General features: G+C 46.6%; 2 protein-coding genes across 15 annotated transcripts; both read left to right on the plus strand.

Moving 5' to 3' along the window:
- Positions 1 to 125,782: 125,782 nt before the first annotated feature.
- LOC119974633 (serine/arginine repetitive matrix protein 3-like) lies at positions 125,783 to 878,893 on the plus strand. 14 transcript variants are annotated; one of them, XM_038813686.1, is made up of 17 exons: positions 125,783 to 125,841; positions 318,984 to 319,115; positions 325,480 to 325,635; positions 482,420 to 482,697; positions 640,326 to 640,427; positions 759,382 to 759,462; positions 765,185 to 765,214; positions 767,780 to 767,848; positions 783,057 to 783,092; positions 790,659 to 790,709; positions 807,454 to 807,564; positions 819,866 to 820,115; positions 836,307 to 836,479; positions 850,981 to 851,235; positions 861,402 to 861,539; positions 861,667 to 861,697; positions 875,268 to 878,893. In XM_038813686.1, the coding sequence occupies exons 4-17, from the start codon at positions 482,450 to 482,452 to the stop codon at positions 875,574 to 875,576; spliced, it is 1,884 nt and encodes a 627-aa protein (XP_038669614.1). In that variant the 5' UTR covers positions 125,783 to 125,841; positions 318,984 to 319,115; positions 325,480 to 325,635; positions 482,420 to 482,449; the 3' UTR covers positions 875,577 to 878,893. The 14 variants fall into 14 exon arrangements, with proteins under 14 accessions (XP_038669614.1, XP_038669622.1, XP_038669626.1 ...); XM_038813694.1 differs by lacking the exons at positions 125,783 to 125,841; positions 318,984 to 319,115; positions 325,480 to 325,635 and adding exons at positions 480,430 to 481,861; positions 867,225 to 867,347 and having other exon boundaries at positions 861,667 to 861,755; positions 875,268 to 875,406; XM_038813698.1 differs by lacking the exons at positions 125,783 to 125,841; positions 318,984 to 319,115; positions 325,480 to 325,635 and adding exons at positions 480,436 to 481,861; positions 867,225 to 867,347 and having other exon boundaries at positions 875,268 to 875,283.
- A 44,426-nt stretch (positions 878,894 to 923,319) lies between these two features.
- Positions 923,320 to 937,811, plus strand: hspb1 (heat shock protein, alpha-crystallin-related, 1). The gene is made up of 3 exons (XM_038814506.1): positions 923,320 to 923,763; positions 930,555 to 930,618; positions 937,352 to 937,811. Exons 1-3 carry the CDS (start codon positions 923,391 to 923,393, stop codon positions 937,539 to 937,541), a joined length of 627 nt encoding a protein of 208 aa, XP_038670434.1. The 5' UTR covers positions 923,320 to 923,390; the 3' UTR covers positions 937,542 to 937,811.
- The last annotated feature ends 25,163 nt before the right edge of the window (positions 937,812 to 962,974 follow it).

The raw sequence follows: 962,974 nt of genomic DNA on the forward strand, positions 1-962,974 counted from the left end.
TCACTTCGGCAGGATCAGAAAATCCTGCCACGGGAAATTCCACCCAAGGTGTTGGGCCTGTGACGGTCCAGGAATTTGGACAGGAACTGAATCTACTTTTTAAAATTAATTCACTGAATGTGGACGTCACTAGCCAGATCAGAATTTGTTGCCCATTCCTAGTTGCCCTTGAGAAGGCGGAGATGTGCTGCCTTCTTGAACCGATGCAGTCCCTGAGGTGTAGGTATACTCACAGTGCTGTTAGGGAAGCAATCATGGAGGTCTACAGCACAGAAAAGAACCTTCAGCCCATCGCATCTGCGCCGGTCAAAATGAACCACCCAAGTATTCTAATCCTATTTTCCAGCACAAGGTATACCCTTGTCTGCCTTGGCATCACATGTGCACATCTAAATACTTCTTAAATACTATGAGGGTCTCTGCCTCCACCATGCCTTCAGGGAGTAAGTTCCAGACTCCCTCATCCTCTGGGTAACGAGCTTTTTCCACTCATCCCCTCTAAACCTCCTGCTCCTTATCCTAAAACTATGCTCCCTGGTCATTGATCCTCCACCAAGGAGAAAGGTTTCTTCCTGTCTGCTCTATCTATGCTTCTCATAATTTTGTACATCCCAATCATGTCCTCCCTCAATCTCCACTGCTCGAAGGAAAACAACCCCAGTCTATCCAATCTCTCTTCATAACTAAAACTCTCCAACCTAGACAACATCTTGGTAAATCTCCTCTGCAATTTTTCAGTGCAAGATCATCGTTCCTATAATTCTCTGGATTCCAGAACTGCACACAATATATTATCTGTAACCGAACCAACGTTTTATATAGTTCCACCTGCCCTACTCTACTCCCTATACACACATGACTGCGTGGCAAAACTTTGTTCCAACTTAATCTACAAGTTTGCAGACGATACGACCATAGTGGGCCGGATCTCGAATAACGACGAGTCAGAATACAGGAGGGAGATAGAGAACCTAGTGGAGTGGTGTAACGACAACAATCTCTCCCTCAATGCCAGCAAAACTAAAGAGCTGGTCACTGTACACAACCCTGTCAGCATCAACGGGGCCGAGGTGGAGATGGTTAGCAGTTTCAAATTCCTAGGGGTGCACATCACCAAAAATCTATCCTGGTCTGCTCACGTCGATGCTATCATCAAGAAAGCACAACAGCGCCTATACTTCCTCAGGAAACTAAGGAAATTCGGCATGTCCACATTAACCCTTACCAACTTTTACAGATGCACCATAGAAAGCATCCTATCAGGCTGCATCACAGCCTGGTATGGCAACTGCTCGGCCCAGGACCACAAGGAACTTCAGAGAGTCGTGAATACCGCCCAGTCCATCACACAAACCTGCCTCCCATCCATGGACTCATCTACACCTCCCGCTGCCTGGGGAAAGCGGGCAGCATAATCAAGGATCCCTCCCACCTGGCTTACACACTTTTCCAACTTCTTCCATCAAGCAGGAGATACAGAAGTCTGAGAACACGCACGAACAGACTCAAAAACAGCTTCTTCCCCACTGTCACCAAACTCCTAAATGACCCTCTTATTGACTGACCTCATTAACACTACACCCTGTATGCTTCATCCGATGCCAATGCTTATGTAGTTACATTTTATATATTGTGATGCCCTATTATGTATTTTTTTGTATTTTCTTGAATTTTGTTTAATTCCCTTTTCTTCCCATGTACTAAATGATCTGTTGAGCTGCTTGCAGAAAAATACTTTTCACTGTACCTCGGTACACGTGACAATAAACAAATCCAATCCAATCCTTTTCTTTAAGGGACCAGTGTACATGCGCACCAAGGTCCACCTGATCCTTGGTGCTTCCCAGAGCCCTGCTGTTGATCATGAATTATCCTGCCTTGTTTCTCCTTCCCAAGTGTATCACCTCACGTTATCCAGATTGAATTCCATTTGCTTGTCTATCTCCTCCTGTAATCTAAATCTCCTCACTATTTACCACCCCACCAAATTTTGTATCATCCACAAACTTATTGATCAACCCTCCGACATTCAATTCTAAATTATTTATATAAACTACAAGCAGCAAGGGCCCCAACACTGATCCCTGCGGGACCCTGCTAGACACGGGCTTCCTCGACCATCACCTACTGCTTCCGGCCACTCAGCCAATTCTGGATTCAATTTGCCAAATTTCCTTGCATCCCGTGGGCTTTTACCTTCGCTATCAGTCTCCCATGTTGGACCTTATCAAAAACCTTGCTGAAGTCCAAGTAGATAATGTCAAATGCGTTGCCCTCATTGACACACCTGGTCACCTCTTCTAAAAATTCAGTCAAGTTCGTCAGGTTAACAAAACCATTGTGACTGATCTTGATTAATCTCTGCCTCTCCAAATGCAGATATATACAGTATGTATATATGCAGTGTTTTTCATGTACACGGGGGCTCGATTCACCGCTGTCGAGATGCGTGGGGCTGCCCCACAATGGGAAACCCCATTGACCAAATGGCGAAATGGAGCATCCTGCCGACGTGCTGAACTAGAAATCTGGTGCGGCGGGATGGATAATCCAGCCCAGGATGTTCAAAAGTGCTTCACAGCCAAAGCAGTACTTTTGAAGTGCAGTCACTGTTGCAGTTTGATGCAGTAAGCCAGCAACAGAGTTGGGACTCTGTAATTTCAGGTCTAATATCTTATGCTTGCCTTAACAGGAGAATGTTCAATGACAAGAGGTGATTCATTACACCTATCTATACAATTACCCTGACTTCACATACAACCCTTCATTTTCTCATCTATAAAGCAAATCTTGAAGTAATGCATATATTTCAGTTCAGGGATGAAGTATTTCTTGAAATATTAGCACATCTTTTATATACAATATATATATATATATTGTAAAAAGAGGGGAAGGTGAAAATTAGGAAGAAGTGATACTGGAGAATACAGCATATCTTCACTTTGTGTATCTAGTATCATACTTACTTTGAAGACATGTCTGATGATTTGTTATTATTGATAGTAGATGCGGACCATAAACATATGCACATTTGGTTACTCGGGATAGATTTGGCAAGCTGATGGAATGCTTCCAAATCTAACCGTTTTCAAGATATACTGATAAGTGCAGAAGCAGATCTGTGAAATACATTTAGTATTATCTGTTGTGTGAACGTTCTACAAGGTGTGATCTCTCCAGAGAGAGTTTACTCATTGTTGCTTTGGAGAATAAAGAACTGCAAAGCTTGCTAATGTAGCCAAATGAATTGTGGTGGTTAAAAACAACAAGGAAATTTAATCAAGCAGTACTCGGTTCTTATCAAAAACCTACCATTCAAATTTTCATGATCTCCATTTGGTCAAGTTCTTTTCAATTGATTAGGTATAACATTTTTGTGTTTGTAAATCATAATATGAAGCATGATTTCAAACCTGAAGGTAAGTGTTGCATGTCTTATGATAATACCTGACAGATGGAAGCCTTTTATTGTTTTTTTCTGTAATAATTTCCTTGTAACACAATTGCTTTGACACCCCATTGTGAATTATCTCTCTAATGAAGAAGTGCATTATTAAAATGCCACATAACACAAAATTATTATTTCAATTATTATTCATCCAGTCATTTAAATAAATTGTTGAAGTTCCGTAAAATGTCTTTCCCAGCTAAGTGCTTTGTAGCTCATGCAAGCTGTTGTCGATGACACAGATAGTGGAGGCTTCAGATGCAGAGCACTTAGGTGAAATTCTGGGATTAGAGACATATTGTCACCAGCACCATAGCATCCTGCGCTCCTTGATCACCAGTGTCATGTGAGAGTACCTTTAAGAAATGAGTGTTTATCGAATAGCTGTAGTGGATGTACCTTTAAGAAATGGGTGTTTATTAGATAGCTGCAGTGATGTCAGAGTGTGGGTGGAGCTGGGCTGTCTGTCTGCTTTTACTTTCGCTTTGGGCTCGAAGCTACAGGGTGTGTTTAGTTTTGTTTTAGATTGGGAAAAGCTGCAATCACAGCTAGATGTGTATGAACCTCAACAAGCTAAAGAATGTTCATCTGGTGATTTCAAAGCTCTCAGTAGAGAAGTTAAACCTGATGTATTTCTGTAAAAAGGGTTATTTTTTATCTTCTGTATGTTCCAAGGAGTGATTAAGAGTTACTTATAGAGTACTGTATTCTTTGGGGAATTTTTTGGTGTTGATAGTTGTTAAGGTGCTTACTGTGGGTTTAGAAAGTGTTAACTGGCTTCATAAATAAACATTGTTTTAATTTAAAAGTACTTTACTGCTCTGTTGCACCACACCTGTAAGGTAGGCCCATGTGCTCCCCATAACCACAATCTATTAAAAGTTGTGGGTCAGGTGAACTCCATGATACACTTTGGGGGTTCTCTCAACCTTGGCCCATAACACCAGCTATAGAGTGGCAGGTCAGTCTTTCTCTGGAGCAGAGGGATTGAGCTATTTCCGTAAGATTGTTTAACATCAATTAAACCTTTTTGTATTCTCTCCCCCTCTCACAGACACACTGCAGGTTTCTGTCCAGATGTGTAAGGCAATGAAAATAATATTCTGTTTGATAACAATCCTGCTTTGGGTAGGGAAGACATTTGGTCCAATTAGTCTATCTTTCCAAACTTATCAGTTTTTAAAATTGTGATTCTGGAATAGTCTTTCAAAAATATGCCATCTTCCAACTCCCCTATCATTAATGTGTTCCATAATATATCACACTCTTACTAAAATAGAGGTTCCGAACATACGGAAATGATGGACAGAAGAATGCATAATGCTCTGTTCAGTCAGACCTGAAGAGTTGTGATTTTCTCATACATTGTGATATACAATCCCCACCAACCTGGAACCAGCAAACGACAGACCAATTGGGAAGAAAAAGATTGCAAAATTTATTTCCAACGCCCTGAGGTTGTTAAAGTTAGATCTTGACATCACCTGCTTTACTGTATTTGTTACCTGTCTCTGTAAGAGGAGATCAAGTACCCCAGTCATGGGCAGCATGGTGGCCTAGTGGTTAGCACAACAGCCTCACGGCGCTGAGGTCCCAGGTTCGATCCCGGCTCTGGGTCACTGTCCGTGTGGAGTTTGCATATTCTCCCCGTGTTTGCGTGGGTTTCGCCCCCACAACCCAAAAATGTGCAGAGTAGGTGGATTGGCCACACTAAATTGCCCCTTAATTGGAAAAAATAATTGGGTAATCTAAATTTATTTTAAAAAAGTACCCCAGTCATAAACAGATCCAGCTCTCGGAGGCATACCACAAATCGGCAGTCAACATACAAACTAGCAACCTGTTCTATAGATCCACAATTCTCTTGAGGATTAGTTTATAAAGCTCAATCAAATGGAAATGTGTGGCCTCTAGCAGCCAACCAAGATATTTTGAGTACTTTTTCATAAAGAAATAACAATGAAAAGGTATTGCGTTGAGTTGTCGGCTGCTGGCAGCAAGCTGTGAACAATGTGGACTCTGGATATCCAGAGAAGAAGTCAAATAGCGAAAATAGATTTACCATCAACCGTCTGATTGAACCTATCCTGCTCGGGGAAGCTCCTTTTTATTGACTTTCATGTTGATAGGTTGAGGAGTTTCCTTTCTGATCATATGTGCAGGTGCCTTCCATGTTGACAGGTAAAGTATAGATGAGGAGAACAGAGGAAAAAGATACAAAACAAGAGTTGGGGCTAAGAGGCAAGCCATTTTTTCTCTCAAACTGTCAAGAGGTGAGCCTTGAACTGAATGGTACCATGCATGTTATGGAAAGACCATACGACTCTGGAAAGCTTGGGAATAGAGCCAACTTTCTCTAGTGTCCCGTGGAGGCCATCCTGCTCATGGTGTCAAATACTTCTGTGTGATCCACAAAGCAAGGTTGAGTGCCATTTTCTAAACTCCATACTCCTTACAAGCCGACAGAGGGAGAAGATCATATGTACCATGGATCTTCCCTCTCTAAAGCCACACTGTACCTCCGGGTATATTCTATTAGAACATAGAACATAGAAAAATACAGCACAGAACAGGCCCTTCGTCCCACGATGTTGTGCAAAACTTTTGTCCTAGATTAAGCACAAATTAATCTACACCCCATCATTCTACCGTAATCCATGTACCTATCCAATAGCCGCTTGAAGGTCCCTAATGTTTCCGACTCAGCTACTTCCACAGGCAGTGCATTCCATGTCCCCACTACTCTCTGGGTAAAGAACCTACCTCTGACATCCCCCCTATATCTTCCACCATTCACCTTAAATTTATGTCCCCTTGTAATGGTTTGTTCCACCTGGGGAAAAAGTCTCTGACTGTCTCCTCCATCTATTCCCCTGATCATCTTATAAACCTCTATCAAGTCGCCCCTCATCCTTCTCCGTTCTAATAAGAAAAGGCCTAGCACTCTCAACCTTCCCTCGTAAGATCTACTCTCCATTCCAGGCAACATCGTGGTAAATCTCCTTTGCACCTTTTCCAAAGCTTCCACATCCTTCCTAAAATGAGGCGGCCAGAACTGCACACAGTACTCCAAATTTGGCCTTACCAAGGTTGTGCAGTTGCATCATCACCTCACGGCTCTTAAATTCAATCCCTCTGCTGATGAATGCTAGCACACCATAGGCCTTCTTCACAGCTCTATCCACTTGAGCGGCAACTTTCGAAGATCTCTGAAGATAGACCCCAAGATCTCTCTGCTCCTCCACATTGCCAAGAACCCTACTATTGGCGAGTCAATTATTAGAATGTCTCTAGCAAAGCCTTCCTCGTGTTGTTGAGGAGTACAGACATGATAGCAAAACAACTTTAAGAAGCGGATGGGGGGGGGGGGGTGGGGGGGGTAGACCCATGCAGGCTCTATCACCCGAGATAAATATAATTCTCCTTCTTTCCCACATGTACAAGGCCTACTCGCGTATATACTTATTTATCGTAGGGAAAATGATGCTTCCAGGAGTAGTGAGGGTGGAATGCTCTGCAATGGTGATCTCCGACCATGCTGCGCATTACATGGACATGAGATTGGAGAAGGCCGAGACCAACCCATCCCCCCACCCCACAATGGAGGCTTGTACACAGCACTCCTCATTGATAAGGAATTCTGTAAAATAAAACAAACCCCAATGCCATCAGCACTTAAGTAACCTGTAACCAGAACAGGGATGATCAGGGGGGAAATAATAGCTTATCGGGCTCTTAGGGACAAGAAAGAAAGGATGGCTAGGCAGCGTCTGATCAACTCCATACTGGAGGTGGATCGGCAGTGCCCCACGGCCCCAACCATGGGACTGTTGTCAGAGAGGAAGAAGTTGCAGATGGAATTTGATCTGCTCTCCACAGGGAAAGCAGTCCAACTCCGACTCTCACGGGGAGCCTTTTACAAACTTGGAGACAAGGCCAGCCGCATGCTGGCACACCAACTAAGGAAACAGGCGGTTGCGAAAGAAAAAGTACAAATCATGGACAGAAATGGTAGGATGGTTATTGCCCCGAACAAGGTTAATGAGACCTTTGCAAATGTTTACCGAGGCCTGTACACCTCCCAGCCCCCGAGGGGGGACTCTGGGATGAACTGGATATACCAATGGTGGGAGAAGGCAAGAAATGCCTTCATGTAGAGACACTACACGTATAGTGTCTCCCACCCGCCCTCCTCCTCTAACCTAATAATAAGACCCATTGGTGTGAGCAGGTAAGTGCTATATTATATTATTATTTTTTATTTATTTTATATTTGTTTACCAGAACTTGGTTGAAATTAAGTGGGATGGCAGGGAAGGCAGTGCAATGTTCCTCCTGCAGGATGTTTGAGGTGAGGGATGCCGTTAATGTCCCTGCTGATTTTACCTGCAGGAAGTGCAGCCAGCTCCAGCTCTTACAAGACCGAGTTATGGTACTGGAGCTGGAGTTGGATGAACTTCGGATCATTCGGAAGGCAGAGGTGGTCATAGATAGGAACTTCAGGGAAGTAGTTACAACAAAGACTGGAGATAGATGGGTAACTGTAAGAGGGACTGGGAAGAAGCAGTCAGTGCAGGGACCCCCTGCGGTCGTTTCCCTGAGTAACAAGTATACCGTTTTGGATACTTGTGGGGCGGGGGACTTACCAGGGGTAAGCCATGAGGTACGGGACTCTAGCATGGAGTCTGTCCCTGTTGCTCAGAAGGGAAGGGGGGAGAGGAGCAGAGCATTAGTAATTGGGGACTCAATAGTCAGGGGCACAGATAGGAGATTTTGTGGGAGCGAGAGAGACTCACGTTTGGTATGTTGCCTCCCAGGTGCAAGGGTAAGTGATGTCTCGGATCGTGTTTTTCGGGTCCTTAATGGGGAAGGGGAGCAGCCCCAAGTCGTAGTCCACATTGGCACTAACGACATAGGTAGGAAAGGGGACAAGGATGTCAGGCAGGCCTTTAGGGAGCTAGGATGGAAGCTCAGAGTGAGAACAAACAGAGTTGTTATCTCTGGGTTGTTGCCCGTGCCACGTGATAGTGAGATGAGGAATAGGGAGAGAGAGCAATTAAACACGTGGCTACAGGGATGGTGCAGGCGGGAGGGATTCAGATTTCTGGATAACTGGGGCTCTTTCTGGGGAAGGTGGGACCTCTATAAACAGGATGGTCTACATCTGAACCTAAGGGGCACCAATATCCTGGGGGGGAGATTTGCTAGTACTCTTTGGGGGGGTTTAAACTAATTCAACAGGGGCATGGGAACCTGGATTGTAGTTTTGGGGTACGGGAGATTGAGAGTAGAGAGGTCAGGAGCACAGATTTGACTTCGCAGGAGGGCGCCAGTGTTCAGGTCGGTGGTTTGAAGTGTGTCTATTTCAATGCCAGGAGTATACGAAATAAGGTAGGGGAACTGGCAGCATGGGTTGGTACCTGGGACTTCGATGTTGTGGCCATTTCAGAGACATGGATAGAGCAGGGACAGGAATGGTTGTTGCAGGTTCCAGAGTTTAGGTGTTTTAGTAAGCTCAGAGAAGGGGGCAAAAGAGGGGGCGGTGTGGCGCTGCTAGTCAAGGACAGTATTACGGTGGCAGAAAGGAAGCAAGATGGGGACTCTTCTTCCGAGGTAGTATGGGCTGAGGTTAGAAACAGGAAAGGAGAGGTCACACTGCTGGGAGTTTTCTATAGGCCACCTAATAGTTCTAGAGATGTAGAGGAAAGGATGGCGAAGATGATTCTGGAAAAGAGCGAAAGTAACAGGGTAGTTGTTATGGGAGACTTTAACTTTCCTAATATTGACTGGAAAAGATATAGTTCGAGTACATTGGATGGGTCGTTCTTTGTACAATGTGTGCAGGAGGGTTTTCTGACACAATATGTTGACAGGCCAACAAGAGGTGAGGCCACATTGGATTTGGTTTTGGGTAATAAACCAGGCCAGGTGTTAGATCTGGAGGTAGGTGAACACTTTGGAGACAGTGACCACAATTCGGTGACCTTTACGTTAGTGATGGAAAGGGATAAGTATACCCCGCAGGGCAAGAGTTATAGCTGGGGGAAAGGGCAATTATGATGCCATTAGACATGACTTAGGATGTGTAGGTTGGAGAAGTAGGCTGCAAGGGTTGGGCACACTGGACATGTGGAGCTTGTTCAAGGAATAGCTATTGCGTGTTCTTGATCAGTACGTACCAGTCAGACAGGGAGGAAAGGGTAGAGCGAGGGAACCGTGGTTTACCAAAGAAGTGGAATCTCTTGTTAAGAGGAAAAAGGAGGCCTATGTGAAGATGAGGCGTGAAGTTTCAGTTGGGGCGTTTGATAGTTACAGGGAAGCGAGGAAGGATCTAAAGAGAGAGCTAAGACGAGCAAGGAGGGGACATGAGAAGTCTTTGGCAGGTAGGATCAAGGAAAACCCAAAACCTTTCTATAGGTATGTCAGGAATAAAAGAATGACTAGGGTAAGGGTAGGGCCAGTCAAGGACAGTGGTGGGAAGTTGTGTGTGGAGGCTGAGGAGATAAGCGAGATACTAAATGAATACTTTTCGTCAGTATTCACTCAGGAAAAAGATAATATTGTGGAGGAGAATGATGAGACCCAGGCTATTAGAATAGATGGCATTGAGGTGCATAGGGAAGAAGTGTTGGCAATTCTGGACAAGGTGAAAATAGATAAGTCCCTGGGGCCTGATGGGATTTATCCTAAGATTCTCTGGGAAGCCAGAGAAGAGATTGCTGAGCCTTTGGCTTTGATTTTTAGGTCATCATTGGCTACAGGAATAGTGCCAGAGGACTGGAGGATAGCAAATGTGGTCCCTTTGTTCAAGAAGGGGAGTAGAGATAACCCCGGTAACTGTAGGCCGGTGAGCCTAACGTCTGTGGTGGGTAAAATCTTGGAGATGATTATAAAATATACGATTTATAATCATCTAGATAGGAATAATATGATTAGGGATAGTCAGCATGGTTTTGTGAAGGGTAGGTCATGCCTCACAAACCTTATCGAGTTCTTTGAGAAGGTGACTGAACAGGTAGACGAGGGTAGAGCAGTTGGCGTGGTGTATATGGATTTCAGTAAAGCGTTTGATAAGGTTCCCCACGGTCGGCTGTTGCAGAAAATACGGAGGCTGGGGATTGAGGGTGATTTAGAGATGTGGATCAGAAATTGGCTAGTTGAAAGAAGACAGAGAGTGGTGGTTGATGGGAAATGTTCAGAATGGAGTTCAGTTATGAGTGGCGTACCACAAGGATCTGTTCTGGGGCTGTTGCTGTTTGTCATTTTTATAAATGACCTAGAGGAGGGTGCAGAAGGATGGGTGATAAATTTGCAGACGACACTAAAGTCGGTGGAGTTGTAGACAGTGCGGATGGATGTTGCAGGTTACAGAGGGACATAGATAAGCTGCAGAGCTGGGCTGAGAGGTGGCAAATGGAGTTTAATGTGGAGAAGTGTGAGGTGATTCACTTTGGAAAGAATAACAGGAATGCGGAATATTTGGCTAATGGTAAAATTCTTGGTCATGTGGATGAGCAGAGGGATCTCGGTGTCCATGTACATAGATCCCTGAAAGTTGCCACCCAGGTTGATAGGGTTGTGAAGAAGGCCTATGGTATGTTGGCCTTAATTGGTAGAGGGATTGAGTTCCGGAGCCATGAGGAACTCTAATACGGCCGCATTTGTATTGCGTACAGTTCTGGTCGCCTCATTATAGGAAGGACGTGGAAGCTTTGGAACGGGTGCAGAGGAGATTTACCAGGATGTTGCCTGGTATGGAGGGAAAATCTTATGATGAAAGGCTGATGGACATGAGGTTGTTTTCGTTAGAGAGAAGAAGGTTAAGAGGTGACTTAATAGAGGCATACAAAATGATCAGAGGGTTAGATAGGGTGGACAGCGAGAGCCTTCTCCCGCGGATGGAGGTGGCTAGCACGAGGGGACATAGCCTTAAATTGAGGGGTAATAGATATAGGACAGAGGTCAGAGGTGGGTTTTTTACGCAAAGAGTGGTGAGGCCGTGGAATGCCCTACCTGCAACAGTAGTGAACTCGCCAACATTGAGGGCATTTAAAAGTTTATTGGGTAAGCATATGGATGATAAGGGCATAGTGTAGGTTAGATGGCCTTTAGTTTTTTTTCCATGTCGGTGCAACATCGAGGGCCGAAGGGCCTGTACTGCGCTGTATCGTTCTATGTTCTACGTTCTAAATGGGGGCTGAAAGCACTGCTAGGGTTTGATGAGATAATCAAATGCATTCATTTCAAGCAGTCAGTGAAGGCACCAGGACCAGATGGGTTCCTAGTAGACTTTTACAAAATATTCGCAACAGCTCTGGCCCCGCACTTGTGGGATATGTTCAACGATTCATTTCGAAGGGGACCCTGCCGCCCACACTGGCAAAGGCCTGGATCCCACTGATCACAAAAGACAAAGACCCGATGGAGTGTGGATCATACAGACATTTCCTTCTTTTAATTACTGGTGCGAAAGTCCTGGAGAAAGCACTGGCGAGGTGGCTGGAGATTTGCCTGCCAGAAATAATGGCGGAAGATCAGAGCGGGTTTGTCAAGGGCAGACTGCTAACAGCGAACATCAGGTGCTTGCTGAATGTAATAATGACCCCCACTCGGCAAGGGAACACCAGAAATTATTGTCTTCCTGGACGCTGAGAAAGCCTTCGATTGAGTAGAATGAAGGTACAGCATGGAGGTGTCCAGGTTCCTCTTCACATTTAGATCGCTCCTGATCTTCATCCCCAAATCCTTTTTCACCAGGGTTGATAAGCTAATTGGTTGCTAAGAAGTGGAAGAACTTTCTTCTTTAACCTGCCTGATAACTGAGCAAGTATTTTAAAATCTGGGAGCGACAGATTTTTATTCTCTGTGTATATTATTTTAAAAACAAGGAGGCAAAACAGTATCATAAATATTTAGTGAAGGAATCAAAGGATCGTGTGTTCAACACCGGTGGGAATTTCAGAGTCAACATCTGAAAAGGTGTAGATACACTTGAAAGGGAAATATGTTGAGTGATGGATGAGCCAAAAGTTGAAAAGCTGAATAAAAATTAAGGTTTCAGTTTTATTATATTCCACTGCAGAGCACTGTTAATGAAGCAATGATGGATCTAGTTAAAGCATACTATTGTTAGTTATCTCTTGTAACTCACTGACTATGGCAACACTCCTGTGCCAACAAATTAGCAAATTAGCAAAAAGTTTACTTTTCCTGAATGTATTACTTATGCGGCATTGAGGACATATGACATTAACTTGGGTTATAATCTCTTATGTTTATTTGGTTGATGGGTGATCTAATCAAAGGATTGAATAAGGTCGCTATAGAATTCTGTTTCCTCTGGTGGTGGAATCTCGAACAAGGGGCATAATCAAAAGTAGAGCTTAACCATTTAGGAGTGAAATTAGGAAGTATCCTTCCAAACAAAAAGTAATGGAAATAGTTTCTTGGTAGTACAGTACTTGAGTATTTCTGAGAAAAAAGTCATGCTGTTGAAGGTTTTGTCTTGCACTCATCATATAAAAGGATGCCAAATTTCAAAGGGAACAAGAAATTATACTGCATGCGAGCAGGTGTGACTGAGGCCACCATGTTCAGAGCTGAAAAGTGCCTAGTCTACCTCTAATTACCCTGGAAGGCCAAAATATCTCCAACATTTGAACAACGGGTGAAGTTAATTATTTCATGCTGCTGCTATCCAGTGGCAGCACAAGTGGTATTTTCCACCACCAGGATACTACCATCAATCCAAAAAGACATTCTGCCTAACTGTACTCGACCAACTCGTGCTTGCACAACCCAGAACTTAATTTCTAACGTTAGATCTGATTCTGCGATTGACCAGAACCTGCTGAACATTCTGGGTGAACTAAGAATTACGCTAACAATCCATAAAACCACAGAATTCCTCTAGTGCAGAAGGAGGTCATTTGGTGCATCGTGTCTGCACTGATCCTAGACCTACTCCCCCGCCCCACCCCAATCACCCTACCTAACCTGTACATCTTTGGACACTAAGGGACAATTCAGCTTGGCCAATCTGCCTAATCTGCATATCTTTGGACTGTGGGAGGAAACCAGAACACCCGAAGGAAATCCACGCAGACATGGGGAGAAGGTATGCACTCCACACAGTTCCAGGCTGGAATTGAACCATGGTCCCCGCCACTGTGAGGCAGCAGTGCTAACCACTGTTGCATGGTGCCACCCAAATCAATTTAAAATTATAAATTGGGCTTGCAATGTGGTTCACTTACGCTTGCTGGAAGCGACATTTATTCATCTGCAGGGTCCTGACTCCTCAGTCAAAAGGAATATATCCAGTCATTGCAGCTTCTTTAAGTTAATAACATGGCTTCCTGGTGTGTTTCCCGTGCCAACAACTCAGCCAGTCAGAGCTGATTTGCCAACCAACCCGCATCCCTTTTCTTAGCAGCATAAATTGCCCGACCCAAACGTTTTGATATCGTTATTGCGTGCATTACACTCCAAAACTGCCAACAATCATTTGAGAATGATTTCATTTGGAATGAGTGTGAGCCATCTTTGACATCAAATGGCAAAAGATGCTCAAAGGCATCCAATGTACTCAAAGCTATCCAATACACTCAGTAACTGCATTGAAAAATATAAAGAAATGAATAACTTCAATAATATCAGAAATTATTCAGTTTTTTCATTTAAATCAAATTATACAGTACATCCAGATCCCAATTAGTTCTTAATTCCTAATTGTCTTGGAGTCTATACTTTCCACCCACCCAGCCTCCATCTCTCTGCTCTGTACATGGAGTTTTAAGGTCTAAACCCTCTTTCTATCCCCCCACCTCTCATCTCAGGGTCTAAAATCATCTAAAATCTTCCCTCATGATCCTCCCCTTCCAGTCTCCAAACTATTACCTCCCACCTAGCCCCAGTCTTCAATCTCCTACACCTCTCTCCAATCCCTTACTACCCTCTCTCCGCTTCCCCCTTCCACCTCTCTCCAGCCTTAGTCTTTAGGCCTTTGCTGAGCTTGGAGATTCTGGCCATAGCTGACACACTCTTACTACCCTTCAATTCCCTGCACCCCCATCCCTCCAAAATACCCACTTTGTTGCCAGAACCATCAATGTTCAAACATTGCCAGATACAAACATCACCATCTGGTGAGGGTTGTGGGGGAGAGGGAGATGGAAAGGGGAGCTGAGAGTGAGTTTGAAAGTGGAAGTGGGGGGGGGGGGGATAGAAGGGGAGTGAGAGACTTGGCAAAAGGTAGGGGTAGGGGAGAGAGGGAGAGATTTGGGTAGAAGAGAGGGGGAACATAGAGAGAGGTGGAGAGAAGGTGGGGGATTTTGGTGGAGGTGTTGTTATGAAGAATGCACCACCTAATGGTGACTGACACCATGGCAATGCCCCAATAGAAGCCCACTTGCCAACCAACTCCATGGTATTTTTAATTGGTTGTTGGCATGAAACTTAGGAATTGAAGTCTTACATAATCAGGATGTTCCTTACAAAAGAAATAGCTGCATGGAATTATGACCTCAGTTGAAGCATTGATTACCCCTATGAACTCTGAAGTAAAGGTTAAGTGTGGCAAGAAATTAAGTACATAAGGAACAAATGAAATTATGGTACCACGCACCTTTAATAACCAATTAATTGATGTACTCGCTGACTCCTGCCAATACGTTTCTTTAGCCAGACTCCAGCAGCTTTTTCAAGAAGAGAGTATATCGGCCCTCTAAGTCTTACCTCTTTCTTTGTGGGTGAGCTCTTCAATTCTGCTCAAAAGCCACTGCTTGAAGAAAGCTAATAAACCACCGTGCCAAACAGCTGATGTTGAAATGTAATAAGGATGTCCAGTTGAGTAAACAGATGCATGTAAATGTAATGATGCATGAAATTGCTGCTTGTGTTTTCTATATTAAAAATGGGACTAGAGACTGATTTTTTTGTACTTTACTTGCTCACTTTACATCTCCTCAATGGACCACACATTTCACAGCCCAAGGCAACTTGTACCCAGACTTCTGACAATTGTATCTGGAATTAGTTTGCAAAATCTGTGAGAGAGTATTTTTCCAATTTGCTTCTCTCTGGGTAAGCAAATCTCTTGCTTGCCAACCTTTCTTGATGGCTCCATCAAGGTAGGAACTCAACTTTTGAGAACTGCAAAGAACTTACAACGTGGAATTACAACTAGAATTTGAAAAAAATAATTCATGGGATGTGGGCATTGCTGGCAGGGCCAGCATTATTGCTAATTCCTAACTGCATTTGAGAAGGTGGTGGTGTGCCATCTTCTTGAACCGCTGCTTTCCATATAGTGTAGGTACACCCATAGTGCTGTTAGGAAGAGAGTTCAGGGATTTTTGACCCAGCGACAGCGAGGGAATGGTGATATATTTCCAAGTTTGGATGGTGAGTGACTTGGTGAGGAACTTGCAGTGTTCCCAGGCATCTGCAGCCCTTATCGTTCTAGGTAGTGGCGATTGCAGGTTTGGAAGGTTTTGCCAAAGGACTCTTGGTGAGTTGCTTCAGTTTACTGTACAGATGCCACTGTGCACTGGTGGTGTAGGGAAAGAATGCTTAAGGCGTTGGACAGAGTGCCAGTCAAATTTTCTCCTGGACAGCTTTGAGCTTTTTGATTGTTGTTGGAGCTGCATTAATTGAGGCAAGTGGAGAGTATCCCATCACACTCCTGATTTGAGCGTTGCGGAAGCTGGACACGCTTTGGAGAGTCAGGAGGTGAGTTACTCTCCACAGTATTTACATGGCTGGTCCAATTCAGTTTCTGGACCATAGTAACCCCTAGGATATTGATATTGGGGATTCAGTGTTGGTAAGGGCAAATTATTAAATTCCCTCTTGTTGGAGTTGGTCATTGTCTGGAACTGGAGTGGTGCGAATGTTAGTTGCTACTTATGAAAATGAAAAGCGCTTATTGCCACGAGTAGGCTTCAATGAAGTTACTGTGAAAAGCCCCTAGTCGCCACATTGCGGCGCCTGTTCGGGGAGGCTGGTACGGGAATTGAACCGTGCTGGTGGCCTGCCTTGGTCTGCTTCAAAAGCCAGCGATTTAGCCCAGTGTGCTAAACCAGCCACTATCAGTCCAAGCCTGAATATTGTTCAGTCCTGCACATCAACATGGACTGTTCCAATATATAATGAGTTGCAAATGATGCTGAACGTTGTGCAATCATCTGTGACCATCCTAATTTCTGATCTTACAATGGAAGAAGGATCATTGATGAGTTAGCTGAAGATGATTGGGCCTGGGTCATTCCCCTGAGAAACTCCTGCAGCAATGTCCTGGCACTGAGGTGATTAACCTCTAACAGCCATAACCATTTCCTTTGTGCAAGGCATGGCTCGAACCAGTGTAGTTTTTCCCCTAATTCCCATTGAGTCCACTGTGCTAGGCTCCTTGATGCCACATTCGATCAAATTCTGGCTTGATATCAAGGGCAGTCACTCTCACCCAAATCATGAGTTCTGCTTTTTTGTCCATGTTTGGACCAAGGCTGAATATGAGGCCAGCAGCTGAGTGGCCCTGGCGGAACCCAAATTGAACATCAGTGAGCAGGCTATTGCTAAGCAAGTGCCGCTTGATAGCACTGCTGATGACTCTTCCATCACTTTACTGATGATCAAGAAAACTGATGGGGCAGTCATTGGTAGAGCTGGATTTGTCCTCCTTTTTGTGGACAGGATATAATCAAGAAATTTTTTCACATTGCTGGGTAAATGTCAGGGCTATAGCTGTACAAAGGCAGTTTGGCTAAGGGTGCAGTTAATTCCGGAGCACAGGTTGTCATACTATTGCCAGAATGTTGTCAGGACCAAAGCTGTATCCATTCTTCAGTCTTCAGCCATTTCTTGATGTCAAATGGAGTGAATCAAATTTGCTGAAGACTCGCATCTGTAATGCTCTGAGCCTCGAGAAGGCTAAGATGGATTATCCACTAGGCGCTTCTGGCTGAAGATGCTTGCAAATGCTTCAGCTTTTTATCTTTTGCACTGATGTGTTGGATTTCCCCATCATTGAGTGAGGGATGGGGTGGGGGGAGCTCCTCCAGTTGTTATTTAATTGGACCTCGGCAGGCCAGCAGAGCTTTGATCTGACCCATTGGTTGTGGGATCACTTGGCAATGTCTATCGCATGCAGTGTCTGCTGTTTGGCATCCCAACTGTTGTACCATGTTGGTGCTGCTCCTCATGCTCTCCTGCACTCTTTATTGAACCAGAGTTGTTCCCCTGGTTTGGTGGTAATGTTAAAGTGGGGGATATGCTTGGCTATGAAGTTATAAATTTTGGTTGTATTGTGTCATTTTGAGTACAGTGTGTTCGAATAAGCCTTTCTCCTGCGTAATTGTTTCTCTGGTGCCTGTTGAGGGTTCTGAGCATGTGCGGGCTTTGGTTGAATTTTCAATCTTCAAGATATTGACTTGTAAGCAATACTTGTTTTTAGTGATGCTCCTGTTTTCATATTTGACACTTACTACCATCCTGCTGAATTATTTCAGTTATCAAACTTTGTTATTTATTTATATAAAGAAGTTCCTTCTTTTAAACAATGCATTCGACTGCATTCTTTTGTTACCGCAGGATGAGTACAGTTCTGGTGTTGCACAGTGCCCCGTGGGTGCCCAGTCTTTGAGTTGCGGGATCAATTCAAAGTCTATTCCATTTAACAGTGCCACACAACACAATGGAGGGTATCCTCAAAATGAAGACGGGCCTTTGTCTCCACGAGGGCTGTGCAGTAATCACTGTTTTCCCCCTGCTTGAACCAGGACTAATCCCCCCTGCTTGAATCAGGGTTGATCCCCCCAGCTTGAACCAGGGTTCATCCCCCCAGCTTGATGGTAATGGAGGACATGTTGTCACGAATCATAGAAGCCGTACAGTGCAGAAGGAAGCCATGCAGCCCATCGAGTCTGCACCGACCCTTCGAATGAGCACTTTACTCATGCCACCTCCCCACCATGCCCGCAACCCATAATCTAACCTGCACATCCCTGGAAAATAAGGGACAATTTAGCATAGCCAATCCACCTAACCTGCCATCTTTGGAGTGTGGGAGGAAAGCAGAGCACCCGGAGGAAACCCACGCAGACACTGGGAGAAGGCACACACTCCACAGACATTCACCCAAGGTTGGAATCGAACCATGGTCCTAGCGTTTTGAAGCAGCAATGCTAACCACTGTGCCACCGTGCCACCCCAGTTACAGATTGTGTTGAAGTTAAAGATTGTGTTGAACACAGTTCTGTTGCTGTTGATAGCCCTACACACCTCATGGATGTCCAGTTTTGAATTGCTAGATCTGTTTGAAATCAATCCCACCTAGCATGGTGGTAATGCCATACAACATGCAGGAGGATAGCCTCAGGGTGAAGTCGGTACAATCCCCACAAGGACTATATGGTGGTCACTCCTAATACTTTCATGGACAGATGCGTTTGTGGTAGGTAGTATGGTGATAATGAGATCAAGACGGCTTTTCCCTCTTGCTGGTATTCTCATCCTCTGCTGCAGACATGGTCTGGCAAATATATCCTTTAGGACTTAGCTAGTTTGGTCAGTTGTTGTGCTACTGAGTCACTCTTAATGATGGACATTGATGTCCCCCACCCAGAGTTTCTTCTATGCTCTTGTCACTCTCAGTGCCTCCTCCAAGTGGTGGTCAATATGGAGGACTACTGATTTATTGGCTGATGGGGGTGGTAGGTGGTCATCAGCAGGAGGATTCCTTGCCATTTGACCTGATGCCATGTGACCTCATGGGGTCCATTGGGGTAGTGAACTACCAGGGCAACTTCCAACCGGCTGTATGCTACTGCATCATCACCATCTCTATGGGACTGTCCCACCGGTGAAACAGAACATACCCAGGGATGGTGATGTTTGTATCTGGAACATTGTTGTTATCTCGGCCATTTCAGAGGGCATTCAACCACATTGTTGTGGGTCTGGAGTCACATGTAGGCTAGACCAGGTAAGGACTAGTAATCCAGAGACCAGGGCAATACTCCAGACCAGGGTTCACATCCCACCATGGTAAAGGCTGTAATTTGAATTCAACCATCATCCCTGTACCAAAAAAAAAGTCAAGCAGCATGACTTAATGACTATCGTCCAGTGGCTCTGACATCCATCATCATGAAGTGCTTTGAAAGGTTAGTCATGGCACGAATCAACTCCAGCCTCCCAGATTGCCTTGATCCACTACAGTTTGCCTACCGCTGCATCAAGTCCACAGCAGACGCCATCTCCATGGCCCTGCACTCTGCCCTGGAACACCTAGATAACAAAGACACCTATGTCAGGCTCCTATTTATCGACTACAGTTCAGCCTTCTACACCATCATTCCTACGAAACTCATCTCCAAACTCCGTGGCCTTGGCCTCGGCTCCTCCCTCTGCGATTGGATCCTGAACTTTCTAACCCACAGGCCACAATCAGTAAAGATGGGCAACAACACCTCCTCCACGATCATCCTCAACACCGGTGCCCCACAAGGCTGTGTCCTTAGCCCCCACTATACTCGTTATACACCTATGACTGTGTGGCCAAATTCTCCTCCAACTTGATTTTCAAATTTGCTGATGACACCACCGTAGTGGGTCGGATTTCGAACAATGGCGAGACAGAGTATAGGAATGAGATAGAGAATCTGGTGAACTGGCGCGATGACAATAATCTCGCCTTCAATGTCAACAAAACAAAGGAGATTATCATCGACTTCAGGAAGCGTAGTGGAGAACATGCCCCTATCTACATCAATGGGAACAAAGTAGAAAGGGTCGTGAGCTTCAAGTTTTTAGGTCTACAGATCACTAATGGTCTGTCTTGTTCACCCTAATTAAGAAAGCCCACCAACGACTCTACTTTCTGAGAAGACTGAGGAAATGTGGCATGTCAACTCCGACCCTCACCGACTTCTACAGATGCACCATAGAAAGCATTCTTTCTGGTTGTATCACAGCTTGGTATGGAGCCTGCTCCACCCAAGACCGCAGGAAACTACAAAAGGTTGTGAATGTCCATCACGCAAACCAGCCTTCCATCCATTGACTCCATCTATAATTCCCGCTGCCTCAGAAAGATAGCCAGCATAATTAAGGACCCCACGCACCCCGGACATACTTTCTTCCACCGCTTTCCGTCAGGAAAAAGATACTAAATTTTGAGGTCACGTACCAACCGACTCAAGAACAGCTTCTTCCCTACTGTCATCAGACTTTTGAATGGACCTACCTTGTATTAAGTTGATCTTTTCTCTACACCTTGCTATAACTGTAACATTATATTCTGCAGCCTCTCCTTCCTTCCTTATGTACGGTGTGCATTGTTTGTCCATGCAAGAAACAATATTTTTCACTGTATACTAATACATGTGACAATAATAAATCAAATCAAATCAATAAAATCTGGAATGTAAAGTCTAATGATGAGCTCCAAACCATTGTCAATTGTTGTAAGAACCCACCTGGTTCACTAATGTCCTTTAGGGAAGGGAATCGGCGGTCCTTACCTAATCTATCCTAGCAAACAACTCCACTGAAGGACAATTAGAGATGAACAGCCAGCGATACCCACATTCCATGAAAGGATAAAAAAGATTCTAGATTATTACTTATTCAAATTTGTCCTGGGCAAAGGATAAGAAGAAAACTATGGCCGGGATTCTCCCCTACCCGGCGGGGCGGGGGGTCCCAGCGTAGCGGAGTGGCGCCAACCACTCCGGCGTCGGGCCTCCCCAAAGGTGCGGACTTCTCCGTACCTTTGGGGGCTAGGCCCGCGGCAGAGTGGTTGGCACCACGCCGACTGGCGCCAAAACCGGCGTCAACGGTATTTGATGCCCGCCGGCCGGCGTCGGGGCTGGCCGAAAGGCTTTCGCCGGGTCGCACCCGATGGTTGGGCCACCGTGGTGGCACCCCCCGGGGTCCAATCGCCCCGCGGCCCCCCCCCCCCAGGACCCCGGGGGCCCGTTCGCACCGCCAATCCCGCCGCCACCAGAGGTGGTTGAAATCTCGGGCCGGAGAATCGCCGCAGGAGACTCGCCGATCGGCGCGGAGGGCACGCCGATCGGGGCGGCGCGATTCCCGCCCCCGCCAATTCCCGGGTGGTGGAGAATTCCGGCCACAGCGGGGGCGGGATTTTCGCTGGCCCTGGGCGATAGGGTCGGAGAATTTCGCCCTATATATCTATGTCAACTTATAACATTATCACAAAGCCTCTACATTTCCAACAAAGATTTCTGGCCACTGGAGACAGTGGGCACGATCTACCAGCCAAATCGCCCCTCAATGGGAGTGAGAGGTGGTAGGAAGATCTCGGCTGAAACATCCCGCGAGGGCTTCCCGACAGCCATGATGCCTCACTGGATCAGGAACCCACCCACAATGGTCAGGACCAAGCCGAGCCGCATGAGTAGGCCTTAAACCTACTTAAGGCCTACTTACCTGGTATTTACCGGTGTCCCGGGATCTGCCAGCTTCCCCAGGGATGCCGTGGCCGGCTGCCGTTCAGTACTGGTCCACACAAACGTGAACCAGGAGGAACGGCATCCAGGAGGGTCTCCCAGGCCATCGGAGGTTTCTGGGTGGCCAGGGATCATGCAGGATAGCCCCCTGGCTCACCCCCTGGAAGGCAGGCACCTTGGCACTCACTGGTTGGCATCTTGGCACTGCCACCCTGGCACTGCCAAGGTGCCCAGGTGGCACCATGAAGGCACTGGCAGGGTGGCATTGAAACGGTGCTTGGGTGCCAGTATGGCACTGCCAAGGGCCTGAGGGGAGCCATGCCGGTGAAGGGGAAGTATGAAGGGCGCGATTCTCCCGAGTTACGAAAAATCGGGAAGCTGGCGTCAAAAACGGGCGTGTTTGATGCCCGCCTCCGCCCCCCCCCCCGACCGGGAACCGATTCATCTCCCCGGTCGGGGCTAGCATCGCGTGGCCGTGAACTCCGGCATCGCGGGCTTAACGAATTTCATTAAGCCCGCTAGCCAAAGTTAGCGACGGCTGACGCGTCAGATGACGTCAGCCACGCATGCGCGGATTGGACGACTCCAACCCGCGTATGCGCGGATGACGTCATCACGCATATGCGTGAAACCCGCACATGCGCGGGCCGGAATGCCCCTCAGCCGCCCCGCGAATGGATCCAGCGGGGCGGCGGAGGGAGAAAGAGTGCGCGGGGTAAGTACCCGCTGCCCGCGATCGGTGCCCACCGATCGCAGGCCCATGGCACCACGGCCATGCCAATCGATGCCATGGCTCCCGAGAACGGAACTTTACGGCCGTTTTTACGAACGGTCAGAGCAGGTGTGTTTTACGCTTGTAAAAACGGCCGTAAAGGCCTTGGAAATCGGGCCATCAGCCAGGAGTGAATCGCTGCTCGCCGTAAAAAAAACGGCAGGCAGCGATTCGTGTCGGGAGGCGGGCGTGGGGGGGGGGGAGAATAGCGGGAGGGTGTCGGACCAGCGTGTCCATAAAAATTTACGCCGCCCGCTATTCTCCGATTTTTCGTAAGTCGGGAGAATCGCGCCCGAAGAGTGGGAGGTACAGGGGAGGTACAGGGAAGGTAAGAAGGGGCCTCTGGGAGGTTTGGGGGGAGTGGCAGGTGGGACCCTGGAAGGAAGGGGACCTGTAAGGAGGAGGTGAGGGGGGTCTCCTAAGGACCCCATCACTTGGCGGTGTGTGGGATAATGCCCGAGTGTGTGGAGGGTGACTACCCATGGGTGGGGGATACAAGCTGACTCTGAGATGGGTGCACTCTTTCAAATGGCAGCCCAAGCTCTCAGTTCAGCTCCGCAGTGCTAAAAAGAATTCTAAGTGTGGGCTAAACCGGCGAGAAACTCCCCAGGGCCCAAAAACGTGACTAAATGTCATTGAATAGTGGTGGGGAACTCACTGGCAGAGCTGGCAGGAAACTCCCTGAAAAACCCGCCACAAAGTAACTTTGAAACTTTTTGGAAGAATCGCGCCCTTTGTCTTAGACAAAGTGTCTAAGGACTCAAAATGTTAACTCTGTCTCATTCTTTTTTTTATCGTGGTCTTGCCCTGTATCCCTTTCTTTTCCTTATTCGTCTTTTATTGTACAAGAACAAAAGGGGCAGACATTGCAAAACGCTGCATTTTGTGTTTCTGTAAAGTAAACCAATCCTTTTATTTTACCTTATCTCGAGTTTGCTCTGGGGTTATTGATAGAACATTGGATTTCAAATTCAATTAAAAATCAAACCATTCCACATTTAAGGGTTGGGGAAACTACGCCACCACTTATAACACAAGTTATCTGTTTACGAATCAGTCGTGAGAGGAGAAACTGGTGTTGTTTAAATGAATCCCCCTCTGGTCGGTGAGAAATTTCACTTTCTTCTGCTTTAAATAGCTTGCATTAAACCTTTTACCTCTGTGCCCTCATTCTGGACCTTCCAATTGTACATATTTGTTCTTCCTCTTTACAAAATGTCTTCTTGCTTCAGTCTTCTCAAGTGGGTGTAAAAGATGTAGCATTATTTGATTAAGAGTGGGAGTTTTCTTGGTCTTCCGGTCAACATTTATCCACAACTAACACTACCCAAAAAAAATTGATTATCTGGATTATTTTTATGGATTGTGGGAAATTAACTGTATGCAAATTGGTCTCTATATTTCCTACATTACAAAAATGACAGCACTTCAAAGATACTTCAGTAACTGTGAAGCACTTTGGGAGGGATCATATAAGTTCTTTCTTCCATTGTACTTAATTGTTCTATTTTAAAATTGACAACTTAAATCATAGTGCTCTTATAAGCTGTCAGTATTTTTCAAAGGTGGAAAACAAACCTCAAGAACACTTTCGCACGAGTACCATGGAGGTTGGCGGCAAAAGCAGCAGGTGGGGGTGGAAGCTGATAATTTTAGCGCTATTCGAGTTTTGTTTGCTCTGTGAAAAAGGAATTTATTAGCACTAATGTTTTGGTGTTATTGTTTAATGCTCAGTTGTGTTAAATAAAAGAGTTGTTAATGTCGCAATGTGACTATGCTATTGCCTAGTTAATTATGTGCTGATGCTTGTTTCTTCTTAACCAAGTTAAGAGTTATTTTATCTCTCGGATGAGCAAGAAGCATTACAAGTACAATATATGGTATTTTGCAATGTTGCAAGAAACCAGGACAGAGCAGGAATGAGACTCCTACAAAAGGCTCAATTAACTGACCAACTACTCAAGCCAAGACAAAATCCTAAAGCACGAGCAATACGTGGCAAGATTGATCTTTCCAGGAAAGAGCTTGGGGGTTCTACCACGCCTTAAGTGGTGAGCTGCAACCTTCAATCAGCACTGCCACTCTCGGCGGCAGTCAATGATAGCACAGAATTTATTGTGAGGGCCCTTCCTGTTAATTCCCTTAATTTCTGTTTTTCTGTTTTGTCTTTATTATTTTTGGTCCATGGATTGTTAATGGAGACATATCTTTAAGTCGAGCAGAGGGAGTAAGGAACTCAAAGTGTCAAAATAGTACAGTGTTATAAAGTTTTGTATTTTGGGCACAAGTGCCCAGACTTTATGGCACCCAAGATTTGGAGGGGTTTGTTTCGATTGGTTGGCTGTGGCCAATGGATTATCCAAGGACAGTATTCTGCCCGGTAACAGACAGCAACTGGATCCTGTCAGGTTGAATTTTTTGGAGCGAACCCAAGAGAAGCCATTGGACTCTCAAGGTGGAAGCCGCTCTCTTTCTCTGCTCTTTTGCCTTCTGTCTAAAGGCAGAGGCTTCCAGATGCTGAAAGAAGAAGCTGTATCTCTCTCTCTCTCTCTCTCGAATGCTAGCTGCCTGCTATTTCTGTGAGTCGACAGTGAAAACCATTACAAGCTGAAAGTAAAGATGACATCCTCCTGAAAGCCTAGACTGTACAAGAAATTAACTGGGAGAAGTCCATCTGAAACAAGACTCTTATCCTTTTACTTTCATCATTATTTTGCACCCCTCTTTCCCCTCTGTGTTTGTTTGTGTGTGTGTGTGTATTTTATATATATGTGTGATATATATATATATATATATATATTTTATATATATATATATATATATATAATATATATTTTATATATATATATATATTATATATATATATTTGTGTGGGAAATGGTTAGAGATTAGATAGTAATTAACTAGTTGTATTTGTTGCCAGTTGAATTATAGTTACTGTTAATAAAAATTAATTGTATTTAAATTTACAAACCTGGTGACTTTAGTTATTGGGCAGCCGAAGACCTTGGTTATTTTAAAATAAAAGTTAATTTCAACCGTATTGCGACTCCGGGTCAAGTGGGGCTGGAATTGACCGTACACTTGCCCAGGGTATCTGAACATTATGCACCAGTGATAACTTTCAGGCCAGAACATCGGCATAGGCAGTATTATAATAATAATAATCTTTATTGTCACAAGCAGGCATACATTAACACTACAATGAAGTTACTGTGAAAAGCCCCTAGTTGCCACATTCTGGCGCCTGTTCGGGTACACGGAGGGAGAATTCAGAAAGTCCAATTTGTCTAATAAGCACATCTTTCGGGAATTCGAACCCAGAGCACCCGGAGGAAACCTACGCCGACATGGGGAGAATGTGCAGACTCCGCACAGATGACCCAAGCCGGGAATTGAACCTGGGACCCTGGCGCTGTGAAGCAACAGTGCTAACCACAGAGCTACCGTGCCACCCATTAAGATAGTTGACTGAATCCTATCTGTGCATTGGCTTTGGAAATACCTGCAGTCTTTACAGAGATTTACTGATTATTATCATTCCTTGGAGTAGGATAAAAGCTAAATAAAACAAAGCGCTGGAAAAACTCAGGTCTGGCAGCATCTGTTGAGAGAACAAGAGTTAATGTTTCAAGTCTAATATGACTCTTGAATTGGTTCCAAAGAAGAACCATATTGGACTCAAAACATTAACTCTGTTTCTCTTTCCATCGATGCTGCCCGACCTGAGGTTTTCCAGTACTTTCTGCCCTTCGAGTAGGCATTCATAACGTTTTTACTTCTGAGGCTCCTTCCCAAGTTATAAAAGCTTTGTGGGCCCCCACAACACAACAAAGGTTTTTTTTAAAATCCCAGTTTTGATTATTTTTGTTAATTTGAAACTTGTTGCTGGTACTGAGCAATCATTCTGTCATGACATGGGAGCACCTGCAACAAGCAGGCACTCTTGTCGTTGTCAATGCTTATCCTGGCTTAGTACTTTGTTTTCATTAATGTCATTGCTGAAAACCCAGCTTCAGAGGAGTTGCTTATATGAAATTGGAGCAACATTTATTGTGCTGCAGCAGAAAACGTAGTGCTGAATTGATAAAATAATTCACACCTCAGGCCTCGCCGTCTCCGGTCGCTAGAAGTCTCGCTAAGACCAATACCTGGGATTTAACTCAATAGAAACTCCTATCCCGATGCATGCAGCTAATTCAAATGGGTCGGTTTGTGCTTTCCAGGAGCATTATGTTGAAGGCAGTTGGAAGCGCGTAAAATAAATCAAACATCACCTGAACATTTAATATTGGATCCAAACAGTGAAAAATGTATTAAAATATTGTCGTCAGTTTAGCTTTAACGTTGAGACTTTGTAAATTAATTCAGGATCATGAGAGAAAGTCATCAAAGTCACATGAGTGATATCGTGCTGGCAGTGATAGCTGCTGAATAGCAGACAATAAGAGCTGAGCCGATCCGAGGCCTATATTGGTGATGTTGGGAGAAGCTGTTGGATCGTGGGATACCCCTTGAAACCTTCACCTGTACCCTTAGTTTAGAACCTTCATCCTCGCGTTCTCAGTAATTGGTGGTACCCCTGTTGCTTTTTAGCATTGTGTAACCACGCATATACATTGAGAACATTTTCACTTGCTTACTGTGCTGATCATATGCTAATGCTTGCATTTTCATTAATAGCCATGATTGATGCTTTCTGAGTCAGTCCAAAATTACTGTCCAAGACCAAGAAAAGTTAGTTGCGAACGACAGCTATGCTTTGTAGCAATGATCTACACACGAGGGCTCAGGTGCAGAATAGCAAAGAAAATCAGGCATACCTTCGGCTAACCCAAACATTGTACCAACTGTTGAGGCAATACTGGTGGCTGTCTTGTATTTTTAGTTCTTTAATGGTTTAAACTGCTGCACTGGAACATTTGTCCTTTATTTACTGAAATCATCTCCATCCTATCTGCTTACCCAGTGTTGGTCTACATGTTACCAGCAACCTTTCTGCATTAGAATGTGTTGATTTTTTTAAAAAACTTCATGTTATGGGGTGTGGGCATCGCTGGCGAGGCCAGAATTTATTGCCCGTCCCAAGTTGCCTTTCAGAAGCTGCTGATGAGCTGCCTTTTTGAACCCCTGCAGTCTGAGGTTTAGGCGCACCTACAGTTAGGTTGCCAATTCCAGGATTTTGACCCAGCGACAGTGAAGGAACGGCGATCATATTTCTAAGTCAGGATGGTGAGTGACTTGGAGGGAAACCCCCAGGTGGTGGTGCATCTCTTGTCCTTCTAGATGGTAGGGATTGTTGGTTTGGAAGGTGCTGCCTAAGGAAACTTGGTGAGTTCCTGCAGTGTATTTTGTGGATGTTCGCCGGTAGTGAGGGGATTGAATGTTTGCGGAAGGGGTAGCAATCAAATGGGCTGCTTTTTCCTGGCTGGTATTGAACTTCTTAAGTGTTGTTGGAGCTGTACTCATCCATGAAAATGGAGAGTATTCCCTTACACTCCTGACTTGTGCCTTGTAGATGGTGGACAGGCTTTGGGGGAATCAGGAGCTGAGTTACTCGCCACAGGATTCCTAGCCTTTGGCCTGCTCTGGTAGCCGCAGTATTTATATGGCAAATCCAGTTCAGTTTATGGTCAATGGTAACCCCCAAGATGTTGGTTGTGGAGGATTCAGTGTTGGTAATGCCATTGAATGTCAAGCGACGATGGTTAGATCTTCTCCTGTTGAAGATAGTCATTGCCGGGCACTTGCGTGGTGCAAATGTTACTTGCCACTTGTCAGCCCAAGCCTGGATATTGATATGGACTGCTGCAGTATCTGACGAGCCACTGAACACCTCAACTTCTGACCCTTGTGATAGAAGGAAGGTCATTGATGAGCGGCTGAAGATGGTTGGGCCTTGGATATTGCCCTGAGGAATTCCTGCAGTGATGTCCTGGAGCTGAGATGATTTACCTCTAATCACCAGAACCAACTTCCAATATGGCAGGTATAACTCTAACCAGCAGAGAATTTTCCCCGTTTCCCATTGACTCCTGTTTTTCTAGGGCTCCTTGATGCCATACTCGGTCAAATGCTGCCTTGATGTCAAGGGCAGTCACTATCACCTCACCTCTGGCATTCAGCTCTTTTGTCCATGTTTGAATCAAGATCCCCTGGCTTTGTGGTAATGGTAGAGTGGGGGATATGCTCGGCCATGAGGTTACAGTTTGTGGCTGAGTACAATTCTGCTGCTGCTGATGGCCCACAGCAACTCATGGATGTCCAGTCATGAGTTGCGAGATCTGTTAGAAGTCTATCCCATTTAGTACATTGGCAGTGCCACACAATACGATGGAGGGTATCCTCAATGTGAAGATGGGACTTATCTCCACAAGGACTGTGGGGTGATTGCTTCCACTGATACCATTATGGATAGACGCATCTGGTGCAGGCAGGTCGGTGAGACTGTGGTCAAGTCTATTTTTCCTCTTGTTGATTCTCTTATCACCTGCCACAGTCCAAGTCTAGTAGCTATGTCTGTTGGAACCTGGCCAGCTCAGTCTGTGATGGTACTACCAAGCCACTCTTGGTGATAGACTTTGAAGTCCTCCACCCCAAATGCCTTCTGTGCCCTTGCTACCCTCATTACCTCCTCCGTGGTGTTCCACACTTGGAGAAGTACTGATTCATCAGCTGAAGGGAGGGGGGAGATACCTGGCAATAAGCAGGGAGTTACCTTGCTCATGTTTGATCTGGTGCCATGAGACTTCATGGGGTCCAGAGGCAATGTTGAGGTCTCCCAGGGAATCGCCCTACCGGCTGAGCCGTCACCTCTGCTGGTGAAACAGGATATACCCAGGCAAGCTGATGATGGTGCCTGGAACATTTTCTGTAAGGTGTGGTTCAGTGACTATGATTATGTCAGGCTGTAGCTTTGCTGGTCTGTAAGACAGCTCTCCCAATTTTGGCAAAGCCTCCGGTGTTAGGAGGGTTGTCAGGGCTGTGATTACCATTGTTGTTTCTGGTGCCGAGGTCTCTGCTGGATGCTGCGTCCAGATTCATTCCTTTTCATTGACTTTGTAGCGGTCAATTACAACTGAGTGGCTTGCTGAGCCATTTTAGAGGGCATTTAAGAGTCAACTGTGGGTCTGTAGTCATATGGAAACCAGACCAGCCAATGACGGTAGATCTCCTTCCTTAAAGGACATTAGTGAACCAGATGGGTTTTTACGGCAAACGGCAATAATTTCATTGGCTTTTAATTCTAGATGTTTTATTGAGTTTAAACTCCACCATCTGGAATTCAAACTCTGGTACCCAGACGCTTACCCTGGGTCTCTGGATTACTACTTCAGTGACAATACCACTGTGCCACCACCTCCCCCTCTTGATATTTACAGAGCAGATAATGCGATCTTTTCATTAGTGGCAGCATTTACTTAACTATAATGTACATTGCTCTGTTTGTTCCGATGTATGTGTACAGAGCTCCAATGTGTGAAATTATATCTTTGTGCAATTTTGTGTGTAATGTAGTGGAAACGGGTGTGAAGAATTTTCAGTAACATGTGATCCTTCTGAAAGCTGTGGCTACTAATGTTCAATAAGACTGCTTGCCTTTGTATAGCACTTTCACATAGAAATGTTTACAGACTTATAATTAGATATGAATGGATGCTGAGCCAAATGAAAAGGGACCAGAAGGGCTGAACTAAAATCTGGCCAAAACAGGTTGGTTTTAAGAAATGTGAATGAGACTAGGGAAGTGGAGTGGTATAGTTGTTTAAGCCTCGAAAAATACAGATACCTGAGGAACATCACTTGTCATATCTGTATTAAAGAAGTCTTATGGACTCAACGTGAACTCTGTTTCTCTCTCCATATATGCTACCAGACCCACAGAGTTTTTCCAATATTTTCTTTTGCTTTTATTTATATCACTTTTCATGGGCGGCATTCTCCCCTACCCGGCGGGACGGGGGGTCCCGGCGTAGGGGAGTGGCGCCAACCACTCCGGCATCGGACCTCCCCAAAGGTGCGGAATTCTCTGCACCTTTGGGGGCTAGGCCCTCTCCAGAGCGGTTGGCACCACGCCGACTGGCGTCAAAACCAGAACCAGCGGCCTTTCAGGCCTGGCGCCGGGGCTGGCCGAAAGGCCTTCACCAATTCGCGCATGCGCTGGTGGTGGCGGCAGCTGCCGCTGACGTCACCACCGGCGCATGCGCGCTGGGGGATTCTCTTCCGCTACCGCCATGGCGGAGACCGTGGCGGCGGCAGAGGAGAAAGAGTGCCCCCAAGGCACTGGCCCGCCCTCCGATCGGGAGCCCCCGATCGCGGGCCTGGCCACCGTGGGGGCACCCCCCGGATCCGATCGCCCCGTGCCCTCCCCAGGACCCCGGGGGCCCGGTCGTGCCGCCGATCCCGCCGCCACCAGAGGTGGTTCAAACCTCAGCGGCGGGAGAGGCCTCCCAGCGGCGGGACTTCGGCCCATCGCGGACCGGAGAATCGCTGCAGGGGCCTCGCCGATCGGCGCGGACGTCACGCCAAACGGTGGGGCCTGATTCCCACCCCCGCCAATTCCCGGGTGGCGGAGAATCTCTGCCACGGCGGGGGCGGGATTTTCGGCGGCCCCAGGCGATTCTCCGACCCTGCTGGGGGTCGGAGAATTTCGCCCATGTCCTTCATTGGTGGAACTTATTCTTAGAAGAATCACACAACTAATAAACTCAACTGGGCAGACCTTCCTGAACTTTCCCTATCAGATGCCACTTTGACTCTCGTCCATTCTAGAATTCGAAAAATGTTTGATTTAACGAATGGTGCGAAGGAAAACTTTAGATATAACTGTTTCTCTGTATCCGAGTTAGGAATTTTGGTTTGAATCTCAGGACTTCTCATTCTTGCCATTTTCTGCCAAACCATGCATAAGACATACCAATTCACTTACCTAATTTCAAACATAGAATATGAATGACAGTGGATGCAGATATCTGGCAACCTTAAAAATACCTCTGCTTTTCCGGGAGATATTGACCTTTATTGGTTTGTCTATGCTTTTTGTACAAAAATGAATGTACACCAATTACCAAACTGAGCTTTCAGTCTGTGGTGTAGTCTGTGCAAGCAGTATAATTGCACATTAGTTTCTACTGTTCCTCCATAATTGTGCATATTGTGATGGCTGCCTAATACTTGCACTGCAAACAGTTTTTGATTGATGCTCTCAAAATTCATATCTGCCCTATTAACAGTTGTTTATTGACTTATTTACATTAAACTGCATCCTGCCCTTTTGTGACCGAGGAGGGCCAGACATCATCTTACAAACCACTTTGGTGATGTCTACTCTCGATGGGCCAAACATACACGTACTATTTCTCTCCAGGATTGTACTGCAAGTTCAGAAAGATGCTTCATCAGCGAAATGAGCTTTCCCTGTGTCTGACTGAGAAATAATAGCCCCAGAATTTCTGATGTTGCAGTAAGCTGAAACATGGCCAAATTTCTGCTGTAATCATGAGTACCAAAGTTGGCCCAGGGAAGAACTTCAAAAACCACATGAAAATAGAGATATTAATGCAGAAAACAGAAAATGCATCTGTAATAAACTGCCTGTGCTGACAAATTTGTGATTGCAGCAATAATCGTCACGACAGTGCAATTCATAAATCAGCTAGTGGAAATTACTTTTTTAATTTTACCATTCTATTCATGCACTAGTGCCAGCAAGCCATTACTTTTAGGTGTTCTTGTCAATTGAACGGTTGTGATTTCATATTTTGATTGATGAAGGCTCCTGTCAGCAGTGTCATAAATCTCTCGCTACAAAAAAAGCCTGATTATTTCAACATTTCATAGTTGACATTATAGCACTCTTAGCAACTCAACGAGTGTGTGTGTGTTCCTCTTCCCTGCCCCCACATAAGCTTTTATTTGTACCTGGTGATCCAAAGAATATCAACAAATTCTAAAAATGAATATTATCATTCATTAATGCTGTATCTGTAACTTAAGTTTTTGCAATTAAAGAAAGAAAATTTCTGCAAGTGAGGCTACAGAAGACTGTGCATTTCTATATATTAATCATGGTTGACATATTTTTGATGGCATATTTTGATTATGAATTGCCACATTGCACTGAATGAGTGAGGCGCTGCTGGAGCAGGCTCTGGAAAACCATGTTTTCCTTTTAATGAAATCCCTTGGGCCAGAAATGAATACTCTTTCTAATCTTAACAACCTTACCCAAAATCTTGCTGTGAAATGAATGAGCTTTGTTACTAGGGATCCTTGAACAGTAAATTGGACTGAATGTTGCTCAGTATTATCAATACACTCTTCATAATTCATAAATCCTTCAAAGCATTCTGAGATTCTGGATGATGCTCCTGCAGAATTACCGTCATTGATATTTGCCATGCTCGGATAACTTCAGTGCAATATTAGCTATGGACTGAATATAAAATGGAACATTACATTAGGAGCAGAGGTAGAGCTTTTAGTGTCTCAACAGCCCCAGGTTAACAAATGTATTAATCTTGTTTCCACTTTTTATATGTGGAAATCATTACCGTGACTGTCTGCAATATTCTACTCTTGGTTCAAGTGGCTTTCTTATCTGGCTTAAAAGGCAATTCACCAGTTTTAGTATATTGAAGAGATTGCAATGAATTGATCAGTGGCATTATCATGATATTTTGTTAATCAGATCTGCTGCACGAAAGGTTAAATCAAAGATCGCAACCTTTCTACTTACACACATTCTTGCACAGCTAAATGGATGTCCTTTGGCCGAAAGAATAGTAAGGCAAATTATGTTTATGAATCGCAGAAAGTTGGTATGCAGGTAATAAAAAAGGACAAATGGAATTTTAGCATTTTTTGCAAAAGGACTGAAGTATAAAAGTAGAGGTTGTTGCAATTGTATAGGGTGTTGGTGAGACCACACCTGGAGTAGTGTGTCCAGTTTTGGTCTCCTTATTTGAGGAAGGATGTGGTGGCATTGGAGGTAGTTCAGAGGAGGCTCACCAGATTGATTCCCTGGATGAAAGGGTTGACGTATAAGGAGAGCTTGAACAGTTTGGGCTTATACTCGCTGGAGTTAGAAGGATGAGAGGGGACCTGATTGAGGTATATAAAATACTAAGAGGGATTGATAAAGTAAACGCAGACCAAATGTTCCCCCTTGTGCGGAAAACTAGAATGAGAGGTCACATATATAGGTTGAGAGGCGGTAGATTTAAAACTGAGATGAGGAGTAACTACTTATCACAGAGGGTGGTGAGTTTATGGAACTCGCTGCACCATAGTGTGGTAGAGTCTGAATCATTAATTGGTTTCATGAAGGAGGTAGATATGTTTCTGATTTTAAAATAATGGGTTAAATTTATATGCGGAACAGGCAGGGAGGTGGATTTGAGACCAGGAAGAGATGAGTTATTATCTGATTTAATGGCGGAGCAGGTTTGAAGAGCAGAATTGCCTACTTCTGCTCCTAATTCCTATGTTTCTTTGTTCCTATGTTCTTAGCTAAAATAAAAACAGAAAAGTGCTGGAAATGCTCCGCAGCTCTGGCAGCAGCTGTGAAGAGGATGTTTTGAATCGAATATGAGTCTTCCTCAGAATTGTGAACTTTTGCCTAAGCTATTGTGTTAACTAAATACCGTAGCTACTTTAACTGGGAGACCATGAAAACATGGAACTGCTATTTTTCAAAGTGCTAAATTATTTTTCAACAATATTAGTGGGATATTAGAATATTGTGTCCATGACTGGATAGAATTGGGGATACAGAAGATAGAAGATCAGATAAATTTCCCTGTGGTTCTGATATTTGGGGCACATCCAAGAAATTTGGGATCATTTTCAGTGTAGAAGGGTCAGGAAGAGCACCAGACTGGACAGAGGTGCAGACATGAAGAAGGAATGGGGAATAGCCTGAACCAGCCTTCAACCCACGGAGTAACAGGTTACAATAAACTGCTCCTCGAATATTGTTGCTCTCTGATGTTGAAATGAAGTTTTGAGCCATGAACAGGCAATGCAAAGGAACTCAATTTCCCCTTACCGTGGACATGTATCTCTGCCATTCCTTCATTGTTGTTGGGCAAAAACCATGGAGTTCCTTGTCACAATATGTGGATATTGTAAAGCACATAAAGGGTTAATGTAATGTTACTACTCTAGTCACTAGATGGTGCTGTAGAGCAACCATATAAATATCCTGGGCGCGATTCTCCGCCCCCCACGCCGGGTGGGAGAATAGTGGGAGGGCCTCCCGACATTTTTCACGCCCTCCCGCTATTCCCCCCCCCCCCCCAGCCTGCCCCACGCCACGAATCGCCGGTCGCCGTTTTTTACGGCGAGCGGCGATTCTCCGAGGCCAATGGGTCGAGCGGCCGGGCCTTCACGCCCGTTTCAACATGGCAGCAAACACACCTGCTCGCTGCCGTCGTGAAATGGGTGCCAGATGCCCGTTTGGGACATCTGGGGGCCCTATTGGCACTGCCGTACCACTGTCGTGCCAAGGGGGGCATAGGCCCGCGATCGGTGCCCATCGTAACGGACGCACTATTTTCCCTCAGCCGCCCCGCAAGATCAAGCCGCCATGTCTTGCGGGGCGGCTGAGGGAAAAGACGGCAACCGCGCACGTGTGGGTTGGCGTTGACCAAACTGCGCATGCGCAGCTGACGTCACCGTGTGCGTCAGCCGGCGTGACGCTTGCCGTGCAGCCTTGATGACCGTCGTCAAGGCCGCGCCGGCGTGACGCCCGGGGCCCTGCTCCTAGCCCCGTCCGGGGGGGAGAATCGGGTCCCGGAAGTGGGCGCGGAGGCTGCCGTGGGTAACGGCCTGTCCCACGGCAGCCTTTACGATTCTCCGCATTTGCGGAGAATCTCGCCCCCCATGTCTCCTTGACTTCTGGGAGAGAGTTGAAAGGAGCCAGACAGAGTAGGTGTAAGATGGCTCAGTTGATAGAATAACAGTATTGTAGAAATGTAGTGCAATATAATCTAATTCCTTAGTAATATGTTTGAATGTAGTGTAATAAATTAGCTTTATTTGTTAAACACTGCTTTCTGTTCTTTGTCAACACTACAACCTTCATCATCCTGAATAACAAAAACAAAGAACACAACATTCCGGTACGATATCATTGTGAGAGCATCACAGGTTCAGTCATAGTTCAGGGAGAAAGAATCTACCAGACCTCAGGGAAACCCGACATGGCCAATAAATACTGACCTAGCTAATGCCAACAACATCCCGTGAACACACGTTTTTTTATTTTAAATTACAAATTTAGATCAGATCTCAATAGCTTTGACACACACAGACTGGTCAACACTAGTTAGGAGGGTGAAGATGAAAACTGTAACGAGGGAACTGTCATAAATTTCTGGATGGGTGAGCATTCCTGTGATATTTTATCAGCCTTGTCATTTGAGTGCATTAATATGCTTATAATAATTTGACCACCTAAAGGTGCAGTAGTTAGCTTATAACCATGTCCCCTAGTTCTACTCTTGTTCAGCACAAAGAGCTATAATTCAAATTCTCTATTGGTGCTGCTTCTGGGAAACCTAAACAACACTCGGCAACATGTTACTTTATATCTGTTCAAATGAAAGTGGTGGGTTTCCTATAACATATTTACTTTAACCTACAGTTACATGTTGCTTTGTATGAATCAGGGAGAAATGAAAAACAAATTTTGTCGAAAACTCCTTTTAAAGCTGTCATGAATACTTATTGTGGAAATGAATGGAAAATTACATTTTCAGTGGGAACTGTCAGTTTAATTGAAACTTTTTTCATTGCAATTGGTGCCATTATGCTTCAATATAGTTATTACTAAAATTGGCTCTTTATCTGCATGAAAGATGTATGATTGCTTTGTGACATACAGTTTGGACTTTTCGTTTGTGCATTCAAATGCGAACTTGTGTAAGACCAGAAAAATATTTTTTGTTCTTCTCTGGTACATTCTTTATCCTGTAAATATTTTGAATGGAACAATGAGATACCTGGTGTTCTGCTTTTCTGCCACTGGTGACACAGACCATAATTGCTAATGAAAGAAAACCACTACCTGTCATTGTTGCAAATCCCCATACTTCATGTTTATGAATGTATTTCCTCTACTTCTCTCCTGAAGGCATTAAGTTCCTCATGCAAGAGAAAATGAATTTGTTTCGCTGCTGGAATTCTGGTGTGCTGGACCTTCTTGTGAGCTTGTTGTGATGGGTCTGCATTTGGTGCACCCATATTACTTCAGTTTGCCAGTTGTGTGGCTTGCATCCTCCTCAATCTCACTAATGCATTCTCATCCGTGTAACCATGTTGGTTACAATGAGGTAGGGTGCTATGAGGTGTGACCATTCTTGGTAATGTTGTCCATGGCTTAATCTGTAATTTCCAAGAATAGAAGAGCAGCAAAATGTCAAAATACATGCATTCCAACACCACATCGCTGCATGCTGCTGTTTCAGATGTTGCTGAGACCTAGTGCATCACTGACAGGTTAAATTGAAAAAATTGAAAATCGCTTATTGTCACAAGTAGGCTTCAAATGAAGTTACTGTGAAAAGCCCCGAGTCACCACATTCCAGCACCAGTTCGGGGAGGCTGGTACGGGAATTGAACCATGCTGCTGGCCTGCCTTGGTCTGCTTTCAAAGCCAGCGATTTAGCCCTGTGCAAAACAGCCCCTGGGGGCTGTAGGACAACATTATGTGGAATGAACATTATAGAACTAGTCACAAAGTTTGAGAAAGCATCAGACTTCACTGGTGTCTAGTCCTTTAATATTTTGCCAATCACTGATGTCAGGGATGAATACTGAAAATGGATCCAGAACTGGAATTGTTTGAGACCACTAGCAGTTCAGATCTTCCCCTGCTGTCTGAAGGCCGTCATGTCCTCAATCACTTCCTGAGTGAAAGGATTAAATTACTGGTAGAATGACTTCCTTGCACATCTTAAGGCCTGTAATGCATAAAGGTACTATTTGCCTGGTGTGGCAGATTTTTTAATTTGTGATATCTTTTACGTAATGTTGTAATGGTTTCTGCATCTATCCTTTCTTCAACCTCCTCCCAGTTGCGCACTGGATGCTTTAAGGAGCACGTCGCCATCAGTCCTTATAAACCTTACCCACCCTCCTTTGTTTACCAGTGAACCTCACTTGTAGTTCCATAAAATTCTTCACTGATCACAATTCTTTCATAAACACTGGTCACGGACAATGCTTTTGTGCTGTTTCAAAAGTGTCTGTTGATTGGATTTAACAAGTGCTAGGCAGTATTATCGATCCTGTTACTTCTCTGGTATTTAGTCAATCTGTTGGTATTTTTAAGTGTGTGCTTTATCACACCACCTTAAAATAGAAGAATCATCACTCGATGAGTGTCATTTCTAGCACAAACTTGCATTCTTAGGAAAAGCACATGTTGAGTTGGGTGGAAAACTGAGCAAGAGATTAATGTGAGTGGACAGAAAGAATTGTTGAGCAAAAGCACTCTGGGATTTTTGAAAGTAAGGAGTTGGCGAAGTGTAGGGAGGTGGAAAGTGAGTCTGAAGTGCCGTGACTAAACAAGTGGCCACCAGTAGTGAAACAGGAGAGCAGAAGAAAACCACTGTTAGAGAAGCCGATGCAAGTGGGAACATGAGGTTGAAAGAGATTGATAATGGCCCTCTTGAAGGAAGTATTGACTTTTTGAAGGGAAAAGACAGTTTATTTTGACAAGTATGAACAGAAAATGCAGGAAACACTCAGCAGTTCTAATAGCATCTGTGGCAAGAGGAACTAAGTTAACTATTCAAAATTGTGACCTTTGATCATTTACTGGGCTTAGAAGAAAAGGCTGGGAGTCACATAACTGAGGAGTAGTAGTAGATCCTTTCATTTCCTCAACGAGCATGAAGGGAGCCAGGGGTTTGCAGAGAGTGCAGCTGACTGGGAGCAGAGTCAGAGTGCGGAGTTCCAGTTGGTTCATAGCGCAGCTACATTCTGTAAGATCAGAGGGGATGGAGGCTAGGGCAGTTGCATGCTCCTCCTGTAGGATGTGGGTGGTGAGGGATACCACCGGTGTCCCCGCTGACTATACCTGCGGGAAGTGCACCCAATGCCAGCTCCTCAGAGACCGCGTTAAGGAACTGGAGCTGGAGCTGGATGAACTTCAGATCATCCGGGAGGCAGAGGGGGTGATAGAGAAGAGTTACAGGGAGGTAGCCATACCCAAGGTACAGGACAAGAGTAGCTGGGTTACAGTCAGGGGAAGGACAATGAAGGGGCAGACAGTGCAGGGATCCTTCGTAGCTGTTCCCCTTCAAAACAAGTATACCATTTTGGATGCTGTTGGGGGGTGGGGGGGGGAGGGGGATGACCTATCGGGGGAAGGCCAGGTCTTTGGCACTGAGCCTGGCTCTGGGGCTCAGAAAGGAAGGGGGGAGAATAGAAAAGCAAAAGTGATAGGAGACTCAATGGGGAGTTAGGTTGGAAACTAAAGAGCAGGACAAGCAGAGTAGTGATCTCAGGATTGCTACTGGTGCCACGTGCAAGTGAGGCAAGGACCAGAGAGCGAGTGCAGCTGAACACGTGGCTACAGGGCTGGTGCAGGAGGGAAGGCTTCAGATAAGTGGATAATTAGGATATCTTCTGGGGAAGGTGGGACCTGTACATGAAGGACGGATTGCACCTAAACTGGAGGGCACCAATATCCTGGGTGGGAGGTTTGCTAGCGCTCCATGGGAGGGTTTAAACTAGTTTGGCAGGGGGGTGGGAACCAGAGCTATGGATCAGAGGATAGGGTAGCTGTTGAACAGGCAGAAATAGTATGCAGCAAGTCTGTGAGGAAGGATAGACGGTTGATAGGGCAAAGTTGCACTCAGTGGAATAGGTTAAAGTGCATCTGTTTCAATGCCATGAGTGTCAGGAATAAGGGAGATGAACTTTGAGCATGGATCAGTACTTGGAACTACGATGTTGTGGCCATTACGGAGACATGGATTTCACAGGAGCAGGAATGGTTGTTAGATGTTCCGGGTTTAGATGTTTTCACAAGAATAGGGAGGGAGGTAAAGAGGAGGGGGAAATCACACTGTTAATTAGGGAGTGCACTGCAGCTGCAGAAAAGGAGGCAGTTGAGGCGGGTTTGTTGACTGAGTCAGTATGGGTGGAAACCAGAAACAAGAAAGGAGCAGTCACTTTATTGGGAGTTATCTATAGACCCCCTAATACCAGCAGAGAGATAGAGGGACAGATTGGGTGGCAGATCTTGGAAAAGTGCAGAAGTAACAGGGTTGTTGTCATGGGTGACTTCAACTTCCCTAATATTGATTTGAACCTCCTTAGTGCAAATGGTTTGGATGGAGCAGATTTTGACAGGTGTGTACAGGAAGGATTTCTGACTCAATATGTAGATAGGCCGACTAGCGGGGAGGCCATATTGGACTTGGAGCTCAGCAACGGACCAGGTCAGGTGTCAGATGTCTCGGTGGGAGAGCATTTCGGTGACAGTGACCACAACTCCTTGATCTTTACCATAGTCATGGAGAGGGATAGGAACAGACAGTATGGGAAAGTATTTAATTGGGGGAGGGGAAATTATACTGCCATTAGACAGGAGCTGAGGAGCATAAAGTGGGAACAATTATTCTTGGGGAAATGCACAACAGTAATGTGGGGGTTGTTTAAGGAGCACTTGCTGCGAGTGCTGGATAGTTTTGTCCCACTGAGACGAGGAAGGAATGGTAAGGTGAAGGAGCCTTGGATGACAAGAGAAGTGGAGCTTCTAGTCAAGAGGAAGAAGGAAGCTTAAGTAAGGTTGAGGAAGCAAGGATCTGGCACGGCTTTGGAGGGTTACAAGGTAGTCAGGAAGGAACTAAAAAATAGACTGAGGAGAGCTAGAAGGGGGCATGAAAAAGCCCTGGCGGGAAGGATTGGGCAAAACCCCAAGGTGTCCTATACCCATGTGAGAAATAAGAGAATGAACAGAGATGGTCAGGGATAGTGGAGGGAACTTGTGCCGAGCGTCTGAGGAAGTTGGGGAGGCCCGAAATGAATATTTTGCTTCAGTATTCACTAGAGAGAGGGACCTTGTTGGTCATGAGAACAGTGTGAACTAGGTTAATAGACTCCAACAGGTTGATATTAAGAAGGAGGATGTGCTGAAAATGTTTTAAAGTATCAGGATAGATAAATACCCTGGGCCTGACGGGATATACCCAAGGTTACGACGGGAAGCGAGGTAGGAGATTGCTGCGCCATTGGCGATGATCTTTGTGTCCTCACTCTCCACTGGTGTAGTACTGGATGATTGGAGGGAGGCGAATGTTGCTCCACTGTTCAAGAAAGGGAATAGGGAAATCCCTGAGAATTACAGACCCATCAGTCTTATGTCTGTCGTGAGCAAAATATTGGAAAGGATTCTGAGAGATAGGATTTATGATTATTTAGAAAAACATAGTTTGATTAAAGATAGTCAGCATGGCTTTGTGAGGGACAGGTCATGTCTCACAAGCCTCATTGAATTCTTTGAGGATGTGACGAGACACATTGATGAAGGTCGGGCAGTGGATGTGGTGTATATGGATTTCAGTAAGGCATTTGATAAGGTTCCTCATGATAGGCTCATTCAGAAAGTTAGGGGGCATGGGATACAGGGAAATTTGGCTGTCTGGATACAGAATTGGCTGGCCAAAAGAAGACAGCAAGTGGTAGTGGATACAAAGTATTCCGCCTGGAGGTCGGTGACCAGTGGTGTCTTGCAGGGATTTGTTCTGGGACCTCTGCTCTTTGTGGTTTTCATAAATGAATTGGATGAGGAAGTGGAAGGGTGAGTTAGTAAGTTTGCTGATGACACGAAGGTTGGGGGAGTTGTAGATAGAGTTGAGGGTTGTTGCAGGTTACAACAGGACATTGATAGGATGCAGAGCTGGGCTGAGAGGTGGCAGATGGAGTTCAACCTTGATAAATGGGAAGTGATTCATTTTGGAAGGTCGAATTTGAATGCTGAATACAAGGTTAAAGGCCAGATTCTTGAGAGAGTGGAGGAACAGAGGGATTGTGGGGTCCACGTACATAGATCCCTCAAAGTTGCCACCCAGGTTGATAGGATTGTTTAGAAGGCATATTGTGTTGGCCTTCATTACCAGGGGGATTGAGTTTAAGAGCTGCAAGGTTTTCCTGCAGCTTTATAAAACCCTAGTTAGACCACAGTTCTGGTCACCTCATTATAGGAAGGATGTGGATGCTTTGGAGAGGGTACAGAGGAGATTTACCAGGATGCTGCCTGGACTGGAGGACATGTCTTATGAAGAAAGGTTGAGGGAGGTAGGGCTTTTCTCACTAGAGCGAAGAAGGCAGAGAGGTGACTTGATAGAGGTGTACAAGGTGATGACAGGCATGGATAGAGTGGATAGACAGAGACTTTTCCCCAGGGTGGAAATGGCTGTCACGAGTGGACATAATTTTAAGGTGATTGGAGGAAGGTATAGGGGAGATGTCAGAGGTAGCTTCTTTACACAGAGAGGGGTGGGTGCTTGGAATGCACTGCCAGCGGAGGTGGTGGAGTCAGAGTCATTATGGACATTTAAGCGACTCTTAGAAAATCATATGGACAGCAGTAAATTGAAAGGGTGTAGGTTAGGCTGATCTTAGATTAGGATAAATGATCGACACAACATCGCTGTACTGTTCTACGTTGTATGTTAGGAAATGCATTGAGGGTGAGAAAAGGCAGATAATGGAATCAGTGAAATTAAAACAGAAATGCTGGAAAACTTTAGCAGGTGTGGCAGCATCTGTGGAGAGGGAACCAGAGTTAAGGGTTCGAGTCAATATGACTCTTCTTTGGAATTGGGTCTCAAAATGTTAATCCTGTTTCTCTCTCACCACAGAAGATGCTGCTCGACCTCTGAGTCTTTCCAGCATTTTCTGTTTTTATTCAGATTTCCAACATCTGCAGTATTTTGCTTTTATTTGAATGGAATTGATGAAGATGCACGTAGAGAAAGAGCAGGAGGGAGAGATAGGAGTTGAGCGGTAATCAGTGGAGGCAGGTCAGTCACATGTCATCTCAGAGTGATGTAAAAAAAAGTTAATGAGCAGGATTCTCCGTTCCCACAGCCGGCCAATGGGGTTTCCGAGTGTGGCCACTCCATCCCGTTGCGTGGGTGTGCTGCTGGTGGACCGGGGGATTTGAGAGAGAATTCTACTGCATTTCAGTAATTTTTCCTCATTTTTTCAGTCAACAATGAGATTGCTGATATACGAGAGGGAAGTCTGAGGAAAATCAAGAAGATCATTTTGAAGTTAGTTTTGGCTGGGGAGAGGAATTGAGATCGATCTAGAGATAGTCCAATGGGCTACTGATCACCAGGTGCATTTGAGCTTAATATCCATAGATTTAAGGCTGTAGAGATGGCTATTGAGGATGGAAGACCAGATTGTCACAAATGGAGAAGCGTAAAGGAGATCAATGAGGCATTGGTATCTTCATGGGTGGCAGACCAATGCATTGGTAAATTCAAAATCGAGAGGGCATTTGAGCCTCGGAGAGAAGAGATGGTATTTTATTTTTTCCATCGGGACCCAAGGTTTTAGTAAAGGAATTTGGGCATAAATGAGAGTGGAGATGAAAGAATGAATGAGATCCCTGTCATTAATTGAAATCTTAGAGATGTTAATGCCATGAGTGAGGATCTAAGGAAGTGGTGTGTGTGAAAGGTGAAATGAGAGAGGTGAGCAGGGTAAGGAAGTCATTAGAGGTGATTAAGAGAGATTTCAAGTGAGATTCAAATCACTGACAATAAGGAGAAACTCTCATGTAAAATTTGAAACAATTTCTAGTGTGTGCTTTTATGACTCCCAAGATATTTAATCAATTATTAAGGAAGCAATAGGACATTTGGAAAATCATATTCTAATCAAGCAGAATCAGCATGACTTCATGAAATGGAAATCATCTCCGATTAATTTATTAGAGTTTTTCGAGGCAGTTTCAACAGCTTGGATAGAGGGGAATCAGTAGATGTGTTGTATTTAGACTTCCAGAAGCATTCGACTAGTATATTGGCATGGATAAATAATTGGCTAATGGGCAGGAAACAGCCAGGGATTCTTTTTCAGTTTGGCGACCTGTAACCAGTGGGGTTCTAAAGGGATCAGTGCTGGGACTACAACTGTTTACAGTATGAATTCATGACTTTGAGGAAGGAATCGAATGTACTGCAGCCACATTTGCAGATGACACAAAAATAGGCAGAAACAAAGTTGCGAGAGGGATAGGTGAAAGGTTAAGTAAGTGGCAAAAAGTTGGCAAACAGAGTATATGGGGTGTGAAGTTGTTCATGTTGGAAGAGAGAACAAAACAACACGATTATTTAAATGGAGAAAAACAGCAGAAAGCTGCAACACAAAAGGGACTTGGTACTTGTGCACAAAAAACAAAATTAGCATATTGGTGCAGTAGATAATCAGAAAGGCTAATAGAATGATGCCCCTTATTTCAAGGGTGTTGGAGTCGAAGTGTAGGGAAATCTTGCTGCAACTGTACAAGATACTGGTGAAACCACATCTGGAGTACTGTGAGCAATTTTGGTTGTCTTATTTAAGGAAATAAATTATTTCATTGCAGGTTGTTTAAAAAAGTTTCACAAGGTGTCAATTTAAGACTTAGAGGAGGAGGAATTTCTTCTCTGACAGGGTGAGGGTAGCATGGTGGCAGTTAGCACTGCTGCCTCACAGTGCCAGGGACCCGAGGCTTGATTCGGGCCTCAGGTGATCATCTTTGTGGATTTTGCACTTTCTCCCCATGTCTGCGTGGGTTTCCTCCGGCTGCTCCGGTTTCCTCCCACCGTCCAAAGATGTGCAGGTTAAGTGGATTGGCCATGCTAAATTGTCCCTTAGTGTTGAGGGATGTGTAGGTTAGGTGAAAGGGTTATAGGAATAGGGAAGGGAAGTGGGTTTGGGTGCAGTACTCTTTCAGAGGTTCGGTGCAGACTCGTTGGGCCGAATGGCCTCCTTCTGCGCTGTAGGGATTCTGTGAGTCTTTGGAACTCCTTGCCTCAGAGTGCTGTGGGGGCAGAGTCTTTGTATATATTTGAGACTGAGGAAAATAAATTCTTGATTATTAAGGGAATGAAGGGTTACAGGGAAAGGGCAGGAAAGTGGACATGAGGAATCCATGGAATCCCTACAGTGCAGAAGAAGGCCATTCGGCCTATTGAGTCTGTACCAACCCTCCGAAAGAGCACTCCACATAGGCCTACTCCCCTGCCCTATTCCTGTAATACCACACATTGGTCACGGCCTATCCACCTATCCTACCCATCTTTGGACATAAGGGGCACTTTAGCATGGCCAATCCACCTAACCACATCTTTGGACTGTAGGAGGAAACTGGGGCATCCGGAGGAAACCCACGCAGAGACGGGGAGAAAGTACAAACTCCACACAGTCACCCAAGGCAATAATTATACCTGGGTCCCTGATGCTGTGAGGCAGCAGTGCTAACCACTGTCACCGTGCCGCGCAGTCGAATGTCTGAATGCCAGATCAGCCATGATCTTATTGAATGGCAGAGCAGGCTCGAGAGGCCGAAAGGCCTACTCCTGTTCCTAATTTTAAAAATCTTATGGCAGTGTTTTTCAAACTTTTTTGCCCGAGACCCATTTTTACCAACAGGCCATCCTTCGGGACAAACATCAGCTGACCTTCACGATCCACACGGCCCGAACTACACAACCGACCATTTTCACTTACCTTTAGTGTGACCGGTGAGCCTGCTTGGTCCTCACAATATCACTTGCTTTGTTATTCAACGTTACATTTTTACTGAGGACTTCAGCTGATGAGTTCAGATCTCACTATATCCATTGAAAAAAATCAAGGGGTTTGATGTCAAACTCTCCATGTTTTGTCTTCAAATGTCTTTGAATTTTTGAGGGTTTTAATCTTTCATTTGCCAGTGCCCCCATATAACGCACCTGAACTTTGAATTCTGATTTGCAGTGGCACAATTAATAAACCCATACCTCAAGTCATCAACTTTTAGCTGCTTTGTTCCTGTTTTCACCTTCTTCATCGGTTGTTCACCAGAGGTCTTGGATAGTTCACACCAGCACTGCTGGCAGCTACAAAATGGAGGAATCTCTCTCGCGCCCAGAACACTTGGCATTGTAGGGGACGAGTGACCTGCTCTCTGCCACTGCTCCAGGCAGGAAGACTCTAGCAATTTGAAAAAAAAAAAAATCTGCTCCTGGGTCAGCACGCTGACGTCAGGAGGAGACGTCCTGTCCAGCTGGGCTCCAGGCCTGTGCACTACTGAGGAGGCACCATGCACGGAATAACCGGCATTTTTAAAAGCTAAGCCCGCTTGCCAGAGTTTGCGCCGGCTGACGCGTCATATGACGTCAGCCGCGCATGCGCGGATTGGAAGACTCCAACCCGCGCATGCGCGGATGACGTCATCGCGCATTTGCGTGAAACCCGTGCATGCGCGGGCCGGGATGCCCCTCAGCCGCCCCGCAAAGTGATACAGCGGGGCGGCGGAAGGACAAAGAGTGCGCGGGTATCGGACCCGCTGCCCGCGATCGGTGCCCACCGATCGCGGGCCCATGGCACCCTTGGTACTGCCGTGCAAATCGGTGCCATGGTTTTAAAAATCGGCACTTTGCGGCCGTTTTTACGAACGGCCAGACCAGGTGTGTTTGCCGTTCGTAAAAACAGCCGTAAAGGGCTTGGAACTCGGCCCATCGGCCAGCTGAGAATCGCTGCTGGCCGTAAAAAAACGGCGGCAGCGATTCGTATCGGGAGTCGGGCGTGGGGGGGGGGGGAGAATAGCGGGAGGGCGTCGGACTAGCGTGGCCGTAAAATTTTACGACCCCCGCTATTCTCCGCACTGTCGTGAGTGCGGAGAATTGCGCCCACAGTCTTATGGTCCTATATACTCCCTCCATTTTACTCTTTTCTATTAAATAAATGGTATTAGAGGTAATAATTGGCATTATGTAAAAGATTATTCTTTATCAATTATCTTTCATTTGTATTTCACCTTGCAATAAAGTAATCTGGGGCAGGATTCTCCGACCCCCCGCCGGGTCGGAGAATTGCCGGGGGCTGGCGTGAATCCCACCCCTGCCATCTCCCGATGTCTCCGGCACCAGAGATTCGGCTGGGGTGGGAATCGCGCCGTGCCTGTCGGCGGGCCCCCCCCGGCGATTCTCCGGCCCACGATGGGCCAAAGTCCCGCTGCTGTCATGCCGGTCCCGCCGGCGGGAATCAAACCACCTACCTTACCGGCGGCACCAGTCGGCGCGGGTGGGCTCCGGGGTCCCGGGAGGGGCGCGGGCGATCTGGCCCCGGGGGGTGCCCCTAGGGTGGCCTGGCCCGCGATCGGGTCCCACCGATTGGCGGGCGGGCTGTGCCGTGGGAGCACTCTTTTCCTTTCTTCACGATGGCGGACGCGGAAGTGACTCCCTCCCCTGCGCATGCGCGGGGATGACGTCAGCAGCCGCTGATGCTCCGGCGCATGCGCGGACTTCCACCGGCCGGCGAAGTCCCTTCGGGCCCGGCTGGCGTGGTGCCAAAGGCCTTGCCCGCCGTCCGGCAGGGCGCCAACCACTCTGGCAAGGGCCTAGCCCCTCAAGGTTAGGGCTTGGCCCCTAAAGATGCGGAGAAATCCGCACCTTTGGATGGCCCAACGCTGGAGTGGTTCACGCCACTCCATCCCGCCGGGACCCCCCCCCCCCCCCCGCCCCGCCGGGTAGGGGAGAATCCCGGCCCTGATTCTCCAGCATCACTGAATAATGTTGATTCTAAAATGAACAGCAAGAAAGAACACATTAAAAAAAACAATAAGTTAGGTGCTGTTAATAGATTCATTCGGGTTTTTAATCTCAGGTGTTGTTTTGATATAGCAATGCATGTCATTGACTTTGTAGAAAAGCAATATTTCATTTACAATTTTAACTTTGCAAATGAACACAGTAGCTGCAATTTTATTTGGTAGGATTTTTTGCCTGCTTAGTGACAGCATGAAGAAAAACAAATCATTCAAAGATGCCCAAAATAAAATCTTCAAATGGCACATAAAAATAACATCTGGAGCAGTGTGGTTCTGGAATAAGAATGTTGGTGCAAAGACGTCATCAGAGAAAGGGTTCTTGATATTCTGTCATCCTGAGTGACTTGCTTTACTGATTGCTATCAAGCTCGATGGGAACTGTCATAGCCACTTGCAAGAACAATCATGATCTTTTTCCAATCATGTCTAGAGTTACAAGAGTACATAGATAGTGTAGGTCAGGAGATGATTTTGATGCATGATGCTTAATGTTTATGTTCTAGTTTGCAAGAATACATTAAAAGCAAAGCAGGTAATATAGGGCCTGCTAAGCAGAAAGTAGTCATCGTGATCCCAAGCTTAAATCAAATCTGAGATACTCAAAATTCATCTGTAATAGTGATTCTATTGATCACGAGGCGATCTGATGAACATTTTGAGAATGTTGTTGAATTATTATAGTGATAGATTGCTTCTATTGATCAGTGAGACAGAAATGAGAGGGCCCAAGTTTAACATCACAAAAATTATTGAATGCGCTCGAAAACAATCTTTACACTTATGGCGTTGAGCATGTGGAATTCTGTGTCACAAATCTTGGTTGAAGCAGAAACCATAAATACTTTCAAAAGGGAATTAGTTGTTTGAAAGGGAAATATTAAGGGGAGCGAGCAAGAGTGGTGATGTAATTACAGAAAATGCTGGCAATGCTTTGCAGGGCTGGCAGCACCTGAGGACAGAACAACAGAGTTGACAGGCGCAATTCTCCAGCCTCGTTACGCTCTCGCTCAAGCCGAACAAGGCCGGTGAATAGTGGGAGAGGCCAAAAACAAGAACAGTGTCAGGCGTGAAACAGTTTGGAATGCGACCGCCTGGCTCCCATAGGCGAAATTGGGATCTCGCCATAGCAAGATGAGAAACAATTTATCATCATTTAAGCACCATTTCCATACAGTTAATGGGAGCCACCCCTGATCAGAACGGCCTTGTCATTCAGCGTCAATTAGTACTCCTTTTTGAAAACGTTACCCTGACGGAAGGGCTTCTGTGGGGATCCCAGGAGGGGAGTAGCCACCTTTGCTCACAGGCAAAGAGCCCAGGAGTGCTGGGATTGCCATGCCAGTGCTCTGTAGGGGGGATAAGGGACTCTAGGCTGGGGGTGGGGGACCCTTCGCAGGGATGGGCCATTGTAGGAGGGTGAGGGGGGACGTTGATGGGGGGGCAACCGCTCGCGGCACCACCATGCCAACTCCTGGATCGTTTACTCATTCCGGGGGCAACCCTTGTCCCTGCCGGACAGCCTCAACGATCACCCATAACCCCCCTCATTTGCAGAGGCCTCTGGCCGGGCAGCTGAATAGGGATTGGCAATCGTGGTTAATTCAGCAATTCACATATCCCAAGTGGATTCCAGTAGGTGGGCGGGTCATGTAGCATGTGGGAGTTATTGCCTGGCATCCCAATCCCACCTTGATGCATGAACAGTGTGCCTGAACACTGTGGGACGCAACACCACACATGCAGCAGACAACATCCAAACGCCCAGGGGATAGAGCACAGCTGCAGGGATCCAGGGGTGTCACAGCTCCAGGGATATATCAACGGCCGGAAGGTGGGTGGGTGCCACAGGGAGGGGCTGGATGCTTGGAGAGATGGGCAAAGGGTTCGGAGTTCAGTCCGCATTGCAGAAGAAAGTGACAGAGGCATCATAATGGTTGTGCAAAAAAGGAGTTTAATGTGTTCTGCAATCCGCCACTCTCCCAATGATGCCTCTCCCTAGCCCCCCCACCCCCAACCTACCCCCCACCCTCTGCCCTCCCCCAGTACCCTCAGTGATGCTCAACATGCTTGGCCCTCCGAGCTCTACCACTACGTCTAGGTGTTTCCCTAGGATGCACATCTGAGGTGGAGGCAGCCAGCTGTCAGCGCGCTTGTCGGCACTTGCCCAGCTCATTAGTCAACCACAGTCTGCCTGTTCATTCTTGTTTAACATGTTGATTCTGGATTTCAGCGTATAAGTGGTTATCTAAATTGGTTTTAGTTTGCTTTCTTTGACTCTTGTACAGTAAAAAAAAACGAGGGCGGGGCCCCCGGGGGGGGTCAGAAAATCGCCCGGGGCCGGCGTCAATCCCGCCCCCGCCGTGTCCCGAATTCTCCACCCCCCGAGATTCGGCGGGGACAGGAATCGCGCTGCGCCGGTCGGCGGGCCCCCCGCGGCGATTCTCCGGCCTGCGATGGGCCGAAGTCCCGCCGCTGACAGGCCTCTCTCGCCGGCATGGTTTAAACTACCTACCTGACCGGAGGGATTGGCGCCACGGGCGGGCTCCGGGGTCCTGAAGGGGAGCGGGGCCATTTGACCCCGGAGGAGTGCCCCCACAGTGGCCTGGCCCACGATCGGGACCCACCAATCGGAGGGCGGGCCTGTGCCATGGGGGCACTCTTTTTCTTCCACCTTCGTCTGTAGCCACCTAAGATGGACACTGGGCTACAAAATGGAGAACTGCTAAGGCTGCAGGGAGAAAACAGTCTTAGCAAGGACAAGCAGTTTGCAGAAGGCTAATTAGCATTCTGCACGTACAGAAACCAGTTTATGGCCAGGTGCAGAATCTCAGCTAAAGGTGTAAATGGCAACAACGATTTGCATAGTAATGAGGTGATCTAGATCCAGGCCCACACAATAGAAACATTTAGGTTTGAATGGATACTTTGAGTAGACGCCCAGACGAAACGGCACCATAAGTATCCATCACAAAGCACCATAGAGACCGCCCCACCCATCGAGAAGCGACCCTCAGATTGGGGGGGTTTGGAAAATATCAATTGGGAGAAGACCCAATCGATATACAGCAGGTAGAGACCGCCCCGAAGAGGCACGGACTTTGGGGGGGACCTATAAAAGTAGACCCCGCACATGGTCCGGTCTGTTGTTTGGCTCCGGCTCTGCTGTTGTTGCTCCGGATTGCTGTTGTCTTGGCTCAGGCTCTCTGCTGTCTTCATCGCTTTGCTGATACATAGCATCCTGACTCCAGTTACATCACCAGCCGTTGAGCCACCAGCCATCGAACTGTAAGTTTCACCACAACGATCGCTACGTGAGCCAGACTTGCTAGACCCTGACGACCTTTAACACTCTGAGAGTTGCAGACCAAGAACGGGACGAAGGCCTCGCTCCCTGACCTTGCCTGTTCCTGTTTAGATAAGTATTTTAGTCGTTTAGTTTAGAAGTAACTTAGTCCCTTTAGCGTATGCATGTGTATTTATTATATTTGTTATAATAAATATCAATCGTTTGAACTTACTAATCGGTGTACAGATTTATTACTTTGAACCTGACCTTGATATACTTGTGAGGTGTCTAAATACGGCACCTGGCGACTCCGAGCAGAATTACATACACAGAGCTGTAGTAGTGTTAAGCACACGGCCTTTAAACGGAGGCGTGTTAATACACTCCAATAAACGCGTAATACACTCAAGTAAAACGTGCAACACGTCATGGTCTTCACCATAGCGGAGGCGGAAGAGACCCCCTTCCCTGCGCATGCGCCGGTATGCGCAGCAGCCGCTGACGCTCCGGCGCATGCGTGGACTTATGCCGGCCGGCGAAGTCCTTTCGGCCCAAGCTGGCGTGGCGCCAAAGGCCGCTCACACCATCCGGTGGAGTGGGAATCAATCTGGTGTGGGCCTAGCTCCTCAATGTGAGGGCTTGGCCCCTAAAGGTGCGGAGAATTCCACACCTTTGGGGTGGCCCGACACCGGAGTAGTTGGCGCCACTCCGCTGCGCCGGGACCCCTCACACCGCCGGGTAGGGGAGAATCCTGGCCCTTTTGTTTTAAGGCATGGAATCATATGGCTTTGTTCTGTCAGTAAATAACCGGGATTTAGGATTTTGTTTTAGAAAGGTTACTGGTCTTAACTGAGATTGTAACAACTAAAGTATTGTGTACATTTTTGGTCTCCTTATTTAAGGAGGGTTATACTTGTGTTGGAGGCAGTTCATAGAATCATAGAATCAATGGCACAGAGACAGGCCCTTTGGCCCAAACTGGTCCATGTCCAGAAAAGTCCAGTAGGTTGATTCCTGGGGATTAAGGGATTGTCTTGCGAGGAAAGCCTGAGCTGGTTGGGCCTATATTCATCGGAGTTTAGAGGAATGAGAGATGCTCGGGCTGTTTTTCTTTATTCGTTCACGGGATATGGGTGGCGCTGGCTGGGCTAGCATTTGTTGCCCACCCCTGAAGCATTTAAGAATTAACCACAATGCTGTGGATCTGGAGTCACATGTAGGCCAGGATGACAGATCTCATTCCCTAAAGGACATTAGTGAACCAAATGGGTATTTACGACAATTTACAATGGTTTCATGGTCACCTTTAGACTTTTCATTCCATAATTTTAATGAATTCAAATTTCAGCATCTGCCATGCCAGGATTCGAACCCGGGTACCCAGAGCATGACTCTGGATCTCTGGATTACTAGCTTAGTGACAATGCCACTATGCCACTGCCTCTCCCCCCCCCCCCCCCCCCCCCCTCCCCATATTGAAATATATAAGATTCTGAGGGGCTTGACAGGGTAGATACTGAGAGGTTGTTGCCCCTCATGAGAGATTCTAGAACTATGAGGCACTGTTGATAAATAGGGGGTCTCCCATTTAAGATGGAGATGAGGAGGAATTTCTTCTTTCAGTGGGTCATTCATCTTTGGACTTCTCTACCCCCAAAATCATGGAGACTAAGTAATTGAATAAATTCAAGGTGAGTTAGATAGATTTTTGACCTGTAAAAGGAGTCAAGGGGGGGACAGGAAAGTTGAGTTTGGTACTTAAATTATTTGATAAGAACACCGGACTACACTGGGAATTGCTGTTCACCTGGCAATCAGTTTGACTTGTCTAATTTAATCAGCCATCTACCACTATTTAACAAAGCTAAAAATGGTTACTGGATCACAGTTTAGCTTAATTTGGAAGAAAAACCTTTTTGAATTTCTTGCAAACTTATGGGGCTGGATTGTCCGCCGGCAGGATGCTCCATTTTGCCGGCAGCCCGGGGGATTCCCGGCGGCATGGGGCTGCCCCACAATGAGAAACCCCATTGACCAGCTGGCGAAACGGAGCATCCCGCCGGCGTGCTTATCCAGAAATCTGGCACAGTGGGACAGAGAATCCAGCCCGTGAACTGTAACCAGTTTCAGATGCTGTAACTTGCTGAATTTCCAACGCAGACAGCTAAGATATAAATAAAGCTGCACGATTTAATTTGCTATGAATTATAAACATTCCTCTGCAATGCTGTCTTACAAAAAAGTCAGAACTTGAATTGATGCATAAATACATTTTGACTTTATGTTCCAGCTGTTATTGATCAATTTTCACTGCTTTGTGGTAGATTGACCAAGGTCAAATAATTGAATTAGTGGCGGGAATGGATTGAAAAAGAACAGTCACAAAGCCTGTATTTACCTGTGTTCCTCAATAACTGGATATGAATCTATTGCCAGAAGTTTACTCTCTCTAATGGAATCCCTTGGAGAGTATCTGATGAGGGACTGCTGGCATGTCTGATGCCTACAGTCTATCAGATATCATCTAGCAGCCATGGTGTATTTTGTGTTTTACACATTAAAATACACAACTTGCATTTGTAGTCAGCATTGGATAGCGTGGTGTGAGTTTGTTTACATTCAAATGTTTGTTCTCCACAAAATGCTGCATTCTCTGCTATATGAACGGGCGGCAACAGAGGGAAGTAGACCTTGGAAAATAGGAGACAGGTTTAGATAAAGGATCTGGATCGGCGCAGGCTGGGAGGGCCGAAGGGCCTGTTCCTGTGCTGTAATTTTCTTTGTTCTTTGTTCTCCTTGTTACTATTAAGTACTGCATTGGAAAAAAGTTCCAGTTAGTTTGTACAATCACTGATATCACAAAACTGTGTAAAAATACATAAACTTAAAAAGATTTGACAAAGGGTTATCCGGACTCGAAACATCAGCTCTTTTCTCTCCCTATAGATGCTGCTAGACCTGCTGAGATTTTCCAGCATTTTCTCTTTGGTTTCATATTACAACATCCACAGTAATTTGCTTTCATTTAAAAAGTATGTGAATGGAGTGGGAGTTTCTATTAAGTTCTCCTAATCTATTTTTCCAAATCTCATGTAATTGGTAACTCATGTTAAATTGCATAAACAAATTTACTCAAAAGTTGAATTATACCTGATGTAGTGCATCATGCCTTTGATATTAAATAACTGTGATTTTAATAATGTACTGCATTTTTTTCTAATATTTGGCAAAATACTTGAACACAAGTCCTTTCGATCCCACTTCACGAATCATATTTAATGCATAGTTGTGATCTTATGTTAGAAGATTAACAAACCTATAGACTATGAAGCATGACACAAAGTCTAGTGGTGAGCTTTAAAGTAGTCATTCAGTATTGGGAAAAATACAGAGAATGCTGGACAAACTCAGTAGGTCTGAGTGCATTCGTAGGAGGAAAACTGAGTTAGCATTTTGAGTCTGCACGATCCTTCTTCAGTTTTGGAAGTTCTGCTTAACTTTTAAAAAAACATTTAGAGTGCCCAATTAATTTTTTCCAATTAAGGGGTAATTCAGCATGGCCAATCCACCTACCCTGCACATCTTTTGGGTTGTGGGGATGAAATCCACACAGACATAGAGAGAATGTGCAAACTCCACACGGACAGTGACCAGAGCCGGGGTCGAACCTGGGACTCGGCGCCGTGAGACAGCAGTGCTAACCGCTGTGCCACTGTGCTCCCCGGAAGTTCTGCTCAACTTAATGTCATAATTTAAACTGCTCACCAATCGCTGCAATAGTTATAAAAACGCGTACTAGCTCAGCAAGCTCCCAGTTGAGATGAAGAGGCAAGCTCCCCTGCCTCTGAGTCAGCAAAACCTATGTTTCAACTACAGAAGAAACACTTTCCTCCCTGTGTTAGCATACTTCTGTTTCCCGTACTAAGCATCCTGTGGGAAATTGCCAGCTCATTTCTGATCAGGGGCAGTTTTTTGCTGGCCCGCTACAAACCGGGGTAGAATAGGACTTTAGGTGCATGAATGCTCAGATTTTCCCTTCAATGGTCAACAGATCATTCATAGCGATGTTGCCTGAGCAGAAGCTGAGTGCAGATGAGCAGAAGCTGAGTGCAGATGAGCAGAAGCTGAGTGCAGATGAGCAGAAGCTGAGTGCAGATGAACAGCTTTGAAAATGGTTGGATTTGTAGCCATTGAAATCTGAACAAATGAAACTGAATGCTGAGGGTCCAGAGGACACATACCAGCAGTTTGTTTCTCATGAAGACAGTCAGCATTTAGTTCCAATGTTCATTTCAGTTGTGCTTGTAAATAACTGCTGAGTTATCCCATTCAAACTTCCTGTACCCTGGTGCCACTCATGGTCTCACATGCTTGGCAGGCCAGGAGGAGTCGAGAGGAACTTTAGAGAGAGGTCATGAAAGAGATAGGAAAGTATGTAGCTAATAAAGTAAAAGAAAAAGAGGCCCTGATGTGGATACATTTTGGGCTGAATTTTAACACTGAAAAATGAGTCTGGTTACGTAGTCATTTACGGCACAGTAAGAAGTCTTACAACGTAGCTTTCGGAGCATTGCTCCTTCCTCAGGTGAAGGAAGAGGAATGTTCCAGAAACATATGTTTAGACAAATTCAAAGATGCCAAACAATGCTTAGAATGCGAGCATTTGCAGGTAATTGAATCTTTACAGATCCAGAGTTAGGGATAACCCCAGGTTAAAGAGGTGTGAATTGTCTCAAGCCAGGGCAGTTGGTAGGATTTCGCAAGCCCAGGCCAGTTGGTGGGGGTTGAATCTAATGCGACATGAATCCCAGTTCCCGGCTGAGGCCGTACTCATGTGTGCGGAACTCGGCTATAAGTTTCTGCTCGGCGATTCTGCATTGTCATGCGTCCTGAAGGCCGCTTTGGAGAACGCTTACCCGGAGATAAGAGGCTCAATGCCCTTGACTGCTGAAGTGTTCCCCGACTGGAAGGGAACATTCCTGCCTGGTGATTGTCATGCGATGTCCGTTCATTTGTTGTTGCAGCGTCTGCATGGTCTCGCCAATGTACCAAGCTTCGGGACATCCTTTCCTGCAGCGTATGAGGTAGACAACGTTGGCCGAGTCGCACGAGTATGTACCGCGTACCTGGTGGGTGGTGTCTTCACATATAATGGTGGTACCCATGTCGATGATCTGGCACGTCTTGCAGAGATTGCCATGGCTTCTGAAAGCTGGGTAGTTTGCTGCAAACAATAGTTTGTTTGAGGTTGCACGGTTGTTTGAAGGCAAGTAGTATGGGTGTGGGGATGGCCTTGGCAAGATGTTCATCATCATCAATGGCATGTTGGAGGCTGCAAAGAAGATGTTGTAGTTTATCCGCTCCGGGAAAGTACTGGACGACGAAGGGTACTCTGTCGGTTGTGTCCTGTGTGTGTCTTCTGAGGAGGTTGGTGCGGTGTTTTGCTGTGACGCGTTGGAACTGTCGATCGATGAGTCGAGCGCCATATCCCCTTCGTATGAGGGCATCTTTCAGTGTCTGTAGATGTCTGTTATGCTCCTCTTTGTCTGAGCAGATCCTGTGCATACGGAGGGCTTGTCCATAGGGGATGGCTTCTTTAATGTGTTTAAGGTGGAAGCTGGAGAAGTGGAGCATCGTGAGGTTATCCGTGGGCTTGCTTGAGGTGACCGTCCTTGATGGAGATGAGTGTGTCCAAGAATGCAACTGATTTTGGAGGGTAGTCCATGTGAGTCTGATGGTGGGATGGAACTTATTGATGTAATCATATAGTCGTTTCAGTGATTCTTCGCCATGGGTCCAAAGGGAAAAAATGTCATCGATGTATCTGGTGTATAACGTCGGTTGAAGGTCCTGTGCGGTGAGGAGGTCTTGTTCAAACTTGTGCATGAAGATGTTGACGTATTGAGGTGTGAATTTGGTCCCCGTGGCTGTTCCGTGCATCTGGATGAAGAACTTGTTGTCGAAGGTGAAGACTTGTGATCTAGAATGAAGCGGATGAGTTGCAGAATTGCGTCTGGAGATTGGCAGTTGTCGGTGTTGAGGCTGAGGCTGTTGCAGCAATGCCGTCGTCATGGGGGATGCTGGTGTAGAGTGCCGAGACATTGTAACGAGGAATGTTCCTGGTTCAACTGGTCCATGGGTGCTGAGTTTCTGTGGGAAGTCCGTTGTGTCGCGACAGAAGCTGGGCGTACCTTGTACTCTGGGTTTTAAGATGCCCTCGATGTAGCCAGAGAGGTTCTCACACCGCGTCCCATTGCCTGAAACGATAGGACGGCCTGGTGTGTTGGCCTTGTGTATTTTTGGGAGGCAGTAGAGATCTCCAATGCGGGGAGTACGTGGGATGAGAGCACTTAGGGTGCTCTGAAGGTCTGGATCCAAGGTCTCGATCAGTCTGTTTAGTTGGCGGATGTGTTCCTTGGTCGGATCTGCGGGTAACTGTCTATAGTGTTCCTGGTTGTTGAGTTGTCGGTATACTTCTTTGCAGTCGTCCATTCTGTTCAGTATGACGGTGGCCCTTCCTTTGTCTGCTGGTTTGATGACGATGTTGCGGTTGGTCGTGATAGCGCGGATGGCATTGCGTTGTGCTTGGGTGACGTTCGGGGCTGTCTTGTGAATGCGACTGATGAATCTGGTATTGATGCGACTCCTGACGGCTTGAGCATACCTGTCGAGTCTAGGGCAGCGGCCTTTCGGAGGGGTCCAATTCGAGTCTTTCCTCTTTGGTTGCCGCACAGCAGATCTCTCGGTCTGCTGTTCCGCTTCATTGGTAGTCTCCTTGGGTTCACTGTCGGCCTCTTGGGGTCTGTGGAAGAATTCTTGGAGCCTCATTCACCTGAGGAATTCCTCCGTGTCTGCCGCGAGACTGATGGGGTCCATTTTGGTGCTGGTGCTGAAATTGAGCCCTCTGCTGAGGACTTCGATTTCGTCTGGTTGGAGGGTGTAGTCTGACAAGTTGACAATAGATTTCCCTGTATTGTTTTCTACTGTGGTACCGGGGGAGGCTTGGTTGTGCTGGGGGTGATGCCGAGTTTCTCAAGCTTCCTGTTCTTGGTGTGCATATAGGTAACGTAGTATCGTTGTCTCATCTGATCTCCGGGTAAACGTTCTCGAAGGCGGCCTTCGGGATGCGCGACAACGCAGAATCGCCGAGCAGAAACTTATAGCCAAGTTCTGCACACATGAGTATGGCCTCAACCGGGACCTGGGATTCATGTCGCATTACATTCATCCCCCACCATCTGGCCTGGGCTTGCGAAATCCAACCAACTGTCCTGGCTTGAGACAATTCACACCTCTTTAACCTGGGGTTACCCCGATCTCTGGATCTGTAAATATTCAATTCCCTGCAAATCCTGGCATCTTTGAATTTGTCTATATATGTTTCTGGAACAAACCTCTTCACCTGAGGAAGGAGCAGTGCTCCGAAAGTTAGTGTTAGAAACAAACATGCTGGACTTTAACCTGGTGTTGTAAGACTTCTTACTGTGCTCACCCCAGTCCAACGCCGGCATCTCCATATCATTTACGGCACAGAAAGAGGCCATTTGGCCCATCAAATCCTAACCTGCTCACTGTAGAACAACAAGTCAGCCCCATTCCTTCACTCTATTCCTGTAGCCCTGCAAGTTTATCTCCTTGAAGTGCCTAAAGGATTTCCCTTTGAAATCCCTGATCGTCTCTGTTTCCATCCCTGGTGTCAACGAGTTCCAGATCATCACCAATCTCTGCATTAAAAGAAATTCCTCTTCACATTTGCTCTGTATCTTTTGCCCATAACTTTAAATCTGTGCCCCTAATCCTTGTGGAACAAACTAAAAGGGAACAGTTTTTTTCTTGTCCAATGTGCCATAATCTTATACACTTCTATTAAATCTCCCCTCAATCTCCTTTTCCCCTTGCTTAATTTCCCCCATTTTTGCAACCATTCTGGTCAATCTCCTCTGCACCCTCACATTTTCCCGAAAGTGTGGTGACCAGATGATGCACTATCAATTACGACGAGACGAGAGTAGAGAGTAATCTAGGCTTTATTAAGCAGAGATGTGTTGCTTCCTGCAGCTGCTGCCGAATGGCTGCAGCTCGGTGAGCACACACATTTATACTCCGCCTCCTGGGCGGAGCCAGTAGGCAGGGATCTACCCCCGTACCTGTAGTACAGGAGCCTGGCCGTATTACTTCTCATATATGTAATATATACAAACAGTGGTGACTACCACATTTACCCCCTGTTTAAAAAAAGAGTCCAGCGGGGGTGGTGGAAAAACTATTTACATGTATGTGAGCATTTTTAAGTGCACAGTTTGGGGAAATATCACAAATTTAGCCGGTCGGGTGCCTTGATCCTCCGTTGTGAGCGCCGCAGTCCCAGTGACGATGCAGGTGCCGTCTTGGTCGCCGGTGACTCCGGGAGCATGTAGTCCTCATCTTCATCCCTGGGTGGGACCAAGGGGAGGACGGATTGTCCTGGAGCGGGGGCTGTGTTGAGGTGCGCTTGGGTGGAGGATCGGTGGCTCTGGGGCAGTTGGCGGGGGTGTGTGAGGAACCAGCTGGTTCCAGGTCCCTGAGGAAGACTGTGTCTTGGCGGCTGTTGGGGTACGCCACGTGGGCGTACTGCGGGGTTTGCATGGAGTAGCTGTACTTTCTCGACCAGCGGGTCCGCCTTGTGGAGCCGCACGTGCTTGCAGAGGAGAATGGGCCCTGGAGCTGCCAGCCACTTTGGCGGCGAAACCCCGGAGGTGGACTTCCTAGGGAAGGCAAGGAGACGTTCATGGGGGTTGCATTAGTCGCGTGCAAAGTAATGATCGGATGGAACGGAGGACTTCGGGGAGGACTTCCTGCCAGCGGGAGACTGGGAGATTTTTAGACCGTAGGGCCAGCAGGACGGCCTTCCAGACCATCCTGTTCTCCCTCTCCATCTGCCTGTTTCCCTGGGGGTTGTAGCTGGTCGTCCTGCTAGAGGCAATGCCCTTGCTGAGCAGGAATTGACACAGCTCATCACTCATAAAGGAGGATCCCCGGTCGCTGTGGACATAAGCGGGGAAACCGAACAGATTGAAGATGCTATTGAGGGCTTTGATGGCTGTGGCAGACGTCATATCGGGGCATGGATGGCGAAGGGGAATCTGGAGTATTCATTGACCACGTTAAGGAAGTATGTGTTTCGGTCAGAGGAGGGCCCTTTGAAGTCCATGCTGAGGCATTCAAAGGGACGGGAGGCCTTCACCAGGTGCGCTCGGTCTGGCCGGTAGAAGTGTGGTTTGCACTCTGCGCAGACCTGGCAGTCTTTGGTGACTGTCCTGACTTCCGCAATGGAGTAGGGCAGATTGCGGGTCTTTAAGAAGTGAAAGAACCGGGTGACCACTGGGTGACAGAGACCATCGTGTAGGGCTCAGAGTCGGTCCATTTGTGCGCTGGCACATGTACCTCAGGATAGGGCATCGGAGGGCAGCATGGTGGCACAGTGGTTAGCATTGCTGCCTCACGGCGCTGAGGTCCCAGGTTCGATCCCGGCTCTGGGTCACTGTCTGTGTGGAGTTTGCACATTCTCCCCGTGTTTGCGTGGGTTTCGCCCCCACAACCCAAAGATGTGCAGGTTAGGTGGATTGGCCATGCTAAATTGTCCCTTAATTGGAAAAAATGAATTGGATACTCAATTAATTTTTTTTTAAAAAGGGATAGGGCATCGGGGGGTTCGTTGAGCTTACCGGGGCGATACAAAATCTCATAATTGTAGGTGGAGAGCTTGATCCTCCACCTCAAGGTTTTATCATTTTTGATTTTGCCCTGCTGAGTGTTGTTGAACATGGAGGCAACCGACCGTTGGTCAGTGAGGAGAGTGAATCACCTGCCGGCCAGGTAATGCCTCCAATGCCACACAGCTTCGACGATGGCTTGGGCCTCCTTTGCGACGGAGGAGTGCCGAATGTCGGAGGCATGGAGGGTGCGGGAAAAGAATGCCACGGGTCTGCCGGCCTGGTTGAGGGTGACGGCCAGAGCGACGTCTGATGCATCGCTCTCGACTTGAAAAGGGAGGGCTTTGTCGACTGCGTGCATCGCGGCCTTGGCGATGTCGGCCTTGAAACTGTTGAAGGCCTGGTGAGCCTCGGCCGTCAGGGGGAAAACAGTGGAGTGAATGAGTGGGCGGGCCTTGTCCGCATAGTTAGGGTCCCAATGGGCATAGTATGAGAAGAACCCCAGGCATCGTTTGAGGGCCTTGGGGCAGAGGGGGAGGAGGTGTTCCATGAGGGGGCGCATGCGGTTGGGGCAGGGCCCTAGAACTCTATTTTGTACCACATAGCCAAGAATGGCTAAGCGGTTGGTGTTGAACACACACTTCTCCTTGTTATACGTAAGGTTCAGGAGTTTGGCGGTGTGGGGAAATTTGGAACGGTTAGCGTCGTGGTCCTGCTGGTCATGGCCGCAGATGGTGATGTTATCCAGGTACGGGAAGGTGGCCCGCAGTCCGTACCGATCAACCATTCGGTCCATCTCCTGTTGGAAGACCGAGACCCCATTAGTGATGCCGAAGGGAACCCTAAGGAAGTGGTAAAAGTGGCCGTCTGCTTCGAAGGCAGTGTATTGGCGGTCCGCCTTGCGGATGGGGAGCTGGAGGTAGGCAGATTTCAGGTCCACTGTAGAGAAGACCCGATACTGTGCAATCTGATTTACCATATCAGATATGCGTGGGAGGGAGTAGCGTCGAGCTGCGTGTACCGATTGATCGTCTGACTGTAGTCAATGACCATCATGTGTTTATCCCCACTCTTTACAACTACCACTTCGGCTCTCCAGGGGCTGTTGCTGGCCTCGATGATGCCTTCCCGCAGTAGCCACAGGACCTCCGACCTGATGAAGGTCCTGTCCTGGGCACTGTACCATCTGCTCCTGGTGGTGACGGGTTTGCAATCCGGGTTGAGGTTTGTGTAATGAACTCCAATTGGCTTTATTGGTTGGCCAATTGGAGTATGAGCTCCCTCAATGATAGCTCATTGAGGGGGCCCATATAAGCACCTGTGTAGGCTTTGTGATCCAGTCTTAAGTTGACTGGACTGCTAGCAGCACTGTTTGTAGCTGCTCCTGTAATATCGTTATTGTAAATAAATATTGGTGTGGTGACTGAGCTCCTGCCTCCCGTGGATTACTACAGTGGCGACGAGGTAAACTAAGAATTTTGCGGAGACTAGCTGCCGCACTCGGAGGGTAAGCCTTGCCATTTTAAAAATGCCGTTTTTTGGGAGGTTAGAGGCATTCGACCCGGCTATTGAGGACTGGTCCCAGTATGTGGAGAGAATATGTTACTTCTTCTGGGCAAATGATATACTGACGGACGAAAGGAGACGGCTTATCCTGTTGTCGGCCTGCGGACCCTCAGCTTTCGCCATTATACGTAGTCTGACTTACCCTGATGCGCCGGACATGAAAACTTTCCAAGAATTAACGGAATTGGTGAAAGAGCACTACGACCCAAAACCACCCCTCATTTTGCGTAGGTACAGATTCTACACGCGAAGCGGGAAGACAGGGAGTCAGTCACAAATTTCTTGACCCGCCTAAGAAGGCTGGCGGAAAAATGTGAGTTTGGCCCGACGCTAAATGAAATGCTTCAGGACCGGTTAGTGTGTGGTATAAACGACCTCACAATACAGAAACGCCTGTTGGTGGAAACGGAGCTAGACTGCAGGCAAGCGTTACAGCTCGCACTGTCCCTAGAAAAGGCAGCAAGTGGGGCGCAGGAACTACAGGACACGCCAATGGAGGTAGATACCTATGAGAGGGACTACCACAACGTGTCCAGCTACCAGATAGCCGCTCTCAGGAAAAGCCTGAGGAATAGAGGGCTAAAGGAAAACCCCAGAACTGCCCCCAAGTCTGCTAGGACTAACTGGAGACAGAGGGAAGTACCGGCTGAGGCTCCCCCAACAGAGAAGGACCGTTTCTGGCACCAGACAGAGTGGGGTAATAGCGACAGAAACCCTAGAAGGAGGTGGGAAAAGAGGAATAGCAGGTGGAGACGCAGGGAAGTACACAACATAGACGCCCCATCCTCCTCCGAAGGGGAACAATTATATAATATTGCAACGAAGAAAGCAGAACCCATTAAGATTACCCCACGGGTGAACGGGCGGCCGACAATAATGGAAATAGACACGGGTGCGGCCGTATCAGTAATGGGAGTGGCAGCATTTAGAAAAATCAAAGATGGACTCCAGCCACTAACCCTAACAAAAACATCGACGAAACTTAAAACCTACACGGGGGAACCCCTGGAAGTTCTAGGCACGACTCATGTACCTGTGGAATATGAGAAACAATTTCTCAGATTACCGTTGACGATAGTAGAGGGCTCCGGACCTAGCTTAATTGGACGAAACTGGCTGAAAGACCTAAAATTAGATTGGATGAAAATTTTCCAGAGTGGAAGCGGGCAGTTGAGTGGAGTACTCCAAAAATACCCGGAGGCCACCCGGAAGGTTTGGGGGAAATCCGTTTGTGGTTTGGGGGAAATCCGTTTGAGGTTTGCGCCAAAGCAACTTTGCACGTGGACCCAGAAGCCCTTCTGAAATTTTGTAAGGCCAGGCCGGTACCTTTTGCATTAAGGAAGAAAGTAGATGATGAAATAGAAAGGTTACGGCGCGACGGCATTATCAGACCAGTACAGTTCTCGGAAAGGGCAGCGCCGGTGGTACCAATTTTGAAGCCAGACGGCTCGATACGTCTCTGTGGAGATTTCAAACAGACGGTAAACAAATACGCAATGCTGGACAAATACCCAATCCCGAAAATAGACGACCTATATGCCAAATTGGCAGGTGGGCTTTTGTTCATGAAACTGGACATGAGCCATGCCTACCTGCAGTTAAAACTGGACAAGGACTCCCAGAAGTTCGCTACGATCAACACCCTGAAGGGCCTTTTTCGTTATACTAGGCTACCTTTCGGAGTGTCATCAGCCTGCGTTATATTCCAGCGTACGATGGAAAATATTCTGCAGGGACTACCGCAGGTGGCGATTTATTTGGACGATGTCTTAATCACGGGTTGGACAAACAGGGAACACTTAAGGAACCTGGAGGAAGTGCTCAGGCGTTTCGCAAAGGCAGGCGTACGGGTAAAAAGGGAAAAGTGTGTTTTTCTGGTCCCACAAGTGATGTACCTGGGATAAAAAGTAGACGAGTCAGGCTTACACCCATTAGAAGACAGAGTAAGGGCAATAAAAGAAGCCCCAGCTCCCACCACGGTCCAGGAGTTACGATCATTTCTAGGGTTGGTAACCTATTATGGAAAATTTATTGAAAATAGGCATCCATCCTAGAACCCCTCCACCAGCTACTAAAAAAGGGGCAAGAATGGAAATGGTCTGCCCACCAAAACTGAGCATTTAGGGACATTAAGGAACAGCTGTCATCCGAAAATGTCCTAGAGCATTATGACCCAAGGAAGGAGTTGGTGGTCACTTGTGATGCATCCCCCTACGGGGTAGGAGCCGTCTTAGCCCATAGAGGAAGGAATGGGGAAGAACGGCCAATATCCTATGCTTCGAGGACCTTGGCGATGGCTGAGAGGAAGTACGCCCAAATCGAGAAGGAAGGACTGGCAGTGATATTCGCAGTAAAAAAATTTCACCAGTATCTATACGGGCGGAAATTCACCATAGTGACGGACCATAAGCCGTTATTAGGGTTATTAAAAGAAGACAAGTCAATACCCCCGATTGCATCAGCTAGAATCCAATGCTGGCCATTGCTACTGGCGGCATATAGATACGTTCTGGAGCACAGACCGGGAACGCGAGTAGCACATGCAGATGCTTTGAGCAGACTTCCCCTCCCAGACACTCTGCTGCAAGTACCACAAGTAGAGGAGACAGTAATGACTCTAAATTTTTTGGACACCCTACCAGTAGACGCACAACATATTCGGTTGTGGACGCAAAAAGACCCAGTTTTAGCCAAGATGAAGCATTTACTGCTAACGGGAACTGGAAAGACCAATGGAGCCGCAGATGCACCCATACTGGAGCAGAAGGGACCAAATAACCGTAGAAGACGGTATCCTATTATGGGGAGCCCGGGTAATCGTCCCAGCTCAGGGCCTCAGGCAATTTTAACCGAGTTACATCACGGACACCCAGGGGTGTCTAAATTGAAGATACTAGCTCGAAGCTACGTTTGGTGGCCAGGTTTAGACACACACATAGCAGCTTTGGTACGTCGATGCCAGTTGTGCCAACAGGGGCAAAATGTGCCACCAGCGGCGCCATTGCACCCGTGGGAATGGCCAGGCAGACCGTGGACCTGCCTGCATATTTTTTTAAAAATAATTTTTATTGAAGAGATTTTTTACATGAAAATACTTACCCCCCCTAACCATAGACTATTACACAATATTCCCTCTTAACAGATATCCCCCCCCGCCCGACCCCCCGCGCGCGCTGTCCCTCCCCCCCTCCCCCCCAAAAAACAAACAAAGCAACAATTAACATCAAACATGAACTGCGAACAAATTTGTCCGCATTACAACCTTAAATAACCCACCACCCCCGTTGTCGCCACCCCCCCCCCCCCCTCCCCCCCCCCCCCCCCCCCCCCGGGTTGCTGCTGCTGCGACCTCTGCACCCTATCTTTGAGCCAAAAAGTCGAGGAAAGGCTGCCACCGCCTGAAGAACCCTTGTACCGACCCTCTCAGGGCGAATTTGACCCTTTCCAACTGGATAAAGCTTGCCATGTCATTAATCCAAGTTTCCACGCTTGGAGTCCTCGCGTCCTTCCACTGTATCAGTACCCTTCTTCGTGCAACTAGGGACGCAAAGGCCAGTATTCCGGCCTCTCTCGCCTCCTGTACCCCCGGCTCCACCCCAACCCCAAAGATCGCTAGTCCCCATCCTGGTTTGACCCTGGATCCCACCACCCTCGACACCGTCCTTGCCACCCCCTTCCAGAACTCCTCCAGTGCCGGACATGCCCAAAACATATGGACATGGTTCGCTGGACTTCCCGAACACCTGACACATCTGTCCTCACCCCCAAAGAACCGACTCATCCTTGTCCCCGTCATATGGGCTCTATGTAGCACCTTAAATTGAATGAGGCTAAGCCTCGCACACGAGGAGGAAGAATTAACCCTCTCCAGGGCATCAGCCCATGTCCCATCCTCTATCTGCTCTCCCAGCTCCCCCTCCCACTTGGCTTTCAACTCCTCTGCTGATGCCTCCTCAGCCTCCTGCATTACTTTGTATATGTCCGATATACTCCCCCCTCCGACCCAGACCCCCGAGAGCACCCTATCGCTCGCCCCCCTGCTGGGGAGCAAGGGGAACCCTTCCACCTGGCGGCTAGCAAATGCCTTCACCTGCAAATGTCGAAACACGTTTCCCGGGGGGAGCCCGAATTTCTCCTCCAGCTCTCTCAGGCTCGCAAACCTCCCATCTACAAACAGATCCTTCAGCTGCCTGATGCCCACCCTGTGCCAGCTCTGAAATCCCCCGTCCATGTTCCCCGGGATGAATCTATGGTTCCCTCTTAACGGTGCCTCCATCAGACCTCCCACTTCCCCCCTGTGTCGCCTCCACTGCCCCCAGATCTTGAGGGTGGCCGCCACCACCGGGCTCGTGGTGTACCTCGTGGGAGGGAGCGGCCATGGCGCCGTTACTAGGGCCCCCAGGCTTATGTTGCCACAGGACGCCCTCTCCATTCGTTTACAAGCTGCCCCCTCCCCTTCCATCATCCACTTGCGCACCATCGACACATTAGCCGCCCAGTAATACCCCGAAAGGTTGGGTAATGCCAGCCCTCCACTCTCCCTACTCCGCTCCAAGAAGACCCTCCTCACCCTTGGGGTGCCGTGCGCCCACACGTAGCTCATGATGCTGCTCGTCACCTTTTTGAAGAAGGCCCTAGGGAGGAAGATGGGCAAGCACTGAAATAAAAACAAAAACCTTGGGAGGACCGTCATTTTAACGGACTGCACTCTGCCCGCCAGCGACAGCGGCACCATGTCCCACCTTTTAAATTCCTCCTCCATCTGTTCCACTAGCCGAGAGAAGTTCAACTTGTGGAGAGTCCCCCAGTTCCTTGCCACCTGCACCCCTAAATATCTAAAACTCTTTCCTGCTCTCTTCAACGGGAGTCTCCCGATTCCCTCTTCCTGGTCCCCTGGGTGTATCACAAATACCTCACTCTTACCCAAGTTTAGCTTGTACCCCGAAAAGTCCCCGAATTCTGCTAGCAGTTCCATCACCTCCGGCATTCCCCCTTCTGGGTCTGCCACGTATAGCAGCAGGTCGTCCGCGTATAGCGATACCCGGTGCTCCTCCCCACCCCTTGTCAGCCCTCTCCACCCCCCTGAGCCCCTCAGTGCCATCGCCAACGGTTCAATTGCCAGTGCGAAGAGCAGGGGGGACAAGGGGCACCCCTGTCTGGTCCCCCGGTGGAGCCCAAAATACTCCGATCTCCTACCATTCGTCACTACACTTGCCGTCGGGGCCGAATATAGCAGCTTCACCCATTTAATAAATCCCTCCCCAAATCCAAACCGCTCCAGCGTCTCCCACAGGTACTTCCACTCCACCCTATCAAATGCTTTCTCCGCGTCCAATGCCACCACTATCTCCGCCTCCCCCTCCACTGCCGGCATCATGATGACGTTTAGCAGTCTCCGCACGTTCGTATTAAGCTGCCGCCCTTTCACAAAACCCGTCTGGTCCTCGTGTATCACCCCGGCACGCAATCCTCTATCCTGGTAGCCAGGATCTTTGCCAGCAGCTTGGCGTCCACATTCAGGAGCGAGATAGGCCTATATGACCCACACTGCACGGGGTCCTTATCCCGCTTCAAGATCAGAGAGATCAGTGCCTGCGACATTGTCGGGGGCAGAGCCCCCCCCTCCCATGCCTCGTTGAAGGCTCGCACCAGCACAGGGCCCACCAGATCCGCATATTTTTTGTAAAATGCCACCGGGAACCCGTCTGGCCCCGGCGCCTTCCCCGACTGCATATGCCCAATCCCCTTGACTAGCTCCTCTAGCCCTATCTGCGCCCCCAGCCCCTCTACCAGCTCCTCTTGGACCTTGGGGAACCTCAGTTTGTTCAAGAAGTCCTCCATCCCCCCTCCCCTCGTCGACGGCTCTGACCGATACAGCTCCTTATAGAAGTCTCTGAAAACCCCATTTACTTCTGGCCCCTTCTGCACTATGTTCCCACCCTCTCCCTTACTCCCCCAATTTCTCTAGCCGCATCCCGCTTGCGGAGCTGATGCGCCAGCATCCTACTCGCCTTCTCCCCATACTCATAAACCGCGCCCTGCGCCCTTCTCCACTGTGTCTCCGCCTTTCTGGTGGTCAACAGGTCAAACTTAGCCTGCAAACTACGCCGTTCCCCCAGCAGCCCCTCCTCTGGTGCCTCCGCATATTTCCTATCCACGTCCAGAAGCTCCCCCACCAGCCTCTCCCTCTCCTGTCTCTCCCTCCTTTCCCTATGTGCCCGTATGGAGATCAGCTCCCCCCGGATCACCGCCTTCAGGGCCTCCCATACCATCCCCACCTGCACCTCCCCCGTGTCATTAATGTCCAGATATCTCTCAATGCTCTTCCGGACCCACTTACACACCTCCTCATCCGCCAGCAACCCCACATCCAGACGCTGGTCTCGCACCTCTCCCATTTCCAAATCTACCCAGTGTGGCGCGTGGTCTGAGACCGCTATGGCCGAGTACTCCACTTCCCGTACTTTCGGGATCAGTCCCCTGCTTAATACAAAAAAGTCAATTCTAGAATAGACTCTGTGGACATGGGAGAAAAAGGAATACTCCCTCGCCCTCGGCCTCCCAAACCTCCAGGGGTCCACCCCTCCCATCTGCTCCATAAACCCCTTTAACACTTCTGCCGCTGCCGGCCTCCTACTCGTCCTTGAACTCGATCTGTCCAACACGGGGTCCAGCACTGTGTTGAAGTCCCCCCCCATGATCAGGCCCCCTGCCTCCAGGTCCGGAATGAGGCCCAGTAGGCGCCTCATGAAGCCAGCGTCGTCCCAGTTCGGGGCATACACGTTAACCATCACCACTTTCTCCCCCTGCAGCCTACCCTTCACCATGACATATCTACCCTCTTTATCCGCCACCACCTCCGCCGCCACAAACGACACCCTCTTCCCTACCAGGATCGCCACCCCTCGGTTCTTTACGTCCAGTCCTGAGTGGAACACTTGTCCCACCCACCCCCTTCTCAGGCGGACCTGGTCCGCCACCTTCAAATGGGTCTCTTGTAGCATTGCTACATCCGCCTTCAGCCCCTTCAAATGCGAGATTACTCTCGTTCTCTTGACCGGCCCATTCAGCCCCCTCACATTCCAAGTGATCAGCCGGGTCGAAGGGCAGCCCGCCCCTTTCCCCCCGCCGACTAGCCATATCCTGTCACCTGCTCGCCCCGAGTCAGCCCTCCCTTTCTGACCCGCTCCCCATGGCGATGGCGCCCCCCCCCCACCCCTCCAGTCCTCAACTTCTCCTCCCTGGCCTTTTCAGCAGCAACCCGGTGGCCCCCCCCTTCCCCCCTCCCCCTCCCCCCCCCCCCCCACCCCCCTCCCCACCCCAGGCTAGGACCCTTCCTAGCCGCGATGCACCCTCCATAGTACTTCCGTGAGTCAGCTGGTTTACGCTGACCCGGCTGCCCCTGCCACACTCCGGCTCCTCTCGGCATGGGGGACGTCCCCCCCCTTACCACCCCTCCTTGACCCCGCTCCAGCGCGGGGAAGGGAGCCATTGCTGACCACGCCCCTTACTCCCACCCCCCTCCCTCCTCTGCCCCGTGCGCGGGAAACCAGAGGAAAGCCCGCGCTTTCGCCCTGCCCCTCCCCACCCCTCCATCTTCAGTTCCACCCCCGTCCCCGATCTCCCACCGATAAATACAAAACAACCAAAAACCCCACAAGAAACACATACCCCCGGCACTCCCCCCCCCACCCCGCCCTCCCACCATAACATTATAAATAACAGGAAAAAGAGAGAAAAAAACTGGTATAGAGAACAAAAAGGGTCCAAAAATACGGCCAAGTGAAAATCCAACCAACAGAAAGCCACGTGTCCAGCTTAAAGTACCAGAGCGGCAACGACCGCCAAGTATCCCCTGGTTCTAGTTCGAGTCCAGCTTTTCTTCCTGGACAAAGGCCCACGCCTCCTCCGGGGACTCAAAATAGTGGTGCTGGTCCTTGTAGGTCACCCACAAGCGCGCAGGCTGCAGCATCCCGAATCTAATTCTCTTGGCATGCAGCACCGCCTTCGTCCGGTTGAACCGGGCCCGCCGCTTTGCCACCTCCGCACTCCAGTCCTGAAAGATCCTCACCGTCGAGTTCTCCCATTTGCTGCTCCTCTCTCTCTTGGCCCACCTCAGCACCCTCTCCCGGTCACTGAATCGCTGGAACCGAACCAGCACCGACCTCGGGGGTTCGTTTGCTCTTGGCTTCCTGGCCATTACTCTGTAGGCCTCCTCCAATTCCAGGGGCGAAGGGACGGCCCCTGCCCCCATCAGTGAGCCCAGCATTTCTGCCACATACCCCTGGAGGTCCGACCCCTCCAGCCCTTCTGCCAGGCCCAGGATCCTCAGGTTTTTCCGCCTCATGCGGGTATCCATCTCCTCCAATCGGTTTTGCCATCTCAGGTGGAGTGCCTCGTGCACCTCCACCTTTCCCACGAGGACCGTGGCCTCCTCCTCCCTCACAGTCATCTCCTGCTGCAGCTCCCGAATTGACGCCTCTTGGGTCGCCTGTGCCCCCATCAGCCTGGTGGTCGTCGCGTTCATCGACTCCAGCAGCTCCACTTTCAGCTCCGTGAAGAAGCGCAGGAGAGCGGCCTGCTGCTCCTCCGCCCATTTCCTCCAGTCCTCGGGTGCGCCGCCGGCCGCCATTTTGGATTTCTTCCCCCGCTTTTTTCGGGGAGCTGCTGCCGCTTTTTTTCCTGCCCCACTTCGGGGTGACGACCATAAATTTGACGGGGTTCTCCTCTGGGAACCTTCCCCCACCGGGAATTGCCGTTCCAGCGCCGTTAGGGGCCCTCCAATCGGCCCGAAAACACCTTCCTAACAGGAGCAGCCAAACGTGCGACTTAGCTGGTCATAGCCGCAACCGGAAGTCCCGACCTGCCTGCATATTGACCACGCCGGCCCTTTCATGGGCTCAATGTTTTTGGTGATAGTGGATGCCCACTCCAAATGGTTGGACGTCCACTGGGTAAACGCGGCAAGCACAGCATCGACAATTGAAAAGCTCAGGGCCTCATTTGCAACACATGGACCTCCGGAGGTATTGGTGTCGGACAACAGAACGGCATTCACAAGTGGGGAATTTGGAAAATTCCTGAAGGAAAACGGAGTCCGTCACATCAAAACGGCCCCTTACCATCCAGCGACCAACGGCCTGGCAGAGAGAGCGGTCCAGACACTTAAAGCGGGACTCAAGAAGCAGCCGGCAGCGTCAATGGACACAAAGCTCTCCCGCTGGCTGTTTGATTACAGGACCACACCGCATTCCACAACGGGCATACCGCCAGCTGAACTCTTAATGGGAAGGCGGCTGCGAACGAGGCAGAGTCTCCTTTTCCCAAATTATACGGGGAAAGTGGAAAAACAACAGGAGGCCCAATGCAGGGGGCATGATAATAGTCGGGAGCAGAGACATTTCCAGGTGGGAGCACCGGTTTGGGTCAAGAATTATGGGAATGGACCAACGTGGGTCAAAGGCATGGTAGAGTCCCAAACAGGGCCCATATCCTATGAGGTTTTGATAGGAGGTAAGGTGCTGAAGAAACACCTAGACCAAATATGGGCAGTGGAACCACACCTGGAGGCAGGCGAAGCAGGACCGCCTCAAGCTGGGATAGCCCAGACGGAAAGGATACCCACACCCCAGCCCCGAGCAATTTCTCCAGACCCCGTCATCCAGTCGTCAGAGTCGGAGATGGACACTTTCGACGAGGCCGCCGCGACACCTCTCCCCAAGGAGGAGGAAGAACAACTTCCAAGGAGGTTGTCAAGGAAAAGACGGGTACCTATAAGGTACACCCCGCCTACTTCGGAGAACGACCCGGCGGACGACACAGAGGTGACAGACCCAGACATGTGGAGCAGGAAGAAGCTCAGAGAAATGCCAGCTGGCAGGAATTCTTCGGACCTTGGGGGGGAGGGGTGTAATGAACTCCAATTGGCTTTATTGTTTGGCCAATTGGAGTATGAGCTCCCTCAATGATAGCTCATTGAGGGGGGCCATATAGGCACCTGTGTAGGCTTTGTGAACCAGTCTTAAGTTGACTGGACTGCTAGCAGCACTGTTTGTAGCTGCTCCTGTAATATCGTTATTGTAAATAAATACTGGTGTGGGTGACGGAACTCCTGCCTCCCGTGGATTACTATAATTTGCAAACAGGGAAGGTGGGTAGACCTTAAGGGTCGTGAGGCCGCATACAGTAAGGGTTGGTAGGGGCCGCCGAATTTCAGAGTTAGACTTTGGAGGTTGCACTGGAAGTCGAGGCCGAGTAGCAAGGCAGCACAGAGGTTGGGGAGGACGTAGAGCTGGAGGTTGCTGAACTCTACGCCCGGATGGTGAGGGTGGCGTTGCAGTACCCCCGGTTCTCCACTCTGGAGATCCGGAGACCAGGGAGATTCGTTGGGTTATGGGATGTACCGCGAGGGAGCAGTGCCTTACCGTATTGGGGTGGATGAAGCTCTCCGTGCTCCCGGAGTCGAGAAGGCAAGGTGTTTTGTGGCCATCGACTTTCACCGTTTTTGTCGCAGTTGCGAGGTTGTGTGGCCGAGACTGGTCGAGCGTGATAGAGGCGAGCTGCGGCTGGTGTTGGTGGGCCCCTGGCTGGTCGGCAGAGGTTGCGGGCGATGAGCGGCCCGATGAGCAGGGGTTCTGAGGAGCCGTCCAAAATGGCGCTGAAGATGGCGGCGCCCATGAGGCGCACGTGGCGGGCGGCGTTAAAGATGGCGGCGCCCACGGGCCGCACAAGGACTGATGGGGGGAAGATGGTGGCGCCCATGGGCCGCTTGTGTTCTGATGCGAGGATTATGGCGGCGCCCACGGGCCGTACGTGGGTTGCGGGGATGAAAATGGCGGCGCCCACGGGTCACATGTGGGGGGTGTAGGAACAATGGGCCTGGTTACAGCGGCGATCGACCGGGCCTGGCACACAGCAGCAAAATATCCCTTCCCGCAGGCCTTGCAGATTGCTCTCCGCGCCGGGCAGCGCTGTCGGGGATGCTTTGTCTGCCCGCAGAAATAGCACTTGGGGCCCCCCGGGGTTGGCTGGCTGCCGCGAGGCGCAGGCTTGGTGTTGGCTGGGGGCGGTCGCTGGTGGGGTCCAGGAGGGGGACGCCGTACGGTCGGGGGCGTACGCTTGTACATTACGGGAGGCTACCGTTAGTGAAGTCGTGAGTTTCTTGGTTGCCGCGATGTCGAGCGTACCCCCTTATAAGAGGCGCTGGCAGATGTACACCGACCCTATGCCCGTGACGAAAGAGTCCCTGATTACGAGTTCGGAATGTTCAACGGCTGAAACTGCCTGGCTATCGCAGTTCCTCGCCAGGGCGTAGAAATCTTCCAATTACTCACCGGGGAGTTGTTGCCGTGTGGACAGGAGGTGCCTGCCATGGAGTTTGTTGATCGGCTGGGTGTAGTTCTCTTTCAGAAGCGTCATGGCCTCAGCGTAATTGGGTGCGTCCCGGATAAGGGGAAAAATATCGGAGCTCAACCGTGTGTACAGGATCTGGAGTTTCTGTGTTTCTGAGGGTTGTTCTATCACTGATCCGATGTAGGCTTCAAAGTAAGCTAGCCAGTGGTTGAAGGCCGACGTGGCGTTGTCTGCTTGAGGATGCAGCTGCAGGCGATCTGGCTTGATGCGTAGGTCCATCGCTTAAAATCTCTGCTTAATAAATTGACGCACTATCAATTACGACGAGACGAGAGTAGAGAGTAATCGAGGCTTTATTAAGCAGAGATGTGTTGCCTCCTGCAGCTGCTGCCGAAATGGCTGCAGCTCGGTGAGCCCACACATTTATACTCCACCTACTGGGCGGAGCCAGCAGGCAGGGATCTACCCCCGTACCTGTAGTACAGGAGCCTGGCCGTATTACTTCTCATATATGTAATATATACAAACAGTGGTGACTACCACACCAGAGCTGGACGCAGCACTTCTAATCGTGGCTTAATCGAGAGCTTTTTAACGGTTCAACATGGCTTCCCTACTTTTGTACTCCAGAACTCTATTTATAAAGCTTAAGATTCCATTTTCCTTGGTAACCATGTTTTCAATATGCCCTGCCATCTTTAAAGATATGCACCTCCAGGTTCCTCTGCTGTCCATGCTCTTTAGACTGTGCCGTTAAGCTTATTTTGCCTCTCTCTATCCTTTCTACCAAAATGCATCACCTCGTACTTATCTGTATTAAATTCCATCTTCCATTTGCTCGTCCATATCCATGTCCTTTAGCAGGTGATTGCTATCATCCTCATTGTTTGCCACACCTCCAAGATTGGTATCACTGGCAAATTTTGCAATTCTAAGTACTATTGCCAGAATATTGTCAGGGCCCATAGCTCTTGAAGTATCCAGTGCCGTTTCATGATATCGCGTGGAGCGAATCGTATTGGCTGAAGACAGACATCTAGCGACCTCTGGAGGAGATTGAGATGGATCACCCACTCAGCACTTCTGGCTGAAGATGAGGAGAGATTGACTAGGTTGAGATTGTTCTCGCTGGAGTTCAGAAGAATGAGGGGGGATCGCATTGAGACTTATAACATTCTAACAGGACTAGGCAGGGAAGATGTTTCCAATGGTGGGTGTATCCAGAACCAGGGGGTCACAATCTGAGGATTCAGGACAAACCATTTCGGACAGAGATGAGGAGACATTACTTCACCCAGAGTGGTGAGCCTGTGGAATTCATTACCACAGGAAGTAGTTGATGCTAAAACGTTTGAATATATTGAAGAGGCGGCTGGATATAGCACTTGGGCCGAATGGGATCAATGGTTATGGGGAGAAAGCAGGATTAGGCTATTGAGTTGGATGATCAGCCATGATCGTGATGAATGGCGGATCAGGCTCGAAGGGCCAAAAGGCCTCCTCCTGCTCCTATCTTCTATGTATGTATCTATGTAAGATTGTTGTGAATGCCTCTGCCTTGTGTCTTTTTCACATATGTTCTGGGCTCCTCCATCATTGAGAATGGGGATGCCGGGTGGTGCGTCCGGTTTCATTCCTTTTTTGTGTTTTTGTCATGGTTGAATACAACTGAGGGGTTTGCTCGGCCATTTCAGAGGGCATTTAAGAATCACCCACATTGCTGTGAGTCTGGAATTGCATGTAGGCCAGACCAGGTAAAGATGGAAGGTTTGCTTCCCTGAAGGACATTAGTGCAGTAGCTAGCGAACGTCCCGTCGCTTGGCCTGGCGAGGCTGACAATGCAATTCAACATTAATTAGTCCACTTAAGGAGGCCCCACGAGCTTCGCCCCGCAAATAAAGGCTCGCCAGCCAATTCGCTCACCAGCCCCCCTAGCGAACAAGCTTGAGCAGCACGTGTGGCTAACAATGCCCGCTCTCTGTCCTCGTCGAGAGAGGGCCCAGACTGGCAGAGGTGTGCCGGACAAAAGAGTCCTCATGACCTTCGAGGAACGGGCCCTGGAGATTACGGGAATGGCCGAGAACAGAGCGGTCACCAATTCGGAGCTCTGCGCATGCCGCAGAGGTGGGGACCACCAGGCCCCACCTGGAAGGGCTGTTGAACTTGAGTTGTTACAGCCATACAGACTGACCCAACTTTCCCACTGGCCACACGTCCATTCTCCCACAAGTCTTCGAGCCGACAGCGCCAGCCCATCCACGGTGGTCCCGTCCCCTCCCTCCCATGAGACCACCTTGGAGGAAAGCTCCGAGGATGCCACAGTCGATGAGCCATAGTTGTCATCCGCACCCTCCACCAGTGCAGGGACACGCATCTCGGTGGGAAACATTAGTGCATCACAATCTGGTGAGCACCACACGGTTGCTGATGTACATCAGCTGGAGGATGGAATACCCAGGTGAGACAGCAGTCAGAGGTCTGCTGGAGCCAGGACCCAGTTGCCCTGCAGCCAAATGCTGAGCCTCTGGAATAGGTTTCACCGGAGTTGATGGAGACGCTAGGGGGAGGCCGAGACATTCAGAGGTAGATGTCAGCGACACATCAGCAGGCCATTGCCGATTGGAGGAGTCCCAGGAGATATCACCAGCAATACATGGCGCCAAGACCAACACTGCTAGGGTGGCGACTGCAGTGGAGAGCCTGGGGCACGATGTCGGCAGCATATGTGAAGGTGTCCAAGGTGCTGCGCAGTCGGTTACAGCCATGGCCTGAGTAGACTGTCCGACTTGATGGGGGAGCGTGTCCAAATACCAGTCTGACTTCAATGAGGTGCTGCGGTGCATGTCCCAGTCTCAGATGGCAATGGCTGAGGCATTGCGAAGCTTGTCCCAGTCGCAGGTGGGCATTGCCGAAACACTGCAGAGCATGGCCCAATCACTGAAGAGCATTGCAGAGGGTGTCGACACCATGATGCAGATATTCGGATGCCGCCAGAGCTGGCAGAGTAAGATGATGCAAAGGCAGCCGGGGCACGAAGCAGCTGCCCCGCCATCCCAGATAAACTCCAGGGCCTTATGGGCACTGGAGAAGGGGGTGCTGGGTGACAACCTATGGACTGGTGATGATGGCCACAAGCTCCCCCGATTTCCACCCCTCTGAAAAAACCGTGTCTCACAGCAAGAACCTGGAACAGGGTGGCACAACTGTGCATGTATTGCCGACAAGTGCGCCGTGGCCCTCTCACCCCAGAGACCCCAGAGGATGCCCACCAGGAGCATTGTAGGCCATGGAATGAGGTAAGCAGCTTCTTGTCTCCACCCGAGTATACGGCTCAACGTAGTGGTAGAGCTCAGAAGGCCAAGCACATCGAGGATCACTGAGAGCGCTGGGGGGGGTGAGGGGGTAAGGAATGGAGCGTGCGTTGGGGGGTGGAGGGGGCATTGTGGGGATTAGGGAGGGGAAGGGAGAGAGGGTGGCGATAGTGGGGCGGCACCATCGGGAGAGTGGGGCATTGGTGTACACACGCACGAGGAACATTAAAATACCCTCACCACAACCAGCATGACGCCTCTGGCTCTTTGTTCTGTGATGCCGGCCAACCACCAATCCCATGCCCCATCCCCCCAAGCCTCGATACCCCCAGCCCACCATGTCAGCCCACCCCTAACTGGGCTACATCCCCCCGGTTGCCAGCCCCCTCCCGAGCACAGCATGCTCCGGGCTTGATGCCTGTGACCAAAGATGACTGCTCTCGTTCTCAGCTCCCCGCAGCAGCCCATTCGCCATGTTCACGTTTTTCAAAAGCGTGACCACTTGTTGAGGAGGCCATGGGGAGGCTCCCATAATTGTATAAAAATGGGGCTTAAATGGTGATAATTGTTTTCCAATTTTGCCGATGTAGCAAGCTGGTTGGATGGCAAATGGTTTGGCGTCTGCTGCGGATTTTCAGCCTCTCCAGCTATTCACCGGCCTCGTGCAGCACGGTAGTACAAGTGGCTAGCGCTGTGGCTTCACAGCGCCAGGGTCCCAGGTTTGATTCCCCGCTGAGTGACTGTCTGTGCGGAATCTGCACATTCTCCCCATGTCTGCGTGGGTTTCCTCCGGGTGCTCCGGTTTCCTCCCACAGTCCAAAGACGTGCAGGTTAGGTGGATTGGCCAGGCTAAATTGCCCCTTAGTGTCCAAAAAGGTTAGGAGGGGTTATTGGGTTATGGGGATAGGGTGGAAGTGAGGGTTTAAGTGGGTCGATGCAGACTCGATGGGTCGAACAGCCTCCTTCTGCACTGTATGTTTTATGTTCTATTTTGCGCTCTCGCTCGAGTGCAACTAGGTCGGAGAATCATACCCTTAATTCCAGATGTCTTATTGAGTTTAAATTGCATCACCTGCCATGGAGGGATTCGATCCCGGGTCTCCACGTGATTGATATAATTCATAAAGGTTGTAAACAGTTGAAGCCCAGGTATTTATCTTTACAGTACCCTTCTTTTTACAGCCTGCCAATCTGAAAATGCCATGTTTATTCTTATTCTCTGATACCTGTCAATTAACTAATCCTCAATCTGTGCTCATATAAAATACCCCAATTTTGTGAACCCTCATTTTGTATGCTAACCTCTTATGTGGTGCCTCACCACATGCTTTGTGTATAGATGTCTCTGATTCTGACACCTTCTCCTGAAGTTTGGTACGGTGACTCTAACCCTGTGCTACCAATTCTGCACATGTTACATCCTTCTGATATGCTGGTAGCTGAGCTGGCGGAATGTGGGCTAGTTTGATGTGATGCTGCCTCCTTCGGCATCTCTTCTTCCTCTTGATGGCCAAGGGATGATTGGGCCCCGGGGTGGGGATGCACACCATTGCCTTAAGCATGCTCGTGCTGCTCATACGGTGCAACCCCATCCTTGCACTCCTTTCCATTCACAGTGAAGTGATATTATGACCATTACCACCATGTTCCAAGGTAATTTTAACACTGCCTTTATCACCTGCTACTATTGATTCACCATCGCCAAAAGATAGCTGCTCAGGCACCCTGGCAATCACCAAGGCCGTTTGTTCAACAAACGTATGTGTCTATGGGCAGCACTGTGGCGCAGTGGTTAGCCCTGCTGCCTCATGGCGCTGAGGATCCGGTTTCGATCCCGGCCCCGGGTCACTGTCCGTGTGGAGTTTGCACATTCTCCCCATGTCTGCGTGGGTCTCACCCCCACAACCCAAAGATGTGCAGGGTAGGTGGATTGGTCATGCTAAATTGCCACTTAATTGGAAAAAAAAAAATTCGGTACCCTAAATTTAAAACAAATATGTGTCTCAGAGATGCTGACCAATCTCTCGATCCAAGCCATCTCCTTATTGTTTTTTTACCGATTTTGTCTGCAATGACAATATGAATTTTTGTTAGCCTGATATTTAGTGCATGGATGGATACTTCTGTTCACTGTGTATGTGAATCACAGTGCTCATTCACGTGTTCTATGTATTTACATGAACAGTGCATGCATACAAGTCTCGATGCAAAAGCACTGTGTCAAGTCTTGAGCTTCCCTTGGAGTTCTGTGTGGATGAGCTAAGGTAACTTGAACCATTTTCTGCACTGAATGCATGAACGCAAATAGTCTCCTGCGGCACTCTTTGCAGTTGCAGTTTAACTCCAGGCTGCCTTCATTGCTGCAGGGGATCATACGACCAGCAGCATAGAGGACTGGGCTCCTCTTCTGGAATTCCTCTTCTGTCAAAAACTGAAGGCCCTAATCAGCAAAGTCTGGGCAAGCTGGAACCAGGCTTCCCCTGTATCTCCTCTCTGACGTTTTGAATAATAATGTGAAATTTACAGCATAAAGGGTTTGAGCCATTCAGACTGCAATGCTCTCATTTTCTTTTGTGTACTTCCATGCACCAACCTTGTTTCATCTTATCATCAGCGATTACTGGGGTGGTAGAGAAAGTGGCAAATGACTAGTGCCATGTATATTGCGGTCGTGAGTCCAAATTAGCAGTGGTCTGGGACCACTGACAGCTCTATTGGTTTCAAAGAACAAAGATTAATACGGCACAGGAACAGGCCCTTCATCTCTCCAAGCCTGTATCGGTCATAATCGGCCAAACCCTCTTGTGTCACAGCATGATAATGTGATTGTGCAACTGAGAGCGACCTGGTCAAGAGTTTGGATAGGTCCTGATGAATGGTGGCAAGAGGATTGGATAATGAGCCTGGCACTGTTCATCATTCAACCGCCCACTGAATCTTGGCATCTAACTACATAACTGCATAATATCTACACCAGGTAGTGGTGGCAAGACGAAGCCATCTCCATGGCTGGGTCTTGAAATTCCATAACAGACATCCAGTGGCTGAGGAAAGTACATTTAGATTAGACAGCAACAGTGAAAATTCCCCCAGAGGGAAAGCCAATGATGGGCCCTCTGTTCCAAGATCAGCAAACAATTGGACGTATTAGCGAGAGGCAGCACGGTTTTGTGAAGGGTAGGTCGTGTCTCACTAATTTATAGAGTTTTTTGAGGAGGTCACAAAGATGATTGATGCAGGTAGGGCTGTGGATGTTGTCTATATGTACTTTAGTAAGGCCTTTGACAAGGTCCCTCATGGGAGACTGGTACAAAAGGTGAAGTCACACGGGATCAGGGGTGAGCTAGCAAGATGGATACAGAACTGGCTCGGGCAGAGAATGGCAAGGAAGGGTGCTTTTCTGATTGGAGGGCTGTGACTAGTGGTGTTCTGCAGGGATCAGTGCTGGGACCTTTCCTGTTCGTAGTATATATAAATGATTTGGAGGAAAATATAACTGGTCTGATTAGTAAGTTTGCGGATGACACAAAGGTTGATGGAATTGGGGATAGCGATGAGGACTGTCAGAGGATGCAGCAGGATTTAGATCGTTTGGAGACTTGGCCGGATAGATGGCAGATGGAGTTTAATCTGGACAAATGCGAGATAATGCAATTTGGAAGGTCTAATACAGGTAGGGAATATACAGTGAATGGTAGAACCCTCAAGAGTATTGACAGTCAGAAAGATCTAGGTGTGTAGGTCCACAGGTCACCAAAAGGGGGAACACAGGTGGAGAAGGTAGTCAAGAAGGCATACGGCATCCTTGCCTTCATTGGCCGGGGCATTGAGTATAAAAATTGGCAAGTTATGTTGCAGCTCGACAGAACCTTAGTTAGGCCACACTTGGAGTATAGTGTTCAATTCTGGTTGCCACACTACCAGAGGATGTGGAGGCCTTAGAGAGGATGCAGAAGAGATTTACCAGGAAGTAGCCTGATATGGAGGGCATTAGCTTTGAGGAGAGGTTGAATAAATTTGGTTTGTTCTCATTGGAACGAAAGAGGTTGAGGGCTGACCTGATAGAGGTCTACAGAATTATGAGGGGCATAAACAGAGTGGATAGTCAGAGACTTTTTCCCAGGGTAGAGGGGTCAATTACTAGGGGGCATACGTTTAAGGTGTGAGGGGCAAGATTTAGAGGAGATGTACGAGGCAAGTTTTTTTTACACAGAGCGTAATGGGTGCCTGGAACTCGCTGCCGGAGGAGGTGGTGGAAGCAAGGACGACAGTGGTGTTTAAGGGGCATCTTGACAAATACATGAATAGGATGGGAATAGAGGGAAACGGACCCCGGAAGTGTAGAAGATTTTAGATTAGATGGGCAGCATGGTCGGCGCAGGCTTGGAGGGACAAAGGACCTGTTTCTGTGCTGTACTTTTCTTTGTTCTTTGTTTTTTGTAATTGGCCAACATTTACAACTTTGACACTCACCTGACAATACAATGACGTCTCCTCCAGGCTCAGGATGTTTACCATCAATGAATAACTCTCAAGTGGGCCTTTCTGAAGGCCCGCATATTTATATGACCCTAAGTTAATTGGCCAACCCTGCTTCCGGCCAGCTTCCAACCCCTCAGCATTTCTGGGGTCACCTGCCCTGGCTCCTAATTTAGGCCCAGCAACACCCAGCCAATTGGAAGATATGAAGTTCAGGCAGCCAATGGATTCATGAAGCAGGGAATTTGCCTGTCCCTGTGTACCCAACGTAAGAGTAAAAATTAATTCTTCAAGATAAAACGTTAAATATGGTTATTCTTCCTGATTGGCCCTATAGAGTTAAACACACTCGAAACATTAATTCTGTTTCTCTCTCCTGACAGAGACCAGACCTGCTGATTTTTTCCAGAACTTTCTTTTTGTTTCAGCTTCCAGCATCTGCAGTATTTTGCTTATTTTCCTTAATCACAATATTTTGCATGGTTAATTGACCCTTTCTCATTGCACAATACAAGATTCAAAATAACCTGTTCTACAGCTGGTTCTTCAATATACTGACCTGTAAACCTGTCTTGTACACGCATATGTACTTAAGATATTAAATGGAGAGGGTTTCCCTCATTAGGCAATAGAAAATTTTAGCTGAGCCAAGCAGACCCCGAGGTACCAGGCTCAATTTGTATTCTGTGCTGTCAGTTGATCTGGCCTGAGGCAGCAATAGAGATATATAATTAACCTGGGAATCCTGTAGCTGGAGAGTGGAAAATATGAGCTCCTTTATCTTATTGATGCCTAATGGAAAATGTCTTTCAATGTCTGATGATCATAGGATCAGGCTTGGTTAGGCTGGTTTAGCTCACTGGGCTAAATCGCTGACTTTTCAAGCAGGCCAGCAGCACGGTTCAATTCCCGCACCAGCCTCCCTGAACAGGCGCCGGAATGTGGCGACTAGGGGCTTTTCACAGTAACCTCATTGAAGCCTACTCGTGACAATAAAGCGATTTTCATTTTTTTCACTTGGTCATTCCTTTGAATCCACTCTGTAGACTTGCATATGAAGGATGCATACTGAGATACGGTGCCGAAGGGAATCTGGCTCTTGTGGAATCACAGACCAGCAAAATTCATTGCCTGTGATTTTTTTTTTGCCTGACTTGCTGAGGTCCCGATCTTAACCTGCAGTGTTTTGGGGAAGTACTTCTGAGAAGCTAGTTGACAACAGTTCGCTTCCACAGCAGGTAGCTCACTTTTGCAACTCCTGCCTCCATTTGGATAGTGGTTCTTCAAAAAGGGGTTCTGCCTCCCAACTATTGTTCCATATTGCTTGTGGTCTCCTGCTCTTATGCATGTGTGACTTTGTGGAGTGGGAGTTAATTGGAGCCAGAAATACTGAGAATCTGTTATACGAACAGTGTTTGGTTTTCGTCAGGCAAGCCATTTCATCAAACTTCATCAGTACACAATTAGCCAGGCAAAATATTGTAATTGTTGAACTTGTAGGAACTTCCAACCTTAGCTGGAAGATAAAATCATAGATTCCTGAAGCTGACAGTTAGTGTCTCTCACAAACCTCCCTGTCTGAGATCTGCTGTACAATACATCACGCATGCTAGAATTTTCAAAGAGCCAAGTAAAGCTCAGCTGAGAGTAATGATAAGTGGACACAATAATTTCTACCTACAGTTAAGCTAGGTCAAAACCTAATTTTATATCATACACAATTCTGTCTTGGCTACTTTTGTGGCTGAGAATTAATCCAATAAATTATTGTAAACCTCAAAGACTCGGGGCCTGATTGGCTGGAAAGGTTTCTAAGGGTTGTAGCGAGCGGGAATTGCCGCGAGCTTCCAGGTGCTCGGCCCAGTGAGGCCGGCAATTCTATTCAACGTTAATTGATCACTTAACGCGGTCTCATGGACTTCTCGCCGCAAATGAAGGCTCTCCAGCTGATTTGCCAGGACTTAAACAGCACTTGCTCGCCCAACCCCAGCCAGCTCAGAATAATGACACTGAGGAGACCAGCCCCAAGATTCGGGGGCACTGACCTGGGGAGGCTGTTAGATGCTGTGGAGGCCGGGGGGAAGTCTTAGAACATAGAACATAGAACAGTACAGGACAGAACAGGCCCTTCGGCCCTCGATGTTATGCCGAGCAATGATCACCCTACTCAAACCCACATATCCACCCTGTACCCGTAACCCAACAACCCCCCCCCTAACCTTACTTTTAGGGACACTACGGGCAATTTAGCATGGCCAATCCACCTAACCCTCACATCTTTGGACTGTGGGAGGAAACCGAGCACCCGGAGGAAACCCACGCACACACGGGGAGGACATGCAGACTCCGCACAGACAGTGACCCAGCTGGGAATCGAACCTGGGACCCTGGAGCTGTGAAGCATTTATGCTAACCACCATGCTACCGTCTTGTTCCCCTGAGGGTTCAGGAGGGTCAGCCATAGGGTAGCCAGTGCCGCCTGGGATGTAGTAGTGGTGGCAGTGAGCTTGGGGAGTGTGACCAGGAGGACTGGGCCTCGGCAGCATGGTGGCACAGTGGCTAGCACTGCTACCGTCACGGGCACCGAGTCCCAGGTTCGATCCTGGCCGCTTGGTCGCTGTCCATTTGGAGTTTGCACATTCTTCCCGTGCTTGCGTGTGTTTTCAATCCCACAACCCAAATATGTGCAGGGTAGTGGAATTGACCACGCTAAAAGTGCCCCTTAATTGGAAAAAATGAATTGGGTACTCTAATTTATATAAAAAAAGGAGGACAGGGCCTCCAGTGCAGGAAAGATGGTCATTACTACAGCACGGGTGGGTAGACTCCAATGTCCACCACCCCCCCAAGAGACCTTTCCCACCCCGATGTGAGTAGCCCACCCCCCAACTCTACATGTGACCTCCAACTCTCCATCCACTCCCCTCCCCCTTCAACCCCCTCAACCCTCCCTTCACAACCCCCTCCCACCACTGTGAACCATGTGTGGCTAATTATGCCCTTTCTGTGCCTCCTCACAAAGAGATCTTTCACAATCACTAGGACAGGGCCCAGACTGACGAAGGGGTGTCAGACTCAGAATCCTTGCCACCTTTGAGGAGCATGTCCTGGAGGTGACCGATGTGTCCGAGGACAGGGTGGCCACCAACGCGGAGGCTGGCAGGTGCCGCCGAGGTGAGGAACCACTGGGCTCCACCCAGAGGATCTGTCAAACGTGAGTTGTTATTGCCTTACTGACTGACCCATCCCTCCCACTGACCACATGTCCATTCTCCCGCAGGTTCTCCAGCCGATGGTGCCGACCCATCCCGGTGGCACCCTCTCCCAGTCTCCCCAGGAGACTGCCTCGGAGGAGAGCTCCGTGGATGCCACCGTAATAGTCGCGTCACCAGCTGTCATCCCCACCCTCGACCCATGTGAGATACACGCACCTCGGGGGGAAAATGTTAGTGGTCAGGCTTCTGGTGAACACCACACTGCTTTGCTGATGTAAATCAGTGGTGGCAAGAACCCCCAGGCAAGACTGCAGGTCGGAGGTCTGCTGGACCCAGGACTCAGCTGGATCCCAGCCTGATGCTGAGCCTGTGAAAGAGGTTTTCCCCGGAGCTGATGAGAGCCTTTAGGGAGTGGCCGGGACATTCAGAGGAAGATGTCAGCATCACTCCAGCAGGTCCTGGAGTCCCAGAGGCTGTGGGTGCTGGAGATGTCGTGGGCAATGCGTGGCGCCGAGGCCAACACTGTTAGGCTGGCGATCGCAGTGGAGAGCCTGATGCACAACGTCATCACCATTAGGGAAGGTGTCCAAGGTGTGGTGCAGTCGGTGATGGCCATGGCTGAGGGTCTCGACAGAATGTCTGCCTCTCTGGGGGATGTCACCCAGTACCTTCGGGAGATTGGGGAATTGTAAAACACAATAAATACTCTTGAGCGCAACAAGTATGATGGCTCTGTCACTTTCTTCCGGAATGCGGGCCGACCGCTGAACACTTGGCCCATCTGTGCAGGCATCTTCACACCAGCTGAGTCCTCGAATATTGGCTGTTGTGTGTGTAGTGTTGCCTCCCGCAGTGTTCAGGTACAGTGTCCAGGCATCACGGTTTGATCCGGCTGCCAGGCAATGACTCCCACATGCTTCATGGCCCGCCCACCCATAGGAATCCACTTGGGTGTGTGAAATGCTCCCTTAACCACGATTGCCAATTCCCTATTAGCAATAGCCTTTAGCTGCATAGCCAGAAGCCTTGGTAGTCGGTGGAGGTTATGTGTGGTCGGTGGGGCATATGGACCGGGACAAGGGTTGCACCTGGAACGGGTGCACACGATCCAGGGGTTGGCATGCTGGTGCCATGAGTGGTAGCCCCCCACAGCGCCTACCCCCCCCCCCCCTTCCCATGGTGGCTGAAACCCAGCTGAAGGTCCCCCACCCCCCTGCTGAACACTGGGGTGGCAAGCCCAGTGCCCTTTCCCTGTGAGCAAAGATGGCTACTCACCTCCTCAGCTCCCCACAGAAGCCCTTCTGCCAGCTTCATTTTTGTTATAAAGGAGTGCCACCTGCTAGAGTGGCCGATGAATGATTGGAGGCTGTTGGATATGGGTGGCTCCCATTAATTGCATGGAACTGGGGCTTAAGTGGTGATAATTGGTTTCTTCGCTACAGTATGACGAGAACCTAATTTTGCCCATGGAGTGGGCAGGTTGCATCGCAACTGTTTTGGCGCCTGGCGCAGTTCTCGTTTTTTGGCCTCTCCTGCTATTCACGGCCCTCGTTTCGCTTGAGCGAGAGCATAACGAGGCCGAGAATTGTGCCCTCAGTCTGAGAGTCTGCTACTATTGTTGGAAATCTTGTGCACACACAAAGAACAAAAGTCATAAACAACTCCACTACTTATCAATAATTCATTACCACAAGAATATTGAAATACTTTCTTTAAAAAATATCTGGCATTATAACGCATTTGTATAGAATGGCGGAGCAGTCTCGAGGGCTATTTGATCTGCTCCTGTTCCTTTTCTTATATTCCTATAACACTTCAAAAACAAACCTTTTATTGCAGATTATATATTTTTGTCACACTCTTCTACTTTAGTTCCTTGCTGAGTGGTCATGTAAGAACATGTTAAGAAGCCTTGTTTATTGTTTCACTGTGGTCTGCTCTTTCCTCGCAGCTGTGTGTTTGTAAGGCAAGCGGGTTCCCACGTGGTGATGGGGATGTTGCATTTATTTCGTGAGGCTTTCAGCGTGGTCCTTGTAGCGTTTCCTCTGCCCTCCTAGTGATCGCTTGCCATTGCGGAGCTCAGAGTAGATCTTGTTTTGGGAGTCTTGTCGCGTGGGCTGGCAATGTGGGCCAGCCCATTGCAGCTGGTCGAGTGTGACCAGCGCATTGGTACGGTGATATTGGGTCTGGGAGAGGGCACTCACGTTGGTATGCCTACCCGCAAGTGGATTTGCAGGATTTTGCAGAGCAGCATTGGTGATATCTCAAGCATTTTGAGGTGTCCATTGTCCATGTTTCTGATGCATACAGGAGGCCGGGGACCATGACTTCTCTGTAGACCCTGAGGTTGGTGTTGGAGTTTGAGGTCTCGGTCTTCAAATATCTGTTCCTCAGCACCCTAAAACTACGCACTGGCCCCATTGCAGTTGATGTTGGATTTTGCCATCAATATCTACTCGCACCGAGAGGAGACTCCAAGGTATGAGAAATGAATCTGCATTGCCAAAGGCTCATCTTGATGGTTGGGTGGCAGTTTTTGTGTGGCAGGAGCAGGCTGGTTGGGACCCTTTATTTTCCAGATGTTTAGTCTGAGGGCCCATTCTCTCATATGCCTCGGTGAATGCCTCGACGATGGTTTGTGGCTCGGCCTCTGAAATGTCAGCGCACACAGGCATTGTCTGCATACTGAGGGTCGGAGTGGACTTGGTTCTGACTTGCAGGCTTCAAAAGTTGAACAGTTTCCCACTTGTCCAGTAGGTTAGCTTCTCTCCAGCGGGGACTTCAGGGGATGGGGTGGAGTATTGCTGCAAAGGAAGATAGGAAGAGCGTTAGTGTGATGATGCAGCCCTGTTTGACCCCAGTATTGGATCTGTAGTCGTTCCGTTGGTGAAGATAACGGCTTGCATGCCATCGTGGAGCAGGTGGAGAATGGTTTATAAAATTTCTGCGGCAACTGAATTTGAGGAGGATAGCTCCACAGTCTCTCGCAGTTGACAGAGTCGAAGACCTTTGCGAGATTGAAGAAGGCCACGTACAGAGGTTGATACTGCCCTGCACTTTTCCTGGATTTGTCGCATGCTGAAGATCATGTCCAGTGAGCCTCTTGATGGGCGGAAGCCGCACTGAGACCATGGGAGGAGCTCTTCAGCCACTGGGAGGAGGCGGTTGAGGGGTATTCTTGTGATGACCTTTCCTGTGGGGAGGGTAGGGAAATCCCTCTGTAATTTCCGCAGTCGGACCTGTCTCCTTTCTTGAAGATGGTCACAATTAAGGCATCTGAGATTGTCCGGCATGCTCTCTTCCTTCCAGACGAGGGTGGTGATGTTGCGGATTCTTGGCAAGAGTACAACTCTGCAGCATTTTAGTATTTCTGCCAGGATTCCATCTGCATCAGAGGCCTTGTTGTTCTTCAGCTGTCGGATAGCTTTTTCAACCTCCCGCCGAGCTGGGACTGTGCTGAGATGGTGGCGGGTAGAGCGTTGTGGGATGACTGGGAGTCAGTGTAGGTCAGTGAACAGTAGGGTGAAGGGTGAGTGAGATTGTGTGCGATTTAGAATAGCGACAGCAGAATTTTAGATGATCTCCAAGTTTATGAAGGGTGGGAGGCCAGTCAGGTGAGCATTGGACTCATCTACTGAGGCATCAAAATAAGGGTTTCAGCAGCAGGTGAGCCAAGGCAGCAATCCGGTTTGAATTGTATTGAATGTTCTACTTTTAACTAATTCAGGAAGGTGGGTTGGTGGTTTGGGGGGGGGTTCACGGGCAAGGCTAGGAGTTAATCCCTTAAAGATGATATTGTGTCAGGATCCCAACATTATCCCACCCTCTTCTAGGTCTTACTTGGAGGGGTTGAAGGAAACAGGAGAACCTCCTTGGAGCTGTTGCAAAGGTTATAGTTTGCAAACAGGCAGTTAAGTGTCTATTTAACTCTGCAGTCTGGCTTTAACAGCTCATGGACCTATTTCCCAAGCTGTCAGCATTACTCCAGGGTTAACCAGGAGAGCTACTTCAATGTAACCAAAGGACTGCTGCTCACAGCACTCCTTCTCAGAGTGCTTTTTCTGCTTGACAGGCGATTGCCAATTTCTTGGAAGTCATTTCACCATGTGTGTCACTCACCTTCAGAGCTGCACTTCCTTACGGTTCCTTCGCTGCAGCTTGAGAGCAGTTTATGCTGCTTTATTTTGATGAAGAACCAGAGGAACAGCCACAGCATAAAAATCAGAATCAGGAACAACACTAGCACCAGCACCATAGCTGTTTTTTTCTTCAGCCAAGTGCTGCTCCATAGGGCAGAGGGGATGTACAGGGGGGAGATGCAGCTCTGAGGCGAGACCTCCAACACAGAGTCTATTGGAGAGGATTAGTTCTCTCGACATTTGGCCAGTGCTTCAGGAGGCTCAGACTTTATTGCCAGATCATTTCTGATATCTGCAGCTTTTCCAGCGGGCTAGGTAGCATGCATGACAAAATACCATTACAGTGCCTGTTACTGGAGGCCACCCTCGCCTTCCCTCGTCTGCTTGGTTGGAAAGGCTGGGCTTTTCCTCCCATTCTTGGAAAATATAGTATCACTGCAGTCCCTCAGGTTTACAGAAGGTTCCATCAGGTAAGAATCAGAGGGAAGGCACGGTAGCACATTGGTTAGCACTGTTACTTCACAGCGCCAGGATCTGGGTTCGATTCCCAGCTTGGGTCACTGTCTGTGCGGAGTCTGCACATTCTCACCGTGTCTGCGTGGGTTTCCTCCGGGTGCTCAGGTTTCCTCCCACGTCCCGAAAGACGTACTGTTAGGTGAATTGAACACTCTGAATTCTCCCTCTGTGTACCCAAACTGGTGCTGGAATGTGGTGACGAGAGGCTTTTACAGTAACTTCATTGCAGTGTTAATGTAAGCCTACCTGTGACAATAAAGATAGTTTAAAAAAAGATCCCGGGAACAGCCTCCTCAGGTCTCTCCCCATTCCTGTAATTGCTCCAACCTCAAGGATCCATGTGCTGTTGACTCTTTATTAAAGATTGTTGCTGGGATCCCTCTAATTATAAAATGTTCCTTTGGGGCAGCACCGTGGCATAGTGGTTAGCGCTGCTGCCTCACGGTGCTGAGGACCTGTGTTCGATCTCGGCTCAGGGTCACTGCCCATGTGGAGTTTGCACATTCGTACCACGTAATAGATAATGAATTAGATCAGAGCATGCAGAGCCATGGGGCAAGTAGCAGTATGGCTAGCAAGTTGGCTGGAAGACAAAAAGCAGAAAGTAGGGGTAAAGGGTAGCTATTCAGAATGGAGGAGGTTGGAAATGTGATCCTGGAATGGTCAGTGCTGGAATCACTTCACATTTATGTTCATGATTTAGGCCTTGGAATCAACAATCAATATTTTGAAATGTGTGGACTCCATCAAATTAGTGACGATAGTCAGCACTGCAATAAGTTACAAGGCAGCCAGTATTGACTGGTTGGATGAATGACCTTTTTCTGTGCTGAATGTTCGTTGAAAATGAAAAATCGGCATTACGTGTCACGAGTTAGGCTTCAAATGAAGTGACTGTGAAAAAGGCTCCTAGTCGCCACAATTCCGGCGCCTGTTCGGGGAGGCTGTTACGGGAAATCGAACGCATGCTGTGCTAGGCTTGTCTTGGTCCTGTCATTTCAAAGCTCAAGCGATTATGCCCTGTGAGCTAAACGAGCCCCTTTGTGCTAGCTTACATAAGATTGGATAATAAAACGCACGCCCAAGTGTAAAGTGATGTTGCGATAGGGCCGAATCTCACCAAGAGAACAAAAAAAGTGCCTTATAACTGTATGCAAAAAAGAGCAAAGCGAGAAGGAGAAAAGAAAAGGAGCTGATAAGTTAGAGTCAAGGTATAATCACGATAATTTCAATTGCTGGAAATTGAATCTTAACCTATGACAAAAATGCAAAAGTGCCTGCTGATTGGGACTCCTTGAGTTCATGCCAGAAAAGAAAGTGCAGCGCTAGACCGGAAGGTAATAGGTCTTCTCTAGTTACAAAAGGGCTGACTTAATGGAGACTAAGGGTCTTTTTTCAGGGATAACAGAGGTCTAGCTGTGACAAAAAAAGTCATATTTTCATTTAAGAAAGTAACACAATACTGGAAATCCTGGAATGTTTTACAATTAATCTGCAAAAGTTTTTAGAGTTAAGTTTAATAAAAAAAGAAAAACTACTGTATTTTATTCAGCCTTTGGACCTGCCAGCGCCAGATATATAGCTGAAGCTTTGTGTCCCCCTTTTATGAATGTGGATTCCTAGACTCATTGATTACCTGGTATGTAATTCCCAAAACAATGAAGACCACTGGCTTCAGTTTCAGGCCCAGTCAGGTAGAGAGCCTTATTGACACTGCTTGGCTCCTGGCTGGCTGGAAATATAATCGTGCCTGTTCAAAAAGAAAGCTCAATGAATTTGCCTACAAAGTTCTCTTCCAAATATAAGGCTACATGTTTGGACAAGGGAGAGAGACAGAACTTCACCTCTAAACACTTAAGGTCAGGGAGGTTACGCAACATCTAAATTATACTTTAATTTGATTCATGGATTGACTACTTCATGTGGTATCAAACTGAATGATGTGATGTTAGTCCCCTTCAGAGACCCTCACCATGAAATCAGGTTAAACACACCTTTTGATTTACACTATAAGTTTAATGTCAGTGTGCAGCTTAAATCATTTGCACCAAGACTAAACTTGCAATGTAAATTGAAATGATACCCGAGAATTTAAGTGACCTGTAATTTATATTGTTTGTTTATCCTTATCCTTTGACTAGTGCAGTTCTCCAATGCTTCTAAAGTGAGTCAGGCTAAGATGAATTTCCCTTAGATTGCACAGTGGAAATGGCAGATTTTTTTCACACTAATAGATGCCAATATCATAGACGAAAGGACTGACAAAAAAAACAAGGGTAGGAGTAGAGGCGAGAATATACCCCTGCAGCATCAGCAGCATCACACAAGAACTGTGAAACAGAAAAAACAGGAGTTTGGAGCCAAACAAAACATTCAGAAGAAACCACCTACACAAAGTCTGGCAAAGAGGACCTGAAGGAAGGAAATGGGTCCGTTGGGTAGGAAGGTTGGCCACAACACCTACAGAATCAATCTATCAGACAGCAAACCTGGCAAACTGACACCATGGAGTCAGCAACAGTGGTAAAGATTAACAAAAAAGCAAAAGCAAGTATTCTGACAGGCAGACAGGGACAGCAGGAAATCCTGGGGGGATGTGGAAGTGAGAGTGGCGCAGGAACAACCTGCTGGATGGATCCTGGAGAATTCACACCAAAAGGGTGAAATTGAAGAAAGGAAAGAAGTAAATGCCAAGTGGACTGTTCCAAATTTACTGTTGCCCAAGAGAAAGCTGGCTGTGTCTTGAAAACTGTTTGAATCATGCTGCTGACGTGAAGAAATGAAAATCTGTAGCTTCTGGGACTTAATGAAACCCCAGCTAGTAATAAATTTGTGCGCTATGTGTGATTGGGTGAGCAGTTGCCTTATAATGGTAAAATTGTACCGCGCAATCACCGAGATGTATGAAGAATCGTGGTGCTCATATAAGAAGTTCGAACATTTAATACATCACAAATGCCAAATATTACTTAGTGTCCACAGTCCTATTGTCTGTCATTATCACTGGTGCTTTTCCCAGAGTTGTGTTGTTCCTCGTGTCTTAATAAAGCTCGTAGTCTCAAAGTTGGAGAAGATGCTTTATTGTGAATTTGTTCTGTCTTCAGAGCTTAATTTACGGCTACCTCAAATGCTGCCTGCCTGTGTGTCTCTGTCCTGCTCCCAGTTCTGCCTTCCGTGAAGTGTCCTCACTTCCTGTCCCTGTGTATTATAGCTCTCCCGTGCTCCCTCTAGTACTTGCTCAGTTGTATTGCATCTACTCAGATCTACAATCACTACATCCCCCCTTTTTCTTTACATATTTTCTGTACATCGTTAAAGAAAATTGTACAAAACAGTTACTTATGATATGTGTATCTATACAAGTGATGGTGCTATTGAATATTTTACAAAGCCAATTTATATTTATGAGTCCACTCTTAATACAAACATTTATGAGTCCAAACTTGATGAATTTGTTCACTGAGTTTTTTCTTTTGTGTTGTTGACGTGGTGAATGTTGTCGGTGTCTGTGTATTTTAAGTAACCAATGTGTCATCCCGAGGTATTTGCATGGTCGGCCACTGATGTTGACTGACATTTACTTTTTTCTGTGCTTGTGGTATCGATTTATTATGTCATCTGCCTTGAAAGCTGGTGTGCTTGCTTGTTCTGGAGCAGATGTGAGTTTGTACGATTGTTGTCATCCCATGGCATGTTTGTAGTCCTGGTCATTGCTTTGCAGTGTGCTGTGGCATTGTCCTTCATGTGCAGGAGTTGTACCATTTTGTACAAGTCGTTGTTTCATTGCTGTGTTTCTGTCGTTCCTGTCTTTGTTGTTTTCGTTGCCGTTCTTGTTGCTGTTTTGTCGTTTCTGTCTTTGTGTGTTGTCGCTATCTTTGGTTATGCTTCTTGTTGGTTTTGTTGTTCTTCTTGTAGTTTTTGTCATTGTGCTTGTAGTTTTTGTTGGTGCTGTTGTTGTTCTTGTTTCCGCAGTGCTTCTTGCGATTTTTGTTGTTCTTGTCGCGCTTCATGTTGCTTTTGTTCTTGCTGTTGTTGTTCTCGTTTCTGCTTCTTTTGGCTTTTGTTTTTCTTGTTATGCTCAATGAGTGCCCCGTGTGGATAATTTGAGTCATTGTCACAGTTATTGGTGCGAGTGTCCTTTGTGGAATCTGTTGCATTGTTTCGTCTTGAGAATGGTGAGACTGATCTGATGTTGCATTGATGCTGGTGACATCAGTCATTTGTGGTGGATTTGATTCCTCGTCTTTGCTTCCTTTGTGCTCCTCTTCTGGAGTCAAATTCTTCACAATTTCATTTGACGTGGTCTCTCTGGACTCTTGGTGCTCCTCTTCCGGAGTCAAAATCTTCATGATTTAAATTGACGTGGTCTCTCTGGAATCTTGGTGCTCCTCTTCTGGAGTCCAAAATCTGAATGGTTTCTATTGGCGTGGTCTCTCTGGACTCTTGGGTGGCCCTACTCTGTGCTTCTGTACAGACAAGCTGAGAACTGTCAGTCTTGCTGTGATCCTGTACCTCCTGTATGTCGAGTGTGATCACCTTGTCACTGTTTTTTGCATGCAGTGGGGTAGATGTACATTGTCTTCTTCTTGATTATGTGAGTGCTTGGTAGACTTTCATAGTCTGCTTGCGGTTGCTCAGATACGGCGGGTTAACCTTCATGGTCTTGGTTTATGCATGGTGTTCGCCAGGGAGTGTTTGCCTTGCTTCCCTTTTGGAGTATTTCATCACTCTCACTGTGGAGCCTGTCATCACTCTCTCTGTGGAGTCTTTCTGTGCTCTCTGTGTGGCTTCGCCTTCATTTTGGGTATTGCTGTCATCCAATGTATTGACGATCTGCCATGGCACCATGGTGTTGGATTCATCTACCATGAGTAGATTCATGGTGACTTGCGACCATGTCGCTGATGCTGTGATCAGCATATCCGAATAACTCAGCCATGTCTGAGTAGTATTCTTCGAAAACCAAATCATCTTGGTTGGATTCATCTACCACGAGTAGATTTGTGTTGAGCTTTGCGACCGTGTCGCTGATGCTGTGATCAGCATATCCGAATAACTCAGCCATGTCTGAGTAGTAATCTTCGAAAACCAAATCATCTTTTTTTGCTTCGGATTTGGTATCGTGTCTTCATCATTTTTTGCATATCCGAATAACTCAGCCATGTCTGAGTAGCATTGTTCGAAAAACAAATCATCTTTTTTTGTTTCGGATTTCTTTTTGTTCTCTTCACTTTGGGTGGTGCAGACTGCTTTTTCCAGGGTGTTGTGAGAGTTATTTTCAACTGCTGGTTTAAGTTCAGACGTTTTTCTGTGTTCTGAGGCAAGAAAATGTGGTTTTACAGCTTTAAATATCTTGTTTTCAATTTTCGGGGATTTTCCCTTTTAAGTAGGCGTGGTCCGGATGCTCAGACGTCATGACGCTTGTGACGTCATGCGTAGGAATCAATTGCGCATGCGCAAATCGGCCTTCCTTTACTGTGCGGTTTTGTGTCCACTGCGCATGCGCGGCTTGCAACAAGAACTTTTTTAAACTGCGCATGTGCAGAACGCAAAACGGGTGATTGTAACTGCGCATGCGCGGCTTCCGTTTCCTGCGCATGCGCAGACTCAATTTTTAGTTCTTTGTCTCCCCGAGACTCTAAAATGTGCTCCGACGCCATTTTATCAGGGGATTTCAGCGTTTTTCTTTTTGAAAGTTTTAAGTTAAGCTTTTCCTTTCGATTTGGACTGGATTTCAGCAGTTTGGCTTTGTGAAAATTCAAGTTAGTTCTTTCTTTTTGATCTGTACTTTTCACTCGCGATTTCTTGACTGAACCTTTATATTTGTAGAGTTTTGTATCACTCAGTCTCTGTGCAGTTTGGCCTCTGAGCATACTGTGCTGTTCAAATTCCTTACAGTACTCTTCAAATTTGTTTAGTATTGTTTGTAAGTTGTTGCTGTCTTCATCTTTGAGTATTTAAATCCATTATATACTTTCCTAGCTTCATGTCCTGTGATGAGCATTGCTATTTTAATTTCATCTGAGGCTGCTGCTACATCATTAGCTATGATATAAAAATCGAACATTTGTTTAAGGATTTTCCAGACATTTCTACATTGCCGGTCGTGTCCAGTTGAGGTGGGGTTCCAAGCCACATCCTCGAATAAGCGATGTCTTCCCAAGTCGAATGTCCAGTTGGAATTTTTCTTGCCATCTTGGTCTTTCTGTGTCTGCAGCTGAGTTGTCTTGTAGTAAGCGTCTGAAGCCACTGCTGGTACCATGTGTTGTTCCTCGTGTCTTAATAAAGCTCGTAGTCTCAAAGGTGGAGAAGATGCTTTATTGTGAATTTGTTCTGTCTTCAGAGCTTAACTTACGGCTACCTCAAATGCTGCCTGCCTGTGTGTCGGTGTCCTGCTCCCAGTTCTGCCTTCCGTGAAGTGTCCTCACTTCCTGTCCCTGTGATTTTTATAGCTCTCCTGTGCTCCCTCTAGTGCTTGCTCAGTTGTATTGCATCTACTCAGATCTACAATCACAACACGAACATTTAATACATCACAAATGCCAAATATTTACTGTGACTCCACAGTCCTATTTTCTGTCATTATCACTGGTGCTTTTCCCAGAGTGTTGTGTTTACACCAATAACCCCCAAAAGTTGAATAATTAGGCTTCGCCTGTAAGTTATCCACTTTCTCAACTTTTGCTGCCTCTAATGTATTTCTTCTGATGTGAACCAGTTTTTTGAAACTGACCATAGTGTATTTGACTCAGAATTTGAAAAGTATTTACGGGGAAAAAAAAATTAAAGTATTTTGGTTTTATATTGATTTAAGGGATCTGGTTATCCAAGCATGAACTTCAAATATTTTACTTCACTTAAAACTATTTTACTAGCTTGAATATATCAGTAACCAATAACTGACAAGTATGAGAGCTACAGCATGGACAGCATAGACAAAACTGAACGGCACAAGGAAGTATGAATCAATGTGGCATATTTCGACAGAGCTAGGGATCGATCCCAAGAAGGGCTGACAGTTACTTAGCAGTCACTTTCTTTTTCCAAAGATAGAACCTGAGGTTGGAATGCATCCTCCCTCGGGATTGGTCCTTAGCTCTTGAGAGAATGGAAGACCGATATGACACATTGTTACATTCCTTGTGAGGTTCAATTGGTCTTGCTGTAGCTCTTGATTAAATAGTGTTGTGCTGATATTTTCATGCTATGAAGAGCAGCTTGGACGTGACCAGTGACAGAAGTGTCTGAATGTATTATCTAGCATATCACAACGACTATTTGGACAGAACACCACAACAGGTCCTGCAATCGCATTATTGCCACTGAACATTTAGCATTAGTGATTAAGGGTGGCATGATGGCAGAGAGGTTAGCACTGCTGCCTCATAGTGCCAGGGACCTGGGTTTAATTCCGGCCTTGGGTGACTGTGTGTGGTGTTTGCGTGTTCTCCCAGTGTCTGCGTGAGTTTCCTCCGGGTGCTCTGCTTTCCAACCACAGTCCAAAAATGTGCAGGTTAGGTGGATTGGCCATGGTAAATTGCCCCTTAGTGTGCAAAGGATGTGCAGGTTAGGTGGGGTTACAGGGTTGTGGGGAGAGGGCGGGGGAGTGGGCCGAGTAGAGTGCTCTTTCAGAGTGTCAGTGCAGACTCGATGGGCCGAATTGTTCTGCACTGTAGGGATTCTATGAATCTATAAGATTAGTGATTGGGGTTAGACTCTAGAGTTAAGGCTCATGGTTTCAGCTAGTAACATTACTATGTTACTAACATATTGTAAAAAACACTATAACACTATTGTCATTATTTGTGTTCTGCTGAGAAACCCCTCATTTTCATCTCTTTGTGAAAAGTCCATTTTCTGAAAAAATGATTATTACAGATAATTGTAACAGCACAAATAAAGGTTTGACTGTACTATAGCAATAAAAATAGTGATACCACCTCCCAATATTGGTAACATGAACATGAGCTCTGAAATCTGATAAAAAAGATAGTCATTCTGGAATAAACCAGCACCACAGCACATTGGGAAAGTGTATTCTGGTAGCTGAGTATGACCAAAATAGATGCAGCAGCTTCAGGAGCCAGCATGTAGAACCCAGCCTCGACTATCATAACTAAATGCTGGGTAATGAGTGAAAGTCATATTTTATTACAACTCTGAGGTCAGGTATTTGATAAAGCTCTCCTTCATTGGCTATATGAAATGTGTAGCCACCTGGGTTGGCCACTAATCGACTTTAAAATGGAGAACCGCTAAGAATGCAGGGAGAAATGGACAGGCACAGGGAAGCAAGCAGATGCAAAGCTTCCTGTGTATCAGAACTTGCAGACACCCAGACAGCACTGAAACTAACAACCATCTACATATTGATGACCGATCCCCAGGAACAATTGGAAACATTTAAGATAATCGAGGCCAAGCCAGACTCCTCGGCGCCAGCGGGAGCCAAGACAAAGGAAGGCCAGCGGACATATTGGAACCGCCCAGCGATCAGGGAACAGCTCCAGTATTGGGGAAATCAATCAATTGATTGAAACATGGTCCAATCAATTGGAACCAGGTACGGGGGACCCCGCCCAAAAGGGCGCGAAGCCCCTGGAACTATAAATAGAGTCCCCAAGTTCAATTCGTTCTTCTTGGCACTTGGCTCTCAGCGAGGAGAGACCGGCCTAACAGCTTCTTGGCAGGGTCTCTCAGCAGCTCGAAACAACTCTTGACCGTGACCTGCCTAGCAGCTGCACCAACCAAGTAAGTGTCCAGTCAACGCACGCTACGAGATAGGCGCTCCTAACCATTAGTCCATACCAGCTGGAAGCCTGCAGACTCGGAATCGAACGAAAGGCCATTTGTTCCCCTGACCTGGTGGGCCAGTTTCCAAAGCTAAATACAGGCCTTTTAGTGTTGGAGATAGTGTAGTGAGTAGTATTTTATGCATGAGTAGCGATTGACTGTGTATATATAAATGTGTTTTGATTTGAAACTTACTAACTGGTGTATTGAGTTATTGATCAGCACTTGAACCTCGTGGTGGTATCATAAAGATACCTGGCGACTCTAGAGCAAGGTTATAAAACAGAGCAAATTAAGTAAAGCACACTTAGCAACAAATGTGACATTGACGTTTCACACCCCTAGATAGGATTTTCTTTGGAAAGAGAAGGGTTTCAGTTAGAGGTGGACTGCTGTGATTCTTAAATCAGATCATATCTAGCACACAGTAGTAGAGCGCTATGTCAAGATACCAATAAGAACAGTATTCCCTTGCAGTGGGCCCATCTATTGAAGCACTACTTTCACCAGAGCCATGACTACTGCTAATTTTGTATTTTGAATTTATCCCACTACTGTGGTACAAAAACTAGAAAAACCTATCTCATTCTTTACTGAACATTAAAGACACATTGAATGTAAATGACCTCCTAACTATACTTGAAGTGATAACTGGTTTGATACTAATCAACATCGAGGTGTGCAGCTAATCGAATATCATTGTTATACTTGGGATTTACAAAATTGGAAATAGTTAATATTGCTATAAAAAAAACTGTTTGAAATTTGAAACTCCATTATTTGTTCCCCCTCTGTTAATTTTTAAGTTTCGCACAAGTACACTCATAGGTGGGCTCTTCGAACTGGTGTCAGTCTCAATTACAGGCAGGCGCATTGTAATGAATCCTTGGAGAACTCACTAAAACCAGTGAGGAGCCATTTTTATAGTGTGGTTGTCTCATCCGCAATTGTAATTAAATCAATATCAAGGGCATTGTTGAGCATAAAGCCTGACTTTTCTAGTTTATAATCTACTGTTAGGCTATTGTGTGTGTTACAACAATGGCACTCTTTCACATTTTTAAGGGTAACCTTTCTTGGATTGTTCATGAATCGGTTTAGGGTACCAATTATTTCAGTAGGCAGAGCCCCTAGGATGCCATTTCTATTACATTTGTCTTTTACTTAATCAATAGAGTCGACTAGCCTCTTTCTATCTCTGTCTCACTGGGACACACGTATCCTGATCGATGAGAAATCTTCCAGTTAATAGCTATGTATTCTTAAAAAGAGCTGTTTTGAAAAGACCAAATTCTTCAGTGCATTTAGATTTCAATGGATCCTTCATTAATATTTTTAAATTAAGTTTGCTTCAAAACATTGGGGTATTGAACCATTTTTATTTCATATTCACTTGTCCCTTTTCATTATTTTACAGCATTTATTAATTAAAAAAATTATAATGAGGATTATGTATGGTATGGTGTTAATTGCTGTGTTCTTTGTTTAAGAAGCATAAAAGATGACAGAACAGCAAGTAACAAACTGAATAATGAGGACTGCAGTATCCAAAGGATTTGACAGATAGGGCTTTTCACAGTAACTTCATTGAAGTCCATTTGTGACAATAAGCGATTATTATTATTACAAATATGTATTTATCCAACAAAATAACAGTAATGAAGGCAACGAGTGCTACATTTGGTCCAAACTAATAGTTCAATTCTGCTGATTAACATTTGACCTGGCTGATATCATAAATGGTACTTTCATCTCAGCAACCTTCTCCCCCTCCCTCCAACCCTTTCAAAGCGGACGTGTAGCAACCCTCAGAAAACCCGCCATTGACCCTTCTGTCCTTACAAATTACCACTGAAAATCCATTTCCTCTCAGAAGTTGTGAACATGATGTGACCTCCCAAATCTGTTTCCACCTGTGCATTAGAGTGAGACTAGCTGCCTCTCTCTAATATGCAAATTTGCCAAAAAGTGATCCCGCCCATAATGGGCAGGATTCACATCGCAACGTCTCATGAGGTCGCATTGAATCTTTCAGGGCTTTACAAGCTGGATAGATCCCGGGAGCCGGGTCTCCTGGCTTTTATTGGCCAAGCTGCACCACGGCAAAGCTGCTTTTCCAGTGCAGTGTGGCCATTGGATTACGCCCATTATTTTTAGGTATGCCTGGTGATGTTTCTGGCATACTCTCTTGCACTCTTCATTGAACTAGGGTTAATCCCCTAATTTGATGGTTATGGGGGATATGCCAGACCAGGAGGTTACAGATTGTTATTGAATATAATCCTGCTGCTGATCGCCTAAAGTGCCTGTGGATGCCCAGTTATAAGTTGCTGCATTTATTCTAAAGCTATGTCATTTAGCACAGCGGTAGTACCACACAACACAGTAGAAGGTATCCTCAATGTGATGACAAAGATTGTGTAGTGGTCACTCATACCAGCACAGTCATGGACAGATGCATGTGTGACAGGTAGGTTGGTGCGGATGAGGTCATGTGGGATTTTACCTCACCAGCGGTCAGTCTAGCAGCCATGTCCTTCAGGACTCAGCCAGCAGTGGTAATAGTCCAAAAGATGTGCAGGTTCGGTGGATTGCCAATGCTAAATTTTGTCCAAAGGTTAGGTAGGTTACAGGATTGTGGGGGAGTGGGCCTAGGTAGGATGCTCTTTCAGTGGGTCAGTGCAGATTCGATGGGCCAAATGGCCTCTTTCTGCACAATAGGGATTCTATGATACTAGCTAACAGCATTGAAGAGCCAAACACATTGCTGAGCGTCTGGAGTCACGTTTAGGCCAGAATAGGTAAGTACGCCAGATTTTCTTCCCTAAAGGACATTATTGAACTAGATGGAGTTTTATGAAAATTGCCGGTATTAATTCCATATTTATCAATTATTTGAATCTAAATTCCACCAGCTGCCATGGTGAGAATTGAACTTGTGAACCCAAAGCATTAGCCTGCCTCTGGATTACTAGTCCAGTAACATTACCATTATGTCACCACCTCTCCAGTTTTTCTTTATATTCCATTTAATGATAATTAATGCCACAGTTTGTTAAAATCAGGAATGCTGAGTGTAGTTGACAGGATTTGCACCTGCATGGAGAAACCCCAATAAATTTCAAATCCATCGTCTTAACCACTCTGCCATGACTACTTGGTATTTAAATTCTGGCAGCTGCCATGGCGGGATTTGAATCCAGATCCGCATGAGCATTAATCTGGGTGCCTGGATCCCCCCGTTTCTCATTATATTTTCTTTCAGCATCCTACTTTATAACCCAGGTTCCCATCTCTCTTATACTCTTTTTTTTTGGAAAGCACAGACACCTAATTAGCTAATTTAAGTGACAGCCCCTTAAGGGGCAATGATTTAAAGCTATGTCTTGAATAGACAGCCAGCACTTTCTCTTTATCCTCCTTTGAGTCGAAACAATAAACAGGTGGACAAATTAACAAAATAAAGTGACAGCTCCTTAAAGGGGAAAAAGATAAAAATCTTAGTGGAACTTAGAGAGTCAAATGTGGTTTTGGGGCTGATGGAACACTCCAGGCCCCATGGTGGCCACTGCCCACGGAAGGCCTCAAGTGTGCCAAGTGCTTCCTCTCCGAGGACACCCATTCATCAACGTAGCTGGGGAAGAGGAGCAGACAGCCGACTGCCCACTGCCTAGACCCATTAAAGGTCAACTTGGCCAGGCCCAAGAGCAGGCTTACATAGAAGTTCTCCTGCCTGTTTGCACCAAACCCCCACCCTGCTAGAGATCAGGAACATGGGACTGCAGTGTAACCAAAACGTAAGGAGCAACTCCTTCAGAAAACCAAGAAAGGGGTGGAACCTACTGCAACCTATGTATGCATACAACACTGGCTCCTCCAGGCCGCAGAAGATAGAGGCAGGTTGGAATCCATAAACTATGGTGGTACGGGGGTGCTGCATGCTGTTTCTCTTGAAAATGTGGTTCATGTTTGAGTAAAACACATTTAACAAATTAACAAATGAACCGATTGGAGAAGAAAACAATTAAACAAATTGATAACTGCTAAGGGGCACTATAACGCAAGTAACATTTTAAAGGAACCGTGCTAAATTAAATTAGAGTGTCATTTTGGAGGCACTTCAGCCCCTGTCGTGCCCACTGGCCGCAGAAGGCCTCAGGCGTGTCTGTGGATACTGCATGTTGCCTTGACGAGGGCACCCATTTGAAAATGTAACCGTGGAAGAGGGGCAGACAATCGAGCAGGAAGATCGTCTCGACCGCCCACTGTCTGGACCTGTTATTGGCCATTGAGGCCAGCCTCAGATGCAGGTTGATAGTTTCCCTTGAGCACCTGTAAAATTAACTGGACTAATGAATCAAAATAAACAAATTACGCAAATTGATGGCCTCTTAAAGTGGCACCATATCAAAAGGAGAAGGAATTAATGGAATCTTAAACTGAACCAAAATATTTTGGAGGCCAATGATGATCCAGCCCCTGCAATCAAAATATTGACCATCTGCATTCAAAGTGAGTTATATAGGAGTTAAAACCTCAACCTTTGAATCTCTTATCTATCACTGCTTAAAAGTCCAATACACTGGTCGTTACACCACAGCGTTCTCTTTAACTATATTATATTTAAGTATACCTGTAATTAATTTGGTAAATGAACAAGTGAACAGACTAAATTAAACAGATTAAATTAAGTTAAAGTGATATCCTCTGAAAGGGGAACTATAAATGAAATAGAAAGAAACCTTATAAAATCAGATAAGAATTTTGTTTTGGACCCGTTGATGTACTTCAACCGCTGGAGTTCATCTTTATTTTTTTTATTAGTGCTCAAGGTACTTAATTAAGCAATGCCCTTCATCTTTGCATCAAAAACATAATGAACATAACATCATCATCTCTTCTTGTCACTGCACTATTATTTTTGGAATTCCCAAAGGAACTATTGTTGGCTGCCCTCCTCAACCACACGCTGCCCTTGATGACATCATTCAAAGACATGGAGTTAGGTTCCACATATAGTTGCAAGATCAGCTCTAACTCTCCATTGCTTCTGTGTTGTTAGACTGTTGTCTAATACCTGTCCCTGTCACAAACTCCATACTCTTGCCATTGATTCCATTACACACACCATCCCCAGATTAGGTTTGAATTGGCCATTCTGTGTAAACCCAAACTGAGCTTCAAACTTCTCATCCTCTCTATTGGAAAGATCATCAGCACAATGTTAAATGGAATGAAAATCCCCCTTCTTCCCCACCCCACATAAGCCTGATTTATTATTACTTGCATGATGGATTATTTCTTCTGGCTGCTGTGCTCCTGTTTCCTCCCACAGTCTGAAGATGTGCAAGTTAGGTGGATTGGCCATGCTAAATGGTGCTCTGGTGTCCTCCCACAGTCCAAAGATGAGCAGGTTAGGTGGATTGGCCATGCTAAATTGCCTTTAGTGTCCAAAGGGATTGGGTGGTGTTGCTGGGTTACGGGCATGGGGCGGATGTGTGGGCTTAATTGGGGTGCTCTTTCCAAGGGCTGGTGCAGACTCAATGGGCCGAATGGCCTCATTCGGCACAGTAAATTCTATGTCTATGTCTATGCTGATGATATTAATCCTGTAGGTATACGGAACAGTTCTATACTGGGCTGAAGTTTTAAACTCTGACTAGCGCTGAAGTACCTTTTTGATCATTTAAAAACATAAGCTGAAACAAATTGTTTCCAGACATTGGTAGCCTGGTGGGGCTTCCTCTGGGAACTGAACATGACTGGGACAATGAAGTGCGGTCACAAGCTGCAAGAAGAGGCAGGAGGAGGAGGCCATATCCACTCAGATCTTTAGGGAGGAATTAATTGACCTCAGTGAGGGCCAGTGAAGTCTTAAGTGAAATTTGCTAACTGCTGTAACCACAGCTGTCGCCTGACAGCAGAGCAAGGCTAGCACTTCAATGGTCATCAGGCTGACCATGCCTTTTAGCTTTTATGCATCTTCCCAGCTGCAGCTGGAGCTCGAAGTAACATTGTACAGTTTGCAGAGTGTGCTGCATACAGAAGACTACTCAATCTCGCTTTCCACAGAGACAGTTTTACCTCAGTCTCTCTTACCAGAGACAAGCAGGCAGGCTGAGCATAAGGGTTTACATGAATTGTAGGTTTCCCGATGCACACAGGGCCATTGATTGCTCACGCATTAACACACACGATTCATGTGAACTCGTCTATTTCCAATGAACCAAAAGGAATTTCACTCCCTCAGCATGCAGATAGTCTACGATCATGGGCATCCTGCAGATAATGCCCATTTGGCAATAAATCACAGTTCGTTTAATCTGCCTCAGTCCTCTGCCCCAGCTACGTTTCACTCATGATGGCAAGTCAGAGACTGATTACTGGACAACATCAGTTATCTACTTAACTTCTGACAGTGGTCCAGAACTCACCCATGCGAAAAGAGAGCCGAGCTACCATGAGGAACATTCTTGAGCACATCAGAGTCCTCAAGCAACATTCCCACTCACTGAACTGCTGTGGAAGAACCTTGCAATACTCAGCTGAGAGGGCATGGAGGTTTGTCGTACTAATCTGAATGCTACACAGCCTAGCCATTATGAAGAAACAACCTTGCCACAACCAATCAGGTGAGAAGCTGAGGAGCAGGAGTTCATGGAAGAAGAGGAAGCGAATGAGAAGGAAGTGAAACATGAATTGGAAGACCATGAAATGGAAGGGGAGCATGCTCACCTCTACATGATGAAATAATTAATGGGCGATACCAATACTTTTAACCACACCTCCCCATTCACTAACAGTCCCACGTTCCTTTCCTTTCCTTCTGTCACGGACCATCGAATTGTTCTTCTTCTGACAACCCAAAAGTAGCCACAGGAAAATGCACATTCTGAGCTAATTTTTAAAATTAAATCTTACATAATACAGACTGAAATAGACGAGTCACCGTGTGCAGTCTCGTAGTGCCTGCTTTCTGTGTGTATTTATCTTTCTTAGTGAAGTCCTTCTTGAGTGGCTGCTGATCTTCAATTGAGCAGGGTGTCCTTGGGCAGCTCTGAGTGTTCAGGGTCCATCCTCAGACTGCACCAGCATGGGAGAAGCATACGGTACATGTTGGATATCTGAAATAAAAGCAAAAGAATCAGGAACAACTCAGCAGGTCAATGACTATCCGTGGAGAACCAGAGAGATGGAACAAGAATTCTATCTTTAAAACTTTCTGCCTCTCTGTCATAATATACACCAGTATATCATGCTGCAGACACATACTGATGGACATACACTGGGACCAATCAACATGCACAAACACCGCAGCCAATCACCAATTAGAATACACACACTATAAAGGCAGAGGGCACCACGGTTCCTGCTCATTCTGGGTGCTGCCTCTCAGTTGAACAAGAGCTCATCAAGTCTAGCACAGACTCACACCACGTGCTGAGAGATTCAACTGGTTTGGACAGACTTAGGTCTCTAGTTTAAACTAGCATCGTTTAAACCCGCAGTTCTCATATGTCAATTAGTTAATAGTTAGTTAATAAAATAGAGTTGAACCTTCCTCAGTGTTGGTGGTATATGTTCAACTCGCAAGCCTACACCATCTAACACTTCACTCTCCATCTCCCACATTTTCAGAAGCTCCTTCAAACCCATCATTTGTGCAACCTAGTGGTCACATGTTCTAATCTCCTTCAGGGATTCGGTGCCAGATCTTGTTTGATGACATTCCTATTTAGGGTGTTTTACAATGTCAGAGTGCCATATAAGTTCAACCTGTTGTTATTGAAAGGATGCCATTGATTCCAGCACGTCAAAAGGTGAGTTTGCATGTTAGTTCTGCCTCAAAGGAGTCAAGCGAGATCTTCAGTAGATCACTCTAAGTATTGAGTTCCACCATTACATCTTCCGACTGTTTCCTGAGCATGTCTGGGGGGCTGCTTGCAGAGAATATATGTCTTCTTTCAGGACAGTGAGAAAACATTGGTGCTTCGCTCTTTCATGTTCTGTCATTCCTAAACGTTTCATAACCCACATTCACCTATCAATTAAGTGACTCCCATCACATCCTACAGACAGAATGCAGCACTGCCCATTACAATACCAGGCCCCTGTTAAGGTGTACAGCCCAATGAAGAGTGCATAGTAATATTTTAAAACATTAAGCAATACACATTTAATTTGTTGTCTGCTTCCCTATGAATTGGCACAGGTTATTATGTTCTAATTTTCTAAAATATTAGGGAGAGGACATATGCATCCCATGAAAGTATTTTTAAAAATTGGATACCCCATTGATGATTTCTTTTTGTATCGCATGCAAATGAAATATGGTGTTTCGCATTTTCACTCTTCAACTTTTTGCACTTCCAAATTAGCATGTATTTACTCTGCACGTTAAACTTCATCAAAAAGTGATTTCAGCCCAGCTTGACTCTGAAAGAAGTGAAATGACAGTCAGTTCCATATTAGTCTCACTTTACTTTAGCCAGCTCTCAGTGCATTGCAAATTACAGTGCAATCTTAAACTTGATTTGCAAAGTGTTTGGGTGCCATAGATGCTTTGAAACCTATCGGTTTTTATTTTATCTCAGTGCAAAGCTGGGGCCAGACATTCTAGTATGACAGGGTCTTGTTGGGCAGTAGGTGGTGTCATGATATGCAGACACACACATAATGATACACAGACAAGCAGCTAATGGACACAGAGAAATGGCCAAAAGCAGGCAGGACACTCTGGGATCTGGCTATAAAAGACACTAGGCGCTCACACTCCGCTTCTTTCCACTGATGAACATCTAGAGAGTTAGTCAAGGGTGTTGTAACAATCTCACACCTCCACCACGTGGCTAAGGGCTAGTCTGGTTCAGTCAGACAGAGTAACCACACTAAGTTAGCAACAAGGTCTGGAGCATCTTTCTGATCTAAGCTGCATCCAGTTGCAACCAGTGTTAGACCAGTGTACCTAACACGCCGTGATACCAGGAGACTACCAATTTAAGGTGGCTTACCTCAGTCCGTTCTGTGATGACCAGCAAATGTATCCCGGCACCATGGAGAAGAATCAGGCTCCTCACCAGCTCAGGACCTCCTGCAATCTCAGTGCCAACTGGCGGATATTCAAGCGAATGTTTCTGCTGTACATCGAAGCCTCAGACCTCGAGGGTGCGTCTAATGCAAGAAAGATCGCGCTTCTCCTCTCAACAGCGGGTGATCAAGCCATCAAACTCTTCAACTCGTTTAACTTCACTGAAGGCCAGGACAAGGCAAAGTTTCAGACAATCCTGGACAAGTTCGATAGTCACTGTGAAGTGGACACCAATGAAATCTTCGAGCGCTACATATTCAAACAACGTCTTCAAGGTAAAGATGAATCTTTCAGTGCCTTCTTAACAAGCCTCCACCTGCTAGCGCTGTCCTGCACATTTGGTGATATTGCTGACTCCATGATCAGAGACCAAATCGTGTTTGGAGTTCACTCTGATCCTCTGAGAGTCCCAGTGCTAACCACTGCACCACCGTGCTGCCCTGGCTTCGGTCATAAGCAATTTCTTGTTGGAAGAAGTTTCTGCTCATCCAGTACTGGATGTTGGACAAGCAGTCTTAACAATTTAGAAAGAATAAAATGTATAGGGAGTGATAGAGTGAGGGAGAGCTGGGTGTCGACGTTTGGAAACTGATACGTGTTTGGATGATGTCGCTGAAGGCAACATGTAGGTCAGAAGTAGGAGGAGGCCAATGATGAATCTTTGCAGGACTCTTGTGGTAAAGACGTGGGCTGCCAAACCAAGACGCATCTTCCCTCTAAGACGGATGTAAAAGATTTAGGCCAGGATTCTCCGTTTCTAAGGGCGGGATTCTCTGCTATATCTGCCCGGTGACCAGGGAATCCCACCCGAGGTCAACGGACCTCTCCATCGTCTGCGTCTTTCCCGTGGCGTCCTTGTGGCGGGCAGGACAGAAGAACATGATGGTCTGCGGCTTGGTGGAAAGGAAGGTCGCCAAGGTGGAGTTCAGCTGTGGGCTAGGAAGTGAGACTGTGACACCATGACACGCGTCAACCCACATCAACACCACACTCACCCACACACCATCCCCATCCCACCCTCATCTGATGCAACCCTTACCCTACACCATCCCAAATCACCCTCACACCACCCTCACCCTAAACCACCCCCATCCTTACAACACCCGCACCCACACGCTCACCCCCACCACTCCCCGGCCCGTGGTCTAATTGGTTGGTCCCTCTGGCCTTCCCCGCCCCCAGCCAGTGCCACAGCCGGAGCCCCCCATGAGCCGAGCAGCGACGAGGAGAGCAGCTCGGACACCAACCTTTTGCCGGAGACTCCGGAGATCGTGTTGGACGATGGCATGGATTTCCCATCACAGCTGTCTCCAACACCCTAGAGACACTTACCTTGGTTGGACACTTTAGCGAAGAGGCTCCTGGGATACTATCTGGTGCTCATCACACAGCTGATCCAGAACTGCAGGTGGAGTTAGGAACACCCGAGGAACAGACGGTCGGAGGCAGGCTGACCCCAGGGACTAGCTGCTGTCCAGCCGGGTTTTGGGCTTCTGGAATGGGCAGTCCATCAATCGTGGAGATGCAGTCGGAGGACCAGGGACTACATGAGGGGTTGTCGGCGAGCATCCAGACTCCTGCAGGTGCAGTTGGAAGAGTCCAACCTCGTGTAGCAGCAGATGGTGTTGCCAGCCATGTTTACTACCCAGGCCCGGGTGGCTTCCGCGGTGGAGACATTGAGGTGATCAGAATGTCCAAAGCCTGGAGCATTCTGTGCAGGTGCTGTCTGAGGCCCAGGGCAGGGATGCCACCTCACAGGTAACGATGTGCCAGAACAGCTATGTTAGAACCACCTGGACATTGCAGCGGCGCTCCTGAGTGTAGCCCAGTTACAGCAGGCCATGACTGAGAACGTTGGCGGCATTGCCCAGATGTAGCGTCAGGGCCCGTAAGGCCAGAAAGTTAGACACCAGTTAAGTTGGCACTGGTGCAGGGCAGAGTTTAGTTGTAGGGGCGAGAGCACAAACCGAAATCTATTCGTTCACATTAAACACCTGGTGCTACATTTGACGGAATGGCCAGCTTGCATGCAGCCCCCCCCCCCCCCCCCCCCCCCCCCCCGGCGACTGAAGTACTGCTCAATCACGCTCCCGTTGTTGTATGGGCATCATTGTAGCAGGTCTCCGCATCGGGCTGTGGCCTCCGGATTGGTGTCGTCAGCCACGACCACAGTGGATAACCCCTGTCGCCCAGCAGCAAATCCCGCAGCCACGGGGTGGGGGGCATCTCGAACATGTCAGCAATCGTCCAGTGTGCCAGGATGAAGGTGTCGTGCACACAGCCTGGGTATCAGGTGCATCGGTGAACGATACGCAGCTGATGGTCACACACCAGCTGCACGTTCATCGAGTGGAACACCTTTCAGTTGGTGTCGAGCAGCCTGTCATCTGCAGGTGCCCGTAGGGGAACATGCATCCCGTCAATCACCCCCTGGACACGGGGCATCCCAACGTTGATGGCAAACCTCACCGCCTTGGCATCCTAGTGGGCTCGGTCCACATTGAAGTGGATGTATTGAGCCGCCTGGGCATATAGGGCCTCAATGATGGCGTGGATGCACCTGTACACCGAGGTGTGTGAGATCCTGGACAGGTCCCTACTCGGTGCTTGAAGGACTCAGAGGCGTAAATGTTCAGGGCGACCATCACCTTGACGGCCACCGAGAGCGGGTGTCCTACACCATAGCCCTGCGGTGCCAGGTGTGCACACGAGGCCTCATGCGGCACCTCCATGGCACTATCTCCTCCTCCTCGGCCTGTTGGACGGCCAGCTCTCCACGGTGGGTGGCTGCCTTCTGTCCCTCTGTGGCATGCTGCGCTGCTGTATGCTCCGCTGCTGCAGCTTCCTTCTCCTCGAGAAGCTCCAGCTCGTACAGTCGCAGAGCATCCCTCAGGGCTGCGACGATCAGCAAAAAGCCACCATTTCTGGCTGGATTCCAATAATCATTGTCTGCCGGGGGGACATGTTAGCATGGTGTGTACCCCCGTGCCCAACCAGGTCCACCGGGCTACATGGTGGCCCCGGTTGGCACTGTGGACTCTGCCTCCGTATGCCCCCCCCGCCGCACCCCTGGCCTCGTCGCAGTCCAGCACCATGGGGGCCTCTGGAACTGACACCTGTCCCTGCTGCCAAGGCAGTGTCAGTCAGTGGTACACTCCACAGCCCCCGTTCCACGCCCCCGTAGGGGCTACTTGGATGGCTCGCCATGGGTGATGGCTTGGTTGCCGGGGAGATGGTGGAGAGGGGTCTGGCTACCCATAGGGCCATTGTCACTCTGCAGAACCAGGGGCGAAGGTGAATGGTCAGCGGGTGTGCAGCAAGATGGCCGCCTTGCAAGTCACGGTAATTTCGGTCTGTGCCTGGACACCGCCTCAGTCTCGTGGGGGTCACCCCGGCCACTCGGTCTGTTCCCCCGTCATCTACCCCCTCCCCTGGCCCTGGCAGGGCCCCCCCACCCCAGCCAGCCCGGCCAGTCTCCGGCTCAGCAGCTCACAGTCGGGCCTCTCTGTATCCGACCTCTTCTCTCTCTCCCTCAGCAGCCATGATGCCAGTTTCACGATTTTTAAAAGCACAAGTGAACCAAGCCATTGGAAACTCGGCCCATCGGAGGAGAATTGTGAAGACCCCGCTAATGGTATGGAATCGGTATTTATTATAAATGCGTTCCGGAACGCATTGACGCTGCTGTCGATGTGGCGGAGAATTGCGATTTGGCGTGCCTGCCATGACTTTGGCATCAGAATCTATACTCTGCCCAATCGCATTTCCCAATTTCGGCATCAGTCAACGGAGAATCCTGCTCATAATTTCTAATTTAATCATCCAAGGTCATGATCATTGTTTCCCTGCATTTGGAAGGGAAGTATTTATTTCATATTTCTGCCATTTCTCCTCCATTACCATCGATCCATCATTAAATTGCCCTATTCCAACCCTGACTCTCCATTTTTCCATGTAAAAATATTTTACTGTTTTGTTTCATGCTTCTTTCATAATTGAATTTCATAGTTCCCCTTATTATACTCTTTTGCTTTTCTGTATCTTGATGATTCTAAACTGGGGCACAGGAGGTGGCAACAACAAAAAAATTTTTGAAAATGGTCAGAGACCAGCATGTCAAAAGGATAACACAGAAAAGTATGCCAGAGGCAGTGGACTAGCCAGCAGTAGCAAGGGAATATCAAACCAGCAGGACACATAAGGCCTGAGGGAACAAAAATGAAACCAGCTTGATTGGTCACCAATGCTTAAAAATAAATCTCTGTTCGACTGAACTATGCATAATTTAGAAGCTGCAAAGAACTTGAAAATAACATCTGCTCCCTCCAACCCTCCCAACCCCAAACACAGCAAAAAAAAACATTGCTGGGTGATTATTTACATGTTGTATGTAGGTCCAATAGGCCTGCTTTCTTGATTGACTTATCCTTTTTGGTAAGTTGATTCAATAATTATGTTTAAATTGCATTTGCTCTGATAATACAATGAGCACGAGTGGTGTAGTCATTCATAAAGGTTGGGATTGTGTCATCAGGTCCTTTCTTATTGTCTAATCCTATTATCTACTGCAATGGCAGCATCTCATAAAAGGTCAGGGACTCTGATTATAATGAATAGTGAAGAGTACTATGACGGTAGGTTCAAGGATGCATACGTGGAGGTTTCATTTTCATCATATGAGAGCAGGATAAACTATAATAAATTATACACACTGCTCTAAAAATGGCACCAATTTAATGCCAATATCTATAACGGCACCCATGCATTATCTTCCATTTTGAGTAAGTTTTCCACATACAAAATGACCAATACCCAGGCGTGAGAGTGGATTACCTTTTGCATTAATGTCACAGTCAAATGATCACACATCATGTACAGTACAGTCGGTTTCAGGTGAAAGTCCCTAACTTCCCATTCCCACGGGAAGCACGGGAGCACAGCGGTTAGCACTGTTGCTTCTCAGTTCTAGGGTCCCAGGTTTGAATTCCGGCTTGGGTCACTGTCCGTGTGGAGTTTGCACCGGGTGCTCCGGTTTCCTCCCACAAGTCCCGAAAGACATGCTTGTTAGGTAATTTGGACATGCTGATATTTCCCTCCGTGTACTCGAACAGACGTCGGAATGTGGCGACTCGGGGCTTTTCACAGTAACTTCATTGCAGTGTTAATGTAAACTGACTTGTGACATAAAGATTATTCTTAACTATTTACCTTCTTACTAACTTCAGAACAACATCCTCACTGCACCAGTTCTGCTTTCATTTTTCACACCTAATGGTCTCTCTGATTAAAGGTATTCTATTGTTTGACCAATTCTCGAACATGTCTGACACTCAGTAGAAACAAAGTTAATTTTTTTCTACTCTTTAATGGAACATGAGTGTTGCTGGCTAGGCCAGCATTTATTGCCCATCCTTAATTGCCCTTGAGAAGGTGGTGGTGGGCCACCTTCTGAAATCACTGGAGTCCATGTGGTGCAGGTGCACCCACAGTGCTGTTAGGGAGGGAATTCCAGGATTTGGACCCAGCGGCAATGAAGGAATGGTGTACTTGTTCCAATGGATGTGTGGCTTGGAGGGGAACTTGCAGCAATAATATGCAAGGGGTGGTCTTAATGGGGTGAGAGTGAGACTACTGTCCTTCAGGGTCAGGAGATTAGGTTCCAGAGAGCTGCCGGACAATCTGATTTGTTGGCAACTCTGTAGTCCCAACTGCGCCAGAAGAGAGTCGTGGCCACAGCTGGGACTACAGGCAGTCAAGTCTGATAAATACAGGAATCTTGTGTAGGCATGGCTGGGTGACCCCAACGAGGAGAGATAGGAGGGTGGGGGAGGGGTAGAGAGGGGGAATACCTTTTTTGGATTGTCTTCTATAGCCAGAAAAGACCTGTCAGGAGAATCCCCTTCCTACCTGCCTTTAGCCCATGCAGTGAAAGCTGCCAGGCTGGCCAACTTCCTTCTGCCTTCACTTGCAGATAGAAAAATTGTGGCAGAGGTGAAATAAGATCCTTATGTGCCCATTAATTTGCCACTTAATGACTTGAGTAGGCCTAGTGCGGCAAGCTGGTTGCTACCTTAACTCACCCCTGTAATATGGGGGACATGATGTGCGTAGGGGTGGGGGAGGGTGGTGGGTAGGGAAGTGGCGGATTTATTTTATGTGTCTTCACATCTTCAACTATGCAAGCGGAGGAATGTTAAATTCACCTCATGGACTGACAGCTAGCAGGGAGAAGTTACTGTCATTCTATTAGTCTTGACTGGATTAAAACTCTGGCCGCAGGAGTTAAGGAGCTGCCGACTGACCCTTTGCAGCACAAACGTTTCACTTGCCTCCACCCCTGCTGTAAATGACATTTGACATCTTAACACAACAGCTTTCATTTACACGGCACCTTTAACATAGTAAAAAAATCCCAATCTGGTTAAACATTTTCTAAGTTAAATATCTTACAGAAACAATTGGCATCCATTTACCCGATGCTTTGCTTCATGTTGTTCATGCATGTACCTGATGTCATATGCTGTTTGTCAAAGGACAGAGGTTGGGAGGAGTAACAGGAATTATTTTTTAAAAAATGTATCAATTAAATAATTAAAATAACAATAACAACATATATTTACATCGAGCCTTTAATGTAATAAAACATCCTAAGATGTTCCAATATAAAACAAAATATGATGATGCGATACATAAAATATTAGGTCAGATGACCAAAAGCTTGTTCAGTGAGGTCGGTTTTGAGGAGAATATCAAAGGAAGACAGCAAGCTCGAGGGGAGGAGGGATGTTTGTGAGGAATTCCAGAAGTTCGGGCCTGGGCTACTGAAGGCAAGGCAAACTATGTTGGAACAATTAAAATTAGTGATGGTCACAATGAGTACAGATATCTCGGGGTTGTAGGGATAGAAGAGATGACAAAGATAGGGAAGGATGAATCCATGGAAGGATTTGAAAACAAGGATGAGAATTTTTAAATCAATATGTTCCTTGACCAGAAGAAATGTAGGTCGGCGAGCTCAGGGACGATCGGTGAATGGAAGCTAGGACATGAGCAGCAGAGGTTTGGATGATTTCCAGTTTATGGAAGGTAGAATATGGGATGCCATCCTGGAGAGCATTGGAAAAGACTCCAGAGGTAAGGAAGTCATGAATGAGAGCTTCAGCAGCAGATGAGCTGAGGTCGGGGTGATGTTGGCCGATAATACGGAGCTGTAAAGAGGTAGTCTTAGTGGTGGCTTGAATATGTGGTTGGAAGCTCATCACAGGGCCAGATATGACACCAAGGTTGTGAATAGTTTGGTTAAATTTCAAATTGCTGGCAGGGAAACAGATGGAGTCAGTAGCTGGGAATAGATTTTGAAACAGGGGCCAAATCAATGTTCAGTCTTCCCAATATTGAATTGGAGGAAATTGTTGTGCACCCAATACTGGATTTCCGAGAAGCATCCTGATAATTTAGCAACAGGAGGAGGGTGGGGTGGTGGGGGGGGGGGGGGGGGGGGGGGGGGCGGTAGGTGAGAGCAATCCCATCTACCTGGACAATAATGCAGAGGGATTGGTGGAGGATCACTCATGTTGGGCTGCAGAGAGATGGAGAAAGACTACAGGGGTTAGTTTACTGTAGGCACAGTCATGTATAATGTCATTTATGATTTAGTAATAGCTGCTTTGGTATTGTGACAGGGGAGGAAACCTGATTGGAAGGATTCAAACCTGGGCATGTATTTGTGAGGTAACAACCACGTTCAAGGATTTTGAAGAAGAAAGACAGGTTGGAGATGGGAATTAGTTTGCGAGCATGGAAGAGTCAAGAGCTCGTATTTTTGAGAAGGGTGATGATGGCAGATTTAAAGGATATCGAGAGAACCATTTACAGGAGGGGTAGTTGGATGGTTGGCAGTTTAGTGGGAATAGGATGATGGGAGAAGGAGGTGAACAATTTGAGTCGATGAGTGTAGCGCTAACAATTATACTCAAAGCCGAGAGACTAGTACAATAGAGGCTTTATTGCTGTACGATGTTGTCCCTCCATCTGCAACAGTAGACTAAGGGTCTGAGCAGCTCTCATACATTTATACATAAGCTCCCTGTGGGCGGAGCTAGCCGGCAGAGGCTTACCGGAGGAACCTGTATTACAGGTACAGGCATACATCCCCCTACTGCAGTACACATAACTACATTGGTTATCTCACCACAATGAGGGCATGAGGGAAGATAATAAAGGAACTAGAGAGAGATGAAAATGCAAGGTTAGGTGTGGGCAGCTTTAGGGGAGGTTTGGCCTGGTGGAAGGGAGGAATGCAGCTGTGGTGGCTGATTCAGTGGTCTCAATCCTGGTGACAAAGAAATTCTTGGGCTTGCATTTATTGTTAGAGGTGAGGGTGGAGGAGACAGGAGAGAGTGGTTCTACAAGGGTGGTTTGCAGTAGAAAAAAGAAGCCGAGAGTTGTTGCATTCCAGGTTGATCCTGAAAGAGTGAGCAGTTTTAGCATCTAATGTTTGTTCAGATATTGTGATTTATTTTCATGTTATGCAGATACAGCTGATTCCAAAAAAGTAGATCCATCTGCTATTACTCCTTGCCTCTAAGCAGCAGGATTAGATGGTTAAAATGATCATGTGCCAAGTTTGTGCAATTAATGCTTCTTGCCAAATTGTGCAGTTCGAATGTCGAGCAGTGATTGAAGAATTACCATAGTGTGATCAACTAAGACAGTTGTTTTGTTCAGAATAAACATTTTGGTAATATTCCAGAGAAAAGAAAAAAAGAGTAAAACATAAGTGACAAACTGTCACGTAGCACACAAAAGTCTGAAAAGCAACACTAGACAGCTGAAGCACAGTAACTTTAGGATTAGAGATGTTCGAATGTTTAACTTTTAAGATCAGATGGTGAAGCAGGCAGCCCTCAGCGTTTTCTTCCATCTGTAGATAGTGTAAATTAAGTTCCTGCTTGCCTGTATTATGTACACATAACTGTGATCATTTTTTGTCTTTATGTGTGGTGTTGGGGGTTTGTGGGGGGGACACTGCTGTGTCTAGCTGATTTCGCTCCTTGAGTATTGCCAAAGCTGCACCCAAACAAGAGAATGAAAGGTAGTGGAGAGACATTAAAGGGTGTGAAAATGAGCCATTTATCGCAGAGTATTCTTTCTTTCTTCTTTCAAACGGTGACTTTGTCACCACAATTTCAACTTTCATTTCAACTTTTACATGTTAGCACATTTTCATAGCCTGAAATACCACTATCTCTGTTACAGATAACTTTCATTTTATGGCTATAATAATTACTGGACTATGGTAGATTTGTATTCCACTTCTCTTTTTCCCCTCCCGTTGGCCTGTGATGTGATTAAATAAACTGTACAAGTCTATTGGACTGTGGCACCTGGCATTTTGTTTATAGCTTTCATTGTCCATTTCATTCCACATTATGGACTATTCATTATAGGATGCACATTGTGACAATGCATAATAAACTTGTTTCCCAAAGGCTGTTATAATTCAGTGTTTTTTTTAAACAGTTGGTAGTTGGTGCCTCCATAAAAAAAGACAAATGGGATTATGAATCTTATATACAGTGATATTTAATATTATTATGCATGTTGAACCACAAGATTGTTATGTTTTAAAATGTCTTCTTTAATTTAAGGTGTTACAGGATGTTATGGACAGGGAATGATGGTTATTGCAAATCTCTGTCCAGAGACAGACCCACGTGATCTGATTATCATGGGTAAAGAAGCCCAAACTAAAACCTACTGAAAATGCAGTTGATGCGCCTTGACACAGCAAAAGCTTTCGCAGTTTTTATGATACAGAGACATGGAGAGAGAGAGAGAGAGAAAAGCAACTGTGAAGAGCAGATGAACTGCTTTTGTATGAACAAAATGTTTTCTGTTTGAAAAAGGGGACGAGAGTTTTGGAGATTTCAGGGACAAGGATTTGCTGAGGTAAACCTGGCTAGTAAAATTGGGTTCTGGTATACTCTCGCTGAGTGGAACAATCTTTAAAGGACAATGGCAGATTCATGGCAAAAATCCGCCTCATGATACCTCAAACGCCATCCCCCAACAAGCCTGACAGTTTTCAATAGTTTGTTTTAGCCTTCCACTCCTCCTCCACAGCCATGGCACCCAGTCAATGTTTGTAACTACTTGTAGTGATTGACGCATGTGAGACTTACACCTGTGAGGTGGGGGAGAATCGCTGAAAGGTGCAGCATACTGTGTCCAACCTGCTAATCACATTTAAATACATGAAAATGCTGGTTTTGCATCCTGCCACCGGCATAGCGTGCAAACCCTGGTTATTACCACCCGCAAGGGACCAGGCACGGACCTAGATTTTGGCCCGATGTCCGATTCTCTGCCCAATTGCGTTTTACGATAGCCCACTCCCGATGATGCTCACTTATATGCGGCACGTGCACAGCCGTGTCAGTGTCATGTAGGTCCCTATGAGATCCCCCCTCATCACCCCCCCCCATTCATCTGAACTCCAGCAATTCTAACTGACTCAATCTCTCCTCAAATGTCAATCCCGCCATCCCTGGAATCAATACAGAAGACAAGGAGGTAATGATAAAATCCACAGAGGAAAATGATTAGGCAACCATTGGAATACTATGTGCAGTTTTGTGCACTTCGAGGATATTGGAATCATATTTTCACGACGATGTTGAAAATCTAAACCTGTATTCACGATAGCAGCAGTCATTGAAAGAGATTTAGTTCAAGTGTTCAAAGTATTGCTTGAATTTAAGATGATAAATTGCTGTCTCACGGCTCTGAGGACCCAGGTTCGATCCCGGCCCTACTGTGGGTGCTATTAACAAGAACAATACAAACTTATATTTATATAGAGCCAGTAACATGAATATAACATCCTGAGGTGCTTCACAAAGCCATTGCAAAACAAAATCTGACCAAATACTATCTTCAATCTTGTCAGACAAGTTGTCATTAACTCTTAAACTTTTGAAACAATTTTTAATCCAATTCATTGCCCTTGCCTGAAAACAATCCTGTTACTTTGCTCTCAAGTTTCCCTATGTGGTACCTTGCCAAAGTTCTTTTGAAAGTCCACTTGTAGAATACTACATTTTCCTCATCCATGTCTTTCACCCCTTCAAAGAAGTAAATTGGTTTGCTGTTGAGCATAAACTTCATTTTTGATGGGGCAAATGGCGTCCTGATTTTAATGCTGTGCATTCTTCAGACTTCCACGTTCATCCAGAAAATGTGCTTATTTCTTCTTGCTGAAATTCTCTTGTGTAAACAAGGAGGTAGGAACTATCCAGCATATTCATACTCAGAATTATAAAAAATACTGGATGTCGAGACGAGCGTGGACTTGATTATAATGATAACTCTGACAAATCAACAATTCATTCTGAAGCAACCAGGGGCAACACTTGTAATGATATGCAGTAACAGGGTATATTTAGCCTCCGACCACTAGGTGTCATGCAAGATGAACAAAAGACTGGAACCAGGCAAAAGCAGTCTTGATCAGAGTTACAAAAGCTGTTAGTTGCATGGTTAAAAGATCCACAGTTTGGTTAGCAATAGTTTGGTTTACCCACAGTTTATTCAACATTAAATAACTAGTCTTGAACTAGATGCTCTGTCGTACACTGATTCATTTATTAGCATAAGATCACCTGTGTCTGGGTACCATGATTGAAATTTTTGCTCTATTTGTATCCAGCTTTTGGTTCCACACATCAGAGTCTGTGGGCAGGATTTTCTGGATTCCGGGGTTACCCCCTCAGCCAAAGAGTCGGTGGTGAACACAGCCCTCCTGATGCCGGCTGCCCTGCAGCCATTTAATGGCTTTAATGCTCCATTGATTAATTGGCAGGAGGTGGGATTTCTGCCCCTTAATCTGATTGGCCAGCGGTTTTGTAGTCCCAGAAGCAGCACAAGGAGCAGAGCCTACTACTGGGACTACAAGTAGTCGTACCAGTTGAAGTGCCAGGACCTCACAGGGCTAAGAAAGCCCAGGGTCTTGCAAAAGGAATGGAAGGAGTGGACTGGGAATGGTGGGGATTGTGATGGAATGGCCAGCTTTGTGGGGTGGGGGGGGGGGGGGGGGGGGGGGGTCACCCAACCTGGAAAGTGGACAGGTCCTGGAATTGCTGCACTGCCACTCTTCCACCTACTCGCCTGAGGTCCAAGCAGGGTGACCTGTTGAGCTGCCCCCTCCTGTCTATGAACTCCTGCAGTCACCCTCAAAATTGCAGCTGGGCATGGTAGGCCACTTAAGGGTCTCAATGTCTCAATTTAGACGAGGGTGGTGTGCGCAGTAAGGCGGTGTATAGGACACCCGAGAATTTTATGGGCACTCTGATTGAAAATCTGCCAACAGAGGGAGCGGAGAATTCTGTTCTATGTTGTACACCAGTATCGCAGGAACCTTTTTGCATTTGAAGAAAATTTACATCATAAGGGATATTTTTATATTTAGAATAATTATTTTTTTCTGCAGTTGTTCTTCGCCCAATAACTTGTATGTTTTCCCTGTTGATAAAACTCATGTTTCTGAACCACTGGAATGCAAAATACTGGAAGAGATTATTCTGGTTACATCTGTACAGATGGTATTGTCAGTTAAAAGCTTGGTGATTTTGATATGATTTTCGTCAGTGCGTATGGTCACTGCACCTCTGGATGGTTAAAAATGATTTTGTTAGTGTGGACCAGTTAGAGCCACACCTAAATGCACGTATAAATCCCAGTGCGGTGGTTCTACAGCACCAACTTCCATCTGTATAGTGACACAGTAAAGTGTACAAAGGGCAAGCGTACTATTTCCAGAAATGACAGATTTTGTGAAAATCTAATCCAACAAACTGAATGACAATGACCCATATTTCATTTCTATATCTTGATAGATATAAGATAACTTGCTGAATAGACTCGACAGGGACCCACATAATTATTTATCACAGTTGAATGTTACACAGACTGGATTACCCATCCCTATGAAGCGTGTCTTTCTCTTAACTGTAATTTCAAAAATCAATGTACAGGAGATTAGAGATTGATTTATCATAATCATGCTGACTTTTTGGAGTTTCTTTTAACCTTGCTTTTGGCTGGTGCTACAGAATATGTAAATTTGAAGCCACAGTAAAATGGTGACCTGTACTTGAGCTATGAAATGCCATCTGATGACCATAAATTATCCACTGTTGGTGCCAGCTGTTTATCACTGTGACAAAGATTGAATGTAGAGTAAGAATAGGCAATGTAGGTTGGTCTCTGTTTAATTATCACCATAAAAGTTAATGATCGTCACTGGGGGCTTCTCTCCTCCATTATTTTGGCTTTATTAATGTGGTTCGCACTGAAAATTTGCCACAGTATGTTTCTTATTATTGTCTTTGTGATTAGATATGGACAACAAACTAAAAGTGGGGCACAATGTCAAAGATTGTTTGATATAATTAGTCACTTTAATTTAAAAAAAGATTCCAAACCATTTCCTTTCATTCCTTGCAGCGCGAATTTTATGCAGCTATGGATGAAATAGAAAATGCTAGAAATCTAAAATCGCACTGCAGGAAATGCTTGGTAGTCTGACCTGCATCTGAAAGAGTAAGAGAGGTCAATCTCTGAGTGTGGTCTCTCGTTATAGTGATGAAGCATCACAATTGAAATGCTCAGCAATATTGACTGCCTGTTGCTTCACCGTCATTTTCCATTTTGTTTCCATTTTGTAATGCTTTTGGTAGCAAAGAACGAACCGACTCTATCCAATATGTTTACATGTTCAGTTCTTAAGCTGTTATCTTGGTGAACTGTAAGAATCATAAAAGCAAGCAACACAGAAGATGCCTGCTGTGCCAGCTCTTTGATAGAGCTGTCAATTATTGCCACTCCCCTGCTCTTCCCCATAGCCCTGTGGCTTTATTTTCCCCTTCAAGCATTTATCCAAATCCTATTTGAAAGTTATAATATTCTTCCATTTCCCTTTCAGTCAGTGCACTCCAGATCATAACAACTCACTGTGTGGAAAATCATTCTCCTCATCTCCCTTTTTTTTTGCCTGTTACTTTACATTTTAGACTTTTTGTAGACTTCTATCGGGTCGCCCCTATCAAAAGAAAAGTCTACAAATTTACGAGAGGTATAGACAGGGTGGATAGTCAGAAGCTTTTTTCCAGGGTAGAAGACTCAATTACAAGGGGGCACAAGTTCAAGGTGAGAGGGGGAAAGTTCTGGGGAGATGTGCGCGAGTTCGCACATGCGCGCCACAGCCATCACGAGTTTGCGCATGCACATGGGTTCCCGTCTCCGCATCGGCCCCCGGGCAATATGGCGGAGCCCTACAGGGGCCCGGCACGGAGGAACATAGGCCCCCATGAAAATAGCCCGCCTGCCGATCAGTAGCCTCCTGATCGTACCTTGGAGGCCCCCCGTCCACGATTGGATCTCCCTGCCCCCCCCACCAGGATGGTCCCCGCAGACAGAACTCCGAGGTCCCGCTGTGTGGGACCATATGTAGCCCACGCCGGTAGGACTTGGCCAGAATCGTCAGGAGGGCGGGGAGCGCTTTCAACGGCTCCGATCGGTGCGGTGGCGATCCCGTGGGCACCCAAAAATCGGCGGCGGAGAATCGGCGAGCCGAAGTCGGGGCAGTGTGGCGCGACTCCCGCGTCCCCCTGGGAATTCTCCGACCCGGCGCGGGGTCGGAGAATACCGGCCCATGTATTTCTCAGAACGGAAGATGACACGCCATTCGCTGGTGGCGGGATTCACTGTTCCCGCCGCTGTCAATGGGATTTCTGATTGTAGCCATCCCACGTAGCCGAGAACTCCAAGGGCGGGGGTACGCTGCCAGCAGGACCCGAGAATCCCCCCACCAGCGAACGGCCAGAGAATTCCAGCCATAATTTGCTTTCCGAATTGCTTAATGTGCAATGCATTAACTTTGTGATTTGTGTACATGGATCCCTCTGAGGACCAACATGATCAAGAATTTCACCATTCAAAATGTGCACTCAATTGTTCCCACCGAAGAGAGCCTCACAGTTCCCCACTTCAAAATCCATCTGCCAGCTTCTTGTCTCCTCGCCTAACCTGTATTTATCCTTTGCAATCTCTTTGTGACCCCCCTCACAGCTTACTTTCCCTGCAAACTTTGTATTGTCAGCAAACATGAATACACTCCACTCGGCCTCCTCGTCCTAGCCATTAATATCAATTACAAATAGCTGAACACCAAGAAATGGTGGGGCCAGCACAGCACTAGAGCGGTTCACACCGCTCCAGCCTCACTTCCTGGCGCGCACTGGGGGTGGTGCCAATCCGCGCATGCGCAGTGGCAACGCGCCAACCCGAGCATGTGCGGTGGCTTTACGGAACGCGCCGGGGCAACATGGCGCGGGGGTTCTGGGGTCGGGCGCGCAACAATGTAGGCCCAGGGGAGGGGGGAGTGGCCGGCCCGTCAATTGGTGGGCCCCGATCGCGGGCCAGACCCCATCGGAGGCCCCCCTCCCACCCACCCCCGCTCGCCTCCCCCCGCCGGGGACAGAGCCCCCCATACTGCCCCCCCCTCCCCCGTCCCTTCGCGCAGAGTTTGCACCTCGGAGAATCGTGCGCCAGCATCGGGGCGGTGTGGCCCGGTTGCGGCGATTCCCCAACCCGGCGCGGGGCTGGGAGAACCACGCCGACTGATTGGAGTAACTTCACTGGTTACAGCCTTCCAGCTGCCCCAATGATTAGTTTCTGTAGTCAGTGGACCTGACGTAATCCCACCCCCACCAAATATTTTGTGTGATGGAGGTCTTTGTATGGAGAAATCTTTCATGTCAAGACAATCTGTTTATTGGGCTCTCCATTTTCTGTCTGTCAACCGATCATTAAAATCTTGGTATTGGCTAGTCATTGTCTTTTCAAAAAAAATTCCCAAATCCCAGTTATTTACTAAAAGAATGAAGCCAAAAGATTTCACGGTTTAAAAAAGATTTTTTACACCACTGGAATCAAATAAGGCAAGCACTAAATGCTGTTTTAAATGACCTCCAAAAGTCTGCATTCAGAATCAGCAAGAATTGGCATTCATTATAATTTATAAATTATACAATTGATGGCAGATTAAACGAAGACATTTCCTATTAGTTCGATAGCCCACATAGCATAAAGGTCATCAAACTCATTCACAAAGACTTTCAAAATCTGCCATTCTTCTTAAGAATTTCAACTCCACCTTCTCGAAGATAGTCTACTCTCCAGTTAACAGCAGCAAACAACCAAGCTGAATTCCCAAATGGGTATCGGCTTCACCAAAATGGCACACATCAGGGGAACCTCTAACTTGGTTTGGATGGCATAGATCCACTAATGTTATCGTTAAGTAACAAAAACATCTGCAGCAACATATTCTCAGCTTCTGGATTGGCCTCTGTCTTCTTTCAGCTTGCCTGTACTGCACCACTGAACTAATCGACTAGAACTCCTGAGTTTGGACGCGTTTGTGCCCTTTTATATAATCTCAACCAGCTTCAGTCTGTCCAGGTCTTTTGGTATCCCATCTCAATTTGAGTTTTCATTTCCTTAGGCATAGCAAGAGTCGGTTTCCTTTCTCTGCTCCCCTCTTCGGTTTCTCTATTCAGTTTCCATTTTCAATTTTTTCCTCCAAAAATTTAAGCTTTGAAAGCACAGGTTCCACAGTTCCATTACACAATCTTCCGTCCAATCAAGCATGTTGCCTCCAATCATAGGAGACATAATTTTGTAAAATAACCTCTCATGTAAACCTTATTGAACAATTCCTGAAATATAAAAAGACACTAAATGCACTGACTCCCACTTATCTCCCCTGCTGGATACAACCTCAAAACTCAAATATAACCTGAAAGACTCCAACCTTTTTGTGCTTTCTAAACATTAAGCTTTTTCCCATGTATGTATCGTGTCCCCGGTTTCTCAAGGTCAATTCAATATGTGAGAATGATTTCTTTGGCTCGGCAATTTAACATTTTCATAAATAGTTTTATTTATTGTTTTGTAAATGATTTTTGTTTTACTCACTGCATTCTTTCACAGTAAAGTTATCTTTTTCATTCCCTAGTGTGATGAACATAGGAATTTCCGATTTGTTATCGGTATTTGGTGAAGTAAGGGTTAAAAGCCACGGTTACTGTGTGTGTGATGCTGCACTCATGTTTAAAATAAATCCTAGTTTGAAAGACAAGTGTATTTTGGGAGCCTGGGATTCAATTAAAGCATTGTAAAAGGTGTGGGCTAATGGAATGTTGTTTAGATTACGGGGATTCCCTGTGGAGTTAATTAGATTTCAGCTTGGTAAGGTGATTTCATTTTTGGGAGGAGCTAAGTTATCAGGTACCTTGCAGGGAAAGCAGGTCAGTGTTCTAGCTGAAGCTGTGACCACAAGTCAAGCAGTTTTCACTCTGCAAGTGCAGTTAAAATACATGTCTGCAGTCACAAAATCAGTGTGGTTGGAAAGGTGAACAAACCCACTGAAACGGGTTCTGAAGAAATAGAGCCAGAGTTTCTGCATGGTTCTGACCGCAATCGGAGCTTTTTTTCAAAGCAATGTTGAAAGATCTTTTTTTCTCAAAGAACATCTTGTAAAGCAAGTATTCCTGAGTGCCAGTGGTATTTAATAGTGGATTGAGAGCTGGGATGGGTCTTCTCATAATGTTTGAGTGGGAATAAAGATAGCAGTTAAGGGTATTATATTCACTGTATTGATTGGCATTGTTTAAGGGGTAATTGTAAGTTATTTTCTGGTACAATGTTGAAGATATTCTAATACTGTGTCAGTCATAAAGTTTGTTTTAATATACCATATCCCTATTTCCTTGTGAAATCACTCCTGGAGCTAGGTATCCTTTCTGCTCAGTCTTACAAAACTAAAATACAATATTGGGGTTTCTGCCAGTATCCTAGCCATTGTTGTGGTCTGTTCTGGGATCGTCATATTTTTGTAATTTTAAGATGTGGAGAAAGATCCTTAGCACCCAGTCAGTATTTTGAGAGCAATGTGTTATGTTATGCTGTTTGATTAACATAAGTTGCTACTGACCATAGACGACGTTGAAAGACACTCCAGTCCTTGAAGTAAGTTGAAAGGATTTATTTGGTAACAACAACTAGATAAATGAGTTTGACGCTCTGTTGATCTAACTCATGTAACTCAGTGATAACGACTAACTGTACAACTGGGATCTAGGCCACATGTGCTGACCCAGCCTGAGATCTAAACCATTCTGGTACTAATCCTACAGTCCCTGCCAGCAGTGAGAGGGAGGGTCCAGTGTGTGTCTGGTTGTATAATAAGTTGTGCAATGCCCTCTAGTGGTCGTGCCACAGCCGGTTGTTCTGATTAACCCCTTAGTTACATTTCAGTCTACATCATTACGCAATGTGCCTACACTTTTTGTTGAGAATCAATACAGCCAAAATCTCATTCCTAGTTGTGCTGCCCGAGTCCATTAGCCTATAGTCTGCAACATGTCCCTTTCTCTTTGCAATGAGACTCATCATTTTGATAACTGTATACAGTAGGCATGAACTCTTCAGAGAGTGCTAAAGACTGCAGGTATATCCTTATCTTTGAAATTTAAACAAATTATGTTGTGCACCAAAGACTAATTGTGCAATATAATGAGGTATCTATTTCAATTATCAATCTGAAAGGATACTGCAATAGGTAGATTTTCTTTTATAAAAACTTTTTCTGAGGCTAAAACATTTTAAAAGATGCATTTCACAATTCTTTTATATATTTTAATGTACCTGTTTTCTTTTGCAATCCTAGCTATACCAGCCGATGGAGTTTAACAGACCGTTACCTTCAACCATCAGGACGTCAGATATGTAACCACTAAGATTGTCACTTACAAGGTATGAAATGTTACACTTCTTATTCTGGTTAAAATATTTTTATATTGTTCACTCAAAACTTCAAGACCACCAGGATCAAAATGACATTGTTTGGGCAAATTTTCCCAAGTGATTTATTCCTCAAATTGTTTCTAGCAGACCCATAGGATCGAAGACAATTTCAGACTTTGTAAAATCTTCCCAAAACACAGTCGCAAAGGACAAAGACAGTTCGTCAGTGATTCAGTGAAGAATTAGTTTAATCCTGAGACCTGACATTTCATGTTACTACTTTGTCACTGTTTGTATGGCTTTGTTGGTCACACTCGGGCAGCAGTAACGTGGGTGCAAGCCACTTTAAGTTGACTCACTCCTTTTAGGTCAAAGGCCCATGTGTCTTTGCTGTTTCTGAGCTTTTAGTGGAAGGTTGTATATTTTAACAAAGCCTCACTTCCATAGTGGGAGGCCACCGTTAGGGGTTTTGTCACTCTCAGTCTTGTTCACTGCTTTCTGTTGCAAGATTTGTTAGATCTTCCTGCAGTACTGCAACTGAAGAAATTGCAGCAATGTATTAGAAACCTTTCAGGCTGTCTTTTTGCTGACAATTGACAGCTGGTGAATTAATCTGCCAAACATACGCTGTCAAAGTAGATTTGTTTCTCCTTCAAGCCAAAGGGTGATTTATTGCACTTTACTGAAATGAGCAACAAGGATTCATCAATAGATGGCTTCCTGATTTAATTTGTCCCATGAAAAGCATAAGTAACTGTAAGAATAAATACCTGAAGAGTCTCCCTTATGAAATTTGTGGGTGCGCGCATAATATATTATTATTTTGAAGTGAGAAAAAATATCAATTTAACATTACTCCTGTGACACAACATATAAAGCACTCATGCAGGTTCTAGAATGACATCGCCCATCTCTGTAGACCAGTGCTTCATTCCATCCCAACAATCTGAACTGTACACCAAGTGATCGGGTTGCCCGTGGGTACGCCTCCATGTTGATTTTAACTGGTACCTTTCAGCGGTCCATGTTACCCCTCCTTATCGCCACACACTAAAAGTAGCTGGATGTCCACAGGATGTCATCGACAACTTCGAGGGTGACGGTCGAGAGGCTCAGGCTCTTGTTCCGTACTCATGGCATTCCGGAGGTACTGGCCTCCGACAACGGAATACCGTTTACCAGTATGCAGTTTGAAACTTTCACGAGGACCAATGGAGTGCGCCACATACGCACTGCCCCATATCACCCCACTTCCAGCGGTTTGCCCGCCCAGATATTCAACGCAGAAGGATCAAACAGACCACGGTGCCATTTGGCGTGCTTCCTTTTTTGCAACTGCACCACGACACACGATGCCACCGGCGTGGTACCAGTGGAACCTCTTATGGGACTTCAGCTTCAGACCCTCCTCAGCCTGCTGTTACCCCATATTGTTTGGAAGGTACACCATGGACAGGAACAGCTGGGGCATTGCCCTGCTGGATATGCACCACCTAGACAGTCCACACCAGGCGACATGGTCCATGTGCGCTATTTCGGAGTCGGTGTCAAGTGGGCTCCAGGCCGGTATATATGTGGGACAGGGAATCAAATAGGCACCTTGATCATCTCTGCTGTAGGAGATCCATATTATGAAATACTCATTCAGAGGGCCCGACACAGCCCCTGGATGTCCCTATGTCTCCCGTCATTGCAGAAACCGTCCCACGGGGCTTTCGACGCCGAGACGGCGGATGCTGAGGATTCAGACCCCAAAATTGGGGTGCCACCGCTGGACGTTTCCAGTGGCAAGTCTTCTTACGACCAGCCACCGATGGTGGTACTGCCGTGTCCATCAACGAGGAACGTCAATTGCCAAACTGTTATGCGCCATCTGGTCCTGCCCCGATTATTCCTTAGAGGCAGCCACAGGAAAAGAGGTGCAGGGCTTCTCCGTTTTTGGATTTTGGGGGGAGGAATGTTGTAATTTACATGATACCCACAGGCCAAGCCAATAAGGCTTCCCAAGAGTCTCGTGGAATACAAGCTTCCTCGCTAAGGGAGCAGAGCCCCTTCATCAGTGGGAGAGCAAACCAGAATATAAAAACCCTGGCCTGGGTGTGGGCTGGGACCAATGTATATAATCTTTAGTCTTCTGCAAATAAATCTTTTGTTCAATACGTTTCCTGTGTGACCGCTTCTGTGAACTCAACAAAGTACAAGAGCAGGTAGATATTTCCCTCTTGATTCTTCCCTCACCATCTCCAACAGATCCAGCCTGACAACATACGTCCGTCCGCACTCGGCCAGCTTGGTCAGTCATTGTACTAGTGAACCACGCTTCATGATGGACAGATGTGTCTGGGTGAATACTCCCTCAGCACTTATTCCAACATTAGGATTTAGGGATGATTTGGACAGCTCTTGCTTGCTGAGATTGATATCCAGCTGTTCTGTATGGAGCCTTGTCAATTACTTGAGAAATGTTTTATTCATTCCCAGAATGTGGCTGTTGCTGCCAGTTCAACATGATTTTCCAATTTCTAGTTGTCCAAAATAGGGTTAGATATAAGGAATGATTTGCTCGGCCACTTCAAAGGCTAGTTAATTACTATCAGAAAAAGCCAGTGTGCACTTGAAGCTCAAATTCAATGGGAGGAAATCCAGCTGCCAGTGTAGTGGACACTGCTCAATCATGTCGAAAAATGAATAAAAGTGAAAAGTGTACGTCAATACCTGGTATTAGTTTTCATGAATCATTGTTAATTGCGCATGTTCAATATATATCAGCATCCTTGGAAGGAAATGGAGAGGAATTGAATGTTTCTTTGGCAATATTGAACCTCACAGGTAACTTGATGTGGTTTTATAAAATATTTAGAATTATCTTGAGTTGCTTTCTGCTACACTGAGCCTTGCAGACTGCCAAGCACTTCTACTGTATATAAAATACTCATGTTTAGCAAGTATTTCATTAGCTCAGTACACTAATGTCGAACAGATTACCAGAGTAGAACTGACAGATGTGCTTCTTTAGCAGAGTCTGTTGACTAACCAAGCTGAAGATTTGCATATGTCCAGCATTTGTTTCTTTAGAAAGTTACCTTTTCAGATATATCTCATCATTTCTTTTGCTGTTTCTTTGCATTATTTTCTCCGTTTTATTATCGCCTTACTATCTCTTTTTGTGGATCAAACTGGGCAGACTTCTGTGGAAAGATGTTCAGTTTTGAAATGTCCTCCTGTAAATGAAGATTCTGCTGTCGAGATTTTTTTTTTGTTGAGAAATGAAGAGATGTGTTTTTTTGCTTGGCAACTTTGTGATGTCACTGGAAAGACCATCGGCCTATATTTCATGCTACTTTGTGATTCATAATCCTAGCTTGAAGAGTACACTGAAAAGCTGATTTGGCTTTTCCTGAATGGTGTATTCATGCATCAATTCACATGTGTATGTACATGTGGCCAATTAAAAAAAAAATGGTTCTCTATAACTGGGCTGGCCTTAAAGGGCATAATAAGAATGAAGATTTGGACGTTTCAGCTTTGTACAAGCAGAGATTTTGTTTCCTGCGAGTGCGGATATAGGCAGCACAGTGACGCAGTGAGTAGCACTGCTGCTTCACGATACCGAGGTCCCAAGTTCAATCCCGGCTCTGGGTCACTGTCCATGTGGAGTTTGCACATTCTCCCCGTGTTTGCGTGGGTTTCGCCCCCACAACCCAAAGATATGCATGCCAGGTGGATTGACCACGCTAAATTGTCCCTTAATTGGAAAAAATGAATTGGGTACTCTAAAACATTTTTTAAAAAGGGTGCGGGTGCGGATATAGCAGCCATTGGTGGTGATGTTTTAGGGAAGGAAAGGAAGGAGTTGGGGAGGCAGTACTTCACTTACAGGTATTATCCCCCAGCAAGTGGGGTACTAGCAAAGTCAGCTACCCGGCTAAGACAGAATTGCAAGGATGATTTGCTTCACAAGGGAGGCTGTGATTGAAATATGCCATCTGCTCCATGAAAATCTGCTGAGGCAGTCAGCCATTCATAACGTATTACCAGTGACAGTGAACGTTATTATGACCTTCAACTTTAATACGATGGACTGCTTCCAGTGATCACATTGGAGAGTCTGAGGAATAATCTACTTTGCCTTTCAAACAGTTATTTCTTATCTGCTTAATAAAAGAATCACAGATGTGAGTAGATACATCTGAGCAAATTGTACCATGTTAGTGGTATGTGGGTTTAGTGTGCATTTGGTTCTCACTCTTCGTGAACTTGTATTTCCCTAGTTGAAGAAGCATCACAGTGGATGGCTGCATAACCACCTGGCAGTTTACATGGGATACAGAGACCCGCAATCTTTCTCGGCAACTAACCCTGATGGGCCTTTATTAGCACTTGCGATTTCCATTGTTAGTTACTGTGGGCACATGACCTTGAGAGATGACATCGCTTGTGCATAGAGTCATAGAGGTCTACAGTACAGAAAAGGCCTTTGGGGCCATTATGTCTGCACCAGTCAAATACAACCACCTAACTATTCTAATCCCATTTCCAGCACTTGGCCCATAGCCTGTATGCTTTGGCATCACAAATGCACACCTTAATACTTTCTAAATGTCATGGGGGTATCTGCCTCCACCACCCTTCCACGCAGTGGGTTCCAGACCTTTGGAGGAAAAAACTTTTCCTCACATCCCCTCTAAACCTCCAGCCTCTTACCTTAAATCTATGCCCCGTGGTGATTGATTCTTTCGCCAAGTGGAAAAGCTTCTTCCTGTCTACTCTATCTATGCCCTCCATAATTTTATACATCTCAATTATGTCCCCCCTCAGTCTCCCCTGCTCCAAGGAAAACAACCCAAGTCTATCCAATCTCTCTGCATAACTAAAATTCTACAGCCCAGGCAACATCCCTGGTAAATCTCCCCTGCACCCTTTCCAGCGCTAATGCATCACTCCGATAATGTGGATTCCAGAACTGCATGCTATACTTTAGCAATGGCCGAACCACCATTTTATACAGTTCAATTTTATACAGTTCCCTGCTCTTAAACTCTATGCCTCGGCTAATAAAGGAAAGTATACCATATGCTTTCTTAACCACTTTATCCACCCGACCTGCTCCTTAAGGGACTGATGTACATGCACACCAAGGTCCCTCTGATCCTTGGTGCTTCCAGGATCCTGATGTTCATCTATTCCCTTTCTTTGTTTGTCCTGCCTACATGCATCACCTCACACTTATCTGGATTAAATTACATATGCCACTGATCAGCCTATCTGACCAACTCATCTATATCCTCCTCTAATCTAATGCTATCCTTCTCACTATTTACCACCAACAATTTTCTTATCAGCCGCGAACTTACTGATCAACCCTCCTACATTCATGTCCAAATCAGTTATATAAACCAGAAACAACAAAGGACTTCACTGGACACAGGCTTCCAGTCAGAAAAAACACCACTCAACCATTACCAGAAGTGGCTTCTCGCCACTCAGCCAATTCTGGATCCAATTTGCCAAATTTCCTAGGATCCCATCAGCTGTCTAGTATTGTGACCATGTGAGGGGGAGTGCAATGGCTCCCCTCTATTCAGCCATCTCGGATAGTTGTAACAAACATTTTCAATTTATTTTCCACTTAGATGCCTTTTCTGAATCCAAATGATTTTCTCTTACTATCTATTAATGAACAGTACGGACCTCAAATGAAGTGTTCTTGAGTCAAAGACTGAGGTTTATTAGCCACTAAACCTAAGGAAAAAAATACTAAAAGGTGTGATGTCACACACACAGGTATCAGAAGAAAGAACAGGTAGAGTCCAAATAAAATGTTAAAATATATATGGTTAGGTGTCATTTGCTTATCCTTGAGGCACAGATTGTTAAATGTTGTGACCCATTTAAATAAGCTGGTTCCTTAGATACAATCGGATGTAGATGTTGTTGCAATTCTTACGAGACCCTGGTTCATTGGTAGATTTTAGAATGCTGACTTTTTGGAATTGTTCCAGGAGAGAGAGAGAGACCTCTCTCTTCAGACTACTCCTTCTGCTGAAGTCTTTTTTTAAAAATCTCTCCTCTGATCTCTGCCTGCGGCTTGGAAAATCAGTTCTTAAAGTCCTACTGGCTGTATATTACAGAGGAATTTGATTGCCATGACTGCTGAAGCCATTGTATTATAGAACAGGTGAACATTTTTTGATGTTTCATCTCAGAAACAATTGACACATTGCAAGATAGTAAAAGCCAACAGGGATCTTCTACACTCCTAACACAATGGAGGAAATATTCTCTGTCTCTCTCTCTCTCCCTCCCTCCCTCCCTAATTGCTGAAGCAAGCCATGTCCGCAAAGCCACAACTTAAAAGGAACAGGACAACTTCTCAGCCAAACTGCAGAACACTCTTCTTGGACAACCAGTGGTTAGCACAGTTGCTTCGCAGCTCCAGGGTCCCAGGTTCAATTCCCGGCTTGAGTCACTGGCTGTGCGGAGTCTGCACGTTCTCCCTGTGTCTGCGTGGGCTTCCTCCGAGTGCTCCGGTTTCCTCCCGCAGTCCAAAGATGTGCAGGTTAGGTGAATTGCCCTTTGTGTCCAAAAAAAAGGTGGAGTTACGGGGACAGGGTGGAGACACGGGCTTAAGTAGGGTGCTCTTTCCAAGAGGCGGTGCAAACTTGATGGGCCGAATGGCCTCCTTCTGCACTGTAAATTCTATGATATGACAGGACAAAGACCGATCCAATTTTTTTTACTTCTTGTTGTACTCAATTCTCATTTCTAATCTGTGTGAATATATATGCATGTTCTGCATCATTTTTCTTGCATTTAGTAGCTAATAAACTCTTTCTTTAACTAAAGAAAGCCTGGTTAAATTGTCTCCTTTTAAAACATTAATATTGGGCTCGGAAAATTGGAAAAGGTATCCACAAGGAAAGGGATCCTTTTAAATTAATCTTCTTGTGATCAACCAAGGGGGCTGGGCGAAAGGGAGCCAGTTTATCCCTTCTCAGCTGAGATGACACATTTGAGGCTCTCCTGGAATCCTCATTACAGTGGGAGGGAGGGGGGTTGTTTGAGTGTCTGTTCCCAGTTGGGTGGAGTGGAAATATCCTGGCAGGCTAGCAGCTCTTCATTGTCTTAATAAGCTCACAGTTGATTAAAATCCGGCACTTCATATTTAATTTACCTTTTTCAGAGAGTGCTAAATTTTGCTGTCTGTAAATTTACCAGAAATGGCTCCCTCTTCACAATCCCTTTGCGGAGGGCAGTAGTGGTCGTGGGCAGGGCGGGGGAGTGGGTGGGGGTGGTGGGGGGGGGGGCCTCTTATTTGCCCATTTTCATTTTCATCTTGGAAGGTGGCCTCATATTTTAAAGTAGTTTGTTCTCATTTTAACTTGCAGAATTTCCAGTCATTTGGAGGTTTTAAAAATGAAGGGGGCGATTCTCCGGCGCCGCGCACCCAAGCTCAAAATGTGATATGGCTGGAGAATTTCATGAGAGGGGCCAGATGTAATATGTGGTGGGGTGGGGTGGGGTGCACGGTGGCACAGTGGTTAGCGCAGTTGCTTCACAGCTCCAAGGTCCCGGGTTCGTTTCCCGGCTTGGGTCACTGTCTGTGTGGAGTTTGCACGTTCTCCCACTGTCTGTGTGGGTTTCCTCTGGGTGGCTCCAGTTTCCTCCCACAGTACAAAGATGTGCTGGTTAGGTGGATTGGCCGTGATAAACTGCCTTTAGTGTCCAAAAAAAGGATAGGTGGGGTAATTGGGTTACTGGGATAGGGTAGAGGTGTGGGATCAGGTGGGATGCTCTTTCCAGGGCAGTCTCGATGGGTTGAAAGGCCTCGTTCTGCTCTGAAAATACTATGATTCTATGAAGGATAACCCCTTTTGAGACTTTTCCTGTCCCTGGCCGGCGACATTATCATTAGCATGTTTAAATCTCCATTTAAATATGGATTTTCAGTTGTATGCTGGATTAACCCAGACACTACCCCCCCCCCCCCCCCCCCCCCCCAAAGAACAACAGAGACCCGACCTGATGGCCATGCCCGAGGGCTCAGAGACCATTGGAACCCCTCAGTATTTAGCACATGGCACTGTCTCCTGGCGCCCTGGCATGTCCCCTGGCAGTACCAGTTTAGCAGTGCCAGGTTTTCAGGGACAGGGCCCGAAGGGGGGCATGAAGGGAGGTCAAGGGGGAGGGGGAAACATTAAAAGGGTGGCCTGAAATGGAGGGCCTGAAAGGGAGGGCATTGAGTGGAGGTCTGAAAGGGGAGGGGCTTCACCAACCCCATAGCAGGGAGCTACTGATGCCTGTGAGTGGGTACAGGGCGAGAATGGGGGCTGGGGGGTGGTAGGGTTGTCTGGAGATCGGGGTGCAATTAACCTCATGAGTAGTTGGCCTGGCCTGGCCGGTGTCTTTAGGTCCTGCACATCTCTTCTCTGACGGGAATCTCCCCTAGCTGCGAAAAAATGACTGTGTGGATGGATTGCGATCTGGATTGTGCCGATCCCCTCGTGGGAATCTCACCACTTTTCCCGCTGGGGGTCAACACTTATAAATCTTTTGGGAAAATTGCGCTCCAAATTTCAAAAATAGAGGTACAGCTTCATAACGTTTTGATAATAGAGAACAGCTACCGAGATGAGCAACAGAACTACTCCATACTTTGTACTAGAACACATACTGTATATACTATCACCGCTCGTTTTATGAGTTTTGGATTTAACAGCAGCAAATATTTCATTGCTCTCTACTCAGATTAGTGACTTTTATGAAGGAAAATCTTTGCTGCTGTTAAATCGAAGACACATTAAACTAGCGGTAATAGTATATATAGTGTGTGTTCAAATATATTTTAAGCTGTATTTTAAACACACCTTTGCAGCAAGGATGCAAAAGTTGATATCAGACAGTCTGACTCTGATTAACATCATGGTGTTGTTGTAGATAGCTGGGGTAGTTAAAGTGCAACAACATAGAATGGATAAAAAATAGTTCCTATTTCTGGAAACAAAATGATGCTGCGTAGAAAACATCAAAAGCACAGCCTATAATTGGAAAAAAAGATATGATGAACAGTTTTATCTGATTGTGCTAGGTCATTTTTTCTCCAAGATGGAAAGTACTACATCTGTGAGGGAGTGTGATCTGCTCCTGCTGGGAGGTTACTTATCAAACTTCTGATGGACACTTAAATGTCAGGTTTGTTTGAGACTGTGGTAATCCTCAATGAGTCTGCTTGATCCAAATCCTTTGCCACACTTGTGATCTAGGTGAATATGATGGAGACTTCAGCTTACAATCTCAATAAATGTGGGATGGCTCTGTGGTGCAGTACATTTCTAAAATTGAGAAGAATTGCTCTGCAGGTTTCAGAGATGTAATTCATGTCCAGTCATCTAGGAATGATTTTATTTTAGTATAAATTTTATGCTAAGAAGAACGAGAAGATCTTTATGAAACCTGTAAGATCCTAAGAGGACCTGACAGGGTAGATACCAGGTGGAGGAAGCTTTCACTTATGGGGGAGACTAGAACTGGGGGACGTAGTTTAATAAAGAGGTCTACCTTTTAAGAAGTCTTACAACACCAGGTTAAAATCCAACAGGATTGTTTCGAATCACTAGCTTTCAGAGAGCATGATCCTTCTCAGGTGAATGAAAAGGTGGGTTCCACAAACACATATATAGACAAATTCAATGATGCAAGATGGTACTTGGAATGTGAGTCTTTGCAGGTAATTAAGTCTTTACAGGTTCAGACGGTGTGACTGGAGAGAGGGATAATCATAGGTTAAAGAGGTGTGAACTCACCCCTTCATTCACCTGAGGCAGGATCTGCGCTCCGAAAGCTAGTGATTCGAAACAAGCCTGTTGGATTTTAACCCGGTGTTGTAAGACTTCTTACTGTGCCCACCCCAGTCCAACGCCGCAACCTCCACATCATCCCTTTTAAGAGTGAGACGAGGAGAATTTCTATGTCTCAAAAGGTCGTTGGTTGGTAAATTCTCTTCCCTAGAGAGCAGTGGAAGCTGATTCATTGAATTTATTCAAGACATGCTTTTGATAGACAAGATTTATGGGGACAGACAGGAAAATGGGAGTTGGGACCACAATCAAATCAGCCATGATCTTATTGAAAGGTGGAGCAGGCTCAAAGGGCTGAATGGCCTACTCCTGTTCCTAAATCTTATATTCCTATGTTTACTCAATTATTCTTTGAATGAGAGGACAGGAAGCCTGTTTTCCCCCGGGGTGTGCCTGAATAATTTTTGTATTGGCCAGATGTTGATTTTAATAACTCCTATTTATATCTCTTCCTGCCAATGAAAAATAACTTAGTTCCTCTAATTAGAAAATGTTTCCACTTGTATCCGGCGATCCTGTATTGGATTTAGCACAGGGTAGACGCAGAATAAAGCTCTTTTTAATCTGCCCTAATCCCAGCAGCGGAACAGCATTCCTTACTGTAGTGATATGACATTCCTGTTTCGCATACCAATTACCCTAGTAACCACTCATTTTAATGCCAGTCTTGCCTCAGAATGAGATAAGCTCAGAAAACCCTTTTGTAAGCTACTAATTAGTGTCGTTTTTGTTATGTACCGAACGAGCCATGAGACATGAACTGGTTTACTAGTGTGTTCTGGTCAATCCATGAATGAGATAGGGATCATATTTTTGAGGCTCTTCATCATATATTCTCTTTGCATGACACATTCACATCTATATAAGCACAATTTCTTTGCAAATTGTCTCTGCTCTCTTTTCTTCCCTCCCACCATGAATTTCTCTAATTCCTGAATGTGTTGCAGTCATCCCAGCGTTAGCTGTGAATTAAGGTTAATATGATCAGCTCGCCTAGGATGAAGGAGCATCTCAGCCCAATCTCCAGCTACCAGTTATCCCAGGATCTGACTTCAATATCCCTCCCAGCTGCAAACCCTCGCATCATCCCTTGTTTCAGAAAAAAGATTTCAGGATGTGGGCATGCTGACAAGTTCCCACTTGTTTTCTATTTTAATTTCCTTGGAGAAGTCATTTGTGTCTTCCCTTGAACGATTGCAATCCTTTAGCTATTCCAAGTGTTGGCATTAGATAGGATTTCCAGGGCATTGTTCCCAAGATGATGAAGGAATAGCAATACATGTTCAAGCTGCATTGAAATGTAAATCGGAAGGGAACTTGCAGGCGACAGGTGCAACCATGAAATTATGCTTTTGTCCTTATTTGTGTAAAGGTTACACAAGTGGGATATGCTGTTCTTTGGTGAGTTTGTTGTAGCAAATTCTGTATATAATCCATTCTTCAGCAACATGGAGGGGGGTAATTCTGTGGTGGGCACCAAGATATTAGGCATGTTGAGAGTTGCTCCAGTCAAATAATGAGTTTAAAAAATGTATTCATGATATAGAATCATAGAATTCACAGTGCAGAAGGAGGCCATGTGGCCCATTGAGTCTGCACCGGCCCTTTAGAAAGAGCACCTTACTTAAGCCTCCACCCTATCCCTGTCACCCAGTAATCTCATCTTAACCTTTTGGATACTAAGGGGCAATTTAGCATGGCCAATCCACCTAACCTGCACATCTTTGGACTGTGGGAGGAAACCGGCGCACCTGGAAGAAACCCACACAGACACGGGGTGAAAGTGCAAACTTCACACAGACAGTGACCCAAGCCGGGAAACGAATCCAGGTCCCTGGAGCTGTGAGGCAACAGTGCTAACCACTGTGCCACTATGTGGGCATTGCTGTCTAGGCAGCGTTTACTGCCCATCACAAATGGCCTTTTGGAAAGGTGGTTCTGAGCAGCAGCAGTCTATGTGGCGTAAGTACACACAGAGTGCTGTTAGGAAGGGAATTCCACATTTTCAAATTAATGACAGTGATCGAAAGGTGGACATATTTGTAAGTCAGGATGGTACTTGACTTTGAGGGGACCTGACAGTGCACATTACAGTCACTGTGTGGCAATGGTGGATTAAGGTAGTGGATGAGCTGCAAATCAAGCAGGCAGCCTTGGCCTGGTGGTTCTTGAGTGTTGTTGGAACTGTGCTCATCCAGACAAGTGGAGTGTATTTCATCACACTTTGACTTGCATCTTGTAGATGGAAGACAGGCTTTAAGTGGTCAAGAGGTAAGCCACTCATTACAGAGTATTCAGGCTGCTGTTCTGATAGTGTTGTCCATTCAGCTTTTGATTGCTGGTGCCCCTGCCCCTGCTGTCACCCAATAGGTAGGAATTTGGCACTGGTTATACAACTGATTACTAATGGAGATACGACCTTAAACCAATACTCCTGCCCTCTCAGTTGGATGTTAACAATCCCATTGTATAATTTGAAAAGGTTTTGGAGTGTCATCCTTGGTGTTGTGGTCGATTATTGACCCCAGACGAACCTCACTAAATCAGATATATTTTGAGATTTTGCTGTGCACAGACATGCTGCCATGTTTCTTACGTTACAACAATGCTTACACATCAAACCACTAAACTGGCTGGAAAATACTTTGGGATGTTCTGAGATTGTGAAAGATTAAGTAAATGCAAGACTTTCTTTTATTCAAATCTGGGATGAGGTCTTGAGTTGAGTGGTTTTGGCAGAACCCAAAGTAGGCAGCATCAATAGAATTCATGTGCTGGCGCTGTTACTGACTCCTTCCAGTTATTTATAGGGAAATCTCACAAAAGGCTCAGGGGAACCTTTATCTCCAGCTTTTTTGAAACTGTAGTCCAAGTAAAATACTTCTTGGCAAAGTTACTTTATGTTTTTATCAGGGTGTAATACAAGGGCTATATTCTGTAATTATTAGACATGCTTTACAGATATTTTATATCTTAAGCATATTTTGCAAGATGAGAAGGAATTGGCAGAGTATGTACTTGTTGTTGAATGACAGCTGACATACTTCAGCAGTACTGGCACTGACCTAGCTTATTTTGCTGTTGGAATTACCTCTGTTTTAGGTATTTCTGAATGTCAACAAATACTATCTGAATGCTATGACATACATATTGTTAAAATGTTGGCTGACTGTCATTATGATTCTTGAGCTGCCAATTGAATTGACAGGCACTGATTGGAAAATCCAAACATTTATAAAAACCCAGTGCAGCAAGGTAGAAAATGTGAAAGCATTCCTTTATAAAATTGCAAAAAGGCAACTGTTGGATATTTGTTCGCGATTTCTGATGATTTCTAAACTGTGGGGGAAACTGAAGTTGTTAGATTTGCAAATAATCCATTCTTGGGTAGAGGGGAAGATTGCGTTTGGAAGTTGGTTCCCAAGAATGAAAGAGAATAACTTGTTTTCCCTGCTGGGTGATGTGATGATGCCAATGGATCCAATTGCATTTTTCTTCAGTAAGAGAAGTTCACAAAGAAAATTTTCAGTTTGTCTGCCCTCTCACATCCGGGTATAGATCCAATGTGAAATGAATTTGGATAGCCTCAATATTGGCTCACCCACAAATCCCACTTCAACTCAGATTGTGCTGAGTTAGACGTAGGAGTGTGCAGGAGGCTGGTGATGGGCTAATGGCCTGTTTCTGTTCTGTAAATTCTAAGTAAATGACCCATGGAGGGAGGTCATGGGTGTGAGAAATGGAAGACATCACTGGTAATTTTGAGGTTTACGTGGGCCACATTTTGTGGTCGCTTATTGCAAACTTTATATTAGTTTACGTGGGCCACATTTTGTGGTCGCTTATTGCAAACTTTATATTAACATCTAATTTTGCATTCAAGATATTAGGTCTCTAATGCAGAAAATGCTGTATTTCCATAACATTTTTTCACTTTTATTAGCATTCATTTAAAAAAAAATTTAGAGTACCCAATTCATTTTTTCCAATTAAGGGGCAATTTAGCGTGGCCAATCCACCTAGCCTGCGCATCTTTGGATTGTGGGGCAAAACCCACACAAGTACAGGGAGAATGTGCAAACACCATACGGACAGTGGCCCAGAGCCGGGATCGAACCTGGGCCTCGGCGCCGTGAGGCAGCAGAACTAACCCTGTGCCACCGTGCTGTCCTTTTTTATTAGCATTATAAAGTACTGCCTTGCTTAGATGAAAGTTATTTAATTAATTAATTCTTGAAGAAAGTTAATTCCTAATAATGGACTAATTACATACTTTATCATATTCTACATTCCAAGAGCAATGCATCGATAACTATTTGTTATTTAATGTTACATATCAAATTTGGTTTATGGAATGTGAAGGTTTCCTTAAACATTCATTAGTAGCTGTTGTAATGCCTATAGGTGGCCATTTTCAATTTTTAAAGTGTCACATTGTGTATCAAGCGTTAGCTGCTACTTACTAATCAATGTATAGATCTAGAACTATTGTTAATTTATGAAGACAGATTGTATAAATTTGGTTTGTATTCACTTGGATATAGGAAGATTGAGAAAGAAATTACTCAAGGCCTTTACCAGACAAATAGAGTAGAAACAGAAAGTAGAATAATCAAGAACAACGGAGAATAATCTTTAAATTAGAACCAGTCCGTTCAAGAATTAAATCATGAAGCCATTCTTCACAGAAAACATAGTAAAAAGCTAGAACAATGATTCCCCAAATGGCTGTGGATTTTGGGCCTTTCAAAACCGAGATTGACAGATTTGGGTTGTGTAAGTGTATCAAGGGAAATGGAGCAAAGGCAAATAAATAGAGATGAGGGAGAGATGAACCATTTTGTAATTTAATGGCGGATATTGAGATGCACACACACACACTCTGGGGTACAGTTTCATATCTGTCTCTTGATTTGGGTGACACATGTGGGCATGTACAATAAGTACTGACAGAGAGCAAATATTGAAACTGAATCCAATTCTGTTCCCGCCAGATGCTCACATGCACATTTTTCACCAAAGATCATTGGTGAAGTTTGCTAATTCCTCCCTTTACTTTCAAATGTAGTGCAACCCAACATACATAGATGATTTCTAAACTGTGGGGCGGACTGAAGTTGTTAGATTTATGAATAATCCATTCATAGATTAGAGGAGAAAACGGGTTTTGAAGAGGGTTCCCAAAAATGAAAGGGAATAACTTACTTTCACTGCTGAGTGATGTAATGAAGCCAATCGATCCTTCTAAATTTCTTTTCAATAAGAGAAGTTCATAAAGGAACTTTTCTGTTTGTCTGCCCTCTCACATCAGGATACGAAATCAATTTGGATAGCTTAAATATTGGCGTGCACACAAAGCCCTCTTCAACTCAGATTGTGCTGAGTTAGATGTAGGAGTGTGCTACGTCTAATTCAGATTGTGCTGAGTTAGATGTAGGAGTATGCTACGTCTAATTCAGATTGTGCTGAGTTAGATGTAGGAGTGTGCTACGTCTAACGCAGATTGTGCTGAGTTAGATGTAAGAGTGTGCTACGTCTAATTCAGATTGTGCTGAGTTAGATGTAAGAGTGTGCTACGTCGAACTCAGATTGTGCTGAGTTAGATGTAGGAGTGTGCTACGTCTAACGCAGATTGTGCTGAGTTAGATGTAAGAGTGTGCTACGTCTAATTCAGATTGTGCTGAGTTAGATGTAGGAGTGTGCTACGTCTAATTCAGATTGTGCTGAGTTAGATGTAGGAGTGTGCTACATCTAACGCAGATTGTGCTGAGTTAGATGTAAGAGTGTGATATATCTAATACCAGCGGGATCGTCCAGTCCCGCCAATGGTGCACCCCCCGCCATGGATTTCATGGCACTGAGGGGCGCATTGCACAGGAAACCCGATTGACAATGATGGGACCAAAAGATCCCAAGGGCAGCACAGTAGCATGGTGGTTAGCATAAATGCTTCACAGCTCCAGGGTCCCAGGTTCGATTCCCGGCTGGGTCACTGTCTGTGCAGAGTCTGCACGTCCTCCCCGTGTGTACCGTGGGTTTCCGCCGGGTGGTCCGGTTTCCTCCCACAGTCCAAAGATGTGCTGGTTAGGTGGATTGGCCATGCTAAATTGCCCGTAGTGTCCTAAAAAGTAAGGTTAAGGGGGGGGTTGTTGGGTTACGGGTATAAGGTGGATACGTGGGTTTGAGTAGGGTGATCATTGCTCGGCACAACATTGAGGGCCGAAGGGCCTGTTCTGTCCTGTACTGTTCTATGTTCTATCCCACAGCCGGCCAATGGCGGGCAGCCTTCACAGCAGGTTCCATGGAAAATCCTGCCCGTTGAGTGTCCAACACTGAGACTGTCCTTTTGACCCAACTAAACTGTTTTGGCATTTAGATATTTTTGATAAGAAAAATAAGGAGGATGCATATTACTCAGAAAATATGCTGTGGAGATGCCGGCATTGGACTGGGGTGAGCACAGTAAGAAGTCTTGCAACACCAGGTTAAAGTCCAACAGGTTTGTTTCATATCACTAGGTTTCGGAGCACTGCTCCTTCCTCAGGTGAATGAACAATGAACAAACCTGTTGGACTTTAACCTGGTGTTGTAAGAGTTCTTACTCAGCAAATGAGTATCTAAGGAGCAAAGCCACCTGCAAGTGCAAAGACACAAATCACTGAAAGTAGCGACACAGATCAATAAAACTATTAAAAGCAACCAAAACAGTAGGCTTTATTCCTAGAGGAATAGAATTGAAATGTAGAGAAATTATGCTAAGTATGTAGTGAACCAAGATTAGACCACACTTGAAGTACTATGTATAATTCTAATGTAGATGGAAGGATGCCGACAAAATCTGTCACTATATTATAAATATAACATAGAGGCCCTGGAGTGGATACAAAAAGATTTACAAAGATTTTGCATGAAATGTGAGGTCATATTTATCAAGAAAAGATACACAGAGAAGTCTGAGGGCTGAGCGGAACCAAGTCTAAAATTATGCTACGTTTAGAATAGGCACACAGAGAGTGGGCCAGATCATCTGCTCTGCTTCGGAAAATGGGAGGCGAGTTGTTTCCTGACCTTGTGATCCCAAGCCTGTCACTTGTTTCCACTCTCACAGACTTTCTGAGATACTGAGGAACAAGGGCAGGCACAGGGGCAAATAGGACAGATGACCAGACATCTATTTTCCAGATAACCTCACTCTGAATGCTTCAAGAATGGCTAATTCACTCTAATGTAGCACAGTGGCTAGCACTGTGCCAGAGACCTGGGTCACCATCTGTACGGAGTTTCCACATGCTCCCCGTATCTGCATGGGTTTCCTCTGGGCGCTCCGGTTTCATCTCACAAGTCCTGAACGACGTGCTGTTAGGTGAATTAGACATTCTGAATTCTTCCTTAGTGTACCCGAACTGGCGTCAGAGTGTGGTGACTAGGGGATTTTCACAGTTACTTCATTAAAGTGTTAATGTAAGCCTACGTGTGAGACTAATAAAGATTATTATCATTATGTACTCAGCAGGGGTCTGTTGACAAGCTTGCAGAGTAAGCTTTGGATGGTGGACATCTTTGTTACCTTGCAATAACCTATTCACTCTCTGATGTGGTTTTTCAATGTGTGTGTTTATTTACACAAGATTAAGAGGTTTAATGTTGATGAAAGCATTTGACATTGATGTTATGATTGGCTGTGGTTGCTTGAAACGTTTGAGATTGTAAGCTGAACACTTTTTTTCAATGAAGCTTTTCAAAGCCTCCTTGCTGATTGTGTCAGTTTCAGGAGCATTCCGCAGACTTGCCAATGGTTCTTTTTTTCTGTACATAGTGGATACTGGGAGAGTGAGCATGAAAGATGTAGGAGAGGCAAGAAAGGACCATGGGGGTAATGGAGGGTGCATGGGGGATTGAGGAGGCAAAGGATATTGAGAGGTGTGAGAAGGTACAGGGGCGTTTGGGGGTGGGGAGGGGGCGGTAGGGGTGTGGATAAGGCATGGGAGATATGAGCAGGTATTGGCAACAGCTTTAAAACTTGCTTGTCAATGGTTTCCTGAATCAGGTTTCCCCCAAGTGCTCACAAAATCACTTATCTGGCGAAGTTCCCACATTCTTCGGGAATTCATCTGCTTGCACAAAAACGCCAAAGGCAAGAAAATTTGTATTTCTGGAAGGGATTTAAATTGCCAACCCAATGTCATTTTAAGAGAGCACTGGGTTAATGATACCTAGTCGACAAAAATAACAGGCAGTTGGAATCATCGGGAAAATTCCGAATTGCAGCCTGTAAATCTCTGCTTTGGCCCTCCCAACTTTTGTTGCATTTTACACTTGAGGGGACGAGCTAGAGGCCAACAACATAAGATAGAAACCACGGGCTCAATCCAATGGCCATGCTATGCCGATAAAAGCAGGGAGACCCCGCTTCTAGGATCTACCCGCTCACAAACGTTTTCTGATACGGCGCATACCCACCGGCTGTGAGATTCTCCGTCTTGCCCGTCAGCCAGTGGGGTTTCCTATTGTGTGCAGGCCCACGCCATCGGGAAATTCCCAGGTCTGGGGGTGCTGCCGGCGCAACGGAGAATCCCAACAGCGGAGAATCCAGCCCCATTTTGAAATGGTGCCTCGATCTATCAAGCCCCCCAAACCGCTCAACTCACTGTCAGGGGATCCCCAGGCCCGCCAGGGCACCACCCTACTCAGTCATCGCTGTGCACCCTGTCAGTGCTCCTGCCAGTTGGCAGTGCCATCTGGGCACCTTGGCAGTGCCAGGCTGGCACTCATGATGCTGCCAGGCTGGCAACAGCTGTGCCAGGGTTTCACTGTGCCCAGAGGGAATGCATATCGAGGCCTCCAATCCCCTGCCTCAAGTGTCCCGTTCCTTCTGGTCCCTTTTCGTGGAGACCCGTAGTGAATGGCGCTCGCCTGAGGTCTCCAAGGCAAAGAGGATAGATCCCAATGCCTTGGTTGCCTCAGGGAACTGCATATTTAAGTGAGACTAGCTGCCTCGCTCTAATGAGCTGTTTTGGTCGAAAGTGATCCCGCCCACAATGGGCGGGCTTCACACTGTGCCATCTCACAAAATCGCGTTAGGTGTGACAAGCCGTGAAGATCCCGGGAATGGGGTCATGTTGCACCATGGTATGCCGTTTTTTGAGCGCAGCGTGGCCGGTAGATCATGCCCATTATGTGAGAAATAAGAGATCCTACAAAACCCGAGGCGGAGTTTGGAACTTTGTGGTGTATGTGTGAGATGAGTAACGCGGGTACTTATGGTTCAGTAAGCTTTGCCTTACTATTTAAAGTGATATTTACCTTTTTATGTGAAGGATCATTTGCCTGTTAACTCATGTTTAATTTATATTAATTCCGATTTATGGTAAAGTAAGTATTCTAAAAAGTGAAATCTTATTGGTAATTCCTTCATGTGAGGTTCATTTGGTTTTTGCATTCCCACAGTGATCGTAACAGAAATAATGTGCATGTGCTGCACATCAAAACTATTAAAATGATCCTGATATGGAGAGAGAAAAATGGATTTAGAAATTAATCATAACTTCCCTGCTCAAAGAATATGTGCAGTGATGTATCTTTTTTCTAAAATGTCGGTTCGAGATTATGGTATCTTGCGTTTGCACGCAACAGCACTCACCTGCGACTCCATTTACCATTTGAGAAATTAGATGATTGTTCTTCTGTTAGTAGCAACACTTAAAGAAATGCTCATTCTTTATGATTATGTTTTCCACTGCCTTTCACACTGTTATTTCAAACAGACATATTTATCCCACCAGCATGGCAAAGAATTTCTGCTTTTATTTTTACATTTTACAACATTTTCGAAATGACATTAACACCGTATTACACTCAAATATTTAACTTATGGTAATTCAAGACTTGCAATAACTTAATACTGGATCACAAAATGAAGGTTTGCGTTTCAGTGTCTGCAGCAATCTTGACTAGGATCAGCCGATCCATAATGTATAAGACTATGGAGAGTTCCACTAGACTTCCCTGTGGAAACTATGAAAGACATTTTAACAGGATAAATTCCATCATGATATTTATGTTCATGCTTCTTTAGGGAAAAAAAATTGAATTTTGAGTTTCATTAATTCTGTAATAAATCACAGGCACTTCAGCATCTAATAACTGACTTCAAAGGATTTTTAAATTGTATGACCTTTTGAAGCAAATTGACTTACAGTATTCAAAGCAAATGATTGTGGATAATACCATTTGAATTGCTGGTCTTTTGCTGTGATGAAAACATTGCAGTCAGCTTCATACATTTGAGTTTTGTAGGTCAGTTCTGATCCCAGCTCTTCTGATGCAGATACTTTTATTGTTGCTCAGATTGATTGTTTTATATTTGATGTCTGACAACAACTGACCCCCTGTGGCAATACTCGTGGGTAGTCTCACGTTGGAAGCTTGGTTGTGATGTTTAGTGTGATCTCATCCCAAACCATAATGGGAAGTAAAGCACAGCAGTGGAGATGGGGGCGAATATTTGGTAAGAGAACAGGGATTTGAAAAACAAAACCTCTAGCTACAGAGAGAAGCAAGCAACTTGTTTGTAATAGTGAGCCAATGGAAGACCTGAATGTCTGAAACTTCTCTATTTTACAATTCTCATCCTTGATGTAATTTGGAAGCTCCCAATCTCTCTAGCTTTCTCCAGTCCTACAACCCCCTGAGATGTCTGCAATTCTCCAATTTTCGCCTCTCTTACTCTCCTAATTTTCATCACTCCACAATTGGCAGTCATGCCTTCAGCTGACTAGGCCCAAAGCTAAGGGCGGGATTCTCCGGCCACTAGGGTTTCCGTTGTGGGCAGCCGCATGGCGTTGGGAAATCCCCGGGCGTGGGGGCACTGCCGGCACAAAGGAGAATCTCGCCAGTGGAGAATCCAACCGAAGGTATTTCCTCCTTGAACCTTCGGGTCCCTACCTCTCTCTGCTTCTACGAGATGCTTCTTAAAACTTACCTTTTTTTAAAACAAAATTCATAAAAAAGGAAGACTTGCATTTCCAGACCCCCTTTCACCACCACTTTTTGTAATGTAGGTCACGTTTCTTGCTTCTCCCTCTGGCTCCTTAGTTGCCACAGTACGTAATATTGGTGAATAATGCTTCAGTGGGGCAGCAAGGTGGCACAGTGGGTTGGCCCTGCTGCCTCACGGCGCCGAGGTCCCAGGTTCGATCCCGGCTCTGGGTCACTGTCCGTGTGGAGTTTGCACATTCTCCCCGTTGCCTGGGTTTCGCTCCCACAACCCAAAGATGTGCAAGTAGGTGGATTGGCTACGCTAAATGGCCCCTTAATTGGAAAAAATGAATTGGTACTCTAAATTTATATTAAAAAAATAATGCTTCTGTGATATGCCGTGGGACAAATTACTGTTTTTAAAGGCACTGTATAAATGCAAATTTTTGTTGCAGGAACAAAGCGGACCTCCAAGGCAATGCATAGAGGACACGTTAGCTGAGAGAACTGTGAATGAGAGGGAGCTGCCAACTCTAGTATTAAACATCATTGGCTCGCATTTGCATCTGACAAATAAATTACAATACAAACAAAAATAAAATGTAGGGTGCGATTCAACTAATTGTGAACAAAGTACCAAATTGAGTACGTTTAGCTGCGTGTTTCTCAGCACTCACAGCGGCGAGAAACACATGGCTATGCAACGTGACTCGGGTTGTATAAGGGGCCTCAGCGAGGAACGCACGGCTGAGGTCGCACATAGCCCCATTTTGCACACTGAGAAGCTCTGCTCGCCGGAACTCCGCAGTGTAGCGAGAGATCAGGACGCCATTTTAAAATGTAGTCCTGATCTCTGAGACCCCCGAAGCGACCCCCGACTCCCCCCCCCACCCCCAGCTCGAACGCTCTATGGGAGGGAGGGTCCCCACACCACCCACGCAGGGCACCCCCGGCCTGATCGCACGTGCACAGAAAATGCCAGCGTGGCACCTTGGCAATGCCCATGCCAGCTGGCCATGCTGCGCATGGCGAGGTGCTTTCCGGGCGCAGTGTGGCCATTGGATCGCACCCATATTTTGTACTCCATGAGTAGAATTAAACTTAGAGTAGATGAAGTTGACTTAGAAGTTTGCATTTGCCCATTTTTGTGGTCTGTCAAGTTGGTGAGTGACTACAGACAGCATATTATGGTGGTGAATGACAGTCATGACTTTTTCAGTGTGTGGTGGTCCTTTTTTCCACTTATATTTGACTTATCAGGGTAAGTCAAAGGTTGACTACTTGCTAACAAGAGCTATTCACTCATGCCATGACTCATGACTCCTGCCTGAAATCAATACCTACATTAAGAATCGTGCTATTATAGGACAGCACATCCTCAACATCCTCCAGCAGCAGAATAAGGAACATGAGGAGGAGGCTCCACAAAGGTTCCCAGCTGCAATGATGGTGGAGTCCAGCATTTGAGTGCAAGTACAAGCTGCAAGGTTTACAGTCATCTTCAGCCAAAAGTGTTGAGTGAACTATTCATCCTGACATCTTTCTGAGGGCCCCAGCATCACAGGAACCAGTCTTCAGCCATTCAATTCACTCCATGTGGTGCCAAAGGAAAGCTGAGTGCACTGGGTACAGCAAAGGCCATGGCTCCTAACAATATCCCTATTGCAGGGAATTATAGACCAGTAAGCCTAACATCGGTAGTAGGAAAAATGCTTGAATACATTATCAAGGACTTTATAGCGGAATATTTAGAAAGCAGTGACAGGATCAGTCAGAGTCGGCATGGATTTATGAAGGGAAAATCATACTTGACAAATCTGTTGGAATTCTTTGAAGATGTAACCAATAGCCCCGTTGACAAGGGGGAGCCAGTCGATGTAGTATATTTGGACTTTCAGAAGGAGTTTGACAAAGTCCCGCATAAGAAATTATTGTGTAATATTAAAGCGCATGGGATTGGGGGAACTGTATTGATGTGGATAGAAAACTGGTTGGCAGAAAGGAAACAAAGAGTAGGGATTAATGGGTCCTTTTCAAATTGTCAGGCAGTAACTAGTGGGGTACCACAGGGATCGGTGCTGGGACCCCAGCTATTCACGATATATATTAATGATATGGATGAGGGAACAAAATGTAACATCTCAAACTTTGCAGATGATACCACGTTAGGTGGGAGGGTGAAATGTGACGAGGATGCAGGGATCCTACAGCATGATCTGGACAGGTTGGGCGAGTCGGAAAATCAATGGCAAATGAAGTATAATTTGGATAAGTGTGAGGTTATTCACTTTGGAAGCAAAAACAGGAAGGCAGATTACTACCTGAATGGTTGTAAATTGGGAGTGGGAAGAATGAGAGGGGGTCTCATAGAGACTTATAAAATTTTAGTGGGACTAGACAGGGTAGATGCAGGTAACATGTTACCAATGATGGGTGTATCCAGAACCAGGGGTCACAGTCTGAGGATTCAGGGTCAACCATTTCGGACAGCTATAAGGAGACATTTCTTCACCCAAAGAGTGGTGAGCCTGTGAAATGCATTACCACAGGAAGTAGTTGATGCCAAAACATTGATTATTTACAAAGGTGGCTGGATATAGCACTTGGGGAGAATGGGATCAAAGGTTATGGGGAGAAAGCAGGATTAGGCTATTGAGTTGGATGATCAGCCATGATCGTAATGAATGGCGGAGCAGGCTTGAATGGCCAAAAGGCCTCCTCTTGCTCCTATCTTCTATGTATCGATGTAGTGCTGAAGACTTGCATTCCAGAGTGAGTCATACCTCTAGCCAAGTCGCTACAGTGGAACTGCAACACTGACGTTTATTTCCCCAGGCATGTCCAGTTCAGAAAAAGGCAGTACATATTCAATCTGGCCATTTACATCCCATTAGCCTACTCTCAATCATCAATAAAAGGATGGAAGGTAAAATAGACACAACTATCAAGAAACACTTACTTAGCAAGAAACTGTTCACAAATGCTCAGTTTGCGTTTGGGATCTGTCAGGACCGCTTGGCTCCAGACATCATTACAGCCTTTGTTCAGATGTGGACAGAAGAGCTGAATTCCAGAGGTGATGTGACCATGCCTGCCCTTGATATCAGGACAGCATTTAACCAAAATATAGCTTCAAAGAGCCCTCGTTAAGAAAGGCCAGAGAGAAAAAACAGAGTATAGATCCATTCGCCTCACACATATACTGTTGGAAATGAATAGAGTCGTCAAATAATGTTAGAATGACTGAAAACCCACAAAACTTTCCGCTAATCAGAGAGCTCCAGCATGGATTTGTAAGAGTAGGTCATGTCTGACAAACATTGTTGAATATTTCGAAGAGTCGACTAAAGTACTGGATGGAGCATTGTCAATAACGTTGTTTAGATAGCTGCTCAGAAGGCAATTGATGAAGTCCTTCATTAGAGATTGTTAGATAAAGTTGAAACTCAGGGGAATGAAGGCAAATTATTGAACTGGTTAGTAAATTGACTGAGCAACAGAAAACAGAGAGTAAGGATAATGGGCAGCTACGTTAATTGGAAGGGTGTGCCAAGTGGTGTCCCTCAAGGATCTATGCTGGGATTTTAGAATATTCAGCACTTAAGTGCATAGATCATTACAATGTCATGAACAGCGGCAGAAAATAATCAAGAAAGCTAATGAATTACTGGCCTCTAAAGGGTTAAATTAAAAGAAGAGATTGTACAAAATTTCTTGGGCAGCACGGTAGCATAGTGGTTAGCACAATTGCTTCACGGCTCCAGGGTCTCAGGTTCGATTCCCGGCTTGGGTCACTGTCTGTGCTGAGTCTGCACGTTCTCCCAGTGTGTGCGTGGGTTTCCTCTGGGTGCTCCCATTTTCTCCCACAGTCCAAAGATGTGCAGGTTAGGTGGATTGGCCATGCTAAAATTTCCCTTAGTGTCCTTTAGTGTTGGGAGGGGTTACTGGGATGGGGTGGACGTGTGGACTTGTGTAGGGTGCTCTTTGCCAGAGCCGGTGCAGACTCAATAGGCCGGGTGGCCTCCTTCTGCACTATAAATTCTATGGCCTAAAACTGGAATTGTGTTCCCTAAAATCTATAAGGTTAGGCAGTGATTTACTCCAAATTTTCAAGATCTTTAGCAGAATAGGGTTGATAAAAATAAACTATTTCTGCTGGTAGGGGAGTCTAGGACTCGGGGTAAAAATTAGAACGAGATCTTAAAGGAGTGAAATTAGGAAACACTTGTAAAAACAAAGTAAATCTGTAAATGGCAGTTGACGCTAGATCAAATATAAATTTTCCCTCTGATATTTAGCCAAATGACGAATGTCCCAAGGAGTTAATCACAAATCAGCTATTATCTCTTTGAGTTTTGCTGAAAAAGACATTCTGCTGAAGCGTTTCATCTTGCACTCATCAGGACAGATATGCAAGAATACTAATTCTAAAGGGAACAATAATTTATATTGCATGAGAAGAGAATGCTGATTAATTGGCAAGTGGATTCTAATTGATAGAGGCGTTGTCATGGAGAATGCACCAGGGAACAGTTAACTCCCAAACTTGTGCTTCAATTAAAACCATGATGTCATCCAAGTTTCTGTTGAATTGAAAAAGGATCAATGCATGGACATGCTCCTTCTGTCTGCAAAGGACAGGGCACTGTGTGTGAATATATTTAGCCTCTACCATGTGCAAGTAACTTTTTGGCCTGTGCAGTTGTCTTATTATCCAACCTAGTTGCACTGGAAGAATTAGGCTAAATGGGCAAGACATTGATCTCACCTGTAGAGGAGCTTTTCTGCACTGCTTTGGCTGCCTAAATTTCAACATGGCATTACCATTCACTCGGAGACAAAGGAATTTCCCATGTTTGCAGTTTTATCATAGACCATCATAGAATCCCAACAGTGCAAAAGGAGGCCATTCAGCCCATCAAGTCTGCACTGACCATCTGAAAGCGCACCCTACCTAGGCTGACGCACCGCCCTATCCCTAGCCCCATCTTATCTTTGGACACTCAGTGGCAATTTAGCATGGCCATTCCAGCTAGCCTTTGGAGGAAACCGGAGCTCCCGGAGGAAACCCACACGGACATGGGAAGAAAACACAAACTTCACACAGACAGTCACCCAAGGTCAGAATCGAACCCGGATCCCTGACATTGTGAGGCAGCAATGCTAACCACTGTGCCATCATTTTGGCGGGCTCAGCAACAAATGCTCAGCATTTATGTTAATTTGTTGAATCCTGACTTTTGCTTACCTTTGGCTGGCTTTAAAATATTGCGATGTTCCTGCATTATTCAATTCATTAGTTTTTGTCACATTTTGGAGTGAGCTTGTACTCTGAACAGATTTTAGCGACGGGCTTTTTCAAACTGCACTTCTGACCGTTTAAAGGTTTTCAGGTGCAGGGATCCCTCGTGGCCATTCCCCTTCAAAACAAGTATACCGTTTTGGATGCTGTTGGGGGGGATGACCTACCGGGGGAAGGCCCCAGCGGCCAGGTCTCCGGCACTGAGTCTGGCTCTGGGGATCAGAAGGGAAGGGGGGAGCATAGAAAAGCAATAGTAATAGGAGATTCAATGGTTAGGGGAATAGATAGGAGATTCTGTGGTCGCGAGCGAGACTCCCGAAAGGTATGTTGCCTCCCGGGTGCCAGGGCCAGGGATGTCACTGATCGTGTCTTCAGGATCCTGAAGGGGGAGGGTGAGCAGCCAGAAGTCATGGTGCACATTGGTACCAACGATGTAGGTAGGAAAAAGGGTGTGGAGGTAATAAACAAGTTTAGGGAGTTAGGCTGGAAGTTAAAGGCCAGGACAGACAGAGTTGTCATCTCTGGTTTGTTGCCGGTGCCACGTGATAGCCAGGCTAGGAATAGGGAGAGAGTGCAGTTGAACACGTGGCTGCAGGAATGGTGTAGGAGGGAGGGCTTCAGGTATTTGGATAATTGGAGCGCATTCTGGGGAAGGTGGGACCTGTATAAGCAGGACGGGTTGCATCTGAACCAGAGGGGCACCAATATCCTGGGGGGGAGGTTTTCTAGTACTCTTCGGGAGGGTTTAAACTAATTTGGCAGGGGAATGGGAACCGGATCTGTAGTCCAGCAACTAAGGCAGACGATAGTCAGGACGCCAAAGCACGTAGTGATGCAGTGGGGAAGGTAACAATGACAAAGGAGAGTACTTGCAGGCAAGGAGATGGGTTGAAGTGTGTATACTTTAATGCAAGAAGCATCAGGAATAAGGTGGGTGAACTTAAGGCATGGATCGGTACTTGGGACTACGATGTGGTGGCCATCACGGAAACTTGGATAGAAGAGGGGCAGAAATGGTTGTTGGAGGTCCCTGGTTATAGATGTTTCAACAAGATTAGGGAGGATGGTAAAAGAGGTGGGGGGGTGGCATTGTTAATTAGAGATAGTATAACAGCTGCAGAAAGGCAGTTCGAGGGGGATCTGCCTACTGAGGTAATATGGGTTGAAGTTAGAAATAGGAAAGGAGCAGTCACCTTGTTGGGAGTTTTCTATAGGCCCCCCAATAGCAGCAGAGATGTGGAGGAACAGATTGGGAAACAGATTTTGGAAAGGTGCAGAAGTCACAGGGTAGTAGTCATGGGCGACTTCAACTTCCCAAACATTGAGTGGAAACTCTTTAGATCAAATAGTTTGGATGGGGTAGTGTTTGTGCAGTGTGTCCAGGAAGCTTTTCTAACACAGTATGTAGATTGTCCGACCAGAGGGGAGGCCATATTGGATTTAGTACTTGGTAATGAACCAGGGCAGGTGATAGATTTGTTAGTGGGGGAGCATTTTGGAGGTAGTGACCACAATTCTGTGACTTTCACTTTAGTAATGGAGAGGGACAGGTGCGAGCAACAGGGCAAGGTTTATAATTGGGGGAAGGGTAAATACAATGCTGTCAGACAAGAATTGAAGTGCAGAAGTTGGGAACATAGGCTGTCAGGGAAGGACACAAGTGAAATGTGGAACTTGTTCAAGGAACAGGTACTGCGTGTCTTTGATATGTATGTCCCTGTCAGGCAGGGAAGAGATGGTCGAGTGAGGGAACCATGGTTGACAAGAGAGGTTGAATGTCTTGTTAAGAGGAAGAAGGAGACTTATGTAAGGCTGAAGAAACAAGGTTCAGACAGCGCGCTGGAGGGATACAAGATAGCCAGGAGGGAACTGAAGAAAGGGATTAGGAGAGCTAAGAGAGGGCATGAAAAATCTTTGGCGGGTAGGATCAAGGAAAACCCCAAGGCCTTTTACACATATGTGAGAAATATGAGAATGACTAGAGCGAGGGTAGGTCCGATTAAGGACAGTAGCGGGAGATTGTGTATTGAGTCTGAAGAGATAGGAGAGGTCTTGAACAAGTATTTTTCTTCAGTATTTACAAACGAGAGGGGCCATATTGTTGGAGAGGACAGCGTGAAGCAGACTGATAAGCTTGAGGAGATACTTGTCAGGAAGGAAGATGTGTTGCGCGTTTTGAAAAACTTGAGGATAGACAAGTCCCCCAGGCCTGACGGGATATATCCAAGGATTCTATGGGAAGCAAGAAATAAAATTGCAGAGCCGTTGGCAATGATCTTTTCGTCTTCGCTGTCAACAGGGATGGTACCAGAGGATTGGAGAGTGGCGAATGTCGTGCCCCTGTTCAAAAAAGGGAATAGGGATAACCCTGGGAATTACAGGCCAGTTAGTCTTACTTCGGTGGTAGGCAAAGTAATGGAAAGGGTACTGAGGGATAGGATTTCTGAGCATCTGGAAAGGCATTGCTTGATTAGGGATAGTCAGCACGGATTTGTGAGGGGTAGGTCTTGCCTTACAAGTCTTATTGAATTCTTTGAGGAGGTGACCAAGCATGTGGATGAAGGTAAAGCAGTGGATGTAGTGTACATGGATTTTAGTAAGGCATTTGATAAGGTTCCCCATGGTAGGCTTATGCAGAAAGTAAGGAGGCATGGGATAGTGGGAAATTTGGCCAGTTGGATAACAAACTGGCTAACCGATAGAAGACAGAGAGTGGTGGTGGATGGCAAATATTCAGCCTGGAGCCCAGTTATCAGTGGCGTACCGCAGGGATCAGTTCTGGGTCCTCTGCTGTTTGTGATTTTCATTAACGACTTGGATGAGGGAGTTGAAGGGTGGGTCAGTAAATTTGCAGATGATACGAAGATTGGTGGAGTTGTGGATAGTGAGGAGGGCTGTTGTCGGCTTCAAAGAGACATAGATAGAATGCAGAGCTGGGCTGAGAAGTGGCAGATGGAGTTTAACCCTGACAAGTGTGAGGTTGTCCATTTTGGAAGGACAAATCTGAATGCGGAATACAGGGTTAATGTTAGGGTTCTTGGCAATGTGGAGGAGCAGAGAGATCTTGGGGTCTATGTTCATAGTTCTTTGAAAGTTGCCACTCAAGTGGATAGAGCTGTGAAGAAGGCCTATGGTGTGCTAGCGTTCATTAGCAGAGGGATTGAATTTAAGAGCCGTGAGGTGATGATGCAGCTGTACAAAACCTTGGTCAGGCCACATTTGGAGTACTGTGTGCAGTTCTGGTCACCTCATTTTAGGAAGGATGTGGAAGCTTTGGAAAAGGTGCAAAGGAGATTTACCAGGATGTTGCCTGGAATGGAGAGTAGGTCATACGAGGAAAGGTTGAGGGTGCTAGGCCTTTTCTCATTAGAATGGAGAAGGATGAGGGGCGACTTGATAGAGGTTTATAAGATGATCAGGGGAATAGATAGAGTAGACAGTCAGAGACTTTTTCCCCGGGTGGAACACACCATTACAAGGGGACATAAATTTAAGATAAATGGTGGAAGATATAGAGGGGATGTCAGAGGTAGGCTCTTTACCCAGAGAGTAGTGGGGGCATGGAATGCATTGCCTGTGGTAGTAGTTGAGTCGGAAAAGTTAGGGACCTTCAAGCGGCTATTGGATAGGTACTTGGATTAGGGTAGAATAATGGAGTGTAGGTTAACTTCTTAAGGGCAGCACGGTAGCATTGTGGATAGCACATTTGCTTCACAGCTCCAGGGTCCCAAGTTCGATTTCGACTTGGGTCACTGTCTGTGTGGAGTCTGCACATCCTCCCCGTGACTGCGTGGGTTTCCTCCGGGTACTCCGGTTTCCTCCCACAGTCCAAAGATGTGCAGGTTGGGTGGATTGGCCATGAAAAATTGTCCAAAATTCTATGATTAACCTAGGACAAAAGTTCGGCGCAACATCGTGGGCCGAAGGGCCTGTTCTGTGCTGTATTTCTCTATCTCTATCTAGGACTTGCTGTAGCCTGGAATTTGTTTTAAATTAGCTCATCCTGCTGACCCTGCAGTCTGGGATTTGTAGGCTAGACTTCCAAAGGAGATGCAATTACGGCCAAAATAAGGGTCCAGTGGTCAGCACTGCTGCTTCACGGTGCCGAGATCCCAGGTTCGATCCCGGCTCTGGGTCACTGTCCGTGAGGAGTTTGCACATTCTCCCCGTGTTGGCGTGAGTTTCAGCCCCCCAACCCAAAGATGTGCAGGGTAGGTGGATTGGCCACGCTAAATTGCACCTTAATTGGAAAAAATGAATTGGGTACACTAAACTTTAAAGAAAAAAAAATAAAGGCCACAATTTTCTAGCCCTGCGATGGATGTGGTGAGCCATTGAAACATTCATTGGCTTTTGCGGAATCGGAAGATCCTGTTGAAATAAAATGAAATGAAATGAAAATCGCTTATTGTCACAAGTAGGCTTCAATGAAGTTACTGTGAAAAGCCCCTAGTCGCCACATTCCGCCTCCTGTCCGGGGAGGCTGGTACAGGTGGTGGCAGAGGCTGAAAAATGCCACATGAAGTTTTCTGCTGCAGTAAAGAATTTAAAATCTCTGCCTTTAGCTTCAAATTCTTTCCTTGGCATCCCAATCTCCGAGACCCCCGAAGCGACCCACGACCTACCTCCAGCCTATGTTCCCCCCACATAGGGTGCCCCCTGCCTGATTGCATGCACGCAAGAAATACCAGCCTAGAATCTTGACAGTGCCAGTTTGTCACCATGATAGTGCCACCTGTGCACCAGCTTGGCAGGGGCACTGTTAAGGTTCCTGGCTGGCACTACCAGGGTGCCCAGGTGGCAACAGGGGAACCACCCTGCCCAAAGTGCATGCAGTTGGGTGCCTCCGATACCCTGGGAGACCCCCACAAGTGCCGTTATGTCTGGTCCCCGTTTGTGGAGACCAGTGCTGAATGGCGCTCACCTGAGGTCTCCGAGGCAAAGGGGATGAATGTCAAAGCCTCAAATCCCTTGTGAATCTGCACATTAGAGTGAGACTAGCTGTCGCGCTCTAATATGCAGGTTTGCCAAAAAGTGATCCCTCCCACAATGGGCATGATTTACATTGCAATGTTTTGTGAGATCGCGTTGGATCTCTGAAGGCGTTGCGAGCCGGGTAGATCCCGGAAGTGGGGTCTTCCGCCTTTTATCGGCTAAGCTGCGCTCTGGTGAGCTGCTTTTCGGGCATAGCATGGCCAAAGGATTTTGCCCTTAGTAAAGTGTATAAGATAGGAGCTGACTCCATGCTTGGGACTGCATGTGGCTCTGTCTAACACAAACTAACCCCAAGATGTGGGCAGTACTAATCTCAGTCCCACATTAATCTGATATGTGCCAGACCCTTATACTACACAAATGGCAATCTCGTTGAATGGCAAAATAGGCTTAAGTGGCCTACTTCTGTCCCCATAAAGTTCACAGAAATCATTGGAAAATCTCTCCACGAGTTTGAACCTTTCTTAATACAAACAAACATGGTTGTGCTTGTTGGAATCTAACAGCTCAGCCCTAGGGCATCACTATAAGAGTTCCTCGGGCCAGTGTAGAACTATGTTCTACAGCATCGTTAATGACCTTTCCTCTATCATAAGGTCAGAAATGGGGATGTTGTCTGATAGTTGCAGTGTTCAGTTCCCCGCACAACACCTCCGGTAATGAATGGGTTCATGCCCACGTGCAGGAAGATCTGGACAATATTCAGTCTCATAAGTAGCAATCTGACCCTTACTCTGCTGTGTTGTCCTTAAAGGGGCAATCGCCACACAAATAATATTCATGCTTCACAGGTGTCAAGTGCGAACCATGAGAGAATCCAACCGTCTCCCTGTGATATTTAATAGCATTGGCATTGCTGAACCTTCCAGCATCAACATCCTGGGTATTACTATTGAGCAGAAATTTAACCAAAATAGCCACATAGATACTACAAGAGCAGGTCAGAGGCTGGGAATTCTGCATTGTGTAACTGGCCTCCTGACTCCCAAAGCCTGTCCACCAACCACAAGTCAGGAGTGTGATGGAATACTTTCTACTTATCTGGAGGAGTGAGGATGCAAAAGCATTCAAGAAGCCTGTTGCCATCCAAGATAATGCAACCTGCTTGATCAGTACCCCATCCACCATCTTAAAAATTCATCCTCACTTGGAAATATGTGCACATTCCCTAACTATTTTCGGGTCAAAATCCATCCAACAGCCCTATGCATCCACCTGCAGCAGTTCAAGAAGACGTGTAATCACTACCTTCTTGGGGGCAGTTTGGGATGGGCAATAAGTACTTGCTTTTAAAGTGACGGCACATTCATGATTCAATAAAACAAAATGTGCTGAAGAGAAGAAAAATACTTGATAAGGTAAAGAGAGAGGGCAGCTGAATGGATGGTATCAATCAAATACAGAGCCGATCGTTGGCTTCTTGCAAGTCCTTTGGCAATGAATGGGGAAGGGACAGGGTGGAAGGGTTTGAACAGATGGTCGATAGTGAAGAAACCAAGTCTAAGCAATGTCTATGATGGCTGACTGTTGAGTAATAAATATGAATTTTTAAAAATATAATCTAAACATTATGCATTATATCCTTCTGGGTCAGAATTCAATATTGGCTCTTGGTCGAATTTGGGAAAATAAATCAAGTGAATGTGATTCATTGGTTCTTCTCTGATAATTACAGTTAAGATATAGAGAAATGGTTAGTTTTGCGTTGATTTTGTTTGACTGGTAATGTTTCATTCTGACCGATATATAATGAATCAGATTCTGGTTATCTGATAGTAACATTCAAAAAATAAGTGGTAATTTTTCATCCCAAGGATTGACTGAAAGTGTGACTTACATATTCGATCACAAATATATGTACGAGTACACCGTCGCATAGAAATCCTGTGTTCCTTCCTATCACAACATCTACTAATTGTTTTTAATTGTATGCAGATTGCGGGGTCATGGGATTCATCTGTGAACCTCTTAAAAAGGGGAAAGCAGAAACTTGTTGTGGGGTTAGGAAGTGAAGGGTTATGATGCTTATCTCTATAAATATACGCTTGTAAAATTGAGTCAAAATTGGTTCCTGTTCTATCCTTCACAGCTGGCTTTCTGGAATATCACACTACCCAACTCTCTGCTGTTTGGGAGATTGGGCACATGTTACCCCATTAGGAAGATTGCTTCAGGTACTGACAGTTTGTACAAAGGAGTAAATGCTGAAAACGGTGCTGAACATGTTTCTATTCACCAAGTTTGCTTCTATCTTTTGCCCTGGAGGCTGGTTAGCTCAGTTCTCCAGATGCGTGGCTCAGAATAACTCCAACAGGACAGGTTCAATTCCTGTTCCAGCTGAGGTAGACTTCGGGGCTGCCTCCTTGCCTTGCCCCATGCTTGGTGTTGAGTAATGCCTTTCAGGCTACATAATCAACTAGAGAGATGCCTACCATCTCTCGTGGACTATGACTAATCACCTAGCTGCCTCCTTACCCAATTGCGATAGTTTAACTTGAAAGAGTGCCTCTGACTGGAAAAACTCCAAATTTGAATTACCTTTTCTCTAAAAGTGGGGATCAATCTTTTTGATCGCCAAGGCTTAAATGTTTTCCTTGGAGCCTGATGACCAGAACAGTAATGTAGTATTTAAGGCCTGGCCTGAGCACTACAGTTTCAACATAGCAGGCTTGAGCTCTAAGATTTTGACACTATAGGTTGACTTTTGCTTTTTTAATTGCTACTATAAAATGCCTGGACATTTTCTCAATAAAAGGTTGGTCAAGCAGGTTCAACTCCATCGGAAACCTTGTTGTCTGTCACCCGACTGGCAGTTTTCATTCATTCAAGTGGGCTTCATCCCGAGATGGCTTTACCCAAAGAGAGGAAGAGAGTGGTTAGAATATGGAACCTGCTATCACATGAAATAGTTGAGTTGAATAACATTGGTGCATTTTAGGGGAATCTGGAAGGTGGTATTACACTGGTTTGCTCTTTTTTTTTTGGCTGACACATGCTTCTATGTGTGAAGGATGAAAAAGTATGAGATATGCTAGTAAGGTGAGAGAAAGCTCATGTGGAGCATAAACACTTGTATAGACCAGCTGGGCCAAAGTGCTGTTTCTGTGCATTAAAATTCTGTCTAGTTGTTCCTCCCCGTGGATTGGAGAAAAAAAATTGGCCTGCAACAGAAGCATGACAGCATGAAACTTCCAACTTGCATTGGCTAGTTAACTTCTAGAATTCTGAGTAATGTAGCTATTGAATTGCGTCTTGTATTATGAATACCCTGCAGAGATATTTTTTCATACAGTATTACTTATGTTTTTGTATAGTTCCTATTTTTTCAGTAGTTGATGCCAGTGCTTCTCAAGGATTGCTGTACATAACATAGAACATAGAATATACAGTGCAGAAGGAGGCCATTCGGCCCATTGAGTCCGCACCGACCCACTTAAGCCCTCACTTCCAACCTATCCCCGTAACCCAATAACCCACACAAACTCACTAACCTTTGTGGTCACTAAGGGCAATTTATCATGGCCAATCCACCTAACCTGCACGCCTTTGGACTGTGGGAGGAAACCGGAGCACCCGGAGGAAACCCATGCAGACACGGGGAGAATGTGCAGACTCCGCACAGACAGTGACCCAGCGGGAAATCGAACCTGGGACCCTGGCGTTGTGAAGCCACAGTGCTAGCCACTTGTGCTACTGATCAGTAATTGGCTAGCTGAAAGAAGACAGAGGGTGGTGGTTGATGGCAAATGTTCATCCTGGAGTTCAGTTACTAGTGGTGTACCGCAAGGATCTGTTTTGGGGCCACTGCTGTTTGTCATTTTTATAAATGACCTGGAAGAGGGTGTAGAAGGATGGGTTAGTAAATTTGCAGATGACACGAAGGTCGGTGGAGTTGTGGATAGTGCTGAAGGATGTTATAGGATACAGAGGGACATAGATAAGCTGCAGAGCTGGGCTGAGAGGTGGCAGATGGAGTTTAATGCGGAAAAGTGTGAGGTGGTTCACTTTGGAAGGAGTAACAGGAATGCAGAGTACTGGGCTAATGGCAAGATTCTTGGTAGTGTAGATGAACAGAGAGATCTCGGCATCCAGGTACATAAATCCTTGAAAGTTGCCACCCAGGTTAATAGGGCTGTTAAGAAGGCATATGGTGTGCTAGCCTTTATAAGCAGGGGGATTGAGTTTCGTAACCACAGGGTCATGCTGCAGCTGTACATAACTCTGGTGCGGCCACACCTGGAGTACTGCGTGCAGTTCTGGTCACCACATTATAGGAAGGATGTGGAAGCTTTGGAAAGGGTTCAGAGGAGATTTACTAGGATGTTGCCTGGTATGGAGGGAAGGTCTTACGAGGAAAGGCTCAGGGAATTGAGGTTGTTTTCGTTAGAGAGGAGAAGACTGAGAGGTGACTTAATAGAGACATATAAGATAGTCAGAGGGTTAGATAGGGTGGACAGTGAGAGTCTTTTTCCTTGGATGGTGATGACCAACACGAGGGGACATAGCTTTAAATTGAGGGGTGAGAGATATAGGACAGATGTCAGAGGCAGTTTCTTTACTCAGAGAGTAGTAGGGGTGTGGAACGCCCTGCCTGCAACAGTAGTAGACTCGCCAACTTTAAGGGCATTTAAGTGGTCACTGGATAGACATATGGATGAAAATGGAATAGTGTAGGTCAGATAGGCTTCAGATGGTTTCACAGGTCGGCGCAACATCGAGGGCCGAAGGGCCCGTACTGCGCTGTAGTGTTCTATGTTCTATGTTCTGCCCAAATATAGATTCCAAACTAGACCCTAGTGATATTTCAGAATTATGTTAGATTTCCACAAATGTTCATTTATTTAATACATTATTATAGTTACACAGTAAAAAGATGCTTTCTGCATAAATAGCTGGTTGCATTGCTGATGCTATCTTTTCAAGTTGAGGGCCCCTGAGAATGTGCCAGTGTTTGCAGGTGTACCCAGGCATGTGGTTATCTTTGCAAGGGGTCCTCAAGGAGTTGGAGAACCACAAATCCAGAACCAAGGTCATATTGAGAACCATCAACAAGTGCTCTTTGGGAGTAAGTTCGTTTTCGTATCAGCTGTACCTGGGATTTAACCTTGAAATAATCTGTTCTGGGAGGATCAATCCATGTTGCAATAGCTGCCATGCGGTCCTATATGAAAAAAAAATCAAATACAATCCCCACCACTGATAGCGAGTGTGTTTGTGTTAATGCAATTTCCTCAGTACACGTGATGAGCAGTAAAATGTCATAGCGCTGTTAGTATACAAGAATGTTCCTTCCAAGTAGTGACTTTTTGCTCAGTTCTCTCCTGCTCCAGTTTGACCTCTGGCTTTATTTGATTGCAGTCGGTGCTTAGTACAAACTGTATCCTGCAATATTTAGATGGATTATAAGGATTTAAATACAGCAATAGTAATTGAACATTCGCAAAAAGCTATTTACATATTTACCTCTGTTTGTTCTTGTATTCAGTGCACCCTAGCAAGGTGCAAACTCGTGATTTAACACAGTTGGCTGTACCCAAAATAAACGGTACACTCAAGTCGTTGTATCCGGCAACTTTAAAATTGATACTAAAGCAAATGGATAATAATTATCACATTATAGCTGATGTGGGTGGCTGCTCATTTCAAACATGGACATTTAAGTGGTGGGGACTGTACTAAATCTGCACAACATTGATTATTGAGCATGTAATGAACAGCTTTGGCTCTGGTACATGCATCTGCCATCTATCACGGCAGCCACCCTTTCAGTTGCTTAGGTCTCACACCCTGGAACTTCCTCCAATACTTTCTCCAACTCTTCTTTAAGACCCCATTGAAGACCCACCTCTTTGTCCAAGCCTTTGATCGCCCCATCTAATGTCTCTCTTTCTCCTTTGGCATTCTTTTTTATTATAACTGCATGAAGCACTTTGGCATGTTTTTCTATGTTGAAAGCATCAAACAGATACAAATTATTGTATCAAGAACCAACTTAACCAATATTGTGATAGTTTATGTTTTTGAGGCATGAAATTAAATCTAGTTTTGCCAGGTTATAAATTTACAGTGTCTCTGCTGGGAAGATGCATCTACCAGTTAGAATGCAAGTTTTCTCATCTTGATTTTTGTATTCATGTCTGTTTCTTGCTTCAATGGAAATGGGAACTGAGGGCAGGCCTCCCATAAATCATATTGGCTGATTTTGCAGTAAGTGAGTTTGCAACACCAGAAATTGCCACCTAGTTCAAAGAAAGGTAAAGATCCCAATGACAGAGAAATATTTCCAGCCAACAATTTCACCTTAAAACTCAAATGAAAAATTGGAAGATTAGTAGCAGGAAGCATTCACGTCTAAAATATTCAACCCCATTTATAGCATTAAACAAACAAAATACTTTTTTGACTGTAGATCTAGGTCAAAATGCAGTTTTCTTTTGAAATACTGGGACTGGTGAAAATATTACTGATAGCATTTTGTAATTACAATTGACAGTACTCAAAATAAACTGCTCAGTAAAATATTCTGCTGTGTGGTGTCATGCATTTTTAAAGAAGTATGTCTCAATTAAAATAAAATAAAATGTAAGAACTCCAGTTCTGAATTCATTGCCAAGCTGTTTTCGTGCAAGAAGAAAAATGGAAATAATTGGACACCAGGGACTCTGACAAGGCTTGCTCGAAAAAACTGAGCTGACCCAAATAGGATTAGTTCAGATGAGCTGTGTCAAGACTGAGCCTTTTAATCAAATGGCCTGTGGAAAGCTGTTTGAGGGGTTAGATTTATACACAAGATCTTGGAGGATAATGAATGTGTAAATGCTCATGTTTGCGAGGAATCAGTGCTGAAATTCATACTTTATATTGGCTGAGGCATTTAGTTGTGTTATGATTAGCGATGGTTATTTTCCGACTTGCAAAATATGAGAGTACTTCTGTTTTGATTTGCTGTTTATCTTTTTTTGTATTTTTAAATGATCTGTTTTTTCTCTCTACGGAATCCTTCTTGTTTGGAAAGGGAATTTCAAGAACAAAGAACAAAGAAAAATACAGCACAGGAACAGACCCTTCGGCCCTCCAAGCCCGTGCCGACCATGCTGCCCGTCTAAACTAAAATCTTCTACACTTCCTGGGTCAGTATCCCTCTATTCCCATCCTATTCATGTATTTGTCAAGATGCCCTTTAAATGTCACTATAGTCCCTGCTTCCACCACCACCTCCGGCAGTGAGTTCCAGGCACCCGCTACCCTCTGTGTAAAAAAACTTGCCTCGTATATCTCCTCTAAACCTTGCCCCTCGCACCTTAAACCTATGCCCCCTAGTAATTGACCCCTCTACCCTGGGGAAAAGCCTCTGAATATCCACTCTGTTTATGCCCGTCATAATTTTGTAGACCTCTATTAGGTCGCCCCTCAATCTCCGTCGTTCCAGTGAGAACAAACTGTGTTTATTCAACCGCTCCTCATAGCTAATGCCCTCTATATCAGGCAACATCCTAGTAAATCTCTTCTGCACCTCTCTAAAGCCTCCACATCCTCCTGGTAGTGTGGCAACCAGAATTGAACTATCCTCCAAGTGCGGCCTAACTAAGGTTCTATACAGCTGCAATATGACTTGCCAATTCTTATACTCAATACCCCGGCCAATGAAAGCAAGCATGCCGTATGCCTTCTTGACTACCTTCTCCAACTGTGTTGCCCCTTTCAGTGACCTGTGGATCTGTACACCTAGATCTCTCTGACTATCAATACTCTTGAGGGTTCTACCATTCACTGTATATTCCCTCCCTGTATTAGACCTTCCAAAATGAATTACCTCACATTTGTCTGGATTAAATTGCATCTGCCATCTCTCCGCCCAAGTCTCCAAATGATCTAAATCCTGCTGTATCCTCTGACAGTCCTTATCGCTATCCGCAATTCCACCTATCTTTGTGTCGTCTGCAAACTTACTAATCAGACCGGTTACATTTTCCTCCAAATCATTTATATATACTACGAACAGCAAAGGTTCCAGCACTGATCCCTGCGGAACACCACGAGTCACAGCCCTCCAATTAGAAAAGCACCCTTCCATTGCTACTCTCTGCCTTCTATGACCTAGCCAGTTCTGTATCCACCTTGCCAACTAACCCCTGATCCCGTGTGACTTCACCTTTTGTACCAGTCTGCCATGAGGGACCTTGTCAAAGGCCTTACTGAAGTCCATATAGACAACATGCACTGCCCTACCTGCATCAATCATCGTTGTGACCTCTTCGAAAAACTCTCTCAAATTAGTGAGACACAACCTCCCCTTCACAAAACCATGCTGCCTCTCACTAATACGTCCATTTGCTTCCAAATGGAAGTAAATCCTGTCTCGAAGAATTCTCTCCATTAATTTCCCTACCATTGACGTAAGGCTCACCGGCCTGTAGTTCCCTGGATTATCCTTGCTACCCTTCTTAAACAAAGGAACAACATTGGCTATTCTCCAGTTCAGAAGACAGTGAGGATCCAAATATTTCTGTCAAGGTCTCAGCAATTTCCTCTCTAGCCTCCTTTAGTATTCTGGGGTAGATCCCATCCGGCCCTGGGGACTTATCTACCGTAATATTTTTTAAGATGCCCAACACCTCACCTTTTTGGATCTCAACGTGACCCAGGCTATCTACACACCCTTCTCCAGACTCAACATCCAGTTCCTTCTCTTTGGTGAATACTGATGGAAAGTATTCATTTAGTACCTCACCCATTTCCTCTGACTCCACACATAGATTCCCTTGCCTGTCCTTCAGTAGGCCAACCCTTTCCCTGGCTACCCTCTTGCTTTTTATGTACGTGTAAAAAGCCTTGGGATTTTTCTTAACCCTATTTGCCAATTACTTTTTGTGGCCTCTTCTAGCCCTCCTTGCTTACGTTCCTTCCTACTTTCCTTATATTCCACACAGGCTTCGTCCGTTCCCAGCCTTCTAGCCCTGACGAATGCCTCCTTTTTATTTTTGACGAGGCCTACAATATCTCTCGTTATCCAAGGTTCCCGAAATTTGCCGTATTTATCCTTCTTCCGCACAGGAACATGCCGGTCCTGAATTCCCTTCAACTGACATTTGAAAGCCTCCCACATGTCCGATGTTGATTTACCCTCAAACATCCACCCCCAATCTAGGTCTTCAGTTCCCGCCTAATATTGTTATAATTAGCCTTCCTCCAATTTAGTACATTCACCCTAGGACTACTCTTATCCTTGTCCACCAGCACTTTAAAACTTACTGAATTATGGCCACTGTTCCCGAAATGCTCCCCGACTGAAACTTCTACCACCTGGCCGGGCTCATTCCCCAATACCAGGTCCAGTATAGTTCCTTCTCTAGTTGGAATATCTACATATTGTTTTAAGAAGCCCTCCTGGATGCTCCTTACAAAGTCTGCCCCGTCCAGGCCCCTCGCACTAAGTGAGTCCCAGTCAATATTGGGGAAGTTGAAGACTCCTATCACAACAACCCTGTTGTTTTTATTCGTTTCCAAAATCTGTCTACCTATCTGCTCCTCTATCTCCCGCTGGCTGTTGGGAGGCCTGTAGTAAACCCCCAACATTGTGACTGGACCCTTCTTATTCCTGATCTCTATCCATATAGCCTCGCTGCCCTCTGAGGTGTCCTCCCGTAGTACAGCTGTGATATTCTCCCTGACCAGTAGCGCAACTCCGCCACCCCTTTTACATCCCCCTCTATCCCGCCTGAAACATCTAAATCCTGGAACGTTTAGCTGCCAATCCTGTCCTTCCCTCAACCACGTCTCTGTAATGGCAACAACATCATAGTTCCCAGTACTAATCCAAGCTCTAAGTTCATCTGCCTTACCCGTAATACTTCTTGCATTAAAACATATGCACTTCAGGCCACCAGACACACTGTTTTCAGCAACATCTCCCTGTCTGTTCTTCCTCAGAGCCATATTGACCCTATCCCCTAGTTCTCCCTCAATGCTTTCACCTTCTGACCTATTGCTCCGGTACCCACCCCCAAATCGGATGTAACATGGGGGGCAATTCTCCGGGGCTCTTCGCCCCATTCCTACAGGCCCATTGAATCAGCCGTGAGACCAAAACGGGATTCTCGCTGGGCATCAAACCCATTGTGAGTCTCCCGGCGCGCAATCCCGGCAAGATCAGGTTCTGATCCCCGAGAGCCTGATCAAAACTCATCAACGTGAACTCATTAACTTGAGGGGACCCTCCATGTAGTGGGGGTCTCAGGTATCTGCTGCTCTTGTCCTTATAGATGGTAATGGTCATGAGTTTGGAAGGTGTTGTCTCAATAAGTCATGGTTCCTTAAACAGCAACTTCCAAACCCATGACCGCTACCATCTAGAAAGACAAGATCAGCAGATACCTGGGAACCCCAACTCCTGGAGGTTCCCAGAGAAGCGAGCACTTTTCCAGGAGACTCATCCGGAGTGAGACTCATACAGAGTGGGAGATTGAAACTTGGTAATTTGGTGCAGTGAGGTAATTCGGTGCAGAGTGTGAGGAGGTGCTTTTTAACCCTGGTAAGTGACTGTTAAGTAGTCTCTCTTTTTCTTTTCATTGTCTAATTTATTTATTTTTATTTTGAAATTCTAGTTGTTTAAGTTTACCAAGGGTTTAAGACATGGCAGGAGATCCCAGACCCGTGTCATGCTCCTCGTGTGCGATGTGGGAGCTCAGGGACACGTCCACTGTCCCTGGCTCCTTCACGTGCAAGAAGTGTGTTCAGTTGCAGCTCTTGTTAGACCGCTTGACGGCTCTGGAGCTGCGGATGGACTCACTTTGGAGCATCCGCGATGCTGAGGAGGTCGTGGATAGCACGTTTAGCGAGTTGGTCACACCGCAGGTGAAGGTTACTGAGGGAGATAGAAAATGGGTGACCAAAAGAAAGAGCAAGAGTATGAAGGCAGTGCATGTGTCCCCTGCGGTCATCTCCCTGCAAAACAGATATACCGCTTTGGATACTGTTGAGGGAGATGGCTCACCAGGGGAAGGCAGCAGCAGCCAGGTTTATGGCACCGTGGCTGGCTCTGCTGCACAGCAGGGCAGGAAGAAAAATGGCAGGGCTATAGTGATAGGGGACTCGATCGTAAGGGGAATAGACAGGCGGTTCTGTGGACGCAATCGAGACTCCAGGTGCAAGGGTCAAGGATGTCTCGGAGCGGCTGCAGGACATTCTGGGGGGGGGGAGGGTGAACAGCCAGCTGTCGTGGTGCACATAGGCACCAACGATATAGGTAAAAAACGGGATGAGGTCCTACAAGCGGAATTCAGGGAGTTAGGAGTTAAACTAAAAAGTAGGACCTCAAAGGTAGTAATCTCAGGATTGCTACCAGTGCCACGAGCTAGTCAGAGTAGGAATGTCAGGATAGATAGGATGAATGCGTGGCTCGAGAGATGGTGCAAGAGGGAGGGGTTCAAATTCCTGGGGCATTGGGACCGGTTCTGGGGGAGGTGGGACCAGTACAAACCGGACGGTCTGCACTTGGGCAGGACTGTAACCGATGTCCTAGGGGGGGTGTTTTCTAGACTGTTGGGGAGGGTTTAAACTAATGTGGCAGGGGGATGGGAACCAATGCTGGAAGTTGGAAGGTAGTAAAACAGGGACAGAAACAAAAGGAAGTAAGGGGAAAAGTGCAAGGCAGAGAAGACATAGTCAGAAATCCATAAGGGCGACAGTACAAGGTACAGTGACTGAGGGGAGCACAGTGAATAGGCCCAGTAATAACAAAAGGAATAAAACTGGAGATGTTAAGATTCAAAACAGAGGTAAAAAAACCAACATAAGTGTACTTTACCTGAATGCTCGTAGTATTCGGAATAAAGTAAATGAGTTGGTGGCACAAATCATCGTAAATGACTATGATTTAGTGGCCATTACTGAAACATGGTTAAAGGATGGTCACGACTGGGAGTTAAATATCCGAGGGTATCAAATTATTCGGAAGGACAGAGTGGATGATAAGGGAGGTGGTGTTGCTCTGTTATTTAAGGATGACATCCGGGCAATAGTAAGGGATGACATCGGTGCTATGGAAGATAAGGTTGAATCCATTTGGGTGGAAATCAGGAATAGTAAGGCGAAAAAGTCACTGATAGGAGTAGGCTATCGGCCACCAAATAGTAACGAGATGGTGGGGCAGGCAATAAACAAAGAAATAACTGATGCATGTAGAAATGGTACAGCAGTTATCATGGGGGATTTTAATCTACATGTCGATTGGTTTAACCAGGTCGGTCAAGGCAACCGTGAGGAGGAGTTTATAGAATGTATCCGCGATAGTTTCCTAGAACAGTATGTAATGGAACTTACGAGGGAACAAGCGGTCCTAGATCTTGTCCTGTGTAATGAGACAGGATTGATTCATGATCTCATAGTTACGGATCCTCTCAGAAGGAGCGATCACAATATGGTGGAATTTAAAATACAGATGGAGGGTGAGAAAGTAAAATCAAATACTAGTGTTTTGTGTTTAAACAAAGGAGATTACAAGGGGATGAGAGAAGAACTAGCTAAGGTAGACTGGGAGCTAAGACTTTATGGTGGAACAGTGGAGAACCTTCCAAGCGATTTTTCACAGTGCTCAGCAAAGGTTTATACCAACAAAAAGGAAGGACGGAAGAAAGAGGGAAAATAGACCGTCGATATCTAAGGAAATAAGGGAGAGTATCAAATTGAAGGAAAAAGCATTTAAAGTGGCAAAGATTGCTGGGAGATTAGAGGACTGGGAAATCTTTAGGGGGCAACAGAAAGCTACTAAAAAAGCTATAAAGAAGAGTAAGATAGAGTATGAGAGTAAACTTGCTCAGAATATAAAAACAGACAGTAAAAGTTTTTACAAATATATAAGACAAAAAAGAGTGGCTAAGGTAAATATTGGTCCGTTAGAGGATGAGAAGGGAGTTTTAATAATGGGAAATGAGGAAATGGCTGAGGAACTGAACAGGTTTTTTGGGTCGGTCTTCACAGTGGAAGGCACAAATAACATGCCAGCGACTGATAGAAATGAGGCTATGACAGGTGAGGACCTTGAGAGGATTGTTATCACTAAGGAGGGAGTGATGGGCAAGCTAATGGGGCTAAAGGTAGACAAGTCTCCTGGCCCTGATGGAATGCATCCCAGAGTGCTAAAAGAGATGGCTAGGGAAATTGCAGATGCACTAGTGATAATTTACCGAAATTCACTAGACTCTGGGGTGGTCCCGGTGGATTGGAAATTAGCAAACGTGACGCCACTGTTTAAAAAAGGAGGTAGGCAGAAAGCAGGAAATTATAGGCCAGTGAGTTTAACTTCGGTAATAGGGAAGATGCTGGAATCTATCATCAAGGAAGAAATTGCGAGGCATCTGGATAGAAATTGTCCCATTGGGCAGACGCAGCATGGGTTCGTAAAAGGCAGGTCATGCCTAACTAATTTAGTGGAATTTTTTGAGGACATTACCAGTGCAGTAGATATCGGGGAGCCGATGGATGTGGTATATCTCGATTTCCAGAAAGCCTTTGACAAGGTGCCACACAAAAGGTTGCTGCATAAGATAAAGATGCATGGCATTAAGGGTAAAGTAGTAGCATGGATAGAGGATTGGTTAATTAATAGAAAGCAAAGAGTTGGGATAAATAGGTGTTTCTCTGGTTGGCAATCAGTAGCTAGTGGTGTCCCTCAGGGATCCGTGTTGGGCCCACAATTGTTCACAATTTACATTGATGATTTGGAGTTGGGGACCAAGGGCAATGTGTCCAAGTTTGCAGATGACACTAAGATGAGTGGTAAAGCGAAAAGTGCAGAGGATACTGGAAGTCTGCAGAGGGATTTGGATAGGTTAAGTGAATGGGCTCGGGTCTGGCAGATGGAATACAATGTTGACAAATGTGAGGTTATCCATTTTGGAAGGAATAACAGCAAACGGGATTATTATTTAAACGATAAAATATTAAAGCATGCCGCTGTTCAGAGAGACTTGGGTGTGCTAGTGCATGTGTCACAGAAGGTTGGTTAATAAGTGCAAAAGGTGATTAAGAAGGCAAATGGAATTTTGTCCTTCATTGCTAGAGGGATGGAGTTTAAGACTAGGGAGGTTATGTTGCAATTGTATAAGGTGTTAGTGCGGCCACACCTGGAGTATTGTGTTCAGTTTTGGTCTCCTTACTTGAGAAAGGACGTACTGGCGCTGGAGGGTGTGCAGAGGAGATTCACTAGGTTAATCCCAGAGCTGAAGGGGTTGGATTATGAGGAGAGGTTGAGTAGACTGGGACTGTACTCGTTGGAATTTAGAAGGATGAGGGGGGATCTTATAGAAACATTAAAAATTATGAAGGGAATAGATAGGATAGATGCGGGCAGGTTGTTTCCACTGGCGGGTGACAGCAGAACTAGGGGGCATAGCCTCAAAATAAGGGGAAGTAGATTTAGGACTGAGTTTAGGAGGAACTTCTTCACCCAAAGGGTTGTGAATCTATGGAATTCCTTGCCCAGTGAAGCAGTTGAGGCTCCTTCATTACATGTTTTTAAGGTAAAGATAGATAGTTTTTTGAAGAATAAAGGGATTAAGGGTTATGGTGTTCGGGCGGGAAAGTGGAGCTGAGTCCACAAAAGATCAGCCATGATCTAATTGAATGGCGGAGCAGGCTCGAGGGGCCAGATGGCCTACTCCTGCTCCTAGTTCTTATGTTCTTATGTTCTTAAGTTACTCACCATCCTGACTTGAAAATATATCGCTGTTCCTTCACTGTCGATGGAGCAACACCCTGCAACTCCTCCCTAACAGCACAGTGGGTGTACCTACACCTCAAGGACTGCAGCAATCCAAGAAGGCAACTCACCACTACCTTCTGAAAGGCAGCGAGGGAAGGACAATAATGCTGGCTTACCCAGTGACACCCACATCCTGTAAATAGAATCATGAATAATAATATTTAAAAATAATATAAAAATGGATAATAATCTTAAAAAAGCATCTATTTCAATCTCATGAACGAGATTGAATCTGAATGCTGCAGCCTCCCATAATGCCCCCCCCCCACCCCTACTGTAGGTCACACAGGTGCCAATCAGTACTGGCGCTTAAAAGCGGGGATCAGGTGCTGTGAGCTCTGAGGGGGAGGAACAGGGTTAGTACCCTCAACACCTACCCCCAGGGTGCCGAGGGGGAACCTTCAAGGGAGGTGGGGGTCCGGGGAGGAGGAGCTCAGGTTGGGGTATTTCTGCGATGTGGGTTCGACTGGAATGGATTTGTTTATTGTCACGTGTATCCAGGTACAGTGAAAAATATTGTTCTGCGTGCAGCTCCGATAGCTAATTCCGTACATGAAAAGAAAATGCGTAATAGGGCAAACGTAAAATACAGAATGTAAATACATAGACACAGGCATCGGGTGAAGCATGCAGGTGAACTACTACTCAGTAAAGAAGATGTGTGAAGAGATCAGATCAGTCCATAAGAGGGTCGTTTAGGAGTCTCGTGCCAGCGGGAGAAGAAGCTGTTTTTGAATCTGTTTGTGCGTGTTCTCAGGCTTTTGTATCTTCTGCCCAATGGAAGAGGTCAGAAGAGTGAGTAAGCCGGGTAGGAGAGGTCTTTGATTATGCTGCCCGTTTTCCCAAGGCAGTGGGAGGTGTACACTGTCAATTAATGGGAGGTGGGTTCATGTGATGGACTGGGCTGTGTTCACAACTCTCTGTAGTTTCTTCCGGTCTTGGGCTGAGCAGTTGCCATACCAGTCTGATGCAGCCAGATAGGATGCTTTCTATTGTGCACCTCTAAAAGTTGGTACGAGTCAATGTGGACATGTTGAATTTCCTTCATGTGGCAAATCTTTTCTCTGCAGCCTTGAAAAGCTTTACACTCTCTCCCAGCATGTCAAGTTCAAAGATCTGTCAGATGAAAGTAAAAAGCTTCCAACAAGCCTTTGATGTCAATAGCAATGATCTGTCAGGTGAAGGTAAAAGACTTCTCTTTTATGTGTTGGAAATCTTTGAAGTGCTTTTTTCACATCCAATTTCATTCCCCTTTAACTTTTTCAAAGCTTTGAATGGCATTGTTTGCATTCAATCTCCAGGTTGTGGTGTTCCCAGTATCTGCTGCCCTTGTGGCTTTTAAAAAAAATAATTTACAGGATGTGGGCATCACTGGCTAGGCCAGGATTCATTTCCCATGCCTAGTTGCCCTTGAGAAGGTGATGAGTTGTTTTCTAGAACCGCTGCAGTCCTTGAGGTTTCGGTACATCCACTGTGCTGTGAGGGAGAGAATCTCAGAATTTGACGCAGAGACAGTGAATGAACGGTAATATATTTCCAAGTCAGGATGATGAGTGACTTGGAAGCAGACCACAGGTTGTGGTGCACAAAGGTATCTGCGGCCTTTGTCTTTCTAGATGGTAGCAGCCATGCATTTGGAATGAACTGCCGAAGGAACCTCGGTGAGTTCCTGATGTGCATCTTGTTGATGGTGCACACGGCTGCCACTGTTCGTCTATGGTGAAGGTTTGAATGTTTTTTGTGGAAGACATAGCAATCAAGTGGGCTGCTTTGCCTGGATGTTGTGGAGCTTATTGAGTGTTGTTGGAGCTGCACTCATCTAGGCAAGTGGAGACTATTCCATTACACTCCTAACTTGTGCCTTGCAGATGATGGACAGGCTTTGGGTAGTCAGGAGGTGAGTTACCTGCTGTAGGATTCCTAGCCTTTGACCTGCTCTAGTAGTCACAGTACTTACATGGCTCAATTCAGTTCCATTCCAATGGATGTTGACAGTGGGGGATTCAGTGATGATAAAGCCAATGAATGTCAAGGGGTGATGTCAAGGGGTGATGTTTACATCCTCTGTTGTTGGTGATGGTCATTGCCTGGCACTTGTGTGGAACGAATGTTACTTATCCAAGTCTGGATATTGTCCGGGTCTTGCTGCATTTGGACATGGACTGCTTCAGTATTTGAAGAGTCAGAAATAATTCTGAACATTGCGGAGTTAGCAGAGAATGTCCCCACTTATGGCCTTATGATGAATTAGTTGAAGATGGTTGGGGCTAGGACACTACCCTGAGGAACCCCTGCAGTGATGTCCTGGAGCAGAGATGATTGGCCTCCATCCATCATGCCCATCTGTCTTTGTGGCAGGTATGACTCTAAGCAACAGAGAGTTTTCCCTTGATTACAACGCTGTCTAATGCTTTCTTGATGTCAGGAGCAGTCGGTCTCACCTCACTTTTGGAGTTCAGCTCTATTGTCCATGTCTGAACTAAGGCTGTAATGCTGTCAGGGGCTTTGTGACCCTGGTATAATCAAAACTGAGCGTCAGTGAGTAGTCTATTGCTGAGTAAATGCTACTAGATAGCACTGTTGATGACCCCTTCCATAAGGGGTCTTCTGATAATCGAGAGTAGACTGATCAGGCAGTAATTGGCCGGGCTGGATTTGTCCTGTTCCTTGGGTACCAGACATGCCTAGGCAATTTTCCACATTGTCGGGTAGATGCCAATGTTGTAGCTGCACTGGAACATCCTGGCTAGGGGTGTGGCAAGTTCTAGAGCACAAGTCTTCAGTAGTGTTGCTGGAATATTGTCAGGGTCCATATCATTTGCAGTATTCAGTGCCTTCAACCGTTTCTTGATATCACATGGAGTGATTCGAATTGAAGGAGGAGGCCAATATGGATCGTCACACAGCACCTCTGGCTGGAGATTGTTGCAAATGCGTTAGCCTTATCTTTTGCATTAAAGATAGTGTTGTTTGTGGAACCTCCTCCTCTGGTGAGTTGTTAAGTTGTCCACCGCCATTCATTACTGAATGTGGCAGGACTGCAGAGCTGAGAAAGGATCAGATGATTGTAGAAATGCTTATCCCTGTCTATCACTTGCTGCTTATGTTGTTCGGCACGCAAATAGTCCTGTGATGTAGTTTCACCAGGGTGACACTCATTTTTCGGTACACCTGGTGTTGCTCCTGGCATATTCTCCGCACTCTCCATTGAACCAGTGTTGATCCCCTGATTGATGGTACTGGTAGAGCAGGGGATGTCATAGAATCATAGAATTTACAGTGCAGAAAAAGGCCACTCGGCCCATCGAGTCTGCACTGGCTCGTGGAAAGAGCACCCTGCTTAAGACCAACCCTCTACCCTATCCCCGTAACCCAGCATCCCTAGCTACCCTTTTTTGGACACTAAGAGTAATTTAGCATGGCCAATCCACCTAACCTGCACATCTTTGGACTGTGGGAGGAGGCGGGAGCACTCGGAGGAAACCCACGCAGACGTGGACAACGTTCAGACTCTTCACATGCACAGATATGCCGGGCCATTAAGTTTCATTTGTAGCTGGGGATAATTCTGCTGCTGATGGTAGCCCACAGTGCCTCTTGGTGCCCAGTCATGAGTCGGTCGGTCTGTTTGGAGTCTATTCCATTTAACACGGTGGTAGTGCTTCACAACACGATGGATGGTACCCTCAGTCTGAAGATGGTACTTTGTCTCCTCAAGTACTCCTTTCGATCCTTTCATGGACAGATGCATCTATTGGTGAGGATGAGGTTAAGGTTTGTTTTTCTCTTTTGTTCGTTCCCTCACTATCAGTCGCAGTCCCAGTCTAGCAGCTATATCCCTTAGAACTCGGCCAGTTCAGTCTGTGGAGGTACTGCTAAGCCATTCTTGGTGATGGATATTGAAGTATCCCAACCAGAGCACATTTTTCATCCTTGCCACCCTCAATGCTTCTCCCAAGTGGTGCTCATCATGGAGTAGTACTGATTCATCAGCTGGGGAGGGACGGTACGTGTTAATCAGTGGGAGGTTTCGTTGCCCATGTTTGACCTGGTGCCTTGAGACTTCATGGGGTCCAGAATAGATGGTCAGGACTCTGAGAGCAAATTCCTCCTGACAGTATTCCACTGTGCTGCCACCTCTGCTGGGTCTCTCCAGCCGGTGGGACAGGACATACCCAGGAATGGTGATGGTGGTGAATGGGACGTTATTTGTAAGTTATGATTCTCTTAGTATGACTACTTCAGCTGGTTGCTTGACTGGTCCATGAGATAGCTCTCTCAATTTTGGGCAAGCCCCCAGATGTTAATAGGGAGGACTTTGCAGGGTCGAGAGGGCTGGGTTTGCCATTGCTGTTTCTGGTACTGTGATTGATGCCAAGTGGTCTGTCTGGTTTTATTCCTTTTGTTTTCTTTGTCGCAGTTGAATACAATTGAGTGACTAGCTAGGTCATTTCAAAGGGCATTCTTGAGTCAACCACATTGCTGTGTGTCTGGAATCACATATAGGCCAGAGCAGGCAAGGATGTCAGGTTCCCTTCCCTAAAGGACATTAGTGAACCAGATGGGTTTTTACAACGATTGACAGTGGTTTCACGGTCATCATTAGACTTTTAATTCCGGATGTTTTATTGAATTTATATTCCACCATCTGCCGTGATGGGATTCGAACCTAGGTCCCCAAAGCATTACCCTGGGCGCCTCGATTACTAGACCAGTGCCACCGGCTCCTGATATCTGAACCCCCAGGTCTCTCTGATTCTGCAGTATCTTCAAAATGTACTTTTATTCCTGTGAGCAGAATGCAGTCTAGCATTCTTTGTCTTCCTGTTTTCTCCTTGCTGCTGTCACAGTTTTATCGGGAATATATTGCGCTGATGAAGGAGTCAATTCTACCTCTGGTTATTTATCTCTGTCTTTTTAACATGCTGCTGCATCGCTGATTCCTTGCCCTCTGTAAGCATATGCAGTGCTCTGATTCTGCCGGTTTGGGAATTAGTGCAGCATCTCCACTGTCGTCATGGCATGCAGCCTGATCAGCAGAAGTGTGATAAATAATTCAGACACTTGCTTTCATCTCAGTCTGAAATACCCTTATTCACATATGCAAGTTGGTCTCCAGAGGTAAGTTGAAGGTGAGTTATGTTTTCACCAAATTCAGCCTCACTGTTCTAATATTCTATCCCGGTGTTTGAATTGAAAATTTCAAACGGGCTGAATTTTCACCGCGTGGCAGAATCATTGAACATAGCAACACAATTTCTCACTAAAATAAGTAAGTATCACTAAAATATCCAAACTAATTTTCTTTTTCTCCTATGGTATGGTGAGAATACAGAGCAGCAATTTATGAACCCATTCGTAGCCAAACCTGAAACAAATAGTCTTGCATTTGAAACATCTCTTAGTGAACAACATTTAGGCTTGTTTTTAGATCATAGAATTTTTTTTTTTACAGTGCAGAAGGAGGCCATTCAGCCCATCGAGTCTGCACCGGCTCCTGGGTAGAGCACCCTACCCAAGGTTAACACCTCCACCCTATCCCCATAACCCAGTAACCCCACCCAACAATTTATCATGTCCAATCCACCTAACTTGCACATCTTTGGACTGTGGGAGGAAACCGGAGCACCCGGAGGAAACCCACGCACATACGGGGAGGATGTGCAGACTCCGCACAGACAGTGACCCAAGCCGGAATCGAACCTGGGACCCTGAAGCTGTGAAACGATTGTGCTATCCACAATGCTACCATGCTGCCACAACACGTACAAAATAGCAGCAGAAGAACCTCAGAGACTGCATATACCTTATTTAAGAAATCCAGTGCATGATTTGTATTTGAAGCGCTGAAAAACCAGAAGAGTCTGTTCAGGGCCAACCTCAACCCCTAATACACTCAGGAGAACATTGTAATTAATGTTTGCAAAACTAACACGGTAAGGGTGACTGCTGGAGCAAACTTAGTCATGTTAAAAGAAGCCAAACGTAAAACTAGCAACAAATATAGGGATCATAAAGTGACCAGGGAGTGATGTCCCTAGAACTTTTTGTCTTGGAGGAAGAATGTGGTTCAGAGAGAGAAATATCTAATCCAAGCACATTAAACATGCTCATGTTCGTGCTTTGTTGCATGAAAGATATATTTCATCAGTCCAGTGAATAGAATGTGAACAGCATTTATATGGCTCCTTTAATATAGAAAAACCTCCCAACTTTATTCACAGAGGCATAAAGATTAAAAAGGAAAAGAAGGTGCTAGAGAGAAGCTTTGGGCAGCACGGTAGCATAGTGTTTAGCGCAATTGCTTCACAGCTCCAGGGTCCCAGGTTTGAATCCCGGCTTGGGTCACTGTCTGTGCGGAGTCTGCACGTTCTCCCAGTGTGTGTATGGGTTTCCTCCGGATGCTCCGGTTTCCTCCCACAGTCCAAAGATGTGTAGGGTAGGTGGATTGGCCATGCTAAATTGCCCTTAATGTGCAAAATTGCCCTTAGTGATGGGTGGGGTTACTGGGTTATGGGGGTAGGGTGGAGGTGTGGGCTTGGGTAGGGTGCTCTTTCCAAGAGCCGGTGCTGGTGCCTGAAGGCAAGGTCAACGTTGATGGGTGGAAAGGAAGAGAGATCACAGAAGCTGGAGTCAAAGGGACAGAGAGTTGTGGATGTTGCTCTGAAGGTTATGGATCCAGTTTGGGCTGACTAGGCAAGATTATAAAGCAACATCTGTCTGCTTCTGAGATTGAGAGACCATGTTATCTCCAAACAGCAAGTTTCAAAGATCAGCATTCGAGAAAACAAGGTCCTTCTCCATGGCAGCCAGAGAAATCAAGAAATATCATTAGCTGTCCGTAGGGCATTGGGGTTTCTTTTCTACTTTCTGCAGTGCTAATTAGTGTGCCAGGATGTATGCATCGTGCCCGCTGCCTGGGTATCGGGCGCAAACTTGTGTGATGAGCAGTTGGTGGTCCCACACCAACTGCACATTCAGGGATTTGGAAGCCCTTCCTATTTATGAAGGGAACTCCTTGATGAACCGATGCTTGTAGGGGGATATGCATGCCATTGATCAACCCCTGACCTGGGGCATGCTAGTGATGGCAGAAAATCCTACTGCTGGGCATCCTGGTGTGCCAGGTCTAGACTGAAGTTTATATAATCCGCTGTCCGGGCACATAGGACATCCGTCACGGTGCGGATGCACCTGTCTGCAGATATCTGCGAGATCCCAAACAGGCCCTGCTCGGCCTCTGAAAAGACCCAGAAGCATAAAAGTTCAGGGTGACAATCACTTGATGGTCACCGGGAGCAGGTATCCCCCTCCATACCCCCGCGATGCCAGGTTTGGCACAACTGGCGGTGCACAGCTTCCATGGTTAGCCAAAGTCTTCGGCAGCACCTGCAGTCCGACAGCTTCTTGAAGGACAGGTGTCAACAGACAATATCCACATGTCCTGATCCGCCTCCTCCTTCACAATTCCTCAGCCTGTTGGACAGCCGGCACTCGAGCTTCACCAGCTGGCCCCTTCTGGGGCAGTCTCCACTTGTGCAGGGTCCTCGCTGAGCAGGCCACTTGCATCCAGCCTCCGTGTGTCTAACGGCAGCTGCGGCCAGGTAGATAGTAAGCATTGCTGACTGTACTACGAAATTCAATCTATGCAGGGGGGGAAAAGACAAGACGTGTTAGCAGGATGAGTATTCTCTTGTCCATCTAAATCCAATAAGCTACAGGGTGACCCTGAGTTGTACTTCAGCTCTACCTTCCACATGATTCCCTCCCCCCTCAAACTCACCCCTACCCCTTAGCTGCTCTCCCTGACATGTTGCCCTCCACACTGCACACCTGTCCCCATCAGTGAGTGCCACTTAGTTTGTGATGTGGGGAACAAGGGCGGCTGCCACAACCTGTGTCAGCGATATGCTCTATGGCCCCTGTCCTATTTCCTCAGTGGAGTCTACTGTTGGTGTCCTCATTGGGTGGGTCGTGCATTATCCTGCCAGCAGGGTGGTACCTCGTTGTGCTATTCATGAAGGCCCCGCTTTCTCAACCTTGCCCTTTGCCTGAGGTATACTGATCTTCAGGTTAAGCCGCCACCAGTCAACTCTCCCCTCTCAAAGGTCATCTGGGACGATGGTGCCTTTACCGTTACCTTTGCTTGGTTGTGCGTGGAGAGCGTTGCGGTGTGCTACCGATTGCCTCCATGTTTAGAGGCTTGTTTGTGGGCAGGTCCTACAGATGCCGGTGTGCGAGGGAAATGTGTGTGTTGGTGTTGGGAGTGACACACAAGTTATGACAAGCTGAGCAGGGGCATGGTGGGCAGGCTGTGTACTGAGGAGTGCCGGCACCTGGTGTGTCTCTGATCATAAAGTGCAGACCTCTCCAAACTTTGCTTAGATGGATACAGATGTTTAGCCATTGGTGAGAAATCTAATCAGTAGACGATAGTAGAAAATCTACGATGCACTGACGGATTTTCCATGCAAACTGTCATGATGGCAGAGAAAATAGAGTATTCCATTCCATTGAGCATAAATGGATAAATGTTGTGAGAAGATCTCCTTCCATGAACAGATTGACAAATTACAGCAATCAACTGATTTTGGGGTAGACAGGAATGTGGGATTGAGGTTACAATCAGATCAGCCATGATCTTATTGAATCGCAGAATATGCTCGAGAGGCCGAGTGGCCTACTCCTGTTGCTAATAGCTTTTATAAGTCCATGCAGGCTCTATGACTGTGCAGACTCTGGATGTCAATATGTCTGGTGCCTTAAAGAGACTGATGGATACCTTACACTTGACCCTGCAGTGCGGCACTGATCTGCACCAAGCTGCTGTCCTTGGGAATGGTGAGATTGAAGTGTGGATGGTCCATCAAAGCATTGAGGACACAGTGGGCATGGAAGTGGGGACTCCACTCAAAGCACTCCCACTTCTTTCCTCTCGGCTCTCTGAGTCAGAACCCTGCATGTTGTCGTATTCCCAATGGCCATGTCTGCAACTGTACAGGTACATGGTGGAGCAGTCTATGATGGTCTTCAAAACCCAGTGGTTATTGGCCAAGAGCCCCTCTGCAGTGAGAGCAGGAATCTGAGCAGCCTGCCTAAACTTCTGTTGAAGGTTACAGCATGTAGGATGGCAGGAAAGGGAATGAAGCTTAGTAATAAACTGGGAAATCTGGAAATAATCATAAGGTCAGACAGTAATTGCGGAGTGAGAAAAAGAGTTAGGGATGCAACACATTTTAAGTAAGTACAGAGGCTGCACCTCTCTGTTGACTGCTTGTAACACATACATCCCCAGAGCAAGCTGTCATTCCTGTTAATACTCACCTTGCTCTTTGTATGAGGTCCAATCTGAGGCAGCCAAGGTGACATCCATTCTGATCTGAGACTCAAAATTTCCAAAGTGTAGAAACTAAACTCTCAAAGCATGGAGTTTGAACAAACGTATTCTCAGTGGGAGGTAAGATATCAGCTGTAAACACTGAGTATGTATTGATGCATTTGTCTGACCTTTAATGAGCCCATGAATTGTTGTGTTCTTGCCTTGGTTCAAATGGTGAGTTTGAGGAAGTACAGGAAACCATTACATTTCATTGTAGGTTGAAGTGTTGTTACAGCAGAGTGATTCATACATTTAAATTCATAACTAACTTAAATTAAATTGGGGTGGCAAGACCTTGAGACTGCCACTGTCACACAATCTGACTTTGAACCCCAGTGTTTGTGTTGTTCCTCGTGTCTTAATAAAGCTCGTAGTCTCAAATGTGGAGAAGATGCTTTATTGTGAATTCGTTCTCTCTTCAGAGCTTAACATACGGCTACCTCAAGTGCTGCCTGCTTGTGTGTCTGTCCTTCTATCAGTTCTGCCTTCCGTGAAGTGTGTCCTCACTTCCTGTCCCGGTGTATTTATATGGCTCTCCCGTGCTCCCTCTAGTGTTTGCTCAGTTGTATTGCATCTAGTTAACTTGTGATCACCACAGTGTTCAGGAGTGGGAATGCCTCTGCCAGCTCAGAACTCATGCCTTGGTCATTGCTTGGACATTCCTCGATCCCCACCTGTCCATCAACCCCCACTTACCTTCCGGGAGCGGAAAGGAGCCGGACCTGCGAGGGTCACCCCTACTGGTGAGACCTTTGTTTGTTTCAGAATTTGAAAAAAATGGTAAAGTGACGCCACAGGAGACTGTGACCTGATTGGCTGAAAGGCAGACTGGGCTAAATTTGAAAATCTGATGAGTTACTGGTTTAAGTTATTATTTTTAATTTGATTTAAATTACTATTTTTAACATTATTTCAGCTCAAGAGAGATAAATACTCAGTTTTTGAAAAAAAAATTTAAACTTTTTTAAAAAGCTAAATAAATAGTATGGGAGGCCTTGGATATAATCTGACACAAAACATCTTTCAAAAGTTTAATTTCAGAAGTTTAAAAGGATAAGACATGGCTGGACAGCTCCAAGCCGTGGTTTGCTCCTCTTGCTCCATGTGGCAGGCTGGAGACAGTTCCAGTCCCCAGGATCAGCATGTGTGCACGAAGTGTCTCTAGTTACAGCTCCTGAAAGCTCAGGTTTCAGAGCTGGAGCAATGGTTGGGGACACTGTGGAGCATCTGTGAGATGGAGAGCATCATGGATAACATGTATAGAGAGGTGGTCACACTGCAGGCTCAGACTCCACAAGCAGTAAAGGAATGGGTGACTACCAGACAGAGCAAGAGAGCTAGGCAGGTAGTGCAGAAATCTCCTGTGGCCATTCTCATGCAGAACAGATATACCGTTTTGGATACTGTTGAGGGGAATGGCCTCTCAGGGGAAAACAGCAACAGCGAACCCGTGGCACCACAGTTAGTCCTGCTGTAGAGGGTAAGGGTAATAAGTGTGACAGTGCAATAGTTATAGGGGACTCAATTTGTAAGGGGAATAGACAGGCGTTTCTGTGGCCGCAAACAAGAGTCCAGGAGGGTATGTTGCCTCCCTGGTGCTCGGGTCAAGGATATCTTGGAGCGGGTACAGGACATTCTGGAGGTGGAGGGTTACCAGCCAGTGGTCGTGGCACACACCGGTACAAACGACATAGGTTAAAAAAAAGGGATGAGGTCCTAAAAGCAGAATACAGGGAGCTAGGACAGAAGTTAAGAAATCGGACCTCAAAGGTAGAGATCTCAGGATTTCGACCGATGCTACGTGCTAGTCGGAGTAGAAATGACAGGATATATAGGATGAATACGTGGCTGAAGCGATGGTGTCAGGGGGAGGGTTTCAGATTCTTGGGGCATTGGGACCACTTCGTGGAGAGGTGGGACCTGTACAAACTGGACGGGTTACACCTGGGCAGGACTGGGACCGATGTCCTATTTGCTGGAGCAATTGGGGAGGGTTTAAACTAATATGCCTAGGTGATGGGAACCTATGCAAGGAGTCAGAGAAAGAGGGAGCAAGGGGAAAAACAAAAGGTAGAAAAGTGAATAAGAAAAGTGATAGGAGGAGAAAGCAACAGCAAAATTCAAACAGGGCAAAAGACAAAAATTATTGGGAGCAAGACAAACAATATGAAAAAGACAAGCTTAAAGGCTGAGTGCCTTAATGCATTTGCAATAAAGAGGATGAACTAATCACGCAGATAGATGTAAATGGGTACAATATGATTGGGATGAAGGAGACATGGCTGCAGAGTGACCAGGGATGGGACTGAATGTCCCAGAGTTTTCAGTATTTAGGAAGGACAGGCATAAAAGAAAAGGAGGTGGCATGGCATTGCTGGTTAAAGAGGAAATTAACACAATCGTGGGAAAGGATATTAGCTCTGACAATGTGGAGTCTGTAAGGGTAGAGTTGAGAAGTACCAAGAAAGGCAAAAAACATTAGTGGGTGTCATATATAGACACCCAAACTGCAGTGGTAATGTTGGGAATGGCATTAAACACAAAAGTAGAGATGCATGTAATAAGGGAATATCGGTGATCATGGGTGATTTTAATCTTCACATAGATTGGGCAAATCAAATTAGCCATTGTGCCGTAGAGGAGGAATTCCTGGAGTGTATATGGGATGGTTTTCTTGACCAATATATGGAGGAATCAACGAGAGAGCAGGCCATCTTAGACTGGGTACCTTGTAATGAGAAGGGAATCATTGCCAATCTGTCTGTGCGAGACCCCTTGGGGATGAGAGACCATAACATGATGAAATTTTTTATCAAGATGGAGAGTGAAGTAGATGTTTCAGAGGCTGGGGTACTGGATCTAAATAAAGGAAACTATGAGGATATGAGGCGTGATTTGGCCTAATAGGTTGGGGAGGGTTACTTAAAGGGATGACAGTGGATAGGCAATTGCAAACATTCAAAGAATGCATGGGGGAACTGTAGCAACTGTTCATTCCTGTCTGGCATAAATGAAAAATGGGTAAGAGGGCCAATCTATAGCTTACAAAGGAAATTAGAAATAGTATCCGATCCATGGATACGGATTGGCCAAGAAAAATAATGGGTTGGATTCTCCGAGCCTCCGTGCCAAAATTGCGGTCCGATGCCACTCGCATGATTGTCGCGCACGGGAGCTACGCAGCGCGAGTAGGTGGTGAGTTATAGAGGCCCCTCCCCTGCGATTCTCTGAGGAAAACTGGCCGAGTTCCTGACGGTGTGGTTCGAACCACCTATCGGCCGTTGAGAACAGACGGTGGCGGCTGCGGACTCAGTCCGTGGCTGCCCTGGTGGGGGGCGGGGGGGCCTCATGGTTGGCCAGGGAGGAGATTGGGCATCACGGACCCGTGGCCACACGTGATCTTGGGGGGGCCTACATTCTTGGTGCCACTCCGCAGGCTGCGCCCGCCATGTCGCACGCCGCTGCCGCCACAGGCCGCCGCCGTGCGCATGCGTGAACTCCCAAACGGAAGTGCAGAGCCCCGTATCCGCAGCCAGAGCTGCGAGAAGCACTCCAGGGCCCTGCAAGACCCCTGCAGGTTGGAGAGTCACTCAGGACTTTCTTGAGGAAAATTCAGAGTGATTCGCCAGCGTTTTTACGCTGGAGTGGCAACATGGCCCCATTATTGGAGAATCCCGCCCAATAGGTCTGAGGATTGGGAGCAAAGGACTAAGGGATTGATTAAAAAGGGGAAAGTATAGTACACAAGTAAGGTTGCGGGGAACATAAAGGCTGACACTAAAAGTTTCTATAGATATGCGAAGAGAAAGAGATTGTTTAAAGAAAAATGTCGGCCCCTTACAGACGGAATGCATAATGCGGGACAAAGAAATGGCTGAGCAATTGAATACATACTTTGGTCTGTCTTCACAAAAGAGGACACAAATCAGATAACAGAAATGTTGGAGAAAGAAAGGTATAGTGAGAGGGAAGAACTGAGGGGGATCAACCTTGGTAGAGAAATGGTGCTGAGAAAATTGATGGGATTGAAGGCGGATAAATCCCCAGGGCCTGAGAATCTGCATCCTAGAGTGTTTAAGGAGGTCGCTCTGGAAATAGTGGCTGCATTGGTGGTCATCTTCTGGGATTCTATAGACTCTGGAACAGTCCCTTCAGATTGGAGGGTAGTTCATGTCACTACAATATTCAAAAAGGAAGGCAGAGAGAAAGCAGGGAATTATAGACCAGTAAGCCTAACATCGGTAATGGGGAAATAGTTGCATCCATTATCAAGGACTTTATAGTGGAATATTTAGAAATCAGTGGCAGGATCAGTCAGAGTCAGCATGGATTTATGAAGGGGAAATCATGCTTGACAAATCTGTTGGAATTCTTTGAAGATGTAACCAGTAGCCCCGTTGACAAGGGGGAGCCAGTCGATGTGGTATATTCGGATTTTCATAAGGCATTTGACAAAGCCCCACATAAGAGATTATTGTGCAAAATTAAAGCGCATGGGATTAGGGGAAGTGTATTGAGGTGGATAGGAAACTGGTTGGAAAAGAGGAAACAAAGAGTAGGGATTAATGGGTCCTTTTCAAATTGGCAGGCAGTAACTAGTGGGGTGCTACAGGCATCGGTCCTCGGACCCCAGCTATTCACAATATATATTAATGATTTCGATTAGGGAACAAAATGTAACATCTCAAAGTTTGCAGATGATACTAAGTTGGGTGGGAGGGTGAACTATGACAAGGATGCAGGGATCCTACAGCATGATCAGGACATGTTGGGCGGATGGGAAAATCAATGGCAGACGCAGTATAATTTGGATAAGTGTGAGGCTATTCAGTTTGGAAGCAAAAATAGGATGGCAGATTACTACCTGAATGGTTGTAAATTGGGAGAGGAGAGTGTGCAGCGGGACCTGGGTGTCCTTGTGCATCAGTCGCTGAAGGTGAGCATGCAGATGCAGCAGGCAGTAAAGAAGGCTAATGGTATGTTGGCCTTCATTGCGAGAGGTTTCGAGTACAGAAGCAGGGATGTGTTGCAGCAACTAAACAGGGCCTTGGTGAGGCCACACCTAGAATATTGCAAGCAGTTTTGGTCTCCTTTTCTGAGGAAGGATGTTCTTGCTCTCGAGGGAGTGCAGTGAAGATTTACCAGACTGATTCCAGGGATGGCGGGACTGTCATATGAGGAGAGATTGACAAGGTTAGGATTGTTCTCGCTGGAGTTCGGAAAAATGAGGAGGGATCTCATGGAGACTTATAAAATTCTAACAAGACTAGACAGGGTAGAAGCAGGGAAGAAGTTCCCAATGATGTGTCCAGAACCAGGGATCACAGTCTGCGGATTCAGGGTAAACCATTTCGGACAGAGATGAGGAGACATTTCTTCACCCAATGAGTGGTGAGCTTGTGGAATTCATTACCACAGGAAGTAGTTGATGCTGAAACTTTGAATATATTCAAGCGGCGGCTAGATTTAGCACTTGGGGAGAATGGGTTTGAAGGCTATGGGGAGAAAGCAGGATTAGGCTATTGAGTTGGATGATCAACCATGATTGTGATAAAGGGTGGAGCAGGCTCAAAGAGCCAAAAGGCCTCCTCCTGCTCCTATGTTCGATGTATCTATGTAACCCCCTACCCAATGGCCCACCTGCCGAAGCTGAGCAATCTCAGAGGAGAGTGTCAGCCAGTGCTCTCTCTTGGTTGTGAGGGCTTGGGTCTGCACACACGCAGCAACAGACTGTGTGTACACAAACAAAAAGATGATGACGCCAAAGAAATCTGGGAAAAATTGGCATTCCGCGAATGCCAGACCCCGCCTCCGTGCCCCCCCCCCCCCCACCCCTGTCCCCGTCCCCCCAGAGGCTGTTTGCACAACCAGCTGAACGTGCTTGTGAGTGGCTTCCACATGCAAACATATTTTTGGTCACTTCCAACTCAACCTATTCCCTGTTCCCGATTAAAATTTCTTTCCCATGTTTTTCTCTTTCTGTGAAAACCATAAGTGAAACCTAACGGCTTAGCTAATGATAACTGGTAATTATGCAGTGGGACATCATCTTACTTGATCCGAGCAGCAGACATGCTTGGCACATTTACCTTTTGCACTGCTGAAAAATCTGAAATGTACAGGAGTTAATTTCTCACAGTAGTACTTCTGGATGTTGTGAAGAGAGCAGTGGGGACTGTGGGCAACAAAGGTACAAGGTTTATTCTTCACCCTCAGGATTTTGATTTTGACACATTTTCAGTCAATTTTATAGTCTAATGTGATGCAGTACCCAGGTCCATCCACAACATCCCCAGACCCCTCTCTGCACATTCATGGAACTCTTGTGTATTTGCTAAATGCAGAATCAGAGTATTTCGGGTACGACTTACCATAGTCCAAATTTCAGGTAGTAAATGCTGACACACTGATAGTTTTGGGTAAAAGCTGACTGCATGTGTGTAATGGTTAATTTTTAAACAATGATTCATGGAATGTGGGTATCACTGGCTAGGTTAGTATTATTACCCATCCCTTATTGCCCTTGAGAAGGTGATTGTGAGCTTCCTTCTTGAAGTGCTGCAGTCCATTTGGCATAGGCACACCCAGTGTGCTGGTGGGAGGGATTTGCTAGAGTTTGACCCAGCAACAGTGAAGGAATGGCAATATATTTCCAATTCAGGGTGGTTAGTGGCTTGGAGGGAAACTTGCAGGCAGTGGTGTTCCCAGGTATCTGCTGCCCTTGTCCTTCCAGATGGTCATGAGTTTGGAAGGTGCTGCTTAAGGAATCTTGGTGAGTCCTTGCGTATTGTAGATGGTACACAATGCTGCCATTATTTGTTAGTGGTGGAAGGAGTGAATGTATGTAGATGGGGTACCGATTAAGCAGACTGCATTGACCTGGATGGTGTCAAGCTTTCCGAGTGTTGTTGGAGCTGTATTCATGCAGGCAAGTGGAGAATGTTCAATCACGCTCTAATTGGTCGAGGCATTGCCATAGAAAATTCACCAGGTTACAGTTAACTGCCAAGCTTTTGTTTAAATTCAAGCCAGGCAGGTTGCCTCTGGTCAGCTTACTACTGTTCCACGTGCTGTAAGATTAGCTTCATCAACAATGTAGTAAATGGAACCTGAACTATTGATGTTGAAATAGGGAATCACAACCATCATGGGGGATATTGGCAACTCTCACCGCATTGCTGCTTGCTCTATGTATCACAATCTCACGTATGGGCCTTAAGCTGCCACTTTGTCTGGAAATGTGCTCAGTCTACCTCTGATTTCCCTGGCCGTGTGAGGTGACTCAAAAATGCTTAGCAGAAAGTGAAACTAACTGTTCTGCAGTTGCAACATGAGTGGGGTTGTCTTCAAGCCAAAACGGGGTTCTGCCTATCACACAAATGAACAACGTGATATAGGAATTTCAGTGTCGCAGTGATCTGGAGTATGTTGGCTGTACATCCCAGGAAGAGTAGCTCGTAACTAACAGCTGGTCCCTTCAGCTGTTTGCAACTGGCGAAGTACTGACTGTTCCCAACCAGCCCGTGCTTGCAAAATTCAGAATATAATGTTCAACATTAGATGTGATGCTGTGATTGGCCAGTACTTGCTAAACAATCCTGATTGTGCTATAAATTACACTGACAACCAATTTAAGATTTTATGTGTGCAAAAAGCTACATATACTCACACACACACTGTCTTGTCCTTTGCAGGCAGAAGGAGCATGTCCAATGAGTCTTTTTCAATGAAGCAAAACTTGAAGGACAGCCATTCCCTAGTTCATTCCCCAGGTCAATGTCTTGACCATCAGAGTCAAACTGCCTGGTTTGAATTTAAATAAAAGCTTGGCGGCTAACTGGAACCTGGCGCATTCTCCATGGCAACACATCTACCAATCCGAGTCAAAGATAATAATTTTTATTATTTGCACAAGTAGGAATACATTAACACTGCAATGAAGTTACTGTGAAAAGCCCCTAGTCGCCACAATCCGGCACCTGTTCGGGTAAACTGAGGGAGAATTCAGAATGCCCAATTTACCTAACAAGCACATCTTTCTGAACTTGATGGAGGAAACCGAAGCATCCGGAGGAAGCCCACGGAGGCTCGGGGAGAACACGCAGACTCCACACAGACAGTGACCCAAGCCAGAAGTCGAACCTGGCACCCTGGAGCTGTGAAGGAACAGTGCTAATCACTGTGCTACCATGCCGGAACTGATCAGCACTCTCTTCTCATGCAGTATAAATTGCTGTTCCCTTTGCAGTTGGTATTTTCACAAATTTGTCCTGGAAGATGATAGGCTTTGACTGCAAGCTTCCTTTTTCAGAAATACTCAAGTGTTGTTCTGTTATGACCCCTTGGGTTAGTGCGCGGTCAATCCCAGCCCCATTTGATCCACAGTCACGACACAATTGAAACTAATAAATATTTCTTAGAAAAACACCCAAAGTCTTTGGCCCTTAGCTACCCAATAACTACAGCCACCAAGTTTGTTAATTTAAACACTATTCTGTTTATTAATAACAATAACTATAATTAAATATGCAGCAAATACAACAGCCTAACTTATCTAATTCTTAAGCTCTCTACTTAACCTCACGCCACCCTCCACACACACAAGACAGATAAACACAGAGGGGTGCAAAATAATGATAAAAGCAAAAAGGATAAGAGTCTTTGTTTCAGATGGTTGTTTTCTAACACACCTTAATTCAGTCCTGGATTTTAGTTTGAGGTTTCTGTTTCAAGTCGGTAATGGTTTTCACTGTCGATTCATTCAGCTCTCTGCAGTTTCAGACATACAGCAGCTTTCCCCGAGAAAACACAAGGGAGAGAGAGAGAGCATCCAGGACTCAAACTGCTTTCACTGGCCATCTGGAAATCATCCCACTCATACAGGACCCAATCACCACCTGTTATCTGGCAAAATATGGCCTTTTGGCTAATTCATTGCCCATTGGCCAACCAATCAAACTGAGTCCCAACGATCTCTCGGGTGCCGAAAGGTCTGACTTCTGCTGTCCAATGTTTTGTAACTTTTGAATTCATACGAACATAAGAACTAGGAGCAGGAGTAGGCCATTTGGTGCCCCTTGAGCCTGCTCCGCCATTCAATGAGATCATGGTTGATCTTTTGTGGACTCAGCTCCACTTTCCCGCCCGAACACCATAAACCTTAATCCCTTTATTCTTCAAAAAACTATCTATCTTTACCTTAAAAACATGTAATGAAGGAGCCTCAACTGCTTCACTGGGCAAGGAATTCCATAGATTCACAACCCTTTGGGTGAAGAAGTTCCTCCTAAACTCAGTCCTAAATCTACTTCCCCTTATTTTGAGGCTATGCCCCCTAGTTCTGCTTTCACCCGCCAGTGGAAACCACCTCCCCGCATCTATCCTATCTATTCCCTCCATAATTTTTTATGTTTCTATAAGACCCCCTTAATCCTTCTAAATTCCAATGCATACAGCCCCAGTCTACTCAACCTTTCCTCATAATCCAACCCCTTCAGCTCTGGGATTAACCTAGTGAATCTCCTCCGCACACCCTCCAGCACCAGTACGTCCTTTCTCAGGTAAGGAGACCAAAACTGAACATAATACTCCAGGTGTGGCCTCACTAACACCTTATACAATTGCAGCATAACCTCCCTAGTCTTAAACTCCATCCCTCTAGCAATGAAGGACAAAACTCCATTCACCTTCTTAATCACCTGTTGCACCTGTAAACCAACTTTTAGCGACTCATACACGAGCACAGTCAGGTCTCTCTGCACAGCAGCATGTTTTAATATTTTATCATTTAAATAATAATCCCTTTTGCTGTTATTCCGACCAAAATGGATAACCTCACATTTGTCAACATTGTATTCCATCAGCCAGACCCTAGCCCATTCACTTAACCTATCCAAATCCCTCTGCAGACTTCCGGTATCCTCTGCACTTTTTGCTTTACCACTCATCTTAGTGTCATCTGCAAACTTGGACACATTGCCCTTACTTAATTCCTTACTTCCCCTGCTCGACTTAAAGATATATAGAACATACAGTGCAGAAGGAGGCCAGTCGGTCGACTTAAGCCCTCACTTCCACCCTAACCCAATAACCCCTCCTAACCTTTTTGGTCACTAAGGGCAATTTATCATGGGCAATCCACCTAACCTGCACGTCTTTGGACTGTGGGAGGAAACGAACACCCAGAGGAAACCCGTGCAGACTTCACACAGACAGTGACCCAGCGGGGAATTGAACCTGCGACCCTGCCGCTGTGAAGCCACAAACTATCGACTTGTGCGACTGTGCTGCCCTCATTAAACATATGTCCATTAAACATCCATAGATCAAAATGATAACAAAAACAAATGAAGGTGAAATAAGGGAATCAACATAAAGGGCCCTTACAGAACTAGCAATCAAATAGAATTCAGGATACAATAGTTATTTGGTTACTCCTGTATTTTGCTGATCATTCCCTCTCATCCTCTCAGAAAATTGAAGTATCAAATGGAAGATACACCTGTGGGGGATTCATCAATTTGGAAGAGAACACTGTAGAGGTCTTGATGGAGGAAGAATTCTGCACTCTTAATTAGAAAGTAAGAACGGTAGAGATTTTACATGTAGTTTGATGGATGTCCTGCATACCCGGAATAATGCAATTAGCAGAAAGATATCTTTAGCATGACCAGCTGGCCTGAGAGTCACAATGTGCAGCATCAGTTGGAGCCACAGCTTCCTGGAAAACCTGCTGCTTGCGAGAAATCATGCTTAATCTGCTGCTGTTGCAGTGCCAACCTAAGAAAGCAGTTATCAGGATTCACTTGCCGAACAAAAGCATCCCATGTAAGCCCTACAGTGCAGCATGGGCATTCACATGATCGTGCCAAGTCATCTTCATTTCAAAAGAGGACACACTTAATGACAAGGGCTTTTTTTTTTCAACCTCTGGGCTCACTTTAATTATCTAGAAATCTGATTTAGTATTATTGTTGATAGAGAGCCTGTGTTTTCTTACCAGAGAGGTCAACAATGTTGAACATGAGCAAACTAGCAAGTGAAAATGTAATGGATGAAAACAAACCAGGTCAGCGGCACAGGAATTTCCACAGATATGCCACCAGTTAATGGGATAAGTACTCAAATTGATTAACTCCACCTCTTAAAAGTAGAATTCTTCATTTTACTTTATTCAGGGACTTGAGTGTAAAATGTCAGCTGGTGCACCAGTGCAGTACTGAGGGAGCTCTGCAGTATTTGAGGTGTAGTCTTTTCAATGAGGCGTTAAACAGAGGCTTCATCTGTACCCTTCGGTGGATGTAAGCATTCAAAGAATCAAAGATGTCAAAGAAAATCAGAGGAATTAACCCACTTCTTGGCCAATATTTATCATTCAATCAACAGCACTAAAAAATGAGGAATGTGTCCCTTATCATTGTTATTGCTGTTTGTGGGAGCTTGCTTGACAGCAATTTCTACATCACAGTAATGAATACGCTTCAAAATGTATTTCATTGTTTGCAAAGCACTTTGGGAGGGGTTGAGTTCATATAAATCCGAGTCTTTGTTTTGTCAACTAGCAATGTGGAAGGCGATGGTGTGTTGGTACTGTCACTGGGCTGGTAAGCCAGAGACCCAGAGTCATGCTCTGTGGACCATGATTTGAATCCCATCGCCACAGATGTTGAGATTTGAATTCAATAAAAATATATGGAATTAAAAGTCTCATCTATCTTGGATGAAAAAATAGTCAGGCAAATTATTATCTAAATGGAAGGCAGATTCAAAATGCTTCTGGGCAGAGGGATCTGGGTGTCTTTGTTCATTAATCGCAGAAAGTCTGTACGCAGGTACAAAATGTAATAGGAAAGGCAAATGAAATGTTAGCGTTTATTGCAAAAGGACTGGAGTATAAAAGAAGAGGGTGTTCCAATTGTATAGGGTAGTGGTGAGACCACATCCGAAGTATTTTGTCCAGTTTTGGTCTCCTTATTTGAGGAAGATTGTGGTGGCATTCGAGGCAGTTCATAGGAGGCCTGTCAGATTGATTTGAGGGATGAAAGGGTTAACGTGTGAGGAGATTGAACAGTTTGGGCTTATACTCGCTGGGGTCTAGAAGGATGAGAGGGGATCTGATTGAGGTATATCAAATTCTAAAAGTAAAGACTGTGAGGCAATCTAGAACAAGAGGTCACAGATAAAAGCTGAGAGACGGTAGATTTAAAACTGAGATGAGGAGGTACTACTTCTCAGCGGGGTTAGTGAATTTGTGGAACTCGCTGCCCTATAGTGCGATGAAGTCCAAATCATTAAATGGTTTAGAGAGGGTGATAGATATATTTCTGGTTTCAAAAACGAGTTAAAGGGACATGGGAAACAGACAGAGAGATGGATTTAAGACCAGTGTCAAGGGGTGTCCCTCTAAGAAAGCTTTGTATCATCACATGGCTTCAGTGATGTCATTGTGTGGGTGGAGCTGGGCTGTGGTTGTGTGAGATTTTCGCTTTCAGTTTTTTGACTGCTGTGGACTGCAGATGAGGAGAAAAAAATGCTTAGGTCAGACTCTCTCTATTTTCATTTCAAATATCTATTGCAGAAGTATACAGGTTGTGACTATCTGCTTTGGTAATTTAAAAGAGATGTTCAGGGAAAGCCAGTCACATTCAAATGAGAATGCAGAGTGCTGGGCCATGCCCTTGAATAGGGATTTTTGATTTATTGGATTTTGATTTTGAATTGGAACAGTTAAGAGGGAATTCATTAAGTGTTATATATAGATTACTGTAGCTGGATGGTGCCTTTATGTTTGTAATTGATAACAATTCTTGCTGTGTGTTTATATACATTTGTTAACTAGGTTCTGGGAATCAAGTTTGTTTTGATTAAGACTGATGAATCACACCTGAAGGGAAGGCTCTTGTGCTCCTCCTAGCCAAATTCAACATAAAAGGTTGTAGGTCAGATGGACTTCATAATATACTTTGGAATTTCTAAACCTTGGCCCCTAACACCAGGAAGAGATCAGCATGATCTAACTGAATGTGTAGTAGACTCGAAGGGCTGAATTGTCTACTTCTGATCCGAGTTCCTATGTTCCTCTGATGACTATGAAAAGATTGCCCATTGTTGTAATAAACCCATCTCGACACCTGTTCTGCAGAGTGACATCGGCCGTATGGGGTGGGGGAGGGGAGGGGGGTGACCAGAGGACGGGCTGGGGTGACCCCCATGAGACTGGGGATCTGTCTAGGCAAGGCAGCCATCTTGCTGCGCACCCCACTGAGCACCCACCTTGACTCCTGGTTCTGCAGAGTAACATCGACCGTATGGGTGTCCCCACCCCACCAACCTTGCACCCCAGCCCTCCCCTCCACACCACTATTCCTGCACACCACCCTCCGCCACAACCCCGCCAACTGGCCACCACCTGCCGGCGTGGCACCATGTGGCCCACAGTAGCCCCTACAGGGGGCGTGGATGGGGCCACGATGTGGCTGTGGGAAAGGGCAGCACCAGCTAATGATACCCCTGGTAGCAGGGACGGGATACAGGGCCAGAGGCCCCCATGTTGTCAGGCATCGATGGGGTCAGGGGTGCAGGGATGAGGGAGGGGGAGATATGCAAGGACAGAGTTAGTAGTTACAACCAGGGCCACACTGTAGCCCAGTGGACCTGATTGGGTACGGGGCGATAAGCACCATGCTAACATGTCGGCCTTTCTCCCCATGCAGACAATGGATATTGGAATTCAACCAGCAATGGTGGCTTTCCTCCTAGTCGCCATAGCCCTGGGGGTACGAGCTGGAGCTGCTTGAGGAGGAGGAAGCTCAGCAGCAGAGTGTGCAGCAGAGGAACAGGAGGCAGCCATTGAGGATGGAGAGCTGGCCGTCCAAAAAGCCGAGGAGGAGGAGGTGCAAAGGTGGTGCCGCATGAGGCCTCGTGTACCGGAACCGCCTGTCATTTGAAGACCAGCCGGACTGGGCATGCTGTCGAAGACTCTGGGTGAACAGAGAGACAGTGTGACATAGCTGCTGGATGGTGGCACATCTGGCACCGGGGTGGTATCGGGGAGGATACACACTCCCAATGGCTGTCAAGATCACAGTCGTCCCGACGCCGGGTGGGAACTCGGTACGCAGGTGCATTTGCGCTATCACGGAGGCCATATATGCCTGGTTGACACAATACACCATTTCACCGAGCACCCGAGCCCACCAGGATCCCCGAGTAGATGCCGAGTCCAGGGAGTGATCAACAGGATACATGTCGCTTTATGAGCACATGCAGATGAGAGGCTACTATACACGAACCAAAAGAGGTTCACATGCAGCTGGTGTTTGACCATCAGATGTGCATCATGCACGACACCGTCATCCTGGCACACTGGCTGTTTCCAGGCATCTTTGAGCAACAAGTTATGACTGTTGTGACACCGGAGGAGTGAGTGCTGGCTGAATTGCAGTCCCTGAGCTGTCCCCTGGCGCTGCCAGTCCTGGAGGCCCACTCTTGTCTTGGCAAGGGTCTGCATGCTCGCGGCCATGGAGCACAGGGAGTGGACCATCTCCATGTGCGACTGCGCCACGTCACCCATTGGCTGTGCCACCACATTCTGGGTCTGTACCACATGAGCCAGTGACTGCACCATCTTCCTCTGGGTCTGTGTCACGTCGACCAGCACCTGGGCAATGCCGCCGACACTCTCGACCATGGCCCGCAGTGACTGGGCGACGCTCACTGGAGCTCCACTGCAATTTCCAGGTGGCTCTGGCACATCACTGCTTGTAAGAGGGCAGCCTTGTCCTGGGCCTCGGCCACCACCTGCACGGAATGCCCCCCAGGCCTTTCACATGCTGATCCATAGCTGAAACCCTCGCCACCAAAGCCTCCACTGCGAACGCCACCCATGCGGTGTTGGCCTGGGTAGCACGCATTGCCGGCACCATGGCCTGCTCTTGCACACGGTTGGACTCCTCCACCTGCAGATGCTGGATGCTCGTCAACAACCCCTTATGTTGTCCATGGCTCTGCAGCTGCATCTCCACGATCGATGGGACTGTCCGTTCCATAAGCCCGAAATCTGCCTGGACGGCAGCTAGTCCGTGGGGTCGGCCAGCTCTCTGACCGTTCGCCCACTCGGGAGTTTGTACCTCCACCCGCTGTACCAGAGCATGTGTGTGGTGCGCACCAGATAGTGTCCCAGAGACTGGGGGGGATGTGGAAAGAGGGTTTGGGTGGGAGAGTGGTATTGGGGGGGGGTGGGTGGGGAGGACACACGTGTCACGGGGAACCATAACTCAACGAGGTTTCATTTCCTCGCCTGGTGCCGTTCTCCACCCCAGTGACAGAACTCCCCCTGGGGCCTACCAACCAAGTTCAAGGCCCTCTGCAGTGAGGGGCCATATGCCCAGCAGTCCAGTCTTTTCCTGTCCTGGGGGTTATGGACTGCTATTTCCTGGTGTTGCGGGGGCAACAGAAAACACACAGTGTTAGGCAGCCAAATGCATGCAGCCCAGGGGTTGGGTAGCTGGTGGCTTCAGTGGGCAGGGAACCCAGCCAAGGCAGCCAATAGTGGTGCTGCCATATGGTTCAGGGTGGGGATTCAGCTGCCTTCCGGGTGGGGGTTGGGGTTATGGCTGTATGGGATGGGGGTAGGTGTCAGGGACACAGTGCTGCCAACTCACCTTGGCCACTCTGGGCAGATCGTGCAGTTTTTTCCTGCATTGCTAGCCAGTACGGACGGTGTTGCTCATGGCGCTGATGGCCTCTGCCACCTGCGCCCAGGCACAGCGAACGGCAGTGGCTGGCAATGTCCTTCCCGGGCAGGTACTTAAAGTTATTCCCCCTGGGCAACTCTCATATTTCCTCCAGGTCCCCCAAGTCCGAATATTTTCCCCCATATACAAATAGCCAAAACTCTCAATCCCCGCCTGCCACCACCCTCGAAACTTTGTGTTCAGCCCTGCCTGTAAAAACCTGTGGTTATTACAAATCGGCGCCCATGCCCAGGCGGCTTCCAGCCCCAGATTCTGCCCCACACCCTTAGGGCTGACACCACCTGGGTTCACCGAGTGCCTGGCCAGCGAGAACGACAAAGGCGGCAACAACAAAGACCTTAAACAGGTACCTCTGCACGATGCCACCTCCATCCGTCCCCATGCCGACCCCTCACCACGGCCCATTTCCTAACCATAGCAATATTCGCCGTGCTGTAATAATTCATCATATTTGTCAACGCCAGCCCCCACCCCCACTCCACGAAAGCCCACCTAACCTGCAGGGTCTTCCCCGCTCAGCCCATTGACCTTCCTAAAAAATGACTTGGGGACAAAAATAGGGAGATTCTGGAATACAAACAGGAGCCTTGGAAGAACCATCATTTTCACTGTCTGCACCCATCCTGCCAGCGGCAGCACATCCCACCTTTTAAAATCCCCCTTCATCTGCTCCACCAACTGTGCTAGTTTCAGTGTATGTGACTGCGCCCAACTCTGCACCACCTGGATTCCCAAATACCTGAAACTCACCTCCACCACCCTAAGCGGCAGCTCTCCTATTCTCCTCTCCTGCCCTCCAGCCTCAATTGGGAATATCTCACCTTTTGCCATATTGAATTGGTATCCCGAAAACAGGCCAAATTCCCCCATGATGCCTCTGCTGCTGCCCACTGGGTCCAAATATACAGTAGCAGATTATCTGCATACAATGAGACCCTGTGCTCAATGTCCCCTGCTCAGTCCCTCTCCAGTCCCTCGATGCCCTAAGCGCCATTGCCAGCGGCTCTATCACAAGGCAAAAAGCAACAGGGTGAGTGAGCACCACTGCTTCATCCAAAGATGCAGCTCGAAATATCCTGAACTCACTCAGTTTGTCCACACGCTCGCGAGCGGCGTCTTCTTATAACAGCCAGACCCAATCTACAAACCTCTGCCCGAATCCAAACCCGAACCGCTCCAGCACCTCCAACAAATCCACCACTCCACCCAATCAAGTGTCTTCTCCGAGTCCACCACCACCATTACCTCCACCTCCTGTCCCTTTAAAGGCGTCATGATGACATTGAGCCTTCTCACATTCACTGACAGCTGCCTCCCATTCACAAAACCCATTTGATCTTCGCCTATCACCCCCGGGACACAGTCCTCAAGCCGCAAAGTCAACACCTTCGCCAATAATTTGGTGTCCACATTCCATAGTGATATCAGGCGGTATGACCCACATGAGAAAAGTATGAAAACTCCTCTGCCCTTGGCCTCCCGAACACGAGTCCTAAAAGTTAATATTAAAAAAGTTAAAGTGAAAGATAACAATTTTTGCATCAGATGGTTGTTTCTAAGCACACCTTTCTTCAAAGTAAGCTTTCAGATCCAGTTCTCTGTTTGCAGCCTCTAATGGTTACCCTGTAAATTCACTCATTCAGGTTTTCTGCAGCTTCAGAAATACATCGGCTCACAGCCTTTCTGGAGAGAGAGGGGGCAGGTCCTTGAGCTCCTTGGGTCTCTGGAAATCATTCCATTCGAGTAGGACACGATCACTATCTTCAAAAGGCAGAATACAGCCTTTTTGGCCAATTCATTGACCACCCGCCAATCGATCGAACCAAATTCCACCCCATCTTTCTGGGGTACGGAAAAGTCTATTGCAACTTCCTGAATTCTTCATTCTCTCTTTGTCTATTAATCATCCTTACATGAAAATGATACCAGAAAAAAATAAGAAGAAGGAAATAAGGGAATCAGCTGGAAAGACCCTTGCATACCTCCCTCCCTAAAGGAATGAAACGTCAGGGCACGAATGTTTCATTATGAAGCATGCATGACATTAATCAAAAACACACATCCATCCATTCAGCCCCATTTTCTGAGTTCCCTTCCCCACCCCCCAGTCTCTACGTTGGTAACAAGTCAGCTCTTTAACCCATGACAAAGCATCCACTATCACATTATCCTTTCCAGGAATATGTTGTAACAATTAACTGTTGTAATAATAAACTCCAGCGGAATAATCTTGCATTCTGGGTTTTAAACTTTTCTATAAATGCAAGCGGGTCATGGTCCGCATACAGTAAGCTTTGTTTGTAGTCATGCTGGACATATAACCAAAGTGCTGAGGGGCTACTAGCACTGACCTGGCCCCCAAGTCACTGGCATCTGTGGCCACTTTAAATGGACTGAAACGACCAGGGCGGCTAGCACTGGTCCGTCCTCTAACATGGCTTTAAATATCCCAAACTCCGCTTGGTGTTCTGTGGACCACAGCGCTCTAGCTTGTTTCCACAACATGTCCATAATGCACCGTAGTTCAGTCTCTAACTGAGCCAGTCTCCTCTGTTTTCGTCGAGACGGATGTGGCTTTATTGGTTCAAAGTTTCTTATGTCTACATGATTAGTTAACAGTGTGCCCCTTGGTTTTTCCTGACGAATCTGCTCTATTTATTCATTATTTTTCTTAGATTTTATCGTTGGTCTTCTTCTACTGATAGGTTTGCATGTTTGGTTTTAGAGACCCCTCTGATATCTTCAAACAGAACATTGTTTTCATTCTCTTCTTCAAAATCAAAGACAGCGGGCGGGATTTCCGGTTGCCGAAGCCGAAATCCTGTTCAGCGATCAGCCGGATAATCCCCATTTGCGCTGAAATCGGGTGCGGCGCCTCTTTTGCAATGCTCCCCCCCTCGAAAATGAAAGCCGCACTCTGGCAGGACAGCCTCGGGACATCACCTGAGGCCCTCCTCCGATGCTCCGTCCCTCATAGGCTGAGTTCCCGACAGCATGGAACACTTGTCCTTTTTATTTTTGTGAACCCGGCATGGTGGCTGCAGACTGAGTCCAGTGGCCACCACAATCGGGGTGTGGGGGGGGGGGGGGGAGCCGTTCTGCAGGCAGGGGGCCTTCGGCGGGGGCTGGGGGCACTGGTGGAGGGCAATCCAGGGGTGGCAGGTTGATTACAGGGGGGCAGCTTTTGGCATGCCGGGTCTGCCGCAGCCGGCGCCATGTTGTACGCCACTTCCGCCACAGGCCACTGCCGTGCGCATGCGCAGCCACAGATCCAGCAATTCTCCGGCTGTATCCGCAGGAGGACGCGGCTTTTGCACCATTTTTTGGGGCATAAAACGCCACTGTTCCCACGCTGCCGTCAGCACTTAGTCTTCAAATCGGAGAATCCACCCCAATATGTTTCCCTTTGTCAGGTTTCTGACTATACAAATGGGACCCCCTGAATGAGTCTCTTTGACCTTTCTGTCTGGTTCTGTCTTCTGTGTAATGCAGCCAGTCTCTTCTAATTGTCCAATGAATGTTTATCCAAATTTTGAGGGTCTTCGGCCACCAAACTACAAGCAGTATTGTCAATGTTGAGGGAAATACTTAGTTCATTTTTAATCAATCACCACTTTTCAATCTCTCCAGCTTTACATTCTCTCTTTTCTTTTACATGGTTACTTTGAGCGCAAGTAAAGCAGAATGTTCAATCTCCGCAGAGTAGGTTGGCTTTACATGCACTCTTTTTGTCTCACAGCCTTTACCTCTTCACCGAAGTCTTCGCAATCACAATTCTTGGGAGGGGTTCTCCGTTGCCCAATGCCAATATCGTAATTAGCGATCGGGCGGAGAATCCCTTTTTTACGACCGAATCGGGGCAGCGCCTGTTTTCAAATGCTCCGCCCCCTCCAAAATGGCGTCATCGGTGAGTACGTCGCACGCCGTTGGGACGGTCTCAGGACGTCACCTGAAGGCCCTCCCCCGATGCTCCGCCCCAGATGGGCCGAGTTCACGATGGCATGAATCATTTGTGCTCACCTAGCATGGCGGCTGCGGGCTGTGTCCAGTGCTACCACAGTCGAGGGGGGGGGGGGGGGGGGTGGCTGGTGGGAGGTGATCTGGGGATGGCAAGGGGGTTCCAGGGGGGCACTGTCTGACTGGCCGGATCCGCGCACAGCCGGCGTCATGATGTACGGCGCGACCGCTGAAGGTATGCGTTTGTGCGGCTACGGACCTGGCCAAACTCAGCGCTGCTGCTAGCCCCTCACCGGTCCCAGAATCGGTGAGGCTTCAGCGCCGATTTTGGCACCGTAGAATGCCACAGTGCCCACGCCGGCGTCGGCACTTAGCCACAAAATCGGAGAATCCAGCCCCCCCATCTCCACTTCCTAACACGGAATTGTACAATTTGTACTTTCCAGATTTCAACTTTCCTTCTTTACTTTCACATATACCAGGGTGAAGCCTGTGGTTAGGAATGTCCATGGTGGGTGTGTCGAGTTGAATAGACGTTGTTCCTATAAATGGTGGTGGCCTGCAACTACTTTTCACATCATTATCAGAATCAGAGGATGGCACATTATTGATTCCATGAGCTTTCTGTTTTTTGTTAACAGATATGATTACAGAATCACTGTATGGTTCTTCATCCACCTCCCTCTTCATTTTCAAAAGGAATTGATTATTTCACCTCCTTTGCTATTTGCTTTCTTTACCTTGAAGAGGCACAGCAGGCCTTTTAAAAGGATGTGCCATTTCCTTGGTGTCACTTCGCAGTCATTACTGTCCTCATCCCGAATAGCTGATGCCATGTATTGAGTATATTCCGTTCAAAACAGGCATGCTCTGGGAAATATTTGCACCTGAAGTGAATGGCAAAGAGTTTACTGCAAAAGGTGGTCACAAATTACTTTTAGAAAAATCCAATTCATTTTCTTCTTCCTATTTGCTGTATTCTTTCCCAACCTTGGAAGAATTACTTGCCATCTATTCAAGATCAGTTAGTGCCAGGTCTATTCAGTGGCAGTTGTTTATCATTTAATCATAATCAAAACTAAATTGGATTCAGAACTCTCGCCTGAATCTTCATCACTGTTATTACTATTAGATTTGGACTCCTCCTTCTTAGGATCACCTTCAGTATTGGAGTTCTCAGAATCTAGTTCTCTACTGGATTTTATTTTTGAGAAATCTTTGTGAGGAATCATTCTCATAGAGATAATTTCAGCAGAATAAGATTCGCTATCATTGTAATTTGACATGTGATTATTGTCTTTCAACATTTCTTGCTTTGAGTAATTTAATGCCCAATAGGTTTTCCTAATTCCCACATGCCCAACCATTGGCAAGGCATGTGCTATCTGTAGTACCTCCCTCAGATTCTCTGTAATCATGGGTGAAGCTACAACCTTCACTGCTACCAAATCATTCCCCAAAAGTAAGACTACTCCGTCCACTGGGGATTTCTTAACCACTCCAACAACTACTTGACCTGATACGAAAACACACTCCAATTGCACTCTACACAATGGAGCTGGGATCTAATCCCAACCTATTCCATTCACTAATACCCTAAGTCTCATTGGGTCTGGGGTGGGAGGCAAAACCAATCCATCTCCAGTAAGAGAGTTTGAGTAGCATCTTAAGATAGTTATGGGTGTGGCTACATCTGTCGAAGAAAATGGGGTAATCGTCACCTCAGAAAAAAAACCAAGTCTCTCCTTTACCTCATTCATCGCACCTGCTCCCACAGCCATTTTCACTGCAGGTCTCCTAAAACCAGTTTAAAAATGTTCAAAACTCATTTCCGGGATGTGGAAGTCGCTGGTGAATTTATTGTCCATTCCTAGTGCCCTTTAAAAGGTTGTGGTGAGCTACTTTCTTGAACCGCTGCAGTCGTTGAGATGTAGGTACACCTACAGCGCTGTTAGGGAGGGAGTTCCAGGATTTTGCCTCAATGACACTGAAGGAACAGCGATGTATTTCCAAGTCAGGGTGGTGAGTGACTTGGTGGGGAATCTCCAGGTAGTGGGGTTTACAGGTATCTGCTGCTCTTGTCCTTCTAGATGGTAGCAGTCGCGGGTTTGGAAGGTGCTGTCTAGGGAACCGTGTTGAGTTCTTACACTGGATCTTGTAGATGGTACACAAGGCTTCCACTGTTTGTTGCTGGGGGAAGGTTTGAATGTTTGTGGAAGGGGGAGCAATCAAGCGGGCTGCTTTGTCTTTGATGGTATCGAGCTTCTTGAGTATTGTTGGAGCTGCACTCATCCAGGCAAGCAGAGACTATTCCATTACACTCCTGACTTGTGCCTTGTAGATGATGGACTGGCTTTGGGGGGTCACGAGGTGAGTTACTCACCATAGAATTCCTAGCCTTTGACCTGCTCTGGGAGCCGCAGTATTAAAATGGCTAGTCAAGTTCAGTTTCTGAGGTAACCCCCAGGATGTTAATTGTGGGGGATTCAGCGATGGTAATGTCATTGAATGCCAAGGGGCAATGGGTAGGTCCTCTTGTAGAGATGATCATTGCCTGACATTTGTGTGGTTTGAATGTAACTTACCACCTGTCAGTCCAAGCCTGGATATTGTCCGGGTCTTGCTGCATTTGAACATGAACTGCTTCATTATCTGAGGAGTCGCGAATGGCGTTGAATATTGTGCAGTAATCTGTGAACATCCCCACATCTGACTTTATGATGGAAGGAAGGTCATTGATGAAGCAGCTAAAGGTTTATGAGCCTAGGACACAACCCTATTGAACACCTGCAGTACTGTCCTGGAGCTGAGATGATTGACCTCCAACTACCACAACCATCTTCCTTTTTGCCAGGTATGACTCCAACCAGTGGACAGTTTTCCTCCTTATTCCCATTGACTCCAGTTTAGCTTGGGGTCCTTGATGCCATACTCAGTCACATTCTGCCTTGATGTCAAGGGCAATCACTCTCACCTCACTTCTGGTATTCATCTCTTTTTCCATGTTTGAAGCAAGGCTGTAATGAGGTCTGGAGCTGAGTGATCATGGCAAAATCCAAACTGAGTGTCATGAGCAGGTAATTGCTGAGTAAATGCTGCTTGATAACACTGTTGGTGACTCTTTCCATCACTTTGCTGATAATGGAGAATAGACTGTTAGAGCGGTAATTGGCTGCGTTGGATCTGCCTGTTTCATGTATACAGGACACTCCTGGGCAATTTTCCACTTTGTGGGTCGATGCCGGTGTTGTCGCTGTACTGGAACAGTTTGGCTAGGGGTGTGACAAGTTCTGGAGACACATCTTCAGTACTATCGCTGGAGTATTGTCAGGGCCCATAGCCTTTGCAGTATCTAGTGCCTTCAGCCATTTCTTGATATCATGTGGAGTGAATAGTACTGTCTAAAGACCAATATCTGGGGACCTCTGGAGGAGACCAAAGTGGAGCATCTACTCGTCACTTCCTGGCTAAAGAATGTTGTGAATGCCTCGGCCTTGTCTTTTACACCTATGTGTTGGGCTCCTCCATCATTGAGGATGGGGATGTTTGTCGAGCCTCCACCTCCAGTGAGTTGTTTAATTATCCACTCCATTCACAGCTGGATGTGGCAGGACTGCGGAAGTTAATCTGATGCGTTTGTTGTGGAATCGCTTAGCTCTGTCTATCACTTGCTGCTTATGCTGTTTGGCACACAAGTTGTCCTGTGTTGAAGCTTCACCAGGTTGACACCTCATTTTTCTGCATGCCTGGTGTAGCTCCTGGCATAGCTCCTGGCATGTCTGCTGCACCCTTCATTGAACCAGGGTTGATCCCCTGGCTTGGTGGTAATGGTAGAGTGGGAGATCTGCCGGGCTGTGAGGTTGCAGATTGTGGTTGAGTACAATTCTGCTGCTGCTGATGGCTCACAGCGCCTCATGGATGCCCAGTCTGGAGTTGCTAAGTCGGTTCAAAGACAATTTCATTTAGATTTAGATTTATTGTTGCATGCACCGTGTTCCAGTGAAAAGTATTGAATAGCAAAGAAAAGTCTTTTGCATTAATTTGCAATTTATTGAACTTTGAAATAGTTCTTTATGTCTTCCATTGTTTTTAGTTATGATGGAATTCTTACTTTGCACCTATGCCTGAACATTTCATTGCTGACTAGGGTTAGGTCAACACCAGAGACTGGATATTATAGCTCCCGGGCCAGGCATGTTTTTTTTAACAACAATCTTTATTGTCACAAGTAGGCTTACATTAAGATGCAATGAAGGTTCCATGAAAAGCCCCTAGTCGTCACATTCCGGTGCCTGTTCAGGTACGCCGAGGGAGAATTCAGAATGTCCAATTCACCTAACAGCACGTCTTTCAGGACTTGTGGGAGGAAACTGGAGCACCCGAGGAAACCACGCAGACCAAGGGAGAACGTATTGACCCTGCACAGACAGTGACCCGAGCTGGGAATTGAACCTGGGACCAATGTGCTGTGAAGCAACTGTGCTAACCACTGTGCTGTTGTGCTGCCCGAGGGTTGCGGGAAGTGGCTAGGGGAGTGGGGAAGGTGGCGGGGCCCATAAAATTTGATGGTTGGCTCGTCCACATACTTCCTCCCCATCCCAGACTTAATTCCCACAGCACAGTAGGCAGGCAGATGGATCCAAAATCAGCAGCCAGCCTACCATTTAAAACAAACTAGCAATTGAGCTTGTTACAAGCAAATTGACCTAAACATTATACTGCCCTTGCCATAATCCAGTTGGCATGGACAGGGTTGAGATCCAGTCGGCTGGTATTTAAATAACTTTGACAAGGTGGGAAGGAAGTAGGGGGCTACATCATTGAGTGGGTGTATTCTGTGTGTACCCCACCACCAGGGTGGCGCCCCCCCCCCCCCCCCCCCCCCCGACCAAACCGTGCTGCTCGTGCAATGCCTACGCTCCCTGATCCCTTCCCTGGGACTTACTTTGAGATCCATTGCATGTCTTTCCGGGCCTGTTTGCAGTCCCAGCAGCGCCCAATGCTGAATAGTGGTGCTGCTGGTACTGAGAGAGCTGCCGGCAGCTCTGGAGGATGGGACTGCCTCCCAATGAAGGGCGAGGTCACTCTCTCAGGAACGAGAGGTCGTCCAGCAGTGTGTTTGCCGTTGGGCACCTTTTCTTTTAAATCAGTCACTTTGGAACTGAGTTTTCTTGGGGTGGAGGGTGGTGTTGAGCATTATGCCTCTCAGTCCTGTAAAATACAGCCTCAGGTGTACTTCGTAAATCCGCTGCAGATATTCTGGAAGTAATTAAGTCGAACTCCCAAAACATGCAAGCACCTGCATTTTCTGATTGCTGACCAGATAAAATTCTTCCAGCCTTTGATGCACATCTGTAATTACAGAACAACTCTGCCTATCCAGACAGCTATCAGGGAACACTGCAGGAAAAAATAATGCTAATGGCTGTACACTCAACAGACATTTGCATAATAAATCATCTTTTGTTCTGTAGCAGCCTAGAGATGCCAGTGTGTTTCTGCAAAGATCTGTGTAGTGTTTTGAAATGTAATCTATTTAGTCCAGAAGTAATTGTAGGTTAATTTATATTATGTTGCCATGTAGTTAAATTCTGTTGACAAAAGGTTAACTCTGAGAAGTTATGCAAGATGTTGATTAAGACCATTAATGAGAGATTAAATGAAGCAGTTAGCAGAATTGTTATGTGCGTAAACCAGATTGGTTACAGAGATGTGTATACCTCCTTTTGTTCGAGCAAAACTTGAAGTCACGGAATTGTTACAACGCAGAGGGAGGCCATTGCTTGATTAAAGTGATTTTATTTTCAACAGAGGGGTAATGTTAAATTTTAAAGTTGACTTTTAGTGTGAATACGAAGAATGTCACTCATCCAAAATGTTCCTCCCATCAGGACGATCTGTTCACTGTACAATCAGTTGGCTTGCTTCCATTTCATGAATTTGTACAGAGATTCCACATGTACTACGAAACTGCACTCTAGCCTCCATCCCAGGTTTAATCATAGAATCCCTACAGTGCAGAAGGAGGCCATTCAGCCCATTGAGTGTGCATTGAGTGGGCAGCACGGTAGCCTTGTGGATAGCACAATCGCTTCACAGCTCCAGGGTCCCAGGTTCGATTCCGGCTTGGGTCACTGTCTGTGCGGAGTCTGCACATCCTCCCCGTGTGTGCGTGGGTTTCCTCCGGGTGCTCCGGTTTCCTCCCACAGTCCAAAGATGTGCGGGTTAGGTGGATTGGCCATGATAAATTGCCCTTAGTATCCAAAATTGCCCTTAGTGTTGGGTGGGGTTACTGGGTAATGGGGATAGGGTGGAGGTGTTGACCTTGGATAGGGGGTAGGGTGCTCTTTCCAAGAGCCGGCGCAGACTCGATGGGCCGAATGGCGGCCTCCTGCACTGTAAAAAATTCTATGTAATTGACCCTCTGAAAGAGCACCCTACCTAGGCCCATGTCCCCACCCTATTCCTGTAACCCAACCTATCCTTTTTGACACTAAAGAGCAACTTAGCATGGCCAATCCACCTAACTGGCACATCTTTGAACTGTTTGAGGAAACCGGAGCACCAGGAGGAAACCCACGCAGACGGGGAGAACGTACAAACTCCACACAGACAGTCACCTAACGCTGGAAATGAACTCAGGTTCCTGGCGCTGTGAGGCAGCATTGCTAACTGCAGTGCCACCGTTCTGCTTACTAATTATTTGAGTGATTTAACTTTTTTAAAAAGAAAGATCTATTATTTATTAAATCAAAGACCGTCTTTGCCAGGCCATCAACCACATTAAAAGCAGAAGTTTAAATATTGGCAAAAAATTCAGCAAAATCACTACTGTATCGCCATTGTATATAGTGCTGGCTGCACCTATGAAAATTAATGAATCTGCCACATCACGTGACCAATGTCTGATGCCACCAGCTGGTTGGAGATCACATTGCTCTCTGCATACAATCTTATTCACAGACATATCACCACAACAGGGAAATATGGAATGCCATAAGTGATCGTGTAAGCTCCATACTTCCCTCTTTAATTTGTGCTTTGAAAGCTTCTGATTAGATGTATCATTGTTTCTCCTTTGGTGGTCATTTGGTAATGAGTATGATTGTTCACCTAAGAAACTCCGTGTCACTGGTCATGGGTTCTGTGGGTCTTGCGTGTCTGATGAGCCCTATCCTAAAGCCACATCTTTGTCCGCAAATTTGGCAGATACGTCATTTACAATTCTGGCCAAATATGTCCTTATCCCATGTGCTCCTGTCGACAGTGCATCTCTGTAATGTGCTAGCCCTCATCTGTCACTCTGTCCCATCGTTTCTGTGAGGCATCAGTGCTAACTGCAGTGCCACCATTCTGCTTACTAATTATTTGAGTGATTTAACTTTTTAAAAAGAAAGATCTATTATTTATTAAATCAAAGACCGTCTTTGCCAGGCCATCAACCCCATTAAAAGCAGAAGTTTAAATATTGGCAAAAAATTCAGCAAAATCACTATCGCCATTGTATATAGTGCTGGCTGCACCTATGAAAATTAATGAATCTGCCACATCACGTGACCAATGTCTGATGCCACCAGCTGGTTGGAGATCACATTGCTCTCTGCATACAATCTTATTCACAGACATATCACCACAACAGGGAAATATGGAATGCCATAAGTGATCGTGTAAGCTCCATACTTCCCTCTTTAATTTGTGCTTTGAAAGCTTCTGATTAGATGTATCATTGTTTCTCCTTCGGTGGTCATTTGGTAATGAGTATGATTGTTCACCTAAGAAACTCCGTGTCACTGGTCATGGGTTCTGTGGGTCTTGCGTGTCTGATGAGCCCTATCCTAAAGCCACATCTTTGTCCGCAAATTTGGCAGATACGTCATTTACAATTCTGGCCAAATATGTCCTTATCCCATGTGCTCCTGTCGACAGTGCATCTCTGTAATGTGCTAGCCCTCATCTGTCACTCTGTCCCATCGTTTCTGCTGTTCCTTCTGTTCAGTCCTGATCTATCTCTTAAAATTTCCTTGTAAAAGTGCTCATACAGCTTGTAACTATTCAGGATGTTTTCCTCTTAAAGAATATTCGCATTTGAGACTTCCGGTTGCGGCTATGACCAGCTAAGTCGCACATTTGGCAGCTCCTGCGACAAAGGTGTTTAAGGGCCGATTGGAGGGCCCCGACGGTACTGTAAAGACGAATCCCGGTGGGGGAAGGCTCCCTGAGGAGAGTGAGACCAACTTTATGGTCGGTACTCGGAGTGGGGCGACAAAAAAAGCAGCAGCAGCTCCCCGAAAAAAGCGGGGGAAGAGGACCAAAATGGCGGCCGGTGGCGCGCTAGAAGATTGGAGAAAATGGGCAGAGGAGCAGCAGGCCGCTCTCCTCCGGTGTTTTACGGAGCTGAAAGTGGAACTCTTAGAGTCCATGAACGCGACGACCACAAGGCTGATGGGGGCCCAGGCGACCCAAGAGGCGTCGATAAGAGAGCTGCAGCAGGAGATGGAGGTGAGGGAGGAGGAAGCCACGTTCCTCGTGGGAAAGGTGGAGGTGCACGAGGCACTCCACCTGAAATGGCAGAGCCGCTTTGAGGAGCTGGACACTCGAATGAGGCGGAAGAACTTGAGGATCCTGGGCCTAGCAGAAGGCCTGGAGGGGCCTGATCTCCCGAAATATGTAGCGGAGATGCTGAGCTCCCTGATGGGAGAGGGGGCCGGTCCATCGCCCCTGGAGCTGGAAGAAGCATATCGGGTCATGGCTAGGCGGCCTAGGGCGAACGAGCCCCCGAGGGCGGTGCTGGTGCGATTCCAGCGTTTCTGTGATCGGGAGAAAGTGCTGAGGTGGGCCAAGAGGGAGAAAAGCAGCAAATGGGAGAATTCGACGGTGCGGATATATCAGGATTGGAGTGCGGAGGTGGCAAAGCGGCGGGCCCGGTTTAACCGGACGAAGGCGGTGCTGCACGCAAAGAGGATCAAGTTCGGAATGCTACAGCCAGCGCGTTTGTGGGTCACCTACAAGGACCAGCACCATTACTTTGAGACCCCAGAGGAGGCATGGACTTTTGTTCGGGAGGAAAAGCTGGACCTGAACTAGAACTTGGGAACGCCGGCGGTCGAGGCCGCCCGAGTACCCTTGACAGATCAAGTGGCCCATGTGTTTCTTAGGCCAGGTCGGAACTTGGTTAAAGTTGATGGATCGTTTGGTTTCTTTGAAACTTGTGTTATGGGGGGTTTCTTTGTTCCTTTTTGTGTGTCTCTTTCCGTTGCCAACTTCCCTTAATTATTGTTGTTGTAGGGGGGGGGGGGGGGTTTTTTTTACTGCTTTTTGATCTGTTCTTTAAGGGTTATGGTTACTGTTCTGTTCGATGGAGGGTGATGGTTAAATACGTTGTTATTGGGTAGTTATTTAGTTATGCAGGCATAGTTATGTATTTATGTATTTATTTGAGATTTGTTATTTATATTGTTATATTGTTAAGTTGGGGAGGCGGGACGGGGGGGGTGCAATTTGGTTATGCGTGTTTTCTTTTTCTCTTTTTTCTTCCTCTCGTTTTAAGGGGGCTTTTTTTTATGGGCTTGGATGGGGACGGGGGTGGAATTGAAGATGGCGGGGTAGGGTGTGGCCGGGCGAAAGCGCGGGCTTTCCCCTGTTTCCTGCGCGCGGGACGGAGGAAGGGGGAGGAGAGAAGAGTGGGGTGTGGCCAGCAATGGCGGCTTTTCCCGCGCTGAAGCGGGGTCAGAGAGGGATGGCAAGGGGGGGGGGGAGGCCCCTCCCCCCCCACATCGGGAGGAGTCGGAGTGTGGCAGGGGCAGCCGGGTCAGCGAAAACCAGCTGACTCTCGGGAGTACGATGGTGGATACACCGCGGCTAGGAGGGGTCCTAGCCAGGGGGGGGGGGGGGGGGGGGGGGGGGGGGGGGGGGGGGGGGGGAAGGGGGGTTAGGGGGGGATACCGGGTTGCTGCTGGAAAGGCCGAGGACGGGAAGGGAAGAACGGGAGGAGAGAGGGGGAGGGGCCATCGCCATGGGGAACGGGTCAGAAGGGGAGGGTCGACCCGGGGCGAACAGGGGACAGGACATGGCTAACAGACAGGGGAAAGGGACGGGTCGCTCCGCGACCCGGTTGATTACTTGGAACGTGAGGGGGCTGAATGGGCCGGTCAAGAGATCAAGGGTTTTTTTCACACCTAAAGGGACTGCAGGCGGATGTGGCAATGTTGCAGGAGACTCACTTGAGAGTAGTAGACCAGGTACGCCTGAGAAGGGGGTGGGTGGGACAGGTGTTCCACTCAGGCTTGGACGCAAAGAACCGGGGGGGTGGCGATTTTGGTGGGAAAGAGGGTGTCGTTCGTGGCGGCGCAGGTGGTAGCAGATAAGGAGGGTAGGTACGTGATGGTGAAGGGTAGGCTGCAGGGAGAGAATGTGGTGCTGGTGAATGTGTATGCCCCGAATTGGGATGACGCGGGTTTTATGAGGCGCCTGTTGGGCCTCATTCCGGGTCTGGAGGCAGGGGGCCTGATCATGGGGGGGGACTTCAATACAGTGCTCGACCCTGGGCTGGACAGATCGAGTTCCAGGACGAATAGGAGGCCGGCAGCGGCAGAGGTGCTAAGGGGGTTCATGGAGCAGATGGGGGGGGTAGACCCCTGGAGATTTGGCAGGCCAAGGGCGAGGGAGTATTCTTTTTTCTCCCACGTCCACAGGGTGTACTCCAGAATAGACTTTTTTGTACTGAGCAGGGGGCTGATTTCGAGAGTGCAGGACACGGAGTACTCGGCCATTGCGATTTCGGACCATGCACCACACTGGGTAGAGGTAGAACTGGGGGAAGCACGGGACCAGCGCCCGTTGTGGCGCCTGGATGTGGGGCTGCTGGCGGACGATGAGGTGTGCGGAAGGGTCCGGAAGGGCATTGAGAGATATCTGGGCACGAACGACACGGGCGAGGTGAAGGTTGGGGTAGTCTGGGAGGCCCTGAAAGCAGTGATCAGAGGAGAGCTGATCTCCATAAGGGCACACAGAGAAAGGAAGGAGAGGCAGGAGAGGGAGAGACTGGTGGGGGAACTTATAGAAGTGGACAGGAGATATGCGGAGACACCAGAGGAGGGGCTGTTGAGGGAGCGGCGCAGTTTACAGGCCCAGTTTGACCTACTGACCACTAGGAAGGCGGAGACGCAATGGAGAAGGGCACAGGGCGCGGTCTATGAGTACGGGGAAAAGGCGAGCAGGATGCTGGCACACCAGCTGCGCAAGCGAGATGCAGCCAGAGAGATTGGGGGAGTGAGAGAGAAGGGAGGGAACGTAGTGCAGAAGGGGCAAGAGGTGAACGGGGTCTTCAGGGATTTCTACAGGGAATTGTACCGGTCTGAACCGCCCAGGAGGAGGGGGGGAATGGAGAACTTCCTCGATAGATTGAGGTTCCCAAAGGTCCAGGAGGAACGGGTGGAGGGGCTGGGGGCGCCGATAGAGCTGCAGGAGCTAGTTAAAGGGATAGGCCAGATGCAGGCGGGGAAGGCGCCGGGGCCGGATGGGTTCCCGGTGGAATTTTATAAGATGTATGTGGACTTGGTGGGTCCAGTGCTGGTGCGAGCCTTCAATGAGGCGCGAGAGGGGGGGGTTCTGCCCCCGACAATGTCACAGGCTCTGATCTCCTTGATCCTGAAGCGGGACAAAGACCCTGTACAGTGCGGGTCCTACAGGCCTATCTCCCTCTTGAATGTAGATGCCAAACTGTTGGCAAAGGTCCTGGCAACCAGAATAGAGGATTGTGTGCCAGGGGTAATCCATGAGGACCAGACGGGGTTCGTAAAGGGACGACAACTTAACACAAATGTCCGGAGACTGTTGAATGTGATTATGATGCCAGCAGTGGAGGGGGAGGCTGAGATAGTGGTAGCACTGGATGCGGAGAAGGCATTCGATAGGGTGGAGTGGGAATACCTGTGGGAGACGCTGGAACGGTTTGGGTTTGGGGAGGGATTTATCAAGTGGGGTGAAGCTGCTGTATTCGGCCCCGATGGCGAGTGTGGTTACAAACGGGAGGAGGTCAGAGTATTTTGGGCTCCATCGAGGTACCAGGCAGGGATGCCCCCTATCCCCCTTACTATTTGCATTAGCGATCGAACCGTTGGCGATGGCACTGAGGGGTTCAGGGGGGTGGAGAGGACTGACAAGGGGAGGGGAGGAACATCGGGTATCACTCTATGCGGATGATTTGTTGTTGTATGTGGCAGACCCGGAAGGGGGAATGCCGGAGGTAATGGAAATACTAGCGGAGTTTGGGGACTTTTCGGGATATAAATTAAATGTGGGTAAAAGTGAGGTCTTTGTGATACACCCGGGAGATCAGGGGGAGGGAATTGGGCGGCTCCCCTTTAAGAGAGCAGTAAAGAGCTTCAGGTACTTGGGGGTGCAGGTGGCAAGGAACTGGGGGACCCTCCACAAGCTGAACTTTTCAAGGCTGGTGGAGCAGATGGAGGAGGAGTTCAAGAGGTGGGACATGGTACCGCTGTCGCTAGCAGGGAGGGTGCAGTCAGTCAAAATGACGGTCCTCCCGAGGTTCTTGTTTCTGTTCCAGTGCTTGCCCATCTTTCTCCCCAGGGCCTTCTTCAAGAAGGTAACTAGCAGCATTATGGGCTATGTGTGGGCACATGGCACCCCTAGAGTGAGAAGGATTTTCTTGGAACGGAGTAGGGACAGTGGAGGATTAGCGCTACCCAATCTTTCCGGATACTACTGGGCGGCGAACGCATCGATGGTGCGCAAGTGGGTGATGGAGGGGGAGGGGGCAGCTTGGAAACGTATGGAAAGGGCGTCCTGCGGCAATACAAGCCTGGGGGCGCTAGTAACGGCACCATGGCCGCTCCCCCCCACAAGGTATACCACGAGTCCGGTAGTGGCGGCCACCCTTAAAATCTGGGGGCAGTGGAGGCGACACAGGGGGGAAGTGGGGGGTCTGATGGCGGCGCCACTGAGAGGGAACCACAGATTTGTCCCGGGGAACACTGGCGGGGGATTCCAGAGCTGGCACAGGGCGGGCATCAGGCAACTGAGGGACATGTTCATAGAGGGGAGGTTTGCGAGCCTGGGAGAGCTGGAGGAGAAATTTGAGCTCCCCCCGGGGAACACGTTTAGATACCTGCAGGTGAAGGCATTTGCCAGACGACAGGTGGAAGGATTTCCCTTGCTTCCCGATAGAGGGGTGAGTGATAGGGTGCTGTCAGGGGTCTGGGTCGGAGAAGGGAAGGTCTCGGACATCTACAAAATAATGCAGGAGGTGGAGGAGGTATCGATAGAGGAGCTGAAAGACAAGTGGGAAGCGGAGCTGGGAGAGCAGATAGAAGATGGGACATGGGCGGATGCCTTAGAGAGGGTCAATTCGTCGTCGTCGTGCGCAAGGTTGGGCCTCATCCAATTTAAGGTGCTGCACAGAGCCCATATGACGGGGACTAGGATGAGTCGGTTCTTCGGGGGTGAGGACAGGTGTGTTAGGTGTTCGGGAAGCCCTGCGAACCATGTACATATGTTCTGGATGTGCCCAGCACTGGAAGAGTTCTGGGAGGGGGTGGCGGGGACGGTATCGAGAGTGGTGGGAACCAGGGTCAAACCAGGGTGGGGGCTAGCGATTTTTGGGGTTGGGGTGGAGCCAGGAGTACAGGAGGCAGGGGAGGCCGGAATATTGGCCTTTGCGTCCTTGGTAGCTCGGAGAAGGATCTTGATTCAGTGGAGGGACACAAGGCCACCAAGTGTTAACACCTGGTTAAACGACATGGCAAGCTTCATCCAATTGGAAAGAATCAAATTCGCCCTGAGAGGGTCGGTACAGGGGTTCTTCGGCGGTGGCAGCCCTTCCTTGACTTTCTGGATCAGAGATAGGAACTGGAGGCCGAAATAGCAGCAACCCGGGGAGAAAGGGGGGGGGGGGGGAAGGGAGGGGGGGGGGGATAGCAACGAAGGGAGCACGGCAGCGGGGGGTCGCGGGCAATGACTGCCCGAGGCCATCAGTAGAAAGGGAAAAACGGTTTGGTTGCTAGACTGGTAGCGCGGGGGGGGGGGGGGGGGAGGGTGGGGGGGTGCGCGCGGGGGAGGGCGTGGGGAGGATTTTCCAGGGGGGATTTGTTGTGTTATAATTTAAAATGTAGTAGGGGTAAATGTTTGTATCGAAAAATTTCAATAAAAATGATTTTAAAAAAAAAAGAATATTCGCATTTAAAGTGAGCGCTGTAAAGATTAATAAACAGGTTTTCCAATAACAAAGATTGTCCACTGTACCCGAGGTGTCAGAGGAGAGGGACAGTTGGAGCAAAACTGAAGTCAGGGTTAGCAGCTGGCCAAAGATAGACAGATGGTGCAGAATAGATGGGAGTAAGAAACAACGCAGGAAGCTAGCCTTTCCGTTCAATGAGACTGCTTCCTGGATTGGCTCCTGCTGGCTGCTGCTCTTTGCTTACTAAACTTGTTTTACCTGTTTTGAATTCCCTTTCATCTTCCCGGAGTCGGCACAAGTTCTGAAGGATGGGAGAACTTCTCATGGCATTGCATGCAAGGTCACCGCATCCAGTTGACATAATAAGAGACTTATTGGGCCCCCAGGTAATGCTGTCATTTAACTGGGTGAAAAGTAAACTCATAATTGTGTTGCATTCAGGCTCTGCTTATGAGAATGACTGAGTCACCTTGAACCAGAGAGAATATCTAATGCAGTTCTGAATTTGTAACAATTGTATTAGTCAGTCTGTGACCGTTCCTTTTAACTAAACTTTAGTTTAACCCAGAAATTATTAATAAAATAGTATCCCTGTATTGCTGAAACAAATTTGAATATTTTAACTATGGAAATGTAAAGTACTCAGTTATTATAATGCGACCCATAAGTAATATGTAAGGACTTAAAAACAATTTATTTATACACTTAAATATGTGTATATACTCTTGGCCAAAGCCTTGCGTTCTGTTGTCACAATTTTGGAGTCACTTTTGTACTAACGTCTTCCACCATAAATGGATACAGCAATATTCCCCATTCAGTTTTGCTGTGCCAAATCTTTCCATCATAGTTTGTTGTTGAACTAATAGGATCCCTCAAAATGCTGTTTTCGAAAATATATGTTTGCTATCGCTAATTTTCTGATTAGTTCGAACTTCTAATCTCCAGAATCTCTGCTGTTGCACTAATGGTTTGGTGCTCCTTTTACTCTGATTTTGAGCATTTCATTAACTATGTATTTCCAATTTCTGCCCATTGGCCCATCTTTTGATTCTTTCCATTCAGTTTGTGTACTTCTTTCATCTAATTTCTGGCAATGGGCTTTCCACATTTTTTCTGTTATAAATGCAGTGATCCCCACAATTACCTGAATCATACCTGCAGTGGCGTGCAGAGGTCTGGTGATGCCCGGGGCAAATCTTGAGTGTATGCCCAAAGACTCAAGTATAAGGCCTAATATACTGAGAAATATTATGAGGAAGGAAAACATTTTGAATATATAAACACAGATGAAACATGAAATAAACGCTTTATTCAATTTTAATATAAATCAATCAAATTTATTAAGTTATTTTCCCCAAATGATATCTCCTGTCACAAAACACCTGAACTACTTCACTTTTTACTTCAGCTGTGAGAAATTCTTTTTCAATGCTTATTAAAGCCAGGTTGGTCAGTCGCTCCTGTGACATAGAAGACCTCAGATATGTTTTTATTAATTTCAGTTTTGAAAATGACCTTTCACAGCTTGCGACTGAAAATGCGATTGTAAGCAGTAATCTGTATGAAGCACACAGCGTCGGAAAGACATTCCTCCCATACTGCAGTAAAGACTCCAGAGCATCTTTAGGATCAGGGGGAACTCTATTCCCTCCAGCTCGAAGGAGCATCACAAAATCAATAATTTCGTCATATAACTGAATTGCAACCACATCATTGTCATAATAATTTGCAAAGTTTGAACATTCCTTTTTTAATTTCTCTCTTTCTTGTTCATCTTCAATCTTCAATCACTACTGAATTTAAGTTCAGAAGAAAAGAAAATCGGTCACTGAGTCTTTGAAGACAGACACTGCGGTCTTCAATTTCAGTTTTTAATCTGTTCACAATCTCTACCATTACTCTATTCATTTCTTCTTGTGCCGTCAGTCCACTATCTCTTGCTGACTCTCCAGGCATTATTCTTCTTCTCCTTGTTCGTGCAATTGGTATTCCCCAATTTTCACAATATTCATTGGCTAAATCTATTGCATTGTGGATAATTTCGTCATTCTTCAAATTCAAGATATGAATAAGTCCTCTCAGATCACAAGAAGCTTCATGGAACCCCATTTTCGGATCCTGCAAACGTTTTGAGACTTTCTCCACTGGTGATAAAACTGAGTACCAAAAATTGAATAAAGCAATAAACGGGAACTGTTGAATAGAGTTCAGTAGCGATCCTGCATCAGATTTAGTTTCCCTTGAAAATTCTCCTTCCAGCAGGTGTTGAAGGCTTGCAATAACGTTGTCACACTCTTCGTGGATTACTTGCACAGCATCATGGCTGGAACTCCATCTTGTGTCACACTGTCTTTTCACAGTCCGAGTGACAAATGATTTTAACACTTCCCAACGAGAAGTAGATGAAGAAAAAAAAGTAAAGAGTTTTTCTAGAATGCCAAAAAATGTAACAACAACAGGTTGCACCTCACTTGCATGGACACAGGCCAAATTGAGGCTGTGGTTCTCGCAGTTCACAAACACAGCTTTTGGGTTAACTTCAAGAATTCTTTGTTGAACACCTCCTCTCACTCCAGCCATAACTGCTGCGTTATCATATGCTTGACCATGACAGTCATTCATGGAAATTTTGTCTTCTTCCAATTTTTCCTGAATTTTATTTACCAGCTGACTGCATCTTTCTTGTTGACTTGAAAAAATCCCAGAAATGTCTCCTTTATTTCTACTTTTCTGTTTTCATCAATATGAACGTAACGCAGAATTTCAGAAACCTGATCTTCATGGGCAATATCTGGAGTTGAATCCAGCATTATGCTAAAATATTTTGCGTCCTTAATTTCGGAAATTATATTTTTCTTGACAGTTTCACCAAGAAGATTGATTATTTCGTTTTGAATTCTGTTGGACAAGTAGGTGACACTTTTTGGTTTCTCTTTCCCTCTCTGCAAGTGTTTTGCTAAGATGTCATCATATTTGGCCAAAAGTCTGATTGTTGCTAGAAAGTTTCCTGTATTTTCACTGACTGTCTCCCCTGGCTCTGATAACCCAGATATTCCTTCTCCTCGATGTCCACGATAGGCCAGATTCTGTTTTGCCAGAAAGGATATAACCTCGACAATCCGTTCAATTATAGCTTTCCATCTTTTCTTTTCAGCAGACATTTGCTGTTGAAGTTCAGCATCTATCGTAGTTGAATGATGGAGTCGAACTACGAGGTTCAGGTATTCCCTCATGTGAGCTCTATGAGAAGGGCTTTTCTCATGGTCAAGTATTGTTGGATTTAATTTTCTCCAAGTGGAGAAACCGTCTTCCTTTCCAAAGTTTGACACAGACGACAAATGCTCCTTTGAAAACAAAAAGCAAACAAAACAGTAGCATGCTTTCCGATATGGAGAGTATAACAACCATTTTCTCTCCACAATTTCTCCGTTTGTGGAAACTTTATCAAACCACTGTTTGGAAAATGATCTCCCATCCTTCTCAGCAAATGGACCACTTTTATTCTGATATCTTTCAGGGCCATGTTGTAATATTGTCATCTTCAAATGATCTCGAATCGGTTTCTTCAAACAGCCAAAATCGCTTCTTTGCAAAAATATGCTAAAATCTTCTTTATTTTCTTCACATGGATCATCATCCTGACAACGAGACTGAGGAGAGAGAGTATTATGTTCTGACCGAGCTAAATACGTATCAGAAAAATCCTTCTCTACACCCACATCATCTTTTACTTCTCCAGGTTCTCCTACTTCTTCTTTACTTCTTTTTATCCATGCATCTAATGCCCCTCTTTGATGGGACTCTTCTTCGACTCTGGCCCTCTTTTTTTTCCTGTTCTGTGCTCCACTAGGTTGTACACGAAATACTCGTAACATTTCATTTTCTATCTCAAAAACCGTAAGACGCATGAGAAAATGGGAAGAAAATGGTAAACAATCGGTCAGTTGCAGACGGATAAACCATATTTCATTTCTTTGTTCCTTCGTATCAAATTATTTCACACTGATTCTCCACTGATAATTTTGTGCAATTTATATCATAGACTTGCAAATTAGTGGTATCTGTATTCGAATATTAGCATGTTAAGGAATAAATGTCTCCTATTCCGAGATTAAATGCCATAGCAGTCCTCTGATTATCCAGGCTTCACTCTTACTACATCCCACGTAAATATTTCATTAAATATCACCAAAAAACCTATAAAAAACGTAGTTGCACCTGTTCTAGAGCTAGTCACTGACCTGAGTAGGTAAAAGAACTAATCTAGATGCACAAAAAGCTGAAGAATAGACGAGTTATGACTCGAGGAAACGCAGGAACGAACAGCCACGGAAGGGCCTGTTCTGTGCTGTACTATTCTATGTTCTATGTTCTATGTCTGCTTGTTGCTTTTGATGGTTGCACCACGTACATCATGCGCATGCGTGTGGGGGGATGGGGAGAAGCACCATTTTCTCTAGACAGAAAGGGTACACCATGTTAAAGGAATAAAGGGCTAACAACTGCCTCTGCAGTGTGGTGAGCCTCCAAAAATTGATTTATCACCGCTGAAATTTAAAAATTACTATCTTATTTCCTTCTCTGGGGCAGCACGGTGGCCTAGTGGTTAGCACAACCGCCTCACGGAACTGAGGTCCCAGGTTCGATCCCGGCTCTGGATCACTGTCCGTGTGGAGTTTGCACATTCTCCCCGTGTCTGCGTGGGTTTCGCCCCTACAACCCAAAAAATGTGCAGAGTAGGTGGATTGGCCATGCTAAATTGCCCCTTAATTGAAAAAAATAATTGGGTAATCTAAATTTTTAAAAAAATTAAAAAAAAAAAAATTTTTTTCCTTCTCTGATTGGATGCCCCCATCCAATGGATGCCCGGGGCCAATGCACCGTCGCCCCCCCCCCCCCCCCCCCCTCTGCACGCCACTGCATACCTGCTACCCAGGTTCTAGCAAAAACACTGTACTTTTCTCCCTGTTGTGCTCTGCTCACTGTCTTCTGCACCAGAACTTTTGAAATGTATTTTTTTCTTTAACTGAAGTTCCTCATGCAGTAATTAATAGGCCCCTTGACTGGACCTATTCCATTTCCCAGCTCTGACACACACTTCTGCCCCTTTCTCTCTCCAGCTTCACATGCTTTTCACATCATGGTCCATCATTTCTGCCACTTAACAACACTATTCCACTGGAAACACGTCTTCCTTTTCTGCCTTAAGAACATCTTGGCTTACTCTATCATTACCTCAACTTGCACCTGCTTTTTCCACATTTTTCCATGCAAATGAAAGGAGATGGAAAGTTATTAGCTCACATGTTACACCATTGTCTAGAGCTCAACACACTTCTCCCATTGGTGAAGCCAATTTGTGTGTACATCTTCTGATTTATTATAGGCATTCACTGCTCATGATTTAACTTCCCGATAAATATGAATGAATGGGGTTCCGGCTTTGCTGAGCACTTCAGTTTTGATTTCAGACATGACTCTAAGGTCTCTGTTTCTCACTATTTCTACTTCCTCTTCCATTCTCACTCACCTCTCCATTTAAATTACATGAATCCAATGAAGCTCAACATCAGTTCCAAGTTCAGTGTTTAATCTTTTCTCTTGGAATTGTGGGAAGTGAGAGTGTCAGGTGGTAGGTGAGGTGAGGGTGTCAGTTGGTGTGGGAGGGGAGGGTGTCAGGTGGTGGGTGAGGTGAGGGTGTCAGTTGGCGTGGGAGGGGAGGGTGTCAGGTGGTGGGTGAGGTGAGGGTGTCAGGTGGTGTGGGAGGTGAGGCTGTTAATGTGGTGTGGGAGGTGAGAGTGTTTGGTGGGGTGGGATGTGGGTGGTCGGTGGTGTGGGAGGTGAGGGTGGTCGGTGGTGTGGGAGGTGAGGGTGTCAGGTGGTGTGGGAGGTGAGGGTGTCAGGTGGTGTGGGAGGTGAGGGTGTTAATGTGGTGTGGGAGGTGAGGGTGTTTGATGGGGTGGGATGTGGGTGGTCGGTGGTGTGGGAGGTGAGGGTGGTCGGTGGTGTGGGAGGTGAGGGTGTCAGGTGGTGTGGGAGGTGAGGCTGTTAATGTGGTGTGGGAGGTGAGGGTGTTAATGTGGTGTGGAAGGTGAGGGTGTTTGGTGGGGTGGGATGTGGGTGGTCGGTGGTGTGGGAGGTGAGGGTGGTCGGTGGTGTGGGAAGTGAGGGTGTCAGGTGGTGTAGTAGGTGAGGGTGTCAGGTGGTGTGGGAGGTGAGGGTGTCAGGTGGTGTGGGAGGTGAGAGTGTTTGGTGGGCTGGGAGGTGAGGGTGTTAATGTGGTGTGGGAGGTGAGGGTGTTAATGTGGTGTGGGAGGTGAGGGTGTCAGGTGGTGTGGGAGGTGAGGATGTCAGGTGGGCTGGGAGGTGAGAGTGTTTGGTGGGCTGGGAAGTGAGGGTGTTAATGCGGTGTGGGAGGTGAGGGTGTTTGGTGCGGTGGGATGTGGGTGGTCGGTGGTGTGGGAGGTGAGGGTGTCAGGTGGTGTGGGAGGTGAGGGTGTCAGGTGGTGTGGGAGGTGAGAGTGTTTGGTGGGCTGGGAGGTGAGGGTGTTAATGTGGTGTGGGAGGCGCGGGTGTTTGGTGGGCTGGGAGGTGAGAGTGTTAATGTGGTGTGGGAGGTGAGGGTGTTAATGTGGTGTGGGAGGTGAGGGTGTTAATGTGGGGCGGGAGGTGAGGGTGTTAATGTGGCGTGGGAGGTGAGGGTGTCAGGTGGTGTGGGAGATGAGGATGTCAGGTGGGCTGGGAGGTGAGAGTGTTTGGTGGGCTGGGAGGTGAGGGTGTTAATGTGGTGTGGGAGGCGAGGGTGTTTGATGGGCTGGGAGGTGAGGGTGTCAGGTGGTGTGGGAGGCGAGGGTGTTAATGTGGTGTGGGAGGTGAGGGTGGTCGGTGAGTGAAGGGGTGTGGTATTGTGGTGTCCGTTCCCCTGCCGAGCAACCTCCTCCACAGTTGGTGAAACGTGTGTCGACTAATGCATTCCGTGCGCGCTGGCCCTGGCAATAGTATAGTGCGGTCTTCCGTGCCTGGCTAGCCCCCATGTCCGTTCATTGTCCCCCTCTTCCTCGTCTGACGAGTCCTGACTTTGCTGCTCATCCTCCTCCACACATCACCCTTTTGCTGGGCTATATTGTGGAGGACGCAGCAGACCACCACGATGCGATCGACCCTCCTTGCTTCGTACTGGACACCGAAGCACCTCTCCACCACACCCTTGGTCGCACAATGGGCATCATTGTAGCGGGTCTCCGCATCGCTCTGTGGCCTCCGTTTGGGCGTCATCAGCCACGACCAAAACGGGTAACCCCTGTCACCCAGCAACCAGCCCCGCAGCCGTGGGGAGTGTCCCTCGAACATGCCAGGGATGACAGATTGTGCCAGTATGAAGGAGTCATGTACACTGCCCGGGTATCGGGCGCAGACATGCAGGATCCTCATCTGATGGTCACAGACCACCAGAATGTTCATGGAGTGGTACCCCTTCCTGTTGATGAAGAGCGGCCTGTTATCTGCTGGTGGCCGCAGGGCGACATACATCCCATCGATTACACCCTGGACTCGGGGCATTTCGGCGATGGCAGCATATCCCACTGCCCAGGCATCCTGGTGGGAATGGTCCACAGGGTACTGTATGCAGTTCTGCAAGGGCATACAGGGTGTCGGTGACTGGACAGATGTACCTGTGCGCTGATGCCTGTGAGATGCCGGACAGGTCCCCACTCGGCGACTGGAAAGACCCCGTCGCGTAAAAGTTCAGGACTACCGTCACCTTTACGGCCACTGGGACAGGTGTCTTCCCTCATTCCCACGCAGTGCCAGGTGTGCCATCATGTGGCAGATATGTCTGACAGTCTCCCGGCTCATCTGCAGTTTCCTCCTGCATGCCCTGTCTGGGCTTTCGTCAAAGGACATGCGGCTCCGGTACACGCAGGGCCTCAACTGGCGCCTCCATGGCACCACCTCCTCGGCACCACCTCCTCCTTCTCGTCCTGTTCTCCCTCCTCCTCCTCATCCTGTTCCCCCTTCTCCTCCTCGTCCTGTTCCCCCTCCTCCTCCTCGTCCTGTTCCCCTTCCTCCTCCTCGTCCTGTTCCCCCCCCTCCTCCTCCTCGGCCTGTCGGGCAGGCAGCCCTCTGATGTGTTGGGTACTCTGGATCTGTGGAGACTGCGTTTACCTTAGCAGTGACATAGACAGGCTACCAACACTTGTAATAGTACAACTCTATTTTATCTAACTAAGAGCTGTTGAACATACTTGCACTGTGGGTCGACACTATGTTAGATTGATTGAAGACCTATGGCTAACCTGACCAGCCTATACTGCTAGCACATGGTAGATGTTTGTGCTACTGATTACGGGCTCTGTCTGTCTCAGAGGCTGCATCCCGAATGAGCGGGAAAACTAGTGCCCTCTGGCTTTATAGTGACCATGCCCTGTCTGGTGATTGGCTGCTGTGTTGTGTGTGTTGATTGGTCTTTCAGCGTGTCAGTCAGTGTGTGTCCCTGCACCATCATATACTGATGTGTATATTATGACACCCACCAGCCTGCGCTGCTGCCACCTGCCCCTCTGCAGCACGCTCCTCTGCTGCAGCCTCCGCATCCTCTCTGCGCCGCCTCATCTGACGCTGCCACAAGGCTGCATGCAGGGCTGTGGCTGCCGCCACGGCGGCCAACATCACTGGTTGGTGACCAAACATGATGATCTGCAGGGGGTGCGGGGAAAACATGTCACCATAGCGCAGACACCCATGCCCAACGAGGTACAATGGGCGATATGGTCACCCAGGATGGCATCGGATGCCCCAGCCATGCATAGCCCCCAACTCCGCCCCATCGGTGCCCCCGCTCCTGGCACCCATCCCTGCTTCCAGGGAACCATATGTTGCCATTGCCCTCACTGGGGGCTGCCGTCGGCGTGGCCCTGCATGGTCCCCCGGTGGGTGCCGCCAGTTGAGTGGGGAGGCCAGGGAGGGTGGGGTGTGTTGATACCCACCCATAGGGCCGTTAACCCTGCGTTCACCCAGGGGCCGGGGTGGGTGGGTGGCCAACAAGATGGTTGCCATAATGGGGCTCGGTGCATGGGCCCCGCCCTGTCATGTCAGGGGCTTCCCCACTGCTCGGCCTGTCCCCCCCTCCCCCTCCCCCTCCCCTCCCAAGGCCCCTGGCAGCCCCCCCCCCCAGAGAAAGCACGGCCGGTGTCCATTACGGGAGCCCGCGGTCCCCCCACGCCAACCCCTACTTTATCCCGCAGCTGCCTCAACCAACTCGCCAGCTCCACGATTTTTATAATGTGGTTAGAACCACGCTGTCGGGAAACCGGCTCATCCGGGCTGCAGAATCGCTGAAGCTCTGGAGAATCAGTCGTCAGGGCAGATAATGAGATGCGTACTGTACCTCCGGGCCGCGCAACGGGTGCTGCGTTTTCGTCATGTTGGGGGAATCCGGAGAATTCCGAATTGGCATGAAACCGCCGTCGGGCCCGATTTCGGCGTCGGAGCAGATTCTCTGTCCGATCGTGTTTCGCGATTTCGCCGCGATGTCACGGAGAATCCAGCCCATGGTCTTTTCCCTCCATAGTTGGTGACTCATGTCATGTGTGTATCCAGCGTTTTCTGTTGTTCTATTCATAACAGCGGCAGTAGCAAAGGTAACCAATATGTAAGGGAGTGCCGAGCTGAGGGTATTGTGTCTGGCCTTGTTGCCTGCAGAATCATTTCCCCACTTGCACATGCTCTGGTCCTACTTTTAGAAATTCAGTAAGAGATGTCGATAGGGCAGGGATTTACAATTGTTGCCTGTACTGCTGAGTTGTTATCCGTATAAAAACTTATGTCAACAGCAATATTCAGATTGCATTTTCATACAAAGAAATGTCTCACAATTGAAAACTACTGGATGGAAATATGGTGCCTAATAAAAGTAATAAACCCATTAAACACGAGTTTGATATTCCACCGAAGCAATTCACTCTTTTAAAACCAAATGGCTACGTTAAGACTGCTTTCATAAAAATGGAAGACAAAAAATTCCATGCAAATGTGTTTGTTGCTAGCACAGCCTCGTTATGTTAATTTGAAGTGGGATTTCGCTTTAAAAGTGCAAATTACCCAGCAATTCAAATTAGGCAATTTAACTAAATAATACAGGATCCAGTTTTTCGCAAATTCAATTCAAATTAGTAGATAACTGGAATTAAGTTCAATTAAGGGTAGTAGACTGCTTACAAAGCATGATTTTAAGGCATGTTAATTTGAGTTGTAAATTTAAAAATTATAAGATGGGAAAATTAGAACACCTTTTATGAGCAATTAATGGCCAAACTAATTCATTGAATTTTATGGATTAACACAGGAATTACATTTTTGTAAGCATTTACCACATTTCAGATAAGTACGTTATTCATTGTGAAACACAGGAATATCTTGAGCACTGTGTTTATAAAAGTGCATGTTCTTTCTAACAGAACCTAAAACAGTCATTTCACTTGAATTAACCGTCCAAACGCTGACTCACACTAGCTGACTGTGGCAAAGATTTGAGTATCGCTATAGTTTCAGTATCAGTTGAATGTAGATTGAATACTTCTAATATTTGCATTTCACAGTTTCGTATTGTATCAAAATTTCACAAAGCAATTCATTCTGGAAGGAAAATGAGGAGAGGCAATATAAATTAAATGATACAATTTTAAATCAAGAAACCTGGGAGTCTGCATTGACATATTTGAATGTGGCAGGACAAGCTGAAAAAGCAACTCTGCGCAAATGGATGCATAGAGTACAAAAACTACAGTTTACTGGGGGGGGGGGGGGGGGGGTGAGAGCACAAACATTTGAATTTCAATCTGAAGTTATAGTTTTAGTGCAGGATATTCAATACCAGGTGACCTTTAGACACTGTGATGAAGAAAAAAAAGTGGTTCTTGGAAGTGTTTTTATTATATCTTTTTAAAGCATTTTTATAGGATTCATTTCTAAATTGTCATCTATTTGTATTATTGTGTTATCAACGCCCGATTTATTTGAATTTGAATGTTTTGGTATTGTTTTATGATGGTCCTGAATCGCTTCCACAAAAGTTTAAAATAATACATTAAGTACCAGGGAAAAGTACAGGCTGCAGCTGCTTATTTGACATTACAATATTAACTTAATGTGCTGGTGGTGGATGGGGCAGCACAGTCGTTAGCACTGCTGTCTCACAGCACCAGGGATCTGGGTCCAATTCCAGCCTTGGGTGACTGAATTTGTGGAGTTTGCATGTTCTCCCCATGTTCGCGTGGGTTTCTTCCGGGTGCTCCAGTTTCCCCCCACAGTCCAATGATGTGCAGATTAGGTAGATTGGCCATGCTAAATTGCCCCTTAGTGTCCAAAGATAAGTTGCGGTTACAGGGGTAGGGTGGGGGAGTGGGCCTAGATAGAGTTCTCTTTCAGAGCGTCGGTGCGGACTTGATGGGCTGAATGGCCTCCTGCATTGTAGGGATTCTTTGATTTAACTTGAGGCCAACATGTTGGGAAAGTAGCTGTTGTTAATTATATGTGCCATTCCTACTGGTCAACAAGCTCAGATGATTAAGAGATATGCAGTAAGTCGCAAATCTCCAGAGCTTGTGGGTCAATTTATATTGCCCAGCCGTTAGCTTTGCACACACAGAATATTGCTCTTAGCCTCCCCATTATTTTTGAGAACTTGCTGGATTTTCATCTTGTTTGACGTCCCAAAAATAGCCACCAAAGGGCATGGCTCCAAGTTGACCCCAAGAATTCCCATCATGGTGCTGAAGAGGGAGACCCAAATGCTCACGAGCCCAGGGCAGGCCCAGAACATGTGTGTGTGATGGGCAGGGTTCTCAGTGCACCACTCGCACCTGTCCCCTATCTCTGCAAAACACCCACTCATTCAGGCCCTGGTCAAATGCACCCTGTCCACTACCTTGAATTGTATTTGACTGAGCCTATTGCACAAAGAGGTAGTTTTGACTCCATATAGAGCCTCACTCCACTCCCCATTCTCAAATTTCTGACCCAATTCCTCCTCCCATTTTCTTTTAATTTCATCCAGCAGGACCCGATCCATCGATATCAGCCGACTGTAGATCTCTGCCATCCCTCCCTCCCCTACACTTGCTGTCGAAGGAACTCCGTCAATGAGAGAGCAGGGGTCGAAGGGAAGGAAGCAATCTCCCTACGCGCGATGTTTCAATAAGCGCATTTTTAACATTGTAATAATTGTTAATGCGATGCCAATGAAGCAGCATCACCGTTTTCCTGATGCACTTGATACTTTCTATTTTCTGTTGCTGTATTGACATTTTAAAAAATGGCCCAGAAAGGAAACAAGTGTGGTTAATTGTTAGAAGTTTTAAAATTAGACATTATTTTTAAAATGGTCTCGCGTTTGTTTTTTAGTCTCTTTTTTGCTCTTTGATCTCCCTTTCACTCTCTTTATTTCTCTTTCTGTACTTGATTTGACTCTCATTCAACTTATTTCTCTACGGTTGCTCTGTTTCTGTCTAATTTCTTAAGTGTATCTGCAGAAAAGATCCAGCAAGTTATGGCACAAAAAAATCATTGAGCTGAAAGTTGCAGCATGACCTATGGCACACACTGTAAGATGCCCCACTCCAGCAAGATCCAGAGTATGAAGCTGAAAAGGTGCTTTCAGTAAATAACACATAAAGGAGGGTTTATTTGCAGATTAATAGTGACTTTTTGTTATGGAGAGGGTTCAGAAGCAATACCGACAACAGAAACTGCTCACTTAGACCAGCTAGCTATTTTTCTCTCTCTCTTTGATCGTGATTGCCTTTTCATTTTGGTTTTAAATAGCTCCAGTTATGAGGTGGATCCTTCCTCACTCACCTGAGGAAGTAGCAGTGCTCTGAAAGTTAGTGTTTTAAACAAACCTGTTGGACTTTAACCTGGTGTTATAAGACCTCTTACTGTCCAGTTATGAATGCACAGGGTGAACAAATTCGATAGCTAACTTGGTCCTAATAGTTGATCCCACACATTCAATCTTTTAGTCGCCCTGATTTAACTATTTGATTCAAAATACCCTTTTCTATTTTCAAAAAGGCATATTAACAAATTTTATCTCATACTACCAGATTGGTAACCAATAATTACAGAATCCAGTTGTTTCTGAAATAGTTCCAGTGTCTGGTTGGCAATGTCCAATGTAAAGAAATGTTTCTCTCCTAAATTTGCAAAGGAATCTTTCTCACAATATTTTATCAGAAGTTTTTAAAGAGACATATGTCATCCATATGCCTGTCCACCCCATCAGTTTGGGATGTTTCATCAAAGTTTCTGCGAGGTTGTACTGATGAGACCTACTCCATCTAAATCAACATTGGCTATCACTTTCACATTATTGTCGTGGAGGCCATCTTGCATTTTGTTTCCTGCTTTGGATTCCATGTCTGATTATTATGAACAGGAGAAAGTGCAGTCAAGACCACCTGTGCCTAAGCACCCAGAGTCCCACCCCAGTGGTTAGGAATGGAGATGTGCTCATCAAGAACAGAGAGGCAGTCAGCGTTCGCTGGGCACTTCAAAGACCTCATTAACAGTCTTCGATGTGAGTGTCCTCGATTCTATCGCTCAGCACGTTACCCACCACCATCCCAGCAGGACCCCAACCCGGCCCAAAGTAGAAAAGAGCTAAAGAACCACAAGGCATCTGGAGCAGATGGAATCCCCGCCAAAACACTAAAACATGAAGGAGAAGCACTGCTGACGTGAATACGTGACCTCATTTCTCTTACCTGGAAGGAGGAGAACATACCAAGAGATCTCAGGAATGTCATAATTGTGACTATCTTCAAGAAAGATGACAAGTTGAACTGCTGTAACTACAGGGGAGTTTCCCTGCTGTCAGCCACACGGAAGGCCATCAGTCCTCCTTAATCTCCTCCCTGTGGCTGAAGAGCTCCTCCCAGAGTTCCAATGCAGATTCCGCTCACTAAAGGACACAACAGACATGATCTTCACTGCACAGCAACTACAAGAGAAACGCAGGGAACAGCACCGACTTTTGTATATGGCCTTCTTTGAACTCACAAAGGCCTTCGACACTGTCAACCATGAGGGATTATGGAAGGTCCTCCTCAGTTTTGGCTGCCCTCAAAGTTTGTCACCAGCCTCCATCTGCTCCAGTTTGACATTAAGTCATGATCCTGACTAACGGATCCACCACAGACCCAATTCACGTTCAGACTGGGGTCAAGCAAGGCTATGCTCTTCTCGATCTACCTTGCTGAAATGCTCCATCTCACCCTCTGCAAATTCCCCGGTGGAGTGGAATGAAAGTCAAAGCAAACTGGAATTGATATAACCTCCATCGCCTGCAGGCCAGATCCAAGATCGTCTCATTGTCTGTCACTGAAACACAGAATGCAGATAGTGCTTGCACCTGCACACACTCAGAAGCCAAGCTCCAACCCATCATCAACATCTTCACTGAGGGGTATGAGAATATGGACCTTATATTAAACATTCGTAGAACAAAGGTTCTCCATCAACCTGCCCCTGCCACACAACACTGCCCACTGGCTATCAAAATCCATAACGAGGCCTTGGACAATGGGGAACACTTCCCATACCTTGGGAGCCTCCTGTCAACAAGGGTGCACATCGACAATGAGGTTCAACACCGCCTCAGTGTACCAGAGCAAACTTCGGTCACCGAGGAAGAGAGTGTTTGAAGTCCAGGACCTCAGACCCAGCATCAAGCTCATGGGCCACAGAGAAGTGGTGAGACCCACCATCCTAAATGGCTCAGAGATGCGGACTATGTACAGCATACACCTCAAAACCCTGGAGAGGTACCACCAGTGCTGCCTCTGAAAGATCCTGAAAACCCATTGATAGTATAGGCACACCACCATCAGTGTTCCCGCTCAAGCCAACATCCCAAATGTCGAAGCATTGACCATGCTCAATCAGCCCCGCCGGGCAGGCTACTTCATCCACATGCCTGACACGAGATTCCAGAAACAAGCGCTCTATTCGGAGCTTTGAAATGGCAAGCGAACCCCAGAAGGGGAGAGGAAGTGCTTCAAGAAAACTCCTAAAAACTACTTGAAAAATTGCGACATCCTCACTAACACCTGGGGATTCTGGCCTAAGACTGCCTGAAGTGGAGGAAAAGAATCTGGGAAGGAACTGACCATTCAGCTTCAATACTGAGAGCAAGCTGAAACCCAGCGTCGACAGTGAAAGGAGCGTGTGGCAACTTGGGCACCCCACCCGCCCACTCCTCCAACCACCATCTGCCCACCTGTGACAGAGACTGTAGATCGCGCATTGGAATCCTCAGTCACCTGAGAACTCATTTTTAGTGTGGAATCAAGTCATCCTCGACTCTGAGGGACTAGGTAAGAAGAAGATTATAATCAGGCTAATAGGTTTGTAATTACCACGTACGGCTCTGAGCGTGAAAAATCCATTTTTGAAACCTCCAGGATGACTGGGTATAGTTAATTCATCTTAGGAAATCTATTGATTTTCAACTCCTAAAGTTCAAACCTCTGCTGTGCAGATAGCAATATGCACAATGGTTCAAAAATTCCCAGAAGTAGTCAGTTTGCACTTTAACCATTTCTATTTGGTAAGCTAGGTTTTAGCTCACTACCCTGCTGATGTTATCGTACTGAAAATAATTTTGGTACTATGCATCACATTTTTGGTGTTTTGCAAACTTTGCCAGTTTCATCTTTGGACTACTAGTTTCTTCTATTTGGCACAATTTAGTCATCCTTCTTTGTAAACCTTCCCTCCCCCAATTTCCCTTTTGGTTTTCCTGCTTGCCCATTTGGAATATTTTTCTTGGGTGTGTATTGGCATTTTATTTTGAAAAAAACATCTATTTCTTCCGAACAGCACTATTTTTAAATTGAGTTCCGTGAATGTGTGTCACTAACGACTATCTCAGACCCCTATAATTTGCCTGTCTGATGTTGTATAACTTGTTTATTGGTCAGGTCAGAAGTTACAATACTGTACTATGATTGCTCTGATCTAATAATTCATGAGTCTATTCCCCATTTTGCTGTTATATAATATATATTATATAATAATCACTTCTTGTAATACAGGAAATGCTAATCTGGTTGAAACTGTTTTTCCTGGCAGGAGAGCCAGTAAACAGAGGACAGCAATTTAAGATAATTGGCAAAAGAACCAGAGAGAAGATGAGAATATTTTCATGCAGCGTGTTATGATTCGGAAGGCACTGCTTGAAAGGGTAGTGGAAGCTGATTAAATAATAACTTTCAAAAGAAGATTGGATATATACTTGAAAAGGACAATTTGCAGGGCGAAGGGGGAGGAACAGAGGAGTGGAACTGATTGAATAGCTCTTTCAAATTGCTGGCCCAGACACAATGGGCTGAATTGCCTCCTTCTGTGCTGTCAGATTCTATTCTATATTTAGGAGCAATCACAGACTTTTCTGTGCTACCGTAGAATACAGCTTATAAGTCGTTCTTTGAAGCCTCCAAAGACCCTTCAAAAAATGGGGCTTGACTTCTATGCAAAATATACGGTGTGAGCTGCCAGTGTAGGTGGCTTCCATTCGGAAGGGTGAAAAAACTAACACTGGTAATTCATAATAAATTAGTGTGGCACAGTTTATTGAATGTACAAAGTTGTACAAAATTAACGTTAACCGCAATCAAAGTGCTTTAAAACCATCAAATATCTTATTTTCATCATCCGATGCAACGTTCGTTGAATTCATTTTGAGTCACTTTGGCTATGATATTGTAAGGATTTCAGTTTGGATTAGATTTGGCAATTTTGCTTTCATAATCATTCTTCCACAAGTCATCATCTTCTCCATCCATTGAATTGAATATTCTGCATTGTTTTGAAAGATCTGATGACACTTTGTGATTTTGATTTGATTTATTATTGTCACATGTATTAGTATAGAGTGAAAAGTATTGTTTCTTGCATGCCAATACAGACAACGCATACCGTACATAGGGAGACTACAGAATGTAATGTTACAGTCATAGCTAGGGTGTAGAGAAAAGAGTAACTTAATACGAGGTAGGTCCATTCAAAAGTCTGATGGCAGTAGGGAAGAAGCTGTTCTTGAGTCGGTTGGTACATGACCTCAAACGTTTGTATCTTTTTCCTGACGGAAGAAGTTGGAAGAGAGTATGTCCGGGGTGCATGGGGTCCTTAATTATGCTGGCTGCCTTTCCGAGGCAGTGGGAATTGTAGACAGAAGTCAATGGGTGGGAGGCTGGTTTGCGTGATGCACTGGGCTACATTCACAACCTTTTGTAGTTTCCTGCAGTCTTGGGCAGAGCAGGAACCATACCAAGCTGTGATACAACCAGAAAGAATGCTTTGAATGGTGCATCTGTAAAAGTTGGTGAGAGTCATAGCTGATATGCCAAATTTCCATAGTCTTCTGAGAAAGCAGAGTCGGTGGTGGGCTTTCTTAACTATAGTGTCGGCATGGGGGTACCAGGACAGGTAATCTGGACACCTAAAAACTTGAAGCTCTTGACCCTTTCTACTTTGTTCCCATTGATGTAGACAGGGGCATGGGAGGCGCTAACAGCATCCCCCAATTTGACCATGAAACCACACAAAATATCAAGCGGGGTGCATATTTGCACTCTTTGTGACTGTTTTTTTTCCAGCAACCATCTACCAATTCCATTTAGTGTGAAATTGATCCTGGAATGTCTTGCTGAGGCGCACATCAATGTTGAACTATGGACATTAGAGCCTCAGATAGAACTGCAATGTGGCTTATTTCTTTGTGGGTACCTCTTGATCTCATTGATCATTTGGAATCTGAACATGGCCCATACAAATAAGCTGCACCTTTATGCAGGCCACCGGGACACCTATTCCATACATTATTGATTCATAACTTCACCTCATCCAGCCAACCATTATCATGGACATGCACAAACACACCAACAGAGATTTTGATTTTCAGAATGGTTTTATATTTGAAAATGACCAAAGTCTTTACTTTCATCCCGTTAGCCATGCAGACTAGTACCAGTGTAAATCTTGACTTCTCGTCCTCCCATTTTCATTAGGACTATTTTTGAACCTTTCCATTTCATGGCTGCTAGGTATATTGAAATTAATGGATGTCTCATAAGAACATAAGAACTAGGAGCAGGAGACTCTTTACTCAGAGAGTAGTAAGGGCATGGAATTCCCTGCCTGCAACAGTAGTGGACTCGCCGACACTAAACGCATTCAAATGGTCATTGGATAGGCATATGGACGATAAGGGAATAGTGTAGAGGGACTTTAGGAGGGTTTCACAGGACGGTGCAACATCGTGGGCCGAAGGGCCTGTACTGCGCTGTTATGTTCTATGTTCTAGGCCATCTGGCCCCTCGAGCCTGCTCCGCCATTCAGTGAGATCATGGCTGATCTTTTGTCTCATCTATGTTGCTGATGTGACTCAATTGGTGCTACTTGTTTTTGCTACTCTCTTATGATGAACGAGCAGGAAATTGCATGGGTGGGATTCCCTTCAGGATCCCACAAACCCCGACGCAATTCTACGGTGTGGCGGGCCGGTCCTTGTGGGGGAATGCTCCTATTAAGGCCAATTAATAATAATCTTTATTGTCACAAGTAGACTTACATTAATACTTCAACTAAGTTACTGTGAAAAGCCCCTAGTCGCCACATTCTGCCGCCTGTTCAGGCACACAGAGGGAGAATTTGTCCACTTAAGGGCCTTTGTCCCCCCCAGCTTCAATTTTTAGACTGGCGGGAAATGTTTGGAGCAGGGAGGGAATTGAAAGAGTTAGAAATCCTCCTTCAGATTTGGGCTCCCTCTCTTCCAGGACCTGGGAGCTGTGGTCCTCTCTCCCTCCCTTCCCAGCCGATCCTCTGAGACCAAGATTGCTCCCCTCAGGGCATCCCCTTTCCTCCCGGCCCTGGGATCCTGGTACTTATCTGGTGCGGTTCCGGACTTAGGCTTAGGCACTGCCTTTTCTAGCCTCTGCAGTGCTGTATCTGGAAAGACTGGCGAGTTGGCAGCCAATCTAATTGGCCGACTGCTCTGAAAAGCAGGATTTCTGTCTGTGGGCGGGGGAAGTCCCACCTTCTGCCAATCAGTGCTCAATGAGCGTAAAATCGCGGCGCGCCTGTCGAGCTCAGGGGGATAGATTCCTTGCCCACTCTCTGAAAGGTGGGCGCAGAGCACTCACTATCCTGAAAATTCAGGCTTCGTGTCCTATCACAACACTAGACTATTTCAATCCATAAAGTGGCTCCACCAACTAGCTGTTGTTCTGAAATCTTTGCTGTACTCAGGGTTTGATTTGACCATTTAAGTGGGAAGAGATAATGGTGTAGTGGCATTGTCACTGGACCCCAGGCTAATGCCTTGGGCGAAAGGTTCAAATCCCACCATGGGAACTGGTGGAATTTGAATTCCGTTGATAAATCTGGAATGTAAAGCTAGTCTCAGTAGTGGTGACTGTGAAACTATGGTTGATTGTTGTAAAATCCCAATGGATCACTAATGATCTTTAGGGAAGGAAATCTGTCATCCTTGCCTGGTCTGGTCTACATATAACTCAACATCCACAGCAATGTGGTTGGAGAAAGCCACTTAGAGAAAGGCAGTTAGGGATGGGCAACAAATGCTGGCCTTTCCAGCAACACCAACATCAGTTGAAAGACAAGCAAGTACGTATATGTCCATGTAAGTGCATAAATAAGCATTGTGTTTCTGGTGATAATGGCCCAAATCTTATTATCTCTGAACCATTGAAGACGGGCATGATGAATGATGCACTTCAAGACCCTGTAGAAATCCTAATGAGCAACATATGTAGGAACTTCTCAGAAGTTTAACTTGCCTGGATATATACGCAGGAAGTTTTAGGCAGCTTAAAACCTGGTTTAACAGTATGGTAACTCCACAGTCACCACCCCAATTCCCCTGACACCCTGACTGCCCGACTACCCCTGACCACCCAACTACACCCCCAACCAGACCCAATTATAAGAAGACAGCATGGTAGTCAAACTATCAGGGTGCATGCATCGAGGTAAATTGGGATTGATTGTAGAATCAGAGCAATGAGTAGAAGGTAATGAGGCACTCTGCGCCTCACATACACATGTTTGACATTTAAGAAGAGCAGAATACTATAGACAAGGGCTGGATAATGATAGACAAAGTGATGATGATGCACAGATTAGGGTATTTTACCCACAGGAAACAGCCAAAAGTTAGTACTGGGGTAACAAGTATACCAGAAAGGTTCAGGGAATGGAGGAATATGACTATTGTAGGGATAGCCAGGAAGACACTGGAAAATTTAAACATTTGCCAAATGTTCAAGATGGTGGATAAGCAATAAGGGGCTGGATTCTCCGCTGTCAGGATTCTCCATTGCACTGGCAGCCCTGGGGATTTCTCTACAGCGTGGGGCTGCCCAAAATGGGAAACCCCATTGGCTGATGGCAAGACGGAGAATCCCGGGGGCGTGCTGCACCAGAAATCTGGTGCGGCAGGACGGAAAATCCCACCCAAGATCTATGGACTGGAAAAATGAGGGGAAACTGTGGAAAGCTAGAAAATGCAGTGTGATCCCATAGCGGATCTGGAAGTGACTCTGGCCCGCCCTATGAAGCAATCAAGTACTGGCAATAGAACATCTGATTGTGGGAGGGAGAGGCCATATAGCAGGAGCCCAGAAAGAGATAGAAGGGCTACTGGAGGCCCTAGTTTGACTCAAATAAGGACAATAGAACAAACTAGGAATGCCACTTGAAGTAGAAGCCTTTCTGATCGGATTTTGGTGGCTACAAACAGATTAGAAGATAAATCATTAAGAGTGCGAAACAAAGAGAGTTGGATAGTTAGAAACAATTTGGAGTCTATGCTGAAGTGCCAGATGGGACAACCAACGTTATCACATAGGTGGATATGTAAGGAAAAGGTACAGATAAGGCTAAAGTGAGACTGGTGACTCGATATTTCACAGAGAGACTTGGTGACCAAGATGCTAGAGTGAACTATCCCCTCCCCCCCCCAATTGAGGAAACGTGATCTTGAAAATTTTCTTAGCTCTTAGCCACATATTTGTGAGAATGTAGGTTGATCGCTATAAAAGCTACATTTTGGCAGGGTGAAACTTTTCAGAGGGATGGTTTTGAAACTGCCCGAAGAAGCGAGTGATGTGGAAGGGAAACTGGAAATTAAACAAATATGTTAATGGATAAAATGATGTATCGAGGGTACGCAATTTCTCTGTTAGGCCAGTCTTGCTCAAGGTAGGTTCTATTCAGCTGAAAGCAGACTCAGCATCACAAAGAGGAATTTGCAGGCATCTTTCTGATACCGTCAATAGTTTTCTATGTCAAGGTTCTGCGGAATTTGAGCAATTTGTTCTCGATAAGATAAAAGGGAAATTTATCTTTGGAAGTTAGGCTTTGAGGGTCTTTAAATATATAAGGTCAAACATTAAGCATAATAGGTGAGGAACAACTTTGAATCAACAATTATACTTGGAAAGTGTTAACTGCATCCTGTTAAATCAGGCCTGGTCCTTACAGGAAGATGCTTTTTCATCCAAAGAAGAAACAGAGCAGTTAAGAAGTTTGTTTGGAAAGTTAATGGGGCAGTGCACTCAGCTAAGACCCAATGATGGTTATGACATATTGGATCTTAGTATTATAATGATACATGCTGCAATTTAGGAAGTTCTGAAGGCAAATAAAACATTAAAGAAATTAAATTTCGAAAAATGCTGCCTCATGGCACCGAGGAACCGGGTTCGAGCCTGACTCCACGTCACTGTCCATGTGGAGTTTGCACATTGTCCTTTTGTTTGTGTGGGTCTCACCCCCCACAACTCAAAAATGTGCAGGGTAGGTGGATTGGCCACGCTAAATTGACCCGTAATTGGAAAAAAAGAATTGGGTACTCTAAATTTATATTTAAAAAAAGAGGTCCGAGAAGAGAGGCGTCTTGTACCATGACAAGTTGTAAAAAAAATGGAAAAACATTTTTTCTTTGATGCTTTGTAGTGTGCTACAGTGGTTTTTAAAGAAAACAAAAAGCGAATCACCTTAATAGTTATTTGATTATGTTGTTAAAGATATACAGGTGATGGGCATCGTCTTTGATTAACGACAGAGCAAATATAAATAGAGTCAGCTGGGTCACTGGGTGGATGGTTAGAAGGCAGAGATCTTTCATGTGGTAGCCTGTGAATAAACCTACTCTCAAAGGAAAGATCTGTGTCTTATTTTGTCCTTCACCATCTGGCTTGGATCCATTTGAAAGTTAATGAGGAATGGACTGGGAATGGCATCGGAACATGCTTATTTAAAATGCTCAGTTTGGAAGAGTAATGTTTGTAGCTTAATGCTTGTTGTTTTGTGGATCATTTTAAGGAAAAAAGTTCTTCTCCCCACATTTATGAGTTCACTTCTTCTTAAGCTCACTTACAACCTACGTCAGACATGAGGCCCAAGAGATATGTACATCCTGAACCCACATTCTAGGCTGGTGACACTACACATCAGTACTGTTGGTGTTTTCTCAAGTTATAGTGGCTTCAAATCTTTTGTCAACTCAGAACAAAGCTGCCTGCTGCATTGTAACAAATTAAATCACCCCCTAAGATGCCTCCCTGTCAGTGACCTAACTAAAGCAGCTGAGAGGAAGTCTGTCTCAGGTATGGCACTTAAAGCTTTTAAAAACATGAGTGAATATTTTTAAACACAAATTGTTTTCTTCAACATAAAGTGATTGGGTGTATATTGAATAAAACGTCTCATCTCTGGATTTTCTTCCCCTTTTAAATTTGAAGGGATGTGCAAATGTTAAAAGCCACCAACAAAGAAATGCGTTATTGCTCCATTTGTGATATTTAAGTATAACACATAGCATGATGCCACACTGTTTACTAATGAATTGTGTTCTTGCAACACATGATGGATTCTTATTCTCAGCTGGAAATGTGGAGGAAGCATCAACCTAGAGGCAGAGTTTTCCTTGAGCAATGGAGAGGAAATCGGAGTGAGCTCAAATCCAAAGGTTGGCAACAGCTCGCCAATAACTTTGTGCTTTAACTTGGCTTTGCTCCCAAACTTTGGCGATATCTGTGCTATGGCCACTTAGCCTTACACTAAGTTTCTAAATTTTAAAAACAGTTGCTTTTCTAGCCTCCAGTTTTAGAGGTTCTTTAGATCTCCCTACTTTTTGCACCCTGTTTTCTCAGCCCCACTCTCGCTCCACAAATTCCCTCTACAAGAACTAGGGGCAGGAGTAGGCCATCTGGCCCCTCGAGCCTGCTCCGCCATTCAATGAGATCATGGACGATCTTTTGTGGACTCAGCTCCACTTTCCGGCCCGAACACCATAACCCTTAATGCCTTTATTCTTCAAAAAACTATCTATCTTTACCTTAAAAACATTTAATGAAGGAGCCTCAACTGCTTCACTGGGCAAGGAATTCCATAGATTCACAACCCTTTGGGTGAAGAAGTTCCCACTAAACTCAGCCCTAAATCTACTTCCCCTTATTTTGAGGCTATGTCCCCTAGTTCTGCTTTCATCCGCCAGTGGAAACAACTTGCCCGCATCTATCCTATCTATTCCCTTCATAATTTTTAATGTTTCTATAAGATCCCCCCTCATCCTTCTAAATTCCAACGAGTACAGTCCCAGTCTATTCAACCTCTCCTCATAATCCAACCCCTTCAGATCTGGGATTAACCTAGTGAATCTCCTCTGCACACCCTCCAGTGCCAGTACGTCCTTTCTCAAGTAAGGAGACCAAGACTGAACACAATACTCCAGGTGTGGCCTCACTAACACCTTATACAATTGCAACATAACCTCCTTAGTCTTAAACTCCATCCCTCTAGCAATGAAGGAAAAAATTCCATTTGCCGCCTTAATCACCTGTTGCACCTGTAAACCAACTTTCTGTGACTCATGCACTAGCACACCCAGGTCTCTCTGCACAGCGGCATGCTTTAATATTTTATTCTTTAAATAATAATCCTGTTTGCTGTTATTCCTACCAAAATGGATAAACTCACATTTGTCAACATTGTATTCCATCTGCCAGACCCTATCCCATTCACTTAACCTATCCAAATCCCTCTGCAGACTTCCAGTATCCTCTGCACTTTTCGCTTTACCTTGGCATCCATCTCCTCTCTCCCCCCCCCCCCCCCCCACTTTCTCCACCCCACTTTCTCCACCCCACTCACTCCTCACAACACTCATTCCCCCACGCTGGGAATTCACTCTCTCCTGTCCAACCCCCCTGACCCCCCCCCCCCCCCCCCCCCCCCCACCGGCCCTCTGCTCTCTCCCCCCCCCCCTCCCAATCTCTCGTCCCAGATCTCTTGCTCCTGCCTTGTCATGCCCCCTGTTTTGTCACCCTGCCCTTTCACCCCCCCCCCGCCCCTGGTCTGCTACTCCCCTTCCCGGTCTGCCACCTTTTTCCACTCCATACTAGCTCTGCCCCTATGCTCGCTCTATCCTTACGCCCCCCCCCCCATACTGGCGCTGCACACACGCACGTCCCCTCTGCCCCCACACCTACACGCTGGCTCTGCTCCCACCCCCCAAACTTACTCTCCCCCCACTCCCCAAACCTACTCTCCCCCCATGCTGGTTCTTCCCCATGCTTGCTCTGTAGCCATGCTCACTCAACTGTCACTGTCTCTCCTCTCTACCATCACATCACCTCTTTCGCCTTTCTTTACTACTGAACCACCTGCCTTTCCATCTCTACTATCACACCACCTCTCTCTCCCTTCACTCCACCTGCATCACCTCTCTCTCCCCTCTGTACCCCAGCATCACATCTCTTTCCTTTGTCTATTATTTCACCATTTCTGCCACCCGTCTCTAACATGGCACTACCTCTCTTTCACTTCCACTATTCCATGTATTCAATTTGTCAGTAGGGTATCCAGCATTGGATGATACTCACTTTCCTCCAGCTAACCTCCGCCAGTAAAGCCATCAACGTAAGCCCATGCCAGAAACCCTTCATCCTGCTCCGTGACCATGATTTCAATTCAAATGAGAATTTTGATTAGTTTCGCCAGAAAGACTGTGACATCTGTCTCTGTAGCTTTGTTACCTTAACTCCACTCTATCTGCTGCTAAACATTTCTTGTCATAATGTCTTTTTCATCTCCAGATTTGACAACACATATACTACCTTGTTCCATCTGCCATCCTCCATGAACTTCAGTTCATCCAAAACTCTTGCTGCTTTTGTCCTGTTCCACACCAATGCCCCATTCATTCATCTTTTCATTGACGTTTATTGGTTCGGGATACTTCAACACTGTAAATTTAATATTTTCACCTTGTGTTTAAGTACCCTCACTACATTCCAGTCCTGTTCTCTGCTCCCCCCCCCCCCCCCCCCCCCCCCCCGGTCAGTTGGACAAACTGTTGGTCACTCATCCTAAAATTTCTTCTTTGGTTCAGCATCCATTTTTGATTATGTCTCTGTTAAATGATTTGGGGAAATAGAACTTCTTCTACTCATCGGGCCTTGTCTTGAGCCTCTCCCAAATCCTGGAACTGAGGTAACTTATGTGCTCACCCCAGAAGTAACTCTTCAGAGGGTTATCTTAGTGGAAATTTGGCTCATGTCAAAAGTTGTTTCTCCTTCTTTACTCCTTCCCTCTCAGCTCTAACCTCACATTTTTCTCAAGTATCTCTTCTATCTCCCTTCTTTGTGCTCATCTTGTCTATGCGATCCATCTTCAGTTCCCTCAATGCTATCCCCACTAAAGTGCTGATCACACAATTTCCCTGACTGGCTCCATATTAGCTGATGTTGTTAATGGTTCTTTATCCTGAGAGACTACCCTCTTTCAAATCTGCCATCATCATTCTCTTTCCTCCTTCTATGAGATCATTAAGACTGGCCATTTTCACTTTTGTAATATCACCTGACTCCATCCCTGTTCATCTCACCTGTTCTTGAAATTCTCATCCGGCCCTTTGTTACCTCCAGATTGACTATTGCATACAATCCTACCCTGTCTCCCATGCGGTCATCCAAACTCTGCTGTCTGTGTCCTAATTCATCTCCTCCCCACCATCACCCCTCTGCCCGCCCATCATTCTGCTGCTCACTGCTTCCTGGTTTAGCAATGTCTCAATTTTAAAATTCTCAATCTTGTTTTTAAATCCTTTCATTGCTTCACCATTGGAATCTCCATCAGACCCACAACCCTCCAAGATATCTGTGCAACTCTAATTCTAGCGTCTTGAGCATCTTCAATTATAACTGTGCCATTGGTGGTGCTATCAATTGCCTTAACCCTAAACTCATGAATTCCCTCCCTGAACCTCTTTCCCTTACGACTTTGCTTTCCTCCTTTAAGACACTGCTCAAATTCTACCTCTTCTATTCCCGTACCAGCCTCTCCGAACAGGTGCCAGAATGTGGCGACTAGGGGCTTTTCACAGTAACTTCATTTGAAGCCTACTTGTGACAATTCATTTCTTTTCTTTGATCAAGCTTTTGGTCAGATGTTCCAATATTTCCTTTTATTTCTCCGTCACACTATGCTTTATACCACTCCTTTTGAAGTGACTGTGGATATTTTATTCTGTTAAAAGTGCTATATAAATACAGCTTGTTGTTGTGTTTGTTAGTTCAATCCAGATAGCTGTTTAGCTCCCTCTGAACTTTGCGCTTCGCCAGCTAGATTCCCAAAATTGAAGAACATGTCCTCCACTGCACCTCTGTCAGAATTTCTCTGAGCCAGAATGAGACACTTTTTACAGCAACTTCTGTTCCCTTCTTCCTATCGCACTGGATTTTCACCCCCAAACTGTTTCCTGGATGAGCAGAGATAGCATCTGGCTGCGCTTTGGTTATATGATATACCTATTTTCACTGACCTATGCAAGGCAGTGCCTGTGGCAGGACACACTGGTTGAGTCAGCATATCTCAAGCAACATCTGCCAAAGCCTTTAACTGTGGGGGAAAAGAATTGCCATGTTACAATCACGATTTTTCAAAACCATTATATAAAATGCTCCTGAGACTTGGCAAATTGGTCATGGGACCCACGAGAGAAGATCTCTGTGCACCTGTATTGCTCAGATTGAGGTAGACAAACATTGCAGCCAAAAGAAACCCTGCAACTCCAAGTCAGCTGTCACTGAATATAAATTGATAAAATACTGATTATCCATGACACCAAGGAATTAAGAACTTTAGTCTGATTGGACTCCTATGAAGCTCCTTGGATGTTTTACTATTAAAGATGCTTCATAAATCCAATTGTGTTGTTAGTTCTAAAAACTCACTGATGTCATGTCATTGGAAGTTGGAACTGTCACTGACTGCTGTTGAGGATCCTTGTCATTCTCGCCAATTGACATCAATGGTGTAATGGCATGAGTTCTGTATAAGCTCTGGGCAGGTTACATAACTTCATTCCCTCACATGGTCCCTCCGGGAAGCAGATTACATCATCTTTAGTTCCACTTGTATTGCCTCCTCCTCCTCACTCACACTCGGTATATCATGCAGTGTTCCACATCCTGCAGTTTATCACTGACATGTCAGTGTGGTCCATACTTCCACAAAATGGGGTGGGAGGGCAAGTATTGGCATTTCTGTTGTCTGTAACCCAAAATGATTTTGCAAATGCTGCTTCCTGCATTACATTCAGTGGAATGCTAGCATTTTCCACATCTTCCTGGTCCATTTCAGGTGGACAGCTATCTTCACGATATCTGACAGTTCTGACCAAAGAACATTGGATTTGGTACTGGGTAATGAAGCAGCCCAAGTGTTAGATTTCTATGTGTTAGAGGCTGGTTTAGCACACTGGGATAAATAATTGGCTTTTAAAGCAGACCAAGGCAGGCCAGCAGCATGGTTCAATTCCAGTACCAGCCTCCCCGAACAGGTGCCAGAATGTGGCGACTAGGGGCTTTTCACAGTAACTTCATTGAAGCCTACTCGTGACAATAAGCAATTTTAATTTCATTTTTTCATTTGTTTGTCGGAGAGCACTTTGGAGATAGTGACCACAGTTCGGTGTCTTTCACTATTGCAATGGAGAGGGATCGGGCCATACGGCAGGGCAAGGTTTATAATTGGGGGAGGGGTAATTATGATACGATTAGGCAAGAATTAGGGAGCATAAGATGGGAGCAGAAACTGTCAGGGAAAGGCACAAATGAAAAATGGAGCTTCTTCAAGGAACAAATACTGTGTGTCCTTGATAGGTATGTCCCTGTCAGGCAGGGAGTAAATGGCCGTGTGAGGGAACCATGGTTCACAAAAGAAGTTGAATGTCTTGTCAAAAGGAAAAAGGAAGCGTATGTAAGGATGAGAAAACAAGGTTAATTTGGATCGCTTGAGGGTTACAAGGGTTACAAGGTAGCAAGTAATGAGCTAAAAAAAAGGGCTTAGGAGAGCTCGGGGGCATGAGAAGTCCTTGGCAGGTTGGATCAAGGAAAACCCCAAGGCTTTTTACTCTGATGTGAGAAATAAAAGAATGACCAGTGTTGTTGCACGTTTTACTTGAGTGTAATACGCGTTTATTGGAGTGTATTAACACGCCTCCGTTTAAAGGCCGTGTGCTTAACACTGCTAGGCTCTGTATGTGTATTTTCAGCTCGGGAGTCGCCAGGTGTCGTATATAAACACCTCACAAATATTCCAAGGTCAGGTTCAAAGTAATAAAACTATACACCGATTAGTAAGTTCCAACGATCAATATTTATTATACAAATATAATAAATACGCATGCACACGCTAAAGACTAATACCTATTTCTACTATTAAACGACTAAATACTTATCTAAGTGGGAACCCGCAAGGTCAGGGGACAAGGCCTTTGGTCCTTTATGGGCTTCACCTTCTGTTCGTTATTAGAAGAGTACTGTATAAGTTCACGTAGCGAGCGTCGTTTTGGGACTTACTGAACGATGGCTGGTGCTCAACGGCTGGTGATGGAAGACAGGATCAACGGCTGGAGTCGGAGTCAGGATACAACAGCAGATCTGGGTCGAAGTCAAAACAGCAGTCCAAGCCGGAGCACAAAACAGACAGGACCATGTGTGGGGGTCTATCTTTATAGTAGTCCCCAATGTCCGTGCCTTTTCGGGGCGGGCTTTACCTTCCATGCATTGATTGGATCAATTCCCAATCGATGTCTCACTAATCCCCCAATCTGAGGGTCCCTTCTCGATGTGTGGGGCGGTCTCTAGGGTCTTTTGAGATGGATACTTCTGGTGCCGTTTTGTCTGGGCCTTCACTTAAAGTATCTATTCAAAACCAAATGTTGCTATTGTGTGTGCCCAGATCTGGATTGCCTCATTAATATGCAAAGCGTTTTGCTATTAACACCTTTGGTTGAGATCTTCCACCTGGCCAGAAACTAGTTTTGCTGCGTGCAAAATGCTAATCAGTCTTTGCAGACTGCTTGTCTTGGCTAAACTGCTTTCTCCCTGCAGTCTTAGCAGTTCTCCATTTTGTTAGCCCAGTGTCCATCTTAGGTGGCTACATTCCCTCCTTGTGATCCTCACAATCAAAAATATTGTGAAGGATCACCTATGCACGTTTCTTCGAGTGCTTCTGGGTGCCTTCTTTATGTTCCCTGACCTCGGCAAGTTCCTGAGCGTCTACTCTGTCCTTGACTATGGGAAGAAAATTTTTTACCTGACATCTCTACTTGGCGCTATGTCAAAGGGGACATGCATTACCAAAAACCGGGAACCTCTACCTATCACAACTATCCTTATCTTACTTTAAACATTTCATTACAGACTAAACCTCATCCATTCATACCACATCACATAACATTTCCTGACTCGGCAGTCGAGTCCAGGACAATATAATACATGGGTATATTTTATTTTATTCACACAGTGCTTTATTCATCAAGGGGCAAAGGGGATTGATGAAACCGAAAAATAGGGGATCGCACTCCATAGACGGTTGAGGGGCAGGCACGGGAGGCACTCCTTTTCCATTTCCTCAACCTGAGGGTCTGTACGATTATGCAGAGGATTGTGATCACTAGTAGTGATTCAATCACATATGACATGGAGTACCATGTCATAAATTTTGTGCACCAGGTCTGAACTTCACTGATCAGAGCTGAGCACGGGGAAGTTGGTGTGAGGGAAACATTGACGGCGGGGGTTGTGGGGGAAACGTGACTCGCTTCCACACATACAAATATAACATTTAACAGTAATAAGCAGGCTTCCATCATGGTCTTCTTTTTGTTCTCTTTCTCTTCCTCTTGTATGGTCGATCCTTGCAGTGAACCCTCTTTCGTCCTTTGAAAGCTATGGGATCAAGCACAGTATCTGTCAATACAGTTTAATATCCGTACTGTTAGTGTATCTGTCCTCTAATTCCAATTGACCCATTAAAATGACTGGCCAAGTCACACCCTGTGACTCCCCTCATTTTTTTTTTTCAAAAGCGAATTTAATGAACACAATACACCTAACAACTCTCCTCCTGCGAGCCGTCTCGCAGGCTTTGCTCATTTACCATCCGAATGTTCTTGGATGTAAATAGCATGTGGGATGGCGGCCTAAGGGCTGCCTAACGAAAAATGAAAACAAATTGGAAACAAAAGGTCGAATGGGTTGCGTATGGGCCGCTACGGGTACGATTTGAATGGGATCCCCGGGTAGGGCGTGCTGTGCCATACCCGAGCTTGGCTGACCAAAGTGGGTTCTCAGACAGGGCGGGTCCTCAGTGCCGTTTGTCCACTGCCTGAGTAACCTGGAGTAAACGGGCAAGAATGTGTTTACCGTGGATTTGCAGCCTCTATTCGCCGAATAGAGGGGAACCTAAAAACAAGGGAGGAGGCAAGATGCTACTTTTGAAAATTGAGCTGGGCTTCAGACAATTTAGCTGATAAGGTGAGCTGCTCACCATAGAAAGTTCTCAGAGGTATCTGCGGACAAGCTAAAGTGCGTGCGAGGTGGTCACAATCTTTTCAGCTGAAAAGATCTGCGATCAAACCCTTAACATATTAACAAGGAAACAAACATAAACTGACAAACAAAACATACGTGCAGGTTCCATCAGAAAGGACATCGCTTCCCTCAAGCGGTTCCTATTTTACATCATCTGGACACCTCACTTTTCCTCTGTCTCTGTGAACAGGGTCACAAAGGGGTTGCCGTATCGGGATTCAGACACCGTGTCGTCCTGCTCTCCCGGATCCCACACCCTTGTGTGGATCAGGCATGAAATCTTTGAATTATGTGACCGGGGGTCACTTTCGTCGTTGCGGACAAGTCGGTACGAATTGTCCCTGTGCCAGAGTGTTGGGTCTAAAAGTGAATGGGTATTGTCGGGGTAGTCGGGGTCGGGTGGTGGGTCTGGGTTTTTAATGTAAGTGACTTCCATGGGGTCACTGGAGTCGGGGTCATTGTCGCTGCAGTGTGGGCTGTAGTGTGGTGTGCTGTGGCTGTCCTCAGAGTCAGTGTCTGTATCGCTGTCTCTGCTGTGGCAGCTTGTGGGCGTTTCGGGGCGTGGTCTGTCGTGGTCAGTGGGCGGAGTCGTGGGCGAGTCCGATGAAGAACTGGTCTGTGAGGGGGATGGTGGAAACGTGTCTCTAGTGGGTGGGGTGAGGTGTTCTGCTGCGTCTAGCAGGACATGGTGTGCATGGTTGGCCTGTGTTCCATATGCCTTTAACTGGTTGATATGGAACCACGCGGTCTTACCATTAGGATATTTTATCCTATAAACTGAGGGGCTAATTTTATCCGAAATTGAATATGGGCCGGAATATTTTGGTGCCAAAAAACTGCTGGGGTTATATACAGATAGCATTACCTGTTGCCCAACCTGGAATTCTGTGGGGTGTACGGTCTTGTTAAAGCATGCTGTGCGTTGTCTACGCCGTTTCCCTAGTTGAACTGCGGCTGCGATCTGTGCAGACCTCACAGTCTCAACCAGGTCTTTAACTGCCTTTTCATGTGTGAGGGCCGTTACTTCGGGGCTAGTCATGTCCAGTCCTAAAAGGAATTCTGTACCTTTCATAGGGCGTCCGGTCATGAGTGTGTGTGGTGTGTATCCTGTGGAAGTTGAAACCGTATTTTTGATGAACATGAGTGCAAATGGGAGCACTGAATCCCATGTGGAGTTGTTTTCTTGTACCATTTTTCTAAGTGTGGATTTTATGGTCCGATTCATGCGCTCTACAATCCCGCTGGACTGTGGGTGATACACAATATGAAAGTTTTGTTTTATGCCAAATATTGTCAGGACGTTCTTCATGACCCGTCCTGTGAAGTGAGATCCCTGGTCCGAATCAATGCTTCGGGGTAAACCCCATCTCGTGAAGATGTGGTGGGTCAGGATCTTTGCAGCTGTCTTAGCTGTATTCGTTCTAGAGGGGAATGCCTCTACCCATTTGGTAAAGGTATCGATTACCACCAGAACGTATTTATAGCCATTCCTACAAGGGGGCAATGGTCCTATAAAGTCGATCTGGAGGTTTGTCCAGGGGCCATTAACTGGTCGAGTATGCCGAAGTTGTGCGTTTATAGAATACTGGGCGCAAATAAGGCAATTCTCGATGTTGTGACTTACATCTGTCCTTAGGTTAGGCCACCAACAGAGCTGCCTGAGGTGCCTCGTGGTTGTGTCGATTCCTTGATGTCCATGCCCGTCATGGAACAAAGCAATCATTTGATTCCTGTCCTGCTGCGGGACCACATAAAGCTGATCCTTTATGATCACACCCTCATGTGTGGTCAGTGCGTGTCTAAACTTGTCAAACTGAGGCACAAAGTTGCCTTTGGAAATCTCCCTGAGATCCTCATCCTGTTTCTGAGCTTCAGCTAAATCCCTGATATCGGTCTGTGAGACTTGAACTGCGCTCACAGGGGCGCTAGCTGGTGCGCTAGCTGGGGGTGTCCACAAGTGTCCTCGCCTGGAACCTGCCTTAGCCAGTGCGTCGGCTTTTACATTCCCAGGGGGGGATGACCTATGGTGGCTTCTCACTTTTATGATGCCGAAGGTTCTGTCCTTCACTTTTTCTAAAATGTGTCGGAGTAAAGGGGCTGATGGAAGGGGTTTCCCGTCTGCGGAGACAAAACCTCGTGTCCTCCACAGGGGTAGAAAATCTGTCAAACTATTACAGACATATAGACTGTCCGAATATATGTCCGCCGGGCTGGGGAAAGAATCGGGGTGGTCCACTATATATGCTATGGCCGCGAGCTCTGCTGCCTGCGCGCCTAAGTGACCTGGCAATTTTAACGCTATTTCTTCGAGAGCGCGACCCTGCGCGTCCTCGACATAGATGCCGCATCCCGTGATACGCTCACCTTCTAAAACCGTGGATGAACCGTCTACGTATATCCGTAGTGGTCCACACGTGTCTGTGTGTTGGGGGCTTTGTCTGGGGTTCCCTATCTTCCTGGGGGGTGTCTTCGCTATGAAGGGTCCTGTGTTGTGTAGGGGTGCTACAATTTCACAATCATGGGGCTGTCCTGGGTATTGGAGGTAGTCGGCTAAAAATGTGTGTGTGCGGGTCCGTTTAACTGTAATGTCCCGTCCTTGTAAGAGTAGTGTCCACCTAGCTGCCCTAATCTGGCTAACTGAACCGTCCTTCAGTCGACTGTCTAGGAGTAACTGTGTGGGGGTGTGCTCGGTCAAAATAGTGATGGGGTTGAGTCCGGAGATGTAGGAGAAGTATTGCACTGCCCAGAAAACTGCAAAGAGGTGCCTCTCGCAGGCTGAAAATCCTTGTTCCACTGGGTCTAAAAGTCGGGAGGCATAAGCCACTGTCTTAGCTGCTCGTGCCGTTCCTGAAGTAACACGGCCGAGAGGGTCAGATCTGTGCTCGCTACCTCTATTGCATAGGGGGAAAGTTGGTCTGGGACTTGTAGCGCGGGTGCTGCGCTAAGGGCTTTCTTTAACTCTTCCACAGCCTCTGTATGCTGCGGAAGCCATTCCAGGGGGCTCCTTTCTTAAGGAGGTCTGAGAGTGGGGTGGCTTTTGTCGCGAATCCGTCGATGTGGTTCCGACAATAACCAACCAGTCCTAAGAACGACCGGAGGGCTGAAACATTCTGGGGAAGGGGCAATTTGACAATCGAATCAATTCTTTTGAATTCGATCTTGCGTTTGCCGTGTGTGATGACTGTTCCCAAATACATCACTTTGTGTTCCAAAATCTGGGCCTTTCTTGGGTTAACTTTACAGCCAATTGAGGTTAAAAGTTCCAGGAGTTCAGCCAGAAGCGTAATGTGCTCTGCCTTTGTGTCTGTCTGCAGTAGTAGGTCGTCCACATACTGTACCAGACATTCGGGGCGGGAAAATTTTTCTAAACCATTCGCCAGCTGTCGGTGGAAAATGGAGGGGGAATTGTGGAATCCTTGTGGAAGGCATGTCCACGTATACTGTTGAGCTTTGAAGGTGAAGGCAAATTTGTACTGGCACGCCTTTGCCAATGGGATTGACCAGAAGCCATCGCTAATGTCCAATACCGTGAAATATTTGGAGTTGAGTCCCTGTTTGAGCATGGTCTCGGGACTTGTTGCTACCGTGGGGGCTACTGCTGGGGTTACTTTGTTGAGTTCCCGATAATCAATGGTCAGACGCCATGATCCGTCGGGCTTTCTCACTGGCCAAATAGGGGCATTATTGGTCGAGGCTACTGTTCTAAGCACACCTTGCTCCAATAAGCTACCTATTACCTTCTCTATTTCTCCCTCTGCTTCTAGGGGAAATCTGTACTGTTTCTGTGGTCTGGGGTCAGGTCCGGTAACGTGAATTTGTCCAGTCATTCTGCCACAGTCGTGCCGGTGACTGGCAAATGCTGTCCTATGTTTGTTTAATACTGCCTTAACTTGTCTGTCCGTGTTTAGTGTAGTCAAGTCAGATGAATAGTCTCCTACTGCGCTAATCCTATTAGCGTAGTCTCCTACTGTGAGGGTAGCGGGTGCTCTGTCCGATCTTGCCATTCGCCAGACACACTGGTTCACTGGGTCGAACGACAGGCTATGTGCATTCATGAAATCTATCCCTAGGATGTGTTCTGCTGTCCGGGGAAGATTTACTAATACTACTGGGTGTCTGGTGGAAATGTTCCCTAGCTGGATTGCTACGGGTGCTGTAATGTGTCCCTGCTGCGAGTGTCCTCGGAAACCGCTAAGTGTGATGGTGGAGGTGGTCGGCCACGTGTCTGCCTGTGCCGTGGTTGTGGAATTAATCGTGGTGCGGGGGACCCTCCTGTGTCCCAAAGTAACTCTATGGGCTTCCCTCTAACCTTCGCTGTGACTACCGGTCTTCCGGATTGATCCCAAAGAGTGTCACAGACCCAAGTGGGGGAGCCCGAACACCGTCAGTCCGTTCCGTCCACATTGGTCTGTCCTGACTGGATCCCTATACTATGGATCGGTTTGGCTTTATTCCTGTTCAGAGTGCCTGTCTGCTGGCCTCTCTGTGATCTCTGGGGTGCATTACATTCCTTAGCCCAATGTCCTAACTGGCCACAGTTGTAGCATTCCTGCGACTTCTGTGGAGGGCTGTTCTTTCCTTCATTTACCCACGCGGGGTTTTGGTGCGCTCTCACTGCCTGTATGTCCGCTGCAGCCTGAGCCTCTTCTGGGGATTTCACTTTGCCTCTGCCCTGAACTGATTGCTCCCAAGCGCGGGACAATCTTTTCAGGACCCACTTCTCATTATGGGCTTCCTCTGAGGGGTCATAGCTGTTGCAAGCACTCTGTCCTGCTTCTGTTGCATGAGAAATTATGGTGCGCGTCCATTTAACCATATTTTCTCGGTTCAAATGGGCTCTATTTAAATCGCCAAATACTGCGTTAAAATGGATCCACAGTCTTCCTGCGAATGCTGTGGGGTGCTCGGTTTTCTTCTGTCGGCACTTATTAAGTCCTTCTACTGGGTCACCTCGATTATACCCTATGGCATCTAAAATGGAGGTGTGCATTTCCTCTAGGGTGCCTCCGCCAACGTTCTGTGGGTCGGGGAGGGCTGCTACTACCGATTGGTCCAAACTCAGAACTCTGAGTTTAACCTGCTCTCTTTCGTCCAGGCCGTACATGGTTGCCTGTTGCTTTACCTTTGCGAAAAACTGGTGGGGGTCTGCGGTGGGGAGAAACGGAGTGATCTTTTCACACGCGTCCCTTAGTTGGGTTACAGTTAAGGGGGTGGTGTAAGTAATATCGGGTGCGCCTTCTGTGGTCGCTTTCCTCTGGGTGGTGACTGGATTCATTGGGGCGGTAACTATCTGCTCTGTGGGGGGTTGGGGTGCTTGTCTTTTCTGCTGCGCTGCTGGCGCACATGTTCCCTGAACATAACGCTGCGCTGTCTCACTTAACTCTTTCCAGTCTGGGGCATTCTCCTCATCTAACTGCGTTCCAAAGGTGCTTTGAAACCCATTTTGCACTGAAAGCAGCGATTGCAGCTCCGCAATCTGCTTCCTGCATTTCGCATGGACTACAGTACTCTGTCTTTGTTCTGTGGTGGCAGCATGGAATGCTCTCAAAGCTGCTTTAAGGTCAGAGCATTGCCTCTGCAAAGCCTCTACCTGCTTCTCTGATTCTTCTCTTATCAGGACGGCACGTTGCACGTCCTGATAGGCCTTTTCGTACTGGGTCTGGGAACTGCTGAGATGGGCTAGACAAGACTGATGTGCCCTCTTGGCATCATCCACCTCTCTACTTTTCTCTGCCAACTTCCCTCTAAGATCCATATTTTCCTTCTCGATGTCCCTGACATCCACTTTACTCATTCTATTTCTCTCCTCTAATTCTGCCCGGAGCGTCTGAACGACCTCCTCTGTGCCTCGCAATTGTGCCAAACAGGACACGATTGCCATCGGCTTGCGTGCTTTACTAAGGGTCTTCTTATGAATTTGAGAGAGGTTCTCCCACCAAGTATGTCCTGTACTTCCGGGACCTGTCTCCTCATTCAAACAGAATTCTTTCCAAAGGGGCCATCCCTTTCCTTGCAGATACTTGCGGAGTTCCAGCTCCCACACGGGACACTGACCTACTCGGCTACTGCTGGTCGCTGCGACCACAAACCGTTCTGGGTTCATGAGGCGTTCCATTGCCTGCATGGCCATTTTCTCTGACTCACTTAATTTGGAACAGGGGGTGTTGAGGTTATGTCTCACGAAACGGGTAAGGCTTACGCTATGTTCCGTTCACAAAACTACCGAAAGTTTGTCGCAACAAAATGCTTTCGGGTTTTCCTTACAACCCTGTTAGTACGCATGCACTAAACACACTTCCGAATTACGTTTATTCCTTTGAACACTTTGAATACTTGTGATTTCTTTCCTTTTTCTTTACCAGATTTCTAATTCAAATTTCAGGGTCCTCGTCGGAGTGGGGGTACCACTTATAACCGTGTCCCGTCAGGAAGTCGCCACTAAATGTTGCACGTTTTACTTGAGTGTAATACGCGTTTATTGGAGTGTATTAACACGCCTCCGTTTAAAGGCCGTGTGCTTAACACTGCTAGGCTCTGTATGTGTATTTTCAGCTCGGGAGTCGCCAGGTGTCGTATATAAACACCTCACAAATATTCCAAGGTCAGGTTCAAAGTAATAAAACTATACACCGATTAGTAAGTTCCAACGATCAATATTTATTATACAAATATAATAAATACGCATGCACACGCTAAAGACTAATACCTATTTCTACTATTAAACGACTAAATACTTATCTAAGTGGGAACCCGCAAGGTCAGGGGACAAGGCCTTTGGTCCTTTATGGGCTTCACCTTCTGTTCGTTATTAGAAGAGTACTGTATAAGTTCACGTAGCGAGCGTCGTTTTGGGACTTACTGAACGATGGCTGGTGCTCAACGGCTGGTGATGGAAGACAGGATCAACGGCTGGAGTCGGAGTCAGGATACAACAGCAGATCTGGGTCGAAGTCAAAACAGCAGTCCAAGCCGGAGCACAAAACAGACAGGACCATGTGTGGGGGTCTATCTTTATAGTGGTCCCCAATGTCCGTGCCTTTTCGGGGCGGGCTTTACCTTCCATGCATTGATTGGATCAATTCCCAATCGATGTCTCACTAATCCCCCAATCTGAGGGTCCCTTCTCGATGTGTGGGGCGGTCTCTAGGGTCTTTTGAGATGGATACTTCTGGTGCCATTTTGTCTGGGCCTTCACTTAAAGTATCTATTCAAAACCAAATGTTGCTATTGTGTGTGCCCAGATCTGGATTGCCTCATTAATATGCAAAGCATTTTGCTATTAACACCTTTGGTTGAGATCTTCCACCTGGCCAGAAACTAGTTTTGCTGCGTGCAAAATGCTAATCAGTCTTTGCAGACTGCTTGTCTTGGCTAAACTGCTTTCTCCCTGCAGTCTTAGCAGTTCTCCATTTTGTTAGCCCAGTGTCCATCTTAGGTGGCTACAGTGTCAAGGACAGTAGTGGGAACTTGTGCATGGAGTCAGAAGAGATAGGGGAGGCGTTGAATGAATACTTTTCTTCAGTGTTCACCAAGGAGAGGGGCTATGTTTTTGAGGATGAGAGTGTGATACAGGCGGGTAGGCTGGAGGAGGTAGATGTTCTGAGGGAAGATGTATTAGCAATTTTGAAAAACCTGAGGGTCGACAAGTCCCCTGGGCCAGATGGGATATATCGTAGGATTCTTTGGGAGGCAAGGGATGAGATTGCAGAGCCTTTGGCTTTGATCTTTGGGTCCTCACTGTCCACGGGAATAGTGCCAGAGGACTGGAGAGTGGCGAATGTTGTTCCTCTGTTCAAGAAAGGGAATTGGAATAACCCTGGTAATTATAGGTCGGTTAGTCTTACTTCGGTGGTTGGTAAGTTAATGCAAAATATCCTGAGGGGTAGGATTAATGACCATTTGGAAATATGCAGCTTAATCCGGGATAGTCAACACGGATTCGTGAAGGGTGAGTCTTGCCTCACAAATTTGATTGAATTCTTTAAGGAGGTAACTAAGTGTATAGATGAAGATAGAGCAGTTGATGTCATATACATGGATTTCAGTAAGGCGTTTTATAAGATTCCCCATGGTCGGCTCATGAAGAAATTAAGGAGGTGTGTGATAGAGGCAAATTTGGCCAATAGGATAAGTAATTAGCTATCACATAGAAGACAGAGGGTGGTGGTGGATGGAAAATTTTCAGACTGGAGACCAGTTACCGGCGGTGTACCACAGGGATCAGTGCTGGATCTCCTGCTATTTGTGATTTTTATGATTAACTTGGAGGAGGGGGCTGAAGGGTGGGTCAGTAAATTTGCTGATGACACCAAGATTGGTGGAATAGGAGGATGAGGTGGAGGGCTGTTGTAGGCTGCAAAGAGACATTGACAGGATGCAGAGCTGGGCCGAAAAATGGCAGATGGAGTTTAATCCTGATAAGTGTGAGGTGATTCATTTTGATAGGACAAATTTGAATGCGGATTACAGGGTTAACGACAGGGTTCTGAGGAATGTGGAGGAACAGAGAGATCTTGGGGTTCATGTCCACAGATCTCTGAAGGTTGCCACTCAAGTGGATAGAGTCGTGAAGATGGCCTATAATGTGTTCGCGTTTATTAACAGGGGGCTTGAGTTTAAGAGCCATGGGGTTATGCTGCAACTTTACAGGACCCTGGTGAGACCACATTTGGAGTACTGTGTGCAGTTCTGGTCACCTCACTATAGGAGGGATGTGGAAGCATTGGAAAGGATGCAAAGGAGATTTACCAGGATGCTGCCTGGTTTGAAGGGTAGGTCTTATGAGGAAAGGTTGAGGGAGCTAGGGTTTTTCTCTTTGGAGCAGAGGAGGATGAGAGGCGACTTAATAGAGGTTTATAAGATGATGAGGGGGATAGATAGAGTGGACGTTAAGAGACTATTTCCTCGGGTGGATGTAGCTGTTGTAAGGGGGCATAACTATAAGGTTCGGGGTGGGAGATACAGGTGGGATGTCCGAGATAGGTTCTTTACTCAGAGAGTGGTTAGAGTGTGGAATGGACTGCCTGCTGTGATAGTGGAGTTGGACACTTTAGGAACTTTCAAGCGGTTATTGGATAGGCATGTGGAGCACACCCGAATGGCAGGGAGTGAGATAGCTTGATCTTGGTTTCGGACAAAGCTCTGCACAACATCGAAGGGCCGAAGGGCCTGTTCTGTGCTGCACTGTTCTGTGTTCTATAACAAAGAAAAGTACAGCACAGGAACAGGCCCATCAGCCTGCCAAGCCTGCGCCGACCGTGCTGCCCGTCTGAACTAAAATCTTCTACACTTCCGGGGTCCATATCCCTCTATTCCCTATTCATGTATTTGTCAAGATACCCCTTAAACGTCATTATCATCCCTGCTTCTACCACCTCCTCCTGCAGCGTGTTCCAGGCACCCACTACCCTCTGTGTAAAAAACTTACCTCGTACATCTCCTCTAAACCTTGCCCCTCGCACCTTAAACCTATGCCCCCTAGTAATTGACCCCTCTACCCTGGGGAAAAGCCCCTGACTATCCACTCTGTTTATGCCCCATATAATTTTGTAGACCTCTATCAGGTCGCCCCTCAACCTCTTTCGTTCCAGTGAGAACAAACCAAGTTTATTCAACCTCTCCTCATAGCTAATGCCCTCCATACCAGGCAGCATCCTGATAAATCTCTTCTGCACCCTCTAAAGCCTCCACATCCTTCTGGTAGTGTGGCGACCAGAATTGAACACTATACTCCAAGTATGGCCTAACTAAGGTTCTATACAGCTGCAACATGACTTGCCAATTTTTATACTCAATGTCCCGGCCAATGAAGGCAAGCATGCTGTATGCCTTCTTGACCACCTTCTCCACCTGTGTTGCCCCTTGCAGTGACCTGTGGACCTGTACAGTCTGACTGCCAATACTCTTGAGGGTTCTATCATTCACTGTATATTCTCTACCTGTATTAGACCTTCGAAAATCATTTACCTCACATTTGTCCAGATTAAACTCCATCTGCCATCTCGCCACCCAAGTCTCCAAACGATCTAAATCCGGCTGTATCCTCTGACAGTCCTCATCGCTATCCGCAATTCCACAAATCTTTGTGTCGTCCGCAAACTTACTAATCAGACCAGTTACATTTTCCTCCAAATCATTTATATATACTACGAACAGCAAAGGCCCCAGCACTGATCCCTGCGGAACACCACTAGTCACAGCCCTCCAATCAGAAAAGCACCCTTCCATTGCTACTCTCTGCCTTCTATTACCTAGCCAGTTCTGTATCCATCTTGCCAGCTCACCTCTGATCCCATGTGACTTCACCTTTTGTACCAGTCTTCCATGAGGGACCTTGTCAAAGGCCTTACTGAAGATGATATAGACAACATCCACTGCCCGACCTGTATCAATCATCTTTGTGACCTCCTCAAAAAACTCTGTCAAGTTAGAGAGACACGACCTCCCCTTCACAAAACTGTGCTGCCTCTTGCTAATATGACCACTTGCTTCCAAATGGGAGTAGATCCTGTCTCGAAGCATTCTCTCCAGTAATTTCCCTACCGCTGACGTAAGGCTCACCAGCCTGTAGATCCCTAGATTACCTTTGCACGTAAGGCTCACCAGCCTGTAGATCCCTACATTACCTTTGCACGTATGGCTCACCTGCCTGTAGTTCCCTGGATTATCCTTGGAGGGGACTAGGAGAGCATTCTGCTCCTAATTTCAAAGGGAGCTGTTTGAACAATTTTATCTACACCCATCTGATAGTCTCCCTCATTCCGTGTGCCCTTGGAGAAATCTACAAGCCTCATTGAGTGACAGGATGTCTGATTAGAATTACATGTTGCAGTAGTGCAGTAAATCCAGAAGTAGCTTTGCATTGAATTATCAGATTCTGTGTGGATTGGCTCAACTTGTACTACTTCTAAATAAAAATTATTTGAGCTTTTGATGATTTGTCATGATATACAGATAATTTGAATTGATAATTATAAGTCATTTAGTCTATAAGTCTTAATTTCCCCAATTAACTGTATGATTTATATGTGTTCCCCATTTCTGAAGTGTGGCTATAAAACCCATCTATAACTTCATTTGAAGCCTACTTGTGACAATAAGCGATTTTCATTTCATTTAATTTTCCCTATTTTGTTGATTGCCCTGGCACTTGTGATAGATTTAGTACATCTTTCACTGTCCATCATCGCATTGTGTGGATCTACCTGGCAATTTTTCCAAACATATTACTTTTTGGGATTTTGGGATTTGTGCAAAATGCAGAGCACCAGAAGAAATAAAGATGATTCTTCTCTTAACTCTATCTACTTTGAGGGCGGCACGGTGACGCAGTGGTTAGCACTGCTGCCGCACGTGCCGAAGATCTGGGTTCAATCCTGGCCCTGGATCACAGTCCATGTGAAGTTTTCACAATCTCCCCGTGTCTGCGTGGGTCTCACCCCCACTACACAAAGATGTGCAGGATAAGTCGATTGGTCACGCTAAATTGCCCCTTAATTGGAAACATGAAAAATAAAAAAATTTTGACAAACAAACTCTATCTACATTGCCATGCAAGAGATTTTCTGTATTACTACAATACTGTGAGTTAGTGTAAGTGGGTGAGAATGACATGCTCATTGTGGGGGCTGGGGGAATAAGAAGGAGTCACATGTAGGCCAGACCAGGTAAGGCCAAAATAATTCCTTCCCGAATTCCTTCCAGTGACAATACTACAGTGCTACCGCCTCCCCTGTACTATACTAGTACCTAAAGCGTACTCAGATCATTTCACTTAACAGAAAAATCTTTAGAAATACTGGGCAGGATTCTCCAGACTCCCAGCTGCATATTTCTTGGCGGTATGAGGTGACACTAGTGCGGGATTCTCTGCTCCTGCTATTGTCAATGGGAATACCAATTGAAGCCACCCTACGTTCCCTGGAAAGTCACGGACAGGCTTGCGCTGCCGGCTGGACCAGATAATCCCACCATCAGCGAATGGCCAGAGAATTCCAGCCATCGGTTTAGGATTAAAAAATAATTTTAATGTATGGAGAAGGGGAAGAAAAGTTCATGTTCAAGAAATGAAAACAAAATTCAGATGTAAAACTACATATCATTTAATATTAACAGGCCTTGTATGGTGTAGCTGATAATGAGGCAGAGAGGTTATACAAATAAAGGTGCTGTGTCAAGCAGTATTAACAGTGATAACAACTAAAACCAGAAAATGCTGGGAAAATCCAGCAGGTCTGGCAGCATCTGTGGAGAGAGAAACAAAGTTAACGTTTTGAGTCCTTCTGCCTCTTCTTTAGAGCTAGCAGATTCAAATATGTTGTCTAGTCAACCTGCAACTCCTACATGCTTGTTGATGTCTTTCCGGGCTCTTACTGTCAGATTCCCTGGGCGCGATTCTCCCACACAGGGAGAAATCGTAAGGCTGGCGTCAAATCCGGGCGGGTTTGACGCCAGCCCCCCCCCCCTCCCCGACTGGGAACCGATTCTGGTCCCCGGTCGGGGCTAGCATGCCGCCGCCGTAAACTCCGGCATCGCGGACTTAACGAATTTCGTTAAGCCCGCTTGCCAGAGTTTGCGCCGGCTGACGCGTCATATGACGTCAGCCGCGCATGCGCGGATTGGAAGACTCCAACCCGCGCATGCGCGGATGACGTCATCGCGCATTTGCGCGAAACCCGCGCATGCGCGGGCTGGGATGCCCCTCAGCCGCCCCGCGAAGTGATACAGCGGGGCGGCGGAAGGACAAAGAGTGCGCGGGTATCGGACCCGCTGCCCGCGATCGGTGCCCACCGATCGCGGGCCCATGGCACCCTTGGCACGGCCGTGGTACTGCCGTGCCAATCGGTGCCATGGTTTTAAAAGTCGGCACTTTACGGCCGTTTTTACGAACAGCCAGACCAGGTGTGTTTGCCGTTCGTAAAAACAGCCGTAAAGGGCTGGGAACTCGGCCCTTCGGCCAGCTGAGAATCGCTGCTGGCCGTAAAAAAACGGCGGTAGCGATTCGTATCGGGAGTCGGGCGTGGGGGGGGGGGGAGAATAGCGGGAAGGCGTCGGACTAGCGTGGCCGTAAAATTTTACGACCCCCGCTATTCTCCGCACCGTCGTGAGTGCGGAGAATTGCGCCCCCTGTATATGTTGTCTTGAGGCCCTATCCACTGGACTTGAACGTTTCCTCACTCAGGATTCATTACCGATCCACCTCTGTAACTTGAGCTACGCTTCATTATTTTCCATTATTGTACTTTGTGCTCCCAACGCCTTCACTGATTGTCATCCTGGACATTCAGCACATTCTTCTATTTGCCAGTAAATTTTCCTGCCCATCCAATTATTGTTGCGTTATTTGATCCTTCTGGATGCTACAATATCTGGGAACCCAATTTGGGCCGCTGACCTCTGGACAAAATAGCCCCTTTCTGTTCATCACAATCTGATTTTCTAACGATATCCAACTGCTGATCCATTATATCTTGCTCCCTGGCTCTGCCCCACAAAATATGCGAGTATGTGTGTGATGCACAAAGTGCTTCATCATCAGCTATCACATTGCATTGTGACCTGTGAAGAATGAGCTTTTAGTGTTTGATTCCCATGTTGTATAATCACAGATTTCCCTTCACATCCTTAAACTTTCCCTGGGCCTTTCCATTCCCTGTGCCCCTCTCTAATAAACCAGATCACCTGAAATAAATTCTACCTCAAATGGTCTTAATCAGTGTCACAATGCTCTAATCATTCTTTCTGTAACCTCACCCTTGATGAAAGCTTTCCTGCCTGCATGAAAGGCATTTAAGTGAGAAGAAAAAAAGAGCTAATGGTAGTTCCTTCAAGAGCAGGATTTGCATCTGATAGCACGGAAGACATTCTTATCATAATCGACGGGTACAGACGATATCCCACAACCATTTACAAATAGTTTTTTGCAAATACTGCCCGTGCCTGCGCCATTTGCAACTTGCAAGTGGGTTGGTCAGCCAGTATCTTGTGCAACATTTAGTCAATTACTGCATGGTACCTTTCACACAAACCATTACTGAACAGGATCTTAGCAGTCTTCATCACAATGATATTCAGATGTTCAAATGTCGCAAAATTCCTCATTTGCAGGTTCTCCTTAGCGCAAATTTTGTTGCCATTCCTAATCCAGTACCAACCCATGCCATGATGTTGTCTGCAATGGTTTGTTTGTTCTTGCCATGGGCTAAATCTAGTCGTCATATCTGCAATGAGTAGCAAAAAAAACCTCCAATGCTTGTCCCATACTTTTAAGTCTATTGCCACCACTTCATTACATTCTCTGGTCTATGGCAGACTCACAACAGGACATGGTGATGTCCTTCAATATTTAACACAAATGCCACATTAAGCCTTAGCTTGTTCAATAAGGGTGTCATATTCTTTATCAACTATTGCAGCAACTCCCAACAGAACTTTAAATTTCTGTTATGTGCAAATTCTTTGTGTAATTTGCAGATCATCCTTTCCTTGCCCACCAAACCTTTATCCCCAGACGTTTGGACTCCCCAAAAAGAAAGATCTGGCTTTTTCAGTGGAAGGTATTAATGGTCCGATCGCATAAAATGCAGACCTATGGGGCGCGATTCTCCGCTCCCTACGCCGGGTGGGAGAATCCCGGGAGGGCCGGCCCCCCGCGATTCTCCCACCCCCCCGCTCGGAAGAATTGCCGGCCGCCGTGAAAAACGGCGACCGGCGATTCTCCGGCCCGGATGGGCCGAGCGGCCTGCTGTTCGCGACGGCGGCGACCACACCTGGTCGCTGCTGTCATGAACATGGGTGCCAAAGGCCCGTTTGAAGCTTTTGGGGGGCAGAGAGGGGAGTGAGCACCACGGCCGTGCTCGGGAGGGGACTTGACCGCGATTGGTGCCCACCGATCGTCGGGCCGGCGTCTCAAAGCGATGCACTCTTTCCCCTCCACCGCCCCGCAAGATCAAGCCGCCACGTCTTGCGGGGCAGCGGAGGGTAAGATGGCCACCGCGCATGCGCGGGTTTCAGCCGTCATGACGTCAGCCGCGCATGCGCGGGTTGGAGCCGGCCAACCTGCGCATGCGCGGCTGACGTCACTTAGGCGCGCCGGCCACGTCATTCTCGGCATGCCACCTTGACGCAAGCGTTAAGGTGGCCGAGAATAACGGAGCGCCACTCCTAGCCCCCCCCCCCCGGGTGGGGGTGAATAAGGTGAGAGGAGCGGCCTCCGAGGCCGTCGTGAAACTCGGCTGAGTTCACGACAGCCTTCCCGATTTTTCCCGGGAGTGGAGAATTCCGCCCATGGTTTTCCAGAACAATTGCTTTGTCATCGTCCATATCTAATTTCATTTGTGCTTTTTTTAAATCAACGATTTGGGCAACAATGGACGTATCTTGCTAGAGACCTCATCAAAAATACAAATATTGGATTTAACATGGTAGTGGAGGATGAACATTAAATCTTGGGAGTTGGTTGTTGAATAGGAAGTTTGTGTCTCTATCCACTGAGAGAAAAAGAAGCATGCTACATGTGACAGGATGGCAGAAGGACAATGCAAAATCTCAGGCTTTGACCAACCACCGTTTTTTTCAAGGTGGAATCCCAACAACAATGGCAAAATGAAGTTGAAATGTGGACATGAGTAACTTCATTACCCAAAGGAAGAAAGGTAGATTTTCCAGTCCAGCTGTCCGCGGGAATCGTCACAGGTGGGACCGAACATTTGACGGACCATTTAAAGGTCCATTGTCTTGGGGCGGGTGTGACTGGAAAATCCCACCCATAATTCCCCCAATGACCAACATAATTCCTCCATGACAGTCACCATCATCATTCTCAGCAACAGAATTATCTGTTTCATGCGTTACTTCAAAAACATTGGGCGGGATTCTCCAATAATGGGGTTGTGTCCCCATGCCAGCGCACAAATGCGGGCGTTTCACTCTGGTCTTTCCTCAGGAAAGTCCTGAGTGATTCTCCAACCTGCAGGGGGCTAGCAAAGCCCCGGAGTGCTTCTTGCAGCTCTAGCTGTGGATACGGGGCCCCACGCTTCCGGTCGGGTGTCCGCGCATGCGCGCAGCGGTGGCCTACGCCGGCCGCCCCGTACGACATGGCGGACTCTGATGCAAGAAGTAGGTCCCCACGATATTGCGCGCCCTGCTTGCCTGGCCGTCCATCAGGTCCTCCCCCAGGTTAAGGATCGCCTCGCCCCGCCCCCCACCAAGGTGGCCATGGACTGTGTTCGCAGCTGCCACCGGCTGTTCCCGACAGGCAAAACATGGTTAGAACCACACCATCGGGAAATTGGCCAGTTTTCCTTGGAGAATTGCTGGGCATGGGACTCGGTCAATGGCCCCCAACCCACACCGTGTAGACCATGCACATGATTCATGGCACCTATCGCGATTTCGGAGTGGAGGCTCGGAGAATCCTGCTCATTATTCTTTTGCTGAGGGCAATTAATGAAATGAAATGGAATGAAAATCGCTTATTGTCACAAGTAGGCTTCAATGAAGTTACTGTGAAAAGCCCCTAGTCGCCACATTCCGGCGCCTGTCTGGGGAGGCTGGTACGGGAATCGAACCGTACTGCTGGCCTGCTTGGTCTGCTTTAAAAGTCAGCGATTTAGCCCAGTGAGCTAAACCAGCCGCTTTGCATAGTATTTAGAATCACATCGATAACGCTGATTAATCGTTCTCCGTACATTTCTCGGGTTCAATTGCCTTCCCAGTCTTGCTTTTAGTCTCTATTCTCAAATTAGCGACAAGCCTTAAGACTGCCTAGTCTAATATTTTGACAGTCTTGACCTTCGTTAATCCCTCCGTGTTCCATCCTTTGCCTTATCGCAGAGTTGTTTGTATTCGATAGAAATATTGCTGGAAATTAGTGCTTTCCCGAAATCTTTTTAGGACCGCAACCATCTCGTTTGGGAGCGAGTCTTTTCCATTAATTGAATTCCCTCCCAATTGGTCTACTATCTTCCACCTGAAGTAAATTTTAAGCTCATAAAGACTATGTTGACTGTATCCTAACTCAAACCAAGTCCCACAATTTGTCTGCTCACTGACTCAATTCCTCAAAACCGAAACAAGCAGTCAGAGTCAAGAGGGTGTCACTGCAAGTTAGGTAGGTATGGGTATGGGGATCCAAAAGGTAGCATTGGAGGAGGCACTTGCATTTGTCTAACTGGTACAAGTTTCTTACAGCTTGTGTGGACGAGAGCGATCTCCAGGGCAGATGAGTGAACTGACCAGGGCACCCTGGTACAGGGGGCCATTCAAGTTGAGTAGGAGACAGTAGGGGCATAGACATTATTTTCTGCACAGAAGAGCATGAATCCTGAAGGCTGTGTTGGCATCAATCAATCAATCAATCTGTATGGTGCCAGGGTGGAGAGGAACTTGAAGGGAGAGAGGTTAGATCCTATTGTCATGGTTCACATAGTAACCAATGACTAAGTAGGACTAAGGAAGAGGATCTGCTGAGAAAGTATTGGCAGCAGGTGCTAAATTAAAAATAAAACAGTACAAAGGTAATAATCTGTAAATTACGACCAAAGCCACAAACAAATTGGCATAGGGTAAATAAGACCAGAGATTTGAGTGTGTGGCTCAAATCTTGGTGTAGGTTTCAATTTATGGAGCAGTGGTATCAGTAGTGGAAAAAGATGGAGCTATTCTGTTTGTGCGGGCTTCATTGAACCACATTGGACCAATGTTCCGGTGGATTGAATAACTAGGTCGTGTGTGGGTGGAGTGGGTGGGGGAGGGGGGAGTGCGGAGATGTGGAATAGGTTCAGAAGAGGGGAAATTTAGAAAGCTAGAGACAGGATAAGACACTAATACAAGATAGCGATATGGGTATTGGTGACCAGTATGGGACATGAAAAGTCAGCAGGTGCAATCGTCCGGTCACGGTACGCCAGGAAAGCAGCTCGCCGTGACACAGCGTGGCCGGTGAAAGCCAGGAGACCCCGCTCCTGGGATCTACCTGGCTTGCAATGCTTCGCGAGATTCAACGCAATCAGTTTTTGGCAAATATGCAAATTAGACAAAGCAGTAAGCCTTAAGCCTTACTCTAATGTGCAGATTCTCAAGGTATCTGAGGCTTTGGGATTCAATTCCTTCACCTTGGGCAACCGCCATGCGATACTGGTCGCACAATCGGGGACCAGACAGAACGGTACTTGCGGGGGGTCTCCAATGGGATGGGAGGCCCCTAATCGCATGCCCTTTGAGCAGGGTGGTGCCCTGGCACTGTTTGTGCCACATGAGCACACTAGCAATGCCAGCCTGGCACTACCAAGGTGCCCAGATGGCACTGCCAGCTGTCAGGGGCACTGCCAGAGTGGCAGGTTGGTGGTCCCAAGCTGGCATTTTTTTACCCGTGCGTGATTGGGCTGGAGTTGCCTGGTGTGGGTGTTGGTGAGTCCGTGAGGGGGCTGGGGCACCCTCCCATGTTGCGTTCATACTGGGGGGACGTTGCGGCTTTTTTTTGTGGGCCTTCGAGTTCAGGCGCCATTTAAAAATGGTGTCTTGATCTCGTGCTACAATGGGGAGTTTCGGCGAGAGGAACTCCCATTGAGAAAAAATGGGGTATGTGCGGCGATTCCCCATTTAGGCCCATTATTCAAAGCCAGTCACGTTGAATAGCCATGTGTTTCTCGGCACTGTATGTTCCGGGAAACACATGGCTAAACGGGCTTGGTCAGGAACTTGTTCCCTTTTGGGAAGATCGTGCCCAGAGTGTACAAACGTAAGAGTGGAGCAGCAAAAAGTGATAGTAGGAAAAAAGTAGAATGAATTAAAGGTTCTTTTTCGAAATGTGTGCAACTTTTGTGAAAGGATAGATGAATTGATGAAATTTGTTTATTAAAAAAATAATTTACTTAGAAACTGACTAGTGTACATCAGTAGAATTAGCAAATGGTTTAGTAGCTTTTTAATGTAATTTCCAATCTATAAAATAGTTTAAAATTGGATTACATAACGGTAATGGTTATGTACCAAAGCTGTTTAATTTTTCTGATGGACCTATATCCAGTTGTATCAATAAAACTGCACCAGGTTACCCATCCATCAATACATTGAGGAATATTTTGTAACATAGGAAAAAGAGAACAAAGAACAAAGAAAATTACAGCACAGTAACAGGCCCTTCGGCCCTCCCAGCCTGCGCCGATCCAGATCCTTTATCTAAACCTGTTGTCTATTTTCCAAGGTCTACTTCTCTCTGTTCCCCACCCGTTCATATATCTGTCCAGATGCATCTTAAATGATGCTATCGTACCGCCTCTACCACCTCCGCTGGCAAAGCATTCCAGGCACCCACCACCATCTGCGTAAAACTATTTCCACGCACATCTCCCTTAAACTTTTCCCCTCTCACCATGAAATCTTGACCCTTTGTAATTGACACCCCCACTCTTGGAAAAAGCTTGTTGCTATCCACCCTGTCCATACCTCTCATAATTTTGTAGACCTGAATCAGGTCTCCCCTCAACCTCTGTCTTTCCAATGAAAACAATCCTAATCTACTCAACCTTTCTTCATAGCTAGCACCCTCCTTACCAGGCAAGTGAACCTGGTGAACCTCCTCTGCACCCTCTCTAAAGCATCCACATCCTTCTGGTAATGTGGCGACCAGAACTGCACGCAGTATTCCAAATGTGACCTAACCAAAGTCTGATACAACTGTAACATGACCTGCCGACTCTTGTACTCAATACCCCGTCCGATGAAGGCAAGCATGCTGTATGTCTTCTTGTCCACTCTATCAACCTGCGTTGCCACCTTCAGGGTACAATGGACCTGAACTCCCAGATCTCTCTGTACATCAATTTTCCCCAGGACTCTTCCATTGACCATATAGTCTGCTCTTGAGTTAGATCTTCCAAAATGCATCACCTCACATTTGCCTGGATTGAACTCCATCTGCCATTTCTCCGCCCAACTCTCCAATCTATCTATATTTTGCTGTATTCTCTGACAGTCCGCCTCGCTATCTGCAATTCCACCAATCTTAGTATCATCTGCAAACGTGCTCATCAGACCACTTATACCTTCGTCCAGATAATTTATGTATATCCCAAACAACAGTGGTCCGAGCACGGATCCATGTGGAACACCACTAGTCACCTTTCTCCATTTTGAGACACTCCCTTCCACCACTACTTTCTGTCTCCTGTTGCCCAGCCAGTTCTTTATCCATCTAGCTAGTACACCCTGAACCCCATACGACTTCACTTTTTCCATCAACCTGTCATGGGAAACTTTATCAAATGCTTTACTGAAGTCCATGTATATGACATCAACAGCCCTTCCCTCATCAATTAACTTTGTCACTTCCTCAAAGAATTCTATTAGGTTTGTAAGACATGACCTTCCCTGCACAAAACCATGCTGCCTCTCACTGATAAGTCCATTTTCTTCCAAATGTGAATAGATCCTATCCCTCAGTATCTTCTCCAACAGTTTGCCTACCACTGACGTCAAGCTCACAGGTCTATAATTCCCTGGATTATCCCTGCTACCCTTCTTAAACAAAGGGACAACATTAGCAATTCTCCAGTCCTCCGGGACCTCACCCGTGCTCAAGGAAGAGGTTTCAGACTGAGTGAAAACCCAGGGACCGGAACTGTCCGACCACTCACGCCGGTGGGACCTTCCTGAACCGACGATGGTGCATATCCGCCGGCCAATGGCAGGCTGCCTCCGCCACGGCGACACACGCGGCGGGTTGCGCAGAAAATTCTGCCCCAAGACTTCACTTTTCGAAAATTGACATAATTTGTACCCTGATTGCCAATCATTCATAAAGTGGAGACTCCATTTAATTCCTTGAATAAATGTCATAATTGCTTGCTGGGAAATTATCATTGAGATGTAATAATATCAGAGCTTTGGGATCATCAATCATTGGGTAAATGTAATCATGTTACTATGAGATATTACTTTTGGAGTTTTTAAAATATAGTTTGAAACTCAATTTCAATCAGAGGATAAGTGGCAGATTAAATTCATTTTGAGTGGTCAGGGTCAGCTATGTTCATTAACAAATTGTTATGGCAAATCACTGAAAATATTGATGTGTTCAGTTAGGATCCTGGAATGAAAATGTATGGGTTTTGCTTTGTAGAACTATAACACTGGGAGTAAAGTAAATGTTAGCAGCATACTAAATGTAAGAAGAAAATAATATTCCCATAGCCAGAGTACAGGAAGGAACAGGAAGGAAAATATATATCCACATCAACCTGGCTCCTGTATAAGATTATTATTGTATTTTTTTAAATGGACCTAACTAGCCACTAGCCACATCTCATACCAGATGAATTTCTAATCTTCAGACAAACAGTAGAGGCTTGTTATCTCCAAAAAGATGGTAATGCGGTGCCCCCCACTCTTCATCCCCCACCCCACCACCACCACACACACACACAGACATATATTCGGAACCGCCCAAATCCTCTTTACATTACTAAGCAGAATCCTGGCCACCTGGGATGCTGGGTGCGATTCATCCAAAAAATTTATAAGGTTAGTTTTGGGTGAGTTTGGCGGGGTGTTATCCGCCGTGTTTTTGGGTGAGATCCAGACCTGATATTTGTAGTGATATCATTGTTATGTTGTAATTCAGCAACTGACCACTAGGAGTCGCATTGGTATATAAGTGAATTTAAGAGTCAGGGGACCTCAGATGGACTAGGGAGCTGGGCAAAAGGTTGCTTGTGTATGTTTGTACTATTAGTCATCGGTTGTTTGTATATATTTGACCCAAAGTTAATGTTAATAAATCATTTATAGTTTGAGCTACAAGTGTTCTTGTAATATATATCAGGCCACCCGACAAGAACATTACATGGTAACAGCACTGGATGGAATGAAACACTGAGAAAAACTATCACATCATCGAATGAAGCCTACCATAAGGTCCACAGAGATTTTAAGATTTTGCAGACTGCAAGAATGAACTACATGGAGTTGTTGAAGCCACCAATGAATCTTAGATTTCATGGTAATCTGGACAGCAACCGGCTTGTGTTTAAACAACAATTTGATCTGTTTCTTACGGCAATAAATTTAGGAGATCAATCAGATTCGCATAAGGTAGCGATGCTCCTAACAGTGGCAGGACCCAAAGCAATTGCTGTGTTTAATATGTTTACACTTGTAAACAATGAAGATAGTAAAAATTTTAACAAAGTAATTTGAAGATTTGATGAACATTGTACCCCTAGAAAGAATGAAATTTATGAACGCTATGTGTTTCAATCAAGTTTACAGAAGACAGAAGAGTCCGTAGATAATTTCCTCACTGATTAACACTCGGCGTGGGGCCGGGGTCAGCGGGTACGCGGATACGCCAGCACTTAGCCTCAGAAACAGACAATCCAGCCCACCATCTCCTGTGATGAAACATCATTGTTTGTTGGAGTAAAAACTGAGATTAATTTTTTGGAGATATCAAAATATTCGCCAGCTCTTATAAAGATGCAAACTGATGCTCCAATTAAAATAAATGTGGTTGATGAGGACAATGGCTGCTACCACTTGAAGTGAACGGTGTCGTGGTCTAATTCAATTTAGACACTGGTGCCAAAGCCAATTTCATCAGCATGATGATTTTTAAAATCTAAAAATTCAGCCAATTAGAAGAAATCACAAAATATTTGTGAGAGATTATAATGGTTGAAGCATTAAATGTTACTCCCCCCCCCCCCCCCCGGACAACCATGCGCCTGACACCACCCCCACCCAGCAGCACCATACCATGCCTCGACCCACTCATATCCAGCAGGGCTGCTCCCCCAATACACACATGCAGCTGATGATGTACATCAAGCGGAGGCAGGAACGCCCAGGCAAGACAGCAGCCAGAGGTCTGCTGGGTCCCAGTCAAATGATGAGCCTCTGGATCAGGTTTACCTGGAGCTGATGTAGTCTATAGGCTGTGGCCTTTTTATTCAGAGTGGAATGTCAGCGAAACTCCAGTAGGTCCATAGCTGATTGGAGGAGTCTCAGAGGCTTTTGGTGCAGGAGATAGCACTGGCAATGCATGGCACTGGGGCCAACACTACTAGGGTAACAACTGCAGTGGAGAGCCTGGGGCATGACATCGGTAGCATGAATGGAGCGCCTCAACACCATGTCCGACTCACTGGAGGATGTGTCCCAGTCCCAGGTGGTCCTTTATGATGCGCTGTGGAGAGTGACCCCACCCCCAGCTGTGGTCCCTCACCACCCCACCGAGAAAATGGGGTGGCAATTCCAGTGCCCTGGGCTGTTTGCCTGTGAGCAAAGAACACTTCTCGGTTCTCCAAAGAAGCCATTCCGCCAGGTTCACGTTTTCAAAAGGAGTACAAATGGAAGTCAGCGTGAGCACTTTTTGGGGAGGCTTCCTTATCCCTCTTTCATTGCGTGAGTGCAAAAGGAGAGGACATTGTGTTAAGTGTGTGTGTGTGTGTGTGTGTGTGTGTGAAATAAACCAACCTTTCTTATTTTATTGTATCTCAAGTTTGCTGAGGAATTACTAATCAAGGATTGCAACACTTCAAACTGAAGGGTTCAAGAAAATGCTTCACCAATTATAAAGGTGAAAATCAGAAATCAAAAACATCTTTCTGTTTACAGACTTGTACTGAGAAGAGAAATTAAGGTTGTTTCAATAAATTCCCTCCTGCCCATATCAATATTGCATCCCATTTTGTTGCTTAAATTCCCCAAAACACAGAACCATGTGGACCTTAATCTACCTGGATGATAGACATGTTCCTGTGGCCAATGGCTCAGAACTGACTTGTCCAGCAACCTTTGCAGCAGCTGCTTCTATTGCACAACCTGAATTGCTCAACTTTGTCATTTAGAAAGATGTGTGATGGTTGGTGGCAGCAGTGTAGATTTATATGAGAAATATTGAATCAAAAATACACACTTAACAGAATTTTTCATCAAATGTTTTTTTCAAATGCTTTTCAATTTTAATACTGCCATCTATGCTGCAGATTGCAGCGTTATTTTTTTAAATTGGGTCTGCTGTTCACTCAACGTGCATGAGCGGAAGTGAATTTGTGCATGGAGCTTTGTCTCTTGGCACTTATTATTCTGTCACCTTGGAATCAATTTAATAGTGCTTTGATAGTATTTAAAAGTGACAGTTAAAAAGTAAGAAGTGGAACAAATTAGAGGTGAAAGCTGAAGCCCTTATTATCAACCTCACATTGTAGAGATTGAAGGAATAGCTATTTTTAATCACGAGAGATGGACTGTGAATACTCAGCAACTGGGTGAAGATTTTATCTTAAATGGCTGACCCCTTAGCCTCGACTTCTAGACTTGCTAGCCAGTTGAAACTGGCTCTCAACAGCACGGTAGCACAGTGGTTAACACTGTTGCTTCACAGCACCAGGGTCCCAGGTTCAATTCCTGGCTTGGTCACTGTCTGTACGGAGTCTGCACGTTCTCCCCGTGCCTGCGTGGGTTTCCTCCAGGTGCTCCGGTTTCCTCCCACAAGTCCTGAAAGACGTGCTTGTTAGTTGAATTGGCCATTCTCAGTTCTTCTTCAGAGTACCCGAATAGGCGCCCGAGTGTGGCGACTAGGGGATTTTCACAGTAACGTCATTGTGGTGTTAGAATTTAGAATTTTTAGAATTTTAGAACAGTACAGCACAGAACAGGCCCTTCGGCCCTCGATGTTGTGCCGAGCAATGATCACCTTACTCAAACTCACGTATCCACCCTATACCCGTAACCCAACAACTCCCCCTTAACCTTACTTTTTAGGACACTACGGGCAATTTAGCATGGCCAATCCACCTAACCTGCTCATCTTTGGACTGTGGGAGGAAACCGGAGCACCCGGAGGAAACCCACGCACACACGGGGAGGACGTGCAGACTCCGCACAGACAGTGACCCAGCCGGGAACCGAACCTGGGACCCTGGAGCTGTGAAGCATTGATGCTAACCACTATGCTACCGTGCTGCCCACTAATGTAATGTAATGTAATGTTAATGTAAGCCAACTTGTGACACTAATAAAGATTATTATTATTATCATTCCCTCAAAGAATTTTATGTTTAAATGTGGCCACCTCTCAGTCCTCTAAACTCAACAGAATATAAATCTATTTTACTCAATATTTCCTCTTAAAACAGCCCTCTTGTCCCAGGAATCAATATCGTGACACCCCCTCGAACGCAACTTTTTACTTGCCAGATTTCACTTTTGAGTTTATTGAAGAAAATATCTATTCACAAAGGACTTGTCACAATTTATGCTCCAATGTGCTCCATGAATATGTTCTAGATTCTAGAAAAACTCACCCATACAAAATTTTATTCCTCTATTCAAGAAAGGAGGGGCGAGGAAACGGGTCCCGAGAGGCCAGTTAGCCTGACATCAGTAGTGGGGAAACTGCTGGAATTTATTATTAGGGACCAAGAACAAATATAATCAGGCATAGTTCACAGATGCTACTGAGCCCAATTTTGCTGCTTAAGTGTCTTGTACATAGAATGCTCTTACTTGCTGTGACATTTTTCCATTATAAAAGTCCCCATCACACATGATTGATAACTGCCCTATTGTCACAAAACATTATATTGCCTGAAACAGCGAGAGGAGTGACACAGGAGAGCTGCTGGCATGTAATAAAAACAGAAAATGCAGGAAATGTGCAATTGGTATCTGTACTTTATGTCAGGACTGTTCTTTTCTCCGAGGAATATGTTTGATAGAATAAAACTTAAACTGTAGAGGAAAGCGAACTCTTAGAACTCTCTCTCAGCATCTGACCCCCCCACCCCATCTGAACACCTCACTCAGATGCCTTTTGTAAAATTTTGCTTTTACTGATTTCCAGTTTGTTTTCCTTTCCCTCTTCTGCTCCACGTCTTCTCGGTAGCAGCAGCCATGAGATGTCTTTCTGACCATAATTAGAAATCTAGACTGCTGGTGCCTACATAAAATAATTGTTTTATCATAGAATTTACAGTGCAGAAGGAGTCCATTCGGCCCATCGAGTCTGCACCGGCTCTTGGAAAGAGCACCCTAACCAGGGTCAACACCTCCACCCTTTCCCCATAACCCAGTAACCCCACCCAACACTAAGGGAAATTTATCATGGCCAATCCACCTAACCTGCACATCTTTGGACTGTGGGAGGAAACCGGAGCACCCGGAGGAAACCCACGCACACATGGGGAGGATGTGCAGACTCCGCACAGACAGTGACCCAAGCCGGAATCGAACCTGGGACCCTGGAGCTGTGAAGCAATTGTGCTATCCACAATGCTACCGTGCTGCCCTGACATTGTTGAGCTACAATGTCAAAAGGTACATGCTAAAGATATTCGAGACAGGGTTAGAAGCTGCAGTGCACCATGACATGAATTTTTAAACATCAGCCAACTAAATAATCTATCAATGTAGGATCACCAAATGCGTGCGCACAGATTTCCTTGAGATGCAGTATACCATTTTTTTCCCAAAGGGCACAAATTATTACTGAAACCAATAGTGCGCCTGACACCTTACTGTCAATCACAAAGCAAGTGAACCATTTTTTTTTCACTCTGAGAACCAGAAGCTGTATAAATAACATCCCCGAGTACTTTGATGTAATGGCGATGGACAGTAAGATATCACTAGTGTAATTTGCTATTGTTGCATTCAGGACTTCAGACTGAGTGTTACAGTCCAATAATCTATGGAACTCGCTGTCCAGGGTTCAGTGACTGCTGGGACAGTGAGTATATCTAAGGAGAAGTTAGACAGATTTTTAATTGGTAATGGATTGAAGGGTTAAGGAGAACAGGTAGAATGGTGGAGTTAAGGCCAGGATGAGATCAGTCATGATTGTATTGAATGGTGGTGCGGGCTCGAGAGGCTAAATTGTCTACTCCTGCTCCTAGTTCATGTGTTCTAAGAAAGAACTACTCTGGCTGGTTTCACCATCCAGCTCTTGGTCTGTAGCATGGTAGGTGACAGCACCCCAAGCTTAATATGGTGTTCATAATCAATAACGGGATTTCTTGATTAATATGAAGATCAGGGGGTTTCGGGAGAAGGCAGGAAAGTCGGGATGAGGAACAGACCAGCCATGATCAAGTGGCAGAGCAAATTTGATGGCCTAATTCTGATCCTATATCTTATGAACTTTTGAATTTATGCTTTGGAGACTGGCAATAAATCAATACAGTGCTCAGTATAAATGGCAGAAAAGAAATAGGTAAAAACTTGGATATGAACTTCCCTGCGGTTCAGTGGGTAAATGCTAAATGCTCCACCCAGTATGGTACTGAGCTGTATAATCTAGGAGGCAGAGTCAGGCCTGCAAAGAATTAGCTGGAATTAGCTGATTCGAACCAGGGAATGGTGGACATTACAACTTGTCTTTGTACTCCTGATTTAACATCAATCCAGCTTCCTGCTCCTAATCACATTTCAGTGACTGTTACTGTAAATGACAGCTGCCAGATAATAAAAAGATGCCAGGCTGTGGATTCAAAACCCAAATCGTGTTACATAATGAGAAAAGGACATTTCCAGTTGAGAATTTTTTTACACATGCATGGATTAGACCATCCACGGGCAGCACGGTAGCATTGTGGATAGCACAATGGCTTCACAGCTTGAGGGTCCCAGCTCGATTCCGGCTTGGGCCACTGTCTGTGCGGAGTCTGCACATCCTCCCCGTGTGTGCATAGGTTTCCTCCGGGTGCTCCGGTTTCCTCCCACAATCCAAAGATGTGCAGGTTCGGTGGATTGGACATGATAAATTGCCCTTAGTGTCCAAAATTGCCCTTAGTGTTGGGTGGGGTTACTGGGTTATTGGGATAGGGTGGAGGTGTTGAACTTGGGTAGGGTGCTCTTTCCAAGAGCCGGTGCAGACTCGATGGGCCGAATGGCCTCCTTCTGCACTGTAAATACTATGATCCAGAGAATATGAGGCACGAGTATAGTTGGTAACTCCAATCATGGCAGCGATGCCATCAGCAAGTCTTAACTTCTAACAGAAGACAAAAGACACTCAGAAAAATGATCAACGTTAAGCGAAGCATTCTAGTGAACTTCCAACAATATCTTCTCCAGAATCTCCATTTTAATGGTGTGGAGAAAAATTGGAAAGAGTTGAAGGTAGCCGTTGTCTCAAGCTGTGAAGAAAGCATCGGCTACAAGTCTGGCAAACACCAAAACTGGTTTGATGAGAACAATCAAGCCATCCAAAACCTTATCGACAAGAAGAGGAAAACTCTCCGTGCCTGGGAAAATGACATAACCAGCAAGGTGAAGAGGAGAACTCATCAATTAGCCAAGGCAGAGGTACAAAGAAGAACTAGGGAAATCAATAACCCAATGTTTCGACTGAGAAAGCTAAGGAGCTTCAACCTCTCGCTGACAAGCATGACACCAGCGCTTCTTCAGTGCCACCAAGACAATATATAGGTCCAATACCTGAGGCCTCAAACTGGTGGAGAGTAAGGACGAAACCCTCTTGAAACACAGGGAAAACGTTGGCCACCTTTAAACACATGAAGAATGGAAAAGTCGCAGGAGTGTATGGGATCCAAGCAGAGATTTTCAAATTTGGAGGAGAAGAGATCACCCATTAGCTCCATCAGCTGTTGCTGAAAATCCTGGACAGAGAAGAAATTCCTGCTGACCTCAGGGATGCCATCATTGTCACCATCTTCAAGAAAGGAGACAAAGCGGACTGGGGGAACTGCCGAGGAATCTCTCTACTCTCCATTGTTGAGAATATCATTGCCCGAATCCTCACCAGCAGCATTCTCTCAATCTCTGAAGAATCCTTCCGGAAAGCCAGTGTGGCTTCCAACCAAAATGTGGAACAACAGAATTTCACTGCTCTGCAACTTCACGAGAAATGCCAGGAACAACATCAACTACTCTACATGGCCTTCATCGATCTGACCAAGGTTTTTGACTCGGTCATTATCAGGAAGTGCGATGAAAACTCTGTCAAAGGCTGGCTGTCCAGAGAAATTCATCAACATCCTCCGACTCCTCCACGACAAGATGCCGGTGACAGCCCCCACCAGCGGAAATAAGACAGAAACCTTTGAGGTCAAGACTGGAGTCGAGCAGAAATGTGGCATAGCCCACCCCACTCATTTCTCCATCTTCATCTCCACCATTTTTCCCTTTGTCAAGAGCAAGCTTCCCAGTGGAGTGTACATAGTCTACAGGATGGACAGAAAACACCTTTGTGGAAGCATACCAAAGAATTGGCATCAGCCACAATCTCAAGAAGACTCGAGTCCTTTACGAACCCGCCTCAGGGCAAGACCCAGTCTCTCCCTCCATCAAGTTCAATGGAGAAACCCCGAGCAAATATGGAACATTGCCCTGGGGAGACACCTCGCATTCAAGACTGACATCTATGCGACAATCCAACATTGTATCGAATCCGCGAGCGCCTCTTTCTGAACGTCTACAGACCAGAGTCTTTGACGACTGCATCATCTGTGTTGACACCAAGGTCTTCACGTACAAAGCGGTCGTCACCAGCATACAAATTTGGACTACGTAGAGACACCACCTCACTACCCCGGTGAGGTACCGTCAACACTGTCTAGGACAGATTCTCTGTATCAGCTGGGAGACAATCATACTTACATCAGTGTTCCTGAAGGTTCCAAGAACAGCAGCACCACATCCGAAACAAACTCCGCTGGGCCAGCCATGTGCTTAGGATGTCTGAGTTCCGACTGCCAAAGCAAATCTTTTTTTGCCCAGCTCAAGGAAGGCTTCCAAACAAGAGGAGAACAAACAAAACGCTTCAAGGCCACCCTGAAGGCTGATCTCAAGAAATGCAATATAGGCCTGGGAGACCCTTGCTCAGAAGAGACCTACTTGGAGGTACTTCCTGATTGAAGGGACAGATTCGGGGAAACCAAATTGCAAGAGGAGGCCCTGAAAAGGAGTCTCAGTAAGGAATACTAGCGATCTATAGTCGAAGGACTGATATCCCCTCCCCAAAACAGCTGTCAAGTGTGCAGCCGAAGAAGAGTCGGTAACACCCATCAGCTGACAGTGATGCCCTTGGGAAATTATCAGCAAGCACTAAATTCTAAGAAAAGACAAGCGGCCAGATTTCCACAGAACAGTGGCGATTCCGGTGGACCGTTAAAAATTGTGGGTGGGTCCTAGATCTGGATGTCCAACCTCAATTTCTGACACATTCCGTTTTTGCCAGTAGGAGGAAGCAAGCGAGGAGTGAATCACATGTGAGGGAAATCACAAACTCAGAAGGGCCTCTTGAACTCAGTAGTGAGTTCAAACAGGCCACAATTTTGATGTTGCAAAGGCTTTAACCGACAGTGTGTGAGTAACAAATTTATGGAGGAGATGTAATGCTTGTAAAGGGCAGATAAGGTATGAATAATGGTCAAGCCATTTAAATCCTGAGCCCTTTAAACGTTAAACTGCCTGACTGTGTCACTGAGCATTAAAAAATATCTGTTCAATTCATTACAAAAGCTGTTTGTTGACATTACACCAAGGTCTATTACCATAGATTTATTCATTAATCTATAATTATCCCTGCAGGGGTTTGTAAGTTCACAGTTTGATTGACAGCTCAAAGAGGTTAAGGATGAGCTGTCTTTGATGTGCGGTTATGAATACAAGCTTGTTTGTTTCGATAAGTGATTAAGTACTTGCAGGGCCTTTAAAGTTTTGAATGAGCTTCCAATAATGGAAGTGTATTTTATTATTATGATAGCGGTAATAGATATTTAGAACCTTGTTTTGTTTCATATCGGCATGGCTCCCGACATGGGTACTGGGCGAGCTGGCATGGAGGCTATAAGGGGCCATGGGAGATGGGTGGGGGGGTCATAGGTTGGAATGAAAGATATAAGTGGCCATTGGGGTGGATGGTGGGTGTAAGAGGTGCACGTTTCCATTTACCTTGCTGTTGGTTCTTGACTTTAGGATTTTGTGATGGGCAAACCCACATGAAGACAGGCTTTTAGGTTCAACCAAAAACATCTTTATTAACAAAAAAAACCCACTCCTGATTCCCAAATCCAATAATTCTAAACTAGTGTAATGGTGCTGCAAAATACTCAAAACAACGACTTGTTAATAAAAGCCTCCACGAAAAACCACAGGCAAACTCCCACCTTTCTGCTCAAACCTCGACTCAGACCATTCAGGATTTAGTTGCTACCCTTAAACTATCTTTAAACCTCAGCCCCATATCCCTCTGATCTATTTGATACTTACAACTCCCCACACACTTGGTCCTTCTGATTGGAGAATCAGGGTGACCGTTTCTAACCCTCCTTTGTAACTACAGTTCAAGACTCGTTTATCTTGTCTTTTTTATTCCAAAATTTTTATCAAAAATATCAAAGAAAATTCTTGGAAACAGTTGGCACATGCGCGCTACGGCCGGCGTGATTCCGCGCATGCACGGAATGGCTGGCGTGATTCCATGCGTGTGCTTTGGTTCCTGTCCCGCACCGGCCTGCTAGCAATATGGCGGAGCCCAAGAGGGCTGTGCCCACCCCACCTCCACCCCCCCTCCACCCCCCGCAAGGGTCAGATCCCCCCCCTTCGAGGACGCGCCCCGCAGACACACCTTCCAGGTCCCGCCGGGTGGGACCTGAGTAACCCACGCCGGTGGGACTCAGCCGAACCCGGCGACCACTCAGTCCGTCGGGGCCCGGACAATAGTTGCGGGGGCCGCTTTCAACGGCCCCCGACCGGCGTGGCGGCGACCCCTCGGGCGCCCGAGAATTGGCATCGAAGAATATGTAAGCTGGCGTCAGGGCGCAATTCTCTCGACCCTCTGACCCGGCGCAGGGTCGGAGAATCCTGTCCCCGATTTGAATGGTCAGTTCCTAGCACCCTTTAATTTCCTTTAGCCGGGTTCCTGCATTAATCCCGAAACATTATTCATCATGATATTGTTTCCACAACCAAAAGAATTGACCCCATTCAGATGTAATGTCTCTGACTCTCAAGTTGATATGCATGTGATAAAGTTAATTTCTTTTTCGCTGTTAGATAGATAGAACAGTACAGCACAGAACAGGCCCTTTGGCCCTCAATGTTGTGCCGAGCAATGATCACCCTACTCAAACCCACGTATCCACCCTATATCCGTAACCCAACAACCCCCCCCCCCCAAACCTTACTTTTTTTAGGACACTACGGGCAATTTAGCATGGCCAATCCACCTAACCCGCACATCTTTGGACTGTGGGATGAAACCGGAGCACCCGGAGGAAACCCACGCACACACGGGGAGGACGTGCAGACTCCGCACAGGCAGTGACCCAGCCGGGGAATCGAACCTGGGACCCTGGAGCTGTGAAGCATTTGTGCTAACCACCATGCTACCGTGCTGCCCCTAATTGATGTTTGTTTGTGTAATCGCTGTTGTCTTCGGCCATCAGCTCTGATGGCCTCCCAGTTTCTTTAATTGGATTGTCTGATGGCCATTACTTTGTCTTTGAGATGGTAATGTCCCAATATCTTGGTTTCAGTATCAACATGCTTCAAAGATTAATCCCTTGCTGTACAGTTGAGCTTTGGCCTGTTTACAATATTTATATCCGTGAAACTTTGGGGGTTTTATATTTAATGAAAGTCCACTTGGAGGAGATTTCAATCCTACATGAGCATAGTTGGTATATATGGAGTATGGGGAGTAGATGAGGGTTCATGCTCTAATACTTAACAAAACAAAACATGCTCTAATACTTAACAAAACAACTGTGACCAAGTCCCAGAGAACTGAGTTGGGCCTTTAAAACAACCCGCCTCAGCATTTAATAGTCCCTTGGCCATCTCTGATTTGTCTCCAGGGATGACGGGCCTGACTGCATCCTGCACCCACCCCCCAATTTTGGAGCACAAATCACGCCAGTCGGGGCATTTTTTCCCGAGGCGGCTGCACCGATTTGGGAAATTTCCCAACAGGAGCTACCCCCGCTAGTGAAATTGCAGCCCAAGGTCTCGAAAGAACATACGAGAAAGGGTACTCAAAAATACGAAAGGCAAAGTGATTGCTAAGTTTATCTTACCACCTCACAATGCTTCCAGTCCTTACATCAGATGTTGCTAGAGAGTTCTCTGACTATATTGGATGGTGGTTGTGTCTATATTTCATATTTCGGCAAATATCTGTTCACCTCCTATGAAGTGAACACGATTCACAGAATCTTTACTACAGCAGCAAACTTAGCTTCCATCATCAATAATTGTATGATTGTGCATTGTATGATTTTATGATTGTATTGTATGATTTTTGTATATTTATTAAAAACTTGATTATAACCGTGGCTATCTGAACTTGGAAGAAATGCAAATAATACTTAAAAGAATTTTGGAAAAAGTAAGTTGAATGATTTGACCAGATTTATCTGTGTTGCATCTGATAGATTTCTGTCAGCTTCACGGTTACAGAATTGTATCTTGTTACTTCATTCTATTTCAGCTAAACGATGAGAGAGAAGCACAGCGTGCACAGAACTGAGGAAGAACAGACAGAGCGATAGATATTCCGAGATTGTAGGAATGTTTAGCATTTGTGAAGTGGTTTCAGCTCCATTGCAATGCTCATTTAATGCAATGTAAATTGAGTTTCAAGGCTATAAGAACTCCACAGGGAAATGGATTACAACTCCCTTCTACAGGAAGTCTCTGTTCACGTCACTTCAGCATCAAGTCCGGTGCTGACTCTAGATTGAGCTTGATATTTGCATTGTAACCGAAACATTGATAATGAAGTAAAACCACTTTGGATTTATCCAACAGTGGTTTTATAGATTAAACCTTTTAGACTGCCAAAAAGAGAGTTAAATATTTCACTTAATTCTGAACTATTTACATAGAGGGCTGCTGGACCTTTTTGTCCATGCTTTAGAACTCAATTTCAATATGAATGACAAAGGGAAAATGAAAGCCAATGGAAATATGAATCTATCTTCGTGTGGGTTTTCCCCCTTATATAATCAGTTGTATGTGTAAAAGGGGAAAGCGATTGGACATAATATTAAGAACATTAACAATTTTTGTGTAATTTCAATAAGCAAAGTAACAGAAATGTTTAAAATTCCAAACATGTAATTTTTCATTTACAAATGGTATCTGTTCTTTCACTTCTCTTTAATCAAGATTAATATTTGTATTGCATTTATGCTTTGGCAGTAACTACATTGCCTACATATATATAGTTAACATTCACACACACACAGTTCACATCCCGAAGGACAAATCTACAGCAGTCCAGTTTCTTTTTGACCTTTTAATAAATAATGAGCAGGAAGCCTCACCTACAAATTGTCTCCTCTTTCTGCATTTCAATTCCTTTTCCCTCAGCTATACCACTATATCTTTCTTAACCGATTATATACCAGATGCCAATGCGTGGCTTAATTGTTTGCCCATTGTGAATGCAGAGTCTTTTGGCTTAACCTAATGACCATAATTATCCAATGCTGACAGCCTGGAGCAGATTCATTCTGTCAGGCTGTATAACCAGCAAAGCAGTAAATGCTCATTTTTTCTTTGTTTCTGGTGTCTCAGCAGCAAATCCGAAATCTCAGCCTAAAGGTGCCTGTCATCTTGGAGCGCCTTTTGTTTCTTGGCAAATCTGTGCGCTCACGATAGCGGCAGCCACTAACCAGAAACTGCATATCCTTCAGGACGTCAAACAGCAGAGAATGAAACAGAGACATTGGATAGATTTGGCTAATGGAAGAAATTCAGGATAGGGGTTAAAGTTTTAAAATCAAATTCCTGACCCAAACCTGCCTCCAACCTACCAGCCACTGGTTCCAACTGAGGAAAGAAGGCTAGCAGGAAACCAACCTGCACCAAGAAGGAGGACTTTAAAAATTACAATGAGTCAGCATCAATCGCTGTTGTTCAGCTTTTCAAATTTGACTGTTATCGCCCATGTTTCCTGTGTTGAGCAGTTGCAACCAGGTGAGGACTTGGAGGATTCAGCAGGTGAATCCCTAACTCCCAGATCCATTATGCCTGCCTTTAGAATCCTCATTAATTCTGCTACCCCCCCCCCTAACAAAGCTTCCACCCGTCTACCCAGAACTGCAAATCTCACCCCCAGGGTCTCTTGAGCCCCCCCCCCCCCCCCCCCCCCCCCCCCCACACCCCCCACCACCACCACAAACACCGGCCCCAAGCACAGGCCTCCAATATCATCCCACTTAAGGCCTTCAATCTCCAATCCCCAAGGCTTCCGACCACCTCGCGCCAGGCTTTTGATCTCCACTGACTGATCCCTCCCAGGTCTCTGACATGCCTCCACCCCCAGGTCCCACTGCCTACCCTTTGCCCTGACGAGCCCTAAGAGGCCTTTGATTACCGCACCACATCACGCCGCTCACTTGGGGACCCTGGGATCGACAGCATCTCTTTATGATATTAATATTTCAGTCAGTTCCACATTGGGAGTAGGAAAGCCAACACCTGAGTACATCCTGTGCAGAAAATATAAACCTACAACAGTCAAACTTACATCTGTTTAGAAGTGGCCACTGGAATGCCAGATCACGCTTATACACATATCTATGTTAACAATATAAATAGTAATATGCAGGCTACAGTTTTACAGATTCAGTAAGTTGGACCCTCGGTCAAATCAATAACTTGGCCTTCCCGAGATCAAAAGGGTCTCACCAGTTCCTAGTATAAATCCTACTTTTCAGTTAGTTAAAGCCTTTCTCTGCATTTAACAAGGTAGCTATAATCAGGTACCTCATTACACAACCTGCTTTATATTATAAACATTTGGGTCAGATTTGTTTCTGGCATGGAGTCTAATGGCATCTACCATTAGTTAGACTTTCCCAGTGTCATGCCAAAAGACATGAAAGTGTTGGAGGCGTAGATGGAGCAGAGTTTGTAAGGAGCATCCAGGAGAGTTTTTTTTAGAGCAGTATGTAAATAGTCCAACTCGGGAAGGGGCCATACTGGACCTGATATTGGGGAATGATCCCGGCCAGGTGGTTGGTGTTTCTGTCGGTGATTACTTTGGGAATAGCGATCACAATTCCGTAAGTTTTAGAATACTCATGGACAAGGACAGGAGGGGTCCGAAAGGAAGAGTACTAAATTGGGGAAAGGCAGAGTATAACAAAATTCGGCAGGAGCTAGGGAATGTGGATTGGGAGCAGCTGTTTAAGGGTAAATCCACATTTGAAATGTGGAAGTCTTTTAAGGAAAGGTTGATTAGAGTGCAGGACAGACATGTTCCTGTGAAAATGAAAGATAGAAATGGGAAGATTAGGGAACCATGGATGACGGGTGAAATTGTGAGACGAGCTAAGATGAAAAAGGAAGCATACATAGGATCTAGGCAACTCAAAACTGATGAAGCTTTGGAGGAATATCGGGAAAGTAGGACGAATCTCAAACGCGCAATAAAGAGGGCTAAAAGGGGTCATGAAATATCTTTGGCTAACAGGGTTAAGGAAAATCCCAAAGCATTTTATTCGTATGTAAGGAGCAAGAGGGTAACTAGAGAAAGGATTGGCCCACTTAAAGACAAAAGAGGAAATTTATGCGTGGACTCAGAGGAAATGGGTGAGATTCTTAATGAGTACTTTGCATCGATATTCACAAAGGAGAGGGACAAGACGGATGTTGAGGCTAGGCATGGATGTTTAAATACTCTCGGTCAAGTTGTCATACGGAAGGGGGAAGTTTTGGGTATTCTAAAATACATTAAGGTGGACAAGTCCCCAGGACCGGATGGGATCTATCCCAGGTTACAGAGGGAAGCAAGGGTCGAAATAGCTGGGGCCTTAATAGATATCTTTGCAGCATCCTTGAGCACGGGTGAGGTCCCGGAGGACTGGAGAATTGCTAATGTTGTCCCTTTGTTTAAGAAGGGTAGCAGGGATAATCCAGGGAATTATAGACCTGCGAGCTTGACGTCAGTGGTAGGCAAACTGTTGGAGAAGATACTGAGGGATAGGATCTATTCACATCTGGAAGAAAATAGACTTATCAGTGATAGGCAGCATGGTTTTGTGCAGGGAAGGTCATGTCTTACAAACCTAATAGAATTCTTTGAGGAAGTGACAAAGTTAATTGATGAGGGAAGGGCTGTTGATGTCATATACATGGACTTTAGTAAGGCGTTTGATAAGGTTTCCCATGGCAGGTTGATGGAAAAAGTGAAGTCGTATGGGGTCCAGGGTGTACTAGCTAGATGGATAAAGAACTGGCTGGGCAACAGGAGACAGAGAGTAGTGGTGGAAGGGAGTGTCTCAAAATGGAGAAGGGTGACTAGTGGTGTTCCACAGGGATCCGTGCTCGGACCACTGTTGTTTGTGATCTACATAAATGACCTGGAGGAAGGTATAGGTGGTCTGATTAGCAAGTTTGCAGATGATACTAAGATTGGTGGAGTTGCAGATAGCGAGGAGGACTGTCAGAGAATACAGCAAAATATAGATAGATTGGAGAGTTGGGCAGAGAAATGGCAGATGGAGTTCAATCCAGGCAAATGTGAGGTGATGCATTTTAGAAGATCAAATTCAAGAGCGGACTATATGGTCAATGGAAGGGTCTTGGGGAAAATTGATGTGCAGAGAGATCTGGGAGTTCAGGTCCATTGTACCCTGAAGGTGGCAACGCAGGTTGATAGAGTGGTCAAGAAGGCATACAGCATGCTTGCCTTCATCGGACGGGGTATTGAGTACAAGAGTTGGCAGGTCATGTTACAGTTGTATAGGACTTTGGTTCGGCCACATTTGGAATACCGCGTGCAGTTCTGGTCGCCACATTACCAGAAGGATGTGGATGCCTTGGAGAGGGTGCAGAGGAGGTTCACCAGGATGTTGCCTGGTATGGAGGGTGCTAGCTATGAAGAAAAGTTGAGTAGATTAGTATTGTTTTCGTTGGAAAGACGGAGGTTGAGGGGGGACCTGATTGAGGTCTACAAAATTATGAGAGGTATGGACAGGGTGGATAGCAACAAGCTTTTCCCAAGAGTGGGGGTGTCAGTTACAAGGGGTCACAATTTCAAGGTGAGCGGGGGAAAGTTTAAGGGAGATGTGCGTGTAAAGTGTTTTACGCAGAGGGTGGTGGGTGCCTGGAACGCTTTACCAGCGGAGGTGGTAGAGGCGGGCATGATAGCATCATTTAAGAAGCATCTAGACAGGTATATGAATGGGCGGGGACAGAGGGAAGTAGCCCTTGGAAAATAGGAGACAGGTTTAGATAAAGGATCTGGATCGGCGCAGGCTGGGAGGGCCGAAGGGCCTGTTCCTGTGCTGTAATTTTCTTTGTTCTTTGTTCTACTTTCTGCTTTATTAAAATTGGACTTTAACAGACCAAACTCATGACTGCTGCAGGTTGCACGATTTGCAAGTTAGCTACAGTTCTGGAAACTTGCAACAGTAATACTGGACAAAGCTCAGTTCCATCCTTGTGGAATCAGACACCTAACATTGCATGGACCCATTACAATCAATGAAACAGGAAAGCAGCATATTTCTCTCCCGCCTGCACTTATAACAATGAGGGAGCCTCAAAATTTGTTATACCTGCCGAGGTGATAATAGCCATCATCTATCTCCTAGTGAACAGTGGATTTTGACCAGAGACATATACACCGATTGTTAATCTGAAACGGATTTATCAGTCGGCAAAACCACATGACTTAAGCTCCTTCGGAAAGTTGTAATGTTACATTCCTGGACATCCAAGGTATTCTGTTGTTAAACATCTAACCCATCAAAACCAAAGCAGAACTGGTGGCTGACAATAAAATCTGCCTCAGTTCCATGAAGCCTGGTTCTTTGGATGATTCCTGCCACATCACCTGCAGAGCGGGCCATGACTCTGAATACCAACCTCATCTTGCTGCATCATCGCCAACTTTGAAGGAATTCAGTCAATCCTGTTTTCATGTGGTGTAGGTACACCCACAAGTGCTATTAGCGAACGGGAGTTCTTGGAATTTGCCCAGCAACAGTGAAGGAATGCTGATGTATTTCCAAGTCAGGATGGTGAGTGATTTGGAGGGGAACTTCCAGGTGATGGTGTTCCCAGGTGTCTGCTGTCCTTGTCCTTTTAGATATTTGCAGTTGTGGATTTCGAAGGTGCTGCTGAAAGATCCTTGGTGAGTTCCTGAAATTCAACTTGTAGATCATACACACTGCTGTTACTGTTTGGTGGTGGCAGGAGTGAAAGTTTGCAGATGGGGTGCCAGTCAAGCAGGTTGCTTTGTCCTGGGTGCTGGTGAGCTTCTTGAGTGTTGTTGGAGCTGCACTCATCGAGACAAGTGGAGAGTATTTCATTAAACTCCTGATTTGGGTTGTGTTGATTTGTGCCGTGTAGATAATTTAACCTTTGTACTCCTGATAACATTCTGATTAATCTGTACTAACCCCTTCCAAAGGCAGTAGACTGGGTGTTTCTGTGAACAACAAATGCATAAATAATGATGCCTACTGTTAGCCTCACTATTAGTTCAAGAGCATAAGATGAGCATCACCTACCTTTCAACAATAATGTGCATTTACACAGCTCCTTTCACATAATAAACTATTCCAAGGCTTCACAGCAGTGTTATTAAACGCAATTTGACAAAAGACAAAATATGCAAGGACAAGTGAATTGGCATTTGGTCAAAATACAGGTTTTAAGAAGGCTCTTAAAGGAGGGGAGAAAGGTTTAGGGAGGTAATTCAAAAGTCCAGGGCCAAAATAGTTGAAAGCTAGACAAGGTCACTCAAAGGAACAAAAGATTCACATATTCTTCCAAAGAAAACTCAACCTCATGTGGCACAAAATTCATTGCATTGAGTAGTAAAGACCCACGCACTCCGAAGTCAGTGCAGAATAGTTTAGCTGCACAGTCCAAGCTAGGGTTCATGAATCCACTACAACATCAAATTGACTTCCGCCCCACACATGACAGGGATGCACTAGAGGCCAGAGTTAGAGGAGCGCAGAGATCTTAGAGGGTTTTAGGGTTAGAGGCGATCACAGAAATCGGAAGGGGCATGCAGGAATCAGAAATTCCATCATTTGTAGGATTTGACCAGCATTGTGCAAATCTGCCATTTGAGGCTAGTTCAGGGTACTGGGCTCAGAAAAACCATAACACTGTTATCAGTTTGTGAGACAGGAACTGACTGCAGGGTTATGATTAGAGGAGCAACGATTGGCAGTGTGTAAGGCAGTCACAGCTCAGGTAACGTGTCACCTTGCAGATTTTGCAGGTGTCACCATTAGCGAGGTAGGGAGTGAGTTGGGATGTTTGTTTCCAACTCTGATCCATACCTGGTCCAAAATTTGCTATCCTCCAGTGTCGGACTGGATACGGCATTCACCTGGAGATGTGCTGCGATTCTGTAATTCTATCACTGCGATTAACATGCAGCAACCACAGGAGACTCCTTCCCCCTCCCTCCCTCTTGCTCTTTCTCACTTCGCTCTCTCTGTCTCCTCTCTCCCCACCCCCCCCCTTGCTCTTTGTCTCCCTTGCTCTACCTCTCCTTCCCTCTCTTCCCATCCTTTTCTTCTCCAACCTTTCATCTCTCCCCCTCCCTCTCTCTCCCCCTCCTCCTATCCCCCCACCTCCTAACTCTTTCTGCTCTTCACTCTTTCTCCCCCAGGTCTTGTATTTCCCTCACTCTTTTTCTTGCTCCCTCTCTCCCCTCCTCCTCTCTCTCTTTCCCTCATCCCTGTCTCACTCTATCTCTCTGCCCCTCTTTCCCTTTCTCTCCTCTGCCTCTCACCACCTAATTCTCTCCGCTCTTTCATCCCTCCTCTTCCTTCTCTCTCTCTTTTCCCTCCATTCCCCCTCTCTCGGGTATGACTGAAATGCCAGCCCGATTTGTATTCTGTTCGTTTATCATGGGGCAACTGGTAAGTCAGCACCTCAGTCAAATCAGGTGGCCAGTTGGACATAGACTCCAATAATGAGCCCAGCTGCATATACAGAATCATAGAATTTACAGTGCAGAAGGAGGACAATCGGCCCATCGAGTTTGCACCGGCCCTTGGAAAGAGCACCCCATTGCCAAGCCCCATGACTCCACCATATCCCCTTTATCCCAATAACCCAGTAACCCCACCTAACTAAGAGCAATTTAGCATGGCAAATCCACCTAACCTGCACATCTTTGGACTGTGGAAGAGAGATGGACACGGGGAGAACATGCAGACTCTGCACAGGCTGTGATGCAAGCCAGGAATCGAACCTGGGACCCTGGAGCTGTGAAGCAACTGTGCTAACCACTGTGCTACCGTGCTGTATAAGTACAGTGGTACTTATACATAGAGTGGCCTAGAGCATTTGCATTTCATCATAGACCATAAAAAAATACTGCAAGATTCTAGCCCCTTCGCTCTGCAGTGACTTTGCTGTTCTGCACTACAATGTCATTCCTTATCACGAAAACATTTCAGACCATCTTTGTCTTTGGACATTCTCACCCCGGCATATGGTTGTGGAAGGATTTTAAAATTGAGACATTGCCAGACCAGAAGCCAATGTAGGTCAACGAGCACTGGGGTGATGGGTGGAAGGGACCTGGTGCAAGTTTGGACAAAGATTTGAATGACGGCCAGTGTATGGAGAGCAGATAGAACAGCATTTGAATATTCAAGTCCAAAAGTAACAAAGGATGAGAGCAGCAAATGCGCTGAGGTAGAGATCGTGTCAAGCGAGGTTACGGGACTGCCTTGGATATACAGCAGATAAGTGATTGGCAGCTCATCTCGGGCTTAGATATTCTCATCCAGGATGTCAGACAATCAGTTTGCCAATTTTGAGACAGTGGAGAGGTTGAGAGGGATGGTGAAGAAATAGAATTGCATGACAACATCATACATGTGGAACCTAACACTTATTAGACGATGTTGCAAGGATCAGTTTGTAGATGTTGGCACAATGGCAAGCACTGCAGTCTCACAACACCAGGACATGGCTTTAATTGCAGCCTTGGCTAAATGTGTGGAATTTGCACGTTCTCCCAGTGTTTGTGTGGGATTCCACCAGATGCTCCGGTTTCCTTGCACAGTCCAAAAGATGTGCAGGTTAGGTGGGGTTACAGGGGAGTGGGCCTAGTAGGGTGCTCTTTTATGAGAGCTGGTGTGGAACTGATGGGCCAAATTGCTTCCTTCTGTACTGTAGGGATTCTATGACTCTATGAACAAGCTCAAAGAGACATCCTTGAGGGATTTCAGTTTATGTTTAAGGCAGGGACACACTCAGGGGCACAGACCAATGTACATATCACTGAAACTTTACTTCAACCTGGTCAAAATTCACAAATGGTATTATTTTGTCAAATATATTCTGGCATTCTGCTATCCACAGTACAGTTTGTTGATGATTTTTGTTAATAGGCAGAACACAAGAGAACAGACTCCAGTGGTGTTTGTAATCAAAAGGAGTCAGGTTTAGAGGAAGAAAATTATACCAGAACTGAAAATTACACATTTCAAACCGCCAACTAATTATTCCGTGTTTGCAGTCTATGAATGTAAAAATGATGAGACTAAGTAACCTCGTAAGTTGCTCATAAAAATATAATTCTATTGCTGGGAGCGAGTTGTGCATCTGCTTGTACAATGCTGGAACACAGAGCATCTATCGATCTCCAACAGAGTCCTGTGATATATTTAATTCTGCAGGTGTAAAATTGAAGCACAGCACTTTCAGCTTTCCTCTGATTCTAAACGTGTACGCAGCCCATTTAAAAATGCACAAAAAGTGTGTGTGTGTGTGTGTGGGGGGGGGGGTTAGGGAGTGAATCGGGGACTGGGGTCTTTACCCGAATATTGTAGCTAACACTTTGAGAGCACATTCTCATGCAGTCAGTGAGCTGCATGTCTCAAATTAGTGGTCTGAGGTAATTCAGCAGTTGGAATGGGTAAGAAATTGACCAAATCCCCTAAATAGAAAGAAATGCAAAGCTCCTGAGGTGGGTTTTGGAGGTGGGGCGTTTAATTGGATGGGAAGTGCCGGACTCCAGCCACCTCCCTGCCTCTGCCCCAAATATGTCCATGGAGGGAGGGCTCTTGGATGGCCTTCCCACCCTGCAGCCAATGGAGCCCTTTGAGAAGACAACTAATACCCACAAAACAGGTGGTGGGTGGCACAGTGGGTAGCACTGCTGCCTGACAGCATCCCAGGAAGAATATCATATTGCCATTGGAACATATTGTCTTTTCATTTTATTTGAACACTTCTTTATTGGTTCATAAATGTATTGGAGATGGGGGAGAAAAGGCAATTTGACTGCATGGGTAGTTAGAAGTGTGCGAGATAATGTAATAAAATCTTCAACTGAAATTGGGCAATCCTGTCGTTCCTGCAGTTAGATGGCTTGTTCTGCAGCTTCCAACATTCTGTAACTGTGAGTCTTCCACTGAGTATAAGGATGTAAATGCATTGGAGGCAATTCAGAGGAGATTTACGAGATTGATATCTGGAATTAGTGGGTTGTATTATGAGGATAGGTTGGAGTTTAAAAGAGTGAGGGGTGACTTGATTGAAGCATATAAGATCCTGAATGGTATTGATAAGGGGGACACGGAAAGGATGTTTTCTTTTGTGGCTGAGTCCAGGCACTGTTTTAAAATCTGGGGGTCCCTTTATAGGACAGAGATGAGAATGTTTTTTACTCAGAGGGTTTTGGGACTTTGGAACTCTGCCTCAGAAGGCATTGGAAGCTGGAGCACTGAAAATGTTAAGGTGCAGGTTGATAGATTCTTGTTCGGCAAGAGAATTTAAGGTTATCAAGGGGTAGATGGGGAATGGGACCTCAATACAAACAGATCAGCCACAATCTTATTGCAAGGCAGAGTCGGCACGGGGCCTGAATGGCATAGCTCTGCTCCCATTGCCTATAATAGTTTCTTCACCTTAAAGTGAAGGGTATAAGTTTAGCCTTCACTGGGTTTACCCTCCCAAATTCATTCTAGATGGGAAAAAGCCTGCAGTAAAATACTGCCCCAAACTAGCCTTAAGCCACCAAAATAACACAAGGCGATAGATCAGAGTGCACACTTGCCAAGTTTTAGTTATTCAGTGTAAGACGTGCTCATTTTGATGTTCTATCTTGGTGCTACCTCCTGCTTCAAAATACAGTAAATATGGCTCCACTGGGTGTGTGATCAGTTTTGCTCTTTTTGATTAGATAGTGAACTAGACTTGCGTGTGAATGGATTATAGTAGGGGAGTATTGCAGTGTCAGCACTGACCTATTTTGGTCCAGTGCCTGGGACGTCTTCTGTGTCTTGTCGCATTCTACGTTTGCACAACATTGTGCTGAGCCAACTTCAAGACAGTCAGACCTCAGAGTGGTCTCAGCGACCTAGTTCACAGGAATCACTCGTCACATGCCAGGGTAGACAATATTATTCATAACAGATCCTAGTTATCAAAAATTACAGGGGTGACTTTGAGCCCACACTCTCCGCCTTTGAGAAAATCGGCATGGGCTTAAATTCCAGAGAGGTTCGGAAAACGCAATTCTCTGCAGCATGATTGGGTTTTGCAATTTCCATCCCCCCTCTCTGGTGGAGCAGTGTGAATTGTGCTGCAGGAGCCCGGGAACCTCCTTTTTTTATACATTAGCATATCATTAGTGAGCATACAGACCTTCCACCCCTCCCACCCTTATGGAATATTCACTGTGTGCCAACGTGATGTCACAACGGCGTCATTTACAACAAGTTACAGAAGCATGAACCTGGCGGCCTCACTTCCGAGGGGAAGCTGAAGGTGAGCTGTCAGGCAGCCATGATTCTCCAGGCTCTTCACTGCTCAAGGTGCATCGGAGAGGGGCTGGGGGGTCAGTCACTCAATCACAGAGGGAGGAGTCACTAACAGGCCTTGCCTACCATTCACTTTGGGGCTCCCTTTGTTTTAAGGGGCCTGGAGGCTGAAATGCAGGCATCGCTTACTCTGTCCTCACTCGGCTTGTGGCCAAATCACCACCGAGGGTGTACCTATCCTTAGTGGGAGTTGGAAAGTGGATGGAAGGAGGTGAATACTGAGAGTCAGCACTGGGAGCAACTGAGGTTCAAGCGTGGGGTCCCAGGAGAGACCGAACTGCCAGGGCAGACTGGTGTTCTCAGGAATGGATTGCATTCCTGTCTTATGAGGAATGAAGACCATCTCACTTGGGGAAGCACAACTGAACTGTGAGTAGAATCCCACACTCATGCAGCACTCTGAGGACCAAGGGGGTAAGCTCAGCCAGCTCAAGGATTCGTTTCTCATGGGGGATGAGGCTGCACAGCTCCTGCATGACTCCAGGTAGCTGTGCCTTCTCACACCGGTTGTGCTGTATTTTGTCCTGCGCAACTAAAGATGGGGAGATTGTAGGTGGGAGTTCTGGCAGTTCAGAGGAGTGGCATGTGTGGGACTGGAGTGGGAACAGGGTCGTGAGGAGCAGAGTTGCTGGGGGCGGGGGGAGGGGGGGGGGGAAGGCTTGTGACAGGTAGTCAGCCGTTGAGGTGACAGGGTGAGAGATCACCTTGGGGGTGTGAGTGATCGGTGAGGGGGTGCTTTGAGAGACTGGAGGTGGCAGACTTAGCCTTGCCGCGGGAAGAAGGTCATTCATGTTTTTAAGGCACAACTGGCACGCCTTCTTTTGCAGGGAGCTGGCACTTACTGAGACTGCCACATCCTCCCAGGCTGGGGTGGTCACCTTGCTGGTGGACCACTTCCCAGAGTGCGGGGTATAGCACATACCGCCTGTGCTGGGCCCCATCCAGAAGTCTGGTCAGGGCTCCTCTGGGATTCTTGGAATAGGCTTTCTGGCTGCCATCTCACCTCCAATGGATTTTGAACAATTGCTGGGGAGGGATTTATATGGAGCTCCCCAGTGATTGCAGTGGTTCAGTTTCCCCGGGGCAAGTGAATCAGCACATGCCACAAAAAGTGCAGCATGAATCAGGTGGAGGAAAAGGACTTTATCATGAGAGGCTCAAAATTCTGTTTTTCTCACCAGAGCTAACAGTTTGCCATTTTTTGGTAACCTGTGGTGCAGTGAAGAGGGAGATCTAATCTGGAACCCATCTGCTCACCACTTGCTTGTTGCTGATGGTGACTGCCAATGCAACAATTTGAAGGATTGATATTGCTCATCTTTACCTGAACAAATATGTTCTGCTAAAAATCAAAGAGTCCATGAGGAATAAGGATGGAGTTGAAAGCTGAGATCTACGGGGTGGAGAAAAGCTCAGAATATGGCATTCAAAATGGCAATGTATGCTTACCTCAGTTTTAGTTTCTGCACTTTCTGTTTTAGAATCCATGACCTTCTGGCTCTTTTGAGGATGTTGTGTATTTGTAAAATGTGTGTGTGTGTTAGAATTTTGCAGTATGGCTGTTGAGGCAGCAGGCCTGAATCCAGGACGCGAGGTAGCCAAAAGGGTGGCTGAGGGTCAGGCAGCTGGAGCGGCAGAACTGAAGTTCAAGTGTGGAGCAACAGGGCTGAAGGCAAAGTGTGGAGCAGCAGGAGCAGTGAGACTGAGCTCAGTGCTTGAAGCAGCCGGAGCAGCGGGGCAGGGCCCAGAACACGAGGCAGCCAAAGGCGGCATGTAGAGGGGTCGTCACACGATAAGTGGCTCCCGCTTCTATAAGAACATAAGAACTAGGAGCAGGAGTAGGTCACCTGGCCCCTCGAGCCTGCTCTGCCATTCAATGAGATCATGGCTGATCTTTTGTGGACTCAGTTCCACTTTTCGACCCGAACACCATAACCCTTAATCCCTTTATTCTTCAAAAAACTATCTATCTTTATCGGAAAAAATTTAATGAAAGAGCCTCAACTGCACTGGACAAGGAATTCCATAGATTCACAACCCTTTGGGTGAAGAAGTTCCTTCTAAACTCAGTCCTAAATCTACTTCCCCCTATTTTGAGGTTATGCCCCCTAGTTCTGCTTTCACCCGCCAGTGGAAACAACCTGCCCAGATCTATCCTATATATTCCCTTCATAATTTTATATGTTTCTATAAGATCCTCCCTCATCCTTCTAAATTCCAACGAGTACAGTCCCAGTCTACTCGACCTCTCCTCGTAATCCAACCCCTTCAGCTCTGGGATTAACCTAGTGAATCTCCTCTGCACACCCTCCAGCGCCAGTACGTCCTTTCTCAGGTAAGGAGACCAAAACTGAACACAATACTCCAGGTGTGGCCTCATTAACACCTTATACAATTGCAGCATAACCTCCCTAGTCTTAAACTCCATCTCTCTAGCAATGAAAGACAAAATTCCATTTGCCTTCTTAATCACCCTGTTGCACCTGTAAACCAACTTTTTGCGACTCACACACTAGCACACCCAGGTCTCTCTGCACAGCAGCATGTATTAATATTTTATCATTTAAATAATAATCCCTTTTGCTGTTATTCCTATCAAAATGGATCTCACATTTTTCAACATTGTATTCCAGCTGCCAGACCCCAGCCCATTCACTCAACCTATCCAAATCCCTCTGCAGACGTCCGGTATCCTCTGCACCTTTTTGCTTTACCACTCATCTCAGTGTCGTCTGCAAACTTGGACACATTGCCCTTGGTCCCCAACTCCAAATAATCTATGTAAATTGTGAACAATTGTGGGCCCAACATTGATTCCTGAGGGACACCACTAGCTACTGATTGCCAACCAAAGAAACACCATTAATCCCCACTCTTTGCTTTCTATTAATTAACAAGTCCTCTATCCATGCTACTACTTTACCCTTAATGCCATGCATCTTTATCTTGTGCAGCAACCTTTTGTGTGGCACCTTGTCAAAAACTTTCTGGAAATCCAGATAGACTACATCCATTGGCTCCCTGTTATCTACTGCACTGGTAATGTCCTCAAAAAATTCCACGAAATTAGTTTGGCACGACATGTCCTTTATGAACCCATGCTGCGTCCGCCCAACGCTTCAGGTCTTGGGGGTAATTCATGAAGGACTAAGAACCGACAAAGAGATGAAAGATGTCCAAAAATCAGAGGAAGGCAGCAGCGAAGAATGGAGAGAATGATAGCACGCCATCGAGCATGAGGACCAGCCCGGGGACTGACAAGTGGGCGGAGGCCAGGCCGCTGGGTGGAGCCGCACTGCTTATGGCTGAGGTGGTGTCTCTCGAGCTCGAAAAGCAGTTTGCAAAGCAGATGGAGGTGATGAGAAAGGAGATGGCAGTGGCACTGAAGGCGTTGGTAGAGCAGGCAATTGCCCCAGCGAAGGCAGCTGTTGCAAAGACGTCGACTGAGTTGAGGGAACAGAGTGAGAAGCTGAAGGGAGTGGAGGAGGCCATGTCGCGGGACAGCGATTAGTTCACCTCGATGGTAGATGAGCTGCAGAGGGTGGATGAGGCCAATAAGGGGCTGCGAGCAAAGATGGAGGATATGGAGAACCGCTCAAAATGATAGAATTTAAGGATTGTGGGCCTGTCCGAGGGGGTGAAGGGGGTGGTTTTGGCAATTTATGGAGTGCTCTTGGGAGAAGTGAAGGCACCGCTGGAGGGGATTAAGGCAAGGTGGGTGGCAGAGTTGGGAGAGAGCATAGAGGAGTTGTGGTGTGAGGTGCTCCGGAGGGTAAGTGCCTCAATTTTGTGCGCGAAGTTGAGGCTGATGCAGCTGAAGGTGGTGTAGAGGGCGCACCTCACAAAGGCGAGGATTGCTCCAAGAATGTTATTCATATAGAACATAGAACAGTACAGCACAGAACAGGCCCTTCGGCCCTTGATGTTGTGCCGAGCAATGATCACCCCACTCAAACCCACATATCCACTCTATACCCGTAACCCAACAACCCCCCCATTAACCTTACTTTTTAGGACACTATGGGCAATTTAGCATGACCAATCCACCTAACCCGCTCATCTTTGGACTGTGGGAGGAAACCGGAGCACCCGGAGGAAACCCACGCACACACGGGGAGGACGTGCAGACTCCACACAGACAGTGACCCAGCCGGGAATCGAACCTGGGACCCTGGAGCTGTGAAGCATTTATGCTAACCACCATGCTACCGTGCTGCCACAGATCATGCGTTTATTTGTGTGGAAACTGTAGGCTAGTGGCTTTGTTTACCATTAACTACAGTAAGTCCTCACTTAAAGTTGTACTTGTTGTTGTAAAAATCATCACTTCAGGTAGAACAACTTTTAAGCGAATCACATTTTCCCATTAAACCCGCTGTAAAAGCTGTAGTTAGGCATTGTAGAATGTCCCTGATCTAAAAAAAATTTGAACACATTATATATAGCCTGTAATTTGAAATACTTCACATTGTTAAACGCGGACCACCGTATCTGGTTCCCGCATGTCAGGACCAGGAGAGATTGGCAGCTGCGGGGCTTCGAGCTGGGAGGGGGGAGGATGAGTAATTGAAATTCATGTTGCTCAGCTGTAATCAGGTTCTCACCCGCTCTGGCTGAGAACCTGATTGGGCCGGGAGACTCGCAACGGGTTTGACACTTGAGACAGCGGTCACAGTGAATCATAGCCTTAATCTTTGGAATTTGCTACCTGAGAGAACAGTGGAGGCTGGGTCATTGAATAAAAGTTAGACTACTTGGCGGTGGGAGTGGGGGGGGAGGGGGTTTGGTGGTGGTGCAGGTAGGAAAGTGGAGTGGGGCATATTTAGATCAGCTATGATATGATTGAATGGCGGAGCAGGCTTGATGGGTCAAATCCTCCTAATTCTTATGTTCCTATATTGATTAATTTTAGAACATAGAACATACAGTGCAGAAGGAGGCCATTCGGCCCATCGAGTCTGCACCGACCCACTTAAGCCCAACTTCCACCCTATCCCCGTAACCCAATAACCCCACCAACCATTTTGGTCACTAAGGGCAATTTATCATGGCCAATCCACCTAACCCGCACGTCTTTGGACTGTGCGAGGAAACCGGAGCACCCGGAGGAAACCCACACAGACACGGGGAGAATGTGCAGACTCCGCACAGACAGTGACCCAGCGGGGGAATCGAACCTGGGACTCTGGCACTGTGAAGCCACAGTGCTATCCACTTGTGCTACCGTGCTGCCCTCCAGGTAGCATGAACTGTATGTAGCAATACTGAAAAGTCAGATGCAATGGTGAAGGATTCTGGGAGGATTGTCACATGGGGTTGTGTGGTTACTGATTGTGGGACTACTGTGGAGATAATGAAAGTGATGTGATGGATGCTGTCTCGGGGAGGGAGTGGAGGGGAAACCATCAATGCTCATCACGGGGGAAGACGTTGAAAGAGGAAGGGGGAAGAGGAGGGAAATGGGCGGCACGGTACACGATTGCTTCACAGCGCCATGGTCCCAGGTTCGATTCCTGCTTGGGTCACTGTCTGTACGGAGTCTCCCTGTGTCTGCATGGGTTTCCTCCGGGTGCTCTGGTTTTCTCCCACAAGTCCAGAAAGATGTGCTTGCTAGGTGAATTGGACATTCTGAATTCTCCCTTAGTGTAGCCGAACAGGGGGCGGGATTCTCCCCTCCCACGCCGGGTGGGAGAATCGCCGGGGCGCCACGCGTGTCCCGCCACGCCGCCCCGACGCCCGCACGCGATTCTCCCACTCCCCGAAACCGGCACAGCAAGAATCATGGCTGGCCGCTGGGAGAATCGCCGCTCGCCGTTTGCAAAAGGCGAGCGCCGATTCTCCGGCCCGGATGGGACGAACGGCCTGCCCAGCACAACGGATTCCCGCCGGCGCCGTCGACACCTGGTCGCTACCGGTGGGAACAGCGCGGGAACGCTGGGGGTCATCCTGTTAGGGGGGGGGAGGGTGTTTCCTGCACCGGGGTGGGCCTCAAAACGGGTCTGGTCCGCGATCGGTGCCCACTGATTGGTGGGCCGGCCTCTCTGAAGGAGGACCTCCTTTTCTCCGCCGCCCCGCAAGATCCATCCGCCATCTTCTTGTGGGGCGGCTTCGGAGAGGACGGCAACCGTGCATGCGCGGGTGACGTCATTTACGTGGCGCTGGCCGCGTCATTTACATGGCGCCGCTTTTACGCAGCTCTAATGCCCGGCGCGCGTAAATGACATGACGCCGCTCCTAGCCCCCCGGGAGCGGCAGAATAGGGGGCTGGGAGCGGCCTCCGACGCCGGAGTGAAACAATGGGAGAATTGCGCCCAGGGTCCGGAATGTGGCGATGAGGGGATTTTCACAGTAACTTCTTTGCAGTGTTAATGTAAGCCTTCTTGTGACAATAATAAAGATTATTAGATTATATAGGCGTGTTCAAGTCGAAGAACTATGAGCTGCAAGCAGGGTTGAGCGGGGCGGTCTAATACAGAAGGTTGGTATTTGGTCCCCCATATCTGTCTACAGAGCTCTGCAGGTTTGACTTTGCTAAGAAGGAAAAACAACATACAAATGGTTTTGAAATGTAATTTTAAGCATTTTCATTGGTTCAATTTTTACCCCTCCTGAGAGGGGTGGACTGTTTTTTCTGTCTCTCCTTCCCGGTGCTCTGTGTTGGAGTGGCCTATTCTGGTGGGTTGTGCTGGTGTGCCTTTCTGCTGATGTAGGTCAGGGGGCGGGGGGATGGGGGTTGGGGGGGAATGGGGAGGTGGTTAGTGTGTTCTGGGGTGCCAAGTGTTTGGTGTCCTTGTTGTACTGTTTTCTGTATTTTGATAATGTTATTAAACTAAAATACTAGCACATTGTCACTTCGCATTGATTTAAGTTTTAAAGAACAAAAATCAACATTTTTGAAATTATTTCTGCTTTTGTGTTTCTTAGTAAGTTATCTTGAGAGCTCATAATTATGAACTTGTAATTTGTACTTTTTTATTTGAGCTTGTCAAAAGTGTGATACCAAGATGTGTTGCACAAAATAGGCGTCATATTCATCATAATATTATGTTAATTAATATGGAAATGTCGATGTTTATTTCAAAAATATTGAATATCCTTTCCCCTATTCTGAATAATCATCTTCACATGTGCCAAACAGGTCACGCATTTCAAATTGGAAAATGTCAGCGAGGGATTAACTGGTCTGATTTAGATGAACCATTAACAGGTTGGCATTTGCAATCGAGAAAATGGAACAGTAGACTTGCTGCTTAAGTGTGCGTTGTGTGTATGTACAGCAAAATCCAACATTCAAGGTTATTACTTGGGCTTCCATAGAAAATTATTTTGGAGGAAGGGGATTATGATTTAAAAATAAAACAGTACACTTGGATAATGCATTTACTTTGAAGCATTAGCCCGAGACATTACAGCAGATTATACTGGTTAACACCATTCACCTTTCCCTGTCAAAACTAAATACAGCAATAGGTGCTCTTTGGCAACAGGAGTAAACTGCTAGGTAGCTCTTTTCTTAACACAGTATATATGTTACAGTATATATGTTATTTCAAATTGCAATTTCATTTCAGGATATCATTATCGATCAAATTACTATTTTACAAATTGAAATTGATTGCTAAAACTTACCATTTACGTTGAGTGCTAATGGATGATGTTGGAACCATTTTCATTAAAGGATTTGGTCATAAACACATATTAGATACAAAAAATAGAATATTTACAATGCAGAACGAGAATATTTGGTCCACCTTATCTGTGACCGCCAAAACCAGCTTAATTCCATTATCTCAGCTACATGGTATACTTCCTCCCTTCATGGAAATATTCTTTTCTTTCAGGAATTTTAAAAAAACTTACCTTTTAAAAGATTGTAGCAACCATATCTTGGCAGCTTATTCTTGCGAATGCTGCAAAAAAAATTCTGGTATCTCACCTAACTCCATTATGAATTTTATAAATATACCCTTGAGTCTTTCTCTCCCAAACTGATAGGACAGTATCTAAACCTAAGACTTTGTAGTATTCTGGTGATAACCACTACAATGTCTCCAGAAATTAAATATCCTTCACAATGCGTAGAGACCAAACGTGGACAAAATACTCCATATGTGGCTGTACCAGGGTGAAATGGAATGTATCTCTCATTGTAATATGAGTAGCTCTTTTGCACAAATGAACAGGATTCTCCACAGATTTCGGAAGCCTGGAGTCAGGACCAAATGGGGACCTCGATCCTGCACTTGGCAAAAACCAGGCTGAAGGAGCTAATTTTCCCAAGTGGCCTCCTAATTGGTGTCTCCAGGGTCATTGTCCTATGAAGGCTGGTGGCCGGGCTTCTAACGTTGCTCATCCAATCACAGGGCCAGTAGCTCTATAGCCTCAGCAGCCTCACTAGGCGAGGGGCATTGCTAAGCTAGGTCTGCGAATGTGAGGATAGTACAAAATGGAGCTGCTGTCAGAGGTAAACAAAAATTAAACATAGAGGGAGAAGGCGAAAGCCCCCGCAACTGGATCGTTGCACTACGGGAGTTGTCTTTTCTGTCAGTGACACCCTCCTTTTTGGGGGACGAAGCTCTCTGACTCCAATGCACCCCCGAGCCTGTGGCATGGAGGCCACCTCAATAGAGCTAACCGTCGCTCCACACAGAAGGTGTGTGTGTGGGGGGGGGGGGGGGGGGGGGGGGGGCTGCTGGCAAAACACCAATGGTGCTAAAAAACTAGGGCCTTAACTATGCAAACTGCTTGCCCACCTCTGTGCAGCTAGCAGGCACTCCACTTCCCTAGCCACTTCTGCAAAACCTCCATGCCTTAGGGAAGCTGTCAGGGAGCCACCCCAAAGGCCTGCCTCCTATATCCTTACCCCCTCCAGCCTCTACTCCTGTCACCACTGGGCTGGGAAAATTGAGCCCACCGTCTTCAGGCATCACTATGTACCTTTCAATTAAAGGACACTAACCAGTTTTGCCTGGTTACTTTGACTGAGAAAAGAGTTGCAATAAATTAGGAAATTATAATGAGAATTACAAATGGAAATTCCCAATTATGAAACTGCAATTATAATATTACTGACCAATAAACAGTCTACACATCCCCAATGTGATACGAGAACATTAGAAAACACCATGCGGTGATCACATTCCTTCCATGGATTTTTTAAAAAATGTAATAAAAAGGTCAAATTTACATAGATGATTCCAGTTATATTTATTGTTGTAACATTTATTCTCAAAGCTATTTGACAAAGGTCAGTTAAGTCATCACTGTAAACAGATCCCATCAAGTGACCTTGTTTACTATCAGGGAAAAAAATGAACTTTATCCTTTAAAGAAGCCGAAAGGCAAATGTTATTGCTTTAGTTTACAGAGAATAGGACTCGGCCATTTCAGTCCCATGAGCATCTTCCTTCATTTAATTAGATAATAGCAGATCTGCATCTCAATCCCATTTACCTGCCTTTCGTCCGTATCCCTTGGTACACTTAGGTAAAAAAGAATCTATCGATCTCAGTCTTCAAAACAGCTATTGACCCGGCAAGCACAGTCTTCTGGGACAACGATTGCCAGATTTCTATTACTCTTTGTGTGAAAAAACAGCCTCCTGAATTCACTCCTAAATGACCTAGTTTTAATTTGAAAATTGTCTCCCTCTGGATTCACTCACTCGAGGAAATAATTTTTCTGTTTCTAGCTTATCAAATCCTTTTATTATTTTCAAAGACCTTGATTATACCAACCCACAATCTTCTAGATTCAAGGGAATACAAACAAGTTTCTGCAATCTGTCTTCCTAATTTAAGCCTCTAAGCCCTGGTATCATTTGATGATAAAAATCAATGACAACAAAAATCTACACTGTACACTTCTGAAGTGAAAATATTTATCCTTAGGTACAATATGCAAAACCGAATACAGTCCCCAAGATTTACATGAGAAGCATCCCCTTCATAACCATTACCCTTAATGTAAATGATCAAAATCTAAACTGTAAACCCAGTTTTTTTTTAACCATTTCCAATTTTTATCATCAATCTTAGATTTGTATTGTTTCTAAATACGTTTCGAGCCTTGGTTGCCAAATGTTTCTTTTTAACTCTGATCAAGTTTCAATTGATATTTTCCTTTCATCTAATGATCAAATTGGTTTGGTTTCTTGATTTAATTGCACATGTTCTTTTCACCTGTAAGAACTCCTTTGTGAAGATATGCATATTTGATGCAAATTGTTCACATAATATCTTGTATATTCATCACTGCACTTCGGATACTGTATTATATTTTAAATTGGATGATTCTTGGTCCATGATGCTGAACATCAACAAAAATAAATCTAAAATCGCCTCTGCTCCTTAGACTTTCTGCTTGTCTCTCACTATCTCTCGCTCCAATATTTACCTCTCCGTCCTTGTTTATTTTTTGTTGCCTTTCATTGTTTATTCTGTCATCTCTATCTCTGTTTCAATTTTTTTTTTTTTTTTTTTTAATAAATGTTTTTATTCAGTTTTCATATTTTATATTGAACAAATTACAAATTGTTAGAAGAGAGAAAAAAAAACAAACACGCAAAAATTAACATACATATTTACAGGTAAGCATCTTCGTAGTAGTAACTGCGCCCCCCCCCCCCCCCCCCCCTCAACATGTTTATTTAGTTTGGTTTTGGGCCTTAGCTAGCCATCGAACCCCCGTACCGAACCTGTAGCCCCCCCCCCCTCCCGCTACCTTCCCCCGACTATTCTTCCTCTTGTACATTGGCCACAAATAGGTCCCGGAACAGTTGCATGAATGGCTCCCACGTTCTGTGGAAGCCGTCGTCCGACCCTCGGATGGCAAATTTTTCAATTCTTTCTTGCTTTGTGCTCCATTCTGCCCCCTCGAATCTCCTAAATTGTATGCCTCTCATACACTTGCTTTCTGTCCCTCTGGTTTTCTCGTTTTTAACTACTGTGTTACTCTCAGTTTCTCTGTCTTTCTGGATATTGAAAAACGTTTTTAAAAACGTATTGTTTTCTTCCCTTCGCCCCTTTCTCACCCAATTTCATATACCTCATGTTCAACATCCATCACTTCTCCTTGTAAACTGCTTAGAGATGTTTTTTAATGTGAGGGGCGTGGAATGAATATTTTATTCTTGCCAATGAAGTAAAATCAAACCTACTTCAGAGTAATTTCATCAAATAAAACCTGACACCAAACCTGCACACACACACATTAGAGAGGGAAACCAAAAGCTAAAACTTAAAGAAATAAGCTTTAAGGTGCCTCTACCAGCAGGAACGAGGGGCGGAATTCTCCGACCCCCTGCAGGGTCGGAGAATCGCCCGGGGCCGGCGTAAATCCCGTCCCCGCCGTAGCCGGAATTCTCTGCCACCCGGGAATTGCGCGATCGGTGTGCCCCCTGCGCCGATCGGCGTGCCCCCCGCGGCGATTCTCCGGCCCGCGATGGGCCGAAGTCCCGCTGCTGACAGGCCTTTCCCGCCGGCGGGTATTGGAGCACCTCTAGTGCCGGCAGGATTGGCCGCGCGAGCAAGCCCCCGAGGTCCTGGGGGGGGCGCGGGTCGATCGGACCCCGGGGGGTGCCCCCACGGTGGCCTGGCCCGCGATCTGGGCCCACCGATCGGCGGGCGGGCCAGTGCCGTGGGGGCACTCTTTTTCTTCCGCCACCGCCACGGCCTCCACTATGGCGGAGGCAGAGGAGACCCCCCTACAGCGCATGCGCCGGTGGTGACGGCAGCGGCTGCTGACGCACCGGTGCATGCACGAACCAGCGAAGGCCTTTCGGCCAGCCCCGACGCCGGGCGGCAGGCGTCAAAGGCCGTTGGCACCGGTTTTGGTGCCAGTCGGCGTGGCGCCAACCACTCCGGCGCGGGCCTAGCCCCTAAAGATGTGGAGAATTCCGCCCCTTTGGGGAGGCCCAACGCCGGAGTGGTTGGCGCCACTCCGCTACGCTGGGACCCCCCGCCCCGCCAGGTAGGGGAGAATCCCGGCCAAGGTGTAAAGAGGCACAGTGATTGAGAGAGGGAATTCTAGAGCTCAGTGCCTTGTTAACTGAAGAAACAGCTGCCAATGAGAATTAGGGATATGAAAGAGACCAGGAAAGGAGTTCATATTTTAGATAATTTCTGGGTTGAAGGACATTACAGAGATGAGGTGGTTTTAGAATCGATGTGTAACTCAAACAGGATCTAATGTAGATCAGTGTACACAGGATGATAGGTGAACGGGCATTGGTGTAAGTTAGAAGAGATTTGATGACCTTCAGTTTACAGAGGATGGAAGACAGGAGGCCAACCAGGAGCATATTGGAATAGTTAAACACAACGGTAACAGGGATGAGCATTTCAATAGCAGTTGAATTGAGACAGTCTTATGAACCCCACTGATGCTCAACGCGAGAGCCTCCCAAATCCCAGCAAAAAATGTGAGAAAAGAGATGAAACATGACGAGGAATGGGGTCAATGTTGTTCTAAATTATTCAGATAACAAAATGTTTATTAAACTTGAAACACACAAGAAAGAAAAAAGTAAAGAACAACATTTACAATCAACTACAATACCCAGACAGGATGCTTAAATTACCTCTATTCTAAACCTATCTACTTTGCTAAACTCTGAGAATAAACCTTCCCCAAAACAACATCCCATAAGTTTAACTCTTATGAGCCAAATCCAGAAAATAATTACCACACAGGTCCTGTAGCTTTCTTTTGGGAACATTTCTTCTAATTTAGGGTCGAACTTAAGGGGTCTGACACAGACAGACAAAGGCTGCTATCTTTTTCTGAAGAACAGCTTGAATCTATGAGAGAATCCTGTTTACAACTGACCATGGCTATGATCCAGGTCTCTCAACTGCTCTTCTCCACTTTGCTTAAAAAAGTATCTGTTTCACCCTGCTGTTAGGCTAATCTCCATGTCTCAAATCTTCATTGCAATTAAATCTCTATCAATCTTTTTTATCCAGTCTTCACTTTTCATTTAATTCCAACTTCCTAACAACAGGAATAGACTTGGGTGATGTTAAATATGTGAAGGTAAGAGGTCTTAATAATATGTGGTCAGAAGGCCACCTCAACATCATATAATATCAAGGTCGCAAACGCTATGGCCAGTATTCAATTTTTTTCCACAGTGTGTGGCAGCAGGTGGGAAAATGGCATTAGGTGGTGATGGCTTTTTCCATCTTCCTGCCCTTGCTGCCAACCTACTTCCTCTGCTCCCACTCCATCCCAACACTCCCTTCCTGCCATCACTCACTTGTGCCTGGGTTCCTCCTCGAGCTGGACCTCAGTGGGTTGTGTACCAACAGCAGCCATTATCTCTCCAGTGGTGCTATTGAGCAAAAAAAAGACTGATTGGCTGGCAGCTCTCGGTGGGTGGGACTTCCACCCCGGAGCCCTAAGTGTGGAAGAAGACCTGTTGCTGGCCTGTAAAGTGCCAGCGTGCTGCAGGTTTTCTGAAAAAAGGGTGGCACTGGAGTCTCGCCAGCTCTCCAGCCAGTGGCCAAGATTCCACTCAATGGCTTTGTTACTCCCAATATTTAGTAGAAACAAATTTCTGCTAATCCATTTCTGGGTGATGGTTAAGAGAGCAAGAAAATAAGAGAGTAAGGAAAATGAATACATTTTAAAAAATCAATAAGCATAATTGACCAGGTTACAACACGCTGGGTGAGTGCGCAATTAATTCCAGTCCCACAACCCCAGAGTCCTAACTTAAATGAATTAACCAATAATTTGTGTATTTTCCTGAGATCTTTGACCCTTGACTGCTCCAATGAGTTACAGGCACTAGATTTCAAAGTAAAACATTAAACTGTTTATTTATAACAAGAGTAAAAGATGAACACATAATGGAAATAATGGAACAATTGTCTACGAGTCTAACTATTCCCCGAACATCATCCCACCTCCACCCGCCACGCACATGCACACAAGACTGACACACAGGGGAAAAGGGGAAGGATCAAAATTGAGCATTGAGGATTTGGTTAGCCCCGGGATTACAATGGAGTTGATTGGTTGCTAGTGAAGCCCATCAAAATTACATCACGGGCTATGCGATAGAGCATCAAGGGAGAGGCCTAGGCCAGTACATTAGACCAGGTGTGTTTTTAGTTTGACCAAAGTCTGCAGTTTAATTCAAAAGGCTGCAATGTTTCAGGGCAAAAAGAAAACACGGGACAGACAAGGATCTAACAAGCTCGTTGCAACTATACCAATGATATAGTCATATATCAATCAACTATATCCACTTTTAAATTGTTCCCTTTCAGGTCCAAAGAGGTTGCTTTGTTGGCCCCGCCTTCTCAACCTTGCCCCTCGTCTGAGGCATGGTGACCCTCAGGTTAAATCACCACCAGTCAGCTCTCAAAGATGGGGGAGCAGTCGATGGTCCTGTGGGACTGTGGTATCATTTACATTTTCATTTATTGTGTTGTTATAAGGATAGTTACTCTGTTAAGTATCAGCTCTAAATTATGTATGATTTTGATTTAAGTTCAAAGTGCAAATCCAGCAAGTCCTTAATATTGGGAAGGTAGAGGGCAAGCTGCTGCCAAACAATTTGTGGCGAGTCACAATTTACGGGGTATCTCTTCCTCGCCACAAGATCTTGGATGATTTCTACATTCATAATATCAAGCACCATTAAACTCACCATTATTTTGACCGCAAATTCTGGACCAAGATGGAAAGTTCTCTTTTTCCCTCAGTGTGAAAATTGTCTGGCAACCAATTCAGTGATTTTCGCATCATTGGTACTCTGGATCAAGAACTACTTGCAATCAATGTAATAGGTGCATTTGATTAGGTGGGAAAATGCTTCATCAATTGCTAATGTACAAGCTTTGAGCTTCCTCTCGCTCACCCATGGTTTAGTGGCATAAAATCCGTTTGTAACAAATTGGCAGGAACTCACTCAGAATTCTAACTTCAAAGGTTTTGGGTTTCGCAGGAAGTAAAAATTATAAATGTCAAATACGACCCCAACCCAGCATTGTGTGAGATCATTAAACTTTCTCCCGCATTGCATTCATGTTCTTTGAGTTATACTGCTGACATTGACCTCCTCCACTATGATTTGCCACTGCCTTCTGAGTATGTGTTTAGAGGGACTCTGGCCTGTCTGAGCGTACTGGACAACTCTCTTCTGTTTGATCTCTCCCACCAAAGAATAACCGGGGAGTGTGGGTGGTGGTGCGGATGCAGGGGGAACACTGGTTGCATGCACAAATCATGATTATGTGCAGAAAACCTGTGAGTTTTGTGTGGCACCTGCATTCCACTAAATGGAGGGTGGATTTTGCCCCGGGTTTCAAGGGCTAACCAATTTGCAGCCCTTAAATTATATCACCAAGTTCTTAAAGGATCTGCAAAAGTGCACTGTTTCCTAATACACACATGTTCTTTCCATTATTCCAACAAAAGATTTGAAAACTAAGGTGGATCATCCAAGAATGTAATTTTTGAGGATACATTTTTGGGAGTTGCTAGCCTGTCTCAAAACTAGACTAATTGGCTTTTCCTTAGGTCATTACTGAGCTATTTCACATATATTCAGAAGGTGAAATTTCCTGAAGACAGAGTGAGTATGTTTTTCTGTTTGGTCTTCATTACATCAAAGAAGATGTTAGTCACTCTGCCACCTCGCCTAATTTACTCCATCTTGATATTATTATAATGCCACTTGCTTTAACCTAAATCCATCCTCGCAAGTGGCAGGAATAAGCAGATGGGGAATAAGGAATTTCAGGATTGATTATGTTACATTTTGTATTTAGCAGTAAATTAGTTATTAGAAACTTTGAAAATAGGGTTTTAGTTTTGTCAGAATCCAGAATTTCAGTACTTCTATTGGCAAATGTATCTGAGTTGAGCACTCACTGACATTCTTGATGTCAGGAGTCTGGAGGTTTTAGTCATGGATGTAGATTGAAGTAGGCTGCTTTAGTTGAGAGACATGGGACCATATATTCAAAGATAATGAAACAAACAATGTGGTTTCACAAAAGTAGATTTACAGAATGGTATGTATAGAAGTTTATCTGAGTATGTTAAATACTGGTAGATCTCTATGATTTGATTTAAGGAGTAAAATCAAAAATACATAAATTGAGGACATAATGAGGGAGATTGAGACTCACTTTGCGATGCTGAGGAACTCATCAATAATATGGATATACATAGATATTGTTATGGGCCAGATTTTAGAGAACCCCAAAGTGTATCATGGAGTTCACCTGACCCACAACTTTTAATAGATTGTCAGCAATTACAGCAGAAAAGGACAAGTATGTGCTAAAACAAAACAATGTTTATTCTATGAACGCAAGTTAACCTTTTTAAAAACAAACAGTGAACAACAAAACAACCATTAATTCAAATACAACCCCAAAGACTACATCACTAAGTAACCCTGTAAGCTGTCCTTTTAACATCAAAAAGACTTAACAATCCTTAAAACAGGAGCACATTAGGTTTACATTCAATACTGAGACCTTTAACAATTCTGGGTTCACCAAATAATCCATAGATAGTCTTTGGATGGCAGAGATCAACAGTACAGCTCTTTGTTTTAACTCCAGATGCAGCTCACTGAAAAACACAGACATACCCAAGCTTTTCTCAAATTGAAACTAAAAAGCAGAAGTAGAGCTGAGCTCCACCCACACTCTGACATCACTCCAGTAACAGCGCTCCATTTCTTAAAGGTACATTTATTAAACACTCATTTCTTAAAGGTACTCTCACATGACAATATTAACAGTTGTTGATAGAGGTTAAAGCATGTGAGAGTTCTGTTGTTTGAAAACAACGTGGAATGTTATGATTTTGATTTTATTTGAAACCCACTTCGTAACTCAAGGAAACCTTAAGCAGCAAAGTGAAATATCCTGGAAGAATTTCCATGTTATACCTGAGAAAATCATTTTTAATTGCACCTCTCTGCAACGTGCCTGTTTTCCTTCAGCTGCCAAAAATGTTATTTCTGCCTCAACCTGAATGAGATTTTGTACTATAACAATCCCAGCCAGACTCCAACATTTGCTGAATACTGGACAGGAATAGCAATCACTTTTTTTAACTTTGTAAAATTGTGAGGAAAGGATACTTTGCTCCAGGAGTGACTCCACGCACAAATGGGACTTGGGTATTAAAACTAACTATTATTAACACAGTATTAGTTTTGACACATTACACCATCATTCACAGCACAGGAATATAGCTTACAATACAGCAAAGATTAGGGATACAGGGATTAATTAAGAAAGGGAAAATAGAGTACGAGATAACATACTTGCAGGGAACATAAAAACTGACTGTAAAATTTCTGTACGTACATGAAGAGAAAAAAAATTGTTGAAGACAAATGTCCCTTACATTCAGAAACAGGGGAATGTATAATAGGGGACAAAGAAATGGCTGAGCAACTATGCAGGGGCTGGTTTAGCTCACCAGGCTAAATCGCTGGCTTTTAAAGCAGACCAAGCAGGCCAGCAGCACGGTTCGATTCCCGTACCAGCCTCCCCGGACAGGCGCCGGCTTTTCACAGTAACTTCATTGAAGCCTACTCGTGACAATAAGCGATTTTCATTTCATTTCATTTCATTTCACATACTTTGGTTCTGTCTTCACAAATGAGGACACAAATAAGATATCAGAAATATTGGGGAATGCAGGGTTTAGTGAGAGCAAGGACCTGGAGGAGATCAATATTAGTAGAGAAGTGGTGTTGGGGAAAATGATGGGATTGAAGGCTAAAAAATTCCCAGGGCGTGAGAATCTACATCCCAGAGTACTTGAAAAAGTGCCTCTAGAAATAGTGGATGTATTGGTGGTCATCTTCCAGAATTCTCTAGATGCTGGAACTGTTCCTGCAAATTGGAGGGTAGCAAATGTAGCTTCACTATTTAAAAAGGGAGGTAGAGAGAAACAGGAAATTGTAGACCAGTGAGCCTGACGACGATAGTGGGGAAAATTCTAGAATCCATTATCAAAGATTTTATAGCAGAGCACTTAGTGGCAGGATCAGACAGAGTCAGCATGGATTTATGAAGGGAAAATCATGCTTGACAAATCTACTGGAATTCTTCAAGGGTGTAACTAGTAGATTTGATGATGGGAAGCAGCAGATGTGGTATATTTGTACTTTCAGAAAACTTTTGACAAAGTCGCGCATAAGAGGTTAGTGTGTAAAATTAAAGCGCATGGGATTAGGGGCAGTGTATTGAGATGGATAGAAAATTGGTTGGCAGACAGGAAACAAAGAGATGTAATTAATGGGTATTTTTCAAATTGACAGGCAGTAACTAGTGGGATACTGCAGGGATCGGTGCTAGGACCCCAGCTATTCACAATATATATTAATGATTTAGATGAGGGAACAAAATGTAATATCTCCATATTTGCAGATGCAAGTTGGGTGGAAGAGTGAACTGTGAGAAGAATGCAGAGATCCTTCAGTGTGATTTGGACAAGTAGAATGAGTGGGCAAATGAATGACAGATGCAGTATAATTTGGAGAAATGTGAGGTTTCAAAAACGAGAAGGCAGACTATTATCTGAATGACCATAAATTAGGAGAGGGAAAGTGCAACGAGACCTGGGGTCTTCAGACACCAGGCATTGAATATAAGCATGCAGTTACAGCAGGCGGTTAAGAAGGCAAATGGTATGTTGGCCTTCATAATGACAAGATTTGAGTACAGGAGCAGGGATATCTTGCCACAATTATAACGGGCCTTGGTGAGACCACACCTGGAATATTGTGTCTCAGAGGATGATTAGTGGACTGCATCTTTGATGCCTGAATACTGTGCATGAACTCTAGGAGTGTCAGCAACATATAGGCAATTGCCAATAAACAAACACTAAAGAGCAGTGAGGATTCTCTTGCAGCCAAACAGTAAGCTCCTGGATGAGCGGAGGGTAGCTGAGCTCGTCCTCCCAGTCTTTTCAGCAGAGGACTAGGGGCTCCTGATGTGGCCGGGGATGAGTGTGCAGAGCAAAGTTTGCCACCACAACTGGCTCGCTCAATGGCACTCTGAGAGAAGACGGGACAGTCATGGTAAGTTTGGAGAGTTGAGGGTTCCAGCATGAAAGCCCTCACTGATTGCCAGTCTATCTCCATCTCCAGTTCCTTCCTGATATAACAATGTTTTCTGGTGTTGATTCTGCAGAGGCTGACCTTGTGTTGCTTGCGGCAACCAAGGTGGCCAGATGCTGTAGAAGGTAGCAACACCAACTCAAGCTGGAGGTGACATCCCATTTCAGCGAGCCTGAAGACCCGGCCACCCGTCAGGCTGAGGAGGGAGGCCAGTGAAAGCCCAAGATGTACAGGCATTGCAGTTCATTCCATGAGCTGATGGACAGTATGTTCCGCAGAATAATAAGAATAATATTTCTTAGTGTCACAAGTAGGCTTACATTAACACTGCAATGAAGTTACTGTGAAGATCCCCTCGTCCCCACACTCCGGCGCCTGTTCAGGTACACTGAGGGAGAATTCAGAATGTCCAATTCACCTAACAAGCACGTCTTTTGGAATTTTGTGTGAGGAAACTGGAGCACCCGGAGGAAACCCACACAGACACGAGGAGAACCTGCAGACTCTGCACAGACAGTGACACAAGCCGAGAATCGAAGCCGGGTCCCTGGCGCTGTGAAGCAACAGTGCTAACCATTGTGATGCTCCTCTAAACAGAGAGACAGTGCGGCACCGGTGCCTCGTCTTCGTGGACACGGCAGCCCTGGAGAAGGAGGACATCCGCTACTAGTGACCAGGAAGGTCACTGCAGCCCTAAACGTTTGGGCCACCAGGTCATTCCAGGGCTCGCGTGGGCCCTTTGTGACATATCACCGTCATCCTCCAACAGATGCATCCGAGAGGTGATGGATGTTTTGTATGCCTGGGCATCAGACTATATCACTTTTGAGCTGGACTAGGCCCACAAAGTTACCCAAGCTGCAGGTTTTGCCACCATCGCCAGGATGCCCCAGGTCCAGGGGGCGATCGGTGGCATGCATGTCGTGCTGTGAACACCGGGTTGAAGTGCCCTGTATTAACAGGAAGGAGTTACACTCCCTGAATGTTCAGATCGTGTGCGACCACCATCTGAGGATCATGTACTTGTGTGCCTGCTACTTTAGAAGTGTGCATGACAGTGACATCCTGGGGCACTCTGAGATTCCCGGTGTCTTCGAGTACCACCTCAGGATGATGGGTTGGCTCATGGGGAGCAAAGGGATACCCGCTGATGATGCCAGTGCAGAGGCCTAAGACGGAGGCAGAGACCTGATACCGTGAGGCCCACGCCACCACCCGTGTTGTCGTTGAGCTGTGCATCGGGCTGCTCAGTATGTGGTTCTGATGCCTTGACTGTTCTTGTGGTGCATTGCAGTACAGCTTCTAGAGGGACTCCCGCTTTGTGGTGGTCGCTGTGCACCTCACAGTCTGGCACAGCAGCAGGGTGACATGCTGGAGGAGGAGTAGCAGGAGGAGGTGGATGGACATGCAGCCTCATCTGAGGAGGATGATGAGGTGGTCCAGGAGGTGTTGGAGGATAAGCCTGAGGAGGAGCCTGAGAATGGAGGACAGCTGATGGCAGTTTCCATCATGCCAGGAGGACCAGGGAGACCCTCATCATCTCCAGATTCTCCTAGGATGAGAATTCAACTGCCCCCCCATTCCCTTCCCCACCCTCCCCCTGCCATTACACCACCCCATCGCCGACCACCCTGTTCCCCCTCAAAGGGTCTTTGCAACGTTACCTCAGGGTGATGGTCCTGTGTTGACACTATCAGCTGGATTCTGCGTCCCACCGCGCCAGATTTCTCTTTCAGCACACCGGCGGGATGCCCCATTTCGTCGGCTGGTCAATGGGGTTTCCCATTGTGGGACAGCCCCAGGCCGTCGGGTAACCCCCGGGCTGCCGGCAGAACGGAGCATCCCGACAGCGGAGAATCCAGCCCCTTGTACTCCGCAATTTCGGCTAAAGTTTCACTCCTGTCTTCCTGCTGACAGAGCGCTCTTACACCCATACTCTGAATAGGTCTGCACCGGTGCTTTTAATCATGGACAACTGTGCCCGGGGGGTGGGGGAGGTGAGAGGATGGGGGTGGGGCTGGGGGCAGGCCTGTTATGAAGATTAACGTGACAGGAGTTTCACATGAATGAAGTGTGACATGTTTAAGAGTGAACATTTTACTGTGGCAGATTTACATTCCCCCCCCGAGCTACAGATAGTGACCCCATCCCAGTGCTCCTCACTCTTCTTGATCTTCTGTGGTTTAGTGCTATGTCTAGATGTGTCCCCAGGGTGCATATCAGAGGTGGAGGCAGCAGCCTGCTGCTTTCTGTGGCCTTTGATGCCCTTGGTAAACATCCTCTGTGGGGCTTTGAATCAGGGGGCCTGACCAGTTGACCGGTGTTACTGGTGTCACTGTGCCTCCCTGTTCTGCCCGCTGCCCTTCAGCTGTACAGTCTCAGAAGGGGGGGATTTGGAAGAAAAGGATTTTGCTGCGGTCTTTTTTTATTCATTCACGGGATGTGGGCATCGCTGGGTAGGCCAGCGTTTATTGCCCTTCAGAAGGTGAGTAAGTTGGTGAGTTGCTTTCTTGAACTGTTGCAGTCCTTGAAGGTTAGGTACACCCACTGTGCTGTTAGGGAAGGAGTTCCAGGATGTTGCCCAGCAACAGTGAAGGAGCGGCAATATATTTCCAACAGGGTGGTGAGTGATTTGGAGAGGAACCTCCAGGTGGTGGGGTTCCCAGGTATCTGCTGCTCTTGTCCTTCTACATGGTAGTGACCGTGGGTTTGGAAGGTGTTGTCTAAGGAACCTTGGTAAGTTACTGCAGTGCATCTTGTAGATGGTACACACGTCTGTCACTATTTGTCAGTGGTGAAGGGTTTGGTTTGAATGTTTGTGGAAGGGGGGTTATCAAATGGGCTGCTTTGTCCTGGATGGTGGCGAGCTTCTTGTGTTTCTGGAGCTGCACTCATCCAGGCAAGTGGAGAGTATTCCATTACACTGCTGACTTGTGCCTTGTAGATGGTGGACTGTCTGTGGGGGGTCAGGAGGTGAGTTACTCGCTGTAGGATTCCTAGCTTTTGTCCTGCCCTGGTAGCCACAGAATTAATGTGGCTCATCCAGTTCAGTTTTTGATCAATGGTAATCCCAGGATGTTGATGGTCTCTAGTGCTTCCTCCTCCATGATGGCGCCCCTAGTGCCCTGCAGGATTCAGTTGGATGTAGGGGAAGCTGGAGTGAGTTCCAGAGGCCTCTAAGTGATCTGGTGCTGTCAGTGACTGGGCCACGTTCTGGAGTGCTTCGACAATGTCCACCTACGTCTGGAACACGTCCCTCAGCGACTGGGACATGATATTGAGGCCCTCAGCCATGGTCTTCACTGTGAGCCATTGCCTTGGACACCATCTCTTCAGATGTGAATGTTGTGCTCCAGGCTTTCAAAAGCGGTTGCCACCTTGGCAGTGTTGGCTGAGTGCCATGCATTGTCAGCACCATCTCCTGCGCCTGAAGCCAGTGTAGCTTCCCCAATCGGCCTTGCAGTCACTGGAATGTCGCTGACACCCTTTCCTGAATCTGATGGCTGTGTTCTGTTAGCGTGGATGAATCTGAAAGAATCACTCGGTAGTCAGGTCTGTTCCAATAGTCAAAATGGTTTATTTGTTACGCCAGCGGGGAGCGAGTCTCTGGCTAATTCCTAGCTCTCTCCACAGAAGAAAAGTAAACCTCATCATTGAAACACTTTTGCAGATAAGTAACAGCCCAGCATGGCTGATCATGGTCCAATCATTTCTTAATGGTGGCAGGGTGGGATGGTGTAATCTGCAGTTGAAGGTTTATTCATGACTTTCTGATGTTATCAGACCCCTTGTCTCCTGTCCTTGTTTCTTTGCATATCCACTTCCCCTTATCGCACCTTGTCAATGGCTGGTACCATTGTCCTTAACTTTGCTACCATTATCCTTAACTCTGTCCATGGCTGCTCCCATTGTCTATATTCATGAAGATATTCTGGGGGCTGATGATGCAGATGTTCCTACTTAACAGGCTGCTTCTGTCTGACTCAGTGTGGATCTGTTCTCTCAAAGAATACGGTCAAGTTAGAATGTAGTCAAGCCCCACCATGCTTTGCGTATGTTGTTTTAACCTGAGAGCATACATTTGCTTCTTGATGTTTGCTACAGACATTAAACATATTTGGTATTTGTTACATATTAAGTACGCAGGTGCCTCTGCCCAGGAAGTGCCCCCTAACAGTTCTATCATCTTCAATAGCTCTGGAAGAACCTTGTCCAGAGGCTCAGCATCTTCCTGGGACCTAACTGTGTCCTGGGATTCAGCAGACCTCCGACTGCCGTCTCCCTTGGATGCTCCTGTCACCACTAGATTGTGCCCCAAAAGCCTGTCCACTAATTTTGTCCACTGAGGTGTGTCTCTCTGCGCTGGTGCAAGATGCGGGTGATAGCAATGATGCCTCGGCAGTGGTCTCCTCTAAGGTTTCCAGGGTGTTTTCTTGAGTGGTCAGGAGGGGATAACTTCTGAAGGCCTGGCCTCATCAGGCGGTGATCCTGCGAGACCATGGGCATGTGGTCTCTGAGAGGGAAGGATAATTTTTCAGACATGAACAACTCACTTGAGACAGGTCATCTGCGTGATGGGTCAGTGGATCCTCACCTCTGTGGCACAGGCCAATCTCGCTTTCAGTGGCTGCTCTCTCCTCCGGTATACCTGCAATTCCCAGGGGCGTTCCTCACAGAGGCTGTGGACACGAATCTCTGGGATTCCTCTGCCCGTCTTGGCCCCTTCCTGTTGATTATACATTATTTTCTCTTACGGGGACAAAGAGAGGACATTTTGAGCCGCACGCTTGATGGGTCGGGGGGGGGGGGGGTCGATAGAAGGTAGCATGTGTGGGCATCGTACATGGATTTGGAAGGGGTTGTGCTGGTTGGTGCAGGGGGATTCTGAGGAACAAGCTTTAAGATTGGATGTGGGGAGCGTGCAAGGTGGATTGGGATGTGGGATGGTGACCTTGGAAATTTGAGGGATGGCAGACAGAATTGATGCCAAGAGAGAGGTGGTAACTTACCCTTGCAGCTCGTTGTAGCTCATTGGTCGTCTTCCGACATTGGACAACAGTCCTCCTGGTCATGCTGCCCGCACTAACAGACACTGCCACTGCCTCGCAGGTGGCATTGCTGACCCTGCTGCTGGTCCTCCGACCTCCTCGGAGGAACAAGGTGTCCAACTCTCATCCACTGCATTGAGAAGCCTGGCCAGGTCGGCATCACCATAGCAAGGAGCAGATCTGCCTGCTGCCATGCTTGTGTGTTGATTCGGAGTGAGTGGTGAGAGACCGCTTAAAAGCAGCTCCTCTATGTTAACGGCGAGCAGCTGAGGCGTGTGTTGGATGAATCAGATGGCAAAGCAACCAGTAATGCCTAGACTCTCGTGGGAGCACATTTTTGGCACTAAGCGTCGTTGAATATGGGCGGCAATCTCGCCAATGCGGCCATTACGAAAGACCCCGAAAGGCGCCCAAAACCAGATTTTATCTTTGGTCCACTAACTCGCGCCCACTGTCTCTAAAAACCTACTCACCTGACATAATAACAAAAACCCATTAAGCGTTTCAAACATAGTTTGAAATAATGATGATCTCACTTTTACAACATTTTAATTGCACCTTCCGCAGCCAAAGTGTCTGCTTTTCTTTTAAACCAGGACGTTAAAAAATATTACTGCAGAAGATATATACACACTCTGACCCAGAATTTTGAAACCATTACTGCACCAGATACATATAATACATTATATATACCAATTTATTACATTCATCATAGTACCAATCACTTGTCATTCAGCAGCATATTTCTGATGACGATTTGAGATACTTCTTTTAGTTTTACTTTTATCCTTTGTGTCTGATTCAATCAACAGGGCCAATGGCATACTGCCTGGTTACTGAGTGTGATGGGTGAATGCAGAGCCTGCTGTTGGTGTGCAAGCATGTTGTGTGACAGGCCTGGCTCCTCTGATTACCCGCATGAGTTACCCAAGGGATGTCATCTAGCCTGGTGCTTCCTCACAGGGAGAGAGAGCTTTTCTTTTTATAATACTGACAAACATAACTGCTTTTATTCAGCTCATCTCAGCTCAGATGTACATTGTTGCATTGACCTAATCAACAGTATGAGAGGTTGACTGCAATTGTATAGTATTACAATCAGGACAATATTACTCATGCAGATGGAAAATAACGGGGACAGAAGAGAAGAAAAATAATTAAATACAATGGAACTTCCTATTGCAGTATTTAAAGAAAAACTATGATTCTTTCCCAGAGTTGTTACGAGCATTGAATTACATGTATTGCAAAGGCCTGACTGAGCATTGTCAAGAGGGTGCAGAATTAATAATGAAGGTGGCCAGTAGTCTAGATATTTACACCCGACTGTGTGCTAACGTGTTGTATCTGGACCTTCATGTCTCTTACACTCATCAGCAAAGCTTTTCCAACTGTGAATTAATGGCGGCTTTCTATAATAGACATTTTCCACCACAACCGATATAAATATATAACAAGTTTATCCATGGCAATTTGCCCCCAGTCTCCTAATAGCCACATCAAAGAAGTGATTATTAGTATGGTTCTACAGAACCACTCATATTGTAATAAAATAAATAATTTCATTTGCATCATTAAGCTTTTCCACCTAGATGCATCACTGTTATCATCTCATTATCTCTCCCATTTTTGTATTGTTTCACAAAGGAGTTCCAGCAGAAAGTGCCTTAGGCAAAAAGAAAGTTGGCCTTTTTTGAAGCTGATATTTCAGCCCCTTGGTCAAGATGGAACATTTTGCAATTACAAATCCTCGCTGAGTTATCTTTATCCTATTTTGATGTAGAATTCAGTCTCACAATATAGACATGATTGGTCTAGGTATGTGAACCAACATTATAGACATTAGGGGTAAAATTCAGCCTTCTGTTGCAGAATGCAATATGGAATTTTATTTTTCAGGAAAATATCCTTTCATTAAAATGTTTCCAATGAAAGGACAATTTGGTGTGACCAATCCACCTATACTGCACATCTTTACATTTTTGGGTTGTGGAGGTGCGATCCATGCAGACACGGGGAGAATATGCAAACTCCACACATGCAGCGACCCGGGGCTGGGATTGAACCTGGGTCCTTGGCACCGTGAGGCAGCAGTGCTAACCACTGCACCACTGTGCCATCCTAGGAAAGTATCCTTTTTATAATATGTACATGATAGTATTATTTCTCACTAGCTCAAAGCTTTCCTTTACTATGTCCATGAAATAATGTTATAACTGAGTTTTACAAACAAAGGAAGTTCTGATTCTTCTGCATAGTCCGTGCTGAGTTCACTTGAACATTGCTATCCTTGAACATAGAACAGTACAGCACAGAACAGGCCCTTCGGCCCTCAATGTTGTGCCGAGCCATGATCACCCTACTCAACCCACGTATCCACCCTATACCGTAACCCAACAACCCCCCCCCTTAACCTTACTTTTATTAAGACACTACGGGCAATTTAGCATGGTCAATCCACCTAACCCGCACATCTTTGGACTGTGGGAGGAAACCGGAGCACCCGGAGGAAACCCACGCACACAGGGGGAGGACGTGCAGACTCCACACAGACAGTGACCCAGCCGGGAATCGAACCTGGGACCCTGGAGCTGTGAAGCATTTATGCTAACCACCATGCTACCCTGCTGCCCCTTTTTTTTTTTTTTTAAATCAGTATTTTTAATTCCATATCTTTATTGAATTCAAATTTAATCTGCTGTGGTGAGATTCGAACCTTGGTCCCCTGATGATAACCTTGGGTTTCCGGATAACTAATCTTGTGACAATACCACTATGCCACCGCCTCTCCCAACTGTCGAGTAGTAAGAAATAAAACAGAAGCCAAAGTCCCTGGTCCCCATTATTAGTCAGTTACTAGTAAACTACAAATGCTGTGAGTTTGTATGAGGACAAGATTGGATTAACTCCAAATGATTCCAGTACTGGAAAGTTGCTATACCCAATCTTGAGTCTCCACTTTCAGGAAAGTAAAATAGAAAATGGCAGAAAATCTGCACCAGCTGCATCCCACACACTGTAATGGATGAATAAGTAGTTCACTTGCTTTCTTCGGTATTATTGAGGGAACCATTATGGCCAGGGTACTGGATGACCTGCTGCTTTTTAGTGAATGGTGTCATAATATACATCTAGGTATATGATGGTGTGCAGACAGGCAGTGATTGACACACAGGATGACCAGTGAACACACAGAACACAGCAGCCAATCACCAGACAGGACACTACCACTATAAAGCCAGAAGGCACTAGTTTTCCCGCTCTCTCGGGATCCAGCCTCTGAGACAGTCAGAGCTCGTGAGCAGCAATTAGAACAAACACCATGTGGTAGTAAAATAGTCTGGTCAGGTTAGCCTCAGGTCTCCAGTCAAATCAGCATAGTGTCAACCCACAGTTTAAGCATCTATTATAATTAAGTGTTCAATAAAATCGAGTTGCATTTCTTCAAGTATTGGAAGCCTGTCTCTCTCACCACTGCAGTAAACGCAGTCCTCGTAGACCCAGCTTACCCAACACATCAAATGGTTTAGGTCGATGTCAAATAGCTAATCAAAAGGATGGCATTTCCAAAAATGTAGCAGACTCTGCTCAAGACTCAGATTGGGTGTTAAGGTCAATTTTAAACCGGTAATATTTTGATCCAGAGAAAAAAATGCAACAAACAGCCACGCTGATAAAGCCTATACAATATAAAGTACAGGCATTACACTGGGCCATACTTACATTTATCTAAAATAAATATTGCAAAAGATGTAAATCAGTTACTGACAACAAACCATTGTGGCTGCAACATGAGTATACATGTTCCAATCTACCAAATAGGTGAACAATAAGCAGCAAAATAGTACCAGTGACAAAACTGTCTGCACCAAAAAAATTATTGGCCAGAATTGTCCGCCACTGGCAGCGGAGTTCCCGATGTGGCGGGCAATCACACATTGTGCAAAAAACAGGATCGGCGTAGCGACGTTCTGGTCCCCTGGTGACAAGGGTATCGTAGTTCGTGCCCTGCACCGGCGGGAGGTTATTTAAACCAATTTTCATCATATTAACAGGCTGTACACCGGATTCTCCATGCCTCCGTGATGCTCCAGCCTTCTGCGCCAGGATTTACACCAGCGCGTGGATTGGTTCAAGCATCTGCCAGCATAGCCCTGACACGGTGGACATCACGGTGGGCCAAGGGGGTAGGTATTTAACAAAGATGGTCCCCCTCACCCCCACAATGCAAATCCTTCCCACCCAACCCCACTGTCAGAGATCCCCATAACAAAGATTCCCCAAAACAGAGACCCCTGATAACAGAGAGCCCCCATAACAAAGACCCCCCCCCCCATCTCATTTAATCTTCCATCAGATGATACCCCCCTCCCCATCAGTCATCACTTCCTGGAAGATAAAGTGCAGTCCAGGTAGAAACAGTGAAAAATCACTGATGTTTCACTTCCCTCTCATTACATCTGCTACCTCAGATAGAGGTTTAGAAAACAGTAGCGGCTACGTCATAGAAAATCGAAACAACATTGCAAGGATTTAAACCCCCTCAGATCATTTGATCTGTCAGGCTTCTATTCACTTTCAAGGAGAAATAGCTTTTAGTAGGCTGTAATTGACAGGGTTATAGCTCCTAGACAACCAGAAGACTGGATTATTTATTTTCATTTTCCTTCATGCTTGAACGCATCTCAAGTACCTTGCTTTGGAACTAACCACAATGTTTATAAACATCTAGGAGCTAAGTCTTTTAGTTCCTCTTTTTCTCAGCAGAAAGCACTTAACTGCTTTTGATGTGGTCAGGAGATGTCAATCATAGCTAGGCATGTATAAACATGTTAGTAATCCCATTTTTTCTAATAAGACTATAAGACATAGGAGTAGAATTAGGCCACTTGGCCCATCAAGTCTGCTCTGCCATTCAATCATGGCTGATATTTTCTCATCGCCATTCTCCTGCCTTCTCCCCATAACCCCTGATCCCTTTATTAATCAAGAACCTATCTATCTCTATCTTAAAGACACTCAGTGAATTGGTCTCCACAGCCTTCTGCGTCAAACAGTTCCACAGATTCACCACCCTCTGGCAGAAGAAATTCCTCCTCATCTATGTTTTAAAGGATCGTCCCTTTAGTCTGAGATGGTGTCCTCTGGTTCTAGTTTTTCCTACAAGTGGAAACATTCTCTCCATGTCCAGTCTATCCAGGCCTCGCAGTATCTTGTAAGTTTCAATAAGATCCCCTCTCATCCTTCTAAACTCCGAGTACAGACCCAGAGTCCTCAAATGTTCCTCATACGACAAGTTCTTCATTCCAGGGATCATTCTTGTGAACCTCCTCTGGACCCTTTCCAAGGCCAGCACATCCTTCCTCAGATATGGGGCCCAAAACAGTTCATAATACTCCAAATGGGGTCTGACCAGCGCCTTATACAGCCTCAGAAGTACATCCCTAGTCTTGTATTCTCGCCCTCTTGAAATGAATGCTAACATTGCATTGCCTTCTTAACTGCTGACTGAACCTGCACATAAACCTTAAGAGAATAGTGAACAAGGGCTCCCAAGTCATTTTGTGCTTCTGCTTTCCGAAGCATTTCCCCATTTAGAAAATAGTCTATGCCTAAATTTCTCCTTCCAAAGTGCATAACCTCACACTTTTCCACATTGTATTTCATTTGCCACTTCATTGCCCACTCTCCTAGCTTGTCAAAGTCTTTCTGCAGCCCCCTTGCTTCCTCAATACTACCTGTCCCTCTACAGATCTTTGTATCATCTGCAAACTCAGCAACAGTGCCTTCAGTTCCTTCTTCCAGATCATTAATGTATATTGTGAAAAGTTGTGGTCCCAGTACAGACCCCTGAGGCACACCACTAGTTACCGGCTGTCATCCTGAAAAAGACCCCTTATCCCCACTCTCTGCCTTCTGCCAGTCAGCCAATCCTCCATCCATGCCAGGATCTTACCCTGAACACCATGAGCTCTTAACTTATTTAACAGTCTCCTATGCGGCACCTTGTCAAAGGCCTTGTGGAAATCTAAATAAATCACGTCCACTGGTTCTCCTTTGTTTAATTTGCTTGTTACCTCCTCAAAGAACTCTAACAGATTTGGCAGACACGACCTTTGGCAAAGCCGTGCTGACTCAGTCCTATTTTACCATGCACTTCCAAGTGATTTGTGATCTCATCTTTAATGACAGAATCTAAAATCTTTCCAATGACCCAAGTCAGGCCAACCGGCCTATAATTTCCTGTCTTCTGCCTCCCTCCCTTCTTAAACAGTTGTGTTACATTAGCCACCTTCCAGTCCTCTGGGACTCTTCCTGCCTCCAGTGATTCCTGAAAGATCATCACTAATGCCTCCAAAATTTCCTTAGCTATCTCTTTTAGAACCCTGGGGTGTAGTCCATCCGGACAGGTAATTTATCCACCTTCAGATCTTTCAGTTTCCCCACAATCTTCTCCTTAGTAATGGTCACTGCACTTACCACTGCCCCCTGGTTCTCCTCAAGCTCTGGCATCCCACTGGTTTCTTCCACCATGTGGTACCACATCCCCATTTCTTTGTGCCCATTTCACTCCTGGAGTGAGTTAGCCTTTCCTCATAATCTTATAAAATTAAAATAAAATCTATCCTGTATCCTAGCCACTGTTAGGGTCTGGTCTGGTGGCCTGGGATCGTAATATTAGTCCCAAGAATTCTCTATCTCAGAGAGCAGTGGAGGCTGGGCTATTAAATATATTTAAGGCTGAGTTTGACAGAAGTTTGATCCACAAGGAAGTCAAGGGTTGTTGATAGTGGGGGGTGGGGCAGGATGGCAGGAAATTGGAGCTAATGCCACAATGAGATTAGCTGTGATCCTACTGAGTGAACAGATGGGGTCAAATAGCCTACTCCTGCTCCTTAATTCCAATTTATATGGCACAATATTACTCCTACCAATATTGTCATGGACAGATGTATCTGTGATCGGCAGATTGCTGAGGACCATATTGTAAACACTTTTCTCTTGTTGGTTCTTTCACCACCTGTCATCGGCTCAGTCTGGCAGAACTGTTCATCAAGACTAGGTCAACTCGGTCAGTAGAGATAGAACCAAGCTACTCTTGATGATAATCAAATAAGTCTTCCAGCCAGAGTACATTCTGTGCTATTGATATACTCAGTGCTTCTTTTAAGTGATGTTCAACATGGAAGAATATTGATTCATCAGGGAGAGCAGGAGGAGGTACAATTAGGACATTTGCTTGCCAATGTTGAACCTGATGCCCTGAAACTTCAAGGGATCTGATGTCAATGGGTCCACCACATCTGGTGGATTTGTCCTGCTAGTGGGACATGACATTCTCAGGGATGCTGATGGAGGAGAGTCGGACATTGGTTGCAATGTATGATGTTGTGAGTATGACTATGTCAGGCTGTTGCTAGTCTCGTCTGTGGGTCAGCTCTCACAATTTGGCTCAAATTCCCAGATGCCAGTGAGGTGGACTTTGTAGGGTCGAGTTGGGGGTGTAATACCTTTGTCGCTTTCCAGCGCTAAATAGAATAGACTTCAAACAGGTCTAGCAACTCATACATTGGGCACCATGAGGCACTGTGGGCCATCAGCAGCCGCAGAATTGTATCCTGCAACCTCATGGCCTGCCATATCCCCCACTCTACCATTACCACCAAGCCAGGGATTAACCCTGCTTCAATGAAGAGTGCAGGACAGCCTGACATGAGCAATACCAGGCATACTGAAAATCGCATGTCAACCTGGTGAAGCTACAACGCATCACTACTTATGTGCCAAACAGCATAAGCAGCAAGTAATAGACAGAGCTAAGCGATTCCACAACAAATGCATCAGATCTAAACTCTGCAGTCCTGCCACATCTCGGCATGAATGGTGGTGGACAATTAAACAACTCACTGGAGGGGGCTCCACAAATATCCCCATCTTCAATGATGGAGGAGCCCAGCACATATGTGCAAAAGACAATGCTGATGCATTTGCAACAATCTTCAACCAGAAGTGCCGAATGGATGATCCATCTCAGTTTCCTCCAGAGGTCCCCAGCATCACAGATGTCAGTCTTCAGCCAATATGATTCACTCCACGTGATAGCAAGTATCTGCTGAAGACACTGGATACTACAATGTCTATGGGCCCTGATAATATCCCGACAATGGTACTGAAGACTTTGTGCTCCAGAAGTTGCCGCACCCCAAGTCAAGCTGTTCCAGTACAGCTACAGCACTCGCATCTACCCGGCAATGTGAAAAATGGCCTAGGGGGTGTCCTGTTCTCAGGAAACAGGACCAATCCAATCCAGCCAATTGCCACCCTATTAGTCTACACTCCATCATCGGCAAAGTGATGGAAGGAGTCATCAAGAGTGCTATCAAGCGGCGCTTACTCAGCAATAACCTGTCCACGGACGCTCAGTTTGGGTTCTGCCAGGGTCACTCAGCTCATGACCTCATTAGAGCCTTGGCTCAAACATGGACAAAAGACCCGAATGCCACAGGTGAGGTGAGAATGACTGCCCTTGACATCAAGGCAGCGTTTGCCCGGGTATGGCATCAAGGAGCCTTAGCAAAACAGAAATAAATGGAAATCAGGTGGAAAGCTCTCTGCTGGTTGGAGTCATACCTGGCACAAAGAAAGATGGTTCTGGTGGTTGGAGGTCAATCATCTCAGCTCCAGGACATCACTGCAGGAGTCCCTCAGGGTAGTGTCCTAGGCCCAACCATCTTCAGATACTTCATCAATGACCTCTCTTCCATGATAAGGTTAGAAGTGGGGATGTTTGCAGGTGATTGATTGATTGATTGATATTTATTGTCACATGTACCGAAGTACAGTGAAAAGTATATTTCTGCGGCCAAAGGAGCACACGCAGTACGTATATAGTAGACAAAAGAATAATCAACAGAGTACATTGACAAATAGTACATCAACAAAAATGATTGATTCCAGTGTGGAATAAGGGCCAAACAAGAGCAGCATAGGGCGTTGTGAATACTGTTCTTATAGGGAACAGATCAGACCAAGAGAGAGTCATTGAGGAGTCAAGTAGCTGTGGGGAAGAAGCTGTTCCTATGTCTGGATGTCCTGCGTGGGTTTCCTCCGGGTGCTCCGGTTTGCACCCACAGATCAAAGATGTGCAGGTTCGGGAATTGGCCATGCTAAATTGCCCTTTGTGTCCAAAAAGGTTGGGTGGGGTGACTGGGTTATGGGGATAGGGTGGAGACGTGGACTTAAGTGGGGTGCTCGTTCCAAGGGCCGAATTACCTCCTTCTGCACTCTAAATTCTATGATTCTATGTGCGGGTCTTCAGACTTCTGTATCTTCTGATGGAAGGGTCTGGAAGAGGGCAAAGCATGGGTGTGAGGGGTCTCTGACAATGCTGTCTGCCTTCCTGAGGCAGCGGGAGGTGTAGACAGAATGAATGAGAGGATGGCAAGCTTGTGTGATGCATTGTGCTGAGTTCACCACATTCTGCAGTTTCTTCTGATCTTGGGCTGAGCAGTTGCCAAACCAAGCTGTAATGCAGCCGGATAGAATGGTCTCTATGGCACATCTGTACACGTTTGTAAGAGTCAATGCAGACATGCTGAATTTCTTTAACTTCCGTAGGAAGTAGAGGCGTTGTTGGGCTTTCTTTACTGTTGCATCAACGTGAGTGGACCAGGACAGCCTGTTGGTGATGGTGACCCCCAGGAACTTAAAGCTATTGATCATTTCCACTTTGGAGCCATTGATGTAGATGGGTGCCATACTACGCTTCCTCAAGTCGATGATCAGTTCTTTGGTCTTTCCAACATTTAGTGACAGGTTGTTTTTGGTATACCATACAACCAAGAGATCTATCTCCCTTCTGTTGTCTGATTCATCGTTGTTTGAGATATGACCCACCACAGTCATATCATCTGCAAACGTATAGATTGAATTGGAGTTGAATCTTGTCGCACAGTCGTGTGTGTATAGGGAGTACAGCAGAGGGCTGAGCACACATTCTTGAGGGCCCCCTGTGTTGAGAACTATTGTGGAGGAGGTGCTGTTACCTATCCTGACAGATTGTGGTCTGTTGGTGAGGAAATCAAGGATCCAGCGGCACAGGGAGGGGTCAAGTCCAAGGTTGCAGACTTTGAATATGAGTCTTGTCGGGATGATGGTGTTGAAGGCGGAGCTGTAGTCTATGAACAGCAGGATGTTAATGTTATAGCTCAGTTAAAAAGCCACTTCAATATCCGTTGGATATTACAATGTGTTCCCAACCCCCTCTGAAATGGTCCCGTCTTATCGGCAGGGACAAAGTTGCGAAAATCTCACCCATCATTTCTATGCTTATTCTATCAAACCCCTTCAGAATTTTAAAGACTTCAATTATGTCTCCCATTTTTAAAAAAGAGCCCAAGTCTGGTCAGTCTTTCCTGATAATTGTTTTAATAATGGTGGCATTCAGCTATATCTTTTCACATAAAGATCTTGCATTCAGCACACTATTTTCCACAATTCGGGCACCACAGATGTACAATTTGTATTGTCAATTTAAATATCCTTCTTCAGAAAGCAGGAAATCGCAATGGAACAGATATGGAACTTACCATTGAAGAATGAGCAGGCTTGTGAAAACTGCCATTTACGAAGCTCCAAAGTGATTTGAAAACAGCCACTCAAAAGTCAGCAATATAACAACACGATGAACCAATGATAGCTCTCAAGGTAGGTTTTGAAAGTCTGATCTGGTCACCATCTGCCATTTGCCTCTTCAGCATGATATAAAAGGTGCCATGTATTTATTGGAGGATGTGGAAGGAATTTCCATCATTGAATAGAAATATATATCACTCAATTACAACATGAAGTATAAGTGAAATGGTCATTCATCTCATTGTGGCTGCCTACATAACAACAGTGAGTGCACTTCAATCGTAATTCATTGCCGCTTTAGGACCTGTTGAAACTATGGAAAAACTATAATAAATGGAAGCATTCTTTAACATAAAACACGCGCAAGCAATTACATAGAAAGATGTATATGGAGCCAGAGGCATAGATTTACAATCCATCGTTGCACATCATATGCCACTTCTGTTCCAATTGTACTGCACTGTCTTAATATTGACAGATTTAAGATAGTGCTTATGTTTTCAGATATAGAACGAAGTAATTCTAGTAAGAAGCTTATCTCAAACATGGAAGAAAAATATTTTATGAGGCAACGTTATTTTATTCCAAGCAGGAGCTGGTCATGTCTCTTGGACAAATTATATTTATTATTCTTCATTTACTTATTAACTACAGCTTGTAGTTTTAATTGAATAAGCTGTTGTAATATTCAAAAGCTCTCATTTGTAAGGTTGCCCACAAAGTTAGGCTATATTTAATTGAATGGACTGCCAGTTTTGGAATGGAAGACTTCTGGTCACACATAAGAGCATCAATTACTCTCTCTTTTAATTTCAACTATTCAATGTATATATTCAGTAGGAGACAGGCTTTTTGCTTAGAATTTCTTCCACTGACTATTTACCATCTGTTTATTGAGTTAAAACACTTGATTTTGTGAAGGTACATTTTCTATCTTCCTCCCCTAGGCACTGTGAACTAGGTCAGCTATATGGAGTCTTAATTGATTGTATCAGTGATATGTCATCTATTAACTACTAGTCTCAGAGATTGGCCCCTCTAGTGAATATTCAACATGATAACAATTAAAATAATAGTTAAATTGACCTTCAAATAAAGAGATTGGAACAAATTTAGGGAACACAAGGGTCCAATTTTCATCTTTGAACAGGAATTGGGAGTCTAGAGATTTCCTGAATTTGAAATTCTACCTCCTACTTGACCATTCCCACCAACAGCACAGTAGCATTGTGGATAGCACAATGGCTTCACAGCTCCAGGGTCCCAGGTTCGATTCCGGCTTGGGTCACTGTCTGTGCGGAGTCTGCACATCCTCCCCGTGTGTGCGTGGGTTTCCTCCGGGTGCTCCGGTTTCCTCCCACAGTCCAAAGATGTACAGGTTAGGTGGATTGGCCGTGATAAATTGCCCTTAGTATCCAAAATTGTCCTTAGTGTTGGGTGGGGTTACTGGGTTATTGGGATAGGGTGGAGGTGTTGAACTTGGGTAGGGTGCTCTTTCCAAGAACCAGTGCAGACTCGATAGGCCGAATGGCCTCCTTCTCCACTGTAAATTCTATGAACACTATTTTCAACCGGCAAAGGTGGGTTCGGCCTGGATTTAGACCTGCTGCCACCTGAGGCTGAGGCGGGCTGATGCCGAGGTGACCAGGTTAAAGGGCCTACCTCCATTCACTAAGACATTGGTCTAGTTCTGTAGATGGTCCAGTTCTGTTGATAAGTGTAAGACTCTCCTAACTCTCACCTCCCATAATCCCCTTAACCCCCCATACCCTAAAACCCTATCACTCCCCATACCACCTCCAACCCACTCACCCAGTATCCACTGTAAACAGAATTTACGAGCCCTATAATAACATTTGGAAGTCTTTGAAATGTTTATAACTCTATCAAAATCAACACACATTACTTCAATATCCACCTAATCAATAGTCTCTGAAAAACACATAAATATGTCAAAATAAACAAGCTTCCATTCCAATTTACAGCTGCATCAACTATGCTGAATTCATTAGATGGCTAGAAGGCATCTAAGCATTTGTAATGAATTTCCACTGAACAACTGTATGAACAACCTGCGCTGAGCAGAATTAATTAGATCCTTTGAAAATGGCCAGAAGCTCAGCCATCTGTCAAAGCTTTGAAACAGCCCAAACAGATGGCTGGGATGAACTTGAAGGAAAAATAGTAGAGCAATGGAGAAATTCCCTACAGTCAGGTCAGTGTGGAATAGCACTTTATCTAGTAGATAATGTACTCCAATTGATCTGAAGGCACTATCATTTTCACAATGCTCTTTTTTCCCCCTCATTGGCTTGCCAGGTTGTCAGAAGTAACAACCTGGTAACCACATTATTTAATAGCCAGTAACTTTTCCAAAACAAAGCAGAATGGTCAATCACTTCAATAAAAACAGATATAGTCATTATGACATGTCAAGAAAGGAACATTTTTTTGTCTTGACATTTCATATGGTTCCCACCTCCAAACCATGGTTCAGCCATGGTTTACGGCACCTCTCTGTTGATGTGACTCATGTCACATGCTTTCATCCACCTTCCTCCATCAACGTTGCTGAAAATCCCGTACCAGCCTCCCCGGACAGGTGCTCCGTGGAATGTGGCGACTAGGGGCTTTTCACAGTAACTTAATTGAAGCCTACTCGTGACAATAAGCGATTTTCAAATGCTGCCGGTAGAGTTCAGTCAGTAACATGTGAGCTCCCAACATACCCACGAATCTTGCTCTGCTGAAAATTGCCAGTAGCAGGCTAGGGGATAGGAATCATCTGGTTCTGCCCTCCATCTTTAAAACCTACCTGATGAACTTGTAGCCTCTTGTTGGGATGGGAATATCCAGTCCAACATCACACTTAGAATATGGAAAGTGCACAGAAATTCAAAATTCAACTACTGCTCAAAAATGTTTAACTCCTGCATGATTGAAATCATCTGAAGACCTCAATTACCACCCAATATTCTTCCACGACTCTATTGCTCATGTCTTCCCTTGCACCAAGTCCCATTCACCTACTACTCTGTGCTTGCCGACTTACATTGGCTCCCAGTCAAACAAGGATTGAACTTTATGATTCTTTATGATTAAGGGCAGCATGGTGGTTCAGTGGTTGGCACTGCTGTGTCACAGCACCAGAGACCCAGGTTCAATTCTGGCCTTGGGTGACTCTGTGTGGAGTTTGCACGTTTTCCCCGTGTCTGCATGGGTTTCCTCTGGGTGCTCCGGTTTCCTCCCACAATCCAAAGATGTGCAGATTAGGTTGATTGGCCATGATCAATACGTGGGGTTACAGGGTTAGGCGGGGGAGTGGGCCGAGATTGGGTGGCTCTTTCAGAGGGTTGCTGCAGACTTGATGGTCCGAATGGCCTCCTTCTGCACTGTAGGAATTCTATGGATGGATTCTTCTATGGATATGAAACACAGCCAAACATTCATAATAGCTACAACTGTGACAACAAAAGCATCCAGCTACATTGCCTAAAACTGACAGAGCAGAATGATGTTCCAATTCCATTTCAAAGACGACACCTGTCAACAAATAGAGAGGAGCTCCTGCAGAGATGTTTTTGCAACTTTTAAAGGCAGAATTTTTCTTCACATCCAATGTTGTCACTTGATTTAACTCGCAGCACAGAACACAAGACCAGAGACTGACGGAGCATTTTAAAAACATTTTTTAAAGCATTATGGCACTTTATTTAATAAAAATGTACTATCATGCATGACAATGCTTGCACAGTTGTGGCCAATGTCAGGGTCAACTTACCTTTGGACAGATCCCTATAATGAATCACTGCATTAAAATTACATCTACATTACAAAGCAGCATTTAATAGTGATATCTGAAGATTATCAAAACATATTTGGCGGGATTCTCCATTGGCTGATGTCGAAATCGCAAAATGCGATTGGGCGGAGTATAGGTTCTGTCGCTAAAATCATGGTGGGCGCTGATTTGGCGCAAAATCAAAATTCACCGTCATCTCATTAGTGGGCCTGACCCAGTATTCTCCTGGGCCTCCGGGATTCTCCACCTCCGATGGGCTAAGTTCCTGATGGCGCAGTTCACTTGTGCTTTTAAAAATCATGAAACTGCCGTCGTGGCTGCTGAGGGAGAAAGAGGGGGTACGGAAAGTGTTCAACATCGCCATAGTTCACTACAGTTGTGCTGTTGGCGGGTGGTGGCCAAGAGCTGGGCTGTGTGGTCGGGGTGGACAGGCAAGGAATACCATTGGCGCAGCTGGCAAGGCAGCCATACAGCTGCACACACTGCTAACAGCCCACTGTGAACGTCGGGCCACGGGTTATATAGGTGTACCCCCCCCAGCGCAGCCTCCTAGGTGCCCTCTGGCCCCAGCCAACCCATCAGTTGTATGGGCACGCTCCAGTACACCCAGTGCCATCTTGTTGGCTGGGTGAGTGTGGGTGGAGATTGTAATGTGTATATGCGGCTGCAGCTTGTCAGCCTCCAGAGTGTCAATCACGGACCCAGCGAATCCCGCATCGGTTTCCATTGGGATCGTAGTGTTCCTCGTGGTGCTAGTGCTAGCCCCTCCACAGTTGCTGAATCAATCCAGGTTTGGTGCCAGTTTTTCTGTCATGAAAGTCCACAAATTCTGCATTGGCGTCAACACTTGGTCTCAGAAATGGAGAATATCGGCCATTATATTTTTGGGCAAGAATCCTCCCCCCGTTCCACTGATCCTTTCATGTGCCGCCAACATTCTGCCTCCAAGTGGACCCCCCTGCCGGGACAATTACCTGCCCTTGATCTTATCATTGAGAACTGTCGACGGGACACTGGCCGTGTTAATTTTTCTGCCCCCCTCACTCATTCCAACCTCTTCTTCTGATCTTTTTGCTCTTCACTCCGTCAGGTCTAACCCCGACTTTGTCATCAAACATCCACAGCCCATTATATTTACCTGACAGAATGTTCCTGACCCTTATGGCTTCCCCCAGTGGTCACAAATCCTACAAGAAGTTTAATTGCTTTTGTTTTTTAGGGTTTTCAAAACCTACACCAGCACATGAAAATTGGGTGTGGGAGGAAATGTAATTTCCCTGTAGTCCTCATAACGGGGGCCCCGATCTAGGAAGAGATGAATACACATTTTGCAACCAAGGCCTTCCTGACCCACAGAAAGGCCACACGAAAATGAAGTGACAGCAGGAAGACAGAGAGGAATGTACTTTACCAGCAAAAAAAAGCTAAGTTCAGGGTGTCGCAGTCCTATTCCCACCTCCAGTAGGAGCTGAAAATCCACTTCTGTGTGTTCAAATTCCCCGTTGCCTCGCCCCTTCCTCTCTTTGCAATATTCTTCAGGCCCATTCCCCACTTCAGATATCTGCATCCATCTAATTTTCCATTCTTGAACATACCCTATTTAATCACTTCACCATTGGTGCTGTGCTTCTGCTGCCTCAGCCTGAAGCTCTGGGATTCGTTCCCTAAAGCTCTTTGTATTTCTACCTTGCTTTAGTTCCCTATGACCCCTCCCACCCGGCTCACTCACTCTTCCAACTTCTTCCATCGGAGAGGAGATTCAAAAGTCTGAGAACACGCACGAACAGATTCAAAAACAGCTTCTTCCCCACTGTTAACAGACTCCTAAATGACCCTCTTATGGACTGACCTGATTAATACTACATTCCTGTATGCTTCACCCGATGCCAGTGTCTATGTATTTACATTGTGCACCTTGTGTTGCCCTATTATGTATTTTATTTTTATTTTATTTCATTTTCATATATTTAATGATCTGTTTGAGCTGCTCGCAGAAAAATACTTTTCACTATACCTTGGTACACGTGACAATAAACAAATCCAATCCAATCCAATACGACACTCCTAAAAACCTTCTTCTTTGTCCAAGCTCTCAATTATCTGACCTATTATCTCTCCATGTTCCTCGCTGCCATATTTTGCTTTATAATGCTCCTGTGAAGTGCCTTTGGATATATTTTATTTTGAAGATGTAATATAAATATAAGTTGTTGTTGTTGTTGCTCCATTTTGAGTAGAATAGCAGCAGTCATGGAGATCATCTGACTGATGTCCAAGTTGGATTCCTTCCGAAAGAAAAACAAAAAAATGCTGGAAATACTCAGCATTGTGGTGGGAGAAAGAGAATTTCTTCAATCCTGAGAAGAGTTATATTCGACTTGAAATGTTCATTCTTTTTCACTCTCCGATGACACTGCCAGACCTGCTGAATATTTCCAGCACTTTCTTTTCATTTCAGATTACCAGCAGCATTTTTGCTTTTATTTTGGATTTTAGCCAAGATGTTTACAGTGTGGTTAAGTTGCACATCTAACTCAAACATTGAAGACAGCTTTGAAAGCATTGAAATGAAAAGGGCCACGTTTATCCATCTGTCAACACTGACATTGAATCATCGTGCACTTCTAAGTGGCCCAGTAAAGGCAGAACGTTATATTGTGGGTGTTGTTTTGGCTCAGTCTAACACGTGGAACCAACAAAGTCACCTAAGCCCAAAGTTGTCATTCATTTGCTGATCACTGGAAACTTTATCCTCTTGAGTTAGCAGACAATGTGTCAGGTTTTACTGGATGGCCCTCGGAATATGAATACGGTTGTACATACACATCAGCAACACATAACTGGCATGTACACACTCGTATGGAGGTGCAGTGGTGCTTTGATTCCTCAGAAGAAATCATAGGCTGCAATTATATCACCGCAAGCTGTCTAACTTGATATTATTCATTATAACTCAATTATGCTGCCAGATTAGGAAAAAAATAAGGGAATTGTAGACAACCTGCATGTTAGATTGTCAGTCTCTGCTAGGTCTCACAGCTTTTGAAAATGTGAAATATAAAGCAAGTATTCTAACATTTTGCCACCTGCCCATAATTTACAGTGAAATTACCATTCCAAAATGCTAATGCTTTCATTTTTTTCACATCTGTACAAACAGTGCATAAATAGTCCAATGTCAAACACTAATAATACATCCACCATCACTGTCAGATTAGCAATTGCATTCAGAATACTATTAACCCACTAGATGTGGATCTTGGGTTATTAAAATCTAGGGTGCGATCTACCGGCTGTTTCGGTCCCATACCGGTTTCCCGGCGGCGAGGGGTGCAGTTGCCAGGAAATCCTGTTGGCAGCGGCGGGATTGGTAAATCCCGCTGGCGGGCCGCCTCCGCCACCAAAAAACAAGCGACGGGTTGGTCAGTAAGTCCCATCAGTAGTATTTATTAATACCAGATATACTGTGGCATTCATTTCAGCAAATCAATGCTAATGATGCCACAAGTAAGAGAGGAGGATTAGTGTATAGGAGTTTTAGGCTGGGCTGAGGGACCTGTGCAGAGCGCAGGGCGATTGGGATTGTGAAGATTCATGGATTCAGTTTAGGATTGTAGTTAAATTACATACACTGCTCAGGTACATTCACAGATGGTTCTTTAAATGACAATACTTCTTTGTCTGAAATGGGACTTGCTATTGGTTCCTCTAATACTGCTACAGTACATAAGCGGTTATAAACCTCTTTCACAAACAGAAGGTGCATCTTATTTTAACTTAACGTATTGTTGTGAGAATTATTCACTTGGTTGTGGGACAGTTTAAGTGGCCATCCAAAGAGAAACATACCGAGAATGCATTTCTCAGTGACCGATTTTAAAATCTATGGTGTCACGTTGACTGTTTAATTAATGTGTTGGGCAGCTAAAACCCTCAACAAGGTATAATGTGATGTTATCTACAAATTTTTGAAAGTAAGGAGGATCCCGTAATCCCATGAAGCCAAAGGATGGAACAAGTAGCTGACATAATATCCTTGTGTCCTTGTGCACCAGTTCCTGAAGGTAAACATGCAGGTGCAGCAGGCGGTAAAGAAGGCTAATGGTATGTTGGCCTTCATTGCGAGAAGTTTCGAGTATAGAAGCGGTATGTGTTGTTGCAATTATACAGGCCTTGGTGAGGCCACATTGAGTATTGTGTGCAGTTTAGGTCTCCTTCTCTGAGGAAGGATGTTCTTGCTCTCGAGGGAGTCCAGCAAAGGTTTACCAGACTGATTCCAGGGATGACGGGACTGTCATAGGAGGAGAGATTGACAAGGTTGGGATTGTTCGCGCTGGAGTTCAGAAGAATGAGGGGGGATCTCATAGACTTATAACATTTTAATGGGACTACACAGGGTAGATGCAGGGAAGACGTTACCAATGATGGGAGTGTTCAGAACCAGGGGTCACAGTCTGAGGATTCAGTGTAAACCATTTCGATCAGAGATGAGACATTTCTTCACCCAAAGAGTGGTGAGCCTGTGGAATTCATTACCACAGGAAGTAGTTGATGCTAAAACATTGAATATATTCAAGAGGCGGCTAGATATAGCACTTGGGGAGAATGGGATCATGTTGAGTCAGATGATCTCAGCCATGATCATGATGATTGGCGGAGCAGGCTCGAAGGGCCAAAAGGCCGCCTCCAGCTCCTATTTTCTATGTATCAATGTAATCTTAAAAAAAAATATCTCTCCAGTTACTCTGGAAAGGATATGATATTTTTATATCTTTAACATAACACCAGAAAATAACTTACAATTACACCTTAAAACTGAGGAAGGGGCAGCGCTCTGAAAGCTAGTGATTCACAACAAACCTGTTGGACTTTAACCTGGTGTTGTAAGACTTCTTCCTGAGTTACAATGACTAACGCCTCCTCCTTCTTTCCTTCTCTATCAAAATAACTTTTGAGCATATTAACATGATACATTCTGAGATTCCCCTCTCTCTGCCTTTCTTAATCAAATAATTCACCTCACTCAATTTCCTTTCAATTTCATACGGCCCACTAAATAATGCTGTGCTTTTAATGGTCCATCACCATTTAGTAACTGTACTAATACTTTCTCCCTACTAACAAAACTCTGAATTTTTGATTTCTTATCCACCTCTTTTGTCATTACATGTTGTGACAATTTTAAATGTTTCCTAGCCAACTCACCAGCCCTAGTTAATCTCTCCCTAGTCCAACAACATAGTCTTCAAATCCTGACTCACCAATTTCTCTTTGAACTGATTAAATTTCTTTTGTAATCCATATCTAGTAAAAGATTTGGTTAACTCCTCTACAACCCTCTGAGCTGCACTGTTTCTTAATGGAATGGGTTCTGGAAATCTAGTAGGCACATTCATTTAAAAAAAAACATTTTTATTCAAGTTTTTTAGTAACAATAACTAACAAATTTTCTCCCCGCAATTTAAAACAAACAAGGCGTTTTTCCATTCATTATGGTCAACAGATACTGGTTCCCACTTATCGTTTTGGGTAGGGGTCCCACGCAATCAATTAGGACTCTAGTAAAATGTTCCTCAAATGCTGAAATGGATATTAAAGGTGCTGGTTTGATTACCACGTGAGGTTTCCCTATTACCTGACATGTGTGACATGTACGGCAAAATTCAACTACATCCTTATGATGTCCAGGCCAATATAATTTTTTTGTATTTTTGCTTGCGTTTTCCTTACTCCTAAATGACTCCCTACTTGCACCTTATGCGCTACGCATAAAACCTCCTCTTTATAACACACCACTAATACTGCTTGTTGAATCTCTGTTCATTACTCATCTGCTTGAATATGTAATGGTCTCCATTTTCTCATTAATACATTATTTCTAATGTAATAACACTCTGATATAGACTTCGATTCTATTTCCATATGTTTTCTGATACAACTGCTTTATCTCAATATTTCTGCTGTAATTCAACCAACATTCTTGAAATAAAAATATCCATCTCATCCACCACCTGCTCTTCTTCGTTCCCAACCATCTGATCAAACATGGTTTCTGACAACTGAATTTCAGCCTCCCTATCGGTACTCCTCAAATTCTCTTCCTCCTGTCACCATTCATTCAGGAAACACCCCAGGTTATGCTTCTTGCAATACTTCAGTTGTTTGACCTTCACTGGGTTTTCCACCACAGTAAGCTGTAGTCCCCTCCTCTGACCCTACGAGCCTATATCGTCCATGGTGCGCATTGGGCCTATCATGTACAATAAGAGATCGTCAGTGTGCAGGGACACCCTATGCTCCACTCCATTCCCCTCATTGTCCCCCTTCACCCACTTGAGTGAAAGAACCCTCTCCATCACTGAGGTTGTTGGAGCCACAGGGAAAGTTGGAAAGATCTGCTTTGCAAACTTGCGAACTTGCAGGTATCTGAACGAGTCACACTGCGAGCGCCGAAATTTCTCCGATAAACTGACAAGCCGTCCCTCCAAGAACAGATCCTCCATTCCTTCCAAACCCCTCTCTTCCCACCCACCTGCTACCCGACCTCACAGGTTCAAACATTTAATTTGAGCAGATCAGAACCAGCTTCGATACCGCCCCCAATTTAAAATGCTGCCGAAATTGTCTCCATATCCTCAAGGTGGAGACAATCACCGGATTTGCCAAATATTTCACGGTTAAGTACAGGTGTAAGATCGTAGCTGGTGCCCTCAACCCAGACCCCCTACATGGTTTTGACTTCATCCGTACCCAGGTGGCTTCCGCATCCCCACACCAACCCAACAACTTCTCCAAATTCACTGCCCAGTAGCACCATATCAGGCTTTGCAAAGCCAAGCTCCCTGACTGTCAGTCTCTCTGAAACACTCTGTCGAATCCTCGCCACTTTGCCCAAATAAAGGACAAAATCAATTTATCGACTCCCTCCAAAGAAGGACTTTGAAAGAAAAGCCGGCAAACACTGGAACCGGAACAGAAATCTTGGTAAAATATTCATGTTGACCGACTGAATCCTGCTCTCCAAGGACAGAGGGAAACTATCCCACCTCTGCAAATTGGTCCTGACCCTTCCCCCCAAGCTTGCGTATTTCAACTTACGGAGCTCGCCCAAGCAATAACCACCTGAACCCCCAGATACCTGAAGTGAGAATCTGCTAAGGTGAATGGTAACATTCCCAGATTGACTCCCCTCCCTGGGGGATTAACTGGGAAACACTCACTTTACTCCAGGTTCAATTTCTACCCTGATAAAGAGGCAAAGTGCCTCAGCAGCGCCATTATATCACCCATGGTGGGGATTGGGTCTTTCACGTTCAATAAAAGAGCGTCAGTGTACAGGGACACCCTATGCTCCACTCCACTCCCCTCATTATCCCCATTCCCCTCCCTGAAGCCCTCAGGGCAATGGCCAAAGGTTCAAACGCCAATGCAAACAAGAAGGGGGACATAGGGCACGCCTGGCTTGTTCCCTGATCAACTGAAAATGCCCCAGGCTTACGTTATGTGTGCGGACACTGGCCTTCGGAGATTTATACAACAATCGTACCCACAAAACAAATATAGGCCCCATCCAAAATCTTTCCAGTACCACAAACAAATACCCCCAGTCTACCCTACCAAAAGCCTTCTCAGCATCTCCTGCAACAATTACCTCCTGTTCTGTCCCCTCCGAAGAAGACAGCACCACAATTAACAACCGTCACACATTCAATCACAACTGCTAACACTTAACCTGCACACCTTTGGACTGTGGGAGGAAACTGGAGCACCCGGAGGAAACCCACGCAGACATGGGGAGAAAGTGCAGACTCCACACAGACAGTACCAAAGATTGGAATTGAACCCGGGGTCTCTGGCGCTGCAAACCACTGCACCACTGTGATGCCCATTTGGGCCACTGTTATGTATAGAGTTAAAATACATTATGTAGCACAGTATTGATTTCAGTGCTGTAGACTGCATGACATACTACATAATGAAACACATTATTGATTATGACCAAAATTATTTAGGACTTGAATTCTGAGCAATTGACATATTGGTACAGTGGAAATGGCAGCTCACAATGTTGACAGGAGCACTGCATTCTCCAGATGGAAAGCATTTAGCAGAAAACATATTAGTTATTGAAGGCAATACATTTATCTCTGAAGGAGTGTACAGTTTTGTTAGGATTTCACAATTGTGTATTAATTTTCTGTTATTTTTCATGTGCAGTCTCATAAGTTTGTTTCAACTATCTTACAGCCTTACCCTGCTATGTTTACAATACTCGGGGGCATGATTCAGCGGATTGAAGTTAAAGTCCGCTTTTGGGCATGTTTGGTGGGCTGTTTCGGGTTGGCAGCGTTGGCAAGATCGTAGCTCATATTCAATGGCACTTAGTGACAAGAATGAGCCCTCACGAGATTCTCAACATTGCTGGTTCCCTCGCCGTCTGATCCACCCTACTCACACCTCAGCTGTTTGCTGCTAACAAGGGGGAGCTGCTTTTAAAAGCTCCCTCAGCACTCACTTCCAATCAACATACGAGCTTGGCAGCACGCAGACCTACACCTTGCTTTGGCAATGACGACCTGGCCAGGCTTCCTGACACTATGAATGAGAGGCAGGACACCCCGTTCCCCCGGAGGAGTCAGCAAACCAGCAGCAGGGTCAGCAGTACCGCTTGGGAGGCAGTGCCAGCTGCTGTCAGTACGAGCTGTATGACCAGGAAAATCGCTGGACAATGTCAGAAGAAGACTAAAGACCCCCAACAAGCCGCAAGGGTAAGTTACCAACGAAAGGGAAAATGCTGGAAATTCTCAGCAGGTCTGGCAGCATCTGTAGGGAAAGAAAAGAGGTAAAGTTTCGAGTCCGATGACTCTTTGTCAAAGCTAACAGACAGAGAGAGTGGGAAATATTTATACTGTGAGAATGAAAGATGAGTCATAGCCACAGAAACCCAGGGAAACCGGGTGCTAATGGCCACAGAAACCAAGGGGAAAGAGTGCTAATGGCAGTCCCCAGAGAGGACAAAGGATGTGAAAGGTCAAATGTTCCGACATTTTGTTTTGATGATGCCACTTTCCTAAATGGTGCTTTGAAAATGTGTTCCTTCTTCCTTCTTAGAATAGATGGCATTGAGGTGCGTAGGGAAGAAGTGTTGGCAATTCTGGACAAGGTGAAAATAGATAAGTCCCCGGGGCCGGATGGGATTTATCCTAGGATTCTCTGGGAAGCCAGGGAAGAGATTGCTGAGCCTTTGGCTTTGATTTTTAGGTCATCATTGGCTACAGGAATAGTGCCAGAGGACTGGAGGATAGCAAATGTGGTCCCTTTGTTCAAGAAGGGGAGTAGAGATAACCCCGGTAACTATAGGCCGGTGAGCCTAACGTCTGTGGTGGGTAAAGTCTTGGAGAGGATTATAAAAGATACAATTTATAATCATCTAGATAGGAATAATATGATTAGGGACAGTCAGCATGGTTTTGTGAAGGGTAGGTCATGCCTCACAAACCTTATTGAGTTCTTTGAGAAGGTGGCTGAACAGGTAGACGAGGGTAGAGCAGTTGATGTGGTGTATATGGATTTCAGTAAAGCGTTTGATAAGGTTCCCCACGTTCAGCTATTGCAGAAAATACGGAGGCTGGGGATTGAGGGTGATTTAGAGATGTGGATCAGAAATTGGCTAGTTGAAAGAAGACAGAGAGTGGTAGTTGATGGGAAATGTTCAGAATGGAGTTCAGTTACAAGTGGCGTACCACAAGGATCTGTTCTGGGGCCGTTGCTGTTTGTCATTTTTATAAATGACCTAGAGGAGGGCGCAGAAGGATGGGTGAGTAAATTTGCAGACGACACTAAAGTCGGTGGAGTTGTAGACAGTGCGGAAGGATGTTGCAGGTTACAGAGGGACATAGATAAGCTGCAGACTTGGGCTGAGAGGTGGCAAATGGAGTTTAATGTGGAGAAGTGTGAGGTGATTCACTTTGGAAAGAATAACAGGAATGCGGAATATTTGGCTAATGGTAAAATTCGTGGTAGTGTGGATGAGCAGAGGGATCTCGGTGTCCATGTACATAGATCCCTGAAAGTTGCCACCCAGGTTGATAGGGTTGTGAAGAAGGCCTATGGTGTGTTGGCCTTTATTGGTAGAGGGATTGAGTTCCGGAGCCATGAGGTCATGTTGCAGTTGTACAAAACTCTAGTACGGCCGCATTTGGAGTATTGCGTACAGTTCTGGTCGCCTCATTATAGGAAGGACGTGGAAGCTTTGGAACGGGTGCAGAGGAGATTTACCAGGATGTTGCCTGGTATGGAGGGAAAATCTTATGAGGAAAGGCTGATGGACTTGAGGTTGTTTTTGTTAGAGAGAAGAAGGTTAAGAGGTGACCTAATAGAGGCATACAAAATGATCAGAGGGTTAGATAGGGTGGACAGCGAGAGCCTTCTCCCGCGGATGGAGGTGGCTAGCACGAGGGGACATAGCCTTAAATTGAGGGGTAATAGATATAGGACAGAGGTCAGAGGTGGGTTTTTTACGCAAAGAGTGGTGAGGCCGTGGAATGCCCTACCTGCAACAGTAGTGAACTCGCCAACATTGAGGGCATTTAAAAATTTATTGGATAAGCATATGGATGATAAGGGCATAGTGTAGGTTAGATGGCCTTTAGTTTTTTTTTCCATGTCGGAGCAACATCGAGGGCCGAAGGGCCTGTACTGCGCTGTATCGTTCTATGTTCTATGTTCTATGTTCCTCGACGGTGATTTCCCACCTACAGTTGTGGACAGGGTCCTCAACAGTGTGCGGTCCATCTCTCGGGCCACTACCCTCACCCCCTCCACTCCCTCCCAGAACAAGGATAGAGTCCCCCTCGTTCTCACATTTCATCCCACCAGCCTCTTTATGCAAAACATAATCCTCCGCCATTTTCGCCAACTCCAGCGTGATGCAACTACCAAACACATCTTCCCTTCACTCCCTCTGTCAGCATTCCGCAGAGACGTTCCCTCCGAGATAATCTAGTTCACTCCTCCACCATACCCAGTACCTCTCCCATCACCCATGGCACCATCCCATGCAATCGCAGGTGTAACACCTGCCCCTTTACCTCTTCCATGTTTAACATCCCAGGCCCAAAACACTCATTCTAGGTTAAGCAGCATTTCACTTGCACCTCTTTCAATCTGGTCTCTTGCATTCGCTGCTCCCAATGTGGTCTCCTCTATATCGGAGAGACCAAACGCAGACTGGGTGATTGCTTTGCTGAGCATCTTCGGTCTGTGCGCATTCAGGACCCTGACCTTCCTGTTGCTTGCCATTTTAACAAAAGACCCTGCTCCCATGCCCACATGTCTGTTCTTGGCCTGCTGCAATGTTCCAGTGAAGCGCAACTCAAACTGGAGGAACAGCATCTCATTTTCCGGTTAGGCACGCTACAGCCTTCCGGCCTGAACATCAAAATCAACAACTTCAGATGATCAGCTCCACCTCGACACATTTGTTTTAATTTCATTTTAACTGTCTTTTACCATTTCTTTCTTAATATACATGTAATTTCCTCCCCCCCTTCCCCCCCCCCCCCAATCTTATCCACCTTTCCTGCACCTTTCTCCTCTTTGCTTCCCCCTTCCCCTCCCCCCACACCTACAGTTCATCCTCTGATGTTAGTTTCCCTGCTGTTTGACCTTTCACATCTTTTGTCCTCTCTGGGGATTGCCATTAGCACTCTTTCCCCTTGGTTTCTGTGGCCATTAGCACCAAGTTTCCCTGGGTTTCTGTGGCTGTGACTCATCTTTCATTCTCACTCCACAATATAAATATTTCCCACTCTCTGTCTGTTAGCTTTGACAAAGAGTCATCGGACTGGAAAAGTTAGCTCTTTTCTCTCCCTACAGATGCTGCCAGACTTGCTGAGATCTTCCAGCATTTTCCCTTTAGTTTCAGATTCCAGCATCTGCAGTAATTTTCTTTTATCCAGGGTAAGTTACCAACTCTCTCTGGCATCAGTTCTGCCTGATATCTCTCAAATTCCCAACCCCCACCCTCTCCCTATTCACTGGCTGTTGCGTCACACCCTCCCAACATCCAATCTTCAAGCTTGTACCTCAGAACGCCCTGGCACTCACCAGCACAACCCCTTCATGTGTTTGTGTGGAGCCCACATATGCCACCTGCTATAGACAACTCTGCCCATCAAGCGTACGACTCACAATGCGCTCCCTTTGCCCGTGCAAGAGAAGATAGCTCATAATAATAAGTGGGAAAAGGCCATGACGGGGGGAGAAATCCCAGAGATCCGAGTCCTTAACATGGAGATCGCGGGGTTACCCAAGGAGATAGCAATGACCAACAGCGACGTCGGCCTGTGCCGCAGTGGTGAGGACCCACTGTCCCTTCACCTAGGTGACCTGTCTCAAATGAGTTGTTCATGTTTGACAATATGATCCTTCCTTCTCACTGACCACATTTCCATTACCTTGGAGGATCACCATCTGATGAGGCCGGGCCATCTGGAGTCGCACCCTTTCCCCTGACACCCATGGAGGAGAGCTCTGAGGAAAACAGCATCAAGGTGTCACAGCTATCACCATCAAGGTGTCACAGCTATCACCATCAATGTGTCACAGCTATCACCATCAAGGTGTCACAGCTATCACCATTAAGGTACCACAGCTATCACCATCAAGGTGTCACAGCTATCACCTGCATGCTCCACCAGCACAGCGACACACACCTTGGTGGACTACATTAGTGGACAGGCTTTTGGGGGCACTATCTGAGGAGCACTACACATTTGCATATGAACATCAGGTGGAGGCAGGAACATCCAAGGGAGTCAGCAGTCGGAGGTCCGCTGGATCCCAGATGGGTCCCAGCCAGATGCCGAGAATCGGGAAACGGTTCTCCTAAAGCAGATGATAGGACCGAGCTGTGAGATTCAGGACAGGATGTCAGTGACATTCCACTGGATGCAAGGCAGATTTAGAGGAATCCCAAAGGTTCGAGACACAGGAGATGGTGCCAACAATGTGTGGAACCCAGGCTAACACTGCTAGGATGCTGATGCAGCGTAAAACCTGGAGCACGTGTCCGCACCTCGAGTGGTGATGTGGAAAGCATGGCTCAGTCTGTGATGACCATGTTATGGGCCTCAATATCATGTTCCAGTCACTCAGGGATATGTCGCAGTTGCAAGTGGGCATTGCCAAGGCATTCCAGAGCATGGCCCAGTCACTGAGGACCATCACTGAGGGCATCAATATTATGGTGTAGACAATGGGGAGCCTTCAGGACCTGCAGAGCCAGCGGATTTAGAGGCTTTTGGAGCACACTGCAGCCCCCCCTCCATCTGTCCCTCCATCCCGTGGAGACCCAGGTTCAATGGGTACCCTCAGGGATGGGGAAGCACTGGAGCCCAACCTGCAGCCTACCATCAAGGAGTCGACAGTGGTCTCCAGTTCTTCTGGTCTCTCTCTCTCTCTCCCCCCCCCCCCCCCCCCCCCCCGTGGCTAGAACACGGCAACGCCTGTGAACCAATAAATTAGCCGGGGCCCTTTGGCTCCATGCCCTCCACAGGACGTCCGCCAAGGGCATCAAATGCCATGAGGCACAGAAACCTCCACCTTTGATGTGCATCCTGGGGACACAACTAGACTTTGCACTAGACCACGAAAAATTAAGAATAATGAGGAGCACTGAGTGGGTGCTGGTGAAACACGTCACACCTGAAACATGTGAAGCCTCTGTCATGATAATCATCACAGCGGACCTGCCTGCACCCCCCCCCCCACCCCCACCCCTGTTGCCTGCTCTCCACTCCCTTTGCCCTCCGAGCAGGACCCTGATGCAAACCCCGTTCAGACGATTGTCATGAGCGCACTGTCGGCAGAAAGAAAGGAGTCAGAATTTATCAGATCCTGAGGAACACCAGAGCCTTCCTAACATGAGTTATCAACACTCTCCCGTTTTGTGTAATGACTCGTTGGTAATGCACAGGCCCGTCACCCTGGATGGTATTACCCAGATCTTTGGAAGGGGGGGGGGGACAGGATGGTCAGGGAGGGTGCATTGTGATGGGGTGGTGGGGGGGGGGGGGCGGGAAGGCAGGGAAATTGAGCGATATGCAAAGTTGAGCTGATGGACAGCCTCATCCAAGGAGAATCTGGAGACGGTGAGGGCCTCCCTGGTCCTCCGGGCATGTCGAACCCTTGCCTCTGTCTGTCCTCCATTCTCCAGCTCCTCCTCGGGCTCATCCTTCAGCCCCTCCTGGTCCATCTCATCTTCCTCATCAGAAGAGGCCATATGTCCTTCTGCCTGCTCCTGCTCCTCCTTTTTAAGAAAGACATTAGGCTTAACTTCATTACTGAGAACAGTTACCACGTTGAAATCAGCAAATGGACACTCATAAGCTTGCAGAGATTCACACACATCCTGCTGTGATTGCAGCTTCACCAAAACTAAAATGAGACCAAACCCACCCTGCAGCAAAAAGTCTAAAGCGAAAGTAAAAAGCTGACAGACAGCCCTGCTCCACCCACTCTCTGACATCATTGCAGTAATAAACACCCATTTCTTAAAGGTACCCTCACATAACACCTCCCGCCCAAGAAAAAAAAAATAAACCATCAACTTCAAGATGGTTTCATTTTTCACCTTTTCACTATCCTTTAAGAAATGCACACAATAAATATACATTTCTGTTTCAAAAAACCAGCCCACGCATGCATTTTTTCTTTTTTTGTTCTTCTTCCTCCAACTGGACCTGCTTCTCTTCATCACATTCGTGACAAAGCATCGGCTACCACGTTTTCTCGTCCTGCCACATGTACTATTTTTAAATGAAATGGCTGTCACAATAAACTCCAGCGAAACAGCCTTGCATTGTTATTCCGGAATCGCTCCAAAAACATCAACGGATTGTGATCAGTATATATAATGGTGTCAGACGGATTGCTGGTTACATAAATGTGAAAATGTTGCAAAGCCAGCACCAAACTCAAAGCCTCCTTTCCAATCGTTGAATACTTTTTCTGGTGAGAATTCAATTTCTTTGAAAAATAACCAATAGGCCGCTCTAGCCCTTCGTCGTCATCTTGTAGAAGCACCGCACCTACACCCACATCACTCGCATCAACAGCCACTTTGAATGGTTTGGTTTAATTTGGGATGGCTAACACAGGAGCAGTGGTTAATACAGCCTTCAGGCCATCAAATGCCTGTTGACACTCCGCTGTCCACTGGACTTTGTTACGCTTCTTGAGCAAGTCAGTCAGTGGAGCGACCACACTGCTAAAATTTGGTACAAATTTCCGGTAAAATCCACTCATACCCAGAAATCGCATTATTTCCCGTCATGTCGAGGGTATCAGAAACTCCCCAATAACTTTTGTTTTCACATCCTGTGGGGCCATTCGACCATGTCCAATTGTACGGCCAAGGAAAGTGACTTGGGCTTTTCCAAATTCACTTTTGGCTAGGTTTATCACCAAACCCGCCTCCTGAAGTCGATCGAATAACTGCATCGGATATTTTAAATGTTCTTTCCATGTCTGGCCGAAAATTACCAGATCGTCGATGTATACCGCACAATTGGGTAATCCTGAAACGACTTTGTTAGTTAATCATTGAAATGTGGCTGGGGCGTTTTTCATGCCAAATGGCATAACTTTGAATTGGTATATAGCAGCTGGAGTCACAAAAGCTGAAATCCCCTTTGCACTTTCGGATAAAGGTATCTGCCAGTAACCTTTAAGTAAATTCAGTTTGGAAATAAAAGCTGAATGTCCCACTTTCTCAATGCAATTCTGCAAATGTGGGATAGGGTAAGAGTCCGTTCTTGTAACCGCATTAACCTTTCTATAGTCCACGCACAACCGTTGGGTACCGTCTGGTTTAGGTACCATAACTGTGGGTAAGCTCCATTGGCTCTAACCCACTTCAATTATGCCATTTTTAAGCATACTCTCAATCTCTTTGTTAACCTGTGCCAATTTTAAAGGGTTAAGTATATCTGGATGTTGTTTGATTGGAACAGCATTTCCCATATCTACATCATGTACAGAGGCTGGTTTAACACAGGGCTAAATCGCTGGCTTTGAAAGCAGACCAAGGCAGGCCAGCAGCATGGTTCAATTCCTGTACCAGCCACCCCGAACAGGTGCTGGAATGTGGCGACTTGGGGCTTTTCACTGTAACTTCATTTGAAAATGAAATGAAATGAAAATCGCTTATTGTCACGAGTAGGCTTCAATGAAGTTACTGTGAAACGCCCCTAGTCGCCACATTCCGGTGCCTGTTCGGGGAGGCTATCCCGGGAATTTGAAGCCTACTTGTGACAATAAGCGATTTTCATTTCATTTCATTCATGTATAGCCATCTTAGTACTTCCCAATTTATCTCTACAAACTTGCCCACGTGATATCAATAACTCTTTCAGGTCAGTCTGTTTTTCCTCTGGGAGGTAACTCAACAATTTATCCCAACTTTTAAGAACATCCTCATTTTCCAATTTAATTTGAGTTATGTCAAATTCACAGTCATCTGGATTTGATTAGCCACTTTGAGTTACAATCATTAAAACCTCTGTTTTCTCTCCTTCCCTTTCAAAGTACCTTTCAAGCAGATTCACATGACACACTCAGTGAGTCTTCCTTGAATCTGGTGTTTTTACCACAAAATTCATCTCACTTAATTTCCTTTCAAACTGATAAGGTCCACAAAACCTTGCTTTTAAAGGCTCACCTACCACTGGTAACAATACTAAAACTTTATCTCCACTGGCAAAAGTACAAACTTTGAATTTCTTGTCCGCTACCCGTTTCATCACATTTTGTGCAACTTTTAAATGTTGTCTAGCCATTTCACCTGCTCTATTTCATCAGTCCCTAAAATTTGACACGTAATCCAATAATGTACTTTCTGATTTCTCACTCACCAATTTTTCCTTAATCAATTTAAGTGGTCCTCTTACCTCATGACCAAAAATTAGTTTAGAAGGACTGAATTGGGTTGACTCATTTGGTGGATCCCTAATTGCAAAGAGAACAAATGGAATTCCTTTATCCCAATCCTCTGGATAATTGTGACAATATGCCCTCAGCATTGTCTTTAATGTCTGATGCCACCTTTCTAATGCTCCCTGTGATTCTGGATGTTACGCAGTTGATTTAAATTGTTTTACTCCGAAGCTATCCAAAACCTCTTTGAATAACCTTGAGGTAAAATTTGATCCTTGATCCGATTGTATTTCTGTGGGCAGCCCAGATCTAGTAAAGAATTGAAGTAACTCCTCCACAATTGTTTTAGCTGTAATATTATGTACCGGACTGGCCTCTGGAAACCTAGTAGACACTTCCATTATAGTCAAAAGCTTTTAATTCCCACTTTTCATTTTAGGAAGCGGCCCCACGCAATCAATAGGATCCTTGTAAAAGGTTCCTCAAATGCTGGAATGAGTATTAAGGGCGCTGGTTTTATCACTGCTTGAGGTTTCCCCATCACTTGACATGTGTGACATGATTGACCAAATTTAACTACATCTTTATGTAGTCCAGGCTATTAAAAATATTTTTGGATTTTAGCTTGACTTTTCCTTATTCCCAAATGACCTCCCACGAGGTACCACTTTTCATCCACCTGCACATGTAAAGGTCCCCATTTTCTCATCAAGAAAGAAATTTATGGTAATAACACTCTGGTATACACTCAGGTTCCTCTTCCGTATATGCTGTCTAAACTTTCAGTTTATTTCTATATCTTTCTGTTGTAACTCCGCCAATTTTCTTGAACTAAAAAGATCCGCCTTCACCCACACCTGTTCTTTTTATTTTTCAACCATCTGATCAAAAATCGTTTCTGATAATTACACTTCAACTTCATCTTCACTCTTTGATTTCTCCTCTTGTCTTAACCTGTGACTTTGTGACCTTGTTACTACACAATCCGGAAAAATCCCAAGAAATTCTTCCTTCAGCACTTCAGTTGTCTGATTTTCCACTGGCTTATCAACCACAGTCGGCATCACTCCCACCCGCGATCCAGCTTATTCAATACCCAAGATAAACTGTATTCCTGGACAAGATAGTTTCTCTACTACTCCTACTGCCACTTCACAACTCTTCACTGGACTTCACAACCTTACCTTATATAATGGAACACTACTCCTCTCACCCTGAATTCAACATATTACCACCTTTTCTGGCAACATTCTTCCCAAACTACATATCTCCTCATCTCCTATTAAAGACTGACTAGCTCCCGTATCTCTTAAAATTGTGACGTCTTTACCTGCTCCTCCTGATACACATGAGTAAACCTTACCCACACAAGTAAATTCTTTAAAGAGATCTGGCACCTTCTTTCAATCACCTCTTGATCAGGCTGTACGATCTTTTGCACCTCTTTCACTTTACTTGGGCTTTCCTTTACCACTTTAACAAACCCCACTGTCTTATTCTGTTTTACCACATCAGCCTTCCCAGTGCTTTTCTTCAGCCACCAACACTGTGACTTTACATGGCCTAGTTTATTACAGTGAAAACATTTGAAACTTTTCATGTCTCTTCCACTCTCCTGGATTTCTTTTTTAATCTGAGGTACACTCTCATTATCTCCCATTAGATCCCTTTACCTTTACCACTTGAGTATTTCTCATATCCCCAGTTTCTATCCCTCACAGGCTAAAACTGATGTTGGAAACCAAGCTTTGATTTATGAATTAATTCATAATCTTCTGCCATTTTGGCTGCTAATCTCGCAGTTTTAACCCTCTGCTCTTCCACATGAGTTCTCACTACATCAGGAAGTGAATTTTTAAACTCTTCCAAAAGCATAATTTCTCTGAGAGCTTCATATGTTTGCTCTATATTCAAAGCCCTTACCCACCTATCAAAATTACTCTGTTTGAGCCTTTCAAACTCCATGTATGTTTAACCAAATTCTTTCTTTAAATTTCTAAACCTTTGTGTGTAGGCTTCAGGCACTAGTTCATATGCACCTAAGATGGATTTTTTCACCTCCTCATACGTCCCACATACCTCCTCCGGTAGTGATGCAAACACTTCACTAGCCCTACCTACCAGCTTTGTTTGAATCAGTAAAATACCCACATGTCCTGTGGCCATTTCATTTGTTTCGCTATCTTCTCAAATGAAATGAAATAGGCTTCCACCTCCTTCTCGTCAAACCTTGGCAATGCTTGGACATATTTAAATAGATCCCCACCAAGCCTTGGACTATAATGCTCTTTCTAACTATCCTCAACACTATCATCCAGCTGTACGTTTCCCTTTACGTCTGCCAATTTTAACTGACTGTTATGTTTCATAGCCATTCTGTGGAGTTCAAACCCTCTCTCTTTATCTTTTTCCCGATCTGTATCTCCCCTTCTCTTTCTTTTTCCTCTCTATCTCCCTTTCTCTTTCTTTTTCCTCTCTATCTCTTTCATATTTAAGCTGCTTTAATTCTTTCTCATGTTCCATTTGTTTAATTTGTAACTGAATTTTGCCATTTCCAATGAGTCAAACTGTATCTCAGGCAACTTTAAATGCTTTGCCACTGCCCTAATTACCTAATCTTTTCTCATTTTATCAGGTAAGGTTAACTGCAATGTTTTTTCCAAATCTAACAGTCTGCTTTTAGTCTCTGTCCGTAAGGTACTGTGTGTGACCGCCTCCACCCCCAAAAACTTCAGAGCCTCTGAAAGAGCCATAACACACTCCCTACTTAAACTAAAATACCACACCTGAAAAGCCACCACAATATGCTCACCCCTCACTGTCTTTAAGTTCACTAAGCCAATCCAATAGATAAACTTTTATCCCCCTCGAGCCCCCAATTTGTTATGGGCCAGGGTATAGCGAACCCCAAAGTGTATCATGGAGTTCACCTGACCCACAACCTTCAATAGATTGTGGTATGAGGAGCACATGGCCCAGTCTACGAGAGTGGTACAGCAGAAATGGAAAAGTATTTTTTAAAGCAAAACAATGTTTATTCTATGAACTCAAGTTAAACATTTAAAAACATACAATGAACATCTTAGCAACCGTTAATTCAAGTACAACCCCCAAAGACTGCAACACTAAGTAATCCTTTAAGCTTTCCTTTTAACATACATAAGACTTAAAAACATCTTTTTAAGAAAGACATTAGGCTTAACTTCATTACTGAGAACAGTTACCACGTTGAAATCAGCAAATAGACATTCATAAGCTTGCAGAGATTCACACACATCCTGCTGTGATTGCAGCTTCTCCAAAACTAAAATGAAATCAAACCCACCCTGCAGCAAAAAGCCTAAAGCGAAAGTAAAAAGCTGACAGACAGCCCTACTCCACCCACTCTCTTACGTCACTGCAGTAATAAACACCCATTTCTTAAAGGTACTTGCACTGCAGATATTTATATACATACCCCTTTCTAAACACTCATTTCTTAAAGGTACTCTCACATGACAGTTGGCGTTGCTGCCTTCTACGGCCTCTGCCCGCCTCGGCTGCCACAAGCAACAGGGCAGCCTCCCCAGTATCGACACCAGCCAACATTATTTTACCCGTAAGGAATTGGAGAGGAGAGAGATCCACAGGCAGTTAGGTCTTCCATCTCAAGGCCCTCAAATCTCCCAAGCCTCCCCAACCCTTACCATAATTGTCCCGCCTTCTCTCAGAGTTACCATCCAGCGAGGCAGTTGTACTGACAAACCTTGCTCTGCACACACACCCCTGGCCACACCCCTTCACCTGGGGAAGGAGCAGTTCCCCGAAAGCTCGTGTTTGAAACAAACCTGTTGGACTTTAACCTGGTGTTGTAAGACTTCTTACTGTGCTCACCCCAGTCCAACGCCGCCATCTCCACATCATCACCCCTGGCCACATCATGAACCACTAGACCTCTGCCGGGAACATTAGGGAGGCTATGCTCAGCTGCCCTCCGCTCATCCAACCATGTACCCTTTGGCCACGGGAGTGTCATCAGTGGTGAAGCCCTGCGTTTTAGTGTTTGATTGTTGACAGCTGCCTCTATGGTGCTGACGCTCCTAGAGTTCAAACACTGTTCAGGCATCAATGCTTACTGACATGTTGTGCATTAATCATCTTCTGAGATATTGGACCCGTGCCCTCGAATGGGCACTTGAGATTGGAGAATATTTTGTTTATTAAACGGTCAACAAAATTTGAAAATCAACTTCGTAACATTCCACGTATCACACTAGCCATTAGACAACAAGAAAACATCACCATTCCATATTGGTACAAATGTAGAGCAATATCAGCTCATTTTCACAAAAGAATACAAACACACAGTATCTCACCTCGCAGGTTCCTCAGCAGACACAGAGGATAAGCCTGAGAATGTGGTATCACACAACTGTCTGTGTGGAGTTTTCACCCTTTCCCTGTGTCTGCGTGGGTTTCCTCCAAGTGCTCTAGTTTCCTTCTACAGTCCAAAGATGGGCAGGTTAGGTATATTGACCATGCTAAATTGCCCCTTAGTCTCCAAAGGTTAGGTGGGGCTATGGGAGTAGGGCAGGGGATTGGGCCTCACTTGGGTGCTCTTTCAGAGGTCGGTGCAGACTTGATGGGCAAATAGCCTCCTTCTGGACTGTATGGATTCTATGATTCTATTCTTGGTCCAGAACTTTGTCGTAGAAATAATCTGTCCATCAATATGTAATTTGCTCCACGTAGCAGTGCCATTTTCACACACGGAACCGAATTCTGGCAACCACATATTCCACTCGCGCACAAGGTGCAGTTGAACATCTTGACTTGCAGCATGTTTAACCGTGGTGATGTGTCAGTTACATGCAGCATTCACCACACCAGCAGCAAAAGCATAAGCAATTTGCAAAAGCATGGCATTATCAGGTGGCCCATTTGGAACAAGTCTCGTACCAGGTCCTGGAGTGTCTTCCTGCTTCAAACCGGATTGCCTTCTGCATTCACAGGTTCCCTGAGCCCGGTGTTCCAGGATCCAGGTACCGTAGAAAAAATTGTCCTTCCTTCAAGCTACAGAAAAGAAATGAAACAGCAAGAGCTGCCTCCAGGCATCTGCAGCCACCAGCAGGAGCAAGCAGCTAACACAACCTGCAGCTGTGATGTGCTCTCACAACTAACAAGGCTAATTCCTTATTTGAAACAGCCATCAGCTGTGAAACTAGAGGCTGCTCACAGTCAAAGGGAGTGAAATACACTTTCAGGAGAGAACCTGCAACATGGCTCTGTCCCATAAGAGTTTGGTAGGATAGACAATTTGCAGCTGTGGTTGCCACCATTATGGGTCTCCACAATATTTCATAATGTCTTAAAGGCTTCACAGATGTAAAGCCCCTCAACCCCCGCGGCCCAGGGGCGACCCCGAGCTGGAATGCTTCAGCCCCTCGACCAAGCCCAACACCCCTGAAGGGTCCTGTCCCTCCCCCTCCACGCACTGGTGCAGCCGCTCCGGTGCCTTGTGTTGCATGCCAGAAAATGGAAAGGCCTAATCACCCCATCAGTTCCCCTCAGAAGCCATTGCGCCAGCTTCCTGTTTTTGAAAAGGAGTACTAAATGATGCACGTGTGGCTTCCTACTGGGTAGTCGGGTGACTCCTGGGGGGGGGTCCTCTGCATTCGAATTCAATCTCATTAATAAGATTGAAATGAATGAAAATTAGGGTTATTGATATTCTCGCCACTTTTGGGCGAGATCTGGAACGCGCCATCGGGTGTGCGCCAGATGCATCACAAAATGGTTCGCCGCAAAACTTGATTTTACCCTCTCCCGCTGTTCACCCGGCGCATCAAGATTCATGTTGGGCGTGATGCGGTTGCTGAATCGCTTCCTGGATGTTACTTACCTTTCAACATCAGCAGAAAATTGATGGTTCATGTGCAAATAAAAGTAAAATGAAATTTACGAAGCAACCAGACTGCTCACCCAAACTGGTATTAGACCTGCTCCTTTAAGTGTGGTTTGTGTGGTCCCCTGCCCCCGTTAAAGCAGGGCGCTTATATCAGTACAAACTGGAATATTCATAAAATCAAAAATCATGTGGCAGAGAAGGAGGCCATTCTTCTCATCATGTCTATGTTAACACTTTGAACGAGCTACACAATTTTCCCCATTCCATCATTCTTTATCCTCATCATCCCCGATTACGCTCCCTGAGTTACCATGAGATCACTTCCTTCAGCAGGTCTTGACATGAATGCCATTTGTTGTCTGTGCCTGGTTATTGCATAACTGAATTCCTGCTTTGGTAGAAAAATAAACACAGAATCATGGAAGACCACCATCCTACGCACCTCGAACACAAGATGAAAAAAAATAGTAAAAAGATTTATACAAGCAAAAAAAATGATAGATTCATTTAATAAAGGACGTTGCTCATTATTTTGATAACCTTTTTGTTAAGATTTCTGTCTCTTGATATCACTGGAAACTACTTGCAATATTTTTCTATCGGGTGTGAATTGGTAATAAATAGGACACAGTTTGCAGCTCAGACACAGCCACTCAATGTGTACCAACAATTCATTTCAGTGAGAAAATGTATTAGGAACCCAGAATGCCGACAAACGTAGTCCACACTGCAACATTGAACAGATTGGGGCTGTTTAAGTGTGTCATTGATGTACCATCAATTGGACACAAGACACGATTAGGATCTGAACTGTGGCTTTAATCAGCTAGTTGTTAGCCCGGTGGTCGACTACAGAGTAAGGCCGACCACCGGGAACTCTGGGTACTTATACCCCGCCCCGGAGGCGGGGTCTACTTGCCTCTCGACCAATTGGTGAGCAGTCACATGACTAGTCCCAGCCAATCGGACGAGAGGCACATGACCAGCCAGAGCCAATGGGAAACCCATGCTCTGCACGAATGGCAGTGCTCACATACATACCACCACAGTCATTAATGAAAATAATTCTTGACTTTAGTTAGCGAGATATGGTGTGATTGAAAGGTCTTCAATCCCAATTCAAATTGACATTATGGCCTGAGTTCCATGTGGTAGTAGTGGCCGTGTGCCTGACCCGGAAGACTGTAAAATATTGCGAGAAGGCGCCAGGTTCACAACATTACGGTTGGTGGCCACGCGCGGGAGGTGGAAACCCACCTGCTGACCATTAATCTCCACCTGTTCTGTTTCTGTCCAATGAACTCTTACCTTCCCTCGAGGTGCCTGCTTTTCCATGATCTCCGTGCTAGTGCTCACGGCTGTCTATCTTTAATGTACTCAGGATGAGCAGTAATTCCACCACCAGTTGCTGTGTGCTCAGCGGTATTATGGCTTCTCTTCTGTAAGTACAAATATTCAATCATTCTTCCAACTTCAAAATCATAATATGCTCTCGCCCACACCACCCCCCCCCCATGCTACAAACAATGTTTTGTTTTTTGTTTTTTTAAATAAATTTAGAGTATCCAATTCATTTTTTCCAATTAAGGGGCAATTTAGTGTGGCCAATCTACCTAGCCTGCACATCTTTGGGTTGTGGGGGCGAAACCCACACAAACACGGGGAGAATGTGCAAACTCCACACGGACAGTGACCCAGAGCCGGGATCGAACCTGGGACCTCAGCGCCATGAGGATGCAGGGCTAACCCACTGCGCCACCGTGCTGCCCTCACTACAAACAATGTTGATGGTCCTGTCATCTTTGCACATCTGAGCAAGCTGGACCCAGGGTTTCCAATTCCTACATCCTTGAGCACCGCCAAGGACAACCGGCCTTCCAGACTTCTCCACGTTGGACCATGCTAACGTGGTACTCATCCTTGCCGAGCACAGAAGATAATTGAACTTTATTCAGCACTGTGTCTAGGTGCAGAGCATTATGTTGTGCTGGCTGGCCTCGACTGTCACCACAGTGCAGCCCATCTTCATTAGGTGAGGTGATTTGCCATCCCACAGCATCAGGATGTCCCGCATGGCATGGGAATGCACAGGCACTCGTCTGAGAAGCGGGGGGGGGGGGGGGGGGGGGGGGGGGGGGGGGGGATTGAGTGCCCGCCTGCATTGACAGTGGAACCAGTGCTCAGTGAGAGAATTAATACTTCAGGATAGGACATGAAGAAAGACAAATGTAGTGAAAAATGAAAGCTCAGTTGGTTAGATGCACAATGGAAAAGATCCAACTATGCATATATTTCCCATGCCAACTCTAATGCAGGTGTTATTTAGTTCAGTTACCACTAGCATCCTACAGCTGATACCTAGAATTATAATGTTCCTGAGCAGGTTATTTGGAGTATGTGCATTCCCCTAATAACATGTTATGATACTGTGTATAGTAGGTCTTGGGTATTACATTTAAAAGCTGCTCATTACCTAGCTGTCACCAAATGCACCATTACTGCCTTCTTAATTGCATTTCCAAAACATGTTCTTTGACGATCAATTGTTGAAGTATCTGAGGCGATGACATTTAAAGGATTTATGCTGTGATGCTGGGTTACTTCATTCCATTGTTTGTGTTTAGAGATGCATTTCTAACAACTAGTGGTGTTTATGTGACATTTAATTAAACCCTTTCACGGGACAGAATGATGATGGGCCACATTTTTGATGTGGCTGTTTAGGTTTGGGATTGGGATGTGGCTGTTTAGGTTTTAAGACTTTTTGCCTTCAAAGTTCATGGAAGTACAAGCTGATTACAGTGTAGCACAATGAAGGCAAAGGGCTACCTGGGATCCAGGTGCAACCAGTGAGATATAAAACTTGTGAGAGAAATATATTGAATTCAAGTGGGTGAAATCATTGCCAAATCAGGTACAGAGAAAGAGAGGGAAGGTCAATTGGACTAAACGGGAGATAAGAGACAAAGAAAAGTAAGAAAAACATTTAATTTAAAACTTTACGGTTTTTTTGAAATCTCCTAAAACTGATCACAATCTGAAGGAATGAGATACCACATTTATAATTGTTTATTTTCTGGGCAAGAAAGGTGGATTGGCAGTCATTAACAATTAACATGGCTACTTGCGTTGTTAATTACAGTGGTTAGCACTGTTGCCTCAGTGCCAGGGTCCCAGTTTCAATTCCCGGCTTGGGTCACTGTCTGTGCGGAGTCTGCACATTCTCACCGTGTCTGTGTGAGTTTCCTCTGGGTGCTCTGGTTTCCACCCACAAGTCCTGAATGACGTGCTTGTTCGGTGAATTGGACATTCTGAATTCTCCCTCTGTGTATCCAAACAGGCACCAGAGTGTGGCGACTCGGGGATTTTCACAGTAACTTCATTACAGTGTTAATGTAAGATTACTGGTGACAATAATAAAGATTATGATTATTACTAAACTGTGGCAAATTTAAGCAGCAATTAGTGTGCTGATGTAGCAGCTTCATAAAAATTACAGGGAGGTTAAGCACAAGATACTATTTCCATTAATGGTCGAGCAACTTGCAGCAATTCACAACATTTCTCTTACTCAATACAATTTACTAGCTAATTTGTGCATTATTAACGGCATACATTCTTTCCAGAAAACTCTAAACACGGTGGGAGTTTTGACTTGGTTGACTGTGGGGGCGTGGGGATGGGCTACAAACCAAAAAAAAATCAACATTGTTCAGCAGAGACGTGCTGCCAATTGACATGTGTTAATCACTCAATTAGAGCAATATTTCAACTCACTTTTGAATTTCAAAGGCAAAGTTGCCATAATCTTAGATGGCCATAGGCCGTTGAGGAAGGAGAGCTGGCTGGTGGTGATTTAACCTGAGTTATCACCACACCTCAGGCAAGGGGCAAGGTTGAGAAGGTGGGGCCTTTATGATTAACCTCAGCAGGCATGGGAATTGAACCCGCTCTCTTGGCCTCACTCTGCATCATAAACCAGGGGCTGAATTTCATAGAATTTACAGTGCAGAAGGAGGCCATTCGGCCCATCGAGTCTGCACCGGCTTTTGGAAAGAGTACCCTACCCAAGCCCACACCTCTACCCTATCCCCATAATCCAGTAACCCTACCCAACACTAAGGGCAATTTTGCACATTAAGGGCAATTTAGCATGGCCAATCCACCTAACCTGCCATCTTTGGACTGTGGGAGGAAACCGGAGCACCCGGAGGAAACCCACGCACACACGGGGAGAACGTGCAGACTCCGCACAGACAGTGACCCAAGCCGGGAATCGAACCTGGGACCCTGGAGCTGTGAAGCAATCCACTATGCTACCGTGCTGCCCCCCCCCCCCCCCCCCCCCCCCCCCCCCCCGACGCCAAATTTGCGTTCGGCGAGGGGGTGGAGAACCCCGATACCACCAAAATCATGGGTGGCGCTTTCGCGATGCTCTTCCCCTTTGAAAAGCAGCAAACTCTAGGAGTACACCACTCGCCGTATCAAAGGACTCAGGCCGTTGCCTGAGTCCTGCCCCGCGATGCTCCATCCCCAACCAGCCGAATTCCCGACAGCGTGGGACACGTGTGGTCTCACCCATCGTGAACTTAGCATGGTGACTGCGGACTCAGTCCAGTCCACAGTTGGGGGGCATTATTCGGGGCAGGGGTCACTGGGAGGGGGTCTCAGGGGTGCACAAGCGGCCGAAGGGGGGCATTGTTTTTGCGGTCCGGTTCGGCGTGCTGAGTCCGCCATGAAGCAAGGCGGGGCTGCTACAGGCGGCCACGGATCCGGCAATGTTCCAAGCCATATCGGCAGCTTGAGCTGGAAGCACTGCACTTTCTCCCTGCTACCCACCCTCCCCCCACCCCAGCAAAACGGGGAATCGCTGGCCGTTTTTCGCCAGTTTCCCTGGCGTAAAACACCACCGTTTTCACACCGGCGTGGGGACTTAGTCTCCCAAATGGAGAATCCAGCCCAGTTGTCCAGCCAATTGAGCTAACAGTTAGCAGCTGTCCCAAGCTTCCTAATTCACCACTGTGAGCAAGTCCAGAACATGGTAGTAGTTGAGAGGATCAATCTGTTGCACCCACCCTGCAGAGGGAGGTGATGTGTTGGGCACTTTGGATCCGTGAAGTAGTCATAGGCCACCAACACTGAAGATGGTTCAACACTATTTTATTAACTCTTGTAAAATGCTAGACATACTATTACTGTGGGTTTACACAATGCTGGATTAACTAGAGACCTGTGCCTGTCCGAACCAGTTGAATCACTCAGCACGTGGTGAGAGTCTGTACTGTAACTGATAAGCTCTTGTGCTTCTGAGAGGCAGCATCCAGAATGAGCGGGAAAAGTGATGCCCTCTGTCCTTATAGTGCGTGTGTTCTAACTGGTGATTGGCTGCGCTGTTTGTGCATGTTGATTGGTCCCAGTGTATGTCCATCAGTGTGTGTGTCTGCACCATGATACCATGATATACTGGTGTATATTACGATATCCCCCCTTTTTAAAAACAATTATGTGTATGTGTGACAATAAATAGTGTGAGTGTGTGAAGAATGTTCCTAACTACATGTGAGGTGAAAGGACATATGTACAGAGCTATATACAGGAAAACAAAGCTATATACAAGGGAAGGTGCCTGGTGCAGATGGTTAGTATGCAACAAATTGACCAAGAACAGTGCTATATAAAAACCAAAAGAAAACGATTAAACAAGGAAGGAAACATCTCAGAGAATCCATAAATTTGCAAAGTTCATAAATTCAGTCTCTGAGGTGGGCGACGAATTCTGGTTGACCGTAAGGGTGGCACACATCATCCGGATCAATGCTGTGTATCGGAATGGGCTTGGTGCTACACTTTGGAGACATCCTGTGCTTTGTTATGATGCCGACTTGAAAAGGGGCTTGCAGGTCATTGCTGTCAAAGTCGGGGGACAGGTCTGGGACAGGCTCGTTGATTGTGGGCTGAATAGCCCGGACATCCCTGCGAGGCTGGCTGGATCGTCATAAACTAGCAGGCTGAGTCGACCTGCATGAGGCAGCATGGTGGCCAAGTTTGCCACACTGCAAACATCGTTGGGACTTAGCGGGACATTGCCGCTTTAAATGGGCGGAGCCACAGTTGCCGCACGCCGTTGCGTCAGTGCGTTCGTTACTCCACCACGCATGCGCGGTGCGATCCAGCGTGGTGCGCGCCTATGCAGTACGTCCTTCGATGTCGCCACGTTTGTCCAAGCGTGGGAACCCGCGAAAAGCGCGCAAAACGGCCGCCTTCATCCAGGCTGAGGTCCTGGAGCAATTTGATGACCTGGACCCATTCTGGCTCATGGGGAGCTTGCCGCGCCGTTTCAGCGGCTTGGATGCGGGAATATCACGTTGAGGTGTGCTTGTGGAACACACAGGTCACAATGGCAGTTGACAGGGTGAGCTGCTTGACCTTAAGAAGCTGCTGGCGAAGGGGCTCCGACTGTATGCCAAAAACTATCTGGTTGCGTATCATGGAGTCAGAGGTGGACCCGTAGTTGCAGGACTGCGCAAGGACACGGAGGTGGGTGACAAAGGACTGGAAAGGTTCGTCCTTACCCTGTAAGCGTGCTAAAAGATGTAGCGCTCAAAGCTCTCGTTCACCTCGACCTCGCAGTGGCTGTTGAACTTTAGGAGGACCGTCTTGAACTTAGATTTATCTTCCCCGTCGGCGAAGGTGAGCGAGTTAAAGATGTGGAGGGCATGGTCCCCGGCTGTGGAGAGGAAGAGAGCAATCTTCCGTGCGTCCGAGGCAGCTTCCAGGTCCATGGCCTCGAGGCACAGCTGGAAGCGCTGTTTAAAAATCTTCCAGTTGGAGTCCAGGTTGCTGGTAATGCAAAGGGGCGGCGGCAGGAGAAGGGTACAGCTCACAGGAGGCAACATGCAGGATGGCTGAAGACTGGTGGAAGGCTGATCACTGGTAGGAAGATCTCAGAAGTTCTAAAATCCCTCAAGTACTGGTATCATGATGTGTTGGGCACTTTGGATCCGTGAAGTAGACATAGGCCACCAACACTGAAGATGGTTCAACACTATTTTATTAACTCTTATAAAATGCTAGACATACTATTACTGTGGGTTTACACGATGCTAGATTAACTAGAGACCTGTGCCTGTCCGAACCAGTTGAATCACTCAGCACGTGATGAGAGTCTGTCCTGTACTTGATAAGCTCTTGTGCTTCTGAGAGGCAGCATCCAGAATGAGCGGGAAACGTGATGCCCTCTGTCTTTATAGTGCATGTGTTCTAACTGGTGATTGGCTGCGGTGTTTGTGCATGTTGATTGGTCCCAGTGTATGTCCATCAGTGTGTGTGTCTGCACCATGATATACTGATGTATATTATGACAGGAGGAGGGGGTGATGATGTTCCTTATTTGCCAAAATCAAAAGAAAGAATAGGGAACACTGGATAGGTTGAAGCAACTTAAGGAATATTTTAAAAAACGGGTGATTTCATGGAGGTCTCACAAATCAATCCCAGGGAATTATGGCAGTAAATATTCAGTACTCCCAGCTGTTTTCTTCTCCAGCTTTAGGAACGGGCATTCAGAGTCATTTTGCTCAGAGGTTGCTTTCTACAATTTTGAGGTTTGTTCTATCACATCAGGATGGGAGGTGCAATGGCTGCCTTAGAATACACTTCATGTAGGAGCATCGTGACCAACAGCTGTTCCAGTATCAGCAGAAGGCCAGCGGAGAGGGTAACAGCAGGGAAGGGATCAGCAGAGAAGGGTACAGCTCACAGGAGGCACTATCCTGTTCTACTGGTAGAGGCTGAATTTCTTACATGTCTGAGCAGCAATATCCCAGGAGGTTCTGCTTCCTGTGTCAGGAAATGGCAGATATCTGAAGCCTCCTGGAGGAGGTCCTGCGCCTTGCTGAACCTGGTGACCATAAGTTTACCAATGGCTGTCTATGTAATGACCACCTTCAAGTTTTTATCCTCCAAATTGTTTATGGTCCTGCCAGAGATATTTCCAGCATCTACCAGTCAGTGGCCCACAAATCTATAAGGCAAGTGACTGATAGCTTGTTTACCAGTTAAGAATTACGCCAACTTTGCCTGCAATGAAATAAATCAGAATGAGGAGGTTAGGTTTGTGGTTCTGGCTTCCCACAGGTGCATCATCAACCGCGGTAGTCCAAGCATCTCCAAATCAACCAGTGCGTGTTCATCGAATACAATTGCTTCTACTCTATAATGCTTTCCTCCTGCAGCAGTCTTAATCTCCCTGATATCTCCTGACCTGCAAACAGACTAAAGTGGTGGCTGTCTGGAGACGAGATTTCCACTGCAAACTTGGTTCATTACACTTGTCAGAAACCCCAACAATGAAGCTCAACAGCATTAGAATGAAAATAAAAGCACAGCTGGAATCTGAAACATCACAGAAACTATTGGGCAATCTCGGGAGGTCTGACAGCATCTGTGGAGAGAGAAGGGAGCTAATGTTTTGAGACTGGATGACTCTTTGTAAAAGCTGAAGAGAACTGGAAATAGGATCAGATTTATACTGTTGTGGGGTGAGGGCATGGAGCAATGGCACTGGATAGAGGGTCAACGGTAGGTGGAGATTGACAAAGATGTCATGGACAGAAAGACAAAGGGAATGTAAATGGTGGAGATAATGACTAAGAAGGGTGCTGGCCCAGGCCAGATGGTGGGGGGTGAAAGTAATGCAACATGAATCCAATGTCCCGGTTGAGGCCGCACTCGTGTGCGGAACTTGGCTATAAGTTTCTGCTCGGTGAGTCTGCGTTGTCCCGCGTCCTGAAGGCCGCCTTGGAGAACGCTTACCCAAAGATCAGAGGCTGAATGCCCTTGACTGCTGAAGTATTCCCCGACTGGAAGGGAACATTCCTGCCTGGCAATTGCCGCGCAATGTCCGTTCATTCGTTGTTGCAGCGTCTGCATGGTCTCGCCAATGTACCACGCTTCGGGACATCCTTTCCTGCAGCGTATGAGGTAGACAACGTTGGCTGAGTCGCACGAGTATGTACCATGTATCTGGTGGGTGGTGTTCTCATGTGTAATGGTGGTGTCATGGTCGCTGTTCTGAAAGCTGGGTAGTTTGCTGCAAACAATGGTTTGTTTGAGGTTGCGTGGTTGTTTGACGACAAGTAGTGGGGGTGTGGGGATGACCTTGGCAAGATGTTCTTCTTCATCAACGACATGCTGAAGGCTGCGAAGAAGATGTTGTAGTTTCTCCTCTCCGGGGAAGTACTGGACGATGAAGGGTACTCTGTCGCTTGTGTCCCATGTTTGTCTTCTGAGGAGGTCGGTGCGGTTTTTTGCTGTGGCGTGTTGGAACTGTTGATCGATGAGACAAGCGCCCTATCTTGTTCGTACGAGGACATCTTTCAGCGTCTGTAAATGTCTGTAACACTCCTCCTTGTCTGAGCAGATCCTGTGTATACGGAGGGCTTGTCCACAGGGACTGGCTTCTTTAAAGTGTTTAGGGTGGAAGCTGCAGAAGTGGAGCATTGTGAGGTTATCCGTGGCTTGCAGTAAAGCAAAGTGCTGAGATGACCGTCCTTGATGGTGATGAGTGTGTCCAAGAATGCAACCGATTCTGGAGAGTAGTCCATGGTGAGTCTGATGGTTTTTAAGAAGGGTGAAAGGGGAAACCAGAGAACTCTAACATCTGTGATGGGGCAATTATAATCAGGGGTGGGGTAACTGAACAACTCAAAAAGTTCAGTTGATCAGTGAGAACCAGCATGGATTCATGTAGGAAAAGTCATGCCTGACTAATTTTTTTGAATTTTTTGAAGAGGTGACTAACTTGATAGTGGAATGTCTATGGATGGTATTTATATGGACTTCCAGAAGACATTTGATAAAGTCCCACATAAGAGACTGCTAATAAAAATGGAAGCCCTAGGAGCTGAGTGCAAATTATTGACATAGTTAGAAATTGGTTGAGTGGCAGGCGACAGAGTGGAGAAAATACTCTAATTGGCAGGAGGTGACTAGTGGTGTACCATAGGGATCTGTGTTGGGGCCACAATTATTCACGTCTTTCATTAGTGGCTTGAACTGTGGCATAGAAAGTCGTATATCCAAATTTGCTGATGATGCAAAGGTTAAGGGGCATTGTAGACAGTATAGATGATAGCATGAAATTGCAAGGAGATATTGACAGATTAGGTGAATGGGCACATTTGTGGCAGATGGAATTCAATGTACGCAAGTGTGAGGTTATCCGCTTTGGACCAAAAAAGGATAGAGCAGAGTACTTTCTAAATGGAAAGAGGTTAAGTACAGTGGATGTCCAAAGAAACATGAGGGTTCAGGTACATAGATCTTTAAAATGCCGCAAAGAAGTGCAGAAAATAATCAAAATGGCTAATGGAATGCTTGCCTTTATATCTAGAGGATTGGAGTATAAAGACACAGAGGCTATGCTGCAGCTATACAAAACCTTTGTTAGATTCCACTTGGAGTACCATGAGCAGTTCAGGGCACCACACCTTATGAAGGATATTTTGGACTTGGAGGGTCTGCAACGTAGGTTTACTAAAATTATACCGGACTACGGAGGTTAAATTCCGAGGAGAGATGACACAAATTAGGCCTGTTTTGCTTGAACTTTGAAGTTTAAGTGGTGATGTGATAAAAGGCCGGGATTCTCCCCTACCCGGCGGGGCAGGGATCCCGGCGTGACGGAGTGGCGTGAACCACTCCGGCATCGGGCCGCCCCAAAGGTGCGGACGTCTCCGCACCTTTAGGGGCCAAGCCCTAACATTGAAGGGCTATGTCCACGCCGGAGTGGTTAGCGCTCCGCCGGCTGGCGTGGAAGGCCTTTGGTGCCACGTCAGTCGGGGCCAAAGGGACTTCGCCGGCCGGCAGAAGTCCGCGCATGCGCTGGAGCGTCAGCGGCTGCTGACGTCATCCCCCCGCATGGGCAGGGGAGGGGGTCACTTGCGCCTCTGCCATAGTGAAGACGGAAGGAAAAGAGTGCCCCCAGGGCACAGGCCCGCCCTCCGATCGGTGGGCCCCGGTCACGGGCCAGGCCACCGTGGGGGCACCCCCCGGGGCCAGATTGCCCCGCGCCCCCCCAGGACCCCGGAGCCCGCCCGCGCCGCCTGCTCCCGCCGTTAAGGTAGGTGGTTTGATGCACGCCGGCGGGAGAGGCATGACAGCGATGGGACTTCAGCCCATTGCGGGCCGGAGAATCGGCGGGGTGGGGGGGGCACACCAGCCGGCGCGGAGCGATTCCCGCCCCCGCCGAATCTCACGTGCCAGAGAATTCGGGACACGGCGAGGGTGGGGTTGACGCAGGCCCCGGCGATTCTCCGACCCGGCGGGGGGTCAGAGAATCCCACCCAAGTATTTAATATAATAATAGGGAAAGGCAAGGTAGATAAAGGTAAACTATTTCCACTGGATGGAGATTCTAAAACTTGGGGGCATAATCTAAAAATTAGGGCTAGACAGTCCAGAAGAAATGTTAATCATACATTATCATAGAATTTACAGTGCAGAAGGAGGTCATTTGGCCCATTGAGTCTGCACCGGCTCTTGGAAAGAGTACCCTACCCAAGGTCCACACCTCCACCCTATGCATAACCCAGTAACCCCACCCAACACTAAGGGCAATTTTGGACACGAAGGGCAATTTAGCATGGCCAATCCACCTAACCTGCACATCTTTGGACTGTGGGAGGAAACGGAGCACCCGGAGGAAACCCACGCACACACGGGGAGGATGCGCAGACAGTGACCCAAGCCAGAATCGAACCTGGGACCCTGAAGCTGTGAAGCAATTGTGCTATCCACAATGGTACCGTGCTGCCCCCCACCCCACCCCCCGATGCCAAAATCGCGTTCGGCGAGGGGGTGGAGAACCCCGATACCGCCAAAATCATGGGTGGCGCGCTTTTGCGATGCTCCGCCCCTTTGTTAAGCAGCACTTGTTCACTCAAAGGGTGGTAGAGGTTTGGAACTTACACAAACAGCATTTGAAGTTAGAACAGTTGTTAATTTTAAATCTGAGACAGATAGATGTTTGTTAAGCAAATATATTAAGGGAAATAGGCCCAAGGCAGGTATATGGAGTAAGGTCACAGATCAGCCATGATCTCATTAAATGGTGAGACAGGCTCGATGGGCTGAATGGCGTACTCCTGTTTCTGTGTTCCTAATTGAATGCCGTATGACATATATAATTGGGTCCCTAGGTTCTTGGGAAGTTGTGTCACCCTCCCACAGACAGCTGAGTCTCCTGATTTCCAGTGCTGTCTCCCGACAACTATTAGTTGCCAAATATGTGATGGACCACCTCCAGTTCACTCACTTGGTGTGACGTGGAGAGGCATGCAATTGCATAAGGATGCTGGTGAGTGCGATGGTGAATGGATCAAATGGGAGAAAGTCCTTAGAACAAGAAGGATGGACCTACAAGGAAAGTGGGTACAATGAGCGATTTGATCAGGAATGCTGAGTGAGGGATCAGGATGTTGCGCAGGAGGTAAGTGAATGCTGTACTTGCCTTTTCTGACTTATGTAAGTCATTAAAAAAACTTCCAACATTGAATACAGAAATGTGGCACAATACAGCTGCTACTGATCTCCTGGGCCACTGGAACCATACATGCTTGGTATTAGCAGCCAGTTTCTTCCTCCTGCTGCTGGGTTATTGAATCTCTGCCCAACTCCTCACTATCCCCAGCACCCTGCCTTTCAGAGTCCTGATTCCATACTGAGCTTTCTTTATCTGTTTCTTCCAACTCCTCCAAGTTGCACCTTTAGATTGGCCCTTAACTATTGCAGTTCAGATCGTGTCATGCAGATCTGCATCATAACCTCTCATTGTGGCCTTATGGCATCTTGAATTTTAATAACCTCGCACTTGGCATTGCGTCTTTAACTGCCTAGGCCCTAAGTTCTGGAATTCCCTCTCAAAGACTCTCCACCTCTCCATTGTTCTGTAGCTCCTTTAAAACACTCCATACCTCTTTGCACATGCTTGTGGTCTCCTTGTGTGGCTCAGTTGTCCAGGTTTGTTTAATAATGCTCTTATGATGCAGCTAGTCATTTTTTCATATGTTAAAGGTGTTATGGGCCAGGGTATAGAGAACCCTAACGCGTATCATGGAGTTCACCTGACTCAACTTTTAATAGGTTGTGGTATGAGGAGCACACGGCCCACTCTACAGGTGTGGCAGAGCAGATATGGAAAAAGTATTTTTTAATGCAAAACAATGTTTATTCTTTGAACTCAGGTTAAACTTTTTGAAACATACAGTGAACATCTTAGCAACCAATCAATTCACATACAACCCCCAAAGAATACAACACTAAGTAATCCTTAATAACTTCCCAAACAACATCCAAAAGACAGAAGAAACACCTTTTAATAGATGCACATGAGGTTTACATTCACTACTGAAAACATTTATAATTCTGAATTCACCAAATGATCAAGAGATAGTCTTTTCATGGCAGAGATATCAACAGTACACCTGCTCTGTCTGGCTTCAGCTCCAACACTGAAAATGAAACTAAAACACACCCCGCAACAAACAGCCTAAAATGAAAGTAAAACGTTGCCAGCCAGCCCAGCTCCACCCATACTCTGACATCACTGATAAACACCCATTTCTTAAAGTTACATTTCTCAAACACCCATTTCTTAAAGGTACTCTCACATGACAATGGCAAGACAAGTTGTCATTTTTTGATGTAAATATCTTAGGTGGTACAATTGTACGTTATGCAAGGCTGTAATTAGTTTAGATATCAAGAGATGTGTTTTCTTTTCCCCCAGAGATTAGTGTATCTGTGGAACAGGCTGCTGGCTCATATACCAGCTGTGTGGGACAGGCTGGATGCATCAGTGGATTTTTTTTCCTGCTCATTGTTGTTTGTATGTTTATAAGATGGGCATAATTCCAGTTGTATGATGTTCCTCACTGGAGTGTTGTTTTTGTCTGATAGCAGCTTCTAGATTTCATAATTGCATATATTCCGCTCACAAATGTTGCACGCATGTGAAGCATCACTTAAAGCTAATGGTAGAAGTGCAAGTAAAATGTCATGTTAATATTGAAATTCACTCCCAGGTAAATATAGATCTGTGCTGCTGGAGGGGTCAGTTGCATTTGTTAGGCTGATGAGAATCATGCCATTCGTAATGATGTCCTGAACGTCAATCAGTTTGCTACCTTAATTGCAGGTGGCGGGTTTATTAAATGATTTTCAGACACCAGATATAGATAATAAACCTTAACAATGATGACGTTAACCCTCCCACTCCTTAAGCCCTGTCATATCACTCCAGTGGATGATACATGAGAGCAAGCAGAAATAAAGTTCTTAACCTGCTCTATAAATCGGGAAGAAATATCTTAGCACTTCTGTGCAGTGAGAAGCTGCTTAGTCCCCTTTTCTTCCCATTCCTCTCTTGGTGCTGATGCTTCTTCAGCAATGTGGTTTACTGCAAAAGTGTAATTAATTTACAAACAAAATTGTGTTTGAGGAACGGTTAAACTGGTGCTTCAAAATTACTTCTGGCTGTACCTATCCTTCTTCTGACTTAGACATTGCATCTACCAACGTCTGTATATGTCCTAAATAGACAAATCAACCAATGCCGTAAAAATATATCAACTGGCTGTATCCCATTGTTCTTCACCAGCAAAACAGTGAATCAATTGAAAGTAATTTATTGTACTTTATTTTGGGATATTTCTGACAAATTATAAGTTCTTCTTTATAACAAACAAAACACATTATAGTCTTTTTAAGTATCTTTTTTAGTGATGATTATTCCTAATTTTCACCTATAGAGCTTGTGTTCAATCTGATGTGTGAATATGCAAATAAGAGAGAAATGAAAGGAAAGTTTTTTTTTCTTAGAATGGGACAGGAAAATTGTATATGCAACATTAAGTAGTTGGATTGAGTTACACAACGATTATGGTGACCCATTAGTGCTTGTGACTGGGGCCTTCCTTGGGATCAACAACGTTACTGCACTGAGATCTCCACTCCTGTTTGGTTCCAGGTGCAATTCAGTTCCAGGATATGAGGTAAAAGGAGGGAAGTGGGAAGAATTGGATAACTTTCAAAGACCTAGCACGATCATGAAGGGCTGAATACCTCCTTCTATGCTGTATGATTCTGTTACCTTACAAGGAAGATTGGCACTGTTGTCTCACAGCGCCAGAGACCTGGGTTCGATTCTGACCTTGGGTGACCGTCTGTTTGAAGTTTGTACGTTCTCCCTGTGTCTGTGTAGGTTTCCTCCCACAGTCTAAAGCAGGTTAGGTGGACTGGCCATGCTAAATTGCCCCTTAGTGCCCAAAAGGTGGGGTTATGAGGATAGGGTAGGGGTATGGGCTGAGGTAGGATGCTCTTTGGGAGTGTTGGTTCAGAACTGATGGGTCGAATTGCCTCATTCTGCACTGTAGGAATTCTATGATTGTGTGCTCCTGTATCCGACTTCTGCTGTTGTGTATCTTTGCCAATCACTGTGTTAAGTCTGCGATGTGACACAACCTTTTTGGGTGTGGTGCATATGTTATTTCAATGTTAATTCAAAATAGGATATGCAGTAGCTGGATGAGATGAGAACTGCAGAGCCATTCGCTTTCCTGACCTTTCCTGACCTTTACTGAGTCAACAGATCAGAGTGGAGCATTGACAGGGGTACTAAAGTTGGCATCAGTGCTCTGGTTTAGGAGGGGTTAATAATAAGCCTGGGTTCCTGCTCCTCTTGCTACATATGGGTGCGCGTGGACATCCAAATATGTCCCAAATGGTCCCAAGCTTTCTGCTGCTGGTTTTCCCACCTGGCGAACGACCAACCTGTCAATCTGACTGGTTGCCAGGTAGGAGATGGTGAAAAAAATTGATAGAATTCCTGCCGTTAAATTTGGCAGGATATATGCATTCCTGGTATTTCGGGTGCATCCTTCACAGAATTTACAGTGCAGTAGGAGGCTTTTCGGCCCATCGGGTCTGCACCGGCCCTTGGAAAGTGCACCCCACTTAAGCTCACACCTCCACCCTATCCCCGTAACCCAGTAACCCCACCTAACCTTTTCGGACACTAAGGGGCATCTTAGCATGGCCAATCCACCTAACCTGCACATCTTTGGACTGTGTGGGAGGAAACCAGAGCACCCGGAGGAAACCCACGCAGACACAGGGGAAAGTACAAACTCCACACAGACAGTCATGCTGCTACAGAGCAGAGAAAGTTAAGAGGAGATTTGATGGAGAGTTCAAGATTAGGAAAGGTCTGATGGACTGTGGTGAATTATACTGGATTGTAATTCACACTGTATTGCATTGCATTGTATTATGTCCTTGTGAGCTCTGTATGTGAGCCGTTGCGCGGCTCTGACCATAGAGGGTGATGAGGAGCTCCACCCATGGCTCCTCCCATGGCCCCTCCCATTACCGGAAGTATAAAGTGCTGCAGCCGTAAGCCCTGCTCTCAGTTCCTCTGGTCGCAGGCTGGCTCAGTTGTAAGACTATTGAAACCACAGTTTACTTCCAATCGTGTCTCTAGTGAATTGATGGTCACATCATGGACTAAAACAAATATAAAAAATTGGCCTTAATTCTATGCTCGTTGCGATTCACATTTCACTCTGGCAGCACATCCTTTCCTGCGTGTTTTCCGGCAGTGAGGGGTGGTTACAATGGGAAATCCCATTGACAGGTGGTGGCAGGATAGAATCCCGCCCCAGCGAAATGGTTGAGAAACACGCGGCTGGGGGACCTGTGAATCCAGTCCACTGTTTCTGTTTGTAGAAATGTCGGTAGCTAGTTGATGCAGAATTAAAATAATTTGCAAAAGATCCAGAGACAAGGTGAGTTTTTCTTTAATACAACATGTTCTTATAATCTAGAATAAACCATCTGAAAGAATGGTGGAAGCAGATTCTATAATAACGCTTATAAGACAATTTGGAGAAATTACCTGAGGGCCAATAATAGCAGAACTGGGTTTCAGGGTTGACCTGATAGAGGTTCACAATATTATGAGTGGTATGGAAAGAGTGAATAATCAGATGCTTTTTCCCAGGATGGAAAAATCTATTACTAGGGAACACAGGTTTAAGATGTGAGGAGGAATGTTTAAAGGTGATGCTCAAGTCAGGTTTTTTTACACAGAGGGTGGTGAGTGCCTGGGACGCACTGCCATGGGAGGTGATGGAAACAGATATGATAGCGGCATTTAAGAGGCATCTTGACCAATATATGAATAGGGTGGGAATAGAGGGATAGGAACCTCTGAAGTGCAGGTTTTAGTTTCGACAGGCATCATGATAAACACAGGCTTGGAGGGCCGAAGGGAACACTGTTCAAGTGCTGTACTGTTTGTTGTACTCTTTTGTTCTTTGACCGGGCTACGGTTCAACAATTTAAGCAATGAAACATCACTTGCGAAAGATCAGCGTTGGAGGGTGCTGCAATATCAGCCGAAACCAAGTATCTGGAATGGCGATTGAGCCCACAGCCTTCTAATTCCAGGGAGAGTCTTAGCCGTTGAGCCACAACTGCCAGCCAAACATCATGGGAATAACATCTGATGAAAAGTTGTCACAATTGTGTCTGTTCATGATTTTGTTTATTCTCAAGTCATGGTGGTTTATTAGCTGTCATCTTACTAAGCATGCTGCTTTTGCAGCAGCTGCAGTTAGCTTCAACACACAGATGTGGGATGAACGACAAGGCTTTCGAAGCACGTCACAGTTTGTGTGACATATTCTGCGTTTAACAATTGTGCAAGAATCACATGCAAGACAGACGGCAATATGATTGTAAAAAAAATAAATGAAATAAAAACAGACCAAGATTTATTTTGTGAAGAATTTGGGCTGCTACCATGTTGTGAGTAACTTAGATGTTTTTAGTTTCACTATAATTGTGAAATAAATAGTCCAACCATTAGACTACAAGGAAAGGAGTGAATGATCGGTCCCCAGCAAAAGCTAGATATCTTCACATGGTAGTGCTCATATACAACTTACAGTTTTATGCGATTTATTTGCATTGTAATTGCAAGATTGACTATTAATTATTCTGTCAGCCCTTCCACATTGTGTTTGCCCATGAAAGAAAAACATCCCATGAGCCTTTCTCTTCCTTCCAGAATAATTATTTGGCATGCTGACCTTCTCTTTTAAAGATATATTTTGGAAAGAGTATGAAGATAATACAGAGCAATGCTTTGCAGGATCATGTAATTCATAAGCTTCACAACTCCTGCCCACCCCCATTTATATAAAAAAAACACAAGAAAGAGCACTCGCTGCCTCATAAATATTTGTAAATCTCTGCATTATTTCGACCGTAAATTCTGACTTCAGGTGTCCTCAGAAATGAGGGTACTTAGATCTTTTGTGAAACTGTAGTTCAGGATTCAAGCCCAGAAACAGTGATAAGTGATCATTCCAGTCTCGAACTGCAATATCACTATTGAATAGAGTGCTTCACATGTACAGTGCACCAGATGCAGAGCTGTTATTTGATATAGGAAACAAATTAACTGATAAATGCAGTAACATGATTCTTGCTTAGACCTTGTTGGTTAGACTGTGGTATGTTTGCACCCTGTGATAAAGGAATATACTAATTGACACTACATGATGCAAATCTACAACTTGAAATGTTGCTGATCAGGTGGGTACAGTGCTACAGAGGTAACCGAGTTACGGCTATCTTTTATAATTTACCATCAGTAGTGTGTATGTTTTTAAACTATTCTATTTGAAGTAACCATTTTGAACCATGGAAACATATTCTATTCAATGATGGAGCATGTAGAACAACCTCCTCACAACTGTGAATGAATAGAATACATTTATGGTGAAAAGGTAATTGCTTAGTGACCTCTACAAAGGACATTTTTGTATTAGATGTATTTATTTATGGTTTCAGTGACACTAGTATGGAGTGCTTATGTAATGGCTGCAGTTTATGTTGTGTTCTAATATTTCGAGGAGTGATTCTGGCTTTTACTCAGATGTAAAATGTCCCTTTCCAGCTGTCAAAATGTAACCCCCTCCCCTCCGCTCCTCTCTGTGCCATTACTGCATTCATTACTAATAGGCATTACATCATGTCTGGCTGTTCCTTGCCTCGATTCCCTGCAAGGCCCTTCACATGCTGTGAACAGTATTTGAAAAAAAGTGTAGAAAGTGATCGATCTAGTAGTGATTGTGCAGACTTCAGCAGGTTTTATTCAAGGACACGACAGTCCAAGTTGATTTCAAGGCAGTGCCAACTGCAAAGTAAATGTACTTGCTCTGTACCATCCATAATTTGTTCAATTATGTTTTAAAAACTACTGTCTTATTTTTTCCCATATTAAGCAGCAATTTAGTATGGCCAATCCACCTATCCTGCTCATCTTTGGGTTGTGGGATGAGACCCATGCAGACATGGGGAGAATGTGCAAACTCCACGCGTGCAAAGTCCACATGTACAGTGACCCGGGATCGAACCCGGGTCCTTGGCGCTGTGAGACAGGAGTGCTAACCACTGAGCCACCATGCCGTCTTTTTAAGAACTATCTTTTATTTACAGAAAAAAAAGGTCCATGGAAGCCCTGCAGGTAGTTATTTTTACAAAGAGAGTGCAGTGCAGAGGCATGGGTGAGGGATTTTTCCAGGGATGAATGTACTGCCAAGGGCTTGGTACATTCTGATTAAAAGTTTATTTGGGAATGAAAACTGCAAGTTATGGAATAATGAAGTGAATCCTTGACAAATAAGCTACATTTATATAAGGGCCTCAGGATGTCGCAAAATGCTTTACAGCCATTAAATACTTTCAAATTGTAGCTACTGTTTTTGGGAAGCACAGCAGCCAATTTAGGCAAAGCAAGCTCCCACTAACAGCAGTATGATAATGACCACTTATTTTTTTTGTAATGGCGGTGTAGGGATTCTCACAACTTGATTGGGCAATATATTTGGTTGAAACATATGAAACCTATAGCTTGGCCAGTCAGAGTTACCTTTTCTTTTTTAATTGAGGATTCTCAATTAAAAATGAGAAAAAAATTATGTTCTAGCTTAATCAATGTTGCCTTGTTGGGGTAAAGAAGGCAGTGGGCTAAGAAAATTAAATCAAGGATGAAGTAAATTCGATTGCTAATGCAGACTCATATTTTCCAAAATATTTATCCTTCGAGCAGCTAAGGTTCAAACATGGAACGAACACAACACATGATGTCATCCCAGCATTATGAGGGCGATGACAGCACAAACCTTTTATATATTTGATAATTGAAAGTCAAGTTAGAGCTTCACCTGGTTGAGTCTCCAATGTCACCATTCATTAAGCCTCCAGATCCCCACTTGGGTATGAAGCCCGTCTTTGCAGGGAGTTTCCGAGCTAATTATAGGCCAGTTTTGTGCATGTTGCCTCCACCTGCAAAATGCTTACTCCAACCGAAGAGGTGATGACAAACATAAATGAGAGTATGTTATGATTGTTGTGAGTTTTACAGTTTAGCGTTAGTAAATTTGGTATTGTACACAAAGTACAATAAGTGGGAAGAAAGAGTAAAAAAACAGGATGAAAGTATGTAAAGTAAACATGTTTCCCATGTCAGTGAACCAGAGAGATTTACAACATGGGAGGCCAATTAACAAATCAACCAGAATTTTCCCAGCATGCCATGGGTCTGGCTGTGCGAATCAAATGCAGGACTCAAGCCCAGTGTGCGCAAATGGCGGGACCACGGAAGTCATTGCCAGGGCCACTGTTCAATTTAGGACAGTGACATGCCTTTGAGCTGCTGGCCCATTCAGAGGGATGGCAACCTCAGAAGTACCAATAATAGATGTGGCCACTGGGGAAGCTGCATGTAGGAGGAGAGCATGCCTCTGTGCTGAAGCACCCTTGAAGGTCTGGGGGGATGAGAAGAAATGTTTTAATGCACTAGGGACCCCGACAATCGGAGGATGTAAACCCTCTAGTGGCAGCAGAGGATGCGTGAATTGATGGTGGGGGGGGGGGGGGGGATTTGCCTTGGCAAGTGGGGTGCCCTTCCATGGAACATGGAACCTCTGGGAAGCAAGGAGCAAGGATCCTCTATGAAGTTGTGGGTCGCGATCAAGCAGAAATGTTTGTATGTGTCATTTGTGGCAGACTTTGCTGCGAGTTTCTGTGTCAAGTTCCCCGCGGCTATCTAACGACATGTAGTCACTTTCTTGCGCCCCAGGGAGGTTCTCACCGGTTCAGCCCACACATAGGGCGCGATTCAATGGCCACGCTGCTCCCGAAAAGCAGAGCACCGCAGTGCAGCGTGGCAGCTAGAAGCCAGGAGACTCTGCTCTTGGGATCTACACGTCTCACAAAGCCTCACGAGATCACGTCAGATCTTGCAAGACATTGTGATGTAATTGTGGGCGGGAACCCTTTTTGGTAAACCTGCATATTACAGTGAGACAGCTGGCTTCACTCTAATATGTAGTTTTGCGAGGCACCAAAGCTTTGGGATCTATCCCCTTCGCCTCAGAGACCTTGGGCAAGCACTGTTCAGTACTGGTCAGTCGTGGAATCTCCAAGAGGATCGGAGGCTCCCAGGTGCACCTACTTTGGGCAGGGTGGTATCCTGGCACTGCTTGTGCCACCTGGGCTAGCCTGCCAATCTCACCTGGCACCACTGAGGTGCCAAGCTGGCATCTTGTACGTGATAATCAGGCCGAGGTGCCCTGCATGGGGGTTGCGGCGGTGAGGGGGGAGGCCCCGGGGCCCCCCTCATAGTGAGTTGGGGCCTGGAGGCTGGTCAGAGGCCATGTCGGGGGCTACAGAGATCGAGCCGCCATTTACGACTGCCATCCCAACCTCTTGCTTCTGAGTATTGTGGCCAGCGGAGCTCCTCAGTGCAGAAAATGGAGCTGTGTGTTGTCTCAGCTGCACATTCCCCGCTGAGGCCCCCTCTATAATCTGAGTGCCATTCGATAGCATTGTGCTTCTTGGGATGTCAGCTAAACGCACTTGCTATGCAACTTTCTCCCTATTTAGTTAAATCACGCCCATAGAATTATTTTCATCATTGGGGAGCTGAACTCTGAGATCGGGCCACCATTTTGAAAGGTGCCCAGATCTCTAAGTGAGCTTGTGGGTCCTCCACATCCCCAACCCATGGGTGATGCCACCCCCGGACACATGGGCATTACCCCACACCCCTCCAAGAGAGGACACACTGCTATGGGGCCCTTGGCACTGCCACCCCCTTCCAGGGCCCCCACCCCGCTCAACCTCCCAGAGGCCCCTTCATACCTGCCCTACACCCTCCGCACACTTCATACCCAACTCACCACCCTCCTTTCATGAGCATGGATCCTCTTCGGACCCTGACCCTTGGCAGTGCCACCCTGGCACCCTCCTGCCAGCTTGACAGTGCTAGGGTAAAAGTGCCAACATTCCAGGGGGAGGGCAAGGAGCCCACTCTGCATTGTCCCTGGCCACCAAGGGGTCTCCGATGACCTGGGAGACCCACTCCCCCCCCCCCCCCCCCCCCCCAGGGCCGTTCCACCTAGTCCACGTGGACCAGTACCGAATGGTACTTGGCCGGGACTAGCTGGGGAGGCCGTTAGATGCTGTGAAGTCGGTAGGTCATTGATAAGTAAGCCTTAATAGGTTTAAGGTTTACTTAAGCGAGTGCGGCTTGGTCCCGCCCATTGTGGGTGGGTTGCTAAACCCAATGCATTGCATGACTTGGGTAGATCCCGCGAGGTGTAGTGGCTGCCGTGAAGCTCGCGGCAGACATCACCTGGCATCTACCGAGCGCTGTGCAGCCGGTAAATCTTGCCTCTGATGTGCCCGACAGTGTCCCCATACTGACATTGATACACTGCTGATGGATGTATAAAAACGCTGCTGGAAGCATCTTCATTGGATTAATTTGATGCCCATCTCCAAGAATATCCTGTGGTGGGAGAAAGACATCGTGCTTCCCTCCTGATGCTCCGCCACCTTCTTATCCAACCTTCTAAGCTCCCAGCCTGACTCTGGAGGATTAATCAAATCCCAGCCATTGTGTCTGTGCCAATTTGCTGGTGGAGTCCCCCTGCTCCCTGTTCACTCCATTGTCCTGCATTGCTGTCAGCTTCAGTATTAATCAAGCTTTCCTGAAAAGATATATAATTAGACTCTTGTGACAAAGCTAGAATGACCTTCTGCTTCATGAAATTTCTTCAAATCTCTATTCCTGTCCTTGGTGTTCATTTTAGGAGTACTAGGTAAATAATACAGTCGCAAAGTTAGCCTTGACACTAAAATGTCTTTATTGTTGTAATATGAGCTATTTCAATGTTACAGTTTGTTTGCTGAAAACTATTAGGACAAAAATTGGCTGAGGGGCCTAATTTTCTTGGGACTTTTAAAGATTTTTTTTTTAAATAAAGAAATCTATTAATTATATTGCAGAAGTTGGAAAGACTAGTGTCTAAACCTTTCATGCCCGGTATGAAATGTAGCAACCAGAATCAAGGCAGCAGGTCATTTATTTCAATCTTTCTTTTTACACCCTGCTGCTATGCTTACAGCATCCCAAGGCCCACAACAGAGATTGGTTTTAGACATTACTGATCGCATTGATCGATCAGAGTTATTTGCAGTCATGTTGACCCACATTTCACCCAAATGCGCTTGCGTTTAGCTTCATTCATCAATTCAATGTTGCAAAGCAATGCAGTTGCTTCACACATAAAAGAAAAGCTGCAGATCTTTGCAGATCATTCCAATTTTGGCCAATCCATAGGGTGTGACTCAAATTTCTGAGTTCTCAGCTTGGCAGATTAAAGCATATTCAAAACACATACATTAAAATATTGACGTGTGTACAGGAAACAAAGGAAGATTATAGAATATTGGGGTACGTATAGAACACTGGATACATTGTGGTTCACATGGCATATAAGGGAATATTATATATTAATGAGGCTTCTGTAGAGCACGAAGACACATTACAGAGCTGCCGCTGTCTCAGTACAAGAAGTGAATATAAAATTTTGAAAACATGGGAGTGTTGTACAGGACCGTAATGAAGAATTATGATTGTATAACCAGGAGAGCTTATGCCTTAGCACCTGATTTTCATTTTGTGAGCTTTTTTTTGCTGACTATGTCTTGCTATTTATATTATGGCTACGATTCTTCAGAACGGCGGCTAAGTGTTGACGCCGGCATGAACACCAGAGTGTTTCACGCCGGCGTCAACGGGCCTCTTGGCCCAGCGATTCCGTGGCCCACAGAGGGCCAGCACGGTGCCGAAGTGCTCCGCGCTGCTCCAGCTGCCGATGGAGCCCCGCCCGGAGATTGATTCCCCCCGCCCCCACCACGACGACCACCGCAGCCGCGATACCGAGCGCCCACCGGGTGGAACCATATGTGAACCACGCTAGCGGGACCTCGGCCGGTCGACCGCGGAGAATCGCCACGGGAGCCTCTTTCAACGACCGGTGCCGCGTCGACCGCGCGCACGACTGCCGCCAATTCTCCGGTTGCCGGATGTTCGCGTCCCAGCGTTGGACCCGATCGTGGGTCTGACGCCCCATTCTCTGCCCCTGCGCCGAGCGCGATTTCGGTGCAGAGGCTCGGAGAATCTCAGCCTGTCTTTGGTGTCTCAAAGGACCTTTACAAAACTTTTCAAGTGCCTTGACGTGTTGACAAAAAGGGATTATTAATTATCAGTCACATAATTTCTTGGAATTAATCTACCTGTTATTTTGCAGTAATGATATTTCAAACATTTATCTCCCATTGTGAATGTCAGCACATGCAAGGACATTGAGAGCATTTGATTAAAACCTCCGGTACAGAAAGGTCCAAAACCAGAATAAAATGACCACATAAAATGAAACTTCTTGTAAACAATAACTGACACAAGGGAGCCACCAACACAGCATTTTAATCTTCAAGGTTCAGTCAGTCGTTCTAAACCACTCGGGTTTTCCTGTTATGGCTCATGACATCATCTAAATCCCTTGATTAGATTACTTGTAATTACTCCCAGCCAACCATTACTTTCCATTCAGTCTCCTGCTTATTATCAGGATTTTCCATAAATCTTAAATGAAAACATTCAATGCCCTTTTCTGTTTGCAGTTATACATTTCAGCAAATTCACAATCGTTCATTGTTTTGCTGGGTCAACTCACCAATTACTTCCTCTCTTTAAACTTCAACCAAGATTGCCACATGTAAGTCGAGAATTAAAACTAAGAGCACAGGAGGGACAAACAAATCTTAAACAGGCTGGACCGCACACATTTTGGTCCCATGATACTCTAATATAACAATTTCTTCATTAGTGTGCTATAGTTTCCCTTTGAAAAAGTGCAAATGTTGCTATTCCTAAAGATTCTTTTAAGCCTGTAGCTGTTAACTGGGTGAACATCTCCGTTTATTGAATAATGCCTTTGAAACTTAACACCATCTGCTAGTTTACTAAATGCATGCAGAAAATATCTGTGATCCACTGAATAGAACCACTTGCTACAAGAATAAATGGAGATAAACCAATGTAGCTCAGTGGTCACATGCCTGATTCTGGACTAATTTGGGACTGGAAATGCTCCATAATTGTGATTTTTACCAACCAGAACTGGATAAATAGAGTTGAGGTATGGATGCACCATGCATGATCTAACAAATGGCAGAACAGTTTAAAGTGGCTTTGTGATATATTCCTGTTCCTAATGTAAGGGTCATTCCTGTTTACCCCCTGTTTATTCCCTTATTTCCCTTTGTTTTATTTTGCTGTTGCATTTTTGATTCATGGATGATTCAATTTCGACTTGGGTCACTGTCTGTGTGGAGTCTGCACGACCTTCCCGTGTGTGTGTGGGTTTCCTCCGGGTACTCCGGTTTCCTCCCACAGTCCGAAGATGTGCAGGTTGGGTGGATTGGTCATGATAAATTGCCCTTTGTGTCCAAAATTCTAAGATTAACCTAGGACAAAAGTTCGGCACAGCATCATGGGCCGAAGGGCCTGTTCTGTGCTGTATTTCTCTATCTATTAATTGACATGTGTCTTGAAGGCAAGTGGCCTGTGCCTTTTATTCAAGCAGAAGATTTCAGCAGCAGGAGAGATCACTGTGCTGATTCAAACTGGAGCTGTAGACTGATCAACGCCAATGATAGAGAATGGCTGGGACTTCATTGGATTGATTTGACTGATGTCTAATGAATTGGTTCAAGAGGCTGCGCTCTGTCCGGTAACAGGTGGTAACTGAATCTGATCCCATGGAATGTTTTCAGAGTCATGTTGTTTTCAGTTTGACTCCGAGCCACTTAGAGAGAAGATTCACTCTCTCGTCCCTCGGTTTGTTCTCCAGAAAGGCTGTGTTTCGAACTGACTGAAAGCCTGGGTCAATCCATTTATAGGAAAACCATTACAGGCTGTGCAGGCAAAGTCCAGAATTGGTGAACTCTCACCAGAAATGCTGGTGTGAATCGACTATCTTTCTCCAGAAGGTCTTATGCCTGTGCGTACTACCTTTTCTACACTCTAGAGGCCTAGAGACAAACCACAAACTGAAAGCAATGTTTATGGAAACAAAGTCTCTGCCTCTCCAGGCAAGGTGAGAGTACGGCGCTTTTAAAAACTGCAGGAAAATCAGTACAGGCTGCAAAACAAAGACTGTGATTTACAAGCTACTGTGAAGAAAGCATGCAAGGAACCATCATCTGAAGGAACGACTCTTTTCTCTTTCACTTTTGTCCTCTTTTCCACCCCTCTGTGTTTGTCTGTCTGGCGTTTATATGTGTGTGTGTCTGTGTCCGTGTGTGTGCAGAGGGTAGGGGGCAAGTTAAGTAAGAGTTAGATAATTATTAATATGAAACCAACTGTATGTGTTTAGCACACAAGGCTAAATCGCTGGCTTTGAAAGCAGACCAAGGCAGGCCAGCAGCACGGTTCAATTCCTGTACCAGCCTTCCTGAACAGGCGCCAGAATGTGGCGACTAGCGGCTTTTCACAGTAACTTCATTGAAGCCTACTCGTGACAATAAGCGATTTTCATTTCATTTCATTTTCATTGTTTCCTCATTATTCTTGTTATAAATAAACTGTAATTGTGTTTCAACTTACCACTCTGCTAACTATAATTATTGGGCAGCCAAGGGCCAAAGACCTTGGATATTTTTACAAGAATTTTTGTTTAATTCACTTGTGTCGTGACTCCGGGATGGGGCTGAAATTGACTGTGCACTTGCCCAGGGTGTCGTAACACTAATGATCCCATGATATTGTTTCAGCTTCATTGCAAGAGTGATGCTATTTTTACAACTTCAGAAGATCAAAACCATTGCTATATGTCATAAAATGATAGATAAGCAACAGCGACAACTCACACTTTCTGTCTGAGATAAATCCTCTGAGTTGCTATATGAAAGAAGAGTCGGCCACTGAACTACAGTTCAGGAGCACAGTTGTAGGAGGTAACCAAAAGCCGAGTTAAAGAGACAAGTTTTCTGAAAGTGTGGAGAGAAGACATAGAGCTTTAGGAAGCCAATTTCAAAGTATAGGCATGGTAATTGTTGACACTGTTGCATGTTGTGTGTGAAGGTCCATGATATCCAAGACTACAAAGAACAATACAGCACAGGACCAGGCCCTTCGGCCCTCCAAGCCTGTACCAGTCATGATGCCAACCCTTGGCCAAAGCCCTCAGCAATTTCTTGTGCCGTATCCCTCCATACCCATCCTATCCATGTATTTGTCAAGATGCCTTTTGAACACCGTTAATGTATCTGTTTCCACAACCTACCCTGGTAACGTGTTCCAGGCACTCAGCACCCTCTGTGTAAAAAGCCTGCCTTGCACATCTCCTCTAAACTTTGCCTCACAGTCCTTAAACCTTTGCCCCTGGTGACTGACCTGGTGACTTTCCCAGGCCACCCTGGGAAAGAGTGCCTGCCCGTTCATTCTATCCATGCCCCTCATAATCTTGTAGACCTCTATCAGGTCACCCCTCAACTTCTGTCGTTCTAATGAAAAAAGTACGAGTCTCTTCAGCCTCTCCTCGTAGCTAACACTCTCCAGACCAGACTAGGTTGAGAAGATCACAGGGTGTCAGCTGAAGTAGGGCTGGAGGAGGTTGTAAAGGGCGGGAGGAGTAAACCCATGGGTGTGGTGACAAGGAAGGAGGAAGGTTTTTAAATGATGCACTGGAGATTGGAAAGTAATGGTGGTTGAGGAGGGAAAAAATGATAGATGAGCAGGTGATGTGGGTGGTGGAGTCCTGGATGAGTTGTAGTTTTTGCAAATTGGTCTGGTAGTAAGAGCATTGTGAAGGCAAGTCAGATGCTGAGAGAGCTGAATGAGGATTTCAGCAACAGTGGATAATGTGTGGAAGCAGGCATGTCTATAGTATTGGTCTTTATGATGGCCTAGATGTGTGGTTTGAGGCTTAGTTTAGGATGAAAGAGGATACCAAGGTTGACCACTGCCTGGTTCAGCCTAACTGAGCATTGAAGAAAGGGAATTAAGTCAGTGTCTGAAGCAAACTTTCTGGTGCAGTTTGAACTGAATGGCTGTGATCTTGCTGATTGATATTCAGCTAGTGAAAGTTCCAGCTCAGACAAGTCAGACAGTTACATAGAAAGGCCACGGTTGTAAAGTTGAAGGTGATGGGGAAGAACTAAATCTGGTTTTGAACATATGGAGCTGAGTCCATACTTGCAAAATGTGCCATTTGAGGGGCAATATGTAGATGTGGAATGCCAGGCTGCCAGCAATAGAACCTTGAAGCACTCCAAAGCTGTTTGGATGTGCTTGTGAAGAGAAACTATTGCTGATAAAATTGAGTGACAAAAATCATAGAGATGTATGATGTAAGACAAGCAGTGCAGCAAGGAATGGTTCAGTATGTCAAAGGTCGGAGAGAGAAGATGATGCGGTTTTCACAACATCTTACTGGTTCCTTTGGCTGAGCTGAAGAAAACTGACTGAACAGGCAGGAGCGTTAGGTGGTGCAAGTATATTAGAGAACACTAGAAAGAAGGGCAGGTTAGAGATAGCGGGCAGGACCAAGAATAGATTGGGGAATGTTATGAAAGGGATTGACAGTGAATAGACAATGGGTCATATTTAAAGGACTGCTCATGAATTACAACAAGTATTCATTCCAGCCTGGTGCAAAAATAGAAGAAGAAAGGTGGCTCAACCATGGCTTACAAAAGAAATTAAGGACAGTATTAAATCCAAAGAGGAGATATATTAAATTGCCAGAGAAAGCAGCAAGCCTGAGGATTGGGAGCATTTTAGAATTCAGGAAGGGAGGACAAAAATGTGATCAAGAGGAAAATAGATTATAAGAGCAAAATTGCAGGAACATAGAAACTGACTGTAAAAGCTTCCATAATTATGTGAAGAGAAAAAGATTAGTAAAGACAAATATATGCCCCTTACAGTCAGAAGCCAGGGAAATTATAATGTGGAACAAAGAAATGGCAGAAGAATTGAACACATCCTTTGGTTCTGTCTTCACAAAAGAGAGCATAAATAACCTCCCAGAAATGTTAAGGAACTAGTGAGAGGGCCGAATTGAAGGAAGTCAGAATTAGTAAGAAAATCATGCTAGGGGAATTAATGAGTTAAAGGCTGACAAATCAATGGCGACTGATAATCTACACCCCAGAGCATTAAAGGAAGCCACCCTGGAAATATTGGATGCTGTAGTGGTCATTTCCAAAATTCTATAGATGCTGCAGCAGTTCATTCAGATTAGAGGGTGGCAAATGTAACCCCACTATTTAAAAAGGGAGGGAGAGAAAAAGGGGAATTTCAGACCAGTTAGCCTGACATCAGTAGTGGGGAAAATGCTAGTCTGTTATAAAACTCGTGAAACAGAACATTTGGAAAGCATTAACAGGATTAGACAAAACTAACATGGGTTTAATGAAAGGCAAATCATGCTGAACAAAACTGGCAATTTTCTCCGGGGTGCCAGCCCCGGTTTGCTCACAGTCCGGCGGTCCGCTCGCCTCCTCGTCAGCCAGCTCGACTGGGGGCGTCGGGACTTCGGCCCATCTGGGCCGGAGAATAGCGGGAGGCCGGTTTTGGCTGTTTTGGGCAATTTGACGGGGTTATTCACGGCGGTCGGAAAAATTTGCGCGTTGGGGAGAATAGCGGGAGCGTGTCGGACCGGCGTCGCGGGAAAAAATGGCGCGTCCCGCTATTCTCCGCACCGGCGTGGGGTCGGAGAATTCCGCCCATAAGATGGGGCTAACGTATTGGCATGGATGGAAAATTGGTTGACAGCCAGTAAACAGAGAGTGGGAATAAATGAGTCATTATCTGAGAGGCAGGTAGTGACTAGTCGGGTACCACAGCGCTCAGTGCTTGGGCCCCAGGTGCTCATGATATATATAAATGACCTGGATGAGGGAACCAAATGTAACATTTCCAATTTTGCTGGTGACACAAAACTGAGTGGATTTGTGAGTTGTGAGGAGGATGGAAGGAGCCTTCAAGGTGATTTAGACAAGGTGAGTGAGTGGGCAAACACATGGCAGATGTAGTACAACACGGCTAAATGTGAGATTTTACACTTGTTATAGCCTAAACGAGACCTATGGGGTTGGAGCAATCAGTCTCCCTATGAGTCTCACCGAATACGATCTCAGGGGTAGGGAGTCCTAGATCGTTCATAGTTAAGTTCTGTATAAAGTTGGCCAGCTATGAAACCAATACTGCCCCATAATCGCAAGCCTCAGATTTTACAGAAGCACAGACTCCCAATAAAAAGAATGTTGCAGGCATTTCAGACATAGAAAGTGTTTAATTTAATAATCTTTATTATCTCAAGTAGGCTAACATTAACACTGTAATGAATGTACCGTGAAAAGCCCCTAATCGTCACATTCCAGCTCCTGTTCGGGTACACGGAGGGAGAATTCAGAATGTCCAAATTACCGATCAGCATGTCTTTCAGGACTTGTGGGAGGAAACCGGAGCACCCAGAGGAAACCCACGCAGGCACAGGGAGAACGTGCAAACTCCACACAGTGACCCAAGCCGGGTATCGAACCTGATACCCTGCTGCTGTGAAGCAACAGTGCTAACCACTGTGCTATCTTGTCATATTGTTGTTTAGGTAAGTTTAATAATTTTATTGAAAAATATATATAATTTTTAATATCCACATTGTTACAAACATTATTTCAAATAGGATGACCTTGAGTTAAAACCAAGATGGCAGACAAAAAGTCTGTCTTCTCTCTGTTTATTTATGGATTTTTCTGATTAGCTTTGCTTCATTTGTTGCCTGTGGCCAGTGTTCCCTTATTGGAACATTTTCTAAGTGATTTGTCTTTTGAATCATGGGCTGGATTCTTTGGCTGCACCGGCCGCAAGATCGCCATGGACGGTGACAATATAAAGGTCTGTTGACCTCGGGTGGGAATTTCTGGTTGCTGTGCAGGTGCAGCCGAAGAATCCCATCCCATGGGCGCGATTCTCCGCAAATGCGGCGAGTCGTAAAGGCTGCCGTGAAACTGGCCGTGTTTCACGGCAGCCTCCACGCCCCCTCCCGGGACCCGATTCTCCCCCCTGGGCGGGGCTAGCAGTGCGGCCCCGTGAAGCACGGCATCGCGGGCTTAGCGACCGTCGCTAAGTTCGCGTGCCAAGCGTCACGGCGGCTGACGCGCACGATGACGTCAGCCGCGCATGCGCGGGTTGGACGGCTCCAACCCGCGCATGCGCGGATGATGTCATCACGCAGATGCGTCAAACCCGCGCATGCGCGGGCCGTCATGCCCCTCAGCCGCCCCGCGGACTGATCCTGCGGGGCGGCGGAGGAACAAATAGTGCGCGGGTATCGGACCCGCTGCCCGCGATCGGTGCCCACCGATCACAGGCCCATGCCACCCTTGGCACGGCCGTGGTGCGGCCGTGCCAATCGGTGCCATGGTTGTCTGGGACGGCACTTTGTGGCCGTTTTCATGAATGGTGAGAGCAGGTGTGATTGCGTTTGTGAAAACGGCCGTAAAGGCCTGGGAACTCGGCCCATCGGCCTGGGGAGAATCGCTGTTCGCCGTAAAAAACGGCGAGCAGCGATTCGTGTCGTGGGGCGGCCGTGGGGGGGGGGGGGGGGGGGAGAATAGCGGGAGGGCGGGAAAAATGTTGGGAAGGCCTTCCCGCTATTCTCCGACCCGTCGTGGGCAGCGGAGAATCGCGCCCCATATGTTTGCTACATTTTCAGTTCCAATTCATTTCTATTTCATGTAAATGAAGTATGAGTCAATTCAAGTCATGGAATTATACAGCATTGAAAGAAGGCATTCAGCCAATCGGGTCTACACTGACCAATCACCAATCTATTCTAATCACGTTTCCAGCAGTTGGTCTGTGGTCTTGTATGCTACGGTGTTTAAAGTGCTCATCGAAATGCTTCTTAAATGTTGTGAGAAAATTGGCTGCAGAAAATTTGCATGTATACAGATGTGACTTCCACAGAATTCAACTCCACAGTGTGATAAACAAAATGTGCAAGGTGCAGTAATTTAATTATTGATAGATGGAATGATCTCACTTCAATGCAGCACAGGTATTATTTCTGCTGTAAAGAAGAAGGTGATGATGATAATAATACAATTGTCATAAAGAGCCCTAAACACACCTGAAAATATAATTTTGTTTTGTTTGTTTGCTGTGTAACACTGCGGTATATTACTTTTCTCGTCATCCCAGCAGCTTCTGAATATGTGATGAGAGTAATAAAGAGCAACATCACCAGCTGAAGCTTTTTTACTTTTCCTTTTTGCTAAAGAAGTATTACTTTCAAATTTCACAAATTTTAGGTTGCTGTTGTTTTGTGGTCATTGAAGATAAAGGATACCTGTACAAAATGAAACACATTAGCCGGAATTCTCCCATCCCGCCCATGGTGGGATTGATGGCGGGTGGGAGCGGATAATCTAATCGGGGCAAAAAAGTTAGAAACCCGCTGGCCTAAAATGGCATTGCAATTCTCCCAATAGTGGGCTAATAGCAGGTCAGTCTTCCCGATGGCAGGTGGTGTATTCACGTTCCCGATTCACAGGTGGTGTGAATACTATTTGCTTTCATTTGCATTTTATAAATGCTCATGCTGATTAAAACAGCTGCCCACTGGTGTCTGGTCAGGCCATTCAATCTTGCCTCATGCCAGTGGGAAATCACATTGACATCATACTTGATTGATAAAGAGTGATATACATAAAATGGTCCTCAGTTGGCAAGTGACTTAAAAGTGTGTGCAAAATTGCCTTGGTGCAGAGGTGGACTTACATATTTGGGGGCCCTACGCTCTCCCCCTTTGCAGGGACCCCATGTCACACTCCGCCCCTTGGTGATGCGACAGCCTGCCCAGAGTGAAGTCACCCCAAATGATGTCAATGTCCTCCTGATCCCGCTCACCCTCAGCTCAAACAATGCAAGGCACAGAAACTCTGCTGCTGGCTATCTGGCCTGGACTCTGCTCTCTCTTGCCCTCGTCACCTAGTCCAGTTGCTGCCCAGCCCAGCCCAGCCCTCTCACTCTCACTCTCAGTTCTGCCTAGCTAGCCGGAACTCTGGTCGAGTCTCCCCGCTCCCTCTAGCCACTGCTCTCCGATTACCTGAGTCACAATGCCAGTGCTTGCTGGGCTTCTTTGCACCTCCCAACTGTTGCCCTTCTCAGATCTCGCTGGAGTGGCTGGGGCTTGAACCTCAACCCTCAACGACTGTGTGTGCTGCTGGCTGCCTAGCTCCTGTTTATCTGGCCTGGCCTTCTCTCTCTCTCTCTCTCTCTCGCCGCCTAGTCCGGTTGCTGCCCAGTGCAGCCCTCTCACTCTCGGCTCTGCCTGGCTGGCCTGTGACTGGTTGATTCACCTCACTTCATCTTGCCACTGCTCCCGATTCCTCGAGACATGACACTGGCACTTGCCTGGCCTTCTTGCACCTCTCGGCTCTCGCTTAAGTGGCCAGGCCTCGACCCTCGATGACCGCATTTGCTCCTGGCTGGCTACTGGCTATCTGGCAGGTGGTCTCTGTTTATTTGGTTAGCTGTCCTCCCCACTCAGCTCTGGCCTGGAGGTTGAGAGTGGCCAGGCTGCTCCACTCGATGCCATTGACCAGCACTTCCTCCTCACCTCACTGAATGCTTCACAGGTTTGCAGTCGGATGTTAGGTTGGCGATCTCACTTTTGCCTCAAGTTGCCTGCCAGATCAAACGCCAGAAACCTGGCTGCTGCTTTGCACCTTTACTCAACAAGAGTTCAGAAACTTTATAGCAGTTCAGGAGATTCGTGTCTGAACTTCTCTAAGTCTCCATCACCTCTCATGTCGGGCAAACTATTTTCCCGCTCTAAAGGTGAATCCACCAATTAGAGCCCTATGTTGTTCTGTATTGCCTGCTGATATGAATCTATCAGCAAAGTTAGAGCCAGCAAGGCTCTTATTGGTGTTCCCACCACAACAGGTACCTCTCTGTAGGGGGCCCCACATTGGTCGGAACCCCACGCTGCAGCGCTGTGTGTTTAATTGAAAATCCATCTCTGCTTGGTGCTGCATTGCCTCTTGATTCACTGTACACTGTGCTGGTGCAGACTGGTTCCTGCCCTTTATCTCCATATTGAGCTGGTCTTAACTGTGCTGCTGGATCCATGGATCCTCCTGTGCCACCGAGTCAGATCAGTACAGCACCTGGAGTTGGGGAATACAGGAGTCTCGTTCCTCCTCGTGCTACACTCCAATGTCTATCTGGACAGGACAGTGCTATGGTGCTCCTTTAGCCACATCAACAAAAATCCAACTTTTGACCAGGGATGAAGTGAGGTTGGGGAGGTGGGGGTTGGGGGAGCCTGACTAAGTCAAGGGGGGGCAATGTGGAAGAAGAACCTGGGCAAGGAGGTGGCTTGGGGAAGGGAGAGGACTCACGTCAGTTGGAGGGGAAAAGAGGTGGATGAAAAGATGAACAGTGGAAGGCAGAGGAAAGGTCAAGGGAGGGAAGCTTTTCCCTGACAAGTCTGCAAGAAAATCTCACAAACCAGGTGGTCAAAAGGATACCATATTATTTACAGAAAGGGAATAGATGAAAACTCCAGATGCAGTTGGTCGAGGCCCAAGTGGGGCAACGGCACCACGCAGGTGATGGGCTTGGTGCTAGGCGGTTGAATCAAGAAGTGGACTTTTTCATGAGCCTGCTAACCTTTTTCTTCTGGGTTGCTGACATCCTGCATGGTCTGAAGGCCTTTGGCGCCACGCCAGCCGGGGCCGACGGGACTTCGACGGCCGGCGGAGGTCCGCGCATGCAGCTGCTGATCGGTGGGCCTCGATCGTGGGCCAGGCCACCGTGGGGGCACCCTCAGGGCCAGACCACCCCGCGCTCCCCCCCCCAGGACCCCGGAGCCCGCCCCGCACCGCCGGTAAGGGAGGTGGTTTGATTCACGCCGGTGGGACAGGCATTACAGCAGCGGGACTTCGGCCCATTGCGGGCCGGAGAATTGCCGGGGGGGGGGGGGGGGGGGGGGGCGCCGACGGCGCAGCGCAATTCCCACCCCCGCCGAATCTCCGGTGCCGGAGAATTCGGTGGCCGGCGCGGGGGGGGGAGTTCACGTCACCCCGCCGGTGATTCTCCAACCCGTCGGGGGGTCAGAGAATCCAGCCCCCTTTGTCACCATTGCCTAGATAGCATCCACCTCCTCGTAAAACAGATGCAAAGTATTCTTTTAATACCTCACCCTGCTCTCTGCCTCTTTGTGTAAATTCCCTTTTAATTCCCTAATCCTCCTCTTACTACCCTTTTACTATTTGTTTTTCAAGTAAGGGGCAACTTAGCGTGGCCAATCCACCTACCCTGCACATCTTTGGGCTGTGGAGGTGAGACCCACGCAGACACGGGGAGAGTGTGCAAACTCCACACGGACAGTGACCCAGGGCAAAGATTGAACCCGGGTCCTTGGCGCTGTGAGGCAGCAGTGCTAACCACTGTGCCACTATACCGCCCTCCTTTTGCTATTTATATATATTTTTTGCATGTGCCATAATCAGAAACCCAAGCAATTGCTTCCGCAGTGGCGAAGTGGAGCTCTCTGAGCCCTCTGCTGAATTTTGTCAGGGGGCAGTCTCTCATATGCCAATAGAAAACTTAGGTATTCTTCTTTATGTTGGCTGTCAGTCTTTTCTCATAATCCCTTTTTGCTTCTCTAGTCTGTTATTTCACCTCCCCTCTGAACCTTCTGTATTCCTCTTGGTTCTCAATTGTATTTTTGATCTGGCACGTTAACACATTGTTTCTTCTCTATCTTAATTTCTATTTCCCAGCTCTGTAACATCCTTGACCCTGACACCAGGGAGGAAACATACCATCCTGGAGTGACACCTATGGCCACAGAAAAGCCTGTATGTTCCCCTAACTAACAAAATCTTTATTACTATTGCTCATCCTTTCTTATTCCTCCCCTTTGTACAGCCAAGCCACTTGTGGTACCATAAACTTTGCTTTGACTGCATTCTTCTGAGGAACCAGTTCCCTCACCGGTTTCCAAAGTGGAAGACCAATTTGTGACTGGAACCCTATGGGACTCTTGCACTTCCTGTCTGGTTCTTGTAGATTTCCTGGTATTCACCCATTCTCTTTCTTCCTCCAGGCTCCTAAGCTGTGGTGTGACCACCTCGCTGAATGCGCTATCCACATAGCTCTCAGTCTTGCAGATGCACCCAGTGACTCCATCCGCAGCATGAATTCTGACACTCAGAGCTCACTTTTCTGCAGCTGGTAGCACTTACTACATATATAGTCATAGAACATAGAACATAGAACGGTACAGCACAGAACAGGCCCTTCGGCCCTCAATGTTGTGCCGAGTAATGATCATCCTACTTAAACCCACGTAACCCGTATACCCGTAACCCAACAATCCCCCCATTAACCTTACACTACGGGCAATTTTGAATGGCCAATCCACCTAACCCACTCATCTTTGGACTGTGGGAGGAAACCGGAGCACCCGGAGGAAACCCACGCACACACGGGGAGGACGTGCAGACTCCACACAGACAGTGACCCAGCCGGGAACCGAACCTGGGACCCTGGAGCTGTGAAGCATTGATGCTAACCACCATGCTACCGTGAGGCCCCTAAACACCAGTGTCATCTAGGACATTGGCAGTGTCCATGACTTCCCACATGATACAGGATATTCATTCCCCTTGACCGAGCTGCTCTGCACAGCTTAACTTTAGTTACCTTAAGTTAACTTTATTTACTTACATTACTTTATTATCGTGGTCCTTACTTTCCATTATTCATGGTGTTTCGTAAGTATAGCTACCTCTTTAAAAAAGTAATGCTTTTTTAACTTACACCAATTTAAAGTCAGTCCTTAACAGCAGTTTATTACCAACCAATAAACTTAGTTTTTGTGTGATGCCACTATTTGTTTGTTAAACCTAATGCAAGCAACAAAGATGCCCACTTTCTGCTGCCTGCTCATTTGAACTGCTAATCTTTGACTGCATGCATCAGCACAGACCCAATATTAGAACTTGCTAGAAGCAAATGGAGCTAGTCTACATTTGATAAAACAAGTCTGCACCTCTTAAAGGGGAGGTGCATTGTGGTTTCAGTGGGTGCTGGTAGTCATGCAGGAAGTAAATACGACCAGGAAAATTGACGAATGATACAATGCAGGAGAAAGCAGAATCCATGGAATTAGGAAGGTGCACGAGAAACCTTGGTATAGAAGTTGGAAAGTAGGTTCTGTATGTTAGGTGAGGCAGGGCTTCCTCTAGATTTACAGTTAATAGACAGTGGGAGCAGATGGAGCCCAATGCCAGGTGTCAAGCTCTGAGGACCTGGATGCAGTCTTTGAAGACGCTCAATGACCGTTCACAAGTGGTCACAATGACCACCTTCAAATGACATAGCTGAGCATGCCAAATCTGAGGTACTGCTGAGCAACTGCATGACAAATCTCAGCACAGCTTAAATCACCATACCAAGGTGCAAATGTATTAGTGCACTCATGTTTGGGAACAATTGGTTAGTGCAGAAGGCTTGAAATAAGCAAAAACATTTTCAGCATCTGTTTCACCACTCCCTGTAGATGTCTGCAACTTGTACCAATCATAGAAAGTACCAAACACTTGTTGATTGACTTGTTGCTGTGATTCTACAATTAACCTGTAAATATAATTGATTATCCCTTTGAACAGCACTATTGGGAGGTGGGGTGTGGGGGTGTTGTTTTGTGCAAGAGGCTGGATGCTGGGTGGGGTGTGGAGGAACAGGGGGAGGTGGGGTAATGGTTCTTCCTGTTGCTAAACTGATGTTCAGCTGTGTGACATTAAGAAAGGACACAGCCGGAGTGTTGACCTCCAAAATCGCACATCTGCTGTCAAATCAACATAAAACACTGATTGACATCATATCTGGCTGCTCTCAATACTGCTGGTGGTTGCTCATTAAATTCATTGCTAATTCCTTCACCTATCAATTCCAGAACCAATCACACCAGAGGCTGTTTGTAGCCCCTCAAATAACTGCTGTTAATGAGCCCAATGCATTTTAAGAAAGTATTTTGAGTTTAGTTATCCATAATAAATTTGGATGGAAAATTGTGTGTTTTTAAATTCATTCACAGGGTGTGGGTTTTGCCGGCTCAGACAATATTCATTACACATCCCGAATTGTCATTGAGAAGTGGTGGTGAGCCACAGCCTTGAACCACTGTGGGCCATAGAATTTACAGTGCAGAAGGAGGCCATTCGGCCCATCGAGTCTGCACCAGCCCTTGGAAAGAGCACCTCACTTAACCTGCACGTCTTTGGACTGTGGGGGGGAAACCGGAGCACCCGGAGGAAACCCACGCAGACACAGGGAGAACGTGCAGACTCCGCACAGACAGTGACCCAAGCTGGGAATCGACCTGGACACTGGTGCTGTGAAGCAACCACTGTGCTACCACACGGTAGCTAATCACTGTGCTACTGTGCTGCCATCTTGTGCAGGTACACCCACAGTGTTGCTATTAAGGAAGTTCCAGGATTTTGAACCAGCAACAGTGAAGGAATGGTGATATTTCTTCAGGTAAGAATAGAGTGTGGCTTGGAGGGGAACTTGGTGTTCCATACATTGACTGCTCTTGGTGCGGGTTTGGAAGGTGAGTTGCGACAATACATCTTGTAGATAGTACACATGGCTGTCACTGTGCATTGGTGCTGGAGGGAATTAATCTTCAAGGTGGTGGATTGGATGCCGATCAAGTGGGTTGCTTTGTCCTGGATGGTGTCAAGCTTCTTGAGTGTTGTTGGAGCTGCACTAATCCAAGAAAGTGGGGCCTATTCCATCACACTTCTGACTTGCACCTTGTAGATGGTTGCCAGGCTTTGGGGAGTGGGGACGTCAGTTACCTGTCAAAGAATTCCAGGCCTCTCACCTGATCTTGTCGCCACAGTATTTATATGGCTTGTCCGGTTCAGCTTCAGGCCAGTGGTGAACCCCCAGGATGTTGATAATGGGGCATTCAGTGATGGTCGCATGACAATGGTTAGATTATCTTTTGTTGGGGATGGTCATTGTCTGGAATTTGTGTTACCACTTGTCAGCCCCTCTGAATGTTGTCCAGGTCTAGCTACATATGGACAAGGACTGGTTTAGTACCTGAGGAATTACTAATGATGCTAAATATTATGCTTTCATCAGCGACAATCCCTACTTCTGACCTCATGATGGAGCAACAGTCATTCAAGAAGCAGCTGATGATGGTTCCATATGGACATAGAAATTTGGAGCTGAAGTAGGCCTCTGGTCCCTCGGGCCTATTCCACTATTTACGAAATTGAAGGCTGATCTTATAACCTCCACCCCACATTCCTGCCTACCCCTGATAACCTTTCATATTACCTTCTCCATATCTTCTGGAAAATTCTCTGCTCACCCACAGACAACAGCTTGTCACAAATGCTGTAATATTAGTATCCCAGGGTTGTTTCAAGAAACACAAAAGGCTAGGACACCACCCTGAAGAACTGCAGCAATGTGCCATGGGTGAGATGATTGACCTCCAATGATCACAACCATCTTCCTTTGTGCCAGGTATGACGTACCAGCCTCCTCGGACAGGCGCCGGAATGTGACGACTAGGGACTTTTCACAGTAACTTCATTGAAGCCTACTCGTGACAATAAGCGATTTTCATTTTTTCATTTTCATGAGTCTAAATAGTGGAATATTTTCTCCCAGATTCCCATTGATGTCAGTTTTGTTCGGGCTCCTTGATGTCAAGGGCTCTCATCTTACCTCTGGAGTTTAGTTCTTTTGTCCATGTTTAGACTAAGGTGATAATGAGGTCAGAGCTGAGTGACCCTGGTGGAAACTAAACTGATCATCAGGTTATTCCTGAATTATTGCTGTTTGATAGTACTGTTCATGACCCCTTCCATGTGATGATCAAGAGTGGACTGATGGGGAGGTAACTGGGTTTGTCCATTGGTCCCGCGTTTTGTGGACAGTACATAACTGGGCAATTTTCTCCATTTCAACTGAGTCCACAAAAGATCAGCTATGATCTCATTGAATGGTGGAGCAGGCTCGAAGGGCCAGATGCCCTACTACTGCTCTTAGTTCTTATGTTCTTATTTCTGGGTAGAGACCAGTATTGTTGTACTGGAACTTGTTCAGAATTAAGTTTTGCTGCAAATCCTGTCAAATAACTTGTCAACAGATAGCATGATATAGATTTGCAAACCCAGTTGAAAAATCTAACCTTATCAGACACTTTGAAATGGAAAATTCATTTCAATTTCATGGTGGGTTTTTTGCTTTTCATATGCATTGTCCTAATATTTAAAATTGCTGCCAAAAGGTCTGAAGTAAATAAAAAGTCCAGTGAGTTTAGAATAATTTTGTTTGTGTTTTTAAAAATGACAATCTCCATGACACATTTTGTTTGTTTCTAATAAGTGATATTGGCTCCTTTACTTAGACTTCTAGACAACACAGCCACATGAACTGAACCATTGAGACGACACAGGGATTGTAATGCAACATTGTTGTGCTCTTTTTCCACCTTTTATGTTGAGTCCAAAACTTGTCACACCACCCCTTCATTCCACATTTTCTTTCTGGGATGTCAAAACCTTGGAACTCCGTATCTTCTTAAATATTTTATGTCACCCCCTGGCAACAGCTTTCCCCAAATGTTTTCCCACACCCTCCCTACACATTCTGTCCCCCCCCCCCAAACAAACTCTCCCCACTGTCATCGGCACCCGCCCCCCTTTTCTAATTTTTTACCCAAACCATCCTGCCTACACAGAAAAAAACTAAACCCTCCACTGATGATTCGATACTCCTTAAAGAAGTCAATTAACAGCTTCCACCTCGAGGTGAACCTCTCCTCCGCCCCACGAATGGTGAACTTGATGTCCTCTAAATGCAAAAGCTCTGCCAAATCGCTCACCCATACACTCTTGCCCTCGGCAGCTTAAACAGTATTACTCAATAAAGTGAATAAAATACCCTTAATTGCTATCTTTATTCCCAATTAAACAGCAAGAAAACAACCATCTCATCTTTCAATCCACCTTAAATACCAATAGAGTTATTCTTTGAGAAAGAGATCTTTTGACACTACTTTGCAGAAAAGATCTAACTCTGGTCAGACCTGTGCAGAAACTCTGGCTGCATGTCTTCAGAAGCTGTTTCAACTGGTTTATTTCAGCCCCCTCCCCCCTTGCCCTCAGAAAAATCCACACTGCTTTAAAGACTCTTACTCTCTATTTACCTAAACTGTAGAGAGTAAAACCTGATTTGGGGGTCCCAGCTTCACCCAGGGCTGAACTGAACTAAAAATGCTTTCTCAGAAAGCCTGAAGGCTCCACTCAGCAATGACATAATCTCACCAAACTGAAAACTAATTTTCTAATAATAATCTTTATTAGTGTTACAAGTAGGCTTACATTAACACGGCAATGAAGTTACTGTGAAAATCCCCTAGTCGCCACATTCCGGTGCCTGTTCGGGTACACAGAGAGAGAATTCAGAATGTCCAATTCACCTAACAAGCACGCCTTTCGTGACTTGTGGGAGGAAACCCACGTAGACACAGGGAGAACGTGCAGACTCTGCACAGACAGTGACCCAAGCGGGAGTTGAACCTGGGATCCTGGCGCAGTGAAGCAACAGTGCTAACCAATGTGCTCCCGTGCCACCCTAATGAATTAATGAACTCACCAGGGAATCCCCTTAATCAAAACAAAACTGCATTAGCCCAAGCTTTTTCTGCTCATTGCACCCCTGGCTTAAACTAGGATTTCTTTTAAAACATGACTACAGCAGTCAAACACATTCAAACCCAGGTTTTTAACACTTACTGCACCAAATACTTCAATACATCTGAAATTCCTGAATTTATCGCAGCACATAAATAAAATTTGTTCAGAAAGTGGGTGAGAAATGTGGTTGAGATCTAATGAAATAAGAACACTTAACTTTGCCGAAGAATAAAAAGCGATGAATTTGTTTTCCTTCTAAATGATGCAATTGAATTAATAGTCTTTCTCATTTTCTGGGATTGAGGATATTGACACTCAGAGGCTGATTACCCCATTAGTAAAACGGCCTCACTTTGCAATAGTTGGAAAGTATGTCAGCTTCTCGTTTACAGCTGTGCCCATTCCTTCCTAATTAATCTCCATCAGTCAGGGCACATGATGCCCATCTCATTTGGATTGTCTGACTGTTGTTTGAAGCTGCCGTTCGCTCCGGAACGATTCAAATTAAATCCTTTTTGGGGGGGGCGGGGTGGATGGGAGAGAACATTAACCCCCCCCAGTGGTGACTCTTTCAACACTCGTTTTTTATTAAAACCCGGCGGCGTATCATTTTTTTTTCACAAAGTGGTAATTGTTCATTCAGGAAGGTAGAATCGTGGCAGCAGAGAGTGACTCATCTCTCTTATTTAAGCATCGATATGGAACACATGTGACCTTCAATAATGATTATCATAAACAGTGTTTGGAAAAAATAATTATGGTAAGCACGGCACTAATTGGGGAGAATGTTGTGTGCGCGGGTTTCACAGTCAGGCCATTACTAGCGGGGGTAGTCTTAATAAAACGTTTAGCATTTCTGAAGGCTGCTTATATTCCTGGCGTTCTTGTGCCTGAGCCTCTTGAGCAGGCCTGCAAAGACATCAAGGTACCGACACCAGTGAGCTGCTGGTAGTAAATATCCCAATGGGAAAGGCGATCTCTGCAGGGAATAGTAAGGTGATACAGTTTATACGTAGACATTTTTTTTGTTACATTGACAAACTAAGCCGAGCAACCAAGATTGAGCATGTGGGGACCAGAGGGGGAGGAGAGGATTTGAGAAACCAAGACAAAGCTACTAGGAAACTCGAGCTTGAACAATAATTACATTGTTTGAACAGAATAACATTAATGCAACAAAACAGTTTCTTCGAGGCAATTGCATTTTTTTTTCTTCTGTTGTGCCAGTCGGTTTTCGCAGATGATTGCTGTGCTTAATTCAACTTAATTAAATTCAGCACTGGAACTATAACCAGGCTGCCAGGACGTCCATAAGCCCCAAGAGCTATTCTGTTCAAGCTCCTTTGGATGCTGCTGTCTTGCTGATTTTTAAAAAAATTGTATATCAAATGCAGAGACAATTATCTCCGGGACGGTGAGGTTCTGTGGAGCTTGCTCGAGACATTTTGCCATTATAATTTTTGCTGAGCTTCCAGATGGCACACTGCCATTTTGGATTCTCGTCAAGGCAAAAATTAAACGTCAGGAGGTGGGACAGCTGTCAGAGAAGGAGCGCATCGGGATAATGTGCTGAATATTTACGACATTTCTTTTCTTGAGGTGGATGGAAAATGTCCCGCCTTCACCATTTAAGAGGCAAACATTGTTGGTCTGCTGCAAGGTGCAGACTAAAAAGGAGCATTGAAGCTCTAATGACTGTTTACCAATGTTGAGTGTTTTCTTCTGAAATATTGATGTATTGCCAGGATGATGGGAATTGGAGCTGAGCTGTAGCTAATGTTATTGATGAGCTGAATTTCTCCACTGGCCTCATAAAAGAGACAGCGGCTTCAAACTTAATTACTTTGTGTTGGTGTCACAAATAGGTCAAGCGCCAGAACTAATATTCAAATCTGCTGCATAAATCACATTACGCAAGCCATGTATTAGTGGATAGCTCTTATGACCCGAAAAATATTAACTGGATTCACATTTGATCATTCAGCACAGTATTCGTGGGGTAAGGGATTTGAAAAGTGCTTGATTGCACGCTCACCAGTAATGAGGTGATTGAGAGCAGCCGACTAAATTGTTGCCAATATCTTTGCATGTTTGTTTGGAATCTAAGCCATGCCGATTCTCCATTCCTGAGACTAAATGTTGATGCCAGGGCAGAATTCGTGGACTTCTACGACCGCAAAAGTGGCACCGCACCTGGATCAATTCACGACCATTATGGCGCTAGCACCGGCGCCACGTGGAACACGATCGGTTCCAATGAGTAACGGTGCCGGGTTTGGGATTGACGCTCGAGGCTGACAAGCTGCAGCTGGATATAAACACTTCGCTCCCTACACATTCATCCCAGCCAACAAGCTGGCAGCAAGGAGAGCAGCACGTCATTTCACAGGCGGCAAATTAAAGACACTGCTAGACGCCGTGGAGGAGAGGAAGGCGACTCTGTACCCCGGTGGGAAGGAAGCTTCATACCGCTACCGTTCGCCATGTCTGGACACAGGTGGCAGAGGTCGTGAGCACCGTAGCCAACACCGCAAAGACTGGCCAGCAGTGCCATGAAAAAACTACACAACCTCCTCAGGGCAGCCAAGGGAGTAGACAGCACTGTGCCCCTAGCACCAACCCCTGTCCCTCCACCCAACGGCAGCCAAACCCCCCCCCCCCCCCCCCCCCCCCCCAGGAGAAGGCCGCTCATGATCTTCCTGAGAGGGAGAAGACTGGGGGGGAGACCGCCAGATCTATGGTCCCTCACCGCAGCGAAACAGGGCGCTGGACGTGCTCGGTGGGCCCAAGAGTGAACCTAAGTGGAGGACAGCATCGGGCAAGGACATGAGACCCCCACTGGGTTGCGGTTCCCCATGGTATGTGCCACCTCCCCTCCCCGCCCCCCCATCACCCAACCACCTCCCCACACACCTTTCCACCACCACCATCACTCCACCCCCAACACCCAACCACCTCCCCCCACACCTCCTTTTCACCACCACCATCACTCCACCCCACCCCTCCAGCCCACGATGCAGTCATGTGTCTTGTCTTGTGTCTTACAGGAGCTCCTGGCAATGTGCGGGGCCTTCTGGTGTCCACCGACCTCCAACCAGAACCACAAGCAGATCGCAATGAGGATGAGAACATAGACAACGATGGGAGCCCTCAACCCGCATCCTGTGACACCCAAAGCTCGAGTCCAGGGAAGAGACCGACTTTCCATCACAGCTGTCTTCAACACCCTCTACCATCCCAGAGATTCTCGTCTCGGTTGGGCACTTTAGTGAAGAGATATTTCAGGTGGAGGTAGGAACCCCCAAGGAGGCGGATGGTCGGAGAGCATGCTGAACCCAGGACCTAGCTGCCACCCAGATGGGTTTTGGGCTTCTGGACAAGGTAGTCCCATTGATTGTGGAGATGCAGTCGGAAAGCCAGGGACTGCATGAGGGGTTGTCAGCAACCATCCAGCGCTTGCAGGTGCAGCTGGAGGAGTCCAACTGTTTGCAGGAGGAGAGATGGTGCCAACCATACCTGCCACCCAGGCCAATATTGCACGGGTGATATCCGCAGTGGAGGCCTTGCGGGTGAAGATTTCGGCCATGGGTCAGGATGTCCAAGGCCTGGGGCTATCTGTGCAGGTGGTGGCCGAAGCACAGGATGGACAGCTATGTACCAGAGCCATCTGGACATTGCAGCGGTGCTCCAGAGACTGGCCCAGTTATAGCAGGTCATGACTGAGAGCGTTGGTGGCAATGCCTGGCCTCTGGCCGACATGGCACAGGCACAGAGGGAGGTGGCCCAGTCCAAGTGGGAGATGGCACAGTCACTTGCTGATGTGGCACAGACCCAGAAGGTGATGGCATCCTGGGGGAGCCTCAAGGACTGGCAGCGCAGGTGCCGGGAGAGCTTCAGCGGATAGCTTCGCTCGCACACTCCATCCCGTGGAGTAGCCTGGGGGCCGTCGGGCATACCGAGGGAAGAGGAGGTGATGGGGCTCATGCCGGTCATTCCGGCAGGAGAGGTGTGGAACACCACAGCGCCTCGGATTCCCCTCCCCCTATCCCTGGCACATTACACGGGCAGCTGGCAGAACAGGGTGGGAATCGCAGCCGGCCTTCCAGGCTTGGTCATCCGGGAAGACGGTCGCCGATGGGGACCCAGGTAACGGCAAGAATCGCAGCAGGCTGCCTCTACTCCTGATGTACCGTCCGGGTATCCACCTAGACATAGCATTAGGGCCCGTAGGGCTAGAAAGGTAGACACCAATTAGTTGGCATGGGTACAGCACATATGATCGCGATAGGGACTAGGGCACTAATCTGTATACATATGTTCACAATATACACATTATAACCTGCCTCGGTGCTCTGTCAGAAGGGTGTGAAGGATGGGCAGGACTGTCTGCAGAGGGGGTGGGGGCGGTGCTGTGCGGAGGGCCGGGGGGCTTGGTGCACGGACCCCAATATAGCCAGTGCTCACTGCTCTTGTGCTCCATCTCCGTCTCCATCTCTGCCAACATTAATCGCAGAGTGGGCCATCATCACAATCCATCCCATGGACCAGACTTGCTGTTATGGTCAACCCAGGGCCCGCACCCCATGGTGAGGCAGATAGGAATCATGAAGGGGGTCGCAGGTGCGCGTGCGTGTGGGGGCAGGGGGGGTGACAGTGATGCAAGGAGGCTGTTCATGGGAGGGGGTAGTCGGTGGGGGTTGAGATGTACATGCTGCTGGCTAGGCCCCCTAGTCAGTGAACCTGGAGGCGATCAGAGCGTTCCATGCAGTTGGCCCTGATGCACATGTTGTGCGGCCTCCCGTGCCTGCCCCGGGCCTCATGAACTGCCCATCCCCGCCCTCCCCTGCATCTTCCTAATCAGATGAGGACTGATGTTCATCTTTCTCCTGCAGCACGGGCTCCTCTGCTGTGCGATGTTGTGGAAGATGCAGCAGGGCACCACAATGTGGGAGACTCTCCTTGCGCTATACTGGAGGGCCACTCCAGAGCAGTCGAGGCACCTGAACCGCATCACACCCCCGGTCACTCAATGGGCATTATTGTCGTATGCCTCCTCGTCCATTTCTGACCTCCGTTAGGTGTCATCAACCACGACCACAGCGGATAACCCCTGTCACCCAAGAGTCAACTCCCCAGCTGGTGATGGAACTAGCAGGTGTGCCAGGATAAAGGCATTGTGCACACTGCCTGGGTTTTGGGCGCAGATGTGAATCTCAAGGTCACACACCAGCTTCACGTTCAAGGAGTGGAACATCTTTCAATTTGTCAAGATCAGCATGTCATCTGCAGGTGCTCGAAGGACGACACGCATCCCGTCGATCACCCCCCTGGACTTGGGGCATCTCGGCAATCAAAGTGAACCTGCTGCCCGGGAATTCTGGTGGGCCCGGTTCGTATTGAAATTGATGGATTGTGGCAACTGGGCATGTAAGATCTCCATGATGGCACAGATGTACCTGTGCACCGAGCTCTGTGAGATTCTGGACAGGGCCCCGCTCGGTGCCAGGAAGGACGCCATGATGTAAAAGTTCAGGGCAATCATCACCTTGACAGCCACCGGGAGAGGGTGTCCTCCCACCTTCCCCCACGTTGCCAGGTGCACCTTAATCTGGTAGATGCACTGTCCACTAGCTCAGTTGGAGTTTTCGACGGCATGCCCGGTCCAGCAGGTCCTCAAGTGACAGGCTCCGCCGGTACACACAAGGCCTCATGGGGTGCCTCCTTCCCACCTCCTTGGCCTGTTGGACGGCCGGCACTCCATTACCGACTGCCTCCTGTTCCTCTGTGACAGTCTCCGCTGCTGCATGGGTCTCCTCCTCGAGCAACTCCAGCTTGTATAGCCTCAGTGCATCCCCCAGGGCTGCGGCGACTAGGAGGAAGGCCACCATTCCTGGTTGATATCCAATATCCATTGTCTGTAGGGGGTGAAAGTCCGACAGGTTAGCATAGTACGTTCCCCCATGTCCAACCAGGTCCAACAGGCTATGTGTGGCCCTGTTTTGCACTGCGGACTCTGCCCCCGCATGTCTCCTCCCCCGCCACATCTCCATCCCCTGGGGCCGTCAGTGCCCAGCACCGTGGAGGCCTCTGGCCCTGGCACCTGTCACTGCTGCCAGGGGTCCCATCGGCTGGTGCTGGCATTGCCAGCGGTATGCTCCGTGAGCCCCGTCTGGCGCCCCCATCTCGGGGCTACTGTGGGCGCTGCCTTGGGTGGGCCACGTGATGTCCCGCCAATGGGTGGCGGCCAGTTACCGGGGGGGGGGGGGGGAGGAAGGGTATGATGGGGTGCAGGGGTGATGGGGTGGAGACTGGGATATGGGGACAGGGGGCACCCATATGGCAGGTATCAGTCTGAAGAACTAAGGGCCAAGATGGATGGTCATTGGGGTGTGCAGCAAGTTGGCTGCCTTGCAAACCCCAGCAACGTGGTCCGTGCCTCGACACCCCGGTCCCATGGTGGCGGGGGTGGGGTGGGAGGAGAGTCAGGCCCATGGCCCACTAACGATATGCAAATGGCATTTACTGTACACGTGGAGTCGAATGCATTGACACCACTGACGAGGCACTGGAGAATTGCACTTTGGTGGTGTGAACCCGGTGCCGGCCACAATTTCGGTGTCAAGACCGATTCTCCGCCCAAGCACCTTTCCATATTTTAGGGGTCGGCCAACGGAGAATCCCACCCATGACATTTGCCCATATTGCAAAGTTCAATGACTTTCTACAGTTATTAATTTCCGTGCAGGTGAATTGTACAATTTACCTCCCTCTCTTTCCCTTATGGTTAAGGCTCTCTTTATTCATTTGTTCACTGATGGCACGGCTGGCATTTATTGCACATCCGTAATTGCTGGCTTGAAGGTAGGCCTGGCTTACCAGTGGATTTGGGCATGCCCAAGGATGGACATGAAGGCGTGTTAGGCATAAGCCAAAAGGTATGATTCCGGAAATATGATCGCGTGAGGCTGCTACTTGACAGCTCTTCCAATTTTTGATGATGAGGACTTTGTGGAGTGGGTTGATTTTATTCTGTTTTGTCGTTGTGGTTTAGTGGACTGGCTTGTTGGGTCATTTCACAGTCTGATACATTACTGAAGACCTGCAGTCACATAGTAAGGATGTCAGGTTTATGTCTCTTGAAAACATTTGTGAACATGATGGATTTTAAAATGACCTTCATTACTAATTCCAGATTTTTATCCTTTTTTTATTTATTAATTTAACTGGATTCATATTTTCCAGTTGCTGTACTGGATCTAGATCCAGGCCTCTGGACTGCTAGTCCAATAACTAGCAGGGCAGGGCAGCACGGTAGCATTGTGGATAGCACAATCACTTCACAGCTCCAGGGTCCCAGGTTCGATTCTGGCTTGGGTCACTGTCTGTGTGGAGTCTGCACATCCTCCCCATGTGTGCGTGGGTTTCCTCCGGGTGCTCCGGTTTCCTCCCACAGTCCAAAGATGTGCAGGTTAGGTGGGTTGGCCATGGTAAATTGCCCTTAGTGTCCAAAATTGCCCTTAGTATTGGGTGGGGTTACTGGGTTGTGGGGATAGGGTGGAGGTGTTAACCTTGGGTAGGGTGCTCTTTCCAGGAGCCGGTGCAGACTCGATGGGCCGAATGGCCTCCTTCTGTACTGTAAATTCTACGAAAAATAACGCAACCACTATGCTACTGCTTCCGAGTGCTGATAAATGGTCTTGCACATTAAGATGAACAGCAATTCTAATCTCGCTATTTGATAAGGATATAATAATTGAAATGATTCTTCCTTGCCATGCCAGAGGCCATTTCTTAAACTGACAAAATTGCTTCATATTATATTAATGGAGGCCTTAGAATGCATATGTAGATAAGGACAGGAATCTGCCAATCTTCAATGACATGAATTGTTCTGAGTGGAAATTCCTTGACTACGGGTTGGCATAGAACTGCATAAAATGAACATCACTGAAGCGAGTCAGTCGGCCTAATTGCCCATGTGAAGGTTTATCCTCTACAGGAGCCCCCTCCCACCTCTTTTCTCAACTGTATCAATATAACTTTGTATTCCTTTATTGCTACGGTGTTTACCTTACTTATCCTTAAAGCCATCTATGCTCTTTGCCTCAACAATTGTTTCAGTAGTGAGTTCTACATCCCAACAACTCTTTGAGGAAATAAGTTTCCCATGAATTCTTAACAAAGTTAATTGGTCGCTGCAAACGACGCTGGCTACCACTACAGTTTTGCTGTTAGTGCACAACTAATGTTAATATTGTTTAAGAAAGGTACCAGAGATAATCCTGGAAACTATAGCCCGGTGCGCCTCCCGTTGTTAGTAGGTAAATTATTGGAGAGGATTCTCAAGGACAGGATTTCTACCCATTTGGAAACAAATGGACTCAAGTGATAAATGATAGACAACATGGTTTTGTGAAGGGGAGGTTGTGCCTCACTAAATTGATCAAGTTTTTTCAGGAGGCAACAAAGATGATTGATGAGGGGAGGGCGGTGGGTGTTGTTTACGTGGACTTCAGTAAAGCCTTTGACAAGGTGCCTCATGGCAGACTGGTACAAAAGGTGAAGTCACACGGGATCAGAGGTGAGGTGGTAAGATGGATACAGAACTGGCTCGGTAACAGAAGGCAAAGGGTAGCAGTAGAAGGGTGTCTTTTGAATGGAAGGTTATGACTAGTGGTGTTCCATAGGGATCTGTACTTGGGCCTCTGTTGTTTGTGGTGTACATAAACAAGTTGGAGGAAAATGTAGTCGGTCTGATTGGTAAGTTTGCGGATGACACCAAGGTTGGTGGAGTGGCAGATAGTGGTGAGGATTGTCGGAAGATACAGCAGGACATAGATAGGTTGGAGACATGGGCAGAGAAATGGCAAATGGAGTTTAATCTGGACAAATGTGAGGTAATGCATTTTGGTAGGCCTAGCAATGAGGGGAAATATACCGTAAATGGTAAAACGCTTTGGAATTTACAAAGTCAGAGATATTTAGGTGTGCAGGTCCACAGATCTTTGAAGGTGGCAACACAAGTGGACAAGGTAGTCAAGAAAGCATACGGAATGCTTGCCTTCATATGACGGGGCATCGAAAACTGGCAAGTCATGCTACAATTGTACAGAACCTTGGTAAGGCCGCACTTGGAATATTGTGCACATTCCTGGCCGCCACACCACCAGAAGGACGTGGAGGCTTTGGAGGGGGTGCAGAGGATGTCTATCGTTATGTTGCCTGGTCTGGAGGGTGTTAGCTATGTGGAGAGACTGAATAGACCCGGACTGTTTTCATTAGAAAGACAGAGGTTGAGGGGTCTACAAGATTATGAAGGACATGGATAGAGTGGGTGGGCAGGCAACCTTTCCCAGGGTGGAGGGGTCAGACACCAGGGGACATAGGTTTAAGGTCCGTGGGGCAAAGTTTAGAGGCGATGTGAAAGGCAGGTTTTTTTTACACAGAGGGTGGTGGGTGCCTGGAATGCATTGCCAGGGTAGGTTGTGGCAGCAGATACATTAATACCATTCAAAAGGCATCTTGACAAACACATGGATAGGATGGGTATAGAGGGATATGGCACAAGGAAGTGCTGAGGGTTTTGGCAAAGGTTGGTATCATGCCCGGTACAGACTTGGAGGGCTGAAGGGCCTGTCCCTGTGCTATATTGTTCTTTGTTCTTTAATACTGGTGCAAACTAGGAAAAAAGTGGGCATTTCTATCAGGACATTCCATTTAGTCATATGTAGGATCCCAATGAAACAATGGCTTGATTTAAAAAAATACTCATCTTTGTTTTGAAATCTCTCCATGGCCTTGAATTTCTGTAATCTCCTCCAGGTCTACACCCCTCCAAGATATTTGACCCTCTCCATTTTTAGCCACTTGATCACCTCCAAGTTTAATTTTATCAGTCCTGCTGGCCAAAGCTTCAGTTGCTGAGACCCCAAGCTTTTGAATTCCCTCCCCAAATCCTTCTATTTCTCACTTTCTCTTTCCTTGTTCAAGACATGTCCCGAAATCTACCTAAGCTTTCCCCCAATCTTTCGGTCATCTCTCCTAGCATCGCTCTTTGTGACTCCGTGTCACATTTTGTTTGATGCATTTGTGAAACATCTTGGGGAATGTTACCATGTTAAAAGGCACTCCAAAAATGCAAATCGTTGTTGCACGCTTCCTACCACCAGTCCAAGAGACTGATACAGTGCTTTTTCCAGAATAGCAGAGAAATAGAGGGTGTGAATGCATATATGCCATGCCTGGGGGATGTTTTAGCACAGGTGTCTGATCACCAGAGGACAAGATCACATACTACGGGTGGAATTTTCCAGGCCGCCCTGTGGCATGTTTTGCAGAGGTGGCTTGCGCTTGGCCGGCGGCAGGATTTTGATCCTGCCTATGTCTGTGGAATTTTGGGGTTCACTTGTCCTGACGCCTGGGAAGCCCGCCCAGGGGTCTTGCCTTTGGTAGGACCAGATGATTCTGCTGGCAGGAAGAGCTAGAAAATCCCGCCCGCGGTCTTGCAGTGGAGTCAGATGAGCATTTTGATGTGCCAGGCAAAGCAGGTTAATGTGCATACATAACTAAAGGCTTTGAGCACCTGAAAGCATGCCAGAATCTCCTCCAGCTCATGGCAAGCAACCTTCCAGTAAACATGCTACAGCCCTGGGGAAATACCTTATGGGAGCAAAGGTACATAGACAACAGGCACTAAGAGAACATACAAGAATGATTTGTTTAATTTTGTATGCTTTATGTAAGGAGTGAATTTATAAAATTGAAATAAAATATGCATTTTCTGATGGTTTAATTTTTGTTGTTACAGCGGTAACCTGTCCACAAAAAGGTAGTTGAAACGCTTTGAAAGTTAATGTTCTTCAATATTTGCAAATAAGTTCAAAATACAGTATGTTGTTACGACACCCTGGACAAGAGAGCAGTCAATTCCAGCCCCACTTGTCCCAGAGACACAACGTAAGTGAATTAACTAATAATCCTGATTGAATTTCTGAAATATATGATACTCGGCTGCCCAGTAATGACCATCACCAGGTTTGTGAGTTGAAACTCAATTGCTGTTTATTTACAACAAGAAGAGTGATGAAATATGTAGTAAATGCAACTGGATAACAACAAGCTACCCACTACCCCCTTTGACTGTGCCACCCGCTAACCACATACACAAGAAAAACAAACTCAGAGAGTGGAAGGATAAAATAATAAGGATGAAGGTGAAAAGATAAGAGTCTTTGCTTCCAATGGCAGTTCTTTAACATGTTTTCCGTGCAGCACACTCGCTGATTAAAGCCTCTGGTTTACAACTGGTAAGGATCTTCCTTGCAGAGTCATTCATTCAATATAGCACTTACAGACAGGCTTTCTGGAGAGACTCTTTATTTTCTTATCAAACTGGGCGCTCTGCTCGAGGTTCACATCCAGGCCTCTCTGGTTGAAATTCCCCAGTTTGGGTCTGTGCAGAGTCTGTACATTCTCCCTGTGTCTACGTGGGTTTCTTCCAGGTGCTCTGGTTTACTCCCGCATATCCCGAAAGACGTGCTGTTAGGTAATTTGGACATTCTGAATTCTCCCAAAGTGTACACAAACAGGCGCCCTGGATCCGTGGTATAGCTAAAGTTCTCACTAGCTTGCAAGTCGTCACCCCACACACACAAACTCAGGACATTTGAGCGCTTTCTAGCATTGTTTGTGATTCCTTTTGCCAAGAAAATGTGTCCCAACCTTTCCACATATTCAGTCCAGTTCTTGTTATCTTCCACAAGCTCACTGACAGACCCAAACATAGCCATGGTGCTGCTAACTTGTCTTCTGCTGTTTCATGTTGAATGTGCTGACGCTCATTTTTTTTAAATTCTCTTCACCGATAGGATTTAGTAACTTGACCACAAAAAGGTAGTTGAAATGCATTGAAAGTTAATAATCTTTAAGAGCTAGTCTGCACCCTCCTGGGTGGGGCTGGTTTAGCTCACTGGGCTAAATCGCTGGCTTTTAAAGCAGACCAAGCAGGCCAGCAGCACGGTTCGATACCCGTACCAGCCTCCCCGGACAGGCGCCGGAATGTGGCGACTAGGGGCTTTTCACAGTAACTTCATTGAAGCCTACTCGTGACAATAAGCGATTTTCATTTCAAATAGCTAAGTTTAAAATAAAGTATGGACTGAAAACTGGGATCAGCTATTTAAACATTGAAATAACAGTAACTGAAAAGAATAAGAATTAATGGTAGTTAAATACAAATATACACCGGTAACAACAACTAATGACATCTTACTCACAATATCAACAATGGATATAAATATGAAGATGCATAATATTAACACTCAGTTATGATCCCAGTTGATATAACTGGACGGGGAGATTCCAGAATGAAACCCTGGCTCAAAAGACTGCAACTTCTTACTGTTTCTAAATGAAATGGAGAGTAGCAGACTCACAAGAACACTAATTAATTAACAAGAAAAAAATTATTAAACATGAAAAGGTTGGGTTATAATACTTTTATTCCCCCCTTTATTTTAACAAATTACAGACAAGTTTTAGGATTAACACAGATTACAAAGTATAGCTGAAGCTACTGTAGTCTCATTAACACACAAAGTCCCTTTTGAGCATGCAAGGTACATTCCTCTTGGACTCCAAGTTAGTGTCTGTGGATTTCTCCTCAAAATCCCCCCAGATTATTCTTATACTGTGAGCCACCCTGTCTCATTGAACTCCAGCTTTCACATGAGTGATTTAAAGTTCCACTTTCATATCTTCTTTCCCCCGTTACTTCCGTAAAGGTTTCATTTTCAGGTTTTACACCTTTGCCTTAAAAGGTGTTTACATAAACTCTGAAGTCCAGCTGCCAATTTCCACAATTATTTCAAATAATCTCTCCCAAAGTGTAGTAATTTCTCACAAAACTTAGCACTATTGCAGATATCTTTCTGGACTCTCATGATCCAATGACTTTTGAATGTCGCTGTGACTTTACTGAACAGTAACGTGTTCTGCTTCCCAATTTCCTCTATTCCGTTAACTCCAGACTTCTTGGGAACTTCCCTTTATTTCTCTAGTTTCCTTAACTAGCTGGACTTTAGATTTTCTGCACCTGTTTTCTTAACTATTACCCCGTAGTATGTTTTTTCTTGTGGCAAGGCTGAGAGAGATGTTCCCTCTTTAACCTTCTAAAACCAACTGCTTCGAGCAAAGCTGTACCTACGGCTTTCGCTCTCCTCTATCTCACGACCGATCTCAAACTGCAATCAAATTCAGCTAAACTAAAACTTAAAAGCTTCTCCACCTTACAAGGCCCCAGTTGGTTACCAACCATTGCTGGTTCATTTATTTTTCAAGCTGTAGCCGTCTCTAAGCACTGTTGAAATTGAAACCAACCCTCACACATACAAACACTTTTCTCCAACATGAAGCTAACTTTCTAGGTTTCCAGGCACAGAAACATTAAATTAAACCCACTTAAAACCATACCTCAAAGAACAAAGAACAAAGAAAAGTACAGCACAGGAACAGGCCCTTCGACCCTCCAAGCTTGTGCCGACCATGTTGCCCGTCAAAACTAAAACCTTCTACACTTCCTGGGTCCGTATCCCTCTCTTCCCATCATATTCATGTATTTGTCAAGATGCCCCTCAAATGTCACTATCGTCCCGGCTTCCACCACCTCCTCCAGCAGCGAGCTCTAGGCACCCACTACCCTCTGTGTAAAAACCTTGCCTCGTACATCTCTAAATCTTGCCCCTCACACCTTAAACCTATGCCCCCTAGTAATTGACCCCTCTACCCTGGGGAAAAGCCTCTGATTATCCACTCTGTCTATGCCCCTCATAATTCTGTTGACCTCTATCAGGTCGCCCTTCAACCTCCATCGTTCCAGTGAGAACAAACCGAGTTTATTCGACCACCCCTCATAGCTAATGCCCTCCATACCAGGCAACATCCTGGTAAATCGCTTCTGCACCCTCTCTAAATCCTCCACATCCTTCTGGTAGTGTGGCGACCAGAATTGAACACGATACTCCAAGTGTGGCCTAACTAAGGTTCTATACAGCTGCAACATGACTTGCCATTTCTTATGCTCAAGCCCCGGCCAATAAAGGCAAGCATGCCATATGCCTTCTTGACTACCTTCTCCACCTGTGTTGCCCCTTTCAGTGACCTGTGGACCTGTACACCTAGATCTCTCTGACTGTCAATACTCTTGAGGGTTCTACCATTCACTGTATATTCCCTACCTGCATTAGACCTTCCAAAATGCATTACTTCACATTTGTCCGGATTAAACTCCATCTGCCATCTCTGAGCCCAAGTCTCCAAACAATCTAAATCCTGCTGTGTCCTCTGACAGTCCTCATCACTATCCGCAATTCAACCAACCTTTGTGACATCTGCAAACTACTACGAACAGCAAAGGTTCCTTGCGGAACACCACTAGTCACAGCCCTCCAATCTAAAAAGCACCCTTCCATTTCTTTTCTCTGCCTTCTATGACCTAGCCAGTTCAGTATCCACTTTGCCAGCTCACCCCTGATCCGGTGTGACTTCACCTTTTATTCCAGTCTGCCATGAGGGACCTTGTCAAAGGCCTTACTGAAGTCCATATAGACAACATCCACTGCCCTACCTGCATCAATCATCCACCTCATTTCTAATGTTTAGCAATACAAACATAAATCCCTGAAAACTACCTTTGTTTTCCTTACATTGTGCTACCAGAAAGAGGGTGATGTGATGGTGACTGATAGAGGAAAAGTGTAAGTGCGGGACTATTAGTGAATGGGGTGATGTGGTTGAGTTTACTGATATTACTCAGAAAGAATCCGATCACATAGAGCCTGGGTAGAAGGGGGCTTCTGCTCCCTTCCTCTTCCTGTCCTTTCAATTTCTGTTGTATTTCCTCCACTTCCTCCTCCTCACCTCCCCCTCAGACATTGCCTCTTTAGTTCTCCTCCTTCTCACATTCCTACCCCTCGGCTTCCCACCAGATAGGTGATGGCAGGAGCTATTCCCTTATAATGGTCAGGTTGTGTAGCAGGCAGGATACTATTACAAATCTTGATACCACGAATCTGAGTACTACAGAGCTACAATATGGTGAATATATACTTTTTATATTCTTTATGGTAACATAGCTGTCAACGCAGGCCTCTGTGAACTGGTTCCCAACCGGAATCATTGACAACATTATGAGGGGATAGCCCTCATTGCTCAGTTGCCAGCCTTTGGTTTGGTCTGGTATGTCAACTACAGGTGTCACAGAGGATTGAATGAAGGAATCCCGACGACTGCCAGGATAGTGGGTGTTCACTTGCATCATATGCTGCCTGTGGTCACACAGAAGATATTCACTTAATCGGTGAATTCCCTCTTGGTTCATAAAAATGGCGTATTCACATGAGGCACACACAAGACAATGTACCAAAAGCAACATGCACCATGGGGCAGCCTACAATCCCTGCCAATAGTATCACATTCCCTGTATATCTCCAGCAAGAGGGAACGAGATGTGTTGCACGTTTTACTATGGGCGTAAAACGCGTTTATTGGAGTGTATTAACACGCCTCCGAGTTCGACGTGTGCTTAACACTGCTAGGCTCTGTTCTATGTAATTATTTAAGCTCTGGAGTCGCCAGCTGCCGTATAGGCAACGTCACAAGTATTCCAAGGTCAAATTCAAAGTAATAAAGACGATACACCGATTAGTCAAGTTCAAACGATCAATATTTATTATACAGTTAATAATAAATACTCATGCACACACACTAAGAGACTAAGCTACAACTAAACATAAGCAAACAGAATACTTATCTAACAGGAACAGGCAAGGTCAGAGAACGAGGCCTTCGTCCTGGTTTTGTCTGCAGCCTTCAGCAAGCGTTCTGGCACTTGGGAGTCTAGTGGGCTTGGATCGCGTAGCGAGCGTTGAACTTACGGTTTCGGCGGCTGGTGCTCAATGGCTGGAGTCAGGATACCAGGTGTCAGTCGGGGCCGGAGCACAGGTTTAACAGACCGGACAACACGAGGTCCCTATCTTTTATAGGGGTTCCGTTGTCCTTCCCTCTTCTCGGGCGGGCTCTACCTATTGGATCAATTTCTTATCGATACTGGATTAATTCCCCAATGCGAGGGGGTCTCCGTGATGGAGGGGGCGTTTCTTATGTCCTTTTGTTCGGAGGTTTCTGGTGCCTCGATGTCTGGGTCTTGATTGGAATGTGTCCATTCAGAACCAAATGTATCTATTGTGTGGGTGTTCAAGTCTGATGGCCTCATTAGCATGCAAAGCGTTTTGCCATTTGCACCTAGCTAAGGTCTCTTCACCTGAGCCCAAACTGGTTTCTGCTGCTGCAGAATGCAAACTGCTCTTTGCAGACTGCTGTTCTGGCTGAACTGTCTGTTTCTCAGCAGCCTTCCATTTTAGTTTGGCTCAGTGTCCATTTTGCGTGGCCAGCATGGCTACATTCCCTCCTTGTGATCCTCACAATCATACTATTGTGAAGGATCACCTATGTACTTTGCCTCCTTGTGTTCTGACCTCTTGCCAGTTCCTGTTCTACTCTGTTCTAAACTATGGGAAGAAGAGAAAAAAAAATTTTAACTAACATTTCTACTTGGCCCTATGTCAAAAGGGACATGCATTACTACAACTGGGAACCTCTACCTATCACTATTAACCTTAACCTTAACTTAAACATTTAATCACTCTAAACCTTAACCATTCACACCACAACATCACACTTCCCAACTCGGCAGTCGAGTATGGAACAATATAATACATGGCTGAATTTTATTTACAGAGTGTTGTAATCAGTGAGGGGTTGAGGGGTTTGGTGGAATCCGAAGATGGGGGATTGCACTCTATAGATGGGTGAGGTGCTGGAACGAGAGGCTCTCCTCTTCCATTTCCTCAACCTGAGGGTCTGCACTAGGATGGTGAGGATCGCAATCACCAACAGTGATTCGATTATGTAGGACATGGAGTACCACGTCATGAATTTAGTACACCAGGTCTGAACCTCGCTGATCAGAGCTGAGCACTGGGGGTTTGCTGTACTAGAAACATTTACGGTGGGGGTTGTGGGGGAAACGTGTCTTGTTTCCACACATATACATATGACATTAAATAGTAATAAGTGGGCTTCCATCATTTTGCTGTTCTTCTTCTTTCTCTTCCTTCTTCCTCCGGTATTGACAATCCTGGCTTCGACCTCTGTCTCGTCCTTTGAAACCTTTGGGATCAAGCACAGTATCTGTCAATACACAGTTTAAGACCTTTACTTGTTAGTGCATCTGTCTTTCAAAACCCAATTGACCCTTTAAAATGACTGGCTAAGTCACACCCTGTGACTCCCCTCATTTTTTTTTTTTTCAAAAAGCGAATTTAAAGACCAGCATACACCTAACAATCCTTCCTTCTGCGAGCCGTCTCGCAGGCTTTGCTGATTTACCATCCGAATGTTTCCGGATGTAAATAGCATGTGGGATGGCGGCCGAAGGGCTACCTAACCTAAAATGAAAACAAATTTGGAAAGAAACATCCGAATGAGTTGCGTATGGGCCGCTACGGGTAAGAGTTGGATGGGATCCCCGGGTAGGGCGTGCTGTGCCATACCCGAGCTTGGCTGACCAAGGGTTGGTTCTCAGACAGGGCGGGTCCTCAGTGCCGTTTGTCCACTGCCTGAGTAACCTGGAACGAAACGGGTACGAATGTGTTTACCATGACTTGCAGCCTCTATTTCGCCGAATAGAGGGGCACCTAAAAAACCAAGGGAGCCAAGATGCTCCGTTCTGAAAACAGGGAACAAGTCGTGAACCGTGTCGGTTCACCAGAGGATACAACTGAAGTTCTCAGAAATATCTGCGGACAAGCTATTTGGCGTGTGGCCTTACAACTTTGGAAAAGATCTCCAATCAAACCGAAGTTCTCAGAAGTATCTGCGGACAAACTAACGTGCATGTGAGGTGGTCACAATCTTTTCAGCTGAAAAGAAGATGTCCATCCTCCAGCTGAAACATTTACATTCCTGAAACAAACAAACATAAAACGAAGACAAACATACGTGCAGGTTCCATCAGAAAGGACATCGTTTCCCTCAAACGATTCCTATCTTACATCATCTGGACACCTCACTTTGATTCTGCCTCTGTGAACAGGGTCACAAAGGGGTTGCCGTGTCGGGAGTCAGACACCGTGTCGTCCTGCTCTCCCGGATCCCACACCCTTGTGTGGATCAGGCATGCTATTTTGGAGTTATGTGACCGGGGGTCACTCTCGTCATTGCGGACAAGTCTGTAGGAATTGTCCCTGTGCCATTGTGTGGGGTCGAGTGTGTTGTCGGGGTAGTCGGGGTCGGGTGGTGGTTCTGGGTTTTTAAGGTAAGTGACTTCCATGGGGTCACTGGAGTCGGGGTCGTAGGTGGTGCAGTGTGGGCTGTATGGCTGTGTGGTGTCGCTGTCTTCAGAGTCAGTGTCTGTCCTACTGTCTCTGCTGTGGCAGCTTGTGGGCGTGTCGGGGCGTGGTCTGTTGTGGTCTGGGGGCGGAGTCGTGGGCGAGTCCGTGGATGAACTGGTCTGTGAGGGGGATGGTGGAAAAGTGTCTCTGGTGGGCGGGGTGAAGTGTTCTGCCGCGTCTAGCAGGACATGGTGAGCATGGTTGGCCTGTGTTCCATATGCCTTTAACTGGTTTATATGGAACCACGCGGTCTTCCCATTAGGATACTTTATTCTGTAAACGGAGGGGCTAATTTTGTCCGAAATTGAGTAGGGACCGGAATATTTTGGAGCCAAAAAACTGCTGGGGTTATAAACAGATAACATTACCTGTTGCCCAACCTGGAATTCTGTGGTGTGGACGGTCTTATTGAAACAGGCAGTCCGTTGCTGTCGGCGTTTCCCTAGCTGGACTGCGGCTGCGAGCTGTGCAGACCTCACAGTCTCAACTAGATCTTTAACTGCCTTTTCATGTGTGAGGGCCGTCACTTCGGGGCTTGTCATGTCCAGTCCTGAAAGGAATTCTGTACCTTTCATAGGGCGTCCGGTCATGAGTGTGTGTGGTGTGTATCCTGTCGATGTGGAGACAGTGTTCCTTATGAACATAAGTGCAAATGGGAGCACTGAATCCCATGTGGAATTGTTCTGTTGAACCATTTTCCTAAGGGTAGTTTTTAGGGTCCGATTCATGCGCTCCACAATCCCGCTGGACTGTGGATGATACGCAATATGGAAGTTCTGTTTGATTCCGAATATTGTCAGGACGTTCCTCATGACCCGTCCTGTAAAGTGAGATCCCTGGTCCGAATCGATACTTCGGGGTAAACCCCATCTCGTGAAGATGTGGTGGGTCAGGATCTTTGCAGCTGTCTTTGCTGTATTTGTTCGTGAGGGAAATGCCTCTACCCACTTGGTAAAGGTGTCTATCACCACCAGAACGTATTTATAGCCATTCCGACAAGGGGGCAATGGACCTATAAAGTCGACCTGGAGGTTTGTCCAAGGGCCGTTAACTGGGCGAGTATGCCGAAGTTGTGCCTTCTTAGAATACCTGTCCGGGTTATTCTGAGCACAAATCAGGCAATTCTCAATGTAGTGCGTTACATCATTCCTGAGATCAGGCCACCAACAGAGTTGCCTGAGGTGCCTCGTTGTTGCATCAATTCCCTGATGCCCGTGTCCGTCATGGAACAAGGCAATCATCTGATTCCTGTCCTGCTGTGGGACCACATAAAGTCGGTCCTTAATGATCACACCCTCATGTGTGGTCAGTGCGTGTTTAAAGTGCTCGTAAGCAGGCACAAAGTTTCCCTTGAAAACCTCCCTGAGGTCTCCGTCCTGTTTTTGTGCTGCCACGAGATCTTTAATATCAGTCTGTGAGACTTGGACTGCGCTCACAGGGGCGCTAGCTGGTGCGCTAGCTGGGGGGGTCCATAAGTGTCCTCTCCTGGAACCTGCCTTAGCCAACGCGTCGGCCTTTACATTCCCAGGGGGTGATGACCTATGGTGGCTTCTTACTTTTATTATGCCGAAGGTCCTGTCCTTCGCTTTCTCTAGGATATGCTGGAGTAAGGGGGCTGATGGAAGGGGTTTTCCGTCTGCGGAGACAAAACCTCGTGTCCTCCACAGGGGCAGAAAATCGGTTAAACTGTTACAGACATATAAGCTGTCTGAATATATGTCTGCTGGGCTGGGGAAAGAATCGGGGTGGTCCACTATGTACGCTATGGCTGCTAGCTCTGCTGTCTGCGCGCCTAAGTGACCTGGTAACTTAAGAGCTATCTCTTCGAGAGCGCGCCCCTGCGCGTCCTCTACATAGATGCCGCATCCTGTGATACGCTCACCATTTAAAACTGTGGAGGAACCGTCTACATAAATCCTCAAGGGTCCACACGTGTCTGTGGGCTGGGGGCTTTGTTTCGGGTTCCCTATCTTCCTGGGGGGTGTTTTGGCTAAAAAGGGTCCTGTGTTATGCAGGGGAGCTACAATTTCACAGTCATGGGGCTGTCCTGGGTATTGGAGGTTGTCTGCTAAGTATGTGTGGGTGCGTGTCCGTTTCACTGTAATGTCCCGTCCTTGTAAAAGTAGGGTCCACCTAGCTGCCCTAATCTGGCTAACTGAACCGTCCTTCAGTCGACCGTCTAGTAGTAGCTGTGTGGGTGTGTGTTCGGTTAGAATGGTGATGGGGTTGAGTCCGGTGATGTATGAGAAATACTGCACTGCCCAGAAGACAGCAAGGAGGTGCCTCTCACAGGCTGAAAATCCTTGTTCTACTGGGTCTAACAGTCGGGAGGCATAAGCCACTGGTCTTAGCTGCTCGTGCCGTTCTTGAAGCAACACGGCCGAGAGGGTCAGATCGGTGCTCGCTACCTCTATTGCGTACGGTGAAAGTTGGTCGGGGACTAGCAGCGCGGGTGCTGCACTAAGGGCTCGTTTCAACTCTTCCACAGCGCCTGTATGCTGCGGAAGCCATTCCCAGGGGGCTCCTTTCTTAAGGAGGTCTGAAAGTGGGGCGGCTTTTGTCGCGAATCCGTCGATGTGGTTCCGACAGTAGCCAACCAGTCCTAAAAACGACCGGAGGGCTGATACATTCTGGGGAAGGGGCAATTTGACGATCGAATCAATTCTTTTGAATTCGATCTCGCGTTTGCCGTGCGTGATGACTGATCCCAAATACATCACTTTACTTTCCAATATTTGGGCCTTTTTCGGGTTAACTTTACAGCCAATTTCAGTTAAGAGTTCTAGGAGTTCGGCCAGAAGCGAAATGTGCTCTGCCTTTGTGTCCGTCTGCAGTAGTAGGTCGTCTACATACTGTACCAGACAATCGGGTCGGGAAAATTTCTCTAATCCACTTGCCAGCTGTCGGTGGAAAATGGAGGGTGAATTGTGGAATCCTTGTGGGAGGCATGTCCACGTGTACTGCTGAGTTTTGAAAGTGAATGCGAATTTGTATTGGCACGCTTTTGCCAATGGTATTGACCAGAATCCATTACTGATGTCCAATACCGTGAAGTACTTGGCGTTGAGACCCTGCTTGAGCATGGTCTCGGGACTAGTAGCTACCGTTGGGGCTACTGCGGGGGTTACTTTGTTGAGTTCCCGATAATCGATGGTCAGACGCCATGATCCATCGGGCTTCCTCACTGGCCAAATAGGGGCATTGTTGGTGGAGGCTACCGTTCTCAGTACACCTTGGTCCAACAAGCTGCCTATAACCTTTTCTATTTCCACCTCTGCCTCGAGGGGAAATCTATACTGCTTTTGCGGTCGGGGGTCCTGTCCGGTAACATGAACTTGTCCAGTCATTCTGCCACAGTCATGACGGTGACTTGCAAATGCTGTCCTGTGTTTGTTTAGTAGGGCCTTAATTTGTCGGTCGGTGTGGAGTGTAGTCAGGTCGAATGAGTACTCTCCCACTGCGCTAATCCGATTAGCGTAGTCTCCTACTGTGAGGGTGGCTGGGGCTCTGTCTGATCTCGCCATTCGCCAGACACACTGGTTCACTGGGTCGAACGACAAGCTGTGAGCGTTCATAAAATCTATCCCCAGGATGTGCTCTGCTGTCCGGGGAAGATTTACTAAAACTACGGGGTGCCTTGTGCTAATGTTCCCTAGCTGGATCGCTACGGGTGCTGTGATATGTCCCTGCTGCGAGTGTCCGGTGAACCCGCTAAGTGTGATGGTGGAGGTGGTCGGCCACGTGTCTGCGTGTGCCGTGGTTGTGGAGTTAATGGTGGTGCGGGATCCTCCTGTGTCCCACAATAACTCTATGGGCTTCCCTTTGACTTTTGCCGTGACTACGGGCCTCCCTGATGAGTCCCATAGTGTGTCACAGACCCAAGTGGGGGAGCCCGAACACCGTCAGTTCGTCTCGTCCACATTGGTGGGTCCTGACTGTACTGCTACATTGTGGATTGGTTTTGCTTTGTTGCGGTTCAGAGTGCCTGTCTGCTGGCCTCTCTGAGATCGCTGGGGTGCATTACACTCTTTTGCCCAATGCCCTAACTGTCCACAGTTATAGCATTCCTGTCCTTTCTGTTGAGGGCTGCTCTTGCCTTCATTTACCCATGCGGGCTTCTGGTGCTCTCTGACTGCTTGGATATCTGCAGCAGCCTGAGCCTCTTCTGGGGATCTAACCTTTGCTTTTGCCTGAAGCGATTGCTCCCAAGCGCGGGACAATCTTTTGAGGACCCATTTCTCGTTATGGGCCTCTTCTGAGGGGTCGTAATTATTGCAAGCGCTCTGTCCTGCTTCTGTTGCGTGTGAGATAATTGTGCGCGTCCACTTAACCATGTTTTCGCGGGTTAAATGCGCTCTATCTAGCTGTCCGAAAACTGCGCTGAAGTGAATCCACAGCCTTCCGGCGAATGCTGTGGGGTGTTCGGATCTCTTCTGCCTGCACTTATTCAAGCCTTCTACGGGGTCACCTCTATTGTACCCGATGGCATCTAAAATAGCAGTGTGCATCTCCTCTAGGCTGCCTCCTGCCACGTTTTGTGGGTCGGGGAGGGCTGCCACTACACTCTGGTCTAAGCTCAGCACGGTGAGCTTAACCTGCTCTCTCTCATCCAGGCCGTACATGGTAGCCTGCTGTTTTACTTTCGCAAAGAACTGGTGGGGGTCTGCGGTGGGGAGGAACGGAGTGATCTTTTCACAAGCGTCCCTTAGCTGGGTTACTGTTAAAGGGGTGGTGTAAGTTATGTCTGGGGCGCCTTCTGATTCGGCTTTCCTCTGTGTGGTTACGGGATTCATGGGTGCGGTTATGATCTGAGCTGTGGGGGGTTGGGGTGCCTGTCGTTTCTGCTGAGCTGCGGGCGCACATGTTCCCTGAACATAACGCTGCGCTGTCTCGCTTAATTCCTGCCAATCTGGGGCATTTTCCCCATCTAACTGAGCTCCAAAGGTGCTTTGGAAGCCATTCTGCACCGAAAGCAGAGATTGCAGTTCCGCAATCTGTTTTCTGCATTTCGCGTGGTCAACTGTGCTTTGTCTTTGTTCGGTCGTTGCAGCGTGGAGTGCTCTCAAAGCTGCTTTGAGATCGGAACATTGCCTCTGCAATGCCTCCACCTGCTTTTCCGATTCCTGTCTTATCAGAACGGCACGTTGCACGTCCTGATAGGCTTTCTCATACTGGGTCTGGGAACTGTTCAGATGAGCTAGACAAGACTGGTGAGCCCTCTTGGCATCATCCACCTCTCTACCCTTCTCTGCCAACTTCCCTTTAAGATCCAGGTTTTCTTTCTCGATGTCCCTGACATCGACCTTACTCATTCGGTTCCTTTCCTCTAAATCTGTCCGGAGCGTCCTGATGACCTCCTCTGCGCCTCGCAACTGTGCCAAGCAGGACACAATCGCCATCGGCTTGCGTGCTTTACCTAAACTCTTTTTGTGTATCTGAGAGAGGTTCTCCCACCAAGTATGACCTATACTCCCGGGACCTGTCTCCTCATTTGCACAAAACTCTTTCCAAAGGGGCCATCCCTTTCCCTGCAGATATTTGCGGAGTTCCAGCTCCCACGTGGGACACTGGCCTACTCTGCTACTGCTGCTGGTCGCTGCGACCACAAACTTTGCTGGATCCATCAGACGTTCCATTGCCTGCATGGCCATTTCCTCTGACTCTCTTTTTATAATTTGGAACAGGGGGTTGCTGGGGTGGTGTTTCGTAAAAAGGGTACGGCTTACGCTATTTTCCGATTACAAAACTACCGAAAGTTTGTCGCAACAAAAAGCTTTCAGTTTTACCTTACAGCCCTGTTAGTACGCATGCACTAAAACACACTTCCGAATTTCGCTTATTATTTTGAACACCTTGAATACTTGTGATCTCTTTCTTTCTCTGCAATTTGGAGTTCTAATTCAAATTTCAGGGTCCTGGACACTGTGGTGTTTCCACTTGCAACAGGGTCCCATCAGAGTCGCCACTAAATGTTGCACGTTTTACTATGGGCGTAAAACGCGTTTATTGGAGTGTATTAACACGCCTCCGAGTTCGACGTGTGCTTAACACTGCTAGGCTCTGTTCTATGTAATTATTTAAGCTCTGGAGTCGCCAGCTGCCGTATAGGCAACGTCACAAGTATTCCAAGGTCAAATTCAAAGTAATAAAGACGATACACCGATTAGTCAAGTTCAAACGATCAATATTTATTATACAGTTAATAATAAATACTCATGCACACACACTAAGAGACTAAGCTACAACTAAACATAAGCAAACAGAATACTTATCTAACAGGAACAGGCAAGGTCAGAGAACGAGGCCTTCGTCCTGGTTTTGTCTGCAGCCTTCAGCAAGCGTTCTGGCACTTGGGAGTCTAGTGGGCTTGGATCGCGTAGCGAGCGTTGAACTTACGGTTTCGGCGGCTGGTGCTCAACGGCTGGAGTCAGGATACCAGGTGTCAGTCGGGGCCGGAGCACAGGTTTAACAGACCGGACAACACGAGGTCCCTATCTTTTATAGGGGTTCCGTTGTCCTTCCCTCTTCTCGGGCGGGCTCTACCTATTGGATCAATTTCTTATCGATACTGGATTAATTCCCCAATGCGAGGGGGTCTCCGTGATGGAGGGGGCGTTTCTTATGTCCTTTTGTTCGGAGGTTTCTGGTGCCTCGATGTCTGGGTCTTGATTGGAATGTGTCCATTCAGAACCAAATGTATCTATTGTGTGGGTGTTCAAGTCTGATGGCCTCATTAGCATGCAAAGCGTTTTGCCATTTGCACCTAGCTAAGGTCTCTTCACCTGAGCCCAAACTGGTTTCTGCTGCTGCAGAATGCAAACTGCTCTTTGCAGACTGCTGTTCTGGCTGAACTGTCTGTTTCTCAGCAGCCTTCCATTTTAGTTTGGCTCAGTGTCCATTTTGCGTGGCCAGCATGGCTACAGATGGAGCTGTCGCTCTGTATGTAGAGAGCCCTCAGTGGTCTACATTATATAGGGCAGCACGGTAGCATGGTGGTTAGCATCAATGCTTCACAGCTCCAGGGTCCCAGGTTCGATTCCCAGCTGGGTCACTGTCTGTGCGGAGTCTGCACGTCCTCCCCGTGTGTGCGTGGGTTTCCTCTGGGTGCTCCAGTTTCCTCCCACAGTCCAAAGATGTGCGGGTTAGGTGGATTGGCCAGGCTAAATTGCCCTTAGTGTCCTAAAAAATAATGTTAATGGGGGTTGTTGGGTTACTGGTATAGGGTGGATACGTGGGCTTGAGTAGGGTGATCATTGCTCGGCACAACATTGAGGGCCGAAGGGCCTGTTCTGTGCTGTACTGTTCTAATTCGAATTCTCATTATATGTTGTAAACTACTGTTGTTTATAATTCCACTAGCAGCCTAGAAGGAACCAGGCATATTGAAGTTGAAAGCCATTGTCGCCCCTCTTTACTCTGCTTTGAACACTTGGTTCTGTCAGTAATATTTAATTTTCCATGGAAATTCCATCAGGTCACTCATGTCTGGAAGCAACTTTTTTCAATACAAGATTTTAAATAACCCAAAAAATACTTCAGCACCAGTCTGCCCATTTCGTGAATAATATTCAAGTTCTAGTCAAGTACAGGAAAGCTCCAAAAACATGTACAATTGTACAAGCAGCCAGAAGTAATAATCCATGAATTAACTTGTAAGCCGTCCATGATCCCATTAGGTGTGGTGGGGTTGAGGTCTTTCATTCCGTTTAACTTCATATACTGGAAATCTGAAGTAAAAATGGAAAATGCTGGATTGACTCATCAGGTCCTACAGCATCTGTGGAGGGAAACAGTTGATGTTTCTGATCTAAATGACTCTTCTGCATAACTTCATATTCAGCTGTGTGACAAAGTCTTGGCTGGAGTGTGCAGTTTGACATTGGCAATGTTGACATCAAATCAACATTACACATGGAGTCGCACATCATTTTAAATCTCACCATGCTGCGGGTGGTCGTTTGGTGTGCAGCTGCAGACCCCTTTACCAAGATGGCATTCTGCTCACTTCCTTTTACCTTGAAGTGCGATAGAGGCAGGTTCAATCGAGACATTCATAAGGTCACTTGATTACTTGAATAGAAAGAGTGTACAATGGTATGGGGAAAAGGGAGGTGAATGGCGCTCAGTCATGATGCTCGTTTGGAGGGCCATTGCAGATACTCGGGGCCGAAAAGTCTTCTTCTGCAACGTAATGATTCTGTGCAATTGACGTTGATAAATTGAGGGTGGCATGTGGCGCAGTGGTTAGAACTGAGACTATGGCGCTGAGGACCTGGGTTTGAATCTCAGCCCTGGGTCACTGTCCATGTGGACATTGCACATTCTCGGCATGTCTGCATGGGTTTCACCCCCACAAACCAAAGATGTGCAGATCAGGTGGATTGCTAAATTGTCCCTTAATTGGAAAAATAAATAATTGGGTACTCTAAATTTATTTTAAAAAACGTTGATAAATTGATCCAGTAATAGATTACTGACATATGATATTCGCTCATCTATCCAGAAACTCTGAAGATTTTTTCTCATACACATTTTGTGTGTTTTATTGCGGCCTTTTTTAGGCATTTATTTTTGAACTGCAAATTTCAATTTGGTTATGATACTTTGTGAAATGTGACAGGTTCTGGTATGCAAATATATGTTGCCTTTACAGGAACAAGATGCATTCTCACTGCAGTCTCTTGTTAATCGACAGAAACGCATTAAGGGGAAGATGGATTATAAAAAACATCATATGCTGTAAGGTGTTCAGTCTTTACTGGTGCACCAATGTAACATGCCATCTGTTACAACTGATGTACAGCAAAGTATTGCTCAACTGCTCAGTGGCTTCCCCTGCCGAGTTTTAAACCTCCACACAGGGGACTGTAACTAAAGAAGTAATGCCTTTTGTTGCTCGTTCTGGTGAGTGCGCTTTGCACTCAATTGGCTCTGTTTTATTACTTAGCTCTAGAGTCGCCAGGTATCCTTATGATACCACCACGAGGTTCAAGTTCAAGTTCAGATCAATGACTCCATACGCCAATTAGTAAGGTTCAAAACAAGACACGTTTATTAATACACAGTTATTCGCTACTCATGCATATAATACTAAAAGACTAAACTATTCCTACCACTAATAGGCCAATACTTATCTGGATAAGGGAACCCGCCGGATCAGTGAACAATGGCCTCTTGCTCTGTACTGGATCTGCAGGCTTCCAGCTGGTATGGACTAAGGGGTCAGGAGTGTCTATCTCGTAGCGTGCGTTGTATGACACTTACTTGGTGGTGCAGCAATCGGCCAGGCCTCTCCTTCTTACGGTCAAGTTCTTCGAGAGCTGCTAAGGTGTTCTGCTGGGAGGGCCAGCTAAGAGAGCGAACTGAACTTGGGACCTGTCTTTTATAGGTCCCAGGGTCTTTGTGCCCTTTTGGGCGGACCCCGAGCGTACCTTCAATCGATTGGATCCCATACCAATTGATTGGTTTGAATTCCCCCAATACTGAGGCTGTCCCTCGATCGCGGGGCGGTTCTTCCTGGCTTGTTTGTCTCCTTTGTTTCAGACTCCCGTTGGCGCAGAGAAGTCTGACCTGCTATAGAATGTCCCAAAATGTAGCTAATCGTTGTATCCATTGTTCCCGGGATTTGCTCATTATTATGCAAACTGCTGGTTTTGGTGCTGTCTGCTTTCTTTGCAGGCAGAATACACAGGAACTCTGCAAAACTGCTTGTTTCTCTAGTATTGTCCAATTTTCCCTGCTGTCTTTGTGTTTCTCCATTTTGTGTGGGGAAATGGCCAACTCAGGTGGCTACACTTTCAACATACATTGCTTTCATGACTCTCTTTTAAATGGCAACAAGTTATTGAAATCACCTTCGCTTTGGCGCTGTTAACCATTTTTAAGTCAAACACATCTGCAAGGAATAGATGGTGAAGCAGCTGGAAATTCACCAGTGCTTTTTCACCTGTCTTCTTGCTCATTTGTAGGTGGTTAATGACACGAAGTAAAGAAAAATCATCAAAATAAGCATGTTTTGCTGTCTGTGGAACCATGAAGCACTTGTAATTTAAAAAGTGTGTCTGAAGCCTATTGCCATGTTCAGCACTGCATATAAAACCCGAGGTCTGCAACTAAATGGCCACTTAATTTTGTGACTAAGCTTTTGGTCATCCTTCCTAATTACTTTTCCATTGTCTTGGTGTTCATTCATACCTGATTATGCCCCTTGCGACATTTTTCTGTTGAAAGCACTGTACAAATCCAAGCTGTTATTCCTACAGCTATCTGAATCTTAGCATTGCAATAGCAATTTAGTCTCTGTCAACAGTGAGGGGTTGTGGAACATCCTCAAATTCAGCTGCCCACAGAAATTCGTCACCATTCTCCACCTGCTCCATGATGATATGCAAGTCGAGATCCTCACCGACAGAAGCACCTTCTGTCCTTCTGGACCGACAGTGATATAAGCCTGATGTTTATATCACTGTCGAACTGAATCAGTTTAAAGGGTTAGTTTCGGATGTGGTAATTAGACTGAATTGATCAGTCAAAGGGCAGCACGGTGGCGCAGTGGGTTAGCACTGCTGCCTCACGGCGCCGAGGTCCCAGGTTCGATCCCGGCTCTGGGTCACTGTCCGTGTGGAGTTTGCACATTCTCCCCGTGTCTGCGTGGGTTTCACCCCCACAACCCAAAGATGTGCAGGGTAGGTGGATTGGCCACGCTAAATTGCCCCTTAATTGGAAAAAATTAATTGGGTACTCTAAATTTAAAAAAAAAAAAGAATTGATCAGTCAAAATTTATTAAACACTCAAACTGAAAAGATTCTATCCTTGACTGCAGGCCATCCTCTCTCCAGCAGTGCAATACTCTCCTTAATAAATACTGCCACCCTCCTCCTTCATTTGCTTCCCTATCGTTGCTAAACACATTGTATCCAGGAATATTTTGTACCCAGTCCTGCCCTTTCTTAAGCCACATCTGTGTTATTGCCATGACATTGTATTCACACATAGTTATCTGCACCTACAGCTTATGAACCTTATTAGCCACACTTGGCAAGTTAACATACTTGGGGCAGCACGGTAGCATGGTGGTTAGCATAAATGCTTCACAGCTCCAGGGTCCCAGGTTCGATTCCTGGCTGGGTCACTGTCTGTGCGGAGTCTGCACGTCCTCCCCGTGTGTGTGTGAGTTTCCTCCGGGTGCTCCGGTTTCCTCCCACAGTCCAAAGATGTGCGGGTTAAGTGGATTGGCCAGGCTAAATTGCCCGTAGTGTCCTAAAAAAATGTAAGGTTAAGGGGGGGGGTTGTTGGGTTACGGGTATAGGGTGGATACGTGGGTTTGAGTAGGGTGATCATTGCTCGGCACAACATCGAGGGCCGAAGGGCCTGTTCTGTGCTGTACTGTTCTATGTTCTATGTATGCCACCCCGATTGTGCCTTGGGTTGATGGGTCCGATGCCGTGGTGCGTGCCATCCCCGGCTGTTGGTAGCTTCGCCCCCTGTGTGACTGGTGAGGGCGTCGGGCCGGACCTAATGCTTGCCTGCCCGTCCTGCTTCCCCGTTGGGTGGCGGCTTATCCGAACCAATTTTTTTAGGTTTGTTGTCTGGTCACTGTGGGGTTTGCATCCGTTTGGTCCTCTCCTATCCACTCCTCCCAAATGGCCGTCCTTGTGAGGGGTTTCGGACTTTGTGGGGAGGGAGGGGTGTAATAACCTGCACATGACTCATCCAGCTGGGGATGATTGCTCCCTGTGTTCAATTGGATTGAGTTAACCCAGCACTAGCATAATTGACAGGCAGTTGTTGGGCCAGCTAAAAAGGAATGAGGACCTGGTGAAAGGTAACCGGGCCCTGTGCATGTATGATGCTGTGGCTGAAATAAAGGACTTTTAAGAAGCTCGTTGGACTCCCCAGGCTTTATCACACAATGTAAATGTGGTGAATTATATGCCTCGTAATTCACACTGTATTGCCTTGCGTGTATTGTGTCCTTGTGGGCTCTGTATGTGAGCCGTTGCGCGGCTCTGCCCATAGGGGGAGATGAGTACTGGGCTCCACCCTTGGCTCCGCCCATGGCTCCTCCCACTAACCGGAAGTATAAAGTACTGCAGCCGTAAGCCTGCTCTCAGTTCCTCTGGTCGCAGGCTGGCTTAGTTATAAGACTATTAAAACTACAGTTGGAATACTGCGTGCAGTTCTGGTCGCCACATTACCAGAAGAATGTGGATGCCTTGGAGAGGGTGCAGAGGAGGTTCACCAGCATGTTGCCTGGTATGGAGGGTGCTAGCTATGAAGAAAGGTTGAGTAGATTAGGATTGTTTTCGTTGGAAAGACGGAGGTTGAGGGGGGACCTGATTGAGGTCTACAAAATTATGAGAGGTATGGACAGGGTGGATAGCAACAAGCTTTTCCCAAGAGTGGGGGTGTCAGTTACAAGGGGTCACGATTTCAAGGTGAGAGGGGGAAAGTTTAAGGGAGATGTGCGTGGAAAGTTTTTTACGCAGAGGGTGGTGGGTGCCTGGAACGCTTTACCAGCGGAGGTGGTAGAGGCGGGCACGATAGCATCATTTAAGAAGCATCTAGACAGGTATGTGAATGGGCGGGAACAGAGGGAAGTAGACGTTGGAAAATAGGAGACAGGTTTAGATAAAGGATCTGGATCGGCGCAGGCTGGGAGGGCCGAAGGGCCTGTTCCTGTGCTGTAATTTTCTTTGTTCTTTGTTTACTTCCAATCGTGTGTCTAGTGAATTGATGGTCACATCAATTTAATAGTCTTAGAAAACTTGAAGAAAACTACTATGGAATCAGCCCTCAAACCTGACCGACTAGAACTCGACCTGCAGGCTGCAGAGGCGAAGTAAATCTTCCTACACTGGCTTCGATGTTTCAAGGCCTACCTGGCTGAATCAAGCACTTCTGAAACTACAGAGCAGCAGAAACACAGCCGACTGCACGCAAGGGTGAGCCATCGTATCTCTAGGCAACTTAATTGTACCACCTCATATACGGAGGCCCTGGCCATGCTTGACTGAATGTACGTGCGGCCCATCAACGAGGCCGATGCGCGGCACATTTTCACGACCCGCCGCCAGCGCCCCGCGGAGTCGCTGGAAGACTTTCTGCGCGATTTAAAAGCCCCTGCTCGGGACTGCAATTTTCAGGCTGTAACAGCCGCCCAGCATATGGAACTCGCTGTCTGTGATGTATACGTTGCAGGGCTCAGATCCAACTATGTGCGGCAGCGATTGCTTGAGAAAGGGGCCCAGAACTTGGAGGACACTGTAGAGTTAGCTACCACCATGGAGGTCTCGTTCCGCAGTCTGACCTCGTTCCCCGTGGACCAAGCGACCCCATCATGGGCCCCCGACCAGCGACTGCCCCAGGCCTGCGCCGTGCGGCCACCCACTCACTATGGAGCGCCAGCGTGCCATTTTTGTGGGCAGCCCCAACACCCACGGCAGCACTGCCCGGCCCGCAACGCGACCTGCAGCAGCTGCGGTCGCAAAGGACACTATGCCCGGGTATGCCTAGCAAAGTTGAAAACTCCCCCGCAGTCCAGAGCACTCTCCTCCCCAACTCACAGGCCCGCATGCCCCATAATGCTGCAGCGTGTATGCCGACTCCGCCCCCATCCGACATGTGTGACTCATGGGGGCCGCCATCTTGGCAACCCTCCTCCACGCGGCCCGCCACGTGCGATCCACGAGGGCGGTCACCTTGGGCACCATCCTCTCCAGCCTCCGAACCTGATCGAGCCGCTGACTACCCGCTACTCAGCGCTGTCACGTTGGACCAGTCGCGTCCGAAACACCTCGAGAACTCGATGATGACTGTTAAAATCAACGGATACAGGACACCGTGCCTCTACGACTCGGGGAGGCACCGAGAGCTTCGTACACCCTGAACTGGTAAGACGCTGTTCACTCCCTATCTTCCCTGCATGGCAAACTATCTCCCTCACCTCGGGCTCGCACTCGGTTCACATCCAAGGGCGCACTGTCGCGACCCTAACGATTCAGGGCGGCAGCTACTCTAATTTCCAGCTGTACATACTCCCCAAACTCTCTGCCCCACTCTTACTGGGACTCGACTTCCAGTGTAATCTCAAGAGCCTCACACTCAGCTTCGGCAGACCCCTACCTCCACTCACTATCTGCAGTCTAGCAACGCTAAAGATCGACCCCCTCCACTCTTTGCTAACCTCACTCCGGACTGCAAACCTGTAGCCACTCGCAGCAGGCGGTATAGCCTGCAGGACAGGGTGTTTATCAGAACCAAGGTCCAGAGACTCCTACGTGAGGGAGTCATAGAGGCCAGTAACAGCCCCTGGAGAGCTCAAGTGGTGGTCTTCAAGACCGGGGAAAAATTCCGTATGGTAGTGGACTATAGCGAAACCATTAACCGGTTCACGCTCCTCGATGCATACCACCTCCCCAGGATTGCAGACATGGTTAATCAAATCGCCCAGTACCGCATCTTCTCCACGGTGGATCTGAAGTCTGCATACCACCAGCTCCCAATCCGCCCGGAGGACCGCCACTACACAGCGTTTGAGGCAGATGGCCGCCTCTTCCATTTCCTCCGGGTTCCCTTTGGCGTCACGAATGGGGTCTCGGTGTTCCAACGAGCGATGGACCGAATGGTGGACCAGTACGGGCTGCGGGCCACGTTTCCGTACTTGGATAACGTCACCATCTGCGGCTATGATCAGCAGGACCACGATGCCAACCTCCACCGATTTCTCGAAACTGCCCAGAAACTTAACCTCATTTATAACACGGAGAAATGCGATTTCCGCGCGACCAGGCTAGCCATCGTCGGCTATGTCGTGGAAAACGGAGTCCTGGGCCCCGACCCGGACCGTATGCCCCCCCTCTTACAACTCCATCTCCCTCATTGTCCCAGGCCCCTCAAGAGGTGCCTGGGATTTTTCTCTTAGTACGCCCAGTGGGTCCCTCAGTATGCGGACAAAGCCCACCCATTATTTAAGGCCACACTCTTTCGTCTATCAGCCGAGGCCCGCCTAGCCTTCACCTGCATCAAGGAGGACATCGCCAAAGCGGCCATGCGTGCGGTGGATGAATCCGTCCCCTTGCAGGTGGAAAGCGATGCCTCAATGGCTGCTCTCGCAGCCACTCTGAATCAGGCAGGGAGACCAGTCGCCTTTTTCTCCCGAGCCCTCTCCGCTTCGGACCTTCAACACTCCTCGGTCGAAAAAGAAGCCCAAACCATCGTGGAAGCCATACGATACTGGAGGCACTACCTCGCAGGTAGGAGGTTCACCCTCATCACCGACCAAAGATCGGTTGCCTTCATGTTTGACAACTCGTAAAAGGGCAAAATAAAAAATGATAAAATCCTGCGGTGGAGGCTCGAACTCTCCACCTACAATTACGATATTATGTATCGACCGGGGAAGCTCAACGAGCCCCCAGATGTCCTGTCCCGCGGCACGTGCGCCAGCGCGCAAGATGACCGCCTGAAAGCTATCCACAATGACCTCTGCCACCTGGGGATCACTACGCTCGCCCACTACGTCAAAGCCCGAAATCTCCTTTTCTCCACCGAGGAGATAAAAGCCATTACCAGGGATTGCCCGATCTGCGCGGAGTGCAAACCGCACTTCTATAGACCAGACAAGGCCCATCTGGTAAAGGCATCCCGGCCCTTTGAACGCCTGAGCATCGATTTCAAAGGGCCGCTCCCCTCGACCAATTGAAATGTGTACTTTCTGAACGTCATCGATGAGTTCTCCCGCTTCCCATTTGCCATCCCGTGCCCCGATATGACCTCCCACACAGTCATCAGAGCCTTGCACAGTATCTTCACCCTGTTCGGGTTCCCCAGCTACGTACACAGCGACAGGGGTTCGTCCTTTATGAGCGACGAGCTGCATCAGTACCTGCTCGACAAGGGCATCGCCTGAGCAGGACTACCAGCTACAACCCCAGGGGGAACGGGCAGGTGGAGAGGGAGAACGCGACGGTCTGGAAGACCGTCCTACTGACCCTCCAGTCCAGGAATCTCCCAACCTCCCACTGGCAGTAGGTCCTCCCCGACGCGCTCCATGCTATTAGGTCCCTCCTATGCACCACCACCAACCAGACCCCTCACGAACGACTATTTGTTTTTTCTAGGGGCACTACCACGGGGGTTTCGCTCCCAGCCTGGTTGAGGACACCGGGCCCGGTTCTCCTCCGGAAGCACGTCCGGGCACACACAACTGATCCACTCGCAGAAAGAGTGCTCCTACTCCATTTGAACCCCCAATACGCTTTCATTGAATACCCCGGCGGCTGTCAGGATACTGTTTCCCTCCGGGACCTGGCACCTGCAGAATCCAACTCCACCACCACTACCGCCGAGGTACTCCCCACGCTACACCCCACCCAACCCCCCATGCCCTGCTCCCCTGCGCCTATAGGTTCACTGCCCATGCTCCGCGCCCCCGCGCCTATAGGTTTCCTGCGCACTGTCGCCCGTCGCACCGGTCAGGTATGAAGCTCGGACCAAATCGCCCCCGGAGGCCACCATCGTACCTTCACCGACCGCCACCACCCAGCCACCCGAAGAGGCTGCAACCCCGGTTCTCCGCCGATCCCAAAGGATGACTCAGCCACCGGACCGGCTCAATTTGTAGACCTGTCACCCCCGCCGGACTTGATTTTTTTACAGGGGGTGAATGTGGTGAATTATATGCCTCGTAATTCACACTGTATTGCCTTGCATGTATTGTGTCCTTGTGGGCTCTGTATGTGAGCCGTTGTACGGCTCTGCCCATAGGAGGAGATGAGGAGTTTGTACTGGGCTCCACCCTTGGCTCCGCCTGTTAAACTGTTAAAACCACAGTTTACTTCCAGTCGTGTGTCTGGTGAATTGATGGTCACATCAGTAAGCATCCTCTCCCACCCAATAACACCAGCACTGGTCATGCTAGACCAGCTGCGATGGGCCGGCCACATTACCCGCATGCCAGACATCCAAAGCAATTGCTCTACTCCGAGCTCCGCAATGGCAAGTGATCACTCGGAGGGCAGAGGAAACGCTCCAAGGACACTCTGAAAGCCTCCATAAATAAATGTAACATCCCCATTGGCACATGGGAATCGCTTGCCTTAGAACTGGAGATGCAGCATCCATGAAAGCGGCAATCACCTCGAGCGTCGCAGGGTGGTACGCATGGAGGCCAAACATAAATAGGAGAAGGAGATCGCAGAATCCAGAGCATCCCACCCACCCACCCACCTCATCAAATACCATCTGCCAAACCTCTGTGGCAGAATCTACAGATCCAGGGTCGGATTTTTCAGCCACCGCAGAACCCTCCTCCCCGGAGTGGAAGCAAATCTTCATCGACCCTGAGGACTGCCCAAGGAGAAAGCAATGCAGTGAATTGTAATGTAGAAACTGAAAATGCAAAGCAGGTTGGTCACGGTTTGAAAGAGAAAGCTATATTTGATGATCATCTGTCTTCAAACATACAAATCTAGTTTTCAGGGCAGCACAATGGTACAGTACTTGGCACTGCTGCCTCACAACGCCGAGGAACTGGGTTTGGTCCCAGCATTGGGTCATCCTCCTTGTGGAGTTTGCACATTCTCCCCACGTCTGCGCGGATCTCAACCCCACAACCCAAAGATGTGTAGGGTAGGTGGATTGGCCTCGCTAAATTGGCCCTTAATTGGGGGAAAAAAATAATTGGATACTAATTTTTAAAAAATGTTTAAATGTTGAAATTTATTTTTGTTTTCTAGGCGCCATACATTAAAAGCATTTTCTGACGTTATTTCAGATATTCAAACTTCCTGGCTGGTATTCTCCAAACTCCCGGCTAATTGTTGATGCCGGCGTCAACAGCCCTCTTGGCCCAGCGATTCAGTGGCCCACAGGGGGCCAGCATGGCGCCGGAGTGCTCCACACAGCTCCGGCACCGATACATGGCCCTGCACTGCTGGCTCGGGTCTGCGCATGAGCGTGATGGCCGTTTCCGCGCCGGCGCATGAGCGTGATGGCCGTTTCAGTGCCGGAGCCTGCACGGAATAAGGTAAGCCCACCCCCCCCCCCCGGATCGCGCCTGCCCGCCGATCGGTAGACCCTGATCGTGGGCTTGACCGTCGTGGCGGCCCCCCTGGAGTCTGTTCCCCCCGCCCCCCACCAGGACAGCCACCGCGGCCACGGTAGCATATGTGAACCACGCCGGCGGAACTCCTCGGGAATTCGGCCGGTCGACTGCGGAGAATCGCCGTGGGATCCTCTTTCAATGGCCCCCTGACCAGCGCCGCGTCTGCCGCCGACTCTCCGGTCACCGTTGCCATCATTTATTCCCCATTGGCCTTGGGATGTGGGTGATATTGGAAGTTGGAGCAACGTGGTGGGAATTTTCGCCGTCATGGCGATTCTCCGACTCTGCGTGGGTTCGGAGAGTCCCGGCCCCTGTTTACATTTGAATTTGTGTAACTTTATTCAGGGAACCCGAACTGCATGAACCTTAAAATGTCACTGACCGAGGACATCAACAATAGCAGTGGATTTATATGAGGATTCTTCCTTTGGAAACGTGTGTGCCTTTTTGCCATTATGTATGTGACTGTATCCTAGTGCTTACTCACACCGCACTGGCAACCCAAAGGAGCTGAGAGCATGTCCCAGCACAACAAATTCTTAAATTGATTTCAATTAATCAGGCCTCTTGTGGGGCTGCCAGCAGAAAATAAGCATGAAATCTACTGGAGTGTTTTAAAAGCCAAGCCAAGCCACTGATGTCCTTCAGAGAACAAACCTGTCACTCATTATCTAGTCTGGACCTGCACGGAACTCAGGTTCCACAATTGATGGTAGGGTATTAAAGCCCTAAGGGCAATTGGGTATTCACAATTAATACTGTCTTCCAATATCACCCACATGCCAAGGCCAATGGGGAATAAATGATGGCAAGCCCTCAAAAAAACTGTTTGGCAGTCAGCTTCTATGAAAGGTTTGTTGGGTTTTTCGCTAAATGATGAAATTCATCAGAAAATAACTGTTTAAATTAGTTGCTGTTTGGACACAATCTGGTAGAAAAAGATTAATTGGGTTTCTACTTTCCTTTTTGGTAAATAAAGTCAGGTGGAATTATTTATGGGGACCAGGGGTTATGGGGAGAAGGCAGGAGAATGGGGATGAAAAAATACCAGCCATGATTGAATGGCGGAGCAGACTCGATGGGCTGAGTGACCTAATTCTGCTCCTATGTCTGATGGTCTTATTTAATTTAAATACAATACTTTGTTTTTGAGATTAATGCTTTAGTGTTTTAAATAGAATGAAAATTCAGCAAAAGCTGGATCTCTGAAATAAAGACAGCAATTGCTGGTAATATGTTGGTCAGTCAGAATCTGCATAGAGAAAAGAAAGGCTCGCACATCAGAGACCTGCCATCAAATCACTGTTCGGTTCCAAGGAAGGATTTATGTTCGAAAATCTAACCTGCCTTTTTCCCCACAGTCTCGTTTTTTTTTTAAATTTACAAGAATTAACTAAAAGAAGGCAAAGAAGAAAGATTGGAATTCATATAACACCTGTAACATTTTCAGAGAGCTTCAGAGCCAATTAAGGACTTCTGCAGTTTAATCTTCAAAAGGTAATGGGGAAGTGGTGGCGTAGTGGTATTGTCACTGGACTAGTATTCTAGAACATTCTGGGGACCTGGGGTTCGGATTCCACCATGGTGGAATTCAAATTCAGTAAAAGTCTGGAATTAAAAACCTAATGATGACCCGATTGTCATACAAAGCCACCTAGTTCATTAATGGCCTTTCGAGAAGCAAATCTGCCATCCTTACCTAGTTTGGCCTGCATGTGACTTCAGGCCCACAGCAATATGGTTGACTTTTAAGTGCCCTCTGAGCTGGCCTAGAAAGCTGCTTAGTTGTATCAAAGCACTCAGCACTGAGTTGTACCTACAGAACGTGGACTGCAAGAGGGCAGCTCACCACCACCTTCTCAAGGGGATGTAGAAATGGCAGCAAATACTGGCCTAGCCAGCAATGCCCACATCCCATGAATGAATGTTAAAGAAATCACTTGAAAAAGTATCACGACGATGTGAGCAGGTAGATACTCTCCTGAACCTTCAATCAGATTAGCCAGTGTGAGTGACAAATGCTGGGAATATTCAGGGAATGACGGGGTGTGCCAGGAGGCTGTCCATGATGCACACAGGAAAGGAAATGTGCGAATTAGCAATTTTGGGAACAAATATTAGTTTTTATATTTTGTAAGGTACGAATAGATTTACTGTGGCATTGATCATGGCCAGCTTTCAGCATTCACCATTGTTCCAGGTGCTGATTAAGCATAGCAGCGATTGGATCATCAGCTATCATACAGAAAATTTACTGAAGCTTTGCATCATGATTGCTTCAAGGTAAAATACTACCTAACTTACTTAGAATTCAACATATTCTGACTATAAGACTTGTTTGGACCTGGAAATAGATGCAGCAACCATGTCCGTTGCATACAGAGTCTATGCTGGCTGCTCATTTACACGACTAAACCATGCAGCCAGCAAGCTGGTGAATGGATGCACTCCTAAGAGGATTTTTAACAAATTGGTTGAGTCAGCAGATAGGTGGCAAATAATGTTCAATGTGAGATGATGTGTTTTGGTAGGAAGACCATAGAGAGACAATATAAAGAGAGGGATAACATTTTAAAGGGGGTGCAGGAACAGGGACCTGAGTATGTATGTGTATAGATTGTTGAAGGTCGCAGACAGGTGGAGAGAGCAGTCAATAATTCATATAGTATTCTGGGCTTTATTTACAGGGGCATAGAGTACAAGAGCAAGGAGGTAATGCTGAACTTATACAACACACCAGTTAGATCCCAACTGGAATATTATGTACAGCTCTGGGTGTCACACTATAGGAAGGATGTGAATACATTGGAGAGAGTGCAGAAGGGGTTTAAAGGACATTGGGATTGTTCTCCTTGGGCAGAAGAAGACTAGGAAGAGATTTGATTGAGATGTTCAAAATAATGAGAGGGCTGGGTGGTAAGGGAGAAACTGTTCTCGCTTGTAAAAGGATCGAGAACGAGAGGGCACAGATTTAAAGTGATTTTCAAAAGAAGCAAATGTAATGTGAAGAAAAACGTTTTCCCACAGCCAGTAGTTTGAGTCTGGAATGCACTGCCTGGAAGTGTGGTGGAGGAAGGTTCAATCGAGGCACTCATGAGGACATTAGATAATTGTTTCTATTTAAGTAATGTTCAGAGCTTCAGGAAAAAGGCAGGAGAATGGCACTCAGTCATGATGCCCGATTGGAGAGCTGGTGCAGACGTAATGGGCCAAATGGCACCTCCTGCTCTGTAAAGATCCTGTGATAACATTATGAGAGCCTAGCGGGAGCTCGTTAGTCTGCACTACTTAAAGCCAGCCTGCACGTCATTAAGAGGAGGTGTTTTGTATGTGGAGTTAGTGCTAAAATGGCTGGGGAAGAGTGACTCTGGCACAATGATGGAAGAGTGGGCACCAAGGTTTTCTGACACAGCCTTAGAAGCCATAGTGCAGGTGGGGATAGGTTCTATATCCGCCGGGGATTAGGAGACCCTTTAGTCAGCTGGTGCAAAGACAGTGGGGACAGATATTGCGGTCAGTATCTGTGTAGGGATGAGGGCCTGGATGTAGTAAGGGAAAAGGTTTAATAACTTCACATACATGAATGGCCAAGGTCAGTGAATGCATCTTCAATTGCCACCTCTACTAGCTTCACACATTACTCAATTTGCCACACTCTTTTCATTCACCTACTATCTGCATCAGTCGCTGCTTACATTCACAGCTTCACCTCACCTTCATACACTTAGCACTGCTAAAAGCTTCACATCCACATTCCACAGCTCTCACACACTGCTAGCTATTCGACCAGCTCGATCCAATCCTTGGCGCTGTCAATTTTATCTTGACCATTGAAGTTTACTTTAATCAGCATGATGACTGCGTGATCAGCTCATGGTTTAGCCCCATCCTGTTCCCTGTTCATCTGTTGTTTTCATAACCGCTGTCCTTTGCTCCCCCTGTTCCCACATCATTGTTCGTCTGGGTGCAGGATGTTGAAGTTGGTTCCTCTTTGTACCATGGATTGGTCTGAACACAGGATATTGGGACTACTGATAAGAACTGCTTATTGAGCCGGCTATATTATTGCTGACCACATTATTTCTGTCTGATTCTGTTTGTCTTAAGAACATGGGCAAGTTTGCTTAAATCCCATCATGCATTGTAGCCACTGCTTTTAGCAAGAGTTTAAATGGAGGAATTTCTAGCTTGCAGACATGCGTTATCTTTATGAAAAGAAAGGCACCAATGCCTCTTACTGGAACTGCACTAAGCTTCTTTGCATTTCCAAAGAAGAGTTTTGATCTCCAGGGATGCTGTATCTCCAAGGGCAAAGACAGCTGTTTGTGGCTCCTAAAATCCAAATGTGGGGTTATTGGCCTGACTCTTGCATGCTCCAAAACATAATGGGTTTCAACCAGGGGCCTCGTTCATTAATGCAAAAGCACACTCTCACATGACCAAGACTTGAACAAAGAAAACTACAGCACAGGAACAGGCCCTTCGGCCCTCCAAGCCTGTGCCAACAAAACTGAGTTGTCTGAATTCCTTTAATTAATAAGCTGTTGCATCTTTATCTCCAGTTACTGTTTGACCTCTGATGGAAATAGTAATTCCAGGCAAACAGCCTGTCGCTGTCTGATTTTAGCATTGAACTGATAGCAGCAGAAAGAGTTCTGTCCAGTTTACAGTTTACAACTAACTGGCCCTCCTCTGTTCTATGAACAACTGAACCATTGGAACTGGTGCCTTCAAGACTAATTCAACTCTTTGTGCCTTCTCCATCGGGGAAGTCTTCAATTTTGGAAAGACAGATCACCACACCAATCAGCCAGCCTGCGCTCTGTTAGACTTTCGGTTCTGGATTCTGGACTCATGTATCACCATAACTTGATTTTTTTTGTGGTCTGGCCCTGTACGTTTGTTTCCCTTATCCCTCTTTTATTTTATGAGTGGAAAGAGGGGCGGTCGTTGTGAAACCTCTTTCCCACATTTTCTGTGTGTGTGAAATAAACCAACTCTTCTATCTTATCTGGAGTTTGCTGTGCGATTTATTCATAGAGGAGTGGAACACTCCAAATTTATGAAGTGGGGAAAATACACCACCACTTATAAAGAGGGAAAATCAAAAACACCTTTCTCTGGAAGAGGGAAAATTAAAAGCACCTTTCTATGGTTATGACAATGGAGAAATAAAATGTAGATTATACTCAGAAAAAGACCACGGACACAAACCCTAAAGATTGCTGAGAATGCAAGTAAATCACTGACAGGAATGGCTGCAGGGTGTTTCTCTGAGGGACAATGGAACCCCTCCCTGTGTTTCCATACAAGGTATTTCTAAAAACATACAAAGATTGATTAATAGTTCATAGAATCCCTAAAATGCAGAACCCGCTGAAAGAGCACTCTACCAAGGCGCACTCCAATGTCCACCCTGCCCTATCCCCATAGCCCCGTAATCTAACCTGGACACTGAGGGCCAATTTAACATGCACATCTTTCGATTGTGGGAAGAGACCAGAGCACCCGGATGAAAGCCATGCAGACACGGAGAAAGCACAAATGCCACACAAACTGATACCCAAGGCAGAATTCAACCCGGGTCCCTGGCAACGTGAGGCAGTAATGTCACTTTGCGACTGGTAATCATACAATAGAATCACTACATTGCAAAAGGAGGCTGTTGGACACATCTGGTCCGCACCCACCTTCCGAAAGTGCACCCGACCTCGGCCTATGCCCCCACCCTATCCCCGTAACCCAACCTAATCTTTTGGACACTAAAGGGCAATTTAGCATAGCCAATCCACCTAACCTGCACATCTTTGGACTGTGGGAGGAAACTGGAGCACCCGGAGGAAGCCCACGCAGACATGGCGAGAAAGTACAAACTCCATACAAACAGTCACCGGGGTTCCTTGCGCTGTGAGGCAGCATTGTGAACCACTGTGCCACCGTGCCGCCGTAAAGACAAGGGAGCATAATGGCTATCTTATCTAAGAGACAAAGGATATAATTGCCTCTCTAGACCAACCAGTGGATTCCGGGTCAAGTTGGAATACACAAAGGGGGCTAAAATGCTAGGTGAGTGCTGCCTATTGCTTGCTTGCCTGCCCGTGTCTGCCCTGTCGATCTGGTTGTGTGTATGTGTGTGTGTGTACTGTGAGAAATAGCAGCTGGAGGTTTACCACGCTGAAGGTGTGTGATATAATATCAGAAACAGTGCCCTGGAATAAGGAAATAATTAAAAGAGAATATCTAAAAGCCTACTCTCTGACTGGAAATCGACCGGCCAGTAAAAAGATAGCCAGCAAAATGATCACAGCTGGAAAGAGAACTGAAATCCCTCTACCAAACGACAGAACACCTGAACTGAATAATCAACTATTCAGCAGCAGAGGTCAACTGTACTGGAGTCAATACGTAATGACCACACGCGCCATCATCTACTCCTTGCATTTCAAGGACTGTTCTGTATAACTTTGTTTTCGTAGTATTGGGTTCAATTCTTATTCCAAATCTGTATGATGCTAGTATTTTACAATTCCTTCTTACCTTTTTAGTAGTTAATAAACTTATTCCATCTTGACTCAAATGAGCCTGATTAAATTGGCTCCTTTTCAAACATAGCTATTGGGTGTGGAAAAGGTATCCAAGGGGAAGGGAACCTTGTTGGATTAAACATTGTTGCTACAGGCAGAGGGTGGGTTGAACAGTGAGACGATCATCCATTGACGCCAATTACACCTCCCGTTGCCTGGGGAAAGCGGGCAGCATTATCAAAGACCCCCTCCCACCCGGCTTACTCACTCTTCCAACTTCTTCCATCGGGCAGGAGACACAGAAGTCTGAGAACACGCACGAACAGACTCAAAAACAGCTTCTTCCCCGCTTTTACCAGACTCCTAAATGACCCTCTTATGGACTGAACTCATTAACACTATACCCCTGTATGCTTCATCCGATGCTGGTGTTTATGTAGTTACATTGTGTACGTTGTGTTGCCCTATTATCTATTTTCTTTATTCCCCTTTCCATGTACTTAATGATCTGTTGTGCTGCTCGCAGAAAAATACTTTTCACTGTACCTCGGTGCACGTGACAACAAACAAATCCATCCCTTCTCACTTGGGATTGTAACAATTTGGGGGTATCCCCACCAGACGATGATAAATTGAGGCGTCTTGTACAGGTCAACAACTTTTGGGGAACCTCACCTGGAGTTGGTCGTAAGACAGTTTACAAACCGATGTTGAGAGGAAAAATAAGGGCTGTTTAATTTCATCCTCCTTCTGTCCGTAACAGTAACTTGTCCTCCTTCGGGTCAACTCTTGTTCATTCGCCCATCATTCTGTAGGTTCAAAGGGGGTAAAAACTATGTGCTCAATTCTCCCAAAAGGGAACAGAGTCCCGTAGGGAGCACTTTTAGCCACGTGTTTCCCAGTGCTTGCTGTGCCAAGGAACACATAGGTATTCAGCGTGACTCGTGTTAAATTAGGGGCCTGAATGGAGAACGCGTGGCCGAGGCCGCACATAGCCACATTTTGTACAGTGGGGCCCTCCGCTCGCCGGAACTCAGCAGTGTCATCCCGATCTCTGAGGCCCCCAAAATGATTCCCAACCTCACTGGGAGAGTTCCAACCCTCTCCCAACACCCACAGCAGGCAAGCCCTACCCAACAGCACATGCACAAAAAATGCCAGCTTGGCAGTGCCAACCTGGCCCCGGCAATGCCTATGCCAACTTGCAGCCAGGTAGCACTGCCAAAGTCTAGGCTGGCACTGCCAGGATGCCCAGGTGGCACCAACTGTGCCAAGGCATGTAGATGGGGGGCCCTAATCCCCTGGGGGAACCCCCCCGAGTGCTATTCCACCTGTTTCCTGTTTGTGGGGATTAGACCTGAACAGTGCTCACCCGAGGTCTCGAGGTGAAGGGATTGAATCCCAAAGTCTCAGGTACCTCAGTAATCTGCACATTAGAGTCATGCTTACTGCCTCTCTCTAATATGCAGATTTGCCTAAATGTGATCCCTCCCATTGTGGGCGGGATTTACATTGCAATGTCTCACAAGATTGCGTTGGATCTCGCAAGGCGTGACGATCTGGGTAGATCCTGGGTGCGGGATCTGCCGACTTTCATCGGCCACGCTGAGCCTTTGACAGATGAGTGCTGTGAACAGAATTTGTGAATGGGGAACCAAGTCCCTTACCCCATGCCACATCACTAACTGTAGACGTTATGAACTTTAAGTAGCAATGCAAACCTTGATACGCTAATATTAACTCGGCAATTAACCTGAAAATGGTTAATGATTCCTTTAAATAACACTGCTGGTTGGTCCTACCTAATATTGAATATGTACATGGCTATGCAAGAGAGGACGTTTGCTTGAGGGCAAAAATTATCATAATATACACACAAGTATATGATGGTGTGCAGACAGGCAGTGATTGACACACAGGATGACCAATGAACACACAGAACACAGCAGCCAATCACCAGACAGGGCATGACCACTATAAAGCCAGATGGCACTAGTTTTCCCGGTCTCTTGGGATCCAGCCTCTGAGACAGTCAGAGCCCGTGAACAACAACTAGAACAAACACCATGTGGTAGTAAGATAGTCTGGTCAGGCTAGCCTCAGGTCGCCAGTCAACTTAGCATAGTGTCAACCCACAGTTAAAGTATGTATGATAGTTAAGAGTTCAATAAAATCGAGTTGCATTTCTTCAAGTGTTGGAAGCCTGTCTCTCTCACTGCTGCAGTAAACGCAGTCCTCGCAGACCCAGCTTACCCAACACATCAAAAATAGCATAGGTATAATCAAAGTGGTGTTTAAACGCTGAATAACATCATGATCTGCCTGGTATACATATCCCAGTACCTGTGCGAATGATCTCACCAGGTTTATCTGCATGCAGAGTGGATGACATTTTGGAGCTAAAGTGTCACCCAAACTGTTGGAAACATTGGTGCTAGGCAACTGAATTTTGTGGCCAATATTTCTAAACTTAATAACTCATCACTTTACAGGACTTGCTCAGCAGTTTGTTAATACCGATGGAAAAACCTCTGCTTCGCTGTTGTCACATATGTAAATATATATATAGAAATATATATGTCAAAATCAAATGCTGAGATGCTGGAAATTTGAAATACAAACAAATTGCTGGGAGCACTCAGCAGGTCTAGCAGCATCTGTGGAAAGGGAAACAACACTTAAATGTGATACTGAGGAATATCTTCCTTCCTTGCCTTCACAGCACTTGTTAAAGATGTAAGTACTTGTCCCAAAACCATCTTCTTCTCAGCTACCTGTATAAAAATAAAATACACTCTTCTCACTTCTTCACCACATTATTTTTTTGCCATCCTTGACGTTTTTCATGAAGCTGTTATCAGTGTAGTATTGTCAAGGAGGATATCGTTGTCCACTATTGAATAGTTAACCAGCATGCTGCATGACTCCAGTAACGTTTAAGGAATAAGCAGTTTCCATTAAATCCATTTTTATTGCACGGGATTCTGTGACTTTGGAGATTACATACTGCCATTCCGTCCATCTTCCTGTGGAGATGATAAATTAGTTGCCTGAATATAAGCCATGGAAGCATTGCAAAGAAGAAGCCTTTCAATGCTGAGCAAACTGATCATTTCACTAAATTGTTCAGTATTAAACCTGAGACGAAAGAGAAAATGCTGGAAAATCTCAGCAGGTCTGGCAGCATCTGTAGGGAGAGCAAAGAGCTAACGTTTCGAGTCCGATGACTCTTTGTCAAAGCTCTGTGTATCAGCTTTGACAAAGAGTCATCGGACTCGAAACATTCGCTCTTTTCTCTCCCTACGGATGCTGCCAGACCTGCTGAGATTTTCCAGCATTTTCTCTTTCGTTTCAGATTCTAGCATTCACAGTAATTTGCTTTTACTCAGTATTAAACCTGCATATGTTCAGTGATTTAGTACTGACGATGCTACATGTGTCCTCGAAATGTTTGATGCCGGAACTGTTGGTCATCTGCATCACTGCCAACTTACACCTTGACCAACTCTGTTCAAAATGTTTCTGCAGTGCAATCTTGAAAATCCACTGGCACCACATGGACTGCAGTGGTTCAAGAAGGCAGCTCACTACCACCTTCTTCAGGGCAATTAGGGATGGGCATTAAATGCTGGCCTAGCCAGCCACGCCCACATCCCATGAATGAAGACAATAAAAAAGTTATTTAACCATTTCCAATGTCAAATAAAAAGCGTGCACTTCTGTAGTGGGGGCGATTCTCCAAAATGGAGTTGAAGTGTTTGCGCCCTCGTGAACGCCGTCGCGTTTCACGACGGCACAAAACGGGCATGGGGACGACCGGTTCTGACCCCCATAGGGGGCCAGTGTGGTGCTGGAGCAATTCACGCCGCTCCAACCTCCCTTCCCAGCGCCAAATGGGCGCCGCACCAACCTGCGCATGCGCGGGGGACTTCTTCAGCACGCCGGCTCCGACTCAACATGGCGTCGTGGTTCAGGGGCCGGCCATGCAACAAAGATGGCCTGGGGAGGGGAGAGGCCCGATCGCAGGCCAGACCCCATTGGAGGCCGCCCCCCCCCGGGTGAAGGAGCGCTTTTCCCCGACCCACAAACCGCCCCCCGACCCTTCACGCAGAGTTCCTGCCGGCAGCGACCAGGGGTGAACAGCGCTGGCGGGACTCTGTTGTATAAGCTTGGCCCATCCGGGCCGGAGAATTGGTGGAGAATCGTGCACCGGCGCCAGCGCGTCATGGCGTGGTTGCGGCGATTCTCCGGCCCGGCGTGGGGCTCGGAGAATCGCGCCCATAGTGTCTTTCATGACCTCCTAAAGTGCACCAGAATCAACAAAATACGTTTGAAGTTATTCTTCAATGAAAAGTAGATCTTCACGTGCTGGTGACCAGATGTAAAATTGTCCCTTTGACATTAAGGATCTCATTGAATTCCACACAATCTGTAGAAAGATGTAGTTGTCATTCTGGGGAGAAGGAGGGTGAATAAATAAAACAAAACCCAGAATGATATGTGAAAAGAATGGGTGCAATCATGGTGTACTTGCTGACTAGTATCATTTTTAGCAGTAGTTCTATAACCATGTTTGCTATTTTAGTTGGAAGACATTGAGGATCCCGTTCCTGGTATTTATTTGGGTCATTGTAAAATGATGGGCAGTTTTGCAAAATTTGCTCAAACAATTCTGCCAGCTGTATGCAGTCCACTTTTGCAAATTCCAATCACCAATGTTTGACGATGTATAGGCAGAAGAGATTGAGAGCTTTTGTAAAAAAGTACTTGTTCTCTGCTAAACTAAAAGTGCATCTCTTGCAGCATTCGCAAAGGATGTACAGCAGCCTCAGTCAAAGCTGCAGCTGTAAACCCGCTGGATGATATTATATTCAAATAATTTAAAGTATTTTAGTATGAACAAGTATTTTCTTTGCTCTATTAGCAGCCACTGCAATATAAATTTGTATTTTTGAGTATCTAAAATCTGATTAATTCAGCTTTTTGCAGACCTACTGAAGTACAGTTTCTTTTTCATTTGTAGAAATGCTCTGTTTTGGATTTCCATGCAGAATTGTGCAAACAATATCTAGTTGTAATGATTTAATTGAATACTACTGTTCTGCAAATGGTATGACCCCACAAGTTAGTTGTCTTGTGTTTTTCCACGAAATTTTACGAAAGATCAAGTTACAGACCTTGTTATATATCCATAAATATTACATGCACTGCCCTTTGTTGCATTTGAATTAAATTTACGTATCATGCTTCCTCAATACTCCCTTACTGAAAAGAGATGAGATTTTATAAACTGTATCACCTGCTTCAACCAACTGCCAACACTGAGCTTTAAAAAAATGCCAGAGACCACAGCTTAAAGGTAATTGGCAAATGAATCATAGTACAAAAGGAGGCTATTTGGTCCATTGTTTTTTTGCCGGCCCTCTGCAAGTGCAGCTCAGTTGTTCCCACTTGCCCTTTCCCTTTGGCCCTGCAATTTTTCTTCTATTCAAATAATTTGTCAAATTCCTTTTTGAAAGTTCTTCCTGAATCTTCTCTAATAGACTGTCAGGCAGTGCATTCCAGATCCTAACCACTCCCTGTTGCCTCTGGGTTTTTTTACCATTCACCTTACAGTGCATTTTGTGAGAGCCACGAAGACAATGATATGTACACAGCAGCAGTAGTTTACTATTGCTTCCTTCACTAGCCGGTACCACATTGGCCACCTCGATTTATACAGGTACAACTGTTAATGATCCCCTCCCTCATTGGGAGAGCTCATATTCCCCAAGAGGGATAATCAATAGTCTCCAGCTAATAGGATTCAGGAAGGTTGTAATAGTGTAGTTCTCTGGTTCTTGTCCCATGTGCCAATGGAAACAGTTTCTCCCTGACTATTCTGTCCCAACTCCTCTTGATTTTGAAGATCCCTATCAAACCTCCTCTCAACCAGAGGCAGCATGAGAAGAATAATACACACAGCGAGTTGTTATGAATTGCACCGCCTGATAAGGTGATGGAAGCCGATTCAATAGCAGTTTTCAAAGGGGAATTGGAAATATCTTTGAAGGTGAAACATTTGTTGTGCTGCCGGGTAGGAGCAGGTGAGCGAGACTCTCTCAAAGAATCGGCATTGCCATGATGGGCTGAATGGCTTCCTTGAATGCTATATCATTCAAGTTCTATTTTGTTCCAACAATACAGGGCTAACTTATTCTTTGTTTGAATGTTGCTCCACCTTGCCTCTGAATCGGAGGGTTGCAGGTTCTAATCCTGAGCCCATAATTTATGTTTATACTTCAAGGGACACTCGGAGGGAGAGATGGACTGTTGTGCGTTTTGAATGAGACGCTAATCTGAGGCCCATCTGCCCTCTCAGCTGCGTGTAAAAAATTCAATGACACTAGTTTGAAGAAGAGCAGTGGAGTTCTCCCCAGTGACCTGGCAGATATTTATCACTCAAACTACACTACATTGGCTGGTCATTAGCATACTGCTCTCTTTTGGTTCTGGCTGTGTGAAAATTGACGAAATGTTTCCCACGTGATACGTAGACTTCAAAAAGAACATTAGCTGTAAAGTGTGTTGAGGTATCCAGAGATGGTGGAATTTATGATATGAATGCGAGTTTACCCTTCCTTTACCCATTTTGTGTTCTATACAATTGCATCCCTGTTGTAAGCCACCTGTTCAGACATAATTAAGACGTTTTGAAGGCAGATTTTATTTTCTGCCCGAATCCAACCTCATCATTCGCGAGAATCAAATTCAAAATTGACTTTTATAAATAGCATATTCTGCATTGCTTTGTGTTAATCTGTGAAAAACTGTCTTGTTTTCAATATTTCATAAATGTGTGGAATAAGCTCCATACTTCACGTATATACGACAATGATTTACTTAACAGCATTGGCTGTATACTGTGTCTTCAGATATTGTTACTGTCAATTAAATTGCAGCATTTGCCCACATTCACGTCCCAGTGTGTTTAAACTTTACTGCATTTGAACCCTGATCAGATTCATAACATGGAACCATCAGTCTCCAGCGTAATAATCAGTTGCTGATATCTCTGTTCATTATTTCCTGAGCACACTGAGCTTCTGTTAGCTATCCCTTCTTGTATAGTTCATTTTAATCCTCTTTTGTCTACTCTGCAATTTGATCTGCTGCTATAAGGTGGAAAATGCTATAATATAGTGGCTGATTTAGGAAGAGACCAGCTGGTCCTCCCCCACATTCACGATGGCCGGAACATCAGAATGAGACACTCCCCACCATCCTCCCCTCCACAACCATGTATATTTCTGAGAGAGGCGAAACAAAAGAACAAAGACTGGGGTGTATAAAAAAAAAAGCTCTGGAGAATCCTACTCCAACCCTCCCAGACTACAGTTTACGCACTGAACCAAATGTGACTCCGATTAGTTTTGTGTAAAATTGATGTCACTTCCGGTTACATTAAATATATTTTTTGTCCTGATATTCTAACAGAGATAGCCTGGGTAAACATTTAAGGAAAGGTTTTACTTTACATAGTGTTGACTGATGTGTTCCTATATTAAGGATTCCATAGAGCTGATTTCAAGAAGGATACATTAATTTTGAAGCAGATTCAGTGCAAATTCACCAGAACGGGATGAAAAGAGTTAGATAATAACTGCAAGCTATGTAGACTAGAGAATAATTCTCTTTATTATAGAAGATGAAGGAGTATTTTAATTAAAATGTTTGGCAGTTAAAGAACTTGATAAGATGGGTAGAGATAAACTTTTTCTTTTGATGGGCGAGTCCAGAACAAGTGACTATAAACTTGGCCATTCAGGAATCACTTTTCCCACACAAAAGCAGTGAAATTCTGGAAAATACTTTCTCCAAAAAGCTGGATGATGCTAGGTCAATTCAAGGCAGCAGATGGTCAGAAAGGTTCAAGGTTGTGATATATTTTCTTAGGTAAAAACATTGCGGGATATGGAAACCATAAAACTGTCCAAACTTACCATATGGTAAAGGGAGTTAAAACACAAATCGACAAGGAGCTAACTGAATGGTAGAAATGTCCCGGGGGTCTGAAGGTCCTACTCCCGTTCCTGTATTTGAAGTTTTCTGACATGAGATTGTGGTCAGATAGTGTGGAAAAAGATGAGAGAAGACAGATCAGAGAAGGTCACCTGGAGAGAAATAAGAAGAAGTACATTTTGGGGAAAGGATCGTGAGAATCAGCATACCCATAATGATAGAATTCTTAGAATGAAGTAATAAAGATCAAGGGGTCTCAATACACAGATCCATCGCATTGGGAGCGAGGAAGCAAACTGCAATCCTGGAGTTTATATCGGAGCACATTGGATACAAAAGCAAGGAAAGTAATGTTGAATTTTGGCAAGACATTATTTAGCTGGTCAGAACCCTCCATTGAAGGATTGATATTTTAGGTACAGAAAGACAATAAGGATTCACTAGAACCAGAGACAACAGTTTATGAAAAAAGGTTCTAAAAAAGTGCAACTTGTCAACTGGAACCAAGAGGATTAAGACAGATCTGGCAGAAACTTTCAAGATTATGAAAGGTCTGAGAGGGTAAGTTGTGAAATATTGTTCCCACAATCCAAAATATTATAGCATATTTCTCTTTAAGCTCCAGCTTTTAATATAAAAATCTGTCTTCTTCAGTTGTTTTTAATGTAGAGCTGGGAAAGATAATAAAAAATGCTGACACTCATTGGGTAAGATTTATTATGTTTGTTGCCTTATGCTGTCCTCTCAAGAATCCATTTTAATATTCCTTGAGACTCACACAATTAAACCTTAGTGCTATGATGCTTGCTGCAAACTCACTGTTATTATTGGCATGGTGTATAGGTGTCTTGCTTATTTATACAGCACCATTTCAAATTTGCATTACTTTGGTCTTTGCCACGTTGATTGACGAAAACACAATTTATTACTAAAGGGAAGCTAGAGGCAGGTTCTTGGTAAGATTCTTAGAGTAGGGTAACAGAAAGATCAAGAGGAATATATAAAACTTGAGTTCAGCACATAAAAATGGGATTAAAGGGAAAAAGGGCTACTCTTTTAGAATTTACTATTAGATCCTGATGGTAAAACAGATTTTACATGTGAATGTCAATCAAGTTGTTTGCCAGAGATCAATCCTTCCAGAACCTGAAACTGAAATGGGCATATCATCTCAGTGTATTTAATAACATGTTGGAAAAGGACACCGAAGGTTATACTGGATTGTACAGGGAACCAGCTCGCAGTAGCAGCTGTTTAGGAAATATGAGTGGAATTGATTAACTAAAGGTCCATGAGACACAGTGGTAGTAGTATGTGCCATCTATAAGATGCACTGCAGCAACTCACAAGGCAGTACTCTCCAAACTCGCGACCTCTACCACCTAGAAGGGCAAGTCAGCAGTGTATGGGAACACCACCTCCTGCAAGTTTCCCTCTAAGTCCCACATCATGCTCACTTGGAACGTTATCACCGTTTGGTCACTGAGTCAAAATCCTGGAACACCCTTGCAAACAGCACTGTGGGTGTACCCACACCATATGGACTGCAGTGGTTCCAGTAGGTGACTCACCACAACCTTCTTGAGGGCAATTGGGGATGGGCAATAAATACTGGGTTTGTCAGCGATGCCCACATCCTGTGAACAAATAAAAAAGTCTTCTTTGAAAAGGTATACCCTTTCCCACAATGATGGAACAGGCATTCATCAGTACTTAATTCGAGAAATTGTCCAGCTGCAACAGTTTGTCATGGTGCTTCTGTATGCTGAGCACCTTCAGCTCTGGACAGATTGCAGTAAATCCAGAGGTGGACACACATCATGAGGTAGATGTTGCTTAGTGTCAAATTGTAACTGATAACACTCCTGTGAAAGGCCTTGGGGCTTTTGACTGCTTAAAAAGCTCTATCTAAATGCAAGTTGTTTTTGTTGTACATTTACTTTTGAGGAACATAGCCCAACCCCTTCATTATCAAACTTTACATAAATAACCAGGCAGATTTGGGTGGGGGAGTGAAGCCAATGATGGAAGATATGCCAACTCGGAGGAATTACAAGCTATTGAATTCAAAAAAATTTTACCAGTTTTTTTTTTAAAGGGTGGAGCTTTCTCAACTTTTTTGGAAGTGTGGGGTATAAAATGGGTGTCGGTGGACTGCCCACTCATTACGCAGCCAGCCTGAAACTCCTTTTCTTTCACTTCAGTGGGCAGGTTGAGTGACTGACCCAATATCATCCATTTTAGTTGAAAGTTCAGTGATTATCTTAAATTTGACCTTATCGAATTAAACTATTTGTCATCTTTATTGTTAAATCCTGACTTTCCATGAGGAAAGTAACTTTGGTATAAATAAGACCAGTGACATCCCCAGGAAAATGCCAGAGATGTAGCTATGCCAGGCCTTCATTATTTATTTGCTATTTCAGGGAGTTTCTTTGAAACTTGTGTTGGGCAGGAAGAAGCTTCCATTTGTCTCTTTAAGGACAAAACCTGTCCACCATCTGCAAGGCATATGCCAGGAGTGCGATGGACTATCCTCCACTTGCATGAATGAGTGCAGCTCCAACAACACTCAACAGGTTTAACACCCCCCAAGTCAAAGCAGTCACTTGGTTGGCACCCATCCACCACCTTAAACATTCACTCCCTCCACCACCGACATGCAGTGGCAGCAGTGCACACTATATGCAAGATGCACTGCAGAAACTCACCTGCAGGCAGGCATTAAGATTAAAGGCACAACCTTCTTTAATCTGTAGTAGGGTCAGCCATTATGCTGAGTGAGAGAATCAAAATGTACGCCAGCTCCATAAGGATGTAACTGCGACACAGTGTTTAGGATCCAAACCATCCATGTGGTATGGATTCCTGAAGAGTAACAAATTTCCAAAAAGAAATGTTTAGAAATCAGTTCCCTTTCTCAAGGCAACACATACCCCAATTCTCAGTCCCCTCTTCCTCTCATTCCTCTCTTTCCATATTCAGAGGTGCAGTTGTTGGTCGTTCTGGGTGAGTGTGCTTAACACTCAATTGGCTCTGTTTTATTCCTTAGCTCTAGAGTCGCCAGGTATCTTTATGATACCGCCACAAGGTTCAAGTTCAAGTTCAGATCAATGACTCAATACACCAGTTAGTAAGTTCAAACAAGACACGTTCATTATTACACAGTTATTTACTTCTCATGCATATAATACTAAGACTAAACTATTCCTACCACTACTAGGCCAATACTTATCTGGAATAAGGGAACTGCCGGATCAGGGAACAATGGCCTCTTGCTCTCTCCTGGATCCGCAGGCTTCCAGTTGGTGTGGACTAAAGGGGTCAGGAGTGTCTATTCTCGTAGTGGGCGTTGTATGACACTTACTTGTCGGTGTAGCAATTGGCCAGGCCTCTCCTTCTCACGTTCATGTTCCTGTAGAGCTGCTGCAAAGGTGTTCTGCTGGGAGGGCTGGCTAAGAGAGAGAGAGGCCGGCAAAGAGAGGAGGGTTGGCTAAGAGATCGAATTCGTCTTGGGACCTTACGTTTATAGGTCCCATGGGCTTTGCGCCCTTTTGGGCGGACCCCTAACTCACTGGCAATCGATTGGGCCTCATCTCAATCGATTGATACGAATCCCCCAATACTGAGGCTGTTCCTCGATCGCGGGGCGGTTCTTTCTAACTTGTTTGTGTCCTTTTGTTTCAGACTCTGTTGGCGCCGATAAGTCTGACCTGCTATAGAATGTTTCTATTGCAGCTAATTGTTGTGTCCATTGTGCCCGGGAATCACCGGGAATCGCTGAATTAGTATGCAAACTTGTTAGTTTCTATGCTGTCTGGTTTCTTCACAGACAGAATCCACAGAGAGGTTCTGCAACCTGCTTGCCTTTCTGACCTTGTCCAGTTTTCCCTGCATGCAACTCAATGTTCCATTTTATGTCGGGAAGTGGCCAGCTTCGGTGGCTACACTCCCTCCTTGTGATCCTTACGCGATAGCGTGAAGGATCACACAACTACGGTGTCTACGTTCCCTGACCTCAGCGAGTTCCATGGCCTCTGCACTTTCCTCAGCTATGCAGAAAATTTTACCTACAATCTCTATTTGGCGCTATATCATAAGGGGCCATGCATTACCAAACCACAACGGGAACCTCTAACTTAACCTTAAATAAACTACACTCAACTTACATTCCATCATTCTATCTTCCTATCAGTACAGAATTATAAGAACATTCATGATACCCTTCTCTGACTCGGCAGTCGAACTCAGAGATACATAAGCATTCAAAACACATTCCTTTACTTACATGGCAACAACGGCGAAAAAAATCCTTTATTACATTTCAAGGGGTTCAGGGGACTGGTGGAAACCGAAGATAGGGGATCGCATCCTATACACCGTCGAGGTACGAGAGCGATATGCTCTCCTTCGCCATTTCCTCATCCTAAAAGTCTGTACTATGATGCAGACAATTGCCAGTGCCAAAAGCGATTCTACTACATATGACAAGGAGTACCAATTCATAAATTTGGTACACCAGGTCGGGTTACTGCTGCTTGTTACTGGGCTTTGAGTGGTCTGTGGAAGTGAAACATTAACGGCAATGGAGTATGGAAAAGGGGGTTCGCGTCCGCGCGCAACCACATGGATTCCATAATCCATAGTACAACAACAACTGGGGTCTTCATCTTCTTTCTTTTCTCTTTTCCTGCTTTGGTCTTCTCTTGCTTTGATCCTGTTCTTGGTCTCTCCTCGGAATGTCCAAGCTATGGGATCAAGCATAGTGTCTGTTAGTGATCCGTTTAACATCTTGAATTTTAGGATGTCTGTCCTCTTATGCCAAGTGTCCCTTTATGATTGGTCACTCCATGTGACTCCCTCATTTTTTTTTCAAAACGAATTTAGGACCAGACATACACTTAACTACTGTGCCACTGCGAGCCATCTCGCAGGCTTTACAATTTACCATCCCAATGTTCCTGCATGTAAATAGCATGTGGAATGGCAACCAAAGGGCTACCTAAAATTAAACAAACAAAACCAAACTTTTAGAAACAAGACTTTCGAAATGAGGTGCGTATGGGCCGCGATGGTTAAGATTTGGGTGGAATCCCCAGGTTGGGCGTGCTGTGCTGTACCCGAGCTTAGCTGACCAGAGAGGGATCCTCAGACAGGGCCGGTCCTCAATGCCGTTTCTCCACTGCCTGAGCGACCTGAAACAAACAGGCAAGAATGTAGTCATCATGGGGGTTGCCTCTTCTGTCCTCCAAACAGAAGAGCAGTTATGAAACTGGAGCTAGCAGGCTCTCAGGTTTTGGCCGATATGTCAGTCGGCTGGACTTCAGACATTTCAGATGATAAGGTGTCTGGCAAATTCTCAAAGGTATCGGCGGACAAATTGAGTGTGTGTCCACAGAGCTACAGTTGCTGAAAAAAAACAAACAAAACACAAACAAACATGCAACAAACATACTGCAGGTTCCATCAGAAAAGGACACCATTTATCTCTCAAGCGATTCCTCTTTTTACATCATCTGGACACCTCAATCATCATCTTCTGTGAACAGGGTTGCAAAGAGGTTGCCGTGTCAGGAGTCAGACTTAAAGTCATCCTCTTCTCCCAGATCCCATACCCTTGTATGGATCAGGCGTGCTATGGTTGCATTGTGTGAACGGGGGTCCATCTCGTCGTTCCGAACGAGCCTGGATGAATTGTCGCGGTGCCAATGAGTGTTGTCAAAATTTAAATGAGCGAAAGTGGGGTCGTCATTTTGGGGCAGGGGTTCTGGGTCTGGGGCCTTTATGTATATGATCTCAAAAGGATCACTGGAGTCGGATTCGTAGTCGCTGTGTGTGGGGTCTGTTGTATCGGGGCAGTAGAGAGGCGTACTGTGGCTGTCGTCAGAGTCACAGTCGCTGTCTCTGCTGTGGCAGCTTGTGGGCGTGTTGGGGCGTGGTCTAAAGTCAATGGGCGGAGTCGAGGTAGAGTCCGATGAGGTGCTGGTCTGTGAGGGGGAGGGTGGAAATGTGTCTCTTGTGGGCAGGGCGTGGTGTGCTGCATCAAGCATGACGTGAAGTGTGTGGTTGGACTGTGTTCCATATGCCTTTAACTGGTTAATATGGAACCAGGCAGTCTTCCCATTGGGGTACTTTATTTTGTAAACCGAAGGGCTGACTTTGTCCGCAATTGAGTATGGACCTGAATACTTTGCAGCCAGAAATGTGCTGGGATTATAGACAGACAGCATCACTCGCTGTCCAACCTGAAACTCTGTGGAATGTACTGTCTGGTCGAAACAAGCCGAACTCTGTTTCTTTTTCTTTCCCAATTTAACTGCGGCTGTTAACTGAGCCGATCTTACATTTTCCACTAATTGTTTGACTGCTGTCTCGTGTGTGAGGGCCGTCACTTCTGGGCTGGTCATGTCGAGTCCTAAAAGGAATTCAGAATCTTTCATGGGGCGTCCGGTCATGAGTGTGTGTGGGGTGAAACCTGTTGAAGCTCAAACAGTATTCCTTAAAAACATAAGTGCGAATGGGAGCACCGAATCCCAAGACATATTATTTTCCTGGACCATCCTTCTAAGGGTCGATTTTAGAGTCCAATTCATGCGTTCCACTATACCGCTGGACTGGGGGTGGTACGCAATGTGGAAATTTTGTTTAATGCCGAATATGGTCAGGACGTTCTTCATGACCTGTCCTGTGAAATGAGATCCCTGGTCCGACTCAATACTTCTGGGGAGTCCCCATCTAGTAAAGATGTGGTGTGTCAGGATCTTTGTGGTTGTTTTGGCCGTGTTAGTTCATGATGGGAATGCCTCTACCCATTTGGTGAATGTATCAATTACCACCAAAACGTATTTATATCCATTCCTGCATGGGGGCAATGGACCTATAAAATCGATCTGGAGGTTAGTCCAGGGGCCATTAACGGGGCGAGTGTGACCAAGCTGAGCCTTCTTAGAATACCTCTCCGGGTTATTCTGTGCACAAATTAAACAATTCTCGATGTAATGCGTTACATCTTCTCTCAAATTTGGCCACCAACAGAGCTGTCTCAGGTGAGCTGTGGTGGGGTCTATCCCTTGGTGTCCATGACTGTCATGGAATAGGCAAATCATTTGATTCCTGTCCTTCTCAGGAACCACATAGAGTTTATCTTTCAGCACCACACCATCATGTGTGGTCAGAGCGTGTTTAAACTTGTCATACGGGGCCGAAAACTTTCCTCGCAAAATCTCCCTGAGATTGCTGTCCTGTTTTTGGGCCTGTACTAGATCCTCAGTGTTTGTCTGTGACACCTGAACTGAACTCACAGGGGCGCTAGCTGGGGGTGTCCAAAAATGTCCGTGCTTGGAACCTGCTTTTGCCAGTGCGTCGGCTTTCACATTTCCAGGGGGGATGACCGATGATGACTTCTCACTTTAATTATTCCGTAAATCCTATCCTTTGCCTGTTCTAGGATATGGTGGAACAATGGGGCTGATGGAAGGGGCTTTCCATCTGCGGAAACAAAACCTCTTGTCTTCCAAAGGGGTAGAAAATCCGTCAAACTGTTGCAGGTATAGACTATCAGAATGTATATCTGCTGGGCTGGGGAACAAAGCTGGGTGGTCCACTATATATGCTATGACCTTGAGCTCTGCTGCCTTTGCGCCTAATTGACCGGGTAACTTTAAAGCTATCTCTTCTAATGCGTGTCCCTGCGCATCCTCTACATAGATGCCGCATCCTGTTATGCGCTTACCATTTAAAACAGTGGATGAACCATCCACATAAATTCTCAGGGGTGCACACGTATCTATGTGCTGGGGGTTTTGAGTTGAACTTCCTATCTTCCTGGGGGGCGTCTTTGCAATGAAGGGTCCTGTGTTGTAGAGGGGGCTACTATCTCGCATTCATGGGGTTGTCCTGGGTATTGGAGGTTGTCTGCTAAAAAGGTGTGTGTCTTTGTCCGTTTAACTGTGATGTCCCGTCCCTGTAAAAGAAGTGTCCACCTAGCTGCTCTAATTTGGCTAACTGAACCGTCCTTCAGTCGTCCATCCAATAGAAGCTGTGTGGGGGTGTGTTCGGTCAGAATCGTTATGGGGTTGAGTCCGGTAATGTACGAAAAGTACTGTACTGCCCAGAATACTGCGAGTAGGTGCCTTTCGCAGGCTGAAAATCCTTGCTCAACTGGGTCTAAAAGTCTGGAGGCATAAGCCACTGGTCGTAGCTGCTTGTGCCGTTTCTGAAGGAGCACGGCCGAGAGGGTCAGATCTGTGCTTGCTACCTCAATTGCATAGGAGGAAAGCGGGTCTGGAACTTGGAGTGCAGGGGCTGCGCTAAGGGCTTTCTTTAAATCGTCCACAGCCTCTGTATGCTGCGGAAGCCATTCCCAAGGGGCTCCTTTCGTAAGGAGGTCTGAAAGGGGGGCTGCCTTTGTCGCAAAACCGCCAATATGGTTCCGACAGTACCCAACTAATCCTAAAAATGACCGCAGGGTTGAAACATTTTGGGGAAGGGGCAATTTGACGATCGAGTCAATTCTTTTGTACTCGATCTTGTGTTTGCCGTGCGCAATGATCGTACCCAAATACATCACTTTACTCTCCAATATTTGGGCCTTTCTGGGGCTCACTTTACATCCAATTGTTTATAGAAGTTACAGGAGTTCAGAGAGAAGTGTGATGTGCTCTGCCTTGGTGTCTGTCTGCAGTAATAGGTCGTCCACATACTGTACCAGACATTCGGGTCGGGAAAATTTTGATAATCTATTTGCCAGCTGTCGGTGGAAAATGGAGGGGGAATTGTAGAATCCTTGTGGGAGGCATGTCCAAGTGTACTGCTGGCCTTTTAAAAGTGAATGCGAATTTGTACTGGCACGCCTTCGCCAATGGGATTGACCAGAAGCCGTTGCTAATGTCCAAAACCGTAAAATACTTGGAGTTGAGTCCCTGCTTGAGCATGGTCTCGGGACTTGTTGCTACCGTGGGGGATACTGCGGGGGTGACTTTATTGAGTTCCCGATAATCAATGGTCAGATGCCATGATCCGTCGGGCTTCCTCACTGGCCAAATCGGTGCATTATTAGATGAGACTACTGTCCGAAGTACGCCCTGATCTAATAAGCTCTCTATTACTTTCGCGATTTCTCCCTCTGCTTCCTGGGGAAATCTGTACTGTCGTTGTGGTCTAGGGTCAGGTCCTGTAATTTGAACGGATCCAGTCATTCTGCTGCAGTCGTGCCTGTGACTGACAAATGCTGATCTGTTGCTCTTTAAAACTGCCCTAACCTGTTTGTCTGTGGAGAGCGTGGTCGGATCAAAGCAATAATCTCCTACTGCGCTAATCCTGTTTTCATACTCACCTACTGTGAGCGTTGCGGGGGCTCTTTCAGACCTTGCCATTCGCCAGACACACTGATTGACTGGGTCGACGACAGGCTGTGTGTATTCATGAAATCAATTCCGAGTATGTGTTCTGCTGTGTGGGGCAGATCAGCTAAAACAACGGGGTGCCTGGTGGAGATATTCCCTAACTGGATGGGTACAGAGGCTGTAATGTGTCCCTGCTGTGAGTGTCCTGTAAAGCCGCTGAGTGTGATTGTGGCTGCAGTGGGCCACGTGTCCTTTTGGTACATGGTGGAGGAATTTATGGTCGTGCGGGACCCTCCTGTGTCCCAGAGTAACTCTATGGGCAGTCCCCGAATTTTCGCTGTGACTACCGGTCGTCCGGATCTGTCCCAGAGGGTGTCACAGACCCAAGTGGGGGAGCCCGAACACCGTCAGTCCGTTCCGTCCACATTGGTCTGTCCTGACTGTGTCCCTATACTGTGAATGGGCTTCGCTCTGTTTCTGTTCAGAGTGCCTGTCTGCTGGCTTCTGAGATCTCTGTGGTGCATTGCATTCTCTAGCAAAATGCCCTAACTGTCCGCAGTTAAAACATTCCTGTGACTTCTGTAGGGGGCTGTTCTGTCCCTCATTTACCCTTGCGGGGTTTTGGTGCGCTCTAACTGCTTGAATGTCTACCTCGGTTTGCGCCTCCTCGGCCTTCCTAAATGCTGCCTTACCATGAATAGATTGCTCCCAAGCGCGGGACAATCTTTTCAAGACCCATTTGTCATTATGGGCCTCTTCTGAGGGGTCGTAATTAGAGCAGGCTTTCTGTCCTGCCACTGGCGTGGGAAATCATAGTGTGGGTCCATTTAACCATGTTATCTTGGGTCAAATGTGCGCTGTCTAATTCACCGAAAACTGCAGTGCAAATGCTGTGGGGTGCTCGGTCTGCCTACTTCCTTTTGGGCCTTCTACTGGGTCTCCTCTGTTATACCCTATCGCATCCAAAATAGCTGTATGCATTTCTTCGAGGGTGCCTCCTCCAACGTTCTGTGGGTCGGGGAGGGCTGCTACCACTGAGGAGTCTAAACTCAAAACTGTGAAATTAACCTGCTCTCGCGCATCAAGGCCGTACATGGTTGCCTGCTGTTTAACTTTTGCAAAGAATTGGTGGGGGTCTGAAGTGGGGAGGAACGGGGTGATTTTCTCACATGCGTCCCTTAGTTGAGTCACGGTTAAGGGGGTGGTGTAAGTGATCTCGGGTGCGCCCTCTGCGGTTGCTTTTCGTTGGGTGGTGACTGGGTTCATTGGTGCGAGTGCTATCTGATCTGTGGGGGGTTGGGGCGCTTTCCTTTTCTGCTGTCTCTCCTGCGCACATGTTCCCTGAACATATCGGTGCGCTGTCTCGCTTAACTCCTGCCAATCTGGTGCATTCTCTTCCTCTAGTTGCGTTCCAAAGGTATCTTGGAAGCTATTCTGAACAGAAAGCAGAGATTGCAGCTCCGCAATCTGCTTCCTACACTTTGCATGGTCCACTGTGCTTTGCCTTTGCTCAGTGGTGGCAGCATGGAGTGCTCTTAAAGCTGCCTTCAGGTCGCTGCACTGCTTCTTTAATGCCTCTACCTGCTTTTCTGATTCCTGTCTTATCAAGACTGCATGCTGCACATCCTGATAGGCTTTTTCATATTGTACTTGGGAGCTGCTCAGATGGGCTCGACAGGACTGATGTGCCCTCTTGGCATCATCCACCTCTCTATCCTTATCTGCCAACTTCTTTCTTAATTCTAGATTCTCTCTTTCTATATCACTGACATCCACCTTACTCATGCGATACCTTTCCTCTAATTCTGCGCGGAGCGTCCTGACGACCCCCTCTGTGCCTTGCAATTGTGCCAGACAGGGCACAATTGCCATCGGCGTACGTGCTTTACCTAAATTCCTTTTGTGAATTGCGCTCAGGTCCTCCCACCAAGTATGTCCTATACTACCCGGGGCCTGTTTCCTCATTCGAACAGAATTCGCTCCAAAGGGGCCATCCTTTCCCTTTGAGGTACTTCCTGATCTCTTGTTCCCAAACGGGACACTGACCTACTCTGCTGGTCGCTGCGACCACAAATTCCTGGGGGTGCATGAGGCGTTCCATTGCCTGCATGGCCATCTCTTTCTCAATGATCCCTCTTAAATTTAGAACAAGGGATGCTAAGGCGGTATTATAAAATACGGGTACGGCTTTCGCTATTTTCAGAAGTATAAACTTCCGACAGTTTAACGCAACAAAATCTCTCGGTTTTACCTTATAACCCTGTTAGTTACGCATGCAAAAACACACTTCCGAATTATGAGGATTGATGTGAACTACCTGAACACTTGTGGTTTTTCCTTTCCCCAATTGGATTTCTGATTCAAATTGCTGGGTTCTCTCGGAGTGGGAGGGCCACTTCTAGTCGAGTCCCACCAGAGTCGCCACTAAATGTTGCTCATTCTGGGTGAGTGTGCTTAACACTCAATTGGCTCTGTTTTATTCCTTAGCTCTAGAATCGCCAGGTATCTTTATGATACCGCCACAAGGTTACAAGTTCAAGTTCAGATCAATGACTCAATACACCAGTTAGTAAGTTCAAACAAGACAAGTTCATTATTACGCAGTTATTTACTTCTCATGCATATAATACTAAGACTAAACTATTCCTACCACTACTAGGCCAATACTTATCTGGAATAAGGGAACTGCCGGATCAGGGAACAATAGCCTCTTGCTCTCTCCTGGATCCGCAGGCTTCCAGTTGGTATGGACTAAAGGGGCTAGGAGTGTCTATTCTCGTAGCGGGCATTGTATGACACTTACTTGTCGGTGTAGCAATTGGCCAGGCCTCTCCTTCTCACGTTCAAGTTACTGGAGAGCTGCTGCAAAGGTGTTCTGCTGGGAGGGCCGGCTAAGAGAGAGAGAGGCCGGCGAAGAGAGGAGGGCTGGCTAAGAGATCGAATTCATCTTGGGACCTTACCTTTATAGGTCCCAGGGGCTTTGCGCCCTTTTGGGCGGGCCCTAACTCACTGGCAATCGATTGGGTCTCATCCTAGTCGATTGATACGAATCCCCCAATACTGAGGCTGTTCCTCGATCGCGGGGCGATTCTTTCTAACTTGTTTGTGTCCTTTTGTTTCAGACTCCGTTGGCGCCGATAAGTCTAACACCTGCTATAGAATGTTTCTATTGCAGCTAATTGTTGTGTCCATTGTGCCCGGGAATCACCGGGAATCGCTGAATTAGTATGCAAACTTGTTAGTTTCTATGCTGTCTGGTTTCTTCACAGACAGAATCCACAGAGAGGTTCTGCAACCTGCTTGCTTTTCTGACCTTGTCCGGTTTTCCCTGCATGCAACTCAATGTTCCATTTTATGTTGGGAAGTGGCCAGCTTCGGTGGCTACACAGTAGACAGATGGGCGGGTTTTATTTTTTCATTCACAAGACATAGGCATCACTGGATAGGCCAAGATTTATTGCCCATCCCTAAAAACCCTCGAGAAGGGAGGTGGTTACCTGGCTTCTTGAACCGCTGTAGTCCATGTGGTGTAAGTACATCCAGAGTGCTGTTTGGAAGGTAGGCTCCAGATTATGACCCAGCGAAGGTGAAGGAACCATGATATACATCCAAGTCAAGATGTTATGTGGCTTGGAGAGGAACTTCCAAGTGGTGGTTTCCATGCATCTGATGCTCTTGTCCATCTAGGCAGTCGAGATTGTAAGTTTGGAAGATGCTGGTGAAGGAGCCTTGGTGAGTTCCTGCAGTGCATCTTTCATATGCACTGCATGTCGGTGGCGGAGAGAGTGAATGTTTAAGATGGTGGATGGGCTGCCAATCAAGTGACTGCTTTGTCCTTGGTGATGTTAAACCTGTTGAGTGTTGTTGGAGCTGCACTCAGTCATGCACATGGATAGCCCATCGCACTCTTGACACGTGCCTTGTAGATGGTGGACAGGCTTTAGGGAGTGAGAAGGTGAGTTATTTGCCAAAGAATTCTTCTGACCAGCTCTCATAGCCCAGTATTTACATGACTGGTCCAGTTCAGTTTCTGCTCTTTGGTGCTAGAGATGTATCCAAATTTGCACTTGGCACCTCATAGCTATATTATTCAGGCATCGTTTTCTCAATCCTTCTGCAAATCTTTTCCATTCCTTTTCCAAAGATACTTGGTAACCACTGGATATTCCATTATGGAGCACATCACGATCCACACTGACCTTGTCCCAGTTAATATCTATTGAAGCACAATTCCCAGCAGGAGTCACTGGATAGTGATCAGGCCCAGGGGCTCCCAGCTTATTTTCCCCTCATTGATCCCCATACTCTGAGGACTTGTACTGTCAATGTGGCTGAGATCAGATAACATCATTCTATCTGATTGATATGTTGAGTAAGAAGGAATTTTGTAACTGTTTAGTATGCAGAGCAATTTGGGGAGTAAATAAACATTTGTGCCTATAAATAAGTGTTTGGACCTATGTTTTGACAATTGCTTGATGAGTTGAATTTGAATGAGCAGCTCCTAACACTACCCAGTCTCCTTGCAACAGAATTATTTGGAAACGTAATAGTAGATACTGCTGCTCACTCGACTTGAGAAATGCCTCAAACCAGCTGCACCTTTTCCTCTCTGCTTGCCAAGCTATGCTGTTTCAGCAAAATGCCCCCCTCATAGGTCATTCCCCCAGCTGCTGAACGCTCAATATTTGATTCAATATAATTGGTAGAGAAAGCATTGAAACAAGTTCATTCAACAGGAAGCTCTCGTAGACTAATGAGGCAATTACAATCACTTGTTTGATGCAATTGCTTCTTACCTAGAAGCTGAAATTAATTGATAGTACAAAGCCTCATGCCCAAGACTGATAACAGAAATAACGTGTCTACACGGGTCAAATATAGTGAACCCTTTTTTATCGCAAATAAGTGACTAAATTATTTTCTCAGCAGTCTGTGGCAAATATCAGTGCTGCTATCATTACAGAGTGTTTTGGTATCACGCACCTAATAGTCAGGTAAATTATAAGGTAGAGCAATATGAGATTACAGATGTAGCAACTAGGAAGGACTTATTACATTCCGTTATAGGTATCATCAGCCTGTCAAATCTTACCTTTAAATTACATTCAGGGGGCATTAGCTGTCACAGTGTTAATTTTTCAAAACAGGCTACTATTGTGCATAGTTATGTCACGGCTATTCAAAATATGTTTTTCCATTAAAAGGGAAATCCAGCTCAATATGATTAAACCTTTGCATTGAGAGAACCTGCCATCGTTTAGTCCGCTTTTCACATAATTACAACATTAAAATAACAAAAATGCTATCTATAATTTACAAACAACTGTAATTTGGTTCTTAATGGTCCAGGCATTTTAATGGTGTAATATGTTCCATTGTTATATTACAATGCATTGCAGAATTAACTAAGTATTCAGTGTATTCAGGGTCATTATTTGTACCTAATCTCCATTATGACACACAGCAGCACAAAGGAATTGGGACAATATATTTTGGATCCAGCTGTCGAGGAATTGTTTCTCCAGGAATTTTTTTCCAAGTACAAGTCTTCTCTTCCCATTTCTAGCATTAAAGTGCAGTTTCTTGACGATATGAATACTGTTCACACAGCCTTTGTTTCACCCGTTGGTTACGGATGTCAGCTATATCACTTTCCCATAACTGCTTATCAAGCTGGCAATATTGGCCAATGTCAGTTCTCAACAATGGAATGTATCAATCAGTTCCTGGTAATAGAAGTCTTTGCAGGTCATCCAAGAAAAGTGCTAAACTATATCATCGTCTTGTGCTCAATGAAGCAATTCGTACTGGTCTTCAGGTCAAGTTAAGGAGCTCTCTATATACTGACACAGTCCAAAATTGAGCATTGCCACCACATTCTTATGCAGATTTGAACTATTGTGTCTGTCTTCATGTCAAACTAACACTGAAGCAGGCTTTACGGAGAATAGTTGTTTCCAGTATTGTCGGACATTCTATGAATGTACAAATTGATTTATGGCTGAGACCTTAATATGGTCATAACAATATGTAAACCTGTAATTTTAATGGGATCCCATCACTCTGCTCACACTGTCACGATGCAGCCAGTTCAGTATCCCTGGAGGCTCATCAATTCCACCTTGCATGGAACAGTTGGGACTTTATTTTACTTTGATCTTCATTTTCAGACAGGATTGTCTGTATCACTGACACTGCAATGACATTTCTGTAAAGTTGCACTCTGGCTTCACTTAGAAAAAGGATTATTGTTAGGGATCAATGATCGCACCAGCTTCATAATAATTAAATACATAACTTAATACAGCACTTCACTATCAAAGAATTTTATTATTCTAAATGTAGTGCCCAGCAAGTTGAGGGCCGTCAATGCTGCAATTTAACACATTTTTTTTAAAAAATGTCAGTATCAGTCAATCTCCAATTCATCCAATACTATATAAATAGATGCAGTGTGCAAAACTGTCTTTACTCTTACCCCGAACCTTGTCTCACATTCCAACTAAACCAGTATGGCTTGATATTTTATTTTCTGGACCAGCCATTCTTTGTCTGCACTATGTGTGGGAAGCTAAGTCTAGTTGAGCGTCTGGTCCATCACGAAGATCAGTCAACCTTTTTCAATTGGTAGGGATTGTTAAGAAACCTGCTAAAATTAAAAAGTAACAGAACAACGGTACAAACCACAACAAAAAAATACAAGAAACACCCACACTCTTATACTCGTGGCAGCCTGCATTGGACTAGTTGAACTGCTTTTGACAGGTATGACCACTTGCAGAAGTGTACTGTCGTAATAGTATGAAAAAAACTGGCAGCTTGCCACCAGAATGTTACCAGTTTGTAATGCAAACTGCCGCTTAAAGAACTGGATTGAGAGTGGAGCATGCACAATTTGTGAGAATAGGGAATACATTTGGGCCAAATCAGTGTTGTTTTCATTAGCTTCTCATTATCATACAAGTTACAATGCAGAAGGAGGCCATTCGGCCCTTCGAGTCTGCACCTGCTCTTGGAAAAAGCACCCTACCAAAGCCAACACCTCCACCCTATCCCCATAATCCCATAACACAGTAACCCTTCCCAACACTAAAGGCAATTTTGGACACTAAGGGCAATTTAGCATAACCAATCCACCTAACCTGCACATCTTTGGATTATTCTAGCCCCTTAAGCAAACAAGAATAAAGATGTGCGGGTTAGGTGGATTGGCCATGCTAAATTGCCCGTAGTGTCCTAAAAAGTAAGGTTAAGGGGGGGTTGTTGGGTTACGGGTATAGGGTGGATACGTGGGTTTGAGTAGGGTGATCATTGCTCGGCACAACATCGAGGGCCAAAGGGCCTGTTCTGTGCTGTACTGTTCTATGTTCTATGTTTGGTTGCAATTCAGTGCAATTATCTGCATAAAACTGTAATTTTAAAATAAAACTTATGTATGTATCTCATGAGTAACTTTGGTCAGGTGAAATTATCAGAGATATGATTCTGTTATGATATTATATGATATTATTGGAGATATGACTCAGCCACCTTGATGCCACCTGCTGATGACTATTAGAGAACTCAAAATACCTTCAGAGATAATACCATGTGGTTACATTTGTTCCATTAGTTTTCCAGAACACTTGAGTGAATGGGCTTAAGAAAGGATGTTCTGCAATGACAAAACTGGAATTAATGGCCGAAGACACGATAAGGGAAATTCTTCGGCATATCATGAACTTTCAAATCTTGAGTATCTGAATAGATGGGCTCAAGGTAAAGTGAAGGTGCAATAATGTTGAATTGTGTCTTTTGCCTTGAAATTGAGCTCTTTGACTATCAGCATACAAGAGCTGAACATATTCTTATGAAATTACCTTGCCTGCTATTTTCAGAGATGTTAACCAATTTAGCATCTCCGTGAAAAATGTGGAGAAATGCCTCCTGTGCCTGCTGGCTATAAAAGCATCAAATGAAATCAACTTAGGCTGTTTGCCTAATTTATAGTGGGCATGTCTCAACGACACAAATCAAAATTCAGCAGCCTCACTTAGAGCCCTCAGGTATGGCTGGTAAAATTTCTCATTAGTATCGTAAAAAGTTAAATGTCTCAGTAGTGCATTAAGTGAGATCTTCTGTACTTAAAAATAGATTATTAGAGTGGGATTTTAACCTGATTTTACCTGTATAATTACTGACCTGAGAATGATCAAAGTTCACATTGTTTAAAATTGGAAAAAGACTCCTTTCTGGAGGTTGGCGTTATCTGCATCTGAAATCGGAACCCAGGATATGTTCTGCTTCAGGGTGGTGATTGACTAATCTGGCTGGGTGATAGCACACCATGGGCGGGATTCTCTGACCCCCCCGCTGGGTCGGAGAATAGCCGGGGGGGTGGTGTGAATCCCGCCCCCGCCGGCTGCCGAATTTTCCGGCGCCGGGGATTTGGCTGGGGCGGGAATCACGCAGGAATCGGATGCCACTGGCAGCGGCACCTCAGCGATTCTCCGGCTTGCGATGGGCCCGTTTACGGCCGGTCCCGCCGGCGTAAATTACAACAGGTACTTACCGGCGGGACTTGGCTCTGCGGGCGGCCTCCAGGGTCCTCGGGGGGATCTGGCCCCGGGATGTGCCCCCACGGTGACCTGGCCCGCGATCGGAGCCCACCTATCCGCGGGCGGGCCTATGCCGTGGGGTCACTCTATTCCTCTGCGTCGGCTGCCATAACAGTCCACGATGGCCGACGCCAAGATGAACCCCTCTGCGCAAGTGCTGGAATGACGCCAGCACACGCTGCGCTCCCGTGCATGCGCCAAGTCGCTCAGGTCAGCGGAGGCCCTTCAGTGCCGGTTGGCATGGCGCCAAGCCCCTTGCGTGCCGGCCGGCGCGGTGCAAACCACTCCGGTGATATCCTTACCCCTGAAGGTGCGGAGGACCTCCTACCAGGGGCCTCCCTACACTATCTCATTTGGCTTTTTACACCTAAATCGGTGAACAGTCATGCCCTCGGTTCTGTGTCCAGTTGGGGGTACAGGCTGTATGCATTGTCGGTTTCCTCCACTGGGGTTACCTGTCGAGCGGGTCCCTCCAGTGTTATGGCTCCGGGATCTTTGTTCAGGAAACCGCTGGTGTGTCTGTGGCTGTTGGTGGGGTGCCCTGCACGCTCTAACATGAGTGCCTGTCTGACCGCAATTGTAACATCATCCCTGCGGAGGTGAATACCTGGGGTCCCCTTAGGGCTGATCTCTGCTTTTATGGGGGGAAGGAGCATGTGGGGGTAGGTATTGTCTATAGTTACTTTCCCTATTCCTGCCTTTCCCCCCTCCCTATTCTGCCACATTGGGTTGGGGTTCGAGTTAGTTCAAATGGGGTTAATTTACTCCACCATCGTGGGTTTGGGCTTATTTAGCTCCTGTTCCTCCTTCTCCCAGGTGTGGGTCACCCTCCGAATCACCCATGCCTCGATGTGTGTGCATCGGCTGGGTCAAAATTCTTACACTCCTTCTGACTCCCTTCGGTGGCAGCGAGGCGAGCCTTTGCATTCAGTTGGACTGGTTCTGCTCTTTTAATATAAAAGAAGAGGAATATTTTTCAATATATAAAAGGTAAAAGAGAGGCAAGATTAGACATTGGACCACTGGAAAATGAGGTTGGAGAAGTAGTAATAGGAAACAAAGAAATGACAAAGGAACTGAATAAATTATTTTTTTATTTTTAATAATTATTGTCACAAGTAGTCTTACATTAACACTGCAATTAAGTTACTGTGAAAATCCCCTAGTCGTCACATTCCGGCGCCTGTTCGAGTACACAGAGGGAGAATTCACAATGTCCAATTCACCTAACAGCACATCTTTCAGGATTTGTGGGAGGAAACTGGAGCACCCGGAGGAAACCCACGCAGACACAGGGAGAATGTGCGGACTCCGCACAGACAGTGACCCAAGCCGGGAATTGAACCTGGGACCCTAGCTGCTGTGAAGCAACCGTGCTAACCACCATGCTACCTGTGCTTTGCATCAGTCCTCAGTGTGGAAGACACCAGTGGGATACCAGAACTCCAGGAGAATCATGGGGCAGTGTGAGTGTAGTGGCCATCACTAAGGAGAAGGTTCTGGGGAACCTGAAAGGTCTGAAGGTGGATAATTCACCTGGAACGGATGGACTACACCACAGGGTCCTAAAAGAGATAGCTAAGAAGATTGTGGAGGCGTTGGTAGTGATCTTCCAGGAATTATTGGAGTCAGGGAGGATCCCAGAGGACTGGAAAATGGCTAATGTAACACCCCTGTTTAAGAAGGGAGGGAGGCAGAAGACAGGAAATCATAGGCCGGTCAGCCTGACTTCGGTCATTGGTAAGATAGATAGATAGATAGATAGAGAAATACAGCACAGAACAGGCCCTTCGGCCCACGATGTTGCGCCGAACTTTTGTCCTAGGTTAATCATAGAATTTTGGACAATTTTTCATGGCCAATCCACCCAACCTGCACATCTTTGGACTGTGGGAGGAAACCGGAGTACCCGGAGGAAACCCACGCTGTCACGGGGAGGATGTGCAGACTCCACACAGACAGTGACCCAAGTCGAAATCGAACTTGGGACCCTGGAGCTGTGAAGCAATTGTGCTATCCACAATGCTACCATGCTGCCCTTAAGAAGTTAACCTACACTCCATTATTCTACCCTAATCCAAGTACCTATCCAATAGCCGCTTGAAGGTCCCTAACTTTTCCGACTCAACTACTACCACAGGCAGTGCATTCCATGCCCCCACTACTCTCTGGGTAAAGAACCTACCTCTGACATCCCCTCTATATCTTCCACCATTTATCTTAAATTTATGTCCCCTTGTAATGGTGTGTTCCACCCGGGGAAAAAGTCTCTGACTGTCTACTCTATCTATTCCCCTGATCATCTTATAAACCTCTATCAAGTCGCCCCTCATCCTTCTCCGTTCTAATGAGAAAAGGCCTAGCACCCTCAACGTTTCCTCGTATGATCTACTCTCCATTCCAGGCAACATCCAGGTAAATCTCCTTTGCACCTTTTCCAAAGCTTCCACATCCTTCCTAAAATGAGGTGACCAGAACTGCACACAGTACTCCAAATGTGGCCTGACCAAGGTTTTGTACAGCTGCATCATCACCTCATGGCTCTTAAATTCAATCCCTCTGCTAATGAACGCTAGCACACCATAGGCCTTCTTCACAGCTCTATCCACTTGAGTGGCAACTTTCAAAGAACTATGAACATAGACCCCAAGATCTCTCTGCTCCTCCACATTGCCAAGAACCCTACCATTAACCCTGTATTCCGCATTCAGATTTGTCCTTCCAAAATGGACAACCTCACACTTGTCAGGGTTAAACTCCATCTGCCACTTCTCAGCCCAGCTCTGCATTCTATCTATGTCTCTTTGAAGCCGACAACAGCCCTCCTCACTATCCACAACTCCACCAATCTTCGTATCATCTGCAAATTTACTGACCCACCCTTCAACTCCCTCATCCAAGTCGTTAATGAAAATCACAAACAGCAGAGGACCCAGAACTGATCCCTGCGGTACGCCACTGATAACTGGGCTCCAGGCTGAATATTTGCCATCCACCACCACTCTCTGTCTTCTATCGGTTAGCCAGTTTGTTATCCAACTGGCCAAATTTCCCACTATCCCATGCCTCCTTACTTTCTGCATAAGCCTACCATGGGGAACCTTATCAAATGCCTTACTAAAATCCATGTACACTACATCCACTGCTTTACCTTCATCCACATGCTTGGTCACCTCCTCAAAGAATTCAATAAGACTTGTAAGGCAAGACCTACCCCTCACAAATCCGTGCTGACTATCCCTAATCAAGCAGTGTCTTTCCAGATGCTCAGAAACTAAGAGTTTAGAGTCCATTATTAAAAATTAGATTGTGGCATATTTGTAAGTGCATGATAAAGAGTCAGCATGGCTTCGTCAAGGGGAGGTCATGTCTGACAAATTTGAGGAGGTATCCAGGAAGTTAGATAAACGTGAACCAATGGACGTGATTTATTTAGATTTCCAGAAGGCCTTTGATAAGGTGCCACATAGGAGGCTGTTAAATAAGTTAAGAGCCCATGATATTCAGGGTAAGATACTGGCATGGATAGAGGATTGTTTGATTGGCAGAATGCAGAGAGGGGGGTAAAGGGGTCTTTTTTAGGATGGCAGCCAATGACTAGTGGTGTGCCTCAGGGGTCGGTATTGGGACCACAACCTTTCACAATATACATTAATGATCTGGAAGAAGATACTGAAGGCACTGTTGCTGAGTTTACAGGTGATACAAAGATCTGCAGAGGGACAGGTATTATTGAGGAAGCGGGGGGGCTGCAGAAGGACTTGGACAGGCTGGGAGAGTGGGGAAAGAAGTGGCAGATGGAATACAATGTGGAAAAGTGTGAGGTTATGCACTTTGGAAGGAGAAATGGAGGCATAGACTATTTTCTAAATCAGGAAATGCTAAGGGGATCAGAAGCACAAAGGGACTTGGGAGTCCTTTTTCAAGTATGTCTTAAGGTTAACGTGCAGGTTCAGTCGGCAGTTAGGAAGGCAAATGCAATGTTAGCATTCATGTCGAGAGGGCTGGAATACAAAAGCAGAGTCATACTTCTGAGACTGGAAAAAGGCTCTGGTCAGACCCATTTAGAGTTGTGAGCAGTTTTGGAAGGAAGGATGTGTTGGCCTTCAAAAGGGTCCAGAGGAGGTTCACAAGATTGATCTTCAGGGCCTCACGGTAGCATGGTGGTTAGCATAAATGCTTCACAGCTCCAGGGTCCCAGGTTCGATTCCCGGCTGGGTCACTGTCTGTGTGGAGTCTGCACGTCCTCCCCGTGTGTGCGTGGGTTTCCTCCGGGTGCTCCGGTTTCCTCCCACAGTCCAAAGATGTGCGGGTTAGGTGGATTGGCCATGCTAAATTGCCCGTAGTGTAAGGTTAATGGGGGGATTGTTGGGTTACGGGTTACGTGGGTTTGAGTAGGGTGATCATTGCTCGGCACAACATCGAGGGCCGAAGGGCCTGTTCTGTGCTGTACTGTTCTATGTTCTATGTTCTATGATCTCTGGAATGAAGAGCTTGTCATATGAGGAACGAATGAGGACTCTGGGTCTGTACTCATTGAAGTTTAGAAAGATGAAACTTACAGGATACTGCGAGACCTGGATAGAGTGGACGTGGAGAGGATGTTTCCACTAGTAGGAAAACCTAGAAACAGAGGGCACAACCTCAGACTGAAGGGATGATCCTTTAAAACCGAGATGAGGAGGAATATCTTCAGCCAGAGGGTGGTAAATCTGTGGCCAAATCACTGAGTTTCTTTGAGACAGAGATAGGTTCTTGATTAATAAGGGAATCAGGAGTTATCGGGAGAAGGCAGGAGAATGGGGATGAGAAAAATATCAGCCATGATTGAATAGCGGAGCAGACCCGATGGGCCGAGTGGTCTAATTCTGCTCCAATGTCTTATGGTCGAACCGTCCAAAAGCGGCTGTAAATTGAGTCCACAAGCAACTGGCATATTCTGTTGAGTGTTCCCTTTCTTTTCTGAACTTATTAAGGGCATCAACTGAGTCCCCTTCATCATATCCTACAGCAGTCAAAATCGTCGCCTTCATTTCCTCTAATGTCCCCTCGGCTACATTTTGGGGATTCGGCAGAGCGGAGCGTATCGCTGGGCTCAAGCACATTAGTATTAGTTTCACCTCCTCTACATCATCTGTGAAAAAGCCGTCTGTTGGTTTGTATTGTCGAAGAATGCGTTTGGATCTCCTGATGGCTCAAACACCTCAACTGTCCTGGCGATGTTGGTCAGTTGTGCTATGGTGTACAAAGTGACATATGTAATGTTAGCATTCTGGCCGTCCCACCAGATAGTGATGAGCGGATTCATAGAGGTGGGGAACTTTTCTGGGTGTGCTCATGGTTCTATTGCCTGGAATAGGGGTGAGAGTCCCCACCCATTGTCAGAGTTGGAATATTTATGGGTTTCCTCCTTTATCTCTTCCACTCTGCCCCTTGGTCACTCACCTGATTCTGTTGTAAGGGCACGCTCCTCTTTTTGATGGACAATGTGATTTTAATTTTCCAATCTCGTGCAGGCACTTTGACTGATCTGCCGCACGGGCTCTATTCTCTTTCCCTGTCCGCTGCAGGACCTTTACTGCAGTATGCATTTTGCTGCATTTATCTTTTAATTCTTCTGCTGTCTGTTGCACCGCATCTCAATCCTGGGTCACGGCTGCTCTTTCTGATAGGCCTACTCGCATTGAGTCTGAAACGGGCTCATATGTAGAAGGCTTGCTTGGTTCCTCTGCTCTCGTACCTCGCATTTCAGTTTCTCTATCTGCTCCCCAGCGTCACCTGATTCCTTTTTAAATTTTAAACCCACTGCCTCTCTCCCGTGCTGCTGCTCCAAATAACCTGTGATTGCAGTCGCTTTACTCAACCTCGAAGCCTGTCTGGCCAACTCTTTAAGGTCGTGGTGCCAACAATTTTTCCCTTCTGATCCCAGATCCTATATTGGCATCTTACACAATTCTACCCATTTGGGCCATTTCTTATTTAGGCCTCTCCCCTCAGGGTTTCTTCCTATTCGGCATGGATTACCATTTCAAATTTTCTCTCTCTCGATTTCTGCCTGGGGTGCACCACGGGTGTGTGGGAATCAATGGGGTAGGGGTCCAACTTTCACTAAATTCCTCCTCGCAAATTTTACCCAACTCCTTTCCCTATCCTATTTCTGATTCTGTAGTTTGTTCGCTTTGTGTTACTGACACCTGGTTTGTGGCCCAAATTACGTTTGGATATCTGTACTCTTGTCCACCTACTAGACTCCTAGCCATCACGTGGGTTGACTGCCCTCCTAATTCAGGCTCAGGCTGGATGTTGGAGAATACAAGGTTGGTGGGTTCCAATTCGGAGTAACTAGGTCACTTCTTATTGAAGAGAGACGCCAAATGTTGTCTGTAAATTATCAGACACTTTGACCAGTTTATTATTACAACATTTTACCCAAGGGCAGTACGGTGGCACAGTGGGTTAGCCCTGTTGCCTCACAGCACCAAGGTCCCAGGTTCGATCCCGGATCTGAGTCACTGTCCGTGTGGAGTTTGCACATTCTCCCCATGTTTGCGTGGGTTTCGCCCCCATAACTCAAAGATGTGCAAGGTAGGTGGATTGAACACACTAAATTGCCCCTTAATTGGAAAAAAATTAATTGGGTACACTAAATTTATTTAAAAAACACATTTTACCCAGATGCTCTTGTGAGATGAACAGTAGACAAACACATGTTCACGATTCAACCCAATTTATTCACAAGCACAATAAAAGTTACTCTCCCAAATTCTCCCCCAATGTTACCTGCCCAAGATTCTAAGATGAACTTGATTGAGCTGTGGGTCCATTCCTCTGAGTTGCGGTCGTCTCAGAGCCCCCGTCTGCGAATGTAGTACTCACATGCCTCTTCCTCCTGTTTCTAGTTCACCACCGAGTCTGATCCGTAGTCTCTGTGCTCGATTCTTTGCCAAAAAGAGTCTCTGGATGTCCCTTCTTATCACCCTCTTTGCGCCCTTCCAGAAGTTTCTCTGACCCTCAGGCAATGAGATCACAGGGCAGAGGTTGCAACACCCAATGGAGTTGCCTATTTCAACTCTGCAAACCACCAAGAACTGCTCCCAGGGATCTATCGGTGGCACAATGGTTAGAACTGCTGCCTCACAGCTCCAGGGTCCTGGGATCAATTCTGAATTTGGGTGAGTGTGTGGAATTTGCACTTTTTCCTCGTGTCTGCATGGGTTTCCTCTGGGTACTCTGGTTTCCTCCCACAGTCAGAAGATGTGTAGGTTAGGTGGATTGGCCATACTAAATTGCATCCAACATTGTGTCCAAAACGTTAGGTGGGGTTACAGGGATAGGGTGGAGGCATGGGCTTAAATAGGGTGCTCTTTCCAATGGCTACTGCAGACTCAATGGGCCAAATGGCCTCCTTCTGCACTGTAAATTCTATAATTCTATCCTCAGGTGCATTGTCTGCACACAACCGTATCCCATATATGGTAACGCCGGAAAATCAAGGAGGCCAGAAAGTCTGGTTGCATCTTGACAATCCACAACAATTGATCTATCTGCAAAGGGCCGATTATCTCCAATCTCCTGTTTACAGAACAAGTCCAGACTTGCCCTAGCTTGCCTGTCTCTGACCAGTATATTCGAATTTTGTTGTTTGAATTCCCGTCAGGCCTGTCTGTGGTTTAACTTAAAGTGTCCAGTTCTGAATTTATAGGGCGTGATTCTCCGCACCCGCGAAAAATCGCGAAGTTGTCGTAAACAACGGGCGCGTTTTACGACGGTCGGGAAGGGTCCATTTCCCGACGTATTCACGTCCGGGAAATGGGCTAGGAACGCGGCCGCGTCAATCACGTGCGCGATGACGACGGAACGCGGCGACGATATGATCACGCCCACGTGACGCCGCCCGACACCGTAAAAAGGCGCGGGCGAGCTCAGAATCTGTAGGCCATGATGTCGGAGCCCAGGAGAGCTGCACCTCGTTTTGTGGAGGCTGATGTGGATACGCTGCTCGATGCTGTCGAGCAGAGGCGGGGCATCATCTTCCCGCGGAGAGGGCATCGCCAACCTGCCAGCGCGGTACGCCAGGCCTGGCGTGAGGTGGGTGCTGCCGTCAGTGCTGTGGGGCAGACCCCTCGCTCAGCAGAGCAGTGCCGAAAAAAGCTTCACGACCTCACCAGGGCTGCCAGGGTAAGTGCCAAGAAGGTGCCCCCTGGTCACAACCATCCCTCCCCCCCTTTACTTAATCACCCACCTCCCCCCCTGGCACGGGGGGGTGGAGGGGGATTGGGGCAGAGTTATTTGAGGGTGGTTCACAAAGTTGTCACAGACCCAGCGCTCTGGCCCCCGTGGAGAGATGCAATCGTCTTATGACAACTTGACCCCCAAACTGTGCCAGTATCTGAACGGACTGCTGATACCTGCCGTATTGTAATGATCTACCTATGTACCCTCCCCCAACAGGCCAAGTCCGTTCACAACACCCGTGAGCGGCACCAGACTGGAGGGGGTTCGCCCAACCTGCACCCCCTCACCACCTTTGAGCAGAGGGCACTGGACCTTGTTGTGGGGTCTGCCACCCGGGATGTCGCGCTATGCGAGGTTGGCGGAGCTGCAACAAGTGAGACAACCCTCCTTGACAAACACCCACCCCTCCCCCATCCTCTGTCCCTTCACACACCCTGCCCACTGGGATACCTCCCCCATCCTCTGTCCCATCACACACCCTGCCCACTGGGATACCTCCCCCATCCTCTGTCCCTTCACACGCTGCCCACTGGGACCGTCCAGCGGCCTGCCGAGCAAATCTAAATAACCCGTCTCATTCTCTTCCCTAGGACGTGATGCCGAACGACCAGGGCCGTCTGGCTGCAGACGGACACAGGCATCTGCCCCCACCTCACCCGGGGCCGCACGACAGAGGATGCCCGATCAGCGGGGAGTCCCATCCTCCCCAACCCAATCTGCGGAGCAGGACGCCCAGAGGGTGGCGATACCACAAGCCACGGAAATGGCCAGCGATAACCCTCCGGACTCTGAGCGGCCCGACACCATTGAGGAGGCACTAAATTGCGACAACATCGGGCTTGCGGCACTGCTATCTCCCACAACATCCATCATCCCAGAGACACTCACCCCGGCGGGCCTATTTAGTCAAGAGTCTCCTGGGTCACAGTCTGGTTCGCACATCACAACTGAGCAGGTACAGCAGGTGGAGGTCGGAGCAACCGACTCGCGGAGGCCAGACCAGGCCCAGCATGCAGCTGGCTCCCAGACGTTTTCGGAGTTCCTGGAGTTTCTCAACCCACCCGCACAGCCGATGCCTCAAGAAACCCGGGGAGACAATGACGGGATGAGAGCTGCCTTCCAGACTCTGCAGACGCTGTTAGAGGAGTCGAACCGCATCCACGAGCAGGGAGTGGGGCCGCTCTTGGCAGAGACCCAGGCCGACACCGCACGGATGGCATCCGCAGTGGAGGCAATGGGTCAGGTTATGCAAGGCGTTGGGGTTAATGTGCACGCGTCATCCTCGGCCCTGGACAGGGTTGCCCTCTCACAGGCAGCAATGTGCCAGAGGCAAAACGACATTGCCGGCGCCCTGCAGGCCTTGGCCCAGTCTCACCAGGTCATGGCCCAGTCGCAGCAGTCAGTCGCCGAGAGCATCAACCGCCTGACACATGTGCTGGATGGGGTCGTGCACACACAGGTTGAGGTCGCACAGTCCCTGGCGGGAATGTCTAACTCCCTGGACTCCGTGTCTGCAAACCTTCGGATCCTGGTCGATACCGTTGCAGGCCTCCAGGACTGGCAGCGCCAGGTGTCGGTGGTGCGACGGGACACCTCCCCTTGCACCTCTGTCCCAAAGTGAGGCCCGGGGGCCAGCAGGCTCCCCGAGGTAGGAGGAGGTTTCGGGGCCCGTCCCATTAAGTCCATCGCAGGACGTCCCGGAATTCTCGGCCTCCCCCTGTCCCATCCCTGGTGCATCGGGTGGGCAGCAGGCAGAGCAGGGTGGCACAATGTCACCCGAGACGCCCGCAGAGCAGCCTGGCCCATCAAGGCCGGGTTGCCCCAGGAAACGCTTGGCCAAAGAGAAACGAGTCGAAGGGGGCGATTCGCAGCAGTCCTCCTCCACTCCTGCTGTATCATCTGGGGAGTCACTTAGACGTAGTGGTAGGGCCCGTAAGGCAACTAAGATAGACACTGAGTAAGTTGGCACGGGTGAAGGGCACAGTTTAGTTGTAGGGGCGAGGGCACCTGTAAATAATTGTTAATATTAAACGCACTGTTCCACCTTACTTGTAATACCGTGTGATTGTTCCACAGCCACAGGAATCGTGATGGTGACCGAGCGTCGCTGGGGTTGACGAGCGGTGAAACTTCGGTGCCGGGTGTGCAGTCCGTGCCCCTCCCCCCACCCCCTCCCACAGCTAGCCCACGCGGGCACATGATAGAGTGTCCGTGACGATCTCAGCGGCCACCAAGGTGGATGGTTCAGCTATTGCCATGGGTCAGACTCTCTCTAATGATTCTGAGCTCACACTCCTTGGCAGAGCGGGCTGTCATCATTCCACATGGCACTGATCACACCCGTTGACACAGCCATCAATGTTGTGCCATACCGTCTGGACCCAGTGGTAAGGGTGATGTCTAAGTGGAGCAGTGTACACTGAGAGGGGGTTGGGGGGGGGGGGGGGGGGTTGTGGTGGTGGCAGTTGTGTGTTGACCCTCTGCACGACTAGCGATGCAGGTGGTGGCTTGGTGTTCAGCGGGGACGTCACATGCGACGCGTGAACCGTGCTGCCACCAAGGCGTCGCGTGCCCGCCGTCCTCGCCGGGTCCGTCGTGCCGCCTCCTGAACATCACCAGCACCTGGGTCGTGTCTGCGTGCTGCGCCTGCCACTCCGCCAGCCTCCTCCTCCTCCTCCTCCTCCTCCCTCTCCTCCTCCTCCTCCTCCTCTGTGCTGGCACCACTGCCACTGGCTTCTCCCTCCGCCTCTTGCAGCAGGTCATCTCCCCTCTGCATCGCGATATTGTGCAGCGCACACCAGACCACAACAATGCGAGCGACCCTGTCGGCCTGGTACTGCAGGGCCCCTCCGGAGCGGTCCAGGCACCTGAATCTCATCTTCAGGAGGCCAAGGCAGCGCTCCACCACACCCCTGGTTGCTGCATGGGCCTCGTTGTATCGTGTTTCCGCATTGGTCTGAGGCCTCCGAATAGGCGTCATCACCCAAGACCTCAGCGGATAACCCCTGTCACCTAGCAACCAGCCCCTCAGCCGGGGGGGGACGTCACCTTGATGGCAACCGGGATCGCGTGTCCTCCCCCCGTTCCACGTGGGGCGAGGTGCGCCACGAGGTGACAGATATGTATCACGGTCCGCCTACGCAGCCGGAGTCTCCTCCTGCAGGTGATGTCCGTCATTGTTAGGAAAGAGACCCGGACACGGTAAACCCTCGGCCTTGGTCGTCGCCTCTGGCACCGTGGCTGCACCCTCACTCTCTCCTCTTCCTCTTCCTCCTCCTCCTCACCATGCTGCTCGACGACTGGCAACTCCTCGGCCCTTCCCTCTGCTGCTGCAGCTGGCCCTGCATCCACTGCGGGTTGTGGGTGTGGATGCTGCTGCATCGCCAAATGCAGTGCAGCGGCCCCAACCACTGCGCAGAACATAGCCGTTCTGTTCACAGACATTGTGCTAACCTATAGAAGGGTGGTGGGGGCAGAGAAATGGGACATGTTAGACGGAGGTTAGTCGACAACTCGGCATCCGCCAGCCACGGGATACTTGTGTGTCCCGGTGGCCTGGTCGCGCTGTTGACACGCGGGCAGCCTAACCCCTGGTCACTTTCTGCATCCAACGGGCAGTTAACTACATCCTCTTCACCGGTGCGTCAGTGGCCTGTGGCCGTAAGCCACAGGGGAACCAGCGGCCTTGTCCTTGTGACCGGCACGCCATGGCATGGTGGCAGATATTTTGTAACCGGGGTTGGACGGGTCACTCGCTCACTCTCTACCTGATCCCCCACCATCTCCCCCACTCCCCCCTCCATCTCCCCCACTCCCCCCTCCATCTCCCCCACTCCCCCCTCCATCTCCCCCACTCCCCCCTTCATCTCCCCCACTCCCCCCCGTCTCCCCCACTGCCCTCTCCGTCTCCCCCACTCCCCCCTCCGTCTCCCCCACTGCCCTCTCCGTCTCCCCCACTCCCCCCTCCGTCTCCCCCACTGCCCTCTCCATCTCCCCCACTCCCCCCCTCCATCTCCCCCACTCCCCTCTCCATCTCCCCCACTCCCCCCCTCCATCTCCCTCACTCCCCCCTCCGTCTCCCCCACTCACCCCTCCGTCTCCCCCACTGCCCTCTCCATCTCCCCCACTCCCCCCCTCCGTCTCCCCCACTCCCCCCTCCATCTCCCCCACTCCCCCCTCCGTCTCCCCCACTGCCCTCTCCGTCTCCCCCACTCCCCCCTCCGTCTCCCCCACTGCCCTCTCCGTCTCCCCCACTCCCCCCTCCATCTCCCCCACTCCCCCATCCATCTCCCCCACTCCCCCCCGCTCTGGACCCCTCCTCCCGTTCTCAGGGATGCCTTCCCCGTTGTGGCTAGACTTGAGCGGTGCGCTGAGCGGTGTGCTAACCTCCTGGAAGCAGTCGTCAGCCAACACGACTGATTGACGAACTTAAAAAGCAGGCGTGTTTCACGCCGTGTAAACAGTGCGCGATTAAGTCGGGACTTCGGCCCATCCGGGCCGGTGAATAGCTGGGGGGGGCAATTAGTAGCGATTCTGGTCATGTCGGGGGTGTAATTCCCGTGTTTGGCGGGAATGGCGACTCGGTGATTTTGCGGGGTTCGGAGAATAGCGGGAGGGCGTCGGACCAGCGTCGCCGTAAAAATTTGCGCCGCCCGCTATTCTCCGCCCCGTCGTGAGTGCGGAGAATCGCGCCCATAGTGTCTAATTATGTGTCAGGCCTAATATTCAGGCTGTTGAATATTAGGGAGTGAATTCCAGAAGGGTGGACTTGAATAACTGAAGACACAATTAACAATGGTAGGGCCAAGGGCAAAAAGGAGGTTTGTCAGAGGAATACAGGGGGCGCAGATGTGGGATATATGAGGTTACAGAGAAAGGAAGGATCAGTCCATTTAAATACTAGGATGGACTATGTTTTTAATGTGCCTGCTTGAACTAAATGCCTTGTTATGCAGATTTGCAATGCTGCTTTGCTGATGTTCTTCCCTCAGTTAATGTTCCACACTTTTTATCTCTTGTACCTGAGCTGACAGTAGGCTGGTGAGTATCCACCAGAAACACAGTGGAGTCTCCTAATTTAGCTTCCCTTCATCTTGAGGAGGGAGGCATCTGGGATGCAATTTAACGTGAAAATAAGTTTTGTTTTGGGCACATTCGGGATGTGTTGCTCAGTATCTGCAGCGCCGAGAACGACCCCATTATCAAATAGGCCTCTGGGTTTTTTAGGCCTGGGTGGGGAACGCCCCGCCGAGGCCGCACTTACCTTTGTTTCCTGCAGGAGGAAATCAGGGCACCATTTTTAGATGCTGCCCCAATCTCTCGACCCCTCTCAGCATCCCAGCATGGCCTCTGGACTCCCCCAATTCCCCCACCTACCTGTTAGGGGGCCCTAGAGCACCCTCTCACCCCACCTTATATGGGCATGACACACCCGGGCCCTATCCCTGGCATGGGAACCTGGTACCTGGGCACCTTGGCACTGCCTCTGCCAGCATGGCAGTGCCACGCTGACACTGCTGTGGTACTTTGGTGACAGTGCCAAGGTGCCAGGCTGGCAGTGCATGGTGCACAGGTGGTAGGAGTGTCAATGTACCACCCTGTCCAGAGCATTACCACCTGGTAGCCTCCGATGGCCTGGGAGACCCCCGCGCTCCCTCCCCCCTCCCAAGTGTTGTTACACCAAGGCCAATTTGTGTGGACCAGCACTAAAAGGAACCATGGCAAGGTCTCCCCAGCATGGGCGTTCCTTCCCGGGCCTCTGTAGCATTGGGCAGTGACATACTTAAGTGAAACTAACTGCTTAGTTTAAATATATAAATCTGGATCACGCCCAGTAAGGGTGAGATCCAGCTTGCGACATCTCGCAAGATATCGTTAGACCTTGCAATGCTTTCCGGGCGTCGCAAATCACGCGAGAGGCCTCTCGTGAGATTTAACGGCCTTGTCACGTCACCCAGTCAGGCGTGATGAGGCTGTTCAATTGCACCCCTGTGCTCTGCTTGAAGCTTTGCGGTAGTGGAGTGTGGGATTGAATCTGCATCCTAATGATCTGGCACTATATATTAACCTTCTGTTCTCCAATCTGTCTGTGTAACTTAAGTATCTCAAGTGGGATTCTCCATCCCGCCACACATGATTTCTCATGTGTTGCGCCCCTGGGATTTTCCATCTTGTCAACTAGCCAATGGGATTTTTCATTGTGGGCAGCCCCACACCATCGGGAAATCCCCAGGCTGTGGCGCAACAGAATTGATCACACTGTTCCAGTTGAGGTAGAAGTAGCATCTTAGAAAGATTCATCATAAATTCCTTGCTTTTGTATTCTATGTCTAGGTTTATAAAGCCCAGGATCCCTTACTCCTTTTTAACCACTTTATCAACTTTCCGTGCTGCCTTGCGTGATTTTGTGCACATATATTCCAAATCTCTCTATTCCTGCACCACCTTTAGAATTGAACCATTTATTTTCTACTCCCTCTCCTCATTCTTACCAAAGTGTATAATTTTACACTTCTCTGCATTCAATTTAATCTGACATGTGTCCACCCATTCCACTACTTCTCCATGTCCATGTGAAGTCTATTACACACCTCCTCACAGTTCAAACTGCTTCCAATGTTGAGTCACCTGCAAATTTTGCCCTGTACAACCATGTCTCGACCATTAACAAATATCAAGAAAAGCAGGGGTCCTAATATCAACCCATGAGGAAACAAAAATTATTATTCTCAACTGTTAAAAATAACAATCTTTATTAGTGTCATAAGTAGGCTTACATTAACACTACAATAAAGTTCCTGTGAAAACCCCTAGGCGCCACACTCCGTCTCCTGTTCGGGTATGCAGAGGGAGCATTTTTTAGCATGTCCAATTAACCTAACGCACATCTTTCAGGACTTGTGGGAGGAAACCGGAGCACCTAGGGGAAACCCATGCAGACACGGGGAGAACGTGCACACAGATAGTGACCCAAGCCGGGAACCGAACCTGGGTCCTGGCGCTCTGAAGCTAACCACCATGCTACCGTGTCGCCGAAGTGCGTTGCACAACCATAGGAAATCCCAAAGTGCTTTGCAGCCATTGAGGTGCTTCTGTAGCATAGTCACTATTGTAATGTAGGAAATGTGGCAACCAATTTACACACAGCTTCCTGTTTCCTGTCACTCAGCCAACTTTGTGCCCATGTTGCCATTGGTCCCTTACAGAGAATCACAGACAGACAGCGCAGAAGGAGGCCATTTGGCCCATCATGTCTGCACCCCCACCCCCCGAAAGAGTACTCAACCTCAGCCCACTCCCTTGCCCCATCCCTGGAACCCCATTCAACTGTTGGACACTAAGAGGCAATTTAGCATGGCTAATCCACCTAACCTGCACATCTTTGGTCTGTGGGAGGAAACTGGAGGAAACCCATGCAGACACAGGAAGAAAGTACAAACTCCACACAGACTATCACCCAAGTTCAGAATTGAAACCCAGTCCATGGCACTGTGAAGCAGCAGTGCTAACTACTGTGCAACCCTTTTATTTCAGGAGCTTAACTACAAAAAAAGTAATATCTTTTGCATGCTCCAGTGCAGTAGCTTGTGAATGTTGCACTGTCAGAGTTGTTGTCTTTTGGAACATACATTAAACATCTGCCCTTTCATGTGGACCCTTCAAATGCTCTGCGCTTTATGGCATTGCTGTAGGTGGGAGCTTTCTGTATGCAAATTGGCTGCTGCACTTCCTACATTAGAACAGTGAGCACATCAACATCATGTCATTAGTTACATAGCACTGCGAGACATCTGGTGATCATGAAAAGTACCATATAAATGGAAATGTACCTTTTCATTGTTATCTTTAAGTAGAAGGTTACTGAAAATGTATCATACGTTCTCTAGTGGTCAGGGTTGTGTCTTCAAATATGTAAGAATGGGTCGAGGCGATGGTGGTTCTTTCTACTATTTACAGTTGTAAAGAGATGTTTCTACGACAGGAGACAAATGCAATGCAATTCACATAGAGCCCAGGCCTACCTGCTTCAAATTTTAATGACGTGACTCATCTAATATACATGAGGACCATTGCAGAACTGGGTATGCGCACTTGATCATCTTTCAGTAAAGAAAGGTGTCACACCTCTCTTTGCTATCAATAATTTACAACCTGCTCAAAATATTTATTGAAATGTTATATGAATGCTTTCCCTAAACTGACATTGTGGAGGGGGGGGGGGGGGGTGAACAGAACTCTGTAGCGGGGGCTGTTGCATTGAAAACTGAATACATGGGTTGTACCCTACATAGTTTGGTTATTTGCCAATTGTGGCTCTGTATACAGCTGATTCTCCAAATGCAGACGTTTTCGATGGCGTTTTTCTTCCCCAATTCTGCATTGTAGTTTCGCCCTGGGGATTGTTTATTCCCCACTTTAACACGGGACTCGTGCAGAAAACAGTTTTAATGTGCAGCTCTAATGGAATAAAATGAATAGACAGCAAAACACGCGCTTTAATTCAAATTTAAAAGAAAGACTCTCCATAACGTTAGCAGAGTTTCTGCAACTGTTTGGGGGGATGAATTATTTCAGCAGGCACCTTCAGTGATGTTGGATGTGGTTTGTATTGGGGGAGGGGCAAACTAAAGAACTGATCGAGAGGCGGTGGTAATTGGGAGCATCTATCTTTACCCCGAATCCACCAGACAGACGGCAGCCCTGAGCCAGAGGCCTCTCGGATTTGCTGCTCGGTTCTTTCTGTGAATTTGATGCTTGCTCGGCCATGCTCGCCGAGTCTCCACTCGCTTAGGCTGTACTCTCATTTCGACGTCAATGAGATTATCGAATCAGCCGTAAGGAATAAAATGACTACAAGATAGAGGAAAGTTAGAAGATGTCTTGCTGTAGGTGACAAGGAATCGTGTTCAGTGGAGGTAACAAATGCGATAAACTGCATGAAGAGCTCTTTAGTTTCCGGTATGTTGAGGTCTGCGGCTCGACAATGAGAATGGACTGGAAGAAATTGCTTTCTTGAACTTTGCCCCTTCTTCCAAACGATGTGGATAAAACAGGCGATTGAAAGCGGCATTTCCATTTCTGTTGGAGAAGTAGGGACAGTATACCTTCACTTCCAGACTTTCAGATTGACTTTCAGTGAAATACCTGATTGTCTTTTCCCCCAAGTGACGAGTAGCCTGAAGATAATTTATTCCTTTGTAGGTTAGAGATTACATCCAAGCTTTGTTGCAGGGTTTAAATTTAGATTTTTGAGGGAAAAAAAACGAGGGATAGACTGTCACAAAATCTAAGCTCATGTAGGAATTGCAAATTTCGTGTCCTGTTTGGTTCTCCCACATTGGAGTTGGCCGGTTGGGAGGATGGGGGCGATGCTACACGTTTCCAATTATAGCGCCTGGCTTTTACTATTATCAGGGGGTTTCGGTCCCATTTCCGTTTGGGAGTTGACAAGTGCGCGCTGTACTGTGGAAAGCTGCACTTAGATCTGTGAGGTGTTAGCAACAGTCGACAGCTGCCAAAGCAAACCTCTTTTTTCCAGTGTTTAAACTGCCACGTTCCGAGCTCTTCTCCAGGCAGATTTCCATAGGTCGGGAGCTGGAGACGTTGACAGTCCCACAGGCGGACACTCTGCCATGTTCAGAGGGTGTAAGCCTGCCCCATCTGACCAGGAGATTGGCGTGACAGATTTCCGAAGGGACCAGTGAAACATAAGAGGCGCGTTCACCATTGCGAGCAGTCCGTGTCAGCACGCTGCACAGCCGCCTCGTTTTACTGCACCACAGATGGTGAGAGCGGGACATTACAGCTCCTCGGAAACTTACACCCTGTGGTTGAAGTCTGATCAGCATCCCAAGCACCGAGAGCTCCTGCTTTCAGAACCGTGGACAGCAACACCCCACAGAGTGGAAAGCAACACAGCACTGCAGGGCATTGTGGACAGCGGCCAAAAGCAACTGCTTTCAGGACCTTGGACAACGGCACCGAGCCAAGAGCTCCCGTTTCAGCACCGCGGACAGTGCCACAACAGGAAAGCTCCGAATTACCTTGTTTCAGCAACGCACCAATTGCTGACCATTGCTGTGGTCAGCACCACGGATGGTAATACGTTTTGTGAACATTTGGACTCGATGTTACAGCATCTGACTGGTTAAAGTTGTGGCTGCGAATGGTAATAGACTTTTTACTTTAACGACTGTATTGCATTTGTAGAGCTTGGCTGTAAGGTATGTTGGAAAGAGTTGCATTCGGAATGTGCACAGTTATCCACATACTTGACCAGTGGAGTTTAAACTGAGCGACATGACTTCTTGGAGTAGTGATATAATTGAATTTAGCACTGTAATCTGTAATGCATGTTACTAGCCAGCGGAATCATTGAACTGCAAGCATCAGATATTCGGTAAACGAGCATCATTAACGAGGCTGGGACTAGTTCCCTCCGACCCTTTCCACCAGATGTCACTTTAGTGAATTTAATACAGTGAACAGCGCCAGGCTTTGTAAAACGGCAGAGATCTTACTGAATTCAAGGTATTCAGCACTGTCTTCCCCACTGGAGAGGTTTAGACAAAGATAAAATCGCCGCCGCGCTCTTAAAATAGTGCACTAGTAAGGCCCGACATAATCGCCCCTTCTTCCTGTTTTATTCCTGTCACCGGATGATCCGATTGTGGATTGAACGACACTGAAGTCCTGTTTTTCTCTCTCTCTCGTATTTCCCTTGCAGAGTTGAAGTGACAATTCGCTCGGCGTCAATATGCATAATAACGGCGATGGCTCGCTCTCTCCTCGGGAAAGCTGCACCAATGGTTGTGGCCAGCGGAACGCGCCCGCGGTCCGCCAAAGGACGAACAGTGGCGCGGAGTACAATGCCGAAGAGGACCCCAAGAAAATGGAACCGACGCTGGTGGTGAAAAAGGCCAACCGAGAAATACTGGACCATGAACGCAAAAGACGAGTCGAGCTCAAATGCATGGAGCTCCACGAGATGATGGAGGAACAGGGGTAAGTGTGCTGGGTTGCAATCCTGCTGCACACAGATCTGGGAGAGAGGGAATCCCGAATATCAAGTGAGACAATATGTTCAAATGATTTAAAAGTAGAACGTTTTCCCCACCCATTTCCTGGGCAGCATTGATTTTTTAAAAAAGTTTTGGGGGCACACTTTCCAAACAACTCGACTGCAATAACTCTTGAATTATCCTCAATCGTAGCCGGAGATTCACAGTAAATCCTAGGTTCATATTGTTGCTGGGCAACTGAATTCTAATTACCACTGCTGGTGGGAGATTTGTAAAGAGAGTGTGTTCAGTGGGACAGTTGTCAATTTCCGGTACATTGTGACATTCAAGGACTTTATTTTTTTCTAAAGCACTTTATTACAACCTCCAAGGTGTTTTTCTCAACACTGTACGTTCTGTGTAATGTGTCGCAGAGTTGAGGGAGAACAGTACAAAGACTCGGCGCTGTGGAATGTGAATTGTACTTTGGCTCTTTCAATGTGTCAGGTTAAGAGTTCTTTTCAGTTGCTTGATTAGAAGTTCGAGGTGACCAATAAATGAAGGTTTCGTGTTTACAGCCGCCAAGTCACCTAAACTCAATGCGTTGTGTTCGGTTGAAATCGGCCTCGTTCATTAAGACTTGAGCAATTGCTTGTGATTTAATATTTAGTTCAAACTCTATTACTTAAGTAGGGTGCTGTTTCCAAGGGCCACCACACACTTGATGGGCCGAATGATTCACTGTGTGATTCCACTTTGGATTGTTTGATAATTGAAACGTTTTTATTAAACTTCTATTTAATAGTATAGTTTTTCCTGCACCTACTGCCTGACAGACATACAGAGGAAATATAAAAATCAAATAGCACTGTAAATTAATTGCTCATTGCATCCTGTTTCCTACAAATAAAAAGAAGACTCCGACAAAATGAAGGAAAGAAAGTGAAATAAAGCACAATACTGTACCACCAAGAATCCCCTACTGGCCGTCCGCAGTTTCATTGTGGGTGCCACAGATTGCTAATTAAAACAGCAATTAAAGAACTATTCTAATTAACTCTTGATGCCCTGGCAACTTTGTGATTTATGGCACAATTAGAGGCCTGACTCTATTGCATTAATCTCCTTTAGATGTAGGTGTTGGAAGCATAAGGTTACGTCATCTCCAATTCCCTTCAATTGATTTTTCTTCCTCCTTTGGGGTTCCTGATTTTCACTGTATGGTACGATCATTACCTCTTAGCTGGGGATATTGAAGGACTGAAGTAATTTGCAATCTGCCCACCGCATTGGTGAATGTGTTTATAACTGCTTGACACAGTAAAATACTTTTTCTTGAATATTATTTCTCACTCTATTGTTTTTACAATATGCAAAATCTCATCCTGCTTGCTCACTCTTGTAGGTAATGTCCTCAGGCATGGGATCTAAATAAATGTAAAAGTATTTAAATATTTTTCAAGAAGAATATCAATCTTTGTCTCAGTGCTATTTTGTGAATAATTATTCAATCGAACACAAAGTTCTGCATACCTAGTGGCATGGTACTAATTGACCATTGCCTTCTGCACATTCAACACTCTGAAGATGTTGTTGCTTATCAGTCGTTAGCAGGGCCTTATTGTGATAGAGTGTATACATTCAAGTGTTTTCTCTTTATTATTACCATTCATTCATTTTGTATCCAAATCAAGATTCTAGTTTTAGCTTTAATTTGATTTTAACAAGTTAAAATTATGTGGCAGAACAGCCTTGCTCATTTGCGTTAATCCACATGGTGGGGTATCATGTGATTCTTCAACTTGGATGAGGAGGGCTTTTCTTGGTTTAGTTGAATCACAATAACTATACCACAGAAATAGGCCAGTTGGCCCATCTTGTCAGTGCTGACTCTTGGAAGAAGCAATCACTTAGAGCCACCTTCTCCCTGTAACCCTGCACATTTTACCTTTTCAGATAATAATACAATTCCCTTTTGAGTACCTCAGTTGAACCAGCCTGTTTCACAATCTTAAGATTGTGCATTCCAGATCCTAACCACTAACTGCATGAAAAAGGTTTTCATCATGTTACCATTATTTCTTTTGACAATTATCTTAAATCTGTGCCCTCTGGTTCTCAATCCTTCCATCAATGAGACCAGTTTCTCCAGATCTACTCTTCCAAATCCCTCACGATTTTGAATGCCTCTCCTCTCAATCTTCTTTTCACCAAAGAAAAAAGTCCCCAATTCTCCAATATATCTACTTCACTGGAGCTCCTTGGAAAGATCTCATGAATCTTTTCTGCACTCTCTCTAATGCCTTCACATTCTTTTTAAAGTGTGCTGCCCGGAGCTGGACACAGCCAGTATTTTATACAGGTTTAATATAACTTACTTGATTTTACATTCTGTACCTCTGGTAATAAAGTCCAGGATGCCATATGCTTCATTAACCCTTCTCTCAACCTATCCTGCCACCTTCAATGATTTATGCCTATATACTCAGGTTTTTCTGCTGCTGCTCCCCTTTACAATTGTACCCTTTATTTTATGTAATTCAGAAATAATCACCCTCTCATTCCAAAATCATCTACGGTGGGGGAGGCCTGTCTCCTTGCCTTGCCCCAGCGAGCAGAATGGTGCCCCTCAAGCTATAGGAAACCAATTGTCTCTGATGGAAACTGATGGCTATGGTTCTTTTATTGACTATGACTAATTACCTGATTTCAAACTCAAACTCTTGCTGTAATGCTGAAACTTAGATACACTTTAACATAAAAAATAGAGACACGTGTTTTCACCCAAATCTGCCCTACGTTGCCGTGGTCATGTATCCATGTTCTTAATACCAAAATTAAATACTTCACACTTCTCTGTATTAAATTTCATCTGCCACTTGTCTGCCCATTCCACCAACCTGGTTAAGTTCTTTTTGAAATCTTCATTTCAGTTCACAGTACTTCCAAGTTTTGTATCATTTTAAAATTGTGCCCTGCACACCATGGTCCAGGTTATTAATATATAATGTGAAGAGCAAGGTCCCTAACGCCTATCCCTGGGGAACACTACTATAAACCTTCCTCCAGTCCGAAAAACAACTGTTAACCACTACTATTTCATTTTTATTCCATGGGCTCTAACGTTACGTACAAGTCTGTTGTGCAATAGTATAACAAATGTCTTTCGGAAGTCTATGTACACCACGTCAACAGCATTACCCTCACTAACCCATTCTATTATCTCATCAAAAAAACTCAAGCAAGTTATTTAAACATGATTTTCCCTTAACAATTCTATACTGGTTTCCTTAATTAGCCTGCATTTGCTCAAATGACTAATAATCGACTATTAACCCAAATTATCATTTCTACAAGGTCCTCCATCACCAAGGTTAAACTAACTGGCCTGTAGTTTCTAGGTTTATATTTACACCCATCTTTGAACAAAGGTGTAACAGCTGCAATTCTCCAGTCTGGCACCATCATTGTGTCTAAGGAAGATTGGAAAATTATGGGCAGTGCCTCTGCAATTTCCATTCTTGCTTCTCTTGGATTTGCCTTATCCAATTCTGGTGCTTTATCAAATTAAATACAGACATCCTATCTAATACCTCAATATCAATTTTAAACCTATCAAGTGTCTGAACTATCTCCTTCACCATGATATGCTTGCACAACATCTTCATCTTCAGTAAAGACAGATGCAAAGTATTCATTGAATACTTTTGCCATGCCTCCTGCCTGCAACCGTAAATCATCCTTTTATCCCTAATAGGCCCATTCCTCCTATAGACGACCTTTGGATTTCCTTTCATGTTAGCTGCCATTCTCTTCTCATACTCTGCCTTTGCTTATCTTAATTGCTAGACAATTCCCCGCTGAACCTTCTATATCCATTATTTAAAGCTAGCAATTTAGTGATTATACATGTAGTTGAAATTCAGCTATTGTAGATCAGTGAAATGTTGTGCATTGATTATTGCTACATGATCCATGATTCAGTATTATAGGCATTAAATATGTACATATTAGTTTAATGCTATACCATAGTGAAAATCTGCACAGCGATTCAGTGTATTACTATATACTTTGCTCTTGGTAGGGGTTCCGTTCAGTAGCCTCTTGCCCAATCAGGATTTGATCTTCTCCTGCAAAATGCAAGTGGCTATTTTCCATTCTCTCTTATGAAAATCATGTCTCCTTAATGGGCAAGGTTACACAGGCAGTCTATGGCTCCAAAATCCTAGCACCAGACTATGCAATGGTTATGGAATGCGGTAAGAAAGTTTGATGCCTCTTCATAGAATCATAGAATTTATAGTGCAGAAGGAGCCCATTCAGCCTATCGAGCCTGCACCGGCCCTTGGAAAGAGCACCCTACCTAAGCCCACACCTCCACCCTACCTAAGCCCACACCTCCACCCTATCCCCGTAACCCAGTAACCCTATCTAACCTTTTTGGGCACTAAGGGCAATTTAGCATGCCCAATCCACCTAACTTGAACTGTGGGAGGAAACCAAATCATCTGGAGGAAATCCACGCAGACACAGGGAGAATGTGCAGACCCCTCCAGACAGTGACCCAAGCCGGGAATTGAACCTGGCACCCTGGAGCTGTGCTAACCACTGTGCTGCCATGGGCAAATTCTTATCCTGTCTCAATGTGCCATTTCACCAAGCTACATCCCATGCTATATCTACATAACTGTATAAATAATTTGTACATTTTGGGCAGCACGGTAGCACACGTGGCTAGCACCGTGGCTTCACACCAACAGGGTCCAAGGTTCAGTTCCCTGCTGGGTCACTGTGCGGAGTCTGCACGTTCTCCCCGTGTCTGCATGGGTTTTCTCCGGGCGTTCTGGTTTCCTCCCACAGTCCAAAGACTTGCAGGTTAGGTGGATTGGACATTCTAAATTGCCCTTAGTGTCCAAAAAGATTAGAAGGGGCTATTGGGTTATGGGGATAGGGTGGAAGTGGAAGTAGGCTTAAGTGGGTTGGTGCAGACTCGATGGGCCAAATGGCCTCCTTCTGCATTGTATGTTCTATGTATCTCTTTTAACTTAATGTGAAGTACCTCAAAATAATAGCATAGTGGTTAGCACAATTGCTTCACAGTTCCAGGGCCCCAGGTTCGATTCCCGGCTTGGGTCACTGTCTGTGCGGAGTCTGCACTTTCTCCCCGTGTCTGCATGGGTTTCCTCCAGGTGCTCTGGTTTCCTCCCACAGTCCAAAGATGTGCAGGTTAGGTGGATTGGCCATGCTAAATTGCCCTTAGTGTCCAAAATTGCCCTTAGTGTTGGGTGGGGTTACTGGGTTATGAGGGTAGGGTGCTCTTTCCTAGAGTCGGTGCAGACTCGATGGGCCGAATGGCCTCCTTCTGCACTGTAAATTCTATAAAATGAGATGTCGGCTTTCGCTAGCAGTTCTCCAGCCAATGAGCTATGGTTCTTGGTTGTTGTCACCCATTAATGAGGACATTTATTCTGCAAGGATTTTTTTCAAGCACCAATGAATTCCCATTGGATTAAAATCAGTACTAATGGATTTTGCTTCGTGCAGCTGCTTTGCTATACAGGATAATTCAAATCTCATCAGGTGGAACACTTGGTTTAATTTTTCAAGCTCTAGCTGTTGACTCCTAAATAAGTTATTACTTGGCAACAGGCTGAAGTTTTGGAACTTTGCAAGAAATGAGCCATATTTTTATGATCACTGCTCTGTCGGACATATTTTCGTGAAAAGAGCTATATCTCTGATTTGTATGTTAAAGTGTATCGACGTTTCTAGCTCCATAAAGAATGGATTGTACAATATGAAACATTACAGCAATAGCTTTAGATTTTAGAATTAGGTAATTAACTAAATAAAGCACCACAGGCATTGCACTCCAGATATAATTGGTTATATATAGCTCGAGGGCCACTGTGACGCAAGCTTGGGGCAATGCGAGGAGGCAAGCCTCCAGCAACTACCACAGTAGATGATTTTGGAATTCAACGGGAATTATTTCCGATGAAACCACCTAAGTGGCTGGATTCATTTTCTGTTTGTCCAGCATACAGTGCTGAATATGCCTAAGGCAAGAGTGATATCTGTCATTGCCCCTTTAAATAATATTTGCTGCAACCTAGACAGAATTAACTGAAATCATTGTACAGGATGGGTTATTATATCAGTGGGCATAGAATTTAGATAATTTGCAAAAGATTCAGAGAGGAGATGAGGACAAATTGTTTATGGAACAGGTTGTTATAAACTGGAATGCACAGCCTGAAGTGGTGGAAGCAGAGGAAACAATGATTTTAAAAATGGAAGTGGATAAATACTTGAGAAAGAGAAATCTTAGGACTGTGGGGAAAGTACAGGGGAGTGTGATTAATTGGATAGCTTTCAAACAGCTAGCACAGACATGATGGGCTGATTGGCCTCCTGTGTTGTATGATTCAATGATGAGTACTGTTGCTAATTTTCTGTGCTCCATTGTAAAATTTTAATACTTGTTCTCTTAAAGTTATACTTAATACTCAAATTAAAAGTATTTCTGCGTGTGCTCAATAATCATACAGTGTCATTAATCTATATGTAATAGTCGGCTTACATTTGGTGACATAAGGGGTGCAAGCATTTTCAATTTGGGAAACCATTTTTTCAGATTGTAAAGTTGAGCCTGTGTGCTATTTCCAAAAGTTGACAGTGGGAAACCAGGGCATTATAGAGACTTTGACCTTTCACTTCTAGGAAATTTCTAAAGACTAGACTTCAGGGTAAAGTGACTAAACACCATGAGAAACATTCAGATAATCAGAGAACCAGCACAAATTTGCAAAGTGCAAGTCATGTCTGACAAACCTGTCTGAATTTTTTGAATAGGTGAATTAAGCAATAGACAGGGAAATGTCTATAATAAAGATGGAAAATTCTGGAAAAATTCAGCCGGTATGGCAGCATCTGTAGAGAGCCGGTATGGCAGCATCTGTGGAGAGAGAAACAAAATGAACATTTTGAGTCTGTCTGATGCTTCTCCAATGCTGAAGAGAGGTAGAAATATCATGGGTTTCAGACTGTTGAATAGAAGAGTAGGAACAGGTGGAGCAAGGTCAGGATAGGTGAGAGCTCAGGAGAGATTTGACAAAGATGTCATGGGCCAGCACTCTATGAAAGCAAAACACAAGACAAGTTACAGGTTGGGCGTGTGCGGGAAGGGGTTGGGAAAAAAATACATCAAAATGGAGGACAGAGTTCATGGCCAGATGTTGTTAAGTTCAGAAAGCTGTTAAGTGCCAATATGGAAGATGAGGTGCTGCTCCTCCAGTTTGCGTTGAGCTTTGCGACAACACTGTAGCTGGCCAAGGACAGAAATGTGGCATGAGGGCAAGATGATGAATTGAAATGGCAAGTGACATGAACTGAGCAAATGTGTTCTTAAAGATGGTCACCCAGTCTGCATTTACTCTCCCTAAAGAGATTGTATTGTGAGTACCGAATACAGTAGATTAAATTGAATGAAGTAGAACTGAATTGTGGCTTCATCTGGAAGGAGTGTATAGGGCCTTATGTTTATAATATGAATCCCATTTACCGAATGAGGCAGCAGAAGACATTCTATGATTTGCAATTGTTTTATTCTTATACTAATATTCAATACAAATAGCAGTTTCTATCCTGCTCTGCCGGATCCTCTCCCTGTGCAAAGAGTTCAATGAACATCACCTGCTCTCAATTTGCTCTGAAGATTGTCCTTATTTACTCTTAAAGGGACTTGTAATTCTGACATTGTCCCCTTGGACGGGGAGAAGGGTGGAAGTAAACGGGCAGATGTTCACCTCCTGCGATTGCATGGGAGGGTTTCACAGGAAGAGGATGAGGTGTTGAAAGTAATAGATTGTTTGTTATGGGGAATGTCTATTGCTGTTATTTATCATAGAATCATAGAATTTACAGTGCAGAAGGAGGCCATTCGGCCCATCGAGTCTACACCAGCCCTTACAAAGAGCACCTTACTGAATCCCATGTATCCACCCTATCCCCGCAACACAGCGACCCCCACCTAACATTTTTTTGGACACTAAGGGCAATTTAGCGTGGCCAATCTACCTAACCTGCACATCTTTGGACTGTGGGAGGAAACTTGAGCACCCGGAGGAAACTTCCGCAGACACGGGGAGAACGTGCAGACACCACACAGACAGTGACCCAAGCCAGGAATCGAACCTGGGACCCTGAAGCTGTGAAACAACTGTGCTACCGTGCTGCCCCAGAACTTCTAAACTTCCAGAAGTTATTTGATGAAGTCCCTCATAAGAGACTTATGTTTGCTAAATTTCATGAAATTGAAGGCCAATTATTGGCAGGTTTAGGAAATTGAGTTGAGTGGTAGGAGGCGGGTGTAAGAATAAAGGCCCAAAGTACAAAGAACATAGAAAGGTACAGCACAGGAACAGGCCCTTTAAACCTCCAAGCCTGCGCCGACCATGCTACCCGTCTAAACTAAAATGTCTACACTTCCGGGGTCCATATCCCTCTATTCCCTATTCATGTATTTGTCAAGATGCCCCTTAAATGTCACTATCGCCCCTGCCTCCACCACCTCCTCTGGCAGTGAGTTCCAGGCACCCACTACCCTCTGTGTAAAAAAAACTTACACCTTAAACCTATGCCACATAGTAATTGACCTCTATACCCTGGGAAAAAGTCTCTGACTATCCACTCATACTATGCCCCTCATAATTTTGTAGACCTCTATCAGGTCGCCCCTCAACCTCCTTTGTTCCAGTGAGAACAAACCAGTACTCTATTTAGCAGGATGTGTCCCACAAGGATCTGTGTTGAGCTCTTTACTGTTCACTACATTTATTGACAACTCAGCTGATTGAGTAGAAAGCAACATATCGAAAGTTGCTGATCATACAACTCGAAATTGGAAATATTTTGTAGTTGGAATGATAAAATTACAAATGGATATTGATGGACTAAGTAAATGAACATAACTTAGGGTAAATAGGTTTCAACATAGGCAAATTTGAGGCCATCTACGATGGGTGTAAAAAGGATGAAACAAAGTACTTTCTCAATGGAAAAAAGCTAGAAAGGATGGAGATCCAGAAAGACTTGGTGGTCCAAGTAGATAGATTATTAAAATGCCGTGAACAAATACATCAGGCTATTGAAATGCTGAGCTTTATATCTAAAGAGTAGGTGGAAGCAGATATAAATCATGCTTTGGCCATACAAAACCCTGGCCAAGAAGATTCAGAGAGGTTGAAAGTATCTCCACACCTCGGAAGGGAGGGAGTGCAGCATAGATTTGCTAAAATTATACCTCGACTCCTAGGATTGAGTTACGAGCTGATACTACACAAACTAGGGCTATGTTCCCTGAAATTTCTGCGGTTAAGGATGGTTTAATCAAAGGTTTTGCAATATTAACAGATAGTTTAGATAGAGAGACATACTTCCTGTTAGTTGGGAAGTCTATGATGAGGGGGCTATGTCTAAAAATTAGAGCCAGATCTTTAAGAAGTAAAATTTGGAAACGTTTCTTTACAAATGGCGAATTTTGGCATTTAATTCCTCGGCAGCATTTGGTGGTAGATCGTTTGTTAATTTTAAATCAGAGATTGATTTTTTTCTTAATCAACGATAATAAGGATATGGGAAAAGTCAGGCATATGGAGTAAGGCCACAGATTAGCCATGACCTCATTGAGTGGCAGAATAAGCTGGTGAGGCTAAATGGCCAACTCCAGCACTACGTTCCTAGGTCCCAAGTGACCTCAGGATTGGGTCTGCTAGTTGTGAATAATGTGAGATTTTGCCGATTTAGTTTTTAATAATTAACCACAATTTAAAAACAATATTTAAATTCATTTCTGATATGTGGTCTTCGCTGTTAAGACCATCATTTATTACCATCCCTAATTACCCTTGAGAAGGTGGTGGTGAGCTGCTTTCTTGAACTGTTGCGGTCCACGTGGTGTAGGCCCCCCACAGTGATGTTGGGGAGGGAGTTCCTGGAATTTGAGACAGTGAAGGAGCAGTAATAGAGTTTCAAGTCAAGATAGTGTGTGGCTAGGAGGGCAACTTTCAGGTAAAAGTGTTCCCAGATAACGGCTGCTCTTGCCATTGTAGTGGTAGTGGATATGGGCCTAACAGGTTGCTGCAGTGCTTCTTTTATGTACTGCCACTCTGCGACAGCAGTGGAATCATAGAATCATTACAATGCAGATTGCCTACAATGCAGAAGCCCTTTGGCTCAAAGAGTCTGCACCAATACTCTGAAAGAACATCCTATCTAGGCCCACACCCCATCCTATCCCCATAACCCAGTAACCCCACCTAACCTTTTGATCACTGAGAGGCTGTGGAAGGAAAGCGGAGCACCCAGAGGAAACCCATGCATACATGGGTAGAACGTACAAACTCCACACAGACAGTGCTCCAAGGCTGGATTTGAACTGGGGTCCCTGGCACTGTGAACCAGCAGTGCTAACCACTGTGCCACCATGCCACCCTGGAGGATCTTATTAAATGGCGGCTCAGGCTCGGGTGGATCAGGCTTGAGGAGTTGAATGGCCTATGCCTGCTCCTTGTCCATATGTTAAGATGGTGGGTGGGATGCTGGTCAAGTAGGTTGTTCTGTCCACAATTTGGAGTGCATGCTTAGTTTCTTGAGTGATTTTGGAGCTGCACTCATCCAGGCAAATGGAGAGTCTTCCATCACACTCCTACCTTGTGCGTTGCAGCTGGTGGACATATTTTGGTGAGTTAGATGCTGATTTTCTCACCACAGAATTCTCAGCCTTTGACCTGCTTTTGGAAGCCACACTATTTATATGGCTGTCCTTTTAAACTTCTGGTTGATGGTGGCCTACAGGATGTTGATGGTATGGAAAACAGCGATGGTAATGCTATTAAAGGTCAATGGGAGATGGTTAGACACAATCTTGTTGGAGATAGTCGTTGCCTGGCACTTATGTGGCATGAATGTTATTTTCCACCTATCAGTCTAAGTCTGAATGTTGTCCAAGTCTTGCTACATGCGGGTGCAGACAACTTCAAATCTGTAAAGTTGTGAGTGACACTGAGCACTCTGCAATCGGCGAACAGTGTGGAAAATTGCCTAGGTATTCCTTGTTCTTTTCATGGAGGGAGGATCTTTGATGAAACAGCTGAAGCTGATTGGGCCTTACCCTGAAGAACTGCCGTAAGTGATGTCCTGGAATTGAGATGATTAGTCGCTAACAAATACAACAGTCTATCTTTGTGCAAGGTATGACTCCAAACAGTGGAGAGTTTTAGCTCGATTCCCATTGACCTCAATATTCTTAAGATTTGTTTGATATAATTGCCACTTGATGGCAATGTTGATGACACCTTCCATCACTTTGCTAACAAGGGGAAGTAGACTGATGGAACAGAGACTGGCCATTTTGGATTTGTCCTGTTTTTAATGGACAGGACATACCTGGGCAATTTTCTATGTTGTTGAGTAGACGCCAGTAGTATAGATGCATTGGAATAATTTAGCTGGGGGCAGGGGACTAGATCTGAACTACAAGTCTTCAGTCCGACAGCCAGGATCCTGTCAGGCCCATAGTCATTGCTGCATCCAGTGCCTTCAGCTGTTCATTGATATCATCTGGAATTAATCAAACTGGCTGTAGACTGGCAACTTATAATACTAGGATGACCTCAGGAAGAGGCCAAGATAGATCATCCACTCTGGCTGAAGATGCTTGCAAATGCCTTTTGCTTTCATGTGTTGGACCCTGCCATCATTGAGAAGGGTTTTTTTTTTGGAGCCTTCTCTTCCAGGTAAAGACATACTAATAGTTATCAGAGGACAGGCTGCAACATACACAGTCTAAGGTGACACCTGGAGAATGACTTCTTGGGCAAGTTCTGGAGGGTAACTTAAGTATATGAGACTGTATGCTAATAAATATAGGGTACCTTAAGAGGGTAGTTAGAGGGTGAATTCAGATGTAACTGTGCCTGGTTTCATTGTTTAAAGTATTTGCATCTGCGAACCGTGTAATGGGTCAGCTCTCGTACTGTTAATAATTGAGCTTATGAACTTGGAGTTCTGAAATTGTTTTGGAATCAATCTATTTCCTGTATCTATTTTTATATATAAATGTTCTTACTAACTAGATTTCCTTTAATTAGTGTCCCTGGCTACATTTCTTGATGAAGCTGATTGGAGAATAGTTATGTTCCATTCATAGGGCAGTGTATAATTGAGCAACATGAGTCTCCCCTGCTGGCTGAAGGGGTGACAGAAGCCCTGCGCTATCTCTTTTAGGGAAGTTCTGTGGCATTAAATGCCAATCAGGCACTTAACTGGACAAAAGCGGGTCTTCCCAAAATCAAGGACGGAAAGCAGATAGGGGCAGAAGTCACACTTGCCTTTTGAATGCTGGATCCCAAGCCACAGGTGAGTGATGGTGGAAGGGGGTTTGTGGGATGGGGCACAAGAGAAAGGTGTGGAGGAGGATTGGTAAGAAGAGGACCTGGTAGCTCACACCAGGTCCCTCCATCAGGCACTAAATGCCTTTGAACAAGGGAACCCCCTGAAATCCTCCCAGAAGCCCACAAGCAACCCTGTGCATCTGCATGCAGCGCAATCCCTACTTCCACCACCAACCTGCCCACACCTGGGTTGATAAAAGTGGCAGTGGGTTGAAACCCTTAAATTGACATTAATTGCCCACCTGTAGGCTACTATTGGTGGTGGGGTAGGAAGGCTATACTTCCGTGCTTTCCTGCCACGGAATTCATTGAGGTGGAGGTGTGAAGGAGTGAGGGGCACATTTGCCACTCCCCTCCCCCACTGATTAAATTCCCCCACCACCAAACTTGCCATGGGGAAGGACATTAAATTCCACCTTTAGCTTTATGTCCTTCGTGACTAGAACAACATGTCATGATAAATTGATTTTTTGAAGTGGGTTTGACCTTGTACAGAATGGATGAAATTCCTGCTGTTACTTCTGAAAAGGCTGTATCACAATCACTTAGCAAAGATGTCTTATTTGAGATGGTTCAGTAACTAATATAATTGCTCACATTGGTGTTATTTATCATGTGTCATTTCTGCCATTAGAGTTGAAAATGTTCAAGAATATTTGATTTGTGCAATTAAAATGCATTTGTTCTGCCAATTTCAAGAAAACAGGGACAAAATAAATCCAACTTCCTATTTATCACTTGAATCTTTGATTCTAGTAATTTGCACAGTTTAAATTTAGTAAGGAGCTTATCTTCTAATGCAGCCCTACATACAAAGTAGAAATTGAGGACAAAAATGTAAGTATGTGGATCTGGAATAGTTCATAATTTTGTCTCCAGCGAATCATTGAATCGTTACAGAACAGAAGGAGGCGTTTTAGTTTGTCATGTTTGCACTGGCTCTCTATAGGGGAAGTTTACATAGAGCCACTACCCTGCCTTCTTTCCAAGCTCCAATTTCCTCGTGAATGCCTTGATTGAAATTGCCTCCACCAAATCTACAGACATTGCAATTCAGATCCTAATCACTGTGTCAATAAGTCTTTCAAGTCTCCATTGCTTCTTTTGTCAATTACCTTAAATCTGTGCCCTCTTGGCCTTGATCCTTTCTCCTATGGGAACATTTTCCCAATTTACTCTGTCCAGAACCCTCATGATTTTGAATACCTCTATCAAACTTTTAACTAACTTTTGACTAATTTTTCCCGAGAACAACAACAACATTTCAAATATTCAGGCATTTAAAACACAAGTTTCATTCCGTATTTGATCCCATATTGCTCTCTTCGACCTTGATAGTGCCCTGTAAGTGGACCATTCTCCCTGCACCAATTGTCTCAATCGTTGAAAGGAAATTAAGTGAATGGGAAAGTCCAATGAATTTAATTGAAGGTATCTTTTCATTTGGCATTTTTCTTGTAGCGATACACCAAATGTAATCTTGGTAAAGTTGATAGCACTCTTGTCTTTGAGCCAGAAGATTGTCGGATCATGCCCTGCCAAAGACATAGCATGTAGGCTATGGTTGACACTTCACTGCAGCACTAAGGGATTGCTGCATTTCAGAGGTACTGTCATTCAGATAAGACATTAAACTGAAGCCTAGTCTGTCAGCACAGCTGGATATTAAAGATCCTATAGCTCTACTTAAAGAAGAGCAGGAAGCTTTCCCAGCATCTTGTCATTTATCTCCTGTGAATGAAAAATTTCTGTTGCAGACTGGCAAACACATTTGCCTCCGTGGCAACTACACTTCAAATTGGCTGCAAAATGTTTCCGAATGCGCTGAGACTGTTATAAGGCAGCGATGGGCAACCTCGGCTAGTGATTGGGCTGCATGAGTGACACCCCTTCACCTCAGTGGGCCGGAAGATTGAACTAAGGCTTGCTCAATAACTGTGACCCAATGAGTAAGATTAAATACAGTTAATGCACGTCAAATATTTCAGTTATAGAAAATGTTTAATTATTTATATATTAATAGAACTATCACCAACTTCAAATGGTAAATTTAAAATAAATATTTACATTTGATTGGACACGGAGGGAGTGCATGGCTCCCGCAATCAATAGGGGCAGCATGGTAGCATGGTGGTTAGCATAAATGCTTCACAGCTCCAGGGTCCCAGGTTCGATTCCCGGCTGGGTCACTGTCTGTGCGGAGTCTGCATGTCCTCCCCATGTGTGCGTGGGTTTCCTCCGGGTGCTCCGGTTTCCTCCCACAGTCCAAAGATGTGCGGGTTAGGTGGATTGGCCATGCTAAATTTCCCGTAGTGTTCTAAAAAGTAAGGTTAAGGGGGGGGTTGTTGGGTTACGGGTATAGGGTGGATACGTAGGTTTGAGTAGGGTGATCATTGCTCGGCACAACATCGAGGGCCGAAGGGCCTGTTCTGTGCTGTACTGTTCTATATTTCTATAATGTTGGGAGGAATCAGCATTCACCTCACTTCACTTGCCCTCGCTTTACGTGCGTATCACTTCAGTCACTTCAGAGTATAAAACTGCAACTGCATGGATGGAAATCAGTGGCAACCCTGCGCATCAACAAAATGTCTTACGGGCTGTACTCAAAATCCTGATGGGCCACATATGGCCCCTGGGCCGCAGGTTGCCCATCAACTGTTCCAAGGTGATCTGTGTTAAATAACATAATTAAAAGCTACAGCTGTAAACACTTCTATTAAACAGAATGTTGACTTGTTTAATCACAACAAATGGTTTTAAAAGTGCTTTGCCACCAGGAATACTGTCAGGGACAACGGTTATTACACCTATCAATTAGGATGGTGTGGACAATTTTATTTTGGGCTCAGCAGCTTTGAAAGTTTTTAGGAAGGCTAACATTTCAGGCAGCACAGTGGCGCAGTGGGTTATAACGCCCTGCTGCCTCATGGCGCCGAGGTCCCAGGTTCGATTCTGGGTCACTGCCCGTGTGGAGTTTGCACATTCTCCCCGTGTTTGTGTGGGTTTCGCCCCAACAACCTAAAGATGTGCAGGGTAGGTGGATTGACCTTGATAAATTGCCCCATAATTGGAAAAAATGAATTGGGTACTCTAAATTTATTTTTAAAAAGGAAGGCTGACATTTCTGCAGCTTGCTGTTGCAAGGGTTGGAATAGGAATGGCTCGAACGGAGCATTCATGGATTTATTCAAGTAAATTTATTTGCTTACATCTTGTAACATTTCAAATGTGTAATGTTCTTCAGACATATCTGCCAATTGTTCAAACCCACAGTCATTGTGAAAATGAGCATGCTCTGTGACCTGGCGTCCAATTTCCTGAAATTGCTCCATGTTTACTCACAGAAACGTTTGCACAAAAAAGGGCAATGTACTATTGGTGACACTACACAATTTGCATTGATGTGAAGCAGGTTCATGTTGTAGGGGTTAGCATTTTAGCATGGATAAAAGATTGATTATCTAATTGGAAGTAGAGAGTAAGAATAAGTGGGTGTTTTCGGGTTGACAAGATGTGACGAGTGGAGTGCCTCAGGGATCAGGGCTGGGACTTCCAACTATTTACAACTTAGATCAATGGCTTTAATGAAGAGATTGAATGTATGATTTCTAAGTCTGCTGATATCGCTAAGACATGGAGGAGAATAAGTTGTGAATGTGACAGAAGGGGCTGGATTCTCCAATTCTGTGGCTAATTGCTGACTCTGGCGTGGAAACTGTGACGTTTTACGATGCCAAAATTGGCGCCAAACTCTCACCGATTCCAGGACCGGTGAGGGGCTAGCAGCGGCGCCAGGGAGAACACCCAGCTCCCGCCCAAAAAACATCTGGAGAATGGCCGGGTCCGTGGCCGCGCATGAGCACAGCGACGACCTGCAGCGGTTGCACCGTAAAATATGGTGTCGGCTGCGCGCAGACCCGACCTGCTAGCTAGTGACCCCCTGGACCACCCCCCTCACCACCCCGGACCACCCCCCCACCAGCCCTCACCGAAGCCCTCCTGGCCAGCGGCATGGCTTCCCCCGACTGTGGCAGCACTGGACACAGCGTGCAGCCGCCACGCGCAGTTCACGAAAACTGAGAGTACAAGTGAAATACGCCATCGTGAATTCGGCCCATTAGGGGCGGAGCATCGGGGGAGGGCCTTCAAGTCAGTCCTGAGAGCCATCCCAATGGTGTGCAACATATTCCCCAATGACTGCGTTTTAGGTGGTGCGGAGCATCCGAAAACAGGCGCCGCCCCTGATTCGGTCGTAAATAGGGATTCTCTGCCCGATCGCCGATTACGAAATTATAGTCGGCAAGCGGAGAATCCGCCCAAGGAGGCTGCAAATAGGCATAGAGAGGTTAAGTGAGCAGAGAAAAATTTGACAAAAGCAGTTTAATGTGGGAAAATGTGAACTTGTCCACTTTGGCGGGAAGAATAGAAAACACAGCATAATATTTAAATGGAGAAAGATTGTCCAATGTAGATGAAAAGAGAGATCGGAGTGTACAGGTACACAGGTCCTGAAAGGCAGCAGTTCAAGGAGACAAGCTTGTAAAGAATGCATATAGAATGCTCTCCTTCATTGTTGGAATTCTGGAAAACACTGGTGAGGCCACAACTGGAGTATTGTATGCAATTCTGGTCACCACATTACAGGAAGGGTGTAATTGCTCTGGAAAGAATGCAAAGGAGGTTTAAAAGAACGTTGCAAGGGCTCGAAAAGTGTATCTACGAGGAGAGATTGGATAAATTGGGGTTATTTTTCTCGAAACAAAGAAGGCTGAGGGGTGACTTGATTCAGGTGTACAAAATTAGTAGAAGAAGAGATAGAATGGACAAGGTAAAATTGTTTCCCTTGGCGGAGAATTCTAGAACCAGGGGACACAGATTCAAGATAAGTGGCAGAGGGTGTAGAGGGGACATAAGGAAGAATTGTTTTACACCAAGGGTAGTGGATGTCTGGAATTTGCTTCCTGACTTGGTGGTGGGGACAGAGACCCTAAACTCTTAAAAATACCTGGACCGGCACCTTAAAAGCTGTGAGCTACAGGGCTACGGACCAGGTGCAGGACGGTCGACTTAGAATGGGCACCTGGGTGTCCTTGGGCTGGCATGGACAAGATGGGCTGAATGCCTTTCATCTGTGCTGGAACTTTTTGAAGGTTCTAACCCTGAGGTACAGAGGAATTCGGGCATCCTGCTTTATGAATCAGGAAAAGTTAATATTTAGGTACGGCAAGTGATTAGGAAGGCAAATAGAATGTTGCCATTTACTGCAAGGGGAATGGAATATGAAACTAGAGATGTTTTGCTACAGTTGTACAGGGCACTGGTGAGATCACGGGCACGATCTACTGGCCACGTTACGTCTGAACTGGAGCGCAACGCAGCCGGTAGATGCCAGGAGACGCCTCCCGTGTGCTTCCTGACAGCCAATACACCTTGTGGAATCTGATTAAATCCGGAAAGGCATTGTGATCAGAATCCCTCCCACAATAGATGGGACCAAGCCTCACGCGCCTAAGTAGGTTTTAAACCCTCTTAGGAATGAGTACCCAGGATCGACCCGGCTCCCGCATCTACTGGCCTCTCCAGGGAGATCCCAGCCGGGCGCCTTTCAGTATTTGTCCACACAAACGGAGGTCTGATGGGCCAGGGGCTGGGATAGCAAGGGGCTGGGATAGCACACTGTGCTAAATCGCTGGCTTTTAAAGCAGACGAAGGCAGGCCAGCAGCATGGTTCAATTCCCGTATCAGCCTTCCCGGACAGGCACCGGAATGTGGCGACTAGGGGCTTTTCACAGTAACTTCATTGAAGCCTACTCGTGACAATAAGCGATTTTCATTTTCATTTCATCGGAGGGCCCTGGGTGGTCAGGGATAGGGCACGGTGGCCTCAGCCAAGGTATCCGGGTGGCACTGCAAAGCCGGCAGGAGCACTGCCAGGGTGCCAGGATGTCATTGCCAAGGGTCAGGGCCTGAGGGGGCTGTGCCATAAAAGGAGGGTGGAGAGGGGGTATGAAAGGTGGGGGTTTCAGGTCTGGCATGAAGGGACCTCCAGAAGGTTGGTGGGGGATGAAGGGTGGGAGTTCTGGAAAGGAGGGGGCCCCTAAAGTGGGACGTCCTCAAAAGGGGGAGCCTTCAGCGACCTCATAGTGGGGTGCCATCACTTGGGGGGGGGGGGGGGGGAGGTGGGGGAGCTACATTGCCTGTGGGCGGGTTGTCAAGCTCAGGTAGAGATCAGGGCATCCTTTCAAAATGGTGGCCTGATCTCTGAGGATCCGGCCTGGCCTGCGAGCTCAGCTCCCCAGTGATGAAAATAATTCTGGGCTAGCCCGAAGAGAAACTCCCCAGAGCCCAGAAAAGTGACTAAGTTTGGTTAGAGAGTGGTGGGGAACTCTCTGACAGAGCCGGCGAGAAATCCCAGCAAAACCCGCCATATAGGACAAGTAGAAATTCTTCCGTTAGATCGCGGCACTGTGTACAGTTTAGATCTTCTTCTTTAAGAATGGGAATAAATGCATTAGAAGCAGTTCAGAGAACATTCACTTGACTGATCGCAGGAGGGGGATGGAGGTGGGGGTTGCATGTCATCTTTTGAGGAAAGGTTGGTCAGGCTGAACCTGTGTCCATTGGAGTTTTGAAATGAGAGGTGGTCTTCTTGGAACCTATAGGATCCTGAGGGGATTTGACAGGGTGGATGCTGAAAGAATATTTCACCTTGTGGGAGAGACTAGAACTAGCGGGACACAGTTTAACATAATGGGCTCCCATTTGAAATGAAGCTGAGAAGCTATTTTTTCTCTCCGAGTGTTGTGAATCCTTGGAAATCTCTTTCCCCGGTGAGTGACGGAGGCAGGGTCAGTGAACATTTTAAAGAGCGAGGTAGATAGACTCTTGACTAACAAGGGTTGTCAGGCAGAATGTGGAGTTGGGGCCACAATCCAATCAGCCGTGATGTTATTGAATGGAGTGAAATGGCCAGCTCCTGCTCCTCATTCATGTGTTCATCTTCTTTAACATTTTACTGTTAACTGGGCAATTTCTGTTCATAGTTAAGCACCATCTTCAGGATTAAAGACTGAAATAGCGAGACTCAAATTATACTTCATGTCTGAAAGAAGGATAAAAAGATGCGTAAGTATTTCATTCTGCACTAGCGTACTGTAGAAGGTGTAGTTAATGGAAAGAGAGCAATTTTTATGTAAGGACAAACAGCATTTTAACAAAGCAATCATCTATTTCCTGAGTTGACGTGGAAAGAAATACAAAAAAGTTGTTATTTTGCAGAGTATTTCTCTCTATATACATTGATTTATGGTTATCGTGACATGGTAAAAGGGCAATCATCGACTCGCTGACTCAGCATGCTTTGCTGTGCAGCTACCTGCTTTCCTTTATCCTATTGATGTACCACTACGAATTAAAATCATTGTGCTTGAAATAAACTTCTCTGAAATTTGATTGTAATTTTCTGACTTTGTTAGGCAAGAGTTTTGTCATGCATTTAGCACTAGGCAGCAAGCAATCTCTGGGAAAACTTCTGAATTTAAAGTGACTGCAACTGTGCCATATATTACAAACCCACCTTTTATGGTTTTATTTTGAGCAGGAAGACTGAAAATTGTCCTGGGAAAGGCCACACAATCAGTGTCGTCAATGGCACCATGACCTGAGCTGGAGATATAGTTCATACTTGCTGATCAAAAGCCATTGACCTTCCCGGCGCACCCGTACACTCATTCTGGCATCTGATTGATACTCGGGCTACACTGGATTGGTATCGAGACAGGAACATTCTGAAGGCAGGTTGCATGATCTCGGCCAGCATCAGCATTCCCTTGAGTTTAGAACACAGAACATACAGTGCAGAAGGAGGCCATTCAGCCCATCGAGTCTTCACCGACCCACTTAAGCCCTCATTCCCAGCCTATCCTCATAACCCAATAACCCTTCCTAACCTTTTTTGGACACTAAGGGCAATTTGGAATGGCCAATCCACCTAACCTGCAAATCTTTGGACTGTGGGAGGAAACCGCAGCACCCAGAGGAAACCCACGCAGACACGGGGAGAATGTGCAGACTCCACACAGACAGTGACCCAGCGGGGAATCGAACCTAGGACCATGGCGCTGTGAAGCCACAGTGCTAGCCACATGTGCTACCGTGCTGCCCTTAGAAGATTGAAGGTTGGTCTGATCGAAGTGTTAAAAAGATTTGATCAGGTAGAGATGCGGAAATAATTTCCTATTGTGGGGGGCATCCTTTATGAGGGCGTATCATCTTAAAATTAGAGGTTGGCTTTTTACAAGTGAAATTTTGGGAAGCAGTTTTTCGCACAAAGGGTAGCAGAAATCTGGAACTATCTCCACCAAAAGTCTATAGATACTGGGGTACAGCTAAGATGGCGCCGGAGTGAGGCGACTCTCTGCAAGCTCTCCCCAACAGATCCACTTTTTACTTAACTTATACTCGTTCTAATCTTTTAAAAATGACATTGTATATCTTGTGTTGCCCTATTATGTATTTTCTTTTATTCCCTTTTTTCTTTCCATGTACTTAATGATCTGTGAGCTGCTCGCAGAAAACTACTTTTCACTGTACCTCGGTTCACGTGACAATAAACCAATCCAATCCAATAACTTGAGCTTTCAAGACTGAGATTGGTAGATTGTGGTAGTCACCACTGTTGTATTGTGTATACTGCATACGAGGGTATTACGGTAAGGCCCCTGTACTATAGGTAAGGGGGTAGATCCCTGCCTGCTGGCGCCGCCCAGTCAGCGGAGTATAAATTTGTGGGTTCTCCGAGCTGCAGCCATATCGGCAGCAGCTGCGGGAGGCTCCATATCTCTGCGTAATAAAGCCTCGATTACTCTGTACTCTCATCTTGTCGTAATTTATTACGCAGAGATTTTAAAACAATGGATCTCCGCATCAAGCCTCAAGCAGACAACGCCAAGTCGGCCTTCGCACATTGGCTAGCTTGCTTCGAGGCATACATCGGATGAACCACCCTCAGAGGCACAGAAGCTCAGACATCTTTCCCCTGATCCGGGACGCGCTGACCTATGCTGAGACCATGGCGCTACTGAAGGAGAACTACACTCAGCAGACCAACAAAATGTACGCCAGACACCTCCTCTCCACGAGGCATCAACTCCCCGGTGAATCTGTGGATGATTTCTGGCGTGCACTGCAATTCCTAGTGAGAGACTGTGATTGTCAGGCCGTCTCGGCCTCTGAACGTTCGGACTCGCTACTTAGAGACGCGTTCGTACAGGCATAGGGTCGGCCTACATCCGCCAGCGACTCTTAGAAGGGGCTACCCTCGACCTCGCAGCGACCAAGAAACTAGCGCTGTCGCTCACAGTCACCTCACACAATATACAGGCGTATGCCCCCGACCGCAAGACCCACTCCTCCTGGGCATTGTGGACCCCACCAGCGACCTCTCGCAGGCCTGCACCGTACGGCAGCCAAACAACCCCGGGGGACCCAAGTGTTACTTCTGCGGACAGTCAAAACACCCCCGACAACGATGCCCGATGCGGAGCGCGCTCTGGAAGGCCTGCGGTAAGAAAGGATACTTTGCTGCTGTGTGCCAGGCCCGCTCCGTCACCGATGTTGCCCAGGCACCCCCCATGTGCGACCCACGGGCGCCGCCATCTTCCTCGCCTCAAACCTCGTGCGGCCCATGGCCGCTGCCATCTTGCTCACCTCACGTGTGGCCTGTAGGCGCCACCATCTTCCCCGCCTCAGGACCTCTGCTCCTCGGGCACCTAATCGGGCCACTCATCGCCTGCAACCGCCGCCGACCAGCCACGTCTGGCCTCCATCACGATCGGCCAGTCCCGACCTCGCGACCGTGTCGATGACAGTGAAGGTCGATGGGCACAAGGTTTCCTGCCTTCTGGACTCCGGGAGTATTGAGAGCTTCATCCACCCCAATACGGTAAGGCGCTGCTCCCTCACGGTGTACCCCACCAACCAGAGAATCTCCCTGGCCTCCGGATCCCACTCCGTGACGATCCGGGGGTACCGCACCGCCACCATCCAGGGCGCAGAGTTCAGCGGCATCTGGCTCTACGTCCTCTCCAACCTCTGCGCTGCCTTACTACTCGGCCTGGACTTCCAGTGCAACTTCCAGAGCCTAACCCTGAAATTTGGCAGGCCCCTACCACCCCTTACTGTATGCAGCCTCACGACCCTTAAGGTCGGCCCACCTTCCCTGTTTGCGAACCTCACCCCGGATTGCCAACCCGTCGCCACCAGGAGCAAACGGTTCTGTGACCAGGACAGGACCTTCATCAGGTCTGAGGTCCAGCAGCTGCTGCGGGAAGGTATTATCGAGGCCAGCAACCGCCCCTGGAGAGCCCAAGTGGTTGTGGTGAAAACTGGGGAGAAAAACAGGATGGTCGTTGACTACAGTCAGACCATCAATTGCTACATGCAGCTCGACGCGTACCCCCTCCCTCGCATATCTAATTTGGTCAATCAGATTGCACGGTACCGGGTCTTCTCGTCAGTGGACCATTCGCAAGGCGGACCGCCAGTACACCGCGTTTGAGACGGACGGCCGCCTTTACCATTTCTTTAGGGTTCTCTTCGGCATCACTAACGAGGTCTCGGTCTTCGAACGGGAGATGGACCGAATGGTTGGCTGGTATGGACAGAGGCCACTTTCTCGCACCATCTGCGGCCACGACCAGCAGGCCCACGACGCTAACCTTCCCAAATTCCTCCACACCGCCAAACTCCTCAACCTAACCTACATCAAGAAGTGTGTGTTCAGCATGGACCGATTAGCCATCCTCGGCTACGTGGTTCAGAATGGAGTTCTAGGGCCCGACCCCGATCGCATGCGCCCCCTCATGGAACTCCCCCTCCCCCAAGGCCCTCAAACGATCCCTGGGGTTCTTCTCGTACTACGTCCAGTGGGTCCCTAACTATGTGGACAAGGCTCTCCAACTCATTCACTGCACCGTTTTCACACTAATGGCCGAGGCTCACCAGGCCTTCAACCGTATCAAGGGCGACATCGCCAAGGCCGCGCTGCACGCAGTCGACGAGACGCTACCCTTCCAAGTTGAGAGCGAGGCATCAGACGCCGCTCTGGCCGCCACCCTCAACCAGGCAGATAGGCCCGTGGCATTCTTTTCCCACACCCTCCATGCCTCCGAAATCCAGCACACCTCTGTTGAAAAGGAGACCCAAGCCATCGTAGAAGCTGTGCGACATTGGAGGCATTACCTGGCCGGCAGGAGATTCACTCTCCTCACTGACCAATGGTCGGTTGCCTTAATGTCGAACAACACATAGCAGGGCAAGATCAAAAATGATAAAATCTTGAGGTGGAAGATCTAGCTCTCCATCCACAATTATGAGATTTATTATCGCCCCAGTAAGCTCAACGAGCCCCCCGATGCCCTATCCCGAGGTACATGTGCCAGCGCATAAGTGGACCGACTCCGCACCCTGCACGACGATCCCTGTCACCCAGGGGTCACCTGCTTTTATCACTTCATATAATCACCTTCCTGGTGAAGGCCTCCTGCCCCTTTGAACGCCTCAGCGTGGACTTCAAAGGGCCCCTCCCCTCCACCGACTGCAACATGTACATTCTCAATGTGGTCGATGAGTACTCAAGATTCCCCTTCGCCATTCCATGTCCCGACATGACGTCTGCCACTGTCATCAAAGCCCTCAACACCATCTTCGCTCTGTTCGGTTTCCCCACCTACGTCCACAACAACCGGGGATCCTCATTTATGAGCGATGAGCTGTGCCAGTACCTGCTCAACAGGGGCATTGCCTCGAGCAGGACAACCAGCTACATCCCCCGGGGAAACAGGCAGGTGGAGCGGGAGAATGGGACGGTCCAGAAATCACCCAGCCTCCTGCTGGCAGGAGGTCCTCCCCGATGCCCTTCACTCCATTTGGTCGCTCCTGTTCATGGCGACTGACAAAACCCCCCATGAACATCTCCTTGCCTTCCCTAGGAAGTCCACCTCCGGGGTTCCGCTCCCAACATGGCTGGCAGCTACAGGACCCGTTCTCCTCTGCAAGTATGTACGGCTCCACAAGGCGGACCCGTTGGTTGAGAGGGTACAGCTACACCACGTGAACCCGCAGTACGCCTGTGTAGCGTACCCCGATGGCTGCCAAGACACAGTCTCCCTCGGGGATCTGGCACCAGCTGGGTCCCCACACACCCTCCCCCCAGCGCACCCCACCACAGCCCCCGCTGAAGGACGATTCGCCCTCCCCTTGGTCTCACCCGTGGATGAAGATGAGGTTGACACGCTCCCGGAGTCACCGACGACCGAACCGACGTCTGAAACACCACCACAACTGCGGCGCTCGCAACGCCGGATCAATGCGCCCGACCGTCTAAATTTGTAACCTCTTTCTTAAATTTTAAACAACCTATATGTAAATAGTTTCCACCATCCCCGCTGGACTATTTTTTTTTAAAACTGGGGGTGAATGTGCTAGTCACCACTGTTGTATTGTGTATACTGCATACAAGGGTATTACGGTAAGGCCCCTGTACTACAGGTATGGGGGTAGATCCCTGCCTGCTGGCTCCGCCCAATAGGCGTAGTATAAATGAAATGAAAATCGCTTATTGTCACGAGTAGGCTTCAATGAAGTTACTGTGAAAAGCCCCTAGTCGCCACATTCCGGCGCCTGTACGGGGAGGCTGGTACGGGAATGTGTGGGCTCTCCGAGCTGCAGCCATTTTGGCAGCAGCTGCGGGAGGCTCCACATCTCTGCGTAATAAAGCCTTGATTACTCTCTACTCTCTTCTTGCCGTAATTGATAGTGCATCATAGATTTTTGTTAAATAAGGGTATCTAGAGATAAGAAATTGAAGCAGGTAAATTAAGTTGAGGGAAAAAAAATCACCCATGATCTAACTGAATGGCAGAACAAGCTTGAGAGCTGAGAGGCTTACTCTGGGGAGCGATTGTCAAGCGAAATGAGGCTGGTGAATAGCGGGAGAGGCCAAAAACGAGATCCGCGCCAGGCGCCAATCAGTTTACGATAGAACCGACCCGATCACGTAAATGAAATTGTAGCTTGGCAAGAAACCAATTGTCACCACTTAAGCCCTATCTCCAAGCAAATAACGAGAGCCACCCCTAACCCTGCGGCCTCCTGTCATTCATTGGCCTCCCCAGCAACTAGTCACGCTTGCAGCAATTAGTATGCCTTTTGAAAAATGTGAACCTGGTGGAAGGGCTGCTGCGGGGAGCCTAGGAGGTGTGTAGCCATCTTTGCTCGCAGGCAAAGAGCCCGTGGTGCTGGGCTTGCCAGCCCAGTGCTCGGAGGGGGGTGGGAGATCCTCAGCTGGAGGTGGGGTACCCTCCACAGGGGTGGATCGCCATGGGTGGGTGGGGGGTGGTGCTGGGGGGGGCAACCGGGATAAACCGCACACACCACCCCTATGCCAACCTCTGGATCATGTGTACCCATTCTGGGGGAAATCTTTGACTCTGCCCGTCTGCTTCACCACCCACCCATAACCCTCATCGACTGCCGAGGCCTTTGGTCGTATGGCTGTAAGCTGTCGTTAACTGGGAATTAGCAATCATAGTTAAGTGAGCATTTCACGCAACCCAAGTGGATTCCCGTGGGGAGGCGGGCTATGTAGCATGTGTGAGTATGCCTAGCATCCCAATCATACCTTGATACCTGGGCATTGTGTTTGAACACTGCGGGAGGCAACACTACACTCAGCAGCCAACATCCGAACACCCAGGTGATGGGACACAACTCCAGGAACATGTCCATGGCTGGAGGATGGATGAGTGCCACGAGGAAAGGAGGATTCCTGGAGAGATGGGCCAAGTGTTTGGAGAAAGAAAGTGACAGAGAAAGAAAATGACAGAAAGTGACAACCACGTACTGGTAATGCATAGGGATGTTTATTGTGTGGAACAATTCCCCACTCTCCCGAACCCCCTCATCCCCTTCCCCACTTCCCTCAGAGATCCTCAATGTGCTTGGCCTTCCTAGCTCTACCGCTATGTCTAGGTGTGTCCCCAGGATGCACATCAGAGGTGGAGTCAGCCATCTGCTTACCATGTCCCGTGGCGTTCGATGACCCTGGAAGGCATCCTCTGGGGCTGGAGGGCCCTGGTGCACTTGACAGTGGCACATGCATTGCTGTGCCGCCCTGTTCTGGGTGCTGATCTCAAGAAGTGGCCTCACAGGAGCTGGTGGCCACCATCGCCACACCATGGGACGGGTCCAGGTTGGCACCCAGCACCCCCCTTCCTCCCTCCCAATCTGTGCCAGTAGGGCCTTGGGACAGAGGGGCAGCTGGTTTTAGTCCCGGCTGCCCCTGCATCAACTGGCTCTGCCAGCCCTGGCGGTTCCCCAATGTCTGCACCATGGTGTTGACACCCTCAGCAATGCTCCTCAGTGACTGGGATATGTTCTCCTCCCTTCACAGCGCAGATACACACACCTCGGTGGGAAATGCTGGTCGTCGGGTTTCTGGGGCATAATCTGGTGAGAACCACACAGCTTCTGATACACATCAGGTGGCAGCAGGAACCACCCTCGGCAATGCCCATCTGCGACTGGGCCAAGTCTGCAGCACCTCGACTATTGCCATCTGAGAGCAGGACATGTCCCTCAGAACCTCATCGTTGTACTGGGTGACCATTCCCAGCGAGTGTGACGTTCTGCCTGGACCCTCAGCCATGTCTGTCACTGACTGCGCGATGCCTTGGACACCTCCACTAAAGGTGCCCACGTCATGCACCAGGCTCACCACTGTTGTCGCCACCCTAGCAGTGTTGGCCTCGGTGCCACGCATTGCCGGTGACATCTTCTGCGCCCGTAGCCTTTGGAACTCCTCCAATCAGCCATGGACCTGTTAAGTGTCGCTGACCTCCCCCTCTGAAACTACTGGCTGCACAAAAGTCTCCATCAGCTCTGGGATGATCTCTCCACAGGCTTACATCAGGGTGGGACCCAATTGGATCCTGGGATCCAGCAGACCTCCGACTGCTGTCTCGCCTGGGGGATTCCTACCTCCACCTGATGCGTATCAGAAGCTGTGTGGTTCTCACCAGATTATGCCCCATAAACCTGGCGACTAACATTTCCCCCCCGAGGTGTGTGTATCTGCGCTGGTGGAGAGTGGGGATGACAGCTGTGATGCTTCGATTGTGTCGTCTTGGAGCTCCCCTCTAAGCTGTTCTCCTGGGAGGCTGAAGAGGGGGCCACCTGGTGTGGGCCCGCGCTGTTGGCCGGTGGACCTGCGGGAAATGGACATATGGTCAGTGGGAGTGATGGGTCAGTCAGTAAGGCAACCACGACTCATGTTTGACAGGTTCTTCGGGTGGAGCCCAGTGGTTCCTCACCTCTGCGGCCTCCGCGTTGGTGACTGCTCTGTCCTCGATCGCCCAGTCACCTCCAGGGCACGCTCCTCGAAGGAGGTGAGGAGTCTTATGTCCGGCACCCCACCGCCAGCCTGGGCCCTCTCCTGAAGGTTGTGGGAGAGCTTTTCCTGAGGAGACACAGAGAGGGCATAGTTAGCCACACATATGGTTCAAAGTGGTTGGATGGAGGGTGTCAGGGAAGGGCTGGGGGAGCTTGAACGGAGAAGGGGATGGAAAGGGTCGGGAGCCGCATGAAGATTTGCGTGTGGGCAGAAAGGCCTCGGGGTTATGGGATGGGGGGGGGGGGGGGCGGGGGCGTTGGTGTCCACTCACGCCTGCTGCCCAGTCATTGACATATTTCCGGTACAGGATGCCAGTGCTCCTGGTCACACTCCCAGCGTTCACAGCCGCCTCCGCCTCGACTCAGGCAGCACTGGCTATGCTGCGGCTGACCCTCAGGAACCCTCTGGAGAACAGGATACAGGATACCCCTCCTGGCCTCCATTGCGCCCTGGAGCCAGATCTGCATGCCAGAATCTTGGGACCAGTCTTCTGAGTGCCATTGTTGCGAGCTTGGCTGACCATGTGCTGTTTGACCTTGTTAGCAGGGGGCTGGCTAGGACTGTGCCGGTGAAATAGCTGGCGAACCTTCATTTGCGGCGAGAAGTCCATGGGGCTTGTTAAGTGGAACAATTAACATTGAATAGCGTTGCCGGCCTCTCTGGGCAGAGCATCGGGAAGCTTAGGGCAACTCCCGCTCGCAACCACACTTAGAAACCTTTCCGGGAATCCCGTCATTAGTGTCCTGGCCAGGATATGCTCAACACATACAATAGAATGACTGTACATTGCGCTTCCTGTAAAGCTCAGAGCTTGTACTATGTCACTGGGCTTGCAGCTACCCCTTAGATTAGAAAATGCACATTATAATTTTTTTGCATGCTCGATTAGCTGATCAAAATTAATTATTAATTTTTTTTCGAAAGGATCACCTATGTAATCTATTGCAGACAATCATTTCAACTCGTATGTATTATATTTAAAGATATTCACAAGAGCAACACCAGTGATACCTAAAAGATGTGTCTACCTGGTGAATCTGTAGCATACGACAGAGCTATCTACTATCGACAGAGCTCAGTCATCTCACTCTTTACTGATCAAATCAAAGCTTTACAACTCTGCCCCATTCATTGAATGGTGGTTGCTAATTAAACAGCTAATGGGGGGAGGAGGTTCCACGAACATCCACATCCTATATGATGCAGGAACCCTGCACGGCAATGCAAATGACAAGGCCAAAGTGTTTGCAACCACCTTCAGCGAAAAGCACCGAGCAAATGATCCCCAGCACAAAAGATGCTAGTCTTCAGTCAATTCGATTCATTCCATGTGATATCAAGAAACAAGCAAGCACAGAGGATACAGCTATGGGCTCACTATGGGCCTTGACAATTTCCAGGCTTCGGCACTGAAGCTTTGTGCTCCAGACTAGCCACGCCCTGAGCCAAACTGTTCCAGTACAGCCATAAAACCTCCATTCACCCAGTAATGTAAAAATTACCCAGGTCTGTTATATGCACAAACAGCAGGACAAATCCAACCCAACCAATTACCATTGCATCTGTCTACTCTCAAACAAAGTGATGGAAGGTGTCATCAGCAGTGCTGTCAGGCAGCGTGAACACACCAGTAGCCTGCTCATTGATGCTCAGTTTGTGTTCTTCCCGGGCCATTCGACTTCAGGTATCATTACGGCCTTGATCTAAGCATGGACACATGAATTAAATTCCAGAAGTGAAGTGAGAGGTGAAATGTCCCTTGACATCAAAGCAATACTTGAACAAGTGTGGCTTCAAAACGCCTTCGCAAAATTGAAGTCCATTTGAATTGGGATAAACTCTCCACTGTTTGGAGCCATACACAGCACAAAGAACGATGGTTGTGGCTGTTGGTGACCAGTCATCCCAGCCCCAGGACATCGCTACAGGAGTTCCGTCGGGTAGTGTCCTGAATCTAACCATTTTCAGCTGCTTCAACAATGACCTCCCATTCCCTCATTAAGTCAGAAGTGGGAATGTTCGCTGATTGCATGTATTTCAGTTCCATTCACAATTCCTCCGATACTGAAGCAGTCTTTGCTCACACGCGACAAGACCAGGACAACTTTCCGGCTTTGGCTGATCAGTGGCAATGTTGAGAAGGCAGGGCCTTAGTGAAAACCTCGGCCAGCACAGGAATTAAACCCGTGCTGTTAGAACATTCCATATCATGCACCAGCCATCCAGCCAACTGAGCTAATCATTTTAATTATATGGGGCTCAGTGAGGATTCTTCAATCTGATTGCTTGCTTGCTGTTTCTTACCCAGTTCACAGACACCACAGATCCTCTGCAAAGGGCATCATACTGGAGTGGACATCAGATGTGGGATTCTACGTCCCGTCGCACCAGGGGCTGGAAGTCCCACGCCAACGTGAAAACTGTGATGTTTTCCGCCAGGAAAACTGGCACAAAACGGCCACCGCTTCCGTGTTCCAGGGGAGTGGGGGAGCTAGCAGCCAGGCAGTGTAGAGCTCCCAGCTTTAGCTGCCGATACGGCCGGAGAATTGCCGGGTCGGTGGCCGCGCATGCACACAGCGGCTGCCGGGCTGTGCAACATGGAACCGGCCACGCGTGACCAAGCCAGCCAAATAGTGACCCCCTTTGGTCAGGCTCGCCATCCCCGGACTAAACCCCAACAGTGCCCCCAGCAACCGCCAAAGCCCCCCCTGCCTGCGGATCGGCTTCTCCCTGACTGTGGCAGCGCTGGACTTAGTCCGAAAATAAATACCATGAGTGACCGACACTGTCGGGAACTCGGCCCATCGGGGTAGAGCATCGAGGGGAGGGCCTCAGGTGACATCCTGAGGCCGTCCATACAGCGTGCTGCGTACTCTGCGTGTATGCCGTTTTGGAGGGGCGGAGCCTTGAAAAAGCGGCGCCGCCCCCTGATTCGGAACCAACGTGGATTCTGCGGCCGATCGCCGAACGCGATTTCTGTGTCAGAGCCCGGAGAATCCCGCCCGTGATTTCCCATTGTGGTCAGCCCACGCCGCCGGGAAATCCCCACTGCTGCCGGCGCAATGGAGAATCCCGACAGCGGAGAATCCAGCCCCAGATTCATGGAATTCTCCGCTGAAAAGTCAATTGAAAGACTGTGGGCAGTTGTCAGTGAAACGAACAATGAACATTATCCTTTCACTGCTGAGAGTAAAACCTAGGTCATCATGTAGTCAGTTGGGAAAATATAAATAAAGGCCCAGAAAGGGGAATTGTTCAAATTGACAATGAAAAATAAATTGGTGCATAAAACGGTAGACCTTTATATTAGGAAGGTGGTAACTTGCCTGGATTTCATTCTACCAAATCTGTACAGTACGCCACCAGCTTTGGTTGGTGCTTGAGATTCTGCAATTTGATGAGATCGTGCAAAGAGAGAATTGACATCGCGCTGAAATACTGGAGTGATATTGATTTATTTTATATCATTCCTCCGCCCTGTGGTTTCACACTTTACAGATCTTACCCACCCAGTGGTTTTGCAATTTTAGAAGTCAATTTCATCAAAATATCATCTATCAATACCTTGACACACAAAGGAAAATATTCCAGCCTTACCCTGGTTGAATTTAACATTTTTACGCTGGAATATGCGAGAATAAACTGAAAGAAATTACCCTTAATGATATGAATATCTAAACTTTATTTAAACCTAATAAAATAATGCAAATTGCACGCTGCCATTTTCTTCCACTTTGATGTAATGATTTTCTCTATAGTCCGCACTGCACAGACTGACATAATACGGCATGAAATAGTAGCCTACAAGCTGCGACTTACCAACCAAATTGCAGGCTGTTGCTTCCAGAGTAAATTGTCAGGCATTCCGAAATGCCTGCCTTAATTATAAGTTTCTATTAATAAATGACCAGTTTTGTCCAGTCAAATTTGAAGTATGGTGATTTTCATTCCAAGTAAAAATGATTTATTTTTGAATTGAAGTGGACCCCTTCAGGCAGAATCTTAAAAATGACACGTTGAAAAAACAGTGACAGGGAGACGGTGGCTTAGATGTAATGTCACAGGCCTAGTAACCCAGAGGCCCAGGTTGATGCTCTGTGGACGCAGATTCGAATCCCGCCACGGCAGCTGGTGGAATATAACATCAATTAATAAACCTGGAATATAAAGCTAGTCTCAATAGTGGTCACCATGACAACCATCATCGGTTGTTGCAAAAACCACCTAGTTCACCAATGTTCTTTAAGGAAGGAAATCTGCCGTCCTTACCTAATCTCTCTTACTTGTGACTCCAGATCCACAGTAATGTTGACTCTGAGCAGACCAAGGGCAATTAGGATGGTCAATAAATACTGAAAGCAAACCATGAAAGAATACATTATCTAAAACAAACATTGTTTTAGCTTCGCATGCTAACTCTTTCTTCATGTAACATTGGCGAATGACTGGAGCTCAAAGCATGTGGGCAGCACGGTAGCATTGTGGCTAGCACAATTGCTTCACAGCTCCAGGGTCCCAGGTTCGATTCCGGGTTGGGTCACTGTCTGTGTGAAGTCTGCACATCCTCCCCGTGTGTGAGTGGGTTTCCTCCGGTTTCCTCCCACAGTCCAAAGATGTGCAGGTTAGGTGCATTGGCCATGCTAAATTTCCCTTAGTGTCCACAATTGCCCTTAGTGTTGGGTGGGGTTACTGGGTTATAGAGATAGGATGGAGGTGTGGACCTTGGGTAGGGTGCTCTTTCCAAGAGCCGGTGCAGGCTCGATGGGCCGAATGGCCTCCTTCTGCGCTGTAAATTCTATGATAATTCTGTGATATAACAGGATGTAATGAAACAACGGTAGGAATCATTCACTTTCGCAGCCTTATAGTCATCATCCCTAATAGTTCAGAGAGGGTTTACTAGACGACTGCCTGGAATGGGCAGGTTGTCTTATGAGGAAAGGTTGTACTGGCCAGGCTTGTATCTAATGGAGTTTACAAGAGTAAGAGACAATTTGATTAAAACGTTTTAAAGTCCTGAAGAGTCTTGATTGGAGAGGATGTTTCCTCTTGAGGGAGAATCTAGAACTAGGGGTCACTCTTTAAAAATAAGGGGTCACCCATTTAAAATAGATGAGTGCCTTTGGAATTCTCTTCCTCAAAAGGCAATGGAAGCTGAATCTTTGAATATTTTTAAGATTCTTGATGAGCAAAGAGGGGGAAAGATTATAAGGGTAGGTATTGAATGGTAGAGCCGGGTTGCCTACTCCAGTTCCTAATTCATATGCTTGTATGCACTATCTGCAATTAAGTATATCACTACAACAGGTTAACTGGTCATTTATCTCATTGCCGCATCTGGATCTTGCTGTTTACAAATTGGTATTTCTTACATTAGAATAATGCCTGCGCTTCAAAAGTATCTATTTGGCTGTGAAGCACTTTGGGTCACCTGAGGTTGTGACTGGTTCTATATAAATCAAAGTCTTTCCTTTACAGCAAATGATATTGGCAAAGGAATAGAAGAATATGCTGGTAGACTGAGATGAGGTAGGGTGGAAAGAGGCTTGTGTGGAGCATAAAGACCTGAATAATCATGTTGGATCGAATGGCCTGTTTCTGTGCTGAAATCCGACGTGAAGAGTTGCTGAGGGAGATTAGTGGAAATAATCTCATTGAACAGAATGAAAAAAAAATGAAAATCGCTTATTGTCACGAGTAGGCTTCAATGAAGTTACTGTGAAAAGCCCCTAGTCGCCACATTCCGGCGCCTGTCCGGGGAGGCTGGTACAGTGATGCCAACTGTTTATTTCCTCCCCACTCATATTCTCTTCTTCTTTCTGGAAGGTGCTAACCTGACCTGGACACAGTTCCATAGCTCACACCCTTCAATACCTCTCCAGTGGAACCAGTTAAGTACTGGACGGCCACTATTCTATAATGGGACAATCCCAGTCCTATTCTTGCACACATGCATGCTCCAATTTGAGTCACTGAGGTAGCAATCAGGACCTGGAAGCCTATCCCAGTCTATTCAGATGTATCAGGCCAATTGTAGCGGGCAAGTGCTGCCTGGCTGAGACCAGGTCATTGACCAGACAGCAGAATAAAGTATCCTTCTTTTCACCTTGAAGTTTTATTTTGTGAGGAGCTGTTAAATGAGCCTTAGCCATGGAGCTTTGTTCATTTGATAGCTGATACAGCTCCCACTGAGGCATTAGATTATGATGCACTATAGAATTTAACATAGATGGGATTACTACAAACAACACTGCACTCTCCTATGTTACAGAAAATAATAGAGGGTTAATGACACATATACTCCCAACTAAGGTGGAACCTTGCCACCAGCTACAAGAATTGGTAAATCATGGATGACAATGCCTAAAACTTCACACCCATTAATTTTGGACAACATTTCATGGGCTGTGTACTACACATAACAAATGTCAAGAGCTTTGGTAAAATTGGTAAAACCTCTCATTGTTGCAGCATAGTAAACTTATGAAAATATAAACGATTGACTCATATCACAGCATGAATAAAATAAGTTTACATGTTCTCCCATTTCCTCCGGGTGCTCCGGTTTCCAAAGATGTGCAGGACAGGTGGTTTGGCCATGATCAATGTGTTGAATTACGGGGATAGGGAGGAGGAGTAGGCCTGGATAGAGTGCTCTTTTGACGGGTTGGTATAGACTCGATGGACCGAATGGCCTCCTTCTGCTCTGTAGGGATTCTATGGATTCTACGCGTAAAATGAAATAGAATATGGGGTCATAGACTGGTAACAGCACTGAAGGAGGTTGTTGGGCTCTGCAAATGTTTATCTTCAGATAATTATCTTCATAATTAAATTATTGTGTCCTCTGGGATTTAAGACTTCGGGCAATGGAGATAGGTTCTCCTGATTTACTTTGTCCTGGCCCTTCATGATTTTGAACACCAGTATCAAATCTCCTCTCAACTTTCTCTTTAAAGAAAATGGCCCTAGCTTCGGCAATCTATGCTCAAGCGAAATTTCTAGCTATTTTTCTAAATTTAATCTTTTCTCCACCTCCCCTGACGCCTTTACACACTTCCTAACATGTGGTGTCCAAAATTGGACGCAGTACACCAGCTGAGACCAAATAAGTGTTTAATAAAGGTTCACGTTCCATGATTTATAAATACTGTCCAACGCGTGGGATGATTTGAGCGCCTGTTAACTTTTTCCTTAAGTTACGTAAAGAAATACAGAAAGTGAGTTTCAACCACAACACTTGGTTCTTGCTCATGCAATTCCTTCTCTAAAGGACACAAAATGTTTTGCTTAAGAATAATCTCTGATCAGCATCATTGGAAGATGCCCTAGAATAGGTAGTCTTGACACCTCTTGCTTCAGTGTGGACATCCATATGGATCAAAGGCAATGTAGACCCAAGAAGAGGTTTGGGACTATTTGGATCCTGGGGCAACCTAACTAGACATTCAGGGGTAAGGGCTGTTTAGCTCACAGGGCTAATTGCTGGCTTTGAAAGCAGACCAAGGCAAGCCAGCAGCACGGTTCGATTCCCGTAACAGCCTCTCCGAACAGGCGCCGGAATGTGGCGACTAGTGGCTTTTCACAGTAACTTCATTTGAAGCCTACTCGTGACAATAAGCGATTTTCATTTTTTCATTAATTTCAAGATGTGTTGACACTCAATGAGGAAATCGGTTGGCTTGGATAAAACCATGCATCAATTAAGTCTTCCTCTGAAGATTGTGAGAGTACTAACTCGGTGTAAAATATTTTATCACAATCCCTTTTCTAACTCTCGCTCACTGTGCAACTTTAGACCACTCATTATAACGATCCTGAAGCAACCTTCTTCCTTCTCTCTCCACTTCTTCCTAAGTGTGACTAGTTAAATAAATCTTTGGGGAAGACATTTAATTTTATTTGAATCCATTTGCCATGCGAAGTGAAATGAATTTGAGCAAACTCTATTCAATCTCTGGTGAATACAAGTTGATGGTGCAAAACTAGCTGCATTTCTTTACTAATTGGCACTAAACGGCCAGCCTTTCTTAGAGAAGCCATAAAATGACTGACGTGGGAGATGCAGCTCCACCAGTATTTTGAAAGTAAAGTGCTTGAATTGCAGATATTCTCACATGACTCACAAACGTATGACTGTTTATGAATTCATCACCTCTGCAGCATTTCATTGGCATGTACTGTACAGGCTCCCCACTTCTGTTTCAGACCTGGCAACACCTTTTCAAAATGCAAAACAAAAGAACCAGCTTGTGTGAATTGGAACCTGTACTAAACCAGGGATGTGAGAATGACCGTGTCTTTCAGGATAACCTATTAATTCTCCAAAATAGTACAAGGGAGAGCTTCCTTATTTTATTTGTATTTTGTCATCACGTGATACCTTCAGCCTGCATTTACTCTGGTTCTGGTAATTTAATGATGGTAGAACCCATATTGGTATCTGAATAATGTTACGAATTGGCACCAAATTGGAAGCACATTATAGTCTACTGATGACTGGGATGAAGAATTGGATTTGATGCTAAATTGAAAGGCATTTATGTAGTGATAGAGCTGTGTTACTTGGAACTTTAACAATCCTGAGGTATCTGGGTAAAAAAAAGTCTATGGTCAAAATGAGAAGGTTTTTTTTCCTTGAGCACTATGTTACGTGCCCAACACAGATTGTTCCAGATCCGATTCTGAGTAAGAGGACAGGGCAGGAAATTACCTGAAGATAGAAGACCCCTTGTAAATTAGTGGCTGAAGGTTACCACGAGGCTGCCAAGGCGATGAAAGAATTTAAGAGGATAACTGATGAAACATTGGGTCTAAAAATTGAAGAATTGTTCTCATAGGTTAGGTCAGGAAGGGAAAGCTGAACCAGAGCCTCCACTTCTTTAATCCAATGGTTTTATCTGCCCAGCGCCACCGTCCTATTAGAACATAAGAACATAAGAACTAGGAGCAGGAGTAGACCATCTAGCCCCTCGAGCCTGCTCCGCCATTCAATGAGATCATGGCTGATCTTTTGTCTATATAAACATTTCTGGAACAAGCCTTTCCATTCACCTGAAGAAGGAGCCGTGCTCCGAAAGCTCGTGTTTGAAACAAACCTGTTGGACTTTAACCTGGTGTTGTAAGACTTCTTACTGTGCTCACCCCAGTCCAACGCCGGCATCTCCACATCATGATCTTTTGTGGACTCAGCTCCACTTTCCGGCCCGAACACCATAACCCTTAATCCCTTTATTCTTCAAAAAACTATCTATCTTTACCTTAAAAACATGTAATGAAGGAGCCTCAACTGCTTCACTGGGCAAGGAATTCCATAGATTCACAACCCTTTGGGTGAAGAAGTTCCTCCTAAACTCAGTCCTAAATCTACTTCCCCTTATTTTGAGGCTATGTCCCCTAGTTCTGCTTTCACCCGCCAGTGGAAACAACCTGCCCGCATCTATCCTATCTATTCCCTTCATAATTTTATATGTTTCTATAAGATCCCCCCCGCATCCTTCTAAATTCCAACGAGTACAGTCCCAGTCTACTCAACCTCTCCTCATAATCCAACCCCTTCAGCTCTGGGATTAACCTAGTGAATCTCCTCTGCACACCCTCCAGCGCCAGTACGTCCTTTCTCAGGTAAGGAGACCAAAACTGAACACAATACTCCAGGTGTGGCCTCACTAACACCTTATACAATTGCAACATAACCTCCCTGGTCTTAAACTCCATCCCTCTAGCAATGAAGGACAAAATTCCATTTGCCTTCTTAATCACCTGTTGCACCTGTAAACCAACCTTCTGTGACTCATGCACTAGCACACCCAAGTCTCTCTGCACAGCGGCATGCTTTAATATTTTATCGTTTAAATAATAATCCCGTTTGCTGTTATTCCTACCAAAATGGATAACCTCACATTTGTCAACATTGTATTCCATCTGCCAGACCCTAGCCCATTCACTTAACCTATCCAAATCCCTCTGCATACTTCCAGTATCCTCTGCACTTTTCGCTTTACCACTCATCTTAGTCTCATCTGCAAACTTGGACACATTGCCCTTGGTCCCCAAATCCAAATCATCTATGTAGATTGTGAACAATTGTGGGCCCAACACGGATCCCTGAGGGACAGCACTAGCTACTGATTGCCAACCAGAGAAACACCCATTAATCCCCACTCTTTGCTTTCTATTAATTAACCAATCCTCTATCCATGCTACTACTTTACCCTTAATGCCATGCATCTTTATTTTATGCAGATTATTTGACTATTCTATCAACTGTCCCCCCCCCCCCCCCCCCCCCCCCAACTCCAAACCTGCTGCTGGAAAAATTGCAGTGCCCTTTGAAGACTGGATAGAACAAGATTACACAGGTTGATCAGACTGGCGACACTTAGGCCTGGATTTTCATGGACCTGATTGGGTCTAATTGGAGGTGGGATCATAAAAGGAGTCCACCGAGCAGCGCACCTGGAAGTTCCATCTCTGTTTCCTACCTCAGCAATTTTCACAAGGGTGGGGTAGGGCACAATATTTGCACACTCCTATCAAGGAGGCATCTGACAGCGTTGTGAGTTTATTGAGAGCCCATGCTCATGGCTTGACTTTACCAGCAACTGTAAGGAGGTTGAACCATGGTTTGGAGGAGGGAAGAGTTTAAAAGGCAAGAAATGGTTTTGCTTCTTTTACAGTTCATCATGAAATGCCATAGCATGTGTTGTATCCGTGGCCATTAAGGTAAGCCATGACAATAACATGGTATGATTGGAAGATGTAACTACCCCTCAACAATGTATTTGCCATATTGTCACGCCTGCAATATGGCAAGCTGTCAGTGAAGGATTGACATTGTAAATGTAGAAAAGTCTTCAGATGAGTTACATAGTTCATTAAATTAACAAAAGGATAGAGTGTATTTAACAATATTGAAAGGGTACGATAGTAATGTTTCATCTTTTTCCCATTGCTTTTATGTATTCAGTCAAACAGTTGTTGAGATAGCAGTTCTGAAGTCTGTTTACTGAGGAGTTTTATGAACTCTTGGCTGCAATCTAACTGCCTAATCATTATACAAGTGCTTGACCTTGGTTACACAGCTACTTTGAAGGCTCTGTGAGTCTTGCGAGTTCTCTTCATAAAGTGGACGATAGGTGAGGGTGAGGAGTGTTAGAAGTGGCTAGAAGATTCAACTGTGCATAAATAAGCCACTGATTGTATTGCAAGCACCAGACTGAGTTATTTGGGAATGGAGGCAAACCTTTAAATCTTCCCACTCTGGATTTGGCTTCCCTCCATTTATGCCATCTCCAGTCCTCGTAGGGACTGGACCCTCAAAGTCCTGCCTCCTTCAGTATCAAAACAAAAACAGGAATGGGAAGCGGGATTAGTCCCATTTCCTCGATTCCTGTCTCTGACACACAAATCTGGCCCTCACTGTCTAGGCTCCCAGATGAATTGCCAAGTGGATGAGGTACAGGAGGCTTGGCATCTTTCAAACGGTAACTCAACAAGAAGTTGCCAGAAATTGCTGGGAAGTTGGTGATGAATTAATGGATTAATTGCAATTCTGCAAAAATCTAGCAATCTGTGTGAAAGAAGTGATACCCCATGAGTTCCGATTCTCCACAAATCGCTGGGTGATTTGCATCACTTTGCAATTAGCCTCCACAAAACTGGAAAATAACAACCTTGCCATGAGCCTCCTCATTGAATTTGTGTGCCGTGGAACTTCTAGATTTACACCGTTAGTGCAAATAATCTTACTGCAGTCAATTGGAGCTGATAATTCACGGGTTGGAGTCTCTGCCCCCTGACGCTAAAATCGCATTCGGCAATGGCGCGGAAAATCCATTTTGATGACGAAATCGGGAACGGTGCTAGTTTTTAAATTCTCTTCCCCCCCCCCCTCCGAAAATCGGCATACTCCTCGAGTATTCACTGCCTCAGGCCATTGCCTGACGCCCGCCCCGCGATGCTCCGTTGCTGACCAGTTAAATCGCCGCTGGCATGGGACTCGCGTGGTCCCACCGTCCGGGATCCTCGCATAGCAGCTGTGGACTCAGTCCAGGGCCACCACAGTCAAGGGAGGGCCAATCGGATGGCAGGAGGGGACTTCATTCGGGGCTGGGGGCAATGTGGGCTGGGTGGTCCGGGGCGCGCGAGCGTCAAGGCCCGGCGGCCGAGTTTCCCGCAACGCCTCTCCTAGCCCCCCGGGGGGGGGGAAGAATAGGGGGCGAGGAGCGGCCTCCGACGCCGGCGTGAAACACTCCTGATTTCACGCTGGCGTCGGCCATCGCGGAGAATTTTGCCCATAGTGTGGTAGGTGTAGCGTGCTTGGCAGGACCGATGGTTCCCACAACTCTCTCTTTTATTGTGATTTCCGTCACCTAATGTCTGGGTCTACTGTAGATTAATTAGTAGAGATTAATTGCTTTGATTAATCAACAATTCCATTGTCATTGCATTATGTGACTACCAGGATGGTAGAAGGCAAACTGATAGACTTGGTGTTTTTTGTTTAATAATTTCTATGTTCCTGATCATGGTGATCATGCTGGTTGAATACATGGCTTAAAAATGTTTGCTCATTTCACATATCTATCCTGCCATTCACGTGTCGACTTCCAATAACAATTATCAAACACAAATGTGTTACAACACCCTCTTCTTCTGCTTGTTCTCTTTAGTTATTTTTCTTTTGAACATTTGAAATTGATGGGCAGGAAACTACACAGCAGCCCCACCAAACATGTCTCACACAATGGTGGCCAGCGCAACATAATTAAACACTTCTTCACTCCCTAACGTATGCCCTCTGCTTTTCCCACCAGCAGCCGTGGAACCTCCTGGGAGAGGCAAATTAAGACAGAAAATGTATAGCACTCCTCAGGTAGTCAGAACCAGTCCCAGAGTGCTATCGATAAAGACACTTCCCTTCTATGTTGAGCAAGCTTTATCCCCAATCAAAAACTCATCCCCCTTGAAGGCAGTCAGCACGCACTACACCAGTCAGAAACACATTTGCTGAGGATTGCAATTCTCTCAGAATCGGAAACAATGCTTCATATTTGGCCTATTCCATTTCATACATTTCAAAACCGTGTTCTTGGTCCTCCTCAATCTGATCATCTGGAATAATGCATCAATAGTCAGGCTATCCAGCCATTTATTTAATTTGTATACTTCTTGTCAGGCCACCTCTGAGTCAATACTGCTCTGAAGTATTAAGACCAAGGTCTTTGCACTTATCTGTGTAACTGAGGTTCACTAAGCTGGCAATCATTCTTGTTGCTCTCTTTTCTCAATTTCTAATGCTACCATATCACCACCCTTCTGCAGGACTTTCCATTAACACAGATACATTTTGAAATTAATTAGCCCATTTGGAATTTCATCCTATTTTAATCAATGTATCAGACACAGATGGGTGGCGGAGGTGCACATTTTTCCAAAATACAAATGGTAGCTCAGTTGCTTTTGAAGCCCTTCTAAGTAATAACATTGAAGATGCTGTCTAATTTTTCAGCTCATGTGGTACCTCCGTTGGAGCTGGATTCCTGCTTAATAGAAAGGAGCATAGAAGCACAGTAGCGCAGTGGTTAGCGCTGCTGCTTATGGCAATGAGGACCCGGGTTCGATCCCGGCCCCGGGTCACTGTCCACGTGGAATTTATACATTCCCCACCATGTCTGCATGGGTCTCACCCCCGCAACCCAAAATTATGTGCAGATAAGGTTAATTGGCCATGCTAAACTGCCCCTCACTGCAAGTTTAAGCTCCTGGCAAATGCAGCATGTTTACAAAAACGATTGGCCCACTAGAAAAATATATGCTAATAAATAACGCTTGTTTAATATTAATGCATTAATAATTGAACATGGATTACAGCTAATTGATATTAAATCTGTTCAACCAATGTTCGTTTAAGTAACAACAGTTTTCAAATAATCTTTTGTGATATAAAATATTTAACGTCACATTTGATCTGTATTGGAGCTGCACTTAAAACGTCCATTAATTATTAAAATTATTTTTTAAAGTGCCTGGATTCAGTGTGCACTCCTAAGCATTGACCTCTCCCATGGCATCTGATGACCAAAGCATTGATTCTGTAATTCTCAAGTTCTGTGCTACAAGCCAATAATTACCAACAATGCGCATTGGAGCTTAGTTTCTGTGAAGTATGCATGTTCCAGAATATTTTTTCCACAAAAGCTTTCTGCCTCTGGGAGCCACGCGTTAGAGCAGCAGTCAGTTCCTGAGAGAGAGAAGTCAGAGAGAATAAGTCAGAAGAGAAGGGGTGATGCAGCTGAGCGTGAACAGAGTGCAGATTAATGAGATCACAAGAGAGCCAATCAGATCCACAGTACTTGTCCTAAGTACAAATGAGATTTAAAAAAAATAAATTTAGAGTATCCAATTATTTTTTTTCCAATTAAGAGGCTTATTCACCTAACCTTTGGGTTGTGTGGGTGAAACCCACGTAGACGTGGGGTGAATGTGCAAACTCCACACAGATGGTGACCCAAGGCCGGGATTGAACCTGGGTCTTCAGCGCCGTAGGCATCAGTACTTACCACTGCGTCACCGTACCACCCCCCCCTGTCAGTAAATTCAAAAAAGAAGGGTAGGCTGGAATTCATAAGGCAGGATATGTAGTGATAACATTCTGTGCAACTGGCCTTCAATATTATTCAGACTGAAAGTTGCCAAGATAACTGGCGAAATTCTGGCCCAGTGAATTGGATTATCATTCCATTGAAGTGAAGTGAAACCATGAGGAAATACTAGCACTTTGTCTGTTGTTTGGGGAAGCATGAGAAGTGATAAATTGGTGTTACTGGGCTCCTGACACTTCACCGAAAAGTGTGTTTGAGTTGAAATTGTTACTGCCATCTCAAAACGATTTTATAGTCTACCAATTGGCTGAAAAATGGAGGATAACTGGTTTCCGATATGATGGTCTGACGTTTAACTGCTGGTAATTTTCAGTTCTGAAAGAACAGTTGCCTTTTGTGGGAATTTTGAGTCCACAGCTTTAATTTTCAGAATTTTAAAACATGGACTTTTTATTCCTTTTCTATGAATTCAGAGATTTTGTTTTCAATTTCAGTTTAAGTGGTTTGGTAATGCACAGGTATTGAGCAAATGGACTGTTTTTTGGAATGCATTTCAAAGTTCAATACTGATTTACCCCAGTTTTCTACGGAGAGTAGGTAAATACAGGATGGTAACATTGGAAGAGTGAAGACTGTTTCTGTGAGGAATAAAATAAAAAGAAAATATTGGAAAACTTGCAGAATATCAGGTAGGGGAGAGAAAGGGTTAATGTTTCAGATCGATGACCTTTCAGCACAGCATTCTCTGGGTTTTTTCTGAAGTGATTTCAGTTTTCGTGTATCTGCAATATCTTGCTTCTATTTTTATGAAGAAGGTATCTCAGATACATTTGATAAAATTGTGTTCACAGACTATGATTCACCATTGCTCAGCACTCTTCAGCCCACAAAACCTCTGAGTTTATACTGTTCAGTTAGTGTCTGTCTCAAGCACTACGCTGTAAGAAAACATTAGAAGCACTTTGTACGAACACACTCTGAATTTTGCACGACACTTGCATGTCTCAGGTATCAGCTTTAATGTTTTTTTTTAATTAAATTTACCAAGAGGAAAGGTTTATAATGTGCAATATATACATTTGCAGTGTAATGTGGAAAAATGCAAACTGGCCTCCTTTGGGAGGGAGAATAGAAAAGCAACATATTGTTGAAATAGAGAGATTGCAGAACTCGATGGCACAGGGGGATCTGGAGGTCCTGGAACATGAATCAAAAACAATTGTATTGTGGTACATCAAGTGATTAGGAAGGCAAATGGAATGGAATATAATAGCAGGGAAGCTTTACTGCAGCTGTATTGGGCCTTGGTGAGACCATGGCCGGGATTCTCCCCTACCCGGCGGGGCGGGGGCTCCCGGCGCGTCGGAGTGGCATGAACCACTCTGGCGTCGGGCCGCCCCAAAGCTGCGGAAGCCTCCGCATCTTTAGGGGCCAAGCCCTCACATTGAGGGGCTAGGCCTGCGCCGGAGGGGTTCCTACTCCGCCGGCTGGCGTGAACGGCCTTTGGAGCCACGCCATTCGGGGCCGAATGGACTTCGCCAGCCGGCGTAAGTCCGCGCATGCGCCGGAGCGTCTGCGGCTGCTGACGTCATACCGGCGCATGCGCAGGGGAGGGCCTATAGACATTGGAGTTCAGAATGAGTGGTGATCTTATTGAGATATGAGTAATAATAATAATCGCTTATTGTCACAAGTAGGTGTAGGCTTCAATGAAGTTACTGTGAAAAGCCCCAAGTCGCCACATTCTGGCGCCTGTTCGGGGAGTTTAAGATTGGGAATATAAGATTGGTATTTAAGATCCTGAGGAGATTTGACAGGGTCGATAGCATGAGGATGTGCCCATTTGTGGGAGAGATGACAGTTTAAGAATATGGGGCGGGATTCTCCCGTACCCAGCGGGGCGGGCGGTCCCGGAGTTCGAGTTGCGTGAACCACTCCGGCGTCGGGCCGCCCCAAAGGTGCAAAATTCTCAGCACCTTCAGGGGCTATGCCCACCCCGGAGTGGTTGGCGCCCCACCGGCTGGCGGGATAGGGGCTTGGTGCCACGCCAACCGCCGCCAAGGGTAGCCACCGGCCGGCGTGAGTCAGCGCATGTGCAGGAGCGCCAGCACATGCTGGCGTCATCCCCGCGCATGCGCGGGAGGGTTCGTCTCTGCATCAGCCATCGCGGAGGACCACAATGGCCAATGCGGAGTAATAGAGTGCCCCCACGACACAGGCCTGCCCACGGATCGGTGGGCCCTGACCGCGGGCAAGGCCACCGTAGGGGCACCTCCCGGAGCAAGAGCCCCCCGCGAGCCCCGGAGCATGCCCGCGCCGCCAGGTCCCGCCAGTAAGGGACCTACTCTGATTTACGCCGGTGGGACCGGCTACAGGCGGGCGGTACTTCGGCCCATTTGCGGGCCGGAGAATTCGGGCAGCCCTGGAACCGATTGAGTCATGCTGGACCCCGCCATTCTCCAAGGCGGGCGGCGCGACTCACGCCGGGCCGGTTTTTTGGCAGCAGGAAAATTGGGAGGACGGCAGGGGCGGGATTCACGCCGACCCCCGTGATGCGCTATCAATTGTACTAAAGACATGAATGGGTACAAGAGAGGCTTTATTACTGTTAGATGTTTATCCTCCGACTGCAGCTGGTAGAATGGCTGCTCAGGAGAACTCGTACATATTTATATGGCTCCTTGTGGACGGAGCTAGCCGGCAGGGGCTACCGGCGAACCTATAGTACAGGTACTGCTGTACATCCCCTAATACAGGCACACACACAATTACACAGTGGGTCACCATATTCACCCCCTGTGAAAAATGAGTCCGGCGGGGATGGCGTGGAACTATATACAAAATTGTGAATTATTTATAGAGGGGAGGAAAAAATTATGTGTCCATCTTGTAACCCAGTGCCCGTCAGAGGTTAGGTCTGTCCGGTGGTCTGACGGTTTGCTGGGAGCTACGTAACAGTGGTGGCGATGTCTGCACAGGTGGTGGCGGCATCGATGGTGCTGGCGGTGTTGGTGCTGGCGGTGTTGGTGCTGGCCAGTAGCTGGATGACTCCGGGAGCGTGCCGAAATCTTCCTCGTCCTCTAGTGTGGGCAGGGTAAGGAGGGATGAACCTGGTGGGGCTGGTGTTGGGAGCATGGGTGGCGCGTGGATGGGGAGGTGTGTGGGAGTGGGATTGGCACCCGAGGGAGCCAGGTCCCTGAGCGAGACCTTATCCTGGCGGCCGTCGGGGAACTCCACGTAGGCATATTGGGGGTTCGCGTGGAGCAGGCATACCCTGTCCACCAAAGGGTCCCCTTGTGGAGTCTGACATGCCTACGCAGTAGAACCGGCCCTGGAGCTGCGAGCCAAGTCGGGAGCGACACTCCGGATGTGGACTTCCTTGAGAAGGTAAAAGCACGTTCATGGGGTGTGTTATTCATGGCAGTGCACAGTAGAGACCAGATGGAGTGCAATGCATCCGGGAGGACCTGCTGCCAGCGAGCGGCTGGGAGGTTTCTGGACCGTAGGGCCAGCTTGACGGCCCTCCAAACCGTCCCGTTCTCCTTCTCTACCTGCCCGTTTCCCCGGGGGTTGTAGCTGGTCATCCTGCTGGAGGCGATACCCCTGCTGAGCAGGAACTGATGCAGCTCATCGCTCATGAATGAGGATCCCCTGTCGCTGTGGATGTAGTCGGGGAAACTGAACAAGCGAATATGGAATCGAGGGCCTTGATGACGGTGGCAGATGTCATATCCGGGCATGGGATGGCGAATGGGAACCTAGAGAATTCATCGACCACACTAAGGATATATGTGTTGCGGTCGGTGGAAGGGAGGGGCCCTTTGAAATCCACACTGAGGCGTTCAAAGGGGCGGGACGCTTTCACCAGGCGCGCGCGGTCTGGCCGGTAGAAGTGCGGCTTGCACTCGGCACAGACCTGGCAGTCTCTGGTGACTGTCGGTACTTGCTCGACGGAGTAGGGCAAATTGCGGGCTTTGACGAGGTGGTACAACCGAGTGACCCCCGGGTGGCAAAGCCTGTCGTGCAGGGCACGGAGCTGGTCTACATGTGCGCTGGCACATGTACCTCGGGAGAGGGCGTCTGGGGGCTCGTTGAGCTTGCCGGGGCGATACAAGATCTTGTAATTATAGGTGGAGAGCTCGATTCTCCACCTCAAGATTTTATCGTTTTTGATCTTGCCCCGCTGCGTGTTGTTGAACATGAAGGCTACCGACCGTTGGTCAGTGAGGAGAGTGAATCTCCTGCCGGCCAGGTAATGCCTCCAATGCCGCACCGCTTCAACGATCGCCTGGGCCTCATTTTCAACGGACGAATGTCGAATTTCGGAGGCATGGAGGGTGCGGGCAAAAAATGCCACGGGTCTGCCTGCCTGGTTTAGAGTGACGGCAAGGGCGACATCTGAAGCGTTGCTCTCTACTTGAAAGGGCAGTGTCTCGTCTACTGCATGCATCGCAGCCTTGGCTATGTCTGCTCTAATACGGGCGAAGGCCTGTTGTACCTCGGCCGTGAGGGGAAATTGAGTCGACTGTATCAGTGGGCAGGCCTTGTCCGCATATTGTGGGCCCCACTGGGCGTAGTAGGAGAAGAACCCCAGGAAGCGTTTGAGGGCCTTGGGGCAGTGGGGAAGGGGGAGCTCCATGAAGGGGCGTATGCGGTCGGGATCGGGCAGCAGGAGTCCGTTTTGGACTAGCCGAGGATGGCCAAGCGGTTAGTGCTGAACACGCACTTCTCCTTGTTGTAAGTGAGGTTGAGGAGAGATGCGGTGTGGAGAAATTTGGCAAGGTTGGTGTCGTGGTCCTGCTGGTCATGGCCGCAGATGGTGACATTATCTAAATACGGAAATGTGGTCCGCAGTCCGTACCGGTCAACCATTCCGTCCATTTCTCTTTGGAATACCGAGACCCCGTTAGTGACACCGAAGGGAACCCTAAGAAATTGATAGAGGCGACCGTCCGCCTCGAAGGCAGTGTATGGACGGTCCGATTTGCGGATGAAGAGCTGGTGGTAGGCAGATTTAAGGTCAGTCGTTGAGAAGACCCGGTACTGTGCAATCTGATTGACTCATTTCAGATATGCGAGGGAGGGGGTACGCGTCGAGCTGCGTGTACCGGTTGATGGTCTGGCTGTAGTCCACGACCATCCTGTGTTTCTCCCCAGTTTTAACCACTACTACTTGGGCTCTCCAGGGGCTGTTGCTGGCCTCGATAATACCCACCCGAAGCAGCCGCTGGACTTCGGACCTGATGAAGGCCTTGTCCTGGGTGCTGTACCGTCTGCTCCTGGTGGCGACGGGCTTGCAATCTGCAGTCAGATTGGCAAATAGGGAGGGAGGGTCAACCTTGAGGGTCGTGAGGCTGCAAACGGTGAGTGGGGGTAGGGGCCCGCCGAATTTGAGGGTGAGACTCTGGAGGTTACATTGAAAGTCCAGGCCTAATAATAGTGTAGCACAGAGGTTGGGAAGAATGTACAGGCGGAAACCGCTGAATTCAACACCTTTGCACAGTGAGGTTGACCACACAGAAACCCCGGATCGGGACAGAGTGGGATCCGGAGGCCAGGGAGATCTGCTGGTTGGCGGGATGGACTGCGAGGGAGCAGTGCCTTACCGTGTCGGGGTAGATGAAGCTATCGGTGCTCCCGGAGTCTAGTAGGCAGAGGTCATGTGGCCGTTGATTAGCACCGTCGTCGAAGCGGTAGCCAGGTTGTGAGGACGGGACTGGTCCAGTGACATGGAGGCGAGCAGCAGGCGATCGTCCGAGGAGTCCGATGAGGACCAGCAGCGACCCGGGTCCAGCGGTCCAGTCCCGAGGGGGGGACAAAATGGTGGCGTCCGAAGGACCTGTGGGGTGAAGATGGCGGCGCCCATGCAGTGCACGTTGCGGGCGCGGGGCAAGATGGCAGTGCCCAGTGGCCGCACGTGGACCTGGGGGGAGAAGATGGCAGCACCCATGGTGCTCACATTGTGGGGGCGGCGCAATATGGCGGCGCTCATGGGCCGCACGTGGACCTGGGGGGAGAAGGTGGCGGCGGCCACTGGTCGCATGTGGCCCCGGGAGCAGAGGATGGCGGCGCCCATTGGGAAATCGGCTGAGGGAAGGGAGATAAATCGGGTGCGATAGCGGTCCTGGCACACCGCCGCAAAGTGGCCCTTCTTGCCGCAGGATTTGCAGGTGGCGGCGTGTGCTGGGCAGCGCTGGCGGGGGTGCTTCTGTTGGCTGCAGAAGTAGCAGCGGGGACCTCCAGAGTGCGCGGTGTGGCGGGCAGTGCAGGCATATTGTGCAGGAGCCGCCCCAGTCGGGGGGGTCGGTTGCGGTGTCCACGGGGGGTAGGATGGGTGGGCCGCGCAACGAGCGGGGTAGGACTAAACATTACGAGAAGTGACCATCATGGAGAGCGCTAAAGCTTTTGTCTCCGTTAGGTCGAGCGCGGCCCCTTCCAGCAGTCGTTGCTGGATGGGGTCCGATGCAATCCCCGTCACGAATGCATCACGCATGAGGAGATTGGAATGTTCCGTGGCCGTGACGGCCTGGCAGCCGCAGTCCCGTACGAGAGGGTTAAGGGCCCGCCAGAAGTCTTCAATCGACTCACCAGGTAGTTGTACCCGAGTGGCGAGTACATGCCTTGCAAACAGAGTGTCCGTCTTCTGGACGTAGTTGTCTTTAAGGAGTTCCATGGCGCCTGCGTAATTCGGCGTGTCCTGTATCAGCGGGAACATGCTGGAGCTCAACGTTGAGTAGAGAACCTGGGTTTTCTGAGCTTCCGTCGGCTCGGGAGTCGCTGAGTTGATATAGGCCTGGAAGCAAGCCAGCCAATGATTAAAGTCCTTTCTGGCGTTCGGCGATTGTGGATCCAGCTGCAAGCGATCTGGTTTGACCCTGATGTCCATGATGCGGAAAATCTAACTGTAATAAATTTATGCGCTATCAATTGTACTAAAGACATGAATGGGTACAAGAGAGGCTTTATTACAGTTTGATGTTTATCCTCCGACTGCAGCTGGTAGAATGGCTGCTCAGGAGAACTCATACATATTTATACGGCTCCTTGTGGGCAGAGTTAGCCGGCAGGGGCTACCGGTGAACCTGTTGTATAGGTACTACTGTACATCCCCTAATACAGGCACACACACAATTACACAGTGGATCACCACACCCCGGCGATTCTCCCACCCGGCGGGAGGTTGGAGAATCCCGCCTATGAGGTCTTTAAGACAGAGATGAGGAGAATTTTTCTCTCTCAAAAAAGATTGTTAGTCTGTTGAATTCTCTTCCCCAGAAAGCAGTGGAGACTGGGTCGTTGACTGGGTCATTAGTCAATGCTGAGTTTGACATCTTTTTGTTGACAAGGGAGTTGAGGGGCAGGCAACAAAGTAGGAGTTGCGACCATAAATAAATCAGCCATCATCTTATTTAATGATGGAGTTTGCAAGACGGGCTGAATGGCTTACTACTTCTCCCATGTCCTATGTTTCTAGGTTTATCTATGGAAAATTGACAACAACAGCGTATGACTGGAAATGATAGTGTTTGAAATCTTCTCGGATGTTATAACCCTCAGGCAGGTCACAGGATGAGGACAGTTAGATTCCAGGTGACCTCCTCTGTATATGAGTCCCCCCGGTAACAAGGGGGCGGTGTTTATCCCCTAGTATAAGAACCCTGGACTGGGAACAGGGTCAGGGAGGAGGTCCTTCAGGGAATAAATAGAATCTTTGCTTTCTACCTGGCTGATCCGTGTGTGCTCCTTTGGCGGATTCGCCATTATCTCTAAAACTGTCATCTGTTATTTAAAGCTATATTATTTATTGCAATTTGTAAAAGCACACTCATGGGCAAGCAAGGTAGCACAGTGGTTAGCACAGTTGCTTCACAGCTCCAGGGTCCCAGGTTTGATTCCTGGCTTGGGTCACTGTCTATGTGGAGTCTCCACGTTCTTGCTGTGTCTGCGTGGGTTTCCTTCGGGTGCTCCGGTTTCCTCCCACAATTCCCAAAAGATGTGCTGTTAGGTGAATTGGATATTCAGAATTCTCCGTCTGTGTACCTGAACAGATACCAGAGTGTGGCGCTGAGGGGCTTTTCACAGTAACTTCATTGCAGTCTAAATGTAAGCCTCTTTGTGACAAGAAAGATTATTATTATGTTTTAATTGCCTATTTCTAGTGAGGCTACAATAACCTTTTCTACAATTGAAAGAGCCTCATTTAAAGAGCCAAGGCCCAATGACAATAATCTTTATTGTCACAAGTAGGCTTACATTAACACTGCAATGACTGTGAAAACCTCACCTCAATTGAAAAGTGCTAGAGAGGACGAATGACTAGGTGATGTCAGATTTGCAGATTACAGGAGAATGGGAAGATGAGTGATTAGGAATTTTATAGGTGTTGGATCCAGGGAAAAAGGGAGTGACTGATTTTAACACTGGAAGGAGGCAGAAATGCACTTTGGTTTGGCCCTATATTGAGTGTGATATAGTGGCATGCCAAACCCGGTTTACAAAGTGCTTGGTGACTCCCTGTGCCTCTTACAAGCCCATCTGATCTTAGTCCAAGGGTTGGATTGTCCGATTTGCAGACTATGTGCCAACGCCGGCATGGGAACAGTGGCGTTTTACACCAGAAAAAAATGGCACAAATTCTCCGTCCGCAGCCATGCACCATAAAGCCCCCGGCTTTACCTACGGATACGGCTGGAGAATTGCCAGGTCCGTGGCCACGCATGCACACTGTGGTCGCCTGCAGCGGCCGCGCGGACCTGGCCTGCCAAAAACTGCCCCCCCTGTTATCAGGATGTCCACACCCCACCAGACCCCCAGCCCCCAACGAAGGCCCCCCTGTCAGTGGAACGGCTCCCCCCTGACTGTGACAGCGCTGGACTCAGTTTGCAGCCACCACTCGGGGTCCGCGATAAAAACCCGTAAGTGTTCCACAGCGTCGGGAACCCGGCTCATCAGGGGCGGAATATCGGGGGAGGGCCTCGGGTGACATCCTGAGGCTGTCCCGATGGCGTGCCACATAATCGAAGAGGACGCCGTTTTTGAGGTCAAAAGCGGCGCTGCCCCGATTTCGGTGCAAACAGGGATTCTCCGGCCGATTGCTGAACACAATTTTGGCGTCAGCGACCGGAGAATCCAGCCCCAAGTGTTTAAACAGTGGTAACTCTCCCCTCCTCAATGTTGGTACTTTCCAGGCATGTGTAGAGCTTTCTCTTGGTCAAAGCTGTAGAGGAATTCCTGGAGTGTGCACGGGATGGTTTTCTGGACTAATATGTTGAGGAACCACCTAGAGAACAGGCCATCCTAGACTGGGTACTGTGTAATGAGAATGGAATCATTGGCGACCTAGTTGTGCGAGACCCCTTGGGGATGAGCAACCATAATATGATAGAATTTTTCATTAAGATGGAGAGTGAAGTCGTTGATTCTGAGACTAGGGTCCTGGATCTTAATAAAGGAAGCTGCAATGATATAAGCCGTGTGTTGGCTTTGATCGATGAGGGAATGTTACTTAAAGAGATGACCGTGGATAGGCAATGACAAACATTCAAGGAGCACATGGGAGAACTACAACAATTGTTTACTCCTGTGTGGCCCAAAAGTGAAAGGGAAAGGATTACAAGGGAAATTAGAGATTGTATTGGATTCAAGGAAGAAGCATACAATTTGTCCAAGGAAAGCAACAGGTCGGAGGTTTGGGAGCATTTTAGAATTCAGCAAAGAAGATCCAAGGGATAGATTGAGAAAGGGAAAATAGAGTACAAGAGTAAGCTTGCAGGGAACATAAAAACTGATTGTAAAAGTTTCTATAGATACATGAAGAGAAAAAGATTGGTGCAGACAAATGTCCCTTACAGTCATAAACAGGGCAATTTATAATAGGGGATAAATAAATAACTGAGCAACTAAACACATACTTTGGTTGTGGCTTCATAAATGAGGGCACAAATCAGATACCAGAAATGTTGTGGCACGCAGTGTTTAGTGAGAGGGATGAATTGAAGGAGATCAATATTAGTAGAGAAATGGTGTTAGGGAAATCAATGGGATTGAAGGCTGATAAATCCCCAGAGGACTTAAGGAAGTGGCTCGAGAAATAGTGGATGCATTGGTGGTCATCTTCCAGGATTCAACAGACTCATGGAACAGTTCCTGCAGATTGGAGAGTGGCTAATATTACTCCACTATTTAAAAAGGTAGGTAGAGAGAAAACAGGTAATTATAGACCAGTGAGCTTGACTTCGGAGCAGGGAAAATTCAAGGTTCATTATCAACGATTTTTAGCAGAGCACTTAGAAAATAGTGGCAGGATCAGATAGAGTCAGCATGGATTTATGAAGGGGAAATTATGTTTGACAAATCTACTGGAATCCTTTGCGGATGTAGTTAGTAGTGTTGATGAGGGGAGGCAGTGGATGTGACATATTTGGACTTTCAGAAGACTTTTGACAAAGTCCTGCATAAGAGATTAGTGTGTAAAATTAAAGCGCATGGGATTAGGGGTAGTGTATTGAAATGGATAGAAAATTGGTTGGCAGACAGGAAACAAAGCATAGAGATTAATCTGTCTTTTTCAATTGGCAGGCAGTGACAAGTGGGGTACCGCAGCGATCGGTGCTGGGACCCCAGCTACTCACAATATATATTAACGATTTAGATGAGGGAACAAAATGTAAAATCTCAATATTTGCAAATGACACCAAGCTGGGTGGGAGGGTGAGCTGTGAGGAAGATGCAGAGATCCTTCAGTGTGATTTGGACAAGTTGAGTGAGTGGGCAAATGAATGGCAGGTGCAGTACAATTTGAGGAAATGCGAGGTTATCCACTTTGGTAGCAAAAACAAGAACACAGACTATTATCTAAATGGCCATAAATTAGGGGAGGGGAATGTGCAATGAGACGAGGGTGTCCTCATACACCAGGTAAGCAATCGGGTACAGCAGGTGTAAAGAAGGAAAATGGTATGTTGGGCTTCCCAGTGAGAGGATTTGAATACAGGAGCAGGAATTGTTTTTTGAATTTGGAGTACCCAATTCATTTTTTTCAATTAAGGGACAATTTAGCATGTTCAATCCACCTACCTTGCACATCTTTGGGTTGTGGGGGCAAAACCCACGCAAACACGGGGAGAATGTGCAAACTCCACACAGGCAGTGACCCAGAGCCGGGATCGAACCTGGGATCTCGGCGCTGTGAGGCAACAGGGCTACCACTGCGCCACCATGCTGTCCTATACAGGAGCATGAATGTCTTGCCAATATATAGAGCCTTGGTAAGGCACACCTGGAATGTTGTCTGCAGTTTTGGTCTCCTTATCTGAGGAAGGATGTTCTTGCTCAAGAGGGAGTGCAGTGAAAGTTTACCAGACTGATTCCTTGGATGAGGGGATTGACGTATGAGGAGAGATTGAATCAGTTAGGATTGCATTCACTGGAGTGCAGAAGAATGAGGGGGGATTTCATAACCTATAAAATTCTAACAGGACTAGACAGCGTAGATGTAGGAAGGATGTTCCCGATGACGGGTGTGTCCAGAACCAGGGGTCACTGTCCGAGGATATGGGGGTGGCAAGTATTCAGGACAGAAAGGAGGAAAAATTTATTTTCCAAGAGACTGGTTGGCCTGTGAAATTTGTTACCACAGGAAGTAATTAAGGTCACAATATTTATGTTTTCAAGGATCAGTTAGATATAGCAATTGGGCGAAGGGGATCAAAAGATATGGGGGAAAGTGGAATTAGGCTATTGAGTTACATGATCAGCCATGATCATAATGAATGGCAAAGCAAGCTTGAAGGTGCTGAATGGCTTCCTCATGCTCCTATTTTCCATATTTCTATGTAATAAATTCCAGTGGTCATTAGCTGGAACCAGATCTCAAATACCAGTTTCAACCCAGAGCTGTTTCTTATGCGAATGCATCCTTGGAAGACCCTCCCAGATTTGGCAGCAAGGTGTGTTGGGGAAATAAGAGTTGTCAAGCACAAAAAAGGGCGGGATTCTTCATTTGCCGTCACTGAAATCGCAAAATGCGATTGGGCAGAGAATAGATTTTGATGCCAAAATCAAAATCGCGATTCTCTCACCTCGACAGCGGCGTTAATGCATACCATAACACACGTACAGTACACTCCATTTGCATATCATTAGCAGGCCTGACCTGGGATTCCCCGAGGCCTCCGCGATTCTCCTCTGATGGGTCGAGTTTCCGAACGGCACAGTTCACTTGTGCTATTAAAAATCGTGAAACCGGTGCGGTGGCTGATGAAGGAGAGAGAAGGTAGGACACAGAGAGGAGTGACTGTGGGCTGCTGGGCCGGACACTAGCCGGACTGGCTGGGGTGGAGGTGGGGGGGGGGGGGGGGGTGGCGTGGTAGCCCTGCCAGTGCCGGGGGAGGGAGGATGACCCGGAAAATGGACCAAAGCGTCTTGGTGACGCCCCCATGGGACTGGGAAGTGCCCATTCATAGATCGCCATTCCCGCAGCCATCTTGCTGTGCACCGACTGATTTCCCACCCTGGCCTCTGGTTCTGCGCAGTGACACTGGCCGTATGGGAGATTGTGTTAAGAATTAAACTCAACATGCATTGGAGTATACGTTTGCCATGTCTTTGCCTGCAGAAAATCCCCAACATACCATGGTTTATAGGGAGGCAGTGGCGTAGTGGTATTGCCGATGGACTAGTAATCCAGAGACTCAGCGTCATCCTCTTGAGATTCGGGTTTGAATCCCACCACTGTAGATGGTGAAATTTGAATTCAATAAAAATCTGGAATTAAAAGTCTAAAAGGTGACCATTAAACCATTGTTGATTGTCGTAAAAACCCATCTACTTCACCAGGGAAGGAAATCTGGCATCCTTACCTGGTCTGGCCTACATGTGACTCCAGATACACAGCAATGTGGTTGACTCTTAAATGCCCTCAGGGATGGGCAATAAACCCTGGCCCTGCCAGCGATGCCCACATCCCATTAACGAATAAAACAGATGGTGGAAGATCATGACAATAATTATGGGGATTACCCCAATGTCTCATTAAAACTCTGACCAGGTGGAGGGTTGGAGATAGATGTGATAGTGCACTTCCAGCATTAGTCTGGATAACGCTCATCAGCAAAATCGTGAGTAATAGCCCCTCCCTTACCCAAAATCTGCAGTGCCAATAATGCCAATATAGCTGAGATTTGCTAACCCATCTCCAATTAGGAATTGAAGCAAGCTTCTACAGCAGGGCATTGGTGATTCTCTGAAGATACCGGTAGCTATTACATTTATTGTGTTTTCAGTTTTTCCCCTTTCTTCAATTCCATGCAGAATCCAATTCTAAATTTATCTTTTTTAAATTTAGAATTTCCAATTAATTTTTTCCACTTAAGGGGCAATTTAGCGTGGCCAATCCACCTACCTTGCACATAGAACATAGAACAGTACAGCACAGAACAGGCCCTTTGGCCCTCGATGTTGTGCCGAGCAAATGATCACCCTACTCAAACCCACGTATCCACCTATACCCGTAACCCAACAACCCCCACCTTAACCTTACTTTTTAGGACACTACGGGCAATTTAGCATGGCCAATCCACCTAACCCGCACATCTTTGGACTGTGGGAGGAAACCGGAGCACCCGGAGGAAACCCACGCACACACGGGGAGGACGTGCAGACTCCGCACAGACAGTGACCCAGCCGGGAACCGAACCTGGGACCCTGGAGCTGTGAAGCATTTATGCTAACCACCATGCTACCGTGCTGCCCAACATCTTTTGGGTTGTGGGGGCAAAACCCACGCAAACACGGGGAGAGTGTGCAAACTCCACACGGACAGTGACCCTGAGCCGGGATCGAACCTGGGACCTTGGCACCGTGAGGCAACCGTGTTAAACACTTGCACCACAGTGCTGCCCTCTAAATTCATCATTTAGCTACCGATAGCACTCACATCGGTAGTATGGTGGTTAGCATCAATGCTTCACAGCTCCAGGGTCCCAGGTTCGATTACCGGCTGGGTCACTGTCTGTGTGGAGTCTGCACGTCCTCCCCGTGTGTGCGTGGGTTTCCTCCGGGTGCTCCGGTTTCCTCCCACAGTCCAAAGATGTGTGGGTTAGGTGGATTGGCCACGCTAAATTGCCCGTAGTGTAAGGTTAATGGGGGGATTGTCGGGTATACGGGTTACGTGGGTTTAAGTAGGGTGATCATTGCTCGGCACAACATCGAGGGCCGAAGGGCCTGTTCTGTGCTGTACTGTTCTATTCTAGCTGCCGGCCCCTTACCTTTGGCAATTCAAAGCAGCAACTGGGGCAGAAAGATAATACACCACATCCATGTGCTTTTTAAATCCATTTGAGTCATTAGCACGGATAGTAAACACATATTCATGATGTGTTGGTGAGCCTGGGAGTTAGCTTGAGTGATGCTGACACCATAGAACAACACTGCTGATGTGCAGTGTGTCAATAATAAAGAAGATTTCCTGCTGTAGACATGGAGTCCTCCCCAAGATATGTGTTAATTGAGTGGAACAATATTCTGTAATATTCCCATTTTAGAAAGATATTAACAAAGCGCATAAGTAAACATACTGCCCGTGTCCCTGTAGACCATTTCCTGTTAAACTTTCTCAAATTTATAGTGTTATACAATGTACATTCAGTATAGTGAATGATTCCAGAGTGTGTGTCTTGTAATATGCACAGATGCAAAATGTGGTCTGGCTTCCGATGTTGTGTGACTCAATCAAAAAGTTTCATTCTGTGGGCAATTCCAATTTGGTTTAAGGTTTGGTGTTTCAACATTTGTTGCGAGTGGCCTCTAAGAAAAACATCAGTCAAAAATTACTTAAAACTGGAAGCCAGGATTCCTTCCATTACCCTGAGATTACACAGAACTAATTCAGTTGCCGGTGTTCAGGCTCTTGGTTCTCTGTCACTCTCCATCCTGTTGTGTTATGCTTCTTCATGTCGCATAAGCTGCTTCCTTGAAGTGTGCTCTGACAAAGGAAGGTTCAGACTTTAAGATAGGTTTAACACGTTTATTGTACAGTTAACAATTCTCCTACTTGAGTTTGACTTTCCTGCTAATCTTGCTATAGTAACTCAGTCTAACTAACCAGTCTGCTCTAAGCCATGCGGTGGGTGTGATGCTTCCGATCTGCCCCTGTCCTTCTCTCTGAGTGTTGCCTGTGGAAAGGGAAAGATCATGTGTGCCCTGTCCTTTTATATGGGTTGCCCCCTTGTGGTAGTGTCACCTCTGGGTGTCTTGACTGCCCATTGGTCGTGTCCTATTCTGTGTGTTCATTAGCTGTATGTCTGCATGTCATCATGTCTCTGGTGCTCCCTCTAGTGTTTACTTAGTTGGAGTGTATTTACATTAATCCCGTGTGGATTTTCAGTGATGCATATCACCTTATCCCCCCTTTTTTCACGTTACATATTTTCTGTACAGTGTTAAAGAAAATTGAACAAAATAGGTAGATAAGTAATGACATGTACAAATCATGATGACAGTGATGATTATACAATACCAAGAAATATGTATGAGTCCAAAGTTCATGAATTTATATCGTCGAGTGGCTTTCTGGTGCTGTTATGGAAGTTCGATGTTGATATTGTCATTCCCTTGTGAACGCCGTCAGTGTCCCTGTGCTTAACGAACCAAGAAGTCATCAGGTGGTCAAATCACTTTGTTGTCCGAGTTGAACTCTTTGTTTTTTTCGATGCTTGTGGTAGCGATTCTTGATGTCATCTTTGCTGTCTGACCTGGACTGTGTTGGCGGTATGGATGCCGTATGTCAGATGCCTTGAAAGCTGGTCTGCTGGTTTATAGTGCAGCAAACGTGAATTTGTAAGATGCGTTGACATGCCATGGTATGTTTGTACTCTTGACCATATAAATTCATGAATTTTGAATCCGGGAAGTGGCGGCGGCAGGAATCTCGCCACTCCGATCGGAGTGGGCCCTGCGGTGATTCTCCGGCCCGGATGGGCCGAAGTCCCGCTGCTGGGAGGCCTCCCCCGCCGCCGAGGTTTAAACCACCTCTGGAACGGCGGGATCAGCGGCACGAGCGGGCCCCGGGGTCCTGGGGGGGCGGGGGGCGATCGAACCCCGGGGGGTGCCCCCACGGTGGCCTGGCCCGCCATCGGGGCCTCCCGCTCAGACTCCGGGCCAGTGCCCTGGCTGCACTATTTTCCTCCGCTGCCGCCACGGCTTCCGCCATGGCGGAAGCGGAAGAGAACCCGACATCGCGCATGCGCCGGCAGTGACGTCAGCGGCCGGCTGCCGCTGACGTCACTGCCGGCGCATGCGCGGACCGCCGAAAGCCTTTCGGCCAGCCCCGCTGCCGGGGGCGCCGGTTTTTTGCGCCAGTCTTCTGGTGCAAACCGCTCCGGCGCGGGGCTGGCCCCCAAAGATGGGGAGAATTCCCCACCTTTGCGGAGGCCCGACCCCTGAGTGGTTGGCGCTACTCCCCTACGCCGGCACCCTCCGTCACGCCGGGTAGGGGAGAATGCCGCCCAAGGTTGCTAAACCTTCATGGTCTTGTTCATGCAAGGACTGCGCTCTGGAGACTTGAGTTGCTTTCATCATGGAGTCTGTCAACAAGCTCGCTGTGGAGGCTTGTACACTCTCTCTGTGGAGTCTGGCCTCGTTCACTGTGTGGAGTCGTGCAGTCATCTCGCTGTCGAGTCGATCTGTGCGCTCTCAACGGATTTGTGCAATGGTCTCGCTGTTGAGTCTTTCTGTGTTCTCTGTGTGGAGACGTGCAGTAGTCCCACTGTGGAGTCTGTCATCGCTTTCTGAGCGGAGTCGGGGGCACTTTGTTGTGCGTGGACCAGTGGTGTGGCATCAGGCCGCTCTCTGTGGGATTGTACCTCTTTCTGTCTCTTGGCTTCAGGCCGCAGCAGAATCCTGTACTTCTGGGTTAGGATGTTGTCTGTGCTGGGCTGAGGATCCTCAAATCCAAAGAACCTGTCCATGTCTGTGTCGGATGCTTCACTGTACAACACATCTCATTGCGGTTCGGATTTGGTATTGAGGTCGCCACGTCCAATGATGAAATCAGCGTCTGAGCCGTAGTCTTCAAGGACCATATCATCACTTTTTGTGTCGGAGCTGTCATTGTGCTCGCGATGTCCGAAGAAGAAATCAATGTCTGAGTTGTAGTCTTCAAGGACCAAATCATTTATTTGGGTGGTGCTAACTGCTTGTTGCTGGGTTCTGCGGAGGTTACTTTCAGCTACTGGTCGAAGTTCAGGCATTGTGCTGTCGTTCCAGGTGAAAGAATTGTGTTTTATGGCTTTTTAAAAAAAATTTCCTTACTTTCGGGCATTTCCCCTCTAAGTGGCCGTGGTCCGGGGCAACTGACGTCATGTCGCTTGTGACGTAGAGCGTAGGAATGGATTGCGCTTGCGCAGATCGCTTTTCCTTTACGTTGCGCCTTTTCGCAGCTGCGCATGTGCAGAACATCGTTCTGTCGATTCACGTCTTTTGGGGAACTGCGCATGTGTGGCTCCTTTCGCAAGATGGCTGGCAAGCAAAATTGGGGTTTGCTGCTGTTGCAGGCCAACCTTCACCTCGTGGTGAGTATTGGCGCCTCTTTTACCGATTTCCTTTGTGTTTTCCTTGCAGTATTTTTCAAACTTGTCCAGGACTGTATGGAAGTCTTGCTCTTTGGAGGACATGAAGGTTTTGAAGATTTCTGCTGCACTTTCACCTGCAATGGTGAGCAGAAGCTTTATTTTCTCTGCATCCGCCACGCCATCTAGGTCGGACGCTACCAGGTAGATCTCGAATCTCTGCACTGAGATTGCAGTGGTACCTGAGCTGCTGAGGAACCGGAATCTCGAACATCTTGCCTGGGTGCTGTTGCTCGTAGTCACGGATCTTGAGTTGAACTATATAGATTTAGCAGGGCACTACTGGTACCATGTTGTGTTATGCTTCTTCATGTCGCATAAGCTGCTTCCTTGATGTATGCTCTAGCAAAGGAAGGTTCAGACTTGGAGATAGGTTTAATATATTTATTGAACAGTTAACAATTCTCCTACTTGAGTTCAACTCTCCTGCTAATCTTGCTACAGTAACTCAGTCTAACTAACCAGTCTGCTCTAAGCCATGGGGTGGGTGCGATGCTTCCGATCTGCCCCTGTCCTTCTCTCTGAGTGTTGCCTGTGGAAATGGAAAGATCATGTGTGCCCTGTCCTTTTATATGGGTTGCCCCCTTGTGGTAGTGTCACCTCTGGTCGTGTCCTATTCTGTGTGTTCATTAGCTGCATGTCTGCATGTCATGACATCTCTGGCGCTCCCTCTAGTGTTTACTTAGTTGTAGTATATTTACATTAACCCCTTGTGTATTTACAGTGATGCATATCACCACACATCCCTTGGGACATTGCACAATGTTGAATGTGCTATATAAATGTAAGTTGTTGTAGTTTTGGAGCACTGTAAACTGGAATTATTATGTTGTGTTTATTAGTTTTCTTAAAATACAATGGTTTTGTAATTGAGGTGTGGCGGCCAGCCAGCAGTACATGCTGCAGCTGTCTCCAGTTGTAAATCTCGGTTTAAGATGGCCTGCTTTTAATAATCTCACTGCTTGTTGCTGTTCACGATCTTATTACTGGCTTCTGACTTATCGCTGATCTTCCTAAAAACTGTAACCAATGGATGGAGAGAGTAGCTTTTTGTTCCTGAAAGTAAATTACCATGGTAATATGTTTCCAGTTTCTTGAGGGTCTTATTTACTGGAAAGTCCTTGTAAAATGTCTAGTTTCCTATTAACCTGACAGATGCGAAGGCCTTAATAATTTAAGGAGCTGTCAAATATTAGAATGTGGAGCTTTGTTTCCTCCTTGCTCAGCAGCATTCAGTGATTGACAAGGTGCAATGTCTGGGACTCTGATTACCTGACGCTTCCTTCATTTCCCTCATGTTCAAACCCACTGAGGCCATATTCTGGAACACACATGATAATGCACAAAAATATTTTGTTCTGAGGAAAGGGCAGGGATCTCAATATGCATGCACGTAAGAGCTCATAGTAGAATTTTTCTTGCTTCCAAAAAAAAACACCTATGGGATTTGAGAGAAAATTGGTGAGATAATGAAAACAGGATGAGGCGAAAACCGCATTTATTTTTAATGACGGTTTGCGGCTGCTAATGAAGTCCCTCGGGTACCTACTCTTGGACATTTGATCATCGGTCGTCTTTATTAACAACTAGAATGAGATGGATATCAGCAGACCTTCTGAGTTTGGTGCTGGTACAGAATCATGTGGGATGGCTGAGGAAGGGAAAGGTTATCCAAAAGGGTTTGCAGAGGCTTAGCACCTGGGTAGATGAGTGATAAATGGAACTCAGTGCAGACAAATGGAAAGCAATATGTACTAGTGACAGCAACATTAATTAGAACTTCACAGTTAGGAGCATAACCTTGAAAGTTGGAAAGGAAAAGGAAGTAAATGTTTGGGCATTAATAAAGATGCACTCTTAAGATGCCTTAGTCGCAACTAAATGTTAAGGCACAGAACCAGGTTAGTGTTAACCATGTAAACCACTGACCGGAAGGCAATATTGTATGGGTCCTTGCCGGCGGGTTTGAAGGTGGGGGAGTTGATAAAATGTAGCATCTTACCTGTGTTACAATCCCAGTTGACGTTATAACTGCATGGGAAGATCCCAGAATGGAACACTGGCTCAAAAGACAGGGGCTGGATTCTCCCATGACAGGATAATCCGTTTCGTCAGCAGCACACTCACGCCCGCAGATTTCCCTATTCGCCGCTGGCGTGACGGATAATCCTGCTGCCGGGGGGAATGCACTGCATCAGAAAACGGATGCAGCGGTATGGAGAATCCCGCCCAGTAACTTTTATTTTTTCTTTATAAAACGTGAGGAACAAAGCCACAGCACTGTTAATTAGTTTGAACAACAAGGTAAAATATCATTTATGAAACATGGAAAAATTGGATTATAATACAATACTCCTTTACTTCCACCCTTAGCTTAATAAATGCACACAGATTTAAAGATCAACATGGATTACAAAGTACATCTTAAGCTAATGGTCTCAAAGTCCCTTTTCAGCACACATGATGTCTGTGGTCAAATACACGCACTCCGCTCTGAACCCAAGTTAGTATCTGGATTTTCCTCCAAATCCCCCAGATTATGATCACGTGAGAGTTTCCAAACTCCACTCCCAAAAACATGTTTTAAAATCTTCTTGCATAATAATGCTTTCCCTCAGTGGTTTGCATTCTGAAATCCAGTCCAGGTTTTACAAATGACTCTAACCCAAGCTACCGCTCCACTTTTAACATTGGATCCAGTAAAGGATTTTATACCACCCCTTTTAGATTTCATTTGCCTTAACTTCTTTTACACAAACTCTTGAGACCCAGCCACCAATTTCAATAGTTATTACAACTCACATTCCACAGACTGTAGAAAAATCTCACAAACCTGAGAGTCACTTCAGATATCTTTCTGGTGTCTCAGCATTCTTCTAGGCTTGGTCTACTTTTACTGAACATTCTCTGTTCTAGTACCTTTAACATGGGGAATCTCGGAAATGTCTCTTAATTTCTCTAGTTTCCTTAACTAGCTGCTCTTCAGATTGCTGCACTTTTTTTCTTAACCATTACTCCATGGTATGGCTTTACTTCCAGCAAAGCTGGGAGTGAAGTTCCCTCTAACCTTCTAAACTAATTGCTTCTAGTAGAACTGTGAGAGATGCCTACTCTCTCATCACCTATCTTCACTGCAATCAAATTAATTAACTAAAACTTAAAAGCTTATTTGCCTTACAAGGCCCCAATTGCTAAGCACATGCTTATGCTTTTTATTTATTCTTCATGCCGTAGCCCACTCTAAGAACAATAGAAGAATAGTTGGAACTTAACCAACCCCCAATTGTCCAACATGAATCTAACTGTAAATTTTATTCTTCCAAGCACATAAACCCTGCACATAAGCCCACTTAAAACATCTTCCTTATATCTAAAGTTTACCATTACAATGTGGCATCCCGATGGCACAGTGGTTCACACTGCTGCCACACAACGCCAGGGGCACAGGTTCGATTCTGGCCCTGGGTGACATTCTGCATGGTTTCCTCCAGGGCTCTGGTTTCCACCCACAGTGCAAAATGTGCAGGTTAGGTATATTGGCCATGATCAATGTGTGTGGTACATGGATTGGGTGGGGGAGTGGTCGAAGGTAGCGTGCTCTTTCGGATGGTCAGTGAAGACTCGATGGACTGAATGGTCTCCTTCTTCACTGTAGAGATTCTATGGAAATCAGATTCTCTTAAAACTAAGCTTGTTTTACTAAGTCCTCCACGCCACTTATCCACCCCCACCAACCTGTCTCACATTTTGTGGATGGCATCTGGCATACTGCCCGCTTTGGGTCTATCCTGCCCCCATCACTTTATTACCTGTAGCAGATAGTGGTCCAAGCCAGATGGGTAGTCCAGTAGTTCTTACTGGTGTCGCGCATGGTGGGTAACAAGTTGGGCAAGGGACATCCCTGTGTTCATTCGAGGCAGCCCCCACAATGTCATACCCAACTTTAACCCTTCACCCTGGCCTCTTATGCCTGGTCCCCAGGCTATCTCACCTCTCTCCTTGAAGTTCGGCTCTATAATCTCTATAACGGAGATTGCCTGCAGTCTTGGCAGCAGTCACTGCTTGAACCTGGCACTGCTGAGCTGCTGATAGAGCTGCTGACCAAGCAGCTGTCTATAGTGGGACTACCTCCCTAAATGAGGATCGAAATTTGATCTCCGGCAATTAATACTGCATAGAGCTTTAAATGGCTGTGGGCCGTTGGGATCAGCGGCGCATGTTTCCTGTCAACTGTTCAGGTGGTGGTGTGGGAAACTTCACCATCTGACAGATCCTGCTCACTGTTCCTTTTTCTGGTCTCCATATTTCCCGTAGGGAATTTTCCATGTTGCAGAGGTCAGTGATCTGAATAAGAGCTGGAAATGGACCACTGTAGTTTCTTGTGCGTTGTGTATTCATGTTTATTTCTAGTTGGAACAAGTTCACTGATCGCATGATATGTTGATGATGTCATTGGCCATTTTCATGGGCAAACGAGCAGCCTATCCCAACAGCCTCAAGAGTAAACACCTTTCCAATAAAGCTCTTGTTTGTATCTTCATGGTCTGCAAGCCTATTTAAAAATACCACATTGTGCATCGCTATCCTTTGGCCAATCACTAGAGCTCATGCGTTCGGCTGCCTGGGCCTCATACTCGGGAATCCTCTCCCAAGCCCTTTCCACCTCCCCCTTCTCTTTATAACTCACTTATCATGGGAACATAGGAAGATAGCAACTGGGGCACACTATGCAGCCCCTAAAGCCTGTTGCACCGTTCTATTAAATAATGGTTGATCTGTTCCTCAACTCCATTAATCACTTATTCTTCATAATCTCACTTGATGAGCTTGATAAACTCACTCAATAAATACATTAATTTAATTTCTGAGAAGGTGAGGTCAGAGGTCATGGTTGGAAAGAATGGTGGGGCTGAGAATGTGCTTTTAAAGGAGGAGGAATTGATGGTCAATCATTTGGAAGGGGTTGGCAACATTGCTGGAGAAATCGCCGTGAACAATGTTAGTGACCTTTTAACTGATGACAGGTAGGTAATTCAATTGAAGTCAATGGAGTCGAAAGATAAGACCACAAATAGAACATTTAAGCCCTTAGCCTGTTTCACCACTTATTTCGATCATAACTGATTTCTGGCACAACTCCATTTACTTGTTTTTTTTCTCCAAATCCATTGATTTCGATATGGACAAGCAGGAGTTTAATTTAACACAGCTCTGATTTCTCCTCTCACTACCTTTACAGAAACAGAAAGGTAATTTTTGATTTCCCCCTTTACAAGCGGTGGTGTATTTTTCCCAACCCTTCAATTTTGGAGTGATCACATCCTCTATTTGTAACCCCACAGAAAACCCCAGATAGGGTAAAATCAGAGGGTTAGTTTATTTTCCCCACACACAAAATGCAAGAAAGAGATTTGCAACGCCCCACCCCAATTTAACATTCATACATTAAAAAATAGCTGAGGAAAAGTAATAGCTACAGAGCAAATTAAAACAATATTGTTTCATAAGATTGAATTTAAGAATCGCAAGCTGTCGTCAGGGGGGGGGGGTGGCCCGGTCACCGGGATTCTCTGGCCTGGCCCGGGCTGAAAGAATCCCGCCCATGAGCTCCCCGTCAAAGTGGACGGGAATCCTCAGACACATTTAGCTAAACTTCTGCTGAAGTCGGCCAGTATAAGAACCGATCTGAAGGAGAGACCCAGCTGGGATCTTTCGCGCTGTGTAAATAATAATTGTAATAAAACTTTATTTCTCTCTGCAACTCATGTGGACTCCTTTGTGGTCCACTAAAAATATGCAGTAAAGTATTCTTATATTCTGAGAATTAGCTCACTATGAAGGCAAAATGCAGGATTCTCTCTGGAGCTTTGACTTTGAGACTGTTGTAGGACCAAGATACAGGCTGCTAGCCTGGAATCTGGTTTTATCTTCTGAAGTTAAATTCAAACAGCTCAAGTCTTCATGATGTTTTGGGTCGAGTCATTCAGCTAACAAGACCCCTTGTTAAAATCCAGAGTGTTTTGAGCAAGTAACTGTAGAACTATTAGCACAATGTTGGAGATGAGGGCCGGTATTCTCCTTTCCAGGGACTAAGTCCCCACGCCAGCAGAAAACCGGCGCGGACCACTCCAGCGTCAACAGCCCCCAAAAGTGCGGAGGCTAGGTGGATGCCGGAGTGCTTGGCGCTGCGCCAAAGGGACTGCGCGAGTTCGCGCATGTGCCAAAGGGCCGGCGTGATCTCGCACATGCGCGGAACCGCCTGTGTATTTTTGCGCGTGGGTTCTCTTCTCCACGCCGGCCATGGCGGAGCCCTAAAGGGGCCGGCGCAGCAGGAAGGAGTGCCCCCACGGCAGAGGCCCGCCCGCAGATTGATGGGCCCCGATCGTGGGCTAGGTCACCGTGGGGGCCCCCTCAGTGGTCGGATACCACGTCGACTTACCTGCCCGGTCCCGCCATGTCTAACCCACGCCGGCGAGACTGGCCAAAAATGGATGGCTGCTCGGTCCATCGGAGCCTGGAGGATTGCCGAGGGGGGGCTGCTGCCAACGGCCCCCGACCGGCATGGTGTGAACCCTGCCCCTTTCCGAAAAACGGCACTGATGAATACGGCAGCCGGCGTTGGGGTGGCGGCTCGGTATTCGCCCCGTCCCCCCGGGATTCTCCAAACCAGCGGAGGTTTGGAGAATCCCACTGATGGAGTCCCCAATAGCTTTGCCTTTGTCTGGAGCTGGCTGGTGAAGACCTCTCGTCTACTAATCCTTTGTGTTGGCTTGGCTGTAATGTTTATAGAATGCAAGGACTGTTACGTTCCAGGAGTGTGACGAGTTACCTTTTGTCCATTTTTAAACTGCTCAGGAACTTCCAGAACTACCAACGTGTGGTCAGCTGCAGCCAATTTTACGTAGATTATCATTTTGTTTTAGAGCCAGACGCATATTTGTAAACGTGGATGCACAATGAATAATAAACTTCAACATTTCTTGTTCTCTTGTTAGCAAAGAAAACACATGCTAAAGGAGTGGCGCAAGAAAGAGGGGTTCCATTGCATGGGGTATTGGCATCAGTATTGGGACAGGAGGGATCTGTACCATTGGGTCGGTCTACATCTGAACGATCTAGAACCAATGTTTCAGTGGAAAGGATAAATAGGGTGGACACAAAGACTTTAAACTAGCAATACGGGGAGGTGGAAGCCTATGGGGAACTCATAACTGTTCAAAATCAAGCAGCAGGTCAGAGAGTAAAGAAATAGTCAGAAACCCAACTTTAGGAATTGCAGCTAATGGCAAAACCACTGTGGTAAACTGGTTAAAACCAAAGATAAAAATAATAAACAAGCAAATAAAGCATGAGTACTGAGGGACAGGTTAGGGGATACAGCCCAATTAAGAGTTCTATATACTAATGCATAGAGTGTAAGGAATAAACTAGATGAGCTGCAGGCACAAATACCAATTGAGGATGATGATGCAGCAGCTATTACAGAGACATGGCTGCAGGATGGTTGGGGCTGAGAACTGAATATACCTGCGCTGGGATTCTAAAAGAAGGCTTACAAAAATGCAAAACATAGCACAGATCCAGACAAATGGGATTGATACAAAGACCATCAAAGGGTCTCAAAGCAGCTTAAGAGCTACAAAAAGGGATTATGAAATAAATCAATAAGAAGAAAATCAATAAGAAGAAATGTTAGTTACATAAAGGGTGGTCAAGAGCAATGTAGGCCCACTAAAAACTGATAGTGGAGACATTTTCAGTGATAATGGTGAAATGGCAGACATGTAACTAGTACAGCATCAGTAACTAGGAAATTAATGGAACTACAATGTGTCAAATCTCCAGGATCTGACTGTTTCCATCTGAGGGGGTTAGAATATATAAATAATCACTTATTGTCACAAGTAGACTTCAAAGAAGTTACTGTGAAAAGCCCCTAGTCACCACATTCCAGTGCCTGTTCGGGGAGGCCAGTACAGGACTTGAACACGCGGTGCTGGCCTTGTTCTGCATTACAAGTCAGCTGTTTAGCCCACTATGCTAAACCAGTTAATGGAAGTAGGGGAGCACATTGTAGAAGCCCTAACTATAATCTTTCAGATTTCCCTAGATTCAGGAATAGTTCCTCTGGATTGGAAAATTGCACATGCCACTCTAATTGTTAAGAAGGGTGAAAGGGGGAAACCAGGGAATTACAGACCAGTTAGCCTAACATCTGTGGTGGGGAATCTGCTGGCGTCTGTAACCAGGGATCGGGTAACTGAACACCTTGAAAATTTCCAGATGATCAGGGAAAGCCAGCATGGATTCGTGAAGAGAAGGTCATGCCTGGCTAATTTTATTGAATTTTTTGAAGAGCTGACTCAGGTAATGTACAGGGGAATGTCTATGAATGTTATTTATATGGACTTCAAAAAGACATTTGATAAAGTCCCACGTAAGAGACTCTTAACTGATGTGGAAGTCAACTGAGTTGAGGACACATTATTGACATCGTTAGGAAATTGGTTGAGTGGCAGGCGACAGAGAGTGGAGATGATCAGTAATTACTCTAATTGGCAGGAGTTGACTAGTGGTGTACCACAGGGATCTGTGTTGGGGCTTCAATTATTCACATTCATTAATAACTTGGATGATGGCATAGGAAGGCAGATATCCAAATTTGCTAATGACAGATGGCATTGTAGGCAACCTAGATAATAGCATTAAATTATAAGGAGAGATTGACAGACTCCGTGATAGGCAAAATTGTGGCAGATGGAAATCAATGTAAACAAGTGTGAGGATATCCATTTTGGACCAAAAAAGATGGAGCAGGGTACTTTCTAAATGGAAAGAGGTTGGGTACAGTGGATGTCCAAGGAGACTTGGGGTTCAGGTGCAGACATCATTAAATGCTGTGAACGAAAGCAAAAATAATCAAAAAGGCTAGTGGAATGTTCGCCTTTATGTCTAGAGGATTGGAGTATAAAGGCAGAGGTTTGCCGCAGCTGTACAAAACCCTGGTTAGACCCCACTTGGAGTACTGTGAGCAGTTCTGAGCACCACACCTTAGGAAGGATATATTTGCCTTGGAGGAAGTGCAAGGTAGGTTTTGAACAATGATTTCTGGACTACAGGGATTAGGTTACGAGGAGGGAAAGATAGGGGATGGCATTCTCCGTTGGCTGACTCCAAAATCATGAAATGCGATTCGGCGGAGAATAGGTTTCAACCCTAAAATCGCGGTGGGTGCTAAAGCCTCATTCTCCGTCACCTCGACAGCGGTCCGTAATGCATGTGCAGTAAACACCTTTTGCATATCATTGGCTGGCCTCCGTGATGCTTCGCCTCCGATGGGCTGAGCTCCCAACGTCACGGTTCACTTGTACTTTTAAAAATCGTGAAACCGCTGTCATGACTGTTGAGGGAGAGAGAGAGGATACGAAAAGTGTCCAACAGCACCATAGTTTGCTGACAGTTACACCGCTGGCAGGGTGGCTTCTGCCGGAGCCAGGGTGGCGTGGCGGGGCGGTGGCCAGGAGGTGAGCAGTGGGGTTTGGGTGAACACCATTGCCACAACCGGAAAGGCAGACATGCAGCTGTGCTCACCACTGACAGACCACTGTGACCTTAGGGACATGGGTGAAAATGGTCTCTCTTCCCCCCCCCCCCCCCCCCCCCCCCAACCATGCAAAGGGTGGTCGAAGTTTAGAACTCTCTGCCACAAACAGCAGTTGAAACGAGAACAGTTGTTCATTTTAAATCTGAGATAGCTAGATTTTTGCCAAGCAAAGATATTAAGGGATATGGGCCAAAGGCCATGGAATTAAGTCACAGATCATCCATGATGTCATTGAATGGTGGGACGGGCTCGAGGGGATGAATGGCCTATTCCTGTTCCCATGTTCTGGTGTTCTACTCCTGCTCCAATATTTTGTGGTCTTGTTCTGGTTGCATTTCAAAACAACTGAAGTTTAAATAAAAATGTAACATTTGGATAAAAACCCTACCTTTCAGTGCCAGTATTTTTTTTAAAATCCGAAATATTAAAGTTTTACCGAGGTTGGAATTTCCACTTTGCCACGCTCATCCAACTGACTTCATTCTCTCCTTGCCTTATAGATTAGCACTGTTATATTCTCAATGTGCCACGAAGAGAAAAAGTATGGAGTTGCCACACACTTGGATTTGCAATCATGATGCAAGGTTTATTGGGAGATGAGGCAGACAAAATCTTAGATAGAGAACTGAAGCCTACACGAACACCCTGCTGACATCACTACAGATCACGTGACATTCCAACAGCAGGGATGTATTCTCCCATGGAAAACATCCCTCTCCCTTTACATCTTTACTACAACAACAACTTTCTTAACATTTATAGCACAGACCCAGGGCGGGGTTCCCCCCTACCTGGCAGGGCGGGGGGTCCTGGCGTAGAGGAGTGGCGCCAACCACTCCGGCGTCGGGCCTCCCCAAAGGTGCAGAATTCTCCGCGCCTTTAGGGGCCAAGTCCTCACATTGAGGGGCTAGGCCCATGCCGAAGCGGTTGGCACCACACCGACTGGCGCCCAAACCGGCTCCAGCGGCCTTTGACGCCCGCCGCCCGGCGCCGGGGCTGGCCGAAAGGCTTTCGCCGGTTCGCGCATGCACCGGCACGTCAGCTGCCGCAGACGTCACCACCGGCGCATGCGCACTGGGGGATTCTCTTCCGCCTCCATCATGGTGGAGGCCGTGGCGGCGGTGGAAGAAAAAGAGTGCCCCCACAGCACTGGCCCGCCCGCCGATCGGTGGGCCCTGATCACGGGCCAGGCCAACGTGGGGGCACCCCCCTGGGTCTGATCACCCCACGCCCCCCCCAGGACCCCGGTGGCCTGCTCGCGCCGCCTATCCCGCCGCCACCAGAGGTGGTTCAAACCACGGCGGCGGGAGAGGCCTCCCAGCAGCGGGACATCGGCCCATCGCGAGGCGGAGAATTTCGCCCCCAGTTATTCATTTGATAAATAACTTGCACCATTATCTTTTTTTCATATAGATACAACTTATCTCGTATCCCATGTTTAACGGGCTGTTTGATGGGAAATCAACATCCGGCATGTGGGAGGCTTTCAAATGTCAGTTGATTAGAATCCAGGACCGGCATGTACCTGTGAGGATGAAAGATAAGGGTGGCAAGTATAGGGAACCCTGGATAATGAGGGATATTATGAATTTTGTCAAAAAGAAAAAGGAAGCATTCGTAAGGTCTAAAAGGCTTAGGACAGATGAAGCCCTTGAAGAATATAAAGCAAGTAGGAAGGAACTTAAGGTAGGAGTTAGGAAGGCTAAAAGGCTCATTAAATGTCACTGTCAGGGCAGCATGGTGGTGCAGAGGTTAGCACTGGGACTACGGCGCTGAGGACCCGGGTTCGAATCCCGGCGTGGAGTTTGCACATTCTCCCTGTGACTGCGTGGGTTTCATCCCCACAACTCAAAGATGTGCTGGTTTGGTGGATAGGCCATGCTAAATTGCCCCTTAATTGGAAAAAAAAATAATTGGGTACTCTAAATTTTTTAATTTTTTTTAATGAAATGTCATTGTCTAACAGGATTAAGGAAAATCCTAAAGCAGTTTATACATATGTAAAGAGCAAGAAGGCAGCCAGAGAAAGGGTTGGTCCATTCAAGGATACTGGAGGGAATCTATGTATGGAACCAGGTGAAATGGGGGAGATACTAAATGAATACTTGCCTCAGTATTCACCAAAGCGAAGGTCTTGCTGGATGAGGAGAATAGGGTAGAGTATGTAGATATTCTGAATCATGTTGATATTAATAAAGAGGAGGGCATCTTAAAAATCTTTAAAGTAGATAAGTCCCCAGGGCCTGGTTGGATCTACCCCAGAATACTGCAGGAGGCAAAGGAGGAAATTACTGGGGCCTTGACAGTAATCTTTGTATCCTCATTGGCTACAGGTGAAGTTCCAGAGGACTGGAGAGTAGCCAATGCTGTTCCATTGTTTAAGAAGAGCAGCAGCGATAATCCAGGAAATTATAGGCCAGTGAGCCTTACACCAGTGGTAGGGAAACTATTCGAAAAGATTCTCAGAGATAGGATTTACTCACATTTGGAAACAAATGGACTTATTAGTGATGGACAGCATGGTTTTGTAAAGTGGAGATCGTGCCTCACTAATTTGATCGAGTTTTTCGAGGAAGTGACAAAGATGGTAGATGAGGGAAAGGCAGTAGATGTTGTATACATGGACTTCAGTAAAGCCTTTGACAAGGTACCTCATGGTAGACTGGTACAAAAGATGAAGTCACGGGATCAGAGGAGAGCTGGCAAGTTGGATACAGAACTGGCTTGGGCACAGGAGACAGAGGGTAGCAGTGGAAGGGTGCTTTTCTGAATGGAAGGCTGTGACTTGTGGCATTCCATTGGGATCAGTTCTGGGGCCTTTGTTCGTGGTGTATATAAATGATTTGGAAGAAAATGTAGCTGGTCTGATTTATAAGTTCGCAGACGACACAAAAATTGGTGGAGTTGCGGATAGTGAAGAGGATTGTCAGAGGATACAGCAAGATATAAACTGGTTGGAGTCTTGGGAGGGGAAATGGCAGATGGAGTTTAATCTGAACAAGTGTGAGGTAATGCACTTTGGAAGGTCCAATGCATGTAGGAATTACGCAATAAATGGTAGAACTCTTGCAAGTATTGACAGGCAGAGAGATCTGGGCATGCATGTCCACCGATCACAAAGTGGCAACGGATGTGGTTAAGGTGGGTCAAGAACGCATACGGCATGCTGACCTTCATCGGTTGGGGCATTGAATATAAAAATTGGCAAGTCATTTTGCAACTGTACAGGACCGTAGATAGGCCTCATTTGGAATATTGTGTACAATTTTGGTCGCCACACTACCAGAAGGATGTGGATGCTTTGGAGAGGGTATTGTTGCCAATCGCCACCAGAGTCACCAATAATGTTGCCAATTAATAATGATGCTCTTTAGAGCCGCCAGGTGTCAAATGATACCACCAAGGCTTTACCGGATATCGATCAAAGGACCACACAACCAGTTAGTCAGTTCAAGTTCAAAGATGGTTTATTTACACACAAGGATTACTTCGACATTCAACACAAAACACCACAAGTTAAACAACACCTAACAACTACAATAACCTATGCTTAACTTCAGGGCAACTGGCTCTATGCAGATGGACAAGGCCTTTGCCCGGATCTTGCGTGGCTTCATGGAAAAAGTGGCTTGTTTTTGCTGGGCTCAACTGTCTGGTAGCGATCGTTGGTCTTTAACTTGTCTGTCTGGTCGTTATGCTGCACTTGGGTTGGCATAGGCCGGATCCAAGAGAGACCGAGCACATGACTGTGTCTTTCTCATCCCTCTGGGATTTCGCACTCCTTGTGGCGATCCTTAACTTAGATCCAATAATTTGACAGACTTCGATCACTGCCTTCGACTTTGGCCAATAAAGGGGTGTGTCCTTAGCTGTCATTGACCTTGGCTGTTTGGGCTCCCTGAGTTAAGGGAGTGGCGCCGATTAGTCTGTATCTGTATCGGTTACCTGAGTACAGTTCTTTTGTTCTGGGGAAATGGGCCATTAGAATACAAACGAGCGGGTGTTTCGATCGCATCTAGCTATCTGGGTTGCAAATACACACACAAGCTCTGAGTCTGTCTGAGTCCTGGTTTGGCCATGCTTCCCATGGTCCTTTTCAAGTGCCCATCTGAGATGGCTGCAGTAGAGAAGCAGTTTACTAGGATGTCGCCTGTATGGAGGGCATTAGCTATAAGGAGAGGTTAGATAAACTTGGTCTGTTCTCACTGGAACGACGGAGGTTGAGAGGTGACCTGATGGAGGTCTACATGATTATGAGTGGCATGGACAGAGTGGATAGTCAGATGCTCTTTCTTCGGGTAGGAGAGTCAAGTACTAGGGGACATAGGTTTAAAGTGCGTGGGGAAAAGTTTAGAACAGATGTGCGAGGCAAGTGTTTTACACAGAGGGTGGTAAATAATGGGGGTGATTCTCTGAGCCCCACGCCGGGCCGGAGAATCGGAGCAACCGCGCCACGATGCCCCGACGCCAGTGCGCGATTCTCCGAGGTGCGGCGAATCGGCGCCATTTGCGCCAGTGTGTTTGGCGCGGCGCTGGCCGCGGGCCGCTGGAATTGGCGAGCCCGCCAATTCTCTGGCCCGGATGGGCCGAGCGGCCGCTCCGACACAACAGAGCCCAATGGCTGTGTCAGCCATTGTCACAGATATGGGTTACAGTGGTGGGGTGTTTCGTAGTTTTGCACAGGACTGACATTGCACAAGGATTTTATTACGCAATCATTCAAATTTCCCATTATAAAACTCTATTCTGGACTGTCAAGTCAAGATTCCTTGTGATGTCCAGCTTGAGGTCTGGATTATTATATTGTATGTCTGCCATGGTTCCTTTTTGGACCATGTCCATAACCTTCCCCATCACTGGATTGGGTCTTGTGTATCGCTGTTCTTGAGATGAAATCACAGGTACATTATCCATGTGTAGAAAATATAGGGTATTGACAAAATTTTCTTCAGGTTCTTGCTTGATTTGCTCCGACAGTCTTGACAAAGCATCAGCATTTGCATATTGCTCCGGTTTATGATATTGAATCTCATACTTGTGTGCCAAAAACATCAAAGACCATCTCTGTAACCTACTAGCTGCCAAAGAAGGAATGCCTTTAGAAGGCCCGAAGATTGTCGTCAAGGGTCGGTGATCCATCAAGAGAGTAAAATGATGCCCACAAAGGGAGTGGTGAAACCTTCTTACTCCAAAAAGATGCTTAATGCTTCTTTTTTTCGCTGAGCAGAATTAATTTCTGTGCTCGTAAGAATGTGTGAAGCAAATACTATCAGTCGTTTCTCTCCTGAAGGCATTATGTGCAAGACAACTGCATCAACCCTATTGCATGACCCATCGCAAGCAAGTTGTAACTTCAGCTTGGGATTCAAGTGAATCAATAACTCTGAATTCTTTGAGACGTCTTTACCTCTTTATACTCACTTTCACATTCTTCTGACCAGTACATTGCTTGTTTGGTACATAAAATGTGCCAAGGCTTTAATCGTGTTGCTAAATTCAGAATAAATTTAACGGAATAATTTAGTTATCCCAGAAACTACCTCCGTTGTGTCACATTTTGAGGATGCGGTGCTTCTAAGATATCCATAATTTGTTTTGGCTCTTTATGCAAGCCATCTTTATTGATAGCCAGGTAGTTTATGGATGTCCTGAAAAAGTCACACTATTCCTTTTTAGCTCCGTGATTATGGTTATGTAGGTGTTTCAGTGCAGCTTCCAGGTTCTTCAAGTGTTCTTGTTCTCTTGAACTGGTGATGAGAATGTCACCAACGTAACATTACACCCTATTTAGCCCACTCAGAATTTGATCCATGGATCTCTGAGAAAGAGCAGAGGCAGATGTTATCCACAATGGAAGTCTCCTGTAACAGAACAGACCTTTGTGCGTCACGATAGTGAGTAGATGCTGTGATTCTGTAGCCACATTCATTTGTCAATACGCCTGTGATAGATTCCAGCAGAGAGTCTTCAATCAACGGGAGGTGCTAGTGATCTGCGCACAATACCTGGTTAATAGTTGTTTTAAAATCTCCACATATCCTTACTGAGCCATCACGTTTTAGTACAGGAACAATTGGTGTTGCCCAATCACTTGTAGTAACTGGTTCAATGACTCCTGTTTGGACGAGTATTTCTAGTTCTTTTTCAAATTTTGGCCTGATGGCATATGGTATGGATCTATCTTGGAAACATTTCAGCGTACTGATTTTGAGTTGAACTTCAACTCCTCTCATTGTGCCGGTGAGTTTTCAAACATCTTTTTATACTTTTCCAGAAGTCATTAGGTCAGTAGGTCATTCTTTGAATCCACAAGTTGATTCACCGCTGCCCAGTTGAGTTTAATTTTTCACAACCATGCTCTACCAAATAAAGCATGAAAATTCTCATCAACAACGAGGAACGTCAACTCCGCTGTATGCCCATTTACTTCTACTTGTACCATAATGTATCCTTTCAATGGTATGACCTCTTCTATGTATGTCCTTAGGATAACTTTTGATGGTTTTAGTGGTAGATACTTTAACTTTTGATTATTGATTGCCTTAGGTGTCAATAATATAGCTGCACTCGTATCCAATTCTATTTTGACTTGGTTTCCATCAAGTTTTGGGAATACCCATAGAAGTGGTTGTTCGCCCTGCACCGACAAGAGACCTATTTTCAGCTCTAAGTTGTTTGGGTACGTCAGCTCCTGAGGGGTCTTAAACTCCATCTTATCTTATAGACTTGACTAGTCTGCTTAAACTGTTTTTTTTCTTACACATCTTAATAAGTGTTGGTGAAGCTTGCCATGCCACCATGCCTTGGCAATATGGCCCTTTACGCCACAGTTCTTGCACTTTTTTTCCCTACTCCAGCATTTTTCCACTGAGTGGCCAACCTATGTACATTGATGACATGGTTGGACACTCGTAAAATTGTTTATGGCTGTATCCATCTCATTGATCTTTGCCCTAGTATTCAGCTCCTTCCTGTGAAATCTCTTTTGTTGCGAGCTCCATAGATGTGACTGTCATCGAATGTTGCACCAAACTTGCAGTATTTTTCTAACCTTCTTAAGTCACCACGAATTGTAAGATGCTTACTCTAAGCGACATAAGTGTGTGGCACCCCCATTTTCCCTTTGCGGCACATTGAGAATATAACAAATGAAAAAACTGGCGATGAGGATGGCATGGAGATGCCCCACACCCGGTTTTCTTACAAGCATGATGCGAGGTTTATTAAGGGATGTTGCTCATACAATTTCAGATGGAGAACTGAAGCCTGCGTAATCACACATTACAGATCACGAGATGTGCCATCTACAGTGATGTATTCTCTAATACACAAGAACAAAATAATTCAACATGGGCCTTCGACCTTCACGCCTATGCTGACCATGCTGCCCATCTAACCTAAAACCTTCTACATTTCCGGGGTCTGTATCCCTCTTTCCCATCCTATTCATGTATTTGTCAAGATGCCCCTTAAATGTCACTATTGTACCTGCTTCCACCACCTCCTCTGGCAGTGAGTTCCAGGCACCCACTATCCTCTGTGTAAAAACTTCCTTCTCACATCTCCTCTAAATTTTGCCCATCGCTCCTGTGCCATGTCCTCATGGATTTGGCACCCATGGAGGAGAAGGACGACATCTGCTCCTGGAGTACATGAAGGTCACCGCAGCTCTGAACATTTATGTATTCCCTGGCTTGAGCGGAATTTCACAAGCTACAGCCCATAAGTGTATCTGTGAGGCCATGGACGCCCTGTATGCCTGGGCATCAGTTCATATTAACTTTGGGCTGGACCAAGCCCATCAAGATGCCCGGGCAGCAGGATTCTCAGCCATCTCCGGGATGCCCCAGGTTCTAGGCGTAATTGATGACACACATGTTGCCTTGCGTGCACCAGGTCACCAGGGAGTACCTTTCATTAACTGGAAGGGGTTAAAGACCTAAATGTTCAACTCATATGTGACCACCAGCTCCAGATCATGCACGTGTGTGCCCGTTTCCCAGGGAACGTGCATGAGAACTATACCCTGGGCATTCAAGTAACAATCACTAATGGGGAAAGCAGGTTCAGGGAGAGTACCCATTGCCCTTGAGTGCTCCTCTTTTGTAATTGAAAATGGGGCAGGATTCTTGCTTGGCTATTCTGGTTTTGTTGGTGTAATTTGCCCAAATTTGATGTAACCCCCGAGAACAGATTTAAAGCTCACAAAACCTATTTGATCGATGCTCCATTGGCTCACAACCATCTTCTCAAGGGCAGTAAACAAAGGGTAACAAATGGTGGCCTCGCCAGCAATACTCACATCCATGTGCTGAAAAATGAGTTTCCATGATTCTTTGCATGAGAAGCTACCCACCTCATGTCCCCCCCACACCCCCCTCACCTTGCCTCCCCACACAAAACTGATGAGACTTCGCACCCAAACCAGGATGAATGACTCACCATTTGCATGCACTCATTTACAGGCTTTGAGAGGCCTCCAAAAACTAAGCTGGCACCTGAGTGTACAAGGACGGTAATAGGCACATTTTGAAAGCTTTTGAATGTCACAGTTCTGTCAAACTGATTACAGAATCCTATTGTCCCGAGAGATTGATTCTCTATATTTGTAAAAGTCAATTTTGGACATTTTTAAATTTCAAGCAATTTTTTTTCAAAAACATTTAAGTTGTAAACTCTGTCTGTGGTAGACTTTGCACTTGGCAAATTAATTTGAGCAGCATTCCAAGGGGGAAAAAAGGCCTCAGAATGGCGTAATTCTGAATGCAATTTCCACCTGAATTGTCTACCCTGATTGGTTACTTTTTCTTTTAAGAATACATGGTTTTATTGTTACTCTGCAATCTCGTAAACCAAGTATTTTTTTCTATAAAGCTTAATACATTAAATCAAATCTGTTCATTCCAGACTTTCCTTCCCCTCTTTCATCTGGTTATTTGTCAAGAACCTGGCTTTGATCTGTCACTTAAAAAAGGGTCATTATTGAGTGAACTCTTTCTATCCAGAGCCTTTTCATTAGCCAGCATTGCTTGACGAGGATCAGGAACTCATTCTGACATCTTTGATCAAGCAAATTAACCAGCTGATAATTTATTTACAACTTTAGGGGAATGGATAGAGGAGGAGCTATTTCATGGTTCGGGATTGAGTTCATTGATTCACCTGGACATTGTAATCTTGAAATGTTAGGGGGTTACCATCAGAGCTAAGAACAGAGACTTGTCAAAACCCTCCCCTGCACTGTGTAAGCGTTCTGAGAATTTCACCCTCCAAACTGTAACAGGTTATGATAGGGGGACAGAAAAACCCAGACGGAAGATCAGAGTTTTCATGTCGCTTTGTGAAATATAAACTATGCGTAAGAAATGAACCTGGCCTGACATTATGGATACATTGCAGGAACATTGGGAATATTGATTAACAGTGAGGAGGAGAGAGTTAAGAGGATAATTTATGGTCTTCTGGTGTGGCGCAAGAAACCTTTGCCTCGGCACGGTCAAAGTTCACTCGCAGCATTTTAACAGCAAGGGGAGTTGTCCCCTTGCACAATCTTGCCCAAACATAAATTATCACTTAATTATTGGAACGATGCTTTACATTCTTCAGTCAAAAAAAGTAATTGCAGACTAATTACTCAGAGTCTAAACCTCTGCAAGGTAGACTCGAAACTGTAGTTTTAAATGGAATAGAAATTATTATTGAGAGTATTTAACAATTAGGAAGAAATGTTTGCGGTAGGTCTTCATGCTGGCTGGTTCCAGGATTTTTATTTATTTGTATTTAGAGCAGAAACAAGTTTGCATTCCCCTTTTCCTCACAAGCATCCTGATTTTTTTTGTACTTTAGAAAAGATCAGTAATTAGTTTGTCAACTCGGGCATTTTTAAACCAAATCACTTTTGGCAGCTGATCTATTTTTCATTAATTATCCATTGTTCCCTCAGGAATTCGGGCAGATAGCAGTAATTACAGTTGCATCTGTATGTGTAGTAATTGTCTTTCCTACTCATTGTAAGGGAAGAAAACTTAAAATACATTCCATTCCTAATTACGAGCGACATGATGGGTTAGATAGGGACACACTTTCCACTGGCAGAAGGGTCAGTAACAAGAAGATACAGAATTACAATAATCAAAAACAAAATGGAGCTGAAGTTAAAAAACATTCACAGATTGTCTGCAGGGCCCCTGCCCTGAAATTGGCAAGGCAAGGTGGAAGCTGTTAGCCTCTGGCACCTGCAGCTAAACTCCTGGCTACCAGAGCCCAGAGAGTGTGCTGAGCAACAGGAAACCTCTAACCTGCACCTGTACTTACCTATACTTCAGAATGCTCCTCTGATCTGTGGAATGTCCCAGCTCCGACTTTGCTATCAGCTGTCTGGGTTGATACAGTAGGAAATGCAGCATCAGGGCAACGATGCTGACTCAAAGCTTTGCATGTACTGTAGTCACAAGCTCAGGATCACCTATTTTGCAAACTCTCAGATACCCCAGGCATTGTGCTGGGGCAGAGAGCCAATATGACAGAATCTAAGTGATAGATATAGGTGAAGTGTTCAGGCCATTATGCATCCCGAACCAAAATTAAAATAACAGAAAATACTGGACAATCTCAGCAGGTGTGACAGCATCTGTGAAGAAAAAAGGGAGCTAAAATTTAGAGTCTGGATGACTCTTTGTCAAAGTCATCCGGACTCGAAATGTTAGTTCCCTTTCTCTCCACAGATGCTGGCACACCTGCTGAGATTGTGCAGTATTTCATGCTATCATGCAGCACCAGGGCAAAGATGCTGACTCAAAGCTTGCATGTACTGTAGTCACAAGCTCAGGGTCACCTATTTTGCAAACTCCCAGATACCCCAGGCATTGTGTGGATTCCAGCATCCGCAGTTATTTGCTTCTCCCTAAAATAATGTTGTTCTGGTCATTTATTTCATTGTTGTTTGTGGGAGCTGGCGATGTGCAAATTGGCTGTTGCATTTCGTACATAACACTGACTGCAGAAAGTACTTTATTGGCCCTGAAGCACTTAGTGCTGAGGAAAGCACTATTTAAATACAAGTCCGACTGACAGCACTTGCAATTTTCTCTCAAGTTTGGCTGTATTCTCAGGTTTTACACGTTCTGTCACGGGGAGATCTCAATGTCAAATAATGGCTTGCCCGGCGCTCCAGGATTTTGTGCTCTTGTATGGTTCAACTTTGTTCTGATTGGTCGGCACGGTTATAGGACAAGTTTAGACAGCTTCAGCTAATCTGGAGATGCCGGTGTGGAATTTCGGTTTGTCAGGGCCAGCGTTCTAAGCGATTTGCTATTCTGCTGGAGAGTGATGACTTTGATATGATTGGAGTTTCATGTCAACTGAGTTTGGCGCATCGGGTTGTTGTTGTGTTCCTGAAAAATATAACTTTTTAATGAATCCGTGTGAAGCAAATCCGAATTTTCCCACTCCAGCCAGTGTAAAATCTGTACTTCAGTTCTGTTGGATCTTTCTCGTCATAAAACAAATATTCGCCCTTATCTTCCAGTGAGCTGGCAATTGAGTCGGATCGCTACTCCGTTCCTAAATATTTACCTTGAAATCATGCTGCTCCTATCTCGCCTGACCTTTGAACTCGGGCCAAGTGAGATCAGGTGGGTAGTTGGGGGGGTCCCATACTTTTCTAACTATCCAGAGATAGCACAGCTAGCAAATTCCACGGGCAGATGTGTCATTAAGAATGTTAAAGAGATTTTTGCATGCCACGGGATCCCGATCATGGCCATGAGTGACAATGGACTGTGTTTCGACAGTTATGAGTGGATAAAATTTGCACATCAGTATGATATCAAACACATCACCTCGAGTCCCCTGTTCCCTTAGTGGAATGGTAAGGTTGAGAAGAGTGTTAATATCATTAACCAGCTCCTGAAAAAAGCATTCTATAGCTGAGGTGACACCTATCTCGTGCTCCTAAGTTATTGTTTTGCACCCCTAGTCAATGGGCTTTCACAGCTCAGTTGCTGATGAACTGGCAACTGAGAATGACCTTGCCCTATATTCCTTAAGGACCAGTGAACCATACGTTAAAGAGGCAACTGATCTTTGAAAAAAGAAGGCAAAAGGGATTTTACGATAGATCCGCGAAAAGACTCCAATCATTGCAGCCAGATAACACGGTCAGACTGGAAGATTCCAAAGGGAATGGATGGTCTAAATATACAAAGATACTGCAACAAGCAGGTCCAAACTCATGTCTCATCATCACGGATGTAGGTATTGTCTCAAGAAGGAACAGAAGAACTCTGCTGAAAGTTCAGCAACCTTTTGTAATGCAACCACCAGACCAAGTAGGGAAAAGTCTGAAGACAGCAGAAAAAGATACAATGCAGCATACGGAGCAACAACAAGATACAGACACAAAAACACAAGAAGAACAACAAGCAGCATCCATCCACAACTACAAAGGAAGATGAAGTAACTTCATATGTTCAGCAGACACTCAGAAGATCAGCAAGGCGAAGAAGTAAATCTGAATTTGTGAGACTGTAAATAGTTTAAAGATATTTATGCATTTCATATTGAACTGTAAAAATGATCTAATGAATATAAATAACAATATTTCCAAAGGAAAGGGGATGTGATGATATGCATAAAGCAATTCTGTATATAATATTATACACAGTGTCCAGCCAGCAGGTGGCAGTGTAAGTCTACTATGCGGTTCTGTGCTTCGAGGCAGTTGGGAGTAAGTTGAATTGGCGGATAGATGTACTTTGCAGTAGCTCTATAATAGTTAGTTGTGTTAGTAGTTTCTTACTTGTTTATTCCAGTTATCTTTATCACACAGTTGTTTCATAATAAATTATTAAAATCGATGTCTTGGAGTGCATCATTCATATCAGCCAGTCTACAGAATCTGACATTCGACAAACCGGTATTCTGTCCAGCAAGGAAGAGATGTGAGCGACTGGTTATGCCAACATCTAAGAATGCAGCCAATGTGGTTCATAGCAGCGTAGACAGAGAATGCTCCTATCTCCAACCAATCCTGTAGGAAAGGTCTTAGCAAAGAAACTGAACCAAATAGAATTTATCTGCAGCAATGGATGACTGAACCAATTGAATAGCTTCCACCATGCTGAGTTCAGACAGATTATGACTGCACAAGAAGTCAAGAACATACAAACATCGAAAATAAGAGTTAAAGGAGGCCATTCAGCCCTTTGAGCCAGCTCCACCATTCATTGTGATCATGACTGATCATCCAGCTCTGTAACCAGTTCCCAATTTTTCCCCATATCCTTTGATCTCTTTAGCCCCAAGAGCTATATCTAACTCCATCTTGAAAACACATAGGGCACAATCTTCCGGCCTCATTGCGATCTCACTCAAGCAAAAAGAGGCCTGTTAATAGCAGGGAGGCCAAAATCGTGAACCGCGTCAGGTGCCAAACAGGTTGCGATGCAACTGGCCCACTCCCATAGGTGAAATCGGGACCTTGCCGTAGCGTATCAAGAAACCAATTATCACCACTTAAGCCCAATTTACGTACAATTATCGAGAGCCACTCCATATCCAATGACCTCCTGTCGTTCAGCGGCCTCCCCTGCAAGTACTCACGCTGGCGCCGATTAGTACTCCTTTTGAAAAACGTGAACCTGGCGGAAGGGTTTCTGTGGGGAGCCGAGGAGGTGAATAGCCATCTTTGCTCACAGGCAAAGAGCCTGGGGATGCTGCGCTTGCCACCCCAGTGCCTGGTGGGGGGTGAGGGACCCTTGGCTGGGGGTGGGGGACCCTCCACAGAGGTGGGCCACCATGGGAGGGGAGGGGCTGCGCTGCTGGGCAACCGGGGGGCAACCGCTCGTGGCATCACCATGCCAACCCCTGCATCAGGTGTACCTGTTCCGGGGGCAACACGTCCCTGCCCGTCTGCCCCACTGATCACCCATAACACCATTGACTGCTGAGGCCTCTGGCCATGCAGCTGAAGGCTATTGCTGATAGAGAATTGCCAATTGTGGTTAAGTGAACACTTCACGCGAACCATGTAGCATGTGGGAGTCATTGCCTAGAATTCCAGTCACACCTTGATGCATGGACACTGTGCCTGAACACTGCGGGAGGCAATACCACACAGGCCGCAGCCAACATCCGAACACACAGGGGATGGGACACAGCTCCAGGGCCGGAGGGTGGATGGGTGCCACGGGGAGGGGGTGGATGCCTGGAGAGATGGGCCAAGGGTTTGGCGGTCAGCCCGCATTGCGGAAGGAAGTGACAGAGGCATCATGATGGTTGTATGCCAAGGTGTTTAATGTGTAATGCAATTCCCCACTCTCACGATAATGCTGCCTCCACCCCTCCAAATCTTCCCCTCCCACACCCCCTCCCCTTCCCCTGATGCCCTCAGTAATTCTCAACGTGCTTGACCCTTCGCTCTACCACTATATCTTGGTGTCTCCCCAGCATGCACATCTGAGGTGTAGGCAGCCAGCTGATTACCTTGTCCCGTGGCCTTCGAGTCCCCTGGCGGGCATCCCGTGGGGGCACTGAGGCCGGAGGGCCCCCGGCGCACTTGTCCATGGCGCATGCACAGTGCTGACTCCGAGACGTGGCATCATCAGAGAGGTGGAATTTTTGGGAGCTAGTTGCCAGCACGGTAGCACAGTGGTTAGCACAATGGCTTCACAGCTCCAGGGTCCCAGGTTCGATTCCCGCTTGGGTCACTGTCTGTGCGGAGTCTGCACATCCTCCCCGTGTGTGCGTGGGTTTCCTCCGGGTGCTCTAGTTTCCTCCCACAGTCCAAAGATGTGCAGGTTAGGTGGATTGGCCATGATAAATTGCCCTTAGTGTCCAAAATTGCCCGTAGTGTTGGGTGGGGTTGCTGGGTTATGGGGATAGGGTGGAGGTGTTAACCTTGGGTAGGGTGCTCTTTCCAAGAGCCGGTGCAGACTCGATGGGCTGAATGGCCTCCTTCTGCACTGTAAATTCTATGAAACCTATGAAACTCCATGGGACAGGCCCGGGGTGGCACTCAGGGCCCCTCCTTCCGCTTGGTGTCCATAGGACCTGGGGTTCACCTTGGGATAGAGAGGCGGCTGGTTTGATCCCCTGCATTTATCTGGGTCGGCCAGGCCTGGCGGTTCCCAATGGTCGGCACCATGGTGTCGTGCCCTCAGTGATTGGACCATGCTCTGCAGCATCCAGGCAATGCCCATCTGAGATGGGACATGTCCCGCAGAACCTCATCAAGGTCGGCCCGGTACTGGGTGATATCCGCCAGCAGACATAGAACATAGAACATAGAACAGTACAGCACAGAACAGGCCCTACGGCCCTCAATGTTGTGCCGAGCCATGATCACCCTACTCAAACCCACGTATCCACCCTCTACCCGTAACCCAACAACCCCCCCCCCCCTTCACCTTACTTTTATTAGGACACTACGGGCAATTTAGCATGGCCAATCCACCTAACCCGCACATCTTTGGTCTGTGGGAGGAAACCGGAGCACCCGGAGGAAACCCACGCACACAGGGGGAGGACGTGCAGACTCCACACAGACAGTGACCCAGCCGGGAATCGAACCTGGGACCCTGGAGCTGTGAAGCATTTATGCTAACCACCATGCTACCCTGCTGCCCCTAAGACCTTCTGCCGAAATCCTCAGCCATGGCCATCACCGACTCCGCGACGCCTTGGTCACTGTCACTTATGCTGCTGACGTTGTGCACCAGGCTGTCCACTGCGGTCACCCACCTCGCAGTGTTGGCCTCAGTGCGACTCATTTCCGGTGCCATCACCTGAGCGCGTAGCCTCTGGGACTTCTCCAAGCGGCTATGATCTGCTGGAGTGACGCTGACATCTCCCTTTGAATGTCCCAACTGCACCCTATCGTCTAAATCAGCTCTGGTTAACTCTACCACAGTATCAGCATCAGGCTAGGACCCAGCTGGGTCCTGGGGTCCAGCAGCCCTCTGACTGCTGTCACCCCTGGGAGTTTCTGCCTCCACCTGATGTGCAACATCAGTAGTGTGGTGCTCACCAGATTGTGCCCCAGACGCCTATCCACTAACATTTCCCACCATGGTGCATATATCTGCACGGATGGAGGGTGGGGATGACAGCTGTGCCGCGACTATAACAGTTGCACCCTCGGAGTCAGGAGAGGATGCTTCCCGGTGTGGGCCAGTGCTGTCAGCTGAAGGACCTGCAGGAGAATGGACATGTGGTCAGTGGGAGGGATGGGTCAGTCAGTATGGCTATAACAACTCACTTTTGACAGGTCCCCAGTTTGGAGCCAAGTGTGCAGGAATGAGGGGTGGAATTCTCCGACCCCCCGCAGGGTCAGGGAATCGCCCGTGGCCGGCGTAAATCCCGCCCCCACCGTGGCCGGAATTCTCTGCCACCCGGGAATCGGCGGGAGCGGGAATCACGCCCCGCCGATCGGTGTGCTCCCTGCGCCGATCGGCGTGCCCCCCGCGGCGATTCTCCGGCCCACGATGGGCCGAAGTCCCGCCGCTGACAGGCCAATCCTGCCGACGTGGTTTAAACCACCTCTGTGCCGGCGGGATTGGCGGCGTGAGCAGGCCCCCGGGGTCCTGGGGGGGATGCGGGGTGATCGGACCCCGGGGGGTGCTCCCACAGTGGCCTGGCCCGCGATCGGGGCCCACCGATTGGCGGGCGAGCCAGTGCCGTGGGGGCACTCTTTTTCTTCCGCCGTCGCCACGGCCTCCACCATGGCGGAGGCGGAAGAGACCCCCTCCACCGCACATGCACCGTGGTGACTTCAGCGGCCGCTGACGCACCGGCTCATGCGCGGACCGGCGAAGGCCTTTTCGGCCAGCCCCGACACCGAGCGGCGTCGCACCAAAGGCCGCTGGCACCAGTTTTGGCGCCATCGGAGGAGCGGGTGACACTCCAGCACGGGCCTTGCCCCTAAAGGTGCATTCTCCGCACCTATGGGGAGGCCTGACGCCGGAGTGGTTGGCGCCACTCCGCTACGCTGGTACCCCCGCCCCGCCGGGTAGGGGAGCATTTTGCCCGAGAACTGCAATGGATTGTTAGAAGTTTCTGTTATAATTTCCACATGTCTCCGAAAGCCTTCCCATGATGGATGCTGGGTGAGTGGCTATGGAGGTGGCATAGATGGTATGAGGGGCCAAGAGGCTGCGGGGGAGGGCATGTGAGGGGTGAGGCCAAGAAATTTTAACAACTTCATAATCTTCATCAACTTATAGACATGGCTGCCTATGTCCTGCTTCCAGAATCAGTGGACTTGCCTGTATTCTGAACCCATGTCTCCAGAACAGAAATCATGCGTTTTGGATTATTTTGTAACCAAGGCTGGTCCAGCAAGTTGCGTAGCCAAAATCTGACAAATAGTGTTCAGGTTAGTGATCAGAAAATCAACCTTGACTCAAGTTTCCCACAGATGGTACATTGCAGCTGAACGAGTGATTTGTTTTGGGCTGGGGGGGGCAAACATTTGTACTGAGACCTGATTCGAACTGAAGTTCGAATATACTGCAATAGAGATATTTTCCCTTGTGACAGGAAGAGCTCAGCGAGCGAAAGGTGAGCATTTTGCAATGTGATCCATCAGCACAGTTCATATTCTGAGGAAGGGTTCCCTTGCAGATACTGGTTGACCTGCTGCGCATTTGCAGTATTCAGTTTTAATTCAGATTTCTGGTTTTACATGTCTATTTCTTTTTTTAACATCAAAAATGTGTCTGCTTCCAGATCTGTTTTAAACCCTATAATGCACTGCTTGCGTGCTGAAGTAAATTGCGTAAGTGCATCATGCTTGAGAAAATATTCATATTGGTGCATCAATATTAAATAATAAATTAAGGCAGCAATTATAAAGTGTTCTGTTGACAGATTTTACTGGACTAGGCGAAATTGCGTGTGTTGTGTTTCGGGGTCTGGGAGCGGGGGTGGGGGGGGGGTGTGTGAGCGCAGTGTGTGGTGGAGAGGCAGTGCTGAACCTTGCAAAATAACCCCAGGCCTTACTTTGAATGCAATTACAGAGAAGCCTGCCTCCAGAGTTTAGCCTGTCATGCACTGGGCTGAAGATAAGAAAATTCAGTAAGAAAGCTGTTCTTAAAGAGATGCAGTTCAGCATAAAAAGGAACTCTGTGATTGTGGCATCTGGTAAATCTGTCCTCCACCTTCTCAAAAACCTTACTAAAAATATGCCCAGTATTCCGGCTGAGGCCTAACCAGTGATCTGTAAAACATCAGTGAGTGGGACTTTCCACGCGCCCCAATGGCATGTTTCAGAGCCGCTGAGATGGCCCGCCATTGGCCAGCAGCAGGATCTTCTGGTTCAGCCACTATTAACGGGGTTTTCTATTGTTTGCAACCCACAAGCCCCCAACTCCATCTGCCCCCACCATCCCCCCCCCCCCCCCCCCCCCCCCCCCCCCCCCCCCCCCCCCCGTTGGTGGGACCAGAAGATCTCACCGGTGGGAACTGCCAGAAAATTCCAGTCAGTGTAATGTCCTTGTTTTTCCACATAATGCTCCTATTTACAAAGATAAGTCTCCGATACCCAGGTTCCTCTGCTCTTGCCACCTGGATTACCATTTGGATTATATCGCCTCTTTACATTGTTTCTGCCAAAGTTCATCACTTTCTGGGTGCCTGCATTCTATTGCATCTACCTTCTGCCTGCCCATTTCACCAGTCCTGATATCTGCTATTATTCTTGCGCAGCATTTACTGTGTTGTCAAGTTTGGTTCCTCCTGCAAACTTCAAAATTGTGCTCCCTGCACTCTACGTCCAGGTGACTTAGAGGTAATTAGAAAAACAATGACTTTAATAGAGACCCTCTTAGGGACATCACTGCATCCCTTTCCTTAAGGGCAGCACAGTAGCGCAAGTGGCTAGCATTGTGGCTTCACAGCGCCAGGGTCCCAGGTTCGATTCCCCGCTGGGTCACTATCTGTGTGGAGTCTGCACGTTCTCCCCGTGTCTGCGTGGGTTTCCTCCGGTTTCCTCCCACAGTCCAAAGACGTGCAGGTTAGGTGGATTGGCCATGACAAATTGTCCTAAGTGACCAAAAAGGTGGGAGGGATTATTGGGTTATGGGATAGGATGGAAGTGAGGGCTTAAGTGGGTCAGTGCAGACTCGATGGGCCGAATGGCCTCCTTGTGCACTGTATGGTCTATGTTCTTAGTCCATAAAACATCCATTCACTACTACTCTCTGCCTCTTAACGCTTAGCCAATTGCATATCCTGGTTAGCACTATCCCTTTAATACCATGTAATTCTATTTTCCAAATAAGTCTGTTATGCCTTTTCAAAGTTCATATCTATATTATCTGCTGCACTAACTTCTTCAACCCTCTGTTATTTTGTCCTAAAGAACACAATCAGGTTGGTCAGATAAAATTTTCCTTTAAGAAATCCACACTGGCTGTTCCTTATTAACTTACACTTCTCTAAGTAAGAATTAATTTTGCCCTTGACGATGGCCTCTATCAGTATCCCCACTGCAACCATTAGACTGATTGGCCTGAGTTAGTAGGCTTATCTTGCTTTGCCTTTGAGAACAAGCAAGTGACGTTTGCGATCCTCTGCTACTGCTCCCGCATCCAAGGGTCACTGGAAGATTTTGGTAAACTTTAAATTTCACTGTGGAAATAATACACTGGTGTTAAATGTTCTTATGGAATTACTGCTGTTATAAATCTAATAAAAAGTGTGTGCTTAATTATCCATCACTTCCTCATGTTAATCTAGGTAGAATGTGACCTGCATTGTAGAATGTTTGTTTGTACTTTAAAACCTGTGAGGATTTTAAGGATATCGGAGAACAGGTATTCATCATCAACCCTAAATGTTCCTTGTCAGTCATTCAAGCTAAGACAGTCATGTTGCAACACTGTTAAAACACCTGATTAAACAGCAATGTTACAGTATTTTGTGCATCACTAATTCCGTGTGTGAAAATTAACAGGGGAAAGTGATATTTGCTTCTATTTAGCCTGATTCCTGGGCCTTCCAAGAGTGGACTGAAAATGTTTAACAAAGACTAATGAGTGGTTCAGGTCGTGAACAAGAAACCTTTGCAACATTCTGCAGTTGCAATGAAATCAAAATAAAGTCATCTGACTCCTTTTTCTATACCTGCTCTTAATGAAATTCAAGATGGAGTAGATTGCTAGTTATCAGCCCCATTGTGAAAAGAATTAAAGCAGATGGGAGTTTCCTACTCCGAAACAGCGGAATGAAGGACAATGGGTATTTCTCAATAGAGCAGGGGAAGGAGGAGATTGCAAGTGAATAATAATAATCTTTATTAGTATCACAAGTAAGATGACATTAACACTGTAATGAAGTTACTGTGAAAATCCCCTAGTCGCCACATTCTGGCGCCTGTTTGGGTACACAGAGGGATAATTCAGAATGTCCAATTCACCGAACAAGCACGTCTTTCAGGACAACATTATTTCTTCATACACAAAGAGGAAATACCTGGCAAACCACCATCCCATCAGTCCACTCTTGATCATCAGTAAAGTGATGGAAGGGGCCATCAACAGTGTTGTCAAGTGGCAATTACTCAGCAATAACCTGCTCAAGGGTGCTAAGATTGGCAGGGTTGCTCAGCTCCTGACCTCATTGCAGCCTTGGTTCAAACACGGACAAAAGAGCTGAACGTCAGAGTTGAGAGTCGAAATCAAGGCAGCATTTGACCGTGTTTGGCATCAAGGAGAAAAACTGGAGCCAATGGGGATAAGGGGGGAACCCTCCACTGGTTGGAGCCATTCCTGGTACAAATGAAGATAGTTGTGGTGGTTGGAGGTCAACCATCTCAGCTCCAGGATATCACTGCAGGTTAGTGTCCTAGGCCCAACCATCTTCAGCTGCTGCATCAATTACATTCCTTACATCATAAGGTGAGAAGTGTCATCTTTGCGGATACTGGACAATGTTCAGCACCATTCATGATTCCTCAGATAATGGAGCATTCCATGTCCAAATGCAGCAAGACCTGGACAATATCCATGCTTGGGCTGACAAGTGGCAAGTTACATTGCGCTGCACAAACGCCAGACAATGGCCATTGCCCTTGACATCCAATGACGTTACCATCGCTGAATCCCCCACTATCAACATCCTGGCTGTTACCATTGATCAGAAACTGAATAAATACTGTGGCTATCAGAGCAGGCCAAAGGCTAGGATGTCCGTGGCATTGCACTCATCTCCTGGCTCCCCAAATTCTGTCCACCATCTACAAGGCACAAGTGGGGAGGAGTGTGATGGAATACTCCCCAAGTGCCTGGATGAGTGCAGCTCCAACAACACTCAAGAAGCTCAGCACTATCTAGGACAAGGCAGTCCACTTGATTGATTGCTACCTTTTCCACAAACATTCAATCCCTCTTCTGCCGACACACAGTAGCAGCAATATGTACCATCTACAAGAAACACTTGAGGATCATGATGTGTTAGGCAGGTTGGTGCGACGTGGACTGCACTTGATGCAGTGAGGCGAGAGACAGACCTCTAACACTGGAGAAGATCCAACACTATTTTATTCAACGATATAACTAATATGCATGCTCAGCTGTGGGGCGACACTGTACTGAACTGACTGGAGACCTAGTACTAGCCTGACCAGACTTACTAGCTACCGCATGATGTTTGCACTGGCTAGCTCGTGGACTCTGACTGTCTCAGTGGCTGGGTCCAGAGAGAGCGGGAAACCTAGTGCCCTCTGGCTTTATAGTGGTAGTGTCCTGTCTGGTGATTGGCTGTACTGTGTTGTGTGCTTACTGGTCATCCTGTGTGTCAATCACTGCCTGTCTGCACTTCATTATATACATGAGTGGATATTATGACAGATCACACCAAGGTTCCTTAGGTACCACCTTCCAAACCCATGACCACTACTATCTAGATAGACAAGTGCAACAGATACCTGTGAACACCACCACCAGGAAGTTCCCCTCCACGTCACTCAACATCCTGACTTGGAAATATATCACCATTCCTTCACTGTCACTGGGTCAGAATCCTGGAATTCCATGCCATCACTGTGGGTGTACCTACAGCTCAGGGACTGTAGCAGTTCAAGATAGCAGCTCACCACCACCTTCTGAAGGGCAATTGGGGATGGGCAATAAAAGCTGGGCTAGCCAGCGATGCCCACATCCTGTAAATTATTATTTTTTATAATTAATAGAATGGAGAAGTAGTGCACTTGGAGACATGGGTCTGAATTTTACACTCAGAACGCTCCCAAAGTCACTCAAGCTGGAGCAAATATGAATCCTGCTCCTGCTCAAGATTACAGTGCTAACATGAAAATATGCACTCTGTGAAATTCTGAGCACTGCTGGAAAGGGTGGGAGGAGGGTGGATGCTGAGAAAAGGGAGTGTGTGGGCTGGCGCTTCTAACCTGTTCCTTCGGGGAGGGGGGGGGGGGGGGGGGAGGGGGGGGGGCAGGGGGGGGCGGGGGGGGGCAGCCACTGGAGAGCTGTCTGAGGGAGCTGCTGACTTGTAAAATATAATTATCAGTGAGGAAGCTCTGCCATAAGTGTCTGGGTGGCACAATCATACACAGACATCAGGCCCGTGACACATTTGTTAATTTTATTTCAGCCCTGAATTTTATCCTGCCCTGGATAGAGTTTGCAGCTAAAACATAACGGCCGCCTTGCCAATCTGCCTGCCCGCTGACTGTGAAAGCCAACGGGCCATGTAAAGTTCCAGTCAATTGCTGTTCAATTAATTTAAATTGGCTTCTTGATTGTCGGCAGGCACACTCATGCACACCAGCCAACATATTGCATAGGGACGCAATGATGTCAGGACACACACCCAAAGTCATCTTGCACGATTTTACATGCTTCCGGGTCAGGTGCACGCCAACCCAAACAACATTAAACTCTGGCTATAGATTCATTGGAGTTTCCGTCACTGACATGGGCCATTTGAGTCATGAAGGTCTTAATGGGGTAGATAGTCAATTATTTGCTAGCCAGTACCAAGAAGGCAACTTAATTCAGGTTGCACCCAGATCTCCCGGTCAGATACCTACAAACCATATTACAGACATAAACACAGTATTTAGACTGACACTCTTAATTGGTATTGAGGGAGTGGTGGACAATCGGAATTTCTGTGTTTCAAATGAGACATTGAAACATTCTTCCAAGTGAGATTCATGTTATAGATCCCATTGTATTATTTGAAGATGGGAAGAACATTTTTCCCAGCACTGAAGCCAATTCAAACATCAACTAGCTGTAAGGATTCTTCTGTAAATCCTTGTTAGACCCTTTTTTTTCCTTTATTTCCTGTTCTTTTGGCTTTTATCATTTTTGTACCTGGACATAAATGTGCCTGTGCTTTTAAGATGAACTGCACCTTTGATTCAAAACTAGGAGGTCTTAACAGGCTGTTGCTGCGACATCAATGATGACACATCTTGATGGACTTGGCTGTCAGCCAATAGACTACTTTATTTTCTCAGCATTTAACTGATACTCGTTGCAGATTGGTGCTGATCATTCTGGAATGTTCCTTAATTTGTGAGACTGTGTGCTTTCAGTTTTGCTTGTTGATGAAGCAGCAAGAGGGCCATAGCCCTGATCTCTGTGTTTCTTACTTGATGGCCTCTGGCTAAAGACCTGAAGAGAATATTTTTCTCTCGCAAGCCTGTGAGACTGTTTAAGAGCAGTTAGTTTCATTTGGAGCACCGAGCTGAAGAAAGCCCCTTTTGAATCTCTCTGGATAAATCTCTCTAAAACACCCCAGTTGTCGGCTGTTTTCTCCTCAGCCAAGCTGGTAGACATTCTAAGGAAACTGAACATCAAGTAAGATTAAAATCCAAGCTGAGAGCTGGATTTGAGTGGAGACAAGTAATCTTAGGATCCAATCCAGCCATTAGCTAAGCAAGGTCAGTGCTTTTTAAAAATCCATCTTGCAAGATCTGGTCTTATCAGTGAGGCTGATAGTTATTCTGGTGGAGTTGGAAGTAAGTCGGAATTAAACTGATTTGAGGCAGATCTTCTGAGTGATGACCCAGGTTAATTCAAGTTAAAGTGACTCCCTAGAGGGGATCCCTACAGCCTGAGAGTTCTGCCTGAAGGTTCTAGCCCGAAGTCACATGTTAGCCAACCAACCGGTGGTTCCCAAGCACCTCACATCCTGGAGGGACAGTCAGCTGGAAAACAACTTCAACATTTGAAACAAGGACACTCATCTTCCACCTCACATTATCCCTCTTTTAGTTTTCCCCTCCACCTCCCTCTGTATGTGTATGCCTTGTGTGTGTTTAGGTAGAAGGTGGGATGGTAAAGAGGGGAGTAGTTGATTAGCTGGTCGTTATTGTAGTATAATTATTGCATGTCTTATCTCTTGTCATGTGAGAGTGCCTTTAAGAAATTGATGTTTAAGCACTGTACCTTTAAGAAATGCAGTGATGTCAGAGTGTGGGTGGAGCTTGGCTTTTAGCTCAGCCATTTTGAAGTTTTTAGTTTCAGTTTGAGAGAGCAGTTGAAAAGTGTCTGGCTGGTTTGCTGCGAGCTGCATGAAGGAAAAGAGCTGGTCTGGTGATTTCTGCAAATCCAAAGACTATAAATATATTGAATGTAACCTGTTGTACCCCTATTTTTTGAAGGGTTGAAGTCTTTTGGAGGTTTAAAAGGACAGTTTACAGGATTGGGTAGTGTTGTATTATTTTCGGGATTATCTTTGAAGTAAGGGGTGTAAAGAGATCCAATGTTTATTTTAAAAGGTTAAGTTGAGTTCATGGAATAAACCTTGTTTTGTTTTAAAAACCACGTGTCCATAATTGTAATACCACACCTAGGGAACAAGCCATGTGCTTCAAAAGCAACAATCCATTAAAGGGGGGGGGGGGGGGGGGCGGGTTGGACTCCATGATACATTTTGGTGTTCTGAAAACACCTCTCCCATAACAATCTATTAATGTTATAACAAAACAGTGTTGTATTTCACTGGTGCCTGTAAGACATTGGAGCAGTCAGGGGCCAAAGGTCTCAGAAACTTTGTACAAACTATTGGTTAATTCACTTGTGTTGGGACTCCAGGGCCTGTGGAGCTGGAATTAACCATGCACTAGCCCAGGGTGTCCTAACACCACGCACTCAAAAATAGATTATTTTGCTATTGATTTCATTTTTTGTTTGTGTGATCTTATTTTGCCACAAATTGGCTGTTACCTTTGCCCATGTAACAACATTGAATACATTCCAAGAGTAATCTGTTGGTTATAACGTTTTTTAATACATTCTCAGAACATCAAACGCGGGGAAATTCACCGCTGTTCTCTATTTATCAAAGATCTTTCACGGAATGGGTGGGGGCCATTTCAGTAGATAGCCAATTAGCCTTTGCACATTTTGGATGGTTTCTGCTGAGAGAATTGATAACCACAGAATATATTAAAAGTGAATGATGTATTTTATTCATTTTTTCACTGCTTGTCATACACACATTTATTGCATTTTGCTCAATTGTTTGCTCCGTTATCGTGAACTTCCAGAGGTGCCATCTGCCTGAAAAGATGTTAGAAATAAATCCTATTATTGCTGCTTGTCCATGGATAGGAATACTAAATAAGCCTATTAGTTTGGGCCACAAACCTGTTGGGTGCCATCAAAGCCAGCTATTGATATTAAGTGGCAATCATCTGCTTCGGTACTACTCCACCTATGCCTTTGGTGGAAGGCATTCACCAGATGCCCATGTGATGTATGAACAACAAATTGGGGTATCTGTAGACTTTGGAACCCTTCCTTCATGGACTTCTATAATTTTTTTTTTTATAAATTTAGATTACCCAATTATTTTTTCCAATTAAGGGGCAATTTAGCGTGGCCCATCCACCTACCCTGCACATTTTTTTTTTGGGTTGTGGGGGCGAAACCCACGCAGACATGGGGAGAATGTGCAAACTCCACACGGACAGTGACCCAGAGCCGGGATCGAACCTGGGACCTCAGCGCCGTGAGGCAGTTGTGCTAACCACTAGGCCACCGTGCTGCCCTATGGACGTCTATAATTTACTTCATGATCTGAAGCTGGTCATTGCTACATGATGGAGTTTTTAACTCCAAGGTCTCCATAGCCATCACTAGTACAAATGCCACTACTATTGATAATATTCCCAACACTAAGTTAGCGTGGCAACTACTTATTCAACTAAAATATGCCCCCTTCAAATTACGGCACAACATGGGCCTGAGATCACACCCGCCAGCATGTCCAGGTCTTAATAGCACCTTCATTACAATTCATTAAAGACATTTTAGATGCCAACACCTTAGCAATCTATATTACTGCTACACTGTCAACAGCAATGCTTGTGCTTGGGAATTCCTCCCTGCTTTACCTTCTCTTTATCATGGCGACACATATATTGGGTGCGATTCTCCGCAACGGCCGATGCCAGAGTGAAACCCGAGGGGCGGAATTCTCCGCTCCCAGGAAAAATCGGGTGGGCCGTCGTGAACTCGGTCGAGTTTCACGATGGCCTCGGAGGCCGCTCCTCGCCCCCTATTCTCCCCTCCCAGCGGGGGCTAGGAGCGGCGCTCCGTAAATCTCGGCCGTGGGGGCGTCGCGCCGAGAATGATGCGGCCGGCGAGTCTAATGACGTCAGCCGCGCATGCGCAGGTTGGCCGGCTCCAATCCGCGCATGCGCGGCTGACGTCACGACGCTGACAGCTGGAATCCGCGCATGCGCGGTGGCCATCTTTCCCCTCAGCCGCCCCGCAACACGTGGCGGCTTGATCTTGCGGGGCGGCGGAGGGGAAATAGTGCGTCCGATTGAGACGCCGGCCCGACGATCGGTGGGCACCGATCGCGGGCCTGTCCCCTCCCGAGCACAGTCGTGGTGCTCATTCCCCACCAGGCTCCCTACAAGCCCCAAACGGGCATCTCCACACCCGTTTCACGACGGCAGCGACCAGGTGTAGTTGCCGCCGTCATGAAACGGTTGCGAACGGCAGGCCGCTCGGCCCATCCGGGTCGGAGCGGGGGGAGGGAGAATTGCGTGTGGCGCGAGGGGGGGGCCTGAAATTTGTCGGGGGGCCCTCCCGCGATTCTCCCACGCAGTGTGGGGAGCGGAGAATCGCGCCCAGAGTGTTTCACTCCGGTGTCGGAGGCCGCTCCTCGCCCCCTATTCTCCCCCCCACGGATGGCTAGGAGCGGCGTTGCGAGAAACTCGGCCGCCGGGCCTTGACGCTTGCATCAAAGTGGCGTGCCGAGAATGACCCGTCCGGTGGCGCCTAAGTGACGTCAGCCGCGCATGCGCAGGTTGGCCGGCTCCAAACCGCTCATGCGCGGTTGCTGTCTTCCCCTCCACTGCCCCACAAGACATGGCGGCTTGATCTTGCGGGGCGGCGGAGGGGAAAGAGTGCGTCTCTTAGAGACGCCGGCCCGACGATCGGTGGGCACCGATCGCAGGCCAGTCACCTCACGAGCACGCCCGTGGGCTTGATCCTCTCTCCGCCCCCAACAGGCACCACACTTACCTGTTGCGCGATGTTCACGGCGGCAGCGACCAGGTGTGGTTGCCGCCGGTGTGAACCCGTCGGGGTCGACTGGCCGCTCGGCCCATCCGGGCCAGAGAATCGCCGGTCGCTGGGAAAAGCGGCGAGCGGCGATTCTCTGAGCGGCGTGTCGCAAAGCGTGACACGCCATTTTGGGGGGGGGGGGGTGGGAGAATCACGGGGGTTGCCAGGGCGGCATGGCATGATTCACCCGGCCGTCCCGTGATTCTCCCATGGGGAGCGGAGAATCGCGCCCATTGTATTTTGTCTCACAATGATAATCTCCTCTCATCTACCTTAGTTGCAAATTCTTGTTAACATTTCCAACCTGTGTCGAGTTGTTAATATATATCATTTTAATAACTTCCCATAAAAGTTTTGACCTCCTTCTTTATAGTAACATTCACCGCTTTACCTTTGTTCTCCTAAATGTCATGCAGCTGGTTCTGGACTTCTTGTAAAGCTCTTTTGAGTCATCGCCATGTCCAGTTGTCCAATGATGAATTGCCATGCTTCTTGCTACCTATTAACTTTCTCCTATTTCACCATTTATCTGATTGGTTCATTCCAACAGAGTGCCGAGGCTTTGGTTGTAAAATTCAACTTATTTTCAATCTATTTTGAACCATTTTCCATCAACCTCGAGTGTAAAAACTGGCAAGTCATGCTACAGCTGAGTAGAACCTTGGTAAGGCCACGCTTGGAATGTTGTGTACAATTCTGATTACCATACTATCTGAAGGATGTGGAGACTTTGGAGAGCATGCGGAGGAGGTTTACCAGGATGTTAGCTGCGGAGAGGCTGAATAGACTCAAACTGTTTTCATTAGAACGACGGAGGTTGAGGGGTGACCTGATAGAGGTCAACACGATTATTAGGGGCATGGATAGCATGGATGGGCATGCATTCTTACCCAGGGTTGAAGGGTCAATCACCAGGGGGCATCGATTTAAGATCCATGGGGCAAAGTTTAGAGGAAATGTGTGAGGCAGGTTTTTTTACACAGAGGGTGGTGAGTGCCTGGAACACGTTGCCGGGGGGGGGTTGTGGAAGCAGATACATTACTGGCATTCAAAAGGCATCTTGACAAATACATGGATAGGATGGGTATAGAGGGGTACGGTACAAGAAAGTGCTGAGGGTTTTGGCCAAGGTTGGTATCATGACCAGTACAGGCTTGGAGGGCAGAAGGGCCTGTTCCTGTGCTGTATTTTTCTTTATTCTTTGTTGTTGTTCTAAAATGCTTCAGTGATAACGTGTTTGGTCCTTATGCCAATTAACTGACTCATAAGCCTTTTGAGAACCATTAAAGAACCAATATATTTTGAGTATGTTGAAGTTGGCTGTTAATATAATTGGGACCAACAAACACCTCATACCCTCAAATTTAGATTATGTTGGAAAGTGATAGATTACCATGAATAAAACGAATTAAAGTTTTTTTTTTACAAACAAAAGTACAAAATGGAATTCTGTGAAGACAACAGTTCACTTTCTATATACCAGCATAGTGATGTTCTCCAAAATCTTCCAACAGCCAGTTTTAGAGTCATTGCCTCCAAGAAACACGAGGCTGGGGGACCGGAGAATCCAGCACAATATAATGGGAGAAATTGAGTTGGGAAAGTTACTTGGCTTAATAGACATCTGAATGAAATGAGCAAACCTGAGGTTACAGGGGGGCAGGATTCTCTCAGCCGACTGGACAGAGTGGATGGGCAGACATTCAAAAAAACCCGAGTCCCACTGGCGCCGTTCACCCGGTGGGACCTCGGCATCCACCCTGCGGGGAGCGGAGGGGCGGGGTCCGACCCCGGGGTGGGGGCCTCCACTGTGGCCTGACCCGCGATCGGGGCCTACCGATCGGCGGGCCGGCCTCTCGTGGTGGGGGCCTCTTTTGATCCGCACAGGCCCCTGTAGCTCTATGCCATGTTACGTCAGGACTGACGCGGAGAAGGGTGCTGCCGCGCATTCGCGCCAGTCGCAGCACGCATGCGCAGACCCGCGGCGCCCATTTGATGCCGATATCGGCAGCTGGAGCGGCCGCTACAGTGCCGTGCTGCCCTCCTGTAGGGCTCAGGATCATTGCTCCTGGGGGCCTGTTGACACCGTCGTAAAATGCGGCGTCAACACTTATCCTCAGGATCAGAGAATCCCGCCCAAGGTTCCTGAAGTACTAATGCTCATATTGACTCGAGGTTTTACACAGAGGGTAGTGGGTGCCTGGAACTTGCTGCCGGGGGAGGTGGTGGAAGCAGGGACGATAGTGAAGTTTAAGGGGCATCTTGACAAATACATGAATAGGATGGGAATGGAGGGATACGGACCCCGGAAGTGTAGAAGATTTTAGCACGGGTAGCATGGTCGGCGCAGGCTTGAAGGGCCGAAGGGCCTGTTCCTGTGCTGTACTTTTCTTTGTTCTTGTTCTTTGTTAACTCAGTGTAAATTGAGGGATTCCTCAACCAGATTCCTCAAGAGTGTTATCGGTTGTTGTATTTGTAAATATCCCTGAAGCATTGAAAGACAGAGGATAAGAACATTGTTGGCATAATTGTTGCTTTACCATTAATCCTTTTAAAAAGCTTACTCTTAACTGATTTAACCTAGAATATTTTGGTTGATTCAGTAAATCTGGTGAAGGTCCTTGCTTCTCAACACCAGGTTTGAGGGTTGACATTGTGTTTGACATACCTGTATCAGATTCACCCCTGCATTGGGAATAAATGTTATTGGATGCTTGAGGGGACATCTCACTCCTGTCCAAGAAAGGAAGATTTGCATTAACATAGCATCTTAGCATGACTGAAATATCCTGTAACCCTTCGCAAAGGGTGACTGCTGTAAGGAAGGTAAATGAGGCAGTCATTTTGAAAACAACAAGCATCTATTTTTGGGTGCTAATTTATGAGAGGAATGGCACTGTTGTCAAGGTCAGAGCTTGCCTTAGCCAAGAGCTCTCAGCTGACATTGAGCAACCCTGAAAAGAAGAAAGTTGGCTCATGCAGAATCTCCAATGTAAAAAAAACTTACTCTGCACAAATTGCACGTATACAGTTGCCAAATTGATAAACTGGGAGATAGCTCATCCGCAAGCTGAGATTACAGCTTACTTTAAATAAGGACAATTATATTTCATGCCACTCTGTCCACGGGCGGCATTCTCCCCTACCCGGCGTGACGGAGGGTCCCGGAGTAGGAGAGTGGCGCCAACCACTCAGGGGTGAATTCCACTCAATTCTCCCCACCTTTGGGGGCCAGCCCCGCGCCGGAGCGGTTGCCACCAGAAGACCGGCGCAAAAAAACGGCGCCCCCGGCAGCGGGGCTGGCCGAAAGGCTTTCGCCGGTCGGCGCATACGCCGGCAGTGACGTTAGCGGCAGCTGGCCGCTGACGTCACTGCCGGCGCATGCGCGATGTGGGGTTCTCTTCTGCTTCCGCCATGGCGAAGGCCGTGGCGGGCGCGGAGGAAAATAGTGCAGCCAGGGTACTGGCCCGGAGTCTGAGCGGGGGGCCCCGATCGCGGGCCAGGCCACTGTGGGGGCACCACCTGGGGTTCGATCGCCCCCCCAGGACCCCGGGGGCCTGCTCGCGCCGCTGAGCCTGCCGTTCCGGAGGTGGTTTAAACCTCGGCGGCGGGAGAGGCCACCCAGCGGCTGGACTTCGGCCCATCCGGGCCGGAGAATCACCGCAGGGGCCTCTCCGATCGGAGTGGCGAGATTCCGCCGCCGCCACTTCCCGGGTGGCGGAGAATCTCTGCCACGGCGGGGGCGGGATTTTAGGTGCCCCCAGGCGATTCTCTGACCCTGCTGGGGGTCGGAGAATTTTGCCCCACATTGCTCTCTCTCCTTGCACAGGAGGGAGGGAATGGTTCCAGTCTCCAATATTTCCATAGACACAACATAACTCCCCTTTGTCCTTCATCAGAAGATGGGCTTGAAAGACTGCTGAGTTCTGTTCTTTCCTTGATGAAACTGCTGAAGCCAATTATTCTTCCTCTGTACAAGGAGAATCTGTGGAAGGATGAATGATATTTACTTTGAGCTGATGGGTTAAATACTACAGCCAGATCCTGCACAGCCCCGTTATACAATTTTTTTCACATAACTCTCCAGTATGGCATTGTGCCACTTTGGAAAATTTCTCATATGAACTACGCTGGTTGACTGGTCTCCTCCGACTTCTAAAGAGGTATTATGGATGATTTGAATCATTGAAATAAAGTCACCCTTTCAGTCGACAAAACCAAAGAAACATTACTGGTTGGAAAAACACTTCATTGAGGCTCGTTCACCATATCGCCCTCATGTCGTGCCACAGATGGTTAAACATTGCATGCTTTGTAAGCATTATAGGCCTTTAGGAGCTGCTGCTGATGCCACAGAATGCATCTTTAGATACTGATGCGCCTTCCAGTGATGTTCAGAATGTAATATCGTTAGTGGCTGCTAGCTTGAATGTTCAACTCGGAATCCAAATTAGCTGCCTAAAATGTGCTCAATTATTTAACGTGGCTTATTGTGCCAATGGTTACATCTTGCTTCAATAAGATGTGCAGCACTGTTCCAGGCTATTTGGATCACAGTGTTCCCATTGTATGTTCAACAAAACATTAATTTCTAATTATTTTTAGGGCTGTGTAGATAATTAGTTAATACTTTTTAATAGTCGATTACTGCATCCCAATGCATGCCACAGAAAAGTGGAAGATGTGATACTCGGCAGAAATCATTTCCCTTGGGTTTGTATCTAAATAGCAATTGAAAAATGTGCGCTGTCTGCAGTCTGACATCTTTCTATCTACAGACGATGATGGACATCCAGCAAACAATCCTTTTCAGATGGGATGTCTTCATATGGAGCATCTTTGCTGATGGTTAAAGAGGCCAATCCTCGAGAAGCAGGTTCTGTCACAAGTGCCACACGTGAAGCTACTGAGTGTCATTGCGGGTTGTTTTCTTCGACGTTGGCACCTGCTGTCAAGCGCTGGCCACTGTGGTGGTCACTCCAGCCCACAAGAGGTGTGGTCATTTTCCCCTGTTGTCAGCTGCAATAATCTATGTCTAGTATCTTCATGTCATGCTTGCAAGCATCCTTGAATTGGAGCAAATGGGATTTTGGCTTACCCTCTTATCCAACAGCGCCACCCTCTCTCAGTACTGTGCTGAATTTTCAGCCTAGACTTTGCACTCCAGTCTCTAAAGTGGGTCTCGAGTCCTCAACCTTCTGCTTCCAAGCCGAGAGTGCTATCACGAACCACGATTGCAGTTTCAGAAAGTGTTGCAAGGTGTTGTAACTTCTTCAATTACCAATGGAAGCTGTGTTTGGCTCCCTTTTTGTGAGATGTCTTCTTTGGAGGCAGAAGAGGAACATGAACCATAAGACCGTTCTGAAGATATTTGTCACACTCACTTCACAGCCTCCAGCAATTGCTTCACGATCAAAGGGCAGAAACTACCCTTGTGCCTTTCCATCCAATACCACCACCTTATAATGAAGAGCGATTCCTTACAGTCAAAGCTTTATGTTTCCAATTCTGAAACCTTCTCTTTATCATTACAGTGCTTCCCTCACATCTAGCTTCGAAGGTGTGAATTCCTTCCAAATGAACACCCAATGACAGGAGACTGTGAAAGAAAGGTTAACCAGAGTATTTCGAACATGGTGCTAAGAATGAAGTGGCTGTATTCTGTTTGAGCATGGAACCCAGACAGTCCCACTACATGCATGAGCTCTCTGTAAATGTGAGACAGCCAAAATGGTTTTCATTTGCTGGAAATTTCTGACAGCTCCCTCAATGACCCCAGAACTGGTTGCACTCAGAAATTATTTTTCTTTTGAAACATATTCCACAAATATATGGGACTGGATTCTCCGTCGGTGGGATCCTCCGTTTCGCCGCAGCGCACTCATGCCAGCGGATTTCCTGATGGCGTGGGAGTGCCCACAATGGGAAACCCCATTGGCAGGTTGGTGGGACAGAGGATCCTGCTGCTGGCGGGGGCGCACCGCACCTGAACGCGAGTGTGGCGGGACGGAGAATCCCATCCATGGTTCCCTGATTCCAACAGCTAGCGAGAGAGGTGACCTCAATCCCACCCTTTGCCCAATCTTAGTGAGAGGATATCTCTGCTTTTCTTCATCCACCTGCTCCTCCTCAGTCAGTGGCTGACCACTTATACTGCCCTCCTGCTGCATTTCTGAACCTCCGGGGCCTGTCTCAGCTGGTAAACGTGTGGAGTAGGTGTTAAATCTACTGCAACTATTCCAAGGGCTGATGTTAAGTGATTTCAAGGTGGAATCAACTATGGAAGCCTGAGAAAATTCTGCAAGGACACTTTTTTTTATTCATTCAAGGTATGTGGGCTTGGCTGGCTAGGCCAGCATTTGTTGCCCATCCCTAATTGCCTTTGATGAAGGATAGGAGATTACAAGAAGCTAAGATGGGCTATAGCAATGTGGTATAGGTTAACATTTTACATGTTTCTGGTATTCCTCAAAAGATTGTATGAGGCCTGCTGAGCGGATATGAAACTGCAATGTTTTGGAAGTAGCTTTGAGTTGCTAAGCCCTTCTCCATCTCCATGTCTCATGATGTCCAGGATTTGATCTCTTTGAATGAAATTGGCCCGTCCCTTGAGGCAAATGAGGACCATTAGGAAAATCAACTTCCTCCCATTGCCAGGATCTGCGTTCCATTAGTTGCCTTCCTTTTCTTGCGAGAAATCAATGGACCTAAGTTTAGAATGTACTGAGATGTGACAATGAAGAAACCCTGTTATTTTTAATTAATTTTCATGGGATGCGGGCTATGCTGGCTCGGCACATTTGTTACCCATCCCTAATTGCCTTGAGAAGGTGGTGGCGAGTTACCTTCTTGAACTGTTGCAGTCCATGTGGCGTAGGTGCACCCACAATGTTGTTAGGGGGGACTTCCAGGATTTTCACCCAGTGACTGTGAAGAAACAGCCGATATATTTCCAAGTCAGGATGCTGAGTGACTTGGAGGAAAACATCCAGGTAGTGGTGTTCCGATGTATCTGCTGTCCTTGTCCTAGGAGGGAAGGAGGGATTTTTGAGAGAGAAAAACATTCAAGCGAATGAGGAGACGTTCAGTGGGAATGTGTGGCAGGAAAATAAAATTGAGTGACTTTCAGAGCATGCGCACACACACACACACACAGGTTGAGAGGGATAGAATGTATTGAAGTACAAAAACGAGCATCTTTTCATTGGTAAAGATTGCCTGTCAATGCCCAATCAGCTCCTGCTGACAAAATCAGTGGACTTCTCTTTGCACACTGCCCATACACATTGAATAGGACAGCTGGTGTTTATTGCATCCAGCTCCCTGAGGCAATCTACAGCACTGCCCTCCGCCTCTGCACAGCCTACAGTAGCACATCCATCATCACCTCATCAAACTGAAGCGCCCCTTGCATCCCTCTTTGTGTTGCTGCCATCCTATCCTGTCAGTGAAGCAGACAAATGGTATCAAGTGACTGAACTTGAGAGACAGGAAGCCCAGATACACTCCAGGTCAGAATTTAATACCATATACCTTGAAACAGTCTTTATAACAATCTTCCAGCTAGCTGCAGTTTTGTGCGCAGATATAGAAGGAACACCAATAAACTGGTCACCTGAAAGCAATGCTCTTGCTGACTTCTGTTTACTGTGCAGAGCTGCTTGTTGCACTCTGCAGCCCCTTTAAGATTAGCGTACTGCTGCACATGCAAGCATCTTAAAGGGAATGTTGCTTGCCCACCGCACGTCACATTCCGAATAGTTTTGAGGAAACATTACACACCAGCTTGTTTTAAATCATGGCTGATCTGTATTTCAATTCCATTTACCTACCTTTGCTCTATATCCCTTGGGACACTTACTTAGCAAAAATCTATCAATCTTGAAAGCTTCAATTGTCTCACAGCAACCACAGCCCTTGGAGGGAGTGAATTACAGCTTTCCACTGCAGTCCATGCGAAAACATACTTCCTGATATTCCTCCTAAATGACCTGGATCTGAATTACGGCCACTTGTGTATGGTTCACTCATGAGAGGAAATAGTTTTCTGGTTGCGGTGATGTGATTTTCACTCTATGGAACCCTTTTAACATCACAAACATCTCAATCAGCTTACCCCATAACCTTCTCGAAGGAAGACAATCAGTTAACTTCTGCACTAACTTCAGGTCACTTAATAACAGTTATTTGCAGCACTTCCCTGCCTCGGCCTCCTTTTGCACCATGCTGTAAGGCCACAGATCACAGAGGCTTTTATATATTTTTTCATCTGAGCTGACAAGTATAAGTAAGCCTCGTACAGGCTCTCCTATGCTAGACAGGCAGTTTCAATATTGATTTTCATTTTATATATATATATATTATATATATTAATGATCTTTTGTTTTAAAAAGATTGGAACATTTTCTCCTTGTTTTGAGTGTTGGATGATTGCTTCCAGCTTACAATCAATAATTTGGATTTTTCGCTGAATTCTTATTTTCGCACCACCCCAATCCATTAAAATATAATGGATTCCATGCTTTTCAAGGGCAACTTGAGTTGCACATAAACACTTAGTAAAATTGGTTTACAAGAGATCTTTAAAGGTATCTTGACGTACAATGGACTTTATCGATTTGGGAAAATCACTTTACTTGGCATCAGACTGATGAGTTACTTAAATCCCCCCACCCGCTTAATGTAATCTCTCAGACCTGGGTGTTATTTTCAGCAATGGGGAAATTTTGCACTGCTGTGCTTTTTTTTTAAAAAGTGCTGCAGACACCAAATTGCCTCGTGACTAAAAGATCAACCCTTTCATCATTGAGATGCACTTTGCCCCCAAATCTACTGCTTTGTGTTCCTGCATGTGTAGAAACCCCAGAAATATGAGTTGCTGTTATCAGCCATACCTATAGAAATATAAAGACTGGAGGAAAGTAAGAATCATGGTTTTCGTTCTTATGTTTGCTTTGTTCATGATGACGCACTCAGAGCTTTATTTACTTCATTCATTTATGTTTCCATAACTTAAGATATGGATTTGTGGAAAAATTGAATTTTCATTTCTGGACAACTATTCGAAACCTGTCTTTGCTCCCACTGATCATAAATGTTATTGGAACAATTGGGTTCTCCCAGGACGAACATACAGTTCTCTCTAGGAATTCTGGGGAAGATTTGGGCTTGTTGATGCTCCTTTCAGGAGCCACAAGACCTTTTGTGGTTACAAAATGGCGGCTGCAATGTGCATGTACACTTGTGACACAAAGTGTGCCAGATATGACTTTGCTGGAGGGGTCAGTGTACACAATTGAACACAGGGCTAAGCAGTGTGAAACACCACCCACCTACAGGCAAGTTGCTGGTTGATTTCTTCTGGCAGTTGCTCCAATTATACACGTTCTTGGTCAGCTTCATAAATTCACATTTCAGTGGTCTGCAGGAAGTAATTTGCAAAATGCAAAATGCAAATCGCTTATTGTCACGAGTAGGCTTCAATGAAGTTACTGTGAAAAGCCCCTAGTCGCCACATTCCGGCGCCTTTCCGGGGAGGCTGGTACGGGAATCGAACCGTGCTGCTGGCCTGCTTGGTCTGCTTTAAAAGCCAGCGATTTAGCTCAGTGAGCTAAACCAGCCCGTGGTAATTTGGTCCGTGGTGAAGTACTTTATGCTGACTATTTTTTTGCACAAACTAGTTGCTCCTGTACATGGTTGGCCGAGCAGGGCTTTCCTCTTCGAATCATAACTTGCTGGGAGAATGAGCAGAGGCGATACAGAACAGGATAAGCAGTTAGAAGGGGGAGGAAGAGATGGGGAAGAAGAGAACTGAACAGGAGTCTATATTCACCCAAACGATTCAGGGAATTCTTACCTGATCTTCAGCAACAACCAATATTCAAAACGTCTAAGATCGTCACTGAAATCTGCCACCTACTTCAGCACAATTCCAACCTCAGTACAGGGTAATCACTGCAATAGCAGTGACTATGAAGTTGACGATGGCTATGGGCTCATATGAAGCTGCCTTGTTCACGGTTTTAGAGTTATGAGCAACATCTTGCAGTTTGCAATGCTATGTTCCATGAGGGAGGCCACTGAGACTCTCCATGCATAGAGAGATAACCATTTCCCAAAGAGAAGCAGACAGAGGAAGTACGTGATTTTACTTCAATTGCAGATTTTCGCATAGTGCAGGGCATCATTGACAGCACAGACATTGATTTGCATGTACTTCATGTCAACCTGTCACATACCTAAATCTAAAGAGATTCCAGTCACTCAACATAGAGCTGGTGTCTGACCATAGGCTGCACAACATGTAAGTTTATAGCTTGTGTCCCAGCAGCAACCCTAATGTATGCATTTTGTACCAGTTCACTGTGCTAACTACATTTCAGCCACTATATTAAATCACGGGTTGACTACGTGATGACGAGAGCCACTGGCTGACCATGTAGCTCATGATTCCAATTGTTAAGAATTGTGAAAGATTAAGATTAAAAAGGAAATTGGGAGAAAATGAAATAGAACAAAAAGGGAAATTGATGAGGGCAGCTGTCTAAAGAGGGTTTTGATATGCTAATTAGAATACCAGTGAGAAAAGCAAGTGTTTACCTTTTGTGACTAGGGAAAAGAATGGGGTGTAGAAGAGGTAAACTCAAAGTGTAGAGATAAGGGAATTGGCACTGATGTGCTAAAAGCCGGGTCCACAGGTTGGGTAACGTCAAAGTGAAAAATGATATATCCACAGGACAATAACTGGAGAAAGAGACACAGTAGCAACAGCTGCCATCTCAGCCATACCCAGTTGTAGAGAACAATCTCCCCTGAAAACAAGTTATTGCTAAAAGTGCATCCAGTTAAATCTTCGCTTAAACTGAAGACTGCTTTCCCAAACATGGACAAATAACCTGTGCGTGGTAATTACCTGCTGGATTTAGCTCATTGAGAGGAATTTAGAGTTACATAATGCTGGATGTTGTTTGGAAACAGGAGGTACCTCAGAGTTCAGGAAACTTAGGTAGTTGGGAACAAAGGGGTAGCTTCATGTTATACTATGTGTATGAATGAATGAATATCGCTTATTGTCACAAGTAGGCTTCAAATGAAGTTACTATGAAAAGCCCCTAGTCGCCACATTCTGGCGCCTGTTCGGGGAGGCTGGTACATCAGTGTAGTTAAGTGTTTTGTTGTAGTATATTCTCGTCCTTCTTCTCACGTGTTTTTTTTAAGCTACTAAATATTCTTTGTTAATTAATCACAAAACGACTGGACTATTCCTCCCTGGTTTGCATATCTTTTCTCACAGTACACCAAACTGAAAATATACATCACTAAGAACCGGTGTTCCAAGTTACCCTTCTGGGTTTTTGGATATCCTCACATTTAATATCAGTAGGGCTCTTGACACAATTCACAACTCATGCACACATGTACAGCATGCATCAAATGAGAGTCAGTCTGTCAGAGCAGATCAGTGATGTTCTGAAGCAGCAATCTGCTGCTTGGGTTCTCTGGAGGAACCCTATAAAATTTAGCTGAGTGGGTCTCATGACTGTGATTTGTGGTCATGTGTTACAGGTTGTACAGCCATGCTATTATGAAGGAATAGCCCTTACCACCAGCTGTCAGACAGGGCAATGAGATGCAGGAGCCTGAGACTGAAGAGGAACGCAAAGGGACCTGGTCATCCCTTTTCAGCTTGAGCTACACCTTAAAAACTAGTTCAAGTACGATACCAGTCAACTCAAACCCAATTTCCCATTCACCAACAGCCCTACACTTCTCATTTTCCCTGTATCACTGACTGTCACATCGTCCTTGTGGCCACAATGCAAAAGCGAAAGCCAATGCCTTTAACAGCCCCTTCCAAACCCTCAACCTCTACTACCTAAAAGGACAAAGGCAACAAATGCATGGGACACCACCATCTGCATGTTCCTCTCCATATTCTATCCTGAATTATATTACTATTCCTTCACCATCACTCGATCAAACTCCTGGAACGCCCTCCCCAACAGCACTGTGGGGTTTCTACGGCACATGGACTACAGCAGTTCATGAAAGCGGTTCACTACCAACTTCTCAAGGGCAATTAGGGATGGGATATGAATGCTGACCTGGCCAATGACGCCCACTTTCCATGAAAGAATAAAACAAATGCACGTTAAAGTCCAAATTTTTTAATGAATTCATGTCATATTGCTTACAAAATTAAACTCAACCTTGTGCATTTACTTACTGCCTGTCTTCCATGTGCCTCTGTCTTTGTGCTTGCCAGTGGTTGCAGCATGGCTGGGTGGGCCGCACCCCAGCAATCCGATAATCCACCAGAGGGTAGATTACAGGATTGTTGTAACACCCTGAAGGCCCTCTGAACCAATGTATCCACAATGATGATGGTAGCAGTCTGAGCTTCAACTGCAGCACTCGGCTGTTGGGTAGATGCTGTTTGTGCTCTGACAGAAAGCTGAGGCATCAGATGCAGCATCATGATTGGTGACACAAGTGTGATGATGCTGTTTCACACCAGTTCAATGCTTAAATGCTCTCCATAAAGGCCTGGTAATAGACTCATCCATACTCGTTTCTGGCAGGCTTTCCAGTGTAACCGTTTAGTTACCCATCATCCTTTGTCTGTAGCCTGCCCCATCCAAGTCCTTATTGGATTCCTCTGCTGCAGTATTCAGATATGAGCTCACACACTGGCGAGCTGGAATAAGCATTATCTTTTCCTTCTGCCCTGCATGCGGCACGCTTTAACCTAGTATCTCACCAGATGCAGATCCTGCCTCTGTGCATCCTCCAAATTATGCACACTGTCGGTATCTGAGCCGGTGACTGCATGTGTGAAATTGGGCAGGGTTGTGTCTTCATCATCGCTCTCTTGCTCTCCTCCAGTTTGCCATTTTTCAGTATCTGAAACAAAAAAGGGACAAGGTTAAGGTTAGAGTGAGGAGAGAGGAGAAAGTAAGAAGTTTGTACTTTCGCCATCTGCACCTTGTGAGTCAGAAGCGAGTGAAGGATGAGAGAGAATGGGATGTGAGAAAGAAGATTAGTTATAACCGTTGTCTTCAGTGCATTCAGTCCAGCTGATGGTCACAACAACAAATGGCCCTTCCCTTTGTGAAACATAAAGATCCTGAGGGGTATTGACAGGTTGGATGTGGAGAGGATGTTTCCTCTTGCAGGAGAATCTAGAACTAGGAGTCATTGGGAATAAAGGTCACTCATTTAAAATTGAAATGAGGTGAAATTGTTTCTCTCAGAGGGTCGTGTGTCTCTGGAACTCTCTTCCTGAAAAGCTGGTGGAAGCCAAGACTATGGATATTTTAAAGGCAGAGATGGATAGATTTTACTAAGCAAGTGGATGACAGGTTATAAGGAGTAGAGTGTGGCAAGGAACTTGATGGGTAGTGGCGTTCCCATGTATCAACCAGTGCCATCACCCCCATAGTGACCTGCTCCACCCATAGTCACCAGCACCTTCAATAATGACCAGCACCATTGATAATGACCAGTACCACCCATAGTAACCTGCACCACCCATATTGCCCAGCGTCTTTAATAATGACCAGCACCACCCATAGTGACCATAGCCTTTGATAATGACAAGCATCACCCAAAGTGACAGCAGCATAAATAATGACCAGCACTGCCCATAGTGGCCAGCACCTCCCATAGTGATCAGCACCCCACAGTGGCCAGCACCATTGACAATGATCACCATCCAATAGTGACCAGCACCTCCAATAGTGGCCAGCACTGCCCATAGTGACCCTCACCTCCCATAGTGGTCAGCACCATTGATAATAATCAGCACCTCCCATCGTGACCAGCACCGCCCATAGTGGCCAGCACCATTGATAGCGGCCAGCGCCGCCCATGGTAATACCACCCATAGTGACCAGCACCATCTCTTCCATGGGGCTTAGAACATGCAGGCACACCTTTCGCTCTCTAGTTAGTTGCTGGATCATCCAGTTTGTGCCATCTTTTCCTGCATGAGAGAAGAAACTATGTCAGTGAGTAAAAAAGAGAAGAAATATTTGCTTTTATATAGTCCCTTTCACGATCACCAGAGTCTTAAAACACTTTACAGACAATAAAGTACTTTTGCTGTGCAGTCACTGTTAGAATATTGGTGTTTCAAGACAAATGACAGTAGTCTTCTTCCGTGTACTCAGTAAGGGCCATTATTGAACTAATCTTAAGATGTTTGCCTCCAGAGGCAGCCTCATGGCATAGTCACATCACTATGCATGTCAATCATGGAAATCTTGGAATCCCTCAGTGCAGAAGAAGGCCATTTGACCTATCGAGTTTACACCGGCCATGGATTCTGTACAGCACCTTATCTAGGCCCAAACCCTCCCCCCCCCCCCCCCCCCCCCCCCCCCCCAACTCCATAATCCCCCTAACCTTTTGGGCAATATTAGCATGGTCAATTCATCTAACCAGCACATCTTTTGGTCTGAGGGAGGAAACCGGAGCACCTGGAGGAAACCCACGCAGACACGGGGAAAAAGTGCAAACGCCACACAGTCACCCAAGGTCAGAATCAAACCCAGGCCCCTGACTCTGTGAGGCAGAAGTGCTAACTACTGTGCTATCATGCCACCCCTAGACTGGTTACACAATCATCCAGCACATTTTAATGCATGGTCCTCGGCTGTATTTGCATCCTGCCCTTGATCTGCTATGACTCTAACCCCCACAATCCCCCACAATCTAGAAAATTATAATGACCAGATAATCTGCCTTTGTGATGTTGACTGAGGGATAAATATTGATCACTCCCCTGCTCTTTTATGGTGTCATGGGATATGTTACGTCCACCTGACTGGGTAGACCTGGCTTCAACATAATGTTGCAACTAAAATACAGCACTTCTGACAATGCAGTGCTCACTCAGTACTGCACTGGGGTTCTAGCCTGTGATTTTTATGTATAAGTCCTGCAGTGTGGCTTGAACCCACAACTTTGAGTATCTTGCAACACATTTGTGTATTGTGGCAGTCATGATTGAATATCTGGTCATGTATGCAGGGTGTGAGATGTGGGTGTATGGTTGCTGTTATGGCCAGTGTGTGAGTGTACAGTAAAACATTTCAATGTTAGGTCAGCACGGTAGCATGGTGGTTAGCATAAATGCTTCACAGCTCCAGGGTCCCAGGTTCGATTCCCGGCTGGGTCACTGTCTGTGCGGAGTCTGCACGTCCTCCCCGTGTGTGCGTGGGTTTCCTCCGGGTGCTCCGGTTTCCTCCCACAGTCCAAAGATGTGCAGGTTAGGTGGATTGGCCATGCTAAATTGTCCGTAGTGTCCTAATAGTAAGGTTAAGGGGGGGAGTTGTTGGGTTGTGGGTATAGGGTGGATACGTGGGTTTGAGTAGGGTGATCATTGCTCGGCATAACATCGAGGGCCGAAGGGCCTGTTCTGTGCTGTACTGTTCTATGTCTATGTCTATGTAGGTATGACTTGTGATTAATAGGATTTGTTGATATAGTGATGAAGATGAGGTAATTTGAGCAGTGCCTGAGGCTACTAGTGTAATTAGTGGAGTATGGTATTTGACTTCACTGATCTTAACACTCATTTGAGGTCATTAAACCTTTTGCAGCACTGCATCCTGGTTCTTGGGACTAAATTCTTAAAATCCTTGATCTTTTTGGCTCTCTGTTCCTGCTGATTTTTCATCTTGTTTCTGGGGAAGGTGAGGGGCATCCTGCCACTCATTGTACCCATCTCCTCCACCAAGATTCAAGGGAGGCAGTCAAAATCCTGCCTCCATTCTCCCATGGTCAGCGTTATGTACAGTGCAAATTACTCATGATATTGACCCCCTGTTGATGCATCCAACAAATAAACAGCCCAGTTAGTCTGTCAGTTAGGTTGCACACAGCAATCAATATAATGAGCAGATAGCTGGTGTGCTGCCTCCTGCATTACACTGTATAGATGTGGGTTAATCATGCATTGTGATCTCCACACCCAGTTGGAGGCTATCCAATTGAACCAAGTGTATCTCTTGAAGAACACTATTAATTGGCTTTTGGCCTACCATAGGAGATTAAGGCCTTAGGGCCACAACATTGACAGATAACATGATGAAGCATTACAAATGTTCTTCCATTCAATGTTATATATGGTCGCACTGATATATGACTGCCTTGTGTCCATTACTAATAGTGTCACATGTGAGTGCACAAACAACAGCATATGGACACCCTGCCACTCAGTGTCCTGCTGGGTATTGAGTACAAATTACTAAATCTAGGTAAACAATTTTCAGGTGTTTTCAACCAAATTTACTTCCTCGTGCAAAGAAGAGGATGGGGCGGCACGGTGGCAAGCGCTGCTGCCTCATAGCGCCAGGGACCCAGGTTCAATTCCGGCCTTGGGTGACTGTGTGGAGTTTGTATGTTCTCCCCGTGCCTGCGTGGGTTTCCTCCGGGTGCTCCGGTTTCCTTCCGCAGACAAAAGATGTACAGGTTAGGTGGATTGGCCATTCTAAATTGCCCCTTAGTGTCCAGGGATGTATGGCTTAGGTTATGGGGTCCCAGGGGTAGGGCTGGGTGGATGGGTGAATGGACATGCATAGAGTGCTCTTTCGAAGGGTTGGTGCGGACTCAATGGGTCAAGTGGCCTCCTTATGCACCTTAGGGATTCTATGAACTTTTATGACTCTGTCTTGTCTGTTTCTCCGTACATTTCCTTTGCTACTTTGCATTACGAATTAATTTTGAATTGTGGTCTGCCTGTAATAATCACATTGTGGTGCAGTGCAGGACTAATCTATTCGTGGCTCTGCATTTTTTTTTGTTTGCATTTCAGTAATGACATTCTAAGCCCCGTTCTTCCTGCCAAAGCAGCCTCTGGTATAAAAGCACACGTCTGGTAGCAGATGAAGGCATCCTATTATTGAATCAGTTTAGATTGGCAGATGAATGGAGCACTTGTTTTGCATTTGGCACGAGCTTTGCATCTCTCTTCATTTTCATTCAAGGAAATAACAGAGCTGCCAAGCCTATTCATTCTGGTCATCACCAATATTGATGCATTTAGTGCTCTTAAAAATAAACACCTGAATCAGTCTCCCTATTTCCAGTCACAAGTCAGACACCTAACATGTCCCCAGTGTTGCTGGTTACAGCATAAATAAAGCATGAATAAAGCATGCATTCTTTTAAAGATCCATTACAATTGCCTGTGCTGGTAAATTATTCTGGAGACTATACAGATATTTATTTTAACTGTAATTGCAGAGCAGCACCTCCTGTGTATATCCCTCATAAGGAATATTGTGCAGAAATATTGATCGGTATCTTTATTCCATATCCATTTTTTAAAATCAATGATTTATTTGCTCCATTATTGCTAGCAATGACTCTGAAATACCTGTAACACAAGATACACTGCACAGTACATGGTGCATGCCATTCACATCAATATACCATCAAGCCTATTCCCCTTTCATGATGGCTGGAGCATCATGATTAGATACAGCACTTCCTAATCATTGCAACCATATAATCTTATAGAAGAAGCAGGAAAAAAGATAAACACCCAAGGCCAATAAGGATAAAAAAGACTCTGTAAAAGTTTTGTCTGATCTCTCTCAGACAACCAAACCCAGTACAGGAGATCATTTGGATCAAATGTTACCTATGTTAACACTTAATGGGTGACATGGTGGCACTGTGGTTAGCACTGCTGCCTCACAGCTAATGGGTTTCCTCCAGGTGTTCTGGTTTTGTCCCACAGTCCAAAGATGTGCAGGTTAGGTGGATTGGCCATGCCCTTTAGTCTCCAAAGATGTGGAGGTTAGTACGGATTGTGGAGATTGCATGGAGGAGTGAGCCTGGGTTGGTGCTCTTTTGGAGGGTCAGTGCAGACTTGATGGGCCGAATGGGTGGGAGGGGGAGGTGAGCCTCCTTCTGCACTGTAGGGATTATATTCAATGAGATGATACAACCTCTGTCATGGTTAATAATTAGTCCACTCTCATAAGGTCTTGAAAATTATTTTTAAATAGTTTGGAACATATATGAAGTATTCCAGTTGGGCTATTCGCATCCGGAAGGGGAATATCATTTTGGATGTAATCCATGGGGCAGAGGGGATTGTGGAACTCCACCAGAATCACTGCCTTGCAAAATTTCCTCAAATGCTGGTGCACTCAATTCCAGCATTTCAAAATCAGATTTCCATATGTTGTTGGGCGCCTCACCGTTGGTCCAAGACAGACAGGGTGGGATTTTCACCTCCCCCTCCCACCCACAGCATGTTTTGTGGTGGCCGAGGGGCCTGCCATTGACTGGTGGTGGGACTCCTGCTCCCACTGTTGTCAACGGGTTTTACCGTTATCCGCTTTCTGCAGGACCGGAAGCCCACTGGGAGAAATGGCCCACAAATTACAGTTGAAATTCAACTTGAGCTGTTCTTCAAATCAGGCAATATAGCATCAACTGAAAGGTAAATGAACTGAGCATTGGATGTAGCGTGTAACAGCTGTTGCATATAACAGTGGAGGCTATAACAGGTGCTGCGGATAAGGGATAGGACATTTAAAGGACAGGGATTACACCAGAGCGGATATGTTCAAGGTGTATATCAAGCAGGATATATATCGGAAAGGGCGCATATCAGAAAGGTATGCATCGGTGGAGAGTTCATCAGACGGGGAGTGTGTTGGCCAGGAGTGAGTTGGGCAGGGTCGGGCAGGGAGTGTATGTATCGGGCAGAGTGTGTATCTATCGGACGGAGAGTGTAGCGGATGGGGAGTTTCTCAGAAGGGGAGTGTATCGGACAGGGATATATCGGGCAGAGAGTGTGTCAGGCGGAGAATATATCAGATGAGGACTATGTCAGACGGGGAGCATATCGGACAGGGAGCATATCGGAAAGCGAGCATATCGAACAGGAAGCATACCGGAAAGCAAGCATATTGGAAAGCGAGCATATCGGGCGGGAAGCATATCAGATGGAGAGTGTTTTGGATTGCATGAGTATGCGCAGGTGAAGTGCCTTGAGAGCAACACTCTTGGTATAGTTTGGCATTGGTAGGTGTGTGTGAGACAGCGATACCAGCTGATTTGAGCTGACATCAAGAGGAATTTCTACCCAAATCAGTCTGTGCCGTGCACATTAGAACTGGTTCATCCACATGACCACATCTCGCTAGCCAATTCACTGAGTGGGAATTCTGCTGGATTGGGTGCAACATCCATTTACCTGGAGTAATTTGACAGTCGGGGCTTGAGTGGATGGGCTCAGAATTTTCAGAAAAATGAACCAAAGCTGTTGTTCCTGATTATTCTGGCTTTATTTCTGCAGGCACATACTTGTGAGGATGTTGGCTGGAAGCAAAATGCAGCTGAATGTGATCATTCAGCCTCTTTCTCCTCCCCGCTCCCCTCTGCCTTCTTATCAATCACATTGATTGCCTGTGTACTTCAAAAAAAATGCAAAACAGTTTCTGAGGCATTTAAACAGCATTCCCTGCAGAAATGTAATTTCTTTTTCTGGCAGAATCTATTTTCTCCCAGAGAAGCTAGGATGACGAGGCTCCCTCAGTTTTCATTATGTCTCGGTGCTTTACCTCAACACTCCTGGGGCATCACTGTTCTGAATCAGTGAATCTGGAGTTGTGCTTTTATATATCATCTCCACATTGTCACAACTGGCAGGTTGCTCTCCCAACTGGGACTGCTCCAAGTATTAGAATTGTCCTCATTGAATTGCATGAGTTTAGGAACAACAGCAAGCTGGACTGTGTGTCCAAGTCTCCTTCACTTTCTTTGCATTTCTGGGGAAGCTAATTGTGTGCGATTAAATAGGTTTAACTTGATGTTTACTGATCCTCAATCCTGAAGCACTTTTGGACTGAATTGGGCACTCTCTAACTTAAAGCATTGGGATCATGTTACTGAGTGGCTTCAAGCTCAACAGAGGATCCAGGTTTGTGCGAGACTGGTACCACTTAAAGCCAACCTGCACTATTTAAATCCATCTTAAAGGCAAGGCGACCTGGCTTCAGCAGGGGATGACAAGCTTTAGAAACCTTAAGGAAGGCCCCAAAATAGCAAAATAGGCAGGAAAGCATGTTGCCTGGTTTTTGGGTGCTGCGCTAGAGTCACTGGTGAAGGAGGTGTACTTGAGGGCAAAGGTTCTCTTCCTTTAGAGGGCCAGGAGTCCTTTCAGACAAGTGCTCAGAAGCCAGTTGGAGCAGGGAGCCGATGTGGCCTATGACAACAGTCTGGCCGAACTATCTATAAGCAACTCATCTGACTGCAGTGTCAGTGCTCGCAATTCCTCATTCACCAAAGGCCGCCCACCTTCTCTTACTCTGTGACTTGTTATGATCCCAGTCGATGTTATAACTGAACGGAATGGAACCCTGGCTCCAAATACCATAATGTTTACTGTTTTTATAAAATGTAGAGGAATTGAGTCACAGGACCACAAATTAGTTTTAGCACAAGAAAAAAACATTTATTAAACATGAAAAGATTAGATTATGATACAATAATCTTTTTCCACCTTTAGTTCAACAAATACACACAGATTTTAAGATTAACACGGATTACAAAGTGTATCTTAAGGTACAATGGTCTCATTGACACAATGTCCCTAGGGAACGCCAACCTGCTGTCCTATCTCTCAGGATGATAACATTCATCGACTTGCCAATGCCTTTCCATCAATGCTGTTGCTGTTAGCTGCAACCAGTTTAACCAGTTTAGAACCTCTTTGGAGATGTGCAGCCTGAAGACGGGCCTTTTGGCTTTGTGGTTTCCTCCTCAGAATCGCCCCAGATGATTGGCACGTGAGAATTTCCAAACTCCACTCCCAAGAAAGCGCTTTAAAATATTATTTTGCAATAATGCTTTCCATTAGAGATTTGCATTCTGAAATCCTGTCCAGGTCTTCCAAATGACACTTTTTAAACAAAGCCTCCACTCCATTTATAATAGAGATGCCAGTCCAGGATTGTACACCACCCCTTTAGGATTTCTTTGCCTTGACTGCTGTACAAACTGTTCATAATTTGCTTTAACTCTCAATTCCCAGACTCTAATAAAATGGCATCAAATGTCAGATTTACCTCAGAAGTCTGCTGTCCCACTTAAAAATCTGGTCACTACAATTGTCTCTTTAACTCAGCACACGTTGTTCACTCTTCCTTGATTTCTTCTGAACAATAGCTTGCTTCTCTTCTGTCTTAACTCCAGTTGCCTAAAGATATTTATTCTGTCACAATTGCCTGGTTACCTGGATTATATTTTGTTCCTTACAAAGGTTGGCTCTTTGCAACTCCCTTGTCCTGTCCACCTTCTCTTGGCAGAGTTGAGGGATGTTCACTACCCAGTGTCTTGTCTCCAACAGGAATATATCCAGCTAAAACTAGACTTAAAGGTCTGGATTCTTCTGCCCCACCCGCCACAACAACACCACGGGTGAGACGAGGGCAATGGAGAAGTCCATTGACCTCGGGCGGGATTCCAGTTGCCAGGCGGACGTGGCCAGAGAATTGTGCCCAAAAGCTTTTTTACCTTACAATGCCTCCAGTTGCGAAGCAACGACTGCTACTACTATTTATGCTGCACGTCACAACCCTCTCTAAGCACAATAGAATCACAGTTGGAAATTAAACCAATCCCCACGCATACAAAAACTTCCAGCATGAATTTAACTGTAAGTTTTACCCTTTCAGGCACAGAAGCATTAAATTAAACACCCTAAAACTATACCTTATTTCTGATATTTACCAATACTAATATAAGTTATCCATTTTGGTAGGAATAACAGCAAAAGGGATTATTATTTAAATGATAAAATATTAAAACATGCTGCTGTGCAGAGAGACCTGGGTGTGCTAGTGCATGAGTCACAAAAGTTGGTTTACAGGTGCAACAGGTGATTAAGAAAGTGAATGGAATTTTGTCCTTGCTGAGAGCCAAGGCCAAGAAGAACGATTCTTGCTTGGGAGCTTCCTTTATACCCCAAAGAGGCTTTTGGGCAGGCCTTGAACTTGGCCCCAATTAATTGTACCATATCCTAATCGTTGATATTGATTTTCTCCAATAAAGGCGTGGTTGCCTGATCGCTGGGCGGACCCTAGGTGACCGTTGGCCTGCTTTGTTTTCGTCTCCTCTGGTGCCGGGGTGTCTGCTTTGGTATCGTTTGCTTAAATGTTTCTCTTTTGTCACCGGAGATAGCTCATTAGTATGCTAATGGCTTTGCAATATCGGTCTTGTCTGGGAGCTGCAAACTTCAATCCACAGACAAACCTTGCACCTGCTTGCTTTCTTTGCATTGTCCAATTTTCCCTTCATTCTCTGCAAGTGCCTATTTTGTAATCGGGACGTGGCCACCCCAGGTGGCTACACATCAATGTCCTCATCTGATCCTCTGAGACAGAACCTGTGTGCTACCTCCTGTCTGAGCTGCCGGCATCTGCTTTATCTTTACTGTTACCCTTGGCTGGCTGGCTGGAGGTTGCTCATGCCCAATGTCTCACCACATGCAGATCCCATTTTTAACTGATTACCACCGGTGGGTTTTAGCTATAGCACAATGCTGCACCATCAAGTGAGACAGCTGAAAAAACCTTTCATATCTCATATCTTGCACAATTGGATAAATGACTGGACACCAAATGATCCCATATTAAAAACCCTCACCTGTAATGATTGTACAGAAGGTAGCGAGATTCTACAGAACAGTAGCAATGGAGAAATGCTATGCCTGAGAATCTGGGATACGGTCCTTTAAGCAGCACGCGGCTAAATATGTAATCTTGATGATAGTAAAACTGTATAGGAACAGGATGCATTTGGCAGTGATTTAAGGTCACTGTGTCTAATTTGCATTCATTAACTCCAATGCAGTGGCAGCTGACTGGCATTCAATAGGGGTTGGAAATGAACGGACATCTTGGTTGGCATTTGAATCAATCTGGCTGAACAAGAATGTCCCCCTTGCTGTCACTTCCACTAATTTCTGAAAGAAGCTTTCTGATCACTCCTGACGTTTGTAATGCAGGAAAATCCTTAAGACTGGTGAGTTTTTGTCACTGATTTAAAAACCTTGGATCTTCGCAGATTATTTTCGGGTTTTATTCTGTGTCAAGACCAAGAGGATATCAGGAGTGGGGAGGGAGGAAGAATAAAAATTATTGCTCCACCTGAAAAAAAACAGGGTAAATGTGAAGAAAGTGAATTTTTACCTTCCGTGTCCTTGAGCCTCTTGAAAGCGAGTAACAAGGCACATTTAAGCTATTTTCTAACCTACTACTGAGGGTTTCGGCTCTCCGTTAATTCAGCACAAACATGGGAGATCATTAAGTACTCTCTCAGCATGAAGCACTCTTTTTGGCCAATTTCCTCTGATTGTTTTCAGTGATCCATGCTGAATTTCCATTCTCAACAAGCGCAGAATGTTTGTTAATAAACAAGCAAACAGAAAGGTGGTTCATATTCTGAACCAGTTTCACCAATAGATCATACATAACTTAACCGAAATGTTTAGAGGTAGAGAGGTAAATGTTAATGGTGTGTTAACTATACTGAAGGATGTTGTTCAATTAAGTACTTTGAGCCCTTCTGGTATATTTGGACTTCCAGAAGGATTTTGAAGAAGTCTAGTATTAGAGATTAGCGTGTAAAATTAAAGCACATGAGATTAGGGGTAGTGAATTGAGATGGTTAGAAAACTGGTCGGCAGACAGGAAACAAAGAGTGGGTTTTTTTCAAATTGACAGGCAGTGCCTCGTGGGATACTGCAGGGATCGGTGCTGGGACCCCAGCTATTCACCATATATATTAATGATATGCATGAGGCAACAAAATGTAATATCTCCAAATTTGCAGATGATTCCAAGTTCGTTGGAGGGTGAGCTGTGAGGAGGATGCAGAGATTTGGACAAGTTGAGTCAGTGGGCAAATGAATGACAGATGCAGTATAATTTGGAGAAATGCAAGGTTATCCATTTTGGTAGCGAAAACGAGAAGGAAGAATATTATCTGAATGGCCATAAGTTAGGAGAAGGGAATGTACAATGAGACCAGGGTGTATGCCAGTCACTGAAAGTAAGCATGCAGGTACAGCAGACTGCAAAGAAGGTATGCTGGCCTTCATTGCGAGAAGATTCAAGTATAGGTGCAGAGATGTCTTGCTGCAATTATACAGGGCCTTGGTGAGGCTACACTGGAATACTGTATGCAGTTGTGGTCATCTTATCTGAGGAAGGATGTTCTTGCTCTAGAGGGCGTGCAGCGAAGGTTTGACAGACTGATTCCCAGGATGTTGGGACTGACATATGAGGAGAGATTGAATCGGTTAGGATTGTATTTGCTGGAGTTCAGAATGAGGGGGATCTCAGAGAAACCTATAAAATTCTAACAGGAGTAGACAGGATAGATGCAGCCTGGATGTTCCTGATGGTGGCTGTGTCCAGAACCAGGGGTCACAGTTTGAGGGTACAGGGATTAGGACAGAAATGAAGAGAAATTTATTCACCCAGAGATTGGTGAGCCTGTGGAATTCGTTACCACAGGAAGTGGTTGAGGGCAAAACATTATATATTTTCAAGAAGCAGTTAGATATAGTACTTAGGGCGAAGGGCATCAAAGGATATAGGAGGAAAGATAATTCACAATAGGCTATTGAGTTGGGTGATCAGCCATGATAATAAATGGCAGAGCAGGCTCGAAGGGCTGAATGGCCTCCTCCTGCTCCTGTATTTTACGTTTCTATAAAGAGAGACTGCTGGAACATTGGATTTGTAGGTCGAAGGCAGGCATATGTAATGCTGCATTGTGAATAAACCTAGTATCAAGTAAAATATTACTGTGTAGTTTGGTACTTTGACTTCACCAATTGCCATGAGATAGGAATAACAACTATGTTTCGACTGCTCAGGTGAGTAGTATAGGGCCACTACTATCAACACAAGAGAAATTGTCTGGTCAACTAAACTGTTGGTGCCAGTTTCTGCATCCCTGATATACCTTCAATTCACCGAGAGACAGAGAGAGCGAGTGAACATTAGGCTTTATTAATCATGAACTTGCCCAGCCAGAGTCGGTTGTACAGATGAATGCGGCCCACAGGTGGCCGGTCTATATATGGCCCCGGTGAGGGCGGAGCCCACCGGGGTTACAGTACAGTACCTGGAAGCAGCTCATATCATCACTTCCAGGTCATAGGTCATAGGTTACAGTATCATACATGCATTAGGTGAATACATTCAGCATATTCACCCCCTGTTAAAAAATCAAGTCCAGCGGGAATGACATGGGGTCATTACATATTTAGTCTATCTGGAGGCAAGATCGTTCTCTTCGACCTCCTCAGCAGTGGCGGTGCAGCGGGCACAGTTGTTGTAGGTGGTGACTCCAGGGGCGTTGTGTCGGGAGCTTGAGCCTCAGTCCGGCGTGTCGGAGACGGTTGGGGTGTGGGGGTAGGCAGAGGGTTTAGGGTTAAGGGGGGGGGGGGTGATGGATGGTGGCAGTGTTGGTGTGGGACAATACAGGAGGCCCAGGGGAGCGTACGGGGCGTTGGGGGTGGCGGCGGGCAGCGGGGAGGGGGGTGCGTTGGCAGGGGAACCAGCTGGTGCCAGGTCCCGTAGGGAGACTGTATCTTGCCGTCCGTCCTGGTGCATGATGTAGGCGTACTGGGGGTTGGCGTGGAGCAGCTGGACCCTCTCGACCAGGGGGTCGGTCTTATGGCACCTCATGTGCCTCCGAGAATGACTGGTCCCGGAGTTGTCAGCCAAGATGGAAGCGAGACCCCGGAGATGGACTTCCTGGGGAAGATAAACAAACGATCGTGAGGGGTCTCGTTCGTGGCTGTGCAGGGGAGCGATCTGATGGAGTGGAGGGCGTCGGGGAGGACCTCCTGTCAGCGGGGGATCGGTAGACTTCTAGACCTGAGGGCCAGAAGAACGGCCTTACATACTGTCGCGTTCACCCTTCTCCACCTGCCCGTTTCCCTGCGGGTTATAGCTCATAGTCCTGCTGGAGGCGATGCCTTTGCTGAGCAGGTACTGACGCAGCTCATTGCTCATGAACGATGTGCCCCAGTCACTGTGGACGTAGGCAGGGAGACTGGACAGTGTGAAGATGCTGTGCAGTGCCTTTATTACAGTGGCCGAGGTCATGTCGGGGCAGGGGACAGCGAAGGGGAAGTGGGAGTACTCATCGATGACGGTGAGGAAGTATATATTACAGTTGGTGGAGAGGAGGGGCCCTTTGAAGTCAATGCTTAGGCCTTTACCAGGTGGGCCTTGTCTGGCCGGTAGAAGTGCGGTTTGCACTCAGCGCAGACTTGGCAGTCCCTGATCATTGCCTTGACCTCCTCGGTTGAGAAGGGCAGATTGCGGGCCTTAATGAAGTGGGTAAGCCGGGTGACCCCCGGGTGTCAGAGGTCATTGTGGATAGCCGAAGTCGGTCACCTTGTGCGCTGGCGCATGTGCCGCGGGACAGGGCATCTGGGGGCTCGTTGAGCTTCCCAGGATGATACTTGATATCGTAATTGTAGGTGGAGAGTTCGATCCTCCACCTCAAGATTTCGTCATTTTTTTATTTTGCCCCGTTGTGTGTTGTCAAACATGGAGGCGACTGATCACTGGTCGGTGACGAGGGTGAACCTCCTACCGGCTAGCTAGTGCCTCCAGTGCCGCATGGTTTCCACTATGGCTTCTGCTTTCTTCTCGACTGAGGGGTGTTGAATTTCAGAAGTGCGGAGGGACCTAGTGAAGAATGCTACTGGCCTGCCCGCCTGGTTGAGTGTGGCGGCCAGTGCGACGTCTGACGCATCGCTCTCTACCTGAAAGGGGATGGACTCGTCTACCACGGGCATTGCGGCCTTGATGATGTCGGCCTTGATGCAGCTGAAGGCCGAGCGGGCCTCATCCGTCAGGGGAAAAGTGGTGGTTTGAATAAGTGGGCAGGCTTAGTCCGCATAGTTGGGGACCCACTGCGCGTAGTAGAACAGCCACAGGCATCGTTTTAGGGCCTTGAGGCTGTGCGGAGTGGGGAGTTCCGTGAGGGGGTGCATACGGTCGGGGTCGGGCCCTAGGACTCCGTTCTCCACGACGCAGCCGAGGATGGCTAGTCGAGTAGTATGGAAGACGCACTTTTCTTTGTTGTATGTGAGATTGAGGGATTGGGCGGCCTGGAGGAACCTCTGGAGGTTGGCGTCATTGTCCTGCTGATCATGGCAGCAGATGGTCACATTGTCCAAGTACGGGTATGTAGCCGCAAACCGTACTGGGCCACCATTCAGTCCATTGTTCTCTGAAAGACCGAGACCCCGTTAGTGACTCCGAAGGGGACTCTGAGGAAGTGGAAGAGTCGGCCGGCTGCTTCAAAGGCAGTGTAGTGGCGCTCTTCCGGGCGGATTGGGAGCTAGTGGTAGGCTGACTTCAGATCGACCGTTGAGAACACAAAGTACTGCGCAACATGGTTGACCATCTACGCTATGTGGGGGAGGGGGTACGCATCAGGTTGCGTGAACCGGTTAATTGTCTGGCTGTAGTCCAGAACCATCCGATTGTTTTCCCCGGTCCGGATGACCACCACTTGCGCTCTCCAGGGGCTATTGCTGGCCTCGATGATCCCTTCACGCCAGTCGCTGGACCTCTGACTTGATAAACGTCATGTCTAGCAAACTGTACCGCCTGCTCCTGGTGGCGATGGGCTTCCAGTCAGGAGTGAGGTTCACAAAGAGTGAAGGGGGGAGACCTTGAGGGTCGCGAGGCTGAGGGGGGGGCAAGGGTCCTCCGAATTGTAGGGTCAGGCTTCGGTGGTTACATTGAAAGTCCAATCCGCGGAGTAGGGGGCTGCAGAGGTGGGGGAGCAAGTAGAGCTTAAAACGAGCACACTCTGCACCCTGCATCGTGAGATTGGCGATACAGTACCCCCAGATCTGAAATAAATGGGACCCGGAGGCAAGGGAGATTGTTTGGGAGGCTGGGTAGGTGTGGAGGGAGCAGCGACTTACCATGTCGGGGTGGACAAAGCTCTCTGTGCTCCCTGAGTCGAAAAGACAGGGAGTCTCGTGCCCGTTGACCCGGATGACCATCATGGAGTTCTTCAGCTGTTTTGGCTGTGACTGGTCGAGAGTGACTGCGCACAGCTCCGGGTAGCCTGTGTGGTCGGTGGAATCACAAGATGGCGGCCCCCATGAGTCGCACGTGTCGGGCTCAGGCGAAGATGGCGACCAAGATGGCCGCCCCCATCGGTCGCACGTGTTGGTCAGTGCCGGAGCCGGCGGCCAAGATGGCGGCCCCCATGACTCGCACGTGTCGGTCGGTGTTGGGGCTGATGACCAAGATGGTGGCCCCCATGAGTTGCACGATGCTGATGACGCATCTGACGGGGGCGTTCCGGGCAGGCACGCAGTCGGATTGCGGGGTCTGAGTGGCTGCGAGTTCATTAGTCGGGCCTGGTAAGTTTTCGATTTCTGGGCTTTAGGTCAGCCCAGGCAGACTCTGGCGAAGTGCCCCTTTCCCCCCACATCGCTGCACGTCACTGTGCGGGCTGGGCAACGCTGCCAGGGGTGTTGGCCCTGGCCGCAGAATTAGCACTACGGCTCCCCGGGCTGGGCTGGCAGACGCGTGGCGCAGGCCTGCGATGTAGTCGGATCCGACGTGGGCCGCGACGAGGGGTTCGCCAGGCCCGCAGGGAATGCACTGAGGTTCTAGCGAGGTAGCTAGCTTTACCGTGTCCCGTAGGTCGGAGGTCCCGTTTTCCAGCAGGCGCTGTCTGATGTAGTTCGAGCGGACCCCCGCCACGTAGGTGTCCCGGATTTGAGAGTTCATGTGTTCCTCCGCCGTCACATCTCGATAGCTGCAGTTCCTCGTGAGTAGAGTCAGGGTTTCCAGATACTCGCCCAGTGATTCTCCGGCGCGTTGACGGCGAGTAGTGAGAAGGTGTCTGGTGAACACCTCATTTACGGGCTTCACAAAATGTGCCTTGAGGGTTGCGACCAAGGCCTCATACGTGGCCGCTTTCTCGATCATTACTGAGATTCGATGGCTCATCGAATGGAGCGTGGAGGAGTCAAAGCTTGAGGGTCTCCATGGGGGGCGTTGTGGAGGAGTCGAAGTAGGTGTTCGAATATTTCCTTCGGACGCGCGGGCATCGAGTTCGAGCCTGTCTGGCTTTAGAGCGGCTTCCATAGTGCTGTCTATGATTATTAAATTGATATACCTTCAATTCACCGAGAGGCAGAGAGAGCGAGTGAACATTAGGCTTTATTAATCATGAACTTAGCCAGAGTCGGTAGTATAGATGAATGCCGCCCATAGGCGGCCAGTCTATATATGGCCCCGGTGAGGGCGGAGCCAGAGGCGGAGCCCACCGGGGTTACAGTACAGTACCTGGAAGCAGCTCGTATCACCACTTCTAGGTCATAGGTTACAGTATCATACATGCATTAGGTGAATACCTTTACCACAATTCCCCAGATGCAAGATAAGGAAAGTGGCAATATTACGTGTGTGCTATTTTGTCCACTGCTTTCTCTCTCTCAACGCCACGACATATCGGCTTTCATTATCTGCAATTCATTATGATTTTCCATGCTGTTTTGACTTTATCCCAAGACTTGCATGTTGAAGTGTCATCCATTGTTCAGTTGGTTTTCAAGGCGAAGTCCAGTTCCTAAAGAGAGTAGAAGATGGAATTGTTTTCTTCACAATAGTGCTGGTTAAGGAGGAGACTTGACAAGAGGTGTTCAGAATTGTGAGGGGTTTTAACAGATACGAGTAAATTAGAAGAAACTGTTTCACATGGCAGGAGGTTCGGTAAACTCGAGACACAGATTTCAGATAATTCACAAAAGAACCAGCGAGAGAAAAAATTTTACGCAGCAAGGGATTATGATTTGGAAAAGACAGTGAAGCAGATTCCATGGTAAATTTGAACTGAGAATATTAATGGGAAAGAGTGGAGAGTGGGACTAACTGCATAGCTCTGTCAAATAACAACAGGTAGAGATAGGATGAGCCAAATAGCCCCCTTCTCTGCTGTAGTATTTTCTTTTTATGAAGTTCATGGAATCCATACAGTGCAAAAGGAGGCCAATTGGCCCATTGAGCCTGCAACGACCCTCTGAAAGTGCATTCTACCGAGCCCCCCCCCCCCCCCCCCCCCCCCCCCCCCGCCACACCCCCCACCCTATCCCTGTCACCCCGTCTTTGATCATGGGCAAACCACCCAACCTGCACAAATTTGGACTGCGGGGGGAAACCGGAGCACCCGGAGGAAACCTACGCAGACACTGGGAGAACATGCAAACCCGCGTTTCATGGCGCTGTGAAGCAGCAGTGAGTCCACTGCCAAAGATCTCGGGCGGCGTTCTCCGATCCTGGGGCTAAGTTTTTTGCCATTGTAAACGCCGGAGCTTCTTTTGTATCTTCTGCCTGATGGAAGGGTCTGGAAGAAGGCAATGCCTGGTGGGAGGGGTCTCTGATAATGCCTTCTGCCTTCCTGAGGCAGCGGGAGGTGTAGACAGAATCAATGTGTGGGTGGTAAGCTTGTGTGATGCGTTGGGCTGAGTTCACCACACTCTGTAGTTTCTTGCGATCTTGGGCTGAGCAGTTGCCATACCAGGCTGTGATGCAGCCGGTTAGGATGCTGTCTCTGGCACATCTGTAGAGGTTTGTGAGAGTCGATGCAGACATGCTGAATTTCTTTAGCATCTGTAGAAAGTAGAGACGTTGTTGGGCTTTCTTGACTGTTGCATCAATGTGAGTGGACCAGGAGAGACTGTTGGTGATGGTGACCCCCAGGAACTTAAAGCTATTGACCATCTCCACTTCGGAGCCATTGATGTAGACGGGGAGGGGGGGAGGAGAGGGGAGGGGAGGGGAGGGGAGGGGAGGGAGGGGGGGGTGTCGTGCTATGCTTCCTGAAGATGATGATCAGTTCCTTGGTCTTTGCAACATATAGAGAAAGATTACTTTCGGGACACCATTCAACCAAGTGGTCTATCTCCCTCTGTAGTCTGATTCGTCATTGTTTGAGATATGACCCACTCCAGGCATATCGGGCGGGATTCTCCCAGCCCCGTGCCGGGCCGGGGATTCCCCATGAACGGGCCACGCCGCCCCGACGCCAGCACATGATTCTCCCAGCCTGAGCCTGAGCTGGAATTAGTGTGGTACATTTGCAGATTCCCATTGGCGCCGGCGTGGTTGGCGCGGAGCCAGCCGCGGGTTGCTCTACGAGGCCGAGTGGCCATAGGAAAGGAGCCAAATCCCACCGCCGCCGTTCTAACCTGCTCTGGGCCGGTGGGACCTCGGTGTGAAAGGGTCGGGTGGCGGCCTGTGTGTGTGTGGGGGGGGGGCGGGGGGGGCACTTGGCCCATGAGTGGGACCCACCGATCGGCGGGCCGGCCTCTATGGCTGGGGTCCTCCTTTCCTACGCGCCGGCCCCTGTAGCCCTGCGCCATGTTGCGTCGGGGCTGGCGCGTTGAAGGAAGCCACTGCGCATGCACGTGTTGGCGCCAGCGCCACTGCGCATGTCCTCTTTGCTGCCGGCAATGCATGCCTGCGTAGTTTAAGAGGTAGTCCTCTATTCCAATCACCTCACTATAGACTAGAGACGGACTTACAATGAAACACACAGCACTGAAGTTCTGGGGCCTGGCCATTGGGGGGGGGGGGGGGGGCTATGTGGTCGTGCTGGACAGGTACGCGGTGCAGCACAGCTTTCACTATATTGTCGGGCGTGATCAGCGTGTGTGTGGGGGTGTAGGCACACACACAGCTGCAGCTTGTCAGCCCTCCGTCTGTCCAGCACAGATCTGACGATTCTCCCACCATTCTTTGCACATTCCACGGGTGTTTCACGCGGTGCTGGTGCTAGCCCCTCATCGGTGGCTGAATCGGCGCGCGTGTGCCGGCGATTTTTCCATCGTGGAACACCACGGATCCTCCTTTGCCATCAGCACTTAGACACAGGCGCAGATAATCCAGTCCCTTGCGTTTGCTGCAGCATCGAAAATCACGTCCAGAAGGAGGCCATTCGGCCCATCAAGTCTGCACCGACCCAATTAAGCCCTCACTTCCTACCTATCCCTGAAACCCAATAACCCCACCTAACCTCTTTTGGTCACTTAGGGCAATTTATCATGGCCAATCCACCTAAGCTGCACGTCTTTGGGCTGTGGGAGGAAACCGGAGCACCCGGAGGAAACCCACGCAGACACGGGGGGGACATGCAGACTCCGCACAGACAGTGACCCAGCAGGGAATCGAACCTGGGACCCTGGAGCTGTGAAGCCACAGTGCTATCCACTTGTGCTACCGTGCTGCCACAGTGTTTTATCCCACTCATCTATCTTCTCTGGTCAGGAAACCCAGGAGCAGGATGATAATGAACAATGAGGGCCATGGAAAATCCTGTTCCAGCAAAGATCGGGTTCCCTCCCCACTACGGCTCCTGTCTTTGTGCTGGGGACCAAGACCTTTGCCAAGCCTACCTTTGAGTTTATACTGATGAAAGGGTTAAGCTGATTCACTCCTCTTTGATTCTTTGTATTTTATCCCCATGGAGCACATTGCAGAGAACTGACCTGCTCCTAGGCCTCGTGCAGTGGCATTCCGAGAAGGATCTACCACCCACCATCCCACCAGGAATGGCGTGTGCCTGCCTTTCACAGGAGGGATGGAGAGCCAGAAGAGCTGGTTGGCCACAGCCAGCTCACAGCCCTATAGGTCACAACAGAGCCAACAACATCCTGCAGATGAATCTGAATATTCATAGCAGCTATTAGCCAGCACCTTTAAAGCTTGTTATATTCAGAACCATCTGACATCTATTAAATAACGCAGCAAATCAACATTTTGACTTAGCCAAATATCATGGCTGATACTTGGACAGAGTAGATATGTGAGTGGACGACAAGCATGACCTGCATGCAGAGGTTTCTCCTCATGAATCTCATACATTCAAGGTCTTGAGCTAGAAAAAAACAATGTAGTAATTGAATCTACCAGCATGAAATTTTTCCTCGCCAGCATCTGGCCCCAGGACCCCTTATTTGAAGCTTTATAATGTATTTGGCTGCATTCTCGCAGAGGGTGAAATCTTCTAATACCTTATTAAGCTGCAAATGTGTGCCAGAGACATGTGAACCTGTGACATGGTTCCATCTCGTGGTGGATATGGGAAACTGCAATGGAAGTTCACTGTGCTTTTTGCAGAAAGCAGCCTCTCTGACAGTAACAGGTTCTGCAGCATGTTTGATGGGAAACGGCTTCCAAGTTTACAGATTCAAGCTGTGGAATTGCTTTGCAAATATAGAAACCACAGATTTGGTCCCACGGAGATATATTTCTGATGACTGACTCATGTACCAAAGGAAAGCCATTGTGTTCGTTCATGCAGGAAACTTGCGTTTATTCCACTGCTCCACATGCCTTGTGTAGTTATGGGGAATGCAGCAGATTGTCTCACTGACTGATGAGAATGGTCAACCATTACAATACACTCAGGTGTTGGGATATGTATCACCTTTAACAATTGATTCGCCAATCACCACTTTATAATAATACTTATGAACCATAATAAGATAACGGATCAATGAAAAATGATTATCAAGATCTTGTCCGGGGTTCTCCAAAATACCGGCCAAGTGTTGATGCCAGCGTAAACACCGGAGTGTTTCATGCCGGCGTCACGGGCCTCTTGGCCCAGCGATTCAGTGGGCCACAAGGGGCCAGCACGGCTCCAGAGTGATGATACACGGCCCTGCACTGCTAGCGCAGATCCGCTTGTGCGCGTGGTGGCCGTTTCTGCGCTGGCGCATGCACATGGTCCCCGTTTCCACGCTGGCACCATGCAAAATGGCGGAGCCACACAGCGGACGCGTGCGGAAGGAGGTAAGCCCCCTCCAGATCGCGCGCGCCCGCCGATCGGTAGCACCCGATCGCGAGCCGGGCCATCGTGGCGGTCCCCCCGGAGTCTAATTTTCCTCCACCCTCCCCAACCAGGATGGCCACCGCGGCCGTGGGTCTGAGCTCCCGCCGGGTGGCACCAGGTTGGAACCACGCCGGCAGAACTCGGCCGGTCGATCGCGGAGAATAGCCGTGGGGGCCGTTTTTAACAGCTCCCGACCGGCACGGGTCGATCACGCGCACGTGACTGCCGCCGATTCTCTGGTTGCCGGAGAATCACGTCCCGGCGTTGGAGTGGTGTGGCAGGAATTCCCGGCGTGACCGCCGATTCTCCGACCTGCCGCAGGCTCGAAGAATCCCGGCCCTTAACTATGAATAGATTGACAGCCGACCAAATAGAATATCAAGTATCCTTTATGGTAGAATTATTTAATGAAGATTTTATGTATTAATAAGACATTTCACATGTTTAGCTTTTAGGTGACAGATATAGTTGTTGAATCAGTAATTATTATTCTGTGTGCATTTTCTCACATGATGGTCTCTGTGCTCTAAAAGTAATTTGCTATTTAATGATCTTTTATTGTTACAAGTAGACTTACATTAACACCGCAATGAAGTTACTGTAAAAATACCCTACTCGCCTGCTCGGGTACACAGAGGGAGAATTCAGAATGTCCAATTCACCTAACAAGCATGTCTTTCAGGACTTGTGGGAGGAAACTGGAGCACCGGGAGGAAACCCACGCAGACATGGGGAGAACGTTCAGACTCCGCACAGAGAGTGACCCAAGCCAGGAATCAAACCTGGGACCCTGGCGGTGTGAAGCAACTGTGCTAACCACTGTGCTACCGCGAAGGGCTTGACACATGTTTCGCAGTTTGTGAAATGCAATGTAACTGGGTTTCATTTCTCACTGCAGGTTCCAGCTACAGTTTTAGCTGCCCAAACTACTAAAATGCACACAATGTTCATGGATTGAAAGTGATTTGATGAGCATCCTTTATCTGCTGGCTCTAAGGGTTGTATGTCAAATGATTTTGTCTAGTTTCAGTCCAGGTGCAAGTGGGATCTGGCCCTAAGCACAAAACTAGCTGTAATGTATTTCTAATTGACAATGTCATTCAGATCAGAATAGCCAACGTGAGAGGTGGGGAAGTGCCACATTAGTGCTGGGGCAGCGCCACTCCCAAGATCTGGCACAAGGCCTGATATTGACTAAGCTTTGCTCTGCATTTAGGTTTCTCATGTGGTGATATTTGAGCACATGAAATGGACATTGCTCAATAACGATGCCTCAGCCACCTTGCTGAGCACAAAAACATTGGCGGGAAAAAATCGACTTATGAGTCAATACATCAAGCATAGTTGGTCATCGGGCTGCTGGAGATGTGCCGTTTTGGAAGGGCTAGATGTACAGCGCACAACCAAGTTATGATTAGCCTTTCCCTCACCATTGAGTACTACTATGGGCGGCATGGTAGCACAGTGGTTAGCACTTTTGCTTTACAGCCGGGGTCCGAGGTTCGATTCCCAGCTTGGGTCACTATCTGTGTGAAGTCTACACGTCCTCCCCGTGTCTGTGTGGGTGTCCTCCGGGTGCTGCAGTTTCTCCCCACAAGTCCCAAAAGACGTACTGTTATGTAATTTGGACATTATGAATTCTTCTGTGTACCCAAAGTGGCGCCGGAATGTGGCAACTAGGGGCTTTTCACAGTAACTTCAGTGCATTCTTCATGTAAGCCTACTTGTGACAATAAAAGATTATTATTATTATTATTACTGCAAATGCTTAGGAACAGTTTCAAAACCCAATATCTGCCAAAAGTATAGACGACTGTGCACCCGCATGATTCTTCATCAAATGTACGCGCATAAAGGACTGTACTTTTTCTTAAAGACAAACTCAGGAGTCGAAAGCACTTTACAACACTTCACAACTACTTAACTGTAATGTAGGAGATGCAGCAGCCAATTTGAACACAGCAACATCCCACAAACATGTAATGATTAGATCAGGCCTTTGAGATTGGCCAATTTGAATATGAGTTCCCTGATTAGTGGGCCAATTAGGGAACCTCTTCTTTGTATATAACAGGGAGTGTCAGATCCTCTGCACTCCCAGTGTAGACAGCAAGTTGAATGCACAATGTTATAGGGCTGTTGGTTTTGTTAATAAAAAGGATTCTGGTGAAGGGACTTCTGCCTCCTTTGGACTTATTACAAAACAGCAATGAGGTAAAAGGTGAGCTGTTTTATGTTTTTGATTGAGAGATAAATATTCACCAGGGCACTGGAAAAACTCCCCAGCTCTTCTTCGAATAATGTGGTGGGATCTTTTCCATCTGAGACACTTTGAGTGCAATTTAACTGGGAAAAAAAAGGGCCCTGAGCCCACAGCTTTCTGATCCAGAGGCAAACGTCCTACCACTGAACCAGGGTTACCAGTGCCATGGTAACTAATTACAGCATCAAGATTGATTCCGCACTGATCCAACCATACCATCTGAAACTCTTATCACCACATTCTGGATGTTTCTATTGGCTGTTCCCCACGCATCGCCTCTATCACCTGATTATTCCGACAGTTAATCGCAGCCCAGTCCCATCTGTTCAAGCATTGGAAAGTGACAAACTGTTGCCAGAAAGTTAGAAAGAGCAGATCTGTCACTGCCAACCCTAACTGACAGGAAGACACTGTACAAATGCCAGCCCCAATCTCTTGTAATTCCCCTCAGATCCATTTTACGCTGACACAATGAGATTGAGATGCAGTGAGCTGATGTTTACAAGACCATTGCAAAAGCATTTTTAAAAAGCCGTTTAGAGTTCTCCATTTTAAATGGTTCTTGAATCACCATCAACCAATTTTGAAGAACAGAATGTGAAGAGCATTCATTTTCTAATTTTGCTGATTCTTTTTTATTTATGCTTAGTGTTTGCTGATTCCATTGGGGAATCTGGCTAGGAACAGTTATTCATGAGCAAAGTGAGCCGACAGCAAATATGGTCGACTGCACTGTTTACCAACTCAGTGCAGTATGAGATGGCATCCTTGAGGGACCTCATGACTTCAGTGCAGTTGCTATTCTCCTCGGCTAACCTGCCACTTTGGCATTGATGCGCATCCGCAACTTCTTTGCGTTGATGTGAATGTGTCAGCGCAGCTGCACCCTTATGTTCTGAGCTTTTCAGCGACTCGGCCTGTTAATTCCATCCCTTCACAGTGACTGTCATCACTGACTCTTCACACATAGACCTGCCAAAGACATCATGAGCACTCATTGATAAAACCAAGGGTTTTAATCCTCACAAAAAAACAAAAGAGTGATAAACGATTGAAAAATATGTTTAGCTTTCTTCTTTCAAAATAAAGGAGTAATAATCAACACCTTCTATGGTACATATCTGAATGCAATAATGAGCAGGAAAAAGCTCTTTCTCATTTCAATCCTCACTTTAGTTGCGTATGCTGATTAAGCCACTGTTTGTAGATTTACCCATGTGGTATTCATTTCCATAGTTACCCCATCCAGAAATATTCATCAACAACTCAGCCAGTAAATTTGGTACTTTAGCTCCCCATCCCAGCACAGCATTTCCTATTGGCTAACCATGGAGCTGTTGCTATGTGGATCACTCCACTCCTCACACGTGAATGCAAGGGGCTCAGCAGAGTCAATGGGGGGAGTTCTCTCGCCTCCACAGGGAGTTTTGCATGCGGTGGGGAGGTGGCGTCTCGTTCGCTGCCAGCGGGTTGCTCTGCCCCCACCGCTGTCAAATGGGGTTTCCCATTGATCCAACCCCATTTCACCAGGAAACCCACGGGCGCGGGTGCACCATCAGCGAGACCAGAGGATCCCACCAGCATGAAGAGCCAGAGAATTCTGCGCAGTGTGTTAAAGAAAAGCATTTCCTGTGGAGATACTGTGCGATTTCAAAGTTTTCCCCCCTTTAGTTTTGAAGTAGCTGTTGTAGAAATGCACATCCTCTTTTACCTTCAGTCCTTAGATGTTGCATTTTGTAAAGTTTTTTCTAGAATCATAGATAGTTCACAACACAGAAAGGGGCCATTTGTCCCATCATGCCTGCGCGGCCATAAAATGAGCACCCTCCTAATCTCCCACTCCAACATTTGGTCCATACCTCTGCAGTTTCCGACACTTCAGGTTAACATCCAGATACCTTCTAAATGGGTTGAGGTTTTGTGTTTCTACTACCCATTTAAGTAGTGAAATCCAGTTGCGCACAACTTTTGAGTGATTTTTCTTTCCTCATCTCGCCTCTAATCTTTCAACCAATCACTTTAATCACTGACCTATCTACGAAGGGAAATAGATCGTTCCTGTATACTCTGTCCAGGCCCCTCACAATTTTGTACACCTCAACAAATGTCCCCTCAGCCTCCCCCACTCCAAGGAGAACAACCCCAGTCTATCCAATCTTTCCTCATAGCTGTAATTTCCCAGTCCTGACAACATCATGAACTGATAGCTGGAATAGTGAAGGCAAAACCCTTGGAATCATTTCAGAAACAACTGGAAGCTACAATGGCAGGACGTTAGGAGTTCTAGATGGATGAATTAGATGGACAGAATAGCACTCCTCACCTGTCATGCAGCAGGGTAGCATGGTGGTTAGCATAAATGCTTCACAGCTCCAGGGTCCCAGGTTCGATTCCCGGCTGGGTCACTGTCTGTGTGGAGTCTGCACGTCCTCCCCCTGTGTGCGTGGGTTTCCTCCGGGTGCTCCGGTTTCCTCCCACAGTCCAAAGATGTGCGGGTTAGGTGGATTGGCCATGCTAAATTGCCCGTAGTGTCCTAATAAAAGTAGGGTTAAGGGGGAGGTTGTTGGGTTACGGGTATAGGGTGGATACGTGGGTTTGAGTAGGGTGATCATGGCTCGGCACAACATTGAGGGCCGAAGGGCCTGTTCTGTGCTGTACTGTTCTATGTTCTATGTTCTATGATCTTGATTCATATTCTAGCAAAACCCAGAGCGGGATTATTTTAAAATTCATGACTTGCTCCATTCCACAAATAGTTGATGCAGACACAGTTTCTATATTCCGGATAGGTCCATTATCTCTGAGTCAACCTGTTTTCTTTTAACTCTTCTGTACGTAGCATGACAGAAAAGAAAACAATAACATGAAACATCGCAGACAAAAGTGTCTTTCAGTCATAAATATTTCTGTGAGACTGTCGATAAGCATTTTTTAATCTCAACCTTGTATCAATCATGCTTCAAAATGTATTGCTTCATATTGCTTCAATATGCTGCGGGGCAGCATGGTAGCATGGTGGTTAGCATAAATGCTTCACAGCTCCAGGGTCCCAGGTTCGATTCCCGGCTGGGTCACTGTCTGTGTGGAGTCTGCACGTCCTCCCCGTGTGTGCGTGGGTTTCCTCCGGGTGCTCCGGTTTCCTCCCACAGTCCAAAGATGTGCGGGTTAGGTGGATTGGCCATGCTAAATTGCCTGTAGTGTAAGGTTAATGGGGGGATTGTTGGGTTATGGGTATAGGGTGGATACGTGGGTTTGAGTAGGGTGTTCATTGCTCGGCACAACATCGAGGGCTGAAGGGCCTGTTCTGTGCTGTACTGTTCTAATATGATTCTTATATTACAGTGATGGGAGAATGACTGTCATGTTACTTGGTTGAGAATAATGAGGCAGCGTTACTGCTTTGGGCGTATTCACTAATTCCAGTACAAATGGGGTGCAAAATTGTTCCCGTTTTGAAGTAGTTTCTCCCTCCAGTCCCCGGGTTTCTGCTCAAAGGCAGTTGCATACCTTGAACACAGAAGCTGCTGCTCAATTGGGCAGCATTTTAAACCATAATTTCTATTCAAACATTTTTTACAAGTTTTTCGTCACATGTTTAAAAGTGGTAACATGGTGAAGTTTAATTAAAACAGCTGAAATTGGCCTTATCGCTAAAAATAAACATTTTCAATCTACGTCACCAACTCGGAGTAACCTCATTTTAAGTGTTTGAAAATAGCTGTTAAAAAGGATACAGAACCATTTGCTGGTTACATTGGAATATAGCTATCAGTTTCTTAGTAAATGTTAAAGGGATTACATTCAAAAGCTTTTAAAACATGCATATTAGTGTCCCTACAATTAAACAATTCAACTTATTTTCTGAGCCTGGCTGAAGACGCCATTAGCGGAAACTCCAGATTAGTTCACCCTGGCAGTTGGGCCAGTTTTGTGGACAGGGCCTCGTCCCAGTGTGATGTTTTTAAAACTAACACAGAAAGAAGATCATGGAAACTTGAGATGCGCTGACTGCAAATTGCTCTTAAAGTTTCAGTCTTCACTGGTTGCCACGGTTTCTGCTAAATTGCATCGAAAAAGAGCCAACACAATCAAGTGATCAACTCCAGGTCAAGGAATTGCAGAGGAAAGAATAAGTTATAAATAACAGTTTGAAAATACAACAATGTTGAGGGTACACTTTTGCAGAAGGCGAGCTGGCGAAGGTGCCTTTAAACAAAATGGGAGCATGATCTGAAGATCAGCAGAAGCTCATGATGGCAAAAGGTGTGGGGCCCTATCTGGAGAGGGAATGGGATGATGGTGGATTTAAGGGATGGTTAAGAGGAGGAGGTCGAAAAAGCTGAATAGTGCTCTGTTTAATGTCTTGCTAATTAAATTGTTAAGATTTGTTAATATCATTGTTATGATTAAGAAAAACAGGTGATGAGTACCGGTTGCCTTTGAGCGCATATAGCTAGGACACTGGGTTGTGTGGGAGGAGAGCTGTATAACTGGACAAGTCAATAAATCCTCCCCCATAATGCAAAGCTCTGTATCTTGGTTTCAGTTTCACTAATCAACTTGGATCCTATTAAATCATGAAGTGGATATACATATATGAGGAGTGATTGGAAGGGTACACCTACAGTTTCCTTGACTACCTGTTGACATTTGAGAATACCAAATCCATAAAAGTAGAATTATAACGCATCCATTTGCCATTAACTTTCAGTAAGGATAACTTAGTGCAAAATCACTCGAGTCTTGTTCAGATTGTACAGCGGCAATTCTATGGAATTGTGTTTGATAGGTTCAAATGTGAAATCCTCTCATGGTATTCTATCTAGATGGTATGTTTTACTGTTAGCCAATTTTATTGAACTGGAGCTTAGTTTACACGTGGAAGACTTCACACTTGTAGTTTTTCACTGGCATTAGCAAATGGTGAAAGATGTACCTCAGATCCAGGTACCATTCTATTCTAGGCCACTGTACACAAATCTTATTTCTTTCAAATTGCTGTTAAACTCTTGAGAGGACTGATTCTGATCCTGAAATTGCTTCAAAAAGTTAGAAGTTGTAAAAATGTTTAAAATAAGTAAAATCCTGTAAAATAATAGCCCACATCTTTTTGGAGCAGGCCATCTTGTGGTGTGGCCCATTGGTTAGTGTTTTTCTGTACCTTTCAGCTGGTAAATATTTGACCCTTAATGTTGTTGGAAGTTCAAAGGTATTTCTACCTACTGTGCCGGGTGAAATACTGTCAAGAAGCCAGGGAAAAGGTTACCTATAAAAGAAAGCTTTTCATTAATTACTGTTATCAACATTGTATATCAAATTTATTTGTAACAATATTATATACTTTGCCAAAGCTGCAAATTTCAATATAGGTAGGCCATACAGATTGTACTAATGTATCTCTGCCTGTCCATAGACAGACTTCCTGCCATCAGCTGGCCTGTTATCCTTGGCTGACCACTTGCCCTCTGCTGACCACTTGCCCTCTGCCGACCACTTGCCCTCTGCTGATCTCTTGCCCTCTGCTGGCCACTTGCCCTCTGCTGGCCACTTGCCCTCTGCTGGCCACTTGCCCTCTGCTGGCCACTTGCCCTCAGCTGACCTATTGTCCTCAGCTGACCTATTGCCTGTTGGCCTCTTGTTCTCAGTTGACCTGTTACGCTCTACTGACTTCTTGTTCTCAGCTGACCTCTTACCCTCTGCTGACCACTTGCTCTCAGCTGACCTCTTGCCCTCAGCTGACCTCTTGCCCTATTGACCTCTTGGTCTCAGTTGACCAATTACGCTGTACTGACATCTTATTCTTGGTTGGACTTTTACCCTCCGCTGACCTCCTGCCCTCTGCTGACCTCTTGTTCTTGACTGACCATTGTACAATAAATTACATCTGCCTCTAAAGCAGAAGGTACAGAAAAACACTTCTGCTTTAGAGGCAGATGTAATTTATTCTGAGCATCTGAGTGGATATGATGACTTATATCTCAGAGATTGTGATATAAATGCTTTGTTCCAAAAAATATAGGTTATTTACCCATTGATTTAAAAAAAAACTACATTTCAAGTATCCATTTTATGTAAAAGCTACTTATATTGAGACGGAATATGTCTGAACTATGCTTTCTGTTGGCTGTCAGCACAGTATTGATGGTAGCAGTGGGTAATTGTGTATACATTCAGTATCCCTGCACCTGAGCTCTGACATGTTGAACAGAGTCCTTTTGTACTATAACTATTCTCTAATTGCAAGGTTGAGTGATAGCCCATTGGCTGAAGTAGTGGGATTTTGATGCAGCAATAGGAGAGGAAAAAATGAAATCTACAACTAAGAGATGCATGTTTGAGACTAGAAATTGGATCTAATAGTGATTGGCAAATAATATTTTGTTTCAGTTTCAGTTTCACTTTTTCTAATTTTTGGGTAAATTGACTGATGAGACCGGAGAACAATTAAACTTACAGCTGTCCACAAGTGCTGTTTGCTGAACTGGCCCTTAGTAACAACTTCATTAAATCATAGTGTGAACACAAGCAGGTTTTGGAATATTCTATATCAATTTTAAAATATTAGCTATTGCTCTGGTAAGTAAGCTGCCATGAGGGTAGGGGATGTAATTTAGTGATGAAAGAGGACGTGCTTTTCAGTCAAGAGTGGGAAGAGAATTCTCACTTGATACACCACCTCTCCGACATGTTTTAGATCACCAATCTTTTGTACTACATCTCTAATGCTAAAGTCTTCACAGCAGCTGGTGTGATATTTTCAACTTCTTTTAAATTAAGATTGTACCCTAGATTGCGATCTGTAGAACTATATTGTGGAACCAAAACCCCTTTGCTGTGCCACTGCAATCTTAAACGTCATCTTACAAATGTCAGAGAAGTTCACTGACTTAAAAAAAACAGACAGGTAAAAAGCAATATACAATCAACAAAGGGCCTTGGGGCTGGTTTAGCACAGTGAGCTAAACAGCCTGCTTGTAATGTAGAACAAGGCAGCAGCGTAGGTTCAATTCCCATACCAGCCCCCCCCCCCCCCCCCGAACAGGTGCCGGAATGTGGCGACTAGGGGCTTTTCACAGTAACTTCATTGAAGCCTACTTGTGACAATAAGCAATTATTATTATTAGAATAAAAGTTTATAGCAAAGTATCCCACATTCCTTACATTACCTTGACTGTTACAGTTTTTATTGGAGTTTTGTTCCTGTGAAACTTGAACCTTGCACCGTGTGACATTGGCTAACAGGGGTCTCAAATCTGAAGACAGAACAAAATGCCTTTGACATGGATGCTTTGCCATCAAGCAGAAAGAAATTATTAACTGCTACTAATAGTCACTCTGCAGAACAGTAACGGAAGGTTACCCAGATGTAGCATGGCTGGGCAGAATGCTCTGTCTGATCCATATAACTTGATGTGTGATTCATGTAACCATCCCAAATAAACTAACTCGGATAACACTCGCCATGAAGTCAATTTGCATATTTGTTTACACTCTGCACTGGCATCATTACCAAAACAATTTATTGCAGTAAGGGCTCCTTTGTAAATTGCATCGTTGTTCCATAAAGGGACAATTTACAACTAAGGATCTAAAATTCATAGACCTTTGTATGGGGATGCACCTAAATGGGACAGGACTTATATTCATGTTCAGGCGTTGATCTCTTGCCAAATCAGTACATGAGGCAGATGGCACAGATATCAAAGAGTCACCTATCCTCATGAGAAGGCAGAACACACGGAAGCATCTTAATTCTCCAAGGGGGTGAGTGCGAAACCCTCATCAGCCCCAAGATTCAATCCACCTTGGATTTTGTTTAACGTTGAGGTCTACAGGAGATGCAGTATGTAAAGAAGGCATTGTGAAACTCGGGGGCGTACCAGCGAGTGAGTCGCGGGTGGGTGTCGGGAGGGTCGCGGTGCCGTCCGTTGCAGTGCTCCCGATCACGCAAATCTGAGACAAACAGCCGCCTTTAAAATGGTCACGAACATGTAAAAAGAAGGCAGCCGCACTGGCATGCGTCCCAGATAATCAAGCACGTATGCGTAGTGCAGCCGCCTTTTTTTTAAATGGTCGCAGGCTTTTGTTTTACAAGTTTGGGGGGGGTTTATTCATTTTATTTATTCATTTTATTTTTATTTTTTTCATTTATTTTATTCATTTTATTTTTTTTTATTTACAAGTTCGGGGGGGGTTATTTGATAAAATTTTACAGGAAAAAAATGCAGAACTTCGGACAGATGGAGACTCCATATTTTCAAAAAGCAAATGTTTAGAAATTAGGACCAGTTTTCACTGTTTACCTCATTAAAAATGGCTCCCAACTGAAAAGTCAGACTCGAGTGAGCCACTCAAGCTACCAAGGTGAAATCACAGAATTTACCTCACTTCAGGACATTTCTTTATGCAAATAATAGTTCCTGGGCAAAACAGAATCTGGAAAAAACATATTATTAGGATACAATGAACTCGGAGTTCTATTGACACCCGGGACTGGATTTTCAATCTCCTATGAAATGAAAAATGAAATGAAAATCGCTTATTGTCACGAGTAGGCTTCAATGAAGTTACTGTGAAAAGCCCCTAGTCGCCACATTCCGGCGCATGTCCGGGGTGGCTGGTACGGGAATCGAACCGTGCTGCTGGCCTGCTTGGTCTGCTTTAAAAGCCAGCGATTTAGCCCAGTGTGCTAAACCAGCCCCTAAAATGAAAATCGCTTATTGTCACGAGTAGGCTTCAATGAAGTTACTGTGAAAAGCCCCTAGTCGCCACGCTCCGGCGCCTGTCCGGGGTGGCTGGTACGGAATCGAACCGTGCTGCTGGCCTGCTTAGTCTGCTTTAAAAGCCAGCGATTTAGCCCCTATGGGACCAAGGTTGGGTGCAGGCACACATTGAAAATTGGAAACTCAGATGGCATCACTGGTTATCAAGACCCCCAAAGTGCAATGTGATTGTCAAAGGGAAAGTGGCAGGGGACAAACTGGCAACCCCCAAGTTTCCAATTAACAACTAGTTATGCTTTATTAAGAGTCTGTAGTGTAACAGTTCAGAAATTTCAACAGAAAAGTACAGTGGAAATGGAGGGCGCGATTCTCCGCAAATGCGGCAAGTCGTAAAGGCTGCCGTGAAACTGGCCGTGTTTCACGGCAGCCTCCGCACCCCCTCCCGGGACCCGATTCTCTTCCCCCCTGGGCGGGGCTAGCAGCGGGGCCCCGTGAAGCACGTCATCGCGGCCTTAGCGACCGTCGCTAAGTCCGCGCGCCAAGTGTCACGCCGGCTGATGTGGGGGGGGGAGAATAGCGGGAGGGCGCGAAAAATGTCAGGGACGCCCTCCCGCTATTCTCCGACCCGTCGTGGGCAGCGGAGAATCGCGCCCGGAGTGTCAGGGATACAGGATTGTTAGATCGAGCTGTGGGGAACACGGTGTGAAACCAGGGATGTTAATGAATGCTGTGCTTAACATTTGTGTGAAACGAGATATTTAAACTCAGATACTCATCGTCTGGCATAGAGTTTCCATCACTGGTGTTGCGAGACTTCCATTTGTGAGGAGTTGGACTTTTAAGAAGGGCTTGAGACAGCTGGCATTTCTTGGGCACTCGAGATGAGTGGAGAAAGTCCTGGTAAACCAATCAGGTGAGGGTCTTGAGATAAAAGTAGGTTACTCTGACATTCTGAATTCTCCCTCAGGGTACCCAAACAGGCCCCGCAGTGTGGCGACTAGGGGATTTTCACAGTAACGTCATTGCAGTATCAATGTAAGCCTACTTGTGACACTAATAAAGATTATTATAAACTGTCTAATCTGTACCTGCTACAGATCGGTGCTCTCACTCCACTAGCTTCTTTAAAGTGTGTCATCTTATATTTCCAAATACTCCAGGTAGTGAACATGGTATTAAGCCATTCGCCTCCTGATGCCAGCAGTGGCCTAATGTGAGAATGATTTACTATTGTCCACTGGAGCGATTGCCTGAAATTATTTACACCTACCTTCATTTTGCCAATTAGCAAACAAGATACTGTGCTGCTCCATTACCCACCTACAGGCTGTGTCAATGCCGTTATATAGAATTTTCTTTTCACTTCATCCTCTCTTCACATAGGTTGACCAACATGTAAAAAATGCATTCTGAAGTTTTATGAAGGCCAATACCAGATTTGTCCCCATGTGCAAGACTCACCTTCCAGTGAAGCCTTTCCTTTTAATTAGGAGATGCTGATCTGGGTTTTGACATCCCCGTTATAGGCTGGCTTCCTGCGTGAGGGCACAGTTGCACAGACAGCTATGAATAATTATTTAAATGAGTTGACCTTGCTCAATTGTAGGCAGTCGGCTTGCTGCATTGGTGTCAAGCTTTGGCCCTGCAGCTTAACAGAAAAAAGTAAAATTAACATGAAATAGAAAATTGGCACTCTCTAAACATCTAGAGATCAGGCTGATCTTCATTTGGTGAGTGAAAGGTGACATTCAGATTGGGGAGAATAGAGGTTGAAATGCAGCAAGGAAAACATTATGGGTGTTCATTCATTGAATACAGAGCAGCATCTGGCTTATGGAATCCAATGTATTATGTGCTTTGAAGAGCAGGCGGGCTCCTCTCTTATGGAAATATGATAGTTCACAGCAAGCAGGTGGCTCTAGATTCATTAAAGATAGCAAGTCACCCATTCATGGTCACCCAATTAGCAGATCATCCATTTCTTAGAGGCAAGACTGGTTTACCACGAAAAGCAGCCACATTTTTTTGGATAATGTTACTTAAGATCTCGCTCTGTCGCTCACTTAAAAAACACCTTCCATGCAAAAATGTGCTGGTATGGGTATCAAAAGAAAATATATGAACTTGTATTGATATAGCACCTTTCATGAGATCAGGGCATTTCAAAACACTTTTAAGTCAATTAACAGCTTTTGTAATATAGTCACTGTCCTAATGTAAGCACAACTATAATCCCTCGCTGTTTGTCCTGGGCCCTAACTCTATTTTTATTCAATTATGGGATGCGGATGCCATTGGCAAGGGGCAGCACGGTAGCATGGTGGTTAGCATAAATGCTTCACAGATCCAGGGTCCCAGGTTCGATTCCCGGCTGGGTCACTGTCTGTGCGGAGTCTGCACGTCCTCCCCGTGTGTGCGTGGGTTTCCTCCGGGTGCTCCGGTTTTCTCCCACAGTCCAAAGATGTGCGGGTTAGGTGGATTGGCCATGCTAATTGCCCGTAGTGTCCTAAAAAGTAATGTTAAGGGGGGGGTTGTTGGGTTACGGGTATAGGGTGGATACGTGGGTTTGAGTAAGGTGATCATTGCTCAGCACAACATCGAGGGCCGAAGGGCCTGTTCTGTGCTGTACTGTTCCATGTACTCTATCTATTTACTGCTTACCTCTAATTGTCCTTGAGAAGGTAGTGATTTACTAAGAATAATTTGTGGATGAAATGTTTCTGCAGGGCCTGACCATTCTACTATTGGTTCCTAAATGGATATTGAAGTGAGAGGGATAAGATGTTGGGCGCGATTCACCCCCCCCCCCCCCCCCCCCCCCCCCCCCCCCCGTTGGAATTCTCCATCCCGCCAGTCGGCCAATGGGTTTTCCCATTGTGGGCAGCCTCATGCCATTGAGAAATCCCCGGGCTGCCGGCGCAACAGAGAATCCCGACAGTGGAGAATCCAGCCCGTTATTATCACTCTGCAATAAAAAACAGCCATTTGATATCTGACGGGATAAGTTGTCATACTTTGAGAGCTTCATGCTGCAATGAACTAACAAAAGTTATAGTTACTTGTCCTTTAAGGAAGAAAAACTGCCATCCTTATCTGGTCTAGCCTACATGTGACTCCAGATCCACAGCAATGTGCTTGACTCTCAATTGCCCTCTGAAATGGGAAAGCCACTCCGTTCAAGGGCATTCGGGAGGCTGTCGTTGTCAGCGGTGCCTACATCGCATGATATAATACATAAAAAGAATCCCAAGCTGGGCTTGAGTTGAGGTACAGATCAACCATGTATTATTTCATGGGATGTGGGCATAGCTGGCAAGGCCACCACTTGTTGTCCATCCCCAATTGCCCTTGAACTGAGTTGCTTGCTTCAGTGGGCAGTTAAAAGCCAACCACAATACTGTGGATCTGGCATCACCTGTCAGCCTGACCAAGTTAGGATGGCAGGTTTCATAGAACATAGAACAGTACAGCACAGAACAGGCCCTTCGGCCCTCGATGTTGTGCCGAGCAATGATCACCCTACTCAAACCCACATATCCACCCTAAACCCGTAACCCAACAACCCCCCCCCCCCCAACCTTACTTTTTAGGACACTAATACGGGCAATTTAGCATGGCCAATCCACCTAACCCGCACATCTTTGGACTGTGGGAGGAAACCGGAGCACCCGGAGGAAACCCACGCACACACGGGGAGGACGTGCAGACTCCGCACAGACAGTGACCCAGCCGGGAATCGAACCTGGGACCCTGGAGCTGTGAAGCATTTATGCTAACCACCATTCTACCGTGCTGCCCATATCCTTCTATGCCGTTTCCTTCCCTAAACGTGAGCCAGATAGGTTTTCACAACAATAAATAATAGTTTCATGGCCACCATTATGGGGACCAGCTTTATAGTCCAGATTCTTTTTATTTATTGAATGAATTTCACCAGTGATGATGGGACTCAAACCCATGTTCCCAGAGCATTTGTCTAGGCATCTGGAATACTGGCCTAGTGACATTGCTGTGCAAACGAACATAAGAATTAGGAGCAAGAGGAGGCCATTCAGCCCCTCGAGCCTGCTCCACCATTCACTAAGATGATGGCTGATCTCATTGTGGTCTCAACTCTACATTCCACCTCCCCCTAAAACGGCAACAAAACTCCAGATGTGGTTTCATCCTGTACAACTGTAGCAAAGCGTCCCTACTTTTATACTCAATTCCCTTTGCAAAAAGCAACATTCCATTTGCCTTCGTAGTGACTTGCTGTACCCACATACTAACTTTTCATGTTTCATGTACCAGGCACCCAAATTCCTCTGTACCTCCGAGTTCTGGAATCTCTCTCTATTTAAATAATATACTGCTTTTTTATTTTTCCAGCCAAAGGCAACATATTCAGATTTTCTCACATTAAACTCCATCTTCCATATTTTGCCAACTCACTTAACCTATCTATAATCTCTTTGCAGACTCCTTAAGTCCTCTCATAACTTAGTTTCCTACCTATCTTTGTGTCAACAGCAAATTTAGCATCCACACATTCGGTTCCTTCATCCAAGTCATTAATATAATGTAAATAGTTGAGGCCCCTGCACTGGCCCCTGTGGCAAACTGTTTGCCTCATCTTGCCAACCCAAAAATGACCCATTTATGCCCACTCTCTGTTTCCTGTTAGCTAACCAATCCTCTATCTATGCTAATATGTTATACGCTACACCATCAGTTCTTAATTTACGAGTAACATTTGATGTGGCACCTTGTCAAATGCCTTCTGGCCATCTAAGTACGGCATATCCACAGGCTCCCCTTTATCCATGATATTTGTTACTTCATCAAGTAGCTCCAATAAATTAGTCAAATATGGGGCGGATCCTCCAGTCCCCCAGCTGCGTGTTTCTCAGCAGCGCAACGTTCACTGGTAGAAAGATTCTCTCTTTCCGCAGAGGAGGTTCCCCAATATGCTGCCAATATTTATCCCTGTACCAACATAATCTGGAAAAGTACAGATTATTTGGTCATTTGTTTTGGAAATATCTTTATTATAATTTTGGACAATTTTTATAAAAAGCACACAATAATACAAAATAACAGCTAAACAGAAAGAACCCCACCCCACCCCAACCCCTGCTTCCCCTTACAATAATATAACCTCACCAGTAAACCCACCCCACCCTATCCTCCCCAAACAGTTAGCAGTGAGCAACTCTGTAAAGTACATTATAAACGGCCGCCATCTGTAGTAAACCCCTTCCACCGACCCTCTCACAGTAAACTTGACCTTCTTGAGGTGCAAAACCTCCATCAGGTTATTCAGCTACGCCAAACCGCTTGCCGATATAATCGACCTCCAGCCCAAGTGAATCTTCCTCCTGACCACAAGCAAGGCAAAGACCAGGACATCTGCCCCTGCCCCCGTCCGGAGCTCCAGCATATCCAAACCCCAAGAGTCGCCAGCAGTGGGCAACTCTCCAACCCAATGCCCAGGATTGCCAATATGGTATCAAAAAAGGACTTCCAGAAGCCCACCAGCTTTGAACACAACCAGAAAATGTGCATATGGTGTGCCAGCTCCCTCGAACACCAATCACATCCATCCTCCACCCCGTTGAAAAACCGACTCATTCTAGCCTTCATGAGGTGTGCTGGAAACAGTACATTTAGCTGAATGTGACTCAGCCTCGCACAGGATGCAGTCTCTGCTTCCACTCGGACCCACAACTCCTTTGAATCCCTGCACTACTTCAGCACTTTTTCAGCATTGGCTGCCCAATAGTAATATTGAAAGTTTGGCAAGGCCTAGCCCCCTGCTTGTCTCTCTCTCTGGAGCAATGTCCTCCTAATTCTCGGGCCCTTACCCGCCCAAATAAACCCAGTCACAAGCCGGTCAGTCTCTCTGAAAAATGCCTTGGGCAGGAACACTGGAAGGCACTGAAATAAAAATAGTAATCTCAGCAAGATATTCATCTTAACCGATTGCACTCGGCCAGCCAGGAATAGTGGGAGACCATCCCATCTTTGCAGGTCTTCCTTAACCTTTCCTACCAGCGGGACCTGGGTGTCACCAGTCACTGAAGGTAAGCATGCAGTACAGCAGGCGGTAAAGAAGGCTAATGGTATGTTGGCCTTCATTGCGAGAGGTTTTGAGTAGAGAAGCAGAGATGTGTTGCTGCAATTGTACAGGGTGTTGGTAAGGCCTCGCCTGGAGTATTGTGTGCAATTTTGGTCTCCTTTTCTCAGGAAGGATGCTCTTGCTCTCAAGGGATGCAACAAAGGTTTACCAGACTGATTCCAGGGATGGCAAGACTGTCCTATGAGGAGAGATTGATTAGGTTTAGATTGTTCTCGCTGGAGTTCAGAAGAATGAAGGGGGATCTCATAGAGACTTATAAAATTCTAACAGGACTAGACAGGGTAGATGCAGGGAAGATGTTCCCAATAGTGGGTGTGTCCAGAACCAGGGTCACAGTCTGAGAATTCAGGGTAAACCATTTCGGACAGAGATGAGGAGACATTTCTTCACCCAGAGTGGTGAGCCTGTGGAATTCAGTACCACAGTAAGTAGTTGATGCTAAAACATTGAATATATTCAAGAGGCGGCTAGATATAGCACTTGGGGCAAATGAGATCAAAGGCTATGGGGAGAAAGGCTATTGAGTTGGATGATCAGCCACGATGGTGGTAAATGCGGAGCAGGCTCGAAGGGCCAAATGGTCTACTCCTGGTCCTATATTCTATGTCTATGTACCAGACTCGTGTAATTCAACCTCCAGAGTCTCCCCCAGTTTCCTGCTATCTGGACCCCCAAATACCTAAAATGACATTCTGCTAGCCGGAACGGCAACACCCCTAGCCCTCCCTCTCCGTCTAGGTGCCCCAACCACCAAGTATTTGTTCTTTCCTATATTTAGCTTACAGCCAGAAAAGTTGCCAAAACACTGCAAGATTCCCATAATGTTTCCCACTGACGCCTCCAGATCCCTAACGTATAATAGCAAATCGTCAGCGTATAGCGAGACTCTATGCTGCACCCCTCCTCTAATTGTTCCTTCCCATGCTTTCAAAGTCCTTAGTACCATGGCTAGTGGCTCTATTGCTAACGCAAACAACAAAGGGTGCTTGGACATCCCTGCCTGGTTCTCCGGTATAAATTAAAGGGCTGAGATGTCACTTTGTTAGTGCAAACACTGGCAAACGGGGCCACATACGCACCTACGCTAAAAAGCCTGGTCCAAACCCAAATTTCTCTAGTATCACTAACAGATAGTCTACCCAGTCAAATGCTTGCTCTGCATCAAGGGAAACTATGATCTCAAAAACCTGCTCCTCCCCTGGGATAACCACTGCATTCAACAGCCGTCTCACGTTTGCCGTCCACCTCCGCTCTTTTACAAATCCCATTTGGTCTTTCCCACCGCTTCCGGGAGACAGGCTCCTGTCTTAACGCCAACACCTTAGTTAGAAGCTTTGCATCCACATTTAACAGGGAGATCAGATGATATGATCCACAGTCTGTGGGTTCATTGTCCTTCTTCAGGAGCAGGGAAATTGGCGCCTGCCCCAGCATGGAACCTCTCTCCAAGAAGTTCCTGATGTGGAGATGCCGCCGTTGGACTGGGGTGAGCACAGTAAGAAGTCTTACAACACCAGGTTAAAGTCCAACATGTTTGTTTCAAACACTAGTTTTCGGAGCACTGCTCGGACCTGAGGAAGGAGCAGTGCTCCGAAAACTAGTGTTTGAAACAAACATGTTGGACTTTAACCTGGTGTTGTAAGAGGTCCCTGAACATCCCAACAATAGAGGGGTCATCTCTACTAATTCTTCATAAAATTCCACCAGGAACTCATCGGGTTTACCCGAATGCATCAATTTCAGAGCCTGTTTGATCTCTCCCAACTCCAACGGAGCTTCTAGTTTCTCCCATAACTCCTCCTCCACCTTGGGAAACTCTAACTTCCCCTAGGAACTCCACCACATCCGAATAATCCAGAGGCAGTTCACACTTGTATAATTTTTCATAGAAGGCCCTAAATACCGCATTGACCCTCTCCTGAGTCCTGAGCCGAGATCATCCCCCATCCCGTGCCCTAATCTGGACAATCTCCCTCTCTGCCTCTCGTTTCCTCAGTTGATATGTCAGGAGCTGTCTTGCCTTCTCTCCATACTCATAAGTAGCCCCTTTAGCTCACCTCACTATCACGCCGCCCCATCTGTAGAGATCAGATCGAACTGCGTTTGCAGTTTTTTTCTCTTTGCTAATAGTTCTGGGGATGGACTGCTTGCATACCTGCGATCAACCTCTATAACCAAAGAGAAAATGCTGGGAAAGCTCAACAGGTCTGGCAGCATCTGTAGGGAGAGAAAAGAGCTAACATTTCGAGTCCAGATGACGCTTTGTCAAAGAGAAAATGCTGGAAACTCAACAGGTCTGGCAGCATCTACTGAGATTTCCCAGCATTTTCTCTTTGGTTTCAGATTCCTGCATCTGCAGTAATTTGCTTTTATCTACCTCAATAATATTGTCTACCCTCTCCCTCCTTGCCTCCGCAACTACATGTGCCTTGAAAGGTATAATTTCTCCCCTAATTATGACCTTCAGTACTTCCCATAGTATTGAGGGTGAGACCTGCCCATTATCATTGTTCAAAACATAATCCTGGAAAGCCCCTGATATCCTTGCACAGAATCCCTGGGTTGTAAGACGCCCACAGCCTACCTCCAACTCCAGGTCCACCCAGGTGCACCCAATGTGGGGCATGTCAAGGATTAAAACTGAATACTTGGGCTTCTTCACCCCTGCCAACAGCACCCGGCTCATGGCAAAGCATCCTGGAATTACACATTATGTACCAAGGAAAAGAACAAAAACTCTTTCTCCCCACAGATATCCAAACCACCAAGTGTCTCCCCCCCCCCCCCCCCCCCCCCTTCATCCATGAATACCATTAACACCTTCGCCATACACCCCCCCCCCCACCCCGGGACCAGCGACTTTGGCCTAGAGTAATCCACCCCTCGGGTCTAGCACGCAGTTCATGTCTCCCCTCACTGCCTCCCAAAGTAAGTTGATGAGTCTCTTCATCTGGTATCGCTGCCAGCAACCTTTTCATGAACATTGTATCGTCCCAATTTGCGGCGTATGCATTCATTTGGTCGTTATCTCATTATGGGACCATTTACTTGCGTGAATTGGCTGTTGCATTTCATATATTAAAACAATGACTGCACTTCAAAAATATTTTAGTGACTGTAAAGTACATTGGGATGACTATATGCGCGCTTTAATGGCAAAGAAGCAGTCCTGTTTTGGACATGTTTAGCGGGTGCTTCCCAGCATTGCAGTGCCAAGAACAATACCTCAATTAAAAGGGACTCACCTTTTTTTGGGGGCCTCAGCGAGAAACCTCCAGCCGAGGCTGCACTTCGACTAATTTCCTGCACTAACAAGTTCAGCTTGCCAATGCAGGAAGAGATCGACGCGCCATTTTTAAATGGCACCCTGACCTCTGGACCACCACCACGGCCTCCGGATCCCCCCAACGCCCTAACTTACCAGCCTGGCAGTGCCCCTGACAGCCTGGCAGTGCCACATGGGCATGCTGGCATTGCCTGTGTGGCACCCGGGTGGCGCTGTTCGGGTGCCCGGGTGGCACTACACGCTGTCAGGCTGGCATTTCGATGGTGCCCATGTGGCATCAAGAATGCCAAGGTACCACCCTGCCCAGAGCCCGACCACCCGGGGTCCCTGATCTCCTTGGAGGCTAGTAGGTTGTTCCCTGTATAAATGCACCTTTCTTCATAATGCCCTATGGACTTACATACATCTCTTTTTAGTAGAATCAGCGACTGTTTCATTCTTAGGCTCCATTACATAGAACATACAGTGCAAAAGGGGGCCATTCGGCCCATCGAGTCTGCACCGACCCACATTAAGCCCTCACTTCCACCCTATCACCGTAACCCAATAACCCCTCCTAACCTTTTTCGACACTAAAGGCAATTTAGCATGGCCAATCCATCTAACCTGCACGTCTTTGGACTGTGGGAGGAAACCGGAGCACCCGGAGGAAACCCACGCAGAGACGGGGGGAACGTGCAAACTCCACACAGACAGTGACCCAACGGGAAATCAAACCTGGGTCCCTGGCACAGTGACGCCACAGTGTTATCCACTTGTGCTACCGTGCTGCCCATGATTACTATGAATTTAGCAATTTTTATCAAAGTATATATTTTTTTAGCATTATAATACAATTTTAATATTCATATTGACTTTTGATAATACAGAGAAATAAGCCAAAGCCATCCACTAATGTATTTGGAAGATCTAACTAAAATCAGTTGCTATAGAAACTGCTCACTATAGTTTAACAACTTGCCCTAGTTGTACCCCATGTATGCTCGCTCACTTGCTTAACGTAGTTTATTGAATGTAGGTCACACACACAGAAGAACTGAAAAGAAATCTCACCACCTCTTTAATTATTCTTTATCACCCCCCCCAAACCCCAAAAGCCACATTGCATATTACCTCACTGTATAATCAAACCAAAGAACAAGGATGACACCTTTACAAATTGCTGCTATACTTTTGCAGGCACGGTTACATTTTGTGAATCTGTTGCAACATAATGTTATGCAATACTGAAGGACTGCAATCCAACACAAATGTTCTCACTGCAATCTGTTAAAAATAATAATGAGCTGTCGGTTTGAATTGAATTGTGGAGTTTCCATGAAATACTCGATGCTTGTACATTTATTTATCAGATTTGAAAATCCAGGCAGTGCATATTAAACGATGAATCCTTTATTACAAGTTGAAGAATCCTTCCTGTGCAGCAGAGTACTTTTAACCTTCCCTGATCATTTAATCTTTAGCAAAGACAGATGACAGCCCAATGAGGCCTAGGGGGATTTACAAAGCTTTGTCTCAATAAATACATAGTCTGCCAGAATAAAGAATGAATGACAAAGATTTTGGAAGACTGATATTGTGTTGACAGGGAAAGAAGCTGGTGTGCTGAACGCCATATAAGGGCAGTTATAAAGCTGGCTTAAAACCAGCTTGCCAAAGTCTAATTTGGTAAATGAGTTTAACAAAAAAGGAATCTTCTGACAATGCGGGATGTCAAAGCAAAAAGACAGACTGTTTGGTTTGAACTATTTCTGATAACTCCCCCAGCCAAAGGCCTCAATAAACTGAGTTAGGGTGTTTACTGTGTATTGACGTGGCATAACCTGGATGAATTTGCTATATGGGGCCCAGCTGCCACTGAATTTACATTTTCCAATGGATTATAAATTTGATGCAATTATATCTCTGTATTGTATTCCACAAATTGCTATTTGCTCTGTGTATCAATGCATCAAGGTTAATGATCATTTCAGTAAGAGTGAAATGTTGACCCGGAACAGATCATTTGTATCGCAGTAGTTTCTGGAAGGAGGGGAGAGGAGGGTACCATGCCATATTGTAATGTGGCTCAGAGAAAGAGACACTCTCCACTTAACCATAAAACATCCTCTGATCTTTTCAGGCAGTCCCTCAGGATTGAGGATGATTTTTTTTCCACTTTTTGTTGGTAGATTCTGAGATATTGATAGGTCCAATGCGTGGCCTGCAGACCCGGCCACATGTGGGCATCATACTTGAAGGGTTAGGCAGATTAGGCAGAGGGGCTGGTTTAGCTCACTCAGCTAAATCGCTGGCTTATAAAGCAGACCAAGCAAGCCAGCAGCATGGTTCGATACTCATACCAGCCTCCCCGGACAGGCGCCGGAATGTGGCGACTAGGGGCTTTTCACAGTAACTTCATTGAAGCCTACTCGTCACAATAAGCGATTTTCATTTTCATTAAGTGTTTTGAGAAAAAACAAATTACTGGAAAAATGCAGCAGGTCTGGCAGCATCTGAGAGAGAGAAACAGTTAATGGATGCGATTAAAAGGGGAAAAAACAGAGTCCTGTTTTGAGCATGTCGGGTGTTTCTCGGCACATGCAGCATCAAGAACAACCCTGCTATCAAACAGGACCTTTAGCGAGGAACGCCCTGCTGAGGATGCACTTACCTTCATTCCTGCACCAGGAAGAGATCAGGGCGCCATTTAAAAAAAAAAAAAATTTAGAGTACCCAATTATTTGTTTTTCCAATTAAGGGGCAATTTAACATGACCAATCCACCTAACCTGCACATCTTTGGGTTGTGGGGGCGAAACCCACGCAGACACGGTGAGAATGTGCAAACTCCACACGGACAGTGACCCAGAACCTGGGTCCTCAGCGCCGTAGGCAGCAATGCTAACCATTATGCCACGTGCTGCTTCCAGTTGCGCCATTATTAAACACCACCCCAATCTCACGACCACCCCCATCGGCATTCCACCGCGGCCTCCGGACCACTCCAATGTCCTAATTTACCTTTTAGGGGGTCCTTGAATACCCCCTCACTCCACCTCATAAGGGCAGGCACTGTGGGCCTGATCCCTGACAGTGCCAGCTTGGCACCCTTACAATGCCCCTGACAGCCTGGCAACGTCACTTGGACCCCTGGGTGCCCAGATGGCAGTAGGAGGGCCAGGGTACCACCCACGGGCTTCCAACGGCCTGGTAGAACCCTCCCTCAGATGTTTGTGTGGACCAGTCTCAAATGGCACCATACGCGATTCCTAAGCGTGAGTCCCAGGTCTTGGGAGAATCTGTTGCCCACATATGTAAGTGAGTCTAGCTGCTCACTTAAGTACGTTAATCTGGATCCTGCCCAGGGAGGGCAAGATTCAGCGTTCAATGTCTTGCGAGATCTCGTTAAATCACGTGAGGAGTCTCCATCGTCGTATATCTTGTGAGAGGTCTCTCGCGAAATGGAAAGCGTCCCAAGTCGAGCGCAATAAGGCCGTTCAATTGGACCAAATGTTTCGAGTCCAGTATGCTTGTTTGTCGCAAAAACATTTGCATCTATGTATTCCTAACAAAGCCTCTTCTTGTGCTTTGTGCTTTCTTGAATATTAAATTTCCATGTTGGCCAGTCACATGCCAGAATTCCCCCTCAGACAGTAGGGATGAAAGATGTCTTCAGGGATGCTTGAGGACATCCCGAAAGCATTTCTGCTGTACTCCTGGGAGTCTACTGCCGGAACTGAGTTCCGAGTAGGATAGTTGTTTTGGGAGTCTGTGTCTGGAGTATTAACGGCATGTCCTGCCCGGTGGAACTGGTTTTGACTGGTTAGCATCATGATGTTGGGAACGTTGGCTTGGCAAAGGTCACTGCTATTGGATCATCTTCCCTGCTACCAAGTTTGGAGGATTTTGCAAAGGCACTGCTGCTGATATTCCCCCAGTGTCTTTGTACGTTACCAAATCTCTGAAGCATATAGAAGCGCAGGGATCACTCCCTGCTCAATAAACCATGACCTTAGTCTCAGGTTTGAGATCCTGGACCTCAAATACTCTTTTCTTTAGTCAGCGGAAGACTGGCATCTTGGAAGCAATGGTGAATTTTGTCATCTCTGACTGCTTTTATCAAGAGGTGGTTGTCAAATATGGAAAATAGTCCACATTTTCTGGGATCTCACCATTGATCTAAATGAATGAGAGGCGGTTTTGTGGTGTGGAAAGAGGACATTGGCGATTAACAACAGTCCATTTTCTCTTAGCTTCGGAGAAGGAGTTGGCAATGACCCAGAGCTCAGTTTCTGAGTGAGCGCACACACAGGAGTCATCTGCATTCTAAACCTCTATTGGTGAGGTTGGAGTGATTTTGGTTTGGGATTGAAGGCAGCATAGGTTGAATAGTTTCCCGTTTGTCCTGTAGATTACCTTCACGCATGTGGGCAATTTGCTGGAAGAGAGGTACAAGGAAAATGGGTGATGCCCTGTTGGTGCCTGCCATGCCAATTTGTGTATTCATTTTAAATGCTATTAATTCATTTATTTTAATATCTTTTCCTCGTCCCACCTTTTCCTTGGTTCTTAACTTGATTATGAAAAAGTTTATTCTTTTGCAATATTTGTACCTCTTGCTGATGCTGAAGTAGCAAGAGGAAGGTTCCATTAATTCTCCAGTGACTAACACCAGAACGGCTGGTCATTCATCATTTTTAGTTCTGTTATTCATTCTGGGAATCTGTGCGCCGCTAAAGTGCCCATCGTTTATTACTCATCCTTTGTTGCCTTGAAGCTTGATACAAGTGAGTGACTTGCTTATCCACTTCAGAGGGCAGTTAGAGTCACCCAGACCATCTCAGAGTTTCATGTTCACTTTCTCTGATCTTTAAAGCTTTTTATTTCCAGATTTTTTTAACTGAATTCTAATTCTCAAACTGCTGTAGTGCAATTTGAAATCATATTCTCTGTATTATTAGTCCAATAGCATAATGACTGCACTACCGCACTCAGTATTTCCGGCCTGACTCTTAATTAGACACCACATCCACGCTTACCATTAAAGTGCTTGATAAACATTGTGTTCCAGTACAGGTGCAAACACTCAGTCCCGCAAAATTAATTAATCCCAAGCAGCAACATTAATAGCATTTTTTTATTTGACAGTTTAAACTGTGTAAAAATGTATTTTATAATTTTTCCCCATGCTTATATGCCTCACTGTTGTTGGCTGTTAATTTTTTTCCTGGCTGATGTCATGGTAACATTCTGGGTGCTGTAGTTCCACTGGGACAGTGTACGGTTACAAGTCCTGTGAAATATACCTTGTTCACGCACAAAATTTGTCAGAAGCTGTTGCAAATCCCAGGCCCATGATGCAGAAACCTCTTGTTCAAAATGACTTGCACACATAAAACCTGCATCAGGCAAGGCTCATATTCTTCTTTTAGTGTATTTATATATTATTGAACACAGTGTTTATTGCCACTTATACAAGCCATGTCCGAGATGAGCTTGAAAGCTTGTTTTCTATTTGCATTGCCCAAGGGGCCACTTTTAGCACTACGCAGTGAACACAACAAATACAGTGCGTGTAAGCATATCATATTAGCCACAGTAATAATTCACATCCCGAAAAAAGCAACTTTTACTAAAGGCAGGGAATAGTAACTTTTAAAATAATGTAAGCAAAACAATGAAATTCTTTCTGGGGCATGGCTTTATGTTTTTGGTCCATGCAATTAAACTGAGAAATGCGTTTCCAAGGTTGCAAGGTCAATTTAGCTCATCCATCCAGAATGACCATAAAATGGCCCCAAATTGCAGCATACAAAAAAACAATTCCTGGTTTTTCTGTGGAGCCCATTCATGCGTTTGTTGATTTTTGTTTCCTGGTGTGAACCAGAACCTCCTGATGACAGTCCAAACTTTTATTGTTCTGAACATGCGCCTTCTTCTGCTATTTTTAATATAATGCGATTTTTTCAGATTTCACTTTTCCATGTTGTTTGCTATCTTGAATACGTGTTAAGTTGATCTCCTATTGCTGTTTCAGGTATACTCAGGAAGAGATTCGCCAGAAAGTGGGAACCTTTCGGCAAATGCTGATGGAAAAAGAAGGCGTATTGACTAAGGAAGATCCGCATGGACGTCACACGTGAGTGCACACAACTTTTAAGTTGACCAGCGCTTTCTAAAGTATTGCAGACTAGAATATGGCGCCTTTGATTACGTGTAGGTTTGTATTCCCTCAAGAATAGAAGATTAAGGGAGGGATGGTTGCAGTGAGGTGTTTTAAGGTGATTAAACAAGTTGAAGGGATAGAAAAAAACTTTCGTCTGCAGCCCAAGGTCAAAGGCAGTTATCTTAAAATTAAAGCTAGCCCATTCAGTGCTGCAAGCCCTTCATACAAGGGGCATTCAAAATTTCGATCACTCTCCTGGAAAAGAAAAAAATTGTTGAGACTAAATCAACAGAAGAATTAAAAGTTCAGTTAGTTTTCTGTTAGGAAAGGGTTTTAAGGTTTAATGGAACCGAGGTGCGTCAATTGAGTTAAGATACTGGTAAGCCATAATCTAGCTGAATGATAGGTAGACTTCGGGGGCGGAATGGCCCCCTCCGAACTTAATTTGGCAAAGACAAGAAGGCGGCAGGCTTCCCACACCACATCTTTTCGCCCGATTAAATTCCTCCCCATATCCAAACTTGCCTCTGAGGCGGGCATTAAATTCAACCCCTAGACTTTTTGGAAAATTTTAACACATTTATTTCTCACTCAGATCTAGTAAGGAGCCAGTAGTCTCTCCTAACTTTACAGTTCTGCTGTGGGGTTTTCTACCGGCGGGATTTTCTGCTTCGTCGACAGCGTACCCACGTCTGCAGGTTTCCTGATGGCGTGGTGTAGCCACAATGGGAAACACCATCAGTTGGCTGCGGAAACGGAGAATCCTGCCCCTGGCTATTCAGAACAAAGCGGTTGCTGTTTATTTTCCAGCAAGGCTGGGAGATTATTCCTGCACGTTTTACTGGGGCAGCTTTCAGCAGTGGTGAATAGAACCTGTTCAACCACGGACACTTCTCCATAGGATGGGTTGAGAGTTTATTTCCTCTTGCTTGTGTTGTGTAATGATGGTGATTGAAAGATTAACGAACTGGTCTTTAATTTTTTTTTTATTTAAAAAGTCAATATATAAATACATTTATTTATCAATGAGATTATTTATACATTTAGAGTCCCTTGTATTGAATCCCCGGTCCAATTATGAAATGTGGAATGCAGACTCATTTTATGTATATAACCAGCATATACATCTTCTACATCTAATGATTAAATCCATGTTTGTAATCATGTAATGAGACAGTCATAATGCAGTACGCCTGCTCCAGTAAATCACGTCCCCCTTGTGTTGCCCAATATTATAGCAAAAAATCAGTGAAGAGTAGATGAACTTCATGGTAGGAAAAGCAATCCGAAAAATAATTTAACATTATAATGAAATGATTTACTCGTTGTCTTCTCTTTTCACTCGTCCTATTGAATACAGGCTACAATGCCTCCATTAAATCAGAAATTTTCAATTGAATCTGACACCACTGCCACGAAAATCCCAGGGATATAGGTTGTCAGCAAGGGGCTATGGAAACCTTATGGGACAGATGAGGGTGCTGTTTTGAGATTGGGCGTTAATGCATTTAGTTGGAGCAAAAAAAAATGTTGGAAATAGAGCATACTTTGAGACATCATCTAAACGCCACACTTAAAACATAGAGAAACATAGAAAATGGGAACAGGAGTAGGCCATTTGGCCCTTCAAGCCATTTGTTATGTCACGGCTGTTCATCCACATCAGTAACCTGTTCCCGCTTTCTCCCGTTTCCTTTGATCCCTTTAGCCCCAAGAGCTATATCCAACTCCTTGAAAACATAACAGGGCGGAATTCTCCATTCGTTCACGGGAGTGGGATTTTCCGGTCCCGCTGCAGTTAATAGATTTGGCTGAGCGCCACATTCTCTGACTTCACTTGCAGTGGGGCAGACTCACAACCAAGAGTCCCAGCCGCAATGTTTTTGCCTCAACTGCTTTCTGTGGTAGTGAATTCCAAAGGCTGACCACTCTCTGGCTGAATAAATTTCTCCTCATATCCTTAGACTATGACCCCTGGTTCTGCACCAAACCCCCCCCCCCCCCCCCCCCCCCCCCCCGCCACCACCACCACCATTGGGAACATCCTTCCTGCAGCTACCCTGTCAAGTTCCATATGTGATACCCCCCCCCCCACCTGTTCCTAAACTCCAGCGAATATAATCCCAACCAATCCTCACACGTCGGTCCCGCCATCCCAGGGATCAGCCTGGTAAACCTTCGCTGCACTCCTTCTATAGCAAGAACATCCTTCCTCAGATAAGGACACCAAAACTGAATACAAGCAAGAAAATGAAAACTGGTATGAGGTAATGGCATTGTGATGGAACCAATCATTGAAACCAATCAAACATATGGACATGCATACAAATTAGGAGCAGGAGGAGGTCATTCGGCCTTTGAGAAGGTGGTGAACTGCTCTTGAAATGCTGCTGTCCGTGTGGTGTAGGTACACCCACTGTGCTGTTAGGGAAGGAGTTCCAGGATTTTGAATTTGTTGTGATCGTTGGTTGGGAAGATGCTGTCTCAAAGCCTTGTGGAGTTCCTGCAGTGCATCATGAAGGTGGTACACAGGTGCTCCTGTTCATCGGTGGTGGAGGGAGTGGATGTTTGTTTGAAGGGGTGTCAATCAAGCACCCAAAAGAGAAAATGCTGGAAAATCTCAGCAGGTCTGGCAGCAACTGTAAGGAAAGAAAAGAGCTAATGCTTAGAGTCCAGATGACCCTTTGTCAAATCTTCATATCCTTCTGAAATGTCATGTATTCTTGAATACTTAGCTCCCAGTCTTTGTCATCTTGTAGTCACATAGCTGTAATGGCTGTCAGATCATACATATTTATTTTGGTTTGATCTGTCAATTCATCTGTGTTGACATGAATGGTATGTGCAACCTGATACAGAGTCCTTAACTCTATCTGTTTACCATTTTGTAATCTCTGGCACTATCTTCCGGTGGACTCTTAAATTTATAAGCTCAGTCCCTTCCTGCTGCGCTCTGATTATCACTTCTCTTATTGCTACCATGCTCTCTTGCCTGGTTTTCTCTCTTTTATTGATCCCATCTCCCCAAACTCGATCCATTGTCCCAACTATTTTGTTTAAAGTGGTCTGCTCTCCTTAATTACAATAGAGATTCAAAGGGGGAAATCTGAATGCACTAAGATCTGCTTGAAGTAATGTCCAACATATTAATAGGCGGTATGCAAATGACTACAGGTTACAACTTTGCCAAAATATTCAGTTGTCCTTCGACACCGGGAATGTCATGGACCTGCATGAAGTGAACAAAATGACAGCAGGTTCATCAGGAAAAAGAAAATGGTTCCATTGAAAACAAAGACAGGAGAGGTCATCACTGACTCTAATAAACAGACCTCAGTAACAGTGTTCTCCCTAGAGTACATCTCAAGGTAGTGTTCCACACATCTCTCTTATTATTTATTATTTCCAGCTTCAAACCAGTCAGCACTTTCCTGCTCTTGCTTCCTATATGTTGAGAGTGCAGTATTGCAGATGGTGTCTCAAAGTGTTTTCCATTTCCAAAAGTATATATTTCTATTTGTTTTTGTTCATTTATTAGTATATGTTCCTTAAAGTGCAGCAATAAATATGTATGTAGGTGGCAGAACATAAAGTGGGAAGTAATTGAACTTTTGAAAGAAAAAGAATTCTCTTGGTGCAGAGCTGATTTACGATGTCTTTTCTCAGACTTGCCTGTACCCATGCTGCGCTCCTGCATGACAATCCAACCATTTTAAACACAATCGACCCACACTCCCAGAACAAACTGATTTGCTTTATTCGCTGAAATGGTGCAGATGAGGTTTCACAAGTTATGCTTGGTGCTTTTTCAAGGTTGGCTTTTTGCGTGTTATCATTTGAGTTCAGTACAGTTTGAATGAGTATTTCCTTTAAGCAATAGTTATATAATAGGATGAAATGTTCCCTTTTTAACAGGATAGCATCATTTTTCATTACTCATACTTGGGTATTTGACAATATGATGCCATATTGTTCATTTTTTATCATAACTCAAGAAATTTCTAGTTGAAGGAGGAGTTGATCGGGTTATTATGTTATAACATTATTATATATCATACAGGCGAGAGGTTAGGATAAGCAATAGATGTTTTTAACCACAATAGAGAAAATCTAATCAGATCAAATTGAGAGCTCATGGATTTTTAGAAATAGGAAAGACTTATTGGATCATACAGTCCCATCTGATGCTGAGATATCAGACCCCATTTGGAGTATTGCGAACAGTTTTGGGCCCTGTATCTGAGGAAGGATGTGCTAGCCTTGGATGGGGGCAGGAGGAGGTTCACAAGAATGATCTCTGGAATGAAGAGCTTGTCGTATGAGGAACAGATGAGGACTCAGGCTCTGTACTCGTTGGAGTTTAGAAGGATGAGGGGGAATCTTATTGAAACTTACGGGATACTGAGAGGCCTGGATAGAGTGGATGTGAAGAAGATGTTTCCACTTGAAGGTATAACTAGAACCAGAGGACACAATCTCAGACGATCCTTTAATGATGAGGAGGAATTTCTTCAGCCAGAGGGTGGTGAATCTGTGGAACTCTTTGCCGCAGAAGGCTGTGGAGGCCAATTCACTGAGTGTCTTTAAGACAGAGATAGATAAGGTTCTTGATTAATGAGGAGATGAGGAGTTATGGGAAAAAGGCAGGAGATTGGGTTGCGAAAAATATCAGCGATGATTGAATGGCTGGGCAGACTCGATAGGCTGAGTGGCCTAATTCTGCTCCTATGTCTTATGGTCGTATGTATTGCATCCTTAAAACATTCTCCAGCTGAATCTAGAAGATGGTTAGAATTTGTGCCTATAGTGATCACCATTCTTGATCTTCACTTCTTTTCAAAAACAAACCTGACATCATCTACCCTGTATTTGACTTATCTCATCTTCCTTCTTATTCTCCTCCATGTATAGTGTTTCTGTAATGCGCAGGATGTCACTGCAGCAGTAATTGCCCCTCCCCAATTGTTCCTCGAGAAGGTGGTGGTGAGCTGTCTTCTTGAACCACTGTAATCCACATGGTGAAGGTACTCCCATATTGTTGTCAGGTAGACAATTACAGGACTTTGACCCAACGATGATGAAAGAATGGCAATGTATGTCCACATCAGGTGTTTCCAAGTATAGTTAGATGGTAGATGTTGAAGATGCATTGGTCATTGTTGTATTTCATCCTGGAGGTAGTACACTCTTCAGTCATCTGCCAGACGTGGTGGAAGTGAATGTTGAAAGTGGTGAATGGAGTACAAATGAATTGGGCAGCTTTGTCCTGGTATGCAGTACACTGTACCTTGTTCTTTAACCAAGGTCTTCTGAGTCTGGTTTTCAAGTGCTTTTCTCTCTTTACCTGTCAGATATTTGACTCTCCTTTCAATCCAAACCATGTGGATATAGGCTACAACAATATGGAAATCAATTTCATAACAAGTTTCAGAGATGAGTTCTCGTACTGTCAAGCCTCACTTCAAATACATAATCTAGGTTGAAACTGCAGAACAATGCAGAGGTAGGGTTGTACTTTTGGAGGAATCATCTTTCAGATGATATGTTAAACCAATGCCCTGTCTCTGCTGTCAGGTGGATAGAAAAGATCTGACAGCACTATTTATTCTCCTTTGTATCCAGTGGTTAATATGCCTCAACTAATACAGACAATCTGGTTATTATTAAATTGTTGTATTTGGGACCTTGCTTTGCACAAATTGATTTGTGCCTACATTACAACAGCGGCTGCAGTTTAAGAGTACTTCATTAGCTGTAAAGGATGTTCTGTGGTTGTTAAACAAACTGTATACATGCAAGTTCTTTCCTCTCTTTTTCTCATGTACATGCTGCATACAAAACCTGTGTGGTTGGAAACAAGAACATTCTGAATGCCCAGAAAAGCCTTTGCAATTTGTGAGCCCTCCATGATTTTGAATCCCCATCTGCAAAAGCAGTGGGGTAGCTCGCACTGGGCACCCAATCTCTTGAGGCCAGGTCCCCTGATCCAACACTCAGGGGACCCCTAACCCCCTGGGAGCCCACAAGCAGCCCTGCATGGCATGTCCCGCTGACAACTTGTGGCTAATACAATTAGTGGTTGGATGCGACCCTTAAATGAGCAGTAATTGCCTACTTAAGGACTTCAACTGGGAGGAGGACAGTAGGCTGTCTATGGGTGTTCCCCATCTGCCATCCTCCCACCTGAATAAATACGTCCTGCCACCAAACCTGCCATGGGGAAGGGCACAAGATTACGTCCACTGTGAGGATTAGGTAAGGTCAAGTCGGCGTAGTCCCAGATGACCATTGGCTGCTTTCCCCTTTGAGGGGCGGAGCTGACTGATGGTGGTTTAACCTCAGGATCACCACACCTCAGGTGAGGGGCAAGGTTGAGAAGCCAGGCCCTTCATAAATAATCTGTGAGGGTTAATGGTAGCATGGTCATTGAAGAATATTCAGGAGGCTATGAATTATAGTATTTTCGTGCAATCAAGTATCTTGATTTTAATATATATTATACGTGGGTTTGCACTGAACTAGAACTTAATCAGTGATGGGCAATTTTTTAATTAAGAAATTAGATGAAAGCACTGGGGCTTTAAGTACACGATGATGCCAAGGTTGTCATGGGTGGAAGAAAATACACAATAAGTCAGATAATCGTTAAGTATTTGGGCTATTAAGCAATACAATAAATGGGATTGGGCTTGATTCTTTTGGATGTATTTTGTTACACTTCTGAGTGACCTTATCCAAGGGCTTTATCACCTAACCTCAAGCTAACATAACAGCTGTCCAATGGACCTGAATGTCATGAGAAGCAACTTTATTGGCATTAGAGCTTAAATATATGTTGATGCCTGGGTGCCGGAGATGTTATTTTCTATTTTCCAATGTACTTGAAAGAAATTGACTTTTCCTAATTTAAAAGTGGAATTATTATAATGTATGACTTTGACGCAGTAATGCCTCACAGATGCTGGAGGTATTGGTTAGTTGAAGACTGAAACTTATTGACAAAGCTTCATGTGGCAAGTGTGCTGTACACTAATGTGCTCGGTCATGATGGTTTATATCTTGAGTGCTTTTATCATTATATGTTTTCACTGTGCAGTGTTAATTGAATTCATAAATCTTTTGGAAGCGGTGAGAATTCACTACATATATGACTAGAATTGTTTTTATTTGCTCAGAGATACATTATTGAACCTTTATTTGGGTTCAATTCTTCACCTCTCTATAGAGAATGATGACAGCATCAATTGCAAAACAAACAGTCCTGAGGTAATTGTATTTCAGGAACCTCAAAAAAACAAGTTCTAACCTGCTTTTGTGGCACTTCGTATTAAAAAAAAACCTCAACAATCATATCACATAACCAATTTTCTGTCTAAATTCGCTTTGCTGTGCACAGCCTGTTTATTGCACTGCTCAATTCCTTTTAGATTGCTGCCATGTGTGCCCGCATCTTAAAGGAAAGGTTGGTCGTATGCAACCTGTTTGTTCCCTGTGTAGTCACTTACAGCTTACTGTACAGCCACACACCCGCACAGCTTAGAACACTGCAGAGAATATCAGAGTTTATTTTTTTAAAAGACTAAAAGCTCCCCTCTTCACGAATCTTTGATGTAAAAATTTACCAGGTGAAAAGTTAGGCAGTGAAGTGCCAATGAGCGAGGTTGTGTGTGTTTAACGCAGAACTAAGAATTCATACACAGGATCATACAGCACAGACGGGAGCCGTTCAGTTCAAGATGCTTGAACCGGCTCTTTAAAATGCTGTCCCATTGGTCACATTCCCCATAGTCCAGCAATCTTTTCCATTTCAAACGTTAATACAATTCCCTATTGGAAGTTATTATTGAATCCTTAAGGCAGTGCATTCTGGATGATAACAGCTCTCTGCCTAAAATGGAAACTAGCTGAAATCCAGCTGAAACATGATACCCACTCTTTTGTATTCTAGTCCTCCGCATTGTGGATAGCACAATCGCTTCACAGCTCCAGGGTCCCAGGTTCGATTCCGGCTTGGGTCACTGTCTGTGCGGAGTCTGCACATCCTCCCCATGTGTGCGTGGGTTTCCTCCGGGTGCTCCGGTTTCCTCCCACAGTCCAAAGATGTGCAGGTTAGGTGGATTGGCCATGATAAATTGCCCTTAGTGTCCAAAATTGCCCTTAGTGTTGGGTGGGGTTACTGGGTTATGGGGATAGGGTAGAGTTGTTGACCTTGGGTAGGGTGCTCTTTCCAAGAGCCGGTGCAGACTCGATGGGCTGAATGGCCTTCTTCTGCACTGTAAATTCTATGATATAAAGACCAGGGCAGGACTTTTGGACCCAGATGTCAGGATCACATCTGGTCCTGATCCTAAATGATGTCAGAATGTACCACTTGACACAATTTTCCGAGAAATAGCCAGTTAGAGGACAGAGGACATGCTCATCGTCGACATCAGGATCTGAAGAGAGCAATTGGAAGCCGTCCAATTAAAGAGTAGAAATCTTCCATTGCCGTTAAGGGAGAGAGAGCTGCCTCAAGATGGAGGCACTCTCTCAGCACTTGCAAATTATTTCAACCAATAAAATGGCCACAGCTGCCTGACTATCCTTGTGGGATGGGTATCTCTCTACAGGGTGGCCTTCAACTTCAACTTTTACCAGCTTACTACACTTGCCACAGGTTGGGGGTGAGGATTGGGAGTGAAGCCTACTTAATTCTTTATGAACTGCTGGACTCGCAAACTGCTCTGGCCAGTCTTGGCCAGCAGGGGTAGGGGACACTTGGCTGGAAACATCCTATAGGTGTGGGCTAGGATCCTTAATCATAGAATCCCTACAGTGCAGAAAGAGGCCATTTGGCCATTGAGTCTGCACCAATCCTCCAAAAGAGCACACTACCTAGGCCCAATCCCCCACTCTATCCCCGTAACCCCATCTAACCTTTGGGCACCCAGGGTCAATTTAGAATAGCCGACCCACTTAGACTGCACATCTTTGAACTATGGGAGGAAACTGGAGCACCCGGAGGAAACCCACACAGACACGGGGAGAATGTGCAAACACCACACAGGCGGTCACCCAAGGCTGGAATTGAACCCGGGTCCCTGGAGCTGTGAGGAAGCAGTGCTAACCACTGTGCCACCTTGCCACCTAATCAGTTTGTTAATTGGTTCTATTGGCTACTCGCCACTTTTAGGCAGGTGTCACCCTCTCGCCCACCATCTCCTTGAAAATGTTTGGGTTTGGGACTGCACCCAGGGAACTGGGATGTGTCGGAATGTGTTGGCTGTGCAGGCCATCCAACCTCTGTTTTTGCCCCCATCTCATGACCAAAATACTGCCCCAGCATTCCATTAACCTTTTAAATTATTTGATTATGCTAAATGGACTGTTTAAACAAATTCTATTGTTTATTTAACTATTGCTTCCAAAGCTGGCATCATTAGCACAGTGTGGACTAGAAGGACAACTGTGCACATTGGGAAGGCAGTGGCATAGTGGTATTGTTACTGGACTAGTAATCTAGAGACCCAGAGATGGGCTCTGGGTACTCGGGTTCAAATCCCGCCACAGCAGATGGTGAAATTTGAATTGAATAAAAATCTGGAATTGAAAGTCTCATTAAACCATGTTGTAAAAAACCCATCTGGTTCACTAATGTCCTTTCGGGAAGGAAATGTGTTGTCCCGGTCTGGCCTACATGTGACTCCAGATCCACAGCAATGTGGTTGACTCTTAAGTGCCCCTCAGGGATGGGCAATAAATGCTGGTAAGTCAGCGACACGCGCATCCCATGGACAGACAAAACATTCACCTTTAACTACTTAACAAGCTGTTAAAGAGGAATGAAGAAAATTAACACTTAGACTGTGCTTTCACAGTGTTAATCCTGATTAGTTTCCCGATAGAAGTTCAAAAGCATGTCTGTAACATTTTGGGACTTCTATTTGTATGCCCTGGAATATATGTTACTGACAGATAAATGCTGCTTATGGAGAGTTCAACTTTCAGAGGATTCAAACCTGTCAAGTTCTAGGCAAGCGACCACACGGAAGCGATGACTGTAAGAAAAACTCTAATTTATTTTGCCTATTATGTTAAACCTCCCTGAAGGGTTTCCCATGCCCAACCCACAATTGGGCCGTTGTATTTATGTCCCAGAGGCCCCTGGCTTAAGGGGTTGGCTTCTCTCCCCCCCCCCCCCCTCCCTCACACCTAGGGAGATAGTATTCAGGTGAGGCCACAGTGCTGCGGTTACAGATCCCATAGCCTCCAGTCGGGTTATAACAAAACCATAACAAACATCGATCAGGAAATACTCTTTAAACTGAAAGATTATGAATAACCCGGTTTGGGACTCGGTGTTAAAGAGGTTTCCTGCCACTGGTGAACAGATTAATGAATATCACATTGCATGATAAGTGTGCTGAGCCAACCTAACCAGGCACACAAATGTAACAGGATTCATTTAGGGGCTGGTTTAGCTCACAAGGCTAAATCGCTGGTTTTTAAAGCAGACCAAGCAGGCCAGCAGCACGGTTCGATTCCCGTACCAGCCTCCCCGGACAGGCGCCGGAATGTGGCGACTAGGGGCTTTTCACAGTAACTTCATTGAAGCCTACTCGTGACAATAAGCAATTTTCATTTTCATTTCATTTGTGTGGAATCACTGCTGTGCTGAAATCTGAACCAAAAACAGAAAATAGGACAATCTCAGCAGATCTGACAGCAGGTCCGACAGCAGGACCTACCTGTCGCTTGCCATTTCAACTCACTGTCCTGCATGTCCTTCCTTGACCTGCTGCAATGTTCCAGTGAAACCCAATGCAAGCTGTAAGAATAGCACCTCATCTTCCAATTCGGCATGTTACAGCCTTGCAGACGTAACCTTGAGTTCAACAACTTCAGACAGTGAACTCTCTCCACTGCCTTCCCAATGGGCACGCTTGTCGTTCTAGTCCACACTGTGCTAATGATGCCTGCTTTGGAAGGAATAGTGAAAGAAACAATAGAATTTGTTTAAACAATGCATTTAACATAATCAAATAATTTAAAAGGCTAATGGAATGCTGGGGCAAGATGTTGGTCATGAGATGGGGCAAAAACGGAGGTTGGATGGCCTGGAATTTTCACCCCCTTTTTATTTCTATCAATTTATTTTGATTTCTTCCACTGATCTGTTTTTCCCTCACCATTGTCCTCCCTCCCCCCCATCCCACATCTATTCCCTGTTCCTAGTTGCCCGTTGTCACATTGTTCTGCCTTTCACACATTCTAATCTCTTTATGTGCCACTATCAGTACCCTTCTTAGCCTTAATCACCCCGATTTACATTCTTTTTGACTTAGATACATAGAATTTACAGTGCGGAAGGAGGCCATTCGGCCCATCGAGTCTGCACCGGCTCTTGGAAAGAGCATCCTACCCAAGGTCAACACCTCCACCCTATCCCCATAACTCAGTAGTCCCACCCAACACGAAGGACAATTTTGGACACTAAGGGCAATTTAGCATGGCCAATCCACCTAACCTGCACATCTTTGGACTGTGGGAGGAAACCGGAGTACCCGGAGGAAACCCACGCACACACTGGGAGGATGTGCAGACTCCGCACAGACAGTGACCCAAGCCGGAATCGAACCTGGGACCCTGGAGCTGTGAAGTGATTGTGCTATCCACAATGCTACCGTGCTGCCCGGAAAGAATTCCACACTTTCCTTCCACACCTTTGTCAATCTCCACCTATCACTGGCCCTCTATCCAACTCTGCTGCACCATGATGCCCCCCCAACAACAGTATAAATCTGCCCTATTTCCAGTTCTCGAAATGTTAGCTCCCTTCTCTCCCCACAGATGCTGTCAGACCTGATGAGATTGTCCAATATTTTCTTGATTTGTGCGCATTTTGACAGTGGATTGATGATCGTGCTCAGGATATTTCTTTCAGGCTTCTGAATTCATTTCTGCTGCATACTGACGTCTTCGACTGGAGAGAGCCTAGCCTGGCTTCTCTTGCTGGGTCAAAACCTTAGAGAGGTTAAACCAATGTCCCAGTAATTGGTGGTGCCATCCTGTCACTGTGCACATTCAGTGGGCCAGCCCACAGCAAAATGCTTCGGCACTGTATGTTGGTACTCCAACACCATGCCACAGGGGGATTGTCAAGCAACATTATGTTGGAACATCCAGTACACCCCATGTCAATGTCTTATCAGTTACATTGTTAAGGTTTGTTAATGTCAATTACATTGTTAAGGGAAACGGATGATGGGTATTTAAAAGTATGTAGATAGGGGATAGCTGGGACACTGGGTGTAGGTGATGAGTGTTGACACTATACAAAATCAATAAACATTCAGGAAGGAAGGAAAGGCTCTATGTGTTAGTTGTGACTTCAGCCAGTCAACCAGGATGGATCCTATTAATGCCCCATCACTTACCCCTCTCCCTATGTTTTCATCATCATCAGTATAAAATATTCTAGAAGGCTGATTTTGTCTTCTCTGACCCCAGCTTGTTTGAGGTCGTTAGAAATCTGTTAAATGTTAAACTCTACTGACAATGTTATTAAAAGGACAGATATTCCACGGAAGACTTCTTCAATGGAATGTCTTTCACTCCTTTCTACCTCTATAATGTGATATTAATGATTAACATCACCTACATATTGAAAATCATTGTTAACACTACTGCACTGTGACACCCGTACAGGCTTGACATTTTCGGTCAGGTATAGGCTCCAATTTGCTTGCAGTTGATGTCAGCGAGGAGTATAGTCATGGACATGCTGCAACTTGCTGTTTGTTTTGTTCGTGGTTACCTATCAGAAGCTGTCAATAATTCTCAGTTCAGTAACAGACACCGGGTGAGTGGCTGGTTTCAGCTAGCTATAAATTAAAATGTCTATTAAACAACCTGAAATATCAGATATCATCTGAGGATCTCAATGCCAGTTTCCTGCTAATGAATAGGGGAATATGCCAAATGATATTAATGTTGGAGTCAGCGGTAATATTGTACTAAAAGAACTATAAAACCTGGTTCACAAGTGACAACATTCTGTAGGCTATTAACATCAATGGAGCCCTCATCATCAACATCTCATTGGCCAGAAACCTAACTCAACCAATCACATAAACACTGGCTACGAGAGCAGGTCAGAGGCTGGGAATCCCACAGTGAGTATCTCGCCAACTGACTCTGAAAAGTCTGTCCACCATCTACAAGGCACAAGTCAAGAATGTGATGGAACACTCTCCACTTGCCGGGATGAGTGCAGCAATTAAAAAAAAATTATGGGGTGCAGGCATCACTGGCTAAGCCAGCATTTATTACCCATTCTTGATTGCCCTTGAGAAGGTCTTCTTGGACTGCAGAAGTCGACCTGGTAAGATACACTAACAGTGTTGTTAAAAAGGGTTTTCCCAACTCCAACAACAGTGAAGATTGACACCATCGAAGACAGAGCAGCCCACTTGCTCGACACCCAATCCGCTACCTCAAATGTTCACTGACTCCATCACCGGTGCACGCATGCCAGATATAAAAGATGTGCAGGTTAGGTGGATTGGCCATACTAAATTGGCCTTAGTGTCCAAAAAAGGTTGGGTAAGGTTACTGGGTTATGTGGATAGATGATGGGCTTGGGTAGAGTGCTCTTTCCAAGAGCCGGTGCAGGCTCAGTGGGCTGAAGAGCCTCCTTCTGCACTGTAAATTCTATCAAATTCTGTAAGCCACACTGCAGCACTTCACAAAGGCTCCTTTAAAGCACTTTCCAAATATGCAACCTTTACTACCTATAAGGACAAGAGCAGCTTGCACCACAATCCCCTCCAAACCACACACACCATCCTGATTTGGAACTTTATTCCTGTTTGTTCACTGTCGCTGGGTCAAAATCCTGGAATTCCCTTGCTAACAGCATTATGAGTGCAGTTACACTACATTCCCTGTATTGGTTCAAGAATACAGCTCACTATCACCTTCTTAAGGACAGTTAGAATTGGCAATAAATGCTGACCTTGCCAGCAGCTTTCATATTTCAAAGATGAAAGATGGTCTCTAAATGTTTCTTTTCTACCACTGAATCTTCGACTGCAATGTGGTTTCATCATACATATCGATATGGAGTGAATAGAGGTTTGAAGAGATGCTTTAGATAATGGAACCTCAATGAAAAGTTCCTTGATCATACTCCCAGCAGAGTATTCAAAAGGCCGAGATGCCATTTATGGCTTGTGAATGCGCTGCAAGCAATAAATTTGCATGCTTTTGTTCAATTCTTGTTTAAAATTATGCAGAATGTATTCAAATAAAGTTATTTATTATTTTTTAAAAATAGAAACCTGAATTCATGATGAATATGAAATACGCATGGATTGATATGTCCATGCCCTGGTTTAACAGGATCCCCAAAAGGCTTCAATAATAATATTAATAATAATAATGTTTATTATTGTCACAAATAGGCTTACATGAGCACTGCAATGACATAACAAAATCCCCTAGTCGTCACATACCGGCACCTGTTCGGGTACACTTGAGGGAGAATTCAGAATGTCCATTTCATCTAACAGCACGTCTTTTGGGACTTGTGGGAGGAAACAGGAGCACCCGGAGGAAACCCACACAGACACAGGGTGAACATGCAGACTCCGCACAGACAGTGACCCAAGCTGAGAATCTAACTCGGGATCCTGGCTCTGTGAAGCAACAGTGCTAACCAGAGTTGCAAATGATGCATTAATCCTCTGGGTAAAATTTCTAGTCCGTTGCTTCCTAAAAGAGAAATCTCACTCCTGCTGATGTGAGAACTGCTGTGTTTTTAAAGCATTATCTAATTGTGCAAGAGGCACATCAGGGAGTACTGCACCAGCTGCTGCTCAGTGATAGCATCCTCACTTCGAAATCTGGTCATCAATTTAATTAGTCCAGGACCAGAGCACATAATATAGGTTGATATTTGCAGTGTAGTACTGAGAGAATGCAGCACTGTTGGATGTGTTTATTAAGGCTGAGGCTCCTTCTCGGGTGGAAGTAGAAGATACCACATCATTATTTGACGAAGAGTGTGGAAGTTCTTCCTTTGTCCTAGTCAATATTTATCCCTCAGCCAACACGTGTTTCACTGCTGTGTGTTGCTGTGAGTAATTTGGCTCTCAAATCTTGTTTTATACAATAACTCCTGCTGGTGAAGTACTTTGGGGCATTCTGAGGATGTGAGCGGTGCTAGATAAATGCAAATTTATTTTCTTACCAGTGGAGCCTTTGGCAACAACTCCCTGCACAAAACTCCTGACATATATATAAAAGTGCTGACAAGCCTGAACAGTATCTTTCCTTTACAAAATAAATTTCTCAAACGAATTTCCAAAGCTGATTACATTAAAAAATAAAAAAGTTGCAGAGGAAAACTCTTCCTATGTTGCCGTGAGGTATCCCATAAGTACTTGTGTGCAGCAAACAATGTGATTCCAGCTGGTGCCAAGTGCCTAGTAACAGCATCTCCAGAGAACCTGCAAGGCTCCACACAGGTAAGTGGGAAACATACAATCACACAGCAAGGAAATAATCCAAACTAGATGGTAGAGGAGAGTTCTGTGTGTTATCAAGTTGTTGAAGTTCTGTAGCGAATGGAGATTCACACTGTACTTGCTTTGCACGCTCCAGTAGGCTGTGCCGTTGTCTCATTTCCATTGTGCAATAGTCAGTGGAGGGCAAGCTCTGCACAGCTGTGGAAAGATTGAGAGTAAATGTAGGCCTTTCTCTCGTGCCTGCTCAGCCAGTCAGTTAAATTATGGTTATCTGCCCCTTGTTGGTCAGCTTTCTTGCTCTACTTTGCAACAATACGGAATCAGGTCGTCTTTGAGACTTAACACTTCACAATTTCAGTACAAATATAGGGGTCTATATGGAACTCATTACTCAGTATGAGAACTTGGGCAAATCACTTCACAATGTGGCATGTGTACTGGTACATTGCAATCTACAATCCAGTATGAGCTGTGCTTCATTCATAATTCTTATATTAATTGTACTTTTGATTTCCACATTTCATCAGACTACTACTAAATAAAATGCATTAAAGGTAAATCAAAGTTCTCCCCATGTCTGCGTGGGTCTCGCCCCCAGAACCCAAAGATGTGCAAGGTAGGTGGATTGGCGACGCTAAATTGCCCCTTAATTGGGAAAGAAGAATACATCAAAGTGACATCAAAATAGAAACGTGAAGTCAGCCAGATCTTCTTAGGTCATCCTTCAGTCTCTTCCATTTCTGTTACTATGGTGGTATAGCCCACTTTATTCTCCTGCTATAAACAACTGAGACTATATGTACGTCTCCCTGGCCATCAAAGACATGTTGACACATTCCGTCAGCTCCTAATCCTCGTCTCAGTCCCACTTCTGCAATACATCCCAAATTCAACAGAAAGCTATTTTGACTCATTGTGTGCTCATCCCATAAACAGCCCAGAACATACAGGATCATCCCCACACAACACAACTCCATTTAATTGTCTTTCAAACAATATGATCCAGCAAGGAGGGACGTGAAAGAGTGAGAATATGTCATGATTTCCACTGCAAGTCACCATTTAGGATCCCATTCTGTGGAGCGTGTGGGTGCCAGGGTGTTCGGTGTGGACAAGGTCAGGCTCTGCTATGGTGTCGCATAATTGTCTGCCCCATCGCATTGCCTAAAGCCGCATGCGATGCAAGATGCTGCTTGAGGTGAGTTCCTGAAGGGCTCCTGCCACGTTTGGAATCTTCCCAAGCAGTCAGACTTGTGTCCTTCAGCATGTGAGAAAACCATGAGAAAGTAGACATTGGGACACATGAAGTAAATTTTAAAAGATGCTGCAAGGTCTTGTGGCAAACACAAGCAAATACTGTTCACTTATCCTGAGTAGGAACTGCTGCGCTTTTCAGGCAATGCAACAAATGAGCCATATTTTAGATCCAAATGTCGTTATTTCTTTCTATTTAAACAAAATTCAAAATGCACCAGCAAAGGCAAGTCACATTTCATTTCCTAATTAGCAACGGTTTTCTGTCGAATCTTTTATTCAGAATTTCAACTCGACTGCCAGGCTTCATTTTGTTCCCTGTGCTCAGAGCTCCATCATGTGGTGGTGAATGGTATTATTTTACATTTAATGTCTTCACATCTATTGTATCACATAATAATGCACCATTCCTCTGATGAGAAATCAACATAAAACACATACCTCCCCCATAATATAACCTGCTTTGTCAGTTTTATAAAGCACTATTGTGTTTGGACTTAACTATCTTTAATTTGCAGAAGCAATTGTCTTTCACTAAAGCAGGTAGAATTGCTCCACTTCATGGGTACATGTAAATATTAGCTGTGATCTTACATTCCTCAGACTAAGGCCATCTTAAGGATTGGAAAGAGCTTAGTTACAATGCAATATAGTAACTTTAGGGCAAGATTCTCCGATCTCGTCTGTGGCCGACCCATGCGGGTGAGAACGGAGAATTTGGCATTCCATCCAAAATTCCATTTGCTTTGTGCGGCACCGGTGAATTCCAGCTGCAAACAAGGATGGAGATTTTTGGCAGTAGTCTCCTGCAGCAGTGATTCATTGTCTTAGGGAGAAAGGGTGAGATGTCCAAGATTGCTGACATTTGCCACATGTTTTTCTAATGCCTTCCCTTAGAGTGATCAGGAAGTATGTGTGTGGGGTGTGTGCATGTGTGTGTACATCATCAATGGTGCAGCTTCAGGTGGAAATCTTGAGGCTCAGTTGGTAGCGCCATACTCTGAACCAGAAGCCCCAGATTCAAGTTCCATTCGAGGACTTGTTGGCCACAGGAGTGCTCGTGGTTGATAATCAATCCACGAATCCTTCCAACACACCCAGTAAGAGTGGGGAAGATTCCTGGTCAGCCATACTTGATGGGGAGTAGTGCCCCCTAAGCTATAACCATTGCGGTCCCTCACAAAGCATGGCTGTGGGTTGACAGTGTAGCTTCACAGTGATGTTGCCAGCCAAAGGGCACAGCCAGACAACGGGCTATGCAAACTGCTTGCCTGAAATATATTCCAGGGCACTACCTTGCTCTTTTGCTGAATCCTGCTGCTTTAGGTGAGGGCTGCTTCAGGTGAGGGCTGCATTCCTCTTGCCGCGTGTATTTTTCATTCTACATTCGCATTCTTTCCACCACTGCTGCTGTTTACAGAGAATCGCTCCTCCTGCTTAGCAAGACAGGTCGTCCAGCAAATACCTCCAGAAACAACGGAGGCATGCGGCAGGGAATAGTCCAACTGCAGTCAGCCAGCTCAGGTCGAGACTGAAATCTAGACTGGAAATGCTAGGAATGAACAAATGAGTTGATTTGCATCTTAAAAATTACTGCATAATATGATACTCTTCACTAAAACTCACCGAGCATTCTGACAAAGAGTCTCATTCAAAACGTTAAGCTGTTGTTGATCCATTTGTTGTTTTGAGTCAGCTGCATTGAGAAAGTTCTGTTTTTCTTAGCATATGAATCTATTATACAGCACACACCAGATTAAGAAAACCCAGTTTATGCTCTTGGCTCTGAACAAGTGTCACAGCGATTATGTGTCTACACAGAGAAGATATGCAAGTCTATCTTTGGCAGGCACATAAAAATGAAATAGAACAAGGAGCTTGTCAGGATGATTGTTTGCACGGTTGTTTTACTGTTGATGGAACTGTAATCAAAATGTGTCTGGCAGAAACTGTGGCATGTCAAAGCTCATGTTCATCTCCGAGGCCACAAAAGCATTTTGATGCAGCACCTTTAATAGAACGTGCAACATAATAGGGCTCTATTTATTCATCATAATTGTAGCTTGATAACCAATAATAGCTCGGTAGCACACTTTTTAAACTTAAGTATCATTACTGCCAAAGCGGTTGTCTGCAGTTATGATTACCTGTTTATCTATTTACATGAGTGTTGCAATTTGAAGCTTTACAGAAAAAGACAATTGCAACCAACAAAATAATTAACCAAACAAAAACCGCAGCTAAATACAAGATAGTTCAGATGCTGTAAATCCCGGGTGGAGGATGAGGGGCAGAATCTGCAGGAAATATTCAGTGAGCCAGGCAGCATCAGTCAAGAGAACCGATACTTTGATTGTGGAAACTCTCCACTGATGGACAAGATTTGAAAAGGAACAGGACAATGAGAGTGAGAAATGAGGTAAGAAGCAATCGTCTGTATTACGATCCCCCACCAGACCCCAAGAATAGCTTGGATATTGGACTAAAACCCTAATATTTTATTTTATTTTGTAAGACTGCATGGAAGAATACTTCGCTCCAAGAGTGATTGCACAAGAAATAGGGATTTGGTATTTTAAAACAAATTTTATTCGTAACACAGTATTAAAATCTTTAACCTCACACCCAAAAATAGTATGATGAAACATTACCCCTTAAACAATACTACTCAATACAATACCCTTAATTACTATCTCTATTCTCAATTAAACAACAAGAAAGAAAAATCCATCCTACATCCCAATGGCACAGAGTAATACTTGCTTTCCATAACAGATTTGTCTCCTGTTAGAAACACTGCAGATTCTAGCTGGGTGTCTTCAAAAAGCTTTCTCAACTGGTTTGTTTCAGCTTCACAATATTCTTCAGACAAGTCTGCATTGCTTCAAATACTATTCGTCTTTTTTAACTATCCAATTGTGAGAGAAAACTGCCTTAATTGTGGCCTCAGTGTTAATCAGATCAGAACTCACTCAAAAACCTTTCTCAAAATGTCTGAATGCCTTAGCTCCAACCAGCGATGACATTATCTCCCCAGGCTGAAAACACATTCACTCCGCAGGGGCTCCCACCAGTCAAACAGTAGTGTATTAGCCCAGGCTTTTGTAATAGATACTTTGAACTCAGGCTCCTAAAAGCTTTCTGATCTTGCAAAACTTAAAAAAAAACATGACTACTGCAGTCAAACACACTGTAACCCAGGCTTTTAACACTTAAATTGCCAAATTTTTATAATCCAATATATCTAAAATCTCACATTCATCACAGTATAATGTACTTAAATGAAAAACAGGAGGTGACTCAGAAGCAGAAGGGTATAAGCTTGATTTGACTGGCAAGAAGAAAGAATTTGCAATTCTACAGTGCCTGTCACAATCTCAGGGCATCTAAAACCCAGGCAGCATGTGGTAGCATTGTGGATTGCAGAATCGCTTCACAGCTCCAGGGTCCCAGGTTCGATTCCGGCTTGGGTCACTGTCTGTGCGGAGTCTGCACATCCTCCCTGTGTGTGCGTGGGTTTCCTCCGGGTGCTACGGTTTTCTCCCACAGTCCAAAGATGTGCGGGTTAGGTGGATTGGCCATGATAAATTGCCCTTAGTGTCCAAAGTTTCCCTTAGTGTTGGGTGGGGTTACTGAGTTATGGGGATAGGATGGAGGTGTTGACCTTGGGTAGGGTGCTCTTTCCAAGAGCCGGTGCAGACTCGATGGGCCGAATGGCCTCCTTCTGCACTGTAAATTCTATATGAAAACACTTTATACCCAGTTGGGTACTTTGCAACAGTTAGTTTGCACACAAAGCACAAATAATAATGAAATTAATTGCCTGATAATCTGTTTCCGTGATGTTGCACTGAGGAATAAATATTGACACGAACAGTGGGGAGAATACCTCTTACATAGAACGATACAGCGCAGTACAGGCCCTTCGGCCCTCGATGTTGCACCGACATGGAAAAAACTAAAGGCCATCTAACCTACACTATGCCCTTATCATCCATATGCTTATCCAATAAACTTTTAAATGCCCTCAATGTTGGCGAGTTCACTACTGTTGCAGGTAGGGCATTCCACGGCCTCACCACTCTTTGCGTAAAAAACCCACCTCTGACCTCTGTCCTATATCTATTACCCCTCAATTTAAGGCTAGGTCCCTCGTGCTAGCCACCTCCATCCGCGGGAGAAGGCTCTCGCTGTCCACCCTATCTAACCCTCTGATCATTTTGTATGCCTCTATTAGGTCACCTCTTAACCTTCTTGTCCTCCTCAAATTTATTCTGTGGGTTTTCTTTTGCCGACCTGAGAATGCAGACAGGACCACGGTTTAATGGATGATGGAGAAGATCAGAGACCTCATGAGAGAATTCAAAGCCAGGTCCAATCCCACTCTAAAATTGAATCTTGGGGTGGGACACCATATTAGCTCGATGGTGCTAATGGGAAGAGGATACCAAAAGACAGTAGAGGTCTCCCCACGTGTTTCAAAGGCAGAACCAAATTCCGAATAATTTCTGAGTGGATCGATCTAACTCGGATATGATTGCCTGTCGTGTGTATTTATTATTCAGCCAGGATCAGAGAAGATTCTCGTATAAATTTCATGTTAGAAGTGTTTGTGATAGATATGACACATTTGTGTGTTGAAGGGAGAGCTCTTAGAATGGGCCTTGGACATGTAAGCCATACTAATGTACATATTCTGGTTAAAAATGGAAAACACTGGATAAACTCAGGTGTGGCAGCATCCGTAGAGAGAAAAACTGTTAATGTTTCAAGTCAATATGACTCTTCAGAGCATCCCCATTCTTTTATTTACATATTCTGGGTGATATTCTGCGTGACCCAATGTTTAAATTAAAGTACGTTAGAAAATCTAGTTGCTATCTCATAAATTCAGAATTTAATTTTTATGTTAATTGTGACAACATTAACCTCGTACTCGTCAGCCTCATCCGCAGCTGTCATGTTAAGATTTCCGATTGGTTGTGGCTTCAAGGTAGTATATCAACACCAACACGCAACTTCACCGACCTACAGGGAATGGAAATCCAACACCTTCTCTCCCATGACTTCTCCGCCATTCAGTGACCTAGAAAGTGAGCAGAGTTTTAGAGAGGGTATTTGCAGCAGCCTCATTTCAGCCATTTTGTTTTCTGGGTAGTTTTCCAGGCAGCACCAGGAAGCTGTACATCAGCTCTGTTTGTGCAGTGGCCTTGTGCACAACTGCAGTCCAGAGCTGCTGTAGATTCACAGTGACCACATGGCCAGCCAGCACATTGAACCAATCAAACACCATGCCCCAGAGATCTACTGGCGTGAGGAACTGTATTAAATTCTCAGTATCCATAATAAATTCACAGGAGTGATGCGACATATTTATAGCCAGTCCTTCAGCAGGAGCGCATTCAACTTAAAATAAAGACAACATTTAAATGCATAAAAGGGCTTTTTATAAAAAGAACTTTGCAAAAAGGGCCTTTGATAATGGATAATTTTCAGAAATTGGCCAAATTCGTCCTCCCAACTTCCCATGGGACCGTGAAACCTGACATAGTCACATTGGGTGGAATGTTTGGCTCAATAATTGGTGTGATTCCCGCCAGCCCTGGACTGCAATTTTTAGGCACTTAGATTCCCCTCGTATGGCACGGTGGCACAGTGGTTAGCAGTGCTGCCTCACGGTGTCAGGGACCCGGGTTCAATCCCGACCTTGGATGACTGTCTGTGTGGAGTCTGCACGTTCTCCCCGTGCCTTCGTGGATTTCCTCCGGGTACTCCAGTTTCCCACCACAGTCCAAAGATGTGCAGGTCAGGTGGATAAACTGGGCTAAATTGTTCCTTAGTGTGCAAAAGTTAGGTGGTGTTATAGGATTGTAAGGGTGTTGGGCGTAGATAGAATGCTCTTTCAGAGGCTCGGTGCAGACTCGATAGGCTGAATGGCCTCCTACTGCACTGTAAGGATTCAATGTCTGCGTCCAACCAATTTGATTAACTCTTGAAAATATTACGAAGAGGCCAAGTTCAGTGGACATAGTAAAATCCATGATCCCGAACAAAATCCAGCTGAAGACTGTTACGAATTGTGACCTTGGCCAGGTGGTGAGGTAGTATAACAGTGACATTTACATGATAAATTTGGGGGAATCCAAAACTAGGGGTCATAGAACATATAGTTTGAGGATAAGGAGTAAACCTTTTAGGACTGAGGTGAGGAGACATTTCTTCACCCAGAGAGTGATGACTCTGTGGAATTCGCTACCAGAGAAAGTAGTTGACTACAAAACGTTGTGTAATTTCAAGAAGGAATTTGATATAGCTCTTGGGACTAAAGGGATTAAGGGATATGGGGAGGAAGGCGAGATCAGGGTATTGAATTTAAGCATCAGCAATGATCATAATGAATGGCGGAACAGGCTCGAAGGGCCGAATAGCCTCCTCGAAGCAGGAGGAGGCCATTCGGCCCTTTGAGGAAACCCACACAGACACGGGAAGAAAGTGCACACTCTACACAGACAATCACTCGAAGCCGGAATTGAACCTGGAATTGAACCAGGTTTCCTGGAGCTGTAAGGCAACAGTGCTAATCACTGTGCCACCGTGCCCCCCTTGCAGGAACATCAGTTGAAGAGCCTGACCCATCCGCAGGAGTGTCCCACCACCCACCCTCGACACATCCTCGGAGGAGATGTCCGAGGAGGACATGGAAGATGCAACATTGTTATCGCCCACACCATCCACTAGCGCAGAGACACGCACCTCAGTGGGTGACCTTAGAAGGCAGGCTTCTGGGTCACTATCTGGTGAGTTCCGCATAGCTTCTGATGGACATCAGGTGGAGGCAGGGGCGTCCCAAGGATTGGATAGTCAAAGATCTCAATCCCAGCACCCAGCTGTGCCCTAGCCAGGTGGTGTGCCTCTGGACATGTATGTACGACAACTGCTACAAATACAAAGGCAGAGCCGGGAATACCAGGAGGGGTGTCAGTGACACACCTGCGACTGTAAGGCCAAGTGGAGGAGTCTCAAAGCCTTGTGTCACAGGCGATGGTGCCAGCAATACGTGGCAGCCAGGCCAATACTGTAAGGATGGCACCTGCAGTGGAAAACCTGGTGTCAGAGGTCAGTTCCATGATGGGAGAACTCTGAAGCATGTCCCTGAGGACCATGGCTGAGGGCTTCAACTGTATGGTTCAAACAATGGCGGGCCTCCAGGACTGGCAGCATTGGATGATGTTGCGGCTTCTGGAGCTCAATACATCTGCCCCTCCACCCAATGGATTAACCCAAGGGCCCACTAGCATCCGGTGGGAGGAGGATCTGCTGGAGCATATCGTAGGTCTTTCGGACCAGGAGACTCTGGAAGTGATCAGCCAATCTTAATCCCCCCTTCCTCAGACTGGCACAACGCAGGCACAGTGGACAGAATAGGGTGAATAGGGTGAATCAGCAACGCCAGTGCCACCTGAAAGTCGGTCGGGGTCCTCCAGGTCCCAACCCGCGAGAGGACACCCTCCACGGGCATCTCATGCAACAGGGCATGGAAAGCAACAGGTGTAGTAGGAGTGTTCACAAGTGTAAGGATTTGTACGGGCACAGCGTGGGCACGGGTGGCGTTCGGCACACATAGTTGGGAGGCATTGTTACTTGTTAAATCTGGACATGTCACTGTGTTACATATTATTGTTGATCAGCACCTCAACACCTCAGAATCTTTAACTCTCCTCCCAGTGACATGGTGCCCATTGGGACACAGTTGTGCTCAGTGGCCCTCGATGTCAGCCAGGCAATTAGGCCCTCTCATTTCAGTTGATTCATTCGCAGTGAAAGGACTCGAGCATGATTCAATGAACCCTAGACTCTCGCCTCTAGAATCCCCCTCTAGAGCAAAGGGACAAAGAAGTGTAGTGCAGAACCTCAGTCAGACATGAGGCAGGGAGCATGCTGGCAGCGGACAGACAGGAGTCAGACATAAGCAGTAGCTAAGGAGCAGGACAGTATTCCTCACTGCGAGTTGTCATCACCCTCCTGCATTAATCGGGCAGCAGGCACTCGAGAACTCCCCTACCCCAGAACCCCGATGTTAAGTATCTCGGCCAAATTTATCTCCTGGTCAGTGGGGTCACCACATCCTGGGGTGTCATGCTGGTGGACAGCAAACTAGTCGTTCTCCATGAAGCATAAGGTGATGTGGGAGTCACTTGCCCTCCTGCCCATGTGCACCCTTGTTCCTGCCTGGCCTCCATCCTCTGGATCTTCAGCGGGCTCTTCCTTGACACCCTCCTGCAGGTCCTCAGGAAGGTAATCGCCCATCTGTTGAGCCAGGTTATGTAGGGCACAACAGACCATGGTAATGTATGAGACCTTCTGGGGACTGTAGTGCTGGATCCCACCGGACCTGTTAAGGCAGTGAAACCAGATCTTTAACAGACCGTTGCACCGCTCAATGACAGACCGGGTTGCATTGTCAGCCTCACTGTACGTAGCCTCTGCTGTAGTCTGTGGTGTCTGCATTGGCACCACTGGTACGGCCTCCGTCCCCTGGGCCTGTTCTGCGACTGCTGGTCTCCTTCTGCATGGTCTTCCTACTGTGCTGCCGCAGTGCAGTTATTAGTAGGATGGCCAGCTCCATTGGCTCTGTTCTGATATTGATCAGATTCCTGCAAAGGATGAAAGAGAGACAGAGAGATTCAGGTTGGTATCACACAAAAGCAAAATGGGTAAAAGGGCCAATCCATGGCTTACAAGGGAAATTAGAAATAGTATCCGATCCAAGGAAGAAGCATACAGATTGGCCAAGAAAAATAATAGATCTGAGGATTGGGAGCAGTTTAGAATTCAGCAAAGAAGGACCAAGAGATTGATTAAGAAGGGGAAAGTACAGTACGAAAGTAAGCTTGCAGGGAACATAAAGACTGACACTAAGAATTTCTATAGATATCTGAAGAGAAGGAGATTGGTAAAGACAAAGGTAGGCCTCCCACAGACAGAAGCAGGGGAATGCATAATAAGGGACAAAGAAATAGCTGAGCAATAGATACTTTGGTTCTGTCTTCACAATAGAGGACACAAATCAGATAACAGAAATGTTGGAGAATGAAAGGTTTAGTGAGAGGGAAGAACTGAGGGAGATCAATATTAATAGAGAAATGGTGCTGGGAAAATTGATGGGATTGAAGGCGGATAAATCCCCAGGGCCTGATAATCTGCATCCCAGAGTGCAGTGGAAATAGTGGACACATTGGTGGTCATCTCCCAGGATTCTATAGACTCTGGAACTGTCCCTGCAGATTGGAGGGTAGCTAATGTCACTCCAATATTCAAAAGGAGGTAGATAGAATACAGGTAATTATAGACCAGTAAGCCTAACATTTGTATTGGGGAAAATTCTTGAATCCATTATCAAGGACTTTATAGCGGAACATTTAGAAAGCAGTGGCAGGATAAGTCAGAGTCAGCATCGATTTATGAAGGGAAAATCATGCTTGACAAATCTGTTGGAATTCTTTGAAGATGTAACAAGTACAGTTGACAAGGGGAAACCAGTCGATGTTGTATATTTGGACTTTCAGAAGGAGTTTGACAAAGTCCTGCATAAGAGATTTTTGTGCAAGATAAAAGCGCATCGGATTGGGGGAAGTGTACTGAAGGTTGATAGAAAACTGGTTGGCACAGAAGAAACAAAGAGTAGAAATGAATGGGTCCTTTTCAAATTGGTAGGCAGTACCTAGTGGGGTGCCACAGGGATCGGTGTTGGGACCCCAGCTATTCACAATATATATTAATGATTTGGATGAGGGAATAGAACGTAACATCTCAAAGTTTGCAGATGATACCAAGTTGGGTGGGAGGGTGAACTGTGACGAGATGCAGAGATCCTACAGCATGATCTGGGCAAGTGGGCAAATCAATGGCAGATGCAGTATCATTTGGATAAGTGTGAGGTTATTCACTTTGGAAGCAAAAACAGGAAGGCAGATTACTACCTGAATGGTTGTAAATTGGGAGAGGGAAGTGTGCAGCAGGACCTGTGTGTCCTTGTGCACCAGCCACTGAAGGTAAGCATCCAGGTGCAGCAGGCCTTAAAGAAGGTTAATGGTATGTTGGCCTTCATTGCAAGAGGTTTTGAGTACAGAAGCAGGGATGTGTTGCTGCAATTACACAGGACTTGGTGAGATCACACCTAGAATATTGCAAGCAGTTTTGGTCTCCTTCTCTGAGGAAGAACGTTCTTGTTCTCGAGGGAGTGCAGCGAATCCCAGACTGATTCCAGGGATGGCGGGACTGTCATATGAAGAGAGATTGGCTTGGTTAGGATTGTTCTCGCTGGAGTGCAGAAGAATGAGGGGGCATCTCATAGAGACTTATAAAATTCTAATAGGACTAGACAGGGTAGATGCAGGGAAGATGTTCCCGAAGATGTGTCCAGAACCAGGGGTCACAGGCTGAGGATTCAGGGTGAACCATTTCGGACAGTGATGAGGAGACACTTCTTCACCCAAAGAATGGTGAGCCTGTGAAATTCATTACCACAAGAAGTAGTTGATGCTAAAACATTAAGTACATTCGAGAAGTGGCTAGATACAACACTTGGGTGAATGGGATCAAAGGCTATGGGGAGAAAGCAGGATTAGGCTATTGAGTTGGATGATCAGCCATGATCGTGAGAAATGGTGGAGCAGGCTCGAAGGGCCAAAAGGCCTCCTCATGCTCCTCTCTTCTATGTATCAATGTATCTCGGCAGCTGTTCACCATCATTACCTCCCTGTTCCATTGGCCTTCCGGACCTGGAAGTTGCCAATTCAGACCATAGCTGGTGGTGACCACTTATTCAGAGTTCAGATGCCCTCCCATCTTCAGAATAGGACTGTGCCCGGGCAGCAAGGTGGCACAGTAGTTAGCACTGCTGCCTCACGGCGCCGAGTTCCCAGGTTTGATCCTGGCTCTGAGTCATTGTCCATGTGGAGTTTGCACATTCTCCCCGTGTGTGCGTTGGTTTCACCCCCACAACCCAAAGATGTGCAGGCTAGGTGGATCGGCCACGCTACATTACCCCTTAATTGGAAATAATGAATTGGTACTCTAAGTTTAAAAAAGAATAGGGCTGGCCCCAGTCTACGCCCTCACCCACTAAGATGCCCCTTTAGCCTCGTATCTCATTCTCCCCGCACATACCCTCTCTAACATTGGGGGTTCTGACCAGAGGGTTCTATGCTCACTCATCCTGAATGACCAGGGTCAACTGGACAGTGATGTCCGCCTTTGGGGCTATTGGATCCTGACTGTAGGATTGGTATCCCGGCAGTGAAGCGAGCCAGTGCCTCTTGATTCCATGCAACCAAGTGTTGAGCCCTGAACCCGGAGTATTCATCCCATTCCTTGACTTTGAGACCATGGGCAGATGCCATCGCTAAGGGTTAATTCTCAGTGTCCAATTAGTGTAATGAGCATGAGTCCCAGGAATGTTAGAGGGCACAATTGTTTTATGCTTCAGGGAGAAGCAGAGCTAATTGGCACCCTTTTTACTCAGGCAGCATCAGTCAAATATCTCACTGCTTCAACACTTCAGCCTAACCACAGCTACTCCAGAGGTTGAGAACACCCAGCCCAAGGTGGGCACCAGTCGCCTTGTTTTTCAGGGTCTAAACTACCCAGCCCATTCGGCCCGACTCCTTGACTCTCATCCACCCCACAACCCCAATCATGTTCCCTGCAGATGACCTGCCCATACTCCCATGCCACAGACTCCAGACTTCCATAGCACTAAAAGCTAAGTTAAACAATACAGACAGCAGACTTACACAGCACTAAAAGCACCCTTAAACAACGCAGACAGCAGACCTACACAGCTCTAATAGCTCACTTAAACAGACTGCAGACATACACAGCACTAAAAGCTCATTAATGCATACAGCAGACTTACACAGGTCTAAAAGCTCACATAAACAATGCAGACAACAACGCAGACAGCAGACTTACACAGGTCTAAAAGCTCACGTAAACAACGCAGACAGCAGACTTACACAGGTCTAAAAGCTCACGTAAACAACGCAGACAGCAGACTTACACAGCTCTAAGAACTCACTTAAACAGCGCAGACAGCAGATCTGCATAGCCCTAAAAGCTAATTTAAACAATACAGACAGCAGACCTACACAGCACTAAAAGCTCACTTAAATAACACAGACTGCAGACCTACGCAGCGCTAAAAGCTCACTTAAAGAATGCAGACAGTAGACTTACATGGCACTAAAAGCTCACTTAAATAACACAGACTGCAAACCTACGCAGCGCTAAAAGCTCACTTAAAGAACGCAGACAGCAGACTTAGATGGCACTAAAAACTCATTTAAACAATAGACAGCAGACTTACACTGCACTAAAAGCTCACTTAAGTAACGCATGAGACAGCGGAAAAAAAACAAGCCATCAGACCAGACGATGGGTTTGCATCTATAAACTGTAGAAATATAAATAATACATACAGATTTGGGCGCCTGCATCTGAATGTGCCCCACATTCCTTGGAAATGCTAATCCCAGAGGACTTTCTGATTGAAGTGACAGAGTAAGTGCTGCCTGATACAGTAAGTGCTCACTTGATATTGTGGTTGCCTTTCTGAAAATTGCAACTTTTAAGTGAAGCAACTTTAAGTTAACCAAAGGCATCAATGTTAAAGCTGGAGTTAGGTTCCTTCGGACATTTCTTGCCCAGAAAAAGCACATGCAGTACTATGCAGACCTAGCTGGAATACTTCCAAAATAAATCACTGAATACAACAAAAAGACTGTATAAATTCAAATTAAGTAACATTAAGGGTGGGATTTACCGACCAACCAACCATGTGTATTACAGCGGTGGAGGCGGCCCACCAGCTGGATTTATGGGTCTCACCATTGTCAGTGGGATTTCCCATTGCCGTTGACTGCAAAACTCATTGCCGGGAAACACACTAATACACTCGAGGCCGTCCGTGCTCGGTGGGCACCACAGGGGTCGGACTGCTTTATCGACCCCAATTTTCACATTTTGATTTAAAGCTCATAAGTTTTCGATCCTCTTTGATTATTTTTGCGCTGTGCCCCATTTGGTGTTTAGGAGCGGCCCCTTTTAATTTGTCCCTCAATTAACTTATGTTCTTCTATTTAATTGCTTGACCCCAAAATACATCATTTCCGGGAAACCTATGTGTCGGCGTGGGATCAGAATATCCCGATCTGAGTCACCCAAATAATCCCTGAGTAGCACATCTTCTGTGTCTCACCCACAGCACTCGGTTTAACTTTTTGCTTGCTTTTCTTTCTGTCCCTCTTTGCTTGCAACATGGTGACAACTGGCCCAGAATGTAGGACAGCAGGGACGGGGCAGCGGGCTGAGACCAGAGTGCAGATGACATAAAACCAAAAATGGCTTCCAAATCAGAAAAACATACCCTAAAGAATAAGCAACATAAAGTGGAATGTTACTCAGGGCGACTTAAAGTGAGTATTTACTGTATGATAACTAGGATCCTCCCCTTCAAAATCATCTTCACAGGTTAATGGACAATTAATGAACCCGGATATGAGATTTATTAGAATAATTAAGTCGACGTGGGGAGGAGTTTGCTGCAATTGATATAATGGGTGTTTGTTGGTAGGGTTAAGAAACATGTTTTTAGCAGGAAGAGCAGTAGTAGCAGTTAGCAGCTGAAGCAGACAAGAAAAAGGCAGCAGCCAACAGCAGTGTCTGTGCAGGATAGAGAAATCAGAAATAAGTTTAATAAGGGAATTGGATGAACAAAAATGGGACAAGAACAGCTGGAACTGAAGCAGCAACTTTTCAGAAGCAGTAATTCCAGGGTTGACAGTGTGGATGTTGCACAGACAATATGGGAACAGTGTTTGTGAGTATACAAAAGGATAGAAGGGTACTGACATTTGTAAATTTATCAATGTTGCAATAAACTTAAAAAGAACAGTGGTGACCCTTGATCATTTTCTCCACCCAGACATGTTCAAGTCTAACCTTAAAGTTAGGGTGTGAGAGGAGGTGTGGGTTCACCTACCTATGTATCGTATTTAAGAAAATTCATTTTTAAATTATCTTGTAAGTTTGGATCCCTGTAAACCTGTAGTTGCTGTAAGCACATATGCAGAAGCATGTGTCAGTAAGTGCGTGTGTACAAATATTAATGTTGTATTGCATGTAAAGATTTTTGGTGAGGTGTATTCTTTCTGTAAAGTGAGATTAGAGGATAAAGATAATTGGATTTGGAAGAGGGAACGGTGAAGGAGTGAGGAGACATTTGGAATATCAGGGATGGTGAATGGGTGGATAAAGGAAAATGGACTTGGGGAAGCTCCTCTACTCCAACGTGATTTTGTTGTTTTAGTGAGATTGGTTTTGTAAAGGCCCGGCTTCCCTCCCCAGGCCTTGGGGATTTTCAATTATTGTAACCTCAGCTCCACATTCCTGCTGACCCCGATAACCTTTCACCCCTTGTTAATCAAGAATCTATCTACCTTTACCTTTAAAATGCTCAAGGACTCCACTTAAACGGCCTGGAACAGACTTCCAAAGACTCACGACCCACTGAAAGAAAAATATTCTCCTCATCACTGCCTTAAACAGTGACCCCATTTCTAGATTCTCCCACCCTGTAAGTCCACTGAGGATCTTATACGCTTCAATCAAGTCGCCTCTTGCTCTTCTAATATCGGAAGGATTTGGCCCCAGTTCATGCCACCTTTCCTGCACCCACTGAAGCCAAATTTGTTTTTAATTACTTCTTCCTTCGCGCCTCATTAGTTGCTCAGATCCTCCCCCTCCATAAGGTTATGTTCATATACCAATCTATCTTCAGATGGGTATGATATTCATTAATTTGGAGAATTCTCATCTACCTGCTGCCCCTGGTCGGCATAATCCAAAGGCACATTAGTTTCCGCACCAACGCGGACAACACCCAACTCTACCTCACCACCACCTCTCTAGACTCCTCCACTGTTGCAAAATTTTCAGATTGCTTCTCCCATATTTCATAGATCATAGATCATAGAATTTACAGTGCAGAAGGAGGCCATTCGGCCCATCGAGTTTGCACCGTCCCCTGGAGAGATCACCCTACTTAAGCCCACACCTCCACCCTATTCCCGTTACCCCATCTAACCTTTTTGGACACTAAGGACAATTTAGCATGGCCAATCAATCTAACCTGCACATCTTTGGACTGTGGGAGGAAAGCGGAGCACCCGGAGGAAACCCACGCAGACAAGGGGAGACTCCGCACAGTCAGTGACCCAAGCCGGGAATCTTTTTCATACTGGATGAGTGGAAATTTCCCCCAATAAATATCGGTAAGACTAAAACAATTATTTTCTGTTCCTGCTCAAAATTCTGTTTCTTAACTTCCGGGTCCATCCCTCTCCCTGGCAACAGTCTGAGATTGCAACAGTCTGAGATTAAGCCAGTCTGTTCACAACCTTGGTGCCAGATTTGATCTGGAGATGAGTTTCCAACCTCATATTTGTGCCATTTCTAAGACTACCTATTTTCACCTCTGTAACATCAAACAACTTTTTCCCTGTTTCAGCTCATCTGCTGTTGAAATCCTCATTTGTGCTTACATTATCTCTAGACTGAACCATTCTAACGCACTCCTGGCTGGTCTCCCACATTTTAACCTTCGAAAACTTGAGGACATCCAAAACTTTGCATGTGTCTTAACTCGTAGAAAGTCTCATTCCCAGCCCCATGCTCGCTGACCTACATTGGCTCCCAGTCAAGCAATGTCTTGACTTTAAAATTCTCATCCTTGGTTTTGAATCCCTGCATGGCCTTGACCTGCCCTATTTCCACAATCTTCTATGATCCCACAGCCCTCAGATATCTGCACTCATCTAATTTCGGCCTCTTCTGCATTTAGTTCTCTAGGCCCCAAGCTTTGGAATCCCTCCGTACACCTCTCCAACTCTCTACCTCGCTTTCCATCTTTAAGACACTCTGTAAAACCAACCTCTTTGACCAAGCTTTTAGTCGTCGGAGCTAATGGCTGGATTCTCCGTTATTGGGACTTTGTCCCCATGCCAGCGTCAAAACTGTGGAGTTTCACTCCAGAAAAACCGGCGTGAAAGGGCCACAAATTCCTAGCCCTGCAGGGGGCTTGCAGGGTCCCAGCGTAAATGTAGCAGCTTTTCCTGCAGATACGGGGCCCCGCACTTCCGGGTCAGAGGCCGCGCATGGGCACAGCGGTGGCCTCCTGCAGCCGCGCCGTGCTCCGTGGCGGACTCGGACCGCGGAGCTGAACCCTGAAACTAGACCACCGATCAGCCGCGCGCCGGACCCTGTCCGCCCGCACAAACATTTCCCGGCTGACTTTTCTTCTCGTATTTCTGGGGTTGTCCCTACTTTCACATAACATCATTGGCCAAGTCTTTCGATAAACTTCTCTGCGATCCCTGAAACTGAAAGCCAGGGTGTGTGCAACTCAATATAATGTTCTCACCCATCCCCTATCACTATTCCGATGTAGGATAAGCCAGTTCACTAAAAATCGGCAACTGGTCCATCCAGCCTATCCCATTCAAACATGGTGTAATTTGCATTCACTGGGCTGGATTCTCCGGTTGCCGACGCCAAATTCGCGTTCAGCAATCGGCCGGAGAATCAAAGTTACCAACCAAATCAGGGGCAGCGCCGCTTTCGCGACACTACGGCCCCTCCAAAGCGGTGTACTCTGCCACATATCGACAGCCTCAGGGCGTTGACTGAGGCCTGCCCCCCGATGCTCCGCCCCCGAACGGCCAAGTTCCCTATGGCGCGGGAGACGTGTGGTCTCAATTAAACAACTCACTGGAGGAGACTCCACAAATATCCCCATCCTCAATGATGGAGGAGCTCAGCACATATGGACAAAAGACAAGGCTGAGGCATTCGCAACAAATCTTCAGCCAGAAGTGCTGAGTGTATGATCCATCTCGGTCTCCTCCGGAGGGACCTAGCATCACAGATGTCAGTCTTCAGCCAATAGGATTCACTCCAAGTGATATCAAGGAACAGCTAAAGGCACTAGATACTGCAAGGCACTATTCCGCCCTGACAATATTCTGGCAATAGTACTGAATACTTGTGCTCTAGAACCTGCTACAACCCTAACCATGTCATACCAGCACAGCTACAACACTGGCATCTACAGGGCAATGTGGAAAATTGCCCAGATGTGTCCTGTAAACACAAAACAGGGCAAATATAACCCAGCCAATTACCACCCTGTCGGTCTACTCTCCATAATCAGTAAAGTGATGGAAGAAGTCATCAACAGTGTTATCAAGCGGCAGTTACTCAGCAATAACCTGCTCAGGGACGCTTAGTTTGGGTTCCGCCAGTGTCAATCAGCTCCTGACCTTATAACAGCTTTGGTTCAAACATGGACAAAAGAGCTGAATCCAGAGGTGAGGTGCGAATGTCTGGCCTTGACATCTTGGCAGCATTTGACAGAGTATGACATCAAGGAGCCCTAGCTAACTGGAGTCAATGGGAGTCAGGAGGAAAACTATTCGCTGGTTGGAGTCATACCTGGCACAAAAGGAAGATGATTATGGTTGTTGGAGATGAAGTCATAAAATTTACAGTGCAGAAGGAGGCCCATCGGTCCATCAAGTGTACACCGGCCCCTGAAAGGGGCACCCTACCTAAGCCCACTCCTCCACCCCATCCCCGCACCCCACCTAACTTTTGGACTATGCGGCAATTTAGCATGACCAATCAACCTAACCCACACTTCTTTGGACTGTTGGAGAAACCAGAGTACCCAGAGGAAACCCACGCAGACACGGGGAGAAAGTGCAGACTCTGTACAGACAATGACCCAACCCAGGTCCCTGGCGCTGTGAAGCAACAGTGCTAGCTACTGTGCGTTCCAGAACATCACTACAGGAGTTCCTCAGGGTAGTGTCCTAGGTCCAGCCATCTTCAGCTGCATCATCAATGACCTCCTTTCCATCATAAGTTCAGAAGTGGGGATGTTTGCGAATGACTGCACAATGTTCAGCACCATTTGCGACTCCTCAGATAATGAAGCAGTCCATGTCCAAATGCATCAAGACCTGGGCAATATCCAACTTGGGCTGACAAGTAGCAAGTTACATTGGCGCCACACAAGTGCTAGGCAATGACCATCACCTACGACAAAGGATCTAAACATCGTCCCTTGACATTCAATGGCAGGACCATCGCTGAATCCCCCACAATGAACATCCTGGGGGGGTTACCATTGATCAGAAATTGAATTGGGCTAGCCATGTTGATACTGTGGCCACCAGGGCAGGTCAAAGGCTAGGAATCTGACAGTGAGTAACTCACCTCCTAACCCCCCCCCTCCCCCCCCCCCCCCCCCCCCCCCCCAAGCCTGTCCACCATCTACAAGGCAGAAGTCAGGAGTGTAGGGGAATACTCTCCACTTGCCTGGATGGGTGCAGCTTCAACATCACTCAAGAAGCTCAACACCATTCAGGACAAAGCAGCCCGCTTGATAGCTCCTCCTTCCACAAACATTCAAACCCTCCACCGCTGACAAATAGTAGCAGCCATGTCTACCATCTACAAAATGCATTACAGTAACTCACCAAGGTTCCTCAGACAGCACCTTCCAAACCCTCGACCACTACCATCGAGAAGGTCAAGAGCAGCAGATACCTGGGAACCCCACCACCTGGAGGCTCCCATCCAAGTCACTCACCGCCCTGATTTGGAAATATATTGACTCCTTCACTGTCGCTAGGTCAAAATCCTGGAACTCCCTCCCTAACAGCACCGTGGGCGTACCTACACCTCAGTGACTGCAGCGGTTCAAGAAGGCAACTCACCACCACCTTCTGAAGGGCAACGAGGAAGGGCAATAAATGGTGGCCGAGGCAGCGATGCCCAAATCCCGTAAATTAATTTTTAAAAACATTGATGACGGCTGCCTTACTCAGCGCCAAGATCTGTAAATGTCGTGGGAGTAGATATTAATGTCTTCCACATTCGTATTGTGCTGATAATTATCTTTTCAGTGAAGGAGAAGAAAAAAGTTAAAGTTGGAGGTTTAACACAAGTTATAAATTAGCTTATTAAAAGGAATCTCTGTCAAATCATATATTTTGCACGGAAGACCGGTTGTCTAGTAAATCCTTTTTATTCGCTCATAATCAAACCCTATGCTTCACAAAATTGAAAATGCGTAGTAGTAAATGGTTTGTAAGTGCAACTCATTTTACTTTATCAGCACAGAAGAGAAGGAAATGGTTGGCCACTCCAGAATAATTTTGATTTAAAAATCGATGTATGAAGTCGAACTATCATCCAAGACATGCCAATTGATTTATTTTTCCTTCTGAGACTTGCTGAAATAAAATAACTTTTCGGGGGGACGATGACTGGGGGGGGGGGGGGGGGGGGAACGGGGGTGGGGGGGGGGGGGACTGGTCTTGATTAACACGGGTTGGGTAATGAAATATGTTGAATTTGTTTTCCTCCCTGAGTTTTCAAAAACATTAATAATTTTCTCCCAAGAATTGTTCACTCTTCTCACGAGGGCATTTTAACCTTGTGTGAAATCTGCCGCTGCTTTTTTTATTTAACAGATATGCTTATTTCATCCAATGCAATATGGAATATTTCTTTTTAATTCCATTGCCAATTTTTCTTTCGTATCAGAGTCTATTTGACCAACCTCCTGTTTATGAATCCAATCCATGGGTATAAATGGTGTTGGTTCAAACGCTCAGCCCGAGGACATCCACTTAGTACATGCTGGCCCCACCTGACATTTTCCAGCTTTCAGCCAACCCCTTACCCGGTTCCAAGAATTACCCTGAAACTCCACGGCCTTGAGCCTAACGTCTTTTGGATGAATTGTTAACCCTCAGTCTGTGCTCTCGGGTGAACACAGAAAAATCCAATAGCCCTATCTGGGTCAATATTTACTCCACAGTCAATATCACTAAAACATATGACCGTGATCAGTTGTGCCATTGCTGTCTGTGGGATCTTAATTGATATGCACAATGTGATTACCATATTTCCTAAATTGTAACAGTGACTTCAATTCAGAATTATTTCTTGGCTGTATTGGGATGTCGTGAAACTGTGAAAGGCACTCTATGAATTACCAGATGCCTTTTGATAGACCAGTATGTAAACTTTCCCACAATTTATTTGGGTTGTCAGATTTGAAAGTCAAGGAATGTGGTCAAACAGGATCTTTGACTTGTGACTGGCAGTATCTCAGTTACTATTGCATGGGATTCCCCCCACTTCTCTGAACCCCAGGGACTCTTCCCACCCCCAACTACTCCTCCTGGGATACCCCAAACCCTCAGGCGCATCCCCCACTGCTCCCTCATGTAACCCCCACAGGATTTCCCCCGAAACCCCACTGACTGTCCGATCCCTCCCCCCACACACCAACTTTCTGACCCCCCCCCCCCGACTGTCCTGATTTAGCCATTGTTGTAAAATGGGGGAGTGGGTGGCCTCCTTCCGTCTGATTCTGCAGCGTTCAATCAAAGGATTCATGAGTATGCTGCCTGGTCGGAGTTGGAAGGTCGGATGAGACAGGATCGAGAAAGATTCCAACGTTATTTTGTGACTCGACAGGCCTGGGCTATTACTAAATGAATTATGTCACTGGTGTTAGCGGGTGGGTGGGGGTGGGGGGGGGGTTTGCACTGGGGCAATACAAGAATGGAATAATGAAAAAAATAAAGAGTGGTTTAAGATGGAGGAGAAAGACCCAAGGCTGTAAAGTGCCCAACTGGAAGATGAGATGCTGCTCCTTCAGCGTGCGCCTGTCTTCACTGGAGCATTGCAGCAGGCTAAGGATGGGCATGTGGAGATAAGAGCAAGATGCTGAGTTAAAATGGCACACAACAGGAAGACTGGCGTCATGCTTGCGGACTGAGTGAATATGTGCCACAGAGCGGTCCCCAGCCTGCGTGTAGTTTCCTCTATGTAGAGGAGACTGCATTGGGAGCAACAAATGCAATAAACCAAATTGAAGGAAGTGCAAGTGAAAAGTTGCTGAAGCTGAAAGGAGGGTTTGGGGCTTGGATGGTGAGGAGGGCGCAGGTAAAGGGGCAGGTGAAAAGTGAGGATAAGAGGAACTCTATCATAATTCTGGGAATGAGTGGAGGGAGTGAGGGCAGACATGCCGGAAATGGATCAAACCTAGTTGAGTGCCCTGTTAATCAAACATGGGGGAAAACCTTGGTTAAGGAAACAAGCAGACATGTCAGAAACACCATTTTCAAAGGTGACATCATTAGAACAGATGCAACAGTGGCAGGGAAACTGGGAGAATGGGATGGAGCCCTTCCAGTGAGTGCGGTGTGAGGAGCAGTAGTCACGATAGCTAGGGAGTCGGTGGGTTTGTAATAAATATTGGTGGTCAGTCTATCATCGGAAATGGAGATAGAGGGGCCAAGGAAGGGGCGTGAAATGTTAGAAGTGATGGACGATGTTAAGGTGAGAGAGGGGTGGAAATTGAAAGCAAAATTGATCAATTTTTCCAGGTCCAGACGAGAGCATGAAAAGGCATTGATACAGTCATCAATGTAATGGAAAATGAGTTGAGGGTGCAGGTTTGAGTAGGACTGGAATAAGGAGTGTTCCACATAACCCACAAAAGGTAGAAATAACTGGGGCCCATGCGGATACCCATAGCCACATCTTTTAATTACAGGAAGTGAGACAAGCTAAAGGATATGTTATTAAGTGACAGAACAAGTTCAGCCAGGCGGAAGGGTTCAGCCAGCCTAGAGTGTTAGTTAAGCCAATATCAGGACATTGCAAGCCTGAAGAAGTGATCAGAGTTTAATCCTGAGTATGTCTCCAAAGTGTAACAGAGTGTGAATGAAGGAGTCAGTAAAGTATGCCAGAGAGCTTTGTGAGGCCATGAAAGAGTCAACATTGAGTAGGTGAAGGAAATAAAGTTTTATTTAGAAGAACTATTATGTACACCACACGGCAGCTCCCTGCCGGGTCTCCGGCCAACTTTATATCACAGATGATTGTTCGAAATTAGAGTTCCCCGACCCCTTAACTGGGGAGCTTATATTCTGCGAGGTTAATGGAGAGTCTGATTGTTGCTAGTCCGCAAGTTCCTTTCTGGTTATTGTGTTGTTCTCTGCTTTGCTTTACCTGGATGGCGTGGATGCGTAGTGTTGAACGAAGAACAACAAGCTTTGTTCATGAACAAAACTAATTTATTAACACTACTAAAAAAGATTTATACGTATTCTTAAAGTATAAGGTTACTATATTAAACTATGCTATCTCTGATTACAGAACTCTCAAATACACAACTGATGTCTCCTATGCCGAACCATCTTCTACTGTACTTTCCTGTACTCTCCAGCTCACTCTCCTGGACTCTCCAGCTCACTCTCCTGGACTCTCTCCAGCTCACTCTCCTGGACTCTCCAGCTCACTCTCCTGGACTCTCTCCAGCTCACTCTCCTGGACTCTCTCCAGCTCACTCTCCTGGACTCTCTCCAGCTCACTCTCCTGGACTCTCTCCAGCTCACTCTCCTGGACTCTCCAGCTCACTCTCCTGGACTCTCTCCAGCTCACTCTCCTGGACTCTCCAGCTCACTCTCCTGGACTCTCCAGCTCACTCTCCTGGACTCTCTCCAGCTCACTCTCCTGGGCTCTCCAGCTCACTCTCCTGGACTCTCCAGCTCACTCTCCTGGACTCTCTCCAGCTCACTCTCCTGGACTCTCTCCAGCTCACTCTCCTGGACTCTCTCCAGCTCACTCTCCTGGACTCTCTCCAGCTCACTCTCCTGGACTCTCTCCAGCTCACTCTCCTGGACTCTCTCCAGCTCACTCTCCTGGACTCTCCAGCTCACTCTCCTGGACTCTCTCCAGCTCACTCTCCTGGACTCTCTCCAGCTCACTCTCCTGGACTCTCTCCAGCTCACTCTCCTGGACTCTCTCCAGCTCACTCTCCTGGACTCTCTCCAGCTCACTCTCCTGGACTCTCTCCAGCTCACTCTCCTGGACTCTCTCCAGCTCACTCTCCTGGACTCTCTCCAGCTCACTCTCCTGGACTCTCTCCAGCTCACTCTCCTGGACTCTCTCCAGCTCACTCTCCTAGACTCTCTCCAGCTCACTCTCCTGGACTCTCTCCAGCTCACTCTCCTGGACTCTCTCCAGCTCACTCTCCTGGACTCTCTCCAGCTCACTCTCCTGGACTCTCTCCAGCTCACTCTCCTGGACTCTCTCCAGCTCACTCTCCTGGACTCTCCAGCTCACTCTCCTGGACTCTCTCCAGCTCACTCTCCTGGACTCTCTCCAGCTCACTCTCCTAGACTCTCTCCAGCTCACTCTCCTGGACTCTCTCCAGCTCACTCTCCTGGACTCTCTCCAGCTCACTCTCCTGGACTCTCTCCAGCTCACTCTCCTGGACTCTCTCCAGCTCACTCTCCTGGACTCTCTCAAGCTCACTCTCCTGGACTCTCTCCAGCTCACTCTCCTGGACTCTCTCCAGCTCACTCTCCTGGACTCTCTCCAGCTCACTCTCCTGGACTCTCTCTAGCTCACTCTCCTGGACTCTCTCCAGCTCACTCTCCTGGACTCTCTCCAGCTCACTCTCCTGGACTCTCTCCAGCTCACTCTCCTGGACTCTCTCCAGCTCACTCTCCTGCACTCTCTCCAGCTCACTCTCCTGGACTCTCTCCAGCTCACTCTCCTGGACTCTCTCCAGCTCACTCTCCTAGACTCTCTCCAGCTCACTCTCCTGGACTCTCTCCAGCTCACTCTCCTGGACTCTCTCCAGCTCACTCTCCTAGACTCTCTCCAGCTCACTCTCCTGGACTCTCTCCAGCTCACTCTCCTGGACTCTCTCCAGCTCACTCTCCTGGACTCTCTCCAGCTCACTCTCCTAGACTCTCTCCAGCTCACTCTCCTGGACTCTCTCCAGCTCACTCTCCTGGACTCTCTCCAGCTCACTCTCCTAGACTCTCTCCAGCTCACTCTCCTAGACTCTCTCCAGCTCACTCTCCTGGACTCTCTCCAGCTCACTCTTCTGCATCTCTCTCCAGCTCACTCTCCTGGACTCTCCAGCTCACTCTTCTGCATCTCTCTCCAGCTCACTCTCCTGGACTCTCTCCAGCTCACTCTCCTGGACTCTCTCCAGCTCACTCTCCTGGACTCTCTCCAGCTCACTCTCCTGGACTCTCTCCAGCTCACTCTCCTGGACTCTCCAGCTCACTCTTCTGCATCTCTCTCCAGCTCACTCTCCTGGACTCTCTCCAGCTCACTCTCCTGGACTCTCCAGCTCACTCTCCTGGACTCTCTCCAGCTCACTCTCCTGGACTCTCTCCAGCTCACTCTCCTGGACTCTCTCCAGCTCACTCTCCTGGACTCTCTCCAGCTCACTCTCCTGGACTCTCTCCAGCTCACTCTCCTGGACTCTCTCCAGCTCACTCTCCTGGACTCTCTCCAGCTCACTCTCCTGGACTCTCTCAAGCTCACTCTCCTGGACTCTCTCCAGCTCACTCTCCTGGACTCTCTCCAGCTCACTCTCCTGGACTCTCTCCAGCTCACTCTCCTGGACTCTCTCCAGCTCACTCTCCTGGACTCTCTCAAGCTCACTCTCCTGGACTCTCTCCAGCTCACTCTCCTGGACTCTCTCCAGCTCACTCTCCTGGACTCTCTCCAGCTCACTCTTCTACATCTCTCTCCAGCTCATTCTCCTGGACTCTCTCCAGCTCACTCTTCTGCATCTCTCTCCTGCTCACTCTTCTGCATCTCTCTCCTGCTCACTCTTTCAGAAATCTAAGTCAGTGCAATTTATAGTACTGTCCCTTAGCTCCCTCTAGTGGCTAGTTGTAACATAACATTAATTCTTCACATGCTGTACATTTGTATAATGTCACAGTTATGACAGAGAGATTGAGTGGTGTAAATCTGCCTGAGTGAGTAGGAAGTAAGACCGCAAGATTTGGTTGCACGGGTTAGTATTTTTCATGCTACAGGTGGTTTGGCTCCAAATGGTGCCCGAGTGCCTTGGGAGCAGACCTCTGAAACAAGTTGCAACAGACACCATTTGGGTATGTTTCTATGTTACTTTTTGAAAGGGATCATCAACTACTTAGGGCCAGTTGCTGATTGATTTCGAATGGCTGTTGCTGTGTTCATAAAAGTGGTGAGTTGTTAGTACTGTCACTTAAAGTTGATGGAGTACAGGGAATGGTGTGACATTTGCTTCCTATTTAAATGGTTCCGCTCATGTCACTTGCTTCAGTAATGGGGCCTGTAATATGAATGAAAAATGAAATGAAAATCGCTTATTGTCACGAGTAGGCTTCAATGAAGTTACTGTGAAAAGCCCCTAGTCGCCACATTCCGGCGCCTGTCCGGGGAGGCTGGTACGGGAATATCTATTCCTCTTGGCCTGTAGCATGACAGAGGGAATGAGCCAAGGAAGCACAAGGCAGGACCAGCTTCTCTAGGACAATGAGGGGGAGAAGGACTCTCAGAAGGAAGTCTTATGCAAATCTCCTGAGCCAGCAATAGTATGTGCAGTGTCTCCATTTCACCAAGGAGATGCTCGTCCACCTCTGGCAGCCCTCAGAGCAGGTGATGATAACATTGGCACTGGCTATAAAGGTGACCATGGCTGTGAATTTCTCCATGTTAAGCTCATTCCAGACTAGAGCAGAGAACATCTCCAATACCTTGGAGTTCACCATCCACTGGTTTACAAGGGAAGTGCCTTGTACTGTAATGTTAAAATAAAAGCCACCACCAGTTCTCAATATTACAAACAAAGGTCAACTAATCTTTGTCTGGCTGAAAGCTCCTCTGCAGAGAGGCTGCTGATTTTCAGACAAAGAGATTGCAGGTGGCCTTGTCAGACAACCTTTTTGCAACTATAGCCCTAGAAGACCCAGCTTCGGACTGCACCACTTTGGCATCGGTGCTGGGCTGACTGGCTGAAGTGTAACAGCAAAGGGAGGTGAAAGAGCAGTTCTGGGGGGAAGAATGAGGCCACTCTGATAGAGGACTGCAGCTTTTTGATCCATGTAGATCTTCCCCTGGGGCAGCTCCTCGGCAATCTAGATATCTGCTGGAGGACAAGATTGCTGCTGCTGTGCGAGCCTGTGGGCTTGTTCAGCACTGATATCTGTAGCAATGATAGCAGTTGTCAGAACATGCATGTGAGAAAGCTGTCCTTTCAAAGCTCCAAGCAGAGCTTGTATGGCAGCAGAAGAACTTCCACTGCAGCCCATGGATATGTTGTGTTTGATGCTTGTGTTTTAGTGGAAGCTGAGGCATTAGTCACCATACACAGGCTGGAAAGACTGGGTTTCACACTGTGCATGGCCTTGTGTAAAGTTAATGCCAGACTCTTCCTCGCTCTTCGACAGTGACCACATGCTTTCTGGCAGGCCTGACAATGAGTCAAACATTTCAAAGTGCATATCAGCTTCTTCCTTTATGTTTCCTCATCAAAGTGATCATCTAAGTGTTGTACAGCAGAACATGTGGGTGACCTCACCTTCCAGCATGCTGGTACCTGAGCTACCCTTTTCCCTTGCCTTTGCTGCAGGCCACTTGTGCCTGACATCTCAATCCATACAGGTCCTGTCTCTAAGATCTTTTTAGAAGTCTGTGTATATAATCTTTATTATTGTCACAAGTAGGCTTACAATAACACTGCAATGATGTTACTGTGAAAATCGCCTAGTCGCCACACTACAGCGCCTGTTTGGGAACACTGAGGGAGAATTCAGAATGTCCAATTCACCTAATAAGCACGTCTTTCTGGTGGAAACCGGAGCACCCGGAGGAAACCTATGCAGACACGGGGAGAACGTGCAGACTCTGCACAGACAGTGACCTCTGTGGGAATCAAACCCGGGTCCCTGACGCTGTGAAGCAACAGTGTTACCCACTATGTTACCGAGCTGGTGTCTGTGAGCATCAGGGAAAGTGAAGGTATTTATTCATCATTAGTCTTTTTTTCCTCTACCGTTTCTTGCACCCACACTGCTGTCTGGCCAGGTTACAATTCTTGGGTATCTTTCCACCTGTCAGTATCGCAGCCTTGCGTTTGAGTGATAAAATCATGGAGACAAATGTCCCAATAGCCATATACAATAAGTTTTCCATCCATTCCCTGGATGTTAGAGCTGGCTGCAGAGCGCCTTAGCAGCTCCTCAACAAAGGGGTTGCCTGCCTCCATTGGCATGGCCTCCTACGTCAGGAAACCGCCACTAAGGACAGAGATTGGCGGTCTCCCAAAAGATTCTCCCTGTCGGTCAGCACACTTCTCATCCAATTAAAGTCAGGACCCAAAAATAATCCCTCCCCTCAATTTTTTTCAAAGTTCAGAAGATTCTGGGCAATGTTTTAGAAAAGTGTTTCTTGATGTTGTGGGACTATCCCATCCAAAGACAAGAAATTAATTGTCTCAAAATCCTGCTGAGAAATTAGCAGCCAGATGTCACAAAATTATTCACACAAGACTACAATGGCAACACAGTCTTAAAAGTAATTATAATCCAATTTTCCATTTGCTAATGTAATGTTATTGAATTTGTAACTTGTGATTTCCACTCTATCCCATTTCAGTCACAGTTCCCTAACTACATGTGCCAGTGCTGATCAGAGAGAAATACAAAATAAAATATGCTCACTTGAGTAAGTCACTAGCAGCCCCTCAAAGACTAAGCTGACTCCACAGAGAGCCAATATACTCGTCCAATCTGCGCGAATGTCTCCTGGTTTCAAACATGCAAATGTGCAGCATTGAGGGTTTGTTTCGTGTAATGTAATATTGATGAGCAACCGAGGATCTGGGGAAAGTACTAAATGAGTGAAATCCACTTAGCTCAAAGCTGGTTATGTATAATTTGCACCAATGTAGACCCTCAATAACTAACTTAATGTGCTGAGGAATCAACACTTGGTAAAGACAGAGCTCTGAAATGTCTTCCAAAGGTAATTCAGGAGTTATTTTTGGTAATCCAGTGTGAAAATTTTCATTATTCAACCTAAGGCACATTCCTCAGATGGTCCCAAAAGGACAAAGACCATAATCTTCAGGAGTTTATTTGATCATCTATTCTTTTACGTATCTGCCTGTGAAAGGGAGTGAAGATTAGAGACATATGTATCTTGAAAGAAATGAATCAACACATCATTAAATATTTTTTGCTGTGAGATTTTCCCTGTGCTTGCTGTCCTGTGGGGAAAATGTTCAAAGCTGCAGCCTCCCTCCAGGCTTGTTAATTTTGTGCTCCAGTCCTTGAAGGATTTCAGTTGCGTTATAGTTCTTTATGCACTTTCTAACTTTTCTGGAAACTGCTCCAATCTTGAACATTATGAATAATGCACATTATCAATCATATTGCGACACTTCTATGAAATTGGGAGATGAGTACTTCACTCATGTCTGTAAAGCCTAAACCGAACACGCACATCATACTCACAAAGGAGCTACGTAGTCTCAGTGCACGCATGATTTTATTTGATCTGCCTGCCGCTCACTACTTGCTCAACAGCAGGTTCTGTGCAAGACTGAAACATTCCTTGCTGCTAATAATTTTAAACTAAAAGGTTTCTCAGTGAAATATCTTTTTCATACCATTCCACTCCCAATTTTCTCCCCTCCTTTCCTGATCCATGCCCTATATGCAGTGATTCCCTGTGACAACATACATAAACTAGGTACCTCACAGTCCCAGGAAGAATGTCTGTCTCCCCCCCCCCCCCCCCCCCCCGGACATGTGGCATATAGGCCCATCGATACTTGTGGTTATGCCCTGTTGTCCACAAACTCCCTGCTGTGGGTAAGTAGCTCCACTGCCTTGTGGATGTCTCAGGAGAGAAGGCAGCTCAGGGAGTAAACCCTGACAGAAAATCCAGAGTGGAGTCCCTTAGCTAGTAATCTATCATCTATCGGGCAGCTTTCCAGCAGCTTCTGCCTTAGAGCTGATACGAAACAGTACTCGTTTTGTTCTATCCTTTGAACAATATTCACAACTCCAAGAAGGAGGCCTTGATGCTTGGGCAATTCCAGATCGCCATACTATTTGCCAAAACCTATATCCTGGAAAGGACATTCCAGCTTTGTGGTTTACGTTGGCACAACACTGGAAGAAATAGTTACCGGCTGTAAGCTTTCACTTGATTGGCATAGAGTGTGAGTGCCAGGGTTAACTTCTGATGATGGGAGACATCATTGCCTCTCATTGGCCAGCTACTGCCCACCTCAAGCTGGGCAGCACTCTGTCTGTCAGGCGCTGTCCTGCCCGGGCCTGCTAGCTTCAATGGGCACTTGGTATTTAGAGCATCATCTCTCGACAGGCTGGTTGTTAATCTATACACCAGGCAAGATAACCTCAACAAAGACACCATGCTCTCTGGCCTTATTCCTGACCTCTTGCAGGTTGATGCTACATGCAAGTCAGCTGTGACTAAGAACTTACAAGGTTCATTGTGGACATTGCTGCACTACAAGGACATAGGCTCACTTAAAGTGGATCCCTTGAGAGGAATCGCTACACGGGAAAGCTGAAGATGCAACATGTGAGAATGGAGTGTATTTTCCAGTTAAAAACACCCAACTCATGATGATTCAACCTCCCATCGAAGCTCAGACTTCTTACTCTTTATCAACAAACATGGCTTCAGATAACCTAACATGCAACTATGCCCCCAACCCTCACCTTCACCTCAGATATCAAGGATCAGTTCTACACGGCACTTGACTCTGCCATCAGCAGAATTCTCAGCACCGAGATGCTACCTTCGAGGAGACTTCAACGTAAGTGTGGGTACCAACCACACCGCTTGGGCATCGTGCACAGGGCACCAGGGCATTGGTAAGATGAGAGAAAATGGACAGAGGATGCTGGAGCTGTGCTGTTGCTATGGACTCTGTGTGATGTGCAGCTACATTCAAACCAAGCCGTGCGATAAGGGTCCTGGAGACATCCGAGATCACGTCACTGGCACCAGCTAGATCTCATCATCACCAGGTGTACCAGAAAGCATTCTTTCTGGTTGTATCACAGCTTGGTATGGAGCCTGCTATGCCCAAGATCGCAGGAAACAACAAAAGGTCGTGAATGTAGCCCAGTCCATCACGCATACCAGCCTCCCATCCATTGACTCTATCTATAATTCCCGCTGCCGCAGAAAGGCAGCCAGCATAATTAAGGACCCCACGCACCCCGGACATACTCTCTTCCACCTTCTTCCGTCAGGAAAAAGAGACCAAAGTTTGAGGTCACATACCAACCGAGTGAAGAACAGCTTCCTCCCTCCTGCCATCAGACTTTTAAATGGACCTACCTCGTATTAAGTTGATCTTTTCTCTACACCTTGCTATAACTGTGACATTATATTCAGCAGTCTCTTCTTCCTTCCCTATGTACGGTATGCATTGTTTGTACAGCATGCAAGAAACAATACTTTTCACTGTATACTAATACATGTGACAATAATAAATCAAAAATCAAAGGTGTACCACCTTCAACAGTGTCCTCATCACTCGTAGCTGTCACAGCTCCGACTGTGACAATGACCACTCTCTGGTGTGTAGCAAGATCAGCCTTCAGCCCAGGAGACTATACCACTCCAAGAAGAAAGGTCATCATTGGATCAACTGGACCACTGACCGAGAAAGGACCCTGGAGTCCCACCAACATCCTCGATGTGACTTTGTCGGATAACAAAGCCCAAGGCCAGAGCGCAGTGTCAAAGTGGAATCATCTGCGCAGCATATCTATAACTCTGCACTCGCGCAGAAAGGAAAAGAGATCGGAGGAATGCTAACTGGTTTGAGGTTTACTGGACTGAAATGGTGCCAGTTACTGCAACCAAGGGGAAAGCCCTTCATGAACTACAAAGAAAATCTAGATGCTTTCAGAGCTGCCAGATGAAGTCTGAGCAAGTTGCTCAGCACTGTAATCAATATAGATTGAAACTCTGCAACAGCAAACAACCTGCTGCTGAATCCAGGGATGTTCAGCAGATTGGCCAGCACTGCACCAATAGATATGGGTTGAAACTCTACAACATCATATGACCTGCTGTTGAATCAGGGTATGCTAGAATGTTTTATGAAAGAATCAAGGAAACAACAGGCCCAGGAGCATGTTGTGCTGCTGTTTTCTGCTTTCATTGACTTAAATGAAGGTGTTTACCCGCATGCCAGAGTCAATGCCAGCTGTTCAACATGGCAAGGACGCGCACCAAGTCGAACGTGTGTAATGCCCTAATCTGTGAGTTGCTGTTTTCTGATATCGCCGCCCTGGCGTCCTATGTTGAAATGCACTTACACAACTTGTAGATCAGCTCTCCCGGGTCTGTAAGGAGTATGGACTGACAATCAACATCAGGAAGACCAAAGTTATTGGCCAGGGAGTAGAGAGTCTACCTTGCATTAACATCGACAATCTCGCTCCAGAGGTCATAGACAGTTTGGATCAACAGTCACCAGCAATCTGCCCCTTGATGCTGAAATCTGCACCAGGATTGCCAAGGCTGCAGCTGTCATGTCAAAATAGAGAAGCCAAAGTTCCCTCTGTTCCAGGCTTACGTTCTCAGCACCCTCCTTTACAGTAGCAAGGCATTATTCAAACCAAGGAAAAGAGCTGAAAAGCTTCCCCCTCAGATGAATATTGGGCATCTCCTGGCAAGTATACCAGCGTGCAGAGTTCACCAGCATGTTTGCCCTCTTGAGTCACCGGCAACTGCATTGTCTAGGTCATTTGAGCTGAATGGATGCATCCCCAGAGGCATAATCTATGGCAAACTTGCTATTGGCATGAGATCAACAGGTCACCCATGCCTGTTTACAAGGATATCTGCAAGATATCAAGTTGACCCAGGATCAGAGTTGATGCACAGGAGGTCTTCACTGCTGACTGGAGTTCCTATATACAAGCAGTCAAGGAAGGGTATGAAAAAAGCAAAAGGTAAAAGAATAGAAAGGGAACTATGACCAAACCATGACTTACAAGGGAACTTAGAGATGGTGTTCAAAGAAGAGGCATACAAATTAGCAAGCAAAGACAATAGATCTGAAGCTTGAGAATGTTTTAAAATCCAGCAAAGGCAAACCAAGGGATTAAGAAGGGGAAAATACAATATGAAAGTAAACTAGCGGGAAACATAAAAACTGACTGTAAAACTGACCGTAAAAGTTTCTATAGATATGTAAAGAGAAAAAGATTGATAAAAAAACAAATGTAGGTCCCTTACAGTCAGAAACCGGGGGGCGGGGGGGGGGGGGGGGGGGGATTCATAACGGGGAACAAAGAAATAACTGAGGAACTAAATTCTTACATTGTTTCTATCTTCACAAAGGAAGACATGAATAATGTACAGGGAACGATAGACCAGTGAGCCTAATGTCGGTAACAGGGGGGTTGCTAGAGTCCATTATCATGGATTTCATAGCACAGTATTTGAAAAGCAGTAGTGTAATTAGACAAAGTCAGCATGGATTTACAAAAGGGAAATCATGTTTTGACAAATCGAGTAAAATTCTTTGAAAATGTAACTAGTAGAGTTGACCAGTGAGAACCAGTGGATGTGATTTATTTAGACTTTCCGAAGACTTTCGACAAGGTCTCACATAGCAGATTACTGTGTAAAGTTAAAGCGCATGGAATTGCAGGTAGTGTCTTCAGATGGCTAGAAAGCTGGTTAGCAGATAGGAAGCAAAAAGTTGGAAAACATGGGTCTTTTTCCGATTGACAGTCAGTGGCTAGTGGAATACCACGGGGATCTGTGCTAGGACCCCACTGTTCACATTATACATTAATGATTTGGAAGAGGGAAACAAATGTATTATCTTTAAATTGGCAGATGATACAAAGTTGGGTGGGAGGGTGAGCTCTGAGGAGGATGTAAAGATGCTTCAATGGGATTTGGACAAGCTGAGTGAGTGGGCATATGCATGGCAGATGCAGTATAATGTGGATAAATGTGAGGTTATCCACCTTGGTAGCAAAAATAGGAAGGCAGATTATTATTTGAATAGGTGTAAATTGAGAGAGGTGGATACTCAGCGAGATCTTGGTGTCCTCATGCATCAGTCACTGAAAGTGAGGGCGCAGGTCCAGCAGGCAGTAGAGAAGGCAAATGGTATGTTGGCCTTCACTGCGAGAGGATTTGAGTACAGGAATAGGGGTGTTTTACTGCAATTGTATAGGGCATTGGTGTGGCCACACCTGGAGTATTGTGTGCAGTTTCAGTTCTTTATCTGAGAATCTTTGCTATGGAGGGAGTGCAGCAAAGGTTTACCAAGCTGATTCCTGGGATGGTGGGACTTTCATATGAGGAGAGACTGAGTCGGTTAGGATTATATTCATTGGAGTTTAGAATAGTGAGAGGGGATTTCATAGAAACTTACAAAATTCAAACAGGATTAGGCACGGTAGATTCAGAAAGAATGTTCCTGATGTTGAGGGAGTCCAGAACTAGGGAGTCATAGTTTGAGGATAGGGGTAAATCTTTTAGGACTGAGGTGAGGAGAAATTTCTTCGTGGTAAATCTGTGGAATTTCTTACCACAGGAAGTAGTTGAGACCAAAACATTTGTGTAATTTCAAGAATGAGTTGGATATAGCTCTTGGGGATCAAAAGATATAGGGGGAAGGTGGAATCAGGGTATTAAAGTTAAGGATCAATCATGATCATAATGAATGACTGGGCAGGCTCAAAGGGCCGAATGGCGTCCCTTCTGCTTCTATTTTGTATATTTCCATGAAATGACTAGGTGGCAGAAAAGAGAGCCGGTGGAAGGATCTCGGGCCAACTATTCATCTGGGCCAACTATTCATCTGGGCTAGCTGCAGAAGGGACTGCTACTTAAGAATCGGCCTCTACAGTCACAACAGACTATGTTCAACTCAAAAATGATGTGCACTCCAGGCGCAATCAATCACCTCTCGTGACAGACTATTGCCAGTATGTACATAATAATAATAATCTTGTCTTAAGTAGGCTTTAACACTGCAATGAAGTTATTGTGAAAAGCCCCTAGTTCCATATTCCGGTGCCTGTTCGGGTACACAGAGGGAGAATTCAGAATATCCAAATTACCTAACAGCACCTCTTTCGGGACTTGTGGGAGGAAACCGGAGCACCCGGAGGAAACCCACGCAGACACAGGGAGAATGTGCAGACTCCACACAGATAGTGACCCAAGCCGGGAATCGAACATGGGACCCTGAAGCTGTGAAGCAACAGTGCTACCATGCTGTATATATATATTCAAGTAGTCACGCTGTTGTTTCCTCTCTCAACCTCGAGTCTTGAAGACAATTGTAGACGTGCTCCCTGACTCCCTACTCAACAAAAACTAGCCAGCTTGGCACAGACCTACTGAAATCAAGAACCTCCTGAAAACTCTTCTCCACAGCTCACGCTAAGTGATCCTTCAGTCCTTGCCTCCTTCCTGTTTAATTCTTGCTCTTGATTAAAATCAGGTTTCTAGATTTACAATCGAACTTCACTGCTTTATACTGTGAAGTTGGTGGCCACTTGAAATTAAGCTAGATCCTCTGCTAGGTGGTGAAACCGAAGATATCAAAATAGTCAGCTGACCAGAAAGCAGAGCACCTAGAAATTGATAGGTCACTGTCATAAAGTCATATCATTCTTTGGTGATGTACTGAAACAAAATGCACTATAAATTATGTTAACTCAGTTATCATTCACATATTATTAATTCCCTGGTGTATTTGTCCTCTGAAATACAGTTGCGGCTCTGAGTAACATATAGAGACTTTTTGTGGCTGACCATATCCAAAGTGTCACGTGGAGCAAATTATATTGAAAGACATCTAAGAAGCAAGATGTGCAGAAGTGGTCCTTAGGAATTATGCATTTAAAGTAACCCCCTTAACATCTAAAATTGGCCTCTATAATTTTGGCACATAAGAACTTAAAATAGAGAAGCTTATGACTTGTCACGTCTGCTCCATTCAATGCAGTTGTGGCTGATCTCAGCTTCAACTCCACTTTTCCACTGACTCACAATATCTCTTTATTCCTCAAGAGACCAAAGGTCTGCCTGTTTCATCCTTAAATATATTCAACAATGGAGGATCGGCAACCCTCTAGGGTAGAGAATTCCAAAAATTCACAGCCCTTTGAATGAAGAAATCTCTCCTTATCTCAGTCCTAAATGATTGGCGCCACAACCTGGAACTGTGTTCTAGGTTGTGAATTGAGAACCCTCTTGTTCTAGATTCCTCAGCCAGTAGAAACAACATTTCAGTATCCTTCTTGTCATGTCCCTCCATAATTTTTGTGTTTTAATGAGATCACTTCTCATTCTCATGAACTCCAGAGATTTTAGACCCAATTTGCTCAACCTGTCATCAGAGGACACTCCCCTCAACCCAGGGACCAGTTTAGTGAACCTTCACTAGACCGCCTCCAATGCAAGTATATCCTTCCTGAAATTGCACACCGTATTCCTAGTGTGAGCTCACCAATGCCCCATACTATTGTGGCAAGACTTCATTCATCTTGGGCGCAATTCAACTAAAAGGGAACAAAGTCCCACAGGGAGCGCGTTTAGCCGCGTGTTTCCCAGTGCTCTCAACGCCAAGAGACACATGGCTATGCAACGGCACTCACATTAAATAAGGGGCCTCAGTGGGTAACACGCGGCTGAGGCCGCACATCGCCCCATTTTATAATTTGAGGAGCTCGGAATACCTCAGTATAGTGAGAGATCAGGATGCCATTTTTACATGGCGTTCCGATCTCTGAGGCCCTCTGATGCAACCCCCGACCCTCCCAAGTCCCGCCCAAAACACGCACAGGGTACCCCTAACCCGATCGACAGCACAAAAAAAGTGCCAGCTTGGCACCTTGGTAGTGCCAACCTTGTAGTGCCACTGCCAGCTGGTAGTGCCACCTGGGCAGCTTGGCAGTGCCAGGGTGGGAGTGCCAGGGTAAAACACTGCCCAAAGAGCATGCATCTGAGGCCCCCCAATCCCCTGGGAGACCCCCGGTGATTACCGTTTCATCTGGTCTCTGTTTGTGGGGACCAATGCTGAATGGCGCTGACCCGAGGTCTCCAAGGTGAAGGGGATAGATCCCAAAGTCTTGGGTACCTCAGGAATCTGCACATTAAAGTGAGACGAGCTGTCTCACTCTCGTATGCCGATTTGCTAAAAAGTGATCCGCCCAAATGGACGGGATTTACATTACACTGTTTTGCGAGATTGCGTTGGACGTTGTGAGGCGTTGAGAGCCGGGCAGAACCCGGGAGTGTGGTCACCCGACTTTTATCGTGCAGCGAGCTGCTTTTTGGGTGCTGCGTGGCCATTGGATCGCGCCCTACATGTTCCAATCCCCTTGCAATAAAGGTCAACATGCCATTTCCTTTCCTAGTTACCTGCAGAACCTGCATGATAACTTTTTGCGTTCTTTGTCTGAATACATCTCTCTGAACATGAACAATTACTCCACTAGTCCACTCCACTAGTCACAACCTGCCAAACTGAAAATGTCCCAGTTAAATATTTGGAATTAATAATGATCATGAAACCATTGTCAATTGTCATAAAAACTCATCTGGTAAACTAATGCCCTTTAGGAAAGGAATACTTCCATCCTTATCTGGTCTGGCCTACATGTGACTCCAGATCCACAGCAATGTGCTTGACTCAGGGCGGCACGATGGCTCAGTGGTTAGCACTGCTGCCTCTTGGGGCTGAGGACCCAGGTCCGATCCCGGCCGCGGGTCACTTTCCGTGTGGAGTTTGCATATTCTCCCCACAAAGGACATAGCTGCTAGACTGGGACTGCAGCAGGTGGTAAGGGAATCAACAAGAGGGAAAAACATACTTGACTTCATCCTCACCAATCTGCCTGCTACAGATGCATCTGTCTATGACAGCATCAGTAGAAGTGACCACCGCACGGTCCTTGTGGAGACAACATCCCGTCTTCACATTGAGGATACCCTCCATTGAGTTGTTTGGCACTATCGGCGTGCTAAATGGGATAGATTTCAAACAGATCTAGCAAGTCAAGACTGGGTATCCATGAGGGGCTGTGGGTCATCATCGGCAGCAGAACTTTATTGAACCACAATCTGCAACTTCATGGCCCGACATGTTCCCCACTCTACCATTACCACCAAGCCAGGGGATTAACCCTGGTTCAATGAAGAGTGCAGGAGAGCACGCCAGGAGCAACATCGGGCATACAGAAAAATGAGGTGTCAACCTGGTGAAGCTATAACACAGGGCTACTTGTGTGACGAACAGTATACGCAGCAAGTAATAGACAGAGCTAAGCGATTCCACAACAAAGGCAGGATTCTTGGAAGTGTGGAGGAACAGAGGGATCTTGGGATCCACGTACATAGATCCCTCAAAGTTGCTACCCAGGTTGATAGGGTTGTTAAGAATTTGTATGGTGTGTTGGCTTTCATTAACAGGGGGATTGAGTTCAAAAGCCGCTAGGTTTTGCTGCAGCTTTATAAAACCCTAGTTAGACCACACTTGGAATATTGTGTCCAGTTCTGGTCGCCTCATTATAGGAAGGATGTGGATGCTTTGGAGAGGGTACAGAGGAGGTTTACCAGGATGTTGCCGAGGCTGGAGGGGCATGTCTTATGAAGAAAGGTTCAATGAACTTTTGTCATTGGAGTGAAGAAGGAAGAGAGGTGACTTGATAGAGGTATATAAGGTGATGAGAGGCATGGATAGAGTGGATAGCCAGACACTTTTCCCCAGGGCAGAAATGGCTGGCATGTGGGGACATAATTTTAAGGCGATTGGAGGAAGGCATAGGGGAGATGTAAAAGGTAGGTTCTTTACACAGAGAGTGGTGGGTGCTTGGAATGCACTGCCGGCGGAGGTGGTGGAGTTAAAGTCATGAGGGACATTTAAACGACTCTTGGACAGGCACATGGACAGCAGTAAATTGAAGGGGTGTAGATTAGGTTGATCTTAGATTATGATAAATGGTCGGCACAACATCGTGGGCCAATGGGCCTGTACTGTGCTGCACTGTTCTATGTTCTAAACCCACAGATCTAAGCTCTACAGTCCTCTCTCATCAAGCCGTAAATGATGGTGGACAATTAAAGGGTGGCCTTTTTACCACATGAAAAAAAATGCAGCCGCACTGCGCATGCGTGCCCGCTCATCGGTACGCGTGAGCAAAACTCTGTTGCGCGCAAATTTGTGAAATCGGGAGTGCCGCGACAGATGGCACCGATTGCACCCGCGGGTCGCGCCCCCGACTTTAAAGATCACTGCTCTAAGGGACCAATGTTTACTTGCGCTATTCTCTTCCTTTGCAAGAGCTTTAGTAAGTATACAAAATGTGTGTACCCCTGCCCAGTGACAGAACTGAGGAACTCTCCAACAGAGATTCCAGTATTAGTAACAGGCGATAGAGGGCAGCCATAAGTTTGGCATGGCAGCCTACAGGAGGGGGGGGCAAGGAGGGGAGGGTTGGGGTTGGGGGTGGGGGCGGCGACTTGCCATGCAGAAGGCGGCAGAATGTAAATAAGGGAAATTAAGGGAAGGACAAGACAAACATTTCTGTATAATACAGTAAATAAACACGGCCAACAATGTACATAACTATTTATAAATTTTGAAAACACCAATAAGAAGATTTCAAAAAAAAAATCTTAGACAAGCAATGAGGAAGTCATGAGTTTAAATCCTCCCATGGCAGGTTGTGAAATCTAATTGAATAAATTTGGTTATTTGTGAAATGGCAGCAAAAAAATGGTGATTGTTGTTAAAAGTGCAACTAGCTCACCCTTTACTTTGGCAAAAGGAATCTGCCATCCCCAACAGGTCTAACCCTGTCGAGTTCCATACGATATAGAATCATAGAATTTACAGTGCAGAAAGAGACCATTCAGCCCATCGAGTCTGCACCGGCTCTTGGAAAGAGCACCCTACCCAAGCCCACACCCTCCACCCTATCCCCATAACCCAGTAACCCCACCCAACACTAAGGGAAATTTAGCATGGCCAATCCACCTAACCTGCACATCTTTGGACTGTGGGAGGAAACCGGAGCACCCGGAGGAAACCCATGCACACACGGGGAGAACGTGCAAACTCTGCACAGACAGTGACCCAAGCCGGGAATCGAACCTGGGACCCTGGAGCTGTGAGCAATTGTGCTAATCACTGTGCTACCGTGCTGTTGAGGGAGCTAGGGCTTTTCTCACTGGAGCGAAGTGACAGACACTGCATCCCCTCAGAACCATGTCCACAATATCCTTTTCCAAAAGCTAACAAAGAAAAGTCAGAAGGGCCCCATGGCTATGGTGAAACAGTCAAAATTGGTTTATGGATTCTGACCTCAGTGAACCCTTGCCTCATTTCTTTTGGGAACTTGTTCTATTGGCTGCCCAATGGTTCAGTAATAAAAATCTGTAGCTGGAAGCCAGGAGCACCCACCCTCACCTAATGGGTAAAGTCATTTTCACAATCCTGAGTCCCGAACTGCAAACCCCACCACCGATATCTTTGGACAGCCCAAGTAAATGGGTTGGAGACTGGGTGAAATGAGAAGATATTCCCTGTTTCCTTCTATTGCACCGAGGAGAAGTGTATTCTTCAGAGATAAGTCAGGACATCATCCCATTACTATTTCTGCCTGTGAATGTGGATTTTTACACCAAACGTATATTTTGGAGTTTAAACTCAACCTTCCACCTGAACTATGTAGCCATTGGAAGCATATATTCATGGGCTGGGTCTCCCACAAAAAGTGCAATCTTAAATTTACCATCACATTTTACAGTTAATGATGGCGAGTGTTAACGCAATCAGGAACTAATATAATAGGACAATAATCCAGGGCTCCATCAATGTAGATCATAGAGCCATTTACGTCAGAAGAATAGATGCTTTTCCCATCACAGTGTGCTCCACTATCAGTCCACTTTACTTGAATCAGTTGTGCCATTTGGGGAAATGCTACTGGCCAACTATCAAACTTAAAAATTCATTTAATTTAACCTATTAGACCCATCCAGTCCATATCAGATTGATCTCAGATAATCTGAAATGTGGTGTAGTTTGAGGGGAAAATGTGTAGTTTACTGAAGAGAGCATCATTTGAATTCATTTTGTTCTCCAGAAAAATAAATCTTTACATTTTTATGCACAGTCTGATGTGGCTGTAACTCAAGTGAATGCCGATGTTGCAAGCTCATTGCATTGACAGAGATTGAGGCAGATGTTTGTGTACTGCCACACAGTTTATTTGAAATGTGTTTAGCAATGAGAAATGTGGTTCTATAAAAGTACTAATTGTATCTCTGTGTGTCTGGAGCCTTTTTAAACATTAACCATATGATAACCACGGTGATAATAATACTGTATTATCACCGTGACATATTATTGATGCACTGATTGATGTCATATATTGTGCTACAGACTCAGCTGACTGTGAATCCTAAATAACAGGTAATCCAGGGTCCTGGTTTTCTGACGGACCAGTCTTGGTGATGCCTACCTTGCAGCCTTCGGTAAAAGGCTGCTTTCTTACAGGAAACCAGAAATATTTAATCTTCTCTTCATACGTGAGGCTGGATTTCCAAGAGTTGTGAATAACTGGTTCCTTTTTGAAAGATAGAGATTGGCTTGAATGCCTTAAACGGGGAAAGAAGGGAGAGGGAAGGCTTCTAGAAATTTCTCCACCAAGTCAGCAGAGCAAATCCCTCCCATGACGAACCCTGGGGATTCAGGCCGATGGTTCCTATGGAAGCCTTTGAGCTAGTGTAATAATAATGTGTGTGGAGTAAAATCCCTACCTATCCAGGCACTGTACGTATTCTGTGCTGCACGACTAACAGCATGTCATACACCATGACAACCAGACTGTGAGAGCATAGAGCTGTGGATCTACTTCACTCTCTTCATTCAACTGAAAGGGAGTCCTCGGGCATCCATTTTTATCTGTGTGTGTGTGTGTGTGTGTCTGTGAGAGAGAGAGTGCGTGTGTGTATATGCCTCCTGTGCCACCTGCACATTAATCTTACACAATGTGCTCAGACGTGACACGAGTAGAGTATGGCGAAAAGCAGCTATTTGAACAGTTTTGGAAAGGGACGTTACAAACAGTTGCCTGTCCACGGCCTCAGAGTATAACCATGGAGAACACTGATTCCAGAAAGCCTGTCAGAGCACCTGAAAACAGGTTAGTGTCGATACATGTTAAATCACTCGGTGACGCTAGCTACATATTCTTACCCCCCCCCCCCCCCCCATCCCCTTATTTTTAAAAATAAGAATATTTTAAAAATAAGAATATCTGTATTTGATGCTGACTAGTGTCAGTGGAGAAGTTAGCATTTTGTGATTTGTGGATATTTTCGTTGTATATAAAATGGATGCTTTTCCCATCACAGTCTGCTGCACTATTAGCCCGTTTCACTGCTGCACTGTTTAGGCCATTCTTTTCGAGAATCAGCTGTGCCATTTTGGGAAACGCACTGTTCAATTTAAACTGAAACAATGAATTTAATTTAGTCTTTTGAAATTCCCAGAAAGTGTCCTTCATCCAGCATTTCCCAAATCTGATGACGGTCATCTGAGAAAAAGTGAGGTACGTGTTCTTACAAAAAGAAGAATAGACAGTGGGTTCACACTGAACTCAGTCTCAAGAACCAGCTGGATTAGAGGCCTTGGGTCGGGCCCACTGCCCCATTTCAGTCATTAGGCACAGAGTGTAAAAGGGATGAAAGTAAGATTGGGGTCGAGGAGCCTAAGAAACCTTACATGAACTTTGAGCGATAGCTGTGCCTTGAGAAATCCTGAACAATGGGTTCCGCGATGCTTCTATATTAATGCCAAGTTGACATCTGTTCACTAAACTGGAAGTGAATCAAGACCTAATAGAGCCAGTATTATTTCTCTGAAGAGGGCAGTAAGGGTGAATTACATATTTTTATGTTTGCAGTGTCTTTGAATGTGACAGCTGTTTCACTGTGCTTTTCCCCCATACTTGTCAGTGGTTTGAAATACTTGGTACGTTTGTGAAGCTATTGCATAGTGATTATCATGTTGATAAATTCTTCATCACGCTTAACGATAATTTTACAAATCATGAGTGTTTCGCTCAGGTCTCAACAGAGAAATACGAATGTAAGTGCAAATTCTGTGAGACGTTCACTGTGTGGAAATTGTAATGAATCTTGCCAAGCATGTACATGCTAGTGATTTTACCATGCCAGTGATTAAGTACAATCCTTAGTCAAGGATGAAGAGAACCAGGCTTGTAACAACATCATAATTTCTCACACAGTATTGCAAGTTACAAAATGGGGGAAAGGAAGCTTAGAAACTCTGAATGAAAAGAGTGATTGTAAGGATTTGATCTCACTTATCTCAACTTTTCCCTTTTGCAGTGCATTGCAACTTCAGCAACAATGTGAAGTGCTTTAGATTTGTACCAGTGCTAAGCTCAAGTGGTGTAAATTGAATAGGAAGGTAAAATCTGGCTCTAAGCGATGTAAAGTTAAACTTTCACTTGCCCAGAATCTCTCTTTCAATCCAGTGTCAGGTCAGATCCTGATTGTGGATCAGGGCTGCATTTGCACAAGGGAGTTCTTCCCAGTGACGTGTCCAGTATTTATACCAGTTTAACAAACAAATTTAAAGGTCATTTGCCTCATTACTGTCTTCAGGATCTTTATAGATTCGGCCGGTAGATCCTGCGGGAGGCCTCTTCTGGGTTTCCCGACAGTCGTTTCGCCTCACGAGATCTAATCTAATGAGATCTTACAAGACGTCGCGATCTGGATCCTTTCCACAGTAGGTGAAACCCAGGCTTGCAGAGTTACTTAACTCTTCCAATGTCAAATCTAACTGGCTCCCGGGCTCTACTGGCCTTGCCAAGGAGACCCCAGCCATGTCCTGTTCAGCACTGGTCACACAAACAGATGGATCGGCATTTGGAGGGGATTTCTGAGGTCCCCCAGGTAGTTGGTATCTGGGCAGAATTGGAATTCATTAGCCCATTTCAAAGAATCCATAATTACTTGGAGCTGTCAATCACTGTGAAATGGCAGACACCCTATGTGATAATTCATGGCCATATGATCGGTCATGCAGAACTAATCCATTAATGGGAACCCTAAGGCTGAATGAAATAGCAAGCAATTTTTTTTCAATACTTCAGATAGTTTTGACAAAGAGTTAAAGGGCAGGAGTTTTAAATGCTTTGACAGTTTGACAGCACCCTTCGACAGTTCACCTTGACACTTTTGACAGTTCCAATGAATTGATACACTGGGCAGGATTCTCCCATTTGGCGGCAGAGTGTCCACGCCGTCGGAAACACCGTTGTGTTTCACGACGGCATGAACGAGCCTCTGGGACTACCAATTCTGGCCTCTGCAGGGGGCCAGTATGGCACTGGAGTGGTTCACGCCTCTCCAGCCTCCCATTCTGGTGGAAACTGTGCACCGCACCAACCCGCACATGCGCGATGGCCTCGCTCAACATGCCGGCCCCGACGCAACATGGTGCGGGAGTTCAGGGGCCGGTGCGTAACAAAATAAGCCCAGGGAGCGAGAGGCGTAGAGCGGCCCGTGACGGGTGCCACGCAAAACGCGCCAGCGCCGATTCTCCACAGAGGGTGTCGGGGCAGCATGGCGCGGTTGCGGGTATTCTCTGGCCCGGCGCAGGGCTGGGAGAATCCCATCCGCTTTATATGCACATTCATGCCTAATTTTAGAATCCCAATGGAACCTGACTTGCCCTTAAGGTGTCCCGAGGCCATATCCAAAGGAGTATCTTGCGACTCCAAAGAGTACCCTGGCTTTCCAAATGAATTCACAAGAATCAAACCTGTTCCTACCAGGTCTAATCTGTGCATGTTGGGTTTCAGACACCTCGGATACCAGGGCAGCTGCTGATTTCTATGAGGAGCTGCCTCCACGAAATGAGCATGTGTGAATCCTGACCCGGGCCTATTCCTGCCCCTGTGAAAATGGTATGTGCCACGTTTGGGAGCAGGACCTCCAGAGACAGGCTACTTCACAACAATGGAGAGGCTCTCTGTCGTTTCATAAATACAGGCCTTTGTCTCAACATTGCTCCAAGTTAGTCCCCACTAGAGTCTTTTCAAACCTTCAGATTATGACTGAAAACAATCAAAAATATTCTGCGGAAATGATTATTTTAATGAATTCCACTCCAGTCTCACCGCACATGATTGCGAAAAAGACATATTATTGTTAAATGTTCTATTCGTGTTAGTGTCACATTACTGTCCATTCTTGTCAACTTGCCATGGACAAGAGCAAAGCCAGGACAATAGGCAGAAAACAACTCAACGGACTCCTCAAGAGAGAATTTTACAGGATGGTAAGATGAGGGCATGGAATACGACATCCATAAAATTGCAGGAATGAGTCAAAATTGCCAGGGAAAGACAGCAGCAAAATAAATGTTTGGAACAGACTGCTCATAAAATCGCAGGAAGCATTCGAACAGAAAGGGGAAAAATTGCTCAAGGAACACAGAACTAGTGATAAATGTTTTGAATCACCTGGCAGGCAGAATAATGGAATTAAAAGCATTAGGGCAGGCTGTTAGAGGCAGGATGCTGGAAGGACAAGCTAGAATATTGAACACATGAACTTTGGTGGGTTCAATGGCCTATCTTTTACTTAACTTCTATGTTTCAATTTTGTATATTGTTACCAAACTATGTACAGAAGGGTATATCGATCAATTAGTCCATTGGCATAGCTACACACACTTGAGTTAAACTACTTCCTGGTAGCATCGTCAGGTAGGGTCTATTCTTGTGGCGCCAGAAGCAGCAGCCCGTGACTTAACATTTCTCCAGCAGTCTATCCCTCACACTGCTATACTCCAGCAGTCTATCCCTCACACTGCTGTGCTCCAGCAGTCTATCCCTTACTCCGCTGTACTCCAGCAGTCTATCCCTTACTCCGCTGTACTCCAGCAGTCTATCCCTCACTCCGCTGTACTCCAGCAGTCTATCCCTCACACTGCTGTACTTCAGCAGTCTATCCCTCACTCCACTGTGCTCCAGCAGTCTATCCCTCACACTGCTGTGCTCCAGGAGTCTATCCCTCGCTCCGCTGTGCTCCAGCAGCCTATCCTTCACACCGCTGTACTCCAGCAGACTATCCTTCACTCCGCTGTGCTCCAGCAGTCTATCCCTCGCTCCGCTGTGCTCCAGCAGCCTATCCTTCACACCGCTGTACTCCAGCAGTCTATCCTTCACACCGCTGTGCTCCAGCAGCCTATCCTTCACACCGCTGTACTCCAGCAGCCTATCCTTCACACCGCTGTACTCCAGCAGTCTATCCTTCACACCGCTGTGCTCCAGCAGCCTATCCTTCACACCGCTGTACTCCAGCAATCTATCCCTCACACCGCTGTACTCCAGCAGTCTATCCCTCACTCCGCTGTGCTCCAGCAGTCTATCCCTCACACCGCTGTACTCCAGCAGCCTATCCTTCACACCGCTGTGCTCCAGCAGTCTATCCCTCACTCCGCTATACTCCAGCAGTCTATCCCTCACTCCGCTGTACTCCAGCAGTCTATCCCTCACTCCGCTGTCCTCCAGCAGCCTATCCTTCACACCGCTGTACTCCAGCAGTCTATCCCTCACTCCGCTGTGCTCCAGCAGTCTATCCCTCACACCGCTGTACTCCAGCAGTCTATCCCTCACACCGCTGTACTCCAGCAGTCTATCCCTCACACCGCTGTACTCCAGCAGTCTATCCCTCACTCCGCTGTGCTCCAGCAGTCTATCCCTCACACCGCTGTACTCCAGCAGTCTATCCCTCACACCGCTGTACTCCAGCAGTCTATCCCTCACTCCGCTGTGCTCCAGCAGCCTATCCCTCACACCGCTGTACTCCAGCAGTCTATCCCTCACACCGCTGTACTCCAGCAGTCTATCCCTCACACGGCTGTACTCCAGCAGTCTATCCCTCACTCCGCTGTGCTCCAGCAGTCTATCCCTCACACCGCTGCGCTCTAGCAGTCTATCCCTCACACGGCTGTACTCCAGCAGTCTATCCCTCACACTGCTGTGCTTCAGCCGTCTATCCCTCACACCGCTGTCCTCCAGCAGCCTATCCTTCACACCGCTGTACTCCAGCAGTCTATCCCTCACACCGCTGTGCTCCAGCAGTCTATCCCTCACTCCGCTGTACTCCTGCAGTCTATCCCTCACACCGCTGTTGTCCAGCAGTCTATCCCTCACTCCGCTATACTCCAGCAGCCTATCCCTCACACCGCTATACTCCAGCAGTCTATCCCTCACTCCGCTGTACTCCAGCAGTCTATCCCTCACACTGCTATACTCCAGCAGCCTATCCCTCACACCGCTGTACTCCAGCAGTCTATCCCTCACTCCGCTATACTCCAGCAGTCTATCCCTCACACTGCTGTGCTCCAGCAGCCTATCCCTCACACCGCTGTACTCCAGCAGTCTATCCCTCACACCGCTGTACTCCAGCAGTCTATCCCTCACACGCTGTACTCCAGCAGTCTATCCCTCACACTGCTGTACTCCAGCAGTCTATCCCTCACTCCGCTGTACTCCAGCAGTCTGTCCCTCACTCCGCTGTACTCCAGCAGTCTATCCCTCACTCCACTGTGCTCCAGCAGTCTATCCCTCACACTGCTGTGCTCCAGCAGTCTATCCCTCACACAGCTGTACTCCAGCAGACTATCCTTCACTCCGCTGTGCTCCAGCAATCTATCCCTCAGACCGCTGTGCTCCAGGAGTCTATCCCTCGCTCCGCTGTGCTCCAGCAGCCTATCCTTCACACCGCTGTACTCCAGCAGTCTATCCCTCACACTGCTGTACTCCAGCAGTCTATCCCTCACACTGCTGTACTCCAGCAGTCTATCCCTCACACCGCTGTACTCCAGCAGTCTATCCCTCACACCGCTGTGCTCCAGCAGTCTATCCCTCACTCCGCTGTACTCCAGCAGTCTATCCCTCACACTGCTATACTCCAGCAGTCTATCCCTCACACCGCTGTACTCCAGCAGTCTATCCCTCACTCCGCTGTACTCCAGCAGTCTATCCCTCACACTGCTATACTCCAGCAGTCTATCCCTCACACCGCTGTGCTCCAGCAGTCTATCCCTCACTCCGCTGTACTCCAGCAGTCTATCCCTCACACCGCTGTGCTCCAGCAGTCTATCCCTCACACCGCTGTGCTCCAGCAGTCTATCCCTCACACCGCTGTGCTCCAGCAGTCTATCCCTCACACCGCTGTGCTCCAGCAGCCTATCCTTCACACCGCTGTGCTCCAGCAGTCTATCCCTCACACCGCTGTACTCCAGCAGCCTATCCTTCACACCGCTGTGCTCCAGCAGTCTATCCCTCACACCGCTGTGCTCCAGCAGCCTATCCTTCACACCGCTATACTCCAGCAGCCTATCCCTCACACCGCTGTACTCCAGCAGTTTATCCCTCACACCGCTGTGCTCCAGCAGTCTATCCCTCACACTGCTGTGCTCCAGCAGTTTATCCCTCACACCGCTGTGCTCCAGCATTCAATCCCTCACACCGCTGTGCTCCAGCAGTCAATCCCTCACACCGCTGTGCTCCAGCAGTCTATCCCGCACACTGCTGTACTCCAGCAGTCTATCCCTCACTCCGCTGTGCTCCAGCAGCCTATCCCTCACTCCGCTGTACTCCAACAGTCTATCCCTCACTCCGCTGTTGTCCAGCAGTCTATCCCTCACACCGCTGTGCTCCAGCAGTCTATCCCTCACACCGCTGTACTCCAGCAGTCTATCCCTCACACGCTGTACTCCAGCAGTCTATCCCTCACACCGCTGTACTCCAGCAGTCTATCCCTCACTCCGCTGTACTCCAGCAGTCTATCCCTCACTCCGCTGTGCTCCAGCAGCCTATCCTTCACACCGCTGTACTCCAGCAGTCTATCCCTCACACGCTGTACTCCAGCAGTCTATCCCTCACTCCGCTGTACTCCAGCAGTCTATCCCTCACTCCGCTGTGCTCCAGCAGTCTATCCCTCACACCGCTGTACTCCAGCAGTCTATCCCTCACTCCGCTGTGCTCCAGCAGTCTATCCCTCACTCCGCTGTACTCCAGCAGTCTATCCCTCACACCGCTGTACTCCAGCAGTCTATCCCTCACTCCGCTGTACTCCAGCAGTCTATCCCTCACTCCGCTGTACTCCAGCAGTCTATCCCTCACTCCGCTGTACTCCAGCAGTCTATCCCTCACTCCGCTGTACTCCAGCAGTCTATCCCTCACTCCGCTGTACTCCAGCAGTCTATCCCTCACTCCGCTGTACTCCAGCAGTCTATCCCTCACTCCGCTGTACTCCAGCAGTCTATCCCTCACACCGCTGTACTCCAGCAGTCTATCCCTCACACTGCTGTACTCCAGCAGTCTGTCCCTCACTCCGCTGTGCTCCAGCAGTCTATCCCTCACACTGCTGTGCTCCAGCAGTCTGTCCCTCACACCGCTGTGCTCCAGCAATCTATCCCTCACACTGCTGTACTCCAGCAGTCTATTCCTCACACCGCTGTGCTCCAGCAGTCTATCCCTCACTCCGCTGTGCTCCAGCAGTCTATCCCTCACACTGCTGTGCTCCAGCAGTCTGTCCCTCACACCGCTGTGCTCCAGCAATCTATCCCTCACTCCGCTGTACTCCAGCAGTCTATCCCTCACTCCGCTGTGCTCCAGCTGTCTATTCCTCACACCGCTGTACTCCAGCAGTCTATCCCTCACTCCGCTGTGCTCCAGCAGTCTATCCCTCACACTGCTGTACTCCAGGAGTCTATCCCTCGCTCCGCTGTACTCCAGCAGTCTATCCCTCACACCGCTGTGCTCCAGCAGTCTATCCCTCACTCCGCTGTACTCCAGCAGTCTATCCCTCACACTGCTGTACTCCAGCAGTCTATCCCTCACACCGCTGTGCTCCAGCAGTCTATCCCTCACACCGCTGTGCTCCAGCAGCCTATCCCTCACACCGCTGTGCTTCAGCAGTCTATCCCTCACACCGCTGTACTCCAGCAGTCTATCCCTCACACTGCTGTGCTCCAGCAGTCTATCCCTCACTCCGCTGTACTCCAACAGTCTATCCCTCACTCCGCTGTGCTCCAGCAGTCTATCCCTCACACCGCTGTACTCAAGCAGCCTATCCCTCACACCGCTGTGCTCCAGCAGTCTATCCCTCACTCCGCTGTACTCCTGGAGGCTATCCCTCACTCCGCTGTGCTCCAGCAGTCTATCCCTCACTCCGCTGTGCTCCAGCAGTCTATCCCTCACACCGCTGTGCTCCAGCAGTCTATCCCTCACTCCGCTGTACTCCTGGAGGCTATCCCTCACTCCGCTGTGCTCCAGCAGTCTATCCCTCACACCGCTGTACTCCAGCAGTCTATCCCTCACTCCCCTGTACTTCAGCAGTCTATCCCTCACTCCGCTGTACTCCAGCAGTCTATCCCTCACACCGCTGTACTCCAGCAGTCTATCCCTCACACCGCTGTACTCCAGCAGCCTATCCCTCACACCCCTGTACTCCAGCAGTCTATCCCTCACACCGCTGTACTCCAGCAGTCTATCCCTCACACCGCTGTGCTCCAGCAGTCTATCCCTCACACCGCAGTACTCCAGCAGTCTATCCCTCACACCCCTGTACTCCAGCAGTCTATCCCTCACACCGCTGTACTCCAGCAGTCTATCCCTCACACTGCTGTACTCCAACAGTCTATCCCTCACACCGCTGTACTCCAGCAGTCTATCCCTCACTCCGCTGTACTCCAGCAGTCTATCCCTCACACCGCTGTGCTCCAGCAGTCTATCCCTCACACCGCTGTACTCCAGCAGTCTATCCCTCACACTGCTGTACTCCAACAGTCTATCCCTCACACCGCTGTACTCCAGCAGTCTATCCCTCACACCGCTGTACTCCAACAGTCTATCCCTCACTCCGCTGTTGTCCAGCAGTCTATCCCTCACACCGCTGTACTCCAGCAGTCTATCCCTCACACCGCTGTACTCCAGCAGTCTATCCCTCACTCCGCTGTACTCCAGCAGTCTATCCCTCACACCGCTGTACTCCAGCAGTCTATCCCTCACACCGCTGTACTCGAGTCTATCCCTCACTCCGCTGTACTCCAGCAGTCTATCCCTCACTCCGCTGTTGTCCAGCAGTCTATCCCTCACACCGCTGTACTCCAGCAGTCTATCGCTCACTCCGCTGTCCTCCAGCAGTCTATCCCTCACTCCGCTGTACTCCAGTCTATCCCTCACTCCGCTGTACTCCAGCAGTCTATCCCTCACTCCGCTGTACTCCCAGCAGTCTATCCCTCACAACGCTGTACCCCAGCAGTCTATCCCTCACACCGCTGTACTCCAGCAGTCTATCCCTCACTCCGCTGTACTCCAGTCTATCCCTCACTCCGCTGTACTCCAGCAGTCTATCCCTCACTCCGCTGTACTCCCAGCAGTCTATCCCTCACACCGCTGTACTCCAGCAGTCTATCCCTCACACCGCTGTACTCCAGCAGTCTATCCCTCACTCCGCTGTACTCCAGCAGTCTATCCCTCACACCGCTGTGCTCCAGCAGTCTATCCCTCACACCGCTGTACTCCAGCAGTCTATCCCTCACACCGCTGTGCTCCAGCAGTCTATCCCTCACACCGCTGTACTCCAGCAGTCTATCCCTCACACTGCTGTGCTCCAGCAGGCTATCCCTCACACCGCTGTGCTCCAGCAGTCTATCCCTCACACCGCTGTACTCCAGCAGTCTATCCCTCACTCCGCTGTACTCCAGCAGCCTATCCCTCACACCGCTGTGCTCCAGCAACCTATCCCTCACACCGCTGTGCTCCAGCAGCCTATCCCTCACACCGCTGTACTCCAGCAGTCTATCCCTCACTCCGCTGTACTCCAGCAGTCTATCCCTCACACCGCTGTACTCCAGCAGTCTATCCCTCACATGGCTGTGCTCCAGCAGTCTATCCCTCACATGGCTGTGCTCCAGCAGTCTATCCCTCACACCGCTGTACTCCAGCAGTCTATCCCTCACTCCGCTGTACTCCAGCAGTCTATCCCTCACTCCGCTGTACTCCAGCAGTCTATCCCTCACTCCGCTGTACTCCAGCAGTCTATCCCTCACTCCGCTGTACTCCAGCAGTCTATCCCTCACACCGCTGTACTCCAGCAGTCTATCCCTCACACCGCTGTACTCCAGCAGTCTATCCCTCACTCCGCTGTACTCCAGCAGTCTATCCCTCACACCGCTGTACTCCAGCAGCCTATCCCTCACACCGCTGTACTCCAGCAGTCTATCCCGCACACTGCTGTACTCCAGCAGTCTATCCCTCACACCGCTGTACTCAAGGAGCCTATCCCTCACACCGCTGTACTCCAGCAGCCTATCCCTCACACCGCTGTGCTCCAGCAGTCTATCCCTCACTCCGCTGTACTCCAGCAGTCTATCCCTCACACCGCTGTGCTCAAGGAGCCTATCCCTCACACCGCTGTACTCCAGCAGTCTATCCCTCACACCGCTGTACTCCAGCAGTCTATCCCTCACACCGCTGTACTCCTGGAGGCTATCCCTCACTCCGCTGTGCTCCAGCAGTCTATCCCTCACACCGTTGTACTCCTGGAGGCTATCTTCAGAAAGTGGGCCAAGCTTCACAAAGAGCAATGTTGGGGACCCCATTTACATGTATTCACAATCCATGAAGCTCAAAGGGGCCACTTGGCCAGATTTAAGCTGCCCATCCACAATTAAATTTCCCACAGGTGGGAATTTACAATATTCCGTTTAACCACTGTATATAAGTTGAGTGACTCTGGTTAGCTTTACATCTTCCACGACTTTGAGATCCGTAATTGTTGACCCTTTTGGGGACTTTGCATAATTTCACTTGTATTGAATATCCTTCACAGGCATTGCACCAAGGCTTGACAAGGGAGGCAAAGTTCGGGTGGAAGGGTAGAGGCTGAACAGAGGAGGAAGGGAGAGTGCCCAGGGTATAGAGGACTGTGTCCGGGGAAGGGGAAGAGGAGGGGGAAAGTCTCGGGAACAGGGGTGCTGAGAGTCTCTGGGGAAACAGGGGGAGGGGTAATTTTTAGAAATAGGGGCCAGTTGAGTCGTTGTTGGGGTCCTGGGAGGGGAGAACGCAGAGTACTGGTGATAGGGAACAGTCACAGCCGGATGGAGCAGCGAAATGTGACAGGGTGGCAGGTTCAAGGTGAGGGTAGGTGAAGGTCTGATCTGGTGGGTCACTGAGTGCTCAGGTGTATATTAAAGATCCCATGACATTATTCTGAAGATCGCCGGAGTCTTCCCGTGCCCTGGCTAATATTCACTCCTCAGTCAGCATCACCTAGAAGTAGATTATCTGATCATTAATACATTGCTTTTTGTGGGTGTTTGTTGTGTGCAAATTAACTGACCTGTACCCCACATTAAACATTGTCTGCACTTCCAAAAGTACGTCTTTGAATGTAAAGCGCTTTGAGATGTCCAATGGTCATGTAAAGTGCACTATAAATGCATGTCTTCCTTTAATCATTCTACTTGGAGGCATGGGTGAGAGCTAAGAACCAATGTGTGACATCAATGAGCCTTACCCACATTCAAAGCCAGAATGTGTCACTAGAAATAACTGAGCTTTGAGTCCTGTCATTGAAATCCTCCACATACAAGACGCTATTCGAACCACCGTGTAAATGAGACTTCATTGAGCTTTCATTGTTAAAGTTGCTGATCAAAAATGTCTCTTGTTCTATTATTCTAACACTGCTGATATGAACTGCTTACAGCTGCCTGTAATTATGCATTTGTACATTCCAAAAGAATAGAAGGAAAAATACACTCTTATCATTCCTGAACATTCAGTCCTCAGCATGCACACAACAGTTCATTTTCAAGTTTTCAAAAATCCCTAAAGTTCTTCACCAAGGGGAAGCAAATGCAGGGTAGAGATGGAAAACTGACAGGAGCTGATGAAAGCATATGGTCACAAGATAAGTTCTCCGGCCGTTTATTTCTTGGAGGTTGGGCATTTTACATGGTGCGCCTGCTAGCCCCTCACCAGGCGGAGGACTGGTGCTGGGGCAGCACCAATTTTTCCCACATAAAACGCCCCGGATCCTCCGGACATAGCTTCTAAATTGGAGAATTTAGCCCATATTTTTTAAACCACACCTATTTAGCTGACACAATCAGAGGCCACAAGGTGAAAAGAAACTTGAAGGAAATAGAGAGCAAGATTGCCAGAGGAAGACTGAAATGTTGATGGGGGCTTTCACGAGAGGAGCCTGATGCTGAATGTATTGCCATAAAGTACTCTGGTCTTGGTGTTCTGATGGCACTAGAAAGTGCACAGCAGAAGGTTGAATTTTTTCCAAACTTGAATTTTTGAGATTGGTTTCTAAAATTTAAATGACAAGTCAGTAATAAAATGCAGAGATCTCTATTATTAAATCATGTTTTCGGAGAAGGAGCTATATCTGTGCAGTATTGAAAGGAAATGCACAATTTAAAGTGGCTTTCCATTTCCCTTCCCCTTCTCTTCTTAATCATTTTACTCTGTCACGATCATTTAGAAAAACATTTAGAAATCAAACATTTAGGGTGTAGGTTAGGGCAATGGTGTAGTAGCATTATCGCTGGACTAGTAATCCACAGACCTCGGGTAATGTTCTGGGGACCTGGGTTTGAATCCCACCAGGGCGGATAGCTGTTATAATGACCATGAAACTGTTGTCAATTGTCGGGGAAACCCATCTGGTTCACTAATGCCCTTCAGGGAACAAAATCTGTCATCCTTAACTTTTTTAAAATTAATTTATGGTATGTGGGTGTTGCTGTCTAGGCCAGCATTTATTGCCCATCCCTAGTTGCCCTTCAGGAGGTGGTGGTAGTGAGTTGCCTTCTTGAAGCTGGTATGGTCTATTTATGAGTCCACATCAACAGCAATGTGGTTGACACGTAAATGCACTCGCAAGGCAAGCACTATGGGTGTACCCACACAACATGGGCAGCAGTGGTTCAAGAAGGCAACTGACCACCACCTTCTCAAGGGCAATTAGGGATGAGCAATAAGTGCTGACCTAGCCACATGCTTTGAATGAATAACAAAAAAAAAAGCATTTCCTGTCCACATTTTGTTCTTTAATAAATTCAATTTGATTTCCATCGACACACTGTGAAAAGGTTTGTCTGTTCTAGGTCAATTGCGCCAGGTACTCTTCAAGTGAGCTGATATCAAACATTCTGCTTCTGAAAATGTCACATCAGAGCAACCTCCCTTTAACATGTTCTATAACTTGACATGGGCCTTCCTGTCCATTTGCACAACAGAAAGGCAGGCTTTATCCTGAGGCTCATATTTGGTTTTTTTTTAAACATTCTCTCCATTCTCTCCCTCTTCATTGTTCTATACTTCTTGTCACCTGTTTTACCTTGTCAGAGCTTTACCTCACTGTTTTTATTGCATGACCGCATTAATATTGCTATGGAATCCTTTGGTTACAAACATTATACCCAGTTCTCCAAGCCCTCATCACTGCAGATGGCATGATCACTGTTTCCAGTGCCTAGCTTGGAAGTTAGAGGTCAAATGATAGCTCTTATCTTCACCTTGCAGAAGCAATGATTATTTCAGATATTTCCAGGATGCATCTCTGGTAAAGGCATGTCTGTCTTCCATGAGCTCCTCAGGTATCGCAGTTGCTGAGGACAGTGCCAACAGTGATAAGCACCAGTATAACCCACAGCCAGCCCTACTTTGTCCCTTTAACCTCGGTGACAAGAGGTGTCCCATCTGAATTTGATGTGCTTCTTTTGGAAAATTCAGTGCCTAACTGTTAATCTCTAGGACCACAGTCCAAAGCACCTTAATTTCTTCAGTCCTCAGGGCATATAAATCGGCTCAATCCACCGCAAGGTTATACATCACATCTGAAGCGGAGTACTGTGGAGGAAGTCTTTTCTGGCGAGTTGTCACATAGTTAAATCAAGATATTCAAAGTCATAAACTCCAAGGGAGCCAGAAACAAAATTCAGCTCCACAATCTCTTGTGTCAGAAACTGAGCTAGTTGTTTTATGGTCACCTGTTTATTTTCAGACCTGTCTGCAGAGCTGCCCTTTGGTAAGAAAGGGTTATTTGGCAGCTAGGTAGAGAACACATTTGAGGGTAATAAAACAGCAGCACCAGTCTGTGTATCCATTTTGTTCTGCCCTAACTCAAATGTCACACATGTCATCCTTGAGCCACTTACTCACAAACCATCATTAATAACCCTACCATGCCTTTGGCTGGAGTGTAAAACCAACAAGGTGCTTGTCATCCCCAGACAGAGTCTAGAATGAGAGGCACTCAGTCGGATCAGAAGATGAATGACAGGCTGACTGGCAGCTTGAAAAAAATCGCAATGCCAAAGGCTGCACGTTTTCATGAGTGTGTTAACAATGACAAGGGGCTGAATTTTCACCATGGTGGCCGGAAACCAGGAGAAATCGCCACTGACCAAGATTTTCATGGTGGATCCCCCTTAATTGGCATGGAGGCAGGCAATTAAGGGCAGCAGGTGGGCTCTTGAATTTGGGGTGCCAATCAGGGGCCTCCCAGCTTGAGAAGAACAGCCTGCAGTAAAGGGTAAGTGACAAAGATGGTGCTTCAAGAAGGAGATGCCCTCTCACTAAATTCTTTAAAACTTGAATTAAAACATAGAAATAGCAGCCGGGCCATCCATGTTGGAGGTGAATCTCTCTACAGGGCATTGGCTGCATCCACACCCAGGCATGCAGGAAGAATCTATAGGTCTACGCGGATTGCTGGCACCCTGTTTGTCTCTGGATGCCTGTCTCCAGGCAATTAAACTGGAATATCCCAGTCAGCCTCCTTTTAGTGCTGTTATCAAGGTTCTTAATGAGTCTAATTGGCTACTTGTCTCTTGAGGGCTGGTTGACTTGGCCAAAATTGGGAACGGGATTGGGCAACCAGCATACCAACTGGCACCACTATTTTTTGGTCCCGCCCATCCCTGTTTTCAATCTTGGAGGGCCTGAAAGTTCAACCAAGATGCTAAGTTTACAGTTCATACATTTTATATTTGTGAGCTTCAACCCTAAGATTTGAGAGGGCACAGTAAAATGGACTTTGATGAAATTTAAGAATATCAGTTCCAGAAAAACTTTAATCCCACCTTACACCACACACTTCACAGACGTCTGGAGGCCATGACCCTTAATTTTGCACCTTCAATTTCCAAATAATAGTTTTGATTGTCCCCGACAATGCAGGTAGACAAGTTCCACACCTGAATTGTAAATAGCCCATTCTCCACTCACTGCTGTTTCCCACCACTCCAATCATCAACATCAGAAAGACCAGGTGGAAGATAACCTTGAATACTGAAATGCTATTAGCCTCTAGCTGGCATTTTGAAACAGGAAATTTACATTTTTTTTATTGTGCCAGGGGATTTCAAATGTTATGAACCATTGATTGTCAGCACAGATGTAAGCTGAAATGATTCTTTTGATGCACAGAGCCCAGAGTGCTCCATCCCACGGTTAAATCCAGCTGCTTTATCAGACCTGTAATTTCCTCCATTTAACCTAAGAAGCAATCCTGCCTGGATCTTGCGATATTTCAGGTCAAGAGCTAGCATACTTACTTGTTTCCTGTTAGGTCAGCTGAGTTTTCATGACTTTGATAATCTTAGGGTTTAGTGGGGGAGGGCAGGGGACGGACATGTGGTTTATTCCCCCATTCCTTTTCCTCCCCCAGTCTGGAATGTCAGGTAGTCATCCATAGGAAGTGACGATTCAGAGTCAGGTACAGACTCATAGGAGGTGTTGCTCATTATAAGGATGTGACTACTATTCGATTACTCATTGTCATAGAGCACGCTGATGGTATCTGCGGACAGAATTACTTTCAATGGTCCTCTGACCTTATGCCTGTACATAATCGCAAATAATAAAAATGGAATCCCTTTGTCCCAATCATGAGGGGAGTCTTGGCTAGAAGCTCTCACCATGGTTTTCAAAGTTTGGTGCCACCTGCAGTGCTCTGTGGGACTCTGGATGATAAGCTGATGATTTATGCTGTCTGATCTCCAGACTATTCATGACCTTTTTGAATGCATTTGACATAACTGACCCTTGGCCTGATTCTACCTCCTTTTGATAAGCCATATCTGGTAAGCAATTTGGTTAACTCCTCTACTACTCTCCTAGAAGTAATGATTCATAAAGTTGTGGCTTTTCAGGGAATCGGATGGATATATCCACCATAGTTTGCAAATATCGACTCCCACTTTGTGTTCTTGGCAATGGCCTGATGCAGTCGAGTAAGGTAAAAGGTTGTTCAAATGCTGGGATGGAGATCAGAGGTGCTGTCTTGATTACTGCTTACGGTTTCCCTATTACCTGACAGAGGCAACAGGCTCGACAAAAGGTGACTACATCCCAGTGTAGTCTGGGCCAATAAAACTGCCTTTGGATTTTGATTGGGTTTTCTTCATTCCAAGATGTTTCCTAATAGACTCTTGTGAGTAATCCTCAGGACCTCAGAATCTCTTTGCCCATTTGCCCTCTGCACTAGCATGTGGTGGGTGCCATTTTCTCATTAATGGGCTGGATTCTCCATTTGGGAGACTATGGGCGTAATTCTCCGCAAGGCCCGACGCCGTCGTGAAACCTGGAGAGGTTCACGACGGCGTCGGAAGCCTCTTCCGGCCCCCTATTCTCCCCTACCCGGGGGGATAGGCGGGCCGTACCGGGAAACTCGGCGGCCGGGCCTTGTCCCTGGCTTCAAGGCCCCGTGCGCCAAGAATGACACTACGGCGGTGCCTAATGATGTCAGCCGCGCATGCGCGGGTTGGACAGGTCAAACCCGCACATGCGCGGTTGCTGTCTTTCCCCTCAGCGTCCCCGCAAGACATGGCGGCTTGATCTTGCGGGGCGGCGGAGGGGAAAGAGTGCGTCCCCTTGAGACGCCGTCCCGACGATCGGTGGGCACCGATCGCGGGCCAGTCCCCTCCCGAGCACGGTCGTGGTGTTCGATCCCCGATCCGCCCCCCTAGGCCCCACACTTACCTGGCGCGCCATGTTTACGACGGCAGCGACCAGGTGTGGTTGCCGCCATCGGGAACGGCAGGCCGCTTGGCCCATCCGGGTCGGAGAATCGCGGGCCGCTGTGAAAACGGTGGCCCGCGTTTCTCCGAGCAGTGTGTCGGAAAACCGGACACGCCATTTTGGGGGGAGGGGTGGAAGAATAGCGGGAGCTGCGGGAGCGGACCTCCCGCTATTCTCCCACCCATCGTGGTTGCGGAGAATCGCGGCCTATGGGCGGGATTCACCGTCGCCCGACGCCGATCTCGTAATTGCCAATCGGGCGGAGAATCGCCTCCGGTGCCGGTTTGGCGCCCCGCGTCGGCTATCCTCTCCCCCCCCCCTCGGAAATGGCGAGATCGTGCAGCGCACCATTGCAACGACGTTGGTGCGCGCGTCATCGGCAGGCTCTCCCATGATGCTCCGCCCCGATGGGCCGAGTTCCCGATGGCGTGGGACACGTGAGGTCTCAGCCGTGTGGGAACCCAGCATGGTGACTGCGGACTGAGTCCAGTGCCGCCATACTCGGCCAGGATCCATGCCGCCAGCCAGGGGGCATCGGCGAGGGCTGGGGGGATTGTGGGGGGTGGGGGGTAGCTAGGGGGACGCCAAGGGTTGTGCTGCGGAGTCGCGGATGTCAAGCCAGGTCTGCGCACAGCTGGCACCATTTTCTACTGCGCGACCACTCCAGGTTGTCAGTCAGTCGTGTGAATGCATGGTCAGGGACCCGGACATTATCCGGCCGTTTTTGGCACGGGAGCCGGGTACTCCATCCAGCAACAGGGTTCTAGCCCATCACTGGTCTCGGAATCAGTGAGGGTTTCACGCAGACGTTTTCGGTTGTAAAAGACCACACATGCTCTGTTGGCATCAACACTCAGTTGCAGAAACGGAGAATCCAGCCCTATGTTCTCCCGTCGGAGCTGAATTAATTGCACCTACACTCCCACTGGGAGCGAATTTCAATCATTGGCCATGCAAATCTTCACATGCTGAGGATTGTGAGGGATCCCCTCGGCCCAGCCCCATTTAATCTCAATCTGGTAGTCCTGAATGCAGTGAAACAAGCTAACTTTGTTTTTCTGTGTATTTGAACATTGCATAGCAGGAGAAAGTCACTTCTAAATTCAGAGAATGAATTGATCACTCCTCTTCCCATTGTTTTCTTTTCTTCATTTGTTTACGGGATGTGAGCATTTCTGTGAAAGCCAGCATTTATTGCAGACTCCTAGGGCGCGATCTAAAGGAAAAGTGTGGTACCGAGCGGGAACGAGTCCTTCCCGGTGGCCTGGGAGGCAGCGACAGCAGCTGTCAGATTGGGGACTGCCACCAGGTGGACCGCCACCCAGTGCCGTAAGAAGATAAACAACCTCCACCAGGCCGTACGGGTGAGTTGGCATCGGCCTCCTGGCACCGGTCCCAGCTGCGACTCCCCCCCCCCCCCCCCCCCCCCCCCACCCCCCGTGGCCTTGTGGTTGGCACCTCACCACCAACCAGCACAATACTGTGCCTGTACCCCAGCACACCCTAGCACCCACCTGTGCCCTCCACTCTTGCCCAACAGGGGTGCCCATGTCTGATTCCCACCATAACCCCCCCCCACCCCCCCCATGCATGAAGCGTGCAGCTCATGATGCCCTCTCTCTATTCCGCTGGAGAAGTTGGCCCACAACAGACGGAAAAGGGCCCAGACGGGCTGCAGGGTGCTGGATATCATAGCCCTCACGTCCTACGAGGAAAGGGCCTTGAAGTTGCAGGGGTTGCCAAGGACAGATCGATCACCAACATTGAGATTGGCCTGCACTGCAGATGTGAGTATTCACCGGCTCCCAGCCAGATGACCTGTCACACGTGAATTGTTCATGCCAGACATAGTGATCCTTCCCTCTCACTGACCAAACGTCCATTCTCCCGTAGGATCTCCATCTGATGGTGTCGGCCCATCCAGCATCCTCCCACCCCCCACACCCAGCCGTCCAACAGAACACCTCAAAGGAGACCTCCGAGGATGCCACCATCGAGGTGTCATCCCCTCCACCAGTGCAGAGACGCACACCTCAATGGGCAAAGGTAGTGGACAGGCTTCTGGGGCACAATCTGGTGGCACCACACAGATGCTGATGCACATCAGGCAAGGCAGGAACATCCAAGGGCAACAGCAGCCAGAGGTCTGCTGGATCCCAGGACCCAGCTGGGTCTCTGTCAGATGCTGAGCCTCTGGCCCAGGTTATCCCGGAGTTGATGCAGGTCCTAGGATGCGGCCACGATATTCAGAAGGGGAATGTCAGCGATACCCCAGCCGATTGGCGGCGTCCCAAAGACTATGGGCGCAATAGATGGCGTGGGCAATGCGTGGCACTGAGGCCAGCACTGCTAGGGGTGGCGACGCAGTGGAGAGCCTGGAGCATGACTTCAGCAGCATAAGTGGCGGTGTCCAAGTCGTTGCTCACTCAGTGATGACCATGGCTTTGGGCAAGTCTCGTTGCAGAGGACATGTTCCTGATGCAGGTGGACCTTGCCGAGGCGCTGCAGAGCACGTACCAGTGTCTCAGGTGGGCATTGCGGGGCTCTGCGGAGCATGTCCAAGACGCAGGTGGACATTGGTGAGGCATTGCAGAGCGTGGCCCATTTACAGAAGGACATCGCTGAGGGCATCGACACTAAAGAATAGAATCATAGAATAGAACTCCTACAGTGCAGAAGGAGCCCATTCGGCCCCACGAGTCTGCACTGACCATCTGAAAGAGCACCCTACCTAGACTCACTTCCACACCCTCTGCCCATAACCCCACCTAACCTACACATCTTTGGACACTAAGAGGCAATTTGGCATGGCAACACCACCTTTCGTGCACTTCTTTAGACTGTGGGGAAAAAAAGCGGAGCACCCGGAGGAAACCCATGCAGACACTGGGAGAAAGTGCGAACAACACACAGTCGCCTTGGCCAGAATTGAACCCGTGTACTTGACGCTGTGAGGCAGCAGTGCTAGCCACCGTGCCGCCCCATGGTGCAGACAATGGGGAACGGTCAGGGCTGGCAGAGCCAAATGATGCAGTGGCCTCTGGAGCTCAATCCAGCTGCCCCTCCACCCCAAAGGAGCTGTTTAGCACAGGGCTAAATCGCTGGCTTTGAAAGCAGACCAAGCAGGCCAGCAGCACGGTTTGATTCCCGTAACAGCCTCCCCGAATAGGCGCCGGAATGTGGCGACTAGGGGCTTTTGACAGTAACTTCATTTGAAGCCTACTCGTGACAATAAGCGATTTTCATTTCATTTTTCATTTTCAAGTGAACCAAACGGCCCTATGAGTTCCAACGGGGAGGACGGCGCACTGGAGGCTGACCTGAAGCCGCCCTACAGGCGAGAGGGCGAGCGGTCACGAATCCCCCCCACTCCTGACAACGGTGCATCGTAGGGTCAGCAGGTGGAACAGGGTGGCACAGCAAGGCATGTGGCACACCTGATGGGCAGTTGGATCCGCAGGGTGTGGGGTAGGCCCCTGCACATGGGCTGCCATCTCGAGCCTTTGTCGACGCTGCTGCCACTGCCTTATCCGGCGTCTAACCTCCTAGACTGCCACTGCCACAGCGAGGACCGCTGCGGCGGGATCCACAATATGATCCATCACAGGACATCGGTGAGGATTTGGAGAGGGATGTGAGAGCGACAATCAATCATGGATTCCACCTTGGTACCCTCGAGTCCCCCAAGCCTCCCTACATTTCCTGCCATCTCTCAAGGTGCTCTCCAATGGGTCACTTATGCTGGGGGACCCTGCCCCTGAGTACCGGACCCCTCCCTCCCCCCGATCCACATACCCACTCTGTGGTCGCGGGGTATCCCCAGTGCTGGAGCCCAGCTCTTGGATGTTCGATTGTTGGCTGCTGCCACGCGGTTTTGAAGCCTCCAATGTCCAGGCCTGGAGCCAAGTGGTCCAGCGGAATCCATAAGAAGGTGTTTAAATTTAAAGTTTCAATGAAGAATACCCCATTGTTGAATAATCTTGTGTTTTTTTCCACATCATAGCAGATGATTTAGTAATGTTTACCCTCACTTTAGTTAATGCAAATCACAGCCTGAAGATGCACCATCAATTGCAATGTTATACACATCAAGTAAGATTGACTGACATGCAAGTGACTTGGTGTGTTGTATCACCAGCTTGCGTATCATATAGGACTGCTGGTCTGGTCATCTTCTATTACAATGCATTGTCATTTTTAAATTGAATTATAGGCACCTTTATAGTTTTCAGAGTCCTGGAAAACTAATTGAATCCATTTATTGCTCCCTTTTTTTGATTGAAATTTCAGACCCTCAGAATTACAATTCATCAATAAATGATCAAGGTACCTGAAATAATTGTTGAGGTTATCTATAAAGGCTATTAGAGAAACATCAGTCTTTATTCCACTTTAAAAGCTGTGTTCAGATTGCAGAATTCTAATTGAAGGTACCCAACAATGTGTTGGTGTTCCCTTCCCAGGTACATTGGGAAAGGCTCTATTTGCACTTCCAATCCCTTGCTGGCAAAGCTAAAGCACATTCAATTGTGACTTTATCTTTCAGCCTATTGGCTTTTCCCATTGTCAGAAAAATCCATGAAGGCCCGGAATGCTACATCCGTAGCCTAACACCACAGCCTGGGCATGGTATGATTGTATGTGGGGCTGCCAGGACAGTTTGGTTGCTTGGTTGCCCCTTGTTGCACTTTGCCCCAGCAGTTAGACCAGAAGATCATAAGACACAGGAGCAGAAATAGGCCGCTCAGCCTATCGAGTCTGCTCCACCATTCAATCATGGCCGATATTTTTCTCATCTCCATTCTCCTGCCTTCTCCCCATAGCCCCTGATCCCCTTATTAATCAAGAACCTATCTATCTCTATCTTAAAGACACTCAGTGAATTGGCCTCCACCGCCTTCTGCGGCAAAGTGTTCCACAGATTCACCACCCTCTGGCTGAAGAAATTCCTCCTCATCTCTGTTTTGAAGGATCGCCCCTTTAGTCTGAGATTGTGTCCTCCTGGTTCTAGTTTTTCCTACAAGTGGAAACATCCTCTCCATGCCCACTCTATCCAGGCCTTGCAGTATCCTGTAAGTTTCAATACAATCCCCCCTCATCATTCTAAACTCCAATGAGTACAGACCCAGAGTCTGCAACCGTTCCTCATAAGGTAAGCTCTTCATTCCAGGGATCATTCTTGTTAAACTCCCCTGGACCCTTTCCAAGGCCAGTGCATCCTTCCTTAAATACGGGGCCCAAAATTGCTAACAATACTCCAAATTGGGTCTGAGCAGAGCCTCATCCCTGGTCTTCTATTCTAGCCCTATCAACATGAATGCTAACATTGCATTTGCCTTCCTAACTGTAGACTGAACCTGCACGTTACCTGCACGAACCTGCTGGGGAAGCACGGTAGCATGGTGGTTAGCATAAATGCTTCACAGCTCCAGGATCCCAGGTTCGATTCCCGGCTGGGTCACTGACTGTGTGGAGTCTGCACGTCCTCCCCGTGTGTGCGTGGGTTTCCTCCGGGTGCTCCGGTTTCCTCCCACAGTCCAAAGATGTGCGGGTTAGGTGGATTGGCCATGCTAAATTGCCCGTAGTGTCCTAAAAAGGAAGGTTTGGGGGGGGGGGGGGGGGGGGGGGTACGTGGGTTTGAGTAGGGTGATAATTGCTCGGCACAACATCGAGGGCCGAAGGGCCTGTTCTGTGCTGTACTGTTCTATGTTCTATGTTCTATGTTAACCTTAAGAGACTCTTGAACAAGAACTCTGATTTCCTAAGCAATTTCCCATTTGGACAATAACGTTCACAGTTCCACAGCAAACTGCTGAGGTACTGTTGACCCTGTGATTATATTGCAGTGCTGCCACTAACTGATGAGCTACCATCTGCAGCAATCCTATAATGGAAGTGTACTGCCTGCTAATGAAAACTATTGGCAACTTGTTTCTGTTAACATAGGAGATGGAATAGTTTTCAACAGAAGGGAGCAAATAATAATCTATGTTGATTGGCGTTAATCTTTCCCCCACAATTGTTTTGTATTCAGAAACTATAAGCTTGACACAAGTACAGCTGTTTGTCTCTCATCAGCGAGCACTAATTATTTGGAAATTATGAGGCATTTCTATTTAGGATACTGATAATTCACAATTGTTAGTACTGAGCAAGGAATCTAGGGAGCAGAGATCCAGACATGATGATCATTTTCTTCAGTTCTCTGCCCGAAGGCTGCTCAGAACTACAGTGCCATAGCTTCCACCATGGGTAGGGCAAGGATGAATGCCTCAAATCCACTCTATGATGTTCACACCAATCTGCTCCACACCGACCTTTCAACCAACAATGCTAACTGACCCCCTGTAGAATCTGAACTGCTGTACACTTGTATGTAATAGTCTGAAACTATGAGTAGTGATAGTAGAGGCTCCAATGTAAGATGGTTTTGATTATTGGAATTCAATCATCTGAGTTCCAGGACATCACTGCAGGAGTTCCTCAAGGTAGTGTCCTAGGCCCAACCATCTTCATCTGCTTCATCAATGACCTTCCCTCCACCATAAGGTCACAAGTGGGGATGTTGGCTGATGATTGCACAATGTTCAGCACCATTCACGACTCCTCAGATAGTGAAGCAGTTTGTGTACAAATTCAGCAAGATCGGGACAATAGGCAGGCATACGTGGCAAGTAACATTCACACCACCCAAGTGCCAGGCAATGACCATCTCCAACAAGAGAGAATCTAACCATCGTCCCTTGACATTTGTGACATTACCTTCGCTGAAACCCCCACTTTCAATGCCGGGGGCTATCATTAACCAGAAACCGAACTGGACGAGCCAAATTAATACTGTGGCCACAAGAGCAGGTCAGACGCTGGAAATTCTGTGACAAGTAACTCACCTCCTGACTCCCCAAAACCTCGGAGAGGCATGGCGCGATTCCCACACCCCCTCGGCGATTCTCCGACACAGCACGGGATCGGAGAATCCAGACCATGGTGTTTGGGCCGGAAAATGGAGCTGAGTCCACAAACGATCAGCCATGATCTCATTGAATGGCGGAGCAGGCTCGAAGGGCCAGATGGCCTACTCCACGATCTACAAGGCACAAGTCAGACGTGTGACGGAATAGTCTCTTCTTGCCTGGATGAGTGCAGCTCCAAAAACACTCAAGAAACCCAACACCATCCAGGACAAGGCATTCACCCCTTCCTCGGGAGCTAGTATGGCGCCGGGACGGCTTCCGCAACCAGAATTCTGAGGTCCCGCCAGGTAGGACCATACATAACCCATGCCGGCAGGACTCGGCCAAACTCGGTGGGCACTCGGGCCGTCGAGCGCGGAGAATCGCAGGATGGGTCCGCTTTCAACGGCCCCCAACTGGCGCTGCGGTGACCGTGCAGGCGTGATTGGTGCCGATTCTCCGGTTGGCGGAGAATCGGCGGCCCGCCGTCGGAACGGCGTGGCCCAATTCCCGCGCCCCTCGGCAATTCTCCAACACGGCACTGGATCGGAGAATCCCGACCATGGTGTTTGGGCTGGAAAATGGAGCTGAGTCCACAAACAATCAGCCATGATCTCATTCAATGGCGGAGCAGCTCGAAGGGCCAGATGGCCTACTCCTGCTCCTAGTTCTTATGTTCCCATTAATCCACACATCCAATGAACATCCAGTTGTCGTTCCACATACGTAGACAGGCAAATATGATACTTGAATGTACGAAGCAATTCTCTGCTGTAAGTCAAGTCCCTTTTAGAACCCTTTTTAAAAATCTGTATCTAGAGCAGCTTCCTTCATGGCTTCTCTGGGTGACCTCCAAAACCTTCTGCTGTAACTGTTCAAAACAGCATTTCTCCCTCTCTCTCTCCAAGCTCCACCCAGCCCCTCAAACCAGGTTCTCCACTGAGGTGGCCAGACTTGAATCCATTATTGTCGTCTGGTGTCTGGTTTCCCACTCCCATTTTTACACAAGAACAGAGCTATGCCATTCATATGAAACTAACCTTCCATTGATGGACAAATATGTCATTAGACTCTGTGATGGGCTATGGCTTATCAAACAAGGTTGTCTCGAAGGACAGTGGATCTTGAGTAGATCTCCTGGCTGAATGGGACAAGGTAACTCAGACTGTGGGCATTTCCCTCTTAGTCTGCTGCTGGCAGTTTTTTCCTTCAGCTATTTAACCCCTAAATTGCCTGCTACATCTTGAACCTCATTTCTGGACCCAAGTTCCTAATCTCTCTTTATCATGACACTCAGTAAGTGATAGCTGTTGCTCTGAACAATAGCAACCATTGGCTAGGTAGGACCAATTCCCTCCTTTCTTACCACTTGTCGGGACTCGTGAGGACTTTCTGTTGGAGCTTTCTTCGTTTCAGACGTGGGTAGAATGCAAGAAAAGGTAAAGCAAAGCATCTGTCTGCCACACCTCTATCGCTAGAAAGCCCACCCCGACCCCCAATTGAAGGTGTGTGACTTGGGCCAGGCCGTTGTTGACCTCTTTGCCAGCATCCTCCCTGACCAACACAGCCTGACAATGTGTGGCGTCCACAAAGTGTGAATCTTCTGTGAACAAAGCCCGCTTGTGTGATAGAAATAACATTATCGCAGGTGAATTGGTTAGTGCTAATTGGAAGGTGTTGCCATGTTGCCAGGGGCTGGTTTAGCTCACTCGGCTAAATCACTGGCTTTTAAAGCAGACCAAGCAGGCCAGCAGCACGGTTCGATTCCCGTACCAGCCTCCCCGGACAGGCGCCGGAATGTGGCGACTAGGGACTTTTCACAGTAACGTCATTGAAGCCTACTCGTGACAATAAGCGATTTTCATTTTTCATTTTCATGTTTAAACTTGGAAAGGAAAGCAATACTCATGCACCAATAGAATCTCTCCAGTTGCTCCCTCTAGACCTGTAGACTTAATTACCTGCAAAGACTTGCATTAAAAGTATCGAATAGCATCTTTGACTTTGTCTATAATATATATATGTTTCTGGAACCCACCTCTTCATTCACCTGAGGAAGGAGCAGTGCTCTGAAAGCTATTGATTTGAAACAAACCTGTTGGACTTTAACCTGGTGTTGTAAGACTTCTTACTATCCAATAGAATATGTCACTGGTAGTTCAAGATATTCTCATTTTTACATAGAAATGTTGATTGTGGTGCTTGCGGGATTAAAGTCTCTTGGATGCTCCTGTCCAAATATTGTGGAAGCTGCCTGCATTATATGAATGGCCAAGTTGTAATTGACTGACAAAGCAATGGTTGTAAAGTGTATCCTGCTGAACCCTTATCTTTTGGTGGGCTTTATAAATAGACAAATAGAGTACAAAAGCCAAGACACATTGCTAAACCTATACAAAACACCGTGACTATGGTTTCTGAATCTGGGCATCCAAAGGATGTGAGGGGAAGAGTTAAATGAGGTTGGTGGGGAGAGTGAGAATGAGGAGCCTGGAAACAGGCAAAGCTCCAAGGACCATGATTTCTCTCCCTGCCCCTGCAGCAAGTGATAACAACCTGATCTTTTGTTTTTAGATGTCAGTTGAGGGATAGATATTGGCCAGGACACCAGGGAGAATTCTTCTATTCTTCCTCAATGTTGTGCTATTTACATTCACCTGAGAGCGTCAGCTCTTTTTTAGAAATCGCGGAGGCCCCTCGAGTAAGTTCCGCCATTCATGGCTGATCGCTAGCCAACTCTATTTACTACTTTGGCTCCGTGTCCCTTAACACTTGGCTAAAAAAGATCTGTCAGTCTCGTATTTAAAATTATTAGTTGAGCTACCATCTACTGCTCTTTGTGCGAAAGAGTTGCACACTTCTACTCGCCTTCGTCTAAATGCTTCATAACCTCTCTCCTAAAGAACCTGGCACTGATTTTAACACCTGATCCAAAAGACTGCACCGCTGATAATGTGTCACTCACTCAGATCTCAACTGGTCAGGCAACCTGGACAAGTCGAGATTTGAACCCAAATCACTGTGCTAAATTAGCTGATTTTAGCCTGCTCTGCAGGGCAGAGACATCAATTAAGCTCATCACTCTTGGTGTTGAGAGGGGAATGAATCCAGTTACTCCCCAACCCTGATTAATGTCCAGTGATACTTTCTGGAAAATGTACCTGTGTGAAAATAGGAAACTTTTGTAATAATGAAAGTTAAGTAATGGATTAAGTAGCTAAATAAAATGTCTAAAAACAATTAATGGTTGATTTTGGTGACACACAAGAGGTCAGAAATAGAGGACTGTAAAATTCTCAGGGAGTAGTAGGGCTGGAGGAGGTTATAGAGATAGGGAAGAAGACAAACAAATCCAAATTGCAATATACAAAATGACTGGTTTTAATGCATTTACCCTTTTGAAAAGCATAAGGTCACAGAACACATACTGGCTGCACAACTAATGGAAAACCAGAACAGTCAGATATCTACTTTGGTATTTATTTATGATGCAGATATATTTCTTTCCCCTCACAATGTTGGATTCATATCCTTCCCATCTGTCAGTTGTTCACTTTTCTGTCAGTTAATTGTACAAGACAAGCTGTTCTCCTTCTGGCACAGTGTGATGGAAATGGGACAGTGAAGGCTTAGCAGAACTGGGCCGCCCTCATTGGGAATCTGCTTTGGAAGGTTGTGAAGATGGCATTACAGATCTTGGAAATGATATGAAGCATGGGTAATGTGGATGTGATCGGCCTGGTTTACACTGATTGCAAGAGTAAAGCACAAATGAAGATCATTGAGCATCAAAAGCAAGATTAGAAATTAAGAGACTCGTCAAATGGACGGTACTGTGATGTTCCTTGTATAGTTCTCCAAGATACAGTAGCTAAAAGTTGTAGTGTTAACAAAGGACATCAAGCTATTATTTAAAACAAAGCTAGTTTATTTACACTACTTTAAATGGTTCGCACACTCTACTAATAATAGCTAATAAAACAACAGTATTGAATTTATGTTACAGCAATCTATAATGTCTTTCCAATACAACTAACACACTATCTCAACCTCTCACTATCCTTCTCCTTAAACTTCTCCCGGAATGCTTAGAGACTTAGAGATTCTTCAGTGATGCCATCTAGCGTTGAGATACAGGAAAATCATCTTGTTAACCCTTTACACTCCTTACATCCTACATATCATTACAGGTCCCACCATACCACACTCACCGCCTGGAATAAGATTTTTCGAGGACATTATCTGCCTTGGGGTCAGATTGGCTCCAGGTGACAAGAAAAGTCTGAAACAAATCATTTCTATGGCTGACTCAGTAATCCAATACCTGAGGCCGGCAAGTCCTCGATACACTGAATTATGGCTGATGGTTAACCAGCTAGCCTGACTCACCAAAGAATTTGGAGTGGTCGTTATGCCATCTGGCATTGAGATCCATCGTAGGTAGTGCTGGAGAACTCCAGAATGTCATGGTCTAATTGGCCGAGCCGCCATGACAGGACAAGCCTTTGGATGTTTTTCAATGCTTCCTTGCTGATAGACTGGTTTTGGTTGATTTTGTCTGATTTATTTTAACAGTGTTTGTGCAAACACTTTCTTCCTCCAACCTGCAATTACGTTTTCAGGACTTAGCTAATTGAGAGTGTCTTCCTATGAGGTGATGGAGTGTACTACGTACTTGGGCACATATCTTTCTCAGTCGTTTAGTTTGGTAAGCGATGTAAGTCTCCACCTTGCGATGCCACAAACGCGAACCGCGAACTGGCGGAGAACCAGGCATCCGGCCACAATCGAGGTCCGTGACCAGTGGGGATGAGGGGGCCATGCTCCAGTCCATCCTTGGTGGTGATAATGAGGTTTGCGTCCCGCACTGCCGGCAGCATGCAAAACCAGCATTTGCATGCATTTAAATGTGATTAGCGGATTGGATACAAGATGCTGCGCCTTCCACGATGCTCCGCTCCTCTCAGGCAGAGGTCGCATGGATGTGAATTACTACAAGTATTGACAAACGTAGATTGGGCTGTGGAGGGGGAGTGGGCTAAAAAAACTGAAAAACCATTGAAAATCGTCGGACTTGATACAGGGATGGCTGCTGGGGCCGGGTCCGTAGCACTTGGTGTCGCGAACGGGGTGGGCTGCTCACACTGCTGAGAGCTGCCTGTGTCCTTTAAATGCTCAGAAGGCCTGTGGTCATCTGGGACCCCACCCAGGCCTCTCCTCTGGACATCCTCATACTCCAGCTGTATCATCAAGGGCCAAGCTCAATTAGGGGTCCATCAGGTGTTGGCACTTCTCAGAAGCGCTGCCTCATTGCAGGGGATCAGCAGAGCTCACCCCAACCAGAGGACACCTGCACCACAGCCTTTCGAATCCTCCCTGGTTCTCTGCCCCTCTCAGGGCAGAGGACTCCCCAGCGACCCCCATCCCTCCAGATCACCAGCTGTCTCCTGATGAGACTGGCAGTGCTCACTGCCTCTGCCACCACCTCAGGCAATGTTCAGGAAGCAGGCTTGTGTCTGAAGCCCACACCGGGGAAGAGGGTGTCTCTCCGCTCTTCACTGGCATGGAACTGTGGGTCCACCTGAGATTCCCAACCTTGGGGGTGGGGGAGGGGGGCAGAACTTCTGTGAGCCATCTTGGTGGCTGCAGTGAATGTATGGTAAATGGAGCGTTTAAAAACAGCTCCAGCTGCCAGGCTCCTTGGCACTAACTCCAACCCTAGCAGTTAGAAAGCCTGCTAGGCCAGGAATTGTTCGGAATTCGCGCCAGCAACACGCTGGCCTATTTGCATGTTGAGATACCCTCAATCACGACACAAGAGAGAAGATAGATGATTCAAAGGCTTTACTCATCTGAGAACTGTACAGCAGCCGAGAAGTGTGCTCATCACATGTTGCCTGAGTGAGCCTTATCATATATACCGTTTCCTGGGGGCGGAGCCAGAGGCAGAGTCCCCCAGGGTTCCAAGGTACCATTATATCAGCTACTGATAACATTCATCACACATGTCCTGACTCGCTTACCGAACAGTACCCCCAATGGGAAAGTGAATTGCACCCAATTCAGTCCTGGCATCAACACTTGAAGAATTTCGCCGAAAGCGGTGACTTTCGCCCGTAAGCCACACAGCTGCTATGTAAGCTTATTGGAAATATACTTGAATTTTAAAAAAAATTTACACAATACTACATTTGTCATTTCAATTATGTGCAGCTTAAACACCGGCACAGATCAGTCAGGCCACATTCTTGTAACTCTTTGTGATCTGGCTCTCTCAGAGCCGATCCATCAATTTTGTCTTTTCCACAAGAGTCCAGGAAACGGTTTTGAGGGTGAATGTAATTAATAATTAAACAGCACCTAGCGGTAGTGCATGGCCTCAAAAATCCTGCATCGTTCGCTGTCCTGAACCATAATTATCCTGAATAGAAAGTGTTCTGCCGTCAGCGGGAACACCAGAGTGTTTCCCCCAATCGTTGTCAAGGGCTGCTCCACCCATTCACTGGCAAGGCTCCCCCCCCCCCCCCCCCCACACCTAATCGCTGGCAAGGTCCCCACCCCCTAATCACTGGCAAGGCTCCCTCCCCCTAATCGCTGGCAAGGCTCCCTCCCCCTAATCGCTGGCAAGGCCCCCTCCCCCTAATCGCTGGCAAGGCTCCCTCCCCCTAATCGCTGGCAAGGCCCCTTCCCCCTAATCGCTGGCAAGGCCCCCTCCCCCTAATCGCTGGCAAGGCTCCCTCCCCCTAATCGCTGGCAAGGCTCCCTCCCCCTAATCGCTGGCAAGGCACCCTCCCCCTAATCGCTGGCAAGGCCCCCTCCCCCTAATCGCTGGCAAGGCCCCCTCACCCTAATCACTGGCAAGTCTCCCTCCCCCTAATCGCTGGCAAGTCTCCCTCCCCCTAATCACTGGCAAGGGCAACACCCCCGAATCGCTGGCAAGGCACCCTCCCCCTAATCGCTGGCAAGGGCAACACCCCCTAATCGCTGGCAAGGCCCCCTCCCCCTAATCGCTGGCAAGTCTCCCTCCCCCTAATCGCTGGCAAGTCTCCCTCCCCCTAATCGCTGGCAAGGCCCCCTCCCCCTAATCGCTGGCAAGGCTCCCTCCCTCCCCCTAATCGCTGGCAAGGCCCCCTCCCCCTAATCGCTGGCAAGGCCCCCTCCCCCTAATCGCTGGCAAGGCCCCCTTCCCCTAATCACTGGCAAGGGCAACACCCCCTAATCGCTGGCAAGGCTCCCCCCCCTAATCGCTGGCAAGGCTCCCCCCCTAATCGCTGGCAAGGCTCCCCCCCCAATCGCTGGCAAGGCTCCCTCCCTCCCCCTAATCGCTGGCAAGGCCCCCCCCCCTAATCACTGGCAAGGCTTCCCTCCCTCCCCCTAATCGCTGGCAAGGCCCCCTCCCCCTAATCACTGGCAATGCCCCGTCCCCCTAATCGCTGGCAAGGCCCTCCCCCTAATCGCTGGCAAGGCCCCCTCCCCCTAATCGCTGGCAAGGCTCCCCCCCCTAATCACTGGCAAGGCCCCCCCCCCCACTAATCGCTGGCAAGGCCCCCCCCCCCCTAATCACTGGCAAGGCCCCCTCCCCATAATCGCTGGCAAGGCCCCCTCCCCCCCCCCCCCTCCCCCTAATCGCTGGCAAGGCTTCCCTCCACCTAATCACTGGCAAGGCCCCCTCCCCCTAACCGCTGGCAAGGCCCCCTCCCCCTAACCGCTGGCAAGGCCCCCTCCCCCTAACCGCTGGCAAGGCCCCCTCCCCCTAATCGCTGGCAAGGCTCCCTCCCCCTAATCGCTGGCAAGGCTCCCTCCCCCTAATCGCTGGCAAGGCCCCCTCCCCCTAATCGCTGGCAAGGCCCCCTCCCCCTAATCGCTGGCAAGGGCAACACCCCCTAATCGCTGGCAAGGGCAACACCCCCTAATCGCTGGCAAGGCTCCCTCCCACCCCCTAATCGCTGGCAAGGCCCCCTCCCCATAATCGCTGGCAAGGCTCCCTCCCTCCCCCTAATCGCTGGCAAGGCCCCCTCCCCCTAATCGCTGGCAAGGCCCCCCCCCAATCACTGGCAAGGCCCCCCTCCCCCTAATCGCTGGCAAGGCCCCCTCCCTCAAATCGCTGGCAAGGCTCCCTCTCCCCCCCCCCCCCCCCTCCCTCCCCCTAATCGCTGGCAAGGGCAACACCCCCTCCGCCCAATTGTTGCCGAGGCTCCCTCCCCCTAATCACTGGCAAGGCTCCCTCCCCCTAATCGCTGGCAAGGGCCGCTCCCCCCAATTGCTGGCAAGGCAACCCCCCCTCTCTCTCTCTCTCTCTCTCTCTCTCCCCCCCCCCCCCCCCCCCCCAACAAGTGAGTAACGCCTCAATTTGGGCTCGCCAAATGCTCCCTCTTCATGCCCCACTCCTGACACCATGGACTCAGAGAAGGGGAAAATGGGTGAGTACCCTTCCTACACTTGCCTCCAGGATGCAGAGGGGGGTCCTTCAGGGACCGTGGCAGGTCTTCCCTCTGTAGCTTTCAAAATCATTAGTCGCTTGTCAGGAGCTGCGCTAATTCACACCCATGGGACTGCCGGTTTTGGGAATGGATGGGCGGGGGTGGGGGGGTGGGTGGGAGCATCCCAGGAGCCGGTGAACTAGGCTTACTGCCCAATAATTACACTAAAATGAATGCAAATGAGGAGTTCGCTCTGGGTGATAACCTGATCGGGGCCAAGAGTCTGGCGACGTGTTTGACGCCCAGCGAGAATCCCATTTTGGCCCTCAGGCCCAATTCAGTGGACCAGCACAATTCCCGCCTGAGGCTAGCCGCCCCTTAAATTGCCAACACTTCTTTTTGCCAGGGTCTCATAGGCAATACAGGATAATCAAGTATGCTCTCTTCTGTTTGTAACAGGAATGTTATAATCAAACCTCTCCAGGATCATGAATCAGGAGAAAGAGCCACTCTGATATTTGCAGTGCTACCTTAATCCTAGCCAAAAATGAGGACCAAATTCAATCCTGTAAATATATCCTGAAGGGAAGCATCTTTAAGTGCTTGTACATCACTGATCTCCCAGCTGAACAAGCCTTTCCTGTTCAATGGACATGTTCATGTCCCTCTGTGCTGAGCAAATAATGTTTTTGATGTTTTTAATAGTTTGTTAAAACTGTCAAAAAAAACAACATCCTGGACAATCCAGAAGGTTTTATAATCAGGCATTTACTGTCCAAAATATCGAATTGTCCAGTAATTTGAGTTAAGCTACAAATAAATGTGGGAAAATAGTTACAAAATATTAAATTATTTTGATTTGCGAAAGTCTGAATTAAGAAGGGTAGAGTAGAGCATTGAGTTTGGCACTACCATCTAACCTGTGACACACTCAGAGTCTATCCATAATTTTAGATTTTCCACAAAAGTACAAGAATTTCTCCTTCCTATTTTTGAATATAATAAAACATTAAGCAGTACAGATGTGATCCATGGACTCAATAAAACCACAACTTTGAAAAGTAAAGTGCACCTTTATAGTGCAGAGATGCATGTACAGATTTTCATAACAGTCAGCTTTTTTCAGTGTTTATTGCACAGTAACTTATTGTTATCTATCTCTGCTGAAAACTATCACGGACGATCTCCCCTTGACTTTCATTTTCAACCACCATGTTGGATTTTATAACATGAATCTTCCCCATTTATAAAAACACAGTGTATTACTCAAATGCCCTCCTGTCCTTCCATTCATGTAAGTTGTGGGTCAGTCGGTAGTATTCTTACCCATTGTGTGTTAAAATCCCACTCCAGGACATGAACAGAAAAGTCAAGGCTGACAGTCCAGGGCAATTCTGAGGGAGTGTTGCAATATTGGAGATGCTGGGCGGGATTCTCGGGTCGTCGACGCCAAAATCGCGTTCGGTGATTGACCGGAGAATCTCTGTTTGCTCCGAAATCGGGGGCGGTGCCGCTTTTGCGATGCTCCGCCCCCTCAAAGACTGCATCCTCGGGGAGTACACGGCAAACCGCACGGACAGCCTCAGGTCATCATCTGAGGCCCTCCCCCGATGCTCCGCCACCGATGGGCCGAGTTCTCGACGGCATGGGTCATTCATGCTATTTCTTTCCGTGGACCCCGCGTGGCGGCTGCAGACTGAGTCCAGCACCGCCACAGTCGTGGGGGGAGCCGTACCGCAGGCAGGCGAGGCTTTGGCGGGGACTGGGGGCATTTGTGGGGAGTGGTCCGGGATTGGCAAGGGTGGTTACAGGGGGCAGTTTCTGACAGGCCGGTTCCGCGTGCGGCCATCGGTATGTTGCATGGCACGGCTGCCGCCATGCGCATGCGCGGCCACAGACCCAGCAATTCTCCGACCGTATCCGCAGGTAAAGTCGGGGGCTTTACGCTACGTGGCTGCTAGCCCCCCCCCCACCGGACGATGCAGCTTTGCGTTGTTTTTTCCAGGGTAAATCACCACTGTTCCCACGCCGGGTCAGCACTTAGTCTTAAAATCAGAGAATCCAGTCCATTGTCTTTTGGATGAAATTTTAAACCAAGGCCTCATTTCCCTCTCAGAGGGGCAGAAAGAAAATCATATGGTACTATATTGAATAAGAGCCGATGAGTTATCTCTGGTGTCATGGCAAATATTTATCTCCCAACCAACATCACAACAGATTATGTGGTCATTATTACGTTGTTGTTTATTGCAGCTTGTTGTGCACAAATTGGCTACTCTGTTTCCTGCATTAAAAAACACAGCTGATGTAGCATTCTTGAAGTATGGTTAATGTTTTGAGACTTACAGTGGTTGTCAAAAGCGCTTTATACTTCCGTTCTCCTTCACCTTCCCTTCCCTAGTTATCAATTTGATACATGGGCACTTAATGGACATATATCTTTACGTTGCGCAGCGGAAGTGAGGGATTCAACAGTTACAAAAGAGAACACTGTGCCCGCCGTCGGACAGCAGAACACAGACTTTTCGGCACCAAGAGATCGGTGGGACTCGGTTTGGTTGGTTGGCTAGTGGCTAATGAATTGGCCAAAAGGCCGTATTCTGCCTGCTAACAGGAAATGATTGGGTTCTGCCTGAGTGGGATGATTTTCTAAGAGCCAGGGGAAGGACAGTTGGTGTTCTGGATGCTCAGAGGAAAGACGCTGCTCTCTCTCTCCCTCGTGTTTCTGTTTTTCTTTCTGTCTTCCTTTCCTTTCCTTTCCTCCATTCTGTAAAATATATGTTGGGTCAAATTTAAGGCTGTTGCAAGAGGAGGGTCAGTGTTGATGTAAACAAAAACTGGCTTAAGGGCCAAAGACAGCAAACCATTTATAAATGATTATATCTCAGAGTGGAGGGTGGGGGACTGTGATATTCCCCAAGGATAAGTGCCGGGACCACCTTTTTTATCAAATATAAATAAATGACTTGAATATTGAAACAGAGTAAAATTTCAAAATTTGCTGATGATGCTCAAATTGGAGGCATAGCAAGCAGAGGCGATGATACAAACCATAGAGGGAAGCAGGGAAGTTATGCTGAAGCTTTACAAAAGTCTGGTTAAGTGGCAACTGCAGTATTGCATTCAGTTCTGGTCACCACATTTTACGAAGGATGTGAGGGTCCTTGAGAGGATGGAGAAGAAGATTTGCCAAAATGATTCTGGGGTGGGGGATTTTAGTTGCAATGTTAGGTTGGAGAAGTTGGGTTGTCCTCGGGCCAGTATGATTGAGAGGAGATTTGATTCAGCTGTGCAAGATTATGGGCGCGATGCAATGGCCACGCTGTGCCTGAAAAGCAGCTCGCTGGGTGCAGCATGGCAAATAAAAGCTGGGAGACCCCGCTCCTGGGATCTACCCGTCTCGCAAAGTCTCGTGAGATCAAACGCGATCTCACAGATGTTGTAATGTAAATCCTGCCCATGGTGAGCAGTATCACTTTTTGGCAAATCTGCATACTAGGGCGAGACAGTGGGCGGGATTCTCCGATTTCCCCCCCACCGGTTCAGAGAATCGCTGGGGGTTGGTGTGAATCCCGCCCCGACGGCGGATGCCGAATTCTCCGGCTCCCGGGGTTTGGCGAGGGCGGGAATCGCACCGCGCCAGTTGGCAGCTGCTGGCAGCGGCCCCCCTGGCGTTTCTCCACCCCACGATGGGCCAAGCGGCGGCCTGTTTTCGGCAAGTCCTGCCGGCGTAAATCAAATGAGGTCCATACCGGCGGGACCTGGCTCGGCAGGCGGCCTGTGGAGTCCTCGGGGGGGCTGCGGGGGGGCTGGCCCCGGATGGGGGCCCCACAGTGGCCTGGCCTGCGATCGGGGTCCACCGATCCACCCGTGGGCCTGTGCTGTGGGGGAACTCTTTCACTCTGCGCCGGCTGCTGTCAACCTCCGCCATGGCTGGCGCGGAGAAGAACCCCCCTGCGCATGTGCTGGGATGACGCCAGCTCATGCTGCCGCTCATACGCATGCGCCAACTCGCGCCGGCTGGCAGATGCCCTTCGGCGCCAGTTGGCACAGCGCCAAGCCCTTCCGCGCTGGCCGGCATGGCGCCAACCTCGCCGGCGCCGGTCTAGCCCCTGAAGGTGCGGAGGATCCGCCAATCCGGGCGGCCCGATGCCGGAGTGGTTCACGCCACTCCTCGGCGCCGGTATGGCCCGCCCCGCCAGGTAGGGAAGAATTCCACCCAGTGAGTCTCACTTTAATGTGCAAATTCCCGAGGTACCTGAGGCTTTGGAATTCATGCACTTCACTCTGGAGAACTCGGGCGAGTACAGTTTGTGGGGATCAGACCTAACGGCGTTCATGGGGGTCTCCAAGGGGATTGGAGGCCCCCAGCTGCATGCCCTTTGGGCAGGGTGGTACCCTGGCACTGCTGGTGCCACCTGGGCACCCTGGCAGTGCCAGCCTGGAATCGCCAAGATGTCCAGGTGGCATTGACAGCTGGCATGGGCAGTTCCAGGGCACCAGGTTGGCACTGCCAAGGTGCCGCTGGCATTCTTGCAAGTGCGTGATAGGTCCCGGAAATCTGTGTGGGTGTTGGAGGGGGGGCAAGGGCAAGGACCCATAGTGCATTTAGGCTAGGGGTGGGTGTCGGGGATCGCTTTGGGAGCCTCAGAGCTCCCCAGTATTCGAAATGAGGCTATAGGCGGCCTCAGCCGTGCGTTCCCCACTGAAGCCCTTGTACAATGCGAGTCGGGTTGTATAGTCATGTGTTTCTCAACACTGCGAGCACTGGAAAATATGTGGCTAAACACATTCGCTGTGGGACTTTGTTCCCATTTAGTTGAATCAAGCCCTATGACAAGTTTGAATAGTTTGGACACAGAAAATCTGTTCCGATAAGTTGATGCTGCAAGAATGAAAGGGAAACAGATTTAATTTTTGGAAGAGCGATGTGGGGGAATATGAGAAAGGATATTTGATGCAGCAAGTTGTAATGACCTGGAATTCATTGCCCATGAGGTTGTTTGAAGTGGGGACAATCAAAGATTTCAGAAGGAAGTTGGATGGACTCTTGATGGAAATAAATTTGCAGGGCTTTGGGGATGGAAGGGATGGGGTGGGGTGTCTGTTTTGGTAGAATTGGGTCTGACTGGGTGGCTCCAAGGAGCACCAAACCGTATAGACTCAATGGGCTGACTGACTATCTTCTGTGCTGTAAAATGCTCAATGGGCAGAATTTAATACAGGAGACCGGGGTTTCGCCCGCCAGCTGAAGAGGAGTGAGAGCTCCACATTGTCTCTTTCCGGAAGACCCTTTTTATTAAGTGCCTATCAGGCACTTATCTGGGCAACAGCAGACCTTGCCTGGGGAGAAGATCCCAGCCTCCCAAGAATAGCACCAGGGAGGCAGTGCCTGCTTTCGCTAATGCACTCACATACAAGACAAGTACTTGGCCCACAGCAGAGGTGGGATGAGGCCCTTAAGTGGGCATTAAATACCCCTCCCCTCCTGCAGGATATTAAATTCCACACAATGATTCAATGACACTAGAAAGCTAATGTTACCCTGTTGGGCGATATTCTCCAGGTTCTGGCTTTCATACATCGGAGACAGGTGCATTTGGCCAAATGCGCTCTTGTTCTGTAAAGCTCTTTAGACTTTGAATAAATTTCACAGAATCACAGAATTGTTACAGTGCCATTTGGCCCATCATTTCTGCACTAACTCGCTAAACAAGCATCATGACTTAGTGCCATTCCCCAGCCTTTTCCCTGTACCCCTGCACATTGTTTCCATTCAAATAATCAACTAACACCCTCTTGAGTGCCTCGATTGAACCTGCCTCCACCACACTTCCAGGCAGTGCATTCCAGACCCCAACCACTAGTTGTGCGAAAAAGCTGTTTCTCACATTACATTTGCTTCTTTTGCAAATCACTTTAAATCTGTGTCCTCTCATTCTTGATCCTTTTACAAGTAGGAACAGTTTCTCTATATCGACCCTGTCCAATCAAGTTATATCTCAGCCTTCTTCTCTCAAAGAAGAACAATCCCAACCTCTCCAATTAATCCTCAAGCTGGTGTTTCTCACCCCTAGAACCATTATTGTAAATGTCTGCTGCGCACTCTCCAATGCATTCACACACTTTCTATAGTGTGGCGATCAGAACAATACACTATACTCCAGTCCAGCTCTAACTAGTGTCTTTTAAAAGTCCAGTATGACCCCCTTGCTCTTGTACTCTATGCCCCGATTAATAAAGCTCAGAATGCTGTACACTTTATTAACTCCACCTGTCCTGACACCCGAATGATCTATATACATATACACCCAGGTCCCTCTGCTCCTGCAGCCCCTCAAGAATTTTACCCCTTATTTTAGATTGTCTCTCCATGTTCTTTCTACCAAAATGCACCATCTCACACTTCTCCACATTGAACCTCACCTGCCACCTATCTACCCACACCACCATTTGACAATGTCCTTTGAAGTTCTACACTGTCCTCTTCATAGTTTTCAATACTCACAAGTTTTGTGTCTACCGCATACTTTGAGATTTTCTGCTACAAGCCATGATCTAGATCATTAAAATATATCAGAAAAAGCAAGAGTCCCAATACCAACCCCCAGGGAGCACCGACGACAGATTTCTTGCATGTGATGCTCTTGGGTGTTATCTGTGAAATAGAATATGTCCTTCAGCAATTTTCATTTTGGTAATTCAGCTGAACAGATAATTTCTGAGTGTTTAAACAGGCTATGTGCAGGAGAGATGCTGGCAGCAAGTTTCCAATGTGAAAGCCCCGACTCCTCTTTAGGTCAACACGCTGTTTATTAAAAAATGTGAGGTGATCTCGTATTGACTGCTGCGCGAATACCTAGCTTGTATGTGAATCAGTTCCTGTTGCCACAGCGAAACCTTCAGAAGCTCGCCACTTAAAAGCATCGAAACCATCTGTTTACTGTATTTGTTCAAGGTGTGCTCTTCCGCCTCCTCAATCTCTTATTCTTTCGATTGCTCTCAATGCAGCATACATGAGACCCACCAGATCGGTGTCTGTTAATGAGAATGAATGCTAGGCACTGGATGGTTGCGGGTGGGGGGAGAGGCTGCACAGTTGGATGCGCTTTCCACCTTAACTGCTGCAGCAGAAAAGCTGCCACTCATCAGAGGGAAGATCAGAGAGAGTGCAGCTCCGCAGTGGCCATCAGATCATGGAACAACACACACTGCTATCCTTATAAACTATATTCTGCATCTGGTTTGTCTCGATAAAGTTGTCATTTCTCTCCTCAGTTGCACAGGGATGGTTGTTCTACTTTATCACACATTGATCAATTAGTCTGAAAATTGATCCCTGGTTGTTTTAAAAACTACAAGTTAGGTTTAATGGATGATCTAAGTTAAAGTTATTAAAGGGGTTGATTGGGAAGTTCACGAGGATCTATTTCTCTGGTGGGAGAAGAGTCTAGAATAAAGGGGTATAATCTTCAACTCAGAGCCTTTGAGGATTGAAATGCTAACTGTAATGCAGACAGCACTCTGCACTTCCTCTTGGAGCAGCCAGCACCACTGCTTCCCCCCTGGAGAATACACGTAAGTCTGCAAAGCACCGAAACAATGCAACATGAACAAATCTTTCTCTCTATCTACCCTATCTGTCACCCTTCAAATCTTCAAAACTTCAATTTTATTCTTCCGAATTGCAGTGAACCAAACACAAATTTGTGTAATCTCTTCGTGATTTTATCCTCAAAGTCCAGTAAATCTACACAGGACTTGCTTCAAGGCCAACATAGCCCTCCTCGGGTATGATGTCCACAACTGCTCAGGATAGTCCAAAGTTCGCAGGAGTAGGCGGATATCATTGGTGGTGGTAAATTTCAGGGCGCGCAGTTCACGGGGGAGAAAACCGCAGGAAAAAAGATCACAGGGGGCGATCAGGAGAGAATCCTGTGGGATTGACGTTCAGAACGCAACAGGATGAAATTTGGATCACAGAGGGATTGAGGTCGGGTTTATGGCCAATTGTGTGAAAGAAGGTAAATCCATGTCAGATAAGCTTGGTTGGAGGTGGAGTGGGATAGAATCTCTCCTGCTACACTTGGCCCACCAGAGCCTGAAGTGACTGCAAAGGTCTACACAGCTTTGTTTAAACATTATAATTCATGACTTGTTTCTGTAGAGCAGGTCACTAATCTGCCTTGGTTCAACAAAAAACAGCAGTTTGGGTTTAGTTATGCATTTTTAGGAAATTAAACTCGCCCATCCTGGGATTTAAAATTCACCCCTCTGACTCAGAAAATAACCTAAAGGCATGTGATACCTGCTGTACAAAATGCAGTCTTTCACAATGTATCTGCTACCCCTATCCTTCCACATGGTAGTGGTCATTGGTTTGGAAGGTGCTGCCGAAGGAACCTTGCTGATGGCACACACAGCTACCACTGTTCATTGGCGGTGGAGGGATTGAATGTAGCGGGGCTACTTGGTCCTGGATGGGGTCCAGCTTCTTGAGTATTGTTCCAACTGCACTCATCCAGGCAAGTGGAGAGTATTCCATTACACTCCTGACTTGTGCCATATAAATGGTGGACAGGTTTTGGGGAGTCAGGAGGCGAGTTACTCGCCACAAGATTCCTAGCCTATGAGCACTTTTGGTAGCCACAGTATTAATATGGATAGTCCCGTTCAATTTCTGGTCAATGGCAACCCCCACGATGATAGTTGGGGATTCAGCGATGGTAATTTCATAGATTTCATAGAATTTACAGTGCAGAAGGAGGCCATTCGGCCCATCGAGTCTGCACCGGCTCCCGAAAAGAGCACCCTACCCAAGGTTAACACCTCCACCCTATCCCCATAACCCAGTAACCCCACCCAACACTAAGGGCAATTTTGGACACTAAGGGCAATTTATCATGGCTAATCCACCTAACCTGCACATCTTTGGACTATGGGAGGAAACCGGAGCACTCGGAGGAAACCCACGCACACACTGGGAGGATGTGCAGACTCCGCACAGACAGTGACCCAAGCCGGAATCGAACCTGGGACCCTGGAACTGTGAAGCGATTGTGCTATCCACAATGCTACCGTGTTGCCCATAATGCCATTGAATGTCAAGGGCAATGGTGAGATCCTCTTGTTGGAGATGGTCATTGCCTGGCACTGAGGTTACAGATTGCGGTTGAGCACAATTCTGCTACTGCTGATGGCCCACGGCGCCTCATGGATGCCCAGTCTTGAGTTGCTAGATCTGTTTGAAGTCTATCCCATTTAGCACAGTGCCAATTAACACAAAGGTTGGTATACTCAATGTGGAGAGAAGACTTTGCCTCCACAAGATCTGTGTCGTGGTCACTCCCACCAATACTGTCATGAGCATCTGCGGCAGGAAGATTAGTGAGGATAAGGTCAAGTATGTTTTTCCCTCTTGTTGGTTCCCGGTGGGTCAGGACGTACCCAGGAATGGTAATAGTGATATCTCGGACATTATCAGTCAGGTAGGATTCTGTGAGCATGAAACGAAAGGGAAAATGCTGGAAAATCTCAGCAAGTCTGGCGGCATCTGTAGGGAGAGAAAAGAGCTAACGTTTCGAGTCTGATGACTCTTTGTCTGCTAGCTTTGACAAGGACTATGTCAGGCTGTTGCTTGACTAGTCTGTGAGACAGCTCTCCTGATTTTGTTGCAAGACCCCAGATGTTGGTGAGGATAACTTTGCAGGGTCGACAGGGCTGGGTTTGCCGTTGTTGTTGTTTCCGGTGGTTTGTCTGCCTGGGAAGACGTCGGAGATGGTGTGTGAGCATGGTGAGGTGTTGAAGGGGAGTGCAGGCAGTGCTTTTGAGGCACAGCAACCAGCTCACTTCTTTGGAAGCCAAGCTGTTAAATATTGAGGACAGTAACAAGAGCCTGAGAGCAAAGGCCAAGCATCTGGAAAACAGTCCCGGCAGCTGAACTTGTGGACCATGGGGCGGCCTGAGGGTATGGAGGGCCGAGGAGGCAGAGGCGTTTATAAAGGTAGAGGATTTTGGACTGAACTGAGAATGGTAGAAGGGGGCCTTTGTTGCGAAAAAGAGGCGTTCTTGGAGGGCTATGTGCCCTGCCGGTTTCTTTGTTGTCTATGGGACTTTGTAGTTTGTAATTTGGTATTGCTAATCGTTAATTGAAAATTGTTTTGGGGGACTGTTCGATGGATTGGGTTGCTTCTCTCCCCCTTTTTCCTTTTGTAGTTTTTAGGGGTGGGTATGGGCAAATAGAAAGGGGAAGGGGCAATGGAGTTTGGAAGAGGGGGTGGGTGTGGAGGGTCCACTGTATTGTTGATTTTTGAGCCAGGTGGACTCTGGTGGGGAGCGGGGGTGCAATTTGCTAGTAAATGGGAACGAGGTGGGGGGGGGAGGGTTTGCGGCCTGCTAATCCTATTTGTACAGGTTTTGACGTTCCTTGAAGGTGTGAATGGTGGGGGGATGGGAATGGGGAGATAACAGCGGTTTTGAGAGGAAGTGGTTGTGGGATTTATGGGATGGCGAGTGGGGTAGGTTGCTGACGGTGACTGGGGGTTGTTTTTTGCTCAATCTGATAGGTGGGACCGGGTACCATCTTGGGCGGGGACTGCTGGTTGGGGAATGTTAGAGGGATGGGTACATCACCCCGTTGGGATGATGGCTGATCCAAGGGATGGGGGGGGGTTGAGAGGACTCTTATTCAGTTGGTGACATGGAACGTGTGGGAGGAGGAGGGCCCGGTAAGACGGGTGAGTATTTTTGATCATCTGAAGAGCTTGAGGGCCAACGTGGTGCTGTTGCAGGGGACTGACTTGTGGCTGAAGGACCAGGCAAGAGTTCGTAAGGACTGAATAAGTCAGGACTTTCATTCGGGCTTTGACAGTAGGGCTCGAGAGGTGGCAACCCTGTTCAATAAAAGATTCTGGTTCCAGATGCAGAAGGTGGTGGCGGATCAGGGGGGTAGATATGTTATGGTTTCAGGGGTGTTGGAGGGCAGGTTGGTAATGTGGACACTCCAAATTGGGATGATGGAGATTTCATAGTGGCGGCGACTATCCCGGATATGGACAAACATCAGTAGATCCTGAGGGGATTGGAATACGGTCTTGGATCTGAATGTGGACTGTTCCAAGCAGAAGTCTTTGTCTCCTTTTGGGGGAGGGGGGGGGGTGGCGGTGGAGGTGTTGCCGGCGTTTATGAAGGAGAAGGGAGAGGTGGACCCGTGGAGGAGGTTTCTACACTAGGGGGTAAGGAGTTCCCTTCTCGCCGGTACATAAGGTCTGTCGCAGATTAATTTTTTCATTATGGGGAGGCCCCTGTTGCCGCCGGGGAATATTCGGCAATTGATACTTCAGATCATGCCCCGCACCTGGTAGATGTGGTGCTGGAGAGAGAGTCGGCCCAATTTCAGGCCTGGAGTTTAGATGTAGGGCTGTTAGCAGATTTGGGGCTAGATTCTAAGTTATTGGGACTATGTCCCCATGCCGGTGACAAAACTGTGGAGTTTCACTCCAGAAAAACTGGCATGAAAGGGCCACATATTCTTAGCCTGACAGGGGGCTAGCAGGGACCTGGCGTAGATTTAGCAGCTTTTGCTGCAGGTACGGGTCCCTGCACCTCCGGGTCAGGGGCCGCGCATGCGTGCGGCGACGGCCCCCAGCGGCCACGCCATGCTCCATGGCTGACTCGCACCGTGGAGCTGGACCCTAAAAATAAACCACCCGATCGGCCGTGCACCTGACCCTCAACGCCCCCATAAACATTTCCCGGCGGCGTATAAGGTCCCCCCTGCCCTCCGATCAGCCCGCCCCCGACCAGGACGGCCGCGGACTGAGTCCGCAGCCGCCACGCGAATATACCGACCGGCTGGACTACATTAGATCCACGCCGTCAGGACTTCGGCCAGTCGGGGGCAGAGAATGCCGATTGTTGTTAGTGGAGGCATTTGAGGACTCAATGGCCAGGGGGGTCGCTCCCAGAGACAATAATACCGGCATCTATCCTGCTCATTCTGAAGAAGGAGAAGGACCCAGTGGAATGCGGGTCTTTTTGGCCGATTTTGTTACTTAACAAAGCAATACAGCAGAAGAAAAGGCCCTGAGTCCTCCAAGCCTGTGCCGGTCATGATACTACCCTTGGCCAAATCCCTGCCAACACTTCCTAGCGCTGAATTCACTATGCCCACCCTATCCATGTATTTGTCGAGATGCCTTTTGAAAGCCATTAATGTATTTACTGCATGAACATGGATGCAAAAATCCCGGCAAAGGTGCTGACACTCAGTAAAAAAGCAAATTACTGCGGACGCTGAAATCTGAAACCAAAGAGAAAATGCTGGAAAATCTCAGCAGGTCTGGCAGCATCTGTAGGGATGAGAAAAGAGCTATGGCGGGATTCTCCGACTACCCTGCTGGATCGGAGAATCTCCGGGGGCGGCACGAATCCCGTCTGACGCTGGCTGCCATATTCTCCGGCGCCGGTTTTCGGGCGGGGGCGAGGTTCGCGCCATGCCGGTCGGGGGCCGTTGGCAGCGGCCCTCCCGGCAATTCTCCGGGCCCCGAAGGGCAGAGCGGCCATCCGATTTTGGCCAGTCCCACCGGCGTGAGTTATGCATGGTCCCACACGGCAGGACCTGGCAGGCAAGTCGGCTGGGGCGGTCCTTGGGGGTGCGGGGGGGATCCGACCCCGGGGGGGGGGGGCCCACGGTGGCCTAGCCCGCGATTGGAGCACACCAATCAATTGGGCAGGCCTGTGTCGTGGGGGCACTCCTTCCTTCCGCGCTGGCCCCTGTAGGGCTCCACCATGGCCAGAGCAGAGATGGGAACCCACTGCGCATGTGCCAAAATACGCTGACCGGTCTGCACATGCGCGAGATCATGCCGGCCCGTCGGCGCATGCGCAAACTTGCAGAGTCCCTTTGGCGCCAGCTGGAGCGGCACCAACCCCTCCATCGTCCACCTAGCCCCCGGAAGTGCAGAGAATTCCGCACTTTCGTGGGCTGTAGATGCCGGAGTAGTTGGCACCGGTTCTCCCTCCGGAGTGGGAACTTAGTCCCCAGAAGGGAGAATCCCGCTTCTGATGTTTTGAATCCAGATGACCCTTTGTCAAAGCTCCTTTGTCAGCTTTGACAAAAGGACATTTGGCTCAAAACATTCGCTCTTTTCTCTCCCTACAGATGCTGCCAGACCTGCTGAGATTTTCCAGCATTTTCTCTTTGGTTGCTGACACTCAGATTGGAGGAGTGCCTCCCGAACATCGTTGGGGAGGATCAAACAGGGTTTATGAAGCTAATGCGGTTGTCCTATCATGCGTGGCCCCTTTTGAATGTGATCCTATCCCCATCAGAGTGGGACGAGGGGGGTAGCAGGAGGTCACTGTGGCGCTGGATGCAAAAAAGGTTTTCGATAGGTTAGAGTGGAACTGTCTGTTTGCGGTTTTGGAGCGATTTGAGATTGGGCCCAGATTTGTGTTGTGGGTGAGACTGTTATAGAAGGAGCCTAAGGCTAGTGTTCTCATGTTCTCATGAATAGTATGAGCTCAAAGTATCTTCAGCTGTATAAGGGAAACAGGCAGGGGTCCCCTATGCCCCACTCTTATTTGCATTGGCGATAGAGCCTTTGACCACAGCATTGAGGAATTCTGGTGAGTGGCGGGGGGTGGTGAGGAGGGGGATGGAACATAGGGTGTCCTGTATGCTGATGATCTGTTACTGTACATTTGGACCCAGTGGGAGGGGCATAATGGCATTGTTGAAGTGGTTTGGTGCGTTCTCTGGGCATAAGTTAAACCTGGGGAAGATGGAGTGTTTTTCGGTTACCCCGCCAGAGAAGGGTGCTAATTTGGGGGTGTTGCTGTTTCATTTGGCGGGCACTCATTTAAGGAATTTAGGGATGCAGGTAGCATGATATTGGGCTCAGCTTCATAATTAAACTTTACAAATCTAATGGGTAGGGTTAAGGCGGTCCTGCAGAGGTGGGATAGCCTCCCTCTGTCCTTGGCAGGCCGAGTGGAGTCGGTGAAGATGAACGTTTTGCCACGTTTCCTGTTCGTATTCCAATGCTTACCGTTTTTTTGCCAAAGGTATTTTTGCGGGGGCGGAGAGGCTGATTTTGTCCTTTATTTGGGCGGGCAATATTGCTAGGATTTGTCAAACAGTCCTGCAATGGGACCGGCAGGCAGGGGGTTTTGCCGTTATCGAACTTGATCTGCTACGGCGAATGCGGAAAAGGTGTTGGGATGGTGTGGAACAAGGAGGCTATGTGGGTGGGGGTGGAGTCGGGCTCATGTAAAGGGACTGGGCTGCAGACGCTGGCGATGGCCTTGCTGCCATTCTCTCCAGGGAAGTATTCAGGGAATCTGGTGGTGGTTGCAACGTTGAAAATCTGGCATCCATTTCAACAACGTTTTAAATTAGGATGTCGAAGTGGGCAGCAATTTGTGATAATCATATGTTTGAGCCAGCAAGACTGGATGCCAGGTTTTGGGGCTGGGTGGTTAAGCGGGGTGGATGGCGTGTGGGACTTGTTTTTGGAGGGGGCTGTTCGCAATACTGTAGGAGCTGTCAGAGAAGTTTGGGTTTGCGCAGGCAGAAAGCTTTAGATATCTGCAGGTGAGGGACTTTGCGAGGAAGGTTTTCCTGTTGTTTCTGGTAGCACCGCTGTCTTCATTGTTGGAAAGGGTTTTGACACTCATGGGTTTGGAAGAGGCAAATAGCTCGTGAATTTACGGGAGGATAATAGCGGGGGAAACTGCATCCCTAGTGGGGATTATGGCTAAGTGGGAAGAGGAGTTGGGAAGGTGGCACTAGAGGAAGGGATTATGGTGTGAGGCCTTCGTAGGCTGAACGTCACTTCATTGTACGCATGACTAGGGTTGATAGTGGTATACCGGGCACACTTAACTAGGACTAGGTTGAGTTGGTTGTTTGAGGGTGTGTAAGATAGATGTGAACACTGTGGGAGGGGCCCGGCAAACCATGTGCGTATGTTCTGGACGTATCCTGAGCTGGTGAGATTTTGGGTCTCCCTCTACAGCACCATGTCGGAGATTTTGCAGATGGATTTGGAGCCCAATCCTCTGGCGGCCATATTTGGGGTGTTAGACCTGTCAGAGGTGCAGACATGTGGGTGGGCGGATATCTTAGCCTTGGCCTCCTTGGTTGCTCGCGGGCGGGTTCTGTTGGAGTGAAGGTCAGCTTCTCCACCCAGTGCCTCGGTGTGGCTGGGGAATCTCATGGAGTTTTTGCATCCTCAGACTGTTAAATACACATTAAGGGATGCAATTGAGGGGTTCTACAAAAGATGGTAACCTTTTATTCTGTTCTTTATAGAGCTAGTCATTGTCAACTGTTCAGGGGGAGGGGGAGCTGATGCTGCTGAGTTTCATTGTTTGTTTGTTTTATGGTTTTGTATTTATTAAAAAATGTTCAATAAAATAATTTCTTTAAAATGCAGATCTGGATCTCGCCCAGCAGGCAATCCAGTTCGCGCCTGGCAAAACGCATCGGGAGACTCACGATCGGCCCAGCGCCGAGATCGATTCAGGGCTCTTGCACAATTCACTCATTGCGCCCTGATGCATGGCAGGCATTACGGGGTCGCTGAATCACACCCATAGTTTCGATACAGGATGGTCTGTGACCTGGAGGGAAACATGCAGATGGTGATATCCCCAATGCTCTGCTGCCCTTGCCTTCAATGTGGTAGAGATCATGGATTTGGAAGGAACTGTCGAAGGAGCCTTGTTGAATGACTGCAGTGCATCTCACAGATGGTACACACTACTCCTACTGTGTGTCAGTTTTGTAAGGAGTGAATGTGTGTTGTGGAGGGTGGCATGCCAATCAAGCTGGTTGCTTTGTCATGGATGATGTTAACCTGATTGAGTTTTGTTGGAGCTGCACTCATCCAGGCAAGTGGAGAGTATGCCATCACTATCCTGGGTTATGCCTTATTGTGATAGACAGGCTTTGGAAGGCAGAAGGTGAGCTACTGTGCTCAGAATCTCCAGCTTCTGACATGTTTTTGTTGTTACTGTACGTACATGGCTGGTCAGTTCAGTTTCTGGTCAATGGTAACCCCCCCAGGATGTTGATAGTGGGGGATTCAGTGATGGCAATACCATTGACTATCAAGGGGTGATGGTTAGATTATCTGTTGTTGGAGATGGTCGTTATCTGAACCTTATATTGGCACTAATGTTACTCACCACTTATCAGCCCAAGTTGGAATGTCAACCAGGTCATGCTACATTTGGACTTCAGTATCTGAGGAGTTGCGAATGGTACTAAACATTATACAATCATCAGCGATGATTGCTACTTCTGACTTTAGGATGGAGGGAAGATCATTAATGATGCGGTTGGGCCTAGGATATTACCCTGAGGAACCCCTGCAGTGATGTTCTGGGACTGAGATGCTTGACCTCCAACAACCACATACATCTTACTTTACACTAGATCTGACTCCAACCAGCGGTGAGTTTTCTCCTGATTCACATCGACTTCACATCAAGGGCTCCTTGATGCCACACTGTCAAATGTTGCCTTCAAGTCAAGGATAGTCACTCGACTAGATCTGTTTGAAATCTAAACGAGGATAGTGCCACAAAACACAATGGAGCGATTCAACAAGAAGATAGGATGTCTCCTCTCAGATCGTGCGGTGGTCATTCCTACCGATACTGTCTTGGACAAATGCATCTATGACAGGTAGACTGGTGAGGACAATGTCTAATACGTTTTTCCCTCTTGTTGGTTCCCTCACCACTTGCTGCAGACTCAGTCTAGTGGCTTGACCACTCAGTCAGCAGTGGTGCTACCAAGCCATTTTTGGTGATGGACGTTGAAGTCCCCCGACCAGAGTACATTCTGCACCCTTGTCACCCTCAGTTCTTCCTCCAAGTGCTGTTCCACATGGAGGAGTACTGGTTCAGCAGCTGAGGGGGAACGGTGAGTGGTAACCGAGAGGTTTCCTTACCCATGTTTGACCTGATCACGAGACTTCGTGAGGTCCAGAGTCAATGTTGAGGACTCCCACGGAAACTCTTTCCCGAGTGTATACCACTGTGCCACCACCTCTGCTGAGTCTGTCCTGCCAGTGTGACACAGGAAATACCTAGGGTTGGTGATCACTGCAAGATATGATTCATTCAATAAAACTATGTCAGGCTGTTGCTCGACTCGTCTGTGAGACAGCTCTCCCATTTTTGGCACAAGCCCCTATATGTTAGTACAGAGGAATTAGCAAGTTGAAAGGGCTGGATGCGCCGTTGTTGGTTCTGGTGCCGAGGTCAATGTCCAGTTTCATTCCTTTTAGACTTTTTGGAGCTTTATGCAACTGAGTGACTTGCTGGGTGATTTCAGAGGGTATTTAAGAGACAACTGCATTGCTGTGGAGCAGGTGTCACATCAAGACCAGGCCAGCTAAGGATGGCAAGTTTTATTCCCTAAAGGACATTAGTGAATCAGATGGGTTTTTATGACAATTGACAATGGTTTTGCGGTGACGTCGAGCTTTTACTTCCTGACTTTATTAACTGAATTTAAATTCTACCAGTTGCTGTGGTGAGATTTGAACACCAGTCCCCAGAGCTTTAGTTGGGCCTCTGGATTATTGATCCATTATGCCAGAGGCTGATTCCTCCTGATGAGCACAAAAATTCACAAAATATATCAGTATTAATGTAATTTTTGTCAGTTCCATTTCATTAAAATATTTCTATTGAGGAGACTCTTCAAATTCACTCTAGAGATATCCATTATAAACAACTTGCCCTTCATAATCGGTTTACTATGCATTATATTTAATTGGTTTTTAATATTAAGTTCCTAATACAGTGTTATGGACCCAATACATTATTATGAACCTAAGGCCGTGGGCAAATATATTCAAACTGTTTGTAGACAAAAAAAAGGATAGTAGATTGAGTGCCAGCAATGTCACTCACTTCAAACGTGTCACCCTGTTGAAGGTCCAATACCAGCTTGAGAACGGATCTTATATAGAATTTACAGTGCAGAAGGAGGCCATTTGGCCCATCGAGTCTGCACCGACCTTTGTAAGGATAATCCCACTCAAGCCCACACTTCTACCCTATCCCTGTAACCCCATCTAACCTTTTTTGGACACTAAGGGCAATTTAGGATGGTCAATCCACCTAACCTACATATCTTTGGACTGTGGGAGGAAACCGGAGCACCCGGAGGAAACCCACACAGACACGGGGAGAATGTGCAGACTTCGCACAGACAGTGACCCAAGCCGGGAATCGAACCTGGGACCCTGGAGTTGTGAAGCCACAGTGCTAACCACTGTGCTACTGAGCTTCCTGCTTTCTTAACCTGCCTGAAAGACTTCACCTTGAATAGAGCTCATGATCCTCTCTTGTTCACTAACTGGAGAGTGTAGATGTTCACAACTGGCATACATATACATACGTATTCTAACAGCTCCAAAGACAAAGCAAATGGGGTGGCATGGTGGTATAATAGTCAGCATTGCTGCCTCATGGTGCTGAGGATCTGGGTTTGATCCCGGCCCAGGTCGCTGTCCATGTGGAGTTTGCAAATTCTCCCCGTCTCTGCGTGAGTCTCACCCCCACAACCCAAAGATGTACAGGGTAGGTGGATTGGCCACGCTAAATTGTCCCTTAATTGGAAAACATTTTTTTTTAAAGAATACAATGGAAATGTCTAACAACATGGCTGCTACAATACAATTTGCGAAAAACTAAGTAACTGTACAGAACTGAGTTTCAATTGCAAACGATAAAATAACATTTTTAAATACATTGAGGAATCCAGAGGCGGTCTTACACTTTTGGGGATCCTGCGCTCTCCCTTTTGCGGGGGCCCCACATCACATACCATCCCTGATGATGTTGAGTCCCGCCCCAATTACATGGAGCCCCACCCAAAATGATGTCAATACTTCCTGACCTTGCCCACCCTCAGCTCACACACTGCAGGGCATGGAAACACAAATTCCCGCCCTCGGTGCCCAGTCCGGTTGCTGCTCAGCCCTCTCCCTCTAACTTTCAACCCTGCTGCCTCTGGTTCTGGTCGAGTTGCCCAGCTCCCGCTGGCTGCTGCTCCCCAATTCCCTGAGACACGATGCGAGCGCTTGCCTGACCTTCTTCTCATCTCCTGACTGCTGCTCTGTTCATGTCTCGACTCTCGCTTGGGTGGCTGGACCTCGAGCCACAACCCTCAACAATCGTGTGTGCGCCTGGCTGTCTGCCTGGCAGCTGCTGCTGGCTATCTCGCCTGGTGGCCTCTGTTCTTTTTGGTTAGTTGCCCGCCTGCCCTCCTCAGCCCTGGCCTGGAGTTTGAGAGTCACCCCGCTGCTCCCCTCAATGGCTGTCAGCCAGCGCCTCTCCCCCGTCCCGCTAAAGGCTTCGCAGCAGAGTCAGACTTGCACTATGGGGGCACTCATCCACCTCCCAGTATGGAGCTCCCCCATTGGCCGGGGCCCCACACTTCAGCGCTGTATGTTTCATTGTAAGCCAGTCTCTGGAAATATCTCCTTACAATAAAAGAGTCAAATAAAGAGTTACTCTGTGGTGAACTTATTTAATGACCGCACAATCTTAAGGATATATTTACAGGCCAAAACTTTCCAGTCATTCACACCAATGGGATCTTCCATTCCCGCTGACGGTGCACTCCCATTGCAGGTTTCCCGGTGGCAAAGGGTCCATTAAATGGGAAACCCCATTGACAACGCAGGACCAGATGATCCTGCCTATGGATTCTGCCTATGGCCAATGGTAGGCATTCTCTGCCACAGCAAAACATGCGGCAGTTGTGTGGAATCCTATTCAACCCAAATCTGAGCTTCTGATCTGATAGCCTCCTCTTCAAAAAGGTCGCCTACTTTCACCTCATCTCACCTCATCTGCTCATTCATGCTTCAAACCTCCACAACTATTCCAATGTTCTCTTGGATAATATCCCATTCTCCACTATACATGAACTTCAGCAATGCTAAAACTTTGCTACCTACAGTCTATCTCGTACCAAGTCCCATTCATCTATACCCCACATCCTTGATGGCATACATTGGTTCCAATTTAAAATTCTCATTGCCATGTGAAATCTCTACCTGGCTTTGCCTCTCCTTGGGCGGGATTCTCTAATAATGGGGCTATGTCCCCCATGCTGGCGTGAAAAGCGGCATCAATGGTTCCCGATAATCGGAATGCTCCCCTTCCGAGGGGGCTAGGTTGGTGCCAGAATGCTCCCCGCAGCTCCAGCCGGTGCGGGACAGCCCGCGCGAGTTCACGTATGCGCGGAATGGCTGGCATGATTCCGCACATACGTGGAACGGCTAGCATATTTCCGCACCTGCGCGCTACGGCTGGCGTACTTCCACGCATGCGCGGGGGTTCCCTTCTCCCCGCCAGCCCCCGGGCAATATGGCGGAGCCCTAAAGGCACCGGGTGCGGAGTAAAATAGGCCCTCACGGAATCAGCCCGCCCGCCTATCGGTAGGCCTCGATCGCCTTCCAGGCCACCGTGGCCCCCCCCCCCCCCCCCCCCCCCCCGGGGTCGGATCCCCCAGCCCCCATTCCAGGACGGCCCCCACACACTCGCCTTCCAGGTCCCGCCGGAATCCTCCGCACCTTCAGGCGCTACGCCGGTGCCGGAGTGGTTTGTGCCGCGGAAGGGGCTTGGCACCACTCCAACCGGCACCGAAGGGCCTCCGCCGGCCAGTGCATGTTGACGCATGTCAGCACATGTGCAGGGGGGTTCACCTCCACGTCGGCCATCGTGGAGGTCCACAGCAGCCGACGCGGAGGAATAGAGTGCCCCCACGGCACAGGCTTGCCCGCGAATCGGTGGGCTCCAAACGCGGGCCAGGCCACTGTGGGGCCCCCCCCGGGGCCAGATCCCCCCGCGCCCCCCCGAGGACCCCGGAGGCCGCCCGCAGAGCCAGGTCCCGTCGGTAAGTACCTGTTGTAATTTACGCCGGCGGGACCGGCCATAAACGGGCAGCCACTCGGGCCGGAGAATCGCCGGTAGGGCCGCTGCCAGCTGCCACCGACCAGCGCGGCCGATTCCCGGCCCCGCCAAATCCCCGGCTCCGGAGAATTCGGAGAATCCTGCCCCAGGTTTTTGTCACTTCTCCCAGTATCTTATGTACTCGGAGAGATTTTCCTAATTAAAGATGTAAATGTTGCAATGTGTTGTTGCAAGTTTGGCAAATTGTCTTCTCCGTCAGGAATACTGAATGAGAGAGGAGACAATTCAAATCAGCGGGGGGAAAAATATATGTCAGAAATTTCTTTGAATAATCTTGTATTTTATGTAATTAGATAAAGAGTAACTTTTCAGGCATAACATATGAAGCCCCCTGAAAATATGCAGTGAGATTTAGCTGCTGCACCTCATGACATTTTAAAAATTCTAATTATATTAATATCACTTCACGCAGTGTTTGGAAAAGGCATCTTCAATCTAGATTCTGGCAGCTCTGTATGGGTGCCTACTTGCTAAATCCTGACAGGAACTAAAGGAACGGAACATTGGAACACAGGTTGACAGGTGAATGGTTTGCTGAATTCCTTTGTGAGATACTTGCTTGTGAATCACACGAATGCACAGATGGTGTTCAGCCGGATGCCAAGATATTTTTGTCCATATTATAATTAGAAAATGGTGTTGCCATGGGGAGCTAGGATGAAATGAAACATGTCCTTCTGCAAAGAGAAATGGGCTCCCCCCCCCCCCCCCCCCCCCACCCCGCACGACCGATGAGAGCTACTGCTGCCTGGGAAGGTGAGTCCTTTCTGGAATTAAGCGGAGAGCAATGATACATTTGAACCAGTTTAGTTGCATTGGGCATTCAACAGATGTCCATCACATTTCAGAAGTTCTCCTTCAAAATAAAAGGGAGCAAAAATAAAAGTCATCCATTTTTGCAATTATAAATTAATGAGCACAGGCCAAAGTCCAGACCTCCCTCCCCAGCAACAGCGAATGGCGACTTAACCTCAGGATTTTAAAAAATGAATTTCGTGACTTTAATAAATTAGTTCTGGCGCAACTCGACCTTAGAGAAAATGAGGTTGTATGGTACCTGATATAATCTTCCTACAATTGTAAAACAGTGTACTATTTGCCATGATCATTATCATAGGAAGCATTATGTGCATAGGTTCCACCATCAGGATTAGGCCATCTGCTCATTGGGTCTGCATGTGTCATTTTATTCACTAATATTCACTATGGTAGTTCTAATTTGTCCACCCTAGTGCATTGTGCTATCACCATTGTTTTCTCCTCTCCTCTTCACTCTCAAGGCACTGCTTGGAGCTGGGATTCCAAGGTAAAGCAGCACTCCAGTATCTCATCCAAATGGCATTCATTGTTTCTGATGTTGTGAAGTTATTTGCCCAGTGGGACCTCACATTGTACATGTACACGCAACTTCCAGGTAGAGATCAAGAGATAGTTTTCAGGCATAGAAATTCTGCTTCATTTTTTCACTCCCAACCATTTGCAGTCAATTGATCTGAGATTAGCTAACTCAACATGGGTCAAACTTGCATCCTTCCTATTCTGTGTAAGTACCTTACCCCTAGACTATGAGGAAACTACACATGTATACATGGAATTGCCAATAGGGTTGGAGGAGTATCAATAGAAACCATAGAATTACAAAATGTTACATACGTGTACAAATGGTAGGTGAATTTATTGTCATAATTTGAATTATTTTTAATTCATACTTCCACCAAGATAGATAAAAATCAACTCCGGGTGCACAGAATGGGATGCAATTTATGGTCATCAAGGTGAAGCCTTGCTGTGAAGGAGAATACTTTCCCATTGTTGGCATTGAGTGTCAACATCAAGCACTATAATTTCAGCATTGAAGTGTTCAATTTAGGGGATAGTTACATCGATCAAGGCACAAATGGTCTGTGTGCAAATGGGCATCTCTCAGAAATAAAGTGAGGTAAACTAATTTACAAAATTGACCAGTCACATGTCTGTACCGGGCATACCACGACAGCATTGTTGTGTGCCAGCAGAGGTGAAGGCTGCAGGATGCCTGCTTTGTAACGGGCATATGCCCAGGATGGGTGGGACAATGAGGAGGAGGGCCAATGGGCAATTTGATACAGCACTGGGGACATCTGGTAGCAGTGGGTGTGAATATAATTTTCAAACAATGCAGTGTCCACTTCAGTGAACGTTCTATAGAGTGTACCTCAAGCAGTCCTCCAATACATTATGGAGTGGCACTCTCATTAACATTAAAGTCAAGGGTGCCTGGTGAATCGACCACAAACTCTTTATTATTCTCACCACCCACACTGGGGCTTGCTAAGTGCTTGAGGCCTCCATTGTAATTTTCTGAAGCACTGCCACCCAGTACTCAGCCCACTGTGGTATGTTCAGTCAAGTGGAGCAAAGCTCCCTCCACACTGCTGCAGCTTCGGGCCCTGACTCTGATATTTTGCTATTCCAGAGTAGAATAATCCATAATTAGAACGTAGGAGCAGACGTTGGCCATTCAGTCCCTTGAGCCTGTTCTGTCATTCAGTTAGAAAATGATCCGTACCTTAATTTAATTTACCATTTTGGTACCCAATCTTCGTTTCTGGGTAGGATACTCAATTATTCAAGGGTCACTGAACCATGGCTTATGCCTTGAATTTACTGCAGGGCAGGGTGAGGAGGCAGGCCCAGGCATATCTCAGCCAGAATGTGGATCAAACCCCGTGCTGTTGCCCTTAATCTGATCGACACACTAGCCATCTAGCCAACTGAGCTAACCAGTCTGCTCAGTCCCTTCATATTCCCGGAAGAATTCACGGTCATGAGTTATGTTTTGTTTGCCGCGTGTTCTAATCCCTTTGCAAGTGTGGCACTTGGTTTAAAAACTCTCAAACTGCTTATCACTTTAGGAGTCATTGATTTGAATTAATTTCTGGTTTGGACAGAGTCCCGTAGCATGGGAGATTAGCCGGGTGTTTGCCAGCGCTCGGAGTGCCTAGAAACACCCCACTATCTTTTTTTATATAATCTTTATTGTCACAAGTAGACTTACATTAACACTGCAATGAAGTGACTGTGAAAAGCCCTTTGTGTTACATTCCGCCGCCTGTTCGGGTACACCGGAGGGAGAATTCAGAATGTCCAAATTACCTAACAGCCCGTCTTTCAGGACTTGTGGGAGGAAACCGGAGCACCCGGAGGAAACCCACGCAGACACGGGGAGAACAGACAGTGACCCAAGTCGGGAATCAAACCTGGGACCCTGGAGCTGTGAATCAACAGTGCGAACCACTGTACTACCATGCTGCCCCTAACACCCATCTGGGTAGATCAGGGGCCTCAGCAGGGAACTCCCCAAAGAGGTTGCACTTAACCCTATTTTCTGCACGGAGGAACTCCGCTTGCTGGTGCAGTGAGGGGCTCTCGAGCCCCTTACATGACCCCTGAACCCCCCGAAGCCCCAACTCACTATAAGGGATCGCGGGACCCCGACACACACCCGCACAGGGCACCCCCTGGCCTGATCACTGCCGCGCATCAAATGCCAGTGCCAGCCTGGCACCCTGGCAGTGCCTCTTCCAGCTGGCAGTGCCACATGTGGCACCACCAGAGTGCCCAGGTGGCACCAGCAGTGCCAGTGTACCACCCTGTCCAGAGAGCAAGCACCTGGGGACCTCTGATCCACTGGGAGACCCCCACAAGTGCCGTTCCTTCTGGTCCTCATTTGTGCAGACCAGTACTGAACAGTGCTCGCCCGAGGTTTCCAAAATAATAATAATAATCTTTCTTATTGTCACAAGTAGCCTTACATTAACACTGCAATGAAGTTACTGTGAAAATCCCCTAGTCGCCACACTACGCGCCTGATCGGGTACACTGAGGGAGAAATCCAAAATGAAGTTACATCTCGGCAATGCATATTAGAGTGAGACTCGTTGACTCACTCTAATGTGCAGATTTGCCAGAAAGTGATCCCGCCCACAATGGGTGGGTTTCACATTGTGACGCCTCGTAAGATTGCGTTAGATCTCGCCCGTCAAGCCGAGTAGATCCCGGAAGTGGGATCTCCCGACATCTACTAGACACGCTACGCCGTGCTGCTTTTTGGGCGCAACACGCCTGGTAGATCCTGCCAGTAAGGCTAAACCTGGTTGATTCAGTGATGCAGGACAATAAATCAATAATATAGGGTCAATGTGTATCTCTGAACGTCAGTTGCAGTTGAATTTGCCTCTGCAAAAAAGGAATGGAAGGTAGGAATGTGGCCACTTTTTCTTGGTACTGTTGTCAAACGCACTGGTCAAGAAGATCATCCATTCTCTGGTTACTAAATGAAAGATGGTCTTTCCTAGTATTCCTGCTTAGGATCTTGGACAGGATCACATTCAGCTGAGGATGCTTCCCAATACAGAATGCAAAATCAAAACCAAATTGTACCTTTGTCAGTCTTTCAAGCCTGAACCATAGACCGAAAATAGAAAGCTAACCGACAGTTTAAAGGACGCTTGCTGATAAAATTATAACATGCAACCACTGGCAAATTTTGACAATGGCATTCTAGTTGTTTCACTAAGCTTTAGTGCCTATAAATTATAGTTACCATGGTGATAAGGGGTGTTGTGAGTCATTGTGTCTGTATGAATCATCATAGCCTTGTAATTATCGTGGAATTTGATGTTTATGCTTCAAAGGTGTGAGAGACATTTTAACGAGATGTGAAGTGTGAAGAATGGGTCGTTGGGCCTTGTATTCTGCACCTTCCAATGGAGCATGTACAGATTGTACTGTCCCAGAGGCTTGCTGAAATGCTGACAAAGGGACAACAGGGAGTTAAAGTAAGGCAGCAATGTTCAGTGTTCAGTGCAGAACAAAGTTAACCACATCAGATTTGTCGTTTATATCACTAAATCCACTGTTCGTTAACACTCATTTTGACTCCTTGTTGAACAGCCTTTCTCTTTTCGACCACAGACTTTTATCGTCCGTGAATGTTTACGGGGGGGTTTTTTTCGGTTATTTTTCCAAGCACCATGGCACATTATTGGTAGATTGGATATGAGTATTAGACAGTATTTCTGTCGCTTTGCCTTCCAAATGAGTTTGAATGATCAAAAACAAATATTCTAGGTTTTTGGTGATCATGAACTGCCCTCTTCAGGCCAATCTGTTAGTGTAAGGTTTTTAATAAATCACAGAATTGTTAAGGTGCAGGAGGCAATTTGGCCCGCATCACCAGCTCTCCAAACAGGCATCGTGACCTAGTGCCATTCTCCTGCCTTTTCCCCATATCCTTGCACATTTTTTTTTAATAGAAACACTTGCCTCCACCACACTTCCAGGCAGTGCATTCCAGACCCGAACTACCCATTACCTGAAAGAAACAATACTCATATCGCATTTGCTTCTTCTGCAAATAATTTAAATTCTGTGCCCTTTCGTTCTCGATACTTTTACGAATGGGAACACTTTCTCCTTATCTACTCTGTCTAGCCCTCTCATGATTTTGAACATCTCTACAAATCCCCTCTCAGCCGCCTTCTCTCCAAGGAGAACAGTCCCATTCTCTTCAATCGATTCTCGTAATTAACCTTTCTCATCCCTGGAACTATTCTTATAACCCTCTTCTGCACTCTCTCCAGTGCATTCCCATTCTTCCAAAGTGTGGCAATCAGAACTGTGCACGACATTCCAGCTGAGATCCAACTGGTGTGTTGTGTAAGTTCAGCATAGCCTCCTTGCTCTTGTACTCTATGCTTTTATTAATAACATCCAGGACTCTGTATGCTTTATTAACTGCTCTCTCCAGGGCACCCTGCTCCCATGTCTAGAAAAAAGCTCCCCTCCACCCCCCCATGCAAATGTTAACATCCCCCAACCCCTCATTAAGGTGGGGCATTCTTCCCCCAACACAGGAATAACAGGTCAACCCCCACACAATGCACATGAATAAGAGTGACCTGACCCCCATCCCACCCCAGCCCCATCCCCACCCCAGCCCCATCCCCTCAGCCACCTTCTGCCCCCTTCAGACCCTGCCGTGGCATTGCCAATGGTGTACTTTCCTCTGACACCATGGTACTGGCATCCTGGCAAAGACACCCTAAACTGGCATACTGGACCCAGAGAGGGGTCAGCCCATTGCTCATGTGCCCCTCTTCCACTGCCAGGCTACAGAGGAGAGTCTCCAAGAATCCTTGGAGTTTTGTGGACTCGGACTGTGGCTAAGGGGTTGAGGCCGGGACCCTGCCCGGGATGGGGGCCCCTGTCTGGACTGTCCATTCCAGCCCTGGGCATTCTGGAGACCATTCTTCACTCAGTGATCTCAGCAACTCTCTGTTCAAAATTGTCATCCTTTTCTGACCTGTTTGAATTCTGAAGTGGCAGTGGCCTTCTCACTCTGAACTGTTCCACCTTACAGTTGATGAGCAGATCTGACATTTAATTTAATATTGAACCCAGGAAGACTTCCCCTTTCCTCGCATGTGCTCCCTCAGCTCTCTGCTTTTTGAAGTGTCAGAGGCTTCCTAGAAAGCACTTGAAAAGCCTTGAAATCCACTGAGATTTTTGGAATGCCTAGCATTCATTCAATTTCACAGTGCTATACCTTTTAACTAGTGTTTGATTGACAGCTTGATGGTTTAAACACAGGGACCTGGAGGTTTGTTTGTTTATCTTTCCCTTCACGCTTGAATGCACCTGAAGTACTCTCCATTGATCCTAACGGCAATATTTAAAAACATTCTTGTTCTGATTGACAGCTGCTGGCAACTTCAACAATGCTAAGTGCTTTCTGAAGTCAGAAAAGAGGAAGTGAAAGGTTGGCATTGCCGGGTGCCACTGCCCTGCCCTGTTCCCAATCACCCGGAGGCTGCTTTGGCCTCCCAGCCCCCAAGCAAGGTCAATTGTGCCTGGTTTCCATTTTTGGAAACCAGTATCGATTTACCCGCCGTCAGGCAGCGAATCATGAAAGCCAGGAGGCTCCGGCTCTGAACAAGCTGAGCATATTTAAATGGTAAGACGTCTTACAACACCAGGTTAAAGTCCAACATGTTTGTTTCAAACACTAACTTTCGGAGCACTGCTCAGGAGCAGTGCTCCGAAAGTTAGTGTTTGAAACAAACATGTTGGACTTTAACCTAGTGTTGTAAGACTTCTTACTGTGCTCACCCCAGTCCAACGCCGGCATCTTCACAGCATAGTTAAATGAGTTTAAAGACTTATTTAAATATGCAAGTTTGGTTCACGCCAATAAGGACATGAACCAGATTGCATTGGGTGCCACACCCCAGAAGAATCTCACCCCCCATTTGGCGCCCGCGCTAGCCCCATTTAGGAACTCCCCCGCTATTCTCCAGGAATAGTGGGAGGTGCGATAGGCGCAATGAGGCATTAGAATCATACTCATTTTATATGCATTACAAGGAAACTAGATAAGTACATGATAAAGAAAGGAATTGAATAATATATTGAGATTGTTAGTTAGACTAGATAAAGAGGGGGAGACTCATGTGGACATAAACACTGACATAGATTGGTTACGTGGGTGGCATGTTTCTGTGCTGTAAATTCAATATAAAAGTTTCTTAACCCAGACTAATGAACTTCTGTATATTTGTGTGACCAATCTTTCCCCTCTCATGCTGCTGATGAAGTCTGAAGAGGAAATCAAGCAGTTCTCCCTCACCACCACCTAAGAAGAAAAAGAAGAAGAAATCAGGTCACTACAAAAGCCGGTAAGTGTCCCCGTATTAACCCTGCATAAATACATTAGGATTCCATAAATAGTAAAGCGATCTCCAAAAATAACTGTAATTAACAGGAAATGCTTAACATCTAAGTATGTATTTTATTTAAACAAAGCTTTATTTTAGTTGTGTTTTATGTTCATGTACAAGGCTGCTCTGCGGCGCTATTTCAGGAATTGAGCCCTGAAATAATCTCACTGAGGCATCATTGGACAGGAGATCTCTTTGTGTTGCCCCTTTTTACGATTGTGATTGATCTGTGTACAAAGCATTCATGAAGAGCAAGCCATTTGCCTTTTTTTCCTCTTGGCTTTTACTGAATACTTGATGTGCCTTTCACAAAATCTTAGTGGAAGCAGGGGAATGGGATGCTTAGCAGATGGACAGCTATGTCTGAGAAACCACAGGAGATCTCCAAAAGGTGAGCTCATCCTAACTAGTTCCCCAGATCAAATTGAAGATGCACAGGGCCCCAGAGGGGAGGCTACTAATGATTTTTTAAATCCATAATTAGGCGGAACGCATCCACATTATCTATCTAAGGAGTCATACTTGTTTGGTTGCCCACAGCTTTGAATGTTCAACCGCCTATTAGTTAAGGCTTTGCTTCCATCATTCTTTTGCATGTGAGACTTTAAAGAAGTGAATAGTGAAGTAAACAACAGATGGCTGGCGAGGCGCAATCAGAAGCCAAATGTTCTGTTTTACCGTGTTTGACACTTCTTTAAACATATCTGAGATCTTGCTTAAACTAAAACTAGAACTGCCTGTTGAAATGGAAATTATTTATACAACGGAAATTATTTGTACAAAGAGGGAAGTCAGGAGAATTTTTTGTTTAAAAAATTGTCCAACAAGGAAGAACTCAATTGAATGTGGAGACCACCACCACAGCCCCCCCCCCCCCCCCCCAACAAACTCGCCTTGTAAGTGCAAGATCACTCTATCAATGTCTGCTTCAGCTTGAGTGCAGTTCCCGCCTTATCAGTGGCCATTTTGAATTGAGGCCCTCCCTTTGCAATATGCACTCCAGTTAAATTCTCCATTCAACATCAACCAAGTGGCAAAAATGCCAAAAGCTTCAACTTGTCCCATCTGTAACTAAAATCCCTTAATGCTTAGCCCATAAGCAACATGTTGAATATTTGGCTTCACATATAAAAAATTATGTGATCTAAAGAAAAGAGACACAAACATCTTGGATACATCAAATTGATTTTCCTTCATATTGGTTATACCTTTATGGAGCATATTGGCCACAGCGGATAAAAATAGTGACAAAAGACTAGCCTCTTACACCGTTAAAGGAGTACAACATTTATAGTGCGACAAGCAAGGAAGATTATGTGTCAGTGACTGGAAATATACACCAGCTATGAAAGTAATTGTGGAATATCATGTACCATGGCTGATCTACACCTTAACTGAGGAGTTGAGGCCGGCATAGATCAGCCATGATCATATTGAATGGCGGGGCAGACTTGAAGGGCCTGGTGGCCTACTCCTTCTATTTCTTGCGTTCACTTGAATTACCCACCTTTGCTCCATATTTCTTCATATCCTCCCAGAACAAAAATACATTTGTTCTGTAATGCACTGAGTATAAGACTGTAGGCTCAGCTGCAGGCAGCTTTTATTGAGCTAACTTCGACATAACCTTTCTCCTCCTCCTTCAGGTGTCATGTCCTCAGTGGGCATTGGTGATCATGGACTTCCATTGGATTGGTTCATGGTTATGCTTGCCCTCTGCAGTCTGGCTAACCAGGAAACTCTCCCACTCCTTTCCTGCCATCACGAGTATTGGAAAGATTTACAGGCTGGCAATCAACCTGGTTGGCCACATTATGAATGCACCTTCCATGGCCACCAAGTTCTGAAGTGCGACTTAAACCTGGAGCTTCTGACCCAGTGGTATTGAAGCTCCCATTGTGCCACAGGACCCCGTTCCTGGATAACCCATCAGTCCTGAAAGCTCTGATTGACCCCATGATCCATGGTCTTTTCAGGGAAACAATTCCAAATTTCCATAACCTTTGTGTAAAAGTGTTTTTTAATAATAATCTTTATTAGTGTCACAAGTAGGCTTACATTAACACTGCAATGAAGGTAGGCTTGGTTGGCCTTGCTCTAATTTTACAATTATACAACTTCATTTCTCATTCTCCTGCTGGACGCAAATGGTTTAATATACCCACCCAAGCAAATACTTTTAGAATTTAAACACCTCAAAAAGATTCCCACCGTAATCTACTATGTTCAAGGAAATACGAGTTGACACAACCTATCCCAATAATTAACCCAGCAAGCCTCAGTATGATGCTATTTAATATCTGGAGTTGTGTTGGGGTTTAAGATTTTAACTTCCATACTTAACCTGAAACTACTTGGTCAAATGTATTTACGGCCGAAATAATATTAAAACAGGAAGTACAGTGCTAACAATTGTCAGACAATTAAACCATTAACCATGTTTAATACTTAAACAAGAAAGGTGTGAACTGGGGCGTGTTTAATCATCGATTACATTGTTTTAATATTTAAGAGCAATTATTTGTGCATCTTCTGTGAATCTGCATTCACTAACTTTGCATATAGCCTGTTCTAGCTTCAGGGTAACTGTTACCTTGACTTCCGAGCGGGCTAGCCTGTTTTTCATCGCTGTCTACAATCTGCCACTTTGTTTCTTAGTAGTGGAACAAAATCTGATACTTTATCTAATTAAAACAACATATAAGAATTCACAACAGATATTTTAATGACAACATGTGTCCATAGAAGTGAATGGAGGATGTCTTGACATTTAAAGAAAAGTAGGCTTGAGCCTTAAATTGAAAGCTGGTTTGGAACCAAAGTTAATGCTAACTTTATCTCACCTATTAAATGCAGGAATGAAACTTCCCCAAGATTAAATAAATAATTGTCCAATTAAAAAGTTTATGACTAATGCTTTTCAACACTAGCCTAAACCACTTGTTAAAATAAATCCTGTGCTGGCATCTGGTTAAACACGTGCCCACACAGATTCTCAAAGGAAAGTCCACAGAGAGTAATGTACCCGCTGCAATCTGCAATCTGCAATCTATGGTAAAGGAATTCTATAAACGTGTAGACGTTTGGAATGGACTTGATATTAGTCAGCATTACTCTAACCAAAAACTTGCATTTATATATAATTTATAAAGTGCCTTTAACAGAATGAAATGCCCCAAGAAATAACAGCGAGATACATTAGAACTCAAAATAGATCGACAGAACTGAAAGTGATTGATTAGATCAAATCTGTATTCCTGAATATTAACCTGTGCCTGCCAACTGTGGACAGTTGAATAAGGACCCTGTGGTTTTCACTATCTACCTGTAGAGAATGATCCCGGAATCATTAGAGCTTTCAACACTGAGATAGATAGAAACTTGCACCTAATCTGATCTAATTGAATGATGGAACACACATTGAGGGGCTGAATGGCCCACTCCTCATCCTAATATCATGTCACTAAGAAGACTATAGAACTGACAATGGAACCCTAATGTTGTTCAAATCAGTTTGCAAAATATTCTTGGAGCACATAGAAATAGTTTAACACATTATAATGCAGAGGTTTCCATTGATGTCTCCTCTGACTTGTACATTGCAACTATTTAGTTGATCTCAGTTACCAGGAAATGCAAACGCAGCACCATCTCTCTGAGCGTTGTCTCTGGGTTATGAATACCCCTGGATTTTGACATAATTACTTTGGTATATTTCTTTAAAAAGAACTCGGGTAAAGTTTGAGGAAGCTCAGCTTCCCATTCACATTCAGCTGCAATACCATTAACCCCAGATAACTCCAGGACTGATCCAAGGATAACACCACATGTTATCAGATCATCCAGGATTGCATGAATCCCCTGATGCAAACAGGACCATTTCCCTAATTGTCTGCAGTGCAATGTTCAACGAACTCTGCTGTCAATGGGACATTCAAAAAAATCCAAGCAATTTTAAACAATGTATGTATGGCAAAGTTAATTGTTCCGTAGACCGGGACAGGAAATAGGGAAAGGTTGTAAAGAGCCATCCCATTGCTCATCCAGTAAGGAGCTGACAGAAAATCCATGGCTTTTCTGCAGCAGAGTTTTCAGAACATGATGTTCCAGGGATTGACCTGGCCTGATCTGAAGTGATCTGGGGCGGGGTTCTCCGACCCCCCGCCGGGTCGGAAAATCGCCGGGGGCCAGCGTGAATCCCGCCCCCGCCGTCTCCCGAAGGCTCCGGCACCAGAGATTCGGCGGGGGCGGGAATCGCGCCGCGCCTATCGGCAGGCCCCCCCCCCCCGGCGATTCTCCGGCCTGCGATGGGTCGAAGTCCCGTCGCTGTCATGCCGGTCCCGCCGGCGTGAATCAAACCACCTACCTTATCGGCGGGACCAGGTGGCGCGGGCGTGCTCCGGGGTCCTGGGGGGTGCCCCCACGGTGGCCTGGCCCGCGATAGGGGCCCACCGATCAGCGGGTGTGTCTGTGCCATGGGGGCACCCTTTTCCTTCCGCGTTTGCCATAGTCTTCACGATGGCGGACGCGGAAGTGACCCCCTCCCCTGCGCATGCGCGGGGATGACGTCAGCAGCCGCTGACGCTCCGGCGCATGCGCGTACTTCCGCCAGCTGGCAAAGTGCCTTCAGCCCCGGCTGGCGTGGCGCCAATGGCCGTTGCCGCCGACCGGCGGAGCGCCAACCACTCCGGCAAGGGCCTAGCCCCTCAAGGTTAGGGCTTGGCCCCTAAAGGTGCGGAGACTTCCGCACCTTTGGGGCGGCCCGATGCCAAAGTGGTTCACGCCACTCCATCCCGCCGGGACCCCCCGTCCCACCGGGTAGGGGAGAATCCCGCCTCTTGTGTTTACTTTGATTAAATCATTACGGGAAATTATTATACTTGCACTGGACTTCGTTGATGTAGAAACTCACTAGCATCACAGAATCCCTACAGTGCGGGAGGAGACCATTCAGTCCATCATCTGCATGCCCTCTGAAAGAGCACTCTACCTAGGCCCAATCTCCTGCCCTATCTCCGTAACCTTATCCAGCCTGCACATCCCTGGACACTAATGGGCAATTTAGCATGGCAAATCCGCTTAACATGCCCATCTTTGGATTGTGGGAGGAATCTGGAGCACCAGAGGAAACCCACGCAGATACAGGGAGAACATGCAAATTCCATACAGTCACCCAAGGCCGGACCCAGGAACTGGCGCTGTGAGGCAGCAATGTTAACCACTGGGTCATCGTGCCTCCCATACAAATGAAAAAGGATCCAAAAAGGGTCACTACTTAGCTCACTGCCAAGTACACTTCCCAGTTCAAGTATCAAAGATTTAACAAAGTCCCTCGTCATTTGACAGGATTCAGTCCTATGGTTTTCAGTGCACAATCGGCACTTTTCTGTTCCTAGCAGCACCTTCTTAAACGTTGTCTGCAGTGCAGCTCCTGAAACACAGATACCCGCATACGTGAATGTCAGAACCAAATGTTCCCATGCACCCTGCCAAGGCTGCTTGCTGCATATCTGTGGGAGCATGCACATCTGCAAATTGGAATATGAAGTAGCAGGTTTCATGTTTTAGTGCTTTGACACTTGCTCACGCTTTAGGTGGTTTAGTAACTGAAGCTTGGCTATTTTTTTCTAATTAATGTTGCTCATCTGTTTTACTGCATTCTCACATTATTAATTGCAAGCAAAAAGAGGAAGCCTGGATCAGAGCGAAGGTAAGGCCAAAGCAAGGAAGTCATATACTGCAACTTGCAAGAGGAAACATTGTCCCATTTAAAGGTCTGAAGAGGCAAATTGTTAAATACCTTTGTTGTGGCCAGTTGCTTATTCTGGCCCCAAAAGTTTTTATGTTTTATAAGACAGAAAGGTTGCATTTAAACTTTAAAAATGTTATTCATTAAGCAATTAAGTGCAGTCGCCGTCGGAAAAATTGACTGTGGGGATGTACATATTAGATTTTTGCCTTACAGAGTTTAAGATTTTGAGTTGCCTTACAAATCTTGTACCACAGTATACCAGTGATGAGCAACAAATCATATTTTGGACTCAGATGGCCTCGACTAAGTCATATTGGATTTACTCCTAACAATCTCTAGTATGGGCGGCACGGTAGCACAGTGGTTAGCACTGTTGCTTCACAGCGTCAGGGCCTCAGGTTCGATTCTCGGCTCAGGTCACTGTGTGGAGTCTGCACGTTCTCCCCGTGTCTGCGTGGGTTTTCTCCGGGTGCTCCAGTTTCCTCCCACAAGTCCCGAAAGATGTGCTGTTAGGTCATTTGGGCATTCTGAATTCTCCCTCAGTGTACTCGAACAGGCGCCGGAATGTGGTGACTAGGGGATTTTCACAGTTACTTCATTGTGGTGTTAATATAAGCCTCCTTGTGACATTAATTTTTTTTTTTTTTAATTTAGATTAGCCAATTATTTTTTCTAATTAAGGGGCAATTTAGCATGGCCAATCCACCTACTCTGCACATTTTTGGGTTGTGGGGGTAAAACCCACGCAGACACGGGGAGAATGCACAAACTCCACACGGACAGTGACCCAGAGCCGGGATCGAACCTGGGACCTCAGCGCCGTGAGGCGGTTGTGCTAACCACTAGGCCACCGTGCTGCCTTCCTTGTGACACTAATAAAGATTATTATTATTATAATCCCAAAGGTGGCCCTTACCATTTGCCGTCACATGGAATGAAGTGTGCAGGTTTTGTCTTCCGGTTGGTGGACTGATCAGTTGTGGAACGGACACAACTTCTTCCCCTTGCTGTGTTGGAGAGGATATAGCTCTGTCCAATCCTAGTGTAGAATTAGGGGAATTGCTCCTCTGGTGGTCTACAAAGGACTGTGCACATCCTGTGAGAGTAGGATCAGGTGTTAAGCTTGAACATCAAATTCAATGCAGTGATGGATATTTCTCTTAAATGACAAAATATACAACCAAAAAAGTACAATGATATTACAGACATCAGGTAGGTTTATTTGGCACTTATGAGGAATCATATAATGTATTTTTAGAACCTAACAGCCTAAGTAGATCAATTAAAAGGGATACTGTCTCTTCAAAATATAGTCAGACTATTAAGGAGCTTTATGCAAAAACTGGTCATGACAAAGAAATGCAGACCTTGTACTGAATCTGAATGTGTAGCGTATTTCAGTGAATTGCCTTTTATAGCTGGTGTCCATTTGATATCCTCAATGCTAGGTTGTCCTTTCTTTCTATGTGTAATGACAACACTTGAGACAGTTTTCCAATTTCGAACATGACAGTGTGGATCCAATGTACAGTGCCACATCAATCCAAATTAACCAATTTCCATTGGCCCACATCTTCGACCCTACCCACCTGCCACCCTACTGACCTATCCATTTACCACTCTGCCCACCTGCCACTAGCAACTCACCCACCTGCCACCTCGACCACCTGCAATCCAGCCCACTTACCTCACCCACCTACCCACCCTATCCCCCATTCATGAACATTCAGATTGGGCATTTAAACTTACCTTACAGCAACTAGTGCCATAAACAGGAGGTGGATCCTGTCTTCCCCCAACACTCCAGTGCTGTGATGGAATTTTATGAAGGACGCTACGCTCCACATTTCTTGAGAAGTGGGGCTCAGAAGACCCAGCAAGGAATGCACAACGTCTAGGCATTGAGCTGAGTGACAGTCTGATGATGATTGCTGCTTGGCAGAAGATCCAGGCCATATTATGTTTTAAAGTTCAGTCTATCTTTACTGATTGAATGAGTCCAGGATATTCTGCAGCTACAGCGCGATTGAGGATCTTGAATCAGGTGACTAAAATGGTGGTCTTGGCTCAGTAACCCATAATACCCTTGCCTGGCAGAAAATGACCAATATCAGTTTTGACATTTTCAATTGACTCCTAGCCTTGAAGGTTTTTTCAGGAAAAGGTTTTTGCTGATGTCACCCCGGCCAGCTCTATTTTAATACAATGTTCTTTTGTTAATTCCATGACTGCTTCATTCCTCAGACTGATCCATTTAATGGGAATCCACAAAGGAACCTAATTTGATTCTGTCCGAAAGAAAACTCCAAATTACATTTGCATTCAAAAAGAACATCCCCGAAGATACTCAATGCCTGAGCAGTCTTAAGCGTCTGTGCACTGCCAATTCATCTTCCTCCATTTCAAATAAAATTAGTGTTCGCAAGATATTTTCTTGTCTGATTTTTCCTGCACTAATTGAAATTTAAAGGGTTTAAAGGCGGCAGCAATCATTATATTGTAAATGTGTTGTTTTTCTCATAGCTGCGAAAGTTCCTCATCGTCACGGAAAGAGAGAAAAAAGAAGAGTGGGAAGAAACACAAGAGAGACAGGTGGAGTTGCTTGCTTCTTGTGTGGTGACATCTGGCCCCACTAGCAGGAGCACTTTTAATGGAAAATCACTCAGGCCTTCAACCTGTAGGCTGCAAATGGAGAAAATCATTCTGATCTTACCCACTTGCACTTTGTCTGAATAATGTTGCTAAAAAGATACATGTTGCTTTCAGGTTTAAATGCCAGTTTCATTGCAGTCCACTCTTCGTTTTAATATTTCTCCCCCTGAAAAATGAAGGATCCAAAGAACCATTCCTTGTGACTTTGGCTCTCCTGCCATTTCTGGGTTAATGTGTCTCTTTCTCCACTGAACTTCCCCAGGCAAATGGAGCAATATTTTCAGAATCAAATGCAGTGACTTAATAGAGGTTTATAAGATGATGAGGGGGATAGATAGAGTGGACGTTCAGAGACTATTTCCTCGGGTGGATGTAGCTGTTACAAGGGGGCCTAACTATAAGGTTCAGGGTGGGAGATATAGGAGGGAGGTCCAAGGTAGGTTCTTTACTCAGAGAGTGGTTAGGGTGTGGAATGGACTGCCTGCTGTGATAGTGGAGTCGGACACTTTAGGAACTTTCAAGAAGTTATTGGATAGGCACATGGAGCACACCAGAATGACAGGGAGTGGGATAGCTTGATCTGGATTTCGGACAATACTCAGCACAACATCGAGAGCCGAAGGGCCTGTTCTGTGCTGTACTGTTCTATGTTCTATGTTCAAATGTCAATATGACTCAGGAATCTAACTGCATTAGAGCCTTCAGGCAGACTGCCTGACACTACTTGGACTTGGCACCAGAGGCAGTATGTCTGTCATGTGCTTTGTGGTCCAGTCAGTCTGTTGGATTTCCCCACACTTAATAAACTCACTGCAGTTTAAAATATATATATTTTGAGAAAGGGGTGCTCTCGCAATAAACAGTATATTCGGGGCCTCATGGTAGCATGGTGGTTAGCATCAATGCTTCACAGCTCCAGGGTCCCAGGTTCGATTCCCGGCTGGGTCACTGTCTGTGTGGAGTCTGCACGTCCTCCCCGTGTGTGCGTGGGTTTCCTCCGGGTGCTCCGGTTTCCTCCCACAGTTCAAAGATGTGCGGGTTAGGTGGATTGGCCATGCTAAATTGCCCATAGTGTAAGGTTAATGGGGGGATTGTTGGGTTACGGGTATACGGGTTACGTGGGTTTAAGTAGGGTGTTCGGCACAACATCGAGGGCCGAAGGGCCTGTTCTGTGCTGTACTGTTCTATGTTCTATGTTAATAGAGCTCTTGTCAGTGTGTGACCTTGCACGTGCCAAAGTGCTTCTGGCAGTTAGGGTATGATTTGCAGTCAGACTGTATAACAGGAGTCTTACTGGTTGTAAACATCACACAACACCTACCAAAAGAAAGCCACAGCCTCACATGTGTCTTCCCACAATCCCGACACCACTTAATCATTAGATAAAGTACTTAATTAAATGAATAAATCATTATTGTGTTGCTTTTTGAACACAAAAGCATCATCATAAAAATAGCCGTTTGGACCTGGTTCTTTCCAATGAGTAACTCTTGCTATTAAGGCCTCTTAAATAAAATTAAGCTGTCAGAAAGATCTATTTATTATAGAACATTCCTTAAAATTATATTTCAACAATAATTGCATGTAGTATTGTCTGGAAAATGTTCCAGAGCACAACAGTGCAAATGAACAGAACATGCTTGCAAAGTACCCAATGGCTTAAGCAGTCTCTGATAAATATTGAGATATTTTATATTCTGGTTAGTTAGTGAAAAAAGACGAGTGAATTTTCCCCACTTTATGCTCATACTGACTTCTTTAGCGAACGATAGTGAATGCAGGAAGGTCTACCTCCTCAGTTTCTAATGTCAATTATCAGACGAAGCAATTCCAGCAACCCAATTCCAGATTGGAATAAGCACCAAAGTATTCGGAATGTTGTTAAATATGTAAAATCATTCAAACGATCAACCCCATGTGATCCAGAGGCTCTATCTGATCACCATTATTTTCCTGTTTGCCTTATACTGTTTAAAATAAATGGGTCAATACCAATGGTATAATACTGCCAATTAAGAAATCTAGGATTCTATCAGCAGGTGGCTTTGACATTCTTTATTACGTTGATTTAATATATACAAATGTGCAGTTGACACCAAATGAAGGAACAGACTTTTGTTTCATTTTCAATGTCTGGTTTGTGCAGTTTGCATCTTTCTTCCATGGAATCTCAGTAGAATATCAACTTATCTCTGACCACAAACTACAAAATTCTAACAGGACCAGACAGAACCAGGGGCCACGGTCTGAGGATACGGGGTAGACCAAGATGAAGAGAAATGTCTTCACCCAGAGAGTGTTCAGCCTGTGGAATACGTTACCACAGGAACATAAGAACATAAGAACTAGGAGCAGGAGTAGGCCATCTGGCCCCTCGAGCCTGCTCCGCCATTCAATGAGATCATGGCTGATCATGGGTGATCTCTGGTGGACTCAGCTCCACTTTCCGGCCCGAACACCATAACCCTTAATCCCTTTATTCTTCAAAAAACTATCTATCTTTACCTTAAAAACACTTAATGAAGGAGCCTCAACTGCTTCACTGGGCAAGGAATTCCATAGATTCACAACCCTTTGGGTGAAGAAGTTCCTCCTAAACTCAGTCCGAAAAATAGCGATAACAATCATCTCAAGGTCCTCACCTGTCATAGCCTCATTTCTATCAGTCACTGGATGTTATCTGTGTCTTCCACTGTGAAGACCGACCCAAAAAACCTGTTCAGTTCCTCAGTCATTTCCTCATTTCCCATTATTAAATCTCCCTTCTCATCCTCTATCGGACCAATATTTAACTTAGCCACTCTTTTTTGTTTTATATATTTGTAGAAACTGAGCAAGTTTATTCTCATGATCTATCTTACTCTTCTTTATAGTTTTTTTAGTAGCTTTCTGTTGCCCCCTAAAGATTTCCAGTCCTCTAGTCTCCCACTAATCTTTGCCACTTTGTATGCTTTTTCCTTCAATTTGATACTCTCCCTTATTTCCTTAGATATCCATGGTCGATTTTCCCTCTTTCTTCTGTCCTTCCTTTTTGTTGGTATAAACCTTCGCTGAGCACTGTGAAAAATCGCTTGGAAGGTTCTCCACTGTTCCTCAACTGTTTCACCATAAAGTCTTTTGCTCCCAGTCTACCGTAGCTAGCTCTTCTCTTGTCCCATTGTAATCTCCTTTGTTTAAGCACAAAACACTAGTGTTTGATTTTACCTTCTCACCCTCCATCTGTATTTTAAATTCCACCATTTTGTGATTGCTCCTTCCGAGAGGATCCCTAACTATGAGATCATTAATCAATCCTGTCTCATTATACAGGACTAGATCTAGGATCGCTTGTTCCCTCGTAGGTTCCATTACATACTGTTCTAGGAAACTATCACGGATACATTCTATAAACTCCTCCTCAAGGCTGCCTTGACCGACCTGGTTAAACCAATCGACATGTAGATTAAAATTCCCCATGATAACTGTTGTACCATTTCTACATGCATCAGTTATTTCTTTGTTTATTGTCTGCCCCACCATAATGTTACTATTTGGTGGCCTATAGACTACTCCTATCAGTGACTTTTTCGCCTTACTATTCCTGATTTCCATCCAAATGGATTAAACTTTATCCTCCATAGCACCGATGTCATCCCTTACTATTGCCCGGATGTCATCCTTAAATAACAGAGCTACACCACCTCCCTTACCATCCACACTGTCCTTCCGAATAGTTTGATACCCTTGAATATTTAACTCCCAGTCTTGACCATCCTTTAACCATGTTTCAGTAATGGCCACTAAATCATCGTCATTCACGATGATTTGCGCCATCAACTCATTTACCTTATTCCGAATACTACGAGCATTCAGTAAAGTACACTTATGTTGGCTTTTATACCTCTGTTTTGAATCTTAACACCTCAATCAGTAACCTCTCCTAAGTTATATTTCCTCTTAACTTTTCTCCTAATTTTCCTTGTCGTTGAACCCATATCTTCACGTAACAACCTGCCGCATCGCTTACCATTTACGTTTTTACTTCCCGTTTTATTCCTTTTAGTATTACTGGGCCTATTCACTGAGCTCCCCTCAGTCACTATACCTTGTACTGTCGCCCTTTTTGATTTTTGACTATGGCTTCTCTGCCTTACACTTTCCCCCTTACTGCCTTTTGTTTCTGTCCCTGTTTTACTACCTTCCGACTTCCTGCATTGGTTCCCATCCCCCTGCCACATTAGTTTAAACCCTCCCCAACAGTAAGTAGTTGAGGCCGAAAGATTGCATATTTTCAAAAAGCATTTAAATATAGCACTTAGGGCAAAGGATATATGGGTAAAGCTAAAAAAATGGATGATTAGCCATGATCATAATGAATGGTGGAGCAGGCTTGAAGGACCGAATGGCCTCCTCCTATTTTCTATGTTTCTATGAAAAACATGAATGTTCGAGAAAAAAAAAACATCCCTGAAGCTGCAGGTTAACAGTTATTTGGTGCAGAGATTGGTTTGGGTGAGGAGGGGGTTGGTCTAGGAGAACAACATAACAGAACATACAGTGCAGAAGGAGGCCATTCGGCCCATCGAGTCTGCACCGACCCACTTAAGCCCTCACTTCCACTCCATCCCCATAACCCAATTGCCCCATCAAACCTTTTTGGACACTAAGGGCAATTTGCCATGGCCAATCTACCTAACCTGCATGTCTTTGGACTGTGGGAAAGATGGAGAAGAGCTGGCTGAAGTTTGAGGGAATCGGGGATTGGGAGCATCGGTAAGTAGGTGGTTGGAGAAAACACTTCTGCTCTTCTTGGCCCACAAGAAGTGCTATAAACGTACTTAGCTAATAGATCCAGGCCTTCTCGCTTTCTACACGTCATATTTTCCAAGACTTGGGAAACGCAGCTAACAGTTAAAAGTAGAAGTCCTGGTAAAATAAAGGTACACAGCCTTCCGCAAAGATTTCAATAACTGACCGACCTGCTGAACAAACTCGGCAACACTCATCATCCCACCTCTGTTGAAACCAAAGGTTAATGGGTTTGAGGTCAGTTGGATTCCTGTTTCTGATTTTCAGCCACCCAGTCAGCAAAACCCACCAATTTTGGAGTTTAAAATGATCACCAAAGTTTGAGAGTTAAAATCACAATATTTAGGGCAGCACGGTGGCCTAGTTGTTAGCACAGCTGCCTCACGGCGCTGAGGTCCCAGGTTCGATCCCGGCTCTGGGTCACTGTCCGTGTGCACATTCTCCCCGTGTCTGCGTGGGTTTCACCCCCACAACCCAAAAATGTGCAGAGTAGGTGGATTGGCCACGCTAAATTGCCCCTTAATTGGAAAAAATAATTTTTTTAAAAATCACAATATTCATTTGGTACTGTTAAATGAGTTCACAAATGTTTGATATTCTTGTGACATTGTTGTGAACCATTCCATCTTAGGAAGAGGAGAAGAGCTGGAAGGAAAAAGCTATAGCCCAAGAACTCAGTGTATTCAGCTCAGCCAAAGACCAATGATGCAAGATATGTGAAACATTCCCACAGGCCTGTAACCTACTGGCCACCCAGCATCAGATTTGGGGGGGCTGGAGAATACCTCTTGAAGATTCCTATATAAGGGGTGCCATTTAATGGAAAGGTTCCAAGTGTGGTAGGAATTGCCGCGAGCTTCCCGATGCTCGGCCCGGTGAGGCTGTCACTGCTACACAACATTAATTGGTCCACTTAACGAGGCCCCACAGGTTCACGCTGCAAATGACTGTCCCGCTGGCTGATTCGTCGGGACCATGCTCGCCAGCCCCCCGCTCTCTCTGTACTTCAATTTTCCCCAGGAGTCTTCCATTGACCGTATAGTCCGCTCTTGAATTGGATCTTCCAAAATGCATCACCTCGCATTTGCCTGGATTGAACTCCATCTGCCATTTCTCTGCCCAACTCTCCAATCTATCTATATTTTGCTGTATTCTCTGACAGTCCCCCTCGCTATCTGCAACTCCACCAATCTTAGTATCAACTGCAAACTTGCTAATCAGACCACCTATACCTTAGACCAGATCATTTATATATATCACAAACGACAGTGGTCCGAGCACGGATCCCTGTGGAACACCACTAGTCACCTTTCTCCATTTTGAGATACTCCCTTCCACCACTACTCTGTCTCCTGTTGCCCAGCCAGTTCTTTATCCATCTAGCTCGTACACCCTGAACCTCATGCGACTTCACTTTTTCCATCAACCTGCCATGGGAAACTTTATCAAACGCCTTACTGAAGTCCATGTATATGACATCTACAGCCCTTCCCTCATCAATTAACTTTGTCACTTCCTCAAAGAATTCTATTAGGCTTGACCTTCCCTGCACAAAACCATGCTGCCTATCACTGATAAGTCTATTTTCTTCCAAATGTGAATAGATCCTATCCCTCAGTATCTTCTCCAACAGTTTGCCTACCACTGACGTCAAGCTTACAGGTCTATAATTCCCTGGATTATCCCTGCTACCCTTCTTAAACAAAGGGACAACATTAGCAATTCTCCAGTCCTCCGGGACCTCACCCGTTCTCAAGGATGCTGCAAAGATATCTGTTAAGTACCCAGCTATTTAGTCCCTCGCTTCCCTCAGTAACCTGGGATAGATCCCATCCGGACCTGGGGACTTGTCCAGCTCAATGCCTTTTAGAACACCCAAAACCTCCCCCTACCTTATGCCGACTTGACCTAGAGTATTTAAACATCCATCCCTAACCTCAACATCCGTCATGTCCCTCTCCTTGGTGAATACCGATGCAAAGTACTCATTAAGAATCTCACCCATTTCCTCTGACTCCATGAATATATTCCCTCTTTTGTCTTTGAGTGGGCCAATCCTTTCTCTAGTTACCCACTTGCTCCTTATATACGAATAAAAGGCTTTCGGATTTTCCTTAACATTGTTCGCCAAAGATATTTCATGACCCCTTTTAGCCCTCTTTATTGCGCATTTGAGATTTGTCCTACTTTCCCAATATTCCTCCAAAGCATCATCAGTTTTAAATCACCGAGATCTTATGTATGCTTCCTTTTTCATCTTAGCTAGTCTCACAATTCCACTCGTCATCCATGGTTCCCTAATCTTGCCATTTCTATCCCTCATTTTCACAGGGGCATGTCTGTCCTGTGGATTTACCTTTAAACAGCTGCTCCCAATCCACATTCCCTAGCTCCTGCCGAATTTTGTTATACTTGGCCTATCCCCAATTTAGCACTCTTCCTTTAGGACCACTCTCGTCTTTGTCCACAAGTAATCACTGACTGAAACTTCAACCACCTGGCCGGGATCATTTCCCAATATCAGGTCCAGTATGGCCCCTTCCTGAGTTGGACTATTTACATACTGCTCTAAAAAGCTCTCCTGGATGCTCCTTACAAATTCTGCTCCATCTACGCTTCCAACACTACATGAGTCCCATTCAATGTTGGTGAAGTTAAAATCTACCATCACGACCACTCTATTGTTCCTACATTTTTCTATAATCTGTCTACATATTTGTACCTCTGCTTCATGCTTGCTTTTGGGAGGCCTGTAGTAAAGTCCCAACAATGTTACTGTACCTTTCCTATTTCTTAGCTCTACCTATATTGCCTCAGTGCTCGAATCCTCCATAGTACCCTCCTTAATCACAGCTGTGATATCATCTCTGACCAGTAATGCAACTCCTCCATCCCTTTTACCTCCCTCTCTATCCCTCCTGAAGCATCTATACCCTGGGATATTTAGTTGCCAATCTTGCCCTTCCCTCAACCAAGTCTCAGTAATACCAATAACATCATATTCCCAGGTATTAATCCAAGCCCTAAATTCATCTGCCTTACCTGCTACACTTCTCGCATTAAATCAAATGCACCTCAGACCACTTGTCCCTCTGCGTTCATCATCTCTTTCCTGTCTACTCTTCGTCTTAGTCACAATGAGTTTATTATCAAGTACCTTACTGGCTTTAGTTGCTGCCTCTTTACTGACCTCTAACTTCTTAATCTGGTTCCCATCCACCTGCCACATTAGTTTAAAACATCCCCAACAGTGTTAGCAAAAGCACCCCCAAGGACATTGGTTCCAGTCCTGCCCAGGTGTAGACCATCTGATTTGTAATGGTTCCACCACCCCCAGAACCGGTTCCAATGTCCCAAAAATCTGAACCCCTCCCTCCTATTCTCAAGCCGCGTATTCATTCTGACTATTCTTGAATTTCTACTCTGACCGTCTCGTGGCACTGGTAGCAATCCTGAGATTACTACCTTTGAGGTCCTACTTTTTAACTTGTCTCCTAACTCCCTAAATTCTGATTGTAGGACCTCATCCAATTTTTTACCTATATCGTTGGTGCCTATATGCACCACGACAACTGACGGTTCAACCTCCCCCTTCAGTATGTCCTGCAGCCGATCTGAGATATCCCTGACCTGTGCACCCGGGAGGCAACATACCATTCGGGAGTCCTGTTTTCGACCACAGAAACACCTGTCTACTCCCCTTATGATTGAATCCCCTATGGCTGTAGCCCTGCCAGTCTTTTTCCCACCCTTCTGTGCAGCAGAGCCAGAAATGGTGCCATGAGCCTGGCTACTACTGCCTTCCCCGGTGAGTCATCTCCCCAACAGTATCCAAAACGGTATACCTGTTTGGAGGGAGAGACCACAGGGGACACCTGCACTGCCTTCCTGCTCTTTCTCTGCCTTTTGGTCCCCCATTCACTGTCTCCCTCACCAATCCTAATCTGCGGTGTGACCAACTCACTGAACGTGCTATCCACGACCTCCTCAGCATCGCGGATGCTCCAAAATGAGTCCATCCGCAGCTCCAGAGCCGTCATGCGGTCTAACCAGCTGCAGCTGGACGCACTTCCCGCACATGAAGGAGTCAGGGACATCGGTCGCGTCCCTGAACTCCCACATTGTGCACGAGGAGCATAACACGGGTCTGGGATCTCCTGCCATTTTTACACTTTACCTTAACTGATTACAAATATAATATCAAACAATGAATAAGTGAAAGGAATGAAGATTTTACTTACCAATCACAATACTTACCAACTCACGAAGAGTTAAATTTCTCCCAGCTACTGCTAATTGGAGCACTTTCCTTACCAGCCAATCAGGTCACTGCTTTGCTGTGATGTCACTTTTCAACTCTATCCCCAAAGACCCTGTGGCCGCTGTTTAAGCAGCGAAGCAGCTAGTTTAAATACTCAATACGAAGGCCTTTGATGGTCAGCCACAGGGCAGCCAGTGCCATCGAGGGGGAAGTGGCTGTCACCTCGGGGAGCATAAGCAGGAGATCCAGCATCCAGTGTCATGAGAAGGTTCACAGTGCCGCACGTGTCGGGTGGCGCCGGCCCCACCCACCACCCGCCTCAAACCGCGCCCCCTGAGCTTGTGCCAGGCAATGCCCCCATCCAGCATTGTTCTGTGCCCCAGCCCACCCATATCCAGCAGTGCCACCCACGCCCCACCCCCCTCCCCAACACACTCACGCACACACAAAACTTCCCATCTGGTTAGTTGCTCTGAAAGAGTTAGAAGGGGGGAAAAAACACTTTTAACGTCAGTGTAACTATTTTAAAGACCCAAACTGATCCCCGCATGGGAAACCCACCACACCCCTGGTCCCCCAGGGGACCCCCCCATGCACCACCATATTGACCACTCTCCCACCCATATAGGATCCCCCACGCCCAACTTGATTCCCTCCCCCCCCACCCTCCCCAGGCCTCCTGCACCGCCCAACCGTCCTCCTGACACAAACAACACCACCACCCAGCTCCATGCCCCGACCTGAACACCTCTCCAGATATCCGACCCCCTATATGATGTCAGACTCCCTTCCATCCCCTTCCGGTTTCCAACAGCCCACCAACCCTGATTTCCAAAGCCCCCCCCCCCCCCCGATATCCGAATGCCCCACCCACTGCCAATGTCCGGGGTAGTTGTGATAGGATAAACTCAGAAGATTAGTTTATCTGCACAGATTCAAACACAGGAGGAGAGTTGCAATGCAGCTTCCTTTTCACTCATACAACAGAAGAGGCGCGATAGAGAAAGAAAGTTTTACAGGGCAAAGACCAGAGAATAAAGTTAAAAGCAAATTATTAAGGATGCTGGAATCTGAAACAAAAATAGAGATACTGGACCTAAACACACTTTTCTCAAGTGAGACAACACTTCACGTACACCTCCTTCAATCTGGCCTATTGCTTTTTCTGCTCCCAATGCGCATCTACTCTACGTTGGAGAGACAAAACGCAGACTGGGTAACCGCTTTACAGAACACGCAAGCAGGAGCCAGACCCTCCTGTCGCTTCCCATTTCGACTCACCGTCCTGCTCTCACGTCCACATGTCCGTCCTTGGCCTTCTGCAGTGTTCCAGTGAAACCCAGCAGAAACTGGAGGAACAGCACCTCACCTTCTGATTCAGCACATTACAGCCTTCTGGACTTAACATTGAGTTCAGCAACTTCAGACTGTGTATTCTCTCTTCCACCTTCACCCCATTTTTATTTCTATCAATTTACTTTCATTTCTTCCATCGTTCTGTTTTTCCCTCACTATTGTTCCCTCTCTTCCCCCTGCGACCCCACTTGGGCCATCTGTTCCCTATTACTAGCTGCCCTTTGACATACTGCTTACCTTTGTTTGGCCATTAACAGTCTAATCTAGATATGCGCCACTATCAACACTCTTCTTAGTTTTGATCATGTCCATTTACATTAACTTTCTCCGCCCCCCACGCCGGGTGGGAGAATAGCGGGAGGGCCTCCCGACATTTTTCACGCCCTCCCGCTATTCTCCCCCCCCCCCGCCATGCCCGACCCACGCCACGAATCGCCGCTCGCCATTTTTTACACACCTGCTCGCTGCCGTCGTGCAACGGGCGCCAGATGCCCGTTTGGGGCATCTGGGGGCCTGATTGGCATGGCAGTACCACGGTCGTGCCAAGGGGGGCATAGGCCCGCGATCGGTGGGCACCGATCGTGGGCCGTGCGTCCGTAAGGGACGCATTCTTTTCCCTCCGCCGCCCCGCAAGACGTGGCGGCTGAGGGAAAAGACACCAACTGCGCATGCACGGGTTGGCGTTGTCCAACCTGCACATGCGCGGCCGACATCATCAGCCGCGTCAGCCGGCGTGATGCTTGACGTGCGGCCTTGACGACCGTCGTCAAGGCCGCGCCGCCGTGACGCACGGGGCCATACTCCTAGCCCCGCCCGGGGGGGGGAGAATCGGCCCCAGAAGTGGGCGTGAAGGCTGCCGTGGGTCACGGCCTGTCCCACGGCAGCCTTTACGATTCTCCGCATTTGCGGAGAATCTCGCCCATGGTCATTCTATCCACGACATCTTTGTCAGTCGCCATTTGTCGTTGGCCCTCTATCCAGCCCCACTGTTCCACCCATCCCCCACAACAGTATAAATCTGATCCTGTGTCCAGTTCTCTCCAGCTTTGACAAAGAGTAATCCAGACTCGAAACGTTAGCTCCCTTCTCTCTCCACAGATGCAGAGTTCCGGTGAGCAGAGCTCCTCTGGTGATAAAATGGGACTAAGTGCGGCCTTTCCCACTGAGGCTCTGTATCTATCCAAATGGGTATTCAATAACGTGGTGTTTCCCGGCGCTCCGACTGCTGGGTACTCTATTTCTATTCGAGTAGATCACACCCAGAATGAGGTCTTAGCTCCATTACATAATTTTTCATTTTTTTTTCTATTCTACAGAATTCGTTTTTGATCTTGCTAACGGTGTATTGAAGCAGTATGCTAAGCATTCTAAGGGCGGCACGGTGACGCAGTGGTTGGCACTGCTGCCTCACACGTCGAGGGCCCGGGCTCAATTCCGGGTCACTGTCCACATGGAAATTGCACATTATCCCCGTGTTTGCATGGGTCTCACCCCCACAACCCAAAAATGTGCAGGGTAGGTGGATTGGCAGTGCTAAATTGCTGTTTAGTTCAAAAATATATCTTGCACTCTACTGGTACTATAGTTCAATATTCTGTGATATGATTGTCTCTGTCATAAAGTGAGTCACTTATAGCTTTGTCTTTGAGAACCCTATGTTCCAAATCCCTACCGCAACTTCTCACTATTATTTTATGTGACTTCTAAAGATAAACTCTATGAACTGAATTTAGTCCTCCCATCGCAGCACCTGTCAGTAGGCCCAGAGGTTGTTCGGGATCTGGTCCAGGGCTTATGGTGGTTGTCCGGTCTTGAATACATGGTGGCAAACTCCTGCATACGGGTGATGTGGGTTTGCTGTCTCATTGCCTAGCTGGGGCTGGTGGTTGTGGGGGGGGGGGGGGGGGGAGGTGGGGGGGAGAAATTTTGCATCACCTGATGGCCATATAGCAGTTGGCACCATATTTAAAAGACAGCCACCCTGTCAGATTTGCAAATTGATCTGCAGGGTTTTTAAGCAGTTTCCACCTCCAGCATGTGAATTTCTATTGCTGGAAGATGTTCCAAAGATCAAGTAGAAGATTTGTCCACTAACGGACAGGATCATTCAAGGCCAGCAACAGATTCATTTAAGGTCTGAGATGTCACAATAGGATAGGGTGGATTAATCGCGAGCTGCCACTACCTTTTCCTTTTCCTTGCAGGCAGCCTCCTGAGTGTCCTCTCTCAGGGTCTCGGTCTTGTGATACCACTTGAAGGGATGACCACTCTGCACCTCGGGTCTGCGCTGCCCTTTGAAATTTTAGACACGATATTTACGGGTCCTAAACTTCCTGCCCGAGGGTCCGCCCCTCAGAATATCAACTCAGCAAAAGTTTCCAGAGAAAAAAATCTCCCAGATCAATCCCCTGACTCAGTCTCAGTCAGTCAAGGTATCACCAGCTTTCACTGGGTTGGTTACTGAAGGCTTATATGAAGCATATGAGTTTCAATCAATGACAGAGGCAGGATTAAATTGCATCAAAATTCATTTAAATTATATGCAAATAGACAATTAACTAAAAGGCCAGTCTCCTGTTTTGTTACCTTCTCACCGCTGACTTAATCGTTATAGTCCTCCTACTGCCTGAAGTTTGACGTGCAACCTCCTGCACGATTCTCTGTGCTCGCCTGCCATCTTGCATGCTGCAGCGAGCTCCATATCGTCCAGCACCAGAGGACCACCATTTTGAGTACCACTTGCAGCAATCCGGAATTAGGTCTTGTCACGATTGTTCCTTAATCTTAATAAGTTCAGATCTTTCCGAATTCCTTCCCAGATGATGGGCAGAATTTAACACGAAGCATGTGGGTCGTGATGGCGGAATCTGAATCTTATGCTTGCGTGGCAGGATTCGGCGTTTGGGAATTAAAACTAAATAGATAGCAGTGGGCGCAATAAACACGTGATTATGTGACAAAGGCAGCTGTTCATTGGTGGATCCAGCCATCTAGTGACAATGCCGCAGGTACGGGCAGACTATTAAAGCCCTGGACAAATAGGGACGCTGTGCTTGATGGCCACAAGTGTGCTGTCCATTTCTATTCTGCCAATACTTTATTCTGTTTCTTGTTGAACCTCTCATCACCCTCAGCTCACCTCAAACTTCTCCCCCTCCCATAAATTCATCTCTTACTATGCTTTTTTGTGTGTAATGGTGTCCCCACTGCAAACACCGTGCCCCCGCCCCTTAAAGCGTCTATTGGATTCCTGAGCTCTTAGCCAAGCTGCATTATGTATTCTTGGCCGAGAGCCTAAACATCCGTTTGAGCACTAAAATCAGCTGAGCCCGAGGGGGAAACATTGCTTGACTGACCGGTCCAGCTGACCGGTCTATTCTGACAATTTCACAATGTTTATTTTCACAAGGTAAAGAGGTTCCATGTGCTTGCAGGTTCAGCTATTGAAACTTTAAAGAGTATGAATGATTGACACTTTTATTGGGTAGCAGAAATTAGATTTTTTTTTTTTGAATTAGGAACTCATTAATGAATTACCTTTTTAAAAAAAGATGTTTTTTTTATACATTCTACTGTCACCATAAGGTTCATTGGTTCTACGTAGCATATAGCGAATGAATTGGCATGCAAGTTCCATGAGGAGCCACGTAGCGTGGTTATGAGTGGTGCATAAAGACCCATAAGGGTTGTTAGGGGTGCATGCTTTGACAAAGAGTTATCCAGACTAGAAATGTTAGCTCCCTTCTCTCGCCACAGATGCTGTCAGACCTGCTGAGATTGTCCAGTATTTTCTGTTTTTGTTGTATTAAAGCAGGGGTCTGAGTTCTGTCTGGTGGCCTTTTGATATTCTACTGAAAACCTGAAAAGTCTTTTCCCGATTAATCCTATTAAATATACATCTGAGAGAAAACGACACCTGGGTGTTTCTGGATGACACCTCATGACACCTACAAAGGCCAAAGGGAAGGCCCAAAATGTTCTTGTGCTTAACAAGGAAATGCCTTTCTTATTTTAAAATGACTCTCTCCCTTTGGTAGTCCCTCAAAGCAAGGAGGGCATTTGCCACAGAGTGCATGCCATGGTTAGAACCTGCACACGGGTCTTTCACTGTGAGAACAAGTGCTGCAGCTGCCATATGGTTCTAGCTCTTACCACCTGCCATAGACGCGTTGGACAGATTTGCAGGTTGAGAAATCTGTTGGGCCACATTATGAACACATCGTCAGGTCCTGGAGTGAGTCTCAAACCCATTGTACCATAAATGGGCAGCACGGTAGCACAGTGGTTAGCACTATTGATTCACAGCACCAGGGACCTGGATTCAATTCCCGGCTCTGGTCACTGTCTGCTGAGTCTGCACGTTCTCCCTGTGTCTCCGTGGGTTTCTTCCGAGTGCTCCGATTTCCTCCCACAGTCCAAAGATGTGCAGGTAAGATGGATTGACCATGCTAAATTGCCCTCAGTGTCCAAAAAAAAAGGTTAGGTGGGGTTACTGAGTTACAGGGATAGGGTGGAAATGTGCGCTTTAGTAGGGTGCTCTTTCCAAGGGCCGGTGCAGCCCGATGTGCCGAATGGCCTCCTTCTGCACTGTAAATTCTATGCAGACCTCCCTTGAAATGAACCACTTGTTTAAATAATCTTGATATATGCCAGTTTATATTGCAGATAAATGAACATAGTGTGCACTGTGTTCAAGGTTACATCAATTAAAACCTGTATTTACTTATTTCTCATCCTGTCCAGGTCTGATTCAGGTTCCAGAAAAAAGAGGAGGCATCGGTAAGCATATTAAATCATCCAATACTGTTGTGAAGTATCCATTCACTGCCCACTGCTACTGCTCAGTTCCTCAGGTTCATATTTTAATTTTCATTAGAAATGGATACCAAATTTGAGTATTCCTAAAGTTGCCCCTGTTTCCTCAATCCAAAGTCACACTCTGAGCTGGTGGATAAGGTCTGAAGTTTTGTTGCTCTTGAAATTCATTGAAACCTTCATAGCCAATGCCTCCATATAAAAAGGCACCAAAATTAATGGAGGTAAAAGTGGACACCGTTTTCAAGATACAAACTTGATGGGATGGGACCTTTTTCACCAAGCTTTTGGTTTCTGCCTCTCAATAGTTCTGGTTACGTGATGATAAGCTTATGTTTTGAAATCCTGCAACAACAACTTTCACTTATATGGTGCCTTTAATGAAGTGAACATTCCAAAGTGCCTTAGAGGAACTTACTGAGACAAGGTTTGACGTGGAGCCACATACGGGGCGGGATTCTCTGCCGGCGGGATGCTCCGATTTGCCGGCAGCCCGGGGGGTTCCCGAAGGCGTGGGGTAGCCCCACAATTGAAATCCCCGTTGGCCGACCGGCTTAACGAAGCATCCTGCTGTCGGGCTAAAACAAAAATGTGGCAAAGTGGGGCGGAGAATTCAGCCCAGGAGATTTTAGGGAAGGAGACCAAAAGCTTGATCAAAGAGGTCTCATCCTCTGACTTTGACCTTCAGTGCCCCCACCCAGTACTCTTCCCATTTCCCAATCATTCTTGGTGCAGCCTGAAGACATCTTTTGGTTCTACTTTTTGGTAGGCTCTCCATGAACTTCGTTGAATGCCTCTCTCTCTCTGTCGTTCCATCTTCTGAAAACCTCCTCTAAACCGATCCCTGCAACCAAGTCTTCATCCAACTTAATGTCTCCCTTCCTGCCCTGACAGCCGTTTTCATTCCCCTACCTGTGAAAGACCATGTGAAAGAGCTTGTGAAAGAGCTGGTTTAGCTCACTCGGCTAAATCGCTGGCTTTTAAAGCAGACCAAGCAGACCAGCAGCACGGTTCGATTCCCGTACTAGCCTCCCCGGACAGGCGCCGGAATGTGGCGACTAGGGGCTTTTCACAGTAACTTCGTTGAAGCCAACTCGTGACAATAAGCGATTTTCATTTTCATTTCATATTGCCCACACCATGGGTAGAATCTTACCACATTTTCCAAAGCGTAGGCTCAGACTGAAAACTGATGTGTAGCTCTTCAGCTGCACAAACCAGTTTTCTCTCCAGATCCTGAGTCTCTCCGAGAAATAAAATTGAGTGGGCGGAGTTTGCACCATCATTCTGGTGGGGCGGGGCCTGATAGAGCCGGCACCTGGCTCCACAGAGAATGGGGCGGCATCCTTAAAGTAAAGGGTGAACCAATCAGCACTGAGGTTCAACTCTTTCCCCACCCCCCCACCCCGCCATCCCCCGCCATAGAAGTATCGGGGGCCCTCCCCCAGACAGTCACCGGACTCTTATCCCCACCCCCACACTGCACAATGATCAGGACCTCCCCTTCCCCACGACCGTGGGAGTATTGCCGCTCCCCCCCCCCCACAGTGCTCACTCCCCCCGCCCAGTGCCTGCAAGCTCCCCCCCCCTCACTGCCCGCTCACCCCACCCCTGACCACATAAAGATAGAATAGAATACTACCCCCACCCCAACATGGGCCACCCATGAGGGCCTGCACCAGCACTAGTTGGCACAGCCAGGTTGGTACTGTGCTAACCTGGCGGTGTCAACCTGTGCCAAGGCACTGCCCGAGAATGTCCCTCTCTCCCCGGGCGTTATACTTACCGTTGCACTCCCAGAGGGATTCCCTTGGCTGAATCCCAGTTGTTGGAAATCTCACAGACATGATTGCACATTGGCCAAAAAAAATAAATGATAGATTAATCGAATCAAGTCAGCCTACATTAATGAAGGGTTGGTTAAATCTGACTAATCTGGTTGGATTTTTTTGAGGAGGCCACCACTTTGCTGGACAGGGGAGTAATTTTGTTTAAATAAATTTTTTAAATTGGCTTTTTGAAAAAAGTATATTTACTGTTATGTACACAGGATAAGAAACATATATATATATACATATATAGATGAGAAGGGCACACCCAAACATACTAAAGAAAATAATGAATAATAAAAAAAATACAATAACAAATAAAATAGAATAACTGGGAGGGTATTGTGCAGTAAATAATTTGGACAGGGGAATAATTACTTTTCTAATCTATATCGACTTCCAGAAGTCAACTGATAAAATTCTGCACAAGACAGTATTAACAAACAAGGGGGGAAATGGAATTAGAATTAACTTTATGACATGAGTTGTTTCTCGGTAGGAGACAGAAACCAGGGATGAGGTCACTGCGTTCTGATTGGCGAGATGTGACAAATGGTGTTCCAGAGACTTGTGCTGAGGCCGCAGCTTTTCACCATATATATTAATGACTTGGGTACATTAATAGAGCAGCTATATATCCATCTTGTAGATGACAGTAATTTTGGAGGCAGTCATTTATGTAGATGTACGGCACGTATAGAGATCATACCACAGGCTCAGACTCCACACTCACGAAGGGAATGGGTGACCACCAGGCAAAGCAAGAGGCAGGCAGTGCAGGAATCTGCTGTGGCCATTCCCCTACAGAACAGATATACCACTTTGGATGCTGTTGAGGGGTAAGCAGCAACAGCCAAATTTGTTGCACCATAGTTGGCTCTGCTGCACAGAAGAGAAGCAACAAGTGTGAGAAAGCAATAGTTATAGGGGACTTAATTGTAAGGGGAATAGATAGGCATTTCTGTGGCTGAAAACGAGACTTCAGGATGGTATTTTGCCTCCCTGATGGTAGTGTAGAGGATGTCTCGGAACGGTTACAGGACATTCTGGAGGAGAGGGAGAACAGTCAGTGGTTGTGGTACACATTGGTACGAAAGACATAGGTAAAAAAGGAGATGAAGTCCTAAAAGCAGAATATAGGGAGTTAGGAAGCAAGTTCAAAAGTAGGACCTCAAAGATAGTGATCCCAGGATTTCTACCAGTGCCACGTGCTAGTCAGAGTGGACAGAGCAGGATATATAGGATGAATGTATGGCTGAACAGATGGTGCAGGGGAGAGGGTTTGAGATTCCTGGGACAATGGGACTGGTTCTGTGGGAGGTGGGACCAGTACAAACTGGACAGATTATACCTGAGCAAGACCGGGACTTAAGTCCAAGACGAGTATTTGCTGGTTTGCTTGCGGAGAGTTTAAACTAGAATGGCAGGGAAATGGAAACCTAAGCAGGATATCAATTGCAAGAGAAACAAGGACAGTAATAAAAGAAAGAACAGTAGAATGCAAAATTGGTAAACAAGATAATCAAGGAAAAGTGAGGATGATTAAAAATGGCATAAAGGCAAGCCTAAAGGCTTTGTATCTTAATGCGTAAAGCATTCGGAATAAGGTAGGCAAACTAATGGCACAAATCAGGTAAATGGATATGATCTCATAGCCATTACGGAGACATGGTTACAAGATGATCAAAACTAGGAACTTAATATTCAGGGATATTTGATGTTTTGAAAAGACAGGAGGGATGGAAAAGGAGGTGGGGTAGAACTGTTAATAAGAAATGACCGTTGGGAGAGACGACATAGACTCAGGTGATGTATACTCCATTTGGGTGGAGGTAAAAACAGCAAGGAAAAGAAGACATTGGTAGGAGTAGCGTATAGACCCTCAAAGAGTAGCCACGCTGTAGGAAAGGGTATAAACCAACAAATAATAGGACTGTGTAAAAAGAATAGAGCAATAATTATAGATGATTTTAACCTTCATGTTGATTGTATGGCGGCACGCTAGCACAGTGATTAGCACTGTTGCTTCACAGCATCAGAGTCCCAGGTTCAATTCCCGCTTGGGTCACTGTCTCTGCTGAGTCTGCACGTTCTCTCCATATCTGTGAGGGTTTCCTCCGGGTGCTCCGGTTTCCTCCCATAAGTCGCAAAAGACGAGCTGTTAGGTAAATTGGACGTTCTGAATTCTCCCTCTGTGTACCCGAACAGGAGCCAGAGTGTGGCGATTAGGGGCTTTTCACAGTAACTTCATTGCAGTGTTAATGCAAGCCTTTTGATGACAATTTAAAAAAAAGATTGGTTGGTCAAGTTAGAAAGGGTAGCTACAACAACAAATTCTTAGAGTGCATTAGGGATACTTCCCTAGAGCGAGTTTCCTGGAGCAATAAATCATGGAGCCAACCAGAGAACAGTCGATTTTGGACCTGGCAATGTGTAATAAGGCATGTTCAGTAAATGACCTCAGTGTAAAAGATCTCTCAGCAAGTAGTTTGAGTGTGAGAAACTGGGTCAAAAACATCTGTATTTAACTTAAATAAAGGGAATTACAACGAAATGAGGATAGAGTTAGCTAAAGGGGACTGGGGGAATAGATTAGCAGGAAAGACAGTAAACAATGTTCTTACAGTGTCTGCGTGGGTTTCGTCCAGGTGTTCTGGTTTCCTCCCACAGTCCAAATACCATAAGACCATAAGACATAGGTGCAGAATTAGGCCACTCGGCCGTCAAGTCTGTTCCGCCATTCAATCATGGCTGATATTTGTCTCGTCCCCATTCTCTTGCCTTCTCCCCTGATCCGCTTATTAAATCAAGAACCTATTTATCTCTGTCTTAAAGACACTGTGATTTGGCCTCCACAGCCTTCTGTGGTAAAGTGTTCCACAGATTCACCAACCTCTGGCTGAAGAAATTCCTCCTCATCTTGGTTTTAAAGGATCGTCCCTTCAGTCTGAGGCTGTGCCCTCGGGTTCTAGTTTTTCATACTAGTGGAAACATCCTCTCTACGTCCACTCTATCTAGGGATCTCAGTATCCCTGTAAGTTTCAATAAGATCCCCCCTCATCCTTCTAAACTTCAATGAGTACAGACCCAACCGCTCCTCATACGACAAGCTGTTCATTCCAAGGATCATTCTTGCGAACTTCCTCTGGACCATTTCCAAGGCCAGCACATCATTTGGGCCCCAAAGCTGCTCACAATACTCCGAATGAGGTCTGACTAGAGCCTTATACAGCCTCAAAAGTACATCACTGCTCTTGTACTTCTCAACATGAACACTAACTTGCATTTGCCTTCCTGCACGGTAACCTTAAGAGGATCCTGAACTAGGACTTCAAAGTCCCTTTGTGCTTCTGATTTCCTAAGTCTTTTCCCAGTTAGAAAATAGTCTATGCCTCCATTCTTCCTACCAAAGTGCATAACCTCACACTTCACCACGTTGTTCCATCTGCCACTTATTTTCCCAGTATCCTAGCCTGTTCAAGTCCTTTTGCAGTCCCCCTGATTCTTCAATACTACCTGTCTTTGTACCTGTATGGGTTGGGGGATTGGCCATGATAAATTACCCCTTAGATCCCAGGGATGTGCAGGTTAGGCTATGGAGTTGCAGGGATAGGGCGGGTTGGAGCGGATGGACATGGATGGAGTGCTCATTTGAAGGGACGGTGTAGACTCGATGGGCCGAACGGCCTCCTGCACTATAGGGATTCCATGATTCTATGACAAACAGTTGCAGACATTTAAGGAGGTATTTCATGACTCTCAGCAAAAATATATCCCAGTAATGAGGAAAGATTCTAAGAGAGGGATAATCCAAGCATGGCTAACCAAGGAAGTTAAGGAGAGTATTAAGTTGAAAGAAAAATCTTATAAGGATGCAAAAGGCAGTGATAGCCCCGAAGACTGGGATAATTTCAGAATCCAGCAAAGGAGGACTACAAAGATAATAGAGAGAAAATTAACTACAAGGGAAAACTAGTGAGGAATATTAAAACTGACAATAAGAGCTTTAAATATATAAAAAGGAAATGAGAGGTCAAAGTGAACATAGATCCCTTAGAAAATGAATCTGGGGAGATAATTATGGGAAACAAGGAAATGGCAGAGGAGTTAAACAGATATTTTGTATCAGTCTTTCTGGTAGAAGATGCTTTGAACATCCCATTTATATTAAAGAATACGGGGAGGAGTTAAATACCATCACCATCATGAGAGAGGTATTATTAGATAAACTAATAGAGCTAAGGCAGGTTAAGTCTCCTGTCCCTGGTGGCTTGCATCTTAGGATCCTAAAAGAAGTAGCTGCAGAGATAGTGAAAGCATTGGTTGTAGTTTTCCAAAAATCCTTCGATTCTGGAGAAGTACTGGAGGATTAGAAAATCACCAATGTGACACCCCTATTCAAAAAGGGAGAGAGGCAAAATGAGGGTAGCTATAGGCCGATAAGCCTAACATCTATTGCTGGGAAAATGTTGCAATCAATTATTAAGGAAGTAACAACAGCATATTTGGAAAATTATAATCTAATCAAGCAAATTCAGCCTTCATGAAAGGGTTTGTTAGAGTTTTCTGAGGAAGACTCAGAGTGGATAGAGGGGAACCAGTAGATGTGCTATATTTAGACTTCCAGAAGGTGTTCAACAAGGTACCTCACAAAAGGTAAAGTCAGAAGATAAGAGTCCATGGTGTTGCCACTGCCACTGATCCCTGTGGCACACTACTTGTTATCATTTTGCCAACCAGAAAATTACTCATTTATGCCTACTCTCTGTTTCCTGCTAGCTAGCTAATCTATCCATGCCAATATGTAGCAATTTTCAAATGCCTTCTGGAAATCTAAGGTACAGTGCACCCACTGGTTTCCCTTTATCCACAGCAGATGTTACTACTTTTCCTTTCACAAAACTATGTTGACTCTGCTTGATCATTTTGATTATATCCAAGTGTCCTGCTAGAATGTCTTTAATAATAGCTTATAATTAGTGGGTTCAAGACGCACTTCAGGATCTGATGGCCATGGAAGATGCATTCACAACACAGCCAAAAAGGTTGATTATTAGCCTCAAAATCCTTCCAATATGGCACGTGGTAAGAGTGGGAGAGTTTCCTGGTCAGCCATACTTCAGCAGGCAATGGCAAACCACTGCAGTACTTTGCCAAGCAGAGTCATGGACCAATCCAATGTAAGTCCTTGGTCACCAGTGTCCTGTTAGGGCATGGTACCTGCAGGAGGAGTCTCAACCCAGTTCCTTGTTTATGTAGATACTAACTATGAAATGTTTTACTTTGCCACCAGTCTGTCTCACAAGGCTGACAAATATTCAAAATTGAAATTTCATGTATGTGCTGTAAGGGGTGGTCATGGATGTAGTAAAGTTGCATTATTGGGAAACAGTAGGGAGAGTTTAACTATGCATCTGGTCCATGGGATCAATTGCCCTCTGACCTGGAAATATTTGATGCTGACATTTAGAGCAAATTATGGCGAAGTTCACCATTGTCCAAAATTAGCATTTTTCACCATGGTGAGCATGAATTAATTAAAATAAAACACCTTTTGAGAAGAAATTCCTCTGCTTAATTATTTAATGAATAATTTAATGGAATTTTGTTCATTAAGAGTTTTAAGGGTTATGAAGGCAGGTATGAAGCATTCCTGGGGAATTCTACATCCTTGCCTCATTTGTATTGATTTGTCTTGTAGGTCTACAACTCCTAAATGCAAACGTAAAGACAGGAGCAAACAAAGAAAGCGGTGAGTTGAATTAGTTAATAGTCAGCTTTGCGGTGTTTTATTCTTTGTTTGTAAGTTCTAGTGACATTAGTTTAAAACTTTCAACAATGTAGTTTAATACAAAACACAGTAATCCTATCTGATGAAGAACATAAATTGGTCAGCTCGGAAACTCATCATGCGAACAAGGCTTTAATCTGAGCAACAGGAGTTAAATACTTAATTTAAATAGGAGTTAGGAGTTAAATAGGAGGAACTTGTTCACCCAAAGGGTTGTGAATCTATGGAATTCCCTGCCCAGTGAAGCAGTTGAGGCTCCTTCATTAAATGTTTTCAGGATAAAGATAGATAGATTTTTGAAGAATAAAGGAATAAAGGGTTATGGTATTTGGGCAGGAAAGTGGAGCTGAGTCCACAAAAGATCAGCCATGATCTCATTGAATGGCAGAGCAGGCTCGAAGGGCAGGTGGCCTACTCCTGCTCCTCGTTCTCATGTTCTCACGTTAAATACATGTCAGGGCTAGATTCATCGACCTTTTGAAAATCATGCTACATACCATTACAATTCTATCACTATCAAGAAAATGTTCCGCTACACATATTCATATTGAACACCTTTGTATCACCCATTAATGATTTATACACAATGTGTTCTGATAATCTTTCAGTCCTGATTTCATTCTGATGAATTACTACTATATATCCTCCAAGGCTAATATATCCCATTTGAGGTGCAGTGCCCAGAAGTGAAATCAGTATCCCATTTCTTTGTCCCTCTTTGCAACTGCCCACCCCACCAACAAGCTATTTTCTGCCTTTCATTTTGAGTTCCATCATATAAATAACCACTTTTATATTACCCACATCTTTGGTGAGACAGTTCCACTATCATCTGGAATGTGGTGTGAGGGAAGCAGTGGGAAGCACAGTTCCATAAGAAGGTCCTGCTTAATTTGGACGAATGAAGCATAATGTTGCTTCTAATCTCCACATTTTGATCAGTGTCAGGCCATATTCGCAGCATACTGATACACAACAGGCAGTGTGAGTGTGCCCACATAAGTAAGAAAATCACCAGAATATAATCCTAATTTGTTTCAAGACAGAGACAGTATGCAAACATGGACTACATATAGTCACTTCTTAACCCTTTGAAAGGTCTTGAAAGTCAGTGAGCTGCTGTTCAATTTCAAATGTTCACCTTTTACTAATGTCTGACCGATCAAAGTCAGTCTGAAACTCCAGAGAAGTAGCACAGAGCATGTATTTGAAACACAAGGGAGAAGCTTCACCTCCGAACTCGCTTAGTGCAAATGTTTAGTAACAATATAATAATAGGAACAAAAGGAGACCATCTCAGTCCCCTGGGCCACCAAATGGCTTATTTACTTCCACTCCATTTTCCTATCTTTCCTACATTCACTTTGATACCCTTGCATAGTAAAAATCTACCAGCTCCCATTGTCCTAGCATCCACAACCTTTTAGACGAGAGCATTCCAAATCTCTACTCTCCTCTATGTAAAAAGAATTACATCCTAATTTCACTCCTGAATGGTCTAGCCCTGTGTTTGATAGACTAGGGTTACTGGCAGAAGAGGCAGGCAAACTGAACTTCTTTCTTCTTGCCTACTGTCCGTAACAACAGGTGATTTGAATTTTTAAAAGTACGCTGTGGCATGTTTTCACAAACCTTCGATTTGCGTGATCCAATTTATTAATAACTCACAGCAATATTGGATTATGATTAACTCAGAAGATTAGTTTATTTACATTCAAAACTTGAGGGGAGGAGTGTCCGACACCGCTGCACGCAGACCGGGGGGGATAGAAAAAAGAAAGTTTTACAACTATGGATCATAACAGTACAAGAATGGCATGAATAAATATTAGTTCACATGATTATTGTGATCACGAGGAATTTGTTCATGTAGGATCTTGGGTTCAGCTGGTTGACGACGGCAGTTGTAGACTTCTTTTTACAGTTGGTGCTGATCCCGCAGGGTGAAGTTGGTACACATAGACTGGTTGGCGATGGTAGGAAATCTTCCAGCACAGACAGGCTTAGAAGAGCAGAATGTTATTCAGCCTGGAGTCCTGCTTCTTGTTTTTCACCAGTTTGGTTTTACACAGCAGACTGAGGACTTCTCGATTCTCAAGGAAAATGGAGTTTTCAAAATGATCGCTTGAGTCATGTGACCCTTGTTCACAGTGATTTCGAAGGGATGTTTATCTAATGTCTGGAATTGGTTTTGATTTCAGGACTGATAATGTCCCAGCATTAGCTTTTGATAGCGTTACCATCCATATTGATGGCTTTGTGTCAGCAAGCCATTGTCTAGTGTGATGAATGTAGGAAATGGGTATAAATTGTCATATATATCTGTTGCAGTACTAATGTTTAAAATCCTAGTTTAACATACAGGCAGGTGGTGTGTCTGCAAATATAATTAAAGTGTGGTTCAAGTAACATAATCATTGATTCTCGGCATTCACTTGTTTACCTGTTTAGGGATAATAGGATTTTGTTTATAGAAAGAAGTTTCCCGAGGGGTTTTGATTAGACTTAGGTAAACATGGTCATTGAATCTGAGTGGGATAGAGATAATGTCATTAATAGGAGGAGCCAGGTCTCTGGCAGCCAGTTTAGATTTTATTCTGTAAAAGACAGAAGGACTTGCAGATTGTGTCTGAAAGGGTCTCTCTCCTTTGCTGAAAGCAACTCTTTACACAGAGTACTGTAGCATAAATTACGCTAGCTTTTTATGAATTAGTATTGATGGGTTATTATTGTTCCGAATCTAATTCCCACATTAGTTCTAGTACACATATCTCACATTATATTATTTTCATCTGTACATTTCTATCCTCATCCCATCACTTTGATTGCCAAGTTATCAATGGATAAAGCCGCCTTAACACTGCACATAGTGTAGTACAGACATTCACTTGTTTAGCTATATAGGGCTAATAGCATTTTCTAACTTTAATTACAAGCGGCTTTTGGCCTGTGATGGGCTTTGCTTAATTGGAGATAGAGAATATATAAGTCAATAGTAAAGTGTTTCCTTTTATTGTTAAGAATTGTTTAACTGTTAATTGTAAAATATTTTCTGTGATGTTAATGTAGTTGGTCCTGTGTTAAGAATAAAGTTGGGGTTCCTTGTTCAGTTTCCTAACACGTATTGGGGTCTGGCTGGGTACCTAACACTAGGCAGACTCTCTGATTCCACTAGAAGCATAAGCTTGTCAGGGTGCAAATGGCGTACAATTTCCCTTCAGTAGTCCACTTTGAAGTGGACCTGGACAAGTCCAGGTATGAGATGGGTCTGTTGAGAGCTCTATGAGTCCCCTGGTTTTATGATTATAATGTCCATACAATTAGATGTGAGATTCCACAATGATGAGAGGCGGATTATTTTGTTCTTATAATTCCTGTTAGTAGCTTCCATAACAAAAGGCAAATCCTGTGGTCATGTGTCTTGTAGCAACCATCTTTTTTTGTTCAGCTGAGAGTCTTGAAAATAGCAAAAAGAATAATATTTTGATACAGAGTTTTGGATTTCTTTTCATGACCCAACACGAATGAGATGTTTCAAATGAGATCTCTTTCAGTGCAGGGATTTAATATACAGGTGAGAAATGGTGCTTGCTTTCCCTCTTCCATTGTAGTTTTGATAAGCAGTATACTGAGAGTTCTATACTGGCGCAACTGCTGTTTGTACTACACTAGATGCAGTGTTAAGGCAGCTTTATCCATTGATAAGGGCTATAACTTGGCAATCAAAGTGATGGCATGAGGATAGAAATGTACAGAGGAAAATAATATAATCCAAAATATTTGTGTTCTAGAACTAATGTGGGAATAAAATTAGGAACAATAATAACAACCCAATAATACTAACTCATAAAAAGCTAGTGCAATTTATACTACAGCCCTCTTAAAATCTGTTAAAAACACCATCTGGAGTATTCATTCACTTGTCGGCACTTCACTTCATTTAGGATATATTCGCCTTGGAAGACGTGGAGAGCTAATTCACCAGGACTGAAATGGTTAAATTCTGAGAATAGTTGGCATGTAGATCACTGAAGGGTGATATAATGGAGGTGTTTAACATTATAAAATGATCTGATAGAATATAATTCCCCCTTTGGTGGGGAGTATCCTTAAAATTAGATTTAAAGTTGATGTCAGGAAATGCTTCTTTATACAAAAGGAAGTGGAAATCTGGAACTCTCCTCCTCGAAAAAGTTGCTCCCGCTTGGGATTAATTGAAAAATTCATAACTATGAGTAAAAAGTTCTAAGAGTATTAAGGGTTATGGAATCAAGGTGGGAAAATTGATTTCATATAATTTACATGTAGAAGGAGGCCATTTGGCCCATCAAGTCTCTTGGAAAGAGCAGCTTACTTAATTCAGGCTCAAGGTCTGTTCCTTTGTAAAGAAAAGCACTCTGTACCTATCATGCAGTCTTATTCTAGTTTGTAAACTGTTATGACTGTAAATACAGCAGAGTATACAAAGAACAATTTACTTATGAGTTTACAACTTTAATGGTCCCATTTTATGTACTAAGGGGCATTACCTCTGCTGGAATGGTAGTAGAGTTGAATTGCCATTACAGGCGAAAGTTCTTAGATGGAAATCCAGCTGATCCTATCTCACCTGATCTTCCGACTCTGGCGGGGTCAAAACCTGGACAGTGCAACATCAAGATCTGTAGTCAGTCAAAGATAAGTAAGCCGCAAGTGAATAGAATCTGCGGGGTGTTGTCAGGCCTTGTGGGGTGGGGGGTCAGGTCAGGCCTTGGAGGGAGGAAGCATTGGAGTCTGATTGGGCCTTGAAGTTGGGATCTGGGGGGGGGGGGTCGGGTTGGGCTTGATGAGAGGGGATCATTTCGGGCCTTGGAGACAGGATGGGGGAGGGAGAGATGTGGTGCGGTTTGGATCGGGTGCCATGTCGGGCCTTGGCAGGTAGGGGTTGTGCAGGTTGGGAGTCCTCTGACCGGTTCAGTGTAGGTCTGTTCAATAGTTACCCAGAAGCTAGACGTGGTTTTAATTCTAACTTTTTCTGCGTAACTATTGATGCAACACATTTAGAACGATCCGAAGTTTGCGATTTAAAATTTCAATTTACAGATGACTCCCAGTGCAGGGGAATTGCCTGTGGAAGTTTGTACTTCCGAGACAATTACCTTACAATCCTACCTGGGAGCTTCTGTGGCAGGATGCTGTTCCCCAGCACATTCTCACGATACAACGCCCTGGTGCTCTGACGCCAGGCCCTACGTTGTGAGGAAGATTTCACAGGACTGCAGAAAGACAAAACATCATGGCCTGTATTCTGCGAGCCTGCACTGGGTCGGAGAATCGCCGTTGACGCCGAAAATTCCTGCCACGCCGCTCTGACGGCACAACGCGATTCTCCGCGGCAGTCGCACACACGGGCGGTCGATGCAGCGCCAGTCAGGAGCCGTTGCAAGAGGCCCCCGCGGCAATTCTCCGCGGTCGACCGGCCAAGTTTCCGCTGGCATGGTTCACATATGGTACCACCCGGCGGGAGCTCGGACCCACGCCCACGGTGGCTGTCCTGGTGGGGAGGCGGGGGGAATCAGAGTCCGGGGAGTCCTCCATGACGGCCAGGCCCGCATATGGGGGCTACCGATCGGCGGGCGCGCACGATCTGGGGGGGGGGGGCTACCTTCTTCCGCGCGGGCCCGCTCTATCGCTACGCCATGTTGCGCGTCCCCAGCGTGGAAACAACCACCACACGCATGCGTAGACCCGGGCCAGCACTCTGATGCCGTGCTGGCCCCTGTGGGCCACTGAATCGCTGGGCCAAGAGGCCCGATGACGCCGGCGTGAAACACTCTGGTGTTTATGCCGGCGTCAACACTTAGCCGGGATTTTGTAGAATCCCGGCCCATGTGTCGGCAAATCATATTTATGCAAAGGTCGCAATCACAACTTTAGATTCTTTGCACAGAGTTTCCTGGTGACTAGGGAAATCCAATACATGCATCATGCAAACATTACGGCCGCGATTCTCCGCAACCACGATGGGTGGGAGAATAGCGGAAGGTCCGCTCCCGCACCTCCCGCTATTCTCCCACCCCCCCCCCAAAATGGCGTGTCCGGTTTTCCGATACGCCGCTCGGAGAAACACGGGCCGTCATTTTTAACGGCAGTCCACGATTCTCCGACCCGGATGGGCCGAGCGGCCTGCCGTTCCCGACCTGTTCATGACGGCGGCAACCACACCTGGGGCGAAATTCTCCGACCCCCAACAGGGTCGGAGAATCGGCGGGGGCTGCCGAAAATCCCGCCCCCGCCATGTTCAGAATTCTCCCGCAAAAAGTCGGTGTGCCGCCAATCCCGCCGCCGCCTCGGAGAATGGCGGGGGCCGGTGCGAGGCTAGGGGTTTCTGTGCTGCTGTTACTCTCCGGCCCGCGATAGGCCGAAGTCACGCCGCTGGGAGGCCTCTCCTGCCGCCGAGATTTGAACCACCTCTGGTGGCGGCGGGATCGGCGGCGCGAGCGGGCCCCCGGGGTCCTGGGGGGGCGCGGGGCGATCGGACCCTGGGGGGTGCCCCCACGGTGGCCAGGCCCGCTGACGTCACCACCGGCGCATGCGCGAACCAGCGAAGGCCTTTCAGCCAGCCTGGGCGGCGGGCGTCAAAGGCCGTTGGTGCTGGTTTTGGCAGCAGTCGGCGTGGTGCCAATTGCTCCGGCATGGGCCTAGGCCGACGCCGGAGTGGTTGTCGCCACTCTGCTACGCTGGGACCCCCGCCCCGCCGGGTAGGGGAGAATCCCGTCCCAGGTCGCTACCGTCGTGAACATGGCGCGCCAGGTAAGTGTGGGGCCTCGGAGGGCGGATCAGGGATCGAGCACCACGACCGTGCTCAGGAGGGGACTGGCCCACGATCGTCGGGCCGGCGTCTCAAGGGGACGCACTCTTTCCCCTCCGCCGCCTTGCAAGATCAAGCCGCCACGTCTTGGGGGGAGGCTGAGGGGAAAGACGGCAACCGCATATGCGCGGGTTTGAGCTGTCCTACCCGCGCATGCGCGGCTGACGTCATTAGGCAACGCTGCGGCGTAATTCTTGGAGCGCCGGGCCTTGAAGCCAGGGACAAGGCCTGGCCGCCGAGTTTCCCGGTACAGCCCGCCTATCCCCCCCGGGTAGGGGAGAATAGGGGGCTGGGAGAGGCTTCCGACGCCGTCGTGAACCTCTCCAGGTTTCACGACGGCGTCAGGCCTTGCGGAGAATTCCGCCCTACATTTCTGACTTGGACCAAAATTCCTGTAGCTTGTGACACCCATGTTGGGTGGCACTGCTTACTGGCGTTCTGCTCTTAGGGGAGCCTTGGAAACCAGCTTCTCAGGCGGACTTGGCATTTCTAGTGAAAGAAGGACTCTATATTAGCAGAGCAGTGTAGCATGAGGATAGCATTTGATTTTTAAAAAATTCTTTCACATGGTGTGGGCTTCACTGGCTAGGTCAACATTTATTGCTCTTGAGAAGGTGGTGGTGAACCACCTTCTAGAAGCGCTCCAGTCCATGTGTTGTAGGTACATCCACAGTGCTGTTAAGGTGGAGTTCCAGGATTTTGCTCCAGCAACAGTGAAGGAACAGTAACATAGTTCCAAGTCAGGATGTTGTGTGGCCTGGAGTGTAGCTGTTGGTGTTCCCATGCATCTTCTGGCCTTGTCCTTCTCGGTGGTAGAGGTTATTGGTTGAGTGTACTGTTGTGTTATGGGTTAAGTTGATGCAGTATGTATCCTGTAGATGGAACACACTGCTGCTATTCTGTTGATGGTGGAGGGAATGAATCAAGCGGGCTGCTTTGTCCAGGGTGGTGTTGAGCTTCTTGGTGCTGCACTCTTCCAGGAAAGTATTCCATCTTCCATCAAACTCCTGACTTGTGCCTTGTAGATTGTGGACAGGCTTTGGGGCATCAGACGGTGAGTTACTCACCACAGGAATTTCCAGCCCCTGACCTCTTGTAATCACAGTATTTATATGGCTGGTTCAGATTAGTTTCTGGTCAATGGTAAGATACAGGATGTTGATTGTGGGGGATTCAGCAATGGTAATGCTGTTGAAAGTCAAAGGCAGATGGTAATTGCCTGGCACTTGTGTGACGCACATGTTACTTGGCCCTTATCGGCCCATTCCTGATCTCCAGGTCTTGCTGCATATGGACACGGACTGCTTCAGTACCTGAGGAATTACAAATGGTGCTGAACATTATGCAATCATCAGTGAACATTTCCACTTCTGATCTCATGATTAAGGGAAGATCATTGATGAAGCAGCTGAAGGTGGTTGGGCCTCGGACACCACCCTAACACACTCAATCAGCGATATCCTGGGACTGAGATGAATGACCCCCAATAACCACAACTATTGTTCTTTGTGCAAGATGGGACTCCTAGCAGTGGGGAGTTTGCTTCCTGATTCCCATTAATTCCAGTTTTGCTTGGGCTCCTTGATGCCACGCTTGGTCAAATGCTGCTTTAATGTAAAGGACTGTCACACTCACCCCACCTCTTCAGTTCAACTCTTTTGTCCATGTTTGAACCAAAGCTGTCATGAGGTCAGGAGTTAATGGCCCTGGTGAAACCCAAACTGAACATCAGTGAACAGGTTATTGCTGAGTAACTGCCTTTTGATAGCATTGTCGATTACACCTTCACATCACTTTGTTGATGATGAAGAAAAGACTGATAGGATGGTAATTGACCTGGTTGGATTTGTCGTGCTTTTTGTGGACAGAACATAGGTAGATGTTAGTGTTGCAGCTTTACTGAACGACTTGGCTAGGGGCGTGGCAAGTTCTAGAGCACAGGTCTTCAGTTCTAATGCTGGAATGTTGTCAGGGTCCATAACCTTTGCAGTATCCAGTGCCTTTGGCCATTTCCTGATGTCATGTGGAGTGAATCGATTGGGTGAAGACTGACATCTGTGATGCTAGGACCTTAGGAGGAGGCGGAGATGGATCATCCACTCGGCACTTCTGGTTGAAGATTGTTGTAAATGCCTTACCTTTTGCACTGATATGCTGGGCTCCCCCATTATTAAGGACAGGGATATTTGCAGAGCCTCTTACTGTTGGTTGTGTAATTATCCAACATCATTCATGTCTGGGTGTGGTAGGACCTCCGAGTTTAGGTCTGATCCATTGATTGTGGGATTAGATCTGCAGGTTTATGCTGTTTAGCATGCAAGTAGTCCTGTGTCCTAGCTTCACAAGGTTGGTAGTCATTTTTAGGTATGCATGGTGGTGCTCCTGGCATGCCCTCCTGCACTCTTCATTGTATCAGGGTTCATCCATGGCTTGATGGTAATGGTAGATTGGGGGATATGCCGGGCCATGAGGTTATAGATTGTGGTGGAGTACAATTTTGCTGTTGTTGATGGCCCACAGCTACTCATGGATGCCCAGTTTTTAACTGCTAGAACCATTCATGATTGATCCCATTTAGCACAATGGCAGTGCCACATAACACAATAGAGGGTATCCTAAATACGAAGACAGGACCTGGTCTCCTCAAGGACTCCACAAGTGGTGGTCACTTCTACCAATATTGTCAGGGAAAATTGCATCTGCAGCAGGTAGATTGGTGAGGATGAGGTCAAGTAGGGTTTCCCCCCTGGTTGGTTCCATCACCACCTGCTGCAGATCCATTCTAACAGCTATGTCTTCCAGGCCTTGGGCAGTTCAGCCAGTAGTGGTGCAATTAAGCCACTCTTTGGCCACCCAGAGTACGTTCTGTGTCCTTGTCATCCTGAGTGCTTCCTCCAAGTGACGGTCAGTAGGGAGGAGTGTGGATTCATCAGCTATGGGGGGGGGGGGGGAGGTCATTAGGTGCTGATCAGACGGAGGATTCCTTTCCCATGTTAGACCTGAAGCCATGAAGTGGGAGTCCACAACATTGAGCCTTGACTCCAGGACAACGCCCTCCTGATTGTATATTACTGTGCAGCCACCTCACGTGGTTCAGGACACCTCATGTGGTTCAGGACACACCCAGGGATGGTGATGGTGGTGTCTGGGTCATTGGGCGCGATCTAACGGCCGCGTCGTGCCTTTCACAAGATTTACTCGATTCACTATGCCTCGTGAGATCTAATGAGATCTTGCGAATCGTGGCGATCTAGATCCCCATGGGCGGGACCTAAATTTGCATATTTTAGTGTGTAGTTCGGCACACATAAAAATGCCTCCGCCAGAGCTAACAAGTCCACGGGATCTAATGGCCTCACTAAGCAGACTCTAGCCGGGCACCATTTAGCAATGATTTTCACAAACGGAAACCAGGTGGAACTGGGGGTTCTGCCAGGGTGAGCGGAGGCCCCCGGATGGTCGGCCTTTGGGCAGGGTGGTACCCTGCTACTGCTGGTGACAATCTGGCAGGTGTCCAAGTGGCACTGCCAGTCTATCAGGAGAGCTGCCAGGGCCCCAAGCTGGCAGTGCCAAGGTGCCATGGGGGCATTTTGTTCACATCGGGTTCGGGCCTGGGTGCCCTGCTCTTATGACGTGGTGTGCAGGCGGCTCAAGGACTACACCCCCAACAGATAAGTTAGGGCGCAGTTCCTCAGTGCAGGAAATTAAGTATGGCCTCCCTGCCCAGGCCAGGAAAAGTAACAGTGTACTGTTTGATAGCAGGGTCGTTCCGGGAAACATCCCGCTAAACCTGCCCAAAACGGGACTCTTTTTTTCTCCCCCGTCAAATTGTGCCCATTGTCTTTAAGATGTAGTTCTCTGATTATCACTATGTCAGGCTGTTGCTTCACTTGTCTGTGGAACTGCTCTTCCAGTTTCAGTACAAACTCCCAAATGTTAGTAATGAGGACTCTGTAGGACTTACTGGGCTGAGTTTGACATTGTCATTCCAGTTTTCTGGGTTGATACTTCTGGTTTCATTTTTTTTTTGTGGACTTTGTAGTGGTTTGATACAACTGAGTAACTTGCTGGGTCATTTTAGGGGAATTTAAGAGTCATCTACATTGCTGTGGTTCTGCACAGGTCAGGTAAGGACAGAAGATTTCCTTCCCTAAAGGGCATTAGTGGACAACAAAAACCATTGTCACCATTATCGACACGAGCCTTTAATTCCAGATTTTTATCAATTGAATTTAAATTCCACCAGCTGCCATCGTGGGATTTGAACCTGTTTCCCATCAGCCTGGGCTTTCTGGATTACTGGTCCAATAACAGTGCCACTTCCCCATAATTGAATGTGGTATCAAGGAATCCCTTATAAAATTGAAGCGATTAGGAATTGGGAAAACCTTTCCACTGGTTGGAGTCTTACCTTGTACAGAGGGGGATGATTGTTGTGATTGGAGGCCAACTATCTCAACTCTAGGTCATTGCTGCAGAAGTTCCTTAGGTCAGTGTCTTCGACCCAACCATCTTCAGCTGCTTCTTCAATAACTTTCCATCATCATAGTATCAGAAGTGGGGGTACATTGATTGAAGTACGTAAGACCCTGAATGATTTTGACAAGGGAGATGTGAAAAGAATGTTTCCTCTTGTGGGTGAGTCCAGGACAAGGGAACACTGCTTTAAAATTATGGCTGGTCCTCTTAGGACAGAGCTGGGGAGAAATCTTCTCTCAGGACACTGTGTGACTTTGAAACTCTCTTCCTCAGAAGGCAGTGGAAGCAGGATCACAGCATACTTTTAAGGCAGATTGATTCCCTTGCCATACTGGAAACACAAATAGATCAGCCATGACCTTGTTGAATGGTGGAGGAAGCTCACGGGTTCGAATGGCCTACTTCTGCTCCTATTTTGTATGTATGTTTATCTGACTGCAATGTTCAATTCCATTCTCAACATCCCAGATATTGAAACAGACAGTACTGGTATATAACCAAGACCAGAACAACAAGGGAAGCAGGTTATTTGGGGACTTAGCCACTTCCATGTTCCCCTCGATGTAACACCACTATCCTGACTTGGAACATTATCATTGTTTCTTCACCCTCAACATGACAGCAGTTTCGGTGTACCTTCACCATACAGAAGACACCGGTTCAAGAAAGCAGGTCACCAGAACCTTTTCAAAGGCAGTTAGAAGTAGGTATGATGGGCCAGGGTTTAGAAAACTCAAAGTATATCATGAAGCTCACCTGACCCACAACTTTTAATAGATTTGGTTATGGGGAGCACAAGGGCCCACTTTATAGTTGTGATACAACAGAGATCTAAAGTATTTTTTAAACAAAAGCATTTTTTATTCTATGAATCCAGTTAACATTTTATAAACACATAGTAAACATCTTATCAACTACCAACACTGATACCCCCGCCCAAAGATACAGTACTCTATAGGTAACCCTTAGTAACTTTCCTAACATCCATAAGTCAAAAACCCTTTTTAACAAAGACAGTAGGTTTGCATTCCTTACAGAAACAGGTATTACTTTGAAATCATCAAGTGATCTGGAAACATTATTTGGCATGAAGAGAGGCCAAATTACACCTCCTTGGTTTGAGTGCAGTTCTCCAACTGAAAACAAAACTGAAACACAGCTACAAAACAGCTTCCAGCTCCAAACGAAAGTAAAAAGCAGAGCCAGAGCCCAGCTCCACCCACACACTGACACCACTGCAGCCACTTGAGATGACAAACATTTCTTAAAGTGACATTCCCATGACAGTAGGCAATAAATGCTGGTCATGCCATGATGTGATTGACGTGAATTAATCGGAAAAAAAAGATAATGAGACAGATGATTATGTCATAATCCCCACGAGGACCAAGAGGAAACCATTGTCGATCTCCTCTTGGGACCTGTGACGTACGAGCTTCCCAAGTAGTTCACTCAGCTGGAGCTCATTAGACTTGCACAAAAAAGTTGGCCCAAGCAGAGCCCGGAGTTGTTGGTTGTCCCAACAGGGACTGGATTGTGGAGAGTTACTGCCACGGGCAGAGTATTGTATATAGTTTAAAATAAATCCTTGTTCCACGACCGCTGCCTTCCTCGATTACTAAAAGATAGATTTGAAGGAGCATCTTACAGGACAAGAGATGCCAAGACAGAAAGGCATAGGGAGAAACTTTAAGAGCCTGGGGACTAGGCAGATGAATACAGTATCACCATTGATGGAGCAATGGAAATCTGGGCGGGTTGAGAAGGAGCAAGATCTCAGAAGACTGTGGGGCTGGAGGGGGTTACAGGAATGGGAAGAGATAGACAGAGTGAACAAGAATGTGGAGCCCATCTTAAATATACCTGAGATGCAAAAGTGGGAAGAAGATCTGGTGAATAGGTAATTGATTCAGTGTTCAGGGGGCAAGAAAGGAAATTACTCAGGGCATGATTAGATCGAATTAAATTAGAATAAAGCACTTGAGATTGTATCCAGACTATTATGTTCATTTGGTTTCTGCATTGCAGAACAGATGTGTAGTTATTGGAAGGAGTCCGAGGAGGACTTTGAGGCTGATTCCTGGAAATAAGATAGCTGGCTTATGCAGAAACATGGTGTTATATTGGGACTACTGTCTTGAGAAGAGAGAAGGGGGATATGATAAAATCTTGTTAAGGTCGTTAGGAATAGGAAGAACTAAGATTCAGGAAAATCCTGTTACATCTTCAGATACTGAATTAGTATGTGCCAATATGCAGCAAGATCCAGACAACATTCAGACATAGTCAGATGAGTAACAAGTAATATACTTGCAATATAAGTGCCAAGCAATGACCATTTCTAACATGAGAATATAACCATCTCCCCTTGACATGCAATGACATTGTCATTGAACACCCTGGAGGTTTCGCCATCCAGGATAAAGCAGCCTGTGCGATTTGTGTACCATCCACCACCTTCAACATTCACTCCCTCCAACACCGACATACAGTGGCAGCAGTGCGTACCATCTACAAGATGCACTGCAGCGACTCACCAAGGCTCCCCCCCCCCCCCCCCCCCCAATATCCCCACCTACCAACTTCTCCAACCCAAACACTCGCCTCTCTCTGCCCCGTTACAGGTCCACGCTGGCTGGTGAGCTGCAGCAGAGTAGGTCTTCAATGTTACTTCTGGTTCTAGTTGGTCCCTTGACCTGAGTGCTCTGGGGGTGCGGGGAGGAGGAAAAAAATCATATCACAACTTTATGGTAGGGGACTGTGATTGATGGGTAGTGTCCTTTTCTTGTTCTATGTCCATCCAGATAATGTGCATAAGTGATGCCATTATGTGAGTGGGCAACAATGGCGAACGGCTCAAAATGTGGTTTGAAAAGATTTGCACATTTTATATTTATACATAAGTAACTTGCACTTGCATAACTCTTGTTATATTCCACAAACTAGGGAGCAGTGTTGTGTATGTAAGAACAGGAATTGGCCATTCAGCCTCTCGAGCCTGTTTCACCACTTAATGCTGATCTGTATCTTAACTCCATTCGCTTGCTCAGTTATCTTTAATAGCCTTGCCGAACAACAATCTAGAAATCTCTGTTTTCACATGTTCAATTGATACCCAACTTCAAATATTTTTTGAAATACGAGAGTCCCAGATTTCCAGTATTGATTGTGTGAAAAAGTGGTTTCTGACCTCAGCCCTGTACAACCTGGCTCTAATTTTTAAAGTTAGACCCCATTGTTCTGGACTCCCCTAATTTTTCTTTGTCTACAAAACCTTTAATAATCTTAAACACCCCAACTGTGTCACCTCTATACATAAGAGATTGCAAACATGGGACTGGATTTTCCTCTTTGAGGTGCAAATCATGAGTTGGGAGACTCATGATCCAGCCTCCTCTCCATGCTATGTTCCCGACAGAGGGGCAGCGCTGGACTGGAGTCTGGTCCGCCACCTTCAAAAGCAGGCCTGGAGTAGATGGATGTGGAGGTGGGCAAGTTAGAAGAATTGCCTCTGTTGCTTGTGACATCAGCCTGGTTTTGTACATCAGTGTTAGACACCCTAGTCCTCACCCTCACTCTCCTTTATTCCCCCATCCCATGCCACCTACATATCGCCATGCCTCTTCATATACCCCCATGCCCCCTAAAATCCACAGGTCTCCTCTGTACCTCCATGCCCATTCAAAATCCCTCATTCCCTCATGCTTACTCACCCAGTATCCACTATGGACAGAACACATGAGCACTATGATAACATTGAAAAGCCTTTCAAGATGCTAATGAAGCTATCAACATAAACAAATAGCCATTCAAAAATGTCTCAAACTATCTTAGCTCATAAATCTGTGAATCAAAATAAAGTGCATAGTACTCTTGACAGCTGTATCAATAACTCCCGCTGAGCTGTATCCAATAGTGTGATTTAGAGTTCAGCCAAGCATTCACAATAATGTTCCATTGCACAACTGTGTCAAAAAAGCTTCCAGAGCTGCATAAATTGAAACTTTGAAGTGGTGAATCGATGGCCATCTTCCACTTCTTCAAATGCTCAACAGATGGCTGGGGTGTCAAACAAATATGTTAGCCATCTGTTAATCCATTTCAGAGGCTGAAGTTATTTATCAAAGTGATCCATAAAAGTATATATCAAAGCAAAGGGTCCAATTAGAACAAAGAACAATACAGCACAAGAACAGACCCTTCAGCCCTCCAAGCCTGTGCCGACCTGTGTCCTATCTAGACCAACCACATGTATCCTTCTATACCCCGCCTGTTCATGTGCATATGCAGATAAGTCTTAAAGGTCACTAACGTATCTGCCTCAACCACCTCACTTGGCAGTGCATTCCAGACAACCACCACCCTCAGTGTAAAAACCATCTCCACTGAACCTTTCCCCCCTCACCTTGAACTTGTGCACCCTTGTAATTGTCATTTACGCCTCCAACTGTTCACCCTATCTATACTCTTAATAATTTTATAAAATTCTATCAGGCTACCCCGATTTATGCTTTAAAATCTGCATCTCAAAACTGTTGAATGCAGAAGACCACTTTATCTTTTGGAGAAAGTACTTTAGCACATCTGAACACTTTCACAATGCTGGTCAATTTAATGGTCACCTACTTTTCAAGAACAAAGTTCTATGATCAATCACAGCAATTAAAACATACTTAAATGATCAGACGGGATTTAATTATTACACATGAAGGTGGCTACAACCTATAAACTTAACTTTCAAAGATTTCCTAGCTCCATAACAAGCTTCCCCTTCACCACCCCTCTGATCTGATGTGGTTCACACATGCTTCAAAACCCACCTGTCTTGCTGAAAATTTCAAAGCCGATGAAATACTAAATTGAGATGGGGAGCAATATGAAAATTATCAAGTTAGTTTGTATGCACATTAGGTCGTGACCCATCACGTTTCCTGCAGTAAAAATAGTGGCCGGCAGGAAAGAGGTTGCAGTTTCAGATTTACAGTCTCCCTCGCCTCCGTTTATGTTTACCTGACACGGGTTTCCCCCATGTCAGGACGGCAAAAATCCAGCTCCTAGTTTCTCAACATGTCCTCATAATTCAAACCTTTTAGTCCAGTACAAATGTAGACAAACATGGCAGGCATTTCACTCAATAGTATAATGAATGTTTGGTGCTGTTTCTGGTGATCTTGGTTAATGGCATGATGATTAGTAACTCTGTCACAAGATTAAATAACCAACTATGATCTAATTGAATGGCATAACAGCTCGAGGTGCTGAGTGGCCATCCCCTGTGTCCATTGTCCTCTACTCCTGTCAATTGTTGACTTCATCCTTATGGATGAATATTGCTCAGCAAATGGTCCGTATCTCATATGTTGTTGTATTCCTCAGTAGGTCACCCAGTGAGTCGCCACCACGGAAGTCACACAAAGGACGGAGCTGTTGCAGCTCCCGTAGCATCTCTGCATCTTCCGTGCGCAGTTCATCCAAATCTCTGAGCAGGTAAGTATGTTAAAAACCTACGGTACTGCTGTGATACTGCATTTTTCACGTGTGATCTGTTTGCTCATCTTTACACAATAGCTATTTCTTATTTGAATGTGGATATTGTAGACCAATGTAAACAAATCCTTAAAACCAATAATTTGTCCACAATAATATGGTCTCTTGCCACCTGCTGTCTACAGAACCTAACTTTTTCAAAAACAGGTCCATTATAATTCCTTATGTCTACATTTAGAATAGAAACTTCCACTGTAAATTTTTCATGTGTGATTTCTAATCTCTTGGCATTGGTGCTGCTGTAGCATCTGCTGCCGCCTAAGCCTTTATTAATAAATTGCAAATTAAATCCCGTAAACTCTCATCTCTTACTTCCAAAAATCATATAATTTTACCATATATTGTAGTCAATATTATATATGCACAATAAATGCAGTATTGTATCATAGAATCATAGAATCCACCTAACCTGCACATCTTTGGACTGTGGGAGGAAAATGGCGCACCCGGAGGAAACCCACGCAAGACCGGGAGAATGTGCAGATTCCATACAGACAGTCATCCAAGGCCAGAATTGAACTCAGGGCTGGGATTCTCCCCTACCCGGCGGGGCGGGGGGGTCCCGGCGTAGCGGAGTGGCGCCAACCACTCCGGCGTCGGGCCTCCCCAAAGGTGCAGAATTCTCCGCACCTTTGGGGGCTAGGCCCACGCTGGAGTGGTTGGCGCCATGCCGACTGGTGCCAAAACCGGCGCCAATGGCCTTTGACACCCGCCGGCCGGCGTCGGGGCTGGCCTAAAGGCCTCGCCGGTTTGCGCATGCGCCGGTGCACCAGCGGCCGGTGATGTCACCACCGGCGCATGAGCGATAGGGGGGTTCTCTTCCGCCTCCGCCATGGTGTAGGCCGTGACGGCGGTGGAGGAAAAAGAGTGCCCCCACGGCACTGGCCCGCCCGCCAATCGGTGGGCCCCGATCGCGGGCCTGGCCACCGTGGGGGCACCGCCCCCGCCAATTCCCAGGTGGTGGAGAATTCCGGCCGCGTCGGGGGCGGGATTTTCGCCGGCTCCAGGAGATTCTCCGACCCTGCGGGGGGTTGGAGAATTTCGCCCCAGGTCCCTGTAGCTGTGAGGCAGCAGTGCTAACCACTGTGCCACTGTGCTGCCCTATATGACATATGGGTGTAAAATAATTTAAAATAGCTAAGATTAAATCAGCACATACTGATCCAAGTTTATCTGCCATTGTTGACGAATGATCCGGTAATATTGAAGCATTTGTTATGATCTGATGAGAAGGAGTGAAATTGCTCCCTCTATTTTGTTTATATCAATGCTAATATATGATGGAGGAATAATACAGCAGCTTGACTTTTACCTTCTGAAAGTTTATTCCACATACATCTCAGTAGAGATACAAATGCCTTATGGTTCTTCTACACCAACTGTTCCAGCTGTGTCCATTTAGACTCTTTTGGAGGTTCATAGAATCCCTACGGTGCCCATCGATTCTGCATCGAAAGAGCACCTAACCCAGGCCCACGCCCCAACCTATCCCCACCTAATCTTTTGGACACTAAGGGGCAATTTAGCAAGGCTAATCTACCTAACCTGCACATCTTTTGGTTGAGCCAATCATCACCTGTCTTCAATAAGGCAATTTAGCTTAGCGATGTAATTGTCAAGGCATGCACTTGCTGATACATCAACAGATTCCCTTCTATTTACTTTAAATTAAAGCTTTAGGGGAAAAAAATATTAACAATACATTGTTCAATCCAAACAAATGGAAACAACATGTGTTTTAACATTATATGTAATATGTTTCCTCTGCCATATTTATATTTGTAATTACAAATTAAAAATTAGTTTTATGTTTTGTTATTACAACACAAGACTCTTCCAATACAGTTAGCAACAATTTCAAGAAGCAGGCATTTCATAGAGCCATAGAATCCCTATAGTGCAGAAGGAAGCCATTCAGCCCATTGAGTTTGCACCCACCCTCTGAAAGAGCATCCTACCTTAGGCCACACCCCCACCCTATCCCTGTAGCCTAGTAACCCCGCCTATCCTTTTGCGCACTAATGGGCAATTTAGCATGGCCAATCCACCTAACCTGTATATCTTTGGACTGTGGGAGGGAACCGAAGCACCCAAAGGAAACCCACGCAGACACGGGGAGAAGGTACAAACTCCACACAGAAAGTCACCCAAGGATGGAATTGAACTCGGGTCCCTGGCGCTGTGAGGCAGCAGTGCCACCTGATGCCCCTCGTCGTAAAACAATCTGATAATTGGTGACTTGCGTAAAACTGTTGTACCGTAGAAATCTCCTTTTTAACATTTCTTTTATGTGAGGTAGGTTTCTTCTTAGCCTTTTTACATATTTCATTGAATGGACATTGTCTCACAGGGATCGGTTATTAACATAGCACTCCATTAGCAAACATTTCTCACTTTGTCCCTTGTACAACATTTCTGTCAGTATATTGGATAAATAAACCCCCATACCTATTGCTTCAATCAACGTCAGGGTTTCTGCAACAAAGGTGCTTTTCACCACCCGTTTCATTTTCTTGGCTTCCCAAGCCAAAGGGCAACAGTTATCATTCTTTCCTACCAAAGATATGATGGACCATATGAAGCACCTGTATAGATGACCTACTCCATATCATCTCCAAGGGCTGGGAACTTGGGTGTGCATTTCTCCAAGTTTAATGTTTTGTTTGCTCTCAGAACTTCCTGTATGACGGCATGCTTCATCCTAGTACTTAGCTTCAACACATCACAACTGGCATCAGGGCTAATCTGAGTGCATAGCCAATTCAACTGCCCAATTAAACTTCTCAAGGGTTAGCACTGCTGCTTCACAGTGTCAGAAACCTGGGTTCAATTTCAGCCTTGAGTTACTGTTTGTGTGAAGTTTTCACACTCTCCCTGTGTCTGCGTGGGTTTCCTATGGGTGCTCTGGTTTCGTCCCACTGTCTAAAGATGCGCAGGTCGGTGGTTTGGTTGTGCTAAAATTTCCCCCTAGTGTCCAAAGATGTGCAGGTTAAATGGGGTTACGGGGTTAGGGTGGGGGCGTGGGCCCAGGTAGGGTGCTTTTTCAGAGGGTGGGTGCAAACTCGATGGGCCAAATGGCCGCCTCCTGCACTGCTGGGGTTCTATGGGAATTCATCAGATTTTTCTTTGGACACCGTCTCCATTTTTTCTGAAGATCTGACCCGATTTATTGGAATGCCACTAGCATTTTCAAGATAAATTTGTTGGTTCAATGTCACTCTTGACTTGTTTAACTTCATGTTTAAACCTATGTATTTAAAAACCCTGACGCCTGGCTTCCAACCTTGAGCTCCTTAATTTTATCTTTATTTTATTTTTCAGTAGTTCCTCCTCATCTCAGTTCTAAATCTACAACCTCTCAACCTGTATCCATGATCTCTCATTCTAGATTTCCTCACAAGGGAGAACATTTGGTCTGCGTTTACTTTATCAATCCCTTTTAGTATTTATATACCTCAATCAGATGCCCTCTCATCCTTCTAAACACCAGCGAGTATAAGGCCAAACTGTTTAATCTCTCCTCATACATCAACCCTTTCGTCCCCAGAATCAATCTAGTGAATCTCCTCTGAGCTCCAATACATAGAACATGGAACATACAGTGCAGAAGGAAGCCATTCGGCCCATCAAGTCTGCACTGACCCACTTAAGCCCTCACTTCCACCCTATCCCCATAACTCAATAATCCTTCCTAACCTTTTTGGACACTAAGGGCAATTTATCATGGCCAATCCACCTAACCTGCACATTTTTGGACTGTGGGAGGAAACCGGAGCACCGGAGGAAACCCACACAGACATGGGGAGAACGTGCAGACTCCGCACAGACAGTGACCCAGCGGGGAATCGAACCTGGGACTCTGGCACTGTGAAGCCACGGTGCGAGCCACTTGTGCTACCGTGTTGCCCTAAAATACCACCACATGCTTCCTCAAATAAGGAGACCAAAACTGGACACAATACTCCAGATGTGGTCTCATCAACACTTCTCTACTTTTCTACTCCAGTTCTTTTGAAATAAATGCTATCATTCCATTTGCCTTTTTAAATACATGCTGTACCTGCATACCAACTTTCTGCGATTGATGAACAACGACACCCAGATTCCTCTGCCCAGACGCATTTTGAATCTGTTTTCCATTTAGATAATAATTTGCTTTTCGATTTCTTTGGCCAAAATGGGTAATCTCACACTTATCTACATTAAACTCCATCTGCCAAAATTTGGCCCAATCCACGCCTATCTATACCCGTCTGTAAAATTTTTATCTCCTCTTCACTGCCCGCTTTCCCACTTATTTAAGTATCATCTGCAAATTTTGCTATGTTGCACTGTCCCTGTTTGCAGATCATTTATATAGATCATATAAACAGTTGAGGTCCAAGGACTGACCCTCTGCGGCACCCCGCTAGTTACAGTTCACCAGTCAGAGAAGGACCCATTTATCCCAACCCTCTGCTTTCTGTCAGTCAGCCAATCTAGTACTCCACTTCTGGCATGTATGTTATCTTTGACCCTACACCAGATAGTTGTCCTTTTTAATAAATAGCCTTATCCTGTGCTTCAGTGTCACTTAGTTCATCATCGATCAATTCTTTATTTGCCATTAATGTGTTGGGTAAGCTGGGTCTGCGAGGACTGCGTTTACTGCAGTAGTGAGAGAGACAGACCAAATAGCTGCTGCCCTAAAAAGAAATTCTGAGAAGACAGTCATTTCCAGCTATTTTGCTGTTGAACACAGGCAACTCTGTGATAAAGCAAAAGATGGAAGGTTCAATGGTGGCTGAATTTTGAGATCGCCAAAACGTTAGACACAGACTTGAGTACAAGGTGGGGTTATTGATAAGCAGCACTTTCAACCAATTTGAGAGGAGAGACAAAAAACGGGTTTGGGATGGCGACTGTAAACGTATCAACCCGAGAAATGCACAGGGAATGGTTCATCAATGTTATCGGTGTGATTCCAAGTCTCATTATGCAATGTGTTGCCCACAGTGAAGTTATCACATTTTAAAATTAATGCATGAAGCGGAGAATTCTGAGGCAGAAAATGATGAGCAGAACGGCCATGAAGGAATTGTGTTAATCAGAGTTTGAATCCAGTGATGAGTATTTTAACAGCTGACTCATTCAACTGCAGCTTTAGATACTGGTTGGACTACAACAGTGTACTTAAATACTATCTGGAGTCTCAACAGCAAAATAGCTGGAAATGACTGTCTTCTCAGAATTTCTTTTTAGGGCAGCAGCTATTTGGTCGACAAGATATTTAGATATCAAACTCCCCAGAATGCTAAAAATCTATCGACATGGGAAATGCGTGCACAATCAAGTAACTTAAATGCCAATACAGACTCTGGGTGTCAAACCTTATACCAGGTGTCAAAGTCCATGATATATTCCTCCATGGACTGTTTTCTTTAATCTAACAAAGGCTGACCAAGATTCATATGTTTCATCCTTTTTGTAGAATTTATCTAAATACTGTAACAAAAAGTCCCTCTTCGTTATCCAAATCAATCATAAGCCACTTTACTCTTAATTTTATTCTTTGCTGGCCAAAGCCATACCTTGCTTCTTTTTCTGAATAATGAAGTAACCCGTGTTCACATCTCAATTTCAGATTTCCATTTAGCATATGACTCTGCTTCTGAGAAAATTTGTCAATAAAAGTCTGACATTTTCCATCTGCTATCCTGTAACTTAAATTTGTCAACAACTTATTTTCCTTCAGAGGGTGAAGACAAACCTTATTTTGCAGCAATTAACCACAAGGCATAATTGTCTGCTACCATGTTAATATCAATGCTAGTATATGATGGAGTAATAATACAGCAACTGGTATTTTGCCTTCAGCAAGTTTATTCTACATGCAGCTCAGTGAAGATGCAAACTACATATGATTCTTCCACATCAACTGTTTCAGCTGTGCCTATTTATACTCCTTTGGAGGTGGAGCCAAGTTATAGGGCAGGGGAGTGGGCCTAGGTAGGGTGCTCTTTCAGAGGGTTGGTGCAGACTCAATGGACCAAATGGCCTCTTTCTGCACTGTAGGGATTCTATAGATTTCTGTCTTCACACGCCCCTGAGGATGATTTGTTGATTTCTCATCTGCACCTTGGAATGTAGGTAGCATGCTCGCACAGTGGTTAGCACTCCTGCCTTGCCGCACCAGGGACCCGGGTTCGATTCTGGCCGTGGGTGACTGTTTGTGTGGAGTTTGCACATTCTCCCTGTGTCTGTGTGGGTTTCCTCCGGGTGATCTGGTTTCCTCCCACTGTCCAAAGCTATGCAGGTTAGGTGGATTGGCCATGCTAAATTGCTAGTGTCCAGCGATGTGCAGTTTAGGTAGGGTTACGGGAATAGGGCAGGGGAGGACTCTATTCTGAGGATTGAAGAGTTATTACCCACTCTCTAGCCTTGCTTCATCTGTGGACTGTTGTTGGTATCAATCCCAGTGTGCAATACAGTAGTCCCCCGTTATAACGCGGGTGTTGGGGTCCAAGACAGCCACCCGCGTTGCATTCGAGCCACGGATATCCACGATGGCGATAATAGGTGAACGAGAGGAAACATTGCTGACTGTGTAAGAATGGAAGGGCGTTTTAAATTAAAAACACCAAAGTTCTTTAAAGTTTTAAATTTATTAAAAAATACCACTCAAAAAAATATACAATAAAACATAAAATAGCACTTACAAACAGATTTTTTAAAATAATTTCAATGACGTGAAAAAGTCTGAGAGTTTCTTCTGGCACATACCCTTCTTCATCTTGACTTGTGCTTGCCTCTGGAGGTTCTTCAGGTGTAGTATGTATATGGGGTCGAAGTCCTGTTGCTCTGTGTATTCTGTGAGCCACTTCAGGTTGGTGATGGCATCCGAGTGGCTCTTTGCTGCAACTGTGGGCTGGGGTTCTTCTTCTTCTGCTTCTTCTTCTGCCTCCTCTTGGATGACCTGGTCAATGATCTCCTCCTCTGTAAATGTTTCTGTGGGTGTCATGTCGTCCTCTGCGGCTGACCACCTGTTCACCCAATCCCGGAGTGTTAGGTTCTCAGCCAGGTCCTCTAGCCTCCCCTCAGCTGCCCTGGTCTCTGCTTCAGTAAAGCCTAGGAAGTCCTCTTCTTCTGGGTCGTGTTGTGGGAGTGCTGCTCCTAGGGCCTTGTTCCAGCAGTTGGCGATGGTCTTCTCTGTCACAGCTCCCCAGGCCTTCCCTGCCAGATAACAGGCATCCTTGATGGTGATGGCTTTCGGGTAATCTGGGACAGTGAGAGGAGAGTCTATCATTTCCAGGATCAGTTCTTTTTTGTACACAGACTTGAAGGTCTGAATGATGCCAGCATCACATGGCTGGATCTTGCTGGTGGTGTTCTTTGGGAGATAGAGCACTTGGATCTGCCCATCCCTGGTCTTGAGAACATCTCCCTGAGTGTGGGCTGAGCAGTTGTCCAGTAGGAGTGTGACCTTCTGCGGTAAGTTGCAGGCACTAAGGTGGTCCCTGACACTGGGTACAAAGTGCTTGAAGAACCACTCCTCAAATAGGGTAGCTGTCATCCAGGCTTTGCCAGAGTTTCGGTACGTGACGGGTAGGTTCTCCATGTTGATGTGGTGAAGGCATCTAGGAGACTTGAATTTGCCCACAATCAATGGCTTCAGCTTGTGTGTTCCTGTGGCATTGCTGGCAAACAGGATGGTGAGCCTGTTCTTGGCTTGCTTGAACCCCAGAGTCTTGTGGGCATCATCCTTGACAGCTAGGGTCTTGTCAGGCAGCATCTTCCAGTAGAGCCCTGACTCATCTGCATTGTAGAGTTGCTCTGGGGTCAGCTCCTCTTGCACCATGTAGTCCTTGAGAATGTCCGGAAAGGCTTCTGCTGCTGCTGAGTCGGCGGATCTCTGTTCACCACTGATGGTAACTGCACCTATCCCATGTCTTTTCTGGAACCGATGAAGCCAACCCTTGCTGGCTACGAAATTGGTGTCCTCTGGGTGGAGCTGCTGATGGAACGTCTCAGCCTGAGTCCTGATGATAGGTCCAGATAGGGGGGTGCCACCAGACTGTTCCTGGACAAACCAGGCGAACACAGCCTTCTCCAAGTTAATGTCACTAGCGGTCCTTGCCTTTTTCCTGGCAAGCCCTTCACTCTCAGAGACTGTCTCAACATAAATTCTCAAACTGTCCTCATCTTTCTCCCACCCACGGAGGGTTGACTCCGGCACACCAGTCTCTCTGGATAATTTTGCCTTTGTTTCGCTGTTTCGAATACGGTCTATCAAATGTATCTTTTCCTTTACTGTGTAAGACTTGCGCTTCTGCATTTGATTTTTAGACACTTTCATTTTAAAATGGTTGGGGATAGAAAACTGTTACTTTAATCACCAATCATCGCGGCTATTTATCGCGCCTAAACGGGCTAATCATCGCGGCTGATTGGCACTCGAATGAATGAAAAAAAGTTCACCGGCATAAAAAGGTGTTGTTTCAAAAAGAGTGAAAAAAGTTGGCGTCCATAGGCACCCCCGCCGTATATCGCGAACCGCGGTATTGCGGGGCACGGTATAACGGGGGACTACTGTACACAGGGCATCAACTAGCTACATTATGTTGCCTTGCTTATAATGCTGAGTTCCTGCATGTGTCATGCTTTCTTCACTTCTGCCATCAGATTTTGCTGACAATGCAGCAGCTGTTATCAAAGCTATTGGAGATCTCTTTGCTTTTAACTGATAAATAGGTCTTGGCTGCGGTGTCAGGGTAATAGAGGGTGAGCTCAGCCTCATCAAGCAAAGAGAAAAATACCAAAGGGTAATGAAAGGATGTAAGTATTCGGGGATAGAGGCTCAACATTTTAAAATTAGAAGCAAGCGGTGTTGGAGTCTACGTTGAAACTGTTTATTCTTCTGCTCAGGAAGCACCTTCTCTGTCCCAAGCTCAATGCGCCGAATCATTCTTTCCCCCATAATCAGAGTGAATGGAGGTGGGGTTGGCTTAAAAAATAGGACACAGAAAGCAAAACAACACACGTGCTCAAATTATATTGGCCTGAAATTTGAGAGCTTTCTGATGGCAAACTGTCAGCATTCCCCATCATTATCCCTCTGAATATGAACGTAACTTCACCTCTTCAGCAAACAAAGATTAACAAGGATATCCTGAATTTGCGATCTGTCATTCAATGCCCTGCCACAAGCTGCATTGTGAACTCTAAACCCCCACCACACCACCGCCACGGACCTGCAGTCAGTGAAATCACATTATTTGGTGAGAACATCTCCTTTTCACTCCCATTCCATTGTTAGAAACCTCATCAAAAATTAAACCTTGTTGAATAAGGTGCAATTGCCTGCCTGCCTCCCATCGATTGACTCCATCTAACCTCCCGCTGCCTGGGGAAAGAGGGCAGCATAATCAAAGATCCCTCCCACCCGGCTTACTCACTCTTCCAACTTCTTCCATCCGGCAGGAGATACAAAAGTCTGAGAACACGCATGAACAGACTCAAAATCAGCTTCTTCCCCGCTGTTACCAGACTCCTAAATGACCCTCTTATGGACTGACCTGTTTAATACCTCTTTAACACTACACCCCTGTATGCTTCACCCGATGCCGGTGTTATCTAGTTACATTGTGTATCTTGTGTTGCCCTATTATGTATTTTATTTTATTCCCTTTTCTTCCCATGTACTTCCTTGTGTTGCCCTATTATGTATTTTCTTTTATTCCCTTTTCTTAATGATCTGTTGAGCTGCTCGCAGAAAGGTACTTTCCACTGTACCTTCGTACACATGACAATAAACAAATCCAATCCAATCCAATTGGGTTTTCATGACAAACTGAGTAATAACTAATGCTGAACAACTGAACTAGCCCTGAATAAAGTCGTGAAACTTTGTTAAATTTCTCCGTTGTAATTAGTTGTTAGATTTTTATAATTTTTTTTAATAACATTATTTCATGATATTCCAGCTTACACTTAACCCCATGTGTATGTCTTAATATTTGTTTCACGGTAAGATTTTTGAAAAGTGCTTTGATTATTCATGCCTTTGATTTTCTGGTTGGCTGTCTGTAAAAATTATTCAATGTGATTGGCTGCATAGACAGCTTGATGACATCAGTGCAGCTCGGCACTGGGAATCCCATTACACAACACTATGATCAATTACAGGTTGAGAGATTGAAAGTTCCTCACCACAGAGGTCGCTAAATCTCAGCTTTCTACGTAGCCGAGTGAAGGTTCCAATGAAACCCAACCCAAGCTGGAGGAATAGTACTTCATCTTCTGATTAGGCACTTTGCAGCCTTCATTGAGTTCAACAATCAGATCATGAACTCTTTCCCCCATTTTGATTTATTTTTGCCAAGTGCCAGTTTGTATCAACTTTTGGATTTCAGACTTAGCTGACCTTTATTCTGCTATTAACACCTACTCTGGACCTATCCTTTGTTTCTTTACTGCAACCACCACTACTTCTTTTGCTTTTTGTTCCCTGACATCTCTTGCATTTAATCTCCTCTGTCCTCTAACCCATCCCTGACCTTCCCTTTAGTTCTGCCTGACTGCTCCCCCCACTCCCGCTTTCCTGAACAGTATAACATCCATCATACCGCTACCTCTCTCCTATTCTGATAAGGAGTGATATTGGACTTGAAACGTTAACCTTGTTTCTCTCTCCACAGATGTTGCCGGACCTGCTGAGTTTTCCAGCACTTTCTGTTTTTATTGATGTTAGGTCTCTCAGCCCAATCTTCTTTGAGATCAGCAGTGATTGCTGTCACGTCACTGTTGACTGTAAATTACAGCCAATCGGGTCGTCAGAAAATTAAGCACAGCTAATTTCCTGCTTCACAACTGTGAAGTCACAGTTCCAAGTCTTGGAAGTGGCCAATGCTTGACATTAGTAGTCACACTTATTTTAATCTTGACAGTTCTATACTTGGTCCTCAAGTAGAAATAGCCTAACATCAGAACAGTAAAACAATGCTCTGGTAGAGACTGAAAGTGGCACTGATCTGGGGAAAGGTTTTTTTCCCCTCAAGCAATGTGAATGTCACTGGCAATGCCAGCATTTATTGCCCATCCTCATTGCCTGTGAAAAGGTGAAGGCAAACCCCCTTCTTCAACCCCTGCAGTCCCTCTGGTATCAGTATGCCCACATTTCTGTTTGGAAGGGAGTTCCAGGTTTTTGACCCAGTGACAGTGAAGGAATGGTGATATATTTCCCAGTCAGGATGGTGTATGGCTTGGAGGGGAACTTGCAGGTGGTGGTGTTCTCATGCATTTGTCCTTCTAGGTGGTAGAGGTCAGGTGTCTGGAAGGTGCTATCGAAAGAACCTTGGCAAGTTGCTGCATTGCATCTTGCATATCATACACGCTGTAGCCACTGTGTGTCAGTGGTGAAATGAATTAATGTTTAAGGTGGTAGATGGATGCCAATCACTGGGGCTGCTTTGCTGGTGTTGAGCTTCCTGAATGTTATTGAGCTGCACTCATCCAGGCAAGTGGAGAGTATTCCAACACACTCCTGATGTGTGCCAATAAACAGGCTTTGGGGACTCATGAGGTGAGTTTCTTGCTGCCGAATTCCCCAAGCCTCTTACCTTCTCTTGTTGCCCCAGTATTTATATGGCTGGTCAAGTTCCACTTCCGGCCAATGGTAATCCCCAAGGTGTTGAAGGTGATTACCTGGGAAAAGTAAATTCAACTGCACCTTATTTGTGTGGAGTTGGGGAATTTTTTTTTAACCTAATGTGTTGGCTGTAGTAGAACGGGTTCCTACTGGATACCCATTTTACGACATGCCCAATTCTACTTGCAGTTGAAGTAAGGGGAGCTTAAAATGGCCAAATGACCTGAACATGTCCTACTTCTGTCGAGGGGTTACATTCAATTACCCGGAAGATAATTAATTGACTGAAGTGTTATTCATGGGTGCTTCAGCTCAGCTGGCTATACCTCAAATTATCTCATAAAAAATCAAATGACTTGTGCTGCATTCAACTGCAGCTAATAGGACCATTTTAACAGTGTTGAGGCACTGAAAAATGTGCAACTGAAAATCGGATGTGTGCTTGAATTGTATTCATGAACTTACTGTGAACTCCTCTGAATTCAGAGTAGGCTGAGTATTTGGATTCTTCGTTGACTTAAAACTGGTCACATTAATTTACTGGCCCTGGTTTGGAACACGGTAATGGACCTGCTGCTCCCATACACTTACAGCTTGGTTTTCCTTGTTTTGCAGCTGCCACAGTCCATCGTCAGAACCCAGAACTTCACATGCCAAGAACAAGCAGAGTGCTATGCCCAGGCAGAGCCCGAAGAATGACACAAATGGGCGGAAGCCAAGTTGCACTCGATCCAGCCCCAATCAATCCCCTTTGCGAGCCCGGCACAGAAGATCAGTGACTCCCAGGCAGAATGGGCACAAGGGAGCTTCATGGAATGGCAGACAGAGTCCAAGGCACAGGAACCCTCCAGATAGATCACAAGATGTACGTAATCTTTTCCTTCTCTTCTGTGGTTTTCCTTTCTCTTTCTCCCTCTCTCTCTCTCTTACCTGTCTCTCTCTGGGAGTTCTGAAGCCAGTTTCTGATCAGAATCTTGTGTGTGCTCTCCATTTTCCACCATTGTTTTCCATTTCTCATTTCCATCTGAACAGCATCTGCAGTTATTAAACAGCGAGAATCGTTTGTAGCAGAAAAGCGCGACTGGAGGAACCCCAAATTCCTGCAAGCTGCAAATTAGCAGAGAATGCCGCATTATCAGAAGACCTCCCTTCTCTCCCTAGAAATTACATCCCACTGTTCTGGAGATTAAACTGGAGATGACTTTAACAGAATGTAATTTGTCGGGTCCAATGAAGTAGAGTTAACAGAGAGAGCAGAGGTTGGGAATTTCAAAGCAACCCTAAATCACACCAAACTGACCTTTTAATAAAACGTGAGGTTGAGATTTCAATATGGCATTGCTATTTCCAAGAAACCAGGGGTAAGGCATTCAATTTTGTGGAGAAATTAGAGAAACTGGACATGTTCTTTTTAGAGCAGATGAGTTGAAGGGGAGAATCAATAGAGGTGTTCGAAATTCTGACGGGTTTCGATCCAATCAATAGAGACTGTTTCTGCTGGCAGATGGGTGGGTAACTGGTGAGCACAGATTTAAGATAATGGCAAAAGTGCCAGAGAGAAGAAGATAAGAAAATCCACTAGGAATTTATCCCGATTTGAAATGCGCCCTCTGATAGGGTGCTTGAAGCAGATTTAATATAACTCGCAAAACAGAAATTAGGTAGATGCTTGAAAACAAAATTACGGGACTGTGGATAAAGCAGAAAAGAGTAGAATTAACCCAACAGTACTTTCAAAGAACCAGCATGGGGGTAACAGGCCAAATGGCCTCCTTCTGTCCTGTACCATTCTGATGGACAGTCTATTTTAGTCAGGAGCTGCTAATCGGTTTTGCAACAGCTCAGCAATAATTCGGCTACAGGTTCAAGTCCTCTGTGGGGAAATGCAAAAGTCTGGAGAGGCAAGCATTCCCCAGGACACCATCTCTACAGCTTGTGTGAAAAGGCACTTTGCCTCATCTCGGCCCAAGGAGAGGCAAGGGTTACATGGACTCGTACTTCACATAATCCATAATTCATGTACTGTGAAACAAAATACATGGAAACCATCTGAAGGCACATTATACTGCATGAAGGAAGTTTGCCGGAGCTACAACTAGTAGGATTTACATCACTACTTTTATTGCTTTTTCCTCATCTGGCACCATTTTGAATGTACTGATACACGCAGCAAAAGCAAATTGTCAAGTGGCAGTCTGTACCATGTGTGTTGCAACCTCTGGGATAGAAGACAGATGTATTTTCTCACTGGATACAGGACAGATAATACTTTATTTGACGGAACATGAGATGGTACTTATGGTGCTCAGAGCATAAGACATCCTTGTGCTACCGGTGTTTGAGACTTACACGGGGCTTACCAGCATCAGCACTCTCGAAACTCTATCCAGTTTGTTCTGCAGAGCACAACTCCCTTCATGCATTGGGTAAGAACAAAGAAAATTACAGCACAGGAACAGGCCCTTCGGCCCTCCCAGCCTGCGCCGATCCAGATCCTTTATCTAAACCTGTCGCCTATTTTCCAAGGATCTACTTCCCTCTGTTCCCCACCCGTTCATATATCTGTCTAGATGCAACTTAAATAATGCTATCGTGCCCACCTCTACCACCTCTGCTGGCAAAGCTTTCCAGGCACCCACCACCCTCTGCGTAAAAAGCTTTCCACGCACATCTCCCTTAAACTTTCCCCCTCTCACCTTGAAATCGTGACCCCTTGTAATTGATACCCGCTCTCTTGGAAAAAGCTTGTTGCTATCCACCCTGTCCATACCTCTCACAATTTTGTATACCTCAATCAGGTCCCCCTCAACCTCCGTCTTTCCAATGAAAACAATCCTAATCTACTCAACCTTTCTTCATAGCTAGCACCCTCCATACCAGGCAACATCCTGGTGAACCTCCTCTGCACCCTCTCTAAAGCATCCACATCCTTCTGGTAATGTGGTGACCAGAACTGCACGCAGTATTCCAAATGTGGCCTAACCAAAGTCCCATACAACTGTAACATGTCCTGCCAACTCTTGTACTCAATACCCCATCCAATGAAGGCAAGCATGCTGTATGCCTTCTTGACCACTCTATCGACCTGCGTTGCCACCTTCAGGGTACAATGGACCAGAACTCCCAGATCTCTTCGTACATCATTTTTTCCCAACTCTTCCATTGACCGTATAGTCCGCTCTTGAATTAGATCTTCCAAGATGCATCACCTCACATTTGCCTGGATTGAACTCCATCTGCCATTTTTCTGCCCAACTCTCCAATCTATCTATATTTTGCTGTATTCTCTGACAGTCCTCCTCGCTATCTGCAACTCCACCAATCTTAGTATCATCTGCAAACTTGCTAATCAGACCACCTATACCTTCGTCCAGATCATTTATGTATATCACAAACAACAGTGGTCCGAGCACGGATCCCTGTGGAACACCACTAGTCACCTTTCTCCATTTTGAGACACTCCCTTTCACTACTCTCTGTTTCCTGTTGCCCAGTCAGTTCTTTATCCATCTAGCTAGTACACCCTGAACCCCATACGACTTCACTTTTTCCATCAACCTGCCATGGGAAACTTTATCAAACGTCTTACTGAAGTCCATGTATATGACATCTACAGCCGTTCCCTCATCAATTAACTTTATCACTTCCTCAAAGAATTCTATTAGGCTTGTAAGACATGACCTTCCCTGCACAAAACCATGCTGCCTATCACTGATAAATCTATTTTCTTCCAAATGTGAATAGATCCTATCCCTCAGTATCTTCTCCAACAGTTTGCCTCCCACTGACGTCAAGCTCACAGGTCTATAATTCCCTGGATTATCCCTGCTACCCTTCTTAAACAAAGGGACAACATTAGCAATTCTCCAGTCTTCCGGGACCTCATCCTTGCTTAAGGATGCTGCAAAGATATCTGTTAAGGCCCCAGCTATTTCGTCCCTCGCTTCCCTCAGTAACCTGAGATGGATCCCATCCGGACCTGGGGACTTGTCCACCTTAATGCCTTTTAGAATACCCAAATCTTCCCCCTTCCTTATGCCGATTTGACCTAGAGTATCCGTCATGTCCCTCTCCTTGGTGAATACTGATGCAAAGTAGAATCTCACCCATTTCCTCTGACTCCACGCATAAATTCCCTTTTTTGTCTTTGAGTGGGCCAATCCTTTCTCTAGTTACCCTCTTGCTCCTTATATACGAATAAAAGGCTTTGGGATTTTCCTTAACCCTTTTAGCCAAAGATATTTCATGACCCCTTTTAGCCCTCTTTATTGTGCGTTTGAGATTTGTCCTACTTTCTCGATATTCCTCCAAAGCTTCATCAGGTTTAAGTCGCTTAGATCTTATGTATGCTTCCTTTTTCATCTTAGCTAGTCTCACAATTCCACCCATCATCCATGGTTCCCTAATCTTGCCATTTCTATCCCTCATTTTCACAGGGGCATGTCTGTCCTGCACTCTAATCAACCTTTCCTTAAAAGACTCCCACATTTCAAATGTGGATTTACCCTTAAACAGCTGCTCCCAATCCACATTCACTAGCTCCTGCCGAATTTTGTTATACTTGGCCTTTCCCCAATTTAGCACTCTTCCACTCTCGTCTTTGTCCATGAGTATTCTAAAACTTACGGAATTGTGATCGCTATTCCCAAAGTAATCAGCAACTGAAACTTCAACCACCTGGCTGGGATCATTCCCCAATACCAGATCCAGTATGGCCCCTTCCCGACTATTTACATACTGCATTAAAAAAAAACTCTCCTGGATGCTCCTTACAAATTCTGCTCTATCTACGCCTCCAACACTACATGAGTCCCATTCAATGTTGGGTAAGTTAAAATATCCCATCACGACCACCCTATTGCTCCTACATTTTTCTATAATCTTGTCGACATATTTGTACCTCTACTTCACACTCGCTTTTGGGAGGCCTGTAGTAAAGTCCCAACAATGTTACTGTACCCTTCCTATTTCTTAGCTCTACCCATATTGCCTCAGTGCTCGAATCCTCCATTGTGCCCTCCTTAATCACAGCTGTGATATCATCTCTGACCAGTAATGCAATTCCTCCTCCCCTTTTACCTCCCTCTCTATCCCTCCTGAAGCATCTATACCCTGGGATATTTAGTTGCCAGTCTTGCCCTTCCCTCAACCAAGTCTCAGTAATACCAATAACATCATATTCCCAGGTACTAATCCAAGCACTAAATTCATCTGCCTTACCTGCTACACCTCGCATTAAAACAAATGCACCTCAAATGTCCCTTTGCGTTCATCATCTCTTCCCTGTCTACTCTTGCCCTTAGTCACATTGAGTTTATTATCTCGTACCTTACTGGCTTTAGTTGCTGCCTCTTTACTGACCTCTAACTTCCTAATCTGGTTCCCATCCCCCGCCACATTAGTTTCAAACCTCCCCAACGGTGTGAGCAAAAGCACCCTCTCAGGATGATCAATTTTCAGCTCATTAATTTGAATATTGACTGAGAAGAAAATCGAGCAGTATTCCATCACTGTTTTCCAAAATGTCAGTATACCAACACGTCAGTGTTCCAGTGGGCTGTACAACATGGTATTGAAGACTTCCGTTTGTGGTCTTGTCCAAGTCATTGTACAGAGAAGTGGGAAATCACAGGTTAAGCGTTTCTGCTTAGCTTTAATAAGAGGATCAGGCAAGTCATGCCCTCAAAAGCGACATTGGCCTTGGATTGGGAGCAAGGTCAAGAAGCAATAGATTCCTATCTGGAGTAGTCTAATTCATAGCTGAATGAAGCTCTCTTATTTTGTTTTATCTGTACCAGAAAATCATCTGTGCAATTATGTCGCAGATACATTGGTGGAATCTACTACACGGACAATGGTGCAGATCTTCCCATCTCCAGATCATCAGAGATGGAATGTACTCTCCAAAAGGCTCGTTGGGATTGCATGGAAGTCCCAATGCACTGACTCCATTGGAATTTCCTGAGAAGTTTGATCTTCCAGTGGGCAAGTCCCCTGTTCCTCAGGACTGTCCATAAACTCTGGTATGAGTCGCAGACTTTGGACAGTTCTGACATTCTTATCTGGATAGTTACCCAGCATTGGTTACACAGACAATTCCTAGCTTAACTCCTGGGAAGTTACAGAACTGCCCACCCCACAATCACTGACACTGACATCCCTTAGCTACCCCCTGTCCCTCCCAACCCCGCTGGACCAGCTTTATTAGCTCCCACTACCCCAGACCCAATCTGATTAGCCCCAACCATACCCCACCCACTACCCCTCTTACCACCTATCACCTCACCCAGCTTCCATCCTACCCACTTACCTCACCCATCTGCCCACTTTGCATTCATACGTCCACTCACCCGTTCACTAACATTCACTTTGGACATTTGAGCAGCCACTACCATAGAAAGGGCAGCACGGTAGCATAGTGGTTAGCATAAATGCTTCACAGCTCCAGGGTCCCAGGTTCGGTTCCCGGCTTGGTCACTGTCTGTGCGGAGTCTGCACGTCCTCCCCGTGTGTGCGTGGGTTTCCTCCGGGTGCTCCGGTTTCCTCCCACAGTCCAAAGATGTGCGGGTTAGGTGGATTGGCCATGCTAAATTGCCCGTAGTGTCCTAAAAAGTAAGGTTGGGGGGGTGTTGTTGGGTTACGGGTATAGGGTGGATACGTGGGTTTGAGTAGGGTGATCATTGCTCGGCACAACATCGAGGGCCGAAGGGCCTGTTCTGTGCTGTACTGTTCTATGTTCTAAAGGGAGGGTGGCTTTTGTACTGATTCTCTTCACTGTTCTCTATGTGTATTGCTGCAGTGAGGGAGCTCTTTTGCATTGTCAATCAGAGATTTGGCCTTTTTAAATGTATCCAGGTTAGTAGATAGACACTGAAGGATAGGAACATAGAAACTCCAGAGATCCCTGTCCCTGGAATGGTAAAAACATTCAATGATATACCGTTGGACTGCTGGTGTATTAACAAGTCCGAGAGGCATTGATGGAAAATAAATCCCAATTCCAATTCTTGTTCATTTTTTTTTAAATTCTGTTATCCAGTAGTCATTGGTTGATATATCCAACCAATCTCCAACACAATGGTGAGATTTTCTGCCTCCCCCTCAACCCCGGCCCACTATTGGCTGGCGGTGGGATCTTCTGGTCCTGCTGCTGTCAAGGGGGTTTCCCATTGCTCTCACCCTCTGCTGCCCGGGAATCCGCATCGGGGACTTGTCTTCAACAGGAGCGGACGATCCCATTGGCGGGAACAGCCGAAAAATCACGCCCAATGTCAAAGAAGTGATACATACAGACAGTCCTTACACTCAGCAGAGATTGTGCTGAGAAGCACACAATGTACAGTTCCAAAGATCAGTGGGGAGATACTCATGCTGCTTATGTAAAGAGTTATTGCTCAAGGACAGATTAGAGGCTTGGTATTCTGTGCTAAGTAATAACTCACCTCCTGACTCCCCAACTCTGGTCAGCAAATGCAAAGCTCGAGAAACCTGACACCATCCAGGAAAAAACAGCCCACTTGATTGACACCCCATCCACTGCCTTAAGGTGCTGTCACAGAAGCCATGGTGAGTTTCTGAACTGTATCTTGTAGTATACACTGCGTCAATGGTGTCGGGAGTGAATGTTTAGGTTGGTGGATGGGTGCCAGTCAAGTGGACCGCTTTGTCCTGGATGTTGTCAATATTCTTGACTGTCATTGGAGCTGCACTCATCCAGGCAAGTGTCTCTTGACTTGTGCTTTTGAGATGGTGGACAGGCTTTTGAGAGTCAGGAGGTGAGTTACTCACCTTACAATTCTGCGCCTCTGACCTGCACTTGCAGCCACAGTATTTGTCTGGCTAGTCCTGTTCGGTTTCTGGTTAATTCTAACTCCCAGGATGTTGATAGTGGCGGATGCAGTGATGCTAATGCCATTGAATGTCAAGGGACAATGATTAGATTCTCATATGTTGGAAGTGGTCATTGCCTGGTACTTAGGTGTGGGGCAAATGTTACTTGCTTTATATCAGCCCAAGCCTGGTGAACTTGCTAAGGACTCTGCTGACACATGATTAGAATTAGGAATCTGAGCTGATGCAGTGTTCAACCCTTGAATATTTTTAGGATTTTGGGAAAGGGCATTTAAGAAAGTATCAATGCACCTCTCACAGCAGCTATGAAACCCACACAAAATGCTGTCCCCCTCCTCCTACTGCTCATTAAGATTCTGCACATCACTTGTGTCAGGGAGATCCACATAAACTGGTACAGCTCATTGACCCGGCTTAGGCACTCCCTGTCAGGCCATACGAGAGGTGTGGAATTAAGCTGGATTCTGAACTTTGCTCAGCTGTTTATAGAGGGGAACTGACACTTTGCAGCCACATCTTGAGTGGAAAAGCTGAGTTCAGTTCCAAACTTTTTGTCTCCTGGTTTTCTTCCTGGAACTCCTCAGACGTCCCACCCAAAAACTGCCTGGTTCCAAAGGAGCCTGGTGCCAAACCGATCAGACTTGAGGGGACTGAAGCGATGGGGGCAAATCCATTCCCACCTGTCGCAGCTGATGGGAGAAGTGAGAGGACAAGGATTACAAGAGGAATAGGATAAAACTGGTAATCTGCAAGGGATTAAATGAAAACAACAAAAAAGGACTGGTACCTTTCCTTTTCCATCAAATAGAGTGTTATCTGAAATGTATCTATCCGTTTTATTCCGTTGCAGGTAAGGCAATAGTTATTGACTGTTGGAGGCCATGTGCTTTGAATCGAATTGGCTCAGCCCCTTAATGTCTGATATGCCCTTGGCTGATACACTGCAGTTTCTGACATTACCCTGCGGGCTGGAACAAAAATATTCAATGGATGTTTCAAGTTTTATACATTTTGTAAAACACCAAGTACAAGCATTTGTTGTAGCTGCTGGGGGCCTCCAGGACAGTCTGCATCTCATGTCAACATGGTAATGGCACACAAGCGTCCTCATGCGGCTTTCATCTGCCGCAAAGCCGACATACAACGTTAATTCTATCCTGTTGGTTTCGTTTTCTGGAGAATACTGGCCATCCCTATGAGATATCAGGGCATGTGACAATATGAAGATATACCTAACATGTTTAAACCTCTGCTGGCGAACGTGAAATTGAAAATAGCTGTTCCTATGTCTCTATTACATTGAGTCAGTTCCTTCATGTGGCAAGCTGAACACAGCCCAGTCCTTCACCCTGCATGGCACAAGACTTGCATGCATCACTGTGGGATCAGTACAGTTTTAGTTTATTTTACCCAGTCGCTCTTATCACATTATTATTCACCCAAAACCAAACTTGATACAAACCAATCATTAAGTAGCGGTGCATTGACAATTCAACGTCAACAGCAATGGTGGGAAAACCATCATTATTTCTCTGTCGAAATTAATGTGCATCATTCAAGCGATTTACTGCGTGGAATTTAAACAGAAAATACCGACTTTGTTAAAGTGTATGTTAAAATGAATATTTTTTTGAAAAAAGTCACCCTATTGTGCTCATCGATACAAATGGATTACTATTTCAAATCATTTGGTTTTAAAGAAAATCAAATAGAAATGATCTACTATTGTTTTTAATTTTAACACATTTACTGATCGGAATATTACAACAGGAAAGATATAAACAGGTTAATGATCAGCATTAACCTAAAGTAGACCAGTGTAATCTCTGAACCAGAGTGGCAGCTCTTTCTCAATTGTTAGCACAGTGGGGATTTTTTTTTGGGGGGGGGATACCAATTGTATTATTTATAACAATTACACAAACTTTTCAATCATAGTTATTCTTGAGGTTTGCTAGCAGTAATTTCAGTTTTACAAATCCACACCATGGAAATTACAGGCATGGCACTCACTCCCGCTACAAGCATGGCTGTCAAGAAATCAACTTCCATCTTTTCAGCTCTACTCACTACTCATGCAGTGTACAGGAAACACCAAAACCATTTTAACCCAGACATGGTGCATTGAAACATCATGAATAGGTAAGGTAAAGGTAAAGTCGCCATAAATCCAGATGACCGTAGCTGCTTTCCCCTTTGAGAAGGAGAGCTGTCCACTAGTGGTTTAAGCTGAGGATCACCACACCACAGGCGAGGGGCAAGGCCTGGGATTGATGGAGTTTAACTGATAAATCAGACCCTCTATTCAACAAGAGGAGCACAGGCATTAACATTACATTCAGGAGGTGAATACACACTAAACTAGAAACAGCTAATTGAGTGTCATGGAGTCATATAGCACAGAAAGGGCCCGTCGGCCCATTGAGTCTGTGCCGGCCAGAAAAAGTCACCTAACTATTCTAATCCCATTTTCTAACACTTAGCCCATAGCCTTGTATGAATTGGCATTGCAAGTGTACATCTAAATACTTTTTAAATGTTATGAGGGTCTCAGCCGCCACCATCCTTTCTGGCAGCAAGTTCCAGGCTCCCACCACCCTCTGGGTGAAAAGGTTTCCCTCACATCCCCTCTAAATCTTCAGCCCCTTACCTTAAATCTCTGCCCCCTGATCATTGATTATTCCACCAAGGAGAAAAGTTTCTTCCTGTCTATTCTACCTATGCCCCTTATAATTTTATACATCCCAATCATGTCCGTCCCCCCCCCCCCCCCCCCCCCCCCCCCCCCCCGTCCCCCCGTCTCCTCTGCTCCAAAGAAAACAATCCAAATCTAGCCAATCTCTCTTCATAATCCCCGGCAGGATTCTGGTAAATCTCCTCTGCACCCTTTCCAGTGCAATCACATCCCTCCTATAATGTGGATTCTAGAACTGCCCGCAATACTCTAGCTGCAACGTAACCAATGTTTTATATAGTTCCAGCATAACTCCCTGCTCTTAAACTCTATGCCTCGCCTAATAAAAGCAAGTATACCATATGCCTTCTTAACCATTGTATCCACCTGCTCGGCTACTTTAAGGAACCGGTGCACATGCACACCAAGGTCCCACTGATCCTTGGAGCTTCCCAGGGTCCTGCCGTTCATCATGTCTTCCCTTGCCTTGTTTGTCCTGCACAAGTGCACCACCTCGCACGTATCCGGATTGAATTTCATTTGCCATTGATCAGCCCATCTGTCCAGCCTGTCTGTATCCTCCTGTAACCAAAGGCTCCCCTCCTCACTATTTACCACCCCACCAATTTTCATATCATCCGCAAACTTTTGATCAACCTTCCCATTAAATCGCTGTCCCCTTGTTTGTTGTTTAGGGTTAAATGGTAACCTCACAGTATACATAAAGAGTAATCAGCACAATGGTATCGAGTTAATCTAGCAATACTATAGGCCACTGATATGATTTAAATGGTTAAATATAATTAAAAGTGACCATGAAGCCGTTGGATTGCAGGAAAAATAACACAACTGGTTCACTAATAGTCTGTTAAAGGAAGGAAACCTGCCATCCGTATCTGTCCTGTATCTGACACCAATCTCACACCCAGTCTGATTGACTCTTAACCACATTCTGAAGTGGCCTAACTAACGAGCCACTTTACAACAGTTTAAGAGGCGGGTCCATTAGCACCTTCTCACAAACACTAGGGATTAGCAACAGAGACTATCCTTGGCAATGGTACCCACATCCCACATTAAATAGAGATGTCAACCCCTTTCCAATTTTTCAGAAGGTGTAATTGATAAGGATCCTGAACTATTACTGTGTGTTCCTGTGACATTACTGGCCCATCCTAACCCCTTCATTTAACAGCCATCCCAGATTTTTAGTTTTCAATTTCAATGGTACGACGGATATTAACCCTTTGAGCACTGTGTATTTTGATATGGAGACTAAAATAAATTCAGCTTGCTGAGCAAGCTGCCATTTTAATAGTGTGCCTTGCTACTTGCATCACTTTAGTACCAATGGGTGGTATTGTTCATGAGAAGGGGAGGAAATTGCTCACTTTGTTTGTGTTTTCAAAATGTTATGCAAAGATTCATTCGACATTTATTATTGGCACAGTTTTAGGAAGGACGCATTTGAACAATCAGTGGAATCTTTGCCATCACTGCACAGGCAAGCATGTGATTGCACAAATCAGACTCCTTGTAGAGCCTGCTTGATTTTCAGTCTGCTGATTCTAACACAGTGAATTACAGGCAATTTCTGTAAGGAGCAGGCAATACGTCTTGTCAGATACTACCTGGGTAATGGAGAGGGAAATCTAGTTGGGATTGGCTCCTTTACATAAAAGCCTTTCCCTTCCTTGTCTGTTGTGTATCCTGTTACAATTAAAGCTCAGCAGAGTAACAGTTTTGATTCCAAGTATCCAAGTGCACAGCGCTAAATTGGCGCACCCGCAGAGTTCCACACATCGTTTGATCCATTCTGGGTCAAGGGAATCACATAGTCTTTCATTTTTTGGTTAGAGGGTGAGGGAATGATTGTTGGCAGGCTAAATTTTAAACAGTCCTCAAAGGGTTAATGTGCCCGAATACAGATTATCTAGAGAGTGTTCTGGTTGTGTCACCCGTTCCTTTCATTGGCAGCTTCCTTTCCCTCTCTGTGTGCTTTTTCTTCCTGTGAGCTTTCCCTTGTGTATATACTCCAATGTGCATTTTCCGTTTCCCTTAGCCGGTTGTCTTGTAACATTACTGCACGGCACGTGGTTGGACCTTTTATGTTTAATGAGATTTTTTATCCTGAATCTTTGCGAATGAAATCTCTTGGCTGCAATGTTTGAGCATAAAACAAATAGAGGAAAAAATAACACTTAGCATCAAGTCAATGGCACATTACTAAAGAGTCACTGTCTCTTTCCCATATTGCACTCCAATGTGGAGAATATTGTTTTCTTTCATTATTGCACTCCTATCTATGGTTGGAAAGGTAGGTATTTGTTTGCCTTGGCACGCAACACATCTGCAGATGAGTCTGTTCAAACACCCTGGCTTGAAGTTAAATCTTATTTGGTTTACATTTTCCAGGTTTATTTCTTTGTTTTTTTTCATATTTTGGTTGTCTGTTTCATTATAAAATCTTCCAGTTAGCCCCTGCTCTGGATTCATTTTCGTTTCTGACCTTCATGTTCTGTAGAGTTGTTAAGATGCATATCGATGTTGTTTGTAGCATTGATCCATGAATGATGCCTTTTAAGTCATTTTCTTTTATTTCTTTTTTTAAATTATTTTGTCAGTAGCTGTACTAACATATATGGTGTCCCTGAATATAGTGGCTGTTTGTTCTTGTCTAGCTGTAGAAAACAAAAAAGAAAAATCGAAGAAAACAAAGGCCATGTTCACGTATAGGGCGCGTGGGCCTTTTGCCAGTTCCTTTGGCAGATCATTGATCCCGCAGTACCTTCAGTTTCCTGTTGGGGGGAAATCTGCATGGACAAATAATACTAGAGACAAAATCAATTTTAGGAGAAAATGAAGTGGGTGAGATTAAGATTATAATGAGCATCCCTCATCACCTTTGACCTTTAGCCTCCATTTTCTACATTTTTTTTGAAAATATGCCATCTGAATTTATTTTGAAATGGAGTCCCTTTCGGCTCTCCTTGTACTGTCCCTGATCCCAATTTGAAAATGTAATATCCCAATTTGGAAAATATGGTAATCAAGGGAATAAAAGTTTTCTCAGCAACTTTTATATTAACCCTCGTTGACTATTTGAGGAAGTCCTTAAATTGTTGACAGCAGCATTGTGTAAATGCAGAGCTGGTTGTCTCCTCTGATACTTTTTGTTTCATTTGATTTTCACTTTTTGGCTACACAATGTCAGGGTCTACAAGGGACCTGTGAATATAATTAGGCTGAAATCAAATCATAAAACTGGAGGAATTTGTAAAATTATTAATCAAACATGCTGATTTTTGTGGAAGAAAATTATTAGAGGCAGCAACATTGCTGGACTAAGTGAGATATCAAAGCTCCAATGGATTGAAGGGTAGAATAGTCTGCAATTTCCCCTCACCTGATGGAGTTGCCTTTCTCAGTTACGTTACCAACTGAAGGACAGGTTTGGCCCCCTTGAGGGAAAGGGAGGGCAAAACCAGAAGAGAAAATGGTCAACGTACCAGCCTCATGGCGCCCACTAGGAACATGGTCAGGATCAGCAGAGACCTCTGCCCTCCTGCCTACACCGTCTATCTGATGAATTACAATAAAGTCCCAAACACATCGGAAAACTGAAGGGAAAAGAAACACAATAACCTCATCAAAGACAGCCTGATATTATCCTTGAAACTAGTGCTGTTTTCCCTGTAACCAGATCACTTTTTTGAGACGGTTTTTAGATATGTTTTATTTGATTATTTTCATATTTTTCTTTTACATTGATAATTAATGAGGTTAAGGATTTGTTACTCAAGTTAGATCTGATTTGGGGGGGGGGGGGGGGGGCGGCAGGGTGACGCAGTGGGTAGCACTGCTGCCTCACGGCACTGAGGACCCGGGTTCGATCTCGGCTCTGGGTCACTGCCCATGTGGAGTTTGCACATTCTCCCCGTGTTTGTGTGAGTCTCACCCCCACAACCAAAGATGTGCAGGCCAGGTGGATTGGCCATGCTAAATTGCCCCTTAATTGGAAATAAAGATTTGGGTACTCAGAATTTATATTTTTTTAAATTGCTTTTTAGGGTATTAGTCACAGCTAATTAATACTTGGGTTTATTTAATCATGCAATCCACATTACAATTTCACAGGCTAATCTTTCTGATTTGGAATTACCCTGCATTCATGCAAGTTTGAAAATCTCATAAACATTGAATGAATGAGCACGACTTTCCAAACTTTTTTTTTAGAATAAAGCTGAGTATAAAATAATAACGAAGTATTTCCGAGTGATTCACTGCTATAGTATAGTAATGATCTACAAAGTGCCAACATTTGGATCCAATCCTCCACTCCTCATTCTGATCTAACCCATGCCATCAGGGATGCAAAGCAGAGGTGAGTCACCTGGAGTTGGCTTCATATGCCCCCTAGTGACTAGTTAAATAGTGAGGCCAAAGTGCCTGGAGGTAATTGAGCATCAGCTATCAAGTTGTTCTCAGAGATTGGGGGTGAGGATTTGACATGAAATAAAGTTTAAAATTGCTCATACAATGGTTTTAGAATTTGAAATAATCTAGTCAAAAGTTTTATCTACTTTTAATACACGTTTTTATAAGTTAATTGGCAACATTGATTTTTTTTTTGCAAAATATTTACACTGCATTAGAAAAGTTGAACATGCACACTGTAAAATTTCACCTGCAGCTGCAGGTCATTTGAAAATGAAATGAAATGAAAATCGCTTACTGTCACAAGTAGGCTTAGGGGCCACATTCCGGCGCCTGTCCGGGGAGGCTGGTACGGGAATCGAACCGTGCTGCTGGCCTGCTTGGTCTGCTTTAAAAGCCAGAAGTCAATGTCATAAAATGTTTGAGCTGATTTAAAATTGATTGTGACCTACTGATCTGATGAAACCTCAAGTAAATTCTTGGGCAAATGAGGAATGTGCTATGTGGCTGTCACAATATCCTTTGTTTTAAGATGTGAAATCAGGTCACTTATAATGGACCACAAAGTGAATGTGGTATCGTAAGAGTGAATGAGAGAACATTCCAGAAAATCAGGAGTCAACAATCACAGACTAGAGCTGACCAACCCTCAACTGGGCCAGTTAAATGTTGTCAGATCACAGCTATTATTGATTTCTTCTGTGTGTGTCGTGCCTTTTGTTTGCAGTAAAGGTGCTATATAAAGAGTTGTGGTTAATGGCCATTAAGACAAACGCTAGTGTCTTATTACAAAGAGATTGACCTCCTGATAGCTGTGCAGTCTGGTACTCACTTTTATGAGCGATATCTGGCAAGGGAAGCAGCTATAACAATGCCCAAATTAAACAGGAAAACAATTAGACTGGTCTAAACAAAATCAAAATAAACGCTGGCTAGAAAATAGGGAAGTGGCATGTTTTTGGAACAATATCTGTTCCAGATTTAAGAGAAAAATGTCTGAAACAAAATAATTTGGACAATATCGACCTCCTTCTCATGGACCAAAGCCCAAAATGTTTGAGGCTAATTGACAGTTCAGAACTGAAAACTGAAGCGGGGACGGATTGAACACTGCCCTTCACTGTACGATCTTGAAGAGTGCTAAAGGTCACAGAGACTGGGAGAGGCTCATTCTCTGCACTTAAGGAATAGCAGACGTTACATTTTACCTTGTCTCCAATAATCTCCTGTCCTAAGCTTTGCAGGTTAAATCTGACATTCCCCGTGTATATATTTCCCTTTTGTGGAGTGGTAGCCCAGAAACCCCGTTCTGGCCTTATTTTAGTGCATCAGTACTTAGGCATTGCATTATTGTAGTATTAATAAATTCCTTTGCACATTCTTAATTTCATACATTGTTCATATTTCACTACTTGGAAAGGGCTTTTTTGTGTCTTTTTTTCTCTTGCATTTTGTGACTCTAATGATGCACTTATGTTGCCCCGCTTTTCCCTTTTTCCTCACACCTTACCTACTAATGGAGGAAATGCTACCTGATTGGTAAGTGTATGTTAACCAAACGGGGGTACAAAAAATACATTAATAATCTGGGTCGCTGATGACAGATGAGCAGTTCTCTGCAGGAAAAAGCACAAAAAGAAAACAGAGTATTATTCAGAGGGTTTTGTTTGAGTGATAATTAATACATTTGTGGATTTTTTTTTTCAATTTTTGCCTTCCATTTCTGTGCTGTTCAGTCAAGTTGTCTATCTTCATCTTGTTTTATTTTAAAACCAGGATTTGTGAGAAAATGTGTCCTTTCCTCAAAATACAGCAATCTGTTGAGCTCACTTTTTAAAACTTATTTATTATTCCATCCTGTTCCTTCTTAAACTTTGGTTGACTGTTTAATTTTTGTTTTTTTCCCATTCCAGGTTTTTTATTTTGAATTAATTTTTGGTTTGCATGCAAAATCTTGCATGAGCTGCACTGTAGAGGACTGTGTTAGATAAACTATTGACGTAGGCTGTGTCTTAGGGTTGTGGCAAGAATTGAAAGATGGCACTGTTGTTGTATCAGAGTCTCTTTAAGTTTAGCCTTTCTCTCCTGCTACAGAGCACGGACTCCAGGTCATTGTCACCAGGAGCAGAGCCCAGATCTGCATCGACATCTCCCAAGGCCAAGGACAGCAAGCGCTCAAAGCATGGGTCCAGGAGCTTCAGGTCCAGGTCACCGGGCCACAGCAGAAGATCCTCCGCCGAGGGCAGGCATGCGAAGCACAGGTCAAGGTCAGCATCCACACATAGGGGCTCAAGTCGACCCTACCAGCTCACAAAGAGTCTCCACACTCTCCCAGCCAGTCAGAATTCAGCAGTGACTCTGCAGAATCTGTCGGCAGTCGCTCACAATCGCACCACGTGGCAGGGTGGAGAAAATGCAGGCGAGCAAAGAAGTTAGTCATCTGGTATTTCTCCAATCTTAAAAAGGCGAGGCGTAGTTTTTCAGTAGCAACAACACCCCCCTGCAACTTATTCCCCCCCCCCCGTAACGTATTCCCCAGTCCACCCCTCCTTGGGTTGCTCACTGCTTCCTCCTGTTGTCATGCTTAAGGTTTCCCCTCCAAACACCTTACAGTTCACATCACCATCCTCTCCCTGACCACCTTCCATGCTACTGTACTAGTCACTGAATGGTACAGTAGATCGGCCCACTTTTCAATCTCTTCCACTCCCATCCATCCACTCCACCACACCCCATTACTAGTGAAATATGTTGCAGGAGAGCAATGGTGTTCAATTTTCAAATTAGGGTCCAGCCAAACACAATCATACTTTCATAGAACATAGAACAGTACAGGACAGAACAGGCCCTTCGGCCCTCGATGTTGTGCCGAGCAATGATCACCCTACTTAAACCCACGTAACCCGTATACCCGTAACCCAACAATCCCCCCATTAACCTTGCACTACGGGCAATTTAGCATGGCCAATCCACCTAACCCGCACATCTTTGGACTTCATTCACTAGTGGTTTCTTATCGCCTTGGAAACAACCTGAGTTCAATCCATGTTCTATTCTGGACAATCACAGCAGAAAATTAACTTAGTCTTGCACATAGTTACCCAACCAAGGATGGGGGTAAAGAATTTTTGCCGAGATAGTGCTCCCCTGCTGTCGTGCATTGCTGCAAACTGCAAGTTCACTAGAACTATGTTTTTGTAGTTGAGGTAATTCCCTCTTTCAAGGTGAGCAATTAATATAACTTTCTACCCTACCAGAACAATTTGACATTGATTTTGCATTCAATTGTGCTCGGAACAATCAGAACATCATTTGACATCAAACGGTGAGATTTGGAACAGACTTTGATCTTGGAAACAGAGCTCATTTGTCCTCAAAAGTGCTCAATTAGACATCTTTTAGCATCATGATCCTCCTACGTGTAGAGTCATCAAAGTACTCAGAAGTGTCAAGAAGCCGTCACAACTTGTTAAAATTTGTGGAAGCGAATATTAGCATTCTAAAGCAATCATAAGGCAACTCATACGATCATTAGGCATCAAAGGCAAAGCAAATGTGATGTTAGAAAATGTTTTTCACACAACGAGTTGTTCTGGTCTAGAATGAACTGCCGGGAAGTATGGTGGAGGCAGGTTCAATCAAGACATTCAAGAGGGCATTAGATGATTATTTGAATTGAACCCATGTGTAAGGATTTGAGGAAAAAGCAGGTGAATGGCACTATGCCATAATGCTCATTTGGAGAGCCAGTGCGAACAGTATAGGCTAAATTGCATCCTGCACAGTACCAATTCGGTGTTTCTGTGATGAGGATATAAGTGCAGCTTCCTACATGTTACTAGAGGGAAAAAAACTACAAATTGGACAGCACGGCAACACAGTGATTAGCACTGCTGTCTCATATGGCAGGGACACAGATTCAATTCTGGCCTTGGGCGACAGTGTGGTGTTTGCATTGTCGAATTTACAGTGCAGAAGGTCATTCTGCCCATCGAGTCTGCACCGGCCCTTGAAAAGAGCACCCTATCTAAGCCCACGCCGCCATCCTATCCCCGTAACTCAGTAACCCCACCTAACGTTTCTGGACACTAAGGGCAATTTAGCATGGCCAATCCACCTAACCTGCACTTCTTAGGAGGACAACGGAGCACCCGGAGGAAACCCACGCTGACATGGGTAGAACGTGCAGACTCCGCACAGACAGCGACCCAAGCCGGGAATCGAACATGGAACCCTGGAGCTGTGAAGCAACTGTGCTGGCTACTGTGCTCCCTTCTTTTTTTTTAAAGCAACCAGCGCACATTCGGCAACAACCTCCGCCCCTTCATGAACCCCGTCTCCCCATATCTGCGTGGGTTTCATCTGGGTGCTTCGGTTTCTTCCCACACTCCAAAGATCTACAGGTTGGACATGCTAAATTTCACGTTAGTGTCCAAATATGTGCAGATTAGGTAGTGTTACGGGGCTAGTACGGGGGGGGGGGGGGGGGGGCTAGGTGGAGTGCTGTTTTGGAGGTTCTGGCCTCTTTCTGCAATGTAGGGATTCTTTGGAGCCTAGTGATATGGAACTCTTATGGCTTCAAAATCTTCACCAAGAACTTTAGACGTTCCTTCCATTTCACCTGGCATGTTACACTTTCCTTCTGGTCATTCCCTTATTGTCTCTACACAGCATCGCTTGCGGTTGCTGATTCCGCTGCTCCTTCTAGCTCCACTGCTATTGCTGCCTCCTCCTCTGCCACCTCCACTGCTACCTCAGCCGCCACCTTTACTGCCAATTCGGCTAGCCTACATGTGACTTCAGACCTACAGCAATAATGTTGTCTCTTAACTACCCTGAAATGACCCTGGCCGGCCACTCAGTTTCAAGGGCAATGAGGGAGGGGCAGAAAATGCATGCTCACACTCCGTGAATAAATATTTTTAAAATTGCCTTGTTCCACAGAGAAAAGTGTAGCTCTTTCCCTTTTATCGGTTGGCGCATTTTATTTATTTTTTTAATATATTTTTATTGGTATTGGCTGGTGCATTTTAATTTGTGGTGTGTGACTATTGAATTCAATGTCAGCTGGTGGTTGTACTTCAGAGAACGAGCTGAACATAAGTGAAGTAAAACTAGGCCATGGAGAGGACTAGAGTTTGCTCAGCATCCCAATTCATAACAAGCTCCTAGTCTGCTGTAATCTCAGTGTTGGAATCTTTCACAAGAAATTTAAAACTCAGCTTGCAGGTCCCACACCAGGAGTTATTGAAAGGTCCTCACCATTCCTTGACAAGAAACAAAGAAAATAGGAGCAGGAAGAGGCCATTCGGCCCTTCGAGCCTGCTCCGACGTTCTTTACGATCATTGCTGATCATCCAACTCAATAGCCTAATCTTGCTTTCCCCCCCATATCTTTTGACCCCCTTCACCCTATGTGTTATATCTAATTGCTTCTTGAAAACATAGTGTTTTGGCTGCAGCTACTTCCTGTGGTAGTGAATTCCACAGGCTCACCAATCTCTAGTGAAGAAATTTCTCCTGATCTCTGTCCTAAATGGTCTAACCCAGGGGTGGGCAAACTTTTCCGTGCAAGGGCCACATTCAGAAATTCACAATTTTAAAGGGCCGCATAGTATATTAAGTAAAATAATTAATATTTAAAATAGCCAAAATAAAAGGTTTTTAAAGAAAAAAAACAATTAATTTTTATTAATTAATATTTTAAAGTAGAAACTTCACATGAAACACATGTTGTGCCGAGCAATGATCACCCTACTCAAGTCAACGTATCCACCCTATACCAGTAACCCAACAGCCCCCCCCCCCCCCCATTAACCTTAAAATAAAAAAATAAAAATAAATTTTTTTTTAAAAAAATGTTTCTTTTTTTTTGTGACTTGATCTTGGTGGGCCGCATAAAGACCTTTGGCGGGCCGCATGCGGCCCGCGGGCCATAGTTTGCCCACCCCTGGTCTAACCCGTATCCTCAGACTGTGACTCCAGTTCTGGACACACCCACCATCGGGAAGATCCTTATTGCATCTACCCTGTCTAGTCCTGTTAGAATTTTATAGGTTTCTATGAAAACCCCCCTTATTTGGGCGGCATGGTAGCACAGTGATTAGCACTGTTGCTTCACAGCTCCAGAGTCCCAGGTTCGATTCCCGGCTTGGGTCACTGTCTGTGCAGAGTCTGCATGTTCTCCCCGTGTCTCCGTAGGTTTCCTCCGGGAGCTCTGATTTCCTCCCACAGTCAAAAGATGTGCAGGTTAGGTGGATTGGCCATGCTAAATTGCCCTTAGTGTCCCAAAAGGTTAGATGGGGTTACTGGGTTATGGGAATAGGGTGGAGGTGTGGGCTTAAGTAGGGAGCTCTTACCAATGGCTGGTGCAGACTCGATAGGCCAAATGGACTCCTTCTGCACTGTAAATTCGATGATATGATTCTTCTGAACTCCAGTGAATACAATCCTAATCGATTCAATCTCTCCTCATATGTCAGTCCTGGCATCCTAAGAATCAGTCTGGTAAATCTTCACTGCAGTCCCTCGACAGCAAGAACATCCTTCCTTAGATAAGGAGATCAAAACTGCACACAATATTCCAGGTGTTGCCTCACAAAGGCCCTGTATAATTGCAGCAAGACATCCCTGCTCCTGTACTCGAATGCTCTCGCAATGACGGCCAGCATACCATTTGCCTTCTTTCCTACCTGCTGTACCTGCATGCTTACCTTCTGGGTACTGGTGTACGAGGGCACATAGGTCTCATTGCGCATTCCCCTCTCCTAATTTATGACCATTCACATAATACTCTACCTTCTTGTGTTTGCTACCAAATTGGGTAACCTTGCATTTGCTCACTCACTCAACTAAATATCCAACTGTAAATCACAGGTTGCATTGTGAACTTCGATCAAGTGCTGCACTATTGGATATGCTTTTCTTGTTAAACCAATGCAATACCTGTCCTCTCAGGTGGATATAAAAGATTCCATGGCAGTATTTTGAAGAACGCCATGGGAGTTCCAATAATATCTTGGCCAATTTATATCCCTCAACCAACATCACTAAAGAACAGATTATCTTGTTAGTGATCTTGTTGCTGTTTGAGAAACATTTTGGTCCGCATTGGAAACTCCATTTCCCTATGTTGCAGTAGTGACAACGTTTCAAAAGTACATTTTTAAAAATTTAATGTCTTACAGGGAACAGATAAGTCCAAGGGGGAGTCGTTGAGGAGTCTTGTAGCTGTGGGGAAGAAGCTGTTCCTATGTCTGGATGTGTGAGTCTTCAGACTTCTGTACCTCCTGCCTGATGGAAGGGTCTGGAAGAAGACAATGCCTGGGTGGGGGGGTCTCTGATAATGCTGTCTGCCTTTCTGAGGCAGCGAGAGGTATATACAGAATCAATGTGGGGGTGGCAAGTTTGTGTGATGCGTTGGGCTGAGTTCACCATGGTCTGCGGTTTCTTGCGATCTTGGACCAAGCAGTTGCCATACCAGGCTGTGATGCAGCCAGATAGGATGCTCTCTATCGCACATCTGTAGAAGTTTGTTAGAGTCGATGCAGACATGCCAAATTTCTTTAGCTTCCGCAGGAAGTAGAGACGTTGTTGAGTTTTCTTGACTATTGCATCAATGTGAGTGGACCAGGAGAGACTGTTGGTGATGGTGACCCCCAGGAACTTAAAGCTATCAATCATCTCCACTTTGGAGCCATTGATGCAGACAGGGGTGTGTGTCGTGCTGTGCTTTCTGAAGTCGATGATCAGTTCCTTGGTCTTCCCAACATTTAGAGAGAGGTTGTTTTCGGTACACCATGCAACCAAGTGATTTACCTCCCTCCTGTAGTCTGATTCGTCATTGTTTGAGATGCGGCCCACCACAGTCGTATCATCCGCAAACTTCGAGATTGAGTTGGAGTCAAAGGTTTGGGTTGTGGAGGTGAAACCCACGCAAACACGGGAAGAATGTGCAAACTCCACACGGTGACCCATAGCCGGGAACGAACCTGGGACCCTAGCGCCGTGAGGCTGCAGCACTAACCACTGCGCCACCGTACTGCCCTATTTCAAAAGTACTTTAATTGTTGTAAAGTAATTTGGGACGTCCTAATTTCAACCACCCTTTGTGTGAAAATTACGTCCTGATTTTATTCTTGAATGCTGTATGTTAAAGGTTGGCTCCCTTGTTCCCACCAAAGGAAATAGCTTCTCGAGACATAATTTTATAGGCGCTGGGTTTGCAGGTATGACGAGATGTATAATTCTGCAGCTCCCCTGCCCGCTGCCTATCCATCCAGACCCCAACCTGGCAGTGATCTTATGTAGGCGAGGTGCAATGCCTATAGCGGACCACCTGCCCTCGCCCCAACTGTAGACTATAAGTGGTCAATTAATGGTCACTTGAGGACCGCTTCCCACCCAGCTGCAATCTTTAGGGCAATAGAAGGAGATTATGGACCGGGGATGGGGGCTTCGTGGAAGACTGGCAGGTTCGCCTTGTCTGGACTTTGCAGGGGAGGGTGTCTCTCTCATAGGGCTTTCTCCCCAATAGAATGCCCAACAATGTCTACCGCTCCCACCCCTCCACCAGTGTTCCATCCCCACCCTGGCCTTTGCAACTGGCCAATAAACCACTGAAGTTACCTCCCCGGAATCTACCGAGTCCTCCTGGGTGAGAAGTGCTATGTAACATCCTTTGAATGTGAATTGTATAAATGTAAATTTGTTCTTCTTTCTAACATAGCTTTTATTATAGTTCACAGCTCCCTGAGTTGCGTGGCTGGCCAACCTTTGTATTCCATTTCTGTTTTCTGTGCACAGTGTTTCCCCCACCCCTTTCCTCTTCTGGAGCCTTCGTTTCTTCTCTGTATTTTCTTTAAACTCTTTGGTCGGGTATATCTCCCACTCTGCTCTATGGAGGCAGCCTCCAATGAGATGTTGATGGGACATGGGGCTCAAGTCACTTAAACCACCTGCCCTTTAATTCCTGCCTGCAACTAATGAGGCAGTAACTGTTAGTTTTCTCTTGAAGATACTGCATCAGAATTGCCTGTTCCTGGTGAACTGGATCATCGGGGGATCCATTGTTGTAAGGAACATTAGGTTGAGAGGGTCAGAAGGGACAGTATCTGATTTTCTGTCCAATTAATGGATTCAAAACATCTGTACACAAGAACAGAAAACCTATCCCATTTCTCTAACTATTATCTTTCAGTCACTGATCCAGTACCTGTTGGAGCACCCACATTTATACAAAAGCCCCTGAGGAACCCTTCACTTTAACCAGAGTTTAAAACTTCCTGTCCCCACCCCCTGATGTGTTTTCTCCCTTGTTTCCTGTCTCCAGTTAAAACATGCAAAGATGTTTTCCTTTCCACTGTTTAAGAAAAAAAATAAGCTGTTATTTTGATTCTGTGCAATTTACAAAGATATCCAAATCAAACAGAGTATCCTGATGACGGTGGAATTTTCAGCCAAGTTACATGGCCACACCACTAATTCAATTTAACATTAATTTCCCTGGGCCAGAGGAGGGGGGGGAAATGTAAAAAGTAGAAAACATCATACATTAAAATGCACTGCAATTTGCACTGATATTATTTGACTCTCTCTTAAATTGCACTTTTATAATTCATTCTGTACATTATAGTCACAGTTTCCACGTTTGCAAAGTCTGTCCAACTGGTTAACTGGGCAAAATTAACCGAGAGCAGATAGAGTTGGCTGTCTTTACAAGGTCTGATCAATCTCATATTCAATGGGGTAGGTGAAAGGAAACCCAGAATTGAGGCAGCAAACATGCTCCACAGTAAAGTGATGGCACAATATCTAATCCTCTGTTGATTAGCAAAGTAGAGCTGCTGCTACTTGAGTTGCGTGCAGAGAGTGTTTCCCTTTTTGTTACCCATGTTCCCAGATGATTGCATTGTACATTGCTTATCAGAAGCTACTAAACCACATTTAGCAGTTTGTACAGTCAATAATGTCATCTAATATACTTTACATGCTTGGGAAACCTGCCACCAATAAGGAACTCTCAGCCCAGTCAAACTGATGCCTTTCTTCCATAGTAAATGATCAATGAATTGCCTTTGGGAAACAAAACTTCTATCCTTTCTTTAATGTACCTATGGTCACTTAATCAATTGATTTGACTGTGAGGAAAGGATACTTCACTCCAGGAGTGATTCCAGACACACACAGGGATATGTTAAACACACTTTATTACTCATACAATGTTACTAACTTTATCATAAAGACAATAGCTTCCAATTACCAGTTAAACCATGCTTAATAATGGCAATGAAACACTAAATTCTAACTGCTATCTTTTGTCTCCACTCAAGCAAACCCCATCTCAGGTCAAAATCCACTTTTAAATAGTTAGCCAACCCAGGAATTCTTGCTGAATCGAGATCCTTTTAAAAGACTGATTGGAGGGAGAAAACTCTGGTCAGGAAACAGCCTGCAGGTTCTTGCCTGTCTCCGAGTACTGTTTAACCTGCCCAGCCTTTGAGAAACTGCTCCTATCCTGTTCACAGGCAAATCTTTAACCCCACCTGCTCACATACAGGTCACAACTCACTGTTATTAGAGCAGCTGCTGGTCTGCCACACTCAAACCTTAAACTGAACTCAAAACTGAGAACTCAATGCCTGACTACTTCAGCCCCTGGATCCTCCCATTAACTTCATCACTTTACTGCAACTAAATGTTGTATCTCTAATTATCCACCTGTAGGATGTGGGTGGTGAGGGATACCACTGGTGTCCCCGCTGACTATACCTGCGGGAAGTGCACCCAACTCCAGCTCCTCAGAGACCGTGTTAAGGTACTGGAGCTGGAGCTGGATGAACTTCGGATCATCCGGGAGGCAGAGGGGGTCATAGAGAAGAGTTACAGGGAGGTAGCCACACCAAAGGTACTGGACAAGAGTAGCTGGGTTACAGTCAGGGGAAAGAAAACTAACAGGCAGACAGTGCAGGGATCCCTCGTGGCCGTTCCCCTTCAAAACAAGTATACCGTTTTGGATGCTGTTGGGGGGGGTGACCTACCGGGGGAAGGCCCCAGCGGCCAGGTCTCTGGCACTGAGTCTGGCTCTGGGGATCAGAAGGGAAGGGGGGAGCATAGAAAAGCAATAGTAATAGGAGATTCAATGGTTAGGGGAATAGATAGGAGATTCTGTGGTCGCGAGCGAGACTCCCAAAAGGTATGTTGCCTCCCAGGTGCCAGGGCCAGGGATGTCTCTGATCGTGTCTTCAGGATCCTGAAGGGGGAGGGTGAGCAGCCAGAAGTCGTGGTGCACATTGGTACCAACGATGTAGGTAGGAAAAAGGGTGTGGAGGTAATAAACAAGTTTAGGGAGTTAGGCTGGAAGTTAAAGGCCAGGACAGACAGAGTTGTCATCTCTGGTTTGTTGCCGGTGCCACGTGATAGCGAGGCTAGGAATAGGGAGAGAGTGCAGTTGAACACGCGGCTGCAGGAATGGTGTAGGAGGGAGGGCTTCAGGTATTTGGATAATTGGAGCGCATTCTGGGGAAGGTGGGACCTGTACAAGCAGGACGGGTTGCATCTGAACCAGAGGGGCACCAATATCCTGGGGGGGAGGTTTTCTAGTACTATTCGGGAGGGTTTAAACTAATTTGGCAGGGGAATGGGAACCGGATCTGTAGTCCAGCAACTAAGGTAGACGATAGTCAGGACGCCAAAGCACGTAGTGATGCAGTGGGGAAGGTAACAATGACAAAGGAGAGTACTTGCAGGCAAGGAGATGGGTTGAAGTGTGTATACTTTAATGCAAGAAGCATCAGGAATAAGGTGGGTGAACTTAAGGCATGGATCTGTACTTGGGACTACGATGTGGTGGCCATCACGGAAACTTGGATAGAAGAGGGGCAGAAATGGTTGTTGGAGGTCCCTGGTTATAGATGTTTCAACAAGATTAGGGAGGATGGTAAAAGAGGTGGGGGGGGGGGGGGGGGTGGCATTGTTAATTAGAGATTGTATAACAGCTGCAGAAAGGCAGTTCGAGGGGGATCTGCCTACTGAAGTAATATGGGTTGAAGTTAGAAATAGGAAAGGAGCAGTCACCTTGTTGGGAGTTTTCTATAGGCCCCCCAATAGCAGCAGAGATGTGGAGGAACAGATTGGGAAACAGATTTTGGAAAGGTGCAGAAGTCACAGGGTAGTAGTCATGGGCGACTTCAACTTCCCAAACATTGAGTGGAAACTCTTTAGATCAAATAGTTTGGATGGGGTAGTGTTTGTGCAGTGTGTCCAGGAAGCTTTTCTAACACAGTATGTAGATTGTCCGACCATAGGAGAGGCCATATTGGATTTAGTACTTGGTAATGAACCAGGGCAGGTGATAGATTTGTTAGTGGGGGAGCATTTTGGAGGTAGTGACCACAATTCTGTGACTTTCACTTTAGTAATGGAGAGGGATAGGTGCGAGCAACAGGGCAAGGTTTATAATTGGGGGAAGGGTAAATACAATGCTGTCAGACAAGAATTGAAGTGCAGAAGTTGGGAACATAGGCTGTCAGGGAAGGACACAAGTGAAATGTGGAACTTGTTCAAGGAACAGGTACTGCGTGTCTTTGATATGTATGTCCCTGTCAGGCAGGGAAGAGATGGTTGAGTGAGGGAACCATGGTTGACAAGAGAGGTTGAATGTCTTGTTAAGAGGAAGAAGGAGACTTATGTAAGGCTGAAGAAACAAGGTTCAGACAGGGCGCTGGAGGGATACAAGATAGCCAGGAGGGAACTGAAGAAAGGGATTAGGAGAGCTAAGAGAGGGCATGAAAAATCTTTGGCGGGTAGGATCAAGGAAAACCCCAAGGCCTTTTACACATATGTGAGAAATATGAGAATGACTAGAGCGAGGGTAGGTCCGATTAAGGACAGTAGCGGGAGATTGTGTATTGAGTCTGAAGAGATAGGAGAGGTCTTGAACAAGTATTTTTCTTCAGTATTTACAAACGAGAGGGGCCATATTGTTGGAGAGGACAGCGTGAAGCAGACTGATAAGCTTGAGGAGATACTTGTCAGGAAGGAAGATGTGTTGCGCGTTTTGAAAAACTTGAGGATAGACAAGTCCCGCGGGCCTGACGGGATATATCCAAGGATTCTATGGGAAGCAAGAAATGAAATTGCAGAACCGTTGGCAATGATCTTTTCGTCCTCGCTGTCAACAGGGGTTGTACCAGAGGATTGGAGGGTGGCGAATGTCGTGCCCCTGTTCAAAAAAGGGAATAGGGATAACCCTGGGAATTACAGGTCAGTTAGTCTTACTTCGGTGGTAGGCAAAGTAATGGAAAGGGTACTGAGGGATAGGATTTCTGAGCATCTGGAAAGGCATTGCTTGATTAGGGATAGTCAGCACGGATTTGTGAGGGGTAGGTCTTGCCTTACAAGTCTTATTGAATTCTTTGAGGAGGTGACCAAGCATGTGGATGAAGGTAAAGCAGTGGATGTAGTGTACATGGATTTTAGTAAGGCATTTGATAAGGTTCCCCATGGTAGGCTTATGCAGAAAGTAAGGAGGCATGGGATAGTGGGAAATTTGGCCAGTTGGATAACAAACTGGCTAACCGATAGAAGACAGAGAGTGGTGGTGGATGGCAAATATTCAGCCTGGAGCCCAGTTATCAGTGGCGTACCGCAGGGATCAGTTCTGGGTCCTCTGCTGTTTGTGATTTTCATTAACGACTTGGATGAGGGAGTTGAAGGGTGGGTCAGTAAATTTGCAGATGATACGAAGATTGGTGGAGTTGTGGATAGTGAGGAGGGCTGTTGTCAGCTTCAAAGAGGCATAGATAGAATGCAGAGCTGGGCTGAGAAGTGGCAGATGGAGTTTAACCCTGACAAGTGTGAGGTTGTCCATTTTGGAAGGACAAATATGAATGCGGAATACAGGGTTAATGGTAGGGTTCTTGGCAATGTGGAGGAGCAGAGAGATCTTGGGGTCTATGTTCATAGTTCTTTGAAAGTTGCCACTCAAGTGGATAGAGCTGTGAAGAAGGCCTATGGTGTGCTAGCGTTCATTAGCAGAGGGATTGAATTTAAGAGCCGTGAGGTGATGATGCAGCTGTACAAAACCTTGGTCAGGCCACATTTGGAGTACTGTGTGCAGTTCTGGTCACCTCATTTTAGGAAGGATGTGGAAGCTTTGGAAAAGGTGCAAAGGAGATTTATCAGGATGTTGCCTGGAATGGAGAGTAGGTCATACGAGGAAAGGTTGAGGGTGCTAGGCCTTTTCTCATTAGAACGGAGAAGGATGAGGGGCGACTTGATAGAGGTTTATAAGATGATCAGGGGAATAGATAGAGTAGACAGTCAGAGACTTTTACCCCGGGTAGAACAAACCATTACAAGGGGACATAAATTTAAGGTAAATGGTGGAAGATATAGGGGGGATGTCAGAGGTAGGTACTTTACCCAGAGAGTAGTGGGGGCATGGAATGCACTGCCTGTGGTAGTAGTTGAGTCGGAAAAGTTAGGGACCTTCAAGCGGCTATTGGATAGGTACTTGGATTAGGGTAGAATAATGGAGTGTAGGTTAACTTCTTAAGGGCAGCACGGTAGCATTGTGGAAAGCACAATTGCTTCACAGCTCCAGGGTCCCAAGTTCGATTTCGACTTGGGTCACTGTCTGTGTGGAGTCTGCACATCCTCCCCGTGACTGCGTGGGTTTCCTCCGGGTACTCCGGTTTCCTCCCACAGTCCAAAGATGTGCAGGTTGGGTGGATTGGCCATGAAAAATTGTCCAAAATTCTATGATTAACCTAGGACAAAAGTTCGGCGCAACATCGTGGGCCGAAGGGCCTGTTCTGTGCTGTATTTCTCTATCTCTATCTCTATCCCCAGTGAACCTCATTTATAGAAACAAAATTCCAATAGCCTAACTTTTACAATGCTTCAATTGCACCTATGTCCTCAAAATGCCTGAAGCCTTTCAAATCAGAATTTTTTTTAAAATTACTGCAGCAATCACATGCTAATCCAGGTTTTTAACCCTTACTGCACCAACTACATAATATACAATATATCTGAAAATCCAACATTCATCACACACATGACCAATATCAGCTTGGAAAAGATCTGATGGAACATAAAGGTAATGCAGGAATGACTTTCACATCTATTTAATGAGCCATCCCCATGGTACAAATTCTCTGGCTCCAACTGCTGGTTATTGTGAAGTGAAGATGTCAAAGAATGAGGCCCTCATGGCCCAGGGAGGATCATCTGGAGTCCTGGGGTAAGGATGATTGCATACCTAATATTTGAGGCACAGTTACTCCTGCTTTTCTTGTACCCTGGGGATCTGCTCTTTCTCATCCAAATCTCATGCCATTGGTCCTGGCAAAGCAATTCCTACCCTGTCCACTTTGGCTGTTGCAATAGAAAAGGAAGGAGAGTGACAATTTTGCACAATATCAGGTCTACAGTGGGGTGGGTTCTAGGCTGGTGGTGGAGGGAGCATGAATGGGAATGCCTCGAGGGCCCGCCCACCATGGATGGGAATGCTCGGGGGCCCCGCCCACCCGGGGCCCCACCCACCCCATCTTGGTTGTGATTTTACACTGGGGTGGGCAGGGACTCAGATGGGAAGCTCATCCTTGCCCCAGTTAAGGTCCTTTTGTGGCCACTTAAGGACCCTTTCCGCCAAGCCTCAATTCTTAGGCTGAAGGGAAGATGACGGGGGAGGGGGGTGCATAACCCCAAAATTAACATTGTTGTGCTGGGGCAGGAAGAGTGGGGGAGGATTTTCAGAAGCCCCCTGATGGCTGGGATGTCTGGGGCTACTTTTCCCTTAAGGCCCAGTAACCGCTAGAGCTCTCTCCTGCTGCCGGCCTACATTCTGGGACCTCTAACCCCCCCCCCCTGCCCCCAATAACTCCACCATGCCTCCCCTACCCTCCCCACATTGGGGCCCCTGCCACTTACATCTCCTCTTGCTTTCGGGACTTAGTTCCAGTACATCTTCCGGCCACTGCAGTGCTGTTTCTGGAGAGCTGCAGTCTAATCTCATTGGCCAGCAGCTCTCCAAGGCAGGTCTCCCCCCCCCCCCCCCCCCCAGAGATGGGCAGAGCATGTCAAGGCCGTTGCCTCACAAGGAGCAGTTCAGGTGGAAGTCCTGCCTTGTAACAATCAAAACTCATTTGAGCATGAAATGGCAATCGGGCCTGCACGAGTTGGTGGGGATGTGTTACACTAAAGTTATAAAAGCAAATGGAAAAGTAGAATCACTACAGTGCAGAAGGAGGCCATTTGGCCCATCAAGTCTGCACCGACTCTGAAAGAGCACCCAACCTAGGCCCAGCCCCAGCCTATCCCCATACATTAACGAGAAATTTAGCATGGCCAATCCACTTAACCTACACATCTTTGGACTGTGGAAGGAAACCAGTGCACCCGGAGGAAACCCATGCAGACACAGGGAGAACGTACAAACTCCACACAGACGGTGACCCAAAGCTGGAATTGAACCTGGGACTCTGGTGCTGCTGTGAGGCAGCAGTGCTCACAATTTTTTAAATATCCCAATGTTTTCCCTGCGCTGCCTACAGCACTGCCTCAAAGATTTTTTTTTAAATTTCTGGAGACGCCTGGTTATTCTTGATGTACTTTTAACCTTACTCTGTATGTTGTATATATGTTAATCTGTATGTTGCAACACATAAGACATGTTGTATAGTGCAAGCTATTTTGGCCAGAGGGCCTTTCTCTGTTCTGTTCCTTTGACTATAAAACAAAAAAACCGTGGTTAATTTCCTAGGTTAAGGCAGACATCAGATCGTCACCATCGAAGCCATTTCACCAGCAGGAAGAAGAGCCGCACCCGGTCACCAGGGAAACGTGAACAGCCCAGCAGCCATAACTCGGACAAGAAGAAAAGTTCTTCCTACAGCCCTCGCCGCAAGAGCAGCTCCAGGAGCTCCAGCAGGTCCATGTCGCGCTCCTGCTCCCGATCACACGACAAGAGAGATGGGCGGAGCAAGTCACGGTCATCGCCTCGCAAGGAACAGTCCAGGTAGGTCCCATTCTCGAGCAAAACACTTAAGTCGGAACATTGTTCCTACCATTTACAGCCGGCGCATTTGTATGAATATAATTGACACACAATATGAAAAGCCAGGAATAATAGGGTACTGTTCTGATTGTACAGTAATTCCTCACTTAAAATTGTGGTTGTGTTCCTGAAAAGTCCACCTTTAAATGAAACAACTTTAAGTGAATCAGGTTTTCCCATTCCAACCAATGTAAAAGCTGTGGTTGGGTTCTTTCAGATCTTTCTCATCCGAAAAAACATTACAACATTGTGCCCTGGAATCTGAAATACTTTACGTTGCTAAATTCCTATATTCATAAATGAAATGAAATAACTTTTAAAATAAAATAAATATAAAAATATTTTTGAAACGTGCTAACTCTTTGTACTTACCTCCTGCTTACTGACTCCCGGGCTTGCTGCCTCTCCTGCTCCTTGACCGTTCCTCTCACTGAAACGTTTGCTCTTTGACCGTCCAGCTGCTGTCCCTACACTCCACAGCCCTCCCACCCCTGCCAATCATGCTCATCTAACCTCCACAAATGCAGTAAAAATGTTTGCAAAGCACTAGAGCTACGCAGAGCTGAAAATTAATACGCCATTAAAAATGCAGATAAGAATAGGAATCGGCTTTTCAGTCTCTTGGATCCACTCTGCCATTCAATTAGACCGCTGCTTAATTTCTCTCTGGATACCCTACCAAACCTTTTAATCATTTTAATCACCTCATTGGGATGGCACTTTAATCTTCTGTGCAGGAGGGAATGCAAGGCAAATCTTACAATTTACAAACCTGATGTATGCAGCATGAAGCAATATAATCAGGGAAAAAATCATTTCCTCACTTAGAAGTTCAAAAGTTGATACTGGGCTGCTTGCTGAGTGGTGAAAACCAGCTTGTCGTTGGAACACTGCATTCCTGGCTCACCCATCACCTAGAGAAGATGTGGCTGGTGACAGCCGATTGCACTGCGGCCCCAGTATTTAACACCTCTAAACACACTGCTTCCTAAAGCCAAAAGGAGAGGAAACAAACTGGCAGTGCTGGAAATACACAGCAAGTCTGCCCAAGCTCTCGGTTAATGTTCATCGGAGTCGGAAACTGGAGGTTGATGGAAGGGGACTGAAAAGAGTCATAGAGTCATACAGTACAGAAGAGGCCATTCAGCCCGCCAATCCAGCACCGACAACAACTACTCGACGGCACAGTAGCACAGTGGTTAGCACTGTTGCTTCACAGCGCCAGGGTCCCAAGTTCGATTCCCGGCTTGGGTCACTGTCTGTGTGGAGTCTGCACGTTTCCTCCGGGTGCTCAGGTTTTCTCCCACAAGTTCCCAAAGATGTGCTGTTAGGTAATTTGGGCATTCTGAATTGTCCCTCAGTGTATCCAAATGCAGGAATGTGGCGACCAAGGGTTTTTCACAGTAACTTCATTGCAATGTTGATGTAAGCCGACTTGTGACAATAAAAATTATTATTATGTTGTTTTGAGTCAGGCTGCTGTGTGGCTGGAGGGGAACAATCAGATGCTGGTGTTCCCATGTCCCATTGTAGAGGTCACAGGTTTGGAAGGTGCTGTTGAAGGACCCTTGGCAAGTTGCTGCAGCTTGTAGATGATACACACTGCTGCCACTGTGTATCTGCGGTGGGGGAAGTGAATGTTTAAGGTGATGAATGGGGTGCTATTTAAGAAGGCTGCTTTGTCCTGGATGGTGTCAAGCTTCTTGCTGCATTCATCCAGGCAAGTGGAGAGTATTCCAACACGCCCTTGATTTGTACCTTGTAGGTTGTAGCGTTGGAGAATCAGGAAGTGAGTTACTAACTGCAAAATTCCTAACCTTTGACCTGCTCTTTTATATGACTGGCCCAGTTCAGTTTCTAGTCAATGGTAACCCCCAGGATGCTGGTAGTGGGGGATTCAGCAATGGTAATCCAATTGAATGTCAAGAGGAGATGGTTAAATTCTCTCCTGTTGGAGATGGTCATTACCTGGCACTTTTGTGGCTCAAGTATTGTTTGCCACTTACCAACTCAAGCCTGAATGTTGTCCAGGTCTTGCTGCATATGGACATGGACTGCTTCATTATCGGAGGATTCGCAAATAGTGCTACACATCAGTGAACATCCCTTTTCTGACCTTATGATAGAATTAGAACAGTACAGCACAGAACAGGCCCTTTGGCCCTCGATGTTGTGCCGAGCAATGATCACCCTACTCAAGCCCACGTATCCACCCTAGACCAGTAACCCAACAACTCCCATTAACCTTATTTTTTAGGACACTATGGGCAATTTAGCCTGGCCAATCCACCTAACCCGCACATCTTTGGACTGTGGGAGGAAACCGGAGCACCCGGAGGAAACCCGTGCACATACGGGGAGGACGTGCAGACTCCACACAGACAGTGACCCAGCCGGGAATCGAACCTGGGACCCTGGAGCTGTGAAGCATTGATGCTAACCACCATGCTACCGTGCTGCCCCACGGTAGAGAGAAGACTATTGATGAAGCAGCTAAAGATGGTTGGGCTTAGGACACTAACCTGAGGAACTCCTGCAGTGATGTCCTGGGACTGAAATAATTTACCTCCAACCACCATGACCATCTTCTGTTGCGCTAGATATGACTCCAACCAGTGGAGAGTTTCCCTCTGATTCCCATTGAATTCTGGTTTGCTTGGGCTCCTTTATGACACGCTCAGTCACATGCTGCCTTGATGTCAAGTCACTCTCACCTCACCTCTGGAGTTCTCTTCTTTTGTCAATTTTGGATGTAATATGGTGGCCCTAACATTGTGCGTCAGTAAGCAATTTATTGCTGAGCACGTGCTGCTTCTTAGCACTGTCAATGGCCGTTTCCATTACTTCAGTGATGATCGAGAGTTGACTGATGGGACGGTTATTGGCCAGACTGAATTTGTCCTGCTTTTTGTAGACAGGATATACCTGGGAAATTTTGCACATTCCTGAGTAAATACTATTATAGCACATTTTGTGGTAAGTACTAATATTGTAGCTGTACTGGAACAGCATTGCGAGGGGTACGGCAAGTTATGGAGTATAAGTCTTCAGTACTATTATCGGGATATTGTCAGGGCCCATAGCCTTTGTCGTGTGCAATGCCGTTTCTTGACATTGAGTGGAGTAAGTCGAATTGGAAGAAAGCAGACATCTAGCTGGAGAGCTAGGATGAGGCCAAGATAAATCATTCACTCGGCACACCTGGCTGAAGATGCTTCAAATGCTTCAGCCTTGCCTATTGCACTCCTGTACTGCACCATTCCCATCATTCAGGATGGGAATATTTATGAAATTTCCTTCTCCCATTAATTTTTTAATTGTCATAACTGGATGTGGCAGGACTGCAGAGTTTTGACCTGATCTGTTGATTGTGGGATCTCTTAGCTCCGTCTATTGCGGTTCTGCTGTTTGGTACGCAAGTAGTCCTGTGTTGTAGCTTTGTCAAGTTGACATCTCATTGTTCGGTATACCTGGTGCTGTTCCTGGCAGGCTGTCCTGCTGTCTTCATTAAACCAGTGTTGCTCCCCCAGCTTGATGGTACTGAGAGAGTGAGAGATATACCAGGCCATGAGGTTACAGATTGTGGTTGTGTTCAATTCTGCTGTTGCTGATGGCCCGTAGTGCCTCATGGATGTTCATGAGTTTCTAGATCTGCTTAAAGTCTATCCCATTTAGCTTGGTGGTAGTGCCACACAACATAATGGAGGTTATCCTCAATGTGAAGTCAGGACTTTGTGTCCACAAGGACCTTGCAGTGATCATTCCTACTGATACCGTCATGGACGGATATATCGGAGACAGGTAGATTGATTAAGATGAGGTCAAGTAGGTTTTTCTGTCTTGTTGGTTTCCTCACCACTTGCCGCAGACCCAGTCTAGTATCTATGTCCTTTAGGACTAAGCCAGCTCGGTTAGTAGTGGTGCTACCAAGCCACACTTGATGATGGACATTGAAGTCCCCCACCCAGAGTATATTCCATGTTCTTGCCACCCTCAGTGCTTGCTCAAAGTAGTGTTTGATATGGAGGAGTATTGATTCATCAGCTGACAGTGTGTGTGTATCTGTGTTTTGGGGTGGGGACTGTAACAGTAGGTAGTAATCAGCAGATTTGCTTGCCCACATTTGACTTGGTGCCTTCAGACTTCCTAACTTCGTAGTGGTTTGATACAACCGAGTGACTTGCTCGGCCATTTAAGAGTCAACCACATTGCTGTGATTTTGGAGTCACACGCAGGCCAGACCAGGTAAGGACGACAGATTTCCTTCCCAAACGCGATTGGTGAGCCAGATGGGATTTTGCGACAATGGTCACCATTAGACCAGCTTTTTAAAATTACAGATTTATTCATTGAATTTAAATTCTACCAACTGCTGTGGTGAAATTTAAACCCAAGCCTACTCAGAACATTAGCCAGAGCCTCTGGATTGCTAGTTCAGTGACGTTCCCACTACACCACCACCATCCTCCCGCTCAGATCTTAGCACCCTGCTCATCACCCATTTCCTTGCATATTTTTCCTTCTCAAGTATTTATTCAGTTCTCTTTTGAAAATTACTAATTAATCTGCTTCTACCACTCTTAAAGGCAGTGAGTTCCAGATCCCAACAACTTGCTGTGCATAAGAATTTCTCAGAGTTTCCCTCCTGGATTTTGTGCTGATTATCTCAATCTAAGGCCTGTGGTTACTGACTCACCTGCCAATGGAAACAGTTTGTCTCAAAACAACTGGCTGACTGGACAGTCACCCTGTTTTCTCGAAGATGAGCGAGCAGCCCCTGATCTCTCCTTGTCTTCACTACTCCCACACTCTGCTCTGCGTTGATCCATCTGATTGATGAGTTCACCTTTGTTTAAGTTTGGGCAAAGGATTTACACCTGTGACGCCAACTTGTCTTTTTGCTCCTCGGATGTTTTTATATTTGCTGCGCATTTCCAGCATTCTCTACTTTGCTGTCAGATCTCCAACGTGGGAACTTTATTTTATATATTCCGTCTTATTTGTTTATGGACACGGGTCCCTGCTCCTCTGGAGGCAGCACTAAGTTTGTGAGTAGTGGCAGTAATGAAAGGTGGTAAAATGTATCCCAAACCTATTGTCACTGTTAGCTTCTGATTCCAGTCGTCCCAGCAATGCTGTTGTGCGAATGTACGAGCATCTGGCTGCACTGTGTCAAGGATAAACCCTGTCGCAACTATACCATGTCTCCCTCTGCTGGATTATGGAAGCACAACAATAACTGTTATGTGATAAAAGGCTCTCCCATTTAACCCATAAAACACAAAGGGCAAGTTCTTCCAGCTGTTCACATCAGCGGGATCTTCCAGCTGTTCACATCGGAGGGATCTTCCAGCTCTGCCAACGGCACACACACCTCCCCCCCCCCCCCCCAAAAGGGGTTTCCCGGTGGCATGAGGTGGATAAAATGGGAAATCACATTGACAGCGGCGAGACCAGAAAATACCGCCTCCAGCCAACATGCTGCCAAGAAACACGGAATGGGGAGGCCAGAAAATCTTACCCAAGGAGTTGAATTTTACAGCATGGGAGATGGGGGAGCATGTCAAATTAGGCACCATGCTCACTGCTTATCCACACTTGCCTGCCCCCTTGGGTAGTCTTCCTACAGCAGGGTAGCCCATTCACCTTTGGGCCAGGTGAGGAACTTAAGTGGCCAATTAAAAGTAACCTGGGTGAAGTGGTGCCTTCTGTCTGGACAACCATCAGAAGCCCCATCCCAGCTTTATTCAATAAGGGAGAGAGACAGAAAACAGAAAACTATGGGCCAGTTAGCTTAACATCTGTCATAGGGAAAATGTTAAAGTATTATTAACCATGTTGTAGCAGGGCACTTAGAAACATTCAAGGCAATCAGGCAGAGTCAACAATTTTGTGAAAGGGAAATAATGTTTGATTAATTGACTGGAGTTCTTTAAAGACGTTATATGTGCTGTGGATAAAGGGGAACAGGTAGATTTACTGTACTTAGATTTCCAGAAGGCATTTGATAAGGTGCCACATCAAAGGTTATTACCGAAAATAAAAGCTCATGGTGTAGAGTGTAAGAAGATTGGCTGGCTAACAGGAATTTAGGCATAAATGGGTAATTTTCTGATTGATAGGATGTCGTGTGACACAGTGATCACTACTGGGCTTCAACTTCTTACAATTTATATAAACGACTTGGATGAAAGGATTGAAGGTACGGTGGCTATATTTGCCGATGACACAATGATAGAAATTAAGTTGTGACAAGGACTTGAGGCTACAAAGGTATATAGATGGTTAAGTAAGTGGGCAAAGATCTGGCAAATGGGGTATACTGTTGGAAAATATAAAGATGACCTCCTTGGTAGGAAGATTAGAAAATGGTGAGAGATTGCAGAGCTCTCAAATGCAGAGGGATCTGGATGTTCTAGTGCATGAATCGTAAAAGACCAGTATGCAGGTACAGCAAGTAATTAGGAAAGCTAATTTAGAATATTGTGGCTTATTGCAAAGTTAACTTAAACTAAAAGTAGGGAGGTTTTCCTTCACTTATACAGGATATTGGTGAAACCACATCGGAAGTACTGTGTAGGGTATTGGTCTCCTTATTTAAGGAAGGATATAAATGTGTTGGAAGCCGTTCAGAGAAGGTTTACTCATCTAATGCCTGTAATGAGTCGGTTGTCTTATGAGGAGAGGTTGGACAGGCGAGTCATATATCCACTGGAGCTTACCAGAGTAAGAGGCAACTTGATTGAAAGATTCTGAGGGGCCTCGACAGGATGGATGTGGAAAGGATGTTTCCTCTTGTGGGAGAATCTAGAACTAGGGATCATTGTTTAAAAATAAAGGATCGCCCATTTAAGACAGAGATGAAGAGAATTTATTTCTCTCAGAGGGTCATGAGTTTTTGGAACTCTCTTCCTCAAAAGGCAGTGGGAGTGGAGTATTTGAATATTTTTAAGGCAACGCTCATTGGATTCGGAATAAGCCAGGGGGCTAAAAGGTTATTGGGGTAGGTGGAAATGCGAAGTTGAAGTACAATAAGATCAGTCATAATCTTATTGAATGTCGGAGCCAGGTTCGAGGAACTGAATGGCCTGCTCCTACTCTTAATTCGTATGTTCCCCCTTTCCCCGTATTTCTCATCCGCCCTGTACAGTCCATCCCTGCGCCCCACTCTCTCATTGGGGCCTGCCAGTCCTGGCGAGACCCCAGACTGAAATTGTTCTGGCTCCATTGACTACACAGAGACCGAACAGTGGCCCATCAAGTCTGCACCAGCCCTTGGAAAGAGAACCCTACTCAAGCCTATGCCTCCACCCTATCCCTGTAACTCAGTAACCCCACTTAAGGGCAATCTAGCATGGCCAATCCACCTAACCCACACATCTTTGGACTATGGCCGGAAACCGGAGCACCCAGAGGAAAACCACGCAGACACAGGGAGAACGTGCAGACTCCGCACAGACAGTGACCCAAGCCAGGAATCGAACCTGGGACCCTGGAGTTGTGATGCAACTGTGTTATATCTTGGATTGAACTATACAGTTCAGGGAGGTGTGGTGGAGGGCCTTGCGCCCCCCAGATCAGCCAATTATTATAATCAGTACCTAATTTTGAGTTTCAATGCAGTCAATGGAATTAATCATCCAGCGTTGTGTATAACTACCGCCAATTCGATAATGACCATTTTGTGTCATTCCCCAAGGTGAATTTCTATCCCTATATGCCCTGTCAGCCTGCAGTTAATCTGGAGAAATTACTCCACTCTGAGCCATTTAAAAAAAGTAATTGCGCAAATTCATACTGGATGAAACTTGGTCACCCAACCCTATCTCCCTTTTCTTGGAATCTTAGAGCACAGAGGCGGCTATTCATCCAATCCTGCCTGAGCTGGCCCTTTGAAAGCATATTTTCCATTTTCCTTTTGAACGTTACTATTGAATCTATTTCTCCTATTCTTTCATTTTGGATGGTAACAATTTACGGCCTAAAAAACAATTTCATTATTTCACAGATACATAGATACTTTTCCTCTCTGGTTCTTTTGCATTTTCTGTTTCCGAAATTCTGAAATTGTCCCTTTTTCATGGACAACATGCCACAACATGCAATTGTGCAGGTATTTCAGCATGCAACTGGGGCAAGGAATATGTGGTGGCGTGGCAGAACCCACGGAGCAGCAATTGACCCGCGGAGCTGCAGAGCGTGAGCCCAAACTCGCAGAGCAGCGGTTGATTGGTTGATTCGCAGAGCGATGGAGCCCAAACGCGCAGAGCGGGGGTTGAGCACTGGTCAGTCAACACTCAGGGAGTCACGGAGTAGAATGGCATCCTTTGTCCTCCTTTATATATATGATGTGGATTCACCTGAGGAAGAAGCTGCGCTCCGAAAGCTCGTGTTTGAAACAAACCTGTTGGACTTTAACCTGGTGTTGTAAGACTTCTTACTGTGCTCCTTTATATATAGTTAACCTTCGATAAACAAATTTGTTAACTTTCACATGCCGAGTAGTTGTTGAGGCTCGCTGCTATTACAGAATAACTCCCCTGAATTGTGCCATTTGATATCTGTCACTTTTCACAATTAGCCTCAGAAACCTTGATAACTGCTTTGTTCTTTGTGCACAAACCAAAGTGTTATGAGGGATTTGTTGGAAAAATTAAAAAAGGTCTGAAAAAAATAGATCATTTCATCCTTTAAAAAAAAGGGTGGGCGGAATTCTCCGCTCCCCACGTGGCGTGGGAGAATCATGGGAGGGCCTCCCGACATTTTTTACGCCCCCCTGGCGCCCCCAGCGATTCTCCCCTCCACCCCTCCCGCTTGGAAAAATCGGCGCTCGCCGTTTTTCATGGCGAACGGCGATTCTCCGAGCCCAATGGGCCGTGCGGCCGGCCCTTCACGTCCATTTCACCACGGCAGCAACCACACCTGGTCGGTGCATTCGTGAAATGGGCGCCAGATGCCCGTTTGGGGCATCTAGGGGCCCGATTGGCACGGGAGCACCACGACTGTGTTCGGGAGGGGACAGGCCCGCGATCGGTGCCCACCGATCGTCGGGCCAGCGTCCAAAACGGACGCACTCTTTCCCTTCCGCCGCCCGGCAAGATCAAGCCGCCACGTCTTGCCGGGCGGCTGAGGAGAAAGACGGCCACCGCGCATGCGCAGTTCACGCTATCGGTGCGGATGACCTCACAAATGCGCCGTTTTGCACGTCATTTCCGGCGCGTCAAGGTCACAGCCGGGAAAGACGGAGGCCTGCACCTAGCCCCCCGGCTGGGGGTGAATTAGGTGCGGGGAGCGGGCCCCGAGGCCGTCCTGAACCTCGGCCGATTTCACAACGGCCATCCCGATTTTTACCAGGAGCGGAGAATACCGCCCGGTATCTTTAGTTCCATCCATCTTCATCAATTCTAAATCCATGGAAAATTGACTTGGAAGGCTAATAAACCCAATATCGTAACTATGCCAGATTGCCAAGCACAGCACATACAGATCTTCCCTGGTTTATGATGTTAGTTCAGCTCTGCACAATGAATGCTGTAATTTATTTAAACCTGCACGCTTGATATCATCGCTGTTCTAAAAAATATATTTAAAATTCCAGAAGGGACACAAAATGGTATTACCACAAAATCTCCCAAATAGTGACATTTCCAGTTCAGTTATTCATGGCAGGATGTCAGTATTCAATATTCACCCATGTGCAAGTCCAAGCGCTGAATGTTAAAAGGCTGTTCGCCTGTGGTGGCAGAACAGCCAAGTGCAAAGCTCTCCTCTCCCATACTTTTCACCAGGAGTTTAATGGCAGAATGTGAGACCTCTTGCAGTCTTTAATTGCCTCTCACCAAACCAGGGGTAGTGAAGCCGACTGTGGCAATCCCCTCCCCTCCCAATTCTTGCTGCCCCTGGCTGAGATCATCCACCACGATAAAGAGCAGAAATTGGAAAGAGTCCAAACAGCTTAGCTTCAACTTGGGCGTCCAACTTCCCATTAGGGCAACAAATGTGTTAATATTTATGGGCTGAAAGTACTAGATGATACGAGATGCAATGAGTTAGAGGAGCTGCAGGTGATTGGGGCCCTCGTTCATTCCTTCTTGTGTGGTCACTCATTCCCTCTTTCTTTCTAACAGAGAAAGGGATGGCGAAGTCGGAGCAAGACATCATGACTCTGAGGCAGAGAGGCATCACCGCCGTTCAAGAAGCTATTCACCGATTAGGAAAAGAAGGCGGGACTCGCCTAGCTTTATGGAGCCCCGTCGAATTACAAGGTACACCAATGGGAGCCTTCAGTTTTTACTTTCCAATGAGGATTTTCTTTTTAGGATTTTAGGCATGGAGTTAAAGAAGGAAGTATCAAAAGAGAAGAAATATTCACTGACTCTGTATTCATTTCAGCTATTCAGATGTATACCTATTTCTTCATATCGTGAGTACAGTGATATTTCAGCACAATTATATGGGATATTATAATGGATTTCCTGCATGTAAGACCTTTGAACAACATTTGGATATTTTTTCCCTCCCTATTTATCCTAATTTGTAATCCTGATAATCTGAATCCTCTTCGGCAGTATGTATATCAAGTGGGGTAGAATGAGAGATTTTTGAATTAGTTTGTGTATTTTAATATAATGATTAATGGTGCTTGTCATGGTCCTTCTCCTGATATCTGAACTTGAACGTCTCATTTCAGTTTACTATTAGATTGCCTGCCTGAGAGGTCTACAAGCAGTGTGTGGTCCAAAATAAATAGAAGGACAAGTTGGTTCTCTAAGCCTGATCTACTCCCCCTCGCTGAAGTCATTGCTGGCAAGAAGCCTGTGATCTTTGTATGTGTATGCTTTTGCACCAGTCTTCAATGGCCCAGACTGGCCATTAGAGGTGACGCCATATGCTTGCTTCAGTGACCCCAGTAGGAGCCTGGTTTCTGTTATTTTTATGCCACTCCGGAAGGATGCAAAATTGTTGCCCTCAATGAGCTGAATGCCCATATTCCATTCAACAAAGGGTGGCAATATATCTAACAGGAAGTTGCCATCCTGCTGCTCCTGTATGCCAACTGATAGCCAAGTAACAGTGGCATTGCCGTGGAATGTAGAGGCCATCCTGTCTATAGAGCTGGAAGAGATGCAGAGTCTGAATTGGGAAGGATAGGAATGGATGAAAGACCCACAAGAAGGATCAAAAATATGATGAGGCCTTGAAAACAAACCACAAATTCACAGCTATGTATAATTCCCCAAACAGTCCATTTGCTGCAGTTATCAGTTTTGCTTTAACTCATCGTGTACAAGTCATGCAAGGTCTCCCTCACCTCAGCAGCAATTGTCCATTAAAGGTATTGAATATAACACAACCTTCCTGTACTGGTCTCACTTTAAGCAGTGAGTAGATATGTTAGAAGTATTGCCTTGCAGTAGATTCCAGAAGTCAAAAATGATGATCTATTCAATAAAATGTAACCAAGAGTCATCAGAAACACCACACACAACCAAATGAATGCCTCTTGGATTTGTGCAGTGAATGGAGTGTAGGGAAAGTAAACTTGTGTCTAATCTAATAGAAAGATTTAGCGGCGTTGTTGGGGTATATGATCAGACTAGTCTATTTCAGGGACTACTGGAAAGGGAGGACAGTAGAATTTGCAGGTCCTCATCTTTGGACTGAATATATGGGGCTTTACAGAACAGGTCACGACGCAGATTAAGTCACTCTTGAGCCAGAAGTTGAGAAGTACCCTTGGAGAAAATCAGATCACCCTTTTTGTTTAAAAGGTTTAACCTACTCAGTTCCTGCTGCTGGATCAATGGATCAATGCAGGTTTAATCTGAAAAACATCTGTTGATCTGCGGTATACTAGCCCTACAGCTCTGTAACATCATTGTAATTAAGCATTCTGTTCAGTTGATGCAATTTAATTACCCCCAATAAATTTGAGTCCTTCCAAAACTCTGCTGTCCATATCCTTTTTATTTATTTATTTAATTTAATATAAAGTACCCAATTCTTTTTGTTTCCAATTAAGAGGCAATTTAGTGTGGCCAATCCACCTACCCTGCACATCTTTGGGTTGTGGGTGTGAGGCCCACGCAGACACGGGGAGAATGTGCAAACTCCGCACGGACAGTGACCTGGGGCCAGGTTCGAACCCAGGTCCTCGGCGCTGTGAGACAGCAGTACTAACCACTGCGCCACCGTGCTGCCCTGCTGTCCATATCCTAATCCTTGTGCTACAAATTGCAATTTTATGGGACCCCAGAATATGTCTGTGAATAAGAGCGGCTGGATTAAAGGTCTCCATCTTGGCTCTCGATTAGGGAGGAGATTGAGGAACAAAAACTAGGTCAGGATGAGGGGGTGGGGGTGGGGTGAGAGGGGAGGGGGGTGCAGAGAGAAGAGAATCAATACTTTCCGATCTGAACATTTGCTTACCAACCTTTCACCTTTCTAGGCGGTAGTATGGTTGACTAAACTGTTTGTATTCATTGTGTACATTCATACAATAGACAAGTTACCAGAGGGCAGCTGGTAGGAATGGCTTAGTACCCGGCATGAATCACTGGTTATGGTATTACAAATTGGCATTTATATACTCCCTTTAATGTAGTAAACCTTTCCCAATGCGCTTCGAGCAACACAAAATGATGTCCGGGTGAGTGACTAAAAGCTTGGTCAAAGTGTTAGGTTTGAAGGAACCCTTGGAATGAGAAAAAGTAAAAAGCTATTGAGGTTTAGGAACAAATTCCAAAGCATATGGCCTAGGCAAGTGTAGGCACAGTCGCAAATGGTCGAGCGAGGAAAGCAGGGATGTCTAAGGTCCTGGAATTGGAGCAGCACAGAGATTTGGGAGGATTAAGTTTGGAGGGGGTTGAAGAGTTGGAGAAGGGCAAACCCAAGGAGCCATAATGGATGAGAATTTCAAATCCTAGGTGTTGGTAAGCAAGTGGAGTTATAATGGATAAATTGGGCTCGGTGCGAGTTGTTTAAAAGGTTTACTAGACTGATACTTGGAATGGACAGTTGTCTTGTGAGGACAAGTTGGACGGGCAAGGCTAGTATCTGCTGGGGTTTAGAAGAGTAAGGGATGACTTGATTGAAACCTATAAGATTCTGAGGGATCTCGACAGGGTGGACGTGGAGAGGATGTATTCTCTTGTGGGAGAATCAAGAACTAGGAGTCATTGGGTGCGATTCTCTGCCCCCCACGCCATGAATTGCCGCTCGCCGTTTTTTATGGCGAGCGGCGATTCTCCGAGGCCGATGGGCCGAGCGGCCGGGCCTTCACGCCCGTTTCAACACGGCAGCAAACACACCTGCTCGCTGCCGTCGTGAAACGGGCGCCAGATGGGGCATCTGGGGGCCCGATTGGCACGGCAGTACCACAGCCGTGCCAAGGGGGGCATAGGCCCGCGATCGGAGCCCACCGATCGCAGGCCGTGCGTCCGTAACGGATGCACTCTTTTCGCTCCGCCGCCCCGCAAGATCAAGCCGCCATGTCTTGCGGGGCGGCTGAGGGAAAAGACGCCAACTGCGCATGCGCGGGTTGGAGTTGTCCAACCTGTGCATGCGCAGCCGACATCATCGGCCGCGTCAGCCAGCGTGACGCTTGACGTGCGGCCTTGACGACCATCGTCAAGGCCGCGCCGCTGTGACGCACGGGGCAGCGCTCCTAGCCACGCCCGGGGGGGACAATCGGCCCCGGAAGTGGGTGTGAAGGCTGCCATGGGTCATGGCCTGTCCCACGGCAGCCTTTACGATTCTCCGCATTTGCGGAGAATCTCACCCATTGTTTAAAAACCAGGGGTTGCCATTTAAGACAGAGTTGAGAAGATTTTTTTTTACTCATTGGATCATGTGTCTTTGGAACTCTCTTCCTCAAAAGGCAGTGAAAATGGGGTCTGACAATTATTTAAGGCAGAGCTAGATAAAGCAGGGCAGCACGGTAGCACAGGTGGATAGCACTGTGGCTTCACAGCGCCAGGGTCCCGGGTTCGATTCCCCGCTGGATCACTGTCTGTGCAGAGTCTGCACGTTCTCCCCGTGTCTGCGTGGGTTTCCTCCGGGTGCTCCGGTTTCCTCCCACAGTCCAAAGACGTGCAGGTTAGGTGGATTGACAATGATAATTTACCCTCAGTGACCAAAAAGGTTAGGAGGGGTTATTGGATTATGGGGATAGGATGAAAGTGAGGGCTTAAGTGGGTCGGTGCAGACTCAATGGGCCGAATGGTCTCCTTCTGCACTGTATGTTCTATGTCTATGTTTGGATAGATTCTTGATAAGCAAGGAAGTGAAAGGTTACCGGAGGTGGGCAGGAATGTGGACTTGAAGCATAATCAGATCAGCCATGATCTTACTGAAAGGCAGAGCAGGCTTAAGGAGCCATGTGGTCTACTCCTGACCCTAACGCGTATGTTCATATGTATGTATGTAGTACAAAGACAGCAGGGTTTTGGATGACCTGTTGAAAGCCTATCTCAAATCTCTTGTTTGAATTAAAATATCAAGTCCTAAATAGAATGGCAATCAGTTAAGGATAAATTAAAGATGTGAGACAATTGAAAGATTGTACTGTAAAACTTTGCAAATGGAAGACTTAGCTCAAAGTCTCCTTCCTTTATTCAATGGTGGTTATAATTTGTATTCTTATTTGCAACCAAGTACATTGCATAGGCCAACCAAGGGTTAACTTGTTGAGTGTGTCAGAGACATTGTGTGCCATTGGCAGAAGAGACTTCCTCTGTTTTAAGAATAGAATGCAGATCAATTCCTTGCACACACATTGGACCTTGCTATCAGATCACCAACCCGTATTTTGTCCACAATTGATTCCAACTCATTCTTTGAGAACTGGCATTTTGATATCAAAATTTGCAGAAAAAACTGCAGCGTGCGCTAGTTTATTGATACAATCTATAATTTATTTCTAACTTGAAGAGTGTGCAGATTATAGCCCCTCCCCGACACAGATGACAGCCCAAAAACAAATGTGAAGTTGGCGCTAAATCAGATTTTCATCTTATAATTAAGGAGGCAGCATTAATTCAACTTGGATCAGGCCCAGCTCCACCCTGGTGGTCCTTTTCTTACACAGACTGGCTGTCAGTTAAGGCTACTCACAACCTGGCAAACCAATAAATTGGTATGTCCATCTGCACATCCCAAAGAATAGCAAGGATCTCTTTGAGTAATACAGGCTGCTGTCAATTTGGTACAAGTTGCAAAAATGAAAGCTGGCTTGTTGACCTGGGAGGCCTTGTATGGTGCAGCCATTCAATGACTCCAGTTCCCATTACCCACATCCTTGAGCTTAAACTACCCACATTACCTGCATCTAGAGTACAAGGGGTTTTAAAAAAACATTCAATGATTGATTCTGTAACTTAAATGCAAAGAAAGATCGCAGGTTGTTTCTTGCAGTTTAACAAAAATAGCATCTGCTCAGACAATACACAGATGTGGAGGCATTGCAAGAGCTTTGGTGCAAAGAATAAAGTCTGTGGTTTAACCTAAGTTAAAGCTGGTCAGTGGACCCCTGACTTAATACAAACAGCTACACAACCGCAGTTACTGTATCTAAAGCCCCCTTTAGGACATCTGGAGGATCAGATCAGGCACTCTTGGCTGAGGGTCATTGGTGAATACTGATGTGTCAATCAATAAAATGGAGATGGAGTAAATATTCACGCCAGCTGCACATGATACTGGCAAATATATCTGAATTATGCTCTGTTTGTACCTTTGAGATGCCAATAGTTTTATCATCAAGGATTTGAGGCACTTGTGAAGCTGGTACTCACCTGACATTGCTTATTCTCCATATGTATATGATACGAGTTCTTTGAGCAGTTGATTAAATTTCAGGCACTGAAATGCCTTTCATAGTGCCTTACTCCAAATTGCATAAATTTGTTTCAGATTGTTTTGTGTCTCTCATTTTTCCCTCCCATTTGAAGGTTTGCTGAAGATTACTCAAGTCGATGGTGGTTACCTGGGTAACCACTGCACTGCATTGGACTGACGCTGTCCCACCTTGAACCGGGTGTTGTGAGGCCGTTCAAGAAGAGCGTCCCATCTCTGTACGGCCAACATTTCTCTCTCTCTCTCTCTCCCCCTCTCTCTCCCCCTATTGAATCACATTGGTAGTAGTTCAATACAGCACAGGTCTCTCTGGTGATGGAGCTTGTTTATCTAATCTGCTGTGCTAAATGTATGGATTGCACTCATAATTCAGCTGATGTCGTGGTATTTGATTCCAATACTGCTCGCTATTTTCTGCTTCTGTTTCTGTCCATTTTGCCCACAGTTTCCCACAATCTTTTCCATTTCTTCCAAATCAAGTGTATTGCTTGGATAAACTATAAACAAGCATGGTAAAGCATTGGGTTCGTTTGGCAAAATGCTGACCCTAGTCCATTCAAACAAATTCTTCAAATTGCCACTGGAGACTTACTTGGTAGTGAAAAGCAAGAGGTGAGCACACCAACCTCTCATCTCTAAACATTAAATGCAGCCCAGTGACAGTCTCGGTTTATTGGCTATAAGTGCTGTGTGTAAATGAGGTTGGGGGTATCAGCCCGGTTCTCACAGCACAAAATCAGCAACCTTGCCTGAAAGAGCACAAGAGCAATGCTGAGTAGGGCCCATTCCTCAGGCAATTTATTCACAGTCATAGCTATTTAGCACAGAGAGAGGCCTTTCGGTCCAACGTGTCTGCACTGACCATCAAGCCCCTATCTATTCTAATCCCATTTTTCAGCACTTGGTCCATAGCCTTGTATGCCATGGAGCTTCAAGTGCTCATCTAAATGCTTCCTCAATGTTGGGAGGGTTCCCCCCCCCCAGGTCCCCTCTACCACCCTTTCACGCAGTGAGTTCGAGGTTCTGAACATTCTCTGCGGGGAAAATGATTTTCATCAAATCCCTTGTAAATCTACTGCCCCTTACCTTAAATCTATGCCCCCTAGTTATTGACCTCTCTACTAAGGAGAAAAGTTTCTTCCTACCTATTCTATCTATGTCCCTCATAACTTTGTATGTCTCAAACAGGTCCCACCTCAACCTTCTCTGCTCTAAGGAGAACAACCCAAGCCTAACCAGCCTCGCTTCAGAGCTGAAACGCTCCAGCAACAGCAACATCCTGAGTGAACTTCCTCTGCACCCTTTCTAGTACAATCACTTCCTTCCTATAGTGTGGCAGCCGGAACTGTGCACAGTACTCTAGCTGTGGCCTAACAAACATTTTATACAGCTTGATCATAACCTCTTTGCTCTTGTATTCTGTGCCGCAGCTAATAGAGGCAGGTATCCCACATGCCTTCTTGGCCACTTTATCTACTTGTCCTGCTGCCTTCAAGGATATTTGGACAAGCACCCCAAGGTCCTTCTGGTCCTCTGTACTTCCTAGCATCCTACCATACATTATGTATGCCCTTGAATTATTACTCCTCCCCAAGTGTTGGGCAAGAGTAAAGAGAATTCCGCTGTATAATTAACGGTGCTCTAAGTAATCCAGAATTGTTTGATCCTTGTCACCAGAATGGGATATTCTACTCTCCCCCCCCCCCCCCCCCCCCCCCCCCGCCTCAGTCAGCAGAGCATATAATTATGCAAGGTATTGAACAGGCATCCAACTCAAACTCACCCATTTCCACCCCATGTTTCAGCTTAAAATGAGGTAATTGTCTCTTATCTTCATGAACTTAAAAAGTTTAATTACTCCAATGTGAAAAAAAATCAGGACTAGTGATTTGTTAACAATCACATAACCAAGCTTCAAGTTAGTTGACCCAGCAGCTGCTAACATAGGCAGAGGAGAGCAATACTATACTCCACTGGGATATTTATTTGATTTGTCCATATTTGTGGAATGTAGGTATTTCATGTATTGTAAAAATTAAGGGCAGTATGTGGAACAAACCCCATCCCACATGGACATCATCTGAGTCTGGTGCAGATCTGGCATTGTGTAAAAAAATGAATTATTGCTTCTTTGCTAACAGCAACCTACAGCGAACAAAACAGCCAACTAACAGATTGTGGTCTTGCACTTTGGGACTGCAAGTTGAAGAAGGGCTGCTCACTGGTGAAATATGTAATCAGATTCTTTAGAACCCAAAATTGAAGACATAACTGACGAAAATAATCCTGCTGAATTTTACTGACCATGTCCTCCCCACACTTGTTGTTTCAAGCAAGAGGGTATTTTCTCTGTCTCATATGAAGTACTCCATTACTATCTTGTACTTCTAGCAATCTGGCCTACTGACCAGCAGGAAGTTAAAGGATCAACAAATGCTGCAAACCCAGCTCATATTTAGTAGCAGCCCACCTGATATATAATTTTAAAGATGCCTTGCTGTACTATACTGCCAGTGTCAGAATGTTAGCAAAGCTTCTGTTTGAACTGTAGACTAAAATTAATAATACAACTGCTGTGAGCAGGGCTTCTAAGCTGCAGGTCTGTACATCATGGTTTAGTTGCTGTTCCCATTGCAGAAGGTATACTGGGATATCCCAGTCAGGTTTGTCCTTCCAATGTGACAGACAGACATCCCTGTTAACTTGGTAAGTCACTGGAATTGTCCACCATTCCCAATGAGCAGACCTTAATTTTCTTGTCTAATCTAACATGTCTACTAACCAACATTCTATTCTATTCACCTCTTACAGAGCTGGGGTTCATGACCTTTCAGAAGGACATAACAGGCTCACAACTAATCATTTTCTTGGCTTGGCAGTTGAAGCAATGACAAACCTAACCTACGTTTTGTTCAATACTAAGAAATAGCTTTTAATGAGCTCCTCTCTCACAGTTGTACAATGTTTCAGTGTTCTCCATACAGGGTTAAAACAGAACTCATTCCTCAATTGCTTACAGATAGATGTCAATATTTTTGATTGGATGTAATTACCTGGGTGCTGTATAAATGTTAATCTTCTTCTTGCCTTTGTGAATTTGCGATGAGTTTTCACAAAACACCTATTTCCCTTTCAAGAAGTGGGTTGCTGGTTCTGAAAGGTGGGTTGAGGAATGGCAAGTTACCATGGCAAAACACGTTGTGGAGAACACTGGTTCTAATCTGATGTACGCTGCAGTTTATTCTTGTCTCACTATATTTATGTAAATCTATTTCTGATAATTTGTTGATTCTGCCTGGTTTGTAAAACCATCCAGCGTAAGGTTTTGTGAAACTGATAATCGGCCTTATGAAATAATTTTTCAGATTCAATTCCTTCGCGTTAAAGGAATTCTTAAACCAATCGTGATTTTAGTCACACTATCTGTGCAAACGTTATTATCCTCACTAATGATGCATTTAGAATCAATTCAATTATTTAATGTTGTTTTACATAAAACATGTGTAAGTTTTTGGGAGACGTTTTAACTGCGCTCCCATTACACACTAGAGTTTAAACCATGTTTCAAAATACAATCCAGTCTTTTGGTGAGTCTGACATGAGCTAGCTAATAGTTTGAAAACAGGGTCTGCCCCCGCCCCATCTAAAACTGATCAAAGATTTAAATATGAAAATATTCTTTATATAAGGCCCCCTTCACTGATTTTAGACATTGCACTAAGAACAATCTTTTTTCTAGGTTTCTCCCGCTCTCTCTGGTAAGTGATGGCTTACACTGGGCATTGATTCCATAGATACCAACAGGACTCTGTGTCGGACAGTTGAAGTCTGAAATAAAAACAAAATGCTGGAACCACACAGCAAGTCTGGCAGCTGTGTGTCAAGGTCGATGACCTTTCGACAGGATAGGAAAAAAAATTAGAAATGTTATAAGTTTTAATTAGGTCAAATGGGGGAAAGAGAACAAAAGGGAAAGTCTGTGATAGGGCAGAAGGCAGGAGAAGTTAAATGACAAAAGAGTAGCTGAAGCAGAGCTTTTAGGGAATGGCAATGCGACAAGTGAAGAAACACAAGGGGCGGGATTCTCCGTTCCGCCGGACACATTTTCTGGTGCAGTGCGCCCCCGCCTGCAGCGGGATTCTCCATCCCGGCAGCCGACCAATGGGGTTTCCCATTGTGGGCAGCCCCACGCTGTCGGGAAATCCGTGGGCTAAGTGCACTGCTGGCGAAACGGAGGATCCTGCCGATGGAGAATCCAACCGAACATCTGTCGAAATGAAATAGTGAAACAGCAATTGTCACAAAACAAAAACAAGAGAAAAGCAAGATTAAGACGAAAAATTAAATTCCATTTTGAACTCGCAGTAGCACAGTGGTTAGCACTGTTGCTTCACATGCCAGGGTTCCAGGTTTGATTCCTGGCTTGGGTTACTGTACGGAGTCTGCACGCTCTCCCCGCGTCTGCGTAGGTTTCCTCCGGGTGCTCCGGTTTCCTCCCACAAGTCCCGAAAGACGTGCTGTTACGTAATTTGGACATTCTGAATTCTCCCTCAGTGTACCCGATCAGGCACCTGAATGTGGCAACGAGGGGCTTTTCATAATGTCCAATTCACCTCACAAGCACATGTTTCAGGACTTGTGGGAGGAACCTGGAGCACCCAGAGAAAACCCATACAGACCCGGGGAGAATGTGCAATCTTCCGCATAGACAGTGACCCAAGCCGGGAAGCAAACTCTGGTCCCTGGCACTGTGAAGCATAGTGCTAACCACTGTGCTGCCGTGCCGCCCATTTCAGCCCCAGGACTTCACTGCAGGAATTTCTCAAGGCAGTGCACAAGACCCAACATCTCAGCTGCTTCATCAATTATTTTCCATCCACCAAAGAAGTAGGGTTTTTTAATTATTGCATAACGCATCAGAAAATGTATCTGCCCATGCCTGCATGCAGCCAGACCTGGGCAACATTCAGTCTTGGACTGATGAGTGACAAGCAACAGTCGTGCCACAGAAGTGCTAAGCAATGACCATCTCCCATCAGGTACAGTCTCAATCACCTCACCTTGATAGCCAGTGGCATTACCATCAACATCCTGAAGGGGGGTACGATTTACCAGAGACGCAACAGGACTTGTAATATACTGTGGAGATAAGAGGAGGTTAAAGACTGAATATTCTGTGGCTGAATCACATTTTAATTTCCCCAAATCGTTCCTGCATCCACAATCTCTGTAGATGTACTTACACCACATTGACTGCAGTAGTTCAAGAAGGCAGCTCACCACCACCCTCACGCACAATTGGGAGTGGGCAATAATACTAGCCTAGCCAGTGAAACCCACATCCCACAAAAGAATTAAAAAGTGTAAGGGCTGCACAGTTGCGTAGTGGTTAGCACTGCTGCCTCACGGTGCCGAGGTCCCAGGTTCGATCCCGGCTCTGGGTCACTGTCTGTGTGGAGTTTGCACATTCTTCCCGTGTTTGCTTGGATTTTGCCCCCACAACCCAAAGATGTGCAGGGTAGGTGGATTGGCCACGCTAAACTGCCCCTTAATTGGAAAAAAATGAATAGGGTGCTCTAAATTTATAAAAACAAAAGAATAAAAAAGTGTAATGGAATATTCTTTCCTTACCTGGAAGAGTGCAGTTCTAACAATACTCGAAGCTTGACACCATCCATGACAAAGCAGCCTGGTTGGATTGGCCACCACTTAAACATTCACTCCCACCTCCCTGACACACAGTGGCAGCAGTGTGCACTATCTCCAAGATGCAATGCAGCAAATCGCCAGTGCTCCTTTGACAGCACCTTCCAATCACACAGTCTCTATTGCCGAGAGTGGACAGGCAAGAGGTGAACGGGAAAACCAAGTTCCCCTCCAAGCCACAGTCCATCCTGACTTGGAAATAACCGCTGTTCCTTCATAATCGCTGGGTCAAAATTCGTAAACTCACTTCCCTATTTAACACTGTGGGAAGTTTTATCTATACACTGCAGTGGCTCACCTCCATATTCTCATTACGGATAGACAATAAATGCCAGTAATGTTCACATCCTATGACAAATCAAAACAAAAAATACTACTTTTTCCGTCATACCACTAGAATTCTGAGTTAGATACTTGATATTGTCACCTGGATTTCAGCCTTGTGGATAGCTCTGTGGGGAGCAGTAGTGGAAAGGCACTTATTTCATGGATTCAGCCTCCTTAAAACTACTAAAGCGTAAAATAACCCGCTTGTGTGTGGTTAAAAAAATATAATGACTTTTGAAATGAAGGCATGTGGCTCATTATAATATTCAAATAATTAACTCACTTCCTTGAGCAGGTTGGTCACCCATATCTCAAACTGTCACCTTAAAGAAAACTGCATAAATAAACCACTAAAAGCTTGATAAGATCTGTTGTTTCTGAGAGCTAGATTTTGGCAGATGTGCCTAACCTTAGATTGTTCTTAATGTGTGAAGCCCTATGTTTAATATTATGACCTTTCATTAATAGGGATACTAACTTTACAGGAACATGTGCTCGTAAATTGGATGCTAACACCATGTGTCATCTTTAAAAGCATCTTTTAAAAAAATAATTGAACATGGTTGGATGGTCACCATAGTTTACTTTGGCAGAACAAGTCTGTCTAGTCCCCACACAAATAGATTGTAACTGAGAAGTGTATTTCTAGTTACAGTGCCAACCCTGTTCTACCCTTTACCAAGGGCCAAAACTTGTAAAAAATGAATCAACTCAATATGCCGCATCAAGGATTCATCTCATACCAAAACATTTTTGAAACATTTGCAAAATAAGATCAAGTTAGGACTGTTCAAATGTTAGGAAACCTTCCTGATAGATTCCTGAATGTTCCAGTGTGGTCCTGCCCCCTTTTCCAACCTTCGCCCCTCTTCCCTACCTCCCTCCCTAATCCTAATTTTCTTTGGGGGAAATGAGTCACTTTTTCCAAGATAACATTGTTGCCTTTTATGGTGACTGTGAGCTCGTTGGGATTTATTGTCTCCCAGCTGCTACTAGTTTGTCTACAAAAGAATTGTCACATGGAAATATAGAGCAATGAAAGACTTTTTTGTTTAGCCTCTTCAAAGAGGGTTTCACTGTTCTTGCCTTAACTGCCATGCTAGAATGCAGTTGCATCACTATAATAATATTGTGCGTTTATACACCATTTTTGAACATAGAAGAAAGGCCGAAGGCGTGAGGAGTAAGGAAAGGCAGATCACAAGTCTTGTTATATTAAATCAGACAGCACAACAGGAGGCACTCAGCTCATTTGGGTCTCTTTTGATTAGTCCTCCTGGCCCGCTCTTTCCCGATGGCGCTGCAATTATTTCCTTTTCAAGTTCTCTATATATCCAAATCCCCTCTAAAAGCTGCTGTTTGCTCTCCCCCCCCCCCCCCCCCCCCCCCCCCCCCCCCCCCCCCCCCCCCCCACCCTTCAGACAGGGAATATTCTATATTATTACAGATCCCTGCCGTAAAAAGTCTCATTGTTCTATTTCTATTGCCACTGGATTCCAGCTCTGATGGGAAGTTGGGGAGGGAGGCCAGGTTATTAAAATAATCAGACTTGCTCAAAAGACTGGATGGCCAGAGTGGAACTGGTAACAAAAAATGTTTGTATTCGTTTGCACCCAGGTGAATTTGATCATAATACATCCTTTCTTTGTATTTCTATTAACCTTCCTGAATAGTGTCCTCCCAACTCAGTCAAATGGGGCAAATTTCCCTGGAGCTGCATCTGTGACTATTTCGGCCTGAATACAAGGAGAATGAGGGGAGAGCATATTTCCTCTCCGCCCAGCTTTCCTCCAGAAATGATACAAAAAAAAACAAGTGCCTAGAAACAAAATGAGGAAGTGGGCCTTGATTTCAAAAGGCAATAATTAAAATAATCTGTGCAATGTTTTCATTGTTGATTTAATAATAAAAGTGAAAAATTGTAGATGTCTTTTAAAAAAAACACTCAGGAAAATCTGCCCCATGTTGGTGAGGCACTAGAGACTGAACGCTTTTTTTTCTTCTCGCCATTGTTTACTGTGTAGTTATTATCTAATCCAGATTTATTCCTTGTCTCCCTCCCCTTCTCTCCTCCTGTTTGTTTTCGCTGGATCCTGCTCATTCAGTGCACGCAAGCGGCCCATCCCGTACTACAGACCGAGCCCATCTTCGCCCAGCTCCCTCAGTTACTCTTCCTACAGCAGCCGGAGCCGGAGTCGCAGCTACGACAGCTACAGCTCGTACAGCCGGAGTGGGACTCGCAGCCCGAGCAGGAGCGGGACTCGCAGCCGCACCGCCAGCTACGACAGCCGGAGCAGCTCGGAAAGCATTGGCTTTTAGACAGACTATTTAGGGGGTGGGGGGAACAGACACAAAATAAAACCGATAAGTCACAATATAAACATCAACTACTGACATCTCCAAAGCAGATGTGAAACTGCGAGTATCGGCAGTGCCAATAGGCCACTGGAACACGATTTGTATTATAACAAGTATATATTTATATCAGGATAGCCTTGTAGGTCCTGACATTCGTAAGTTCTTTGGACCAAGGCTTACTCATCATTCAGCACTGATATATGGGCGGACAAAACGGATTTTGCAGTCTGCACACTGCCTCCATGCTTGTGTTTCTCCATTCAACATCATTCAGGAGTTTAAAACTTTGCCTGGTGCTGGGATTCAAATGGAAAACTTTACCCCCCCCGCCCCCCCTTACATCGATTATAAACCTCTGCAAAATAATTCTTCCATGATGTCAACTGAACCAAAAGTCAGCAACTTCTTCCAAACAGAAGACATGCAGCTATTTAAGTTTTTTTTTCCTGGCTGACTGGAATTTACATTGATCAAATCTTCAGGAGTTTCTGCCCTGATAACTTATCAAAGAGCCTCTTGGACAAAAACAAAACCCAGAAGGGGTGGATGCCGGCAGGCATGGAATCGTACTGTACTTGATCTCATTCAGCAAGGCCCAGCCACAAACTGCACTCCCTTCCTCAGATTCATCCTACTGACCTTGTAATATTGTGAGGCAAATGGTTTTAAGTCACTGCTGTGGTTGCAAAAATGGAAAACTATGCACTGTAAATATAGTACAATTAGCACATGGTGGGTGGGTGGGGAGGGGGCATTGTGGTTCCAAGAGTTCAAAGGGGAATTATTGTATAACACATGCTGTACTAAAGCAACAAATTATGTAGAGTTGTATCCATGCCTCTAGTTGCTTTCTGCTAGATGCTAGTTGAGGCCTGTTCAAACAGCAATGTTGAGACTGTCTCATAAATATACAAGCTGTTTACGTGTTGTGCACACAAAACAACCATCCTCCATTGAATGACTTTCTCATTCTCTCTCCTCACCCTTTTTAATACTTTGCTTTAACTGAGTGTGTGTTGCCACAGCCACCGAGCATTGTTTTGTTACAGCCGTGATACATATTTTGTTTAAACAGATCTGGTTAGGTTTAGGCCAATTCAAGTAAAGCTTTTCCCAGTGATTGAGTCAGCACCCTGGAAACCTACCACTGTGCCCACACCCAGTCTGCTAAGACTGTTCAGCACCTTGCATATAGTTGGCTTGGAAGGTGTACACCACCTTTGGGTCACTGACCTGAAGTTGGTTTCTCCGTTGGAAGACACCAAAGAACTGTATAGTGACTTTGTCAAACCATTTGGAGAGATTGAAGAGCAATAGGACAGAGCCAGACGTAGACAGGCAATTCCAAAGTTGCTTGAAGCCATGAGAAAGGGGCACAAGTTTCCAGAACAACATTAAGCATTTGGAAAAGTTCAAATTCAATTATTCAAGATGTAGGCTTAAATGTAGACGGCTCTTCTCCAGTTTGGGAGCTGGCAGCTTGGAACGGTAATTATGATCTTTGTTGTCTTTCCACACACAAGCCCATTTGACGGGATAGCCCAGTTCCCCTTTCTTTATCCAAGTTATTAAGGATTGCTTGGGGAGTGGCATGCAGACATTTATTTATAACCTCCGGGGAGGGTGTCCTATTTTATAATTTCCTGTCGATGTGACTTTTCAGATAGTCTCTTGCCAGTTGCTCCTGTTGCAGAAGAGCCATTCATTATTTGCAAACCTTACCATTTCTAACTAATTTCCAGTGCAAAGAATTGAACCCAAGTACAACCAGGAAACAAAATATTACAGAGTGAAAGGTGGATCAAGGATGCAGTCTCAGTATTGAATAGGCTCCAACAGTTGACAATCTACAGTGAATGCAAACTTTAAAAATTGAGAAGCAGGATCTAAGATCTGATATAGATCCATCTTTTATTGGGAGTTTTCCAATCAATGACACACGAATGAAGATCTCTTTTTTAGCAGATTACTTTAAACTGGGCCTAATTTTGTTGATCGGCCCCATTTTACTAATAACTGAGATGTTAACTCCTTTGGGAACAGGGCCCTAGACATCAAGACAATGGCCTAGAATGGCATTGCCTATGAACAGCCTATCCACATTTAACAATGAGCTTATGGATGTATTTTTCATCTGTGATTTTAACCTGGCTTACAACTACCTGGAACTCCTTTCATAAACCTCTCTACTTCTCTCTTCAACCTTTGAAAATCTTTCCGAAACCCATCCTTTCATTAAACATTAGGCCACCTCTCTTAACACCTCACTATGACAGAGCATCTGGTTTCCTTCATCAATTCCAATTATTTTTGTTTAGTTTTCCTCCCTCCCCAGTCTAAAGCATCTTCAGACATTTTCTAGGTTTTATGTGGAAAAAGTCTCGAGGAGCAACCTTTAGTTTCCAAACTCTAAATTTGGCAGATTTGACTTTAGTGAAGGAAAAAATAAATTACCTCAATTTGAAACTAGACCTGTCTAGTCAACCTCAGTAGAAAATGGCGGCAACCCACATGTGGGTTGGGGGTGCAGTTGCCCAGTTTGTGTGCCAACCTGCCAGAAGCTTTCAAAATCACGCAAAAATCCTATTTGCAATCTCAAGTGCAGTAACTGCCAGTAACATAAAAATGTTAGGTAACTTGTTTTTCAAAGTTCATTTTTTGGCCCGTCTCAAACTCGAATCTTGACACAACCATCATCACTTTCTGAATGGATGCATAGCCCAAATCTATGAAAGGTCAAAGCATATGAATAGAAGTGCAGCCATTGGCAGGCAATTTATACAGATGCACCTTTTGACCCTGTCTAAACATGCTAGTATTGTCAAGTTAGCATTAGAGCATGATAAGTGTGCTAATTAATAATCCTGGGTTACCCTTCATTACTCAAATTATATCAGGCTCAATTGAGATTATAATGAGGAGGGCTAGTTAGATTAACTAGTTTCTGTTGAATGCACCTTCCTGTGCACTTGGTAGTAATGCTGCTCATTTTGGCATGATCACCAATACCCAGACCATATCCCCCCCTGTTTGTGACTCAGTGTCAAGAGTAGCCTAGTGGGGGAGATGAACGGAGACAATGCTTCAAATGTCCTTGGCAATTCCGTACTATCTTGGTGAATCATTAGGTGATTGGGTGTGTGGTGCTACCTGAAAGCCCTGGGGCAGATGCTCACTCTTCATACATGCACATTTTAGACAGCCTTGGCCTAGTTACTCAACCCCTTTTTTCCAAAAATCCACAGCTGTTAAGAACATAGAACAGTACAGCACAGAACAGGCCCTCCGGCCCTCGATGTTGTGCCGAGCAATGATCACCCTACTCAAACCCACGTATCCACCCTATACCCGTAACCCAACAACCCCCCACACCCTTAACCTTACTTTTAAGGTCACTACGGGCAATTTAGCATGGCCAATCCACCTAACCCGCACATCTTTGGACTGTGGGAGGAAACCGGAACACCCGGAGGAAACCCACGCACACACGGGGAGGACGTGCAGACTCCGCACAGACAGTGACCCAGCCGGGAACCGAACCTGGGACCCTGGAGCTGTGAAGCATTTATGCTAACCACCATGCTACCGTGCTGCCCTAAACTTCTATAACTTTTGCTATGCAAAGTTTCTACGCCCATTTAAATGCAAATGTAGCACATGCACAACAGAGTTGGGGGAAACGGTTCCCATTCACAGAATTATCAAGAACCAGATTTAACGTTTTTGGTAAAAGTAGCAAAACTTTCACACAGCGAGAGGTTAGGTTCTGGAATGTGCCGCCTGAGAGTATGGTGGAGGCCAAGGCATTCAGGAGGGAATTCGATGGATATTTGAAAACAAGGTACAGGTGGAGAAGGGAGAATGGCACAAGGTGGAATGCTCATTCAGAGAACTGGTGCAGACTGAACGAGCCAAATGGCTTCCTTCTGCGCTGTAACAATTCTGTCATTCTGTGAACTGTAATGAGTCTGTATGTACAGTGTATGAATAAATCTGCCCTCATCTCGACAGTTTTTATTTCTCAACATGTACACAGATTCATGAGGTGCAGACCCTAGCATTTTGAATGCATTAATGGGTTCAATATTTATACTGAATCAGTTTGTCAGTTTTAAAAAATAGTCATTTTTGCCATGTGAGTGTCGCAAGATTAGCATTCACTTCCTAACCCCCTTGTTGCTCGGGGAAGGTGGTCGTGGGCCTTCTAGCACTACTGTAGCCTTTGTGGCAATTGTGTCCCCATAATGGTGTTAGATATGGAATTCCAGGATATTGACCCAGCAAAAGTGAAGTAATGTCAATATATATATGGGGCTGGTTTAGCACAGTGCTAAATCGCTGGCTTTGAAAGCAGACCAAGGCAGGCCAGCAGCACGGTTCAATTCCCGTACCGGCCTCCCCGAACAGGCGCCGGAATGTGGCGACTAGGGGCTTTTCACAGTAACTTCATTTGAAGCCTACTTGTGACAATAAGCGATTTTCATTTCATTTTCATATATCCAACGTGGGATTCTGTGTGACCAAGGACATTGTGACTTCTTATTTGGTTGCATATGAACATATAATAAAGGATGGAAAAGGACTAACTGGATCATGCAGACAGAATGCAGCCTTACATGTACATCAACATACCCAAATCTGTCTCAGTCTCTTCAGAAAAGATAATATTGAGAGCAACAAAAGAAAATTGGCCACGTGTAGAAGAATAAAAACTCTAGTGGTGTTATCATGGCAAATCATAGTTAAAAAGCTAGTGTTAAATAAAGTACATAATTTGCAGTGAAATCCCAATAGTATCATGCTAACGCTACAGCACTCAAACATAATCAAATTAGTCCCACTATAACCTGGTCTTTTCGAGCACAATGTTTATACCCACATCAATACCTCCTTAAGCCGATGAACAGCAGCTCAAAGCATTCTAATGGGAGGAGGGGATAGTGGAGAGGGGGGTTTTTGTTCTAATGTAATTGTTCCACTGCATGTTATAGCTTAATATCAAATACGCTGTGAATACAGGATTTTATTTCCCCCTAAATAGAAGATATAATAATCTAGGTGTTGAAGGATACGTTTACAAAAGGGATTTGGCAAAGTTGTCAGTGTATTGCACTCATCTCAAACACAGACCTGTTGTTCCCTGCTGTCGGGAGTGGGAAACATTGCTGTTTGATTTTCAGGATTCTCCTACATTTTCTATTTATTTGGTCACAATTAACTTTGGTCCATATGCACATCGGTAGTTACAATGCTTTTGTCAGCAAACCTATATATAAAATGTTTTTTTTTAAAAGAGGTGGCATTTATATGGTTCCTTCAGTCCTGTACAGCTTGGGTTTATTCTGTGTTCTGTTGACTTGTATTGTTCAAATGTATAAGTTCCAAGATGCTGCTTTTTTCTCCTGTACAGTATTAAATGTGTTTCTCTTAACTTGGTGATCATGAAGAACTCTGTGTGTCGTAGAAGAGCTGGGTTTCTGAGAGATCCGGCAGGTTCCACCCTCCTCCCCCCCCCCTTAAAGATCCTCAATATAAGCTAATTCCCATACTTTGTCTCCATAACACCATTAAACCATCTGACCAGAGCCGAACCAATCAGATCCAGTTTGAAACGCAGTAAAGAGTTTGAGAATAACAGTGGCCTGAACTGAAGCAGATGGAAACCAACAGTGTACCAGCCAGATCTTGGCTCTGGCGGCCATAAATATATTATTTCTCATGTCGACACACATTTACCTGCAGTACACTCGAAAATATGTCCTTTAGACTAGATCATTTTGACTTGAGAGTTATTTTAACTTAACACTGAAACTGAACAGAAGGATTAAGTTAAAATTACGAAAGGGAAAATGCTGGAAAATCTCAGCAGGTCTGGCAGCATCTGCAGGGAGAGAAAAGAGCTAACGTTTCGAGTCCGATGACTCTTTGTTAAGTTAAAATTATTCTCCTCCCCCTCCCTAATGACCTCAACTCCAAACCAAACCAATTGTCATGAAGGCATAGATCTACCCCTGGTAGATTTTGCATAAAGCCTGGACTGGAAACAAGTATGGATTTGTCCCAAGTCCATACTTTTACTCATGGACCTATACTTAATGTGTATTTTTTTTATTAATTCAAAGCATGTGGGTTTTGCTGGCAAGGCCAGCATTTATTGCCCATCCCCAATTGCCCTTGAAAACCAAACCTGTTCTGGGAAGTGCAGGGCAACATGCTGCATTCATTATAAAGCAAGCAACTCCAAAAAGGAATATTTCAAATCAATCATGAGCGATTTTCAACAAGAATGTTTTAGAGTTCTGCCGAGTTTAAAAGCTTTCATCCAATTACAGCAGGTTGAAGTGATCACTTATCTCATAATTCGGGACACCTTTTAAAAATAAACAAAATTATTGGTATAAAATTACATTTTGACAAACAAAGTATAACTATGTACGGTTTTTGAAGTCAATGGAAATAAAATGGGGAAAGAGGTCAAGGGGGCTGTCAAACATTTCACACATTGAATAACATCAAGCTCTACCAGATTGCCAACACTTCTATTGTGTGAATACATTTTAGATCGTGAAGGTTACAATGCAATATGCATTTGCACAGTGCTTGCACAGAAAGTCAAACACATTAACGAACCAATATCCCTTGAGCCCTCAAAAGGTTAATGGGTCTTTTATTGGCGGGAAGTTAGGTCTAAAAACGCTACGACACCCCCTGAAATGAAACATTTCAGCAGATTTACAACAGTAGTGTTGCAGAGAAGTATTTGATAGTATTGAACTTACAGACAAAAGCGATTCATCTGATCAAATGTTAAATATTTGGGTATAGTGTCTGTGTGTAGCAATAGGCAGGAATGCATCATAGTCAACACACATTTACTGTTTGCAAAAACTAATGTTTTCATTTTGAGCATATATTTTATTAGTTATTAGTTACCAACAATTCCTTCCACTTTTATGATAAATCGGAAAAATCACACCGTGTACTTTGTGCAGTGAATTGTATCACAAAAAACGTAAAGTAATTCATTTGGGGGTTTTGTTTCTTTACTGCCTGAGTTACGATGCTGATTATTCAATTTGCTCTTGCCCAGAAACCACTGATTAGTTTAACACTGTTTACCAGAGATTGTCAATTGATCAGTCTGTGAAACTAGAATTATTGGTGCTCTCAGCCCTTTCCTTGGTAATCATTTAATCCAAAATAACCTAAGCATCACCTGTTTTCACTAAGTGGTTGCTGCTTAGCTCTAACATAGTGTTTTCTTGTCAAAAGGCTGGTAAATCTAAAAGCAATAAAGAACAAAGGGTGACCTGCAGCTTTAACAAAAGGCACAACAGGACCTGCACTATTTAGCGCCAGTGTACACCTTTTCAGTCATTGCCACCCACACATGCTGCGGCAGGTATTTGTAAAACAAAACGCTGGTGTATCAGGGAACAATCAGTCTTCCTCGAACTTGATCAATTATGATTTTTTTTGTCTCCTGCAATGTTGAACAAGATAAGGAGTTAGAGCAAATACAATTCTGCAGCTGTTTGTAGAATGCATTTTGAGATTGTGTATTACTTAGTAATTAGTGTAACTAGTTAACATGAAATAAAGAGTATATGATGAAAATGTGATAATTCTTTGATATCTGCTGCAGAGGCAGAGATTTTGAAAAGCCCCAGATGTACTGATTTTTGTTTTTGCTCCAAAATTCCTTCCCTTCCTCCCCACTAGTGAGATCGCAATCCTGACTGCGCCCTCAGGTGAACCTAAAAGAACCCATGGCACTATTTCAAAGAAGAACAGGGGAGCTCACTTTGGTACTCTGCAGAATATTTATCACGTAACCAGCATAATTAAAAACAGAGTATCTGGTCATTATCACGGTTGCCGTTTGCGGGTCCTTCCTTTGCTAAATAGCAGTGGCTACACCTCTAAAGTATTTCATTGGCTACAAAACACTTCAAGACATCCAGGTGCGAAAGACAGGATATTAATGCAAGTCTTTCTTTAATGCACCATTGGTATTGGTTGTCCACAAGTGCCTTTTCACGAGCCACATTTCACAAATGAGCCCACAAGCCAATGCTGTCAGACCATTCCTTGAGCTGAGCCCATTCCTAACCACATCTGACAACCGATTTCCCATTGAAGAAGGGTAGGGTGTTCTCAATGAGACTGTGAGGAGGTGTACTGGTCAGTAAATCGTTGGCTTGTCAAAGACTTTTCCCCATCCAAATAAATGAGTGAATAAAATGTCGGAAAAATTAAGCACCACGAGACCGATTGAGGAGAACATTTTGTTTCCGTGATGCCACTTCGAAGCAAGGCTCTGCTGATTACATCAATTCCCTCGAGGTAGGAAGTGCCACAGGTAACTATCTTCATGGCCCACTTGATATTATTCAATGATCAATGTAGAAACCCACGCAGGTTAAAGCACTCCGGTGCTTCCTGCTATACTACAATAAGACCGTGGATGGCCTGATTCTGACCTTAACTTAACCTTCCTGCCTGCCCCCCATTGCCCTCGACTCCCTTATCTGTCTAACTCAGCCTCAAATATATTGAATGACCAGCTTCCACATCCCTCTGGGGATTTGAATTCCAAAGACTAATGCCCCTCTGAGAGAAGATATTCACCCTCATGTCTACCCTGAATGGGAGGCCCCTTATTTTTCAACATTTCCCCTAGTTCTAGATTCCCCTACAAGGGGAACCATCCTCTCAGCATCTACTCTATCGAACTGCCTCTGAATCTTACATGTTTCAATAAGATGACATCACATTCTTCTAAACTGCAATGAGCATTGGGCCCAACCTTCTCAACCTTTCCGCATAAGACAACCCCTTTGTCCTGTGAATCAGCCTAATGAACCTTCTCTGAACTAGTTCCAAGTACATCCCTTCTTAAGTAAACAGATCAAAACTGTATGCTATACCAAAGGTGGGGTCTCTCTAATGCCTACAGTATTTCTAGCATAACTTCCATACTCCAATTCCTTGCAATAAAAGCCAAACATTCCAATGGAGCCAAATTCTGTAGCATTTATATTTAAATTTGTGATTTATAAAAATTACAAATGGTGACATTATCAAATGAAGCAATTAATATACTTGATTGGCTTTAAGTAGCATTTGTAGAAGGTTTAAGGGCAGTAACGCTGCATTGTGAGGGATGCTCCGGTGCTATCGGAGGAGGAGGGAATTCATCCTGTGTCCGACTCGGGAAATGTCACCGAAAGCAGATTACCTGATCATTCAGTTGTCTGCTGTTTGTGGGTACTTGCTGTGTGAAAACTGGCAACTCTGTTAATCTCCAGAACAACGATGACTGCACTTCTTTTAGCAACGCATCGATTGTGGTGCAAGAGCTTCATTTTCAGTGAAGCAGGGAAAGAATGATCCATTATGAATGGAGGATTATTGAGTTGGCTGGCTAGCTCCCTACACCTGCTTCTGCATATTTGTGTCAGTTATGGCTCAGTTAGTCACATTCTTGTGTCCGGGTTGGATCATGGTTCAAGCCCCATTCCAGTTAGTTAAGAACAATAATCAAGGCCTGTTTCAGCACGATGCTGAGGGACTGCTGCTCTGCCAGAGGCCCCCAGCAGAAATTTCCGTTCCTGAGACCAAGTGTTGACGCTGGGGCAGGATTTGCGGAGTTCTATGACAGCAAACCTGGTTTGCACCTGGACCGATTTAGTGAGCCCAGAGGGGCTCACATCGGAGCCGCGTGGAACACAATCAATTCCAATGAGAAATAGTGCGAGATTCGCGATTGACCCTCAGGAAGCTGACAAGGTGCAGCCTCATATACACACTTCACTCCCCGTACACACCATTCCAGCCAACAAGATGGCACTGGTTGCACTGGAGCCTGCCCATCTTGTTGATGGGTTGGCTGGCGCCAGAGGGGACCTCTGGGGGTGGCTGGAGGGGGCACCCATACGACTCCCGGCACTAAGTTCACAGTGGGCAGTCAGCTGCTTGCCCAGCTGCATGGCTGCCAAGCAGGCTGTGGCAATGGTGTTCCGAGCTCGTCCTCCCCGATCCCACAGCCCACCTTCTGGCTTCCCACAGCTACTCCCCCCGGCTCTGGCAGAAGCCCCCCAGCCAGGGACACAACTGTCAGCAAACCATGGCAATGTTGGACACTTTCCGTACTCCCTCTCTCCCCTCAGCAGCCATGATTTTTGAAAGAATAAGTGAACCTTGCTGTCGGGAATTCGGCCTTTTGGAGGCACAGAATCGCCGATTCCCCAGAGAATACCGGGACAGGACTGCTAATGATATGCCAACGGCGTTTACTGCACGTGCAGAGTGCAAAGCTTTGATGTCGCTGTCGAGGCACCGGGGAATTGTGATTTGTTGTGAAACCGGTACCCGCCACGATTTCGGCCTCAAGACCGATTATCCGCCCAATCGCATTTCCTGATTCCAGCGTCGGCCGACAGAGAGACCCGCCTCTCATCTGCTCTCTCTGTGGTACATGTGAACGACCTCATGACATATTTTGAAAAAAAGGTCCGTGAGTCCTCCCAGATGTCCTCCCCAATATTTATCCCTCACCAGCATCAGTACAACAGATTGTCTGGTCATTATTGCGTTGCTGTTTGTGGGATCTGGCTGTGCAAGTAAGGAAGAAAGACTTGCATTTATGTAGCACCTTTCGCAACTGCAGGATGTCCCAAAGTCAACCAACATCGTACTTTTAAAGTATAATGTCTGTATAGGAAACACAGCAGCCAATTTGTGCACAGCTCCCACACAACAATCAGTTTTGCTGATGTGTTTCTTACATTACACTGCGACTACATTTCAAAAATGCTTAATTGGCTGTCGAGTGCTTTGTTTGTTTCTTCAATTAGTTCAATGGGTTCAGCAGCACCAACAACTTACATCCATGTAGTGCCATAAAGTAGTAAAACAACTGGAGTATAATTAGACAAAGAACACACTTGGAAGGAGGAGAATTGGAGAGGCAATAGATTAAGGGGAGGACTTCCACAGCTTAAGACCTGGACAACAGAAACCATCAATTGCGGGCTGGGAAGGGAGGGTTAAAGGAAACTAAAGGTGCACAAGGGACGAGAATTGGAGAAGGACAGAGTTCTCAGAGGGTTGTAGGGCTGAAGGAGATTGCGGAGATAGGGCGAGGCAGAGTTTTTCGGTGATTTGTACACGCGAAGGAAAACTTTTAATCTGGGTATTGTTGGATCAATGTAGGTCAGTGAGCACATGGTGAATGGGGCTTGATGTAAGTTAGTGCAAGGGCAAGAGAGTTTTGGGTGAGTTCAAATTTATGAAGGATGGACAATGGGAGGCTTGGTAAAAGAATACTGGAATAGTTGAGTTTAGTTGAGAGCTTCACTGGCAGAGAATTTAAGGGTGTCCCGGCAGAGATAGGCAATGTTAAAAAGAGGGCAGTAGGTTTCTTGGTGATGGAGAGAGTATGTGGGTGGGAGGATCACCTCATAGTCAAATAATATGCCCCAGGTTGCAAGCAGTCTGATTCAGTCTTAGACAATGTCAGGGAGAGGGATTGAATCGATGTTTCGGGAACCGATTTTGTGATGGGATCTGAAGATGACACCTTCTGCCTTCCTGACATTTAATTGGAGGAAATCTCTGCTTCTCCACTACTGGATGTTGGATAAGCAGAGCTGTGACAATGCTTCACAATGCAACTGCAAACCAAGGCACTGAGTGGGAGAATTGATTTCCCAAGATCACGTTAGCAGCATCAATTCAGATAATGAGAAACCTTCATGTGTCCAGCTAATTGATTGCAGAGTCATTATAAATATGGAATTGGGAGGGGTGGGGGGGAGCAAAGAAACTGTTCCCCTTCTGGCCCAGTCTCACCCTAAGTGTGATGGTACAGCAGACAAACTGGTGATGAGGGTGTGTGTCAATCAACCCCAGAAGATTCGACAAAGCTTGCAAGGGGCGAAGTGTCTGCCCGCTGCAGAGGTCAGCCGCTGAAGGCTGGTCAAGGCTGTAAGTAATTAGTAATCGTTAACATCCCTGCTTACCCCCTGTAATTGAAAATATGGAAAGATATGTCATTTGAAACATGGACGTCTGGCAATACCTGACCTAAAGGTACATGAGCAAATGTAGGGAAAAATCCCACGAAGGGTTAACAGCAGCTGCAGGAGGGGATTGTAAAATGCAGATAGCCTTAGTCAAGCAGTCTTAGCAAACAAAACAAGCAGGTCTTCAAGACACAATCGAGTGAATTTTAGTATACAGCGAAAATGAATGTTTTGCACCTCCTTTTGACGTTTGGTAAGCAGATGGAAAAGAATGGATAAGGTTTTCAGTTGAATTAGGTGACAAATGTATAGGTATGAAGTTCTGCTGACATCAGGTAAATTAAAGAAAGCTGGAGACAACCTGTCTACAAGAACACAAATTAGACCCAAATCAAAGTCAAAATGATGAGCTGGGGACACAATTTGATAATAATAAAACTATAGAAATGACAGGAATCAATAGTCACACCCCTTTGAAATCAAAGCATTTTTGAACATCACAAAGGATACAATGTAATCAGAGATCCATGAGATGAGGTCATGCTCAAAATGAATACTTAGTTGTGTCAGAAAAATTTAGGTTAAAGGTACCATTTACAATCCAAGTGAAGTAAAAGTCACTTTACAATAAAAAACTTAATAACTGCTAGAAGGGGGATATAAATCCTAAGAAAGGGGACAGCCAGCAGAGTTAGCTCGGTCATGGGAAAGATAGAGCATAGCAACCGAGCAGAACAGCGAATCCATCTGAGAAAGACCAGAAGCTAAAGAAGAAAGAGGGTCAGCTCTCACAACTCAGTACATGGGACGGATAGAGCATAGACACCGAGCAGAACAGTGAATCCATCTGAGGAAGTCCAAAAGCTAAAATAAAGTGATTATAAAGGTGGACCTGAAGGTCTCTTCAACCAACCAGGAGAATCCAGAAGCAAGATCGTTTTACTTTTCTGTAAAGACAGTGATTGCATCTTTCAAAAGAAAAAATATAATCATAAAATAACTTTAAAGTTTTAACCTGAAACAATGGTTATTACAAAGCCTACTTTACTTACTTAGCAACGCAGGACTCAGGATGTTGATGCTACTAAGTGGCATGTAGGTAAAATTCTTCTGTGAAGGTATGGGTTATACCGGGGGATAACTTGAAAACACAGTTTGATCTGAATAGCACCCAACTAAGCCTGCACAGGAGTCAGGGAGTGAGAATCCCTGTTCATCATTTAGAATGTCGACCCTTTTTGGTATAGGGGGAATTCTAAGAATAGTGCTGAGTTTTTAACTTCACCCCCCCCCCCACCGCTCTCCACACACCCCCCCCCCCCCCACACACACTCCAGCACCACCACTCCTCGCACCACCATCTCATACGCTGCCAAAAGGCCAGAACAAGGAGATAAAACAGTGTCACTGGCCTGTTGATTAATAAGTGGGGCCAATCTTGGGGGAATGGGGGCTCCAAGATCTAAAGATCAGAAACCTAATGGTCTGTGAAAAATGGGAATCCCGCCCCCCCCCCCCCCCACCTTTTCAAAAGATGCCAATGCGCCACTAAGAGGATGCCCCTGAATGGGTCTTTGGAAAGGAGACCTGTAAGTGCCACACTCCCAGCCAACAGGACAAAGTCTGCCACAATTTGCAGATTCTCCATAGAGGTGGGCACTCTAGAACTCTGGCAGCATGGGTGCTGAGTTAAGTGACCTCTGCCCTCATGACCATTGACAAGGTCAGTGCTGGAGACCATGGGCAAACAAGTTTAGGGAGTTAGGCTGGAAGTTAAGGGCCAGGACAGACAGAGTTGTCATCTCTGGTTTGTTGCCGGTGCCACGTGATAGCGAGGCTAGGAATAGGGAGAGAGTGCAGTTGAACACGTGGCTGCAGGAATGGTGTAGGAGGGAGGGCTTCAGGTATTTGGATAATTGGAGCGCATTCTGGGGAAGGTGGGACCTGTACAAGCAGGACGGGTTGCATCTGAACCAGAGGGGCACCAATATCCTGGGGGGGAGGTTTTCTAGTACTCTTCGGGAGGGTTTAAACTAATTTGGCAGGGGAATGGGAACCGGATCTGTAGTCCAGCAACTAAGGTAGACGATAGTCAGGACGCCAAAGCACGTAGTGATGCAGTGGGGAAGGTAACAATGACAAAGGAGAGTACTTGCAGGCAAGGAGATGGGTTGAAGTGTGTATACTTTAATGCAAGAAGCATCAGGAATAAGGTGGGTGAACTTAATGCATGGATCGGTACTTGGGACTACGATGTGGTGGCCATCACGGAAACCTGGATAGAAGAGGGGCAGAAATGGTTGTTGGAGGTCCCTGGTTATAGATGTTTCAACAAGATTAGGGAGGATGGTAAAAGAGGTGGGGGGGTGGCATTGTTAATTAGAGATAGTATAACAGCTGCAGAAAGGCAGTTCGAGGGGGATCTGCCTACTGAGGTAATATGGGTTGAAGTTAGAAATAGGAAAGGAGCAGTCACCTTGTTGGGAGTGTTCTATAGGCCCCCCAATAGCAGCAGAGATGTGGAGGAACAGATTGGGAAACAGATTCTGGAAAGGTGCAGAAGTCACAGGGTAGTAGTCATGGGCGACTTCAACTTCCCAAACATTGAGTGGAAACTCTTTAGATCAAATAGTTTGGATGGGGTAGTGTTTGTGCAGTGTGTCCAGGAAGCTTTTCTAACACAGTATGTAGATTGTCCGACCAGAGGGGAGGCCATATTGGATTTAGTACTTGGTAATGAACCAGGGCAGGTGATAGATTTGTTAGTGGGGGAGCATTTTGGAGGTAGTGACCACAATTCTCTGACTTTCACTTTAGTAATGGAGAGGGATAGGTGCGAGCAACAGGGCAAGGTTTATAATTGGGGGAAGGGTAAATACAATGCTGTCAGACAAGAATTGAAGTGCAGAAGTTGGGAACATAGGCTGTCAGGGAAGGACACAAGTGAAATGTGGAACTTGTTCAAGGATCAGGTACTGCGTGTCTTTGATATGTATGTCCCTGTCAGGCAGGGAAGAGATGGTCGAGTGAGGGAACCATGGTTGACAAGAGAGGTTGAATGTCTTGTTAAGAGGAAGAAGGAGACTTATGTAAGGCTGAAGAAACAAGGTTCAGACAGTGCGCTGGAGGGATACAAGATAGCCAGGAGGGAACTGAAGAAAGGGATTAGGAGAGCTAAGAGAGGGCATGAAAAATCTTTGGCGGGTAGGATCAAGGAAAACCCCAAGGCCTTTTACACATACGTGAGAAATATGAGAATGACTAGAGTGAGAGTAGGTCCGATTAAGGACAGTAGCGGGAGATTGTGTATTGAGTCTGAAGAGATAGGAGAGGCCTTGAACAAGTATTTTTCTTCAGTATTTACAAATGAGAGGGGCCATATTGTTGGAGAGGACAGCGTGAAGCAGACTGATAAGCTTGAGGAGATACTTGTCAGGAAGGAAGATGTGTTGCGCGTTTTGAAAAACTTGAGGATAGACAAGTCCCCCGGGCCTGACGGGATATATCCAAGGATTCTCTGGGAAGCAAGAAATGAAATTGCAGAGCCGTTGGCAATGATCTTTTCGTCCTCGCTGTCAACAGGGGTGGTACCAGAGGATTGGAGAGTGGCGAATGTCGTGCCCCTGTTCAAAAAAGGGAATAGGGATAACCCTGGGAATTACAGGCCAGTTAGTCTTACTTCGGTGGTAGGCAAAGTAATGGAAAGGGTACTGAGGGATAGGATTTCTGAGCATCTGGAAAGGCATTGCTTGATTAGGGATAGTCAGCACGGATTTGTGAGGGGTAGGTCTTGCCTTACAAGTCTTATTGAATTCTTTGAGGAGGTGACCAAGCATGTGGATGAAGGTAAAGCAGTGGATGTAGTGTACATGGATTTTAGTAAGGCATTTGATAAGGTTCCCCATGGTAGGCTTATGCAGAAAGTAAGGAGGCATGGGATAGTGGGAAATTTGGCCAGTTGGATAACAAACTGGCTAACCGATAGAAGACAGAGAGTTGTGGTGGATGGCAAATATTCAGCCTGGAGCCCAGTTATCAGTGGCGTACCGCAGGGATCAGTTCTGGGTCCTCTGCTGTTTGTGATTTTCATTAACGACTTGGATGAGGGAGTTGAAGGGTGGGTCAGTAAATTTGCAGATGATACGAAGATTGGTGGAGTTGTGGATAGTGAGGAGGGCTGTTGTCGGCTTCAAAGAGACATAGATAGAATGCAGAGCTGGGCTGAGAAGTGGCAGATGGAGTTTAACCCTGACAAGTGTGAGGTTGTCCATTTTGGAAGGACAAATCTGAATGCGGAATACAGGGTTAATGGTAGGGTTCTTGGCAATGTGGAGGAGCAGAGAGATCTTGGGGTCTATGTTCATTGTTCTTTGAAAGTTGCCACTCAAGTGGATAGAGCTGTGAAGAAGACCTATGGTGTGCTAGCGTTCATTAGCAGAGGGATTGAATTTAAGAGCCGTGAGGTGATGATGCAGCTGTACAAAACCTTGGTCAGGCCACATTTGGAGTACTGTGTGCAGTTCTGGTCACCTCATTTTAGGAAGGATGTGGAAGCTTTGGAAAAGGTGCAAAGGAGATTTACCAGGATGTTGCCTGGAATGGAGAGTAGGTCATACGAGGAAAGATTGAGGGTGTTAGGCCTTTTCTCATTAGAACGGAGAAGGATGAGGGGCGACTTGATAGAGGTTTATAAGATGATCAGGGGAATAGATAGAGTAGACAGTCAGAGACTTTTTCCCCGGGTGGAACACACCATTACAAGGGGACATAAATTTAAGATAAATGGTGGAAGATATAGAGGGGATGTCAGAGGTAGGTTCTTTACCCAGAGAGTAGTGGGGGCATGGAATGCACTGCCTGTGGTAGTAGTTGAGTCGGAAAATTTATGGACCTTCAAGCGGCTATTGGATAGGTACTTGGATTAGGGTAGAATAAGGGAGTGTAGGTTAACTTCTTAAGGGCAGCACGGTAGCATTGTGGATAGCACAATTGCTTCACAGCTCCAGGGTCCCAAGTTCGATTTCGACTTGGGTCACTGTCTGTGTGGAGTCTGCACATCCTCCCCGTGACTGCGTGGGTTTCCTCCGGGTACTCCGGTTTCCTCCCACAGTCCAAAGATGTGCAGGTTGGGTGGATTGGCCATGACAAATTGTCCAAAATTCTATGATTAACCTAGGACAAAAGTTCGGCGCAACATCGTGGGCCGAAGGGCCTGTTCTGTGCTGTATTTCTCTATCTCTATCTATATCCTGACGCTCGGACTGATATGCTGGGACTGGCCAATATTCAACCCTTATGTCATTAAAGTTGTACTGTGGCCAAAGTGTTAATGGGTTTCCCATTGCTCTGCATTACAGCAAGAAGCTCACGTCAAGTGGTTGCTTTTATTCGCAGTCAAATTGGCAAGATGTCTGTAGATTGGGGTCTGACGGGAAAGGAGCCATTTTGAGTGATTCCTTCACACTGCCTTCATTCAGAATATAATCAGGTCATGGTGGAGAAATAGAAAGATGTTATGATGACACCGCACCACAAGAGAGCTAAAGAAACATACACTTGTTTCTTGTTCACGCATTCCCAGAAGACAAGTCACGTGGCCAGAGGTCAAGGATCAAGTAGCCAGGGTATTGACTCCATTAATGCTGATCAAGCCATGACCTTTACAATGACAGAATGCGAGAAAACTCATTTTATATTGTAGATACACAGGATACATGGATACATAGAATCCCTACAGAGCAGAAGGAGGCTATTTGGTCCACCAAGTTTGCACTGACCCTCTGAAAGAGCAACCTACCTAGGCCCTCTCCCCCGCCCTATCCCCATAACCCCACATAACGTTTGAACACGAAGGGGCAATTTTAGCATGGCAAATCCACCGACCTGCACTGTGGGAGGAAACCAGAGGAAAGCCACGCAGACACGGGAAGAAAATACCAACTCCAGACAGACAGTCACCCAAGGCTGGAATTTAATTATAAAACAGAATGGGAGCAATAGATAGATCAGAGTCTTCTGCAATTGAGAGGATTGCATTTTGGTATATTGCTATAACAACAATGTATGTTTATGTAGTACTTTCAATGTCGTAAAATACCCCAACTGCTCAAAACATCAAAAACAAATTCAAGGATAGGAAGGATCAATGACATCACTTCTATTTTATTTATTTGCTCCTAGGATGTGGACTTTGCTGGCTAGGTCAGCATTTATTGCTCATCCTTAATTGCCCTAGAGAAGGTGGTGGTGAGCTGCCTTCTTGAATCTCTGCAACCCATGTGGTGTAGGTACACCACAGTGCTGTTAGGAAGAGAGTTGCAGGATTTTGACCCTGCGACAATGAAGGAACAGCGATATATTTTCAAGTGAGGACAGTAAGTGGCTTGGAGGAGAGCATACAGGTTATGGTGTTCCCATGCACCTGTTGCCCTTGTCCTTCTAGATGGTAGTGGCCATGGGTTTGGAAGATGCTGCCTAAGGAACCTTGGTGAGTTATTGCAGGGCCTATTGTAGATGGTACACATGGCTGCCACTGTGCATTGATGGTGGAAGGAGTGGATGTTGAAGTTGGTGGATGGGGCACCAATCATGCAGGCCTCTTTGTTCTGGGTGGTGTTGCACTTTTTGTACTTGTTGGAGCTGCACTTATCCAGGCAACTGGAGAGTTTTCCATCACACTCCTGACTTGTTCCTTGTAGATGGCCGACAGACTTTGGGGAGTCAGGAGGTGAGTTCCATGCCTCAGAATTCTCATCCTCAGACCTCCTCTTGTAGGCACAGTATTTAACCAGTTAGTCCAGTTCAGTTTTTGGCATTGACCCCCTCCCTCACCCCCATTACTGTTGTACTAACAGTAGTTAAAATGGCATTGTAGTTCCAATTCTGGAATGGGGAAGGGAGATATTTCACACATCTGTGGTTCACAAAGGCAGTGGCACATTTAAAAGTGTGGCTACCTTAAAACAGAAGGAATTTTTCGTGAAGGGATTTCCAAACCATGACTTGTAAACTTTATGCACTTGAGGAAAAGACCTGAACCTAGTGGAGTTTCTTTGGCAGGATCAGATACCGCTTATGGGAGAGGTCAGATTCTCCTTTGGGAGAGGTCTGGTAATCCTTTGGGAGAGGTCAAGTACTTCTTTGGGATAGGTCAGGTTCTCCTTTGGGACAGGTTAGGTACACTTTGGAAGAGGTCAGATCCTCCTTTAGTATGGTTAACAATGGACAATAATATGTATAAAATGTGGATAGATTCTGTGGAACTGTCAATGTGTCAAGTCATTTAAATCCCATGCCATTTAAATATTTAAAGAAATTCCATCCTGTAGTTGAAACAAAATCAAAGCTCATCATTTCACTGTTTGTTGACATAAGGATTATTTCTACGTGACTACTTTCAGAACATATCATTGCCATAGTGGTGAGGGGTATGGGGTTCATACTTTGGTTGACAGCTCCGTGGTTATAAAGAGATTAGTAGTCTTTGACGTGGGACAATGAATACAAATGATTGTTTTATAAATGATTAAGTACTTGAAGGGATTTAAAGGTATTGAATAGGCTTGAGAGTATTTTTTAGATATGAGGGATCATGGGGTGGATGGGGAGCATAAAGTGGCATGAGTAGGCGTGGATGGGTAATGGGGAGGGGTGAGAGATGCAATGGATGGGGGCCTGAGGGTTGCTTTTGGTTTTACTGTTATTTTTACAAGAGGGGCTTTTCAAACATTTCTTGTGGCTGCTTCTGAATTCTTCCCGCAAAATCCAGTTAACCTCCCCCCCCCCCCCCCCCCCCCCACCCACCACCACCAACATGAAATGAAAATCCAACTGTTCAGGGCACTGTTATGGCACACAGATGGTATGTTCCAGGCTGCCCATATATCAAAAGCAAACTGAATCAGCTGCCAAAACGATTTTGCAATTTGTGTATTATGAAGAGTTTTCTGAAGTCAAAACAGGTAACTCAGCCCAATTGTGATGATTTTGTATTAAAGTTAAACATTTATCAGAATAAAGTAAAAAGAAAAAAAACACAAGAACCCCTTTGCACAGCTAACAGTACTTTTCAAACATTTTCTGTAAGATTTTGACTTAAATTTAGAGCTAATTCCTCTTTTGATGGCAATAGTCCTTATAGATTTTCTAATCTATAAAATTCCAGTAATGTTACTGCACAATGGCCTGTTACTCTTCGGGTAACATCCAAGGGGGGCAGCAAATTGTTGTTCACAGATCTGGCTTCAACATATCCTTTGCCTTAATCAATTTTCGGAGCCACCACACCACCACAGAGTTGGCAATATTTCCTTAAATCTGTTTTTTCCTTTGATCTTACACTCTATTGTTGTCTACGATACTTTAGGAAGTTCCTTTTCCTACAATTGATGAACCATTTTTGTTTTAACTTTATGGCTACTATTTTAAAAGTAAACTTGCACCATTTTGCCTCAACTATTTACAATCTTCCAGGTGTATATGTTCCCTTTGAAATACAACAGCCACCTTACAACCACTTATTTTATTTACCTTTTGTAAATTTCTATTCTAATTCCCCTGGCTCGCCATTCATTATCATTTCAAATAATTTGCCTGCACACCTCCTGCCTTGCTGCTTTAGACCTTTGGTCTATCTGTCTCCAATTTAATTCAATCAGTCGCACCCCCACAAGCCTGTTTCCCAGTATATGAAAATGTTTCAAAGATACGGCAAAAAAAATTAAACATTCTGATTTTCCGCACAGACACTTTCTCCTGATTTAGGTTTGCAGAGTTGGGAATTTTCCCGATTAAATTTGCCCTCCCTGTACCTCCTCATTATCTGAGTCTGAAGCCTCAAGCCTACTTTGCTCCTGTTCACAGATTAGTCAGGTGTGGTTTCTGCTTAGCAGCCTCCCAGTAATGGATAATTTTATCAGGAAAATTACACAGGATAGGAGAGCAATTTTGAATACTTTGAATTTGAGCTGGCAGCAGTCAGAAAATATGGCCTAGAAATTTCCCACCTAAATTTGAGGCTCAGTGGATCCTCCAGAGCAATGGTGATATATTCCATTCAATCCAGTTCTGTTGGCCTACAGTTGTGGTGGTTAACTGGGAGAAACTCCATGGGGAAACTCCATATCTCATTCTCTCCACCAGCCATTTTGAGCCTTCACTTTTTCTCTCTAGCCGACCCTGAATGGCTCATGTCAGCAAACAATAGCAGGGGAGCTTGATTGCGTGCTCGTTGTCAGCCTCGACACATACTGTGTGGGTGAGCTGTGTGCATGTGATTATAGAACCTTGTGTAAGTTCGATAGTCCTGCATTTGATATACGGGCGGCACAGTGACACAGCATTGCTGCCTCACAGCACCCGGGTTCAATTCCGGCCTTTGGTGATGGTCTGTGTGGAGTTTGCACTTTCTGCCTTTGTCTGTATTCCAGTTTCCTTCCACCATCCAAAGGTGTGCCGGTTAGGTACATTGGCCATGCTAAATTTGCCCCTAAAGTGTCCAAAGATGTGCGGTTTAGGTTGGGTTATGGGGATAGGGTGGGAAATGGGCTTGGGTAGGATACTCTTTCACAGGGCTGGTGCAGAAGTGATGGGCCAAATGGCCACCTTCTGCACTGTAGGGCTTCAATGGATTCTTGTGTTTTATCGGCAATCAGGACCAGGAGGATTGGTTGATATTTCCTTCTAGTTCACAGCTCAGGGACAAAGGCCAGCTCTAGTGCTTCAAATGGGGCTCAGCAGATAGTTCAGTATGGATCCTGTGCTTCTTACTAATTTAACTGGCTTAGTTCCATTTGATAGGTCTCATTTGCCAAGTAAAGAGGCACTGGGGCTATGTCAAATTAAACAGACACACAAAATCAAGAGAATTCAGCTTTATTAACTTGGCATTGCTAAGCAGAGAATCAAATGAAAACCAAAGAACCTTTTACAATGGAATTATTTGACTTAGAAAAGTCAGTCATGTAACTTGCAAATATAAATGTGCCAGAGACAGAGAGGAACTCATTGTCAATTGGCTCAGTGTCAAATAAATGAGAATAATCTAAGCTATGGGGCTGATCCGAGAACAATTTCTAACCGCAATTCACCAATGTTAACATCATTGTGGGGGCAGCACAGTGGTGCAATGGTTAGCACTGCTGCCGCAATGCACTGAGGACCCTGGTTCAATTCCGGCTCTGGGTCACTGTCCATGTGGAATTTGCACATCCTCCCCGTGTCTGCGTGGGTTTCATCCCCACAACCCAAAGATGTGCAGGGTAGGTGGATTGGCCACGCTAAATTGTCTCTTAATTGGAAAAAAAGAATTGGGTACTCTAAATTTATTTTAAAAAACATCATCGTGCAGTAATTTCAGCTGTGAAATTGACTTCTCGGGTTATTGGCTGAATCAAAAGCTATGCCAACATTCAAGGTTAGATTGGATAGTAGACTGTGTGTGGCAGGATATAGGAACTGGCCGGTCAAATATAGAACAGAGAACATACAGTGCAGAAGGAGGCCATTTGGCCCATCGAGTCTGCACCGGCCCACTTAAGCCCTCACTTTCACCCTATCCCCATAACCCAATAACCCCTCCTAATCTTTATGGACACTAAGGGCAATTTAGAATGGCCAACCCACCTAACCTACACGTCTTTGGACTGTGGGAGGAAACTGGAGCACCCAAAAGAAACACACGTAGACACGGGGTGAACTTGCAGACTCTGCAAAGACAAGCGGGGAATCGAACTTGGGACCCTGGTGTTGTGAAGCCAAGTGCTAACCACTGTGCTACCGTGCTGCCCACAATCTAATACACGATTAGAACAATCTGCTCAGGTGGAGGGTAAACACCAACACAGACTGGTTGGGCAGAATGGCCATTTTCCAGGTTTGAACTAGCAAATCTCCTAAATCCACAATCCCCACCATCTAGAAGGACAGGGGTAGCAGGTGCTGTAAAGCTCTTTGACGATTCCAACTTTGACACATGTCTCTGTCATTCCTTCATCTGTCACTGAATCAAGTTCCTGGAATTCCTTACATGTGGGGTACCTTCACTGAAGTGAGAGCAGTGATTCAGAAAGTAGATGCCCCACCAACCTTCCAAGGGCAACAGGGAATGGGCAATGAATGCCCACATCCCATGAATGAATTTTAAAAAGTTATATTTTTCATTATTGGTTCGTGAAGTCCACGTTGAAAGAGACAATGACTGCTCGAAATCCATTCAACAACTGAAGACATTTCACCTTGCTCATAGATGCAGCTCCCCCTATTCAGTCTTTGCCAGAAACTTCTATTTTTACTTCAGGTTTTGTTTGGCTGCATACACAGCAACAACTGGGAGCTGAATGGGGTCCATTACAGCTACAAATGTTTCTCAATCCATTCCACATGCCAAGTGCAGAGATCCTGTAACATTTGAACTCATAGCTCTAGGTCAAACATGTAGGAAACGTATGAACTGGACAGCAGATCTAGCAGCAGTATAAACACAGCAAAACCCTCCTTAGTGCAGACACTTACAAGTCATAGATATAAAAAGGCCATGGAGCTCAGCCTCCTAAAATTCAACATTAGACTCTTGTGTTAAATGGCTGAAATCCTTTGGACCCGACTATCTTGATTTGTCAAGATTAACATTTGAACACTTGCATTGATATTCAACCTTTAAGAACTTCAGCATCCCTACCCAAAATCTTTCATATCATTTGACATAATTTGCTTTCAATAGCTTTTATTTGACATCAACTGCTGTCAATTGCAATCATCTATCCATCATTTGGCATCAATCATTTTGTTATAATTTGATATCACTTGCACTCACAAGCAGTAATCTGACTATCATTATATTTCATTTTCTCTCAGGTTCACACACAACCGTGCTTGTGGGTCTGGATGCTCCGTCCTGGAGACTAAATGCTGACTTTCACGACAGGAATTTTGGCGTCGAACCCTCACCGATTCCGGTATCAGTGAGGGGCTAGCACCGGTGCTGACTGAAACCCCTGCCGACCACGCCGAAAACGGCTGGGGAATGGCCCGGTCCGGGGCCGCGCATGTGCACAGCTGATGACCTGCACCGTACAACATGGCGGCCGTGCGCGTAACCTGACCCGCAAACCGCGACCCCACAGCCCACCCCTGGCCACCCCCTGACCATCCTCCACCAGTCATCCCAGCCCCAGCAGACGCACCCTCCCCGGCCAGCGGCACAGATCCCGGCTGAGTGTGGTGGCTCTGCACACACGCCGGGTGGGCTGGCCGATGACATGGCAACAGTGCCGAAACGGCGTGTAGTGCCATGATGCCATTTTGAAGGGGGCGGAGCATGGCGGACTGGCATAAACTGGCGTCGACCCCAATTTCAGCGTCAGAGCCCATTCTCCGCCCGATCGCCGAACACGTGTTTGGCATCCGGCTACGGAGAATCCCGCCCGTGATGTCAAATGATATCATTGTCATCGATTGCTGTCCTGCAGTGATCACAACAAAATGTGACTACATACAGCCAAAGTTTTCCTGAGTCCCGAATGATTATGTATGCAGAGTAGGGGGCATATTCCCACCCCGCCCCAAACTTACACCCAATCACTTTCTCTCTCATTCCTCTCTCTCCCCCCCATCCTTTTCCTCCCCCATCCTCCTCCCCTTCCCTTCCCCCTCCCCTTTCCCCAGAGGGAGGGGGATAGAGAGGCTGGATGGAGAGGAGGGAGTGACTGGAGGGAAGGGGAAAGTGGCCAGGAGAGACAAGAGGCTGTGTTAGACGTAATCGATGCTGTGGTATGCAGAGACAAAAGTCCAGCTCCTTTTCACAAACACCTTTATTTCACTTGAACAGACACTGCACTAAACTCTATCATCACATCACCAGATCCAGAGGCCACTTGAAGCCCCTTTACGTATCAGTGTCAATCATTGAACACTTAACATAAATGAGACAATCATTGAACACTTAACATAAATGAGACAACTAATTGGAATGTCTCTTAACCCATTACTTAACAGGCTGGAGGGAGGGGGGAGAGAGAGAGACTGCAGTGAGGGGCAGGGAGAGGCTGGAGGGAAGGAGAGAGAAGATGCTGGAGAGAGGAGACCGAAGTGAATAAGGAGGGAGAAGCTAGAGGGAGGGGGGAGAGGTTGGTGGGAGGGGGAAATGCGTCAGTGAGTGTCTGCGATGTGGCTGCCATGGTTGAATAGCTGGCCGTGTGTGCCAACTGTGAAATGTGGGTCTGAGGCTTGCAAAAGTGCTAAGTGTGTAAGAGTGGGGTGAAACTATGAATATATGAGGTATGAGCTGTGATTGATGGAAATTGTTAGCTGAGTGTTTGAGGTGTATCGAGCAGCTGGAAGTGATAGGTTGGTGGGATATGATATAATTGTAGATGCACTCACTGGACCCGGACCACTCTGTGTGAGATTATTAAACCTTTTGTGTCACTACAATCAGGTCCTTGGAGTTTGATTCTTGGTATTGACCTTCACAGCTTTCTGGTGCCACTGCTTTACATAGAACACAAGGTGCAGAAGGAGGCCATTCAGCCCATCGAGTCTGCACCGACCCATTTAAGCCCTTATTTCCACCCTATCCCCGTAACCCAATAACCCATCTCACCTTTTTGGACACTAAGGGCAATTTAGCAAGGCCAATCCACCTAACCTGCACATCTTTGGACTGTGCGAGGAAACCGGAGCACCCGGAGGAAACCCACGCAGACACGGGGAGAATGTGCAGACTCCGCTTAGACAGTGACCCAGCGGGGAATCAAACCTGGGACTCTGGCACTGTGATTGGTCACTGGCCACAGTGCTACCTTGCTGCCCCTTTCTGAGAGTTTGATGAGAAGGCCTTCACTGTGGATGGGAAAATGTCTCTCCCATTCTCGGGCAAGTCATCCGGTGCAGTATCAGAACATCCTGGATTCTGCTCTTGCCCATGTTGTGTTATTCCTATGTCATTCCCGGGTTCCAATCAGTTGTGGAAGGACATAACACACCTGTTCCAGTTCAGCACGTCTCTGCTTTAAGAGATGGAAGATATTTTTAACTGGTGAGGACTCTAATAAGATACACTACACAACAGCGTGGTTAGTGTTGGCTACACAGAACATTATGTAAATGAGCAGAGCACATCGTTTACGTGCTCCCTGCATGAGAAGGGATAGGAGTGGTTAAATCTCTCACGCACTTGAGGAACTTGAAGGCGTGGGTGGTCTTTCTGCAGGAGACGCGTTTCGGGCTTTGATTCAAAGGCCATCCTGCTAAGCAAAAGAACAGGGTTTGTAGGTGCCAAGGAAGTGTAGGACCCAGGGAGGAGATACATGATAGTGAATGGGGTGTTGGAGGGGACGCTTGTGCCGAATTGGGACGACGTGGGGTTTGTGAAGGGGTTGCTGTGAGCGATTCCAGACCTGGAGATGCATCAGTGGGGTGATCATGGGGCGTGATTTTAATTGCACACCGGAGCCGAGGGTGAATAGGTGGAGCCCCAAGTCAATGGGAAGGTCAAGGATGGTGAAGGAGCTGGGAGGGTTTATGGAAAGGATGGGAATGGTGGATCTGTGGAGGTTTACAAACTCGGGGGAGGGGAGGCACTCCTTCTTCCTGCACTTGTACAAGGCATACTCGAGAATATACTTCCTTGGAGTGAGCCGAGCAGTGTTGGTGTGGGTGGTGGGGGTGGAATACGTGGGAATCGTGATCTCAGACCATGTGCTACACTAGCTGGAGGTTAGACTTAGCTCGAGGCAGGAGCAGAGGCCAGGCTGGAGGTAAGACTTGGGGCTTCTAGCAGACACGGGGTTATGTGAGAAGGGGCGGTCGGTGATCAGAGACTATGTGGAGTTGAATCAGAATGGGGAGGTATCGGCGGCCATATTTTGGGAGGCGTCAAAGGCAATGATTCAGAGGGAATTTATCTCATTTAAGGTGCACAGAGATAGAGAAGGAGGGAAGAATATGGATGGTTGTTGGACGAGATAGCCGAGGTGGACAGGAAATATTCGAGCACTCCCACCAAGGAGGGGTTAACGGAGAGATAGAAGTTATAGGGGCAGTTTGATAGATTGACAATGAGGAAGGCAAGGGGCCAGCTCCGGAGGGGGGGGGGGGGGGGGGGGGGGGGGCAGGGGCTGGAGTGCAGTATGAATATGGAGAGAAGACCTGCCGTGTACTAGCCCCTCAGCTATGGAGGCAGGCCGCGGTAGGGAAATCCTGAGACCACGGACAGGGAAGTGGGAGGTAGTGACTGAGCCGGGGAAGATTAATGAGGCGTTATATAGGGCTGATCTGGGTGGTGAGGAAGGGGAGATTGGGCGGGTTTTGGACAAGCTGGAATTCCCACGGCTGGATGAGGAGAGGAGGCAGACGCTGGTGGAGCTATTAGGGTTGAGAGAGATGATGGAAAGCAGAAAAGGGATGAGTACAATAGAATAGAATTTACAGTGCAGAAGGAGGCCATTCAGCCCTTCGAGTCTGCACCGACCCTTAGAAAGAGCACCCTACTTTATCCCACACCTCCACCCTATCCCTGTAACCCAGTAACCCTACCTAACCTTTTGGACACTAAGGGGCAATTTAGCATGGCACATTTTTGGACTGTGGGAGGAAACCGGGTCACCCGGAGGAAATCCACACAGACACGGGGAGAACGTGCAAACTCCACACAGACAGTCACCCGAGGTCAGAATTGAACCCAGGACCCTGGAGCTGTGAGGCAGCAGTGCTAACCACTGTGCCATCCTGAAGTCAGGGAAGGCCCTAAGGCTGGATGGTTACCTGGCAGAGTTAGAATCATAGAATCCTACAGTGCAGAAGGAGTCCATTCGGCCCATCGAGTCTGCACCAACCCTTAAAAAGACCACCTGACATAAGTCCAATCCCTGCCCTATTCCTACAACCTAGCATGGCCAATCCACCGGGCCTCCACATCTTTGGTTCTGGAAGGAGTTTGCGATGGATCTGGCACCACATTTGCTGGATGTGTTTAGTGAAGCGTTGGAGAAGGGGGAGCTGCCGAAACACTAATACAGGCATTGATCACGCTAATCCCGAAGAAGGGGAAGGACCCATTGGAGTGTGGGTCATATAGGCCCATATCATTGTTAAACACGGGTGTGAAAGTATTGGCTAAGTTAGTGGTGGGGAGGATGAAAGGAGCCGAACCGGGGGTGGTTGGGGAGGAACAAACGGATTTCGTGAAGGGCAAGAAACTTCCCAGTAACATGAGGCGATTATTAAATGTGATCATGACCCCGTTGAGGGGACGGGTACCAGAGGTAGTGATCTCTATGGATACAGGGAAGGGTTTCGACCAGGCGGAGTGATGGTACCTGTTTGATGTTTTGGGAAGGTTTGGATTCAGGCCGAAGTTCATGGCATGGGTCCGTCTGCTGCACGTGGCCTTGGTGCCGAGTGTACGGACAAACAAGATGAGTTCACGGAGCTTTGGGTTGCTTAGGGGAACAAGACAGGGGTGTCCACTGTTGCCGCTGCTGTTTACGCTGGCAATAGAGCCCTTGGCGATGGCCCTTAGGGGGTCAGTAAAGTGGCAGAGGAATTACGAGGGGGGAGTAGGGACACCGGGTATTTTACCGGATATCACTGTCTGCAGGCGACCTGTTGCTGTTCATGTCGGACCCACTGGAAAGTATGGGGAGAGTTATGGAGATACTAGAAAGGTTCGGGGCCTTCTCGGGCTAATAGCTGAATGTCAGAAAAAGTGAGATGTATCCGGTGAATGAGGCGAGTCGGGGAACCGATTTTGGGGTGTTGGCATTTGGGGTAGCCAAGAATAGGTTTAGGTATTTGGGGGTTCAGGTGAAAGCGGAGTGGGTGATGATGCACAAATGGAACCCAACAAAGTTAGTGGAGGAGATAAAGGAGAACTTTAGGAAATGGGATACATTACACCTGACACTGGCGGGGAAGGTCCAGGTGGTAGAAATGAACATTCTGCCAAGGTTCCTGTTTGTATTTCAGGCCCTCCTGATCTTCATTCCGATTTTGGAGTTTATTTGGGTGGGGAAGGTACCTAGGGTAAAGAGGGCCCTGCTACAGAGACAGAGGCAGAAAGGGGGTTGGCATTACCAAATCTGCTGCACTATTATTGGGCGGTGAATGCAGAGAAGGTGAGATGGTGCTGGGAAGGAGAAGATCAGAATGGGTTAGGATGGAGGAAGAGTCCTGGAGGGGCCATGGTGACGGCGGCGTTACCCCTGGCACCGGGAGGATATACTGAGCGCCTGGTGGTACAGTCCATGATGGTACAGTATTTACCAGGCAGCATGGTAGCATGGTGGTTAGCATAAATGCTTCACAGCTCCAGGGTTCCAGGTTCAGTTCCCGGCTGGGTCACTGTCTGTGCGGAGTCTGCACGTCCTCCCCGTGTGTGCGTGAGTTTCCTCCGGGTGCTCCGGTTTCCTCCCACAGTCCAAAGATGTGAGGGTTAGGTGGATTGGCCATGCTAAATTGCCCGTAGTGTAAGGTTAATGGGGGGATTGTTGGGTTACGGGTATAGGGTGGATACGTGGGTTTGAGCAGGGTGATCATTGCTCGGCACAACATCGAGGGCCAAAGGGCCTGTTCTGTGCTGTACTGTTCTATGTTCTATGATCAGGGTGTGGAACCAGCTTTGGAGACACTTCAGGATGGAGGGGATGTCAGTGTGAACACTTCTGTGTGAGAACCACAAGTTCAAGCCGGGGGGGGGAGACGGATGGCATGTTTAGGAGGTGGCGAGAGGTGAGGCTGGTGAGAGCGAGGGATCTATATCTGGAGGAGAGGTTTGTAAGTCTGGAAGAGCTGCGGGAGAGGGTAGAGCTCCCAAAGGGAAGCAAATTCAGGTATATGCAAGTGAGGGACTTTGCCCGGAAAGAATGGAGCGGGTTTCCCAAGCTGCCGGAATACAGCATGTTGGAGCGGATGCTGCTCCTGGACATGAAAGGGGAGGATAGGATTGGGGATGTATATGGATGGCTGGGGGAGCAGGGGGGAGCGCAGGTAGTGAGGATTAAGGGGAAATGGGGAGAGAAGCTGTGGGAGATAGGATGGGGAGTGTGGAGTGAGGCGCTGCACAGGGTGCATTTGACCTCCTCATGCGCGAGGATGAGTTTGATTCCGTTTAAGGTGGTACACAGGGTGCATATGATTCGGTCGAGGATGAGTGGGTTCTTCCAGGGGATGGCAGACGAGTGTGAGAAGTGTGGGCAAGGACCAGCAAACCACGCACATATGTTCTGGGGTTGTGAGACGTTGGAGAGGTACTGACAGGGGTTGTTCGGGGCGGTAGCAAAGATTGCGGGGTTAGAGGCTGGGCCAGACCCTATGGTGGCGATTTTTGGGGTTTCGGAAATGCTGCAGCTGATGGAGGGGAGGAAGGCCCATGTGGTGGCCTTCGTTCTCTAGTTGCTCGGCAAAGGAATTTGCTAGAATGACAGTCAACAACGCCACCGGGGGTGGCGGCCTGGCTGGGGGACCTGTACGACTTCCTCCAGCTGGAGAAGATTAATTTTGAATTGAGGGCTTTGAGACACGATGGGGACTGTTAATGACCATGTTTGAGGAATTGTTCTTCGCCGGGGAGTGGGGGGGAGGGAGGAGGGAGAGGAAGCAGTGAATGGGGGAAAAACCTCCACAAACTGTGAACTGTGAGATGTGGAGACAGTTCCTTGATTATATTTATGTTGTTGTACTTTTGAATATATTGGAATAAAATACATTTTTTTTTAAAAGAACTGGTTAAATCTCACATCATTATCTGGATGCTCGTTTTCTGGATCGGTCAGATTTGGCCTGGTATAGCTCAATTATGAGCAGTCCAAAAATATTTTGGTCTTTCACGAGCAGCATGAAAGGATATAGCTCATTTAAGAGAAGTATGCTTAAAGAAGTAGCTTCTTTAAGAACAGCATGAAATGTATTAGAATCCTTTAAGAGCAGCATGAGGGTTATGGTTCCATTAAGGGCAGTATGAAAGTATGAGTAGTCCAAAAATGTTTTGGTCTTTCAAGAGCAGTGTGAAAGGATATAGGTCCTTTAAGAGCAGTATGAAAGGGTATAACTCCATAGGGGCTGGTTTAGCTCACTGGGCTAAATCGCTGGCTTTTAAAGCAGACCAAGCAGGCCAGCAGCACGGTTCGATTCCCGTACCAGCATACCCGGACAGGTGCCGGAATGTGACGACTAGGGGCTTTTCACAGTAACTTCATTGAAGCCTACTTGTGACAATAAGTGATTTTCATTTCATTTCATTAAGAGCAATATGAGAGAATTCATTAAGAGCAACATGAGAGAATTTAGCTTCTTTAAGAGCACTATAAAAGCATATAGCTCCCTGAAGAACAGTATGTAAAGGTATAGCTCCTCTAAGAGCAGTATTAAGGGTACAGTTCCTTTAAGAGCAGCACGAAGGTTATAGCTCCTTTAAAGGCAGTATGAAAAGGTATCGTTCCTTTAAGGTTACAATCTCAATTATGCATATTTCCCTGTGGCCACCAGAGGGCGTGCAGCCAAGTCCAGAAACATCCAGATGGTGACAGCTGTAAAAATGTGGAGAATGTTCTGGTAAATGCTCTGTGATAAGGACAGACAGAAGGATCTCGATCCTTCGGAGAGCTTTTAGCACTCTCCGACCAGCTATTATTGGCAGTTTGTGTAAACATGATCCAGTGGTGCATGCCAGCTCAGCTCAATTACTCTGCTCAAATTCAAGGGCACAAAATGTCTTCCAGAATGTAATTATTTCCTTTAAGGCAGAGTTTGTTCAGATCTCAGCCAGACTGGCAGAGAGAAGAACTGAATGTGAAACACAACAAAATGCAGCAAGTACCCCAATAAAATATACACCTTAGATGTACATACATAATCAACTCACATAATCATACTTCATACAGACAACCACATGCATAGATCAGACACACAATCACACACATAGACCATACACATACTCACACACATAGATCCTACAATCACATGCATAAATGTTCCCAAACAAGTGCCGGAGTGTGGTGACTAGGGGATTTTCACAGTAACTTCATTGCAGTGTTAATGTAAGCCTACTTGTGACAATAATAAAGATTAGATTAGATCATACACACAATCACCCGCATAGATCCTACAATCACATGCATAGGTCATACATACAATCACGTGCATAGATCATAAACACAATTACATGCATAGGTCAAATGTGCAATCACATGCATAGATTACACAATCACATACACATCATACAATCGCACACATAGATCATACACACAGACACGCTACAGTCAAATTCAAACATGCACTCAGACACAGACATCATGCAATGCCAGTTTTAAATGGTTACTCCGACAATATTCTGCAGAACCCAGCTCTCTGACAGAACTGCATCTCAACACAAAATGTAAAGAGAGTGGTGGGGGAAACGAAAAAGGCACAAAAATGCCCGAAAGGAGTGGGCTGGATGCTCATCAACTCACTGGCAGTGGTGGGATTAACAAAACCAAAAAACAACAGGACTATGTTCACTGTAATTTACACAAGTGAGTTTTGATGGAACCATCAATTCAGCGAACACGAGTAGTTGGATCTGAACAGAGGCTTTAATACACTTACAACAGAGCCAGCCTATTCGTTGTTGAACTCCAGATGAACTGCAGGCTGGCTCTAAGACACTGATCTTTATACATCGGTCCCAGGGGGAGGAGTCCTGGGTGGAGCCAAGGGAGGAGCCCAGTATAAACTCTCGCGTACTCCCAGTGCGACTCCCCCTGGTGGTCGGATAGTGCAACTTCAGTTACAATGGTGGATAGTGAACATATATACACGGAGTTATATTGGCAACTATATACAGCATTGATCTTACAACGGGTAGATAACGTACATATATACATGGAGTGATATTGGCAACTATATATAGTGTGAATCACATTCACCACAAGTTTCATATTATTAGCTGCAGGAGCCAATTGCCTATCCTCTCCCCAAATCTAAGAGGATGGGGTTATTGAATTGTGAGTTTATCCCAGTTTCAGCACTCCCGATGAGAGATCTCATTCCTGTGAGCGATCTTGAAAATTGTGAAGGGGTTTGGTCGGGTAGACATAGGCAGGATGTTTCTACCAATGGGGAAGAGCAAAACTAGGGATTATCAGTACACCATAATAAATCAATCAAGTAAAGAGTTTGGAAGAAAGCTAGAGTATGGAACTCGGTCGCACAGAGAGTTAGCCTGCGTGCATTTAAGGGCAAGCTAGATAAAGAAGGAATAGAAGGGCATGCTAATCAGCTGAGATGAAGTGAAATGGGAGGAGGCCTGTCTGGAGTCTGGAGTATAAACACCAGGATGGGCATGTTGAGCAGAATGCCCTCTCTCTCTGCTGTGAAATTCTATGTAACTTGAGGTAAATAAGGGAAAGGTTGCTGCTAACTGCCCTGCTAAAGTCAAGCCGCTTCAGAATGTTCCAGAATTCTCTGGGAGTGTCACCTTGCTGAATTTCAGTATGAAATTATATATTTTGAACATTATGGCAAACCCAAATGTTATTTCTGCTATTCTCTGGTTCTTTCTAAAATGGTATCACTGTATCAGAAGGAGAATGTTACTGACTAGTGTTCAGTTACATGACGGGTAACTGAAGACCGTGTCTATACCATTAGGGAAAAGGGCTTCATAATTCATGAGTGACTCACGGCATCACAAACTAGTTGATCTACATATTAGGTTGTTCAATAGATCAGAAGAGAACATTTTCAATTCATGATGCGGAACAACAAAAAAGAAAGAAGCCGCATTTATAAATTCACAACCTCAGGGACATCCAGGGCTTCACAACAGAGGAAGTACATTTGAAGTGTGGTCATTATTGTGAGGTTGGGAACGACAGAAGCCAGCTTCTTCACAGCAGGTTCCCACAAGCAAGCAATAAGACAAATGACCAAGTTGTCCAGTTTAGTTGTGTTGGTTGAGGGATAAAGGCTCGCCAGGAACATCCTGCCATTTATTAACCCTAACTCTAACCATAACTCACCTGAGACAGCCTGGCGCGATTGTTCCTCAGCCAACACCAGAATTGTGAATTGCGAAACGCTGCCATGGGATGCTTCAGGGATCCCATGGCATGGGATCCCATGGGGGTTGTCTGAGGTGCTGCGGTGTTCGGCACCTCCCCTGCAAGAGTCACCTCCTCCCTCAGGGTACCCGATGGCCCCCGGGCTACTACATGGGATGGGGGTGTGAGCAGAGCTAACCCCTCAGGTTCCCCAGCCATCAGGCGCTGCCAGTCCTGGAGGCCCACTTTCGCCTCTGCAAGGGTCTGCCTGATCGCAGCTATGAAGCACAGAGAGAGTGAACCATCTTGTACTGTGACACATTACGCTGCTGTTCTGGAACATGCGTGTATTGCGCACCAGATAGCGCCCCAGGACCCTCTTCACTAACATGCCAACCGAGGTGAGTGTTTCTGGGATGTTGTAGGGTGTTGGAGACAGCTGCGATGGGAGGTCAGTGTTTTCCCCGGACTTGAGCTCCAGGATGTCTCGGGATTCGGGTCGAGGGCTCCCGTCCATGTCGCTAGTTGCACATGGGGTTCTGGTTGTGGCTGGGGGTCGGGGGACACCACAATGTCGCATGCCATCGCCAGCAGCTCCTGCAAGACACAAGACATGACGCATGATTGCATCGCGGGCCGGGTGGGGAGGGGAGGGGGGAATTGGGGTTTTTGGGAGGGTGGGGGGGGAGGAGCAGTGGAGAGGGGGTGTGGGGTGGCATTGGATCTGGCGGTGGTGTGGGTGTGAGGGTGTTGGTAGATGTGGGGGAGGTATGGGGGTGGGGGTGGGGGGGGGGTGGGGTGGTGACATGGGGAACCGCAACTCAGCGGGTCCCACTTCCTCCCCCGATGCCAACCTCCGCCCCGGTTTACTGCCCATTCCTTGGGCCCTCTGACTACGTACAGAGCCCTATGTTGTGCAGCGGTGAGGGGGTCGCAGGTCCAACAATACCCCTCCAGTGTTCTCCCGCTCTCGGCAGTTGTTCGTGGCCCTCTCCTGAGTGGGGGGGGCGCGGTGAAACAGTAAAGTGTCAGGCGCTCACACATAATGCAGCCCAGGGGGTGGGTAGCTGGTGGCTTCGGTAGCTGGGTCACCCAGCCACGGTGGGCGGTGTAGGGTGGTGTGGATCAGCCCGCCTCCGGGTGGGTGGGGGGGGGGGGTTATGCCAGGGGCATGGCACTGCCTACTCACCCTGGCTGGCTTGAGGAGGTTGTGCAGTTTCTTTCGGCACCGCTGGCCGGTCAGTACGGTGTTGCTTACGACCCTGATGACCTCTGCCACCTGCGCCTAAGCCGGTTAATGGCGGTGGCTGGCAGCCTCCTTTGCACCGCCGGGTAGGGTCGGCCACCTCTCCTTCATGCAATGTCTCCAGTTCCGCGTTGGTAAATCTTGGTGCTGCTCATCTTGGTGACATCTTGTTGGCTGGGATGGTGTGGGCGGGGAGTGAAGTGTGTATATGAGCCTGCAACTTGTCGGCCTTCTGAGTGTCAAACACAAATCCAGTGAATCCAGCACCATTTCTCATTGCAATGGATTGTGTTCCATGTGGCTCCGAGGCTAACCCCTTAACGATCGTTGAATTGGTCCAGGTGCGGCAGCATTTTTGCTGCCATAGAATTCCGCTAATTTTACCGCAATGTCAGCACACAAGCGCGATTCACCGGAATGATTTCTAAGTGCTGTAGCGAGTGAGAACTACCGTGAGCTACCCGCCGCTTGGCCCAACGTAGCCGGCAACGCTATTCAAAGTTGATCGCTCCACTTATTGAGGCCCCGCAGGCTTCTCACTGCAAATGAAGGCTCGCCAGCTGATTCACCAGGACCGTGCTCACCAGTTCCCTGCTAACAAGGTCGAACAGCACTTAAGCTGCACTTGCTCAGCCAACCCCAGTCAGCTCGCAGTAATGGTGCCTCAAGATTTGGGGATGCTGATCTGGGGAGGCTTGTAGATGCAGTGGAGGCCAGGAGGGATGTCCTGTTTTCCTGAGGGTCCCGGAGGGTGAGCTATAAGCAGCCAGTACTGCCTGGGACAAGCTGTGAGCTCAGGGAGTGTGACCAGGAGGAGTGGCCTTCAGCGCAGGAAGAAGATAGGGCAGCACGGTAGCATTGTAGGGCAGCACGGTAGCATTGTGGATAGCACAATCGCTTCACAGTTCCAGGGTCCCAGGTTCGATTCCGGCTTGGGTCACTGTCTGTGCGGAGTCTGCACATCCTCCCCGTGTTTGCGTGGGTTTCCTCCGGTTACCCCGGTTTCCTCCCACAGTCCAAAAATGTGCGGGTTAGGTGGATTGGCCATGATAAATTGCCCTTAGTGTCCAAAGTTGCCCTCAGTGTTGGGTGAGGTTACTGAGTTATGGGGATAGGGTGGTGTTAACCTTGGGTAGGGTGTTCTTTCCAAGAGCCGGTGCAGACACAATGGGCCGAATGGCCTCCTTCTGCACTGTAAATTCTATGTAAAAAATCTATGTAAAAGATCAAAGTCCTACACTGGGCAGCCCGAATAAGTAGACACCAATGCCCCGCATCCCTCCCCGCCCTGAGACCTCTCCCCATCCCCCAACTCCTTCAAGGGGCAGCACGGTAGCATGGTGGTTAGCATAAATGCTTCACAGCTCCAGGGTCCCAGGTTCGATTCCGTGTGTGCATGGGTTTCCTCCGGGTGCTCCGGTTTCCTCCCACAGTCCAAAGATGTGCGGGTTAGGTGGATTGGCCATGCTAAATTGCCCGTAGTGTCCTAATAGTAAGGTTAAGGTGGGGAGTTGTTGGGTTACGGGTACAGGGTGGATACGTGGGTTTGAGTAGGGTGATCATTGCTCGGCACAACATCGAGGGCCGAAGGGCCTGTTCTGTGCTGTACTGTTCTATGTTCTATGTTCCCCTAACCCTTCCTCTACCTCCTCCCACCTTCATCCCCCCCTCCCCCGCCAGCCCCTCCTTCTCACCCCTCTCCCACCACTGTGAACCACGTGTGTGACTAACGATGCCCTCTCTGTGCCTGCTCCGGAAAAGCTCTCCCACAATCGGCGGGAGAGGGCCCAGATTGGCGGTGGGGGGGGGGCCGGGCATTAGAATCCTCACCTCCTTCAAGGAGCGGGCCCTGGAGGTGACAGATGTGTCCGTGGACATGGTAATCACCAACGCGGAGGCTAGCGGACACCGCAGAGGTGAGAAACCACCTGGCTCCACCCAGAGTACCTGTGAAATGTGAGTACTTGATTGCTTTACTGACTGACCCCCACTGACCTCTTGTCTATTCTCCCGCACGTCCTCCAGCCCATGGCGACGGCCCATCCCGGGGGCCCTCTGACTCCGAGGAGAGCTCCAAGGATGCAACTTTTATGGTGGCGACACAGCTGTCATCCCCACCCTCCATCAGTGTAGATACACACAGCTCGGTGGGAAATATTTGTGGTATGGCGTCTGGGGCACAGCCTAGTGAGCACCACACTGCTGCTGATGTACATCAGGCGGAGGCAGGAACCCCCAGACAAGACAGCAGTTGAAGGGCTGCGGGATCCCAGGACCCAGTGGGGCCCCAGCCTGATGCTGAGCCTCTGGAAGTGGGTAACCCGGAGCTGATCGAGATGGTAGTGTGCGGCCTGGACGTTCAGAGGGAGATGTCAGCGTTACTTCAGCAGATCCATAGCCGCTTGGAGGAGGCCCAGAGGCTACGGGCGCAGGAAATGGCTTAGGCAATGGGTGACACCGAGGTCAACACTGCTAGAGTGGCGACTGCAGTGGAAGCCTGGTGCTCAACGTCGGCACCGTGAGTGAAGGAGTCAATGGCATTGCGCATTCGGTGACGGCCATGGCAGAATGTCTGCCTCGCTGGGGGATGTCACCAAGTACCAGCCCAACTTTGGTGAGGTTCTGCGGGACATGTCCTGCTATCAGATGGGCATGACCGAGGCACTGTGGAGCTTGTCCCAGCTGCAGGTGGGCATGGCTGCGGTGCTGCAGAGCATGGCCAAGGGTGTCGACACAATGGCGCAGACATTGGGGAACTGCCAGGCCTAGCAGAGCCAGATGATTTAGGGGCAGCACAAACCAGCTGCCTCTTTGCCCCAAGGTGGACCCCAGGGTCTTATGGGCACCAAACAAGAGAAGGTGCTGAGTGCCAACCCAACCCCGTCCCATGGAGTGGGGATGATGGGCACCAGCTCTCCCGAATTCCACCCCTCTGAGGAGGCCACATCTTGGGGTCAGCACACGGTACTGGGCAGCACAGCTGCGCATGTGTCGTCAACAAGTGAGCCAAAGCCCTCCGATCCCAGAGCCCCTGGAGGACGTCCACCAGGGGCATTGAGGGCCACGAGTTAAGCAGCTGTCTGCATCCTGGGGACACCTGGACGAAGTGGTAGAGCTCGGAGGGCCAAGCACGTTGAGGATCACTGAGGGCAGTGGGGGAGGGGGTAGGGGGTAGGTATGTGGTGGGGCAGTGTTCAGGCATCAAAGTGTGATTGGAATTCCAGGCAATGACTCCCACATGCTGCATGACCCGCTCACCCACGGGAATCCACTTGGCATCTGTGAAGTGCTCACTGTAAAGTGTGGTGAACTCAGCTCAATGCATCACACAAGCTTGCCACCCCCACATTGATTCTGTCTACACCTCCCGCTGCCTCAGGAAGGCAGACAGCATTATCAGAGACCCCTCCCACCCAGGCACTGCCTTCTTCCAGACCCTTCCATCAGGTAGAAGATACAGAAGTCTGAAGACCCGCACATCCAGACATAGGAACAGCTTCTTCTCCACAGCTACAAGACTCCTCAACGACGCCCCCTTGGACTGATCTGTTCCCTGTAAGAATACTATTCACGACGCCCTGTGCTGCTCTTGTTTGGCCCTTATTTTGCACTGTAACCAATCACTATTTGTTGATGTACCATTTGTCAATGTACTCTGTCGATTATTCTTTTGTCTACTATGTACGTACTATGTGTGTCCCTAGGCCGCAGAAAAATACTTTTCACTGTACTTCGGTGCATGTAACAATAAATATCAATCAATCAATCAACTTGACCACAATTGCCAATTCCCTATTAGTAATGGCCTTCAGCCGCACAACCAGAGACCTCGGCAGTCGGTGAGGGTTACCGGTGGCTGTTGGTGCAAACGGGCAGGGACATGGGTTGCGCCCGGAACGGGAACACGCGATTCAGGAGTTGGGGTTTCCCCCCCCGTTTGCCCCCCAAGCACCCTGCCCCATCCCCCCATGGTGAACCACTCCCAGCCGATTGTCACCCATCCCCACCGAGCACTGGGATGGCAGGCCCAGCTCCCACGGGCTCTTTGCCTGTGAACAAAGATGGCTACTCACTTGCTTGACTCCCCACAGAAGCCCTTCCGCCAGTTACAAGATTTTAAAAAGGAGTACTGATCGGCACCAGCGTGAGCACTTGCTGGGGAGGCCTCTGATATGGGGTAGCTCTTGTTAATTGTATGGAAATAGGGCTTATGTGGTGATAATTGGTTTCTCTCTTCATGCTATGACATAATCCCGACTTCGCCTGGGGTGCGCCTGCCGCTGATCTAGTTTTTGGTCTCTCCCACTATTCACCGGCCTTGTTATGCTTGAGCGAGAGCACAACAAGGCTGGAGAATCGTGACCAATGATTTGTAAAAAGTAAATATTCAAATATTTTCCACAAAGGCTTCTATTTTAAGCCACTGAGGTGAGAGGCTCCAGCAAGGCCCTTCAAACAAATAGACTCCCACAAAACCTAAACTGCAGTCAATTTTGAACAATTGTCACTCTGGTTAAATTACAGAGGGACACAGACCAAACCTAATTAATATTGAAAATGAGGCCCTTTATCACTCATTGGTTACCACCATCCACATGGAACACAACAGTCAGATACACACCTTAGCATATGGCAGCTATAGTTTGTCTTTCATCCTATCCTAGACCTTTCCTTTCAGCACCAGAAACTCCCCACATTCCTCCCTGCCTCTGTGATAAACCTGTTACATCGCTAACCCTTCTGATGAAACATCATTGACGTGAAATGTTAACTCCATTTCTCTCTCCACGTTTACTGCCAGGTTTACTGAGTATTTTCAGCATTTTCTGTTTTGATCTTGGAGTTCCAGTCTGTGCATAATTCTGCTTTTAATAGCCCTGTTCTCTGAAATCCTCTCCCAAAATCTCTCCACATTACTATCTTGTCCCATATCTTTTGGAGTCTCTGGCCAACCAATCATAAGAGTTATTAATCGTAGAATCAAATCATTACAGTGCAGTAGGAGGTCATTCGGCCCATTGAGTCTGCACCGACCCTCCAAAAGGATACCCTACCTAGGGTCACCCTATCCCCTTAACCCAGCAACCCCACCGCACCTTTTGGACACTAAGAGGCAATTGATCATGACCAATCCACCTAACCTGCACATCTTTTGGGCTGTGGGAGGAAACTGGAGCACTCGGAGGAAACCCACGCAGACACGGGGAGAACATGGAAACGCCACACAGAGGCTGGAATTGAACCCAGGTCCCTGGAGCTGTGAGGCAGCTGTGCCAACCACTGTGCTACCGTGCCGCCTGTTTACTTAAATGTTCCCTGAAGTCCTCATCTTTCTTACATCTTTCTCCATCTTAAAAAGATTGCTCCGACCCCGAGTCTTCATTCAGGCCACCTCTCTTAACTCTCCTGCAAGTCTGATCCTCACACTGAGCACCATTGGCTAGGTCTCTCAGCTAAACACTCAACATAAATGCTAGTTCTTAACAAGTCCATTCAAAACAAGAGAGGAATATTATCCAAACTTGTTACATTTTGGCTGATGTTTCTACAAATGTTAGTCATGGGCTGGGAGCACTTACGTGGCTGAGAGGTACAGTTTCAATATGGTACATTTAATTGAAACCTCAGAGACACAGGTTCCAGCTTAGATAATAAGGGGCAAATCAAACATTTTGACTGTGAGCAAATAAGATTGGGAAGTGTAGACTCCAGGAGGGCTCCACTGACATGTCTTTGCCTGTGCCTCAGGATGCCTGGATCCTTATGCCAAAGAGGCTATCAATGGCGACCCTGAGGTACATTACCCAGAAGGGAAATAACTGATGCCTTGTTTGCTGGTACAAACAGTTCTGTCCCTTTCCCCAAGAACAAGAGAACAGGAGAAAAACCCAGGATTTTATCATTGACCCAGAAAGTCCGACATGTTTCTCAACACAGGGGAAATCCTGTTTTATTGCTGACTTCAGGATATCCCAATGTACTTCACAACCAATAATGATATGTTCTGTGAAGTGAAAGGGAGTTTTTAACTCTCAAAAGTAGGTGAGTTTAAGGAGCATGAGGAGTTAAAATGAAAAAAATGTCAAATCTGCCTTGAACACCCACCTCCCCCACTCCTCTTACTATCCCCATCTGCCCCGCCCGCCCTCTTCCAGTTTTAATGGAGGCAGGATTGAGCCATGACAGTGGCTGACAGCTTTTAGCAAGACTGCGTGACTTCATCTTCAAACGTTTTCTATTTTTAGCTCACATTGGCCAGGCTTCGCCGGCATCAGGAAATCCAATTTGGCAAACGAAGACGAGAAGGGCTGGATTGATGAGGGAGCTGCCGCGTGGGCCAGGAGTAGCACTTTCTAACCCAAGAAGATGTCCTGCTAACATCCCCATCGCCGCAACAATCTCCCCAGAAGTCCCATGATCGCCAACACACACACCCCCCCCCCCCCCCCCAACCACCCACTATCTGCCCAACCTGAGCCCAACTTCAACTCCAAACCACCCCCCCTCCCCCCCATTGACTCCCCATGATCACTGACACCCCATCATGATCGTCCACCTACAACCACCATCTAGCTCCGCTAACCATGCTGTTCCCCTTCACAATCACCAGTCCACCACCCCAAACACACTCCAGCATATACCAAACACATCCCACATGTACCAAATCATACCTTCTGCCCACACAATATCAACCCACCTTGACCTCTCCTGCCACCCCTCACCGCTGCCCACCCCACCTCCAGCTCCAGGCCAACCAGCTCCTTCACTGCATTTTCCTATTGCTTGATTTCCCGCCTGACATCAGCCAACCTGTCAAGCAGGCAGGAGACCTGGAAACAAACCTGAAAATAGGTATTTTCTGGCTTTCCATTCAAACCTGCTGCAATATCCTCCACACCTGCACCCCTACCCTCTTCACCACAAATCACCCAGATCAGTAAACATCAGGTGCATATTGACTGTTTTACTGGCTGTTTTACTGGCATAAAGAAGACATTCAGTTTGAGCAAGGCCGCACCAGCAGAGATAAATAATCCATCATCAAACATGTTTGACCAAACATGGGCGGTACTGTGGCACAGTAGTTAGCACTGTTGCCTCACCGAGCCAGGGACTGGGTTCCATTCTGACTTTGGGTGACTGTGTGGAGTTTACACATTCTCCCCGTATCTGCCGGCGGTTTACTCACCCACTCCAAAGACGTGCAGGTTAGGTGGATTGGCCATGTTAAATTGCCCCTTAGTGTCCAAATATGTACAGCTTTGATAGGGTTACAGGGATAGGGTGGAGGATTGGGCCTGGGTGGGTTGTTCCTTCAGAGGGTCGGTGCAGACCCAATGGGCCAAATGGTCTCCAACTGCAGTGTAGGGATTCTATGGTTCTATGTTGGTTGCAGGAGAAAGGTTGGTCAGGGCACCAGGGAGAGGTCCCCTGCCCTACTTGCAAATAGTGGTCCTTGTGAATGTTTACACCTCTCAGACAGGGACACTTTTGGAAGGGTATTCGCTGAGACACTAACTCTGTTTTCTTCTCCACAGACGCTGCCAGGTGAGTTGGGAATTTCCAACACTTCCTCTTGTTATAATGTGGAATTTTGATCCAATTGGTTTCAGAAACATTAAGCCTGCAGAATATGGTTCGCTCATTGACTGCATAACTCAGAATGTCAGTAGAACAAGTCATTTTAAAAATAAGCTTGGTCATACAGTGTGCAAGAAACCAATGAGGATGAAAAACCTGCAGATCGGGCCCTGAAGTGGAATGGTCTGCATTTTATTTTTTACCCTCTTTGTTGCCTTATGCAACTTTCATTAACCTTAATGTTCAGACCTTCACGTTCAGATATACAAAAGCACATTTCGACTTGGTTCTCCACTGCACAGCATTAAAGTGGCCTATTACTCAAGCACTTGCTCTGCTGTCGGAGGTCTTGACTCACTTTGTAAAATGTGCACAGCCAAAAATAGGCCAACTGCAAGAATCATATCTGTATAATTCACAAAGGCACCAGTCAGTCTGAAGCACCAGACGCACTGTGGTGCATGAATAGTAAATGGCTGGATGTTGACGGTGGTGTGTAATTCTGAACAGCACTAGTCGAGCAATCAATTGAACAGCAAACTGGAGCAAGCAACTAGGCTTTCAATTTCAAAATCCTTAATGGCCACATACATCTTCCCAGTTGTGTTTTGGAGGAACGACTGGATGTTCTTAAAATAATCCATGGAAAATGAGAATAAAAATCTTCTGTTTGAATTAAAGCGTTCTGAAGCAGTAGAGATTTGTAAGGTGGCGCCAACTGTTGTTGTGAGGCACCATGTTAAGGTACGTTACCGATTCTCTCACCCAACTTGTCTTACAGCAGCGCCAAATCTCACTGGAGCGGGCGGAGATGTGCCAAGTAAACGGGAGACAGATACGACGGTCATTTTGTGTGCCCCCTTGCATCCAGTTCAACAGTGGAACTGTTCAAAGAACAAGGTACACAAGGGGGGGGGGGGGGGGGGGGGGGGGAAGCAACATAATGGGGCATTAACATTTTAGGCTGTCGCTGTTTTTAAGAGTTCACTCTTGGTATGTGGGTGGCATTAGCGACACCTACATTTAGTACCCAACCCTACACAGGCCGTACTCAGCCAGTCCGCATTTCTAAAACCCAAAGTAATTCATCAACTGTTAGATAGAATTCTGCGATTGGTCAGAACTTGCTGAATAATCCTGAGTGCAGTGCACTAACAACCAATTTAAGTTCATCAGTTGAGCTCGTAACATGGCTCATTGACATTTAATAGAAGCAGCACACATTCATGCACAAGGGCCCATTCTCTGCCAACAAAAGAAATATGTTCAAGCCTTACTCCTTATTTGAATTACCCAGGAGCTTGGGGAAACTACAGATCCTTGTCGCTGTCTCCAGGACAATGCCTCTGCCAATTTGTGTTAACTTGCTAACCAACCAGCGCCAATTCCTGAGGTAAGCGCTGTTAGGGATGGGGAGGGTGTTCCAGGATTTTGACCCAGCGACAGTGAAGGAATGGTAATATACAAGTCAGGAAGTTGAGCAGCTTAGAGGGGAACTTCCAGGTGATGCTGTCCCCAAGTGCCTGCTGCCCTTGTCCTTCTAAGTGGGTTGGAAGGTGCTATTGAAGGAATGCACCACTTTTCCTGTAACTCCATGAACATTTCCTTCGGCTCATTCCTCCTTCATACTTTTGTCTAGCTCCCCAAATCTGCAATTGTGATGTTCACCTCAGCTGCTTCCTTTGTTCCTGAGTTCCAAATCCTCACCTGGGTAAGGATGTTTCTCCTGAATTCCTGATTGGATTTATTAGTAACTATCACATCTTTATGTCCCATAGTTTTAAACTCCTCACAAGTGGACACATTTCCATTTCGACTATATCAAACCATTTCTTTACTAGGTACATCCTCAGCCTTCTCTTTTCCAGAGGGAAAGACCATTGCATTACATAGAACATACAGTGCAGAAGGAGACCATTGGGCCCATTAAGTCTGCACCGACCCATTTAAGCCCTCACTTCCACCCTATCCCCGTAACCCAATAACCCCCCCTAACCTTTTTGGTCACTAAGGGCAATTTATCATGGCCAATCCACCTAACCTGCACTTCTTTGGGCTGTGGGAGGAAGCCGGAGCCCCCGGAGGAAACCCACGCAGATACGGGGCAAACATGTAGACTCTGCAAACAGTGACCCAACGGGGAATCGAACCTGGGACCCTGGTGCTGTGAAGCCACAGTGCTATCCACTTATGCTACCGTGCTGCCCAAAGTCGAGTGAATCTTTCGCTGGGGAAGTACTTAACTTTGGTTTTAATTTAATTGGGCAGGGTTTTCCATACAACCCGCTGTGTGTTTCATGGCGGCAGAGCCAGCCTGCTATTGGCCAGTGGCAGGATTTTCTGGTCCCTCTGGTGTCAATAGTGTATCCTGTTGAATGCACCCATTGCCGCCGGGAAATCCACAGCGGCGGTGGATTGTCGGCGGGGCTGGAAGATCCCGTCAGGGGGAATGGCGGGAAAGTTCCAGCCAGAGTTAATGCTTCAAACGGGCATGACTCTCCTTCAGAGCTCTCTGTTTCTCTCTTCCCAGCTGCTGTCAGACCTGCTGTGCTTTTCCAACATTTTATCTTGTTGCTTCAGATTCCAGCATCCACAATATTTTTTTATTTTAGTCCATGATAAGATACCAGATCCTGGGAGTGGAATTTCTCAGCAACACTGGGCAGCTCACGTCCTTTGCTCAGACCATGCCCTCTGTATGAGTAGATGTGTGGACACTAATCCATGCATACCTCCTCTGTCTGTATATGTAGGGTAGTACTGCAGACTGCAGAGGGAGTCTGGTCTGCCAGACAATGTGAAGCCCATTAGGAACTGACCCACATACATTCTGCTAACCTACTGCAGCAGCACCACCTGTCAATCGGAGAAACAGGTGAGGAACAGCAGGGTTGTCATTTTTCATTCCGTGTTGACACTCATGTTACAGTAGTTGACAGGATTTGGTCCTTCAGCGAGACTCTCCATCCACCCCACCCGTGTTATCAGGAATGTCGTGGGTAACCGAGTCACCCGATCTAATGAAATGGTGGGGGGGGGGGGGGGGGGGGGGGGGAACATGGGGGAAGGGGTGAGTGTAGGAGCGAAAAGCCAGAAACATTCAGCAGGCCAGGGAGTCTGTGGGGAGGGAGAAACATATTTAACATTTCAGACTGGTGATATTTTATCAGAACTGGAAGATGTGCGAGGTGAGCAGCGGCTATACAAATAGAGTGAGCGAGAGTGAGAGAGGGCTAAGGGGAACAGGGAAGTAACAAAAGGGAGGGTATGTAAGAAAGATGAAGGGCAGGAATGCTGATAGGCAAAAAGGATGTGATTGCGACAAAAAACAGAAATGGGTCTGTGGGGAATGAAAACGATTACTGCAGAATTGTCCAGAATAGCCGAGAGAGGAGTGCATGAAAATTATTTTAAACATTCAGAATCATATAATGTTTGTAGCAAAGAACGAGGCCATTTGGCCTGCCTATCCCTGCTAGCTCACTGCAAGAACAGCTCAGCGAGTGCCAATTTCCACACTATCCATCTATAATCCACAAATTGGACAAGTTGAATGAGTGGGCAAATGAATGAAAGATGCAGTATAATTTGGATAAATGCGAAGCTATCCATTTTGGTAGTAAAAAGAGAAGGCAGACTGATCTGAATTAGGAGAAGGGAATGTGCAACAAAACTTGGGTGTCCTCATATACCAGTCACTGAAGGTAAGGATGCAGGTACAGCAGGCAAGCAAATGGTATGTTGGCATTCATTGCAAGTACAGGAGCAGGGATGTGTTGCTGCAATTTAGGGCAGCACGGTAGCACAAGTGGCTAGCACTGTGGCTTCACAGCGCCAGGGTCCCAGGTTTGATTCCCCGCTGGGTCACTGTCTGTGCGGAGTCTGCACGTTCTCTGCGTGAGTTTCCCCTGGGTGCTCCGGTTTCCTCCCACAGTCTAAAGACGTGCAGGGTAGGTGGATTGACCATGATAAATTGCCCTTAGTTCCCAAAAAAGGTTAGGAGGGGTTAGTGGGTTACGGGGGTGGGATGGAAGTGAGGGCTTAAGTGGGTCGGTGCAGACTCAATGAGCTAAAGGGCCTCCTTCTGCACTGTATGTTCTATGAATTATACAGGACCTTGGTGAGGCCACACCTGGAATATTGTGTGCAATTTTGGTCTCCTTATCTGAGGAAGGATGTTCTTGCTCGAGAGGGAGTGCAGCGAAGGTTTACCAGGTTGGTTCTTGGGATGGCGGGACTGATAGATGAGGAGAGATTGAATCTGTTAGGATTGTAATCGCTGGAGTTCAGAAGAATGAGGGGGGTTCTCATAGAAACTTATAACACTCTAACAGGACTAGACAGGGTAGCTACAGGAAAGATGTTCCCGATGGTGGGAGAGTCCTGAACCAGGGGTCAAAATCTGAGGATGTGGAGTAGACCATATAAATCAGAGATGAGGAGAAATCTCTTCACGCAGAGAGTAGTTAGCCTGTAGAATTTGTTACCACGGGAAGTACTTGAAGCCAAAAACCATAGTTATGGTTTCAAGAAGCCTTTAGATAACGCAAGTGGGGCAAAGGGGTTCAAAGGATATTGGGGGGGGGGGGGGGGGGCTTTTGAGTTGGATGGTTAACCATGATCATAATGAATGGCGGAGCAGACCCGTAGGGCCGAATGGCCTGCTCCTGCTCCTATGTTTCTATGTATAGGTACTTGATTTTTTTTTTAAACATAGCATATTGTACCTGCATTCTATTGACCTTTCCAAATTCATACACAGACAATTGAAAAGGGACTGGTTGGCTTTTGGGAATATTCTAGAAGTTGGTTCCTTTGCTAGCATTCCACAACAATGACTGCTCTCCCTAGAATAAGGCAGCAAGTGGAAACTGTTCTAAATATACCCCGGGCAGCTCCCAGATATAAAAGCACCGCCGTCCCTGCCTCATCCACACTTTGTCCAACTTTGGCCGAAGTTTTCCCCCCCTCCCCATTTTGTGCTCTCTTCCCGTCATGTCTGAGCGGCGGATTCCTTTCTCTTTCCTGCGGAGTCCCAGCTGGGACCCATTCCGGGACTGGCACTATCCGGGCCGGCTCTTTGACCAGTCCTTCGGGCTCCCGCCTTTCACCCGCGACTGGCCGATCGACTGGCCGGGCATGTGGCCCGGTTACCTGCGCCCCTCGTTGGCGGAGATCCCCGAGCCAGCGGCGGCGGTGGGCACGGTGGCACCCAGCGCCCCGGCCGGTGTCCTCAGCCGGCAGCAGAGCACCGGCCTATCCGAGATCAAGGTCACCTCGGACAATTGGAAGGTCAACCTGGATGTCAACCACTTCGCCCCCGAGGAAATCACCGTGAAAACCAAGGATGGATATGTGGAGATCACTGGTGAGTGAGCATCTCGGACAACCCAATCCTGGTTCTTACCTGGCAAGAGGTTTATTCCGTTTAGAAATTGTGTCAGCCCCCCCCCCCCCCCCACTCTGAAACACGACCAGGAAATGGCAAGGTTCAGTGTCAGAATGGCTCAATGGGAAAAAGGAATTCCCCAATCCAAATGGGGTGGAACTACTGAGTCTCTAGTGTGACAAAGAGGGTGTAGTGCTTAAATGTGATGTTAAAGTGGGGAGTGGAGGCAATCAATGATTTGCAAAGGAAGTTGGATTGGCACCAGAGGGCAATAAAGTGGCATGGCTGCCATGATAGAGCAGGGAAGACACACGTTACAAACCAGAAGTAGAGGGCAAGCACCGCCTCACGGTGGTTAGCACAATTGCTTCACAGCTCCATGTTCGATTCCCGGCTTGGTTCACTGTCTGTGCGGAGTCTGCACGTTCTCCCCGTGTATGCGTGGGTTTCCTCCGGGTGCTCCGGTTTCCTCCCACAGTCCAAAGATGTGCAGGTTAGGTGGATTGGCCATGATAAATTGCCCTTTATGTTCAAAATTGCCCTTAGTGTTGGGTGGGGTTACTGGGTTATGGGGATAGGGTGGAGGTGTGGGCGTGGGTAGGGTGCTCTTTCAAAGAGCCGGTGCAGACTCGATGGGCCGAATGGCCTCCTTCTGCACTGTAAATTCTATGATTCTATGAAACCTGCCTGGTTGCACCAGAGAATATCACGGTGGCACAGTGGTTAGCACTGCTGCCCCACAGCACCACGGACCCAGGTTTGATTCTGACCCTGGGTGACTATGTAGACTTTGCACTTTCTCCTCGTGTCAGCGTGGGTTTCCTCCGGGTGCTCCGCTTTCCACCCACAGCCCGAAGATGTGCAGGTTAGGTGGATTGGCCATGCTAAAATTGCCTCTTAGGTGTCCAAAGATGTGCAGGTTAGATGGGGTTACAGTATGGGGTGGAGGAGTGGTCCTAGGTAGGGTGCTCTTTCGGAGGGTTGGTGCAGACTCGATGAGCCAAATGACCATTTTCTGCACTCTTATAATAATAATCTTTATTGTCACAAGTAGATTTACATTAACACTGCAATGAAGTTACTGTGAAAAGCCCCGAGGTGCCACATTCCGGCGCATGTTCGGGTATGTGGAGGGACATTCAGAATGTACAAATTACCTAACAAGCACGTCTCTCAGGACTTGTGGGAGGAAACCGGAGCACCCGGAGGAAACCTACACAGACACGGGGAGAACGTGCAGACTCCCCACAGACAGTGACCCAGCCGGGAATCAAACCCGGGACCCTGGTGCTGTGAAGCAACAGTGCAAACCACTGTGCTACCGTGCCGCAGGGGTTCTATTAATTTATCTATTAAGGTGGTGATCATGGCCAACATTCATCCCTCAGGCAACCAAAAACCTGAATAATCACTTACTCAATTAATTGTTGTTGTGTGGGGCTTTGCTGTTTGCAAATTAGCGCTCAGGTTTTCCGTATTGCTTATCATGAAGAGCTTTAGGGATGTCTGGTAACAGTGACAGATGTGCTATGAATAGCAGTTTTAGTATTAACTCTAACTTTGGGGACGTCTTTCCACAGGCTCTGACCCACTAATATGACTTTGTGACATGCAATATGCCAACACTGTTCTCATTAGCTGATGGTACAGGGACTAGGATTTACATAAGAATGGGGGATGAGAAACATACCATGATCGAATGGCGGAGCAGACTCCATCGTCCAAATGCCCTAATTCTGCTCCTATACCTAATAATCTTATGTGGGGGGTGGATGGTGGAGGGTCGTGAGGAGCAAGTGTTTTACACAGAGAGTGTTGATGACCTGGGACGTACTGCCTGGTGGGAGTGGAGACAATCAATGATTTGCAAAGGAAGTTGGATTGGCACGAGAGGGCAATAAAGTTGCAAGGCTGCCGTGATAGAGCGGGGAAGACACACGTTACAAACCAGAAGTAGAGGGTAACGCAGGGGCTAAAATGAGTGGTGGAATTAAGGTAATTAAATATCAGCAGAGAAAGAGTATTGGAGAAGCTCAAGGGACTAACCTTCAACAACTCAATTCATGTAACAAAAGAGTGGCGCAGTGGTAAGCAGTGATGCCTCACAGCTCCAGGGACCCGGATTCAATTATGGCCTTGGGTGACTGCCTCTGTGGAGTTTGCACTTTCACCCCGTATCTGTATGAGTTTCCTCCGAGAGCTCTGGTTTCCCCCCACAGTCCAAAGATGTGCAGGTGAGGTGGATTGACCATGCTAAAATTGCCCCTTAGTGTCCAGGGATGTGCAGGTTGGATTGCGCGGAATAGGGCTGGTTGGGTGGGGGAGTGGGACTGAGTAGGGGACTCTTTCAGGGGGTTGGTGCAGACTCGATGGACCGAATGACCTCCTTCTGCACTCTAGACATTCTATGAAATTGTATTCTATAAAATGGCTGGGATCTGATGGCCTACACCTTAGGATTCTAAAAGGGATAGTTGCAGAGATAATGGTTGAGCTGGTTTTGATTTTCCAAAATTCCTTAGATTCTGGACAAATCCCAGCAGATTGTAAATGAGCAAATGTAACACCGCTATTCAAGGAGGGAGAGAGCAATCAAGCAATTCAGACCAGTGAGCCTGACATCAATAATCGGGAACATATTGGAATATGTTATTCGAGAAGCCTTAACAATGCAATTAGAAAATGATAGTGTGATCAGACAATGCCAACATGGTTTCATGAACGGGAAATTGTGTTTGAAAAATGTATTGAGTATTTTTGAGCATATAATTAATAGAGTAAATACGGGGAAACCAGAAGATCTAGTACACCTGGATTTCTAAACAGCTTTCAACAAAGAGTGCTACACAACACATTAAAGGCTCATGGAATTGGGAGCAATATATTAGCATGGATAGCAGATTGATCAACAGATAAGGAGCAAAGAGTAGGCATAAATCGGGCATTTTCATGTTGGCAAGCTGTAACTGCCAAAGGGTTGGTGCTTGAGGCCTCAGCTGTTTACAATCTATATTAATGGCCGAGACAAAGAGATGGAGAGTAATGTCTCTAAGTTTGCTGATGATATGTACAGCTTGAGAATGTAAACGGTTAAATGAAAAGAACCCAAAATATGGCAGATGTGGAGGGGGCAGGGGGGGGGGGGAGTGTGAGGTTATGTATTTTCATTGTAAGAATGGAAAAGCAGATTATTTTTAATAAGGGGTGAAATTGTTAATATCGATGTTCAGAGGGACTTAGGTGTACTTGCATAAGGAACAGACACCGAAGGTTAGCATGCAGATCTTTTTCATTCTTTCATGGGATATGGCCAGTGTATTTGTTGCCCATCCCTTCAATGAAGTGGCAGTTAAGAATCACCCACATTGCTGGGGTCACATGTCAGCTCAACCTTCCCGAAAGGACATTAACGGACCAGATGGGTTTTTACAATAAGTGACAATGCTTTCATTCTCATCATTAGAATTTAATTCCGGATTTTTATTGAATTCAAATTTCACCATCTGCCATGGTAGGATTTGAACCTGGGTCCCCAGATCAGTACTCTGGGTCTCCGGATTATTAGTGACAATACCACTATGCCCGCAAATGGCATTGCGGCGTTTATTGTAAAAGGATTGGAGTACAAGAATAAGGAAATCCTGCGACAATTGCACAGGGGTTTGGTGAGATCACACATTATCTTGTGCGCAGTTTTGTTCTCCACATTCAACGAAGGATATCCTTTCAGCAGAGATATACTGCAAAGATTCACTAGATTGGCCCTTGGGATGTAAAAGTTGTCCAGTGACGAGAGACTGCGTAAATTAGGCCTATAGTCTCTGGAATTTGGAAGAATGAGAGGTAATCTCATTGAAATATCTGACAGGGCTTGCTAGGGTAGACATAGAGAGGTTATTTCCCCTCTCTGGGAATATCTCAGGATATGGCGTCGATCATTTAGGACTGAGATGAGGAGAAATGGTCTTCACACAAAGAGTTGCGACTCATTGGAATTCGCTACCCCAGAGGGTTGTGGATCCTCCATTGTTGAATATACTGGGCTAGTTTAGCTCAGTGGGCTAGATAGCTGGTTTGTGATGCAGCACAAGACCAGCAGCGCGGGTTCAATTCCCGTACCAACTTACCCGAACAGGTGCCGGAATGTGGTGACGAGGGGCTTTTCACAGTAACTTCATACTTGTGACAATAAAAGCTTATTATTAGACTTGAGGCTGGGGGATAGACAGATTTCTGGTCTCTCAGGAAATGAAGGAATGTGGGGATCGGGTGGGAAAATGCAGTTGAAGCCTGAGATGAGCCATGATTGGATTGAATGGGGAGGCGTTGACATAGTGATATTGTTACTGGTCTCGTAATCCAGAGACCTGCGGTAATGCTCTACGGACCCGGATCGAATCCTCTTGTAACAACCATGAAATCATTGTCGATTGTTGTAAAAAAAAAATCCGTGATTCACTAATGTTCCTTAGGGAGGGAAGTCTGCTATCCTTTCCTGGTCTGACCTACATGTGACTCCAGACCCAAAGTAATGTGGTTGACTCTTAAAAGCCCTCTGAAACGGCCTAGCCCCTCAGTTCAGGGGCAATTAGGGTTGCACAATAAATGCTGGCCCAGCCAGTGACACACACATCCCCTGAACGAATAAAGAAAATAATAGTGGAGATGTTCCGATGGCTGTATGGTCTATCCCTGTTCCTATTTGTCCTGTTCCAATTACCTGAAATGCACTGCATGACAGTGTGACGAAGGTGGATTCAATCGTAGATTTCAAAAGGGTATTTATTAGATAACTACCTGGAGAGAAAACAAGAAAACATTTTCAGCCTCTGGGTAAAGAGGGTGGGGAGAGTGACTATCTCATGCTCAGAGCTGGCACAGGCACATTGGGTTGAATCAAGTGGAGTCACGGGGATGATGGTGGTTGGTAGCAAGGAAATTGCTTTCAGTGATGCCCCTGTTCCTGCAGACAGCTCCCTCGATTAGGCGCTGAGTTCCTTTGAACGAGAAGAGTGTTTGCTTATCGTGTCTCCCCGTGTGGTAAGAACTCCCGCTCCCCGCCCTCCCCCGGCCCCACTGCATTACCGCTGCATTAATACTATCAATGGTGGGTGTTAATTGTCCGCAGCAGGACATTAATTGGCAGAAGGTTGGGAAGACCGTCCATCAGTCTTCCAACCACGGGCTTAATCATGGTGGAGGTGGAACAGCAATCCACGTCCGCATCCTTTTTGAAACAGACTACTAAAAAGAATTTTAAAAACATACATTTTTACAACACCTTTCACAGCCTCCCAAGTGCCTAACAACCAATGACGTACTTTTGAATAAATACAAGTCTTTCAAATACAAGTGTTTAAAAGCTTGTTTAACAGAAATAGGTTTTAACGAGGACATAATAATTGTTATATTAGAGTTGTGGGGTCACTACTGATTTGAGCTGTTTTGAAATTGTGCACAGATCCATCAATAACACAATTGATCCAGTTTAAATTAAGTACAGCATTCAATTCAAAAGGATGTAAACTTGATTGCCTTCATAGTTTGGGGAGAGGCAGAGTATTCATTAATGGGGAATGGAATATCCCGACCATGGTCAGAATTGGGACTAATCCGTACCCTCACTGAGCGTGGCCTGCAGCATGGGTTCAATTTCCGAAACGGCTGAGGTTATTCATGAAGGTCTCGCCTTCTCAACCTCGCCCATTGCCTGAGGTGTGATGATCCTCAGCTTAAATCACCACCTGTCAGCTCTCCCCCTTTAAAGGGGAAAGCAACCTCCGGTCATCTGGGACTATGGAGACTTAATTATAGTGGGCAGCAAGGTAGCGCAGTGGTTAGCACATTAGCTTCACGGGTCCCAGGTTAGATTCCCAGCTTGGGTCACTGTCTGTGCGGAGTCTGTATGTTCTCCCCGTGTCTGCGTGGGTTTCCTCCGGGTACTCCGGTTTCCTCCCACAGTCCAAAGATGTGCAGGTTAGGTGGGGGCCATGGGAAAGTGCCCTTTGTGTCCAAAAAAAGGTGGAGTTACTGGGTCATGGGGATAGGGTGGAGGTGTGAGCTTAAGTAGGGTGCTGTTTCCAAGGGCCGGTGCAGACTCGAATAGCCTCCTTCTGCACTGCAAATTTTATGATTCTCTGATCCTATTATGTGTTTCTAATCCTTCTACACCCAAGGTTAACAATAGATAAACCTACAATTTCAGAAAAACACTGCAATAACAAGACCTTTATATTTCTCACGTCAATGTGCCTGAGGGCTAATGTTTTGAACGTGTACCTCTGGAACAGGGCCTCAATTGCTGGGATCGCAATTTGGGAAATCGTGGAAGTGAAATAAATGGGAAAATGCCGCAAAGGCTGCATTACCATTCATTTCTTGACATCACTAATGTTGTGACAGCCTCACGCCCAAAATGCATTTGAAGAACCTTCCAGAACAAAGAGCCAACAATTCAATAGGAATCTGACATGTAAAATAAATTAGGGTGTATATTCCCAGAAGGTTAAATCTTTTGTTATCATTTCAGGAGGTTATGGGTAATTTTAAACAGCAAGGTTCCATTTTTATGAGAGGAGTTTGATTTTCAATGGGTTGCTGAGGGACACTTTGCTCTGTTATGTAACTAATTTGCACGCAAATACCCACAAATATTTTCATCTATTTAACTGTGAATTGTGGAGATGTAACTTACCTGGTAAAAATATGATCATTATTTACAATGAACCTTAACCACCTTTATTGAAAACGTCAATTATTCTCTCTTGCAGGCAAGCATGAGGAAAGGCAGGATGAACATGGTTTTATTTCAAGGTGTTTTACTCGAAAATATCTGTGAGTAATTTCTTTGATAAATTGTTTTGTGGTAATCCTATCATTTTGAGTTGCATTTTAGATTCAAGGATTATGAGCAACACAGAAGGAAGCCATTTGGCCCTTCACACCTCTGCTGGCTCTTTGGCAGAGATATCAAATTAGTTCCACTTCCCCTGCCCTTTCCCCACAGCCCAGCAAACCAATCCAGTTCCCCGGGATTAAGCCCAGGCCTCACTTGATGGAATTGGAGAATGGAATGGGATTGGAGAATTGAGCAGAGATTGTGATGCAGTTCATCCAAGGTGTCCCTGACGTGGTTCTGAAGACGAAATGGGGAAAGCCGGGAATTGGCGCTGCCATTGAGCAAGGTACCATGTCAGGAATGTACCACCATGGACTGTGAGAAACCATGGGCTGGATCCTCCGTTCCTGAGACTAAGTGTTGACGCTGAGGCACGATTCGTAGACTTTCACCACAGCAAAACTGGCACCAAACCTGGACTGATTCAGCGACTGTGGGGCGGCACGTGGAACACAATCGATTCCAATAAAAAACGGTGCGGGATTCACCAGGTTCGTGATTGACACTCGGGAGGTTGACAAGCTGAAGTCGCATATACAAATTACAATACTCACACACACTCATCCCAGGCAACAAGGTGGCGCTGGAGTGCGCCCATCCCACTGATGGGTTGGCTGGGGCCAGAGGGTACCTAGGGGAGTGCCCTTGGAGGGCACTTATACAACCCATGGCTCTAAGTTCACAGTGGGCTGTCAGCGGTGTGCGCAGCGGCACGGCTGCCTTTTTGGCCATGGCAATGGTGTTCTGTGTCCATTCATCCCGACCCCACAGCCCATCTCCTGGCCACGCCTGCCTACTCCCCTGGACTCTGGCAGAAGCCCTTGGCCAACGGCACAACTGTGAGAAAACTATGGCTATTTTCGACACTTTCTGTACCCCCTCTCTCTCCCTCAGCAGCCATGATAGTGGTTTCACGATTTTTAAAAGCACAAGTGAACCGTGCCATCGGGAACTCGGCCCATTTGCAGATGTAGAATCGCAGAGGCCTCAGAGAATACTGGGTCAGGCCTGCTAATTATATGCAAAATCCATGTAGATCCTAATAAGTGTGTTCAAGTGAATTATTTATATCCATGCTGTTGAAGCTTTTCATCTTGCACTCATCAGGACATATCACAAGAATACCAATTGTAAAGGGAGCACCAATTTATACAGTATGAGAAAAGAATGCTAATTACATAGAACATGCAGTGCAGAAGGAGGCCATTCGGCCCATCGAGTCTGCACTGACCCACTTAAACCCTCATTTCCACCCCATCCCCGTAACCCAATAACCCATCCTAACCTTTTTGGTCACTAAGGGCAATTTATCATGGCCAATCCACCTAACCTGCACGTCTTTGGACTGTGGGAGGAAACCCACGCAGACAAGGGGAGAACATGCAGAGTCCACACAGACAGTGACCCAGCAGGGACTCGAACCTGGACCCTGATGCTGTGAAGCCACAGTGCTATCCACTTGTGCTACCGTGCTGCTCAACTAATTAGTTGCCAAGTGAACTCTGATTGGTAGAGGCCTTGCGATTCAGAATGCACCAGGGAACAGTTGTACAACCAATTGTACAAATTCAAACCAGGCAGGCCGTCTCTGATTGGTTGAGGCATTGCCATGGGGAATGGGGAATCAGGGAATGGCTGTCTACAACCTTTCGTTTTGTTGAAAAAGGCATAATACTTGGACATGTTTCTTCCGACTGCAGAGTACAGGCCCTGTGTGTGAATATATGTAAGCTTCTCGCACGTGTAAGTGAGTCACACTGTGAGCTTGACTGATTAACTACCTCCTGGATTTTGCAGGATATGAGCTCCCCTGATAAGGGGGCGGGGGACCCTTAACAATGTCTGGCTGTGTATAGATAGAGTCGGCCAGTAAGGCACCGACTATTGAAGACCCAGTAGGGAACTACTGGAGCTTCATATAACAGTCATTGTAAAATAAAGTAAGTTTTTGTTTTGACCAACTTGGTGTGGATTCTTCGTGCTCCTTACAAAAATTGGGAAATTTGCAGATAACACAAAGATTGGCCGAGTAGTGGATAGTGTAGAGGATAGCAATAATTTCCAAAATGATGGGTTGGTGGAGTGCGCGGTAAAGTGGGTTTTAACAAAGAGTAGTGTGATGTCATGCATTTAGGGAGGTCAAATAGTTATAGGGAGTACAAAATAAATGAGATTATACTAAGGGGTTAGGTGAAATGAGCGATCTTGGTGTACAAGTGCACAGGTGTCTAAAGGTAGCAGTTCAAGTAGACAAGGTTGTAAAGAAGGTATATGAAATGCTCTCCTTCATTGGCAGAGGTTTAAAATATAAAAGTAAGGATATAATGTTTGGAGGCCAATATTATAATATAATGATGCCACAACTAGAGGATTATGTTCAGCTCTGACCACAACATTACAGGAAGGACGTAATTGTTCTGGAGAGTGTGCAGAGGAGATTTACAAGAATGTTGTGAGGGATAGAAAAGTGTATTTATGAGGAGAGATTGGATAAATTTGGGTTATTTTCCTTGGAACAAAGAAGGCTGAGGAGTGACTTGATTCAGGTGTACAAAATTATGAGGGGAAGAGCTAGGGTGGACAGGATAAAATTATTTCCCTTGGTGGGGAATTCTAGAACCAAGGAATAGAGATTCAAGATAGGTGGCAGAAGTGGACATGAGGAAGGATTTATTTACGCGGAGGGCAGTGTGTGTCTGGAATTCGCTGCCCAAGTTGTCGCTGGGGGCAGAGACACTTTAAAAAAGTACCTGGATCTGCACCTTTAAGTGCTGTAAGCTCCAGGGCTACGGTCTGCATGCAGGAAGGTGAGATTAGAAAGGGCACCTGGGTGTCCTTGGGCTGGCATGGACAAGATGGACTGAATGGCTCCCTTCTGTTCTGTAACTTTTCTATTGCTCTATGAATTTCAGTGCTGGTGTGATGCCAGGTATGTGGGCCATGTGACTGCATGGTGGTTAATTGTTTCCCGATGCATTCTCCATGGCAATACTTCTACCAGTCAAATTGCCAACTGATCAGCGTTCTCTTCTCATGCAGTATAAATTGTTGCTTCCTTTACATTTGTTATTCTTACGAATTGCCCTGATGAGGGCGGCATGGTGTCACAGTGGTTAGCACTGCTGCATCACAGCGCCAAAGACCCGGGTTCAATGGGTGATTGTCTGTGTGGAGTTTTCACTTTCTCCCCGTGTCTGCGTGGGTTTCCTCCGGGTGCTCCGGTTTCCTCCCACAGTCCGAAGATGTGCAGGTTAGGTGGATTGGCCATGCTAAACTGCCCCTTAGTGTCCAGGGATGTGCAGGTTAGGTTACGGGGAAAGGATGGGGAGGGCAGGGCAGTGGACCTGGGTAGAATGCTCTTTCAGAGGGTAGGTGCAAACTCGATGGGCCGAATGGCCCCCTTCTGCACTGTAGGGATTCTATGATTTTATGAGTGCAAGAATAAAGTTTCAACAGCATGTCCATTTTTCCAATAATACTCAGGTTCTGTACAGTAGCAAAGGTCCAGTTTAAATCCAGTTTATTCTGGCTGGATTTAATGGAAGGTGCAGTTAATTTGCTACCCCTGAATAGTGGACAGTTTAAAAGAATCTGATTCTTATTGTTGTCATTGTTCGCAACTCTCACACTGGAACATAGAACAGTACAGCACAGAACAGGCCCTTCGGCCCTCAATGTTGTGCCGAGCCATGATCACCCTACTCAAACCCACATCTCCACCCTATACCCCTAACCCAACCCCCCCCCCCCCCTTAACCTTACTTTTATTAGGACACTACGGGCAATTTAGCATGGCCAATCCACCTAACCCGCACATCTTTGGACTGTGGGAGGAAACCGGAGCACCCGGAGGAAACCCACGCAAACAGGGGGAGGACGTGCAGACTCCACACAGACAGTGACCCAGCCGGGAATCGAACCTGGGACCCTGGAGCTGTGAAGCATTTATGCTAACCACCATGCTACCCTGCTGCCCCCATTTTGGAATTTCAGCAAACCTAAAGCATAACTCGTAAGACCAGAAGAAATACAAACAGGAGTAGACTATTTCGCCCTTCGAGCCTGCTCCGCCAACTAATAAGGCCATTTCATATATAACGCTCACTAAGTCCACTTTCCTGCCTTCTCTCACTAACCCTCAATTCGCCCACCGATTATAAGCTTACCGATCTCAGCTTTGAACATGTTCAAGGCCTCGGCCTCCACAGCTTCCCGTGGTAAAGAATTCCACAGAATAAATTCTCCCTCAAATTCATCTTAACTCAGCGTCCCCTTGTTCGACAAATATGCCCTCTGGTCCTACACTCTCCTGTGAGTGGTACATCATGGAAGGTGGGTAAGTATGGCTTTTTAGTCCTCATACTTTAATATGAGCTGAATATCAGATGCTGACAGTAATTACCACAATGTACATTCCTTGAAAATATCAAGGCGACAATCAATTTCAATTTCTTGAACAGCTCAGATCACAGTGTTGCTGTTAACATTGACTCCCGAGTAGAAAGTCATGAGCTACAGGTCATCTTCAACCTTGGCGGAGGGGGTGGGCGTGGTTCAAATTTAATTTCAACTTCAGTAAAATATAAAATATGATCTATCTGGGAACTTGTGCTTGTGTAGACCTGTGAGTATGCGAACCTAGGAACACTGGGATAATACGGATGGCAGGAAGGCTACAGTGTGTAAGTTCTTTCAAAACAACTCCCTCGCACTGACCTCTGCCACCCACTGGCCTCCTGAGGCACACCCAGCTCTATTTTCAAGAGGGCCTCAAAATGGGGCCTTCACCCCAAAACTCTGGAGGCTGCTTTAGCTCACTTGGCTGGACAGCTGGTTCGTGATGCAGAGCAAGGCCAGAGCAAGGCCAGCAGCACGAGGTTATTCATGAAGGCCCCACCCTGTCCCTCGCCTGAGGTGTGGGTGATCCTCAGGTTAAATCACCAACAGTCAGCTCTCCCCCTCAAAGGGGAAAGCAGCCTATGGTCATCAGGCGACTTTACCCCCCGACCTCACCTGAAACAGGCCTTTGCTGAAAAGTTTAAATTGGGGGTTTTGTGCCATTTGTGGTATCCTCCATGTGCAGGTGAGCAGTCTTCTCAGGATTCACCAATTGGCACTGAGCTGGAATGGCCTAACCAGCAACCCTTAAAGGGACCTCTACAGGATGCTTAAAAAAAAGCCAGATTAAAAAAAGAGGTGCCATTGCCTTTTAAAGGACAAGGAAGAGCATGAGTGCTCAGCCCCATTGTATCTTAAGGGTAAGTTCTGTATCTCCGTCTTTTTCTACCCATTCAAACACCAAGCTCATTTCCAGATGTTTATCCAGCTGCTTTCAAAATTATCCTCTCATGTTATGGTTGCGAATCATTTCAAGGTTGTGTGTGGCCAATAAGACTAACAGCTGTACAAACTATGCTGCCATTCTGAGAGGGATGATGTGGAGATGCTGGCGTTGGACTGGGGTGAGCCCAGTAAGAAGTCTTACAACACCAGGTTAAAGCCCAACAGGTTTGTTTCAAACACTAGCTTTCGGAGCACTGCTCCTTCCTCAGGTGAATGAAGAGGTATGTTCCAGAGGCATCTGTCTCGACAAAGTCAAAGATGCATGACAATGCTTTGAATGCGAACATTTGCAGGTAATCAAATCTTTACAGATCCAGAGATAGGGGTAACCCCAGGTTAAAGAGGTGTGAATTGTCTCAAGTCAGGACAGTTGGTAGGATTTCGCAAGCCCAGGCCAGGTGGTGGGGGATGAATTCATGAGACAATTCACACCTCTTTAACCTGGGGTTACCCATATCTCTGGATCTGTAAAGACTTAATTACCAGTAAATGCTCGCATTCAAAGCATTGTCTGGCATCTTTGACTTTGTCAAGATATATATTTCTGGAACATACCACTTCATTCACCCGAGGAAGGAGCAGTGCTCCGAAAGCTAGTGTTTGAAACAGACCTGTTGGACTTTAACCTGGTGTAAGACATCTTACTATTCTGAGAGGGGAGATAATGTCACTAGGATAGCATTTTAGAGACGTAGGCTAATGGGGCATGATTTTGAATCCCAACATGGCAGCTGGTGGAATTTAAATTCAATTAATAAATCTGGGAATATAAAGCTGGTTTTAATGATGGCGGCCTTGAAACTATCGTTGATTGTTGCAAACTTATTTTTTATTTTTTTTTTTTATAAATTTAGAGTACCCAATTATTTTTTCCAATTAAGGGGCAATTTAGCATGGCCAATCCACCTTTCCTGCACATCTTTTGGGTTGTGGGGGTGAAACCCACGCAGACACGGGGAGAATGTGCAAACTCCTCACGGACAGTGACCCAGAGCCGGGATTCGAACCCAGGTCCTCAGCGCCATAGGCAGCAATGCTAACCACTGCGTGATTGTTGCAAACTTATTGTCGTTCAGGAAATCTGCCATCTTTACCTGGTCTGGCCGACATATGACTCCAAACCCACAGCAATGTCGTTGACTCTTAAATGCCCTCTAAAATGGTCCGAGAAAGCCACTCAGTTCAAGGACAATTAGGAATAAGCCATAGGTGTATCCCATGAAAGAATATAATTTTAAAACGCAGGGTTTGCCTTGGTGACTGGGTTTCTGCAATGTAACCAGTGAGGTGCCAATGTAACGTAATCTCTCTTTCCCTTTGTCCTAGCCTCCCACCAGATACGGATCCCGCTGTAGTTTGTTCAACGCTCTCACCCAGTGGCGTGCTGACAGTGGAAGCGCCAATGAAGAAACCAGCCCTGCAATCGTCCGAGATCACCATCCCAGTTACGTATGAGTCCAGAGCCCAGATCGGACTGCAGGATTCAAAGAAAGCAACTGAAGCAGCAAATAAGTGATCTGGAGACCTGAATTACAAAAGATTGCCATCAGCACAGTGCAGGGTGGCCAGGTTGGCCAGCCAATATTTACCAGTTCTAATCATTAATTGGTTGTGAACTAATTTCCAGCTGTCTTTTGGCTGTTAGATTTCCTGTCCTTGCATTTGCAGCTTCTTCAGAACTTAGAGACTTTCCACATTTTGGTAAAATTGTTGTTAGATGAACACTGAACTTTATTTAAGAAAACACAAATGATGAGAAGAAAAATAAATCCTTTTTATCCCATTAGTATGACATCCAGTGTGATTAATGTTTCGCTGTGACTCTTCATCAGAACCATACCTGAAGTGAAGGCAGTAAGCTAGAACAATAAGTTAGCTTTCCGAGGCTGAATGGCCTCCTGACCATTTGCAGTTTCCATTCAATATTCCAGCTGTTTCTCTCTTTCCCATCCTCCTTGATTGTGGATCCTGTTCTGACACTGAATCCCAAATTGTCCCAGTACAAGACCAGCATCACCAACCTATATTTATCACCAAGGTTTCCATCAACACCTACATTGCCATCATCAACATTCCCATTAAAAACATTCTGAGCATCAATATTCCCATCACCAAAATTCCCATCACCAACATTCCCATCTCCAACTTTCCCATCACAAACATTCCCGTCTCCAACATTCCCATCACGAACATTCCGGTCTCCAACATTCCCATCACCAACATTCTCATCTCCAACATTCCCATCACAAACATTCCCGTCTCCAACATTCTCATCACAAACATTCCCGTCTTCTTAATTCCAATCATCAACATTCCACTCATCAACATTCCCATCACCAATATTCTTGGGCACGATTTAACCAATGTGTTGCATCTGGCGCGGATCAGGGGCATGCTGGGTAAGCAGTGGGAAAGGCCAAAATCAAGATTTATTCTAGACGCGGCCAGTTTGCAATCCACCCAGCCCGCTCCCAATGTCGAGTTCCGGATCTCGCCCAAAAGGGGCAAGCATTTCATTAACCTTCATTAGCGAGATTGAATGCAGTAGCCTCCCGGAAATTACCCGACTCCCTAGCGAGAAATTACGCGGGTATCGTTTCATACTCCATTTCAAAAACGTGAAGCTGATGCAATGGAGTGAAGAAGTATTTCCATTTTTCGGCATGCAGCTCAGGGACATCGAAGTTGCTCCCCCAGTGCTCAGGGAGGGGTGGGTGGAGGGGGGAGGGGGGTAGCGGAATGGAGGACCCGTCAGGGGGTTTGGGCTTGGTCATGGAGCTGAAGCGTTTGAGGTTGGGATCGCCCCAGTGCTGCGATGGTAAGCGGCTTGGTGTCTGTGAGGCCTTCAAGCCATCTTTCAATATTGTGGAGACCCATAACAGGGCCAATCACAGTTGCAGCCTGTCTGTCCCACCAAACACTTACAGGACAGAGCCCTGCTGTGGTTTCTGTCCTGAAAGTCAATTTCACTCGCTTTGACTGTGAGCAGCCTCTAGCTTCACAGCGGAAGGCTATTTCAACTCAGGACATAGCCTAGTTAGTTGTGACAGCACTTCACACTCTTGATGAGATGAGAATGTTGGTGATGAGAATGAGTATCTCCGAGAGGATACACGTGCCATGTCTCAGAGGATGATTAGTGCATTGCATGTCAAGCAAACCTTTATGCTTGAACAGTGTGCCTGAACTCTAGGGGTGTCAGAACCATAGAAGCAGCTGCCAACAATCAAACACTAAAGAGGTGGGCGTCACCACTGGGAATCCTCTCATGATCAAAGAGTAAGTGTGTGGATCAGGAGAGGGCGCCTTAGCACGCTCTCCCTAGCAGTGGTCTGTGTTCTGGGGTCCTGGGGCTCCTGATGTGAAGGGAGTGAATGTGCAGAGCAAGGTTTGCCAGCACAACTGGCTTGCTGGATGGCACTCTGAGAGAAGGCGGGACACGTAAGGGTGGAGGAGGCTTGAGGGCTTTGAGGGTCCCAGGATGGAAACCATCACTGATTGTCAGTCTATCTGCTTCTCCAATTCTTTACAGATAGCAAAATAGTTGATGGTGTCGATCCCACAGCGGCTGACCTCATGTTGCTGGAGGCAGCCAGACGCTGGAGAAAGCAACACCTGGTCGCCCACCAGGGTGAGGGGGGACCTAGAATGGGAGGCCAGCGATGACCCAAGGTGTACATGCATCATTGATCATTCAGTGAGATGATGGACAGCATGTGCTGCAGAAGTCTCCATCTCAGGAGAGAGAGAGTGTAGCACCTGCCACATTATCGTGGAAATGGCACCCCATTGAGGTGCCCCGATCACTATGTATGTAGGTAGGGAAACCGAACAAGGTGAAGATGCTGCGCAGGACCTTGGTGACAGTGGCAGAGGTCATGTCGGGGCATGGGATGGCAAGGGAAAATGTGAGTACTCGTCAACAACGTTGAGAAAGTACACGTTATGGTCAGTGGAGGGGAGGGGCCCTTTGAAATCCATGCTGAGGCGTTCGAAGGGGCAGGAGGCCTTCACCAGGTGGGCCTTGTCTGGCAGATAGAAGTGCGGTTTGCACTCTGCGCAGATTTGGCAGTCCCTGGTCATGGCCCTGACCTCCTCAGTGGAGTAGGGCAGGTTGCGGGCCTTGACGAAGTGGAGAAGCTGGGTGACCCCCTGGATGACAGAGGTCATTCTGGATAGCCCGTAACCGGCCTGCTTGCGTGTTGGCGCAGATACCGCGGGACAGGGCATTTGGGGGCTCATTGAGCTTCCCAGGACGATACAAGATCTCGTAGTTATAGGTGGAGAGCTCGATCCTCCACCGCAAAATCTTGTCATTCTTAATTGTGCCCCACTGTGTGTTGTTAAACATGAAAATAACCGACCGTTGGTCTGTGAGGAGAATGAATCTCCTGCTGGCCAGGTAATGCCTCCAGTGTCGCACAGCTTCCACAATGACTTGCGCCTCCTTTTCGACAGAGGAATGTCGATTCTCAGCGGCATGGAGGGTACGGGAAAAAAAGGTGACAGGATCCCTGCCTGGTTAAGAGTGGCTGCCAAGGCAAAGTCTGACAGATCGCTCTCCACTTGGAATGGGATGGATTCGTCCACAGCGCACATCATGGCCTTGGCAATGTCAGTTCTGGTACGGTTGAAGACCAGGCGGGCCTCAGCCGTCAGGGGAAAAGTAGTGGACTTAATAAGTGGGTGGGCCTTGTCCGCGTAATTGGGGACCCACTGGGCATAGTAAGAAAAGAACCCCAGGCATCTCTTCAGGGCCTTGGGGCAGTGGGGAAGGGGGAGCTGCAGGAGAGGGCGCATGCAGTCGGAATCTGGCCGTAGGACTCCGTTTTCTACAACATAGCCGAGGATGGCTAGCCGGGTTGTGCTGAAAAAGCATTTCTCCTTATTGTACGTCAAGTTAAGGAGTTGGGCGGTGCGGAGGAATTTTCTAAGATTGGCGTCGTGGTCCTGCAGTTCATGGCCGCAGATGGTGACATTATCCAAGTGACATGGTGACATGGCCCGCAGCCCGTACTGATCGACCATTTTGGTCCATCGTTCGTTGGAAGACAAAAACCCCATTGGTGACGCCGAAGGGGACCCTGAGGAAATGGAAGAGGCGGCCGTCTGCCTCAAATGCAGTGTATTGACGGTCCTCCGGGCGGATAGGGAGCTGGTGGTACGCAGCCTTCAAGTCGACCGTGGAGAAGACTCAATATTGCGCAATCTGATTGACCATGTCAGATATGCGGGGGAGAGGGTATGCATCGAGCTGCGTGTACCGGTTGATCGTCTGACTGTAGTCGACTACCATCCGGTTCTTCTCCCCGGTCCTGACGAGCACCACCTGTGCTCTCCAGGGGCTGTTACTGGCCTCGATGATCCCTTCCTTCAGGAGCTGCTGGACCTCTGACCTGATGAAGGCCTTGTCTTGAGCACTGTACCGTCTGCTTCAGGTGGCGCACTGATTCTCCGGCCCGGATGTGCCAAGCGGCCATCATTAAAAAGCCGTGTCTCACCGGCGCCGTTCTAACATCCTCTGAGCCGGCGGGACCCTGCGTTGAAGGGTCCGGTGGGCGCCCTGGGGGGCGGGGGAGGGGGGGGGGCGTGGTGGAGAGGGGGGTCTGACCCGGGGGGGGCTCTGTAGTGGCCTAGCCCGCGATCGGGGCCCACCAATCGGCCGGCCGGCCTCTCTGCCCGCCCTGGCCTCCTTTCCTCTGCACCGGCTCCTGTAGCACTGTGCCATTTGGCATTGAGGCCGGTGCAGGGAAGAAGGCCACTGCGCATGCGCTTGTTGAAGCCGACCCAACTGCGCATGCGCGGACCCCGCGGCGCTGGGTTCAGACCGGGCCATCGCTCCAGCACCATCCTAGTCCCCTGTGGGCCGCAGAATGCGGTCCCAGAACAGGTGCCGACACCGGAGTGAAACATTTCCGTTTTTACTCCGGCATCGGCACTGAGCCACCCGATGGGAGAATCCCGCCAAATGACTCCGTGGGAAATGCCCGGAAAGTGTGAACTGGACAGCAGGCCCAGAACCCTCCAAGAAAGTCTCCAAATCTGAGTGTGGTAGTATGACTAGAGGTATTACGGTAACTAGCAATGCAGAGACACCATTGGTGGAGAAGGCTCGCTGCTCATTGGCCCAATGGTATGTAACACTAGTCACCCATTGGTTAGAGCTGTAAGGTAGCTCCGCCCTGTAAGGAGGGGTATAAGAGCCTGTGTGTTCCCCACAGCTTCCTTTCTGTGCCTGAGCTGCTGGGGAAACATCTTGTCTAGTAAAGCCTTCAGTTTCGGACTACAACCTCGCTTCTGTGGGCAATTGATAGTGCATCAATTTAATAGACAAAGGTTTAAAGGATGGAGCTCTGCATCAAGCCAGAGTGTCTACAACTCAGACCCCACGCAGCAAACGCAGCAGCAACCTTTAAGCATTGGTTAGCATGTTTCAACGGCTACCTCGGCACGGCAGAAAGCACACCTACGAGAGCAGAAACTACAGATCTTGCACTCAAGAGTGGGCCTGGACATCTACACGCTCATCGAGGACGCTATGGTCTATGATTCCGCAATGGAACTACTCAAAGGACATTATATCCGCCCAGTAAACCAAGTCTACGCCCGGCATCTACTGGCAACGAGACGGCAGAGCCCTGATGAGTCACTAGACGAGTTCTATCATGCGCTCCTCATGCTAGGGAGGAACTGCAGCTGCCCATAAGTTTCGAATAACGAACATACTGAACTTTTGATTCGGGGCGCTTTTGTTGCGGATATGCAGTCCCAACAAATCCGCCAGAGACTGCTTGAGAAAGACACTCTGGGCCTCAAGGAGGCACGGGCCCTCGCCGATTCACTGGACGTGGCCTCCCAAAATGCCCGTGCCTACGCCCCGACCGCGCGGTGGCCCCCTGGGCAGCATGGAATTCCCCCCCAGCGGACTCTGAATCGCCTCAGGCCTGCGCTGCGAGACGCCCCGGCAACCCTGCTGGGCCCCGTTGCTATTTCTGCGGGCAGGCGAAACACCCCCGACAGCGTTGCCCAGCCCGTTCGGCAATGTGTAAGGGGTGCGGCAAAAAGGGCCATTTCATGGCAGTCTGCCAGGCCCGGGCGGTCGCTGCGGTTCCAGGCGGCGAGTGCGGATCGCCGCTCCAAACCTCTCCACGGGCCCCAAGCGGCCCACGAGCATCGGCAGCTTCCTCCCCCAGCACCACGTGGGGCCTCCGGACGCCGGCATCTTGCTCTGCCGACGCCACGTGTGGGGGATGGGCGCCGCCATTCTGTCCACCCCCAGCCATGTGCGACCAGTGGGCGCCGCCATCTTGGACCGGTTCCAAGGACCCCAGCACGGGTGACCACACACCGCCCGAAGACGATTCTGAACTCCTGCCACGGTTGGCATCGGTGACCTTGGACCAGTCTCGACCCCGCACCCTATCCACAGCGACGACGACGGTATTGATCAACGGGCACGAGACGGCCTGTCTGCTCGACTCTGGGAGAACGGAGAGCTTTATACACCCTGAAACGGTAAGGCGCTGTTCTCTTCCAGTCCACCCCGTCAACCTGGCCTCCGGCTCCCATTCAGTTGCAATAAAAGGGTATTGTGTAGCAAACCTCACGGTCCAAGGGAGGGAGTTCAAGAATTACAGGCTCTACGTCCTCCCCCACCTCTGCGCAGCCACATTCCTAGGGTTGGATTTTCAATGCAATCTTCAGAGTCTAACGTTTAAATTCGGCGGCCCTATTACCCCTCCACCCCCACCCCCTCACTGTCTGCAGCCTCAAGACCCTCAAGGTCGACCCCCTCTCCCTGTTTGCAAACCTCACACCGGATTGCAAACCCGTCGCCACTAGGAGCAGACGGTACAGTGCCCAGGATTGGACGTTCATCAGGTCTGAGGTCCAGCGGCTCCTGATGGAAGGGGTCATCGAGGCTAGCAACAGTCCCTGGAGAGCCCAGGTTGTGGTGGTAAAGACCGGGGACAAGAACAGGATGGTCATCGACTACAGCCAGACAATCAACAGGTTTACGCAACTGGATGCGTATCCCCTACCCCGTATATCCGACCGGGTCAACAGGATCGCGCAGTACAAGGTCTTCTCCACGGTAGACCTAAAGTCCGCCTACCACCAGCTCCCAATCCGCACGAGTGATCGCAAGTACACTGCGTTCGAGGCAGATGGGCGACTCTACCACTTCTTAAGGGTTCCCTTCGGTGTCACAAATGGGGTCTCGGTCTTCCAGCGAGAGATGGACCGAATGGTCGACCGATACGGTTTACGGGCAACATTCCCGTATCTCGATAATGTCACCATCTGCAGCCACAATCAGCAGGACCACGACACCAACCTCCACAAATTCCTCCAGACTGCAAAACTCCTGAACCTAACGTATAACAAAGATAAATGCGTGTTTAGCACCGACCGCCTAGCCATCCTCGGCTATGTAGTGCAAAATGGAGTGATAGGCCCCCACCCGGAATGCATGCCGTTCCCCCTCCCTCACTGCTCCAAGGCCCTGAAGCGCTGCCTCGGGTTGTTCTCTTATTCTGCCCAGTGGGTCACCAACTACGCCGACAAAGCCCGTCCTCTCATCCAAGCAACTACTTTCCCCCTGTCGACCGAGGCCCGCCAGGCCTTCAGCCGCATCAAAGCAGACATTGCAAAGGCCAGGATGCGCGCCATCAATGAGACCCCCCTTCAAAGTTGAGAGCGACGGGTCCGACGTAGCTCTGGCGGCCACCCTCAAGCAAGCGGGCAGACCTGTGCCCTTCTTCTCGGGTACCCTCCATGCTTCCAAAATCCGCCACTCCTCAGTTGAGAAGGAAACACAGGCCATAGTAGAAGCTGTGCGACATTGGAGGCATTACCTGGCCGGCAGCAGGTTTACCCTCCTCACGGACCAACGGTCGGTAGCTTTCATGTTCGACAATGCACAGCGGGGCAAGATAAAGAACGATAAGATCTTGCGGTGGAGGATCTAATTATCCACCTATAACTATGAGATCCTGTATCGTCCCGGGAAGCTAAATGAGCCTCCTGATGCCCTGTCCCACGGCACATGTGCCAACGCACAAGTGAACTGCCTCCGAGCCCTTCACGAGGACCTCTGCCACCCGGGGGGTCACTCGTTTCTTCCATTTCGTAAAGACCCGCAACCTGCCCTACTCCATCGAGGAGGTCAGGACAGTCACTAGGAACTGCCACATCTGCGCGGAGTGCAAGCCGCACTTCTACCGTCCGGAGAAAGCACATCTGATAAAGGCTTCCCGCCCCTTTGAACGCCTCAGCATGGACTTCAAAGGTCCCCTCCCCTCTACCAACCGCAACATGTACTTCCTCAACGTGATTGACGAGTACTCCCGCTTCCCGTTCACCATCCCCTGCCCCGACATGACCACAACCACCATCATCAAAGCACTCCACAGCATTTATTCCCTATTCAGATTCCCCGCCTACATACACAGTGATAGGGGTCCTCTTTTATGAGCGACGAACTGCGTCAATTGCTGCTCAGCAAGGGCATTGCCTCGAGCAGGACGACCAGTTTCAACCCCCGGGGTAACGTACAGGTCGAGAGGGAGAATGGAACGGTCTGGAAGACCGTCCTACTGACCCTACGGTCCAGGAATCTCCCACTCCCCCGCTGGCAGGAGGTCCTCCCAGACGCCCTCCACTCCATCCGGTCACTGCTCTGCTCTGCAACTAACCAAATGCCTCACGAACGTCTCCTTGTCTTCCCTAGGAAGTCCTCCTCAGGGACCTCGCTCCCGACCTGGCTGGCAGCCCCCAGGCCCATCCTGCTCCGGAAACACGTGCGGGCGCACAAGTCGGACCTGTTGGTCGAGAGGGTCCATTTACTCCACGCTAACCCTCAGTACGCGTACGTGGAGTACCCCGACGGCCGATAAGACACGGTCTCCCTACGGGACCTGTCACCCGCTGGATCCCTTCCCTCGCCCTCGCCACTAGCCCCACCCTCCCCCCCACCGGCGCACCTCACTGTCGCCCCCTGCCCTGGACAACCGTTTTTCCCGCTGGCCCTGCCTGGACCCCCCCCCTCCCCACCCACCCCAGCACTCCACAGACGCTCCCTTCACTGTCCAGTCAACCTTCCCACCAGCGCCACCTAGAGGTCTGGATGCCCCCTCCCCGGGTCAGCCACCCTCACCAGCGCCATCTAGGGATGTTGAAGCCACTACGGGGACTGGATCCACGCTCCCAGAGTCACAGACGCCTGCACCTCCACCGACGTCTCCGCCGAAGCTCCGTCGATCGCAAAGGACAACCAAGGCCCCTGACCGTCTGATTGTGTCGCTATGAACTGTATATAGACCTTTTAATGTGACATGTACATGGCCAATTGTGTAATTGCGAAACTGTATTATGTCTTTGTAAATAGTTATGGGCCAGTGGGCAGACGCAGTATGAAAGTAGCGGCGTACCTCAACACTGGGAAAGAAGGCTGGAGCGGCATGAACCGCTCCAGCGCCGGGCTGGCCCCCTCTGGGGGCCAGAATCGGTCGTACCCTTGCCCGGTTTGCGCCATCGTGAAATGCGACGGCATTCACGACGGCGCGAACACTTGGGCTCCATATTGGAGAATCGCCCCCAGAGTGAGGGAGGGGATAGCAGATAGAGCCATGGCTTTCAGAGTGGGTGGGAACAATATGATAAACCGGTGAATTCTGGGAATCTCTTTAGGGTTGAACAGGAAGCCAACTGTTAATTTAAAATCCATTCGGGGTGGCACGGTGGCGCAGTGGTTAGCAGTGCTGCCTCATGACGCTGAGGACTCGGGTTTGATCCCGGCCCCGGGTTACTGTCCATGTTGAGTTTGCACTTTCTCCCCATGTCTGCGTGGGTCTCACCTCCACAACCCAAAGATGTGCGGGCTAAGTAGATTGGCTAAGTAAATTGCCCCTAATTGGGAAAAAAAGAATTAGCTACTTTAAATTTATAAAAAATAAATAAAAATACATTCAGACAGACCAGAAAATAGTTGATTTTGGATTTTGCAGACCAGCAAACTGCTGCATTGAAAGAAGTATGTCATAAAATGATCTTATTTGATGTAATTATTACTGTAAGAATAAGCAGCAATTTTATTGGGAAGAAACACTGAAATGCTAAAGTCCAGGCCAAGAAAGATGAAAAGATCCCAACGAGACTCAGGTTTATTTTATGTATGAATTCATTGCTACTGGGTCAAAATCCGTGGAGCACTTTGGGAAACCGTTACAAGATATCCAGCGGTTCAAGAAGATAACTCTCCACCACCTTCTTAAGGGCAACTGGAAATGGTCAATAAATGACGGATTGCCAGTGACATCCAGATGTTGAATTTTTAAAAGATCTTCGTAGCAGAGCTCCACCCTATGTTTCGTCCAGGTCTTGCCACTCAGTAGGCAGCCTCAGGGGTTTGGTGATTGATGCCCCTCTCCAGGATTTGGTGGCTGTGACATGGCCGATAATTAGTCTTTCAAAACTTCTTATTATTTCCCAAAAGAGAAAAAATGTGCTTGTTAAGATATCAAATAAACATTTGTGCTTCAAGCATTTATTTCCCAATACTGCCACAGCAGAGTCAAATTCCAGAACATCCCTAAGGACATTATTTAAGCCCATCTTAATACTAGTAGGCATGCTGTTCCGGGCAGGCTACTACAATCATGTTGCCACAGCACTGTGCCCATGGTGGGTATCGGTCTGGATCGATCAGAACCCCCATGAGGATGCTGTGGCTGACTGCATGGGTCAGTCAGAGAATCATATAATCCCTACAGTGCAGAAGGAGACCATTTGGCTCATCAAGTCTACACCAACGCTTTGAAAGAGCATCTTTCCTAGGCCCACGCCTCCAATTATCTCTATAACCCAGTAACCCCACCTAACTTGTTGGACACCAAGGGGCAATTTAGCATGGGCATCTTTGGACTGTGGGAAGAAACCAGAACACACGGAGGTAACCCATGAGACCATAAGGCCATAAAACATAGAAGCAGAATTAGGCCACTCGGCCCATCAAGTCTGCTCCACCATTCAATTACACTGATATTTTTCTCATCCCGATTCTCCTGCCTTCTCCCCATAACCGCTGATCCCCTTATCAATCAAGAACCAATCTCTCTCTGTCTTAAAGACACTCAGAGATTTGGCCTCCACAGCCTTCTGCGGCAAAGAGTTCCACAGATTCACCACACCCCTCCCCCCACCACTCTCTGGCTGAAGAAATTCCTCCTCATCTCTGTTTTAAAGGATCGTCACTTTAGTCTGAGATTGTGTCCTCTGGTTCTAGTTTTTCCTACAAGTGAAAATATCCTCGCCCCATCCACTCTATCCAGGCCTCGCAGTTTCCTGGAAGTTTCAATAAGATCCCTGATGCGACCATCAATTCACATGAGACGGAGAGTTGAAGTGAACAGTGGTTTTAATCAGCTAGAACTGTGCCTGCCTGCGACTGCTCTGTACTGAGTGCCGCCCACAGGCTGCAGATCTATATAGCTCCCCCTGAGGGGGCAGTCCCAGGGGCAGATGTATACATAATACAATGTAATGTAGTGTAATACAATGGTGAATGGTCGCAATAATACATTCACCACATTCATCCCCTGTTAAAAATTGAAGTCCAGCAGGGGTGAAGTGGGCTCACAGGTTCAGTCTGTCCGGCGCCTTGACCGTTCGCTGCGATCGCCTGAGCTCTGGTTTCGCAGTGGGCACGGGTGTTGAACTCGTCGCTGCGGGCACGGGTGTTGACTCCGGGGGCGTGTCTTCTGGAGCTTCATCCCTTTAGGTCGGCGATGAGGGGGGAAGTGGTGTGTGTGTGTGTGTTGTGGGGGGGGGGGTGAAGGACATCTAGGGGTGGGGCGGTCTTCGGTGTAGGGTGGGGGGGTATGTGATGGTCGCAGGGGATCTGGCGGGTGCCAGGTCCCGGAGGGAGACTGTATCTTGTCGGCCATCGTGGTGCGCCACGTAGGCATACTGAGGGTTGGCGTGAAGGAGCTCAAGTGTTTTCGGAGGAGGACAGGCCCCGTGTCGTCAGCCAGGATGGAAGCGAGACCCCGGAGGTGGATTTCCTAGGGAAAACAAATAGGTGGTCATGAGGGGTGTCGTTCGTGGCTGTGCAAAGGAGTGACCTAAAGGAGTGGAGCACTTTGGGGAGGGCCACCTGCCAGCGGGAAACTGGGAGACTCCTAGACCACAGGGCCAGAAGGACGGCCTTCCATACCGTTGCGTTCTCCCTCTCCACATGTCCATTTCGCCGGGGATTGTAACTGGTAATCCTGCTCAAGGCGATGCCCTTACCGAGCAGGTACTGACGCAGTTCGTTGCTCATAAACGAGGAGCCCCTGTCACTGTGGACGTGAGTGGGAAACCAAACAAGGTGAAGATACTCTGCAGAGCCTTAATGACAGTGGGCGCGGTCATGTCGGGGCAAAGGATTGCAAAGGGGAAATGGGAGTACTCGTCAACGACGTTAAGAAAATACGCGTTGCAGTCAGTGGAGGGGAGGGGCCCTTTGAAATCGATGCTGAGGTGCTCAAAGAGCCGGAATGCCTTCACCAGGTGGGCCTTATCTGGTTGATAGAAGTGCGGTTTACACTCCGCGCAGATTTGGCCGTCCCTGGTCATGGCCCTGACCTCCTCGGTGGAGTAGGGCAGGTTGCGGGCCTTGATGTAGTGGAGACGCCGGGTGACCCCCGGGTGACAGAGGTCGTTGTGGATGGCCCGGAGTCAGTCATCTTGCGCGCTGGGGTATGTGCCGCGGGACAGGGCATCTGGGGGCTCGTTGAGCTTCCCTGGACGATATACAATATCGTAGTTATAGGTGGAGAGTTCGATCCTCCACCTCAAGATTTTATCATTCTTGATCTTGCCCCGCTGTGTATTTTTGAACATGAAGGCTACCGACCATTGGTCGGTGATGAGGGTGAACCTCCTACCAGCGATGTAGTGCCTCCAATGCCGCACAGCCCCCACAATGGCTTGAGCTTGTTTTTCGACTCAGGAGTGTCGAATCTCGGAGGTGTTGAGAGTACGGGAAAGAAAGGCTATGGGTCTGCCTGCCTGGTTAAGGGTAGCGGCGAGGGAGACTTCTGACGCGTCGCTCTCCACTTGGAAGGGGATGGACTCGTCCACCGCGCGCATCCGCGGCTTTGGCAATATCTGCCTTGATGCGGCTGAAGGCCTGGCGGGCCTCAGTCATCAGGGGAAAGATTGTGGCTTTGATCAGTGGGCGGGCTTTGTCCGCATAGTTAGGGACCCAATGGGCATAATACGAAAAGAACTCGATGCATCTTTTCAGGACCTTGGGGCAGTGGGGGAGGGGGTGATGCAGGAGGGGGCATATGTGGTCGGGGTCGGGCCCTAGGACTCCTTTTTCCACAACATAGCCGAGGGTGGCAGTCGGGTTGTGCGGAAAACACATTTCTCCTTGTTATCGGTGAGATTGAGGGCTTGGGCGGTTTGGAGAAATTTCTGAAGGTTGCCGTCGTAGTGCTGCTGATCATGACCGCAGATGGTGACGTTGTCCAAGTACGGGAACGTGGCCCGCAGCACGTACTGGTCCACCATTCGGTCCATTGTTCTTTGGAACACCGAGACCCCATTGGTGATTGGAGGAAGTGGAAGAGGCGGCCGTCTGCTTCAAAGGCCGTGTTGTGGCGATCCTCCGGTCGGATAGGGAGCTGGTGGTATGCGGACTTCAGATCTACTGTGGGGAACACCCGATAGTGTGGAATCTGATTCACCGTGTCCGCTATCCGGGGAAGGGGGTACGCATCGAGTTGCGTGTACCAGTTTATGGTTTGGCTGTAATCTACATCCATCCGGCTCTTCTCTCCGGCCCTGCCGACCACCACCTGGGCTCTCCAGGGGTTATTATTGGCCTCGATAATCCCCTCCCTCAAGAGCCTCTGGACCTTGGACTTGATAAAAGTCCTGTCCTGGTTACTGTACCGCCTGCTCCTGGTGGCGACGGGTTTACAGTCGGCGGTGAGGTTCGTGAAGAGCAGGGGGAGGGTCGACCTTGAGGGTCGTGAGGCTACATACGGTGAGAGGGGGTAGGGGCCCACTGAACTTCAGGGTCAGGCTCCTGAGGTTGCACTGGAAATCTGGTCCCAACAGGAGAGGATCGCAGAGGTCGGGGATGACATATCGTTTGAAATTGGCGTACTCGGTGCCCTGTATCACGAGGTTCGCGACACAGTACCCCCGGATCTGCACCGAATGTGATCCGGAAGCGAGGGAAATTGTTTGGAATGCGGGAGAAATTTGGAGAGAACAGCGCCTTACAGTGTCTGGATGTACAAAGCTCTCCGTGCTCCCAGAGTCAAACAGGCAGGGCGTTTCGTGCCCATTGACCCGGACGGTCATCATCGAGTTCCTGAGGTGCTTGGGCCATGACTGGTCGAGGGTGACAACGCCGAGCTGCCGGTATCCGGCGTGGTCGGAGGTGGTGGGGTGGTCCCAAGATAGATGCCCCTGTGGGTCGCACATATCGGGCGCGTTGGAGATGGCAGCCAAGACGGCGGCCCCCGTCATTCGCATGTGTCAGGCGGCGTTGAAGATGGCGGCCAAGATGGCGGCCCCCATGAGTCGCACGTGTTGGGTAGGGTTAAAAATGGCTGCCCCCACAGACAGAACGAGGCTGATGACGCGTCTGAAGGGGGCGGTACCGGCAGGCACGCAGCCACGCTGTGGGGTTTGCGGGCCTGTGAGTCTGAAAGACGGGCCTGTGATTTAAGAGTTTTAATTCTGGCCAGGCAGACTTTGGCAAAGTGTCCTTTCTAACCACAGTTGCTACAGGTCACGTTCCGAGCTGGGCAACACTGCCTGAGGTGCTGGTCCTGGCCGCAGAAATAGCAGGGCAACCGCCCGGGTTGGGTAGGCAGCCGCGCAGCACAGGCCTGGGGCACCCTCTGATCGGTTGTCCACGAGGGGATCGCGTGGTCAGAGGGGAAAGCGTTGAGGCTCTGAAACGCTACTTCTAAGGAGGTGGATAGTTTTACCGTCTCTTCTAGGTCGAGGGCGCCCTTTTCAAGCAAGCGCTGTCTGACGTTGGACTGGACTCCAGCCACATCGGTGTCCCGGATGACGAGTTCCATGTGCTGCGAGGCCGTGACATCTTTGTAGTTGCAATTTCTAGCAAGTACCTTCAGGCCGTGTAGGTATTCCTCCAACGATTCCCCGGGACGTTGACAGCGCATGGTGAGGAGATGCCGCAAGAACACTTCGTTCACCGGCCTCACGTAATGCCTTTTTAGGATCACGACCGCGTCTACGTACGTGGTCACTTCCTCGATCTGCACGGAGATTCTGTGGCTCACCCGGGCGTGGAGGAGACTCAGTTTCTGCTCCTCGGTGACGGTGGGCGAGGAGGAGGTGGCGAGGTAGGCCTCAAAACAATGGAGCCAGTGCGAAAAAATTCCTTTGGCTTCAGCTGCCAGTTGGTCGAGTTCCAGTCGATCAGGTTTGAGGGCTGTTTCCATAGCGATATAGTAGCTGATTAAATTGATGCGACCATCAATTCACACGAGACGGAGAGTTGAAGTGAACAGTGGTTTTAATCAGCTAGAACTGTGCCTGCCTGCGACTGCTCTGTACTGAGTGACGCCTACAGGCTGCAGATCTATATACCTCCCCCGAGGGGGCAGTCCCAGGGGCGGAGCCCACAAGGTCACCAACATAATACAATCTAATGTAATACAATGATGAATGGTTACAGTAATACATTCACCACAATCCCCCTCATCCTTCTAAACTCCAACGAGTACAAACCCAGAGTCCTCAACCGTTCCTCATACGACAAGCAGTTCATTCCAGGGATCGTTCTTGTGAACCTCCTCTGGACCCTTTCCAAGGCCAGCACATCTTTCCTTAGATACGGGGCCCAAAACTGCTCACAATACTTCAAATAGGGACTGACCAGAGCCTTATACAGCCTCAGAATTACATCCCTGATCACCGGGAGAATGTGCAAACTCCACACATAGAGTTGAAGGCCGAATTGAACTTGGGTCCCTGTTGCTGTGAGGCAGCAGTGATAACCACTGTGCCACCGTGCCGCACATCCAGTCAAGTGAGTCCAAGTTCTCAGACTATCATACTCTGTATCAGTACACAGAACCAGGAAGTAATGAAAACATTCCCCAGACATGCCAGAATCTGTGTAGAGAGAAACAGGGTTAACGTTTGGTAATGAAAGGTGATTGACCTTAAAAACTGAGTGGAAATTAAATGGTTGCGGAGGCGGACTAACTGGAGAGCACCTCCATTGCAGCCATTTTGGAAAGCCCTGTCAGAATTAAATCCCAAATAGGTTTCCATTGGGGCCAATTTTTTGCTGCACCTTCCAGTGCGGACAGTTATCCTACCAATGAGAGTTGCCAGGTGTGGTGAATGTAACTCTGTAATTCACACTCTGTTATATATATGAGACCGGATGATTGAAATGCAGTTGCGTTGCCCGACCGCTAGGGGGAGTAGCTCTGGGAATGCTTAGGAGTTTGTACAGGGCTCCACCCTTGGCTCCGCCCACGGCTCCTCCCCCTGGACTGCTGTATAAATATCGATGCCCAGAGACAGCTGACCAGTTCATCGAGAGTTCAACGTGTAACAGGCTGGCTCTGTAGTAAGTAGATTAAAACCACTGTTCATATCTCAAAGCACGTGTCTAGTGAATTGATGGTCTCATCAATTTAATCTACTTAAGAAACAGTCAGGATTAATCATGGAATCAGCCTTCAAGCCTGAGCGACTGGAACTCGACCCACAGGATGCAGAGGCAAAAGACATTTTTTCTCATTGGCTCCGGTGTTTTAAAGCCTACCTGGCGGAAGCTAGCACAGCCGAAACAATGGAGGAGCAAAAACTGAGCCTACTGCACGTGAGGGTGAGCCACAGAATCTCTACTCAACTAAACTGTGCCGGTTCGTATACTGAAGCCCTAGCGCTACTCGACAAAATGTATGTGAGGCATGTTAATGAAGTCTATGCACGACACGTGTTCACTACTCGCCGCCAGCGGCCTATGGAATCGCTCGCAGAATTCCTGAGAGAGCTTAAAACTTTATCTAGTGACTGTAATTACCAGGCGACTACCGCGGCAGAACATAGAGAATTTGCTGTACGCGATGCCTTTGTTGCGGGCCTTAGGTCAAATTATGTGCGCCAGCGACTGCTGGAAAAGGGGGCCCTAAATCCTGAAGCGACTGTTGAACTTGCTACCACTATGGAGGTCTCTTTCCGCAGCCTCACCTCGTTCCCCGCGGACCCGGCGACCCCGTCATGGGCCCCCGACCAGCGACTCCCCCCAGACCTACGCCGCACGGCCGCCCAGCCACAATGCTGCCCAGCCTGCCACTTTTACGGCCAGACGCAGCACTCGCGGCAGCACTGCCCAGCCCGCAATGCGACCTGCAGCAGCTGCGGGCGAAAAGGACACTATGCCAGAGTGTGTTTGGCGAAGAAAGCCCCAGCCTCTAACCCTCCCATGGCTCAAAGCACTCGTTCCGCCCCAGCCTCTAACCCTCCCACGGCTCAAAGCACACGTTCCGCCCCAGCCTCTAACCCTCCCACGGCTCAAAGCACACGTTCCCTGAATTCACAGGCCCGCAGGCTGCAAAATGCTGCAGCCTGTATGCAAACTCCGCCCCCACCCGACATGTGCGACTCATGGGGGCAGCCATCTTGGCAATCCTCCTCCATGTGGCCGACCATGTGCGACTCATGGGGGCGGCCATCTTGGGATCCATCCCCTTCAAACTCTGAAACTCACCTCGACGACTACAAACTCAGAGGGCAGTCATCACGGGGCCACTCCAGCACAGCTGATCGAGCCGCCGACTACCCGCAACTCAGCGTAGTCACACTGGACCAATCGCGCCCAAAGCACCTCCACAACTCGATGGCGACGGTCCAAATCAACGGGTACAGCACGCCGTGCCTTTTCGACTCCGGGAGCACCGAGAGCTTCGTACACCCAGATCTGGTATGACGCTGTTCGCTCCCCGTTTTCCCTGCGCGGCAAACTATCTCCCTCGCTTCGGGCTCCCACTCTGTCCAGATCCAAGGGCGCACCGCCACGACGCTCACAATCCAAGGCGCTAGCTTTGCCAAATTCCAGCTCTACGTCCTGCCCGAACTCTGCGCCCCACTCTTATTGGGCCTAGATTTTCAGTGTAACCTCAAGAGTCTCACCCTCACTATCTCACTATCTGCAGCCTAGCCACGCTGCGAATCTCTCCCGCCCCCTCCTCTCTTTGCAAATCTCACCCAAGACTGTAAACCTGTAGCCACTCGCAGCAGGCGGTACATCCTGCAGGACAGGGTGTCCATCAGATCAGATGTCCGAAGGCTTCTCAGTGAGGGGATCATAGAGGCCAGCAACAGCCCCTGGAGAGCTCAGGTGGTGGTCGTCAAGACCAGTGAAAAATTCCGCATGGTCGTAGACTATAGTCAGACCATTAATAGGTTTACGCTCCTCGACGCGTACCCCTTCCCCAGGATTGCAGACATGGTAAATAAGATCGCCCAGTATCGGCTCTTTTCAATGGTGGATCTGAAGTCTGCATACCACCAGCTCCCAATCCGCCCGGAGGACCGTCACTACACGGCATTCGAGGCCGATGGCCGCCTCTTCCATTTCCTCCGGAATCCCTTCGGCGTCACTAATGGGGTTTCGGTGTTCCAACGAGCAATGGACCGAATGGTGGACCAGCACGGGCTGCGGGCCACGTTCCAGTACTTGGATAACGTTACCATCTGCGGCTATGACCAGCAGGACCATGACGCCAACCTCTACCATTTTCTCCAGACGGCTCAGAAACTAAACCTCACCTATAACAAGGAGAAATGTGTTTTCCGCACGACCAGACTAGCCATCCTCAGCTATGTCGTGGAAAACAGAGTCCTGGGTCCCGACCCGGACTGTATGCGCCCCCTCTTAGAACTCCCTCTCCCTCATTGTCCCACTGCCCTCAAACAGTGCTTGGGATTCTTTACGTATTACGCCCAGTGGGTCCCTCAATATGCGGACAAAGCCCGCCCACTCTTTAAGGCCACACTATTTCCCCTGTCTGCTGAGGCGCGCCAGGCCTTCAGCTGCATCAAGGAGGACATTGCCAAAGCGGCCATGCGGGCGGTGGATGAATCCACCCCCTTTCAGGTTGAGAGCGACGCCTCAGAGGTAGCTCTAGCAGCCACTTTAAATCAGGCAGGGAGACCAGTCGCATTCTTCTCCCGTACTCTCTCCGCTTCGGAACTCCGAAAAAGAAACACAAGCCATTGTAGAGGCTATTCGTCTCTGGAGGCACTACCTCGCAGGTAGGAGGTTCACACTCATCACCGACCAAAGATCGGTTGCCTTCATGTTTGACAACTCGCGAACGGGCAAAATTAAAAACGATAAAATTCTGCGGTGGAGGCTCGAACTCTCCACCTATAGCTACGGTATTAAGTATCGACCGGGGAAGCTTAACGAGCCCCCAGATGCCCTATCCCGCGGGACGTGCGCCAGCGCGCAGAACGACCGCCTGAAAGTCATCCACAACGACCTCTGTCACCCGGGGGTCACACGGCTCGCCCATTACATCAAAGCCCGAAATCTGCCTTTCTCCACTGAGGAGGTAAAAGCTGTCACCAGGGACTGCCCGATCTGCGCGGAGTGCAAACTGCACTTCTATAGACCAGACAGGGCCCACCTGGTCAAGGCTTCTAGGCCCTTTGAACGCCTCGCGATTGATTTCAAAGGGCCGCTCCCCTCAACTAACAGGAACGTTTACTTCCTAAACGTCATAGATGAGTTCTCCCACTTCCTCTTTGCTATCCCGTGCCCCGATATGACCTCCCACACAGTCATTAGGGCCCTGCATAGTATCTTCACCCTGTTTGGCTTCCCCAGCTATGTACACAGCGACCGGGGTTCGTCCTTCATGAGCGACGAGCTGCGTCAGTACCAGCTCGACAAGGGCATCGCCTCGAGCAGGACTACCAGCTACAACCCCAGGGGGAACGGGCAGGTGGAGAGGGAGAATGCGACGGTCTGGAAGACCGTCCTACTGACCCTCCAGTCCAGGAATCTCCCAGTCTCCCATTGGCAGGATGTCGTCCCAGACGCGCTCCATGCTATTGCGCCTCTTATGCACCGGGACCAACCAGACCCCTCACAAGAGGCTCTTTATCTTTTCCAGGGGCACTACCACGGGGGTCTCTCTCCCAGCATGGCTGAAGACACCGGGCCCTGTACTCCTCAGGAAGCACGTCAGGGTGCACAAAACTGACCCCCTTGTAGAGAAGAAGCCTGCATCACTCAAATCCCCAGTACGCTTTCGTAGAGTTCCCTGACAGCCTTCAGGACACTGTATCCCTCTGGGACCTAGCACCCGCTGGACCCAGCATCCCCACTATCACTGCAGAGGTACCTCTCACTCTACACCCCACCCAGTCGCCCCCTCGCGCTCCTGAGCCCACTAGCTCGCTACATTTGTTTCGCGCACCCGCACCGGCTAATCACCAGCGCCCCCAGTCCCCAGTCGAACCAGACGGGTATGGAGCTCAGACGGAATCACCCCCGGAGTCCGCCATCGTACCCCAACCCACAACACCCATCCAGCCACCACAAGAGGCTGCAACCCTGGTGCTCCGCAGATCGCAGCGGACGACTCGACCACCGGACAGACTCAATTTATGAACCAGCACCCCCGCCGGACTTGATTTTTTTTGTAGGGGGTGAATGTGGTGAATGTAACTCTGTAATTCACACTGTGATATATATACGAGACAGTACGATTGTAAACGCAGTTGCGTTGCCCGACCACTAGGGGGAGTAGCGCTGGGAATGCTTAGGAGTTTGTACAGGGCTCCACCCTTGGCTCCGCCCACGGCTCCTCCCCTGGACTGCTGTATAAATATCGATGCCCAGAGCCAGCCGACCAGTTCATTGAGAGTTCAACTTGTAACAGGCTGGCTCTGTAGTAAGTAGATTAAAACCACTGTTCATATCTCAAAGCACGCGTCTAGTGAATTGATGGTCTCATCACCAGGCTAATCAGAGATCAGCATCACTCTAGCACTGGCAGTGCTATGGTGTGGGTGCGTGGCCACTATGGGAGGCTTGAGGAGCAGCTTCCAAATAAACGTGGGCGGGGAAGGTTCATCTGGACCAGTCAGGGAGGTCCTGGTGGGCGAAGGGGGTTTGTGAAGGCGGGGGTGGGGTGTTTTTGGGGTGTCTTCCTGCAGGAGCATCCCTCCATTGGGCATAGGATGTGCCAGACAAGGACGGACCCCTCCCCATTCTGCAGTCTGCTGGCATGGTCTAGCTCATGCCCATTAATACCAATGGCAGTTGGATGAGGCCCATTGGTGTTCAATAAAGGCTTCAATCAGTCTCTTGGCAGAAATGCCATTCTTGACCCTCCCTGCCGCAGACATAATTGAGGGGGGAGGATCAGGAGATGGCGGATTCTCCTCCCCACACTGTCTCGCTCCTTTATACGGTACTGTTTGCCTCCCAGGGGAAACATTAAATTCCATTTATTAATTCTGTTTCTCTCCCCACAGTTTCCTGCTCTGCTGCGACCGGCTGAGTATCCATGAAAAAATGAAAATGAAACATTGTTTATATTCACAAGTAGGCTTCAAATGAAGTTACTGTGAAAAGCCCCTAGTTGCTACATTCCGGCGCCTGTTCAGGGAGGCTGGTACGGGAATTGAACCGTGCTGCTGGCCTGCCTTGGTCTGCTTTAAAAGCCAGCGATTTAGCCCTGTGCTAAACCATCCATAATAGCACAGCTGGCCTGTTGGGATCTTTCCCATCCAGGGTTGGAATCGTGGTCAGCGCCAGACTACTATGGTCAATGAGAAGACTGACTGACAATCTCACTGAGGCACAGACAGGCTCCTAAGGGAATGAGTCCGAATTATTTCAATGAACGTGGAGAGATGCGAGAAGCTGCAATCCTTCCCCTTGGTGCAGAGCTGATTCAGGTTTTAAATCCCTCCTCCCTCCACCAACCTTGGCCTCCCCGGAAAACCCCCTCACCTCCTCCAACTGGTAAGGCCCCCCCAGGCCTGATCCTGGCTGTGCCAACCTGGCACCTGGGCATCCTGACAGTGCCTCTGCTAGCCTGGAAGTGCTACCTTAGTGCTACTAAGTCCGGGACGCAGGGAGAATCCCGCAAGTGCATATTTAAATGAGCCAAATTACTCCTTTAAATCTGGGAGGGGTTTTGAGCGTCGCAAATCTCGCGAGATTCAAAGTCCCAATACCAAGTCGGTGCGATAAGGTCGTTAAATCACGCCCAATGTTCAGAATGCATGAAGGATGATAACTTTGTAAAACCGGAGAGAGTTGTGTTGAGAAATCCTTTTAGACTGGGTCAGGAGCTGGGCGTTCTGATCTATTCCAGATGTGGCAGAAGCAATCAGCAAAGTGTCTGAGGCAAAATCTAGGTCACCTTTGAAAGTCGTATTAAGGTGGTTCAAGTTTTCGCCTCCTCCGTTGACTAACCACCTCAGATGATCATTTTGTAGCAAATAATATGCCTTCGTCTTTTGAACTGATGGTTTTTGTGTTCTTACAATGCTTTGTGGGAATTTGGATGTGACCTCTTTAAACCCTGCTTTTATTACAAAATATAAGTCTGAACACGAGGTGAGGAACATCTGTCACTGTACTTCAGAGGCAAAGGAGGTTGGAAATGAAGTTAGGCAAGCGTTTGCCGCTGTTGAAAACTTCACTGTTTCTGAGAGGATTCTTATTGATTTAAATAGAGGATCAGGCCATGTTCTCCCCAAAGAACAGGCCATGTTGGAGAATGTGTCTGGATGGGGAACAAGTGATGGGTCTGGACAGAGGGTTGGGGTGTGTGTCGATAGGGAGTTTGGTGAGGTTGGAGGGAGAGGTGGGGGATTTTGAGGGTGTGTGGGGGTGAGTTTGGAGGGAGAGTGGGGTGGGTTTGGAGGGAGTGGGGCTGCGTTTGGAGGGAGAGGGGTAGGTGGGTTTGGGGGGAGAGTGGAGGGGGGTTTGGAGGGAGAGTGGGGGTGGGTTTGGAGGGAGTGGGGGTGGGTTTGGAGGGAGTGGGTGTAGGTTTGGAGGGAGAGTGGGGTGGGTTTGGAGGGAGAGTGGGGGTGGGTTTGGAGGGAGAGTGGGAGTGGGTTTGGAGGGATTGGGGGTGGATTTGGAGGGAGTGGGGGAGGGTATGGAGGGATTGGGGGTGGATTTGGAGGGAGTAGGGGTGGGTTTGGAGGGAGTGGGGGTGGGTTTGGAGGGAGAGTGGGGGTGGGTTTGGAGGGAGAGTTGGGTGGGTTTGGAGGGAGAGTGGGGGCGAGTTTGGAGGGATTGGGCGTGGGTTTGGATGGGAGTGGGTTTGGAGGGAGAGTGGGGGTGGGTTTGGAAGGGGGAGGCTGGGTTTGGAGGGAGAGTGGGTGGGTTTGGAGGTGAAAGGGGGTTGGTTTGGAGGGAGTGGGGTGGGTTTGGAGGGAGAGTGGGGTTGGGTTTGGAGGGAGAGTGGGGATGGGATTGGAGTGAGTGGGAGGGTGTTTGGAGGGAGTGTGGGGTGGGTTTGGAGTGTGAGTGGGGGTGGGTTTGGAGGGAGTAGGGGTGGGTTTGGAGGGAGAGTGGGTGTGGGTTTGGAGGGGAGTGGGGGTTGGGTTTGGAGGGAGTGGGGGTGGGTTTGGAGGGAGTGGGGGTGGGTTTGGAGGGAGTGGGGGTGGGTTTGGAGGGAGTGGGGATGGGTTTGGAGGGAATGGGATGGGTTCAGAGGGAGAGTGGGGGTGGGTTTGGAGGGAGAGTGGAGGTGGGTTTGGAGGGAGAGAGGGGTTGGGTTTGGAGGGGGTGTGTGGGTTTGGAGGGGGGGGTGGGTTTGGAGGGAGAGTGGGGGTGGGTTAGGAGGGAGAGGGGGTGGGTTTGGAGGGAGAGTGAGGGTGGGTTTGGAGAGAGAGTGAGGGTGGGTTTGGAGGGAGAGTGGGGGTGGGTTTGGAGGGAGTGGGTGGGTTTGGAGGGGGGTGGGTTTGGAGGGGGGGTGGGTTTGGAGCGAGAGTGGGGGTGGGTTAGGAGGGAGAGGGGGTGGGTTTGGAGGGAGAGGGGGTGGGTTTGGAGGGAGAGTGAGGGTGGGTTTGGAGAGAGAGTGGGGGTGGGTTTGGAGGGAGAGTGGTGGTGGGTTTGGCGTGAGACCGGTGGTGGGTTTGGAGGGAGAGTGGGGATGGATTTGGAGGGAGAGTAGGGGTTGGTTTTGAGGGAGAGTGAGGGTGGGTTTGGAGGGAGTGGGGGTGGGTTTGGAGGGAGTGGGGTGGGTTTGGAGGGAGAGTGGGGATGGGTTTGGAGGGAGAGTGGGGGTGGGTTCGAAGAGAGAGTGGGGGTGGGTTTGGAGGGAGAGTGGGGGGTGGGTTTGGAGGGAGTGAGGGTGGGTTTGGAGGGAGAGTGGGGGGGTGTTTGGAGGGAGAGGGGGTGGTTTGGAGGGAGTGGGCTGTAGGTTTTGAGGGAGAGTGGTTGTGTGTTTGGAGGGAGTGGGGGTTGGGTTTGGAGGGAATGGGGGTGAGTTTGGAGGGAGAGTGGGGATGGGTTTAGAGGGAGGCTGTGGGTTTGGAGGGAGTGGGAGTGGGTTTGGAGGGAGTGGCGGGTGGGTTTGGAGGGAGTGGCGGGTGGGTTTGGAGGGAGGGTTGTTGGTTTGCACGGAGAGGGGGTGAGTTTGGGGAGAGAGTGTGGTGGATTTGGAGGGAAAGTGGGGGTGGGTTTGGTGGGAGTGGGGGTGGGTTTGGAGGGAGTGGGGGTGGGTTTGGAGTGAGTGGGGTGGGTTTGGAGGGAGTGGGAGTGGGTTTGCAGGGAGAGTGAGGGTGGTTTTCGAGGGAGAGTGGGGGTGGGTTTGGAGGGAGTGGGGTTGGGTTTGGAGGGAGTGGGGATGGGTTTGGAGGGAGTGGGGGTGGGTTGGGAGGGACAGTGGGGTTGGGTTTGGAGGGAGTGGGGTTGGGTTTGTAGAGACTGGTGGTGGGTTTGGAGGGAGAGTGGGCGTGGGTTTGGAGGGAGAGTGGGGGTGGGTTTGGATGTAGAGTGGGGGTGGGTTTGGAGGGAGAATGGGGGTGGGTCTGGAGCTAGTGAGGGGGCGGGATTGGAGGGAGAGGGGTGGGTTTGGAGGGAGAGTGGGTGTGGGTTTTCAGGGAGAGTGGGGGTGGGTTTGGATGTAGAGTGGGGGTGGGTTTGGAGGGAGTGGCGGTGGGTTTGGAGGGAGAGTGGGGGTGGATTTGGAGGGAGAGTGGGGGTGGATTTGGAGGGAGAGTGGGGGTGGGTTTGGAGGGAGAGTGGGGATTGGTTTGGAGGGAGGGGGTGAGTTTGGAGGGAGTGGGGGTGGGTTTGGAGGGAGAGGGGATGGGTTTGGAGGCAGTGGGGGTGGGTTTGGAGGGAGAGTGGGGATTGGTTTGGAGGGAGGGGTGGGTTTGGAGGGAGTGGGGGTGGGTTTGGAGGGAGGGTGGGGGTGGGTTTGGAGGGAGAGGGGGTTGGTTTTGGAGGGAGTGGGAGTGGGTTTGGAGGGATACAGGTGTGGGTTTGGAGGCAGTGGGGGTGAGTTTGGATTGAGTGGCAGTGGGTTTGGAGGGAGAATGGGGGTGGGTTTGGAGGGAGGGGGTGGGTTTGGAGGCAGTGGGGGTGGGTTTGGAGGGAGAGTGGGGATTGGTTTGGATGGGCGGGTGGGTTTGGGAGGGAGAGGAGGGGGTGGGGTTGGAGGCAGTGGGGGTGGGTTTTGGAGGGCAGAGTGGGGATTGGTTTTGGAGGGAGGGGTTGGTTTGGAGGGAGGGGGGTGGGTTGGAGGGAGGGTGGGGGTGGGTTGGAGGGAGATGGGGGTTGGTTTGGATGGGTAGTAGGGAGGAGTGGGGTTTGGAGGGATACAGGTGTGGTTTGGAGGCAGTGGGGGTGAGTTTGGATTGAGTGGCAGTGGGTTTGGAGGGAGAGTGGGGGTGGGTTTGGAGGGA

The sequence above is a fragment of the Scyliorhinus canicula genome, chromosome 12 (genome assembly GCF_902713615.1).
Source record: "Scyliorhinus canicula chromosome 12, sScyCan1.1, whole genome shotgun sequence".
Taxonomy (NCBI): Eukaryota; Metazoa; Chordata; class Chondrichthyes; order Carcharhiniformes; family Scyliorhinidae; genus Scyliorhinus; species Scyliorhinus canicula.

Excerpts from the sequence above, each read along its gene's own strand:
- hspb1 (XM_038814506.1), top strand. The coding sequence starts at position 923,391 with ATGTCTGAGCGGCGGATTCCTTTCTCTTTCCTGCGGAGTCCCAGCTGG. Across the intron at positions 923,764-930,554 it reads TGGATATGTGGAGATCACTG|GCAAGCATGAGGAAAGGCAG; the intron begins GTGAGTGAGCAT and ends TCTCTCTTGCAG. Across the intron at positions 930,619-937,351 it reads TGTTTTACTCGAAAATATCT|CCTCCCACCAGATACGGATC; the intron begins GTGAGTAATTTC and ends CCTTTGTCCTAG.
- LOC119974633 (XM_038813686.1), top strand. The coding sequence starts at position 482,450 with ATGCATAATAACGGCGATGGCTCGCTCTCTCCTCGGGAAAGCTGCACC. Across the intron at positions 640,428-759,381 it reads GATCCGCATGGACGTCACAC|TCTGAAGAGGAAATCAAGCA; the intron begins GTGAGTGCACAC and ends CTGCTGATGAAG. Across the intron at positions 807,565-819,865 it reads TCATCCAAATCTCTGAGCAG|CTGCCACAGTCCATCGTCAG; the intron begins GTAAGTATGTTA and ends CTTGTTTTGCAG.